Source organism: Sus scrofa, chromosome 1 (genome assembly GCF_000003025.6).
Source record: "Sus scrofa isolate TJ Tabasco breed Duroc chromosome 1, Sscrofa11.1, whole genome shotgun sequence".
NCBI lineage: Eukaryota > Metazoa > Chordata > Mammalia > Artiodactyla > Suidae > Sus > Sus scrofa.
Window position 1 is genome coordinate 11,385,706 of NC_010443.5, and position 1,117,510 is coordinate 12,503,215.

A 1,117,510-nucleotide genomic window follows, 5' to 3' on the forward strand; every position below is an offset into this window, starting at 1 on the left:
AAAAGAATAGCTAGCTAGCTAGCTAGATAATGTGTAACTGAATCACTGTGCTGTACACCAGAAACTAACACAATATTAGTTATCATATATGACTATATGTCAATTTTTTATTAAATATGGGTGAACCAAACTTGAAAAGGAGGCAACTGGAAATTCAAACCATTACCTGATGCCAAGAAACCAAACTGTCCTGAATATACAGTGACTCTTGACATTTAGGGAGGGCTAAATACCAAGGGCTTTGTGTACTCCAAATTAATACCCAACGACACAGCTTGTAAGTTCTTCTATACAATAAGGTGAGTTATATCTAAAAAACAAACTTAAATGACATCTTCAATTGCTCCAAAGAGAGTTACTTTGAATATTATAACCAGCAGAGAAAAACAAAGCAATATTCAGACTTAGGATGATCAGCTAGACTCACTCTCCTTAGCTAGCATACCAGCCCTACAGAAGTAAGAATGGATGGATTCCTAGGACACAGGTTTCCAGCTGCTTTTTTAGAAAAATGACAAATTGCTTTAAATCCCAAGCCTTGAGGAGAGTCACTTGTCAATGTAACTGCTCAAACTTAATTTATTACTGTATAAAAATTTACAGGCATTTTTATCAGAAGAAAGTGGTTTGTTCTCACAAATAACTTGGTTGTAATGCAATTAAGAAGTAAAATCATTGATTATATGTGATAAAAACATCAAGGGAAAGTGTTTAAATATATTTGTATTATAGTCAGATGAAGAGAGGTAGTTCATTAACTTTAAAAGAATAATATGATTATAATTCTTTTTAAAGGCTTGGTTGACAAAGATCTGGTCCAACAGAGTTTCACAGAGACTCTCCTGTGAAAGTAATTTTGACTTCTTTTTACTCTGTAGTTACAGTGCTCCAGAGAATTCATAACTGCAAACCTTCTATAAACACCACAGTTCCTACCCTGGAGGATTTCAGAAGTAGATGATATTTTACAGCTTTGCGGTGATGTCACAACATGTGAGCATGATTTGCATGAATATCCTGGAGTGACCTGGGGCATCTCCTTGCTCTGTGAAACCACACCTCTCCTCTGCTCCTGCAGGTCCCTCTCCCTGTATCCTGGCACAGAACCCACTGTGTTAATATTAATCTAAACATCATGAGAATAGACAATAAGTTCTACAAGAGTAGGATCTTTGTAATATTCATCTTTGTGTTCCAGGCCTCAAGCAGTACCACAGGACATGTAGAAGTTCACGTAACATGTTTACCAGTTAAACTGAAGCGTGACCAGGGATTTGACCATGTCAGCTTTCTATGTTTAATGACTGATACTTTCACAAGAGACCCCGGGAAGTGTGGTCAACCAACCTCCTCTCCAGTGACAAAAGAGAAAGCCAAAACAGGGTTTGAGCAAGAAAGCTAGTGTAGCTCCACATAGCAATGCATGAGGTCAATCTAATTGCATCTCTGTGAAATGCAGAAATGAGAAGAGTTTATCACCTAATACAAACAGAAGGGGGAAAATGAGCATGTTTACTCTTTCCTTATAGTACAGTATAAAAAAAATGAATAAATATCCTTGATGCCAAAATCATTAGGTTTCATCTTTGAAACCACTGTGTGAAAAGGAAAAGTTTCAGAAAAGCTTTTCCAAAATGAGCCTGTTTAAGGTAGCTTCTTTCTCACACAAAAGTACAAATTTTGATTTAGAAAACGCAAGCAGTTGTGGAAGCAGCTTTTAAAAGGCTACTTATACTTTTCCATGCAGGAGTCAGTACTGGTTGATTATCTTCCCAGAGAAGATGCTCTTCCAATATATTGGGCTTGCACTGTCACATGGGAAACCTCATTTCTGCCCATTGAAAAGAAGAGAGAATTGAATTCTCTTTTTTTTCCTCTCTTTTATTGGCCACCTCTTGGCATATGGAGTTCCTGGGCCAGAAACCAGATCTGAGCTGCAGGGGCGACCTATGCTGCCACAGCTGTAGCAATGCCAGATCCTTAACCCCCTGTGCCAAGATGGGGATAGAACCCGCGTCCCAGGGCGCTAGTGACACTGCTGATCGGGTTGCGCCACAGCAGGAACTCCAAGAATTGAGTTCTCTTGAGACTTTCTTCTGCCACATCAGAGAAGAAATACCTAGAAGTCTGCACAAAGTCCACCAAAGGTTGAGCTGCAACAGCATGAGAAGACTTGGAAACTTCCCACCCCACCTACAGGCATGATGGTGTTGGCTTCTGACTTGCTGTGGAGAGTGTCACTTGCCCTATCACAGTAGGGGACAGACCCCTTTCTGTCGGTTCTAGATTTCTCTAGCAGTAATTTTCCTGTTCTTATTTGGATTTCCCCTTCTCTTTCTTTACAAAACATGCCGCAGGTTCATTTTCAAGGCCAAGGAGGAGAGTAAGCTATTTATATCCAAACGTGATTTTGATAATTAGTCCATTTGCCCTATTTCACATTTCCAATTTATTTTATGTATTTTACAGTTCCCATGAAGGACGAAATGAGCATTTTTATGTTTTTAACCATATTTCGTAAATGGAAAAGATGGTTTTAAAGTCTGCTCTAAATTTTTCAGGAAGATAAAATTAAAATCCCTTTAAGATGCCAAATTCAACCTAATGAAGAATAGATTAATAAGATTTAAGAAAATCTTTTTCTGTTCCCTTAAACAGCTCTAGCTAAGGAAAATTATAAATTCAACCCAATAGTCTAAAAATTCTTTCATGAGAAATGATTAAGGTTTGGAGAATGGAATTTAGAAATGGAAGAAGGGGGCCACTCTTCCACTGTATGGATTCATTTCTAAGGTTAACATCATTTACTCACATACAAAAGAGATCTGAAAATGTAAGTGGACAACTTCTATAGCTACAGAGTAAGGGAAGCATCATGAAAGATTTCACCCATGAATTATTAACTGCTCTTAAAATTGCCACCTGCTATATACAACCAGAAAATCACATAATAAATATGAAAAAAATGTTTTCAAACATTGGACAATAGGCAAGGTAGGTCAGTGTTCCCTGAAAGAAGGGGGGAATGAGATAAGTCCTACAATTACACTCTTTTATTGCTCTGGGTCAGTTTCTAGGATCAAAAACAGTGAGGCAGAAAACAAAAAGAGGCTGAAGTTCTCACCGAATTGAAGAGATCAGGTTTGGAGTCTGATTATCTAAAATTCCAGGACAGAATAGTGGAGTGGAGGGAGCTACACAGAGACAACTCTACAGAAGTCAGCAGAAGTGTCCACTCAAATCGTTAGCCTGACACTAATCTGCACATGCATGTTATAATAAAATTCTAGCATGCTATGGAAAGAACTAGAAAACAGTGGATGAGAAAAAATTAATCTAGGAGAAGGCAGGAAAAGCATGAGAAGACAAACAAAACCCAAAACACCAGATGGAACAAATAGGTAACAACTATCAAGATGGCAGAATTATTGTCCAAACATGGCAATAATTACATTTAATATAAAAGGTCTAAAAGTTAATTAAGAGATAGAAATTGTTAGATTTAATAAAAAAGCAAAACCAACTCTATGTTATCAACAAAAACCAATTTTAAGTATAAATACTCAGATAAATGTAAAGGAATGGAAAAAGACTATACCAGGAAAAATGATCTGAAGAAAACCCGAGTGGCACGCTAATATCAGACAAACTAGAATTCAGGACAATAAATATTACCAGTAATTAAGAGGGACATTTCATCATAATACAGGAGTCAATCCATCACAATGTACATATCTCATAACAGACATTCAAATATACAAAGCAAATGTTCATGGAACTTAAGGGAAATACAGAAAAATCCACAATTATTATTAGATATGTCAACAATATTTTTCAGTAACTGAAAAGACAAGTAGAGAGAAAAATCATTAAAATATTGAAGACTTGAGGAACAGCACTATCAATTTGACCAAGCTGATATTTATAAACACTTCACTTAAAACAGAAGAATAAATATGCTATTCAATAGAAGAATAAATATTCTATTCAACCGTACAGAAGAATAAATATTCTATTGAAACATTTATCAAGGTAGACCATGTTCTGAGCCATCAATCAATAAATGTATTTATCTCAATAACTATAGACTGAAACTATACAAAGTGTATTATTTGATCAGAGTAGGATTAAACCAAATTTTTTAAAAGCTATCTGGAAAAATCACCAACTCTTTGGAAATTAAATAACACTTCAAAATAATCCATGAGTCAAAAAAATTACAAAGAAAATGAGAAAATATTTTCAACAAATGATAAAATATAACATTTGCTATTTGTGGAATGTAGCAAAAGCAGTGCTTAGAGGAAAAGTCATAGCTTTGAATACTTATATTAAGTAAAATGGTCTAAAATAATTATCTAAGAAATTAAACTCAAAGTTAGCAGAAGAAAGGAAACAATAATAAAGGGATTATAAAATATAAATGGGATAAACAATAGTGAAAAATCAGTACAACAAAAAGCTAGTTATCTGAGAAAAAGAAAGAAGATATGTTACCAACATCAAGGCTAAAGGAAGTGACATCACTGCTGATTCTATAAAAATTAAAAGAATAATAAGAAAATACTATAAGCATATTTATACTAATAATTTTGACAACTTAGATAAAATAGAAAAATTGAAAGACAAAGAAGTTCTTTTTCTTCTTCACTCAAGAAGAAATAGCATTAAAGGCCTATATCCTATTCAAGAAGTTGAATTCCTAGTTTAAAAACCATCCCACAAAGAAAATTTCAAGCCTAAGTGACCCTATTGGTAAATTCAATCAAACATGTACAAATAACACCAATGCTTCCAGAAAACAAAAGAAAAAGGAATATTTCCCTAAGACCAACATTATCCTGATCCCAAAATAAGATAAAAACGTTACAAGAAAACTACAGTTGAAGATCTTCAAAAATATAAAGGTACATCTTTAACAAAACAGAAAAGTATTCGTCTTAACAAAATGTTAGTAAATTGAAATGCAGCCATTCTGTGAAAAGACAATACACCACAACCAAGTGGGGTTTATTTCAGGAATGCAACATTCAAAAATCAATGTAATTCACCATATGCATATTTTCAAAAATACATTATTACAAAAATCAATAAATACCAAAAGAGCATTTGAAAATAATTACACACACTCATAACAAAAACTGTCAATGAACTATGAAAAGAAGAAAACTTTCTCCACTTGATAAAGGACAAAAAAAAAAAAAATACATAAAAAAAATCTAAAAAAAATACACTGTAAACAAGTAAGCCACACTTGGAGGAAATATTTTCAAAACATATATCTGATAAAGGACTTATTCCCAGAATATCAAAATAACTCATAAAAATTGGGAACAATATGTGAACACTTCTTACAAGAAGATACACAAATGGCAAGAACGTACGTAAACAGGTGCTCAATATCATTGGTCATTAAAGAAATACGCTACTGATGTCCGCTAAATTGGCTAAAATTAAAGACTAACTAGAACAGCGGGTTAATGATCTGTAATTGTCTCTGGTGATGCTGGTTCGACCCCATCCCAGATCAGTGGGTTAAATATCTGGCGTTACCACAGCTGTGGATCCCTGGCCTGGGAACGTCCATATGCTGCAGGTGCGACTTAAAAAGAAAAAAACAAAAACAAAAACAAAAACTACTTAACTCTACCAAATGTTAAGGATATGAATTAACTGAACTTTCATACATTATTTCAAGCGTGTAAATAAAATGAAAATTGCTATAGCCGCCATGCAAAATAGTTTGGCAGCTTCTTATATATGCTAAGAGTACATTTACCATACTACTCAGAAATCCCACTCCTACATATTTACTTCAGAAAAATGAAAATATATATCTGAAGGTTCACAGCAGTTTTATTCATAATAGCCCAAACTGGAAACAAACCAAATGTGCCTCAAAGGATGAATGAATAAACAAATGGTGTAACTATACAAGGGAATACTACTCAGTCATAAAAAGAAATTCTAATAGACGTGAAGCACAGATGATTCTCAAGTGAATAATGCTAGTAAAGAAGCCAGACACAGAGAACTACATGCTAAATGACAAAGACGAAACTAATGTCATGGAAAGATCAGGGGTTCCTAGGGTCCAGAGCGAAGGAGAGGCTGAATGCAAAGGGTCATAGGAGGATTTTAGGGATGATAAAAATGCTTTATATTTTGATGGTGGTGATGCTTACGTAGCAGTATACATTTGTCAAAATTAAACATTAAAATTGATTCATTTTACTGCTTAATCACACATCAAAAAAGCTTATTTAAAATTTTAGGAGGATATACAATAAAAAGAAACGATTAGCATTTATTAAAAATTCTACATTAAAAAATATTGCCCTCTTCTCCCTATTATTGTGTGTCCAGATGTGTATTTTATCTTTTATTAAGTATGGGGAAAATCAAGCTATTTAAAACTGAGACTATGTGGAAAGACCTTCAAGTGGTATAAATACACTTATATTAAAATAAGAGCACTTTGTAATAGCTAATTGATGGTTTTTAAGATGTATTTCAGAAGTGTAAAGAGTATACATATCTTCATGCCTATCTCCAGGGTGATTTATTAGGTAGTCTGATGGATCTACACAAATAACATTTACTATTGTTAGTACTTCCTGAATTATGGTTTTATTTAGAACATTCTAATTTTTAGAATCAATAAGCCATTAGTTTTTACATACAATTATAATGAAAATAGCACTGGGATAACATCATGTTTACCCTTTTGCAGTTTCGCTTCCAGACTATTTTGTAGAAATTTGAAAAACAAATTTATTGATGGGAATAGATTTCCCCTACTTGGCTTTCAAATTCATTGTAATCAATCCTGTAACATTAAGCACATTTCCTCATCAATATGAAAATTAAACTTCAGGGACTGACCTTATAAATAGATCAGAAAAAGCAGAAGGACACTGAGAATAAGTTAATGACATTTCCAGATAATCAAGCCCAATAAAAGTGTAGTGTTTGAATGTGCAATGTGCAGAATAAATCAAATTCAAAGGTACGTTCCCAGATTTTAAAGAGCCTATGAAGAAAAAGAGTAATCTGGTAAATCTTGATCACTTTAAATGGGCAACACTTTGTGCTCTGCAGAAGGTTTGTGTTGGACACACACACACCATGAGTTCATTAGCAAATCAATCATGATAATATTGAATTAAACAAAATAAAACAAATTTTCTCATATCAGGACTTCTCAGAACCTTTAATATGCTAATCTGCATTGTGATTCTTACTAGAGAAAGTTAGTTACATGGACCCCAAGTTATTTAACCATGAAATCTAGGATCAGCTACTAGAATTTGTATTTGGGAAAAAAAAAAAAAAAAAAACTTTAGGAAAGCTGGCCTAAAGCAGTGTTTATTTTCTCAGAGAAACTCTTAAATATATGAGCTCAGCTCTCCAAACCACATTTCACTTAATCTTTTAATAGGTATGTTGTTTTACTTGTTCTTTTCAGTAAACGTCAGAAATACATAATTACTTTGTGGCTTGCTTCCTAATACTCTCTTGGAACGTGTTTATTTGTATACATGTGTATATTCATACAATTTGTTTTCAATAATTAAATAATCATAAAATGTATGCATGTAATTTAGCTAGCTATGGATGGCTCTAATGTCTTCTAAATGTAGGCAAAGCTAGTCTGTTTTGTATTAGACAGGCATACCCACTTATCTGCAATGGGACACTTTTTAAACAAGAAGCAGTTGTTAGAAGACAAGTCTCCATGGGTCTCATGTTTCTGCATGTCTTATGAACAGAAGTGTTGATCGTTTCTTCAGTATTATCTTTTGAAGGACATTTGTAGAGCAAACAGCCTTGGAAAACACAGAATCTTCCTCTGGGGCAGTCCCTTCAAAAGAGTAATTCCTTTAAAGTTTGGTCCCTGAGCTCCCTTTAAAGGATCAGGGCTTCTCAGCCAGGAGATGAACCCACTGCATGTGGAGTGTCCACTGGGATGGCTCCACATTACCACCATGGGCCTCGGCGGGCAAGAGGAACATGCTGAACCTGAAGTTCATGTGTCCTGCTGTGCCATGAGTCATAATAGCCTTATTCTCTGACACAGGAGTCTCGTGTCTTCCACAAGCATCGTGAAACTGACAAGGTTAACTTATTAGCCTGCAAATAGGATAAAAGCTCAGACTTTTCGTAGTTCTTTCAGCTGTAACATTTACACTGAGGGGACACTTTCTGATGAATATCTTCCCTATAACAGCAAGAAGAGTTTGAAGATGTAGTGGAAGGTTGAACAGAAGGAGACAGGGAAAGAATGAGGAGGTTTGGTCTTATCGCAAGAACAAAACACAAAGCATTGGTTCCCAGGGACCACCCATGCAAGACAATGACAAAGTCAGAAAGACTATGATAGAGGCGGAGTTTCAGAACACAGTGCTTTTGTTTTCACAGTCCAGCTATACCCCCTCCACAGTTTATGCGGCTTCCAAACAGAAGAGGGTAACAGGAAGCTAGAATCTGGGAGAGTCAGGACAAGTATATTCTATAGGTCTGCAAAAAACAAAGCAAAACAAACAAACAAAAAAACTAGAAAGTGAAAATAGTTCTGTGTATAAACTCTAGTATGTCTTATTTTGGTTGCCCTGTCATGATCAGAATACATACTTCATGCTTGCAATTCTAGAATGGAAGTAAGAATGTCAAAGATACCTTGGAATAAGGACAAACTGCACAGCACAATCTTCCAGAAAAATAAATGCTCTAGAATTAGATAAATAAGATTGTACTCTCTGCAGTCATAGTTAGCACCTAACAAGGTTTTCTTATTACACCATTTTATCCTTTTGGGACCAAAAAACCAAAATCCCAAAGTTCTGAATTATGAAAATCTGGGTCTTATTATTCAATACTGTGGTAGGCAGAATAACAACTCCATAAATATCCACATGCCTTAATCCTCCGAATCTTTAAATAAATTGCAATACATGGCAAAAGAGACCTTTCAGGTACAGTCAAGGTAACAGACCTGAAAACGAGGAGATTATTCTGGGTTATCTGGGGGCGCCAATCTAATTACACAAACCCCTAAAAGCACATAACTTTTCCCAGCTAGAAGCAAGAAAGATTCAATAGTGGGGAAGTCAGGGAAATTGAAGCATGAGAGGGTCTCCACTAGTTGTTGCTGGAGGGGCACCACATGGAATGCGGGAGAAGGAATGTGGGGAGCCTCTAGGAGCAAAGACCAGGTAGGGGCAAAGACCTCTCTGATCATCAGCAAGGAAATGGAGACATCAGTCCTACAACCACATGGAACTGAATTCAGCCAAGGACCAGAATGGGTTTACAAGTGGCTTCATCCCAGAGCCTTCAGGAAGGAATACAGCTCTGCCACCATGTTGATTTCTGCGTTATGATTCTTTAAGCAAAAGACCCAGCTAAGCTAAGCTATACTCAGAACTTCTGAGCTATAGAACTGTGAGATAATAAATGGGTGTTATTTTAAGTGCTAGATTTGTGGTCATTTGTTATGGCAGAAATAGAAACTAATACAATACTAACTCCTTCTATAACCACTGATGGACAATTTGTCTGAAGCTTTTATATTTGAAGATTCAAGCAGTGATGACCCGATAAGCAAACTTACGGAGGTGTTGCCAGTTTTTAATTCCAGTGTCATTTATTTGCCTACAGACATTTGTCTAGCAAATGAAATAACCTGATGAATAATTGAAACTTTGCTATTTGATACCTTTTCAATTATTCAATAACAAAAGAGAATAACAGTATCATTCCCAGAGAGTTTAAGTAAACATTTCTCTCCTGAATTTATTTAACTCTTACACTGTGACCACAATGTCAAGGCTACCACGCTGACAGTGGAGATTTGAAAATTTCCTTAGAACTTCCTTTTAGGCATTGAACGTGTGGTCACTTTGGGTTGATGAAGCACATAGGTTTGTATTTGCGTCTTATCCATCAAATGACCTAATCCTTCTAAAAGGATCTTGTTCCTTTGAACTAAGGAAGCTAACTCTTCTCTGAGAATAAAATTCTTTGACAATGTAAACAACAGGACTGGAATGCTGTAACCTGTGCTTAGGGGTGATGGTAAGATAAGTGACCATTAGTTAACTCAAGCAAGATTATCGTTATTAACAAACACAAGAACAGTACAAAAGAATTGCAAAGAGAGGCGAGGTCTCTCTAGGTTACAGTGAGTGAGTGACTTGGAAAGATCACGCTTATATATATGGTAACTCTTTTTGAGTCAATACTCTAGGGGAGGGAATACGTTTCAGGATGGTTACCGAGGTCTTACCTCTTCACATGGCTTCTCCTCAACCTCTCATTTAACTTTAAGATACACTGGCTAATAACAAATAACCAACTATCTCCTTTCAAATAGAAATCTCAGAAGCAGGAGATTCTATTTTCAGTCTTCCGACAGGAACAACAACAAAACTAGAATAGAAAAAGTTGCTGGCATCCCCCAGAAAAGGTCCTGAAATTCTATATGGCTTTTAGCATTATCTCCTCAATTTCTGTTTAAAAAAAAAAAAAAAAAAAAGGCAGCTTGCGTTTTGATAGAGATTGTGTTGAATAGGTAGGTTAGTTTGGGAAGTATTGCCATTTTCACAATATTCAGACTTGTTTTGTGGTTTGCAGTGCACGTGTTTTACACTTCTTTTGGTAACTTGTTTTGGGGTCCCGGGAATTCACTCTAACTAGGCCCACTGACCAGGCAGTGTGAATTGTTATGTATAAAAGCTCTTTAAAGCTCTGACTTCTCCTTTCTGTTGACTTTGAATCTCCCACAGTACCCAGTTAAAGTAGAAAATATTCTACAGGGAGTTAATTTGTAAGTGTTGAATAAATAATTTTTTCTGAAAGTTAATTTACTATATATTGTGGGAACTGAATGATCATGAGCAGAGAAATGAAGACAATATGCCCCAAAATATTGGAGAGAGTCACTCCAGGAGTGGTGGTTGAAGACAAAATATGCAGAGTATTGTAAATGATCTTTGTATAGCAAATCATATGGCTTGTAAATGTCTTTTTCCACCTCCAGATACCCAGATATCCATAATGGGCAAGGGCTTAGGCACAAGAAACCTCTTCACTCCCCCGCAATGGCCAATATTTTTTTTGCTATAAAGGATCAGAGAGCAAATAGTCAGACTTCGTGGGTCCTCTGTCCTTTCCTACAACTACTCGATTCCACCATGGCAGCACAAAAGCAGTCCCAGACAGTACATACACGTGATCATGCCTGTGTGTGTTCCAATAAAACTTTGTGTATAAAACTGGACAGCAGACAAGATTTGGGCAGCAGGCTGTCGACAGTCAACTCCTGGTTCTAGCGCCTAGAACACAATGCTGTCCTTACGGACCTGAAGAACTAAACCACATGGGCAGAGGGTGATAGTTCAAAGAAATCTTTTTCCTTATTACAGCCAGAAGCGTCAGAAGTCCATCTGCATCAGGCACTCAACTGACCCAGAGGAAGACAGGCTGCCAATCCTATACCTTGGGGGGTGACCTATTTTCCCAGGTAGGTTGTTACAGACTACTGAGCAGAGGTCCCTGTTGGTTATCTATTTTATATGCAGTAGTGTGTATATGTTAATCCCAAACTAATTTACCTCTCCTCCACACACCTTTTTTTCTTTGCTAACTATAAACGTGATTTTGAAATGGTGAGTCTGTTTCTGTTTTGTAAGTAAGTTCATTTGTATCATTTTAAAAACTAGATTCTAAAAAAGGATACAAATAAACTTGTTTGTAGAACAGAAACAGCCTCACAGACTTTGAAACCAATGGTGGTTACCAAAGGGGACAGGGGAGGGAGGGGAGGGAGGGACTGGGGGTTGGCACATACGCACACTGAGGTCTATGGAGGGATGAGTGATGGGCCAAGGGGACCTGCTGTCCAGCACAGAGAACTCTACCCAATATCCTGTGATCGTCTACGTGGGGAAAGAGTCTGAAAGAGAATGGATGTGTGTCTATGTACAACTGAATCACTTTGTTGTACAGCAGAAATGATCACATCATGGCAAATCTTCAATAAAACTTTTAAAAATAAAAAAAAAAGACAAAAAGGAAAAAAAATTCCACATAGAAGTGATATCATCTGTGGTAACAAAGTGCCACAGACTCGGGCAGGGGGGGCAGTGGGGTGGGTAGTCAGCCACAGAAATGTATGTTTTCACACTTCTGCAGACCAGGTGACCAAGATCAAGGTCCTGATAGGGTGGTTTCTTCTGAGACCTCGCCCCTTGACTTGCACGTGATCACCTTCTCCCTGTGTCTTCATATGATTTTCCCGGTGTGTCTGCGTCCAAATTTCCTCTTCTTATAAAAGCACCAGTCGTATTAGCTCAGAGCCCTCCCTAATGACCCCATTTCAATTTAATCATGTCAAGACCCTCTCTCCAAATACAGTCCCATTCAGAAGTACTCAGAGGTAGGACCTCAACATGTGAATCTGAATACTTCTCTCAGAGAAAACCCAGAAAACTTACCTGTAAAACCAGCCCCCATATTTTCCTTTTCCTTTGCTTCACCTGTCTCTGGGCCTGCACTCCCCAATTCCCTTTGCATGGCCTCCACCAGCTGTGTAGGATCTGGGATTTCTCCCCAACCCAGTCCACCAAGAACAGAGAATCTCCCAGCTTCTTCCTCATTTCTCCAGCCCATAAAGCATGCTCACAGCCATCTGAAGATTTTTCACAGGTTTAGAGTAGTGGGTAATAAATGTCCTTTCCCTCTGTTAGAGCTTAAACCTTGTTAGGAGAGCCACAGTCATCCTAGAAGAGGTCACTGTATTCACAACGGACCAAAGAAAGAGTTGTCTCCTTTCCTGTTAAAAGCAGTAATTCGCATTAACATGGAACTTTGCCACCAAAACATAAATATACACAAATCACCGCTTTTGATCCCCTTCGTAGCCTGCAAGGAAGACAGGACATCCCCAATTTACAAATGAGGAGGCTGTGCTTTAGCGAACTTCAGTGCTTTTGCCTAAGATGCTACAACTAGGTTATACAACCAGAAAAATCCATGGCTCTGACAAAGACTTGGGGTCATTCGTTCCCGATATGGCTTGGATATTCAAAGCTCCTACCTACCTATTTTAAATGAAAGTGGAAGTGTGGCATTTCTGATGGAGAAAAAGAAGGTGAGGTTGGAGAGTGGATTTGCCCAAGGGCTGATGGACAGGCTGGTTCCCCAGGAGACAGGGAAGAAAATATGCAAGGTAAGTGGGCTGCACCATTAGGCAACACGACCCCCAACTGGGAGGAGGGCATGCTTCCCCTCCCCCACCTCCACGAGGCTGAGGGTCACCAGACAAAAGCCTGACGAGGGGAAGGTAGGGGAGGAGATCTGGGGAGCCGACTGGGCTTCCCCAAACCACTTTCCACAAAGGTGGCAGGAGGCTGTCCCAAGAGGTAGCTGCTCCCAAGAGCACAGGGGACCAAGTCTGGAAGGTTGTTTCTGATATTCCCTGCTGATGTCTCTTAATACACAGCCTCCGCATGTGGACGCAAGCAAGCCTGGGGCTGCCTGCAGCCTGTTGACAGAAGACATGGTCTGTGGGGGATAGACCTAAAGAGAAATCCTCACATCAGAATACTTTGTGTTGAAGAGAAATTGTACAATCCTTCCCTCCCTGTCCTCCAGAAAAAGCTCTTTATTTTCTAAAGGGCATGATGCTTAAATCGTTCCAGCCGAGGCTGTGCAGAGCTCTTCAAAGGGGTTTCTGTGGCTGCCCTTGGGAGGCAGTGCCAAAACACATTAGATTTTGAAGCTCTAATTTGAAAAAATGTTTCTAATTCCCATCCTCCAGTTTTTCTTTAGTAAATTTCATGGTTTTATTTCTCGTTATACTTCCTCTTGGCACTATATATAATCCTACCCTTCCTCTTACCCTTCGGATGGCAGTCAAGAGTTATTGCGTCTCTCCAATTCATCACTTAGCGAAGATGTATAAAGCATAGTGAGTTATTTTAGCCACCTTTTTCAGGCTTAAGTCCTTAATGTGATCTCTTTATCGTCCCTGGCACTCTTCTAGCAAAAGCGCTCAAAGTTGAGAGGGATTTCGAAGATCACCTTGGTCCAGCCACCTAATTGACATCTAAATCCCATTCATCCAGCAGACCAATATAAAGAACCCCAAATAACTACTCAGCCTGCAGGTAACCCAATACCTTGTGAAGCAACCCTTTCTTTGAACAGTGGCGAGAGATGTATTTTTGTGTGCGTTTTTGTTCTAGTGGGAGAAAACTCTATGGTTTCCAACTATTGCTCCATGCTCTGAGTACCAAACAGAAATCTACTCTTTACATATGCAGCCAGTCAAATATTGAAAACAGCTTTCAAGCTCACTGAATATCCCCAAGAGTCTAGCTAAATTCTGGTAATGAGGGCATACAAGGGTTTAATTATGGAGTAAGCAATTTGTTTACCAACATACTCATCAACTTGACTTGAAAACACAAAGAAAGCATCCAGGTGCTATTTATTTCCTGAATTTCCACCCTCTCTATGCCTTCTCTTGGTCAGTGTCTTCTCCTCCCAGGAGATCCCTTACTTTACATCTTCCCCCCTCATTTACCTAAGTTTTCCTTAAGTCCCTTTCCTTAAGGCGATTAGTTAAAAAAAAATCCAACATGTGGGAGTTCTCTCATGGCTTAGCAGGTTAAGGATTTGGCTTTGTTACTGTTGTTGCTCAGGTTGCAGCTGTGATGCAGGTTTAATCGCTGGCCTGGGAACTACTTCTGCATGTCATGGGCACATCCAAAAAAAAACAAGAAACAACAACAAAAAAAGGTGGATTTGGACTAATAAGTGAATATGACAGAATGACTTAGCCTTTTCTGATAACATCATTTTATTTTAAGAGAGATCATCAATATTTGACACGCGTAAGTACAAGATATTGCAAACATCAGACGACCTAGTAGTTTGAAAGGAGTGAGGCCTTGAGCTCTGGGAAGTAATTTTGATCCTTTTAAAAGTAAACTTTGTTTGTCTAGCCTAGGGCTCGGTACTGGAGAATAAGAGTCATGTGTTTCAGATTCTAGAATAAACCTCCAGTTCAATGTGGAAAGAATTACTTGTTATTTGTTTTGGGAGATGACTCAACACTTCTGGCATAAGCTGCAAATCAGCTCAGCTGAATTGTGTTTGCATCTGAGAAGTAAGAAGCTTAGCATAAGCATTCTCCTGTGATTACTCATATATGCAAGGGAAGAAAAGTCTTGACTAAACCTTTACCCTCATTTCTAGAAATCCCTTCATTCTGTGGACAGAGAGGCCCGTTGGCTCAGCTGTCTCTCTATCAAGACAGAACTCCGACACCTTCTCTGACTGATAAAAGGTTAAAACTCCCCCAGGAAGGAGGTGCCACGCTGACCTTTGCCAGTGAGGCGCTTAAGTAAGCCTGTCTGCCTACCCCTTCCCCCGACTCCAAACCCTCTGAGTTGCCCCGCTTTGTTTTGTTTTTTCTATCCCTCCCACAAAGGCATTTTTTTTTCACTCATCTGGCCCTGCCAGATTCACCTCTGCCAGGCCAGCTCTGACCTCAAAGAACTCCAGAGCTTCCAGTGGCTTCCAGAATAAAAGCCAAACTCTAAGCAGGCATTCCAGATTTTTCATGAGTCCACTTACTCCTGCCTTTCTGGGCTCACCTGCCACATTCCATTCATAAATCCTCTGACACCAGCAGAGCTAACCAGCATGCCTCTCTCCCAAATGCACAGACCAGCTTTTGAGGTCCTTTTTGCCTGGAATGCCCTCTGCTACTTGTTTCCGAAGGGATATGTTCTCTGGCCCTTCAGAGTCTAACACGAATGCTGCCATCACAGGTTCTTTGCTCATAACACTTCCTTCCAAACTCTCAAGGAATTGGCTTTATTACTATTGTGTGGTATTTACATAACCTAACTTGCACTGTTCTATCATCTTCCTATCTGACTGTAATAAAGTCTTACACCAGAACCCAGTACAGTGTTGGAATCCAGTTTGTGCTCAATAAGTGCTTATCACACGGCATCAAGCTTAAGCCAGTAATGAGTTTACTCATAAATTCATAAACGAGTTAACTCATAAAGTCAAGTTCCAATGAGAAGAAAATTAAGAAAGAATAGATACATAAATGGTACATAAACATGTTCATTTTGGGCTCAGGACAAGCTGTTAGAATACTGACCATGGGCATTTGATCCAAGGAATTTTTGTCATCTTTTGATCACAAAATGAGTCTGTTGTTATTTATATGTTTTGCCATTAGAAGAAAGTGAACAAAAGCCCACCACTTGCTCTTACCAAGTTTTAGTCCTGATAAACCACCCTGGAAACCCGTTTGCGTTTCACTCATTGCTGGCTCCCTCGCAACCTTGTACTTCTCTGTTGCTCTTGCCTTGCTCCCGTTTCTGTGTTGTCCTCTTTAAGTCCTTGGCATTGCTGCAGAGCATCGTTATGTCTTGTAATCAATGACAAAAATGGAACACTTCAATTTCCCACCAACATAACTATGGGTTATCCTCCACTGCCAGTAACTCTGGAAAGGACCAAACAACCCAAAGGAAACATCAAAGTGCCACTTCCTGAAATAATTCCATTTTCTTCGATGGCTTCTCAAAAGTGACAGCAGAAGCAGAAGAAGCAAGGTGCAGCTTCCAGAAGCTAATGATAGTGCCGCCATCCAGGACTGCAATAATTGAGTTTTAATGTCCTGAGCTGTTGCTTGTCATAAATCCTCTATATGTAAAACTCCAGCCTCTGCTAGGCAAGATTAATGGTTAGCAGTGTATATAATATTTATTAAACCTCTTTTTATGTTGCTTGGCAATCTGTGCTATCATCAAACAAGCTGAAATAATTGACATTTAGCACATCAACCTGCTTTTGACTGAGAAGCATGACATTCATGTAGATAGTAAACATTTGGCAATTGCTGTAAATGTCTCCAAATTTAACGTCATGACCTTTTCTCAGGTAAATGTTTTTGGACAAAATGTAAATAATGATTCACTGTATGTCAAATACCACAGTATGTCAAATACTGTGCAATGTCAAGGTTACTGTCTTGTTACCCTCCAGAGGTTCATAGATTGGTTGACCTGTTGCATGTTTCAGTGAGCTTTATATTAAAACTCACCATTATTTATTATAATTTATTGGCTTCCCAAGCTCTTTTCTCGACAACATTTCTGATTAAGAAGAAGTGTGGTTTAGTTTCATTGTTTAATTAAATGAAACTTGGCATTTTAAAAATCCATACTCCGATGTGAACAAATTAATTCTATTTCAGAGGCTTCTAAGCACAAAGATACACACACGCCTCAGAACCTCTGGATGTAGTGACTGCAAATCATGAAGTTTAAAGTCAGACTAACGGATTCCAGGGACCATCCTTTTACCCTTTAACATCTTTGGGCTCTTCTCCAATCACACGACAAATGCTAATGTTACGAAAGCCTAATGTAACTGCATCTAATCATGCCGCTTTATAAAAATTCATCTTCATTCACCACCAGGAGAAGGATCACTCTAATTAACTGTCCATGGGTCCTTTCAACAGCATTACTGCATTTAAATCCTTTCCTTAAGAGGAGTTCCACTTTTCAAATGGCGTTGTTTGTGTTCATGCTAAGTGCACATGAAATTTTTCCATGCATCCTCCATTCCTTCCGTTTAACAAAATATTCTAGACGGAGTATATTGCAATTGTCATAGTTCAATTAGACTATTAATGTGGAAATGGAAATAGATATGCATGGATGTGCTAAATAAAATGCAATCTATTTAAAGTTTTTTTCTGATGTGAAGGATAAATATTTTGGTCAAGCTTCTAGAGAGGATTCTACAGAGAACTCAGATAATCAGTTTAAAAAGACATAGGTATAAATTCTTTATTCAAATTGAAGTTTAGTTAATTTACAATGTTTCAGGTGTACGGCAAGGTAATTCTAACTATATATACCACGTATATATAGTTAGAAAAGAACTCAAAAAAAAAAAGAAGAAAAAAATAGGTTTGAAGACCGATTGTGTGTCTGGTATTCACTTTGCATTTTGTAATCATTTATTAAACAGTTTTTCAACAGAAACTTATTAAGTGCCTACTCTGAGCAAAAAGTCACCCTTCAGACATGATCATTTTCACTCTGGATGAGGCACTGGGGTGCCTCCCTTCACAGAGCATGCTCCGGGAAAAGTCTGCCTTACACGTACCCACCCTCTCTTGGTTGCCACAATGCTAAGTCAGAGACAAAGCTGCTGAAGCCTTAGGGACCACTTCCTCCGACACCTTCCTGTTCCGCAGGAAGAACTTCAGTTCCAGGATTCCTGTCTCCAAGGTCACCTACGTCCGGCAGCAGCAGGAAGTGAGAACCGAGTTCTCTCGCCTCCTCCTGACCTTGCGATCCTCCCACTCTCCACCAATTCATCCTCTAGTCCATTTAAAATTGAATTCCAAAGGGCACCTCAGGAGTTCCCACTGTAGTGCAGGGTAGTCAAGGATTCGACGTTGCCCCTGTGGAGGCCCCGGGCGACCCCCGGCCTAGTGCAACGGGATGAGGATCTGGAGTGGCTTCGGTCCAAGCTGAGGCTGAGATTCAGCTCCTGGCCCAGGGCCTTCTACATGCCGCAAGTGCAGCTGCCCCTCCCCCCTCAGAAATGGTGTCTCACACAAAAATTGGGGGAAAATTATCCGATTCTCATACAACTGTCACTATGGGAAAATACAGCAAACTCTGCGTAAACATTTTAATCTCTCTTGAGAATACTGTCAGATTGTGGTTAAAAATAATAATGATTAGGCTAATAATTTCCAACTCTTTTATCATGCCTCTTAGCTTCCAGATATACCTCTAAGCACTTTACATATATTAACAAATTTAATCCTCAAAACACTATGGGGCAGGTGCTATTATCTCCACTTTATAGATGAAAAAAATTGAGGCACAAAGAAGTAAGGAAACTTGCTCTTAAAATGTTCTTCAGGAGTTCCCATAATAGTGCAGCGGAAACGAATCTGACTAGGAACCATGAGGTTGTGGGTTCAACCCCTGGCCTCCCTCGGTGGGTTAAGGATCTGGTGTTGCCATGAGCTGTGGTGTAGGTTGCAGATGCAATTCAGGTGGCTGTGGCTGTGGTGTAGGCCGGCAGCTGTAGCTCCAATTCTACCCCTACCCTGGGAACTTCCAAATGCCGCAGGTGCAGCCCTAAAAAGCAGGAAAAAAAAAAAAAAAGGAATGAGCTTACAATGTGTATTGATACTGTATGATTTCTACAGTATATCATTAAGTGAAAAATATGCATGTGTGTGTGGTATATATATATATATATATATATATACATATATACCACTTACATGTGTGTGTTGCTATTGTTTGTTTTCTTTTAATCACTAGGGAACTTAGTCAAAAATATGCTTTCCATACTACTCAGCCATAAAAAAGAATGAAACAATGCCATTTGCAGCAACATAGATGGACCTGGAGATTGTCATCCTAAGTGAAGGAAGTCAGAAAAAGAAAGACAAATACAATACGATATCACTTATATATGAAATCTAACGCATGATACAAATGAACATATCTACAAAACAGTAACAGACTCAGACCTAGAGGAAAGACTTGTGGTTGTCAAGGGGCGTGGGGAGGATGGATTGGAAATTTGGGACTAGCAGATGCAAACTGTTAAATATAGGATGGATAAACAACAAGGTCCTTTGTATAGCACAGGGACCTATATTCAATATCCTGTGATAAACCACAATGAAAAAGAATATGAAAAATAATATATATATATATGAAACTAAACCACCTTACTATATAGTAGAAATTAACAGAGCATTGTAAATCAACTACACGTCAATAAATTATATATACACTTTCCAGTGTCCTAATGCTAAATTAGGATATCTCTGGATGGGGTTTACACCCATGGATTCATAAACAGATGAATCATCAGAGCATGCCTGGTTAAGACTGGCTGCCCTAGTGCAACCGAACTCAGCAGGGAAACAGCATTCTAATTAACTGATTAGAATAAGTTACATTAAGTTATGAAATTCAATAGTGTTAAAATCCTCAAGCCCTATTTACATATATATAAATATATCCTACATCTTGTGCAAAGAAAGTATACATGAGCGGGGAGCAAGAGCTTTTAGCCCATTGCTAGCCTCAGATATCCATGAAATCTTCCTGTCACCAATATGCCAGAAAAGCAGGGTTCAGAATCTTAATTGTTACTCCCTGATTTAGACCATTGAACTGCAATGCCCTTTAAGGCTAAACTAAATTTTCAATTCAATTCACTTGAAGGAGTTCATTGGTGACCTTTGAGAAATCAATTGTGTAGTATCCCAGGCAAAAAGATGATCTAACTTCACTGTAAATTGATGACCATAAAAAACATGTGCCATCCCTACCAGATCCATGGGGAGAGCACTGTCATGGCTCAAGTTCAATGACAGCCTCTTAGGTCCTGATGGGAGACTTTCAGTCTCCACAAGAAGGAGATGAACACTGAGAACCAGCTCTGAGTTCAGCTCTCTGGAGAAACATTTAGCATCTTTACGAGCACTATTTTGGCTTTACCCATCCTTATTTTGATGACTTAAATAAAACTTAAAGTCACTCATTGATTAAAATCTTTATTTTAAAGCCATAAATTTTCTGTTTTGGAAACAAACCCCAAAGTAGTCTGTCTTTAGACAAACTTCAGGGATAGTTATGGAGACCCAATTTTCAGAATGTATGTAAGAAAACAGTAGCTGTCACCCTGAATTGTCACAACAATCAAATGAGTACACCTGTCACAAGTGCCCGTGGCCTCACCACATGCTTTCTCAGGCGCCTAGGATCACTGAACATAAACACTCAAGAGTTCCTTTCCTGTGGCTGGACCTTGTTCCTATTATATTTCATTTGGAGACCACTGGACATTCTTATATGAGGTACAAGCCACTGCTGAGAGGCTCCCTTTCAGAGACCCCTGACATCCAAGCAGCCCTGGTCCCCTGGAAACCCAAACCAGACTCCGGGACTTTAGCCAGGATGGTGGTAGTCCCTTGAAATTACTCCATGATTGACTACAACCATCAGTTCCTAATTTTAGTGGCATTTAGCCACTTAATAAATCCACTCATGAGGTAAACAACCAAGTACAATGTTTAAGAAAAACAAGGAGATGATCTTTGTTTTGTGAGAGGAGCAGAAGCTTAGAGGAAAACTGAGAACTTGTCAAGAAGATGATGACGGAAGTGTTAAGATGCCCCAGGTTTCATCTGTCTTCCTCTCTGACTCAGGAAAATGGATCAGATCCCAACTGCTATCTGCCCAGCCAGCAGAGTTAAACACTGCTTCTCGGGACAGCCTTATATAAATAAGTTATGGACAATATATTGCCAGCTTCTACCACCTAATAACATCATGTATTTTTTATGTATTGTTGGGATTCATAAGTTGGAGGCATATCCATTGAGATGGATAATGGCTGTGCTCTTTTATTTTATGCACTTAGCCTTCTTATTGAGAACTGCATTCATCTTGTGTTTTATAATGGTGAATGCCAAAGAGGTGTCTGCCTCTTCGTTTAAAAAAAAAAATCCTGTTTTGACTTCTAATGTACTTGCCATTTCTATTCATCCCCTTGCTGAGACATTTTTTATTAGTATAATTGTTTTGTTTTGAGAAGCATAAACCAAAAGCTGGAATCTAAGAAGACCAAATTTCTATGGAGCAGATTTATGATCTAATATGAGAAATTCTTGTATTTTGAAATGCAGTCCCCAAAATCAAAAAGGATTTGATGTCAGAATTTTTTAAATCATTTCCTCGAGGAGATCTAATACAAGTGCCTAGAGACGCTGGGGCTCCAACAAATGGAGTTAAATTTCAGATTAATTTGCATTGATATCAAGGAGTATTAGGTGATTTAACCATCATTAGTTTCAAATTGTTATACAGATTAAGTAGCTATTTTATCCTAAATGCAAACACAATGGCAAAACACAGAACTATTATTTAATTGTTTTAAATAGGCTGTAATTTTGAATATTTCTAGTATGACAGATTTTCTCAACCCCTCTGAGATAAGCAATGCTGCAAAATGTGTGAACAAAACCCAGCTTGTGCAAACACGCCATTACACTGCAGAAAAGAGAGCTTCTGCAGATACAGGTTTTTCTGTAACTGCAAATCTACATGGACCTTCTAACAAATTTCTTAGCTGCAGGACATCAGAGACCAAAGGAGCTTGAAAGATAATCTAGGCTAGCACTCTTATTTTGCAGGGGACATATCTGAGTGGGTAAGTGGATTATTACATAGCTGTTTGAAGGAAGAGGTTACATAAGAAATCAGGACTTCCTTTTACAACAATATTCTTTCCATCAGACCATATTGTGTCCACATGACCATAGAAAACTGAAGCAGCCATGTGTTTGTGAAATTAGCTGCCATCATTGAGTGACAATTTGAAGGACTCTATGAGCACTATAAAGGAATCTGATGTTAATATATGTAAAAATAAAATTAAGTTAAAAGTGATTTTTTTTGTGTTATCTACAATACCAACCACATTTTTTCTATTTTTTTAAATTTTTACCGACAGTTCATGAAACTTATTTTTACTATTTCTTTACTCTTGAAGCTGTCTCGTAGAAAGTGTTGTTTCTGACCGTTGTTGTTTTCACTTAGGATGCAGTCATCGTAAATACTTTATGAAAATAGGAAAAGGAATATCTGAGTCATTTGGATGAAGCTATCACATCTATACCATCAAATTACTCTATTAGACATGCACATTTTCATACTGAGTCTAAGAACGTGGCTGAGACGACCAGAGTGAGCATCATAAGGGCAAAGCTAATTGCTGTGCCCATATCAACATTAAAGATTGAAATGTTACACTGCGAGTGGAAGTGAAAACTGGTGCAGCAACTATGAAAAACAGCATGGCGTTTTCTCCAAAAATTAAAAACAGACGACCATATGATCCAGAAGTTCTACCTCTGGGTATTTATCTGAAGGAAACAAAATCATTATCTCAAAGAGGTATCAGCATTCCCATGTCAATTGCAGCTTTATTTATAACAGCCAAGATGTGAAAATAACCTAAGTACTCACTGACAGATAAATGGACAAAAAAGAAATGATACACATTATTGATATTTTCTGTCAACAGAAAAAAATGCACAATGTGAGAGCTGTGAGTTAAGTTTTATTTGGAGCAAAATAAGGACTAGAGCCTGGGAGACAGCATTTCAGAGGGCTCTGAGAAATCGCTCCAAAGAGGTGGGGGGGGGGAAATCAGTATATGTGTGATTTTGGTGAAGGCGGGAAATGCATGCAATCAAGCACACATTTCGTAGAAGGTCACTGCTAGTCTTAACAATGTTACTCCGAGTCGTGAGGAGAAGTCACTATGAAGGATTTTAGCGCTTTTCTAGATTTGAGGAGATGCCAAGAATTGGGCTCATAAAATCTTCTCCTAAAAATATCTAACTACCTAAATTCCTATTTTGCCAGTTTCCCCAGAGCACCAAGTGCCTCACTTCTCATCTCCACCCTAAAGGAGTATTGAAGGTTAGCAGGTGCAACACTCATGATTTAATCCTTGCAGCAGTAGATGGCAAGTGCCCATCTTCAACACAATCACAATGTAATATTACTCTGCCATAAAAAGAAGGAAATCCTGCCATTTGTGACAACATGCGTGGACCTTGAAGCATTACACTATGTGAAATAAGTCAGACAGAGAAAGATAAATCCTTGTGTGTTCTCACTTACATGTGGAATCTTTAAAAAACTGAACTCAGGGGGAGAACAGATTAGTGGCTGCCAGAGACAGCAGGTTAGGGGTGGGCAAAATGGGTGGTCAAAGATACAGACTTACAGGTATATCAGTCCTAAGGATGTAGGGTATAGATAGCATGGTAACAATATTATATTACATATTTGAAAGTTGCTAAGAAAGTAGATCTTCAAATTCTTATCACAAGAAAAAATGTAACTACATCTGATGATGAACATTAACTGAAACCACTGTGGTGAACATTTCAAAATATATGAAATCACCAGGTTGTACACCTAAAACTAATCCAATGTTATATATCAATTACAACTCAATTTTTAAAAATTAAAATACATATGTGTAGCAGTAGTTACAGTTTATTGAACACCTACTGTGTGCCAGACCCTTCTGAAGGGCCCTATATATTTTTTTCCATTTAATTCTCAGCACAAAACTACTAGGTGGATAGCATTGTTGTTCCAGTGTGCAGCTGAAAAAAGTTAAGTTCAAAGAGAACTTGCTCAAGTTGGTATTGCTAGCCAAAAATAGGTCAAGGTTCAGATTCTGGCAATCTGGTTCCAGAGCCTTTTCAGCAAAGGGGTCCAACGGAAACTCATTAAGAACTTCACTTGGAGCAGATTTAGGACCAGTCAATCTCCAACTATGCAGATCAGAACTTCATGAGATTTGAAAGCTCTTTTTGCAATAGCCCCATCAATTGCTTTCAATTTCTTATGCAAATGAATTTACAGATATGAAATGCCAACTCACAGCAGAAACGCAAACCTGATAAATCTGTAATGAATGCAACCCTTATTAACAGTCTATGGTTCCAATGAGAAATCCTGTAATTTACAGCAGTGGTGTAATTATTCTATTTCCCATAAACGACTACCATAGTGATACCAACTTTGTAGCTTGTCACATGGATGACAGCACAAGTCGTATATAGCTGTTCATTTTTAACAACTCAGATACATTGTGGGTATTCCCTAGTAATGACATTATCAAATATATTTATGAATGTGCAAGAACATTTACTTAATGGCAGACATTAAAACATTAAATAAGTAAATATGGTGGACAATGAACTGCAGCATACAAATTAAGTGTTGTTACACATTTTGCAATGTCTGCCTTGCTACCTCTATATTTATTCATCTGTGCAATGCTTTTAGTTAATGTCAGAGTGACAGATATCACCACAATCACTCCTCCTGTGAAAAGAACTATTTTTATCAATATAGTTAGGAAGGGAAGAATGGTAAACCTAAAACCAACCTGCACACATAAGCTTCTGTGGAAATGCTGTGGAGTCCTATTTCAGAAAGACTGATATTAAATACCAAAGAATGGCTTAATTATCTGATGTCATTGCTCTAAGTAAACTTTGTTATTATTTTATTTCGAAGTCTAAAATATTGATAATGAGGTGATTCATAGAGAGTGATGATAGTAACCTTTTATCTTTGTTATATTTTGAAAGGTCACTTGGTTTTATGGACTTTTATGGGCACTTGTTTCAAATGATGGTGTCCTATATCTCAATGAAATCAGATAAATAATGTCAGAGGAGAAAAAGATGCTCCAGCCGAATTGTACACGCCGTCTCCTAGACCGAAGGTCACAGTGATGTGAGTTCACATTCATTTAGTACGCTCGGAAATTTCACCTTGGATACCTCCAAGGCGACAGAAAATGGCATGATGAACCTACAATTTGTGATGTCTGCCCCATAACACTACACTTTTTCTTCTGTCTTGTTGCTTTGTAATTATCTGTTTGCTGGTCTATCTCCTCCCCTAATTTATAAGCTCCTTGAGATGGTGACTGTGTCTCCCTCCTTACTGAATCGCCATGCTCCTCTTTGGACTTTCAGCACTGGCACAGTGCCTTGAACGTGGGAGGTATATGATACCCATGTGCCGAATGGAGAAAAGAAGGAAAAGCGAGTGAGAGGGAAGATGCGATGGGAGGGAGGGAGGCAGGAAGGAAGGAAAGAGGGACGGAGAGAGAAAGAAACTTTGGTGCATCTTCATAAACTGACAACTCCACCCTTATAGTCCTAGCAATGACATAGGAATGAAGGAAATGTGAATTTCTAGATGAAGATATTCATGCTGATCCAACTGACACCAGGAAAAGACATCAGCACAATGTTTCTGTTGCCACAAAACTTAGAGAAAATTCCTCTGCTTACAAGATACTTGGAATTCTATATAATTAGGTTAATCAAGCATGAGATCATATCGGTCATTGTTTTTTAATAATAATTTTAAAATACTTAAGTAGTGTTTATTAAGTGCCTAGCACAGGTCCAATGTTATGCTAGCCACTGAAATAAAAGCAAAAGAAGTCTGCAATCATCCATTCATTCAGCATTTATTGAGTATTTAGTAATTTGCCAGATGTGTTGAACACTTTCCTTGCCCTTGAGATAATTACATTGTTCCTGGGAAGCCAATGCCTGCAAGTGTAAAATAGAACGCTGAGATAAATACAAGCATTTAATAATAAAGGTAGTATTAGCTATATTTAGTAAGTACTTAATATGTGTCAGTCAAGGTGACAAGCACCATATATGCATTATTTCATTTAATGTTTATTGTACTTTATACTCATGTCATAGAAATATCCATTTTATAGCTGAGAAAACTCAGCTCAAAGCAGTTAAATACTTTGTCAAAGTCATCAGCAATTAATTGGAACCAATGGTCTTTCTGGCTTCCCAATTCATGCACTTTCACATTAAAGTCTACCACCTCTCAGCACCTGCCTAAATTTGGGGAGGTAAATAATATAGTCTAAGGAATAGTGATTCTGTTTTGGCTAAAATTATTTTTTTTAAGTTTCATGGAAGAGACAAAACTTGCGAGACAGGTTTTAAAGTATGGGCAAGATTTATATTATTGGAATAAACAGAAAAAAGAATTAGCAATATCAAAGTGAAGGCAGGGGAGAATTAATACAAAAACATCAATGCGAATTTATGCAAAAGGATAAGATCTGTCAAGAAGCAAATCATTTAATGGGATGGAAGCCTTTGACCGGTTAAGTCTACCAAGAGCAAGGGCTATGCTCAAGATGGCATCCTAGAGCTGATGAACTATCATGCTCCCCTCCCCCATCAGCCTTACTTAATGACACCAAGTTCTGTACCCTCAGCTTTTAAATCTGTTTTCTCCTTTCCGCCTCCATCACAAAAACCTGAGTTCCCAGCTATACAATTTCTTCGTCATATTCCTGCTCCAACATAACTTACTTTGTGCTGCCATGCAAATTATTAAATCTCTCTCTAATGCTCAGTTTTCCTACTAAAGAAGTGGAATAGGATAATAACACCCATTTCGAGGCTAGTATGTATGCTAAATAAGACCATACATGTAAAGTACATAGGTCAGTACTATTCACCTGGCACATAGTATGAACTCGATAAATTAGTTTTGCCATCTTCTTATTGCACCTTTTTATAATCTGTCTCCTTTGTTATCTATCTCCTAAAATATGACTAGAGCTAATCCTTCCAAAAAGGCACACCTGATCATTTCAGTCTACTGCTTTAAAATTTTCCAAAGATTTCTCATTGCATCCAGGATGAAATCCAAACTGCTTCGTCTGATACAAACCTTGTAAGCCATTCATTCATTGGTAGGTTAATTTGATTTTAAATATAAGTAAGCCCCTCCTTTGTGCCAGGAACTTTCTAAATGTGCAACCAAAACAACAACAAACTTGATAATTCAAGTCCAGGGTTGAAGATGAAGTTCTAGTCTAAAAATGGTTTGGGGTGAAACCATGGACCTGGGTTGAGATTTGTGATGGAGAACATGGAGGCTGAGAAGAGAAAGAGTCAAGTATAAAACCTTTGACAGAAATGCAAATCAAAAGTATAAGGAGGTACCACCTCACACGGGTCAGAATGGTTATCGCTTAATAGGTCTACAAATAATAAATGCTGGAGAGGGTGTGGAGAGAAAAAGGGAAACCTCCTATACTGTTGATGGGAATATAAATTGGTACAGCCACTATGCAAAGTAGTATGGAGGTTTCTCAAAAAACTAAATATAGACTATAATATGATCCAGCAATCCCACTCCTGGGCCTATATCTGAACAAAGACACATGCACTATGTGTTCACTGCAACACTATTCACAATAGCCAAGACATGGAAACAATCTAAATGTCCAAACGAATGGACTGAGAAGACATAGTACCTATACACAATGGAATACTACTCAGCCATTAAAAAGAACAAAATAATGCCATTTGTATAGGTGGCTCAGCAGGTTACAAACCTGACTAGTATCCACGAGGATGCAGGTTTTGTCCCTGGCCTCACTCAGTAGGTTACGGATCCAGCATCGCTATGAGCCGTGGTGTAGGCTCGCACCTGCAGCTCTGATTTGACCCCTAGCACCAAGGAACTTCCATATGCCACAGGTACAGCCCTTAAAAAAAGCGAGCAAGCAAGCAAGCAAGAAAGTGGAGAGAGAAAAGGAAAGAAAGATATCAACAACAAAAGAATAAAAGCTTTGTGATCACCAGCATTTAGCGTAGGTTGATAAGGATAGACAAAGGAAGGAGACTGCATTAGAAGGAAATTAGAAGGAACAATTAGGAGAAACAGAATGGCAATGGACGAGGCTGCCACTAAAGTCAAGACGGAGGAAGCAAGGATGAAGGGAGTGGTCAGCCTCATGGGTAAGCAGAGCCTGCAGTGAGGAAGCCATTGGTAATAGGTACCATGGCAAAGGTGGAAACCTGACTGCCAACAGCTAGAAAAGAGAATGGCAGGTGAGAAAATGAAAGCAGAATTATGGGCTATATTCTTAGGTGCTTCTTGACGAAGTGAAAGAGATATACATTCCTCCACTTCCATCCCTGCAGCTCCACAGAGCCAAGAGCTGAACTTTCTTTAAAGAAAGACTTCATTTGCCAGTGGCTCTCAACCCTGGCTGCTAATTAGAATTACTTAAAGACAGTTTAAGAAATAATGACACCCGGGCCAAGTGCCAACATTTTTATCCAGTTAATTTTGAAATAGATCTGATATTGATATTGTTTTAAAGCTTCAAAAATGATTCAAAGTTGCAGCCAGGTTTAAGGACCATTGTCAAGGCATCAAGGAAGAAACCAAGCTTCTGGCTACCTTAAAAAAGAAATGGATAGAATCCTGTTGCATGGAATTTTAGTAGTAATAATAATGTTTTATGCATTTGTGCTGCACTGTGCCCAGGAATTGATGTATACCATCTTAATGTAGCCTTAAAACCAACCTACAATTATAACAATCATCCCCATTACATGGGTGTGGAAACTGGGGCTCAAGGTTAGTACTTCAGCCAAGGTTAGCCAGCTGGTTAGAGCAGAGCCGAGGTTCACAGGAACCCAGATACTGACTCCAGTTTCCCATATGCCTAATTCTGCTCAATTCCACCACAAATGCATAAAACATGTATTGTGGTTGGTAATACAGAATAACCAAATACTTCACTCCTGTGACTATGCAGACAAAAGCAAAAAAACCGAAGTCAAAATTTAAGACCAGCAACACAAACTAACTCTATTGTACATTCTTCTAGAATATTCGAGAGTAGCACGTGGCCAGTTTCCAAAGTTATCCCTACATCATTTACTTGGCTACTATATAAAATTTAATTAGTAGATACAACACAATCCAGATAAACCACTTAGATATTAATTTTGCTTAAACTGACCATGAACCTGAATTCTACCTTCCTAAGTGACCCCAAACCAAGGGGATGCAATGACATAAACCTGAATAATAATTTGGTAAAACAATTACCAAAAGTTTAAATTTTTCTCCTAAATTATCTGCATGATAGAGTCCTAAATTTGTGCCTAAGTGAAGGTTTGAAAATTATTCAAGACAGGTGGGCAGAAGAGCATCACCAATGGCCCCAAACTATAACTCACTGTAACTAAAACTCATTTCATGGTTCTCTCTCACACTCACACACACACACACACAAACACACACACAAATCACGCCTGTCCTCAAAGAGTAGACGTAGACATGTGAGCTGGTGTGTGTGTGTGTGCCCATGTTTGTTAACATGAAAGAGCTTAGGTCAATCATAGCATCTTCAGTTGGGCTGACAGTCACAACACTTTAGGGGCTAAGTAAACAATGGATACTTTTTTAATTTGCAAGTGACAGGATGAAGAATACTGTGGATTTTCCCCACCAGACTGTAACAATATTAAGGTAAATCAAATTTTGCACCTCATTTATTTAACAATGTCGTTTTTTCAGTTGCTATAGGGTTTTTCAGCCTCTCAGAACACAAGGCTGCACAGATTTCCCAGAACTTATTTTTGCAAAGAAAAAAAAAAAAAACTGTTAGCTCTTGAACACTTAATTATAATTGGCTACGCTTCTTTTCTTTTATTAAGTGATAATTTATGAAAGACTACTTCAAGATCGTCTAAAACGCTGCCTTTGGAAAGACTAAGGCAAGGGAATATGTAATCACTATGTAATGTAATCAGAATATTTAATTAACACATAATCATAAAAGAAGAAAACAGTCTCACAGCATCCGTGACCCAAAAGTCAACAACAGGACTATATTTAAAAGGCTGTATATGCTTTTTAAAAATATCCTTAATGAAGATAATATGGGTTTTTAATAAAATATTTGCTCAATCATTTTTCTAAATTTCAAACAGAAAAATTTAAAACTTGACCTAGAACTTAGTACTGGAAGGCCCTGCCTCTGGTTTTCAGGTCAGTTCACAGCCCCTTTCGTTTCCCCAGATGCCAGGGAGCTCCATCATTCTCCATCCGAAATGCTCCACCAGTCACAGCCTCCTCCATCCACCTCACACATTTCTTTTTTCTCTTGAGTCTTTGTTTGCTATTTACGGCCATCCTCCAAAACCAAGCCTTTGTTATTTTTGATTCCTGGTCAAGAATTTTTTTCCTACTCAAGACTCCATAAGGACCTACAGAAATGCAATCACAGAAAAACCGCTGAGGATGGACGAGGCCACAATATTTTGCTAACCCAAATCAATGGCAAAACACCGGGCAAGAGATGAATTTGATTAAGAATCATAAAAGTAATACTCAAAATTAAATAGCAAACATAGTTCAGATTCAAGTGCTTTTCATACATTCTCCTAGCGGGAGGCATGAGGTGGTTTAAAATTTATTACTTAAAAAAAAAAAAAGCTGCAGAAAACTTCTTGTACATGTCTCCTTGGATACACATGTGAGAGTTTCTTTAAGCAGGTACCCAGCAGAATTGCTAGGTGGTAAGTGCACAACTCCTCCAGACAGCTACATGCCACTCAAGGGCTTTCCAAAGTGGTTACAGCCATTAACAGGTGGGAAGCGCTGCTTTTCCCTATCCTTGCTGACTCAATAGTCTGGCATTTTAATTTTTGCCAATTGAATGAGCAAAAAAGGGTACTTCGTTTCTTCAGTTTGTATTTCTCCCATTATTAATCAAGTTAAATTTTCTTTTATAGGTGTGTTGACCCGTTTGATTTCCTCTTCTCATTTCTGTCCAGTTTCATGGATTTAGTTTTCTAGAGAGTCGTCCGTCTCTTTCTTATGGATTTTTAGAATTTCCTTCTCTCTTCCTTAAAGATATTAATTATATAGATGTTAAATTTTTTCTCAGTTTTGACATTTATTTAACTACATATTATTACTGCATAAATTAGACCTTTAATTTCAATGTAGTCAGATTTATAAATCTCCTTTTTGTACCTTTCTTAAGACGTCCTTTTTTATTCCCAGGTGATCAGTCTATCTTCTAATAGTTTCAAAATTTTATTTTTAACTTTTAAGTATTTAATCTACAGAGAATTCATTTGTACATCATATGGTGAGAAAGGGAACCAATTATTTTTCCATATTGAAAGTCATTTATCTCCTTATAACATATTAAACAGACCATATTCTGCCCACTGAGTTACAGTGGCATCTCTCACATAAGTTCCCACGAAAGATGAACCTGTTTCTAGACCTTATGATCTATACCATTTGGTAATTTGTTGTTATTCCAAAACCACATCATTTATTTTTGTGTTTTGTCTTTCCTGCAGCACATGGAGGTTCCCAGGATAGAGGTCAAATCCCAGCTGTAGCTTCCGGCCTACACCACAGCCACAGCAACTCGGGAGCCGTACCTGTGACCTACACCACAGGTCACGGCAACGCCGGATCCTCAAACCACTGAGAGAGGCCAGGGATCGAACCCAAGTCCTCATGGATATTAGTTGGGTTCGTTAACTACTGAGCCATGACGGGAATTCCAAAACCACATTGTTTTATATTGTTTATATTTAAATATTTTTAATTAAGCTATTATCCTGGTATTGGATAGAATAATTGTGGGTTTTTTGTTTGTGCCTATTAGCTTTGTTTAGTTTTGCTTTTAGAATTGTCTTAGATATTTCTGAACTTAGTGAGGGGATTTTAATTGCATTGAATTTATTTATTTATTTATTTATTTATTTATTTATTTATTTATTTATTTATTTTTAGGGCCACACCTGTGGCATATGGAGGTTCCCAGGCTAGAGGTCGGATCGAACTGTAACCGCTGGCCTATGCCACAGCCACAGCAACTCCAGATCTGAGCTGCATCTGCAACCTACACCACAGCTCACAGCAATGCTGGATCCTTAACCCACTGAGCGAGGCCAGGGATGGAACCTGCGTCCTCATGGACCGTAGTCAGATTCATTTTCGCTGAGCCATGATGGGAACTCCTGCACTGAATTTAAAAATAGATTGGTGGAAATGGCATCTTCATTACTGCTAGTCTTCTCATTCATGGGAATGATACATTTTGCTATGATTTTAAGACTATTTCAATGTTCTTCAACAAAGTTTTGTGTTTTTCCCCATAAGAATCTAATATATATTTTGGTAAATTTGTTCCTGGTCACCTCATAAATTTTAGTGCCTTGTGAATAGAATTTTCTAATTTATTGTATTTTAGACATAGAAAATATATTAATTGTGTATGTTAATCTTTTATATACCAACTTTCCTAAAATCTCCTAGTAGCTATAATATTCTGTCAGTTATCTTGGATCATATTTGTCCACCTTTTTCTTTATATTTCAGTCCTATTTCTTGTATTATCTGGTTGGTTAATATCCACGAGAACAAGGTTGGATGATTATAATGAACATCCTTGTTTTAAGAAAGTCCATTAATGAAAATGCTTGCAAGTTTCATAATTCAGTATGAAGTTTATTATAACTTTTTGTTAGATGCCCTTCATTAGCTTACAACTTTTTTTTTTTTTTTTTTTTTTTTTTGCATTTTAGGGCCCCAGCTGTGGCATATGGAAATTCCCAGGCTAGGGGTTGAATTGGAGGGCAGCTGCCAGCCTACACCACAGCCACAGCAACACTGGATCCAAGCTGCATTTGCGACCTACACCACAGCTAACGGCAATGCCCAACCCTCAACCCACTGAACAAGGCCAAGGATCGAACCCACATCCTCATGGATACTAGTCGGATTCATTTCCACTGTGCCACAATGGGAACTTCCAGCTTAAGACTATCTTATATTCCTAGTTTTATAACAGCTTTTATTATAAATGAATATTGACTTTTACAGAATAATTTTTCTTCATTGAGACAAATATATCGCTTTTGATCTGAATTTGTTAACACAGTGAATAATACTTAGAGATATCTAATCTTTAAAAAAAAAAAAAACTCTTGAATTCCTTGTTTAAACAGTAGTTGGTCCTAACAATTTTTTCTCTGTACCCTTATAGTGAATTTGCTAATATTCTACTTGGGAATTTCCCATCAAGTTTCAAAACAAAATCTGTCTATGATTTTCTTTTCCTATGATTTCTTTTTTTTTTTTTTTTAATTTTATTTTCCCACTGTACAGCAAGGGGGTCAGGTTATCCTTACATGTATACATTACAATTACAGTTTTTCCCCCACCATTTCTTCTGTTGCAACATGAGTATCTAGACATAGTTCTCAATGCTATTCAGCGGGATCTCCTTGTAAATCTATTCTACATTGTGACTGATAAGCCCAAGCTCCCGATCCCTCCCACTCCCTCCCCCTCCCATCAGGCAACCACAAGTCTCTTCTCCAAGTCCATGATTGATTTTCTTTTCTGAGGAGATGTTCATTTGTGCTGGATATTAGATTCCAGTTATAAGTGATGTCATATGGTATTTGTCTTTGTCTTTCTGGCTCATTTCACTCAGTATGAGATTCTCTAGTTCCATCCATGTTGCTGCAAATGGCATGATGTCATCCTTTTTTATGGCTGAGTAGTATTCCATCGTGTATATATACCACCTCTTCCAAATCCAATCCTCTGTCGATGGACATTTGGATTGTTTCCATGTCCTGGCTATTGTGAATAGTGCTGCAATGAACATGCGGGTGCATGTGTCTCTTTTAAGTAAAGCTTTGTCCGGATAGATGCCCAAGAGTGGGATTGCAGGGTCATATGGAAGTTCTATGTATAGATTTCTAAGGTATCTCCAAACTGTTCTCCATAGTGGCTGTACCAGTTTACATTCCCACCAACAGTGCAGGAGGGTTCCCTTTTCTCCACAGCCCCTCCAGCACTTGTTAATTGTGGATTTATTAATGATGGCCATTCTGACTGGTGTGAGGTGGTATCTCATGGTAGTTTTGATTTGCATTTCTCTTATAATCAGCGATGTTGAGCATTTTTTCATGTGTTTGTTGGCCATCTGTATATCTTCCTTGGAGAAATGTCTATTCAGGTCTTTTGCCCATTTTTCCATTGATTGATTGGTTTTTTTGCTGTTGAGTTGTATAAGTTGCTTGTATATTCTAGAGATTAAGCCCTTGTCAGTTGCATCATTTGAAACTATTTTCTCCCATTCTGTAAGTTGTCTTTTTGTTTTCTTTTGGGTTTCCTTTGCTGTGCAAAAGCTTTTCAGTTTGATGAGGTCCCATGGGTTTATTTTTGCTCTAGTTTCTATTGCTTTGGGAGACTGACCTGAGAAAATATTCATGATGTTGATGTCAGAGAGTGTTTTGCCTATGTTTTCTTCTAGGAGTTTGATGGTGTCCTGTCGTATATTTAAGTCTTTCAGCCATTTGGAGTTTATTTTTGTGCATGGTGTGAGGGTGTGTTCTAGTTTCATTGCTTTGCATACAGCTGTCCAGGTTTCCCAGCAATGCTTGCTGAATAGACTTTCCTTTTCCCATTTGATGTTCTTGCCTCCCTTGTCAAAGATTAATTGACCATAGGTGTCAGGGTTAATTTCCTATGATTTCTTTATCTAGTTTGATTACCAAGATTATACTAGCATGGAATTGTTTTTATGAGCGAGTTATCTAGTAAAGATCCCATAAAACTTTCTTCTAAAACTTCCTGGGCCCTTTGTCTTATCACTGCTTTGGAAAAGGACAGAGCAGGATTTTGACTATTAATTCATTTCTTTAATAATTATTTTTCTACCCAGGTCTTCTATTTCTCCTGGAGTACATTAATTTATATATTTCTTGAAAATCCTGTGTTTTTCAAAATTTTATAGTTATTAATAGTATACCCTGGTGCTTTTTAAAAAAATCTGTGTTGTTGGGTTCATTGTCTCAGTTTTATCTTTATCTTTTCTTATATTTCATTATTTTCATGCTATTTAAAGATAATCTTCACTTAACTGTATTTTAAACATCTATTTTTAAGTCTCTTTCACATTTCTATATTATTTATTTTCTAGAACTCACTATTTTGTTAAATATTCAAGAGGATAATATTGTGAACCCCACATCTATCCTAGATTCAAAAACAGTAAATTCTTAGCCAATCTTCATGCACTTGTTACCCCCATCCACTTTCTCCTATCCCTCAATTGTTTTATTTTATTTTATTTTTATTAAAGTATAGTTAGTTGACAGTGTTGTGTCAATTCTGTTGTACAGCATAGTGGCCCAGTCATACATATTCATACATTCTTTTCCTCAGTCAATCTTCCATCATGTTCTATCCCAAGAGACTGGATATAGTTTCCTATGCTGTATAGCAGGACCTCATTGCTTATCTATTCTAAATGCAGTAGTTTGCATCCACCAACCCCAAATTCCCAATCCATCCCATTTTAAAACAAATCTCAGATATTATATCATTGCATCCACACATATTTCAATATATATCTCTAGAAGATAAAGATTCTTTTAAAAATGTAATCACAATAACATTGTCATACCTAAAAATAAACATATATATATATATATTTAATATCACCAGATCAGCTCAGTGTTCAATTTCCCTTACTATATCAAAATTTTTTATAGTTTTACTTTTAGATTTTTATTTGGGTCCATACACTGCAAATGGTTAATGTTCTTAAGTCTATTTGGATATACAGATTTCTTCTAACTTCTGTGTTGTTTGGAGAAACTGAACAGGTTGTCCTACAGAACACCTCTTAGTCCGGAATGTGATAAATGTATCACGTATTATTTTAAATACTCTTCTGTATCCAGAGTTTCCTGAAAATTAGTGGTTATATCTAGAAACCTGATCAAATACATTTTTGATATTTTGTTCGGCAAAAATACTTTATAATGTTATGTACCATGAGAGATTCATAGTACCAGGTTGAATTTCTTTTTTTGATGTTACCAACCAGTGATAAAAGTTGCCTACGTCCACTCAAGTTGGGGTTAGCATTAGAATTAGTGTTAAGGGTTGCCAAGGGACCATTTTAAAATTGTATTACTCCTTCTGCAATCGTCAGCTTGAAATCAGTCCTCTTAGAAAAAGAACTTTTCTTCATCAATTATTTGGTTACCCTAGGTACAGTTCAAACAGAAAAACAGGATGAAAATGTAAAAATGTTTGATGCCTTCCTTGTATTTAACAGTTTTCAAAGAATAAGTTAGTGCCTCAACAGCTTTGAAAGGTGACCGAGGATGTGCTGCTTTAAGAACTCATGTACTTAAATATATTTGGCATGTTGCCATCTTTATTGGCCCTCAAATTGTCCCGCCTCTGGCCTCTGGTATCTTTCTCAATTTGACTCTTCAGTCTCCCTGACTCGCAGTCTTTGCTATCTCCCTTGCTTTCTGGTGTAACAAGAGAGTGCAGGATCTTATAAATTTCCTGCTCCAGACCTGGACCCAGACACTTACTCATGAATTTGTGGTTTCTTTTATTGGTAAATGGTATTTAGAAACCACAACCTGAGCAAAGAGGTTCATTGCCCATTGTCGTTCAGTACCCACCACACACATGACTTTTTTTTTTTTTTAGCATAACTAGAAAATAATGTTTTAGATAAATATATCATGACTTTATACCGATATTTCTAGTTCAAATCCATTAATTACAGAGTTCTACTTAGCCTCATTGACCTCATACCTGTATCATTTTCCCCCTGCATTGAAAACCATGGGTCTCAATGACACAAATACAAATATTCATTTTCTTTTTTTAAATTATAGTATATTGTGCAACATTCATTTTCTTTATCCTTCAATACACACAACAGTCTCAGAATAATATTACCATTAAAAGAATATTTTAGGGAGTTCCTGTCATGGTGCAACAGAAATGAATCTGACTAGCATCCACGAGGATGCAGGTTCAATCCCTGGCCTCGCTTAGTGGGTTAAGGATCTGGGGTCGCTGTGAGCTGTGGTGTAGGTCAAATATGCAGCTCGGATCCCACGTTCCTGTGGCTGTGGTGCAGGCCAGCAGCTACAGCTCTGATTCGACTCCTGGCCTGGGAACTTCCACGTGCTGGGGTTGTGGCCCTAAAAAGAAAAAAAAAAAAAAAAAAAAAAACACCAAAAGGAATATTTTAGTTCTTTCTGTCCTTATAGCATATACTTCAAATGTAGCCAATTACTTTTAAAAATAACCTGAGCTAATTCCTTTTTATGTAATTAATGCTCTTTTATTCCCAATAAATTAGATGGCAATTATCCAATTTTACTGTCTGTGGATTGTCTTACTTTACTGAACCTTGAATGTATTAACATTCCCTATGTGAGGTTATCTCTCAATCTTAAAGGAAACCCCCTTTTGACAATATTGATTCTTCCAATCTAAGAGCATGATATAACTTTCCGTCTGTTTGTGTCATCTTTGATTTCTTTCATCAGTGTCTTATAGTTTTCAGAATACAGGTCTTTTGTGTCTTTAGGTAGGTTATTCCTAGATATTTTATTCTTTTTGATGTGATGGTAAATGGGATGGTTTCCCTAATTTCTCATTCTGATCTTTCATCATTAGTATATAGAAATGCAACTGGTTTGCACGTATTAATTTTGTATCTTGCAACTTTACCAAATTCATTGGCGAGCTCTAACAGTTTTCTCTTAGTGTCTTTAAGATTTTCTAGGTATAGAATCACATCATCTGCAAACTGATAGTTTTACTTCTTCTCTTCCAATTTGGATCCTTTTATTTATTGTTCTTCTCTGATTGTCATGGCTAGGACTTCCAAAACTATGTTGAATAAAGGGTGGTGAAAGTAAATATCCTTGTCTTGTTCCTGATCTTAGTGGAAATGCTCTCAGTTTTTCATAATTGAGAATGATGTTAGCTGTGGGTTTCTCAAATACAGCTTTTATTAGGTTGAGGTAGGTTCCTGCTATGCCCACTTTCTGGAGAGTTTTTAATCAGATTTGGGTGTTGGATTTTATCAAAAGCTTTTTCTGCATCTATTAAAATGATCGTATGGTTTGGTCAACTAATCTATGACAAAGGAAGCAAGAACATAATAGTGGAAGAAGGATAGTCTCTTCAATAAGTGGTGCTGGGGAAACTGGACAGCTACATGTAAAAGAATGAAATTAGAACATTCTCTAACACCATACACAAAAATAAACTCAAAATGGATTAAAGACATAAATGTAAGGCCAGATACTATAAAACTCCTAGAGGAAAACACAGGCAGAATATTCTTTGACATAAATCACAAAAACATCTTGTTTGATCTACCTCCTAGAATAATGACAATAAAGACAAAAATAGACCCATGTAACCTAATTAAATTCAAAAGCTTTTGCACAGCAAAGGAAACCATTAAATAGATGAAAAGACAACCCACAGAATGGGAGAATATCCTTGCAAATGATGCAACCGACAAGGGCTTAATCTCCCAAATACACAAACAACTCATATAATTCAACAACAAAAAATAAACAACCCAATTGAAAAATGGGCAGAAGACCTAAACAGACATTTCTCCAAAGAAGACAAACAGATAGTCAGCCAGCACATGAAAAAATGCTCAACATCACAGATTATTAGAAAAATGCAAATCAAAACTACAATGCGGTACCACCGCACACTGGTCATAATGGCCATTATTAACAAATAAATATGGAGAGGGTGTGGAGAAAAGGTAACCCTCCTTCACTGTTGGTGGAAATGTACAACTGCTGTGGAAAACAGTATGGAGGTTCCTCAGAAAACTCAATATAGAACTACCATTTGATCCAGCAATCCCACTCCTGGGCATATATCTGGACCAAACTTTCATTCAAAAAGATACTTGCACCTTTATGTTTGTGGCAGCACTATTCACAATAGCCAAGACATGGAAACAACCCAAATGTCCATTGACAGATGAAGAGATAAAAAAAGATGTGGTACATATATACAATGGAATACTACTCAGCCATAAAAATGACAAAATAATTCCATTTGCAGCAACATGGATAGAACTAGAGATTCTCATACTAGGTAAAGTCAGTCAGGAAGAGAAAGACAAATACCGTATGATATCATTTATATGTAGAATCTAAAATATGGCACAAATGATTCTATCTACAAAATAGAAATGGATCATGGACATGGAGAGCAGGCTTGTGTTTGTCAGGTGGGAGGCAGGGAGAACGGGATGGACAGAATTTGGGGTTGTTAGATGCAAACCATTACATTTAGAACAGATGGGTAATGGGGTTCTACTCTACTGCTAGCACAGGGAACTGTGCAGAGTCTCTTTGGTTAGAACATGATGGAAGACACTATGAAAAAAATCATATGTATATACACACACACACACATATATATACACAAATATGGCTGGGTAGCTTCACTGTACAGTGGAAATTAAAGGAATATTGTAAATCGATTAGGCTTTAATAAAATTTTTTTTTAAAAAAAAAGGAAACCCAGTCTTTGCGTCCTACCTTCCATGGAATTTTTCCAGTGTCTCTGCCAAGACCCTAAAAGTTACTGGTTAGGAACTATTTTTACATCAATACATCAATTTGTGGCTCTATGTTTCATCATCTTTCACCACAAATTCAAGGTTCCAACTCTCAAGGCAACTGTTTCCTCCCAGAGTAAGGTATGAACACTTGTCTTCCAGGATTACAAGCAAAGGCTTTTCAGTTCTTATTGATAGATAGGACTGTGATGTCACCACCTCTTCCACTGGGCAGGGAGCCTGTATCATCTGCTGGGCATGCATATAGCATCTTTTCTAACCTGTAGGTCCTAGGGTGAGTTTCCACCCTTAATCTACCTCTCACCACTACTCCTTTGCATACTGTGCCCTCTTCATTTGGCTACCTGGAATTTTCTCTTTATTTGTCAGGAAGTTGGTTAGTTGTGTTTTTTCTGTTTTTGTTTTTAGTATTTAAAAATAGTTTAGGTGGCATTTCTGCGTATTTTAAGTAGTAGTGGAATTCCTTGCATCTATTAAGCCCACAGCCTTAATCAGAAGTCTCAGAAATTAACCTACTGAAATGTTCACACAGGCCAGAAAATCCAGGCGAAATCTGGAAGCTTTCTTCATCCAGATATTTTGATATCTATAATATCAAATATCTGAATAATTGAATTTTTCACCTGGACACTTGCGTTCATGTAGATACACATCCAATTTAATTTCTGGTACTCGTGTTAAAAGGTTGTTAACTTTTTCATCTGTGTCCTGCAATAGTTTGACCTTGAGCACGATAGTCATGCTCCTGGTGATCCATGGGGTGTTTCAGTGCCTTCTAGATCATGTGACTTCAACTGCTAATGCACTACTGCTTAACAGATCCCACAAGTTTGAGAGTTTTTTCCTCTGGATGTGCACCCAGCACTGGTTCGGGACACAATCTCTTCCGGGGCCTTTTTTTGATCAATTGTTCTGAAGGAGACTTCAGGGCTTCTCCACAAGGGTCTCATTTGCACTTAAGTTATTAGGCTCCTCAAACTTAGCCCCCATCTCTTCTTAAAAGTTTAATTTTTCAAAAGAGAAAGAACAAGATATTTTCAGTTCTTTCTTCTATATCTTCAAAACAGCTTAACAATTTTTAAAAGATTTTAAAATTAAATTTATCCCTTGGCAATTTGATTTGTAGGTGAAAGAGAGCAAAGTTTTACAAATGGAATACTTTTAAATAAATCATAATTAATTAACTATGCAAATATATCAAATAAATGTGGATACATAGATGACTAATTACTGTTGGGAAAGGTTAGAAACTGTTATACTATTTTTTAGCTTGGTTAATATAATATTATAATTGGGGTTGCTTTGATCACGGGGAATGTCAGAGACAATCATTTTTCAAGCTTGGCTGATTTTGAAATCATATGGTTATGAGTATTAGCAGCTTAATATAAAATGTGGTGCTGTCCACAAAGTTGAAAGAAAATTATTTTTGTCATAATAAGCTATATTAATTTAATTAGCTGTGTGTATAGTTATATTTTTCATTTGAAAATGAAAGTAGAATTGTCATTGATAGATCTAGTTCTTTAAAAAGAGAAAAAAGAATTCTTTGATGTTTTAATTCCATAGGAAAAAACTTTTGTCTCCTTAGGTTTTATTATTTCATATGTCCTAGTTGCTTTTTTTTTTTTTTTTTTTTTTTTGTCTTTCTCTCTTTTTTAGGGCTGCATCTGCGGCATATGGAGGTTCCCAGGCTAGCTGTCCAATCAGATCTGTAGCCACCAGCCTATACCAGGGCCACACCAATGTGGGATCTGAGCTGTGTCTGCAACCTACACCACAGTTTTACGGCAACGCCAGATCCTTAACCCACCAAGCAAGGCCAGGGATTGAACCTGCGGCCTCGTGGATGCCAGTCAGGTTCGTTAACCGCCGAGCCATGATGGGAACTCCCTGCGTTTTTTTTTAATGCTCGTTAATTCTTGCATTCATTCAGTGTTCACAGGGGCTCCGTGATTCGTTAAGGCTGCCACTTCTCGAGTTAACTTTCATATCATTTCTCCTGGCCTACTGCAATGACCTCCTACTTGGCCTTCTAGTTTCCAGGCTCACTCCCTCCAACCCATCCTCTACCCCGACAACAAGGTCATCTTTGGATGCAGCAATCTGGGGCCTGTACCTTGTATTTCACACTTTCACAGGGCAGGGCTGAAACCCCCTCCAGCAGCAGTTCTAAACAAAAGGTCCATGAGCCATTCCCAGCCAATCAATCCTTTTCTCATGCTCATACTGTGGTGTAAGCCTTGTTTTTGTTTTCATTTAAATTTGTGTCCAAATTTTATTTTATTTTAATTTTAAGGGCTGCACCTGCAACACACGGATGTTCCCAGGCTAGGGGTCAAATTGGAGCTGCAGCTGCCAGCCTACACCACAGCCACAGCAACGTGGAATCCAGCATTGCCACAGCTGTGACCTATAAGGATTGCGGCAATGCTGGATCCTTAACCTGCTGAGCAAGGACAGGGATCAAAACTGCATCCTCATGGATACTAGCCAGTTTGTTACTGCTGAGCCACAAGGAGAACTCCTAAATTTGTGTCCAAAATTTAAAGTAAGGGGATTTTATGTAAAATTCTAGACATGTGACTCTTCTTCAAAAATTAAAAAGATATAACAGTGTTAGCCCACATTCCTTCAGGAGCTGGGCCTGCTTCTCTTGGATGAGGTGGCTCACAGCAGGCACTTCTGGCCCCAACCCACTGACATTAACTACCTGGTGTCTCAATCTATGGTCCCAGAATATTGGCTCAGATCCAAATCTGTTATTTTTCCTCCCAGGTTGTAGTGGATTATGATAGGTCCACCTGGAATATCAGAATGTGACTTTATTTGAAATAAGGGTCTTTGCAGATATAAAGGTAGGCATCTGTGAGGAAGTCATTCTGGATTAGAACAGGCCTTAAATAGGATAACAGTCTGGCCTCATAGAAGACAGGAAAAGAGAAGATATGGAGACACCGGGAGAGAAGAGGCCAAATGAAGATGGAGGCACAGATTGGAGTAACACAGCCCCCAGCCAAGGAAAGTCAAGGCTGTGGGCAGCCACCACATGTGTGAGACAACTTTCTGTGGATTTAAGCTTCCAACTCAGGATAAGGTGTTGAAGCAGCCCTAGAAACTACAAAGTCCCTCTGCGATCTGGCCCCCATCTATCCCTCCAGTCTCTGCCCTTGCAGTCCTGTCCTCACCTTTACCTCTCTGTACATGTCTGCTGTTCCCTCACAGCCACGTGGTTTTGTGACTCTGTATTTGCATCTTCCTGGTTGAATTTCCATTCACTGTTTTTGGCTCACACCTGCAAAATGAGCGGACTGCTGCCCCCTAGTGGCGACACTGTTCCTTGACCTACACCACCTCCTTTTAGCACTTGCCACACTAGTCTGAAACTCTGCCGAGGTAGGAAAGCTTCCAGAGGAGGTCATATTTGAACTAATCTTTGAAGAGGGTTAAGGTTATGAGGAATGTGATGGTTCATTTTATGTGTCAGCTTGACGAAGCTATGACTCGGCTTTGATGAAGTTGTTTGGTCTACACGCTGCCGTGAAGGTATTTCTCTAGATGTGCTTAACATTTAAAGCAGTAGACTTTGAGTAAAGCAGATTACCCTCCACAGTGTGGGTGAGCTTCATCCAATCAGCTTAATGCATTAAGAGCAAAGACTGAGGTTCTCTGAAGTAGAAAAAATTCTCCTCCAGATGGCAATGCAGGAAACTCTGCCTGGCTTTCCTGCTGTAATTGAGACTCAAGACTGTAACACCAACTCTTGCCTGACTTTCCAGCCTACATGACAAATTTCAAACTTGCCCGCCCCCATAATTGTATAAGACAACTCCTTAAGAAAAACAAATGCGTGTGTATGCACACAGGCATGCATGCTCATGTTCTATTAGTTCTGCTTCTCTGGAGAAACTTGATTAGTACAAGACAGAATAGAGAAGGAAGAACATTCCAGAAAGCAGGAACAAACAAAAAAATACAGATGACAGATTCCCATTGTGGCTCAGCAGTAACGAACCTGACTAGTATCCATGAAGACGTGGGTTCAATCCTGGCCTCACTCAGTGGGTTAAAGGTCCCGAATTGCCATGAGCTGTGGTGTAAGTTGCAGATGTGGCTTGGATCCTGTGTTTCTGTGGCTGTGGTGTAGGCCAGCATCTACAGCTCTGATTCAACCCCTAGCCTGGGAACTGCCATATGCCGCAGGTCCAACCCTGAAAAGAAAAGAAAAAAAAATTACAGACCTGTTGATGGAGTCAGGAGTGGCTGGCTCATGAGATATTCTGAAACATGGAAAGAGACAAAGCTGGATGGGGGAGTGGAGGCCAGTCTCTCACGAGGATCATTTCAGACATATAAGCAGAGTTAGGACATGATTTGTTCTGTGCTTTAGAAAGGTAGCTACTTTGGTTGCGGCACTGGGATGGAAGCAAAAGAACTACAGACAGACCTATCAATTAAGGGCTGTTGCAAAAATTCCAGTAAAATGTAATAAAGGCAGGTGATGAGGCACCTGGAATGAAAGGAAGGGGACAGATTAAGAATCAGAGGCAGAACCAAGGACACTAATTGCTGACTGGCTTGCTGCACAGTAACTTCTTGAAGTAAGCTTATGTCTTATTCCCCTTGGCAGCCCAGGGCCTAGCACTCCTGGTACACTGCACTCAGTAACTTGTTAAAGATGGGATAAATGGGAGAATATACAGGAGAATGAAGAAAGCCCTGATGCTTCCACATCAGAATGTCCATTCTCTTCCCTTGCAGCACCTTTCTTAACTCTACTTCTTGTGGCCCATCCTCAAGAACTCTATAGTCTAGAAATAATCAGGAACAGTGTGGATTTAGCTTCACACAAAACTTCTTCCCCCTTGCGCCTCGCTGCTCATCTCTTGCCTTTTTCCTTCCTCCAGTTTTCCCTTGTATCACTTGGAGCCATGAGTGTATGAGCTGTGACTGATGAGTATAGTGATCGGGGAGGAGATCCAGTTCAGCGGAAGTGGAATCAAGGTTGGTTAGAAAATACACTCTGCCATCAAACTCAGGGCACAACGCGTAGGTAGGCAAGGTCTACCTGGACAACGCGGAGAGGCAGACAACGAGGCAGGTGTCGAGATACCTCTGGATGTTTAGCAGTCATCTGACAAGATCATCTGAACAGAGTCACCGTGTGACCATGCCGCTCTGAGAAAACCCAAACTGCTAACCGCACCACCCTGGTCACCTTGACAACAAACCCTCTTTCTTAGGACAATAACATCATACCAAGAAAAGTGCTTACAAATGAAGTAAATCTTAATTATAGGCGGAATATATACGGCAAAGACGGCTCCCCCTAGGGAAATAAGTGGAAAGGTATCTGAGAGGCGTTTGTACCACTTGCAAAGGATGAGGCAAGGAGGGAAAACTGAAGTTATGTTATAAAAAGGATAAAGTGCAAAGGACAGATGGGTTTATTCACAACCAGCATCAGTGAATCAAATGATGTGCAGGCAGGATTTGGGATCCACTGGCCTCACCTTCAGGAAGGAACTTTAAACTGAAAAATGGAAGTGACAGTAGGAGACTATAGCATTTTGGCACCTGCAGCTTCAGCTGACACTTAAATCTGCTGGAAGGATTGAGGCCACGTAGAGAAGAGAGGCAGACATCAGGAGCAACAGTAGACCAGCATCCTGATTTTCAACATACTTACAGGAGTTCACTGTTCTTGCTGAGGATCAGTCTTCTAAAAACGCTCTGATGCATTTGATTGCAGATCCCGAGCAATTATTTTCTTTTCTCCTCCTGGCCACAAGAATTGCTGAAAATAATGGCAATGGGAAAAATAAACTTTACTTTTAAATGATCTGCAAGTAACAAAGCATTTCTTCAGGACAACTGACCTATTATGTCGTATTCTTCCTGGGAAAAATTTTAAGTATAAACTTTTAAACTTTCACATAAAATCCACACTCTCAAGACCTATGGTGTCAGGGTCGTCGGTCAGAGGAGCACGAGGTGACTGACCCTGTCTTTACCTGTGACAGAAACACAGCTTAATGGCTCTAGTCATTCTGAATAATATTTTTAATTCATTGGTTCAAGTTAATTAGCCAGACCATCATAAAATGCATCTAGCTCTGAACACCAATCAAACAGAGGCATTCGTGCATATAAAGGAAACTGTCACTGGTAGTTTGGGAAATGCATGTGCGCATCCGACTTTAAGGTAACATCATCAGACAGGCAGACACAGGACTGGGGGTCAAGCACAATGGGCCCACTGCTCAGCCATATTTACTAACAAGGAGGCCTTAGGATGGTTTCTGAGCCTTGCTACATCTTCCTCATCTACAAAACATGTCTAATGCCACCCTCATAGGATTAAGTACCATAATGTGTGAAGTGCCTGGCACCTGGGGGGCTCGCTGGACGTGTTCACTCTCCAGGCTTCTAGAGAGTGTGCACCCTCTGTCTCAAGTGCACTTCCAGACCATATTGTCTAGGACCCACGCTTCTGGAATGAGCTTCTATGAGGTGCTCTTGACTAAATCTTTCATCTCTCCACACTGTAAACTGCAAAGATATGAAAACAGAGGCGTAGTGAGTGACGTTAGGGAACAGCCAGTGGACGTGAACATCTGGGCGCTAGTCCAGTTTTTCCACTAACCTGCAATATTACTTTAAACTAATCCCTTAAGCTCCCTGCCTCTATTTTCTCCTTTGTCCAATGAGAACGTTGCTCTTCATGAATCCTCGGGTTTCCCACAGTTCTGAGTATTACGATTCTAGGGAATTTTTTTATTATATAACTTTCAGGTGTACAGCGTTATAATTTGACATCTGGACACACTAAGTGACACAAAGTGATCACTATCACAAGTCTAATTACCATTCATCACCACACTGATCTTTCCTCTGTATCTAGAAGTTTATTTTTGTTTTATTTTGTTTGCTCAATTTTTTTTTTAGACTCCATGTATGAATGAAATCACAGTATTTGTCTTTCTCTGTGTTACTTATTTGACTTAGCCAAATATTTTAAGGTCTATCCGTGTGATCACAAATGGCAGGATTTAATTCTTTCTATGGCTGAGTAATATTCCATCAGCTAGCTAGCCGGAGATAATAGATATATAGATATATCACATCTTCTTTATCCATTCATCTAGCAATGAATACTTGGTTGTTTCCATATTGTGTCTATTGCAAATAATGCTGCAATGAACATAGGAGTACATATTTCCTTTCTTTCTTTTTATTTTTTAGAGCCACACCTATGGCATATGGAAGTTCCTAGGCTGGGGTCAAATCAGAGCTGCAGTTGCCAGCCACAGCCACAGCCATGACAACGTGGGATCCGAGCCACGTCTGCAACCTACACTACAGCTCACCATGGATCCTTAACCCACTGAGAAAGACCAGGGATGGAACTTACATCCTCATGGATACTAGTCAGGTTCCTTACCACTGAGCTACAATGGGAACTACAGCATATATCTTTTCTCATCAGTATTTTCCTGTTCTTCAGATAAATACCCAGAAATGGACTAACTGGATCATATGGTAGCTCTATTCTTAATTTTTCAAGGAATTTCCACACTGTTTTCCATGATAGTTACACCAATTTACAGTTTCCATGATAGTTTTCCATGATAGTTACACCAATTTACAGTTTCCATGAACAGTACAAGGATTTCCTTTTCTCCAAATCCTCTCCAATATTTGTTATTTCTCATCTTTTCAATGAAAGTTATTTTAATAGGCATGGGTGGTATCTCATTGTGGTTTTGATTTGCACTCCCTAAATATGTCTTCTTTGGAAAAATGTCTATTCGGGACCTTTGTTCATTTTTTAATCTGATTGTTTTATAGTTTTGCACTTGTATGAGTTCTTTACATATATATTTGTATATTAATCCTTTATTGGATATATAATTTGTAAATACCTTCTCCCATTCCATAGGTTGCCTTTTCATTTTGATGATGATGCAAAAAGCTTTCAGTTTACTGTCATTCCATTTATTTATTTTTGCTTTTGTTTCCCTTGCCTTTGGAGCCAGGTCCATAAAAATATCTCAAAGACAGATGTCTATGAAGTTACTATGTTTTCTCCTAGGAATTTAATGGTTTCAGGTCTTACATTCAGGTTTTTAATCCATCTTGAGTTGATTTTTGTGTATGGTGTAAGATAGTGGTCTAGTTTCATTATTTTGCATGTTGCTATCCAGTTTTCTCAACAAGAGACTATCTTGCTTCCTTTGTATGTTCTTTGCTCCTTGGTTGTGAATTAATTGTTCATATATAGGTGGATTTCTTTCTGGGCTCTCAGCTCTGTTACATCAAGCTGTGTGGGTGCAGGTGTGTGTAGATGTATGTCTTTACGCCAATACCATACTTTTTGATTACTATAGCTTTGTAGCATAGTTTGAAATCATGGAGTGTGATATTTCCAACCTTGTTCTTTTCAATCTCTGAAGATTCTTCTATTTCAAATCTTTTGTAGTTCTATACAAATTTTAGAATTATTTCCTCTAATTCTGTAAAATATGCCATTGGCATTTTGATAACAATTGCATTGACTCTAGGTTGCTTTGGATAGTATCAACATTTTAATATTAATTCTCCTATTCATGAACATGGAACTTCTTTCCATTTATTTGTGTCTTCTTCAGTTTCTTTCATCAATGTCATAGTTTCTGTATACAGGTCATTCACATCCTTGGTTAAATTTATTCCTAGGTATTTTAATCTTTTTGATGTAATTGTAAATAGATTCATTTTCTTAATTTCTCTTTTTGATAGTTTATTTTTAGTGCACAGAAATGCCACAGATTTCTGTGTATTGATTTTGTATTCTTCAACTTGACAGAATTTGCTTATTTGCTCTAACAGTTTTTGACGGACTCTTTTTAGCATTTTCTACATATAGTATCATGTCATCTGCAAATAGTGACAGTTTTACTTCTTCCTATCTGGTTAGTATCATTTTCACTTTTTTTTTTTTTGCCTAATTGTTATGGCTAGGATTTCCAATACTATGTTGAATAAAAGTAGTGAGAGTGGAGATCTTTTTCTTATTTCTGATCTTAGAGGAAAAGCTCTCAGATTTTCACCTTTGAGTATGATGTGAGCTGTTGGTTTGTCATATATGACCTTTGTCATGTTGAGATGTGTTTATTTATTTGAGTCCTCTTTTTGAAAGTTTCTATCAAAATGGGTGTTGAATTTTGTCCAATGCTTTGTCTGCATCATTGAAATGTTCATATAATTTTTATCTTTCATTTTGTAATGTGATGTATTGCATTGATTGATTTGCAGATGTTGAACTATCCTTATAACTCTGAAACAAATCCCACTTGATCATGGTGTATGATCCTTTTACTGTATTGTTAGATTTGATTTGCTAATATTTTACTGAAGATTTTCACATCTATGTTTGTTAAGGATATTGGCCTATAATATCTTCTTTCTTTGGCAGTATCCTTGTCTGGTTTTGGTATCAGGGTAATGCTGGTTTTGTAGAATGTGTTTGGAAAGTTTCTCTCCTATTCAATGTTTTGGGAAAGTTTGATAAGGATAGGTATCAAATCTTCTTTGAACATTTTTTAGAAATTGACAGTGAATCTGTCTGGTCCTGGATTTTCTTCCTTGGGAGATTTTTGATTGATGTTTCAATTTCCTTACTAGTAATTGGTCTATTCAAATTTTTGATTTCTTGATGATATAGTCTTAGAAGATTGTATGTCTCCAGGAATTTATCTACTTCTTTTATTTTTTGTCCAATTTGTTGGTATATAATTGTTCTTACAGTCTCCTATGATCCTTTGTATTTCTGTGGTATCATTCATAACTCCTTTTCCTTTATTTCTGATCTTATTTGAGTTCTCCCTTTTTTCTTGATTAGTCTAACTAAAATTTGTCTATTTCTTTATTTTTTCAAAGAACAAGCTTTTGGTTTCATTAATCTCTTCCACTGTTTTTTTTTTTTTCAGTCTCTATATCATTTACTTCTGCTCTGATCTTTATTATTTTCTTCCTTCTACTAATTTGGGGCTTCATTTGTTCTTCTTTGTCTACTTCCTTTTGGTATAAAGCTAAATTACTTATTTGAAATTTTTCTTGTTTCTTGAGGTAAGCTAATATTGCTATGAACTGCCTTCTTAGAACCATTTTCACTGCATTCCATAGTTTTTATATTTGTTTTCATTTGTCTCTAGGTATTTGTTAATTCTCCTTTGATTTCTTTGATGATCCACTGGTTTTTTGAAAGCATCTTGTTTAATCTCCATATTTATGGGGCTTTTCCAATTTTTTTCTTGTGACTGATTTCTAGTTTCATGCCACTGTGGTCAGAAAAGGTGCTTGATATGATTTCAGCCTTCTTGAATTTATTGAGACTTGTTTTGTGACCTCTCCAGGAGAATGTGCCTTGTGAATTGAGAAGAATGTATATTTTGCTGCTTTTGGATGGAGTGTTCTATAGCTATCTATTAGACACATTTGGTCTAATATGATGTTTAAATATAATGTTTTCTTTTTTATTTTCTGCCTGGATGATCTATCCATTGATGTAAGTGAGGTGTTAAAGTCCCCTACTATTACTGTATTGCTTTCATTTTCCCCTTTAGGTCCATTAGCATTTGCTTTATATATCTCAGAATTCATCTGTTAGGGACATATATACTTGTAAATGTTACATCTTCTTGCTGGATTGACTCATTTATCATTATGTAATGCCTTTTTGTCTCTTGTTACAGTCTTTGTTCAAAGTCAATTTTGCCTGATCTGAGTATAGCTACTTCAGCTTTCTTTTTGTTTCCACTTGCACAAAATATCTCTTTCCAGATCCTCACTTTCACAGTCCCTCAGTCTCTGTGTGTCCTTTCTCCTGAGGTCAGCTCTCCTGTAGGTAGTTTATGGATGAATTTTTTTTAATCTATTAAACCACTCTGTTTTTTTGATTGGTAAATTTAGCTCATTTTCAGTTAAAGTAATTATGATATGTACATATTTATTGCCATTTTGTTAATTGTTTTCTGGCTGTTTTTGTAGTTTCTCTCTGTTCTTTTCTTCCTCTCTTGTGTTTTGGTGGTCTTCTTTAGTGTTATGTTTAAATCCCTTTCTCATTAATTTTGTTTGTATTTAATGTAGGTTTTCTGCCTTGTGTTTACCATGAGTTTCACATCCATAACCTCCTAGGTAAGTAGGAGCCTGTTTTAGGCTTATAGCAAGTTAAATTTGAACACATTCCAAAGTTTTATCTTTTTACTTCCCACCCCTCACATTTTACAATTTTTGATGACACATAAGCAAGACTGACCCCTAGAACAGCTGCAGGGCCTGGCCATGGCTGCTGTGGCATGCTGAGGGGCAGGACTGGACCACCATTGTGGGGCACTGGTATTGGGGCTAGTCCCTAGATGAGTGTAGGCAATTTTGATTCTAGGTATGAAGATCTGCAGACTGTCTCTTAAGAAGTATTGCTGTCATTTTGTGTGTGCATGTCCTGTATTGCTGGATGATGGTTAGGATAATGACTATGGACAGGTTCATCCCTTTTGCCAGGTACTTGTTTAGTGCTTATTGAATATTCATAGAAATCTTGTTCAGATATCAAGGAAACATACCTCTTTTCTGTGCTTACAATCCTTTCTTCTATTTTCCAGTTTTTAAAAGTGTGTATTATTTTGGTTCAGTTTCCTAACTGAACCCCTTGTCAACAAAATGAATCTTCAAAGTTGTAATAATGCAAATATTGATACTTGAACAGAATAATAACAAATTGCACATGAGATGACAAATGAGGAGCAAATTATTTTAGCCTAGAAGAAAGATACCACTGAATCTGTTGAGTGATATTGGCATCCTCAGTACAAATGGACAGTGCTTTCACCAGCCGATACTTTCCTATCTGATGGTTTCATATTTAAAAATACTAAACCTTTGTTTGATCTTCCTGTTCTTTTCTGAACTCTATCAGACAGTCCCATAGTTTGGCAAACTACCTTCAAGGTACTAGAGGTCTTAAAAGTAAGCTTTCCAGCTTGTCTGAATGGATCATGAAAACAGCATATTTCAATACATGTTCATTTGCTTTCTTATTTGCAACCAGACAATTTATGGCTGTTACCAAAAAATACTTATAGGAAGCTTGTTTTATGTTACTTCACCCCTCCTCTATTAAATCAAATGGATGTGATTCACTGCTTGATTCTTCAGAAACTTTCCACACAGCATGCAGGGGATTAGGGAACATGCACTGGGAAAGATGGTTTGGAAGTGCTCTCCTCATCACAAATATGTGTCTTCAATATTTAGTTGTTGTGGCAGGAAAACAGCAACAAATACATGAACTGTAAACCATCTGGCTTGAAATATGTTCAAATATGAATGTTCATCTTGAAAAATGAAATCTATGGAATTCTGGCATCCACTTTGACTTCTGAGAGATGAACAGCTTGGGTATGCAAAGAAGGAATTTCTAGACTAGACTTCTTAAACTTTAAATTTTCCTGAACTCAGAAGTTAAATAATTCACTACCTAGACAGGAAAACTTTCCTCTCACTTTTAAACTTAAACAAAAAATTGTGCTCAAAAATCCTGTGACTGTATCTGTGTAGGGATTTGTATAGAATTGCCTTATGTTTTAAGAAGCAGAGCAATGAATGTGATTCTGTGTTTATTGACAAATTTACTAAGTTTCGGTGTACGCTGGGCAGGAAATAAAAAATGCAAAGAGCATGAGAATTCTGACTTTCACTAGACCCTTAAACCAAAAAGTTCAAACTGGCAAACAGGAGACTTTGAACTGTGCCACTTAGTTTGGGGTAAGAAATGAGGAGTTAGTCATTCTGCTCTCTTTTGAACTATCGTCTTGAGGCTACTCAGCATCAATGTCCTGTAAGAAGTAGCTCTCAAAATGACTCAGAAAGATTTTAGGAGACTCAATAAATGGAAAGAGGAATATGCTGCAAACATATGTGAGCAATGCAAACCAAGCAGGAAGTCCTCTGGGCTTAGCAGACCGGATCAGAGGGGACTATAGGAAGAGGTTGGAAGCAGAAGTCATTTTTGCTTGCTGTTTGATATTTCGAGAGCTTATCAAATTGACCCTTTGAGAGACACAGAAATTCAAACTTATCGCCCTCTTTCTATTCTTCACAGTATATAAGTTTTGACAAAACCTAGCTTGATCCACATCTAGAGAGAATTCTCCCTGCAGGAAATCCTTCAGCTAGATCTCTCTGTGCTCCGGGACCCATAGGTAGATAATCTCTACCATCCAACATGCACTCACCTTTAAATGAAGCTTTAGTTACTGCACATGCATCTGGCACTTCCGTGCTATAATGTAACCTTCTAAATAACAGGATTCAGACCTCTAATACACAATGTGCCTAGCGTCATGTGATGCATGCAGTGATCGCAGTAAGTATTCACTTGAAATTATGAAATTTTGATAAATGAAAGAATTATGCCTAGATGGGGGGAAAAGGCTTCACCTGGATATGTTAACTAAGTTTGTGAAACAAGCCATTTTAAAATAATATTAAGAGAGTACAATGTTTCCTACAAAAAATACAATATACTTAATTCAGCAAAAGGTAGGGGATAGGGGATATACTTAATTACATTTTATTTTAAAATCAGATTTATTTTAATGTATGGACTTGAACTTTTTTCTTGTATTCTGGTTTTTCTTTAAAAATTTGAATTTACTCAATATATGATTTATTGACTATAATTCCATAATTATCACAACAAATGCTCCTCAGAATAACCATGTATGGATTTGAGATTACATGTGCTTGTAACTTTAAAATTTTTTTCATACCTTTTCAATTTAATACTTAGATGCTTATAAATGCTTTTAGGAAAAGACAAAAACATACTTAATGCTTAGAAGAGGAAATCTGGCAATGCTCTTTTTATACTCTATGAACTTTGCTATATACCTACAGGAAACTTGGATTTTAATGTGCAGCAGAAAAAGCTACTAGATGATCAATCTTGCCCTTGAGGATCAAAGTGTTTCTTTGTTGGGTCAACTGTTCAACTAAGAAACTAAAAAGAACCAAAACTATAATAGCACAAATCCAGTCCAGAAATGGAACGTGGGAAGTTCAGAGTTTGCATTCATATATATAAGCAATTAACCTGCCTTTGTAAACATATTTGTTGGTTTCCTTCCTACTTTTTCCATTATAGAAAGTTTGTTATTGGTGATTTTTTTTTCTTTTTTAGGGTAGCACCTGTGGCATGTGGAGGTTCCCGGGCTAGGGATCCCATTGGAGCTGCAGCTGCTGACCTACACCACAGCCACAGCAACGCCAGATCTGAGCCACATCTGCGACCTATACCACAGCTCATGGCAACGCCAGATCCTTAACCCACTGAGAGAAGCCAGGAATCAAACCCACATCCTCCTGGATACTAGTTCAGTTCATTACCACTGAGCCACAAGGGAACTCCTTAGTGATCTTTACAAGGGAAAAAACTCACATCTTTTCTGGTGAGCTGACTGTATCTGCCTGGGACACACCCAAGGCAAATTTTACTTCTTTTGTTCTGAGAAAATTCCAAGCAATGAAATGGGCACTACTTACTAGCAATGAAAAAATTGTTAGTCTACATCAAATTCTGAGTATTAATATCATTTTAGTAGATTTCACACAATTCCCTCTCTCCTTAGACCCAATTCCATTCACTTGGCCCCAATTCTTGAAAAATGATTCCAATAATCTTGATTTAAATTCTGATCTGTAATGATTTCTTCACTGAAGTAAAAACTGAGGCAGACATTTGAGGAATGATAGGCACCCTCGAATTTCACCAGGTAAATTAAAAACAGGAGTTTTCTTGTGGCACAGCAGATTAAGGATTTGGCATTGTCACTGCAGCGGCTTGGGTGGCTACTGTGGCATGGGTTTAGTCCCTAACCCAGGAACTGCCACTTATTCCAGGTGCAGTCAAATAAATAAATGAATAAATAAATAAATAGAGGAACCACAATGTCTTATTTATCAAAACTGAGAGCTTCCAAGGAGCCCAGAGGCTAAACTGAGTAATTACAGGTGTGTGATGTAAGGTATGCTATTTTGAGTCTTATGAGTTCTGATGGCAATATTGTAAACCAAACAATGGTGTCAACAGATTATCTCAATTGTGAAAACAGAAGTGTTGAGATGAAAAGATATGTCCATTGCTTGCACAAAAGTGTTGAGCTCTGAATTTGAAAATATATTTATTTTCTTTTTATAGCCACACCTGCAGCATATGGAAGTTCCTGCAGCTAGGGATCTAATCTGAGCCACAGCTGCGGGCCTACACCACAGGCACAGCAACGCCAGATCCCAGCTGCATCTGGGATTGCAGCTTGCGACAATGCTGGATCCTTAACCCACTGAGAGAGGCCAGGGATGGAACCCGCATCCTCATGGATGCTAGTCCATTTCTTAACTCGTTGAGCCACAATGGGAACTCCTGCCTTTTGAATATGAATAAATTAATTATCATGGCAAGTTCTACAAGAATAAAATCTGTGAAGAAAAATGCTGAAGTCATTAATTATACTTTCATAATACAAATATGAAGCATTTTTATACACTGTAAATGAATAACATCTACACTTTAGCACAAAATATCTTTACATATTCAAAACGAGGAACAAACACATCACGTTTTAGAAATAAGAAAGGAAGCATGCAAAAATGTGTTTTCAAAACAAAAGCTTTAAATTTTGTTTTTATTGTAGCACTAGAAATACTCTAAGCCATTAATGACATCAAAAATGTGACCACACATTATGATTCAGCAATATATGCCCCTCTCTTCTAATACTGTGTGAAGACTACAGAAGGCTAAAAAGTTCCAACTCTTCCTCACACTGAATGAATCTAAAATAGACAAGATCGTACAAAATTCTAGAGGTAGTCTCTCTGAATCCATTTTTTAAAGCAACAGAATAAGGCCTCTAAGATATGTAAATCCCAAACACTTCAGAAATAACAAATCATTTCATCATGGAAGATTACTGGCTTAAAGAAATGAATATGAAGAATTTACATCTTTATATTTCTCACTGTTAAAGAAGCTACTGAGGATATTTCACTAACTGCACTCTTACCTCCCGTTAATGCTACCAAAATACTTCTACTTTTATCTATTTCTGGAGGACAAAGTTCCTTTAAAAATGATATCTTCTAAAGTTATTAGTACTTCTTAAAAAGAGATGTTTAGGGAGCTGTGGAGGGGTTTGCTGGGATCATGGCAGAGAACCACAGTGAGCTGCTGCCTCCACTGACCCAGAGTGGCCTCCTGGCGGGGCAGGTCTGGGGATGACCTCTGCTGGGACTGGGGGTCACTTTGGCCCAGCTTCCCAGCAACGTATCCAAGTGGGTTGGCTCAACATCTACCTGTGGCACCTACCTCCTCACCACTCGGCAGGTGCTGTGCGCAGATTCGAAATCCTTCCTGTACCGTTTGTGCTGGACAACCCTGACCTGGACTCAGACAAGGATGAAACAGATACCTATTTAATCAACAGAGAGCCCACCCAGTTTGGGCCTGTGCTGAACTACCTGAGACACAGAAAGCTGGTCATGAACAGAGGCCTTGCAGAGGAAAGGGTGTTGGAGGAAGTGGAATTTTACAATATGACCTCCCTAATAAACCCTGTAAAGGATAAAATTAGGGAGAGAGACAGCAAAACATCCCAGTGCAGGTGAAGAGCCCCTGTATCCTGAGCTGCGGTGTCCAGAGGAGGAGCTCGGGCAGATGCCACCCTGGGACTGAGGGCTGAAGTCTGAGCAGCTGCTCAGCTTCGGTTCTTCCTGCAACAGGAGTGAAGACCATGCCGAGTTCCTCGACTGGACTCCAAGGAGCTGCACAGCACCCCGGAGGGCACAGCCAGGGAGCCCAGCAAAAAGGCCAAGATTTTGCAAGAACAAGGCTCCAGGATGTGAGGAACGCATTTTTGAAGGAACATTTTTTACCTTTTCCCAGGATCCAGTGATCCGCCTCGTCGCGAGGAAGGCTGGCCGTGAGAAGAAACGTGATTTTGACAATATCTCTACAGAGGTCTGGATGTGAATCCTTTTTAGCCTCTGAGGTGGGTGGTGAGAGATGGGACCAGCTGTCCGAGGCTGGACATCCCCACTCAGAGGCAGCCTGCTGCCCGTGGGGACCTCGGCTTGGTTTTTCCAAGTGGCCTTCAGGCCTGAGGCAGGACACTGCCGACGGATGTCTTTAATCACTACGCATCAGTTAAGAAATATCGTTCTTGGTGCTATACAGTCTGTAACGGAGCCTGGGCCTCACCGATAGGAAGTGGCCGCAACGCCAGCGCCCCGGGCTCCGGGTGACCTTCACCCTGGCACGCACCAGGCCCTGGTCCTCCGGGGGTTAGGGAGCTCTGCTCTGCCTCCCAGACGTGATGGGGTGATGGTTTCTCCCAGCATCCGTGTGGTCCCTACATCCCCGGCCTCCTCCGGAGCTGGGCTCCCTGGCCTGACCCGGCCTGGAACAGTCGAGGCGTCTCCATTTGTAATTTCCAAACCAGAGACCTGTGCATCCTTTCTCTCCCTGTGCAGCAGCCAGAGCACCCAGTGCTTTCACTTAGAAATGTCTCAAAGTGAAGTCATTCAAAGGCAGGTACAAGTTTGGCCAAGCCAGACCTAAGCGAAGGTTCCAGGGGAGCTGGCGCCTCCTCCTCCTCCTCCTCCTCCTCGGGGCGGGAGGCCTGTGTACCCGGTCTCTGCTGAAACTCAGGCTAATGCTGGAAACGGGATGTTTACGGCGCATCCCAAACATCTCTTTGCCACCGGCTCTTTCGTTCTTGTATAACTATGCACTTAGCTAACATTTTTGGGGTGTTGGGGACGCAGCCTGCACCGGCCCGAGGATTCCTTTGGAAAGCGCCATTCGCATGCTTTGAGAAAAGGCCTTTTGTCGTCGGGTAGCGACGCCTGTCCGTCTGGAGAGCCGGGCTCAGGGGCAGCTCTGCTTCCGGAACCGCCAGCTTCCAGGCGAGCTGTGCGCATGTGCAACCCGGCCGCCGGACGCAGGCGCATCTGGCGCCGAAGGCTTTTCCGGAGGCGTCCTCCATGGGCCGTGGTCTCAGCTACCGGTTATTACCTGGTGAACCACGTTCTCTGGCACCGCTTATTTCTTCCTTTTTTCAAGGTCTGTTGCGTGTTGTTAAATGTTTGGCCTCCCCCGCTTACAGCAACCTCTCTGTAGGGCTCACTTAGCCCTGGTCACCGTCCTCCCTGCGGAGCGCTTCCGGTCCTCGGGCGGTACCTGTGGAGCATGGCGGGTCACTGAACGTCTTCTCATTTGTGGCCTTGTCATAATAGACTTGTGGGGTTTTTGAATTTAAAGGAATTGACTTAATTCACTAAAATTTATTCTAAGGTGATATTTATGCTTTTGTGCTTTCGTAGGTAGTTGTATTTTATCAGCTTACAATTTAATGCCTAAGTTTCCCCTAAAAATAGCAAATAAAATTATGTATTTATGAATTTTTTTTTAAAAAGGAGATGTTTAAGGTAATGGATAAAAACGAAGATGCTGGGTGTTCCCACTGTGGGGCAGTGGGTTAATGATCCAGCTTGTTGTCTCTGTGGAGGCTTTGGTTCAATCCCTGGCTGGGCAACTTCCACAAATGCAGGGTGGCTCAGGGCGGCAGAAAAGGGAAAAAAAAAAGGGAAAAAAATGCTAAAGTCAGGGGAGGTGGATTGAGGTCCCAGCTATTCCTACTGTAAGTTTCTTCATTAGACCTGTTTCCACTTTTGTGTTATGGGTCTTATAGTACTTGCCTTCTAGAGTCAATGTATGATTTAATTGGACAATACTGGAAAAATCCATAACCTGGTGCCTGGATTGTTTATTTAGGATTAAGGATTATTCTTATTATTTAGGTCAGTGTTACTCATAGTTATTAGTCTTGCCAGGTTTTTTTTTTTTTTTTTGTCTTTTTGTTGTTGTTGTTGCTATCTCTTGGGCCGCTTCCGCAGCATATGGAGGTTCCCAGGCTAGGGGTTGAATCGGAGCTGTAGCCACCGGCCTACGCCAGAGCCACAGCAACGAGAGATCCGAGCCGCGTTTGCAACCTACACCACAGCTCTCGGCAACGCCGGATCGTTAACCCACTGAGCAAGGGCAGGAACCGAACCCGAAACCTCATGGTTCCTAGTCGGATTCGTTAACCACTGCGCCACAACGGGAACTCCAAGGTTTTTTTTTAAGTTTTAGTTTTTTTAGGACAACTAAATAGATGCATCATATGAAAACACGGAAAGCTTAGGCAATTACTCAAATGATTCACATCTCCTCCTGTTTTCATCTTAATTATCTGAAAACTTTAAATGAAATATTTGAGTCAAAACTAGCCAAAAAAAAAAAAATTGCTTTAATTGGGCCAACTTTGCCTACCAGAGCAGTCACAGTCACTGTATTTAATAACTGTAACTTAAACAAAATCAGAGAATGGGCCAGGCCCACGCACATCCACTCCTAGAATCACTAAGTTATGAAAGAATATTCTCACTGACCTCATGGATGCACCAAGTGGGATTAAAGGCAAAAATAAGATTTATTCTATCAAGTCCACAGAAACGTCTCCTTCATTCTTCACGACCATGTTTTAAATTCATGCAAGTTCTTCATCTGTGGGTTTTTTTTTGGGTGGGGGTTCTTTTTTGTCTTTGCCTTTTCAAGGGCCGCCTGCGGCATATGGAGGTTCCCAGGCTAAGGGTCTAATCAGAGCTGAAGCCACCGGCCTATGCTGGGGCCACAGCAACGTGGGATCCGAGCTGTGATCTGTGTGGTTTTTTTTTAAGATCCTGTTCATTTTTCATCATCTTCTGAAAGATTACTTACTTTATATTTCTTTACCCACCATTCTATGTCTTCTATAAAAAGCTTTTTTCAAAGTGGGAGAAAGGAAGTAAAGAAGCTAAAATAAACAAAGTAGAGAAAACACTATTAAAATGTTCGGCCGTATTCAGCCTTCAGCAGTTAGGTTATTTTTCAAATTTACATAAGAAGTTATTATCATCTTGACTGCAATCATGTAGAAAATGAATGGGGTATAAAGTACATGAGGATAATTTAATAAAATGAGCTTTCCTTTCTTCTAAAATCTTTGAAGAAAGGGATCGTTAGACAGAGACTTGCCTTGTTTTCACCTAGGTCATGAGGCATGTCAACTTGGAGATGTGCCTTTGGCAAGAAGTCCTTAATTAGAAATTCCTCAAGAGCTTCTCCCAGTAGGTGCTTCCTAAGACAAAAAGACAAAGTAACTCAGCAAGGAAGCCCTTACTAAGGAAACAACATCCAGGCTCAGGTGAATAAAAGAAATAATTTGCTGAGGGCAAAAGAGCAAAACTGACATAATGGGGTCCTGGATTTTGAATGAGAGTCTCTCCATCATATTCGTAGTAAGTATCATTTTTTGTTCACCTTTAAATATGTGCATTGTATCTTGATTCTTAGGATAACTTGTATCAGAATACTAAATAACTTGAAGTATTGCTCTGGTTAAAAGACTAGAACTTGTTAGAAAACATTCAGTAGATTTATTTAATTTACCCTTATAGCATCATGTAAAGTTGTTTTCCAACTGAGTTCATTTTAAATTATTTTTAAGTCAAGTAGTTTGTTCATGCATCATGTATGAACGTTCCTCTAAATCAAATGAAGTCTTTGAATTAGACTATGAAATTGAAATTTTTCTAGAGTACTTGCTGAGTTGTTTTTAAAGATTTCCTCCTTCTTGACATCACTGGCTTAAAACAGTATAGCAATGTTGATTAGGATGGTTTGTATTTTTCATTAAATTCCTTCAAATATACCCATAATGCATTTTAAAATCTTTTTTACAAAGTTGACAGTTTCTTACCATTGTGATCACTGTTCAGAAGTAGTCTATGAGTGCTAAGTGTGTGGAGTGATTCCGATTAATATTGAGAAGCTCTTCATTTCACTTTAAAAGAAGAATCCCAAGTGCTTTTGAATAGAAGAAAAGCTTGAAGATAGTATTGATTGGTTCTTTTTTCATTTACACTAGCTCGCATGGCTGGGAGTGAATTTATATCTGTTTATCGACACATTCTGCTGGTATGAAGATGAAGAGTCTTTCCTTTATACCCGAGTTATTCTGGGTGTAAGTAGAGTCGAGGCCTACACATTAATGATTGTTTCAGTAAACAAAATGCGTTCTTTTTCTCCCATCTTACTTATCTTCACTGTCTCTCTTTCTTGTGTCTTTACATTTGGACAGTCAGCACTGGCTTGGGCTCGAGCATCTGCAGTGTGCCTGAATTTTAACTGCATGCTAATTCTGTTACCAATCAGTCGAAACTTTATTTCATTCATGAGAGGGACAAGTACTGTAAGTACTAAATTATTTGGAATAACCTCCTAATAGACGTGCCATTGAAAACAAAGATACTTTCCTATGACATTCCCAATCATCCTGTTTAGACTGAGGTTTGTTTCTTGTAAAGAGAACATTAGTTAAAACCGAAAGTCAGAAATTATTACTGATCTGTCTCTTGCTTTTGCCATTGACGTGCCGTTAGACTCAGGGCTCAGTCTTTCCCTGGTGCCTTTGCTTCATCTGAGAAAAGAAAGGCTAATACAATTGACCTGACTCGTGAAGATGGAAGTATGATAACAGCGTGAACTGTTACCAGTTCTGATTAAAAGGGGGTAAATAAGTAGATGAGCCAGAGGCCACTAAAGAAATGTCCCTGTGAGTCTTCAGCCCAGGAAAGCACAATCACTGTACACAGATTTCAGGATGTAGATTTTAACCCCTACCAGACATAATGGGGCTTTTCCTAACCACGTAGATTTCACTGTGTTGCGTACTTACCTGCGTTCCCTGCCAAACAGAGTAGTGCACTGAACAGAAAAATGAGGCCTTCAGTAACACTTAGAGTCTAAGTAATTTATTATGTAATCGTCTTCATAATTTTATGAATATTTAGATGTAGAGGAATGTAGTGCCTTTCTTTGTGTAATAGAGAGTAATTTATAGACTACTTAAACCACATCCCTGAGGATGTGATCATCCCCATTTTCTAAATTAGCTGAGGCGTGGTTATTAGCAGCTTTAGTCTAGAGCTTGACTTACGGCCAGTGAACTAACTCACTCCCTTTATTGAGTTGAAATTTCAGCAAAGCCAGTAATAGCCATTTGATTTTGCCTGTTTGACTAATTAATGGCCACTAATTTTTGTGTCACGTTGCCCCCACCCTCAGTCATGTAGAGGCAGAGCCTGAGTCCTGCTCTCATTGACACTATTATTTCTATGATTTTTCCTGAATAAGACTTTTAATTTTTGTTGCTCTAGTGCTTCAGAGGACCATGGAGGAGGCAATTAGACAAAAATCTCAAATTCCACAAACTGGTTGCCTATGGGATAGCCATTAATGCAGGTAAGTGCTTATTAGTAATTTCCTGGTGAATTTTACAATATCACTTTGTAGTTTTGTTTATTTCCTCCCGGCCAAAGACTCACCTTTGATAAAAGAATCTTTGCCTTCCATTTGATCACATGAAACTTATATAAATGGATTTTTTTTTAATTTCTAATTTATACTAATGCAGTCTTCCTTAGAAGGCCTTCAGTTTCTCAAGGAAAACTAATGAGATTTCATTTTCATTTGCGAATAGCTAAGCTCGTTGACAATACCCACTAGAAAAAGGAACCCAGTTGGAAATAAAATTGACCTATACTCAAAATTCCATTCAGTCATAGGAAAATGACCATCAAATGGTATCATGGGCAATAAAAAGAAAAAAAGAAGGCAAGATATGTGAACAAGGTTCTAAATAGCATCAAGCTAGTGGATATAAAAGGATCTTGAAAAGATATGAAGCTTTATAGGCATATAAAACGTTATCATTATTTCTTGAGTTAGAAAACAAGAGAATTCAAGATAAAGGCACTAGAAATTAGCATCCAAGGTCAAAGTTAAACTCTGGTGAAGAAGAAGAGAAGAGGGACAGTAACCAACTGGCTTGTGGTTTTGTTGGACAACAGAGCCGTTGAAATAAAAGGCTATCTGAACGATAAAGAGTTATGATTCAGGACTGTTCCCCTCAAACTGATTTAACTGTAAAATGTTTCTCTCATTTGTTTTTATCCTGTCATGCATAAAAAATAGCAGAGTAAAAAGAACACTCAAAACAAATGTGGATTTAATTAAGCAACAAGACATGACAGACGGTGTCCCAGTGCCAATTAACACAACTTGGGTGTGCGCTGAGCCGTGCGGGGAGACTTCCCCACCGACTGTCTCCAATGCCAGATTAAACCAATCCAGGAAACGTTTGCAAAAGGTCTTTGGAGTTTGTTAAGAATTAAGGGTAAAAATACATTATGTCCTAGAGAAAAGCAGCGAGGGATGGAGGACAAAGAACAGGGCTGACTCATTCTCGTGTTCTAAGGCCTACAGTAGCCCAGAGGGTGTGTAGGTCCCAATAATCTTTGACGAATGAGTGGATACAGGAAGGAATGTAGACTCAAGGAAGCAGATTTCAGCTAGGAAATGGAAGTCTTTGCCAGACCTTGAAAATTATCTAAAACTAGCACAGGGTCCCTTGGGAGTGCTCGGTTGACTATCTGGAGACACAGCAAGTGGAATCCAGACTGTTCCTTGGAAAGTGCTTCAGAGAAAGAATTCAAGGAATTTCTAGGCTTCCTTTAAAAGTATGTGTAACTGGGTCACCATGCTGTACAGTAGGAAAAAAAAATGTATTGGGGAAATAACAATTAAAAATTTTTTTAATTAAGAATAAATAAAATCTTTAGGCTTTAATTCCTATATTAAGAGATAAAACACAGTAAAATGACAGGAAGAATATAATCACCATGCAGTAGCTTTAAGGCAAAATTGGACTCTGCCAGGAAGTAATAAAGATATTATAGAGAGAAGGAACAAAAAAAACCCACAGCATCAAAACACAGAAGAAAAGGAGTCAAAGAATAAAGTATGTGCCATGCAATCATTTTCTCCTTAAACCTTTGGATATGTGTATTTCTTTCTGTGTAATCACATGTCACTACACCCAGGCATCAGTGATGTGAATCCTGTCTCTCCCTCTCATATGTGAGATACCATGACAGGAGCTGTAACCTGAAACTGGTGGTCACTAAGATTTGCAGGATGGAGTATAACTTATAGGGGCAGCAGGTGACTAAAATCAGATGACCAAGTCATTTTATATTTCTGCTACTGATGGGTTGCATGAGCTCAGATAAATTTCTCATGTCCTCATCTATGGAATTAGAATAATTCAGTCTGTCCATCCCGATGAGATGTGGACCTCTTAGAAACCTACAGACCTCAAGGTCATTCACTGCTGCTACTGCAAAGAGAAGTCCAAGTGTAGCGTGCCTGGTAGGCTCTGCTCATCAAGCCCCACCCACTGGCGCTCTACCTCACCCCCTTGCCTTTTCCCTTGGTGGTACCCAGCTCCTGGTAGACCCTGAGCAGACTATGCCTTTGCTTTTGCTGTTCCCTTTGTCTGAAATGCTTGTCTTCTTCTTCATTGGGTAGGCTGTCACCATATCCAGGACTCCCTCCCTGGCCAGCTTCCCCTTGACCTCCAGGTCTGAGCTCTTGGCACACCTCCCCTGTGGTCCCGGTCTCACTTCCTACCAGAGTACAGTTTCGCAGACCCTGATCACCTTGAGGACTGAGGCTGTGCCTTATGCCTCTTGGCGTTCCTGGCCCCAGCACGTAATAAGTCCCCAACAGATTTGCTCAAACCTGAGGATGAGTAGACGTTGGCCAGCAGGCAAAAGAGATCAAGAGAATTATTGAGGAAAGGTGCAAGATGTGAGAATGCAGGAGTTGCCAGCAAACTGGGAGCCGTTTGGGGTGGACGAAAGACAGAGTGTGGGCAGTGAAGAGATTCAAAATGATGCCTGTCATCCAAGATGATAAATTCCCATTCTGCTATAACAAGAAAAAGCAGGATGCTCTCTCTCTTTCCCTCACAAATCCCTGGAGAGAATCAGGTCTTCTCCCTGGCCCTCTTCTGCTTGAACCTCCACTGCTTGCAGCTCCTAAACATCTCCTGGGGCTCTGCCAGCAGGGCGTGACTGCTTTGGAGCACTCCCCGTCTCCCACCACCATGGCAACCAGCAGCGCTGCAGTTGTTTCCTTTCCAGGCGAAGGCAGGAGGGTGGAGAGAAAGCTCTCTGCTTCTCCCAAACCCTGACAAAGCAATTATTACATTTCACATTCACTAAGAAATGAGACTGGCAACTGCGCTTTTAGAAAAAAATATATATATGCTAAGCCCAGTTTCATAGATATACCTTTGCATTTCACATTTTGTCCTTCTGGTGTATTCACTTGGGAGCAGTTGAAAATGTCCCCATGCTTATTTTATTAGCATCGCCCATTATCATGCTTTTCAAATAGCCGACTGGCTTAATAGAGGTGTGTAACCTTGGAAGAAGTGCATCCGCATCGAAGTTTGCGTGCCAGCCTCTAATTTCTCATCCATTCCCCTATAAGTTGAACTGTAGCTTTAATTGGTCAAATCATTAAAGGATGTAATTAGAGCCTGGTGAAAGTAGGCTGAGGAGGAGGAGGGAAGAAGCAAACAATGGTATCTATAATCAAGGGCATCACCGAAAAGGCAGTGACAGGAACTCTTCCTTTGGCTTCCTGCCTTCCTGCTTGCCTGCCTGTGATAAGAGCTGCTGGAGCCTCCTTCAACCACTAATAAATACTTTTCAGGGTCCTACAACCTCACTGGTATAAAAAGCATGGTTTTGCATCCTCTCCATTCTTATTAATGCAGATCTTTCTGGACTCTGGTGCACATAGACCTTGAAACCCTTTCTGATTAAATAGCAGTGCTTTGAGCCCAAGCTTCCCCTGAAAGGCTGTGCCCAGTGACCCAGGCAGCTTGCTCTCTAGCAGATTCTGCACCTTGCATCTGCTAGATTCCAGGTGTGGATGACAACCCTCATGCGTCTCCTGAGGAGTTGTTCAAATTGGCTTGTAAACCTCCAGAAACATCAGGGACACGTTGAGAGAAGCGACCTCAGAATAAGGGTGCTGAGAAAAAAAATGATTTGGAGGCCCCATCACAGAGGACAGTCCCAGAGACCCAACTCTTTGAGACTCAATCCCGAAGGAATTGCTCCTGATCTGGTTCTGCTTGAGGCACAGGGAGCTCCAGGGAGGCCTCTCCTCTCTCACACGATTTAATGTGATTTATAGCTGAGTGGCATGCACATGGTGCCGGAGAATGTGTGTAGAAGAAACACAGCCAGGATTTGTCCCAAGATCCTTATTTCTAAAGGCTGCTTAATTAGGGGGTGACTAACTCCAAAATGACAGTTATCACTGACAGGCAGGCAGAAAGATAGCAAGAACTGACCACACTTCCAAGCTTCTCCCTCAATTACGCTTCCTTTGATCTCCTGAAAAAAAGAAAAAGAAGGAAAAGGAACTTTCTCAGGGCCACTGGCTCTAATTGTAGCTTTTATGATTTTTTTGTTCACTCTTCAATGAAAGCTCCTTATTTGAACTCAGAAGTTCCCACACCAATTAAATGTACATTTGTAGTGTGTCCAAGACCTCAGCTCTCTTTTAACTGTGGAAATACTTTGGTAAGAAAATGAAATTTTGGAAAGACCCAGTTATAATATCTTTTAGCCTGGCATTTGGGTGGATTCTGGAAATGTGTACCTTGGGCTTTTCCAAGAGCTTGGCAGGAGTCCCAGAGGCACCAGGAGGAGAGTACTGGAGTGGTTGGTGACATTGGCTTCGGCGCAAGACTTAAGAAGCCCCTGTAAAATAATGCTGATTTTAAAAACATGTTAAAACCTGAATTTCACATCTGCATTACTTGCATATTAGATTAAAGCTCCCTTTAGGTGACACATGTTCCGGATTAACTTCAGATGGACACACAGGAGGCAGACAGCTGGAAAGGAGCCCAGATAGCACAGTTTAGTTCAATCCACCCATTTTACAGAGGAGAAAACAGGGACCAAAAGAAGTTAAGTAACTGAAAGATCTCTTCAGGATTCTTTCTCCTACAGACTCATATCCTATAACGGCGTATGGTTTTTGAAGACTAAGAAAGAGAGAAATAAAATCATATCACTTTTATCACACATTTGAAGCAGCTGTCACTGTAAACATAGCATGGCCATTCATATTGAAAATAATTGAAAGGTACAAAGGGAAGCATAGAAAACAATGTCTGAAAAGGAACAAAATCACTGTCCCTCCTGATTTCTGTCAGGTACCAACAGCCCTGGATTTGGATACCTTGAGTTCCAAGCCAAGGTCACAATAAAATTAGGGTCAGATCTAATAGGAAATAAAACATTTAGACAAACAAAGTGGGCACAAGCAGTATTCCCTCTGAGAAATCCAGTGATAAGTAAGATAAGATATTTTACTTTTTTATTTTTCTACCTGTAAAAAGAAAAAATGGACACAGCTGGAGCATGCATTTTAAAGTACATGAAAAAAAACTTGAAAGAATAGTTTTCAATATATTCCTACCTCTTGAAAACCATCTTGGGTTTTCTTATACTACTTCATTAGTTTCTTCAGCTCTGTTGTATAGGAAACCTGGCAATAAGAATAGATAACGTGTTTAATATCTTCAGTCATTCAGTAAATGTACTTACATTTAGTGAACTAGTGTCAAATCTCATGTGGAAATCAACCTAACAGAAAATAGATTGTGATCAACAACTCATTACATGGGAGAGACAAGTTACAGAATGTAGAATGTAAAAGAGCTAGAATTTATCCCATGTTCTCTTCGTGGTCATCATTTGTGGATTATGGCATGGTTAATACATCACTTGATTTTGCTTGAAGCTCAGTATCTATTTCTATAAAATGGGAACAGCTCCCCTCTGAGGTGTGTTTTAGTCCCCAGAGAGAGAGGGAATTGAAGAAACCGAGGAGCAGAGGAGTGAGGGTGAGGGGATAAAATGCAGAGGGAGTATTTACACCCACCTGCATGGAGGGCTTCAAAGGTCATGATCAGTCGTAGCGCTTAGGTGCCATTTGACTCTGCGTTAAAGACACCAAGTGAACCATTCAAAGAGTTTTAGATAAGCCCTTAGGAGAAATTCATTTTCAGTACACAGTAAGGTATAACAATTATTGATTAGTGAAAAGAAGCAACATAACTTAAGGGTCAAAATCAGGCAAACAGGGTTTTATCCCGCCTTTACCATTAATGGACCGCAAGTTCCTTAACTTTTTATTTACTGCTCTGTAAAATAGGAATACGACTAATACCAGAGGATTGCATGAGATAATATGCCTGAAGAATTAATAGCAGCGTTTGGAGTACAGTAAGCATTCAATATGTGTCAGCTATGAGAAAATTACCTGTTTTTTTTTTTTTTTTTAACTTGAAGATGATTGTCAGAAAACAGCATTTAAAATACTGGACAATGTTTGAGTTCCATTTAGTAAATAGTTTCCAGTTTATCCACAGCATATTGCAAGAGACTGCTGCAGGCAATCTTTTCTAGCTTTGTAGATGCTGAGACTAAACGAGGCCGCCCCTTCAGAGATATGGCCGCGTATGGTGATAAATGGAGCATAAGAGGAAAGACGCTGTGTCCTGGGTGCTAACCTCGCTCAGCTCAGAAGACAGTCCACATCATAGACTCAGGGACACTGTCATGTGCTTTGCCTTCTTAAGTGAGCTTCAAGCAGAAGTGTATTTAAATTGACGTCTAACTTAAAGGCTGTGGAAAATGTGCACAAAGACATGTTGGGGAAGCACTGCTCCGGCAATGTTGCCACACATTGACTTCCTGACCCTCTCCCCGCTTCTTTAAGCCCAGTGGTCACGGAACAAAGCATTACCAAGGACATGCTGGGGCCAGGTGTTGAGATTTCAAGGTGAACATATCTTGAGGGGTCAAAGTCCATCAAGAAACAAGTATAGGAGTTCCTGTTGTGGCGCAGCGGAAATGAATCTGACTAGGAACCACAAGGTTGCCAGTGGCATCCCTGGCCTTGCTAAGTGGGTTAAGGATCCAGCGTTGCTGTGAACTGTGATGTAGGCCAGCAGCTGTAGCTCTGATTCGACCCCTAGCCTGGGAATCTCCATGTGCCATGGGCGTGGCCCTAAATAAACACTCAGAACAATAATGTTGCGAAATGTCATCAAGGTATCATTGGTGCCTATGGAATTGAAGAAGGCTTGAGAAAACAACTTTTGAGTTGGGTCTTCAAGCATGAGCACTGCTTTGCAGGGCAGAAACGGGAATGGCTCTGTTAAAAGGAACTCATGTGACAGAGAGAAGAGGCTAATAGAAGATGGCATTTCTAAATAAATCTGATCCTAGGACCATACGACACAAAACACCACCAGTATTCCCAGAACTTTCTGTTTTTCCTTTTTCCCCACATTTCAACCCAAAATGTATAGCCATGGAGGATCCCAGAATTCACCCACAACTGTAGAGACTGCATAATAATAGTAGCCTCTGCTGCTTTTCACTGTGGGTACAGAGAAAAAGAAGATATCAGCTGGGAAATGATCTATATGCTGGGTAATGAAGGCTCATTTCACACTTGAATCTGATCCCAGTGGCAAGTATCAACTGGCCACCCAGCAGGGCTTCCATGACAACGAAAGCCTCAGGATGTCCTTGTCTGGATGTTGTGACTGCTGGCTTCCCTACAGATTTCACAAGGCAGGGAAAGTGGCACCCGGCACAGACTCCTTATGCTAGAAGACGTTGTGTTCTTGAGCTTCTCTTCATTTGAAATTTAGACATCATCAATTCCTAAAATGAGAAAGCTGAATTTTCTTAAGAATGTACAGAGATGTTTGGCTCCATAAATACTGGCTTATTTCAGTCCTCTAGGAATAGCACATGCAAGTATGTGTGTGTGTGTGTGTGTGTGTGTGTGTGTGTGTGTGTGATGTGCGGGTGTGTGTATTTATACATGTACACTAAAATGTATAAAGTAAGAATAAAATGTAAGGTCTGAGAGAGAACAAAACCATTATCTTCCCTGGTGTCTATAAGTCATATACTTGTATATTAGTTTTTTTTTTTTTTTTTTTAAGGCCGAACCTGAAGCATATGGAAGTTTCCAGACTCGGGGCTGAATCAGAGCTGTAGCTGCCGGCCTACACCACAGCCACAGCAATGCGGGATCTGAGCCTTGTCTGCAACCTATATACTACAGCTCACAGCAACGCCAAATCCCCAACCCACTGAGCCAAGACAGGGATTGAACCTGAATCCTTATGGATACTAGTTGGGTTTGTTACTGCTGAGCCATGACAGGAACTCCTAATGTACAGTATTCTAGTAAGATGCTTTCTGATTTCTTGGGAAAGAATATGTGTGTGTCTTCTGTAAATATGTATATGATGGATCGTGTATGTAGTTTTTGTATATCATAATATCAATTCCACATCCAGAATGATTATTTGTTTATAATTAGGGTGAATTGGAAATTTTCTTTGTCTTAATTAAAATGATTGTAGTAAATTACATGATACCTTCGGAAGTATTCACTTCACTCCATCCAGACACTGGGGGAGATGTGCGGTTATTCTTCGTTGGAGAGAAGACAGAGCAGAGAAGGGTGACCAGACAGGCATTGTGGTTTTGAGTAACTCCAAAGGAAGAAATCCACATGGCACATGTCACATGTCCTCTCCCAACCCGTAGCCATCCACATCGGGGCACATTTGTGTAACCTGGAGCGCTACCATGGGAGCCAGTCGCGGGAAGCAGACGGTCTTGTGGCTGCACTTTCCAAACTTGGTGACACCCCAAATGAGACCTACCTCAACCCCATCCGGACCTTCCACACAGTGAGTTCTTGCACACTCCCTGGTTTTTCATCCCTTAAATTCTTCCTTTTCTGATCCCTTTATCAGGAATACTATATTTCAAAAGCTCTTAATTTTAAAAAGCTGGAGAGCAGTTTCTGCCAAGTGCTAACATCAATTTCACCTTTAAAAAAAAATAGTTTTTTCTGCCATCAATGTTGCCAAGAGGTTATGAGCAAGAAGAAAAACTTATGCTAATTAGTTTATAGCAAAAAATAATAAATACGCCTAAATGAGGAATGCAATAACCTGTTAAAACCCTAACATGTAAATTTTTTAAAGCAACTCATGATTAGATTTTTTTGCCAATGTTAGACTAATAAAGAATGTGAAGTGCCATCTGAATTCAAGGATGATGAATTGGATGTCTTCATTTCAATTTGCAAATTGTTTTCTGGATCCCTTCTCCTGTGTCATGTTTTGACATACGTGTGACTAGCTAGTTTGCCAAATCCGATGCTGGGGATAGCAGCTAATTCCATAATGAGACCTGCATGGCCAGTGACGTCATAATGCCAATTACTTGTGTACACATGTGGGAAACAGAAAGAAAACCTGAAGTGTAGCCACAGAAATCCATCTGTAAAGATTGACATTTCTCTCCTCTAATCCATCCTCTACCTCTTTCTTCCTGATTGATGTAAATTTTTGCCATGTGCTACCTATCCTATTGGAATATGTATTCAGCGTCAATACCAAGCTCAAAAATCTGTATTGCCCAAGAAGAATTCTGAGACAGTACACTCCAGAAATGGAAATACCTGCATCACTGTCTGGGCCATCTCTTTAAGTTACCATTTCGCCCATGCAGCCTTATTTGAAGAAGCAAAATTCAAAGTTTCTTTTTGTGGAAATGTTTCTATATCATGTCCCCTAATTATCCTTTAAACATCAGGCCATTGATCAGGTTAGATGACTAAACATCAGGCCATTGATCAGGTTAGAGCTACGTCTTCTCAGCTGATAACAATTAAAAGTACAAGTTTCACAGTCATAAGTCAAAACTACAAATGCCCTAAGCCTGAGGGAGTAGAATGCCCTTGGTGTACTCATTTGAGGTACCTGGATGCCTGCTAGGGTTAACTCTTCTCCTCACTAAAGCTCTAGAAAGTTCATTGATAGACACACCCAAGAATAAATCTCCACACTTTGAAGAGACTATATAACAAATAGTGTTTCTTATCAATACTTTAAAAGCAATTTAACAAGATGATTAAGCTATTCCCAGTACAGTCATTTCAAAAATTTAGAAGCAGTATACTATGTAAGTACTAATTAAGTTCAGGAAACCCTCTAATTTGGGTATTTAGAGAAATGGGTATCAGTAACACAAAGTGTGCATTATAGAGTATTTCTAAAGAGGCATAGTGGAATTATTTTAGAGGATCCATTGCAACTCAAACTGGTCTATAAATATGTTGCAAGACAAGGGAAGTGGGGATTTGCTTTAATAAGCAGAAGAGAATGATTTGAAACTAGCGCATCATCTGATGTAAATAGATTTCTAAGATACCTGAGTACACTTGAAAAAAAGTCTTTTAAATGTTTTAGACATACCAATTTCAATTTTATTTCCACTGTTTGCTCTATAAAGAAAAAATAAACAACAGAGAAGTTCCTGTCCAAATTACCTGGAGATCTCAAAGCAGCCCAAATTAATGAGGTGTTACTGGCAAAAGATACAGTGTGAGTTTATTGAGCCCATGGTTATCTCCACGATAGTAACACAATGAGTGAATACTAATGCTTAGCGAGAATATGGGAAACTCACAATAAAACACAGTACTTTGTGATTCATATTCTACATGGCTATTTAACCATCCTCTGCACTCACAGATCAGAATTCTGGCCCTTTGGCAGAATCTATCTGATAAGAATAGCTGTCTCTTTATTGATCACCCAGGATTTACAAAGCCTTGTTCCAAGCCTCCTGAGGTAGCATGAAAGCAATGCAAGTCATGGTCCTTCCAATTAAAAAGCAAGAGCAAGGAATAACTGCCAGGGGAACAGAGTGTGCAGCAGCTTTATTAGGAATGCCCCTGAGGGACCTCTCAAAAAAAAGTGTTTATTAATGTTAAGATGCAATTAAGCATGACAATTCTCATTTTTACTTTAAAAGTTTAAAAACTTGAAACTCTGCTTTGTTTTGCAGTATTGCATATTAAATTGTATTTTCATATATTGTCCTAATTTCAGTTCAGCATAACTTTGACACGACAGTTGATTTATACAGATGGAGAAAAAATGTAATTAATGAAATGGCATTGGGCAAAATTTGAGCGTAGTGAATTTCCACCCTTGGGTGGAGTGAGGAAAGGGTAAGGTGTAAGGGGATGCTTTCTGAGCCTAATATGCCTCTGATTAGAACATTTTGAATTGCTCCCTGCTTGGACTGTCAAATATTGATTCAAAAATGGAAAAATAGGACTGAGACGTTAATGTCCTGGTGTTTGTTTCTTTTAGAACACAGTCACTGAGTTGCTAATGACAATCTCAGGTGCTACTGGCCTGTTGATCTCACTGGTTTTGATCTTGATGATGACCTCTTCCACCGAGTCCATCCGGCAGGCATCCTATGAGCTGTTCTGGTACACACACCATGTTTTCATCATCTTCTTTATCGGTCTGACTATCCACGGGGCAGGGTGAGTCCTTACAGCGCTCAGTGTGTAAGATTCTATCTCTGCGAACCTCAGGGTAGTCCTGGAAAATCTTCTGGATGGAAGAAAGTGACACATAGGACTAATGGACACAGAACGTATGAAAAAGCACTGCCACTGTGGTGAACATGTTGTTAACAACACTGAAAATAAGCAACATGGGTGGTCAAGTGCTATGTTTATTTGTCCTAGCTACTTCTGTTAGGGAGTCTTGACATGTATGTTAGATCGAGGAATGTCAGTGAGTGCTGGATAGCAATAGATGTTATGTTTCATTCAGAACCTATTTCCACAGATCTAATTTATAGAGGATTAATCAGGATATAGAGGTAGGTAGATAGGTCGGTAGATAGATAGACAGGTATATATACATGTATGTATGTATATATAAAATCTCTAAACCATAAGAACTGCAAAATGGACAAATGAGAAGGGAAGGATGTCAATAATGCTTTTAGACGAATTTTTTAGGAAAATATATGGAAAAGAAAATTTATTCTTTGTCATTTTTCTGCTCTAGACATTAGAGTTACTACACTTTGGTAAATTAATGTGAACTTAGCTTATTTTTAATTTTTAACATTTTCAATGTATTTTTCAAGATAAGGTTCTGATCACCTTTTTCCCTTTATTTATTTATTTATTTATTTTTCTCCCAGTTTTTTCCTCTTGTTTTTTGTTCTTAAAATATGGGCCCCAGGACAAGTGGTTGGACTTCATATGCCATTGTTCTGGTACCTGTTACCTGTCCTGGGCTTGTCTGCCACACTGGTGTCAAACAGGGAGAGTTAATTCATGCCCCCGTGCTGTCCCAGCACTTGGCATCTAGACACCGATGAATGAGATCTCCCTCTGGATTCTTTTGTGTAAAAGAAGAGCCCTACTTCTCACCTTCCCCATCTCCTCTGATTGGTCAGAATGGGCAGCATTAGCTGCTGTAACAAACAACCCCCAAATCTCAGCAGCTGCATGGCTGTTGGCCAGCAAACTCTTCTGCACACAGTCACTCAGAGCTCAGGCTGCTTTCACCTGTGGCTCCTCCCTCCGTTAGGTCCATCAGCCACTGGATGGAGAAGAGATGCAAGGGAACTTCCACGGGGCAGGCTAGAAGGATCCCATCCACCTTCCACTGCCTGGAACTCAATCCGGATATATTTTTTGACACCCAAATTTTACTTCTGCTTGACCAGAATTATCCATTAGGAAACCCAGTGTGGGAGGGGACAGTGTTTGAGATGACAGTCTGACCTTGGCTCTGTCACTAGTCATCAGAGTGACCATGTGCAAGCCTTTTTGATTCTCTGGACCTCAGTTTTTCTATCTGATCTCTAGGATTCCTTTTTGTTCAGACATCTCATAAAATATTGTTTTGCCATTCAACACGTGCCTGATACTCTTAATTTCTTCATCAGGAAGCTAAAGCAGTATCTGGAGTATAGCACCTTTCAAATATAATGTTTTTAATTCTTTAAATATTACCAGACTGGCCCTAGGCCAATTAACCAATTGATGTGTGTAAGCTAGTTTGTCCCACATCAATTATTTCATAAATTGATGCCTTTTATTCCCAGGCTAAATTTTCAAAGCACGTTCATATGCATGATCAGTTTGACCCAGACAATAGCCCTGTCCGGTGAGATGCTGCTGTTGTCCCCTTTTCTTAAGGAGGAAACAGATGTTCAGAGGGTGAAGTGATTCACTCAGGATCCCAGGACAGGAAGATGGCAGTCAGACCCAAGACGTCAGTCTTCAGACCACCACACCTTTACTGGAGCGGATCACTGACTTGGTGACTAAGACATTTTTTGACACAAGAATGTGGCCAGTCATGTTGCAAAGCCCTGCATGGCTTGCCAGCAGCTCCTCTGCCTCCTACGCCTACATGGTAACCTGTCCTGCACCGTGGTCTCCCACCACAGCAGCAGCTGGGTGCAGAGGGGCCTGGTCTCAGAGGTGGGCTCTGTTTCTGTCCAGATCTCAAAGAGCAAACGCATGGTCCAAGCGACGCTATGGCTGATCCAATCACATGCCGCACAGTGATTGTGATCATGAGTGGGCGGGCCCTGTGGCAGCTCTTCTGGATTTGCACCTCAGCAAGGCAGCTGCCTCTTCCAGTGTCCCCCTGTCCCACTCAGGAGCTCCCCCCATCCCAGCCCCCCACTTCTTGAAGAGGGTCCACTGCTGCTGCCACCACTGCCTCTGCCTGGTTAAGAGCCCCTACCATCAGCTTGTCTGACTCACAGACATGGGAGAAGGGAGACTTGTCCCAGGAGGCGTATTTTACCCTAAAAGGCTGGCCATCCCTCTGCTAATTTTTAGAAACTTTGTCAGTCAATGATCACATCGATGCTGCCTGGCGAAAGCTTTCCAGCCTCTTTTAACATTAAAATACTTGCAACTGACTCTTCTGAATGCATCATCCCTCACCCTGACTTTTCATGTGTAAGGGGAGGGATGGATGGTTTGTAGTCCCCAAGTGTTCTACCCCAAAGACCAAAACCAGCAGGCCAGCCTTTACGGGTTCTTCTGCCCATGCCAGGCTGTTAACCCCCGTGGTTCATTTGAGAGGCTCTTCATAATCCACATGTGTCTGCACGTCCTCTTCACAGAAATTATGCATATGCATCGCCGTGACCCTTCCCCGGGGCAGTCACACCCTGGTGCATTGTAGAAGCACAGGAGGATTTCACTGGGCAGTGTTTCATTGGAGATATTTTTTAATATCCAAATAACATTTCATAAGATGAAATTTTTCCGTCGTTTTAACTTAGTCGAAAGGCTTATTTTGGGATAAGGGCCTCATTTAATCTTCTCAGCTTGAAGTATTCCACAGCTACTGTTTACAGCGAAAAGTAATTTGCAAATTCTATACAAAATGCCAAGTAAAGTAGGATTATTGGAATGTGTTAAAGCCCACTAATCTTCCTATTATGGGATGGCATAGATGAAGACATGAAAAGTTTAAACATTTTAAAAAGATACTTACTGCAATTGAGAAATGTTCTGAAGTTTCTTTAGACCTTATAAGAAATGTTGCCTCAGGCCTGAAAGTGAAGGTGTTAAAATTTACAGATTTCTTTCCTCTGGCTCTCATGTTTTTATTCCCTCTTCCTCTGTCTGGGTATCATTTGCTTGGGGGAGATTCACAGATAGTTTTGCTCCTCTGACGCAGAGGGATGTTAGCGAGTTTGGATGGCTTCCATTAAACAGACTAACAGACTGGGACAAAGGCCAGGGTGGCAGCTCTCCAGGCTGTTTCCAAGGGCATCATTGCACCCTTCTCCCAGGCCCTACGATGCAATGCAAAAGGAGACATGTTACTCCACAGGCCACCCAGCACCTGAGCTGTGTGATGCTAAACTTTCTCGGTCTGCAGGACCATGCTCCTCAAAAACAAATCAATGCATTTTATTCCCAAACACCTAGGAATTGAGCATCTCCTAGATTACATGACCTCGGCACCGCATGCTTCACAGCCTGTGTACCAGGGGTAAGGGGAGGAATTTGTACCTAAGCAACCTGTCAAAGGACAGTCGTTACTGCATTTGTGGAGACTATAATGCAATAGGATCACAGGACCCGATCCAGTGCTCTATTCACGAAGGCCATTTCCCTTTTTGGCTCTCAAATTCAACAATGTCGTCTTGAAGGCACATTTCACACGGACCTATTTTGACCCTATCAAATGCTAAGCCTGCTATAGGTCACTGCGGGGGGGAAATGCCATTATTCAGGGCACTTCTGTTGTCTTCCTCACTTGACATCTTCTCGGGGCTCAGAAATAAACCAGGAAGGGTAGAAGTTCAATACATTTGCAAAAGACCCAAATAGTACAAAGTTAGCCAATTAGCCCAAATCAGCAATCAGGGCAAGATGTAACCTAATTAAATTCAACAGTCTACAAAAGGATGTGTTCAAACAATTTTCCTTCATTATGAATTCTCTAATATAGACACGTTCAATTTAACACAGGGTACCTCAGAGGGGCACTTCTTTTCTGGGATCTTCAAAGTTACTCGAAGCTTCTTAAACTCCTATTTTTAAAGTTGTTTAGGGAAATACACCACAGCCTGGATGTTAAGACAGTGGCCGTGTTATTGCACTGTAGAGTATGTATCTCTGGTATCACAAGACTGCACAAAACCACTTCCAAACTTTGGACTTGTGTTCTGCTCTTTTTTTTTAATGATCAGTCGGATCGTTCGCGGCCAGACCCCTGAAAGTCTTCTGCTCCACAACGTCACCTTCTGCAGAGACCACTTTGCTGAGTGGCAGACAGCTGCCCGGTGTCCCGTGCCTCAATTTTCTGGCAAGGAACCTTCGGTAAGAATGAGCCCAGGAGCTTTTAAAAATAGCTGTCGCCACTGTTAAAACAGCTGGAGCTTTTATGTGCTTGAAAAAAGAACAGCCCGTGTCACTGCCAGACAAAGCCAACTCTTTATTAAGTGTGCTAATGGAGAAATGGAGTTATGGATAATTTTAAGAGAAGTTTCCTGCCAAAAGCACTCTATTCGTTTTGAAATGTGTTCTGCTCCTTACGTTTAAATGTGGATGTCTGTGAGCGTGGGAATTCAGAGCCCCACAAGCACAGTCATGTCTCTGGAGGAGTCAGAAAGCCGGTTAGCTCCCCCACCCTCCACCTCTGCAACCTCAGCTGCCTGCTGCCCCTCCCTGTGCGTCTGCCCTCTCCATTCTGAGAATGGACAACATCATCCCTTATCCACGACCTGATAAGAATTGTGCCCTCTTCACAAGCTTCCTTCTTTCCATGACTCTTCGGATGGAAAAAAAAATCTGAGTTTACATGCATTTCCTTCCTTCTCTAATTAAGCTTCTATAACTGAAATCATGACAATATGAGCCAAAAATAGACTTAATTAGAGTAGATGATAATGTCCACAAGATCTCAAAAGTAAGATTTCCCCGGTATGCTGTAAGCACTACAGTTGGTAGCGTAGATTAACAGAAATAATAATCCTGTTTGGTCTCCTCGTGTGTCTTAGAGCAATGCAAACCTGGGGACAGCTGGGTAATGCATGAAAGAAAGCAAATGAAGCCAGCAGATCAAAACAAGGAGGAAGCAAGTGCCAAAAAATAGGGATCACAAGAACATGGGAAAATAGTATAAATTAGATGGTGAGGGGTCAGGATATTAAGTCATCCATATATGAAGAGCATAGTGAGGAACTCTTTTGAAAATCCTCAACTATATTAGATGAAGGACCGGATTTTAAGGGTGGAAACTGCGAGAAGGAATGTTTAAAACCGAGAGCACTGGAATAGATGTGCCCATTAGACTGTGGTTCTTTTAATAGCCAGTATAGATTGTCTCTGTCTTAAACTCAACTATCGGTGGGCACTACCCAGCCTGCATATTAATGAGGAGCATGAATGCCTCGCAAAAATTCTCAGCTACAGTGTCTCCATAAAAAAATCAATGCGCTCCCACACCTCATGCCTACAGACTAGAGCCCGCTCCCCGCAGCCTGGGCTGACATTAATTATCATTAGAAAGGGGCACCGTACCCACCTCTCTGTTCACTCTCCCCTGCTACACCTCCTTGCACACCCACTCTCATGTTGTCACTCTTTCCCGTTATTTTTAATGGACCCTGATGCAAAGCATGTGTGGGCTGTGCACTTACCGCTTGGCTGAGCTGTACAAGATGCTCTCTGATGTCTCAGAGACATGAACTCCAAAAGGCATCCCAAGGACAAGGAAGCCTTGTTCCCATGCTTCACTGCACCACCCCTACCCTAGACTCGATCTCTTCCTCTTTGCCTTTCTCTGGACTCGGTGCATTTTCATGGTGGAATATTTTCCCAATGGAATATTTATCGCTTCACCCTCAGTGGTGCCCCGCTCCCATGTTAGGGCTGAGGATGCTTTGTTACATCACTTCATATAAACCCAACTGATCAAAGGCCTGATTAGACTCTGCAGTCCCCTGCTGCCCACCTTGTCCCCCTCCCCCTTTCTACCAGAACTCACAGATGCATGCAAGACTCCAGACTCTAGAATTCCCCACACAGTCCATCACAAAAGATGCCTGGTCTTCCTTAGCCAAAGAAGCTCCTTTTTGCATTTCACTATAATATGAACAAATGATGATAAGACTGACACTTTTTTAGTTACTAGGGAATGATGTCAACCTATAGGAAGAAGCTTTAACTGAGGTAAATTCAGCACACTTTTTTGTCAAGTGGCCGTTATGTACTTGGTGTCTCACTAGAGGCAGGATTCAGAGATGTGGTTCCTGCCCCTGGAAATCTTATTGTCTAGAAAAAGAGGCCTTTCATAAACACACACATAAAATAAAATCAAAGTCAGCATGTTCTTATTTTCTGGTAGGAATGAAAAGCCAGGAGTGAAAGTAGAGGAAACAAGTTTCATTACTGCAGCTTTTAAATCAACATGGTTTTATTTCTGCCCTAAAATACTCACTATACCATGACTTTTTTGAGTATTTTTGGAGAAGGAAAAATAATGCTAAGATTCCACCAAGTATTTAGCATTAACAAAATTTAGATACTAAATAGCTCTTCCTCTTTATTTAATAGATGGAGGTATTGAGGCCCAAGGAGGTTTCATTTCTTTCCTATGGTTACAAAAGGCATTCCCAGCAAAATTACGTCAAGGGGCCAGAGCTCCTAACTCTGTGGCCATGAACTTTCACCCCTGTACTCTTCAACATTTGTTCTGAATCTCTGGCCTCCTCCCCTCCACATTTTGTCAGCTCTCTGCTGCTCTCTGCACGTATACACTCCGGACATAATATTTCTCTCTGCAAGTAAAGCTGAAACCTTTAAGAGCTTGGAGAGATCCCAAATAATAACTGCCTTCAGCTCTCCCATTTTACAAAACAGAACATTTAAGCATTAAAAAAAGAAAAAAAAAAAAGATTTTCCTGAAGGCATAAGGTGAAGGAGATAACCCTAGGACTAGAACCCACGTCTTCTGAGACCCACCAAGGTTCTGCCTGACCATGCGCCCCTCCTGCTCTGGGCTGTGTTTCCTTCTTGTTTTTACTCACTCTTGCCTATCCTGGTCATCACTTCTAGGGTATATATCCTTGAATATCCTCTCCGGCCATCCTCTCCCTCTCCCCAACTTCCAGGAGCTCCAGGAGCACCACGGTGTAACCTAAACTGGGCCTTCCCCTCCTGGGGCCATTAGAGACTGGAGAGAGACCGAACCGAGGATGAACAGCTCACATGCTCCTTCCTAACTAGCTATGCAGAGAAGAATAATCCATTCCACTTTGCCAACGTGAAAAAGCAGAGACCATGACTGATTTGACACCACCAAAATGAAGTGTGTGATGTCTCAAACTTTCTATGGGCATGGAAGATTATTCGTAAAAATACATAGAGACTACATGTGTTTTTGCAAATCTCTCTCTAGGCTTGTATGGAAAGAATTGCGTTCTTGCTGTCATTTCTGTAAATATCCAAACCACTTCTCAAAATACTTTCTGGTTCCTTTGAGCATAAGAGACCTAAGGAGTCACCCCTTTGGTCCAGCCCCATCCTTCATGTGTACCCCTTCCTGTCCTTTCCCTTATTCTGATGATCACCCCCACCTCACCCACAGCGCAGGTGGACAAAAGGTTTTATTCTCTCCGCTATTCTGAACACGTTGCTGAACCCCACTGAGGCAGAAAGGAATAAGTGGGTCAAATTGCTTTGTGGTGCCTACATAAACCGAACCTTTATCAGGCTAGCAAGAGGCTCCTGGGAAAAAGCACAGAAGGTTGATGTCGGTGGGAAAAGGTGCCATACAAACAGACCCAGAATAAACAACAGAGATTTAGGAGAAACGAGAAAGATAACAAAGGCAAAAAAATAAAACAATGCTGAAGGGCTTGTGACCTGTCAACAGAAAAGATGGAGTAGGACAGTGGGTAGGGGAGTGATGAGTGGGGAGATGGTGAGTCATTCGGTGTTGGTGAGGGCTTAGTGAACGCCTGAGTGCAAGAGAAGGCGATGCCCTCCCTGCTGGGAGACAGTGTTCTAAGAGCAGGTGCCGGAAACTTAGAACTCCAAGGAGGGAATTTCAGGAAATTAGGAGAAGGCACGGGCTGTAGTCTCGGATGCTGCCTCCCTAAGCAACTCACCTACTCCCAGAACGTTACACTTTTCCATCTTTAAAAAAAAACTAGACTGGATTTCCAAGAACCCTTATCATCCTAAAATTCAATGAATTAATGAGTCACTAATGTTTTGTAAAACAAGTGTCAGTTCCAACATCAGCACTGGGCAGACAGAAGTGTGAGCACCTGGGGAGAGCACAGGCTGGGTGGCCAGGCTGTCTGGGTTCACATCTTCACTGTGCACCTTACTTACTGCCTTAGTGATTGGACCATCTGTTCCATCTTGCTGAGCCTTAGTTTCCTTTTCTATAAACTAAAGAGAATGCGATAGGCCGCAGGAGATTGTTTGATAGCAAACCTCGCATAAAACTTCAAAAATTTTAGGTTCTCATTCCTTCCCTTTTAGAGGAAGCAGGCACTTTATGTTGTAACCCAACCTTGGGACAAGAGTAGTCTGCTGGTAAACTGATCCTTGCTACTGCAGAGTACACTCATAAAGGCTTAGCACGGAATGGAAACATTCCCTGTCGCAATTCTCCAGACAAGCGTCTAGGCTTTTGTTCAGAACCTGTAAACCTACATTTAAAGTGCTGAGAAATTAACTTTATGTTTTACTCCAGACGACATTGGCTATACCCACATGTGCGGGTGTGTGTTTCTGTGTGGATGTGGATGTGGGTGTGTGAGTTGCTTTAGGCAGATCCCCCACCAAGTTCTGATGTGTCATTGGCCCCCCAGATTACCATTTAGAATGTCTTTATTGAATTGCTCGTGTCCTATGTTGACTCAGTAACGTAGTTTGTAGGTAAGTCTTTGACTTTGGCCGAGTTTGGGAGCATTTATGACCCTATCATATGTAACATAAACATCAATCTGCTTTCTTATTTCTTTGTAAATTCAATTATTTCTAATTACATAAAGGCATCATTGATCAAGTAAGCACAAAAACCAATACAGAAGAGTTTAATCTCTTAAATAAGCTTGCAGACGTCAAGGAATAATTGAATGTTATGGTATTTAATACAAGGAGACATCTTTGTTGTTGATATAACTGGCCCAGAGTTAAAGGAGAATGTCTAAGCCCCATCGTGTTATATATTGATTGGTTCAAATTGAAAATATTTGGATTCAATTTTCATTTCCTTTTCTTCTCCCTCTGCTGTTCTCTGCAGGCTTGGAAATGGGTTTTAGGCCCTGTGGTCTTGTATGCATGTGAAAGAATAATTAGGTTCTGGCGATTTCAACAAGAAGTTGTCATTACCAAGGTACGCGTATAGGTTTATGTCTGAATAAAAACCTGAGTGGAGATGAAAATTTTTTATTAGCCCAAGTTTTTAATTTGCCATTTTTATTGCAGAACTGTCTGTAATTTAGTGGCTCATCTTCTGTTCTAATAATTGCTTGTATCCTGTGCATCTTTTAGTGAGACTAATTTTACCAAAGACAGAGTCAGGACTCCATCCTGGTACACAGATTTCCACTAAAGGTTATGGTACAGCACTGGAGTCATCTGTATTTTCCCTTTATTTCAGTTTCTCTCCAGGGAGAAAGAGGCAGGCAGGCCGAGAAGGCTTCACACTGATCATAGCAACTCGGAGTATGGTTACCACCTCCTCCACCACAGGGAGACACAGGTGTCTCTCTCTCTCTCTCTCTCTCTCTCTCTCTCTCTCTCACACACACACACACACACACACACACACGTCATGTACGTGGGTTTCCGAGTACACACACTCACGCTTGGAACCACTAAGCAGAAGATGGGGGAGCAGGCGCCCTCGGGTTCAGAGGAAGAAAGGTGTCCGCCCTAGTGAAGAGGGTGTGCTAGGATGTCCAGGGGCCTCTGCCCCGGGCCCACCTGGCGGGCGTGTTTTCCAGGGCTCGCCTCCCTCCCCCAGCTCTCCAGTGTCGACCTGGCGCTGGAGGATGACATGAGCAAACTGATCATGAATACATGCCCAGGAGATTGAAAAGTTAGCCACTCTTCCTGCCCCCACACTCCCGTTTTGTAAATGTCTGAAGAAATTCTCTGTTAACCAAACCCGTACAGCTTTGCTAATACAACATTAACAGGACCCTCTATCTCTTTCACTGCCTTCATGAAAGTGGATGCCTAGGAATTGCTTCATATTTCTACTTTAAGCTGTTTCTGTGTTGCTGTTTTTAAGTTAAGCACCAAAGGATATCAAGCTATATCAAGAGCCAGACAGTAAAACTTCTGGAAATCTAGAGCTGTTACTAGGGAGACCATTTAACAGCAGAATCAGAACGAGTATCAGTAGGGAGAGGAAAAACAGAACTAATGGTGAAGATGCTGTGAAATTCTCTTCTGAATGGGAAAATCCTGTCGTAGGAGTGAGACACTAGGTTTCGTTCCATTGTGCCTCCTGCCACGAAAGAAGACATGGGGCCAGGAGACAAGAGGGACGTCTCAGAAGGGAAATCAGCACTTTGCCTCTGATTAGCAGCAAGTTATAGAGCTCCTTAAAAAGCAATAGCCTTTGCATGATGCTTTCTTAAATCTAACACTCAGAGCCTAGGTAGCAGATTAGATGAGACTAGACTAAAGCCAAACCAAACAAGCAAAACATTTCAGAGTGAGTTTGAAGATTGTTTCATACTTAGAAGAAATAGTGGGGGGCACATCCTAAGGGATTAAGAAAAGATGCATATCGTTGAAAATGGTAACAAATGGACCTCTACATTTTAAAACATGAAGTTAATTCTGTGACTATTTTAATAACTTGAAGTGTAATTAAGGGCTAGATGTGATATACCAGCTTATTTTCTCTTGAGCCTGAAATTAACTCTGCTGCAGAAAGCATGGCCACTTGAGACAGAAAATCACATGCCAGACACCACTTTGCCCCTGGATACAGCCACCCAAATTTCAGACCTATCACTCTGAAGGACATCAAGGTCATTTTGCTGGAGTTGCCAACCCAGCCATAAAAGTGATGGCAGAGATCCTTGGAAAGTCATCGTGAATGGTCCCTGTCATTACACCTCAAAAAAGCGGATGTAAAAATCTGAAAACCTTTGATGGAATGAAGCCCATTTCCTTCTTATTTAACCTGAGTGAAAAAAACCAACAACTCTGTTGCTGTCATTCAGGTGGTAAGCCATCCGTCTAGAGTCCTAGAACTTCAGATGAAGAAGCGCAACTTTAAAATGGCACCAGGCCAGTATATCCTGATCCAGTGCCCATCCGTATCCTGGCTGGAGTGGCACCCCTTCACCCTCACCTCTGCTCCCCAGGAGGACTTCTTCAGTGTGCACATCCGGGTAGCAGGAGACTGGACAGAAGCTTTATATAAAGCCTTTGGGGCAGAGGGACAGGCCCTGAGGGAGCCCTGGAGCCTGCCAAGGTGGGAGCCCATCTCTTTTTTATGTATAGGTTAGAATATTATAAAAAGTAAGGTCTTCTGGTGCATCAATATGCGAACACCTTCAGCAATATCGTTATTCTAGATGGTAAATAAATTTGAATCCACTTCGAAAATTTGAGAATCTCTATTTAAACAGTATAATTCTGGAGTTCCCACTGTGGCTCAGTGAGTTAAGGACCCAACTTGTCTCTGTGAGGATCGCTGGCCTCACTCAGTGGGTCAGGTATCTGGCATTGCTGCCACCTGCAGTGTGGGGCTTGGATCCAGTGTCGCCATGGCTGTGGTGTAGGCTGGCAGCTGCATCTCTGATTCAGCCTCTAGCCTGGAACTTCCATATGCCACAGGTGCAGCTATTAAAAAAAAAGAAAGAAAAAGCACGACTTTTAGAAATATATATATATTTCTGTAGATTTCCAGTAGAAGCAAGAACATTTCTTTACAAAACAAATGACAAGTGTCCAACAAACGCAGGTGATGATCTGGGGAGAGGGAAGATCTGGCTTTCCCAGCTCCACAACATCCCTCGGCGGATTATAAGCAGCTTGTGATGAGAAAGGAAGCCCTGTAAACTGTTTGCTACCCTAGTCTGAAGTTTCTCCATTATATTTTAAAGTTTATAAAGTTTAGTCTTCAGAAGAAGGATGCTTTACAGTCCAAATTAACCTGGCAGGCCCCGCACATTGGAGAAAGAGCTCAGCAATTAGACTGAAGCTCAGAAAATGACAAAATTACCTAAGAATCAAGAAAGTCAGCATTCAGCCAATACCACATGTGTATGCAAAAGGTATTGATCAGCTTCCACTGTGTGTCAAAAACAGAGATGTCAAAACCTTGCCTGTGTTCTCCAGGCCTTCAGGAGGTCTGATGGCTCAGCACTGGCCTGCAGGCAGATGAGTTAAGTTTGCTACAAGGAAGACGTGCAAAGGGTAGATCTGAGAAGGTTGGAGGAGCACTGGCGTCATCTGTGGTTGCCTGTGGTTGTCGTAACAAAGTGCCATGAACTGGGTGCTGCAGCAGAACGAGACCAAACAGCAGAATTGTGTGTTCTCATACTTGTGGAGACTGCGGGTCTGAAATCTAGGTACCAGCAGGGCTCTGATCCTCCTTTCCTGGCTCCTCCTAGCTCCTCCTGGTTTGCCAGCCATACTTGGCATTCCTTACCTGCAGATACAGCATTTGAATCTCTGCCTCTGTCAGCACGGTGTTCTTCCCACTTGTGTGTGTGTGTCTCTCTCTGTTGCTGTGGTCCCTTCTTCTTCTTCTTTTTTTTTTTGGTCTTTTTGCCTTTTCTAGGGCTGCACCCGTGGCATATGGAGGTTCCCAGGCTAGGCGTCTAATTGGAGCTGTAGCCGTTGGCCTACACTGCAGCTCACCCCAATGCCAGATCCTTAACCCATTGAGCAAGGCCAAGGATCGAACCGCAACCTCATGGTTCCTGGTCAGATTCGTTAACCACTGAGCCATGACGGGAACTCCAGCTCCTTCTTCTAAAGACTCCGATCCTACTGGTTAAGGGTCCACTTTCCTCTTGAATCACCTCATCTTAACTTGACTAATTACTTCTGCAGCAGCAATCCTATTTCCAAATAAGGTCATATCCTAAGGTACCCAGGGCTCAGATTTCAGCATATCAACTAGGGGGCACAATTCAGTCCCTAACAGCATCCTCTGCAGAAAAGCCTGGGCGCAGGACAGAAGCCCCAGTGTAAATCACCACACCTTGGCTCCTTTCGGTAAACAGTGACTTAAAGACGATCCCCATTCTTACTCCAGGATAACCCAGTAAGCACTCAAAGCCCGTGTAGAAGGCCCCAGAAAAACAGGGACACACACAAAAAAAAACTGAGAAAAACGTAGTGAAAGAACTGGATATTTGAAAAGAAGCATCAAGAGCTACCCTCTTCTGCCATCCTTGGAGGGTGTCAGGAGCTGCCAGACAGTGGTCACGGCAGTAGGACGTGTGAGTGGATGAGAAGAGGCACAGCCTTCATTTCAAACATTGGTACTAAAGAGTAGTGATAATAAACGAAGTACAGACATCACCTGCTCTTTCACACACACACAGACACACCGGTCCCAGCCCTCCCTCAGCATTGCCAGTATGGGTACCTTCATACTATTGGCAAGCCTGGTTTCTGCTCTGAGTGTGACAGACATCAACCAAGCCTCCCCTGCACAACCAGCCAGCGTTTAAGCCAGTCCCCCAGCAAGAGCTCAGGAGGTGTTTCTCCATAGCACCCTGCTTTCTGTCTCCAGAATGCGTTTCATGATTTGGCTCCTCTGCTCCACCTCCCACTTCCTCCTTGCACTCAGCCGTTCTTCCAGCTCTTGCTTCTCTCCCTCCCCGAGTACACTGTCCTCAGTGCCTTTGCCACTGCTGTTCCCTCTCCCTGCACACTCTTCCCAGGTCTCTGCTCTCATACCTTCTAGTGAGGCCTTCCCTTCCCATCACGCGTGGTCGCTGTGCCCCAAGCCTTTCTTTCTTCCTCTCCACCTGACACACTACATATCTGCCAGTTCATTTGTTTACCGTTCATCTCCCCACAGAAGAATGGAAGTTTCCTGAGAAAAGAAACTTTATATCTTTGATTCATACTGTTGACCCCAGGGCCCAGTACAGGCCCTCTTAGCTGGCAGTCAATAAATATTTACTGAGTGAATAAAAAGGAGTCACTGTATGCAGTGCAGCTTCCATTCATTTGTTAAATCATTTGACCTCTGCCTCTAGGTATGTGTAAGTAGGTGTGTTAGCACTAAACCACCCAGAAACCTAGAATTTGTTTAAATCTTCAACATATGAAGAATCCGAACTTTATTGAATTTCCTTCGATGATTTTACCTCTCAGGGATGTTTTAATTTTGGATTAAGTCAGACATGGTAGGGAGAACATCGTAATTTTTCACTGCTTTGGACCCAGAAAGGATTTCATCCAGCCCCAGGAATCCACAAGGGAAGGTGACTGAGGAGCCCAGGAGCAGAAGCAAAGCTCCCAAGATCAGGGAAATTCTTCCTCTGAGTGCAGGAAAAAGGGAGAATGTGAGGTCTTTTAAAAGTCCTCACATTAACAGACATGCATTACTGTATGTGAAATAGATAAACAAGGACCTACTGTACAGCACAGGGAACTGTAGTCAGTATCTTGTAATAACCTATAATAGAAAAGAATCTGAAAAAGAATATATGTATGTATGTATGTATGTATAAACTGAATCACTTTGCTATATACCTATGTACAATGTAAATCAACTCTACTTCAATATAAATAAATAAATACATAAATACATAAATAAATAAAGACAGCCTTTTGAAGTAAAGTGGAGGAATTTCTCAGAGTCAGTACTAGAGTTTTCAGTGATTTAATCTACCCCCCAGAGCCAGGGCGCCAACATCCAACAACCTGGGTTCAAAGCCCAATTTTGTGTGAGGTCTTGGAGGATGTATGTGACATCTGCCTCAGTTTGCTCATCTCTAAGATAAAGATGATAATAATAGCCTGTGAGGTTTTGTTTAGGATTACATATGACAGTTCATATGCAGTTTGTTTAGCACCATGCATAGTATAAATAAAAGATTATCTACTGCTGTTATTAGCAAGATAAGAAAGGTCACCTACCACGGAGAGGACAGTGCAAGTGACGATTAGACAGGGAAGACAGCGTGGGTGCGTAGAGGTTGTGGGTCCAGAGAGTCAAGACTGGAGGTTGATGAGGAGGGTAGGTGGTGCCACTGGCTAGAAGCAGCAAGGAAGCGTGATGTGGGTGCTGGAAAGGGGTCTTGTTTCTAAGCTGCGTTGTTAGAAACTGTATCTGAATCAGACAGGCCAAGCGAACTTGATAAACAGGAATTTGTGCAAAGGAAGCCAATTCAGTATTGTGAAAAATGGAGATATTTGGGTCCAAAAAGAGAACAATAGGTATCATGATACCCAGATCAATTCTTTAAAGGTGTGAGAGGCCAAATAAGAGAAAAGATCTGGTTTGTATTTCTCAGGAGGACAAAAGGCCCAAGAGGTCCGAAGACAGACTTCGGCGAGACAGGAGAATAAACTGTCCAGTCCTTAGACCTGCCCCTCAGTGGAACAGGGGCCCTGCGAGTTCACATGGGGAGGTGATCAGGGAAAGGAAAGATCCCTCTATCAGCCTGGAGGCTAGACTCAGTATTCCCTCTGCCCTTTCAATAGAGTCTCAATTCTAATTACGCAGAAAGTTGTTTGTTATGCATTTCTGTGGATCCTGTGGCACAATTCTTCTTTGGGTTTAATTGTTATCTTTTAAAATCAGTGTCAAATAAATCCCAAATACAACTAATTATAAAAAACAATTAACAGTAAGACATTTTAATCGTGGACGGTTCCTTTTTTTTTTTTTTTTTTTTGGCTCCCAGTTCCCCTTATCTAATTATTTATAAAAGAATCTACTCTAGGCTGAGATACTAACCCTTTCTGATTAATGACCTTTTATTTTTATTCTTCTATTTCCATATATCAATATGTAATAAAGCCTTATTAATTAAGATTAACTTAAGGAGAGTTCATTTGAATTATTAGGAGGTCTGGCGTATGGAATATTTTAAAGTAAACCCAATTGAACTTTCATGAACACATAGTAAGCCCACATGGGCCAACCCCAGTGCCTTCAACAGATACCCCTTGGGGAATGGTTATGAATAACTTAGAAGCTTTTTAATTAGCATATCTTTGTTCATATGTAAATGTGTGCTTTTGGAAGAGTTGAGGTTATTTAATACATTCTGCTGACTGAAATATTTTAAACATTCCCTTTACAATTTATTCAACAAATTGTTACTGAACAACTCCATGCCATGTCAGGTGCTGGGCTGGTGGAGGGGGGTGGTTAGGGGAAAGACAGGCATGGCCCCTCCCTCCACAGAACTTAGAGTCTAGTGGCCAAGAGAGACACCAGTCAGATTATGCACACATACTTATACACGCACACCCCTCAAACAACTGTGAAACTACAACTGTGATGAGAGCTACAGAGGTACGTGGGGTTATAAATGATCTAAGGGGGGATTTAATCTCATCTCTCATCTAAGAAATCCATGAAGATGTCCCCAAGGAAATGGGGACTGAGATAAGACGTCATGGAGGGTAACTATGAACCCAATAAGGGGAGAGAAGAGAACGTGGGCAGAGTATTCCCAGTGATTAATTGGATTATTACGTGTAAGGGCCCGTGGCTGAAGGGGGTTCTGTGCCCTTTAAGAAATGAAAGAAAAGCCAGTGTGGAGGTGATCACTCGAGATGGAGCAGAATCCAGGGGTCGGTCCATTGAGGACCATGTTAAAGACGACGGCACTTATCCCGTGCATATGCCTTTTCCTCATAAACATTTTCTAAGCAGAGAGAAAACATCCGTGCCACCCCTGGCCTAATTATTACAGATTTTGAGTTCGCATAATCTGAAATAATGAGTTTTAGGAAATCCACATAAGCAATAAATTATTCCAAAATTATGTTTATTCCAAATGAATGGCGTCCATTAGGCTAAAATTATATAAACATACTAAGAGGTGGGACGGAATAAATAAAAATGAGAGAGTTATATTAGCAAAAGGACAGGCAGATAACCCTTCTCAATGACCTTGGTGCCTCTGCTGTTTTCCTCTGATGGCAACTGGGAAAAAAGAACAAAAGGAAAAGAGAAAGCACCCCCTGCCAGTCTTCCTGATGCTTGAGGGTGAAACAAGCTCCTAAGAACTGTAAAAAGAGCTGTGCCACCAGGCAGGGCGACATAGCCCGCTGCCACACGTCCAAATAGGGCGCTCTTGAGCACGGCGCCAACCTCCCCGCACGCATTCACCAGCACATCCTACACAGAACACTGGTTTGGGATGGTTTTGTTTTCAAGAGCGGGGTGTTTTCTGAATGCCAAAAAGCGCCTTTTGTGATTGCAGGCTGGCGGTGGACGGGCCGTTCGGGGCTGCCCTGACGGATGTGTTTCACTATCCAGTGACCATGTGCATTGCTGCGGGCATAGGGGTCACGCCCTTTGCCGCTCTGCTGAAATCTGTCTGGTACAGATGTTGTGAGTCACAAACCCAGCTGAAGCTGAGCAAGGTATGGAAAAAAATCATCAGTTCACCCTTCCATGAAGTAAAAAGTTCAGTGTCCTTCTATCTATCATCTGCCGATTCCTGGGGAGGGTTTTAATTAACTAGGAGGGATAAACTCAAGGATCCTTAACTATACTTACGTTCTTAAAAATCTCCATTCAGTGTTACATTTATGAGAAGGGTTATGTCTAATCTTGTTAAAGATGACAAGACATAAATTTTATTGCTTCATTGCCATTACAGGACATGTAGTTGCTCATGTCAGTGAAATATGGACAGGCTGCAAATGGCTATGTGACTGGGCTGTGGTGAGTGGTATTAACAGGCAGCGTTAGATTCCTTAGCTCGATGCCATGGTTGCAAGTGTACAATTTGATATTTTCAGCTCATGGTCTTAATTGAGAAGCAAAAAGGCCACAGTTGTGGTTCCTTTGTCTCCTTGCTTGGTGTGGCCATCCAGCCCTAGGCCCCCCTTTTGTCATTCCTTGTACGTTCTCTGACTAGCCACCTCCATGGTTCCCTTCGTGCCTCAGTCCATCCCATAGCTGAGCCATCTTAGGATCAGCAGCAGACACTGGAGTGACAGGAGAAAAGGAACCACGCTAACACGGAATGGGGTCAGCTCAGGAGGCCCCAGGATGTCAGGCAAACCTAGTTCTAGGCATGGTTCTGCCACTTCTCTGATTGACACGCTAGCTGCGGTTCCCTCATCTGTCAGAGGGAGACACGTGATTGCATCAGCATGTCTCCATGTGTGTTCTACAGAACGGTAGTCAGAGGGTAGGGTCCGCTAGAAAGAATTCTTAGTCAACTCACCAGAAAAGCTATGACAGATCCCCTGTAGGAGATCGCCGCCTTCTATGAACCTATCCCCTAGTTTCTGCAGAAAAGAACCTCCTCCCGTTTTGATTCACCCGCTCTTCTCAAGCGTATCTACCCACCACACTTTCTTCACCTACCATTCTCTCAGAAACAGCGCTCTGAGAGGCCTCGGGGCCAGGCCAGATGGAACCATCTCTACGGGTGGGGCTTTCTCAGCTAAGAAATTAGAGTATCTTTTCGTGAGTTTCCAAGTGACAGGTGCTTGACATAACATTTTCTCGCTTTATTTTTATAATCTTCCCAACAACCTTACAAAATAGATAGCACAGGTTCTGTTTTCCAAATGAGGACTCTGAAGCTTTAGAGAGACCAAAGTCATTTTCTGAGAATACCCTGTTAATGAAAGACACAACGGGATTCAAACCCAGGTCCATCTGGCTCTTGGGTTTCATACAACCCACATGTGGTGGGGATGACTCCCACCTGCTGTACTGTAGGCAGACTGTGGTCAGAGAATCCACCCCAGCCCGATTCCACCCTCTCTGGCAGCATCCCGCTGAGTGCACCCGCTCCCCTCTCTGAGCTGGCTTTCCTGATCCTCACGATGGAGAAATAAGCATCCATATCCAACAGGGAGTTTTAATACCAAATAAGACAAATAGATAATGTGGAAACATTGCCTTGTAAATGTGTGTAAAATTATATTAAATGTGTGTTATATCTGCCAAAGCTGTAAATAGATTGCTAGTACTACCATGGATGCTAAGAGCCTGGATTACTCAAGCATTGACCATCTCGAAGGCAGGGAGTTAGGCCTTTCACACACACTACTTCACATCACCTTTCTGAGGCACTTACCACTTTTATTCACATTTTACAGAGGAGGAAATTGAGGCTGGATCACAAAGCTAATAAGAAAGATAGAGTTATGTTATGACATTGTCATAATGCATCTTTCAGATAAGTAGTGTCCCCATATTACCAGTGAGGAAACTGAAAGCTAGCAAATATCAGAATGAGAATTTGAAACCAGGTCCTTCTTAAGCTAAATCCCATGTTCTTTCCTTTGTGCTCCAATACATTTAACCAAGGGTTTTAAGCTGTTTGGGCTGCTATTTAAAAAAAAAAAAAAAAAAAGCCATAGACGAGGTGGCTTATAAACAACAGAAATGCATTCCTCACAGTTCTGGAGGTTGGGAAGTCCACGATCAAGGCACCGCAGACATGGTGTCTGCTCAGAGCCCCTTCCTGATGCACAGATGTCATCTAATAGCTCATCTAATAGCTCTGACTTCCCACTGCAGAAGGGGACAAGAGAGCTTTGTAATGGGCGCTGATCCCATCCCAGAGGGCTCCCCCCTTGTGACCTAATCACCTCCCAAAGTTCCCAAGTCCACATTTTGGGGGTAGGTTTCAACACGTGAATTTCAGGGGGTGGGGAATGGGGCCACAGTTCAGTCTGGCACAAAAGAAGCAAAACAGACCCTGTTTTCTATGTTTGGACCCCGCAGAAAAGCTTCGTTATGGTTTGTGATGATTCCTAGGTCTCGGTAAACTCTTGCTGTCTGCCAAGGAAAACCCACTGTAGCGGCTCAAAGCTTCATAGTTCTTGTTACACTAAAGGTCGCATTATGCTTCACACGGAGACGGTGCTGGGATCGTGCATCTGACATTCATTCACTCACTCGCTCAAGGACAGTCTCTTCCACACCTACCATGTGCCACACCCTCTCATCCTGACATGAAAAGCCTGTCACTCTCCTCACACCAGACGTATAATACCTGACCCTTCTCTCAAGATCCGTTACCCTATGCTGTTCTCCTTTTATATCATTTATCTTTCTTTTTTGTGCTAAGGTTCATAAAGTACCTTATTTCCCTTAACAGACTCTGAGCTTCTTGAGCATGGCTTCTCTGGATATCTTCATAATAAGAGACATATATATTTATACACATACATACTATAAATTTTGAATAAATCCATGGATAAATGTCTACATCCTCAAAAGAATGAACGAATGGCTTCTGCACAATTTTCTATGAACGTCTGGCTTACTAAGGTTAACGTTTTTATTTAAACAAAAAGACTATAAGTTCAGTAACTTTATAATTAAAATAATACATTCCAATTATTTTATTGCAAATAGGAAAAATTCTTATAGGACCCCCCCAGAATCTTAAGGTCCATGTAGGAACCCACAAAATCTTGGTATTGTCTCCTCTCTCTCGAGTCCATTGTTATTACTGGGCTCTGTTTATGGGTTTTCTCAAGGCCATTTCAGTTGGAGAGCTAAGCAGTTACCACAGAACTATAAAACAGAGACTTTGATCTCTATTCCAGGAAAGAGGAACCATAGGATTGGAAATAAAAAAACAATGTTTTCATGACTTATAAACATTGGGAGTAATATTGAGACAATCCTCCACTGAAAATAAAGATAGGAATAATAGTATACGGGAAAGAAGAAGCTGAAAGGATAGGATCACAGAATCGAAAGGGTTTATCTGCCCAGCTTTGCACCTGACAGTAGTTAGAGTGGACAGTGATGTGTCCAGAGTCCCTACCTGGCTAGCCTCAGACTCAGGGCAGGAGCCTGCTTTTCTGATTTCAGAGCTCTTTTATGAAAGAAGTGAGGTTTTATGCTATTGAAAATTTAGGCTGAAAATCACACTTAAGACCCACTTCTGCATGCCTGAGAAAAAGTTTAGGAACTTTCTCTGTCCTAGGGCAATTCTGTGTTTGTTTGAGTACAGCCATCATTAGGCTTATGTAACTAATATTTGTCAGGGCCGCCCACATGCTTTTGATATAAATACTACTGCTTCCACTCACCTGTCAGCATCTCTGTAATTTTTTTTAAGTGCTACAGAGCAAAGCAGTGCATTCTTACCTAACAATGTCTTCATAATTCTAGATCCAGGCTGCAGTTTTCAGAGTGTTCCTTTCTGCAACAAGAAAAGGGGAAAAAACAGCATAGGGGCTCAGAGCTGGAATTTTAAGTGCAGTTGGTTGGGATTTTCTCCCTCCAGTGTAAAAAATACCAGTTGCCATAAAGGCAGGCACTTTTACAGACCAGCCATATGTTGCAGGTCTACAGGAGAAAAAAATTTGCTCAAAGTTCCCGTCACGGCTCAGCGGTTAATGAGCCCGACTAATATCCATGGGGATGTGGGTTTGATCCCTGGCCTCGCTCAGTGGGTTAAGGATCCAGTGTTGTTGTAGCTGTGCGTAGGCCTATGGCTACAGCTCCGATTAGACCCCTAGCCTGGGAACCTCCATGTACCACCGGTGCAGACTTAAAAAGATGAAAAGACAAAAAAAGAAAAAAACTGCTGTAGAAACACAAATTAACAAAAATTTGCTAAGAAACCCTACTTTTCTTAGTTGTGACCGTTGCAAGCTACATCTCTTTACTCTTCTCCCCTGCCACTTTGTTCTAGAACACTGCTAAGTAAAAATACCAGCCAAGAGCGAATAGGATCATATGTATCACTTTCTGTTTGAAGCTGGCATTTTTCAGGTTTCTTTCTAGCTGTCTTTTATTTTCAAAGATAGTGGGGCAGAGGAAGAGAGAGAATCAGTTAGGACAAAACTTCCCAAGAAGGCAAAATAACAACAAATCTAATGATGACCTGCTGTGAAGAAAAAGTTGTAATGTATTAAAGGGTATTTTCAACACAAGAGTGAGAGCCAGACTTCACTGAGTTGGAGGCAGAGGAGAGCACACTGCTCCTTTGGGGTGAGAGAAGGGGGTGTGGGTGGTGGGGCTGCCTTTGTGACTCGATGTGGACCAAGCCGAGGGTGAAAAGGCCCCTCCGCGAGGAGCGTTCCCCAACTCCTGCCGAACGGGGGTGATTAATTCTGCATCACACTCAATTTGTGAAAAGAGCCCTTGAAAAAAATTGGGACAGTTTGCTTGTGCAAACTGTCAAAATGATGAATGAAATAGGTGTGTACCAACAGGGAGGGAGGGGCAGATTGCTGACATAAACGTATTGGCCTCCACATTTCAGTTCTTCCTAAAACCCTGGGCCGTGGAGTCAGAACCGAGAACGGCCAGCTGGATGCTTTGGTTCATTTTCTTAACTGCATGTGTAATCTTCAGACAATAATAAAATAGATTATAGAAAAACTGAGATAATCTAATTTCTTCATAAATTGTCTTCCTTTATCAGCTCAATAATACATAACCGTGCTAATGGGTATTTATAGTGTGTCCCATGCAAAATGGCCTTTGGGTTCTTAACCTAATATAATAAACAGATAATTCAAATAAAAAGACAGCATGGGCCAGTGGGAACAAGCAAGGCAAAGAGGCCCAGAAAGGCAAAAATCCATACTCCACTTAAATATATTAATAAAACAAAGGCGGGCCTGCTCTCTTTTCTAATGAATGAAAAATGCATTTCATTTAATCTGTTTAGTTTGAGAAATTATTTACTTTCGCTTTCCCTCACCCTGGCACTCTGGCTACTCCTGGAATTGATCATCTCTGGTGACTGCCGAGCGCTGTGATAAATGGAAGCGGGAGCACGAGGCCAGCTTGCATCTCCGGGAGACACAGGTGCTTTTCATCTTTCACTAGGTGGCCTCTAAAGACTCCGGTCCCCCATGGGGCCTCCCCATTGCCCTGTGGGGAGGTGACCAGTATTAATATTTTTAATATCTTGGTTTATGAACCACACAGGCCATATATGACTGCAGGGTGCTTGTGAAAGATTCAAATAAAATCATCTAAAATCTCCTTTCATTCACTTTCCTTCCCAAACTAACCTCTACCACCATCTTGCTCTCCAGGGTTCTCACTTGAAACAGTTGAGTGCCTCTTATTCCATTCTTTTTCTGCCCACGTATGTGCGCATACTCACCTACACACATAGGCAGGGTGTTATTTTATTTCCGCATGAACAGAGTGGGGGGGGAGAGAAAGATGTGCGTGGTGTGTTTTTGTTTTCCGTCATAATGTGGCTTGCAGCTCCTTCAAGTGTCAGTGTCTACGTACTGACCTTATTTTATTTAGCACCTTCAGCGTATTCTGTAGTATGGCTATCTCACAGTTGATTTAATCATTCTAGCGTTAATGATCATTTCGGCTGCCCAACAAGTATTTTTTAACTATAATTAGAAGGAACCGAGACGCAATAAATTCAGTCCCCAGACAGAGGGCAAAGCAGTAGCATAGCCACGAAACCGTTAACATTAAGCATAACCGCTTTAAGAAGTCTTAATGGAGTTCGAACTGTGATACAGTGGGTTAAGGATCTGGCATTGTCTCTACAGCAGCTCAGGTTGCTGCTGAGGCTCAGGTGCCATCCCTGGCCAGGCACAGTGGGTTAAGAATCTCGTGTTGCCTCAGCTGTGGTATAGGTGACAGCTGCAGCTCGGATTTGATCCTTGGCCCAGTAACTTCCATTTGCTGTGGGTGCAGCCAAAAAAAAAAAAAAGGTTGACAAAGACTGTCTTAGTCTTACAATGGGTAATAGGAAAGACAATTTATGATTTTATCTCTTTAGAACTGGATGTGGAAACCCCATTCGGGAAGCTTCTCAATAAGAAGTAGTTGCTTCAGAATGTGTTGGCTAACATATTCATCCAGGTTGCAGAACTCAAGGACGCACAGCGTGTAATTATTATGCAATGCTGTATGCTCAGCCTGCACCCTCATGAACAACCTCCCTCTTTGGAAAGGAAAAAACCCCTTGCAGAGAGACTCTGGGCCCTAGGTGGATAGTTGGATAGATAGATAGGTAGATAAATGGATAGATAGATAGATAGATAGATAGATAGATAGATAGATAGATAGATAGATAGATAGGTCATTTTTGTTCATATTCCATCCACAAGAAATGGATTTGGGGTCTAAAGAAATGCAGGTTGTATTTGAGGTGTGTCTTCCACTTGTGCTTGGGGTGCCTATCCAGGTTGTGGCACGGGAACTTCTGATGGAAGAGTCTGGAACTCTGAGAATAAAATAGATAAGTAGCTTTTCTTATTTCATTTTCTGGGATCCATTTTCATTTTCTGTTTCATTTTTCTAAAAACAGCACAGATCCCCTTCCTACTGATCCCTTAACGCCTTGACCTGGTGCACAAGCTCTTAAAGAGAAGCCCAGGCTGTGGGGAACGTGGGGACGGGCTGGAGCTGCAGCCCAGGCCCTCGAGACTGGACATGGCTGAGTTTGTCTGGTGGTTCATGCCAGGAATGATGTAACAGGTCCCAAGCACACAGAACTCCCTAACCCCATCACGTCGTTCCGGAGTGGTCCCCTAAAACACCTGGATCTGTCAGATCTCAAAAATGTGTGGGCCGAGTCCTGTAAAAGAAATGCCTCCATTACTACAAAAGTTCAGAACTTTCATCATTTTACTGAGGATGATTTTCTGTTTAACAAAGCCATTTAAAGGTACCTGAAATATTTTTGGCCTCTGTTAGCAGCTACAGAATTCTGAAAGCCATGCTTTGTACAGGTAACTGACTTCAGAGCGGTTTTATTTTTGGCAACAGAGGAGGGGTGAGGGTTGGGAAGCACAGATCACAGACACATAGCCTATTGTTTGGGACATTTGTTCTAGCGTTGACCAGACCCTTCCTCCTGGACGAAATGCAGAGGTGGGAAGCTTCTGTCCCTTCACAGTGAGTGTCCCTCACCATTAGAAAGATGAAAGGGAGTCAAAGTAAATACGCTTTTCCTCTGTTCAAAGCCCCGTTTTCTTCTTTTTCTGCCTGAAGCACTTCTCCGGAGCCCATTCAGTGCCCCTCCATTGCCCCTCGCACCAAAGCTGCCCAGCATCACCTGTAAGTCAATTACAGAAGGAAAAACACACAAAGCCACTACAAGGAACCAAAAAGTATAAAAGGCTGGGTGAACCCTCAGAACACTGACACACAGCTAAGCCACAAGAAAGTAAGGACAGAGATGAATTCTGTTTGAAAGAATAAGGGTCAGTAAGTGGAGGAAGCTCAGATGTGACTATTTTTCAAGTAAGGATGATTGGGACTGGATTTGAAATTGACAGTTTTTTGGTGGTTTTTTTTTTTTAAATGAGTGCTTTGGTTTCATATTCTTAGGTGAATATTTGTAGCATGTTTCTTAAAAAGTTAAAATAACAGAAAATAAGTCAATGTTGTTTGTTTTACCCCAAATGCCACCATTAACATTCCCAGATAAAACAATCTACCTACTGGGCAGAGGAAGGACAGGACAGGTGAGCCCCAGTGAGAAGGGCATTAAATGCAGCCAGTTGGTTTTTATTTCCATAGGGAGCAAAGTGAGTTAAAGGGAGGGCTGAGGGTTTGAAAGAGTAATTTAAATTAGGCACTACACAAAGTGGAGAGAGGATAGCAGTATTCATCACCTCATAGGACACAAAACCAGCCTCTTGGCCTCCATTCTGCCTCCCTGCTCCTCTCCCTCCCTGACTCACCCCCCGGTCCACTCTCAGGATGCTGCCAGAGTGACCCTTCCTTGGGATCCTTCCTCCGCTGATGTCCCTCCCCTGCTGGACACCCTGCAGGGTCTTCCTGACTCAGAGAAGAGCCAGGCTGGCCCCACAGCCCCGTCTGCACCTCCTGGCCATCCCTCGGGCCACACCTCCCGCTGCTTCCCCCTCCTCACTTCTCTCTGGCCACACAGCCCCCCTGCTCCTCCTGGGAGCTCCCATGCCCAGGCCCTCCTCTGCTCGTCACTTCCATCTGTAGAGTTCCTCCTCCAGCCATTCAGTTCTCTCCATGTCTTGGCTCAGAGGTCCTTTCTCCTTGCAGGACTTTCCAGCCTGCCTTACGTTTCTGCAAAGTAGCGATCATCCTCTGACACAGTCTATACGTTAACTGATTAATTCATCGTCTCTGTTCTCACTCTGAAATGCAGACTCCATGAGGACAGGGAATCTGTGTGTCTTTTGTTTGCGCTTTAGTTCCAGAGCCAAGAACAGTCTTCATGTAAAGTAAGCATTCAATAAATTCAGTGTGTTCTGTTCAGTTCTTTGAATCAGCAAGGAACGTGATCATCAGAGGGAACCATAGATTGAGAGGAAACTGAAAAGCAGCTCCTTTGGGTGTGTGTGGCAGGGGCGGGGGGAGTGACACTTAGGGATTATTATTTGTCCTGGGATTAATAGTCCCAGTGCCCTTCCAACCAGCAACTGGCCAGGAAATACATAGACTCTAAGATGGTGATCTTCCTGACTGTTCATTCGATAAATTCCTGCACAAACCTGGAGAGAATAAACAAGATGTTTAGCCTTGAAACACAGTCTCTGTTTTTTCCCTGCATAAATTTGATCTGTTAATTAAATCTCCTCTGTAAGTTTCATTATCTGGTGGTGAGCTTGCAGGCTGGCTGGAGATGGGGGAAGAGAAGGCCGGCCACTGAAGGCAATATTTCCTGGTTGGAGATCAAGGCCAGCCCCCTTGTCCAGAGGTGTCTCCTTGGGGAGGAAGTGCAGGAAACAACAGTGGGCAGTGGTGGGTAGGAGTATGCAAAAAAGAGGAGAATTAATAGGCCTGTCTCCTGTGGTTTCCTCTAGATATGACTATATGAAACTCAAAACACGAAAAACTAAAACTCTATTTTAGCAAACCGAAACTACTAATTGTCACATGCCATTTGTCAAACACAGAGAGTTGAGGAAAGAAGGAAGGAAGAAAGGAAGGAAGGAAAGAGAAAGAGAAAGGAAGAAAGAAAGAAGCTAAGAGAAAGGGAGACAGACAGAGGAAGAGGGGAGGGGACCAGGAGAGGGAGGAAGCAATAAAAGAGAAGAAAAGAAGTGTTCCTCAACAGAATCTCATTGTAGTAATTGACGCACGACCGCCGCCCCCACCACCAGCTTTCTTGGACACTGATACCTCTGGCTGAGGGGAAACATCTGGCACGTGTGGCTTGATTCTGCAATTACCATAATCTCCACCCTCGGGAGGTCAAGGCTGGTGAGATGGATTCGTGAACAAGCCTTTGGGTCTCTGGAGAAGAGAGTTCAAATCCAAAGCTTAGGCCATAAGAAAAGATGAAGGGGTTGGTCTAATGGTTCATCCCCCTTTGGGAGCAGTGAAAGGCACAGCTAGTTATGATTATTAACCTTGTTCAGAAGGGGCACAGCCCCGAACGCGGTGAATTGATTCTCGTCCAGAGAAACTGGCAACAACCCACAGGCTCCTGACTCTGAATTCACTCTGGGCCTTTCCAAACACCATGTGAATTTTTTCTAAAGAAATCACAGTGTGACTGTTTGCTCACTGGCAGAGAGAAGCCTGCTATTTTGTAGAAGTGCCCATTTGGGCTCAAGTAATTTAATGGAGATAAAGTAGTCTGCGATTATCAGCACACTATGAAAATAGGGACAGATCTGTTTTCTTGCCTTCTCTCTCGACAGGTGTATTTCTACTGGATTTGCCGGGATCCAGGAGCCTTCGCATGGTTTGCTGATCTCTTACTCTCACTAGAAACACGGATGAGTGAGCAAGGGAAAACTCACTTTCTGAGTTATCATATATTTCTTACTGGCTGGGATGAAAATCAGGTATTGATTAGACTGAGAATAAGCAGTATTCTTTAATGAAAGAGCAAAGAGAAGAGAAACAGTTTCAATAATAAACTATATAGTTATCTGGTAGCTTGAAAGTATTATTTTTATGTTCTTTCAAAGAAAAGAGAATAAAATAAAACCAGATTAGAGAGAGCTATTCAAATTGTAGAATAAAAGGACCTACAGTTCACTTGCCGAGGAATAGAAAAGAAGATTGAGAAAGAGTTTGGTTAATGGAAGACAATCCCAAATTTGAAAACCCAAGAAAAAAATCATGTCGCTAAAAGTAGCATTTGTCATTCCAGTAACATCAAGCTGATATCATGGATTGGCTGTAGTGTCTTGTAGAGCTCCTAACCGGTTCTGATTCTATGCTGTTCAGAGTTAAACAGAAAAAATTCCCAGGTGTTGACATCCAATATTTTGTATTATAAAGTATGTGAGCTCCTACAGAAAATAATTACTATGAGTACATGATTTATCTAGAGATTTATTTTTCCTAAGGCATTCTTAGAGATTGTGTGCACATACGTTTATTCACCCAAGAGCAAAATGATCTTCTGTTGTGTCAGGGGTTCTGCAGTGTCCTGTATTAATGACATATTAACATTGAGTTTACCAAGAGAATTTATATCAAAATACTGCACTGTGGGAGTATTTCTGTGTTGATAATATTGAATAATAACTATTAAATTTTAAATCTTTTTTAACTCCTTAAATATGGAAACTAACAATGAAGTGATTACTAGGTTATGAAATTTATGTTCTATGAAATTTATGCACTTCTCTGACAGCTACTACAGATATTTACTTTAAGGAAAGTGTGTTTGAGCTAAAGAGGTTTGTATTAGTCACTAAATTTACAAATGAATGCCCTTCTATGAGCTGAACTAGCTAGCTAGCTTGTTTCTCTCTCCTTCCCTCTCTCTCTCTCTCACGCGCGCACACACACACACACACACACACACACACACACACCCCTCACACACACTCACAGATTGGCCCTATAGAACATCATTTCTGCAAATGAATAAGATTTGGCTTGAAATTTAGGAGCAAAATGATTTTGGGGGGTCTTATTTGTAGTCAGCCTTAAATGTTTATTCCTCTGAGATGATTCGAAATAGAGATTTCTTGGAAACTGGACTTGAATCATCTTAATGAATTAAATAGTGTTAATTATATTTTCCAAACAAACATTTTTTTTTTCTTATTCACATGGGAATTTGGACAAATGATCCGTTTGGTGAAGTATAAACACAGCCTTTGTCTTCTGCTTTCTGGTCCTTTGCTTGCTCTTCCTTCTGTGGTACCTGGATCCTGAATGTCCGCCTAGGCCATCCCAGTCATTAGGAAGATGTGCGACCTAGGCACTGTTTGATTTTGTGACAACACAGCTCTGCCCCATCCCATCTCTGCCACTTCCAAATGTATGCTATGAGATATACTTTTCTTCTGAATACGAGTGAATTAAAATAGATATGTTCTTAGATTTTTGCCATGACATGTTGGAAATTTCTGAGATGCTTAGATTTCAGGACAAAATAATTGGTACATGCTGTCAGCAAGGAATCAAGAGGCTGTTTTAGAAATGGCCAATTGTTAAATTCAATTCAACAACCTCAAAGTGGCAGAATGACAAGAACAGAAGGGACAGATGGGAAAGGTATTGTGAAGGGCAGATCAACAGGGTTTGGAGATTAATTGAACATTGGGCTGAGAAATATGGAGCAAACATAATTCCAAATGTTTGAACATCAGTGATTGGTAGCTGGACAGTACCACTGATGGAAGTAGGGAAAGCTCTTTTTTTCTATTGAATGGTTCCCAGACTTCTTCTTAGCAAACACTTCCAGGCCCCTTCCGACCTGACAGCAACCAACTTGTTCTGTCGAATTCCTGTCATTGTCCTCTGGCACCAAAGCCACCAGACAAAGCATGTTCTCTAGTTGTGCCAAGGACTTTCTTGCTCCATCTCCTCTCATGGTTTCCTTTCCCTGATATGTCACTTAATGCCCTCTCACACACCCACTGCCTGCTGCACAGAATCATCCTTTAGAGCCCCTTTAAGCCCCCTCCAAGGCCTTCCCCACTTCTCTCAGTCAGGGTCACTCAGGGCTTCGCCAGACTAACTTACTTACCTCTCCAGGGCACTCTGCTTCTGTCTCGAGTAAAGAAGGGTGGTGACCTGACTCGGGTCACGATAGTGGTGCACATGGACTGTCCCTCCCTTCCCTGACCAGTCCCTCTCAGAGATGTGCTCTCTCTCCTTTGTAGCACTCCTTTCATAGCACACTGTCTACCTATGGAAATCACTTAACCCCTACATGGTGGAACTAACAAAGTCACAAGTTCTCTGAAAAGTGGGTGATTCATTTTTAAACCTGATGATCAATTCGAAGGAACAGAAGGAATTCTACATTAAAAAAAAAAAAAAAATATATATATATATATATGTTTGGCGTGTTCCCATTGTGGCACAATGGAAACAAATCCAAGTAGTATCCATGAGGATGTGGGTTCAATCCCTGGCCTCTCTCAGTATGTTAAGGATCCGGCATTGCTGTGAGCTGTGGTGTAGGTTGCAGACGTGGCTCAGCTCCTGAGCTGCTGTAGCTGTGGCATAGGCCAGCAGCCATAGCTCTGATTCTGACCCCGAGCCTGGAAACTTCCATATGCCCTGGGTGTGGCCCTGAAAAGACAAAAACCAAAAACCAAAATATGCACTTGGGAAGTTTTGAGATCCAGAACCCTACTCAAGCAGGAAGACAGAGACTTAGGAGAGAAAGTTTGAATTCATCTTTGTAGATGATGCTGATTGGGTTGTTAGAACGGAAGCTCTCTGGGAAATGGTGCTCGGCAAGAGATGCAGAGAGCTGAGCTAGAGACTGGAAAGGCAGCTCCATACCGAGACAGGAGAATATGATAAGAAAATAAAATCCAGTGTTTCTTTCTTGAAGAAGAACCAAAGATAAGTGGAAGAATTAGGATTTTGTAATACAAATAGAATCAAGAAGAAGCAACGTTCAGCCACATGATGGAGAAGCCCAGGAGAATTAGGCCTGAGTTGGTCATTAGATTTGGCACTTCTTGCCTTCTTCTGCCCACTCCTCAAGCCAGCTTCCTCTAGGGCACCAGTTATTCTACTGTTAAGCAACGTGGGGGTATGACATGGCCTCTCCAATCTGGAGGCCAGTACAACTCTGACCTTGAGTGCCAGTTTCTAAGGCGCAGTCCTCAACTACTTCACTCCTTATCCCTGAACTCTTGTCTCATAGTTTGTGCTTTTTTTCCTCTGTCTTGATAAACCCTCCTAAAGAGAGGGTCCTCCCCTCCTCTTGTCATCTCCCCCTCCCTTGCCTGGATTCCTGTTCCCAAACTGAATCCCCATGGTAGCCTTGCTACCTGGGGGTCATTCTTGCCTGATGGCAGCTTTCCGCAGCCTAGATCTCTGCCATTCCACTATAGTCTGCCATTATCTTCTAGCCTGTTAGGCACATGCATTATTTTCTGCCCAACCTTCCTATCCCTGCCTGTGTTCCTAGACTGATGCTAAGTCGGGGAAGTGGGCTTGCAGCAGAATGGTGGAATAAGAGCAGGACCCAGGCACAGTTGTTACCCAAACTGGTCTGAGGGTATGAACAAACAGCACTAAGGGGTAAAACCCATGAGCCCAAGAGCTGTGGAGGGGCCTGAGGGATAAGCACAGCAGACACATCCCAGGAGGTAAAAAGCAAGACTCCTTCTTACCTACCAGAGTTCCACAAGAGCTGCCACAAATGACAGCAACTTAAAAAATTATTTCTAAGCATTTCACTGCTCCAGGCTCTTATTTATCGACCACCTGATGCCTGGGTGATTTCTTGTAATTTGAAGGTAAGCCGTTGGCCACAGAGTTGCAACCATGCCCCTTGCTAAGCTCTGGCCACTTGACCTGCCTGCCAGACTCAACAGCCTCCCAGCACTTGAACCCAGACACAAACCATTTCACCCCAGTAGCCAGATCTGATGGTAAAATCCAGCCCCACTCTGTCGATTTTCTGTCACTTCTCAGATCTGTCAGTGCCCTTCTCAGATCCCTAAAATTTCCTGCAAAGTGAATGGGGACAGAGCTGGAGATGACTTTTGAGAAATTTGGCAGAAAAAAAGGAAGGAGCTTAGTTCTTGCTTTCCCTTAGCCCAACTTACTGTATGACTTACATCCTTTCAGGAAAAATCTCTTTTCCAGGCTCACGTTTTTGCCCACTAGTCACATCGAAGGTACTTTGTTTCAATAGTGCCCAAGGCGGAATACAAAGAATTTCCCGTTTAAAAAAATCTGTGTATTAAATCTATGAATGAGCATAGTTACTTCCTCCTTTATTTAGAAGTAGGTTCCTTTTTTTCCCCCTAAATGTCATCTGATACTACAATTTTTACTTTAGGCCTTTCACATAGCTTTACACTGGGATGAAAATACTGATGTGATCACGGGATTAAAGCAGAAAACCTTCTATGGAAGACCGAACTGGAATAACGAGTTCCGGCGGGTAGCCTACAGTCACCCCAGGTAAGGCAGCTGGCTCTCTTCTGCCTGCTGGGAGCCTCCTCAGAGAGATGGGCTCCATTGCTGCTGGAATGCAAAGCCCTTGGGCACAAGCTGGTTAATCTGCAGCGGTGGGCACTTTGTTTAGAGATAAAACTTCGACCTTAGAAAAAGTAGTCATGAGATATTCCAGGAACCACACACCTCTGCTTGATCAGCTTATAGCATCTGACAATTGTCAACACCATTGAAATTTTCACACTTAAGCTCAACTGAAGATGGTATTTCTTAAACTCCCTGTGCCTTCAAGAACTCTTTGGTGAACACAGCTGATCTCTAATTACTCAACTGGGGAATTCACTTGTGCCAAATTGTAAACTGTACCTAGCATTTCCAGCAAAGCCGACAAAAAATACTCTAAACCCAAGAAGGGATTTGGGCAGTGGTTAGGACCCAGAATCTGGAGTCTGAGTGCCTGGCTGTAAATCCTGGCTCTGCCATTGCCACCAGTTTACCTTGAACTGTTACCTTGAGCAGACCCGGCACTGACCTAGTCTGCTTCTCTGCAAACTGCAAATAAAAAATCTGTGTACCTCCTAGGTTTCTGTGAGGACTAAATGTGTGAGAAGTTGTAAATTACCTAAAAGAGCGCTTCGAGTTGAGTAAAGTTAGTGGCTATCACCATTATTACTATTATTTTATTTATCACTGGTACTATTATCAGTATATGATAAACTCAAAGGTAGAGGAGGAAAGAGTATTTGCTCTGAGACCATAAGATTGGAGTGGAGGCTGTGCGTTCTGATTCTAGAAGATACTGGCTATGCGACCTTAGACAAGGGGTTTATCTGAGACTTTGGGCCCCATGGGAGATTCTGTACATTCACAGTGTTATTTTCATCATTTAAAAAGTGCATAGTATATTGAAGAGCTTCATAAAGTGCAAAGCACCAATGAAAAGTTATTATTATTAGATATCTGCTCGATCCATCTTTGTTTTGAAAATCTCATTGTCTACAGTTCTTGAAAGGAGCGTGTCCTAATATTGTCTTTGTTTAAGAAATAGTTTACACATATGAGGAAAGACCTAAAGTAAGCAAGGGAGTTTGCCCTGTGGACAACTGGGAAAGAGCAAAAAGGCAGTGCATGCTAAGGCCCTGAGGCAGGAGATACTGTTCCTGGCATCCAGGAGGCCAGTGAGGTTGGAACACAAGGATTGAAAGGGAGCGTTGCCGGAGAAGGTGTTCAGGAGAGATAAGCGGGGTACAATTACAGGTCATTTTATTTGGATTTCACTCTGAGCAGCAAAGCCACTTGGAGGTTTGAGCAGAAGAGTGACAGGATCTGCCCGTCTTACGTTTAATTGGATCCCCCTGGCTGTTGTGGCTTGTAAGGGACATTGGTCGGAAATGAAAAGGCCAGCAAGGAGGAGAAGGGGTGGCTTGGGTGAAGGTGCTGAGAAACAGTTGGATTCTGGATAATTTTTGAAAGTAGACCTGACATGACTCGCTGCTGGCTTGGATAGGAGACATGGCACAAGCTAGACTGAAGTTAGACGAGAACCAAGATGAGAACCATTGTAAGAGGAGTGGTTGGCAGGTGTAGGATGTCAGGAGTTCAGTTTCTTGACAGGTTTAGCTCTAAGATGCCTGTTATACATCCAAGTGGAGATATCAATTAGGCTGATGAATATGAGTTGAAACTTCAGGGGAGAAGTTCAGACTGGAGGTACATGCTTGGGAGGTGTGAGCATATAAATTGTGCTTGGAGCCACGAAACCAGATGAGATGAGTAAAGAAGCAAATATAGATCAACAAGAGTTCCAAGAGCCATGATACTTGAAGGGTAGGAAAATATATTCTCTATTTGCAGGTTGTGGAGTTCAATATATATTATTCATTGCTATTTTATACATCATGTCATTTAGGTCTTCTATAAGGACCCATTTTCAATCCACTTTATCAGTATTAAACCATTAAAAGTAAAAAAAAAAAATCTACTAAGGCATCTCTGACTAACTTCTCATTTGCTGTGATTTCTCCATTGTCTTAGCACTTTCCCCCCAGTTCTGGCATTTCGGCTTTGTGGTCTTCCTTCACAGGGGGTACTGCTTCATTAAGCTTTAGTTCCCTGGTACTTTTTCTGCTCTGCAGAATACTCTCCTGGTGAATATTATTCATCTTTTGGTTAGTTTGGTTGCTCTGTTTTACACTTTTTCTTATCTAGGTAGAAAACCAACAAAATGTTACAAGCTTCTACGTTACAATCATGTTGCTGTTTTCTCCTTTTGTAAAAAAAAAAAAAATATCTATTCATCTGATAAATGTTTTATGCTCAGTTCTCAATTACCATGGCTTAAATGTTCCCACTTTGCAAGCTTTTGACATGGACACATATATCTTGGTTTTTAAGTTTTTATAGGTAAGACTGCTCTTTTCTGTGGCTGTCCCTTATTGATGCCTCACGTTGTATTTGTGTATTTGTGTTACATATGAGGTTTGCAGCGCAGTGGGAAAGTCTTTCAAACCAAACCATTTAATTATCTCCTCCGTGCCCTGGGAAAGGTGTGAGCCAGAAACACAGCATCAGGAGCCGGAGAGCAGAACTGAGTTTGCACAAACTCTGCCTCCAGAATGATATTGCTCCCTGCTGAGAAGCAAGTCTGTCTGATTCTGCAGAGAGTGAAGTGTAGAGAACTGTTGGAAGGTGGGAAAACTATGTAGCTGTCACTTTCCTCGTTGCCCTTGTGAGGGGTGTGTTTATTCCTTTTCAAAAGCCATAATCAAAAGTGTAGTGCATACATGAACTTAAAGCCCAGTTGAATTGTTCAGCACGATAGCTATGAAAACTCTCTCCTCCTGATGGATAACTTCATCTCTTCCGGAGTAGAAGCAGGCTGCCCCCCAAGGTTTGGGTGTCACTGAATCAAGCCTCTTCATCACACTTCCTAAGCTCCCAATTCTAACAATAGTGTATTTGTAATAGCCTTAGACTCTAGAGCAGTTCAACTTATTACATAACATCAACTATCATGTAATTAATATTAGACACATGTAGGCAAAGATCAATTATCATTTTATCCATGGAATGCCAGGTCTCCAAGAGAAGGTAAAGAGCTTAGCACCATTCTCCAAAAGACTTTTTAAATGACCTCCTTAAAATAATTTTGTTTTCTGCTGTGTAAAAGAAGATTTATACTTAATGAAGCTTTTAATGAAGAAATCTCGGGAAGAGAATGCCAATAGAATCTAATTTTTAAACAAGAAAATCTAATATCGAGAAGTATTTCAATATCCTGGCCTTTGTCCAGATATAAATAAAACACACAATTCAGTTATTGTTCTGCACAAAGGACAAAGTCTCATTAATTTTCCTCAAGATGGTTATTAAAGAGATAAACAGTATGTTTTCCCCTGATTATGTCAAGGATGTATTTGTTCCCAAGCCTCCTTGGCTATACTTACAGGACAGGTCTGTCCTGTCATTAGCTCATATCTTTTGGCAAAGATAGGATAGAAGGAATTGGTGGATTTGTTACGGCCTCAGAAAAGTTTCTTTAAAAAAAAAAAAAGAGGTTCTTTGTTCTTGATGTCTTTGAAGTAGGCTCTCAACCATTTCTATTCATCAGCACGAAGCCAAGGATTCTTAGGGCTTACTCTTTTAAAAACATTTACCTGTTCACTTAAAGCTGGAGTTTGTTCTTGTTCTAAGAAGGAGTTAAATCAAAAGGATAAAGGGAAGAGGGGCAAAAACATTTTTTTAACAGAACTAAAAATAAAGCTTGAAGGGAAGCAGATCAAAGAGAATAGTGCAAGCTATAAAGGAACCAGAAAATTGCAAAAATAACAGTAATAGAGAAACAAATTGATGGGCATCAAATTGAATACAAATAAGGAAAGGGGAAAAAATTAAAAAGAGATCAAAGACTGAGAGTAGAAAACAGGAAAGTGTATTCTGTTGTTTTTATTTGCAATTAATGTTCATAATTGTGTCAGCTATATTACAAAAACACAAGTTTTAAATGAGGCACAATAAATAGTAAGTGGGTATGTAACAAGTAAGCCTTTCATCCATACGGCCAAACTCACATGCATGTGACAATTGTTGTACATTGCTTGTTAAACAAGCACAGAAAATTACTCTAAACACAAAAACAATGGAAATTATTCTCCCAATTAAAATAAAACAGGCTAGTTAAATATGTGCATTGATATCTGTGTCTTACTAATCTTTCGAAATACAGGTCTTATAGGAAAACGGAAGCTGTACTTTATTTTTTGTAAATGTTCTCAGTATGTTCCCAAGCTTTAGGCAGATATTCAGAAAATCAGGAAATTGTTGCCAAGAAGTAGACAGGATGAAAATAAATATATCTTTGTCGCATCTAGCTCCTTATTGATAAACACACATTGTGCATGTACTCAACCTTCTGGATTTGTAGATGAGTTGTTTTAATTAATTGAATAAGATGATATTCCATAAGACTTCAATCTTTGATCTTTCGTTTCACATAATATTTATAGTTTTCCACTTTTGACTTATCTACTAATAACTTCATCATGCCTTGTAGGCATAAAAATTTATGTAATTAATTACCATAAAAACTTTGAAGATTTGGCCATTTTTTTCATAACTTCAGTAGAAGTGTTTCTTTTATCTTGAGGGGAAAATAAAGAATAGCAGAGTACTACCATTTGTTAGAACAGTACAACCCAACCCAGCAATGACGGCAAGCGCCGACTCACCATATGATTGGGGCTTCTCATCCGTGCCGCATGAGTGTATTTTAGACCACCCATTGTTTTCAGAAATGTAAAAATACCTTTATACTAAACTGGGTAAACGTGTCCATCTGGAACCACATTTGCTTGTGTGCACACCCTCCAATTCTCATTTCTATGTGCATATGTGCAGAATGTTTTCAAATGATATTTTTAAGAAATTAACATTCTGATTATGGCACGCAAGTGTGCCTATCTGACAGGATATCCTAAACATTCATTATATGACTAAATGGTTCAGAATACTCAAAGAAATAGACTGACATGGAAATCCCACACATGACAAATTATAGCTTCCCCAAAAAAAGAAGACCACTGTAAGTTTATGACTGGGATATTGTTAGGATACTCTCCTGGTACCTTTGCACCAGAGGACATTCAGCTCTCCAGTTCAAATCAAGTGAAGACACAATGAAAATTACTGGTGTTATCCCATTTGCAGTAGGTAGGATTAGGGAAGTATTGACCACAAGGTGGATTTATCACTATTCTTTGGTGGTATTATCTGTCAGAGCATTAGATATGGCAAAAGCATTAGGATTTTTCTGTGTGCAGTATTTCACTGTGAAGGTGTATGTATTATAGTGTTTTATCAGAAGGGGGAGAGGACAAGACTGGGAGAAAATTGGCTCTCCCATTCCCAGGGACCCAAGGCTCTAAGTCAACGGCTTTCATTTCTCTCCCTTGTTTAACCATGACATCCTCAAGGGCCGCAACTGTATCTGTGCTCCTCAGAGCAAGACACAGGAACAAGCTCCAGCAAATGAAGGGACAATGAAAGGGATGAGGAAGCTGGGACAAGAATGCTGAGTCTGGCCAGAGAAGATGGAGTTGGTGGGAAGAAGTGTCTCAGCTGTGAGCAAGCGCTATCAGCGAGGTCCGTAACTTCTAATCAGCAACTGAGTAATTAGGACACAGAAAAGTAACAGAGCAGGCTGCTCAAATCAACTGGGAGATGGTTTAAAAAAATGGCCAACACAATTATCATCTGTGGTTATGAAAAAGAAGGTGTTGTACAAAATATAATTATGCGATGAATCATTTGGAGGCATTTCTAATGAAAAACATTCTCTAGGAAAGATTAACCAGAAGTTGTGTCTGTGGTCTGATACCGATTTTCTGGCTCTCATTGTCTTCTTTCAAAGCCTCCATAAATCCACGGGAAGCTTCTGTTTATCGATTTTATTTGCAGAAGGCACTCAGGGCATAAAGTAATTTGATTTTTTTAAAATGGGGTTTAGGGTCTGCCCCTACAGGGTTATAACTTACCAAGCATAAAAGCCAACACATAAAAACAAACATACAATTTAAAGAGAGCAGGGCTCAAGGCAGCAGAACCTGGGAATCCAGCAAGATGGTGGGATTACTCCCAGGCACACCCACTCCCCCATCTATCTGCTGGACAGAAATCTCCTGGGAGGTGACATTTTGGATGCCTTTCATGCATGGCATTGCCGAACTGTTTTGAAAAATGCATCAACCCCACAGAAAAGAGCACGGTTATTTAGCAAATAAGAGGGGGACGGGAGGATTTTCTTTATTGTTTATCAGAGCTAAAAATAATGCTGGTAATGTTAACCATCTTTGCAGCTTGTGTAAAATTTGTCCTTTCACATCAAAGTCGGCAGCCCAGACTGATCAATGCCGCCAATGTTGTCCCTGATCCAGCTCCTCCCGTGTGTGCAAACTCTGCAGCCTGCAGGCTGTAAACGGAAGAATAATGCCTGGTGCTTTTATACCTCTTTTACAGAGAATCTTTTTTTTTTTTCATTCTGAGCAATCATGGGTAATTAAACTTTATCGAAGAATTTTTTCTTTACCGATCCCATTAGGGTTCTGTTGCACTTGTCCATGGCCTCATAAAAAAAAAAAAAAAAAAAAAATGCCGCCACATCTGTACCTTAACCACTTTGTGGGGCTTCTCAGCTCCACGCTTCACAGTAAGCATTCATGATGAGAAAGCTCCAAACTAGAAATCACAAATGCCGAGGAGGAGAAGCAAGGCAAGCAAAAGAATTCCGCGTGTGGGGACAGTAACGCACACAGAGCTAGTGAAGGACTGGCCTTTTTGCCTTCGAGAATGGAAGATGATGAATGGCCTTTGTGAGACTTTTTGGTGATTGCATAACCATGACAGTTACATAAATACAGAGAAGTGTGTGCTCAGCTGTGCAGTGTAACAGCCACAACTTTAAAAGAGTCGGGGTAGCTGTGAACTGCTGGGGACATCCGTGGTACACCTGACAGCCAGCAATCAGAATCCTTTGAAGGGGACTCTTAAAGGCAAAGCATCAAAGGGCATCGTCCTGATCAGCAGCCACTGTGGCTGCAAATGAAAGGGCAGTCTTAGCCTGTTGGGAATAGGCCAGTGGGCAGTCTCTTTGGTGACACCTACATTAATGGAAAAATATCACCACCCATAACAGTGTCTTTGAACGTAGATGCAAGGATGCCTCTGGGTATCAGACTCCTCACTGGGAAGGGTCTTGCCTGACCCATCTATCATTCAAAATGTTTCAGTCCAGAACTCAAAAAACCTAGTGCAGGAGCACTGATCCAGGAAGCCTGTAATCACTGCTGGGTCAGCAGCCCACATCACATCTTCTGGTCACTTCATGGAGCAGCCAGACATCGTGCGGGTCGTAATGGAAACTAACTGTTCCCGAGAGCTCATCATTTGCCAAGTATGGGGTGGAAGGCTGGCCTAACCCTCACACAGGTAGTAGGAGTTTGGCACTAGAACTGTCCCCATGGCTAGATAAAGAAAGAGGGGCTTTGAGGAAATAATTAACATGCCCTAAGTTTCCCAGCAACAATGTGGCGGAACCGATAGCACTCTTAACCATTGGCTGATAGTTCCATAAACACTGTAAAGTTGCTTCTTTAAGTCATAAACTTGTATTTTTTTCAGTGAGAAGTAATTTCTGCAAAAAATAACTTCTCAAGTTTAGCCATGGGAATGATGTCTTTAAAAATAGTACTTATGCGTTTTAAACATATTTTCATTTATAAATGAATGCACTTGATAAGTTCATTCAAAGCTAGACTTTGGAAGGTAATTGAACCATTAATATCTACCATGGATATCATGGTCCTGGGACACATAATTAAATGTGGATACAATACATGGCAGAGAACTTTGTTAACATACAAGTTAAGAGGAGTGAAGCGACAGAGGCTAAGAAAAACGGTATGAGGAAGTCAAGGCAGTGTAGCGGGCTGGTCCTGGAGTCCGAGCAATTTCTCTAAGGCAGTGTTTCTCAAAGTGTGGCTCATGCAGGACCATGAGCCTTGCTAAAAATGCGTTCCTTGGAATTGAGCCTGGGACTCCATGTTTTAATAATCTGCCTAGATAATTTTATGCACAATAAAGTATGAGAACTTTTGATCCAGACCAGATAACTCATTAAGCTTGTGCTGGAGATTGGAAAAATGCTGCAAGGAATCCTACAATGCAAGATAAGGGGAAACTTAGTGTCTGTAAGTCCTTGTAGAGACTGGCCCCTCCTGATTGCCAGAGACAACCTGAATCCTTGTGTTGACTCATTGTTTATGTATAAGCAGAGCTGGCAGCTGTGTTTACAAGGGATTTGAGCAGCCCTGGGACAGACACTATACGCAAAAATACCTCTTGAACACACTTTTCTGAAATGTCATAATTAGAGATGACAGCTTTGGGGTGACTTTATTTTCAGCAACGTGAGTTTCCTTTTCAACTCTTCTTCTTGGCCTTCCTTGAAAACTAAAGTAATTCCAACAGGAGAAATAAGCTACGTTGCTAGGAGTTTTGTATAAATGTTATTATCTGCTAAAAGGCAGGGTTGAAGAATAGTAATGAGTAACACTTTTTAAAAGTTTTTGAATGCATTATCTCATTTTGCTTTGGATAAAACATACCATGTTGCCATTTGCTATCTTGGTTTGACTCAAGCAGAGACTGAGGTTCAGAGTCTTACTCAAGACCACATAGATAGTAACAGGCAGAGCCCTGTATGCATTCCTTCAACAGACATGTATTGATTGTCTGCTGTATGCCGAAAGGTAGGAAACGGACCAGGTTCCTGCTCCCAGGGAGCTTTTGTTCTAATCACCCACCCAAGAGGATGCTAAGTAACCAAGGTACCCTGATCAAAACTCCAGGCAATGTCACCTCCGTATCAAAATGCCCTCCATTATGGCCCCTGGCAGCGTCCGTCTTCTTGGCACCATCTCCCCATGTGATGCAGGGCATATTAGGACTCTGGAACCTCTGGAACCTGTGGGAGAACATGGTGATGAAAGTAGGGGAGAATGTTAAGCAACAGAGGAAGTGGGTGGGGGAAAGCATACATGAAGTCACAGCCACAGCCACTCACTAAGTGGCTTGCCCTCTCTTGGCTTCTGGCTGGCCTTGCCCCTGTGTAACACGTCCTCTCCTTTTCTTGCCTCCACTGCAGCAGCAACATTGGAGTGTTCTTCTGTGGACCCAAAGCTCTCTCCAAGATAATTCAGAGAATGTGCCGCTTATACTCATCAGCTGACCCCAGGGGGGTTCATTTTTATTACAGCAAAGAGAGCTTCTAGACTGGAGGGAAAAAAAAAAATCTATGTGTTGTGTAAGTGGCTATAATCATGTAGGGTCAGGAGTCAGGAAACTTTTCCCATAAAGCACCAAACAGTAATTATTTTAGATTCTCTGGACCATATGGTCTGAGTCGCAACTACTCACCTCTGCCATTAAGCACCAAAGTAGGAGTTCCTGTTGTGGCGCAGTGGTTAACGAATCCGACTAGGAACCATGAGGTTGCGGGTTCGGTCCCTGCCCTTGCTCAGTGGGTTAACGATCCAGCGTGGCCGTGAGCTGTGGTGTAGGTTGCAGACGCGGCTCGGATCCCGCGTTGCTGTGGCTCTGGCGTAGGCCGGTGGCTACAGCTCCGATTCAACCCCTAGCCTGGGAACCTCCATATGCCGCGGGAGCGGCCCAAGAAATAACAACAACAACAAAGACAAAAAGACCAAAAAAAAAAAAAAAAAAAAAAAAAAAGCACCAAAGTAGCCACAGTACCTCAGCAAATGGCTGTGGCTGTGTTCCAGCTTCCAGCAAAACTTTATTTATGGACTCTGAAATCAAATTTCCTATCATCTTCTTATGTCATGAAATGTTCTTTTGACTTGTTTTCAGCAATTTAAACATGTAAAAGTCATTCTTAGCTCCGCAAAACCGGTGGTGGGCCAGATCTGGCCCGTAGGAGGTAGTTTGCTGACCCCTGATCCAGATTATCATCCCCAAGCTTGTTTTCATGCTTTAACGGTACATCCAGCATGGAGACCGGCGAGGCTGCTTGGCTCGTAGCCGCCTTTAGAAGTCATTTCAAATTTCATCTTCCTGATGGCAGAGACATCTGCCTTATATCCAAACCTGATCTTTTCTGCTTTAAACTTAAGCTCCTTTGTGGTTTTTTTTTTCATCCTCTATAGATCTGAGAAATCACCAATGGGGGTTATCTTTCACAAAAATCCTTTATATACTTGAAAATGATAATAAAATCATCCTTTACCTATCCCTTTTCCAGTCCAAACAGTCCTGAATTCTCTAACTCTTCAGCCTAGGGTATATACTCTAGCACTTCAATCTTTGTTGTTGCTTTTCTTCAAATCTATTTTCATTTCTTCATATTCTTTTAAAATGTATTGACTAAAATGAAACATAACATTCTAATCCAAGCATGGCTGGTAGTGGGTAGGAGAGTGCATTTTTTTTTTTTTTTTTTTTTTTGGAGCTTGTGTGCCATATGCTTTCAACACAGTTAAATTCTATGTTTGTCTCTTTCCTTCTGTATTTCTTTCTCAATTTCTTTTACTAAATACTCTTTATTGCTATTGCATTTTCATCTATGATCATCTTTATACTAATACCCCAGCTCAACTTATGCCCCCACAAACATACTAGGATTATTTTTTTATATATATACTCCCATTGAGCCAGTCTTTCCATGCCATGCTGCTGTTTTACCCCTAAAGTTTTCACAGTATATTCCTCATATCTTACAGTTTTCTCTACTTGTATTTTTTTGTTTTGTTTTAGAATTTTTTCTTTGAATATTTCAAGATTGTTTTGAAGTCTAGCACCAGAGACTAATACAAGTATTTAGCTCTGTAGTACCTAGAGATATAATTCGTGATACTCAAATCTTTAGATTCAAGTCATAGACTCCAAACACTCCCTCATCAATTCTTGTAATTGTCTATTAATATGAGCACCCAGTTGGGAATACATTAATGATAACTAGCCATTGAAGATGGCACATCACCCCATACTTTCTTAGTTTAAAAATGACATGTCATATACTGTAAAAACAAAGCATTTATTGAAATTAAACTAGACTGTGTTTTGCAAATGCTTCTTATCTTTATAGACTGACATTCTGCCATAGAACAGAATTAAATTAGTCTGACATGATTAGTTTTTACGAAGTCAGGCATCCACTTAAGCTGTTTCAGGTATTTCTAAATTATAAATTGATCATTTCTTTTACTTTGTCCTCAGATGTTAATGTTGATTCTATAATTCCTAGGGTATACACTTAACTATACTCTAGGGAAAATGTTGGGTATATTCCCTGATGTCTCAAATTATTTCTACTAATTCTTTTTTGTTTGTTTGTTTGTTTTTGTTTTTTAGGGCCACACCTGTGGCATATGGAAGTTCCCAGACTAGGGGTCAAATTGGAGCTACAGCTGCCAGCCTATGCCACTGCTACAGCCACAGCAATGCAGGATCTGAGCTGCATCTGTGACCTACACTGCAGCTCAAAGCAACACTGGATCCTTAACCCACTGAGCAAGGCCAGGGATTGAACCTGAATCCACATGGATACTGGTCGGATTCATTACCATTGAGCCACAATGAGAACTTCCTATTTCTACTAATTCTATATTGGAATTTCTCAGTATCTTTCAGTATTCCTTGGTGAACATCATTTAAACTCTATTAATTTTAATACACCTAATATTTCTGTGTATTATTTCCCCATTTAAATTTGATTCAGTCTTTACAACTAGAACTTTCTGCAGTCAAATGTATATATTTAATCTTTAGCAGGAGAATTAATATGTATATATTAACATTTTCTCGATTGTATTCAATTACTACTTTTCTTTTTTTCTATTTGTAAATAAAATGTACTCTCTAGTCAATTAATTTTTTCTAATAAGTTGGAGTATACTTGTCATTAAAAATAGAATTTGATCTCTGTACATTTCTTTTAATTTTGTTATATAACTAAAGCTGTTCCAAAAAATAAAGTTTAAAAAAAAAGATTTTGTTGCATTTTTAAAAATCTGTGCTGTTCACATACCTTTAGTTTTGAACTTTAGGAATTTGAGCTATCTAGATAGAAAAAACTGTGGAAGAAAACTCTGTAGATTTCTTTAATGAAGCAATAATCAAATAGAAATGTGTTTTTTTAAACAAAGGAAAATAGTCTATTCAGAAAAACAAATGTAGCAAATCTATAAATGTATTTAATAAGAATTATGCAAGATGATTTGATAATGAACAAACATTTAGTGAGATGTTTTAAAATGGGTAGAAATAGCATATTTCTAAATAGGAATATTAAACATACTAAAAATGTTGATTTGTTCCAAAATCTCTCTAAAACTATTTGAAATGGTAGATATGCTAAAGTTTATCTAGGAGAATATATGAGCAAGAGAGATGCGGGAAAAAAAATAGAAGAAAAAAGAAAGAGGAAACAAAGGTAAGGAAAGAAAAGAGCAGAGGAGAGAAAGAAGAGAACAGAATGGAAAGGAAGAAAAAGGAAAACAAAATCCAACATCCAGGAATGTCATGGTAAAACACAAGACCCTAAAGTAACCAGATAGAAAATGTTATTTAAATTACTTAAACAACAATGAATTTGACCACTGCCTTCTCATAAACATCAGTGGAGGCCAGGTGATAATGATATAAAAGTGCTAAAGAAACATAGTTATCAATCCAGAATTTTGTGCTCAGTGAAATTTTGGTCAAAAGTGAAGGCAAACTACAGGTACTTTCAAAGGAAAGAAAACCTTGAAATTTGTCTCCCTCACGGAAACAACTACAAAAGGATAGGTTTAAAGAAAGAGGAAATTCATTAAATAGGATACAAGAACAATGATGAGCAAAGACTTTGAGAAAGATTTTGTCAAAGCCTCTAAGCACTGGCTGTAAAAGAAATCAATGAAGAATTCCTGCTGTGGCTCAGTGGTGGCAAACCTGACTAGTATTCATGAGGATGTAGGTTCAATCCCTGGCCTCATTCGGTGGGTTAAGGATCTGGCATTACCATGAGCTGTGGTGTATGTTGCAGAGGCAGCTCAGATCCCAAGTTGCTGTGGCTGTGGTGTAGGGCAGCAGCCACAGCTCTGATTAGACCCCTAGCCTGGGAACTTGTGTATGCTGTGGGTGCAGGCCTAAAAAGGCAAAAAAAGAAAAAAAAATCAATGATTTTTTTCAGAAGGAATGTTTTTTAAAAAGCAAAACTCAAATACTGTACAATGATAATACGGAAAATGGGAGGATGACGCTAAAATGAGGGGAGTCTAAAGTCCATATAGTATTCTTCTGGAAGATAAATAATGATTAAATGTAACTTTTCATTAAGTTCTGTAAGTAGCTCTAAATGAGATAACCTTACATGGATTCGATGCTCACCACCATTCCATGTAACATAATTTCTCTATTCTTGAGCTTTTTTCAGCCTAAACTACTAATTTGTTGAATTAATTGTCAAGCAGTATGTTTCAGGAAGGACTCATGAGTGGTATGTACCATGACTTAGTACATAGTGACGAATGTTAGTCTGTTGCTTTTTCACTCAACAAATAGTTGGCTATATCTAATGTTCTTAGACCATATTATTTTCCCCTCAGATCTTTGTAGGTATTACTCCAGTGTTTTATGTCATCTGATATTGCTCTGGTAAAGTATGAGGCCAATTTCATCTTTCCCTTGGAAAATAAATTACCTTGTTTTCCTAGATGCATTAATAATTCTTTATCTTTAAAAAACAACAAAATTACAACCAAATGCTGAATAACCTTCAACCAAATGGACTGGAATCTTTCAAAATGATATCCTACTCCAGAAGACAAAGAGGAGGCCACATCAGGATGGTAGGAGGGGATATTATGCAGTATAAGCACCCCCAAACCTGCCAGGCCAGCATTCACAGACTGGAAAGTAGCTGTATCAGAGAGACTCACCTACAGGAGTGAGAGTTCTGAGCTCCATGTCTGGGGATCTGGCATTGGGAAAAAGACCCCTGGAACATCTGGCATTGAAGGCCAGTGGGGCTTGTGCACAGGAGCACCACAGGACCGGGGGAAATGGAGACTCTATTCTTGAAAGGTGCACACAGGCTTTCATGTGCACTGGGTCCCAGGGCAAAGCAGAGGCTCTATAGGAATCTGGGTTGGACCTGACTGCAATTCTTGGAGGATCTCCTGGGAAAACAGGCAGTGACTGTGGCTCAATGTGGGGGAAGGACATTGGAGGCAAAGTTCTCTGAAATAATCATCAGCCTCTGTTCCTCTGGAAGTGGCCATTTGGGGAAAATCTGGCCCCACCCACCAGCGCTGAGGAGCCCCAGGCCAAATAATAATCCAGATGGGCTCACAGCCCCACCCATCAGTATAAACAGGCTGCCTAAAGAACTCCCAGGCATACAGCTGCCTCTAATCTCACCCAGAGACAAAGCCCCACCCACCAGAGGGATAGGAATCAGCCCCACCTACTAGTGGTCAGGCACCAGTCCCTCCCATCAGGAAGTCTAGCAAGCCCCCATATCAACTTTGGCCTCAAGGGGGGCAGACATCAGAAGTAAGGCTGCCACTCCATTGTCTGCAAAAAGGAGACCACACCAAAAACCTATAAAAATGAAAATGCAGAGAACTATAACAGATAAAGCAACAAGAAAAAAACTCCAGAAAAATAGCTAAGTGATCTGGAGATTGTCAGCCTCCATGAAAAAAAACTTTAGACTGATGATGCTGAAAATGATGCAAGACATTGGAAATAAACTGGAGGCAAAGACTGATAATTTACAGCAAACATTAAGCAAAGAAATACAAGATTTAAAACTTAAGCAAGCAGAGATGCCAAATACAATAACAAATAAAAAAATTCATTAGAAGCAACCAACAGCAGAATACAGAAAGCAGAAGAACGAATAAGCAAGGTGGAGGACAGAGTAGTGGAAATCACTGGTGTGGAACAGAAAAGAGAAAAAAGATTGAAAAGAGATGAAGATGGTCTCAGAGAAATCTGGGACAACATTAAACACAAGGGTTTAGAAGGGGAAGAGAGAGAGAAAGGGACAGATGAAGTATTCAAAGAGATATCCAAAAACTTCCCTAAAATAAGAAAGAAACCATTCACTCAAATCCAGGAAGCACGAGTACCATATAAAATAAACCCAAGGAGGAACACCCCAAGACACATATTAATCAAACTGACCAAAATTAAAGACAGAGAAAATATTAAAGCAGCTAGGGAAAAGAAACAAATAACGTACAAGGGAACCCCGATAATGTTATTGGCAGATTTTTCAGTAGAAAATCTGCAAGCCAGAAGAAAGTGGCACCATATACTTAACGTGATGAGAGGGAAAAAACCTCCAACCAAGATTACTTTACCCAGCAAGGCTCTCATTCAGATTTGAAGGAGAAATCAAAAGCTTTACAGATAAGCAAAAGCTAAGAGAATTTAGCACCGCTAAGCCAGCTTTACAACAAATATGAAACGAACTTCTCTAGGCAGAAAAGAAAAGACCACAACTAGAAACAAAAACACCACAAATGACAAGGCTCACCAGTAAAGGCATATATACAGTAAAGGTAGGAAATCATCCAGGCACAAATATGCTACCAAAATCAGAAATTGTGAGAAGAGGAGGGTACAAATGCAGGACACTGGAGATGCATTTGCAAATAAGACATTGGCAACTTAAAACAATCTTCTATATCAAAACCTCAGGGTAACTGCAAACCAAAAATCTAAAATTGATACACTTCACTTCTAGGGACACATACAAATTGAAAGGAAGAGGATGGAGGAAAATATACCATGCAAACAGGAATCAAAAGAAAGCTGGGGTAGCAATACTCATTACTCATATCAGACAAAAAAGACCTTAAAGAATGTTATAAGAGACAAAGAAGGATATTACATTATGATCAAAGGATCAATCCAAGAAGAAGATTTAACAATTGTAAATATATATGCACCCAACATAGGATCATCTCAATACACAAGGCAACTGCTAATAACCTTAAAGGGAGAAATTGACAATGACACAATTAATAGCAGGGGACTTTAACACCCCACTTACAGCTATGGACAGATCAGACAGAAAATCAGCAAGGAAACACAGGCCCTAAATGATGCATTAGACCAGATGACTTAATAGACATTTATAAAACATTCCACCCAAAAGCAGCAGAATATACATTCTTCTCAAGTGCACATGGAACATTCTTTAGGAATGATCACATTCTGGGCCACAAATCAAGCTTAAGTAACTTCAAGAAGTTTGAAATCATATCAAGCACCTTTTTGACCACAACACTATACGACTGAAAATCAACAACAAGAAAAAAAAACCTGCAAAAAACACAAACACATGGAGACAAAACAACATGCTACTAAACAACCAATGGATCACTGAAGAAATTAAAGAGGAAATTAAAAAATACCTAGAAGCAAACAACAACAAAGTCACAACAATCCAAAAGCTATGGGATGCAGCAAAAGCAGTTCTAAGAGGGAAGTTTATAGCAATACAAGCTTACCTCAGGAAACAAGAAAAAAGCTAAAATAAACAACCTAAAGCAGCTAGAGAGAGAAGAACAGACAAGATTGAAGTTAACAGAAGGAAAGAAATCACAAAGATGAGAGCAGAAGTAAATGAAATAGAAACAAAACCGCAGAAAAGATCAATGAAACTAAATGCTGGTTCTTGGAAAGGATCAACAAAATTGATACATCCTTAGCCAGACTCATCAAGAAAAAGAGAGAGGACTCAAATCAATAAAATAAGAAATGAAAAAGAAGTTACAACAGTCGTAACAGAAATACAAAGGATCACAGACACTAATACATGCAACAATATGCCAATAAAATGGACAACCTAGAAGAAATGGACAAATTCTTAGAAAAGTACAATCATCCAAGACTAAACCAAGATGAAATAGAAAAGATGAACAGACCAATCACAAGTACTGAAATCGAAGCTGTGATTAAAAAGCAAAAGTCCAGGACCAGATGGCTTCACAGGTGAAATTATATCAAACATTTAGAGAAGAGCTAACACCTGTCCTTCTCAAACTATTCCAAAAAATTGCAGAGGAAGGAACACTCACAAACTAATTCTATGAGACCACTGTCACCCTGATAGCAAAACCAAAGATACCACAAAAAAAAAAAAATTACAGGCCAATTTCACTGATGAACACAGATGCAAAATCCTAAAAAAAATTATCAAACCAAATCCAACAATACATTAAAAGTTTATACATCATGATTAAGTGGGATTTATCCCAGAGATACAAGGATTCTTCAATATCCACAAATCAATCAGTGTGATACATCGCATTAACAAACTAAAGAGTAAAAACCATATGATCCTCTTAATAGATTCAGAAAAAGCCTTGACAAAGTCCAATACCCATTTCTGATTAAAAAAAAAAAAAACCTTCAGAAAATGGACGTAGAGGGATCCTACCTCAACATAATAAAGCCATATATCACAAACCCAGAGCTAACATCATTCTCAATGGTGAAAACCTGAAAGAATTCCCACTGAGATCAGGAACAAGACGAGGATGTCCACACTCACCACTACTATTCAACATAGATTTGGAAGTCCTATCCATAGCAATCAGAAAAGAAAAAGAAATAAAAGGAATCCAAATTGAACAGGAAGAAGTAAAACTAGCACTGTTTGCAGATGACATGATACTATACCTAGAAAATCCTAAAGACGCTACCAGAAAACTGTTAGAGCTCATCCATGAATTTGGCAAAGTCGCAGGATACAAAATTAACACACAGAAATTGACTGCATTTCTATATACTAACAACGAAAGATCAGCAAGAGAAATTAGGGAAACCATCCCATTTACCATCACATCAAATAGAATAAAATACCTAGGAATAAACCTACCTAAAGAGACAAAAGACCTGTACTCTGAAAACTAAAAGATGCTGATGAAAGAAATCAAAAATGACACAGATGGAAAGACATACCATGCTCTTGGATTGGAAGAATCAAGATTATCAAAATGACTATACTACCCATGGCAATCTACAGATTCAGTGCAATCCCTATCAAATTACCAAGGAGGGTTTTCACAGAACTCAAACAAAATACTTTAAAGTTTGGAAACACAAAAGACCCAGAATAGCCAAAGCCATCCTATGAAATAAAAATGGAGCTGGAGGAATCAGGCTCCCTGACTTCAGCCTATACTACAAAGCTACAAATGTATGGTATTGGCACGAAGACAGAAACATAGATCAGTGGAACAAGAAAGAAAGCCCAGAGTTAAACCCACGCACCTACAGTCAGCTCATCTACGATAAAGCAGGCAAGAATATACTAGGGAGAAAAGACATTCCCTTCAATAAGTGGTGATGGGAAAACTGGACAGCCACATGTAAAAGAATGAAATCAGAACACTTCCTAACACCATACACAAAAATAAACTCAAAATGGATTTAAGACCTAAATATAAGACCAGATACTATAAAACTCTTAGAGGGAAACATAGGCCACTCTCTGACATAAACCACAGCAGTATCTTCTCAGATCCACCTCCTAGGGTAATGATGATAAAAACAAAAATAAACAAATGGGACTTAATTAAACTTAAAAGTTTCTGTACAGCAAAGGAAACCTTAAAAAAAAAAAAAAGACAACCCACAGAATAGGAGAAAATCTTTGCAAATGAATTGACTGACAAATCTCCAAAATTTATGAACACCTTCTGCAGCTCAATACCAAAAACAAACAACCTCATCAAAAAATGAGCAGAAGATCTAAACAGGCAATTCTCCAAAGAAGACTTTCAGATGGCCAAAAAAAAAAAAAACCCATGAAAAGATGTTCAACATTACTCATTATTAGAGAAATGCAAATCAAAACCACTATGAGGTACCACCTTACACTGGCCACAATGGCCATCCTCAAATGTCTACAAACAACAAATGCTGGAGAGGGTGTGGAGGAAATGGAACCCTACTCCACTGTTGGTGGGAATGAAAATTGGTGCAACCACTGTGGAAAACAGTATGGAGATTCCTCAGGAAATAAAAATAGAATTACCATTTGATCGAACAATCCCACTCCTGGGCATCTATCCAGAGAAAACCATGACTCTAAAAGATACATGCACTCCAGTGTTCATTGCAGCACTCTATACAATAGCCAAGACATGGAAACAACCTAAATCTCCATCAACAGGGGAGTGGATAAAGACGACGTGGTACGTGTACACAATGGAATATTACTCAGCCATTAAAATAATATGAAACTTAACAACACTTGCAGCAACATGGATGGACCTAGAAATTATCATGCTAAGTGAAGTTAGCCAGCCAGTGAGGTACCAATGTCATATGCCGTCACTTACATGTGGAATCTAAAAAAAGGACACAATGAACTTCTTTGTGGAACAGATACTGACTCACAGATCTTGAAAAACTTATGGTTTCCAAATGAGACAGGTTGGAGGGTGAAGGGTTGTACCTGGTGTTTGGGATGGAAATGCTATAAAATTGGGTTGTGATGATCACTGTACAACTACAAATATAATAAAATTCATTGAGTAATTAAAAAATAAAAATTTAAAAATTTAAAATAATTTTTATCTTTGAAGTTCATAACGGGTATTGAATATTTCATGTTGATTTTTCTCATGCTTTAGTGCGGTTTTTTAAAATATTGTTTTCTTCATTTCAGGAAAACTTTCTTGAATTGGTCTTTGAATATACTTCTCTTTCCTTTTTATTCTTATTTCAAAGATATCAATTATCCTTATACTGGATTTTTTTCTTATATATGAATTTTTCTAATTAATCTCATTGTCTCTTTAATTTACTTGTGTCTTCTCCTATTTTAGTACTGGTCTACAATCTCATTCTTAAACTCCTAGAGCCATGTATGTTTTGGAATTCAAAATTATTTCATATTGTAGAAAATAAACGTGTATCTCTTATACTGCACAAACCCCCAGTAGAGTTAGGGGCAGCACCCAGTTCTCAAAGCTTTAATGTTTTTTCAATTAAAAATATAAATATGAATATTCAAATTAAGTGGGATAAATAAAGTATAAATAGTTTCATTGTTGTATAAGGACAGATTTTGCTGTCAGGTAGGTTACCAAGAAAAACCCTATAAAATTCTTCATTTCTTAAATTTTTGAAATTTCAGCTTTCTTTCAGGGAGTATGGGCTTGGAAAATACAGCTTTCAGTAGTAAACTTTACAGTTTACATTTTTAAATTAGTGCCATAAAGATGCTGTTTGGAGCCCTGATTTGTTTCCTTAGACCTGCAGTATTCCTGTTGATCTCATTTTGTTGTCTTATAATTTTGTCTTTTTTCCTGTCTTATTAAATTAATATACTCATTAAGTTCTCCATTACACAAAGCAATACTGAGGAACTACCTGAGTTATCATTTCTGCTAGATTGGGTTAATTCATTCTTATGGTTGTTTTCTCTTTTTCGCTGTAGTACTTCTGCAGAGTTGCTATGTTCCTTGTATTTTTTTTTTTAACCTTGTTCATATTAGTTGACTCTGTCCAAGTATTTTATTGGTTCTTCCATATTGTGAATTTCTTGGGTTTTCTGTTTCATGCCATCTCTCAAACCATGGTTTTTTCTCCCCCCCCCCATTATAACACTTTTATTGAGGTATAATTCATAAGCATGAAGTTAACCCGTTTAAAGTGTACTATTAAATTGTTTTTTATATTTGCAGAGTTGGGCAAACATTGCTACAATCAATTTTAGAGCAGTCTTACCATTACAAAAAGAAAAGCCATACCAATTAGCAGTGACCGTTCAGAATGTACACTGTACATTGATGTACAAGTTTTTATGTGAATCCTGTTTTCTCCCCTAAAGGTTGGTTTAGCCTGAGAGTTTCATATTTTGTCCACTGTTCTGTCATTTGAGAGAACAGCATCAGGGATGGAGCAGAATGTAAGAGGAGGGAAGCTCAGCTTGGAGGGTGTGCAGACCAACTTAGATTTCCTGGGCTCCATTTTATCTTCTGAGATTATACTGACCTCTGTCTTGGGTCACTCCAACCATCCAGGTGAGGGGAGTATAATGCACTTCCGTTAGGAGATTCTCCCAGGCTTCAGACCCTTTCTCCCAGTTAAGTGTGAAGCTTGGATCTGTCTCTTCCAACCGGGAAGGTCAGCATCTGCCATTCATAAATTCCTGGCAGAAGAGGAAAAAGATAAGAATACCCTCTCTCTTCACTTCTTTCCAGAAGTGGGAGTATTAGCGACTCAGGAATGGAACTTCTCGAAGAGTAGCGTGAGGTAGAAGCCAAGTCAGCCTGTTAGTCTCCTTTCTGATCCAGAATCCTCTGTGTCTTTGCTTGTGCACAAGTTTTTTTTTTTCAATTTATTAGATTAGATTAAATTTATTAGGTTACAATTTATTTACTGTCCTTTATTTTGTCTGTTGGTGGATGTGGGTGTGACCATTGCAGTATCAGTCTACTCTCCATGGTTGGACATCCCCAACGGTCTCTTTTGAGGCACTTTACCTGGGTTGTTATCTCCACACCTGCAACTGTTTGTAAGGTACATGCCTCCAGGATGTGACATTCAGCTCCTTTTGGTATTGGCAGCAACTGAAACAATTGACTACTTCTCCCTTCTTCTGAATCTTGTGACATTTCAGTCCCTTAGTTTTCTTTTCATTCTCTTATGCACAAATTTAAAATGTTGGAGTGTCCCAGAACTTTATCACAGTTCTTGTCTCTTTCTGTATACCCATCCCCTTGACTGACAGTATAGGCTTCCATGGCTTCACGCACCATCTGCTCGCTGACGAGCTCCCTACTTAAAACACCATAGTAGACTTCTCTGGATTCCAGTCTAATATATCCAACTGCCTTTTCCACCACTGGGAGTATAATAAGCATATTGAATTTTACATGTCCAAAACCAGACTCTTTATTTTTCTCCTCACAGTTCTGTCCTTCCTCCATTTACATTTCAGTTAGTGTCACCATCATCTACCAAAATGCCTATGCTAAAAACGCTAAATACATCTGAGTCATCTTTAAGCCTTCTCTTTTTCTCATCATGCTCTTGAATCGCTCTCCCAAACCACTGTTTCATCATCTTACTTCCTCCACCTTTTTCCAAAAACATTTCAAGAAAGCATATGTAGGAATTCTGGTTGTGGTTCAGTGGGTTAAGAACCCAATATAGTGTCCTTGAAGATGTAGGTTCAATCCCTGGCCTCACTCAGTGGTTTAAGGATCCAGCATTGCTGCAAGCTGCAGTATAGGTCACAGATGCGGCTCAGATCTGGTATGGCTGTGGCATAGGCCTGCAGCTGCCGTTCTGACTCGACCCCTAGCCCAGAAACTTCCATATGTCTCAGATGCAGCCATCTGCCCCTACTTAAAGGCAAAACTGGCCCACAATAGGCACAAACAAAGGCCTTTCATTGGCTTAACTATGTATTCCCTTCACTGAGAGGTGGATGCCAACCTAGTTGTGCATTTTATCTACATAGGTCACTTTGTCACCAGATAATCTAAAGTATTTTTCAGACATCTATCAGGCATTGTCATGCTGGATTTGCTTCTCTTCTTCTTTTTTTTTTTTTTCTTTTCTTCAATCCTTAAATTGTCTTCCCTGTGGATTTTCTTAAGAATTCTGCATCTCAGATGCTTTTTCTCAGTTCTCTCCCTCAGACTGAACAGAAGAAAAGCTGCTTTAAGAATTCTTTATCTAGTCCAAACAACTTCAAATTATTACAAATCTTCCTGATTGACCTTCAAGAAAACAGCTCAGTAATGATCCAGTTTCAATTTATGGATTTAATTAAGTAACCCACTAAACAAGGAAAGACCATCACTGTTCCAGTTTTTTATGTGACACTCTTATGCCACATCCCCCAAATCTCTAGCCAGTTTCCTCAAAATTCAAATTTATTTCATTTTTAATCCTTGGAAGTGTGGGAACAGCATCAAACAATATATGGTACCAATATAGAATGCCAGCAATATATATGAAAACTTCACAAAGAAAATTATAAAAACTCCATCAACCATATCCTCCTCACACTATCAGAGGCAGAAGTGTTACTCCTTTGCTGCCTCACCCCCAACTAGAGACTCTAGGGAGGGGACCTGTCAACTGTTCTTGCCCTAAACAAATATCTAGAAAAGGTTAAGAGGAAGGGCCTAGGGAGAGGGTGAGAAGGGAGGTATTGAAGAAGGAAGATAAAGAAAAGGATTTTTAAATCTGTGTATTAAGTCCCAGGCAAATTCCCAAGAGACCAGTGTATAAAACCAACCAGAATCAACAGCAAATGCTTTCAGAATTGAACTCTGATAAGGAATACTACCCAGGTTTCAGACTGGCCCCCGGCTTGCACACAAGTGAAGCGTACCAGAATAGCATTCCAAAGCCTTGAAAAACTAAATTGATGTTGGAACCACAAACCACAAAAGTGGGCCAGGATGTGTGTTCCGAACCTAAACCTGTTCACTGCCAGCTGAAATAGAAGATCTAAATAAGAACCAGAGTGTCATAACATTATACTCAAAATGTACAGGATACAATCCAAAATTTTTGTCATATGAAGAACTAGGAAAATCTCAACTAGAATGAGAAAAGAAAATCAACAGATGCCAACACCAAGATGAGACACAAATGTTGGAATTATCTAACAAGAATTTTAAAGCAGCTACCATAAAACATTCCAACAGGCAATCATGATCACTCTGGAAAAATATATGGAAAAATATATCATCTTAGCAAAGAAAAGATACAAAAAGAACTCAATGCAGGTTTTAGAACTTGAAAACATAGTAACTGGAAGAAAAAACCTCACTAGATGGCTCGTGCTACATAGAATAAGGCCCCCAAAATGGCCACATCCTAATCCCTGGAACTTGTGAGGTTCTTTGTCAAAGGAAGTTGGAGGTCCAGGTGAAATGATGATTGCTTTGAGATGGGAAGATCCTTCTAGATTATCTGAGCAGGCCAGTGTTATCATAAAGGACTTTAGAAGTGGGAGAGGGAGGCAGAAGAGTCAGTAAGATTCACAGAGGAAGTTGGAGTTATATGATCGAGGGCCTTGAAGGTGAAAGTGGCCTCAAGCCAAGGGATGTGGGCGTCCTCTAGAAGCTGGGAGAGGTGAGGATACAAATTCTCCCCTAGATCCTTCAGAAGGGAACACAGCCCTGCCAACAACACATTGATTTTAGTATAGTGAGATTCATGTTGGACTTTGACCTAAAAAAATGTAAGATAGCAAGATAGAGTTACAGGATTAAGAGATACAAACCACTGCGTATAACATAGGTAAGCAGCAAGGACATATTGTACAGAACAAGGAAATACAGGCATTATTTTAATAACTTTAAATGTAGTATAACTATAAAAATATTGAATCACTGTATTTACACCAGAAGTGAACATAATGTTGTCAACTATACTTCGATATGAAAATAGTAATTAAGAAAATACGTATAAGACAATGCATTTATGTTCTGTTTCAAGCTGCTAAATCTTGGGTAACTTAATATAGCAGCCGTAGATAATGAATACAGATGGAAAAGTGCAGTATCATCAATGTATCAGTTTTCCTCAAAACAATCGGCAAAGTAATTTCAATCTGAATCCTAAAAATTTTTATGAAATTTGACAGATTTATTTTTAAAAATTTATATTGAAGAGCATAGGAATAAGAATAACCCAGACAAAATTAAAGAACAAGAATCATCAGACTTTTTTCTGTAAAGGATCAGAAAATACGTATTTTAGGCTTTGTCCGTCACATATGGGTTCTGTCATATCTACTGCTTTGATTTGTTTATTAGTCAATCCTTTACAGATGTTAAAGACTATTCTTAGCTCAAAGAGTATTGTATAAAAACAAACCACCAGCTAGATTCAGCCCATGGGCCATGGTTTGCCAGTGCCAGAATTAGAACAACATGAATAAGCTTCACAATCATATTGAGAAAAAAAAATTGTAGAAGAATACATATAAGGTGGAAACACTAAAATAAGATTATAAGACATGCAAAACAATATTATGTACTCATACGCACAATCACATGCACATCAGAGTATAGAAATGCACAGAAATTAAATCATGTGCCCCAGTTCAAAACACTGTTTATGTCTGATAAGAGGAGAAAGACAAAGGACTTCAAGTTTTCTTTCTTTTTATTTGTTTTTTGTTTGTTTGTTTGTTTGTTGGCTGTACCCACAGCACATGGAAGTTCCCAGGCCAAGAATGAAACCCATGCCACGGCAGTGACTCAAGCCACAGCAGTGACAATGCCAGGTTCATAACCTGCTGAGCCACCAGGAAACTCCAATATTTATTTCTTAAGTTGGATTATTTTCATATGTATTGCTTAAGCTGAAATTTATATGCACCTGACATGTTTCATAATATTAAAACATTCTTGGTAGATTTTTGCTCTGCTAAGGAAGGGATGACATCTTAAGTTATCAAGGGACGTGTGGATTTTCCTCAGTGGATGGAGGCTCTCACGTTTGTCCTTGTTGGTGTTTTCTTCACCTATCCTGTATATTAAAGGCAGGGGTTTAAAAACACTTGGTTTTCTAGAACCCAGGAAAAGATTTCAATTTGTCACTGTGTCAAGGAAGCCTGGCTTGTCTCTCAACAATAGATGTCTAGAAATTTCCCAAAGTCTGTGGTGAAAGAGACCCAGGCTCTCTTAACGTCTCCCACCACTGTCATCTCCCAACATGCAGGGTCACTTGCTCAGTCACTGTGGGATTTGGACCTTTGAGATGACACACCAAGATCCTCCAGTCCACGAAGACATCCTTTTCTAGTGAGTGTCTTTGGCCACCATCCCACAGCATGGAGCTCTAGGATCCTCCGCTCTTCTTCTATTCATTTACTCTCTTCAAACTTTGGAGTAAGGGTCAGAATATGGTAAAAACTCAATATGGAAAGAAAATATGAGAAGAGATCTGGCACAAGCCTTCCAAACCACAGCAGATGGGGGACCAAGAGTCAAGCAAGAGCAGCTGGGTGCAAGACCAAGTGCAATGCCAGAAGGATGGCCATGGATCAGGCAGCAGTGGACCTTAAGACTTCCAAGAAGAGATAGGCACGTACCGGGAAGAAAGGAAGCCCAGGGTAGTGGAAATCCCAGGTAGGGGCACAGCGGATTGAGAATGGCAGATGTCACCAATAGGAAGCTTCAAACCCAGGAATCAGGGTACTGGCTGTCAGACTGGGTATCAGAGGCAGAGAAGCCTGGCCTGGCTTGAGGATAGCAAGGTAGCGAGAACCCAAACAGAGCTTGGTCCTCAGCAGTGGAGCACAATGGATGTCCCAGGGATGTGACAGGGCTCTGGGCTTTGGGAAGCTGGAATGTTCCATTCCATGGGATGAAGCAATGAAACGGTTTAAATTCTACCCATTCTGTTCCCTGAATGGATAGAGGCACCAGGACACAGCTCAGGCTTGCTGTGAATGGGGGGACACAGCCCAGCTCCTGTGACCTGGGGAAGGTCACAGGAAGAGAGAGGAGGCAACTGCTGTTCTCCTTCTGCTTAGACTTGTCTGTTTCCTCCCACCTCTCCCTCCTGTTCCCACCCGGGTATTAATTATTTGTACTAACATCTGCAGCACATTTTTGAGATTTGCTGCTGGTACAAAGGAAGCATTACAAAATAAAGCCTTGTTATTGTATTTTTAAAGGGTGCGTCTCGGTTTGAAAATTGCTTAAGTTTTGGAAATGTCTCTCCATCCGGCATGATTAATGTGATACATACAGGAGAGCAGCAGAGTGAGTGGAGAATTCGAGTTGGTGCCAGTTCACCTCGAGGCATTTATCTTTGCTTTTTTCCCCTGGTGCCTGTGCTGAGCCTGAGGGGAAGCTGACACTTTTTTTTTTTTTTTTCCTTTCTTAACAAATTAAGCTTCATTTTGCTCTTCGCATGTGTGTTAAGAACCTTGAAGGGAATGAGCAATGTCTGCAGCCTCCAATACCAGCTGCCGTGGCAGGAAGGAAAGAGGTGACAATTTCCCACAGATTCAGAATGATTGTTTTAATGGGGCTGTGGCGGAGGTAACAAGCACAAAGATATTGTACTGCCAGGAAAAAGTAGGTTCTCTCTTCCCCAGCCTCTCGCTACATGATGTAACATTTAGCTTCTGGCTTCTCCTGGCATCGCTTCCCTGCTTTGATTTATTCCCACTTTTGCAAATCACAGAGGTGTGTTACAGGAGATGCATTTAGAGCCGTTGTTATAGTTCATGGAGGAGCCGGGCTGTTATCCCCACCAGAGGAGAATCTCAGGCATAGCAGGGTTAGTGACCTAGAATAAACAGGGGAAAAGGAGAGGAAAAAGAGAGACAAGGAAAGAGCAGGAATGTAGATATTATGCTGGGATGAAACTGTATTTACCTTGATTGAAAACTCTTTTATTATGAACATAATTTAGATCAGAATGGAAAATAGAACAACTGGGCTTCTTGCCTGGCCGGGAGTGTTGCTGAGTACACAGCCGCTGCAATAATGGAAGTGCCTATGTGATGACTGTGTTATTGTGTTTATATAGGAAAGCATTATGCTCCATCAAAAGAAATGAAAAATATCTCCATGGCTTTGCTCAGTCAGCTTCTTTAGTGGAAAATGCTGGGAGGTGTGGAATGCTAACAGAGACCAAAATACAGAGTAGCAAAGAACTCTGCAGGCTAATGTTCAAGTCACATATGCATCGGAAACAATGAAATGCTAGCCAGACCCTGGCATCCTCGGGACACTTAATCCTGTTCTGTGATTCAGGGGTAAGTGCTCCTTGAGCCCAAATTATGCCCACTGCCGCTGTGTTGGGCCAAGTGATGTGTAAGACAGCAGTGCTGTCTGCAGAGAGCTTACAGTCCAGTCAGGCAGGCAAAACTAGTAAGATAGAGGAGTTCCCGTCGTGGCGCAGTGGTTAATGAATCAGACTAGGAACGATAAGGTTGCAGGTTCCGTCCCTGGCCTTGGTCAAGTGGGTTAAGTTCTGGCATTGCCATGAGCTGTGGTGTAAGCCGCAGCTCTGATTAGACCCCTAGCCTGGGAACCTCCATATGCCGCAGGAGTGGCCCTAGAAAAGGCAAAAAGACAAAAAAAAAAAAAAAAAATACAGATGGATCATTAGAATTGAGGGGATGGGGGAAGGTAGTGGTGGAGGAGGATTTCAAATGAATTGCTGAAATGATGCCGATTCTAAGGGAACTGTGTTCTAGGAATTAAGCCACTCTCTCTCCAGAATGTCTGTGTGTATATGTATGTGTTTCTATATTAACATTTTATTTAAATGAATGATAAATGTTTTCACCTTTTATCCTTAAACACAGTTAGGAAGTCTCCATTTCCTGATTTCTAAGACTTTCTCCATGTCAGTGCTACGCTCTGGACCACAGGGCTAAGAGGGAGTGGAAGTGTTTATCTTCCACTGACTCCCAGCAGCGCAGATGAGCCTATGGCTGTTTCCCTGTCAATTCTGGTTCTCATTGACTCTCCCTGCACAGGGTGGACTAGTCATGGTGCTGGACACTGAGGATGATTCAGAGGAGGGCAAAGAAAATGATCAGCTCTGAGTTTCACTCAGTGCTGGAACCATGGAACCGTGAATGCTAAAGTGTTTCACCTGTTACCACATCTGATTTGTAGAATTTCAATAGCAGGGACCCAGTCTTTTTCTTTTTCTTTTTCTTTTTCTTTTTCTTTTGTTTTTTTTTTTTTTCTTTGTCTTTTAGGGCCTTGCCCGCAGCATATGGAGGTTCCCAGGCTAGGAGCCGAATTGGAGCTACAGCTGCTGGCCTGTACCTCAGCCACAGTAATGGGGGATCCAAGCTGTGTCTGCCACCTACACCACAGCTCAAGGCAACACCGGATCCTGGGAGCCCATTGAACAAGGCCAGGGATCAACCTGCATCTTTATGGATGCTAGTCAAATTCGTTTCCACTGAGCCACAGTGGGAACTCCCAGGGACCCTGTCCTACAATCAACATCGTATCCCCTCTGCCTGGAGCTGGGCTTGACAGATAGAACACTGTTCAGTAAATGTCTGTTGAATAAATGAGTGAATGAATCTTTCTTGCAAAATCTGTGAAGCATGTATCATTACCCTCTCTTAGTTATGATGAAACAGATTCAAAGATTGAACCATCTGCAGGTGGTCACAAAACACATGGATACAGTTACCCATATTCAAGACTAATTAGTTCTGACTCCAAAGACCAGCTTCTTTCTACATAAACATTGCTGCTAAAAGACAAAAGACCCAAGCCTCCCCTCAAAGGGCTTATCATCAAATAAACAACCCTTAGCATGTAAAGGACAAGAGCAAAGGTAGGATATGGTTGAGAATGGAATGCTGAGCCCTCCTCACACTTATCGAGCCCCAGCACCCTTTCTCTGGCAGCAGCTACAAACCTGCCTACTCCCACATCTGTATCATGAGGGGATAGGAAGTTAATTACTAATACCCATGTTTTCCCAGGCCAAAATAACCTAAGAATAAGAATGCAAACAAAAATGTTAAGCATATGATACCAATTTACACAAACATTTTTTTTCCAATTTGCTCCTATAAATTTCTATCAGATGGGTCTACAATCCCCAAAATAGTTCTTTGTCATTTTCCTGTTTTCTTGCACCAGCTCACTGTGGTGGCATGGGTTACTTCTAAAAGGTCAGCCATGCCTCCAACATGAGTTAAAGACACTGCTGATAGGTGGCAGAAGGAGAGGGTCTTAAGCTCATAGAATCTGGGTCAGATGCTCCTGCTCAGATGCCAGTCAAAAGTGTAAAATGGGAGTTCCCGTCGTGGCGCAGTGGTTAACGAATCCGACTAGGAACCATGAGGTTGCGGGTTCGGTCCCTGCCCTCGCTCAGTGGGTTAACGATCCGGCGTTGCCGTGAGCTGTGGTGTAGGTTGCAGACGCGACCCGGATCCCGTGTTGCTGTGGCTCTGGCATAGGCTGGTGGCTACAGCTCCGATTCGACCCCTAGCCTGGGAACCTCCATATGCCGAGGGAGCAGCCCAAAGAAATAGCAAAAAGACAAAAAAAAAAAAAAAGTGTAAAATGACCACAGTTGTGAGGCTCAGGTAATATAACGCCCCAGTGAGATCAGGCTGTTACCACTTTAACCCAGTGATATATTTTAGCGTCATGCCACAATCAGAAATGAAGTACTTTCCAACGCAATCCAAAATGAAATACACAACCAGGCCTTTGAAGTATTTTTGCCAAAATATTTAACCTAAATCTAATTGGGCCTTTCAACACAGTGGATAGAAGAATAGGTTAAATGACACCACAGCCAACAATTAGATAAATACAGAAGGGAGGACGTATAAAGGATAACAGAACCGGTCTCTTCAATAAGCCAAAGTCGTGATTAAAAAAAAAAAATCAAAGTTGTACTGAAAAAAAAAAATGAAAGGGAGGATTTTTCTAGATCAAGAAAGGGATATTTTACAGACATAATAAACATGAAAATTTAATTCTGGTTTAAACGAATGAGCTATACATACATTTGTGGTGAAGATTCAGGGAAAATTGGATATAGACCAAGTTTTAGATATTGGAGAATTATTAACATGATCAAGGTCATGTATAAAATTTCCTTATATTTTAGAGGTGCATACCAAAATGTCTGGGACTATTGATGTCATATCCGTAACTTAAAACTCTTCCACCAAAATAAAAAAGACATAAATACAGAAAAATATGGATAACTTTTTTTGACCATGCCTGCAGCATGCAGAAGTTCCCAGGCCAGGGATCAAACCCAAGCCACAACAGTGACAATGCCAGATTCTTAATGACTAGGCCACTGGGGAACTCCAGAAAAGTATGAGTATTAAATGTAGATTATGGGTAATTGTTATTCAGACTATTTACTTTTTTAGCATGTAAATTTTCATAAAAAAGAAAATTTGAAAGGATGATATAGTGCATGTGAATTATTCAGTGGAATTCCTGGCGCACAATAAATGCTTATTGGTGTTGGCTTCTACTCTGATTATTGTTTCTGTTACTTCCAGCTGCCATTGCCAACATTACTGTGAAGGCTGCTGTCCCCAAAGGGGAGAGCATTGGTATCAGTGTGGACTGCTGTCTCCAGTCCCTGCCTAAGCACAAATACCAGTGTTGCTGAAGCCTGTGCTCTCAACAACCCACTTTTTTTTTTTTTCAGTCTGGGGCACTCTTAATGCAGCCTGGGACCCAGACCAAAGAAGAGCCTGTGTGTCAGGTGCTGTGCTCGACTCACAAACTGCTCTGAAGATATTGCCGAGCCAGCTGTGCTGTCGGGAGTGAGGGTTGGCAGAGGAAAGGGTGCTGACCTGGCATCATCTTCCCCAGGAAGGGGCAACGATGAGTTTGGATACACTCCACTTTCTTGCTCACTTTTCTCTAAGAAGGAGGATTGTGTTCTCTTGTTGGTAAATTTGGAAGCAAGCACTAAGCATAGACGGAGAAAGCCTCTGCCTACGCAGGGCACGTTATGTGGAATGCTCCACAAGCCAAAGCCTCCTGGCAAAGGCTCTGTGCTTACAGGGAAGCCAGCAGTGGACCTGTGATCTATCGAGTGAATGTTTATCTAATTCTGAGACTCACGTTGCCTCTAAGCCATGTTCTCCAGTATTGTAAACAAACAAACAACAACAGGCATTCTCATCATGACTCAGTGGTTAACAAACCCAACTAGTATCCATAAGGACGCGGAGGTTTGATCCCTGGCCTCTCTCGGTGGGTTAAGGATCTAGTGTTGCTGTGAGCTGTGGTGTAGGTCGCAGACGCAGATTGCAAATCAGGTCCTGCATGGCTGTGGCTGTGGCATAGGCCAGCAGCTGTAGCTCTGATTGGACGCCTAGCCTTGGAACCTCCTTATGCCTTGGGTGCGACCCTAAAAAGACAAAACAAACAAACAACAGCAAAACACACACAAACTGCTATTTTCTCCTCTAGCTTCTTATTCCATTTAGTGTTTGGTTTCAAACTCAGATGGAAGAGAAAAGGAGTGTCCTGTTTCTACTTCCTCAAACCTCAACATCCTGATCTAAACACTTGAGCTTCTCATTTTCCTACTAAGTTGTTTCCCAGATCCTTGATCTAACTAGATACACATCTACACTATGAGCTATGAAGATATGCCCAGAATTACCTGAATTTTAAGAAAACACAGTTGATTTGGGATTTCTCTTCTATGTATTTTATTTTATTTATTTATTTATTTTCTTTTGCTTTTTAGGACTGCACCCTCAGCATATGGAGGTTCCCAGGTTAGGAGTCCAGTCATGGCTATAGCTGCCAGCCTACACCACAGCCACAGCAACATAGGATCCAATCCATGTCTGTGACCTACACCACAGCCCATGGCAACCCTGGATCCTTAACCCACTGAGCAAGGCCAGGGATCAAACCCACATCCTCACGGATACTAGTCAGATTTGTTTCTGCTGAACCACAATGGGAACTCCCATTCTATGTATTTTAAATAAGCTCAATATACTAGTTATTATTAGATATCAAACTTAAAGAACTGGACAAATAGGTTTTATATGTTCTAAGAAATTTTCAAGTTGGAGAACACTGAGTGAAGCTGAGTGAACTATGAAATTGCTATTATTCTACTAGATATTCTAATATTTCAAATTAAAAAGAGGAAGAGAACAAAGTTCCACATGTTCCAAGTATGGAATTAGTAAGTCCTTTAGTAATTAATTTTTTCTGTGGTTTGGGAAAATGCTAAAGTAAATCTGGAAGTTGAAATGTCCCTAGCATACTGGATGCCCTTCCAGCAACCATCTTGACCTCTTCCTTGCCTATAATTTCACCTTTTGGGAGATCTTTCTTCCTAGGAGGATACTTCACCAAATTCATAAGGTAAAACAACTGATTCAATGGGTTTTGAAAAGGGCAGAAAACTCCAACACATAAGGCAAATAAGCCAGAGGAAATTATTTTTAATACATTTTAATTGTGGCAAAATCTATCTAAGATGTATCATCTCAGCTGTTTCTGAGAATATAGTTTGGGGCCATTAAATACATTCATGTGATTGTGCAACCATCCACCTGCAGAACTCTAGCATCTGCAAAACGGAAACTCTGTACCCACTAAACAATGTCTCATTCCTCCCCTCCCGCAGCCCCCTGTAACCACCACTCTACTTTCTGTCTTTATGAACTTGACTGTTCTAGAAATTTCATGTCTTTTTGTCTTTTTGTTACTGAAGACAATGACTTTTCAGTGACTTCTTTCATATCCTGTGCCCATCACTTCTCTATGCCTTGCCATGGCTCTTTGCCCATTAACCCACCCAGCAATTGTACCAATACGTAAATCAGGCTGTTTTACATTCCGAAGACCACATCCTCCTACTTGGCTTTTGCATCTAGCAGTTACCATGTTGAACTTCTCTGCCATAGCCTGTTTTCTTTGTTCAAAGTTAAATTTGTAAGGTCAGAACTCTCTCCAGTTCATCTGCACCAATCTCTGAAAGCCTCCCACATGGGCATCAGCCTGGGCCATGGGCAGCAGACCCCGAAAAGAGGGGCCAAAGCCAGATTCAGAGCAAAAACAGGCAGTCAGGAGTCTGGAGGCAAAGCCATCAACAAAAGATGAACATCACAGACACAGAAAACATCACAGACAAGTCCAAGCTGAAGTAAGGCAACATCACAGCCAACGTCTAAGCTGAAGTAAACGCTTCTGTGTATTTTCAGTAGCACCCCTGGAGTACAGCAACTTGCCACCCGTGGCAGAGGCTGCCCTCTCCCAGCAAAGGGTGTCCAGTGCATGAGACATATTAGGAAAATATTCTGCATTCTCTACTTCTGTTGTTTAATATTAAGATAAACTATAGAAATCATATTTCTTAATCATCTCATCTCTACCAACAGAGATACCAAATCCAAAGCCTTAGTGGACTCTCACTTCATGCAAGTGTTATTCCTTCTACATAAACACCTTGCTTTATTTTGTCATTCTTTAAAAACTGTATTGGAATATAGTTGACTTACAGAGTTGTGTTCATTGCAGGCATACAGCAAAATTAATCAGTTACACATATATCCATTCCTTTTCAGATTCTTTCTCCATTTAGGTTATTATACAGTATTGAGTGAATTTCCCTGTTACACAGTAAGTCCTTGTGACTTATCTCTTTTATATATAGTAGTGTGTATACATCAATCCCAACCTCCTAATTTATCCCCCCCCCAACCCACGTTTCCCCTTTGGTTAACGTAAATTTGTTTTTGAAATCTTTGAGACTGTTTCTGTTTTGTAAGTTCTAATGTATCATTTCTATTAGATTCCACATATTACTGATCTCATATAACACCCGTGTGTCTGACTTACTTCACCCACTGTGATAATATGTTTTGGTTTATATTAAAAAATAAAAACCTGATCCAGAGGAAAGCAAGATCTTTTGCCCTGGGTAGTTGTTCCTCTTACCAAAAAGGACTTTGGGAATAAGAAGTCAAAGCGAGTTTCAACTGTGGACCTGAAATTGCACTACACTGATATCATGAAACCATAATTAGAGGTAGTGTTCAGGAACCAATAATAATGCCCTTCTTAAATTGATACTACTGTATATAAAACTTTGTAATTAACTCTGGGTCCTAGAAGAATTCATTATTTCTCATTTTGGGAAGAATCTGCCTTTCTGTGCCTCAGATTCTTCACATGCATAGTCAAGGCAGTGATTTTCAAAGTTCAAATTTCTGAGTTCAAAGTTGGAAGTCCTGACAGACTAGTCATGTTCATAATCACTGAAAAAGCTTACTTTAAAGAATTAAGCAATTAAAACTTATGAGTTTACTTCATATGAGATTGTCATGGTCCTGGAAATCCCATCTCTCTGTGCCAATTCTTGGACCACTTGGGCACATCCTTGTTCCTAACATACAGTCGTTACAGAGCCTCAAAATGTCGTAGATAGTTTTGGATGCCAGCTACAACAAATTCGTCATTTTTCAGTTGAGGAAACTTAGATCCAGACTGGTTTAACTCACTTAGTTAAGTTCCTGTAACTAGAATAAAAATTCAGATCTCTTGAATCTTATTTCAATGCAATTTTAATCACGTCAATAAAAATTTCTGAATAGTGAGAAGAGAAATTGATCTTTAGTTAGAATCCAGCTCCTAAGAGATTTTTAGAGTCATCTTGCCCTGACCAAACTTCTCCAAGACGAGAGATACTAACTGAAAAGATAGAAGCTAGTTTCATTTGTAGATTAGATGACTTGCTCCAAAATAGATTGTGTTGGCCATGATCCATGTACTAAAATGCCTGTGGTAACACCTATAGTGACCTTCCTAAAAGAAGCTGCCATTGCTGGGGACAATAAACCAGTAACAATTATAGAGACTCAATTTGAATCGTGCCTGGGTCAAGTTTAAGTTATGAGGCAAACAGCTTCAGTCCAACTTCCAGAAGAAAAGCAGATTCTATGATGAATTTTAAAGAGAGCAGATTTCCAGAGTCTGAATATATAGTGTAGATAATAGTATAAGGAAGAGATTCATCGATTCATCAAGAAGCAGGATATCTTTTTGGAAAATTAGAGCCTATACAGAAAAAAGTAGGCTACCATCTGAGGAAAAATAGCACCAGACTGTTAAGGATACTTATCAAATTTCAGAAAGTTTAAAATTAAAAAACGAGGAGGAAAACAGCTGAAAACATAGTATTTGAGTTACCCAAGATTCAAATAAAGCAATCAAGAGGGAAGTGGGGAACATTTCTGAAAAATAAATAAATAAATAAGGATAATGAAAGAAAGATGCTGTTATCTAAGAACTAGTGGATGGGAGAAGTGGTACAAGACCAATCCAATGTGTGTAACTGCTCCAAATAAACATTAAAGACTTATCAGACCAAAGGGCCAGATGGAAATACTTGGCAACAAATGAGGGCTGTGGTATAATTAGCATGTGAAGAACCAGATAACCTCGTGCTGCCAAACAAAATCTCTGTATAAGAAAAATATGGTGTGGACACTCCGAGGGGGCGAGGGAGGGCTTTGCATTTTAGGGCCTCTTAAGCAAAAATAAGTTGCAGAACTTTGTGGGCAAAGGAAATAGAATAGAATCACTGGGGATTGAAAATGCTATACAGAAAATTCTACCTAGATCAGAGTTTGTCAGATTACAGCCTATAGATCAAGTCCAGCCCACAGCGTATTTCTGTATAATTTGCAATCTAAGTGAAGTTTAAAAAGGACATATTGTTTTAAAAGGCATGATATTAAAAATAAATTTGCCTAGGTAGAAAAATATAAGCAATGTCACACATAGCGGAAGAGATGCAAATTTTAAATTTTTCAAGCTAAAAAGGAATCGAGGGACCTGTCTAAGGGATCAACCCCAACATTTAAATGTGTTAGAAACATGGGAGCCAAAAAGATAGCAAGAGAATCAATGAGACCCATTGATTGATGATCACAATATAAAAAGTCCATGCAGGTCTGAAAAGGAGATAGCAGAATGAATCAGCTTATAAAGCAAAGTGTTCGTGACAGTCTCACTCCTAAATTAACTTTTGAAGCAGATCAGTCACAGGTACAAAACCAAATAGCAATAAATAAACTAGATGTCTTGACTGAATCAATAAGGCATTTTGTCACAATTTTCTTTCCCAAACTTGAGTAATCACTGGAAATAAATGGGCCCTACCCAAGAGTTTAGAAGACATTCAAGGGTGACATTTGGGATCCACTGAAACTTGTGTAGACACATTAATTTAGTGAAGGACTGGCACAGCTGCTAATGTGACAGGCATTCATGAGTGAGGACCAATGGATATGAGGCCCCATGCATTTAAGAATAAGATCATCTACAGTGTAATGCAAGAGAGCTTCTGAAAGGGAGAGTCACCCTCTGATATTTTGAAGGAAGCAAGCAGTAGATGTCCTCAATTTAAATACTCATTAGGCCTGGGTGGGATAAGATTCCATGAAAAAACTATGCATATTTAGTAATATTTCTCATTACAGAAGCAATAGATATTCTTTGTAGAAAATGTGGAAAATGCAGAGAAGCAAAATGGATTCAATTAAAATCATCTCTAATCCAGCTAGCCAGAGATGTCCACTGTGAATATTTTGCCATATATTATTTGGGACCACACACAGAATTTAATTAACTATTTTATCTGAGAAGAAAACTGACACTGGCTCCCCAAAAAGGAGAGAAGGGCAAGGATAAATATTTTTCAAGTTGCGCCAACTCACAAATGGAGGCTAAGATGTTAACAAGGGACTGTTTATACTAAAATCCTCAGGTTTGCACATGACAATAAGTTCTTTTTAATACTGAAATATTATGCCATGTATGCAGAGGAAATGGAAATTTCCACAAGACTGCATATGGGAGCAGAAGATTGACAGATGAAATTCCTTATAGGCAAGTGTAAGAAAAGCCATTCAGGGGACTGTAAGACCAATTATCTAGAAAAAATGATGGATTCCAGAGTTTCAGGTACCATCTAGAACATGGAGCATATCATCATTATAGACTGTACCTTAAAGACAATGTACTGGTTCAATTAAAAGATTAAAAATGATGCAGAAACCAATATTATACTCTCTAAAAAGACTCTATCCACAGCTAGAGTGCTCTGTGCATTTTTTCATCCTGCCTTTGAAAGGGCCAGAATAATTCAAAGAAATGATGAAAGCAAGATAGGGAGTAGGGAATTAAGAGGTATAAACTACTATGGATAAAATAGATAAGCTACAAGGATATATTGTACAGCATGCAAGTATAGCCACTGATAATAATTATAAAGAAGTATAATCTATAAAAATTTTGAATCACTGTGTTGTACACTGGGAACTAATATAGTACTGTAAATCAACCATAGCTCAATTTTTTTCAATGCTCCAAAAGGTTCAAGAAGTGAAGACACTCAGGTATGAGAATCAGTGATAATAATGGGCATTCTCCAGTCTGCAAAATCTAATTGTGATAGCTGAAATCTAAAGGAAATGAAGTCTGTAAAATAATGATATTTCAGAGTTCCCTGGTGGCCTAGCAGTTAAAGATCTGGCTTTGTCACTGTCGTGGCTTAGCTCACTACTGTGGCACAGGTTCAATCCCTGACCCAGGAACTTCTGCATGCTGTGAGCATGGCAAAAAAAAAGGAAAAAAAATAGTGATATTTATGGATTAGTGATGCTGCCTAACCTGCAGCGCATGGACTTTAGCTTGGCACGAAATGCATATTTATAAATTATATATATCTATGACACATATGTATTTCTCTGTTGATTGGATGCATAGTTATAAGATTCTTAACAATGTTTATGACGTCAAAAATATCAAGAACTAGTAGTCTAGATGGTAAGGTGTGGATTTGGCCACTAATTCCTGAGAGTTTATCTCGAGGCTTGCAGGAGAAAGCTTTAGAATAAATTAGGTTGTATCTACCCCATTAACAATAAATGTGTGAAACTCATTTCCCTGAGAAATGCGGAAGAAAAAGAAGACACATAGTTAATGAGACTGTTGTAGGGAGATGTTTGAGGTGGATCTCAAAGCTTCTGATATTAGTGCTCCATGAGGGCAAAGACTGAGGTCTCTTTTCTTTGCTGCTCTATGCCTAGTGCTCAGAACAGGGGCCTGGCCCATAGTAGGTGCTCAGTAAATACTTGCTGCTCACTCAAGAGCTGGAGAGATCTTGGTGGCACCATCAGAGGCTGTGCTTGCCTGAATGCAGACTCTTTGTCTGGGTGGCACTGCTGGTACTCACAAGGGGGAAGCTATTTCCCTCCTTCTCTCCTTCCCACATCCTCATCTTCTTTTCTCACTTGATCACCTATCACTATGAGGGCATCCAGATTGTGGAGGAAAACCAGCATCACATAAGCAAAGAACCTCTCTCATTTGGCTTTGGAAGAAGACAGGGGGAAAAAAAACCCAGAAATAAAATATCAAAGATTTATGACCATAAACAGTGTACCGCTGTGAAATGGAACACTGTCAAACAGATTAATTAGTTAACATTTGGAAAGTGCATTGAAGATGAAAATTGCCAAATAAAGGCTTTGTATATGGAACCAGTTTGTCATTTGTTGTAACTGGATGGGCATAAGAAGCAAATCCACTGATAGTTGAGACAACTACTCTGCCCAAGATTGGCTATAGAAGGTTTTGGTCCTCAAAAGACTGAGCCCAGCATAGCCCTGCTTTAGGATTTTCAGTAAAGCATCTTTTTCTAAGCGCATCTGCAAGGATACAGCTATGGAGCTCACATCCCTGCAGTGCTCTGCTTTTGTTTGCCAGTTCCCTGGACTCTCAGCCCTGAAGTCAGCTACAAGTCCCTTGTAGGAGGCCTCTTAAGGACCAGTGAAGACTTTAGAAATAGCTTCGTTAGAAGCTTCCAACCCAAACTTAGATTTTGCTAAAATGGAGTTTTAGCCAACATTCCCTGGATGGATGGTATTCCATTCTTCTACAATATTGAGATTTTGAGCTATCCAGATACTCTTGAAACCCAGTAGGTTAAAGGTCAGTGCTCCGTACTGGGAACTAACTCCAGCTTGTGTTGTCAGGATAGATATTCTTCCTGGAAGCAGGGGTCAGTGCAGAGAGAATCCTGAATCAGAAATCATCTGCACTAGATAGCTAATGGCATGTGAAATCAAATTCTTTCAGTATGATTTGTCTCTGGAAAAAAAAAATAGATTCTATCTGTTTGATGTAATTTTATCTGTCTACTTATATAGGATTTTTGTTGTGACTAATATTTGTTTTAATTTACTTAAATTTTAAGATCCCTCCTACTTCCAGAAAGAACTGAGACAGCTTATAGATTGAAACAAAGTACAAAAAAACCCTAAAGTATGTGGGGAGAAAATAGGACAAATAATGCATTCCTGTGTGGAATTCTTAAGATACAGTGTACATACTTTAGTGAAAAATGTATTGGAACTGAAGTTAAAAAATCCTGGGCTCGAGCCATAACTCTGTCCCTAATGAACTGTGTGGCCTTATGCAGTCCTTATTCCATTGGCAAAATAAAGTCTCTGGAAGTCTTTCAGCATGATCTTTTTGAGTGTTTAAAGAATAACATTCCAGCATTAGTATGTCAGACAGAATGGAGGGGTGAGGTCATAGCAACTGGGAGGTCCACATAGAAATGGGACAGAAAAGGAAGAAAAAAAACTTTTCAAAGAAAATTTGGCAGAACCTGGAAATTGAACAAGATGACTGAGCTTTCATGGCTGAGAGTGAGATATCACTGTGAACAGAAACAGGAACAATGTCTCTAGGAGAGGAAGTGAGGCCAGGACTGAGGAGAGTGAGCTCAGCCCTGTCACGTGGTGTTCATGATGTCTGGTGAGTATGGTGGAGCTGCACCCAAGGCAGGAGACAGACCCCGAGGTTGTTAGTATTTCAGTCGAGGAGCAGCTGAGGACAGGGAGGGAGGACGCAGCGGAGGGCTGAGTCTGGAGTTAACCCGGTTACTCTTTACGGAGCACCTGTTGCTGTCATTACATAGCTTTACTTTTTGCTCTTCTCCGCCTCCAGTCCCATCCAAGGGTTCTCCAAGGGAAGGCCTGCTGGAGAGGACGATGGGAGATGAGCAGATGAGCTTCTGGTCGGTGGACATCTGGCCCAGTTGGCAGACTTGCATTTCTCTAGCTTTCTTTCTCTTTTTATTGCATGGACCCACTTAGCTGAAGTTCCTCTTCTGAACACATGTTGATCCCCGACCCCTGGGGTTTTCTGAACTACGAAGGAAGACACAGTGTGTCTCATCCAACAGCGTTTCCTGTTCATTTTCCCAATCCTCCCCCACCCCGAGTCCATTCCAAGTTTCTGGGCTTCCGGGAGTCATCTTTTATGCTGTGCCCACCGCCCACTGTCTCCAGAAACTCGGCAGGTTAGTTATGAGTTTGTTATGATCTCTTTCCTGCCCAATCCCCATGATCTCTTCCCCTTTGTTACTCCTCGGAGGCAGGTAGATACGGGGTTTCCACTGGATGGTATTTACTGCCACCCAGGTAATAAATTGCAGAACAATGTATTAAACTACCATCAGAAAAGAAACACTTTTTTTTTTTTTTGGCTTTTTAGGGCCGCACCCACAGTATATGAACGTTCCCAGGCTAGGGGTCAAATCAGAGCTACAGCTGCGATCTACACCACAGCTCACAGCAATGCCAGATCCTTAACCCACTGAGCGAGGCCAGGCAACCTCATGGTTCCTATTTGGATTTGTTTCCACTGTGCCACAACAGGAACTCCAAGAAACACATTTTTATTTTCTGTCTTTCCCCTCCTAATCTCAGCATCAAACATACCATATTTAGTGAAAAAGATAAATGTAATTCATGTTAAAATAATGAGTGTCTCTGAATATAAAGTGGATATCTTTTTTGGTACAACACACATATATGTAACGTATATACTAATATATTATTATTATATAAATAGTCCATAATATATAAATAATATCTATAATATGTATAATAATATATAAAAACTCCAGTATCTTCCAGCATGGTATCCTGGAATGTAGATGTCTTAGTGATGGTAAAACTTGATGTCATTCAAATCCAAAACATTTTTTCAATAAGTTAAAAATTATATTATAAATGTAGTTGTTGCTAACATTTGGTAAACCAGCCTTTCTAATGATATTCACTTATGATTCAAATAGGCAGTGATAAGACCAGATATAGGAAGAAAAAGTGTGTGGTATTAAAGAAAGGGGCACCTAAGGAAATAAATTTGACACAACTGTGGCTTTCTTGGAGAGCTGTTAGTGGTAGAACCTTACTCCTTGTAGCTCTCTGGTCCGCCCTCCATGGCTGTGACTGTTCATGAACTGAGGTCAGGCTCAGACTGAAATGAGTGAAAGCTCAGGGCAGCTGGAGAACAGAACAGCCTCGGCGGAATGGTTCTTCCATCTGCACACTCAGAGAGCAAAGTCAGATGTTTCCGTCTAAGGGCAGAAGACGGTGGTATGGAAGGCCATTCGTGAGAGGAGAGTAAGAGAACGTGGATGTTTGAGACAAAAGAAGAACAGAGTTGTAGGCGTCACCAATGGAGAAGTGTTACCCTTAGGAAGAATGAGATCCCTGTACTTGCCCCTGCTAAGAAGTATTTGCACTCTCTGCCCTGACGTTTCATCAAATACTTATTCTGAATGTAAGCAGAGAGCTCTGAAGGTTTAGTAGGAAAATTGCTAGAATTAGAACCAGAGGGTTACGTGGTCACCATGCTACTTCCTAGCTGTGTGGCATGAAGCAAGTTATTTAACCTCTCTGATCATGTTTTATTCATCAGGAAAGTGGGAATAGTAATTATAATGTATCCCTTACAAAGTTATTATAGGGATTCATGAGGTAGTGTAGCTAAAAAAAGGTTTGTGAAATTTGGGGGCTATACCAATGCCAATTATTAGTAATTCTCTCAGACCAGTGGTGTGTATTTATCTCTATATGACTGAGATTGAGCTTGGTTCACCTGGGGATGAGCAGGCTCACTCAGGCAGTTGTGGGGTGATTTGGGAAGAGTTCTGCCCAGCGTTTGGGGCAATAGAGTGGGTGGAAGGAAGCAGTTTGACCGCAAGAGGCTGGACAGAGGTGATCCACTCTGTAGAGGCTGTCTCTGTCTGACTCTGGGTCTTACTGGCCTTCCAGAAGTTACAGTGTTAGGGGCTTGGTCCTATAGCAAATGTACCTCCAGGTGGCTTCCTATCTGGAGAAAAAGGGAGGAGAACCTTGCTTTCAGACACCAACTTCCACCTCAGCCTGACCGTAGCCATTGCTGGGCGATGCTGTGGGGCTTCCTCGCAGAAAAGGACGGCTGGAGTCGTCCCAGTCCAAACCCTCACGTGTCCCTGAAGGTGTGTGCGCAGATCCTTGGTCATAACTATTTTGAAGGGCTGTAGGCAAGAAAAATAGGAACAGCGACTAATCCTAAGTGTAGTTAGTTGACTTCATTCTGATGACTCAGCCCATCTCTCTCTCTTTTTTTTTTTTTTTTTTTCTAATCTTTCTTTCCCTGCTCCAGGTTTTTCTTTTTTCTTTTTTTTTTTTTTTTTTGTCTTTTTGCCATTTCTTTGGGCCGCTTCCGCGGCATATGGAGGTTCCCAGGCTAGGGGTCGAATTGGAGCTGTAGCCACCGGCCTACGCCAGAGGCACAGCAACGCGGGATCCGAGCCGCGTCTGCAACCTACACCACAGCTCACGGCAACGCCAGATCGTTAACCCACTGAGCAAGGCCAGGGACCGAACCTGCAACCTCATGGTTCCTAGTCGGATTCGTTAACCACTGCGCCACAACGGGAACTCCCAGGTTTTTCTTCTTTCCATATTTTTCCTTTCTGCAAACCCTCTTCTTTCCTCTGGACTTCTCTCCTTCTCTCACCCTTTTAAATCATTCTTCTCTCTTTCCCTTTAAATGGTCACTGCATTAAATCAGAACATTTCAGTATCTTTTATGCAAAACAAATAAGGTTTAGACTCTGTTCTTGAAGTATATAATAAAAATAAAAACCTCTCTTGAAAAAAAAATGAAGTTAGGTTGGTTTATTTGATGTAATGAACTTTTTCTTTTTTTTTTATGTCAGGGGCCCTTGATAGGAATTTGAACTTGAAGCAGTTTGAAGTATAAGAAGTCCACAAGTGTCACCACGATGAATTCCTAAAGAACTTCATCATAAAACATATCACGGTAAAGCAGATTGTATTGTTCTGTAGAAACCAGTTTGTAATCAGGGGCTGTGTTCCTGATCAAGTACTCAAATCCAATAAATCGTAGCTCTGACCAACAATATGTCATGAAGGAAAAGACACAATAGTAAGACGTTATAGTCATTTGACATAGTAAAATTAGGCTCCAGGTCTTATAAAATGAGCGGAAACAGAGCATGCACCATGATTATGAAACAGCCCTAACCTGCTATTAAGTACATTGCTCACATAAAAATACAACTCTGCCTTGTCTTAAATTTGACTACAAATTAATATATCTATAGTGAATGTTAAATATTTAATTAATAAGAACTTTGCTTGCTGTCCTTGACTTTAGAAACTTTCTGGGGAGAGTTTGGATGCGTTAAACCTCCTTACAAAGCCGGCTGGTGAGTAGGGACTGTGGCAGAGCGCAGCTGCTGGCCTTGGGTGGGGTTCTGTTTTATGCTTTTATTAGTCCTGAGATAAGTGAACTGAGAACATGCTAATGAAATTTGTAGGGGATGTTCCACAACCATAAAATCTTGGCTAAAGTTAATAAGGATCGCAAGTTGGAAAAACAGACCTCAACGAAATGAAATCCAATAGGGATTTATGATGAGATTGTCATCTAAGTGGAAAAAGTACAAACCACCTGTCATTATTATCAAAGAAATATTTCTTGAGTACCGTCAAGCTAGGGGAAATGATGCTGTGGTGTAAGAGGTTTGAAAGTAGTGAAAGGGCTGATTGTAGAGAAATTTAATACCCTAAGTTGAAAGACACAAATAAACATAAAGTAAGCACATTTTGTAAGTATAACACATAGGCATTAAATAAATAGTCCATAAAAGCAAGAACTGTAAGGTTTATGAGGTTCCCCCCCAAACCCTCTTCCCCCTCTGGAAGAGCACCAGCACCTGTGGGGTTGCTCACCTGAGTCACTTTCTGTTGAGCGATGTGGCTGTCTTCCTGCTCAGCTGTGAGTCCCTGTGTCTCCCATTTTCTACTCATTGGACCTCTAATAAGCACTCAGTCACTGTTTGTTGAATGGAAGGACAAATTAACACCCTCTTTTTTTGGTGAGAGGCTTTTGCGGAGGAGTCAAAAGCCCTGAGTTCTACACCGCCCCTCCTCCAACCTCTCTGTATTTGGATCGGGAATAAGTTCTTGTGAGGAGTCCCTCACCTTTTGAACACAAAGGACCACACTGATCATTTTGGACTCATACCACGAAAATTTGGGGTTGCCAACTCCCCTTCATTAGGCAATCATTTCTTGTGTCCCTTCTTGAGATAACCCATGCTAATACACTAAGTTGAATGGATTATTGCCGAGAGCTGAAAAATAACATTTTTATAGTCTTGCACTTTGTCATTGGTTCGCGTTCCCTTTTTTAAAGCTGAAAACAGACTGTTGCTACCCTTGCATTACTGTACTCAGAGTCTCCGAGATGAAAGCAGGCTCGATCCTATCTATGGGGCCTTCTCGTTCTAACCTTGAAATCTGTATTATTGGGGGTTAGAACCTGGAAAAGAAAAGACTAGGACTTATTAGCAGTCTACATCCAAACATATGGAACATTGAATAATTATTCATGAAATGCAGGAAAAGTGAAAACCAGGAAAGAAAATATGAAAGGAATTATCTATTTTAATAGAAGAGAGATATACATTTGTTTTTGTTTTTGTTTTAAATCTCAGCAAGCATTTCCACGCACAACACAGAATTACCAAAGAGACATCGATGAATCACAGTCCTCTAGAAGGGACTTGAAAAACACATAGTTGGAAGTTCTCTGGTTGCCCACTGGTTAGGATTCAATGCTTTCAGAGCTGTGGCCCAGAGTTCAACCCCTAGCCTGAGATGGTCTGAGATCTCACATCAAGCTGCATGCCACAGCCAAAAAGAAAAAAGAAAAATGCACGGTTGTCGCTCAGAGGCCAAAGGGTCAGGAATCCATTCCATGGTGTTTCTGATGTGATGCCAGCCCAGGATTTGTACAATGAGTGAGACCCGAGAGCAATGCCTCCCAATTGAATATACAGGTGAAAAACTACTTGATGATAAGCCATGTTCTCAGAGGAAGAATGGCCGAGGGGAAGAGGAGTGTAGCAGAGAAGCAGAGCCACAAGCACGCTTGCTTTGCTGGGAGAGGCAGGAGGAAGTACTGAAAATGGCCACCTGGAATCTGGAGGGAAAGGCCTAGGACCACAACACGCTCTCGGTGGTCCCCAGATGTGACGTGGCTGCTGCAGGACTGGGAGATGCAAGGAAACATGCTCTTCCTCACTCTGCCTCAGTCCTATGGAGAGGACTCTCCAGCCTCCTTCGACTGGGATGAAGTTAGATATAGGTACTTTGAAAGTTGAAAGAGTGATTAAACTATGGTTTTTAAGAAAGGAATAAAGAGCTCTGTCTATGTGGGATGAAAAGGCACTGTTGCATAAAGGCTGAGGTGTGAGGTCCTGGCTTCCTCTTCAGCCCCATGATGCTCTGATGACAGGGCTGGGGAGGGCAGGTTCTCAAACCCATCACCACCTGTGTTGCTGCTGTTCTTAGGGATGCAGGCCCAAAAGGTGTACCCTGTCCTGGCAATAGCTTAAAAAAAGAAAAAAAGAAAAGTTTCCAAATTGTCCTTCCCTTTTAAGTACTAAGTAAGAATTAAAGAACTGAAAAAAAGGAATAAGAAAATCACAAAGGAAAATAAAAAGATGAGGGTATATTGGAAAATTGGAAAATTTTTCTTGAAAAATTTTCAAGGAATGAAAATTAGAAGGGGAGAGAAGAAAAGATCAGAGAGTAAGAAAGATTTATTGAGAAGAAGTAAAAAGAGAGACTGAGAGCAGATACAGGCCAACTTGAAAAGAAATGGAAGAATGTATAAAAAAAAACCTGACTTCACTGAGCATAGGAATAAAAAGCAATGCCAAATAAAAGGCAAAAGAAAAAAGCACTCAAATGAAAGAGCTATCAGAAAAGAGGAAATGTCATGTAGAGATAAAAGCGATTTTTTTTAAAGTGGGAGTAAAAAAATCCTCCAAGCATTTTTATTTAGTTAGCCAAGGAAAAATATGAATGCAAGAGGATAGGGGAGATAAGAAGAGGAATGGCAGGCAGTCATATAAGAAATGAAATGATATTAAAGAAAAGAACAAGGAAGAAAGACAAATGATTTTGGCAAAGAAGAAACTCTTACATAAGAAATTTTCAGTGGCTAAATTAGGTTTAAAGCCCTTTGTAAACATTGTCATCAATAAAAGGCATGTATTGAACTCACTTTGAACCTGGCAAACACAGGTAGAGAGGACACAGAGGCTCTTTAAAGAGGAACCAAGACAAAGCAAAAAACAAAAGTAGTTAACCTGAAGTGAAAGCTCCAGGGCTCACAAATCAGTCTTTTATCCAATCACGTTACACACAGAGAGAAGGCATGCTAAAAATACCTGTGGCATGAGTAAATGAATGAATGGTTAGTTGGTTGGTTGGTTGGATGGATGGATGGATGGATGGATGGATGGATGGATGGATGGATGGATGGATGGATGGATTGATGGATGGACGGACAAACAAATGGAGTGCCAGGAGCTTCTTGTGTATCTATAGCTCATGATGACATACAGACATTCTCTGTTTCCCAATGTTATTCCCACCCCAGTGTGGAAACGCCTCTTCCTCCTTAGTTCTGTCACCAAAAATGACAAAATCCCTGTGATCCTATGGCCTGTGCACTCAGAAATCATCCCAGCCCCATTCTCCATTAGCAGAGGAGAAGGGAAATGGTCAAAGTGTTTAACTTTCCAAAGCATTTATAAAATAGCTCATTTTATCCCTGGCAAGTTGAGTGAGGCAACATAATTATCTTTCACTAATATCACCTTTGAGAAGTCTAGTGGTTATTTTAATGACCTCCCCCATAAAAAGAGAACAATACAGGTCATGGGATAAAGGCTAAATTGTAAGGTCCCCCTACACCTGAATAAGAGAGATTTCAGAAGTGCTTTGGATGGAGACAACTTAGCTTCATTTGGGATGTCTTTGAAGAAGTGAGATGTTAGGTGGATTTTAAAATTTGAAAAAACAAGACTTGAGGATATGAAACTAGTTATGGAAAACACACACACACACAGACGCACACACTCAGTAATCCTACACTTAAAAAAAGTAAAAATCAATGTTGATAATTCTAGTGCCATTTAAATGGCCTTGAATGAGGACCCAGGCACTCTCTCCACTTTGAATATTTTCATAATAGAATCTGTTTCCTATCTACCAAAGCCTATTACTAAACTTAAAGCATTTTTTCCTTTAAGGGATATCTTTTATAAGGCAAATGCTGTGATAAACCTAGGGAGATGTTAGGCAGTAATTTTAAATGATTAAATGTACATCAATCTCAAGCTTGAAATTATACAACCACAAAGGCTAGTTTGTGTTGCAGGAAATAATCCTAGGAGCTGGGGAATTTTTTGTCGTTTCTTTGAGAGCCAGAAAAGCAAGACTAAGAAATAGGGCCTGGCTTCAGAAGGGCAAATCTGAGCTAGACAAATATGTTTTTATGTCAGCCCAAAGATTTTCAAGTTGCATATTAAGTATGGCACATTTAAATAAATGTGTTAAAATGATGGCATAGTAAGCCGTGTTCGTTTTAAATTGTCAAGAAATCCATTAGATAAATAGCATAGATTTGTCCTTCTTAAAGATACTCTACTAAACTGGGGAATATTTTAAATAGGATTTTAAAGAGTTGCTCATATCAATGGAACTATTGAAGTTTGTAACGTACACTATCAAGTTTCTTCTCTGAGATTAAGTGGATTTTCTTTCAGTTCTGCTTTCTCCAGATCTGAAGTAATCTAGGTTTTGAGAGAGCTGGTGCTGTATTATTACTACCCCTAATTTTAAAAAAATCAAAATATTAATATCAGTTTCTCAAGTGAATACAATTATTTAATTTATGTGGAATGACTCATTTTCTTAGCTTGTACTACTAGAAATGAATTCTTCTCATCAATTGAGTGGAATTTAAATTCTATAACTCAAGGTCATAGAATCAGGAGTTAAGATGGTTTATACAAGAAGAGACTAAGAGAAAGGTCTTGGAATTGGAAGGAACCTTGGCAATCATCGGAGGTGCTTAATAAATACATCAATTGGAAATTTTTACCAATAATGAAAAAGCTGGATTTTGAAAAGCCATGCCAGTGATATGTGGATCCATCCTAATCACTGACAATTTTCAGCAATTCCTCTTTAACTGGTTAGCAATTTTTTTGCAGTTTAAGACAAAGAGGAATAGCTCAATAACATACCACGAGTCAGAATGAATTTTTGCTGTTAAATTCATTGCCAGAAATCACATTTTAGCGGCCATGGTCTCTTTGAGGAGCCTCTTAGTGAAAAAAGATCAGAAGATGATCATAAAAATGATATTGCGAATGGAATGCAGTTAGACTGAAATGGACCAGAAACACTGATCTGCTGACCTACCTGAAAGGCAAAGCATTCCCTGGAAGAAAAGTGGACCTTTCCTCACCAACTTCTTAAGAGCTCCAGAGGGCACTCTTCAATGCCACATACAAGTATTTGCCAAAGGCACCCTGGTATACTAAAAGGTTGTCGGTGAAGGGTTAATTCTCAGAAGAGATCTTGGTTATATTAGATAATCACCATAGGCTCAAGTGAAAAGTGCCACGGAGCTCCCTCCCTGCTGAAATCGACCCATTCATTCTTTCAAGAGCAAGGCTGCGATGGATTTGTTAGGCCATGCTTATGCCTTCATGATCATCCTATCCCTTTTTTTTTTTTTTTCATTGAAACAGAAATAAGTAAGTTGGAATATTCATTCCGTACTGGGAAGCCAAACTATATTTATTTATATTATTTTATTATTTTTGGCCTAGTTAGCCATGTCTGATTGCTGTTTGGGTAATGATTGGAACATACCGACAGATGTGGAAGCATGATTCAAAACCCAACCAGGGCAGTTTTTCCAAAAAATAATTGAAGACTGCGTTCAAGCCTGGCATATACATAGACACCTGCTATATTTGCATAGCCTAAGCTTGCAGGAAGTTTTAATCAATCATTTTCTGTGTGTAGAATTATCCAACCAGAAAACCATTACTTATTTCACCAGAAAAAAAATTTTTGTTTTTTCTTTGCTGCTGGATTAGTTCCCTCCCATCTCCCACTCGCCTCCCTCCCTCCATAGGCAAAGTTTATATCAAAATATATGGATCCATGTCCCAGTTTATAAACAATCTTGGCTTACTTTTAAATCTCCAAAAAGGTAGAATTCTATCACTTCTTTTGCCAATATGCATAAAAATTCTATCTTCTATCACATTTATCCTTCGTTTGTATTTACTGAGTGTTCCTGACTGTGCCAGGTGCTAGGAAAGTAGTAAACAAAAGAAGGAGATAAATGTTGATGAAATCATCATAAAAAGTACGAATCACAGAGCATGATGACTGTAGAAGGTGCTGCATGAAAGGATTAAACAGGAGAGCCTGGTATAATTGTAAGACTGGCTCAAGAAAAAAGCAATATTTGAGTTGAGATCTGAATAAACAGACATTAACCCAGTAGAATTTGGGAGGGAGGAATACGAGGGGGAGGAGACAGAGGCAGGCAGGAAAAAACAACTGGTGCAAAGGCCCTGGGGCAAGAGGGAGGAGAGTGCTCATGGAAGAAATGAAGGCTTAAGAGAATGTAATACAGAAAAGGAGGGAGAGGATTGAATTAGATGAGACTGGAGGGCCCTGGACCCAAAGTATGTGAGTTTTTGCAAACGTCCTATGGAATTGGACCTTCAAAAGCAACTAGAAGCCATTCAGGGGTTTCCAGATTCCCATTTTTAATAGCTCATCCTGCGTACAGTGTATCAGGGTAAGGAGGCCATTCATTTGACTGAAAACAGGCAACAGTAGTGCCTGCTAAAAGGACACCAGTAAGTTAGAGAGGAGTGTATGCATTTTGGATACATTTAGAAGGTAAAACTCACAGGACTTGGCTTAGTCAAATGAACACATGAATGTTTTTGTGAATCAGTCCTCAAAAATAATTCACATTTATTTATTCTTCCCACTTATACTGACTGAATTTTAGAAAAATTCTCTGTACAAATAGTAATTTTAAAAAAGTATGAAGTACACCCAATACTAGGTTTTACCAAAAAAAGCATAAGCATTCTTATAGCTCATGGGCCTTATTTCAGGTTATAGACAAACAGTCTTTAATTCAGTTATTTTCCCTTTTGAATCTTTTTTTTTTTTTTTTTGGTCTTTTTGGGGCCACACCCATGGCATATGGAAATTCCCAGGCTAGGGGTCAAATTGGAGCTGTAGCTGCCGGACTACACCACAGCCACAGCAACGCAGGATCTGTGTCACATCTGCAACCTATACCACAGCTCAGGACAACACTGGGTCATGAACTCACTGAGCAATGCCAGGGATTGAACCCGAGTCCTCATGGATATTAGTTGGGTTCCTTAACCGCTGAGCCAATTCAGGAAATCCTCCTTAGAATGTTTTTGCAAGAGACTTTCCTAAGTTTCTAATTTATTCCCTCTATTTATTAATATATAAATGTTCATAACCTTCAACTTAGAGCCAAGCTACAAATCACTATTTCTTAGTGTGCTCCCTAGAATTAGCCTTTGTAGAGGTAATAGATATTATTTTTAAAATATATATATTTTTGGTAAAGAAACAATGGTTATGCAATATTTAATGAGTTTCTTTACTGAAAGTCTTTTCAGAGCCATTTTTCTCCTTCTTTCTTTTTTTGTCCTTTTATAGCTGCACCCAGAGTGTATGGAGGTTCCTAGGCTAGGGGTCAAATCAGAGCTGTAGCTGCCGGCCTACACCACAGCCACACCACACGGGATCCGAGCCATGTCTGCGACCTACACCACAGCTCACAGCAATGCCGGATCCTTAACCCACTGAGCAAGGCCAGGGATTGAACCCACGTTCTCATGGATACTAGATGGGTTCGTTACCCCTGAGCCACAATGGGAACTCCTTTTCACAGCCTCCAATGTGCTAATGTGCATCATCAAATAGATTCACATCCTAACACGTGTCCATGGAACGCCTTCCACTGAGCATCTCAGGGGACTGACAGTCCCTACGAGCCTTTGGGTGAAGAGCCATATACATATTGACTCAGCTCCGTGAACAGAATTTTGCGTAAAACAGGTCTTTATAATTTGTTCAGCAAATGAAGATGTAGATTAAGACTTGCAAACTCTTGGAGTTCCCGTCGTGGCTCAGTGGTTAACGAATCCGACTAGGAACCATGAGGTTGCGGGTTCAATCCCTGACCTTGCTCAGTGGGTTAAGGATCCCTCATTGCCGTGAGCTGTGGTGTAGGTCGCAGATGTGGCTCAGATCCTGCGTTGCTGTGGCTCTGGTGTAGGCTGGCGGGTACAGCTCCAATTAGACCCCTAGCCTGGGAACCTCCATATGCCGAGGGATTGACCCCAGAAAAGGCAAAAAGACAAAAAAAAAAAAAAAAAAAAAAAAGACTTGCAAACTCTAACAGAAGGTCTCAGATGGGAGGGGGTTAGCAAAAGCCCTAGGCCTCCACTAGCAGCTTTAGAAGGACAACCTCTCACTCCTCAGCTTCCAGTCAACTCAATGACATGAAATATTCCGTTTTTTGAGAAGCCAGAATTCTGTATTTCTATATGAATTTTCATATTTTAAGAAAAATTTTAATGCTGCAGATACAACAGAACCTATAGGCCTCTACAGCTTTCAACTTCAGAGGCATTCTCATGCAGGTTACATTTCTCTGCATTAAAATATAGATTATAGTAAACAGCCAGGACCAGTGACTAATGGAGCAACCAAGAATCCACCTGTGAAATCTATAAATGCTTTCCTCCCTTTTAAGGAACCCACAGTGTCTATGTGAGGAAAACTAAACCCCTTCATTGCCTGGAGGCACCATCAGAAGCCTGAAAATAGATAACTTACCAAATGATACTGTCAGACCCTGAAAGAAAGAATTATTTTATTTAGATAAGCACATTTTCTCCCTATTCAGGAAAGATCAGGTCATTCAGGAATAGAGAGCAATAGAAAAGCAATCCCATTTGATAAAGCACATTGTTCCACCAGAGGTAACAGTCAGATAGAGCAGCACAATCAGACCAGAGTTTAATTACAGATGGGATTGTCTATTTTGCCTAAAAGAGGTAATGTCATGCCTAAAAAAGACAGTCAACTCTCAGGTGTTTAGGTTCTGATTCATCATCTTATTGGTAATTCAACCCCAAATTTTGCCCTGTCTTGCTTAGAATACTTGTCCATTTCAATACTAATAGGTGCAGGAAAATTCACACTTATCAAGTTTAAAAACCGAAATACAGAGACGCACGCACACACACACACAGCATATACACAGGATTAGGCATTCTGTGGGGTTTTTCCCTTCCTTGTACTATTGCTATAATGTTTTCTTTATTGCTTGTCCTTTGCTTAAAATTCCATATGTATATCTTTTTCTTTATCAGTTAGAAGTCCAACATGAATAGTGGGAAAAAATTATAGTGGTGGAGTTTCTATTTTTGTAAAAATCAATTGTATTTTTAAATGAAGTGTTAACTTGAAAAAATGAGGCTTTTTTTTTTTTTTTTTTTACTGCTAATGGAACCGTGTATGTAATAACACCTCTCTAATCTAGAGATAACTTGTTTCATGACCTGAACAATCTAAAACATTGCCAAGGAAATGGAATTGAACTAATAACTCCATGAGAGCCAAAATAAATGATAACAAAAATAATGCCACCACCTCGTGCTGCCAGAGTGGGGTTCCCTTAAATCATTTTAAAACACCTTCATAAATATAATCTCATTTGGTTATTCTTCACAACACCGTGAGAGGGGTTGGCAATATTCCCATTTTTCAGATGAGAAATGCTGGGTTATAATATCAGATTTCATCCAAATTAGGACAGTGATTGAGGCACTATTAATGATGATGCCAGGACAGTAAATAAACTAGGATGATCCCAGGCAAAGTGGAACATGTTATCACCCTAGTAATATGATGGCTCACGGCCATGTCTCTATGTAGGCAAACTCCTCATTCCTTCTCTCAGAGTTCATTTGTTCCTTGTAGTACCTGACTTGCCTCCCTTGTGAGGCAAGATACTACCTGTAGCTGGCAGGTGAGGGGTGCAGAGTCAGCCTAGAAGAGTAGGGTTGGACCTGGGAGTCTAATATAAATGAATTAGGGCAATAGCCTGAATCACAGTCACCAGGGCACTTAATGAACTTGTGGCTCCTGTCTGATTCAAATGTCAAATCAGTCCTAAGGGCAAATTTGATGCTGACTCTGAGTCAGGCAATGGAAGAGTCCTGTGTTTGGCCTTTGTTCCCCAGTATTTCCGGGGAATAACTACTCTTTGTTTGGGCTATAGCGATTGATCAGGAGGAAGGAGAAAAAGACAGCAAATGTCAAGAAGGTAAGTCTGAGGCAAGAGAAGTAGAATTCAAAGCAGTCTCCATTCCCAACAGACAATTGAGGATAGAGACCCAGTACGTGTGGTAGGAGTTTGCAGGGAAGTAGCAGCTCCTGGGGCATTCATGGAACCTGAGGGCCAGTGTCAGATTTAGCCCACTGATACTCAAGACTGAGACTTCTCCTTTCTGCTAGGCTGGCAGCTAGGGGAAGATCTTCAGAAAGAGGATGGGAAGGACAGAATCTCATAGGAACCCCTGTTCTTACCTTCCATCATCTGATCATCTTAGTTATTTATGGCAGGTGGGAAACGTGATGCTGCTGGACCCAGGCACTCCCCCAGTCGGAGGCCTGCCGACCAACTGACAGCTGGGAAGAGGAAGACGCCTTTGAATGAGTGAGCAGGGACCTGCATGAGTTAAGCAGGATTCCGAGTCTCAGTAGTTCCAGAGAGCCCTTGGTTAGGTAGTATTAGGTAGTATCAAATGGGCTTCTTAGCTCTAAATTTGCTTTTAAATGGTGAATCTGAATCTTCTTTTCCACAAAGGTTAAATTGTATGCAGTTTAGACAGGTGTGGCCACATGTAATCAATCTTAAAAGATGCTCTGTCCAAAATAATTAGCATAGAAAGACTTTTTGGTTTAAGAATAAGCACCCCGGGGAGTTCCTATCACGGTGCAGCGGAAGCCAACCAGACGAGGAACCACGAGGTTGTAGGTTTGATCCCTGGCCTCATTCAGTGGGTTAAGGATCCTGCATTGTCATGAGCTGTGGTGTAGATCGCAGACACGGCTCTGATCTGGCATGTCTGGATCTAGGGGTCTAACGCCCTAGCCTGGGAATCTCCATATGCCGCAGGTGCGGCCCTAAAAAGCAAACCAAAACAAACAAACAAACAAACAAAAAAGAATAAGCACCCTGGGCTGCTCAGAAGCCTCAAGTACCCAGAATGAAACATTCATAAGCTTCTGAGAGAACAAATTTCAGTGCAACCGAGTGTTGTATTGCTTTAAAAGATTAGGATCTCTCCAAAATAGCATCTACCTAATTACTTCTTATTCTCCATTTTGAACTCCCTCTGCTGAGTTGTGCTGTTTGGGGAAGCTTCCTGAAATGCTCTGGGTCTCCTATTTTCATCCAAAAGTGAGGGGATTAGAATCTTAGATCAGGGGTCCATACATTGTAATCCACAGGCCAAATCCAACCTGACGTCTGCTTTTTGTCAATAGTTTTATTGGAACACAGACACCCTCAGCCAATGACATATTGTCCATGGCTGCTTTCAATCCACAGTGGTGGCGTCGAGTAGTTACAACAGACACTGTATGGCTCACTGAGCCTAAAATATTTAAATGTGACAGAATATTTACTACTTTGCAAGAGAATATTTGCCCTTACCTGACTTGATCTTGATTTTTGTAAATATAGACAGACAGATAGACAAGTGTGGAAATCCATATATATAATATAAAAAAATGCTCCTATTACTGGTGATTTCACTCCTCGGAGTTGAGGTGTCTCATTTTCTCACTCTCTCTCTGCATCTTTTGATCCGTTTTCTTACTCATTGCGGCCATCACCTCTCACCTTCCTTGAAAGATTCTTCCTGTTGCTTCCCTTTGTGTCTACTCTGCTCTCTTTCTCTCTCTTTTAATGTCCATCTTTGTTAGAAATGTCTATCTGTGATTAACCCATTTTTAATGATGCTTCAAATTGATGTGGTATTTTCTCTTAAAAAAAAAAAATCCTTTGAAAATAGTGTAACCTGGCCTTTCAACAAAGTAACTTTTTTTGAAATAAAGCAAACAAAACCCAAATGGAGGGACTTTGTCTCCCCTCTTTCTTTTCAACTTCCTGCAGAAGATCCCAAATTGATGCCCACCCGGCCCAGTGTGGAAACATGGTGTTTGGCTCTGACTGCTTAGCTGTTTCTCTGCTCTGACCTCCTTCTCACGCCTTCAGCCTTAAATTTCAGTTTTCAGTTCTCTCCTTTGTCTACCGAACCCCTTGACCTTTGACCGCGTCACTTGTGCCCTTGACCTTTCCCACATCACTTTCTGTTGCTTCCTTTCCTTCACGTTTTCATAGTCTCCTGCTCATAATGGATTTAGTTTTAGCTAAATCTCCTCTATCTGAAAATCTCTCCCATACTTTTCACTCTTTCTTTTTCTCCTAAACCATTTTAAATCACTCTGAAAAATTCTATTTTTACCTTTTCTTTAAATATCCTTACTTCTGAGCATTTAAGAACGCCCACTTCTTTCCTTTGCCTATCCCTGTATAGAATACCCACAGGGGCTACAAGGTATTTATATTTTAGCAGTCGGCATTGGGGTTCCTTTCCCAGCCTGCTGCCATCAGGAGAACCAAAGCAGAACATTGAAACAAACCACAATGTGAATCTTTCTCTGTGGTGAGTCTGAGAACAAGCAATCAACTTCAACTGATAACAAACCACCGTGCATTCTGTAAGTGTAGTTAGACCTGCTATAATGTGGTGCTGGCGAAGGGAAGAGAGGCAGTTGACTGCAAAAGTTTTTGTGCAGTGTATTTGGGCATTATTCTTTAAGCTTCATTATCCATACTGACAATGTATATTCAGTACTAATCTAAAAGAGAACTAAGACTTGGGCAAGAGCATTTCAGTATAAGTTAAATAACTAAATATAAAATACTAACATTGGCCATTTGGTTTAAGATGGTTCCTATGAATGCTAAGTATTTTATGAAATTATCTTTTGTATTCCTGCCCCCAAACCACTGTGTTTGTGGTTTAGGTTGTACCCTGCACAAAAGTAGTACATCAAAGGAAACATCATAGCCATCTAATTATTCTGTAATTATTGTGTATTTTTATCATAACTTTGTTAACTTCAGAGATGAATGAGCTGTACCTGTTAAGGCAGTTTTGTGGCGGATGACTCATATGTTTTTTTTGCTAGCATTGGTATATTGTCATTTTCTGATTAGACAGAAAGAAAGAATGTTTGATTAGTAAAACTTCTTGATGATCTAACAACATTCAAAATAACCTATTTTATAAATAAGTAATAAATAAGTTTATAAATAAGAAGTGGCTTTTCTCCCCAAAGTGCTGATTAATATCTTAACATTAAAAAAACAACTCTATCAGCATCAGTCCACTGCAGTTCATATACTCTGCCACGTGTTTTCCGTACCAGGTGGGATGGTAGTGTTCCTATTTTAAATGTACAGGCACTTTCATTATGATACAAATAACTAGGTAATAACTATTATTAATTTAACGTTAGTAATATACAAAGTAAGTATTAAATTGACATAAATTAGAGATTACTACGTAATGATCTGCTAATTACATTAGAGCACTTGTTTATTTGTTGCTATGGAAATTTCATAATTAACTGCTATTAAAATTTTTGGCTTGTTACGTATCTATTATTTTTAAATTTGATTTTCTAATTATTGTGATTAAAAATGCAAATCGTATATTGTGTTAGGTTTAATAATTTGATTTATATTATTTATTCAGAATTATTTTATGTTTGCACAACTGTAATTAGGGAGAAATATATAATATACTAACTTCAAAAAGATTTTTTACTTGAGAATGGGACCCTTCCTCTAACTAACTCATGCAAAGGTGTCTGGTGAGCTAACAGCCGCCCGGATTCCTCCACCAGCCCTGTGATGGAGAAGATACTGTTATTTCCCCCTCTTTACACTTGAGGAAAGAGAGGCTTAGAAATGTTAAATAACTTGCTCAATGTCAACGGGATGGCAAGTTATGAGGGCAAGAGTCAAACTCTAACACTCTGAGGCAGAGCTCTTCTGCCTAATTGCTGAGCAGCAACAGGGCTGGGGAATTAAGAGTCTCCCTTTCCCAAAAAGGGCTTCCCTTGCATTCCCACCTGGATGGCCATTTCCTCTGCCGATGTCACGGACTGGACAACAAAGGCAAGGTGCATTCTTCTAGAAGATGACAGTGATGGCAATGGAAGCTGATTACCATCAGCAAGCCGGAAGTGAGGTTCAACACTGGATTTCTGTGGGGACAGAGCATAATTTGATGAGAAACAGATTTTTTTTTTTTAAGGTGGGCTGCTGAAGCTGATTTTTTAAAATTAATTAATTTCTTTATTTCATTATAGCTGGTTTACAATGTTCTGTCAATTTTCTACTGTACAGTGTGTTGACCTGGTTACACATACCTGTATAGATTCATCAGAAGTGATTAGATGTAGTTCCCAGTGCTATACAGCAGGATGTCATTGCCCATCCATTCCAAAGGCAACAGTCTACATCTATTAACCCCAGACTCCCAGTCCATCCCACTCCCTCCCCCTCCCCCCATTACCAACCACAAGTCTATTCTCCAAGTCCATGATTTTCTTTTCTGTGGAAAGGTTCATTTGTGTAGTATATTAGATTCCAGATATAAATGATCATATGGTATTTGTCTTTCTCTTTCTGACTTACTTCACTCAGTATGAGAGTCTCTAGTTCCATCCATCTTGCTGCAAATGACATTATTTCATTCTTTTTTATGGCTGAGTGGTATTCCATTGTGTATATATACCCCATCTTCCTAATCCAATCATCTGTTGATGGACATTTAGGTTGTTTCCATGTCTTGCCTATTGTGAATATTGCTGTGATGAACATGCGTGTGCATGTGTCTTTTTCAAGGAAAGTTTTGTCTGGATATATGCCCAAGAGTGGGACTGCTGGGTCATATGGTAGTTCTATGTATAGTTTTCTAAGGTACTGTTTTCCATAGTGTTATACTAGCTTACATTCCTACCAACAGTGCAGGAGGGTTCCCTTTTCTCCACACCCCCTCCAGCATTTGTTATTTGTGGACTTATTGATGATGGCCATTCTCACTGGTGTGAGGTGGTACCTCCACTCACATCAAAACTCTTATCAAGGTGGGTATAGAGGGAACACACCTTAACATAGTAAAAGCCATTTATGACAAACCCACAGCAAATACAATACTCAATGGAGAAAAGCTGAAAGCCTTCCCAGTAAAATCTGAAACAAGACAAGGATGCCCACTCTCACCACTGTTATTCAACATAGTATTGGAAGTCCTAGCTACAACAATCAGACAAACAAAAGAAATAAAAGGCATCCAAATCGGAAAAGAAGAGGTAAAACTGTCACTGTATGTAGATGACATGATACTACATATAGAAAACCCTAAGGATTCAACCCAAAAACTACTTGAACTGATCAACAAATTCAGCAAAGTAGTAGGATATAAGATTAACATTCAGAAATCAATCGCGGAGTTCCCGTCATGGTGCAGTGGAAATGAATCCGACTAGGAACCAGGAGGTTGTGGGTTCAATCCCTGGCTTTGCTCAGTGGTGTTGCTGTGGGTGTGGTGTAAGCTGGCAGCTGTAGCTCTGATTGGACCCTAGCCTGGGAACCTCCATAAAAAAAAAAAAAAAAAAGACAGAAATCAATCGCATTTCTGTATATTAACAAAGAAATATTAGGAAAGCAATACAAAAACACGATACCTTTTAAAATTGTACTGCCAAAAAATCAAATACGACCAAGGAGGTGAAACCTGACCAAGGAGGTGAAAGACTCATATGCTGAGAACTATAAAATATTAATCAAGGAGTTCAAAGAAGATACAAAGAAATGAAAAGACGAGAAACAGATTTAGATTCCAGTTCCTCAAGAATTTCCCCAAAACCCTTGGTCCCCTCCAGTATACGTCTCCAGTCATTCACTTGTTTAAGCCAGGAACCTGGGAATCAGCCTTGACAGCTGTCTTTTCTTCATCACCCTGCCTCTTCCCACCCATCACAGGAACTGTGCACTTGACCTTCCAGTTATCCCACAACCAGCATGTTTACTCCCATCTCTACCATTGCCACCCTGGTCTCACCATCATCTCACACTAGCATTACTTAAAACCCCCCACCTACTCAGTTTCCCTTTTTATTCTCTGGCTCCTCTTCAACTTCTTCTCCCTGACATCATTTCATCAAGGCCACACATTTACTTAAAACTCAGGAATAACGATTGTTCCTAACCGTCGAATTCTTCCCTAGCCTTCAAAGTCCTACCAGATCTGGCCCCACCTCCTCCCCCAATCACCTTCCCCCTTTTCTGCACAGCGCAGTCGGTTCAGACTCTCAGATCCTCCCTTCTCCCTCCCACATTAGGGCCTTTGCACGTGCTGTTCACTTTGGCTTACTTAACACCTATTTATCTTTCAAAACTTACCTTTATGCACAAAGAATAGGTCACTAAATTCCTTTTAAATGGCTGAAAGAACCATATGGCTTTGAGCAAATTACTTAAATTTTCTCAGTCTCTTTAACCTCAACTGTTTCTTAAAAAGAAGATAATAGCAGTAGTGCCTCAAAGGTCACTGCGAGGCTTAACTAAGAGCAGCGTGTAAAGCATGAAGCACTCAGTGCATGGTAGCAATTCATGCCATTATTTCCTATAATGGCTGCGAGCTACAAGAATTAGTCTCTATTTTCAATCTGCTTGTAATCCTATAAAAATGGAAGACATTCACACAAATAATTAAAACACTGCAGAATATGAGTTTATCAGATTAGCCAATGGAAGGCCTAGCCCACAGCAAAAAATAAATGTGAAATAACCATCAGGACACCTTATTTAGATCTTCTCTCCCCTGGGGGGTCCCTCAGGAGCCCTACGTCTTGAATGGCAGGCATCCAATCACCTCCTCAGTGTAGTCCCTCCTCCCTTCACAAGGGAAACTCTATGCTCTCCTCCAGGATTCTCCAAGAGGGGGATTGTGTGTGTGTGTGTGTGTGTGTGTGTGTTGTGTGTCCTTGCAGGATATTTGGTCCTGTGCAAAATGTCCATAAAACACCTGGTCAATAAGACATTTTGGTCCAAAAGTTCCTTGAAATTCTTTCCTATCCAAAACATCCTTGAGCATATTTGGTCCATGTCAGAAGGTTTTGGTTTAAGGTTTGGGTCAGGACAAGCCCAAGCCATTTTGGACGAAGCCAAACATCTGCTAACTGTGTGTATGCAAAGGTGAGATCCCTCTGAAGAATCAGTTTGAGGTAGGAGATAGGTGGGCCCCAGGCTGAGTAGCTGCAACCAGTCTCCTGTTGCCAGTTCGAGGTAAGATGTCAGCACAGGCAGAGCTCTTATTGGATAAAAGACAAAGCAGCCAAATTTTTCTCATCCTTGTAGTCAAGGGGATTTCCAAGTCCACGTGTGTACAGAGGAGGGTGTCAGTCTAGGGGAGGGTCCAAATGGGGAACAAACACCAGCCCGTGATATGTCCTGCCAATCTCCCAAAAACCTTCCTGCTAGCATATATCTTGGCTGAGAGATGCACGCAAACCAGAAAGGACCCTGATTCAGACCAAATGTGGGCAAAGTAAGATGATTAGCCAGAGACAAGCCAGAAAACTCCCCCTCTATAGACAATCTAAGCCACTCCTATTGGGCACAGCCATTCCAAGAGCTTGCTTTCCCACACAAACTTTGTTTCTAATAAATGCTTTACCTGTCCTGCAATTTCAATCTCTTGTCTCAAAGAGGACAAGGACCAAAACTCATCCCAGTGCTTCCCTCCCTACCCTCTAACTCAAGTTGTTGTTCATTTCCGTTATTCCTGCCCATATCAACTACATTAAGTACCTGATTAAGGTTCATGAATGAAGGAATGAAAGGAGGATGGAATTACATACAGAACAACACATGTATAGAAAAGACCAGTACACAAGAGGAGCCAGGCCACGTGTGAAGGCAGTACCCAAGTCCAGAACATACTTCTGTTCAGAGGATTTTCAAAAGATAGATCAAAGGAAGTGAAATCTCCACAAGGGGCACCTCTGGTCTGTTTAGGCTTCAACCACTTCATAATTTACCTGCAGCCCCCACCCCTGGTCTGCTTTGACATGAGAGCTTTAAATGTTGCGGTGGGGGGAGGGGGGATCACAACGGCTCTCTGATTTTTCATCTGTAAAATAGAGCTAATGACACTGACCTTCCTCATAGAGCTATTCTCTGAGATAATTAATAATTGCAGAATCCTTTGAGAGTATAAAGTGCGACATAAATGCTAAGCATTATTTCCATCCAGTCTCTGCTGACTCCTCTAAAGTACATTCTGGTCTCAGTGCCTTTGATCTGCTGTTATCACCTGAAATAGAGCAAACAATGCCTTTGTATCATTAAGCAAATGCATAATGAATGCTATTCATTGTTAAAGGTTACTTAGCAATATAACTTTTTTTTTTCTTTTGAATAGGGACATCCTCCTGTGAGAGGATTATGTAAGCTAATAGCTAATGTATCAAAGGAAAGGGGAGAAAAGAAGCAGCCATGGCAACCAGAGCCAGAAGGCCCACTCTTTGGCCTTCAGGAGAAACTTGTGTCCATCCTCAAAGGGAAGATGAAGAGGAACTGGGAGAAAACAGAGGGGAAGGCAAGAAGACAGAGGAGTGGGGGTAGAAAACGGCAGGCTGGGCCAGTGCTGCCTCTACCATCACTCCGCAGCTCAGTGTACAAGACACCGTGTGCAGTATTGGGAAGCTGAAGGATTCATGGAAGGGTCACACTTCTCCATCGTTGCCCTCTTTTGTAAGCCTCTCCATGTTCACAGGCGCTTTACTGGGGAGATTGTTTACCTTGAGAATGTAACCTTTTCTAGAGAGAGAGGTGGACAGTGCAGTGATCAGAAAGCCTTTATCTTCCCCTGTGTTCCTACTGATGCTCTTTCATCTCCACAGAATCTGACCTCAACTCAAAGCCCTGCAGATGCCAATGCAGATTATTAACTCCAGAAGCAATCATCCTGAGGTTTTAAAGGTAAGTGGGTAGCCTGATAGAGACACATCCTCCTATAAAGTGTGAAATTGGTTTCTTTATGTAATATTTAAGTATTGGAACAGGATTACAATTTCCCTTAGACAAAAGAAATAACATGGTCATTGATTTGGTTTAGATTTTGTAGGTTTAGACTTCTTTGCTCCAGCACATTTTTAAGATATTTGGTTATTTTGCAAGTTAAATCTTTAAATGTTAGAGTTAACTTTTAAACCATGTTTTTCAAAAACTGTATACATTTACAATGTACTCCTCTCCCTATATTCCTTTAAATAAAACCCAAAACACAGATCTCACATACCCCTGTATGTTTTACTGCCTCAACTATAGAGAGTTTATGTCTCTTATTTGGCATTGCTGTTTATTGTCATTCCTCCATAATTCTGGGTTTTAGCTGACCTGATTTTATTTCAGTATCTTTTGGAAAATCTATTTTCACTATGCTTTAGTTAACTCAAACTTTGACACTATTGGAAAAAGCTATAAAATCTTTCTTAATATGGAACAAGATCACCACCCAGTGGCCAGCCTGGGCTTCTTTCCGTGCATCCTTCCAGATTTTTCCCCTCCCGTTTTTATTTCCTTGGATTATATATAGCAGAAATGTCCCTAAAGATAGCTAACCCAGCCCCTTCATTCTTCAGATGAGAAAACCGAAGGTCAGAAAGGTGAATTTCTTGGATCAAACCCACCATACCTCACGACATGGCATACTCTTTATTTTTCCAACAGCAGAGCCTCAGAGCTGGGTTTGAACTTCAGGGTCAACCAGTCCAACCCTCTGTCATACAGATGGGGAAACTGAGGCACAGAGAAGGCAAATGGCTCCTCAAGGTTTACAGAGCTGATCACATTTGGACAAGAACCCAGCTTTCTTAACACTTAGCCTGGTTTTCATTCTCCTACTAGAACAACCCCATTTAAAATGTTTTCTTTTGCTCCCTTTTGAATGATCATAACTCTAGTAGGTGACCACAGTATCTGAGGATAAAGTGGTCAAGTTTTCTCTTCTTCAAAATGAGTAAGACCACACCAGAAGAGCCCTTTGAAAGGCAAAATTCATTCTCATGGACAAATTATTCCTGTTGACAGATATAAAAATATTTCACTCCTTTTGTTTATACTTAGGAAGTGATTTATTTATTTATTTATTTATTTATTATTTTATTATTTTTATGGCTGCACCCACAGCATATAGAAGTTCCTGGGCCAGGGATCACATTGGAACTGCAGCCACAGCCACAGCAATGCAGGATCCAAGCCGCATCTGCAACCTGCACTGCAGCTTACAGCAACACCAGATCCATAACCCACTGAGGTATGCCAAGGATCAAATCCGCCTTCTCACAGACACTATGAGACATGCTGAGCCACTATGGGAACTCCTCAAAATGTCTTGATTCTAGGGTGCAATTGGGTGGATTAGAAAACTTTCTCTGGCAAGTTGGGATGACTCCTTATTGTCTTTCAAGCCCCTGTCCTCTAACTTCAAAGTCATTGTAATGAGGAGTTCCCATCATGACTCAGCGGAAATGAAGCTGACTAGTACCCATGAGGATGCAGGCTCTATCCCTGGCCTCACTCAGTGGGTTAAGGATCCAGCATTGCCGTGAGCTGTGGTGTAGGTCGCAGACACAGCTCGGATCCAGTGTTGCTGTGGTTGTGGTGTAGACTGGCGGCTGCAGCTCCAGATTTGACCCCTAGCCTGGGAACCTCCTTATGCCACAGGTACAGCCCTAAAAAGGCAAAAAAGACCAAAAAAAAAAAAGTCATTGTAATGAAACAAGAAAGGTCCACATCACTGAAGAAATTCCCAAGTTCTCAGGGGAAATAGAATTCACACAGCACAGCGGGAGCCCCACCCTGTATCCCCCTGTCTTCCTGAGCTGACCTGCAGCCATGGCTCTGGGCAGACTGAGAGCATCGCCCCTCGGCTGCTGTCCTCCATTCTGAGAGCTTTGGGGAGCCCCCTGCCCAGCTTCTGGTGGGAAAATTCTGAGCTGGATTTCTCAAAGGGTCCTCAGTGGGATCTAGGCTTCGTGGTCCTAGGGCCCTAGCTTGCCAAGGGGGAGGGGGAGGCAGTGGGGTGGATGGGGAGCGTGGGGTGGATGGGGAGCGTGGGGTTGATAGATGCAAACTATTGCTTTTGGAATGGGTTGGCAATGAGATCCTGCTGTGTAGCACTGGCAACTATGTCTGGTCACTTATGATGGAGCAGGATAATGGGAGAAAAAAGAATGTATACATGTATGTATAACTGGGTCACCATGCTGTACAGTAGGAAAAAAAAAATTGTATTGGGGAAAAAACAATTAAAAAAACCCTACTCTTTAACCATAGTTAATTACCTTTCCTCACTATCCTGTCGCACGTTTCCCATTTCCTCCTCTCATATAAACTATTTGCATCCACATCCTTGCCTAGGATCTGATTTTGAGGTGATACAACCTACGGTGCTCGTATTGTAAAGAAGCCCTGTTCTGCCTTAGTGGCAGGACGGGTCCTCTAATGGTGTCCCCCAGGGACTCTTCAGCCTGTCCATGGGCAGATGAACTGTGAAGCTCAGGATGTCAAGTGGCCTTCACTTGAACAAGCCTCTCGCAAGGCCTTGGGAGGGGCCCCGGGAAATACACTCACATGGTTGTATGTTTTTGTAACATTTGCAAAAATAAGGCATTTTAACCACAGTTAAGACTGTTCCCTCCATCCAAGAGATATTCTGGTGACAGAGACCACTTGAGGAATCTGATGAAGGTAGAAATTGAGTTAGGAATACACCTTTTAAGTAAAATTTAGAAAGATGTTTTAGAACATTTCAGTAAAACAAATGCAAAATGATAGACTCCTGATTGGTGTGAATATAGAGTATGCTTTCTGCTGTCTTTAAATTTATGTATTTAAAGAACTGAGAGAAAATTTAGATTAAAAATGGGTAAGAAACAAAAGCAACAGAGTGATAAATAAAGCAATAAAGTCAATAGAAATGATTCTTATATCAGGAAGTGAATTGCAGCCAAAAAAATTCATCATATTAAATGCAGTAATTTATTAAGAGAAATAAATAAATTGAGTAGAAGTAATGAATAGGCTCATGGACTGTTTGATAACCCAATTAATAGAGAAGTGAATTACATGAATATATTGTAAAAAATTAAATATCTTTTTAAAAATTTTTTATTGTTATTTCCCCAATACAACTATTTTTCTGCTGTACAGTATGGTGAATATCTTGATTATTTGATACCAAATCCTGACATCAATGACTCTAATATAAACTCATAATACATCACTACACTGAAGACACCTATGACAAATCGGCTAATAAATGTCGTCAATTCAACGTATTTAAAATTAGACACTGCACAAAAAAAAACTTGAAATGCCCTAAAAACATACAGATCATATGTGCAAAAAGCCTAAAAGAAACTTTCCAAATTTGATAGTTCTAGCAATTTATATGACATTGCCAATCATGAGTTTGAATCCACAAGAAATGTTTCTCAACTATCAAAAATAAAAGCAAAATTTTAATCAATCATTGTGGAGGAAACACTAAATTACCTTTTTCTATTCTCTCTATGGAAAGTATTCTTAAAACATTCTCATATTGAAAAAAAAAAAAAACAGAGTTCACTTCCAAAAATGTAGGGGAAAAATTATCCACGGAGTTTGAAAGTAGTTAATTAAAATGTTATGCTACTTTTCTGGGTGTTGTGATGTTTGTGCTATTTATCATCAAATATTTGTCACGCCTTGTCACTTCTTTCCTTGTTTCAAATAAATAATGACTCTCATATCTAGTTTTGTATTCTTAATTTTGTAGCCTTGTTCTTAAAGGGAGCCTCCCAAATCCTATAAGCTTCCATACCATCCCAAGGCTTCCTCAAACACCGGAAATAATATATCAGGCCTTAATCCCACAACAAAAAAGAAGCACAATGCTCTATCTTCTGCTTAATATCCCAAGAATGGACCTGTACCATGAGATTCCCCCAAATCAGTGCATATGAGTAAGAAAACAGTATATGATCTTTCTGATATGGCATGAAGTATTATATTTTACAATAAATTAAGTTGGGAGTATACACATGGATTCAGGAAAAAAATTACCCACCTACTACATTTGATAGTGACCTTCCCTGCTGGCACTTTCAAAACTTAGAAAGAAAAAAAAAACCATTACATGAGTTACAGAGATACATTGATAGTCATCACAGGGGAATGAAGGAAAACTGGCAGAGACCTTGGAGTGTAGACCATGTTCCACTGCTTATGCTCCGAGGCCAATAAGAAAATAAGACCGTGTTATAAGCCACAAGTCCGAATCCATTATTGAGCAGTAAGAACTTATATATTGTGACACTCATTTTTTAGAAAAAAAAAAAAAGGAATGATTAAAAAAAATAGACTAGTTTAGAAAATAGATTGCATCACGCAGAGTTAGGTTGTGTTCCACGCAACATCTGTGTGTGAGGGCATGTATGTACAGAGCTATAATGTACAAGACACTTTTTACTGTGGATCACAGTTTAAAAAGTTTGAAAAATACATATTAGGAATATGGAGCGGCTGCAGCTCTAAGCATAAGAGAATAACCTGCCACAAACTGCCCAGCCAAACTCCAGAGTGACCGGAGTTCAGTATGGCAATGTGTGGCAGATTATTTGTAAATTCACTGGAATTTGGGAGGCATTTTTAAAATAGAAATACTTTAAGTTGTGATTGGATTGAAACCACAGAAGCTTATTAACTCAAATATATAACAATTATAGTATGATATAGGATATGCTTTGGTACAATGTGATAAAATAGGATATGATTAATACAATGATACAGTGTAATATAATGAACCCAATACAACATAAATTAATGACTGTGGTTATTATGGCCCTAAGCCAGCACTCCCGTTACCCTCCCCACTGTCTCTCCCATTCGTAAGACTCCTGAGCATACTGTTTTGAAGACAATCTAAAATTACAGGATTTCAGTCACAGCATTATGTGTATACACTTCAAAACACAACTTAACAGTTTGTAATGATGATGTGATACTTTGTTTTGCACTGCCACTTGATTTGGTTTAACATGTTACCAAAACCTTTCTGCCTAATTAGAACCAGTCTCCCTCCTTGCACTCACCTCCCCCAAAAGAACAACAGGGGTATTGAACAGGCTAAAATGAACACCATTTTTTAACTGGGTAAGAGGAAGATCAAAGGACACATTTGTTTTAATTCCAGCTTCGAGATAATCCTCTGATGTTAAAATTGTCAACCTCTCTAAATAATGAAGTGAAAGAATAAAAAGTCAATATGCAACAACCAAGCTCAATAAACGCCTATGGGGAGTCATCTTTCACGAGAGCCACAGAATAATAAATGGACAGGTATTCCTCTGAGCTTACTTTGTCATATGTTACAATAACACTAAGAGAACTACATTCTAATGGTTATTTGACTTTAGTATCCTAAGAGTATTAATCAACTAGTATGTTGATTGTCTATAACTTGATATATATATCTGCTAGATAAGTGTGTTCAGACAGGAAGAGAGAAGGGGAAGAGAATTAAAATTTATGAAGTATCCCCAATGTGTTGGTCACTATATTTGGTCCACTATATATGTATTATCTTCTGAGGTATAATGAATCATAATATAATACTTTGATATCACAAAATGTTTGTAATGCTGTAAGTTATCTATTACTATATTCATGCTATAAAGAAACTGGATTAGTTTTCTGTGGCTGCTATAACAATTTACCTCAAATTTGTTGGCTCAAAACATAAATCTGTCTTCAGAGTGTGAAGTGGGTTTCACTGGCCTAAAGTCGAGATGTCATCAGGGCTGCGTTCCTTTCTGAAGGCTCCAGGGGAGGACCCCTTTCCTTGCTTTGTCATTTTCTAGAGGCTCCCCAAACCCTGAAGGTTTTACCCTCTCGGCTCTTGACCTTCTTCCTTCTTCTTCAAAGTCAATGATACTTGACCACATCCTTTTCATGCTGCTTTCTCTCAGTTTTCTTCCACTTCCCTCTCCCACTATTAAAGGCCCTTGGGGTTACACTGGACTCACCCAGATAACCCAGGAGTGGATGATTCAGGTGAGGGCAGGTGTAGTCTGGTAGAGGAATACGGTAAATCCAACAGCAGCTGAAGGCACTAGGCACAGTTGGGCCCCCAGGGAAATGAGAGGGTGCCAGCAAGCCTGCTCTGGCCCTCCTCCTCTGACCAAGCCCCCCATCCTTCCTTCTGTCTTCACTTTCTTGATTGGAGGAGTAGGCAGCTAGCTGTGATGAATAAATGACAGCTCATGAACCTGTACTATAAGAATGTGGATCCCGGGCCAGGTGTGTGCCCAGGGGCAGTAGCATCCTCCTATGACCTTGGCCTACACTCTTCAGTCTTTGCGGCTTGAGCTAGAGACAGGCAAGGATGGGGACCTAGAACAGAGAAAGAAGGAATAGATGTGGCCTCACTGAGTGGTCCAGTCCGCACCATGGTCCCTTTGCTTGGGGGGGAACAAGGAGTTGTCACCAAGATGCCCATTTCCCTGTTGAACCCAGAGCCTCTCCAGTCCCAGAACAGTTTCTTCTCACATACGTTTTTAGATGTGTGGGAAAGCCTTAAACACAAGTATATATTTATATTTACAGTTGTTGGTTTTTTTTTTTTTTTTTTCTTTCCTTTCTTTCATTTTCAGCCACCTGGAGGCATAAGGAACTTCTGAGTCAGGGATCAGATCTGAGCTACAGCCTCCAGCTAAGCCTGGATCCTTAACCCAATGTGCCTAGGCTTGGGATCAAACCTGTGAGACTCTGCCCATCCCATTGCATCACAGCAGGAGCTCCAGTTTTGTTTATTCTTAACATTTTTTAAAAAAAATTAAATGTTGAAGCTTAAACTAATAAACTATTGATAAAATAAAGGTTTATTATTTTTACAATCCCTTTAGCATGTGACCTTTTCTTCATTCACAAAAAGATTTCCTTTGTTGTGAAGGAAAAATCCATATCCTCAGCTCTGAGTGGAAAGTGTTGTCTGTTCTCACCACCTCATTAGGATACTTGACAATAATTCACAGACCTTTGGGGATAATCAGCAGGCTTTCGAATATTGTCTGGAACAGTGAGAAACACTATATTTAAGAAAAATAGTGTAACTGTTACATGGTTCCCTCAGGAAATTACCCTTTGTTACTTGCCATTAGTTGCCCTGTTCCCATCCCCAAAGAATAAGCATTTGGTCTGTCTGCTCAGAATTATCATGTATTTCCTTCTTTCCTCTAGGTAGGTCACTAGATTCCTTTGTGAACAGTAGGCATCAAGCAGTCATTAAAAAAAAAAAAAAAAAAAAAAAAAACTAAATAGGTGCAAAATGTATATCAATATTTCTCTAGAACATTGAGTCATATTACATGGAATTATAAAATATCATCAGAAAAGGGCACTTTACATACCTTTATAGCCATTTTATAAAGTTCAATTTGGTAATTCCAAGTCACAAATAATTTTTTCTGAAAATTCCCGCATGGCAGAAAGATATTTGTAAAGCTCTTTGTGGCTTTCAAGTCTCTTTAGGGGAACTGTAAAATGACAACCTTTTAGAATTAGCACATTTTCTATAAATAGACACTAAATTACTTATGCCAAATAGAGTCACCTATGCATTTGCATTAAAATAAATACTAAAGTAAATAACTAACTTCCCTTTGTAACCATGTATTTATGAGGATAAATTTTGTACAGCTTAGTACAAATCATTTGTAGTTCTTCATCCTCACTGATAGGTGGGGCTAGGAATTTCTGTATTAATTACAATATTTTAGCATATTAAAATCCATATCTAGATGAAGCAGATACTTCAAAGCTTCAAAACTGATGAAACTGCATACTTCTCTTTTAAGAGATAAAACTGTTTGCATTAATATGTGAGATACACTACTAAAACACCCCCTGCTGATTTCATAGGCTTTGCAATGAGTTATGCATAATTTTCTAAAAATTAAAAGACTGAGGATCAGATATTTATGATGATAAAAATTAGATCTCAAGAACTATTACAAACTTGGAAGTTTCTCCTAAGATGGAATTTTAAAATTCAGTTCAACGACTATTTAACACATACCAGAGGTAAAAGAGCCTAGTAGAGTCAGAACATTGCAGTCTGAGGGTCGGCTATACAACTTGCTAGCGTTGTAACAGTGCCACTGAATATCTTTGTAAACTTCCACCACAGAATTGAAATCAGAATTAATCAGAGTAGCTCCTTTGGGAATAATAGGTCACCACCTCTCAAATGTTGATTATTGAAGACAGCATGGTATAAGACAGTAATTCTCTCGCTCTCTTCTTTTTTCCGCATCCACGGCATATGGAAGTTCCTGGGCCAGGGATTGAATCTGAGCTGCATTTTCCACCCACACTGCTGCTGCAGCAACACCAGGTCCTTAACCCACTGTACCACAGAGGAAACTCCCTCATCTCTAGGTGTGCAGACAGATTCTCAGGAATCCACCAATTCACGATGTAATGTGTTTTTGCCCTTTAAATCTGTCTTGTTTTCATGTTGGTATTAATCTTTTAAAAAGTTCGTGTGAGCACATTCCGGATCATTTGGATATCCTCCTTCTAACTGCCATGCAAAATGTGTATTCATGGCGGCATTAGTGCCAAGTAGTTCAACTTCATTTGCTTCCAAGCTAAGTGAAAACAGACGCAAGCTGACTTAACATGTTGCTTTCATGTTCCTTCAAGAGAAAGGCAAGCAACAATGGCAAACATTCTGAACAAAGATTTGGTGGTGGTTTGGATCCAGAAAACTGATGAGAAAATTCAATGATTACATGTCACATTGTAGCATTTGGTAAGCTGCACTTTAAAAAAAGAATCCTGCCAGTCTGCATTAAGAGCAGTGATTTAACATCATGCATCATTTGTATTGCTTTGTAGCTTTCAATATGTATTTATTGTAATGGTGTTTTAGTTAATAGCAACATGAAAACTATAAGCTTAGCTTTATATTCAGATTCTATATATATATAAATAACACAAAAATTAAAACTAGCATACATTAATTAAATGATTTGCTTTTTAAAAATTACTTGATGAATTTTATTACATTTATAGGCATAAACAATCATCACAACCAAATATTACAGCATTTCTACCCCAAACACTCCGTGCATCCCCCACCCCCCAACCTGTCTCATTTGGAAACCATAAGTTTTTCAAAGACTGTGAGTCAGTATGATTAACTTTTAAAAAATTTAAGTTTATACTTGAGGGATGTGGCCAAGATCAGAACTCAGGAAACAAAGTACCTGGGGTTAAGTCTTCTCTCTGTACATTTCTGTGTGACCCTGGGCAAGTCAAATGACCTAATCTCCCTCTATTTCTTCAAGGTAAAATACGGATAATAATCTCATCCACGTAGGACTGTTATGAGGAGTAAATGAAACTATGCATGTAACTGAATGAATACCTTTCCAGCCCTTATTGTGGAAAATAAGGGCTCTGAATCAAGAGTCTAGACTTTCAACCTACATTTCTATGCTACCTTGGGCAACTCATTACTTTGATGGGAGTCATTTCCCAATTTTCTAAGCTAGGAGGTAGATCAGATTATCTTACACTTCCTTCTAATATGATTATACCAGAAGGTGGTTGGGTTTTCCACTGGGATTTCAATGGACTCCTCATTTCCAAATTACAATCACAGTTATTTTGTTTTCCATTAGCTTTATTTTAAACTTACTATTCTAAGCTGTACAAGATTTTATGATTCACCTGTGAGCAATGAAGCAATTTGCAAAAACAAAACAAAACAAAAAACAGGGTTATACAAGCTAAACTCTCCCATCCAGCAGAGACATTTTTAACATCTTTCTTTGCTTTGTTGTTTTCCATCCTAGGCAAGTCATATGACCTCTCCAGGGCACTTCTTAAAAGGCAGGCTCTGGACACAGACTTGTGAACTTAAATCCAATTAACAAGATGATTGTAAAGCACTCAGCTGTGAAGCCTGGTACTTTGGAAAAGCTCAATGCATATTAGCTGTTATCAATATCATCATGTTTATTTTCTTTCCCTTTCATCCTTAGCTTCCAGTTGCTACAAGGTTAGGCTACAGTGCTTGGAGGATGAAGAGGCAATAACAAAACTTTGGGAAGCTAAGCAAGGAGTGACAACCAATACTCAGTGCACAGGCAGAATAGTAAAACCAGCAACCACCACAGTCAGGAAACTTAGATTGGATCCGGGTTCCGCAATTTCCTAGCTTTGTGAATATCATTAAGGTTTATCGCCTCTCTACAGTTTTTCTTTCCTCCGCTCTAAACGGAGCCTAGTAATATTTATCCTATTTAATTTACAACACTGTTAATGAAAGGGTAAAAAATATATACACGAAAACATTTCCTAAAATCTAAAGTACTAAACAAAGAGGTTTTTCCCATTAATTCCACTTAGAAGGGGCAGAAGAGTTGGATCTGGCTCTCTTACTAACAAGCTTTGCTGATGTCGTTAACTCTCTGAGTTGCATTCATCTGCTAGATAACTGTAACGGCCACCTTTGCTGGCTTCCCACCTGACTGCATTGCACTGTGTTCTGAATTTGCGCACCAGGAGACCCTTCTCACCAAATGTCACAATCTTAAAGTAGACATGATATCTATTCAACATATATTAAAAAAAAAAAAAAAGTCTATTCTCCAAGTCCATGATTTTCTCTTCTTTGGAAAGGTTCCTTTGTGCTGTGTATTAGATTCCAGATATAAGTGATATCATATGGTATTTGTCTTTCTCTTTCTGACTTACTTCACTCAGAATAGACTTGTGGTTGCCAAAGGGGAAGGGGAAGGGCTGGGAGGGACTGGGAGCTTGGGGTAAATAGATGCAGAATGTAGCCTTCCTGATGGATTAACAATAGGATCCTGCTGTGTAGCGCTGGGAACTCTGTCTAGTCACTTATGATGGAACACTTAATGTGAGAAAAAAGAATGTATACATGTATGTGTAACTGGGTCACCATGCCCTACAGTAGAACAATCTATATATATAAATAAATTTTTTTAAAAAGGAAAAAAACAAAACTTAGGCTAGGAGGAGTTAGAAACCTGCCATTTCACACCTGCAGCGCTGAGGGTCTAAAAACATCTAATCAAAAGAGAATAATTAGCAATCAATAGTTTCGCCCACTTTCCTGCGACCTCTTACAGAGGGGCTTTAGATACGCCCATCTGCCCCGAGAACTTCATCCACCAATTAATTCTAGGACCCGCCCCTCCTTGCCTCGCCTCGCCCCTCGGGCTACCTCCCACCCACGAAACGCCAGTCCTGCAGGGCTCCTGCACCGCCCTCACTCGCGGAAACCAGCGCGTTTCCGGAACGCCCCTCACGTTGCAGGATGGGGCGCATGCGCCTTGTGTGCGCCCGGATTTCCTGTTCGCGTCCTTCGCTTCCGGCGGAGGACATCTGACCAATGAGGTAGGCCCAGAGGCGGGCTGTAGTGCTCCCCGGCACCTCCCCCGCCTTATTTTGAGAACGGCGGGGAAAAGCTCGCGTGAGGTTTGTAGCGCTCGGCCGGCTGCGGCCCATGGCTGTCTCCGGGCCGCTCGGCACTTTCCGTCTCCCGCCGTTGCCCACAATTCGAGAAATCATTAGGTTGTTTAAACTGCAAGCAGTGAAGCAGCTATCCCAGAATTTTCTCTTGGACTTGAGGCTAACAGGTGGCTTATCAGAGCTCCCCGGGTGTCTCCCCCGCGTCCTTGGTGGGGGTGGGGAGGGGCGAGGGGTGGTGGTGCCTCGCGTGGACCCTGTGGGCCTGTGCCAGGGGGTCTGGCACAGGAGTTCTGTGGGCCTTAGGTCAGGCTCCTCTGCTGTTTTGACTGAAAGAACTCCGGAGTCCCACCGCCCTGGAGGCTTTGTGGGAAGCATTGTTTTCTTGAGGGCGTTTGCCGTGGACTTTTGAGGCCAGGTTGTGCCGACGCCGAGCAAACATGGGAAGAAGGGTTCGCGTCTCGTGAGAGGAGGTTTATTTGAATCTCGGTGTGTTAACTTGAAGTGGTACTGCACGTGTTGACCAGGTTGGCTTTTTGTGCAGTTAAGTTAGTGCAGGGGTTTTGTCAGCAGCCCGTTGAAAGTGTCAGTGTCATCGGATTCGTCATTTAAACGTTTACTTGAGTCTAGGAACTCCTGGAGGGTGCACACATTCGCTACGTGACTACATACGCAGCCAGCCACTGTGTGCTGGAGCTGAAAGTGGCATATGGGAGTAATCAAGCCACAGTATGTCCTCAAGGAATTTACTCTCCCACTTCCTATTTTGTCACGTTTTGTGGACAATAAAGTTCAGTTGGAAACGCAGTTTGATAAGGTTTGACAAATGTATCTATTCGTTCAACCTCCCGTTTCTTAGTAACCGTCTCTTTTAAAAGATGCTAGAATGTGTATGTTTTACAAATATGTCTACTAGTTCCTGGTTGGAGTACTTAACGTTTTTGAGGTCTTGATAGTTCATCCTGTTTGGCCCCTCTTTAAAAATTGTAAGGATCAGTAAGTTACACCCCCAAAGTTCATTTTCTATTAAATGAAGTACAATCCACAAAGCTGGGATAAAATGTTGTATTTCGTGGGCACAGAGTGGCATTTGTGGACTTGCCAATACCAAAGTAACTGGGTAAAATAGCTTAACTCAGTTTCAGTTTTCTCATATTTTAACTGGAGGAGGGCTCCACTACAGCAGCTTTAAAATCTTTCTTGCCTCTAAAGTTATTTGGTCCTAGAAGTAAGCAGAACCAGCCTTTCTGCTAGTCATTAGCCACATTCTAGGTATAAAAAAACATTCTTAGGACTTCAGGTCTTTATGTTAAAGAAAAAATTCCTTTACATTTTTTCATGTGAGTCTCTATTCACCTTCCCAAATAAGTTCCAGAATCTAGATATGGTCATTCCCTCTTCTACAGGAACCATGGTGAAGGGAAATTAAGGTACTTGTGTGAGGTGAGCAGAGCACGTTGGAAACTGAAAGTTTAGTGAATTGACAGTGCCTCTTTGATATTCATTTGTATTTGAATGTGCCTGAAAAGTTTAAGGTGGAACAGCTGTCCTACCTACTGTCGTAGCTTTCTATTAAAAAAAAATGAGTATTAAATCAATTCCATGATACCTCTGCTTAATGTAGCATCTGTTTCCTTTAAGAGGCATCAGCCTTTAGTGGAGGAAGGACTGGCTTTAAGCATTTACACCTGAGCTGGAGTCCCTTCTCTTGGCTTGCTAAGTAACCTCACATAAATAAAACAATAGAGAAGGACACTGGGAAGTTCAGAGAGGTTTAACTGGGATAATAGTTCTTAATGTGTCATAAGGATTCACTGGGAGAAAGCATGTAAATCACCTGTGACAAATAGATGCTCAGTGGATTCGAATTTTCTCCTGGTACCCCTTAAAAGAATACTATTTTTGTTTTGTTGAGGGACTGATTTGCCTTTAAGCCTACAAAGGTAGGTTATCAGTAACAGAAGCAAAAATAAGACTGCCCCATATCAGTGAACATTGCAAAGTGCTGGAATGTTTTCAGTGTGTTCATTTCTACTTTCCCAGGAGGCCTAATTGCTTGGATTTTAACATCTCACTCAATAAGACCAGACGGGCTATTGTATGTTTTTCCAGACGTGATGATTGTTTGTAATGAGGCCTCAGCAATCTGCTTTTCCATGATTTCTTAGGGTCTGCTAACTTAAAGACATTTACTAATTAAAAAATTAATTTTGTCCTTATCAATGTGCATGGCTGCAAAGTTTAAAAAACCTCCACTGCTAAATATAACTTTTTCCTGAAAATAACCAAAATCTAAATTTCTGCAAGTTCCGTGAGCTGGAAACTGGCTGCCATGGCCGTTTTGACCACCAACTAGATGTCTGTAGGTAAAAAAGAGACCGCCAGCACTTTGTGATTCTGGATTTTTAACTAGCAGCATTGGAAATTCTGAATGTGAAAGTCGTCTTGCCTATTGAAATATTCAGTGTTCAGCAAGTGTAGAGAAGTAGTGCATATCTAGTCAGTTCTTAGGAATCAATTGGTTTGGTAGAGGAACAGGTAGAAAATACCACATTAGCTAAATTTAAGTTAAAACAATTTGTCGTGGCAATCCTGTTTTTGTTGAGGGACTGATACAATTCAGCAGTTAGGTGGACGAACCAAATGGCCACTACGTGTTGGTTTAGGTTGAGCGTTAAATCAGATAAATAAATATATGTAAGATTAGTTGACTGAGTAAATGGCTGATAAAAATTTGTCCAGATTATTTTTCTTTTAAAATATCATATGTTGAAATTTGCCATGATAATCAACTAAAACTTTTTTTTCTCCAGATAAAATTGTAAGGAAAGCTGGCAGTCTGACAAATGCTTATGTTTATGAAGTGGGCCCTGGGCCTGGCGGAATCACAAGATCCATTCTCAATGCTGGTATTGCTGAACTTCTGGTGGTTGAAAAGGATAGTCGGTTTATTCCTGGATTACAGGTGAGATAAAGTATCTTTTTTAAGAGACAGAAACCCAATTTAAATCTTTAGGCCATGATTCTTAAACCCCAGGGTATTCAAGGATTCTGTAATTTGCTCCTCAAACTGTGCATCTCCAGGCCTCATTCCAGAGATGGATTCCATAGCCTGGAGAGGTCTAGGAATCTGCATTTCTAACCAGTATCCCCACATGAACAGGCCACAACTTGAACAAACCTGCTTTATGCATTGGTGCTAACCAGACTGTTTTGTGCGGCCCTTTATTTCTTTTTTAATCTACAGGTATCTGCATGTCATAGCTCATTCCTTCAAAAATAAGTAAAACTAATGCCAATAATGACTCACCTATTGGCATGACTTCTGAGAACTTCATTTAGATTCAGAAAGGTATCCCTCCAAGCGAAAGATGGAGAAGGCAGGTGCTTCTTGAGAGAGACTAATTGTTAAGCTTAGGCATTTGTATAATAATTTAATTTAAATAAAGAAATTAGGTTGTACATATAGTTTTTGTTTATTTGTTTGTTTTTAGGGCCACACTGGCAGCATATGGAGGTTCCCAGGCTAGGAGTCCAATCAGCGCTGCAGCTGCAGCAACACCAGATCCGAGCCACATCTTCAACCTACACCACAACTCAAGGCAATATCGGATCCTTAACCTGCTGAGTGAGGCCATGGATCAAACCCACAACCTCATGGTTCCTGGTTGGATTCTTTTCTGCTGTGCCACAACGGGAACTCCTGTACATATAGGTTGAAGATGACATTTGAATGAAATGATAACATGCATCTTTAAAACAGTAGGTGATGTCATATGAGAAATATTTGAAGGAACGGGGCATGTTTCAACAGGAGAGAAGCCTTGAGTGAGGGGATTCAAGCTGCCTATGAAAGGTTGCAGTGGAGAGGATCAGCTTGTTTTGGTCTTCTCTGGAAAATAACTAAAATAGGTAAAAATTGAGGGAGGCAGATATGGATTTAAAATGAGGAGGTACTTATATTTTTAAGACGGTGGCAAACAGTAGAATAGATTTTATCAGGGATCTTGTAAAGGGAATTCTTCATGGGGGCACTTAATGGCTTAAGGGCCTTTGATTCCTCCATGATTCTGAAACTTTCAGAGAGCCCTTAGTCTTTGGTTCATGTGAGTAGCAATTTATTGAGTCCAATGGAATAATTATCTGCATTGTTACTTTCATACAAGAGGACAAAATGGTTTAAAATTAATACATTCTAATATTTGTATATGTATTAATGGAGAAATGTTTGACTTCTGCCAGAATAATTTGAGAAAATTTGTTTAAAAATCTAGAGCTTTGTGTTCATGCCTCTGTTTTTGTTAAGAAACCTAGTGATTTTTTCTGTTTTGCTATATCCAGTTATTATGATTAAAAAAATTATATAGTTCCATTGAATTTTGCCAGCCTTTATTAACAGAATTGGTTTCATATTCTTAATTTGGGGGTTACTATATGGTGCATATAATATGACCGCCATATTACATGGTGGTCAAATGTGGAATGGGTTTTTTGGTTTTTTTTTTTAATGGCCCCACCTTCGACATATGGACATTCCTGTGCCAGGGATTGAATCCGAGCTGCAGCTGGGATGTGAACCCCTGCAGTCAGGTTCTTGATCCACTGTGCCACAGTGGGAACCCCAAATAGTGCTTTTTGGTCTGAACCACTTCTTTTAAAAACAGTGTATCAGTTGGGGGTGGGAGTGGTAATACTGTTACTTTTGGTGAGATCTGGAGATGGTAAAATAAACTGAGTAACACTAATTCCCTGTAGGTTTATTCACCCAGCCCTTTAGTGTGCCTAGAGAAGACTCATCTGACTGTTTTGCCCTTAGTGGGACATCTTAACCCTGAATCTCTCCCTCTGTTATGTGTAATTCTCATTAGGCAAGGAGGTGAATCAGATTTCTGTTGCCACCTTAATTTACGTATTCTCTCTGCTCTCAGCGGACGATCTCTGCAGCTAGACTGCCCTCTGTTCTTCTCCACTGCACCCGCTACCCCTGCACTTCTCCACTCTGCTTGTTCTGTTTGTCTCATGAAATTTGTTATCATCTGAGACACTGGCTAGTCTTATTTGTTGTCAGGCCCAGCCCTCTGGAATGTAAGTGCCATGAGGGCCAAGATTTTTGTCTGGTTTGTTTTATGGCTGCAACATATGAGTGCCTGGCACATGGCGGGTGTTCAGTAAGGACCCACATGGGACATAAAAAGTTTGGCTATGTAGGTATCTAATTAGCTGATTCAATGTGTCACTTATGGTGAAAGTGAATAATTGCATAGCATTGATTATCAAAAAAGTTTTGTGTTCTTTTTTCTCAGTATGAAGGTTAATTTCAAAGTAAATTACTGTGCAGGAAATATATATTTGACTTTTTATCTCTTTCTGTACAAGAAGCAAAATTAATTTTTAGTGTCATATGCAGGAAAGGAATTTGCCTTAAAAAGAAATGTTGAACACTAAAATATCAAATAGACTTCTTTTTCCTGTAAAAAATGTTTCAATATGTAAAACCACTTTCTTTTAGAGGTACTAAATTAATCATAAAACTGAGTAAAGGCAGAAGGAGAGTGATCTATTTTAAGGATTCCATTTTAGAGATATCTAAGCTAATAGAATTACTTTTTAAAGAAATTGTAATAATTTATAAAATGTCTGCTAGTTGAAAGTATGTCATTTGTAGCTTAATTCAATTCTTAAAATATTATCGCCGAGGCGGCTTAGGGGAAAGAACATAGTGATAACACGTAGGTTTCACTGTCAGCGTGTCGGAAGGCTACGAACGCATGTCTAAGGCTCATTTTAGAATGGGGAACAGACTGGCATGACACTGCCAGTGTTTGACTTCTGGCTCTGCCATTTACTGTTGTATGCCCTTGGGTGGGTAACTCTCTCTCTGCCTCAGTTTGCTCATAGGATTGAATGCCTTGTTTTAGTGGGTACTCAGTGCAACTTCTGATGGAAGTAATCAGTTAAATTGTCATTCCCATGCCTTGGGCACCTCTGGTGATTAAGGGTTGTTGAGAAGACTGCTCATCCAGAAAGAGGTGCAGGAGAAAAGTACTGTTGTTTCTGAGGAGCACTGGAAAATCCTCAGTGCCGTGGAAACATTGAGACTTTGTCCAGCTCATCAAACCAGCATTGGACATCTGGGATTTCTTAATGTTGTTCATTTTCTTGTGAGTGTACATTCCTAGGAGTTTTGTGTGTTCCCTTTTAGTCCCTTTTAGGCTGTTGGTCGGTACATCTTTTTTTTTTTTTTTTTTTTTTTTTTGTCTTTTTTGCCTTTTTCTAGAGCCGCTCCCATGGCATATGGAGGTTCCCAGGCTAGTGGTCGAATCGGAGCTGTAGCCACCGGCCTACGCCAGAACCACAGCAACATGGGATCCAAGCCGCGTCTGCAACCTACACCACGGCTCACGTCCACGCCGGATCCTTAACCCCCTGAGCAAGGCCGTGGATCGAACCTGCAACCTCATGGTTCCTAGTCGGATTCGTTAACCACTGAGCCACAGTGGGAACTCCCTGTCGGTACATCTTTATGGCTGGGTAGATTCTCTACGTCTTGCGGGGGAGTGAGATTTTCTGACACTTTTGGGAGCTTGAAGTCCTAATAAATTCTTCCCCCAGTTTCTCAATCTGAGATAACATCCTCATAAGTAATTTGTTCACTTTCAGATAAGTAGTCTGGAATCTCTCTTTTTTTTTTTTTTTAATTTTAAAGATCTTGTGTATTAACAATCATAATAACTAATACTTATTGAGGGTTTACTGTGCTTAGTCCTTTGTTTTACAGTTTTACTGAGGCATAATTGTTCAGTAAACTGCACATACTGAAAGTGTACAAATTACTTTAGGTGAATGTGTAGTTACAAGAAAGCATCACCACAGTCCGGATGATGACCATCTGTGACCTTCCAGATGCCTTATGTTCCTTTGTAACCATCCCTCCTCCTTCCCTCTCCTCACGCAACCACTGATCTGCTTCCTGTCACTATAGATTCTTTTTTTTTGTTTTCTTTTTTTTTAGAATTTGGATAAGTGGGGTCATCCAGTATGAACTTTTTTGTCTGATGTCTTTTACTGAGCATAACTTTTTTCTTTTTTTTTTGCCTTTTCTAGGGCTGCACCCACGGCATATGGAGGTTCCCAGGCTGGGGGTCTAATTGGAGCTGTAGCCTCTGGCCTACGCCAGAGCCACAGCAACGTGGGATCCGAGCCGCGTCTGCAACCCACACCACAGCTCACAGCAACGCCGGATCCTTAACCCACTGAGCAAGGCCAGGGGTCAAACCCACCACCTCATGGTTCCTAGTCGGATTCGTTAACCACTGCACCACGACCGGAACTCCTGAGCATAACTGTTTTGAGATTCAACCACATTCAGGTGTTTTATCAATAGTTTGCTCTTTTGGAGTTCCCTTTGTGGTTCAGCTGTTAATGAACCTGACTAGTGTCCATGAGGATGCGGGTTCTATCCCTGGCCTCACTCAGTGGGTTAAGGATCCGGTGTTGCTGTGAGCTGTGGTGTAGGTCTCAGATTTGGCTTGGATCCCGAATTGCCATGGCTGTGGTGTAGGCTGGCAGCTGTAGCTTCAATTCAACCCCTAGCCTGGGAATTTACATATGCTACAGGTGTGGCCCTAAAAAGCAAAAAAAAAAAAAAAAAAGTTTGCTCTTTTTTTTTTTTTTTATCGCTTGCCTGGTATATCATGGCATGAACCACCAAAGTTGTAAATTCATTCATCAGTTGATGGACTCTAGGTTGTTTCCATCTTCAGGCTGTCACACACTGTCATGAACGTTCACATGCAGGCTCTGAAGGAGATACAACATTTATGTCTCTTGAGTAAAGAGCTAGATGTGGAGGGTCTGGGTCCTGTGGTAGTTGTATGTTAAACTTTATGTGAAACTACCCCAAGTTTCACAAGTTGGCTTTGCTGTTTAATATCCCCACCTGCTGTGCAGGAGTTCCAGTTGCTGAATGTGCTTGCTCACGTGTGTATAGTCAGTCCCCTTAATTTTAGCAGCAAAGCGTGTATGTAGTGGTATTTCACTGTGCTTTTTTTTTTTTTTTTTTTTTTTTTTTTTTTCTTCGGCTTTTTAGGGCCTCATTGAGTTGGCATGTGGAGGTTCCCAGTTAGGGGTTGAATTGGAGCTGTGGCCATTGACCTGCACCACAGCCATACGGAATCTGAGCCACGTCTGCAGCCCACACCACAGCTCACGGCAACACTGGATCCTTAACCCACTGAGTGAGGCCAGGGATCGAACCTGTGTCCTCACAGATGCTAGTCGGATTCATTTCTGCTGAGCCATGACAGGAACTTCTCATTGTGCTTCTTACTTGGATTTCCCTAACAAGTGATGCTTCTGGACATATTTTCATGTGCTTCTGCAGATGTTTTGAGCAGTTTTAAATATTTTGTCTTTCTATTGAATCTTAAGATTTCTTTATATTGTAGACACAAGTGCTTTGCCAGATACATGTTGTGCAGCGCTTTCTCCTCAGATGTGACTTTTTTTTTTTTCTTCTTTTTTTTGGTAGTACCTGCACGCCATGTGGAAGTTCTCAGGCCGGGTATCTAATCTGAGCCACAGCTGCGGCAACACTGGATTCTTGATCCACTGTGCCAGGGATCGAACCCACTGTGCTACAGTGGGAACTTCCACATGCCGTGGGTGTGGCCCTAAAAAGCTAAATAAATAAATAAACTACAAGTGTGTACTCAGAGAAACAGAGAACAGATTGGTGACTGGCAGAGTCTGGGGGTTGGCCGAGGGTGAATCGGGTGAGGTTAGTCAAAAGGTACAAACTTGCAGTTGTAAAATAAGCCTTGGGGATGTAATGGCAGCATGGTGACCATAGTTAATAATGCAGTATTGTAGATTTGAAAGTTGCCAAGAGAATGAATCTTAAAAGTTCGCATCATAAGAACAGTTGTAGCTGTGTTAGCATAAGTTCATGTGCCCAACACACAGTGAGGCCAAACAAACCAAAACATCAGAGTTTGGAGCAGAAAAATGTTTATTGCAAGCCATGCAGGATGATGGGTGGCTTTGCTCCAAAACAGCCCAAACTCTCCAAACCCATAATTGTAAAGTATTTTAAAAGCCAGATGAGGAAGGAGGAAGGTTGCAGAGTCAATGGTCAGCTTGTGCTCAGTTCTCTGATTGGCTGGTGGAGAGGTAACAGGGTGGCGTCTTGGGGGCTATTATGAATACTTAGGTGCCAGTAGGTCTAGGGGCTGTGTGCTCATGATCATCAGATAATTCCTTCCATTTGGTGATGGTTTTAGCATCTGTTAAAAAAAAAAAAAAAAACACAACACCTTGGACGTGTGCAGCAGATGCTATCATTTAGGTACTTGAGAGAGGAGTAGGAGTTAAGAGCAGAGGATATGGGGGAGGGGCCTGCCCCATAGGATACTACTTGGTTTCAGTTGTGTGGTGATGGATGTTAACTAGACTTACTGTGGTGGTGATTTTGCAGTGTATACAAATATCTAATCATTATGTCGGACACCTGAAACTAACAAAGTGTTAATGATATCTCCATTTTTTAAAAAAGTTAAATGCTAATTGAGTTGAAAGCTTATTTCCTGAACAATGTACAGATTCTTAGAAGAGAATGCTTAACAACATAAGGTCCTGTGGTTTTCAAAAGACAGTTGACCCTAAACCCAGATTTGAACTGCATGAGTCCACTTACATGCCAATTTTTAAAAATAACTACATATATTACCTCATGATTAATTACTTGAATCCAAAATTGAACAGATAGGGAGAGATTATGGGACTGGGGCGTCTATGAATTTGGTTATCTAGAGCAGATTCTGGAAGCAATCCTCTGCTGATACAAAGGATGACTGTAGAGGGAAGGAGAGAAAAAATCCCTTCCAGTTTTCCAAGGATCAGTTAAGTAGAGGCCTTCATTTGTTTAGAGTTCTGCCTCTTTTGTCTGCTTCAGGTGAACCAAATTATTAAACTGCCAGAACTTGCTCTGCTCTTGTGCTAAACATTCCATCACAACAACAGCAAAAAACCCAGATCTTTTTGCACAGAGAGGAACATGAATCTTGATACAAATCTACAGTTTGAAATTAAATATTACAATAAACCCTTATGAATCACTAGATCATAGTAGTTCCTTGCAAGGAGCAGAAAAGTTAGGAAGGTCTAAAAAAAAAAAAAGTCAGGAAGTATCTAAACAAGTTTAAGAAAACTTGTTTAGACACTAATGTTAGTTCATTCTAATTCTAAATTCTCAAAAACAGAGTCTATAATTTTCTTCCACTTTACCCCATCCAGTGTATAAAGTTTTAATTTTTATGCATGTTTCAGAGTTACAGTACTCTGGGAAAAAATTTTTTGAAACAGTCCAAAACCCAAACTAAGAATTTCTCCTTTGTTTTCTTCTAGAAGTTTTATAGTTTAACTTTTACTTGTACTCCTGACACATTTTAACTTTTGTATATAGTGTGAGGTAAGGGTAGAAGTTTTTTGGTTTTTTTTTTTTTTTTTTTAAACCATTTGTTAAGAATATTTTCCTCATTGAGTTGCCTTATCAAAAATCAGTTTTATATGTAATGGTCCATTTCTGGACTTCCAGTTCTGTTTTATTGATCTGTAGTTCTGTCTTTTCACCAGTACCAATCTATATTGATTTCTGTAGTTTTAAGACTTAAGAGCAGGTAATGTAAGTCTTCCAACCATTTGTTTTTTTTTCAAAATCGTTTTTGCTATTCTAGATCCTTTGTGTTTACCACATAACCTGTAGCTCCAATTTACCTTGATTTTATTTGACTTATAGATTATTTAGAAGTCTATCACGGAGTTCCTGTTGTGGCGCAAGTTAGCAAATCCGACTAGGAACCATAAGGTTGCAGGTTCGATCCCTGGCCTTGCTCAGTGGGTTGAGGATCTGGCATTGCCGTGAGCTGTGGTGTGGGTTGCAGATGCGGCTTGGATCCCGAGTTGCTGTGGCTCTGGCGTAGGCCAGTGGCAACAGCTCTGATTAGACCTCTAGCCTGGGAACCTCTGTGTCCCGCAGGAGCAGCCCTAGAAAAGGCAAAAAGCCAAAAAAAACCAAAAAGAAGTAGTAGTATATCACTTAGTTTGCAAATTTGAGGGCTTTTAAGATCTGTTTCTGTTATTAATTTCTAATTTAATTCCATTGTGATCAGAGTGCATACTTTGTGTGACTTGAATCACTTTTAATTAATTTGTATTTGTTTGTGGCACATGGAGTAGGATAGGTCTCGGTAAGTATTTCTTCAAAAGAATATGCGTTCTGCTGTTGTTGGATGAAGCATAAATTTCAGTTAGGTTGGTTGGCATTAGTCAAGTCTCTCTCCGTAGTGATTTTCTGTCTACTTGTTCAGTCATTTACTAAGAGAAACTTACTGAAATCTTGAATTTTAATCGCAGATTTGTCGTCTCTCCTTATGTAGTCTTATCAGTTTCCGTTTCACCTTTTTTGAAGCACTTTTATTGATGTATAAACATTCAGAAGTGTTGTATCTCTGTGAGGGATTGGCTCCCTGATCATTATGAAATGATCTTCATGATCACTGGTCATATGTTTTCCTCTGAAATCTACTTTCTCTGATAGCTTTTTTTTTTTTTGGCTGCTGCACATGTAGCAGCTTGATTTGGGATCTCAGTTCCCAGACCATGGATTGAACCTGGGCCACAACAATGAAAGCATGAATCCTAACCATAAGACCACTAGGGAACTCCCATTCCAGCTTACTTTTGATAAAGGTGAGAATAGTGTATCTTTTTCCATCCTTTTTTGCCTACTTGTGACTTTATTTTTAAAGTGGGGGTCTTATAGGCAGCATGTAGTGGATCTTGCGTTTTCCTACCAGTCTGACCATCTCTGCCTAATGTATTAGTTTCCTATTGCTGCTGTAACAAATTACCACAAAATCAGTAGCTTAAAATGACACATTTATTCTCTTACAGTTCTAGGGGTCAGAAGCCTAAAAGCAGGGTCGGCAAGGCTGCATTCTTGTGGAAGCTTCAGGGGAGAATCTGTTCCCTTGCCTTTTTCAGCTTCTAGAGGCCACCTGCCTTCAATAGCTCAAGGACCTCTTCTGCATGTCTACTGTTGACTCTGATCCCCCTTCCTTTCTCTCTTACAAGGACCCTTTGTGATTACGTTGAGCCTACCTGGATAATCTAGGATAATCGCCCCACCTCAAAATCTTTAGGTGTTCCCACTGTGGCACAGTGGGTTAAGAACCTGACTGCAGTGGCTCAGGTTGCTTGTGAAGGTGCAGGTTCAATCCCCAGTCTGCCGAAGTGGGTTAAAAGATCCAGTGTTGCCACAGCTATGGCTTGGATTCCATCCGGGCCCTGGGAACTTCCACGTGCTGTGGGTGTGGCCGTTTAAAAAGAAAACACCACTTTGATCACATTGGCCAAGTCGCTCTTACCAGGTAATGTGACAGTCACAGGTTCCAAGGATTAGGGTGTGGACATCTTTGTGGGGCTAGTATTCAGCCTACTGATGGTAGTCATTTCTTACCTGTAACTCTCCCTTTTGTTATTTTAGTAATTTATTCAAAGCGTATAATGTATGTCTTTAACATGTTCCACAAATCTTACAATAGTACACTTGCGTCGCACCCTGCCAGGTCTTTGTGCCATTGTCGTGGTTCTCCATATGTTATAAAATTCACAACACAATGCTATTTTTATTTTAAAAGTCAATTCTATATTAAAGATACTTAAAAAATAAGCAAAAGTTCTTACGTAGTGACCCATGTGGTTACTATTTTGAGTGTTCTTCATCCATATTTCTATTTGGTGTTGTCTTTCTACCTGAAAGACTTTTCTTTGGCATTTCTTGCAGTATAGATCTCTTGATAATCTTTCAGCATTTGTACATCTGAAAAAATGTTTTGTTTTGCCTTTGTGTTTGAAAAACATGCTGGCAGTTTTTGTTTTTGTTTTTTCCTTCCAATGCTCAGGATGCTGTTCTGCTGTCTTCATATGAAGTTTCATTTCTGAGAGGAAACCTGCTGTGATTCTTATCTTTGCTTCTGTCATCTTTGGCCATTTTTAAGAATTTTTTCTTTATCATTGTTTTTGAGCAGTTTCATCATGGTGTGCCATGGTGTCATTTTCTTTGTGTTTCTTGCTCATGGGCCAATGAAAGCTTGGATCTGCAGGTTTTCTTGCATTTCCTTGTCCAGTGTCTTGAATATTATTGCCTCAAGTCTTTTGTCCATTTCTTATTTAAAGCAAAAGAGTATATCTTATATTTGATCTTCTATGTTGTGTCTTGAACAGAGTAAGAAGCATTAGAATTCTTCTTAACCATGAAGTTATGTGCTCATTTCATGGAATTTTGGAGGTTGTAAAGCATTGGTTATTGTTAGTATTGCCTCTGGGGTTTTATAATAGGTAAACAGATTGTTTCTACTTGATAGACAAAGTGGAGTGCTCATGGGATTGAAAATCAAATAAGCTGGTGTTGGAATATCATATGTGGCACTTACTAGATTTGGAACCTTGAACTTGCCTTTGAATATTTTTTAGCTTACAGCTTCAGCTTTCTCATCTGCAGCATGGGAGTAATAGTTGTGTGGTTACTTCAAGGGTAGATATAAATTTATGTAAAGAGCCTGGCCTATTGCCAATAGTCAATAAATGGTTGCTATTAAAATTATTCTACTTTCCTGTCATCTTATAAAGGGATATAGAAAGTAATTTAGTCATCCTGACAAATGGAGCTGTTTTTAACCAGAGATCATACAAATTTGAAATTCTTTCCTTGCTAGCAAATTTTAAACACAGAAGACTTTGTGTTGTGACATGATTACGTACTTTACACATGTAACGTGCTTGATAGAGATGTAACCAGAGTTGATCATAACATAGACAACACTCAACCAATATGCAAAAGATGGCTTGCAGCCAAATGGATTTCCTAGTCCCCTGCGAATTAGAGGTAAAGAGGTCAGTGCCAGCAGCAGACCCACTGGCAGTAAGCAAGAAGTAACAGTTATTACTGTAGCAGAAAAGCTATAAAAAAACTAATATAAAAACTGAAAGGTATCATAACCATTGAGGCCATTGCTCTACAGGCAGTAATGACCCAAGTCTTCAAGAAGAGAGCGAAATTGGGTTCATTGTCCTTGGTTGGTGAAGAGAATTGTGAAAAATAGTTTTAAAAGACTTATATCTGTAAGTTTCTTTTTAAGAAATGTTAACATTTAGGAGTTCCTGCCATGGCGCAGTGGTTAACGAATCCGACTAGGAACCATGAGGTGGTGGGTTCAATCCCTGGCCTTGCTCAGTGGGTTAAGGATCTGGCATAGCCATGAGCTGTGGTGTAGGTTGCAGACGCGCGGCTTGGAGCCTGCGGTGCTATGGCTCTGGTGTAGGCCAGCAGCTACAGCTCCGATTAGACCCCTAGTCTGGGAACCTCCATATGCCGAGGGAGTGGCTCTAGAAAAGGCAAAAAAAAAAAAAAAAAAAAGAAATGTTAACATTTAAAGCAGTAATGTTGGTTGAATAGAAAATTAAACATTTAATTTCTTTATGAGTCCGAGTAAATGAGCTGCTTCTATGCTTTTCTGGTCTTGTTTAAAAAGCAAAGCAAGGAGTTCTCACTGTGGAGCAGGGGTTAAGGATCTGGCTTTGTCATTGTGGTGGCCTGGGTCCCTGCTGAGGCCTGGGTTTGGGCATGCAGTGGGTTAAGGATCTAGCATTGCTGAAGCTGCAGTGTTGGTCACAGCTGCAGGTCGTGTTTCATCCCTGGTCCAGGAACTTCCATATGCCTTTGTGCAGCTGAAAAGGGAAAAAAAACCAAAAGGAAAGTGGCGACTTTTTGAAATCATGCTGTAATCTTTACCCTAAGGAAAGTCTATTGTGACATTCATTATCTTTTTTGAATAATGTCATCGATCTTACCTTCTATATAGGCAAAAAATTTTCTTTTTCTTATCGTATTCCGATTATAGATTCATTCTTTTTTTTTTTTTTTTTGGTCTTTTTGCCATTTCTTGGGCTGCTCCCGCGGCACATAGAGGTTCCCAGACTAGGGGTCTCATCGGAGCTGTAGCTACCAGCCTACGCCAGAGACATAGCAACGCGGGATCTGAGCTGCGTCTGCAACCTACACCACAGCTCACGGCAACGCCGGATCATTAACCCACTGAGCAAGGGCAGGGACTGAACCTGGGAACTCCTAGATTCATTCTTTATAGTTCACCTAAGATTTTTTTCCCCAGTCCTTACTTCCACCGTGTTTGGGTTCCTACTTTGTGGCAAGTTAGAAGGCAGGTACTATCACAGGCTGTGTAATTCATGCTTACCCCCTGTACAGGGTTGGCTGCCATGAGAAAGTGGCATAAAACATACAAAAGAGCTGTTTGATGAAGTTTTTTGTCCTCAAGGAATTTATTTATTTATTTTTGTTCTCAAGGTCATAAGTTCCAAGAATTTCATACAGTCTTTCCTCTTTAAATTACATCATGAACAAACTACGCAGGTAGACCACAGTTACTTGTCCCCCCCCCCCCCCGAAAGTGTCACTATGACCTTGACTTGTGAGGGAAGAGAGACTTTTAGGTGACTGTGAAGAGTATTTCTGCATTTGTTTTCCCTTTTTATGAAAGGCCTTCTCTATTTGTTTGTTCTTGTACCCTTTACAAAACTTGATACCAGAAAAATGCTTCCTCTGTAATAACTTCCAGTGCCGAGTGAGAACGGTACAATTCAGCATGTCACTTGGGAGGTCTAACGTCTTCATCTCTAGGATTGTTAGAATATAAAGCTTTCGTGACTTACATAGATGTTTCTCCTCTCCCGGTTTGGTTTTCTGTTTTTTTACAACCTTATTCAATAAATGCCTTTTACTCAAAGCTTATGTCCTAATTTGAAAAAGTACAGGATTGGACACTAAAATAAAAACATAGAACAATTTGAGTGTCAGTAGAAATACTCATTTGGCTGTAATCTGGTGCCTGCGTTCAAGTCAGCTGTGCCTCTGCACACATGCTGAGGCAACACCTGCGGAGTCTTGAGGTGTGATGCAACAGAGTTAGGTTGGAGGGGGGCTATAGTAGTGACCTTTCCCACCCCTTCAGCATTCCCCAAGTATCATTATGATAATGAGAACAGCTTCTTCTATTACTGGTTGGTTAGAAGGTCTTTCTGTGCCATTGCTGAACATCACGCGGGGTTGAGATGGCTGCTGTCTGTATCGTCCCCGTACGGTCATTTCACCTTGCATCGCCTTTTTTTCCCTCTGTAATTGCTTCAGGTCCTTCACATAAAGCTGTGAACATCAGCATTCATTCCTTCTGCAGTGGGGAGTGGGTAGGGAAGATGAGGCTACACAGTAGTCCTGGAAAAGGGAAAAGGTAGGCCCTTTAAAGAACAGGAGGACTTGGTGTATCATGGACTGACACTTAAGCCTGAAGGAGAATCTAAAGAAACAAATACATAAATGGAAATGCAGCTTTAAACCTAGGAAAGGAAGGTAAATGTGGATCATATCCATTTTCTGGTATGCAGCTGTGTGTGTCAGTGTGGAAAAATTAACATTTCAAACGTGATTGAGTTATCAGAACATGAAAATGAATGCCAAAGAGCCAAATTTACATTGTTTTGTTTTAGTCTTAATTACTAATTAATTTCTGACATTGTGAAACATAAGCTTTTAGTTCTGCCTTTTTGTTTTTAGAATGCTAATTTGTTTTGTTTTAATTATGTGAAGCATAATTATAGAAAAAAATTTAATGTTCTTCATTGATGGTAAATGCTATCATTAAATAGAGTTTTTATACAGTAAGAGCCTTTCCCATAGAGAGCTATCTCCTATTTTATTTTTGTAATATATTGAGGTTATTATATTTTCTAAGAGTTGTCTGGAACTCATCAGATTAAGTTTTAGCAAATCATGACAACTTAAAATAATCCATAAGTACATTGATATCAGAGGTATACAATTATTTTTGCTACCATGGCCAAACATCAAACTAGATGATTTCCAGACTTAAAATGTTTAGCCTCTAACCAGTATACACATTTCAGCTGTGTATTTCTGAAATATTACTTGTATAATTTTAACTAATTTATCAATGAAAAAAAATCTTTGTAAGTTTCTGTACTTTACAAATTTGAGGAGCCCCAAATCTCACAGGCTAGGAGAGGAATTTTCCAGCATTCACAGAAAACTAAATGCCATTTGGTCATTAACTTACTCATCTACTTATGAAGTATATATGAAGCACTTACTGTGTACAGTTGCAGCTGCAGGGGACGTGAAGAAACAGGTACTGCTCTTAAGGAGCCTGTGTTGGTACAGGAGTAAGAACCCTGCAGACCCAAGGGGGCTGTGATCTGCAGCTGGGGGCCTTGGTCTGTGTCTCCTCACTGGCTTTGGTGGTGTTGCTTTAATCCTTCCTCTTGTCTGAGCTGGTCATGGGGAAAGTTAGGAGAGAAAAATCAGCTTTGATTAAGCTGGAGAAACAGGTCCAAGGGATGCTTAGGGCAAAAGTTTGTTGAATTGGAGCCAAGGTTCTCTGGGCTCCCTTAGCTGAGATTTAATGTAGGAAGACGGTAACCTCTTCCTTTGTAATTTAGACATGTTTTTCCATTGATTATATTCACTTCTGCATCTTAAACCTTACAAGCTCAGGGATTGTATCTGGAGGGGTTTTTTGTTTGTGTTTTACTGAGGACGTCAAGAATCAAGTCTCATGTTGGGTCCCGGGCACTTAACACGATGCAGATTTATAGGTGGCTTAGCTGTAGGGCTCTTTTTGGTTAGGCGCCAAATACTTCAGTACTGCGAGAGCATGTCTTAAGGTATGGTGCTCAGGTAGATGAAATGGAGGGAAAAAAGATAAGGGAAAGCTCTCTTTCTTTCTTGTTTACTTAGAAGCGCTTAAGAGAGAGGGAAGCAAAAATAGGTTGGGAGGTAGCTTTTGTTAAGACATGCAGGATAATTCATTAGGCCGAAAGTACCTGTGGATCAAGAAATACTTTAAGGCTACTCTGGTCAAGGGAGTGTCTCAGTTCCACATACAGCTTGGCAGTGACAGATGACTTTCTACTTTGTTGACTCTACTCGCGGCTTAAGGTAAAGATCTTGGTTATAAGTAGACTCCTCTGTAAAATCTTAGGCTATGAGGATTTAATTGAATTACGTTCATCTTTCATGTGATTTGCTCCTAGTCAATTTTCAGTATATTCTCATTGTAATGTCCTTAGTCTCTAATTTAAAAACATAGATAGGAGTTGAGGTTTTGCTAGATTTATATAGAAGTCCAGGTCATTCTGAGGGTCAAATTACGTTAATATTATTATTTATGAAGTTATAAGCTGTTGTTAAACTATTATCTGTGACCTCTCAGTCATTCATACGTGTTAAAAGTCAAACACCACAATTGTCTGCTGCAATGGACACAGTAAACTATTAGTTCATTACTGATCACTCTTAGTCTCTGGCTTTTCAGATTAATGATGCACAGATTTGAAGAAAAAAATTCTGCTTTCTTTCAAAGTGTATAAACTCATTTTATTGACTTTTTTGTAAACTAGATGCTTTCTGATGCAGCACCTGGAAAACTGAGAATTGTCCATGGAGATGTGTTGACATTTAAGATAGAAAGGGCTTTTCCAGAAAGTCTCAAAAGACAGTGGGAGGATGGTAAGTGATTTTGGGTTGGTTTTCTTATTTTCTTTTATAATTATTTAGATTACAAATATTTAATTATTATATATTACCAATGTTAGTGTATATTTACATTTAAAATTAGAGGAACAGAATTAAATAATGTGCATTACAGGTTTTTTCTGCTTTTCCACTTTCTTCCAAAATATAAAATCAAATTACTTTTTCTTAATTTTAATTTGTCTCATATTTTTCAAGTATTTGGGATTCTATTCAAATAAACTTGACATTTTTATGATACCATGTAAGGATGGAGTGAACTATTGAGTGTTATTTTTTTCCAGTTGGGGAAAAAAGAAGTGTTTGAGTAAACCAAGCCATAGCCAAGCCTCTGTTTTAACTTTATTTCCATTGTCTTTCACAGGCAGTGACTAACCAAAACACTCTTCATTCAGTGTTTATTGGGTACCTGCTGTGTGCCAGCTCCTTGGAATACATAGATCTGGGGGTGTGTTTTTTGCCCATAAAACCCCTCAGAACAAGTGGAGGGGCCGTGGCGGTGCATCCCCATTTCTGCCCTGTGTGCGTCTCTGGCCTCTCCACGCCTGGCTGCTTCAGAGACCCCGGCGCTTCCCCTCTCCACCTGCCAGCGCACTGTTCTCTTGTCACCACACTGCCTTTAGGTTTCTGCTCTGCCCTGCCAGTCACAGACACAGTGACCCACCTTCTAACTGCCTGTTTCAGACCTTCTCAAAGTTCCCCAGCATTGTCTGTTACTCTCTTCTAGAAGATGTCTCTGCTCCTGTCTTCCCTGATTCCAGGCTGTCCTATTTTTCCTTTCACGTTGTTGTGAGCCTTCTCGGACTATCCTGTGCTGGTGGTTATTTTTCCACCCACATCTTGCATCTCATTTCTGAGGTTGCAGGGTGGGGAGGGCATCTTCTCAGGCAGCAGATTTGCCTGACTCTCTGCTCCTGTGGCTTTTCTTACCACGTGTGTGTTGCACACACGTATATCTTCATGTCTGGCCTGTATCCTCTCCCTGGGCATTTGGCAGTTTCATCCGGGGGCTCTATAGGAACTTTGACCTCATTGTGTCCCAAGCAAATGATCTTTTCCCTCAAACCAATTTTTTTGTATTTTTACTAACCGAAACTTTGGCTGACTAAATACTAATTAGGTAGGGTTTTTTTCCCAGTAATTCAAAGCTGTTTGTGAGAAAACACTGCTTCTAAAGAATAAATGGATTGAAAATACTCGGCCATATCTTTTCATGTATTTTTGTTTGATGCTGTTAATATTGTTTGATTTTACTCTGAACTAAAATTGTTTTCAGAACATATTGATGAAATCATTCCAAGTTGTTTTTTCTTATGCCAACCAGATCCTCCAAATGTACATATTATTGGAAATCTGCCTTTTAGTGTATCAACTCCACTGATTATTAAGTGGCTTGAAAACGTTTCTCATAGAAATGGACCTTTTGCTTATGGCAGAACCCAGATGACACTGACTTTTCAGAAGGAAGTGGCAGAGGTAAGTTTTAAGTTTTTCTGGCTATTTTTTCACGTGATCAGATTACCAAACAAAACAAAAAGAATGTGATAATCAATTTGGAGTTGAGAAAGGGAAGGGGGTTGGGTGTCTCATTACTTAGTAAGTAGATTTTTGACTCTCACTATGCCTGCTAGGCATTCCCGTGGCTGGAGTGTTCCAGGTTGGTCTCTAGAAAATAAACCCGCAGGGCAGGTAAAAGCAGTTTTTGAACTGCAGAGGGAATCTGTGAGCTATTAGTGTATTTTTCTTGTTAATTTTATTATGACTTGTAAATGCAAAAGAGAATATAGTGGCTATGCCTGGTTTTGTATACATATGGCTTAATACAAAGAACACTGCAATCCCCACCACCCAAGTCAAGCTACTAATGAAATCACCAATGCCTTTGACACCCTCGTGTATGCCTCATTCTGATTGCATCTGCCATCTCCTCCTGCAACCAAGATAATCTATGCCATGGGTTTATTACTCCCTGCACAGTTTATCATGTAGATTTTTATCTGTATAATTAATATGCTTTAGTTTTGTCCATTTTAAACTATACAAATGGGTTCATATAGTATGTATGCTTTTTATCCTGGTCTGCTCATGTTGTTCAAAGCTGTAGTTTATTTTACAGCTGTTTACAGTGCACTCTGTCAGATTTATCTGTCCATTTTCCTGTTTGGGGACCCTGCATTAGTTTCAGTGTTTCATTATTATAAACAAAGCTGTCATGAACATATTTATGTCAACTGGTACATGTAGGCAAGATCTCCCGAGGGTGTATACCTGAAAGTGGCCATCCTGGATCATAGCTCTGCAGATCTTCGGCCTTGGTAGAGAATGCAGCACGGTGCTCTATGGTCAGGATGCCTGTTTATCTTCCCCGAGAAGTGTGTGTGAGTTCACTTTTCTCCAGAGCTTTTCCAGGACTTGCTGTTTCCAGATTCGTACGTTTTTTGTTAATCTTGGGAGAATAGTGTGCTCTTGTGCTTCTGTTTTGTCTTTTGCTGATTTGTAATGAAACTGAATGCTATTTTACGTGTTTATTGGCCTTCTGGATAACCTTTTTTTTGGTCAAGTGCTCTCCTTTGTCCACTTTTCTGTTTGCTTTTCTTTTTCTCGTTGATTTGGAGCAGTTCTTATATGTTCTTCATACTAGTTGTTTATTAGCTAAATGTATTGAGCTTTCTTCTTCCACTAACATGTTATGTTGTCTATTTACAGTGTCTTTGAAGAGCAGATGTTCTTAATTTTAAATTTATGGCTAGTACTTTTTATGTCTTGTTGAATACTTTTATATTTTGAGATCATGAAGGTATTTTTTCTGTTATCTTCTGGGAGCTTTATTGTCTTATCTTTTACTAATATCTATAATCCACTTGGGGCTGATTTTTGCATACGGTTGAAATAGAAGTCAGTTTTACTATTTTTAGCATGTGATCCCAATCAGCCTGGCACCATTTATGGGAAAGTCTGCCCTTCATTGACCTCTATCAGCACCTCTGACATAATGGCAAGAGCCTATCGAAACGTTGGTCTCATTAGCCACACCAAGAAGAAAGATGTGAGAGCTAGGAAGCAGAAGGCCTGATTCAGAAGACAGAGGAGGGAATCTTCAGGAAGAGCATTCACATTGCATCAGAGCAGGTGAATAATTTGGAAGAATACTTACGTATTTGTGTATATCAAACAGTTATACAGGTTGGGAAGAATAAATAGAAAATTGCATACAGGAGGGATTAAAGCACATACAACATCCTTACTGGAAAGAGAAATCTTATAGAATATTATTTGGGGGTGTATAATTATTTATTTTGAAAGCCTGAGGTGGGGGGGAAGAGACTTTAGTATTAAAAAACAGCAAAACTTTGCTGAATCTCAGAATATCACTGAGATAAATCAGGAGAAATATTTTAGCTTTGGAAGGAAAAATGATAGTAAAGGTGCTCTTTTTTCCAAATTGTATTTTTCAGTAACATTTTAAAATGTAGTGAAATTCCAGGGATCATCCTGAGGAATGGACCTGCAAGAATGGATTAAGAAATTTTGAAAGAAAAGATGAGCGAAGACTTGCCAATCGGATGTTAAAATGTGTAGTGAAGCTCTCATAATCAAAGCCCTATGAGATGACACAAAACCTATCAGTGGCTAGATTAGAAGATCCAGAATCAGGTCAGAACTTAGTACATGATAATAATCAAATCATAAATCAGAGAAAGACTTATGAAGCAAATGCATAGCTATTTGGTTAATTCTTACAAAAAAACTTAGTAATTCACCATACATAAAATACAGTTCCTATTACTGTGTCTTCAAATTTACTACTCTTTTTTTTTTTTTTTTTTTTTTTTTTTTAGAATCTGTCAGTTTTACTCAATTTATTTTTCATTTGAGGTATTTTTATCTCTAGAAGTTCCGTTGAGTCTTACTGTATCTTCGCTTTCTCATTGGGGTCATACTTTCCTTGGCATCCTTATGCATATGTATAATATTTGTAATAGTTACTTTAAGATCTTTACCTACTAAGTTCATTACCTCTGTCATTTCTGCACTGTTTTTGCCAGTTGATTCCCACCTCCCCTCACCCCCCCGCCACATCATGCACACACTTTGGGTCCCGTTTTTCTGTTTCTTTGCAAACTTGATAATTTTTGACAAGATCGTGAATATGCGAAGTTTTTATTTTTATTTATTTATTTTTTTAATGTTGTTGAGCGCCGAGTTTTGTTGTATTGGGTTGAGTGGTGGGTTTTGTTCTGGCACATGAATAAGTTACTTGCAGATTGCTTTGAGCTTTGCCTTTAAGCTTTGTTAAAATGGGTCCAAAGTAGCCTGTGATCTGGGGCTGAGTCCTGCTATTAATTCATGACCTTTTTGAGGAATCCACCTGGTGCCCGTGTATTTCAGGGGCTCTCTGCTTAAGTTCTTGGGGATGCAGATTATTTGTAGCCACACGTGAGCTCACTCTTGTCCTACAGCTTTCCAATGGAACCTTCTCCGGCCTCCCAAGCCTTGAGGCGTTAACCTCGTGCACTTAGAGATGCTAAGTGCCAGGGCCTGAAGGAGCGGATCTCAGGAGTCCTGGCTCACTCCTTTCTCTCTCTGCCTTGCCTACACCACTACCTCTCCCCCCGTGTTCCTCTAGATCCAGTAGTCAGTCCCACAGAGTCTGCCTACCCCCTGGCCTCCTGGAATGGCAGCCTCTGTCTCCTCCAGTGCAGGAGACTCCTGGGTTCTGTGTGTTCCTCCTCCCTGTGCGCGGCCCGGGAATGGTCTCCAGGCTGTAAGGCGGGTGGTCCTGAGGCTCGCCTTCTCTCCGTGTGTCTGTGATCACACTCTCGCACTGCCTGTTGTCTGGTTTATGAAAATTGTTCCGCTTCATAGTTTCTGTTAAAAAAACAAAAAACCTTTTAACAGCAGGATTCCTTTGAGACTAGACTGTGTAACTGCATTAGTCCATCTCTTTAGATGACTTCCTTACAAATAATTTGCGAATGTATCATTAGAATTTCTTTTCTTCAGTCCATCCCTCTTTTTACCTCCATTCCCTTCTGTCTCTTTATCTCCACTGAAAACCCTTCTAGTGGTTTTCAACGGGGAGTGACTCTACCACACCTGCCCGTCAGGGATATTTTTTGGTTGTTGCAACTTGGAGGTGCTTGTGCGACTAGTGAAGAGAGGTCAGGGATGCTGGTAAACATCCTTCAGTGTGCAGGACAGTCCTCCACAGCAAATCACTCAGCATTAACCGGCACAGATGTCTGTAACGCCCCCATCAGGAAACTTTTAGAGCATTTGGCCATAAAATCCGCCATAGAAATACAGAACCCTTTTATATCGGTTAGAAACTCTAAGACGACTTCCTCTCTTTCTTAAGGTCCTAGTCCTTGTGAATCTATGAATTCTCTTCTGTTGGTTTGAATAGAGGCCATGCTAATAGTCCTTTTTGTTGGTTTTGTCCTTGAGTTTTTTGCTCCGATGACATGATTATTATGGTATTTCTGTTCTTCAGTAACACAATAGAAATGCAAAATACTGTGTATTCTGATTCTTGGTGGGAAAGAGCAAAGGAACAGAGGCTGAAGAGGTGGAATAACATTTTCAATGACTCACTGTCAGTCGTGGTTATTAATAATAGCGTTGCTTCCACTGCACCCATTTTTCTTTAACAACAAGTTGATTTTAGTGAAACTTTATTATGAATATTGAGAAGAGTTTATATTGAGTCTGTAATTTGCAGAATGCTTTAGAAGTATGGGTTACAACTGGTCCTCTGAATTTTCACATTTTTACAAGTGAAAATTTCAGTGTAAGACTATGTAGCAGCATTTTCTTATACACCTTTTCCTTGACACTGTCATATTTGTAATTTTGTGTTTTAACCACAGAAAACAATTTTAATTTTAAAAATTTTTTTATGAAAGGGTAGTTGATTTACAATGTTGTGCCAACACAGAAAACACTTTTTAAACACTTGCTTTGCAAGTTACAGAACAGAAATGGGCATGGTTGTCATATTCCTTTCTCTTACATGTACAAAGTGTAAATGTAAGAATTCAGCTCATACACATTAAGGGGCTCGTAGGTAGTTTAAAGTTACAGCTCATAAAATAGAATCAGACTGTTAGCCATAAATGAGACCTTAACAAATCTCATCAACCTCATTTTATAGATGATGAAACCGAGGCTCAAAGTAATTTAATGTCTTCCAAAGGTCCTGGAGTTAGTTACAGGGAAAACTGAACTTGAACATAGGTCATATGTTTTCTGCTGAAGTCATGATGTTCAGGTTCTTTGTGTGACTGGACCTATGGTCTTTTCTTCCTGGGTCCATCATCAGCCTCTTCATCTCCTGCTTTCTCCAGGGGACCCTGGCTGTTTAATGGCCCCATCCCTGGAGGAGAGAGAATCACCTCTCCATTAATTATGTAGATTTCATTGTCCCTGATGTTTGACCATGTGGCTTTTCAAGAATAAGCCCAATTTTTCCAGTTGTACTAAAAATTATTTTAGATGATTAAGGGGGAAAAAAACACTGCCCTTGCAAATTCTCTGATCCCTTGTTTTTCTTGTACTTAATCAGAATGTTTTTAAAATCCCAAGGGTTAGAGATTTCCTTATACTGAAAAATTACCTGGTTTTGTTTCTTGGTTTTTCTTTTTCAGATCCTCCATCTTGTAATGGAGTTTGATTTTCATAGCTTTACTTTCCTCTATCAAAGAAATATCAACTCCTCTTTGAGTGGTTGATCCACCATTTAAGTTTTTTGCTAGCTTTTAATGAAGTCTTCTGTGGAGTTTTCTGGTCTGTGACTTGAATTTTTCCCTAATTAAGTTAGAGGCAGGTATGTGTGCTGCTTTCTGCTATGACATGTTGTCATCTCCACAGGCTATGTGTATCTTGCTGCAAAGATTAGATGGGTTACATTAATGGATAGGGACACCCCTTCCCCTGGCAGAACTGGGTATATACGCCTCTAAGTGAAATACAGTTAAATGTCTTTATATCAAATTAGCTTACCTTCCTTGCCTCCCTGGTTTGCTTTTTGGTTAAAGTAATTTTCTTTTTTCTTTTTATGGCCATACCCACTGCATACGGAAGTTCTCAGGCTAGGAGTCGAATCAGAGCTGCAGCCACCAGCTTAAGGTCACAGCCACTGCAACGCTGGATCCAAGCTGTATCTGCAGCCTACGCCACAGCTCTCTGCAGTGCCAGATCCTTAACCCATTGAGCGTGGTCAGAGATCAAACCCACATCCTCATAGATGCTAGTCGGGCTCTTAACCCACTGAGCCACGACAGCAACTCCTGGTTAAAGTGATTTTTAATTTTCTCTTCCTTTCATCAGTGAGTACCCTCATTTCAGATGTAAAATACTGTAAGAAAATCCAGGATGAAATAATAATTTTTAAAATCTGGGCATTTCTTTTGGTTTATTTTCAAATTCTGTGATTATGTTCATGCTAGATTTTAAGTTTTTAAACAAAGCTGCTTAGAAGTGTGCCAGTTTTCACAGTGCATCTTAAAAATTTGAATTTTATGCCACTGGAAAAATTAAGTTCCTTTTTTTCCTTTATGAAGAATCAGAGATGTTTTTTACCATTTGCTCCATAAGCTTATTCTTTAACTTAAATCTACTCTTACATTATTTGTCTTTCTTTTTGATCCTTGCTTGAGAGTATGTACAGTTCTTAGTTTTGCATTTTAGTAAGGAAGAATTTATTTTATTGTATATAGTAACAACACATCACTTGTCTTGAACTCGACTTCCCAATAATTTTACTGTCCAAATGTAGACAAGAGCCAGGTAAATTAAAATGAAAATTGGTGAGATGAGAGATGGCTTCTGAGTAACAGAATAGATGCTACACAATCTACAGTTAACTTTGCCCACAGGAAATTTTCTCAGCATCTCAGATTAAAGCCTCTTTTTAAATCTTACTTAAAGCAAAGCTCTTACAAGCCGAATTATGTAGTTTTTCATGCCCACAGCTGGTTAGAAGCAGCCAAGTAAAAGGGGCTATTCGAGGCTGACACATGATAGTGAAGCAGTAAAGAGAACACCCAGCACTGTAAGTGTAACTCAGAAAGCAGCCTGTCTTTGGTTGGTGGTAGGGCACACCACTGCTACACCTGGCCGAGGCTTATTTCAGTAATCATTGGTATTTGTAATGTTGATTCTGTATCATTCATAAGAGGTTTAGAACGTCCCGTGAGCACTTACAACACAGAGCAGCAGGATACATTTTAGAAAAATAAGTATGCCTAATTTTTTTATCCACCTCTCAGCTCTGTTCAATCTTGATATATTGCCATATTTTTCATATTTTCAAGAAATAAAATATTATAGATACATGGAGCCCTCTTTATCCTTTCTTTCCCTGTTCTTTATTGAGCTGTCTTAAAATTGATATTCATTATTCATGAATGTGTTTTGCTTGCTCTCACATTTCGATGCATAGATATATACACGAAAACAATAAGAAATAATCCTTTGAAGTTTTTGTATGAGTGGAGTCACATTGTACACATTACTGCCACTTAATTTTTTTTTCTTTTTGTCTTTTTAGGGCCACACCCACGGCATATGGTGGATCCCAGGCTAGGGGTCTAATTGGAGCTACAGCCACCGGCCTACGCCACAGCCATAGCCACGTGGGGTCCAAGCCGCATCTTCGACCTGTACCACAGCTCACGGCAACATTGGATCCTTAACCCACTCTTAGAGGGCCAGAGATTGAACCTGCATCCTTGTGGGTACTAGTCAGGTTCGTTAACCACTGAGCCGCGATGGGAACTCCCACTTAATTATTGTTGACTCTATTTTGGGATTTATGTCAGTAAACTTTGTTACTCATTGTAACTTATTTCATATTCCGTTGTCAAAATTAACAGTTTTATTATTCATTCACCTGTTGATGGATCCTTATGTTTTTCCACTTTTCTAGTATACTACATGCAGTGTTGCAGTGAATATTCTTATACATACCTCCTTGCAGAGTGTATAAGTTGTTCTGTAGGATATATTCATAAAGGTAGACCTGCAGGATCATAAGGGTTTACTCAGCTTTAGCGCTCCTGTGTATATTGCCAGATTACAGTCCAAAGTGCTTGTGCCCCCTTCCCCTCTGCAGCAGCGTGGGAGAATTCCTGTTGCTCTGTATACTCGTACACTCGTAAATACTAGGTTTGGTCACAGGTTCTTTAAATTTTGTTCATTTCGTGAATATGAAATTGAATCTCATACAGTTTTAATTTGCATGACCCTCATTTGTAATTAGTTAGGTGTAATTTATTGTTAAGGTTCACTTGGGTTGCTCTTACCATATTTCTCATAATATTTTATATTGTTTATCTTTTGATTCTTGATCTACGGGAAGGAGTTTTTCTATATTCTGAACACTAACCATTTTCAGATCATAAGTTTCAAATGCCTTCTCACAGTCTGTGGCTTATCTTTATAATGTTTTTATTATATAGAAGTTCTTAAATAGAGTTCTTAAACAAATGTATTAGTCTTTTATGGCTTCTGCTTTTGCACTGTTAAGAAATTCTTCCCTACCTTTGGGGTCATAGAGATTTACTTTTTTTTTTTTTTTTTGCTTTTTAGGGCCACACCCGAGGCATATGGAGGTTCCCAGGCTAGGAGTGGAATCAGACTGTAGCTGCCAGCCTACACCACAGCCACAGCAACACGGGATCCAAGCCACATCTGTGACCTACACCACAGTTCATTGCAGTGACGGATCTTAACCCACATCTTCATGGATCCTAGTCAGATTTGTTTCTGTTGTGCCACAGTGGGAACTCCTACTTATAAATTTTTATTTTAACGTGTTCTTTTTCACTTACTGTTAATTCACTTGGAATTTATTTTGGGTTATGGTATGAGATAATGAACCTACATTTTCCTTCCTGTAGATACTAATATCACTGAGTGATCCATTCTTTTCCCACCAGCAGGTACCACATCACATGTGTCACATTTCAGATGTCCACATATGCCCACGTCTCTTCCAATGGTTTGTTCCATTGGTCTATTTGTCTCTGCCTTTAGCCATACCATACTGCCTTAATTTTGATAGCTGGGGAGGTGAGTCACCCCAGCTCATCTCCTCACAGCGCTCTGCCCCTGTCCCCCCACCCTGTTGATGTTCTTCAGGGGGTGTCCTGGCTAGTCTTGACCCTTTGCTTTTTCATATAAAATTTACATGGGATTTCAAGGTCTTTTTAAAAATCTTTATGTAGTATTGGTTGAAATTGTGCTTATGAGTTAATTTGAATAGACTTAATTTTAAAATTAAAGTTTGGGTGCTTAAAAGAATAAATTACAAGTTTTTTGTAAAAATTTGTTGGTCAAAAACAGCCAATTCTTCAAGAGTTCAGAACATTCAGGGTTTTATTACTTTTAAATAAAGAAAAGCACACTGTCGAAAATGTTGATTCAGATATTGGGGTAGTTCATAAAATAAAACATCTTTAGATCCTCATTGTTCTTGCTAGTTTCTTCATTTATCAAATATTTATTGATTACTTGTTTCATATAGTATCTCCTACATAACATAACAGTGGTTTGAAAATCCCAGAAGCTAGTGGTAGGGGAATTTTATTACCTGATTTTTTTTTTTTTTTTTGAGTGCATTTTGTCTGATATGATTCCCACGTCTTAGATGTAGCTCAGTTGGTGTTGGAGGGAAATGTTCCTCGTGGCTGTGTGCTTTGCCTTTAGAACTTGCCTCAAAAAATCCACCTAGGCCTTCCTCTTGTGGCTCAGCAGGTTAAGGACCCAGCGTTGTCTCTGTGAGGACGCAGGTTTGATCCCTGGCCTCACTCAGTGTGTTAAGGATCCTGTTTTGCCATGAGCTGTGGTGTAGGTCGCAGATGCAGCTTGGGTCTGGCATTGCTGTGGCGTAGGCTGGCAGTCGCAGCTCCTATTTGACCCCTGACCCCTGGAGCTCTGATTTGATTTCCATATGCCACAGATGCGGCCCTAAAAAGAAAAATATATGTAATGTTCATCAGTAATGAATTATTTGCTGAAATTTCTTTTCTTCCTTCTGCAGAGACTTATAGCCAGTAAGGGAAGCAAGCAGCGTAGTCGTCTTTCCATCATGGCCCAGTACCTCTGCGACGTTCAGCACGTCTTGACAATTCCAGGTCGGGCTTTTGTCCCCAAACCAGAGGTGAGTTTCTCTTTGTTTCAGTATGTCAGAATTAGGATTTTAACTATAATCTTTGCTTCTTTGAGAATGTGTCATAGGAAATTATCTCTAGAGTCTGGTCTTAAATTCAGACTATAGGGAGTTCTGTTGTGGCTTAGTGAGTTAAGAATCCAACTAGTATCCATGAGGATGCTGGTTCGAACCCTGCCATCACTCAGTGGGTTAAGGATCTAGCATTGCCACAAGCTGCAGTGTTGGTCACAGACACGGCTTGGGTCTGGTATTGCCGTGGCTGTGTCGTAGGCTGGCAGCTGCAGCTTCAGTTCAACCCCTGGCCCAGGAATTTCCATATGCCCCATGTGTGGCCCTGAAAGGAAAAAAAAAATTAAAACTATACCATAAGTTTTCTTTATCTCTCCTAAATAAGAACCATAAAAATCACAATATGAATAGTTTTGTTTTTTTTGTTTTTTTTCGTAGGGCCACACCACGGCATATGGAGGTTCCCAGAGCTGTTGCTGCCGGCCTACACCACAGCTTACGGCAACGCTGGATCCTTAACCCACTGAGCGAGGCAAGGGATCGAACCCGCAACCTCATAGTTTTTAGTTGGATTCGTTTCCACTGTGCCATGAGAGGAACTCCTGAATAGTTCTTATTCTAGTTTTTCTTCCCCTTAGACAGAATGACCAGATGTCAAGGTTCATCCATGTTGCCCTGGTGGTGGTGTTACTATTATTCCCTTTCACCCTGAAAGTATTCCAGCATAGAAGATAAGTTGTATGATCACTCAATCCTCAAAAAAATATTTTTGGAGTTCCCATTGTGGCGCAGCGGAAACGAATCCAACTAGGAACCATGAGGTTGTAGGTTCGATCCCTGGCCTCATTCACTGGATTAAGGATCTGGCATAGGTGCAGCCCTAAAAGGCAAGAAAAAAGAAAAGAAATCAATGTTGTTTTGTGGTTTCTGATGGAGACTTCTAAACAAAGTTAAATCAGACATTATTTATTTATTTTTACTGAAATATATTGACATATAACATTGTGTAAATTTAAGGTGTACAGCATGTTAATTTGATGCGTTTATATATTGCAATATAATGCCATTGTAGCAATGATTAGCCCCTCTCTCAAATCATATAATTCTCCTTTTTAGTAGCTGAAATAGTTAAGTCCTAAGCTCTTAGCAAGTTTGATTATAGTATGATATTATTGTCTGTATTCACTGTACTGTGCATTATATCTCTGGGGTTTATTTCCTACTCCTTGTAAGTTCAAAACTTTAACAGCTTTTTCCTACCCCCCTCTCTCTTGGCAACCACCATTTTATAAGCTTGGCTTTTTAAAAGTCCACATATAAGTGATAATGTGTGTACTTATCTTTCTATGTGACTTATCTCACACTATAATGTACTCAAGGTCCATCAATGTCACAAATGGCAGGATGCCATCCTTTGTCATGGGTAAATAATATTCCTGTGTGTGTGTGTGTGTACATTGTCTTTATCCATTCATCTATCAGTAGACATTTAGGTTGTTTCCTTATCTGGCTGTTGTAAATAATGCTGCATGAATATGGAGGTGCTTATGTCTTTTTGAGTAAGAGTTTTCTTTTTTCAAATAAATACCTGGAAGTCAAATTCGTGGATCATATAGCAGATCTATTTTTAATTTTTTGAGGAAACACCATACTATTTCCATAGTGGCTATACCAATTTACATTCCCACCAACAGTGAGTGCACAAGGGATCCCTTTTCTCCACATCCTCACCAGCATTTGTTATCTTCCTGATAAGTCTTTCTAACAAGTGTGGGGGATATCTCATTGTGGTTTTCATCAGCATTTCCCTGATGATTAGTGATGTTGAGCATTTTTTCATATACCTTTTGGTCTCTGGGGTGTCTTCTGTGGAAACACGTCTATTTGGTTTTTTTGCCAGATTTAACCAGATTTGTTGTTGTTATTGAGTAGTGTGAGTTCTTTATATGTTTTGAGTATTAATTCCTTGTCCAATATATAATTTGTAAAAATTTTCTCTCATTCTGTTGGTTGCCTTTTCACATTGAGAATTATTACTCTTGCTGTGAGAAAGCTTTTTTTTTTTTTTTTTTTTTGTCTTTTGTCTTTTTTGTTGTTGTTGTTGTTGCTATTTCTTGGGCCGCTCCCGCGGCATATGGGGGTCCCCAGGCTAGGGGTTGAATCGGAGCTGTAGCCACCGGCCTACGCTAGAGCCACAGCAACGCGGGATCCGAGCTGCATCTGCAACCTACACCACAGCTCACGGCAACGCCGGATCGTTAACCCACTGAGCAAGGGCAGGGACCGAACCCGCAACCTCATGGTTCCTAGTCGGATTCGTTAACCACTGCGCCATGACGGGAACTCCGAGAAAGCTTTTTAAGTTTATAGTCCCATTTGTTGATTTTTGCTTTTGTTCTTTGTGCTCTTGTTTTTATATCCCAAAAAATCATTGCCAGGACCAATGTTGAGGAGTTTATTCCCTACTTTTTTCCCTAGGAGTTGTATAAGATCAAGTCTTAACGTTTTAAGTGTTTGATCCGTTTCTAATTAATTTGTCTGGGTGGTAGAAAAAGAGGATCCAGTTTCACTGCTCTGCATGTGTTTATCTGGTTTTACTAACATCATTCATTGAGGAAACTATCCTTTTTCCCTTGGGTGCTCTTGGCTCCCTTGTCAAATATTAATTGACTGTATAAGCAAGGATTTAATTCTGGGCTCTCTATCCTGTTGCATTGGTCTATGTGTCTATTTTTTGTTCCAGTAACATACTGTTTTTATTACAGTAGCATTGAAGTATAGTTTGGAATTAGGCAGTATGCTCTTTCCAACTTCGTTCTTTTTCCTCAGTATGGCTCTGGCTATTCAGGAATCTCTGTGGTTCCATACACATTTTAAAATTCTTTTTTTTCCATTTCTGTGAAGAAGGCCATTGGTATTTTAATGGGAATTGCATTGAAATCTATAGATGGCTTTGGGTAGTTTTGGACATTATAATATGAATTCATCAAATCCATGAGTGTAAAATACCTTTCCATTTGTTTGCATCTTCTTCAGTTTCTTTCAGAAAAGTCTTGTAGTTTTCACTGTACAGATTTTTCATTTCCTTGGATAAATTTATTCTGAAATAGTTTATTGTTTTTGATACTATTGTGAATGGATAGTTTTATTTCTTTTTTCAGATATATCATCTTTATAGAAAGCAATGCAGTTACTTTCTCTATGTTGGTTTTTATGTTCTTCAATTTTACTGGAATTGTTGATTACTTCCAACAGTTTTTTGGTTGAGTCTTTAGGATTTTCTATGTACAGAAACATCATCTGCAAATAATGACAGTTTTACTCCTTTCCCAATTTAGATGCTCTTATATCTTTGTCTTATCACTGTGGCTAAAGACTTCCAATACTTTATTAAATGAGAGTGGCGATAGAGTGGGACATCCTTGTCTTATTCCTGATGTTAGAGGAAAAGCTTTCAGTTTTTCTCCATTGAGTATGTTAGCTGTGTGTTTGTCATATGTGGCCTTAATTATATGGAACTGTGTCAACTATGTTCCTTACATACCCAGTCAACTGACTGTTTTTATCATGAAAGGACATTGTGTTTTCTCAAATACTACTTCTGCATGTAGTGAGATGATCATGTGATTTTTATCTTTCATTTCATCAGTGTGATGTATTATGTATTTATTGATTCGCATATGTTGCACCATCCTTATATTCTAGGGATAAATCCCCCTTGATTATGATATTTACTCCTCTTTATGTGTTCTTGAATTTAATTTGCTAATACTTTGTTGAACTTTTGCATCTGTATTCATTAGGGATATTGGTCTATAGTTTCCTTGTGGCATCCTTATCTAGGCTTGGTTTCAGGGTAATGCTGGCCTCATAGAATGAGTTTGGAAGTATTCCCTCATTTTTTAGGAAGAGTTTGATAAGGATTGGTGTTAATTCTTTGAATGGTAGAATTTTCTAGTGAATCCATCTAGTCCTGGGATTTTCTGTGTTGGAAGGTTTTTAGTTACTGATTCAATCTCTATGCTCGCTATTGGTCTGTTCAGATTTTTGTTTTTTTGTTTTTTTCCTGATTCAGTCTTAATAGTTTGTGTGTTTCTAAGAACATCTATTTTCTCCAGATTATCTAATTTGTTGGCATATACTTTTTCATAATAGTCTTATATGGTCCTGTGTATTTCTGTATGGCTCTGTGTGTTTCTGTAGTCTCAGTTGTAATGTCTCCTTTTTCATTTCTAATTTTATTTATTTGAAGCTTCTCTCTTTTCATCTTAGTCTGGCTAAAGTTTCGTCAATTTTGTTTATCAAAGAACAAATCTATTTGTCTTTTGAACAAGCTTTTAGTTTTGTTGATTCTTTCAGTTTTTCATTATAATGTATCTTGGATAAAGTCTTTTCACATTGAGATAATAGGGTGTCTGTTAGTTCCTTCAACATGTATGCCCAATTCCTTCCCCAGGTTTAAGAAGTTCTCAGCAACAATTTCTCTAAATACCCTCTGCCGCCTTCTCTTGTTATATAGCCCTCGTATCTGATAGCTCTTGTAGGGTTTTAAAAGTGAAAACTTAAAAAAACTTAGTTCTCATTCCTGAGTCATTTTTAAGTTTTTGTCTTCCAAGTTGCTAATTCTTTCTTTGATCTCATCTCCTCTTATTTTCTAAGCTGTTATGCATTTTTCTTCTCATTCATTGAACTCCTCATCTCCAGAATTTGGTTCTTTTTATTTCAGTCTCTTTGGTAAAGAATTCCTTCTGTTCATTATCAAATTGCCTTTTGGAGTTTATTTTTAGGTCATTGAATTTCATCATAACAGCTATTTTGAATTCTTTAATTAGATTATAATATTCTGTGCCTTTGAGTTTTGTTACTGGAGAATTAGCATTTTCTGATACCATATTACCCTGATTTTTCATAGTGTTTGATGACATGTGCCTCTGCCATTGCATTTGAACTAGTGGTTGTTTTAAGTTCAACAGACCAGTGAATAGAAACTCTTGTTTTCCAGAAGGGGTAGAGTAGCTCAAGTTTTTGGTTTCTTTTTACCTGACCTGGTTTTAGGGCTGTGCTCTGGAGGTTTTTTTGTTTTTCAGTTGTGGGGTTTTTTTGTTTGTTTTTTAAGTGCCATCAAAAATCTGGTGGCTTAGCAGTTAAGGATTCAGCTTTGTCACTGTTGTGGCTCAGGTCACTATGGTGTAGGTTCAGTCTCTGGCCTGGGAACTTCTGCATGCCACAGGGCACAGCCAAGAAAGTGGGAGAGAGGGCCAGGAAAGAGCTGTGGCAGAGTAGAGGAAGGTTTGGGCTGAGCATCTGGGGCTTTGAGTGCTCCCAGCCCAGTAAGGACAGTCCTTGAATGGAGGTCCTCTCGAGGTCCGTGGGCGGACCTCCTGCTGAAGTCCCAGGGTAGATGGCAGGAACAGTTCCTTCCATACCCTTCATCTTTCTTGTCTGTGCCTCTCCCTCCCCACAAAGCCAGATGCTGCAGGAGAGAAGCGGGTCCCTCCAGGTGAGATCTGTGCAGCTGAGCCCTTTCTCTCTCCATCTCTTCTGTGAGGAGGGAGGTCACCACTGTTGCTGTGAAAGCCTGGCAGGTTGCTCTAGGGAGGGAGGGGAACTAACTCCCCAAGTTCTTCCTTTGTGCCTCCAAGCTTGTCTCTGCTGTGCCAGTCTGGCTGGACCTCCACAAGTTTTCTGTCTTCCTGCGTGTCCATCCTCTTTTTCAGTCTCCAGTTTTGCTCCCTCCACCCTCACTCACCAAGGCCTTGCGGGCTCACTGTCTTCCTTGGATCTGCAGCCCCTCCAGGGTCCTGTCTGCCTACTTTCCGAAGCACAGGTAGGTAGCAATCCCTTGTGTCATGTGCAAAGGCTCTCTTGTTCCATGAATGACCAATGAGTTGTAAATAAAAGGAGAGAGAAAAAAGAAATGACTCATGCTGCCAAGGTGCTGACATCACTTTCAAAATCCAAACATTATTTATCATGTTTTTTTTCCCCACTCTTTTGAGACCTTGTTTTGACAGTATTGTTTGTCATCAACCATCTATGGAGAAATACTTGGATATTAAACTAGGCTCTTGACTACTGTATGCAAATCACAGAAGAATAAATGCTAACGACAGAAACAAAGCTTCTCTGCCAACAATATAAATCAATAAGCCAGTGTCTAGTTTAGCAAAACCACTGCTGGATCAGTTACTACAGAACATGTGTTCTAAAATTGCACTTATATCTTCATTGATGGTATATTGAGCCCAAACTACATGGAAAGCCCTAAGCTAGTTAGAGACGGAGCAGTGACAGGAATAGGAGCCCAGTCAGACATCTGCCTTCAGGGAAGTTCACAGCAAGTGAGGAACAGATTTCTTCTTGCTTGCTGAAACTCCCAAGTATGAAGTCCTGCATAGCTTCCTTCACATTATTCACTAATATAAGTAAATATCATGAACAAATTGTGTTATGTGACTTTTAGATTGAGGTAGAGACGTAAGTTACAGATCGAGAATGGAGCCCCTGACCAGTAGCGTTTGACCTACTTGTACACATTGAACCATGATCTGAGGCATCTCCGTGGTCTTTGCTGCCACCTTCCACATCCTCTGCTGTGTTGTCTCCTAGTGTTGGCCAAGCTTTCAGGTGATATTAGGGATTCGGTTCATCCTGCATTTACATAACAGACATAATTGTCTACTTTTTCTAAATCAAGCTTAGTATTACCTCCCTTTAGCATCTTGAGCTTTCTTCAGACATTGTAAATGATTTCTTCCAAAATAATAGGCCCTGTTAGATCCTAGACAAAATTTGATGACCGGGGGTGGGGGGAGCTGGGGGTTTGGGATGGAAGTGCTGTAAAATTGGGTGTGATGATCATTGTACAACTATAAATGTAATGAAGTTCATTGAGTTAAAAAAAAAAAGAATTTGAAGTTCCCCTTGTGGCTTAGCAGAAACAAATCGGACTAGTATCCATGAGGATGCAGGTTTGATCCCTGGCCTCACTCAGTGGGTTAAGGATCCAGGGTTGCCGTGAGCTGTGATCACAGTGGCGGCTCGGATCCTATGTTGCTGTGGTGCAGGCCAGCAGCTACAGCTTTGATTTGACCCCTAGCCCAGGAACTCCACATGCTGCAGGTGCGGCCCTAAAAAGCAAAAAAAAAGAATTTGATGACTGTAGGTATCTTCTTATACATCATCATCAGATTTAACAACATTGGTGCTTTGGGGGATTTTTTTTTTTTATCCTAAAAAAAAAACAGGTGGCCATTGAAATGAAGAAAACTTGAGTCCCCATATAGCTGTTTTTCTTCTTGCACTGCATAAATATTGTGTATATAACATTTTGAATAATATCAGACCCACTTATATCAGAAACCAAGATCTCTACTTTCAGGCTTTTATAGTTACAGTTGTTATCATAATCCAGAATCTTTAGGCTGTTTTTTAAGTTGAATTTTTTTGTTAAAGTACAATTGTTCCCATTTCTACTATATAGCAAAATGACCCAGTCATATATAAGTATACATTTCCTTTCTTATGTTAGCTTCTGTCATGATCTATCCCAAGAAACTGGATATAGTTCCTTGTGTTAGACAGCAGGACCTCATTGTTTATCCACTCTAAATGTAATAATTTGCATCTACTAACCCCAGACTCCCAGTCCATCCCTTTCTCTCTCCCCTCCCCCTTGGCAACTACAAGTCTGTTCTCTCTGTCTGGAGTCTGTTTCTGTTTTGCAAATAGGTTCATTTGTGCCATATTTTAGATTCCACCTATAAGTGATAGTGTATGGTATTTGTCTTTCTCTTTCTGACTTCACTTGGTATGAGAATCTCTAGTTCCATTCATGATGCTACAAATGGCATTATTTCATTCTTTATGACTGAGTAGTATTTCATTTTACATATATACACATCTATATCACATACATATATATCACATCTTAATCCATTCATGAGTCTATGGACATCTAGGTTGTTTCCATGTCTTGACCATTGTGAATAGTGCTGCTCTGAACATCTGGGTGCATACACCTTTCTGAATTGTATTTTTGTTTGGATATATGCCCAGGAGTGAGATGACTGAATCATATGGTAGTTCTACATTTAGTTTTCTGAGGTACCTCCATACTGTTTTCCATAGTGATTGTACCAGTTTACATTCCCACCAACTTGAAGGAGGTTACCTTTTTCTCACACTGTCTCCAACATGTGTTATTTGTTGACTTGTTAATGATGGACATTCTGACCATTGTGAGGTGGTACCTCATTGTACTTTTGATTTGCATTTCTCTATTAGTGATGTTGAGCATTTTTTCATGTGCCTATTGGCCATGTGTATATCTTCTTTAAATAAATGTCTATTCAGGTATTCTGCCCATTTTTCAGTTGGGTTGTTGGGTTCTTTTTTCTGCTGAGTTGTTTAAGTTTGGTATATTTTAGAGAATAAGCTGTTGTCAGTTGCATCGGTTGAAACTTTCCTCCCATTCCGTAGGTTGTCCTTTTTTTTTTTTTTAATGGCTTCCTTTGCTGTGCAAAAGCTTGCAAGTTTGATTAGGTCTCACTGGTTTATTTTTGTTTTTATTTCTGTTGCCTTGGGAGACTGACCTAAGAAAACATTTGTATGGTTGATATCAGAGAATGTTTTGCCTATGATTGCTTCTAGGAGTTTGATGGAGTCTTGTCTTACTAGTTTAAGTCTTTAAGCCATTTTGAGTTTATTTTTGTGCATGGTTTGAGGGTGTGTTCTAGTTTCATTGATTTACATGCAGCTGTCCAGTTTTCCCAGCGCCACTTACTGAAGAGACTTTTTCCCATTTTATATTCTTCCCTCCTTTGTCGAAGATTAATTGACCATAAGTGTCTGAGTTTATTTCTGGGTTCTCAATTCTATTCCATTGGTCTGTATGTCTGTTTTTTTACAGTACCACACTGTCTTGATTATTGTAGCTTTGTAATACTGTCTGAGGTCTGGGAGAGTTATGCCTCCTGCTTGATTTTTGTTCTTCAGGATTGATTTGGCAATACTGGGTCTTTTATGGTTCTGTATAAATTTTTGGATTGTTTGTTCTAGTACTGTGAAAACTGTCATGGGTAATTTGATAAGGATTGCATTGAATCTGTAGATTGCTTTGGGTACTATGGCCATTATAACAATATTCTTACAGTCCAGGAGCATGGACTATCTTTCCATTTCTTTGAATCCTCTTTAATTTCCTTGATTAATGTTTTATAGTTCTCAGCATATAAGTCTTTCACCTCCTTGGTCAGGTTTATTCCCAGGTATTTAATTTTTTGGGGTGTGATTTTAAAAGGTATTTTTGTATTCCTTTTCTAGTATTTCATTGTTAGTATACAGAAATACAACCGATTTCTGAATGTTATTAATCTTGTATCCTGCTACTTTGCTGAATTCATTGATCATTTTGAATAGTTTTTGTGTGGAGTCCTTAGGGTTTTCAATATATAGTATCATTTCATTTGCATAGAGTGACAATTTTACCTCTTCTTTTCCAATTTGGATACTTTTTATTTCTTTTGTTTGATAGCTGTGGCTAGGACTTCCAATACTGTGTTGAATAAAAGTGGTGAGAGTGGGCATCCTTTTTCCAGACTTTAGCAGGAAGGCTTTCAGCTTTTCTCCATTGAGTGTTGTGTTGGCTATGGGTTTGTCATTTATGGCTTTGATTATGTTAAGATACGTTCCCTCTATACCCACTTTGGTAAGTTTTTATCATGAATGGATGTTGGACTTTGTCAAATGCTTTTTCTGCATCTATTGAGATGATCATGTGGTTTTTGACTTTTCTTTTGTTAATGTGGTGTATGATGTTGATTGGTTTGTGTATGTTGAACCACCCTTGTGAACCTGGAATGAATCTTACTTGGTCATGGTATATGATCTTTTTTATGTGTTGTTGGATTCGGTTGGCTAAAATTTTGTTTTGAGAATTTTTGTGTCTGTATTCATTTCTTTTTTGGTAGTATCTTTGTCTGGTTTTGGAGTTTGGGTGATGACGGCTTCATAGAATGTCTTTGAGAGTGTTCCTTCTTCAGTCTTTTGTAAAAGTTTAAGAAGGATGGGTGTAAGTTCCTCTTTGTATGTTTGGTAGAATTCGCCTTTGAAGTCATCTGGTCCTGGACTTTTGTTTGTAGGGAGCGTTTTTATTACATATTAATTTCAGTTCTAGTGATTGGTCTGTTCAATTGATCTGTTTCTTCTTGATTCAGTTTTGGTTGGCTGTGTCTAGAAAGTTGTCCATTTCTTCTAGGTTGTCAGATTTGTTGGCATGTAATTGTTCATAGTATTCTCTTAATGGTTTTTTATATTTCTGCAGTATCCATTGAGATTTTTTTTTTTCCTTTTTCATTTCTTATTTTGAGTTCTTTTCTCTCCTTTTCTTGATGGGTCTAGCCACAGGTTTATCAATTTTGTTTACCCTTTCAAAGAACCAGCTCTTGGTTTTATTGATTTTTTTTTTTTCTGTTGTTTTTGAATCTATTTTATTGATTTCCTTCCTTATGACTTTAGGTTTTGTTTGTTCTTCTTTTTCTAATTCTTTTAGATGATGAGTTAAGGTATTGGTCAATTTGACATTTTTCTTGATCTTTTGGGGAAAGCTTGTATTGCTGTCAACCTTCCTCTAAGAACTGCTTTTGCAGCATCCTGTAGATTTTGTGTGGTTGTGTTTTCATTGTCGTTCATCTCAAGGTATTTTTTAAATTCCTGTTTGATTACCTCATTGACCCATTGGTTTTTTAATACCATGTTATTTAGTCTGCATGTAGTCAGTTTTTTCTCATTTCGTCTCTTTCTTTCTTTCCTTTTTCTTAGGGCGACACCCACAGCATATGGAGGTTCCCAGGCTGGGGTCAAATCAGAGCTTTAGCCACTGGCCTGTACCACAATCAGAGCAATGCCAGATCCAAGCCGCATCTGCAACCTACACCATGGCTCATGGCAACATCGGATTCTTAACCCACTGAGTGAAGCCAGAGAGCGAACTTGTGTCCTCATGGATACTAGTCAAATTTGTTTCCACTGAGCCACGACGGGAACTCCTGTCATTTCTTTTCTTGTGGTTGATGTCTAGTTTCATGCCATTGTAGTCAGAGAAGATGCTTGGAATAGTTTCTGTACCCTTAAATTTGTTGAGGTTAATTTTGTGACCCAGTATGTAGTCAATCCTAGGTAATGTTAATGTGCACTTGAAAAGAATGCATATTCTCATTTTTTTGGATGTAATGTCATCAAAATATCAATTTCTATGGTGTCATTCAGGATATCTGTTGTGTTGTTGATTTCCGGTCTAGGTGATTTACCCATTGATAAGAATAGGGTATTAAAGTCTCCTTTAACTCTTTGTTTTTCTGTTGCTGCCTTTAGAATCCGCTCCTTATCTTTAACTTTTGCCATTTTTATTAGTTTCTCTTGGTGGAAGTCTGTTTGGGTTCAACTTGTTTGGGTTCATCTGTGCTTCCTGTATCCAGATTCTCTATTGCCTTCTTTAGATTTGGAAAGTTTTTGGCCATAATGTTTTCAAATATATTTTCAGTCCATGTGTTTTCTTCTCCTTCTGGAATCCCAATTATGGCACACCTTATATTATCTCATAGATCTCTTGTATTGCTTTCATTTTTTTTTATTTGGTTTTCTGTCTCCTGTCCTGATTGGGTGATTTCCATTATTCTGTCTTCCAAGTCATTTACTCATTTCTCTATATTATTCATTCTACTGTTCAATGCCTTTAACTCAGCTTTTGTCTGTGCAAATGAATTTTCTAATTTTTCTTGGCTCTTCCTTATAGTTTATAGTTCCTTTTTAAAGTATTCTGTGTTACTGTTTATATCCATTCTTAATTCCTTCAGTTATTTTCATTGCTTTTTGAATTCTGTGTCTGTTAGACTGCAGAGGTCTGTTTCATTGTTTACTCGTTCAGGTGAATGCTCCTATTCTTTTAACTGGGAATGGTTTCTGTGCTTCATTTTCCTTATATTTTTCTTATTCTGTGAGTTTAGGGAAGACAGTTATCTACTGTAGTCTTGGAGGGCTATTTGTATGCAAAAGCATCCCTGAGTAGCTTGCAAGGGCTTCCTTTCTTTTATTTTTCTTTGTGTGTGAGGATTGCTTTTGTTTTGGATGCTTCCTCAGTGTGTGCAGCCTGTTATTCCCTGGATGGGGGTGTGCAGGTGTGCAGGTGTACAGCCTATGGGTGCTTCCAGGGAGGTGGGGGTAATGGACAGCGCCTGCAGGTGGTACTGGTTGCCAGGCCTTTGGCAATGGCAAGGACCCATGGGGAGGCGGGGCCAGCAGGCTTCTCCTGGTCGCAGGGCCCTGGGCAGGAGAAGGGATCCTCAGGTGGAAGTGGAACAGGTTGCAGGACCCCTGTAGCAACAACCCCTGAGGTGACTGGGGTCACAGGTGTTGTTTGTTCACAGAATCCTTAGTGGTGGCCGGCCATACCTATACTCAGGAGTCCGAGATGGCTTTGGCAGTTTGCATCTGCCCTGTAAGCCATACAAGAGGTGGCCCACTGTCTGAGAGTCTGCGTGTTCGCGAGCAGAGAAAGATGTTCCTGTAGCAATCCACCCTTCTTCCTCTCGCCCTCCCCAGCAATGGTGCCTTGCTTCTCCTGCAGGCCCAGGCCTCCTCCCTGTGCTCCCTCACCTGTGGTGCTCTGCTCCCCAGCCCCTCAGACTCTTTCCACACAGCCCACCCTAGTCCTCTCCTGGACCTGACCTCCAAAGCCTGAGTCTCAGTGCAGGGCCCTCACCCAAGTGTCTCCAGCTGTGGTGTCCTCGGTGGCGGTGCAGATGATCTGTGCAGCTCTCACTCTGCTTTGCCCTCCTCGGTCCTGCTGTTGCGTGTTTCTCTGAGGCTTTGAGGTTCCCCTCAGTCCCGGCTGATCTTCCGTCAGTTAGGTGGCCTCCCAGGGGGCAGATTCCTTTCCTCTTTCACAGCTCCCTGCCAGTAGTGTTGGTCCCATCCTGATTCCTTTTTTTTTTTTTTTTTTTCCTCTCTCTCTCTCTTTTGGTCAACTCAGTTATGTGGAAGGTTTCTTGCCCTTTTTTGGAGTCTGAGGTCTTCTTCGAGCATCCAGTAGATGTTCTGTGCAGATCATTCTGCATGTAGATGGGGCTTGCTTTGATGTGTGTGTGGAAGAAGGTGAGCGCCACATCTGCCGTCCTGATCCCGCCTCCTGTTGAGGGTGTCTAACTTTACCAAGGGTGACTCTTCTTAGTGGGAAGTTTCTGACTCTTTGTTTTAGTTACCTAGTTGAGAGTAGTTGATGGTGTTTAGAGATTATTACTGACTTTTATCTTTGATTTAGGGTAAGATCCACTAGTTAAAAGTACCTTCCTCTGGGATTAAGTCCTTATGAAACTGTTACTTGAAAAGAAGTTAGCTGTGTATGTCTTTGTCTTTTCATTGAGGATGTTTGCTTTTTGGCAAATTAAACATACTCATAGCAGTTTTCTTTACATACTTTTCATCATCATTAAATACCACATCCAGGAGTTGCCATCATGGCTCAGCAGAAATGAATCTGACTAGTATCCCTGAGAATGCAGGTTCGATCCCTGGCCTTGCCCAGTGGGTTAAGGATCTGGCGTTGCTGTGGGCTGTGGTGTAGGTCACAGACACGGCTTGGCTCCTAAGTGGCTGTGGCGTAGGCCGGCAGCTACAGCTCCAATTTGACCCCTAGCCTGGGAACTTCCATGTGCTGTGGGTGTGGCCCTGAAAAAAAAACATTAAATGCAGGTAATTTATTTGTAATTACCTAATCTAGGAAAGCAGTTATCAAGGAGGAGAGAGAATGTATTATGATAACAGAAAACAGTCAATGATTAAATTTTAGTTGTCAAACAATTCTCCATTGCTCTGGAGAGTTTTACCATAGTAGGGCAGATTGGGAATACTTTGAGGGAAACTAGAAAATATTTGACTGATAGTTACATTGACCAAATTTTTAAAAATTGATTTTCTTAAGTAAGAAGGGAAGAGTCTTAGAGAGGTGATAAATATAACAGTGCAAGGCTGTCCCTGTGGCTAAACCCTTCTAAATGCAAGAAGAAGAGATGTTTTATTAAACACAGGTAACTACACATAGGTAAAATGTGCTCAGTGTTAAAAATGGAGCTACAGGCAGATTCCTGAAAGAGGAAGGTTAATTCTCTCTAGTTGCTCCGAAAAATTTACCAAGATTCACTACTTAGCCAAAAGTCTAAGAATTAGATATGGAGAATTTCCTTTGTGATATGACAAGAAGGGCTAATTTATAGCCATCTGTAAACTTTTCTAATTATCGGCCTTTAATCTAACTTAATCAAGCTTTAATGGCAGAACTTTCACTGCCGTGGAGCTGTTATAGCTACACCCTGCTCTGACTAGTTGAGCTGAATTCTTGGCAGACTCTTATTCTCTAGTGCAGTTACCAAAATTTGAACCCCAAAATCTTTTCTAGCTACAAACACAACTTCTTAGGTTCTTAAAATTAGGCTAATTAATCTACTGTTTCTTAAACTACTTGAGTCTGTAGTATATGGATTGTAAGTTAGAATTTTTTAAAATTTGTGTTTTTATTTCACTGTAAATAAAACTATTTTATCAATTAGAAGGCAAAATATCTCTTGCAGTGCAAGTTCACAACTGAAAAGTGCTTCTGTGAGAACATAAAACTTATTTAAGCTTCTCAAGCTGGTATCTGTAGACCCTTGAGAATCCACATATTTCTGAGGTTCCACAGTAAATTTTTTTCCAACTAATCTGCACGTTACAGTCAGCCCTCCGTAACCACGGGTTCCACATTGGTCAAGTCAACCAACAGCCAGGTAAAAAATAAAAAGTAGTCAAGGGAAAAAAAAAGTCCAGAACGTTCCAAAAAGCAAAGCTTGAATTTGCCATGTTGTTAACTATTTACGTAACGTTTACATTGTACTGTGTACTGTAGGTAATTTAGAGATGATTGAAAGTGTGCAGGAGAAGGTGTTTAGGTTCTGCGCAAATACTGTGCCACTTTATATATAGAGAGACTTGACTGTCCTCTGATATTGGCATCCGTGGGGGTCCTAGAACCAATCTGCTGCACATAAATACTGAGGGACAACTGTGCTCATGTGTGAGGAATCCTGAGCTGTTAGCTATTCCGTCAAAATTGCATGTCCTCTTTTTTCTTTGATAGATTGTGGCCATGGGTGCGGTGACCTAACATCCTTCCCACACCACTGTCCTGTACTTTGACCGACCAGAAAGGTCACTTAGATATAGTAGGATTTTAACAGCTTCTTGTGATTCACATGACAGAGGCGGCACCCACTAGTGGAAGAATTGGAGGTACTTTGAAGGAAGCTAGGCCTCCTGGAATTCCAGCGCTCCTAGTGATGAGAACTTGGTCATATTAAATAGGCTGAGTTTTAATACGTGGCATTGGGGCTGTAATGCCACCCTTGAAGGATTGTTGGTGAGGAATAGCGATAATGAGTGTGCACTGCCTAACGTGAGCATCTGGCACGGGAACACAGTCAGGGAAAGGTAGCTCTTACTGTTATGATCATAAACAAATAGTTAGGGACTAAGTTGGAATGTTCTGATGCAGTGTGGTTGTAATTTTTAAGACATACATATAATTTTTATCTAATTTTGCCTGTTGAGAAGTATGGCATGTGGAGCAAGTTACTTCCAAACATGGTATAGATTTAAAGTTAAATTGTGTCAGAACAATCTTAGAGGAATCAATGGTGCTATAGCCATGATATGTTACAAAGAAAAGGTCAACACTTTGGGGCATCGCACCTGACCTTTCAGAACAGCATTTGAGAGCCTTCAGCCACACTTACCCCCAGCTATTGAGGCCTCAACCTCTGTGTGAAATAGTCTTAAGCTTAGTAAATGGATGGGTCCAATAAGAAACAGCCATTTTTCATGCCTTTAATTTGACATTGAGGCTTTTACTTCTGTGTAGTTTCAGGGTACTGTATATGAAAATCCTTTGAACATAAGATCGAAAGATTAATATTTTTCTGCTTAACTCATGTTCTTTTGTATTTGGTCTGGCTTCCTAGGATCAGATACTGGGATCAGGATTTTTGTGAAAGGGATGTTTGAGGACAGCTCTGAAGAGAAGGGGGCTGAGGGAAGCAGGCCAAGGCAGGGGGAAAAGCTAGCAAGGATGCTGATTCACCTGGGGACTGGCTTCAGCCTGGTGCCATGGGTTTGAAGGGGAGCCCCGGCGGCACAAATCACCCCACAGAGCTGATCCTCCCTTGAGGCAAGGGGGGAGCCTGTTGCACCATTGTCAGTCAGTCGTTGCTGGCCACCTCCTAGGAGCAGTGGTGCCCTGACTTTTCAGGAGCGGCAGCTCCAGATCTGGGAGCCACTTGCAGCCTCGGGGAAGCTCTAAACTAAATTTCACATTTAACCACTTTAGCAACCTTCAACTGGGGTTATTTCATAGAATTCTGCATTCTTCTCTCTCCCTTTTCTTTGTACAGTTTAGTGTTGTATCTTTTGGTTTTTGTACTTACTAGCCCAACACTTTTATTGTAAGTTGCTTCAAATGCTTTTTGAAAGTGGATGATTCTAAAAGAGAAACGTGTAAACTAAAAACCAGTTTTATAATTAAATATTAGTCATCCTCAAACATCATATGAAATATTGAATAGAAATAAAAGTATTTACCGTTATAATCTAACTGAACATTAGTTATGCTTTCATATGTGCTCAAGAATAAAATAAGCAATAAGTATTAAAAATCCAAGGAAGGAAGGAACAAAATTGTATTTTTGCATATGACATTTTTATATGTATAAAGCACAATGAATTGAACAAAATTATTATAGGTAATAAGAGATGTGCAGCAGGGTTCTGTAAAATTACAGGCTATGATATAAATGCTCAAAAGTCAATAAGTGTATTTTCAGGTCATTAGCTGTTAAAAAGATAGTGACTAAGAAATATGAGAAAACATTGTGTCCAAAACTGAACTTACTCTGTCTGCCCCCCCCCGAGGGCCTGCTCCTTCCCCTGTGGTCGGTGAGCTGACCAGTGGCGCCTCCGTCTCTCCAGGCAGGCGGGCCTCAACCTGGAGGCCATCTTCCAGCCCCCTTTACCTTCCCCCTTGCCACGAGTCACTGGTTTACCAACTTCTGACATCATCTACAGTTTTCCTAAAGCTCTTCGTTCCTGTACCCAGTTCTCCTGATTTAATTTGTCTTCAGCATTTTTGTCAGAATAACCAGATGACTTTTTTGGTTGTATATACTGAAATATCTGTCTGCTCCATAGGTAAAAATAAGCATATGCGGGGTGGGGTGTGGTTTGTGTGTTTTGTTCTTCTGCATTTTGCTTTAACTTTTTAATCAAAGAAAAATAAATGTTTAAGTATATTTAAATAGCTTGGACCGAGGTTTCTCAACCTCCTCACCCTTGACATTTCAAGCCAGATAACCGTTGCCTGGCTGTCCTGTGCACTGTAGGATATTTAAGAGCATCCCTGGCCTCTCTGCCCACCTGATTCCAGTACCAGGAGCCCAGCTGTGACAGCCAGAATGCTTTTGCCAGGGTGAACTGACCCCACTTGAAAACCGCTGGATTAGATGTAGAGCTTTAGAGCAGTGTGTGACTACCATCACACCCCTGCCCCCCAACACACACCCCCCAGCTGATTTGTGCACATCGTCCCATTAATCCTCACAGCAGCTCTCTCAACAGATGCCATTCTTATTCTCACTTTCACATGAGTTCACCAGTACCTCAATTAAGGAGGGTGCCCTGTGTAACCTTGCACCCATGTGGTTTAACTCTAGAGCCAGGTTCCCTCAAGTTGAAGCCTACGTCTTGCTTACTAGCTGTGTGACCTTGGGCAAGCTAGATGGCTGACTTAACTCTTCTCCGCCTCAATTTCCTGTAAGCTGCCAAGAATTGTACCTGCCTGCTAGAATCCTTATGAGGTTTAAACCGGTCGGTGTGCAAAGGATTTCAATCAGGACTGGCCTTTCACAGGAAGCCTTAAGTGGCAGCTGTGCACTTCTTAAGGGCATCAGATTGAGTTCACAAAGGAGGTTCTGGGTGAGCCCTAAAGGATGAGTGGTGGCCTGGGAAAGCCAGGGGGCAGGTGTGGAGGATTCTGGGTGGAAGAGTGCAGTACGGGTGAATCACAGACAGATGGAGGAACTTCACCCCATTTCATCATCGCCATATCCAATCCAGGTAGAATTGGGCCATTATTCTGTACGAAATGGCTGCTTTTCGGAGAGTTCAAAACATTCCTATATCTTCTCCAAAGAAGACATACAGATGACCAAAAAACCCATGAAAAGATGTTCAGCATCATTCATTATTAGAGAAATGCAAATCAAAACCACTATGAGGTACCACCTTACAGCCAGAATGGCCATCATCAAAAAGTCTACAAACAATAAGTGCTGGAGAGGGTGTGGAGAAAAAGGAACCCTAGTACACTGTTGGTGGGATTGTAAATTGGTGCAACCACTGTGGAAAATAGTACAGAGATTCCACAGAAAACTAAACATAGAATTACTGTTTGATCCAGCAGTCCCACTCCTGGGCATCTATCCAGAGAAAACCATGACTTGAAAAGACGCATGTACTCCAATGTTCCTTGTAGCACTTTTCACAACAGCCAACACATGGAAACAACCTAAATGCCCATCGACAGAGGAGTGGATCAAGAAGATGTGGTACATATACACAATGGAATATTACTGAGCCATCAAAAGGAACAAAATACTGGCATTTTAGCAACATGGATGGACCTAGCAATTACCATGCTAAGTGAAGTCAGCCATACAATGAGACACCAACATTAAATACTTTCACTGACATGTGGAATCTGAAAAAAGGACAGACTGAACTTCTTTGCAGAACAGATGCTGACTCACAGACATTGAAAAACTTATGGTCTCTGGAGGAGACAGTTTGGGGGGTGGGGGGATGTGCTTGGGTTGTGGGATGGAAATCCTGTGTAATTGGGTTGTGATGATCATTGTACAACTACAGATGTGATAAATTCATTGAGTAATAAAAAAAAATTCCTGTATATATTTCGGAAGGCAATATTCCACAGCTAAATAAAACGTTTTGAAGTAATACAGAACTAAGTAGAATATATGAAGTGAATTTTTAATAACAGACTGTAGGATACATAGACTGCATATAAAGCCAGTCATACTAAGCAAAATGAGAACCATTATAGGTGTCAAAGCAATCCTATCACATTCATTTGCATTAAAATATTTTTATCAGTTATTTTTATTATTTTTTTTTACTTTTTCTGCCTTTTCTTGAGCCGCTCCCACAGCATATGGAGATTCCCAGGCTAGGGGTCGAATCGGAGCTGTAGCCACCAGCCTACACCACAGCCACAGCAACGCCAGATCCAAGCTGCGTCTGCAACCCATCCCACAGCTCACGGCAATGCTGGATCCTTAACCTCCTGAGCAAGGCCAGGGATCGAACCCGCAACCTCATGGTTCCTAGTTGGATTTGTTAACCACTGTGCCACGATGGGAACTCCTATCAGTTATTTTTTAAGGTGATGTTTGTTTAAAAAATATTTTGACCACTGTAAAGGAGTATATACTTCAGATACTTTTTCATTCACTTATGAAATCATACTTTTATTTTAGCAGTTCTGTTAATATCTAATGATCATGCAGAAGAGAATGATCTAAATAGGTATAAAATATTTCAGTCCATACTTCCATGTGCACAATTCAAAATTATTTACTCACATAAAAGATAACTTCCCACTTCCTGAGTTATTAGTGTACAGTGTAAGCTTAAATTAACAAATTATTAGAAATAACTGCAGAGTTTCTTTCGTACATTAGAAAATCTAATTTTTATTAAAATATTTGAATTACATAACTCATATTTTTAAAGCATCTTTTTTTCATTAATACTGAGTATTTTGATTTGAAGATTTATAGCCAAAATTTTGTAATTGTTTATTACCAATAACTTTGGTTTTTTTAAATTTATTTTTTATTGCTATTTTCCCCAACACCTTTTTTTTTTCCCCGCTCTGCAGCATGGGGCCCCAGTTACACATACATGTATACATAATTTTTTTTCCCATTGTCATGCTGTGTTGTAAGTATCTAGACACAGTTCTCAGTGCTACACAGCAGGATCTCATTGTTAATCCATTCCAAGAGCAATAGTTTGCATTCATTAACCTCAAGCTCCCAAACCCTCCCACCCCTTCTCCCTCCCCCCCTGGCAACCACAAGTCTATTCTCCAAGTCCATGATTTTCTTTTCTGTGGAAAGGTTCATTTCTGCATATATATTAGATTCCAGATATAAGTGATATCATACGGTATTTGTCTTTCTAACTTACTTCACTCAGGATGAGAGTCCCTAGTTCCATCCATGTTGCTGTAAATAGCATTATTTTGTTCTTTTTTATGGCTGAGTAGTATTCCATTGTGTATATCTACCACATCTTCCTAATCCAATCATCTGTCGGGGACATTAAGGTTCTTTCCATGTCTTGGCTATTGTGAATAGAAGCATCTTTTATTCTTTAAAAATTATTTTTGGAGTTCCTGTTGTGGCACAGTGGAAACAAATCTGACTAATAACCATGAGGTTGGGGGTTCGATCCCTGGCCTTGCTCAGTGGGTTGGGGATCTTGCATTGCTGTGAGTTGTGGTGTAGGTTGCAGACATGGCTTGGATCGTGAGTGGCTGTGGCTGTGGCGTAGGCCAGCACCTATAGCTCCAATTTGACCCCTAACCTGGGAACCTCCATGTGCCGCAAGTGTGGCCCCAAAAAGCAAAAATATTTTCACATCCATTACCTAATTGAAGCAGCTCATTTATAAAAACATTTTCGTCCACATGAATCAAACTTGAGAAAAAAAGACAAACCTTGGTCATCCAAATACTAATCAATGAGATAGCAAATGATAGTGGTAAATCAAGAATGATGGGGTAAGTGAATTTAATCTGGAAAATCCTCTTGTTGGGAGCAAGAGAGGGCAGTTTGTAAGCATCATAAAATAAACTTTTCTTCTTTTCACTGAGCTTGTGCTCAATCCTTTAAAGTCCTAGCAACTTCAGTTTGGATTTGGTTGAGTTTGCTTTACTGGGGTAGCATTTACCACTTTCTCTTATTTCTGCCTAATCTTTATTGTATTGTCAGGCTCCTGCAAACGTATGGAGATGTTTTTCCTAAAATGTACAAAGAACCAAGATGTTTCAGTAGGCGGGGCCGAGAGGTGGCTGGTTTGGGCAGTCTCTGAAAGAAGTAGACTGCTCTTCCATCCCTAAGGCGCTGGCATTCAGGGGGGCTTGAAAACAGAAGCAGATACTGTGCTGGTGCCAGGCAGAGACAGCAAAAGCAGGTGACATCTTGCATTAACCCCCGCACAAAGTGCATTTTATACTTGGCAATTCAGTTCTTTTATAAAATCCCATTAAGTGCCAGTTAGGAAGATGTATTTACAGTTTATCTTAAAAGGACTGGAACTATCAGTTGCTTATTAATATAATCAGAACCTCTTTCCACTATAAACCTTTAGATAAAACATGACAGTAATAATCCAAAAATAATCTAAAACAGATGTAATTGTCCACAGACTTTGTTGGCATTCTTGAACATCATGTTTAAATATTCTGCATTCTTTATGGAGAAAGTGAAGCACAATCCCAGTATTGAAAAGAAAGGCAGAAGTCACGGCAGGCACCTGAAAACTCCATGTGCATCACACAGCTGTTTACACGTAATCCTTCAGGCTGTATGCTGAATTGTCCTCTGGCTGCGAGATGGGGATATGTTGCTGCTTGGATGGGTAGAGCAAAGCTTCTGCTCTCTTTTTCACACAAGATGTGCAGAAAATCAGGCCAGAGATAAACAGCAGCATGGCGGAAATGAATCCGATGTAGACCGCTCCTCCGGGTTCATGTTTGTTGCTTTCTGGAACCGTCAGATCCAGAAAGTTGGCGATGATCTCCTTGGTGTACCACACTGTGGGTGTGAGACTGGAGATGCCCGCAGACACGAGGCAGACGCCTCCAGCAAAACAGGTGTGACTCTTGCTTTCCCTGTCCCCGCCTAAGCGAGTGCACTTCATCCCCACTGTGCAAGTGCAGATCCCCAGAGCAGACAGAACGCAGGCCAGCACCATGGCGGCCCGCGCGGCCTGCACGTGGGTGGGGAGGCCCAGGACGGAGTCCTTCAGGGAGCAGCTGAACATCCCAGTGCTGTACCACGTGCAGTCCATCCACAGCCCTTGCAGCTGCACGATGGCCGTGATGATGTTGGAGCCCGCGTCCACATTCACCTTCCAGTTGGGCAGCAGAGTGGCCGTGAGGACCCCAGAGACCCCAGATAAGGCCAGGGCGAAAGCGAGGAGCTGGAGACCCGCCGAAGCCATGACATCACCGTTACCTTTGTCCTCGTAGAAAATCCTGGTGGCCCTGACTGTAGCTGTTTCTGCACAGTAGAGAACCAAGTAACAAAAGGCTGCGGAGAGAAGACAAAGTCGGGCTGGAAAGAATGCAAGAAACAAAAGGACTCCTATACACAGTGGGGGCTGAGAACACAGCTGAATAGGCCCTGGTAGTGGGCGAGGACACTGCTTCCCAGGGGAGAAGCTCACGCTGGGCCCCCTGAGGCTACCATTCTCCTGATGATGGTGGTGCTTGGCATGGCACAAAGGAAAGGGCTCTCCACCTTGTTCCTTGTTTAAAACTTCAGCTGTGCTCAAGTCGTCTGTAGGAGAGCATGTTCCTTGTTCGGAGACTGATGTCTTACCAAATTGCAGCTGTAGGATATCTGATAAAAGAGTTTTAACAGTAGCACAGGTTTTTAAAACATTTTGTTTCTAATTAAAATACCCTATAGGTCTTATGGAAGAATAGTCTAAACCTACCTGTTAAAAATGACTTATAAATATATATTAGAAAAGCTTTAAGTTATTCAAAAAATGATTTTATTTAAAAAAATATGTATTAATGGAGTTCCCGTCTGGCTCAGCAGAAACGAATCTGCCTTGCATCCATGAGAACGCAGGTTCAATCCCTGGCCTTGCTCAGTGGGTTGAGGATCCAGCGTTGCCGTGAGCTGTGGTGTGGGTCGCAGACGCAGCTCAGATCCCACATGGCTGTGCCTGTGCTGTAGGCTGGCATCTGCAGCTCTGATCTGACCCCTAGCCTGGGAACTTCGATATGCTGCGCCACGGGTGCAGTCCTAAGGAAGAAGAAGAAAAAAAAAAAGATATATATTAAGGACCCATCATGTGGCAATCACAGGCCCCAGGCGAGCTGTTGAAGGAGCAGAGAAATCGAAGCCACTGCCATGATTATCTCTAATTTCCAGTTTGTAAAATCCTCACCTCAGTGAGCAGTTGTTCCTTTCAGGTAGAAGTTACTCAAAACTGAAACAATTAAGCCACTGTCATCTTGGCTTATGAGAACATGAGATGCTTTCTAGTTGGGAGCAGAATAATTTCCTGACCCAAATTAGGTAGTCTGCTGCAAAACCGGTTATTCTAAACAATTCAGAAGAAGTGACATAGAATCTTAAAGTACATTCCAGAAATAACCACATCATTAGCTGTATGTGAGTACCAGCAATAGCGTACACTTTTTCCTCCATCCCTCCCTCCTTTCCGTCCTTCCAGGGAAGCATACCACTTAACCTTGTGGCCTGTTGTGTTTTAATCTGGCAGTACTTGCTGCCTTCTTTCAGGGAAATAGAATGATTCCGAAATACAGCAATACTGGCATTTTTGTGTTTCTGAATTAATTTTTGAATGATAAATTAGAATGGCTCTATCATGATTCATTAGTATTTCACCAAAGGCAATATCAGCTCTGAATCTAAGGCATTTAGGTCAAATCATGGCTTTCCAGAACTCTCTGTGCCTCAATATCCTTTTCTAGAAAATGGGGAGGATTATAGTATCTGCATCATGGAGTTAAATGCGTTCATGTATTTTCAAGGTTTCAAACAGTATCTAACCCATAGAAAGTACTTAGTAAATTATAATTGACATTATTACTAGTATTTTTAAAATTTATGTCACATAGCAATTGATATTTAATGACGTTTGGGTTTTTTCCCCCTCTTCCTTCCTTCCTTAGGCTGATTTTATTTATTTTCATAGGATCCTAGAGTTGAAAGAGACCATAGAGGCAATCTTGGCCATCATCATTGTTTCAGATTAAGACAGTGAGGCAGTAAATCAGTCTACACCACACAGGTCTCAGCAGCTGGTGGGCAGTGCCCAGATCCTCCCCTTGTCTTCCCACCTCCCTCCACCGCGCACGCCTTCCCCCTCGTCCATAGTAATTCCTGGCAAAATCGTCCTGGAGGCTTCCCATGGGAAGCAGGGGAAAACGCTACATCTGGGGGCAAACAGCATGTTAACTATCAAACTTCACTCACTGCCTTTTTTAGCAAAAAAAAAAAAAAAAAAAAAAAAAAAGACTCCAGAGGCTATTAATAGGGCAGATTAGCAAATAGTTTAGCTTCCGAGACTCGCCAAGGAGGTTGATGCCTGGCTTTTGTGAAGTATCTGAAGGAACACGAATCCATGCCTGTGTTACCTTTAATAGAGTTACATAGTTTAAAATAGTTATAACATTGATTCCCCGAGAGGTTAAGTCCTGGGCTGTCTGAATCCCGTTATTCTGTTTTTGTTCGTCATCTTAAAATGTTCCACAGTTTTGGGAGATTTTTATTTCCTTGAGATTTTGGATTCTCAGGGTCAGTTTTAATCTAAGCATCAGAGTGCTTAGGCTTTGCCTGCCATCATACAGTTCATTCTTTTTTTCCTCTGTTATCCCAATTTATTTTCATATCTGAGACCAATATAGAACAAAAGTTAAAGTTTCTGGGGGGGAAAAAATGAAGCACCTGTTTAGAATTTCATAATAGCTGTTTTCAGGTTTGGGTTTAGCATTTCAGGCTCCAGCCAGCTCCCTCAATTACTGCCTTCACAGACCATTTTCGGCTTAGGGGATTCTTCAAGAGCGAGGCTGCTGTTAGCATTCCCTAAGAGCATCTCATTTCTTTTCTCCCTTTGGTTGAGTAATTTTTATGTGTTGATCTGTCTATGCTCAGCTTCCCAATTATAACTCTTTTCTTCCCATTAACCAATACATTTTTATGAATTCCAGTGTAATTCAGGCTTGCAGACAGCTTGTTCATCTTAATTAACAAGTGCTGGCAATGATCAATTACAGACGGCCACAATCAGCGTAAACAGTGTGACCCTGCATTCTCTTAGCACAGGGCTGCCTTACTACTGAATATTCCTCTGCATAGAGAACTTACGCAGAATGAATTTGTTCTCCAAAATGAAGGTCACTCTTCTCTTGCTTTTGTAAAAATATCCTGGCATCTCAGCTAGATTGTACTGAGGTCTTTTTTGTTTTTCCTTTCTTCCTCTCTAGCCGAAAGCTTGGTACAGTTCGTGGCCTGTTCTCTCAAATTTCTATCTCATAGAGAATAAAGACATACTTTGTTTCAGTGGTTATGGTGGTAAAAATACTGCGAAAGTAAGCAGAAGCAAAGGGGTCACATTTAAAAACTTTGTTCTGAAGAGCACCTTTCTCATAGTTCTAAAATCTGTTGCATATAGAGTAAAGTCTGTAATGTTAAATTTACCAGCTATTACCCAATGAAAGTCTGAATTGGATTTCATTAAAATGTGAAGTCAGTTTTCCAGACAAGATTTATTTATATCGAAACTAATAGGTAAAAACAGATTTACAACTTACTACTCTAAGTTATACTTGCAGATCCATATGTAGGTCTCAAAGCATTATAGAAGCTTCTCGTTTTCCGTACCTTTTGTCAGTTGCCTTCCATGTCCTAACTCTTCTGTCAGCTTCTTCAAACGAACCCCAGTGAGATACGGTGAAGTGAAACCACATCCATGAGGCCTGGTTCACAGCGTCTGAGTCTTAGTGATAAAGCTCCAGCAAGTTAACTTGCAGATAGCAAATAAAGAGCAACATAGAACTCTGAGGGGTGAAAACTGCTGATGGTGCTAGAAGATAAATACTAGGTTCTCCATCTCATTTTTTGAGCTGTGGGAGAATTAAGAACCAAGAGGCGGGGAAGGGAGGGAGTTGTTGTTACAACAGGATTTGTCGAAACCTGAAAGCTGAAAATGCTTTTGTGTTGCTGTACACAGAGGAGGAATTATTTGGGTGCTCATAAAAAGGCTTTCTTTTCTTTTAATACTATGTTTTAGTCCATAGTTATAATTTATTTTTGAATTTTTATCTATGTTGGAAGATAGAATTTATTATGTCTCCAGTTAAAGAATGTGGTCTGAAATATTTTTAACCGGATCGTGCTTTGCAAATGATAATTAAGTGAGACTCTTTTTTTATTCTGGTGCTTCTGACTTGTCTGAAATCAAGATTCACAAAACTGGTAACTTTGAAAATAAACATTCAGAAGACAGTGTTTATATATATTTTAATAAAAGTAAAAAGAAAACCCAGAAACAACTGTTGACTAGACTCTGATCGGTAAACCTTTCAAGTATGTGGGGGGTATTGAATTTTTTTCTAGCCTTTCCACTGAGAAATATTTCTGGAGTATAATTTAATAAATTAAAGCTTTTAGAAAAGTAAAGAAATTACACCAAAATAATGTATGAAACATATTGGATGAAACTGAAGTCAAACATTGAGGTCCTAGACCCTGAGTAATGGTACAAACATATTTCATCTTCATCTACTTCAGGTTCTCATTTTTTTTATATCCTTGGTATTTTCAATTCTACAACCTTATACATTAATAGCCACTATAGAGAAAGGAAGGTAATTTTTTAATTGGATGTTTATAAAGTTTTACAACTAATATGCAAATAGCCATGTTAGATGTTAGCCATTTCTTTAAAAGCTATGTATACTAAAAACGCATGTTACAAGTACCTGGATTTTTCGTTTTGTTTTGTTTTAATATTTTCTAAGTCTGGCATTTAGTGAGATATATATTGTTTTCTTCTCTTAGAAATGTAATGTATTTGGATTTGTTTTTTAGCCATAGTGTTGTAATTTTAATATGTAATTATTTGATTTCATGGAGATAGACAATTCTTTGTGTAAATACTGGAGGAGGAATTCCCGTCATGGCTCAGCAGAAGCGAATCTGACTAGCATCCATGAGGATGCAGGTTCGATCCCTGGCCTCGCTCGGTGGAATAAGTAAGGATCCAGCATTGCCGTGAAGGTCATATGTGGCTCAGATCTGGAGTTTTTGTGGCTGTGATGTAGGCCAGCAGCTGTAGCTCAGATTGACCCCTAACCTGGAAACCTCCATATGTAGGTACAGCCCTAAAAAGCAAAAAAAAAAAAAAACTGGATGAAGTAGGGTTGAATTTCAGGCCCTAACATTAATAGCATTTTTTGTTATTACCAATGTACCAGGAAATGTGCCAGATCCCTTTAGTGTCTTGGCTTGTGTTGCCCCTGCCATGGTTGCGGTGCAGACTTATCTCTGCTGAGGCTACTGGTGGCAGGTGGAGGGACCAGTCTCCTCCCAATCTGACCTCCAACACAGTGCATCTCACTGAAGATAAATGGGTTAAGCATGCTTTAAGGTACATTACTATTTTCTTTTTTTTAACTCAATGAATTTTATTACATTTATAGTTGTACAATAGTTATCACAACCTAATTTTCCCAGTTTTATAGCATTTCCATCCAAAACCCGCAGCACATCTCCTTGTCTCCTTTGGAGTCCATAAGTTTTTCAAGATCTGTGAGACCGTATCTATTCTGCAAAGAAGTTCATTGTGTCATTTTTTTTTTTTTAGATTCCACATGTAAGTGACAGAATATGACATTGGTGTCTCACTGTCTAACTTCACTTAGCATGATAATTTATAAGTCCGTCCATGTTGCTGCAAATGCTATTATTTCCTTTTAATGGCTGAGTAATATTCCATTGTGTATATGTACTACGTTGTCTTTATCCACTCCTCTGTCAGTGGACATCTAGGTTGTTTCCATGCCTTGGCTATTGTATAGAGTGCTACAATGAACACTGGGGTGCATGTATCTTTTCTTTTTTTCTTTTCTTTTCTTTTTTGTCTTTTTGCCATTTCTTGGGCCGCTCCCATGGCATATGGAGGTTCCCAGGCTAGGGGCTGAATCAGAGCCATAGCAACACCAGATCCGAGCCTCATCTGTAACCTACAGCACAGCTCACGGCAACACCAGATCCTTAACCCACTGAGCAAAGCCAGGGTTCAAACCCACAACCTCATGGTTCCTAGTTGGATTTGTTAACCACTGCACGAAGGGAACTCCAAGGAGTTGCATATATCTTTTCAAGTCATGGTTTTCTCTGGATAGATGCCCAGGAGTAGGACTGCTGGATCAAATGGTAATTCTATTTTTAGTTTTTTTTAGGAATCTCCATACTGTTTTCTACAGTGGTTGCACCAGTTTTCATTCCCACCAACAGTGTAATAGGGTTCCCTTTTCTCCACACCCTCTCCAGCATTTGTATTCTTTTTGATGCTGGCCATTCTGGCTGGTGTGAGGTGGTACGTCATAGTGGTTTTGATTTGTATTCCTCTAATAATGAGTGATGTTGGACATCTTTTCTTGTGTTTTTTGGCCATCTGTATGCCTTTGGAGAATTGTCTGTTTAGATCTTCTGCCCATTTTTTGATGGGGTTGTTTGTGGGTTTTTTTTTTTTTTTTTTTGGTATTGAGCTATAGGAGGTATTTATAAATTTTGGAGATTGATCCCTTGTCAGTCGCTTCATTTGCAAATATTTTCTCCCATTCTGTGGGCTGTCTTTGTGTTTTGTTTAGGGTTTCCTTTGCTGTGCAGAAACTTCTAAGTTTAATTAGGTCCCATTGTTTGTTTTTGTTTTTGTTGTCATTACTCTAGGTGGTGGGTCTGAGAAGATACTGCTGTGGTTTCTGTCGAAGAGTGTTCGGCCTATCTTTTCCTCTAAGGGTTTTATAGTGTCTGGTCTTTTATCTAGGTCTTTAATCCATTTTGAGTTTATTTTTGTGTATGGCATTAGGAAGTGTTCTAATTTCGTTCTTTTACATGTGGCTGTCCAGTTTTCCCAGCACCATTTATTGAAGGGAATGTCTTTTCTCCTTTGTGTATTCTTGCCTCCTTTGTCATAGATTAGTTGGCTGTAGGTGCGTGGGTTTAATTCTGGGCTCTCTATCCTGTTCCACTGATCTATCTATATTTCTGTCTTTGTGCCAATACCATGCAGTTTTGATGACTGTAGCTTTGTAGTATAGTCTGAGGTAAGGGAGCCTGATTCCTCCAGCTCCATTTTTATTTCTTAGAATGGCTTTGGCTGTTCTAGGTCTTTTGTGCTTTCAAACAAACTTTAAAATATTTTGTTCTAGTTCTGTGGAAAATGTCCTTGGTACTTTAATAGGGATTGTACTGAATCTGTAGATTGCCCTGGGTATAGTCATTTTGATAATCTTGATTCTTCCAGTCCGAGAGCATGGTATGTCTTTCCATCTGTTTGTGTCATCTTTGATTTCTTTCATGAGCATCTTTTAGTTTTCAGAGTACAGGTCTTTTATCACCTTAGGTAGGTTTATTCCTAAGTATTTTATTCTTTTTGATGTGATGGTAAATGGGATTGTTTCCCTAATTTCTCTTTCTGATCTTTCCTCGTTAGTATATAAAAATGCAGTCGATATCTGTGTGTTAATTTTGTATCCTGCGACTTTGCCAGATTCATTGATGAGCTCTAACAGTTTTCTGGTAGCATCTTTAGGGTTTTCTAGGTATATCATGTCATCTGCAAATAGTGATAGTTTTACTTCTTCCTATCCAATTTGGATTCCTTGTATTTCTTTTTCTTCCCTGATTGCTGTGGCTAGGACTTCCAAAACTGTGTTGATTAGTGGTGGCGAGAGTGAACATCCTTGTCTTGTTCCTGACCTCAGTGGGAATTCTTTCAGGTTTTCACCACTGCGAATGATGTTAGCTCTGGGTTTGTGATACATGCCTTTATTATGTAGGTAGGTTCTCTCTGCTCCCACTTTCTGGAGGGTTTTTATCAGAAATGGGTGTTGGATTTTGTAGAAGGTTTTTTCTGCATCTATTGAGAGGATCGTATGGTTTTAATTCTTCAGTTTGTTAATGTGGTGTATCACACTGATCGATTTGCAGATATTGAAGAATCCTTGCATCTCTGGGATAAATCCCACTTGATCATGATGTACAATCTTTTTAATTTAATTTAATTTTTGTTTCCATTCAGCCAGTCTGTGTCTTTTGGTTGGGGCATTTAGTGCATTTACATTTAAGGTATTGTTGGGTTCGGTTGGCTAGTGTTTTGTTGAGGATTTTTGCATCTATGTTCATTAGTGAAATTGGCCTGTAATTTTCTTTTTTTGTGGTATCTTTGGTTTTGGTATCGAGGTGATAGTGGCCTCATAGAATGAGTTTGGGAGTGTCCCTTTCTCTGCAATTTTTTGGAATAGTTTTAGAAGGATAGGTCTTATTATCTCTTCTCTAAATGTTTGATAGAATTTGCCTATGAAGCCATCTGGTCCTGAACTTTTGTTTCTTGGAAGTTTTTAATCACAGTTTCAACTTCATTACTTGTGATTGGTCCATTCATCTTTTCTATTTCATCTTTGTTTAGTCTTGGGAAATTGTACTTTTCTAAGAATATGTCCATTTCTTCTAGGTTGAACATTTTATTGGCATATAGTTGCTTGTAGTGTCTTATGAACCTTTGTATTTCCATGGTGTCTGTTGTAACTTCTCCTTTTTCATTTCTTATTTTATTGATTTGAGTCCTCTCTTTTTTTCTTGATGAGTCTGGCTAAGGGTTTGTCAATTTTGTTGATCCTTTCCAAGAACCAGCATTTAGTTTCATTGATCTTTTCTGTGGTTTTCTTTGTTTCTATTTCATTGATTTCTGCTCTCATCTTTATGATTTCTTTCCTTCTGCTAGCTTTAGGACTTGTCTGTTCCTCTCTCTACCTGCTTTAGATGTAAAGTTAGATTGTTTATTTCAGCTTTTCTTACTTCCTGAGGTAATCGTGTATTGCTATAAACTTCCCTCTTAGAACGGCTTTTGCTGCATCTCATACCTTTTGGATTGTTGTGTCTTTGTTGTTGTTTGCATCTAGGTATTTAATTTCCTCTTTGATTTCTTCAGTGATCTGTTGGTTGTTTAGTAGCATGTTGTTTAGTCTCCACGTTTGTTTTTTTTGCAGGTTTTTTTCTTGTTGATTTCCAGTCATAAAGCATTGTGGTCAGAAAAGATGCTTGATATGATTTCAGTTTTCTTAAAGTCACCAAGGCTTGATTTGTGGCCCAGAACGTGATCTCTCCTAGAGAATGTTCCGTCTGCACTTGAGAAGAATGTGTATTCTGCAGCTTTTGGATGGAAGGTTTTATAAGTGCCTATTAAGTCATCTTGTCTAATGCATCATTTAGGACCTGTGTTTCCTTGTTGATCTTCTGTCTGGGTGATCTGTCCATAGCTGTAAGTGGGGTGTTAAAGTCCCCTGCTATTAATTGTGTCATTGTCAATTTCTCCCTTTAAGGTTATTAGCAGTTGCCTTGTGTATTGAGATGATCCTATGTCGGGTGCATATATATTTACAATTGTTAAATCTTCTTCTTGGATTGATCCTTTGATCATTATGTAATATCCTTCTTTGTCTCTTATAATATTCTTTAAGGTCTTTTTTGTCTGATATGAGTAATGAGTATTGCTACCCCAGCTTTCTTTTGATTCCTGTTTGCATGGTATATTTTCTTCCATCCTCTTCCTTTCAATTTGTATGTGTCCCTAGAAGTGAAGTGGGTTTCTTGAAGACAGCATATATGTGGGTCTTGTTTTTGTTTCCATTCAGCCAGTCTGTGTCTTTTGGTTGGGGCATTTAGTGCATTTACATTTAAGGTAATTATTGATATATATGCTCTCATTGCCATTTTAGTCACTGTTTTGGATTTTTTTTTTGGTCTTTTTAGGGCAGCATCCACGGCATGTGGAGGTTCCCAGGCTAGGGGTCTAATTGGGGCTATAGCTGCCTGCCAGCACCAGAGCCACAGCAACAGCAGATCCGAGCCACTTCTGCAACCTGCACCACAGCTCAAGGCAACACGGGATCCTTAACCCACTGAGCAAGGCCATGGTTCCAACCTACCACCTCATGGTTCCTAGTTGGGTTTGTTTCTGCTGTGCCATGATGGGAACTCCTGGGTTTGTTTTTGTTGGTCTTTTTTCTTCCCTTCTTCTCTTGTTCGCTCCCTTGTGATTTGATGACTATCTTCAGTGTTATATTTGAGTTGCTTTTTCTTATTTGTGTGTGTATCTATTGTAGGTATTTGGTTTGCAGTTTCCCTGAGGTTTTGATATAGTATACGAGATTGTTATAAGCTGTTGCTCTCTTAATTGCAAGTGCATCTCCAGTGTCCTGCATTTGTACTCTCCTCTTCTCATGATTTCCAGTTTTGTAGCATATTTGTGTGTTGATGATTTCTTTACCTTTGCTATATGTATGCATTTACTGGTGAGCCTCGTCATTTGTAATATTTTTGTTTATAGTTGTGGCCTTTTCTTTTCCACCTAGAAAAGTTCCTTTAGTGTTTGTTGTAAAGCTGGTTTAGTGGTGCTGAATTCTCTTAGCTTTTGCTTGTCTGTAAATCTTTTGATTTTCCCTTCAAGTGTCAATGAGAGCCTTGCTGGGTAGAGTAATCTTGGTTGGAGGTTTTTGCCTTTCATCACATTAAGTATATCATGCCACTTCTTTCTTGTCTGCAGAGTTTCTGCTGAAAAATCTGCTGATAACCTTATTGGGGTTCCCTTGTATGTTATTTCTTTTCCCTAGCTTCTTTCAATATTTTCTCCTTGTCTTTAATTTTGGTCAGTTTGATTAATACGTGTCTCGGGTTGTTCCTCCTTGGGTTTATTTTCTGTGGTACTCGTTGTGCTTCCTGGATTTGAGTGAGTGGTTCCTTTCCCATGTTAGGGATGTTTTCGGCCATTATCTCTTCAAGTATTCAGTCTTTTTTCTGCTTTCGGTTTCACATCAATGATTTCTACTAGTCTGTCCTCCACCTCATTTATTCGTTCTTCTGCCTCCTTTATTCTCCTGTTGGTTGCTTCTAGTGAGCTTTTTATTGCAGTTATTGTATTTTGCATCTTTGCTCACTTAATCCTTAACCCTTGAATTTCTTTCTATCAGTATTTCTTGATATTTCTTTGCTCAGTAGTTCTTGTAATTTATCAACCTTTGCCTCCTGTTTATTTCCAACTCCTTGAATCATCTTTACTTTTATCAGCCTAAGGTCTTTTTCATGGAGGCTGATAATCTCCAGATTAGTTAGCTGTTTTTCTGGGGTTTTTCTTGCTCCATTATCTGAGACATATTTCTCTGCCTTTTCATTTTGTATAGATTTTTGGTGTGGTCTCCTTTTTGCAGACAGTAGAGTTGCAGCCTCTCTTGCTTCTGATGTCTGCTGCCCTTGTGGCTGAAGTTGGTATGGGGGGCTTGCTGTAGACTTCCTGGTGGGAGGGACTGGTGCCTGCCACTGGTAGGTAGAACTGATTCTTTTCCCTCTGGTGGGTGGGGCTTTTTCTGGGGGAGATTTGAGGTGGTTGTGTGCTGGCGGGGGGCAGTCTTTTGGCAGCCTGTTTGCTGATGGGTGGGTCTGTTATCCCACCTGGATTATTGTTTGTCCTGGGACTGCTCAGTGCTGGTGGGCGGGGCTAGATTTTCCCAAAACGGCCACCTCTAGAGGAACATACTCTGATGATTATCCCAGAGAGTTTTGCCTCCAATGTCCTTCCCCCATAGTGAGCCACAGTCACCCCCTCTTTTCCCAGGAGATCCTCCAAGAAGTGTAGTTAGGTCTGACCCAGATCGTTATGGAGTCTCTGCTTTGCTCTGGGACCCAGTGCACATGAACACCTGTGTGCACCTTTCAAGAATGGGGTCTCCATTTCCCCCAATCCCAGGAAGCTCCTGTGCACAAGTGCCACTGGCCTTCAATGCCAAATGCTCCAGGGCTCTTTTTCCCAATGCCAGACCCCTGGTGTGGGGACCTCGTGTGGGGCTCAGAACTCTCACTCCTGTAGCTGAGTCTCTGTGATGTAGTTACTTTCCAGTCTGTGGGATGCCCACCCAGCAGGTATGGGGTTGCTTACATCACGTAATCACCCCTCCTATCTCTTGATGTGGCCTCTTTGTCTTCTGGAGTAGGATATCTTTTTTGATAGATTGCAGTCTGTTCAATTGAAGGTTATTCAGGGGTTGGTTGTAATTTTGTTGGTTTTATGAGAGAAGGTGAGCTCCAGTCCTTCTACTCCACCATCTTAATCCCATTTATCCCATCACTATTTTCAAAACATTGGTTTTTTTTTTTTTTTTTTGTCTTTTTAGGGCCACATCCAAGGCATATGGAGGTTCCCAGGCTAGGGTCGAATTGGAGCTATATCCTGGCCTACATCAAAACCCTAGCAATGCAGGATCTGAGCCACTTCTGCAACCTACACCACAGCTCATGGCAATGCTGGATCCTTAATCCACTGAGGCCACGGATTGAACCTGCGTCCTCCATGATACTAGTCAGATTCGTTTCTGCTGAGCCACGGTAGAAACTCCTCAAAATATTTTTTAGCCTGCTGAGAACACTTATCCTATATTATATTAACTGCCTGTTTTAAAAAGGCAAACTTCTGAAATGCAAATAACTTTCATTAACTATAGACCTTTCACCCAAGGCAGAGCTTCTTTTTTTTTTTTTTTTTTGGGCTTTTTGCCATTTCTTGGGCCGCTCCTGCGGCATATGGTGGTTCCCAGGCTAGGGGTCGAATCGTAGCTGTAGCTGCCAGCCTATGTCAGAGCCACAGTAACGCGGGATCCGAGCCGCGTCTGTGACCTACACCACAGCTCACGGCAACGCCGGATTGTTAACCCACTGAGCAAGGCCAGGGATCGAACCCGCAACCTCGTGGTTCCTAGTCGGATTCGTTAACCACTGCGCCATGACAGGAACTCCCAAGGCAGAGCTTCTTATACAAAAAAAAGGTACTAGAAAATAGAGGTATATAGTAAAATATAATTCATTGGCATTCTCATCTACGTCCAGTATGGATATTGAAGAGAATTAAATCTTTTAAGTCCATAGGCTTTCCCAGAGAAGTCTCATCTTAGTGCATCTTTACCTTAGTCTGTGTTGTCCCCCGCCCTTCCCACTGAAGATCCAGGTTGTATCTCCTGCTGCCAGCCTGACGTCATTGCTGGCCGTCTCAGCCCTGTCAGGGATAGACCTGCTCTTCCACCTTCCCCACTCCAGTTCTCCCCAGTTTCCAGTGTCCATTAATGGCAGACTCGCCCTTCCATTTGGTAGACCCTGGATCTTAAAAGCATTCTCGATTCCATATCCAACATCCATTCAATCAACAAATCCTTTGTTTCTCAACATCAAAATCAAGAATTTTGCCCCCTGTGAGCACCCAACTGCTTACTCTGGTTTAAGACCTCTGGAATGTAAACTTCACAAGGGCAAGGCTTTCCCTCTGTCTTGATCATTGCTGATTCTCCTGCACCGGGAATGGGGCCTGGCTTATAGTAGAGGTACAATACATGTTTGTTGAACAAATTCAGAGACTGATTTTGAGTATACAAAATAACAGTAATGTGATACTGTAATTATAATTTGGTCCTTTTTAAATGAGACCATCACTTCAAGGAATTTTGCAACTCTTTGGTTTTATAATCTTGATGTAATAATTATATCTACCATTTATAAACTTCTTATATGCTAAGTACTCTTTGAGGCACTGTGATATTTAATTCTTAAAATAAGCCTCTGAGATAATAGAAATCCTTATTTTACAGGGGAAAAAAACTAAGCTCCAGAGAAGTAATTTCACTAAGGTGCATAAAATGGAGTAGCAGGAAGGTAGGATTTAGGCTCAGAATATTGTAATTTTTAAAAGATTTTTATTATTTTTTATTATAGTTGATTTACAGTGTTCTGTCAATTTCTGCTGTGCAGCAAAGTGACCCAGTCATACATATATATACACACATTCTTTTTCTCACATTATCCTCCATCCTGTTCCATCACCCAAGTGACTAGATGTAGTTCCCTGTGCTAGACAGCAGGGTCTCATTGCTTATCTACAGAATATTGTGATTGTTTAAGCCCTTTATGTAGTCGTAGCACTGCCCTACCTCCATTTGGAACAGAATATATTTTCAAGTATCATCATAATGAGCCGTTTCTCTCTGGTAGTCTGGATTAAGCTGCAGAAGCAAGTGAGCTCCGACATCTCTGTAGTTTTACATGTAAACATTTGCTTCTCACTCAGGCCAAGTCCATGAGTGACTCTGACTGCAGTAGCTGGCCAGCTACGTAGCAGTCCATCTGTTTTCTTTCAGATTTTTTCATTTATCCGTTTTTCAGAAGAAATTATATGTGATTCCTGTAGTGTGTTTTTCTTGGTGATGATAATCTGAATATTCAGAGAAGCATCTCTTTTCTCTCAAACAATTGCTAACTTGAATATTTGAGAAATAATAGCAGTGATACCACACCTTTGATGGAGAAGTTCTCCAAACTTGTAGCTCATGGCTCTCTGCTCTTGGGAGCATCATCTGGCTTTAGTCAGGCCCCCAGCCTGCGGCCCAGCACTCCTACTCTCATTATGATGCCCAGTCTTTATGTTTAAAATGCCACCCGCTTAATTCCAGTGTAAAGGCGGGGTTCTGATTTGAAAACACAACAGTGTCTCTCATTTGCTTTCTCTTCAACCTTGAAAATAATGAAAGTTCAGAGTAAGAGTAAGATGGTTACCTGCTCCAGTCTCACACATTTGAAGTGATCGACTTAATCCTAAAATAGTGGGTTTCTTCTGACTCTGAAATGAACAGTATCAGCTCTGAGCACAATCAGTACATTATCTTGCTCCATCTTTATGGTCCTTTTAGCTTTATAGTAATGCTTTCGGCAGCCCTGAAGACTTTCTCTTTTAGAATTGGTAGTTTGCAGATCGGAGTGAGGACTGTGTTGAAAATGAAGGTAACTCTTCTCTGGTTGGTGTGTGTTCCTGGGTGTCTGGGGGGCCCTCCTGGCTCTGAGGACTCTGCAAGTCAAGAATGTGTTTGTGCGTATAAGTTACCCTGCTGTTTGCTCTAATATTTATCACTTTATTTTTGCAACATTATGTTACTCCTTCTTAAGTCTTCATGTCAGAGAATCTTGAGGATTTGTGTATGTTGTCTTCATAACATTATTTTAGAGTATTAAGACAGTCTTTGATTTTGTGGTGACACTTGTAAATCAATGTAGTTTTTTCAGCCTCAAATTATATAAATATGTGTTTGTTGTGGCCTTACCATTGCATTCTCTTGGCACATTATTTTGAAGAACAGGAGTGAGGTTTTTTTTTTAAAGAAAAAAAAAGTAGCATCATTTATTGGTAGTGTCTTGGGTTGTGGACTAAGCCCTGGCCCTTACCTCCCCCTCTTCCCTTCTTCCTGGACTTTGTCCTCCTTCGCTGGGACTCTGCCTCTCTGCCCAGCTGGGCCTTCTCCATCTCAGTCCCAGTCCACACTCTCTGGTCCTGGGTGGGTTCCTTTGGACTTCGTGATGTTGCCAAGTTAGCTTGCAGCAGTTGTAATCATTTCTCATTTATTTTTATATCTCTGGTTACATACATAGGAGGTTCCCCCAAATCTCCAGGAGTTAAACTAGTAAAAATCGGCATGAGAAGAGATCCAGTAGCTATGGAATTCACCTTTCAAAGAACAGAAAGTCTTTCGAGTCAGAAACAGGATGAGCAGGAAGACACGAACGCACTTAAACCCCCGCCAAAGGAGAGCTGGGCTGGGTGCCGAGAGCACAGGACTAGGAGAACCCTGTGCCAATGGGTGGTGAGGCTCAGGCTCGGTGCCTTCAGTCTGTGTACCGCCCCGCCCCGTACCCCTGCACTAGCTTCTCACCATGGTGGAGCTTTGCGCGTCAAGCAACGTTTATAGGAAGGGAATGTCCTGACTAGTCAGCTTGAGTGTATCTTTGGCAGTTATGACTCAGTAGGAATTAATGTCACATTTGCATCCAGATGCGTTTAAGTCTTTCATCATCATCATCATAGCAGCGGTTATTGAGTATCTTGTGAGTTGCTTAGATTGAAACCATCCCTAAGGAGCTGATTGATTCTGAGGTGCCGGAATTTCCCTGAACCCATGAAACAAAACTGGAGGTCAGGCCCTGGCAGGGAACTTCAGCGACGCGGGCACCTCCAAGTGCTTCCCGTCCACCAGTACCAAAGTCGTGGCTGTGGGGAAGGTCATGGTTTTAGAAAGGAGTGCTCCCTGTGGTCGTTGGACACCACCAGGGTAAGTATAACAGAAAATCCTAGTCCAGTGTTTGTTAGTGCTTGTCCCCCTTGTACTTTGTCTGGAATGAAGTGTTCACCTCCCTGAAATTGTTTCCTTTACTGGGACCAAGAGGTTGCAGCTACTAGCAGGGATGACTTACATATGTACACATACTAACACACAGTAGGCACGACTTAGGTACGCACACTAACGTGTATAATAACATTCACAGTAGGCACGACTTAACATACGCACACACACTAACATGTATAACATACGCGGTAAAAAGCACTCTCCCCCCAGCCCCCCCACACCTCTGGGGCTTGCTTCTTACAGGCGCTTGCACACAGGTGCGTGCTCTGAGAGGGGATGCTGTGACTATGTGAAATCTGTTCTGTTGGTGATTCCAGGGAGGAGAAGAAAGACGAGCCACTCGGACAGCCATAGGGGGCAAAGGTGTGGTAGGATATCTGCAGAAATATGTATTGTTTCAATAACAAACACAGACTGTAAACTTTAAAGAGCGAGCTATAGGTCCTAAGAGAGTGTCAGTCCTCGTTGAATACCTTGGTTTCGAATACCTGGGATGATATTAGAGTATTTGAGTCATGGGGTTGGTTTTTCTTTTTTCTCTTTTGTCTTTTTTAGGGCTGCACCCACGGCATATGGAGGTTCCCAGGCCTAGGGGTCAGATTAAAGCTGCAGCCACCGACCTGTGTCACAGCAACTCAGGATCCGAGCCACATCTGCAACCTATGCTGCAGCTCACACAATGCCGGATCCTTAACCCACTGAGCAAGGCCAGGGGTCAAACCTGAGTCCTCATGGATACTGGTGGGATTCTTAACCTGCTAAGCCACAACAGGAACTCCGAGTTAAAAGATTTTACAGTGGAAATTCTGTCCTTCAGTTGGGCTTGGGACAGGAATTATGGACATAAATTATGTTTTATTAACAGTTCTAGGAAATTTGGTCTATGTATTTGTAAGTGATTGGTTTTTCTACTAAATGTGTAATTATAATATCCTCGGCAGTGATGACTTGGACTGCTGCCCTGATCAGAGGATGTTGTAACCTGAGGGCCTGTGAGATGGACGTTAGCTCAGCATAGGCACTTGAGGAGTCAGTAGGAACCAGTAGGTAGAAGAACCACGCATCCCCCAGCGTGCTCACCCTACTCTGTCACTTCATCGGGCACTGAAGGTGACTCTCCCAGACTGTGGCCCCATGTTCCATCAAGTGGTGCTGACCACCGTGGAACCGCTGGACCCTTCCCATTCCCTCCAGCACAGGTCCGAGGTTACCACCTTGAACTCTGAATCCTTCTTGTATTGTCCTTGAAGTCGTCTCGAATATTCCCTGTAGTCATTCTTTTTTTCCCCATCATTCCTTCTCTTTCTCGGTTATGGTTATATTTGGGCTAAGTAAACTGTTAACTTCCTAATTGTTTTCCTCTCCACTGGCTTGTCCTTTAGTAGTTGTGAACGCTGTGGGCGGTGTTGAAGACCCCTTCTCAGATAATGGCCAGTACTGTTTTGTACCTTTTCATGTGGTAGTTATTTACTATTTGGCATATTACGATTATCTCAAAGTCAGAAACTGTGCGATCTTCTGCGTTCCCCACACCATGTTGAGTCAAGATCGGAGGTGGCAATAGCTAAGATTTAATAACTTCTTACCCTGGTTGTCTTATGAGTCCTAAGTGTTTTTCTGAGCTCATAACCCATCCTGTCCTAGGCACCCTAGCCTGGAAGATGGGACAGCTGCCTCTAGTCTCTGGTAAGGCTGCTGATACTAAGAAACATAACTTCAGCTTTGTGCAGCATTGACTTTCAAGTTCAAGTCACTATAAATCCTCTAATTTAAAATCTTAGTAGGTCATTTTGGTACACGGATGGACTTGAGTTTGGAAAGAGACTGGCAACATTCTTTTTTTTTTTTGTCTTTTTTTTTTTTTTATAGCCTCACCCACAGCATATGGAAGTTCCCAGACTAAGGGTCGAATCACAGTTAACAGCTGCCGGCCTACGCCACAGCCACGGCAACATGGGATCCGAGTCACATCTGTGACCTACACCAAAGCTCATGGTAACACCAGATCCTTAACCCACTGAGCGAGGCCAGGAGTCGAACTCACGTCCTCATGGATTCTAGTTGGGGTTGTTACCACAGAGCCACAACAGGAACTCCAAGACTAGCAACGTTTAAACTAGAATTTTTAAGTGCATCTGGTACCTATGTACTGATTTGTTTTTTGTAATCAAACCCTGTAGAAGACTTAAAACTCAAGGAAGGAAAAATAAGAGTTGTAAATTTTAAATAAGCATTCATTTTATAAGTAAAAAGCATTTTTGTATCTGTTACATAGTTACCAAGCAGCTTTCCTGTGGTTCTAGAGAAAACAGGCTCCATCATTAGGAATAATTCTGAGACCTGCTTTTGGAGGCAGGAGTAGAGACAAGGGTGGTACGGGTTTCCTGGAAAAGCCAGACGTGTGACTGGAAGAGCCTTTCTGACACTGAGTTTTATGAGTCCTCCATTAAATAGTATTTGATTGTGAGTGGAAATTTCATTTTAGCCAAAATATACTATTAGCCAACTTAACTGGGTATCAAAATTATATTCAAATTTTGCAAGTCAGCTGCTTCAGTTTATATGAGGTGCTGATGTGTTTATTTATTTTTATTTTATTTATTTATTTATTTATTTTGTCTTTTTGCCTTTTCCTGAGCTGCTCCCGCGGCATATGGAGGTTCCCAGGCTAGGGGTCGAATCGGAGCTATAGCTGCCAGCCTACACCAGAGCCACAGCAACGCAGGATCCGAGCCATGTCTGCAAACCACACCACAGCTCACAGCAACGCCAGATCCATAACCCACTGAGCAAGGCCAGGGATCGAACCCGCAACCTTATGGTTCCTAGTCGGATTCGTTAACCACTGTGCCATGACAGGAACTCCAGCATGAAGTGCTGCTATGTTTATACAGAGTTTTAAAACCTAGCGTTTACAAATATTAGACATTTCCTGTATTTGCAAACACCAGCCGAATCGCAAAGGAATATCAGGCAAATAAAGATGAGGCCAAGTTTTGCAAATCCGAGGATTCTGGAAGTGGCAGTTTCTGGAAGGAGAATGTGTCTGACTCTGGTTTTGTGCTGTTGGTCTTAATTGTGTTTGAATATTAAGAGTTTGGATAATATTTTATGAGTTTAGGTTCAGGGGGGTTTAATTTTACCTCATAATTTGCTAAAAGGTTATTTTCTCTGGAGACTGGCAGAATCCTATCAGAACTAACTTGGAGGGATTGGGTTGGCAGGGTTGAAGGAGCCGAGTCATGGAGGGTTGGCAGCATGAAAGGTTGGAACAGGAATGCCCGTGAGCAGAGATGCTGGGAAGGAGTGGGGTGAAGTCTAGAGAATGGCCTAGAACCTTCTCAGATCATCAGGAGGCAGGTGGGGATGGCCATTGACTGCAGTTCACTGTCTCAAATGTGGGCTGGCTTCGTTTCTCTCCCCACCCACAGACCTCCTCCTCTTTTTCCTTCTGTAGCAAGGCTCTCAGGTGAAGCATCTTTCTTCCTCCCGTCCACTCAGTCCCTGAGTCACCTCCCCAGGCCCTCAAGCTCTTCAGTGACTCTTTGTGTTGACCCCAGACTCGTTCCATGGTATTTGTGTGAAGGTCTGAGAAAAGCCCTAGCCTTTTAACCAAAGCATTTCGTTTCCTATGGGAAGAACTTGTTAGTAAACTTGGAGAGACATGTACAACACAGCTTGAAAATTACCAAATTTTAATAAGAACATTGAGATCGTCACTCTGTGCAGTGGAGTGACAACCAAAGGCGTATAATCGTCACTAAAATAGTCTGGAGGTTGATGGATATTTAAGGGAGCATTTTCAGGTGGAAAAGCCTCTCCATTGGCAGTTTTCAGTCTGCTGTTTAAAACAACCTCAGCGTTTGCCAGCCGTACTCTACATCCCCAGCGCGAACTCTTCTACTTCTAGTGACAGCCAGTAGGTGCAGCTGTGGCTAATCTGAAACCTGGGGACCTGATGACTGAGGAGGGGGAGGAGGTCTGATGGGGCAGCCCCACAGCAAGGCAGCTCAGGCCCTCAGGACAGAGTGCCAGCGCCTCTCGAAGCCCATCCAGGTTGCCTGAGGCGGGGCATGGCTCTGGTCTGACTTTTTCTTGTCCACGTAGCCTTATGTCATAGGCAAGTATTTTTCCTCCAACCTAAAAAGAAAAATAAAACAAAAACTTCCCCATCCTCATATTATTACATACAGGCCAATTTGGAGGAGTTTTGTAGCCACAAGGATCTTTAGAGGCATGGAATGTGATAACTAACCTCTGTGGAATTTTAAAATACAGAATTCCTTTTGAAAAGCAGTGGTACAACCCGCACTTCATAAAATTGCTGTACTTTCTTAGCCTTTGTAGAGTCTGTATGATGTTCTGAGTGGCAGAGTTAACAATAATCTCTTAGAGACGGAAGCTTTTGTGAATTACGACTAGAATCCTCATTTCCTAGACCCTCATCTCTGTCAGGCATTTGTGTGTGTGTGTTTAACTGCTTTGACCCCATTTCTCCCTTAGTCTTTACTGTCAATACTTTCCCATTGTTATTTTGAAAAATCCTCGTGAATTGCTGTGAGTCCCTATTTAGAACAGGGAAGAGTATAAATCTCTTATCAGAAAAGCCTGAAAAGTTCTATTTTTTGATAAAGAATCTCAACAGCTGGTAGTAGCTTAACACTCCAACAGTAATTTTTATGGGGGGTTTCCATTCAGTTTGGATCCTTCCTGTGACTCTTGGGGTGTTTAAAGCTGCTACCAGCAAGTCATGTGGCTGTGCAGATGACAGTCAGGAATTCAGTCCAGCTGATTCATCAGGGTCTGTGTCCAAACAAGTGGTGTCCTAATTGATTCCCTTTCTGGGGAGTTCAGCACCAGCTGGTCCCTGGGGGCCCCTCTGCCATGTCTCTCTGTTTTGAAGTCTAGCCTTACAGTCACAACTGTTGCAGCAGCTTATTTTTTATTCATTCGGAAGCTAAGTAAGATATTTTAAAGCCCTCTCTTATCTGCCTACTGACTTTAATGGTAATATTTGGATAGATTTTAAAAGGCCATTGTAACACTGCATTCTAAAATTAAGGGATCATCAAGCACAGGTCTGCTGGATGCCGTCATAGAACAGATGCAACCAGCTGTGATTTGCATCAGCTCAGATCAAGTGTAGCATCTTACAGGCCTAGAGAAGGGGAAACTGAAGTCTACATAAAAATTTGTGAAAACCATGCTGTTGATGACCTGTCCTGTGTCTTACGATGTTTAATCCGTTACACCGGGCAGTAAAATGGTGTCTGTTTTCTGACAATGAAGGTGGATGTGGGGGTGGTGCACTTTACCCCCCTGACTCAGCCCAAGATAGAGCAGCCGTTCAAGCTGGTGGAGAAAGTGGTTCAGAATGCATTTCAGTTCCGAAGGAAATACTGCTATCGAGGGCTTGGGTAAGAATGCTTTCTCTTCCTTTCTGTAGCACTCTATACAATTCTCAATCGCCATCAAAGATTAAGAACATTATTTTTATGATTCTTCACGCTGCCTGTAAATACTCCTCTTAGAACAGATCCATGACAATTTTTCCTCAGTGGCCGTCAAAGCAAAACCCTTGATTTAACTTCAGGTGCTTCTGAGAGGTTTTGTTTGGTTTGATCATGGGTACAAACTACAACTGACCTCACACAGTTTATAGTGACCCTGTACAGGGGTGGTCATGACTTTTCACCCTGGACTCAGACCATATGAACTGTTTTTACTCTCAACACTTTGGTCACAAAATGTGTTTTCTCCAACACCAGCACATTCTCTGGACACCACCTGGGTGTCCAACAATTTAATTCAAGTCTGATACTAACTACCTGGAGTTAGTACAGCCCCCTCAGCTTAAGGGTTCAGTGCCTCAAAACTGCCCCTGCTTGAGTCGCAAGTCCCAGGTTGCCACTTGTAATTGTGACTAACTGGTTATGCACGTTGGCAGTTTTCATGATCTTGTTCAATAATTGCTAGAATGGTTTACAGAAAAACTTTTGTATATCAATGTCAAGGGTGTAACTCAGGAACTGCCAAGTGGAAATGATGCAAAGAATGGGGGGCAGCGAGTGCACAGTTTCCATGTCCTGTATAGTTTTCTCACCTCCCAGCATCTCAGTGTGTTCACCAAACCAGAAGCTTTCCAAACCCCATCATTTGGTGGGTTTTATGGAGGTTCCCTTACCTAAGCATGATTGATTCCATCATTGGCCATTGGTGGTTGAGCTGTTTCCAGCCCTTCTTCCCTCCAGGTGTGGGGCTGAAAGGTACACCCTTCAGTCACACAATTGGTTCCCCTGGCAAGTGTTCTCTATCCTGAAGCTTTCTATTGGCCACCAAGGTCATCTCATTAGCACAAACTCAGGTATGGTTGAAAGGGACTTGTTATGAATAACAAAAGATGCTCCTGAGACAAGATGACAGAGTAGTAGGATGTCAAGCTCACTTCCTCCCACAAATACATCAAAAATACATCTACATGTGGAACAGTTCTCACAGAAATCTATTGAACACTGGCAGAAGAACTCAGGCTTATGAAAGAGCAAGAAGATCTCCTCGTAACTGGATAGGACAAAAGGAAAAAGGATTTGGGACAGGATCTGTACCCCTGGGATGGAGCTTTTAAAGAAGAAAGGTTCCTGTACTCTGGGAAGTCCCCTCACCAGCAGGGAGATCAGCCAGGAAAGAAGGGGAGCTTCAGAGCCTCAGAGGAAAGTGCAGCAGCCAGAACAGGGACAGACCTACACAGATGGTCATTGCCACTGCCCTACACTCCCCAGCCTGAGACATGAGTCCATTGGTGCAGGCAGAGGCTGGGTCCTGAAGCTCAGGCTTTGGAGATAAGACCTAGGGAGATAACTGGGGTTGGCTGTGCAGAAACAGCCTTAAGAGACTGAAGTCTGGTTTGACCACAGAGGGAATGAAGAAGCAGAGGAAACATTCCTAGTTAAAAGAGCAGGAGAATTTCCCTGAAAGAACAATTAAACAGACCTCTTTAGTGTAATAGATTTCAAAAAGGAGGTAATAAAAATACTGAAGGAACTAAGAAAGGCTGTTAACATAAATGCAGAGTACTCTAAAAAGGAACTAGAATACATGTTCTTTTTTTTTTTTTTTTTTCTTTGTCTTTTTGCCATTTCTTGGGCTGTTCCTGTGGCACATGGAGGTTCCCAGGCTAGGGGTCGAATCAGAGCTGTAGCCACTGGCCTATGCCAGAGCCATAGTAACATGGGATCCAAGCCGCGTCTGCAGCCTACACCACAGCTCACAGCCATGCCAGATTCATTAACCACTGTGCCACGACAGGAACTCCTAGAATACATGTTCTTTTCAAATGCACACAGAACATTCTCTAGACTTGACCACATATTAGGGCACAAAACAACCATCAGCAAATCTATGTGTATAGAAATTATCTCAAGGATCTTTTCTGACTGCAAAGGCATGAAACTAGAAGGCAACCACAGGAAAAGAAAGAAAAAAAAAAGGTTATGTGGAGACTAAACAACACACTACTAAAAAAACCAATAGATCAATGGTGAAACCAGAAGGGAAAAATGACAATAAAAACACAACCCTACAAAATCTGTGGGATACAGAAAAAGCACTTCTCAGAGGGCCATTCATAGCAATACAAGCCTTCCTCAAAACAAAAAACAAAAAACAAAAAAAAACCCAAAAAACTCAACCTACCCCACCACTTAAAACAATTAGAAAAAGAAGGACAAAACCTAAATTCAGCAGAAGGAAATAAAAATCAGAGAGGAAATAAAATATTTTTAAAAGAAAAATTTCTTTGAAAGGATAAAAAAGATTGACAAACTTCTGACCAGGCTCATCAAGAATAGAGAGAGAACCCAAATAAAATAAGAAATGGAAAGGAGACATAACAACCAACACTGCAGAAAAACAAAAAACCATAGGGAATACTATGAACAATTATATGCCAACAAATTTGGCAACCTAGAAGACATGGACAAGTTTCTAGAAACATAAAGCCCTCCAAAGATTGAATCAAGAAAAAAATAGATAAATCAAACAAACCAATCACTAGAAGTGAAATAGCATCTGTAATTTAAAAACTCCCTACAAACAAAAGTCCAGGCCAAGGTGGCTTCACAGGTGAGTTCTACCAGACGTACAAAGAACAACTTATACCAGTCCTTCTCAAATTCTTCCAAAAAGTTGAAGAGGAGGGGACACTCCCAGTGACATTCTACGAACCCACCATCATCCTGATACCAAAACCAGACAAGACACTACCAAAAAAGAAAATTACAGGCTGATGTCTTTGATGACTATAGATGTAAAAAAGTCTCAACAAAATATTAGCAAACCAAATCCAACAACACATAAAAAGATCACATACTGTGACCAAGTGGGATTCATTGCATCCCAAGGTCACAAGGATGGTTCAACATATACAAGTCAATCAGTGTGATACACCACATAAACAAAAATCAAAAAACCGTATGATCATTTCAATTGATGGAAAAAAAAGCACGTGACAAAATTGTATATCAATTCATGATAAAAACCTCTTACTAAAGTGCATATAGAGGGAACATAACATAATAAAAGCCATTTATGACAAACCTATAGACAGTATAATACTCAACAGAGAAAAGGTGAAAGCCTTCCCACTAAAATCCAGAACAAGGCAAGGATGCCACTCACCTCTTCTATGGTTGGAAGTCCTAGCTGTCAGCAATCAGACAAGAAGAAATAAGAAGTATCCAAATTGGGTGGAAAGAGGTAAAATTGTCATTGTATGCAGATGACATACTATATGTAGAAAACCCTAAAGACTCCACATGAAAACTACTAGAACTGTTAAATGCAGCAAAGTAGCAGGATACAAGATTAACATGCAGAAGTCGATTGCATTTCTTTATACTAACAATGAAATACCAAAAGGGAATGTAAAAAAAACCACAAATACCTCTTAAAATCGCACCCCCCAAGAAAATAAAATACAGCAAACCTGACCAAGGAGGTGAAAAACTTTAAAACATTAGTAAAGTTAAAGATGGAGTTCCCATCGTGGCGCAGTGGTTAACAAATCCAACGAGGAACCATGAGGTTGCGGGTTTGATCCCTGGCCTTTGCTCAGTGGGTTAAGGATCCGGTGTTGCTGTGAGCTGTGGTGTGGGTTGCAGATGCGACTCGGATCCCACGTTGCTGTGTGTGGTGTAGACCAGCGGCTACAGCTCTGATTGGACCCCTGACCTGGGAACCTCCATGTGCTGCGGGTGCGCCCTAGAAAAGACAAAAAGACAAAAAAAAGTTAAAGATGACTTAAATAAATGGAAAGATCCCTCATGCCTTTGGATTGAAAGAATTAATATTGTTAAAATGGCTACACTACCCAAAACAATCTACAAATTTAATGTAACCCCTGTCAAATTACCCATGACGTTTTTCACAGAACTAGAATGATCCTAAAATTACTATGGAACCATAAAAGACCCAGAATTGCCAAAGCAGTCCTGAAGAAAACGAACAAAGGAGGTGATTCTCAGACTTTAGACAACACTACAAAGCTATAGTGAGCAAGACAGTGTGGTATGGGCATAGAAACAGACACATGGATCAGTGGAACAGGATAGAGAGCCTAGAGCTAAAACATGCACTACAGTTAATTTATTTTTGACAGAAGAGTCAAGAACATAATGAAAAAGTCTTCAGCAAGTGGTACTGGGAAAACTGCACAGCTGCATGTAAATCAATGAAGTTAGAATACACCCTCTCACCATAAACAAAAATTTCAAGATGGCTTAAAGACATGATTCCATAAAACTCCTAGATGAGGTCATAGGCAAAACATTCTCCGCAAAAGTCATACCAATGTTTTCTTAGGTCAGTCTCCTAAGGCAACAAAAGTAAAAATAAATGAGACCTACTAAAACTTACCAAGCTTTTACAGCAGAGGAAACCATATACAAAATGGAGAGACAGGAGTTCCTGTTGTGGCACAGCAGAAACGAATCCATGAAGATGCGGATTTGATCCCTGGCCTTGCTCAGTTGGTCGGGGATCTAGTGTTGCCATGAGCTGTGGTGTAGGTCACAGACACAGCTGGGATACTGTGTTGCTGTGGCTGTGGTGTAGGCCGGCAGCTGTAGTTCCAATTCAGCCCCTAACCTGGGAACTACCATATACCACGGGTTCGGCCCTAAAAAGCATTAAAAGAAAATGAAAAGACAGTCTATGGCATGGGAGAAAATATTTGCAAACAACATGAAAAAGGCTCACCTTCCAAAATGTATAAACAGCTCATAAAACTCAACAACAGAAAGCCCAATTGAAAAAATGGGCAGAAGACCTAAATAGACATTTCTCTAAAGAATAAATACAAATGGTCAGTAGGCACATGAAAAAATGCTCAATATTGCTAACTAGAGAAATAAAAATCACAACTGCAACAAGGTATATATACACCACCTCATACCAGTCAGAATGGCCATCATTCAAAAATCTGCAAATAAACGCTGCAGAGGATGTGGAGAAAAGGGAACCCTCCTACACTGTTCGTGGTTGTGCCAACTTACATTTCTACTATGTAAAACAGTACGAAGTTTCAAAAACTAAGGATAGAGTTGGCATATGATTCAGCAGTCCCACTCCTGGGCCTATATCCAGACAAAACAATTAAAGAAGGTGTATGTACCCCTGCGTTCATAAGCATCACTATTCACAGTAGCCAAGACACAGAAACAACCTAAATGTCCACTGACAGATGAATGGATTAAGATGATGCAGTCTGTGTATACAGTGGAATACTACTCAGCTATTAAAAAGAAAATAATGCCATTTGCAGCAAAATAGATGCAACTAAAGATTATCTTACTAAGTGAAGTCAGAAGGAGAAAGACAAATACCACATACCATTTATGTGGAATCTAAAATATGATACAAATGAACCTAGCTACAAAACAGACTCACAGAGAACAGACCCGTGGTGGCCAAGGAGCGGAGGCTGAGGTTAGCAGATGTAAAAGCTACGATACATGGAGGGCTGAACAACAGGATCCTCCTGTACAGCACAGAGGACTAGGTTCAGGGTCCTGTGGTAAAACCATAATGGAAAAGAATTTTTTTTTTTTTTTGTCTTTTTTGGGCCACACCCACAGCATATGGAGGGTCACAGGCTAGGTATCTAATCAGAGCTGTAGCCGCCGGCCTACGCCACAGCCACAGCCATGTGGGATCCGAGGCACGTCTGCAACCTACACCACAGCTCATGGCAACGCCGGATCCTTAACCCACTGAGCAAGGCCAGGAAATGAACCCGAAACCTCATGGTTCCTAGTCAGATTTGTTAACCACTGCGCCATGATGGGAACTCCAGAAAAGAGCATTTTAAAAAAGAGTTTGTGTGTGTGTAGATATATCTGAATCCCCCTGCTGTACAGCAAAAATTAACACATTGTAAATCAACTGTACTTCAATTAGAGGGAAAAAAAAAAAAAGATGTTCCCATTACCCTCTCATTCAAGAAATTCCAAAGATCTTAAAAGCTCTGTGTCAGCAACCTGGGACGAAGACCAGATGTACATTTCCTTCCTTCACACTGCATGGGTTTTTAAAATGCTTTCTTTCCATCACATTGCTTGCTCTCTTGATTTGGAGGACACACTGAGAACTGGGAAGGAAATATAACTTCGGAGTGGCCAAGACGACGTTGCCAAGTGTCCACTGAGCACTTGTGCTTTACTTGATGGAGGGCTCCTGAGTTCTGCGCACCTGCCCAGTGAGAAACCCAGACAGGACCATTTAGGGTCTGCGTGCCTGATAGGCCCTGGAATCACTACAGAGACATTTTATATCCAGTGACAGCCAAGAAAATGTGTGACCAGGCCCAACTATAGGCTGTTCAAGAAGGCAGGAAAGTGTTCTTATTAATACAGTCAGTTTTAGCTGTTTAAATGGGTTCAGCTTTAGAGGCATACATTTCTCATTTTCTTAAAAGAGCTCCATTTTACCTCTCAATCTCGTTTTGAGAAGGGTCCCCTTTAGCCCATGAAATTCCTTTAGGCACAGCTAGACAGCCGTGACCTGGAAACCACCAGAATCCATAATGCGTGTTCCTGAGGATTTGGAATGACCAGAGGAAGCCTCAACTTGCCAAATGCTGGCTCTGGTTAGACGAGTGTTCACACTTCACCAGAGAGTTACTCCCTCTCTAGTTGGTGACAGGGATGTCACCAGCCATCTCGGTCCTAGTTACCTGGAGGCACGGCTCAGGTGTGCTGTGGCACCCCCACCTGGATGCACTCCTTGCCTAGTAGAACACAAGCTAGATTTCACCCAGGGGTGCCCCATACGGTTGTACAGGACAGCCCTTAGTCCTGGGCAGTGGGAGGGAATCATAGAAAGGACATCTGACTTGTGGAAATCCTGGAATTGGCCTGAGCTTAGGGTTGGCCCTTGGTGTTCCCAAGACAGCCCCCCAACTAAGTGATAGGCCCCATGTCACAGACGCAGTCTCCTGTGCACATATGGACTAAATATTGTGACCTGCTTGGACCTTTTGGCATTCTTCAGTCACACCACAAATCAGTCCCAGATCCTAGTTAGAAACTGTGATCAGACCTCTGCTGGCCATGAAACTGAGCTCAGGTCATAGACAACTCACCCGAAAAAGATGGGATGTGCAGTTCCTTGCTGAGAAGGACCCTCAGCCTCTAAGGAAAACTCAGTCTCCACTTGCCATGACAGCTTCCAAGCTCTCAGAGGCTGGAGAGAAAATAAAATCCAGGTGTAGCTTTGCAATATTTCATCACTACTCATTTTAAATCAGTGATCTGATTTAGTTAAATCCAGAATTTATATTTTGAATCAATTTTAAAGATGCTTCAATATCTTAAAGAGGCAAATAACTATTTTCATGTGAACTATTTTCTGATTTTACAAAAAAAAAAAAAAAAAGGTCATTCTTTTGGGATGAAGAGTTCCAAAGGCTGGTTAAGTTCAGATCAGAGAATCAAAACTGATAAGTCACATGGAAATAGCAACTTTTGAGAGTTCCCATTGTGGCTCATTGGTAACAAACCTGAGTAGTATCCATGAGGACACAGGTTCCATCCCTGGCCTTGCTCAGTGGGTTAAGCATCTGGTGTTGCTGTGAGCTGTGGTGTATGTCGCAGACACCTCAGATCTGGCGTGGCTGTGGCTGTAGTGTAGGCCGGGCAACTGCAGCTCCAATTCGACCACTAGTCTGGGAACTTCCATGTGTCTTGGTTATGGTCCTAAAAAAAAAAACTATTTTAAAATGTGAGGCACATCAAACTTAAGAATGAAACTGAGCATGTGATAAATTTACCTTAGAGATACACGTACTGATTTTCTGCAGGTCAGACCAGCTCTGCCTTCCGAGGTTTGCTCATGCCCACTGCCTGGCGGTGTAGCCAAAGTCCTCCCCCATTGGCGTGCAGCCCGCAGGACCCTGCAGAGGTGCCGCTTCCACTCCTAAAGGGGTCATTTGTCAGAACCGGGTTGTTTTCAAAGGAGGTAGAGGGAAGCTTCGTCTGTTTCAGAATTTAAGTGAAATTGTTTTGTTTTGTTTTCTCTTCCTTTCAGAATGTTATTCCCTGAAGCTCAGCGCATGGAACGCACTGGGAAACTGTTAGAGTCGGCGGACGTGGACCCTACTCTTCGACCCACCCAGCTCTCGGTCTCTCATTTCCAGAGCCTCTGTGACGTGTACCGGAAAATGTGTGATGAAGACCCACACCTCTTTGCTTACAACTTCAGAGAAGAACTCAGGCACACGTCAGAAAAGAGAGAGAGAGATGACGGGGAGAGTTAGACTGCAGCTGCTGCCCGAGGCCCCAGCAGCCTGCCGGGGCCCACGTGCAGTGGTGAGCTGCTCTGGGTGCTCACCCGCTGCGCTGCGACCTCTTTCCCTTGTACGGCTTGGTGAAGAGAATAAACGTCATCAAATGAGATACAGTACAAGCTTTCTTTTAATATACATACTGCATAGATATGACATGTTTAGTATAAACAGCATCTGTTACAACCTTACAAAAATGAAATATCTGCACAGGGTAACCCCTAACCCACATTAGAATAATTTAAATACGCTTTAAATAAAGCGAAATCTAACAGCTCAAAGAAAATGCCCAGAGAATTGGAAAAAAAAAGAGAGCTTTTAAAAGCTATTGATCACAACCTCCTACCTTTTTCCACATAAATTAATTAGAATTCAGTTTGATGTTTAGGATTCAAAGTCATTTTGATACCTGCTCAAAAGGGATATAAAGTAAAGTAAGTCATTTACAAATTCTGATCAGTTTAATCTAGTTTTCTGATCCACAATAAATTAAAATAACTTAAATCTTTACAGCTACTTGGGGGAAAATGTATACTGCACAGAACCCAATCATGAACAGTTTTTCTGCAATTTCCATTTCACCACCAGTTTAAAAGTGGCGCCATCTCTGGATTGGAACTGTACTAGGACTTGCCGTGGCTCTCTGTCTCGTAAAAACACTCCTCGTTGACCACCGATGTTAAGCTCTGGACGCTGAATTCTCGCTCGAGGACAGAGCTGAAGTCAAGGTTGGCACTTTCAGGTTGACTGTCCAGGGACTGGTGACGAGTCTGCGCCTTCAGCAGAGTTCCCCTGTCCCTCTTGGTGCTGTTGGCTTTCCGTTTGATGGCGCAGAAGTGCCCCCGGACCAGCTTGGGCTGCGGGCTGTCCTTGCTGGGCTGCTGCTCGGCCGGATGGGCGTCGGGGTCCTCGGAGATCCTCAGTCTCTGGAACTGAAGCTCGATGTCTTTGGTGGGGCTGCCCTGCCTCCGAGCCTGATGGTAGTCGTCCTCGTCGTCGCTCAGGATGTCGCTCTCCTTGATGAGGCTGTCAGAGAGGTCCGCCAGGCCGGCGTGGGGCTGTCTCTGGGCATCGTGTGGGCTCCCGGTCGGGGGGCAACCACTGCTCTGGGTGCCGCTGCTCAGGCTGCCCTCATCCGAGTCCAGCGAGCTGCTCTTGCCCGGCTCTCCGGGCCACTCGCTGCTGGAAGAATTCTTGAGCACTCTTAAGGACCTGGATGAAGCTGCAATGAGAAAAGCATGTTTCTCCTTAGGATAGAGGAACCGATTCCATCGTGTGTCATTTTCTCATTGGAGGTTATCAGATTTAACATCTTTTTGGGGGCGGGGGCAGTGGTGGCTGCACCCAGGGCATATGGGAGTTCCAAGGCTAGGGGTCAGATCAGAGCTGCAGCTGCCGGCCTACACCACAGCTCACGGCAATGGCAGATCCTTAACCCACTGAGCGAGGCCAGGGATCGAACCTGCATCCTCATGGATACTAGTCGGGTTTGTAACCTTCTGAGCCACAACGTGAATTCCCAGATTTAACATCTTAAAATTTTACCACCTCCCTTCAATTACCAACTATCCTAGGACTGGGGGAAGAAAAGGGAGATACCGAAAATAGGGACATTTTTTACTTATGTTTATTTGAAATTTTAAGTTGGGGAATTGGATTTTTTTTTTAATTTTTAAATTTTTCTGTCTTTTTGGGGCTGCACCCGCAACATATGGAGATTCCCAGGCTAGGGGTCCAATCTGAGCTGTAGCTGCTGGCCTACGCCAGAGCCATAGCAATGTGGGATCCAAGCCGCGTCTGCAACCTACACCACAGCTCACGGCAACACCAGATCCTTAACCAACTGAGTGAGGCCAGGGATCCAACCTGTGTCCTCATGGATGCTAGTTGGGTTCTCTGACTGCTGAGCCACGACAGGAAGGCTGAATTTGGCATTTTTAGATGACCAGAGTTTATTATTATTTAGAACAGTGAACTATATAACAAGGGCTAGGATTTTTTTTTTTTTTTTTTTTTTTTTTTTTTTTTTTTTTTTGCTAGTGGGTAAATTTAAAAGTTAGGTTTTTTTTTTTTTTTTTTTTTTTTTCTCCATTAAAGTACTTTGTAGTTTGAGAACTAAGATTACACCATATTTCTCTGCCTACCTTCTCACCTGTTTATTTCCCTTGCTGCCCAATTAAAAGTAGAAAGATGCTCTTTCTCTCATGAGAGCTGTCTCTGCTGGAATTTCTAGCCAACTTTGAGATTAAATATGAATATTCAATCGTGTGTTTAATTCCTTTCTCTTGGGTTGAAGGGATGGGGGGAGCTCAGATGTGTTTCTGCAGACAACAATTGTGTATTTTTGATGGCTGTAGGTTACTTTGCAAGTAGAGAAAAAAATGGAAAATACATAGTAAATTTGAAGAGGTCAAACTGTGACCGAAAGAGATACATTTTTGTAAGAGTAAAACTGAGATGAAAGAGATTCATAGAACAGCTTAACACAGAAAGAAGGTTCTAAACACTTAAGCTGAGATTTTTAAAACAGGAAGAACAGCATGATTGGAGTGTTCACCTGTGGACTTATTAAGAATGAGTATATTAGGTTTCTTGACCTTAATTCACTAAGTATGGACCGTCCAGAAGCCCTGCACTGAGCCGAGGACACAGCAGTGAGCAGAACCAGGTCCCTTGACTCCTGGGCATCTCAGTGAGAGAGAGAGAGAGAAGGCGGTAGTGCCGGCTGTCAGACGGTGGGAAATGAAGGAATGGGGGTTGGGGGTGGTTCTATTTTATAAAAGGCCTGGGAGCAAGAAGCACATTTTTAGGTTTCTTAAAAGGAAATTAAATCACCACTACCCTGTGTGTTGGGTGTGTGGTGTAGAGCTTACAGAGCTGCTGCTGGCAGTTCACAAAGTGATGGCTTGCTGCTCTGTTACGAGAGCATGTACCCTTGCAGGGAGGTGTGGCACATGCTCCTGAATAAACCCAAGGCCAGCAGAGTTCTCACCTAATTTGGCTGAGACAGGAACGCGGTTCTTCAGGGGTACGAGGCGGTCCTTACATGCTTTCTCCAGAGGCAATTCACACTTTATGTGACGCCTGAAGTTTTCCCGCAGAATAGATCGAATCACTTTGACAATGTTGGTTTTGCTTTCGTTGTCACTGGTGGGGAGAGGGAAAACAAGGGTCACGTCCACTATCTCACCCTGCTGCCGTTCCTCGCGTCCTGGGCGCACTGCTGCGCTCAGGACGACTGGCAGCAAGTCACCCAGCCTCTGGGTGCCTCTCTCTCCTCGCTTAGAAGATCGCTCTTGAACGTCTTCACGCACCGACAGCTGGATTTCCAATCAGTGTGTTCTACCAGAGCTGCCTTTGGCAGCCTGGGGAGGGTGGGTGTGCTCGTGACATCGTCAAATTATAGGAGGGCACTAAAAATAAACCCTTCTTTTAAAAGAAGTAATCCTGTCACATTCCTCTGGGCTTTAGTTTTTGGAAGCCAGTAATACCTGCAGCACAACTGAAAGATGGTTTCTGGCCGTCCTTCTACTTCCGACTTCGTGTGGATCAGCTCCCACAAGGAATTATTTTCCGTCCCTGTGTAGAAAGAAACAAGGGCCTGCACCTTGGCCAAAGATGCTGTGGTCAAGAGGGCAAGAACACTTGCGAAGTTTAAAACTCACAATCTACTGCCCTTTTTTTTTTTTTTTTTCCTCTTTCTTTTTCTTGGCTGCACCTGCAACATATGAAAGTTCCCAGGCTAGGGGTTGAATCAGAGCTGCAGCCGCAGGTCACAGCCACTCCAATCTGAGCTGCATCTGTGACCTATGCTGCACTCGCTTTCAGCATTGCCAGATCCTTAATGCACTGAGTGAGGCCAGGGGTCGAACCCGTGACCTCATGGATACTAGTCAGATTCTTAACCCACTAAGCCACAACAGGAACTCTACTACCTTTTTAAGAAATCAAATATTGCCCATCCCGAGTCTCCTCATTTGCTTGTGTGGCTCAATCTTTGTATGGCTTTTGCAGATAGTTACAGAAAGCTAGACATTCCCATCACTTTGGCTGTTTCCTGAAGGTCTGCAACCATCCCAGTGCTTTCGCCCTACCCCTGGATGCCACCTCTCTGGGAAAGAGGAGGAATGGTCTCCTTTTACAGCCCATTCCTTGGAAGGAACCGTAGGATGTACTCAGGCGCTGGAGGTAAAAGAGACCGGCCCCAAATTCATTCATGGCCTCAGAAACATAAGCACCTCGGACAGAAACTGACCAGACAGCCAGAACGGCACCGCGTGCCTTGGCCTGTCGTCCTTTCCATCGCCAGAAGCTCTGTCACCAGAACGTGGTTATTCTGCAAGCCTTTTTGAACATGTTCCACAGTGGAAGAGTTTTCTGTTTTTTTATGTCACCTACAATCCTCTTGAATCTTAAGGAGTTTTCTGATATATCAAAATTGGTAAAAATTTTAATTTTTGGACGTGTGTTACGGTATCTAGGATATTGGAAAGAAGACGGTTGAAAACTTGACAGTGAAAATAAGGAAACAATGAAAAGAGGTATTTGGCAAAGAAAAGCCATTCACTGGCATATCTTTTCTCCAAATCTGTGAGGAGCTAACACAGTAATCTTGCTTGTCCTCACTTTCCTTGCCTATAAAATAAAATTCTGAGAACTGTTCTTGGGTTCTTGCCTACTTTTTCATTCCACTGTTTTAAAAAGTCTCTTTAAATGTTTCTTTCTGGCATTTGTACAACATACAAAAATTACCTGCTGTGTTCCCCAGTCTGACTTGAAGCGCAGATATGGGGATCAACCAACGAAATTTAAACGGGTCCAGGTCAGCGGAGCTGTGTGCAGGCCGGGAATTGGAGGGCTGGAAGGTGAAAGCCGTCAAGAACAGCGTTAGGACAGCTCGCTCCTGGGGCCGGGGTGGGGGTGGGGGGGCGCGCAGTGCACACAGGAACCCGCTGCTGTGTGGGGCTCGGGGTGCAGAAGGGACTCAGGTCAGGTGTGCTCCCGCTGTCAGGGATCCTCACAGCCTGGCTGGGGACAGGGTGGAGGTGCAGTTTGGGTGCAGAAAGCTCTAGATTTTTAAGCAAGATGGACAAGCAGCCCTTCCATGACTTCATGTTACCTCAAAAAAGAAACCCAAGTTACACAGACTCTTACACGTATGGAACAAACATGGGCCATTTTTAGGGATAGAAAAGCTGGTTTTCTGTGTGGGCCCCAGCATGGGTATTTATGGACATCTTCTTTTAAAGCAGACATCTTTGGTGGGGAGAATAAGAAATACCTTGAGTGTCTGATTGGGTTGGTGACCCAGGAATAAGCAGCATCAGTCAGGAAGGCCTTGGCACTCAGCAGGCTCCCCAGTTCAACAACAGGAAGATACAGTCATGAAAGGATAGCTTTCATTACAAGTAATTCATGTCTTACCAATTTCTTTTTCAGCTTGCAGTTTTCTTTATAAACCAAGATGACAGCTCTCTTAAAAACTAAAGAAAAGAAAGAAAAGTCATTATTTCGTACCAATTCGCCCAAGGCTGAACTACAACTGACTGCTTGAAGACAACAAGCTCCTCCAACTTAAGCTCCAAGGTCCCACGCGGCTAACACGTGAGGGAGTAATTGGTACTTCCTTCCATTCCTATTTGAATTACACAGCACAAGTACCTGCCTGTTTAAAGCTATCATCTGAAGGAGATCCTGGCATTTTGTTTTCTGAATTCCTGTTTTATTGAAAGCTGAGGCCATGGTGTTCATCTCGCCCAGAATACAGTCTAGCCTCGCTCTTGGTGAGAATTAAGACATTTCAAAATGCAGCAAGCTACTAAGATAGCAGGTTTCAAAACAGCCTCAGGAGATCTGTGCCTGTAACACTTGGCGGGATCCACTAAGCCAAGCAGCAGAGGGAAAAGATAAAGAGTGTCCCTGTGAGAGCACTAAAGAGTTGGAGGTTGGCTGTGTTAAGTCAAAGCCACTGGAGCCACGATTCTAAGTCTTTCTGGAAATCAGGCATTAACTGGGCCGGTGGGGTTAGTAGGGTCTTCATTCTTGCCAGGCTCTTTTAAGTTTACATTCTGGATTTTTTTTTTTTTCTTCCAGTATGACTGTGATAGAATTTATACAGTTGCCACATGTCAAGTTCAAGGTGTGTATCATTAGGACTTGATTTACACACACCAGGAAATGATGACCACACCGGGTTTAACGAGCATCCGTCATATCACACAGATACAATATCTCAGAAAAAATAACTCTTCCTTGTGATGAGTAGGTAGGAAGTTCTTCTGAGTGGAATACTAACCAAATACTGTGAGCTCAAGGTCCTTTCTGGCTTTTCCTAGAGACAGAAATGGATTCAACCAGGAGACGGTCGAGTGCATCAGAAGTTCCCCCATTGAAAGTTCTGTGACCTAAATGGTAAGAACGGATCAAGGAGACACGGAAACATGGATATTGGTGTACATGTTAGGTGTAGGCGGGGTGGGGGGCGGCAGGAGAGGGGGTGCTGTTGCATATGAGGGATGATCACCTGTACATGGTCACTGCTCAAATGCAGGCAGTGTCTGTTCAATTTTTACGGTCCCTGGAGTTCCTGTCGTGGCTCAGTGGTTAACGAATCCGACTAGGAACCATGAGGTTGTGGGTTCAATCCCTGGCCTCGCTCAGTGGGTTAAGGATCCGGCATTGCTGTGGCTGTGGTGTAGGCCGACGGCTATAGCTCCGATTCCACCCCTAGCCTGGGAACCTCCATATGCCACGGGAGCGGCCCAAGAAATGGCAAAAAGACAAAAAAACTCTACAGTCTCTGTAAACGTGGCCCTTAATGGCAGTTTTGAAAATATGAGTTAAGCATTAAACTGTTTGAAAAGCATAAAATGGAGTTCCTCTTGTGGCTCAGCGGATTAAGGACCCAACATAGTGTCCCTGAGGATGCAGGTTCGATCCCTGGCCTCGCTAAGTGGATTAAGGATCCGGCGTGCGGTATAGGTCACAGATGTGGCTCAGATCTGGGTTGCCATGGCTATGGTGTAGGCTGGCAGCTGCAGCTACACTTCGACCCCTAGCCTGGGAACTTCCATATGCCACAGGTTCAGCTGTAAAAATAAAAAGGCATTTTGCTCCAGTGCACACCCTGTATGTGGGTGAGACCTGCCTCATGACCTGTGGCATGGTGGTCATTCCACCTCAGTGTCAAGGGGCACCCCCCGCCCCGATGCCTTTGTTCACACTTCCCCCAGGAATTAGGACATTTAGCACCTCAAATCTCTAAACCACACGAGGCCTGCTAATAGAAGTCTCAACATTGAAACTGAATTAAAAAAAAAAACTCCAGCTCTTTTCTGTTCTGCCTTCTACTACTTAAATGATAATGCTTCTTATACATAGACTTGTTAAAGCTTAAGATTCCAAATTTAGTAATCCAGCCAGAAAAGATAAAGAGAGAAACTGTCAAATTCCACTTAAACTACTTTTATAAGTAAGGAGATAGCCACCAATATTTAAGGTTAGAAAAGACGCAAATAAAAAAGGAAAGCCCTGAATTCTTCCGACATGCTGGCTCCCACTGCCTTATCCATTCAATCCGGCAGCCCACGCTCTCCATACATGGTCTAGCTTCCAGATCTGCCTTAACCTCACGCCTCACAGGAAAGATGGAAGCGGGAGGGATACGAGCTCAGTGATGTTTCTTTTTTTGTACAATGTTAACTGGACATAAGGTCATGTTTTTAAACCCATGTAATCAATTTTATGTTACACTTACACTTAAATTGTGTGGCTTATTATAAGCACTAAGATCCAAAAGAGGAGTTCCCTGGTGGCTCAGTGGGTTAAGGATCCGGTATTGTCACTGCTGTGGTTTGCATCACTGCTGTGGCAAGGGTTCGGTCTCTGGCCCAGGAACTTCGACATGCCACAGGCATGGCAAAAAAAAAAAAAAAAAAAAAAAAAAAAATCAGTGGGATGGACTGGGATTCTGGGGCTAATAGTTGCAAACTATTGCATTTGGAGTGGATAAGCAGTGAGATCCTGCTGTATAGCACAGGGAACTCTATCTAGTCATTTGTGATGGAACATGACAGAGGATAATGAGAGACCGGGTTACTTTGCTGTACAGCAGAAACTGACAGAACACTGTAAACCAGGTATAATGAAAAAAAATTAAAATCATTAAAAAAAAAGAAAAGAAAAGAAAGTTTCAGGGAACTTCTGCAGAAAGCCCTAACAGGGGGCCTGATGTGGCAGTTCACAGACCCAGTGACCACAGGCATTAGGCCTCTCGGGATCCAGAAGTCCTACTGACCTCCTTCTCCGTTCCGCTCTGCTCTGCTACTAGCTGGTCAAACACCGTCCCGTAATCCTCGTATATCTTCTGCATCTCATTGATGTGGCTTGCAACTTTTTCCATTGCCTTTAGTGCTTCTGCAAAATATGCAATCATATTTATTTTATAATTTTTATTTGAAATCCTACCCCACAGCAATAATGAAAAAGCTCAAGATTCAGGCCAGAATTCGAGACCGGTTCTTACTAACAGCAACATCATTCAGGCAAGGATCAAAGAGCCCACGGTAACTTAGTTATTATAATGAAGAGCAGAAGAATTATCTTCCACCTTGAATGCTCTTTGAAATGAGACAAGTAAAAAGTATCACTACTAATAACAGGTCACACTTACTGAGCACTATCTGTGTGTTCTATTAGGTGGTTTATGTGAAACATCTCATTTAATGGGCCTGTTATCAATCCCAGTTGACAATGAGAAAACTCAGATGCAGAGGGCCTGTGTGTTCTACCAGGCTTCTGAAGACAGACATAAGGGGTGGACCCAGAATTCAGACCCAAGGCCAACTGGTCACAGATACCTGCTCTTAAGTATTGCCTCTCCTCCTGGACCACTTACTGGAATGGTGAGCAGCAACAGTTTTTTAAATAAGAACTTACAAATACCTCTGCAAATGCCTGACAGCCAGAGCAATTGCTTGCATTCATACATGGCCTTTATTTGTAATTTTTAACAGGCACGTGAGGAACAAAGTGATTTTGTCAAAGTCAAAAAGCAAGTGATTTTTTTCAAGTCACCTCCAAATTTGCTAGTTTTCATACTTTGTTCTTCTGATTTAGTATTTTAATTCAGTCTGGAGAATTTTTTTTAACAGACCCCTTTTAAAGATCATATTAATGCAAAGTGAACTATTCACACAGTATTTATTTGGATGAAAATTATAATTTGGATCATTTCTTTACAGACTTTAACTGTTATACAAAAAAATTTGTCCTGGAGTTCCCATTGTGGCTCAGGGGTAACAAAACTGACTAGTATCCACATGAGGACGCAGGCTCGATCCCTGGCCTTGCTTAGTGGATTAAGGATCCGGTGTTGCTGTGAGCTGTGCTGTAGGTTGCAGACATGGCTTGGATCCCGAGTTGCTGTGGCTGTGGTGTAGACCAGCAGCTGCAGCTTCGATTCCACCCCTAGCCTGGGAACCTCCATAAGCCATGGGTGTGGCCCTAAAAAGACAAAAAAAAAAAAAAAAAATTGTCCTTATTACTTATACACAAGTTTGCTTGTCACAGAAAAGGAGCAAGTTTAATTTTCACTCTTCTTGGTGTTTGCTATTCAGTGATATGAATATTTATCAAAAAGTGTGTTTCTCTCTCCACATGCTTTATTATATGTAGTGTACCTAGACCTCCTAGTTTTGACACTTGGAGAACAAATCCCTCTTTCTCTCCAATCCAAACAGCATCTCTTTAAGAGATACTCTATTTACTGTGAAACTTAGGGGCTGTGTGTATTTGGCCAATGTGTATCTGAGGCCAATAACTTCTGAGGTTGCAAAAGAAGACAGCTCAGTGGGGCTTAACCTGTCATTGGGAGTTTGGTTTCAGGGCCAGGCTCTGCTCCGAGATGTCCACAAGGTGGCGCCCCACCCAACGTATTCCATCAGCAGTGCTCACAAGGCTGCACTAAATTGTGAGAAAACAGGCCTGACCCTGGCAGCTCTGTTTGTTAAACAGGTGCGACCCAACGCAGCTTATTTCAACTCATGGAGCTTAAACTGCCTTCTCTTAGAAATAAGAGTGGAATCATCCCTCCAGCGGCTCTTCAACGAGAGAATTTTTGCCAAATTATTTTGCCCGTTTAAAGGGATGGCCACAATATCTAGCTCTCTTCGCATACTAAAATTAGATCTCAGATTAACCATCCCAGCACTGAGCAATGTGGCAGAATGCGGCACTCCACAGGGGGAGGGGATCCGCAGGCGCGGTCACACCAGCACCCGAGCCCCCTTGGTACCTGTCAGGTGATAGTGCTCCTCGCTCTCGTGGTCCGTCAGGGACACCAGTTCCCGGAGCAGTAGGGGGTACTTGAGCACCCTCTGAACTGGCTTGATGAGGTAGGACTCCAGCGTGGACGAGTGCTGCTTGGTGGGATTCCGGGCGTCCAGAAAGGCTTTGAAGGCTTTATCTGTTTTCGCTACAAGCAGAGGGATTAAAAGACCCTTAGAAGAACATGGCAGGATGAGTTAGATTCTACTTCACTTAGGCATTAATGGAGTTACAGACAATCCACGTCTACAGGCCCCCTTGAGTCATCCTTTGAGAAAAGCCCAGCATGCCTGTGGATCAAGTGCCGCAGCATCACAGCTCTGGGATGAACCAGAGCGAATGGGGGCTTGTGGAACTGCCGGGAGAGCTCCGTCCACGTGCCCAACAGGAACATGGTGCAAAGGGCAGGGGCCTTTTCCTTTTCTGGCTGCCCCGAGGCATAGGGAGTTCCCAGGCCAGGGATAAGATCCAAGCCACAGGTGTGACCTATGCTGCAGCTGCAGCAACGTCAGACACTTAACCCACTGTGCCAGGCTGGGGACTGAACTTGCAACTCAGTGCTCCCATAGCACTGCCAATGTCATCGCACCACGGCAGGAATGCCAGGAGGCTGACTTGCAAGGCACATGCACATGCAGACCCACGAGAGAGGTTGTTATAGGTGCCGGAAAAGTGAGTCTCAGACCGTTCATAAAGCCACAAAACGGTGTTATCCAGACCCTACCCCAAACCCCTCCCCAAAAGATTCATAGAGCAAAATGAACCAGTATTTTCTTCCACTGACCTAGCACAGGTCATTACTTATTCTACACAATTAAAGACTTCTGTAGAACAAGATCTTTCTCTTTTTTTCCTTTAAAGATAATAAGCACTGTAGCCTCCATCTCCACAGTTCTGAGCAGTACCAGGTTCAGACCCCTCGTGACAGCGAAAACCTTTTCTCCACTGGGTATCACAAAGGTACACGTGTGAACCTAAGTGCATTTTCTTTTTTTTTTTTTTTTTTTTTTTTTTTTGCTTTTTAGGGCCACATTTGCGACATAATGGAAGTTCTCAGGCTAGGGATCAGATTGGAGCTGCAGCTGCCGGCCTACACCACAGCCACAGCCACGTGGGATCCTTAACCCACTGAGTGAGGCCAGGAATTGAACCTGCATCCTCATGGATACTAGTTGGGTTCGTAGCCCGCTGAGCTGCGACGGGAACGCCCCCCAAGTGCCTTTAGTCTCGGGAGAGCCAGTGGATACACCAGCTGTTGGTTGTCGACTGCACCTGCTGACACTGGTTGACCAGCTATAGGAATTCAGCCAGTCTGGATGACGGCCTTTACCGGGGGTTTTGTACAAGGGCAAGAGACAACTCGTATGAGATGCAGTACCATTTTGTGTGACCACCAGACAAACTGGATGGTGGGATGACCCTTCTTCCTCTTTGGTGGCGAAGAGGAGGTGAGCAAGCCATTTGTACGCTTTTCATTACCGTACTTTCAACCAACTAAAGCAGTTCCAATACGGGGGGAGGGAGGGATGGACGGGGGGTTTGGCGTCAGCAGGTGCAAACTCTCACATAAAGAAGAGATAAACAACAGGGTCCTACTGTCTAGTACAGGGAACTGTATTTAATACCCTGGGATAAACCGCAATGGAAAATGCTCAAAAAGAATGTATATGTGAGTATGACTGACTCACTTTGCTGTGCAACAGAAATTAACACAACATTGTAAATCAACTATACATCAATAAAATATTTTTAAATGATTTTTATTTTTTCCATTATAGCTGATTTACAGTGTTTTGTCAGTTTTCTACCATACAGCAAAGTGACCCAGTCACACACACACACACACACACACATATATATATATCCATTCTTTTTTTTTTAAAGTTCCAATACAGGAGTTCCTGTCATGGCTCAGTGGTTAACGAACCCAACTAGTATCCATGAGGCCATGGGTTTGATCCCTGGCCTTGATCAGTGGGTCACGGATCTGGCGTTGCCGTGAGCTGCGGTGTAGGTCACAGAAGGGACTCAGATCCCTTGTTGCTGTGGCTATGGTGTAGGCTGGTGGCTACAGCTCCGATTCGACCCCTAGCCTGGGAACCTCCATATGCCGCAGGTGCGGCCCTAAAAAGACAAAAATAAATAAAGTTCCAATACAGGAGCTGCCTCAAACACTTGCGCTGTTGAGGAAGAGAGCCCTGAGTCACTGGGCTCCAGGGAGGCAGCACATCACAGTGGGAGCCAACTGCACGAGGCCAGCCTGAACTCCAGAGGCGGCATTCAAGTCGCCCGGAAGTTATCTTTTTATCCTGGAAACGCTTGATATTGTAACAGTTCAAGCTTCAGGGGGCTCAGATCCAATTTCCAAGGACACCAGAGAATGCAGGTAGCCTGGGAACCTTTCCCGGAGACAGCAAGATGAACTAAAAAGGACGACACGTATTTTTATACGACGCTTTCCACTGTAGGACTCGCACGGACCAGCAGTGACTCCTGGGGACCCGTGTGTGTTTGATGTTCTCTGGGCCGACGAGTGACTGCTGCTCACGCCCTTGAGCCTAAAGACCTCCTCTCATCTCTGCCACCAGAAATAGCAATTGCAAAGAATGGGAGAGAAAAACATCCTCTGAGGGGCAAAATTGAGAATTCTAATCTCATGCTAAAAGGTGTGTGGCGACTGAAAGAAGCCCGTGGTGACAGCAACCCCAGTTAAGCCTTCCTGGTTCAGGGTGTGATGAAAGAAATGTTCACATGCTGAGGTATGAGGACGTCACTCTGACCTACACATGGGTTGACCTGAATTTCATGCTTACGAAAATATCCTGCTATGGCCAAGCAAACGCGCATTGTGCATCGGCTTTAATTATGAAAGAAAAGAGCCCACTAACCAGAAGCAAAGAATGTCAGCATTCGGAGTTCCTGTGGTGGCTCAGCGCACTAAAGGACCTGGCATTGTCCGTGTGAGGATGTAGGTTCAATCCCTGGCCTCGCTCAGTGGGTTAAGGATCTGGCATTGCTGCAAGTATAGATCACAGATGTGGCTAGGATCCAGTGTGGCTGTGCCACAGGCCCCAGCTGCAGCACTTTTTTTTTTTTTTTTTTTTTTTTGGCTTTTTGGGGCTGAATCTGCAGCATTAGGAGTTTCCAGGCTAGGGATCAAATCAGAGCTGCAGCTGCCAGCCTACACGCCACAGCCACAGCCACACAGGATCCAAGCCACATGTGCAATGTACCCCACAGCTCACAGCAACACTGGGTGCTTAACCCACTGAGCGAGGCCAGGCATCGAACCCGCATCCTCATGGATACTAGTCAGGTTCATAACCTGCTAAGCCACAACAGGAACTCCTGTAGCTCCAATTTGACCCCTGGCCTGGGCATTTCCACATGCTGCAGCACGCCAGAAAAAAGAAAAGAATGTCTGTATTAAAAACGAAGGTTAAATGCCTGCCTTCCTGGGGTGCCAATGCGTGTCTTCCTTTGATGATAAGACTCCCTTCCCAGGTGCCAAAGCCATACCGACTGGCTGTGTACGTGCTGATCTGGTTCTTTGAAACCCTGCAGGATCGTATCCCTGACTTGTTTGCTTCCTTTGTTCTGACAAGACTTAAAACTGTGCTGAAAACCGTACTTCTCCAGAGCAGTTCCTCAGAGCTGCTGGACAGGCTGTCTTCCGGGCGACAGTTCTCAGTTTGGCTCAAATAAAACTCTTCTATTAGAGATTGCTTGATGATTATTTTCATCAATAGGTACAACAAGAATAACTTGAACATCGGGTTGATGACACAGTGATGATGACAGCGGCACAAAAACTCCCCCCGATACTTCTACTCCTGAAAAGGGTCATTGCCACTGGCAAATCTCTGACTATACTTCCCAGCCTGGGCTGACCCGCTGGCCCGTCACTGAAAGCCCAAGGGGGTCAATGTCCTGGCCGGCTGCCCCCAGGCTGACCCACTGCAAGCCAGCAGTGAAGGCCCGGGCACCTCTCTAGCTGCCCAGGGTAACAGGGGCTGTTGACACGAGGTGGGGGAGGAGCGATGCAGGGTGGTCACCCAGTTACCTCGGACGTCAGAGAAGTTAAAGTCTTCAGTTAAAGCTGATAAAAATGTGGAGGACAGAAGATAGTTCCAGGCCAGGATACGGGCTGTGAGAAACACCAGTCTCACCAAAGAGGCTTTTCATTTTACTTAACACACTTTTTGTGAGTTTGGTGGTGGTTTTTTGTTTTTTGCAAGGGGTCCTCGGGTTTAAGAAGAAGAAAGAAAGAAAACAAGAAAGAAAGAAAATGGCCTTCACTGCCTTCTGCTCCCTCCAGGGGCTTATATGGTTGGTTAAAAGTTTTAGAGCAGGGAATTCGGTGAAAAAAGGACCCAGATGTGATTTAACAGCAACGTGACACGTGGCAAAGCAACTTTTCTGCCCTCAGACACACACATTCACTGTTATCAGAAAACTGATACAAACAAACTTCCTCTTTAATGTCTGTCAATTTCAAGGCCAACAACGGAGCATAGTCTGTTGTTTTAAATTACACGTATCCGTACATACTGAATACAAATGTACTCTTCGTTAACAATTAGAATGGCACAAGCATAGCTATAAAAGGTCTGAGCAACTTACCCCGCTCTAGAACCTTCTGCACTTTAATATGATTAGCGCAGAAGCCGCTGTACAGCTTAAAGTGGTCCGCATAATAAAGGAAAGAGCCTCCAAGGGAGAACAGTAGTTTCTAGAAGGAAAAGGGGAAAAGTTACATCGGACGGGGTTTCATCAATGTCTGCTGGCTCAGGCATGACATCTGGCTGCTTTGGTGCCTCCGTGGCCTTTGTCTCTGAGATTCCAGAGCGCTAGTGCCTCAAGGAAGCCACCCACAGAAAGCCCAGGGCAGCCTCATTTGCCCAAGAAATGCAGAAGAGCCCTGCGTCCTGCTAGCAGATCTTCAGGTTGACTGAAAAGTTTCTGGCAGCAGAAAAGACATGGAAACCACCTCAATGTCCATCAGCAGGTGAGTGGGTTAAGAAGATATGGTACATACAGCCATGGAAAACTACTCAGCCATAAAAAAGGACAAAATAATGCCATTTGCGGCAACATGGACGCAACTAAAGATTCTCATACTGAGTGAAGTATGTTGGAAAGAGAAAGCTAAGTACCATATGATATCCCTTATATGTGGAATCTAAAATAGGGCACAGGAGTTCCTGTTGTGGCTCAGTGGTTAACGAATCCAACTAGGAACCAGGAGGTTGCGGGTTCGATCCCTGGCCTTGCTCAGTGGGTTAAGGATCTGGTGTTGCCGTGAGCTGTGGTGTAGGTCGCAGACATGGCTCGGATCCCGCGTTGCTGTGGCTCTGGTGTAGGCTGGTGGCTACAGCTTGATTCAACCCCTAGCCTGGGAACCTCCATATGCCGTGGGAGTGGCCCCAGAAATGGCAAAAAGACAAATAAAATAAAATAGGGCACAAATGAAATGAAAAACAGAAACAGATCACGGACATGGAGAGCATGTGGTTGCCAGAGGGGGAGAGGGAAGAAGTGGGCTAGATGGGGAGTTTGGGGTTGGTACCTGCAAACTATTACATTTAGAATGGATAAGCAATGAGGCTCTACCTTACAGCACAGGGAACCATATCTGATCTCTTGGGGTAGAACATGATGGAAGACAGTATGAAAAAAGAATGTGTGTGTGTGTGTGTGACAGGGTCACTATGCTGTACAGGAGAAATTGATACAACACTGTAAATTAGCTATATTATAATTAAAAAATTTTTTTTTAAAGTTCCCACTGTGGCACAACAGGATTGGTGGTGTCTTGGGAGTGCTGGAACGCAGGTTCGATCCCCAGCCCAGCACCGTTGGTTAAGGATCCAGCGTTGCCACAGCTTTGGCTTAGGTCACAACTGCAGCTTGGATCTGCTCCCTGGCTGGGAACTCCATATGCTGCAGGGTGGCCAAAAAAGAAAAAAGAAAAAAATTCTGGCAGTAGAGACTAATGACAGAGTGTGCAATCAAGAACAAGAAAGAAAATTTTATTAAAAAAAATGCATCTGACACAGTGGGATACAAATAATCTGAGGCTAATTAATAAGCATTTAATAAGGAATGAATAATTAATTAATGTTATGAATGATTACTCGCTGCACACTCCCTTAGCCCCTTTTTACTCCCTTCTGCCTTTCCTTCCCCGGAGGGACCTCCAGCCAGTCACCTGTGTCCACACTGGAGACAGAGCTCCGCAGAAGCGCCCTATCTACCAACCAGAAACAGCACAGACCTGGAGAGCAGGCTTGTGGTTGCCGGGGTGGGGGGAGTGGGATAGACGGGGAGTCTGGGGTTGGTAGATGCAAACTGCTACATTTAGAAGCTCTCCCAGAACAGGTGAACGCCTAGGCTTTCATCTCAGGGTCATGTGACCGTGGCGACACCACATCAGACGCGGTAGATGCAGTCGCCCTACAGATCCTCTGGTGGAGCTGAGTTTGGAGCGTGGACACGGTCCGCAGCAGGCAGACTCCCTAAAAGCTGTGCCGCCCAGACGTCTGATCCCCAGAGCATGTACTCAAGGACACAGAGCCTCCTTTTAGTGTCCGCCAGACAAAACCAAGCAGTGGAAGCACTGAAGTCATCTTTTAAACAGTCAAGGGATCACATTCCTTCGAAGAGAACTCTGCACTGGACCCACCCGATCTTGCTTTAAACCCATGTCTGCGAGACTCACCCGAAACTGCGAGGGGGTTTCAAGTATGTTGAAGTCAGATGACGCGGAAATTCCGTCCTCCAGAGTCTCCAGAAACACCTTTTGAAATTCAAGCATCTCTGGCAAACTTCCAAAAAGCGACTCCATCTAGGTGAACACGAGGATTTGAAAAGAGGCTGTTAGTGCCGGAGACGTGGATGCCTCTCTCTCCCTCTCAGACGCACAGATAAATCACGAGTCATTCACCAAGAAGGAGACAGAGGTAAATCCTGCAAAGACGACGGCATGTTCCTTCTGGGATGCAGCTGCCACACAGAGAGTCTCACAGCTCCAGGCCCTGTAATTCTATGATAATTTTTTATTAGGGGTCAAGTGTTCAGAACTCAGAGTGGGGGTTGGGGGGAGATGGAAGTCAGCAGAAAAGAACTCATTCCTGTGATTTCGCATTAAAAACTCATGCACTGAAAAGTAATTTTGGTCGTATCTTCTAATAGAGAAAGGACACGACCCTCCCCTGTGTTTGTAACTCTCGCCAGAGTTCCCATCCTGGCTCCGCAGAAATGACTCTAACTAGTATCCATGAGGATGCAGGTTCGATCCCTGGCCTTGCTCAGTGGGTTAAGGATCTGGCGTAGCTGTGAGCTGTAGTGTAGGTCACAGATGCAGCTTGGACCTGCCATTGCTGTGGCTGTGGTGTAGGCTGGCAGCTGCAGCTCTGATTGGACCCCTGGCCTGGGAACTTCCATATACTGCAGGTGTGGCCCTAAAAAGACAGTGTGTATATATATATATATATATATCTTGCCACCTCAATGGCTTTGGAGGAGGCCAAAGGTCTCCAAGGCCAGAGAGACAACGGAGTCTCTCTGAAGATCCTTAAGTCTTGAATGTCCTTTTGGAAGCAGGAGATGAAATCTAGGTGTGTTCTCCGAAGGGCAAACAGAGACCAGGCTATGGGTCAGCAGGTGGGGAGGATGGCTGTTTACCTCGTCTTGGGTAAGGAAGGTCTCACTTTGAAGTGGCTCCAAGTATAAATCAAAGAGGCAGCTCAGATCCTGAAAGACAAAAGGGGAGCGTCTTTAACCCTTAAGTCTCCAACATACCCGAGCATTTCCAGCAGCTCCAGACTCCCACTGGGAATGATGAAGTTGATGCCTTGTTGAATTCTTGACCCTGAAAGTGGTGCTTCTTGCTCACCTATTTCAAAGGGGTGCACAGCACAATCTGTTCAGTAGCTGGGCCCGCATTTTCCTTTACAGCTCCATCACCTGCTCTGCATATTTAAATGTCTGATTGGCAGAACCGGGATCTTTCTTTGGGCCCCTGTGGCAGGAGCACTCATTCCCCTGCAGAGAAGTGAGCCCTGGCCAGGTCCTCGCCAGCTGTGGCCCCATCTGCTGGCCGAGTTGGCTTCCTCCTCTGCCTCAAGGAGCACGGTGACAGCTCCAGCAAGGACAGCTGAGCCACTTCAGCTTTGGGGCTGACGCATGAGCAGGACTGCAAACTCCCATACTCAAATGCCAGAAAAAAAAAATGCCCAAAGATGAGCAGTCATAATGTTTACGATTTAGGCCACATCTGAGTCTCTAGCCAACGGGGCTCCAACAGTACTGAGGGGGGGGGCTTGACTGTGTTTATAAAATTCCTTGAAGTTTTTTGTTTTTGTTTTGATCCTGAAGCCAAGATCAGGATATAATTTGATGACAGAAATGATTTCTTTTCCTTATTTCATTTATTCTGAAGAATTCTGAGTCCCAAAATAGCAGAAGTATCTGATTACTTCACCCTCATGTTGTAATGGAGAAACCCAGCCCTGGAGAGCTTTGAAGAGCCAGAAGCCTCCAGAACCTCGTGGTGCAGGTTCTGAAAGCAAGCGGATAGGCCCGTGACGCCGAGTGTTTGACAAGAAATCCGCCCTGGCCTCCCCTCCCTCTCTGCTCCACAGCGGCTGCTGCAGAGGAGGGGTGAGAAGTTACTGAATTGTATCCCACATGTTGAAAACTCCACGTCGCATCTGGAGACCCAGGTTAAAGGACATGTAAAAGTCCACGTTAAATATCAGCAACATCCCAGAGCTCCATCGTGGCTCCGCGGGTTCAATCCCTGGCCTCGCTCAGTGGGCTATGGATCTGGCATTGCTGTGAGCTGTGGCGTCGGCCAGCAGCTGCACCTCCAATTCAGCACATAACCAGGGAACTCCCATATGCTGCAGGTGCAGCCCTAAAATTTAAAAAAAAAAAAAAAGAAAAGTCAGCAACAAAGAGAAAAAGTAGAAGTGACGTGTGTGTGTGAACCACACTAGGCATCAGGGCTGGTTATTCTGTGCGAGGCAGGGGCACAAGGTGCCGGCCACTGGTGCCCAGGACCAGTGACACCAAGACTGGCCGCTCAGAGCCTCAGGGCCAGAGCTGCAACACCGGCAAAGGAGACGAAGCACAGGTTGCTCGCAGAGACGGGAGGGCCCCACTTTTCACCTCCCTGGCCCACAGCATCCACACCAGTCCCGACCAGGGTCCCAGCGCAGCGACCCTCCAGACAGCGTGATCTGCTGGTACCGTATAAACAACAACAACAAAAAGGGACTTGGATTCTGCTCTCAACTACGCCCATGACGCTGCGGGTGAAAACTCCACGACCACCATTGGGCTGTCAGGAGGTGAAGCCTCAAACACCGCAGCGCACAGAGCTGCTGGGAGAGGGCACAGTGGCCCCAGGATGGTTTGGAAATCTGGTCTCAACCGCCTGGATATTTCCTTATCTCTGCACATTTGGTGCAGGGCAAGACAGAGTAGGAAAGGAAAGGAAGCTGTCACCGCCACAGCCTTCCTTCCTCCCCTAGGGGACCAAGAGAAGGGGCTTTGGTGTTCTCCCGAGCCACCTGTGAACGAGGGTTTTGGCAAAGTCCAGATGAAACCACAGGGATGTTAGTAAAAGGGGAAACTCAGATGTGTCTTGTGGGGAAAGGAGAGAGGGCTGCGTGTGTGCACGTGTACCAAGGCTTCACTCACTGACCTGGCATGTTAGAGCTGGCGTGAGAACACACCTGTCTCAGACCCCGGATAAAAGTCTCAGAAGGGACCACCCAAGGCCACACCAGCAGGTGGAGGCCAAGCCAGCCCTGGATCCTCAGCCTACCACACTATGTCACGCTGCTGCCAGCAACTGGCCAACGAAGTCAGTGTAAAATAGTTCCAAAGCGTCAGCACGTACTTAAAGCCAAAGAACTCTGTCTTCCCAAGCGCCCGGTGCATTGTTTAGAAAATGTCTCTCAAACTACTGACTGAGGCTTCTGAGATAAAGAAATGCACTCCCCAGGTACCGAAAGGCTCAGCTGCCACCGCGTGTGGTGGCTGGGGACGGCCCATGTGACAGCCAGCGCCCTGGTGGTGGGGCTCCGTCCTGAATGATAATGGCCTGAGCTCCGGGGCCCGAACCAGCAGCCGCTTGTGAACTTGCTGTTCCTCCCCGACAGGGACCTCCATCCCCCTTCACTACACCAGCCCAGGCTCCCTTCCCACAGACGGCAAATGACAAGCTAGAACATCTGTTTCCATAGTGAAAGCTACCTTGGTAACAAAACAAAGCGGGAACCTAATTTTCCCAAGCCTCTCACCTCCCGCCCTCTCACCCTTCCCGGCAGCAATTCACCACCTGGCGGAGCAGGCGTCTCCCTCAGGATGAGTGGCAGGGTCCCCAGGCAGACAGGACCCGGGGGCCCTGTCAACACCCGACTGGCCGCTACAGGAGGGCAGCGGGAACTGTGGGGGCATCTCCTGTTACCTTCACATAGGACTTCTCCGTGTCCATGAGCTCCTGGATGACTTTTCGGAGGCGATCTGCATCCGAGAGGTGGCGAGCCAGCGGCCTCGGGGGTGGGTCCTGACCCTCGCTTGGTCCTTCCATGCCGTTGGGCTGGGTGTCGTGGAAACTCCTGCACAGCGCGGCGATCTGCTCAGCACTCTGCGAGGGAACAAGAGGCACAGCACGTTCTCCATCGTTATCGGCCACCCGCCAAGGGTGCAGGGACCGCCTCTCTGCCCCGGGCTCTTGCCAAGTCTCACGGGGCGTTCATCCAGGGCACATGGCCGTCTCCATCTCAAACCCTGCTGCCTACCACTCAAGATTCCGGGAGAGGGAGTTCCCGTCATGGCTCAGCGGTAATGAACCCGACTAGTATCCCTGAGGTTGTGGGTTCGATCCCTGGCCTCGCTCAGGGGTGAAGGATCTGGTGTTGCTGTGGCTGTGGTGTAGGCCGGCAGCTACAGCTCCAATTTGACCCCTAGTGCGGGAACCTCCATATGCCATGGGTATGGCCCTAAAAGACCAAAAAAAAAAAAAAAAAAAAAAAATTATGGAGTGAAGACATGACCGTACACTTGGCTCAGTCCTTACCCATGATGCTATTTCGCCCTCAGTAGCTCTTTGAGAGCTGCGTCCTGCGTCCTGAGACTAGAGAATAGGGCACAGTGATAACCAGCTGCTATGGAGTTGAGGTTGCTCTAAAATCAAGGTGATGGCTCGGTGACAGCACAATGAGGGACAGACTCAATGGGTCTACTCTGTCCCCTCAATGGTTGGCCTAAGAGAGCTCTGTCACCCCCCACCACCACCAAACAGCCCTGGGAGACTTGGGAACAGTGCAGCAGGTCAGCAGTTTCATGATGGCGTGGCCACCGTGGGGCTTGGAGTTCTACCCCCAAATCCAGCCCTGGAGCTCTGCAGTCTCAGGCCAAGTAGCAGAGGTAGGAGTGGGGATGCGTGAGCTGCTGCATCTGCCAGGAGTGCGGGTAGAGGTTGAGATGTGTAGCAAAGAGAAGGTCCCCACCCTGAAGGGGTGCAGAGCCCAGCGGAGTGAAAGACAGGGAGCAGGTGACACAGCAAAGCCCAGAGATGCTCTGGGGGAACCTTCACGGAGGAGGGAGCCTGGAGCAGGTCCTGAGCACTAGGTCGCCATGTGTCAGACCCAGGGCATGGGACAGGGGGGTCATTCCAGGTAGAAAGAAAAGAATCACACAGATTAGAGACAAGAAGGAGCAGGAGTGTCTCTGGGGACAGACAGCCTTCTGTACAAGTTCCCGCTTAGATTTAAGCACAGCACGGACAAGTCTTCTCAAGGAGAACCCATTTGCACGTTCCTGCTTGAGGCTGGTGGTTTGAAGCCTCAAATGTGTGTCCTCCTGTATGCTTCCATCTGCATGAAATCATTGGATTCATTCATAGTATCTTTTCCCTCGGAGTTCCCCTCATGGCTCAGAGGAAACAAATCTGACTAGTATCCATGAGGACGAAGGTTCTATCCCTGGCCTCGCTCGGTAGGTTAAGGATCCAGCGTTGCCGTGAGCTGTGGTGTAGGTCGCAGATGGGGCTCAGATCTGGTGTGGCTGTGGCTGTGGTGTAGGCCGGCAGCTATGGCTCTGATTGGATCCCTAGCCTGGGAACCTCCATATGCCACAGGTGCAGTCCTTAAAAAAAAAAAAGACAAAGTATCTTTTTCCTTATCTTTTTTCCTATTCCTCCCACCCACAAGTTCCAGCCCATCTCACCACCTACCAGTCCATCAGCCAGTCAAAGAGCAAGGGCCATACCTTTCCTTGTCATGGCCCCCAGTGCCCAGCTCAGGGTTCAGTCTACCTCTATTGTACTGACATTATTTTGAATCACAAAGCAGCTTAGTCCCAATACAAATGACTGATCCATCTTTGGCACCTCGACTAAACCTCTCCTCTCTTTGGCGTGGTGTCTCCATACCTGATCTCCAACACTCTGTCTGGGATAAAAACTGAACCTGCCAGAAGCACCTCTTCATTCTCACTTAATTCATTTTCTTTGCTGGGATATTTCAGAACACTAGCCACTCCCACAAGCATGCTGGTCCACTCGGTGGCCCAAAGCACGCTTGGTACACTGAGGGGCCTCAAAATCCACTCAGGACACCCATCCTCTCTCCTTCTCTCCTTCCCTCTTCTACCCGCTCCTGCCCAACACAGTGTGTTCATGTGATGGAAATATACGCTTGACACCGACACTCAGCAGTGATCTCCTGGCTAGACTTTCAGTTCAGTTTGGTGGGGACCCAATGAGAACTTGCTCTGCCTCCAAAGAAACAGAAACCAGCCCCTGCCAAGGTAGGAAACACCAAAGCACAGCCTACGGCAGACTGGCAACAACCACACACATGTGTGTCGCAGACGTAAAACGTGACACACATTAAACAAGTGGGAACATCACGCTGGAACAGGCTGTCTGGACGGCTTCAGGGAAGAGTGGATTGTAAGTGGTCCTGGAAGGCGAGTGCTCCAAGGGAGAAGCACAGAACATGCCAAAGGCGCAGGGGAAAAGGAGCCTGGTACTGACAAGAGCCCAACTCACGGCAGCGGGGAGGGGGCGGGGGGAGCCAGGGGCCCGCAGACAGGGAAGAGGAGAACTCCCAGCCTGCCGGCCCTTTCGTGTAATTGCTTCTCTTGTGTTTTGACATTAATCTTGGTGCAAAAGCTCTATCAACCAGACACACAGACACATCTTAAGTAACTTGCTACGGAAACAGTGAAAGCACTACGATCCTCCTGGGACGTACACAGAATCCCCTTGCTTCTGTCCTTCACGAGGACACCAAGCGTGGTGCTGGTAAGGCCTGGCAGACGACGTCCATTCAGGGTAAACTTCCGAAGAACAAGAAAAGAGACGTGGACCTTGCATCAATCGGAATGCAGCTTGATCTATCGAAATGTCACACAGCACGTTTGAAGCAACCAAATCTTACGACTCATTATGGAAGAAACTCCAAACTGTCCAGTCATGCTCTAGAAACCTAACGACACACAGCAAAAGTCAAAGGGAACAGTGCAACCCAAAGGCAGCTTTCCTTCTCTTCCAGGAGGTGAGCCTTAGAAAGGAGCACGAGGGAATATAAGCAAACCAGCCCCAAATTCTCTCCTCCTCCTCCTACTTTCTAGGGGACTTCAATCCTGGCCACACACTTATTTTGGGGGTAGCAGCTATAAAAAAAAAAAAAAAGAAAGAAAGAAAGAAAAACTAACACCCATGGCTGGACCAACCAAATCAGAATCTGAGTATTCTTTTAAAAGTTTCTTAAGTGATGCTGATGTGTGACTCATGTGAGAACAACTGGTCTACCCATCAATAAAGCAAGCATCTGCTTGCGTTTTCCAGAAGGATCACGCCGCCCTCAGGGTCTGCAATGAAGGATGGATACATCAAGCGTGTATACACCACGCTCCTAAGACAAGAGAAAGCAGACAGAATCACACTGTGACTGGTGTTCCAGGTCTGGCTCTCATAGCAGCTCAACAGCCCAAGATAATAATATTGAAACTCCCAAACTCACTCATCTGAAATCTCTATACTGGTATTTGCACCAAAAGCTCAGACAATACAATTTTACAACCCTGAAAAGTAACAGTTTCCAGGGCTGTAGAAGCCGTATTAATAGCTCAAACATATACTGTATAAAATAAGATCTGACAAAATACACCATAAGTGAAATGGCAGCTGGTGAGACTGCAGCTTTGCCTTTGCTGGGATGTCAAAAATCACACCTAACGATGCAGATTTTAAAAATAAAGTATCTTGCCATTTTAGAAAATCAGAATTCATTTTAAGAACACTTCTGGTAAGATTAACTTGGAAAAGTGAATGTTCGCTTAGACTTTTCATAGCAAATGTACCTTTGAAGGTACCACAATGAAGTGCTCAGAGGCTACAAAGTGTTACCCTTCTCACACTTAGCAGTTTGGCTGTTGTCTAGGGAAGTCTGCAAGGATTGTCTGCAATCAAAAGGAGGCGGGGCCCCTAAAAGGAGAAGAGTAACAGTAACTGTGTTTTTAGGTTGTATCTCAAAGAGTCACTCAGTTGACCGTATTTCAGTTCCTCCATTCTCAGTGATGGTTATAAACAGTGAACTGTTAAGTGATGGTTATAAACAGTGAACTGTTAAGTGTAGAATTCCGGGTGTATCTGATAAGCAATTTCTAGGAATAGTGACCCGTGTGGTTGGGATATTTTCACACGTGTGCGTGGCGATGGAGGTGAAAAATGGAGCACAAACTAGGCTGAGAGGACCTGAGTTCTAGCCCTGGCTCTGCCTCCAGCCCTCCATACGTGCTGGGCAAGACTCAGTTCTGCATCTTCAATCACCTCATTGATCGAAGAAGATGCATTACCTATTGCATCAGGTAACGCCTCGAGTTGCCTTTGGAGTCAAGGAGAAATGAGAAATAGCATCAGTTGAGTACTTGCTATATCCGAGGAAGAGATGGTGGAAGGTGTTCTCACAGAACTAGAGGACATTCGGTCCTTACTTTGTGACTCACTGAGACCTCAGGTTGGGGGGGAGGCAGCACCCTGATGGCACAGGGTTGACCACCCCTGGAGCAGCCAGCAAAGCGTGGGCAGAACAGACTTGTCCCTCTGGCTGCCTCTGCCCACCATGCAGTCGGGGCTCTCATGGCCCTAGAAAATCCAAACACACCCCAGGTGGGCCCAGGATGCAGCCACCAACCTCTGGAGGCATCTCTGCTGGGGGGCGGGGGGAGCACATCTGCATGCAGCTGTGACTTCCTTTAGGCTGATTCCTGCTCCCTTCCATTCCTAGAATAGCTGCTCTTAAAGCAAGACAGGGAGTTCCTTGGTGGTCTAGTGGTCAGGACTCAGGGCTTTCACCACTGCAGCCCGGGTTCAGTCTTCGGTTTGGGAACTGAGAGCCCACATTAAGTTGCTGAGTACCTTGCCCCGCCACCGCCGCCCCCCGAAAGCAAGAAGGTGTCCACAAGTTAGGGCTGGGCACGCATGAAGATTCCCTAGCCTGACAGGGGCTGCTGGTATTGTGCAGAACCAACAATCCTGGAACCTGAAACTCAGACTGGTGTTTCCCGGTTCACAGTGATCAGTGCTAAGAACCTTTTTTTTTTTTTTGTCTTTTTCCTATTTCTTTGGGCCGCTCCCACGGCATATGGAGGTTCCCAGGCTAGGGGTCTAGTCGGAGCTGCAGCCGCTGGCCTACGCCAGAGCCACAGCAATGCGGGATCCGAGCCGCGTCTGCAACCTACACCACAGCTCACGGCAACACCGGATCGTTAACCCACTGAGCAAGGGCAGGAACCGAACCCGCAACCTCATGGTTCCTAGTCAGATTCGTTAACCACTGTGCCACAACGGGAACTCCAGTGCTAAGAACCTTGGGTCATCATGGGCCTCACCATTTATAAGAGACCATAGAACAGACACCCCAGGGGAGCCCAGCCGGGGAAGGGGTGGCCTGCGTCGTGAGGGCTCATACGGCACCCCACCCCACCCCGCTTCACTGTCTGGAGCCCCGAGGACTCGCCTCAGTAAATCACCTCAGAGTGGGCTGCGGAGCCAGCGGTCACATCCTAGCAAATTAAGTCAGAAATACCCCTTTGGGTTAAAAAAAAAAAAAAAAAGAATATCTAAAAATTGTACAAAGGACTTTTTTGCATTTCCCTCCGCAATTCATGACAGACTCTAACTTACAGAAAGAGGGGATGTCAACCCCAAATGTGCCCAGCAGAGGGCACTCAGAAGGAGCAGTGAGGGTTGGTGGCTTTCCCGGGCAGGCTGATGGGCACTGATTCCAGGTGAGCTGGATGCCCAATGTATAGGTCCAGCCGCTGATACCCCACGCACCCATCTCTGCCAGACCGGAGTCCCAGGGCTGTGCTCTGGTCCACGCTCAGAGGTGGTGCCAGGGTGGAGAGGGCAGAAGTCTGGGCCAGACTATCCCAGAGGGGTCTCAGCAAAGGGGGCGGATGGAGGGGGGAGGAAGCGGGTCGTAATCAGCACCTGGGCAGGTGAAGTGGGAGTTAAAAACAGATCCAAGTGGATTCTTGAGAAACGCCATGAGATTTTTATATTTATCAAAATGTACAACAAGGATAAGGAAATGCTCATAATCTTAATTTTCTAGATGAGACAGTGCTATTGCCAAAGGCAGAATAGAAATATAAACTAAAATTAAATGTAAACTTATGTCCAATGAGAGTCTATACTTTATACTGAAAGGTAAAGAGTAATCGAGATAAGTTATGGTACAAAAATGCAAAAAAAAAAAAAAATCTATGCAGCAATTACCAATGATGGGAGAGATTAGTAAAAGCTGGGACTCTTTTAAAAGTTATATCATGGGCATGCCCGCTGTGTTGCAGTGGGTTAAGAATTCGACTGCAGTGGCTTGGGTCACTGGCTGCGATCCCCAGCCTGGCACAGTGAGTTAAAGGATCCAGCGCTGCCACAGCTGTGTGTCCCTGGCCCAGGAACTTCCATGGGCTGCAGGTGAGACCATAAAAAAAAAAAAAAGAAAAAAAAAAGTTATCATGTGCACAGGGAGTTTAATTTTCCAAGTTGTATTGTTTTCCTGAGCATAGAAGGATAAATCTCCTCTGAGTTCCTAAAGGAAAGGCCAGAAAAATCAAATTCCATTCTTTAGATAAATTTTTACTGAGCCCCTCCTCCACACCAGGCTCTGTTCTAAGTGTTGGAGATGACACTTAAACACAAAAGAGGAAAAGCCTGACCTTCACGCGAGATTATCACAGGTGGTGGAGGAAGGACAGAGCGAGGCGACAAGGACACAGACAACAAAACGTGCAGCCCACAGTGTCCAGAGGCACAGCGCCCTGGGGAAACACAAGCTGGAGGGGGCGTACGGAGGGCCCGCTGGACGGACTGCAGTTGTTAACAGGGGGCAGGGGAGGAGATGACCTTCACCTTCAAGGGCCTGCGGGAGGAGCGGCCATCGGAGGGAGCACAGCCTTTCAGAAGGCAGAGGGCCTCCAAGCAGTGCGCTCCCTTGTCCTTAGGTGGCACGCCCCTGGGAGGGCAGGTCCGATCTGTGTTGTGTGCCTGGAGGTGGGGAAGCGCCATGTGTGTGGGTAGGTGGCTCCCAGGCCAGAGGCACTCCCACCCCTCGAGGTGGGAGCCGCCCAGCCAGGATTGGTGAGAAGCAGGCCGGCTGCCTGCCTTCTGCTCAGTTTCCTTATTTAACTGGTGTTGGATCTGAATTCAGGAGTGAATAAGATAGGCTTTCTCTGCCAAGGATGTCTCAAGGCCTAGGGCAGCATTTCTAGACAACCGGGCACTTCTTTCTCATAAAACACCGGGTGTTTCAATATCACTCTTATGTAATTTACCAGAAAAATGGCACAGATTCTAACAGATCCTTTGCCAGGCACTGCATTCTCGCTCTCCCATTTCTCACCCAGAAAGAAAAACATGGCTCACTTCTGATGGACAGTTAAACCTGCTTAGCAAGGAAGATGCAGGTGGACCAGAATTGTTCTCTGATGTCTGAGTGCAAAAATGGTGTAACAGAGGAGTTCCTGTCGTGGCTCGGTGGTAACGAACCCGACTAGGAACCATGAGGATGCAAGTTCGATCCCTAGGCTCGCTCAGTGGGTTCAGGATGCAGCGTTGCCATGAGGTGTGGTGTAGGTTCCATACATGGCTCACATCCAGCATTGCTGTGGCTGTGGTGTAGGTTGGCAGCTGCAGCTCCAATTCGACCCCTAGCCTTGGAACCTCCATATGCTGAGGGTGCAGCTCTAAAAAGACAAGAGAGAAAAAAGAAAAAAAAGGAATAACACAGACTTTAATGACCTCACTCTGAAACAACCAGGTGGGCTAATAAGGACATCATCAGAGCAGGGGTCAGTGAACGGTATCAGCCCCAACCCAAGATGCCAGCTTTTGCTGTGGATAAAATTTTATTTGAACTCAGCCATCTGCCTGCGGTCTATAGCTGTTTCTGCACTGAAACGCCAGAGCCTCAAATATTTACTACCTGGCCCTTTACAGGAAAAACAAGCCAATTCCTGAAAGAGAGATGAGCCCAATCGAAAAAGATGCTTCTTTTGAAATTTAAGTCTGAATTAAAACTCAAAATCTATAACACTTTAACTTGTTCAGTGAGTAAATTAAAGTGTCTGTTTTTAAAATGACTTTTATAAAACAGGGTTTTTTTCCTTTCTTTTTCAGCTGTACCCACGGCATATGGAAGTTCCCAGGCCAGGGATCCAATCCAAGCGGCAACAGCACTGGATCCTTAACCCACTGCGCTGGGCTGGGGATTGAACCCGCACCGCCAGAGAGACAACACCCGATCCTTAACGGCTGTATAGCTCCTGTATATTCATTTTCTAAAGATGCCAAATGACATCTGCATTTCCATGAGCTCTAAACCATTTGCTGGACTATGCGTTCAAGTGTGTCAAAACCCAAACCAAACAGCACCTGCGTGCTCACCTGGCTCAGATCCAGGGCTCGGAGGAACGGCTCAAATTCTCTTCAGCAGTTTTCGCTGTGTTCAGTTTTGCCTTTTGATGGATGGACCATGTAGTTGGCTCTTCCTGTGGCTTGGGGCCTTAAGGCCTATATTTCTATCTCCTTCTGTGACTTGCTTCACACCAGTGAATATTCATTCTAAGTAGGTTTATCGATCGCAACGAATCCCTAAACCGGTATCTTTCAACTCGGTCTTTCGGAAAACACCCTCGCCTAGGACTTCTGCGATCTACGGACGCCACCCCACCCGCTGTCCCATCCACAGGCGTTTATCTCGGGTCCTAGCTTCCTCTTCGTTCTCTTCCTTCTGTTTCCTCTCACAGCCTACTTCGGTTCTGATAATCACCCACAATCAACCTTGTGCATTTACAGGAACTCTCCCTTTAGTGGTTAACAATTCCACTGGACCCTGTCATTCCAGTTGGTTTTGTCTACTCCTGTTTTTCCAAATACAGTGCGATGCAAGACTTACGTCTCTGACTTGATTCTTGGTGATTGGTAAGAGATTATGGAGCGGTTTTCGCAGCCAAGGTCTTGAAATGCTACTCTGTCTGAGAATTTACTGAGCTGAGATTTTTTTTTCCCCATCTTCGTCACACTGTGTTTGAAGAGAAAATGTGTCACTAACCCCCACCAATAGTTAGTTATCCAATTCTGGAAAGACTAGTTTCCACTGATCTTTGTGCGCCTCCGACTTTTCTGGGCAGGTGAAGTCTGCACTGTGAACAGAAGAGGGAGGATGATACAGTGGATCCTAGAAGCAGGCCCCGCACACTGAGGCTCACGCTGTGCCCGGCTCGGCCCAGCTCCCGAAGCCCAGGCTGTGCCCCAACCAGGTCCTCTCCCTTTGCTGTGGGTTGTAATCCTTGTGGGTTACACCTAGAAAAACAGAAAGTAGGGCAACACCTGCTTCCCCGCTGCAGCCCAAGCGCTGCGCCCTGGGAGGGGCTCTAAGATGCTCAGAAAATGGCAACTGGTGCCCCTATTTGAGCTCCCTGGTGACACTCCTTGGGCCTCTTAGCTCAGCTTCCAGACTGTCACAGGGTTACATCTCTGCTGGCTCCTTTTTTTTTTTTTTTTTCCTTTGTCCTTATCTTTTTTTAGGATCACACCCATGACATATGGAGGTTCCTAGGCTAGCCATCGAATGGGAGCTGTAGCTGCCAGCCTACACCACAGCCATAGCAATGCTGGGCCCTTTAACCCACTGAGCGAGGCCAGGGACTGAACCTGAGTCTTCATGGATACAAGTCTGGTTCATTACCACTGAGCCACAGTGGGAACTCCCCGTCTCTGCTGGTTCTAACTAGTAGGCTGGGTCTACCTTCGTGGGGAACAGAAGCCCAGAACCTCCACATTCTCACAGACTCTGCTTATCGGTACGGAAGTTGGGGAGTGGGCAAGGCGGGGCGGTGGGGGGCAGTTCTCGGCAACACGGGCTAATACCGTCATCTTGTTATCTGCCCTTTACTGCCCTTCATTCACGTCACTCTCCCACTGTCCCAGGTAGCTCTTTATTAAACATCACTGTCGCTGCTATATTGCTGCCGCTTCGCAATCTTATCTTGGGAAATATTTCTGTGACAATCCACCAGATAGACGCTATCAGGACACCTACCACCAGGGCTGTTTCCTAACACCGCCTTGACTGTTGCTAGAAGGGGCATTTTTTCCTGCAGTGTTTCTCCCCACACCAAAGAGAGAGCAGAAAAGAAGGAAGTAAGGCAGAAGCCAGCACATGTACAAGAGTTTTTTTACAAAGACATTTTTAACCCTGTGGGGATGGGATTGGGAGAGTGCAGTCGACATAAATTCATATAAGGAGGGAGCTCCAGCCGAAAACCCAACATTAAAAGGGACATTCTGATCAGGAATGTTATCCTTGAAGAAGCCACCCAACTAGCCCTGGAGGAGAAAAGCATTTCTGTGGAGATTTAAAAGGTATTCTCCAGTACCCTCCAGTTACATGTACCCCCCGAAACACAGTTTTAAATGTTTTTCTGAAAGACCAATATCTACTTTTTGTAATGCAGCATTTTAATGTTAAGATTATTACATAGTGGCCGATTTTAAACCATGAATTTTATCTATTAGAAAACAACTTGGAGGTAAAAATATTCACATATGGCCTGCACCTAGTACAAATCTACACTCCCAATTATCAAACTAATTACTAGTCAGATGCAAATATCAGATATTAGTACTCAGCATTCCAGGACTTGAGAACTTTTCTGCAACAGATTTCAAACTTGTTGACAATCACAACTACGAAAATTTCATCACAGCTCTGAGAAATAGGTTCTTTAAAGGCCAACACAAACAAAACACGTTTACACTGCTTGCTCTGCCTTTAAGTCAAGTCCCGGTCCCTGGTATTTAAATGCACGGCTGTTTGTCTGCTTTTTCCCTCTCCTCTGTAATTGGCACCACATTCTTCTAACCGGTCAGATGGCTGTAGTGGAAAGAACAGGCTTTGGAATCTGACGGGGCCGGGTGTGAACACTGCCCACCACTGACCGGGTCATCAGTTAACATCTCCCATCTCACTTCTCTGCCACCACAAGGGGCTAGTGCAGGTCCAGTCATGGCTCTGTGGTTAACCAACCCCATAGTACCCATGAGGGCTCAGGTTCCATCCCTGGCCTTGCTCCGTGGGTTAAAGGATCTGGTGTTGCCATGAGCTGTGGTGTAGGCTGCAGACCCAGCTCAGATCCCGAGTTGCTGTGGCTGTGATAGGTGGGCAGCTGCAGCTCCGATTCCACCCCTAGCCTGGGACCCATATGCTGCAAGTATGGCCCTAAAAAGACCAAAAAAAAAAAAAAAACTTTAAAAAAAACAAAAGGGGCCGGTGATAAGTGTCAACAGGGCTGCTGCGGAGAACAGCGGTTTAAATGAAATGTGTCCGTAAAATTCAGGGCACGCTAAGGGCTAAGCAGTGCATGCTGAGGGCAGTGAGCAAAGCCCTTTCGCCGCCACAAAACTGTCATGGAAATATAATCCCCCTTTTTTTTTTTTAATGAATAAGAATATAAGGACTCGGGGTGAGGCAATGTTTCCAAAGCCTACTGACCTGTGAGAGTGAGGGGGCTCGGCACTCAGGGCCCCCTCCTGCCAGGCCCAGCAAGAGGAAGTTAAGAGATAATGTCTCCTCTCCTTTCCAAATTAGTACGGCCAGGGACGAGGTCACTGCAGTTATAATCTTTATTGTCCTCATATTGTCTCCCCTTCCTAATGTGAGCTGCGAACGTGCGGTCTGGTACAGCCTCGGCTGTGGGGACAATGAGCATCCAACCTAGGTGGCAGCATCACTCAGCCACCCAGGGCGGAGGCACCAAACCAGCAGCATGCTTGCCTCTGGCCTCCGCCCTGTAACCTTCTCTGGAAGAAACCAGGCCACGGCTGCCCTTCCCGGAGCCGGCAGATGGGCTCTGACAGCGGTGTGAATTAGGAATCCTTAAAGCACTTCTCTGTGCCCTGCATTTTACCCTCTGCATCTCTCGCTGCCCCTTAGAGGCAGAGCCATCGCAGGTGCCCTCAGGAAGAGGGCAGCCCCCGCTGCAGCCTCAGGAAGAGGGCAGCCCCCCCCACCCCCAGAGGCTGGCACCTGTGTGACAGCTTAACCATCACAGGGACTCCCCATGACCGAGGCTGCACAGACCAGGACACCCCAGTCACCTCGGAAGACTCTCACGGGGTTGGGGAGAGAGGGACCAGGTGTGCTGATGTGTCTGAACCCCAGCACATCCCCTTCGTGCATAAAGAGGCCTGGATTTTCAGTTCTAATATTCAGCTAAAAACAACACTTGGAATTTGATGTCCAAAACACTGCAGCTTTGTGGAGAAAAAAAAAAAAATCACTGAAAAAAAAATTGTTTTTAGCCTCCCCACAGCATATGGAGCTACTGGACCAGGGGTCAGATCCGATCTGCAGCCACAGACTAAGCCGCATCTGCGGCAACACCAGATCCTTAACCCACTGTGCTGGGCTTGGGATTGAACCTGCGTCCCAGCGCTCCCAAGATGCTGCTGCTCCCATTGCACCGCAGCGGGAGCTCCAAAGATATTTGAAAAATCAAGTGATTTGTTAAAATCCTGACAATCTTAATTGGGCGTAAGGATTGCCAAGCACTGTGCGCCTTGAGCAAGCACGGGCACAATGTATGTGCCCCTTTGCCTGTACTTTCAGTGAAATTTTTTGTTAGTTTTCAGTAATGTGATAGTTACACTACTCTGGGTGGCCTCTTATGGACAGGTCTCAAAATAATCATCTCATATAGAACAATACCTGCCTTAGGCAAGTTTATCTGAGACTTTACACCAACCAATCTCTGAAATCTAAGCCTAAGGGACAGGTGGGGGGGTGGACTGGGGCTTTGGGATTGGCATATGCACACCGAAGTCTATGGAATGATTGGCCACCGGGGCCCTGCTGTCCAGCAGAGAGAACTCTACCCGATATTCTGTGATCACCTACGTGGGAAAAGACTCTGAAAGAGAACTGGGTGTGTGTACACGCATGATCGAATCACTTTGTTGTACAGTAGACATGACCCCAACCTTGTAAATCAACTCTACTGCAATAAAACTTTAAAAAATGAAAAAAATAAAATGATCTATTAATTTTAAAAAATGCAAAAATAAGGATAAAAATCTAACCCTGACTACATAACAGAAACGAGGTAATAACACTGAAACCAGGACAACATCCTTGTTTAAGAAATGGCTTCTCAATTCTAATCCAACGTCTAGAAAATACAAAGTAACCAAAGCCAGGCTTCCCCGGAGTGGTGAGAACAGATGATGACCTAGGAAAGGGGCGCCCGGAGAGGCAGACACTGCAGCAAAAGCCAGAGACACCAGAAACAATGGGACTGGGACACGGTGTAAAGTTAAAACGTTTTTGTGAAACTGCATTGCGCTGCTGTACACCTGAAACTAGCACGACATTGTAAATCAACAATACTTTCATAAAAACAGAACCGCCCCCCCCCCTTTTTAAGAGCCTCAGACATAGGAAGTTGTTTTTAAATCTCACCTGAGGTTACTGGTGTGATAATCAGTCTTTCCATCTCAGAAAACCATCTGCAAAACCACGACCATCAAGAAACAAGGCTACTGAGAAGAGACCAGGGCACACCTGGCCCCATCCCGATGCCTTGGAGTCCCCAGGCCAGGCTTCTCTTCTGACTTGCCTTTATCTTGTGCCCGAATAAACCCAGATGGTAATGGATTCTAGAAAATTCCAAGGCTGGCTCAAAGCAGCATGAGAGGTAGGAAGATGGCAGAACTCCTCCAGTGACATGACACTTGTGGCTTCTACGCAGTTAGGAAGAAACCCCCCAGCTGTGCAAAGGCCCAGCCAGAACTTTCTAAGCAATTGCACATCGAGAAGCTTCCTCCTCTGACAAACGTTTAAACACAAGAGAACTTGGGGGGCAGCAAAGAATTTGAGAGTGCGAGGGAAGGTGAAGTGGGGGGAGGCACTGGCAGCTGAACAAACAAAGTAAGGGTGAAAGAGGCAGCAAGGAGCAAGAGTGAAAAGATGGAAAGAATTGGGGGCGCCTGTAAAAACCTCCAATTTTCTTCTGTCTCCCACAGTTGCGACAAATACATTTTTTGTTGCCCTGTAATTCATGATCAGGGCATTAAGAACTGCAGGAGGCTGATGTGCAAAACCAGTCACCCAATTTCACTCTCCAGTTAGAAGCCGGTGCTGGAGACAGTGAACACTAACACGCACCTGACTGTGTGTCGGGCTCCCTCCCTCAGCCGCCGGGCCCCAGGCAGGAACCCAGATGTCTGCTCAGCCAGGAGGACACAGGGAAATTGCAAAACGACTCAGAACAATTTCTCAAAGTTCTTTTTTCAAAATGTGAAAGCGGATCCACTGTGGGGCTGGGACGTTATAAAAAGGTAAGAACTGGCTGTGCGTAATGGAAGGCACAAAAGTGCCCCAAGACTCAATACAGCATCGTTGATCCCACACAATCAGAGTGTTCATTTCACCTACCATCTCTACACACGCAGAGCATTTAAAGAAGGTCCATCTCCAGAAAGAGAAAGACAAATACCATATGATATCACATATCTGGAATCTAATACACAGCACAGATGCACCTTTCCCCAGAAAAGAAACGCATGGACTTGGAGACTTGTGGTTGCCAAGGGGGAGAGGGCAGGGAGTGGGATGGACGGGGAGTTAGCAGATGAAACTTACATTTAGAATGGACAGACTGCAAAGTCCTGCTGTGCGGCGCAGGGAACCATCCAATCGCTTGGGACAGAACATGACGGAAGATAACACGAGAAAAAGCATGTATACATATGTACGACTAGGTCACGTGGCTGTACAGCAGAAATTGGCACAACACTGTAAATCGACTATACCTTAAAAAACAAAGTCCCACACTCCCAGCAATATAATCATAAAGAAGGACCACGCAGAGCTGTCAACAACGACTAACAGCTGAGAGCCTCTGCGAAGACGATTTTAGGGTGAGGCTACCTCAAGCTCCATTCTTGGAAGGTATTAAAGAAAAGACGGATAGAAATTCCTGGTGCCCAAATAATGTCCAGCCTAAATTATTATAACTGTGGCTGCTACTTCTTCAAAAGAAAGGGAAAGAGTGGGCAGCAGCCAGTAGCTGGCCCACCTGCTGACACGGAAGCAGCCTGTGTGACAATCACGGAAGAGAAATGCAGGAGCTACCCCATCGCCCCGAACAGCGCGTGTAAACCAGCCTCTCCTGGCCCATCACACAGCTGTTTATTTTATGAAAGTGAGTCCTCTTCAATTGCTTTTAACTTCATTTTTAGGGAAGCACCCGCAGCATATGGAAGTTCCCAGGAGCTGCAGCTGCCTGCCTACACCACAGCCACAGCAACAAGGGATCTGAGCTGGGACTGCAACCTACACCGCAGCTCACAGCAACGCCGGATCCTTAACCCACTGAGCGAGGCCAGGGATTGAAGCCTCATCCTTGTGGATACTAGTCAGGTTCTTAACCCACTGAGCCACAATAGGAACTCTAGTTCTGTTCAGTTTTGGTTTGGGATCAAAATTCGTCTTGTCCCATCACTTTTTTCCCTAATTACAGGAAATAAAACTTTCTGAAATGCTGACACCAGCACATGGTGTTGTAGCTGACATTCTGCCGAGGGATGTCCGCCCCCCACCAGTACTGCCTCCTCGTCACAACCTGGCAGTGGTGCCCTGTCATCAAGGGAGGGGTGATTTACCTGCTGTTCCTCAGCCTCTTAGCACACTGAAGGACTAAGGCAATGCCAGCCAACCCCGCCTGACCAATTAGACCTGATGATAAAAACAAAGTTCACATGCCACTGGGAGTTCCTGTCGTGGCTCAGTGGTTAATGCATCCGACTAGGAACCATGAGGTTGCGGGTTCAATCCCTGGCCTTGCTCAGTGGGTTAAGGATCCGGCGTTGCTGTGAGCGGTGGTGTAGGTCGCAGACGCGGCTCGGATCCCGAGTTGCTATGGCTCTGGCGTAGGCTGCCAGCTATGGCTCTGATTAGACCCCTTGCCTGGGAACCTCCATATGCTGTGAGTGTGGCCCTGTAAGGCAAAATAAATAAATAAATAAACAAATGCCACTGGACTACACAAACACAGCACTTTTCTTATTGGAAGTACTTGATCATTGATTCTACATAATGTCAAGGTGTTAGGTCAAGGCAGAGTCAGGTGTTTAAGTGAGAATATGAACTTGGAGATCGCAGATTCCTGGGGGGGATCCCTGCATAAAGGGCCTAAGATAAGTGAGCGCCTTGGAATCGCTGGTGACTTTTTACCCAGGTATCCGTGCAGTTTTCTAAGTGTGCACGGCTTTCATCAGATTTTCAAAAGGTCTGCTTCACATAATTTCCTAAAGAAGGTTCAGGAGTGAAAACCTAGAGCAGATACGGGAATAAAGCACCTGTAACCACCTCCGTCCTCACTAACCGTTACCTTATTATCCAAGGTTAACGCTAACTGGGGTTCTGCTACGATTTATCTTTCTTTTAAGCGGCTCTTGTCTTCACGAGGAAGAAAGTGCAGGTCCAGCCAAAGGCTGCTTTAGGTCACGGCCATGGGCAGAAGGACGGACCAGGAGGAGTGTGGGGAGCACGGATGCTCAGAGCCAGGACGGGCCGCCCAGACGGCCAGACCCGGGCCTCGCGCGCACAGGCGCGGAAGGGCGATGACCTGTCCCAGGACAAAGTGTGAGGCCCGGGCAAAATCCCACGTGTTCTCCCTCTGAGACCACGCCCAGGAGGCTCCCCTGAGAAAATGCAAATGATGTTTTACTGAGGGGAGGCTTTGGCCTGAGAAACTCAGACGCCCAGCTTTCTTCTCCTCCTAAAAGCAAAGGAATATTCGAGTCTCTGTAAATCTCGATGTCCAATCCGGGAGGCCTAGAAAGAAAGTAAAGATGGAGAAACAGAGGGACGAGCATCACAGGGTTGGAGATGCGAGGCTGCCATAACCTCTCCCCACGATGGAATCCAAGAGCCCGCAGCCCAGCCCTCGGCCGGCAGGGAACACAGGGCGCCTGCCATCCGCCCAGCCTGACTTGTCCAGACCAAATGAGGGCGCCACGGAGCCGGCTGGAGGCCCCTCTCCACCCTCGAGGTGCATGCAGGGGCCGGCTGGCTACTCTTGGCCGCCTTGGACAGGACCAACAGTCCCTCTTGTGGTCTCATCCCAGAGAGGATGGGTACGAAGTCACAGCCCCAGTGGCTCCACAGGGGAGGACAAGGAAGCAGAACTAAGGGTGGCAAGGCTGTCATCACGGTGGGACCAGGCCCACCCTGGAGTGCTGCCGAGACCGGGCCTGGCTGCTGAGGCCGAACGGAAACACAGAAAGACACAGAAAGAGCATGGGGCAAAAGAGGGGAAAAAAAAAAAAAAAAAGCTTTACTGCTTCTCCAGGCAGAGGCGGCCACAGCAGGCCCATGCCCTAAAAACTGTGCCCTCTCCTGGGAGAGCCTGGGAGGTGGCTTTACCGTTTGGGAAATAAGGCTGCAAGTAAAGGATCAGGGTTGATGCCCGCTTTCGCTCTTCTTCAAAGCCGGTGCTGAGTGGCCCCAGGACTGGTTCTGGGGGTCCTCCTCTCTGGTTTCCATGCACTGGGGGGCTTTCGTTTAGCACAAGAGCTCACAGATGTGGTGCGTATTCCTTGAGGAAAAGCCAGGACCTGCCCCAAGGCTGCGCTGCTGTCTCCTGATGGCCGCTCCTCCCCGGTCTCTGCGTCCCCTTTCTTCCCCGATTAGCAACTGTCCCAACCTGCCCTTCGATGCTCCAGGAGGGTCCTGGAGGCTCAAGCCTACTCCCTAAAAACACTAAGTGGGGGACCCAGAAAGGCTGTGTGCCCAGGAGCCCCACAGGGTCCTGCTCGGTTTCAGGGGCATCTCTGTCGTCAGGGTCACCTCTGTGTGGCCTCAGCTCTGAGGGGGCTCCAGGTGGCTCTCCTGTGACTCATGGCCCCACAGAGAGAGGAAGGGGGTGATTATCCCGCTTCCCTGGCAAGCGGGTCCAGAGCCGTGACCACCTGACAGGCCCTGATGGCACAGCCCGCCCGCGGTGACTCACGCCGCAGCCCTCGGGCTGCTTACGCTTCCTCCTCTTCCATCTTCACTGTGTGACTCTGCAGAGGCCTCGCGATGCCAACTCCTTCTCTTTTCCAGCAACTCGGGATGCAAAGGGAAAGCCTGGAGGAGCGTGAGAAAGCAGGGGACGGAGGCAGGAGGAGGCCGGGGACAGAGAAGGAGGGAGCGGAGGAAGAGGCCAGAGGGAAACCATGCAGCCACCCTCACCCAGGGTGCCGGGAGAAGGGGCTGAGTGAGCTCTGTCCTTCTGGCTCCTCCGTGGCTCCGATCATGGGGTCCACACCCCACAAGTGTAGATGGTACCTCGAGAAGCACAGCGACCCAAGGAGCCTCATGCCACCCCTGTGCCAGCACACAGCATCCTGTGGGCCCTGCGCCCCAGCCCACGCTCCCTGGACAAGCCAGCCCAGCCCAGCCATGGGGCTTTAAGAGCCTCCTGGCAGAGGCACAGGCAGAGGGGCACTCATCGGGCATCACCCAGCCAGGGGCGCTTTCTGGGTCTCTGGCCCCAGTTGGCCCACAGCTCAGCCAGCGGTGACAGTGTCATGCTCTGTCCAGGGACACACCTGCCCTAACACGAACCCCTTTAGGACCCCAGCCCACAGCCGGGCTGACAGGTGCAGAGAGAGGTCACCACCAGAAAGATTTCTTCCCTGTGCCCCCTTGTCAGCTCCACTGTGTCCCCTGCTCTGCTGGACACCCACTCCCATCCCACGGCTGCCACGCAGCCACCCGCCTGGTGTCTTCACTCTGGAGGGCTTGATGCCACCCCACAGCTCAACTCGCCAATGGCCCTCCCCACACCTGGTACTGAGACGTGGGTTCCTCTCTTTCGTTCTTTCTTTCCTGCTCCCATTTGACACTGTGGGTGGCACCTCTAACCCTTCGGGACAGAGTGTTTAAATGACCCCTGGCAACAAAGGAAACAGGGTTCTCGTGTGCTTGACGCCGCAGTCACGTCCCTTCCTGCCACTCCCAGCAAAAAGCTGGCATCTCCTCGGCACCTCAGCCCCAACCATCAAGACCAAGAAGAGCAGGGGCTGATTCTCTGAAGCCAGGAAAGTGGGGGGAAAAAAAAAATCCAACAACTGCAAAGAGATCAAATGGCTTTTTGGACTCTAATGAAAACTAATCACCATCATTTCAAACCAGTCCACCAACTTGCCACCAGGTCCCTGCCAAAAAAGAAGTGTGGCATTAGAGACGCAGAGCCGCGCGTCTGAGAGCTGGTGGGAAACTCAGCTCAACTTTGGTCCTTTCCAGCCTGTGTCCTCGGCGCCTTTCTCTGCACTGAAGTGGTGCCTCTCTAAAAGGCGAAAAGCCTGCAAGACCCCCTAAGCATCTCACACCCACAGCCCACTCCCGCTAAGGATAAAGGCAAACCACTGTTTCATTCAGTCACCTGAACAGCCCTTTAGAAAAGACCATCATTTCTTCAGACGCTGCCTAAGAAAAATAAGCTAAGAAGGGGGCGGGCTCTGTCTCTGTGCGGATGACAGAGAGCCAAGAGGATTCCATGGCCCTGGTTTCCCACTCTCCCTTTCATCTCACAGCACAGCCGAGCAGGATTTGACCAACACTAATTTCAAGACGACTGAGAGACCTATGGCGAAGTTACACGTCAGGTGAGCAGAACAGCAGAGCATTCAACACCTGCAAGTGTATGAGACACATCGAGAAGGGCAAGTGTTCGCCTGATACTGCCTCACACCTGCCCTCCTATCCATCCACGGCCCCCTCCTCAACACGGGCTCGGCGATTTGTTAATTCCCCAGAGGAGGACAGGAGGCTTAGAAAGCCTGGGTGCCTCGCCCCAGGGCCTCAGTGGCAAAGTCTGGTGGCCAAGATACAGATCCCAGGTTTCCAACCATGACGTCAAGCGTTCTTTCCATCAGACCTGCCTATGAGAAACGGCTGCCTGGAATTAAATCACGGTGAAATATTATTGTCGCACTGCTGGGGAACATCAGACCCCAAGTCACTTTTCTGGGACCATGAGTTGACTTTGAGGATGGTACCTCTCCATTCATTCCTGTAGGAATTATGTCAGATAAGCAGCGTTTAGAAATAGGTCTATAGTTCTTAGGAAAGAATCACAATTATATTAATCTATTGAATATCGAATAGCAGCCATGTAGAAGGACTACTATTTATAAATAAATTCTATTTTCACTCAACTGTTTCACAAAAACATCTTACAACCAAAAGCTATATGAAGATATGTATCCTGAAATAATGCAAGCATGCCCACATTTGGCATGAAATAATCCAAGGCATTCAAAGAAAGGTAAAAAGATCTATAATTTAAAGTGCTGGAAAACCATGTGCTCCAGTAATCTTTTCCTTTAGCTTCTTAAGAGATGCAAGCTCTTTAAAGCAATTCATGTGAAAAACCCAAAAGGTGCAGCTAAATGGGTGAACAGGCGTTCACTATTAAATGCACGTTATGGTCATGCTGGGTCCCAAAGCCTAACCGTCAGTCTATGTCCCTTTGTTCTGCCTGGAGAAAATAAAGAGGACAAAATAGATCCTAAACATGATGAAATTGCAAAGAGCACAACACACAGTTGTCAAGGCTGTGTATCTCCAGATTCCCAATGCTCTCTGTTCTATCAACACAACGCCTACAAACTGCAAAAATAATCACTGCTGGAGCTACACTAAGTGATTACATAAAATTCTTCTAAAAAGCTGAAAAAAAAAAACTATTTAATCAGGAATCACTAAGGAGAAATGCTGCTTACCTTGTAGAAAACGGGTTTCACTCGTGCGAATTTTCTTTGACAGCATAAGCCCGGCTCAAGTATGCACAACACTCCAGGAAAATTTGACAAAGCCTAACATTATTTACCGTCTTCCAAGTCCTCTTCTCCCCTTTCCGACATATTTTATGGAGCATTCAAAATTTCTTAGGACTTTGCCAGATCTTTATATTTCAAAAGGACAAAACTATTTCAGAGATCTCGTTAGAGACCTATACCTTCTTGGAATGAGAAAAGTTGACAATGCCCCTGGACAACTAAGACCCAGGAGAAATTCTCGAATGCTGAGCTACAAAGAGTGCTTAAAGATTATGCCAGGATCCCTTCCGGAAATAAAGCCTTATCTTTTCTGCATAACAGTCTTTATGCATTTTAGAGCAAAATTCACCTTTCGAGACAGAGCAAGAAAACCACCCAAGCATGCCCTCCTTTGGCTCAGATCCACCTCCCTGAGAACCGAAGCCCTTGTTTACTTACATGCTGTACATAAAAAGGAAAAGTTCAAGACACCTGTGCCCTCGGCAGGCAGCGATTCCATCTACAGTCGGCTGTGGGGAAAGGAGTAAGACGCACGTTCTCTCTCCCTCTCATCCCCAGGCAGTGGGGGGAAGAAAAAGAATCCCAAACTGTTCTCCCCAGTCACATTCACAAGGACGCCCTAGCGCCACCAAGCTCTTCCTCCAAGGCAGCCCCAGCGGGGGGCCGGGGGGGGCGGTTGGGGAGGACTCAGCCCCTTGCTCTGGATTCCCACCCCCTGCCCTGAGCCTCCCTGCTCTGGGAAGGTGCCCGCTCAGGGCACACAGGCTGAGGACAGAACCAGGAACTGCCGCATCTTCAGAGCCAGCTCAGAAGGCGGAAAGCACCGCAAGCAGCGTTTCTGCGGGGACGGCTTTACACACCTCATGTTCCCAGAACAAACCAGAAACTCCTTCAACCCCCTCACCCCCAAAGCAACTGTTTATTCCTTTCAACCTCGAAACTACGACAATAGAGCAAGCTAATTGCTAACAATACTGGGGGGGGGGAACGTCCCCCACACACACACACAGGAGAGGTTGATGAGGGCACACAAAGAGCTGTGACAGACAGTAATAGGCACCCTCGACAAAAAAGAAGGCAATCAATTCTGAACCATTTGCCGCAATTGCGGGGCTGTCAAAAAGCCCTCCTTACAGCTGTGCTTCATCAAGCCAGGCTGCATTTGATTTTCAAGGGAAATGACTCCTTCTTCCCAAGTCTAGAATATTGTTAGTAAAAGATCCCAAACAGTCCAGGTTCACCCAGGGTCTTCTCTGCAAAGAACTTAATGACCCCTGAGAAGGCTCAGAGCAGGGAGCCCGGGAAACAGAAGCAGGTGCCTTCCTGTGGGCACAATGGGGACAGTGCTGGGGCCACCCCGGGAGACCCGAGACCAGCACACGCTGGGCACGCGTCCTAAAACTCCCACATTACCATTCAGAAAACAGAAAGGCTTTGCTTTTAGATGTAACTCAATGCTTCTAGGAGGCTAAAAATACTACTACTAGAAGAGAAATACTTATTTTTTAATTCTTCAGCTCAAAACCTCCTTTTCACTAATTATCACCATCGCAATGACTTCTGATGATCACAGATTCTTCTTTGCCAAAGAACAAAGAATGCGTAAACTGCGTTATCTGCTGAGCACTTGCCAGGGTTTTCTAAATGGACTGCAATCCATTCTTATAGACAGATATCATCAAATCAGAGGAGACGACAGCCACTCCCAGAGGAGATGGCCAGCAAACGCTGGACGTGCTAACGGCCTTGTCACATTTTTCTTCTTCTGTGGTGTTTGGTATTTATTTGCTTTCTTCTTTAATCATTTTAGAAATGGAAATTCGAGCTCAGAAAGCTCCAAGTTCCAGCTGAAGGGCAGCTTTCCCTCCTGGTCTCAATTTCTGTCTGGTGCTCCAGTGTTCATTTTATACATTTCTGTGTAGTTGTGATGAGCACTGTTAAGCAACAGAGTCGGAAATAGCCTCGACACGGGAACTTTCTGCCTATTGGTTTGACTGAATCTTAACAGCAAATGAAACTTGGAAGATAATTTGATTTTCTTAAGAACTTTAATGGGAACTCGGATTATAACAGAGAGGAACCCATTAGCCCTAATGGGTTAATGATCCCCCCACACACACACACCCTTCGCCAGGGCCCCCCAGGCACACTTACCTTCAACAGAGAGCCTAGCTTCCAGAGTGTTTCATTAGCATTGGCCTTTTTTGAAAATAATTAAGGCAAAGCAATCAAAACACATCTATTTGATGCTCCGGGATCCGCTGCTTCCGAAAACAGTGATGCATGTGAGCTACAGCATTGAGTTCCCCAAAGTAAATAACACACCAGAGGTAGAACAGAGCAGAAAGAGTGAAAATGCTGAGGATTTCAGTTTAGTAAAAGAAATTGCATCCTAGGGGCACAGCCAGACCAAAGGCAGTTGAGTATTTGCTTTGTATGAGGAATGGGAAAGAAAAAGAAGAGAGATTTCTTCGGAGGAGGTGACTAGGGGGTGGGGGAGGAGTTTGGAGGTAAGAAAGGGAAAGACAGAGGAGAGGAGGGGCCAGGTGCCAGTGGCCACTAGAATCTGCTCGGAAGCCGGTAAGGCTCCAACCCGACCCCCCCATCCCTCAGTAACCACCACAGTCCCCCCAGGCCACCAACATGGCCACTCGCCCGGGGACCAGCTCCTGGCACTATTCGTCCAGACCCAACTGATGTGTGGTCCTGCTCTTTTATTTCAATGTCTATCACAGCATGTATTTCCTCCATTCTTATTTTGTATTAAGACAAAAGCAAGACATAGAAAACAGAGTTCGAATTTCAAAGTCCATTACAACTGGACTCTCCATCTCAACAGATCACGTCAGACACACCATTTGGGAAAGGAGAGCTGACTAAGAACAGTTCAAAATGTAGGAAGAGAAGAGAACATGCCAAGCGTGGGTGAGGATGTGGAGCCCCCAGCACGCGGAGCCCTGTGCACTGCTGGTGGTGAACGCAGCACAGCGCGGCGCTAGCTGTGCACAACAGCGGGGCTGTGCGGCCGAAAGCCAAACACGGAATCACCACATGACCCGGCAATTCCACTCCAAGTCGAATACGCAAGAGAAGTGCAAACAAGGTTTTGGACAGACAGCTGTATGTCCGCGTCACTGCAATGTCATTCCCAACAGCCGAATGGTGGAAACAACCCAAGCGTCTGTCAGTAGCTGAATGGAGAAGCAAAAGGTGGTCCATCCACACAATGAAATGTCACTGAGCCATAAAACGGTGGCGTTCTGATCCACGCCACCACGTGGAGGAGCCCTGAAAACACGATGCAGAAACACAAGGCCAAATGCTACGCGATCACCCTTACAGGAGGTAACTGGAAAAGGCAAATGAGACCGAAAGTAGAGAAGGGGGGACCAGGGGACCAGGGAGTGGGATAAATGGAGAGTTACTGTCTGATGGGTACAGAGTGTCCGTTTGGCAGGATAAAAAAGTTCTGGAAATGGACAGTGGTTTGCAAAATATTAGCAATGTACGTAATGCCACAGAGTGTACGCTTGAAAATGGATTAAAATGGCAGGTTTTATGTTTCATATATTTTACCACAACAAAATGACAACGTTCCAAAATAATTTATCTCTAGCACCCCCCACCCTGAAAAAGAAGGGAGTAAAGGAACAGAAGAGTCATTTCATGGGACCTGCAGCACACCTGGCCTAGACGTTCCCTGTCAAACCGAGTGGCCGCACTCACACCGCCCTCTGGGGCCCCAGAAGACACGGTGGAGGTCTGGCTCGAGTCGAGGGTTCCTACTGGTACGTCACTTCAAATAAAGAAGGAAACTATTTTATTTAAGGGGATAAAAACAGTTTGTATCAACTGCGGGACAACCCAGCAGGGTTAGGATAACGCATCTTTTTTGCGCCAGGTGAAGGTGGGAACAAGGGCTTGCCTGCCAGGCCCTGGGCTGAGACTGGATAGCATCTTACCCTGAACGTCTGCTCCTTTTTTTCCCTGTGGGAAACCTGATCCAGCGTGCCATCAGTCTGACTCCTTTTCAGGCCAGTTGGAATGTCAGGAACATTGCTGAAATCTGCATGAAAAGTGACAAAAACATCGGTGAGTTTGGCCATCCGCAGAGAATAGTACTGGCTGGCTGAAGGGCTCAGATCGAGAAAGAGAGGAAAGGAAAACATTAACAATCCGGAAAGCAGGACAGCGTGGTCCCCAGTGATACTGAAGTCACCGTGTGCAGAGCCAGACTTCCAAAGCAGATCTGGACTCCGGCTCATTGAAGAAGCCACATCTGCCCGTTTTGGTCAAAGGAGGCCAATGACCAATCAAAACAGTGACCTAAATGCCTGGCCCCTCTTGTCACTGCTGTACAAAGTTCACTAAATACACTTTTGATACAGTGATCGTACCTCCCTCCCTTTATTTTTGGCTAAGTGAGGGCCAAATCACCAGAGCTATCCAGGAAAACCAATGATGTAATACCATAGATTCTTATTATAACCCACAACTTGCTCATGTGCAAGTATAATTTATTTTCTGGCATCAACCATAATTGTATCCCTAAATTGAAAGTCCCAAGAGGAACAGCAAACCTTTGTTAACTTCCAGAAGATGAAGACATAAGAAGAAGGAATAAAAGGTAGAGCATGTAGTTTTTCAACCTACATTTAAACACACATGCCATCCTCAAAAGTTCTATCCAGTGGTTCTCAAATCAACAAATTCAAGAAGTATGGAAAAGTCACTCTCTATCAAAATATTACACAGGTTTTCATTCTAATTTTTATATTTCATAGACCATCCCCTTAACTTGGTGAAAGCACATGGTTTCTGATCCAAGTCCACTCCAGCAAGAATGCATCAATCTCAAACCCTTCTGAGTTGATGGAGGAAGAAAAAGCCTGGGTAGATATTGACAAACCATTAGACAAATAGACAAACCACTCAGCACGATGGGAGCAAGAAGAGTGGTCTGTAGGAGACCTTTAGAAGCTGTGGGAGCCTGAGAAGGGTGATGGAACTCGTGGATAGAAACGCTGGTCCATGTTCCTGGCTGATATCACCAATGGCTACACAGCACTTGCTTTTAAGACAAGAGGAGGGAGACCTGGGAGTCCCCATTGTGGCTCAGTGGGTTAAGAACCTGACTAGTATGAATGAGGATGAGGGTTCAATCCTTGGCCTTGCTCAGGGGGTTAAGGATCCAGCACTGCTGTGGCTGTGGCACAGGCCAGCAGCTGCAGCTCCAATTGACCCCTAGCCTGGGAACTTCCATATGCTGCAGATATGGCCCTAAAAAAAAACAAGAGGAGACCTGAAGAAAATGGTCTTAACGGTCTACAGAATTCTGGAGTTTAAATTTCTTCTTCGTTTTGCTTCTTCCAATACCTTAACCCCGTCCAGAAAAGATCCACAACTACCTAAGTCACACTTCACTGTTGATGGTTATATAATAACCAACCACAATAACCAATGACAATGAAGTGTGACTAAAGTTATTCTACAACTTAGCCCCAATAAGGCAGCACATTGATCACAAAAGCATAAGCCATCCCTGGGAAAATCTCAGGAAGCAATGACAGATGCGGACATCAAACTCACCTCTCCAGGCCTCTAACACCACACCACAGAGGCCGTCCACTCACCAGCATGTGGACCACATGGGCAGCAAGATTACACCCTAACTCAAAAGTGACCCGCCACTGTCTCCTGAGGCTGCTGTGTGCACCTTTGTTTAAGGAAGACCAACCGACAGAATTCACAAAAGAAAACAATCCATATCTTTATTGTTTTCCGCATAAACACATCTCTCCATCCATCCATTCAATGCACACTTTTGGAGAACTGGCTATTTTCCAGGCAGGCACTGTGCTAGGTGCTCGGGATACAAAGTACATGAGGCACACTCCCTACTCTCAGGATGTACTTCTAGTCGGGGCGCAGGTGACTAGTGAGGAAGGAGGAGAAACACAAGTACAATGACTGACATGAGAAGAGGCCACCCAAGGGTGCAAGGGACACTCAGGAAGGAAGTTAAATTCTCCCTGGGGCCCCAAAAGCCTTCAGAGCAAAGGAGACACTTGAGCAAAGTCTTTAAGCCTGAGGGATATTTGTCTTTAAAGCTGAAGATGACCAGGTAATGTGGGCAGTGGGGAAAGCAGATTCCATAAACAGGAGGCAGCTGAGTAACTGCAGCAGATCGTAAAAAGAGCCCAGCACAATCTGAGAACGTGTTGAGGGTGGTTGCAGCACAGTGAGTGGGGCGGGGGGAGCAGCCTAGGATGGAGGAACTGATAAAGGGAAGGACCTCAGCAGAAAAACAGGCCAGAAAGTCACAGCAACACTGAGGGAATGAGGTGGAGGGATCCAAACGAATACAGAGTAGTGTGAATGCAGTGAAGTCGAGTAGATGCAGAGTCTGTGCAGGTCGACTCCACAGCGCTCTCTGCCACCTATTTCAGGTAAGGAGATACAGACAGGGAGGTAAGATGGCCAAGCCTTGGTTTCTATATCTTAGGTGACTGGATAGAAGGGAACAGGATGGGGTGGGAGTGGGAGTCGCAAGCTTAGCTTTGGCAAAGCTGAGTTTAGGATGCACGTGGACCATGAGGGACCGGAGAGTCAGGTAGTGCAGGAAAGGTCTACACAGGGATGTGGACTTGGAGCCATCATTATGCACCTGGCAGTGAAGCCATGGGGGTGGATGGTGCCTCCCAAGAGAATGTGCAGAGTGGGATGTGAATAGGACCAAGAAAAGAACCCTGGACTTGCCAAGGCACAGGGGAGGAGGTACCTCTCTCTTTATAGAGAGAAGTAACAGAAAAGCACAAGGAGAGCACAAGGAAATCAAGACAGAGCAATGTCACCGATGCCATGCGATATAAAAGTACATTACCTAGGTAACAATCAAATTTGCATTATTGCTGTCTTTACCTTATAAATGAAAGGCTCCACTGTCTCCAAAGAACTGTAGCAAGTACAAGAAATATGACACAGGATCGATGCACTCATTTGCGATGAAGAAATCTATACCACCTACTCTATGTCAGGTACGTACTAAGTTCTGGGGATACAAAGACGAAGGTGACCTCAGGTCCCCTGAAGATCTCAGGGACGGCACGGGGACAAGGAGCCCCAGAACCCGGAGGCGCCAGATGGATGCTGGAGAAAATAACACAGCTGATGTCAAAATCGGGTGCCAAGTGAATTCTGAGTCATCTACTCAATATACTCACCCTACTGTGGAACTCAAATGCTGAAAGCTCCCAGAACCACCTTTTTACCTCTTACGAAGTCAACATGTTTACCTGCTAACAGAACATTTGATGCCCTTCCTCTCAAAACCCTGCCCACCCCAGGACCAAAGGCTTTACTAGGAATCAGTGAGGTTCTGTGGCCACTTTCAGGGCCCCTTAACTTCGGGAGCCTCTGGGTGCAAGAGGGTCCTTCCTGGAGCCAGACCTGGATGGGAAGGAACACGGGTTCCGGTTCCCACTGAGGCTGGCCCTGGGGATCCGAGAAGAGGACACAGCCCTGCTCAGGCAGGAGGTGTCTGTGCGGTTCCACCCCCCAAATGTCACGAGGTTGACTGGTATCTGGGTATCAGTGGTCTCTGTGGTGACTGCCTCCCTTTCCAACCCTACCAGCCATACACCAGCGCTGTCCCGGAGATGACAAGGTCAAAGGAAGCTTGACAGTGGCTGCAGATTCGGCTCCGGGAGCCTCAGATTTCAACAGGACCTGAACCCCATCTGCAAAAAGCAGTGGGCCCTTAGTTTCTTTCTAGAGGAGAAATGAGAGCAAAGTAGGTTCTAGAAGAAGAGCAGACGGCCAAAAAAAAAAAAAAAAGTGTAGGCCGGTAAAATTCATACTTATTTACAAAGCTGTTTTAAACAGGCCCCATACTGACATCCTGCCCTGGGAGCCAAGTGCCTGTGCAGAGCCCCACTCACACGCGGCCCACACCCTGAGCACCAGCTGCCAAAGCCAGTAAATATATCCTCCTCCCTCCCAGCCAAAAACTGCCTTCCCACTTGGGAGAGCCCCCATGCGGCCCTGTTCACCCAACATGTGTTGGGGCTCTTGATCCCCAAGCCTGTGCTTCCTGCCCACCCCGGGCTCAGTTGCTGCAGGACAGGTGTTCAGACTCGCTCTGGAAGAGTCTTTAGCCAGTGCAATTGTAAGCAATGAAAAATAACAAAATTACAGATTCAAGACACCCAGGGATGTCTGGTGAACACACCCTTTTGTCTTTCTCATCTTATTCCTCCCGGAAATGAAGACTCTGGGGTGCTGTCCGGCATCTGAAACATCCAGCACCTCGCCCGGCCGACATGAGCTTCCACTCAGGCTGAGTGAGCACAGCCGCGATGTCCCAAGTTACAGTCCCCACCCCTCCATGGGGACCAACTCATTCCATTTATTTATTCCCTGGTCAAATGGGCCCTGCGCACCGCAGCCCTACGGGGTACCAGGTCCTGTGTCAGACCCGCCTCAGATCACCCTCTCTGTCATTTGAAAACAAACATTTTTGGAGTTCCTGCTGTGGCTCAGTGGGTTAAGAATCTGACTAGTATCCATGAGGACGTGGGTTCGATCCCTGGCCTCACTCAGTGGGTTAAGGATCTGGTGCTGCTGTGAGCTGTGGCATAGGTCACAGATGCAGCTCAGATCTGGCGTTGCTGTGGCTGTGGCGTAAGCTGGCAGCTGCAGCTCCAATTTGACCCCTAACCTGGGAACTTTCATATGCAGGTGAGTCCCTAAAAAAAAAAAAAAAAAATTGAAGGAGAGTGAAGACACCCTAGGTAAGCTACCCCAGCAGCAGGTGGCTGCCCCCTGCCCTCCTCCAAGCCCTACAGCTCCCCATCCACGAGTGAAGCAGGGGCTCTGGCTATGAGACCCCTAGGAACTCAGTGCCCACCTGTTTTGCACAGCGGTACAGACCCAAAGGTGTCATAGCCGGCCAACCCCAAACCTTTACAACTAAAGGGCAAATATTTTAAGTTGGTATCAACTTAAAACCAGAAACGTTAGGAAATGCTCAAGTTAAGGTTGCTTCGCCCACGCAGCTCATCATGTGAATTCAAAGTCTGCATTTACATCACGTCCAAATCCAGTTCAGCACAGTTAACAAGCAGGAATGTGGGCTTTGCCGCGTGTCTCCCCCAGGCCCCTAAAATGCGAACTCTGATAATGCACAAGGGAGGCTGCGGGAAACGGGTGGCACTGAGGCAGGAGAGGGGGCCTGGGGACATGGCACTGTCCCTGAGCGTCTCCCACCTGCTTACTCCTCAGGAACTGTCACTCAGCTGAGCAGGCAACTGCGCCGCTGGGCTCAGCTGGCGGATGCCGTCCACGACCCCAGTCTTGGTGGCCGCCTTCTTACCCAGCCAGGCAGCAAGGGCAGAGCGACAAGTTCTCCCCAGTCCCCGACATCCACCCAGGTGGCCACCAGCAGCACCCAGAGACACCAGGCAGCTCCTGGGGGCAGGAAGGCAGGTGAGGTGTTCTGCCCGGGCTGCAGCCAGACAGCTGGTTCCCAGAGAGAGAGCTCCAGAAAGTCTGAGCCTGCCTCCCGCGTTCTCAGAACAGCAACTGCAATCGGAATTGAGTTGAAAAATCTCAAGATGACATCAATGCCGAGGCCAAAACCAAGAAACTAACCTGAGAGGAGGACATTTGTTTTCTCCTATTCGATACAGTAAGTTTTGAGGAGTTCCCTGGTGGCCTAGCAGGTTAAGGAGCAGGTGTTGTCACGGCTGTGGCATGAGTACGATCCCTGGCCCAGGAACTTCCTCATGTTGTGGGCACAGCCGAAAAAAAGAAAAAAAGAAAAAAAAAATTGAGAAATTAATGATGGTAGTCATAGAATCATGAAAAGCTCTGCCTCAGTTTGTGGGTTGCAGAGTCATTTGAAAGAGACAGAAAGACAGGCAACAAGAATGGGAGTTATTTTGAAATTATGCTTTTTGTGCTGCAAATCTCATTGTACACTGATTCAATGCTATAAATCAAAGCCCCCTTTTACATAAGATACACTTTTACCATCCTGAAGTTAAATTCTTTAACATGATCCACCTCCACATATAATTTCACACACACGAAAATTTCCTAATAGTAACACAAGAATAAAAATAAATGGAAAATTGTCATTAAAAAAATACGTATTTCCAACATGTAAATGCTAAAAGCCCCAAAGAAGTTGTCCAACGCTCGCCCCAGAGAATCACGGGGCATGGCAGCTTTATCCCCGACCACTGCCAGTGAGCCGTGGTGGAGGTTCAAATGCATATGGGCTAAAACTCTTGACAAAGTTCTGAACAAAACAAAAGTCAAACTTTCCTTGATTTATTGGGTTGTTGCACTCCTAGAAAATTCAAAGTACCCTATAGCTGAGGGGGAAAACATAATTTGTATTCATCTGTAAAATGGAGCTGTATGTGGGCTCAGGTAATCATGCACCTGGTTTTCACCTGCCATGAATGTTCAAGAGGACACGTTCTGCAGTGTGAGGGATTAACGTGAACAAGTAGGACATCCAGCACCATGTCCCCAAGCACTAAATGCCACCTTCCCCCAATCCACGGTCAAAACCAAAAACAGACCCATAAGCTTCCAAAATGTACTGGTGGACTGTGTCTCGGCTGCTGAGAACTGTCTCTGCCTCTCTCTGTGGCCAGGACTTCAGCTTCGCTTCTGGGAAGGTCACTGACATCAGAGGATGCCAAGTGCACCAAAAGCACAGAGCCCAGAGCAGGTGCAAAGGGACTATGAGCTCCCTCACTTCCTGAAGAAAGAGGAAATACACTCACAAGAGCAATGACAGAAAGACAGCATTAAATGATGCTGCATATTTAACTGGGACCCCTCGTCTCAGGATCAAAAATGTTCTAGTGGGTTAATCATTAGGCCCCTAGACGCCTTCTGAGAGGAAAACTGCAGACCAATAATCTTCTCTGAAGATGACTGGGGGAAACAAATCTAAAAAATCATATCAAAGAAGTTATGAGCAAATAATAAAGGGCTTAATTAGGTTTTCAACCACATAATCCCCTGTGGCATTAAAGTTGTCCACCCTTGACATCTGACAGTCTTCGACCTACTGTCACCCCTTGGTGTCCACAGGGACCAGTTTCAGGGAAACCAAATCCAAGGATGCTCAAGTCCTTTGCATCACAAAATAGTATTTCCCATCCACACTGATTGAATCTGCAAATCCAGAATCTGCAAATGCGCGGACACAGAGTATCAACTGTACTTACATTTAGATAACCGAGTTTGTGTGAATTAGGTTCTTAATCTACGCAATTTAATCAATTTCTCTATTCAATTTCTCAGAATTTCCACTATGTAATTCCATAAATAAACAGTTTATAGAGAATCAGGAAATTTTATATCTGAAAAGAATCTCAGAATTGAATCTATCCAATTTAATTCATTCATCTTATGTATCTTTTGTTATCAAAAGAGAGTTAAGTGCAATTTTAAGAAGAGGTAAAGGTTTTGGTAAGTTGAGGTTGCCAGTACAATGATACAGCATTTCATAAATACAAAATTACAAATTTTTTTCAGTTCCCCAAACTCTTCCCACTGTATGAAATTCTGTATCAACATTTCAGATACACAGTACATCTTGGTGCCAAGAGCCATGGAGCACTGAGTTTATTTACATAGAAAGCCTTAACATTTCTCAATTTTTAAATCTGCAAACTTTGTATAGCATTGATTATTTTTCTAATCAACTCCAATTTCCATAAATTTTACCCATGCTTTTACTTAAAAATGCAGTGGTTTATGACATCTTTCATTAATGACGTTTGCTGTGCTCTGCCGCCCAAGCAAACATTAATCATCATCAGTCAGTGAAAGAGAATGAAAATCAAACCATTGAAATGAAACCATTGATGGGCTATTCAGTGAGAGACGAAGATAACTTTGAATTGACCCCATTCAAAGGCTAGTCAGGTCCTAACCCGCACTGTGAACAAAGAGCCCATCCTTCCTTTATGTTCCTCTGATAGAGATAAAAATGAAGCTATTTTGGGAAGATATCTGGGACCCTACGTTTCTTTACTGTTCCTATTCTCGTGTCAAGGAAATTCAAGGCAGCAGTTTGAATGTCACTGTTAAGCTTGCAGAGAAGTAACTTCTATCACCACATAAATACCACGCCAGAAAAATGTAATTTCATAAAACCTCCAAGCGCACGTCCCCCGAGGTTACATTCCAGTTGGTGATGTTCTTGACAGTGCAAGGTCTCTGGCAATAAACAGAGAGAAGCAAATACTGGGAGGAAACGTTTCTTAATAGCAGGCTGCCATGATTTGATTCAATTATCCCGTGATAAATACCCTCCGCGTCTGAAAGTACATTTAGAGGAACAGCCACATGGCAGGTGTTTTCAGGAAAGGACTGTTGCAGCAAGGCCACCTACATGCTCACGACCATGTGGGGAGGAATAGGCCTTGGAGGTGGGTGGGGAGGAGAGGGGAGATGCACCCACATCCTCCTTCTCCAGGAGCCTATGGCTGTGCCAACAGGCCTCCCATGGTACCTTATCTGGGTCCCTAACGCAACGTACAAAGTCAGTGGCAAAAGGATCTTCAGCCGAGGCTTTAATCCCACCAGAAACGGACGTCTGCAGAGCGGGAAGGACCACCCAGATGTCACTTAGTTATATTCAGGGGCATATGATAGACACCAGTATTTCTGACACCTAAAGAACTTTGATAAGGAAGAATTTAAGTTCAAAACCCTTACAAAATACGTAGTTGGAACTCGACTCAAAGACCTTGGGAAGAGCCCTAAAAAAAAAAAAAAAAATTTTTTTTTACAAGATTCTCCCGGGGGATGTGCTGAGGACCGCTTCCCTTCGGGGGGCGCTCTTGTTCTGTGGGATTAAAACAGGGGCAAAAGGAATATTATTCAGCCATAACGAGGATGAATGAATGAAGTAGTGATTCATGTGACACTCTGGATAAATCTAGAAAACATCAAGCTAAACAAAAGAAGGCAGACACAACAGGCTGCGTATTGTATCATTCCATTTCCAAGAAAGAGCGGAAGAGGCAAATCCACACAAACAGTAAGGAGACGCGTGGCTGTCAGGACCTTTCCCTGAACCGAGCAAGCTCCAAATGATCACAAGGCCGTCAGTTCCTAAGTGCCACCCCCAGCCCCCAGATAACAACCCAGATAAGACCAGGGCTGCTAGCCATCCAGTTATATCTAAATTTGTTTTACTGCAGGACACATGACTACTGAGTTTTACTCTCTTTATGTTAATAGAGGTATATTTAAAAGGCAAAAATGTGGTTAAAATCCAGCTTCCCCTACACAGAGAAAAACAAGTTATAGTTCTCCGTCTACCATCGACCATGACCTTGTCCAAGTAACTAGCAACTTAATGTGTCTCTGTGCCTTGATTTACCCAGCTGTGAAAGTAAAATGATAATAACACATCTCTGCTCCATGGGGTGATGTCAGGGATAATTAGAGCTTTTAAGGTTCTTGGTGATCTTTATATTTGAGACAGCCTGCTATTATTACAAAGCCTTAACAAACACCTTCTTGCCAGCAGTCAAGACCTGATTCTATTTAAAGAGGTAATGAGATTCGATGCAAAATCAAACGGAATGCTTGATCCGCTACCGCTTTTTTCACTTCATAAACTTTCATAGTAAGTCCACATTGTTATAGTTGTGTAGCTTGGTGCTTTAACGGTATTAAATAACTAAATTTTAAAAAAAGAAAAAATGGTAAACGGTGTTACCCCTCATTTTAAGAGCTGACGAAACAGGAGGTAGAATAACCTGGCCGAGGTGAGGCACTGACCCGTAGCTAGAATCCAGGTCTCCTTTCTCCAGACCCATAGTCTTTTATAAATGTTAGTACCCCCAAATTAAACTTAAAACACCCCTCACTATCAGCATTGACTTTACCAGTGATACGGATGTTACCGTTCTTTTTGACTGTGGTTTGGGGTGATCCACCAGAATAGCCCCATGTCGGAGTTCCCCTCCCAGCTCAGTGGTTAACGAATCCTACCAGGACCCATGAGGTGGTGGGTTCGATCCCTGGCCTTGCTCAGTGGGTTAACGATCCGGCGTTGCTGTGAGCTGTGGTGTAGGTTGCAGACACGGCTTGGATCTCGCATTGCTGTGGCTCTGGTGTAGGCCAGTGGCTGCAGCTCCGATTTGACTCCTAGCCTGGGAACCTCCATATGCCATGGAAGTGGCCCTAGAAATGGCAAAAAGGCAAAAAATAAATAAATAAAATAAAATCAAAATAGCCTCATGTCATGGGCACCAATCAGCCCATTAAAGTTGCACAGCAGAGCAGATATGGTATATGGGCTGGGCTCTGAATTCTCCCAGGATCCACCGCCTGATGGGGTCAGGGATGTATGGTTCTTGGCGAGCAGAGTCAAGGGCCATCCCAGAGTCCCCTTGGCATGTGCGCAAGTGAGCAGAGCTTCCTCTCGGAGAAAGTCTCAGCATAATTCACTTGCAATCAGATTAAAAGCAATCTGGGGCGTTCCCTGGTGGCTCAGAGAGTTAAGGATCTGGCATTGTCGTTGTAGCGAGGGTTACTGTATGGCCCTGGAACTTCTTCATGCTTCAGGTGCAGCCAAAGAAGAAGAAGAAGAAGAAGAAGAAGAAGAAAAAGAAACCTGGGAAACTTCAGGGTATGGGCCAAGGATGTTTTTTATCCCCCGGAATGCACTCTCAGAGATGCTGCCTTTCCTTGATAGGCTTCTATCAACTGGTTGATAGAAGAAAGAAAATATCTTTCACTTAATAGATATTTGAGTGAAATACCTGCTATGCACCAAGAATTGTGCCAGCTGCTGTGTCTGAAACATCTCTGTGTTCCTTAAAATACCTATTTTTCAAGGGATCGTCAAGCTCTTGAATAACAGGTGAATTACGACAAGCACACAGAGTGACACCGCAAGGCAACAAATTCTAACTTCCACATCAGGTGTGCAAACAAAACGCTCTCAGAGTTCAAAAGAGGAAGAGGCCACAATCTCTCCCAAGTGACATGCAGGCAGCCCCCTTCTTACAACACAATCCTAAAAGGACCGAAATTGAGTTCACAGGTTCTGTGAGCACGTCTATTCCCAGGGATCTAAAAAATTATAAAATTTCTATTTAGACCTTGCTTTTAAACACACCTGGTATGTATCTTAATCTTCTCCTCCTTCCCCAGTGAAGGTATACGACCTGCTGAAGATCAAAGAGCATCCTCATAGGGCTATAGGCTCGCCAGCCAAGGCGCACCTGACCACTGGCATTTTGGGGTCATAGGTATTAAATTATGAAACCTAGGTTACTTCTTCTTCTTCCTCTTCTTTTCTTTAGGCCCACACCTGTGACATACGGAAGTTCCCATGCTAGGGGTCGAATCGGAGCTGCTGCTGACAGCCTAGCAACACTGGATCGGAGCCGCATCTGCAACCTATGCCAAAACTCACAGCAAAGCCAGATCCTTAACCCCCTGAGTGAGGCCAGGGATTGAACCTGCGTCCTCATGGGTACTTAGTCAGGTTTTTAACCCACTGAGCCACAATGGGAACTCTGAAATCTAGGCTTCTTCTCAACATTTTTCAGCTCCCCTTTCCACTTTTTTATAATAATGAAAAAAATTCAATAAACATGCAAATAATTTTGCTCACACTACAATGCAAAGATGCCTAAACCTCACAGATGAGTGATGTGGTCCTTAATTAACTGAACCATAGAAGTCAGAATCGGAGTCACAAATAGCAATTTAGGAGTAAAGAATTCATGTGGGGAGGTAAAGGCAAAAAAGTTGAGACGAGCACGTCTTTCTGTTTAGCGGCTCCCGAATGTTTCACTGGAAATGCTGGAGTCTCTCACAAGCCTGCTGGGAAACTTTGGGGGGCAGGAAAGAACATTCTATAAACGGTTTCATGTGGCAGAGCATTTGCCCCCCAACCGGGGGCAGCTGGTCAGGGCTCCTCCCAGAAGACACACAATAATTTTGCTAACAGTTCCATACGTCTCCGTGCAAGTAAATTTTCCCAGAGCTACTAACAAGGAACAAAACCAGACCATTTGAACTTTGTCACATTTCCCATAACACGTCAAAGTGATTAATGACCAAAATTCGAAAAAGGATTAAAAGATAAAGGGGCTTACAGGAGAATGGACAATTTATAAACAGATAATCAGGGCTGAGTACTGCAGCATCAGAAATATAATTATAAAATGCAACAAACCATAACTGCTATTTGAAATGAAAGGAAGTGATTTATGGCACTTATATTTCAAATTTGATTGTTTTCTCCTATAAACAAATATGTGTTTGCCTTACGCTGTGAGTGAAACTCCTTAAATCAGGCAAGTTGTCATTAGAGTCGCCTCCCTTTCCCGTTAGGTTGCTAACTCTGACTTTATTGATGGCATTTTACAGATGGCTTTCATTTAAGCCATTAAAACCATTTGGGGAGTTCCCACTGTGGCTCAGCGGAAGTGGTGAACCTGACCAGTATCCATGAGGAGGCGGGTTTGATCCCTGGCCTCGCTCAGTGGGTTTAGGATCTGGCATTGCCGCAACCTGAAGTGTAGGTTGCAGACACGGCTCTGATCCTGAGTTGCTGTGGCCATGGCGTAGGCTGGCAGCTACGGCTCTGATTCGACCCCTAGCCTGGGAATTTCCATATGCCGTGGGTGCAGCCTTAAAAAGACAAAAAAAAAAAAAAAAAGTAAACAGGTGGGGTATTCACTATAAACACAGAGGCTCAGCCATGGTATTCTAAAAGGAACTCCTGGTCTTTGGCCAAAACTGCTCCCGACAGCTTCCCTGTCTTAGCTGATGGCAACTCCATCCTTCCTGGTGCGAGGGAAAACCCGAGAGTCCTTCTTGGCCGCCTCTCCTTCCCTCACTCCCACAGCCATCGCTGAGACCGTTCTCTTGGTTCCACCTCCATCGCGACCACTGAGAACAAAGCCGCCTTCACACTCACCTGGCCACTGCAAGAGCCTCTGTCCCACCCTGGCCTCCTACAGCCCATCCTCAACAGTCAGTGATCCTCCTAAAACACTGGCCGGACCATGTCCCGTCTCTGCTCAGATGCCTGGAAGGCCCCACATGTTGCTCAGGGTCAACATGAGACCTTGGGAACAAGTCTGGGAAGCACCCACACAGCTCTTCCACAGTGCTTGTTTCCAAAAAAAAAAAAAGCACGTCTATAGTGTTGCAAGCTGAACTAGCTGCTTTTTCACAAAATGCAATTTTTACTCGAGGAAACAATGGACAGAAAATATTTTTTAATGAAAGAAAATGTGTTGTTTTCCAAGGAAAAAAAAAAAGACAGTATTTATAGATAACATTCAAACTTTCCAGCAAAAATTTGAATCTTGGAACACGCGTATTCACCACCATGAGCTTAATAGTTTCCCGATACTTGGAAACATTTCCAGTGAGGTTGAAGGTAATACTAAGGAATGTGATTTTTAACGCTGTACAATGAAATGCTCGCATTTGAAAGATCTGCATAACCCAGTGATCTACTATTTTCCAAATAACCACTGCATGTTACAAAATCATACATGAACCCACTCAGTCAAAAAATGGGCAGAAAATCTAAACAGACATTTCTCCCAAGAAGGGATACAGATGGCCAACAGGCATCTGAAAAAGTGTTTAGCATGGCTAATGATTAATTATAGAAATGCAGATCAAAACTACGAGGAAGTACCCCCTTACACCAGCCAGAAAGGCCATCATCAAGAAGTCTACAAAAAATAAATGCTACAGAGGGATGTGGAGAAAAGGGACCCTCTTAACGCTGTTGGTCGGAATGTAAATTGGTACAAACACTGTGGAAACTAGCACAGAGGTTCCTCGAAAAACTAAAACTGGAACTACCATAAGATCTATCCATCCCACTCCCGGACTGAGGAAAACCATGACTTGAAAAGATCGTAGTGTTCACTGCGGCATGCGTCACAATAGCCAAGCGACGGAAACAACCTAAATGTCCATCAGCAGAGGAGTGGAAAAAGAAGATGTGGCGCAGGTATACAATGGAATAAAAAAGAATGAAATAATGCCATTTGCAGCAACAACATCGTATGTTGAGGAAAAGATCCATTCAAAGTGCAAGACAGGCCAAAGGATCTTAATGTGACCAAGCAAAGAAAGTCCTCCAATAATGTTTCAGATTCCACGTTGCAATTAACCTTGAAGGAACTACCGCTTGTTGAGTTCTGATGTAATATTAAAGGAGAATAGTCACAATTATCTGAAAGAATTCTTAAAATACTCCTCCTTTTCCAACTGCAAGTCTATGCAAGGTTGGGTTTTCTTCAAATCACTTCCACCAAAACAATACACTGCAATAGACTGAACGCAGACATGGATATAAAAATCCAGCTTCTGTTAAGATACACATTAAAAAAAATTTACAAAAATGCAAAAAAAACAGTGCTATTCTTCTCACTGATATATACATGCTTTAGGGTTGGAGAATTAGTTCATTAAAAATATGCTTGTTGGAGTTCCCGCTGTGGCTCAACGGGTTAAAAACCCAATGTGGTGTCCGTGAGGATTCAGGTTCAATCCCCAGGACTGCTCAGTGGGTTAAGGACCCAGGGTTGCTAGGAGGTGCAGCATAGGTCGCAAAAACAAGGTGCGGCAAGATCACAGATGTGGTTCAGATCCAGTGTTGCCAGGGCTGCAGCTCAGATTCAATCCCTAGCCTGGAAACTTCCATATGCTGCAGGTGTGGCCATAAATAGGAAAAAATATATATGCTTATTGTGGAGTTCCCTAGTGGCTCAAGGATTTGGTCTGTCACTGCTGTGGCAGAGGTTTGATCATTGGCCCGGGAACTTCCACGTGCCACCAAAAAAAAAAAAAAAAAAACCAAGGGGAAAAAAATATGCTTATTGTGTATATGAAGTAGATTCACTGTTGTTACATTAAAATAAATTTTAATAAATTTTAAATGTCTTGATTTAAATTTTAATATAGTAAATATTGCTAGATACTAATACAACTAAGCTCTTTAGGGTCCCTGATAACTTTTTACAGTAAAGGATCTATAACAAGTTTAGCAATCACGGAACCAGAGCAATTATGACAGCGGATTAATCGTTATCTGTCCCATGTCTATATCCCACAGCCTGCCTACCCTGAAAGTGGGAATTGTGGTTCTTTCTTTCTGTATCTCTGCCACCAAACACAATGCTTGACATGTAAACACACATTATCTTAAAGTTCTAGAGGTCGGAAGACTAAAATTGGTCAGCAGGGATGTATTCCATCTGGAGGTTCAAGGAAAGAGTCTGTTTCCAGGCCTCATGGGCTTCCAGAAGCCACCTGCATCCTCTGGCTCACAGGCCCTCATCACCTCATCACACCTTCCCTGATTCTGACTCTTAGAAAGACCTGGTCCTTACAGGAGGCCCATCCAGATGAGCCAGCATAATCTCCTATCTCAAGACCCTTAATCGAATCACATCTTTGAAGTCCCTTCTGCCATATTCACAGGTTCCGGGCCTGTGGACATTCTTGCGGGGCCATTATTCTGCTCACCACAGCTGTGATGAAGACAGCGCAGTAAAAACCAAGGAGAAAATTACTGCACCTTTTCCCCCAACACCGAAGAGTCTCCAACAGGATGAGAAGGAAACTAGGAACAAGGATTACATTTGGCAGAGAAACTGGGTGGCCAAGAATGGGGTGGGAGAAATATGCCTATTTTATTTGTTTAACTAACACGTATGTGGCCTTTACTATGTGCCAGGCACTGTCTAGCTCTTTCCAAATATTAGTTCCTTGATCCCATAAAAATCCTAGACTATTTGACAGCTACAAAAACACACCAGAGGCATTCCTGTCGTGGCTCAGTGGTAACAAACCAGATTAGTATCCATGAGGATGCAGGTTCGATCCCTGGCCTCGCTCAGTGGGTTAAGGATCCGGCATTGCCATGAGCTGTGGTGTAGGTCGCAAATGTGGCTCGAATCTGTGTTGCTGTGGCTGTGGTGTAGGCTGGCAGCTGCAGCTCTGATTCGACCCCTAGCCTGGGAACATCCATACGCTGCTGGTGCAGCCCTAAAAAGACAGTAAAAAAAAAAAAAGAAAGAAAGAAAGAAAAAGAAAAGAAAAGAAACACAGTAGAGAGGGCTTAAGTGACTTGCCCACCCAAGGCCACATACCTAGTACGTGGGCGAGTCTGGAGCCAAGACTTACACCCAGGTTGTCTGGCTAGTGTCCCTGCTCTTCGCCTCTCAACTCTATAGTTTAGGGAACTTATCTATCATGGTTTAACTTTTTATCACGGCTAGAATTTTGTACCATGCCTATGTATTCCAATCCAAAAAAAATTAAAGATACAGCCACAATACAGCTGTCTCAAGAAGCAAAGCTAAAAAGGAGACATCCATCCCGAATCCTTCCTGCATCTCGATTCCTTCAGAGGGAGGAATAAAGTCAGGAACATAAGTCATTCTGAGGCCCTTCCAAAAAAAGGGGAACTGAAGTGGAAACGCACGCAAGCATCATTCGGCAAAGTCAGTACTCGCCACGGCCACAGGCACAGTCAGGTCTCTTTGCTTTCCTCCTTTTATGTAACACGCTCTGCAACGTTCCCTCTTTCCAGCAGCAGCCACCACCGTTTTACACAACTACCACCTTACAGCAATCTGGCTCACGCTGTACGCACGGGAGTCTCGATTCAATCCAAACATCCCGAACTCTCAAAACGGCTATTAAAAGTGACACAGCCAACAGAAATTGCATACTGCCTGCTTCAGAGAAATTCTGGAGATTTTTACCTGAAAGGTGAATGTGCATTTTATGTTAGGAGAGAGAATACAGGACTGGCTTTACTCAAAATGCTGGCAAACTTTATTCACTAGCTTCTCCCTCAGCTGCAACACTGCCTCATTCTCTATGCTACAGGCACCTCCTCACCACCAGGCGTCCCTACGCCAGGCCAGCCACGTCCCCAAAGACCACACCATTAGTGGACACGGCTTCACAATGCAGAGGAGCACTCTGCAAAGGGCACCGACGGTAATTCATTTATTCTTTCTTTCCCCAAAAAAACTTGGATTTGAGTACTTACTTAAGGGATTACTGGTCATTTAAAAACAACAATATTTTAAGAGCCAAAGGAATGAAGCTGTAATAGTGGAATAAGAAAGCCAATGTGCAGAGGGTAGGGTATTTACCCTGGATGGATTTCACACCACACATTAGTTCTCCTTAAGTGACTGAATTCTCTGTATTTTCTATAAGGCAGCTTCTTCAGCTACATGTCATGGTACGTTTGCTATAAATTCCGGGAATTCAGGGTTTTAATACAATCGGGTCCCAACACACCTCCCAATGCTGTTTTCTGTTCACAGAGAGCCAGGCTGCACGCTGTATGTGAAATGCTCTCCCCCCCACCCCCCCATCCACCTGTGGACCCACCATGCACAGATTAAACGCTAACCCTTCTCCAATTCCTAGACCTCTCTTTTGGACCCCTTTGCTCCAAATACGCAGAAAAACCAGTGGGAATTCCACCTCCAGTTCTCTTTATGGAAAAGTATTTTTTTTTCAAAGGCAAGTTCTTATTTACAAGTGTTTTACTTTTTCCTGCTCAACTGAGAAGCTCCTTGAGGATAGAAAATAATAATATCTAACTCATTTCATATACCTGCGACATTTAGCAAAAAGTAAAGAAACAGGTGAATAAATGAATGAATGAAAACGAGAAAAAGGAAAAGAAGTTTCCTAACAACACTAAGTTCTCTTAAGAGACTTCGCATCCAAAGACCACAGTCCCCTTCATGGCTAATAGGAAGCCATGTGCCCACTAACGCTGAAGAAACTGAAAACTGCCTTCGGCACCATCGTAGGAAACTCAGAATTCGAAGCCCAAAGGGCTCTGTGTCCTGGGCAAATCAGTATTTCCCACTCAGATCTTCGTTTTTAATGGCCGCATCCACGGCCAGTGGAAGCTCCTGGGCTGGGGATTGAACCTGCACCTCCTCAGTCCCCCAAGCCACTGCAGTTAGATTCTTAACCCACTGTGCCACAGCAGGAACACCTCCACCCCCTTTTTTTTTTTTTGTCATTTTTTTTATGGACCAACCGTCTTTAGGAACTTGAATATGTTTTGACATCTGGAAATCTGGGGTGGCAGCCAGACAGATTCCATACTAGCAGTTTCACACACAAACAGGGCATTTTCTGAGCTCAATGCCGTTAGGCATCCTATACCAGGCAATGGAAGCCGAAATGCCCTCACTCTCATAAACAGGAACTGAGTGGGTTTGCCACATCAGAGCCGGCTGACTCTGCCACTGGTGAAAATCTCTGTCAGGGACACAGACATTCCCAGGAGCCATTCATTCCAAAGAGCAAATGCGCATCTAAGTGGCTCCTGGTAGTTTCAGACTCTGTACTACTCATACGTCAATTTAAAAAGAGAGTGATTCAAAGTCGGGCAGGGAATTAAAAAAAGAACCCTGGGCTGCAATTACCTTCATCATCCGGTAAGAAGCATCTGCGGGGCTGACATTATCTAAATGGAAGCAGGAACACAGGTCTTTCCTATTTCGCCTGCTGTTAAACACCCCCAACCCTACGGGGGCCGTATGAACAGCTGTTTATAGGTAGAGAATACATTAATGCCACATCAAGTTCAATGTTTACCTAAAGATTTTGTACAGAAACTCTATGCCCAATGAGACTCGCTTAAAAGCTGTTGGAATTTTTCAAAAGAGGGCATACACTCAAAAAGGGGTGTTCAATATAAATCAAAAAGCAGCTTTAACAGGAGCCCAGTCTCAACAGGGCTGGCACATCTCATCCCTTCAATGGTGGCCTTGTTGGCTCAAAAATAACATTGGCTTCCCGAGGGAATTCCAGTGGTGGAATGAATGCTCGCTATAAAAAGTCTTTACAGATGACATTTCCGCTCAAGTCAAAGACAGCCTCCAGACAATGCTGGATAACTCGAACAGAAATTCCAACCCTTAAAGGCCAGAATCAATGGTCATTTAAGGATAACGAAGGAGCCCAATATTGAGCACCCATCAGCTCCCAGGGCGTCCCTGCCTGAACCACTCCTCCCAGTGCCACTGGGATGTCACAGCAAGCCGGGGCCTGCTGGAAGTCCTCTGCTTCTCGGTCTATCAATCTGCTCAATGGGACCGTCTCCCAAGGGTGGGCTGAGGAATGAATGCAGGGAACTAAGAAGTCAGCCCGCTGCCTCCTGTGCTCACTGAGGACTGCGGTGCAGGCCTGGGGTCTGTAACCCCTGATTGAGAGCACAACACACACAGGCACACCCGCTATCATTTGCAGGGGACTTTATATCTATTATCTCATTTAATCCTCAAAACCTGGGCAGAGAAGCCTTCAGGAAAGGGTAGGTCCGACTGCTGAGGGTCAGACCACCTCCCGTAGGCCACTGGCAGTGTGAGGGAACCCTGGTCCGTGAGAGCGCTGGCACTACCCCAGACCACCTGAAGGGGGCTCTCCAACCCCAGGACTTTGTAATTAGCAAACTTCAGGTGAGTCTTAAGTGCTACGAAGTCTGCAAACTATTTCCCTAAACACTGTGCATGTCTGTGGATCTCAAATGCTGGTAGGATGCTTCAGTTTTAGAAAAGCACAGAGCCTGAAGAGCAACTCAATCATTCCCAACCCAGAACTGTCTCGGCAGGGGGCACAGAAGCTGGGGTATCATCCACTCATGCCCACTCCTCCCTAGCTGATTGCAGCCCCAAGGTCGCACAACCTGTAAAGGGCAGGCCCTGACCTGAATCAGGTGCGACTCGAAGCCTGTGTGCCGTCACCATACCACCCACCTCCCTGCCTCCACAAACACGGGCTTCTCCCATCACTGAGATGTTAGCCTCGGCTAAGAGGCTCCCTCTTTTTTCTCTCTTTTATCTCTCCATTTCTCCCCCTCCTCCTCTTCTCTGTCAACCTTAGAAACAGACAGGCTTCCTTCTGAGATGGCCACTCCCAGGCATTCAACTTCCTTCACAAGCTGTACAACTATTTCAACAAGAAAAGAAACTCTGGAGTTCCCGTGGGCACGGTGGGCGAAAGATCCAGCATTGCCGCAGCTGTGGCGGAGGTTGCAGCTGAGGCTTGGATTCGATCCCTGGCCTGGGAACTTCCATATGCCATGGGTGTGGCCAAAAAAGAAAAAGGAAAATAAATAAGTGAATTCTGTATTTGCCAAGCAGCTGGGGAAGCAATGCATTGTGGTTGTTTTGTTTCCAACACAAGTGCGTTACTCTGGACCAGAGTGGGGACAGTCAGTAAAGCCCTGGGGAGAAGCTGCTCCATGCCCAAAGAGCACAGGAAACCAGGGAGGGGACAGTGGCTCTTTCCCCGCTGGGAGTAAACTGCCTGGGGAAAGAGGATGCGCAGAAACAGTCACCGGAGCGGTGGGGGTACCTGTGGCAAGACCAGTGTGGAAAAGCACCACCACCATCTGCCTGTGCTAAGCCACCTGCACACACGGACGGGGCATCCCTTGGGTATATGACAAAGCCGCAGCCCATTAAAATGGCCCCAAGGACACGTACTCGAACAGCCAACTAACACATCCAGCGCTCCTCTTAGGCCGTTTCCTTGTACCAAAAAAAAAACAAAGAAAAAAAAAAAAAGGAAAAACGAGCTTCACTGACCTGCTTGATCCTTAAGTTTTTTTTTAAAAAAAGATAAATTTGCTGTTTTTGCTGCTTTCTATAGAAATTCACTCCCGCAAGTACCCAAAGTATTTTGCCTCACTTTGCAGTGATTTCTTTATGTAGTGATGTAACGGGCAATGAATGTATCCCTCGGAATAATGAAGCCAGCAACGGACACGCGATGTCTTATACGAATACTCTGAGAGCAGCCCAGAGTGGCTGAGTGACGGCCCGAACATCACCAAGTAATTAGCTCATCATAATTTTTGTTTCACGACCCTGGCTTTTACACGCCAGTGGTCAATGTCATGGTGTTTTAAATTGGAGGTAAGCCTCAAGGGAGGAGGAAGAGGCAGCATCTCCCTCACTAAATCACAAATCTTCGTTTTCGTTTTTGGCCACTCGAGGCATGTGGAAGTTCCCGGGCCGGGGACCAAACATGTGCCACTGCAGTGACAGCACTGGATCCTTAGCCTGCCACACCACAAGGGAACTTCTGAATCACAAATCTTATAATCTGATTAATTCCAAAAAATGACCTAAAAACTTGCTTTATAATTAAATCGATCCTAATAATTTCCCTTTTTGTGTTTTTCATTCCTTTTTACATTCAGAGATTTCCATTGGAAATCTTTTTATCACTGTAACTACACATAAAAATTACTTCTTGTGCTTCTAATATAAGACCCCATGCTTGGTCTCCTGTGGGGCCCGAGCAGCTTCCTCTAGCCGCACAGAGGGAAACCACAGGTTTTCAGTATGAGCCGAAGCCTCTAATTTACTTGACTGCAAAACATGAAATACACACGAAAAATAAGCTCAGAAATTCAAAACTTCAAATGATTGTCTCATGTGGAAATCTTACCCTCAGGAAAATAAACTGGCATACAACTTTTCATTTGTAGGCCTCCACAAACTTTTAATATTCATGACCTACATTAAAAGTTTGCAGTTTATTGAGAAAGTAGTATGCAACAAAAGAGGTAGGAATTGAATTGCATCAACTGTTCTTAAAACTCAGTAAGTTTCTGCAAAATGTTTTTTAACCTTACATTCAACAGAAAAATCAACTTTGGCATTTATGTTGGCTTTTTTCCACCTTCAAGCACGAAGTAATTACAATACTAAATATCACAGGGGAAATTTTTTAAGACTGCAATTTTAGAGAATGTTATTTTGTGCAAAAACAATTATTTTCTATTTTCACCAAAGTGTTATAATTACCAAAGTGCCTGGAATTTTTAATCAAATCTACTTGGTTGGCATCTGTGTTCTTCTCCTCAGAAATGAGAAAACATTCTCTGAACAGCTTAAATAATCTAAGTTTGCAAAGCAAAATTACAGCCTAAAAATATTAGCTGGTGATACCAGCAGTGAAGAAGGAAGAAAGAACAAAACCTTACCATTTGCTGTATTCTTTTTAAAATTATCCAGGAATTCTTCCAGAAGCTGGGACTGGTTAGGAGGGGGCAGCAGACCCTTCTGGTCCCTTGAGAACAAGTCACTGTCTGACCAGGAAGAGCACAGAGTCCCTTTTGTGTCCGGTGGCCGGGCAATCAGAGTGAGCCCAACGCTCTTTTCAGAAAACAGAGCCTCCATCTGCTTGAGGTCAAGATCAGACACGGCTTCCCCATTTAAGGTCATGATTTCATTGCCCTTTCTCAGCCCTGAGAAGGAAGAAGGGGACACGGAGGAAGAAGAAAGGGAGAGAGATTACTGAAAGAAAGAAATTTTAGGGTGGAAGACAGCTGCCAACTCAAACCACCTGCTATGCTCAGGGACCTTTCTGTGGCTTCCTTCAAAGAAAGCGCCGACACGGACAGTATTCAGATTCCAGTGATGACAGAGCAAATTTCAGTTCTCTCAACAGCAGTACTGGAAGAAAGAGTCTGAGGGTCACTGGAATGAAAAATTCCTCTATGTGTCTGATGGTCGATGCCCTGGAGAATAACAATTATCTACGTCTGTGTGCCTCGCTGGCTCTCACCGTCTCTTTCTCATCCGTCTGTACATACGCACGTATATTCTCTTCGTGTGTGTACATTCTCTCTCCTTCAAACACACACACAAATTCTCTCTCTCTGTGTTTATATATATACACATATATACACACACACATATATACATACATATATATGTATGTACACGCATAAGCATTTTCAATTAAACCATGAAGTTTACTTTCTTTAAAATTTTAGGAGAGGAGTTCCCGTGGTGGCGCAGTGGTTAACGAATCTGACTAGGAACCATGAGGTTGCGGGTTTGGTCCCTGCCCTTGCTTAGTGGGTTGACGATCCGGCGTTGCCATGAGCTGTGGTGTAGGTTGCAGACACGGCTGCTCGGATCCCCTGTTGCTGTGGCTCTGGCGTAAGCCGGTGGCTACAGCTCCGATTAGACCCCTAGCCTGGGAAACTCCATATGCCCCAGAAATAGCAAAAAGACAAAAAAAAAAAAAAAAAAAAAAAAAAAAAAAGATTTTAGGAGAAACTCTTTCCCGGCAAAACCATAAGAAAATTTCCCTAGACAGACTGCGTTGCACAGTTTTCAACTCAGAGAGAAGAGAGACGCCGTGTGTCACACACACCTTCCCCGTACGCCAGGCCGTCAGGGAGAACATCGCTTATGAATATGCGGCTGAGATGCTGATGCTCATCCACCTGTGCGGTCACTGCAAACCCTAGGAATGAAAATAAAGGGAGAAAGCACGTCTGCATTCATCACACTAATTAGTTTCCCCAACTCAACTGGCAGTATTTCCTTGAAAATCTAGTCTCCCAAGCATGCGATGTTTAGAAAGTCTCACTAACAGCTATTTTGAAAGCACTGATATCTAGCAGGGGCATAAAAAGTGGAACGTGTTGGATCGCAAGGCTTAAGAAAAATGAGTGCACAGTCTTCTTCAAATTTGAGACAACACATCCATGTTTGGAGCAGCCTTAGTACCAACACCGAAAAGGAGGAAGCAACCCAACTACACTGACAGATGAATGGATAGGCAGAATGTGGTATATACATACATACCATGGAATATTATTCACTCATAAAAAAGGAAGAGCATTCTGACACATGCTACAACACAGAAACACCTTGAGGACATCATGCTATGTGACATAAGCCAGCCACAAAAGAACAAATACTGTATGATTCCACTTATATGAGATACTTAGAGCAGTCAAATTTATAAAGACAGAAAATAGAAGTGTGGTTGCCAGGGGAAGGAAAAAAAAAAAAGGGACATTATCGTTTAACAGAGTTCCAGTTTTGTAAAATAAAAGCAGTTCTGGAATGGACGGTGTTCACAGTTTCACAACAAAATGAATATATTTAATGACACTGAACTGTCCTATCCATCACACTTAACATTGGTTTTGAAGGTAAACATTATGGAATATGTTCTATACTACAATTTTAATTTTTAAAATTTTTTTTAAAAAGTTGAAACCAAAAAAGACAATCTTATTGAAATAAAGTTTGCTTCAATACAAAATATTTGTTAAGAAACAACTCTAGATGGGGCTAGGCACTTTCAACAGGCGGAACACCGCTCAAATGGATACAGCGCTTGCCCTAAAGAGGACCACGTGGGAACACATCTTCCCACTCAGAGACTAGCTCGCTGTCTCTGTGGTTGGAACACACATTTCCAGGTCTTGGTCCTCTGATACCGGAAGAGAGGTATGTTCCCCTGTTTCCTCTGTGCCTGAGGCAGGGCCAGGGAGATTGTGGTCACCAAAAAGTATCTTTGCAAGTATCTTCCATCCTTCCTTCATTCATCTACAAAGAAGATTCACCGTGGAGAGGAGAGGACCATGGAGAGTAGAGGCCAATGAAAGCATGGACAAAATCCTCAGGGAGCTTCAGAAGGAAAACCAACATACCATTTGGGTCCAAACAGATGGCGTAAAATTAAGACTCCAAGAACGTGTCAATTTTATCATTAAAAAAAGAAAAAGAAACAAAGAACAAAGCATAACAAAGGAAAGTGTAACACATGACAAACGATGATTAGATTTTGATCAGCTTGAGTCGTTTTAAGGAAAATAATTACATCATATTTAATAAGAAATACTCTTTCTATGGAGATATTTATTGATCAGTATCTAATTATCAAGTTTCTATGATAAAAAACAGAACAAAAGACAGGAGGAACTTAAGACATGAACACAGGCTGTAAAGAGCTGAAAGCCAAGCTAAACACAGACAAACAGAAGTGCAGGAATTAAATAATACCGACCCTTAATTATTAAACTGAAGGCAAAGCAATCAGATAAGGCTTCTGGAAGAAAGTTACTTCTGGAAGGACAGGTCAGATTTATACAATCTGAGAGGAGGGAGTGGGGGAGGGAGTGAAGGGAAGCAGTGAGGTGGGTGAGAAGCTAAAGAACTGCTACGTGAATCATCAATTCATCCACGTAGAACCACAGCCGGCCCACAATAAATCCACTGTGTTGTTACTATCACCAGCATTTGGAATTTCTTTTCCATTTTTCCACTCCTTCCTTTTCATTATTCTGGCATTTCCCCCTAATATTAACACATATCATTTCAGCTGGCTAAGATACATAAACAGAAATGAAGGAAAAGAAACCAAAGCTTAGAAACTATTGTCATCATTTCTGAAAACGTAAAGAAAAAAATACTAGGTCAGACGAGGGCAAACTGGACAAGACTGGACCAGACCAGATGGTTGCCAAGGGTGTTCGCTGTCCTTACCGAAGTCAGACACGCCGCCCGTCTTCGTGAGCTGCACGTCGTAAACATTTAGCGGAAAGACTTCTATTTCATCATAAACCTACAAAAGGTAAAAAGCACACAATCCAAGGATTTAATGTCATAATATTAGAAATGCATTTTGACTGCTTCTAAACTAGAAGCCAAATTAAAACAGAACACCCCCCCAACCAATTATATATTTTTTAAATTAAGAGCCCACATTGGTGTAACCTGTGGAAAACAGTATGGAGATTCCTCAGAAAACTAAAAATAGAATTACCATTTGATCCAGCAATCCCACTCCTGGGCATCTACCCAGAGAAAACCATGACTTGCAAAGACACATGTACTCCAGGGTCCACTGCAGCACCATGCACAACAGCTAAGACATGGAAGCAACCTAAATGTCCACGGACAGAGGAGTGGATAAAGAAGATGTGGTACCTATACACAGTGGAATATTACTCTGCCATCAAAAGGAAAGAAGTAGGAGTTCCTGTCGTGGCGCAGTGGTTAACGAATCCGACTAGGAACCATGAGGTTGCAGGTTCAATCCCTGGCCTCGCTCAGTAGCTTAAGGATCCAGTGTTGCCGTGAGCTGTGCTGTAGGTCGAAGATGCGGCTCAGATCCCACATTGCTATGGCTGTGGTGTAGGCCGGTGGCTACAGCTCTGATTAGACCCATAGCCTGGGAACCTCCATATGCCTCAGGAGCGGCCCTAGAAAAGGCAAAAAGAGCGGGGAAAAAAAAAAAAAAGGGAAAGAAGTAATGGCATTTGCAGCAACATGGATGAACCTAGAAATTATCATGCTAAGGGAAGTCAGTCAGACAGTGGGACACCAACATCATATGCTATCGCTTACATGTGGAATCTAAAAAAAGGACACAATAAACTTCTTTGCAGAACAGATACTGACTCACAGACTTTGAAAAACTTATGGTTTCTGAAGGAGACAGGTTGGGGCATGAGGGGATGGGCTGAGGATTTGGGATGGAAATGCCATAAAATTGGGTTGTGATTATCACTGTACAACTGTAAATGTAATAAAATTCATTGAGTTAAAAAATAAAAATAAATAAATAAAATTAAGGGCCCACAGAAGGGGCTGCAAAGTCCCTTTCCAAAGCCAATATACACTCACCTGCTCTTGCATATACTCAGACGGTGCAGGAATACAGTATTCAATGTTTTCGTCCACTAATTTTCGAAGCTGAAGGCCATAGTGGCTGGGTTCCAACTGCCTCATCTATGAGGAAAAAGACAGTTATTCAGATGTTAAATGTTCTTTCTAAATGCATCGGTGTTCATTAAAAATCAAACTGGAAATTTCTAGAAGAAATACCTTATATAATTTGCTTCAAACTACCTAACAGCTCAAAGTTAAGTATGCAGAAAGAAAAGGGAAAAGTAATTCTTTTTCTTTCATGACCACACCCAAGGCACATGCAAGTTCCCAGGCCAGGGACTGAATTAGAGCCACAACTGCTGCCTATGCTGTAGCTGCAGCAATGCCGAATCCTTTAACCCACTGTACCTAGGTGGGGACTGAACTCATACCCCCGCATTGATCTGAGATCCTGCAGTCAAATTATTATTATTTATTTTTCTTTTTAGGGCCGCACCTGTGGCATATGGAGGTTCCCAGGCTAGGGGTCTAATCAGAGCTACAGCCGCCAGCCTATGCCACAGCCACAGCCACGCCAGATCCAAGCCACGTCTGCGACCTACATCACAGCTCACGGCAACACCGGATCCTTAACCCACTGAGTGAGGCCAGGGATCAAACCCGCAACCTCAAGGTTCCTAGTCAGATTGGTTTCTGCTGGACCATGTGTGGTCAGATTCTTAACCCACTGTGCCACTGCAAGAACTCATACAAATTATTTTTAAGAAGGATTTCTATAAATGATATTGCTTATCACTAAAAGCAAGAGCTGTAGTTTGAAGAAGTTATGGTCATACATATCTTACTGTCAGCACATGTTCTCTTCTGGTAGATTGGTTGTACCTAATTTTAAGTCGTTTCCCATTACTAAAGTACAGAGATTTGTGAACTGTGAATGATCTCATAGTCTACAGATTTCAGAATTAGAAATCTCCTACGCCATCAACTTTTCACAAGGAAAGAGATGTATATACACACAGTCTTTCCCATACACATTTTCAACAAGGAGAAATCATCTCAAGCCTATGCTCCAACAGCGTCGAATTCACCCACTACATCTGACATTCTCTGTCAGAATATTTACCAACTTTTTTTTTTCTTTTTCTTTTTTCCAGCTGCATCTGCAGCATATGAAAGTTCCTGGGCCAGGAGTTGCATCGCAGCTGCAGCTGCCTGTCTACGCCACAGCCACAGCAACACCAGACCTGAGCCTCATCTGTGACGTACTCTGCAGCTTGCAGCAACACCGGATCCTTAACCCACTGAGCAAGGCCAGGGATCGAACCTGCAACCTCAAGGACACTACATTGCGTTAACCCACTGAGCCACAATGGTAACTCCAGAATATTCACAAACTTAGTAACTGACAGCACTGCTATAGAACAATGCTGTTGGCTGTCTGAATAAACACCGTACATAACGGAGTAAAAGAAAACTGCATTCTTAAGAAAATAAGCTGCATATAGAAATATCTGGTTTCCTAGGGCTTAAGTCAAAGTGACAAAGGAGGGCTAAAATGAAACGTTATCCATATCTAGTAAGCACTGGTGGTATGGCCTAGCGGTTAAGGCGTTGACATTCTCACTCCTGTGGCATGGGTTCGATCCCCAGCCTGGGAACTTCCACATGCCACACGTGTGGCCAAAAAAATTATCTTAAGAAGAGTTACCACACACTACATGACTCTTTTACCTCTTCATATATTTGCATTTTCTCTGAACACTTAAGAATATTTCAGCTCTACTGTGCCATCTGGTGGTCTGAGAGCACCTGATCTGCAGCTGCGGAGTCGTCTTCAGCCCTCTCAGAGGGCTCTCTTGAACACCTATCATAAGCTTCCTCTTCAGAAATAAAACTCAGTGCGAATAATGACTATAACACCATCGCATAGCAATTTCCATGCAGCACCTATGAGCGGTGCCAAGTGACTTGTTTAATCTAGAGGAACTTGACACAAGCACTGAGGATTCACTCCAGCTGCTTCAAAGTCTCACAGAGCACTCTAAGTAACTTAAGTAACAACAAGGCTTCATAATTATTCTGGAGAGAAAGGCATACAAAGAACTTCAGTGAGATGGCTCGGGCTCTTCAGGAAGGCCAGGGGTCATGACTTAATACATTCTCCTAAGACACGGAGGAGGAGAATGCTAATAACACGTAAATTAACAAATATTCCATTTGTTCCTTTGCATACAAGGCGAGGTCTTAAACACCCTGAAACTTCAGAGGGCGCAGGAGGGCCATTCAGAAGTATATTTCTACCGCAAAATCCACTACCTTGCAGGCCAAGGTCAGAACGTCTTCCACTCTGTGCTCCGGCTTGATTGTCAGGGTCACGGCTTGATGGTCGTGAAAGTGGATGTCGGTCTGGCTCTCCCACGTGCCGTCTCGGGGACCCCCATCTACGGCGGACCCGTATATGTGCAGCAGGTCATCCACCTGTTTTTAGATCCCACAGGAAAAGGCAGACAGACTTAATAAACCAATGATGGAAACTACTAGAGGAATGCCCCCCTTCATTTACAGGAAGCTCTTTCACGCTCCTCACGTCTCTGGATTCCATGACCCCTACCCCCCACCCCAGGGGCAGGCATGCCTGAGTTTCCTCATTCGTTACACTAACTCTCATGAAACTGAAGCCCTGGGAGGTGGAGCGACGTCAATCAACTCCTTGTCCAGTGTTCTAGCCACTATGCCATTTGCCTCTGAGCCCAAGTGAGAACACGGCAGGGGACAAGAGGGCTGCTAAGTGTCTACTCCTACTGCTCTAGAATTGTCGGCTGGCAGGGGCCCCTGGAAGTCTGCATCTAAGCCACGATGCCAGTGAATTTCAGACACGCTCTCGCCCAGGGCCCCGGACGCCCGCCTACATCCTAACCAGGAGCTTCGTTTAACATAATCCAAAGCACATTTATCTTCTCTCTTATTTCTACTTGCTTTTTTTTTTTTTTTAAATGGACCTATCATCCTGGTTTGGGGATTCCATCCTTCAGCCTTTTCACATCTAGACACGCTTCTAGCAATCATCCCCAAGCAGAAGCTTCCAGAAGCTCTTCCCAAGGAAGTTTCGTTTCCTAAACCTCACCATCACAGTAATCCAATGACCTCATGGTAATATGTAATTCTGCCAAATATTTTTGTTTTGTTTTGTTTTGTTTTTTAGGGCCATACTCGCAGCACATGGAGGTTCCCAAGCTAGAGGTTAAATCAAAGCTATAGCTAATAGCCTACACCACAGCCACAGAAATGCCAGATCCAAGCTGTGTCTGTGACCTACACCACAGCTCATGGCAACACCAGATCCTTAACCCACTAAGGGAGGCCAGGGATCGAATCTGCATCCTCATGGATGGCAGTCAGGTTTATTAACTGCTGAGCCATGACAGAAACCCCACTTCTATGATTTATAAACAAAAATAGTTAACATTTATTAAGCAGCTCAAATTTTTCCTTCTTCTTAGGTTCTTACATTAGTCTAATGATAAAGACAAGACTTGACATAAATCAAAAGATTCATGTCACTGATGAGTGATTTTACTTTGAATTCCATGCATTTTTTAAAAATCCACAAAGCAAAAGATCTTCCTTTTAAATAGGATTAAAATATTAGAATAAATACACTTAAGAACCAGTTTAGGCAAGGAAAGGGAACAATCAATCTTCCTGGGTTGTCTTTTTTAAATGGGATGCTTTTTTTTTCTTTTCTTTTTTTTTTTTTTTTTTTTTTTTTTGCTTTTTAGGGCCACACCCATGGCATATGGAGGATCCCAGGCTAAGGGTTGAATGGGAGCTATAGCTGCCGGCCTGCACCACAGCCACAGCAACGCAGGATCCAAGCTGCATCTGCGACCTACATCACAGCTCATGGCAACGCTGGATCCTTAACCCACTGAGCAAGGTCAGGGATGGAACCTGAACCTCATGGTTCCTAGTCAGATTCGCTTCCACTGTGCCACGATGGGAACTCCCTGGGATGCTCATTTGTGAAGTAACATTTCTGGATCTGCCATGGATCTGTCACTGTCTGTCACAGCCCAGAATGACTACGAACCTCATGTGCCAAAGCAAAAGCAAAAGAGAGAAGAGGAACAGATGCCCAGAGCTCAGGATGGCTCTGGGGAACCAGTACGGGCACCGCTTTCCCCTGAAGGGCCCCATTTCACAGGGGTTTCCTTCCCTGGTTAAACCTTCTGTTCCCTGGAGCAGTGATTTCAAGCACGTGCATCAGCACTAAGCAGGTACAGCCATAAAGGTGGAGGTACCGGCCCTCAAACTACTCTGGCTCCGAGGCACACTAAAACCCCAGCAGAGGTCACTGTGGAGTAAGAAAGCCCAGCGCCAGGCAGAGAGGAAGTCAAAGGGTCCAGAAGGATGCTGCGAAGCACTGCAGTTCTGCACCCTCAGAGCGGCACAGGAAAGACGTGACTGAGGATGGAAAGCTGAGGGAAGGGTGGGCAAAGATACAAATTCACAACCGCCCTACCCTGCCTGCCTGCTCCCCTCCGCACTGTCCATCACAGAGACTGTCCGGTCCCTAGTCACATCCCTCTGAGGGAGGCACTGTCCCAACCCTCTATTTAACAGGTGAGAATAATGAGGCTGAGAAAATTCTAGAAACTTGCCCAAGCTCCACACTGAGCTGTGACTCTCATACCGTGGGGACTGGAATCTTGGGAACCAGCTTGAGCCCACACTCCCCACGGCACCACAGAACGATCAGCCTGGCAGCTACCTCCCAGGAAATGGGCACAAGCCAACCGTCTCGGCTCCTTCCTGTTACTCCAGGGCACACGCTCAGCTGACACTGCCCACAAAGGAGCAGCCCCCTCCCGCTTCTGGACCCCTGGTCACATCCACTTCCTCCCCCTGCTTCACCCTCCTCACAGTTTCTGTGCTGAAACCGTGTTTATCTTTCAACCTTATTTCAAATGACCCTTCTGGTCAAGCATCTCCTGCTCCCCAAGCTTCCAACCCCAATTCCACCCAATGGACTCAGCCACTCTCCATGACCCTGGCTCTGCGCTGGGCTAAACCCAGCCCACCGGACAGTCATTTTCAGGCTGCTCTCACGGGCCCCACACACCGTGTTCAAAGCTCGATGACAACAGAGGCTCACTCTCTCTTTCTCAGTCCCTTTCAGGCCTTAACACAGTGCGTGGGTCAGACGCCCAGAACCCACCTCCACCCATGGCTGCTGAACTGGATTCAAGGAGAAATTCACAGACACATGTAGGCTGAGCAGATACAAACTGTCCATTTTCAGTATGTTATTGGAGAATCTATTTACACTGTGTCAAGCTCTTACTCCTCGCTCAAGTTTCAAGAAGAGGAGTTAAAAGGATTATTGAAAGGGAAGAAGTTCCAGGCTAAAGAAAAGTATGAGGGTAAATGGAGAGACAAAGGAAGGACAGATGAAATATCCCAGTTCTATTTGATTCACCAAGGCTTTGTGCCTACAAATGCTCCGAGGAATCATTTCCTGAGTCTATACTATTGGCCTAAGATCAAGTCCACAATGGATAAGAAGATGCCTACCAAAGCCAAGGCTGTGGAAGGTTCAGATCCCCTCGAGAGATCCTACAGTGAAAATGCACACGTCACTGTTTTTTCTGTGCATAAGACACACACACATCCCTTTAGAAAGGTATGCAATTAAAGTAAAATCTGAATATTCAAAGAAAGCATCAAGAATGTGGAACTGATTAATCCATTCATTAGACCTAGAAAAAGGAATGGCCTCTGGGTACTTACAGGGTTTCCTAAGGTATTGGCAGCTTAGCCCACTTGGAGAAAAAACCGGATTGATCCCCTCAAGGGTTGATGCTATCCACATTGAAATCGCATGCTTTATTTTCAATAAGCCGGATAAGATACTATCCTACATTCTTTTTCATAAAAGGAACAGAGAATTGTGAAAATAAGCACAACAAGTTGAGGTATCCGGAAAACTCTTTTCTCAGCGTACCCTTAAAGGTGCTATGTTATTTTTTATTTTTTGGTAAATGCCTCATTCTTTTTTTTTTTTTTTATTGGCATACAGTTGATTTACAATGTTGTGTTAGTTTCAGGTATACAGCAAAATGATTCAGTTATACACATACATATATCCCTTCTTTTTCAGACTCTCTTCCCATTTAGGTTATTATAGAGCATCCAGTAGAGTTCCCTGGGCTACACGGCAGGTCCTGGTTGATTATCTCATTTGTATATAGTGTGTGTTAACCCCAAACTCCTCATTTGTCCTTCCCCCTACTTTTATGAAGTGAATATCATATGATATCACTTATGCGTAGAATCTAAAAAAAAAAAGGTACAAATGAACTTATTTACGAAACAGAATCAGACTCCCAGCCTTTGTACCCTTTCCAACTGCTCCCTCCCTCCCTCCCCTGAAATCTTCTAAAAATTAGTACAGGATCAGCCTGCTGAAGGTTTCCAGCTCCTGGAGCAGACAGCAAAGATGTAACTAACAGACCGTCTGGGTCAGGACTGGTTCTCGGATGTGTCCCGGCTTCGATTTCTCTACCTTTACAAGGAGCTAAAACGTGTCAGCCTCACGGGGTTGGGGGGGCGGGGGCGGCGGTCAGGAGACTGGTGTGAGGAACGGCCCTTAAAGGTACATAAAACTGAAAAAGGTCACAGCGAGATACAAGAACTTTCTTGCAGTTCAGAGTGGATTGGGAAACTGCACTGCAGCAGCCTTGACCAGTGCCATTCAGTGACGGCCACGGAAAAGAACTGCGTGCGAGTCAGCCGCGGGGAGCCAGGTGGCTCCTGGTGCTCAAGACCACATGGCCCAGCGTGCGGCACCATCCACGAAATGACCACATCCCGGAGGCACGCCTCGGCCACCGCGGACACTCCAGTTAAGACTCACAAATCCCTTCAGCCTCCCGAGTGGGTAGGGCAACTTCGGTAGACGCATCGCTTCTTCCACCTCCACTAATGGTCTGGAAAGCACATGTCAAATTACGTCTGCTCAGGGTGCCTCAAGGAGAGAAAATTGAACCTCCGCGGGTTCTCACAGCAGATGCTTTGGGATCAAATGGCTTGTAATTGCTACTTGGATCACTGAAGGGAAGGGAGTAGCAAAAATCACAATCTGGCTGTCACGAAGGGGCCCACACCACAGTTGCTGATAAAAGGAAGGTCTATTAGCAAGTGAGATGAGGAGAAGGCACAAAAGGAGTTGCGTGCCCTTGGCTGTCTCAGCAACAGCAAAATGTCACCGAGGAGGAGGAGCTTATTTCCTTCTCGGGCTGATGCCCAAACATCAGTTGATATGAAAGGAAAACAAAGACCTATGCATGTACTCTCCGCGCGGGCCTGTGTGGATGTCGCAGGCTTCTCTACCAAAGGCACTATTTAAACAGACTGCCGCGCTACCGTCAAGAGGAAGCGGCTTCATTCACAGCTTCCATTTAAAAAAAAAAAAAAATTAGCATATTCTTTCCCAGTTTGGAGCTCATGACTCATGTGACAATACTTCATTCACTCGCTGCCCCAGAATGTTGGGATACCCCCATCCAATTTTCCAGGCAAGAGCGCCAAGGCCCAGGGCTCCATGATTTCTGCCACAAAGCTTCTGGGGCTGCTCCCTTCCAGAGCCTCAGCAGGGGATCTGTGACAACCATCTCCATAACAAACACGTCCCCGCAAAAGCGGACTGAGACTCATTATTGCTCATCAAGACGTTCCCTCCGAAAAGCTTGAAAAGCTTTCATTGCTGGCTCGCCAAAGTGTCCTTTCAAAAAGGCTCAAAGGAGACTGGCTTTCTTCCAACCTTAACAGATTTCGAATTAGGGTGACTCACTGTTGGCCTGTTACATGATGCACCAATTAGAATGGAATATTTTTAAATGCCTGCCCACACACTCGGGAATGACTGCCTTTCTGTGTTAGGCTAATGGACAGAATATACTGACTGTTTACAAATAGATGGTTTGTGCAAGTTATAAATACTCTCCAAGAAGGCTTAGCAGAGAAAAACTAGTGGAATGAAATATTAATTATTCAACCAGCTACTGGGGGAATCTTAAGTCCCAGAGATATAAAAAACCAAGTACTCTTCATTCTATCTGTACCTCAATGAAACCTAGCTGAGTGTATAATGCAGAAATGATAAACATACCATTAAAATAATCCTATATGTCTGAGAAATATCTTCAACACTGCTATACCAGAAGCAATGTTTAGTTAAAACAAACAAGGATAAATGTTTAAATACATATACTTAAAAAAAAAACAACAACAGATGCCATAATACTTTCTTCTCACCCACCACAGTGTCAATGGGACCTGTTGATTAAATCACAAGATCATTTGGTAATTTGAGCTCAATTTAAATAAGCACTCAGCTTAATTCAGACCATTAAAGGCTATTTTAGCAAAACTTATTTTCAAAGTCCACTGTTAAGTTCTGTTAATAGAAAGTGCTCTGATGAATTATGGGTTCTTTTTTTTTTGCCAAACAGCTCTTCTCAGCCATTGAAGGGCTACCTCTAATTTGGACGATTAATAGGCAAATTTATTAAGCAATACTATAATCCTTAGCAGTGAGCCACGGATGTGAATATATAATCATGGAGTTTCCTGGTGGCCTAGCAGGTAAAGGATCCCATGTTGTCACTGTGGTGGCTCAGGTTTCATCCCTGGCCTGGGAACTTTTGGTGTGGACCAAAAAAAAAAGATATATATATATAAAATCAAGGGTCCTAGTTACCAGCTTGCCTGGGAACCATGCCATACAAACTTGGTGGGATGACCAACTGCAGAAGGTAGTAAGAACCAAGCAGTGAAAGGCAATACATTTTTTTTTAAGCAGGTCAAATCCCTGGTGGACGGCATCATTTGATCTGGATTTTGAAATAAGTTTGGTGTGTGTACAGAAATAAAGGGGCAGGGAATGGAAATTATTTATTATGAGAAGTCAACCTTTTTTTTTTTTTTTTTTTTTTTTGCTTTTTATAGGGCCACACATGGACATTCCCAGGCTAGGGGTCGAATCAGAGCTGCAGCTGCAGCTGCCAGTCTACACCACAGCCACAGTCACACAGGATCCAAGCCATGTCTTCGACCTATACCACAGCTCACGGCAACGCTGGATCCCCAACCCACTGAGCCAGGCCAGGGATCAAACTCTCATCCTTATGAATACTAGTCAGATTCATTTCCGCTGTGCCCCAATGGGAACTCCAGAGGCCTACCTTTTTGAAGGTATCAAAGGAGGGCCTGGATTTGGCTTCCTTGGGGTCTCATTTGGTTTGGTCAAATCTGGCAAAATAAGGGCACAGAGACCAGCCAGGAGCAACGCCTAAGACATAGCCTCCTGGCACAGCCACCTGGTCTCATGCCCTGCCCTTTGGCAGCCCCTGACCTCTGAGAGTGGGAGGGGAGGGGAAGATTTTGAGGAAAGGTCCTCTCCCCATTTCAGGACACCTCAGCTAGAGCTGTCCCCCAGAACCGAGCAGCTTGGGGCCCACACTTGGCACCCACAGTTGGGCCAACCTCTGTGGAGGCAGAATCGGTGGGTGTCTCTGTTGCATGTTTTAGGATCACTCGCCTCCCTAGGACCTGTCACAGGATCTAACCCTCCACCATTCCTTAGATTTTTCAAACTAAACTGGCAGTTCACTGAATTATCCCAATTAATTTGTTAAATAATACCGTCTCCTTCTACAGAAGCACATTCAGTTGTCCAAGTCCTTAAAGTCGGGTTTCGGCCTCAACAAACAGGCTAGGGGTTTATGGGACATAAAACCTAAGGTAAAAGGATTTGGTGAAGGAGCAGTTAAGAGAAATAGATGGTAACATGAAGCACAGCCTTAGAGGGAAGGTGCGGATTGGAAAAGGCACAAAGAGGAGGCATAAGCTCACCCAGACCATCACCCTTCTCCAGAATCCTACTCAGAAATGGTTCTGAGGCTGTGTTAGGTCAGAAGCCGTGTGGGGCGAGGGGGCCCCTGTACACAGCTCGACTGCGGGCACTCAGTGAGCCAAAGGCTGCTCACTCGGGATGTGCTGTGGGTGTGAGGACCCCCGGCCCCCGGGAGGAAAATGCAAACTTGGACTCATTGATCTCTCAAATGAAGGGACGTGCTGCTGAGAAGTGGGGACAAATAAATGAAAGCTACTATCGTGACTTTAGCTGCGCCGCTTTTGAGATGGAGTGACCACGACTTTAGCCACCTTCAAAAATACTCAGCATGCTGAAAACACCTTTTAATTACTCAAGACCATTTGACCTCTAAACCTGTTTTCAGCAGATTCATGTAAAGATTCTCAACTGGCATTCTCCACTTAACTTAGCATGTGTGTTGGAGTTCCCGTCATGGCTCAGTGGTTAATAAACCCGACTAGCATCCAGGAGGACACGGGTTCGATCCTTGGCCTTGCTCAGTGGGTTAAGGATCCAGTGTTGCTATGAGCTGTGGTGTAGGTTGCAGATGCGGCTCAGATCCTGAGTTGCTGTGGCTGTGGTATAGGCCGGTGACTACAGCTCTCATTCGACCCCTAGCGTGGGAACCTCCATATGCCGTGGGTGCGGCCCTAAAAAGGCAAAATAATAATAATAATAATAATAATAATAATAATAATAATGACTTAGCATGTGTGTCATCAAATAAAATAAGACGGCTGCCGTCTACGGCAACATTTACCTCACTGAAGTTGTTGGAGTTTTGAGGTAGCTGAGTTCCAGAAAATCCATGGCTGCCACTTGAATCAAATATCTGATGAAGGGGGGAAAAAAGACTAATGAAATGGCTCTGTAATTTCATTTGGCAGCTACCTGTCCTGAGTATTAAAAAATTAAGTTCTGGAGTTCCCGTCATGGCTCAGTGGAAACAAATCCAACTAGGAACCATGAAGTTTTGGGTTCGATCCCTGGCCTTGCTCAGTGGGTTAAGGACCCAGCGTTGCCATGAGCTGGGGTGTAGGTTGTAGATGTGGCTTGGATCTTGCGTTGCTGTGGCTGTAGTGTAGGCTGGCAGCTGCAGCTCTGATTAGCCCCCTAGCCTGGGAACCACCATATGCCACGGGAGCAGCCCTAGAAAAGACAAAAAAAAAAAAGACAAAAAAAAAAATTAAGTTCTACAACATTTTATAAGATCTTCATATCACAATTTGTACTATTTAATAGTCTACTACATTTAAAGATTTAACTTAAAAGTTGCTTTTCCCCCTTACGGCTATATATTTTACTTTTCTGTGCTATACATTATTTAAGTCATCCCATATCTTCTTGATGTTGCTTTTACCAAGAGGTACATCTTTCTGAAGATGTAGAAATCAAATTTGGTAATGCCACCAAAAACAAGCTTGAAACTATTTTTTAAAAGTGCATAGACTAAATATTGGGAAGAAATAAAAGTAAATATTAAAAGTGGTTGTGTTTGGGTAGAGCGGCTAGGAATAATTTCCTTTACTTTTTCCAATTTTCATCTTCTTGATTTTATAGTAGATTGCTAAACATTAAAGAATAGGCCATTTATAGATACCTACTACATAAACTTCATTCAGTTATATAAATATCAACTCTACAATTAGGTTCGTATCTTTTTAAAGCAAAAATGTTCAGCCAAATGCTTCTGTTTCTCAAGAAATCTTCAATTACGGACACTTAGCACATACAATGAGGTGAAGACCATATTAGGATATCCTATCTGATCAGCTGCATGTGAACATCTTATAAGTAACTTATCAAGATATTATCATTTAATTATACAGAATTGGCTACCTTGAATCTATATACCTTGATTATGTAGCATTTACCTCAGATATTTAAATTTCCCAGAAGTTCAATTCAAAACCATAAGCCCGGCATTAGTCAATGATGTAAACTATGACCTACAGTGAAGAAATGTTTCCATTTATAACCAACAAATGATTACTTTCACAAGTACAAGGAGAACCACATATATTTTTTTTTTCTTTTGCTTTTGCTTTTTAGGGCCGCACCCAGGGCACATGGAGATTCCCAGGCTAGGGGTCCAATCGGAGCTGCAGCTGTCTGACTATGTACCACAGCCACAGCAATGCCAGATCTGAGCTGTGTCTGCAACCTGCACCACAGCTCACAGCAATTCCAGATCCTTAACCCACTGAGCGAAGCCAGGGATTGAACCCGCATCCTCATGGATCCTAGTCAGGTTTGTTAACCACTGAGCCACGAACCACAATTTTTAAATGTGGTATTCTTTCCAATCATATGAGAGTATACAAAACCAGTGGCCAAGTGAAACGAGTTCTATGTGTATTTGCTGTCTTTCAGTCAACCAATCCACTCACCACCACCTCCCCCTTCCTTGTTTTAGGGTTACAGACAGGTCAAAGACGTTAATTCTATCCCTCATTCACAAAACTGTTACACACAAAAAATAAATATCCATATAAAATTATGTTCCATTAAAATGTGATTCTTGGCTTTCCCTTCATGGCTCAGCAGTTCACAAACCCAACTAGGATTCATGAGGATGCAGGTTCAATCCCTGGCATCAGTGGGTTAAGGATCCTGCCCTGCCGTGAGCTATGGTATAGGTCACAGACACCGCTCAGATACCACGTGGCTATGGTTGTGGCGTAGGCCGATTTGACCAGCTGTAGCTCCAATTTGACCCCTAGCCTGGGAACTTCCGTATACCATGAGTGCACTCAGCAACATCAAAATCATTATCATATACTATTTTAATGGCATTAGGAAATACTTCAGATATGACTATTTAAAATGCTCTGAAAATAATGATTCCCTGTACATGGGCCACATTTCAACAATAAGTGCTCAGGCTGTTTTTACTTGATAAAATGTTGAAACAGCCGCCCTTCCTCAGAAAAATAAGCAGCAGCAATGGCCCATTGTACAGATTCCAAGTAGACCACGTCCCAGCCCTGACCCTTGGGCACTGGGTGAGCAGGGAAAGGATGTGACTTAACCTCTCCAGCCTCAGGCTCCTCCTCTTACGGTGACAAGGGAGTTTCCACTATGGCGCACTGGGTAAAGAATCTGACTGCAGTGGCTCAGGTCAGTGCGGAGGTGAGGGTTCACTCCCTGGCCCATTACAGTAGATTAAAGGGTATTGCTGCAGCTACAGCAGAAGTCACAGCTGTTGCTCAGCTCAGATTCAGTCCCTGGCCTGACAACTTCCATATGCCACAGGTACAGCCAAAAAAAAAAAAAAAAAAAAAAAAAAAGAATGACAAAACGCCTACTTTGGGTCACAAAAATTAAGTCAGCAAAGCATCTGACACTACCAATAGAATTTAGGTGCTGCTGTTACTATTAATTTTACATATTGGTTTTAATATAAAATCTAGGGCATTAGTTCTAAAGGCAGTGACAACCATGGATTCTTTTCTTTCTTTCTTTTTTTTTTTTTATGGCCACACCTGCAGCACATGGAAGTTCCTGGGCTAGGGGGTCAAATGAGAGTTATAGCTGAGGACACAGCCACAGCCACACTGGATCTGAGCCACATCTGCAACCTATACCACAGATTTCAGCAACACCAGATCCTGAACCCACTAAGCGAGGCCTGGGATCGAACCTGCATCCTCATGGATACTAGTTGGGTTCTTAACCTGCTGACCTACAACTGGAACTCCATGCTTTCTTTTCTGATATGATTCTGATTTTTGTGTTCCTAAGCACTGCAGATGTGCAAGATGTGAGTATCTCCTTGGAGGACTCAAGAAGAGATGGAACAACTTGTGTGTTTTCATTTGGTAAAGAAGTCCATGCTAAGACTGTATCCTTTTGAAGCAACTTTTATCTCACGCCGAAGGATGAGGAACAGTTACAGTCTGTTCCTTATCAAGGATTTCCCGCTAGGTCTGCCATCCCTCCCATGCTGGGCGACTTGCCTGTGTTATGGACGGTCTTTTCTCCTTCCCTTTTCTTGCAAGTGTATCCAGCCCTTTTAATGAAGAAAACAAGCCCTTCTTGTGTCTTCCTCGCTGGGTCAGTGAGAGGGTTCTTTTCCGGAAAGCAGAGTCATCTCTGGAACATACCTAATTTAAAACATGATTTCAAAAAAATCTTACAATGGATTATTTGGGTGATAAGGAGAATGAACTGTTGCCCTAACAGAAGCCCTGCTTGTTCTGCATGCCTTCTGGCCGGCCCCCAATGCTGCTGCATCTCTGACATACCAGAAAGGTGGCCACCATAGAGGAATCTCTCATCGGGGTGACACGAGGCTAGTTACAACATTCACATCTCTCCATGGCGGGCAGAGCAACCTGCAGACCCAGGAGGCTAAGCCAGTACCATCCCCAGAAGCGACCCACACCGGAGCGATTTCAGGAAATGGGGCTCTCCGCAGAACAGATCACACAACCTCCAATCAGCCCTTCCACTCTTCCCACCATTGAGGCAACTCCGCAGGGACTCCACCGTCTTGACTGTACGAGGTGGAATGGACCAGAGGCAGAGGCAGATGTGAATATTTAATCACGGGGTGCCAGTGGATGGATTCTGAGAACAAGCAGCCAGAGAAGCCGGGACTCCCCAGCAGGGCACCAGCCCTCCATCCCTCAGCACCCAGCCCCTGGGTGGCTCTGGTCAGTTACTAGGTTAAGTCCCACAGAGCCACGTGTCTACTTTGACAAGCTGGAGAAAGGTGAACATCTGCTGAACAGGCTTCCTCAGCAACTCACCAGAGCGTGGAAGGAGGAAACTGACAAGACACCCAGCCGGCCCAGGGCCAGCTTGGAGGGGCGGCTGGCGGCTGCAAGGAGGCTCTTGGGGTTCGGCAGCTCTCCGCCCTGCAGGCTGGCCAGGTAGCAGCGCATCCTGAACAGATCCATGTGAAATTTCTCCAGGTTCTGTTCCCACTGCTGGATCTGTTTAAGCAAGAATTGAACTGACTTAAAGAAAGATCCTGGATCAAATTAAAAACGTGATCCCTTTACAAACCTGCCCTGATCGGTCGGCTGGTGTTGCATGGTTGACATGAGCCTTCCCGGATCCCCATCTGAAGCCCTCCCGCCAAAATACGGGAGGTCAGGCAGCGCTGAACTTCACCAGGACGACCAAACCAAAACGAAACCAGTGGTCCCAACACACAGCCATGCTGTAAACCTCTGGAGAACCCCAGCCCTAAAAACCAGGCTGGCTTAAGGAGGGGTGCACGAGTGTGAGTCAGTGATTTCACTGTGTTTCACATACATTCACAGCCTCTCATCTTAAACCACACTAACTGAATTATCCACAGATGCTGGGTGAATGGAGACAGAGACTGTACATTTCTCTAGATTCTGGGAATGACTCAAAATAATAAGAAGCAGATGAACTTCGGGCATCAAACAGAGCTTTAGCTCCTATTTGAAGTACATGAAAGAATAAGCGGCATCTATACATCTTTATTAAGACATATATAATTATTTACATGATGTGGTTTTCTGCATAGTCTTCAAAACTGAAGTTGTGAGTTGGTAAAGAAATACAAAGGCTGGGGGCCGCTCCCTCTTCTTCCAAAGATGTCAGAGCATGTTATGGGTATGTATTACCTTCATTTAAACACACGTGAAGAGGTGAAGAAAGGCTCTAGTAAGTTGCCAACACATGGATTCAGAACAGAACGGAAAGCTGGGTTTCGAATGGTGTTCAGAGCAATCTCGAAACTCAAGAGAAGGTCTATCATGAAGGTTTATAATGAGTCAGCACAGGAATGGTGCCATTTCATTTGCAATAACCGCATCTCCGGTTTGCCAAGTTTAAGCACCCAGACAGATGCTAACTGTTCACAGTGCACGTTCCAGGTCAATCCTCGACCCTGAAAAAATGATGTTTTGAAGGGCATCTAACACTGAACACAATGTTCCCCTCAGTCTCTCTCCAGAGAAAAGCAGTAACATTCTGGGTGCTCCCAAGACCCCCTCCAAGTTCTCCGTATCTTTCTCAGGAACTCTACTGTACGACTTCTCTACATGAAAGGAACAGGATGGCTACAAAGCCTAAGCAAACCAGCTGTCAATTCATCACTGTCAGCAAAACAGCAAAGTCCCAGAGTGCGTTAAAAAAGCTCAATCTCCACAGTGATCTTAACCTCATTTAAGACTCCGTATGCCCTTATTAGCAGTGCAATAGCCCACTGGCGTCAGCCTTGAATCAATTCCAGAATGACCCGACTTTTAAAGATGCAGATGCCTAGGTCCTCTCCACGATGAGTCTGCTCATGAGGTGCGAGGCCCAAGAAAGCTGACATTTCAAAAGCACCTCCAGGAGTTCCCATCGTGCGTCAGTGGAAGTGAATCTGACTAGCATCCACGAGGATGCAGGTGTGATCCCTGGCCTCGCTCAGTGGATTAAGGATCTGGCATTGCCGTGAGCTGTGATTAGGTTGCAGATGCAGCTTGGATCCCACATGGCTGTGGCTGTGGCGTAGGCTGGTAGCTACAGCTCCAATTTGACCCTCCAGCCTAGGAACCTCCATATGCTGTGGGTGCGGCCCCAAAAAGACAAAAAAAAAAAAAAAAAAAAAATCAAAAGCACTGCCAGCAATTCTGATGCCCAACCTTAGTGAGGACCACTGCTCCAGACTAACACAATAGCTCATGTTAAACTGCAAATCTCTTCTTGGTCTTGCCATGTTAGGGAATTCTAGATTCCAGGAGTAATGGATGGATATTATGTAACCATAAACTATACTTACCTGGAGTTATAGTCCCAGTAAAACTATACTCCCAGATTTGTCTCGCAAATATCTTCACTAGCTGATTTCTGAAAATCCACAATTACAGACATTCTTTTTGCTTTCTAACCTATACAGGTATGTCTAGGTTTGGTAGTGTATTAAAGCTTATCCCTGGAAGTCCCCATTGTGGCTCAGCAGGTTAAGAATCTGACACAGTGTTTGTGAAGATGCAGGTTCCAACCCTGGCCTCACTCTGTGGGTTAAGGATCCAGCATTGCCACGAGATGCGGCATAGGTCACAATTTGACCCCTAGCCTGGGAACTTCCATATGCCATGGGTGGCAGCTGTAAAAAAATAATAAAAATATAAATTAAAAAATAAATCTTCTCCCTCACGTATTAACTCCACGTGAAATAATAGCTTTTGAGATGCTTCCCAGGGGCTTGGGGGAGGGCGAGGGAAAGAGGTATGAAAGGAAAGAAATCAATGGATCCCTGGGTACCTAGCGATGAAAAAGCTCATGCCATCCAGTGGATTAAAAAGATTAAATATTTTTTAAAAAAAGCTCTAGGCCAACCACTACAGATCAGAGAAGGTGGCAATCTCATATTTTCACTGACTTCTGCAGTTTACAAAGGTGTTTAAAGACATCATTTAAAGTATTTAAATGACTACACATCAAAGCACCACTGGAAAGAAAAGACAGTTCCCTTCTAAACAATACACAGGTGATCTTCAAATTTTGCCAGAAATACTTTGATAAGTTTTAGCCCACCTAGATCTCTCCACCCAAAACTTGGGACAACATGCAGGTGAATTCATAGAGAGAAAATGGACTCAGATGCTTAAGTCTGTTGAAGGGAAGAAGGGGCTGGAAGACCCCCAGTGGCCCAAAGCAGGCCTTACGATGATCAAGGAGTTTGTTAGCATCTGTGACTGCGTTCCCAGAGAACTAGTATCTCAATCAATACTGCACAATGGAGAGGAAATTTCTTAACTGAACTTAGTAGAAAATGCACATGAGAAGGAATCTTATGATTTTTCCATCTCAAGGATGTCCTTATCTTAACTGAGTCTTTGTGATGGTTAATGCTTGGTGTCAACTTGACTGCGTCATGGGGTATCCAGATCTGTGGTCAAACATTTTATTCTGGGTGTTTCTATGACAGTGTTTTGGGATGAGATTAACATGTAGATGGTAGACTGAATGAATAAAGCAGACTGCACTCCCATGCTTGTGTGGGTGGGCCTCATCTAATCAGTTGAAGGCCTGGCTTGAACAAAAAGTCTGACGCCCTACCCACCCCTCCACCCCACTCCAAGAAAGAGAGAATTCCTCCTGCCCAATGGCCTTCAAACTTGGATATTGGCTTTTTTCCTGCCTTTTGACTTGAACCGAAGCATTGGCTTATCCTGGGTCTCAAGCCTGCCAGTCTTCAGATGGGAACCACACCATCAGCTCTCCTGCTGGGTCTCTAGCTGGCTGACTCACTGCAGGTCTTGGGACCTGCCCATCTCCATAATCACAGGAGCCAAATTCCTTATAATAAATCTCTTCAGAAGTATGATTTTCGCACAGCCTGTTGGTTCCATTTACCCGGAGAAACCCTGACTAACCCAGCCACATCATCCCGAGAGAGGTCCGTGCCAGAGTAAGCCATCGTTAGTCAGACCTCGAGTCCCTCCTTAAGGACAATATTTATCTTGTTTTGAAGGTCATGGTTTTTTATGGAGAGATTCAGTCAGAGAGGGTAAATGAGGGCCTGTGTTTGGACAAGAAACAATGAAAATATTTGATTTTTTCCTTTCCACAGACTCACCACAGTTGTGAAAAAGGATGTGGGAGAATATGCAGGTAAAAGATGCTTCGGTCACATGGAGGGAAGGCTGGACCCACGAGCTCAATACAGAGCTTGTAATACGGGGAGGCTGTGGACATGTGCCGTGAGCTTGGGGGGAAATTCGCGTCCCCCCACCTTCATCTCTCTGTACAAGAGACAGAGGCCCAGGAGGGGTGTGACCGGACCAGGTTCACATAACAGGCCGGCCCTGCCAGGCTGGCCAAAGCGCGAAGCTGACCCAATGGGAACTCTACGCAGGAGCAAAGTTCCATCCAGCACTTAGAACGAAGCCCCGGAGCCCCAGGTCCACCTGCTCACGGGGCAGGGGTCTGTGCCCAGGAGTGACTGAGCAACTCTCATTTACATGTTCCTCTAACTGTTGACCGTATTTCTCCCCTCCAGTCCCAGGTGCTCCACCGAGAAGACATGAGACCATCCGTGCTCTCCTGTGGGGGAGCATCTTGCCTCTCAATTTCCCACCATATTGCCCTTATGTTTAAGTTCAGCCCGATTTTAAAGTAAACTAAAAGGAAAAAAAAAAAGTTTATTTTTATTCCTTTCTCTCTCAAAAGCTGAGATAAAGATATATTTTTTAAAATGAAAGGAGCTAGGGAGTTCCCATCGTGGCTCAGCAGTTAGCAAACCTGACTAGTATCCATGAGAACGTGGGTTTGATCCCTGGACTTGCTCAGTGGGTTAAGGATCCGGCGTTGCTGTGAGCTGGGGTGTAGGTAGGTGGCTACAGCTCCGATTGGACCCCTAGCCTGGGAACCTCCAAATGCTGCAGGTGCGGCCCTAAAAAGACAAAAAAAAATTAATAAAATGAAAGGAGCCAATGTATAAGCTAATCTAAGTAAATATATACGCTACCATAAGGAAACTGTAATCATCATTATCACTAAACCAGTCATGTTATCTGACGTCACATTTTTCGTAGAATTTCTGGAGATTTTTTTCTAACATTATCAAAACTGAAAATGCCCTAAATCAATTCCCTTAAACCAAGACTTTTTTTCTGAATTCCTTAAATAGTGATAATTGTCCCTAGACATTTAATTTTTAAGACAACTGTCAGGACATGAGAAGGACATTCAGCTTCTGTGTAGACTGAGCTTTCATTTCTTTCAATGTTTGTGCCCCACACATAAAAATGACATGACGGAGTTCTCTTGCGGCGCGGCGTATTAAGGATCCGGCACTGTCACTACAATGGGTCGCTGCTATGATGGGGGTTCAAGCCCTGGCCTGGAAACTTCCACAGGCTGCAAGTGCAGCCAGAATATATAAATAAATAAATAAAATTAAAAAATGCCATGAATGAAGAAAGCTCAAAGTAGGTTTTCATTATCTTTCATTGTAAAAAATTATTAACAACAAATTAAGGAGGAGAGCTCCATTTTTAAACACTGACACACACACAGGTTTCCTCTTTATTGCTACTATAGCTATATTTATTTAATGAGCTCAGAGAGGCTATGGTCTGCTCTAGAAAGTGGGAGGGGGAAGAGAGGAAGGCTAATGCTAAAAATAACAGATGAATAAGTGATATTTAAAAAAAAAATGACAAGTACATTCCTGCCACACCCAACACTCCTAGAAAAATATTTTCTACCATTTAGTCATTTGACCACGGTATTTGGTCGTTTGTCCAGTCTTAGGTTGGTCTTAAAAGATAATTAGATTTTCCTTTTTGGCAGAGTACGTTGAAAAACTCCCGTGCAGTGTTTTCCAAGCACTAAAACCCACCTCCAAAGTCGGCCAGTGACAGAAGACACATTGTCTGGTAGTTACAACAACCAGCTACGGTTTAGAAAATCAGTTTTGTTCTGTTTTTTCCTTCGAGATACAACTCACATGCCATAAAAATCACTCACCAAGTGTACTCATAAATACATTTCCCATCAAATAAAGCCGAAAAGTCTGAGTTGGTTAATTTCTACTTTGTACAAAACCACTCATCACGTGGTTCCTTAGGAAGCGAAGCAAAGTCTGACTCACAAAAGTCTTATGAAGGAAGAGGCTTGGATCCAGGCGGAGCACAGATGTGTGTTCCAGTCCCAGCTCCGCCGCTCGACTTTGGAACCTTCCTTCCCCGCCCCCCTCCCAGCACCGACCCTCTCATCCATCCGCAGGATGATACCAGCAACTGGACTGCATGGAGTTAACCGTGGAATCATGCAGTCACGACCTGAGACAGGAGCCCTGAGAAGGAGACTCAGACGCCATGAGGACTGAGACTGAGGCAGAAGACAGGATGCTCAATACCTGGAGCCAAGTACTGGGGAGACAGACGGGGGAAAGTTGTCCATCCTTTAGAGGCTCTGATTTCATACCAGGAGCAACCCTATACCCAAAGGCATAATTACAAAATAGTGTGTGAACATGACGGGACCAGAGAAGGGTCCCTGATCAGGGGGTGGGGGTGGGGGGGTCCAGGGCAGCTCCTTGGAGGAGCCAAGCCCTTCATCACAGATGAGCAGGGTGAGCCTGATGACGGGGAGTGGCAGGAGCCCGTCTGCACGTGGGTGTGTGGTCTATGCCGGTTCTCTCTGCCAGGGAGAAAACCCCCAAAAAGAAGAGGAACCTGTGGGAAGTCTGGGGTTGAAGACAAAGGTGGAGGTGGGAGAGGGCAATGGGGAGTCGCTGCAGGATCTTTAAACCTGGGGATCCCATGGTCAGACATGCTTTTTCGATACAAACCATTCTGGCCTTGTGTGGAAGAGGCAGCTAAGGGACCGCAAAATGGGCAGCTCCTGCAGCCTTAGGGGGAGGAGAAAGGATGGTGTCACTCAGCCCTCCACCGCCGATCACCAGGAGCATCAGCACATCGTGTGCCTGAAAAAAGTCAAACTGCCAGGACAACCACATGATTTTAGAGTGCTCTGCCTTGGCTCATGCTGACTCCTAGCCTGGAATTCCCATCACTGCTTCTCTTCTTTAAAAAAAAAAAAAAAAATTATGATTTAAAAAGTTTTATTATTGGAGTTCCTCGTGGCTCTGTGGTTAACGAATCCAACTAGGAACCATGAGGTTGAAAGTTCGATCCCTGGCCTTGCTCGGTGGGTTAAGGATCTGGCGTTGCTGTGAGCTGTGCTGTAGGTCACAGACTCGGCTCGGATCCCGAGTTGCTATGGCTGTGGAGTAGGCTGGGGCTACAGCTCTGATTGGATCCCTAGCCTGGGAACCTCCATATGACACGGGAGCGGCCCTAGAAAAAAAGGCAAAAAGACAAAAAAAAAAAAAAAAAGTTTATTATTTTTTAAAATTTTGTTTCATTTTTAAAGTTTTATTGAAGTATAGTTGATTTACAATGTCCTGCCATTTTCTGCTGTATAGCAAAGTGACCCAGATATACATGTATATACATTCCCTTTTTTGTATTCTTTTCCATCGTGGTCTATCCCAAGAGACTGGATATAGTTCCCTGTGCTGTATAGTAGGACCTCATTGCTTATCCATTCTAGATATAACAGTTTGCATCTACTAAGTGAAGGAAGTCCATTTCTCTTTTGATTAACTCCTCATTCTTCAAGAAGCAATTCAGCATCCCTCCTCCAGGAAGTCCACCAGGACTACCCAGGAGGCTAAATTTTCCATGTGTCTTCTACAACACTCTGGAATATCGACTGCTCTGAATTCATTCTGTTATGTTGAAATTATATGTTCAGTTGTCTGTCACCCCATTAAACTGAGAGTACCCTGAGGGAAGAGAGAGCAGCTTCTTCAAATTCAAAGTCTGCACAGTCACCTGGCCCAGAATTTGTACTTATTAAATGTTCACTAAACTAAACTGAATGTTATTGGCGGAAGAATGGATTAAGAAGGTGTGGTATATATACACAATGGAATACTATTCGGCCATAAAAAAGAACAAAATAATTCCATTTGCAGCAACATGGTCACAATAAGGGAAGTAAGTCAGAAAGAGAAAGACAAATACCATATGATATCACTTATATCTGGAATCTAATATATGGCACAAATGAACCTTTCCACAGAAAAGAAACTCATGGACTTGGAGAACAGACTTGTGGTTGCCAAGGAGGAAGGGGAGGGAGTGGGATGGACTGGGAGTCTGGGGTTAATAGATGCAGACTATTGCTTTGGAGTAGATAAGCAATGAGATCCTGCTGTGTAGCACAGGGAACTATATCTAGTCATTTGTGATGGAGCATGACGGAGGATAATGTGAGAAAAAGAATGTGTATGTGTATGTGTGAGAGACTGGGTCACTTTGCTGTACATCAGAAAATTGACAGAACACTATAAACTAACTATAAAGAAAAAAATAAAAATCATTACAAAAAAATAAAATAAAACTGAATGTTAACATCCTGCCCCAGCATTTCCACCTCCCAACGGCCTGCTGAAGGAAGCCTCGTCCTGACTCAGCCCCTCCTTAATCTGGCCTGTCTCCCTCAAACCCCCTTCACAAAGACCCTCCAATGCTTTATTCCCCAATTTGCCTCCCCCCACACCCCCAGAGCATTTTTTCCTCAAGGCTTTGTTCGTCTTGTTCCCATCACTGCAGTTTCCAATTGTCTAGCTTCAGGATTTTAAAACATTACTATTGAAAACAAAAGAAGTTCCCTGGTGGCCTAGCAGTTAAGGATTCGGCATTGTCACTGCTGTAGCTTGGGTTTGAACCTTGGCCTGGGAACTTCCACATGCGGCAGGTGTGGCAAAAAAAAAAGGAAAAAAAGAAAAAGAGAACCTGAAATAAAGGCTACAAGGCTCATGCAGTCCCGTGCCCACTGACTGACACTGTGACCTCCCACTCTAGCACCTCCCCAGCGGGACCTGCTCCCTCCAGTGGCCTCATTAACCCCAGGAAGTGAGAAAGGCCCAGAAAGAGCCTGGATGGGGAGGAGGAGCCATCCGGGAGGGAGTCAGGCCGCCTCAGGGTAGCCAGGTTTTGTCCTTGTTTACTTCTTTAAAATAATAAACGGAAAGGAAAATAAAGTACTGACTGGACTTAATTTACAGCTCTCCCTCCCTCAGAACTTCAAAAGGAGTCCAACATGCGGACAGCCTATCCGGCGCCCCACACCGGCTGCCCAAAGAGAGCTGCGTCCCCCCAAGGCCCCCACAAAGCCCAGGGAGGAGACCGTAGGATGGCCTCTCTTAAGCAGAGACTGCCCCACACAACAGCTGAGACTCGGCCGTTAGTATTGAGATCGTGTCTTTTGATTTGGAAAACGCATTGACAATGATCTCTTTCAAAGAAAACCTGTTCCAGAGACTGCATCTTGCGTGATGGAACATGCACTGTCAAGTTCACTATTCTTAGGCTATCAATGACTCTATCTGAGGTTCTTGGGGTCTCAGGGGGGAAGGTGCTACATAAATAAATACTTTCCTCCATGTAAAATAAAATACAGTGAAGCTGAGATACAGTTAGCATTTAATGCTAACTGGAAACTCTACTTAAAAGAGGCACGTGCACCCGCATGTTCATTGCAGCACTATTCACAATAGCCAGGACATGGAAACAACCCAAATGTCCATCGACAGATGATTGGATTCGGAAGATGTGGTATATATACACAATGGAATACTACTCAGCCATTAAAAAAGAATGACATCATGCCATTTGCAGCAACATGGATGGAACTAGGGAATCTCATCCTGAGTGAAATGAGCCAGAAAGACAAAGACAAATACGATATGATATCACTTATAACTAGAATCTAATATCCAGCACAAATGAACATCTCCTCAGAAAAGAAAATCATGGACTTGGAGAAGAGACTTGTGGCTGCCTGATGGGAGGGGGAGGGAGTGGGAGGGATCGGGAGCTTGGGCTTATCAGACACAACTTAGAATAGATTTACAAGGAGATCCTGCTGAGTAGCATTGAGAACTATGTCTAGATACTCATGTTGCAACAGAAGAAAGGGTGGGGAAAAAAATGTAATTGTAATGTATACATGTAAGGATAACCTGACCCCCTTGCTGTACAGTGGGAAAATAAAACACACACACACACACACACAATTAAAAAATAAATAAATAAATAAATAAATAAATAAATAAATAAGTAAATAAATGCTAACTGGATAACGCGCCGCTCTCTGAAAGTTTTTAACAGGTACTTTGGAGACAACTATGTACTTCTGGGATATTTGGGAAATTACCTTCCTATTGATCTTGATTTGCAAATACCTTTGCGGCTTCATAGAACGCGCTCCGGTCAAGTAATTCTAAGCATGCGCTTAGGTCTGCCCTTAACGTTTCACACTCTTTGTGTCTGCAAGGAAAGAGCAGAGCGCTTGACAACCATCGGGCAAATGAGTTAAGGACAAGGGCACAGCAAATGTCACTGCTGTCACCCACTGCAAAGCCCTCTGGGAAAGCATGAATAAATCTCAACCTGTTCTGCCGATGTCGTATGGAGAATATTTGGGGGTGGAATGTCTAAAGATCAACCCAAACTGTTTCTTATGAGAAATTCACAAGTGTAACAGGAGAAGGTGATTGTGTGGGGAAGGGGGTGGGGGAAGGGATGAGGGCGGGGGGCAGGGAGGACTGAAATGAGAAAGGAGCAGGAGTGGACGGTGTGCTTCAAATAACTGATGCAGTGGTCCCGTCAAAGAATGCTGAACAGGCTACAGGTAGTAAAGACGCAAATTCTTTAAAAGAGTTTCACTTCAGGCCAACTGATCTGTCTAGTCTCTTGGATTTGTGTAGGGGTTTATGTGAAGGCAATTCCTGCCCTCCCAAGGAGAAGAGCACCAATTTTGATAGCATAAAGTAAGCATTTACCAACTATGAAAAAGAAATAAAGTTCCACTTAATGAAAATTTAAATCTTTTAAAAATATTTTTTGTATTTCATTTTTTCTTTGTCTTATTAGGGCCTCACCACAGCATATGGATGTTCCTGGGTTACGGGTCGAATTGGAGTTACAGCTGCCGACCAACACCACAACCACAGCAATGTGGGATCTGAGCCACATCTGCAACCTACATTACAGCTCACGGCAACACTGGATCCTTAACCCACTGAGAGAGGCCAGGGATTGAACCCGTACCCTCATGGATACTAGTCAGAACCTTAACTTACTGAGCCGCAATGGGAACGCCTAAATTTTTAAAAACTGTTTGAACTTCTTACGGCCATAAAGAGAGAAAGAAGGAGGATCTAAAACGGGAAGAAAAAAAAAAGGGGAGTTCCCGTCGTGGCGCAGTGGTTAACGAATCCGACTAGGAACCATGAGGTTGCGGGTTCGGTCCCTGGCCTTGCTCAGTGGGTTAATGATCCGGCGTTGCCGTGAGCTGTGGTGTAGGTTGCAGACGCGGCTCGGATCCCGCGTTGCTGTGGCTCTGGTGTAGGCCGGTGGCTACAGCTCCGATTCAACCCCTAGCCTGGGAACCTCCATATGCTGCGGGAGCGGCCCAAGAAATAGCAAAAAAAAAAAAAGGCCGGGCGATTCTCAATGTTGCCCAATTTCCCTCTTCTCTGCCTGGACCTAAACATTTGACACAAGGACCTGAAAACTCCAAGCTGAGCATCCCTTCCAGAGGACTAAGTGGCTTTTAAGTTAAATTTTAGAGAGCCTGTAAAAGTTAAAACCATACCCTTTCCCACCACAATCAGTATGACTTTTTGTTTTGTTCTGTTTTGTTTTTTCTTTTTGGGCTGAACTAGCAGCATATGGAAGTTCCCAGGCTAGGGGTCAAATCAGGGCTACAACTGCCAGCCTACACCACAGTCACAGCAATGCGGGATCCAAACTGCGTCTACCACCTAGACCACAGCTCACGACAACACTGGATCCCCAACCCACTAAGCAAGGGCAGGGATTGAACCCACATCCTCATGGATACTAGTGGGATTCGTTTCCACTGTGCCACAACGGGAACTCCCAGTATGAGATTTTTAATTGAGACACCTGAACCCACGAATTGCATAGCTGGTGAGAGACAAATGATTGTGGCTTTTGGATTCTGGAAATTCTGGACCAGAGGGGAGACATGGTACAGGGAAAGCCACTTCTCCTCAAGCTTTGGGATCTGTCGTGTAATCCGGCACAGCATCATCTCCCTACACGACCCAGACAGAAAGCTGAGAGCTCACGACCTGCCTCGGGACCTGAACTCTTCCCAGATACGAGCCAGTGAGGCTTCTGGGGCGGAAGGAGGCAGAGGGCATGGATGACATGGGCTGAGCGCCTCATGGCTGCACCTCCTCCAGCAGCTGCGACCTTGTCAGACCCCCCCCCCCCAAACCCTTCCATCCTCCTTTATTCTCCTTCGTAGTCACACTTCCTTCCTTTTCAGCTCTTCGGTAAAACTAGCTTGTAGTTTGTTAGCTGGTACTTATTTAATTATTGCTTTTTAGGGCCGCACCTGCAGCATATGGAAGCTCCCAGTCTAGGGGTCAAATCAAAGCTACAGCTGCCAGCCTACACCACAGCCAAAGCAACACAGGATCCGAGCCGCATCGGTGACCTACACCACAGCTCACCAGCTGGTCCTCTTTAAATCAACAGCATGTTCTGTTGGAGGAAGGAACTTTCCAGTTCAAGAGCAGAGGAAGCTATCTTTAATATCTACAAAATTATAGAAAATCATGCACTCTGAAAAACATTTTCCATATAAATTGTTAAACTTCTGTCATATAACTCCGACCCCCCAGGCCTTGGTAACCACACACCCAGAGCAGGGCCATCCTACTGCCCTATGCCTTTCCCCACTTCCCTCTGCCCCCTAAGCCACTGCCTGATTCATCTTCCAAAGATAATACAATCATTTTGCTTTTCACCCCAACTTAAAAACCTATATGCCTCCCTGAGATCTAGAGGCTGAAATAAAGCTGACATCCCAGCCTTACAGTTAAGACCCTAAAAAGTTGCACCAGCACCGGTCCCACCAAAGCACCAGTCATTCACCACTTCCTAGCCCACACCCTCTACGCCCATGTGCTCAGGACTGCCACCAGCACTGTTACTTCTACAGGTGACCCTAGAACCTGGAGGGTTTGAACTGCATGGGTCCACTTATACGCAGATTTTTTTCTTTAGCAGTAAACACTACAGTACTACACAATCATGGTTGGCTGAATCTGAAGGGCCAACAAGTTATACATGAACTTTCTCTTTTTTTTTGGCCACGCCTACGGCATGCATAAATTCACAGGCCAGGGATTAAACCTGTGCCACAGCAGTAACCAGAGCCACAGCCGGGACAATGCCAGGTCCTTAACCCACTGAGCCATAGGGGAACTCTTTTACATGGACTTTCAATTGCCAGAGGGTCAGAGCCCCTGACCCTTATGTCACTCAGGGGTCAATGCTACCTCCACATTGTCCTTCCATGCTCACACCTGCCTGGCAGCCTGGACAAGCTATTTCACCTACACACCTCTTACCAATTTGTTCAGGCCATATTGTTCCAGGAATTCTCCTTCCTCTCAACACCGTGGCACAAGCTCAACCCCTGATCTCTCACAGCATTTGATGACTGTGCCAGTTGGTCCTACACCATTCTAGAATATTCTTTAGTGTGTACAAAGCCTCACCTCTAACTAAATGATACATTTCCTAGAAACAGGGTCCATATTTTCTAATTGTTTTTATTTTTGAAGCTATAGACATCTTTTAGGTATGTCAGTATCTAAAGATCCACAAATAAGCGAGAAGGAAGAATTGGGAAGGGGAGAAAGACACAACAGGCTATCAGAAAAGGGGAAGCAAAGATGGATCCAGATATTATCCACAGATCTAGCTCGACTGTGCCATCATTTAGAAACACTTGATGAGGGAGCAAGAGATGGGAACTACTTGGTTTTTCTACTACTGCCAGTTGATAGATAACAAATTCTTAGTGTTTCACGAACACATCATTTGACTGAATGCCTTTCATCAGTTTCTTATTTGCAACCAGACATTTCTTTCTACATATTCTAAGTTCTTCATCTATATGCAGATGGAGAAAAAAATATTCAGCAAGGTTAAATATTCAAACACAAACAGAAGATTGATAATGTGTTGTTTAATTTGGGGGTTTTTTTGTTAGTTTGGTTTTTTGTTGTTTTTTTTTTTTGCCTTTTTCTAGGGCTGCACCCACGGCATATGGAGGTTCCCAGCCTAGGGGTCTAATCAGAGCTGTAGCCACTGGCCTACACCACAGCCACACCAATGTGGGATCTGAGCTGTGTCTGCAACCTACACCAGAGCTCACGGCAATGCCAGATCCTTAACCCACTGAGCAAGGCCGGGGATTGAACCCGCAACCTCATGGTTCCTAGTCAGATTCATTAAACACTGCTCCATGACAGGAACTCCTGCTGTTTAATTTGTGATTTAAGTCAAGTGCTACAGGGAAAATTCCTTTCTGATGGGGTGTCCAAATCACTGTATTGCTGTGGAATTTTTTTTTAAGGAACTTGGCGTCTCTGTAACAATTTATAGAGAGAAAAGGATGAAAAAATCAGGAACATGCCAACCTATATTTACCCTATTTCTCTTTAAGTTCCCAAATCTCATTTGACCCTGATTTTGAAGGAACTGTAGTGGATACTGTTGTGTGTCACCTGATTCCCCCTTCTAAAATGAAGGCATTCTTTCCCTTAGCTGCTTATGGGTCACTAACTGCTCCCTCTCCAGGAAGCTACCTCCTCTGATGGCAGCTGCCTTGCCCAGTGGATGTGGTGTGCCTTGATGCCAGCAACTCTGAAGGGCCACCCCAGCTGCTGGGCCCTCTATGGGACCAGCTCAGCACAATTCAACACGGCCCTCCTCAAGCCTGTCCCTTCACCCCCAAGAGCATCCCCAGTAAAACACCGCACCTGCAAATCTCCATCTCGGTCTGTTTCCCAGGGAACCTGAATGAAAGGAGGGGTGCCAGAAATTTCTCTGACACTTGTCTAAGTGTTCAGGGTTAGGGGTTCTGACCCCCTAGCAGAAACAGAAACTGTTTAATTATTAAACGAATGTGGAAATAGGCCAAAGAAAACATTTTCCTTGGCACCTTATCTGTAATAAAGAGGAAAAAAAACTACCCACAAAAAAATTAAAAAGGTGATTTTCTTTTTTTTTTTTTTAATCCAGACACAGGAATAACTGAGTTATACCAAACTGCTCTTTCCAAAGCCATCCTCTGTATTAGAATCTTACCTGACTAATCTTCCAGCAGTTACTTTTCTTTTCTTAATGCTGCATCAGCAGCACATGGAATTTCCCAGGCGAGGGGTTGAATCGGAGCTGCAGCTGCAGGCCTACGCCACAGCCACAGCCACGCCAGATCCAAGCGGTATTTGAGGGCTACGCTGCAGCTTGCAGCAATGCTGGATCCTCAACCCACTGAGTGAGGTCAGGGATCGAACCCACATCCTCATGGATCCTAGCCAGGTTCTTAGCCCACTGAGCCACTTAAGGGACCTCTCAGCAGTTTTATTACATAATTTCTTTTCCAAAAGTGACAGTGTATGAGAGAATCAGCTAGGTGAGATGGAGAGACACTTAGACATTGCATCAGGAAACGCAATTCGGTCACAAAATGTTCCATTATATATATATATATTTATATATATACAGCCACCAACATTTTGCAGAGCGTACAACTTAACCCATACGGCAAAAATGCAGCCCTTGAGTTCCTGAATCAAGAGGCACAGAAACAGCTCCCCCATCTGCGTGTGCGGTGAGCGACATGGGCCGGGGCAGGAAACCCGCGCAAAGAACCTGTACCTGGTTTTCTATGGCCTTCCTGTTCTTTGGGTCGCTCACCACCGCCAGCTGCAACTCGGCCATCTTCTTCATCTTGCTGTCCATGTCGATCTTCTGCACGAGGCTTCTGGTCTGGCTCTTGAGCAGCCGCACCGTGTCCTCCTTGCCGTGCTTCTTGGCGCAGAGCGAGGCGCAGGCAGAGTGGATGGCCGTGACCCAGTTCTCCAGATCCGTCTGGCTGGTGGCCTGAACACAGGGGGGAAACCCCGTTTGGACCTGTTTCACCACGAAACTGTTCTCCCCCGTGGCAGGCTGGGCTCTGAGGTGTAAAACCCCCAAGTACCTTCAATTCATAAAAACTGGTTCATTTTAAAAACACACACCACTACTCAACTCAGGTCTGCAGGCTTCCTTGACTCCAGAAGGTGGGTGAGACCACTGAGGGGGTCACATGGCCCCAAAGAGAGAGGCATCAGAGAATCAAGCTGTACCCTAGCCGCAGGGGAGTAATCAGAAAACCAGGGCGCGTCATGTCACTCTCTAAAAAGCAGCTCATCTTGGAGTTCCCCTTGTGGCTCAGCGGTAAAGAACCCAACAAGTATCCATGAGGATGTGAGTTTGATCCCTGGCCTCGCTCACTGGGTTAAGGATCCAAAATTCTGCCTTGCTGTGGCCGTGGTGCAGGCTGGCAGCTGCCGCTCCAATTTGAACCCTAGTCTGGGAACCCCCATAGGCCGCAAATGAGGCCCTAAAAAGCAAAAAAATAAAAAGCAGCCCATCTTCATAATTTTAATAGAATGAAAAAATTATCAGGACTCAAATGTTACATTTGGAAGCCTGGATATGAAATTCATCTAGGATATGGACTCCACTATGAAAAATAACAATAAAAGCACTTTGGAAGCGCTCCCTGATGGCACAGAAGGTTAAGGATCCCGTATTGTCACTGCTGCGGCTTGGGTCGTGGCTGCAGCATGGGTTCGATCCCTGGCCCTGGAACTTCTGCACGCCAAGGGAGCTGCCAAAATAAAAGAAGAAGAAGAAGAACATTGGAAGGAGGACATAATAAAATTAAAATAATTTGATCTATGAATAGTAGGAATATGAACAGTGGCTTTCTTTTTCTATCCTATAGTACCTTCAGACACAATGACCCTATACTATTTTCATAAAAGAATATTTTATTTTAAAAACACTAAAGAAAGTTTGAACAAAGCCGAATGGGCAAAGACGTAGGATTCTGAGCAGGTCGAAACACACGTTCATTTTTCCTTGAGGCACAGAAACCACCACACACATTCGTGCCTCGCAGTCAATCCTCCGGTGACCTCTGGAATCATACGACGGCATCTAATGGGAAAAGTTCTTTAAAACTACGGATATTTTGCATGAATCACAAAATAGAATATTCACTTCATACCTGCCCCTAAGTCCATACAGATTTAACCAGTGTATTCACCTTCCCTACAATTCAGATGAACCCCAGGTTGTTACTTTGCTTTAAAGCGTCACAGAAAGTTTAAGCAAGCTTTCTGTTAAAAGAAGGAAAGTTCGGAGTTCCTGCTGTGGTGCGGCAGGATCTGCAGTCTCAGAAGCACTGGGATGCAGGTTCAATCCCTGGCCTGGTACTGTGGGTTAAGGATCTGGTATTGCCGAAGCTGTGGCATAGGTCTCAGATCCCCGGTCCAGGAACTCCACATGCCATGGGGTGGCCAAAAATTAAAATAAAAGAAGGAACATTCAAATCTCCAGCCTGACTCTCACCAGTCAGGTGAGGTTGGGAGAAGAAGCAGGGAGGGCAGAGGCCCAGTGTGTTTACGGGATCGGGGCTCGGGAATCCTACTATCGCAAACACTTCAGAGATTGCTAGATTTCAAAGTCAGCCAAGGAACAGCTATGTTGGTCTGCAGGGGTCCAGGGGGCCACCTTTATCAGAGATAAGAATCCAAGACCGAGGAGGCTTTCCGTGCAGCTTCCGACCAGATAGAGTCCACAGGCCATGTGGTGTCCACATGCACAACGGTGTTTGGATTGGGAGGAATTTCGGGAGCACACTTCACCTCCGGGCTATCACCTCTCCCCCCACTTGTTTGGGGTTAACTATTAATAATAGCGGTAACGACTGTTAGCATTCCGTCAGTACTTAACACATGCAGATGACCTCAGCTACCCTTAAGGCAATCCTAGAGGCTATGGTCATCCTACTGGTTGAAGGGTCCTATTCGGAGAAGTTCAGAAAGTGCTCCAAGATGATGCTCGGACTCAGCCACAGCGCCAGGACCCACACCCCAGTCTGCCCTCTCATTTGCTAGAAAGATTCTAAGAATCACAACAGTAGATAACCTGAATCTTAAGGTCCTAAGACCACTTCTGCAGGGAAATGAGACCTTAGAGCATTTGTCAGGGAGGGTTTTCCTGAAAAGCTTCTTCTTTCACTTCCACTGGGGATTCTTGAGAAGAACTTAAGCCTCTACTGTCCATTTTCTCTGGGTTTTCACGTGAGACGCCTCCTCCACTCTGGGCATTTGGATCCTGCAAACGCTAGATCACAAAGTGCCCCAGAACAGGAATCCTAACTTTTCTTTCTTGTATCTTGAAAAGTGGCACCTGGGCTACAGCCTGGCACTGCATGGGCAAGCACACAAGAAATGCTTTCTGGGTGCATGATGGCACTCGCATGTCCTATGGTACCTGGCAGTGGGCAGGCGCCAATGCTCTTGCTTAAACAGTAATCTAAAGCCTAACGGCTTGTAGTCTATTTCAGCGCTAAGCTGACCCTCTTGATTCTGGTCCTTCTCATCCTAACTGGGCACAAGCCATCGCTTCCACCCTGTGTTTCGAAAGCTGGGCAGTACCTGGAAAAGGTAGACGTCTCCAAAGGAGTTGCTGAGGCAGAAGACGTTTTCCTTCTTAGGATGCTCGGGGACGGACTGCACTATGCTGTCTTCAGCAAACAGGGCACACCGAGGGGCACCACTCTGATCCGTGGAATTCTTCCCGTAGGTCTCGTAAAACAGTAGTGTGCATCCTGAGAAAGAGAGAAGACAGGTCCTGGTCACATGTCCTGGGGAATCTGTGTAGGAAAGGAATGGGCAGTAAGGGAGCGAGGGAGGGAGAGGGGAAAGGAAGAGAGAAAGAGAGAAGGAGAAAAAGAGAAAGAAAGAAAGAAGGAAGGAAGGAGGGGAAGAAGGAGAAGGAATGACGCTAAATGAGACTATTTAATACAAAAAGGAATTCTAGTATCCAAAACACACCCAGTGATGTTAGATTAGCATCAATTCAGATGAAATATCTGGAGTTCCTTGGTAGCCTAGTGGTTAAGTATCCAGCACTGCAACTGCTGTGGCCTGAGTTCAATCCCTGGCCTGGGAACTTCTGCATGTCATGGGTATGGCCAAAAAAAGAAAAAAAAAAAAAGAAAAAAGGGAGTTCCCATCGTAGCTCAGTGGTTAATGGACCTGACTAGTAACCATGAGGGTGCGGGTTCGATCCCAGGCCTTGCTCAGTGGGTTCAGGATCTGGTGTTGCCGTGAGCTGTGGTGTAGGTCCCAGACGTGGCTTGGATCCTGTGTTGCTACGGCTGTGGCGTAGGTCGGCAGCTATAGCTCCGATTCGACCCCTAGCCTGGGAACCTCCATATGCCGCAGGTGCGGCCCTAAAAAGACAAAAGACAAAAAAAAGAAAATAAAAAAGAAAGAAAGAAAATGACATGTTTTATAAATGTAATATCGATAATAACAATACCAAGCATTTATTGTTGCTTAACCCCCGTCGGGAAGTCTTCTAAGTATCTAGCATGCACTGGATCATTTAGTCCCCAGATCAGCCTTAGAAGGCAGGCAGAGTTACTAATCCCATTTTACAGATGGAAAGCCTGAGAGTTTACACTGCTATGCAGCTCCCAGAACTGGATTGCAGTAGAGCAGGGTGTGAACACAGGCACCCTGGCTGCAGAGCCCTCGCTCTTAACCACAGCACCACACCTAGGAAATCTGTGCGAGAGACAGAAGAAAATCCTATATTCACTGACTAAGTGAGTTTCTACACTTATAATGTGTGATAACAGAAAATAAGTTGACATGGAGAATTGTGCCATCTGTGAGAGAAAGTACGTAGTTTATCCTCCAAATGCCATGTAAGATAACTTAATTTTACTACGTTCTTTTATATCATAGCGATAGGAAATATTACCATAATCTTACTCATTAAGATCAAGAGAGGAAAATGAAAGTATATACCTTGTATTTTAAAATATAAAATCCCTAAAGTGCTGCTACAAATGCTTGCAAGTACATGGCTTTCCCTTATAAGCTAATTAAGTTTTGTGGGTACAATTCACTAAGGGTCTGCTTTGCTCATTTGATGGGATTGTTTTCTAATGAAACCTAATTTTTAAGCACATTCTAAAATGCCCACAGGTATTTTGACTTGTTGAATATCCCTCGAAACCTTCAACCAATAAACATTTTTGAGCCCTTCGCATGTGCTGATGGATGACACACATCACAACGCGGTGACCAGCTCCTGCCTCTGCAAATACCTTTTACACTGAATTAATGAAGTGCCAGCCTGCCTTCCCCTGCATTGCAGGCAAATGGGGTCCATTTCATGCCTGCTTCATCCTACCATGTTAGGAGTCTTCATTCATCAAGGTTGAAATGCTTTGAAAACTACTGCACTATCAGCTTTATCTCTTCCTTTAAAAACACCTCTTAATACAGACAAACAAGTTTATATAATGGAACCCAGCCTAGCAGAGAAGACAGGAGGAAAAAAATGCAGGACCCTGGCAATGCCCCCAGAAACAGCATCTCCAGGACACTCTCTCTCACCGTGGCACTTCCACCATGGCACTTCGTGATCTTGAGAAGCACTGAGCAATCGCTCTTCCTACAAACAAAACCCATCCAACCCCAAAGGCTGTAAAAGCCCCTTAGAACAGGGAACGGAGCAAGGGGTTTATGCTGCTGCAGGTCTGAGCCAGTCTCTTCTTCCAGCCCCTAATGCCCTGAACAGCATTCATCCTTCCCTCTGGAAAAGCCTGCCCAACGCTACTGCTGCATGTGTGACATGCCACGACCTGGGCACCTGAGGACCAGGGCAAAAGTGACTGAGGAACACCAGCTCCACCCAAATCCAAATGCTTTCCAGTAGGTTAAGTTCGACTTCCAGCACCCCTGCCACTGAGCTCCCAGCAGCCAGGGTTTGACTCATTCCATCTGGAGGAAAGGAACGCAATCTCAGGCAGACGCCAGGATGTCACCAACCCTAATACCCCCTCTACGGCAGAAGGCAGCTCCCCTGAGGAAGCCTGAAACCACAACCGGGCATTTTTCATTTTAGAACCAGGCCAGGATGTGAAACAACATGCAGAATTTTGTTGTCAGCAAACTCAAAGAACAGGACATCAACCGTAAGCCTATTAGATCGGTTTTAACTTCATCTGTGACTGTGATGAGCGGGCACTGAGGCCGATGGAAAGGGACTGTCAGTGGAGTCTCCTGTGCCCCCCGCCCACAGGGTTGCGGCTCTTGGCCCTGCCCTGCCCCCAACCAGGAGCTGGTGTCTCCCTGGAGGGTAGACAGCTAAAGCAGAAAGAGAAAACAGATCAGAACAGCGGTGGGAATATGAGAAGAGAGGAGGTGCTACTAGTAGAAATAGCACCAGGGACAGAAAGAAAAGGAGAAACAGTCTCGGTCTCCCCTCAAAGCCTCCTTTTCACTGTCACCCTCTGAACCCACGCTCATCCCTCCTTCCCTGTCTCAGGCCGAATGACCAACATCCCGAGGTCCGTTAAGAACCCTGCTCCTGACATCGGTCAGCTGCTGTGCATGCTGTGGGATGCCTGGGAGGCCCCTGCCAACTATTCTGCCCAGGAAGTCCCCCGTGAACTGCATGAAAACGTACTCACTGGAAAATACAGATGGAAAGCAGAATTACCCTTGTTAAAAATTTATTACATCCTCCAAACCCTAAAAAAACACCTGTGCCATTAGCACACCTATACATTCAACGTAGGTAGACAACCAGATGTTTGCCGACAGCTGCGGGCCCTTTATTTACACAGATACTTCAAGGGTGCTTTTAAAATTCTGCTTAAATGTACATGTGCATATAAACACACACACACACACACATATCTCCTTAACGATGATGAAATCAATAGTAAGTCCAAATCTTTCAACTTAGATTCTAAGCCAAGAAAGTTGAATTCAACGTTGAATTCCCAGAAGAAAGGGGTGTAGAAAACCACATGGAAAAGGTTACGCTGCGGGGGGTGGGGTGGAGGGCACACATCTTTATCGCATGCCTTTCCTCGGCTGCAAAGGAAACAGAGATGTGTGCTTAGCAACACTTGCGCCGACACAGCACCCCATCCACAGGTCTGCCCGTGTTTGACAAGCGAGAGCTCAGGCAGGACTGCGGATCTTGAAACTGTCAAAGACACGTCAGGACCACCCCGCCCCTGACCCGCGGCCAGAGGTTGTCAGGGCAGCTTCTGGGATGGAAGGCAGGATCCTGGAACTGCCCTCTTTCAACCTTAGGTGATAACTGCCTGCACCTCCTGCAAGAAACCACTAACGATCTGGTTCAGGAAGGCAGCGGGCTTTTTTCTGTTGTATTTGTTACATTAATTCCCAATCAGTTTGTCTTCCATCGATTTACCCTGTCCCACCCTCTGATGAACCACACTAAATTCAGTGTCTCTTCTGTAAGACTGTTGGGCTCACTCTCACCCCAGTTCTCATTCCTCCAGGTCCTGGTGCCATCCTCCATCTGGCATGGCTCTGAATCCCTTTGGTGTCACTGACAGCCCCCACTTCTCAGAGCAGGATTATGGACACACATACCCAGGCCCAGCCCCCACCACCGCCATGGTGCACACTGGGGGCTTTCAAAACTCATTCTGAATGGCCTGCAGATCAAACTCCCACACTCTTTCACCTGTAACACTTTGCAGCCACACCCCCCCACCCTGCACTTGCACAGCTATTTGATTAATAAACCTTAAAGCATCACTGATCCCTTCAAAACACCATCTTTTGGGCTTCGACCCATTATTTCAACTTCCCAAATCTCTTCTTACACTAGAGGACCCTGCCTCCCCAGTCTGCACACATCGGGGAAGCTCGCCATCTTCCTCAGCCACAAGGTGCCACAAGGTACCACGAGGACCCAGATCCTTGGAAAAGAGGCACCTGTGTGGGAGGCTGGGTCTGGGGTTTTATAAATCCTCCAGGTTGCTAGGGAAAGGCATCACTTAGGGATGAGACTCCTTCGCGGGTGCACCTTTCCCAGAAGGGCTTCTGGGTAATTAGGAAGTGATGCCAGCTCCCCAAGCTCACAATTTCTAAAAATGGGGAGCACTGCGCAGGGGTCCAGGCCTTCCACATGTGCTGTGGGCTAATCAGTCCAGGGTCCGGAACAGTGGCAGCAGCTAACGAGGTCTAACTTTGCACACACCACGCTCGCCTCCTCTGACAGAGTCACAGGACAGCTGTGCAGAAATGCCGGAGGCTGTGCGGCTGCTGTGCTCTTCACATCTGCAGAAATCAACACGAGGCTGACTCAGAGCCTCACGCTTCCTCAGGACACAGGTCGATTTAAATAATCTTTCCATCCACAGTGAGCTGGGTGAGAGCTTTTCTCTCTCTCTCTCTCTCTCTTAGGGCTGCACCCACGGCACATGGAAGTTCCCAGGCTAGGAGTCAATCAGAGCTGTAGCTGCCAGCCTACACCACAGCCACAGCAACACCAGATCCCCGGGCCATTGAGTGAGGCCAGGGATTGAACCCACATCCTCATGGATACTAGTCAGCTTCATTTCTGCTGCGCCACAACAGGAATTCCGAGAGTAATTTTTAAACGGCAATGCCCATGGGAAACTTTCATCACCTTAACAAAGCAATGCTTACCCCTATTTCCTTTGCATCAAAAAGGAAAAAAAAAAAAAGCATTTGTGTGTGATGACAGACTCCCTTCACCAAAGTGACGTGACACAAATCAAGCAATGCAGGTGAGATTCTCAGTTGTACAAGCTGGGAAGGGTACCTGTTGGAGTTCTGAACGTGTGCAGAATTCATGAGCTATATTCCAAGCATCTAAAGGACAGTTGGTTACCTGTTTGGGGCTTCCCTCCCCCTCCCCCTGCATGCACCCCCAGATGCAGGAAAAGTATTCGAGTGGTACAGAAATACCTCTGAAATCACAAGCAATAGTTATTCGATTCAACCATTACTTATTAGAATGAATACTGTATACGAGGGCTAATTAGCCCTATTGCCCAGGTTTGAGAAAGTATCTGGAGGAAGGCGGGCTGGTGGAGTTTGGATCAGATGCCGTCACATGCATCCAAATCAACGCTGGACTCGCCGGCCTCTCCTAGGAAAGAGGACAGTGGAGGAAATGACTCCAGGGGCCCTCCGAGTGGTGGGGACGCTTACCTTTCAGCGTCACCCAGTACTGTTTCCACTTCCTCCGCGCCACCAGCTCCAGCTTCCTCTCCTTCTGCAGCGTGACCAAGGGTTTGAAGAAGAGCCACCCGGCTTTGCGGACCACTCCCTGCTCCTTCTCAAAGAGCAGGTCCAGCTGCTCCAAAGAGCTGAGCGACTCGCTGCTGGACTCGGCGGTCTCTGTGGAGGTCTCCACGTTCTCCGTGCTGGTCCTGCTCATCTCCAGCTCTCGCATGAAGTTCTCGTAAATGTTCTGTTGGAGGGGATCGCTGCCCATCGCAAGGGCGGATTCGCTTCTGTGCGACAGGATGTGCGCCGAGCCCCCTGACCACAGGGACGCCAATGCCTGGGAAGGTCCCTGCATGTCCACGTTCAGCCCATCTGAGCGGCTGTCAAAGTAGTCACTGCCCTCCTTGGACCTCGGCTCCTGTGAGCAACGCAAATGACCATCCGTCAGAGGTTAGGCACAGCCAAAGAGCCGCTTCCCCACAACGGCCTCATCGTGAACAGTGTGGCTCGCTAACACTGTGGCTGCAGAGTGAGATTCTTTTTAACAAAACGCATCTTTAATTATCAGGTCTCCACACCAGAAAGAACTGTAGAAACAGTATTACTCAACCCAATTTATAGCCAGTGGAGTCAATCCTTAAAAATGTAAACCAAATACCCCCGACTATCCTAAATCGAATCTACACTCGGCATCAAAAAATGAGCTAGTAGGAGTTCTCTTGTGGTGCAGTGGGTTAAGGATCCAGAGCCACTGCAGTGGCTCAGGTTGCTGCTGCTGAGTGGCTTCAATCCTTGGCCTGGAAACTTCCCCATGCTGTGAGCGTGGCCAAAAAAAAAAAAAAGAAAAAAAGAAAAATAAACCAGTATATTCAAAACACACTAGTGAAGATTTCTGGACTCAGATATCTTTGCTAGTTATGAATCACTGTCTTCCAGGAAAGAATTCGTGTTCCTGGAGGCTGATTTCCTTCCGGAGCTTTTAAAAGCTAAATTAGACAATCTCTAGTTCCAGGAGCACGGGGGGTGGTATTATATACAAACTCTTCTTCCTCTCCACACAGTGAAGAGTCTCAGCTTCTCAACCACCACACCTTCTCAACCCAGGTCTAGACGCTGAGATCGCTAGCATCTCATTTTCCCTCTTTAGATAATAAAAACCACGCATCTGGGATTCCTTATCCACAAAGGATAGTCGCTAGTAACTGCGGCTTTTGTTTCATAACTCATATTTTATACTTAATTTGGGAATTCTTCCATGAAAGGAATATACTATTTATCCATTCACCTTCTTTTATTTAAACACTTATTTTATTCTAAGCACCAAGAATACCAAAGCATGTATTCAATATTTATTCCAACATAAAATCAGACACATACAGTTCTACGTAAAATTAAGATTGATCAAACAACCACTGCCCATTTAGGACAACACACACTCAACACTGAACTGACCATGCATTGAGCTGAGAACATGGCCATGCATAGAGCTGAGAACACGTAAGGTTCCTCTAATGTCTAGATCAGAGTCATTCAAGAATAACTTGCATTGAGGCCATTCACTGGTCCATAGCAGCAGGCAAATTTTTCATCAGAAAGTGAGCTTCAGTTGTGACTTAACAGACACTGACATTGCACATTTACAGCTTAGGTTAAGGTAACTCTGCAGGGAGATGCTAACACACACTCATCTATTCCGTGGTGAGTGGGTCTTCAATTTCAGTCCCCTATCCATTAAAATAAAAAGGAGGGAAAACTAGGTCAAAGACCATTGCGAAAGACCTTATTTTGAATATTCCCCTGTGTGGGGAGTAGTTTTCTTTTCAGAAACTGCATCCGGAAGTCAAGTAGCAATTACTTGCTATCTTTTGTAGCAAAATGAACAGAAGAGTGCTTCCAGGTACCCAGGGGCCATACACAACTGAGCCCCAAACATGCTATTACTAATGAAAATATTATTTTCCGCTATGTTTACCACTATGGCCCATAGTCAGATTTATTTATACACTGATGCTTATGCAAGAACAGAACGAATAAGCCAGCTACAGTGAGTCACTTAGGAAACTTTCAAAATAGTTTGAAGTTTTTAAAATTTAATTGTCACTCTGCTGTTCTTCAAAAGCTCCTAGGGGGTGAAGGAATACTTCTCATTTAGCTAGTATTGACATTATTTCAGCGATGAATAGGACTCGCTCACAGCCTCCGAATGCTGGGATTGTTTCCAGCACCCAGCAAGAGCTGTACCGGGGTGTTTCAGAACACAGAACCCTGCCAGAGAAAGGCATCAGGTGTCAAACTTAAATGTAACCCATTAGCACTCTTCACATTGTCGCTCATAAGAAGGAGACTTAAGTTGAATCACAAACTTTCAAATGATCGACCCCAGCAAAGCAAGCCAGATTTTCCTCCTTGAGAAATGGAGAAAGATGGCATTTTTGCATTTATATCTGGTTCTTATACAGATAGGAATCTTCTCAGTCTCTAAAAAATTTGTAAAGCTTTCTATCTAGAATCCCAATAGCCACTGACTCATTTTCAGGCTAATGGAAAGGGAGGGAGGGAGACCCTCAGTAGTCTCAGCTGGATTTCCTGACCCCTGTGTTATGGGCCCGAAACGAAGGTGCTACGTTAGACAGGTAGGTAAAGAGGTCTGATTTCCATCTCCACCCCCATCAAGCGGCCGTGAATGATGGAAAACGCACTGTAGCCAAGACGGGAGAGGAACCCTAGCGATGTCACTAAATTGCTTGGGAGCCAAAGAAAACATCTCATCCCCTTTTCTCACTTTCTAGGAGAAAGTACCAAATTCGCATGCCATTGTCCTTCACTTCACAGTAAGGGCCACTAGTCCTCTGCTCAAAGTCCCTGTGACCACGCGGCCGTCAAAGGGCAGTGAGAGCCTACAATTAAGAGAGTCAGGAGTTCCCTCTGCGGCTCAGCGGTAATGAACCTATTACCCACAAGGACACGGGTTCGATCCCTGCCCCCACTAGTGGGTTAAGGATCCGGTGTTGCCATGAGCTGTGGTGTAGGTCACAGATGTGGCTCGGATGCCCGGTTGCTGTGGCTGTGGGGTAGGCCGTCGGCTACACCTTGGATTTGATCCCTAGCCTGGAAATGTCCATATGCTGAGGGTGCGGCCTAAAAAGACAAAACAAAAACAAAAAGTGCCAGGGTCTCAGTGTCCTGACTCTCCTCTGTAAGAAACTCTGCAGGAGTGCACAGCAAAAGCACACATTTTATTCAGCTGTATAGATTTATCAATTGTGGGGACATGAACAAAACTAAAAAGATGCTTCCATAGGCCGCTTTCTAAAAATCCAAGATAGTTTATTATCTGAATATTCCATAGCCCCAACGTAATTACTGGTGGCTCTCAACAGTACCTTGACCAGGTGGGCTAACTGGAAAAGGCATTCGTTTGAGCTTTAGCAAAAATGACTTTGGCCCCCGCTTCCCCACCAATGAGCTATGTGTCTTCAAACTCCTTGAGTCTTAGTTTCTTGATTTTTAAAAAGAGAGGGAGTCCTCTCTAGCTTTCAAATTCAGACTGTTTGATTATAACCAGTCTGCTCTTTTTTTAACTTTAAAAAATTTTTAATTAATTAATATATTTTTATCTTTTTAGGGCTGTATCATAGCATATGGAAGTTCCCAGGCTAAGGGTTGAATTGGAGCTGCAGCTGCCAGCCTACCCCACAGCCACAGCAGTGCCAGATCTGAGCCATGTCTTTGATGGACACCATAGCTCTTGGCAATACCACCAGATCATTTAAGCCACTGCGTGAGGCCAGGGATTGAACCCACATCCTTATGGATAGTGGGAACTCCAACTTTTTTAAAATTGTAGTTGATTTACAATGTTGTGCCAATTTCTGCTGCATAGCAAGGGGATCCAGTCACACATACATATACATTCTTTTATACTCTCTTCCATCATGGTCTAACCCAAGAGATTGGATATAGCTCCCTGTGGGGTACAGCAGAACCTCACTGCTTATCCATTATTAATGTCATAGAGTGTATCTGCCAACCCCAAGCACAGTCTGCTCCTAACTCCACAAGCTTACACATCTGGATGATACAGACTTGAAGAAGGGTCATTCCCCAGGGCTGGCTGGACAGTGGGGGCTACATGGGATAGAATGTGGTCAGTTCACAGTGGCAATGGGTCTGCTTTGGATCTGCGTGGAAACTGAATGAGACACAGCAGAGCCGGGTGTAAGCCAGGCCACCCGCACAGATGAGAAACACGCCTGGTGCAAATAAGGGGCGTGGAGAACAGGCTCAGGGCCAGGCTCAACGAGGGGCTGCAGCAGATGAGAGCCAAACATAAACCCGCAACACAACACCTGCATCAAAAAAGATGGGAAAGCTGCCTGCGTGGGACCACGATTCCCCAGAAAGTAGAACTATTTTATTTCTCCCACTATGCTTGACTGCCGCCAGTTGTTTGAGAAATGGGAGCTGGAAAGTTATACTATTTTCTACCCCTAAAGCACTATTAAAGTTTTGTAATTATATATCTATCTAGGATGATAAAGTGCAATTCTAGAAACAAATGGGCCATTCAAACTTCCTTCAATGATATCATGTATATGAATTAAAAAAAAACACTTTCTCTTTTTTTTAATAAATAATTAAAAATAAAAACAAACAAAAGAGCAAGCAACCAAAAACTTAGGAATTGCTGCTAGTTACCTAAGAAGGTGAATGACTTCCTTCCTGGCGTCAGGGTCATTTTGTTTCCCCCTCAAACGTTATACTTGGCCCCTTACAAGTATTATTGCCATCATCGTGATTCTTATGTTATCAACATGTTTTCACTATTACATGAACTTAATTCAAGACGTTTTCAAAACCATTAGCCATCCCCATGAGCAGGTGGTAAGATTATACCTACAGATAAATCACCAACATTTTTTTTTCCTGATATACCAACTGAACAATAGGAATTTAAATTTCCCCAAAGTCATATCAAGCTCAGGAAGACCACTCATCCAAAAACAACAACAATCTCTCTTCCTTTTTGTTTGGGCTTTAAGAATGAGCTCTAGAAAATCCCCAGATAACTAATTCACTGGGGAAGTCTCTCCAACACTGTCCCTTTCTAAGCGCCATTTGACCAGGTCTTAGGATGAGTGAGGCCCGTGGAATTTCTATCAGCGCCAGTAGGCGACCGTACAGAGTTGGAGAGACTGAAGTGGAGGGTTAGGAGTGAAAATGCACACACCCCTGCCATCAGGATGGGTCAGGCCTTAGGCTAAGCTCTTCACTCCCAGGAGCTCATTTAAGCCTCTAGACCACGCTCGCTGTGCAGTAGCTTCTGCTAACTTTCCCATTTCACAGACAGGAAAACCAAGGCCTCCCCGCGCTCCCGGCTTTACTCACCTGGAGTCTCCTTTTCTTTCTGGAGAGGCTTCCCGTCCAGTCGCTGATGCGGCGCATCCTGGCTTTCAGGGTGTCCTTCTTGGAGGGCTCCTCGCTCAGGGCCCGGGACTTGCGGCAGGGCAGCGTGAAGGACGCGAACTGCCCGGGCTCCCCGCGCTCCACGCGGGCCGGCACGTCCATGTCGGAGGCGAAGGAGACGCGGGCGCTGAGGCTGGCGCGCGGGCCCATGTAGTCATCGGAGAGGCGCAGGGCCGCGGGGGCCAGGCTCCCCAGGATGGGGTCCCGGTAGGGTTCGCGCAGGGACGAGAGGGAGGCGCTTTGGCTGAAAGGCTTTGGAGCATCCCTGGGCGGGAAGCCGGCGTGGAGGCCACGCTCGGGCTCGGGCTCGGGCTCCGGCTCGCCATCGGGCGTCCCGGGCGCCGCGAAGGAGCCCTCGGCCTCGCTGACCTCGCCGGCCGGGCCCCAGGGCGAGTCGTACCAGGAGGATTCGGAGCTCAGCGAGCTGCCCTTGCTGGAGCGCGGGCGCGCGGCGGCCGGGGAGGCGCGCGGGCTGGGCGGCGAGCCGGCCGAGTAGCGCAACAGCTGCACGGGGCCGCCCGAGGCCCCCGGGGCCGCCGCAGCCTGCGGGCCACCGCTGTGGAACTCGACCCGCAGGCACCCATCCAGCTTGCCCAGCGTCTTGATAAGCACCCTGGGGCTCTTGCGGTCCTCGCCGGGCGGGGTGGACGCCACGCTCTCCTGCCTGCCGTAGCAGTTGAGAAGATGCCCGTTGCAGTCCCTGGAGGCCGCGTGGTTCTCTGCTGGTGGGTGCCCGACATAGTGGAAACCGTTGTCGGGGGAGAAAGCAGCATCGTTGCCCTGGAAATCAGATCCTGAGGCACTTGTCCTGTGCTTGGAGTAGGCACTGCCTTTGGAGACTTTGCACGTAGGGCCCCCCGGTCGGGATGCATAAGGCTGATTGGTCTTAAAGTGAGAAAGGCAGCTTCGGGCCAGGGACCTGGATTTGTACCCAGCTCCGCTGCTTCCATGACCCCATCCATGCAGTGACTTGTCATCCTTTGCATGAAGGCCACGGATTTTCAGGGAGCAGGGCTTTTGCTTAGCACCAGTAATAGTATTGCTATGATTTTTAGATCCTTGAAGGGTGTACTGACTCTCAGAGTTCCCCATTTTAACCTAAATTAAGAAGAGTAGCATCAGTAAGAGTCGTGATCTCAATTACCTTCCATTATGACAAAACTTGCTATAAAATATGTTCTTCACATGAAAAAGGAACAGTGGGGAGTTCCCATCGTGGCGCAGTGGTTAACAAATCCGACTAGGAACCATGAGGTTGCGGGTTCGATTCGTTGCCATGAGCTGTGGTGTAGGTCGCAGACACAGCTAGGATCCCGCGTTGCTGTGGCTCTGGCATAGGCTGGTGGCTACACCTCCGATTCGACCCCTAGCCTGGGAACCTCCATATGCCGTGGGAGCAGCCCAAGACACGGCAAAAAGAAAAAGAAAAAAAAAAAAAAAGAAAGAAAAAGAACAGTGGAACCCCCGAAACTTCTTTCTGATTCCGACACAACTGCCAGAAATAGGGACAAGAGGAATTCACTGAGGAGTTCACTTGGGGGGCAGGGGGTTAAGAACCCGACTGCAGCAGCTCAGGTTGCTGCGGAAGTGCAGTGTGATCCCTGGCCAGCACAATGGGTTAAAGGATCCGCCATTGCCACAGCTGCCACCATAGGTGGCAGTTATGGCTGAGATGCAGCTTCTAGCCCAGGAAGTTCCATATGTCCTGGGTGCAGCCATAGAATTTAAAACAGACAAACCAAAAACCCTTGTGACTCACTGAATTGGTTCTCTGGTTCTCTTCCTGCAATGCAGGTCATCAGACAGACAGACAGTAGTGCATGTTCCTGTGCTAGTGATTTTAAGCACATAATTTCTTGGCTGATGTTAATCAGAAATCGAAGAGGCACAGGACTCAGCTTAAGACTGAAGCTTTGAACCAATGATTCTTGAAGAGAAAAATGAAGGGAAAGTCTCCTGACTCTGTCATCCCAGTACACTGATTTTTCAATGACTCGAGAGATATCTTTTCTTTGTGTATACATTATTGGAAGAGCTAATATCGCAGCTCAATATAAGTGATTATTGCTGAAAAATAACCACATGTATAGTAACATGACAGGTACCATGCTGTGTTAGACTTTTCAAAGAATACCGAGTAAGAATACCTCAAAAGATAAGGCCTAGAAATTCTCAAAAATAATGCTGAGAAGTTCCCTGGAGGCTCAGTGGGTTAAGGATCCAGTGCGCAGCTGTGGCTCAAGTCGCTGCTATGATGCAGGTTTAACCCCTGGCGCAGGAACTGCCTGCACAGCAGGAAAAACAAAACAAAACAAACCTAGGCTGAGATGAAAAGTGGGGAGATAAAACCTCTCCTCTGGGACAGAAAAGCATTGTAAGGAAGCTAACATCTAGAGCTTTTCTAAAGGCTTTAAGGGTCCTCGCTTTGGAACATAATGAGAGACAAAGCTTGAAGCTGATTTGTTAGAATGCGGATACCCCCCACCCTCCAAAAAACGTTAGTTTTTTTTTATTCCCTTTAAAACCCAAATTTGCTTAAGGAGCCTATTAATTAAGCCAAATCCAAGGTGAAACTTGACCCCAAACTTTCCCCTCTCAGTTGTTTTTGTTTTTATTTTTGTTTAGGGCCACACCCACGGCATGTGGAAGTTCCCAGGCTAGGGGTCCAATAGGAGCTACAGCTGCCAACCTACACCACAGCCACAGCAACGTAGGATCTGAGCTGCATCTGCGAGCTACACCACAGCTCACAGCAATGCCAGATCCTTAAACCACTGGGCGAGGCCAGGAATGGAACTTGTGTCCTCACGGATACTAGTCAGATTCTTTACCACTGAGTCAGGTTTTGGTTTTTTTTTCCTTTCTTTTTTCTTCTTTTTTTGTCTTTTATCCTTTTTTTAGGGCTGCACCCATGGCATATGGAGGTTCCCAGGCTAGGGGTCCAATCGGAGCTGTAGCTGCTGGCCTGCACCATAGCCACAGCAACACCAGATCTGAGCCTCGTCTGTGATCTACACCACAGCTCATGCCAATGACGGATCCTTAACCCACTGAGCAAGGCCAGGGATCAAACCCACAACCTCATGGTTCCTAGTCGGATTCCTTTCCGCTATACCACAACAGGAACTTCTGAGCCGGTTTTTCTTTCTAACCAGTATCGCACGGCTGGAGGCAAGTTGAAGGCGATGCTTCCAGCTATGTTTCCAAGTAATGTTTAGTAGGTTTTTCATTATAATTTTTATACCTAAGAACGTACAGCCACAAAAGTCAAGAGGGCTGACATTTCTTTGGTGGCATTTCTCAAACACAGTTTAAAACCCAGATAATGGGAACACAGCATTAAACCTTTATTACTCCCCTAAGTCACCGTCATGCAACTTGACATGAACCAAAACTCCACGAGCTGGATTTACCTGCGGTCTAGGTTGTGCGCGGAGGGAGATTAATGGTCAGTTGACTTGCCAGGGTCCTGGAAGCAAGGCAGCATGGTTAACGAGCACGGGCAGGGAGTCCATGAAATGATCCTGAAAAACAGAAATATGAGAGAACTCCATCAAGCATGTTCCATCCAGCCCCCTGAAAAGTACAAAGGAAGGTTGAAGGGAAATTACCTGAAGAAACAACAGGTGTCCGGAATCCCTGTCCAAATAATAAACCAAATGTCCTTGAGCTGCGTGATGCCCTGGGGGTATCTGGAGCAGGTAAGGGGAAGCCCGGACCGCCCACCCAACCCTGAGCAGACCTTTAACTCCATGCAGTCTGCAGCCCAATGCATGCCTTTGTTCCGGGGAGAGCAGGTGAAAGTGCTGCCATGAGTCACGGCTCATCTGTCACCACCGCCAGCAAAACAACTCCCAGACCCGCCGCACTGGCAAGGTCACAGGAGCACGGTCCTAACGCGGCAACAACAGGTCACTGTTCCCCATTTGACGAAGCAGCAAAAACAAAACCCAACGTGTAGAGCCCCAGGGAAACAGTCCTTGGCTAAAGCAACTTATGTCAGAGAGGCTGACCCCATAGATGAGATGAAAACGGTTTTCTCCAGCACATCTACGGGTCTCGCCGCCGCTACATGAAAAGTGGGGGGAAGAGGACCTGCTGGGGATTGGGGGTGGGGGCTGCCATCTGGCTGTGCTCACAGCCTGGACACAAAGCCTTTCTTTTCTCAGAAGACAGAGAGAGCAGAGCAGCAAGAGTTCAATAGTGACCTTTTCCCTCTTAAAAAAAAAAAAAGTATTTGTGGAGTTTCCTGGTGGTTTTGCAGTTAAAGGATCCAGTGTTGTCCCTACTGTGGCTTGGGTTCCATCCCTGATCTGGGAACTTTCACATGCCAGGGGCACAACCGGAAAAAAAAAAAAAAAAAAAAAGTATTTGTACTTGTGGTACAATACGCATAAAATCTATCACCTGAACCATTTTCAAGTGTACAGATAGTAATTTGAAGGACGTTCGCATTGTCAGTCTGTCTCTAGAACTCTTTTCATCTTGCAAAACGAAATCTCTACGGCCATGAAACCACTCCCCACCTCCCCCTCTTCCCCGCCCCTGGTGGCAGTCATTCTCTTTTCTGTCTTCGAGATTCTGACCCCGCTAGAGGTACATCCTGTAAGTGGAATCATACATCTTTGTCATTTGTGACTGGCTTCTATCACTCAGCATCATGTCTTCAAGGCTCTTTTGTGTAGCAGCACGTGTCAGAATTTCTTCCTTTTTAAGGCTGAATAATCTTCCATTGTACGTATATACACCTTATTTATGCATTCATCTGTCAATAGGCAGAGACTGCTTTCCACCTCTTAACTGTCGTGAACAACGCTGCTACGAACACAGGTATACGCAGATCTCTGAGACCTTGCTTTCAAGTCCAAGAGTGCAACTGCTGGATCATATGGTTATTCTATTTTTAATTTTTTGAGGAGCTACCATACTGGCTCCCAGAGCAGCTGCGCCATTTTACATATTCCCATCAGCAGCACACAGGGTTTCAACTTCTCCCTATCTTCACCAACACTCGGGACATTCTATTTGTTTCTTTTTTATTTTTTATTTATTTTTTAAATCACTTATTTATTTATTTATTGTCTTTTGTCTTTTTTTTTTTTTTTTTTTAAGAGCTGCACCCATGGCATATGGAGGTTCCCAGGAGGTTGGGGTCGAATCGGAGCTGTTGCTGCCGGCCTGTGCCAGAGCCACGGTAATTCCAGATCCGAGCTGCGTCTAAGACCTACACCACAGCTCAGGGCACTGCCAGATCCTTAACCCACTGGGCAAGGCCAGGGATTGAACCCGCAACCTCATGGTTCCTAGTCGGATTCGTTAACCACTAAGCCCCGACGGGAACTCCTGTTTCTTTCTTTAATATGGTGGCCATCCTACGGTATGAGATGACATCTTACAGTGGTTTTGACTTGCATTTTCCTGACGGTTAGTGACGTTGAGCATCTTTTCATGGCTTTTTAGCCATCTGCGTAGCTTCTTTGGGAGGGGTTGAGGGTGACTTTTAAGGTTAATGAAGCACTGGCCCAGTGTCGCTAATAAAAACCAAAGATACAATCTCTCTGGGGTGATCCACACACATACATTTTAAAGTGAAAAAAAAAAAAAAAGATGTCAAGAAGATTTCACACTTGGGCATCAGGAGATCTAACAGCGCATGGGAGTCTATGACGACTGAGGCCAGGGTTTAAGTAATGAGGTCTGAAACGGTACCGACCCCGTTACTGACCACCTTTCTGTGGGCAGCTCACCCAAACATCTAAAAGGCACAACAGCCACTAGTTGAACTGCCACTAAAAAGTAGCCCCCGTGGCACCTCTAACACAGGAGCTAGAACACAAGAACCCCGCCCTTTGAATGCTCCAAACCCGAGTGGTCAGTCCTGCTTTTTAACTGTAGGAACTACAAGTGGCCAGAGAAGCCCCCAGCAGTTATCTTCAGAGACCTCACAGGATGGGCAGAGGGGAGCCAGCCTTTGTGCTTCTTTACTTTTGTCGAGAACAAGGTCCGAGGAGTTCCCTCGTGGTGTAGCGGGTTGAGGATCTGGTGTGGTCACTGCAGCAGCTCAGTCTGCTGTTGTGGTGTGGGTTCAATTCCTGATCCTGGAACTTCTGCATGCTTCCGGTGTGGCCGAAAAACAAACAAACAAACAAGGTCTAATGATGACCCAGCAGGTGAAAGGCCCCTGGGTAGCCTTTGTCAGGACCCTCCCCTTTTTTAAAATTTATTTTTGGCCATATTGTGGCATGTGGAAGTTCTGGGGCCAGGGATCGAACCCATGCCACAGCAGCGACCCAAGCCACAGTGGTGACAAAGTTGGACCCTTAACCTGCTGAGCCACTAGAGAACTTCAGAGGTGTTTGTGGGGTTCGCTTTTCTTTTGGCTGTACCCATGGAAGCTCTCAGGCCAGGAATCAGACCCATGCCAGAGCAGTGACAACACCAGATCCTTAACCTGTAGGCCACCAGGGAACTCCCCAGGCCTTTCGGATTCAAGGGCCATGTGCCCAAAGACAGCACACACAGCACCAATTCAGGCCCCTCAGCCCAGTGCACAAAGCTGCTACCAAGAGAGGGGCTCCCTGTGTCAGCCGCCCCAGGACACACGAAGACAGGGGTTTGAAGGTGCAGAATGGCTTGGGCTTGGAAGCCTATGCAACCCCCCTCCATCAGCAGATCGTAACCTCAACTCGTCTTACTCCTTTTGAAGTTAAACAAGTTAACTGCAAATTTCACATTCTATTTCATACACACAGCCCTGGACTCTGTCTTTTTTGAAGCGCTGTCCAGTAAGACCCGCAACTTTGGAGCTTGCAGCAGCATTTAATAAACACCGGTTGAAGTGAAGGAAAGCAACGTGACATGACAGAAGGGTGGTTTGGGCACAAACTAGTCCCACCAGGGTCTGCCCGAAAGACTGATGTATGAATCCCCAAGGAAACGCCTCAGGAATGAACACAGGACCGTCCAGAGAAAAGCCGAAAGGCGGGGCCAATGTGCACTGCTGCGGCGGGGGCGGGGGGATGCTGACCAGCTGTTCAGCGTCGCCACTAACTCCCGCAGAAGAAAAGCAGCCTTAAACTGCAGCAAGAAGAATTTATCTAATATTTATGAGAAATTCATTGACAAGGAAGGAGACTCTCCGAGGGAAACCTTAAACGGTCCCTGAGGAGTTTGGCAAATTGAATAGATATTTATCTGCCATGCTTCAGCTGTGACTTTTGTCTGAAAGCAAGAGAATAAATAGGTCAGATTTTCCGCAACCCTGACCCCCTGAACTGCTTTAACGAAGGGAATTCCTGGTATTCAATTTCTAAAAAATTGTGGTTGCTAGAAAGCAGGCTGAAAATATTGAAATGACACACTTCCTGTGAACTTTTTAGAAAAGAAATAGTTTAACCCCGCCCATGTTAAGATGGGAAAAAATATGCACATTGGGTATATCCACCTGCAGAAGCATGTGTCAGATACACTAACGTACAACGAGGCCCGAAGCTGACCAAGGGAAAACGTTAGTGAGGTTACTCGGGAATAAGTGAAATGGTCCTAAGACTGGGTGTAGGTCACAAAGAAAATAGTCAGTGATGTGTATATACTTTTTTTTACAATTTTTTGTATTCACTGGATAATTATGAGAATTTTTAAAAATCGATCACAATCTCCTAAACCTAAAAGCAATCCTTGCCTTTCCTTTTCTACGTTCCCTCCCAATCCCCAAACTCATGAACGTGCTTATTAGTAGCTTTCTGAGCTAAGATCACAAACAAGAAAGGAAGTTCTCTTTCTCTTTAAATTACAATCATCACCCCAGAAACATCCAGCCACGTGGAGGTACTTCACAAATACGTCCTCTCAACCCCAGCAGCCACTGTGCATCCCCCAGCGAAACATCTTCTAGGAGGAAATTCATCAAGATTTACCTTTCTCTTCCTTTGCCTTGAGCTTGGGCTTGAACTGACGTGTCAGATGGCTGATGTCTTCACTTCTACATAGTACGGAATTTATCACAAAGGAAACGAAAAATCCTCCAGCTCACCTCTGCTGTGTGTCCGCCTGAGCTGGCTGCCCAGATGGAGCGCCTACAGCGAAGGTCAGAGGCAACCCCAGTGGGCCAGACCCAGCCGTGAGGAGGGCTGGGGCTGACTGCTGATGGCGAGGCGTGGGGCCACTGCCCCACAGCCAGATTTATGGCTGAGCAAGGCAGTTAAGGGTGGCTCCAGTCCTACCAACCAGGAGATATTGACAAGACCCTCACATCATCTCAGACAGATTTTTACGCTGAAATAGAAGCCTCATGATTGGACAAGGCAAACATTTCAGATAGTGCTAAGAGCGAGGAGGGGAAAAAAAGATAAGAAAAGGACTCACCCCTACCCGTAACAATATCTACTTGCTTTAAGGGTGGGAAGCTGGGAGGTGGGGGAAGCTTCAATCATTAAGGAGGGAAATCTCAGACTCCTTGTCTGGTTTGTGTCACAGAACTTGGGTTTAAGGCCTGCTTCCGCCTCTCGCACAGCATGCGAGTTTTAGGGCAAATTACTCTATGCTTTCTGAATCTCATTTTCCCGATTTGCATCTTGAGGATAAAAATATCTGTCCTATCTCCTTCACAGACTGAATGTGGAAATCTATGCGAAACCACCTTAAAAAAACAAAACTGTGAAATGCAACACAAATATCCAGTACCATTAATAATTTTTAGTTACAAATTTAATTTGGTGTTGCAGGATATCTTAGCATAATGGTTGGCTGCTTCAGATATTTTAGTAACTATTAGTACATTAGCGATTACACGTTTATGTATATAAGTTTGGAATTGCCCAAATCCCACTGTCAGCAATTGTCCAATTTTGATCAATTCCCCTATAATTACAGCACCTAAAACTATCTAATTTGTCAGATGTGTCAAATGTTAACAAAAACAGTGGCACAAGCTGTGTGCTGGTATTATTACATGTTAGGAAATGTAAGAAGGAAGCCAGGCTCCGTGGCTTGGCTTGTGAAAGCACCTGTCTGGTAGAAAAGGTAAGATCAGCTCACACTGGACAGCTGACATTACCTTAAGCCAGGTGCACTCAACCATGATGATTCTGGCCCCCACAATACCTAGAAATGTTTTTGGCGGTCACGACTGAGGTCATGGTACTGACATCTAATGGGAAGAGTTCAGAGATGCTGTTAAAACCTCTTATAATGCACAGGACGGCCCCCACAGGCAATGATTGTCTGGTTCCATATGTCATTAGTGCAGAGGCTGAGAAACTCTGCCTTGAAATTTTTTTTGCCTATCTCATTAAACCCACTAAAATACAAGAAAAAATACTCCTAAAAGTCTAGAGCAAGAGCATCGGCACTCTGTCAAAGGAGCCAAACTGCCTAACAAATTCTGCAAATACTGCCCGAACCTGCTTCCCTCGTCTTGTGTCAATGAACTGCCCTTGGATGCAGGAAAACGCAGACGGGACAGAGCTCATTTCGAATCATAAACCTGGACCGAGTTTGGCTGACGGGCGGGCAAAAGGAACATCTGGTCTCCATAGGCATAGTGCTCAGCGGGAGGAATCCTTATAAATGGGCAGAAAGCAGGCTGCTGCTTCAGGCCTCAAAAGCCAAGCAGCCATCGTGGAGCCGCCCTGGTTCTATTTCAATTCAGCAGGACTCCTTCCAAAGGCACATTAACAGATGAATGGACAAACCCATCTGCAGCAAGGAATGCCCAGAACAGGATCTCAGTGGACAAGCATGGCTGGTATTCAACAGGGGAAAAGCAATAAATTCCATAGAGACAAAAGCCCAGCTTTTGCACAGTTCATCACCTTTCTAAGCCAATTTATCATAAGCAGGATCCCTCAGCACTCACACCTGCTTTTATACAAAATGTTAACATCTGCAGCATTGCTTACATAAGTGTTTGTCCTAAGGTTCATGACCCACTGATGCATCATTTAATGATTTGAGACCAATAATTTTTTTGGCTGCGCCTGTGGTATGCAGAAATTCCAGGGCCAGGGACCAAACCCGAACCACAGCAGTGATAACACCAGATCCTTAACCCGCTGAGCCACCAGGGAACTCCTAGTATCAATATTTTTAGATGACTAGAATATAATGGAGAAGAAAAGAAGAAAAAAGGAAAGAAAAGGAACAGAGAATATAGTAAAAGGAACAGAGAAGATTTTATCTGAAAAAGGACACTAAATTTTTTGTGTGCTTGAATGTTTGCCTATATTCTGGGTTGTGAAGTAAAATTATATCTCCTTGAGTAATGATCAATAAAAAAAAGAGTTTGAAAAAACTGCTTTAAAAAAAAATTTGTTTGGCCATGCCCATGGCATATGGAAGTTCCCAGACTATGGATCAAACCCACGTCACAGCAGCAACCTGAGCCTCTGCAGTGGCAACACCAGGTCCTTAATCCACTACACCACAAGGGAACTCCTGAAAACAGTGATTTATAAAACCGCAAGTAGTAGTTTCATCAGAATGGCACATCCATTCTAATAAGACCCAAGGACAACCCAAGTCTAGAGGGTCATGAAACATTTGAAAAATCATTGCTCAAAGCAAATAATTCAGCTGGATAAGAAGAGCCAGAAGGAAAAAGACTCATCATCATTAATGTGCAATTCTGGAGTCCTCTTGTGATTCAGCGGGTTATGGGTGTCCGGCACTGTCACTGCCGTTTCTCAGGTCGCTTCAATCCCTGGCCCAGGAATTTCCACGTGCCATGGGTGCAGCCAAAAAAAAAAAAAAAAAAAGTGCAGGTCTGGGCACCACATGTGAGGTCCATGTACTCGCCCTTCTACAGTCTACGAATTAAAAGAAGCTTCCACTGGACACTCAAATGCTTTCTATGAAAATTAAAAATCCCCCCCCCCAAAAGAAGTCAGCTGAAGAACTGGGTCTTGAGGCTGTGTGGGATTCTGCTGGATGAAGAAAGGAAAGCAGGACATTTCAAGGAATAGAAAACAGTGCGTCTGAAGACACAGGCTCTCCAGAACCACTCTCCGAATCCATAAGTGACTGAATCAACCAGCAGACAGCAGACTCAATGAAGAAAGCCCCCAGCTTGCTCAGGAACGGTGACAAGCGCAGCAGGGGCTGAGCACAAGTGTCAGGGACAACGTTCAGAGAGGTGAGCAGGAAACAGTGAGAGGGGAAGGTGGAAGGAGGGAGCGGGGGCTGGGGGAGACCTGACCATCACCGCCCATCACCCTCGTGTCCTCCCTCACTGGCCCAGGAGCCCCGCCGTGGCACCATCTCCTGGGGACACGCTGGGACACCCCCCAGGAAGGAGTCCACAGGAACCAACAGCTCCGACATCAGTGTGGGCAGCAGCACTGGCAGAAGAAGAAAACGCCCTTGGTGTTGGCGGCAACTTGGGGAGCAGAAGTGAAATGAGCGTTTCCATGCCCAACTCGACGTGCATTTTTTTCCCAGGAGAGAAACAAAAGCCCCGTCATCTCTGATCCCCTCCCCAAAGGGGCTTCTCGGCTCTTGGAGGAAAGGGGAGCAATTCCCAACGTGAACCGTCTGTAGAATCAATAAGCGAGTTTACAACGTCTCCCGCAGCGTGGAGTGTAGGAGAGTGGTGGTGAGACCCACAATCCCACAAATATTACTGCTATGCCTTTGGAATGTCGGTGAGTTGAGAGGCCCAGCTACATCTGCGCCATCACGGAAACTGAAAATATTTCAGGGTTGTTTTTTTTTTTTTTTTAAATCACCACTTCCATAAAAGTGACAGCATTCATAGAGTCTAAACTGATCTATGGAAAGAGAAACTTTCTTATTTTTCTTTCAGAAATGATCAAAACAAATCCCATGCATATTCATTCACGGTCTTTCAAGCAGGAATTTTTTTTTTTTTTTTTTTTTTTTAATACCCAATGTTGAGTCCCTGTCTACATTTTCTCCCAAGGGTCCTTCAAGTCTCATCCACAAATACTGGCCAACGCCTTGGTCTCTGTAGAGCCTGTACTGCTTTGGTGACTGCTGCAAACAAAGATTCACAAGATTGGAAATGGTTAGCATGACCTTTTTTTTTTTTTTCTCCTGTCAGAGGTTCTTAGGCTAGGGGTCAAATCAGAGCTGGAGCCTCTGGCCTACACCACAGCCACAGCCAATGCTAGATCTGAGCCGTGTCTGCCACTTACACCACAGCTCACAGCAATGCCGGATCTTTGCCCCACCGAGTGAGGCCAGGGATCGAACCTGCATCCTCATGGATACCAGTCAGATTCAATTCCGCTGAGGTGGGAACTCCAGCATGACAAAGGGAAGTTCCTGGACTACGGGTCCAACTGCAGCTGCAGCGGAGGCCGAGGCCACAGCCAGGGTAACGCGGGAGCCGAGCCGCGTCTGTGAGCTACACCACAGCTGGCAGCAAGGCCGCAGCCTGAACCCACTGAGCAGGGCCAGGGATCGAACCTGCATCCTCACAGAGACAACGCCAGGTCCTTAACCTGCTGAGGCACAATGGGAACTCCTAGCATCACTTTTAAATCACCCTCTCTCTCACTTGAACATGACGCTCAAAACAGTTTGCATGACTTTTAAATAACTCCCCTTTTTAACTTTTAGGCACAGGAGCCATTCCGCAACAAGGGACCTCAGATACGGGCAGGCACCTCCCAAGCTTCACACCGAAATGGAAATCGAAGCCCATGCCTTGGAAGCCCAGGCTGTCACCGCAAGGCCTCCCAGCAACCCGGAGACCCGCATACGCACACGAGGCTCGTGCTGCAGTAAATCACATGGCAGGCGTCACCCTCCGCAACGCGGGTCGTGTTCTGTGACAAGATGTGCCGTGGCCATTGGACCAGGTTGTTCTTGGCCAAGCAGCTCTTCATTACACACTGTTCCGTTTACATTAAAAATCAACAGGCTTAATTAAACCGCACATTCCTGCCTCAGGTGTAAACGGGTTTTTCCCCTCTCACGCATGTGTAACGCGGCCGCTGCAGCTTCTGCTCGTAGCCCGATTTAAGCATCCATTTCGCTAAGTCTAGGTCTTAAAGCCACAACAGAAGTCGTTCTGAGGCCTGCAGGTAAAACTAGAGCAATCATTGCTGAACTTTTCCATAAATTGCACATATATGTGTGTGTGTATATATATATATATATTTTTTTCTTTTCTTTTCTTTTTTGGCTGCATCCACAGCATGTGGACATTCCTGGGCCAGTGATAGAACCCATGCCATAGCAGTGACAACATCAGATCCCTAGCCCTCTGCACCACAAGAGAACTCCCTAAATCATTAATTATTCAAAACAAACCTGCTAAGATTTTAGCAGGTAACTTTACAGAAACTTTTGGGGGGGAAAATAGATAGTTTTAGTATGTATAGTTTGAATTTCATAATTTACAGGAATTTAACATCTTTGATACCTCAAGTAGATGGGCATGCAGAGGGGAAGGGCTTAATGCATGCAGAGCTGCGTGTGCCAGGACGGGGACAACAACCCCGATAGCTTGCACATGCACCCCTGTTTCGTAGGAGAGGGAACGTTAGCCTCCGGGAATGAGGAAAGCGGACCAAGATCACCAAGGGGCAAAGGGAGGAATCCAACCTGAATTTCTCTCATCTTTTGTTTTTTTTTTTTTTGAACATATGTATTGCATCAATATAAATTGTTTCTGTATTTTTTAAATCTGAAAATACTCTTTTTTTCTTTTTAAATATAATTTAACTTTCAGGCTCCTCTTTTCTCTTTTTTCATTTTAGGGCCATACCCATAGCATACAGAGGTTCCCAGGATAAGAGTCAAATCGGAGCTGCAGCTGCCGCCCTATACCATAGCACAGCCACGCCAGATCCAAGCCACAACTGCGACCTACATCACAACTCATGGCTACCCCAGATCCATAACCCACTGAGCGAGACCAGGGATCAAACCTGCATCCTCACGGATACTAGTTGGGTTCTGAACCTGCCAAGCCACAACGGGAGCTCTAGGCTCCTCTTTAAGAAGAATAGTTGTGACCTATGCCCCTTTCATACTTACTTTTCCCTAGAAATGGCCTTTTTCCAGGCAGAAAAGGCCCCTACAGCTGGGGATAGGGAGGTGAGAATGCAACGAAAAACTGAAATTTTGAGTTAACTAAGGAGCCTGAAGGTTAAAAGGTACTTCTTCTATTCTACTGCTTTACCAAGAACATAGCACAAAAGAGAATTGTGTTTTTTTTTTTAATCTTTTTAGGGAGGCACCTGTGACATATGGAGGTTCCCAGGCTAGGGGTTGAATCAGAGCTACAGCTGCTGGCCTACACCACAGCCACGGCAACGCCAGATCCGAGCCATGTCTGCGACCTATACCACAGCTCACAGCAAAGCCGGATCCTTAACCCACTGAGCGAGGCCAGGGATCGAACCTGCAACCTCATGGATACTAGTTGGCTTTGCTTCCACTGCACACAACAGGAACTCCAAGAATTATGTTTTCTTGATAGTTTAAGCTACATGGTCATTATTCTAAATGTCAGTTATAATTTATAATATATTTTCCAAAAGCTGCGGGGGTGGGACCTGGTGACCAAGACCCAGTTTGTGGGGCGGGGCGGGGGGTAACTCAAGACCACAGAAAAATCAAGGGAGAGTCTTCCTGAAGTTTCCATTTCATCTAATGCTAGGGAATTTAAACATTGCTTCCATAATAAAGAAACATACATCATTAAATAAAATATACAATTTACACTTTGAGATGACATGGAGCTCAAGGATAGCATTTCCATTAGGTTGCTTTAGCCATATCACCATGTAACCTAAATAGGATATACTTTCACTGAATAATGTAATGAATGTTTACTGAGCAATCGGTCTGTGCTAGAACTGTTCTAGACCCAGGGATATAGCATCAGAACCCTTCCCACCCCGACCCCCCCCCCCAAAAAAAATCCCTTTCATGGAACTTATCATGGGGAGACTGAAAAATAAAGGAAAGGTTATATCTTCGAAGGTGATAAGTACTTTATTTTTTAATTTTATTTATTTTTATTAAAGTATAGTGAATTTACAATGTTGTACCAATTTCTGCTGTATAGCAAAGTGACCCAGGCACACACACACACATTCTTTTTCTCAAACTATCTTCCATCATGTTCTATCCCAAGTGATTGGACACAGTTCCCTGTGCTGTACAGCAGGACCTCACTGCTTATCCATTCTAAATGTAATAGTTTGCATCTACTAACCCCAAACTCCCCGTCCATCCCACTCCCTCCCCCTTGGCAACCACAAGTGGTTCTCCATGACTGTGCATCTATTTCTGTTTTGTGGATAAGTTCTTTTGTGTCATAGAAGGTGATAAATACTTTAGCAAAAAAAAAAAAAAAAAAAAAAAGGCGGGGAGGCCAAGGGGGAAATAGGCTCTGTGGGGGAGGGGCTACAGGTTTAGAAAGAGGAATAAAGAAGACCTCACTGAATGGTGTCACTTAACCAAGGACCTGCGGGAGGGGAGACCACGTGGACCCTGGGGAAAGAGCATTTGACACGGAGGACAGAAACTGCAAACGCCCAGAGAGGTGGATAGGCAGGACACCAGGGCGGTCAGAGAGGGGACGAAGCACACGAGGATGCAGCCAGAAGGACATCTGAAGGACCCTGGCTTTCACACTGAGACAGAAAGTCATGAATAGAGGGCTGTGAATAGAGAAGGCTCATCATGGGGCCTCTTTCAAAAAAACCCCCGTGGCTGCCTGTGGTCTGGGCAGCGGGCAGCAAGGTGGAAGCGGGGGCCCGTTGGGCAGGGAGGGTAATTCAGGTGGGAGGGGAGGTGGGTCAGACTCAAGTGGGAGGGGTAGGGAGTGGTCTGAATCTGGACACAGGGGAGAGCAACTGGAGCCCCAGGTCGAAGGGTGGGAGCAATGACAGGTCAGAGACGCGCCCGATCTTTAGCCTAAGCCTCTGCAAAAACAGGGAAGGCAGAGCGGAGCGGGCTTGGAAGGAGCTTGGAGGAGCTTGGGAGGGCTTGGGAGGAGGTGGTTCCGCCTGTGTTGGGTGTGAGACGCCTGTTAGACATTACGGTGGGCGTGCTGAGTCGACCTTTGGACTTGGGAGCCCAGAGTTCCCAGGAGAGACGGGCCTGGGGCACACGCTTGCCATCGCCCCTGTGAAATGCATTTTAAACATACACTGGATGAGCTCCCCACGGGGTTAAATAAACAAAGAGAAGAACAGAGGTCCATTGACGCCCCAGGGTCCTCCAAAGTGAGGAGGCCAAGAAATAAGGAAAAACAGAAGGAGCCATCGGTAAATCAAATTAAGTGGAAACCTAGAAAAGACGTTGTTCTCGGAGTTCCCTTGTGGCGCAGCAGGTTAAGGATCTGGCATTGTCACTGCTGTGGCTCGGGGGGCTGCTGTGGCGCGGGGGGCTGCTGTGGCGCAGGTTCCATCCTGGGCCTGGGAACTTCCACATGCCTTGGGAGCGGCCCAAAAACAACAAAAAAAGAACAGAGAATCAGACGGTAGCTAGGAATCCAAAAAAGGGATGGATGTGTGTGTGTGTGTGTGTGTGTGTGTGTGTCTTCAGGAGAAATCCCAGCATGCACTGGGAAGGCCTGGAAAGAATCAGATGGGGGGTTGGGGGAGTGGTGGGGGTAACACACCAAGACTGCTGCCCTTCACTGGCCAAAGCAAAAGGAGGCTTCCTCCCAAGCCTGCTCGTCACCAGAGAGGGACCCAGCCAAGCAGCCACGACCCTCCACTGTGAGAGAAACCTGAGAACAACCGATAACAGCCACGGGCGATAAGGAGCCAGGACAAAATGATATCCACTCTGGCAAGGAAATTTTGGCAAGCTACTGATCTCTGTGTCTTCTTAAAATTCCTTATAACTTCCCCCGTCCAGGTCATGGCGGGGGACAGGGGGCAGGGTGGCAAGTGAATATTTTCGCTTGGCTCTGCTTACCTCTGGGTTTGGGGACTGCTGTTTTGCATTTCGCCTTTGGGTCCTTTGCGAGCACCCTACCCATTCTCCAATGGAACATACATGCACCTGCACGTATGCGACAGCGGGTGTGTTCCCTGAGTGTCCGCACGCTCTTCACCAAGCTCGTCACGCTTACTGCCCTCTGACAGCTCGGGCCTCCCTGGCTCGCGGCCGCCTGTGAGCACAGATTCCTTCCCCGTCCCTCCGCCTTCCACGGTGGCTGCGGAGGACCTGAAGACAAGCCTGCCTTCATCCTCTCCACCCACAGGCTCTTTTCACTGGCTCTGATGGTACGGGTTTTGAGCTTTTGTCTTCCGCCTGGCTTCAGCCCTGCCTCCCTCCCCTTCAGAAATCCTGCTCTAATAACCCTGCAACTAGAGAAAAGTGTTTTTCACGGTCCGGGAAAAACACAGGATGTGGAAGTTATCACTTTCCAGGGTTGTCCTCAAGAGACTCAGGATGTTGAAACCTTACGTTTTAGGAACGCCCTGGACCCACTTCTTCCTGACACGGTCGGCAGCACTGAGCACAACCCTTCCTAGGACGCAGTGAGAACTCAAGTCTATCGCTCTACACGTCAAGTTTATTTTTCCAAAAGGGCCTTCCATTCCCTTGGCGCCAAAGCTCAAGTCCATCTGCCGTCTTCTGTTCTCTCCCAGAGCCTCTCTTGTCAGGCACAGAATTAACGAAAACTACAGTCCTCAGGTGGAACGGGATCGTGGGCAAAGCAAAACCTCTCCATGTAAGGCTGAGAGAGGGAGAGACGGACGGATGAAGTCTGGTCAAAGCTGTCATCTCACACAGGTCAGTAACACACGGGCACCTAAAATCCCCTCTGGCAACAGTCAGCCGGACTGACGACCACTGACCGAGGGTAGAGCTCTGACCTTCAATAAGATCAGGGGAAAACCAAGGTCTCCGTCCTGTCTCTGCCTAGACCCTTACGCCTGTTTGGTTTGCTAAGTAGGTAAATAAGCAGGTGTGTAACCTGATGAAAGAAAAGAAAGGAGGGAGGAAAATGGGTGTGTGGTGGGTACACGTGTGTACATGCACGTGTCTCTATCAGTTTATAAAGGTATCTCGGGCGGTGCGGAGGTATTTCCCAAGTACAGAAACAGGTGGGGTAAGGAAAGGCTAACAAAATACCTGTATCACGTCCCAGCTCAGCCACTCACCATCGCAGGACCTTTGGATGAGCCACTTCAGTTCTGCAGGTTTTCCGTTTAAAAACTTGCCTAAGGTCCCTTTTCGGCTCTGCGATGCTACAGACTCTACAGAGCTGACCAGAGGGTGTTACGGCATCTTCCTCGGACACTGAGCTTAATGCCTCCGAACATTTGTGAGACCGTCTGAGATAGAACTGAGTCCTCAACAGACACCCAACCCACCATTACTGAAATTCAAGTGATTATAAATACCATGTTTAGTACCTTTGTGTGTCAACAGTCAGAAATTCAGGTTTATCTAGGATCAGTTCTCGTCCGAGTCCCTAATATCCTTGCTATTTCTTTTAATTCCATACCTTTACCTTTTTTGAGTCTTTCCAATAAAGCCATGTTTTACCTTGACCCTTACGTAAGGTACACTTAGCTTCAAATGAAAATGCGAATTATCCCTTAAAACTAAAAAAATATGTCCCAAAAGACCTCATTCTGAAATGTTCTGTAAAAAGGAGATAACCTTAAAAAAAAAATCTCCGTTAAGCGAAGGCATCTCACGAGCGTGGTTTACGATTGCCACGTCAATGAATCTACCCATGGCTAAACCCGGAGGCACAGATGGACAGAGAAGTGTCCCATCAGGTATTTAAGGAGCGAGAGCTTTGCCCCTTCAGGCTTCACTCGGTGTTGTTCCCACATCCACTGGATGGCAGTTGCAGGAACAGGTGGGGGGAGACTGTACCACCCTGAAGTCTCCGGAGAAGGGAACACCCAATCTTGGACCACCAAGACAGAATCATCTGTTTTACCCAGTGGCTCAGTGAAGGACCACTTGGGAAGGATGATCACTGGGCAAGGAGCCGGGCCCTTATCTTGTGCGGCCAGGCATCCTAGATCAGGCCTGATGCAAGGAGAAGGCTTTTGCCAGTCGCTCCCCACCCACCCCCCAGCACTCAAGTATTGAAAGAAAGGTGTTATCTATTTGCGTTCAAAACACCATGTCGTAGGGACTGGAGTCAGAAGGCCCTTGAACAGACTTCACTTTCTGTCCACAGGCTCTGGTGAACATCAAAGTGGTTGACAAGTGTTAATCTGACGACACGAGCAGGCGGGCGGGCGGTGCTCACGTGGTCCCTGCCAGACATGCTTAGTTGCTCTGTCAGAGCAGCACTCTCTAAGTTCAAAGGAAGAGTAATAAATAAAATGTCGCCAACGTTTCTATTAATTCTACACTACCTGGACGGCACCCCCATTCCTCCATCCCTTAAAGACATTTCTGTAAACGGAGGGAAGGAGCAGACAAGGGACCCACAGAGCAGAGGCACGCGGAAGGGGCACACCCATCGCCCGCCCTAAAATAACCCATAACCTCATTCTACCAAAAGTGCGTCTCAAACTTTAGAATCCCTGAGAGTGACACGGGGCCACATCGAAACGCTGAAACGTGTTAGGGGAAACTCCAGCAGCTGTTCTGCCGGCCCCTTACTTTCCAGAAATTCTATAAATAATCGTCCAAGTTACCATGACTTCAATAACGCGTCCTATTTCTGTCTCTCCACCTACCAATTTTCTGCGAATTACATGCTTGGCCAAATTAACATCAAGCTGAGGGGAAGACTCTGCCCAGCCAGGTCGCTCCTTCCCCGCCGAGGAACTCGCTGTTCAAACGCCTGATGACACGAATCCATCATTCCACTTAAAACCAGTACCCCCCACGTACACATGACAAGGGGTTCCACTTCCTTTTCCGAACGTCTGAGATGAAAGTTAAGGATAAACCTTCATCAAGGGTGAACATCAAACCACGAGTTCGAAAGGAAAGGCAAACTCTTTGGCGCTCCCTCAGCTCAAAAGCAAGGCTTGATGAAGTTACATGAATAACCAGGAAACTCTAAAATATAAGCTCCCAGGGCATTTTCACTCCCCTACGTGCCCCGAAAGAATTAGCTGGTAAAGATAACGTCATGGTCACTAACGTTTCAACCTGATCAGACTGAGAAATGGTACTTTCTGGAGAGGGCAGGAAAACATAAATCCAGACCGCATATATCAGCAGCTTGGGGAGAGTTAATTAGTAAAAGGATGGACAGCTGCCCTAAACCACCCACGGGCATGTGGAAGAATATCGACCCTCAACCTTAAAGGAAATACTCCCTCCGGCACCACAACGTGGGCAGCCCGGGGATAAAATAACGCAAAGCAGAGCAACGTCGGCGCAGGATGAAATCGGCCAAGAGGCACATTTCAGGAAGCACTGATATCTCACAAATAAAATGAAGTCAGCTGCAGGAGGGCGAAACGCCACAGCTGCAAATCTTACCGTTGCCAAAACGTTGGATGTAGCTACTTTTTCTCAGGGGATGGGGTTCCCGGGAGTCAGGATCCATACCCACGTCCACGGCCACCTCCTCCTTTCTGCCCATGGGAAGGCAGGAAACGGCATCTAACACTTCATGCTCGGCCGTGAGGAGCTAAAAACAGATCCTGTGCAACGCCGGGTATATTTTTGTCTGCTAGCTACACACCCTCATCATGTTCAATTTTTTCCATTGGTGGAAGAGTATGATGCAGACTTAACCAGAAAGTGGTTTTCCACGGGCTGCCGGCAGCGATTAGCCAGGACGGCCTGCCACCCGGCCCCAGAGCCGCGGGGCTGGCCCATGACTGCGTTGCTGTTGGCCCTGCATTCCAGAATTACCACCGAAGTTCCATAGGAACACGGCTCCAGCATTCGCTGAATAAAGGTTCACTTACTGGAAGGGAGCCTCGGCTGCTTTTTTAAGGCTTTTAGCAGGAAGAATACACACCTACCATCCTTGTGTTTAGAGCTGTAGTAAACATTTTGTCTCCAAAACCACAGCTGGAATGTGACGGCCATAAAAATCCTGCCTCCAGAGCAGCGCTTCAAAATAATTTTGTGATTTGCAAAATAGCGGATGTATACTTACTCTATGTTCCTTGCTAGAATTACTTTGCTTTTAAGTGAGCTCAACTACAGTGTCCCACATCGAAAGTCTTTGTTATCACTATTTAGTCAAAAATACGCATTGAATTGCCTTAAAAAAAAAAGAAAAAAAAAAAAGATGGACCAGCAGGGTTCTTAAGTCTTCCGGTATCTTTTGATGAAAGACCTTCAATTGAAAAATGCCCAGAAAGTTCCCTTGTGGCTCAGCAGGTTAAGGATCTGTCATTGTCACTGCAGAAGCTTAGGTTGCTGCTGTGGCACACGTTCAATCCCTGGCCTGGGAACTTCCAAATGCCACGGGTATGGCCCCCCAAAAAAATTATCCCCAAAAGATAAAGCAACATTTTCAGATCTTTTTATATTCGTCACTAAGGAGAGGGTGCTGAATACGAAAACAGGATTACATTTGTGTAGTGCTTAAACTTTTGAAATTACAGTCTACAGAAGAAATCAGTTTAAGTTTCCAAGTTATCGTGGACAACAATTTTTAGGATGTTTTCCATTATGTTAAAAATGTGAATGGACCTACACATGCAACAGACAAGATTCTTACATAACATTAAAGATTCTATCTACTTTAGGCACATAAGCTTTATGTTTAATTGCTATTTTTATTTATATTTTGTTTATTTATTTACCTATTTATTTTGCTTTTTAGGGCCGCACCCTTGGCATAAGGAGGTTCCCAAGCTAGGGGTCAAATCGGAGCCACAGCTGCCAGCCTATGCCACAGCCATAGCAATGCAGGATCTGAGCTGCATTTTCCACCTACGCCACAGGCCAGGGACTGAACCCACAACCTCATGGTTCCTAGTCGGATTCGTTTCTGCTGCGCCATGACGGGAACTCCTAGGCATATAAACTTTAATTTCCTTATCCTGCATGAAAAATATTTATGTACCGATATATACATCTACGCATATAGGAATACACACACGTACAAACAGAATTTTGTTTCCACATAGTTTCCATGTAGTTAGTACAAGCTTGCAGATACACTTTCTAATCTTAATTGACAAATAATAAGAGCCATTACATAAGATCATCAGCCCAAGAATTATAAAAGCTAGTCTAACCTCCACAAAAATTTAAATTAGTGAACATAGAACCAAAGAATTTTTAGTCTTGGTGGGAGTTCTCTTGTGGCGCAGCAGGTTAAGGATCTAGTATTGTCCCTGCTATGGCGAAGGTTCAATCCCTGGCCTGGGAACTTTCACATGCTGTGAGTGCAGCCAAAAAAAAATTTTAATTAAATTCAAAAAAAATATTTTTTTTGAAGAATTTTTAGGGCTTCCCATCGTGGCTCAGTGAGGGGAACCTGACTAGCATCCATGAGGACACGGGTTTGATCCCTGGCCTCACTCAGTGGGTTAGGGATCCAGCACTGCGGTGAACTGTGGTGTAGGTTGCAGATGAGGCTCAGATCCAGCGTTGCTGTGACTGGCGTAGGCTCCGATTGGACCCCTAGCCTGGGAACCTCCATATGCCATGGGTGCATCCTTAAGAAGACAAAACAAACAAACAAAAGAATTTTTAGTGATGGTGAAAAAAAGCTGAAAAAATTCCCTACTCCAAGCCCCTCACTTAACAGATCAAAAATGAGGTCTTAAGGGACTTGTTCAGGGTCACATAGCTGGTCAGCAGCCAAGACCTGCCACCCAAGTAACCACAACCCCTGGGACTGAAGTCAGAAGGTTGCTATGGAAACCAAGTCACATAACAGAAAACACGGGAATTCCCAACACGTTCATTCGACGTGTGCCCGGGGTAAAACACCCTGGGTAGACACAGAAGAAGAAGAAAGGACACGAAGTCTCTGAGATGCCCTGGGATCCAGCTCCTTCATTCCTGCTCCCCTAACAATGACGTATCAGCCAGCAGAACACAAGCAATTTTCTTCCACACACGTTTGAGACAGAAGAACTGCTCCTTGATATGGAGAGGCGGGGATTACGGTCAGGAAGGAGGAGAGTTAAAGAGCCGATTCTGAGGGTAGAAAGTATTCAAAGAACAATTAGCAGCACAGAGATGTTTGGCGCCTCTATTGTTCTTAAGACAATCCTGGCTTTTTGATACACTTTATGCATAGATGTCTCCCAGCCAGAAGTGCCTGAAAGACTGAATTATCTGCAACATTCCGCAGACACTTTCAACGGGTTTGCATTGTCCAGTTCCATTTTTTATCACTGAGGTCACCCCAATAACTTTAGTTCTATGAATTTATAGAGTCCCTTGGGGTTTCAAACTATGTCAGATCTTTCAAATTCTTTAGACTTTGTCCAACTCTAGCAAAACACTCTCAATTTGGTACTCCATCCTAAAATTACAAAAGCCAGCATATTTCCACATCATGAAAGCTAAAATGTATCTTTCTAATGCTTCATTCTGACACTTGTGTTAACAGGCAACTAAAATTGAATTCCTGGGATTTCCCATTGTGGTGCAATGGAAATGAACCCGACTAGTAATCATGAGGTCATGGATTTGATCCCTGGCCTCACTCACTGGGTTAAGGATCGGCATTGCCATGAGCTGTGGTGTCAGTTGCAGACATGGCTCAGATCATGAGTTGCTATGGCTGTGGTGTAGGCCAAAAGGACCACTAGCCTGGAAACTTCCATATGCCGAGGATGCGGCCCTAAAATGCAAAAAAAAAAAAAAAAAAATTTAATTGAATTCTTTGACAAAGATCTCTGGACATTACATAAATTACTACTGAATTCTACCCCCAAACACACAATGCAAAATGACACATTAAAAAGTAAACACAGGGAGTTCCCGTCGTGGCGCAGTGGTTAACGAATCCGACTAGGAACCATGAGGTTGCGGGTTCGGTCCCTGCCTTTGCTCAGTGGGTTAACGATCCGGCGTTGCCGTGAGCTGTGGTGTAGGTTGCAGACGCGGCTCGGATCCCGCGTTGCTGTGGCTCTGGCGTAGGCCGGTGGCTACAGCTCCGATTCAACTCCTAGCCTGGGAACCTTCATATGCCACAGGAGCGGCCCAAGAAATAGCAACAACAACAACAACAAAAAGGCAAAAGACAAAAAAAAAAAAAAAGTAAACACAGAAAAATGTTATAGAATTGAAGTGATGGGTTCATTGTTCACTTTGGACTTTTCTGCGTTTCTGTAAATTTTCCCAATAAGGAGTTGAGGGGAAATCACTGTCTTGCTCTCTGTCTCTCTCCTTCTCTCACATGCACACACACCCACACACACCCCCACAGACACACCCACACCCACACACAGACACAGCAGAAAAGTGGTTGCCAGGTTGGGATGGGGAAATAGGGAGAGGTGGTAAAAAGGGAACAAACTTTTAGCTACAAGATGAATAAGATCTGAGGATCCATGGGTAACATGTGGCTACAGCTGATGACACCATACTGTACAATTAAAATGTGCTAAGAGTAGAACTTCAGGAGTTCTCGTCGAGGTTCAGCGGAAACGAATCTGAGTAGAAACCATGAGGTCGCAGGTTCGATCCCTGGCCTCGCTCAGTGGGTTAAGAATCCAGCATTGCTGTGAGCCGTGGTGTGGGTCGCAGACGCGGCTCCGATCCCGAGTTGCTGTGGCTGTGGTGTAGGCCAGCAGCTGTGGCTCCGATTAGACCCCTCGCCTGGGAACCTCCATATACCTCAGGTATAGCCCTCAAAAGGAAAAAAAAAAGATAGTAGAACTTCAATGTTCTCACCCAGAAAAACAACAACAACAATAAAAAGCAGTGAAGTAAGGGAAGTGCTAATTCACTAGAAGGGGTGATCCTTTCACTATGTATTAATATATCAAACTTATCATTTTATATGTCAATTATACCTCTAATAAAGCTGACTTTTTTTTTTTTTTAATGGCTGTACCTGCAGCATATGGAAGTTCTCAGGCCAGGGGTCGAATTGGAGCTACATATGCAACTTACACCACAGTTACAGCCACACTAGATCTGAGCTGCCTCTGCGACCCATGCCACGGCTTGCAGCCACGCCATACCCTTTACCCACTGAGAAAGGCCAGGGATCAAACCCGCATCCTCATAGACACTATGTTGGGTTCTTAACCCAATCAGCCGCAATGGGAACTCCAAGCTGAAATAAAAAAAAATAAAAAATTTAAAAAAACCATGTTTTACTATTTGCCTAGTGAAGACTAAGCACAAATTGTTGTTATAGCCTAACTGAAATCATTGACATGAATATCTTACACTCCACTTTCACAGGACAAACCATAATTAATAAAAAAGCAGGCCACAGAATGTAGTAGTGATATCTCAGGCTTCACAGCAGATGTGGGTTAGCAATTCATCTCTAAGTAATTTAGAAGCCTTTTGTACCTTCATCATAAAATAAGGTAAATAAGAATAAGGTCTATCTTGATAAAAATAAGGATTATTAGTCTATAAATAGTTATTTAACAAACTGACATTAAAAATGCAATTTTAGGAGTTCCCATTGTGGATCAGTGGAAACGAATCTGGCTAGTATCCATTAGGAGGTGGGTTCAATCCCTGGCCTTGCTCAGTGGGTTAAGGATCTGGCGTTGCCATGAGCTGTGGTGTAGGTCACAGAAGTGGTTCAGATCCCAAGCTGCTGTGGCTGTGTTGTAGGCCGGAGCTGTAGCTCTGATTAGACCCTAGCCTGGGAACGTCCATACACTTCCGCAGTGTGGCCCTAAAAAGCAAAAGTAAAAAATAAAAATGCAATTTTAAAAGTAATATGGGAGTTCTCTTGTGGCCAAGAGGGTTAAGGATCCAGCATTGTCACTGCAGTAGCTCAGGTTGCTGCTGTGGCATGGGTTTGATCCCTGGCCCAGGAATTTTCAGACTGCGGGGGCAGCCAAAAAAAAAAAAGTAATATGAACTCTCAGAAATAACCTCTCTCTCTTTTAAAAATAAAGTAACTCAACCCCCTCCATATTCTTCACTTTTCTTTCTTTTACAGCCTCACCCACAGCATATAGAAGTTCCCATTGCCACCATAGCTGTGGCAATGCCAGATCCTTAACCCACTGTGCCACAGCAGGAAGTCCCACACTCTTCACGTTTGAAGTCAAACACACAATGATGCAGAATGAATATCCCATCAAGCACCATTCTTTACTGATACTCCATAGTCAATTCTAAGGGCTTCATCTGGTTAAATGTATTTATATATAATAGTAATAATAAATAAAGGCTAAAAACATAAATTACCTTTATCCAAACAGGGTTCCAAAAGAGCAAATAATCGCTTACAAATATAGACGTTCACCTTTGAGGAAGTCACATAAAAGAGCAAAATATTCCACAGCAGCTTCATGTACCTAAAGAGCTTTTAGTGGGCTGCTTCTGATAGAAAAGCAGTACTTCGGATCATGTGGGCCGAAAACGTATGCAGCTTGAGTAAAGCCATCAAAGAAGAAACGAAACAAAACGTCCTGGATGAAGGCAATACCAGAAGAAAACGAAACATGCAAAATATTCACGTGAAAACCCGAAAATCCAAATAAATATTACTTGGAGAGGTAATTTCATCCAAAGTCACAAACCTAGCAAGTCTGTTTCTGAACCCAAGTGTTTCCGAATTAGCCCGGAGAAGAGTGAAAGCCTGCCTGGTTGGCCTTCATGCCTCACCCAGCCGTGGTCTGAAGGTTTTACCTCCCATGTGTGACGCTGAAACCCACACATGTGTACATCTGACCTGTGCAATTCATTTGCTACCCAATCATTGTTCCCCGGGGGGTCAGCAAAACAGCTCAGGGCCCAGGCTTTAGGGTCCCTCTGCCCTGACCTCAGACCCTGCTGTGTGACATTAGATAAGTCACTTAACCTCTCTGTGCCGTGATCTACAAAGCGGGGATGGTATTACTTACTTTACAGGATTAAAATAATACACGGAGACTGTTTACCACAAGACCTGCCTGAGAATGCAAACTCCATAAAGCAGAGGTAGTGTTAAATGGGTTTTCACTGTTAAGTCTAGTATTTAAAAAGTGCCTGGCACATGGCAAATACTCAACAGGTACCCATGAAGCCAATGAAAGAATGAATGAACAAGAGATGACAGTGATGATGGCAGTGGTGAACATGCCAAGAAAAGAGCATCTGGCACCGTCTCTATCTTTGTGTCAGAAGCCTCTAAAATCCCTTTATTTAAAATAAGCCACCCACATGTTATCAATGCCCACTGAGCAAGACTTTCAGAGTGTCTGCTTGAAGTGCCCCAGCTGTTCTGTACTGCAGTGTGTCACATTCCAGGCTGCTTCAGCCTCAAGAAGATGCTGGAAAGGCCCACAGCCATGAATCTTTAAAACCAACAGTCAATTTTAAGATAATTCAAAACGCAAGTCTAGCCTGGTACATATTCCTTTAAAGTCATAGCTTCACAAATGCTGATTAAGAAGAAAATGGAGTGCCCTGTAGAATCAGTGAAAAACGTGGTATGTATTGAGACTAAAGAGCAAAATAAATGTTTAACTTGTTTAAAAGTGAACTGGATGTGCCCACAAAATCGACAGTCAATCTTAAGATCATGCAAAAGGCAATACTAGTATAGTCTGTATTGCCTTAAAGCCACGGCAAGTCTAAATTTCATAATATAAGCTTTTTCTAAGTGTTCCAAAGGCATCAAATGTGAAAAAAAAATGAATGGAGACAATTATCATGAAAATGAGAGATTTTACGGTACAGATATTTATAATGTCCAAGTGGTATCTTACATAACAAGCAAGCCTTAATTTCACCAAATCACCACTTAGTTACTTTTATAAGAATAAGCAGATAAATTTTAAGTGACATAAAAATTAAGATTTCAAACAAATTCTGGAGTTCCGTCATGGCTCAGTGGTTAATGAATCTGACTAGGAACCATGAGGTTGCGGGTTCGATCCCTGGCCTTCCTCAGTGGGTTAAGGATCCGGTGTTGCTGTGAGCTGTGGTGTGGGTCACAGACGTGGCTCGAATCCCACGTGGCCATGGCTCTGGTGTAGGTTGGTGGCTACAGCTCCAATTGGACCTCTAGTCTGGGAATCTCCATATGCCGCAGGAGCAGCTCAGGAAAAGGCAAAAAGACAAAAAACAAAACAAACAAACTTAAATACACTTGTACAATGAACAATTACTGACAATATGCAGAATCCTAAATTTTGAAATTAAATACTTTATAATAAGTAACAGCTAATACGTTTATATAAATGACAAAAATCTGTATTTAAAAAATCATGCCACCCAAAATAAAACTACAAAATGAGTTTCAGTGAAGGTAAGATGAAAAACGTTAATAGAAAAAAATCATTTAGGAACTATGCTTGTAAAACCCTGGCTTATAAATCCTAAGCACCAGACACATCTGTTTACAACATTTCTGAAGGGTTATATTGGAATATTTAAGAAAGCACAAGTAATCTGACCAGAACCAAATGTAATTAAGAAGTGTTATTTTCTGCCTCTCACTCCACTCACAATGTTTTCTTTTTAGGAACTGAAGTGACACTGTTTTGGCTGAAAGGTTCCTAATCAGTTTAATTCTGAGAATAATTGAATCCGAGTTTGCCAAGAGACCGTACAGGTCACCCGTCTAGCCTGGTCTCGCTTTTAATTTAAGAACCACCTCCGGGATCCGGCCAGATGGGCCCCTCTCTTCTCCCTCAATACCCAGAGTGATGGGACGTCCACGGCCCGTGAGGGACCACATTCCATTGGCAAGTAACCAACTGATAGATGAGAACGCCTTCCCCCGACTTTCAATCGGTCATCCTAAAAATTCCACTAATTAAGTTTAGTCTTTCCAGCATTATCCACACGCATCCTCCTCCCTCCTCCAGCCAGTCACCCCCCCAGGGAGCCGAAGTCAATGGCTCTTTCCTCCCCCACCTCCCCCTGCCCCCTCGACTTAGTTTATCTTCCCGAGGAGCCAGAACCACTTTGTAAAACACAACAGACCGACAACAGCAGGTGAGGTTCTTCACTCGAAAGCAAATGCACATGGAAGCGAGCCCCAAGGCTGCAGCCTGCGCCTGAGGGAGCCCAGAGCACTCTCTCGGTCACCCTGCTCCGTAAACCCGGCTACGGGGCCCTCATTTCTTTGGTGCCACAAAGTCTAGAGCTCACTGGGGCTCCCCTGGAGAAGGCAGATGGAACCCAGTTCCAGAGTCCCCGGGTGCGTGCAAATTACACACGGCTCTCATTCCGCCCGAGCCAGGAGACCCAACAACTGCTCTTAAGGAAGGCGGGGAGTTTGCTGCTGAGAGAGAGGAAGTGGCCTAAAATAAAAGCAAGAGTGACCACAGAAGGAAAATGTTACTGTCCAGATGAGGAATCACAGTCTCCAACTTTAGGGCTGTTTAAAGTATATCGACGAAGCAAAGCCTGAGTGCCGTGCTTTTAAGAAATACAGACTATTTGCTTGCAAATGGAAAGCATTCTTCAGCACGGACACCCCAATGCTCCCTTTTTCTTCAAATATGAAACTCTATGGAAATAACTTCCATTTTCCCCCTATCGATATGGAAGGAGAGCACACTTGTCCACTTTTCTCCTAATGCTACTAGAAGAAAAACAACTTCACTCAATGGAAAATGGCAGGTGATGCTCGGTGTCGGGGAGACGGCATGCAGGGGTGGGGACTGTGGCATACGGGCCCGTGACAACCCGTCCCAGAGGGCCAGCAGCTGCCCCGCTCCAGAACCCCACGCCACCTGGGAATGCAGAAGCCTAGGAATGCTGCCAGATGAACCACATTTTTAAGAAACCCTGCAAAATGCTGCTTTTATGTCAATTTTTCAGTTTTGAAAGGCAGGCAACTCATGTAAGTATTCTGCAGACACTCGTCAGAGACTCAGCGTTACAAGCCCAACAAAGCTTATCCACAGCCCAGAACCCGCCAGAAGCCTACCAGGTTGCAAGTTCTGATGCAAATGATAAGACCCCAAAGGCGAAAGTTTCAAATCCTGAAAAATATTTTGAAAGGAAACCATCAGCAGTCCCCACCCCCTGGCTTCAGAAGGCTAAGTCTGGATCTAAAGGGACATCTGTCTCTGCACAAGCGACCTGGCCATGAGGGGCACCGTGATTTTGGAGAGGGATCCATGTACACAGAAGAGGCACCATGAAGGACCACACAGGCCCTGGCAGCCACCTTCCTGGTGAGTGAAGCCAACTCTCCACCTGCAGCCAGCCTGCCTTCGGAGGCCACATCTACCCTGGAAATGCAGGGTCACCCCCCGTTTTCCCACAGCTCCTAAGAAAGCCCTTCCCTACATGAAACCCAGAGGGGTTTCCCTCCACTTCTACTCATTGGTCCTGGCTCTTTCCTCAAAAACTGAATAAGTGGGCCTCATCTCCCCTGTTCCCTTCACACAGGAAGGGCCGGTGTAACGCTCCCTACTAAGCTTACTACTCTGCACGCTAGATATTCTGTTCCTTTCATCATAATCAACAGGACACTATTTCCAAACATTCCTCACCAGGCTCACTCTCCTCTGAAGATCCATATCCTTCTTTTTTTCTTTTCTTTTTTTTTAGGGCCACACCTGCGGCATATGGAAGTTCCCAGGTGAGGGGTCCAACTGGAGGTGCAGCTGCTGACCTACGCCACAGCCACAGCAACACCAGATTAGAGCCGTGTCTGAGACCTACACCACAGCTCACGGCAAGGCCGGATCCTTAACCCATGGAGCGAAGCCAGGGATTGAACCCGCATCCTCACAGAGTCAACAGCGAGTCCTTAACCCATTGAGCCATAATGGGAAAGGCAGGATATCAATATCTTTCTTAAACCTAAGGTCTGAAGGCAAGAAAGAAAACTAAAGATTAGGCGGTGCTGTACCAGCAGCATTCTCTACATTTTTAATATTTTATATTTAATTCTCATGACGCTCCTCTTTGATTTGTATTATTATCACTACTTGGCAGGTGAAGAAAAAAAAAAAAAACCTAAGCAGAGTCAAGTGATTTGCTAAAGGCCACAAAACTAGTACCACTGAAAAACTCAAAACAAATCTGTCTGATACCAAAGAGACAACAGCATTGCTATATTTATAGGAAATGGCATATCTATAATGTTTTCTCATTATTATACCTTAATAAAATTTTAAACAATTATGAGCAAGTCTATTCTTTCTGGCAAGCTCGGGAGGGTAGCTGTTTTCATTCACATACTGCAAAAACAGATCTCAAAGTTGTGTCACCACTTTATAAACAGGATCCAAATACATTATTATTATTATTATTTTGTCTTTTTGCCATTTCTTGGGCCACTCCCGCGGCATATGGAGGTTCCCAGGCTAGGGGTCAAATCAGAGCTGTAGCTGTCAAGCCTACGCCAGAGCCACAGCAACGCGGGATCCGAGCCACGTCTGCAACCCTACACCACAGCTCATGGCAATGCCGGATCCCTAACCCACTGAGCAAGGGCCAGGGATCGAACCCGCAACCTCATGGTTCCTAGTCGGATTTGTTAACCACTGTGCCACGACAGGAACTCCCAAATACATTATTTTTAAACCTAGTTAATGTATTTCATATATAAAAACCCAAGCATATGCTAAATAAAACAAATTCATGTGACATATACATTAACATACTTAAATCACAATCATTCTATGAGAAAAATGCTTTTCTTTCTTTTTTCTCTTTAAGGCCACATCTGCAGCATATGGAAGTCCCCAGGCTAGGGGCTGAGCCAGAGCAGCAGCTGCCAGCCTACATCACAGCCATGGCAATGCCAGATCTGAGCCGCGTCTGTGACCTACACCACAGGATCCGTAACCCACTGAGTTGAGGCTGGGGATCAAACCCGCAGCCTCAGAGAGACTACGTTGGGTTCTTAACCCACTGAGCCGCACCTGGAAGGCTGAAAAATGCTTTTCTTACTCCTGTTTTACAGAAGAAGAAACTGAGCCAGGAAATGGCAGAGACGATTCAAAGAACTCGGGTGGTGCAACTCCTCCCAAAACCTCAGCTTTAGGTGTTTGAAACAGGTGTCTTTCAGTCATGATTTCTGGACTTTGCGGAAGCGAGAATGAAACACGGCTGCAAGGCTAATAGGATCCCTTCTGAATATTCTAAGGTCGATGATATAAAGGTCAGTCAACATAAAGGTGACTAATGACCATCAAAATGGCTAGTTGTGGAGTGTGCCACATTTACAGATAAACCCAGAAATGCTAGAAAACTCCCTGTTTGGAACTTACTAACAGACGAACTGAATCTTCAAAATCTCCTCCAGAGTGAACAAATTTCTCACCACATGACACCAACAACTTCTACAGTGAGTTTCATTTAACTGTTGACTACATATTTAACCAAACAATAACTGTTGACTACATATTTAACCAAACAATATCTGTGGTGCACCAGACAGACACATGTCCTGAGCGCATGGAAATTCTGCTCCAGTGACTGAGGCGAGACAAGAAGCCAATGAATAAATACACAAAGGAGAAAACTATCAGGTAGAGACAAGCACTTTGCAGAGAATTAAAATAGGGTGATGTCAGTTCGTGGGAATGTAAATTGGTGCAGCCGCTGTGGAGGACAATAGGGAGGTTCCCTTAAAAACTAAAAACAGAGATGCCATATGATCCTGCAATCCCACTCCCTGGGCCTCGATCCAGGGTTAGTAGATGCAAACTATTGTATTTGGGGTGAGATCCTGCTGTATGGCACAGGGAACCGTATCTCGTCACTTGTGATGGAGCATGATGGAGGATAATGTGAGAAAAATAATGTATGTGTATAACTGAGTCCCTTTGCTGTGCGGCAGAAACTGACATAACATTGTAAATCAACTGTCATAAAAAAACTTAAAAAAGGAAAGATGGAGACTCTAATTCGAAAAGATACATGCACCTCCGTGTTCAAAGCAGCAACTCTTTACAATAGCCAAGATGTGGAAGCAACCTAAGTGTCCACTGACAGAGGAATGGATAAAGAAGATGTGGTTCTATTCATCCAATAGCCTATTAGCCATAAAAAAGAATGAGACAATGCTATTTGCGGAAACATGGATGGACCTAAGGATTATCACACTAAGTAAAGAAAACCAAAGATAGCAACCATGTGATAGCACTTATTTGTGGAATCTAAAAAAAATGATGCAAATGAACTTACAAAACAGAAACAGACTCGCAGACACAGAAAACAATCTCATGGTTACCAAAGAGGAAAGTGAGGAGGGGTAAATTAGGAATTTGGGATTAAAACCTACACCTTAATATATATAAAACAGATAACCAACAAAGACCTACTGCATAGCACAGGGAAATACATTCAATACCTTATAATAACCTACAATGGAAAAGAAACTGGAAAAATACATATATGTATATATATATATATAATCAAATCACTTTGCTATACACTTGCAACTAACACAATGTTGTAAATCCACTATATTTCGATTTTTAAAAATGTTTTTAAATAAACTAAAAGAGAGGGCTAGTGCAGCAGGTGGTTAGGTGACCACCTCAGATTGAGTGGTCGGAGATGGTCTTTGCAGTTGAGATCCAAAGGGTGCAGAGCGGCCCAGGAAAGCTGAGACGGACTGCAGCCTGGAGAGACTCTGCCTATGTCTGTGCTCCAGCAAAACAAGCATGAACTGCAGAGGGAGCAACGTTTCCAGGAAATTACTTGCAACCATTCCAAACACTGCTTTGGGACCTGCTCAGCTTCCCTGCTATAGCACTTACCCTGTAACAACAAACACACTAAGATGCCCCAGTCAGAACCAGCCTTAACATCGGAGGTGGAAACTGACCTTTCCTCAGTGGCTTCCTAGTGTCCAGGTCTCCTGCGCTGACCTGATCTTAACAAGTGCAACAAGAAATAACATACTCTAGCTTGTTCCTCAGCAGGAAGTCCTAGGTGGAGCTCAAACATATGCCCTCTCAGTATGTGACGTCTAAAGAAAAGGAAATGAACACTTCCCAAGCTTCAGTGTCTCACCTAAGTTCCCAGAGAAGAGGGGCATATGCTCTTCCACGTGGAGAAGATGGGCCAGCACATCAAATTCAAGTGCAACTGTAATAAGCCACTCAGACAGCAGGAACCTCAGCCACCAGCACCTGAGGAATCCATACTGACTTTTCCCCCTTAAGCCCACATACAAAGAGCAGTTAACAGAGCTACATGAGGAAGAGACACCCAAGAAATATAAAATGACAGACAGTATTGCCTTTGAGATGTGCAAGCAACCAGAACTTACCCCGAGGAGGTATGGACCACTCTTAGCGTAACCATTCATTCATCCGCAAGACGAGATCGCTCATTCAAGCACAAAGCCCTGACAAAAAAAAAACCAAAACACAGAGACGGTGAAAATCAAATCCTCAAAATCAGAATTGTGAGATTAAAGCTCAGTTTCTTGGCATGCTGCCATTTTCTTGGGCTTGACACCCAAAGGGAGCATCTAAAAGACAACACAAGGGTTAAACGATTAACTATAAAGGAAATATCAGGGTCTTCCCACATCCTCATTGGAGCAGCAGATTTACTGTTTCATCCTAGAGCGTTACATGGCCAAGCCATTTTACCGACAGGTAGGTGGAGGGAGGAGAGGAGGAGGAGAGGGAGAGAAGGAGAGAGAAACGGGGGAGGGGGATAGGGACACAGAGGGACCGACGGTTCAACAGACAGAACAAGCCCAAGCCGACTGCTATCAAGCCACCCCTCTAGATGCTGAGGGTAGAGTAGTAACTACAAGTCTCTGCTCCCCCTGAGCTTTATTCAAATGGGAGGAAGCAGTCAAACAAATAGGTACATAAACTAAGGAAAACATCCTAGAACGAAACCTGCAATAGAGACATGACATCATATAGGGTGATGAACTAAGGAGTAACAAGTGTCCTATTTAAATTGGAAGATTAGGAAATGGCTCTCAGAGACAGCAACTAGGCTGAGATCTGAATGCTATGTTTTTTTAATGGCCACACCCGAGGCATGGAAGTTCCCAAGCCAGGGATTGAATCTGAGCTGCAACTGTGGCAGTGCCAGATCCTTTAACCCACTGTGCCAGGCCAGGAATCAAACCCACACCTTCACAGCAGTTCGAGCTGCTGCAATTGGTTTCTGAACCCACAGTGCTACACTAAGAACTCCATGAATGCTATTTGGAAGTTAGAAAAATGATTTCCTGCACCGAGGGACCAGCCAAGAACCTAAATGAACCAGCGTTATCAAGAGCAGTTATCATGGATTGTGGGGCAGAATCGAAATGCAGGCGAGTGGAGTCAAAGGATCTGAGCTGCATTACTCATTAAGCAGGTGGCTTCTGGGTCCTCCCATGTTATGGAGAATAATACTTTCTTCCTACGCTTGATACACCGCCCAGCGATACATTAAAACTCATGGCCCTGCTGGTCAACAGAGCAGAAAGTTATCGCCCTTTTCTTTCACTGTTTAAAATGTTAAACAGATTGCTTTCAGAGAATGAGACTTGCCTATTATTATCATAATTATTATCACAATGATCCATTGTCATCACTATTATTGTTATTGAGCTACAGCTGACATACAATATCGTGTTATTTTCAAGTAGAGACTTGTCTTTATACAAAAATTTATTTCACCTCTGCTACATACACAAGATACTATGTTCTGATAACAACTGTGTACTATGGCTCCAAGTTCACAACCCTTGATAAAGAATGCAGACTTTGCCAGTTCCCATTGTGGCTCAGTAGGTTAAGATTCTGACTGGTATCCATGAGGATGTGGGTTCAATCCCTGGCCTCGCTCAGTGGGTTAGGGATCCAGCATTGCCGTGAGCTGCGGTGTAGGTCAAAGACACAGCTCTGATCTGGCATGGCTTGGCTGTAGTGTAGACCAGAGGCTACAGCTCCAATTCGACTGCTAGCCTGGGAACTTCCATATGCAGGTGCAGTCTAAAAAGACCAGGAAAAAAAAAAAAAATGCATGAAGACTTTGGAGCCAAAGAATGAGAGTTCAGCCCCCAGTTTCTCTATTACCACCTATTTATTTAAATTGCCTGAGCCTCTGGCTTCTTCAACTACAAAATGGAAATGATATCTACTTTGCAGGGTTATTCTAAATATTATAGGATGGTGCCCATAAAAGAGCTAATAAAGTGGGTGAAATGTGAAATTCTCAAAGTGGTGATAAAGTACTTTTACTGTAAACAGTCGCTATTATTGGGCAAGGCGTGATTCTCACGATGATTCATGCTACAGAAACACACCTATACAATCAGGCACAGTGGAGATGACAATTTTCATTGACAGATCATAGAATAATCTATGGCTGGACATTTAAAAACCAGCCCAACTCCCTCTCTCTAAAAGTGAGAATTTAAAGCTACAAGACGTAAACTGATTTGCCCAAGGTGACATAAATGGTTCAAAGGTTTTGGAAACCTAAATAATAGGCATTTTTGGTCTAAAATGCTTGCCTTATAAATCGTAAATAGACATATTTTAAAAATTTTCTTTGTAATTAAACCAGTATGGATAAGAAAATATTTTTAAACAGAATGGAAAATTAAACAAGCTTCAGTGTACTCTATCTAAACACAATACACTGGGTTTTTGTTTGTTTGGTTGGTTGGGTTTTTTTTTCTTTTTTGTCTTTTTGTTTTTAGGGCCACACCCACAGCATATGGAGGTTCCCAGTCTAATCGGAACTGTAGCCACCGGCCTACGCCACAGCCACAGCAACACCAGATCCAAGCCGCATCTGTGACCTAGACCACAGCTCACGGCAACGCCAGATCCTTAACCCACTGAGCGAGGCCAGGGATCAAACCCAGGTCCTCATGGATGCTAGTCGGATTCATTAACCACTGAGCCATGATGGGAACTCCCAAACACACTACACTGTTTAAAAGCCAAGGGAGTTCCTGTAGTGGTGCAGTGGTTAACGAATCTGACTAGGAACCATGAGGTTACAGGTTCAATCCCTGGCCTTGCTCAGTGGGTTAAGGATTCCGTTATGCTGTGAGCTGTGGTGTAGGTCATAGATGTGGCTCAGATCCCACGTTGCTGTGGCTATGGTGTAGGCCCGCGGCTACAGCTCTGATTAGACCCCTACCCTGGGAACCTCCATATGCCTCGGGAGCGGCCCTAGAAAAGACAAAAAGACAAAAAAAAAAAAAAGCCAAGAATGATCCTGTCTTACTGACAGCCTGATAAATGGTTATTTCCTAACCAAGAAACTATACAATATAACATTTGCCACACTTTAACTTTTCCAAGCACTTACTATGTGACAGAAGCTTCCACACGTTCGTTCTGAAGACCTTGCCATTTCCTGAGTGTGGCCGTCTTTTATTTTTCATACCTTCGCATACACGGTCTCCTGCCGGGAATGCCTCCCTGGAGGACTCCTAATTACCCGTCAAGATCCAGCTAAAGCGTCTCGTCTTCCACTCTGGTCCCAGCACAGGTGACCGTGGTTTTGCCACCGTGACCAATTAGCCGTTCCAAAGTGCTCTTCCACCCCGTGTACACGTGCCCAGGGCCACGTGGCCAACGCAGTGTCATCTAGTCGGACGGACTGAAACCCGTCCCCAGCAGTGGGACATCCTCTGCACTGTGCTGACTGGATTTAGCCGCCCACGAGGGCCCTGTTTTAAGGTGAGTCCGGCGCGGGACGGGCCCTGTGAGCTCCTGTGACTGCAGACAGGTCTAAGAGGGCCCCGAGGGTACCGTCTTCGCAGCCCGAGGCAGTGCTGGCTGAACCGCATCTGCCACAAAACGTTTGTGATTCTACATATTCGTTCTACACAGAGTGTGCCTACCTCCCCCTCCGCACGTAGGCAGCCTGTGTGGACAGAGTCATCTGTCAACAGGGGTCACTCATGCTCCTTCCCGCATGGAAACCTGCCTTTCCAGAGCCCCTGAACTGCCTGCTTGTCCCCATGACATCATTCTAATCTAACATGAATCGATCTTACGTTTTTCTCCCCTGAGTTTTGCGAAGAAAAGCCGCAGGCTGCATGTAATTGAATCTTCAGCTACAGCTCAGTTCAAAAAAAAAAAAAAAAAAAGCCACACCTACAGAAAGACTGCAACATTCATCAATCTAGAAGCCTATGGTCAAGGCCTGGCCTAAGTTCACAGGGCCCAGCGTTTATAAAACTTTTCACTGCCAGGCCAACCCGGTCACAGAGAAAGTGCTGAGGCAGAGAAAGAGATCTGACTACTTACCCATGCCCTGAAAACACACTCCCCGATACCCAACTCGGGAGACAGAACGCATTTCCTGCTGAGAACATTCTCCCTAAAATTCGTGCCTTCTTCAGATTAGATTCCCTTTGTAAGCAGCCTCTCCCTGACCAAAATCAGGTCTTAAAAGTTTCTGGGTTTCCTCTAGCCTTGCTATCTATCAGCTAGGCAGCTTATCAATTCAGAGACTCAACCCAGAGTCTGTCAACAGACAGTGCAGCTAGGGGGAGGTTCTCCAGGAGCCAGAGGGAGCTGGGAGTGGAAAGAGAACTCCCATCTCCACGAACCCCTCGTGGGAGCCAGGTCTGCAGCACCTGACGAGTCTGCCAGCATCCCTCTTCCCAGGTGGCTGCTTTATTGCCTGCTCAGGCCCACAGAGATTTCAGAGACGTGAGGAACAAGCCCCTCCGTGCCCCTGCTCCAAGGCTGGACCTAAGGTGGCACTAATGATGGGCTGGATGCCTTCATCTGGTGCCCACCTTCACCAGGTTCTTGCGTGGATACTAACGCACTGTTCCCTCACAAAGAGCTCATGGAACACGATGCCACCCTTGACAAAAGACGGCCCAGCCCCTCAGGAGACGGTGCAGAATCTGCCCTGCGGACAAAGGCTGACTAATTACAATGAAAATGCCCAAGGAGGGCAGCACTTACCGCTTACAATGATCCAAGTCACAGCGAGTCCCTTGTCATTTATGAAACAGCTCACGTGAAACACACCCCCGCCCCACCCCCAAAAACAGCTGGAAAAAGGACAGGGTATATCCATTTGCGCCACTGTGTTCCCTGGGCTGGCGATCCCGTCCACCCATCTGGCCTCCGTTTAAAGCAAGTGTTTCTAAGGAGGAGGGTTCCCACAAAGTTCATGCATCCAGGGACAAAATCCAAGGACCCGAAAGTTGGCACATTATACCTGGAGCGCCCACCTGCAGGGTGGGGGATGGGAGGTACAAACTACTGGGTGTGAGACAGGCTACAAGGATGTACCGTACAACACGAGGAATATAGCCAATATTTTGTAATAACTAACTGAATGGTGTGTTACCTTTATTTTTTAGCAAGTGGCATGAGCAACAAAACAAAACTCATATAGTCATTACCCTATAATATGGATTTAAATGCTCCTTGAATGAAAGGGAAGGAAAAAAATGAAAGGATCCAATGACCTAAGGTCTACATAGACATTTCTCCAAAGACAGACAGATGGCAAAAAAAAAGATGTTCAGCATCACTCATTATTAGAGAAATGCAAATCAAAACTAAAATAAGGTACCATTCACACCAGCCAGAATGGCCATCATCAAAAACTCCACCAACAATAAAACGCTGGAGAGGGTGTGGAGAAAAGGGAACCCTCTTATGCTGTTGGTGGGAATGTAAATTGGTGCAAGCACTATGGAAAACCATACGAAGGTTCCTCAGAAAGCTAAAAATAGAACTATCATATTCCAGCAATCCCTCTCCTGGGCATCTATCCAAAGGAAACCATAATTGGAAAAGATCCAAGTACCCCAATGTTCATAGCAGCACCATGCACCCCAATGTTCACAGCAGCGCTATTTACAATAGTCAAGACATGGAGGTAACCTAAATATCCATCAACAGAGGAATGAACAAAGAAGATGTGGTACCTATATACAAAGGAATACTACATAGCTGTTAAGAATGAAATAATGCCATTTGCAGCAACATGGATGCATCTAGAGATTATCATACTAAGTAAAGTTAGTGAAAGATAAACATCATATGATATCACTTGTATGTGCAATCTTTTTAAAAAATGGATCCAAGTAAACTTATTTACAAAACAAACGGACTCATAGACTTTGAAAACAAACTTATAGTTACCAAAGGGGACAGGTTTGGGGAGGGGAGAACTGGTGGTATGGGATTGGCAGGTGCACATTCTAGTATATGGAATGACTGGCCAACGGGGGACCTACTGTATAGCACAGAGAACTTTACCCAATATTCTGTGATAATCTATATGGGGAAAGAAACTGAAAGAGAATGGGTATGTGTATGAATCACTTTGCGATTCAGCAGAAATTATCACAGCATTGTAAATCAACTGTAAGTCAATAAAACTTTAAAAAATGGGGGGAAAAAAAGGATCCACTGACCTTAAAATAGGAAACATTTGTGCATCACAAGGACAAGCATCTGAAAATGGCACACAGTGGCCGGTGTGAACCCCTGAATTTAAGTAGACTATAGGAAGATCTGTCCTTGCATGCTCCAGTATCACAGACTGCCACAAAATGATGACCCAAATAGATCAGTCTCCTGAATGGTTCAAACCTGCCACACATCTCCTTCCTGGAAAGAGAGCACAAGCTAATGCTTCCATGGATTAGGGAATCTTTTCTGACTGGCTTCCTGCCTGGGGACCTGCAGGAAATAATGATCCCAGAGTCACAAGCTTCACTGAGACAGCGCATCCCGAGCGAGGCTCATCTCAGGACGGCTCAGGAGGCATCTCACAGCTTCATCCCAAGGCTGAGGATGTAGGTGAGGGCATGAAACATTATCTCAGATGCTATGTTACAGCATCACTCGACGTAACACAGTAATGTCCCTCTCATCTAAAAGATGCCAAACTCAGAGTTCCCACTGTGGCTCAAGAGGTCACAAACCCAACTAGTATCCATGAGGATGTAGGTTCAATCCCTGGACTCACTTGGTGGGTTGAGGATCCAGTGTTGCCGTGAGCTATGGTTTAGGTCACAGACAAGGCTTGGATCCCACATCATTGCTGTGGCGGTGGTGTACGCCGGCAGCTGCATCTCCAGTTGGACCCCTAGCCTGAGAACTTCCATATGCCACAGGTGTTGCCCCTACCCCCCTCCCAAAAAAAGGTCAAACTTGACACTTGAAGATGAAATGTTACTTTTACATAAACATCTGTTTAAAGTCACCTGTTTTGGAAAAAGAAAACCTACGGCTATACATATCTTCCCAGCAAAAATGTGTATTTTACTTTTGAAAATAAAGAATGTGTAGGTTTTATAGAAAATTCTTTTTTAAACACTTTTCATAAACGTTTTAATGCCCCCCCCCCCGACAAACAGTAAACTTGAAATAAAGAGGCACCAGCTCACAGAGAAGGCCCCTGTGATTCTGTGTCACTTGCAGGGAAACTGCAGATGAGGTTCTGAAAGACGCTAACAAATACCAACCCAAGAGCCGCACTAGAGATGAGGAAGCCTTTCCAAGGAAGAGAGAAACACCTGACAGGAGGCTGCTTTCGTTGGTGATTCATCATTGAATTTTGCAGAAAGGAGCACATGGGAGAGTGCCTGGGGGTGAAACAGCTGTGGTTTCGTTCCATTACTGTAAGGGAAAATCAAAATGACCCAAGAAGTAAAGCAACATCAGGAACTCTCTGAACAAAGCAAACACCAGGATCCCTATGGTTTCACACTGTGTACCTCTGAGACTCAGGCTGTGCTGACTACAGCTGACAAACAGCTCACGTCACACGTAGTCACATTTAAGTCCCAGCTAACAACCAAGTGCAAAGCTGGGCACCGAGAGTGAATCACGGGTGAATCAGACCCGGCACCACTTATCAAAGGGCCTCGAGTGAGCAGGGGAGACAAGACAGTAAAGACATTATTCATCACATGAAGAGGCAAGATAAACTTGCCATCTGGGACGGGAGCAAGACGATGCTGTGAAGAATGCCAGAAACTTCCCTTGGTTTTGAAAAAAGAAAAGAAACAATGGAGTTCCCTGGTGGCTCAGTGGTTAAGGATCTTGTGTTGTCACTGCTGTGCGGTGGGTTTGAACCCTGACCTGGGAGTTTCCGTATGCCGCAGGCACAGCCCAAAAGAGAAAAGAAAAAGAGCAACTACCAAAAAGCAAAACAAAGTCCATTTAATCTTTCCAGAACAGGCATTCTCAGCAGCAATACCACTAAAATCATCAAGCCAAACTAGAGGAAAGTATAGTTTGAATCCAGCCTAAAAGGAGAAAAAAACAAAATACATCCAAACCACAGCAGAAAAAAAAAAAGAAAAGAAAAAAACCACCTCTATGGCAAAACAGATCATAGAACTTATAAAAAAAATTTTTTTTGGCGGCTACAGAGCATCTATTTCCAAAGAGATAAAGGCAGACCTTACATCCACAGCTGAGAGCAGGCTGGGATCAAGAAGACAGCCCCGGGCAGACACCCACCAGAGCATCAGCGGCTACTGCTGGAGAGCGGCTCAGACAAGAGGACGTGACGTGGGGCTGAGCAGAGCAGGGCAGCCTTGCTTGCAGACCTGGCCTGTCCAACTTGAGCGAGGAACCAGGCAGGCCCTGCCTTCTCATAAGGAGGACGGCACAGGTGAAGGACAGAGAGACCAGGAGGTCCGAGACTCGAGCAAGACCCAGAAAAAAGCATCAAGTGCAACGAAGCACAGCGTGGAGTGAACCCCAGAGAGAAGCAGGTCAGGATGGAGGCCCCCCGGGTCCAGGAGGCCACGTGAGGATTAGTCATTGGAAGCCGGTCATAAGAGCAGAAGTCCCAAGCCAGCAGTCTGTGAGCCCTCCCGCTGGCACCAGCTTGGCACCATCCATCAATACAGACCAACTATTGACTGATGCCAATTAACTGGGAGATCCTAACGTGTGTTTGCACAACAGAAGAGAGCTCTTTGCTAAGAAGGCTGGGGCACCAGGTGCAGGGTTAGGCGCAAACCCCTCAATGATGCCCAGCTTTGGGTCTTTTATCCACCTCTCTAAACCTGACTCCCGGGACCACAAAGAAAGCAAAAGCGAAAATCTCCTTAAATTACCTAGCACGGGGCTTCATCCGAGTTAATAAATGTTAAATAATAGATACTAGTTCTCTCTTCTTGTCCCAGGTTCTGTGATGCAGAAAGAAATACAAGCTTTCTTCCCAAGGGAGCAGCACAAATAAAAACTTTGAATTAGCAGTTCCTGCTGTAGCACAATGGGTTAAGGATATGACTGCAGCACCTGGGTTCGCTGCAGAGATGCGGGTTCAATCCCCAGCCTAGGAACTTCCATATGCTGCGAATGCGGCCATTAAAAAAAAAAGAAAAAAATTACGCAGAAGATCTAAACAGACAGTTCTCCAAAGAAGACATATGGATGGCAAAAAAACACATGAAAAGATGTTCAACATCACTCATTATTAGAGAAACACAAATCAAAACCACTATGAGGTGCCCCCTTACACCAGCCAGAATGGCCATCATCAAAAAGTCTATAAACAATAAATGCTGGAGAGGGTGTGGAGAAAAAGGAACACTAGCACACTGCTGGTGGGATTGTAAATTGGTGCAACCACTGTGGAAAACAGTATGGAGATTCCTCAGAAAACTAAAAATAGAACTACCATTTGATCCAGCATTCCCACTTCTGGGCATCCATCCAGAAAAAAAACCACAACTTGCAGAGATGCATGTACTCCAATGTTTACTGCAGCAACATTTGTAATAGCCAAGACATGGAAACAACCTAAATGTCCATCGACAGAGGACTGGATCAAGATGTGGTACATATACACAATGGAATATTACTCAGCCATCAAAAGGAATGAAATACCATCATTTTTAGCAACATGGATGGACCTAGAAATTATCATGCTAAGTGAAGTCAGCCACACAATGAGACACCAACATCAAATGCTTTCACTGACATGTGGAATCTGAAAAAAGGACAGACATAACTTCTTTGCAGAACAGATGCTGACTCACAGACAGTGAAAAACTTATGGTCTCCGGAGGAGACAGTTTGGGGGGTGGGGGGTTGTGCTTGGGTTGTGGGATGGAAATCCTGTGTAATTGGGTTGTGATGATCATTGTACAACTACAGATGTGATAAATTCATTTGAGTAATAAAAAAAAATTAGGAAAAAAGATTTAAAAGCTAACCTTTGAACTACTGTTAACAAGCTTGCAAGGCTAGCAAGATGACTCAGTAATACCAAGGCCAGGCCTCAATGTCCGTTACTAACAAATACTGTAAAATGATTTTTAAAAAATATTTCTCTAGGACCGGAGTAGGTTGGTAAATTAAAAGTTAAAAAGGAGAACGTCAACTGAGAAGCCAGCACGGATTCGACTTGGAAATTACTGGGTTTCCATTTTGGTAATTGTCTTCTGAAACTGTTTCCGTAATATTCTAAAATCAAAAGTAAGTAAATGAACCCAGGCCCCGAGTTCCCTCCCCTTAAGTCCTGAGCAGAAGGGAGCCTTCTGAACCGGCAGGTAATTGCAGGTCTGTTTTCAAGCGCAAGGCTGGGCCTGTAGGATGCTCTTCTTCAGAAAAAATTACCCATCGCTATGAAAGGGGCTCAGCACATGTTAGGATTTTGTGAAATAAACAGCTTCCAGGCCTTTGGGCCCAATGGAAACTATGGAAATTGTGGAGAATTAAGCATAAATGATGGCAAATTTATTAAATGTGAACTCTGCGGATGCAAAATAAAAAGGATTTGGAGGAAAGGTTAGGAATTTCAAATTCTCGGTAGGTGGATGTGGCTGAGTGCATTGCTAGGCTGTTTTCCCAGTTTTGATCTTCTATGGCCAACCGTTCACAATGGAGCTCCATCTTCTCTCTTGGGACCAAATCAGAGCATCTAATTAGCTCTGATTAGCATCCAATTACAGTTCCTGGATCTAAACTATGTGTACATCCCTAAACAACGGTGATCACAGAACTTCGTTAGACTGAAGGGTTTAAGACATTTACTTGTAATTTACTTCAGGACAAAAATCAGCTAAAACCTATTTCCCATAGGTATTTTATTACCTGTTCTTTCCTGAGGATGGATAACTAAAGCGTCAACTGGAAACTGGCTGTAACTAGGGGGTTGGGCAGAGAAGACTGACACAATTCTGGACTTTCACAATGTGAAAGGCATTTACAGGCACACGGTCTAGGAATAGAATTTGAACCCAAACTCCACGGCCCCTAATGAAAGTTCCATTCCCTTTCTACCTCTTAAACCACCCAAAGGCACTCCACCCTCACCCCCTACCCCCATGCCTCAGACCCCAGCCCAATTCTATTAGTAACTCCTTCAGGCTCCAACCTAAAGCCCTGTCCACTGTCACCATCCTGCCTAAGGTGCCTGCCCGCTAACTCTATTACCTGCCTTCTCGCCATCATTTTATTACACTAATTCCTTTGTTACGGCTTGTTCTCACTTCATAAAAAAACCTAGGGACTCCCAAGTGACCTTAGGCAAGGAAAGAAGAGGTAGACACATTATATCCATGACCCTCAAAGAAACTAAAATAAAAAAACAAAGGTTAAGGTTTTTCTCCAAGAGTTGTCCACTAGATAGATTTATTTATTTTTTGGTCCCCGTGTAGTGACACAAAGAAGTCAATATTCTATTTAGCTTAGCTTTACTCTTTTGGCTATAACAGCACTTCATTAAAAAATGTTTCTAGGAGTTCCCATTGTGGCTCAGTGGGTTAAGAACCCAGCATAGTCTCCATGAAGATACGGGTTTGATCTCTGGCCTCGCTCAGTGGGTTAAGGATCCAGAGTTGCCACGAGCGGTGGTGTAGGTCGCAGATGCAGCTTGGATCTGGTGTTGCTGTGGCTGTGACGTAGGCTGGCGGCTACAGCTCCGTTCAACCCCTAACCCAGGAACTTCCATATGCCACAGGTGTGGCCGTAACAAGAAAAAAAAAAAAAATTCTATGGCATTAAGTATGTTCTTGAAAATCTTCTGTATGAATTAGCCAGAGGCTTTTTAAACTTTATCCAACTTGAACATTTAATCCAACCCAGTCTCCCCTTCCTACCTCACATGCATTCCCTTCCCACAGTGGGAGCACAGAGCAATCTGAAGGAGCTGCAATCACACCTCCAATCTGGCGCGTCCTGGCTCCGTACTCCCCCCATCCCACAGCCCACTGCCCAGAACTGCACCTGCCCTACCATCCTTGTCTGGAGCTGCCCTGAGACCCAGTGCACCTCCACCATTTAACCAGCCACCCACACCCTCCAACTCCTCAAGGCCCTGCTCATGAGATGAACCTTGACGGGCCAACCGCAGCTCAAACTGACAATTCTGAGAGTCTGACGACATTTTTATTTCCCCCCCTTGTTTGCCTGCACCCACAACACACAGAAGTTCCCAGGCCAGGAATCAAACCCAAGCGGCAGCTGCAACCGACGCCACAGCTGCAGCAATGCCAGCTCCTTAACCCACTGTTGTCAGGTAAGGAATTGAACCCCTGCTGCCCCAGAGACAACACTGGATCCTTAACCCATTGTGCCACAGCAGACACTCCTCCAACAGCATTTCAAATAGCAGTTCTCAAGGCAGAAATGACAGCAATCACAATGTAAGAACTAATAGTCTCCTAGTCCCTTAGGAAAAACTTAATAAATGTACAAGAAAAAGTATATTGATACCTACAAGAACCTACCATATAGCGTAGGGAACTATACTCAATATCCTCTAGTAACCTATAATGGATAAGAATCTAGAAAAGGGGAGTTTCTTCATGGCTCAATGGGTTAAGGATCTGGTGTAATCACTGCTGTAACTCCAGTCACTGCTGTGGCATGGGTTTGAACCCTGGACCAGGAACTTCTACATGCTGTGGCCACAGCCAAAAAAATCTAAAAAAGAATATATGGGGGTTCCTGTCCTGGCTCAGTGGAAACAAATCTGACTAGCATCCATGAGGATGCAGGTTCGATCCCTGGCCTTGCTCAGTGGGTTATGGGTCCAGTGTTGCCGTGAGCTGTGATGTAGGTCGCAGACTCAGCTCAGATCCCAGGTTGCTGTGGCTATGGAGTAGGCTGGCAGGTGTAGCTCTGATTCAACCCCTAGCCTGGGAACCTCCACATGCGGCAGGTGCGGCCCTAAAAAGACAAACAAACAAATAAATAAATAATAAAGAAGAATATATGTATGCATAACTTAATCAGTTTGCTGTACACCTGAAACTAATGCAACATTGTAAATCCACTATTATTTCAATAAGAATTTATATTTTTTACAAGGGGTATTGCGTCATTTGAAGAACATGTTAAACTTCATACAGTCAACTTATTAGATCAATAGTATCCGCTGTGGATCAGGTGTGAATAAATAGGATTTACGTAGGATCTGGAATCATGATATTGTCAACACAGGTCGCCCTGCAGGGCGTCTGCTTTCCAGTGGTAAAATCAGTACGTTGGTTCCAGGGTAGTCCCACTAACAAGCTGCTCTGGCGAACAAGCTGCTCCATCCAGCTTCACTCTGCCTTCTCCACCTTCCAGCCTCAAAGGGGCTTTGCAAGGATTTCTTTCTTTTTCCTTTTTTTTTTTTTTTTTTTTTTTTTGTCGGGGATTTCTGATGTCTGCAAATCTTTCACGTCTGGGGGTGAAAGATGCTAATGAGTGCTGGCTGGGAAAATTCCGAATCCTCCTAAGAGTGTTACTGCAGGGAGGAAAATATTACATTTGAGGTGGAAATTATGACAGACTTTTAATCATGGGGAGGTGGGGTAGTTCACGGCTGAACAGGGACCAGGGACCCCTCAATTCTAATTCTTGCGCAGCTGCTACAGTGGGTGACCTTGAGCCTCGCCCTCTTGTTCCTCGAATTCAGGGGAAGTGCACGGAGTCCCCACAGAGGCAGGGCTTATAATCAGAGGAAATCAAACCAAAGGGGGATTTGGATAAAACCAGTTACATAAAGTGGGACTTGGCTACAGTCTCAAGCCCTTCTATAAAAATACGTAGTCAATCTGAAACAGGAAGAGTACCACGTACAATAAAAAAAATGGATAATAATACAATCTAATACAGGGTCTTTCTAAAGTCCTTTCATGTCTAAATTGTAACAACAGATTTTAGGCATATTAAACTCAATTATGAATGATATCTAAAAGATATAGATTTTTTTTTTTTTGTCTTTTTGCCATTTCTTGGGCCACTCCCGCGGCATATGGAGGTTCCCAGGCTAGGGGTCAAATCGGAGCTGTAGCTGTCAAGCGTACGCCAGAGTCACAGCAACGCGGGATTCGAGCCATGTCTGTGACCTACACCACAGCTCACGGCAATGCCGGAACCTTAACCGACTGATTAAGGCCAGGGATCGAACCCGCAACCTCATGGTTCCTAGTCGGATTCGTTAATCACTGAGCCACGACAAGAACTCCTAAAAGATATGGATCCTGATAGGAAATAACAGATTTTAAATCTGCGAACTATAGACTAGTTTCCCCTCGGAAAACATTTTCATGTATCACTAAATCTAAAGAATTACTTTACACTCAACTTTTTTTTTTTTTTTTTTTTTTTTTTTTTTAGGGCTGCACCTGTCGCATATGGCAGTTCCCGAGCTAGGGGTTGAATAGGAGCTGCAGCTGCCAGCCACGGCCACAGCCACACAGGATCCAAGCCACACCTGTGACCTATGCCTCAGCTTGCAGCAATGCTGGACACTTAACTCACTAAGCAAGGCCAGGGATTGAACCCATATCCTCATGGATATCATGTCAAACCCTTAACCCACTGACTACAGTGGGAACTCCAACACACTCAACTTCTTGAACCTCTATCTTCCATTGGATTCCTTGACTCCCGACCCCTCTCAATTCCCTGTCTCCTTCGTGAGCTCCTCCACCTCCTTGGATGCTCCTCGGCCCCAGGCTTGGTCCTCGTTTCGTTACTTGGATGTTCTCTTTCTGGTCCCTTCGCTGCTTTCACTCTTGTCGTTGGCACCGAGGCTCCTCCTGAAATGGAGGAAATGGCTCTTGTCCACTCCAGACCCAGTTATGGACCTTCTGCATGTGGTCAAAAATGAGGATGACTGAAACCAAAGTTATCTATTACTCCAACTCCATCCTGCACCCAGATAACTGACTCTGGGTACCCACGCCAGGATAATGGCCCCTCCAGCAGGCCACTCGCTCACGATAAAAACCCATCAATTCCCCAAGGCTCGCCTCTCTCTCTTCTCCTTTTGCACATCCAGGTGTCAGTAAATCCTCCTGCTGCTACCCCTTCAGTATCTTCCACCTGCGCCGCCCTCACCTCTGCTGCTCTGTGTTCACTCAAACCTCGGGAGAAGCCCTCTCATTTCCTACTGAAAGGCTCCCAGGCCTCCCTCCATTCACAAACCTCTTCTCCAGCAGCCAGAAGAAAATTCTAAAGCACAAATTGGGTCTTGTTACACTCCATCCCCTACAGTCAAAAGTCCCAAACTTCTTTTCAGGATACATAAAACTCGACTGACCCTGCTGGGCTCCTGTCCTGCCAGCCACAACCTCAGACTCCTTCCAGCCCACGGCACCCTCCATACTTCAATGCCTATGAGCCTTTCGTGAAGCTTCAAGGCTCCCCTCTGTTTTGACTGCCCAGCAAACCTCTCTTCACTCTCAAAACCAACTTACTTACATGTTCTCCTGAACATCAGGAAAAGAGCTAATAAATCTTTACTTCCAGATACATCACTGTACCTTGTACAAACCTCTGCTGGAGCACTTACTGCTCTACACAAATTCTTTGCTCCTGTGCCCATGTTTCACTAGGGCACAGATGCTGTCGTATGAGCTGCTCTTATTTCAGGATTGCCTGACACAGTGCTTGCAAAGGCTCCATGAGCACAGAGTGTCTGCTGAATGCACAACCCAGTTAACAAAGACAAGGTCCAGAGGACGAGTGTCCTGGTGTAATAAATCCATTCTGAAAGGCTGCTTCCAGTGTCTTCCTACCATCCACAAATCCAGTTGTTTCCGGCTCAAGTCTCCCTCTCTTGATGAAGACTCCATGGAGACATGCCCCAGAGTTGTCTGGAAAGCCAGGGCATACCTCTTCATTTCTCTAATGTGTAAACACACGCTCATAAATATTTCTTAGACCTTCGAAGTCCTGGCTGAACCACAAGGCTCCGGAGTAAAGACATAAGGCGCTTTCTTGGGAACAGAAGGTGTCATCACCTCAATGTAAATTTCCCTTTCAAAGACCCAGACAATCAACTTGCCCCAATGTTTGGAAGGCCTTTCACCCTTAGTTGTTTATCATTTCCCTGTTTAACTCATCATAAAGAAACTCCTGAGGAACTGCCTCTTGGCCAGGGAGGATATGCTTACCAGAAACATGACTTAGTGAATACTGAATACACGGTATAGGGTTTCTTTTAAGAGCCAAAGGAAGCCAAATCTCAACCTAAAAAATAAATAACTGTCCAGATAGCACACTACAGACCGCTACAAAACTCGTGGTACAAACAGCAAGACAATTTATTCAACATCCCTCCTGTTTCCATTTTCCTTAAATAATAGTAGGAAGCTACACTGGGACCCAAAACTGATGACAAAGCTAATCACCTGCACTTTTCAATTTTTCTAATATATTTTTTCCTTTTCCTTTTATTTTATTTTTCTAATATATTTTAGCTGCTATAATATTAATATCAAGTAGGCTGTCTCTTCTATACTAAAATTACAGAGGCCATCAACGCTTTTCTACGCTTTTACAAAGTAATGATTCTCTGTGTATGTCTGTTCCGAATTTTCTTTAGGTGTCTAACTTCGAACAGGCACAGACGGTTACCAAAAATATATGCAAATACATGCTTCTTTACAAAATCTTTGATAAGCATTTCCCCAAAGGTGCGCCATTATTTCCTTCCAATGAACGGAAGCTCTATCTCTCTGATTCAACTTGAATCAAACAATGGAAAATCAGGCTAAAATGTTTACTAACAGCTAAGAGTGGCTATAAAGGCTGGTAAGACACTAGGCAGCTTCTCACTCATAGAATTTCCTAAAGAGGGAAACAGAACCTAAGGAGCTGTGGCTCCATGGAAACAAACTTGCCTAGTATCCATGAGGATGCAGGTTCAATCCCCAGCCTCACGCAGTGGGTCAAGGATGCCATGAGCTGCAGTGTAGGTTGCAAACTTGTCTCATAGTCCGCATTGCTGTGGCTGTAGCATAGGCTGGCAGCTATAGCCCCAATGTGACCTGACTCCTAGACTGGGAACTTCCATATGCCGTGGGTGCCGTCCTAAAAAAGAAAAAAAAAGGGGGGAGGGGGGAACAGAACCTAACTAGAGTAGGTTGTTGCAGTTTAGAGGTCAGTAGAAAGGAAAAGTGCCCTCTGCAGGAAGGCCAGTCCTGGATTTACATCCTGCCTCCACCATGTGGTTAGTGAGGCCCGAGACGCCCTACCTTCCAGAGCTTCAGTGGGTAGAGAGTCAGTGTGGCTTAAGTGCCCAGCCCCCCAGCACAGATCTCTCCTCCAAGCTCCAGGCTGCCTGGAGGGCAATGAAAACTCAGCACTCCATCACCTCCATCTCTCCTCCATGGCCCGCTGCTGGGCCCTTCTCAGTATCTTCCCAGCACACCCATCTCCCTCCATCTCCTCTGCTGCCACCCCGTCCGAGACACCAACCGTCCTCTGGGCAAATGCAATTGCCTCCCATCTGCTTTCCCCAAATCTACCTTTGAAACCCCTTTGGAGTCCTCTCCATGCTCTCGGATGAAGGACCAAGGTCCCTAATAGGATCTACAACGTCTTGCAAAGTCAACCCTTTCCTGCCTCCCCAGCCTCACCTTCCTCCATCCTTCCACTCCAGCCACAGTCCTTCCTGCAAGCGGGGCTTTGCACACGCCGCTCCTTTGCTTCGCGTGGTAAGACCTTTTGGGTTGTCACTGCAGGGGCTCGAGTCGTTGCTGTGATGCAGGTGAGATCCCTGACTCAGCTTTTAAAAAAAGGTGGGAGGAGCTTTTCTATTCCCAACCCCACTCCCGGCCTAATTATTACATTTCCTGGTCCTCAAAGCTAGGTCCAGGTCCACCTCTCAATCAAACAAGTGCTCCCCCCTTTAAAGACTCTATCTTTTACCCAAGGGATCAATCAGGGTAGATCTCTGCTATTTCACTCTAAACTCAAAGGAAGGTAAGGTAAACAAACACAACATTATAAATCAACTACATGTCAGTTTTTAAAAAGAAGTTATGTTTGGACACTAGAAAGCAAATTATGAGTGTGTTTAACATAACTGGAGACTCTGAGGTTAAAAAAAAGCCTCAAGACATTGACAAGATGAGAGTAGTGTTATCTTCTTCCTAATCCTAAAACTTCTGTAAATTCCTTAAGATCTTTATGGATAACTATCAACAACTGGCCAAGTGTTGCAAAATGAAGCTTTGACACACACAGCTCAGTTCAGTCAAATCCCTTAAACTTAAGGACTTCACCTGCTTAAGATTCATGGATTAAACTAAGATTAAGGGAGTGTTTATTACACACACACACACACACACACACACACACACACACACACACAGACCTCACTAACGTGTGGAGAAGAAAGGAGAGGAACTTTCCCATTGTAGCTCAGCAGTAACAAGCCTGACCAGTGTCCATAAGGATGCGGGTTTGAACCCTGGCCTCGCTCAGTGGGTTAAGGATCCAGTGTTGCCATGAGCTGTGGTGTAGGTCGCAGACACAGCTCGGATCCCACATTGCTGTGGCTGTGACGTAAGCTGGCAGCTGCAGCTCCGATGTGACCTCTCACCTGGGAACTGCCATATGCTGCGGGTGTGGTCCTAAAAAGCAAAAAGAAAGCAAGAAAAGCAAGCAAGCAAGGAAAGAAAATAGCACAGTGAAAAGAAACATGTTATTTAAGACCGACACTAACTGCCACCATTCGTTTCCTAAAGAAGTAGCACCATTCCTATCTGTGGAGAGCTCAGTCTTTAAATTTCTCTTTTCCATCAAGAGGATTGATGAAGGAAGGAGAAAGAAAAGGCAGAAATTTCAAATATTCTCCCAGGTCGCCCATGCATATTAAGGTGAATAGAGAGTCCTTTGTCTTCTTTGTTTTAATTTTAGCATAGTTGATTCACTAAATTGTGTTAATTTCAGGTGTCCAGCAAAGTGACTCAGCTGTGTGTGCACATATGTCTGTGCACATATCCTTTTTTCGGATTCCTTTCCGTTGTATGTTATTAAAGATATTGACTGTAGTTTCCCTGTGATCTACAGTAGGTCCTTGTTTAATTCAGGTTTGATCATCCTTCGTCTTCAGCACTTAATGGAGAGGGGCTCCCGAAGTGGAGAAAGCCAGGAGGTCCATGCCAACTCTGAAGGAAGAGAGAAGCCAAGCAAAATGCCAAGAGCCTGGCTTCAGGCACCAGTGGCTGTGAAATCCCCGCGGTGGGATGGCCAGAGGTCTCTAGGAGTTGAGGGAGGGACTCTCCACATTAAGATGCTCCACTGCTGGAGTTGCCGTCGTGGCGCAGTGGTTAGCGAATCCGACTAGGAACCACGAGGTTGCGGGTTCCACCCCTGGCCTCACTCAGTGGGTTAAGGATCCGGCGTTGCCGTGAGCTGTGGTGTAGGTCGCGCACGCAGCTCGGATGTGGCGTTGCTGTGGCGTAGGCCGGCGGCAACAGCTCCAATTCGACCCCTAGCCTGGGAACCTCCATATGCCGAGGGAGCGGCCCAAGAAAAGGCAAAAAGAACAACAACAACAAAAAGATGTTACACTGCTGCCTGTGAACAACGTAGAAACCAGCACCCTGTGTGCCGAGCCTAGAGTGAGTTCTCTCAGCCCACTGGCCCTGCTAACTGGGGCCCTGCAATGCTGAGGCTGCACCCCAAGATACGGTGGGGGGTGGGGGGCTTTACTGAGAACTCTGCAGCTCCAGCAACTTAGGAAGATTGTAAACGGAAATACTGGCAAAGAACTAATCAGGAGTTCCCGTTGTGGTGCAGTGGAAACAAATCTGACTAGTATCCATGAGGATGCGGGTTCAACCCTTGGCGTTGTTCAGAGGGTTGGGGATTCGGTGTTGCCGTGAGCTGTGGTGTAGGTCGCAGGTGCAGCTCGGATATTGAGTTGCTGTGGCTGTGATGTAGGCCGGTAGCTGCAGCTCCTGTTTGACCCTAGCCTGGGAACTTCCAAATGCCAGGGGTGTTGTCCTAAAAAGCAAAAAAAAAAAAAACACCTAATCTGAAGATTTTCACTTCAATGTAACCGTTAGACCTCAGGAAGGTATGCAGAGAAGAATTCCGCCAAATATTTGTAGAAGCTTATGGTTAAAATCTGGGCTTGCTTCCCATTTCTGAAATCAAAGTTTATTACAAAGGACAAAAACTACAGGAAAACCAGGCCCGAACTGCCTCCTATTTCTTCTGCCCAGAAATAGGAGGCAGAAGTCTCATAAAATATCGAAGCCATCCACTCAAAGTAGCCCTGGCGGGTCCCCTCTGAAGGTCTGCACGAGTGCGCACAGCCTCTTCGCCCGGGAGGAGGCTCCCAGGCCAGGCCCGGGCCCCAGCAGAACCGCGCAGACGGGATTTGCGTCCACGGCCCGGGCCCTCACCGTCTCACGTGTGATGCACTGGGAGCAACTAACAACAGACATCAGCGAGACAGGATGTAAACCAGAGTCCGACTCCAAAGGAGAAACTGTGAGGTGTCTTCACGGTGAGGCCACAGGGGGCAGTGAGGGTGGGGGATGGGAAGAGAGGGATGGGGACCCGCACGGGGCAGAGCGGGCTGGGAGGGGCTCCGGCTGGCTGCAGAGAGCCCATTCCCTTGGAACCGCTTCAGAGAGCAGCTGGGGTTGCCGAAGTTCAATGCTACCCCGTCCAAAGCAGCAAGATGTTCAGAGGCATTTCCAATACCTGTGTCTCCAAATGACTGATCCTGGGTTGGCCTCGGAGGAGGGGTTAGGAACACAAATTAGCAGCATGACTGGCTGCCAAATCCGCTTAGCGCCTGCTCCTGCCCGGATTCCAAGCCAGAGTCACCAGGCCAACAAAGAAGCTGTTTCGCCTTTGCACCTACATCGCTCTTTGAATTCAAATACAGAATTGCACTTGGAAGCATGAAATGGAAATTATGCTTTTGTATGACCAAAAAAACAAGAGTATTTTCATTTAAAAATAAGGTCACATACGGGCAAGAGAAAGGAGATGCGCAGTTATTGGCACAGGCTTAGGTGCAGTAGAATGTGTATTGCTTGCTTATAAGGAAAACTAGAAAGAAATGGTTTAAGAGTGTGTACATATGACCAAAATTAATTGTGCCCATATCTCTACCCTAGAGAGGAGAGGGGACGAGGGGGAGAAGGTGGGAGAAAGGGGTAAAGGGATGGGGGGCGGGGAGGAAGATGGGGTACGGGGAAGGGAGGGAAGATGGGATGGGAGGTCTATCTTCAGCAGAGCAGCAACGAGACCTGGGGGTAAATACACAACCTGAAAGGAGGAGGCCTTGTGTCCTTTCGATATGTTCGCGCACAAGTTATTAATGACACTGGCCCTGAAGGGTAATTATGTAACCCAGTCTTCATGTCTGAACCCTGTCAAGCCTCCACCTGGAATGACTCAAAAGCATCTTGCCTCCATTGAGAAACAGAGAGACGAAGTCTCTGACACAGGAATAAAATTCCAGGCCCAGAGCTTCCCCACCGGGCCTGCCAGCTCTTGTACTACATTTGGTTCTGGGCCAAACCAACAGTTCTCAGGAGGTGAGCTCTTCAAATCTCAGCTCAAAATATAGTCACAATCCACAATTAAAGCATAGGCCAGCCAGCTGCACGAGCTTCTCAGGGCTTTATGTTTTAGCAACGTGTATGGGATGCTTTTCTATGAGTTATGCAATTTTCTTATCCCAAGGCTGTAAAAACTGGATGACAAGTTTTGGGTTTAGTTCCTAAAAGGAAGACCCCGTATCTCACATGACTTTATTCTAACAACATCGATATCCCCACCCTGCAAAGGAAGTCTTTAGGTAATTACCAAATCAGCACAGCATGAAAGAAGCTTAAAAAAATGTACAGGTAAATTTTAGCTTGTTAATAAAACCCTACAACCAAGAAAGACATGAGGCTACTTATTCACAGTTACCAAGCACAACCATCCATTTCTCAAGCTACAGGAGAGCTAGCCTTTATGCACGAGCCATATACTGGTCATTACTTTCCTTCGAAGCTTCTCTGTAGCTTCTGTGGGACAATCACGTGGCATTATGGACAGTTCTGCTATATAAACTCCAGCATTTCTACATAATCTCTACTTGCTGTGATTATTCTGTCCAAAGCTCCACCGCCTTATATCCACATATACATCTTTTTATCAAGTAGTAACATATATGCGATCAAATGCACACACTTTAACTGCACCTTTCAGTGACTCTCCATATTTATATACTCATGTAACTATCACCCAGTTCGAGATATACTGCAGAAAATGTACACACAATGATTTGTGCTCATACACACACACACACACACACACACACACACACACACACACAGGAAAGAGGTCCACCCCAATATGATCCACTGCTAAAACAATGCTTTTTCGTTGATTGTGGAAAAATAAAGGATCATTTACGATTTGAGGCAGAGATCTTGTTACTGCATTTCTATGTCTTGCATCATTACCCCCTTTATTAAATTATGTTGCCTTGCCACTAAATCTGAACCAGTTATTTTCTGTTCTTAAAAAAAGTTACAAGTCATAAAATGGGAGAGAACATTTGCAAATCACATATCCAAAATATGCATTAAAAATTGTCAAAACCCAACAATAAGAAAACAACCCAGTTATGTGGGGGGGTTTTTTGGTTGTTTTTTTTTTTTTAGGGCTGCACTTGCAGCATATAGAGGTTCCCAGGCCAGGGATCTAATCGGAGCTACAGCTGCTGGCCTATGCCAGAGCCACAGCAATGCCAGAACCAAGCCGTGTCTGCGACCTACACCACAGCTCATGGCAACACCGGATCCTTAATGCACTGAGCAAGGCCAGGGATCAAACCTGCAACCTCATGGTTCCTAGTTGGATTCATTTCTGCTGAGCCACGATGGGAACTCCCAACCCAGTTTTTTAATTTTTATTTATTTATTTTTTTGTCTTTTTGCCTTCTCTAGGGCCATTCCCGTGGTATATGGAGGTTCCCAGGTTAGGGGTCTCATCAGAGCTGTAGCTACAGGCCTACGCCAGAGCCACAGCAACGCAGGATCCGAGCCACATCTGCGACCTACACCACAGCTCATGGCAATGCTGGATCCTTAACCCACTGAGCAAGGCCAGGGATCAAACCTGCAACCTCATGGCTCCTAGTCGGATTCGTTAACCATTGTGCCATGACGGGAACTCCCCAACCCAGTTTTTTAAATGAGCAAAAGACCTCAGCAGATACTTCACCAGAGATATGGGTGGCAGGTAAGCCCATGAAAAGAGGCTCAACATTATAAGTTATTCAGAAAATGCAAAGTAAAACCACAAGGAGCTCTCATTACACACTATTAGAGTGGCTATGTTTTTTACAAAGTAAAACAAACTGATCTCACCAAAAGCTGGTGAGGATATGGTGCCACAGGAGGGAGAGAGATGCAAAATGATGGCCACCTTGGAAAACAGCTTCACAGTTTCATACAGAGCTGAACACACATCTACCACACGACCCAGCAATCCCACTCGCAGGTATTTACCTACAGAATTGAAAATTCATGCTACACAAAAATCTGTATACAAAAAAATAATGTTTATTCACAATCTCCAAAAGCTGGAAACAACCAAAATGTCCTTCAACAGTCAAATGACTAACAGTGGTACATTCATACAATGGAATACTACTCAGCAATAAAAAAGAACAATTTATTGATTCACCCAATAAACTGATGCATCTCCCCTGCATTTTCCTAAGTTAAAGAAGCCAAACTCCTCCCTTGACAAAAAGGGATGCATATTTTTAAATCTTTTTTTTTTTTTTTTGCAGTGGGTGGAGTAGGGTGCACATAGCATGCAGCAGCTTGATGTGGGATCCCAGTTCCCAGACCCCAGGCTGTAGTGATCAAAGTACCAAGTCCTAACCACCAGATCACTAAGGAACTACCAGGGCTGCATATTTTATATTATTTTACCTTCAGGAAAAAGCAAAAGTCGGGGAGAGAATCGGTGGTTGCCCGGGGATGGGGAACCACACAGAATTTTAGGGTGATGTAACTGTTCATAATGACCCTGGGATGGTGGATGCTTGACTGTACGTATTTGTCAAAACCCACAGACCTGTACGCCACAAAGAGTGAACTAAATTCTTATGCAATATTTAAAAAAAAAAATCAACCGGTGTCAGGGGATCTTGGGATGGAATGCAGCAGACCAGAAGAAAAAATACATATATAACAAATGGATGACATAACTTCACTATAATGGGCAGGGAAAAGGAGCCCAGTATTCTAGCTGATACTCTACGTTGACAAGACAAAGAAGAAGAAAAACATAAGCACTGTACTATGACGGGTAAATCCGTTACTCGGAGGAGTAACAGTTGGCCATTCTGAAACTACTTTACATCTAAACCAGGACTGAACAAATTTGCAAAAAGTAGTAGATAAGAGAAGCCAAGATTTTCACTGTCAGAAAATGAAGCGGTGAAGAAAAGAAAGGGAGAGGAAAGAATGCACACTGTGTTTCTGGATTATGTAGATATACAGGTAAATGGATCTAAAAATAAATATAGATATGTATGTAGGTTCTGTGCTACCAGTATGAACTCATGTTTATTTTAATATAGCGATAGATACAGAAATAAATGTAAAGCCAGAGATATCAATGTGACCTCATGTTTAAGACAGAGAAACACAGATATGTATATACATGGATTAGTAAATAGATATATACTCCCTAGCTTTGGGCATTGAGAGTGCGTAACAGAAGCAGCAACACTCCAGTAGCAATGAGCACACCCAGTGCCAGGTCTTGGTGTCTAAATATCATTCTCAACAGAAAGGAAGCAGGACACCTTTGGAGAAACAGCTAATTCTAGAGCTGGAACAGGGAAAACCTGAAGATGAAAGGTGGCACAACCTACAGTGCCAGCATGTCAAAAAGAAACAGGAGCCAACCTGAAAGTTTTCAATCACCAAATCTGGAACCATTTGAGCAACATAATAATGACAGTACTGGGTGATAATCCAAAGAATAAAATAATGACCATGAGTCCATACTGATATAAATAAAAACTGAAAAAAAACCAAATAGGAGAAAAAGGAACAAATCTTCTTAACCAAGGAACGGCAATTATTAAATGTAGAAAGAACAACGGGGATAGAAAATCACTATTACAACAGCACAGTCTGTCTTATTGCTCAGGCTGAATAAATACTAAAAGCAGTGGCTGAAGCTATGGAGAAACAGGATTTTTGCATTGCCTCAAAGTACAATACCTCAAATGTATTAAACGCTGGGCTAGTTTTCAGATATGATCACAATTACTTAATACTCCTCTCTCCAGAAGGTGGAGCTAAATCCCCTCCCCTTGACAGGGACTGGACTTGGTGACCATAGAAAGTAAAAAAATAAAACAATAATTAAAAAAACAAACAAACAGTAATTACACTATGAAGAAAGCTGGCTGACACTACTTTAGCCAAGTGACCAAACTGCAAGTGTCCCTAATACGATGCAAAAGAAAAGGGCACATCACCTTTAGGATATTCTGCCCAAATCCATACCTTCAGTCTACCATGAAAAAAACATCCGGCAAACACAAATAGAGGGACATGCTAGGAGATTCGTGACCATTCCTCACCAAAAATGTCAAGGTCATAAAAAACAAGGACAAACCAAGGCATGGCCACAGACTAGGGACTACTGACGACAGAAACGACTACTGACAGAGTGGAACGTACACTCATGAACGGGATCTTGGAACAGAGACCACCCCTCAGTGGAAAAACTGGGGAAGGCCAAATAAAGTCTGCAGTTTAGTTAACAGCATTGTATGGGTGTTGATTTCCTTGTCGGGACGCCTGAAGTATCTTCTTCCTCTCCGTGCTGCAGAGCCAGCTCCTAAGAATTTTACAAAACACACGTCACATGCCTTCTGTCCTGGAAAGTCTTCCAAGACCACACACTCTCTGGCTCTGGTTTGTTAGCTACCTTTCCTCTGTGCTTCTACCATAACAGGTACCACTCAGTCGTGTACTGTTTTCTCCTAATTAACACCCTACAAGGGCTTATAGAATAAAATGTATCCCATGCTCATATAATTATCTATCTGCTTCCCCTGCTCAAAGTTGGAACCCATGAGGACGATAGAATAGTGGGTGGTTTTAAGGAGACGAGGAAGCCAGCCAGATCTCAGTTCAAAACTCCAGCTCCACAACTTTCCATGCGATCTTAGAGAAGTCACTGAAACCTTTCAGAGCCTGGATTTCGCACACAGGTAGGATGTGCAAAAGACAAAGAACTGTGTGAGGACTTAATGAAATAAGGTACATGAGGTGATTAGCTTAGTGCTTGAATACAGTATGTCTTTAGTAACTGTAGCAACTGTTACCAATCGTTTTTATCAATGTTAAGGACAAAGTCTTTTATCCCACTGAGTGATATAGTGCCCGGCAGGCGATATGAACTCAATTTTTTCTAAATTAGTTAATTATTAACATTAACACCAACAAACATTTACCCAATATCTACTTCATAAATTAGCAGCCTTTACCTTCAAGGCTAGAACTGCTTCTCTGGCTGCTCATTAAAATCACCTGAGAGGAGCGCCTGTTGAGGCTCAGTGGGTTAAGAACCTGGCTAGTATCCATGAGAATGTGGGTTCAATCTCTGGCCTCATTCAGTGGGTTAAGGAGCCAGCATTGCCACAAGCTGCGGTGTTGGTCAAAGACATGGCGCACATGCCATATTGCTGTGGCTGTGGTGTAGGCTGGCAGCTGCAGCTCCAATTCAACCCCTAGCCTGGGAACTTCCATATGCCATGGGTACAGCCCTAAAGTGACAAAAAAAAAAAAAAAAAAAAAAAAAAAAGTAAAAACATCCCAGTAGCAGACAGAGTTCTGATCATAGCTCAGCAGTTAATGAACCCGACTAGCATCCATGAAGATGCAGGTTCAATCCCTGGCCTTGCTCAGTGGGTTGAGGATCCAACGTTGCCATGAGCTATGGTCACAGATGCAGTGCAGATCCTGTGTTGCTGTGGCATAGGCCGGCAGCTACATGTCTGATTGGACCCCTAGCCTGTGAACCTCCATATGTCAAAGGTACAGTCCTAAAAAGCCAAAAACAACAAAAAAACAAAAACAAACAAAAAAGAAACAAACCCAGTGGCAATAGGCACACCTAGCACCCAGATTTTGGTTTCTAATACTAAGAAAACAGGGCTCCTTGGAGAAACAGCTGATTCTAGGACTGGGGCGGGAAAAACCCACCATGATGAGGGTATGTCATTACTTCAAGTTAGAACTACTCTGATAAGTGAGTAAATGAACCATTGTAAAACTAGAGCTTAGGAGTTTCTCTGTGGCTTAGTGGGTTAAGGGCCTGACATCGTCACTGCTGTGGCTTGGGTCACTGCTGTGGCACGCATACGATCCCTGGTGTGGGAACTTCCACATGCCATGGGCATGGCCAAAAACAAAAACAAACCAATAAAACTGGAGGTGAGAACAGGCTGTTAAAACTTCTACTCCGAACAAGGTTAGCTGCTGCTAATGCAACAGACATGCCAAGACTTAGCTGCAAGTCAAGTCAGACAAACTTTCTGGCCACAGCCAAACTGAACAATAATTACAGCACTAATGACCCATCACTAATGAGCAAACTTGGCAACTATTAGGCATAAATGAGGAAAATACGGAGACTAAACAAAGTCATATTCCATTATCCAACTTAAAAAAAAAAATCTCAACAAAGTCTAGGTATGAGATGAAGGACCTATAGACGCAGGCTTTGGGGAAAACACTCTTCCTCTCAGGAAAGCCATCATTGGGTTCCCTTTCCCAGGACGATGCCAGATGAAACCTACTCACCAAACCCCCAGGGCCAGAGTCTCTAAGGTCAAGGTGATGAAGGACTCGTCCCAGGTTCACAGGTGCATTTGGCCCCACGTCAGCATAATTACGCAGCCTCTGGTTTTGTGCTCAAACTCGACGCCATGGGCTCTTTCAACATGTTGATAGAGGATTTCGAGAGCGCTTTCTGTTCGAGCATGCCCTGAGTTTATTTGTTTGTGGGGCCGTTTACCACGCTATAAAAATATTCTGGGGCAATGCAGCCCAAACTCTCCCACAGTCCATAAGCTACCTTCCCCGCCTTCCTGTGCCAGGTCCAGCTGCCCGGCGGGCTGTTTGCTGACTCCTTTACCCAAACACACACCTGCCCCACACCCTCCCTTCCCTCACTTCTTCCTCTTCCTTTCCCTGCCACACTTCTCTCCTCGCAGCCTGGGTCATGCACTGGCCCTTTTCCTCTCTGTGTACCAGCTTGATGGGACTCAACTGTTAGCCCTGAGCTCGTATCTGCAACGTTCACCTGCTGGTTGCCTTTGTTTTCCTCACTGATAGATTGGAGAGAAGGCTCGGGGAGAGCTGGGGTCCTTCCCCATCCCCCCTGCTGCTTTGCGTTGGAAAGGAAAGAGGTGGTTAACCCTCCACTCTGTGTTTCTGATCCTCTGGGCCTTCTCAGGGGTGGGGTGAAAAGACAGAAGAAAAGATGGAAGAGCAGGAAGCAGGGTGGCATTAGCATTTCTCTTCCTCTCTAAGCTCAAGTTGGGGGGCAGAAAGATTGCTGGGGGCTGGGCAACCAGAGCCTGCTGTCTCCTGGGCGAATCTGGGATAAGGAATCACTGAGAGGGGCAAACAGCACGGGGAAGAGGCAGATGGATTTAATAAAAAGAGATGATATGGGAGTTCCCTGGTGGCTCAGCTGGTTAAAGAGCTGGTATTGTCACTGCTGCGGCTAGGGTTCAATCCCTGGTCTGGGAACTTTCACGTGCCACAGGCATGGCCAGGAAAAAAAAAAAAAAAAGGCTGGGGGAGACATCATTCTCCCAAGCCTGGACCAAATCGGAAACTCAGAGCCACCTCCACTCCTTCCTTCTCCCTTCCTCATCCCCCACACACACAGTCACAGAGCTGACTAAAGGCTCTTTCTAGATGCATTTCACAGGCCCCTTCAATTCCAATGGCCACCAACTGTCTCCTGCTGCGTTGTTTCAACAAGAACAAGCCACAGTAACAAATCCAAATCCCAGTGGCAGTGACAATCAAGCAGGGGCCTGCTGGGGGAATGGGGTGACAGCCACACAAAGGAGGGGACTGTCCTGCACAGAGTTACGCATCCCCCACCCTGCAGAGAGGCATAGGGGGCATCCAGGGGAAGCGCCCGGAAAAGCAGAAAAACACTGGCGAACAGTATGTGAACTGATTCCCTGCATTCAAATTCGCCAGGTCTGTCCACCCTGCTGCTCTGGACTGCAGTCGGGACAGAGCTCCGCCCTCCCAGGCTAGTGCTGCAGGAACAGGGTGAAAAATCTTGCAACCATTAGAAACAGCAATGCTAAAAAGAAAAAAGAAAGAAAGAAACAGCAATGCTAGAAATGAGAAAAGAAGACAAGAGCTTCCCTTCCACGGAGTCTTGGACGGAGAGAGGCCGCAGATGAAGTGCAGCAGGGGGCAGGGTGGTCACAGGGTGGGGGTGGGGGCGTATGAATAAAGAACTCAGTGCAGAAGCGCTGAGCCTTCCAGGCCCTTCCCCACCTCTCTCACACAAAAACTGAAACTTTAAGGCTGGGAGCCACCATACAGGGCTGGACCCAGTGGCTAAAACCAAGAAATCAGGCACTAAGCCTGGGAGGAATCCCAGGGTGCATGTTAGAGAACCTACACACCAGACAGCTCAGCTCCTCAAAGAGGTAAGAGGCATTTAAAGGCACCAGCCTCCCTTCTTTGACAATTATGTTGGGAAGGAGGGGGTTGGCCTGCTACTTAAAAGAGGCCTTTCTTTTCTTTTTTCTTTTTATGTTTTGTATTTTGGCTGTGTCTATAGCCGGAAGAAGTTCCTGGGCCAGGGATCGAACCCACAGCTCAGCAGTGCCAATATCAGGTCCTTAACCCACTGAGCCACCAGGGAATTCCCAAAGGGCCCATTTTGAAAGTTGTCTCTACAACTACAGAGATCAAAACCAACCCTCCTGGCTTATCAATGGAGTTCTTAGCTCATTAAATCAAAACAGCAAGCAAGGATCACAAGTCATTTGAGGGAAACCCAGGATATAAAAGACATGGAACTAGCCCCAGAGAAATACAATTAATGAGACAGAAAACTGTTTTAAAAATTCTAATTAGTATGATAAGAAAGGCCTGAAATAATGTGCCCACAAAGCAAGACCAGGCTGCTATGAAGAAGCAGCAATCTGAGAAAAAGAATTCTCAACGAGAGAAAGAAAGAAAAAGAAATTCTAAATGATGTCTGCAAAGAAACTTCAATGGATTTGAGAAAGAAAATGAACTATGCTAAATGCTACGGCTGTGCGCTGGAATACTGAAAAACATCACAGAGCAAAACAAAAACTTAGGAGATATAATATAGCCAGAAGTCTATTCAAGATGAGTTTCAGAAGCAGCTGACCAAGGCAAGAAGGCAGAGCAGGGAATGGGAGCGTGAAGTCTCTCCCAGCTGACCAAAGAACTGAGCCAGCGTGCTGAAAGGGTCACAGAGCATTCCAGGTGGAGGAGTGAAAAACAGCCGTTATACGAATGAAGCATCACCCATGTGCCTCATCACACCCATGGGGGCCCTGCATTATGGCATATCACTCACTTCAGAAATTGATGATCGTGTGGTTTAGTTGCAAGAGAACCAAACCATGAATGAGAACTTGCAGTGGGAACAACTTGTGTGATTGGGTACCCTTGTATGTGATTCTTCTACATCTCCCCTGGACAACGGAGACAGGCACAGACCCAGCTTCTCGCAACTGTCCCTGGCTATGTGGATGCTAATGTAAATGCAAGCAATTGGAGTTCCCTGGTGGCACAGAAGGTTAAGTATGCGGAGTTGTCACTGCTGTGGTGCAGGTTTGATCCTTGGCCCAGGACCCTCCATGTGCCGTGGGCACGGCCATAAATAAATACATAGACAAATAAATAAATGCAAGCAATCTAGCAAAAACAGGAAGAGTCAAAATAAACCTAAACCGTTCCTGGTAACATCGCACTTGTGCACATAGATCAGGATTGTTATGAACTGAATGTCTGTACTCCCTTCCTCTGAATAAATTCACGCTGAAACTCCACCTTTCTCCAATGTGCCAGTATGAGGAGGTGGGGGCTTTGGGAGGTGACTAGGCTTAGATGAGGTCATGAGGGTGGGGCCCCTGTGATGGGTAAATGCCCTTATAAGAGGAAACCAGGGAGCTTGTTCCTGTTCTCCCTCTCTCCACCCATGAGGGCACTGCAAGAAGGCAGCCGTCTGTGAACCACAAGGTGGGCTCTCTCCAGACAGCAGATCTGCCACCACCTTGAACTTGGACTTTCAGCCTTCAGAGCTGTATGAAAAAAAATGTTTGCTGTTAAACCACCTGTCTATGGCATTCTGTTATAGCCCTAGAACTAAGAGATACAATTTAAGACATTTCATATATGGTTACATAGTGGCATTTCAGCTGATATTCACAAGGCCATTTTAGGACCATCTAATTTTCTGTAATCCTTCAAAACTAAGCCCTGCCCTTGAAGTGCACAGTGCCAAAGCCTCTCAACCACGTGTATTCAACTTCCCAGATGACTGATGCGTGCCCAGTGCTGAGACACTGGATGAGAAGGTCTCTAAAAGTCCTTCTCACTCTAAGGAAGGCAGCAGAGGGTGTGGGGAGAGCAGTGAGCAGAACCTGGTTTTGCATCCATTTCCGCCCCTTCCCGTCCACGTGACTCCAAGTAGGTCTCCCTCCTGCCAGTGTCCGCCTTCCTCACTTGAATGATATAGATAACATGGCTTCCCCCATGGAGTTCCCGTTGTGGCTCAGTGGTAAGGAACCCGACTAGTATCCACGAGGACACGGGTTCCATCTCTGGCCCTGCTCAGTGGTTAAGGATCCAGCATTACCCCAAGCTGTGATGTAGGTTACAGATGTGGCTTGGGTCCCGAATTGCTGTGGCTGTGGTGTAGGCCAGCAGCTGCAGCTCCCATTTGACCCCTAGCCTGGGAACTTTCCATATGCCAAGGTGCAGCCCTAAAAAAAACAAAACGAAACAAAACCCCATCACATTTAGGAGGCAGAAATAAAATTACACAGGTAAAGAACCTGGATACAGCCACTGGCACTTAGTAGGGATCGCAAAATGTAATTATTACAATAGTCTAATTAAAGTAACCACAGGATGAGTGAGCTAAAAAGTCAGTGGCATCCTGAGGTTCCCCGTTAATGTAGGTTGACCAGTGGGACCCGGCTTGCCATTCAAACCTGCTGAGGAGGCAGATGCTAAGGGCTGAGTCCCACGTGCCAAGCGTATGGAACCTGGACAGGCAGGCAGTGGGGGCGAGGCTGCAACAGGACTCAGAGGGGGCCCCGCCCACCAGGAAGCTGCAGGAAAAGGCTTTCCTCTCCCTAAATGAACAAACACTGTAGATTAAAGGTCTAGGAAAGAAACAAAATAAAGCTGCAACACTGGCTTCTAGCCAATCTGCCCCAGTGAGAAAACCACTCCCCATACAAAACTGTTTCAAATGAAACTTTTTGTTAAATTATCTGAAAGCAGGTTGGTGCCAGTTTACCATTTTCCTCTCATGCTAAAAATAAAAGCTTCCAAACTGCCTTAATTCCTACAATCATCACACTGGCAACATGGATAGCTCAGAGGCAGGAGGGAAACATTGGAAGCAGTTAATTTCAAAATAAGCCTTATTCATCTTTTCCGAAGTGTTTTAAAAAATTAGAGAAGAGAATGCTGATATACCAAGTATTGGCTGGTAATGAAGTTGATACATTTCAGACACTCATATGAAAACAGTCCTGACCAAATCAAAGCTGTGCCATGAACAGGCAAACTTTTTTAGCTGGCATTATTCCTTTTTAAAATTCTTCCTTCTTCCACCAATCTCACTAAAACTCAGAACAATACAAAATTCCTACCAGTTTCACAAATTCTCATTATCATTTTTTCAACCACACTCTTTTCTTTGGAATATGGGATCAAACCAAAAATCTAAATTCAGGATAATTCCTGTTGTGGCAAAACAGAAACAAATCGGGCCAGTATCCATGAGGATCCAGGTTGGATCCCTGGCCTTGCTCAGTGGGTTAGGGATCTGCATTGGGGTGAGCTGTAGTGTAGGTCGCAGATGCAGCTCAGATTCCCTGTTGCTGTGGCTGTGGTCATGGCTGGCAGCTGCAGCTCTGATTCACCTCCTAGCCAGGGAACAGCCATATGCCACAGGTGTGGCCTTTGACAGAGGAGTGGATCAAGAAGATGTGGTACATATACACAATGGAATATTACTCAGCCATTAAAAGGAACGAAATACCATCATTTTTAGCAACATGGATGGACCTAGAAATTATCATGCTAAGTGAAGTCAGCCATACAATGAGACACCAACATCCAATGCTTTCACTGACATGTGGAATCTGAAAAAAGGACAGACTGAACTTCTTTACAGAACAGACGGGTGACTCACAGACACTGAAAAACTTATGGTCTCCGGAGGAGACAGTTTGGGGGGGTGGGGGTTTGAGCTTGGGTTGTGGGATGGAAATCCTGTGAAATTGGGTTGTAATGATCATTATACAACTACGGATGTGATAAATTCATTTGAGTAATAAAAACAAAAACCCTAAACTCAGGAGTTCGCATTGTGGCTCAGCAGATTAAGAACCTGACACAGTGTCCAGTGAAGATGTAGGTTCGATCCCTGGCCTCGCTCATGGGTTAACCATCCAGTGTTGCCACAAGCTGTGGCAGAGGTCTCAGATGTGGATTGGATCTGGCATTGCTGTGGCTGTGGTGTAAGCTGGCAGCTGCAGCTCAGATTTGACCCCTAGCCTGGGAACACCCATATGTTGCAGGTGCGTCCATAAAATGAAAAGAAGACCTAAATTCAAACCACGGAAAAGACTGCCACTCTTAACAGATTTTTGAGCTCCTTTTAACTTCATCTTTCCAGAGACAAAAAATAAGCCAAGGAGCCTTCAATTCACCACACACGTGAACAAGTTTTATAAAGTTCCCCCACGTCTCCGGAGGCAGGAAAAAAAAAAAAAAAAAAAAAAACCTGAATTTTTTTCAATCATTTTCTATTATTCAAGTGGCCAGAAACACTAGAAGAGCCCTACTTGAATGATAATGGGGTTTAATTGGTTTAGAGACCTTGGTCTTTGCCTTTAATTTAGGATTAAAATCCAGCTTTGTCCACGAAGTGAAAATGAATTTGGCAGGTACATATCCCAGTGCCCAATTGGCCTCTGAACAATGGGCAATCTGGACACTGAAATCTCCATCTGAAAATGAGGGATTTGGCCAAACTGAGGGTCTGAATGGCGGCTGCCCTTATCCTAGGAGACAGTGCAAGTTCCCCGCTCCCTCAGGATAAGGGATTTTGCCACCAAAAAAAAAAAAGGCTGTGGTCCATGTTTTGCTTTTTGCCTTCACTTTGGTTTTCATGATAGGAAACAAACACATACTGTTTTACTTCTGCAAAGTTCCATGCCTCCTATTAAAATAAGAAGAAATTATGCCATTGCTGAAAGCAGTACAAAACAACAAGAAGAAAACCAGGACCCCAGGCTCGCTGCCACGGCACAGGTTATGCCTCATTAAATGTCTTCTCGCCTGACATTCTGTCAGTTGTTTCCAATGAGTCCATCTGGTCACTAAGCGATGCTTTCAATGACAAAGGCTCCCTAACAGCTCCATTAAAGACCTGAGTGGCACGGAGGAATTCCCATAGGCAATGAGATTATGCTAATCTCTGATTGATGAAGTATTTATCTAAGTGTGGAAACAGATATGAAGACCCATCAGGGTACAGGGGGTGAGGGAGGGGGGAGATGAGAAAGTAATTCAGCCAAAGGAGCGAAGATTAATTCATCTTCTTTGACACCAGAATGACTCAAGGTCATAATTATTATGGAAATGCTACACAATGCCTCAGAAAGTGCCTCTAAAGTTTTATAAAGCAACAGTCTAGGCGAGAAATTCAGAGTTAATTGGGTTGGGTCAAAGGTCACTTTTTAATATTAAATTACAGTACAAATGGCCACCAAATTGAAGTTTGGGGAAATGGTTCAATTAAACATGGATTGGAGGGGGCTAAACTGCATAAATCAGTTTCCATCCTGAAGGGCTTCCTAGCTACTTGTCAGTCTTCTGGATGTAACCCATCTTGCCAAAAGCTTTTTGCTTCTGAGTCTAAAGCTCAGAGGAGGCAAAACACTTTACTCCAGGAGCTCCCAACTCTATACTCTGCCTCTCATTTTGGAAAAGAGGCAAGTTACATTAAACTAATGAAGCCTAAGCCTCAGGCTCCTCCTAAAACCCTGAGAAGAGCCCCCAAAACATGTTCACAAGTGTTCTTGTACAAGTTACAGAAGAGGCACAACCACTATGACAAGAGTATGGTCGTAGCTCAGAAGACTAAATATAGAACTACCCTATGATCCAGCAATCCCACACCTGGGCATATATGCAGACAAAACTCTCATTCAAAAGATACACGCACCCCTATGTTCACTGCAGCACTATTCACAATAGCCAAGACATGGAAACAACTTAAATGTCCAATAACAGATGAATGGATTAAGATGTGGTACATATACACAATGGAATACTACTAGCCATTAAAAAAGAACAAAATAGGAGCTCCCGTCGTGGCTCAGTGGTTAACGAATCCAACTAGGAACCATGAGGTTGCAGGTTCGGTCCCTGGCCTTGCTCAGTGGGTTAAGGATCCGGCCTTGCTGTGAACTGGGGTGTAGGTTGCAGATGTGGCTTGGATCCCGAGTTGCTATGGCTCTGGTGTAGGCCGGTGGCTACAGCTCTGATTAGACCCCTAGCCTGAGAACCTCCATATGCCACGGGAACAGCCCTAGAAATGGCAAAATAAAATAAAATAAAATAATGCTATTTGCAACAACATGGATGGAACTAGACTCTCATAATCAGTGAAGTCAGTCAGAAAGACAAAGACAAATACCATATGGTATCACTTATATCTGGAATCTAATATATGGCACACATGAACCTATCTACACAAAAGAAACAAACCCATGGACATGGAGAACAGACTTGGGGTTGCCAAGGGGGAGGGAGTGGGATGGACTGGGAGTTTGGGTTAGTAGATGCAAACTGTTGCATTTGGAGTGCATAAGCCAAGAGATCCTGCCGTACAGCACAGGGAACTCTATCCAGTCACTTGTGATGGAACATGATGGAGTATAATATGAAAAAAAGAACGTATATAAATGTATAACTGGGTCGCTTTGCTGTACAGCAGAAATTGACAGAACATTGTAAATCAACTATAATGAAAAATTTAATAAATAAAGAAGTTACAGAAGAAAGATCTTTTTCTACTCTTGTTCTTAAAGAGTCCCTCAAATAGTATGAGCTTGAGGGCCAACAAAACCTGGATCCACCTGAACCTACACTCCATTCCTCACAGTCTTCACCTCATAGTTACTCCAAGAGCTTCTGCAAATGTCAGGAAAGATAAAGAAAACAGCACACTTCTCAGAATGCCACCATGGCCACCAGGACTTTGCCTTCCAGACGCGATCCAGAAAGGGGGAGGGAGTGCAGAGAGAAAAGGCGGAGGGTGGGAGTGGAGTGTGCTTGATTATTGCCAAAGAGGATGAAAACAATTCTGGTGATGGCAACTTTCTCAGGGGACTTAAACTGAAAACTCAGTATATATCAATTTAACTCCCATGGTAAATAATGCACAGGGGGTGTCACAGCTTTTTTTAAATTGTGGCAAATTTTAAAATTTGCCATTTCAACCACTAAGCACACAGTTCAGTGGCACACGCCCATGCCCCCATTCTACAGTCAGCACCACCATCCATCTCCAGAGCTCCTTTCACCTCACAAGTCCCCTGTGGTGCAGTGGATTAAGGATCCCATGTAGTCCCTGAAGCAGCTTGGGTCACTGCTGTAGTACAGGTTCAATCCCCAGCCCAGGAACTTCCTTATACTGTGGGTGGCCCCCCAAACAAGCAAACAACAATAACAAAGAACTCTATGCCCATTCGACAGTAACTTCCATTCCTTCCCACCCAGCCAACCACCCTTCTGTCTCAATGAACGTGACTCCCCCAGGTACCTCATGTAAGAGAAATCATACAGTATTTGTCTTGTGACTTATTTCACTGAGCATAATGTCTTCAAGGTTCACCCATGTTATGGCGTATGCCAGAATTTCCTTCCTTCTTGAGGCTTTAATATTCCATTGTCTGTATATACATTTCATGTATGCATTTATCTGTCCATGGACAGCTGGGTTACTTCTGTCTTTAGGCTGCTGTGAATTAACACTGCTATGAATACAGGCATACAGACACCGGTGTGAATCCCGGCTTTCAATTCTTTTGGGGTATATTCCCAGAAGTGGGAGTGCTGGGTTACACAGTAATTCTACTCCAGAGTAAGGCCATTCCATAGCAACTGCACCATTTTACATTCCCACCAAGTGTATGAGGCTCCAATTTCTCATCTTTGTCAATACTTGCTGTTTTCTGGTTTTGGTTTGGTGGGGTTTTTTTTGGAAACAGCCATCCTGATGGGTGTGAAGTGGTATCTCACAGCGATTTTGATTTGCATTTCCCTAACAAGCACTGCTGAGCATCTGTGTATGTGTTTATCAGCCATTTATACATCTTCAAGTCCAGCCCAGGAGGACATAGTTTCTTGCTTTATATTTTGGACCCCACCCCATCCCCCCCACGATTGCTTGCCTGTTTCAGCTTGCTGAATCCCTTTTTTTCTTTTTTTTTTTTTTTTTGTCCCTTTTGCTATTTCTAGGGCTGCTCCCACAGCATATGGAGGTTCCCAGGCTAAGGGTCGAATCGGAGCTGTAGCCGCCAGCCTACGCCAGAGCCACAGCAACTTAGGATCCGAGCCGTGTCTGCAACCTACACCAGAGCTCACAGCAACACCGGATCCTTAACCCACTGAGCAAGGCCACGGATCAAACCCGCAACCTCATGGTTCCTAGTCAGATTCGTTAACCACTGCGCCACAACGGGAACTCCTTGCTGAATCCATTTATGATAAATATGCCACAAATTGTGAAAAAATATCCAAGCGTGAAGGAGGAGGAACTGGCCTTGCCTATAAACAATGAAACAATGGCTGTGTTCAGTTTCACTCTTAAAGAAGTGGTCTTTGGGTCTCTAATTGTGACAAGCGCCAACATGTACTGGGATTTTAATTTGTTTCAAGTGTTGGATTCAATGGTTTACATAATACTGTCTCATTTAATTCTCATAATAATGCTATGCACACAATTATTAGCCTCTTTTTAAGGATGAGAAAAACAGGTTTAAAATAGCTAAAGTAGGATTTCCTGCAATGGCGCAGTAAGGTAAGAATCCAATTGCAGCAGCTCAGGTCACTGCAGAGGCATGGGTTCGATCCCCAGCCTGGCACAGTGGGTTGAAGGATCCAGCATTGCCACACCTGCAGTGTAGGTCGCAGCTGCAGCTCAGATTCAGTCTCTGGCCTGGAAACTTCCATTTGCTCAGGGTGCACCCATTAAAAAAAAAAAAAAAAAAAAGTAAAATATAAAGTAAAAGAGCCAAAGTAGTTTACCCTGAATCAGAGAGAGGGAATAGATGAGCCAGAATTCAAACCAGCACTGCAGAATTTAGGGAGCCCCAGTTTTAATCCAGTAGCTTCCGCTGTCTTTGCAAATCCTACACACGAACACAGGGCTCATGAATGTGATGTGCTAAAGCAAACAGCAAGGCCCTAGGGTAAAAGTGTACACTGAAGGCCTTTTATGACAATCTGCCATAGACTGGACATTTATGTCCCCTTCCTTCCCCACGCCCTGCTGCCCAAACCCATATGTTGAAACCCTAACCCCCAATATGATGGTATTAGGAGGTGAAGCCTCTGGCACGTGAATGTATCATGGGGGTGGGAGCCCTCCGGAATGGGTTTAGTGCTCTTATAACAGAAACCCAGACAGCTCTCATCCTTCTGCCACGTGAGCACATGGTGAGAAGAAGACTGGCATCTAGGAACCACATCGTGGGCTGTCACCAAACATAAATCTGCTTGACTTGACTTCCTGGCTTCCAAAACTGAGAAATGAACATTTGTTCTTTATGCCACCCAATCTATGGTATTTTTGTTACAGCAGCCTAAGCAGAGTAAGAGAGAAACTGGTACTGAGAAGTGGAGATGCTGCTCTAACAAATACCCAAAAATGGCTTTGGAACTTGTTATACCATGGGCAGAGGTCGGAAGAGTTTGCAGGTGCATGCTAGAAAAGGCCTTCACTGCCAAGGACTGACCGCTAGGGTGACGGTGGTGATACTCAGAAAGGAAAGAGGATAGAGTTTCCGAGTGGCTCAGTGGGTTAAGGATCCAGTGTCACTGCTGTGGAGAGGGTTTGATCCTTGGCTCAGAACTTCTGCATGCTATAGATGCAGCAAAAAAAAAAAAAAAAAAAAAAAAAAAAAAAAAAAAAAAGGCTCCAGGGAAGTCTCCCCCTCATATGAGGACACAGTGAGGAAAATGGCTAGCTACGAACCAGGAAAGAGGCTCTCCAGACACAGAATCTGATGCTGCTTTGATCTCAGACTTCCCAGCCTCCAGAGTTATGTGAAATAAACATTGTTTAAGGCACCCAGTTATGGTACTTTGGTTACTAAGACGTGATCATCTACCAAGGCTCCCTAGAGCTCTTTCACTGCTTTCTTTTCAAAAGTTTCTCTAATGAGCTGTAGTGTCCTGAGCTCCACGCCCGGCCTGGACAACCTCCATCTGGGTTCCCAGACCACTGGAAGAACTCAAGGATCACCATTAGACCCATTAAGCAGCAGCATCATGAGGGTTCTCTAGAAAACAGAAGGGAAACTTCAAAATAATAAAGCAAGACGGCTCAGTCACCAACATCAAGGCTTTTTCGGAAAGGGAGCAAAACTACAGAATTACCAATAACGGGGCTCGTTCCAATCTCATTACAGTCCACGGAAAGAGGCACCTCTGGTGACGTGAAGGACACAGTACTGACCCTGGCAGGAGGTCTGCGCCTCCAGAACCAGCCCCCAGAGGGAATTGCAGCCAGAGGTGACAAAACAGAAAAGAATGCTCCTGTCACCTGATGTAGCATCCCCACCTTATTATGCACTTTAATCCTTCTGCCTGGGGGCAAGGGGGGTCCAGGAGAAGCAAAGGCTGAGCAGTGCCCCTGGAAACCCTGGCTCCCTAGATGCAGTGACCTGGGGTATATGGTGGCCTCGCTGCCCCGGGCATCACTAAGTTCAGGAGAGCCTGCATCCAATTTCCCTGCTTACCTACAGCAGCAAAATTGTGTTCATCCAAAAAAATCAACTGCAATCAAATCTCCAAGTGTTGTGCTGAGAACAAACAGTAAAACTTAACCTGCTGTTCTTCATACTACAGGGTATGAAGGTATGACATCTGCTTCTCCTGCACTTATAGTTCAGATTGAAAGATTACACATATATTATATATAATAGAAGATTATAAACATCATACATAATGTAAAATAGATCTTATAATAGATTATATGAGAAATAGAAAATATGATACATTGTTATACAATAGAAGATTATGTATTATGTATAATTGAAAATTATATATGTAATATACAATAGGGGATTATATAGTCTATACATAATCAAGATTATATGTATAGATTTTACACATACCTTTGTAAATGAAACTCATAAATGTGCAATATGACAGTATATGGAACTGGGGCTTGTATAGTGTGTGCATGAGAAACGGCGGGAAGAAACGGCCTGGGCTCCCAAATTCAGCGCCATCTTTCCAGAGAAGCACAGCTGGAGAATCCATGCTCCAAATTCTCTCTCTCAAAATTGTCAAATTTTTCAAATATTTAAAATGACAGGGAGTTCCCGTCGTGGCGCAGTGGTTAACGAATCTGACTAGGAACCATGAGGTTGCGGGTTCGGTCCCTGCCCTTGCTCAGTGGGTTAACGATCCGGCGTTGCCGTGAGCTGTGGTGTAGGTTGCAGACGCGGCTCGGATCCCGCGTTGCTGTGGCTCTGGCGTAGGCCGGTGGCTACAGCTCCGATTCAACCCCTAGCCTGGGAACCTCTATATGCCGCGGGAGCGGCCCAAGAAATAGCAACAACAACAACAACAACAACAACAAAAAGACAAAAAATAAAAGACAAAAATAAATAAATAAATAAAATGACAAATATAAAATTCTTAGGGATGAAGACAAAGCATTCAGTTCAAAAATGCGATGGTACAAGGAAGGCTGTAATTACCTCAGAGTTAAGTAGTTGGGAACATAGGTTTTCCTTCTCATTGGCCTCAAGAAGATCAGAATGGAAATTGTATCCTTTTTTAAAAAAAAAAGTATACCCAAATACCTCCATAAAGTTTTAAGTACAGCTATCTTTGAGCAAACCCCAATGTCAAACTGCAGATTTATATACAATTACAAACTAGGAGCCACTCTCCATCAGGATCTCGAAATAGGGACAGGTTAAGGTTAGGGTTAGATTTCCTGTATCATTTAAAATATGAGTCTAACTGCCAGCTACCATGTGAGTGAACTTGGAAATGGTCCCTCCCCTAGTTGAGCTGTGAGAGGACAGCATCTCTGGCCAACAGACTTGAGCCAGAGGCTCCCAGCAACTCCAGACCCACAGAAACTGGGAGAGAGTAATGTTGTTTTAAGTTTTTAAGTGTTGGAGCAATTTGTCACACAGCAATAGATAACTCATACAGTTATCCTTTTAAGAATTATCTCAACAATAAAGATACAGTGCTTCAATGGAATATTACTCAGCCATTAAAAGGAATGAAATACCGGCATTTTTAGCAACATGGATGGACCTAGAAATTATCCTGCTAAGTGAAGTCGGTCAGACAATGAGACACCAACATCAAATGCTTTCACTGACATGTGGAATCTGAAAAAAAGAATGAACTTCTTTGCAGAACAGATACTGACTCACAGACTTTGAAAAAACTTATGGTTTCCAAAGGAAACAGTTTGGAGGTGGGGGGATGCACTGGGGTTGTGGGATGGAAATCCTATAAAATTGGATTGTGATGATGGTTGTACGACTATAAATAAATTCATTGAGTAATAAAAAAAAAATGCAGTGTTTGTATTTCTTTCAGCTGGTAAATTTCCACTTCAGACTTTGAAATACTCTATTATGCAGAACTGAAGAGTTAATTTAGGTTGTATGCATGTTGTAGACAATGAGTGGGAGTTAATAAGATTTGATTCAAAGAAAACAAAAGAAAGAAGAGTTAAGGCCACACAGAGAGACGTCAGGGCTGCCCCTGTGCAGAGGGATGGCCACACAATGAGGCAGCAAGAGCATGGCTGCCCGCAAGCCAGGGAGAGAGGCCCCAGCCGAAACCAGCCCTGCCAGCACCTTGACCTTGGACTTCCAGCCTCCAGGAGTGAAAATAAATTTATGTTTTTGACACCAACAACCGAAACAACCTGTAGTTCTTACAGGCCACACTTTAAGACGCAACATGAGAAAAGATCACTGAAAACAAACCTGATAATCTAGCCAAGGCAGAAGCAACTTGTTTTGGCCCCAAGATCACACTCTATGTGTCCTGGGGACAAAGTGCTGAAGGAAGCCTAACAGCTCCAGGGTCAGACCACCTCGAGATAGGGCCGAGGTGGGACAGGAGAGCCGCACCCCAGCTCTGGTTCAGGGCAGGAAGCTGGAGCTGGCCTTCCCGTTCAGAAGGACAGAGCCAGTCCCCTCCAAGCAGAGACAAGCGTGCTCATGGCCAGTTCTCAGGCAGACTCCTGGCTGGACAGACTCCGGGAGGCTGGTGGCCCTTCTGGCCTTTCCTAAACGGGTCAGGGTGTGGTTTGGTGCAGAAGTGGCACAGCACTCAGCCTGACCCACTACCTTGCATCAGAATCCACAATTTTTTTTTTCCCCTTTTTAGGGCTGCACCTGCAGTACATGGAGGTTGCCAGGCTAGGGGTCCAATCAGTGCTGAAGTCGACGGCCTACACCACAGCCAGAGCAACGCGGGATCCGAGCCACGTTCTGTGACCTACACCACAACTCATGGCAACACTGGGTCCTCAACCCACTGAGCAAGGCCAGGGATCGAACCCACATCCTCATGGATACTAGTAGGGTTCGAGAACCGCTGAGCCACGACGGAAACTCCACAAACAGGAGCTTAACATGAAGAGAAAAACTGACTAGAAGAAATTTTATCTTCAACACCTTCTAGGAAGGTACTTGCAGCTGCACTTCCCTGAGCTCTGCTGCTGTGACGAACACGGCTCACACTCAGCTGTGGATGAACCATTTGTTCATTTTTCACGTCGGCAGAGAATCCTGCCTCATGGACGCATAGACATTACGTCTGAAAAGGATTTAATGGATGCACCCCGCACCCACGTGATCCCCGCAGACTGTTTATGTTTCTCTGGGGTTTTTTTGTTGTTGTTGTTTTTCCTTTTTTCTCTTTAGGGCCATACCTGCGGCACATGGAAGTTTCCAGGCTAGGGGTTGAATTGGAGCTGAAGCCACCAGCCTATGTCACAGCCACAGCCACAGCCATGCAGGATCCGAGCCACACTCTGTGACCTATACCACCGCTCACAGCAACACCAGATCCTTAACCCACTGAGCAAGGCCAGGGATCGAACCCGAGTCCTCATGGGATACTATGTGGGGTTCCTACCCTGCTGAGGTACAAAAGGAACTCCCTAGTTTTGCTGTATCTCTAGCCTCCCCTTCTAAATCTCATCTCTCACAAAGCTGCCTTACCCTCCAACAATGCAAAACCTCCCCAGCCCTCAGATTTCCGCCTTCATCTCAACCAGCGTTACCACCCAGGAGGACAGCACTGAACACCAGAACCAACAGCAGAAAACCAGTAAAAGCCCACTCCGCTCCAGTGCTCCCAGCAACACTGAGACAGGAGGTCCACACGCCGCAGAGAGCGAAGACCACATGAGATCAGCATGGAGGCGGAAAATTCCAGCACAAGCATCACAGCTCACCGCGGTATAAAACACCACGCAACTTACAAAGAACGTGTATACACTGTCTCTGAAGTCTTCTCCACCATCCCATGTCTGAGCTCCCGCAGCGCCAAAGGAATGAAGCTGGCATGTAAATTCATGCCTGAAGTCTGAAAATCCTTAGCATTTTACTTCTAGAAAGACCTCTAATTCATACCAGCATGCCTGAATAATCCATGTCTTCTCATTAAATGAATGGCAGTAAAAAAGTTCTGGTATCTTTTTTTTTTTTTTTTTTGTCTTTTTGCCTTTTCTAGAGCCACACCGGAGGCATATGGAGATTCCCAGGCTAGGAGTCTCATCGGATCTGTAGCCACCGGAAAATGCCAGAGCCACAGCAACACAGGATCCAAGCCATGTCTGCACACTACACCACAGCTCACAGCAATGCCCGATCCTTAACCCACTGAGGGAGGCCAGGGATCGAACCTGCAACCTCATGGTTCCCAGTTGGATTTGTTAACCAATGCCCCATGACGGGAACTCCTTGTTCTGGAATCTTTCATCACACTTAGGAAACCACATAACAATGAGAATTAGAGGAAGGTCAATGCCAGCCTTTGACAGTGGCTGCTGTAGACACACTCCTCCATCTATCCGGGAAACAGCTCCACAAATCTCAGCAACTCGTGCATTCCAATACATCACACCAGAGCCCCTCCAACAGGAAGCTCTTCGTAATGGAACCTCAATCCCTCTGCCCTGATTGAGTCCATTTGCTTCTGACGTCTGCTCTGCAGACCATGTAAGCCTCTTCCCACCAGTCAGAACACTCCTGTTCACTCTTCATTTTTAAAAGTCTAAGTTTAGTTTTTTCATCTTCATAATAAACACTGTGGTTTGTTTTGTCTTCTCACTAGCTTCTCACATTGGCACTATTACTCATTATCTTCAATCCCCCGATGAATAGAGAGGAGAAAAAAAGCCAAAGGAAGCAGGCAGGCAGCCAGGGACTCACTCAGCATTTTCTCTGCCTTCTGCATCCAACTGGCCACAAGGAAAGCCTGTTTGAGGCAAAGTGGGAATATGGCCTCTGTCTCTTCTTTTTGGCCATCTATGCAAATGCAGGCAGCATGAAGAACAAAGAACCTGGCTCAGCAGAAACAAACCTGACTAGTATCCAGGAGGACGCAGGTTCGAACCCTGGCCTCACTCAGTGGGTTAAGGATCTGGCGTTGCCATGAGCTGTGGTGTAGCTCGCAGACGTGGCTTAGATCCCGAGTTGCCGTGGCTGTAGTGTAGGCTGGCAGCTTCAGCTCCGATTTGACTCTTAGCCTGGGAACCTCCACAGGCCACGGGTGCAGCCCTAAAAAAAAGACCAAAAAAAGAAAAACCAAGAAAAAAACAAAGAGCCTGGAGTTCCCACTGAGTGTAATGAGATTGGTGGTGTTTCTGTAGCACCAGGAAGCAGGTTCAATCCCTGGCCCAACACAGTGGGGTTTAAAGAGTCCAGCAGCTGCAGCTTAGGTTGAAACTGCTCAGATCTGATCCCTGGCCCAGGAACTCCATATGCTACAGGGAAGCCAACAAGGAAAAAAAAAAAAAAAAAAAAAGACACAAAGAGCCTGTCTTTAACCCGAAACTTCTCATCTCAGGGACAAGACGGGGGAGGCAGGGCAGGCCAAACAGGTCCACACAGAACCAGCTGGCAGGTGGTGGGTCAGAGGGCACCAGGGAGCCGAAATGCTTCTCACAACAGGTGGGTTACCGGCTGGATGACACAGGCAGGAGGGCTTAATACAGCCTGGAGCAGTTAGAGACGTCCCTGAAATTTACTAGATCCTTATTACAGGGGCATGTTCACTTTGGGAAAATTTACCAAGCTCCCCACTCTAACTTGTGCCCTTTATATTTCAAGAACAAGGTTTTTAGGGCTCCTTTGCTTGGCAATTCAGCAAAGGAGAAAACTCTCCAAATCGAGCTCTCTTATCTCCTATGACTGGAGAAAAAAGACCGCCTCTCTTGTTCCTAAAAGTACAAATGGAGAAACGAGGGATTCCTTAGGGTCCGCGAGGCACCCTAAGACAAGAATAGAGAACAAAGACCCAGCCAAGCACAGCTGCGGATAAAGATGCAGAATAACAGAGGATACAGAAAAAGCAAGGACTTAGAAACAAACCCCAAAGAACATAAAGAAAACTATTCATGCTGACCTACAAACTGGGGGAAAGAATATTTAGTTGTGAGTAACAGAAGTAGGCTGGGATTTCTTTTCTTTTTTTCAGGACAATAAAGACCCAGAGATATTTTTTTTTCTCTCTTTTTATCTTTTAATGGCCACATCTACAGCATATGGAAGTTCCCATGCTAGCTGTCCAATTGAAGCTGCAGCTGAGGCCTACACCACAGCCATGGCAACACTAAATCTGAGCCATGTCTGCAACCTATGCTGCAGCTTTGGGCAATGCCAAATCCTTAACCCACTGAGCGAGGCCAGGGATCAAACCCACAAGCTCAAGGACAAGCTATATTGTTTTTTTTTTTTTTTTTTTTTTTAGGGCTGCACCCGAGGCATATGGAGGTTCCCAGGCTAGATAGAGGTCTAATCGAAGCTGTAGCTGCCAGCCTATGCCACAGCCACGGCAACATGGGATCTGAGCCACATCTGTGACCTACACCCCAGCTCACAGCAACACCGGTTCCTTAACCCTTTGAGCAAGGCCAGAGATTGAACCCATGTCCTCATGGATGCTAGTCCAGTTCATTAACAGCTAAGCCACCACAGGAACACCTATGTTGGGTTAACTCACTGAGCCACAACAGGAACTCCAAGAGAAACTTTAAAGTTGTAATCATTGGAAAAAAAATAATTGGAGGAGTTCCCTGGTGGCACAGCAGGTTAAAGACCCAGTATTGTCACTGTTGTGGCTCTGGCTACAGCTGTGGCACGGGGTTGATCCCTGGCCAGGGAATTTCCACAGGCTGCAGGCATGGCCAAAAAAGAAATAAGATACCTGCAGAGTTATTTGGCTAAGGGGAAAGGAAAGACGGTGACATGCAATTTGCTTAGGACCCAGTTTATTCTAAGCATGGCCAAGCTCTTCCCACCACTGAGGGCTCGTGATGAAATTTGAAGAATGAATTTCGTGACCTTCTGTCTCTTCCTTTTTGCCATCTACTCAAATGTAGGCAGAATTAAGAACAAAAAGCCTAAATCTTTAACCTCGAACTTCCCATCTCAGGGTCAAGAGAGGGAGGGCAGGCCAGGCCAGACCGGGTCCTCCCAGATGAGAAAACTGAGGCTCAGCAAATTTACCGAGGGTATATTCACAACAAATAGTCCGTGGAGAAAAGATCTGAATCCCATCTAATTTCAAAGATGATGCCTCTCCCGGTACACTACACTGAACAGCCAGGGCAGCTTGGAAGACGGTTCCCGAAAAACAGGACAGGAAAACTGCAGAAGACAATTAGGTCAAGAGGAATGGAAAGAGTCTTGGTTACGGATGAAGGCAAATCTCTCAGAACAAAGGCCTGAACCTAACACCTAAAAATTTTAGATTTCCGAACGCAAGAATTTTAGGGCTAACAAGGGCCTTAAGATCAACTCACTTTTTTAAAAACAAACAAACAAATAAACGAGGGTAGAATATTTCAACATCAGTAAGTCCCACCACCCCCTTTTCTGTCTTTTTAGGGCCGAACTTTCGGCATATGGAAGTTCCCAGGCTAGGGGTCAAATCGGGGCTACAGCTGCCGGCCTACACCACAGCCACAGCCACACCAGATCCAAGCCGCATCTGCCACCTACACCACAGCTCACGGCAACGCCGGATCCTTAACCCACTGAGCAAGGCCAGGGATTGAACCTGCGTCCTCATGGATGCTAGTTGGGTTCGTTAAATGCTGAGCCATGCTGGAATTCCAAAATGATTCTTTTATGGGCCAAAAATTCCTTAAGTCTACAAATGATACAAATTAAAAACCAAAAACCAAAAACCTCCTGCATGCCAAAGAGGCACAGAGTGCAGAGATGAAGAAGGAAAATTCTAGTCATTCTCGAAAGATTCCCCCTCAATTCTTCTGGCAGATGCCTCAATTCTCCATTTCATCTTATTTGTGTGTAAACAGAGATGTAATCATTAATGCCACACAGAACATAAATTACTATCAACATCTGCATTTTTCAAAGGGAAACCCACTGAGGAGACAGGACCACCTGTGATCTTTCCGAGCTTTGATCCCTGTTCACAGAAAAGCAGGTGCCCCCTGGCTAAAGACACAGGTGTACAAGGAGAAGACCCAGGAACAGGGAGGAAAACATTTTGGCAAAATGGCTTAGATGGTTCTACCACACGTAATTGCCTTTCTCACATTAGCAGAACCTCGCTGAACCAAACCTGTTTTCCCTCCCGGATCTTCTGTGTGCTATCAAGTATATTCTATAGTCTATAAAGCACATTCTATATTTGAGAGGCTCTTCTGCTTTCCCCACTATTCACAGGAGCAGAGAACTTTCTACTTCAATTAATATAGACTCTGGTCTCCCTCAACACGCCTTCAAAATACAAACTGAAATAACTTTTCATAGATCCCTCAAATTAAATATACGACACGATATTTGTTCCTAGGAATTTTCCTTCTCTCAGTTCTTTCCAAAAGTAAGAAAAGTATGTAATTCAAATAAATAAACACTGTTTTAAATTTTTAGGTCTATGACACAGAAATCCGATACATCTCGTTTTACTGAAATAAACTCTCCACAGTTTGTTTAGTTTCAAAAGCCAGAAAGTCACAATCACATCCAGATGAATCACCTCTTCATTTGAAAAAAACAAACAAGAAGTTCCCACTGTGGCACGGCAGAATCAATGGTCTCTGCAGTGGTGGGGACGTGGGTTCGGTCGCCGGCCCAGCACAGTGGGTTAAGGATGCAGCGCTGCCGCAGCTGTGGCATAGGTTGCAGCTCTGGCTTGGATTCCATCCCTGGTCTGGGAACCTCCATATGCTTTGGTTGCAGTCGAAAAAGAAAAAAACTCTTTTGTAATTTGAGACAATTTTTGTTTTTCATTTTTGGCCACCCCAAGGCATATGGAGCTCCCCGGCCAGGGATCAGATCCAAGCTGCAGTCTCGACTCCAGATCCTTAACCCAGTGTTCAGACTCAGGATAGAACCCATGTCCCAGTACTCCCAAGATGCCACTGATCCCACTGTGCCAAAGCAGGAACTCTTAAGACAACTAATTTTTTTTTTTTTTTTTTTTTTTTGTCTTTTTGCTATTTCTTTGGGCCACTCCCGTGGCATATGGAGGTTCCCAGGCTAGGGGTCAAATTGGAGCTGTAGCCACCAGCCTACGCCAGAGACACAGCAACGCAGGATCCGAGCCGCGTCTGCAACCCACACCACAGCTCACGGCAACGCCGGATCGTTAACCCACTGAGCAAGGGCAGGGACCGAACCCGCAACCTCATGGTTCCTAGTCAGATTCGTTAACCACTGCGCCACGACGGGAACTCCAAGACAACTAATTTTTAAAAATTGAGATAGGAGTTCCTGCTGTGGCTCAGTGGGTTAAGAACCCAACACAGCATCCATCAGGATGCGAGTTCCACGAGGCCAGGGTTCGATCCCTGGCCCCACTCAGTGGGTTAAGGATCCACTGTTACTGCAAGCTGCTGCATAAGTCACAGATGCAGCTTGGATCTGGTGTTGCTGTGGCTGTGCTGTAGGCCCACAGCTACAGCTCTGATTAGACCCTTAGCCTGGGAACTTCCATGTCTTGGGTGTGGGCCTAAAAAAGACAGAAAGAGAAGAGAGATAAACTATAATACAGGAAGTAAATTATTTAAAATATTAGAAAAGCAAAAAAGAAAAAAGAAAAACAAAAAATAAATATCAGCAACAGTGACAGAATCATTTACAAAGACACAGTTAGATTTGACTTGACTAATTCTAATTTATACCTGACACCTACAGACATACATATGTATTTCACCTTTTAACAACAAAGAAGTTGACAGAACAATTAAGTAGCACCTTTAATCAGCTAACTTAATTAACAAAGGGAAGTATTTAGGAATGTGCATTTTTTTTCACATCAGAATTTTTAGCCCACGGCCAAGGGGTTAAATATTGGCAGAAGGTATCTATCCTATGGATACCAAATGTTTGGCACGTCATGAAAACTCTTAGCCATACATGATCAAGAGAAATAGCATCAGTCAGGAAAGACAAAGACCCTCATGGAAACTCATTTTACCAAAACCACGAATGCATTCTCAAATTTTAAATCTTATGGCAGTCTATGAGACAGCATGAACATGCCAGAGAGGTCTTTACTTATTATTTCTCAGGACTTCTAACAAGAGACAGATCTAAATCTAAACACAGGAAACTCAATCTAAACAAAGGAAACTCAGTAAACTGAAAGGACTGATTTCATTATTTGGAGCCATAGCATCAATCTCCATGGTTGAGCTATAAGCTAAGGGCCACACTTAGCAAAAATATTTATGGTGAACGGCAGAATCCAAAATCTAACGTCCATTCTTATAGAAAAATAGCTTCCTTCCAAGACCTGCCAATGAGCATTATGTCCCAGAAATGAGGGCAAATGAGCAAAAACATTGATGATAAACAGCAGAATCCAAAATCTAATGTCCATCCTTATGGAAAAATAGCTTTCTTCCAAGACTTACCAGTAAGGATTATGCCCCAGAAGTGAGTGCACATTAGCTAAAAACATTCTTGCACCAGCACAAGAGGAATCTGATGAAATCACAGCACGCGCTCCCAGGAGAACCCAGGACCTGTGCAGACAGCCCCTGAGCAGGGGTGAACAGCCTCAGGAGAGCTGGGACTTGGAAGCAGAATAAGAGCAGAGGTCATCACCTAAATCCTGCTGACCGCTGGCCCCAGCCAGAGCCTGGGTTAGAAGCCCTTCTCCACCTTTCATCTCCTCAGGGGACCACAGTATCCAAACGTGAGCAGTCATCACAAGACTTCTGAAAGCCAAGTTCTTACCAACAGAGGGAGGTTGGGTTTTCACTTTAAAACCCTAATCTGCTTCCTTGTTTTCTAGGGAAAAGACCCTAAGAGTCATCACAAGTTGGTTGTAAAGAGCTGAGAATAACGCAACCCTTGTGGATTTTCTCCTCCCCGTGAAATAATGACATTCTCTAAGGGTGTATTACAGCCACCCTTCCAAAGGCTCCTTAGCAAGATTATTTTACCAGCGAGTCTCTTTCCAAATTGTCCAACTTCTCCCTCTAGATCAGGACCCGCTTTGCACCCCACCCCCAATCTTTCATCGCTCTCCAGCTGCCATCCCATCCCTGCCCCCTTTCTTAAACTCCGTAACTGCAGAAAGTTATCAAGTAATATAAAAATCACTTCCAATCCACTTGATTCTACGGCTAATCATCACAAGACTTGCAAAGAGCAGCAAATCCTTATGTCACCCAGAGGTCCTGAGTACAGAAAAAGAGGGAAAGCTTATCAATTCATTTCATGAACCCTAATGCAAAATCAAGAAATGAGGAAACACTATTACTCCTACTTTAATGGATAATATGATGTCAATCTAGAAAGTCAAAGGCAGTCAACTGAAAATTTGCTGGAAGAGTTCCTGTTGTGGCTCAGAGGGTTAAGAACCCAGCTAATATCCATGAGGATGTGGGTTTGATCCCTGGCTTTGTGCAGTGGGTTAAGGATCTGATGTTGCCACAAGGTGCAGTGTAGGTCGAAGATTCGGCTCGGGTTTGGCACTGCTGTGACTAAGGTGGAGGCTGGCAGCTGCAGCTCCGATTCAACCCCTATCCCTGGAACTTCCCTATGCCACAGATGTGGCCCTAAAAAGAAAAAAGAAAAAAAAATAAGTTCATCTGGCCAAATAACTTTGTAGAGAATAGCTAAGAAAAGTATTTTTAGAGAGAGAGAGAAAAAAAAGAATAACCTGAAAGCATCTACCCTATCAGATAGTAAAATATTCTATAAATTCATAATAATTTGAACAGCTTGCTACCAAACAGAAATATTCAAAGTCCAAGAATAGACACAAGTTATATGGAGATGTAGAAAATGAGAGAGGTGGCCTTTCAAGAAAAACAAAGAAAAGATGGGCCCTAAAACAAGTGATGTTAGAACATCTACAGCTTTTTTTCTTTCCAGCCCATTGTTCTGTTGGGCAGTTTCTCCCGCATGTAAAACCAGCAGCACGTTGGTCTTTTCCAAGTCACACACTGGTACTGAAGCCCAAAGGGTAAACGTGAAGCTTCGCACCAAGTCCCTAACCAGGGGTGAGTCCACACTTAAAACCACGCAGAATCAGAGTCATACTTTTTTTTTTTTTTTTTTTTTTTTTGCCTTTTCTAGGGCTGCTCCTGAGGCATATGGAGGTTCCCAGGCTAGGGGTCTCATCAGAACTGTAGCCGCCCGCCTACGCCAGAGCCACAGCAACGTGGATCTGAGTTGCATCTGCAGCCTACACCACAGCGCAGAGCAATGCCGGATCCTTAACCCAGGGATCGAACCTGCAACCTCATGGTTCCTAGTCAGACTCGTTAACCACTGCGCCACGACAGGAACTCCAGAGCCATATATTTTAACCTTTAAGTTCTCTTGGGAGGGCCAAGGCACCACCTCCCCATTTCAGAGACTGGTACCCAGGCCAAGGGCCACACAGGCTGCCCTCTGAGTCATGGATGAGTCAGTCCCTCGAAGCCTGCCAGCCCCTGTTTGGACGCATCTGCCACCAGCGTGCAGCCTCTTTGTTACAAAAACACTTCCAATCCTCCCTCAGGATTGTTCCCTTTGAATGTGACAGTTAACCGCAATGAATTTTACAAAAAAAAAAAAAAAAAAAAAGGAACTTAGCATTCAAACATTTTACTCCTGAGCTAAGAAAAATAAAGAAGAGCGAGAAACACTCAATTCCCATTGCAAAGGATGGTTCTTCCCTAATGGAAACGTTGGGAAGACCTTGGGGAAGGCAGGTCGGAAATGATGGCAAGATCATCTGCACTTGCTGGGGAATCAATCAAGGCTTTTGTCACCCGAAATTCTGAACACACCCCCGAGGGAAGACTCACTGGTTAGCGTTTCATGACGTGACAGCTCACCCAGGTCTGAAACAGTCCTCTCCTTAGATGCTCTGCTCTTTTTCCTCTAGTACGGAGCCAAAGCCACGTAGCACTTTCAGAGGGCAGAGCAAAAATGTCTGGATATAAGCTATTTTATGTTTTCACACAGAAATCCACACTACGGTCATCAGAGCTCCAGCAGGGCTGCAAGGCACCTCCGAGCAGGAAAGTTCTATTTTAAAAGAGGCTGATTCTATTTCTGAGAATGCACAGAGCAGCTAATGTTCAATGTTCTTAGTTCTCACAACTGCCAAAGAGGCTTCCTTCCAACGTCCTTCCAGCCCCTCAAGAGCAAAAGGTCCAAGGACTTTTCAGAACACTCCCAAGGCTTTTTCTTCATTTTGTTTTCCTTTGGGGGTGTGGGTGGGAAGAGGGGAGGGAAGGGGGTCAATTGCATTTGCATGTGTGCACTGAAAATAGATTTTTAAACCTGGCAGGTCCTCCTCTAGCTTCAGGGGTCAAAGATACATATACTTTCGAGGAAATTTATTTATTTTTATTTATTTATTTATTTTTGTCTTTTTGCCATTTCTTGGGCTGCTCCCACGGCATATGGAGGTTCCCAGGCTAGGGGTCGAATCGGAGCTGTAGCCGCGGGTCTACACTACAGCCACAGCCACAGCAATGTGGGATCCGAGCCACATCTGCGACCTACACCACAGCTCACTGCAACGCTGGATCCTTAACGCACTGAGCAGGGCCAGGGATCAAACCCGCAACCTCATGGTTCCTAGTCGGATTCGTTAACCACTGAGCCACGATGGGAACTCCTTGAGGAAATTAATTTTAACTTTGGTAAAAAAGAAAATTACAACGTGCATGAGCGCCGATTAAATAAAAAATAACCTCCTTGAACAGACTTGTGGTTGTCCGGGGGAGGGGGTTGAGAGAGGGATGGAGTGAGAGGGTGGGGTTAGCAGATGGAAAAGCATTGCACATGGAGAGGAGAGACAAGGTCGTGCTATACAGCACAGGGAACTAGACTCAATCTCCTACAATAAAGCATGAGGGACGAGAATTTTTTAAAAAGAATGTGTATGGATGTATAACTGAATCACTTTGCTCTATAGCAGAAATTGGCACAACACTGTAAATCAACTATACTTTATTACATTTAAAATGGACAAGCAATGAGGTCCTGCTGTACAGCACGGGAACTCTGTCCAGTCTCTCGGGATGGAACCTGATGGAAGATGATATGAGAAAGGGATTGTATGTGACTGGGTCACTTTGCTGTACAGCAGAAATGGGCACAACATCATAAATCAACTCTAATAAAAAAAAACCCTACTGTAAATCAATGATACTTAGTAAAAGAATCACCAACAAAATAAACGCCTTCTTTCAAAGAAGCTCTGTGGGGTGCTCGATAATTCAAATGACTTTTAACAAAGTACGAGCTCAGAGTGTGAGCCTGTCGCCCTTTCAGATCATCTCTTAATCAGCAGGGCCAGTGCCAACAAGGAAGAGCTCCAACGGTCAGCCACCTATGAATGTCTAAGATCCTACTTTCGCAGCATTTGTATTCTCCGCTCTGCCCCTGCAGGGTTCGAAAGGGAAAAGAAGGGCAGGGCCCATTTGCTTAGTAAAACGAAATCCTGTCTTGGTGCTCCTCGGATTTCACTTACTTTTTATAGCTTGGCTTTCAAAAGTAGTAATTGCTTTCTTTTTTTAAGGACATGGATTTACACCACATTTAATTTGAGTGTCCCTATATATAGGTTTTGGTCTACTATAATAGCAAATTCATGAGATCCCACCCCTGAAGACATCAATGTAACAGCAATTTAGGGATAGGATTGTCTTTTCCTATAAAGCAAAAATATTAAAGTGATCAAACATAACTTATAACTTGTCCATGTGCCACCTAGGGACAATTTCTAAACCCAGGTCTTATAACACTTTAAAAAAAAAAAAAAAGCACAGTGTCTTCCAGGACATTTGTGGCCTGAAAATTCTATGAGATTTAAAAAAATTATATCATGTTGCTTCATGTCTATGAGCTCTTAGAGTCTCTGGTTCAGATAATCAGTACTTAAATCTTACAGTTAGAAAAGCAGTTCCTTAAAAAACTAAAAATAGAGCTACCATATGATCCAGCAATTCCACTTCTAGGCATTTTTCCAGAGAAAACCACAATGCAAAAAATACATGCACCCCAATGTTCACTGCAGCATTATTTACAACTGCCAAGACATGGAAGCCACCTAACTAAATGTCCACTGGGAGTTCCCGTCACGGCTCAGTGGTGGCAGATTCAACTAGTATCCATGAGGACACAGGTTCCATCCCTGTCCTTGCTCAGTGGGTTAAGGATCCAGCATTGCCATGAGCTGTGGTAGAGGTTACAGATGCAGCTCAGATCTGGTGTTGCCGTGGCTGTAGCATATGCCGGCAGCTACAGCTCCAACGGGACCTCTAGCCTGGAAACTTCCATATGCCATGGGCGTGGCCCTAAAAACAAGAACAAACAAATAAATAAATAAGTAAATATCCATCAACAGAGGAATGGATCAAGAAGATGTGGTGGCTATACATACCATGGAATACTGCTCAGCCATAAAAAAAATGAAATAATGCCATTTGTAGCCACATGGATAGACCTAGAGATTATCATAATAAGTGAGGTTAAATCAGAGAAAGACATATGATATTGTTTATATGTGGACTCCTACATATATAATATATATATGCAAATGAACTCATTTCTCAAACAGAAAAAGACTAACAGACAAAGAGAATAAACTTATCGTTACCAAAGGGGGGAGGGATAAATTAGGAGTTTGAGATTTAAAAAAAATCTCATAGAAAAAAAAGAGTCATTATTTTAGATGGCTCTCAATTCTCAGAAAAGAAATGTACAGTCTACTTTTGTTCTTCAATTACTTATCTCTTACCAGAGAAAAGGGCTAAGTCCTTTCCCCAGAACTATGAAGCTGTAGGTAACAAGGGCATGGCACAGACCAAAGAGCAAGTGCTCTGGAATCAGGATGGGGTCAAAACTCAGCTCTGATGCTTAATCCCTCGCCCTGGCTGAGCCCACGCCCTGTGCCCCCACCTCCCCACTCGCCGTCAAGAGGGGACACACTGGGGAACTGCAGAGTTAAATGAGATGACGGCGTCGCAACTGCTACATCAACTCGATGATGGTGGTGCTGATGATGGAGAGTCTCGGAAACTCTCTCTCCAATCCCATCATCTCTCAGATGAAGGAGAGTGAGGCCAGAGAAGTTACCACACACACCACTGATCCGCATCTCAGTAAGCGGTCTACGGAGCAGGGCAATCTAAGGCTTCGGTTCGGATGTCCAGCGATGAACAACAGCACGAAAACATTCACGTTTCCGAGGGGCTCCTCCGGCAAGGCAGGCTGGCCAAGTCTCGTTATTGCCCAGCGCGTCCAGAAACAAGAATTCTCCCCACAGCAAAGGCCTCCGAAGCCTGATGGGTAACATCTGCCTTATCCAACTTCAAATCTCTCTTCATCTTTGCTCGGCCCCTTAAGACCATTCACTTCCAGGTGGTTTGGGGCCAAGAGGCCACCCAACACATCACAGCTGCCAAAGCAGCAGAGGACACACAGGTACGACCCCCACCTGCACTTGACCCCACGCACCGAGGGGGCAGACTTGGACGGAAGTCGGTGAAGAAGACAAGAGTTCACTATGGTAAGACACACCCTTGACTGCTCAGCTGCAAATTTTCATAGAATCCTTTTTGCTTCTAACCATAAAGGCCCCTCACATGGACCCGTCAACCCTCTGCATCTTAGCAGAGCGTGGCACCTCCGATCCGGCTCCAGGCTGAGACTTGGCTTAAAGAGAGCCAGGTGCCAGGTACAGGCAGCATCTCAAGCGGAGTCCCAACCCCCCCACCTCACCCCCAGGCTCAGATTTTCCTCTAAAGTCCATTTCCTGAAGTGGCTGCAAGAAAATCCAAGTCAAATCCAGACATCTTGAACAAAGTGGAAAGGAATGCCGATCTGAAAATAAATCCACATGCCAGGAAAAAAAAAAGAGCAAAAACTGGGTGCCTCCTTCTTTCTCAGTGCCCTCGTTTGAAAAACCACTTCTTCAGCATGGAAGCCAGAAAGGAGGAAACCTGAGACAGAGATAAAAATGAATTCACTTTCTACAGATCCACAGCGGCAGAGCCAAAGCCAAACACTTAACATGACGCAAGTCAGCCAGGACCGGCTTCCTTAAACCGATCATCCATTCCAACCGCCACGAAGGGGAGCTTCCGTGGAAGCAGTAACCCTACTCTACCGTCAGACTAAGCCTGGACTCAATGGATTTGACAAAACAAGACAGTGCATTGTTTCTGCAAGATGACCCCAGGCGGTTTTCCCTGCAAAGTGAGAGCTGCACTAACAAGGCTCCAGCATCATGGATGTTTATTTCTCTCCTTCGCATTAAATATTATCGCAGATGAGGTCAATGAATTCTTCAAGAACTGGACAGGCACGCGTGTCTACACGGCATGCCCCATGCTATTGAGCCATCTTTAAACACAGTCAGCCTTCTACACCTGTTGGTAGATAGCTCACCACCTTGTCTCTTTCCCTTTTCTTTATCCCGCCTACAGTTTCTGCTCAATTTTGAGGGAAATTAGGTCCTTTGCATAAGCTCCTCTGGACCTGTAATACAGCAGCGTGGGAAGCAAAAGTAAGTTACCAAGCATGATTCTGCAGGTCCGTCCATGAGTTGGTCCTTAAACGGACAGCGAGGTGGGGGAAGGATGCTGAGCAGCCCGGGTCAGCAGGGACAGCAGGTCAGGGGCTGGTCTTTATCTGAACCATCCTTGTCCACCCCTGCACCTCACACAGGACTGATATGGGTGCTGTGGGTTGAACCAGGGGATAAATAAGTGACCAGACTGCACTGTACCTGCAGCAATGAGAGTGGGGAGGCTTGAACTGCAGTCTTAACTTTGACATGAAAAGTTACGGGACAAGGTATGTGGTCAAGTCATTTAACCTACCTGAAACTATTTCCTTAACTATTTGAATGAGGCAATTGGACGGATGATATCAAAAGATCCTTCTAGTTCTCAGACCCTGTAAGTTGTTATTATTTAAAGTCTAGTTATAGAACCACCTTACATCTATTAGGATAGCTAATATTTAAAAAAAAAAAAAAAAAACCCAGAAAACAATAAGTGCCGACAAGGTTGCAAAGAAACTGGACCCCTTGCGCACTGTTGGTGGGAACGCAGAATGGTACAGCCACTGTGGAAAACAAAAGGGTGACTCTTTAAAAAATTAAAAACAGAATTACCATATAGTCCAGCAATTCCACATCTGGAAAAAAAAAAAATAACTGAAGACAGGATCTTAGAAAGATATGAAGACCCGTGTTCACAGCAACATTATTCATAACAGGCAAAAGACGCAAAAAAATATTTCATTGTATGTGAAATATCACCCGGCCTCTAAAAGGAAGGAAATTCTGACATGTGCTACAGTGTGGAGGAACCCTGAGGACATTACGCTGAGTGAAATGAGCCAACTCACAAAAGGCTAAATCCTGAGTTCCCAGTGTGGTTCAGCAGGTTAAGAACCCGACATAGTCTCCGTGAGGATGCAGGTTCGATCCCTGGCTCCACCCAGTGGGTTAGGGATCCAGCGTTGCCATGAGCTGCGGCATAGGTCGCAGATGTGGCTCAGATCCTGCACTGCCGTGGCTGTGCTGGAGGCCGGCAGCTGCAATTCCAATTGAACCCTTAGCCCAGGCAGGTCCACCTGCTGCAGGATAAGTACTGTGGGATTCCACTGGCAAGAGGTATCCAGAAGAGTCAAATTCAGAGAGACAGAAAACAGAATGGTCGTTGTCAAAACCTGGAGGGGAGGAGGAATGGGGGGGCTACTGTCTAAGAGATGCAGAATTTTAATTTTACAAAATGAAATGAGTCCTGGAGATGGTTGGTGGTGACGGCTGCACAGCCATGTGAATGTGCTCAATGCCAGGAAGCTGTACGCTGAATAATGGGGAACACGGGAAATTTTACGTTATGTGTATTTTACCAAGATTAAATTTTTTAAGGGTTTTTTTTTTTTTTTTTTTTTTTTTTTTTGTCTTTTTGCTATTTCTTGGGCTGCTCCCACGGCATATGGAGGTTCCCAGGCTAGGGGTCAAATTGGAGCTGCAGCCGCTGGTCTATGCCAGAGCCACAGCAATGCGGGATCCGAGCCACATCTGTGGCCCACACCACAGCTCACAGCAACGCCGGATCGTTAACCCACTGAGCAAGGCCAGGGATCAAACCCACAACCTCATGGTTCCTAGTCGGATTCGTTAACCACTGAGCCATAACGGGAACTCCTAAATTTTTTAAATTAAAAAAAAAAAAAAAACAAAAAAACACTGTAAATCAAGTCTAATGGAAAAAATAAAAATCATCAAAATAAAAAAGAATGTATATATGTGTGTGTGACTGTCACTTTGCTGTACAGTAGAAAATTGACAGAAGACTGTAAATCAATTATAATGGAAAAAATCATTAAAATAAAAACATGTTCATGGCACATAAATTATACTCAAGAGGACTGATTTTTAAGTAAGCATATTTTTAAAAGTTCCCCTGGCACTTATCCTTTCATTCGTCAAGTTAACAAATATTGACTAGTCCCCCACTGATCTGCAGCTGCTTTCCATGGACTTCTTTAGAGGCTCCTCTGGCAGGAACAGGAAACAACCCTCCCACTCCCACGCTCCGGAAAGGGTCGAAGAAGTCGGGGAGCTGGGACCAGGTTGACCAGCGAGCAAGTGGCACAGGCAGTGCACCGGCCCAGGCTGACTCCCAGCTGCCACCTCCGCCCATGTGGCTGGCTTTTCTAATCTGCCCACCTTTGCTCTGCAAATGAGGAAGCAGAGGCTCAGAAAGGTTAAGTCACCTCCCCAAGATGCCTCAGCGGACCAGAGGCAAGAAGTCATGTCATCCAGTTATCATGCCAGCACTCTTTGCAACATACCAGAGAAAACCAACTTGGAGAGAAAAGCACCTCTGGGGTCCCAGGGCCATTATCAAGGCACTTGGCCCCCACTATTTTTGACCTTCTCCCCAAGAAGGACTCTCATTGAATCATTTTCCACTTAATTTTATTTACTTATTTATTTCTCCTTTTAGGGCCACACCAGCAGCAGATGGAGGTTTCCAGGTTAGGGATCCAATCGGAGCTGTAGCTACCAGTCTATACAATAGCCACAATAACACCAGGTTCAAGCCACGTCTGCAACCTACACCACAGCTCACAGCAACACCGGAGCCTTAACCCACTGAGCAAGGCCAGGGATCGAACCCGCAACCTCATGGTTCCTAGCTGGATTCGTTTCCCCTGTGCCATGACAGGAACTCCTGTTCACTTAATTTTTAATTTCACTTAAGTCATTTCCTTTCTCATTTTCTCATTCAACAAATCATTTATAAGAACTTCGTTTTTCTTAATCAACTATACTCTAATAAAAATATAACATTTAAAAGAAGAATTTCAGAAGTTCCCGTCATGGCTCAGTAGTTAATGAACCTGACTTGTGTCCATGAGGTTGCAGGTTCGATCCCTGGACTCGATCAGTGGGTTAAGGATCTGGTGTTGCCGTGAGCTGTGGTGTAGGTTGCAGATGTGGCTCAGATCCCACGTTGCTGTGACTGTGGTGTAGGCTGGCAGCTGTAGCTCCAATTTGACCCCTAGCCTGGCAATCTCCATACGCCACGGGTGCGGCCCTAAAAAAAAAAAAAGACAAAAAATATATACAAAAATAAAAACAAAAAATAAAGAACTTCAGGGAAAAAAAATAACCATTTTTTCTTTAAAAAAATATCATTTGGAGACCCAGTCTTCCTTATTCAATCTGCAGATATTTAGTCACCTACTAATTTAGATGCTATTAACTTGTGTTTCCACAAGGACTTCTCCAGCAGAGACAGAGGGATCCTCAACCTTGCCACCATTTGGAATTATCACCAAGAAGTCAAACAAAAATTTCATCAGAGCATAGCCAAGAGCCAAAATGCATGGCGCCATCCTCTTGCAGCAGTTAAGAAACAGCCCATGTAGATTCCCTGGCAGTTTTCACTCACGATCTCAACATTCCATACGAACTTTCCCAGGAACAGGGACCCTGGCACTATGGAGCATCCAGAGCATGTGGGCTTTTCTCAAAGCAACTCTGGGAGATCAGTATCAGTACCTCCATTACCAATCAAGGATGTGAAGGTGCAGAATTAAATAACTTGGCGAGGTCACAGAGCAAAAATGATCATCCTAGATTCAATCTCGGGTCTGTCCAATTTCAAACCCTGAAGCTAGGAACTAGGAAACATACTGGTGCCTCATTTGGATTTAAAAAGGACATTTCCTAACGACTAAAGGAACTGCAAACGTATCACCTGTTTACGCCATCAATAAACCTCTGAGCTCCCCTCTGGGGCAGAACCCAAGGATACAGACAATGCCAGAAGCCAGGGAAAAACTATGCATCTTTTATCAGTCCTGGTTTCAAGGGGATTACCATCTAGTAAAGGCAAAGGCAACTTTATCTTCTAGGAGGGGAGATAAGAAATGCTTGCAAGCAGATTTCAGGTAGAGATACAGGCAGGAAAACTGTGATATTCCCAACAGAAGCTAGGGAAAGGGATAAGAAGTAAGACCTTAAGTGTCACAGACCTGAGAAGAGAGACTGATGTTGCCCTTGAACAAAGTGGGTAGATGGAGTTCCTGTCGTGGCTCAGAGGTAAAACAAGCCCGACTAGTATCCATGAGGACACGAGTTCGATCCCTGGCCTCGCTCAGTGGGTTGAGGATCCAGCTTGCTGTGGCATAGGTCACAGACATGACTCGGATCCCTCGTCGCTGTGGCTGTGGCATAGGCCGGCAGCTGCAGCTCCAGTTGGACCCCTAGCCTGGGAACCTCCATATGCCGCAGGTTCAGCCCTAAAAGCAAAAAAAAAAAAAAAAAAACAGAGAGAGAGAGAAAGAAGAGGGTAAAAACCAGGAAGACAAAAAAGCCAGAGGCAAACTGTGCCCATCAAGGTCGAGTGCCGGGTCCCTAATAGAAAGAAAACGGGAGCTCTGCAGTCACTAAATTGTCTAGCCACTATTTTGAAAAAAGTAAAAAGACACACGTGAGGTTAATTTAAATAATATGTTTTAATCCAACATATCCAAAATCATCACATTAACATGGATACAACATAAATGATTAATGAGGTCGCTTATATATTTTTCAAGCCCCAGTGTGGACTTCGCACGTAAGAGCACACCTTAGTTGTATGGGCCACACATCAGGCATGCAACAGTCACATGTGGACAGTGGCTGCTGATGAAGGCATGCCTGTCTAGAGGCAAATCAGCCAGAAGTGGATTTCCAATTAGACCACAAATCAAGGACTTCGGGAGAAATCCTAGGAGTTTCTGCAGTGGCGCAGTGGGTTAAGAATCTGACTGCAGCAGCTCCTGTCATCATGGAGGTGCAGGTTCGATCCCTGGCCCAGGAACTTCCATATGCCATGAAAGCAGCCATAAAAGAAAAAAAAAAAATTTTAAAAAAGAGAGAGAGAGGAGTTCCCACTGTGGCGCAACTGGACTGGCAGCATCTTGGGAGTGCCAGGACCTAGGCTCGATCCCAGCCCAGCACAGTGGGTTAAGGAGGAAGCATTGCCACAGCTGCAGCTTGGGTCAAGACTATGGCTCAGTCTGATCCCTGGCCTGGGAACTCCACATACTGTGGGACCGACAAAAAAAAAAAAGAGAGAGAGAGAGAAAAATCCTAAAGGGAAGGCTTAAAAAGTCAGGCTGAGTTTGGACTTTGTGCAGGGTTAAGAGGAAGTGGGTACTGTTCTAGAACAGATGACATGGAAGTCTTAACCTAACAGTGAAACTACACCTTACACCCCCACCCCTCAGGAACCTCCCTGGATTCCCCTCAGATGGGGTCCCTGCTGACCTACCTCATCTCCCACTCTCAGCTAGACACTACCCACTCCCAGTCATCACCCACTGGAAGCCCCCTGCCCCTCGGTTTCCTGGGATAAGCCTTATTAGTCCCCACTGCCTGTGTGACTGCAGCCCTCTCTGCAGCGTCTCACTCTTTCTGCTGACATGTTATGAATTTTCTAGCATCTCCTACAGAGGCTGTTCCAAACATGTGTATCTACCAAAATATCCGAAGCTACCCTAAAGACCCCTCAAGTGCAAGCCTACTACATCATTTTAAATAATATAACCCTGCCTCCTACATTATCTTTAAAACATTTTTCCTCAAATTCCTTCCTCCAGACCTCTGCCTTCTCACCTGGCCTGCCTGCCAGCCGGCCCCAAAGCCACACCCTCAGAGTTCCCACTGTGGCTCAAAGGTAACACACCTGACTAGGATCCAGGAGGATGCGGGTTTGATTCCTGGGCTGGCTCGGTGGGTTAAGGATCTGGCATAGCCCCCTGAGCTGTGGTGTAGGTGCAGACGCAGCTTGGATCCCCTGTGCTGCGGCTATGGTGTAGGCTGGCAGCTGCAGGTCCAATTCAACCCCTCGCCTGGAACCTCCATATGCCATGGGTGTGGCCCTAAAAAAAAAAGACCAAAAAAAAAGCACGCCGTCCCTGTCTCCACCTTGTCACTATTCCTGACAGCAAGAAATGGGGCTTCCATTCCCAACTGCTCTCAGAAAGGTTTCCAGGGATTTTTAAACTCGAAAGTCAATGGATTTGCAACAACATGGCAAAGTTATCAGAAAGTAAGAACACACCCCACACCCTGAGCTGCTCACCTGTCACGTCCTGGCGACCATCCTTCTGCAACATCTGTCTACACATCAACACACGAGTGATTTTTCATGATGTTTCATCTTGGACAGCGTGTCAGTACCCGTGTTTCTTACTCACTCCCCTGCGTCTCTTCTCACGATATCGACTTCTCATAGCAAACAGCGCTCTCAGAGACAACACGCACAAGGGTTTTATCATTTTATATTCTGCACAATCAGACATGGTTCTCTGCCTCGTCTTTTCTCGTGGGAATGCTTCCAAGACAAGGGGTAGAGAGCTCCAAGGCGTGGATGGGCCACGTTTTATCCAACTATTTCCCTGCTGAAAGCATCCACTTAGTTTCCAGTTCTTTGCCACTACAAACAACGCTGTCATAAATATTCCTGAACAAACAGATGACACACAGCGGCTTTGCTTTCTCTGGGGTAGAGTTCCCGGGGGAGGCATAGCTGGGTCAAAGGCCCCGTGCGTTTTGAATGTTAATAGACTCTGCCAGAACTCTTTCCACAGTGGCTATTCCCACCAGCAACCCTGGAAGCCGGCCTTGCCCCAGCATTCCTGCCAGCAGGAGATATTGTCAGTATAAAAATGTTTGCCAGGAGTTCCCGCTGTGGGGCAACGGGCTCAGCGGCATCTTGGAAAGCCTGGGTCAAAGGTTCAATCCCCGGCCTCGCACAGTGGGTTAAGGATACGGCATTGCCACTTAGGCCACAATTATGGCTTGATCTGATCCCTGGCCTGGGGACTCCATATGCAAAGTGAAAAAAATGAAGAAAAAACAAAGAAAACTTTGCCCGTCTGCGGGTCTGGAAAACTCCCTCACCTCCCAGCCCGCGCCCTAGCAGTTGGGAAGCAGTGCCCTCCTCTGACACCCCTTTCGGAGCTCCCTCCCATGTCTCCGAGTCTTAGTTTACCTCCGGAAATTAACCCCCAAACAAGGCCACAGCCCTGTGCTCTCCTCTGCTTTGCCATGACAACGTCCTTCTTACACAGGCTTTCATCATCACTTCTACGAGCTGGTCCCAAGTCTCCACATCCAGCCGAGCCGGATGTCAAGTGTTTCTCAAGCTCCAGGGTCCTAACTCTTTGTGGGACACATCTAATTGTTCAACAGGACGCCACCATGCCTAGTGACATCTCAAGAATCAGGAGGACCACTGCCAAACCCTCCATGACTTGCTCCAAACCTATTCTTCCCAGACCTACTCTGTTCTCTTCACAGCGCCATCTCCATCCCAGGAACCCAGACCTAAGCATCGTGTTTTACTCCTCCCAACACTGTGCCCCCATATCTGGCCACGTGCCCAGTCTGGGCAATTCTCCGCTTTCTCTCTTTTTTTTTTTTTTTTTTGTGTGTGTCTTTTTTGTTGTTGTTGTTGTTGTTGCTATTTCTTGGGATGCTCCCGCGGCATATGGAGGTTCCCAGGCTAGGGGTTGAATCGGAGCTGTAGCCACCGGCCTACGCCACAGCCACAGCAACGCGGGATCCGAGCCGCGTCTGCAACCTACACCACAGCTCACGGCAACGCCGGATCGTTAACCCACTGAGCAAGGGCAGGGACCGAACCCGCACCCTCATGGTTCCTAGTTGGATTCGTTAACCACTGCGCCACGACGGAACTCTCCGCTTTCTCTTTTTAATGTTTTTTTTTTTTTTTTTTTTTTTTGGCCACCCTGTCCCCCCAGGACATATGGAAATTCCCAGGTGGGAGGGATCAAATCTGAGCTGGAGCTGCAACCTACACCACACACAGCTGCAGCAACACCAGATCTTAACCCACTGCGTGCTGGGCAGGGAATCAAACCTACACCTCGGAAGAGACAAGCCAGATCATTAACCCACAGCACCACAGTGGGAACTCCTCCACGCCACTCTCTTATCCATGGGGTGCAGACTCTGCTCACAGATCACCAGGATGCCTGCAGCAGCCCGGCTTGGACCCCCCAGCTCCAGCACACACCTCAGCCCTGCTGGTCCAACCCTCCCGCAGCTCCCCAGTTGCTCAGCAAGTTGAGCCCAAATGTCCCAACCACACTTTCAGGACCCCCCAAGCTCGGTTCCACTGCACTTTCCAGCCTCTCCAAGGACAGCTCCCTTTTACTCCACACTCAGCAGGGACCACGTCTGGTAGCCTCCGGGGAGATTGTTTTCTGATAGGAGAAGAATTTGTGGAGAAGGAGCAGAAAAAGTAAACAGATGCTCCCCGGATGCCCTCTGCGGCTCTGGCCCCACCAAGAAATACCTTTCTGTTAGCTTTGAAGGGGGGAAATATTAGGTAAAAGAAATTGGGTAAGTAGGAGTTCCCGTCGTGGCGCAGTGGTTAACGAATCCGACTAGGAACCATGAGGTTGCGGGTTCGGTCCCTGCCCTTGCTCAGTGGGTTAACGATCCGGCGTTGCCGTGAGCTGTGGTGTAGGTTGCAGACTCGGCTTGGATCCCGCATTGCTGTGGCTCTGGCGTAGGCCGGTGGCTACAGCTCCGATTCAACCCCTAGCCTGGGAACCTCCATATGCCGCGGGAGCGGCCCAAAGAAATAGCAAAAAAAAGACAAAAAAAGACAAAAAAAAAATGAAATTGGGTAAGTAAAGGAATCATGAAACGTAAACTGACAGAAACTACAAAGGGGTATATGCGTACATTCCAGAAGCACTGAAAACGAAAGACAGAAGAATGGGTAAGTCATCCCCCGGCGTCAAGAGCATCCTGCATTTACACAAATACCAGAGAAAGGCTTTATCCGCACATCAGTCACATGGTAGAGTTTCATGAATCGGATATTCATAAACCCTGGCAATAAAACGCAGCCAGAGAGTGGAGTTCCATTCTATTACACCATGATGGGAGAAACATCACTAGGGTGAGCTAAACAAAACTAAGCGAAACTTGAAGAGACAAATTCAAAACTACTTGGAATAATAATTCAGCTTTTTTGTTTTTTGTTTCAGGGCATATATATGGAAGTTCTCAGGCTAGGGTTCGAATCAGAGCTACAGCTGCCGGCCTACGCCCACAGCCACAGCCACGCCAGATCTGAGCCTTGTTTTCAACCTGCCCCACAGCTCACGGCACCACCAGATCCTTACCCCACTGAGCGAGGCCAGGGACCAGATCTCTGTCCTCATGGATGCTAGTCGGGTTCATTTGCTGCTGAGCCACAAAGGGAGCTCCAATAATTCATCTTTAAACTAGTCATATGAAAAAGATAGCCTAAAAATGGAGCTCCTGCTATGGCACAGCAGGTTAAGGATCTGGTGTTGTCTCTGTGATGGCACAGGTTCGATCCCTGCCCTGGGAACGTCCACACGGGGAGGGTGCGGTGGATAAAAAGGAAGGGAGAGAAGGTGGGAGGAAAAGAGGAAGGGAGGGAAGCCGGGAGGAAGGAAGATGAATACTTAATAATCATTCAGTTGATGCCCGTGAGTTAAACTTTGTCCTGAGTAATCGAGGAAAAAATTTTTTAAAAAGGTAAGCTCAATGACCTCAGCGAGGACAAATACTAACTAGAGAGAGGAAATAACACACCTAGGAAATGAGAAAAGGGATGAAGAAAGACATTTTCGAAGGCAGAAAGTCAATACAAGTGGAACGTGAGTATCATGAGATTAAGGTTAAAACAGATTTTTCTCAACTCTGGCACGTGAAAAAGGTCCCCACATTCTTTGTGTCAAAGTGAACAGAATAATGATCTCCTCCACCTAAGCTGTTAAAAAAGAAAAGAAAAAAAAAAAAAAAAAAAAAAAGCCTAACAGTATCTTGAATGTTGTCAGCCCAGCAGGAACTGTTAGAATCCGTTCCCATCATCCTTTGCACTTTGGAAAGACTCCGTGAGCACGGCTCCAGTGACCAGGACTCCAGCCTCTTCCGACGGGAACTGTCAGCCATCACTCATACAGGCTAATGTCGGGAGGCGGCGTCACAGATCATTTAAGCAACTGTCAGAGCCGAGCAGCGCTTCCCGATTCCATATGGCTTGTAAGATGCACATGTGCTCTCTCGCCACCCCGCCCCCCTCGAGAAAGCAGCAGGAGAAAGGCTACGGAGTCAGACAAACGGGGACCCAGCCCCAGCCCTTCTCCACCTCCCCATCCCCAGTGTGGATTTCCAGGATCCCTTCCACGTTTCGCGAGGAGCATGGATTTTAACAGCCCCGTGAAGGTCCCCAGCCCGGTGCCTGACACATCAGCGAGGCAGTGAAGGCTCGCAGGCCGGTCTCCCTTCTCTTCCCTTAGTTCCTTAATCTTTCACTGCACTGCCGCTGCCACAGGCAAACATTTTAAAGCAAAAGAGGTAAAACTCTATGTCAAACTCTGAATATGTGGAGAGAGGTGTTATAGGACCTGCTTAGTGGGATGCCCAAAGCACACACACCATCAGTAGCTCAACCCATCCAAACTAGGGGGCCAAGCCCCAAACCCGGGATGCCCCCAGGGCATCTTGTGCACAGAGAAAGCCTGGATCTCCAGCCCTAGGTGGGAACAGCAATAGGGGATGAGGAACAAGGGAAGAAATGAGAGGACAAGCCCCAGCCTGAGGTCCACACTCACCAGACAGGCAGAGCTGGGCAAATGGCTTACTTTTCTCACCTCTGGCCTCTTAAGAGAGTCAGGACTCACTGGAAGGTCTCCTCTCGATCCATTCATCTGTCAATGGATCTTTTGTTTGTTTGGGGGGGGAGGGTTTGTTTTTTATTAAAGTATAGTTGATTTACAGTGTTGTGCCAATTTCTGCTGTAAGGCAAGTGACCCAGTTTTATATATATATAATATATATATTATATATATATAATACACACACACACACACACACTTTTTCTCTTATTATCTTCCATCATGGTTATCTCAAGAGACTGGATAGAGTTCCCTGTGCTGTCCAGCAGGACCTCACTGCTTATCCATTCTAAATGTAATAGTTTGCATCTACTAACCCCAAACTCCCCGTCCATCCCACTCCCTCCCCCCTCTCCCTTAGCAACCTCAAGTCAGTTCTTTATGTCTGTGAGTCCATTTCTGTTTTGTAGACAGGTTTCTTTGTGCCATATTTTAGATTCCATATATATCCAGATAAAATTACAATTCAAAAAGATGCACGCACTCATATGTTCATAGCAGCACTATTCACAATAGCCAAGACATAGGTTAAGAATCTGATTGCGGAGTTCCCGTCGTGGCGCAGTGGTTAACGAATCCGACTGGGAACCATGAGGTCGCGGGTTCGGTCCCTGCCCTTGCTCAGTGGGTTAACGATCCGGCGTTGCCGTGAGCTGTGGTGTAGGTTGCAGACGCGGCTCGGATCCTGCGTTGCTGTGGCTCTGGCGTAGGCCGGTGGCTACAGCTCCGATTCAACCCCTAGCCTGGGAACCTCCATATGCCGCGAGAGCAGCCCAAGAAATGGCAAAAAGACAAAAAAACAAACAAACAACAAAAAATAAAATAAAATAAAATTAAAAAAAAAAAAAAGAATCTGATTGCAGCAGCTCAGGCTGCTGTGCAGGTGTGGGTTTTCCACCCCTCCGGTACAGTGGGTGGCTCAAATTCAATCCTTGGCCCAGGAACTTCCATATGCCACCTGTGTGGCCATAAACAAACAATAGCCAAGACATGGAAATGACATAATGTCCATTGACAGATGACTGGATTAAGAAGATGTTCGTATGTACAATGCAATACTACTCGGCCATAAAAAAGAATGAAATAATGCCATTTTAGCAATGTGGACACAACGACTGGACACAACTATGCATTCTCATACTATGTCAGTCAGAAAGAGAAAGACCAATACCATATGATATCACCTGGCCTTTTAAGATCAAATAGATCAATGACTCCAATGCTACAGTGTGAGACTTTAAAGTGGAATATGGGGGGAAAAAAAAAAAGAAAAAAAAACCAGAAAACATACAGTGGGGTGTGTGTGTACTATTTCTATGATAGCATCACAAATTGTCCTGTGGTTATTTCTGTGAAATATCAATACGTATCTTAAAGAATGATGACTTAGAGGGGTTTGGTTAGCAAGTTTGCTTTTTTGTTGTTGTTGCTATTTCTTGGGCCGCTCCTGCGGCATATGGAGGTTCCCAGGCTAGGGGTCGAATCGGAGCTGTAGCCACTGGCGTACGCCAGAGCCACAGCAACGCAGGATCCGAGCCGCGTCTGCAACCTACACCACAGCTCACGGCAACGCCGGATCGTTAACCCACTGAGCAAGGGCAGGGACCGAACCCGCGACCTCATGGTTCCCAGTCGGATTCGTTAACCACTGCGCCACGACGGGAACTCCCGGCAAGTTTGCTTTTAACATTCCCCTACCCACCCAACAAAGAGGTAGAAAAATACTTTAAAAAAAAAAAAAAAAAAAAAAAGCTTATGTTCAATCTAAAGCTCAAAAGGGGAAGAGTTAAAAAAAAATCAAGCTGTATAAGGATTATCTTTCTTTCGCTTCCAGAATGTTCTGTACATTTCCTCTTCCTCAGTGGACGCTCAGGATGAAAAGTGTTCCTTAAGGTGGAGACCTGTACAGTGTAAACTGGAACAGGGTGATGTGGGGGGGGGAGGGGGGAGGGAGAAACATAAAATGTTTGTAATAAACACGGCCCGAAGAAAAGATGACCTCTCTGAATGCACAGACTCTACTCAGACACTATACATGATTTATTAACCACTCCTTTTTTCTTTCTATAAAGAAAGTCAGCATAGGATCAGCTTTGATATATTTACAATACTCCCCTTGGAGAAAGCCCAGAGTCTACGTTTGGTTTTAAAAGACGGTTCTTCTGCCATGGAAGGAGCTATCTCAAAAAGCCAAAACACACTTTCAGAAAAGCTGAGCCTCTTGTTAGCATGTTCCAAGCACACAGTAGCTCTGCACCATTTGGTACCCACGAGAACCCCTCCAAAAGTATCACAAGGCTGCCAAGTTCTCCAGGCATTTACAAGAATAATCCTGAAAAAAAGTGTCTGTTTGCAGAAGAATTCCATTTTTACTGGTACGCCCATCAGAAATTTACTGTCTCCCCAGAGAGAATGCACTGGTTTTCGTGACTTGGCCAAACATCAACACAGCTGTAATTAAACAGATCTTCGGGAGTTCCTGTCGTGGCTTAGTGGTTAGTAAACCCGACTAGTATCCATGAGGTTGTGGGTTCGATCCCTGGCCTCGCTCAGTGGTTTCAAGATCCACAGTGGATTAAGCGTTGCCAAGAGCTGTGGTGTAGGTCACAGACATGGCTTGGATTTGGCGTGGCTGTGGCGTAGGCCAGGGGCTACAGCTCCGATTAGACCCCTAGCCTGGGAACCTCCACATACAGCGTGTGTGGCCCTAAAAAAAACAAAAAGCCCCCCCCCTCAAAAAAAAAACAATTTCTGAGAGCCAGATAAGGTAGAAAAACTGAGAGTGATCCCAAAGGAACTAAAATTATGCTGAGTACCTGTTTAAATTATATCCTGGCCACAAAGCAAACTACTATCAGACACCTCGGAGGAGAAAGAAGGATCAAGGCCCCTAGGAAGTAGGCACTCAGGACAGGCCATTTCAGTCCACTGCTAGCAGCGTCGGAAGCGTCTGGCCATGTTTTTCAAAATAAGTATTTCACACCCAATCATTTTAATATAAGAAAAATCTGTAAAGTCACATCATCTCAATCCAGTTCATCATATATATATAAATATATATATGGGGGAGTTTCCCTCTATACATGGAGATATTTATCCCTACATATATAGATATATATTCCCATGTATATAGATGGGGGGTATGTGTCTTTGTGACAGGTAAGATATATCTCGCCCTACGACTTAGTAGACCTATATGCGATGATTAATTTTCCATGGCACCTGGGAAGGTGTTTGGGAATGACACTAACATTTCAACCTGAACTGTGAGTATAACAAATTGCTCTCCGTAATGGGGGGGGGGGGTGCCTTGTGCCATCAGCTGAAGGCCTGGGTAGAACAAAAACACAAGGGGAGTCCTCCAGCAGTGCCTCAGGCTTCGTCTGGACCCACCACTCTCCCAAGTCTCCAGGCTGTCTGGCCACACTGAGAGTCTGGATTTGCCCGTCTCCAGAATCACAGGAGTCAAATCCTTCTTAACCAAACTCTTTCTGTGTATATACACATTCTATTGACTTTGTTTTTCTGAAGAGCCTTGGCTAATACCATACATATAAGTATCTCCCTATCTGTATCACCATATAAATAGCTCCCTATGTACATGTATCTCCATACATATATATATTCCCATATATGTATCTGTGTGTGTGAACTGGCATGGCCAGCTATCCAACCATCCATATCTACCCACCAACCAAACCTTACAGGGATATTGAGATATACATTAAACTAAAACAGAAGTTTCAGGAAACTATATCCTTACTACATGCAATATATTTAGACACCTTCTATTCCACCTTGTGCTATGTCATTCCATCCCGTGTGTCTTAGTCCAAAACATGTCAGAAAGTTACTGGAAATTTTTTTTTTAAGTCTATCGCTAGAATTAAAAACAAAACCAACCACTAAACTGATGTCATTACCTGTGACTCACAGTTTGAAAAACACTGTTTTATTCAAAAGGCTGAGTACTTCTACCATGTCTGCATCCGGATTTCTCACTGAATAAACCACAGAGATTTTTCCATACGCGTGGGTATTTATTTCTATTTAGTTCTTCTCTTACAAGGAGAGTGTACCAAGGAAGAAGAGGGAAAATAAGAGTTTCAAGAAACCCAGAACAGAAACTCCCTGGGTACCAAAGTCAGGCTGAGCTAATGCACAATTTTCCTTAAGGCTGTTTACAGGGCTTCCATAAAGGGACTGACAAGAGGAATCAGGAGCAATGGACAGACATCTTCTCTGAACATTTCTGACGTATGAGACCTTTTACTGAAACATTCCTTTTATTGAAACATTGGTACTGCTGTCCTCCTTCTTATCTCTTGTCTGGTAAAAATTCCGGGAAAGATTCAGACACCCAATTCTAGGCTTGACCATCAGGCTTCCAAGAACACACTTTCAGTTCAGTCACAACGCACCCGCTGAATCCAAAGGCAAGAAGCACATCCCTGTTCCCCGGGTTGTCCCCCTTATTAAAATTGCCCCAGGTCTTAACCTGCAACGGGTTGTAAATCCTTTCTATTAGCATGCAAGTCTCAGACTCACTTCTACCTAATTACATAGCCCACACACCGTTTCAAGCATTAAAAAGTGCAACCTTAATGTTTAGTCTCTTGGTCAGATCTGTTCAACTCTTTAAGTAAGAGTCTACAGTATCGAGGGTACGTAGACTCAAAGAGAAAATGACAAATGCCAGGCGCCTTAGAAAACTTCTCTCCCACTGGATGCACTGCTGTTTGGGGTTCCACTCCAGGGAATAAGAAAAACAAAAAGATACACAAGCAGACAAATCCTTTTATCCTCTACCCCTGCCATCATGAACACAGTGCCCGTTTCTCTTCTGTATTTTGGAGTTTCACACAATTATGTACTTGTGTGAAACAAAAGAGTCGTCTGATTTCAAACATTTGAAAACCACTAATAAGGTAACCGTTTCACAAATAGGAAACAGAGCCCCTGAGAAGCAGGCTGGTACCCACAGACCTACATCCTCATCCCCTGCACCCCCGGGGCAGCAGCTCTCCAAATGTGGTCCAGGACCCACAGAAGCATCATCCCCTGGAAACGTCTTTGACATCACTTATATGTGGACTCTTAAAAAAAGGATACAGAGTTTCCATTATGGCACAGCAGAAACAAATCCAACTAGTATCCATGAGGATGTGGATTCAATCCCAGGCCTGGATCAGTGGGTTAAGGATCTGGCGTTGCCATGAGCTGCGGTGTAGGCCACAGACACAGCGGGCAGATCCGGTGTTGCTGTGGTGTAGGTCAGCAGCTGTGGCTCTGATTGGCCCCCTTGCCTGGAAACTTCCATATACCTCGGGTGTGGCCCTAAACCAAAAAATAAAAACAAAAAATAATTGGGTTGGGATGATTATTGTATAACTATAAATGTAATAAAATTCACTGAGTTGAAAAAAATACTAAATAAATAAAATTTAAAAAGGATACTAATGAATGTATTTGCAGAACAGATACAGACTCGCAGACTTTGAAAACAAAATTTTGGTGACTAAAGGGAACAGAGAGGGATGGACTAGGGGTTTGGGATTGGCATAGGGAACTCTACCCAGTATTCTCCGATTACCGATACAGGAAAAGACCCCGAAAGAGAATGGATGTGGGTACATGTGCGGCTGAATCACTTTGTTGTGCAGCAGACATGATCATAACCTTGCAAATCAACTCGACTTCAGCTAAACGTTTAAAAATGGGGAAAAAAGGAAGAAAATTCTCATACCCGAGATGGACTGAATCAGAAACTGTGACGGGGGGGGCCCAGCAATTTGTGTTGTAATGAGCCCTCCAGGCAATTCTGATGAACCTCTCCTCTGGAGCAATCCCAACGCTCTTCCATGATTCCCTTCCTCTGCCTAGTCCCCCGGCACCCCACATTCAGCGCCCACCCCAGAAATACGGAAACTAGCTGGAGGTTCACCTGCTGAAAAAGTCAAGATACCACGAGAAGGTGTTCAAGCACTGCTGCCGTGCAGCGGGCACACTGCTCTCGCTCCTCACCAGGACAACACGCACAGCCAGGAGGGTCCAGGACACGCTTCGATATCTTCCAAGAAATAATCCAAGAGGCCAGGTTCTACTAGCGTTTCAGAGATTAAGCCTCCAGAGGGCTGAGCAGAGTCCCCTGGTGGTCTAAGGGTTAGGACGCGGTGCTTTCACCACAGAGGCCCGGGTTCAATCCCTGGCCTGGGAGCTGCGATCCCACATCAAGCCATACCCTGGACTGCCAGCGACCAAAACTCACCAAAAAGAGGACCAAAGAGACCAAGTGACCAAACACGGGAAGATTATTAAACTCTGGGACAGCTCTTTCTTGGAAAACCTGGTTCGCTTTAGAACAAGCAGGAACATGACCATTGCTCACCCCCAGCCTCCGAGTGCTGATCTGCCGGACCCGAGATTCTGTGCGGTTCCGTGCACATGTCCGCTATCGGCGCGGGGGAACCTGCCAACCTTCTACGGAACCACGTGGAAGAGACGCCACGCAGACTGGCTGTCAGTTATGAGCCACGTCTCCATCTCCTGCTACTTTAACGATTTCAGGAAGGCCGAACGAGACAGTTTTTGATGCTTCAACATCTAAAACACTGACATATCAATGTGAGCATCAGCCTATTCAAACCTGCAACGTGTTTTTCCTCTACGAATTAAAACCTTTGAAACTATCAAGGGAGATGAACCTTCATCTTGAAAAGTAAAGATACACTAAACTGGAAAGCCTTGTGGGATGGCTGGGGGCGGGGGGGAGGGGGGCTGTGTATGAGGGAGAAGCAGCTTTTTAGCGAATTTCCTGAACTGAATAATTCGAACAGCTTGATTGACTAGCAAAGAACATAACCACTGCCACCGCCCCTGCTCATTTCCTTGGGATGAGAGGATACCTGGCAATAGTGATGCTCTGATAGGTAGAGCCTTCTTTATCTCTTAGCAACGTCTTCCTACCCGCATCCAATCAGGCTCCTAGCAGTTTGCATGTACCTGCAAAAGCCTATAGAATAATTTGACAAAGACATAAGACTTGAAAACCAGACTGCAGACCACAATTTATACAGGTGATTTCTATTTGGCTGGACAGTCAGCTTTCTTCTCTTGGACACTCCACTGTCATTGCAAGGCTAGGGGGTGCCTGCCCTCACAACCCACAGTGCACTTGGGAGCATGGTCCACTGTCTTCCAACAGAAAGGTAGTTGTAGGCCCCAAACTACCATCTTTATAGACACATGACTCACCTCTTCCATTACCTTGGATGTAATCAAAATCAAATGGTTTCGTTTGTTTTTGCTTTTTAGGGCTACACCCGAGGCATGTGGAAGTTCCCAGGCTAGGGGTCAAATCAGAGCCACAGTTGTTGGCCTACACCACAGCCACAGCAACACAGGATCCGAGCCGCATCTGTGACCTACACCAGAGCTCATGGCAACACTGGATTCCCAACCCACTGAATGGGGCCAGGGATCGAACCTGCATCCTCACGGATACTAGTCAGATTCATTTCCCTGAGCCACATCGGGAACTCCCCCAAAATGTATTCTGAATTTCAGGGATGTCTGCTTTACAATTATTATTATTATTATTATTATTTGTTAATACAAGCCCTGATGGGCTTTAAAGATGTCAGTTGTTTCATTTTAAAACAATTATTAACAAAAACACTCTAGTTATTTATAACATAAAGGCAGGGCAAAGCTCTATTTCCTCTTACACAAAATAAAGGGGGTGAACTAGATTGCTTCTGAGATTCCTTTCAGCTCAAATAATGTGTATGTTCCCCTCAACACTCCCACTCTCACCTAATTAGGAAAAGGCCTATTTATCTTGGTGCCAATGACCCAGTCCGCTGTAACCCACATAACCAGCTCCAGCTGTAGGCCCTTCTCTCCACGTAAAGTTGAACATTCCTTTGGGCAGGTTCTAAAGTACACAAGCTAAGAAGCTGTTATTGCCTTTGCTAGTTCCAAAAACACAAAGGGTTAGTTTCCTTTCTCCTTTGAAAATCTAAAATATTTCCTGGCTTTTTGATGCAGTCCTCATAATAGTCATTCTAATTTTTAAGCACAGAGAGAGAAAAAAAAAAAAAAAGGGTAAAGAATCTGGGATGGAGACCTCACTCTGCCTGACCATTAACTTCTTTTTTTCTGTCTCTCCCTCTTTCTCTTTTTAGGGCCGTACCTGCAACATACGAAAGTTCCCAGGCTAGGGGTCAAATTGGAGCTACAGCTGCCGGCCTACACCACAGCCACAGCAATGCTGGATGCTGGCCACATCTGCGACCTACACTATAGCTTGCAGCAATGCCAGATCCTTACCCACTGAGCAAGGCCAGGGATCTAACACGCATCCTCACAGACCCTATGCCGGGTTCTTAACCCACTGAGCCACAACAGCAACTCCCATTAACTTCTTTCAATGGGGAATTAACTTTCCCAAAACAGCCAGCTTGTCTTCTGAAAAACAGGTTGAATTAGAAGACTTCTAAAGGTGATTCTGTTCCAAAATGCTGATGGGTACATGACAACTCTTAAAAGACGACAGCACAGTTTGTGAATATGCTTATGACTCCTCATGTCTGTATCACTTATTTACATATTTTTAAAGTCTCTTCTACTGTGCACAGAAATATCAATGTGATTTTACACTCCAAAATTATTCAAGAATTTTTAATGCACTCTACGCATGCTTAAAGGTTCTCCTTCAAACAGGAAAATTATATGAGATGTTACTTAATATTGACAATAAGACATGGATGCGCCCATCCATTTTCAGATGACACATTGATTGATCTGCTGAAAATTCCAAATGTTGGCTGCCAACTCTGTACATGCCACTCAAGCCACTCAAGCTTTAGCGGATTTTCTAACTAGTGAGATTTATCAAGCCATCAAAATGTAGCTTCTGTGACAGTTTTTCAGAAAATGCCATACAGCAACCACATTCTCTTCTTAGTACACACCACGATTCCAGCAACATCGACCACCTTTCTGGATTCAATTTCCTTACACATCTAGACTAATAGCCAAGGCGGAACTTATTACAGTTGGATTCATGATATCTTGAAATTTCTAAAGGCAGGTCATTAAAAAAAATTCCAGTTTCATGGAAAACTGAAAGAGAACTAAGTAAAACACTGCCTGTTAGCATTTCTTAGGAAATGGCCTTTGCCGAAGACAGAGAAATGCTTCTTTTTTCATAGTGATTACAAAATAGATGGTTCTATGTAGGTTGAAATTCTCCCTACTACTTTTCATTATTAATATGCTTATTATTAATATATTTAACAAATTTTTTCCTTTAGAGACCCGATGTTCCTTTTTCTTTCTTCTTTTCTGCCTCTTTAGGGCTGCACCCACAGCACATGGAAGTTCCCAGGCTAGGAGTTGAATCAGAGCTGCAGCTGCTGGCCGACGCCACAGCCACAGAAACTTGGGATCAGCTGCATCTGTGACCTACAACACAGCTCACAGCAACGCTGGATCCTTAACCCACTGAGGGGAGCCAGGGATCGAACCCGCATCCTCATTGGTTACTAGTCGGGTTCATTATTGCTGAGCCACAATGGGAACCCACCCCCAGCCCCGATGTTTCTTTTTAAAAATAGCGCCTGTCAAACCTTGAATCATGGACCAGTCTGAAGTAAGGAAAACTGCACAGCATTTCTCTGTGGATAACCCCCACATCTCTTGCCCATGCCTGGCAAATCAACTCGCAGGACCTCACAACCCTGTACAAGCTCCCCCAGCCACTCAGTTCAACACCGAATTTCCCTCCACCCAGTTCCAGAGGCCTTGAAATCCCTATTATCCACAGCCTCCAAGATCACAATTACCTCCTAGCAATGTCTAATTACACATTCTGGATTTGCCAAGACCCAACACGTCCACCAGCCCTGCCCTCCTTGCTAGTGTTGGGTGATGGTTACCGGCAAGGCCCAATGCCAGTGGGCATAAGTATCCTATTATAAATACACTACTTTAAAATGTTTATAAACTGTTTCTTCTGTTTTCTGATCCCCTATTGCTGCACAGAATCACCGAGTTTTATGGCTAGAAGGACCCTAAAAGTCATTTTCAGTCCAATGTGACTCCCCTGGCCACCAAAGTTACAAATTAAGAAATGGAAACCCAGAGGTTTCCACTGTGGCTCAGCAGGTTAAGTGCCTGACTAGTATCCATAAGGATGTGGGTTCGAGCCCTGGCCTCGCTCAGTGGGCTAAGGATCTGGCATTGTTGCAAACTGCAGCGTGGGTGGCAGATGTGGCTCGGAACCTGAGCTGCTGTGCCTTCGGTGTAGGCTGTGATTCGACCCGTAGCCCAGGAACGTCCATATGCCACAGATGCAGCCATAAAAAGAAAAAGGAGAGGGAAAAAAAGAAAAAAATGGAAACCCAGAGAGACTGTCATGTTTTGTTCAAGATCACCCAGCTATTTTTGGTAAAACTACCCAAAACGCAGAGTTCCTAAATCTATCCCAAACCCAGAACTCCAGTCTTTCTTTAATACGGTGTTCTAACTATCTGGATTATTACCTCTTGCTAGACAAATATCAAGAACAATTCAAACGTATACAAGTATCTTTCAAATAGTTAATTCTTTGTTTTCTATCAGAATGGAGAAAAGTGAAGGCGCTGATAAAAGTCATATGGGTCCCAAAACATCACAAATTGCAAACGTTATGGAAGGATCACGTTCCTACGGGTTAATAAGGAATCCAACTGAGAGGTGGGCAATGACGCAGACACTGATCATCCACCGTGTGGACAATGCAGCCATTCAGAGGACGAGCCCCAAGAGTGGGGAGGACTGAGTGTTACACTGCCCCCCAAAAATGAGGGGTTAGGAAAAGATGAGGGGACCTTCAGAAGGATAACGTCTTCGATGAGTCTAGATGGCTGAGAAAAGCCGGTGCACTCCAGTTACAACAAGATTCTGATGGAGAAGACATTTTTTTAAAGTGACCCCCTAGCAGTGGTTGGATGTATTTATAATGAGTGACCACTCTGAGGTATTTTCTCATTTTCTTTTTACATCTTATGTAAAATGAATTTTATTTGCCCACATGCGACGCTGTGTACTTCCCAAGGAGAAGTTCAACAGGCAGTTGTGAAAACAGTTATTGCAGGTGGCTGTGCTTGCACAGAATGATTGGGTTTCCAGAGGCAAACTTCAAGAAGGACCCATTCAACGGATAAGCATTTTGGCTGCTGATCTGGCTAACATTTATCAAGGCTTCATGTCTTCATACAGTAGGTACTGAGCCCAGAAGTTTCAAATGCCACCAGCGCACGTAATTTATGGCAATGTATTCCAGCTGTGTTCTTCTTTAGTTTCTATTCATATGAATAAAAGCTCTTTTTTTCCCCAACTTAATTTGTTTTGTTTTGTTTGCTTTTTAGGGCCATATTCATGGCACATGGAGGTTCCAGGCTAAGGCTCCAATCAGAGCTACAGCTGCCAGCCTACACCACAGCCACAGCAACGCCAGATCTGAGCCATGTCTTCGACCTACACCACAGCTCACAGCAATGGCCAGATCCTTAACCCACTGAGTGAGGGCGGGAATCAAACCCACAACCTCATGGTTTCTAGTCAGATTCGTTTCAGCTGCACCATGATGGGAACTCCATCTAATTTTTATTTTATATTGGAATACATTTGATTTACAATGCTGTGTTAGTTTCAGATAAATGCTCTCTTTGGAAAGTTTAATAACATCTTTATTTTTTTTTTTCCAGCTGCCCCCACAGCATATGGAAGTTCCTAGGCCAGGGATCAAATCTGAGTTGTAGCTTTGACCTGCACCACAGCTGCAGCAATGCTAGATTTTTAACCTACTATGCCAGGCCAGGAAATGAACTCAAGCTTCCACAGAGACAAGCCAGATCTTAACCCACTGCACCACAGTGGGAACTCCAATAACACTGAAACAACCTAAACATCCATCAACAGATGAATGGATTAAGAAGATGTGGTACATATACACAATGGAATACTACTCAGCCATAAAAAAGAATGACATAATGCCATTTGCAGCAACATGGATGGAACTAGAGACTCTCATACTAAGTGAAGTAAGTCAGAGAGAGAAAGACAAATACCATATGATATCATTTATATCTGGAATCTAAAATGTGGCACAAATAAACTTTTCCACAGAAATGAAACAAACTCATGAGCATGGAGAAGAGACTTGTGGTTGCCAAGGGGGAAGGGATAGGATGGACTTGGAATTTGGGGTTAATAGATGCAAACTATTGCATCTGGAGTGGATGAGCAATGAGATCCTGCTGTACAGCACAGGGAACTATAACCACTTGTGGTGATGGAACACGATGGAGGATAATGTGAGAAAAAGAATGTATATGTGTGTGTGCGTGTGTGTAACTGGGTCACTTTGCTGTACAGCAGAAATTGACAGAACATTGTAAATCAACTATGATAAAAGATTTTTTTGAATCCATTTCAAACCAGCTTCATGGTAATCCGAAGGGTAACTAAGACTACTGCTCTCTGAACCACCACCCTAGCATGAGGCCTGAGGAGGAAAGGTAATGAGAACGGGATGCCTCAGCTGCCAGCAGACACTGGGAATCATCAGAAAACAATGCTTATTTTCTCCCTGGAGAACTTAAGGCCCTCGAATGTTTAGCTGAGTTGCCAAGAGGTGTATTCCAGACCCAAATCGAGATTTATTAATACCCAGGACAACGACACGGCTGCTACTTCACGCTTAGGAAAGATGGAGAGAACTTCATTTTTTAGCACTTTATTATTGATCAAGTCCACTTAAAGAGTCAAATATCTGGCCAATGGTCACTCCACTTCATAATCACGAAACAACTGCAAACGAGCATTTCAGCGATTTCAGGGAACACTCTGTGCATGCTCTCGGCCACTATTCGAAAATGGCCACTAAAGAACCATGCAGGCCCTGGAAGAAGCACAGAAAGAAAAGAAGCAAAGCACTCCCCGTGTGGTGGGGAACTCGCCCACAAGCAAATACCCCAAAACGAAGGCCACGACCGATGCAGACCACAAAGTCAGTGCCTGGAAGCACAAGAAAGAGAGCAACACACTCAGAGAAAAGGCTTCGCTGAGGCTCAATGGATGACGACAAGGAGTTGGCCTAACAGGGCAGAGCCATGAAAGGGAAGGAGAGAGAGAAGACTGCAATTCACTTGGAAGGGGATGCCGTCGGGTCTCTATGCTGCAGCCTAACCCGCAGCCCATCCTTATCTGACACGACATGACCCAGCCCGAGCCCATCTCCACGGAGGGAAGAACCAACACTCTTCCCGAACTCTCCCGTCCTGGCAGGCAGAGTTCTAAGCACCTTACACTAATTAACTAAGTCCTCAACTCTCCAAATTATCTTCTAGGAGGAAACCACTGCTGTCACCCTCCTTTTAGAGATGAAAATCCTGAGACATAGAACACTCTTATCAGACAAAAAACTACTTTGACTTTAAAAATGACAAAATAGGGAGTTCCTGCCGTGGCGCAGCAAAAATGAATCCGACGAGGAACAATGAGGTTTTGGGTTCCATCCCAGGCCTGGCTCAGTGGGTTAAGGATCCGGCATTGCCGTGAGCTGTGGTGTAGGTCGCAGACGCGGCTCGGACCCCATGTTGCTGTGGCTCTGGTGTAGGCAGGCAGCAACAACTCCAATTAGACCTCTAGCCTGGGAACCTCCATGTGCCACGGGTGCAGCCCTAAAAAAGACAAAAGACAAAAAAAAAAAAAAAAGTTCCCATTGTGGCTCAATGGGTTAAGAACCCGACTAGTATCCATGAGGATGTGGGTTCCATCCCTGGCCTTGCCCTGCCCAGTGGGTTAATGATACAACACTGCCACAAGCTGCAGCATAGGTCACAGATGTGGCTCAGATCCCGAATTTCTGGCTGTGGTGTAGGCTGGCAGCTGCAGCTCTAATTCAACCCCTAGCCTGGGAACTTCCATATGCCTTGGGTGTAGCCCTAAAAAGACCAATAAATAAAATAATGATAACAAAATATTGAGTAAAATTCATCACTATATGTTAAAGTCACTGGGAATCCTAACTTTTACCAGTTGGAGATTTCCAGGGCTGTTTACTATGCTATTTCCCAAACTACTGATGACATGAGAATCTTCGAAATTCTAGCCTTACATCTTATTTCCAATGCAAAGGAGCCACTTAGAAATGGGAACTCTTTTTTTTTTTTTTTTTTTTTTTTGCCACACCCATGGCACGAGAGAGTTCCCAGGCCAGGGCTCGAACCCACGCCACGGCAGGAACTAGAGCCACAGCAGTGACAATGCCAGATCCTTGACCCAGTGAGCCACAAGCGAAGGCCATAAATGGGAACTCTTGAAGAACCATGTCCAAGAGACACATTCAGAAATCTAGCCGTGAATCTGAAAGAAACCTTGTGATCCAACACCACAAAAACACAAAGAAAGCTGCCGTCCAGATTCTGTTACTCAATCTACAAACCTCCTACATGGAAACAAAGCAGACCAATTTCCAGCTGGACAGAATGCCTGGAGAGGAGTGGGCTGGATCCCAGGCCAGGCAGGATCCAAGATAGGAAATACACTACACGCTTCTGGCAGGAAACCGGTTCAGGCACCAGGCTATGTCTACTGGCCCTAGTCTGTGGGAGGGCTTCGGATCAGGCACTTTTTGTTCTTTCTTAAAATTCTGAAAGAACTCATAAAAGGGTTCAAATTCTCCATTGTTTTTCCTAAAATCCTCAACGCCTTTACAACTGCAGACCCATTAGCAGTTGAGACCAGATGGGAGAAAGGAAGGAACGTGCCATCAGACCTGGGTCAGATCTCAGCAGTGCCACTTCCTAAGGAGGTGAACTTGGGTGAGGGGCCCCCCCAGACCCCCAGCCTTCTCGCTCTGTGTCGCTGAGGTCAGTGAATATCCTTCGCTGGATCCACTCCCCGCCCCCAACCCTCCACACTCCCCCAGGCCACCCCTGCTCCTTCGGATGCCAGGGCTCTCTGCCCTGCTGTGTTCCCACTGCCTCTGACCATCTCCACAATTGCAACTCATCTGCTTTCTGCCAGTCTTGGTTTCTCAAAACCACTCACCTTGCTTCAAGAGGGTCTGAAATGCAAATCACTCCTCTGCCTAAAGCCAAGTGATGTGCTTTTATGTCACCTGCCTTTCTTCTCTAGGTAAGGTTCTCTTACTGAATTTCAGAGACTAAAGATAGCAATACCCTGGGGGCTCACCAAAGGACCTGTTCCACTGGAAGGACAGCTGTTGAGGCTAAATCCTTCTCAATCAACGAGAGCCCTGCTGCCCTGCCCTGAGGAATAAGCGGGTTGATGGGTACAGAGAGCCCAGCGCAGGGCCTGCGGGCACAGCCTGTCCTAGATTCTGCCCCTTGCGACTTTTCAGTCTTCTAAAGTTTGCAAAGTGCTTTCACACGATCCGGCGAACAACTATGAGACTTGGGAGGCTCCAGGAAGAAACCGAGGCTGGCGACGGTCAAGGCGTGCGGAACGGGGGCTGGTTTGTGGACAGACCCCCTGATTCCAGATCCTGAGTTTTTCTGTGGATGACTCTCTGCCAGGAGCTCCCTGGCTTCTTTTACAGAAAACAGTTCCTACACCCATCTCCTCCATCAAGTTTATCCAACACTTTGATGGCATTTAAGGACTCAAATATGGCCAAATTCCACTCAAATGGACTCCAGAAGACTCTGCATTGTGCTGTACTGGATAAAGTAAGCTTTCCATTGGCTCATTCCTTCATTCAGCAAACATTTATCACCTGCGCAAGGCATTGTACTGGGAATCTTCCTTTTCCCTGAGATGGTAAAATCAGTCTCTACCGTCAAGATTTCCCAACTGGAGTTCCCGTCATGGCTCAGTGGTAACGAACCCAACTAGTATCTGTGAGGACTCGGGTTCGACCCCTGGCCCCGCTCAGTGGGTTAAAAGCTCCGGCATTGCCATGAGCTGTGGTGTAGGTCACAGAGGTAGCTTGGAACCCGCATTGCTGTGGCTGTGGTGTAGGCCAGCAGCTATAGCTCTGATTCTACCCTAGCCTGGGGACTTCCATGTGAAGAAGGTGCGGCCCTAAAAAGACAAAACGAACAAACAAAAAAAACCCCAATAATACATTATTCAGTCAACTATACGCCAGTAAACTTTTTTTGTAAATCTCCAGAATGCCCCCACAAATTATGAGGTTTTAAGTACATACAAATTTGGACCATTTTTAAGAATCTTGCAGCCAACTGAGCTTGCTAATTGCCCCCCCAAAGCTCCATTTTTTCATGTGTAAATTGTAATCTCACATGCTGTTCTCATTGGAGAGCCTAAACAGATCCAATTCAAAGCCTTCTTTTCTTTCTTTTTTAATTCTGTGATATATCACTTCAGGGTGACTTCAGTTCTTGTACACAAAAGGGCACGTCATCTAATTTATGAACACATGTTCATGTGAGCAAAGCTCTTCCCAGCCTTACTTTTAAGAGTCATGTACCCTTATTTCCACCAGCAAATCCTCCTTGGACCTCGGCGCCTTGAAAAGTAGCCAGCTGAGGAGGCTCACCACGTGTCGGCACCCACCTCTGACCCACCTGTGAGTTCCCACGCCCAGATTCTTCCTTGTAATCAAGGAGACGATGCCTAAGAATCACCTGAATGGCCAGAACAACCTGACGCCCCCTTCATCCTGAGAAATGTGTCCCCAAACTCCTGCTTCTTTCTAGACATCTGAGGGATGACGCTTTCTTTTTCTCATTCAAGGAATCCTCACTGAGCTCCTGCTCCAACAGGCTCTGTGATGGGTGCCAAGCACCACAGTACAGAGAGGCTGAAGCAGGGTCACCACCAGCCCACACGGCGCCTTTGGGTCCCTTAGATAAGGTGGCCCCCTCCCGAGGGCAGGAGGGCACCAGGGGCTTGGCAAGTGGACTGTACATTGGGTTTCAGCCGCCACGTGCCCACTGGACAGCATGACCTTGTGCAGTGACCAACTCACAGTCCTACAAGGCAGCACGGCCAGAGGAGTGAAACACACACCCGTGTTCTAGTAGAGGCACTGACTGCTGGAGAAAGAGCTTAACTGCCTGCAGATAATGAGGAAGGAGCGGCTGCTAGAGAAGGTGTCTGACTGACACATGAAGGACGGGTGTGTCATCAACAGATGGGCGAGCTGAGGAAGAACGGTATAAACAGAATGTTCATTCATTCCAGAGAGTGGTCTGGAAATGACAGCTTGGAAGGAGTTTGAAGAGTCTGGCTGTGTGTCCCTGTGCGTCTGCGTGTGTAAGCGGAGAGGGGGAAGGGAGACCTGGGAGCCAAAGCTGGCAAGGCAGGCAGGGGCCAAATTATGAAGCATTTTATATGGCAAATTAAAGTGTTGAAACCTGATTCTCAGGTCATTCGGGCCTTGTTTGGCAGCTGTAAATATTAAGCTCTTCTTCAATTACACCTTGCCCTATTTTTTTTTTTTTACATTTACCAATCACAAGGTAATTAGGGACTCTGATTCCCTAAAGCAGTAAGTCTCACCCCATAAGCTGAGCAGATAAATGCCAATGGAAAAGAAGTTTGCTTTTAGAAATGCACCCATCTTGAGACGTTTTAGAACATACAAAGTTTAAAGATTTACCAGCAAATGTCTTTAAGTGTCTATGCACACAAGTGCTACTGGTTATGCTCAAGTGAGATGACCAGAAATGGACTTTTTTTTTGGGGGGGGTCTTTTTAGGGCCACACCTCTGGCATATGGAGGTTCCCAGACTAGGGGTCAAATTGGAGCTGTAGCCGCTGGCCTACACCACAGCCACAGCCACACCAGATCTTTAACCCACTGAGCAAGGCCAGGATCCAACCTGCATCCTCATGGATGCTAGTCAGATTCGTTTCCACGGAGCCACGATGGGAATTCCCAGAAATGGACACTTTTCATTCAGAACCTGGACCTGAGATATTTATAGCATATGGCATGCACCTGTGAGAAACACGGGAGACTAATTTTTAAAACTTATTAGAGGCCCTGGGGCATACCCCTATCAGACAGGGAGGTAACCAGGTGCTGTCGTGGAAAGGATTATGTCAGTGGCACTTGAGAAGCAGGCGGTAGAATGGGATGAACCAGCATGAGAAACCAAGACCTTGGCCACATGATGAATAAAGGTCTTATCACGACCCAAGGCTGCCTAAACTACAACTGTCATCAAAGCAGCGCCGCAGCGTGAAGGCGAAGGGAGCTACCTTCAGGACCAAGCAGCCTCCCCTCCCCCCAATTAAGTTCCCTTATTTTGCTATTTTAAAAAGTCAAAAGCGGCAAGGACGCACACCAGATTAAGTTTCACTGTTTCTTAAAGAGAAAGGACCCCGTGGCATCATCGGACTCGCGTACTTTCCAGGCGGCTGCGGTCGTCAATTGTTGGAAGAATGGCCTTTTTTCTTCCTTAACTGTTTTTGGTAAATATGATCCGTTTGCGACACGACGTGTCGGCTTTCCCAGAAACTTGGCACCTGGGCCCCTCGGAGCCGAGCCGGGCGGGGAGGCGACGGGGCGGCGGCGGCGGGACTCCTACCCGCCTCCCGCCCGGCGGCCCCGGCCTCGGGGCCCCTGAACCCGGGGAGCTGAGCCGCGGGCGTGGGGTGCGCCCTCCCCGCACCTTCCCGGGCGCTCGGCCGCCGCACTCACGAGGCCGGGCTCGGGGCTCGGACGCGCTAAGGCGGAGGCCGGGCGGGCACCAGAGCACCGCGAGGGCCAGCGCCCTGGAAGCGTTTTCTCCGGCCCGCCAGGCTGCGCGGGGGTCCGGGACGTACCGGGGCGCTGCCACCGCGCGATCCCGACCGCGACCCTCGGCTCACCGCCGGGGGAAGAGAGCGCGGTGAACAAAGCGGAGGAGTGGGCCGGCCCGCCCGCCCGGAGCCGGGGTCCGGCCCTCGCCCCCCGCCGCCCCCCTTACCTGGGTGGAGCGCCCGGCACCCGCCCGGGCTCCCCGCCCGCGACACGGCCGTTCCCGCGGGAGTCCCGGGGGCACGCGGGGCGGCGCCGGTCGAGTTGGAGAAGTTGCCGGAGCCACTTCGTGCCCCGCGGGCGCTAAGCCTCCGGCGGCCGCAGCTGCCCCTCGCCCCGCGCGCCGCGCCTTTGGCGGCGAGAGCGGCCGCACCTTCCTCCAGGGCTGCTCGGCCCGCCTCCTCCCCGCCCCCGCCGCCCGGCCCGGCCCGCCCCCCCGCCCCCCCGAAGCCCCCCGAACCCGCGCTGATCCCCCGCTGCGCCCACCCGGGCGGCCCTGCTCTCCCGCCTGCCCAGCCCGGCTGGCGCTTTCTTTTTACGACGTCCCAACGAAAGAACAACCGAGAACTCCTCGAGCTTCGAGTCGGCGCCTACCGGGAACTAGGCGCTCCGCCTGCCATCGTGGATGCGACGCGTAAGCTCCAGTTCCTTCCCCCAAAGAGCTGAGCGTGGAGCAGACGTTTGCGCGGGTACCGCTCAGGACAGGGCGGGAGGGATCGGCAGCCTCGTGCAGGCAGGAGAGACGGCTCGTCTCCCAAGCCTCTATGGAAGTGACCCTCGAGCGGAGTCCCGGGGAATTCGGACTCTCCAGATGGATGCTGCGGGGGTTATGAGAGAAACCTGAGTGATCCAGGGGGCCCGGATGATGGGGCGGCGGGGAGGACGCTCAGGAGAAGCAGGAATGAAGGCTGGGTTCCCACAGTCGCGGTCCCTGCCTGCACAGAGGCTCTTGGGTGGAGAGGAGAGGGAAGGAGAAAGAGGTAGTTCCCGTGCAAGCGTGGGGCTTCCAAGAAGCAGGCGCCACGGCCGGACTAGGAAGGGTTTTCTCAGAGGGGAAGGCGGTGCGATTAAATGCGAGGGGATCCCAGAGTCCCAGCTTCACGCCAGCCTGAGCGCCGTGAAGGAGAGACGGACCCTAACCTCCCAGCGGCCTCAGGAAGATCCAGAGTGAGTCTGCCATCCAGAGTTACCCGGCGCAGGGGACTCATTTCGCCTTCGAACCCACCTGCCTCAGCATCCGTGTCTCTCCCAATCCTGGGCTGGGAGACGCCGCCGCAGGAAAAGCGTGGCCTTGGGCACAAACCCAGAGAGGCGTTTCAGAGCCCAACCGCCAGGGCCCTTCATCAGTGAAACCTGGAGATGGTTGGAGATATTCGAGAAGGATTTTCACAGCTGACCACAGTCTAAAAGACGAAGGGAATCACCTTTCACCCACAGGCCTACGGTTTTTTAAATGAAGCCCCAAGGCGTTGCGGTGACCTGGCTCTCCACTTTCAACTGCCACAGGCTCTGTTCAGTGACCTGCTCCGCTGCATGGGCGCTTCCTCCTCCTGTCGCTGCAGGGCCCCGGGGCTCCGGTGGGAAGCTCCTCCCACTCCACTCAGGCATCGTCATCGCCTCCTCTCAGAGGCTTTTCCCCCTCAGCACAGACCTACCACCCTAGAATCTTCTTTATGTTTGTCACCCTTGCTTCTTGGACAGTGTTTTTTTCACACTGTCTCAAAAAAATATTTTTTTCTGATTAAACAAATAACATATTCATTGCACAAATCTGGGAAAATACACATAACCCGAAGGTCTACACCTCCTCCAATTGTCTAGGGACACCTTCCCTTGATAGACAAGTAGTCAGAGGCTTGACCCCATCCCGTGGGAATCAGTCTGGAACCCATCAGGAGAAAGGAACCACACGGCAATTAAGCAGTAAAAGTTTACTGTAAAGAATTATTACCTATGACAGGATTCGGAGCAACGAGGGATTGACTAGTTAGAAGAGAACTCAAAGAAAATAGGAAGAGCAAATAGATTTTAGGAGTTCCCTCTGTGGTGCAGTGGGTTAATGGTCCCCATTGTCTTTGTGGAGATGTGGGTTCGAGCCCAGCACATAGGTTAAGAATCCAGTGTTGCTGCAGCTGCACCTTCTGTATGGCCGAGGGTGTGGCTGAAAAAGAAGAAAAGATTTTGAAATCAGCCACTGGCCCTGGGGCTAAGGCTATCCCAGGCTAAGATTCAGACCCTGTTGGAGAGGGCATGGCTGTGACTAAGTGGCAGGAAAGTCACCATGGTGACCGCAAGATTGCCAGTGGAACTTGCTGGAAATCCACCCTCTGAAACTTGCTGATAGTCTGCCCTCTAGGGTGTGGGGAAAGCTGTTCAGAGGGAGGTGCCTCATGGGAGCACTTTGCTGCAAGGCCACCGGAGTGCCCAGCAAGGTGCCTCCTGGGTGCTGCCCTGAACTGTGGGATCCTGGCGCTGGAGAAACTGCTCAAAATGCAGGAGGTCAAGGAGCACGAACAGGGCAACCCGCCGGCAGAATTCCATCCCTTTGCCACGCCTCCCGCATGCCCTCTACTGACAAGGCTTAGCAACCAGCCGGCTGGCAAAAGAAATTCCAGAAAAGGCCCAGATCCCTTTTGACTGAGAAGACAGAAAGGACAAATTTGGAGCTGACTGGCAATCAGTGACTGGCACACCTTTTTTTGGGCCGCACCTGAGGCAAATGGAAGTTCCTGGGCTAGGGGTGGAATTGGATGGGAGCTGCAGCGGTTGGCCTCCACCATAGCCACACCAGATCTGAACCCCAGCCTCAGGCAGGGACAGCCTCACGGCACCTCCCAGGGACTGGCACACTTTGTAACCTCAGAAAGTCCAGGCACTGTCCCCCGGTCCCCTCCCAACGTATGCCTACACATTCTATGTCATTATTATCGTTTCTCCAAAGCTCGCCTGCTGGCCCTGCCTCCCTCTGCTGGCCATTTTGCTCACTCCCTCTCCTGCAAGCGGTCTCAGCTTTTTCTCCTACAGCTTTGCCCAGAGGGGGAGCCATGGCCTCCTCCTGGCCTAGTCTCTCACACCACAGCTGTGACCACGCTGTGAGGGTCAACCAAATTTAACAGAAGGCTCAGGGAAACACACAAGGGAATTATAGAAGGGGAAAGAAAAAGTTAAAACCAAATAACAGTCCCAAAGATGCAAAACCATGCCAGGGCATCTCGCATTAGCTCAAGCCTCCTACAGGCCACCAGCATGCACCACCCCCGCCCTCCCCCCCGCCCCCCACCAGAGCCCAGGCTGCAAGGTCACCAGGCCCTAGCGAGAGAGAAAGAGGGAGAGAGAATTTCTCCAAGTCCTCAATCTTAGTCCCACCCCATTAAATAACACATAAGATGCAGAGATGAAGCTCTGTCTATAGCAAAGATGGACATGGTTAGGAAGAAAAATTTAGCCCCTTGATACCAAAACTCACTTATTAGGGCACTTATGGAGACTTTTCTCAGCACCTGGCATTGCGCTAGGCAATAAGGATAAAATCTGTGTAACCATTACAATCTGAGAGACAAGGTCCTACTGAGGCTCAACAGTAAATGAACCCGACTAGTGTCCATGAAGATGCTGGTTCAATCCCTGGCCTCCCTCAGTGGGTTAAGGATCTGGCATTGCCATGAGCTGTGGTGTAGGTCCCAGATGCAGCTCTGATCCCGAGTTGCTGTGGCTCTGGCGTAGGAGGCAGCTGCACCTCCCATTCGACCCCTAGCCTGGGAGCTTACATATACCACAGGTGCAGCCCTAAAACAACAACAAGAAAAACCTTAGGGAAAGAGTAAATCATTTTATGAACAGTCCCTTTTATGTCTCTGCTAAAGATGCACAGCTCATACTAAGGAGAGTTAATGTAGGTCTGAAGGAGGAGAGAGGACGGCCTGGAGGAGGCGGCATTTTAGTGAAGCTCTGAAGGAGTGACTGAGGCGGATCATCCAGAGAAAGGTGAATTTGAAGCTCCGAGGTGAGGCAGAGCTGGGCCCATCCGAAGGGAAAAGGAGGAAGGACAGAGCAACAGGAGATGAGGCCAAAGAAGCGGAGAAGAACCAGTCACGCGTGCTCTCGCAGGCATGTTAAGAATTTGGGATTTTATCCTTAGAACAATGAGAACCCTCTGCCAGATATTAAGTGCCCGCCTAGTTGGGGGCGGAGGGTGGAAGGAGAAAAGACTGACTGGAGGGTATATTCAGGAAGGGTACACGGAAAACATACGTTCAGAACAGAGTTTGGACCTGGGGACATAGGCTGAGCAGTAACAGGTGCAGAGAACTAGCGTCTAACCTGGGCCTGGCTGAGATGCCTGAGGGCAAGCCTGGAAAAGACAGAACTCTCGAAGGATGGGGTTGGATCAGCAAAGAAGGTGGAGAGGGAAGAGCTCAGGAATGATCAGGAAATTATGCTGGGTCATCTTCCTTCGAAAGCAGGATCAGGAGCTCCCATTGTGGCTCAGCATGTTAAGAACCTGACCATATCCATGAAAATTCAGGTTCGATCCCTGGCCCTGCTCAGTGGGTTAAGAATCGGGTGTTGCCAAAAATTGTGGCATAGTCATCAATGCGTCACAGACCTGGCATTGCTGTGGCTGTGGTGGAGACCAGCAGCTGAAAGCAGGATGGGCTTCCTCATAACATAACCAAAACCCCAGTCAAAGCAAATTTTGAGTTCCCTGGTAGCCTGGCAGTTAAGGATCTGGTATTGTCATTGCAGTGGCTCAGGTCACTGCTGTGGTGTGAGTTCAATCCCTGGCTTGGGGGACTTGCACATGCCTCGGGTGTGACCACCACACACACACACACACACACACAAACACACACAATCAAATCTACTCCCAGGATAATTCAAATTTTCACCCTTGGCGAAGACAAGAAAAGCCTGGTTTTTAAAAGGCAGCCCCAGCATCCTCACCATCCACTCATTTCACAGCCACCAAAACTCTTCATCTACAATATCCTATTATTTTCTAAAAAGTTGAAGAGAATATTGGCTGCAACCCCACTCCCTAGAAATAATCATTTTGTTATATCCTCTTGCAGACTCTTTATACAGAAGTGATTCAAATCTAAATCCCTTGAAGTAAGGGATCAAGCGAATCCATCTTTTTATTCCCCAGTAACTTAGTACATTTTCTGGCACCTACAGGGTGTCGAGCAATGTTAGCAGAATTGAAATTTGTTTTGCAAATCTTTCCAGGACTGGGTAGTATTGTTGGACTTTTTGGTAGCAAGATATTGAATCACTGGCGTCAACGAAGTCCTCCCTCCTCTGAGTTCTCTGTCAAAAAGAGTTCTCTAAAGCACCTTTCTAGTTTTTGGAAGTCTTTTTTGGTTTTTCTGAAAGTTGTAGTTTTTTTTTGTTGTTTGTTTGTTTTTGCTTTTTAGAGCCACACCCACAGCACATGTTTTTGTTTTTGTCTGAAACTCTCTTTCCTAGAACCTACGGGAAGAGAATCTCTTGCAAGTAAACCCCCTGCCTCAGTCTGGGCCCCCCTGGTTACAGAAGTGACATTACACACACACACACACACACACACACACACACACACAGTGGCAATACCAGTCAAGAACTGTTGTGTTTGGAGTTCCCATCATGGCACAGTGGAAATGAATCTGACTAGGAACCATGAGGTTGCAGGTTCGATCCCTGGTCTTGCTCAGTGGGTTAAGGATCCAGCGTGGCCCTGAGCTGTGGTGTAGTTTGCAGATGTGGCTCAGATCTGGTGTTGCCGTGGCTCTGGTGTAGACTGGCAGCTGCAGCTCCAATTAGACCCCTAGCCTGGGAACCTCCATATGCCACAGGGTGCAGCCCTAGAAAAGACCAAAAACAAACAAACAAAAAAAATACCCCAATAATAATAACAATAAAACTTAAAAAAAAAATTGGTTGTGTTCAATACCTATCTCCACGGAGCTCAAGTTCAGCTTATAGCCTGTTTGTGGGCGAGAACGAGGCTTTCAGTCATGGTCACTTCCACTAAGCGCTGTTCTATTACTTCTTGCCCCGAATGGTAACAGGCTCCGCGCAGCCTCCCTCCCAGCCCTCAGGATCCAGTAAACAGGCTAGGACCACACTGACTCAAGCCCAGCGTCTCTCCAGCGTGGGCAGGCGGCTGGCCAGGGGGTTCAGGCTAATTTGGGGGAAGTCAAGATTTCCAGGGGGTAGCCTTTTCAAGGAAGGCTGCCTGCCTCTCCCAGGAGCCACTTCAAGGCACTTTTCAAACTCCTGAAAGAAAGAAGGCAGCGGGCCTGATTACAATCTAAAAAGCTGCGTGGAGTTCCCGTCGTGGCGCAGTGGTTAACGAATCCAACTAGGAACCATGAGGTTGCGGGTTCGGTCCCTGCCCTTGCTCAGTGAGTTAACGATCTGGCATTGCCGTGAGCTGTGGTGTAGGTTGCAGACACGGCTCGGATCCCGCGTTGCTGTGGCTCTGGTGTAGGCCAGTGGCTACAGCTCCGATTCGACCCCTAGCCTGGGAACCTCCATATGCCACGGGAGCAGCCCAAGAAATAGCAAAAAGACAAAAAAAAAAAAAAAAAAAAAAAAAGCTGCGTTTAACCCAATGTGGTGGCTCCACCCTGTGTTGCCTTCAAACCACTTGCATGTGTGTAGCCGGGGTGGGGGGGGGAGTTAAATACCTGCTCACGTGGGTCATTTATGTATAAAGAGTCTGCAAGGAGATAAAACAAAATGATTATTTCTAGGGAGTGGGGTTATAGCCAATATTCTCTTCAACTTTTTAGAAAATAATAGGATGTTGTAGCTGAAGAGTTTTGGTGGCTGTGAAGTGAGTGGATGGTGAGGATGCTGGGGCTGCCTTTACCACAGTCTGATAGATCCTTGAAAGAAAAATAGAAAACAAAAGGTTGCCTGGTAGAATTACTACCCCATAATAAAAGGTCTCTGTTTAGAAGATGGGTCAAGATTCCAGATCTAAAAATATCATTTAGGAGTTCCCTTTGTGGCTCAGCAGTTAACGAACCCCATGAGGATGTGGGTTCGACCCCTGGCCTCGCTCAGTGGGTTAAGGATCCGGCACTGCCATGAGCTGTGGTGTAGCTCACAGATGCGGCATGTATCCTGTGTGGCTGTGGTTGTGGCTGTGGTGTAGGCCAGCAGCTGCAGCCTGATTCCACCCCTAGCCTGGGAACTTCCATATGCCTCGGGTGCGGCCCTAAAAAGCAAACAAAACAAAACATCATTTAATGCCACGGGGATCTCTCTCGGCCAGGGCTGATACTGTCTCCACTCCACCCCTAGGCTGGAAAGCATCTCCAAAGAGGATTAAGCTCTGAGCAAGTCAGCCCCAGTTACCAATGCACTCGTCCAGCTTCTGTGTAACCCATATGCAGACACCTCCTGAGACCCAGTGAAAGATCTGAACCTTGGACTTCACCCTCAGAAGACATATCCATTAAAAAAAAAAAAAAAAATGCCCATGACATTGATTGTTCTAAGTTGATAAAAACCAATGTTATTTTAAGTTTGTTTCATTTTTCATCACTTAGAAAGTTAGTCTGAAACATATCTGAAAATGTAAAAGTTAATGTTTTCAAAATAAAGTACTAACTATAATGCTTAGATGCCTTAAAAATGTCCAGTCAATTCTTGCTCACCGGCCAGTTACATAGCCAGCATTTACTTTCCCTGAAGCCCTCAGCCTGGGAAATGTGTTTGCTGAACCCATAACCTTTCTGTGAAATGCTGAACTTATATGAGCACGCCTTTTCTCTCAAGTCTCCCTTTATGGCCCCGAGTTCCACTTTTTCAATTCCCTCACCCATTAAACTTGTTCTTGGACTTGGTCACAGATTCTCTGGTTGGATTCTTCCTGAATTCCTTGTGCTTCCTCCTAGCCCTGTTTACTATGCTCAGTCACTGCCACTCACCCCTCAACAGCAGAGTCTTGCTAACTTTCTGTTACATAAATGCTGCTGCTCATTGTTATTATTGAAAGTCCTGGGGTTTGGATGTCATAGTTCTAAGTGGGTCTGAAGGGAAGAAAACCAGATCAACCCCTGCTTGTGGACAAAGATAATCTAAGCCACAACTGAAGCTGGGGGCTGTTGGCGTGGAGCCACCTGGTGTATGGACAAGATCGTCACCCTTGGACTTGAACCTTGGACTTCACCCTCAAAAGACATATCCATTGAAAAAAAAAAAAATGCCCATGACTTTGATTGTTCTAAGTTGAAAAAAACCAATGTTATTTTAAGTTTGTTTCATTTAAGTTTGTTTTCATTTTGTTTCATTTTAAGTTTGTTTCATTTTCATTTTAATTTACTAAGGAAGTAAGTTTTGAAATTAAACAACCTGAAGAATGGACTTCCGCCAGGAGAGTTGAACTAGCAGTTTTCTCCTCGTCAGTAGAGCTCTGAAATCTGTTTAGGTATCCTGGTGTGTACTGTGAATAAGTCACACCAACTGTTATGTACCTCCTCTAAAAGTTATAAATTGGTGATATATAATTTGTGGGTTTCAGTTTCAAAGCTGGGGTATTAAGTGAGCTAAAACTTGACCTTGAGCTCAGACTTACATGCTGGCCAGTTTCTTCTTGGTCCAATATATCTCAAAAGAAAGGAGAGGAGTTCCCACTGTGGCACAGTGGGTTAAGAACATGGCATTGTCACTGCTATAGAATAGGTTGCAGCTGTAACTCGGATTTGATCCCTGGCCCAGGAATTTCTGTTTGCCACAGGTGCAGCCAAAAATAAGAAAAAGAAAGAAGAGAGAGAGAAAGAAAGAAAGGGAAAGAAAAAAAAGAAAGTCTTGTGGTATCCTATAACAATTACAGTAAATATTCATCAAATGCACCCTATGTATCATACACTTACGTATATATGGAATAAACATATTTGCATGTCAATACATATAGACTTACTTGACTCTTTTGTGATTCTTTTCTTCTCTTTAGGACCACACCTGCAGCATATGGAAGTTGCCAGGCTAGGGGTCAAATCACAACCACAGCTGCCTACCTACACCACAGCAACGCCAGATCGGAGCCACATCTGCAACCTACCCCACAGCTCAGGGCAAAGCTGGATCCTTAACCCACTGAGTGAGGCCAGGGATCCATATCCTTATGGATACTAGTCAGGTTCAGGCTCTTAACCTGCTGAGCCACAATGGGAACTCCTAACCTTCAATTCCTTTAGCCTCATTCTATAGCATTTTTAAAAAGAAATCTATAGGAGTTCTCGTCATGGCTCAGTGGTTAACCAATCCAACTAGGAACCATGAGGTTTCGGATTCGATCCCTGGCCTTGCTCAGTGGGTTAAGGATCCGGTGTTGCTATGAGCTGTGGTGTAGGTTGCAGACGTGGCTTGAATCTGGTGTTGCTGTGGCTGTGGTGTAGACTAGTAGCTACAGCTCCAATTAGACCCCTAGCCTAGGAACCTCCATATGCTGCAGCTGTGGCCCTAGAAAAAGACAAAAAAAAAAAAAGAAATCTACAAACTTTAATGATAGAATGGGGAAATGGTGTCATACAGAAAAAAAAAAATCTCTTTTTAAACTTTGTGTCTAGCACATAATATAAATACTTATTGAATTAACAGATACATAAATTCATCAACCTTTTGTCTTAAGTTAGAGCAATAATACTTGACCTCATGGCTAATGTTTGTTTTTTCACCAAAAATTTCTCATGAGAAGGTTTAAATAAGTCACAAGTTTTAAAATCCACATTCCAGGCTTTTAAATTAGATATAATACTCTTTTTTTCTTTTTTTTTTTTTTAGGGCCACACACATGGCATATGGAGATTCCCAAGCTAGGGGTCAAACTGGAGCTGTAGCCACTGCCCTACACCACAGCCACAGCAATGTCAGATCCGAGCAGTCTTCGACCTATGCCACAGCTCATGGCAATGCTGGATTCTTAACCCACTGAGCGAGGCCAGGGATGGAACCCACAACCTCATGTTTACTAGGCGGATTTGTTTCCACTGTGCCACAACGGGGAACTCCAGATATAGTTTTCAATAGAACTATACATAACCTTTCTATAAGAAATTAGGTTTGTATCTTTACACTGTAAAGAGCAGATCTGCATAAAAATTTTTTTAAAAATCATTTTGGCATTGAAATTTTTTAGATTTTATTTATTTTTTAAAATTTTATTTTATATATTTTTTGTCTTTTTAGGACCACACCTGCGGCATATGGAGGCTCCCAGGCTAGGGGTCCATTTGGAGCTGTAGCCACGGCCTACACCACAGCCACAGCAACACCAGATCCGAGCCACGTCTGCCACCTACACCACAGCTCACAGCATCACCGGATCCTTAACCCACTGAGTGAGGCCAGGGATCCAAACCGTGTCCTCATGGATGCTAGTTGGGTTTGATGACTGCTGAGCCGTGATGGAAACTCTGTATTTATTTATTTATTTGGCTGTTGGTGCAGCGTATGAAAATTTCCAGGCCAGGGATGGAACTCGTGCCACCGCTGTCACCAGAGCCCCAGCAGTGACAATGCCAGATCCTTAACCCACTGTGCCAAAAAGGAACTCCTGTCTTCTAGATTTTAAAACTACCATCCACATCTACAGTGGCTCCCCAAAGTGAAAGGATGAATGAAATCTTTCTGCCCACAGTTTTTCCTGCTTCTGTGTCAAGAGTTTTAAAAATATTTCTATTTTACTATTTTTTATTTTACTATTTTCTAAAGGAAAAAAAGACAATAGTTGTTGTCTACTCTTTACACCTCTAGAATAATCCACTTCCTTCCTCAGCCCTGCCTTCCATCACCCACTCCCAAGAAGGGAAGGGAAGCCTGTTCGCATAGTTGAGTATTATTCCATGTCATTGGAATGAGAGTCTCAGCAAACACACTTTCTCTGATGGAATTCCCTAATAAAAACAGACGGCTTGTCTAAAGCAAGCAGCCCTGACAACAGGCGACGAAGCAGAAGTCTGTGCAGGGAGCTGCTTTGCTTTTTTCCTCTGGCCTCACAGACTGTCATTATCAGCTGCAAATGTATATTCCTAGCCCACGGGACCATAAGAGAATTTATGAAGCAATTTTGGATGCTTTGAAATAGATGAACACAATTTGTCGTGTGTTTTCGAAAATTTCTTTGTTCAAGTCTAATTCTCTGCAACAGAAGGATGTTAATTTTCGTAGAGTCCTACCTGCACCTGGAATTTAGGAGAAAGGCACTGCACCCCCATGGTTCTTTTTTTTTTTTTTTTTTTTTTTTTTTTTTTTCCTTTTTAGGACCCCACCTTCAGCTTTTGGAAGTTCCCAGGCTGGGGGTCAAATCGGAGCTGCAGCTGCTGGCCTACACCACAGCCACAACAATGACAGATCCGAGATTTGTCTGTGACCCACACCACAGCTCACGGCAACGCCGGATCCTTAACCCACGGAGCGAGGCCAGGGATCAAACCCGCATCCTCACGGATACTAGTCGGGTTGGTTACCACCGAGCCACGACGGGAACTCTGCCCCCATGATTCTTGCTAACCAGCACCTGTCGCTACCTGCTCACACAGAAACCTGAGGGCATCGTACATTTACCTCCTGCAGAAGGAAGTGGTTGAGAAAGTCGTCTTCTTTTTGCTGCGATGAGGTCATGGGAAACAAGCCTTCCCCTGGAAAGCCTCAAGGTACATTTGTGTCTCCTCGGCATTGTCCCAAGGGCAAGGTGAATTGATGGGATGAAACCTGCCGTCTGCTCATCCATCCTTCAGCTCCTGTGAAAATAAGCCAATGAGCAAGCAGTACATCTAAGTGGTTGGCAGCTTCCCGGACCCACCATTGCTCAGCCTCTTCCCTGCCTGCTACCCCCACAGAGCATTACATTTTGTTCCTATTTCTTGTGTGTGTGTGTGTGTGTGTGTGTGTGTGTTTAGGGCCACACCCAGGGCATATGAAAGTTCCCAGGCTAGGGATCTAATCAGAGCTGTTGGCCTACACCACAGTCACAGCAACCCAGATCCTTAACCCACCAAGCGAGGCCAGGGATCGAACCCGCAACCTCATGGATACTAATCAGGTTCATTACCACTGTGCCACCACAGGAACTCCTTCCTATGTCATTTCTAATCCAACACAATTTCATCAACAAAAATACTTATAATTGCAGGAAGACCAAAAGAAATATCCAAGAGAGAAGGACTCTGTGCTACCCTGACTCCCACCGGCCTGGAGGGGTGACCGTTAGCCACACCCACCTTGCCAAGTGATGTCTCCCAGACTTTCTCCCCCCATCCCGCTGCCTCCCTCCATCAGTACCACCCCACCCCCCAAGCCGTTGGGGAGCCGCCTCTGACCTCTCCTGACCTCCACTCCATCACCGTTTGGTCTCCAGCCTTTTGCCTGGTTACCCCCTAGAGTTTCCAAACCTCTCGCCCTCTCCACGGCCACAGCCATCAGTTCTGCCCAAACGATGGCAGCAAATGCCTGAGGTCGCTCTCCCAATTCAGGACCCAGCAAAAACGGTATCTGTCTGAGCATCTTCCAGGGGCTGCCTGGGTGGAACCAGCTCTGCGCATCGCTCCCTCCCTATCATCCCTCCCTGACCAGACAGTGGACCTTGCCGGGGGACGGATGGGGGGGTGTCCTGGTAACTGGCTGGGGACCTGGGACATCCCAGGCATTTCATGCTCCACACGTGGATTCTCTGCTCTGCGGAGCTGTGTTCAGCTCTTGCTCTGCACACACACGTGGCAAAGCCCCGTTCGGTGATGTGGCCACGGAAGGCTTTGCCTTCAGGGGCAGGAAGCGCCTCTCTTTTCTCCTTCCGTCAAGTTAGGCTCCTCTATGACCAGGCTTAACATAACTGTGGTCTGAAAATCCCCTTTCTCCTCCGCTCCTCTTTCATCTGCAGGCTGGCGACTGATAACTCTTCCTCGCTGTCTCGGCTGCTCAGCTTCTTCCTCAGACACTGGAGATAAGGAGACTGTTGGAGCACCTCAGAGATGCCATCTCTTGCCCTCACCCTCTGCCTCCCAGAAGACGGTATATGGTTTGCAATTGGCCCTCTTTCTTAAAAGTCCAAGCCCTGAAGTTCCTTGGGAGCCTAGACATTAAGGATCCAATGTTGCCACTACTGTGGCTCAGGTCACTGCCAGGGCTTGGGTTTGATTCCTGGCCAAGGAGCTTCCACATGCCATGGGTGAGACCAAAACAAGGAGTTCCCCTTGTGGCTTAGCGGGTTAAGGATGCAAGTTTGATTCCTGGTCTGGTTTAGTGGGTTAAGGATCCAGTGTTGTCACAAGCTGCAGAGTAGGTATGGATTCAGATAGGATCCAGTGTTGCCATGACTGGTGTAGGCCAGCAGCTGCAGCTTCAATTCAACCCCTATGGGTATGGCTGTGAAAAGGAAAAGAAAACAACCAAGCCTCTTCCTTTTTTGGCCATATCACCCTCTATCATCCGAAGATGTGGTCACATTAAGAAATGTCAGTGGGAGCTCCCGTCATGGCTCAGTGGTTAGCAAACCTGACTAGCATGCATGGGGACATGGGTTCAATCCCCGGCCTCACTCAGTGGGTTAAGGATCCGGCATTGCCATGAGCCGTGGTGTAGGTTGCAGATGCAGCTTGGATCCCGTGTTGCTGTGGCTGTGGTATAGGCTGGCAGCTACAGCTCTGATTAGGCCCCTAGCCTGGGAACCTCCATATGCTAAGGGTGTGGCCCTAAAAAGACAAAAGTCAACAAAAAAAAAAAAAAGAGAGAGAAATGCCAATGAAGTTCTGACCAGCACACGTTTCTTTTTTCCTTTTGGGCCATCCTGTAGCATATGGAGTTCCTAGGACAGGGATCAGATCCAAGCCACAGTTGCAAACTATGCCACAGCTGTGACAACGCCAGATCCTTAACCCACTGTGCTGGGCTGGGGGGGGATCTAACCTGCATCCCACCTCTTCAGAGACATGGCTGATCCGTTATGTCACAGCAAGAACTTCCAGCACACATTTTCAAGGAAAGTGGAAACAGACCTGTGCGTGTGTGTGTGTGTGCGTGTGTGAGATGTTCACAACATAGCGTCATAGTTAACAGCCCTACTGGAGTCAGAGTGTCTGGTTCAACTCCTGGCCCTTCTGCCACTGGCCACGCGACCTCAGAAAATGACTTACTCCTCAGTTGCCTCAGTATAAAATGGGGATAATAATAGAGTTTACCCAGTGGAATCATATGGAGATTCAATAATTTTGTATTTGTAAAGCACAGAGTAAGCAGTATTGAAATGTTTTACAAGCTGTAAACAATTGTGGGATTTCTTTTCTCCTAATGCTGTCTTTTACTTCAGCATTTTTTTTTTTTTTTTTTTTTTTTTTTTTTGTCTTATGAGGGCTGAACCCATGGTATATGGAGGTTTCCAGGCTAGGGGGTCAAATCAGAGCTGCAGCTGCTGGCGTACACCACAGCCATAACCAGGGCCAGATCCAAGCTGCGTCTGCAACCTCCACCACAGCTCACGGCAACGCTGAATCCTTAACCCACTGATGGAGGCCAGGAGTCGAACCCATGTCCTTATGGATACTAGTCGGGCTCGTTAACTGCTGAGCCACAACAGGAACTCCTGCTTCAGCATATTTTCAAAGATAAAAACATACATGAGTGGCACAGTGTGGGCGCTGCCCAGTGTGGGAGGAGTCTTTACTGCTCTTTGATGGACTGATGTCTGAATTCATATTAATACAGCCCTGGACTCTGGAACAGCACAGATTATTTTAGCACAAATCATCTAAAGCCAAGTATGAAGAAACAACTATGCCTTAACGTGGGGAGAGAAAAGGCACAGGTAAATAATATACTAATATTTCTTGAGTGTTTACTTTGAGTCAAGCAGTGGGCTCAGTGTTTGTTTGCTTGCTTGGATTTTTTTTTTGTTTGTTTGTTTGTTTTTTTTGTCTTTTTTTGCTATTTCTTAGGCTGCTGCTGCGGCATATGGAGGTTCCCAGGTTAGGGGTCAAATCGGAGCTGTAGCCACCAGCCTACGCCAGAGCCACAGCAATGCAGGATCCGAGCTGTGTCTGCACCCTACACCACAGCTCACGGCAATGCCAGATCTTTAACCCACTGAGCAAGGGCAGGGACCAAACCTGCAACCTCATGGTTCCTAGTCGGATTGGTTAACCCCTGCGCCACCACAGGAACTCCCGCTTGTATGTTTTTTGGCTGCACCCATGGTATACAGAAATTCTGGGGCCAGGGATTGAACCCCAGCCACAGCAGTGACCTGAGCCATAGCCATGGCAGCACTGAATTCTTAACCCATCATGCTACCAGGCAACACTTGGGGCTCAGTGCTTTTGGGCTTTTTTTTTTTTTTTTGTCTTTTGTATTTTTAGGGCCACACCTGTGGGATATCGAGGTTCCCAGGCTAGGGGTCGAATAGGAGCTGTAGCTCCACCACAGCCACAGCAATGCCAGATCCTTAACCCACTGCACAAGGCCAGGGATCGAACTCGAATCTTCATGGATACTAGTCCACGACACGAACTGACTGAGGGCTGAAAATGAAAATTTATTTCATCCACACCTTGTAACCACCTGATGAGGCAGGTAACGTTTATCATCACAATTCACAGATGAGGAATAACCGGGGTTTCAAAAGTATAAGTGACCTGCCGTGGTCACAGAGCTAGTGGCAGCTGACCCAGAGTGAATGGGCCTGACCACCCATCATAGGGAGAGGATAGAACACACTGTTTTATTAATGGACTCCTTTCTATTTCAAAAATACAGCTCAAGCTTCCCAAGTTAATTGTCCCTGTTATGGTACGGATCTTCACAGAATATTGGCCACTGATGTTTGAGGACCTTGCTCTCAGCCAAACTGGGAAGCTGGCCGTGGCCTTCCTTGTTCCATCCTCATCTCCCCACTAGTCCCAGGATAGAAATCACACAATAAACAACTCTTGGCTGTTGCTAAGAGCTTCAGCTGTGAACTTTCTCGGGAGATATTTGTGCTTTAATTGTAAAACAGATGATGCCTTTGAGAACCAAAGGAATGATGATACGTGATGGATCTCAGACACTTGGAGAAGCAACGAGGCAATTTAACGGAGGAGGCTTCCCCGGAGCCCTTCAATCGCCCCAACAGATGGACCTTGATAGTACACATTCACAGGAGAAAACACTGGAATTGCACTGCATCATTTCACTAATTCCCTTCCTGGTGAGACCTTGACCTGAATTATTTTTTACTGGAAAGTACACTTGGCTGTAAACTGTAGCTGTTTCCCCAGCTGGTGTAAATTCTGACTCAAGTCAGCTCAGGCAGGCTTTTTATGGCCACACCCATAGCGTGTGGAAGTTCCAGGGCTAGGAGTTGAATCAGAGCTGCAGCTGCCAGCTTACACCACAGCCGCAGCAATGCAGGATCCAAGCTGCATCTTTGACCTATGTTGCAGCTTGGGGCAAGGCCATATCCCTTTTTTTCTTTTTTTTTGAGAAAAGCCAGCATAAAGAACTTCTATTGCAATAATAAAACCTGAAACCCAAATGTGGGGTGGGGCGGGTGAGGGGTGAGTACGCAGCAATTTCTCTCACCAAGTCACTGCACAGGACAGCAAGGGGTGGGGGGAGAGAAGCCAGGAAACTCTGAGATCAGCAGGGGGAGCCGAGCATCAGAAAACAGAAAACAGGAGCTGCCCAAGCAGTGGTGACCAGCATCATCTTCTTAAGACTCAAGGACTGGTCGTGATGGCGTGTCTACAAACAGAACCTTCGATTTAAGCTTTCGATTAAAGTACTTAAAATTTAGGAAGTTGAGCTTGGATAGCTATGAGATTACCAAAGTCCTAGATTACGAAAGTCCTGAATATCCACTAGAAAAACCACAGGATTAAAAAAAAAAAAAAAAAAGGCCAGGCCCCGAGGAAGGCTTCAGAGGTCCCTGCTGGCCCTGGGACAGACACCTGCAGTATCCAACTCTCATCAGAGCATTTAAGGGGAGAGTGAGGGTGGGGCAGTGGAGGCAAAGGTTCTTCCTCTTCCCACTTTAATTTTGGGTAGGGCTTTTCTTTTCTTTTCTTTCTTTCTTTTTTTTTTTTTTTTTTTTTTTTTTTGGTCTTTTGTCTTCTAGGGTTGCACCCAAGGCATGCGGAGGTTCCCAGGCTGGGGGGTCCGATCAGAGTTCTGCCGGCCTATGCCACGGCCACGGCCACAGGGGATCTGAGCCACACCTGCGACCTACATCACAGCTCACAGCAACACTGAATCCTTAACCCACTGATCGAGGCCAAGGATTGAACCTGAGTCCTCATGGATATTAGTCAGGTTCACTAACCACTGAGCAATGACAGGAACTCCCGGATAGGGCTTTTAATTCAACCTAAAGACATCTCTCAACTTGGAGAATTCAGCCTTCAAAAGCTTCTACGGCTTCGCAGCACAGCAGCAAGGATGTTTAATACGTAATAGATAAAAAATTTCTTCCAAGAAAAATAAAGATTCTCATACCCTCCCCCCCCCATGCACGCACCAATTCCTATTCTAAAGTTAACCCATGGCTTGTACTTTTAATACTTGACTAATACTTAACTGGAAATCTCCATTCAAAAGACTGAAACTAAATCTTCACCCCAAAACGAAAACAAACTAAACAGAGTTACCTTGAGGTTTATGTGACTTGAGGTTTCTCTTATGAGGGTTCTGTTGAGGTTCAGGTCAACACACATACAAGGAGAAACACACATACAAAGAGCAAAGCCAGTGATGGAACACACATAGGGATGATGTTTACACAAGGTCAGCGGAAGGTCAGGAAAAGCTCGGTTCGCACTCCTGCGAGGCCGGAGGTGCCAGATCCCTCCCTGGCACATCCAGGAATGGGGAGGCAGGGAGGAGGCCATTCCTGTCGGTCCAGTTTTAGAAGCTCCACATCAAAGACGAGAGTGGCATTTGGCGGGATGATGCCTGGGTGCCCAGTGGCACCATAGGCATAGTCTGGGGAGATAGCTTGGCTCTCTGACCCACACGCATCTGGGCGACCCCTGCCTCCCAGCCTCGGATCACCTCCCGCTTGCTTAGCGCAAACTTAAAGGGCTTGTTTCTGTCCTGGGAGGAATAAATTCTTTCCACCCTCAAGCATCCCGGGGCAGTGCACCCCGCAGGGCTGGCCGCTTCGGAAAGGTGCGCCGGTCTTGGGGCAGGGATGGGTGCGGGGAGGCGGGGGACGACGGTCTCCACCTGCACTCCCATGGTAGTGGCCCTGGCGGCAGACCAGAGGGCGGGTGACAGGCAGCGTGGAATGAGAGCGGACCTGGCGGCGAGTCCCAGCCTCTGCTTAGTCCCTCCGCGCGATGCCCTCGCACGCCCAACGCCAGATCCTTAACCCACTGAGCAAGGCCAGGGATCAAACTGGCATCCTCATGGAGATTAGTCGGGTTCTTAACCCGCTGAGCCACAAAGGAACTCCAGGCAGGCTTATTAAAACAAGAACCAGGAAAGCAAAGGCCTCCTGGCAGTTGCCATAGGTCTTGATGTACAGAAGGCAACTCATAAAATACAAACTCAGGGAATGCCAATGTGGAAAGAAGCATATCCCGGCTGCCCAGAACAAAAGGTGACATGAAAGCTTGGCTTCCTAAGAATGCAAAACAGACTCAATGCCTGAGTTTAATATAAAACGCGGGGACAGGTGCAGAAGCCTAATTGTCCTTCCTTTTCCATACTGGGACTCCACTTAGTTCACCAGCCCCCATTTCCAGTCTGGAATTGTCCTTGTTTGTTAGGGTGTCTGTAAAAGCCTACAAACGTGAGGCTTTTAACAACAGAAACTTACAGTCTCATAGTTCTGGAATCAGGCCGGAAGTCTGAAATCAGGGTCAGCAGTGGCCTCGGTCTCTGCTGAAGGCACCAGCAGAGAGGGTGTTACATGGCTCTCTGGTAGCATCTGGCAGCTGCCTGTCATCCTTGGGGTCCTGGGCTTGGGAATGCATTGCTCCCGGCTCCCTCTGTCATTACCTGGCGTCTCCCTCTGGGTCCCTGTCCCTTCTCTTCTGCTTAAAGGGACCCCGTTCATCCTGAATTAGGGCCCCCCCAATGACCTCTTGACTTCCTCTGCAAAGACCCTTTCCAAATAAGGTCACATTCACAGGTGCCAGCCTTCAATGCAATTTTTGAGGAGACATGATTCAATCTGTAAATGTGATGGGAAAAGAAATCTCACCCCTCAATATATTCAGTCTCTTCTGGTTTAAAATTCTGGTCTTGGAGTTTCCTGGTGGCTCAATGGGTTAAGGGTCTGGTATTGTTACTGCTGTGAAGAGGGATGGATCCCTAGCCCAGGAATTTCTGCATGCCACAGGTGCAGCCATAGGCGCAACAGGATTGGTGGTGTCTCTGAAGTGCTAGACACAGGTTCGATCCCTGGCTGGGGACAGTGGGTTAAAAGGAACAGGCGTTGCTGCAGCTGTGGTGGTGTAGTTCACAACTGCAGCTCAGATCTGATCCCTGGCCCAGGAAGCCCATATGCCATGTCAGCCAAAAAAGATAAATAAAATCTAATCCCTTTCTGATATGTATAGTTTGTCAATTCAGGATTTTCCCCAATTCCCTGCCCCTTTTCTCCTCTCTGGATGTAAAGTAAGTTCCAGGAGGAGGCTGGGTGTGAGTTGGGCAAGTGGTTCTTTTTTGGTCGCCCCACAGCATATGGAACTCTTGGGTCAGGGATCAGATCTGAGCCTCCACTGTGAACTAAGCCAACACTGAGGCAATGCCAGATCCTTAACCCACTGTGCCAGGCCAGGGATCGAACCCACGTCCCAAGATGCTGTTGATCCCGTTGCGCCACAGCGGGAGCTCCTGGGCAAAGTGCTCTTAAGAATAGGGCAGCGCCAGCCTCAGTGAGGAACGTGGGCTTGGCACACTCTCTCCAGGCCTCCTCTAGTCCATCTTGCCTTGACCTGGGCCCTGACCTTGGTCTTTGTAGCAAACTCTGCCATCACCAGTCCCACCATGAATGCCCATCAGTAGGGATCCTCAGGCTGTGGCCCCCTTCTCTCAAGGCCTCTTCTGGCCCCCTGGGCCATTTTCAGTCTAGCTCTGTGCTTCGCTTTGAGGAACAGACAGGTTTGGGCAGTCCCTGGCCCTTGGGCACAGAGGACTTCAGAGCTGACCTCTGGCTCTGTCCAGCACTGGCTTTTTTTTTTTTTTTTTTTTCAGTGCACTGCTCCCCTGGATGGGGGCCTCCCAAAGCTTCTGTGGGCTAAACCCAAGGGACAAGACAGGCTTTGGGATCTGCAAGTTTTCTTTGGTTTATTTTGTCCCCACCCCCAGGGACAAGGCCCAAGGGTCAGGGGGCAGAAGCCCACTTGGTATTTCTCATCCTCCCTTCATCCCAGCTCCGCCCTCCTCAGTCCCAGGCCAGGAAAAGTGTTTCTCTGCTCTGTGTGTGGGCTTGGCCCTTAGGATAGCACTCAGGCTTCTCCATTCTAGTTTTCCTTTAAAAGGCCCCAAACCAACAGTCGCATTCCTTTTCTTTTTTTTCCTTTTTAGGGCCATACTCGTGGCATATGGAGTTCACAGGCTACAGGTCCCATTGGAGCTGCAGATGCTATGGCAGTGCCAGATCCAAGCCAAGTCTGAGATCTATACCACAGCTCACGGCAGTGCCGGATCCTTGATGCACTGAGTGAGGCCAGGGATCAAACTCAAGTCCTCATGGATACTGATCAGGTTCTTCACCTGTGAGCCACAACGGGAACTTCCACAGTCTCATTCTTAATGTTATGCTTTTGGAGATAAAGGAACAGCTTACACTAGACCAACCCTTCATTTTTTTTCCCCCTTTCCTTTTTATGGCAAAACCTACAGCATTTTGAAGTTCCTGGGCTGGGGTGAATCAGAACCGCAGACCTATACTGCATCTTAAGGCAACACTAGATTCTTAATCCAGTGAGCAAGGGCAGCAATCAAACCTGTATCCCCAGAAAGACTATATTGGGTTCTTAACCCACTGAGCCACAACAGGAAATCCCACACTCCTTTTTCTTTCTTTTTTTTCTTTTTAGGGCTGCCCCCAGAGCATATGGAGGTTCCCAGGCTAGGAGTCGAATCTGATCTGTAGCCATTGGCCTATCCCACAGCCACATGGGATCCGAGCTGTGTCTGTGACCTACACCACAGCTCACAGCAACGCCAGATCCTTAACCCACTGAGTGAGGCCAGGGATCGAACCTGCGTCCTCATGGAGGCTAGTCAGATTTGTTTCCACTGAGCCATGACAGGAACTCCTCCCACACTCCTTTTAAATGCCCCTGGCCTTAGCATGACTTCTTGTGCAAAGTCATTGCCCAGAAATATTTGCAGTCAGGTGAATAACAACACACTTTTCCTTTTTGATCTCTGGAGGGGGAGGATGGAAGGATAGGAACAGCCTTAGGTTTAAGCTTTTTAATATAAGAATCTGCCACATTCCATGGAAGCAACAGATGTCCATCAACAGATGAATGGATAAAGATGTGGTGTTGAATAAACCTACCTAGGGAAGCAAAAGACTTGTACACCAAAAACTGTAAGATACTGATGAAAGAAATTGAAGATGACACACAGATGGAAAGATGCATTGTGTTCTTGGATTGGAAGAATCAATATTGTTAAAATGACTATCCTACCCAAGACAATCTATAGCTTCAATGCAATCCCTATCAAAATATCAATGGCATTTTTCACAGAATTAGAAATTTTTAAAATTTATATGGAAACACAAAAAGATCCCAAATGGCCAAAGCAATCTTGAGAAAGAAACACAGATCAATGGAAGAGGAAAGAGAGCCCAGAAATAAACCCATGCACCTACGGGCAATTAATCTATGACACAGGAGGCAAGAATGGAGAAAAGACAATCTCTTAAAAAAGTGGTGCTGGGAAAACTGGACAGCTACATGCAAAAGAATGAAATTAGAACACTCTCTAACACCATACCCAGAAATGAACTCCAAATGGATTAAAGATCTAAATGTAAGACCAAATACTATAAATCTTCTAGAGGAAAACATAGACAAAACACTCTTTGATCTTTGACATAAATCACAGCAATATCTTCTAATGTCCACTTCCTAGAGTAAAACTAGAAACAAATAAATGGGACCTAATTAAACTGAAAAGCTTTTGCACAGCAAAGGAAACCATAAACAAAATGAAAATACAACCCACAGAATGGGATAAAAATATTTGCAAATGATGCTATCAATAAGGGATTAATTTCCAAAATATCCAAATGGCTCATCCAACTCAATAAAAAAAAAAAAAAACCAAATAACCCAATCAAAAAATGGGCAGAAGATTTAAAAAGACATTTCTCCAAAGAAGACAAGGGGCATCTAGAAAAATGCTCAACATCACTAATCATTAGTGAAATGCAGTTCTAAACTACAATGAGGTAGGAGTTCCCGTCGTGGTGCAGCGGAAATGAATCCAACTAGGAACCATGAGATTGCAAGTTCGATCCCTGGCCTCGCTCAGTGGGCTAAGGATCCAGTGTTGCCATGAGTCGTGATGTAGGTCACAGACGTGGCTCGGATCCTGAGTTGCTATGGCTGTGGTGTAGGCCGGCAGCTGTAGCTGCTATTAGACCCCTAGCCTGGGAACCTCCATATGTTGTGGGTGCAGCCCTAAAAAAACAAAAAACAAACAACAACAAAAAACTACAATGAGGTATCACTTCACACCAGCCACCATCAAGTGGCCATCATCAAAAACTCCACAAATAATAAATGCTGAAGAGGGTGTGGAGAAAAGGGAACCCTCCTACACTGTTGGTGGGAATGTAAATTGGTGCAGCCGCTATGGAGAACAGTATGGAAATTCCTCGAAAAACTAAAAATAGAACTACCATATGATCCAGTAATGCCACTCCTAGGCATATATCCAGAAAAAAACCGTAATTCAAAAGGATACATGCACCCCAATGTTCATAGCAGCACTGTTTACAATAGCCAAGACATGGAAGCCACCTAAATGTCCACTGACAGATCAATAGATAAAGATGTGGTATATATACACAATGGAATACTACTCAGGCATAAAAAAGAACAAATAATGCGATTTGCAGCAACATAGATGGACCAAAAGATTATACTAAATGAAGTAAGCCAGTCAGAGAAAAACAAACAGCCTATGATATCATACATGGAATCTAAAAAATAGCACAAATGAACTTATTTGCAAAACAGAAACAGACGCACAGACTTTGAAAACAAACTTATGGTTACCAAAGGGGGAGGGGAGGGATAAACTGGGAGTAGGGGATTAACAGATACACACTACTAAATATAAAATAACAACAGGATTTACTGCATATAGCACAGGGAATAATATTCAGAATCTTGTAATAAACTATACTGGAAAAGAATATTTTTTTACTTTTAGGGCCACACCTGCAGCATATGGAAGTTCCAAAGCTAGGGGTCGAATTAGAGATACATTCTTTTTTCATATCATCCCCCATCATGTTCTATCCCAAGAGATTGGACACAACTCCCTGTGCTATATGGTAGGACCTCAGAAATTGGCATAACCTGTAACTCAACTATATACTTCAATACAAAAAAAAAAAAAAAAAAAGATTTTCAAGTGCAATCTCCTGACCTCCAAAGCAGGGGCTAAGGAACAGGTACATTCAGAACCAGTAAATATCTATCTAACCAGACAGACTGTGGCAAGTGCCAGGGGAAGAGAACCAGCCAAGTGACAGTGATCATTTCTCGCTGCAGGAGACTCCACCAGTAGTTTTTTGTTTGTTTGTTTTTTTGTCTTTTTAAGGCTGTACCCATGGCATATGGAGGTTTCCAGGCTAGGGGTCTAATTGGAGCTACAGCTACCAGCCTACACCAGAGCCACAGCAATGCCAGATCCAAGCCTCGTCTGCAACTTATACCACAGCTCACGGTAATGCCAGATCCTTAACCCAATGAGTGAGGCCAGGGATTGAACCCACAACCTCATGGTTCCTAGTCAGATTTGTTTCCACTGGGCCATGACAGGAATTCTGATTCCACCAGTAGTTAAGGTGATCTGAGGAATTTCATGTCCATGTTACAACAATATAAAAATCAGACTGAATTTTCTTCCATAATGACATGGCAGAGCTGGGCTGAGAGCAGACACTTTCAGAATTCCTTCCAGGAAAGGAAAGATCTTGGATTTAGGGGCAGGGATCAAACCTGAGCCACAGCAGTAACCAGAGCCACAGCAGTGACAATGCTGAGTCCTTAACCACTAGGCCACCAGGAAACTCTCATCATTAGTGTTTAAATGGCAAGTTTTCCAGAGTTCCCTTGTGCCTCAGTGGGTTAAGGGTCTGGCATTGTCATTGCTGTTGGTCTGTTTACAGCTGTGGTGGGGGTCCCATCCCTGGCCCAGGGACTAGCTCATGCTGTGGCCATGGCCTCAAAATAAGTAAATAAGTAAATATACACATACGTAAATAAAGAGCAAATTTTCCAAAGTGAGAACTGGTGTTTTATGTAATTCACATATAGATATGAAATTTAGAGAATTCACAAGGGTTTTGAAGGAGGTGATTTTTCAATGTAGAAATAAACCAGTCGGCACCAGCTTTTGAAAACTGCCCTGCACAGTGCTGCGAGCCAGGGTTCCTGAGTTTCTCGGTGGAAGTGTGAAACTTACAGAGCCATCAGTGCAACTGTGCCTTAAACGCCAGCCTCTCTCTCCCACCCCTGTGTTTTTGTACTCTCTCCAGCAGTCCAATTTTAGTCTCTTTGGAGCAGGCTTCCTCAATTATGTGAAATTAGCTCTCTACCCATGGAGGAAGAATGGACCAGAAAAGGCCAGTCAGGCTTTCCATCTCACAGGGAATTTTCTCAAAGGGCTGAAATCAGAAACGTTCCTGTTTGTGTAACACCGAGCCCCGAGGAGCCGTGAGAGGCCAGCCCTGCATCTTTTCCTTCCTCGCAGACACAACAGTTTATCTGCTGAAATAATGATCAGTTCCCTGCTGACCCTCTGGGGAAAATGCTTCTCACTGCCCTCTCGCAGTCACCGTTCAACTCCCACTGCAAGTTCTTCGCGTGGTACTTCAGGCAAATGATGCACAAAACCCAACTCTTCGAGTGGTTTTAACTTAGAGTCACGACAGATGAGTTTCTTCATGATGGAGAAGTCCAGAAGGCTGTTTATTTATTTTATTTTATTTTTGTCTTTTTTTTTTTTTGGATCAGGTCTGCACCTGCAGCATATGGAAGTTCCCAGGCTAGGGGCTGAATTGGAGCTGTAGCTGCCAGCTTATACCACAGCCACAGCAACACCAGATTCTTAACCCACTGAGCGAGGCCAGGGATCGAACCTGCATCCTCATGGATACTAGTCAGATTCATTACCACTGAGCCATAACGGGAACTCCTATTTATTTATTTATTTACCTAGGCTGTGCCCATAGCACGCAGAAGATCCTGGGCCAGCAGTCAGTCACACCACAGCAGTGAAAATGCCAGGTCCTTAACCCACTGAGCTACCAGGACACTCCCAGACGGATTTTTTTTAAGTTTTATTGAAGTATAGTTGATCAACAGTGCTGTGATAACTTCTGCTACCCATAAAGTGATGTGGTTATACACATATCCATTCTTTTTTAGATTCTTTTCCCATATAAATAATCACGGAATACTGGGTAAAGTTCCTTGTGCTCCTTTTAAGCTGAGGAGGAGGAATGACCCTCACTGGTGACCTCTTCACAGAGAACTGGGAAACAAGGGCAGCTTTCTCGAGGGAGCAGAAAGATTTGCATAATTGTTATGGCGATTCACCTGTACACCTTAATTAAAAAATCTGTTCATGGGAGTTCCCATCGTAGCTCAGCGGTAATGAACCCAACCAGCATCCATGAGGATGTGGGTTCAATCCCTGGCCTTGTTCAGTGAGTTAAGGATCCGGCATTGCCATGAGCTGTGGTGTAGGTCACAGACAGGGCTTGGATCTGGTGGTATTGTGGCTGTGGTGTAGACCAGCTGCCGCAGCTCTGATTCCACCTGGGAACTTCCTGGGAACTTCCATATGCTGCAAGCGCGGCCCTAAAAAGAAAAATAAAAAAAGAGGCAACCTCTTGACAGAGCTCTCTCCTGAATATAAAATCAATCATGAAGATAAACCCCAATATCCTTTTCCTGCCCTAATTCCAAGGGGGAAGTTCATACATCCAGGTAACCGCTTCTTTTAAAACATTTAAGTCCTATCAATGGAGCAAGGAGAGTTTTTGAAATCCAACGACCCTTTCATGAATTTTGCCCATGTCATTCCAATATAATTAGGGGGAAATGAGTTTGAAATATTCTTTTTAATGGAAGGTTCTTCATCTATCATCCTCTGAAGATTTACTGCCATTCTCTGAAAGTCATGTACAAAATAGGAAATGAATCAGTACACATGTATTACCTAGTATATAGAAGGTGTTATAAAAAGAGCCTAAGCATCTCTGTGGCTAGAGATTGAAAACCTTTAAAAATTCCACCTGTCTTACCTTGTTCTCAGGGGACAGTACTGTGGACGAGGAAAAAGGCACATATGACACCCAAGTTTTGTTTGTTTACTTATGTGGACTAGTGTGATATATGACTGTGTAGTATTTGTCTTTCAAAAGCTTAGGTTTGAAATTTTATGTATGTATGTATTTTTGCTTTTTAGGGCCACATCTGCAGCATACAGAGGTTCCCAGGCTAGGGGTTGAATTGGAGCTACAGCTGGTGGCCATCGCTACAGCCACAGCAATGTCATATCCGAGCTGCGTCTGTGACCTACACCACAGCTCACAGCAACGCCAGATCCTTAACCCACTGAGCGAGGCCAGGGATCAAACCTGCAACCTCATGAGTCCCAGTAGGATTCGTTAACCACTGAGCCACAATGGGAACTCCTGGTCATTATGTTTGTAAAATACCCTCTACATTAACCTTTCAGGAGAAGGAGCCTAGAATTGAAAAGGGTGTCAATGAACTCTTTTGGGTAAAAGATTTGGGTACTGATTTTATTAGAGGAAAAACCACATGAGGTTAAACTGTTTGCATATGTCCGCATCCTCAACACACAGCCTGGCCTGGAATGCAATGGACACTCCCAAGTGTTCAAACATCAAATGAACAACTTAAAGATGATGAACTCAATCACTTCGTAACAGAAGAAAGAAGAACATTATGCATTAGAAGAAGGAAGACGGGGGAAATAATTACAGTCTGAAGGCACAGTTTACTTAAGACGTGCTTCTGCTGTGCTAATCATATGTCTTCTTTCTCTGCCTTCATTTATTTACTTTTTTGGACTTGCCCACGGCATGCAAAAGTTCCCAGGCCAGGCATTGAACCTGTGCCACAGCACTGACCTGAGCCACAGCAGGGACAACACCAGATCCTTAATTCACTGTGCCATCAGGGAACCCCTCTCTGCCTTTAATCTCCTGGTGGCCAACATTTGTGTCATTGCGGGAAGGTGGTAAGGACAGGAAGGGGAAAAGGTACTGGGTCACCACTGCAGCTACCTGCTTGGTGTGTTGATTCTAGTAAAAAAAAGATGCTTAAAGAGAGTTAAGCAAAACCTCTCACTCTGCAGATGAAGAAAGCAAGAAATCAGTTGCCTAAGGTCCTTGGTATGGCCAGCCGCACATAAAGAATATAATATCATTATTTATTGCTTTGGGGAGGAGAGACTATAAGATGCCAAATAAAACTCCTAGATCTGCCGGGTAGCGGCACCCACCCCAAACACTGGATCAAGTTTGTTCTGTTTGACCAGTTGATTGATGGCATTTACATCGACTTTGACAAGCATGCTTGGAAAAGAATGTTCTTTTGCTTTACACAAAAATGACCAGGAGAGTGCCTGTTAGAGATGCCTGTTTCGGATCCCAACTCCTAAGATTCTAAGTCTGTGGATCTGGAGTAAGGCTAAAGAGTCTGAAGTTACACACACATCCAGGTGACTTGTGGATGCAGAAACTGTACACTAAGAATGACTGTTCTCAAGAGCCTGAGCTCAGCCAAGACCCGCCTCCCGGGAACACGCGTGGAAAGCTCCACTGGATTTACTGAGCTGTTGAAATGAAGCTTGACGTGTGGGAGAAACATGCGTAAACTGTGCTTTGAAGACTATTGCTACATCATCACTCTTAGAGATGTGCATTCAATTATATACAATTGCATGTTGGTGACAAGGGCTGTATTCAAAATCATTTATTTTTCTTAACTTTTTGGCATTTTGTGAAAGTCAAGTTTACTTCTCAAGACAGGAGGGAGAGAAGGGGGGGCAGTGGATAAATTAGGAGTTTGGGATTAACATATACACAGTCCTATATATAAAATAAATCACCAACAAGGATCTACTGTATAGCACAGGGAACTATACTCAATATTTTGTAAAAAACACAAAAACCTATAAAGGAAAAGAATCTGAAAAAGAATGTATATATATACACATACAATTTTGTGTGTGTGTATAACGGAATCACTTTGCTGTACACCTGAAACTAACACAACATCGTAAATCAACTACACTTCAATTTAAAAAAAGAAAAAAAGAAAAAAAAAAAGACCAAGCTACATGCTGTGCTCTTAACTCGATACAAAGACAAAGTGGCAGGGAAAGATTTAAGGCTCCATGCGGCAGAGGCCGGGCTGGTCTGGTTTTGTTCACAGTTGTACCCCTCAAGCCCCTGGCTTGCTTTGCACATAGTAACTGTACGAGAAATATATGTTTTTAAATTAATCCAAGAGAAGGAAACATGAAATCGTATGAACATTTGGATAATGCCTCTGAAGAAGTAAACACGAAACACTTGTGATTATAAGATGGATGATCCCTTTATTAGAAAAATAATTCATGTGTTCAAGAGGGCGTCACTGCAAGTCTGGGAGGAAATGAACGGCAAAAAATCCAAGGCTTGGGAGAAAATCAGACCTTTCTTCCTCGGCTCCGTCTCTGTTTCTGATTCCCTCGATTTTCCATTACCCTGAACCACAAGCTTCTGCAAGGCTCAGTGGATTTTAATTAAACCCCAACAGTGAACACAGACTTTCCAAGCTCCGTCCTGGTTTGCACCATTACGCTTCAGAGCAGGGTTTAAGGAAAACACTGAGGAGGCTGCTGCTTGCCAAGGCCTTAGAGCTTTGTATCCCCCTCGTGGGGAGCAGAGCCTTGGGCTGATGGCGCTGCAAATTATCCTGAGGACATGGAACGGCCCTCAAAGCCCATGTCCTCGCCTGCATCTCGTTGACATCTTCTTCTTCATGTGCCTGGTTTGCGTTCACAGAGTCAAGCTCTGTCTGCGTGACTCAGGCTATGAAAATGCTGCACTTGGCACCCCACGTGGGTATTCCCCACACCGGCCTCAGCAGAAGGCCCGGAGGGGTAAGCAGGCCGGCCCTTCATCCCTCTCCTGGTGCCATCTGTAATGTCCCCGAGGCCCCTGCCAGCAGCCACAGTGGAGGGAGGCTGTGGGGAGGTGGGGGGGGCTGTGTCCTGAGTTAAACTCTGCTGGGCAGGGCAGCCTCAGAACCACGTGGGCCTGACTGGAAGACTCTCTTTCTCTTCTTCCTTCCTTTCCTTTCATTCTTTTTCTTTTCTTGATCTCATCCCCCCACCCAGCTCTCTTCCCTCTCCCCACCCTCCTTCTTCCCTCTCTTCCTTTCCTTCCCTCCCTCTCTCTCTTTCTTTCTTTTTTTTTTTTTTTTTTTTTTAATCTTTTTGCCATTTCTCGGGCCGCTCCCCAGGCATATGGAGGTTCCCAGGCTAAGGGTCGAATCCAGAGGTGTAGCTGCCGGCCTGAGCCACAGTCACAGCAACACGGGATCCAAGCCATGTCTGCAACCTACACCACAGCTCACGGCAACGCCGGATCGTTAACCCACTGAGCAAGGGCAGGGACCGAACCCGCAACCTCATGGTTCCCAGTCGGATTTGTTAACCACTGCGCCACGACAGGAACTCCCCCCTCTTTCTCTTTCTTAGTTTTTTTTTTTTTTTTTTTTTTTTTTTTTTGCTTTCTAGGGCTGCACCTGCAGCACATGGAGGTTCCCAGGCTAGGGGTCTAATCAGAGCTGCAGCCGACGGCCTACACCACAGCCACAGCAACTCGGGATCCGGGATCCGAGCCGTGTCTGTGACCTACACCACAGCTCGTGGCAATGCTGGATCCTTAACCCACTGAGCGAGGGTTCATCAACCACTGAGCCACGACGGGAACTCCTCTCTCTTCCTATCTTTTTTCTTTGTTTCTTTCTTTCTTTTTTTAATTGTTATTTCCCCAATACAATTTTTTTTCCTGCTGTACAGCATGGTGACCCAGTTACACATACATGTATACATTCTTTTTTCTCCCATTATCCTGCTCCATCATAAGGGACCAGACATAGTTCCCAGGGCTGCCCAGCAGGATCCATTCCAAAGGCAGGAGCCTGCATCTATTAATCCCAAGCTCCCCAACCACTCCACTTCCTCCCCCTCCCCTTTTCTTTTCCTTCCTTCCTTCTTTCCTTTCTTCCTTCCTTCCTTCCTTCTTTCTTTCCACTCTCCCTCTCTCTCTTTCTCTGTGGCCCTTTTGTGAAAATGGATGGATCAAAAAATCTCAAAGAAACGTGTACCCAGCAGACAGTTCTGTGAGCCAGCACTGGTCTTGCCCACATGCCTCCCTTTCTCCAGTTCAGTTCTTGGCTTCGCATGGAAGAGACACACGTAGCTATTATGCAAAAGTATGAAGAAGCAGAGAGAACGTTTCAGTAACAAACTGTGAGAGGAGAGCTGCAATTACACTTTAATCTGACAAACATGGCCTGACCGTCTCTGCATGGTCCCCGAAGATTAGGTGGGTGTCACCCCACAGGGCCACTCAGTGTCCTTGGCCACTGCCTAACACTCAAAGAGGTTGGCGAGATAATCTTGTCTGGACCCTGAACCACATTACACTTGAAACGTGCTACGAGGTGATTTTTGGACTCTGAACACAATCAGACATTTACTAAGTCTGCCAAGCTTACCATGGAGATAAGGAAAAAATACATAGTTTAGGCATTAAACAAATACCAATTTGGGGGGCCATCCCCTCCTAGGGTGGACAAGGAAACTAATTTGCAGCCTGCATACATTCATTTCACAGAGAGGGGTGGGTTTCAGCTAACAGGTCTCCAAGACCATTCATCCCAGTTAAGGACCTGTGGGCGCATCTGAGAGTTGGGTGGCTGTATCCCAGCCCCAGGGCCATAAAGATCAAAGTTCAGGAAGTGAGTTATCCTCTTTCAGCCCACTGTTTTGAAATGCCCAAGTCAGCATCAGCGGGTGAGGTTTAAAGGGGGAATTCAGTTTTTGGAAACAGCTCCAGGATGGCCACCTTTGAGGCAAAGGCATTCTTTTCCTGAGTGTTCACCTCCTCGGCCAACCTCGGCGTCCCAGCTCTGCCATCTGTGACTCGGTAGGCTTGTGACAGGTGACTCGTGGTGGTGAATGCCAAGTGTTCAGCCCAGGAAATTGTTATCTGAATGGTTTACACGCATGTCCTGAGCCCCATCGAGCGTTAGAGATGGACGCTTTGCTAATAAATCTTGCATTCGTCCACACCACTTTAAGCTAATCAGAGTTGTCAGTCAAAAGCACACTTCAGGAAGCAGCCAACTTTTCTTCTATTAAATTTTTAGGAGACTGTATCACAAAATTCTTGGCAATACCATTGGCAAGAAGCTGAGCTGCAAGAGGCTTAGGAACTCAGCTGTGTTAAGCTGCCTGCCCCAAACCCACCCAGTCCGTGTGTGCACACGTGGTCAGCAAGTCAGACGGCGTTGTGCCTTCCGAGGCCTCCACGGTGGTCTCTGCCCAACCCCGAGCAGGCTGTTGCTGGGCCATCCTAGATGGAAGACAGAGGAGCACGGCAGTGACAGAGGACCAGCTCAGAGAAGGCCGTCAAATGAAGAAAAAAGCTGGACCATGAGCTCTTGGATCATAATCCAGGTGAGGAGGGAAGATGGCGCCCGTGCAGGTGTCACACTGCTGGGTGGCAGGTGAGCCTGAACCAAAGGATGGGACTGAGCTTCAGGGTGGGAGAGATGAGTGCGTGGGAGTGAACTGGGAAGGAGATGAGCTATAGGCCCCAGACCTGCAGAAGGGCAGGGTCCGAGGGAGCTTCAGGAGGAACTACAGCTTGAAGCAGAGGTCATGTTGGGACATGGAGTGCCCTGAAATTTTTGCAAAGGAAGCAACTGACAAGGGATTAAGCTCCAAAATTTATAAACACCTTCTGCAGCTCCATACCAAAAACAAACAAACAAACAAACAAACCCCATCGAAAAATGGGCAGAACATCTAAACAGCCAATACTCCAAAGAAGACACACAGATGGCCAAAAAACACATGAAAAGATGTTCAACATCGCTAATTATTAGAGAAATGCAAATCAAAACTACTATGAAGCACCACCTTATACCAGCCAGAATGGCCATCATCCAAAAGTCTACAAACAGTAGATGCAGGAGAGGGTGTGGAGAAAAGGGAACCCTCTTACCCTGTTGGTGGGGATGTAAATTGGTGCAACCACTGTGGAAAACAGTATGGAGATTCCTCAGAAAACTAAAAATAGAACTACCATTTGATCCAGCAATCCCACTCCTGGGCACCCATCCAGAGAAAACCACGACTCACAAAGACATACGTACTCCAATGTTCACTGCAGCACCATTTGCAATAGCCAAGACATGGAAACAACCTAAATGTCCATCGACAGAGGACTGGATCAAGAAGATGTGGTACAGATACACCATGGAATATTACTCAGCCATTAAACGGAAAGACATACTTGCATTTTTAGCAACATGGATGGACCTAGAAATTATCACGCTAAGTGAAGACAGAGAGTAAGACACCACCAACATCATATGCTATCACTTACATGTGAATAAGTGTAATCTATTACATGGAATCTAAAAAAAGGACACAGTGAACTCTTGAAGAACAGATACTAACTCACAGACTTTGAAAAACTTATGGTTTCCAAAGGAGACAGTTTGGGGGGTGGGGGGTGGGGGATGGGCTGGGGGTTTGGGCTGGAAATGCTATAAAATTGGGTTGTGATGATCATTGTACATCTATAAATGTAATGAAGTTCATTGAATTAAAAAACAAACAAATTTTAAAAAACACACATCCTCATGGCACTATGTCATTTCTTAATCCACTGAGCCACAGTGGGAGCGCCTAATATGTCCTCATTTTGATAGGACCCATTTGAAAAGAAGAGACACCAGCTTTCCTTCTCCCTGTCTCTCTCTCTCTTTCTCTTTCCTTCTCTCTCTCTGCGCACGCGCGGGCTCACACACACACACACACACACACACACACACACACACAGAAGAGGCCATGTGAGGACACAGGGAGGTGGCCGTCTACAAGCCAGGAAGAGGTGTCCTCAGGAACCAACCCTGATAGCACCTTGATCTTGGACTTCTGGCCTCCAGAATTGGGAGACAATAAAATTCTGTCCTTAAGCCACCCAGTCCATGGCAGCCCTAGCAGACTAAAGAATACATAACACATAAACTGTCACGAACTGGAAGCGTAAACTGTACATACATATTTTGTTCATGCCTATGATCAAGAGTTTGGGGGACAGTGCTCAGGGGACAGTGCTTGGGGGACAGTGCTCAGGGGACCATGCTCAGGGGACAGTGCTTAGGGGACCATGCTCAGGGGGCAGTGCTCCAGGCACCAGGGGCCTCACTGAACGGCCTGAGGGCTAAGGGCCGCTTCAGAGGAAAAAGAGGAACTTTGTGAGCCACCAGGTGTGGAAAATGAGAGGAAGAGAAGTAGGGACGCGATCTCCGGGTTTGTTGTTCTGGGAGAGGGGAGAGCTACCTCCATCCCCGCGGGGGGTAAGGACGGCAAGAGCTGGTCCCACAGGAGGGGCAGGGAAGCTCAAGGACCACAGGATGAGTGGATATCCTCGGAAAGAGAAAGAGCAACGGCTCGAGAAGGGAAAAGAAAATGGGGGTTCCAGGGCCACAGAGGTCAAGGGAGAAGGGACTTTGGAGGAAGACAGGGTGGGCAACGGTGTCAGGGAGGCCAAGTGGAACGACCTCAAGAAACGCCTGGTGGAGTTCCACTTTTAAAAAGTGACTTGGGGAGTTCCCACTGTGGCTCAGTGGGTTGAGAACCTGACTGGTACCCATATAAGGATGGCGGTTCCATCCCTGGCCTCGCTCCGTGGGTTAAGGATCTAGTATTGCCTCGAGCTGCAGCGTAGGTCACAGATGTGCCTCGGATCCTGCATTGCTGTGGCTGTGGTGTAGGCAGTTGGCTGCAGCTCTAATTCGACCCCTAGCCTAGGAACCTCCATATGCCACACGTGCTCTAACAAGAAAAAAAAGTGACTTGGGTAGAGGAGAGAGGATACAAGCTGGGCTGGAGGGGTTTAGGAAGGATGGATGGAGAGGAAATGAAGGCAGCAGGTTGTTTAGATTGTAACTATTAAAATGTGTCCAAGTCAGAAGAGTGGGCAAGCATTTCCCTTCATCTCCCGCCCCAGGGATTCCCTATAACTCGTTAAATAGCGTGAAGTGGTCCCTGGCGCTGGAGAGGCGGGACATGGGCTGGGGCCGGCAAGGGAGCAGAACGGTGTTCAGTGCTGTCCCACAACTTTGCAGACAGCTCCACCTTCCTGTGTGTGTGTGGTGGGGGGGGGGGGAATAGAATCTAAGATAAAGCCCAATTCTCACACTCATACACTGACTGGAAGTCTGGAAACTTCTCCTACATGTCCCACCTTATTTGACAGCTGAGTGTTCGAAGAAGACCTGACATAAGTGGTGGGAATAAATGGGGGGAAGGGGTTGGGGTTCATCCCGGCACCAGAATCAGAATCTTCTAGTCAGACACCCAGCGATACCATCTCAGGGTTTTGGCTTCGCCTGGGTGTAATTGTTTACTATCCACTTCACAAGTGTGCAAATACTGAAGTCACATGTGAGAACTAATGAATGCATTTAAAATCCTTGGACAGCCACGAATGGAAGGGGCTGTTTCAGCTCAGAGCGTTATCTGCTCACAATGGTGCCCACTTAATCAGTCAGATTCTCCCAGACAATAAATGAAGTCCTGGGAACCAATTCAGTAACTTTGGAAGTGGCATTAGACATTTTAGGTAAAAAGCAATAATTACTGATAACTCTTCAGGAGCCAATCTTTCCAGTTCTAGAATTCTCTTACCAGTTTACATCCTAGGACCTCATGTGAAATTTCAACCTCTGTTTCATAGAATTATTGACCTTCAGGGCTGGAGGGGTGACCTAATTCAGTCACCCCTTTGCTTATCAAATGCCCTCTGTGATTCCTACACCAACGTCTGCCCAACCCATGCTGGATTCCTCCAGCAGGGCCCATGTATTTTGTTTGTTTTGGTTTGGTTTGGTTTTTTGTTTGTTTGTTTGTTTGTTTGTTTGTTTTGGCTGTACCTGAAGCATATGGAAATTCTGGGGCCAGGGACTGAATCCAAGCCACAGCGGCAACCCACACTGTGGCTGTGGCAACTCAGGATCCTCAACCCACTGCCGCGGGCCAGGAATTGAACCCATGTCCCACCTCACTGCAGAGACAACACCGGATCTCTAACCTATTGCTCCACAGCAGGACCTCCAAGCAGGGCCCTTTTTAGCTCCCATCCTCACTTTCTTCTGTCTAAAGAGAGTTGTAAAAGTCTCTTTTACCATAGTTTGCATCTTTGCAGGCCAAAAAAGCCCATTTAAAGCTTCTGCTGTCCCAATAACTCACCCCGGTCATTTACCACTCTTCCCTTTCTATAAATACACACACACACACACACACACACACACACACACACACTCCTTTTCGGCCTCCCCCCATGGCATACGGAAGTTCTGGGCCAGGGACTGAATCCAAGCTAGACCTGCAACCTATGCCACAACTGCAGCAATGCTGGATCCTTAACCCACCGCGTCGGGCCAGGGATCAAACTGGCGCCTTCAAAAAGACAAGCGGATCATCAACCTACCATTCACGGCAGGAACACCCATTCTCTTTCTACATTTTTGTACATCTTTGAAAATCTGATCCCCCTGGTGAGGCCCCAGATTTTCTGCCATAATGACTTTAAATGTTGTGCAAGTGGCACACATGGGCCCAATGGTCTTTTATGCACTGGGACTTGCTTAAACTTGAAAAATAAAACCTGACATGACTGTGGAGTCCCGTGATGCCTGCCTATCCTCAGAGAGTGGTTCAACTGGTCACTTCGAGTTGGGCTGAAGAGGTCTTCTTGAGGTCAAGTGATGTGTCCCTGATGTGACGGTACCGGTCCCTGGCTCGGGCCTGTAATGAACTCTTTGTAGCAGTGAGCACAACTGGTTTGAATCAGGTAATGATGGGGCTTGGGGCTGACTGCCTGTCCAGACCTAGCTCTCCTGCCAGCAGCATCCATCATGAGAGGGGGAGTGGCTGGCTCAGGATAATCACTGCACAGGCCTCGGGGAAAACAGACCATAGGCAGACCTCAGGCTGGAGCTCTGCCGTGGAGAAAAGACAATGACAGAAAGAAAGAGAGGAGAAATAAGGCCTCGGGAAATACACCTTGGCTAAGGGAGGGGAGGAAGGGTGATGCCCAGAGAAAAAGAACAGGAACACTCAGAAACGACTCGAGCTGTGCCTTTGGCGGTCTCTTCCCCCAGGTGGACTCCATGTGGACATCCACTGAGTACTTTTTTTTTCTTTTTATTTATTTTTTTCTTTTTAGGGCCACACCGGCATATGGAAGTTCCAAGGCTAGGGGTCTAATTGGCCTACACCACAGCCACAGCAACATAGGATCCAAGCCACATCTGCAACCTCTCCCACAGCTTGTGGCAATACTGGATCCTTAGCCCTCTGAGCGAGGCCAGGGATGAAACCAGAATCCTCACGGACACTCCGTCTGGTTCTTAACCCACTAAGCCACACCAGGAACTCCCACTGTGTGTTTATTTATGTATTTGTTTGTTTATTTTTGCTTTTTAGGGCTGCACCTGTGGCATATGGAGGTTCCCAGGCTAGAGGGTCTAATCAGAGCTGCGGCTGCCAGCCTATACCACAGCCACAGCAATGCCAGGTCCGAGCTGCATCTGTGACCTGCACCACAGCTCACAGCAACACCAGATCCTTAACCCACTGATCAAGGCCAGAGATCACACCCACATCCTCATGAATATTAGTCGGTAACCCGCTGAGCCACAGTGGGAACTCCCCACTGTGTGTTTAAGGAGAACCTTTTGCAAACCTTAAAGTGTGTGTATTAGGCCTGGGGGCGAGGAGGTTGCAGGCGCATGTGAGTGATGTGAGTGTACAAGCAAGCGTGATTGTGTGTGTGCACGTGTGTGTGTGTGTGTGTGTGTGTGTGTGTGTAAGGGGAAGCAGGCTGGGCGTGGCACCTGCTGCCTTATTCCCGCTTGGCTCAGAGGTGCGGGTGGGGAAAGTACAGGTGAGGCTGGCGTGGGGGGATCCGCCCCTTAGATGCACGCTCCTGAAATCTCATTCAGAGTTCAAGGGGGTAACAAAGGGATGTGTGTGCCTGACACACCTGCAGATATGTTTGCCCTCTAGAATCTGACAGTGCAAACCAAGAGGGAGTGCCCAAGCATGCAGCAGTGAAACAGCAAACGCTGGAGCGCCGGCTCTCAGCAGGCATGGGGAAATAAATGGTTGGTCTTGGACCCATGAGCAGCCCTTCATACAATGAGGCAGGCACAGAGGAAGAACCATCCAAAAGCAAGCTTCAAGGTCACAGGGAATTTCTTCGTATCCAAATGCAAGAGCATCTCACGCATGCCAGGCCATGAGCGCAGGCTGTGAAATGCCACAGAGATGGAATTCTCTCCACAGACACCTGCACCTGGGACCCTGGGTTCCCAGAGGTTGTCACCCCAAATTTATCTGTGGAGGGTCCAATAGGGAGCGGCTGAGGGGAGCTCTTGAAATTTGAGCCCTTCACAGAAAGAGGGCAGAACCCACCAGGAACCTCGGCTCCCCTGAACTCCGTGCTTTTTTGTGTGTATTTGACAAAAAGAGCTAACCCTCCAGGAAGACCATTTTCATGCTTGCCAGGTATTTATCTTTAATTTTCACATGAACATTCAGTGGGATATTCACCAATAACAAGAACTTTTAAAAGAGTTCTTTCAAAAATACAAATTCAGGTAAAACATTACCCCCCCCAAAAAAAATGGGTGAAAAGGAGGCACAGGCTTCTCAAGCTACCTCAAAAACTCACCCTGTTTGGGAGAGAAGAGTTATATTTTTTTCCTCCTCAAAAAAAGTTATTTATTTTTAAATTAAATTTAATTAATTTATGTATTTACCTATCTTTTTAGGGCCGTACCTGCAGCATATGGAATTCCCAGGCTAGGGGTTGAATAGGAAGGAGCTATAGCCGCTGGCCTACACCACAGCCACAGCAACGCCAGATCCAAGCCACATCTGTAACCTACACTGCTGCTCATGGCAATGCCGGATGCTTAACCCACTGAACGAGGCAGGGATCGAACCTGCATCCTCCTGGATACTAGGTGGGTTCTTAACTCGCTGAACCACAACTGGAACACCAAAAAATGTATTTTAAATAATCTAATGCGGTTTCACAAAACTGTTTGGATCTAACGAAATGCCTCAAGAATCGCCATCATGGCGCAGTGGTTAACAAATCCGACTAGGAACCATGAGGTTGCGGGTTTGATCCCTGGCCTCGCTCAGTGGGTTAAGGATCCAGCATTGCCGTGAGTGGTGGTGTGGGTCACAGATGCGGCTTGGATCCCGCATTGCTGTGGCTGTGGTGTAGACCGGCAGTTACAGCTCCGATTAGACCCCTAGCCTGCGATTAGAACCTCCATATGCCGTGGGAGCAGCCCCAGAAAAGGCAAAAAGCCAAAAAAAAAAGAAAAAAGAAACACTGTCATGTCCTGAGTTGACAGGAAGTAACCACAGTGACGGGTCTATCCCCTGGGGCCCCAGAGGCTTACTCTGCCTGGGACAGAGCACCTACACTCTAATTACAGCTGTGTACCTGGCGACAGCCTCTACCTCCCTGGGAGGGTTTTGGAGGAGGGGCTCCACCGACTTCGTCCTTAGATTCCCCTCATCCCATAGCGGTCGGGCTCAGGAGAGGGTGTGGGGAGTGTGGTTAGACGTGGTAGGCTGGGGTCAGGTGACACGGGGCTTTGGAATCGAGGCAAAAGAAACTGGACTTGACCCATTATCAGCCTGAAGGAGTCGCTTAGGGTATCTGAACAGAGGGTGCTGTGCAAAAATTATGCTTTAGTCCAGCAGTAGGACGCCCAAGTGGGGCCCAGGCTGAAGCTGTGGCCAGAGGCGACAAGCACAGAGACCGGAGACAAATCTAAACTGTTTGAAAGAGCAGAATTTGGCCACACTTCCAAGGGGGCGAGGACGTGAAAGCGTCCAAGTTGGCTGCAATTTCCAAGCTCAGAAGATGGACAGAGATGCCCTCGTAACAGACGCTGGGATGAGGACGTGGGGGGAATAAGGTTCCCGTTGGAAACATCGACGGTGAAGAGATGCCCAGGCTGAAATAGCCAGACAGCAATTTTGACTCAGAAGGGGAGTCAGGGCTGGAGATTCAAGACTAAACTTTGCAGCAACTCCCCTGAAAAGGTCAAATCTATCCTTTGAAGAACAGGGAGGCGCTCCTAGGCACACCCCTAAATCCACCTGTTGGGGATCCCAACCAGAGGGCACATGGTCCAGACAAGGGCACCTGGCGGGACCTGCCCAGGAGCCAAGGAACCAGGAAAGGCCTGGCTGCTGAGCAGGAGGTGGGGGGTCACAACAGCCCAGGAAGAAAGAAAGTGGCCTGAGGAAAGATGCAGCACTTTTTTGCAAGGAGGTCCTTCACTGCCGGTAAACACTTCAGTAGGACGGAGGCAGCCTGCAGAGCTCAGATTAAGCAGAAAGAAAACATGAAGGAACAGGCAGCAGAGACTGCGGACCACACTCGAGGGGACTCAGCAGGGTAAGGATCCAGCATTGTCACTGCTGAGGCTTGGGTTACTGCAGTGGCATGGGTTCAGTCCCTGGCCTGGGAACTTCTGCATGCCGCAAGTGCAGTGAGGGGAAAAAAAAAAGCTACAGAAAGGTGCGGGGTTCAAGGTTCCAGTGATTCTAATCCTGAGCATGTTTGTCAAAGCTGCTGATGCGAGATAGGCCCCTGGGAGACAGGTCCACATGCTACAGGTTTCAGTGGCCCAGATTTCTGGATGCGGGCTTCCGCTGTGTCCCAAGCCCCTCTGAGTCCAGAGGCAGAGCAGGTAGTCTCGTAAGCACGTGCAAAGGCAGCAGGGCCCCAGGTCTGAGCAAGGAGAGCTTCCTGGGGCTGTGGGAGCTGGTGCTGTGTCTCTGCAGGCAGGCCCCGGCCGGGGACGGCGCCTGTGCTGCCCGTAGGGATTGTGTGCGAGAGCAGAGGGCCTGCAGGCCCCCAGGGCCAGTGCACAAAGGCCACACCAGAGGACGGGGGCAGCAGGATTGGGAGCCTCTTGCTCTTCCCCTGAGGGGCCACAACATCGCCTTGTCACAACATGTCCAGTTGGAATCTGAGCTCCTTGTTGATAAGACTGGTGAGGTGGGGGAGGTCCCGTTGTGGTGTGGTGGAAAGGAATCTGACTAGGAACCATGAGGATGCGGGTTCAATCCCTGGCCTTGCTAAGTGGGTCAGGGATCCAGGGTGGCTGTGAGCTGTGCTGTAGGTTGCAGATGTGACTCAGATCTGGCATTGCCGTGGTTGTGGCATAAGTGGGCAGCTGTAGCTCCAATTCAACCCCTAGCCTGGGAACTTCCATATGCCAGGGTGAAGCCCTAAAAAGCAAAAAAAAAAAAAAAATATATGGTGAGTTGGCCACGGATGCAGACTCTGACGCCCCCTGTGTTAGAAGACATTCAGGCTCAAAGGCTCCTTCCAGGGCACACCTCTCATGTTCGAGGAAGTGGGGGGGCCCCCCAGAGATACTGTGGAGGAGCAGGTGCTGTGGTCTCAAGGTTCATGTCCTCCCTTCATGCAGGCCCTGGAATCCTAACCTCCTGCCTCTGGCGACTGAATCAAGGAGCTGAAAGGTGATGAGGTCCGTGGGGGGCCCCTAGAGATTGGGACCAGCGCCTGAGAAGACCCCGCCCCTCCCCCCCGTGAACACTCAGTAAGAAGGCATCATCTACAAGGAGGCTGGCTCTCGCCAGACCTCACATTTGCCAGAGCATCATGAACTCCTCAGTTTCTAGAGCCCCGAGAAAAACGCATTTGTTACAAACAGAACTAAGGAAGGCCCTAAAGGAAGCTATGACCCAGCCAGAGCTTTAGAAGCCTCTGAAAGGCCTGCAAGCTTAGAAGCATCTGGAATCAGGAGTTCCCGTCGTGGCGCGGTGGAAATGAATCCGATTGGGAACCATGAGGTTGTGGGTTAATCCCTGGCCTTGCTTTCTGGGTTAAGGGTCTGGCGTTGCCGTGAGCTATGGTGAAGGTGGCAGACGCAGCTCGGATCTGGTGTTGCTGTGGCTATGGTGTAGGCTGGCAGCAAAAGCTCTGATTAGACCCCTAGCCTGGGACAAAAGACCAAAAAAAAAAAAAAAAAAAAAAAAAGAAGCATCTGGAATCAAAGCTGTAGTGATGGGAGTTCCCTTGAGGCTCAGTGGGTTAAAGATTTGGCATTGTCACTGCTGTGGCTTGGATTAGAGCTGTGACATGGGTTGATTCCTGGCCTGGGAATTTCCACATGCCGCAGGTATGGCCAAAAAGAAAGAAAGAAAAGAAAAGAAAAAAATCAGTGGTGATGGCTTCCTGGACTAGGATTCTACTTTTTTTTTCCACGGCAGTGACAATGCCAGATCCTTAACCATTAGGCCACCAGGGAACTCCAGTATTCTGCTATTTCATGAAGATCATTTTTAGACATTCCTAACATTGCATAGAATACTCAATTTCCTTCCGCACAACATTCTAAAATATCCAGAAAACATCTATTAGTTACAAACCATTGTTGCTATAGGCCCAGCTCTGATCTACAGGGGGAAAATGCCCAGTTTCTCTGAACTCATCTTCAGTGAGAGACAGCGTTTAGATCGCTCTGACCACGTGCCTGGTTCTGTCCCTGGAGCTTCACACACATCAACTCACCTAACACACACAAACCCTGCAAGGTGGGTAGTTTAATTACCCCATCTTCCAGAGGAGGAAAGTAAAAGTATGAGCTAGAATCCAAGGCAACACAATCAGTTAGGGAGAGAACCAGGATCTGAACCCATGTAGTAAGGCTCCAGGTCTGTGACCTTGGCCACTGCTGTACTGCCTTGAGAATGAGCAAGTCCATGACCTAGAAAGCCACTCAGTCCAGCAGCGGGGAGAGAGATGTTGCAATGTAATATAGGCATGGTGGGTGGGTGACTCTAGGAACGCAGGTGTATGTGCAGGAATCACAAGCCCATGGGGGAGGCTGGTGGCTGCCCAGTGCAGTGGGTCCCGGATAAGACTGCCCAGAGGGGCTGCCTTGGGAGTGAGTCTTGCAACACAGGCTGGGGAAGAGGGGGCTGGAGGTCATGCAGGAGAGGGAAGAGCAAGGGCCAAGAGAGGGGCCCAACAGGTGATGGGGCCAGGAGTGAGGAAGGGGCATCACGAGATGAGGCTGAGGATGCGGGTGGGGATCCAGACACAAAACCCTTGGAAGCCAAACTAGATTTGACCTTGAGGAGGGGAGTTCCCTGGTGGTCAAGTGGCTAGGAATTGGTGTGTTCACCACTGCAACCCGGGTACAATCCCTGGTCTGAGAGCTGAGATCCTACATCCAGCTGCTGCACGCTGGGGCCAAAATGATAATGCTGCTGCTGCTGCTGACAATCCTGAGGGAGATAAGGGGCCGCTCAGGGGCCTTTCCAGGGGAGTGACAAGGTGGATATGCCTCTAACTTCCAGCGGAAGGTGGTAAAACTAGAGAAGGGCGTGGAGGCTGAGCAGGTGGTTCACTCAACGGGCCAAACAACAGAGAATGAATGAGTTAGAAAAAGACTGTTTCTGACACCAACTTCTTTTCCTCTCTCGACAAAAAGATGTGACACCACCCTCGGCACAGTATGTTCGTTTTGAAAACTGCCACAGCAAGGGAGTCCTTTTTGACATTTTTTGTCAGGGAGCTTAACCTTTCAAGTTGAACGACTTATTATCCGACTTTCTTTTCCATCAGAATCTGGCGGGGATGGGGGGCAGTGCCGGCAAGAAGCAAATGAGACGCTTCTGTATCAGGGAGTTGGTGCCTCAGAACCTCACTGATAATCTCTCCACACCAAGCATCTCACTGTCTCTGGACATCTGAACAAATCCCGACTTTAATACCGATGCAGGCAAGGCATTCCTATCCGTCCTGCTAACTTCGGGACAGGCTGCTCATTAAGAACTGTGGAAGGAGTTCCCGCCACAGCCCAGTAGCTTAAGGATCCAGTGTTGCCGCAGCTATGGCGTAGGGCAGAGCTGCAGCTTAGATCCAATCCCTGGCCTGTGAACTTCTATATGCAATGAGGTGGCAGTAAACAAAAAAAGAAACAAACAAAAAAAAACCCACGATAACCAAGAACCTACCAGATAGCACAGGAAAATCTACTCAATAGTTTATAATAACCCATATGGGAAAAAAGAAAGGCTGTATTTATATGTACGACTGATTCACTTTGCTGTACACCTGAAACTAATACAACATTGTAAGTCAACTGTACTCCAATTAAAAAAAAAAAAAAAACTGGGGAAGATGAGCAGGTATCAGCTGGTAGCAAATGGAATTCAGCACTGACCTTAAATTTAAACCAGAAGAGGAAAGACTTCATATTCTGCCAGACTTTGAAGCTCCATTATCTTCTGAATCACTGCCCTAGAAGAAAACAAACGGGCTCATTAAATGAGTGAACGATCAGTTAAACAAAAAGCTCACATTTCACAGACAAGATGAAGTAGGATTCAGGGCAAACTGCTGCCGCGTGCAAAAGCGTGATTTCTGAAGTGTAATTTATGCAGATAATAGAGAGGCTGACTCTTCCTTTAGGTGATCAGGTTGGCTCAAGCATCGCTGCGCATTGCTCTGCGAGAGGAGCAAGAAACAGGTATAGACGGAGAAGGCTGTAGGCGCGGAATTTGATTCAGACGCTGCAGGTGAGGTGGGTTTTCAGGGAAATGCTATCTCTTTGGTGGTTAATACAATCCAGCGGATGTAAAAGGAAGTACTTTAAAGTTCGTATGTGTGATCACGGAAGCCTGGGCATGGGAGGACTCTCCTTTCAGATGAAGAAGTAAGATCCGGAGAGGCTTTTCCACCCACAATATAGCAGCCAGTTCCTAATGGATCCAAAGTTCTTTGATCAGTGCTCTTCCGGCTCCATCAGACTTTATTTAGGTACCGCTGTTCTGAAAGAACACTTCTTATGAAGACCTCTGAGTCACAAAACAGTCCCCGTTGCATGTTGATTTCAACCTTATTTTATAGTCTTTCTTTTTCTTTTTATTGCCACAGAGTAAAAAGAAGTTCCCAGGCTAGGGGTCGAATGGAGCTGCAGCTGCCAGCCAACAGCCTGCACCACTGCCACAGCAACACCAGATCTGAGCCACATCTCTGAACTATACCACAGCTCGTGGCAATGCCGGATCCTTAATCCACTGAGCGAGACCAGGGATCGAACCCTCATCTTCATGGATATTAGTCGGGTTTGTTACTGCTGAGCCCCAAGGGGAACTCCCTAGTTTAGTCTTTTAAAACATGGAAATGATTTGTATTTTTGCAAAGAACTTCTAAGAGTGAGCTCATCTCCACTTTTCGTGGGGAAATGAGTCCCACTAGCGTATGGCCAAGCGGACCTGCCCCCATGACCTTCCACTATTTAAACCCCAGAATTCCAGAAGAAAATTTTCTCCCTGGAGTTCCCGTCGTGGCACAGCAGAAACCAATCCGACGAGGAACCATAAGGTTGAAGGTTTGATCCCTGGCCTCACTCAGTGGGTTAAGGATCTGGCATTGCTGTGGGTGTGGTGTAGGCCAGCAGATGTAGCTCCAATTTGACCCCTAGCCTGAGACTCTCCATATGCCATGGGTGTGGCGAAAAAAAGAAAGAAAGAAAGAGAGAGAGAAAGAGAGAAAGAAAGAAAGAAAGAAAAAGAAAGAAATTGTTCTCCCTGAAGGGCCATGGCCCCCAGCTCCATGGTGTCTTAGAAAATTGCTGAGCACCAGAGCAGCTGGAGGCCAGAGGCTAATGGAGTTCAAACGTCTCATTACACTTTAAAGAAACTGAATGCAGTTCAGATGGTCAATTAAAGAGAGAACGGATCCTAGAAAACCAGAAAGAAACCTGTGTTAGCTGAACATCTGTCAGTGCTGAGTCCTGTGCTCTCTGCTTTAAACTAAACACGATATCCTTCTGTTCTCACAAATGCCCCACAGCTATGCATGGGCATCTCTGCATTTTACAAATTTTACAAAGGAGACTGAGTTCTTTGGTTTGACAACTATTTATCTGAGCATCTGCTACCTGCCAGGCACCAAAGTGGGTGCTCAGTAAACACAGGAGAAATGGACAAGCTTGCCTCCTGCCCACGGTCGGGTCACAATCGAGCAGGGATGGGGCAGGGGGAGTCAGGCACGTTAATCAGAACCGCGTTGTTCCAACAGCAGCTTGTGAGCCAGTGAGATAGAAGACCATGAAACCAATTTAGCGGGTCCTCGTCAGCGTTCAAAATAAGCAACAAACACAACAACAAAAAGAGCAAATAAAGTAGAAGAGAATAGCCTAGAATGGAAACTCCCAGAGTACATGCGGGAAAGATAAGAACACTCACACGGATCTATATCTATAGCTCTGCATTAACCATCTATACATACATCTGTGTGTACTAGTTTGTAATGGAGAATAAATTTTCTGTTGTAGGTGACGGCAAAAAGAAAGTGCGAAGGTTCTCAAGTCATAGAACAAAATGACACATGCTCTATGAGAAAGTTGTACAAAATGGTGAGCGTGGGGGGGGGGGTATCTGCCTGCAGATTAATTAGCACTTAGCTCCAGAGTAAGGTGGGGGCTCATTTGGTTCCTCACCAAATGCAAGGCTCTTAAGGATGCGATGCCCACATCTAATGCCCAGAGCGAGAAAAGCTTGAGAAAGGCTGGTGTGACGTTTCCAGGACTAGAGAGGAAAACAGAACGGGAGCCCTTCTCTCATCGTCTGGGAAAGAGGGTGGCACCCATGAAGCCAGAAAAGGCACAATGACGCCAGTCATTTGTGGGATGGAGCTAGATTCCAGAAGGAGGCATTAAATCTCGAGAATGTGGAACCCAAATCTAGCCCTAATTGTTAGGACCTGGGAGCTGCAGAAAGGTCCAAGGATGCTCCACCATCCATCCCAGGAGAGTGTAGGGGAGCCTGGAAGGCAGGAGCCAGGGAGCCAGATGTGGGTCCTTTAAACTACCTGCAACTGGAAAGCAGTGCCTCCTTTGGGACGACAGGTTAGTGTGACCTTCCTTACCAGGATAAAACAGTTACTCAATTTTCTATTCTTTTAATGCAACTTCCTGCAGACATATTCTAGATACCATGCTTATAGGTTGAGGATTTGTGACAATCCACTGGACCGTCATGTGAAGTATGGATTCAAGACAAGAGAAAAAAGATCTCCCTATAAAGTAACCTGAGTCACTCCTGTTGTAAGCTTCTCTGATATGGGCTTAAGTGACTATGCAGTAAGACACAGCTCAGGGCAGCACTCAAATTCACAGTGCCATTTTGGTGAATTGGTTATTGCATGTTTATTTTTTTAACAAGCAATGATGTGAGATGATGTCAAGATTAGATACCTTATCTGTTATTTAACCCATATTTTTTGTGGTACAGACTTATGTGATGATGACAAGAATTGGGTACTCCACAAAATAAATAGCCCCAGAAATGTACAAAATGATGAGCTGTTTATGTTTTATGTTCCTTCACCCATCATATGTGTCATAACTGAGCAAAAACCAGTTTTTAATAAGTTCCCTTTCACTACAGGTTACAGCTCAGAGGGGAACATTAGCACAGGTTGAAGGCAGGAGAAATAATCTGGGCAGGATTTTTATTCTACTTAGACCCAAATAGTTCATGTGAAGGCGTTTCATGAACTGAAAGATGTACTGAAACTATTCACCATTTTAGTTATTGTTATCAGTGCTAATAAAATATTATCAGGTAAAAAAAAAATCTAAAATATTAGTACCCATAAGTAAATGAAACTGTATTTGATGGATCCTGAGTATGCTGCTTTTCACTGCTTTTTATTTTTAAACCAAGGACTCAGATTTGATTAACATTTTCCAGAATCAAGATTAATAAGGCAGAGAGTTTAATAAGTAATTGTTCTTCCTAACAGAAAGGTGGATGGACTTTGATTAATAAACAGGTCCTATGAGCTTCACGTGCAGATGGAGAAGCAGGAGTAGAGAAGCTGATGTCTTGCCCAGTATCACATGGTGCCAGAACCAGAATAGAAAGTCAGACTCCATCACACCAGAGCCCTTGCCCTTTAACTTCTAAGCTTGCTTGTGATTTTTTGTGAGTGTGTGTGTCTTTTTAGAGCCGTACCTGCAGCATATGGAAATTCCCAGGCTAGGGGTGAATCAGAGCTGCAGCTGCAGGCCTATACCACAGCCACAGCAACACCAGATCTGAGCCAAGTCTTCAACCTACACCACAACTCACAGCAACGCTGGATCCTTAACCCATTGAGCAAGGCCAGGGATCGAACCTGCAACCTCATAGTTCCTAGTCGCATTTGTTTCCACTGTGCCACAACGGGAACTCCTGGACCTAAATTTTAAAATACATAGTATCCAAAACACACAAGTTCTTCAACTTGATTTCTTTATCTTCTTTTTATAGCTGCACCCATGGCATATGGAAGTTCCAGGCTAGGGGCCGAATCAGAGATGCAGCTGCAGGCCTACACCACAGCCACAGTGACCCAGGATCCGAACTGCATCTGTGATGTAGCTTGCAGCAACACCAGATCCTTAACCCACTGAATGAGGCCAGGGATTGAACCCGCATCCTCATAGGCACTATGTCAGGCTCTTCACCCCCCTGAGCCACCACAGGAACTCATCACCTTGATTTCTTGCTTTCGGGTTTCAACCAAGTTCAGAGCAGCTCAAAATCTCCTCCATCCACAGGAATAGTCAAGATAAGCCCCAGGTAAGTTCCAGCAAACAACAAACCAGGGCCGGCAGCCCCATATACTGCCGAACACCTGGGTCTGGGCTCCCAGCCAGCCCTGGCAGGGCCTCCACTGTGCCTCCTGGCCTCCCTCTGGGCGAGAAGAAAGCACGCTTCGGAGGACACGGGCCGGGCTTACTCCATCCCAGGTCTCTGGGGTCGCACTTTGTTCCTCTTTCCGTAGCTGAATAAAATACTTGGCTCTTTTCTGTTTATTTGCACGGAGGGCTGTTTAACCTAGGAGCACAAAGAGTGGGGAGAGAGCCACGACCACGTGGCCGAGAATGAATTCCAATCACAATAAACACGCCCAAAGTGGGAGGAAGATGGTAAGGGACCGATTTCCTTTCTAACATTCTTTAAAATAAACGCACGGCCCCGGAGGAGGCAGCCAGCCTGTTTTCACTAGGCGAGTAACTGTAGGCCAGCACAGATCTTTGCACACTACCTGTGCTGTGCCCCAGCCCCGCTCCAGACCACAAGCCGCGGGAATCTGCCTACCACGCAGCCGTATGGGCTGCTTTCCCTTCCCTGAGCCCTCGGCAGCCTGACATGCAAGATGCTCTTTTCTGACACATCTCGCATTGCCCCCTGCATCCCCTGGGCTGAGTCTCAGGCCACTGAGAGATTCTGTGATGCTTCAGAAACCCCAGCCTCGGCAGCCATGGAAGGCAAGTCAGACCTACTTTCTGCTTCTGCTTCTTCTTTTTTAGAGCTGCACCTGAAAAAGGTTCCCAGGCTAGGTGTCCATTCAGAGCTACAGCTGCAAGCCTACACCACAGCCACATCAATACAATATCCAAGCCTCGTCTGTGACCTACACCACAGCTCACAACAACGCTGAATCCCGATCCACTGAGTGAGGCCAGGGACCGAAACTGCATCCTCACAGATACTAGTAAGTTTCTTACCACGGAGCCGAGGCGGGAACTCCAAGTCAGACCCTCATTCTGGAACGTTGCCTTTTAAAGCTATTTCCCCTGAAGCACATAAGCAAAAAATCACAGCAACTTTAAAGCAACATATGATTGTTGTGAAAGAATAGAAGGGACTGTGTCTCCTTCACCTGTTTCCCCTAGTCCATCCCTTCCAAGGCTGAATCCACACACCAACCTCTGACTCCGAACAAGACACAGCCACACCGGACACCACCACGTGGACACACTACACCCGAGAGGCCCTACAACATCACCACCAGCAAAAGCTGGGTCTTCCTGTGTTCTCAGAAGGCAGGATAAGAGCATAACCTCTCAAGTCCTTTAAAAGGAGAAAAACATCTTTCCTTTTCAACAGGAAAAGGCCCCCCCAACCCAACACACATCTAACGAACACATGACTTGGCCACTGAAGGGCTCCTGTCAGATGATTAATCCCTGCAAGGAGTTCTCTTGTGGCTCAGTAGGTTAAGGATCTGGCTTGTCACCGCAGATGCTCTGGTCACTGCCGTGGCGCAGCTTTGATCCCTGGCCTAGGAACTAGAACATGACCAGGGCAAAGCCAAAAAAAAAAAAAAAAAAAAAAAAAAAAAAAACAAACACCGGAGTTCCTGTTGTGGCTCAGTGGTTAATGAACCTGACTAGTAACCATGAGGACACAGGTTCGATCCCTGGCCCTGCTCAGTGGGTTAAAGATCCAGCATTGTCATGAGCTCTGGTGTAGGTCACAGACAAGGCTCAGATCTGGTGTTGCTGTGGCTGTAGTGTAGGCTGGTGGCTACAGCTCCAATTCAACCCCTAGCCTATGGAATCTCCATATGCTGCAGGTGCAGCCCTAAAAAGACAACAAACAAACAAACAAACAAACAAAAGCCCCACAAAACCTTGCAAGTCTATCCAATTCCCATCTTAAACACCTTCCATTATAGCCAAAAGCAACAGTCAATGAATGTGTTAAGCTGAAGGCCAAGAGGGACATATAGTAGCTTTATGGGGTGAGCTCGTGCTAACATTAGAGCTGCCTCCAAGATTTGTGCAGTGCACAACCTGTGAGACCATGTGTGACAGCCCTGTTTATACTTATAACATCAGAATATACTCTTGTGTATTTGCATATCATGTACAAGCAATACGTATATTACATAGTCTATATAAATCAGTTCCTTCTACCATATATCCATGGAAAACTTACTCTTAGTTCATTTAGTCTAAACCAACATCCATAAGTTAATTATGTCTGATACCCAAACATTGGGGACTCTTTTCCCTTTTTTTTTTTCCCGTGGCATGTGGAAGTTCCCTGGCTGGGGATCAATCCCGCACCACAGCAATGACAATGCCTGATCCTTACCCCGCTGAGCCACCAGGGAACTCCAGGAATTATTTTCCTTTTAATCTTTGAGTATAAATCCACTTGAAAGTCAGACTTAGTTCCACTTGAATCAACTATGATCTTTAATTTTTCTTTCCTCCTATTCCATAGGCCACCAAAAATTAGGTCCAGTTGTTAATGCTACTTTATAAATACCTCTCAAGTCTTCACCTTCTCAGACCTTTTACTATTTCCTCTGGATCATCACAGTAGTTTTCTAACTGGGTTTCTAACTTCCAGTTTCTTTCAATGACTCCATCACATTATAGCCAGAATTACTTTCTCACACATAGACAGGTTAGATCATTCCTGTTTAATGTCTCCGTTCTCCAAGAGATAAAGTCCAAATGAATTGCTGTGATATACAACTAGATTGTAGTCCAATCGTCTCAGTCTGGCTAAAATAACTCCCAATACCACTCAACACCCATTCCATGAAAGTTCACTGGGCCCTTTTCAAAACACACTGGGATTGGGAGTTCCTGTCGTGGCTCAGAAGTAACAAAACCCGACTATCCCTGAAGATGTAGGTTTGATCCCTGGCCTCACTCAATGGGTTAAGGATGTGGTGTTGCTGTGAGCTGTGTTGTGGATCCCACACGATAAGACGCAGCTTGGATCCCAGGGTGCTGTGGCTATGTTGCAGGCTGGCAGCTATAGCCCCAATTCGACCCCTAGCCTGGGAACTTCCGTATGCCATGGGTGTGGCCCTGAAAGAAAGAAAGAAAGAAAGAAAGAAAGAAAGAGAGAGAGAGAGAGAAAGAAGGAAGGAAGGAAGGAAGGAAGGAAGGAAGGAAGGAAGGAAGGAAAGAAAGAAGGAAAGAGAAAGAAAGAAAGAAAGAAGGAAGGAAGGAAGGAAGGGAAGGAGGGAAGGAAGGAAGGAAAGAAAGAAGGAAAGAGAAAGAAAGAAAGAAAGAAAGAAAGAAAGAAAAAGAAAGAAAGAAAGAAGGAAAGAAGGAAGGAAGGAAGGAAGGAAGGAAAGAAGGAAAGAGAAAGAAAGAAAGAAAGAAAGAAAGAAAGAAAGAAAGAAAGAAAGAAAGATCTGCAAAAACACACTGGGATTCAGGAAGAATGAAGAAAGTCAGTAAAACTCATTCCCTGACCTCAGGCTGCAGCACTTTGGCAGGAGATACAGACGTGTAAGTAAGTAATTACATTTGACCATCACGACAGCAATGTGGCCCCAGTCTGGTGCACCAGTCTCATACCCGGTGAATTCCCACTCACCCATTTTCCTTCGATACTGGGTTCTTTACTGTTTACAAACGCACCAGGTTCCGTGATACCTGCTTAGCTTTACTTCCTCTCCAGTGCTTAGGACACCCTCTCTGCCCAGTGAAACCCTCTTCATCCTTCAAGACCCTACTCGGGAGTTCCCACGGTGGCACCATGGGATTGGCGGCTTTCTGCAGCGCCAGGATGCAAGTCCGATCCTCGGCCTGGCACAGTGGGTTAAAGAATCTGGCATTGCCACAGCTGCAGGGTAGTTTGCAACTGAAGCTCAGATCTGATTACTGGACCTGGAACTCCCCATGTGCCTTGGGGTGACCGGAAAAAAAAAAGACACTGCCTAGTTTCTCCATCCTTATAAGGCCTTCCCTGATATTCCTAAGCATACCTATTTGCTTCTTTTCTAGAGCTGCCTCTACTCTAGCAAATTCTTGCATTGTGCTGCAATGGTCGTTAAAATGTCTGTGCTTCCTCCTACACTGAGGGCAGCCTCTATATTTTAAGGAGCTGTGGCTTTTCCAGCCCCTCCCCTACCGGCTGGCACACAAGTGGATTAGAAACTAAATGCAGGTGCTAAAGGTCAGCCAGGGAAAACCGGCCCCCCAGAGCAAAGGGCCTGAGCCAAAAACTGTCACCCTCTTGCATGCTGCCCAAGCCTCTGCCTCGCCCCTGCGAGCCATCCCCTTTCTAGGACTGGCGAGGATGGTATCTTTGTGGCGAGCTCATGCCAGGTCACACAGGGCTGCAGGCTCAACAGGGGACAGAGTGGGGCTGCAATGGGGAATGGACTCTGCCTCACTCTATGAACAAAGTTGTTTCTTTGGGCTGCCCTGCTCTGCACCAGTTCCCCTGCAGCTATGCCCAGTGTCTCTTACTTGTTTTGATTTGGATAACTAAGAATCTGGTCCCTGGCCTGGGAACTTCCATATGCTGCAGGGCAGCCAAAAAGAGACAGAGAGAGAGAGAGAGAGAGAGAGAGAGAGAGAAAGGCAGGCAGGCAGGCAGGAACCCATGGTCTGGAGGACACATTTAGTTCATTGACAGCCCTGCAGAGTGAGACACTTCAATCCATAGATAGTTATTACAGAGGAATTTTAATTCATTATCCCGTAACTTTCTCTAGGCTAAAACTGGTGACTTTCTCAAGAAAGTTACCAAGTTACTAATAGAAAACTAGAGTGTGTGTGTCTGTCGGCAGATTCATGTCTGTCAATGAATATTCATAAATACAGAGAGGGGGCTGGACATGACAGGGGCATTTCCTGCTGCTGTGGCCACTGTCCGGCTCGGCCGAGGGGCTGGGGGCAGCTGGAAGTCACTGCTGCTTGCCCGGCTGAAGGCAGTGATGGGCGTGTGGTTTCCTCCCAACAGCTGAGATCCTGCAGCTCCTTCCCCCGTAACCTGGGGGTTCCCTTCACTCAGCCTCCTTCTCCACGCATACTGGGGGAGAAGAACCTTCTAGGCCTGATCCAGCCCTCACTCGCTCCTTTAGCAGGCCAATTCCTGTTGCCATCTCGGCAGTAAAGGCGCAGGATATGAGCTGGCCCCTTCCTTGAAATAGTCTGATGTGAGTGACCCCTCACTGGAAACTGGGTATCATTTCTACTCCTCCTTGTGTCCACTGCACTTTCCCTCCTCCGGAGGTCACAGCAGCCCTGCGTACGGGGCCTGTGACGGGCCAGGTTTGGGGTCCTGAGGCCTCAGGCAAACCTCAGTAAGATGCTGTTGATGGGTGTATCTTCCCTCTTTTGCGTAGCTTCACAAAAGAGAAGCTGGAATTCAGAGAGGCTTGCCCAAAAGATATTCAGTAAGTCAAAGCCATTCTGGTAAGTTATGAGGAAAACCAAAGCTATGCTCTTAAAGTTTGAGAAAAGCACATTCCAGAGCGGCGGTTTTCCCCTCTGCCTGGCCAAGGCCCAGCTGGAGCAGAATTTCTCTCCCATTTCTTTCTTTCTCTTTTTTTCTTTTCTATTTTTTTTTTTTTTTTTTTTTAGGGCCGCACCTGCAGCATATGGAGGTTCCCAAACTAGGGGTTGAATGGGAGCTAGAACTGCTGGCCTACCCCACAGCCACAGCAACGCCAGATCCGAGCCACATCTGTGACCTACACCACAGCTCACGGCAACACCACATCGTTAACCCACTGAGCAGAGCCAAGGATCGAACCTACATCCTCATGAATACGAGTCCGGTTCATTACCGCTGAGCCACAGGGGAAACTCCTCCCGTTTCTTTTCTCGAATGAGGTAAACAGCAGCACTTTTGAATTCATGACGTCCAATTAACTTCAGAGAAACAAGGAATACAGCCTAAGAAAATACAGTATGTATCCAGGGGAGGGTTTCAAAACTACAAATCTGCTGTATCCAACTCCTGAACCTTTCGAAGTATAGGCGCTCTTTGCCCGGAGAGCAATTTAGTCCTGCAGAAGACAGCTCTGTCCTGGGGCCTGACGATTGTCAGTAACAAGGCGTGAGCATCAGCCTAAGTCCCAACTTCAAAAGAAATATAAGCACCGTGTCCCTAAACTCTCCGACCAGATCAGCACTGGGTCCCCAGGTGGACGAGGAGTCACGTCCCATCCCCAGTTGCCCCCAAACCACGCATTCCTCTCACTGTCCGCAGCGGTCCTTTGCATATGGTTTAACCTAAACCAGGGTCCTTTATAAAAGGGCTTGTGTTTAACTTTATTCTCTTTCATTCCAGTGCTTTCTTCCAGCTACCCAATCTGTCCCTAATTAAAATCATATGGAGGCAAACGTTGACTGGTATGAAAAGTTTTACCATATGTATACAATTGACGGGCTGTAGAATTTGGCATGTCTGCAGTGATCCCATGAAGAGGGGCGAGCCTGGCTTATTTTGGAGTGTATGTTATGTGTTTTGGAACCATCCTGTGTTTGAACGTCGACCAAGGCTGCCTGTGACGCTTAACCCTTTGTCGACGTCCAGCCCCTACATGTCAGTAGGGCCACTGCACCCACGCTTGAAAATGATCTGGCGCCTGAAGGAAGGCTTCTTGGAAAAGTTTCCATTTTCTGAACCCAAGTGAGCTTTCCCAGTCTCGGCAAACAAAGGCTACGCAGATGCCATCAGAGCCTCCGGGATGGAGTGGAACTGATGGAGTCATCGCTTCCCAATCCTAAAGGCAGAAGGCACTCCCCGAAGCTTGAAAGAGGTAATTTTAGGACAAAAAGAGGAAGCGCTGCGCTACTGTTGATAATAAAAATATGAAACGTATGTCCCAAGAGATAGCAGATAAAATATAAAGGGATTCAAGGAGTTTAGCAAAGGTCATGCTGACAGATCCACCTTTGAAGAACATTCCAGACATTCTGGAGACCGGGGAAGGAAAACATATCTTTCCACCTTATCACATACCCCACTCCACCCACTGGCCTGCACCACAGTAAAAAGCTTGAGGAGAAAGAATCTGAGTTCAGATGGGCCTCTGGTCTGACTCTGGGTCACTGTACTCAGACTTGATCTACTTTGTAATTAATATAGCTGTAAAGTTGCAATTTTGCTTTAAGGCATTCTTCGATATAGATTTCAGAATGAATTAAAACGTCTCTCTTGGAGTTCCCGTCGTGGCTCAGCAGTTAGCCTGACTAGCATCCATGAGGATGCGGGTTTGATTCCTGGCCTCGCTCACTGGGTGAAGGATCTGGCCTTGCTCTGAGCTGTGGTGTAGGTGGCAGATGTGGCTCAGATCTGGCATTGCTTCGCTGTGGCTGTGGCGTGGGCTGGCGGCTATAGCTCCAGTTCAGCCCCTAGCCTGGGAACCTGCATATGCAACAGGTGAGACCCTAAAAGACAAAAAGACGAAAAAAAAAGTCTCTCTTGACGTGTGACATGAAGAAACACATATTCTTCATCTGTGGATTTAAAATGTAATTTTAGAATTACATCCATGAGACCTATCCTTGGAGTTCCCTTCGTGGCTCAGTGGTTAACAAACCCGACTAGGATCCATGAGGACGTGGGTTTGATCCCTGGCCTCACTCGGTGGGTTAAGGATCCGTCGTTGCCCTGAGCTGTGGTGTAGGTCGAAGATGGGGCTTGGATCCTGAGTTGCTGTGGCTGCGGTGTAGACAGGCAGCTGTAGCTTCGATTAGACCCCTAGCCTGGGAACTTCCATATGCCACAAGTGCAGCCCTGAAAAACAAACAAACGAAAAATGAGACACGTCCTCAAAAGAAGAAACAGGCCACCACACCTCTGATACTGGAGTATAAGAGTGGTGTAGGAAACAGTACTTTCCAGAATGCCTTACAACAAATCAGGTGTTAACAGTCTTTGAAACGGGACTTTCATCTGGAGCAAAAGAAGGACAGAAAGAGAGCTCTGGAGTCTAGTGGGTATTAGTTTGTTGCTGGAGGCCAAAGTCCTGCTAATCTGCTCTGAGAACAGAGTGAAGGCAGAGGGACCTGACGCCCCCAGGAAAGGGAGAGTGGGGGGCGGGGAATGGAGAAACATCCTCAAGTCAATTAACTTCCCAAGCCAGAAAGCAAATCCTGGGTTCTCAGTACCAAATGCAAAGCTACAGAATGCTAAGATCAGCTCCAAAGCTGCCGAATATGGAGTTCCTGCTATGGTGCAGTGGGTTAAGAATCTGACTGCAGGGGCTCTCGTCAGTGGAGGCACAGGTTCAATCCCTGGCCCAGTGCAGTGAGTCAAGGATCCAGGGTTGCTCGGATTCAATCCCCAGGTGAAGCAAGCAAGCAAGCAAGCAAGAAAGGCAGAATAAATGTGAAGAATTAATCCCTTAAAATGGGAAGGTTATAAGGTTATCATGAAATGTTTAAAGATCATTTTGGTGACAGAATTTCGTATTTAAAGCTTGGTTACACTAAAACACTGATTCGGAAGCATACATGCCTCCCAGTGTTCACAGCAGCGTATTTACAATGGCCAAAACATGGAAGCAACCTAGGTATTCATCACCAGAGCAAAGGACAAAGAGGAGGTGAGATATATATATATATATATTCAGCCATAAAAAAGAATGCTACCATATGCAGCAACATGGATGGACTTGGAGGGCATTGTGTTAAGTGAAATAAGCGAGACAGAGAAAAACGAATACTATATGCACTATATGACATCACTTATATGGGGAATCTAGGAAATAAAACAAGCTAGTGCCTGTAACACAAAAGAAACAGACTCACAGAGAACTAGCTAGTGGTTATGATGGGGAGAGGGAAGGGGGGTTGGTGAAGGTACAGGTAGGGGGTTAATAGCACAAACTACTATGTATAAAATAAAGACGCGACGGGGATATATTGTGCAGCAAGGGAATAGAACCGATGTTTTATGATAACTATAAACCATAACCTTTGCAAATTGCGAATCACCATATTGTACACCTGAAACGTACGTAACGTTGCAAATATGTCAATAAAAAAAAGATAATAAAAAATAAACCTTGGTAACATGGTAAATAATGAAAAACACAGCAGCCAATATACTCGTGAATGAGCAACCAGAAAAACAGAAAATGGGAAGACGCCACACTGGATCGAGGGAAATGAAAAACAGGTCATGAGAAGGGGTCACCAACTGGGGAGAAAAGTTCCAGGTTATGTCAAGGTTCCAGGTAAACGAGGATGTTCTGTCCACCCACGGGGCCTCTCCCCTGTCGTCTTAGCCTCTCCCCTGCTGCGTGTTCTCCTCGCACAACTGCCTGAGGCAGTCAGGAAAGGACAAAACCCCCGTCTACGGAGGACGGGACGAGCTCAGAACAGACCTGGATGCCCGAGGGTGGAACAGTAACACCTGGCCCACCTCCTGGACTGGAATCCCCTGTTCTTTCTCCACTAAAGTGCCATGATTGGAGTTCCTGCTGTGGCGCAGGGGAAACGACTCCGAGTAGGACCCATGAGAGTGCAGGTTCGATCCCTGGCCTCGCTCAGTGGGCCTGGGATCCAGCGTTGTCGTGAACTGTGGTGAAGCTCGCAGACACCGTGTGGATCCTGTGTGGCTGTGGCTGTGGGGCAGGCTGACAGCTGTCGCTCTGATTCCACCTCCAGCCTGGGAACGTGCACATGCTGTGGGTGTGGCTCAAAAAGCAAAAAAAAAAAAAAAAAAAAAAAAAAAAACAATGGCCATGATTCTTGACTCAAAGGAGAAAGTAGAAAAAGTCTGTCCTTTCCCCCATTCCTACATCTATTATATAAAAATAAACAGGGAGTTCCTTAGTGGCTCAGCTGGTTAAGGATCCGGTGTTGTCACTGCTGTGGCTCAGGTTCAATCCTTGGCCCCAGAATTTCCGCATGATGTGGGTGAGGCCAAAATAAAATAAAATAAAATAAAATAATACAAAATGGCTCCAATGTCTTTCTCCCCTTTAGAAGATGTAGTTAAATCGTTAGAAGTAACTAATTGAGATGATTTATTGGATTATTTCTGAAATAATACCATACCCCTTCCCCCATTTTATTATCTAAACAGTAATAAAAATTAGGAGAAAATGGTAGGGACTTTTGGAGGCTGGAGAGAAAAAGTCCTTCGTTCATGTTCTGTTTCTTTTACCAAAGACAAAGTGGGAAAATGCCATATTCCACTGGGGGACCCACCACTGGGAAAGGCTTTCTTTGGCATCAGGTAGAGCGACTGACCTATCTGGGGACACCAGATAGAAAGAACAATAGATGCAAAATGTACTGTACAAAAGACAAAAATAAGCCATTATTCACAAGCTTGATGCTAAAAATAAAAGAACTGACTTGGCAATTTGGGTGTCTCAGGGCAGAGGGGATTGAGTGAATCATACACTAGCCTGAAAACTCAGTCTTATCTCTTTTGCGTGGATTAGTCCCAGAATGTTTTTCTGACTTTCTCCTGCTCTGGGTGGGGTTTTCTGTAATGCGGGTCTAGAGATGAAAACCCACAGGAAACCAGCTCCCTATTTATCAAATACCACGTTAGAAGTATTTCCCTTGCCCAGCAGAACCCAGCATTGCATTTGGGACACTTTCTCCCCACCACCAAGCATGTGCGATTTCTTTCATTTGGCTTCTTGGTTCAGCAATGTTTGGATGCACTTATTGCCACTGTAGTGTTGATAATAGCAGATCTTCTGTTTTCTAACTCCCCTTAATTTAGAAAATAAGGGAATAAGGCTTATATTGAACTAAGAAAACATTAACTTTGAAATAAGAGTTACTTTCAGACCAGTCCAGGGGGGTCCAGTCTCCACAACCACACAGATCTTAAGTGGTCCCGAAGCATAAGAGGCTTTAACCTCAGTCACTCTGTACTATTCCGATTGCATTTTCACAATTTTCTAATTCATTATTTCTGCAGGCTGGGAAAACTGCTAGTCTGATCATTGCAGGAAATTGAAAAATTCTCTTCTTAGGAGATGGTTAGACTGAGAATTGAAAAGTGATGGGGTGGGAGGATCTCCCTGGAGTCCTGAGAGTAAGGCTACTCCGAGCCCAGCAATAATCCTATTAAGCTGCTCCCAGCACATCGCAATCTGGGTTTAAGATAATGAAGGAGTCTTCAAGTGTCACTTAGCTGTGCAATCCCAAACTCAAGGGCTTATCAGCATAATCAAACATTGAACCTGAGGGTCCTTGAAGGAGCCTGGTTCCCCCAAAGCCTGGTATTCCAGCAGTTAAAAGTCTCCTTGGAGAAAAGGCCTCGCCTTATTTGGGCAGAAGCAATTTACTCCGTTCACTAGAAACTCCCTGTCTAGACTACGGGTTGATCTCCAGTGTACCAGTGATGAGAAAATTCTCTGTAGCTTACTTGCCAAGGTAAAGACATCAGGCTCCCTCCCACAGTAATTATAATCAATCTCAAGATGTCCTTTGGGTAACAGAGGTTGCAGAGACAGCTGCTTCTTCATTAGCCAAGGAAATTAAATAAAAACCGATCATGAACAGAGCACCCATTGGCTGACACCAGCCCAGTCCCCGGTGGATGGCCAATCTAGATGAATGGAAATGCTTTTTTGTCTGGCGGTTCTATCAACTACTGACACAGGGATGTTACAGTCCCTAACTGTGATTATAGATTTGTCTATGACTCCCTTAAATTCTGCTAATAATTGCTTCACATATTTTAAGCTCTGTTACTAGACATTTACAGATAGATGATTGCTATGTGTTCCTGGAGAACTGCCCCCTTTATCTCAGGTCATATTTATCACCCTAAAGTCTATTTTATCTCATTTTATTTTTTATTTTTTTTGTCTTTTTGCCTTTTCTAGGGCCGCTTCTGCGGCAGGTGGAGGTTCCCAGGCTAGGGGTCGAATTGGAGCTGTAGCCACCGGCCGACACCAGAGCCACAGCAACGCGGGATCCGAGCCGCGTCTGCTACCTACACCACAGCTCACGGCAACGCCGGATCCTGAACCCACTGAGCAAGGCCAGGGACTGAAACCGCAACCTTATGGTTCCTGGTCGGATTCGTTAACCACTGAGCCACCACGGGAACTCCTATTTTATCTTATTTTAATATGGCCACTCCAGCTTTCTAAAGCATACTGTTTGTAAGACATACTTGCTATATCTTTTGCTTTCCATCTACCTTATTTATACTCAAAGGCAGCACATCATTGGGTCTTCCTTCTTCCCCAGTTTCATAATAATCTCTGCCTTTAGAGTGTTGAGCCCGTTTACAGTTAATGTTAGTTACTGATGTGACCGGATAAAAGTCCCCTAGACGCTGATTCCGTTGGCCTCATCTGGGTTTTTAAAAGTCCTTCTGCTCCTCTTTTCTTACTTTTTCTTTTTTCCTGGAATAATGAATATTTCCAGAACTCCATTCTCACTTACCTGCTGCCTCTTAACTGTGCCACACTGTATTTGCTTCAGAAGAGCTAATGCAACTTTAAAGAGAACAAAAACAAACATCCTGGTTCCCTCTGCCTCAGGCTACGGTATCAGCATGGGAAACCAGGTACTGAGTTCCTGAGGAGACCTGAGAATCCTGTCCCCACTTTCCCAACCTCCACCCCAAAACACTCATCAACACGGAAAGCCAGTTCTCCCTGTCTTCTCAAGAGCCCTTCTGGTGCCATAATTCTACAGACTAAAAGATTAGAGAGGTTCTCTTTAAGTTCTCTTTCTTTAAAAAGTTATGATAGAATGTAATTTTATTTATTTATTCATGTATTGGCTGCACCCACTGCATGCAGAATTTCCTGGGTCAGGGAGTGAACCTGAGCTGCAGTGACAATACTGAATCCTTAACCTGCTGAGCCGACAGGGAACTCTATTTCTTTAAATTCTCTTGATAGTAATTTTTATAAAATTTAAAGCCTTGGATCCTCATGGCCTCCATTCTAAGAACTCAAATTCCTGGGAGTTCCCATCGTGGTGCAGTGGTTAACGAATCTGACTAGGAACCATGAGGTTGTGGGTTTGATCCGTGGCCTTGCTCAGTGGGTTCAGGATCTGGTGTTGCTGTGGCTGTGGTGTAGGCCAGTGGCTACAGTTTGATTAGACCCCTAGCCTGGGAACCTCCATATGCCATGGGAGAGGCCCTAGAAAAGGCAAAAAGGCAAAAAGACAAAAAAAAAAAAAAAAAAAGAATTCAAATTCCTGGACTTCTGTTTTGTTTCCTCGAGCCTCTTCTGTGAATTTTCTCTATACTCACTCAGGATTGCAATCCAGTTCCCAAAAATATACTTTAAAATCAAGCGTCAGTCCTGGATGAACTGAATAAATCGAAGGCTTGCAAGGAGCTCCCTCTTGAGGTAAAGCCTTTTTATAAAGATTTTGCATTTGTATGAATTGATACAATTCATTGAAAACTTTACATTTGTATGAATTGATTGTTACAGTTCCAGCTTCAGGAGCTAATAAAATTAATGCAGAAGACATGCTGGCTAAATTCTGGAAGTAAATGTCTCCTTATTCCAAGTATTTGGAACTCCTAAAAGACCATATAACCTCTAGGAGAAAAATTAATTCAGTGCCTCACTAAATGCATGCCTTAAATATAAAATATGGAGACAAGGGTATCTTCCTCCACTGCTGGTGGGGATATAAATTGGCACAACCTCTATGGAAAACAGTATGGAGGTTCCTCAGAAAACTCAATATAGAACTACCATATGACACAGCAATCCCACTCTTGGGCATATATCCAGACAAAACTTTCCTTGAAAAAGATACATGCACCCGTATGTTCACTGCAGCACTATTCACAATAGCCAAGACACGGAAACAACCTAAACGTCCATCAACAGATGAATGGATTAAGAAGATGTGGTGCATAGACACAGTAGAATACTACTCAGCCATAAAAAAGAACAAAATAATGCCATCTGCAGTAACATGAATGGAACTAGAGACTCTCATACAATGTGAAGTAAGTCAGAAAGAGAAAGACAAATACCATATGATATCACTTATATCTGGCATCTAATATATGGCACAGATGAAACTTTCCACAGAAAAGAAAATCATGGACCAGAACAGACTTGTGGTTGCCAAGGGGGAGGAGGAGGGAGTGGGATGGACCGGGAGCTTGGGGTTAATAGATGCAAACCATTGCATTTGGAGTAGATAAGCAATGAGATCCTGCTGTGTAGCACAGGGAACTATATCTAGTCATTTATGATGGAACACGATGGAGAATAATGTGAGAAAAAGAATATATATATATGTATGTATGACAGTCACTTTGCTGTAGAGTAGAAACTGTCAGAACACTGTAAATCAACTATACTAGAAAAAATAAAAATCATAATATGTATGTGTGTATGTGTGTATGAGTCAGTTAAGTCACTTGCCTGGTTGTCATGTTTCAGCCAAACTTAGCGGCAAGGATCTCCTCCTGAAGCTATGATGAGCTTTCTGACAGGCTGCTGGAGATGGAGAAGACAGACTCTCCTTGGAATTTCTGATGCTGTTCCCCTGACTCCCTCCAAATCCCAGCCTGGCCTCAGAAGAGAAGAGCTGCCTACTCTCTTTTGCAAATGTCACCATCCACAGGATATTGTTGGGAACTTCTTCATCAGTCTCCTCATTTATTTTATTTTGTTTGTCTTTTTTTTTTTTTTTTTTTTTTTGTCTTTTTGCCTATTCTAGGGCCACTCCCGCGGCATATGGAGGTTCCCAGGCTTGGGGTCCCATTGGAGCTGCAGCCACCGGCCTACACCAGAGACACAGCAACTCGGAATGTGAGCTGCGTCTGCAACCTACACCACAGCTCACGGCAATGCTGGATCCTTAACCCACTGAGCAAGGCCGGGGATTGAACCCGCAACCTCATGGTTCCTAGTCAGATTCGTTAACCACTGGGCCACTATGGGAACTCCAGTCTCCTCCTTATTTTTGTTTATTTGTCTGGTTTTGGTCTCCACCTCTGTCCATGTATTCAGACAGCAAATAAGCAAATAGCAAGATTTGAACCATCTTGGGAAAAGAAGAAGGAAAGCGAGGCAGGAAGATAACGATCTATTTCCGACACATTAACGGGTGTGTGCTGGGAAATCCTCCACGCAGGGCAGCGGAGATAATGAGAAGACGGGATAGACACTGACTGAGGGATTAAAGACAAAATCAGGGAGTCTGGGGGGCCCACGGAGACAGTGCAGGAACAATTCTGCAGGCAGCCTGGCACTTGCTCGGGGCCACAGCCCAACAAGTGCAAACGGGGTTGTCACGGCATGCAGAGCCTCAAGTCACTCAACACTCAACCAGAACCTCAATTTTTTTTTTTTTTCTGCACCCACAGCATGTGGAGGTTCCTGCACCAGGGATCAAACCGATGCCATGGTTGCAGCCTGCATCACAGCTGTGGCAAGGTCACATCCTTAACCTGCTATGCCACAAGGGAACTTCTAGAACCTCAATTTTATTTAAAGTTGGGGAGGGTGTGATTGCAGAGCTGGGTAGTTTGACACAGTACAACCCATGACTCGTGTATTAAATCTTGAACCAACGTGTCTGAATAAAGTGTAATGTTTGCACAGGATTCATGATCACACAGGAGCTGTGTGATGAGACAAGCTGTTTCGATGCATGTGGCCACTACGACTAGGAGCCTGGCCACCAGAAGAAGGAAGGGGATTTACTCTTTCCCCTTTGCCGTTAAGTGGATGGGGGAAAGTTTGATATGCTGCCCTAAAGACACAGGAAAATGCCTCCATCCCAGAGAGGGTTTTGTGATACCTCATTTCAGGTTCACGATGCTGGCCTTTCAAAGTGCCTCCGGGGAGTTCCCTGGTGGTCTAATGGTTAGGATTTGGCACTTGTACCATTGCAGTCTGGTTCCATCCCTGGTCTGGGAACTGAGAGCCCACATCAAGCCACTGCACGCCTCAGCCAAACAAAAAACAAACAAAAGAAACCCAAAAAAGTGCCTCCAACATGGAGGCCTTTATTTGGGGAGTGGGTGTGCTTAGAGCCTCCCAGGGGCACCAGATGTTGCCCACGTGGGGAACTCCGACTCCCCTGATGTCCCTGCCTACAGAGCAGGCATTACCCTCCTGCCCACCTGGCTCCCCAGGCTTTATTTATTTATTTATTTGTCTTTTTTTTTTTTTTTCTTTTTTAGGCCTACACCTGCAGCATGTGGAAGTTCCCAGGCTAGGGTCAAATCGAAGCTGTAGCTGCCGACCTATGCCACAGCTCACGGCAACCCTGGATCCTTAACCCACTGAGCCAGGCCAGGGGTTGAACCCGCATCCTCATGGATACTAGTCAGGTTCTTAACCCGCTGAGCCCCAAGGGGAACTCCTCCCCAGCCTTTAAAGTCAGAGAACTCCAAGAGTGTCAGGGGAGCAGGGACTTGGGGCAGGCTTGGCCGCCTGTCCTGCGAAGGATGCCTGTGACCGGGGGCAGGCGGTGGACTTTCCCACATGCCTCTTAGGACCCAGAAAAGCCTGGGAAGGTCCCCAAAGTGGAAACAGAAGCCACTCATCACATTTCCCAGCAGCCCCCCATGCCATCTTTTCAAATCTTAACTTCTCCTTAATGGAAAACTTAGAAGGGAAGGTGATACCCAAGCAGCTTTCAGAATCAGGAACGCATGGCTTAGTGCTTGTGGCTCTGGCCTTTGTTCCTGTGAGGTCACAGCCACTGGGAGCCGTTCTCACTGGGGTGGCCAGTGAGACTTGCAGAGCTGGGCGGGGGGAGGGATGAGGGAGTGTGTGCAGACACACGTCTGTGTTAAAGCAGCCTGAGTTTACAAGCACTTACTGGGAGATCTCAAGTTCCTTTTCTTAAAAGCATTAGCTTTCCATAATTACAGCTCACATCCTGTGAACCAGGCAAATATAATTACCCCACTTTCTGATAAGAAGATGGGTGCTGATTCCTAACGTGTGTTCTTTCTGAAGAAGTCTGACTCTGCAGAGCTGATTCAGGTCAGACACCTGTTTCAAGTCACTGGAAATTTAGTTTGAAGACTAAAGACTTCAGATCAAGTTCCCCTTCCCAGTTATGAGGTTTTTTGTCTTTTTAGGGCCACACTCCTGGCATATGGAGGTTCCCAGGGGTCAAATTGGAGCTGTAGCTGCTGGCCTACCCACAGCCACAGGAATGCCAGATCCTTAACCCACTGAGCAATGCCAGGGATCGAACCCGTAACCTCATGGTTCCTAGTGGGATTCATTTCTGCCACGGCAAGATGGGAACTCCTCTAGTTATAAGTTTTAAAAGGAGGAATGTTTTTTTGGAGTTCCCGTCATGGCTCAGTGGTTAACGAATCCAACTAGGAACCATGGGGTTGAGGGTTCAGTCCCTGCCCTTGCTAAGTGGGTTAAGGATCCGGCATTGCTGTGAGCTCTGGTGTAGGTCGCAGATGCAGCTTGGATCTGGTGTTGCTGTGGCTCTGGCATAGGCTGGCGGCTACAGCTCTGATTAGACCCCTAGTCTGGGAAACTCCATATGCTTTGGGAGTGGCCCTAGAAAAGGCAGAAAGAAAAAAAAAAAAGGAGGAATGTTTTTAAATTTGAGTATATTTTTGTTTTCTTTTTCCTTTTTTGTGGAAGTTCCTTGGCCAGGCATTGAACCTAAGCCACAGCAGCAACCTGAGCCATTGCAATGACAATGCTGGGTCCTTAACCCTCTATGGCACAAGGGAACTCCAAAACTGAGTGTATGTCTTGGTATGGAAAGAATTGGGATCGCAGGAAAAGCTTTGGCCCCCAGTTCTCCTTTGTCAATGTGTTTTCATCAGGCGTGACTGAGTGGATGGGCCAGATCGGACCCTGAGGAGAGGGGAGGGAAATCAGATGGAAAGGAGCCAGCAGAAGCCACGGGGGCTGGAGGAAGGAGAATAAGCACAAGGGAGGGAGGTGCTAATGCCCAGGGGCACATGCCCAAGGGCATCCGGGGCACAATGCTGCTGCAGTCAGGGCTCGGAGAGCAGAAGCCTCGCCCACGCCTTCAGCCTGGAGGACACAGGACCCTCCCAGGTTGTCAGGGCTGGAAACACTCCCTCCTCACGCTGCTGTCTGGGTTCCTTTCCCGACCTTAAAAGAACACACAGCATTGGTGGCGTCTCCCTAGCCTTGCCCTGCAGGCTTCATTCCTATTCTTTCCTGTTCTATCCACTCTGCTCCTCCAAGGCATCTGGCTGCTATTTCCTAATGAAATACCAGCTCCCATTTACTGAGTCATCACGATGCTCCCAGCGCTGCCCTAACGGCTTTATCAAACTGCATTTGACTCACAGGAACTCCCTCCATCACCCTGACCCGGGGCCCACGGGGCTCCTGTCCCTCTCATCCCCGACTTTCCAAGACCCCAAACGGCCACCACAGGGTCCCTTTGCCTAGACAATTAATTGTTCCCTTGAGAACAATGGCACCCCGTCTATGCAGACAGAAATCTGTGTTATGAGCCCTCCCTTCCCCACATCTGTCCAGGCTCTCCAGAAAGTCCCACTGAGGCGCTCTCCAAAAATACTCTCCTTCTCTCATCTCTTATTGGCTCATCCTCCTGTAGCTCCCCCGTCCAACCCCCGCCCCAGGGCTGGTCTCCCTGCCCCAACACTGGGCCCCCTTCCGTCTAGTCCTCCTGGTAGCAGAAGGGATGCCACCAGGATGACAACATTCTCCCACTTAGCACTCCCCGGGGGCTGCCCGGCACCCCTACTTCAGTCCCAGCTGGAATGTCACCTCTTGAGAGTTTTTCCTCACCAGTACTTTTCTTTTTTTGCTTTTTAGGGCCACACCTGCAGCGCATGGAAGTTCCCAGGCTAGGGGTCAAATTGGGAATTGCAGCTGCCAGTCTACACCACAGCCACAGCAATGCGGGATCCTTAACCCCCTGAGCGAGGCCAGGGATCAAACCTGCATCCTCATGGATACAAGTCAGGTTCTTAACCCGTCGAGCTACAGCGGGAACTCCCTGGCAGTACCTTTCACCCCACCCCCACCCCCTCCCCCATTCCTGCCCTCAGACTCTGGCTTTCATCACCGCACTTATTACAACTGAAATTATTTTAGCCATTTCTTTGTGGCTTTCTGTCTTAGAACAGGCGGGCCGTGCACAGCTTTTGCGTCAGCATCAACGGCTGATGTCAGGCCAGGCAGGACCCAGGGGCCTGTCTGTTCAGACTGTATCCCAGCGCTGTGCCCCCCCCCCATCCACTTCACTCAACTCTCGGCGTTGCTGCTCTCTTGGTTTTAGTGCACCCCTCCCTCCAACAGCCTTCCCGTCCGAGGAGGATCAGACGTCCCCCTGGAGACCTTGGGTTCCGGGTTCCCACCTCCCCCAGCCCCTCTCTCAAGAACGCAGCATCCGAAGCTGGGGCTGGAATTCCCGGCTCGCTTTCCCCCAGCCAAGGCAGCCACAAGAGGCAGGGCGAGTTACCAACAATCCTAAAACAGGAGGCCCCAGGATGAGAGAGAACGTCCCGTGATTCGATGGGTTGGAGCATTTTTTCCCCTGACCGCACATTCTTCATTTTTCTTTACCAGACGGCTGGACCATACGGCCGCTGTATCTCAGAGAGGAAGGAGGTTAGCCCTGGCTGGGAACGTGCCCCAGGGCACAGAAGCCCTGCTCCCCTTCGCCAGGCTCCTGGCCTATTCTGGCTCTGAGCAGGGTCCGAACACCCCCATGTGGTGAACCCCACTTCTCCCAGTCTCTGTCGGGCTGGTCCTGCTTGGGGGTAGGTAGGTAGCCAGGTAGGCAGACACAGGGCTCTGCTCCAGCTCCCCCCACCCCGTTTCCTTTTGGTCTTTTTGGAGCCATACCTGCTGTATATGGAAGTTCCTGGGCTAGGAATCGAATTGGAGCTGCAGCTGCTGGCCTATGCCACAGCCAGAGCTACACAAGAGTCAAGCCACATCTGTGAATGATACAGCAGCTTGTGGCAACACCGGATCCTTAACCCACTGAGCGAGGCCAGGGATCAAACCCACATCCCCATGTATACTATTCAGGTTCTTTTTTTTTTTTTTTCTAGGACTGCACCCACAGCATATGGAGGTTCCAGGCTAGGGGTTGAATCAGAGCTGTAGCCTAGCCACCAGTCTACACCACAGCCACGGCGATGGCAGATCCGAGCAGCGTCTGCCACCTACACCACAGCTCACCACAATGCTGGATCCTTAACCCACTGAGCGAGGCCAGGGATCAAACCCGCAACCTCATGGTTCCTAGTCAGATTCATTAACCACTGAGCCACGACGGGAACTCCCCATTGAGGTTCTTAACCCACGGAGCCACAGCGGGAACTCCACTTACACTAGCTGTGACACCAGGTAAGTTACCCTACCTTTCTCAACTCCATCACACACACGGAGAGAATGCGTGGTAGATGTGCTGTGAGAATAAAGCGAGAAAGTGTAGCTAAAGGGCTTGGTGCGGAGCCCGGCACGTAGAAGGCACTCCACGGACAAGAGCTTTTCCTTGGGTGTGTGTCCCTGGCCGGGTGTGCGGAGGGCAGAGCATAGCTGGGCGATCCTGTCCCGGGAGGGCGCTGACGCTGGTCATCTCCAGCCCTGAGAGCACGTGTGCCGGGGGCTGGTCTCTATCAAGGTCAGCGACCCCAAAGGGTCCCTCCACACCTTCCAGCTGGCCACGCACCCATCCTCTTCCTTCCTGGGATGAGGGAAAGGGGACTTGTTTCAGCTGGACCAACCACCTAACATCTGTCCAAAGGGAATTTCATTCCAGTCTTGGGGGAACATGTATAAGCGAACTGAGGTCATTTGGATTTTTATGGAGGTCTTCTGAGGGCTCTCGCTGAGTCTGCGTCCCTGTGACTTTGACAGTTATGTCTCCCTTGCCATCCCCAGGCCATCGGGAAAGATATGGAAGAGGACGGGGCCCAGGTTTTGCTTGCGTGACCTCTCGACTGCTTTGGCTCTGCAAAAAATGCGGACGCTAAATCGGCATGCTTCTTTATGCATGTTCTGCCCTGGAAACCGTGCCATTCTCCCCCATGCCAGCACGCTGGTTCTTTACAGATGAGGGAACTTCTTACATCAAAGGGGTTAGGAGCTAATGTGAAAGAAAACGCCACACAGCCTGGCTGCTGCTGACACGGCTGAGCCCAAGACTAAGACCACGGGCCATTTACATCCATCCCCCAGCTCCTCTCACCTCCGCCTCCCAAACACTTCTCCACAGACGGGGATGAAGAGATGAAAAGTGAAAGCTCTAATTTTTTGGCTGCACCCACAGCGAATGAGAGTCCTTGGGCCAGGGATCAAATCCATGCCATAGCTGCGACCTACACCACAGCTGCAGCAAAACCAGATCCTTAACCCACAGTGCGGAGCCAGGGATCGAACCCGCATGTTGCAGTGACAATGATAGATCCTTAAGCTGCTGCACCATGGCAGGAACTTCGAAAAGTGAAATCTAAATTCGTAAATTTTTTTTCTTTTTTCTTTTTAAGGTCACACACATGGCATATGAAGGTTCCCAGGCTAGGGGTCCAATTGGAGCTGTAGCCGGCAGCCTACACCACAGCCACAGCAATGCAGGATCCAAGCTGCATCTAGCGACCTACACCACAGCTCATGGCAACCCCAGATCCTCAACCCACTGGGCAAGGCCAGGGATTGAACCCTTAACCTCATGGTTCCTAGTCAGATTTGTTTCTGCTGTGCCACAATGGGAACTCCAAACTTTTTTTTTTTTCCATGTTGACTAAAAGCAAGGTTTTCAGCCTCCTCTGCGGAGCATAAACACCTGAGTTCTTCCTCTGTCTCTGACTTACTAACAGGCTTTGTTCAGTGAAAGGAGAGGAATGACCATGGCTTTTCAGGGAAGAGGAGCTGCCGGCCCCTCAGATACGCACTGACGCACATTCGCTTCCTAACAGTTGTGCTGAGAAATGGAATCACGCTGCAGGCATGCACGAAAAAGCAAAAGAGCTGCTTTCACTCAGCATTTCATACAAGCCTCTGATAGCTGGTTTACAAACCAGCTGCACTCCTCCCCCCGAAAGTCAGAGTCTTGTCATAGACCTGGTAACAGCGACTGCATCGACCTGGCTGGAATGGAAAGATCACGATGAGTCTTGGCTGGCCTGACCCCAAGATATTCAGACAACGGCATTAAACCGTCACTCTGACTCGCTCCACTGTCCACAGGGGAAGCTCACGGGCCCTGGCATGTCTGTGCAACCAGGTCCCAACCCCCACCCTGCTTCAAACCTGAGGTCCTTGTAACACTAGGCAGTATCTGTCCCCTGAGGTCCAGTGCCCTGAGTGGGGTCTGGGGGCTTTTAAACTCATGATAATAAGGTATGGGGAGCTCCTGTGACACCCTCATCTAAGCATCTCAAAGTGCTTTGTATGTGGAATTTTATTTTTATTTTTATTTATTTTTTATGTGGAAATTTTAAAGCCCCCAAAGGGGAGGTTGATATTGGTGGGTCAGCCTCAAAGACTCCCCCTCAGTGCCAGAGCTACCTTTTTTTGGCCATGCCCACGGCATGTGGAAGTTCCCATGCCAGGGATAGAACCCATGCCACAGCAGTGACCTGGGCCGCTGCAGTGACAACGCTGGATCCTTAACCTGCCACAAGGGAACTCGACTGATTCTTGTTTCTCTCTTTCTTTTTTGGCTGCCCTGTGGCACATGGAGTTCCCAGGCTAGGGATCAGATCCTAGTCACAGTTGCGACCTACACTGCCACCGAGGCAACACTAGACCTTAATCCACTGTGCCAGGCAGGGAATCGAACCCTCGACTCAGTGCTCCAAAGACACCACTGATCCCATTGCACCACAGAGGGAATTCCCACTGATTCTTCCTTCTTTCTTCCTTCTTTCCTTTCTCTCTTTCTTTCTTTCCTTTCTTTCAGAAATTCTTGGTTTGGGGACTGAATCTGAGCCACAGCTGTGGCAATGCCGTATCCTTTAACCCACTGCACCAGGCTGGGGATTGAATCCGTCTCTGCAACTACCTGGGCTGCTGCAGTCAGATTCTTTTTTTTTTTTTTTTTTGTCTTTTTAGGGTCATACCCACAGCATATGAAATTCCCAGGCTAGGGGTCAAATCAGAGCTGCAGCCGGTCTACACCACAGCCACAGCAACACGGGAGATCCGAACAGCATCTGCGACCTACACCGCAGCTCAGGGCAATGCCGGATCCTTAACCCACTCAGAGAGACCAGGGATTGAACTCACGTGCTCGTGAATCCCAGTCAGGTTCGTTACCACTGAGCCATGATGGGAACTCCTGCAGTCAGATTCTTAACCCACTGTGCTGCAGCAAGAATTCCAATTCTTATTTCTTTTTAATGCGGCTCTAATTACTGTAGAAATGAAACTTGAAAGCAATGATGGAAAAGTTTAGGGATCTGATAAAAAAGAAATTCATCTCCTGAGACTTTAAGACATTTTCCTCTACTGGATAACTTTCTCCAGCGTGGCCTTTTCTCGACTGAATTATAGTCAATAATTCCATACCCCATTAAATAATTCTTCGGCTCTTATCGTGTGTCAAGAGCACTATGTGGAATACAAAGACCAGACTCATCTTTCGTCCTTGTGAGGACCCCAGTCTGCTCAAGGGAAGAGGCCGTAGATCGATTGTGGGGAACCAAGTAACTTCTGGGGAGCTCCCGTTGCGGTTCAGTGGGTAAAGGGCCCAGCTAATATCCAAGAGGAGGCAGGTTTGATCCCTGGCCTTGCTCAGTGGGTTAAGGATCCGGTGTTGCCCTGAGCTGTGGTGTAGGTCACAGATGTGGCTCAGGTCTGGCATTGCTGTGGCTGTGGTGTAGGCCTACAGCTGTTGCTCTGATTCAACCCCTCACCTGGGAACTTCATATGCTGCAAATGGAAGGCCCTAAAAAGCAAAAAAAAAAAAGGAAAAAAAAAAAAAAAAAGAAAGAAAAGGAAAAGGAACTTCTGGACACAAACTCGACCAGGACAACCCATGATTCGAGCACCACCCTCGCTGGACTCTCACCGCTGCCATGACTGACCAACATCTGCCAGGAACGGATTTGGTCAGAGCTGAGTGCTTCGGATGAATGGATCGGATTTATCTCTGTTTCAGAAGAACAGGCGCAAGGCGGGTAAATCACGTGTCCGAGGTCACAGAGCTGGTCGGGGGGAGAGACGGAGCTGACGCCGCGTCTGGATGACTCCAGAGCTAGAGTCACGTCGTCACAGACCCTCGGGACAGCAAGAGCCTCCCCAGAAAAGCGCGGGACTCGTGACTCTCTCCCTCCTTCCAAAGCTGAGCCCTAAATGACCTGTGTTTAAGGTGTGCCTGGGGCCACGGGCATCAGCTTTCAAATCTTGACTTTCTTCCCCTCCCGTCAACATGAGCAGTCACGTTGGTCCGTGACTGAACAGTGCCTCACGAGGTTAGAGTCTGGCTTACAAACTGGCAGCTCAATTGGCATCCTGGCATTTATTGGGGCCACATGGAGCCCGAGGTACCAAGGGATGGGAGTACATTTGGGCCTCAATAGCACGCTCTGACTAAACCAATATTTGCACCATCTCGGTACTAACTGCCCGACAGCAGGGACACCTGCAGAGGACTAAACGCGAGCCGTGTCCGGATCCAGAGCCGAGTCCTCCGCAAACGGCACATGGCCGTGCCCCACAGTCACCGTGTGGAGGACAGCTTCCTCCCATCCCCTGCCTCGCAGGACTGCTCACGTGGCACAGGAGACGACTAATGCCACGGGCGGACCGCCGAGAGCCCTGCAAGAGAGACAGCGCCGCCCGTCAGTGGGCGAGATGCTGACGAGGAAGATGGTGGTGATGGATCGGCTGTGACCAGGGACACGCGCTGTCACAGAGAAAGGCTCCCGGCAGTTGAGACCGAATGGATCTCTAGACCACACATTTCCTTGATTTATGCTTTCAAATTGTGTGCTCTTAGGATCATTTGAAGTCACTAGAGACACTAATGAATGATGCTAGATTCTGTCCTAATATCACCAAAGGGCAAGAGAGATGCTTAGGTTGTTTTTGTTTTGTTTTACAGCTGCACCTGGAACTGGCATATGGACGTTCCTGGGTTAGGGGCTGAACTGGAGCTGCAGCCGAGGTCTAAGCCACAGCCACAGCAACACCAGAGAGGAGCCATGCAGCTTTCGGCAACACAGGACCCTTAACCCACGGAGCGAGGCCAGGGATCAAACCCGCATCCTCACAGAGACATCGGGTCCTTGACCCACTGAGCCACAATGGCAACTCCAGATTGTTGCCAGATGGCTTAGGCACACAAGGAGAAGAAGAAGGCTAACAGTTTTTTGAGTCCCCACCATTCGCCACTCCTGGGCGGGATGGGGACCAGCCGGCCATGGCCTTTGACCTGTGCCATTTCCGGTCTGTCCAGCACTACAGAGAAACTCTAACGAGCGGGTCACACAGATACCCCTGAAGTTAAAGTCTGAGATGTCCTCTGGAGGAAAGGGACTTAGGGCCGGAAGATGATGCGACAAGGGAGCTGACCCAGCTCTGGGTCAGGAAGGCCCTCTGGGGGAGTTATATTTGAGACGAGATCAGGAGATGGAGAAGTTGGCCAGGCCACCGTGGGGAGAGGTGGCGGGCGTTAGAGAAAGGGGCGAGGCCTGAAAATAATATGTTATTCCCCAAATATGAAAGCAAAACTGCAAAGTCGATGTTTCATAAATGCAAATAAAATAAAACACATTGCTAACTGTCTTAGAGCCAAGCACTCATAGATCTTTCACTTTGGGAAAAAAATGCGTAGGTTTAGATGCTTTCATTTGATGAGACTCCTCAAGCACATGGAAGACGGCTGAGAAATCACAGGCATTCAAATTAAAGCAGTCACGCAGGGTCAATTTCAAAATTATTTGAGATATGAAAAACTTTAAAATACTTTTTCTACTAAAAATATTTAATACATCATGTGGGTGGACATTAATGTTTGATATATGAGCTGGGAGCCTTCAAAATAAAAATATGGGCCTCCAAGGCTTGACACAGCTGGAGGACACCGGTGCCGCCCAAGCTCAAGGGTCGGGGTGGGGGTTGGTAGAGGGAGGGGGATGGGGAGGCTGGGAGGTGGGAAGGGCAGGGCCAGGTCACGCAGAAGGATCCAGGTTTTATTCTTTTTTTTTTTTTAAGGGCCGCACCCACGGCATTTGGAATTTCCCAGGCTAGGGGTCGAATCAGAGCTACAGCTGCCAGCCTACCCACAGCCACAGCAATGCCAGATCTGAGCCACATTTGCAATCTACACTGCAGCTCAAGGCAATGCTGGATCCTTAACCCACTGAGCGAGGCCAGGGATCGCATTCTCATGGATCCTAGTCCATGATGAACAAACTCCTGCATCTGGCCTGGGGCTGCTGAGCACAGGTGCACATGTTGCATACTGCACAAGAGCATCTGGGAGGGGGGGAGAGCAAGGGCTGAAACCCAACCCTGCTCCTCCCACCCTGCTGTGCATTCCCACCTATAATCTACACAAGGCCTTGCTAGCAGCAGCCCCGCCCTCTCTGGGTTCAGCCTGGCCGTGGTCCCCAGCACCACACCCACAATGGGCTCTTACTGGTCTCCAGCAATGGAGCGCTAGCTTCTCTGCCTTTGGGAGAACTCTGTCCCCCAAAGCAGTTTGCAGCTCTCCTCCCCTTCCTTCCACGTCCCCATGTGGGACATGGGTCTTCCTTTCCTGCCAAAGTCCACCTTCTGTGCTGGACACTGCCAGAGAGGCTGTGACACTTTATACAGCAGGAAACACTCCTGCCGAAACACTCCTGCCAAAACACTGTTTCCCAGAGTGCAAAACTCCACAACCATTTGTCACAAGACAACCACGATCAGAGGCTAGGTCAGCAGGCATGTGAGAAAACCACACATCAAAGACATTTTCTGGCTTTTCCATGCAAGAGTCTTGGCCAGACCAGTTTACCTAGAAAGTTTAGTAGAGCAGCTATTTCAGAAAAATAAGGACGAGTCATCTTTGACTCTATAAACGTCTGCGCTTGTTAGAATCAATTATAACAAGAATGTACTCTTTCTTGACTTAGGAGATTAAAAAATGAGTGAAGAAAAGTGTGAGGTCAGTCATACGACATAGCTGCTGACATCAAAGGTCAACAGGAAGTGATCATTCGAGGTTCTCTTATTTTCATCATCACCTTAGAACTTGAATGATCAGGCCTGATGCCTTCCTACGGCAGGTGAAACACTCGTTTTTAAAATAATATGACAGTGACAACATGACCTCGCTATGGAGAATACATTCAATACAATAAACAGAATCCTCTTCCAATCACTTTCCTGGTTCGTCCTCAAAGCAATCCCGCTAAGTTGTCCCCATTTGACAGACGGGAAGCCAAGGCCCCAAGAAGATGAGGTCAAACACCAGCAAGTGGTGGGGCTGGGATTTTCAGTCTGGGCAAACTTGTCTCTGGAGCCTGAACCGTAACCACTAGACCGCAATCTCCTGGGGACAGTGGGGCTGGGGGTAGAAGGGGCCCAGAAACCTTCCCACTGGCCTCTCTGTGGATCCCACAAAATCTTCCATCAACAGCTCAGACCACAACAAGGCAGCCCTGTGTGCTAACGTTTGCTAATTAAAAAAATTTATTTTGTTTTTTTAGATCCATGCTCGCAGCACATGGAGGTTCCCAGGCCAGGGGTCTATTCGGAGCCGTAGCCGAGGCCTACACCACAGCCACAGCAACGCCGGATCCTTAACCCACTGAGCAAGGCCAGGGATCGAATCCGCATCCTCATGGATGAGGCTGAGCCACAACAGGACCTCCATCTAATTATAGTTTTAGAATAATTAGGTGGAATCCTGTTGGTGTCAGGGTCTAACAGGGGGTCCACAGATCTCAAATCCTTTCATCCTGCCAAACCTCTCCTTGGCCAATGAGCCTTCATGACAATGAGAAGTACATTCAAGAAAAGGGAAATACAAAGCACCCCTTTTCTTATAGGCCATTGCCAGCTGCTATTGACAGCGTGTTGTGTCTCCCCCGACCCCCAGTATTGATAAGCTGAACACCTAAACCCCAGCATGTGGGTATCTGGAGGCCTTTGGGAGGTGATTAGGTTATACGGGGAGCCCTTAGGAATGAGATTATACGAGACCCCAGAGGTGGCCTCCCCCTCCCCTTCCCCTTCCCCCTTGCGAGGACTCAGTGAGGAGGTGGCCCTTACCAGACACCAGATCTGCCAGCACCTTGATCGTGGTCTCCTGGCCCCCTGCACTGTGAGAAACACGTGTCTATTGTTTAAGAGCCCCTCGTCGACGGTATTGTTACAGCAGCTGGGAGGCGCTAAGACGGCCTGTTTTCCCCATTTGTGGCCTAGGCTCCTTTTGGCCCAGATTCGTGCTAGGACTGAGTCTCCACTGCAGGTTAAAATAAGGATTTCCAGCCTACAACGGCCCTGCCTTCTTCCCAGTGCCTTTGGGACACAACGTCCCTGGTTAAAGGAAAGTGGAAGCCTCGTTCTGGATTCTGTTGGCACCATCTGATGGGGAATTCACAGAACCTGTGGCTTAAGCAGCCCGGACCCATCATGGGCACTTAGAACTTGCTCTGAAAGCTGGGGAGTGGAGGTAGGAGAGAATAGACCCCCATAGGCACCCTGAGTTCTGTCCCCACTGGTTCCCACCTGCCAATGTTGCTCTCAACGGTTTCCTTTGTGTGGGTTGGTTTCCTTATGAGTAAAATTGGTTCGTATTGGAGGGTTGCCAAGCTCTTTGCAAATCAGCTTAAAAGGCAGGGCGCCCATCCAAGAAACATTTCGATCTGCCTGAGATTCTACAGAGACTTTCAGAGTGTTCAGTGAAGAACCCCAAGGGTCCCGGTGATTGCTCAGCCTCCTCTGATTCTATCACCTCCCCTCTTCCTTCCACAAAAGATGCCCTCCCCAGGGCAACGTGGCAAAACGAGACCTTCTGTCCCCATCCCCGCCTAGACCGCAGGCAGGAACCACGTTCATCCCAATAGGACCTGTGTCTGTAGTTCTTCCTTTCTCAACAAAGTTAATTTGGATTTGTTTGAGATGAATACAAAACAGGAAATGATTAAAAATTGGAAGCCTGGAAGAGAGACTTTTTCGATTCAAAAATACAATCAGGGGAGATCCCTGGTGGTCTAGTGGTTATGATTTGGTGCTTTCCCCACTGTGGCCCAGATTCAATCCCTGGTCTGGGAACTCAAATCTCACATCAAGCTGCGGCCAAAGTAAGAAAAAAAAGGAAAAAAAAAAAAAACCAATCAGTTGTCAGATCCTAGTCTGACCTAGCTGGTGACAGACATGGTGTGGGGAGACAATGACAGCCCCACCCCCTTACTTTATTCACTTCTGTCCCCAGGGATGTGCCCAGGGCTGTGGCAAACTATGATCAGTGAACATGCCCACCAAACCCACAGAGTCAAACTGGTCTTTTCAAAAGCATCCACTTCCTAGTTTTTCCTGCGTTGACCTGCCAAGCGGGTCCTGTTCACAAAGCCCCAGGCAGACTCGCCCTATCCTGGGAAAACAGATGAACACAATAGCCTTATCACTGAGTGTAAGTTGTATCATTCTTTCCAACAGGCTAGCGATAGATGAACGATTCAATTGTTCGGGGGAAGAAAAAGGCCTCCCATGTGGCTGAGAGCCTGGCTGTCACCCTACCTGTTTTCACTTTCATTGCGCTAACATCACTTAATCACCCGCAAGGCATTTCCTTGTCTTTGGACTGGGTTAAACTTTATTTTACCCTAGGGATAAAATAATGGCAGCCACCACTTCCTGTGCCAACCACTCCTCGTGTGCTGTCACGAATCATGTAATATACACGATATTTTCACGATACAGATGAGAGAACTGCCAGCATGGTTATCTCCACTCTACAGACGAGGAAATCAGGGCGGGGCGAGGTTAAGTCATTTGCCCCAAATCACACAACAAACAGGAGGCGGGACCAGGATGCCGGCTCAGGCTTACCAAACCTTTCCTCCCTTCCCTCTGGCCCTGCAGTTCCCAAACTTGTCTGCATATTAGGAAAGCCTGGGGATCTGTTAAAACGCCAACACCCAGGACACACCCTAGAAATCACAATCTTAGGAAGGGACAGAGACATTGGTAGTTTTTGAGGCTTCCCAGGGGATTTAATGTGCAGACAACTTTGGGAACCTCTGCGTTAGTGCCCAGAAGCATCTTCAGCTGCAAGGATTCGCCCAAAAAGCCAAGTGCAAACCAAGACCAAGGAATAAAACAAAGCAAGCTAAAGCCTGAGCTACGAGTAGCCGAGGAGACACACCTGAATAAGGGTATCTGTTTTCTCTGCAGGCAATGGAAGAAATTTGATAAGAGAGGAAATTTCCTTGGTGCAAGCACAGATAACTCTAATGGGATGATGGTTTTTTTTTTTACTGATTCCATGTCCAAGGGCTGAACAAAAATACACTAAGTAAATCTATTCAGTGGGGTTTCTTTTCCCTCTGCTCTTGGAGGAGAGTGACTGTTAAGTTCATGTCTATTTGTATTAGAGGCTAGTTCTTTGTACCAGACTCTGTGGCCTCCAGATGAGCAAGGTGAGCGTCTGATGGCCTTTTGCAACAGCAGACACTGGTAGGTGACAGCCAGCAGGGCATTTGTGTTGGCACATTTAAGAAATATACCCAATAAGGAGTTCCCGTCATGGCACAGTGGTTAATGAATCCGACTAGGAACCATGAGGTTTTGGGTTCCATCCCTGGCCTTGCTCAGTGGGTTAAGGATCCGGCATTGCCGTGAGCTGTGGTGTAGGTCGCAGATGCAGCTCAGATCCTGCATTGCTGTGGCTCTGGCATAGGCCAGTGACTACAGCTCCAATTAGACTCCTAGCCTGGGAATCTCCATATGCTGCAGCTGCGGCCCTAGAAAAGACAAAAAAAAGACAAAAAAAAAAAAAAAAAAAAAAGGAAGTATACCCAATAAGCAATTCGGTTCTACTGTACAGCACAGGAAACTGTACTCAGTCTCCTGTGATAGAGCATGATGGAGGAGAGTATGAGAAAAAGAATGTATATATACATATATGTATGACTGGGTCACATGCTGTACAGCAGAAGTTGACAGCATTGTAAATCAACTACACTTAAAAAATGTAAAAAAAAAAAAAGGCATATATTAAATTCCTTAAAAACAGGAGGTTCATTGGAAAAGCCCCAATCCCCTCTATGCTAGAAAATAAGAGTTATTGTGATGTCATCTTGCAAAACCTTAGTTTGAAACATTTCATGGTCCAGGTAAGCATACCGAGGAATTACTGCTTTTAGTTGGACTGAGTTGAATGGAACTTAGGGCTTATGCCATGGCTGTGGTCCAAAAAAGGGTGGTTAGCAAATGATTTGGTAGCGGTCGTGCTTAGACTTACTGCAGTTCCTGTCTTTTTTAAGTAACATGTATTGCCTGTGTGGGTTTATAGTGTTCATCCCTAAATGAAATCCTTGAATTTCCTAAGCAAACCTACATATCACAATTTTTTTTTTTTTTTTTTTTTTGTCTTTTTTGGGCTGCACCTGAGGCATATGGAGATTCCCAGGCTAGGGGTGGATTTGGAGCTGTAGACTCTGGCCTACACCCCAGCCACAGCAACTCAGGATCTGAGCCACATCTTCGACCTACAATACAGCTCAAGGCAACACCGGATCCTTAACCTGCCGAGCAAGGCCAGGGATCGAACCTGCGTCCTCATGGATGCTAGTCGGGTTCATTAACCGCTGAGCTACCACGGGAACTACCCCCCCCCTTTGTATTTAATAGTGGTGTCTTTCTAGGCACATTATAACCGGACCAAAAACTTGGAGTCAACCAACTTCTATGCATCTGTTTACTGTGATGAGCATCTGGGGAAACCAGCTCACTTGCATGCTGCTAAGATGGCCCCAGGAAAACCAAACTCCCTTCAGGAAAAATGTGGGCCAAGAGTAACTTTCTGTGTATTCCATCCACTCTCTCATTACAGTCTGCCCTTGGTTCATGAAATATATACATATTTTTGGAAATAAGAGAGCTCTCTCAAGAAACGTTGAATTCAAATGGCTTGATAGTAGAAAGAGCTTTCAGGGTTCTATTTATCATTTTCCAAGGTCATTTGTAAAGCCAATTTTGTCACTTTCTAAAGTCAAAGTCACTGTGCCTGCAGAGTAGTCTGAATTTTTTCATTCATCCACCTACAGCTGAAACTTTGTCACTTCTCGTGTGGAATTTAAGGACAGCATTCATGGAAAGTGGTACTTGTTTCTGTGCGAAAGTTTAAGGATTTCGAAAAAGAGGGATCCCGCTTAGGATGTGTTGCGAGGAATGTCTAATTAAAGAACATATTTGTGAAATCTCAACCCAGGGAAATTTGCTGCCAGGTCACAGAGGTCAGACAAGGTCTTCGAACTATGCCACTTTTTTTTCTTTTTAGGGCCACCCCTGTGGCATATGGACATTCCCAGACTAGGGTTGGAATCGGAGCTGCAGCTGCCGGACTACACCACAGCCATAGCAAAGGTCTGAGCTGCATCTTTTACCTACACCACAGCTCATGGTTTATTGTTTTTATTTATTTAAAAAAAAATTTTTTTTTTACTATTGCACTTTTGAATAGGCATGGTTCACAGTTATCAGTAAATACAATCCCCAGATTCTAAAAACCAAATAAACAGTAAACTGACTATGGGCTAGGAAACAGCAAAAAGATAAACTGTAAGAACTGTTTTCTGTTTTCATAGTGGCAAGTTGAGCTCATAAAAAAATGAGTTATTTTGGGGGGGTTCCCTTGGGACTCAGTGGGTTAAGGATCTGATGTTGTCACTGCTGTGCTGTGGGTTCAATCCCCGGCCCAGGAACTTCCACATGCTGTGGGTTCGGCCAAAATACAAAAACAAAAAACTAGTCATTTTTAGGTGAACTCCTGGTTGATACCTGCCTGTTCTGCTTCTGTTTAACACAGAATTCACACCTGTCTTCCTTCCTGATGTGTACAAGCATCATCTTCACTCATTTCTTCATCTCTGGTCTCAAAAAACAGTCCCGGGCATTTAGTAAGCACTAAATAAATACAAGTTGGATCCCCAAAAGAATATTGAGATTTGGAGACAAACATATAGCATTCTAATTAGAAAGTCAGATAGCATGAAGAAGGAGTTCCCACTGTGGCACAACGCAATTGGCGGCATCTCTGCATCACCAGGATGCAGGTTCAATCCCCCAGCCGGCACAGTGGTTAAAGGCTCCGGAACGGCTTAGGTCTCAAATGAGTCTCGGATCTGATCCCTGGCCCGGGAACCCCACATGCTACAGGTGGCCAAAAAAAAAAAAACCAGATAACATGAAGGAGAGGGGGTTCCAGCTGCAGTCAGGCCTCCTGCACAGAGGGGAGGGCCTCTGTCTCTGTACTTGGTGATTGTTTTCTAGGAAAGTATCTCCCCATTAGCTCTTGATTGGGACCCCAGCCTGTCCTCTCCTTCCCCATGGCCTCCTGACGGTCAGTCCCTAGCCAGGCCTCATTTTAGGGAGCTTTACTTCTTGGTGACCTAAGCGGATCTGGGTGCCTCTGCCTCAGCCTCCAGGTCCCCAAAGTGTGGGGTCTACACAGGCAAGAGAAAACCTAGGATGGACCTTTCTGGCAAAAATTACTTCCTTTCGCCATTAGCTTTTGTCTTTTTCTTGTCAGTTATCAAAGGACAGGAATGATGCAGTGAAGAAAGAGGGAGGTGCCCACCGAAGGCCTGGGCCGTGGCCTCTCAGTTTGCTTGGCACTGTGTAGAGGAACTTTGTGGGAGCTACACCTACAGCATGTGGAAGTTCCTGGGGCCAGGGATCAAACCCATGGCACAGCTGTAACCAGAGCTGCAGCAGTGACAAGCCAGGTCCTTAACCTATTGAGCCACTAGGAAACTCCTGATTGGGGGAACTTTTATTTTTTTAATTAATTATTTATTTATTTTTTGTCTTTTTGTCCTTTTTTTACAGCCACTCCCTTGGCATATGGAGGTTTCCAGGCTAGGGGTCCCATTGGAGCTGTAGCTGCTGGCCTACACCAGAGTCACAGCAACGAGGGATCCGAGCCGTGTCTGCAACCTACACCACAGCTCACGGCAATGCCGGATCATTAACCCACTGAGCAAGGCCAGGGATTGAACCCGCAACCTCTTGGTTCCTAGTCGGATTATTTAACCACTGAGCCACAATGGGAACTCCTGGGGGATCTCTTAAATAATACAGCACTTCATGAAGGATCTTTAAGGTGATATAAAATGAGAATTTGGCTCAATATTCACACAATTTTGAAAAAACTCTTTGGAACAGCAATTGCTTCTACCCAGAAACAGTCTTATCACCCATGATCGCCCAGGCAAAATTATTTTTAAAATTTTTTTTTTTTTTTTTGTCTTTTTGCCTTTTCTGGGGCTGCTCCCTTGGCATATGGAGGTTCCCAGGCTAGGGGTCCAGTCGGAGTTGTGGCTGCCAGCCTACACCAGAACCACAGCAACGCAGGATCCAAGCCACATCTGCAACCTACACCACAGCTCACGGCAAAGCCAGATCCTTAACCCACTGAGCAAGGCCAGGGATTGAACCCGCAACCTCATGGTTCCTAGTCAGATTCGTTAACCAATGAGCTACGACAGGAACTCTCGCCCAGGCAAAATTATAAAATGTGTATTCAGGTTCCTTCCCGGCCGTGCAAGCTGTTTGTCTCAGCCAGCTGAAAGCCACATTTGTTTCTAGGCTATGCATCCTTTTGTGGCTTTAAAAATTTGTACTAATATTATGAATGTTATCTTTTTAGAAAATACAATTCAATATGGTACTTAGGCTTGTATATACAAATTTAGATAATAAAATGTATAAATACAGATATTTTTTCCTAGTTTACAATTTTCTCTCCTAAACAGTCTATAATAAATAGCCATTTGACCTGTTTGTATATTTTGGATTAAAAAATAACTTATTGTTGCAATAACAGAAGACTGTGAAAATGAGCATCCTTTATTTAGCTCATGGATAGAGTCCTTTCTGTATTTTCTGAATTTTTTTTTTCTTGCTTTTTAGGGCCACACCCACGGCATATGGAAGTTCCCAGGCTAGGGGTTGAGTCAGAGCTGCAGCTACCAGCCAATGCCACAGTCACAGCAGTGAGGGATCTGAGCCATGTCTGTGGCCTACACCACAGCTCATGGCAACACCGGATCCCAGGCCCACTGAGTGAGGCCAGGGATCAAAACTGTGTCCTCATGGATCCTAGTCAGATTCATTACCGCTGAGCCACAAAAGGAACTCCTCTAAAATGCTTTGGAAGAGAGATATAGCTCAGATAAATACGAGCAGTAAACCTAATGTGTCTCGCAGATCCTAACCGGTGCAGTAGGTATCCAGAAAACAATAAATGCAACCCAGTCTCAACACCGCACCAGGCTCTTCTCCTAGAAGCTGTGTCCCCTCGCCAGAGAAATCCCAGCCATGAAAATGGTGTAATTCGATGCCATTCGCAGTAGCATGGAATAGTCCCCAATTGTAACAAATGGATGCAGAAATAGCAGATTTAAGAAAATTACTTAAAATGAATAGAAAGAAGCTTTCTCCTAAAGCATCAGACTCAACCACTTCCTTAACTACTTATGTTCTTAAATCACATAAAACACACATTGCTTTGAATAAAAGTAATCACCCAGGGGCAGTTCCTACGGGGGGGGGGGGGGGGGGAGGGAGCATTCTGAAGCAGAGGTTTGGGGGTTTCTTTTGCTCTCTGAAGAATGTATTCACCGCAAGGAAACGGCCTAAGACCACCCGTCTCATTGGAGTAAGATCTCAGGATGAGAATTCAAGTGAGAAGCAGGCGTTTCCTTACAAAACCAAAGCACCCTCAGCAAGGATTCTTTCCAGTTGTGTAAATACTGAATAGCTTCAGTTCACCAAAGGCATCCAACACCTGTTTTTAAAACAGGCTCATGTTTCAAGTCCCTAGAGAACGGTGACTTTTGGGAGCTTTTCCTTGCCACAGACTGAGGGCAGGGATGGAGTGTGGTCTGCTCAGTACTCCTGCTGATTCACAAAGAGAGCTCGTCCAGGGCAGAGAGAAGGTAGCGGAGGCTCCAGACAAGGGAATTCACCCAGGGAACCAAAGCATCCACGCCTGCCCCTATTATGGTGCCCTGGGATTTTGAAAAGACACGCTTCCAACGGATGGGCCCCGGAAGTAGAAATGCACCTCCAGCTAGGTGCTCAGAGTCACACAATTCAGTCTGAAGGAATGATCCCACTTTTTTTTAAAGGGTCGCATCTGTGGCATGTGGAAGCTCCCAAGCCAGGGACTGGATCCGAGCCACAGCTGGAACCTTCCCACAGCTGTGGCATTGAGGGACCCTTTAGCCCCCTGCGCCTGGGAGCGACCCTGAGCCTTTCAGTGGCCTGAGCTGCTGCAGTTGGATTCTGAACCCACTGCACCTTGGCGGGAACTCTGGAAGGATTCTATTGTTAGGTTCACTCTTCTACTCCTTCTGCTGCCACCCACCCACTGAAAAGAACCCAGAACTTCCTATTAGGTCTTCTTTTCCGTAATCTAAGAGCTCCAAAGTTACTTGCTCACACACGCCCTAGAACGTCCATGTTAATCCATGCTGATCCTTTGGGTGGGGGTTGGTGTTGTGCGGTGGGGAGCGAGAGCTGGATGAGTGGTGTATCTGCCAGTTGCAGGTTCAGGTATCAAAGAATAGCCAGAAGGGGGTCTTTCTTTTCTTTTTCTTTTTTTCTTTTTTGTCTTTTTAGGGCCTCACCGCTGCATATGGACGTTCCCAGGCTAGGGGTTGAATCGGAGCTACAGCTGCTGGCCTACACCACAGCCACAGCAATGCCGGATCCTTTAACCCACTAAGCGAGGCCAGGGATCAAATCTTCAACTTCATGGATACTGGTTGGGTTCATTACCACTGAGCCACAATGGAAACTCTGGATCTTCTCCTATTTCCAGTTCCCTACCCATGCTCAGCTGTCTGGGTTTCTTTGGAGTTTTTTTCCTTCCTATAGTACTGTACAATACAGAAAAAGCTACTCCAATACCCAACACACAGAGCAGAATCAAAGAAAGATGTGATTGAAAAGCCCACGGCCGTAGCCAGATTCCCCACAGCCTTCTACCATGTTCTACTTACCTAATAGAAAATACCAAAATATATTATAAACCATTTGATAGGCAATATGGTATAATCCGAAACTGAAGAAAGCTAAGGCAGAACCCTCAAGAACAATCTCTAATCTGTGTTGTAGAATACATAATCATCTTTTTAAAAATTTTTGCTATTTTAGGGCCACACCCAAGGCATTTGGAAGTTCCCAGGCTAGAGGGGGAAATGAGAGCTACAGCCGACGGCCTACACCACAGCCACAGCAACGCAGGATCCAAGCCGCATCTGGGACCTACACCACAGCTCATGGCAACGCCAGATCCTTAATCCGCTGAGCAAGGCCAGGGATCAAACTCACATCCTCATGGATCCTAGTTGGGTTCTTCACCACTGAGCCACGAAGGGAACTCCCAGCACGCATAATCAAAAAGCCATGGGCATTCAAAAATATCTCAGCCTTTCAACAAATAAGAAGCACTCGTTAAAACGTAGAAAAAAAGACAGTGATCTGCTGAGAGACTGTGAAAGGCCTGGACTCTGCGTCTCTATGTCTCGGGACACAAATCGCTCGGCGGATAGGCGAAGATGAATCGCGAAAGAGGCACTAAGTCACAAATCAAAATAAATGACTACCAACCAAAATTCATTTCAACTTTTATTATGAAAGTCCAAAGTGACAGCATACTGTGAAAGTGTTAGGTTCTCATTGATTAAATTTCAAGAGACCACAGACTACAGCATTCCAAGCACTTTAATTTGTGACAGAGCCAAAACAAATAAAAGAATGATAAAAATATTGGTTTAGGTGTAAAGAGTGCTCATAGTCGAGGTTGGCTTTTTGTTTGTTTGTTTTTTGTTTTTGTGGTTTGTGTCCTTTCCCTGCAGGTATTCTGATCACGGCCAAAACACAAATCTTGGTCTGGATTCTTGCATGAAACTTTTATAATCTCTGCCTGAATAAGAAGCAAATAAGAAACGTACTTATAAAGTATGTCTACAATACAATGTGATATGCCCATTTTTTGGTCCCTTCCCTTCTCTCCCACTAGGCTTCTCACCCGCCACCAGGTACCTGCTGTTTCTAAGAACAGGACACAAAGGCTGGAGTGAGAGTCTCAAAAGACGGCACTGAACCTGGATTTTCTCAAAGCTTCCTTCCTTCCTTCCTTCCTTTCTTTCTCTCTTCTTTCTACTGCAAGTTGAAGACTTTCAACACTTGAGAGTGTCCGAGGACATGACTAACAATCATGGATTAAAGCCACCAGTCAAGAACTACAGTCTGCATACTGTGTTCACGGCAAAGAGCCTTGGGTTACTAGAGCTGTGGTTCTAGCAATCTGTGGTTCCAACACAACATGACATCTCCCCCTGAAGGGTTTTCTTGCAAATCTCTCCTTTTCATCCCTCGGTACACGAGGACGCTACAGCTGGAGTTTCTTGCCTTTTACATTCCCCAAAATTCTGGTCCCGTGGAAGCGCATATCTCTTATAGATGCAATACTGTTCATCTGAGTGGATCCTCAAACAGAACAATTATGAACTAGAAACTCATAGAGTTTGTGTTTAAAATTTATAAAATTAAACCTGCTCCAACAGGTAATACAGGGAGGCATGCTTGCAACCTCTGGATTCAATCAGAAACAATGCCTGAGAGCACAGAGCCTTCAATAGGTAACGCTGGGTTCCTTTTAACGCTTCCTTAAAAAAGATCCGAGGTGATGCACATTGGAAATGTGAAGCACGTCTCATTTATTTCTACAAGGCCTGGGACACAGGAAGCTGCCCGAACTTCATTCATCATCTTGCCTGTTGACAAAAGGAACAATAACTGGTCATCACTGGTCAAAGGAATAACTTTTCCCAGTTTTTTTTTTTTTTTTTTTCCCAAAGTAATTCTTAAAGAGACGGTGCAACTACAACAGCAAATGTTTCAATGTTTGATGAATTTCTTGCTCTAAAATGCCATCTCTTCCTCCAGCAGAGCAGGAAGAACCAGAGGGTCCATCTCTCTCCCTCTGGGGGTGGTTCAGGAAAGACCCTTGTCTTGGAGGTCAGCAGGCCCGGGCTGCAGACGTGGCTCCACCGGTGGTAAACTAACGACACCGCCTAAACTTGCGGGACCTGGCATCCTTCGCATACAGACTAAGAGGACATCAATGGGTGTGGTCTAAAAAGGAAGCCACCAGTTAGGTTTTAATAGGGCCATGTGGTCCCGCCTTCAGCGCTCCTCAGAGAGCACGGGCAGGTAGAACCATTTCCATTTCTGCAATGGCTGGGCCTACAAAACACCTGTGCCCGGGGAGCCTACCATCCTAGTTCAGACGGGCACTGAGAACCAGCCGAACTACCAGAGTCATCTCAACATGTCTATTAGCATCTGGAGTCAATTAAAGGCTTCTTAAATGATGCTGTGAGGAAGCTAGATGAGGGTAAATTTCTGAAAATACACATGTTCGCATCTTGTGCTGTCTTAATATATAAGACATGTCTTTTGGGGGGTATCTGCTGGTTTGTTTGTTTGTTTTTTTACTTTTTAGGGCCACACTTGTGGCATATGGAAATTCCCAGGCTAGGGATCGAATCAGAGCTGCAGCAGCTGGCCTATGCCACAGCCACAGCAACTTGGCATCTGAGCTGCATCTGTGACCTATGCCCACAGCTTGTGGAAACACTGGATCCTTAACCCACTGAGGGGGGACCAGGGATTGGACCTGCATCCTCATGGATACTAGTTTGGTTCTTAACCGGCTGAGCCACAACGGGAAATCCCTGGTTTTCTTAAATTAAGAAATAGTTACGCTAAGCTTAAAAATCCACTAATAAGTGTAACAACATGGTTATAGTCCACAAGAGGGTACTACCTAGCCCCCAAATCCAACTAGTTGGACTAGATTAAGTAATTACTTCAATAACTTTATAAAGATACACACATCAGTAAGCAAAGATGGGACCTAGACACAAGAAGTCTGATCCTAAAACTGATGTTTTTAACCACTATGCTAAAAGACTTCACAGTGAACGGGGGCTGGAAAGTTCAATGTGACTTTCACAGCTGTCATAGGTGGCACCAGGAATTAGGTTCAATATTTGGAAACTTAGGGCAATTAGTTCCCATGAGTAACAAACGAAGCGTCAGTAACTGAAAAACTGTATTTAGCAATTTTGAAGGGATCTTTATGCCTCTGTAGCTGATGAAACTTAGATGATGCCCAAACAACCATTTATTATTTCTTTCATAGCAAGCTATGATATCATTATTACATTATATATTTTAAGGCCTCATAGCTGTCTTGCCTGACAAGAAAAATAGCTGAGTAATTTTTTGTTTTACTTTCTACTGTGGCTTTAACATAAGGGGAGACACTACTTTGGGAAACGTGTGAAGAATTCACACAAAACAAAATTGGTACCAAGATCTCATCTATTACTTGGATGATTCTAAGTGTCTTGCTAATGCATTTCTTTCAAACTTAAAAGCTACTTCAGAAAGAAAGCAACAATGAAAACAAGCTACCACACTAAAGGGACAGAGGCGTTTTCTTAAATCTGGGGTAAGATTTGCCAGGTTGTGACGATAGGGTGTTTCAGCATTTATGTGATAAAAGGCACAGAGACCACAATAGGCAACAAAAGGGAAAAGACCCAAACGTACTCCAATTGTGCTTTTTAGGGCTGCACCCCTTTATGGCACATGGATACTAGTCGGGTTCGTTTTCACTGTGCCACAACAGGAACTCCAAGAATCTTCTATTAGCACGTGCAGGTGTATCAACATAGACTAAATTTCTGTGTTTCTTTGTGGCCAAGTAAGAGAAATCAATATTTCTGTCTTGATAAATGAATTTGAAATAAACAAACAGTAAGTAAACTTTATTATGAAATTCTGGCAAGTATTTTTATGGCCGTGGATTTCTGGGATGTGTTAGCATGTATCCTAAGTGCCTGATGGAATCTCCCGAGAGCATGGAAACCGATCCATCACTGGGAGAGGTGGGTAGTAAGACGTCTCTGGTCCTTATAATGGGAGACTCTGTTTCCACGAGAGTCAGCTGAGGTTTGAGGGTTAGGCGCCCCATCCGGCGTTACACGGGTAAGCGGGTCACCAAGTCACCAGGCAGAATAAGGACCAGGCCTTCTGATCCTGGGTCAGCACTTTCTTCTCCATGTGCCATCTCTGAATGGGAATGCTGGATATCCATGAATCCGCTCCTTATTCTATTTCTCTCTTCTGCGTCATTTAGGTCCTGGTATGACCCCTCACCTACTAAGCGTCTCAGAAAGAATACTCTGCAAAATGGGTCTAACCGTCTCCACGAAGAAGGCGGGTTCAGAGAAGCATCTTGCCAGTGTGACAAGACACAGCCACCAGCAGAGCCAGAGCTCAAAGCCACCACCGCCGCCAGGCAGAAGCATCCACACATGCGTGGAGCCCCATCTGCACGTGTCAGACCCAGCACACGTTTCTGCATCTAAAGCCTCGTCACAAAGCAAAGACCGACACCGGCTGCTCCAGGGACCTGCTGCTGAGTGACCCTGTGGGCAGGCAGGCTTATTCCAAACTCCTTAAAATGAGTTTTTGTGGAGAAGGGCATTCTCCTCATTCAGGGCTCACTCTTAGCAGTTACCAGGAGGCTGCACAATCCCCCAAAACACCGGCTAAAATCTGATATTAAATGAAGAGCGGGAGGCCAAACACCCCTGTTTTCTTTCTTTTTTTTTTTTTTTTTTGTCTTTTAGGGCCGCACCCGTGGCATGGAGATTCCCAGGCTAGGGGCGAATTGGAGCTACTGCTGCCGGCCACGGCCGCAGCCACAGCAACACCAGATCCGAGCCACATCACGACCTACACCATAACTCACGGCAACGCCGGATCCCTAACCCACTGAGCAAGGCCAGGGAGTGAACCCTCAACCTCATGGTTCCTAGTCGGATTTGTTTCCACTGTGCCACAGTGGGAACTGCAAACACCCCAGTTTTCAATGAGAACACGATGCGAAGTTTTTTGTTGTTTGTCTTTTTGCTTTTTCTAGGGCCGCACACACGGCATATGGAGATTCCCAGGCTAGGGATTGAATCGGAGCTATAGCCACCAGCCTACGCCAGGGCCACAGCAACGCAGGATCCAAGCCGCGTCTGCAACCTACATCACAGCTCATGGCAATGCCAGATCCTTAACCCACTGAGCAAGGCCAGGGATCGAACCTGCAATCTCATGGTTCCTAGTCAGATTCATTAACCACTGAGCCACGACGGGAACTCCAGATTTTTTTTTTTTTAAGTAAACTGGGAGGTAGCAGTACCTGGAAGTGGAAGTAATACCAGGAAGGTAGTCGCAAAAGTTCTAGAACCAGTTTTCTGCAGCTCATGTTGCCAGGGGGGATGTATTTCAAAACTGTCCTGAGTTTTGAAACACAATTATTCTTTGATAAAATGGGCACAACGAAGGCAAATGGACTTGGAGGGGCCCCTCACACAGGTGTAACTCACTGGGTGCTACTGGTTCCAGGTAACTGACATACACACACGTCTCACTTAATCTACACCAACAGCCCTGCAAACTAGACAGATTCATTAATCCCACGATGTGCGTGAGAAAATGAAGTTCAAAGAGATTAAATAACCTCACCAAGACGACACAGCTAGAAAGTGGCTGAGACTGGCTTTCTGGTTAAGGGTGTCTCACCCCCAAACCATACACCTTTCACCCGCTCTTTTCCCCAGACACCTGTGCTACAGGCAGTGACAGCCGCCCCCTCCCGGGGCCTGTGGGTCACATGGCTGCTGAGGGTCCGGCAGGGACCAGCCCTGCAGGGGTGGCCCAGCTACTTCTAACGCAGCCATCCCCTTTCCTACTGGTGGAAAGCAGGCTCTAGAATTAGTGGCCAGGCTTCTGTGAATGCAGGGCTGCCGAAGGCAGGAGGAAGGACAGGCCGCAATGACCGAGGACCACCGATGCGCCAAGGGCACAGAGAAACGGAAATCAGGTCAACATCAACCCAGGGTAAAGACCTCTGTGCCCGCGTCCCCTTCCTCCTCAAGGCAGATGTGACCTGATTCCCAAATGACCTACTGGCTGGCTGAAAGCCACCTACAGCCTGAAGAATCACTTCTAAACTACAGCTGAGAAAGAGGCAAAATCTTCAGAGAGGCTCTGACCCCTTTGTCATTAATCGCCTGGATTTCTTCTCCCAGGAAAACTCTCATCAGAGGGGACGGTGATCGGCCGAGCTGACAGACGAAAATTCACCGCCCGCCCTCCTGTGCTCCACAAAAGAAGGTGGCAGGTGATTTGTGACGTGATGGGGACTGAATACCTACCCGGGGTGTGATGTGTTCCTGCGCTGACACTGAGCACCAGTGGGCTAATGAGGAGGTGACGGAGCAATTCGAGAAAACAGGTCCTTTCAGAAGCCCTCCAGAGCCAAGCCTCAGCCAGCCCGCCCTGCCACGCCGAGAGGGTGCCAGGGTGACTCACGGGGGCCAGGCCCCCATCTGCCTCGTCCAGCTGATGCTGGGTCAGCCCATATGGGAGCAGGATGGCTGGCACAGATCTGAAAGCAGCAGTGTGTGCAGACATGTTCTAACACAATTTGCTAAATGTGTTATTGTTCTGTAGTTAAAAATCTACTGAAAATGTGAGGAGCGACATCCCGTTAGATTAGAACAGTATGAAGTCAGGCCTTCCCAAGAACCAAGTGTAAGAATAATTAAAAGAAAAGCAAGGGACTTGTTTCCTGTTAGGGAAGTTTATGTCTATGGTGGGGGGTACCCAGAGCCCCTCTATAAACGCAGGTCATGCTTTGGGTCCTGTGTCGGGTCCACACGGCCAGGCTGCATATACCATTTTAGGGATTCCCCCAAGGAACTACCTTAATTCCCACTTAAGAGCAAGAAGGATCGTGTACGTATTAGTGCTGAATCAGACCTTGGGAACCACAGGACACAAACGTCTCATCTCGAGCATTAGAAAACTGAAGCTCAGCGCTCCCACCCTTGCACACGGGGCACGAAGACAAGGGATCTAGATAATGCTCGGATTTCTTGTTTCACTGTAGACTGTAGACCCCACAGTGTCCCCTGGTCATTTAATTCAAATGTCTCAGATCCTCAATCCTGAAAAGTTATCCCTCTTAGCGTGAACCATCCAAATGTAACATATATATATATATATAGTCTTTTTCTAGGGCCGCACCTGCAGCATGTGGAGGTTCCCAGGCTAGGGGTTGAATCAGAGCTACAGTCACCAGCCCACACCACAGCCGCAGCAACACGGGATCCAAGCCGCATCTTCGACCTACACCACAGCTCATGGCAACGCTGGATCCTTAACCCACTAAGCAAGACCAGGGATTGAACCCACAACCTCATGGTTACTAGTTGGATTTGTTTCCACTGAGCCACCATGGGAACTCCCCAAACGTAACATAGACTTTTGAATTATCCAAAGATAACAGAGACTCCGGACCGTAATGGTCAGGTTGCATAGCTCACGTTGCCAGAGGTGTGGAAGTCCAATCTCATGTGAGCTGTGGGGTGGGAGGCACAGGGCAGAACCTTCCAGCAAGCTCATTTATGGAGAGGCCGTTCAGCATTCTAGTTAAAAATGTGCCCTTCGGAATCTGACACATCAGCCTGGCATCTCTGATTTTGCTCCTTTTTTTGGCCACATTTGTGGCATATGGAAGTTCCCAGGCCAGGGGTTGAACCTGCACCACAGCAGTGACCACACTAGATCCTTCACTGCTGAACCACCAGGGAACTCCTGATTTTGCTCTTTATTGGATAAGCAATCCTTGGGCAAACTCCTTAGCTATTCTTGTGAGTTTCCTCAGCAGGAAAATGGAGACGATGGCCCACCACCAAGGCTAACGTGGGGCCTAAGAGGGGGGCTGTGTGGGATCATCCATCAGAGAGGAGGTGGGAGGGGCAGGCAATCTCCCTTCTACCAGGCACGTTCTCGGCGGTGGGGTGGGGGGGGGCCCGCTGGTGACACAAGGGGACAGCACAGATGCTCAGGGATGCTTAGGCTCTGGGAGCAAGGCTGACGCTGGCCACCCCCTCTGCATGGAACCCTCTTCCGTCTCTTCTCTACTTGACAGCACTCAGCCACGACAACCCTCTTCTTGACAGCTGCCCCCTTGCAAGACCTAGAGGCCTGGTCCCCAGCCCCCTTGGTCCATAATCCCTGGGAGAGTCTTCTCATGATTGTCTCTCTCCTTTCCTGGACTGGAAGAACCTCCGTGATTGAAAGTGAACAAAAGAGGCTCACAGCCTCTTCCTCATGGGGCATCAGTGATTCTACAGACCAGACACTCCATGCCACTCTGGCCGTTACAGAGCTGGGATCCGTCCTCCCCCACTCTGCTCCCAGCCCCAAAACGAGCCTCCCCTTCCTCCTCCACCTCCCAACAGAGTCTCTCTGGGCCATTCCTTTTTTTTGGGAGGGCATGCCCACGGCATATGGAAGTTCTCAGGCTGGGGTTGAATTGGAGCTATAGCTGTGGGCCTACACCACAGCCACAGCAACACCAGATTCAAGCCGCATCTGCAGTCTACACCACAGCTCTCAGCAATACCAGATCCTTACCCCACTGATCGAGGGCAGAGATTGAACCTGAATGCTCATGGATACTAGTCGGGTTCTTAACCTGCTGAGCCACGACGGGAACTCCTCTCTGGGCGACTCCTTTCAGAGGAGAGAATCACCACAAGCAACAAGGAATCGTACTTCTATATACATACAAATATATACATTTTTTTTAAGTCTTATGCTCTGGCTGAGGTACAAGAAAATCAATTTCTGTTAACAGCTTGCCTATGACCTGACAAGCCTGCATGTTGACAGCCTGACACCGTGCACTCCGGGAGTGGGAAAGAAGACAGCAGCCGACGGAGGCGGCGGGAAGGACGAGGTTACTGAAGGGGGCGCTCTAGGACCTTCCGGCGCACGGCCACGCGTGCGGCCGGGCAGACGGGCTGCTCAAGGCCACGGCCTGTCTCTGTGGCCGTGAGGCGCCCCAGTCCTGAGCACGGGGCTTCTCAGAGGGCGCGGCAACGTCGAATGAAGCCCTGCGTGAATGAGCGGGGAATCGCCCACACGGTCTTCCTGGGAGTTTGCAAGGTCTCCTAGCTGAAGCCTGAATCGTTTCGGATGACTTGCACCAAACAGCCCTGCGACATATATCCTGTTGGCAGGGGAATCACCTCGACTGCTTGGAGGCCCCGGGGCTGGGGGCTGATGCTCAGTGCTCATGAAGTTTACAGGAGAGATTCCTCCAGAAGCTCTCCTCCTGGCTTAAAGGTTAAACCCAAAGACCTTTGGGTTTCTAAGCACAGAAACTGAAAGCTTAACAAGAGGCAGGCCACATGATGTACTGCCCTCATTTTTTTTTTTTTTTTTTTTGGTCTTTTAGGGCCAAACCTTAGCATATGGAGGACCCCAGGCTAGGGGTCCAATCGGAGCTGTAGCCTGCGGCCTACCCCAGAGCCACAGCAACGCAGCATCCAAGCCGCATCTGCAACCTACACCACAGGTCAAGGCAACACTGGATCCTTAACCCACTCAACGAGGCAAGGGATCGAACCCTCAACCTCATGGATGCTAGTTAGATTCGTTTCCGCTGAGCCAGGACAGGAACTCCCTGCCCTCATTTTTATCTTTATTTTATTTATTTATTTATTTATTTTTGTCTTTTTGCCTTTTTCTAGGGCCGCTCCCGTGGCATATGGAGGTTCCCAGGTTAGGGGTCTAATCGGAGCTGTAGCTGCAGGCCTACGCCAGAGCCACAGCAACACGGGATCCGAGCCGCATCTGCGACCCACACCACAGCTCATGACAACGCCGGATCCTTAACCCACTAAGTGAGGCCAGGGATTGAACCCACAACCTCATGGTTCCTAGTTGGATTCGTTAACCACTGCACCACAACGGGAACTCCCGGAACTCCCTGCCCTCATTTTTAAATTTGTTGTGTTTAAACCATCAGGAATGGGATGGCTTCGTTCCCTCCCCCCGTCTCGAGCAAAAAAGCTATTAACATGTATGTATTGAGTAAAACTGAACCCATCAGATAAAAAGTTTTAGTCATTTTAAAAGTTCACTTTAAAAATTTTCACAATTTTTTACAGGCAGGCCACCTCTATGCATAAAATACGCTCTAGAAACACAGGACATTAGTCACATCTTCGTTTTGGAGCGCTAGACGGTGGTGTTTAAAGACAGCCTCCTCTCCGCCTTTTTTTTTTTTTTTTTTTTTTTTTTTTTCCGGTTGGGCAAAGGAACTTCTGAAAAGTGAGCAATCATCCATTTTTAAGATTTTCAATTCTCATATATCCAGGTCGCTTAAAGCAAATTCAATCTGGTGTCCTCAGCTGTCTTCACAACTGGAGCGCTAGATGGCCACCCAGTGGAGCCGAGGCTCCTCGTCTCCTGTTTTAATGTGCAAACGGATTGGTGGCAGAGAACTGACAGGACTTAGGCAAGGAGATGTCGAGCCACGAGCCCTTCTTGGCTGCCGGAACTTACAACCCCAGGAAAGGTGGCCGCGGGAAATCTCAGGACAGGGACCCCTCCTCCCAGCCCCATGGGCAGCAAGTCCTGGGAGGAGCAAGGTCCCAGCTCGGGAGGGGACAGGAAGGCAGAAAGACCACGGGCCCCAGGCGTTCCTCCACTTTTCTTGCAAGTGATTAAAATTGGGAACTGGCTGTTTCAGAGAATCACCAGGAAGGTAAGTGAACAGAATTAATAAGAAAGAAGAAAAAAACGACTATCACTCATCAGGTGCGTTTGGAGAGGTATAACTGGAACACGTTTTCAGACCTGTTCTGATAAGCTGAGTTCCACCCATCCGTCTTCATTTCAGCCTTTCTCTCATGAGCTCTTGAAATGACTAGGACAGGAAGGGGCTCCGCATCCAGAGCAGGGGGCTTAGCGCAGGATCGGCACATGCAACAACCAGGGTCCCAGGCACACTTAACAGCCCGCAGAGAGAGACGCGCTAAGACTCTGAGCAGCTATTCTGCACCAAATAGACATCAGCCTGTGCTTTAATCAAAGTCCCTCAGTGCTTCAAGTAATAACTCCCGTGTCAGGGAGCAACACTGAATTGTATGCCTTTTTTTTTTTTTTTATAAAAGAATATCAGTTTTCAGGAAGGCACAGTATCTTATTTTAACAAGTTCACAGAGATTTCCAAATATGATCCAAGTTAATGAACCGCTAATAGATATTCTTTCTCTAAAAACACAGCACAGTCTCGGAAGGTTGGCCTTGGCTTGGGCAGATCAGAAAGCACAAAAGAGAATGGGAATGGGAGATGACTTTTAAAAAACGGGTGGATTTCCACGGTCATATTCCTCGCACGTCTAGGAAGCAGGATAAGAAAACCCCTGCCTCTGCAGGTTTGGGAGCTGACGTGGACCACATCTGGACCCCACAGAGAACTCCTGATCATGAGGTGATGCGACAGGCCACCCCAGGCCACGCCTCACAGTCCCCAGGCCACGGCACCCGCATCCCATCCTGCCCTCCAGAATCTCCAGGCCTTTCACAGAAGGACCCATCTCAGACGTCAGCAAACCTCCAAATTACAAACCCCATTGTAGTCTGTAGTCCCGCTTAAAGCAGGGATGCGGTAGGTGATACGCAGGAAAAGGCTGAGCAGAGACGTGACTGCTGTCCCCTGGGCCCACTCACCATCTGAGAGACACTGCCACCCACCTGCCTTGTGAGCGAGCCTACTCACATCTGTGCCTTGGCAAAACTACAGATAATCACATGCTGCGAGGCAGCTTGGAACAGCCAAGCGCAGACGTGTGACGCCGGGGATGCCAAGACCTCCAGCATCAGCTTGTAACTCGTCTCCTACTGTTTGAGCTGAGTCCCTCGTGTGAGACAGAAACGCCACGTAGAGGCCAGGTCTGTCCCGCCTCTGCGGGCCCCTGCGGGTTCCTGCCCCCACAGTCTCAGAGGCAGGGTCTGAAACCCACAGACCTAATATTTACAACTTTTCACTGGAAAGTGTTGTACTAAAACGATTTTAAGTGCTACCGAGGCATCAAATCCAATTAGGGGCACGCCAAATACAGCCTGGCCCCGGGCTCACCCAGGGACCCCCACAGATGCCCCGGGATGAAACCTCCTTGCTGTCAGCTCACCGGCCATCTTCCTGATTGGCATCTAAGGCCGTTCAAGATTTCTGGAGGCCTTTGAGGAGTCAGATCCATGTCAAAAGGCATCACATTTTGGGAAACTGAAATCCCAATCGGAAATGAATCCTTCCCCGAAGTTATGACAGTCATTGAAGGAAAGCTGAAGCCCCTTTCAAATAATAATTCAAGAACCTTTTCCATTTGGCGTCAGGTGCTGCACAAGTATCAGGAATACCAGCTGGCCCTCAATAATCTCTTTCTCTTTAAGTCTCTCCCTCCTTTTCCCCAATCACATATACACTGAGAAACAGGCCGCAGAAAACGCCTACACTGGAAGTACCTGTATCATTTGTATACACTTGGTAAGGAAACTATTAAGGTAATGAACTCCCCGTGGTCCCAAGGAAGCCAGCACTGTCTACAGTGGATGAAGCAGGGCAGAGCTGGGTCGAGAGTCAGGACGGGCGAGGTGTGCTTGGCCTAAACGGCTTGGCTGGGAGACAGGAGAACTAAAAACAAAATTCCAGCACATCCCAGGTTAACGTGAGCAGAGCCCTGACTATAAACTATTCATTACACAACAAGAAAATGATGTCCATTTTGAGACACAGCCAATTTTATAAGTTTGGAATTCAGCTGCCTTGTTACATTTCAAAAGAAACTGCTACTTACTTTTCAAACCACCTGCCACTAAACACATCCAAAAGCCTGCGTCCTTTCTGGCGACTCCTGAGAAAATACTCCTGCTTCTTGGCACACCCCTGACCTTAACTATCCATCCTTTTCCTCCCAGGACTGCCACAACTTAGCAAGACCTAGTAAGCCTGGCAAGGAGCCAGAATGGGCTTGTAAACCCTCGTCATTGCAGTGGGGGCGGGAGTGGTGTCAGCTGAGTCAGGTGCCAAGTGTGAGGCAGGGGCTGGACCTGTCCTCCTCCCTGACCTTCAAGCAGCTGTCATGACCCTAACGAGTGGCTGCCAGAGGCTGCTCCCCCTTAGCTCACCCGGCAAGGTGGAGCCCACACTTGAAACCAAAGTCCATCCTGCTTCCTGTGATGTTTTCTCCACAGAGGCCTGCATTTCCTCCCAACAAGGGCCTCCTTCTGTGTGGCGGGTGATGCTTTCGGGGCAGGTCAAGTGCAAGGAAACTTCTGCAAGGCTCTAACGCAGACCCAGCCCAGCAAAGTGCTTCTCGGCATCCATGACCCACGGTTGGGTTTGCGGAGCCAGCGAAGCACATTCGCGTAAATCATCTTGAGAAGATCTAGTTGCCAAAAATTTTTTCAAAATTTCTGGCTTTCCTTCTCTCTGGAATTATGACAAACTACACATTAAAAAAAAAAAAAAAAAAAAAAAAAAAAAACCCACAAAACTTCTATAGCTCATTCTTTGGAACCTCTCCCAGGATGCTCAATAGGATATCACGCTAGAGAGAAGTGGTCCAGGGTTTACACAGCAGTAGCTGGATGTACATCAACAGAAGGGAGAGCCCAGAGTCAGGACACAGGGAGAAGGCCGCCCCCTGCTAGTTGTTTTAAGTAACATAAAACTAGGGAGTACCAGGCGGCAGGAAGATGGGTGATCGGATGCCACTCTTTTGTTTGCATTATACCCCAAATAACCATGTTTCAGGGAACTTGAAAGTGCTGACAATAGACAGATACTTGAACTCAACCAAAGGACCCAAATAAATATGTCTATTCACTTACTTCTGATCTAAGCAAAAGAAAGGAAACTCTCAAGCTACATTTGGTAGTTTGTGGTAGTGTTCTGGGGTTTGTCTTAAAAAAAAAATTACATTGGAGTTCCCACGGTAGCACAGTGGGTTAAGGATCCAACTGCAGTGGCTCAGGTCGCTGAGGAGGTGCAGGTTTGATCGCCGGCCCCACGCAGTGGGTTAAGGATCCCATGTTGCACAGTTGTGGCTCAGATTCAAACCATGTGCCGAGGGTGCAGCCAAAAAAATTTTTTTGTCAATTCCCTCTTACATTTCAAAGTAATAACTGAAAAATTATCACAGTGGATACTATGGTTTATTATTTATTTTCAGTTTATTCCAACTGTGCTTCAGTCCTCTGACAAATCTCTTGATGTTTCTTAAACTGCCCACACAGTTTTTACAGTTTAGAAACAAGTGAAGATTTAGTGGTGACTGTGAACTAAAAAAGACATATTCTCATTTCTCACGTGTACGGTCCTCTGTGTTTTCAAAAAGCTTTTCATTCCACTATTTCAACTCCCGCCAGTGGCGTGAGATGGCTTCTTATTTTGTTTTGTTACATGTGAAAATGGAAGTGTCAACTCACTGTCAACAGCATCCACTCCGGTCCTCAGAGGGGCTCGGACTAAGCCGCCTCTAGCTCTTTAGAAAGGGCCTCTCTGAGGCCCAGATATTCTTTTCTCTTTCAAAGAAGTAAAATAAAACCCACAATCCTCGCTTTTTAAACATTACATTCTAGCCCCCTCATCCTCAACATCAAAGTCAATCTGCAGGCAGCCAAGAGAAGTGTCTCAAGACATTGCTTAGTTTTCATTACAGTAAGAAGGTCCAAGTCTGCAAATTATTTGCTTTGAATAATAAATCAGAAAGAATACGAGGTTATCCCCGTAACACTCCTTATCATTTATATTCAATATGTTTCGTTCCTTTTGTGTGTGTGTGTGTGTGTGTGTGTGTGTGTGTGTGTGTGTGTGTGTGTGTCTTTGTCTTTTCTGGGGCCGCACCCGAGGTATATGGAAGTTCCCCAGCTAGGGGGTCTAATCGGAGCTACAGCTGCTGGCCTATACCACAGCCACAGCAGCATGGGATCCGAGCTGCATCTGCGACTTACAACACAGCTCACAGCAACACCAGATCCTTCACCCACTGAGTGAGTCCAGGGATCGAACCTGCATCCTCATGGATACTAGTCAGATTGGTTTCTGCTGAGCCACGACAGGAGCTCCCAGGAGCTGATTCTTTTAGGAAAACTGTAAAGAACACTGCAACATCCTAACTTATGGCAAATCACTATATGTCACGGAACGAGGGGATGGGGTCACCAAAATTAGCAAATGAAAACACACAAGGAGGAATTTTTAGTATACGTACATCCCCAATATTGCAGGGGACATATTTATGTCCCCTACTCCAGGGAGTGGAGTGGATGGGCAGCCTAAGGGACACTGAGCTGTCCAACAGGTCGCATTCCCGTCCAGAGCAAGCTGGGCAGGCGAGAACTGCAGGCGTCTGTCAGGACGGGGAGAACACTGCCGCTGCCCACCCTCTCCTCTGTCCCCAGCAGGTCATCCCTGCAAGGAAAACAGAGTCACAGGGCCTTTGGGCTGGGCACTGTTTCCCCCAGGGCGCTCTCCGGGCTTTCTCTAAATTAGGACAGAGAGGATGCGAGAGAGAGGATGAGGAGTGAGGAAAAGTGGGCAGGGGAAACAGAGACGGAGGAGTGGGCACCTGACAGTCCCAGAGCAAAGCACACTGAAGCCGGTCCGTGTAAAAAAAAAAAAAAAAAAAAAGAAAGAACCCTCCAGCTAAAACCACAGCACCTGGAACCAGCATCCCAAGTGATGGAGAAAAAACATCTCCACTTAAGAAGCCTGACCATCCGCAGTGTACATGGGAGGAAGCGAGAGCTACCGTGGTTTACAAAGTACGTAGGGTAAGAAGGTTACCCTCGACCAGGAAACCAACTCCCTCATTCCCGAATGTCCCCTTTTGGGTCCCGAGGGATGTGTCACCAGGAAGAGGGTTTGTTCGCTAAGGGGACCAACACCCCCCATCAGAGCAGCTGGTGGATTGTTGTCTCCACCTGGGAACGTAATGGAAATAAAGTTCCCATGGCTTTTGAATCCCTTCCCCTGTTCAAAAGGACAAGGACACCTATCTGATCTTAGGTCGCAGCAGCACCAACCAGAACTAGGAACCTTTCCATTGTTTATCAGTTACAGCCAATGACACTGCGCTTCTGGCTTTCACCCAAAGTTCTAAGGAAGGATGTCCATTTACATTTACGATATGCAAATGAATGTTTTAAAAAGTCAAAGTATATTATAAGGACTCTCCTTAACAACTTGACTATCTGATTTTTTTATTTGTTTAAGAATTATGGAAGAAACCACAGCTCATTTTAACCTGTAAGAGTTGCGCTGCCCTTCGGTGCTGGGACACGCAGGCGCACAGATCAGCCCTGCAGTTTCACTGCGTCTCCCTCCCTTCCCTTCTATCGAGCTCCTCTCCGAAGGACAACAACGGGTCTGATGAAAGGAACCGGGGTGCAATGGATGCCCTTCTCACCCAAGAGAGCCCAAACTTTTCAGATTTGAGTCACACGAACAAGAAGCAAACAATCTCAAATCACGCGTATTTTACAGCAACGACTAAGCCTCGGACGTGATGCCCTGGAACCCGCAGCGGCAGAAACGTATGAAAGCGGTGGAGCCACAGAACTGCGGGTCTATGGGGTTTACATGTCATCAGACGGATGCCTACTTGGATCCCTGAACTATGTCACTTCCCTGAAAGGGGCCTTTGTCCAGCAGCCTCTCCAGGGGCCAGGCCTCTCTCCCGAGGTTTCCATTTCTGTAGGGAAATCTCCACGGACTGGGAAGCCCGGCCTGTGCCCTCTGGGTTACAAAGGAAAGCCAATCCTTCGACGGGACAGCGCTTCACTTAAGCGAGTGGCCGTAAAACTGCTCAAGTGTCCTCCAAGCCAAGCACACTCACCCTCATCTGACACACGCAGTCCCTCAGTGAATGGACACTGGCGCGGGATCAGAAGCTCCAGGTGTGGTCAGATTTGTGTGGGGCAGGACGATGCCACCCAGGATAATCACTCATCTCGGCCTGAACTGTGCTCTTCTTCTTCCTTTTTGGTGTTTTTTTTGTTTTGTTTTGTTTTGTTTTCCAGGCTGCATCTGTGGCACATCGAAGTTCCCAGACTAGGGACTGAATCGGAGCCACAGTTGCCGGCCTACACCACGGCCACAGCAAGGCGGGATCCTTAACCCACTGAGCGAGGCCAGGGATGGAACCCATATCCTCCTGGATACCAGTCGGGTTCGTTAACCACTGAGCTACGACAGGAACTCCTGAACCGTGCTCTTCTGAGATAGGGGCCCCAGCTCCCTTCAGTATCTGATGGCACCCGAGTGTGGACCAACACCCAGCCTCTGCCTCTTCCTCTCAGGGTGCCATGGACTGGAGCTGCCTCTTCCCACACTGGGAATGATGGCGTTTTCTGGACCTAGGCACAGAACCCCTGCAATGCTGTAGTTCTGGTCCAGCTTCAGATCGCCTGCAGGTTTAATTAGGCCTGCATGATACCCATTCCCTCAGCAGATCGGCAATAAATAAGCTAAAGAGGGGAAATCTGAGCTCGGAAATCTCTCTCCCAAATTACATTCAAACTCTGGGATAAACCATAAAGGAAAAGAATATAGAAAGAAAGTATATGTGTGTATAATGGAATCACTTTGCTGGGCAGCAAAAATTAACACAACATCGTAAATCAACTAAACTCCAGTAAAAAATACATTAAAAAATAAAAAGAAATCTCTCTCCCACTTCAGCCCTTAAAAGGGCCTGTGGCAAATTGCAAGAGCCACTGAGAAGGACCCAGAAAGGGGCTGCAGAAGGGATATCCCTTCCCATGGGTAGTCTGCTGCCCCTTGACCCCAGCCCTCCTCATCCCTGCATCCCCCATCCTGGCTCTTTTCTCATCCACTTGGGCTTTGCCTTCCTCCCTCTGACCTACGTGGTGGCTTCTGATCTCTGCTCCATGCACTGAGGCAATGGTGGGTCTGCAGTGTCCCCCCCAGGAGACCAGAGTCCTGAGTCCACCCCAGCAGTCCCACACCCTGGGCGGATAGCGGTCCATCAACCCAACCAGTACTGTGGGCAGGTATACAACTAGTTGGGCTACACTGCCAGCCAGGCCCTCCATCTTCCTTATAAAGGCATTTTAGCAACTTTCTCAAATACTTTACCCGAATCCTGATAGAGAGCATCTCTACAACAGTTGTCAGTCACCAAAGAACCCTCTTTACAAGCTGCAATCACCTTTCTGGCAGAATTGTTCTTAGTGAATCTGGACCAAAGAATCCCTCTTTTCTTTTAGGGCCGCACCTGTGTCATATGGAGGTTCCCAGGCTAGGGATCAAATCGGAGCTGTAGCTGCCGGCCTACACCACAGCCACAGCAGTGCCAGATCCGAGCTTCATCTTCGACCTATACCACAGCTCATGGCAACGCTGGATCCTTAACCCACTGAGCAAGGCTGGGGATCAAACCTGCATCCTCATGGATGCTAGTCAGGTTTATTACCACTAAGCCACAACAAGAACTCCCAAGCATCCCTTTTTAACAGTTGATTTTTTTTTTTTTTTTTTTTTTTTTTTTTTTTTTTTTTTGGTGGTTGGGCCTGAGGCATGTGGAAATTCTCAGGCTTGGGATCAAATCTGAGCCACAGCAGTGACTGAGCTTCAACAGTGACAATGTCAAATCCTTAACCCGCTGCACCACCAGGAAACTCCACCAGCTGACAGATCGTCTAGTTCATTCTTTTCTGCATCATGTGTGGGAATGATGACAAGCTCCCTGGCCTGTAGTTCAGGAAACAGCTTTTTCTTTGCTCAAAAATCAGAACATCTGCCTGATTCTAAGTATGAGAATCCACACCCACCCTCCACAATGCCTGGATTTTGCAATCTGTAAATTCTTCTAGTTCCAGGGCTGCGATGTGTCAAAACTGGGCCACCTCTGAGAACAACGAGAGCCCGACCACAGTTCTCTCACCTTCCTCGCTTTTGTTCCCTCTTATACGGAGTTTTTGCTTCATCTCTCAATGGGCCTCACCCTTCCTGGCTCTGAGCAACACTACAAAGGCATTTTTGTAGTTCAACTACAGTCTGTATTTTACGCAAGCCTATCTCCAACCAGTCTTGGCCTCCTGATTACCTTTCCACAGGCTCCTCCTAGAATGGGAGCCCTCCCCGCTGCAGGTGATAAGGCCCCTCGAAGACGTGGGCTCTGCACAGGGACCTCGCTCCTTTGCCATCAGGATTAGGCGCCCCTTTACATGGACTGGCAGGATCACTGCTGGGTTTGTGATTATTCCCCCTCTTGGGCCAGCTTCCCTTTTAAAAACGTTGTCCATGGATTGAATTTATCGCTGGACCATTTGCAATCGGTCTCCCCCACACTGCTGCTGCTGCAGGACAAGCAGTAGGTTGGCCGTGATCTGTGTCGATGCTGACGTCAATGTCCATACACTGAGTCATGGGTCAGCTACCCACTTCCTGCTCCCTGTGCCTCAACCTCGGACCTCCATCAGCACCCAGGCAAACAGCACCCATACCACCATTTTTGCAGAGACTCGGAGAGATTATGCCTGTGGCTCAAAGCAACCCACTGACAAAACCAGAAAGAGCACAGCTCTGGGTGACTCCAGAATTCAGATGCTGCTTCTACCCTACCCTGTACTATACTTTCAAAAAAGTTTTTCTCTTTCTTTCTTTCTTTCTCTTTCTTTCTTTCTTTCTTCCTTTCTTTCCTTTCTTTCCTTTCTTTCTTTTTTATATAAAGATGTTTAACTACTTCTTTTTCAATGTTTATACATATTATTTCATTCTTTTCTAACTGCATTTAGCATTAAATATATATATATTTGTATATTAAAATATATATATATATGTATATATATATATATATTTGGTCTTTTTTAGGGCCATATACCCATGGCATATGGAAGTTCCCAGGCTAGGGGTCCAATTGGAGCTGTAACCACTGGCTTATACCACAGCCACAGCAACGCCAGATCCAAGCTGTGTTTGTGACCTACACCACAGCTCACAGCAACGCTGGATCCCACTGGCTGAGGCCAGGGGTTGAACCCGTGTCCTCATGGATATTAGTCAGGTTTGTTACCGCTGAGCCACAATAGAAGTCCCTGTATACATATATGTATATATATTTTGATCTATAATGATTTTTTTTTTTTTTTTTTTTTTTTTTTTTTGGCTGTGCCCATGGCATTTGGAAGTTCCTGGGCCAGGGATTAAACCTGAGCCACAGCAGTCACCAAATCACAGAAGTGACAACCCTGGATCCTTATCTCACTAAGCCACCAGGGAACTGTCTTTCTGAGGTATAATGGACATAACATATGTTATTACATGTCAGGTTAAAAAAAGTTGTTTTTGTCTTTGCAGCGTTTTATTCTATATGGTAAACAGAATTCTTCTAGATTTTTAGGAATTAAAAAGTGCCCAGATTTAAGATTATATGTGATTCTATTTGTTTCATACTTACCTCTACAAGATGAATTACTTATATGATTTTAAAATAGAAATAATAATATTATATATAGAATCTGCATATTGAGACCCAATTTTATCTGTATAATGGAACAGGTTCTCTTCCTTCTTTTTTTTTTTTCTTTTTCTTTTTCTTTTTCTTTTTTTGTCTTTTTGCTATTTCTTGGGCCACTCCTGCAGCATATGGAGGTTCCCAGGCTAGGGGTCTAATCGGAGCCGTAGCCACCAGCCTACGCCAGAGCCACAGCAACGCGGGATCCGAGCCGCATCTGCGACCTACACCACAGCTCACGGCAACGCCGGATCCCCAACCCACTGAGCAAGGGCAGGGATCGAACCCACAACCTCATGGTTCCTAGTCGGATTCGTTAACCACTGCGCCACGACGGGAACTCCTCTTCCTTCTTTAATAACATTTAGCAGAGCAGCTTTTAAAAATTACAAGAAGGAAGTTTTGCAAAATTGAGAGGCTTCATGATTGCACTTTTACGATAAAAATAGGACAGATAGCATTTCTATTTTTTTAGGGCCATACCTGCAGCATATGGAAATTCCCAGGCTAGAGGTTGTATCGGAGCTACACCTGCCAGCCTACACTACAGCCACAGCAACGCAGTACCAAGCCAAATGTGCGACCTACACCACAGCTCACAGCAACGCTGGATCCTTAACCCACTGAGTGAGGCCAGGGATGGAACCCACATCCTCATGGATGCTAGTCGGGTTTCTTACGGGCTGAGCCAGGACAGGAACTCCATTTGTTTGGTTTGAAAGAGGCTTTAGCCAGCTGGATCGGGACGGGGGTGTAGCAGGCCCGTGTAAACTAGAGGCCGCTTCCCTCCACTGCACCCGGTCGTCCGGGGAGTCGGTGTGACAGCGCCCCTCAACACTCCCACTTGGGTTGACCAGCAGATGTGTCCAGAAGTGGATTCCCAAAGGCCCCTCTTTATTACCCAGGCCCTGTTCACCTTCTCTATAGGAGCAAATATGACCATTTGGGTATGACTTGAGTCCCTCGCGCCAGTAAATTCACCAACTAAGGCACATACTTGAATGTATCCTGACAACATATATTGACAATAACATGTATTGGACTAATCTCAAGGGCCCAAACTGGAAATATGGACTTAAAGGAATCTGGAAATTTCTCAGGCATGCTCAGACACTTGACCAAGGTTACTAATTAATGCCGGCCAAGGACTATAACCTAAACTCTATTTTTAAAAACCTGAACTTAATCTAAGTTATTTTTAGGTAAATGCCTGCGCTAATTTGCATAGCTTAAGTCGCGTGAAGGCAAAACTCAGTTCGAAAATCTAGATGTTTATAGCATGTTGTACAAAGAGGAACACTTTTTCCCAGTTGAACAGTTATATAGATTTATATGCATATTTCATAGTTTTAAAAAGTTATATAGATCAATGGTTTGGCAGCTGGCTGAAATAATTCCATATTTTAAAAATCTGTAGGGTGCATCTGTTAGTTTTGAGTTTCTACCACAGACTAACAATTTGGTGATAGCAAGCTGTCTTCCAATTAATGTTCCAGAAAACATTTCATTTCAAGATTTTTAGAACCAGAGCCAAGGTTTTCTGGGATTTGGTTATATGAAGCAGCGTTGTCATTTTTGCCTTTTATAAATCTTTCACATCTAAGGTTAATAAGCCAAATTAACCTTGAAAAATGTTTTGCTTGCTTTTCTAAAAACTCTTTAATAGGTGACCTGCCTTGAATCTTTCCTAACCTACCGAATAAAGTCATAAAAACACTGAAAAGCGCATCACATTATATTTACATCATTCCCTTTCTCAGAATTAGGCAATTCCCCTTGCATTTTGCCCTTAGCAAACTTGGAATCAGACGTAACAACACGCAGCCTCCCAAACAGGTTCATCTGACCTTTCTAGGCTGGCTCCCTCGGCCCCCAGCCGTCTAGTCTTTATAATCACAGCTCCAACCACCCTCCAAACGCATGAGACAACCGTCCTTATGCCATCTTTCAAATGGATCCCTCCTGGGCGCCAGACCTGGATGGCCCCCACGGGGTCCCCCGAGACACCCTGGGCTCATAACTTGGTTTCGGTACTCTCCTGCCTTCTGTTCCTGCGACACTCGGAGCTTCTAACTCGAGGGCAGTGCCTGGCTACTCAGGTTTCCATTGGTGAACAAATAAGTCAACAAAGCCTAAAGCCAAACTGATGACCAAGATGTGTGTACTCACTCTTTATCCTTCAACAATAAAAACAAACAAACAAAAACCTGGGCGATGATGGTCTCATCACAGGTGACAGTCCTGACAGAGCTGTCTATTCCCAGTTATCGTTCATAAACATGTCCTTTTTCTGTCCTATTTCGAACAATAATGTAGAACACCTGAACAGCTATATCAACGCATTTTCTTAATTTGAAGACAGAAAATACGGTAGAAAAAGTCTCACACTCTGGCACTTGCTTTCTACCTTGTCCAACAGCTTTTGGTTTAGAAATCATCAGCTCTATGAGACTCTAAGATTTGCAAATATGGGACTAATGTCTTATTCAGCCTTGCATCAACTCTAAAGTCAATCTATAATGTCATGCACAGGGTCCCAATGATTATTTGCGACAATGCCTAAAAGGCTGGGCAGGATGTCCTTTGCTTTCCTTGGAAGGGACAGAGAGAACGAAGAAGCAGATAAAGAGAATCTATATACACAAGAGATTATTACCAGAATTAGCGCAAGTACAAGCAGTGAGTACAGAAAAAGTGAGAAGCATGGCACAAGCATTAACCTCTTGAAAAGAAAAAAGAGGGAGTGAAGAGATTTACATGCTAATCCAGGCCCCACACACGGGCAACCATGGACAGCACACAGCTTCAGGGAGAAGAGGGTTGGGGCAGATGCTGTAACTGGTCATCTGGTCACCCGGACAATCAATGGTCAGATGCCTGGCGCTCCCAGAGCATGAAACGCTACTACATGAAGCCAAATGTACACAGGCAGTTAGAAACTGTAATCATCCTTGCCAATTCTGCTGCTATTAAAGTTGTTTTCTAACACCATCCACAGTGGCACAGAATGAGCATTAGGTCACATTCACTTTTCTTAAACTCCAAGTTGGGATGTGCATTTTTACCATTACAGGAGAACCAGTATCTACGAAATGCCTGAAATTGCACTGCTACTCAGTATCTATCTGCTAAATGAATGATTTCTTACTAAGTCCTTAACACCGAGGATACCCTAGCGCTACTTGAGATTGCCAGGATGGAAGTCTTCCTGCATTCCACGGCCACAGATGCTCTGTCCTTGTAACCGTGATTGTGCAAAGCATGGGTTTCATGCTGACGTGCTGGCTACATTCAAAAAGACCTGGGTGGCCATGGGTGTGGCCAAAATAAAAACAAACTAAAACCTGGGTGATGACGGTCTCATCACAGGTGACAGCCCTGACAGAGCTGTCTATTCCCAGAGCATATGCGAGGACGGTCTCTGAACAAGGTCTCCTGTTAGCCTCACGTTTTCACAAGACAGGTGTTAAGGCAGCCTGGTGTATGAGAAAGAGGTTCAGGTGCAGTGGTGGAGGAAGGCAGGTGTCAGAGGCCAGATTCGAACCCCAATCTTCCAACACTTTTCACTCTATCCCAGTTATCTGTGAAAGTCACTTCCCCACTTTTTTAATTAATAGGAAACTATTAATTAAAATTATACACTCTCTCCTTGCTCCCGAGAGGGATCGTGGCTAAAGCACCATCATTTGAAAAGGAGGCAGAGTAAAAAGAATTTGCCCAGTGTGTTCACCACCTCCCTCCCACCAAGGGGCCCTCTCCCTCTAGAAGAATCTAAAGACGATACTGCCACATACAAACCTGTTGCATGACAGTAACCAATCCACAGCCTGCCCGCCTTCAAGCCCATCCGCTCATGGCTCTATCGTACTGCGCGCTCCCAGTGACCCCCGATGGACACGTCCGCCCACTCGAGCCCTCACACCACTGTTCCCGCCTTTCCCAGAGGGGGTCCCGGAGCTGCTCGGCTGTGGTGTCTTCCAGCGGCCGGCCTCCCTGGACACTCTCCCAGGTCTGCTGTGTCACCTGCCCTTGGTCCCACTGCTCTCATCATCTCCAGTTATCTCCAGCTGGACCTTGCTCCCTGCGCCCCTGGGCTGTGTGTCTGCACTCCACAAGGGAGGTGCAACACCGTGGGAAAGAGAGACTGGCTCACCCCAAACACAAACGCACACAGTCCTACCTACGTTGCTTCTCCACGCCAAGTGGAAGGGATGGGCACGCTTACTTAGTGCTCCCTGCACATCCTAAACACAGTCAAGGCTAAGTCGGGTTTTTTTTTTTAATTTTTATTTTTAGGGCTGCACTTGCGCCATATGGAAGTTCCCAGGCTAGGGGTCCAATCGGAGCTGTAGCCGCTGGCCTACGGCACAGCTACAGCAACACAGATTGGAGCCGCATCTGTAACCTACACCACTGCTCACAGCAATGCTGGATCCTTAACCCACTGAGCAAGGCCAGGGATGGAACCTGCATCCTCATGGATGCTAGTTGGGTTCGTTACCACCGAGCCATGACAGGAACTCCACTAGTCGGATTCTTAATCCGCTAAACCACAACGGGAACTCCCCCAAGGCTACGTTTTAAAGTTTAGAAATATTCAACCTATCTAAGCACTTATTATGATATGTGATGAATATTTTCAGCTAAGTCTAATGAAGAGTGATCATTTGAAAATAGCCTTTCCTTGGGGAATATAAGGAATGTTCAGGGCTTTCCAAAAATGTGTCTTTTATAAACTGCTTTCTGCCAAGCGTCTACCCCGCGGAGGGCGCGCAGCTCCACTGCACAGGAGAGCAGAGGCCATCACTGCCGCCCGCCTAAGGATCAGAGATATGGGGACTTTGGAGACAAGGCAGCACACACCCCACACCTGTTTCCCATTTAGATTCCTGAAGAACCATCAAATCCAATAAACACAAGAAGCCTTCTGTTTCCTCCTTGGATAGAAATACACACAACATAGTGTACACACTGTAAGGCTGACAGAGAATGAAAAATGAAATATCCACCCAAATAATTGTTAGCCTAGAGCTATGTAGGACCTAAGGAGGGGTGGGGTGGGGGTGATTGCTTCCAGACAGGGTTACTGAAGGTCAAAAGTGATTTTTAAGGAAAACTGAAGTTTGCTTTTCATCCTCCAGAAAAAACCAGGGTCTCTCGCTTTACCGCGCAAGGTCGAATGTCCGCTTTCCCCACCATCCACGGATCTCTCCCCAATGTTCCCAGTTCTCCCCGGGGGCCAGACCCCCCACGTCCAAGGGCATCACTGTGAGTCCCTTCCTCCTGACCCCCTCAAGCCAGGGCCAGCTCAGGGCTTGGCAACAGTGGTGGATTCCTGCAGGTGCTCTGACTGCGAGTTAAAGGACCTATATTTAAGTCTATATAAGCATATGGGAGCCTTTGAAAGAAACACCTAAATAAGATAATAAGTCATGAGTGCTCAGCTACACACAGGGCACGGTGCTGCGTGCTGGCCTGTATACTGTCCTGCAATCCCCCAAAAGCTCTCTGAGGAAGACGCCGTCATGAGCACGCCTGCTCCACACACGGAGCTGGAGCTTGGACACATCAGGTGTCTTCCCTGCCATCTCAGGGCTGTTCCATGGGAGACACCGGATTTGAATCAGATCAACCTCAAGGGCCCATGCTTTCAACCTGACATGATCCTGCGAGTTTTTCCAGGGAACAGTCCTCGCCCTTAGTTTCAAGTAAAACAGACATGCGACTGTTTTGGACCAACACAATTCAATTCTCTTACACTGGAAGCGCTTCAAAGTGTTTTCAAATGAAACAGATAATCAAGTGATGCACACTCGGAAATGTGCCACGTGCTGTTGAGAGGAAAAGGGATGGTCCCCTGAGTTCTACAAATGCAAGAAACAGTCAAGGCTATAGCCACATCCCTCATAGGCCTAAAATCAAAAAACAAAAGTTGGCCCACTGAAAATCAACCAAAGATAAATAAACACATAAAACAAAACAATAACAACAAGCTAAGACACAAAAAAAAAACCCAGACTTCAGAGTTAAATGTGAATTTCTGGCTTTCTTCTATTATTTTTTAGGGCCGCACCCACGGCATATGGAAGTTCCCAGGCTGGGTGTCGAATCGGAGCTACAGCTACCAACCTACACTGCAGCCACAGCAACACCGGATCCCCGGCCCACTGAGCAAGGCCAGGGATCAAACCCGCATCCTCATGGATACCAGTTGGATTCATTTCCACTGCGCCACAACAGGGACGCCCTCTGGTTATTTTTAGACAGCAGAACTAACTTGGAAAGAAAACAGATGACGTATCTACAAAAAACACTAAATCGAAATTATCTACGATGTTAAGAAATAGCCCACATAAGATATGTTCTCAGAACTATAGTTGCACACGGCACGTCAATTCACCCCCGTCTGCACTGGCATATTTAGACACCGTGCATGGCCTCTGGCTAGTTTTTGCTCTTTATGAAGAGTTTTCTGTCTTCTCTCATAATGTAACGCTATCAGCCATTAGTGCTTGCTGCTGTCAGCTCTACACCAGAGGTTAGTCTCATTGCTGGACTACGGTGGAATGTCTTGATCTGCCAGCCTCCTGTCTGTAATTACTGTGGACTAGAAAATCCGACGATCAAGATTCTTGGAGCAACGCATGGCATGTGAACCTGAATTCATTCTCCGATGCCCCACATGGGCTTCGTAAGAAACCTGTCTGTATTCAAGCAGAACCAGGAGAAGTCGGGACCCCAGACTCGCTTGACCACACCCACCTTGACTGCCTGCCCTGGCCCCGCCGCCTGCCCTGCCCAGGCCGGGTGTGCTTGCCTAGCCCTTCCGGCTGCACCTACTCCTCCAAAACAGAGCCCATCACGAAGCCTGGGCTGCTCAGGGTTAAAACCTCGCCTCCTGGTTTTTAGCAGAGGTGTTTAGGAACAGTGGAAGGTCCTGTATACGTGACTTTAAATAAGTCAGGATTTTTTAAAGAAGTACTTGACTTGAATGCAAAAAAGGAAGAAAGTAAGCAGTTTATTTTGTTCTCAGGTGTTTATCACAGTGGACAGTCTGACAGTCTCTCTGAACTGCTATGACAGTAGGACAACAGGCATGAGGCCCTAGAGAAGCGTGACTGATTCAGAGAACCCAAGTTTTTTTTTTTTTTTTGGTCTTATTTTCGGGCCACATAGAGGTTCCCAGGCTAGGGCTCGAATTGGAGCTACAGCTGCCAGCCTACACCACAGTCAGAGCAACACCAGATCCGAGTTGTGTCTGCAACCTACACCACAGCCCCAGCGATACAGATCTTTAATCCACTGATCAAGGCCAGGGATCGAACCTGCATCCTCACGGATGCTAGTCAGATTCTTTTCTGTTGAGCCATGACAAGAACGCCCAGAAAATCCAAGTTCTTACAGGGGCCGTCACACCGGAGGTTAAGAGCCAATAAAGGAGCATGTTAAGGTTGGAAAGTTGGCATATCACTCAGCCATCGGACTCTAAAAACACAGCCTACATCTTTGGTTTACGAAGTGAAAGAGAAGTTTGGAGACGTGTTTGTGTGTAGGCTGAACAAATACTAACTGGGTAGTTCCTGGCATCTCCTTGGGGATAAGGCCAGGTCTCTGCTGTACCCCCATGGCTGCCCAGGCACCAGGCACAAGGCGGGAACTCAACAAATGTTTGCAGAGATAAATGTCTAACTCAAGATTAAAAGCCACTCTGGGGCATCAATCCCCTCCAATATATCAGAAAGTTGCTATTTCTTTTTTTCTTTTCTTTTTTTTTTTTTTTAGGGCCACACCTGTGGCATATGGAAGTTCTCAGGCTAGGGGTTGACTTGGAGCTGTAGCTGCCCACCTACACCTCAGCCACAGAAACGCTGGATCCAAGCCACATCTGCAGCCTACACTGCAGCTCAAAGCAACACCGGATCCTTAACCCATTGAGTGAAGCCAGGGATTGAACCCACATCCTCATGGATACTAACTGGGTTCTTAACCCTCTGAGCCACAACAAGAACTCCAGAAAGTTGTTATTTCTTCTGCTTTCAAGTTGTAGATTAATCTGCCGCATCCTAACAAGTCTCATTCTCCTTTCTGAATCATTGAGACTTCACATGTGGCTGTGCAACTTGTAACTCCTATATTGTAATGAGATCACAGCTAAAAGGGTAATGCACATATAATTTATTGTCCATGGAAGAACACTTTCAAGAGTGAAAAGAAGCACTGTGAGTAATGACACTGGGACAACAACTGGCATAAACCGAGGTTCTCTGGGGCAAACCAGGACATATGGTCATGCTAATTTTAAGACAGGTGACAAAGAGTCTCAGCTTCGCCAAAATGAATTCCACCTCTATAACTTGGACTTAAAACAAACAAGACTGGAGCAGTTCGGAGGAAAAGTTAAATGTGACAAGGGCACAGTGGCGGCCTCTTCTATTTCAGGCTATACTCTCAGAGGCAAAAATGCTACAAGGTGGGAAGACTGCCCGATTCTAAAAGAACTACTACAATACTGCTTAAAAGTAAAACGTGCATTGATTGGAAGTATAAAATATTTTTTTAGGGAATTAAATGGCAAGATTCCCAGCCCTTTCACTTTATACTTTTCTCAGTAACCAGTTGAGATTCCTGGTCCAGAACCTTTTAGCCAGAAATTTATCTACGCAGTCCCCACCAAGGTTAAATTATTAGGAAGATAAAAAGTCAGGAGAATGGGACTCAACCGTGTTAGTTACTAATAGAAAACTTTTGAGTAGAAACACATTTTCCAAAATGCTTTTCTATTTTTACTCAGTAGGCCTAGTCTTTCAGTAGTTACTTTGCTTTATAGGCATAACTGCTACTTAGGGGAATAAATTCTACCCAAACCCATTATGCCTCAAATTTTTACTTTTTTTTTTTAAACTCATTTATTTCAATTATTAAAGTGGTATTTCTCTTACTGGAAAAATAGAGTGAAACAAGTGAAATATAGTGGACAATCGTGCAAGATGAATTTTAGCTAATATTTGGACGAACAAAGTTTTATTGTTATTGTCATAAAGTTTTACCGTCACGTCTCTGGGCAAAGGATACAACTTATGTGCCCTGGAATAGAGATTCTGACTCAATAATAACACCTGAAGGAAAGTTTGAATACAAAGCCAATGCTGTTCTTTGATTCCTGCTTTTAAGAGCAAATTTTTTAAAAAGTGAGATATAGCTGATATACAAGAAAAAATTTTTAATGATAGGAAGTTTTGGCTTCAGGGAAGAATATTTATCATTATACCACATAAAACTACCTTGAGATTTCTATCATACTTGTTTTGGAAAACCAGAAAAAAATTGGAAAAAAATGGTAAACAATGCAAAAGATGCTGATTAAAAAAAGTGTGTAAATATACACGGTATCTTCATATCTATCTTATCGATGCCCCTTGCGTCATTTTCTCACTTTTATAGGTTTCTATGTAAGAAGAGGTGAATAAATTTATACGCTTTTTGAGAAAACAACCTCTTTACTGACAACTAATTTTACTAATTTTTCTAGAAAGGTTACCTATCTTGGTTATCCACGGAAACATTTTAGAACCTCAACTTTTCTATTCCCATATTCCTTAATAAGGGGAACATGTAAAGGGAAGTGAATAAAAGATCTTTTTACTTCCGTGTGAAAAATAATAAATATGAACACCCCAGCCAGGCCATTTAATTTCACTTCAACAAATATTTACTGAGACCTAAGCATGGTCTAACATTTTGCTAAGCACCAGAGATAAAAAGTTGTGTACCAGTAATATCTTATGTTAACTAAAATAACCTCATGAATATCAATAACCGAACTGGAAAAAGTTGGCTCCGTGGTTTCCCAGACTAATAACACAATAATCAGTGAAAATTACCTAGCAAATAATCACTGGATATAAATTACCCAGGAATTATGAGCAAATACCTCTGACGATGAAAAATATTATGACTAAAAGTTATCGACACATTCACATGGTAGAATTTCTACACTTGCTCTGCTCAATAATTTGCAAAATCTCTCCATCATTTCTGTCAAGAATGATTCCTTACTTAAGAACCCACATATAAATGGGTCCTGCAAAAATGATATAAAATATATATTTTGACTATAATTTCTTTCTCTTTTTCTTTTTTTTTGGGGGGGGGGCGGGGGGCATGGCATACAGCCACTGGGAACTCAGTTCCCAGACCAGGGATTGAACCCAAGCTGCAGGGGTGAAAGTGCTGAATCCTAACCACTGGACCACCAGGGAACTCCCTTGACTTTCATTTCTTCACTAGACTTCAACATTTAGCAAATTCAGATTTGCAGCCCTTAATGGTGATAGTTTGAGTTTATATTGGACTTTTGTATTGAATTGCATTTGAGTTTTCCAATTCCCCTTAGCCCAAAATATTATCAAAAGATACTTAACAAAACTGGACCTTTTTCATCATTGTTTATTCAAGAATTTTCATCATTTTTCACTATTCACCCTTTTTGTCATGTTCAATCATTCCTTATTTAAAAGACACTGAATGCCAATGCCTTCGACTTAAAATTTTTAAAAGATGTGATTTTCTCATATATTTAAAATAGGTTGCCAAAACCCAAATGTAATTATGGAAGCAATTTTCCAAATGTCACATGCAGCTGTCAAAAACAGCTTAAAAAATAAGAAAGATGACAAAGGCGAGGACTCACAGGACACAGCGCACACATAAGCTCTCAGGAGCTTTTAACTGGGCCAAAGAGACAGAATATCTGGGGAAAAGTGGGCCCACCTGGTGAAAGCTGCTCAGGGTACATGTGAGTTTTAAATCCCTATAACTCAAATCTCCTTGCAAATTCCCTTACAGCAAATTCAATCTTTAATCACTAGGAAAAAATGGACCATTCTCTAGACTAGAACTCACCAGGCAGGTACTAAGCATCTCAGTGACTAGAACATGACGTTCCTTTAGTTTGTCAAACTTCATCTGGAATAAAAATAGACTCTACATTTCACAGTCAACCAACTGTCATCTTTCTAAAATCTCTGCAGTTAAGAACACGGCAGAAGTGAAATCAGATGGAGAAGATATTGTGTGTGAGAGCTGAAAGAAAATGAAAATAACTTTAAACATAATTGGATTGATAAAATATTTTTCAACAGTGGATTTCCACTCTTTAACTGGCTGTACCTCATTGAAAAGCCGTGCAGAGTGAATAAATAAAGGCTGGGCACAGACCCACGAGTCTGTAGACTTTTCTCTAGGTTGTCACTTGTAATGCTGCCTATGAATTCATCTGTCTCAAGCTAATCTCTACAAATGTGAGGAGAGAACCTAAATACTTCCGAAGGGATCAAAGTATGCTATTTTCATTAGCAAGATCAAATATTAGTTGAGGCATATAAAGTCAACAAACTCTAATTCTGAAAAGAAACATGACAGAGCACAGAATGTGAACACACAGGACACAGGGCTGACCAGAAACTCACATAATAGGGAAGGAGAAGAAAAGCTGTCAGTGCTTCTCTGTCATTAACTGCAAAACATTCTGATCCCAATCCTGCAGAGCAGATGTTAAGAATGCAGGATTTATCATCAGATGCCCCTGCGTCAGAACCCACCTTTTGCCCAAATTAGCTATATAACTCGGGCTAAATTGCTATTTGATCTGTGAAGTGAAAGAAATAACATTTTCACAGGATAAATGATTTACGTAAAAGGTCCAGTAGAGCAGGTGCTCAGCAGAGAATAATCGTGACCATCATTCTACACTAACGCTGACAACCACGCACGGCTCGAAAAAGCGCACAAAGTGCTTATTCCAAGACTCCCCAGTTCTGCGAACAAGGAGGGAGGAGGAAAGGGAGTGAGACATCTTTTCTAGGTGTCTAGAAAAGTCCAAGGACACAAGGTGAAATTCCTACACAGTCTAGGACTTGAAGCCTTCAGCCAACATCTTGGCTCACCTGTGATTCTAGGTTCTAATTCATTAGGGATGCAAGATAAAATGCAGGATGCCCAGTTAAGTTTGAATTGCAGTCATCCTGTACCCATACTAAAAAAAAAATCATTCATTGCTTATCTGAAATTCAAATTCAACTGGGTTTCCTGTATTTTTATTTGCAAAACCCAGCAACTATCCCTCTTTTAGCATCTCTCTTTTCTCTGCACTTAATTCACTTAATGCGAGCCTGAGGGAATTCGACTTGCTCTTCAATTCCCAGAGAGGAGACTATAGTTGCCACGGCATCATTCATTTACAAAAGCTTTTCTAAGTTTCCCCAAACTTCCAAGGAATTTTTTACCTGGTGATGTCACCGGATGCTCATTCTAAATAACTGGTATGGGCACTCCTGCTTTACAGAGCAGGAAACCATGGCAGAGGGACAGCCACCATCATCTTACGGCTGCTGCTAACCCAGGCCCATTATAATCCTCTGCACGTGATCAGAGTCCACGCAGCTTCCCTCCACCAAGAGAATTTGAAAAAAAATTTACTTTGCAACATGAAACAAAGCATGTTAAACATGCTTTTCAAACTCCCTCCTATTCTGCCCAGTGTGACAAACCCAAATTCTTACTCCAGTGCCTTCCGGTGCTAATTTTCTCTGATCTATGACCTGTAAAGTTGCTAAGTCCCAAGGCCCAGCAGTTCAAGAATCTCAAATGGAACTAGGATCTCCAGACGCAGCCTCGCAGCCTGCTATTCCTCGACTTCATCCTGCAAGACAAACTCCATTACACTAAAGGCATCTGGGGTGCCCTAGAGCTTGTCAGAGCCTGTCACTCTAACCACATGGCTTGTCACCTGCAGTATCTCACTGCCATCAAAGTCAGACTCCAGGTGACCTGTGAGGGGCTGGTGGAGAGCTGACTCACCCTGTCCTTCCCAGTCACCTATGTCACTGGAACCAGTTCTTCGAAGCCCACTTGGCTTCCCTCTGCTCACAGCGACCTCCCTTTTCTCTGTAGAAGCTTGCCTCCATCTCTGCTTTTTCAGACTCAAGGAATATTCTTTTTTTTTTTTTTTTTTTCTTTTCTGTCTTTTTGGCTTTTAGGGCCACACCAGAGGCATATGGAGCTTCCCAGGCTAGGGGTCGAATCGAAGCTGTAGCCACTGGCCTACGCCACAGCCACAGCAATGCGGGATCTGAGCTGAGTCTGCGACCTATACCACAGCTCATGGAAGGCCAGATCCTTAACCCACTGAGTGAGGCCAGGGATCGAACCTGCGTCCTCATGGATGCCAGTCGGGTTCATTAACCACCGAGCCATGAGGGGAACTCCTCAAGGAATATTCTTACTGCGGTGTGCGTGCAGTTCTTCTTGCTGGGTTTTTTATCTGATTTCTTGAATGGCTGCCTTTTTTCTTTCTACCTTCCTGCATGCTTATGAACAATAATGCTATTTTTGAATTAATAGGACGAGACGGCAGAGGCTGTAGCTTTTACTGGCTTTATCCCATGTCCAGCACAGTATCACACATCTTGTAAAATGTATGCTTTGCTGAAAGCCAAGCGCTGCTAAAAAAGAGAGGGAGATTTTAAATCTAAAGACACTCCCCCGCTTCATTTCCAGGCATGTTATAGGACACTTTCTCTTAAGGATGAGTATTGACAAGGAGGGCCTGGTACTTCTAACGTCTGTAGTCTTAAAATTTTTTTCTCTAGAACCTAGATAATAATGAAAATAATAATAGCTACCATGAATTAAGTGCTCATGATGTGCCAGTCCTATTCTAAATGCCATGTGCAACTATTAAGTGCCATTATTATTATTATTTTTTTTCTTTTTAGCTATTTCTTGGGCCGCTCCTGCGGCATATGGAGGTTCCCAGGCTAGGGGTCTCATCGGAGCTGTAGCCACCGGCCTACGCCAGAGCCACAGCAACACGGGATCCGAGCCGCGTCTGCAACCTACACCACAGCTCACGGCAACGCCGGATCGCTAACCCACTGAGCAAGGGCAGGGACCGAACCCGCAACCTCATGGTTCCTAGTCGGATTCGTTAACCACTGCGCCACGACGGGAACTCCTTAAGTGCCATTATAAATCCTCTGGTACAGATGACATTGTCCTGATACCCTGATTTAAAATTCTTTAGCTAAGGAGTTCCTGCAATGGCACAGCAGGTTAAGGATCTGGCATTGCCATAGCTGTGGCATAGGTCACAAAAACAGCAGCTGAAATGTGATTATATGCTCCATAAGAAAAATTCCATGGCAAAAATATTGGATCAAAGAAAAAACCCACTGAATAAATATGAGAACAACTTTAAAGGAAAAAAAGGAGAAAGCTTACATCATTAGAAATGATATACACCTCTGGTTCCTTGATATAGAGGTCCCTAATGGAGGATTAATTAGAGAAAACAGAATAACTCCATTTTGATCCTCAGGGAGCCGTCAAGAACAGAAAAAGGTCCAAGAATTTAGCTATCATATCACAGCACGGGTTCTACTAAGAAGAAAACGAGGGCGTGTAATAAGAGCAGCTTGCGCGTTTACTGTGTTCTAGGTACATGCTATTCTAAGTACGTCACACCTACTAACTTAATTACTGCATACTGCAGGTGCTCTTGCCACCCCCACTATCCAGACGGGGAAACTGAGGTGCAGAGGGGGTAACTACAAGATAACCTGAGAACCAGTAAGTGGTGGATTCGAACCCAGGTAAGGTAACCGCCCTCCAGGATCCAGGCTGTTAACCACTGCATTATACACTGACTGTGGACAACCAGAATGGTAGCACTAAAGGAACCTATAAAAGCATCTAGAACACTCTCCTCAGGTCCTGTAAACTGAGGCTCAATGACACTGGTCTGGAGAAGTAGTCCTTGGTTCCCAATGGCTTGCTCCTCTCACAATGTTCCTTATCACCTTTACAATCACCTGAAAAGTACTCGGAGCACGACACAGGCTACAGAGTTTGTTATCTGGTAACCAGCATCTGCCTACTTCTTGGATACATCTCTGTTACCATCAGCAGATGCATCGGTGGAGAGCCCTTTAAAAGTAATACTCTCCTACGAAATGCTTTGTTTACCTACTCAGAGAATGAAACACTCTGTAATACGAACACCATGATGGTGCAAAGGAATGCGCAGTTCTACCAAGTAAAATTCCATACTGCTAAGGAGCAGATGACTGTCCGGAAAAGAACCGCTTTGAGACTATGTTCCGTTAGCAAATTAAATGCTAAAACAGATGTTGAGGCTGATGACTATTAAAGTTCTTTCAAACCCTGAGAGTCTATGGTTTTGTGAAATCATAACTTTGGGTGCTTTTTTGACCCCCTTGTTCAAGGATCAATTTACTTGACTTCAAAAATGCCTTAATATGCTTTGTTAGATACCAGTCACATACATGCCCCCGAGCAGCTGATGGGAAGGGGTGTCACGACTCCACCAAACAGCATCCGGATATGCTCCCTTTAGGTGGAAAAACAAGCGACTGTCACTTAGACGACAGGCAAGTGACTTTGTTAAGGGGAGAGGAGGAATGTGGTTAAGTTCCCAGAAAGACTAAGGATGACTATAGTCCTAGGATAACCAGCTCACCGGGCAGCACTGGGTCGCCTTTCACAGGTGCACAGTGACCTCTACTGGTGCCAATAGAGAATCTCAAAATGCCACTTTCTCCATAAGGGAATTTTCAGAGGTAAGATTAAGAATATTTATTCTTTTGGACCTTTGAAAATTCCTAATTAAAATACAGATTTCCTCCTCTACTAACATTAAACAGTCCAATTACAACAGACCACATATAACATATCACAGACTGGAAATAACTAAATAGTATTTTAATTTTAAAAAATTAATCCTGCTGGTGACAGCAAAAATACAGTTACGTGCCATGGCATTAAGGCTCTTCTTTAAAAATAACCTTTTGGGAAATACCTCTAATACACCCAAAAGTCGCCAAAGTCACCAATTATACAACAAGAATTATATAGTTAAAGTTCTCACAATGCACTCAGACTTTCGGTTGTCAAATATTATGTGGCCCACGTTCTCAAGAATATTATGCTTTCTTGTTTCCAAAATAATACTTAAAGCTTTGGATTTTATCTTTTAAATATCTAAGGTTATCAGAAATAAAATTAGTTGTAGACAGGTTTATTATTTATAAAATCTTCCAGGGGGCAAATTTTACTACAAGTGAAAAAAATGCCAAAAAATGCAGCTGACTCTTGAACAAGACAGTTTGAACTGCACAGGTCCATTTATACATGGAGTTTTCATGGCTTTTTTTTCAATAGTAAATACTACAGGACTACAAGATTTGAGGTTGGCTGAGTCCCTGGATATGGAACCGTGGCGGCCAACTATAAACGACTGTAAGTTATATGTAGGGAGGGTTTGCACACCTAACCTCCACTTGTTTTGGGGTCAATTTACTTGACCTCAGAGATGCCTTAATATGTTTCGTTGCATAATAGTCACATACACGTAATTATGATTGAAACACTACACAACTTCAAAGTATGAATTTTTAAAAATCAATAGGAATATTTTTAATTCTTGTAGGCTGAAATAATTTCCTTGAAACTTCATTTCCATAAATTTCCATCACAGTAAATGAAGTAGGAAAGAATTCAAAATGCTACTTTTCAGTGATAAATACTTAAACCAAATTTTATTCCAACAATAGGGAAATACAGCTTCTCTGATTTGCTCTTTCTTCTTCTTCTTCTTCTTCTTCTTTTTTTAAATCTTTTTAGGGCCACACCTGCAGCATATGGAAGTTCCCAGCCTAAGGGTCTGTCTAACAGGAGCTGTTAGCTGCTGGCCTACACCACAGCCACAGCAACAAGAAATCCGAGCCACATCTGCAACCAACACTACAGTTCACGGCAACACCAGATCCTTAACCCAATGGGCAGGGCCAGGGATCGAACCTGCATCCTCATGTGGATACTAGTTGAGTTGGTTACCACTGAGCTATGATGGGAACTCCCTTTAAAATATATATATATATATATACATTCTTTCTTTTTAACCAAGCATAATAAAGAGTTGAGGACTGGTGAGTTAGTTGGCTTTTGCACAAAATATATATACAGATTATAGGTAGATTTATTTTTCAGGAAATGTTATTTATAAATTACAATGAGGTATCATCTCACACAGGTCAGAATGGCCATCATCACAATTCTACAAATAACAAATGCTGGAGAGGGTGTGGAGAAAAGGGAACCCTCCTACACTGTTGGTGGGAATGTAAGTTGGTGCGGCTACTAAGAAGAACAATACAGAGATTCCTTATAAAACTAAAAACAGAGTTATCATCTGATCCTGCAATCTGGAACTCCTGGGCATATATCCAGAAAAAACTACAATCCAAAAAGATACATGCACCCCAATGTTCCCTGCAGCACTATTTACAATAGCCAAGACATGGAAGCAACCGGAATGTCCACTGACAGAGGAATGGATACAGAAGATGTGGTACGTATACACAATGGAATATTACTCAGGCATAAAAAAGAATGAAATGATACCATTTGCAGCAACACAGATGGACCTAGAGATTATCATACTAAGTTTATGATAAAACTGAATCACTTTGCTGTACAACTGAAGCTAACACAACATTGTGAATTAACTATCATTCAATTTTTTTATTTTTATTTTTATTTTTTCCCCTCCCCCTAATTCAATTTTTTTAAATGGTTTAAAAAAAATGTTACTTAGTGTTTAAATAAGAGTAATGAGTCAGGAAAAATGAAGCTATTTCTATTTAACTTTGATAACAAGTATTTAAATATTTCTATAAACATTTCCTTTTCATTATTTCAACTTATTAATTTATCAAGTATTTGTTGTCCTCCATGTAAGGCATTATCAAGAATATCTCTCGAGGAACCAGCAGCGAGTAGGGAAAATAGTATTGCTATACAAGTAACTATAAGGATATATTTATTTTATTTATTTATTTTATTTTATTTTAATTTTTTTTTTTTTTTTTTTTTTTTTTGTCTTCTTAGGCCTGCACCCGCAGCATATAGAGGTTCCCAGGCCCTGGAGCTGTAGCCACTGGCCTACGCCAGAGCCACGGCAGCGCCAGATCCGAGCTGTGTCTGCACAGCTCACGGCAACGCTGGATCCTTAACCCACTGAACAAGGCCAGGGATCGAACCCGCAACCTCTTGGTTCCTAGTCGGATTCCTTGCTGTGCCACGCCACAACGGGAACTCCCAAGGATATATTTTAAATAACCCTTAAAATATGAAGTTTTCTCTAAAAAGCTATCTAAGGTTTTGTACAATTCCACAGCCCCACCACATACAGCAGAATCTAGAGCCACTTGAAGAGCCTGCTTCTCAGACCAGCAAATCTCTTCTCTCTCGCCTCTTTTTCAGGGGTTGGGATGGAGGAAGCTATTTTTCTGGTCCAAGGTCTTCCCATATATACAGCTTCTCAAGCAATTACCACCACATAACTCTCCTCTGTTCAACCAGTCCTATCCGCAAAAACATGTCCTAGAATTAAGTGGATTAAGTGGACATGCAGTTTTTAGTGGAGAAGGATTGAGACGTGAAGACCCATCGTGAGTCCATCAGAGCCTCTCCTCTCAGCCCACAGGATAATGCCTGACTCACATCAGGATAACATACGACACCACGAAAGCGATTTCCTAAAAGTGGACTTTAATGCCCTGAAAGAATCGACAGCTTTAAAACTATAAACATCACGCCACCAAATTCTACGTAAGCCTATGTGAATACTGACGTCTAGACAGTTCTCTACAAGAGCGTGTCCCCAAAAGCAGTGACGTCATTGAAAACGCTTACTGGGTATGAGAGAGAAAAACAGGAAACACCTTAAATATTCCTTAGCAGAGGACTGAAACGTCCTTTAAAACTGCTGAGACCAAGTACAAGAGAAAAACAGGAGGAGACGACGGCATTGTTCCACAGAAGACGGGTTCACTAAATTATGGGTAACTGCACAGTGGAATATTATGGATGTATTAAAAAGAATGGCATGCCTTTTTTAAAAAGTGTACTTTATTTATTTATTTGGTTGCACCTGGAGCACGCAGAAGTTCCCAGGCCAGGGATTTAACCTGCATCACAGCAGTGACAACAAAAGTGACTGTGCTACGTCGTATGAAGTTCTACTCTAAGTGGCCTCTCTGAGCCGGGAGGATAGAAAGAAGGAGGCTCTGATGGAACATCAAGGATGCCCCTCAGATGTGTGAACGCTGATGGCTCCCGCAGTTCTGATAAGGGGAGATTTTGCTCTCTATAAAAATGTATGCATGACAGGGACAGTTTACTGGGGGTGGGGTAGGAAGAATAACTTTGTTTTAATTCTTGAAGGGTTCCGGATTGGATTAATTTAAAAATTGATTGAGGAAAGCAAAAAAGAAAGCTAGGAAAAGGTAAACTCCACGTACTTCACAGTATCACCTGAGTCCAACAATGTATCTTACAGATTAAATTCCCAATGTATCTGTGTGTGTGGGATGTACAGGCTCGCACCTCACAAGTTATGCAGAAATAGTTCCCGTGGTGGTTCAGCGGGACTACTATCCCTGAGGACTGCTATCCATGAGGATGCGGGTTTGATCCCTGGCCCCACTCAGTGGGTTAAGGATCAGGTGTTGCTGCAAGCTGTGGCATAGGTGGCAGACTCTGCTCTGATCCTGTGTTGCTGTGGCTGTGGTATAGGCTGGCAGCTGCAGCTCCAACTCGACCCCTAGCCTGGGAACTTCCATATGCTATAAGTGCAGCTCTTTAAAAAAAAAAAAAAAAAAAAAAAAAAGGAGGAGGAAAAAAGAAGAAGAAGAAGAAGAAGAAGAAAGCAAATCTTTCACTGAGTCCTGATTGACCTTAAAAAATAATTTTATCAGCAATGAGAATAATTTTACAATGAAGATATTTTTGTGGCTGTAATTTTCAGAGTCAATTCACTTATCCACTTTCAGATTTATTACCTTGGGGAACTAAAACTGTAACTTTCATCTTCTGGAAAAGCTGATCATCAAATGATTAACAAATTTGCCCCTCCTGGGTATTTATCAGAGTCAAAATCCTACAGCCAGTTAAATCATCTGGCAATGGCAAAATTCTCTTGGCACTTACGAAATGACAGGAATGTTAATAACTCTCCAAATTAAGTCCTTTAAAATTAAAAAAAAAAAACCTTTAAATTAAAAAACTATAGAGTATTCTGCAGGGGGTACACCAGCACCACAAACAGGAAATAATAAAGTGAACTGACAATCCTGAGACATGAGGACTTATCCTTCAAAAGAGTTTAAAATATTTTATATTCAGCTAAAAGTTTCCATGCTTCCAGGACCAAACTGAAATGAAGACATTACCATTCCTGAGTTTCATAGCAGAGACTCCAGGATCCTCTACTTAACAACCAACAGCAAATGTAACTTTACAGCAGATTTAAAGATCAAAAGAGCTTTAGAAAATCTGAAAATTAATTTTTGCGGTAACGATTGACTATTTTTCGTTTCTTTTTTTTTTCCCTTTAGTTCTCAGGCTAGGAGTTCAATCGGAGCTGTAGCTGCCATCCTATACCACAGCCACAGCAACACAGGATCCTGCTGTGTCTGCGACCTACGCCACAGCTCATGGATCCTTAACCCACTGAGCGAGGCCAAGGATTGAACCCACATCCTCATGGATACTAGCTGGGTTCATTACTTCTGAGCCGCAAAGGGAACTCCAACTTTTTTTTTTTTTCCAACTGTACAGTGCTGTGTCATAAGCACTTAATTTTTTGATAACTGATTGGATTTCAGAATCCTACTTTCTGACTGGAAACTGACTTATTAGGCCTTTAATGGAGAGGCTCTAACACGCAACTTGATGGGATCTACTTAGCTGCTTATTCCTCATTTAAATATACAACCAAGCTGCAAAATAACTGCTGTACTGTCGGCATTAAACTAACTATCCTATACAGTTTGATGTACAGTGAATCTGCATGGATTATGATGGACTCTTGAAACACTGTTAACTACGAGATCCTTTTTCCTATCTTAACACACACATTTTTAGGCTAATGGAAAACAATCCAAATTAAAAATTAACACAGGAGATATACAGAAGAAAAGGGGGGCAGAGGTTCAGGGACAAATGGGCCTTGTTGAAAGGTTTTCCTTAGGAAAAAAGAATGCACACTTGCCTCTTAGATGATAACTAATTTGCTGCAAATGCAAAGTGCGTTATTGCTGCTTGTATGTATCTTCCTCGATACTGCGCTAGGACTTTACAGGTTAATTAGAACACGAATAGATAAACTGCTTCCTTCCTGCCGTTGCCCTTCTCACATTACAAATAAGATCCTAGTCCAGGATGACTGTCAGCATGGACACAGGAGAAAGAAATATTTTCAGTTTCAATGCTATCGGGACACCAGAATATAGTAGCCTGCTCTATGTCACAGTCCTGGGGAAGAAGCATTTCTGGTTCTGTTCCTCAACCCACCTAAAATGAATAAAAGAAATCCATTCATCTTAATGCTATTTCTTTAGTACTTATTTCTCAGTCAAGAAAGTAATAAAATGTCTGTAGTTTAAATTTATTCATATTTATACTTTCTAAAGGTTGATAAAACTAAAGGGGAGCCAAGTGCAAAAAAAGGCAGCTATAATAAGGTCAACTGAATTTTTACCCAGCAAACTCCCTTTGTCTCCCTCCACCCCAGACAGGCTAAGTTACTCCTAACTTCGGAGACAGTGTTTGGAATTCCTGTTTTTTTTTTTTTTTTGTCTTTTTGCCATTTCTTGGGCCGCTCCCGCGGCATATGGAGGTTCCCAGGCTAGGGGTCTCATCGGAGCTGTAGCTACTGGCCTACGCCAGAGCCACAGCAACATGGGATCCGAGCCGCGTCTGCAACCTACACCACAGCTCACGGCAACACCGGATCATTAACCCACTGAGCAAGGGCAGGGACCGAACCCGCAACCTCATGGTTCCTAGTCGGATTCGTTAACCACTGCGCCACGACGGGAACTCCTGGAATTCCTGTTTTAACTTTAAAACAAAACAAAACAAAACTCTGGCAACGTAAGTTACTAGATACTAGAATTTAAAAACTCATGTTCAGTGGTTAATATGACACACTCTCAGTTGGAGACTAATAATTACAGGGGATTTGAAATGAACAGTCCAGCAAGTAGAAGAGGAATCATTCAACTCCAGATATTGGTAAAAGACACTGTTATACAAAAGCAACTTGATGTAACAATATTTTTTTTTTTTTTTTTTGGTCTTTTTGCTATTTCTTGGGCCACTCCTGCAGCATATGGAGGTTTCCAGGCTAGGGGTCTAATCAGATCTGTAACCACTGGCCTACATCAGAGCCACAGCAACTCAGGATGCGAGCCTCATCTGCGACCTACACCACAGCTCACGGCAACACCCAGATCTTTAACCCACCGAGCAAGGCCAGGGATCAAACCTGCAACCTCATGGTTCCTAGTTGGATTCCTTAACCACTGCGCCATGACAGGAACTCAGATGTAACGATATTTGACAAACTAAATACAAACACGGGACAGGCTGCTCACATGAAAAAGTATTCAACCCTTCCAAGAAACTGCTTGCACTCTAGGAAAAACTGCCAACCTGGGCCAGGAGATTAACGTTCCTTTAGGTTCCACCTGAGCATAGGCTGCCAGGTATAACCTGGTGTACTGGAAAATGTTCCCCAAAGAAATAAACTAATATGAAGGAAGTGAAATCGAAGACGACTACCTGCTAGTATAAATCCATAGAAAGTTGCAATGCCTTCATCAGTGGTTCTCAAAATTCAGTATATGCCTTCAGGACACTTGGATTACTGGTAAAAGAGGCAGGTTCCCCCAGCTACTCCCAAAGCTTTTAGCTAGGTTTTAGGAGGGGCTCGGTCTGCATTTTAAACAAACCCCATGGGTCTTCTAATTCGGGTTACCCTAGGGCCACCCTGAGAAACACTGATCTTAAAAAGTGAGATATCCTTGTATCTCCACTGGGCGGTGTGACCCATCCGAAATTCCCTGCCATTTTATCGTGAACCTCCAACGAAAATTTGCTAAGGAAATCTGTTTACAAAATTCCTATTAAAGTGAATTTGTTGTTGTTGTTGTTTTTAATCACAAACATAATGAGTAACAGCTAACGGCCCTGAGAAAAAAAAGTGAAGAAAAAAAAAAAAAAAAAGGAAGGTAACAATATACTTAAAATTCTGCCTCGGACCAGACTTATGTGTCACATAAAAGCGTACACTATCCCCACAAGGTCACCGGAGAGCAAACCCACCTGTCTCTCCACTGTCCACCACCATCCCCCTGAGCTACAGAAAACCACCAAAGTAACCTCTCCGAAGATACCAAGGCATCCGACCATTTTTCAGTTTGAGAATCTACACTGAGTCGTTCCCCACCACCCCTATGATGAAATATGAACGTCTCAGCTCCTGAGGCTTAAGATTCTGTGAAAACTGGTCTCACTTAACCAACCAAACCATACGTCACCTTGCTCCTAAAGTGACCTTGCTGGCTCTGGTCAGAGGGGTCTTACATCAGCCTCTGAAGGGTTGACTCCCATAACTGCAGCCTCCACTGCATCTCTTTTCTGATTAGCTGCGGCATTTCACACCTTCACCAAATCAGGAAGCACGATATTATATTTAGTCTTGTGTTTGATACACTGTTTGGCAGTATTCGACGCCCAACCTTCCTCTAATAACTTTTCAAGTCCTTGAAGGCAGTAACACAGCAAGAATTTCTTGCTATCTCCATCCCAACCCCACTCAGCTCCCACTCAAAATCCTAGTTATAAAGAATTAGCTTGATAATAGCTCCCACAATGTATGTATTTATTACCAAATTATATCTGAATGAAAACTTGCAAATTAATTTTATTAAATATTCGAATAGCCATCATACATTAAGCACTATTCCCAGGCACTGGGGCTTCAGTCTTTGTCTTCAATTCTCTCTCATGAGTCTTTTTTTTTTTTGGCTGCACCTGCGGCATGTGGAAGTCCCCAGGTCAGGGATTGAACTTGCTCCACAGTAGTGACCAGAGCCAGTGCAGTGACAACCCTGGACCCTAAATCTACTGTGCTACAAGGGAATTCCTCTCTTCTTTAAGTGCTTAAAACAAAAATTATTTTCCCCTGCTACCAGCAATACACAAAGCCCTACAATACGTCTTTATTACAGACTCTGAGTTTCTACTTGTACAAGCTACTGACACTGATATTATAACAAAGATGAGAAGCTAATGCATCATTTCCCCTCAAGAACAAAAGCACTGAATCTTTTATTTTATCATACTATCCTCTTGTGATTTTTTTTTTTTTTTGCTTTTTAGGCCACACCCACAATACATGGAGGTTCCCAGGCTAGGGGTCCAATCGGAGCTACAGCTGCCAGCCTACACCACAGCTCACGGTATGCCAGATCCTTAACCCACTGAGCGAGGCCAGGGATCGAACCAGAAACCTTGTGGTTCCTAATCGGATTGGTTTCTGCTGTGCCACAACGGATACTCCTCTTGTGATGAATTTAAGGTATGGAATTCATTTCCTGTGTGCCCTATTCAGTACCTGGTACACATGATCATGAGATGCTAGCTGTTAATAACGTTGACTCTAAAAGCTCCAAACTGAAGATACATACCACCTGTCATCATTAAAGATTCCTCTCTCTGATTATCTTTTCCTGAATTAATAAAAAGGATCAGTCTATAAACATGGCTAGTAGAGACTACTGAAGGAGGAACGACTCTCATTAGAGTTGGTATTTTTTTCTTGCCCAACCCACAGCATGCAGAAGTTCCCGGGCCAGGGATTGAACCTGGGCATAGCTGTAACTAGAGCCACAGCAGTGACAATGCTGGATCCTTAACCTGCTGAGCCATGAGGGAACTCCAGACTTGATATTTATTTATCATCTTTAAACTGTGGTAAAATACATACAACATAAAATTTTACCATTTTAATGACATTTATTTTTATATTAAAAAAATAGTTGAAATAATACTGTAATACTGATTAAAATGTGGGATTCTTTCCTACAAAAAGAAAACTGCTATAGGTAACATCTGAATTTGCAAACTAGTGCTAGCAAGTACCTTTTTCACATTATAAATACCACTACTGCTGACAAAAAAAAAAAATTCAAATACGCTATTAATGGTTAAGTCACCTCTAAATATTTCAGGTAGTAAAATACTAAATAATTATACTTCCTAGATTTCCTGAATTTTCTTAAAATTCACAAATGGTTTCTAATAACAACAGAAGATAATCTTATTATTATTTTTTATTTTTTTGGCCCTGCCCGAGGAAAACAGAAGTTCCTGAGCCAGGGATCCATGTAGAACTCTGGATAAGGAGGGCCAACTATAAGTTACAGGAACTTTTTTTTTTTTTTTTTGCTTTTGCTTTTTAGGGCTGCACCCATGGCATATGGAGGTTCCCAGGCTAGGGGTCCAATCAGAGCTACAGCTGCTGGCCTACACCACAGCCATAGCAATGCCAGATCCGAGCCGCGTCTGTGACCTACACCACAGCTCATGGAAACGCCAGATCCTTAACCCACTGAGCAAGGCTAGGGCTTGAACCCACAACCTCATGGTTCCTAGCCGGATTCAATTCCACTGTGCTACAAGGGGAACTCTGTTATAGGTAGATTTTTGACTGTATGGAACCTCCTAGCTGTTCAAGAGTCAAAACACACACACACAATTTTTTTAAAACTGCCACTTCCATCTGTTACCATGAGTAAAAGTCATAATCGCTCTAAATTTTGTTGTTTAAAGATACAGCCCATGATCTTCATGGTGCTCTCAAACTCTAAATCCAAGTTGTTTCCCAAAACATTACGGGGTTATTTGCTTTCTCTTCAGCTCTTATCTGATTTCCAACCTTTCGGAATAATTCCTACGTTACATTTACTAACTAGAGTAGATATCGCTCTGTATTGTAGAGAATATGGCTTTGTGTTATGAAGTACACAGTAAACTGAACAAGGCAACAATAGTCCATATTTCGAAATAAACTCAGTGTTTACTTACATATCTGTAAATCCAATTTGTTTTTATTGCAACAAATCAGGCAATAAGGAACATCACCTTTTGGGCTATAGAATTTTTAAAAATTATTTATTTATTTACTTATTTATTTTGTCTTTTTGCCTTTTCTAGGGCTGCTCCTGCGGCATATGGAGGTTCCCTGGCTAGGGGTCGAATCGGAGCTGCAGCCGCCGGCCTACACCAGAGCCACAGCAACTTGGGATCTGAGCTGCGTCTGCAACCTACACCACAGCTCAGGGCAGCACCGGATCCTCAACCCACTGAGCAAGGCCAGGGATCGAAGCCACGACCTCATGGTTCCCAGTCGGATTCATTAACCACTGCGCCAGGACGGGAACTCCAGAATTTTTTTTTTAAAAGGTTGCTCTGGGAAGATCGGACAGGCACACAGGGGGAGATCTGGGATGAATTACAGGTAGGTTCCTGAGAAACCAGTCCAGAACCTGTGTGTAACCTAACACTTCTACTCACTGTAAATTTGCTAGGAGCAGTCACATAGAAAACCTTTTAGATCTTTTTGTTATTTTTGCTGATTTAGTCACGATTATTTGTCAGTATGTTTGTTAGTGTGTCTGCCACTATCAGTAACAATGCAGACGTACATGGCAATTGCAGTAAGAAAATCCTAAATGAATACTGTCTGTATTTGGAAGACACATGCTGAGTTGCTTAGAAAAAAACAAATGGCAAGTATGAGACATAAAACACTGACGAAGAAAGAGATTAAAGTAGTCTACTGAATGTATTTAACCTAATCAAATGTAATCTTTCATCAGAAACAGCATTTTAAAGAAGTCTAAATGTCATTTAAAAACTTGAAAACTGCTAAAGCATTATAACTCTTTAAAGGAAAATAATCAAAGGTGATGGATTTTTTTTAATTTTTAATATAGTAGGAGAGAGAGAATTTTGAATTATAAAACTGATTAGATAAACAGTCCACTTTCTGGGTCCTATATGATCAGCAGTGGCTGTTTTTTTGTTCGTTTGTTTGTCTTCTGAGGCTGCACTTGTAGGGTGTAGAAGTTCCAGGGCCAGGGATCGAACCAGAGTCACAGCACGGATAACACTGAATCCTTAACCACTAGGCCGCCAGGGAACTCGTAGCAGTCGCTGTTCCAGAACAGTGCTACAAAATCGAACTTTTCAGAAGGCTTCTACATCTGTGTTGTCCAGTTTGGTAGCTACAACCACACGTGGCTACTGAGCATTTTGAAGTGTGGGTGATTGTGACTGACAAAAGAGAATTTTGAATTTTAAATAATTTAAATAGCCACATGTGACTAAGTAGTTCCTTATTGGACAGTGCAGATTTTTGAATGATGATGAGAGGCAACATGTTTTGCAAAGTTTGACTTCTAAGACTTTAAAGGGCCTTCTTCAAATCCATGAGGGCTCTGAATATTTTATTTATTTCTTTCTTATTTATTTATTTAACTTTAAACATTTTTGTCCTTGATCTTTTTAGGGCCGCTCGCGCAGAATACGGAGGTTCCCAGGTTAGGGATCGAATCAGAGATGCGTCTGTGACCTACACCACAGCTCATGGCAATGTTGGATCCTTAACCCATGGAGCAAGGCCAGGGATTGAACCGCGTCCTCATGGATACTAGTTGGGGTCTTAACCAGTGAGCCACAATAGGAACTACAGGGCTATGAATACTTAAAAAATAAAATAAAAAGGAAGGAAGAAGGGAAGCAGAGCCCACAAAACCAGAAAGAAAGACTCTCTATAGGTGCAGCCTTGGGGTAGTAGCTATGGCTTCCTGAGCAGCCAGGCCATTTGAGGCACTGCATGAAGCACTGTTCGGGTACTTTCATTTAATCCTCAGAACAAGTCTTCCAGATAGATATATTATCATCATTTTACTGAGACTCAGGGGGTTAATTTGCTGAAATAAAAATGCATCTTCTATCTGAAATCTGGCAACAAGTGAATGCCCTTCCTTAATGTTTCAGCTGCAGCCTTTATATCTATCCTTCCGTTGCTGCAATGCACACATCACACGGAAATACAGTTCACTGGCTGTTTCCCACTTAAAAGGTAGACTCTCTGGAGGCAGAGACTGTGCTCTGTCAGCTCTTTACTATTTTACTCAACTACCTGCTACCATCAACTTTATCAAAGTACTTGAAATATATATATATATATATATGTATATATTCTTCAATAAGTATGTGCTGAATTTACTATGATTTTGTTTTTCTGTTCCAATGACAAATCCACATGCTACCATGCTTTCTCCAATGCTTATATCTCAAACATCTTTTATGTGAGTTTTAGAATCACATTTAAATCTTACCATTTAAAGTCTTGTCAATAGTTTCAAAGACTCTGGCAAGAAACTTGGAACTTTACATGGCTGATCAAAACACCTAACTTTGAGCTATTGCATTTTTTTTTTTCAGACTCATTCATCAAAACAAAACAAAAAAATCAGAATTCCCATGTTTTTGGAAATTAAGTTACAACAACTTTAAAACTGCAACTGACACCGTACATCTATCACACACAAGTTGTGTCATAAAACACCATTCACTCTTATATGTTCATCTTAAAGCAGAGCTGAGGCTTACGGCTTACAGTAATTTAAAGTCTTGATAGTTCCCAATCCTTCCAACTCATTGATCTATGACTACTTTTTTTTACCTTTTCATACTTTACTAAACCAGATTCACTCCAATGGGCACACTGCCAGTATCCACTGGGTAAAGTGAGGCCAACATAAACTCTGGGATCTCTCCTCCCCAGTCAGAAAGGGCCGAAGGAAATCTAGGAATTTATGCCCTCCATCCAAATCCACAGTCCCACCTCTGATCTCCAGATGTAATGAAATTCCATCTATAGACAAAATAGGAATATTCACATGAGAAACACACTCAAGGCCCTTGTTTACAAACATTATCAGAGATGGTATCCTATAAAATTCTTAAACACACCGAGAAGCACTTCCAGTTAAAATATGATCTCCCCTTCCTTTTCAGAAACAAGTATTACACAGGGCCTCTGCTAACTGTGAGAACTATATGAGAAATATAGGCTTTTTTTCTTTTTCAGCTGTACTACAGTATATGGAAGTTCCCAGGCCGGGGTTTGAACCTACGCCACCACAGAGACAACACAGGATCATTAATCCTCGTGCCACAGCAGGAACGCCAAGAGAAATACAATTTTTGGGCCATGCCTGCAGCATGAGTAAGTTCCCAGACCTGGGATGGAACTTGAGCCACAGCAGTGACAATGCCGAATCTTTCACCACTAGGCTATGAGGGAACTCTGGGAAATATTGTTTTTTAAGTTTTTTTCCCCACAACATAATTTTAAAGAACATGTAACACATTATCAAATTTACCCTTGCCTTAAATTTCCATTTTACTTTTTTCTTACCATTAAGCCTATTTATAAAAGTAGTTATTCTAGTCTTTACAAAGATAAAAAGTGTGAATATGTATATAAGTGTGTGTGTGTTCCATTCGAACATATGAAAACCCACACTTGTTGGGGAAGAAAATGAACTAGAAACCTATTTCTCAAATTTCATCATTCCTACTACAAATCATCTGAGGATCTTTTTATAGTGCAGATACTGATTCAATGGGTCTAGGATGGAGCCTGGGATTCTGAGTGTCTATCACATTTCCAAGTGTGATGCTGATTTAAGGCTTTGTGTAGTCAAGAACTAATTTCTCCAGATCTTAGTGATTTTTTTTTTTTTTTTTTTGGCTGCTTCAAATTTCTTTTTCTTTTTCTTTTTTATGGCTGTATCTGCAGCATATGGAAATTCTGGGCTAGGGGCCAAATCAGAGCTGCAGCTGAGGCCTACACCATGGCCATAGCAATACCAGATCCAAGCTACATCTGCAACCTACACTGCAGTTTGCAGCAACGCCAGCTCCTTAACCCACTGAGTGATGCCAGGGATTAAACCACACATCCTCACAGACACTATGTCAAGTTCTTAACCCACTGAGCTGCAAAAGGAACTCCATACTTTCTTTTTAATGTTCACTTATTCAACAAATTTTTACTAAATGTGTATTATGAGGCAGGTACTTCACTAGGAGCATAAATAAGATGTGGTAATATACATAATGGAATCCTACTCAGCCATAAAAAAGAACAAAATAATGTCATTTGCAGCAACATGATGGAGCTAGAGACTCTCATACGAAGCAAAGTAAGTCAGAAAGAGAAAGACAAACGCCACACAATGTTACTTATATCTAGAATCTAAAATATGACACAAATGAACCTATCTACAGAAAAGAAACAAACTCACGGACTTGGAGAAAGACTTGTGGTTGCCAAGAGGGAGACGGAGGGAGTGGGATGGACTGGGAGTCTGGAGTTAATAGATGCAAAATATTGCATTTGGAGTGGATAAGCAATGAGAATCTGCTGAATAGCACAGAGAACTATATCTAATCATTTGTGATGGAATGTGATGGAGAATAATGTGAGAAAAAGAATATATATATATATATATATAACTGGGTCACTTTGTTGTATAGCAGAAATTGACAGGTCATTGTAAATCAACAATGATTTAAAAAAATTTTAAAAAAGATTGGACCACAGCCCTCAAAGAAGAGAATGGCCACCTTCCCAGGGGGAGCAGAAAAGGCTAAAGACGTGGCCCCTGCACTGAATCTGCAGAGCAGAGAAAGTGAGGATTCCCATCTCAGGCAGAACAAACAGCAAGACAAGCAGTAAATGCAGATGCCATCAAATTGCTGTAACACATGGTGTTTAGGTAGCGATCAGATAAGGGACTGGGGAAAGGCAGACAGAGTTAGATCATAGAGTCCAGCAGGGCACTGGTGACTTTAGAAAAAGCAATTTTCGTGGATCGGTGAGGTCAAAAGCAGACTACACTGGGCTGAGGAATAAAAGAAGAAATAGAAACAAATAAAAACATTCTTCCCAAAGATCTTGCTATAAAGGAATTAAAGAAACCGGTAACTGGAAAAGGACAGAAAGTCATGGGCTAGTTTTTGCAAGTGTGAAAGACTTGAGCACAGTAACAGGAAGACCTGGGGTCAATGAAGAGAGAAAGGTTAAAAATACAGGGAAAAGATGCTATTTGATGAAGCAGTGTCCTAAGGAAAACAGGATGAAGAGAATACCAAGAAATTAGCTTTGGACCCACAGAGTGACACTTCCTCCTAAGACTAGAGAGCAGGTTTCTCAGATCCAGCATTTCTGAGTTTGGAAGGAGAATTCTCTGTTATCGATGGAGGGGGCTGCCCTCTGCACGGCAGAATTTCTAGCAGCCTCCCTGCCCCTAATACTGAATAGCAGTAGGACGACCAACTCTATCCCTGCTATCATAACAAAAAATGTCTCCAGACATTGCTGAATGTCCCCAGGGGAAGGAGGGAACAAACCCTCCCTGGTTCAGAACCACTGGTCTAGAGGCACAGACCAAATAATTTTAAGAAAGCTCGTTACTGCAACGAAGTGGTTCCCATCCACCAGCTTTACCGTGAGAAGAGCGGAAGGTGCTCTGCTCAGAGGGGAGAACAACATATGTTTTGTGATGGGTGAAAACATTTTGAAATCATTTTGTAGAGAATGGGAGAGGCACAGAAGTAGGGAAACAAAATCGTCTGGGTATCAGAACTAGTTTCTCTTCTCCTGGGCCTAAGAAGTAAGTCTATTTCCCTTTATGGATGCTCCAGAAAACAGTACACAAAAGGACCTGACCTTGAAGAAGGCACCAAAGGATCTTTATCAAAATATTCTTAAAAATTTAGGGAAGTGATTCATTCTGAGAAGTGTCCTGGCTCTGAGAAGAGACCTCTTGGTGTTTACCAGAGCAGAGATTTAGGGGTAAAAACTGAATTGATCTTTTTTTCAGAATATACAATTTTATCAAAATTTTGTAGTCTTCCACAGGAAGTCGTCTATGTTTCATTTTCCCAATCCTCTCCATTACAACCAATACTTTTTTACCTTAAGACACACGAGCAAAACAATCTAGTATTTTAAATTATGCATGATCTTTGAAAAGCTGTCATTAACTTTCATATGCTGCATATGTGGCTATTAGTCCATATTCATACTTGTGTTCAACTATGTAGAGAAAAACATTTAATATCTGGGTCCCAAAGCTTTATTACTGTGCACTTACACAGTGACGGGTCAGAATCTGTTCTAACTAGCTCTCTCATTTAAACTTCTCTTCTATGTACAGTCGTCCCAACTTGAAAATCTGGTTTATGTTTTAACCTTATCATTTCGGAAAATGTTGAAAATATACTTGTTCACAACCGCAGTTGCCCTTATACCAGTGAAGAGCGGCCAGATGTAATACCTCTGGCGTTTGTCAACTTCATTTCCAAGGAAAGTGATTTTCAAAGACATTTATCTCACTTTAAAAATCTCCCCAAAATATGGACTTGAGAAATATGGAACTTTGCCCTAGAAAAGTTTCTCTTTCCCTTTTCTGGGATCCATAAACTTACGGAGGCACTTGCATGGGCAGCTAACAGAAGTGGATGTGCATTTAGCAGATCTTCCTCGAGAGATGGAATGCATCTCAACACAAAGACCTAACACAGTAAAATATGTTCAAACAATTAATTCCAGACATGATAGGCAAAGATGCTCATCCTTGCTAAAGTAAACCTCAGCATAAGCACATGTTCCTAAGTCTGACTTTTCTGCCGGAGAGAGGCTATAATGACGGCTTGCCAGCTATAATTTCCCTGTGGTTAATTAGACTCACGGACTACACGGGACTCGCTTCGGTTCCACAGCTCTCTGAAGTTAGTCTGAATACTGAGTGATAAGCACTTGGGATGTGTTACTTCTCTTTCAAAGAAAGAAAATTCAACTTGGATTCAGTTTCAGATCTGCTACATGTACAGACCAAAAGACAAAAAAAAAATGAAGCTGAAATTCCATATTCTAAAGTGGGAACATAATTCAACCGAATTTCTGTTTGTCTTTCTCTTTTTACAGCTGCACCCACAGCATATGGAAATTTCCAGGTTAGGGGATGAATCAGAGCTGCAGCTGCCAGCCCATGCCACAGCCACAGCCACACTGGATCTGAGTCTCATCTGTGACCGCTGCAGCATCTTGCGGCAATGCCAGATCCTTAACCCACCAAGCAAGGCCAGGGATCAAACCCGCATCCTCATGGAGACTACATCAGGCCCTTAACTCGACGAGCCACAGTGGGAACTCCCTCAAGTGTATTTCTAATTGCAACAGGATCCATACACTTGAGGCCTCTAATATGATGAGCTCTGGTAATGGGCATTATCATTAAGAAAAGCCCATGCATTTTGCCCCAAACCTGACTACAAAATGGGATGCAGGTTTATATCTAAAATGTTCTGAAGGCAAACATGTTGGTACCACCATCAGGTTATCCCTAAAGCTGTTAGGTGTCTCTATTCCTCTCCACAAGTGCACGTGATGTGGAAACATACTAGGAAGTATAAGAATTGAGAAAAGGAATGTAAGTATACAGTTAAAGAACAACCTAGATGTAAGTAACTCAATTGTAGTTAACAAATCTAAGGATTTCAATAAGTGGCTCACTTTTGAAGTTACTGACAGAAAAACAACTCTGTTGTCTATATTGTTACAAGTTACTAAATCAAATTACTTTGAAGCCAACATTAAGCAAATAAAATCTCACTAGGCAATTCAGTGAGTTCAGCCAAGTTCCAAAAGTGGACAAAACTTCTGAGACTTTTAATTTTACTTAATATAAACAAAACAGACCCAATCTTTGAGGGTGCTCAATACTAAAAAGTCTGCAAAGCCATAAGCATTGATTTCCATGACTCAAAATCCTAAAATATTTTATTTTAATATACTTGGGATAACATAAACATGAAAGCTTGATATAAAACTTATGTTTTTTAATTTCAAAAAGAAATCTGGGTATATTTAAGGTGCTAACCAATGCTTGTTTTTTTTCCCTCAATCTGTATTGGCCTCTCACTGGCTTTATTTCCTTTGGGAAATAATGCAAGTATTCTAGTCTTAATTCCATTCTCTTTTTCTGAGTTCTTTTCAATTATTTCTTTATAAAATTTCCTCCATCAGTGTACTTTAATTTTTTTAAAAAGTGTCCCCTTAAAATTAAAAAAAAAAAGTTTTAATATTTGAAACAAAAATTAACTGGGTTCAAAGGTCATACCCTAGCATGTTTGTAATAATTACTTAAAACAATTTTATTGACAAGGTTAAAGAAAACTTAAAACAAATGACTGAAGCCATAATTATTCAATTTTATTTAATTAATTCATTTATTTATTTTTGTCTTTTTGCCTTTTCTGGGGCTGCTCCTGAGGCACAAGGAGGTTCCCAGGCTAGGGGTTCTAATCGGAACTGTAGCCGCCGGCCTACACCACAGCCACAGCAACACCAGATCCAAGCCGTGTCTATAACCCATACCACAGCTCACGGCAACGCCAGATCCTTAACCCACTGAGCAAGGCCAGGGATCGAACTTGCAACCTCATGGTTCCTAGTCAGATTCATTAACCACTGCGCCATGACGTGAACTCCTTATCCAATTTTAACATCTTCATTAAGGATTCCTTTCCCTAAAGAGCTGAAAGTAAGGTCATAGCATATATCATATGTTTTTTTTAGGGCCACACCTGCAGCATATGGAAGTTCCCAGGCTAGGGGTCAAATAGGAGCTACAGCTGCCAGCCTATGCCACAGCCACAGCAATGCCAGATCCCTGACCCACTGAGCAAGGCCAGGGATCGAACCTGCATCCTCATGGATCCTAATTGGATTCGTTAACCACTGAGCCATGATGGGAAATCCAGGTCTTAACATAATTTAGTGCATTATAACATCTATAAAATTAAGTCAATAAATAATCTTACTATATTACTATTTTTTTTTTTTTTATGGCCCTACCCGCGGCATATGAAAGTTCCTGGACTAGGGGCTGAATTGGAACTGCAGCTGCTGGCTTATGCCATGCCACAGTCACAAAAATGCTGGATCCTTAGCCCACTGAGCTAGGCCAGGAATTGAATCCACATCCTCACAGAGACTAGTGGGTTCTTAACCTGCTAAACCTCAATGGGAACTCCTACGTTACTATTTTTGTATTAGAATACTTAAAATAATTCAGGAACAGACCTCTTAATTGACTGAATTATGCAAGACGTGACTGCACCTCAAGGCAAGTGGGGCACAGACAGAATAATATCTGAACGGCGTTAATCAACAGAAAGTAACATCATGGAACGTCACCTTAACAACTAGAAAACTGTATGCTGCAAACGGAGAGAAGAACGATGGGCCAACTATTTAAGAAAGGCATGCAATTTTTAATGGTAAAATGCTTCAGGGTCAGAATGAAGTTTGGTTGGTTTTTTTTTTTTTTTTTTTTTTTTTTTTTTGTCTTTTTAGGGCCGCACCTGTGGCATATGAAGTTCCCAGGCTAGGGGTCGAATTGGAGCTACAGCTGCCAGCCTACACCACAGCCACAGCAACGCCAGATCCGAGCAGCGTCTGCGACCTACACCACAGCTCAGGGCAACGCTGGATCCTGAACCCACTGAGCAAGGCCAGGGATCGAACCCGAAACCTCATGGTTCTTAGTCGGTTTCGTTTCCGAGGTGCCATGACAGGAACTCCACAAGTTTCAGTTCTAATGCTAGTAACTGTGACTACTAGTGGTCGCCTAAAGAAATGTAGAAAATGCGTAGCTTAGCAGTCCCTGGATAGATAAATGGTAGGCGTCCTAGCTGTAGGATTAAAGTATATGCATCTTTTGTGGGAGGGAGGAAAATGCTGGCTCACCCTTCATACTTTTTAACCTTGCTCTAGATACAAATTAGAGTGCTGAGACAAGATGACAAATTTTGTTACTGATGGCTATTACAGTGCTAACTCGCCCCAGACCAGGGTTCTTTCTATCGTGCAAGTTAGAGGAAAAAAGGCACCCTAAAATGTGTGAGTGTCCACCCCCGCCTCCTTCGCCAAAGGCTTCAAAGATTTGAAGTGACAGACGAATGCCGTACAACCAGAAGACTATGAGAGAGCCAGAAGCAAGATGGGTGTTAGGGCCTCAGCAGTCCTGTTACAGAAGTGAATTCCAGACTACGTAATGCTTGGGGAGCAGAAAATCACTGCAACAATCACGGGGGCACAAATGCTCTGAGAACGCTATTAATTCTCATTTACCAGGATTACGTTGTGAGAGGGCCCAAGGGTGTACATCAGGCTGTCAGAGCAGGAGCACCCATGAGGTTTTCCTTCCTGGGCTCAATTCCAAAACCATAGGAACATCTGGGTTTTTTGTTTGTCATCTCAAGAGGTCTACTGCTTGGCATTTCAAATATGCACGCTAAATACCAGATGAGCTAAACATATCTTTATTCTTATCAAGTCAATCCTATGCACAACAGCTCAACGAAATAACGAATGAAGTTTACTTTGAATGTGGCAGTTTGATGAAAAGGAGTTTAGAATAGTGGTTCACAAATCAGAACATCCAACAGTACGCCCATAAAACAGTCTTTTAAAAAGAAATCACAAAAGCGAAAAATAAAAGGTTTCTTTTTGATTGAACACTGAGTATAAAACAGCCCAAGGCCAAAAAGGGGCACATGCCTGCCTGCTGCTGTATCCCTCACACTCATCTCACATCTCGTCTTCTCTCTGAAGTCTAATTCAGCCTCAATACGTTCTGGCATCTTTGCAACTAGCTGGTCTGAAGCAAGAAAATCCACAAAGTGAATCATGGTACAGACGCTGTTGAGAGCACTGGATAGTGACCGTAGAGAGTACTATCAGGCTACAGTAAATCAGAAGGAGAGTCATGACTCCGACCATCACTTAAAGCTACTACCGTTTTTCTCAGCCAGTTCTCAGAAATATCGTTACTTTAAAAATTAAAGGCAGCTCTCATGCTCACTTTCTCTGAGAATACATTTAGTACCGAGTATACATTAGCATTAATTTCCGGGGGACTTTCTGGGGGATTTAAAGGAGTCGTTTTTTTTTAATGAGGATGGAGGTGATCCTATCAATAAGAATAAGTCAGACTTTAAAGATCCAATTCCTAAGAACTCCAAGTTTGAAACACACTTGTGAGACTCAAGGCAGAGAAAAAAAAGATATTGGCCTGAAGTTGTCTAATTCCTGAGAAAATATTCAAGTACCATCATAAAAAGATTTAAAAAAAAAATCTACAAGGCTTGCTGAAGGTTCTTTAAGGGGCTGATATCCACGTGGGCATGTATGTATAGAAATGCGTATAGACACACATTTCAATTATAAGCTGTATTAGATTAGAAACCATTTTAAAGTATTAAAAATGGAAGCAGTCAAGAGAGAAACAAAAGCAAAGTCTGACTACTCACTGAGCAACAGAAAAAATATTCACCATTAAAAAATCATCCTGGCTCAACCTCTTCCAGACAGAACAGGAGCTTTAAGATGCCTGAATAGATATTTGATGACACATCCCAAAAAAGGCAATAGTTGATAGTCACGTTCTTCTTTCGCAAGACCACCAGCCACTTGGAACTACAGAAAAGGGTGGAGAGCTGTCTGAACTGCCAAGAACAAAGGGAAAAGTAGCAAAGTCTTTCCTTGGAAAAACTGAGAAAAATCACACCTTGAAAGGACTCAATAACTAATCACGAAATGTCAGCCCCATTCAATTCTCTGGACTTGGTATCATGGCGGTTTTCAAGACCTGGTTATATTATTCCTATGTATCCTCTTAAAATCGTTTCCATTTGATGTTCAGTGCTTGAGAAAAGCATCAAGGCCACACCCTTGGATAGCCAGGACAATCACTAGCCAGGAGCCCACGAGATCCAAAAGTTAGTGGCCTTATTCCCATAGTTTTCTCCGGTGAATTGTCCATCAGAATTTTTCTTTCATTCATAAACATTCCCACATTCCCCACTTTCACTATTAAATGAAAATGCTGCTAATGGGAGGGGAGCCCTTTGAAAACGGATGTTAATTTAGAAATCATGCTTCTGCCATGGATTAAAAGGTACACTGCTGGTTTTATTTGCCCAGAGTATAAAAGTCATGTTATGAAAAAACTTGAAGCACATAGTTCAAATTAAAGCAAAGGCTCTGAACTGTGAATGTGGGGACAGGTACATTTTGTACTTAGAGCTCTCCATTTAAAGTTCAACATCTATTCCATGTGGCAAAGAGGTCCACAGCTGAAACACAGCTGAAGGGACCGCCCCATTCCAAATTGAACTTCCTCTATCAAGGTAACAACTGTTACATTATCCCCTACGAGTCCAGCTATTACTTTTTTTAAAGGCTCAGATGAGAAATCCAATTACTCTTCTACATCTGAAAGTACAGATAAAACTATAGTTATTGTGGCATTTTATAAATTCCAGTGGAACCGTGCTCCCTCCTATGCCTTCCTGAACTCACTATGAATGACTACAGATTCTTGCCGGGACAGTTACTGAATAATTTCACTTCTCACTCTCAAATAGATCTCTTTTGTGATTTCAAATTTTATTTGACAGACTCAATTTGGGATAAAATAGCTCTAAACATGCTTTTCAAATTATCAGTATCAGACAGGGAAGGCTAATAAAAATTTTTTAAATCACTTTTCTAAATGTGGTTTTCCATACAATGGATTAAGTCAGACACAATTTTATAAAGGAATTCGTTTATTTCAGTTATTTTTTTTAGTATGAATATATTCATGAGAAAAGTGTGAATCTGTCATTTCAATTGAATCAGTGTTTTTTCATATCCCATGGAAAAACACCTACTCTAAAAACTTGAGGTCCCTACTTCACTGAATCAGAAAATCAGGAATTCTATTTTTAGTCACTAAATTGTTACTATCTGGACATATTTAGACAATTAACCGAAAGGGAAGGAAGCTTTCTCATTGTTCTTCCTAAAATGAGATCACTGCCATCTCTCCGTGACAGACAAGCCAGTTGGGCCAGCAGGATGCTTGCCACAAGCCTTAATCAATCAGCTGTGTTTAAAGACTGCTACTGAGGACCAGAAACACAAATACAGCTAGAAGAACTGAGCAGGTTTTGGAGGTAAAAGAGTTACCTATGCTCTGATGTGGGGTTGCAATATTCAAATCTGCAGAAATTATCCCTTAATTATTTGCAATTAATATACAACACTGATTTGCAACGCCCCTCTATAAGCCATGACAGACAGTTAGAACAACAGTGAACACCCATGTACTCGCCATGCCAGGCAGTGTTCTAAGTGCCTAATGGAAATGGAAATCAGGAGAACTCTCCATTTCTATAAGTTATAAGGGGACCTCGTCAAACATACCTATTTTGTAAAGACCTACATATTCCTATAACTTAGATTCAGTCAGCTACAAAGCCATTAATTTTTTTTTTTTTGGTCTTTTTTCATATTTTCTAGGGCTGCACCCGCAACATATGGAGGTTCCCAGGCTAGGGGTCCAATCGGAGGTGTAGCCGCCAGCCTATGCCAGAGCCACAGCAACACGGGACTGGAGCCACATCCTCGACCTACACCACAGCTCACGGCAACACCACTAAGTGTGGCCAGGGATAAAACCCACAACCTCACGGTTTCTAGTCGAATTCCTTAACCACTGAGCCACAATGGAAACTCCTACAAAGCCATTTCTTACTCAAAGATTTTGTTTGAAAAAATAGAAATATGTTAAGATTATACTTCCAGGAGTTCCTGTTGTGGCACAGTGGTTAACAAATCTGACTAGGAATCATGAGGTTGCAGGTTCGATCCCTGGCCTTGCTCAGTGGGTTCAGGATCCAGCGTTGCCGTGAGCTGTGGTGTAGGTTGCAGACTCGGCTCGGATCTTGCGTTACTGTGGCTCTGGTGTAGGCTAGCGGCTATGGCTCTGATTGGACCCCTAGCCTGGGAACCTCCATATGCTGCAGGAGCAGCCCTAGAAAAGGCAAAAAGACACACACACACACACACACACAAGATTATACTTCCAGATAAAAACGGTGAACAAATCATTCATTAGGTAAATGAAAAATCTATTTCTAATAAATCACTGAATTAGAAAAATGATAGTCCTATTACTTGCTCATTAATACAGAATTTTTATGAGCAGACAAAAAATGCTATTATAAAAAAGAAACAAAATGGAAAGACACTGCATATTTTCAGTGTAGCTATATTTAATGAAATCTAAGAAACTTTACTTCTTTACTAAACCTTTTAAGTCAGCATCTTTAAAAATACCATAATAATGTGCAGCAAATAGTCTTTGCTATATAATGGTAGTATTAGTGAATTTTCTTTGCTAATTTCTTTAGTTTAAGTATTACTAAGGAAACATAAAAGTATGGGTAATACAAATTTTCATCTAAAAAGTTAGGCAGTGGCTACTGTGCTTAACGATTTGCAATACTTGTGTGAAGGGTTTTTTGTTTTTGTTTTCTCTTTTGTCTTTTTAGGGCCATGCCCACGGCATATGGAGGTTCCCAGGCTAGGGGTCAAATCGGAGCTGCAGCTGCTGGCCTACACCACAGCCAAGGTAACACGGATCCAAGCCATGTCTGTGACCTACACCACAGCTCGAGGCAATGCCGGATCCTTAACCCACTGAGGAGGTCAGGGATCAAACTCGCATCCTTATGGATGCTAGTCAGGTTCGTTAACCACCGAGCCACAACAGACACTCAGGGTTTCCTTTTCTAAAAATTTTTTTATTTTTTTAAGGGCTGCACCTGCTACGTATCAAGTCCCCAGGCAAGGGGCAGAACCAGTGCTGCAATTGCAGTCCTACACCACAGTGCCAGAGGGGTGAGGCCAGGGATTAAACCTGCATTCTCATGGATACTAGTTGGGTTCTTAACCCACTGAGCCACAATGGGAATTCTTGTGTGAGGGTTTTAAATTTAACACCCAAAGTGATTTATAAATGAGATTCTATAAAGACATGTTTCATCACTATAAAATGTGACTATTTGCAATAGTATGTGTGTTTTAAACTGTTCAAGGTCTATTTATTTAGATCTTAAATAGTTACAGGATTCAGCCACAGGCTGTTATGAAAGGTGTCCTCTAAAAATGTATGCTGAAGTCCCAACTTCTAGTACCCCAGAATGTGACTTTATTTAGAAACAGGGTCAATGTAAATATAGTTAGGATGAGGTCATGCTAGGATAGGGTGGGCCCCTAACACAATGTAACTGGTGTCCTTTTAAGAAGAAAATTCAGGCACAGACATGCATAGAAGGAAGGTGACGTGAAGACACAATATGGAAGACGGCCACGCAACAGACGCAGAGACTGGACTCCAAGCCAAGAACACCAAGGACTGCTGAGAACTTCCAGGGGTTTGGATTTGCAAGCGGCAAGGAAGGATTCTCTTCTAGAGCTTTCGGAGAGAGCACGGTCCTGTCAAACCCTGATCAGATTTCTAGCTTCTGGAACCATGAGAGATTGAGTTTCTGTTGTTCTAAGCCACCCATTTTCTTGTATATTGTTAGCACAGCTCTATGAAATTAATTACACAAACCATACATTAAAATTAAAATCTACCAGTCCAAAAGAACATCTTTTAAAGTAAAGCATAGCTGTGAAGTCAGCAAAACCTGGGTTCAAATACCTATGCAAATCAAAAGCTGTGTGATCATGGACTTCAGTTTGTCTACTTGTAAAGAAGGGAAAATAAATCCTACAGTTTATTTCTGAAGATAATTATATAGAATGCCCATGACACAGAGGTTAAAATTTTTCTCTCACTCCCAAACCCCTCATAGACTATTTGGCCAACAATTCAGAAATGTGACAAAAACAGAGGACTGTAATTCAAATATTATTAAATAAATTTTATAAAAAACACTGTGCTAAATGAAGTCCTGATGCCTTTACTGCTTAGAAATCTCTAAATCTTTATTGTGAGTATGACCACAGGGCTGTCAGACACCATATGTTTTTTGGAACTTCTAAGAATGTAAGTGCTACTCTACCGAAAAGGAAAGACTTTTTTTTTTTTGGCTTTTTAGAGCTGCACCTGCAGTATATGGAAGTTCCCAGGGTTGAATCGGAGCCACAGCTGCAAGCCTACACCACAGCCAGAGGAATGTGGGATCTGAGCTACATCTGCGACCTACACCACAGCTCATGGCAATGCTGGATCCCCAACCCATTGATCGAGGCCAGGGATTGAACCCGCATCCTCATGGATACTAGTTGGATTGTTTCTGCTGTGCCACAATGGAAACTCCGAAAGAGCGATTCTTACACAATTTATCTTTTACACTTTCAAAGATTATTTATTTAATACAAGTCTTCTGATTTTACTAATATTCTTACTAATGTGTAAACTGATTTGAGTTCAGTAATAACACGAGACTCACGTCACTAAAAAGCAATTGTTCAAATGCAAGAATTTTTTATTTCATGTAATAACCGTAACATAAGCAAAATAATAAACTCTGGCAAGATTAGTAGTAATAGAAGTATAACTCACAAACATGATAAGCACGGTCCCCTGATAAATGGATTAGGCAGTGATACGGCCACAATGTTTAGAGTCATCTGTCCAAAGACTCTGGGAAAGGTGATCAAAAGCCAACACCATGACATGCTGTGGATTAAACCTTATGTGAGTCTAAGTTTAGCAACCTGAAGAAAGTCAAGATTCAGGTTATATGTTCTAAAAAAAGTAAAACAACTGCAAATTATCCACTACCACCAAAGACAACAGCTAACTAACCTCTTAGACTACTTGCATTCAAGAGGTGAATAAAGACTAACACTGAATGCTCACTATGTGTAAAGACAACTTTACATATTTCATTAATTTCAATACATGGAATATTCCTAATATAGGAATTTCACACACAAGAAAACTGAGAACGAAGTTGTGGCCACGCATACAATGTTTAAACGTCACATTTTAGAAAGGAGTGGTCGAGGCTACAACCCAAAGTATAAATTTGCAAAAGCCACCACTGGCTCTGTTTTAAGCGTATTAAACCTTTAAAAGGATTAAGAAAGTTTTGAAATTTTATGGAACTTGTGGGAAAAGGTGTTTTCACAAAGAAATCCTATTTAATACCAATGCAACACAAACCTGCCTCCAAAGCAGCAAGTTATTTAGAAAGTTAACAATATTCTGCTATGGTATCACTTGAAGAAAAAAAATCCTGAAAACAGAATCTAAGAAAATGAAGCTGAAGTGAATGTTCAGCCATTGGAAAAGACGACTGCCCCATGCATACTTATCACAATGAAAACACAGGTTTGGTGTTTCACTGCAGCCTTACCCTGTAAGGACATGCCTCCTTGGCTGTTCAAGTTTACATTTTTCTACACAAATTTTTTTCTAAAGAGAAGAGGAACTACTTGTTGGTGAGCCACTGACATGTATGCCTGGCCCTTTATAAGGTGGGACATGATAATTTTTTGATCTGATAGACCCAGGTTTCAATCTTTGCTCAAATATTTATAAATTGAGAGACCTCAGGATATTAAATCTGTGACTTAGGTTTCTCTTGAGTAACATAGATATTAAAATAACAACTACCTCACAGGATTGTCAGTGAGGATTATACTATACAGGTAATGAAATCAGCCCAGTTCTTGCCACAGAGTACATGTCTACTAAATATTAGCTAATATTATCAATAATTTTTTAAAAAGTAGCCCTGAAAGTTAGCTTTTAAGAAGTGGTGATTTGAGGTGCAGTAACTTGTCCAAAGACACACATCTAGAAATGTTAAAGCTAGTTTTGAAAACCCAAAGGCAATAAAAATCCATGCTCTCTTTAAAAAAGTGTTCTAATACTGTTAGCCTTCTCTGCTCCTCTTGCTTCCTCAACTGGTCTTTTACAGAAGAGAAAATTTCTTTCATTGACTCAAGGTATTTAAATGCTGGAAATGACCTTTGAAATCACTAAGCAAAGAAGTGGCAAACTGCTTTCGACAACAGTTAAGTTCAACTGACAGTTCCTGCCTGGAATGACAGGTCAAAAAGGGGAGTGGGAATGCTACGAAGAGAAGGATGAGAACGCTGAGAAAGGCAGAAAAAGGCGATACAAGAGTGACCGCTGCCTGGGGGGTGAGGGGTGACAGTGGTGGGAGATGGAAGGACGCATAACACAGGTCAGCCCAGTGCTGCATATATGCCATGGCTCATGAATCTCCTCTAATTCTCACTAAACTCAACAGGGCTGAAACGTCTCAAGTCCCAAGTGCATCCTCCTCCACCATCCACGGGGCTCTGTGCACGAGCACACGCTCAGCTTCCTTCCCTACAGGTCATTGTATTACCTTGAGCATTAACATTTCCTAAGCAATATAAAGTCAGCCCATTTGCACCCACTCCACCCCTTGGATCTACTAGGTATTTTCCCAATTACGAGGGATATTTGTTCTCTATCTTGACCAGAACAAGGCACAGTAATTCTAGATGTATGTATAGATGGAGAGCTCCCTGGAAAGTAGAGGGGAAGAAAAATGTCTCAGCAAAGCTCGTGCCACAATAAACCACTGATCTGCATTAGTTTTGGATGTGCAACCCACATCTCAGCAGTCCTACTAGGAACACTACTCCTAGTTGCTGATAAACTTCATGCTTGCAATTTTGTCCCAAATGGGTTCTTTCTATATTTAAAGCATTTAATTACATATCATCGAGTAAATTTTTCTTTAAGTTCCATAAAAAGTTTCACTTGAGTCGAAAACACTTCCTGCAAAACACTTTCAAATGCTTCCTTCCATCCCCCTCGTGCTACAATCATTCTCATTTATTTATCTTTCTAGGGCCACATCTGAGGCATGGGTTGAAATGGAGCTACAGCTGCCAGCCTACACCACAGCCACAGCAACGCCAGATGCGAGCCTCACGTGCGACCTACACCACAGCTCTCGGCAATGCCAGATCCTTAACCCACGGAGCGAGGCCAGGGATCGAACTGGCAACCTCATGGTTCCTAGTCAGATTTGCTCCTGCTGTGCCATGAGAACTCCTAATCATTCATTTTTACATTGGTATTTAAATTGGAAACATCTGTGATAATGGACTTCTTTTTATTCCTCCTCCAATACCAATTACCACAATTAACTACATACTTTATGGAAACACTAACAATCATTTTGTATTACTAACATATTTTACTTTAAAAAATCTTTAAAAAAATCTCAAGGGTATGGAACATTAAATATTTTAATATACCTAAAGTGGTGGTGCGTAGAAGGAACGTGAGTATGTACTTGTGTATGTATATAAACATGTATCTCCCCAGGAGATTCTGTATTAGCAAGTCTGTGGTGACTATGCCCCCGCGTTTTCAAAGAGCTCCACAGATGACTGTTCCACATTTCCTGACTGAGAACCACAGAGAAAGCGTATTTCAAATAGCTTTCAATAGACATGCCCCCATTTACAGCATGTCCCCCAAAAAGAAAACAACCTGAGCCACTAATTTTAAATTTTAGTTCTAAAAAGTTTTGCTGGAGCAAGGTATCTTGTTTTTAAATCTCGTGCAGTAACCTGACTTCTTCTTCAGAAGTGGAAAATAAAACTTTTAGAGCCTACAACTTAAAATACAGTTTAAAAATGTTTTCTATAAAAACCACAGCATCATCATTTAAGGAGATACAATTCTCTGCCACACGGCAGTATTTATGAATACTTACAATAATTTTATTTTGCCTATCTTAAAAATGAATATACACTTGCTCCCCTCCTCTACTTTACGTAAAATACTTAAAGAGAAAAACGTTAATTTTCTTCTTTGAAAGAGTATTATAAGCCCTTGAAACATTTTATTAATATAGCACCAAATAATAATGATGAAGGCACATAAGGTGTTAACCAAATTGTGTTTAATCAAATGTTAAAATTTCCTTTTTCATTAAATGCCGTGCCCGTGTAAAACATAAACAACGACCAAACCTCAAGATGTTTCTAAACCACCTAGTAAGGGGCCATATATTGTACGCATAGTCCAGTAATGAGTGAATATCACATTTCTTTGATTCTAAAACATGTTTTACATTTGACATTTCTGAATTAGAAATCTTATATAATCACTGGCATGTCATATTGGAAGCATTTTAAAATTTAATGGTGCTTCTTACAGTCAAGAGCACTTTAGACCTGACAAACCAGTGTTTATTTAAAAAAAAAAATTTTTTTTTCAAAAGAGGTAACTTTTTAAGTATCACTCCATAAAACTGTAATATTTTCTATGACTAAAAAATGGCCAATAAATTTGGTAAGGCAACTAAATTATAAGGACAAAAGAAACTGCTCTGGTAAGAATATAATAGCTTAAATAAAAAATTGTATCAATTAAATATTATGTAAAGACATTTCCAGAGTTTTAAAAAAATAACTTTATATTATTCCATCTTCCAATGTGTTCTAAGTATCTGCCCACCCTATAAATTGAAATAAAATAACTTTCCACCTATGATATGCTATAGACTACCTTGCTTTAAAGTAAGTTTCTATCTACAATGTAAAAAATCAAAGTACAATATATGTACTCATTCTAAGAAGAGAAGCCAGTTTAATGTTGAAAGATGTAAAAAAAACTACCAATGTCTATTAATGCTGCAATCTACTAATACCACAGGAAGTCCTATCATCCTCTCCTCTATCATATTACAAATCAAAACACTATGTGATCTCACATCTAATGTAAATTACTGCCTGCAACACTTCAAACTATTTTATGTAAGTATTTAGGTTCCTCCTTGCATACTTCTACTTGCATTCTAGTGACAGCAGTACTGTGATCAAAAGCATCAAAACTGTGATAGGTCTTAAGTCAAACTTATCAAAGATAATTCTCCCTCCATTGTTAAAAAAATACCAAAATAAATACCAATATTGGAAATTCCATATGAGGATGAATAATACTCTTTCACTCAAACATTACAGAACAAGGATAAAGTGAGTATAACTATACATTTTTTTTCAGCTGTTTTTAAGCGTGTCACACATCTCCCAGAGGGGTTTCTACATACAGTGCTGAAAACTGATTAGGTAACTTTCACTATCAGAATCTTCAAACCAGTGCAATACTTGTAGACATTTTGTTATCAAGTTTGCACATGAAAGTCCAAGAGTGATAAAAAGCTTGAGATCAAAAGACTGACAAGTCCCACATTTTTTTTTATTATTGCTACTTAATCCAAGTGAATGTCACTTAATTTTAATAATGATAAATATAACTTAAGTAGTTTCAGAGAAATTCTAGATAGGCTAATCTTTCTAGAACATTAAATCCTTGTACTACTGTCACGGTTTTTCCCACTACCCCAAGAAAATAATCTGAAACCAAATTGAATTATTGAACGGAATTAATTACTTTAGAAATAAACTCTGAATTTCCACTCTTATTCACTTTTCCAAAAAACAAAATAAATAATGTACTATTTCTATTTCAGAACCTGTAAGAAGAAAAGACTTCATTTTTGGCTATGAACCTTAATGCTATTTCACAGAGGTAAGCAAAAACAACCCAGTTTTAAATGGCTGGTGTACTCCAGCATCTGGGGGTAGGGGTGGGGGCCCTTGACAAAGCTAACAAAAATTTAGCTAGAGCAAATGATGACTTATTGGAATAGGAAACAAAACGACCACTCATAGGACCAAATGAAAGCCTCCATTAGAAACAAAAAAATACCAATGGTTTTATATATATATATGTATATATATATATATATATATATATAAAACCCAAAGGAGAAACAGATAGCAAATGAATGAAAAGCAAGAGCAGGGGCAGGGGCAGGGGTGGGCGGTGGGGCGGGCACTGGGAAACCAATGCCCAATTTTTCTGCTACTCGGTTTATCTTGGAGGCTGATCTGGATGGTGTTACACAGAGCCGATAAAGCACATGATGGACACGTTGTTCCTGGCACAGGAACTGATGTTTTCAAACCCACCAACTCCACTCTACATTTTGGGCAATTCAGAAATTCACCTCAGGCAAGTGACCAGTAAGTACTTTTAGTACAAGCACTACCTATGCAGAATAGCAAATATAGTGTGAAATAAAGCAATGCAAGCATTTACGTGAAATTCGGCTCCTTGCTAAATCTGGCTTCATGCTTACTACATTAAAAAAGAACTGCCAAACTGCCACATATTTCTTTACGATATTTCTTATTTTATCATCATCATAAAGGCTAAGGGCTATAACTATGAGCAATGTCAATTAGCCAATAGCCAAATGTCTCTGATTTTCTATCCAGTTCTAAAGAGTATTTTATTATCTAAACTGTCAGCTTTCTATTTTTCTCTGTATGTGCATGAAACAGACATACAGAGAAACAGAAACACTCCATGACTTAACACAGTAAATATACAAATATATTACATACATACTAATGAGACGGCATGATTTTTATATCAAAGTACATGCTTTTCCACCACATAGTTCTTTGTTGTTATTAAGGGTAATAGAGAACTTCTGCAACAACTAAGCACATGCTGCTAATGATCCATGGTTATAAGAATTTGTAGGTTAAAAAAATACAATTCCTAGAACACTGTTATCAAACAAATAAGTTTTATTGGCATCTAAAAACAAAATTCACCCAACATTGAAACGTACTTTAATATTTATGTTGTTTTCTTGTTTTCTTTTTTCTTTTTCACTCACTGAGTATGAGGAACAAATCACAAACACTTACTTTGGAGAAACAGAGACCATAGTGTAGATTTTACAAAATCACTTTTTAAAATCTCTGTATTGTGCTCCTCAAATATCTAGAGCCAGTCTTTGCATAAAATATCACAGCTTTGTCTATTACCTTAAAATTCTGCAGCAGCCTAAAGATATGGATAAGATATACCACCACTTGCTATTTGAAATATATCTATTACCATATCCAACCTAATGGTAGTATCTAAAAAATTCCTTCTTCCATAGGAAGTCTCTGACAAGCTGTTATTCATTTCCTTGAAGTTAAAAGAATCTGGGGGCAACATTTATATTTTATCAGAAAAATAAAAAAATGTTTACCTACCATGTTCATATTAAGAACAATGTCTATACAAGTCAGTTGTACAATTATTTTAAGAGAAAGGTGAACATGAACATCAGATTAACTTAATTCTGGCAGACAAAAGTGAACAACTATGGTCCAGTCAGCCATTAATCTATTACAGAGAGATGACAACTTTACAAAATGTATCTTTTACCTACTGAGTGATGATTATGTCCCCTCAGTTTCTGTGCTTTCTACCACTGGTTCACTTTCTATATCAGCAACTGTGTCACTCTTCTCCTTGCTTATTTCACTTGAAGATGTCAGTTTTTCATAAAGTTCAGGATCGCTCTGTGCTGGTAAAGGTGGTGGCTGAGCATGTCTCTCGGTATTTTCACCATTAACCTGAGGCACATTATCACCTTTTCGTTGCGAAGTGGCCCCTTCAAAAAAATCAAAAACCCGAGCATGAGGTGGGGGGACCCAGGTGTTCTGAATTCTATCTCGTCCAAGCCGATTTCCATTCATTTCTCTGCAGAAATCAAAATCTCTGTCGTCCCTGTCCCTTTGCCTCTCCCAGGGTCTTCTGCGGTCATCAAAATCTCTGTGAACCTCTTGTCCAAATCCTCTGTTCCAAGGACCACTTCTAGGATCAAACCGATAGTTTCCAGACCGAAATCTCCCTCTTTCTTCATGTAAGCCTTTCGGCCCCGCATAGACAGGCAGAACCCGATGCTCTCTCTCGTCGAAATCTCTATGCCCCCACGGCTTCTCTGGAGTAAAGCCAAAGTGGTCTCTCCGACCAAGATGATCTATGCCTGGCCTCACAAGATTCTCTCTAATATCTACAGGAGGTCTTCCAAAATGCTCTCTACCATCTAACGGAGGCCTTCCAGGACCTTCTCTCGGATCTACAGGCCGTCCAACCACATCCCTAACATCCACCGGGGGCGGCCTACTGATGGTTTCCCTGGTTTCCATGGGAGGAAACCGGTAATCTCTATCTCCTTCCTGTTGAATATTATCATTTCCAAGCGGTATCCTTTTTTCTGGATTACTGACATTGTCTACACTTTGTCTTCCGGGAACCAGAAAAGGTCTTTCAGGTGGACTAAAAATATCCCCTGGAGGAAAAGGACCACGGGGTGGTGGATGAAGAGCTGCATCAAGTACTGATGGGGGAGGGAGTCCCCGCTGGGGTGGAATTCCAGGCTGTATTAAAGGGAATCGTGGCCCAGGAGTCTGTGGTATGAGTCCTGGACGAATGTCTAAGATTGGCATTGCAGGCATCCTTTGATTAGAAAGATTCAAAGGGGGCAAATTTTGAGGCCCAGCTGGTGGCTGTGTTCCCAACAGTCCAGGATTTGGAACCCCGGGTGGCTGTACTCCTATGAGTCCAGAACTGTTAGGTATATTTGGGGGAAGCACCCCCAAAAGTCCAGAACTACTCGACACACTTGGTGGCTGTATTCCCAAAATTCCAGAGTTATTTAGAATAGTTGGTGGCTGGGGTCCAATAATCCCAGAACCACTGGAAACATTAGACGGCCGGACTCCAAGGATTTCATTATTACTTGATACATTTGGTCTTTGGACTCCCAGAATCCCAGAATTGCTTGTCACATTTGGCGGCTGTCCTCCTAAAATTGCAGAGTTGCTTGAAATATCATTTGGAATCACTAAAGTGGAAAGAAGAAAAATTATACAAGCTGTCATTCTGGTGTGAAAAGGAACCTATATTTCTAATTATTAATGCAATAATTTCCAGTAGTTAGCTTCATCAGCTACTGTACCCCCAAAGGCCAAGGTATACTAGATAATAAAAATTAATACCATGCATAGCGATATTTAAGTATTAAAACATAAGTGGGGCTATTACCTAAAATCTTCATATTAAATCTTTTCAAGATAAACAAAAAAGGTCAAGTTTTACACTGACTGTCCGCCTTTAGCAAAGGTCTTTCTAAAGTACAAACAATTCTCAATACACTAAAAAAACAAAAAAAACAAAAAAAAACTTCTTGCTTTCAAATACCATATTTATCTTCTAGACCTAGCTGAATACCTGGTAGTCTTATACTTGACTCTTGCTCATTTTAATCTTTCATAAGTACACATATTTTGTGCAATTTTATTTTGATAACAACACATTAAAACAGTCCCAATAGGGAGAAGAGAAAAAAAAAAAAAAAAAAAAAAAAAAGTCCCACTAGGCCAAAAACAAAGGTGGAGTCTTAATGGAAAGGTGTCAAAATCTATACTATCCTGAACAGAATGCCAAACTGGTTTTTAATGGAAATTTTAGGAGATAGTGATTCTTATTTTTTTTTAAACTGCATTATTTGTGCACTGAACCAGTTATACATGCATGTCGCCTCAGAATTAACACCAACAGCAGTTCCCATCTTGGCTCACTGGTAACGAACCCAACTAGTACCCGTGAGGATTCTGGTTCGAGTCTTGGACTCAATGGGTGAGTGGGTTAAGGATCCGGAGTCGCTGATGTGGCTTGGTTCCTGAGATGCTGTGGCTGTGGTTATAGGCCGGCAGCTGCAGCTCCAATTGGATTCCTAACCTGGGAACTTCCACATGCTACAGGAGCAGCCTTAAAAAGCAAAAAAAAAAAAAAAAAAAAAAAAAAAGAATTGACACCAACATAAAGAAGCAGTACTGTAGTACTTATGATTTAACTATGTATTTCTGGGGATTTCTTTTGATTTGGGTTTTTGGTGTTTTGTTTTGTTTTTACCTGATCTGGTGTTTTCACCAGAAGAAATCTGGTGGTCTAAAAGATGAGGTACTTTTTCTTCAGGCTCTGCTTGTTTAGTTGGAGGATTAAAAACACTTCCGGCTGGCAGAGTGGAAGTAGCAAGACTGCTGGCAACAGAACCACCTGGTAAAACAAGGCTACCAAATCCAACATCTTTCACAGTTTCTGGAGTCATAGATAATGGTGGCTGCACTAAAGCTGTTTAAAGAAGGAGAATATATATTTCAGATTGAATTAGCTAATCAATTCATGTGCTAAGTTAGGTATAGCCAACATGGGTCTTGCCAAAGTTTTAAATGACTTCCTTTCCTCTTTCCCCAGGTATCTGGTAAGACCGCTTGGTTAACAAGACACATCTGAGTTCTCTTTTCGTCCCTTTATTTCATTTATAATGAAAACTAACTTTGGCAGGTTGAGTGTATAATGTAATGGCATATCTGTATTACCCACCACATTTTATGATAATGTTCAAAATGACAAATGAGCCATCATGAAGAGGCTAAACTGTATTTAGAAAGCTTTATTTTTTAAAAATAGGAAAAAAAATTTTGGAAATATTTTCAAGAAAAATAGGACTCATATTTAAGAAAATCCCAGCCCCCTCCAAAAACAAAAATCGTAATTTTTCAAGGATGACAGTATATGAATATCTAAATATGCAGAAATGATTGGTGCAGACCAACAAATACAAGAATGAAAATCTGCCCAATCCCCTTGAAATTATAAGGACTAGGCTCCTCACAATTTACTTTTTGACAAACGAGGTTAGATGAGAACCCCAAAGAAAAAAGTATAAACGTTTCATTTTTAAAAATGGATAGAAAACCCTTGTGTATGTCATTTATATGTTAAAAATCAAAACCAGAGAAACATAAAATCACAATCAAATAATCAGAATTTCTAGACCAATTCATGCCACTACACTATTAAACCATGTACTCTGGGATTTTAGAAACTGTTTTATGCTCACATTTAACTCCAGACTACCTAGACAAACTGCTAGCACACAACAGAGATGTAAGACAGGGATAAGACCACCCAGGATCATGTATGGAAATTATGAAAGCTGAATGAGACAGTGTGAACAATCAGGTGAGGACCTTAATACACAGTTATTTCTCTTTCTCCTTTAATGGACCCCAGACTTTCTAAAATGAGTGAAAGTAAGGAGAAATAACTGGGAGGTAAACTCTAAGTAAGACGAGTCTCTATGAATGGTGAATTCGGAAATGGCTTCTGAGCACTCTTCTAATTTTCAGAAAGAATAAACAATTCTTCCTAATTAACCAACGGTAACAGAAAAAGGATCCTAATGCTGTCTAAACAATGAAGGTTCGAAGAGTTTAAAAATATAAGAGAACTTCAAAAAGAAAAGTGAATGCAACCGTTTGGAAGTAAAAATCCATTAGTCCTTAAACACTACAAAAAATGAAGAAAGAAAAAAGTAGAGGAGAAGGAGAAATAAGAAAAATCCACTCCCTCTTCAGTCACTGCGTATCAAGGTAATCCCCACAGAACTCATTACTTGGAAAAAGGCACTTATAGGAAAGAACTGGGCATCCACACTTAGGATCCTGTACATCTACACTTCAAGGTAACTAAATACTATGAGCTAAGAGAAAGTTTTTCTTTACAGAAAAAAATCTAAGACGTGGAAGGAGGGCGTTCTCCTGTGGCACAGCGGGTTAAGAATCCAGCATTGTCAGCGCAGCAGCTCAGGTCGCTGCTGTACACAGGTTTGATCCCTGGCCTGGGAACTTCCACACGTTGAGGGTGTGGCCAAAACAAACAAACAAACAAACAAACAAACAAACAAAGGAAAAAAAGAAAAGTGGAAGGAATTATAAAATTTGGAAGATCACTACTTTGCAACTAATGAAAAGTAGATTCAGGCAATACCAATCATAGGATGAAACCATCAGAGGAAAATCTGAAGGGCAACTCTTTTTTGATGGCTAGGTCCTAATACCTGATGCTCTGATCCATTCTAACATCGCTGAAAGTGGGACAAGGTACTGCATGGCTCCTGATGTGATGGAATATCAAGTCCATCCAGCACCCCACCTGTAAGCATCCTGATCAAAACAGTTGAAGCTTATTCTAAACAAGCCTATGGTGCTAAAAACGTCGAGATTCGAGGAGACAGAGCAACAAATTCAATACCGCAAAGAAGCAAAAAACCCAAATCCATTATTTGGGATGCTGCATACAGAAGTGAACTGTGTCGACAAGTCAAAGACACGAAGAATTTTAAAAAGGGAGGTTTGGGTGGGGCTACTCTATATTAAGACAATTAATACACAAAACAAACAAAAAATCCCCACACAAATACCATGTAAGAACCCTTCTCTGGCTTTTGATTAAAATAAAACAATCATAATACGGCAAATCTGAATATGGACAACTTTGTTACAAAGCATTTAACAAAAAAATGCATTTGTCTGAATACTCTGAGAATAAAAAGATTAACAGTACGTCACAAGAATGAGAACCGACATGTATTATTAACACTACCATAGGTAAAGAAAACATCCTTTTCTTTTTTGGCCACACTGGCAGCATATGGAAGTTCCTGGGCCAGGGACTGAATTCCAGCCACAGCTGTGACCTGCATCACAGCTGAGGCAACACCAGATCCTTAACTCACTGCGCCACAAAGGGAACTCCAAGAAAATTCTTCAGGTAGAAAACTCACATGTTGGTACTACTGGTGGGATAGTAGGTGGTGGTACAACAGGTGGTGGAACTGGAGGTGGCATGAAACCTACATGGGAAAAAGAGACCAAAAATAAAATAACAAAAAAAGTTACTTTCCTTTAAATCAAAGATTTCAACAGTTATTAAATGAAATTCTACAGTCTTAAAACAGTCACTACTAAACCTCACATTTGAATATATTTTCCATATAAAAAATTACTTTTATGATTCTTAACATGAGCTTATCTATTTTACTCATTTGTTTAAATCCTGTGGTCTATGAAGCTGTAAGTATCAAAGATTAATTCAAGCCAGACAACCTGTTTATGTTAGTGTGGTGACTGCATGAGTAGGTAAACATTTATTTCAAGCTGCAATAATGACTTCTGTAAAATGTGCTATATTGTATTTGTTTGATATATATATATGCTGTTTACTCACTAGATCAGATGATTTTCATTAACCTTGAGTATCACTATATTTTGTTCTGAGTATTGAAATCTTAATAAAAACTAAAAAAAAATTTAATATTGTCTGTTTTATGGTTTTAAATATCAGATAATCAAACTATAAACCTGCTTCCTTGCATTTTTTAAATACAGACCTGGAAGTTCCCACCATGGCTCAGTGGTTAATGAACCCGACTAGCATCCATGAAGACACAGGTTCGATCCCTGGCCTTGCTCAGTGGGTTAAGGATCCCGTGTTGCCATGAGCTGTGGTGTAGGTTGCAGACGCGGCTCAGATCCTGCAGTGCTGTAGCTGTGGCGTAGGCCGGGGGCTACAGCTTCAATTTGACCCCTAGCCTGGGAACCTCCATATGCTGCAGGTGCAGCCCTAAAAGACAAAAACAGAGCTACTGCTAAAGTCCTTTTAGAAAATAGTGGCTAAAAATAATGAAAAATACAGATACGTGATTTTCAAGAAATGAATGCTAAAAAATCCATATGGTATGGTTTTTAATTTAAAAATATCTTCTGAAAAAAATCTTAATTTTAAATCATAAACACAGATGGTGTCAGACAAGAACAATTTGCCAATATCTGAAATATAAAAAGATAAAGTTCTTACAAAAATCTATATCAACTACAAATTATGTATCAAACTGTAATTTAAAATTTTACATAACATGACAAATTACAACCATTCTCAGATGGTGAATTTACTTTTTGTCCCTGCTGAACTCTATCAGTGGCTAAAAACTTAAATTACAGAAATCGATTCTGTAATTCTTTTCTATAATATGCAAATAACATATAAAGTTCAAAACAGTTCTGAAAAACAATATATATCATTTGATCTCTTGTATTGTCTCTCCCTATTCTTCTAAACCTATGATCTAATACTAAAAGTTCTAAGTTATGCAAGTAATTATTTATACTTAATTGATATGTGTTAATCTAGTTTTTACCTTTAAACACTGATTCAAAGAACTTTTATCAATAATTTACTAGGTCAAAATAAGTACTGTGAATTCAATTAGCACTTTAAGATATCATCTCTAATGTCAAAACTGAAATCTAATGATTTTTAAGAGGACCAATTTATACAACTTAACACATTCTTTCTGATGAATAACTACAGAGCACTCTGATATGGAAACTTCAACACAAATTATTTTAAGAGCATTTCAATGATTTTTAAAGGATTCCATTTCTCTTCTCTGTCAGTGCTTTGTGAAGTGCGGTCCTCCAACAACGGGCATCAGTCGGGCAGTTGTCAGTCAGGAACTTGTTAGGCGTGCAACTGTCCTGCCCCACCTCAGTCCCGCTGACTCAGAAAGAGGCTGGGCCCAGCAATCTGTGCTCTAAGGCCCTCCCGGTAATTTGGATGTAATCTGAGGTTTGAGAATCACTGCGCCATATACAGCATTTAAGCCTGGAAGATGAACAATTTAAATAGCATTCTAAATAGGGTTAAAATAATAAGATGAAAGTTTCTTACCAGGAGGTGGTTGTGAAGGGTTAAAACTTGCTCGGAGAAAAGGAGGTGGAGGAATTGGACTGAATCCAGGAGGAGGAACTGGCATTGACACAGGAAATGCTGGTGGGACTAAACTAACTGCAGGCACTGCTGGAGCTACTGGAATCTTGTGGGTAGAAAATAAAATGTATCGTTTTATCCACTTGCAGTGATTATATCTTAGAACAACCAAAGATGAATTATTTGTTTCTTTTTTTTTTTCCTTTCTGGATTCTTGTAAGTGAACCTAAGGTAAGAACCCAAGGCAGTATTTTTCAACAGAGAGTATATATGGAGATCGTGAAATCTCATATTCAAATGACATAAAATAATGGGCACCTTCATGAATAGCAAATATCATGCTCAATTAATAACTAATTAATTATGTAGGCTGCTCCTGTGGCATGCAGAAGTTCCTGGGCCTGGAATCGAACCTGAGCCATAGCAGTGACAACACTGAATTCTTAACCACCAGGCCACCAGGGAACTCCTGTCATGCTCAATTTTAAACTGCCATGTCCCACTAAGTTTATTATATCTAGCCGTGTTATGTGATCTAATCACCATCAGGCAGTATGTCACCGAAAGCTTTAAAATGGCTCAAATTTCTCATTAATTTGTTTTCTACTCAGAAGCATAAATTCTTTTATTCATCCTAAGTACAATAATCCCCAAATGTTTGTCTGCACTGTGGCTATTCTTCTCCCCTAAAGCTCAAATTATATCAATGGTCTTTTCAACACCTCAACTTTGTTGTCTAGAAAGTTCAAACTTCACACACAAAAACTGAATTCCCAACTGTCCTTCCTCAAACCACACTTCCCACAGAATTTCCCATTCTCAGATAATGGTTAACTTCGTCTTTCTAATTTCTCAGACCCAAAATTTTGCCCCTGTTCTTTGTCAAACTATCAGAAATACACTTAGTATCTGACAACGTTCTGCTGCCTCCATGCTATCAGTCCCGTCTGAGCCACCAGCTCCTCTCATCTGGATTGTTGCAACTGTCTTTTAACTGGCCTCCCTGCTTTTACCAATGTGCACTACACCATTCTCAGAGCAGCTGCCAGTGTAAGACTTCAAAACTCTAAGCCAGATCAAGTCGCTCCTTTCTTCCCATCTTGGCTGGGTGAAAACCAAAGTCCCTCTAGAGGTCTCACTTGCACTAAGCTGCCGCTCACTCCCGGCCCGGGCCTGTGCACTGCTTATTCCCTTGGCCTCCACTGTTCTTCAGACAGCCACACAGTTAACTGCCTCAGCACCTTTAACTTGTGGCTCAAACGCCATGTTCTTAATTAAGTCCATCTTGACCATTTTATTGAAGTGGCTACCCAGACACTCCTGATGGTCCTTTCACTACCTTTTCCCTCCCACATCATTTAATCAACTTCTATCTTCTGTCTCCCCTATTGAAAACAAAAGCTCCATGAGGGCAGGGATTTGTGTTTGTTTCTTTTTTCACCGATGTATCCATATCCCAGGTGCCTAGGACAGCGCCTGCTGCATGCAGACCAGGCAATCAACAAATATTTGTTCAATAAATGAACATTTAAATATGAACTCTTTTCTAAAATGAAGTTTTCAAAAATGCTTGTATTTAATATTAATCCCTTTTGGACAATTTCCTCCAAGTCTTATTTTACTTATTTATTTATTTTAGCCACGCCTGCAGCATGTGGAAGTTCCCAGGCTAGGGACTGAACCTGAGCCATAGCAGTGATAACACCAGATCCCTCATCACTAGGCCACCAGGGAACTCCCTACATGTTTTATAAAGTAAACACACGAACAAAAACAGAAATGTAAGAAAACACATTAAGCAATAACAAAAACGGCACTAACCTGTAACATAGCAACAGGCGGAGGGAAAACCTCTGCCTGGGTCGTGACCACTGTTTCCTTTTCAACTGGAGGGGGGCTCTGAGTCGTCTGGACCGTCTCTTTAACCGGTTCTGAGCTTTTCACAGTTTCCCACTCTAAACAAAATATGTGAAACTGATTTCCTCGGAATAGGTGCAACTTTTCATTTTGTTTTTATGTATATATTTATTTGATGTCTGCATAGCCCCTCGACTACCCTGGCGCATGTTTAAAGACATGTCCACAACTATAGGTGCCAACCTATTTGGTTTTACCAAGATAAATCTGATTAGGATACTAAAGAGTTCAAACCAGCATGACACAAGGTACAAATCAGAGACACTAAAATATTTATTCTAGAGAAAACACTTTAAAGGGACAAAATAGGTATATATCTCAAAGACCATCCTTGTTCTTTATTTTGTCACAAGGTTCAAGAGGAGACCAACAAGGAAGTACTGACCCAATACAGAAAATCTTTCTGAAAATAAGGCTATGCAAAAATAGAACAAAGAAGCTCCAAAGGTTCCTCCAAAGGTTCTTCACCTCTCTCAAAGTCATTAGAATGACCAGTAAGACTTTACAGGACTCTGCCCCTCTGTACCTCTCTGACGTCAGCTCCCACTACGCACGCCCCACCAAACTCAAGCCATACCAGTCTCATGGTGTTGTCTGTTTCTCATGATTTGTAAGAGATGGTGCCCTTGCTGTTCTCTCTGTATGAAAGGCTCTTTCCCCAGAGAGTCGTATATCTCACCTCTCGGAGCATCACCTTCTCCTATTAGACCTTCTTCAACCACTTAATACTGCAACAGCTCCGAACCCATACTGCCCACCCCCGTTCCATGTTTCCTCAAAACTCTTCGAAATTATCAAGTTTATTTTATCATTCGTTTTTCTCCACGAGAACATGGATTGGCAAACTTTTCCTATTTTAAGTATTTTAGACTTTGGGGGCCATGTGACCTGTTACAGTGACTCTACTGACTGAATTTTAAAAAGTCATATGCAATAGATAAACACAACTGAGCACGGCTATGTTTCAATAAAACTCTATTACAGAACGAGCTGCCAGTAAGGCCTGGCTAATGGGCTGTTAAAGGCTGTCAACCCCTGTTCTACAATGTACACTCCTTACGGATTTTGGTCTGTTTGCCTCGCTGGCATAATCCCAGTCACTAAAATTATACTTGGCACACAGTAAAAACAAGTATTTTTCTGAATGAATAAATGTTCTGGAGGAGCATCCATCAAAAAGAGAGTGGGAGAGAGACAGAGAGAATGACAAGAAAAAAAACTGAAAAAGTGTTTGAAAATACATGCATCAGCTTGAGAACAAAAATACTATTCTGAAAATTAGCTACTTTTGGTAGAAGAGCTAAGATGTAAAGAAATAAGGTAGACATCATATTTCAATCCTTTTCTAAGTATCCATTTTAAGATTTCTTATTGGTTGTAACTGCTAATCATTCTGTTAATTTAAAACAAAATTTTAAAAAACAAAGACAAACTTTTAAAAAGAACAGCCTGGATTATCATTTGGTTATAAGCTTTCTAGAACTGCATGAATCTGAACTGCAGCTCTCTAAAAGTCTATTCCTGCCATTCTCAACATAGATACTAATCAAAATAATCTACGAAGTTTTTTAAAGAAACTTCCTAAATCCCCAGTCTCATTAGAAATAATTAGCTTAAAAAAGCCTCCATATATACAAATCTCTCAAAGACTGAGAGTTTTTGAAAGACAAATATGAAAAAATGCTACACTGCCAGAGTTCCAGAACATTATCGATACCCTGAAACTTATAAAGTCCGTTAAGCACATCCACTGGACAGGATAATGTTTCATTTTTTCCCCCTCTTTTGCATGAGGTGGGGTGGAGAGAGTCAAGGAAGTAAACACAATTCATCCTATCATATAAAACTCTTATCAATTACATCTTTTCAGGCATACACGTATTTTTAAACAACAAAACCATCGCTGGTGTTCTTACCAGTATTTACAGTTTCCTGATCAATCATGCCTCCTTCTGCAAAACCTTCCAAGTCATCCACTTTAACTTTTTCCCATGGTATATACGTAACTCCAAGATCCACATCCCAGAATTGTTTGTATTCTGTTTTTACACCTTTGTTTAAAGCCCAAGCGATCTACCAAAAATAAGGTGAAGAAAAAAGAAAGTTCATGTAAAAACAAGGCAAAACATACAAAATTATATACCAACAATGTAAATGCAAATAAAATTAGTCTTAAAAATCAATTGAACAGGCAAAGCATCACTGCCCGAATAACACTAGGCAAGGAAATTTTTTCCGTACATCTTCCGATTTTGTTTGTAAAATAAAACCTCCATTAGACAGTGATGTTATTTATAACATGGAGTTTATTTCCATTTCTTATTAAGACTTTAAAACAATACAGTTCCAGAAATAATCCAAATCTACTTTTCACCACAAAAGGTGTCAATCTATATTAGTAATAATTAGAATAGTTAATTTAAATAAAATCTTGCTACTCCAGAAAAGGGGAAACCAGTGACGCTTTAGTTTAGCAGAGAAACTCTCCACCATAAAATGACAAAGCACAGATATATTAACTCCCTTGAAAGTAGTTAATATATTTAATTCAGTTGCAAAAACTGGTGGAATAAATTATCTTCAAATAGCAGAAACAAAATGTAAATTAGTTACAAAAAGTAAAAATGGAAAAACACACCAAAAATATACTCAGTGTAAAGACTAGTAGGAAAATAAAAATATACTTTTACATAAACCCTTCAGCTGTATGAGACGTTAAAAAGGAGACATTAATAACAGAATTAAGGGGTAGGCTTAGGAAGCACTGGGAAGGAGTGAATGGAATATGAACTTGTAAAAACAAAATAGTTCACATAAAATGGTGCCTGGTTGACTATGAGAACTGTGCATGTGTGGTTTCAAAGAACTGTTTGAGTAAGGTTTTGGTTTTACCTGCAGCTAATTTTACAATTCAACAATACTAAAATAATTAAATTTCCTTCTTGCCATTTTTAAAATTTTTTTTTAAGGGCTGGATGTGCGGCATATGGAAGTTCCCAGGCTAGGGGTCAAATCAGAGCTGCAGCTGCCAGACTATGCCACAACCACAGCAATCAAAGCCAGATGCAAGCCACATCTGTGACCTACAACACAGCTCATGGCAACGCCAGATCCTTAACCCACTCAGCGAGGCCAGGGATCGAACCCACATCCTCATGGATGCTAGGGTTCATTACCACTGAGCCACAATGGGAACTCAGCGAAACAATAAATTTCTCTGAGGGTTTGCCCATAACATTAAAAAAGAAGATGAATTAGATGAAACATTCTAAGAATCCAATAAAACACAAGGAGGTGCCCTTAATCTCACCTTAATGACCTTGGAGCCAATTTTATACGATCCGGAACTGAGTTTCTGAAGAGCCCGAAATGCATCTTGTCGATGAACCATGCAGACATAAGCACAGCCCCTGGGAGGAATCATCTATTAAAAAAATTTTTTTCTTTAGAAAGGGTATAAGGAGGCCAATTCACTTCTGGCATTTTATGGTTTTGGCATAGAACACTGGCTCCTAACACTGAACTGTTTCCCCTTTTCGTCCTCCAGCTATCCGTTTACTGGCGTAATTCGCGCACAATCACTTCGTTTAAAAGAAACTCAAAAACAAGTTGGGTCTCTTCTTATAAACCATGTTATACATGTGAAATCTTGACTATCTACACATCTTAAAACTTTAATACACAATGAAGAACAGATAAAACTATGTGTAATTACATGCATATAATACCACCAGGTAAAAGGAAAATAACACTTTATGGCCAGCACATTTGAAGGTGTACAATTTATTCACAGTAGCATTTAAGTTGGAAGTGTCATGCTGAGTAATGTGAGAAGGATTTTTGTTTTGAGTAAGTTTCTTATCCTTAATAGAAAACCTAAAATCTACAACAACAAATGGTAAAATTAACATTTTTCTATTTTATAAAACTTAATTTTGTCCAAGTATCTCTGGACAAAGGTTTTAACATAAATAATAAATAGGAAGACAGCTTCACTGTAATCTCAAGAGTTTTATTTACAAAGTATTTAACTATTCTACAGTCTACAGATATAAAATTATCTTTAATGTATTAATTCAGAAAAATACAGAGCATTTCAGCTTATTTTTGAAGAACTCAAAAGGTATTCTATCACTTTATTAGTACTCAATACATAATAAGCTCTAGTTGTCAAAACAACCCTTCCCTCAGTCTAATATTTCAAGCTGTCACTTTAATAGCAAATTTTTCAAAAGAGCAGTCTATCTAAACCCTTACATCTCTCATAATGCAGATCCAACCCCTTTGCAACCCACTGAAAATATTTTCTTCAAGCTAATGACCTACTAAATGCTAGATCTAATGGACTTTTCTTTGTCTTCAAGCTCCCCCAAAACCAAGTGAAAGGTTTATACATCTCCCATCAATTTTTCAAATCCTTGATTTTTATCTTTAGCCATTCAGTACACTTCAGTTCACAACGTAACTTAGTGCCTATTACTTGCAACTACTACGCTCTTAAAAGCTAACACACAAGAAGGGGGAGACAATGCAAACTAATGTCCAAATGACTGCAGCAAAAGAAAGACTACAAATGTCATAAGGAATGTGAAAATCCAAAATGCTACTTGGATTCAGGATGTGTCCAGAGCAGTTATTCCTAGCTTTGCATCAAAATCGCCTATGTAATTACGGTACTTTGATAACAATCTTTAATCTAAAGATAATGACCACCGATATCCAAATTTTCTCAAACTAAATGACATGCAGCTAGAGCTGAGAACCACTAGTTTAAAAGTAGAGAAAATCAGAAAAAATTTTAGAGGTTATGTGGTCACAGACTCTGAAAGATTACTTATGTTCTGACAGGTGAAATTTAAAAAGACAAAAAGAGAAGCCTCTAATACTTTCATGGTGTAAAAACACGAATTTGAAATACTGAAGTTGAAACACTCAACCTATCGCCTATTATTTATTAGCCAATCCACTATTTATCATCCATGTAACTCAGTCAAATCATGTGGGTTCCTCACTGGTAAAACAACATCTTAACTACATAAACAGCTTCTTGTGGGGCTCCAAGAAGAGCCTACATAGTTGAAAACAAAATACAAAATAACCAAATTCAATTTAAATAAAGAGTGCTGTTATTAGTATCAATAAGTCAAGTTTGGTCACGTAAGAAATGTTGGGAATATAAGGAATCTAAGACTAGAAAGGAGAACCAGCCAATTTCCAAGTAAATAATGATAAAAAGATCCAACAGACATAAAAGTACATTAATGGTGAGTAGAACCAGAGAGTTAATGAATTATAAATCTCCTCAAACAAATAAATAATGATGAAACATTTCATTACTTAGTTTTAGCCCAAAAGGAAAAACAACAGCCCTTCAGGAAGAAAATGCTCAGAGGATTAGAATCCACTGAAAGAATAAAGCCCAGGAGTGAGTTACGTTCAAGTCACTGGAGATGCCCTGGCCACATGGGTTTTCTTGCCTCAGGTTTGCTCTGAGAAGGACAGACAGAGAAAGGGAGGGAAGAGGCTGACAAACTGGACCTCAAGTCCAGTTGTGTCTCTACCACTGCCTATGTGCTCATGTGCAGGTGATTACAATTCTAACTCAGCTTCTTCATGTTCATTACCAAAAAAATAAAAAGTAATTAAACCAGATCACACATAAGACTCTTGCTAACTCAAACATTCAATTTTTTTTTTTTTTTGCTTTTTAGGGCTACACCCACAGCATATGAGGGTTCCCAGGCTAGGGGTCAAACTGGAGCTGCAGCTGCTGGCCTGCACCACAGCCGTGGGGATTCAAGCCATGTCTGCGACCCACACCACAGCTCAATGCAATGCCAGATCCTTAACCCACTGAGCGGGGCCAGGAATTGAACCTGCCACTTCATACTCAGGTTTGTTTCTGCTGAGCCACGACAGGAACTCCAAACATTTCAATGCTTTTAGGAATCAAATGCCACTACGCTGCTATAAAACCCCTAAGAATATTTTGTTAGAATTCCATTAAAAAGAGCAAAAGTAATTAAGTAAGGAGATCAAGAGCAATGGAATAAACACAAAAATGATTAGAATTAAATAATCCTTATAAAGATGTGATTAAAGGTAGCTATTCCTGGGCTAATTAGGAACCAAGGTAATGTTGAAAACTCCATATTTTTTTTAACCATAAACTATTATTTAAGAATTGATACTTACATTAATGGATTCGATCTGTCCAAACTCTTCAAACAGGTTAGTTAAGTCCTGCTGTGTTGCCTTCTTGTCTACCTGACCAACCCACAGAGTAGTACTGCACACTGTCAAGACAGAAGAGACAAAAGGCCTAAATCACATGGACAGTTACTTCTTTCAAGCAGCTGGGGAAAAGGCACTAGTAACAATAATAAATTAAAATTAAGATCGTGTATTTTAAAAAAATTTTTTTTTCTTTTTGGCTGCACACTCGGCATATGGAAGTTCCCAGGCCAGAAATCAAATCTGAGCCACAGCTGTGGCAACGCTGGATCCTTACCCACTGTGCTGGCCAGGGATTAAACCTGAGCTGCCAGAGACAATGCTGGTTCCTTAACTCACTTTGCCACAGCGAGAACGCCTAAAATACTTGACATTTTTATTTGTTATGTTTAAAATCAACTAAAATACCAAGTACCCAATTCACACCTATGCCAAGTCAACTTCTCGCATTATCACATATTCTCAAGTGTGGCAGCATACATGAATCACCTGTGTATATCTGAGTCTCACTCTAAAACATGATGCAAGGTATAGAGTATGGCCATTTTGGGAACTGGGAATTTTAAAATTCTGTAGGTAATTCTAATGTGCAATAAAGTTGCAAAGCCACTTTTAACTGAAATCCTATTTGTGCATCTTAAATTATCTCTCTGTGCTAGAATGATTAAGTGATGTTTCTCCCTAATCAACAGTAAAATATAAAAACAGCATCATATCCTTAAGAATAATTTGCATGGAGATACACAAAAGAAAAGGCTGGAGCAGAACTCCTTAATTTGCTATCATGTAACACTTGGGGATACTTCAGGGTCAGAAGCCACTTCCCTTTAATAAATGAACGCTACACCTAAGACATCTCGCCGACTTCTGATTGCACTATTCGTGCCTCCATAAACATCTCCTTTTCCTGAAGACACTTTAAAAATATGTACAGCTGACATTTGCAGAGTTGTAAGATAAATAGATTTATGTTAACGTCATAAAAAAATTATTTTCCAGCTTTTGCATTATATTTTATCTACAACAGAGGCTAGAGCAGGCTTTATTCTAGAGCTAATTCAGCCCACACTACGATGTGACCATTCCAAGATCTCTACCAAATGTGGGTTTCAATTAGGTCTCTCTGCTTTGGCTGCTCAGAACCTGAATGCCTTCTAGACCTGCGTGAGCTTTTAGGAATCATTAACAGATCCCTAGAAATCGTTTTTTTCCTGCTATTTGTTCTCTGTCTTATGTAGTCTCACCCTATGCATACATAACTTAATATTCAACCAAAGTCTCAAAGGGCAATTGTATTAGTTTTCTTTTTCTGCTGTAATGAAACACCACAAACCTATTACTAAGAATCATTTAGGAAGAATTTGGCACTAATTATAACTTATTTTCCTGTACCTCACATGCCTACCAAGTCAACTCTCCCCTAGGTCTTCCTCAAAACAAATTCCCATTACTACAAATTTGTTCTAACCATGCATTATAGATTGAGAAACATAAGGGAGGGAAATAGGAATCTCTCCTTCAATACTGATACAGTTCGTAATTAGCCTTAAACATAGTAATTATTCTTACAGACCTGGTGTTCATTAATTCATTACGACACTGTGCACAGAAGTCATGTGCCCATTAACAGACACAACCTAGTCTACTTTATAAATCAATATTTAAGCTGTATTTTCTAAATGGTATTAAAAAAAAAAAAAAAGGCAACTCTCAATGACTTTAGTATCTGAGTAGAAACTGCTATTCCTTTTTCTTTTCTCCCCTATCACATTACAGAGACCGAAAATAAAATTACTCACTTACCAAAACTGTTTTCAACTCTTTAGTCTGAAAACGAAGAGACTTTGCAGCAGATAACTACTTTCTTAATATTTACTGAAACCAAAGTTTGGTAAAAGTACGTCACTCGGGAGTTCCCGTCGTGGCGCAGTGGTTAACGAATCCGACTAGGAACCATGAGGTTGCGGGTTCAGTCCCTGCCCTTGCTCAGTGGGTTAACGATCCGGCGTTGCCGTGAGCTGTAGTGTAGGTTGCAGACGCGGCTCGGATCCCGAGTTGCTGTGGCTCTGGCGTAGGCCGGTGGCTCCAGCTCCGATTCAACCCCTAGCCTGGGAACCTCCATATGCCGCGGGAGCGGCCCAAGAAATAGCAACAACAACAAAAGACAAAAAAAAAATTTAAAAAAAAAAAAAAAAAAAAAGTACGTCACTCACCACTTAATGTTTTGGACCGAATTGGCGGTAACCCCTTTTTCTGCCGTTCCTTCTCCCTTTCTCTAGCTCTTCTTTCACTGGAGTATGAACGTGACGATTTCCTCTTTCTTTCTCTAGAACGGGAGCGCGATCGCTTTCTGTGTTTCCGCTTTCGAGAACCAGATCGCGACCTAGACCTTCGTTTTCTTGGTGATCTATAAAAATAATCTTATTTTACTTCCAATGGCAATGTTATTTTTCTATCAAATTTCTCAAACTTTTAGGTGGGGGGGGTTAATTCTTAAGAAATGTTTAAGTACAATCAAATATCAAACATGCATTTTCTGAAATCTATATACTGCTTAGGTCCACCCTAGTCACAGATGTTTGTCTGCAATGATTCTTACTGAATCTGGGTGACTATTCGCAACCACGAGGAAAAAAAAGATGAGATTCCAGTAAGGGTCTCACTTTTGCTTAGCATCTTCCAATTCATTTTTCAAACAAGGGCCAAGAACAGGAATGATAAAGACCAAAGAAAATAAACAAACAAAAAAGATCTTTTAGGTGATAAAGATGTTAACAGGTTTTAAATTAAAAACCACAGAATGTTTTTACCAGAACATTAGTTCACTATATAATACTGTTTACAAGTTCTCAATTTCTAAAATCTCATTGTTCTTGACTTATTACAATATAAGATGATACTGAAACACTGTTTCTTTTTTCCTGTCAAGCATATGCCATTGAACTTGTTTTGCAATACTTAGTAAGGAGGTGCTGCTACGACAATGATGTTTTTGGCACTAACACTGTAAAATTCAACGAAGTGAGGGCAGTTTGGAAAAAGATGAAGTGACATGCTCTCATTTGCAAGAGGTAAATACAAGTTTAGTTTTTGAACCACAAAAGGAATGACTAAAAATGTCATTGAAGATACTGCCCCTCTTTCAGCATTTATTGTTCAGATTTTCAGGGGTATTCATTTGTAGAAAATAGGGCACAGAAGTGTTAAAGGTTAATGACTACATTTTAAGACAGTTTATGACAAAACAATATATATGTGCACCAAAGAAATTTATCAGGTTAAGAAAAAGGCACCTTCAACTCAAAATTGAATAAGCATGTACACTGATGTACCTTATGAGCCAGGGTGAAAAGCCCACAAAGAAAACCATTTCTAGGACGTTGTATAATAGTTTAATATGGTTAATGTTTATAAAAACATTTTTGGTATTAATGAGGGAATGGAATGTAAGAAATACAATGAAATTTCTAACACTATTCCTCTAGCTTGATTTAAGTGTTCAGAGGCAATAATAGTCTAGCCTGGGTATTATCATTTTATTATTAACAGAAATCAGGTGTAACTGAAAATCTAAGTCTTAAAATACTGCTGTGACTCACATAAATTATTCAAATAAATGGCCACAACTATATGCAATTAAAAACATAACAAATATTTTGCTTTCGAAGTTCTGAATTATGGTCCTTCTGACAGAATATGATGCACTCTCAGAAAAACATTTCCTTTAATCCTGATGCAAAGAAATAAAGGACAGCAAAAAAAAAAAAAAGAAAGCCAACATTTTAAAAGTTCACACATAGCTATTTAAGTAACACTGTAGAACCTTGAACGAGATCGTGAATGTGTTCTTGATCTTGAACGAACAGCCACCTTCTTTGCTTCTTGTTCGAAGCTCTCCTCTTCCACTCCATCTTGCCCTTCATCTATATCCATATCCTTGAAAGTCAAAAGAAGAGCAAACAAAATGCCTGGTTGAGATTCCATATATACTGGTAATTCTGCCTTAAAAATATTTTCCAGAGTTCCCGCTGCAGCTCAGCAGTAACGAAACCAAGTAGTATCCATGAGGACACGGGTTCAATCCTAGCCTCGCTCCTTGGGTTAAAGGATCTGGCACTGCTGTGAGCAGTGATGTAGGTTACAGATGTGGCTCAGATCCCTCACTGCTGTGGTGTAGGCCCGCAGCAAGCTCGACCCCTAGCCTGAGAATTTCCACACGCTGCAGGTGCAGCCCTAAAAAAAAAAAAAGAAAAAGAAAAAAATCACCACAGTAACACTAAAAGGTTAGAGTGTGAAGCTTAATGTGGGGGGGAAACCATTCAACTTGACATTATTTTACACATAAAAAAAATGCTACACAAAATAAAAATTACTCTATTTATATTTTCTCTGTAATCAATTTAAAAAATTTATGACCCAGAAAAATATTTATTTTTTACCTGTTGCTGAATATCTATGGAATCATCTAAATTTGCTTCAGGTTCAAGGAAATGCTGCTGACTGCTTCCTTGTGATGGTGACGCAGAATGCTCCGACCCAAATGTTCCTTCTTGACTATCCTGAGGAGTTGCCTATTGAGAACGTAGATGAACACACAAACATTAGGAAATAATATTACAAATGAAAATTTAAACATGCAAACATCGCAATTAAATTTCTGAAAAGAAGCCAAACACCTAAAGAAATCCTGTATTACATCTTTTATGATCAATCTAAAATGACACTTTTGTATAAATTCAAGTTTACTTAAAACACCTCACAAAAGGCAGACAGAGACTGTAATACTGGAATAAAATGGTAATATCAAGTAGGTCTCGAAACAAATTTTTATTGCGGCAAATATACACTATCAAGAATAAAGGGAATGTATCACAAATGATGAATACACAACCAAGTTACACACTGCATGTGCAGAAGGAAAACAAAGCTCAAATTCCAATATCAAAAACACTAATCTAAAAAAACAGTTCTCAACTTGGGCCTTTCCCCACCTGCATTTCTAGGAAATCACAAAACAATATTAGGAAGTACTCGGACATGTAAAACATTTTAGAAAGTCTAATAAACATGGGGCCTAATTATAGAAACTAAAATTTGAATTTTTTTTTACCCCTGGGATTAGAATTACAAGTTGATATACTGACACTGCTTACATGATTCTCATCAGTATGAACCTGATCAGCAGTGACATATATTATGGCGTTAACTAAAACTGAGAAGCTGATTATCATGAAAAAATGACTCCCTAGTTAAACATGACTAAGACATGCTCACAGGTGTTGAAGATTAATAAAAAGAATTCCTGGTAGTGCAGAATTCCTGGGAGTACACAAGTTGGGAACGACTGGACTAATTATCAAAGAAGAGCAATTCAAAACTGCTACAAACTCTGTGATTGTGAACCTAATTCCGAATGGGTCTATCTATAAAAGAAATATAACCAATATTGTTGATTACGGACAACAATATTGTATTATTAACTTCAAAGTTGCTAAGGGGTTAAATCTTAATTGTCCCCACCACCAAAAAAAGATAATTATTTGACATATTAAGGTGTTAGCTAACACTACAGAGGCAGTCATACTGCAATATATAATTGTATCAGATCAATATGTTGTACACCTTAAATCTATATCATGTTATATGTCAATTAAATTAATAAAAATTAAGAGTTAAAAAGAGCATTAAATAATTGTTCCAAGTGTCTTAATTTATGATAGGTTTCCCAAGGACAAATAACATTTTCAAGGTTTAGAATTAAAAGAATTAGAAGACCTCAATTAGTTAAATCCTTGCTCTATTCCACAGAATTGACCAAAAAGTTGGTAAATGAGTACAGTCATTGACAACAAATCAAAATGTCTTAGTTTTAAGCACGTTTCTGGCCTATGCCTTTAAAATTGTACAATAAAGGAGTTCCTGCTGTGGTGTAACGGGATTGGCCGGGTCTCGGCAATGCTGACATGTAGGTTTGATTCCCTGGGCCAGGTGAAGGTGAAGGCTCTGGCGTTGTTCTATCTGTGGCATAGGTCTCAACTGCAGCTTGGATCTGATCCCTGGCCCAGGAACACCATATGCCCCGGGGTGCAGACCTCCCCATGAAAAAGGAAAAAAATGATACAATAAAAATAAAATTCTTAACAACACAGCAAACTACTTTTCACTTGCATCCTGAGCCTTACTGTCTGGCTCTACTTCAAGACTCACACGCCCTTCCCATCCCTTACTTCTTAGCTCCCCACTCACCTAAGCACCCTACCTACCATCCACCCCATTTGTTTTTCATCTCTGACTTCTATTTAATGGTCGGTCAACCCTTGGTATAACCAACAGAATCCACTGCAACCACACTGCAACCAATTTTCACTTCTGAGTCTCTTTTTTGAGGAGTTTACCTATTTTGAAAAGGTTGCAATTCCTGACTTTTATTCTTTCTTAGAGGTCTTACAAAAAAGAAAGAGAAAATTTATTTTCAAAATTCAACTAAGGAGTTCCCGTCGTGGCGCAGTGGTTAACAAATCCGACTAGGAACCATGAGGTCGCGGGTTCGGTCCCTGCCCTTGCGCAGTGGGTTAAGGATCTGGCGTTGCCGTGAGCTGTGGTATAGGTTACAGACGCGGCTCGGATCCCAAATTGCTGTGGCTCTGGCGTAGGCTGGTGGCTATGGCTCCGACTGGACCTGGGAACCTCCATATGCCGGGGGAATGGCCCGAGAAATGGCAAAAAGACAAAAAAAAAAAAAAAAAAAAAAAATCTCTAACAGTATTTTCATCCAATTAGTCATTCAACAGGAAGGACTTCATCTTACAGTGTTTTGGAAACAAGAGCCTGCATTGTTATGTTTTATTAAAAGAACATGTGACACGAATTTTACTGACACGAAAAGGTTTGCTCTATTTCAACTATATTAAAATTCCTAATTGGCTTTTCCCCATCCCTACAGTCTCGCTTTTAAATTATTTGTAAGATGCGTAAAATATTTTTTTAAAAAAACAGTAACAAAAAGAATCCACAGGAACCAAGTGGCAACTGACTTTTTTTTTTCCTGATATACTAGTATACATCCTGGTATATACACATCTCTAGTTTCTGCAATAATGTCTTCATGCAAAGCATCAATGAAAACATTGGGAAAAAACAGAAGGATAACAGCAGCTGACAAAGACTTCTTCAAAGGTTGGATTAACGTTCAATGTGACATTTTGATCAGTTATAAATCTACTTTCCTCATTTTTTTTCTCTGTTAAGTAGCAGGAAAGGCTTTGTCAAAAACCTTACTGACGAGTTCCCATGGTGGCTCAGCGGAAATGAATGTGACTAGTATTCATGAGGACACAGGTTCAATCCCTGGCCTCGCTCAGTGGGTTAAGGACCCAGCGTTGCCCTGAGCTGTGGTGTAGGTCACAGATGCAGCTCGGATCTGGCATTGCTGTGATTGTGGCATAGGCCCAGCAGCTACAGCTCTGATTCGACCCCTAGCCTAGGAACCTCCATATGCCATAAGTATGGCCTAAAAAGGACAAAAAAAAAAGACAAGGTACATAATTCCATTGTCATTAATTCCAGGTATAAGTTCCAACATTCAAATACTATTAATATCCATTTTATATTTACTATTTGCACAAAAAGGACAAGTTCAGACCCTAGCAGCGTCTAAGGTTTGCTATTCCTTCTAAATTAACCCTTCCCTCTTCCACCTTGCCATAGACCCTCTCTTACACCTCGATTACAGAAACTAGGATTCTGCCTCGTGTTCATACAGATGTGTACACTCTATTGGAAAAGAGGTTACCTGAGGCCAGATGCTTCTCTGTTCATCTCTGTATGTCTAACAATGCACTGCTCATACTTTGGGATGTTATTTCATATAAACAAGTGTTTAAAATAAAAGTTTCAGCTACACATAAAATAATAGAGTATCTTAAGACTGATATACATCAGTGGCATACTTTAATATTAGATTTTCATTTCAATAAGCTTCAATTTCCTACAGTGTAAAATGAGATTCAAAATGCCTACCTCATAAGCATTAAATGTAACCATGCTGAATAAAAGTTCTTGAAGCATACTAGGAGCCTAATTAAAGGCAGTAATCTATTTTGTCATTATCATCATTAACATAGCAAAATTATAATTACCTTGCTTGACAGGAAATTTAGAGGAAAGAAAATTTAGAGGAAAGAAAATTATAATATTGAAACATCACCTGTCTTCTATTCTGTAATTCTGGTACACTAAAATTAATTTCTATAACGTTCTCAATGGATATATAAGTTGCCAGAACACATTTTGATTATAGACAAAAAAAACCCCAAAACTATAAAAGTCCTAAAAAGACTGATCTTCTTAGTATAAATAAAGAAAAATCGCCATAGTTTAGCAAAAACAAATGATCCCAACAGCAATAACTCTGAAAACCACAAGATGGGGCTATAAACCTTTTGAGGCTGTTGTTGTTCCAGAAGTTGCTGTCTTAGATGTTCAAGGTTTTGCTGCTGTAGCTGTTCTGCTATCTGATGAAAAATGGAATTGTTCACAGATTCTGAAACATGAGAACTAAAAGGAAAAACAAGCAGAAGTGTATTTTAAAATCCAACAAACATAACATGAAATAACTGAATATTCAAAAAGAACACCCCAAAATGCCAATTAAATGAAACACTCTACTACAATGTTTACTTCTGAAATATTAACACAGAAAACAGACTACCTCAGAACATTAATATGTTGAAATCGAAATATACTCAACAGTGTTTCAAGAGATGGATACCATGTTAGAGATACTCTGATAAAGACTTGATATTACTGTCTCATGCTATCAAATACTATATATATAAATTAGTACTTATTACATTAGAGCACTTTAAGAAAATCTCAATAAAACACTTATAAAAACAGTTAAATGTACTTAAACACTGTCACTCTAACACCTTTAACTATGAGACAGTGGGGAAAATGGTCTATCAATCAGTATACGTGAAATCTACAATCGTAACTGATCACACACTTTACAAAACTAATCTGTTCTCTTTAGAAAAACATTCACATTATTAGGTATGTTAACAGAAACTGTTTAGGTAAGAGTAAATAATAATTGAACTATACTCTGGGAAATTCACACCTGGAATACACCTGGAATTCTGGGTGCCACAAGGTAAGACATGAACAAAAAAGAGGGCATCCCAAAAGGGACAATCAGGATGGTGAGAAGTCTTGAAACAGTTGAAAAAAAGTGTACTTCATCTGGAGCAAATAAACCTAAGGGGAAGAATGATACCTATCTTCAAATACTGAATGGCTATGTCTCAAAAGATAATGGAATAAATTTGTTTCCTTGCTTCAGAAAGCAAAATGGATCAGTGTGAAGAAAGCAAATCAAACAGAATTCAGTAACAAAAGATGACACAATATTAACAATTACTTAACTTCTTATCATAGAAGGTTATTAAAACAATGGATAAATATCCCATCAGGACTGTTAAAGCAGATTCTTACATTGATCCAGACACAGATCTATATGATCTCAACTACAATTCATAATCTAAAACGTTAGTTTTTTCAAGAATTTTTAATCAAAACATGTATCTGGAGTTCCCGTCGTGGCGCAGTGGTTAACGAATCCCACTAGGAACCATGAGGTTGCGGGTTCGGTCCCTGCCCTTGCTCGGTGGGTTAAGGATGCGGCGTTGCCGTGAGCTGTGGTGTAGGTTGCAGATGCGGCTCGAATCTCGCATTGCTGTGGCTCTGGCGTAGGACGGCGGCTACAGCTCCGATTGGACCCCTAGCCTGGGAACCTCCATATGCCGCAGGAGCGGCCCAAGAAATAGCAAAAAGACAAAAATAAATAAATAAATAAATAAAAAAGTATCTGCATATTATATAAATAATTTTAATAAATTATCACGATATAGAAAATAACCTGAATTTATCACAGCATATATTTGCATTTTATGTATTTTATAAATTATCACAATATAGAAAATAACTTCTGAAACAAGATTCCCAGGGGCTTTTCCCATTCATTAGCCCCTTCCTATTCTCCCACCTGATACCCCTAACTCCCCAAAATCCTCCTTCCAGTCCTCTCATCAACCCTCACAGAACCTAGGGCCCTGCAGAACTGTTTGGGGGCAAGGGGACCACTCATTTAAATAAAAACATACACTCCATTTCTTTAAAAAACACAGTTTCTACAACTCTACTCCTTACTTCTAGTTAGTCTAATATACTCCTAGAATTTATTATACTTCCCAGAAGTGGCCACAGGCACCAGAAGCAAGTTTCTTTCCTATTACTACAAATACTCCTACAACTAAGATAAATAAAAGCCTAATATAGAAAATATCACAATTAGACTCTCAACACATCAGTTTTCCAATAAAGAATTTTGACACATCCCAACTATTTGAAAAATTCTTAGAAAGAGCAAAAATAACATAGGGAGGCAACAAGCAGCAATTCTACCATCTTTCTGCAATGTTGGGAGCTCAGGAGCCTAAATAGTAACTCAACTTATTGGAAGTCCCACTTAGTAGCTCAGATGGCAATGTTCCAGTCAAGATTTATAAAGGTAACAGAAAAAAGTTATGGTTTATAAAGAAAATATAACGACTCTTACAGTTGAGAAGTTGGAATTTCCTTTTTGGGTTCTTCACTATGCTCAGAATCTTCCCCAAAATCAAACCTATCCATCAACTTCTAAGTGAAAAAAAAAAAAGAAACAAATTTAAAAGTGCTTCACACAAGCTGAAGTTACAAATGCTATTCTGGAGGTCAATGACATCCTATTAATTTATCTCTATCATTTAACACATATTTCATATCATTTTATGTTACATGATAATAAAGCATTTTATTTGAGTGTATCTTTACTTTTTTCCTTTAAAGCATTTTGACAGACACTGCCTTATGAAGCAAAACACCATTATACAAAGCATAAATACCAACATCTAATTTGACAGAAGAGAAGATTAGGATTAAAATAATTAAGTATTTTGTCCATGGTAACAAAGACTGATAATAAACATCCAGAACTATATATAATCAATAGATTTATTACTAGCACAGTTCTCTTAGAATGCTCCAATGACTTCTAATTGATCAATTTAAAGACTTTTTTGGAAGCTGAGGACTAAAAAAGTCTAAGTAATAATTTAATAAATCAATATATTTCTATTAAAAATAACAGGAGCAGAAATAAAAATAATATGGATAACATTTCCAAGGTACTATAATAGTCCCATAATTAGCAGTAATACTGAGGATATCACACAATAAGTTAAACCAAAAAGATTTTCAGTGGTTAAGGAATCCGACTAAGAACCATGAAGTTGAGGGTTTGATCTCTGGCCTCACTCAGTGGCTTAAGGATCCGGCGTTGCCGTGAGCTGTGGTGTAGGTCAGAGACAAGGCTCAGATCCCATGTTGTTGTGGCCCTGGCGTAGGGGGAGGGCTCCAGCTCTGACTGGACCCCTAGCCTGGGAACCTCCATATGACCATATGACACAGGTGCGGCCCTAGAAAAGACCAAAAAAATAAAATAAAATAAAATTTCAACTTTAAAAACATCATTCTTCATGGTTAGACATCATTTATTATACTGTACAATACTGTAACAACTTGTAGAGAAGCTTTTCTTTGAACTTTCACATACTTTACAATTTTAATTTTAGCAGGTTAAAATTATAATGCAGGGACTTCCCACTGTGATGCTGTGGGTTAAGAATCTGACTACAGCAACCTCAGTCACTGCAGAGATGCGGGTTCAATCCCTGACCTGGTGCGATGGGTTAAAGGAAACAGCACTGTTGCAGCTACGGCCATTAAAAAATACATATATAATGTATTTATACATATATAATTACAGGACAGACACCACAATTAATATATAATTCTTCACATACAACTGTTATCTTAACATCTACCTTGTTAAAAGACACGCCCTGTTCTAAGGGATTAAGAGTGTTGGCTGCTGCAGCTGCTGCCGTAAGCTGTGCTGTAAGAGCCTGCAGCTGGACCACAAGACCAGCATCCAGGGCTTGCAGGATGGAAGGCTGAGGCTTCTGCTGTTGTATCTGTAAAGTCTGTATTAACTGCTGAAGCTGTGAGGGGGAGAAAAACAAAATTATTACAAACATGTACTGGGTTTTATCCATAAGAATGCCAATCTAAAACTTTTAAGTCAATAAAATCTATTGTTCTACAGACTAGAGACCAAGAAAATAGATACACTAACTCAAAACAATGTTTTTTAAAAAAGTCTTTTTTGTGTGCCGTATCTAACAGTTCTTAACAATTCTGTCTTGCTTCTGGAAAGTCAGGGAACTTTAAACAAAATAAAATGATGATACTCTGACAAAGACATAAAACAATCCTGGTTCCCCTACTCACCCTCCTTCTTAACAAATAGAAACCATAAGAAGATCCTGAAGATATTTCAGTTAAGAAACCCTACAAACATTCTAGTAATTAATACTTTTCTATTTAAGATCTAAACCTAGGTCAAACCTGAAAATTATCAGTTTGAATAGAAAAATAAAAACAGGAAAGCTACTGATAAACAAACAAGACATTTGTAGTCTTAATAAAGTTCAAGGTACAGTGGGAGAAGGTACAAACAAAATGGAAGATGACAGTAAGTGAAACAATTTCATGCCTGTCTAAAACAGCAACATTAAGAAACAAACTGGTCTTTACCTAGTAAATATTTACTTCAAACTCCTATGTGACAGCAAAGAAAATACAAAAATATATAACAGCTGAGTTACTGCACTGAAGAAGATCCAGAACAGACAAGGATGAATGAATGAAGGAGGGAAGAGGGAGAAGAAAGCAAAGAAATGTCTCACTTCTCCTTTATACACTTTCACTGCTCTTTCTGACATCCCTGTCCCCCCGACCCCCAGCGCTGTTATTCTTTCAGCCACCCAGGTTCAAGCCACTTGCAGCTTGCTTCTTTCTCTACTCTGACTTCATAGCTCATAAATTACTGGTTTCTTGGGGGCTTTTTTGGGGGGGCGGGGGGGGCCTGTGTCCATGGCACATAGAAATTCCCAGGTCAGGGATCAAACCCTTGCCTCAGCAATGATATCAGATCCTTAAGCTGCTGAGCCACCGGGGAATTCCCATGGTATCTTCTTGATTCTTTATAGTATTCTTTTGGGAAAATCCATTCTCCCGCCAAAAGTTTTTTTTTTTAATAGATGTCTTTTAAAATGACATTGGCTTTATGAATTAATTTCAAAATATCATTATCTCAAAAATTAGTAATTCTATAACTTAACCTAATATCCAATTCAGTTTCCCCAACTGCCCCAAAAATGTAGAAAATGGATGCAATCTAAGACTATAATTGAATTGAAATGGTTTTTACATTTTTACATTATTAGAATGGTTCCTTTTTTGGGATGGAGGGGATTGTCCTTTTAGAAAGTCCACAACCTTACTATTTTTCATATATTCATTACTTCTTGTAATTATTGTTATTAAAACAAAAATCCTCCTTATTTCTAGATTTCTTTCCTCTCTCATCCTTCAAGTACTATTCAGATCATGTGACTTCAACATAAAACTCTCTGGCAATTCCCCACTGCTTAGGACATGAGTCCCTTATTTCTTGGCCAGCCATTTATGTCTTTAGGAACCCAAGTCCCACAATTAGGTCTACCATTTGAACTTTGTCACTAGTAACTGACATGCACAGGTCAACTTACCCGCCAGACAACTCAATTATAAAATATCTTTTCTATATCCAACGCTGTTATTATGCCTCTAGACATGATTCATTCCACAAAAATATACTGAATAGCTGCCATAAGCTAGACACTGGATATACACCAGTGAGTGAAACAAAAATCCTTGCCCTTGTATAGCATACATTCCAGTGGGAAGAGACAGAGAAGGAACAAAACGAAACGAGTAAGTTACATAAGGTATGACGTGCCAAGGAAGGAAGAGGGGTGACAGAGAAAGGGAGTAGAGGGGATGAAAGGTAGTCTGCAGCTTCAAATAGCTGTTTGAAGCCCTTATTGAGGTAACATTTTAGAAAAGACTTACAACAGGTCGAAACGTGTGACTATATGGGGGAAGACAGTTGAGGGAGTTTTATTGCACAGATCACAATTAATCTGGCTTTTAAAGGATAGGTTAAAAAAAATGCTGAGGAGGAGTTCCTGTTGTGGCGCAGTGGTTAACGAATCTGACTGAGAACCATGAGGTTGCGGGTTTGGTCCCTGGCCTGGCGTTGCCGTGAGCTGTGGTTCAGGTCGCAGATGTGGCTCGGATCCTGCGTTGCTGTGGCTCTGGTGTAGGCCGGTGGCTACAGCTCCAATTTGACCCCTAGCCTGGGAAACTCCATATGCCACGGGAGTGGCCCAAGAAATGGCAAAAAGACCAAAAAAAAAAAAAAAAAAAAAAAAAAAAAATGCTAAGGAAAGACTATCCTCATATTTTGCCTTGACAAGCTCCCTTTCAAGGCTCAATTCAACTGCCACTTTTTCAAAGATGCCTTCTCTTGGCTACTCTAATTCTGACCCCTTTCCCCAAGCCTAGTCACTCTAAAGATTTACCCTCCTTTAAGTCCTATCACCATCTAAATAATGTTTTATACTTCTTCATTGTCTGTCTCCCCTAAGACAGAAGGATACTTTTTCTAAGGTAGAAGACCTCCCTGGAATAACTGGAATAACAATAGCACCTAATAATGTTTGGCATAAACTATGCACTAAATCAATATTTTGGTGTAGAATGAATTACTTGTAAAATAATCTTTAATGACATAAAAGTGTCTATGATGCATTACTAGGTGAAAAAAAAGCAAGTCACAAAGTCCTATATGCAGAGGGATCATTTTTACACAATAAACACATACTCTTTGGGTGGTACATAATGAAACAACACATTAGGAAAATAATGAGTTCTAAATCATTGCAGGCATAACGAAAGTTGCTCACCTGTTGGCCTTGAGGACTCTGTAAGATCTGAGCTACAGCTGCAAGTGTATCTGTATTTGTTATCTGAGATACCCACGGATCAGGTAAACCTTGGACCACATTGGCTGGAGTAACAGGTGTCACAGGAGTTCCTTTTAGAAAAGACATCGAACCCACCCCAATAAATATGTAAGTAAATAAATAAGACTTGAAAAGGCAGAGAGAGCTGTTCTGTCACTTTTATAAAATATCTACAAATTTATACACATTAATTTTATTGTCTTCATTCCGAGAAACTATTACAGAATTAGGTACACTTAAAAACAAACAAACAAACAAACAACCCAAACCCACCAAAACGAGCTAACTGTACTTCCACACTTGTTCTCAACTGAGCTGCAACTTTAAAGGAGCTTACAACACTTGAAGTCATTAATAATCTTACTAAAAAAGAAAATTTGATGATATAAGGAAATACTCAAAATGCAATCTTTGATGAAAAATGTCAACAAATATAATTCTTGGACTACGATAAAAAAATTTCAAATGTCACTGAAATATCTTTAAAAAAAATTGGAGTTCCCGTCATGGCTCAGCAGTTAATGAAACTGACTAGTATCCATCAGGACACAGGTTCAATCCCTGGCATCGCTCAGTGGGTTAAGGATCAGCATTGCTGTAAGCTGTGGTGTAGGTCACAGACACAGCTCGAATCCCATGTCGCTGTGGTTGTGTCGCAGGCTGGCAGCTGTAGCTCCAATTTGACACCTAGCCTGGGAACTTCCATATGCCTTGGGTGTGGCCCTAAAAAGACAAAATAAATAAATAAAAATTAAAAAATAAAAATAAAAATTCATGTTTTTGAGCTTATTACTAAAAATTCTTGGCTCCATTAAATAAATTTTTTCAGGGTTCTCTATAAATATTAAGTACCCTCAGTTTACTGTAAATATCAAGTTGATTTATGCAAGTTTAAAAGATTACAGACAGTTTGAATAAGGAAAAACCCAACTGACGTACCAATTTCTCAAGCTGGTTCTGTTTCTAGGGATTTAAAAAACTTAGCTTTTTAATTTTTAGAAAAGAATTCCATGAAGTTCCCACTGTGGCACAGTGGAAACGAACTGACTAGTACCCATGAGGATGCGGGTTTGATTCCTGGGCTTGCTTAGTGAGTGAAGGATCTAGCGTTGCCATGAGCTGTGGTGTAGGTCACAGACACATCTTGGATCCCATGTTGCTGAGGCATGGGCCAGCAGCTGCAGCTCTGATTTGACCCCTAGCCTGGGAACTTCCATATGCCGCAAGTGCGGCCCTAAAAAGCAAAAAATGAAAAAAGAAAGGAATTACATAGAAATATAATTTCTGATTTTACTTTTCCTTCAAATTACATTTCCTTTCACTTACCTAATGCTAGACAAATTCTCCTGCACTGTCAAATTATTATTTCACATATGAATAATAACCTGAAAAGTGTAAGAAGAATACGCAGAAAACAATCCCTATCAAGCAACCTACCTGGGGTGTTGCTCATGGCAGCAGTAGTACTGGCCAGCACAGGTGTGACAACTGGGGGGGGAATGCCCGCTGCCATGTCCAAAAGAGGTTGAATAATCTCGCTCTTAAATACATTATTTTTCTGCCATAAGTTTAATACTCTCACTATCTTACTCTAGAGGAAAAAAGAAAAACGACATTTTAAGAGTATCTGGTTCATCTTTAAATCTCTCATGTTACACCAACATATTTTCCAACTAGGTCTGAGCTAAATTAACATGCAAATTTTTGTATTTCTAACGAAGCATAAGGAAGTTACACACAAGAATGCGTCCTACCTTCTAACTTCTGATTTCTCTTAATATGTGGGCACTTAGAAAGTGTCTTCTATTTTTTGCTTTATACAAAAAAGGCTTTCAGGAGTTCCCATCATGGCACAGAGGAAACGGATCTGACTAGGAACCCTGAGGTTTCGTGTTCGGTCCCTGGCCTTGCTCAGTGGGTTAAGGATCTGGCGTTGCTGTGAGCTGTGGTGTACGTCGCAGACGGGCGGGCTTGGATCCTGCAATGCTGTGGCTGTTGCTTAGGCCAGCAGCTACAACTACGATTAGACCCCTAGCCTGGGAACCTCCATATGCTGCGAGTGCAGCCCTAAAATGACCAAAAAAAAGACAGAAAGACATAAATTAATTAATCAATGAGAAATATACAAATTCAAAGATGATTTGTTCATTTTAACTGATAGAAATCCAAGCCCAAACTAGAGAAACTTCTAAATCAAAGTATTTAAGTTACTTAAAAAAAGTTTATATATAAAATTTCAAGTAAGTTACTTTAGATGAGATTCTAAGGTATCTATCTGGGACTCGATGATAAATCACTTAAAAATTAGAAGCATTCTTTCTGCCTGTTTAGAATTATCAAATACCAAAGTTAATTAAATGAAAAAAATCTGTCATGAAGCATATCCAAAAATACTTAAAGAATCATGCAATATCTTTAGCTCCATATCCATCTATTATAATAAGACTTTTTTCCTCATTCAAGATTATATAATAGTCCTTAAAAATAAAAACCGCCTAATCTTGTGGTATGTGAGAGGAGGAAGAAGACCGTGGTGAGCTTTTGAAGTTTTGCGGCTCTTCCTTAGGGTGCACAGTTCTTCCGCTATTCTTACCTTTTCCTACAAAATCAATGTAGCAGTTGACGCTGACAGAAAAAGGACACTAAATTTCCAAGTCAGTATCCAACACACACAACTTTCTAATATCACTGAGCACCTATGAAGATCACAACACCTTTTTGTTCTCCCTCAGGATCCAAAGCTTCATTCTATGTAGTACAGACTATTTGTCCACTTAGATCTAGCAGACCTAATACTGTGGTTTCTGGCACTAAGAAATCTCTACCATAACAAAAGAATTTTGGTATGCGGTTAGTTATTTTCTACTAATTGCTTGGTAAATCCATTTTTCGTAGACACTAAGTAAGTAAATATCAGCTCATATCAAATAATCAAAATTCTGAACTGGCTATGTGTATAAATAAGCTTTTCATATAATTCCAGAAGCTTATGAGAGCCAGTTTCTGTAACACCAATTGGCTTAATAAATTAAAACGTAGCAAAATCAACTACATTTTTACATTGTTTAAGAAGAGTCTAATGAAAAAAAGGAACACGGATAATGCAATAACTAGGAGTAAATGATAACATAAAATGATAAATTAAATTAAGATAATCTGAAGACTCTCATTAACACCAAAAGGATAATTACTGTAGTGATTAAAAGGGGGGGGGTGTGACAGCATACCTTGTCATCTCCAGGGCAACGATATAAATTCTGGAAAGTGCTAATGATGTTATTACTAAATCTGGGTGCGAACACATCCTTTTCTTGACCAAACTGATGTCGAGACTGTCGTACAATGGAGTCAATAACGTAAAGCCCAGGTACCTTGTATTCTGGTTTACACTGATGAAAAAAGAGAAGAGTGGGAAGAGAAGCAAATGAATGAGGTTAAATTCTTGACAGACAAATGTCACCATAAATCCTACACAAACACAAAAACCCTGCTCACGCTGCGGTAGTGAACATTCAGACGCTGACTATTTCACAGAGTCTATCTCTGGAATGGCATTTGAAAGAATCTACTCTGGCTACTCCACACACTCAGACTGGCCCATCACCTAAGTTCCAAAACAGCACTGCATAACTGGCTTGAATGATAAAAAACAAAGGTAAAGTACTATTTTAATAACCAAAAAATGTGTTTAATGACTGTGAAAAGCCACATGGAAGGAAGGAGCAAATTCAGGAAAGAAAAGCTCTGGTAAAAGTATTGCAAACATGCCTTAGACTTCATCTGAAATAAATAACCAAAGGATTTCTGTATTAAGAAGGGAAAAAATGATATGGCAAATTATAACATTCTTAACATACCGAACCCAAAGTTTCATAACTTTGCTCAAATGCCACACCTATATGAAAGATAAGACACTACCATTATGATTCTAGGAATATATCCCATGAGAACATTTTTAGCTACTCCACTGATCAGTTTCTCAATCTTCTTATCCCTGACCCAATGGGAAGAATACGAAAGTCTCCTACTTTCCAGAGGACAATAAAGAATCCTTTTACTATCAAGCTCACTGCTTCAATTTTTTGCCATATCCAAAAGCATACAAAAACCTGCCTCCCAAACATATACTGATTAAAATGGAATTATGGTTAGATAATTCCTACCTATCTAAAAAGTAGGTTCCAATTTTGGGTGTAATGAGGTCAATATTTCACCCAAAGTAGTTTCAGGAAAATCATATATGGCACTAAGTCAAAACTGCATTCTTGAAAAACTTCTTGGCTATCAGAGGAACAGTGAGAAAAGGTTCCTCAGCCCACTTACAACACAAACATACATGTTTCCAAACAGAATTCAGCCAAGACAATGAGTGATTTCACTCTGCAAAAAGACACGAGGTCCCTTCAAATCCTTTTAAAGAATCTTCTTAAGGTTACTATTAAGAAAATGAAGAGATCTTCAGCACCCATTCACAAATATCTACTGCAGTGCTCTGGCCTTCAGTACTTAGGGATTCATGATAAAAGACGTTAACGCTGATGTTTGAACATTAAAGGTTTAGGGGTTTAGGTTTAATCTACCTAAAGGTTCAAAAATGTATGCTCTGTTGAAAGTTATTGTTTTAAAAGTCTGAAGCAGTTTTCACTCATATTCCCCCAAATCTAGCATATTTGTCCTTCAGTTCACATAGTAGCCAAGGCTATTTTCCTCTGACTACCATACATTCAAAGAAATATCTATCTAGCCAAGCGAATAATATATTCAGTAATGAAAACTTTTAAAATTTAATGAAAAGCCTGACATCTTTGTTAAAAATTACCTATTCCCAATGCCAAAAACATAGATAAAATAATCTGATATACAAAGTACTACTTTATAGAAATGATTATTCTGAGAGTAAAGCTGAACAGAATTTATAAGTTGTGGATAAGAGTTTTTAAAATTTAACTGAATGGTAAGTAATAGAAGAATCAAAGCAGTGAGTTTTTTAAAAAATAAATAACACTTTTTTTCTTTGATTTAGAATAAAAACTCTGATTATAAACTCACAATACATAAGCACCGTAAGTACACAAGACAAGAAATGAGCCTTTCTGGCTTATTGCAAAGATCCCAAAGCTTTAAAACTATGTTAGCAGTTTTAGTATTAAGCTATAAAGACTAAGGAAAAAACAACTTTCCTTACACAATACCTTACAAACCCTATATTAAGATGTTGTGAGACAGAATTTCCTTCGCTGAGTAGGTATTTTTATGTGTCTGCCACATAAAATGGCAAAAAACAAAGTTAAGTATTATTTAAATATTGTGAATGCTTTAAAATAACATTTGGTAAACTTGGCTAAGTCTCCAACTGGAAACTTGAGAGAATTAAGACAACAAATCTGAAATGTTTTTCAATCTCTTCTTCAAGTCCTATCAGTACTGAAAACACAGGAATTCCTAAGACTCTAATGTCATGCGGTATTTTTTATACTTTGAATAACAACTGTGACTTGTAGTTATAAAGCACTAAAGGTTGCTAACAGCAGCATTTAAGAAAAGAGGGCTGTCTCAGGACCCGGTTATACCTGACACCAAATCAACTGCCACAGTGAACAGGGGATGCTTCCAGGAGGAGGACGGGAAAAGAACCATTCTGAGGTAGCCAAGGCATTTAGTTCTTCATAAGGTCTTCCCTCAGGAGAAACTTTTCAACCAGAGACTAATTTGCTGGGATTTTATCAGAGCTTAACTGACCTGGGGGAAGAGAAATACCCAACTCCAGAAATACCCACTCTACCCATCCAGATCCTCTGAAGGGGGGTTTAAAAAACCCTGAAAAACACATGTGAAGTTCAGGGCCTATAGGTACAGACTCTATTAAAAAACAACTAAAAAAACGCAATTAATATCATACTTAATGGTGACAAACTACTTTTCTCACTAATATCAGGAAGAGGTGTGCAGGCCCTCTCTCACCACTGCTTTTCATCATATTAGAAGTCCCAGCTGATATAAGACAAGAAAAGGAAATGAAAGGTACATCAATTGGGAAGGAAGGTGCAACATGAACTGAACATATATAATACTCTTAGCAGAGCCTACAAGATCTTCACTGCTAACTTTGAAGCATTCTACACAGTATTTCTTAAAGAAGTAACATTTAACTACAGAAGGCAGAGATGCTACTACAAAGTAAGTGAAAAGATCAAGTGGCATTTTCTTCTAGATAGCAAACACACTTTTCCGTCATTTTCAAGACTTCCGATAATTCAACTTCTCTAAGTGAGGAACCTCAGAAATTCCACAATAGTTGTATTTCCACAACGTCTAAGCCAGAGAGGCTAATGGGGAATCACTAACTCTTCACACTCCGAGGGAGGGCCTTGGTAACAGAAAGCAGAGAAGAGGGGACTTTGTTCTTCACCGACATGGAGTGTCAGTGCACAAGTACAGGAGAAGGGAAATGATAAGCAAGGAAAAAATATTATACCAGTTCCTGACAAAACAAAGCTAGACAAATCCAAATTTAATAGCTTAGTAAAATATCTCAGGTTGAATTTGATGTGATAATACAGAATCTGAAGAAAAGTAACAGTAACTATAAAGCAACACAGTATTTCTTAGTTGGTAATAGGATACATTTTGTTTGAGGAACTAGAGAAATTGATTCTATTTGATAGTCCTTAAAAGTCTAAAAGACATCAAGAAACAAGTTTCAATGTTGGCTGGAATTTAACTTCTTGAATGAAGATGATTTACTAAAATCTCTCAAAAATAACCTTTAAGTAAGGCTCATTAGGTCAGAAAATTTTAAATCTAACAGTATCAAGCGCTGGTTAAGATGGGGGCCACATCTGGTAGCGGGAATGTGAATGAGTAGAATCCTTACAACATTATTTTGGTATTATCTAGCCAAGCTGAAATGCACAGCCTACAACCCAGCAATTCCACTCCCACAGAAATACCAGCTGCACCAGGATACGCATGTAAGGATGTTCCCAGCAGTACTGTTCACAATTCCAAAAACTAGAAAACCATAAACACATTCAATATCTGTTAACAGAATGAAAATGCTGCAGTTGGAATAATGGAATATATAAGCAATAAAAGAAACAAATACTGCTATGCTGACTGGGATGAATTCTAAACACATGATTTTAAAAAGTACACAGGAGTTCCCGTCGTGGCGCAGTGGTTAACGAATCCGACTAGGAACCATGAGGTTGTGGGTTCAATCCCTGCCCTTGCTCAGTGGGTTAAGGATCCGGCGTTGCCGTGAGCTGTGGTGTAGGTTGCAGACGCGGCTCGGATCCCGTGTTGCTGTGGCTCTGGCGTAGGCCGGCGGCTACAGCTCTGATTGGACCCCTAGCCTGGGAGCCTCCATATGCCGCGGGAGCGGCCCCAGAAATGGCAAAAGACAAAAAAAATAAAAAAATAAATAAAAAATAAAAATAAAAAAAATAAAAAGTACACAAAAGAATACACACTACAGGATTGTGTCTCAACAAAATTAAAATGTATGGAGTTCCTGCCATGGCTCAGAGACAACGAACCCGACCCGACTAGTATCCATGAGGATGTGGGTCCCATCCCTGGCCTCGCTCAGTGGGCTAAAGGACCCAGCACTGCCATGAGCTGTGGTGTAGGCCACAGACCTGGCTCGGATCCCGAGTTGCTGTGGCTGTGATGTGGGACTACAGCTCCAATTCAACCCCTAGCCTGAAAACTTCCATATACTGCAGGTGCGGCCCTAAAAAATATAATAAACAAATAAAAAGCAGGTTAAAGTGCTTGCTCAAGATTCCATATTTAAAAGTACAATACCAGGCAAGTTTGTAACTAACATAAAAGCCAGTTTGTTTACTTGGAAATGGATGTGATCAGGAAGAGGCATTTGGGGGGCTAAGGACGTTTAGTAAAAGTTCTAATTTTTTTTTTTTTTTTGGTCTTTTTAGGGCCACACCCATGGTATATGGATGTTCCCAGGCTAGGGGTTGAATTGGAGCTGGAGCTACAGTCCTACACCACAGCCACAGCAATGCCAGATCCGAGCCACATCTGTGACCTACACCACAGCTCATGGCAGCACAGGATCTTTAACCCACTGAGCAAGGCCAGGGATCGAACCTGTGTCCTTATGGATACTAGCTGGGTTCCTTACCATTGAGCCACAATGGGAACTCCTCAAAGTTCTATTTCTGAAAGTGAATGAGTTGCATAATTCTTCCCTTTATAAAAATTTACTATACAGGGGAGTTCCTGTCATGGTTCAGTGGTTAACAAAACCCAATTTGTATCCATGAGGATGAGAGTTCCATCCCTGGCCCTGCTCAGTGGTTAAGGATCCGACATTGCCATGAGCCGTGGTGTAGGTCGCAGACACAGCTCGGATCCTGTGGTGTAGGCTGGCAGCTTCAGCTCTGATTGGACCCCTAGCCTGGGAACCTCCATATGTCAAAGGTGCGGCCATAAAAGACCAAAAAAAAAAAAATTAGCTATACATACTATGTTTTCTGTACTTTTCTGTGATGTATATGTGTACATATATGTCACGACAAAAAAAATTAAACACCCTAAATTTCTCTAATAAAACACAAAAGACAAAAGCTTGCCTTAATGATTAACAACAACTAAGCCTAAGACACATTTGAGAAGCAAATTTAAGAGTACGGAACAAAGAACTGATCTAAAATATTCCCGGGCAGGAGTTCCCGTCATGGTGCAGTGGTTAACGAATCCAACTAGGAACCATGAGGTTGCGGGTTCGGTCCCTGCCCTTGCTCAGTGGGTTAAGGATCCGGCATTGCCGGGAGCTGTGGTGTAGGTCGCAGACGCGGCTCGGATCCTGAGTTGCTGTGGCTCTGGTGGAGGCCGGCAGCTTCAGCTCGGATTAGACCCCTAGCCTGGGAACCTCCATATGCCATGCGAGCGGCCTTAGAAAAGGCAAAAACACAAATTAATTAATTAAAACAAAATATTCCAGGGCAGAGGAATTTTAGTAAAAAGTTCATTAGGAAAGGTAAGAATCTGGAAATTTACTCCTTCTAAACTATCTGTGCCAAAGCCCACAAATCTCTGTGTTCTCCACACCGAAGGGTAAGGTACACCCACGAGAAGGTCCCCAAGTACAGGACGTCACAACCTGCATGAAGGGGTATGTGTGTGAGCAAGACAGCGGAAGTAAACCTAACAACTGTCTTTCCACATGGCTCTCATCCTTCCCCTGGGAAAACGCACAAGGGCAAAAGCATTAATGTACCAACCTTAATGAAGGTGATCATGTATTTCGGTTTCTCAAAAAGAAAAGGAAAACACACACACATTTATCTCCACTGTAAAAAGAACAGCCAACCACTGTGCGCACAAAACTACTAGATCGTTTCTGGAAAACCAAAAACTTTCACTACTATATCCTCTAGATCACTTGGCACAATTTTTTCACATTTTATTCACTGAGTAAAATTTTTGTTACATGAAAATAACTATAAATAAGCTACATTCCCTGCCATTCCTGATATAACACAGTAGGAAGTTTCAGGAAGGTAACAATAGTCAAAAGCTTATAAACTAAGGCAGTACTAGTTCATCGATAGATCATTATCAGAGCCCAGAAGATAAAATTTTTGCTGACCTTCTGATACCTAAGAGTAGCCACAGTGTCATACAATGCATCTGACTAAAAAAAGTATGCAGACTGTATCCAACTAAATAGTTTTGAGATATTCAATCCTATTCCACATGTAGTGGACAGATTTGTTGGCAGTAACTCATGCAAAAGGGTAAAATATTTCATATGGACAAAAGTAGACAAAACTCTACATATTTTTTTAGAATGTAGCTGAAGATTTAGCCTTTGAATTTCAGACCATCAAATAAAAACAGAATGATTAGCCACGGATGATAGAAAAGTCATCAAATCATGAGATCTCTGACTCTGCATAAAATTTCTTGTCTTTATGACTAAGGATAATTATTTATAGCCAAGACATGGAAGCAACCTAAGTGTCCACTGACAGATGAATGAATAAAGAAGACATGGTATGTATACATAATGGAATATTACTCAGCCATGAAAAAGAATGAAGTAATGTCATTTGCAATGTGACAGACCTAGAGATTATCATATTAAGTGAAGTCAGAGAAAGAAAAATATCATACATATCACTTACATGTGCAATATATAATAATACAAATGAACTTATTTACAAAACAGCAACAGACATACAGACATAAAAAACAAACTTACAGTTACCAAAAGGGAAGAGGGGAGGGATAAATTAGAGTTTGGGACTAAAATATACACACAGTATATATAAAATTATAACCAACAAGGACCTAGTGTAGCACAAGGGAAACTACACTCAATATCTTAGGTGGAGTTCCCGTCGTGGCTCAGCGGTTAACGAACCCAACTAGTATCTGTGAGGATGTGGGTTTGATCCCTGGCCTCCCTTAGTGGGTCGGGGATCTGGTGTTGTCGTGAGCTGTGGTACAGGTCACAGATGTGACTCAGACCCTGTGTTGCTGTAGCTGTGATGTAGGCCGGCAGCTGTAGCTCCGATTAGACCCCTAGCCTGGGAACCTCCAAATCCCTGGCCTTGCTCAGTGGGCTAAGGATCCAGTGTTGCCGTGAGCTGTGATGTAGGTTGCTGACACAGCTCAAATCCTGTGTGCAGCTCCGATTAGACATCTGGCCTGGGAACTTCCATAAGCTGTGGGTACGGTCCTAAAAAGACAAAAAAGAAAGAGAAAAAAGCACAGGACATTATATCTTTAATTACAGTATATTCAGCATATACATGGAAAATCATATACTTACTTTCTGAATGAATTTCTCAACACTCTGTACCACATGTTTATAGAACTAAAAAAAAAAGAAAAAAAGAAATGTGGTTTTAAATCTACTATGATTTTTCCTGCTAAACATGTGGCTTAACAAATCTTCAAAGGTCTATTAATGCAATTAACTTTAATCATAAATTTTCATATAACATAACTAGCTGTGACTAGTAAAGTGATTCTTGAGTTAAGTGTACTGTCAGTGTACCCAAAGTGTGTTACATTAACACAGACACAAAAGAATTCTATTATAGTCTTTAAGCAAGCAACTTTCACAAACAGGCTGACAAATCCTGGTGTTAAGACACTGGTAGATGTACATTCTTCCTTCCTAGAATGAAAAGTATAGATTTGCTATAGTAAAATTTTATTGACGAAAAATTAAATAACCGTCAACAAATAGCATTAATAAATGTGTGCGAGAGAGTGGTTTTCAACTTTATTATCTTCTTCAGTTTCTCCTGGAAAATGTAACTACAAGTATATATAACAAAATAGAGGTATATAATGTTCTAATGGGTCAGCCAAAATAAATCAATAGAAAATAAGTGAGCACACATATTAAAAATTTTAAATGGGCTACTCTCAATTGTGAGAAAACTTAGATTTAAGTTTTATAAACAATACTATGAATGACCCTGAAAAGGAATGAAATGAAGACTATAGCTAAACAAAAAGTATCTAGAATTTGTACATTATAAGTTTTAATATCGCAATGGCAACTGCATAATTAGCATATTTTCGTTTAAAAACTAGCCTGAACCATACTTCTATTTCTTATTCCATGAATTATACTTTTAAGAGACATCCCCCAAGACTGAAGACACACTAGAGTATTCCACTGAACTGCAGCATGAACTCCAATATTGGTAAAGTCAAAAACAAAAGAAAACCTCATTATTCAGATTCTCCAAATCAAAAGTCACAATAAAATTTCCTTACTATAAAGTAACAGTATACTCAACGATTTAAATTACTTGCGTAAAAAAAGTTAAAACTACTTAAAAGTTATTAGGTATTTTATAGGTAACTAAACATTTAAAATCAATATACAAAACACTAATTACACAGTGACTGGTTTTTATTAAGTAGTGATTTTTCTGGAAAATGCCTTGACAGTGCTTCTTGTTTCTAGTTACTTTATATATTACAGGTAATTCAGAGTAAAACAGCTTACTAAACACTAATTCAAAGTTTCACAGAGGGCTTCTTCCACTTCAGGCTACCAGAGGTACTGCTGACAGTGTGCAGTATTGGAGTTCCTGTTGTAGCGCAGTGGAAAACGAATCCAATGAGGAACCATGAGATTGTGGGTTCAATCCCTGGCCTTGCTCAGTGGGCTAAGGATCCAGCCTTGCCGTAAGCTGTGGTGTAGGCCACAAACATGGCTCGGATCTGCCGTTGCTGTGACTGTGGGGTAGGCTGGCAGCTGTATCTCCGATTCGACCCCTAAGCCTGGGAATCTCCATATGCCACGGGTGCGACCCCAAAAAAAAGAAAAAAGAAAAAAAAAAGACAGTGTGCAATGTTAACAAGCTCCCATCAAAATAATCATGCCTCCAAACACTGATAAAAAGTCAAGGACTTACTTGAATATGAAACACAGTGTCACCTAAATCTGATTCAAGTATCAATTTAGGTATGTATCAAATGCAGTTTAAAATAGTACAGTACTATTAAACAATTAGTCCCAACTCTTCAAAAATGTCAATGTCATGAAAAACAAAACAAAGCAACAAGAACAGGACAAATAAATGACAGGATCTTGACGAGATCCTGAAAATGCACGGGTGCAGGGGATAGCTACTGAAGTTAATATTGAGACACCTGGTAAATGAAAGTGTAGATTATATATTAGTACACTAATATATTATGTATTAATATGATAACGTGATTGTCATATAATACATTGTATATTAATATAATATCAGAGTGAAATTTCTTGCGTGTGATGTATATTATCATTATCATTGTTTTAGGACAAATTCAAGAATTTAGGGATTGCCATTCTGAATGAACTCTGAAACAAACTCTCAAATGATTTAGCCACAAAACCCCAAAACAGTGCATATGTGAGAGTGAGAATGTGAGAGAGAGAGAGAGAGAGAGAGCGCGTGTGTGTGTACAAATAAATCAAATGTAATAAGATGTTTGTTAACACATGGTGAATCTAAGGGGCTGTGTGTTGCTTATTGTAGTATTTTGCAACACGTTTGAATTTTCTTAAAAATAATTAAGAGTACCCATAAATCAAAATAGTATATCATGTTTAGACTCTGAGAGAAACTTGGGTTCAAATCTGGCTGTTTCTACTACTGTAAATTAGCTCTTAGACCCTTCCAACATCTGAAAAACGGAAATAATGTTAAGTACTTCTTAAAAAGTCTTCTAATTAAAATGCATTGTGTTCAACAAAAAGTTACACTAAATGCATCAATTATTTTCACTGAACAAAAGTGGTATGTTTGCACACTCTCAGGATCATGATCATAAAATTCAGATCACTATGTACAACAGTATAGTAAAGCACAAGAGCCCAACATTCTATACAGAACTTATGAAATACACTGAAAAATCTCTTCTTAGAAGAATCCTGTAGCTTAAATGTGTTCGCTGGTCACCGTCCTTATTCCCTCTTTGATTTTCTGCATTTAAATACAGGGATTTGAACTGTTTCTGGTAGATATTAATCACAAATTTGAAAACCAAGTTTTGGCTGTAAGAACACTGCAAAATCAACTATAAATCTAAATTTTCTCGGAGTGGTGATTCTCTGTAAAGAATCTGTTAAATCTAATAGATAATGCTGTTACTCAAAGACAATTTATTTAAATAATGGTGCTTCTATGGTTGATGTTCTTAGAGTAGGAAAATATATTACCAATATAATATCTATAGGTTAATACCTACTTAATTAAAAACAAGTAATTATTCTCAATTTTAACAACTCTACTGCAGCAGCGAGTCTCAGCTTTGGGGAGAAGAACCTTTTGAAGAGGTTATCTAAGGTTAACCTTCAAAAGTTTCTTAAAGTCAGAGTTCTCATCGTGGTGCAAGGGGAAAAAATCTGACTAGGAACCATGAGGTTGCGGGTTCGACCCATGGCCTCACTCAGTGAGTTAAGGATCTGGCATTGCCATGAGCTGTGGTGTAGGTTGCAGATGTGGCTCAGATCCAGCATTGCTATGGCTGGGGCGTAGGTGTAGCTCCGATTGGACCCCTAGCCTAGAAACTTCCACATGTGCAGGTGCAGCCCTAAAAAAGCAAAAAAAAAAAAAACCAAACCAAACCAAAAAAAAAACCTTGAAGTCAAATTTTATGCAAAATTTTGCATATACGTGTACTTCCCTAGAGAGAGTCCAACCTTTTCCTGAGATTTTCAGAAGCATCCATAAGTCAAAATCGGTTCAAAACTACTGTTTAAGAGCAATGGCTAAATACCTGTGGACTCTTCCCACAGTTTAAATGCCCTTCATGGGGTTCCCGTCGTGGCTCAGTGGTAATGAATCCAACTAGTATCCATGAGTACATGAGTTCAACCCCTGGCCTTGCTCAGTGGGTTAAGGATCCAGTGTTCCTGTGGGCTGTGGTGTAGATCACAGACACGGCTCAGATCTGGCATTGCTGTGGCTGTGGTGTAGGACAGCAGCCTCAGCTCTGATTTGACCGCTAGCCTGGGAACTTCCACACACCATGGGTAGGCCCTATAAAGAAAAAAAAAAATGTCCTTCATACAATGAAGTCCAATTATTTTTCATAATGGCCCCTAATCAATAAGAAAAAATTAATACATTAATTTTATTTGGAAACCTTTTCTTAACTCATGTTTCAAGATCTTGGAAAGTCAATGTGACAAATAACAGTGTTAATAAACACTTTGCTCACAAGGGGGCTCTATCTAAAATCTAACCTGAGACAAAGCAAGGGAAAATGATTGCCTTAAAGCTTATGAAAGAATATTTATCAAAATATTAAGTGTTTATCTCTAGGTGAGAGAGTCTGCACGTGATATTCTTTGTTTTGTGTTTTTCCCCTTGTACTGTACTAACTCTGTAAAAAGGAAGAAAATATATAATCTGTAAAAACTCTCTCTCTTTCAAAATAATGGTGTAGTATTTTCTTTTGAAAACACAAGAGCAAAATTTGTTACTCACCTTAATAGCTTTGATGGCTGCTTTAGTAATTTGGGTCATTTTTGCTTTAGAAATGGGTGGCTTATAGTCATTCAGGGAATACAACTGATGAAAAAGAAGAACAAAGCTTAAATACAACAACACTAATTGTCTTGAAGCAATTACATAAAATTATCAAACATTTCTATTTTTATACACTCAATGAAATAAAAGCATTGCTTTTCTTTTAAAAATCAAGTTCAACATTATTAGCCATCAAGCAAATACAGATCAAAACCGCAATGAGAAGATCCGTTTACACTTGCTTGCTTACCATCAGAAAGATAAGTGCTAGCAAGGACGTAAAGGAACTGGGACTCTTCCACACTGCTGATGGAAACGTAAAACAGTGCAGCAGCTTTGGAAAACAGTTTGGCAGTTCTTCAAAAAGTGAAATATAAAAATACGTAATATGACCCAGCAATTCCACTCTCAGGTACATACCCAACAGTTGCAAATACATTTTCATAAAAACTTGTACACAAATGGCCACTGGAGCATTATTCATAAAAAAATTCACTTAAAAAGTGGAAACCACGCAAATGTCCATCCAGTGAGGAATGGATAAACAAAATGGGTTCAATCTATTCGATCAAATATTAGTCATGAAAACGGAATGAAGTACTGACACATGCTACAAATGGATGAACCCTGAAAATATGTTAAGTTCAAAAGGCCGTATTGAAAAGACCGTATGTTACAGAACAGCATTTATTATGAAATGTCTAGAAAAGGTAAATCTACTGGTGATTAACTCAGCTATGGGTGTTAGGAGCAACGAGGCACGATAATAATGAGTACAGCACTTCTTTTTAGGGTGATAAAAATATTCTAAAATTGACGGTGATGATGACTGTACAACCATACTAAAAATCACTGAATTATATACTTTCAATTGGTTACTGACATGGTAAGTGCAATATAACTGTTTTTAGAAATCAAGAGCTTTAATGTTTAGCAATGATCCTCCTCCCTAAAATCTTCTGTTTTAAAATTTCTCATGTAAGCAAAGGATAGTAGTACTGATTAGAGAAAACAGTTAACGTAAGGTGGGGAAACTAGGCAAAAGACAACTAACTAAGCTTAAATGATACTGATGAAAAGTGATGCTAGGATCTTACCAATGCTCTAAGATATTAAATACAAGTCTGGAAACTAAGCTCTGGCCACTAGAACACTGCAAAAACAACCTGAACAGGCTTTAAAAGCAATTCAAACAGCATTCGATGGTTAATCAACTAGAGTCCTCTATAGTCTTAAATCCAACACCCCTTAATTACTGATTTCTATATCCTATAGATTTACTACCCAGTTTCCCCCTTTTTTGTCTCTTCTTCCTCCAGCAACTGCCAGGACCAAATTACCTTCACTCTCACATGGAGATGGCACGTCTATCTTTTCAAAACCTCGTGTGATCAAGTGACCGATATCCACTTCTTACCACCTTAAAAATTAGTAAGCTCAATGACTTCCCAGTCTTTGGGGAAACACAAAAATCTACACATACAATGCCCCTGCCTGGTCCGATTCCTGTCTACCTTTCCAGTCTCATCTCCCCTTCCCAGCTCTCTGCCCTAAGTATGACGGTCTTCTTTCAGTTCTCTACCACAGACTCTTAAAAATGGGTTTGTTCCCTCTATTTGGAATACAACCAGGGCCTCCCCACTAGTTACCTAATGAGAAAAGCCTTCCCTTCGTCTCCCCAACCAAAGCTATACCTCCTTTTATGCCCTCATTGTACTGTCATTCACTTTTGAAGCATTCAACACAGTAATCTGATACTTATTTGTATGCTTATTTAACTAATATTTGATTTTTAAAAGGACTGTCCCAAAGAATGACAATGACATCCATGAAACGAAGGATTTAAGCACCTTTAATGCAGTGTAAGTAAAAAGAGGTTAACTGTACACCAAGACCTGTCCAAGCTAAAATCAATCCAAGGAGAAGTCTAAGTCTTTCCCCTTTAAGTTCCCAAAGAAGTACCTGTCCGCTTGTTGATGGTACCGCCCAATCAGGGAAAGGACCTCACCAGAATCTTTAAGAGGTCACCTCTGTCAAAGTCATAGGAACTTTAATATACTCATGGCCTCAATTCCTATCTTTCTGTTTTAGAAAATCTAATGGTATGCCAGTCTACTCACCAGGTGCAAAATAGCAACAAGACATTCTATAGTGTTTACAGCAAGCGGTATAAAGCAAAGGTCAACTTCCCAGAATTTCTTAGTGGGCCCCAACTGGAGCCCATCTGAGATCCAGTCCTACTTTCGCTTAGTAGAGAATAATAAGCTCTAAGGACAGAAACCCTACCATTTTTGTTTAGGTTTTTTTTTCCCCCTATTGTCCAAACTGTATCCTAAGTGTCTGAAAGAGCATAGGAACTCATTAAGAATAAATTAAAATGAACAAATACATATGAGACAGCTTTGTACAAGCTGTTCACAGAAAGACCTGGATTTGAATTCCAACTACGTCATCTTATTACAAGTTGTTAAACCTCTGATCCTTAGTTTTCTCATTTACAAAATAGAAACAACACTCATTTCACAGAAACACTGCATATAAAGCTTTTAGAACACACTGAAGTCACTCCACACTTAGCCAAAATTAAAATCCTTTTCTTTGGTAGGTATTCTCCATTTAAATGAATAACACTTAAGTATCCATTAAACAGTTATTCATTCATGTACCTGAGGGTACCTTCCACAGTAATTCATATTACTAAGGCCATGAAGATACATCAGGTTCTTTCTATGGCTGGTGATACATTACTTCTTTCATTTGGCATGGTAAAGCCCTAAAGTTTCAACCAAGCACTAGCCTATATTCTAGCAGATCAAAGGCTTTGCTTGCTTGCTTTCTTCCTTTTTTTTTTGAGGGTGGGGGGAGGATGAAGTAGGGGAAATAAAATTTAGCTTTGCAAAATGTGTGTGAAAACTCAACAGTGTGAAAAGTCAGCTCTTATCAGAGTCTCCTTTTAAAAATGCACCTACTGCAGAAACTTAAAGTACTACTTAGATAAATACCTAATTTCTTTTCAAAGATTCAATACACAGGCTTCCAACTAACCATTTATCTAGATTCTCTAGAATCTCATTTCTTTATTAAAAGTGATCATCAGAAAACAGGCATAGGAGTTCCCATCGTGGCGCAGTGGTTAACGAATCTGACTAGGAACCCTGAGGTTGCAGGTTCGATCCCTGGCCTTGCTCAGTGGGTTAAGGATCTGGCGTTGCTGTGAGCTGTGGTGGAGGTCGCAGATGCGGCTTGGATCCAGTGTTGCTGTGGCTCTGGTGTAGGCTGGTGGCTACGGCTCCAATTAGACCCCTAGCCTGGGAACCTCCATATGCTGTGGGATTGGCCCTAGAAAAGGCAAAAAGACAAAAAAAAAAAAAAGAAAGAAAGAAAAGAAAAGAAAACAGGCATAGATCATTTCATGGAATGCCTTTACTAAAATTTAATGAAGGCTCAGTCTTGACCTGCCCTTTCTTTGGCTATTCAAACGAAAGATACAAAACTATAGCCTAGGTTTTCAGTCTAACTCACTTATTCTTTCGTTTTTCAATTCCCCTCAGGTACACTAAAGAGTGCTCTTCGGACTAGTTAACATTTAAATTTCTATTCCGTCACTTGTAGGCACCAAATCCAATGCATATTTTTGGATCCGCAAATGACTTTCTCAAATCAAATCAGTTTCTAATGACTTTAATCAAGGTATGAGGAATCTTTTGCCCAAACTGAGATATATTAGTTGCTGCTGGTTATTCCACCAAAAAAAATATTTCTAATAAAAGTTGCCCATTATTAATTAGGCCAGGGGTCATCATGTAAATATCTTAGTCTTTGGAAGCTACACCGTCACCACCACACAACAGGCATATTTCATTGTATTGTGCTTTCCAGATGCTGTGGTGTTTACATATGGAAGGTCTGCGGCAACCCTGCATCAGGCAAGTCTATGGGCGCTATTTTCCAACAGCATTTGCTTCCTTTGTGTCTCCGTGTCACATTTTGATAATTCTCACAATATTTCAAACTTTTTCACTACCATTTGTTAAAGTGATCTGTGATCAGTGACTATTGGTGTTACTATTGAAATTGCTTTGAGGTATCAGGAACCACACCCATATAAGATAAGGAACTTAATACATTGTGTTTTGATGGCTCCACCAACTAGCCATACCCCATCTCTTTCCCTTTAGGCCTATTCCTTGAGAAACAACAATACTGAAATTAGGATAATTAACACCCCCATGGCCTCTAAGTGTTCAAGTGAGGAAAAGTTGCATGTCTCTCACATTAAGTCAAAAGCTAAAAATGAAAAGGTTTAGTGACAAATACATGTTAAAAGTTGAGATGGGCTGAAAGCTAGGCCTCTCTGGCCAACCAGCCAAGTTATGAATTCAAAGGAAAAGTTCATGATGAGAATCATAAGTAAAAAAGGAAAACAGCCTTACTGCTGATATGGAGAAAGTTTCAGTGGTCTGGATAGAAGATTAAGTTAGCCACAACTTTCCCTTAAGTCAAAGCTGAATCCAGAGAAAGGCTCTAACTCTCTCCAATTCTATGAAGGCTGAAAGAGGTGAGGAAGCTGCAGAAGGCAAGTTTGAAGCCAGCAGAGATGGTTAAGGAGGTTTAAGGAAAGAAGCCATCTCCAACACACAGAAGTGCAAGAAGAAGCTAGTACTGATGTAGAAACTGCAGCAAGTTATTCAGAAGAGAATTAATGAATTACAAAAATTAATGAAGATGGCTACACTAAACAACAGATTTTCAATGTAGACAAAACAGCCTTATGTTGGAAGAAGATGCCACATAGGACTTTCATAGCTAGAGAGAAGAAAGGGGCTTGTTAGGGGCTAATGCAGCTAGTGACTAGTTGAAGCCAATGCTCACTTACCATTGTGAAAATCTTACAATCTTTAAGAATTATGCTTAAATCTATTACACCTGTGCTCTCTAAATGGCCCAAAGCCTGAGTGACAGCATATCTATTTACAACATGGTTTACTAAATATTTAAGCCCACTGTTTGGACTCACTGCTCAGAAAAAAAAAAAATTCCTTTCAAAATATTACTGCTTATACACAATGCACCTGGTCACCCAAAAGCTCTGAAGGAGATGTACAAGATTAATGTTTTCCTAAGCCCGCTAACACAACATTCACTCTGCAGCCCATACAACAAGAAGCCATTTCAACTTTCAAGTCTAATTAAGAAATATATTTCAGGATTCCTGTCGTGGCTCAGCTGGTTACAAACCCAACTAGTATCCATGAGGATATGGGTTCAATCCCTAGCCTCACTCAGTGGGTTAAGGATCTGGCATTGCTGTGAGTTGTGGCATAGGTTGCAGAAGCAGCTCGGATCATGTGTTGCTACGGCTGTGGCGTAGGCTGAAGGTTGCCACTTTGATTTGACCCCTAGCCCAGGAACTTCCATACGCCACAGGAGTGGCCCTAAAAAGCAAAAAAAAAAAAAAAGAAAGAAAGAAAAAAAAAGAAAAATACATTTCCTAAGGCTATAGTTGCCATATTGATTCTTCTGATGGATCTAGGCAAAGTAAACTGAAAATCTAGGAAGGATTCAACCTTCTCGCTGCCATTAAGAACATTCACTGGAGAAGTTCCCATTATGGCTCAGTGGGTTAAGAACCTAACATAATGTCCATGAGGACGCGGGTTCAATCCCTGGCCTTGCTCAGTGGGGTTAAGGATCTGACATTGCCGCAAGCTGCAGTGTAGGTCACAGATGTGGCTTGGATCCAGTGTTGCTGTGGCTGAGGTGCAGGCCAGCAACTGCAGCTCCAATTCAACCCCTAGGCCCAGGAACTTCCATATGCTGCATGTGCAGCTTGTGGCTAAGCGGGTTAAGGATCCAGTGTTTTCACTGCAGGGACTTGGGTCACTGCTGTGGCCACGTTTGATCCCAGGCCCCAGAACTTCCATACACCTCAGGCGCAGCCAAAAAAAAGGGTCATGATTCATGGGAAGAGGTCAAAATAATGATGTTAACAGGAGTTTGGAAAAAGCTGATTCCAACCCTTATGGATGACCTTGAGGGATTCAAGACTTAGTGGAGGAAGTGAATGCAGATGCGGTGGAAACAGTGGGAGAACGAGAGTAATTTTTAAAAGGTATTTAAAACTCACAGTAAAAAAGCAGAATGGGAAAAGGAGAAAAATAAGCAGACAAGATGTCATTAATTTCCAGAAAATGGAAATGTGATAAGAGGACTGGTTAACTGATGAAACAAAGAGGAACCCACGAGTCACAATACATACACAAGAGACAGCCAAGGAAGGAAACAATTTGCTCTGCAGAAATCCAGAGTCCCACCACTAAACAACAAGGTATTCAGAGGGCGAGAGCAGCAGAAGTGATGGCTGAAAAATGTCGATCTCTAATGTCTGAAATTGACCATTGAAGAAACATGTATAGGAGTTCCCATTGTGGCTCAGTGGAAACAAATCCGACTAGGAATCATGAGGTTGCAGGTTCAATCCCTGGCCTCGCTCAGTGGGTTAAGGATCCGGCGTTGCCATGAGCTGTGGTGTGGGTCGCAGACGCGGCTCAGATCTGGTGTTGCTGTGGCTCTGGTGTAGGCCGGCAGCAACAGCTCCAATTAGACCCGTAGCCTGGGAACCTCTATATGCCATGGGTGTGGCACTATAAAGACAAAAGACAAAAAAATAAAAAATAAAAATAAAGAAATATGTATAAAATTATTGCTTAGTGATATGAAGGCTATCATCAGAAGGACTGAAGTGTTATGAATTAAAACACTGCTCTCTTTGAAGACCCCAGAGGATAAGAAGGAAGGGCTTCCAATAAAATCTTTTTTGTACTAAAAAAAATTACATGCTTGGGGAGGGAGTGGGGTAGATTGGGAGCTTAGGGTTAATGGATGCAAACTACTGTCCTTGGAATGGATTAGCAATGAGATCCTGCTGTGTAGCACTGGGAACTATGTCTAGTCACTTATGATGGAGCAGGATAATGGGAGAAAATAGAATGTGTACATGTATGTGTAACTGGGTCACCATGCCGCACAGTAGAAAAAAAAATTGTACTGGGGAAATAATTTTAAAAAATAAAAGAAATTAAAAAGAAAAGAAAAAGGAATGGATAAAACCAAAAAATTACATACTCATGTTATTTTGAAAAATTTTATAATTCTATTTTAATGCAATCTTGCCAACTACACTTGCCAACTTCGGCCTCCCACAGTACATCTCTCCCCCCAAATTCATATGTTGAAGTCCCACCCCCTAATACGACTGTACACCAACCACTCAACAAACAAAAATGCTAGGGGTGACAACCTTCCCACAGTCAAAAATCCATATATAACATACAGTCGGCCCTCCAAACCTAAAGTTCTACATCTACAGATTCCACTAACCCCGGTCCATGTAGCACCACAGTATTTACTACTGAAAAAATTCTGCATATAAGTGAACCCTCAGAGTTCAAACTGTTGTTCAAGGGTCAAATGTATTTGGAAACAGGGCCTGTACGAAGTACTTAGGGTAAAAAGGTCCGAAGCGTGACGTCCTCATCCAACAGGACTGCTGTCCTTCTGAGAAAGAGGCACCAGAGAACAGGGAGAGGGCAGGCAGGCGCCATGTCCGCGAAGCGCCTCCCTCTCCCCGCCTGACACCCCCCGCCCCCCCACACCCAGCTGACACGGTAATACATATCCCTGACTAGCTTGGCTAATAGAGACATCTTCCTGCAGACATTTCGGACCTGTACCTTTTTATGAAAGGAAACTCAAATGAAAGCTGAGAAAAAAATGCGAAGACACATATGAGAGGACTACAAGGCTATTAGGACCTGAAGGTGGCTGCTAGGAATTCAGAGAGACATCTCTGGCCACAGCCACCAAAGAAAATGGAGATCTCGGTCCTACAACAGCAAGAAACTGTATTCAGCCAACACCCTGAATGCGCCAGGAAGAGGACCTCATATCTCAAATGAGAGCACAGCTTGGCTGATGCCTTGATTTCAGGCTGGTGAGACTACCAGCAGAGGACCCACCTAACCAATGCCTGATCCTGACCAAGGGTCAAGCCAGGTTTGCAGCAATGTGTTAACACTGCAACAGAAAATGAATAAAGTAAAAGAAAGGGAGTTCCCATTGTGGCACAGCAGAAACGAATGCGACTAGTACCCATGAGGTTGCGGGTTTGATCCCTGGCCTCGCTCAGTGGGTTAAGGATCTGGCGTTGCTATGAGCTGTGGTGTAGGCTGGCAGCTGTAGCTCTGACTGGACTCCCAGCCTGAGAACCTCCATATGCTGCTGGTGTAACCCTCAAAAGCAAAAAAAAAAAAAAAAAAAGATACATTAAAAAATAAAGTAAAAGAAAGCTGTGAATGATTTACCTTCATTTTCTAACTTGACTATACAGATTTTTTTTTACTTTTCATAAATATTTTTGCAAGTCATTTTTATAATTGAAGGTAGAAATTAAAATTTCAAAATAAAACATTTCTCTGCCTTTTCCTAAACAACTTTAAAAAAAGGAATTCAGCATTTTGCATATAGAAAGTGATAAAGTCATTTTAAAGGCATATTATTCACCAACTTTAATACCTGAGAACCAATACAATTTATTACAAATTTTATTTCAGTAAGTCAAAATGAGGTATACTCTATATCCCAATCAACATTAGACTAACAACAGTAGATTCAACATTAAGAAATGCACATTCTACCCCTGGCCCAGCAACTTCCACATGCTGTAGGTGCAGCTTGACAAAAGAAAAGAAAAAAGAAAGAAATACACATTCTAAAAGAATAATGGGACCAATACTGACTTATTCCTAAGATTTGTAAAGTAAATTTCTTTGTAAAAAGTGTTCGAAAAAAGCCCTCAATACATAAATCTGGGTTAACTTCCAGTGAAGTAGCAATATTCTTGTGCAATCAGAATGTTTTAAAGAGCAAAGGCCAAAGAATACGTCACAGACACTCTGCGAGGATCAACAGATCAGGCTTTTAACAAAGGCACAACTTCCAATTTTATACTCAGTATTGGGCCAGTATGAAAACTTCAGAACAAGATTTCAAATACATTTTTAGGGATGGGGGGATAGGTAGGTAGGTAAAAAAGGTCATGAGTAATTGCAAACACCAAAGCCACAAAATCTGAAATGTTATATAATACCTAAAAACCAGTGAGAGGAAGTTCCCTGGTTAAGGATCCAGTGTTGTCATTGCTGTGGCTCAGGTTCACTACAAGGCCTGAGAACGTCTACATGCTGTGGGCACAGCCAAACAAACAAATTTCGTTAAAATAATAATTAAAAAAAAAAAAATCAGGAGTTCCCATCATGGTGCAGTGGAAACAAATCCGACTGGTAACCATGAGGTTGCGGGTTCGATCCCTGGCCTCGCTCAGTGGGTTCAGGATCTGGCATTGCCGCGAGCTGTGGTGCAAATCGCAGACGCAGCTTGGATCCTATGTTGCTGCGGCTGTGGTGTAGGCTAGCAGCAACAGCTCCGATTAGACCCCTAGCCTGGGAACATCCATATGCTGCGTGTGCGGCCCTAGAATAAGGCAAAAAGACAACAAAAAAAAGTATTTTTAGTATGGAAAAACTGGAAAGTGCAAAAAAGTATAAGGATGGCAAAAAATGCAAATCATCCGTAATCCAACAATTCATCGTTCATTCCAAATATAATCAATCAGTACCAGGCACTACGGGTCCAAAAGAACAGGCAGACGTCTCTGTCCTCATGGAACTGATAGGCTACTTTTGGAGATGGACAATACTCTAACAGACACACTTTACAGAGTGTACATAAGGACCCAATGAAGATGAAAACGTGATGTGATGAAGAGTAAACAAAACTGCTTATCTTTCTCAGACTCTTAAACCCAGAATCCCTTTTAAAAAAAAATACAAGATATTGTAAAAGGAAATATTTACTGTCTAAAATTATAAGTGTGAATTATGCAAATATCTCTGATAAGATCAAATCTATATAAAGCCAAAATTTGATATATAAAGGTGCTAACAAGATTATTATGACAAATACAAATGTCTATATCCTTTATAAATGATTACCTTTTCCTATGGGCTATAAGCATTTTCACATAAATGCTTTACTATTATTAAGCAGAATATCCCATTTCTCAAGCATGGTAGATGCTTGAGAGATTAATATTCCAGTTTTGAATACCGTCAAAAAGGAAGCTTATTTTAGAATCTAAGTTAAAGCAACTGTATTAGTAACAAAGAAAACCTGTTATCAATTCTCCTCTCTAAAAACTATCATTTAAAGAACTAAATTTAGGCCACTTATTTGCATGGCCCTTTAATTCAACATCCAAATGTACATAACCTTTCCAAGTCCCTGGAATGGGGGCCGGGGGGAGGGGGCCTAAAAAATACTCTTTGAAAAAGTATAGAAGTTCCCACTGTGGCTCAGCAGAAACTACCCCGACTAGTATCCATGATGCCACGGGTCTGATCCCTGGCCTCGCTCAGTGGTCTGAGGATCCTGAGTTGCCGTGAGCTATGATATATAGGCTGGCAGCTATAGCTCCATTTCAACCTCTAGCCTGGGAACTTCGATGAGCTGCGGGTGTGGGCCTATAAAGACCAAAAGAAGAAAAGAAAGAAAAAAAGGGGAAATAAAATAAATTAAAAAGTACATACAGAAGTTCTTGCTGTGGCACAGTGGGTTAAAAATCTAACTGCAGCAGCTCACTCTGTACAAACTGCAACCGTGTGGGTTTAATTCCCCAGCCAGCTGCAATAGGTTAAAGGATCTGGCACAGCCACAGCTATGGTGTAGGCTGCAGCTCAGATTCGATCCCTGTCCCAGGAACTTCCATATGCCACTGGTGTTTTTTTCGTTTTTTTTTTTTTTTTTTTTTTTTTAAAGAGCAATCTAAAGATTCAACACAGTCCCTATCAAGTTACTAATGGCATTTTTGAAAGAACTAGAACAAAATATTTTAAAATTTGTTTGGAAGCACAAAAGACCCAGAATAGCCAAAGCCATCCTAACAAAGAAAAATGGAGCTGGAACAATCAAGCTCCCAGACTTCAGGCTATACTACAAAGCTACAGTCATCAAAACAGTATGATACTGGCACAAAAATAGAAGTATAGATCAGCAGAACAGACTAGAAAGCCCAGAATTAAACCCACAAACCTATGGTCAACTAATCTATGATAAAGGAAGCAGGAATATACAATGGAGAAAAGACAGTCCCTTCAATAAGTGATGCTGGGAAAACTGGACAGCTACATGTAAAAGAATGAAATTAGAAAATTCCCTAACAACACACACAAAAATAAACTCAAAATGGATTAAAGACCTAAATATAAGACCAGATACTATACAACTCTAAAGGAGAACACAGACCAAACACTCTCTGACTTAAACCAAGCAGTATCTTCTGAGATCCACCTTCTAAAGCAATGATAATAAAAACAAAAATAAACAAATGGGACCTAATTAAACTTAGGAGTTCCCATCATGGTGCAGCAGAAACAAATGTGACTAGGAACCATGAGGTTGTGGGTTTGATCCCTGGCCTCGCTCACTGGGTTAAGGATCTGGTGTTGCCATGACCTGTGGTATAGGTCTCAGATGCAGCTCGGATCTGGCGTGGCTGTGGCTGTGGCTGTGGCGTAGGCCAGCAGCTGTAGCTCTGATTGGACCCCTAGCCTGGGAACCTTCATATGCTGCGAGTGCGGCCCTGAAAAGACAAAAGACAAAAAAAAAGTTTCTGCACAGCAAAGGAAACCCTAAACAAAATGAAAAGTCAACCCACAGAATGGGAGAAAATATTTGCAAATGAAGCCACTGACAAGGGATTAATCTCCAAAATTTATAAACACCTTCTACAGCTCAATACCAAAAAAACAAACGCCATCAAAAAATGGGCCAGAAGATCTAAACACATAATTCTCTTAAGATGACTTATAGATGGCCAAAAAACACATGAAAAGATGTTCAACATCACTAATTATTAGAGAAATGCAAACTAAAACTACTATAAGGTACCACCTTACACCAGCAAGAAGGGCCATCATCAAAAAGTCTACAAACAATAAATGCTGGCGAGGGAGGGGAGAAAAGGGAACCCTCTTGCACTGCTGGTGGGAATACAGACTGGTGCAACCACTATGGAAAGCAGTATGGAGATTCCTCAAAAAACTAAAAATGGAATTACCATTTGATCCAGCAATCCCACTCCTGGGCTTCTATCCAGAGAAAACCATGACATGAAAAGATACAAGTACCCCAATGTTCACTGCAGCACTATATACAATAGCCAAGGCATGGAGGCAACCTAAATGTCCATGGACAGAGGACTGGACAAAGAAAATGTGGTACATATATACACAATGGAATATTACTCAGCCATAAGAAGGAATGAAATAATGGCATCTGCAGCAACATGGATGGACCTAAAAATTATCATGCTAAGTGAAGTTAGACAATGAAACACAAATATCATATGCTATCACTTATATGTGGAATCTAGCAAAAGGATACAATGAACTTTTTGGCAGAACAGAAACTGACTCACAGACTTTGAAAAACTCATGGTTACCACAGGAGACAGGTTGGGGTGGGGGGAGGGATGGGCTGGGGGTTTGGGATGGAAATGTTGTAAAACTGGGTTGTGATGATAGTTGTACAACTACAAATACAATAAAATTCATTGAGTTCAAATAAAAAATTCTAAAAATTAAAAAAAGAAAAAAGTACATATGAGAGTTACAACCAGCCAAGATGGAGTAAGCGACTGTACCCTCTCTTTCCCACTGATTCAAGTAAACACTACAGACTAAATATAAAAAGTAACTACCAGAGGATTCTGAAAGAGAACACCAAGGCTACTGGAGTCACGCCTGAACAATGCACTTACATCAAGAGGGAGCCCTGTGTGGGTCTTACAGTGAACTTTGCAGGGTCTTCTCTTTCTGTTATCTCCTGGTTTTGATTCCAAAGCTAGTGTTATCAAATGGTATAGCCAATACCAGAAGCAAAAATAAAGGGAAACCCTCTTTGTCCAGCAGAAGACTAGGTAAAAGGACTTTTCCATGCTACTGGGGAGGTGGCGCTGGGAGAAAAAACAAACCAGCCACCCTTTTCTTCCCTAACCCTGCCAGGAGTTAAAAGAAAGCCACTGTTAACAGCCCAGTACCAAAAACACCAAGAAAAAAGCCAGAGACCTGACTTTGTGGCCAGAGAACAGGGAAAAGGATGCTCTGGGATCTGGAGAGAGTACAGGAACCCCAGAGAGAGCTAGAGCTCTGAGGAGCCCTAATTCTGTGCACCAACTAACTTTAAGTCCTGGGCTCATCCTAAAATTGTGCCTTGTGAAATAGACCCAAAGAAGTCCCACAAAGGCTTTGGGAACTAGTATCTATGTAAACCGCTACTTAATACCTAAGCAACAACTAAGTGGCACATGTGCTGGGCACACTTAAACAACAAAAGAAATTCTTTGAAAACTGAACCAACACTGGAGTTCCCATCATGGCTCAGTGGTTACTGAACATTAGCATCCATGAGGACACAGGTTCAATCCCTGGCCTTGCTCAGAGGGTTGGGGATCTGGCGTTGCCATGAGCTGTGGTGTAGATCTCAGATGAGGCTCGGATCCCACATTGCTGTGCCTGTGGTGTAGGCCAGTGGCTACAGTTCTGATTTGGACCCCTAGCCTGGGAACCTCCACATGCCACAGGTGTGGCTCTAAAAGACAAAGACACCAAAAAAATACATAAATAACCCAAATTGAACCGACATTGAAACCACACAAAAAAGGGAAAATAAAACTTACATCTGAACCAAACCAAGTTGAATGCCTGCTAAACCAAAATCAACATTCTTCAAAGCATTTTCATGAAGTTCTACAATACGATATTGAAAATGTCCAGTATACAAGCCAAATTTACTTGACATCCCAACACACACACACACACACACACCCCTCTCTCTTTCTCTCACTGTGCCTCCACCCCCCCCAAAATCTGTCCACACTGATGGAGGGAAAAAATAATCAAAAGATGCCAAGCCCAAGATGACGCTGATGTTGGAATTATCAGGTAAGTACTCAATCATTCTAAATGAGGTAAAGAAGACAATTCTTGAAATAAATGCAAAGATAAAAGTTTTTAGGGGATGATAAGAAACTACAAAGTAGAACCAAAGGAAAATTTTAGAACTGAAATATACAGTTTCTTTATAGCTATATATAAGAGCTGTAAAATTTTACTGAGTCTTTACATATTTTAAGAAGCAAAAGGCCACAATCATGATTACTTTTATCAACATTTTATATGGCAGTTTAAAGAAATGTCCAGGAAGAGAGATCTAGTAAGACATGAGATACAAAGCTAACCTGATACACTATTAATGCAGAAGGTAGGAAAGGTCTAATGTGTTACAAGACAAATATAAAATGTTTGTAATAATTAAAAAATTCAGAAGAATGCCTGTAACAACTGAATATAATTTATTAGGCACTGACAATATTCTTAAAACTAAAAAGAAAAATGTCCTAGCACATATTTCTTTTTCTATTTCATGTCATGCCTTCCACCTAGGAATGAATGGTCCTTTTCTTCAAATCATAACTTATCTACTAGATGAAAATCTTCTCAAGGTAATTCTAGCCCAATTAAAGTAAAACAGAACAAAGTAAAAAATAATGAAGTACACTAACCAATCCTGGCTGAAATTTTTGTTCCTGCTGTATTTACATATTTACTATTGGTTCATGACACAAATTGTATTTTTTATTGTGGGTTATAGTGAAAAAAAAAAGAAAAAAAAACTTGAGAGAACTTGCTCTAGTCTGCAGTCATAAGTAGAAGGTAATTTGAAATATAATCAAAGGAAAATAAAACATGACTAAGTTCCCTCTGGATATTTTCTGCTTGCCAAAGGCTGAGACTAAACTATTCTTTTTGTTTCTTTTTTAAAAGATTAGGAAATACCCAGAGACGAAAAAGAAATATAAAAGAGATATAAAACTCAGATTTTTTTCCTAGTTAGAAGAACAGGAGAGGGAGTGATTTTCTTATCTAAATCATACCCTGCCACCAGAGGAGTCCGTCTGTCTGTATGTGTATACGTGTGCAGATAAGATACAGATCTGGCTCCTCCTGTGACTGTTATACACCCTGCTTATTACCTTCAGAGCAATCTAATCACAAGGTAAAACTGTTTTTCTCATAATTGCTTTCTGTTTAGTCTATTTATCTCTCCATTCACGCATCCACTTTAGAAAACACTGACACAACATATTATAAACCCTCAATAGTTATCAATTATCAGTCTTTTTCATATCTTCTGCAATGCATAAAACAGTTCTTGCACATATAAGTTGTATAAAAATAAGCTGAATTCGCTTTGATAAATTAGCTTACTAGGCTCCAAAGGTAATCAGATAACCAAATACAAGGTAGAAAAACAAATTTATCCAGTTTCTTCATATCTAAATTCCCTTGAGTGCAAGGGGTCTATTCTGCTCAAAGGAGGGGAAGGCCAAAGCCAGAGTGATGACACACATTTTTTTCCCCTTCCCCCAAACTTACTTTTAATAACCTTTGCAACCCAGTAGCTATAATCCAATGCCAATATTCATGGAAATAAAGAACTACCTCAAAGCAGCAGGACATCTCACTCTGAAATAATTCCCAATGTAATTTACAATTAATGTACAATAGTCACCCTGTAAATTTATTCTCAAATTTACTTAAGAGTTAATCATAAGCACTCACAATAATCTTCCTCAGATCAATACAGTTTCATCATCAAGGTAAAACCAACTAAAAACAAAGAACTGGGAAATATGAAGCCAAATTCAACTGATTCACAGGTTAAAGCTAAGTGGTGACTTAAATCTACATTCACCGTTAGCTACTGCATATACACGATATACCAAGCTCTTCAGCAGACAAAAGATAACATGAAGACCTTCACCTCAACTGACTAACAACTGACAGACGTGAAGGGGAGCCAAAGACACACCGATATTATAGCGTAGTAGAGTCTCAGCATTCTGAGACTCACCACCGTCACTCTGACAATTCGCTAATGATCCCAAGGTCTCTAAAGTGTAACCACAGGTAATTTCACGGAGACACTAATTTGAAATGTGTATATTTAAAAACTGGTGTATGGGGAAACAATTTACTTAACCATTAGTGACTGAACATCTTTTACTTTTCTCCCCTCATGTTCCCATGTACGTTTAACAGGGAATAACATACCAAAGTGGTATTTAAAAAGTGGGAGACCCTGGGAATTCCCACTGTGGCTCAGCAGGTTAAGGACCCAACATAGTCCCCATAAAGGATGTGGGTTTGATCCCTGGCCTCACTCAGTGGGTTAAGGATTCAACATTGCTGCAAGCTGCGGTGTAGGTCACAGATGCAGCTAGGATATCTCGTTGCCGTGGCTGTGGTGCAGGCCGGAACTGCAGCTCCAATTCAACCCCTAGCCTGGGAACCCCATATACTGTGCGTGTGGCCATAAAAAGAGGAAAGAAAAAGTATATAAACCGTGGATCCATGAAGACCTTAACACGACCTCAAGGCAATAAGAACACAGGGCATGATTTAGCGCCAAAATAAAAAATGTTACTGAGGGAAGCATTCAGACAAATGACATGTAATTAGAAACAACAAATAGAAGTGAAATGGACTGATTAGAAAGAGAGCATTCATGTCACAGCTGTGATTTTGCTTCTATACTATTTACACATGTAGCAGGCTCATCAATAAATCTCTCTTGACAAACAGTAATTATCAAAAAGGATTGGAAAGTAGCTATTTCTTAATGGCAATGCATTAAAATCTCAATAGGCTCCTGTGCCTTCCTACTAGAGAATCACTGAGTACCAAAAAGACACCAAGATGGGAATATACAGTGCATAGCTTTGTATATAGTAATCTTGACAACATTTGTGAAAACGCTAACCTTCACAGCATATTGTGTATATAAGCATATTTATATTTTTTTATTTATATATTTATAAATAACTGATTAACAAAATAGTCCTATAAAAAGCCTTAAATCCGCAGTTAGGAAATCTGCACAGTTGAAGGAAAAGGTAATCTGAGAGATTTTCCAAAGTACAAAGCAATTCATTTTTATTTTTATTTTTTTGCTTTTTAGGGCTGCACTCGAGGCATAAGGAAGTTCCCAGGCTAGGGGTCTAATCAGAGCTATAGCTGCCAGCCTACACCACAGCCACAGCAAAGCCATATCCGAGCCGCATCTGCAACCTACACCACAGCTCATGACAATGCCGGATCCTTAACCCATTGATCGAGGCCAGGGATCAAACCGACAACCTCATGATTCCTAGTCGGATTCGTTTCTGCTGTATCATGACAGGAACTCCCAAAGTACAAAGCAATTCAAATGAAACAGTTGTTTAAAGACACTAATCAAGCAAAAATTAATCCAGTAATCCAAAACGAAATGTAGTTATGGAAGTCCCTGGTGGCACAGGTTCAATGCCTGACCTGGGAATTTCTGCATGCCATAGACATAGCCAAAAAAAAAAAAAAAAGGACAAATGAAAAAAAATGTAGTCCTATTGTATCAACTAGAGAACAGAGAATAATACACTAAGAGCCAGTTAAAAACTAGCAAACCTAGGAGGAAGTAATGAGGACATGGACTAAAGCATCTGTGTAAGAATAAAAAGAAACGGGAGGATGCAAAATTTATTTTTAAAAATAATTCACTGGATTTCATGACTGAAAAGATACAAAAAAAGAGAGACACCTAAGAAAAATTCCAGTTTTCAGGTCTGTGTGTTTGGGAACATAATTTTTCTACTGACATAAAGGGGACGTCTAAGAGCAAGATTGTAGTAGACAAGTTTAGATTGGAGCGATTAACCATACCATCTCATGAGCACATGTACATGATACCCAGATGATCTGGGACTGAATCCCAGAAGGGAAAAGCAAAAACAGTTTTTCCTGAAGAGATAAAGAGTTGAAGAGATGAAGAATAAATTCTGAGGACTAAATAACAGAGAGAGAATAAGTGGACCAAAAGCCTATCAGGTCTATGGATAAAATCATTTCAAAAATAAAGCCTAAAAAAAGAGCAGTACAGCAAAGAAAGATAGTATTACTTTTCATCTCTATGACATTGTTAACTATTGAGCACTATCATACATGCTGTATTGCTTTTACCTTCAGAATGGCTCAATAAGATTAGTGTTTACTATTTGAATTTTACAGATCTATAAACTGAGGGTAAGGAACCTAAGTAAATTCAGACTGTTATTAAGCTACATAACTATGTCTCAAACCCAGTTCTTCTGGCTACCTAACACTCAGTTTACAAAAACAAAGTCTACCAGATAGCATCCAACTAAATATACACAACTGAGTCACTGAGTAAGGTGGTAGATAATTATGCAAAAATGCCACGTAATAGCATGAACCTAACTAATAACCAAGAAGATGTAAAGACAATAGATTATGATGCTTACATGTCTACTAATCAAGTAATGGCTAAATAAGTTTCATATAAACATGAAATTAAAAGAATAAGTTTTAGGAGTCTTCCAACCCTTTTTTTGTTTGTCTTTCTGCCTTTTCTAGGGCCACTCCCGCAGCATATGGATCTAGGCTAGGGATCTAATCAGAGATGTAGCCGCCGGCCTTCACCAGAGCCACAGCAAAGCAGGATCCGAGCCGCGTCTGCGACCTACACCACAGCTCACAGCAACGCAGGATCCTTAACCCACTGAGCAAGGCCAGGGATCGAACCTGCAACCTCAGGGTTCCTAGTTGGATTCATTAACCACTGCGCCATGACAGGAACTCCAAGAGTCTTCCAACACTTAACAAGGAAGCTCACTTTCTCTAAAGGACGTAGTTCAAATACCATTAAAACAGACCAGCTCCATCTTTCTCCCGAAAGTTAACACACAAAGTGTTTTGGGTTTGAGGGGAATATTACAAAACTAATATGGTAATAGATGCTGACTGTGAAAAATTCCAAACATTGAAAACTCTCATTTACTGCTCCCTATTACCTACTAGTCTTTTAAGAAATGACCACTGCTAAAAGGCTGGTAGGTTACTTTTCAGAATTGTGTGGTTGTGGGGGTGTGTGTGTGTGTGATATAAATGTGTACATGTACATACATGGCACACAGACTTTAAATACAATCTGGCGCAAAATTATACTCATAATAACTATTTAAAATTCTTTTAAAGGCCTTGCTGGATTTAATAAAACACTGAAATTCTTATAAATTACAACCAATGATACTGGTCCAAAATGCATCATAGTTTATATTTTATTACTGTCTGCTGTCAACTGTTTTGTTCTACAGCAGAACTGCCACAACACTGTCAATCAACTATATACCTTAACACAAAAAAAAAATTTTTTTAAGTTTTGTTCAACTATTTCTCCAATCTGGAAAATACGTTAAATATAATCTAGCACTTGCTTTTTTTCTTTTTGTCTTTTTAGGGACGCACTTGTGGCATATGGAGGTCCTCAGGCTAGCGGTCGAATCAGAGCTGTAGCCTCCCGTCTACATCACAGCCACAGCAATGCAGGATGCAAGCGAGCTGTGTCTGTGACCTACAACACAGCTCATGGCAACGCCAGATCCTTAACCCACTGAGTGAAGCCAGGGATCAAACCTGCATCCTCACAGATACTAGTCAGATCCGTTTGTGCTGAGCCATGACAGGAACTCCAATCTAGCACTTTCTTTATAGCTCATATTCTCCAAAACTTTTTTTTTTCTTTTTATGGCCACAACCACGGCATAAGAAAGTTCCTGGGCCAGGGACTGAATCCAAGCTGCAGCAACACTGGATCCTTTTAACCCACTGAACCAGGCCAGAGATCAAACCCGAGCCTCCCCAGCAACCCGAGCTGCGGCAGTCAGATTCTTAACCTACTGAGCTACAGTGGCTACTTCAAAAAATTACTTTCCTTCGTATACTTTTTCTCTAAAAAACTAAGAATATTAGAACTAGCATTCTTTAGCTTTCCAAGTGCCTTACAATTTATTATTATTTTATAATTTTACATGTTCAAACCAACTTTTTTGAGTATTTAAAATTTTATTTAAGACAACTTCTTTTTTTTTTTTTTTTTTTTTTTTGGTTCTCTTCTAGGGTCACACCCGTGGCATATGGAGGTTCCCAGCTAAGGGTCTGATCAGAGCTGGAGCCACTGGCCCATGCCAGAGCCACAGCAAAGCAGGATCCGAGCCTCGTCCTCGACCTACACCACAGCCCACGGCTTAACCCACTGAGCAAGGCCAGGGATCAAACCCGCAACCTCATGGTTCCTAGTTGGATTCGTTAACCACTGAGCCACAAGAGGAACTCCTAAGCCAATTTTTAATGTTTCGAAAACCAGCCAGTAGTTTAAATATTTAAACCAATTCTGAGAGGTAATCAGAGAAGGCATTACCATCCCTATTTTTTATTTTATTTTTGCCTTTTAGGGCTGCACTTGAGGCATATGGAAGTTCCCAGGTTAGAGGTCAAATTGGTCAAATTGGAGCTGCAGGTGCCAGCCTACACCATAGCCACAGCCACAGTCACTGCAAGGCCAGATCCAAACCATGTCTATGACCTACACCACAGCTCACAGCAATGCTGGATCCTTATTTTACTCAGCACGGCCAGGCATCAAACCCACATCCTCATGGATACTAGTCGGGTTCATTACTGCTGAGCCACCGTGGAAATTCCTCATTACCCCTATTTTTAAAATGAGTAAACTGAAGCTAAGAAAACTTAATTTGAAAATTTACTCATTGGGGCTAATATTTAAGCGATCCTAAAAGATCTTGTCTAATCACATTTTATAAATGGTAAAACAACTATCTCCTTTCTTTCCAATTATAATTTAGCACATCTTACTTTGAAAGCAACCATATTAATTTCATAGCCTTGTCTTGCTTTAAAATATCTGTGCCAGGAGCTTTCTAAACAGTAGCCTGTGAAAAATCTAAAGAAAGCAGTTACAAAGTAGCTACTACTATTAAAATGAAAACAATACACCAAGGATACAGCTTTATAGAGCAGTTGTACTCCTCCTACAAAGACGGTACAAGATATGATACTCGAAGGCTGTTGTGACTTTTCTGCAGAGGGCTGAGTTGCTAGAAAACTGCTGGCTAAGTGGGTGTTACTGCACACAACACTTCCCTGCCAAGAAATGCATGTCTTCCTAAATCACCCTATTTTATGAGCAGGAAAGCAGCAGTACAATAGTCTACTCCTCATCCTGGTCTAGAGGTAGCATAAAGTGATAATAATTTACTAAGAATCACAAATTCCCACTCCTCTTCCACCTACAATGCACATAAATAAACACTACCAAAAACTCAATCACACTGAAAAAGTAAAAATGAGTGAAGACACAGAAAGCAAAAATTTCTTCTAATTTGGCGGCTAACTGTGTGCCTCTGATAAAGTGTGATTCTTAACAACTTTCATTATCTTTGGCTCTTGATACTTTATCTGCAAAATGTGTCTGTTAAATGATATATTATCATAAATCTTTCAGGTCTAAAATTTATTTGTGAAAATCCACTTTAAGCATTAACCAGGAAGTAAACAAGGAACCCAATCATAGAACCTAAAGCTACAAATGTATAACACGACTATAATGGTTTTATAACCCCATTCTAAAACCAAAGAGAACAGAAATTATTCTCCATGGGAGAAAACAAAATGTGTAAATATAAACACATACATATATAAAAACAACACTTCAGTTTAAATTTTCCCTGGGATCCCAACAACCCACCTGCATTTAATTTCAGTTCTTTCCTATGTCTTTTGTAATATTAAAATCTAAAAAAAAATGAATTTTACCTCCTAAATTTAGAATAATTAATCTAGTAAGTGAAATGACCAAAATGAGAAAGAATAATTCATTTGTACCCTATTAGCTAGAATTTCTCAAATAGATACGAGTTCTATTTCTAATAATATAGTCCTTAAATTCACAATTCCATGTCCACAATAAATTGGTTATTATACACAGAGTTAAAGAATTATGTAACTAAGAGAAGCTAATGAAACATTCAATGATATGAGTAGACTCAATGTTAAGGAATTCTAATAACATTTCATTCAATAAAACTTAAGCCCTTAATTTTATTCACTGACCATTCAATTTACTAAATTTTATTTTTTTACTTAATGATTTTTATTTTTTCCATTATAGTTGGTTTACATCAATTTACTAAATTTTAACTGCATTTAAGAACATCTGGTTGTATAAGCAGAATTCTAAAATCAAGCAAATTCCAAACAGAGATGCTTTAAAATATCTTTATATTCACACATACAATGAGACAAAGGGTCAAGCCTTATCTTAAAAAAAAAAAAAAAAAAGAGAGAGAGAGAAAGAAGTGAGCAAGATAAAAGATTCTACAAGATGTGACCATAAGCCTTTTTCTCCTCTCTCTCTACATAATTTCCCTACACAACTATACCCGCTCCCAAAACTCGGTCTCTAGCCTGTTCTTTCCAAGTACCTGACCTATATCTAGCTGGTTATCTCCAGACACTAAATCTTCAAGATATACAGAGCTCCTTCTACTGGATTCAACAAACTGGTAACAGTGTCTTTGGGTGGTTGAGATATGGGTGATTTCAATCCTCCTTCCATACGCTTTCATTCTAGGCAAAAAAAATGAGCCCCCATTCAGACAAGATAGGGAGCGTTCAGGGTGCTATGGCCGTAGACCGTGCTCTCATTCAAACCAACCTGTTATATTTCTCAAGTTTGTTGTTCCTCCCAGTGACTGGTACGGTAACATTTTATCTACCTGTCACTTAGCCACTCTCCTCCTTATATTCAGGTCCTTATTATCATTAAATTCATTTTGTATTCATCTAGCCGTCTTCCATCACTACTGTAGTTGAGTAATACCTTCTCTACACTAATTTAATCTTGCTTCCCCCACTCTCCTCCCTCCATTGCCCTGCCCTGTCCCATGATGATATTGATCTAAAACACATATTTAAAGCTTGTGCTTTTATTTAAAACTCATCAGAACCTCCATTTCCTTCTGATTAAAAACGAGGTCGTGTGCATAGTATGAAAGATTTTTCATCAGAAGATCCTTGCCTAATCCTTCTCTCAGAACTCCTTCTAAGCCCATCCCCTATCCAAAGTTGCCATTTCCTTGAAAAGGGTTTTTATCCTTTACTTTACACAATGTCTCCTCCTCATACTCTGAACAACATGACATACACAGAATATATACATATTATACACTCCCACATCACTACTCTTTGTATCCTAGTGGTCATATCACATTACTTTCTTTCCCATTCTTTGTGGTAATCCATTCCCAACCCCACTCATATTAACATGAGCTGAGGAAAAGGATGGAGATGTCTAATTAAACACTCTGCAGAACACACTGCCTGAGAGACAGCCAACAGATAGAAAGAACAGAGCTCAAAGGACCAGTTATTACTTTCTAGCATTCTTTCTGACTACTATCTGCTATCACATTAGAATTTTCAGGGGCTATTACTTACTGAATTCTAGCAATTGGAGAACTGTACTGTACTGTATGTATGTAGAATGAAAAAACTTGTCTGACAAGCTTAAAGGACTAGTAAAACATAGGAAGCACTCAGAGTTCCCCAGTGGTCTAGTGGTTAAGGATTCAGTGTTGTCACTGCTGTGGCTCAAGTTCGATTCCTGGCCAGGGAACTTCTGCATGCCATGCATGGCCAAAAATAAACAAACAAAACAAAAAATAAAGGAAGCGCCCATAGAGTTGTTTGGAATCATTCATTGTTACAGCTCTAGGAGGCCTGCCATATTTCATTCCTTTGGTTCCCAAATGAATCAAAGTACTAACTGGGAAATTCTGTGCTAGAAATGATGTGCCCGGCTCTTGCTAACTCCTTTAGGACATTAATCCTTTTCAGTTAAAGTGGTCACAACCCTTGTTCCGGTAATTGGTACCAAAGCAGAGACAGGCCTCTACAACAGGTTCTGAGTTCTCTGACAGACTGGGAATAAGAATTTGGAAAATTTTGCCCAATAACAGGAATTACTGTAAAAATAAAAATCACTTTTCTTAGTGTTAAAAAAAAAAAGCCAAATGTGTTACTAATCCTTGCAAAAGCAGTCACTCATATCTCAATAAAGCATTAAAAAAAAGAGGCACTTACTGGTTTATTAAATGCTTATAGAAAAACTACTAAAAGAAGTCATTTCAGCAAGAAATATACAACATGGTAAAAACTCATTTTGAAGACTTATTCAAAGGTGTTGATATTTAACCAGGCACAAAATAGATAACCTGCATAGAGATTCTGAGATTTTATTAGGTAAATGAATATTAGCATTATCAGAAGACTTTTTCCCTATTTCAAGAAAACTCCACAAGCAACTACTCTCACAATGGTTTTCAACTTTGGACAATACTTTAAGAATCATTCTCATTTATTCACGAAAGCATTAAAGAAAGAAAAACTGAGTTACTGTTACATATATTCCTGAATAGTATTTTTTTTAAGATTCTATAATACACGTGTACTTATCACTAAATGAGGTCTGGGTTCTGTGTCCAATTAATGACGGTTTTTTCCTCCTCTCCCTTTAGTGAGATAGTGCAGCTACACAAGAAAGTATCATGAACGGGAGGTGGGAAGAAATGAGCCAAGCTTTTAAAAGTTTGCCCCCTTTGGTGCATCTTTTATCAAGTTTTCAAGCAAGAATGCTCACTCCGCAATTAATACGAAAGAAACTTTTAGTTGGTTAAATGTCACTAAATCGGAAAAACAAGAAACATACATTTCCAGCACACACCCACACACACTAAAACTGAATGTAAGTTCCAGGAGGGCAGAGTTTCTTGGGTTTTTTTTTTTTTTTTTTTCCCAGTCTGTTTCGTACACTGTTAAATCCCTAAGGGTCTAGAATAGTGTCTGCACATCTGCGTTTAGTGGTAGTGTTCAAAAAACATCTTGAATAAATATTCTCACCAAGGCAGCTTTTAAAGTTACTTTGTTTCTGTTTCTGATGCTAAAATAAGGCTTATACTCCTATAAAGAATATATCTTCCTGGCAATTATAATTGTTTTGCAAGTAGCAGGCAATTAAACAAGTTCTCAGGTTTCAGAGTGCAGCAGCACCATTATGAGTAGGGCCCACAGCCTATTTTTGCAGGCCCTCAAGACAAGAATGGTTTTACATTTTAAAAGAATTGTGAAAAACCAACGTAATTATGCAAAAGAGACCTTAAGTGGCCCACAAAACCTAATATTTACCATCTGGCCCTCTACTGAAAGTCTACTAACCCTTGTGAATGAAGATTTCATTCAAAAGATTTCACTTAAAAGTTTTTTGAATATGTACTTTCACCTATGAATTCAATCTGCACTAACCAACATATCTTTCACCTAAGACCTTTTCCATATCTAAACCTCTAAATTATGGCTTATGTGATTTGAAAAATGTTAAGGAAATGGTTTTGGGTTTTTTTTTTTCACCAAAGCATAAGTGGTTATAATACTGAAGCTAATGCAAAGGAGGATTAAAGATAATTTATGTTTAATGTTTTACATATTTAAAAAATCACAAAAGTGGATGGAGGAAAAAACAAAATAAAACAAACAGGAAAAAAAGCCAAATTATAGTCAAAGGAATAGCAAAGCTACATTAAGGGGGGAAAAAAATAACCAATCAATGTTTGAACACAACACTTTGATGATATACCCACAGGCGAAACAAAAAATGAACTACAAACAAATATTAAATTCTAGCTAATAGGTTTATTTTCACAGACATACGGTTTAGCAGTTCTGCAACTACTTTCTGTGTATTGCAGGATTGCTCAAAAACATGAGGAAATACACTGGACAGCAGGATCTAGTTTTCTCACTGTCTGAGAAAGGGACTGCAGATTTGGAAAGGGGAATGGCGAAAATGAACCCTGCAGTGTTAGACTGTCATTGAGACATCAGGATGAATTCCTGGTTTCTTAGATAGGCAGACGGATTAAAATAAAAAAAAAAATTGTGTATACATACATCTGGGCATGTGCATACATATATATACAACTTCTAGCTCAATCTGTTAACAGATAACCACCAGAAGAAACTACAGTTCCTTGGAGAAATGGCTGATTGCAGGGTTGGGGTGGGAATACCTTATTGTACAAGAAAGTGAGTACAGTACTCAAAGGAGGAGGAGTACGGGTAGGCATGAAGGAGTTCTGACATCAAAAGACCCCAATGAATTAAAAAGAACACTTGAGTTCATACTGATAGGCATAAATACATAAATGGGGAGAAGAAAAAGCTCTTGCAGAATGCCAATAATAAAGAAAGAAACAAAGAAAATCACCATCTGACAACCGTCTTAGGACTGATTCGGGCAAGAACTAACTATATGCTGGGGGGGAAAAAAAACAGTGAAAGTCTAATGAGTAACAAGCTATGTGCATAATTTCAAAAATATCTCCCCATAAAATGCTTGTTACAAAGTGAAAAACAGTAATTTCACAACAGAAAAAATTCTGCAGGAAAAAAGTCAACATCCCTAGGAATGGGACAGATAGACATCACGTGCTTCCTGAGGACACAATATCACTTCTGGACTATTCCTGCCAAAAACGCATAACGTGAAAACTAACCATGAAGCAACAGCAAGAGCAGACAAATCCATACTGAGGGAATTCTATAAATAACTGGCCTATTCTCATCAATCATCAAAGGTCATAAAAGACAAAGTAATAACCAACTTCTCCAGATTAAAGGCCACTAGAGAGACAAGACACATGAACATAAGTGTGATGCAGGCTCCACTCTTTCTATTCAGGACATTACTTGTATAATTACTGAAATCTGAACAAGGTCTGCAGACAATTGCATTATATCAATATTAATTTCCTGATTTTGATAACTGTACTATGGCTATATGAGAGAATATCCTTGTTTTTAGAAAATAGTTATATTAAGAAGTAAAAGCCATCCTTTATTGAAATTGGCTCTCCAAATATTCAGAACAAAAAGTTTACATGTGGTCATGTATATGTAAAGAGAGGAAGAGAATAAGAAAGCAAATATGATTAAATAATTAGAGCAATCAGGATGAAGTGTACAGAAAAGTTCTTTATCATTCTTACAACTTTTCTATAAATCTGATATTGTAAAAATAAAGTTTAAAAAGTGGGAAAAATATTTAATTTATATGTGGACATCACGCTAGCAAAAAGAATTGTGAAAAACTGTGTGATGGTTCTCCTCAACACAGAGTGTAAGAAACACCATCTAAACCAAGAACTGAGATGCAGGTCCTTCCAGCCTTAGCTCTCATACTTACAAAGCTGCGTTTTCTCAGGAAAATCACAATGGTAGGCCTCAGTTTCCTTGTCTATAAAATAAGGATAGTATCCTGCTTTTCTCTCAAGTTTATCCTAAAGAGCCACTGAAACTTGATAATGGTTGGGGAAAAGAAGGGCAGAGTATGAAATATTATGTACTATAAAGTGCCTCACTTTTTAACAATGTTCAGTAAATAAAAAGTACTTCAAAATGACACAAGCCAGACCTTTTTTTTCACTATAGCAAGCAGCTGTTTTTTGGAAACTAGACATTTGCTATGTGTTTTGGTTTGGAAAATTTTTTAACTTGTTCAATATTCTTTTTCATTTCAATAAATTCAAGTACCTACATCTTTTTTATCATAAAACTTTATAGTATCAAAGATGTTACTAAAGTAAAGAAAACCATTAACTAGGGCTTTGGCAACCTTTTTTTTTTTTTTTTTAAGATATAGATGACATACAACATCATATTGGTTCCAGGAGCACTAGTCAACCTTTTAGATATTGTGACCCAAAATAAAAACACCATTGTATCATTTCCCAGGTTTCTAAGATCATAAAATACATGATCCAAACTTTTCATCCCTCGCTCATAAGCTACTCAAACGAGCCCCAAAGAATTAAATCAAATTCAGAAAATAAGTGTTTATAGAAAAGAAACACAGATACCAAATTTTTTCAAGTATTTAGGGAAAAGTTTGTTTTAAAAATAAAAATACTTGTTAATTTATCACACCACATTCATAAAGCTTTGGTCAGCACTTAAAAGTATTTTGTAATCATTTGCATGTGGAGACCAATATCTAACTGAAAAACGGAAACATTCCCAAAACTACATTCGATAAAAATAGTTATGATTCCAAAATGCCAAAAGAAATTTAATACTATGACATGCAATGTGGTGCAAAATAAAACAATGTAGCTCATCTTATTCCCACTGTTGAAAACGTAAGGTCCCTCGGAGTCAGGAATACCTGCTCTACTCTGCAGCCAAGTGACTGCACAGAAAGCTGATGAGCTTTACAAGAACATAAGCTCCAAAAGGGTATGCTTTCTGCTTGTCTTGGTACCACTGCATCCAGCAGATAGAAAAATGTCTGGTACATGGTAAACATTCCTTAAGTACTGGTTAAGTGAATGAAAAAAATGAATGAATGAATGAATGGAATCCTGGATTTTTCAAGTTAACCAATAAATTATACTAAGTTGTAGAATCATTTTAAAAACAAATTTGGGGAGTTCCCGTCTTGGCGCAGCGGAAAGGAATCCGACTAGAAGCCATGAGGTTGTGAGTTCGATTCCTGACCACACTCAGTGGGTTAAGGATCCTGCATTGCAGTGAGCTGTGGTGTAGTGGTATAGGTTGCAGACGTGGCTCAGATCTGGTGTTGCTGTGGCTGTGGTGTAGGCCAGCAGCTACAGCTCCAATTAGACCTCTAAGCTGGGAACTTCCATATGCCAAAAAAAGAAAAAAAAAAAAGAAAAAATTGCCATAATTAACTTAATGGCCATAAACTACCTTCTAAAAACATGAACAAATGATCTATACTGTCCATTCTGACTAAATGCAGTAATGTCAACATTCCTAACCTATTTTCCGACCTACAGTAGATATAACATATTTACATATTGTTCCTTGAGTTTAAAATATAGTGTATCGGAAACTGGCAAGCAGAATTAGAAAGATGAAATAAATGCATAAAACCAAAAGCAGAAAGACAAAATGCATCATGTTTACCACCAAACTTGAGATAGAACCAACTCAGTCAAGAAATCTGAGGCTATAGAAACATTTCTCACCAGCATTTATTTCTACCAAAATCTGCTCCTCTATAATTAGAAAATCAAAACTTTGATTTACTTTTATCTATCTCCATTACTGTAGCATATCTGTCAATGGTCTATTGTCATCTTATAGTTTGAAGAACTTCCTCAAAATATAAGACGTATTTTATTTTCAACCATCAAATTCAGAGACTGGTAACATTTATTTTACAAAAAGTTACATGGAGCAGAATGCAAGTAAATGCGACAAGGGTTTAGATATGATTTATGCTCACTACTAAGCCCAACTTTTTTTTCACTTAACCTATTTTTTGTGAAGAAATTCAACTTATTCCCTACATGCTCTCCTTAAAATTACTAATGTATTTTCAGTGACAAACTGTATTTTACTTCCCAAGTACTTCCCATGCAGTTAAGATATCATTTCACTACCAATTTAAACCTAATTATTTTCCAAAGCGCCTGCCTTATGTGGGTTGTAATTATCTTACTATGCTTCTTGTGTCCATGCTGCTGGAAAAGCAGTCTGTAACAAGCAGGAGTAGAGGCACAATCCTGAGAGAGAGGAGCAGAGAAAGATGTTGAGAAAACAAAACCAGATAAAATGAGCTCATGTAAGAGTTCAGGAGCTCAGCCAGTGTTCAAGGTCAAGGTTGATTACATTCTCTCATACCATTATGAGTTAGAAGTTGTCCAGTAACAGCAAAACTGGCCCTAGAAAGACACATTCCACGTACAAGTAGCAGTATCAGCACTAATTCTAAGCCAACTACACGTCTAAAAAAAGGCACAAATGATCATAAAATATGACTAGTTAGAAGACTAGGGAATACAGATGTCCCCCAAATGTCAACAGAAATTACTGTAACAAACTCAATGCTAGACTAGAATAAAATGATTGAACTATATATATCTCATCAATTTCAATGTTGCCAAAAAATTTTATATTTAATCTTGAAAGATTAAGACTAAAACACTTTCAAATCATGCGGAGTCCCCAAAATCATTATTATCCATCTCAATTATCCCTGTATTCTAAATTTTTTTTTTTTTGTCTTTTTGCCATTTCTTGGGCCGCTCCCATGGCATATCTCAGCAACATGGGATCCGAGCCACGTCTGCAACCTACACCACAGCTCATGGCAACGCCAGATCCTTAACCCACTGAGCAAGGCCAGGGACCGAACCCGAAACCTCATGGTTCCTAGTCAGATTCGTTAACCACTGAGCCACGACGGGAACTCCTAAATTTTTTGAATACTGGTTAAAAAAACTTTTACCATATGTTGTCTTAAAATGAAAAACAATAAAGCAAATATGATTTGAAAATAGCATAACATAAAACTTATGATGAATTTAATCTAACTGAAACTTTCAATGGAACAGCCCCCTCCCCACTCTCCCCTTTTAGTAAGAAGTGAAAAACCATAAACAGAGTTTTGATTTAAAATTTCCCATCTAAATTCCTATACGCCTACAGTGTCACAAAATGACCTTCAAAGTAATGCTTATACTTTAATTAGTAAGTCTTCACAATATTAATTTTATATTTAGTCAAAGAATCCTCCAGCTAATACAGAACCTAAAAACAATCTCAAATTAGTCACTTATTTCGCAAAGAAGAAAATCTTAGGTCCAGAAATGTTAACTGCTTTGCCCCAGATCATTTAGCTACCTATTATATCATCCATCTTTATTGAGCATATACTATGTACTAAGGCACTAGTTATATATCAAGGATATGAAGCAATGAAGACGTGGTCACTGTCTTCATGGAACTTACAATCTGGTGGGAAAGGCTAATACTCATTATTTAAAATTGTAGGAATCACTAGAAGGAAAAGCACAGAGTGTTTTAAGACAGTTTATCAGGGGATCTAACTCAGAGATTCTCAACCAGGGTGATTTTTGCCCCCCAAGGGCATTTGGTAGTATCTGGAGACATTTCTGTTTGTCAATAGCGGCATCTCTAATGGGTAGAGGCCAGGGGTGCTGCTAAACATCCTGCAACACACAGGACAGTCCTTCACGGCAAATAATTATCCATCCCAAAATATCAATAATGTCTAGGATGAGAAACCCTGATCTAAACCATGAAGGGCAAGGATGGGCTAGACAAGGCTTCCTTCCTTTAGAACACTAGGATTGCTGTATCTTTAAGGGATTTTCACAAGGCAGAAACAAACCATAGCCTAATTGTTACAATTAATCAAAACTCCCACTGGAAAGCTGAAACAGGAGAGAAAAAGGAGACAGATTTCCCTGACACAAAAAAGTGAAAGAAAAATGTTATGCTTTACAGCTGCTTTACATATATTCCCTTTCCTAAACCACGAAAGAAAGCGTAAAAACATTCACACACTTTTATTATTTGCAGTACCTTTCCCACTAGTCTCTGCCAACCAATACCTACAAGACACAGCTAGAAAGATTATAAAAAGTCCTGTAGTTAGGCAAATGAACACTCTCAATATAAACCTGGAATAAAACAAATGGGATCTTACTTTTGATGTGAAAGACAAGGCACAAAAGAGGAAAAGGTATTGGATGTTAAAGTGACTCTGGAAATCTGCATCCTGAAAAGGTTTATAGCCAAAGGATCCCAAGGACAAAAAACACTAAGAATTTAGATGGCCAAAGATGAGTAAAGAGTTTATGAACCAAGGTAATCCAAAAATTAAACTGCAGTAATTTTCCTGACGCATGGAGCATAACAGATGCATAACAGATTCTTGAATTTTCTATGTATCATTTGAAAAGTTCCTGTATTACTAAGGGCCCTCTCCAAACGAGTTACAATTTTAAAAGGAGAGGACCACGTATTGCTCTTCTCTTTCCCCTCTTTTCAAAGACAAAACCCCACCATAAAGACCTCCATACGGTGGCATTCTTAAGGACAGGGTACAGCTATGCAGATCACATAAAACTGCCGCATTCCAGCAAGCGACTAGGGTCCTCAAGTCACGCACAGACACCAACACATCACATCATATCCTTTCCACTGAGGTGAGAACTCTAAACCATCGTAACAAGTAAATGCCACCAGCTCTACGCAGCAACAAACCCAGTATCTTACAAGGACAATAATTCTAGAATTAACTCCTCAGACCAAGCACTGACCCTTAGGGAGTCTTATTCTCCCATCTGGACAAATTTGCTTTCATCATTTCAGAACTGACATTCGTGGTCGTGGGATTAACTTTCATCATAATGATGATGCTTAACTGGAAATTCTAGTTTTCCCACAAAACTAGCATGGGGGTACTTAAATATCAATTAAATATCAATTTTTGAGCCTCAACACTCATGATAATTAAGGGGAATTTACCACATAAAGGATCCCTGACAGTGAATTTGAACATGGGGTGGTGAGGCCACAAAACCCTTTGAGAAATGGTGTGGGGAGAGGGGGGAGGCAGTACAGGCTATTCATGACTCATATCCTGCATAAGGCTATGAATTTTCAGATTGAAACTTATCCAGTTTGCAATAAAAACCTATACTCTTAATTAAAATTTCTGGCACGTTCCTGTTTTCAAGCTAATGCTGGCTTGTTTGTTTTTTAGTCTTGAAAAATCTGAGAACTAGCAGGGCATAAAAGCTAAGTATTTCATATTTTAAACATTATGCTTAGAGCTAAATTGTGGTGCCTTATAAAGTAAATGGAATTTCCTGACAATACTTCAAATATACCTTTAAATTTGGCAGAGAAAATTTTGTTGGGCTCAGCCCAAGGACAGATGCCTTTAAAAGCCAAATTCACTGTAGGTAAACATTCCAAAACATCCTTTTCTCCTAATCCTGTAACTCAGATTCCTTTTTTATTTTTGCACTTTGCAACACATGATTTAATGGAAAAATATTCTGAACTATTTCCTACTATGTACTTACTTGAGACAACAAGTTTTTACTACATCAGCAAACATTATAAAAAACTATCAGGATTATGTACTTTGTTTTTAAAACAAAAACGGTATATTCTTCCGAATCTTCTTCAAAATAGATTTCCCTTCCTTAATTCTGATTCTGTACTGCTACTATTTTTAAATCAACCCCATTTTCAAACATGGTGAAGTCTGAGCATATTAGTAAATAAAGGAGTTAAAAGATGTTTCAAGTTCTTCAAAATCCATGTGTGGAAATGAGGAGAGTGCTACATACACTAAAATGGGAATGCTACTACAACTCTCAAGTTACTGTAAAAATTAGATGAGAAAAGAGGTGAAACATGAAGCTAGCCAGATATGTCAGGCCCCCATCCTTAAAGTCAATACTGAAATGAAAAACCGTAACATGTCTACTCCACTGTGCCCAACTGTGACCAACCACAGAGTGCAAACCACTTGATTATATCTCCCACATGGTGGGGAAGACTGGGAATGGAGGATACACACTGGGACCCTCCGCCCCCCACGCACGAGAGAGACACCAATCAAAAACAGGTAGGGTAAAAAAATAACTGTAAGGAAACAGGATTTTCTTCACACTTAAAAAACAAAACAAACCACTTTAACATTCTATTAGTGCTGTAGCACTATATGTAGCAAATAAAAAGGCTACATAGAGCTGTGGGGTTTTTTCCCCCTGAAGAGCTCTGAAACTATTAGCAATAAATTGGAACACAGTATCCTCAATTTTTATTCCAGACTTTAAAGGACGGAGAAAAAAAAAACAACAACAAATAAAACTAAGAGCTTTTCAAAGTATTGCCTTGTTCAGATTATCACAGTAATTAAGTCTGGTACTTTAGAGTACTGTGGATTCGAACCAAATTTTGCAATTTGACACAAATTATCAGCTATATATTCATAAAGTGAAAGGAAAAGATTCCCATGTCCTTTGCTCTGATTTGTAAAAGGAAGCAATCAAAAAGAAAAGAAAATCCAGTATTCAAAAGACTGCTTGCTCTCATGGACCTGTATCACTGCTATCTACTCTAATACGGAGAGTCTAATTCACGTGATTTTTATCGAACTTTTAGCCTCTTTGCTAAGCTTCCCAAATGCCAATTCTAGAGGGAAGGAGGGAGGGAGGAAGAAAGGGGGGGAGACGGAGGAAAAAAAACAAAACTGTAAGAGCTTTTTAAAGTATTGTCTTGTTCAGATTATCACAGTAGTAAGTCTGGTACTTTAAGAAGTGAACATTTAAGACTGTTAATTACACTACTGAACAGAATATTATTAGCACTTCCCTATCAAAAGTCCTTAAAATGTATGCGACCTTAGTTAACATCACATTAAAATACTTTCATCTTAGGCACACCGGTAAGGATAACTCTGGGTTTTGTAGATATGTGCTTGCTATGCTTAATGTTTACATTACGGTGTATTCAAGTCAGAGTTTTAAAAAATTGTGATAGTTTATCGAAACTTGTCTCCTTTCAGACGAGTAAATTCAACTGAACAGTGAAAACTGGACACCTGCATGTTAAACATCTAGCCTTTTATCTGACTTGTGAATGAGCCCGTGGGAAATGCTTCCCCAGCATCTTCCTTCTCTGCCTGCTTGCACAGCTCTCCCTGCCATGTGTGCCTTTCTGTCGTGACGATGAGGAGGAGTAAGAATAGGAGAATTGCAGGATAACCAAAATGCAAAATACCCTCGCCTCTCGATCACCCATCCGCTTAGCCTAGGTCCCTAGTTGGCAGGTTACCTAGCCAACGGTATCTCAGTTATAAACAAACACTATGTGCAAAGTGACCACAAATCATCACCCCTGTAGGGGCTCTTCCAGCACTACCCCCAATCGGTGCCTGCCTTATTAATGACCCAGGGAAGGTCTGGGCCGCGAAGCCCGGCCTCCAGTTAAAATCCCGCAGGCCCAGGAAAGAGGTGGGCGGGCCAGGCCTCGGCGGAACTGACCCGGAGAGACCAGCCGGGAATCTCCGGGGGAGGGCCCAAGCGAGCCTTCCCTCCAGCCTCGCAGCCATACAGTAGGATGCTGGAGACACCGGAACCTCCCTCCTCCCCGGGGCGGCCCTCCCCCAGCTCTCCCCTCCCCGGAATTGGGGGAGGGGCGCCGGGGCAGAGAAGCACCCCTCCCCCACGGACACAGCTAGGCCGCCACTCGCCCCACCCAGAAAAGCCCTGCGGGCCCGTGCCCACCCTCCCAGCGGCGGCCCCGTCCCGGGCGGGGGGGGGGGGGGGAGGCTAGACTGCAATACCAACCTCGCTATTGAAGGTTTTCACAGCCTCCATGTTGTCGGTGCAGAGGCCCGGAGCCCGGCGGCGGAAGAGGCGGCGGCCACTGCACTGGGTGGGGAGAGCGAGACGGGGGCGGCTGCGCGGCCGCGAGGAGGGGGCGCCGGCAGGAGGCCGGACCGCTGCGACCCCGGGCAGCAGGGGAAGGGCAAGCACTGGCGGGGAAGGGCTCCCTCAGGGGCAGCGAGGCCCCGGCATGGCCGCTAGGGCGGGCGGAGCGCCGGTCCCGGGAACAGAGGCGCTGCCGGGGCGGGTCGGCAGCGGGCGGGGGAGGGGCTGGGCCGCGGCGCCTGCTCTTCTCCGCCCCGCTCGGTCTCGGGCCTCCACCCTCTAGCCGGGGTCCCCTACTCTCTCCACCCCCTTTTTCCTCTGCCTCCGACAGGCTCCTGTTTCACCTCCCCGCCGCTCGGGCCGCAGGAACCAGCAGCGCACCGCGAAGACGGAGGAGGAAGCGCTGGCAGCAGTGGCTGCGGCATCCAATATGGCGGACACGAGTCGGGCCGCGCAGCTTGGAGATCCGCGGCACCGGCCAGCGCGCCCCCTGGCGACTGCACCGCGCGGGCCCGGGCTGCCGCGCGGAACCATCGAGCGCGCGCGGGCCAGAGCGTCGCCGTCCGGAGGCCCGGCTCAGCTCGGCCCAGGACCACCCTCCCATCCCCGCCCCCGCCCCCGCCCCCGCGCTTCACCCCCTACCCACGCGGGGCCGCAGAGGGAGTGAGTGCCGCTGCCCTTTGGGCCACTGCAAAGCGTCGCTCAAAGAAAAACCCAGATGCCCCCCTACAAAGCCGCAAGTTTAGGCAATAATGTTTCCATGTGGATTGGCCCCTTTACATGAGGTTTCGATGCTTTTCAGAACTTCACTGGACAGTGACCTAAAGGTTAACAGCCGGAAAAGTTCCTAGCCAGACACTTATGTAGTAACGACGTGCCCAAGCATTTTCCTGGCGTCTAGAGAAAACGTTAAAAACAAAAGCTTTGGATCCGGTTGGGGGCAGGGGGACGAGGGAAGCACGCCTGCAACCAGCAAGCAGTTCAGTGCAGGAAATGCACGCTGCATAAAATCCGGGGGGACTGGCGTGGTACAGACAATGAGTGCATTTGTCTGTAGGGCGGGAAGCGGTTTCCCAGAGCGCACGAGATTTGCATAGGTGAAAGGGAACTCATCTTTTACAGAAGATGAATTATTCTAAAGGAATCTTGCCCTAGGTTGTTTAGAGACGGGTGCATACAGATTTCCTGGATGAAACAGGAGGTGCTGCTAGCAAAATGCCTTCTTTCTCACCTCGTGCAATGTAAAATAACCGATACCACACTAAAAGCAAATATTTAAAAGTCGGAGGTGTATCCGTGAGCCCCAGACACCGCCTTAGAATCGTTTTCAAGCAACCACTTCTCTCAAGTTCACGCAAAGGAAAGGGAGGAAGATGAGCAGAGTTTTATTCGAGGATCGTTGGAAGCAAGGTACTTTCTGTGAGAGCTGAGCCCCGAGCTGTGTGAAACTGAGGAAGCCAGCCCTTCTCGACTTCTTCGGGTCTGCTGTTTAGAGTCTGCTTCGTTAACGTCTTTAACATTGGGGCTGGCTACTTAGAATCAAAGAGGGATAACGTCATCCATTAAGAGCTTATATTTCCACCTTCAAAATTTCTGATGATGTCACAAAGCTCTCCATCTCCCTTTGCCTCCCATCCTCATAGACCAAGCCGTTACCATCTCTTGCCAACAATTGCAGTAGCTTCCTAATGTCCCTGCTTATCTTCCTAATTTTCATTCTCCAGATTGTAGCTAGAGGGATTTTTTTTTTTTTTTTTTTTTTTTGGAAAGACAAAAATCAGATCAACTCACTCCCTTGCTTAAATCTGTTTAAAACTTTCCCCTTGCACTTCAGATCTTACTTTAAGCTCTTCCCAGAACCCGAAGGCCCTACCTACCTCAGCTCATAATACTTTCCCCCTTGCTCTCTGCTCTGGCTACACTGGTCCCCTTTATTCCCCGACAACACGAAGCACTTTCTTTCCTGGGACACTTGGGTGCCTCTGCCCTTAGTGGGGTGCTGTGGTTCTCATTCTTCCATGGCTTGGTCCTTGTCCTTTCCTCTTGCAAGAGGTCTCTCCCCATCAGTTCATCTACAGTAGCATGCACTGACTTGCAGAAATACCCACTCAGTTGTAATCACGCCAGATTCTAATGCAGAACAGTCACTGCTCTGGCCTAAGAGGGATCCTTTATTCAGTCATTCGTTAATGAATGTTGACGGAATTACTTAGGCCTGAGAGATTAAGATGCAGTACCAGCTAAAGAATTAAATCAGTGCTTAATATGTTATAGGACTTCATTTCACAAAGCTTCTACATTCAGAAAGATTGCAGGAGGCATACTTTGATCAAGGAACAGGAAAAAAGCAGAGAACAAATGAAGCACGTTCTTTTAGTGAGAAGGAGATAAAGCAAGAGGGAAAATTGAGGAGGGTTAGAGGGGGCTGCGGGGAGTGGGGAGGACCAGTGCAGGGACTAAGTGCAAAGCTTATGCACAACCACACATACCCCTACCCTTGAAAAAGGCGATGCCCATAGCTGTAGTTTATGTATTTAGGTATATTAGGATTCTGATTCCACCATAACAAACTAATTTGAGCTAGCTTGAGCATTAAAGACTTCATGCATGCTGATTTTTCTCCTGTAACCCAAATCAGGAATGCAGATGAGCCTGAGGAACGATGGACCTGAACCGGAAGACAGCACGTCTAAAGCACCTAATCTCTGTCTACTCGAGTTTTCTGTCTGTTCCTTTATCCAACTCTGTTGTACACAGCAGGACTGGACTCTGGCTCCTGGCTTTATAGTTCTAATCACCTGGAGGACCTGACTGGAGACCTCTCCCTCCCAGTTCCAACTGTCTTAAGGGAAAAGTAAGGAATCCGAGTGGCCCAGCTCAGATTAGGTGACCATCACCAAGAAACTTAACAATACTTCATATTCTGGCGATGGCGGATATGGGAAAGAGTGGGCAGGAAGATTCGGCCAATGGAAGAGAGATTCCCCATCGTGAATTATGAAAAGTCACATGCCAGAGTTGATGGCATTGTCTTCCGAACGAGGTCATCCTTGGCCTTTCCCTCAGGACCTCCTCGTTTCTGGGAGTAACTCGTACGCTGTACTTCAGCTGTAACCAAATGGTCAGAGTCAAGACCATTCTGGAGTTGCTCTTACCATTGAACTTTCTGGGATGGAGGAAATGTTTTGTGTTCGCGGTGCCCGATTCAGTAGGACTAGCTCTGTCTGATTAACATGCCCTTGAAATACGGCTAGTGCATCTGAGGAAACGACTGTTTCATTTTATTTCACTCTAACTGGCTCAAAGTTAACTATGTGCTAGTGAGCACCACACTGGAAAGCAGAGGTCCCAGCTAGAGAGGACTTACTCCAATGAATAGGGCATGTCCTTGAGGGAGTGAGGTAGCAGCAAGCAAAATCCAATTATCAACTATCGTAAGTAATGATATATGTTATGAGTTATTTAAAAACTGGGTTTATGTGAATTATTAAAAAAAAAAAACCTGGAGCGTTGCCTAAACCAAAACTAATGGAAAAAAATTAAAATTTGAAATTTCTCAGGAAACACTTCTGGAATGGTTTAGTAAATCAGTGCATCGAAACAAAATGAAATATATATAGCCAGTGAAAATGATTAGACTGTGAGAAACGATAGGACGGTTCCTCAAAAGTCAAGTATCCTATGATCCAGCAATTCTGCTTCTGGTGTTCCCCCCAAAGGACTGACGGCATGGACTTGAACAGCTCTCTGTCCTCTTGTTCTCAGCAGCACTTTCACGATAACAAGGGTGGCATCAACCCAAGTGTCCGTGGACAGGTGAATGGACAAAACAAACAGAATAGGGTATGTACATACAATAGAGCATCGTTTAACCTTAGAATGGACGTTCTGACACAGGCTACAACATGGATGAACCTTGAAGACATTATACTAAGTGAAATAAACTAGTCATAAAAAGACAAATGTTGTATGATTTCAATTATGTGAACTACCTAGAAGAGTCAGATTTATAAAGCCAGAAAGTGAAATGACGGCTGCCAAGGGAGGAAAGGAGGGGGATGGAGAGTTAGTGTTTAATGGGCATGGAGTTCATTTGGGGAAGATGGGGTGGTTCTGGAAATGAATGGTAGTGATGGTTGCACAGCAATGTGAAGGTACTCACTGTCATAGAACAATATACTTAAACATATTTAAAAATGAAGATGGTTATATTAAGGGTGCTGAGATTGTGAGGGGTTTTTTTAGAGAATATTTTTGCCCCCTTTTAGTAATTCGGTAATTTTATATTATTATTATTATTATTATTATTATTATTATTATTATTGTCTTTTTGCCTTTTCTAGGGCCACACCCGTGGCATATGGAGGTTCCCAGGCTAGGGGTCGAATTGGAGCTGTAGCCGCCAGGCTACACCAGAGCCACAGCAACTCTGGATCGGAGCTGCATCTGCGACCTACACCACAGGTCACTGCAATGCCAGATCCTTAACCCACTGAGTGAGACCAGGGATCAAACCCGCGACTTCATGGTTCCTAGTCGGATTCGTTAACCACTGAGCCACGACAGGAATTCCTATCTTAATATTTTAAATGGGTGCAATATAACTCACCAAACTTAATACTGAAACCAAGTATATTTCCTGAGAGAACCGTAAGATATTAAAGATACAAAGTAAGCACTTTACTTCTACCGGCTTGGCTTCTCTAGGAATTTTGAGTTTGGCAGGTGCATCTCGTTGTCTCTTCAAGAGATGGTTCTTCAAATGGCTATAGGTAAAACATCATACATTATTAGTAGTAGTGGTTGATAATTAAAAAAAAAACAACTCAGGTTTCCTGACTTCGTAGTTTGAATATTAATCTCAACACTTGCCCCTCACCAAGTAAACCAACAGATTTCTGTCTTTCTCCTTCACAAGGAATCTTTCGTGACTTCTGACATGCTCCTGACCCAAATTATTTGCCCAACCCACAGACACAACCTTCAATTATTCCTCAGACTTTCCAAATGGACACCATTACAAATTGCTTGTGAGAAGGTGGGGGGTTTTTTGTTTGTTTGTTTGTGGGTTTTTTTTTTTTTTTTTTTTTTTTTTGTCTTTTTGCCATTTCTTGGGCCGCTCCCACAGCATATGGAGGTTCCCAGGTGGGGGCTGAATCGGAACTGCAGCCACCGGCCTACACCAGAGCCACAGCAATGCAGGATCCGAGCCGCGTCCGTGACCGACACCACAGCTCAGGGCAATGCTGGATCCTTAACCCACTGAGCAAGGCCAGGGATCAAACCTGTGTCTTCATGGATGCTAGTCAGATTCGTTAACCACTGAGTCTCGACGGGAACTCTGTGAGAAGATGTTTTTTTGCCTACCTTAAAGTTTGATGCAGCTATTGTGAAATGAAAGGGATGGTGCTGACTATCCAAATTTTCATTCATTTCAGATCATGAAGAAAGAGAACACATTATTTTGTTTCTATAGAATGAGAAGACTGAGGGTGTGACGAGAGAAGTTATATCACCCCACAGGCATTTCTTTCTATCCCTAGACTCAGTCTAACTCTCGGATTCAAACGTCTGTCATCAACTGAGGTTGTAATGATAGCTGGCATCAAAATGCTGTCCAAATAAGGCCTCACAAAATAACAGTACCTTGTGGTCACCATCTTTCTCATATGTTGGTAGATTAATAACTTAATTCAAGACCGATGATAGGTAAACACAGGACACAGACATATGCCGTCCAGAATGCAAGTGTGTTAATTTGCTGTGTGATAGATCTCATTCAAGTGATTGGAATTCTGTCTACTATTCAAGGCAAAGTCTTTTACATCAAGGTAGCTGGAACGCTAATAAACTGAAAGTTGCTTTGACTTATTAAATTGTAAAAAGAGGCGTTCCCGTTGTGGCGCAGTGGTTAACAAATCCAACTAGGAACCATGAGGTTGTGGGTTTGATCCCTGGCCTCACTCAGTGGGTTAAGGATCCAGTGTTGCTGTGAGCTGTGGTGCAAGTCGCAGATGCAGCTTGGATCCCATGTTGCTGTTGCTGTGGCTGTGGCGTAGGCCAGCGGCTAAAGCTCCGATTAGACCCCTAGCCTGGGAACCTCCATATGCCGCGGCTGCAGCCCTAGAAAAGACCAAAAAATAAGTAAATAAATAAGTAAATTTAAGGTCTACAATAAGACTAGTAAAACCATGATCTTCCAGAGACTTGATTTTATTGATCACATATTAATTTATACAGATTTTAATATAAATCTGAATATATCAAAGCGCTTTTTAAAAATCAGTTGGAGGTGGTGTTGTAGTCTGGATTGTGTCTCCCAAAATTCATATGCTGGAGTCCTAATCCTCAGAACTTCATAACGTGACTGTATTTGGAAGCAGGGTCTTCTCTGCACCCCAGCTTTATTGAGATATAATTGACAAATAAAACTGTATACACGTAAGGTGTACAAGGCGAGGTTTAGATATGTATTGTGATATGCATAACACAACCCAGCCGATTCACCTATCTGTCACCTCCCATAGTGAACACATTTTGGGGGGTAATAAAAACACTTGAAATCTACTCTTTTAGCAGATTTCAAGTATGCATTACATTTGTATTAGCAGTCGTCGTCCTGCTGTCTCTAGAACTTATCCATCTTATAACGAAAGTTTGTCCCCTTTGATCACTATCTCCCCACTTCCCCCACCTTCTAACCTCTGGTAACAATCATTCCACTCTCTGCTACTATGTGTTTAACCTTAAGAAAAAATTCCACAGATAAGATTATGCAATATTTGTCTCTCTATATCTGGCTTATCTCACTTAGTGTAATATCCTCCAAGTTCATCCATTTTGCTGTGAATGGCAAGATCGCCTTCTTTTTCTTTACTTTTTAGCATTCTTTTCAATTTTTTTAAAATTGAGGTATAGCAGCTGTACAATATTATATAAGTTTCAGGCATACAATGTAGCGACCCATTGGTTGTTCAGTAGCATGTTTTTAATTTCCACATACTTGCACATTTTCCAGTTGTCATTGTGTAATGAATTTCTAGTTCACACCAGTGTGGTTGGAAACGATGCTTGAGATGATTTCAATCCTTTTAAATTTATTAGGACTTGTTTTATGGCCTGACATACAATCTATCCAGGAAAATGTTCCATGTGCACTTGAGAAGAATGTGTATCCTGTTGCTTTTGGATGGGATAGTCTGTATATATTTGCTAAGTCCATCTGGTATGACATGATGATATGTCATTGAAGGTCGATTTTTTTTTTTTTTTTGCTTTTCAGGGCCACCCTCATGGCCTATGGAGGTTCCCAGGCTATGGGTTGAATTGGAGCTACAGCTGCCAGCCTAAATCACAGCCACACCAACGCAGATTCCAAGCCATGTCTGCAACCTACACTCACAGCAATGCTAGATCCTCAACCCACTGAGCGAGGCCAGGGATCGAACCTGCAATCTCATGGTTCCTAGTTGGATTCGTTTTCACTGTGCCATGCTGAGAACTCCTAAAGTTGATATTTCTTTATTTGATTTTCTGTCTAGGTGATCTATTCATTAATGTAAATGGAGTATTAAAATCCCCTACTGGAGTTCCTGTCATGGAGCGCTGGAAATGAATCTGACTAGTATCCATGAGGATTTGGGTTTGATCCCTGGCCTCACTCAGTGGGTCAGAGATCTGGCATTGTCATGAGCTGTGGTGTAGATCACAGATGTGGCTTGGATCTTGTATTATTACTGTGGCTGTGCTGTAGGCTGGCAGCTGTTGCTCTGATTATACCCCTAGCCTGGGAACTTCCATATGCCATGGGTATGGCCCTAAAAAGCAAAAATAAAAATTAAAATTAAACATTTAAAAAAAAATCCCCTACTATTATTTGTCTTTTTTTTTTTTTTTTTTTTTTCTTTTAGGGCCACTCCTGTGGCACATGGGAGTTCCCAGGCTAGGGGTCGAATCAGAGCTGTAGCTGCTGGTCTACACCACCTCCAGAGCAACGCCAAATCTGAGCATCATCTGTGACCTAAACTACAGCTCACAGCAATGCCAGGTCCTTAACCCACTGAGTGAGGCCAGGAATTGAACCTGCATCTTCATGGATGCTAATCAGATTCATTTCCACTGAACCACGAAGGGAACTCCCCCCCACACACACTATTATTATACTGCTGTCTATTTCTACTTTTAAGTTTGTTATGTTATGTTAGTTTTTTGGCTGTTTTTTTTTTTCCTTTTTGTTTTTGTTTTTTCTTTTTTGGCTGCCCTGTGGCATATGGAGTTCTTTTTGGGCTGGGAATCAAACCTGTATCCTGGCACTGTAGAGATACTGCCAACCCTGTTGTGCCACAGTGGAAACTCCTAGATATGCTGATTTTTGTCTTTATATATTTAGGCACTTCTATGTTAGATGCATAAATATTTACAAATATTATATCCTCTTGTTGGATTAACCCGTTTATCATTATATAATACCCATCTTTGTCTGAGAACACTGGGTTAAGATCTTGTTTTATTGTTTTGTTCTGCTTTTAACAAGAGAGGCAAGAGAGCAATGCAAAGTTCAAAAATTGTTTAAAATATATGTTATCTTGACTTATTTCACATAAAGATTTGTAGAGAAGAATGAGTTAGTAATCAAGAAGAGTTACAAAAGAGAATTGAGTCTGGGGGGCCAAAGGAATTAACATTTGAGGCATGAAATGGTGGCAAAATGAAATCTAATATTTCCTCTTGGTCAAGAGGCCTTCCTGGAGGTCAGGACACCATGGTGCCTTGTTTATGAACTGCAGCCTTCGGTCTTTAGCCCCTTAAATTCCCAGAGAGTTGGCCCTTTAAAATTTCTAGCAGAATGACAGATCAGATGCCTAAACACCTCTATTGCATAGCAACTGCCAGTCCTTGTTAAAATACTTAAGTTTTCTTTTTAAATGCATTGCTGAGTTGACATAAAGTAAAAAAGCCGTCCTTAGATGCCAAAACAAGTAGAAGTAGGATCTAGAGAAATAAGAAAGCACTAGAATGGCAGAACACTGCCAATCCCTTGTGTAACTAAGCTTCGATGTTGATAGTTATACATGATATATGCATAGGACATGAGATGGCCAAATAAGGGTGTCTTTTAAATTTAAATAATTAAATAAATAGCATTATATTAGTTTCGGGTACATAAAACAATGATTTGACTTTTGTAGATATCACAACAAGATCACCTTAATAAATCTGGTTAACACCTATCACCACACCTAGTTGCACAGTTTTGTTTTTCTTGGGACGAGAACTTTTAAGATCTACTCTCTTAGTCTTATAAGACAACTTTGCACAAAGCTAAATCTCAAAGGGCCTCCATTAGTAAAGTGGTTGAAGTGTAAAAGGAAGACTAAGACAAACACAAAACCAGAAGGTGGTTGGGGGATGAAAGAGGAGGGAGCAGTGTAGAAATTCCTGTATCAGTATCAGAACTAAAGAGAGGGAAAATTTTCCCTGGGGAATATATAACCACAAGTCAGACCTCATGCGTGTTTGTGGTCCAAGTCATAATACCTGGGTGATGTGAAAAACCTCAAGCAAAGAAATTATTTTAATTTGGTACTGGGTTGGCATGCCTCCCAACAATGTAACGCACAACTGCGTTTTTTTTTTTTCTGGAGGAAAGCAACTTCAACCTATCTTTCAAAGAAGTTTGACAAATGAAGGTCTATCGAAAATGAGATTATAATTAAACAAATAAATGAACAGGAAAACAACGCATGTAAGTGAGAGCCAACGAAAACACAAGACAGCAGAATCAGAGGAGCCAAAAGTTTGGATGATGGAATTGACAGATTCAGAAGACAAATTTTTATTTAAAAAAAAATTTATTTTTCTTTTTACAGCCACACCCATGGCATATGGAAATTCCCGGGCTGGGGTCGAATCAGAGCCACATGTACAACCTATGCCACAGCTTGCGGCAACACTGGATCCTTCACCCGCTGATTGAGGCCAGGGATCAAACCCACATCATCACGGAGACTGCATCAGGTTCTTAACTCACTGAGTCACAATGGGAACTCCCAAAAGATAACATTTTTAATAGGTGTTCAAGAATATGTTGGACGAGGTTATTCAGACCAGTCCCATTACCGAAAATTGCAACAAATGCTGGCTAAAAGAAAGAAAAATATGAAAAGCTTGGAAAGCACCGAAAACAGGGCAAAAGTTGAAGTGAGAACCAGGGAGAGCCCTGAAATCATTTTTGCCTTGGGTGCATTTTCTATTCCAGACAAACTTGAATTTTGGGTTCTGTGAAACTTCTAGAATAAAAGGAGCAGATATCACACCCTAGGGGCCCCCAGTTTGAGACGTCTAGCCAGAGGGACTCTCCACACTGGGCTGGACTCGCAAAGGGTTACAACCCAGGATTAGAGCAAAACAGAAGTAAACTCACATCTTTTTCTCTCTACCCAGGGGATTCTGAGAAAATTTTCCTTGTCTAATAAAACAAGAAGAGAGGGGTATGCTAGAAGCTTTAACACAGTCTAGGCTTTGCACGGATTTGTAGCTCAAAATTGTGTTACCTTAAGTCTTTAATGTAGTTTAAAGGATTCCCAGGGTAGCAGTGCCCCTAGAAGGAAACATAAGCTCTTTTCGAAAGATTGGACCTTCCTCTAAAGCCTTAAAGAAATCCTACAAATAAATTCTTAAGGAAAATGGACGTATTTGCTTCCCATTGCTGTTGTGACAAGTTACTACAAACTTGGTGGCTTAAAACAACATGCATTTATTGTCTTCCAGTTCTGGAGATCAGGAGTCCACAACGGGTCTCGCCGTGTTAAAAAGCAAGGTGTCGGCAGGGATGCATGTCTTCTGGCTGGAGGCTTGGGGGGCAACCTTTGGAGACTATATACCATGAATGAGAATCAGCAGAAAAGACAGATGAAACATAGATACACACACATATACATCATGAACCCATCTTGAGTTGGGTTTATCATAGGAATATAGGGCTGGTTTAACATCAGAAAAATGCATTAATGTAATTCACATTTTAATGAGATTGAAAGAGAAAAACTAGAAGTTCCCTTGTGGCCCAGTGGGTTAAGGATCTGGCATTGTCACTGCAGCGACCCAGGTCACTGCTGTGGCACGGGTTCAATCCCTGGCCTCAGAACTTCCACGTGCCACAGATGTGGCCAAAAAAGAAAGAAAGAGAGAGAGAGAGGAAAAACTATATCATTATTTCAGTGGATACAAAAAATGCATTGATATGATTCAATATCACAACTAAATAAATGAATATTAGAATCCAATGGCTGCCAATAACCAATTACAATGAAAGTAGTGACTTCATAATTTACTTATAGTCCTGAAGGCTAGAAATGAAAAGTCTAAGTGTTGGCAGGGCCAGGGCCCCCTCAGAGGTGCTAGGGAGAGTCTCTTCCTTGCCTCTTGCAGCTTCTGCTAGTGTTTTCTGACCAGTGGTGACATCACTCCAGTCTCGGCTCTGTCTTCACATGGACCCTCCTCGGCATAAAATCTCCCTCTGCCTTTCGGATATGAGTGTTGCTGCCCCAGCTTTATTTTGATTTCCATTTGCATGGAATATTTTCTTCCATCCTCTCATTTGCAGTGTGTCCCTAGAGCTGAAGTGGGTCTCCCTCTGCCTCTCTCTTCTAAGGACACAGGTGACTGCCTTTAGGGTCAACCCTGATAATTCGAGATAAAAGTCTTTTCAAGATCTTTATCTTAATCCCTTATTTTGCCATATAACCTAATTTTCCCTCTTTTGCTGTAAAGGTGATATGCACAGGATCCAGTGACTAAGAAGTAAATGTAACTAGAGTGGAAAGGGAAACTTTTCAGCATACTGAGAAACAATCCACAAAGGAATTATTAAATTTCCTCAACTTGCATTTTAATCAGGATCTTTAAAAAAACATTCCTTTCAAAACTGGGAATAAGAATGGATGCCCATTATTACCACTTCGATTCAGCATTCGCATCACCTTAGAAGCCCAACCCAAGGCGGCAAGACAAAAAATAAAAATTCTAAGAATTGCAAAGAAAAAGTTCCACATAACTATATAGAAAACTTTAAAAACAGCTACAGGCAAGTTATAGAATTAATAACAGTTTGAGACGGGGGAGTTCTCCGGTGGTCTACTGGTTAGGAATTGGTGCTTTCACTGTTGTGGCCTGAGTCCAATCACTAGTCTAGGAACTGAAATCCTACCAAAAAAACAATAGCAAAAACAGCAAAAAAACAAAACAAAACAAAAAAAAAAACAACAAATAATAGTTAATAGTTCAAGACAATTGCTTTTCCCTGTGCCCATATTAGGAGATTATATGAGCAACTGTAATCAATTACAGAAATATGTCCCATGTAAAATAGCAGCCAAGGAGTTCTCGTCGTGGCTCAGTGGTTAACGAATCCGACTAGGAACCATGAGGTTGCAGAATTCGATCCCTGGCCTTGCTCAGTGGGTTAAGGATCCGGCGTTGCTGTGAGCTGTGGTGTAGGTGGCAGATGTGGCCTGGATCCCACGTTACTGTGGCTGTGGTGTAGGCCGGTGGCTACAGCTCCAATTGGACCCCTCGCCTGGAACCTCCATAGGCCAGGGTGTGGCCCTAGAAAAAGAAAAAAAAAAAAATTTAATAAAATAAAATAGCAGCCAAAATAGTGGAGACAAAATAGGTGTTGTGCTTCCTGCTATAATGGAACACTGGCTCCACACTTGACTTTTTATAACAACTAGAGAATGAAAATATAAGCAACAACTATTTCCAGTGGGCAATAGATGGAGAAGGTTAATAGCAATGTTTTCCTAACAATACCTCTATTTTCTGCCTGATGGCTCTTTCTGGACCACAGCATAGGGCAGAGGCACCCAAACAGAGCATGAGAGTCTTACTGAGTTGAGAAGACAGAGGTCAGAGTTTGGAAAGATGGCTGAAATTTGGAGAATAGGATACGAGAGGAGAGAGCTAGGTGGAGAAAGAGCCCAGAAATCATCCCAGAGGTCAGCTGGAGTTCTGGCCAAAGACGAAGGCGCACCTGCCCAGAGAAAAACACCACAAGGTCAGGCAGCAGAACCCACTTGGGAACTCGAAGCTGAGCAATTCCCAGAACTAGGAGGTTTTGAATTCTTATCAACCAGATTAGAGAGACCAAACTGAATACCTGGGAAAAACCACAGAGACAGACACACACACACGCACACACACACACTGATGGTGCGTGTCAAAGCAACCCAGGAACTAACTGAAAGAGCCTCCAGTGGCCAGAGCAGAAACAATTTAAACAAAATAAAATTATTGAATTATAATCCAAGCAAGAGTGATAACCACATTCGTGGTATTGAAGGCAGTATTGTTAAGACGTCAGTTCTCAAAATGTTTTAAACAGTCAAGTTAGTTTAAAAAAAAAAAAAAAAAAAAGCAGGGTTTTTTCCTTAGAGAGGCTGATTCCAAATTTTATTCGAGGCTTAAAAGGATTTAGAATGTCTAAAACAATTTTAAAGAAAATTAGAAAGACCCCTATTATATGATCTAAAAAATTATTATAAAGCTACAGCTTCAAGACAGTGTGGTAGTGGAGTATGAAAAAACCTACATATCAAGAGAGGAGACTAGAAAATCCAGAAATATACATATATATTATATATATTTTACCTATAATATGTATAGCCCCACACATAGTTTGTTGATTTTCTTTTTTCCTTTTTTGTTTTTTTAGGCCCGCACCTGCAGCATATGAAAGTTCCCAGGCTAGGGCTCAAATTGGAGCTGCAGCCGCTGGCCTATGCCACAGCCACAGCAACACCAGATCTGAGCCAAGTCTGCAACCTACACCACAGCTCATGGCAATGCCAGATCCTTAACCCACTGAGCAAGGCCAGGGAATCGAACCTTCATCCTCATGGATACTAGTCAGATTTATTTCCACTGAGACATGACGGGAACTCCTAGTTTGTTCATTTTCAACAAAGGTACCAAAGAAATGCATATTCTTTCCAATACATGGCAGTGGAAAACAAGGGGATCCATATGGAGAAAAATGTGCCTCAATGCTCACCTCACATCATAGATGAAAATTAGGAGGAGAGGGAGCAGTACCTGGAGGGAGGATGGGGTTGGGGGCATTGCAAAGACCTTTTCGTGGAGATCACAGCCACGGCTACTTGTGATTTCTTCTCCAGTTCTACCATTCCCTTTGATTCTTCAGTCCATAATTTCAGTTCCTTGAATAAGACATTCTACGATTTGATTCTAGACATTGCCGTGCTATTTATTTCATTTTGCTAGAATGCTTTCGACCCAGTTACATCTCATCTTTATATGGGTAACTCCTATTCCTTTTTCCTTTTATTTTCCTTTTGATTAACTGGTTCATCATATAATATTTATAAGATATGAAAGATATAAAAATTTTTAAAAGAACACCTGTATAACTCCTCCTAAGACCAAGCCCTAGGCTGATATTAAGCTAGGAGGACTCATAGACTCAGAATCGGATCATAGTCACAGTATGATTTATTACAGTGAAAAAATACAAAATGAAATCAGAAAAGGGAAAAGGTACAGGGAAGACAGGTGCAAGCTTCTAATAGTCCTCTCCCTGGGGAGCCTTATAAGATGGGTTTAACTCTTCCAGCAATGAGTTGTGACAGCACGTGTGAAATGCTGCCCGTCAAGAAAGCTCATTAGAGACTCAATGCCAAGGGTTTTCTCTTGGAACTGGACATGCAGACTCCCTCTGCCTGGCATGTACCAAATTTCGAGACTTCCGGATGGAAAGCAGGTGTTTGGCATAAACCACGTTGTACAAATGGTTTAGGCACAGTGAGCCATTCTCATCAGGCAATGGTGGGAACCCTTCCAAGATGAAATCCAAGCTCCCAGGCACCAGCCAATGTCTAAACTTATAAGCACGTCTTTCCAAGGATAGCATCTCAGGCCTACTATTTATCCTGGCACCTACTTCCTATTTATGCCCATCCCAAACCCTGAAACCCTCCATCCCAAACACTTTCCCTCCCTCCACCAAGTAACCACCATATTAATGAATATTTACTATACCCTTGCTTTTTTTCCTTGTATAAGTTGTACACCTATACAACTTACTTTTGGTTTTGCCATGTTTGAAACTCGTTTAGGTAGAATAATGTATTTTTCACTTTTTCATTAATATAATGCTTATAATATAATGCATCCATGTCTTGGTATGTGTTTAAACTTTATTATATGTATGCATATGTTGTGTGTGTATAATATATATACTTTTGTTGAAGACAAAATATAGTCTTCAACTCAATAAAGTGTTATTTTTTAATTTGCTCATTGGTACCTTATTTATATTCGTGAACACAAATGTCATCAATAAAGTAATGAATAATTAAGAAGGCAGAAGATAAAAATAATACTTTATTGAATTGAAGATTATGTTCTATTGTCAAAAAACACGTATAGAGGATCCACTGTGTTTTAGGAAGGGATGAGGATGGACATAGATAAATATGCCAAGTCCATAGTTCTTGATTACCATCGACTTATATTGTTTTAGCATCTGATAATATCAGTTTTCCTAATCAATAGTCTTATTTCCCCAAATTTCCTGATAATTATAATTCACTCAATTTCTGATTTGGAATTTAGAACCATAGTACCTAGTGCAAAACCCAACAAAATGATCTATGGGGCTTCTCCTTAAATTTACATATTGCCTTACATTTGATTCAGTTTTTTTCCCCAAACGACTACCGAATTTTTTCTAAATCGTTTATTGAAAAGTTTATATTTTTCTCCATGGTTTGAAGTATACTCTCATATGTTAAATTCTCACATCTTATTCTACGCTATCAGTTTCCCTATTAATATTTCTCTATACTAATCTAATATTTCAGGTTTTTATAATATAAATTTATGGTATGCTTGGTTCTACCTTGTTGCTCTTCTGTTTCTTCTGTCTTGTTTCTTGATTCTTTTTCTATATAAATTAGAATCCATTTGCCTACTCTCACACATATTCATAGCTATTTTTATTTGGATTTTACTAAATTCACAAATAAATTAGAAAGGCCGGACATATTTTTGAAATTGAGCCTTCTGTGGAGAATAGACAATAATCAAAATAAACAAGCTAAATATATGATCTTTTTTATGATAAGTGCTAGATAAAGCAGGGAAGACCAGAAGGTGGGGGGTGGAGGTTGCTATTTTAAATAGGACACTTGCTGATATTTTAGTATATTTTAGTACAGACTCTAAGGAGGTGAGGGAGGGAGTTCATATTCTAGACAGACCGAGTGACAAGATCAAAGACCCTCAGGAGTTGCTGTTGTGGGTCAGCGGTAACGAATCTGACCAGTATCCTTGAGGACACAGGTTCAACCCCTGGCCTTGCTCAGTGGGTTAAGGATCCAGCATTGCCATGAGCTGTTGTGCAGGTTGCAGGTGTTGCTCAGATCCCAAGTGGCTGTGGCTGTGGTGTAGGCCAGCAGCTACAGCTCCGATTGGACCCCTAGCCTGGGAACTTCCATATGCCTCGGGCAGCCCTAAAAAGACAAAAAAAAAAAAAAAAAAAAAAAAGAGAGAGAGAGAGAGAGAATCTCAAAGAGTGTCCTTGGCTAGGAGCACAAACAACTGACCAGAGTAACAGGAGACTGAGCAGTGTCCTCTCGAGATGAAATGTGATGGGCAGGTGTGGTAGTAGCAGGGGTGGACTGCCTCCTGTTTCTTTAGTGAAGTAGGAAGCTGGGCAGAGTGGGTCTGGAGAGCAGTGTTAAAAGGAGACAGGGGCTGAGTATTGACAGCAGGTAGCATCATGGGCCTATTCAAGAAGAGTGACTGAATTCAAAGTGGGAGCTGTCAACCTACCAGGCATGGTTCTCTGGCCACATTCAGCCGCGTGGGTAGAGGCTCAGAGGAGGCAAGAGCTGGACACACTCAGGGCTGTGATTTAATCAAGCAGGAATTACAAAGCAAGAGAATGGCAAGGAAACCGAGCGTGATGTGTTTGGAAATAATAGCAGTGACCGTGGAAATGCCTCAAGATAAGGAGAGAAGTGGGGGTGGGGGGTGGGGGCAAGGGACCGTGACCTTTCTTGTTAAATGTATCCCTGGGTAGTTCACACTAGCACATCAGAATTATTTTGTAAAATATATTGTAAAGCTAGCTTTTTAGAGATAATCCTTCAAATTATCAACTAATGAAGACACGACTTAATTATTTTAATGAATTCGTTATTAGTACTCTTACAAAGCTGAACATTTTTTTGGCTGTACCCACAGCATGTGGAATTTCCCCAGGCCAGGGATTGAATCTGAGCCACAGCTGCAACCTACACCACACTTGCAGCAATGCTGGATCCTTTAACCCACTGCCCTGGGCTGCAGATCAAACTCTCATCTCCACAATGACCCAAGCACTGCAGTTGGATTTTTTTTTTTTTTGTCTTTTTAGGGCCTCACTCCCCCCTCCCCCGGCATATGGAGATTCCCAGGCTAGGGGTCTAATCGGAGCTACAGCTGCCGGCCACAGCCACAGCCACAGCAACACGTGATCCGAGCCCAGCCTGCAATCTACACCACAGCTCACAGCAATGCCAGATCCTTAACCCACTGAGGGAATCGAACCCGAAACCTCATGATTCCTAGTTGGATTTGTTTCCACTGCGCCGCGACGGGAACTCCTCACATTGCCTTTGCTGCTCTCAAGCTATACTCCTGTGCAGTCTCTTGGGCCAAGTTCCAGCCATTGCATTTGTTCTCCTAGATTAAGCCCATCGTGCCAACCTACTGCCTTTTTAATTGTCATTCTGTCAAATATACTAGCCTTCTAGTTTTATCTCATCTAAAAATTTGATCAGTACATTTTCAATGTCATTATATCAATAACTATTACAAAAGTCTGATTCCTGGGAGTTCCCATTGTGGCTCAGAGGTAACGAACCCAACTAGTATCCATGAAGTTGTGGGTTCAATCCCTGGCCCTACTCAGTAGATTAAGGATCCGGTGATGCTGTGAGCTATGGGGTAGGTGGCAGTCTCCACTCGGATCTGGAGTTGCTGTGGCTGCAGTGTAGACTGGCAGCTGCAGCTCATATTCAACCCCTAGCCTGGGAATTTCCATACCCCACGAGTGTAGCTCTAAAACAAAACAAAACAAAAGTCTGATTACTAAGGAGTCTATTCTTCAGCTCTAAAGTTTCTCCCAGCTTGACATCAAACAGCACTGTTGAGTCCTTTCCGATTACTTCATTAAATACAAATCTACCCACATTACATCATCTTCTTTACAAAAGCATCATGCAGTGTTTGACTTGCCTTCTAAATGCTGTAGTATTCATTTCAAAGTCGTCTTTAAATACAACTCCATGGGGGGTATCATAGATTTAAGACTACACTTAAAACCACACTTTTTATGATTTAAATACAGCATCACAAAAATGCTTTAGAGGCTTCTGGCTCAAAACAATAGACTGAGGACAAACATTTGCCTCCTGTCTTTATAAGACTCCACTGATATTATGCTATGGAAATACAGAAAGTTAAAGAAACACTGCAAGAGAGAAGGCAATAAGGCTTTCTTATCAGCAGGTAAGAAATTTCGTGGAGTTTCCACTGTGGCCCAGTGAGTTAAGAATCTGACTGCAGTGGCTTGGGTCGCTGAGGAGGGGCAGGTTTGATACCCAGCCTGGCACAGTGGGTGAAAGGATGTGGCAGTTGTGGCTTGGATTCAGTCTCTGGCCTGGGAACTTCCATATGTTGAGGGTGTGGCAAGAAAGAAAGAAAGAAAGAAAGAAAGAGAGAGAGAGAGAGAGAGAGAGCAAGAAGGGAAGGAAGGAAGGAAGAAAGAAAGAAAAGAAAAGAAAAGAAAAGAAATTTCAAAAAATAAGGAAGACAAAGTAAGGCAGAGCTGTGGTCATGGATGAGATGGAGTTCAAACTGCAGTTCGATGACGGGGTAGCCGTGTAGTTAGGAGACCAGCCAGCATCTGCGAATCAGAGAGTAGGAATGCAGAGTGGGGCTGGAAATATGGAAGAGCTGCACAGGTCTCCTCCCAGCTTTCCTGCCTCACCCACCAGAGGCTCTATCACTGAAGAGAAAAGTCAGCAGTTTGAAGGCCTATGCTTTCCAAGGGGAATACTGTGTTTGACTCCCCAAGGGTGAAGCACAGCATCTGTACTAAATGTCCCTCCAACATCTAATGACTCCCCATTTAGGAAAAGAGGCCCTTATCGGGAGGCACAGAAGGAGAAACCCATACCAACGACATGAATAATCCATCTTTTATTATTTTATTATTATTTTGTGGCTGTACCTACATCATGTGGAAGTTCCTGGGCCAAGGATGAAACCCACATCATAGCAGTGACCTTAACCCCCTAAGCCACCAGTGGGCTCCGCTTTTATTCTTAAATATAAAGGAATTAACCAGGATCAATAGATCTATCAGGGAAAAGAGCAACATGAAAGAACTATACCAAGATACAAACACACACACACACACACACACACACACACACACTCACACACACAATCCCAGGGGAAACAGATAATTCAAGAAACAAAAGAGGGCTTGAAATAAAATAATTGGTCTCAAGAAAATATTGTATACATAAACTAAAACCCTTTGAAAAAGAAATAGTATAAGAAAGGGCTACTATAAACGAACACTATGAATGTCGCAATAAAAATATTTCAATATTTCTCAGGGTTAATGTGCATAAGGATCACCTGGGGATCTTGTTAGTAAAGGGTCTAACTTGGTGGTTGGAGGTGAGGCCTGAAGTCTGCATTTCTAACAAGCTCCCAGATGAGGCTGGTGCTGTGGGGCCACCAACACACTTTGAGCAGAAAGGCTGTAGGAGCAGAAGTCAAAAAAGAGAGTCTGAGTTCCCGTCGTGGCGCAGTGGTTAACGAATCTGACTAGGAACCATGAGGTTGTGGGTTCGATCCCTGCCCTTGCTCAGTGGGTTAACGATCCGGTATTGCCCTGAGCTGTGGTGCAGGTTGTAGACGTGGCTCTGATCCCATGTTGCTGTGGCTCTGGTGTAGGCCGGTGGCTACAGCTCCGATTGGACCCCTAGCCTGGGAACCTCCATTTGCCGCGGGAGCTGCCCAAGCAAAAAGACAAAAAAAAAAAAAAAAAAAAAAGAGAGTCTGAAATTATAAAAGAGGAGGGAAAAACAATCTAGACTATTCAAACCAATAGACTCTAGACTATGCAAACTAACTGGAGTCTCAAGGAGAGGAAGTGGATAAAATATATCAAAGAAACATTAGAAGAAAATTACTAGAATTGGGAAGGAATTCAGGTCTTCAGATGAAAAGAGCCCCTGGAGGGCTGAGTAGAATGAATTTGAAAAAGACCCCTTCTAGACACATTCACATGCAATTTCAGAACACGAGAATGTAAATAAATGTAAAGATCCTAAAAACAGAGTAAAAATTAGGACTAGAAAGGAATGTGGAAGAGAGATACAAAACCTCTCTTAGATACGTTGCATGCTAGCAGGAAATGCCTTCAAAATCCTGAGTGTGAAAACTTGGGACATACATTTTTAGATCCAGTCACACTTGATCATTCAAGTTAGGGTAGAATAGTGACATAACCGAGATGTGGCAGAATCGGAAATTTGGCTGATCCGCTTCCATTCCCAACCTCCTTCTCCCTCCCTTGTCTGCCTCTCTGATAGAGGCTGGTAAATCCCCGTGCCTGTTTACAAGCTTTGTGCAGATAGGAGGGGCCATCAGACCCCTGTCTGTTCAGGGAGATTTAGGCAAAAGTTGCCAGACTTGTTTCTAGGGAATTTTGGTCCATGTTTCCTGGATGCTCCAAAAGAATTTTTGTTGGTTGGTTGTCTATGAAGCTAGGAATGTGAATTTACCAATTATGTTACTTAAAGAATTGAAATCTTCACTTATTTTTACACATGCTTTATCCTTAAGTTTCTGAGAGGGTCTGTTAAAATCTCCAGCTACATTTGTCCGTTTATCTCTCTCTCTCTGTAATTCCACTAGTTGTTGCTACGTATCTCTTAAGATATTAGAAATTGTATCTTTTTTAAAAATTAAAGTATAATTAATTTACAATGTTGTGTTAATTTCTGCTGTACAGGAAGTTATTCAGGGAGTTCCCATTGTGGCTCAGTGGCTAATGAATCCGACTAGGAACCATGAGGTTGCAGGTTCGATCCCTGCCCTTGCTCAGTGGGTTAAGGATCTGGTGTTGCCGTGAGCTGTGGTGTAGGTTGCAGACGCGGTTCAGATCCCTAATTGCTGTGGCTGTGGTGTAGGCCAGCAGCTACAGCTCTGATTTGACCCCTAGCCTGGGAACCTCCATATGCCGCGGAATTGGCCCTAGAAAAGCTAAAAAGACCAAAAAAAAAAAAAAAAAGTTATTCAGGTATGTATATGTGTATATGTGTGTGTCTATATATATGTATGTATGTATGTATACATATACACATTCTTTGTAATATTCTTTTCCATATGGCTTATCACAGGATGTTGAATATAGTTCCTAGTGCTATACAGTAGGACATCATTCTTTATCCGTTCTATATGTAAGACTGCATCTGCTAACCTCAGACTCTCAGTCCATCCCTCCCCCCCTCACTTCCCTCCCCCTCGGTAACCACAACTCGATTCTCTATGTCTGTGAGTCTGTTTCTGTTTTGTAGATAGGTTCATTTACATCATATTTTAGATTCCATATATAAGTGATAGCAAATGGTATTTGATTTTCTTTTCTGACTTACTTCATATAGTATAATTATCTCTAAGTCCATTCATGTTGCTGCAAATGGCATTGTCTCATTCTTTTTTTATGACTGCCTAGTATTCCATTATATACATGTACCAGACCTTTTTTGGGGGGGTAGGGGGGTGCTGCACATGCAGCTTATGGAAGTCCCCGGGCTAGGGCTGGAATTGGAGCTGCAACTGCTGACCTATGCCACAGCCACAGCAACATGGGACCTGAGCCAAGTCTGCAACTTACACCACAGCTCACGGCAATGCTGGATCCTTAACTCACTGAGCGAGGCCAGGGATCAAACCTACAACCTCATGGTTCCTAGTCAGATTTGTTTCTTCTGTGCCACAACTGGAACTCCCAAAAGCAATTGTAAATCTTACTGAGATACGAAGGACGGTAGTGACTACAGAGTAAAATCAAAGGGATTTTGCATAGCTTTGTGTGTTTCAATGAATTCTGCTTTGACCCGATTAACAAAAAGCAAAATTAGGAGCTTCCCCTCCCCAACCCTTGGGTATTTTTATACCCTTACCATAGAAGATGAGAGTTCACTGACGACAGTGCTAATTTTATTTGTGATCTCTGGCAAAGGACTCCAAGTGATTTCAACTGAAGAGGCTATAATTTCGGATTCAACATAGCTGAAATCCTGGGGGGAGGAGAGTTCTTGAGTCCCAACTTAAGGTCCATGGAATGAGTTTTATTGTCCTAGTGCTGAAGAACCATTGATGTGCCTCCTCTCCAGTTAATTACAAATAAAAATAATTTCTAAGCTGAAAAGTAGGTATTGGAAAACGACGCAATTCTGCCATTTCTCATGCTGACTTCAGTATTTTAACAACATAAAGATTTCAAAAACAATTCTCATGTATTGGGGTCTTGTTTTCAGAACACCTTAAACACATACGTAATTGGCTTATTGGGTTAACGAGTGCAGGTCACACTTCCCCCCAGAATCCACAGGGCCAGACTGGCAAAAACCAATGCATACCAAATCAGCAGGTAAAGCAAAATGGCTGAAGCTATTGTGTACCAGCTCATAAAAAGGCTGGGTTTGTAGTAGAAAATACCCCCCCATAAGAGGGGTAGGAGCTATCCAGCTCCAGTCAGTTGTAGCCAAGAATTGATGCCAAATATTGCCATATCTTCAGATTTTAAAATAGAAGTCAAATTTACAAATTAAAACAAATTAATTCTGGCACAACTTAGAAAACTTTTTAGTAGTTCCTAATTTTATTTATTTCTACATGTATTCTTTGTAGGCCAATACAAGGCCAGTGCGGGCACCAGTTGGCGACTTTTGTTATATACGTGGTTTTGATTCTTTCTGATAACAAGCAAGGAAGATCATTCAGATTAAATTTCCCATTATTTGGTGCAATGGGGTTCTCATTGTTGGGGACATGGCTCAGATCATCCGTGTCAAAAAATGAGACACATTGGAGTTCCCGTCGTGGCGCAGTGGTTAACGAATCCGACTAGGAACCATGAGGTTGCGGGTTCGGTCCCTGCCCTTGCTCAGTGGGTTAACGATCCGGCGTTGCCGTGAGCTGTGGTGTAGGTTGCAGACACGGCTCGGATCCCGTGTTGCTGTGGCTCTGGCGTAGCTGGTGGCTACAGCTCCGATTCGACCCCTAGCATGGGAACGTCCACATGCCTCGGAAGCGGCCCAAGAAATAGCAACAACAACAAAAGACAAAAGACAAAAAAAAAAAAAAAAAAAAAAAAGGCACATGAACACGGGGAGATCTCAACAAGCCTCTTTACTTCTGCAGAAGGGCTTGGGCACTCCAAAAAGTGTGAGCGGAACAAAGGACCCTCCCCTAGTTATCCCTAACGCAGGCGACGTACCTGTCCCCTTCCCATAGGTCAGGTCAGGGCGCACACTCTTCCCGGTTGGCTAATTTGAAACAAATTGATATTGGAGAAGAGGGAAGTGGGGGGGTCGCAGGAAGGCGAAACCGGAGCAAAATGGAGCCACCAAGATTTCCTTTGATAGAAAAGACATTAGGTGACTTTCCACATCAGGAAGAGATTTTAGCTGCTTTTAAGAAAATGGAGAAATACGCTATCTTACTTACAGGTTGGAATATGGGGTATGGTAACTCATAATGCAAATACTTTGGTAGCTGCCTATGCCTCTCCTTACTAAGGATTCGAAAGTTCTGCAGTGACATATATGACACTTACCCAGCCTCATCCCAAAGACCAGGCCTCCAGTAGGAATGCGCTTCACATACTTCTAAACTTAAATCCTTTTCAGTAATCACTATTGCTTAAATTAACTGAGTCCTTTCTGCTCTGGTAAGTGTGTTAACATTAATCCAGTTTCCTTAACTGCTCCTGGATTTCAAGATCTGGCTGCCCATCAACATAGCTTTAACCTTTTTTTGTTTTCTTTCTCGGAGTCTTTTCAGCATATTTTGGATGGAGCAAAATTGTTTTTCATCTCACTTACAGAGGAGTTTTCTAACAACCACAGACAGCATTTTAATTGCAAATGCAGCCACTCCAAATAGCTAGGCAAATTAGCATAAATACAGAACCGAAAGCTGTTAGGATGGTCCTAAATTAAGTCAAGCTACAAGGAGCAATTTCACTGAACCAAAAAAGATTAAAAGTTGAGAACTCACAGAATCGGTGTTGTAGTTCTGGACACTGGAGTTTACAGCTGTGCATTCTTCCTGCTTAGCTCAGGGTGTTTCATGCTGGTTGGTTGTTCAATACACACTTGCTAAATGAATGAATACCTGGGTAGCTGAGGTCTCCTGGCTTTCACCATGCGCTTATCCTAAACGTCTCTCCTGCATTAATATTTCTAAAAAGCTGATTCATTACATCATTCCTCAGCACAAATACTCTTGCAGTATCTACCGAGTAAAAACGCGCTTGGCCCGCATAAAATCCTGTTTTACTTCTAATTCTTGCCGCTTTTAAAATGAGTCCTCTTGCCTCAGCCAACCACTTCATTGAGCACCGTTCTTAAAATACACACACACACACAATCTTGTTCCACCTCTTAAACCTAATTAAATCCTTTCCACCCTGTTAGCTTCAGTTGTTGCTTATTTACTTAACAAAATACTCCTTGGGTGCATCAGCTTACTTAGCTTTTGCTTTTTGTGTTTGTTTGTTTGTTTTTGTCATTTTAGGGCTGCACCTGCCACATATGGAAATTCCCAAGCACGGGGTCCGATCGGAGCTGTAACCACCGGGCGTACTCCACAGCCACAGCAACGGCTCTGATCTTAATAATTTTCAATATCTAGATCTTGTAAATTCCGATTCCTTGTCTCTTTCCCTGAACTAATCATTAAGCGCTCTAGAGGAGTCTGGAAACTTCCTCTGGGAGATATTTTGATAGGAAAGTATAGGAAACTGACACATCACAATTTCTTTTGCCGTGGAATTATTGATACCCTTTTATTGTTACCTGTCGGTTTCCTGACTTCTCCTCAGTAATGTTCAGAATCACAATAATGTTCTTGTGATGCGCAGGGACTAGATTTTTAAAAAAAATTATTTATTTATCTATTTATTTTTGGCCACACCCAAGGCATGTGGAAGTTCCCGGGCCAGGGATTGAACCCACACCACAGTAGGACAACTGCTGGATCCTTAAGCCACTGAGCCACCATGGAACTCCTTTTTTTTTTTTAATTTAGCATAGGGACTAGATTTGTATTTATTCCGTTTGCTACTCTACGACGAACACGCTGCTGATGGTAGATGCTTTACAATTTCCTGCCACAAGAACGGATTGCCCAGTACAAATTTTGCATAGGCAAACCTTTTGTAAAAATGTGATTTGCAGCATAGGTCCATTATAGAAGTATTTGTGAAGAAAAATGCTTTTCAGTTTAAAACGTTTTTTGTTTCAGTTGGGAAGGAATAGAAAAATACACAACTTCAAGTTTAAAAATGAAAAAGGGGCGTTCCCATCGTGGCTCAGCAGCAACCCGACTAGTATCCATGAGGATGTGGCCTTAATGAGTGGGTTAAGGCTCCGGCGTTGCCATGAGCTGTGGTGTAGGTTGCAGGCTCAGTTTGGATCCCGCTTTGGAAGCTCCAAATGCCTTTAAAAAAATAAATAAATAGCATAAAAGTGTAAACAGGCATATAGGATCGTTTTGGAGTAAACTCTGGTGAAATTCCTACTCAACAGAGATTCTATATTTGGAACAAATTCAAGAATTAAAAAAGCCTCCCTGAATATTTAATTAAGCCAGAAATGTGAAATGAAAAAGTGAGGCCTTTGAAACTAGAGCCACATGTCTTAAATTCCATTATTAGTTTTGGATTTTTAAAAAAATGTAGTAGCTGGGACATGGGTTTAATACTAAATTGTCTTCTTCCATTTGAGTTGTACTAGTAATTCATTTTGTTTTGAAAGTCTTCACTACTGGGTATCTTTTCAAGAACTGCTAATCTTCAGAATCCATATGTTCCTTGTATAAGCTGAGAAAATTGAAGCTACCTCTGGTTTCTCAAGATGTGAATAACTCCTTTTTTCCAACTTGAAATAGCATAAATGAAGTGTCCTGTTCAACTACTCTAAAGTCCACTGATCTGATTGAAATGATAAAGTGAATGGCTGTCTGTAGAGTTTTATGGGAACATATTCAGGAGTGTCTGATAAAGGATGGGTGTATGAGAACTTAGTTTAGCTTTAACCTATTTCCTAAGGGAAGGAGAAAACTCCGTTTCTAGAGGAAGAAAATCTGATCAAAGCAATTTGTTAGAAAAAGCTAAGAGATGATCCCACGAGATTTTTTTAATTTTTAATTTTTTAATTTTTTGCTTTTTAGGGCTGCACCCACAGCATATGGAATTTCCCAGGCTAGGGGTCCAATCAGAGCTACAGTTGCCAGCTTACACCACAGCCACAACACCAGATCTGAGCCGAGTCTGCAACCTCACTACAGATAATGGCAATGCCAGATCCTTAACCCACTGAGCGAGGCCAGGGATTGAACCTGTGTCCTCATGGATACCAGTTGGGTTCTTAACTCACAGAGCTGCAATGGGAACTTCCTAATGGTATCTTAAAGAAGCTGAGATATGCATTTGGCCTAGAGGAAATACCAGTTTCTGCACTACGTTCAAAGTGTTTTTACAATTTGATAACAACCTTCTTTATAAGTACTTCTGTGACATAGTGGTCCATGTCACGCTAATTTGCATTTGCCGTATGTGGTGCCAGCTTAGAATTCTTCTCTTGTTACACTTCATGCTCCAGAAATATCAAACCACTTATGAGTCTCCACATGTTCCTTGCTTGCTGAACACTTGGTGTTTCTCCCGTGCAGTTTTGGAAGGTCCTTCCCAGCTGACACGGCAGATTCCTGCTCCTCTAACTCTAGGCTGAAACATCATAGCTTGTACAATTATTTCCTTGTCTCAAACGTAAGAGCTTCCTCTTCCACGACACCTCATGAGGTAAAAATGTCTATTTCTCCATTTCTCCATAAGACTGTAAACAATTCCAGGTCCAGACTGTGAGGGCTTTTTGTTGAAGGAACAGAAATTAGGCAATTGACAGAAATCAATAAATCCCCTAGTAATGGAGAGTCTCTACGGTATTTTCCATATGAAACAAAGAAACTGGAGTTCCCGTCGTGGCGCAGTGGTTAACGAATCCGACTAGGAACCATGAGGTTGCGGGTTCGATCCCTGCACTTGCTCAGTGGGTTAACGATCCGGCGTTGCCGTGAGCTGTGGTGTAGGTTGCAGACGCGGCTCGGATCCCACATTGCTGTGGCTCTGGCGTAGGCCGGTGGCTACAGCTCCAATTCAACCCCTAGCCTGGGAACCTCCATATGCCGCGGGAGCGGCCCAAGAAATAGCAACAATAACAACAACAACAACAAAGACAAAAAGACAAAAAAAAAAAAAAAAAAAAGAAACTTCCAGGAGTTTCCACCAGAGCACAGTGGGTTAAGAATCCAACTGCTGGAGTTCCCGTTGTGGTTTAGGGGAAACAATCTGACTAGTGTCCGTGAGGATGTGGGTTTGATCTCTGGCCTTACTCAGTGGGTTGAGGATCCGTTGCTGTGGCTGTGGCCTCCAGCTGGAGCTCCGATTTGACCACCTAGCCTGGGAACTTCCATGTGCTGTGGGTGCAGCCCTAAAAAGGCAAAAAAAAAAAGAAAGAAAGAAAGAAAGAGAAAAAAAGGAAAGAAAAGCAAAAGAATCCAGCTGCAGTGAGTGGCTCCTGTCGCTGTGAAGTTTCGGGCTCAGTCCCTGGCCTGGCGCAGTGGGTTAAAGGATCTAGTGTTGCTGCAGATTCAATCTCTGGATGGAGAACAACCATATAGGCCAAAAATGTGGCCATAAAAAAAAAAACAGGAATAAACTTCCAAAATCATGTAAAGCTAATTTTTCCTAGGCATGGTGTCATTATAGAATTGAAAACCAGTAAGGCCAAATCTAAGGAAAGTTGTTTGACAATTTGTTTGTCTTCTTTCCAACCCTGATTTTCTGAACAATTTCCCAGGGTCTTTGTGGGTTCCCCTCCTGAAGGCACTCCACTTCACAAGAGTAGGTTTGGGAGTTCCCACTGTGGCTCAGTAAGTTAAGAACCCAGCATAGTGTCCATAAGGATGAAGGTTCAGTCCCTGGTCTTGCTCAGTGGGTTGAGGATCTGGCATTGCCACAAGCTGCAGCATAGGTCTAAGATTCGGCTCAGATTTGGTATTGCTGTGGCTGCGACTTAGGCCTCAACTGCAGTTTTAATTTGACCCCAAGCCCAGGAACTTCTATATGCCATAGGTGTGGCCATAAAAAGAAAAAAAGAAAAAAAAAATAAAGGATAGGTTTGGGCTTCCCCTGTTATAGCTACTTGTGGGTACTGCTCTTTCCATTCCCATTTATGTGGCTGTTAATATTCTCCATGGCAGGAGTTCCCTGGTGGCTCAGTGGATTAAGGATCCTGTGTCTCTGCTGTGGCTTGGGTCGCTGCTGTGGCATGGGTCTGATCTCTGGCCCCGGAACTTTTGCATGCCATGGGCACAGCCAAAAACAAAAAAAACAAAACAAAAACAAAAACAAAAAAACCCAACAAACAAAGTATTCCCCATGGTGTGGCAGTGGCATCAATGGAACTCAGTTGGGAGAACTTACATCCACTGATTTCAGTGTCAAAGTAACAGTAGGATCCATGAAGACCATGTGGAATGGGGCTGTGCCTGTCACTTCCCACCTCAGACAACGGTGGCAACGCGAGTATCCCAGCCCACTGTTGCTACATCTAGTTTCAGGGGATGCTGGAAATTGGGATTTTTATGTGGTATTTTCCAAATTCTAAATGTGACCAACAAATTCAAGTACAAAACATGGTAGAACCAATGCCTCTGAGCCAAATTAAACATCTCTGCGGATGGAGTTTGGCCAGTTTGTAATCTTGGCACTGACTTTAACTGGTCCTCCCCTTAAACACTGTAAACATTCCACCACTGGCAATTAAATTCTATAAAGGCCATCGGGGATGAAGTCACCGTTTTATTGACGCACAAAGTGAGGTCTGGCTGAAGTCACAGAGCTAGTTAAGGTCACAGAACTAGTTAGTGGAGAGCCTGGTCTAGAGAACAAGTGTTCTGTCTGCTCAGACTCAGCTTTTCATAGTCTATCACTTTCTAGGTGACCTTTTTTTTTCTTTTTTTTTTTTTTAGGGCCACACCTGCGGCATATGGAGGTTCCCAGGCTAGGGGTCGAATCAGAGCTGTAGCTGCTGGCCTACGCCACAGCCACAGCAACGCAGGATCCTTAACCCACTGAGCGAGGTCAGGGATTGAACCTTGTCCTCATGCATGCTAGTCAGATTGGTTTGCACTGCGCCACGATGGGAACTTCTCTAGCTGACTTTTAACAAACTGATCTACAGCTTCTCCTAATTTTTTCTTTTCCCTTAATCACTCATCTTGTACCAGCATCTTCTCTCTTTACGAGTTTAGGTTCTTCTGAGACTATGTATAATCGGTCCAACGGGCAGGCACATACGGCCCTGAAATGGAAATTTCCAACTTGATAAATCAGAGATTTCATGAAACTTTCAGCTTCTATGACAACTTCACTATCATTAATAAGCTATGAAAAAAATACCATGATTGCTTATGAACTTGTTACTCAAAATGTTATCTTATTATTAGGCTATTAAATTGTGATTATGTTCAAAGATAATTCTTGATTAAAATCTAATTAAACAATAACATCACATAAACAAGTTAGATTCCCTTTTTTGGAACATAAAATATCTTGGTTAAGTAAAACTTTAGCTCCTGCCATGAGAAGAAAATAAAGCTATTTCAGATGACACCTAGAAATGCAGAGATAGTTGTAAACATACAACTTGCATTTTTTAAGGGCTTGATATTACATAAGTCGTTATTCTTCTATAAAAGGACTAAGCAAAATAGAATTCTGCCTCACTTTAATGCAAAACATTAAATTGTAGCAATTTGAGTTATTTTCACTGAGCCACACTCCAGGAATACCTTTGGCCAACTTTTTTTTTGCAAGGTTGCTCTTAAAATCCCATCTGCCGTATCAAGCTACTGATCCAGCAGGAGGTTTTAGGGTAATTTCTAGTCAGTGTAAAAAAACACCTTGGCTTCTATGGCCCCAAGTAGCCACAGATACAATGATTGAACTTCTTCCACAAACTTATATCTTATTTTTGAGGACCAGCCCTGTTTTTAAGCAGGATAGAGTAGAGCCTATGGAGCAAGCTGTTTATAATTTAGAACTTTCCTCACTGATGCTAGTGATCCTGACTGATGCTTTAACTTTAGCTTCACTTCCAGTGTTTAGAAATTGTCTCTTTGAAACATTTTTTTTTCCTATAACACACACAGCATGACATGCCTGAAGGGGAGTGCACACATCAAAAATGCTCTATCATTCGTTTCAACATGCATACACACTCACTGCCAACACCCGGGTAAGAAACAGAACCTTGACACAACCCCAGAAGCCCGGTCTGGTCCCACACCCATCACCATCCGCTCCCTTCAGCCCAAAGTTTACCCAAGTGGTCTGGTCCTTGTCTGCTTCTTTTTCTTCTCCTTCTCCTCCTCCTTCCTTTTTTTTTTTTTTTTTTGCCATTTCTTGGGCCGCTCCTGCGGCATATGGAGGTTCCAGGCTAGGGGTTGAATTGGAGCTGTAGCCACTGGCCTACGCCAGAGCCACAGCAACTCGGCATCTGAGCCGCGCCTGTGACCTACACCCCAGCTCACGGCAATGCCAGATTCTTAACCCACTGAGCAAGGCCAGGGATCGAACCCACAACCTCATGGTTCCTAGTCGGATTCCTTAACCACTGAGCCACGACGGGAACTCCTCCTCCTCCTCCTTCTAATTCTTTTTATTTTTTGCTTTTTCATCCCGAGATTTCCAGGCTAGGGGTCTAATCACAGCTGCAGCTACTGGCCTACACCACAACCACAGCCACACAGGATCCAAGCCATGGCTGCAACCTACACCCCAGCTGACGGCAAGGCCAGATCCTCAACCCACTGAGTGAGGCCAGCGATTGAATCTGCATCCTCATGGATACTAGTTGGATTCGTCTCCAATGTGCCTTGACGGGAACGCCTACACTAGTCTTCTTCAAGTGCCTATTTTTAACTCGATGTACAGAAAGCTGTATGGTGGATCGTCTCTTGTGGCTGGCTGCTCACACCCCATGTTGTGTTCGTGATATCCAACCAAGTTTTTAGGTATAGAAGTGGTTCATTCTTCCTCATTGGTGTATAGAGTTCCATCCCACAAATAGATGGCAATTTATGTACCGAATCTAGCCCCAGTTTTGGTGCTTATGAGTAACATTGTTCTGGATATTCTTGTCTATTTCTTTGGGGGGTATGTAAGCATTCATTTCTGATGGGTATTCAACTTTAGTAGATCATGTCAAGGTTTTCCAGCATAAGTGCATCAGTTTACATTCACTTATGGTATAAAAGATTTCTTTCTCTCTCTCTCTCTCTTTCCTTCCTTCCCTATCTTTTTAGGGCTGCACCCGCAGCATATAGATGTTCCCAGGCTAGGGGTCAAATTGGAGCTGTAGCCGCTGGCCTACACCACAGCCACAGCAACGCCAGGTCAGAGCCGCATCTGCAACGTACACCACAGCTCACAGCAATGCTGGATCCTTAACCACTGATCAAGGCCAGGGATTGAAACTCCAATTTCATGGATACTAGTCAGATTCCTTTCTTCTGAGCCATGATGGGAACTCCAGTATAAAAGATTTCTTATGTGTTCTTCGTCTCATCAAAATCTGTCATTTTCATTTTATCTTTTGGGCAGGTTATACTCTCTCATTGCCATTGTAGTTTGCATTGCCCTGGTGAATTTGGGTCCTTTTCCAAATGTTTATTGGTTATTAAGTTGTCCTCTCCTGTTAAGTTTTCTGTTCAAGACTCTCATCCACTTTTCTATTAGGTCGTACATTTTTACTAATTTGTAAGAGTTTGTCTATTATGGATAACAAGTCTTTAGTCAATTAAGTCAATTGCAAAAAAAAAAAAAAAAAGAAAAATCTTCTACTCTGGTTTGCCTTTTCATGACTTTAATAGTGTTTTGTTGAAAAGCAGAGAGTTAAGACAGTACAATTTTTCTATCACTTTTTAAAAATTGAAAGTGCTTTCTGTATCCTATTTAAAAAAGATTTCCCTAATTCCAAGGTGAGAATCTTTCTCTTTGCTACCTTCTAGTAATTTTATTGCTTTATATTTTTATAGTTAGGTCTATAATCCACCTGGAATTAATTTCTGTGAATGGCATGAGGTATGGAAAAGCTTTTACTCTTCCATATAGTTGCCTAACTGACCTGGCAGCATTTATTGAAAAGACTGTGCTTTCCCCACTGCTGCGTCTGTGTGTGTGTTAGGGCTTCTATTGTAAGTGAACGTGTTTTCTGGTGAGCTGTTCTGTGACTTAATTATTGTAAGTAGCCACAAGGAGATGCGAATGTATTTAAAGTTTTATTCGTAGATGACAATGGAGTCATATCTCATTAGAAAGTCAGAGGGGAGTTCCCATTGTGGCTCAGCAGTAATGGACCCAACTAGCATCCATGAAGATGCGGGTTCAATCCCGGCCCTGCTCAGTGGGTTAAGGATCTGGCATTGCTGTGGCTGTCATGTAGGCCAGCAGCTGCAGCTCTGATTTGACCCCTAGCCTGGGAACTTCCATATGCTGTGGGTGTGGCCCTAAAAAGACAAAAGAAAGAAAGAAAGAAATGGAGGGAGGAAGGGGGAAAGAAAGAAAATCAGAGGAAAAGGGAGAGGCAGGTAGGGTTAAGGAAGTTAGAAATGGGAGAAGACAGAAAGACACACACACACACACACACACACACACACACACACACACACGGGGTTCCAGCAACGAGGACACGGGTCAGAGACCCCTAGATATGCTCTCACATAATGAAAAGGAGACGACGGTCTGGTCTACATTAAAGCCTAGGTCACGGCCTCGGGAAGGATGCACACGTTTGAATGCCCCCAGATCTCATTGGCCAGGCGGGTGGCAGTAACTTAAGTTACGATTTAAACCTGAGACTGAGGCAAGAACCCACAGGTCACTGGAAGAGACCAGATGAGGGCGTCCCCAAGTTGTAAGTTACCCAGGGAAGTGAGGACGACCACGGCGAATGCGGATGGTTTAGGTTTGAATAAAATGATTCACTGCTGAGTAACTGTATCGTGCACTCTCTACGCCTTACTCTGAAATTCTTCCCCATAATAGAGAGAAACCGTGCCTGTCAGAGATTCCCAGATTCCGGGAGCTTACACTTAGGAGGAGAGCAAACAGACACTGAAGAGTGAGAGTATCAAGAGTTTCACTTGACACTTTTCACTTTCAAAAAGGAAAGTCGTGGTTTCCGCCTCTAGCTAGTGATCATGTGGGGACAATGAAAAAGTTTGCAAGAAGGCGCTGCCAGAGGAGGCACGGAGGTGGTACAGGGCTCAGGGTTAAAAGAGAAAGAGCTCGGACCTTTATTTCTTTGCAGACAATAGCCTTAATCATGTGACCCCTCCACATCAGTTTATTAGGAATAATCTTGTACTCAGTTCATTTACAGTTATCTAATTTATTCTCAAAGCTCACTTGATCGGCATATACATGGCCAGCTATTAATAGAGCTTCCAGGTGAAGGAAAAAAAAACTTTTTGGCCTTTGGTGTTCCTACTGAAGTGTGTTTCTAGGCTTATAATAAATGGTATTTGATTTGAGACGTTCTGAAATACCTTCAGTGTTAAGCCAAAGACATTGCAGTGTAAGTACAAAGCGCTAAACATATGATCTTGTCTGTTCAGGCTCTGAGTTACTAGTTGAACCATTTTGTAGTTGAATTATTGGAATTAGAAACCACTTGAGAGTTTGCATCATGGATGTGATCCAATCGCTGCAGTATCTAGTACAGTGCTCTTGAGTATAGGGTACTTAATAACTGCTTTTTGATTGATTACAAGAAAGTCTTTAGCAACATTCTCTAACCCTCACTGAAACTGCGCTATATTGAATTGGGGATAGTCAGGTGAAAGAACACTCAAAAAATAGCAAAGTGCTTTGAAATGTTGTCTCCTTTGTGGTTACAATAATCACTGCAAAGCAGACGCACAAAAGGAAGAGGATCTAATAATAGCTTTGAATTTCATCAATCCAAGCCTTTATCTTTTTGCTTTGCACAATTCCCAGCTCCTAGCCTTTTTGAAGTAGTATAAAAATTCCCCAGCCAGATACTATAAAACTCTTAGAGGAAAACATAGGCCAAACACTCTCTGACAACCACTTAGAGTAATGATGATAAAAACAAAAATAAACAGGAGTTCCCGTGGTGGCGCAGTGGTTAACGAATCTGACTGGGAACCATGAGGTTCGATCCCTGCCCTTGCTCAGTGGGTTAAGGATCCGGCGTTGCCATGCGCTATGGTGTAGGTCGCAGACGCGGCGTTGCTGTGGCTCTGGCGTAGGCCAGCGGCTTGGATCCCGCGTTGCTGTGGCTCTGGCGTAGGCCAGCGGCTATAGCTGCGATTCGACCCCTAGCCTGGGAACCTCCATATGCCGCAGGAGCGGCCCAAGAAAAGCCAAAAAAAAGTGACTTAATTAAACTTAAAAGTTTCTGTACATCAAAGGAAACCCTGAACAAAACAAAAAGACAACCCACAGAATGGGAGAAAATATTTGCAAATGAATCAACTGACAAAGGATTAATCTCCAAAATTTATAAACACCTTCTGCAGCTCAATACCAAAAAAACAAACAAGCCCATCAAAAAAATGGGCAGAAGATCTAAACAGACAGTTCTCCAAAGAAGACATACAGATGGCCAAAAAACACATGAAAAGATGTTCAACATCACTCATTATTAGAGAGATGCACATCAAAACCACTCTGAGGTACCACCTTACACCAGCCAGAATAGCCATCATCAAAAAGTCCACAAACAGTAAGTGCTGGAGAGGGTGTGGAGAAAAAGAAACCCTAGTACACTGTTGGTGGGATTGTAAATTGGTGCAACCACTGTGGAAAACAATACAGAGATTCCGCAGAAAACTAAAAATAGAATTACTCATTGATCCAGCAGTCCCACTCCTGGGCATCTATCCAGAGAAAACCATGACTTGAAAAGACACATGTACTCCAATGTTCCTTGTAGCACTATACACAATAGCCAAGGCATGGAAACAACTTAAATGTCCATCGACAGAGGAGTGGATCAAGAAGATGTGGTACAGATACACAATGAAACATTACCCAATCATTAAAAGGAAAGAAGTAACGGCATTTGCAGCAACATGGATGAACCTAGAAATTATCATGCTAAGTGAAGTCAGTCAGACAGTGGGACACCAACATCAAATGCTATCGCTTACATGTAGAATCTAAAAAGGGACACAACGAATTCTTAGCAGAACAGATACTGACTCACAGACTTTGAAAAACTTTATGGTTTCCAAATGAGACAGGTTGTGGGGGGGGGGGGTGGAGGGATGCACCGAGGTTTGGGACGGAAATGCTATAAAACTTGGTTGTGATGATTGTTGTACAACTGTATATGTAATACAATTCATTGAGTAATAAAAAATTCCCCTAAGATTCCCTCAGAGGTCTAACAGCCTCCAAATTCTTGAGGGAAAATTTCTGGCTATTTTGTTTTCAACTCCTAAAATCCATGTCCTTTATCTTTCAGTAACCTTTGGTGGTTCAGCATTTTCCTGTCCGACTGGTTAGTTTTCTTAGCCATCGTGTGTCTCGGTGTAGGACGTTCTGCTTGTTCAGAGCATGGCCAATCCTGCTGGAAGAATCAGGAAATGACTAGTAAATAGTTTTGGAGACTGGACAGCACTCTCCAGTATGCTGCAGCCTCCAAAGGTAGGTTCCACTTACCTTTACAATTGTCGATGTTCTATCAGTACGAATTCTGAGTCTCCGTGGAAAACCTTGCAGCCAACCAGTGTTTTTCCTCCACTTCTCATCCCCTGACTATCTTTAATGGACTCTGGGGAGCCTTCATCTCCTAGGTACGTGGGTATAATCTTGGGAAATAGTTACACCTAAAACCATCTCTGGGTCTTAGGGATATGTTTGAGGATATCTTTGATTGGAGATCCTTCTGGATCGTCTCACAGCATTTCAGTCCAACAAACATTGAATTCTCCCATATGTGCAACGTGAAATCAAATGAGGAGGTTGCAAAATGAATAGTTCCTGTTGTCAATGGGAACATTCAAATGCACTGATCCCCAGTTCTGGAGCAGGCAGCGCACACAGGGAGCCATGTCTGCAGCATATGGAAGTTCCCAGCTGCAACCTACACCACAGCTTTGGCACCTCCAGATCCTTCAACCCACTGTGCTAGCCTGGGGATCTAACCCACACCTCCACAGTGACCCAAGCTGCTGCAGTGGAGTTCTTAACCCACTGCATCACAGTGGGAACTCCTGGATAAACTCTTTAATGATGGTAGTTTGTAAAACACACTGAGGGGGGAAACGTCAGAGCTGTCGTTCTGACCATGATTAAGGCGGCTGGAGAACACTTTACGGAGGAGGAACTATTTGAACTTAACCCTTACATGATGAATAGGATTTATAGTTAGAGAGGACAGTTCAAACAGAAGAGATATAAACCTCTGAAAAAATACTCAAAAGATAGGCGTGGAATATTCCAGAAATATGTTCTGTTTTTTGGGTGAGGTCTCCAATCCCTTTAAACCCTTTACCCGAGAAGTATCTATTGTCAGTATCCCAGACTGCCTAAAAAGTACACCTTTCCTCAGTGCTGTCAATGCTCTCATTTTATATGTCAAGTTATAAAAAAATATTCTTAGCAAAAACATTTTTAAAACTAAAATGAATAAAAGTACAAGAGAAGCCCTTGTTGGTTCTTGGTCTTGCCTTTCTCGGCACTGGGTTCTTCTAAGCCACCATGCTGATAAAGTGGGGTAGGTTTTAAGCAAAAGAGTCTTCTTAACTGGAACTATACATTTTAATGATTTCTGCTAAGTCATAAAAAAAAAAAAAAGATGTTAATGATTATCTCCATACCCGCCCCTACTGGTTAGCTTCTTGCTCTTGGGATGTCATATTTATGAAATGGGCAGTAAATAGGAATAGGGTGAGGAGTTCCCATCGTGGTGCAGCAGAAACGAATCCGACTAGGAACCATGAGGTTGTGGGTTCGATCCCTGGCCTTGCTCAGTGGGTTAAGGATCCGGCGTTGCCGTGAGCTGTGGTGTAGGTTGCAGACGCGGCTCGGATCCCGCGTTGCTGTGGCTCTAGCGTAGGCAGGTGGCTGTAGCTCTGATTGGACTCCCAGGCTGGAAACCCCCATATGCCACAGGTGCAGCCCCAAAAAGCAAAAAAAAAAAAAAAAAAAAAAAAAAAAGAAGAAGAAGAAGAATAGGGTGAGATGCTCCAGACCCTGAGGGTCTTGACAAGAGAGCTCCAGGAATATCTCATTTAGGTTGCATTTGGCCATGAAGTGATATGTTGAGATAGCTTTCTGGATAAATCAAAGTCCCAGAGGTAAGGTGTGGGTAGGGTGTAGGAGCTAGCACTCTGAAGCAAGCGATTGGTGCGGCAATCATTCCTTATAAGGTCATAGTGTGGATCCATCCAGGCTGACAGGGGCTCCTTTACACATGGCATAAAGGACCATGGACCTGTGTTCTGGGGTCCTCTGACATAGACTAGTCCTCACTCAACCTGGGCTCCACTGACCACCTACCTCTGTTGGCCACCAACCTTGGTGCTGTGGACCAAACTGTGTCCCTTCTGTATTAATTTGTTGAAGCCCTAACCCTGCACGTGGAGGTGTTTGGAGATGGGGCCTTTGGGAGATAATTAGGTTTGGATGAGGTACTAGGGAGCTTGCATTCTCTCGCCCCATGTGTTTGGGACACATGAAGAAGGCGGCTGTCTGCAAGCCGGGAAGAGTCCTCGCCAGGGAACTGAATTGGCCAGCACCTTGATCTTGGACTTCCCAGATTCCAGGACTGTTTGAAATAGATTCCTGTTCTTTAAGCCCCCCAGCCTGTACTGTTTGGTTGTGGCCCCCAGGCTGACACTTGGGAGTACCTTGATGGAAGCACCAGTTTGTATCGTTGATCTTGGGTGTAGTACGGTTTTGGGTGAAAGGCATTGGGTAATAACCTTGAACCCAGTCTGAGCTGTCATTCCTATCAATGAACCCCCTCTTTTTCCTTTGGTTACCTGGTGATTTCAAGTAAGATGTCTCATGTTGTTTCACTTTCCCAGAAGATGAGTTGCGTTTGAGTTTGGGGTAAACTGTCATGATAACCAAACCATGTTATGTTTTGAACTTTACTAAAAGAATAAACTTAGCATAACTTGCCTTGACAGAAGTGAAATGCTTGTATTGGTGAAGCAGAGTTCACCGCGGAAAAGAGCGCAACCTCCGAATCTGTGGGATTCTAGTGACACCTGCTGGACACATCAAATGGTAACCGTCATTTGTGGGCTAATGCCGCCTGTTCCCTGTGGCAACAACCAGACCACACAGTCAGGAGACCGACCTCTAGCGGCAAACCTTGGAAATTGTTTTTTAAATTGAATTTATGAAGGCTCAGAAAGCCCATTTAGATAACATACAATTAGGGGGAAGAAAGGTAAGAGTTTACGTATTGAGCGTATTCAAACTCATTAATGCTGTTCAATTCTTTGTCCTGTGAAGAGTGATCTCTTAGTTGTACCAGAATTAAAATTTGAGGATTATAGCCTGTTTTACGGATTTATCGTTTTGCGTTCATGTGATGTTTTATACTGAAAGGCTCTATAATTTAGTTGTTTGAAACAAAGGCTCTGGGGTTAAAATACAGGCGTTTTCACTTCTTATATTTTTGCCCTGAGCCGGTTACTTAACTTTCCTGTGCCTCAGTTTCCTTGGCTTAAAATGGGGCCAGTTGTACCTACATCATGGAGACGAGACCCTTGCCTGACACCACTCAATCACTGAGCTATTTTTATTACAAGACAATACATAAAATCCCTGTCGTTTCTATCATTCTGTGCTAAAATTAGCCTCTCAGTTACCTCTTTGTTGGGAGTAAGCTGAAGACAAATGACTCGTCCAAAGGACGGGGGAGAGTCCACAAAAGAGCGGCTACGAATTCGTCCTCATGGCCTCATATTAGCTCCGTGGAGAAGCCACAGAGACAACGATATTGCAGTGGTATGAATGCGGGTGGTTGTGGCTGTCACCAGAAGTCCATATTGCCATTTGCGAGCAGATGGCAATGCCGTCGTAAGGCTGGCATGGGATGAATGGCGTACGGTGATGGGGGAGGTTGGAAGCTTGGTGATAAAATGCCACGAGGTCATTGGGCTTAGATAGAGCTGGTCTCCTTGGTCTCAGGATTGGACACCTGTTCTGCAGGTCCTCAGACATTGTCATTGTCCTTCCTGAGCAGCCAGCCAGAATTACGCATGGGGTATATACAAAGATATGCAAAGAACAAGATTGTGGCAAACCGGTGTGGGAGCAGAGAGCACAGACACACAGTCACAGAAGCTGGACACAGCTCCATGAACCCTCGCCTGCTGGCTTTTCTGCAAAGCTGGTGGCCACGGTGTAGCCGGGAGTCAGTCGCTTCTCTTCTCTGGTGGAAATATATGCTCCAGCCAGGGACGTCAGATCAGAGTTGGGATTTTTGTGGAGGGATTTGGAGGTTACTTTTTATTTTTAATTTGTTATCAAAGTCATACCAGAAAACTTTAAAAAATGAAAATGGGAGTTCCCGTTGTGGCACAGGAGAAACGAATTCAACTAGTATCCATGAGGATGCAGGTTCAATCCCTGGCCCTGAGCAGTGGGTTAAGGATCTGGTGTTATTGACGTAAGCTGTGGCGTAGGTCACAGACACGACTCAGATCTGGCGTTGCTGTGGCTGTGGTGTAGGCTGGCAGCTGTAGCTCCGATTCCACCCCTAGCCTGGGAACTTCCATATGCTGCAGGTGTGGCCCTTGAAAAAAAAAAAAGGATGGAAATAGTATAGACTAGAGTTCTCTGGTGGCCTAATGGTTAAGAATTCAGCGTTGTCCCTGCTGTGGTTCAATCCCTGGCTTGGGAACTTCTGCAAGCCATGGACACAGCAAAAATAAATAAATAAATAAATAAAAATAAAAAATAAATAAAAAATTAAAATAGTGTAAATTAATACCAGCTATAGTCCTTCTAATGCTGTCCTTAAAGACAACCACTTTTACCTCTTTTATTCCCTTAGTTAACTTCCCAGGTCTAAATGATGTACAAAAATCACGATTTGTAAAGGTACCAACTAAGAAAATATTTCCTGGCTTTCTGCTCTGATAACCGAGGTTTTGCTCACCATTTTAGGAACTCTCTTGTAGGAGGTTTAGATGGGCACTGTGCCAAGTAACTGCACGGTGTCTGAAAAAAAGAAAAAAGAAACTGGAGCCAAAGTGTAAAAGATCAAGTACAAACAAAGACATTTTCCTGCTTTTCTTGAACAATTATCACATATTCAAAACTGCGTTTTCTGTCTTTATGGAAACAACTGGCTTAAGCTGAGTCGTGACCGGCAGTCATTCAGTTTCCAGTTTTCCTCAGACCCCACCACTCCTTATTGCCCTTCAGTACTGAGGCTGAAGGCAATTTTTCATTTATCCTCATCTGTCTCTTTTTTCCTTAGAACAAAACAATGGAGTTCCCGTCTTGGCACAGTGGTTAACGAATCCGACTAGGAACTGTGAGGTTGTGGGTTCGATCCCTGCCCTTGCTCAGTGGGTTAATGATCTGGCGTTGCCGTGAGCTGTGGTGTAGGTTGCAGACGCGGCTCGGATCTTACGTTGCTATGGCTCTGGCATAGGCTGGCGGCTACAGCTCCGATTCGACCCCTAACCTGGGAACCTCCATATGCCACTGGAGCTGCCCAAGAAATGGCAAAAAGACAAAAAAAAAAAAAAAAAAAAAAAAAAAAGAAAGAAAAAAAGAAATGGCAAAAAGACAAAAACAAAACAAAACAGTGTTTCACCATATGCAGGTGGGATAATTAAAAACTGACCAAGCAGCTCCGGCAACCTTTCTCGCCTCCGGCTGGTTGCCTCGTTTGCTTTAGCTGTCTGCCCCTGTAAGCCCTTGCGTTTGTGGTCACAGATTGCTCCTTTGCTGTCGTGATGACTTTAAGCAATATGCGAGGCACAGAATGTGAAAATACAATCCTTCTCGTCTTCCTTTTGATGGACGTGCTAACAGGGCGCATGCCATGATAGTTGTAAGTCAAAGTCCCATACGCAGAATTACAAAGCAAATGGTCAAGAACCAGTGTATTGACACGAGCTCCTCTCTACCCGAATTACCCGTATTACTCCGAATATAAACTGTCGCCGTGGAGGGAAGAGCAAGCATGTGGGGAGGAGGATGTCCCTGGGGAAGGTTCTGCTGTGAACGCAGCCCACCTTTCCCACCAAGGGGTCGGAACAGAGATTACCTGTCTCATCACCTCACATCGAGGATGGGGCATGTTTACCTGGGCCAAGTGGGGTGGCTATGATGACCCTGTAGGATCTGGGATACGGAGTGGCCTTGGGTCTAATTCCCGTTGTAGGAAGTAGGGAGGACCAAGAGTTTAGACTGTTGGACCGAGAGCAGCTGAGATGATGGAACAGGAGGGGACTGCTCTTGTGACTGGGGAATATCTGTGCTTCTGTCCAGTGTCCAGTCCACAGGGCACGGATCTTTCCAGTGGACCAGTTGAGAATCCCCTAGGAGAGTGTTGAAGGCTCTGGAACCTTTTTTTTTTCTTTTCTTTTTTGGCCACCCTGCAGCATATGGAGTTCCTGGACCAGGGATCAAATCCAAGCCGGAGTTTTGAGCTACGCCACAGCTTTGATCCCTTAACCCACTGCGCTGGACCAGGGGGTCAAACCCACATTCCTGCCACTGCACTGATTGATCCATCAATCCTGTTACACCACAGCAGGAACTCCACTCCGGAGCCATTTAAAACCCTACTAAGGAGTTCCCATCATGGCTCAGTGGTAAGAAACCTGACTAGCATCCACGAGGACACAGGTTCAATCCCTGACCTTGCTTAGTGGGTTAAGCATTGTCATGAGCTGTGGTGTAGGTTGCAGACACGGCTCAGATCCCCCGTTGCTGTGGCTATGGCGTAGGCCAGCGACTACAGCTCCAACTTCAACCCCTAGCCTGGGAATCTCCATATGCCCCCGGTGTGGCCCTAAAAAAGACACACAAACAACACCCCCCCCAAAAAAAACCCCACATTGGAGCCATGGAGGAGGAGCTCTGCTTGACACCTCAGCTTTGTTTGGAGGGCTAGAACCCGGGGAGAGGGCACAACTTTGAGGAAGGCCAGACATTAAAAATGTACAAAGGCGACTCGAATCCAAATGCGCAGAGTGTACTGAGGTGATTTACGGTCTGTGGCTGCCAGAGAACAAGGTAAACCCTCACTGCTGGAGGATGAAGTCACCCAGACGCTCTGGAATTCTTCACATGCAATGTCCCGCTTTCCCTAAAAATCACTGCTTATTTCCAGAACCAGTATTTAGAGAGAGACTAGACCTGCAAGTGACTCGAATGTCAGAATTATCAGACACAGCCTTTAAATGGATTATTCGGATTTTCCAATCTTCAAAAACAAATTTTGGTAAAGTGTATTTTTCTGGACTCTTGTCCATTTTATCTAAACTTTCAACGCTATTGGCATAAAGTTGTTCCAAATGTCCTCTTATTATGTCTTTGATGTTGGTAGAACCTGTAGTTATAATTTTCTTTCATTCTTTGCCTTGGTCATTTATGCCTTCTTTCTTTTTTCCTTAGTTTCACCAAGTGGCTTTTTCTTTTTTTTAAATCAATTTCCTTAAGTTTTTCAAAAAAACCACATTTTGGCTCTCTTGATTCTCCCTATGGTATATGATTTATTTGGCTTTTTGTCTTTATTATTTACTTTGTGTTTATTTCCTATTCTTTTCCACCTTCTTGAGATGGTTGTTCAGCTCCTTGCTTTTGAACTTAATTCCTTTCTAATACAAAAAGGCCATACGTAAGTGTGCTTTAAACATGATAAAATCTTGAGGAGTTCCCACTGTGGCTCATTGATAATGAACCCAACTAGTATCCATGAGGACTTGGGGTTCGATCTGAGGCCCCGCTCAGTGGGTTAAAGATCTGGCATTGACATGAGTTATGGTGTAGGTCACAGAAGTGGCTCGGATCCCCCACTGCTGTGGTTGTGGCCTAGGCTGGCAGCCTGTGATGGGAACTCCTTTCCTTTTTCTGATAAATATTTTACATGTGTTGGATGATTTGCTGATTAGATCCACACATACGTACAACGTTACCACTGCAGTGGGTTTCACTGATGTGATGAGTTTCATTGATAGGTTCTTCTGATGGGAAGTCCTTCAAGTTCTGAAAGTATCATGTAATCTCTTTGTGACTTTGTTTCTTTGTTGGTACACGTGATGGCCTGATTCCATCATCTCCAATCACTCTTTCAGACTCTATAATCTCAGGACTCTGTTGTTCTTTTTTTTTTTTTTCTTTTTTCTTTTTAGGGCTGCACCCATGCATATGGAGGTTCCCAGGCTAGGGGTCTAATCAGAGCTGTTGCCGCCGGCTTGCACCACAGCCACAGCAACGCAGGATCCGAGCCGCGTCTGCAACCTACACCACAGCTCACGGCAACGCTGGATCCTTAATCCACTGAGCGAGGCCAGGGATTGAACCCGGCAACCTCATGGTTCCTAGTCAGATTCGTTTCCGCTGTGCCACGACGGGAACTCCAGGCCTATGTTGTTCTAATTCATCATAAACCTATAGGTTCCCGGAAGGCAAAAAAAGTGGCTAAAAAGTAAACAAATCCAACCAGGTTCACAGCAGCCAAACGGTGGAGCAATCCACACGCCCTGATGGTTGAACGTGTAAACAGAGCGCGTGGTACACGCTTGCGATCAAAATGATTCACCCTCAGAAAGGAAGGGACTCTGACACACGCTACAACATAGATGAGCCTTGAGGACATTTTTATGTGAAATAAGCCAGTCACCAAAGAACAAATACTGTGTGATTCCACTCGCGTGAGAGTAGCCCAATTCACAGACAGAAAGCTGAAGGGTGGTTGCCAGGGGCTCTAGGAGGAGGGCTGGGGAGGTGGTGGTTAATGGGTATGGAGTTCAGTTGGGGAGACGAAAACTTTCTGGAGGAGGATGAGGGTAGGGGCTTCACCGCAACAGCCGTGTACCCGATGCTACTGACCTGCACACAAAGGAGTTAAAACGGTAAAGTGTATAATGTGTGTTTTACCACGATAAAAAAAAAGAAGGGATAGTAGAGTAAAGGACTGGATAATAATTTGGAGTGGAAAATGTTTAAATGATTTTAATGTCCATGTTTGCAACATAGCTCCACCATCTAGGTTTGTTCATCTCCAATGATCCGAATCTGCTGAATCTGCACCCACGAGGGAGCATCGGTCACGGAGAAAGTGGTGGGGTCAGGAAACTTTCCTCAACCACCCCTCTGGGTGGGGAGGAAGCTGGAGGGGTAACATTTAAGGGCCACAAACCCACCTCTCCAGAAACGCCCCCTTTGGGGGGAGATTATTAATACTCCTCATTCGGGGATGAGGCCAGAAGTTTGGAATTCGCCCAGGGCAATGGGATGAAATTAAGCTCCGAAGAGGAAAGGCCAGTTCCTTTTTATTTTTAATATTTATTGATTTATGAATGGATTAGCCATGAGATCCTGCTGGGTAGCACTGGGAACTATGCCTAGTCACGTACGACAGAGCATGATAACGGGAGAAAAAAGAATGTACACATGTATGTGTAACTGGGTCACCATGCTGTACAGTAGAAAAAAAAAAACTGTATTAGGGAAATAACTATTAAGAAATAAATAAATAAATAAAATATAAAAGAAAACTCTCCAAAAAATTATTTATTTATCAGCTTTTTTAAGGGCCACACCTGCAGCATATGGAGGTTCCCAGGCTAGGGGTCAAATCAGAGCTACAGCTGCCGGCCGACACCACAGCCACAGCAACGCAGGCTCCAAGCTGCGTCTGTGACCTACACCGCAGCTCTGTGCAATCCTTAATCCGGATCCTTAACCCACTGAGCGCGTCCATGGATTGAACCTTAAACCTCATGTTTCCTAGTTGGATTCGTTTCCGTTGCACCACAATGGGAACTCCTATATTTATTTACTATTTTTAAATTTTTTTTCCTTTTTTTTTAATGGCTGCACCCTTGACATACGGAAGTTCCTGGGCTAGGGGTCAAAATGGAGCTGCATCTGCTCTCCTGCGTTACAGCCGCAGCAATGCCAGATCTGAGCTGCATCTGTGAAATACTCCATAGCTTGTGGCCATGCTGGATCCTTAACTCGCTGAGCAAGACCAGGGATTGAACCCCCATTCTCATGAAGCCTACGTCGGGTCCTTAACCCACTGAACCACAACAAGAATGCCTATTTTTTATTTTTAATATTTGGCATGGGGCACGTGCTTGGTGAAAAATTATTGAGTAAATGAAATACGATGTGAACCCAGATTAATCTAACTTCTTTTTTTTTTTTTTTTTTTGGTCTTTTTGTCTTTTGTCTTTTGTTGTTGTTGTTGTTGCTATTTCTTGGGCCGCTCCCGCGGCATATGGAGGTTCCCAGGCTAGGAGTCGAATCGGAGCTGTAGCCACCGGCCTACACCAGAGCCACAGCAACACGGGATCCGAGCCGCGTCTGCAACCTACACCACAGCTCACGGCAACGCGGGATCGTTAACCCACTGAGCAAGGGCAGGGACGGAACCCGCAACCTCATGGTTCCTAGTCGGATTCGTTAACCACTGCGCCACGACGGGAACTCCTAATCTAACTTCTAAGTCCATACTCCTCCAAGAACCTATACTGTTACTGTTAAGTTACTATACATAACTGAATTAGGGGTTGGACCTCTTTGGTGCTGAGTAGAATTCTTTTTTTTTTTTTTTTTGTCTTTTTGCTATTTCTTTGGGCCGCTCCTGTGGCATATGGAGGTTCCCAGGCTAGGGGTCGAATCGGAGCTGTAGCCACCGGCCTACGTCAGAGCCTCAGCAACGTGGGATCCGAGCCGCGTCTGCAACCTACACCACAGCTCACGGCAACGCGGGATCGTTAACCCACTGAGCAAGGGCAGGGACCGAACCCGCAACCTCATGGTTCCTAGTCGGATTTGTTAATCACTGTGCCACGACGGGAACTCCTGAGTCGAATTCTTTATGCTGAGTCCTGATTAAAACTTCAAAAAAGACACAAGGCATCATGACTTTATTTTCTGAGAGGACCAGAGTGCCATCAAGACCCCAGGACTTCTAATTCGCTGTTTTCCCACTCCACCCACTCTTATTTTACACATTCCTTTCCTGGGTGAGAATTTTGTTTTAATCCCAAACTTTGGAGAACAAGAATCACTTGATACCAACCTTTGGGTAAGTAGCTGGGTGACTGATGCCGCCTCGACGCTCCATCTCCCACCCTCCACGCAGGAAATAACTGCAGGTGTAGGCATTGGGGAGGAAGTTGGGTCACGACTATGTGGCTTTAGGAATTTAGGTTTGGTATGTCTCTTATTTTGGATTTTTTTAACAGCTAAAATGAAAGGCACACTGTTTCTTCAAGTTGTCAGTCCTTTTGAAGTAAAATTCCTGAGAACAATGCCCCTATTTAAAAAAAACCTTGGATTTTATACCACCTGTAGCATATTTCCAAACTTTCGTTTTCTTTTTTGGCAAGTTTACTACAAGTTCTTACTCTCATTTTTTCTATCAACATTTGCCAAATCTCTACTTTCACTTACAAAGGTTCTTTGTTTGTTTGTTTTTGTTTTTGTTTATGTCTGCCCTGAGGCATATAGATTTTCTGGGCCACGGATCAGATCTGAGCCACAGCTGAGGCAATGCTGGATGCTGTTCTGGGCTGGGGATAGAACCCTTATTCTGGCACTGCAGAGACACTGCTGATCCCATTGCACCACAGCAGAATTCCTAAAAGTTCAGTTAAGTGTAATTTGAATCAACTGAGAAAAAAAGTATCTGCAAAGGAGAAAAACTAATTTTCAGAGAAGTTTAGGAGTTCCCACAGTGTCTCAGCAGAAACAAACCTGACTAGTATCCATGAAGATGTGGGTTCCATCCCTGACCTCACTCAGTGGGTTAAGGATCTGGTGTTGCCACGAACTGTGGTGTAGGTCACAGTCTCGGTTAGGATCCTGTGTTGCTGTGGCTGTGGTGTAGGCTGGCAGCTACAGCTTCAATTTGATCCCTAGCTGGGAACTTCCATATGATGCACCTGAGGCCCTATTAAAAAAAAAAAGAATCAGAAAAAAAAAGAGGAATTCCCATCGTGGCGCAGCAGAAATGAATCCAACTAGGAACCATGAGGTTGCGGGTTCAATCCCTGGCCTTGCTCAGTGGGTTAAGGATCCGGTGTTGCCATGAGCTGTGGTGTAGGTCGCAGACGCGGCTTGGATCTGGTGCTGCTGTGGCTCTGACACAGGCCGGTGGCTACATCTCCGATTAGCCCCCTAGCCTGGGAACCTCCATATGTCATGGGTGCAGCCCTAAGAGGGACAAAAGACAAAAAAAAGAAAACAAAAAAAAAAAGAGAGAGAAAAGTTTAAATCATAATACAACAATTTCATTGTATTCAAGTATCCAATTTATATATGTTATATATATATATATATATAATGTCTTTACATATATATATATGTTTTATATATATATATATAATGTCTTTACATATATATATATATAATGTCTTTACAATTATTAACATTAGTCATAGGTCAGAAGCCTGAGTGACACAAATGAAACCATTCATATATTATACTATCTCGTGAAAGCCGTCCTTTTCTTTTAAACAAGAACCCTGGGTCCTTTTTTCCTAAGTACTACCAATTCTGGAGCACATACAGTATCATTCACAGGGACACCTCATCCTGCTGCCCAGGTTGTGCACTGAACAACCCTGGAAGACATTTTTCACATGAAATATAATGGGAATGGTCCCTTCCCGCAACCGAGCAGTTCAATGTGTACAGATGTGAGGGGTTGTTCTGTTTTTCTGTTCTTTCCTCCTTCTTTCCTAAAGTATACCCCCTCCAGGCTCCATCTTTTTAGTTTTCCGGTTTTAGTTTCAGTTTCTGAGTCTGGAATCCTTTTTCCATTCAATATCTTCATTGAATTCCATTCAATCTCTTCAAGATTCTCAGTCACTGGATTTCATATAACTTCTCTCCACCACTGTGTGTCGGTGGGACAGTTGAGAGACTGTAATTACAGTCAAGTGGAGCGGTCAGGGGGCAGCGGCATAGCTTAGGGGGAGAGAATGGGCTGAGGAGTCAGATAGACCGTCTCTGTCTCTTATTGGCAGGACGGAACAGAGCAAGCTAGTTAACCTTTTTATCTGACATGTGGCGGTAACACTAGTAACTGCCTCACGATCCACCGAAAAGATTAAATGAAATAATGCTCTAGATAGTAATGGACAGAAATTTCTCAATAAAGGGTGGTTTATAAAAAGATGGAAGTTTGGGAGTGTACAGAAAGAGCTGTGGGGATGTGTAATGAAGCCAGCTGGTCTACGAACAAAAAGAAACACAAGAAAGCTAAGGCCACGTGCATCTCCCATTTCCCCCCCTTTTAGCTGAAACTAAAGAGGTGAGGTCGAAGTGTTCGCTATTGGCTTCAAGACTGCTCCTAGGAGTTCCCTGGTGGTGAAGTGGGTTAGGATGTGGGGTTGTCACTGCTGCAGCTCTGGTTGCTGCTGTGGTGCAGGTTCAATCCCTGGCCCTGGAACTTCCATATGCTGTGGATGCAGCCAAAAAAAAAAAAAAAAAAAAAAAAAAAAAAAAAGACTGCTCCTAATTTTTACTTTAACCTGGCTTACTCTCTACACAATCAGATGGAGATGGGCGTGAGAGGAAAGCGTCCTTTCTTTTTTTGTCTTCGTAGGGCCACACCCACAGCATATGGAGGTTCCCAGGCTGGGGGTCGAATTGGGATTGTACCTGCTGGCCTACGCCACAGCCACAGCAACTCGGGATCCAAGCCACATCTGCAACCCACACCACAGCTCATGGCAATGCTGGACCCCTAACTCACTGAATGAGGCCAGGGATCGAATCTGTATCCTCACTGATACGAGTCAGCTTTGTTACCACTGCGCCACGATGGGAACTCCGAAAGTGTCCTTTATAGTGAAATTTTTCTGAACCCCAGCACCCTGAGGAATACCGGGCACCAGGTCTCCAGGGTCTCATTCATGCAGCGTCCAGGACAGAGTTCCTTGGGATCTTCGCCAACAGTTCATACCCAGGCTGCTCCTTCAATGACCCATGGAAGGAAGTTCTAAGATGAGAGTTTGAAGACTGTTATCAGGACAGACGCTCAGAAGCAGGAGTTGTGTTGTTGTGTAATAGACACGGATAGGGTCCCAGGGCAGTGTCTGGATGTCTGGGTGGTGAGTCAAGGTGTTTCTGAGCATGGCCATTGAACACCTGATCTCACATGCTCAATACAGTAAAAAGGAACTCAAAAGAGAATTGCCCTGGAGACACTGCTGTGGCTGCATTTCTGTAGCACCAGGATGCATGCAGGTTCCATGCCCAGCCTGGCACAGTGGGTTAAGGACCCAGTGTTGCTGAAACTGTGGCGTAGGTCACAACTGCGGCTCAGATCTGATCCTTGGCCTGGGAACTCCATATGCTGCATGATGGCCAAAAAAAGTGGGGGGGGGGGAGAGGACTGCCCCCAGTATTTGAGCCCCCAACAAAGAAGATGTGGGCTCACTGGGGAGCTGAAAGGCATTATCACACCAATGTCACTGTTAAATGCTGTGCAAAGAGCCTTTCTACAAGATTTTTTAGACCAATTTTTTTTTTTTTTTACTAGTTAGAACAAAATTACTACCTATTTCCTACTAAATATTTCAGAAGTCCAGAAATCCACAAGAACAGTTATTACTTGAAGTTTTGTGTTCTTTTCACTTATGTTTCGGGCTGACCGAGGGGTAGTGGAGTGATCAAGGTTATTTGACTGGGTGGTGTCATTTTTGCGGTATTGAGAGGACACCTTTCTGTCCCTGGTTACTACCTCCACCTTCTCCCATCTCCTTGATATCTAAAATCCATTTGAGATACTAAATCTTCCTTTGCAGCTAGAGAAAAAACAGATACGCGGGAGTGGTAGTACGTTGATTTCAGCTTATCCTGCATGCAGGTGGTGAGAGTGAGGTGCTTTCTCCAGAATAAGGTTGATGGTATAAGCAGCAAACACCACAGCCCCATACTTCCGAAGTGAGGGAAAAAGTCATGGAAAGGACAAAATTGTAATAGGAAATATGAAGTCTGGGAGCTCCCTGGTGGCTCATCAGGTTAAGAATCCAGCGTTGTCACTACTGTGGCTCTAGTTACAGCTGTGGCTCGGTTCCATCCCTGGCCAGGGAACTTCCATATGCTGTGAGAGCAGCCAAAAAATAAAATAAAATCTATGTATTGATGGAGTTCCCATCGTGGCACAGCAGAAATGAATCCGACAGTAACAATGAGGTTTCGGGTTTGATCCCTGGCCTCGCTCAGTGCGTTAAGGATCTGGCGTTGCCATGAGCTGTGGTGTAGGTCACAGTTCGGATCTGGTGTTGCTGTGGCTCTGGCCGGTAGCAACAGCTCCAATTAGACCCCTAGCCTGGGAACCTCCATATGCCTCTGGTGCATCCCTAAAAGGACAAAAGACAAAAATAAATAAATAAATAAAATAAAATAAAATAAAATCTACATATGGAAATCTTGCCCTGCCTCCTGATTATTTGTTCACTTACTTAAAATTATCCATGGGAGGAGTTCCTGTCGTGTCGCAGTGGTTAACGAATCCGACTAGGAACCATGAGGTTGCGGGTTCGATCCCTGCCCTTGCTCAGTGGGTTAACGATCCGGCGTTGCTGTGAGCTGTGGTTTAGGTCGCAGACGCGGCTCGGATCCCGAGTTGCTGTGGCTCTGGCGTAGGCCGGTGGCTACAGCTCCGATTCGACCCCTAGCCTGGGAACCTCCATATGCCGCGGGAGCTGCCCAAGAAATGGCAAAAAGACCAAAAAAAGAAAAAAAAGATAAAGAAAAAGAAAACTCGGGGAGCAAAGAGGGTGGGGCCAGGAGCTACACCTTCAGACATTGCTCCTGCGATGGTGTCTGCTGCACGACGTGTTGGAGGTGAACCTCAGACCCTGGCCAGTGTTCTGATAACCCCTGTGGCAGAGAAACGTGTACCCTCTAACAGGCTTTGTAGGGAACTGGCACCTCAGAGGGTGGGCCCCAGACTTGGATTTTAAAAGGCTCTTCATGTTACTATGATGTGCCTTCCTCAGTGAGACCCGAATCGGCAAAGGCTTACTCTTCCCATTACTCTCATCTGGGCTCTCTTGTAAATGTCTTACCCACCAGTCAGCCCCCTGTTGGTGCTGAGGCCCTATCAAGATATATATTCCAGATAAAGGACAGGAAAATCATTTTGCACTAGATTAAAATGTTACAGGAAATTGCTTTCTTTGATAGCAATCCCTTGACTCAAGTAATATGAGGGAAAAAGCTCAGAGAATGCAGGGGAGAAGAGTATTATTTCCCCCTATTTCTAAAAGTTAAATAATTTCAACTGAAAAAGTTTCAAACACATACACATAAGAAGTCCAGGAATTGTAAAAATTTAAGTCATGAAATGATTCTTTAACATTGCAAAGTTCTTGGCTCTTAAGGAAAAAGTGTCTGACGTGGTAATTACTAGAGACAAACCTTGGTGAGGTCATTCCTGTGTGATTTACGATTTATGAAAGCTAATTTGGTGACTGGCATTTCATAATTGCTGTTTCCTTCCGTAGGCTGTATGTATTTGCTTGTGCTTCCTTAATGTCACATTTAAAAAAAAATGAGATAAGGACATAGATCCTCTTTCTCCCTGTGTGTGTGCCTGTGCATGGCATTCTGAGTGTATTTGAACGTGAAATATGCATTGATTTTCGTACATTGATTCACATGACTAGGAAAGCATTCTTATTTATAGTAAAAGCTGTGGCCACCATCCCTGATGTCACTCTAACTGAGTAGCTCAAAAGCACAAAAGGTCATGTCAGGCATTTACGTAAAACTTATTAAAGCTGTTTGTAAAGGCACCTTGTGTACTATTGCGCTGTTCCTGCACTTGACAGGAAATCCTGTCATCCTATCATTTCCTTCCATGTTTCAGCGGTTTCTTTTTATAAATAAAAGCCTTGGCGTTCCCATTGTGGCTCAGTCGTCACAAACCCGACTAGTATCCATGAGGACACGGGTTTGATCCCTGGCCTCGCTCAGTGGGTTAAGGATCTGGCATTGCCCTAAGCAGTGGTGTAGGTTGCAGAGGCAGCATGGATCTGGTGTTGCTGTGGCTGTGGAGTAGGCCAGCAGCTGCAGCTCTGATTTGACCCCTAGCTTGGGAACTTCCATAGGCTGTGGATGGGGCCCTAAACAAAACAAAACAAAACAAAACACAACGGCCTTTAGTGCTAACGGTCACTGAACTACACAGTGGAGCGTGGGCTTCTGTGAGGTCTCAGGATGAGAGACTCACTCAAGCTTGAGTACAGAAGGTGGGAGCTGAATTTCACATTCTCTGTGTTGCTGGGTCCAAACCATCAGGTGTCATCAATAGACAAGGTTCAAAAGAAAAGACTTGACACGGTGAGTCACGAATATAGTCACTCACCTATTGTTCATCTGACTTTTCCCTAGTTACCAAATCTAACTCTATCCCTGAGACAAAAGCCATTTTTACAGGAATTTTTTACTTTTTTTTTTTTTTGCTTTTTAGGCATATGGAAGGTCCCAGGCTAGGGGTTGAAGAATTGGAGCTACAGCCACTGGCCTACATCATAGTCACAGCAACGTGGGATCCGAGCCGCATCTGCAAACTACACCGCAGCTCATGGCAATGCTGGATCCCCAACCCACCGAGCGAGGCCAGGGATCAAACCCGCATCCTCATGGATCTTAGTTGAGTTCATTACCCGCTGAGCCACAGAGGGAACTCCCTGCACAGACCTTTAATAAAGGCTTCATTTATAAAATTACCCAGAAACATCTGACTTCCATCCTCTTCTTCCTCCCTATTGCCTCCTTGACTTCCTAGAAAATGCAGACTTGTTTGTAGAAGCATCAGGGGGAGGTGTCTTGAAACCATTTGTTCATATAGAACATATAGGTTTTTGACTCACCACTTGGAAGAGAGCCACGTGATTGGCATCAGCCTGTGCCATGAGCTCCTTATAAGTCCCCAGATTTGGGGGTTTATTTGATTCCAGAGTCTATTCAGCCCTGCCTCCCATCCCTCGAGTTGCGAAGTTATGGTCAGTGAGGGGAGTCAGAGTTCCAGTTCCTGCACGTAGAGCATGTTCACGAGATAGCTGTTTAAAACATGCCCACACAGGGAGTTTCATTTGTGGCTCAGTGGTATGGGGGCTCAGTATGGTGTCTGTGAGGATGAGGGTTCAATCCCTGGCCCCGATCAGTGGGTTAAGGATCCAGTGTTGCGATGAGCTGTGGTGTAGGTCACAGACGTGGCTCTGAGCTAGCCTTGCTATGGCTTTGGCTGTGGCTGGCAGCTGCAGCTCCAATTCAGCCTCTAGCCTGAGAACTTCCATGTGCTGCTGGTGTGGCCCAAAAAGACAAAAAAAAAAAAAAAAAGAGAGATAGAGAGAGAGAGAGATCTTTGTTGAAAATATTATGTCCTTGAGTGGTTAGAGCACCAATATTCTGGATAACAGTTGAAGCTGATAACTAATTTCCCTAGAGAGACATCTATTTCCCAGAATATAAAAGCTTAGAATGTTACTCAGCTCCAGAGTATTTACCCAATTAGACTCAGAAAAGAAAGGAAGGAAAATAGTATGTGGCCAGTTCTTATTGTCTCAGCATTTTTACCTACATTATCCCAGGTACCAGATGTGGAAATAAGGGTTCACAAAAGAAGTGACTTGCTAAATGTCTGTAGTGTGCAGAAGAGCTGAGATCTGAGCTCAGTCTGCCTGAAGTTGAAGTCCAAGCTCTTTCTACTTTATTGCACTACCTGTGCAGAAAGAACTCTAATTAGAGAACAGGCAAGAGGCCAATACTTTGGACAGGGAGCCCTCCTGGGTTCTGTTGTGTCATCCAGGCAGGCGCATGCATGTAAGACTGACTCTTCATCATGAGAGCTGAACTGTCCTGCCCTTCTCTGCTAAGAAAGCAAACCAGAGAACCTGCAGGCAGAAGGGGTGTGCCCAGAGGGTCTGGCTTTGAGAAGCCTGATCATTCCATAGGGGTCATGGAAAGACAGGTCCAGGAGTTCCCTGTGGCTCAGCAGGTAAGGATCCAATGTTGTCACCACAGTGGCTTGGGTTGCTGCTGTGATCTGGGTTTGATCCCTGGCCGGGAACTTCTGTGTGTGGTGGGCGTGGCCCAAACCCTCTTCCCTAAACAAAAAACAGGTCAGGTCCTGCACCTTTCATTCTGGTTCTCTGCCCCATCCTGCCATTGCCGTTCTCCGAATCCACACTTCCCAGAAGATCCTCCAAAAACCCCTTCATGGCAGAGGATGTGCCTTGAATTACTTTTGTGCCCTTTTTGTACCCTCCATCAGATTCAAAACTTGTTCAAGACTCTTTTGGTGAATCGTGGGCATGATATTCTTACTGCATGTTGCTTGGCTCAAGTTGAAAAATTGGTGCTTCATCACTAAGACAGGTTTTTTCTCATGAACTCCACCCTGGATGCCCTGTTGACTGGAGCAGGAAGCGCTGTTGCGATCACAAAGCAATGCATGATTCACGGGAAAGCCTGCCTTGATTCCGCCACTGCGGCTGCCTCCCAGGTCATGAGTTTTGAGATGCTTCAACATAAGGGGAATTTCCAGTCTTGTTTTGATTCCTTTTCCCTGAATCTCCCTGCTATCCAGGCTCTCCTCCCTGAAAATGTCACATTTTCCATGTAGTTCAAAACAAAACAAATGACAACAGGACCATACATCATAAAACCAGAAACTCTTAACCAGCAACAGTGATCATTTAGAAGCCAGCCACACACGCACGCACCCCTCCCGGTGTTCCTTTCATTTCCTTCCACATTTTTTTGGCCGCATCCATGGCATGCAGAAGTTTGGAATCAGGGATTGAACCTGCAGCGGTGACTGGAGCCACAGCAACGACAATGCTGGATCCTTAGCCCACTGAGCCACAAGGAAACACGCCATTGACATTCTGAAGCTCAGGCTAACAAGAGAAATTCTAAAAGTTTCCTTTGGCAGGCAGACACCAAACATATATATTCCATCTCTTACAGAAAAAACCCAAGAAACACTATTTTCCTTTGCTTTACTCAGAGTTGCTGGGGTTATTCTACATGTTTCCATTGGTGCTGAGTGGGGAGCTTTAGCTCTGCCTGTTTCCTGGTTCTGGCCCACACGCCCGTCTCCATCTCACGTCTCACAGTGGCTAATGTCCCCTATTTATGGGCTGTGAACACAGCGGTTTGCAGAATGTGATTCCAGCTCCCCTTTCTCAAAATACTCTTCCCCCGTTCTAGCTGTTCCCAAACCTGAACCACATAATTTCTTTTCTGGTTAGTGAGGCAGGTGCAGGCAGAAGGCCACCCCAGAGGCAGGAGAGGCCCTCATTAGCACAAATGCTTCCATCAGCTGACCGGCAGGAGGGTGAATCCAGAAGCCACGTCCTGAGGTGTACAGACTCCAGGCAGTAGCAGAAGAACCAGCAAACTTCAGGTGACTTCGCACACTTGAAATTGAATCAAAAAGGAAGGTACCCAGAAGAAGTGGGAGAGGCCTGGGGTTGAGAAGACAAGCTTACTGTTTTGCTTCGACCTGGCCTCTCCTGTTTGGGTAATAAACTCCTGTATCTGCTTCACTATTTACTTACTTACTGATGCAGAAGTTCCCAAGCCAAGGATTGAACCCACGCCATAGCAGTTACAATGCTGGATCCTAAAACACTCTCTAGGCTACCAGGGAATGCCAGGTTCTGTAAATGGAGATGAAAAGAGGAATACAAAAATTAGAAATCATAGAGCAGTGTCAGAAACAATTTAACTAAAAAGGTCATGAGAAGACAGGAAATCTGTGTTGATACATTGTAAATAACCACGGATGTTCCTTCCAATAATGGAACTCAACTACCTAATTGTTCTCAGATATAATGCCTCTTTAAAAACTGAAAAGCCTTGGGAGTTCCCTTCGTGGCTCAGCAGTTAACCAGTCTTACTAGCATCCCTGAGGATGCAGGTTCGATACCTGGCCTCTCCCAGTGGGTTAAGGATCCAGCATTGCCGAGAGCTGTGGTGTAATTCAAAGACCCGGCTGGGATCCTGCATTGCTGTGGCTGTGGTGTAGGCCGGCAGCTACAGCTCTGATTGGACCCCAAACCTGGGAACCTCCATATGCCACAGGTGCAACCCTAAAAAGAAAAAAAGAAAAAAAAAAAGCAGAAAACCTGACACACCTCAAAGTGAGGCAAGGACACTCTTATGAAGCGGCCTTTCCAGGGGAAGAAGTGGGCTGACAGGGGTTAAGTGACTTACATAGTCACGCAGCTGGTCAGTGACAGAGCTGTGACCTGAACACAGGGGTCCTGCATTCAGTTATCACACACTGAGCCCGAGTGAGCCTCAGGGAACAGCCTAGCTCAGCTCTCTTCTTTCATATTCCACTAAGGTGAAAAAACTATAGTGACTTAGGAGGAAAATAAAACAGTATGGGAATATATTTGGACACAAATCCCCTTGAAATAGAGACGAATTTTTCTTTTCTTTTTTGGTAGCGGGGGAGATACTGATTATATCAGATTAATTCTCTTCTCACTTAAAGTGAGATTAAGGGAAAATGGGAAGAATAGCTGGTTTTGCAAATCCCACCTGCTCTCATCTTGAGAGGTGAGGTCTTGAGCTTGAAAATTGCAAGTCGGGATCAAGCAGAAGAGTTTCCTGCTTTTTTGCTCTCTGAGCAAACCAACCTGGCACCTGATACCAAAGACTGCCCTTTGACATTTCAAAGGGAGAGATTCCCCCTCAAAACTACAGGAAGAGGTGGGGCCACCGTGTCCTTTTGGGGATGTGTTAATAGAGAACTTCCAGGCGTTTTAATATGAAGGCTGGATCTCCGGCAATATACGTTAGCTTACCTAAACCTTGAGTTAGGACTTATTGGGCTTTGGGTGGAATTTTAGGTATCTTTCAAGTTGTCCTGGGGACAGACCAGATCATGTCCTGGTCACAGTCAGCCCCCACATGTCTGGGGCTGGAAACAAAAAAGGTTTCGTTCTCGCTCACACTGCATATTTTAGTGGGTTTGCAGAGGTGCTTTGCTCATTGGGGTCATTCAACTATTCAGGCTGATGGAGAAGGTCCCCACGAGAGAGAGAGAGAGAGAGAGAGAGAGAGAAACGAGAGAGCCAGGAAGGTCTTACACGGACCATCAAATGCCCTAGAACAGAAGTGACATTGCTCACAGTTCACCGGCCAGATCAGTCATATGGCTCCACCCCTAACGGGAACTGAGAATCGAGCGCTGCCTGTGCCAGAAGGCAGAGAACTGGAAATACTCGTTAATAGCACCACTGGCCCTCACACTCCATAAGTAAATACATGAGACCCTGTAAATCGATTCTTTTTTCCTAGTGATGTGGATGATATGATTATCTAGAAAATGGACTATGCCAAGATGCTGGTTCATAGCTATAGTTGGAAAATGAGGTCAAAGTTGAGAGAAAAACAGAATTTATTTATTTTTCCTTTTTAGAGGTGCACCTGTGGCATATGGAAGCTCCCAGTCTAGGGGTAGTATCAGAGCTGCAACTGAAGCTTTCGCCACCTCCATGGCAACACTGGGTCTAAGCTGCATCTGTGATTTCCACTGCAGTTTGCAGCAATGCCGGATCCTTAACCCACTGAACGAGGCCAGGGACTGAACCCATATCCTCACAGAGACAATGTCGGAGCCACAACAGGAACTCCTAGGATTTTTTTTTTTTCTTTTTTTGGGGGGGGTTATGCCTGCTGCATGTGGAAGGTCCTGGGTTAGGAACTGAACCCACACCATAGAAGTAACAAGAGCCATAGCAGTGACAACACCAGATCCTTAACCTGCTGAAGCAGCAGGGAACTCTAAAAACAGGATTTTAAAGTAGTCATTATTATACAATGATCATAAGTACAGGGGGAAGGAAGATTTGCTTTTTGATCAGGAAGTAAAGTAACAAGTCAAGTTTTTTGTTTGTTTTTTTGAGTGGAAGATGTGGTAGTATTAAAGAGATTTCTAGGAGTTCCTGTCGTGGCTCAGTGGTTAACATATCTGACTAGGAGCCATGAGGTTGTGGCTTCGATCCCTGGCCTCACTCAGTGGATTGAGGAGCCGGTGTTGCCCTGAGCTATAGTGTAGGTTGCAGACGCGGCTCAGATCCCGAGTTGCTGTGGCTCTGGCATAGGCTGGTGGTTACAGCTCTGATTCGACCCCTAGCCTGGGAACTTCCATATGCTGTGGGTGCGGCCCTAGAAAAGACAAAAAAAGACAAAAAAAAAAAAAAAAAAAAAAAAAAAAAAAAAAAAGAGGGAGAGAGAGAGAGATTTCTGGAGTTGTGATGGCAATTAGATTTTTTTTTTGTCTTTTGTCTTTTTAGGGCCACACCCTCAGCATATGGAGGTTCCCAGGCTAGGGAACCTCCATATGCTGAGAGGCTACAGCTGCCAGCCTACGCCACAGCCACAGCCACAGCCACGCCAGATCCAAGCCAAGTCTGCAACCTATACCAGAGCTCACAGCAACACCAGATCCTCAAGCCACTGAGTGAGGCCAGGGATCGAAGCGCAACTCATGGTTCCTAGTTGGATTCGTTTTTGATGTGCCACGACGGGAACTCCTAGCAATTAGATATTATCTTCTATTAAAATTCCAAATTATCAGTTATGGCACCTTAAAATAGCAGACTTCAAATGTTTTGGATTTCTCACTTCAATTGGTCAAATAGGCAACATTCACTTTCACCTCCTCTCATAGAAATACTTATTTAATTATAAATTACTACTCTGTATTGCATATACTGAAAAAATATTGACAAAAATAGAAGTTTAAACCAGAAATAGGCAGTCTGATATTTTTTTCCTACCCTGCAAAGAACTGTCTTATTTGTCCTCTTTGGAGACTGTGTTTTTTTAGCACTCGTTGAAGTGGATTTTCAGGCCAGATTAAGGCTCAGTTCCTACTTAGTAACCGTGTTTGTCAAGCCACGGGAGAAGGATGCTCAGTGGTCCAGATGGCAGGCCTCTCTCATCCGAGTTAGGATTGTCTTACAAGGATCAGACACTCTACCTCACTGCTGCTTCTTTCCTATTGTCACAAGACCTCCTAGCCCAGGACTCCATTGTTAAATATATATATTTTTCCATGAAATGATATTTTAATTTTAATGCGTTTACTTCTCTTACATTACATGAGTCCAGAAAGCTACAATTTTATTTCTTTTTTTTCTTTTCTTTTTTGGTCTTTTTAGGGCTGCACCTGCAGCATATGGAGGTTCCCAGGCTAGGGGTCGAATCGGAGCTGTAGCCACCAGCCTGCACCACAGCCACAGCAACATGGGATCTGAGCCGCGTCTGCGACTTACACCACAGCTCACAGCAACACCAGATCCTTAACTCACTGAACGAGGCCAGGGATCGTACCTGCAACCTCATGGTTCCTAGTTGGATTCGTTTTCATTGCACCACAACGCAATTTTATTTCTTAGTCTTATTTATTACATTCTGCAAATTAGGCTACATGCCATTCCACATAAATGTTTTTATTCCCAACACCCATTATTTTAGAGATGCAATTTTAGCCTTTAATTGGAGAAAACAATATAAAGTGGTTGAGACTGAGGTTTTCTCGGTTTATTCTCCTGCCTTCTCGGCAGGGTCATTTTTTAAAAATTTTTTTTGTCTTTTGTCTTTTTAGGGCCGCACCCGTGGCACATGGAGGTTCCCAGGCTAGGGGTCCAATTGAAGCTGTAGCCGATGGCCTACACCACAGCCACAGCAACTCGGGATCTGAGCCACGTCTGCGACCTACACCTCAGCTCACGGCAACACCGGATCCTTAGCCCACTGAGCAAGGCCAGGGATCAAACCAGCGTCCTCATGGTTCCTAGTTGGGCTTGTTAACCACTCAGCCCCTGGGGAGGGAACTCTGGGACACCATTTTTAGATTGTGGTAAGTTACACCCCTTGAACTCTTCCCTGACCCTTTCAAGTGGGTCCTTTCTAAGCTGAATCAAATGGATAATTACACAGAGGGATCAACAAGCATCTGAAAGTTCACAACTGCAAACAATTAGATGATGGTGAGCCACTTGGATCCAGAAACTCTGTGTAGCATCTACAAGACTTCATATGGTATGTTTCTATAATACAAAGGAGGCTGGACCTTTTTTTTTTTTTTTTTTTTTTTTTTAGCCTGTGCTCCCAGCATGTGGAAGTTACAGGGGGGCCAGGGATGGAACCTGAGCCGCCATAGCAACCCAAGCAGCGACAATGCCAGAATCCTTAACCTGTTGTGCCACGGAATTTCTCCTTGAATTTTCTTGTACTAAATGTACTTTGACTCTTCCATAACATTTTATATCAAAATTAATGATACATTTAGGGCTCATAAATTTGAAGGATAGGAATTATTATGTGCTAGACAGATTAAAAAAATATTTTTTGCATAATAGCTGCTATTTTCCAGGAAAGGACTGGAGAGCTTTGTGTTTGTGGTGCCAACTGTCCATGTTTTGTCTATGTTTTGCACAGAAAATGGTTTTAGAAGCATTGAGTTTTTAGGAACCTGGAAAGATTGAAGATAGAATCTGGATCTAAAAGATTGACTTCCAGGTCATTTTGAATAGTGATAATGCATTTTCTCCCCTACTTATACTTGCTGAACCCAAGTGGGATCACCAGGTACTCTGGTGTTTAGACGTTTATTCATTCTAATAAGCCAGGAATTTTGTTCAATATACAAAATAAACATGTCCTTTTCCCCAAGATTGATATTGTAGTGGAAATGTCTACTTATTTATGTTTTAGTGTATTTGTTTTGGACAGAGGGTTTTAATATATTGTACAAAATGTATTGATAGTCCTTTCAAATTTGGCAGTTGTTTGTCGGGTATAAATGTAATTATCAAGATCAGAAACTTCCAGGAATTCAGAAGAACAGATTCTGCATGACAAATGTAGCTGTCTCAGAATTTAAAGAAGTGGAAAGAAAGGTGGTGACATTTCAAAGGTTTCCACAAGGCTACAAACATTAATAAAGATTTTTATATGTTATATATAAACCGCATATGTTATATATTATATCTGTAATAAAATAATTTAGATTTTTGTGTGTGTTTCAACAGCTCAGCCTGTACAAATAAACTGTTTCCATGGGCGATGTGATCATCTCAACACAGCTTGGTATTTGTTCCACTGAGTGTGTGGTTTCTAATCCTAATATTTTTTTTTTTTTTTATCAAGCACTTTGGAAAAACAAACATTTATTTGACACATCAAAAATGCTTCACTGGTGATTGACATTTCTTCTTTCCAACAGATGGTGCTATCTTACTGCCAACTATTGCAGGGCAAACCCTCTAGATAAATAAATCCCTCTCTCCATTTATCAACCACTGGTTCAGGTTCATTTGTCCCATGAGCCAAATGTCCTCAGTCGAGGATCATAGTATCTTAAGAATGAAGTCTCTTTTTTATTTTTTAATGATTTTTATTTTTTCCATTATAGTTGGTTTATAGTGTTCTGTCAGTTTCTACTGCACAGCAAAGTGACCCAGTCACACGTATATATATATTCTTTCTCTCGTGTTATCCTTCCTCATGTGCCGTCATAGTGACCAGATAGAGTTCCCTGTGCTATACTGCAAGATCTCATTGCTTATCCACTCCAAATGCAAAGTTTGCATCTATTAACCCCAGACCCCCTGTCCATCGCACTCCCTCCCCCTTGAAAATCACAAGTCCATGAGTTTGTTTCTTTTCTGCAGATAGGTTCGTTTTGCCAGCTATTAGATTCCAGATTTAAGTGATATCATATGGTATTTGTCTTTCTCTTTTTTATTTTTATTTATTTATTTATTTTTGTCTTTCTCTTTTTGACTTACGTCCTTAGTATGAAAGTCTCTAGTTCCATCTATGGCTGCAAATGGCATTATTTTGTTCTTTTTTGTGGTCAAGTAATATTCCATTGTGTATATATACCACATCTTCTTAATCCCATCATCTGTCAATGGATACTGAGGTTGTTTCCATGTCTTGGCTATTGTGAATAGTGCTGTAATGAACATAGGGTTGCGTGTATCTTTTTCAAAGAAAGTTTTGTCCAGATATATGCCCAAGAGTGGGATTGCTGTGTCGTTGGTAGTTCTATATTTAGGGACCTCCATACTGTTTTCCATAGTGGTCATACCAATTTACATTCCCACCAACAGTGTAGGATGGTGAGAACGAAGTCTCTTAAAAATTCTCCAATAAGACGTGTGTTTAATTCCTCAGGAATTTTCCTTCATTAGCCTCTTCTCTTTATGGAAAGACAGACATAGAATAGATGCATAACTTACTTCTGGCTTCCTAATATTTTTTGTTTGACTTGGCTCTCAGTAGGTTAAAGAAAGGTATTCATTAATGCAGTGGGATTGTGTTGACCTAAAATGCCAAAGGGATTTTGAGTAACTTGTCTATGTGCATTTCTAAATATTTGAAAAGAGAAAGATAGCTTTCTTGTGTGAGACCCTTTCAGAAGCATAGGTCATCTTGTGACCTCTCTAAGGCCCTTTCAGCTTTATGATTTCTTGACAGCATGGTTTTTGAGTTGTATTAAGCCAACTAAAGTTGTTGGATGCAACATGTAAATACAGATCTAGCTAACATGTCAATCATTTGCATCTCCTTTAGCCAATTTTCTGTTCACCATTGCCTCTTTTGTGGAAAGGCTTGAAAAGTAAATGTAGGTATAACAATTGAGTTGAATACTTAGTAGAGCATATCTTTATAAAGCACTTTTAAGTAACGTTTAATTTAATCTCTCATTATCTTTTTAAAAGTTTTTACTGAGAAAAATTGCTAACATACATAAAAGTAGAAGGAATACCATAATGAAACCCCATTACCCATCATCTAGCTTAAAAAATTACTAATATATTGCCAAACTTGTTTTATCTATGTGTTTCCTACCTCTGATCCCACTTTTTTTTTTTTTTTTTGGTCTTTTTAGGGCCGCATCCATGGCATATGGATGTTCCCAGGCTAAGGGTCCAATCGGAGCTGTAGCTACCAGCCTCAGCAATGCAGGATCCGAGCCGCCTCTGTGACCTATACCATAGCTCACAGCAGTGCCAGATCCTTAACCCATTGAGCAAGGCCAGGGATCGAACCCACGTCCTCATGGATGTGAGGTTCACTAATCACTGAGCCATGATGGGAACTCCATGATCCCATGGGTTTTTTTTTTTTTTTTTTCAGTTTTAGTAAAGTATAATTTTGGATCCCATAAAAGTCACCCATTGTAAGCATATGTGCACTTACACCAAACTGAAAAATACCACATAGTGTATGATTCCATTTACATGAAATGTTTGGGGGAGGAAGTCTATAGATTTGGTGATTAGTGGTTACCAGAGGCTGAGTGTGGGAGTGGAGACTGACTGCAAATAGGCACTGGGCAACTTGTTGGGGTGATGAAAATGCTCTAAAATTAGACTGTGATGATGGTTTCACCAACTCAAGAAATTCATTTAGAAGCGTTGTATTACAATTCAGTGTAAGTCACATTTGCTTACATGGGTGACTTTTATGGAGGTTAGGAGTCTAAGATCAAGGTGTTGGCAGGGTTGGTTTCCCTTCTTGGCTTGGAGACAGCCCTCTTCTCCCTGTCATCGCATGATCTTCCCCCATTTTTGTGTTCTAAGCTCTTCTTATAAGCAGTCATACTGAATTAGGGTCCACACCAAGGACCTCATTTTAACTTAATTATCTCCTTAAAGACCCTATCTCCAAATACAGTCAGTTAGGACTTCAGCATATGAATTTTTTAAATTAATTAATTAATTTAGTTAGTTAGTTCTTTTAGCTTTTCTAGGGCCGCTCCCATGGCATATGGAGGTTTCCAGGCTAGGGGTCGAATCGGAGCTGTAGCCGCCGGCCTACGCCAGACCCACAGCCACAACAACACCAGATCTGAGCTGTGTCTGCCACCTACTCCACAGCTCACAGTAATGCTGGATCCTTAACCCACTGAGCAAGGCCAGGGATCGGACCTGCGTCCTCACAGATACTAGTTGGGTTCATTAACTACTGAGCCATGATGGGAACTCCTCCAAGTTCTTTTTTGTAAATGTTCTTTTCCATTGTGGTCTATCCCAGAAGACTGGATACAGTTCCCTGTACTGTTGTCTATCCTTTCTAAATGCAGCAGTTTTCATCTACCAGCCCCAAACTCCCAGTCCGTCCCACTCCCTCCCTGTCCCCCTTGGCAACCACAAGTCTGTTTTCTATGGTGAGACACTTTTATTAGTTCCGGGAGGGATTGGAACGCTCCCCAAATCTGAGCTCCCACACTCCAGCTGAGGACCAACTTTATACGCAGGCCTTTCGAAGGAGAGGCTTCTCTGGTTTGCTTTGTTAACTCTTTTCTGAACAGGTGCAAAGATGAATAAATGGAACACTAGAACAGGGAAAAAAAGTCCAGAAATAGATCCACACATAGATAACGAAGATGTCATTACCATATGATGAGGAAAAGATGGAATTTTTTCTTTTTTTGTCTTTTTGCTATTTCTTTGGGCCGTTCTCGCGGCACATGGAGTTTCCCAGGATAGGGGTCGAATTGGAGCTGCAGCCGCCGGCCTACACCAGAGCCACAACAACGCGGGATCCGAGCCGCGTCTGCGACCTACACCACAGCTCACGGCAACGCCGGGCAACGACGGGAACTCCTGGAATTTTTAATAAAGCTTGGAGTTCCCGTCGTGGCACAGTGGTTAACGAATCCGACTAGGAACCATGAGGTTGTGGGTTCGGTCCCTGGCCTCGCTCCGTGGGGTAAGGATCCGGTGTTGCTGTGACCTGTGGTGTAGGTCGCAGACGCGGCTCAGATCCCGCATTTCTGTGGTTGTGGCGTAGGCCGGCAGTTACAGCTCCGATTAGACCCCTAGCCTGGGAACCTTCATGTGCCACGGGAGCGGCCCTAGAAAAGGCAAAAAGACAAAAAAAAAAAAAAAAAAAAAAAAAAGCTGGATCATTGGTTATCTAAATGAAAAAAGTAGATCTCGATACTGACTCTATATGATATCAAATATCAATTTCAGATGGGTCAAAATAATAGAGCTTGCAGAAAATAAGTCGGAAAATGACATTATGACCTTGTAGGCAAGGTGTTCTTAAGAGTTCTCCCAAAGCAGTAACTGTAGAGGAAAAGAGAGGTACATGAGACGGGATCAAAATTGGGAACTTTGTTGTCCCAAAAGACAACACTGAGTAAAAGAAAGAAGTCACGGAGTGGAGAAAGCATGAGAAATATCATGATCTACAAAGGCCTAGAATGCAGAATATAGAAGGAATTCCCACAAGTCAAAACAAACAGACACAATGTAACCTTAAAAGTGGACAAAAGTCTTAACCAGGCAGTCACTTCACACAAAAAAAGGGTGTCCATGGGGCCAGTAAACATGGAAAAAGTTATGTGAACTTCCTATCGCTGCCCTAACAAGTTAGCACAAGATTAGCCATCGCTGACTGACTCCTTGGAATAAACCCAACATAAATGTGTAGCGATACTCATCAAGGGACATAGTCTAGAAATTACACAGTAGCACTATCATTTGGTTCCAGACTGGAAAAGATCCAAATGCTGAGCACAGCAGAATGAATAGAAAATGGTGTATTCATGCAATGGAATACTAGACAGCAGTGAGAATGAGGGAACTACTACTGTTACCACAGGGATTAATCTCCCAGATGGAACACGAGCAAAACCTCCAGACACACAGGGCACTTACCGTCGGATTGCATTTATACAAAGCTCAAAATTAGGCAAAACTAGTGCACGGCGTTAGAAACCAGAATAGCAGTCGCTTGGGTGGTGGGAATGAAGAGGAGGGGGCAATGGGAAATTCTGGCAGTGCTGGTGATGCTCTGTATTTGGATTTGGGGCTGCTTCCGTGGGTGTGTTCATTCCCCCCCAAAAAAATCCATCAAGCTCTCACACTCTCTAGACTTTCCTCCCTGTGTGCGATCCTTCGGAGAAATGAAGTTAACTTACAAAGGAAGTCGATAAATGCGGGTGGAATCCTTTTGAGAACTCTCAGAAGGGGAAGCAAGTCATCATCTTGGGAACGTGTCCCTTCCCAGCCCATCCTCAAGTTCCTTACTTGAAGAGAAAATTTGTTTCCTTTTCAGGATCCTCACGCTCTCTAGTTGAAGGCTGGGTCCAAGTTTTAAATTAGCAGCGGAGCTGGAAAGTTGAAAATATCCTTTCCGGAAATGGGTCCCAAATTGTTTGAATGTGTTTCACAGGTTACAAAAACAGGCTTGGTGGGAATCTCAGCTTCAGCATTTAATCTGCTGCCAACTGCACTTGACATAGAAACTCCAAGTGACTCATCATATCAGGTTGTGACAATGAGATTAAGATGAGCCTGGAACTTCAGGCACAAAGGGGATCTGTTACTAGTACGTCAGGTACTCTTTGCTTTGGCTTTGCAATAATGCAGATCATCTCAGTGGCTTTCAACCCTGGGTGTGATCAAAGATGTCCCTGACATATCAGATTCCATACCATTCTTTAAAGATTCTTTTTTATCTCACTGAAATTATTTGTTTGCTTGTTTACTTACGTATAAACTTGCTATAAGACACCCTGTAGTGAGGATTTCCCTTGTGGTGCAGTGGGTTAAGGCGCTGGCATTCTCACGCAGGGGCTTAGGTTTGATGCCTGCCCCAGGAAATTATTTACACACCCTGTGGCGGGGGTGGGGGTGGGGGCGGCCAAAAAAAGAAAAGAAAAAAAAAGAGAAAATCCTGTAGCAAAAGACAGAAAAAGAAAAGGAAGACCAAATTTTTTTCTTTCGAATTACGTTATCTTTTTTTTTTGCCTTTTTTTTTGCTATTTCTTTGGGCCGCTTCCGTGGCGTATGGAGGTTCCCAGGCTAGGGGTCCAATCGGAGCCGTAGCCACCGGCCTACGCCAGAGCCGCAGCAACGCGGGATCCGAGCCGCGTCTGCAACCTACACCACAGCTCACGGCAACGCCGGATCGTTAACCCACTGAGCAAGGGCAGGGACCGAACCCGCGACCTCATGCTTCCTAGTCGGATTTGTTAACCACTGCGCCACGACGGGAACTCCACGTTCTCTTGATTTATGGAGCCTTTAAGGATCATTCGGTCAACCAGGCACACAGAGTTGAAGGGACTGTATTTCTGAATCTTCATCTTCCGTAAAAGAGAACGTCCGCTCCAGTTCCTCAGTGGGAGCAAGAGGAGGAGAACCCCTGCTCTTCCGTCATCTCCCCCCACTTGGTGAAACGTACCTGCCTGATGAGAGTCGAGAGAACCCCCGTGGCTTGATCCCCTGTCTCTCTCAGAGTGGTGTGTCCTGAAGCTGCTGGCTTTCCCTCTCATCCTGGGGAGCACGTCCTGGGGCGGGTGCTGTTTCTGCAGTGGACAGGCTGGTGGGTGTGTTAGTGGGACTCAGGGCCGTAGGTTCCAGGAGGTTGATTGTGACTGCAGGTCGAAGCTGTCCTCTTCAATGTGCCTTCTTCATCAAGGATAAGTCTTGTAATTTTCTCTCTTTTCTCTCTCTCTTCTTTTCCTGTCTTCTTAGGGCTGCACCCGTGGCGTATGGAGGTTCCCAGGCTAGGGGTCAAATCAGAGCAGCAGCTGCCAGCCTACACTATAGCCACAGAAACGCAGGATCCGAGCCGAGTCTGAGATCTAAACCACAGCTCATGGCAACGCTGGACCCTTAACCCACTGATCGAGGCCAGGGCTGGAACCTGCGTCCTCATAGATGCTAGTCGGGTTGATTACCGCTGAGCCACAATGGAAACTCTGACTCTGTCTCTTTCTTGATGGGGCTCATTCCACTTTGATTTCAGAAGGCCGCATTTCTTACTCTGTGCAGGCTGCTGCTATCCTAAGACGTAGCAGGGTGGCTGAGACACAACAGAACTTTATTTTTCACAGTTTTGGAGGCTGGCATGTCCAAGGTCAAGTGTCCAGGAGGGTTGGTGCCTGGTAAGGACTGTCTTCACATAGTGGGAAGGGTGAGGTAACTTTGTGGGGATCTCTTTTCTAAGGCACGAATCCCATTCACCAGAGCTCTGCCCTCATGACCTAATCACTTCCGCAGATTCCACCTCCAGATACCATCGCATTGAGCATTAGGAGTTAACGTATGGGTTTTGGAAAACACAAGCATTCAGTCTATAGCACCACACAGTGTCCAGGAGGATGCTGCTCTTCCTAGAAGTCTCAGGAAGCATGCCCATACCGCCCTGCTTAACAGAGTAGACTGTCAGAAAAAAAGAAACCTTTATGAAGTTTTAAGGAGAAATTTAAAAAGGAAAGCAAGAGACATAGAGACATAAACAAGAATAACAAAAGAGTTAACCCTTGAACACTAAATGGCCAGGGGAAGAGCAGAGAACAGACACTCAAGATGAAAAAACATATGTGTGGGGAATGTGATAGAACTCTGGAACTCACCAGAACCTGTGGTTATGTCTGCTTCTCATAACAGTAAGCCAAGATAAATTACACTGGATTCCGTGTTAAGCGTCAGCTTTATTGGAAAGAAGATAAAGGTTTAATTGCCTGGTGCAGGATGCGTGAACAACGTTCGGCTTCTCTCCCCTCTCCCCAAGACCATATTACACCTTCTGGTATTTTCTTTGATTCCTATTCCTGTCCACTTAGGTTACATGTTGACTAGAAACAACAACAAGAAACTTGAGTCTTTCCGTGAACAGAGTATAAATTCTAGTGAAGGTGGATTAAAAACACAACATAAAATACGACAAAATATTACCAGTGGGCAGTTGGTGGGTGGTCTGGCTTATTAACTGTTCTAGAATAAGCCTCTTACTGTCAAACTGGAAAAAGGGGGGAATCAAACAAAAATTATTGCCGGAGATAGGATATTTGATACTGATCATGAAGAGTGAGAAAGGGCATTTGAAGAAGTAAGACACAAATTAATTACTCATTGATGCATGTGCATGTTTAATATAATGGCTAATGGACTCACCTCTACTGACCCCTAGCCTGACATCTAAGCCAAATACTTAGCTTGAAAGAAATGCTAATCAGCTCGATGGAGTTTGATCCCAGTGGAAATTTCATTTCTATTGTTTCTCAGAATAAGTAGATTTATCTTGGCTTCCACGGTTTAAGGAAATGCTTTGATTCCTGCATTTTTTTCCAGCCAAGGGCACAAGGAAGACTTCCAGAGTAGGAAGCAAGCTGTGTGTGTGTGTGTGTGTGTGTGTGTCTCGGCTGCAGACTTGGACAGTTATTAGGAATTTTCAGTTCAGAACTGATGTGGGAAGATGGAAGAAATCTTATAACAGAAAAAAGCAACTAAAACCCAGAAGTTTTGTCCTCTAACCTGCTGAATCAGGGCCAGTGACACTGAAGGTCTTTAACTTTGTTGCTTTCACTGTTGCACATACAAAATACATGCATTTTAATTAAATGTCTTATTCACAATATCTTATCAGAGGGAGAGAGAGAGAGAGCAAATGTGGGAGAGAAGCTTCTATTGTGTTTCTATTGCTGTGGATGCAATTTTGATATTATTAAATATGAACACTTCCTAATATTGCTTCTTAATCAACTTGTTTGATACACACACACACACACACACATATATAAAAGTTGGGCCATATCCAATGCTTTAGGTGCATGAGAAGGACCTCATGATCATTGGATTAATATGTACTTATCCCCAAACAGGAAAAATAATGACCTCATTCTACACCCAGGAAAGCACTGGTCAGGTCACTGGTGGTTGGATTTTCCTTGTCTATCACAAAAGTGCTTGAAAACCCACTGTCATAAAATATGAATGGTAAGAACCCCAACCGTGGGAAGGAAAAGAAGAGAACGGAGATGGAGGAGGAAGAAGAAGAGGAGGAGGAGAAAGCAGCAGGAGCAGAAAAAGACAGAAGGAAGGAGGAAGGATGGAAGGAAAAAAGACATCATTAACTCTCACTATTTTCAGAGTTAGTAGTTATTACCAAGTTCCTGGCACAGACAGGCTGGCCCCACACTTTTGTGCTATTGCCTCTGCTTGGAGTGTTGACTTTTCCATCACAGCTCATCTGTGTTCCCCAAGTTTTTCTGTTTCTAGCTCCCCTGCATGTCAGTTTCATTTACAATTAAGGCCAAGTAATTTAGCCCATGATGGTTTCCTAATATATCATATCTGCTGGCTTTCTCTTTCTAATATTCTGTCTTCATAAGGGCACAAAGCATCCCTGTGTGTCACAGTGCCTGGCAGTACTAAATAAGTAAGACGGGCTCAGTTGATCCACAGCTTTTGAAAAGTTGCATTTTGCGCTGGTGCTTGTTCACCCAGTTCCTCTCTTTAGCGGCAAACATTACCAGCTTCTCGAACGTCTTTCCAGTGGTCATCTATGCACAGTACTAATTACATGTGTGGTTCCCCACCCCTACTCTTACCCAAACGATGTTCTGCATTTTGCTTTTTTTCATCTGAAAATATGTCTTGATTTTTGTTGCACATCAGAATGTAGGGAGCTTCCTTATCCTTTCTTTAAATCTCTCTCTGGAAGTTCCCATCATGGCTCAGTGGCTAATGAACCCAACTAGCATCCATGAAGTCTTGGGTTTGATCCCCGGCCTCGCTCAGTGGGTTAAGGATCCAGCATTGGCGTGAGCTGTCATGTGGGTCACAAACGTGGCTCGGATCCCGCTTTGCTGTGGCTGTGATGTAGGATGGTAGCTGTAGCTCCAATATGACCCCTAGGCTAGAACTTCCATGTGCCGTGGGTTCGGCCCTAAAAAGACAAAATAATTAAATAAATAGCTCTCTGGCATTCCATGCTAACATATAGAATGTCATAATTTTTAAAATCACCCAACTCTTGATTGACTTTTAGGTACTCCTGCTCTTTAGTTACTTAATATTCTACTACAATTAATAAATAGCCTTAAAACCTATCATCTTACAGAGGTGTGAGTACATATGTAGGGTGAGTATGTGTAATTGGCTAGGCTGGAAGATATGCATACCTTAAATGTTAGTAGTTATTACCAAATTCCTTCCATGGAAGCATCAGTTACAACCCAACTATTGACGTCTAAGAATGCATTAACATACTGCATCATTAGATTTTTCATTTTTACAAATCTGACCACTGTAAAGAAAAAAAAAACTCAGTAAAATTTGAATTAGCATTTCTTTTATTTTAAGTGAGGTAGAATATCTTTTCATGTGTTAAAAAGCTATTTGTGGGAATTCCTGCCGTGGCGCAGTGGAAATGAATCTGACTAGGATCCATGAGGACGCAGGTTCAATCCCTGGCCTTGCTCAGTGGGTTAAGGATCTGGTGTTGCCACAAGCTGCAGCACAAGTCACAGTTGTGGCTCAGATCTTGTGTTGCGGTGTCTGTGGCGTAGGCTGGCAGCTGCAGCTCTGATTTGAATCCTGGCCCAGAAACTTCCATATGCTGCAGGTGCAGCCCTAAAAAGAAAAAAAGAAAGTTATTTGTATTTCCCTTTCTATGGTCTGTCTGGTAATATCTTCTACCCATTTTCTCTACTGGTTTGTTGTTATTTTGCTTAGTAATTCTCTGATATCTTGGGAGTTCTTCTTGTGGTGCAGAGGGAATGAATCTGAGTAGTATTCATGAGGACGCGGGTTTGATCCCTGGCCTCACTCAGTGGGTTAAGGATCTAGTGTTGCTGTGAGCTGTGGTGTAGGTCGCAGATGTGACTCAGATCTGGCACTGCTGTGGCTGTGGTGTAGGCAGGCAGCTGCAGCTCCCATTTGACCCCGGACCTGGGAACCTCCATATGCAGCTGGTGGGGCCCTAAAAAGAAAAGAAAGAAAAAAGAAAGAAAAGTACTAAGTCAGTGTGCCCATAAAGGTTATGAAACACTTAAAGCACTACTTAGTAGATTGTTAACTAATAAATGCTGTTTTGTACAGTACAAGCTCTCCATTATATCATTAAGGGATATCTTAGTACTACTGCTTGAAAACTTTATTTTGCATAACTTGAGGCTGAACTTAATTGCATCTTTCAAAAATAAACACTTCTTGCAAACGACTCGGTGTTTAACATGTTGGGTAAAGTAATTCTTATGGATGTATCTTAGGCTGTTTTTCCACGTGAAAGAGGTCATTTTGTAAGTCCGGACCATACAGAAACTTTTTATAACTTTTAACTTCACCAGCAGGGGGGCATTGAAAGGACAGCTCAGTGGAAAGATAGGAAAGTTCAAGACACCAATTTCAGGGCCACAGGCAGAAGAAAAATTGTTAACTTTCTCTATCGTTTTGCTAACTTTTCCTGATCGCAATTAAGACATTGGCAGTAAAAACTGATAATTCCACCGAGTGAAATATTTGGGCTTTGCGTCTACTTAAGAGTGACCTTGGCATTGACCAGTTTTGTTAAAGCGTAGTGGCCACTCTCGGTCACCCAGTTCTGCAAGAATCAAGTCATTAGCTACTGCAGGTGCTGCCCTTCGAGGCGCCCTGGAAGGAATTCAAGGCAGGGATCAGGAAGGAGGCGCTCTGTGTTCTGGGGGCAGAACAGGCCTACAGATAGTCAGATATTTTCAGGAGAAATATAGTAGGAACCTGGATTCTTGCATCTTCCCATACTTAGAAAAGCACTAAAACCATAAACAAAGATGCCTGTTCCTTGTGACCAGCAGCAACCTTCTACCAAGAGGTGTGCTTAGTTGCTGGTACCCTTGGCCAAAATCACCTATATCCTGAGTGCCCCCTTACCTCTCTGGTTTCAGAGCTCTCAAAAAGACTGTCTCTTGGGGTCGAATTCTCAGGAAGACACTGAATAAACGCACCATACAGGTCTTAGGTTGTGTGCTTTTTTACAAGTCAACACTGGTGTAGGACTGAAGTAAGACTGCGTTAAACTTTCACTGAAAGTTCGGCTTAACCACAGAAAGTTACTTTAGAGTTCATCTCTATTCCATCCTCTCATTTTGCTGACTGAAAAATCAAAGACTGTGAGTTCCCGCTGTGGCATAGTGGGTTAAAGGATCTGGTGTTGCCACAGCAGCTGCGGCTCAGATTCCCACAGCCACAGCCATGCCAGGTCTGAGCCTCATCTGCAATCTACACCGCAGCTCTTGGCAATGCGGGATCCTTAACCCACTGAGTGAGGCCAGGGGTCAAACCTGCATCCTCATGGATGCTAGTCAGATCGGTTTCTGCTGAGCCATGACGGGAACTCTAAGAATAATTTTTCCGTGTGAAGACTAAGTCCATGGAACACATTTCCTCAGAAAGGGCTTCTGGTTAAACTGCCCAGAGATTAAGTTTATGCATGAAGATTATTATTATTAAGAACAACTAGAGTTTCTCTAAGTTTTTTTCTTTCTTTTTTTTTTTTTTGACCACACCCACAGCATGTGGAAGTTCTCAGAACCTGCACACAGCAGTGACCCAAGCCACAGCAGTGAAAATGCAGGTCCTTAACCCTCTGTGCCATCGGGGAACTCCTTTCTGAGTACATTTTTGGCCTCATGCGTTTAATCGCATAGAAGGCAACCCGTGGCTTTTCAGAATATATCTGTATCAGGAATAAGATAAGAGGCTGATTTAACTCAGTAGGAAGTCTTCTTAGTGAAAATCCGTTTAAATGGAAATGACGTTATGTTTCTCCCAGTCACCAGAAACATCCTTTCAGAATATTGATCCTTACAAATCAAAACCAAAAATTAGCAACAGTCAGAAATGAATGCAATTCCTTTTCCCTAACGGCCCATGTTATTAGAAAAACAATAACGTTAATCGCCCAGTTTGGCCATTGGAAAGCTGTCAAGAGGCAAATTCAGGGAAATTCATATTTGCGGAATTATGAAAGAAATGCAGTTTTGAAAGTCAGAGTCCTGTGGTGAGAACAGAAATCTGTGGAAATATTTAAATGCACCAGGCTTTGCGTTTAGAATTGGCCGCAAATTCTTATCATTCAGGCTGGTTGTTTTTCTTCTAAAAAGAAAACAGGAAACTTCTCAGAAAGCCACTGGCTCTAGGCTTAAAATCAAAGTGACCTTTGGAGCTAATTACAGGGTTTAAACAAATCAGCTGAAGACGGTGGTGTCACTGGCTTTCTTAGCGGCTGTTTTTGCAGTGACCGGATTTCAGGGCATGGAGGACAGTTGTCTCCAAAATATAAAAAAGGAAATGTGAGAGCAGAAATCTTCTCCGAGATGAATTCCTAGTTTTTTTCTCTGGCTCCTAATTTAGCTAATCCAGCTCCTGTGACATATATCCTGTTAAGTTCACATTTTGATTTTACTTTCTTTTTCTTCTGCTTTTTTTAGGGCTGCACCTGTGGCATATGGAGGTTCCCAGGCTAGGAGTCCAATCAGAGCTACAGCTGCCAGCCTACACCACAGCCACAGCAATGCAGGATCCGAGCTGCATCTGTGACCTACACCACAGCTCAGGGCATCGATGAATCCTTAACCCACTGAGCGAGGCCAGGGATTGAACCTGCAACTTCATGGTTCCTAGTCGGATTCGTTTCCACTGTTCCACGGGCAGGAGCTCCACATTTTGATTTTACTAAGCCAGACTTTCTTTCATAAGAAAAATACTGAGTACTTATATACTTTAGATATTTACCTATATACTTTTATCAAAGAAGACATCAGCGTTTTCTTCAAAATTTTGTCTTTATGATTTGTTCTTTTTTTTTTTTTTTTGCATTTTTGGCCATCCTGAGGTACATGGAGCTCCCGGGCAGGGATCACATCCAAGCCACAGCTGCAACTTAAGCTGCAGCTATGGCAATGCTGGATTTTTAAGCCCCTCTGCCAGGCAGGGGATCGAATCCGAGTCCCAGTGCTCCCAAGACGCTGCTGATCCTGTTGTGCCACAGTGGGAGCTCCCTGATTTGTTCTTATGATTTGGAATAGGGCTCCATTTATAAGGAGTTTAAAATTTCCCTTGATCGCTCTTGCATGCCCTATCTCTGTTATCAAAATACATCAAATCATATCCATTGTAAGGTATATCGGATACATAAATCCAAGAGGTAACTTGGGAAGAACAAAATTTCTTTTTCCTTCTATTTGGGAATAAGTAGGGTTGATCTATGTGAACACTGGCAATGGGGTCTTTTCTGTGCTGCTATTGGAATAGAAACCCAAATGGTCCATGGATTCAGGGCAAAACGCTAAGGAGGAAAGACAAAGGCAAGTCTGGTCACAATTAGTTATCAATATCCCTGAGAAAGAAAACATGAGAGTTCCCGTTGTTGTGCAGTGGAAATGAATCCGACTAGGAACCATGAGGTTGCAGGTTCGATCCCTGGCTTTACTCAGTGGGTTAAGGATCCGGCGTTGCCATGAGCTGTGGTGTAGCTCGCAGACGAGGTTCAGATCTGGTGTTGCTGTGGCTGTGGTATAGGCTGGCGGCTACGGCTCTGATTCGACCCCTAGCTTGGGAACCTCCATATGCCATGGGTGCGGCCCTAAAAAGACAAAAGACAAAAAAGAAAGAAAGAAAGGATGGCCTCCCGTTGACTGATTAACTTTGCATCCATAAAATTGTCTTTCCTTCCACTCCATAGCCAAAAATATAGGGAAGAATAAAAAAATAAGGCTCTTTGCTTTGGTTTGGTTTGGTTTTCCTTCTTTTGTATTCAATAAAGCTGTTTCTGAGTTCGTGACTGAGTATACGATTTCTTGAAAATCATTTGGATATTTGAGAAATAGAATGGAATAAGGACTTTTAAAAAAAATTTCTACTATTTATAAAATAAGTGCAGTTTCTCCCCCCCCACCTCTGCTGTACAACATGGGGATCAAGTTACTCTTGCATGTTTACATTTTTCCCCCACCCTTTGTTCTGTTGCAACATGAGTATCTAGACATAGTTCTCAATGCTACTCAGCAGGATCTCCTTGTAAATCTATTCTAAGTTGTGTCTGATAAGCCCAAAGCTCCCGATCCCTCCCACTCCCTCCCTCTCCCATCAGGCAACCACAAGTCTCTTTTCCAAGTCCATGATTTTCTTTTCTGAGGAGATGTTCATTTGTGCTGGATATTAGATTCCAGTTATAAGTGATATCATATGGTATTTGCCTTTGTCTTTCTGGCTCATTTCACTCAGTATGAGATTCTCTAGTTCCATCCATGTTGCTGCAAATGGCATTATGTCATTCTTTTTTATGGCTGAGTAGTATTCCATTGTGTATATATACCACATCTTCTGAATCCAATCATCTGTTGATGGACATGTGGGTTGTTTCCATGTCCTGGCTATTGTGAATAGTGCTGCAATGAACATGAGGGTGCATGTGTCTCTTTTAAGTAGAGTTTTGTCCGGATAGATGCCCAAGAGTGGGATTGCGGGGTCATATGGAAGTTCTATGTATAGATTTCTAAGGTATCTCTAAGCTGTTCTCCATAGTGGCTGTACCAGTTTACATTCCCACCAACAGTGCAGGAGGGTTCGGAATAAGGACATTTTCGTCTCCACTGACTTGAGCCCTCAAACTAGACAGCTACCTTTTATCAGAAGTGTCTTGGCATAATTTAAAGAGAGCGAAAAGGGAAAATGTAACGCATGACTTTAATTTGTTGTCCCAGAGACTATAACCAAATATTGAGGTATTCCTGGGTGGAAACCAACATCAGCATGTCGCTTGCTATAGAAAATTGCACTCTGCAAATACTTAGGATATTTCTTCCCAGGTTTGGATCTGTCCTTTATTTTACTTCTTAAATGCCTCTCTCCGTGGTCTTGGAGTGATATTTGTAAATTTTTCTTTGCCAGCATTTGATCTCCCTTCCCATGTTAGAGAATCAGCCATCTGTAAGTTTTGGAAGCCAAAAAGGTCACATATGTGCTTTTCCACTCCTGGCAGTTAAAAACCAGGCCACTGGCTGAGGAATTCAGAGGCTGCTCCTTTTTTTTTTTTTTTTTTTTTTTTTTTTAGGGCCGCACCCGCAGCATGTGGAGGTTCCCAGGTTAGGGGTCTAAACAGAGCTACAGCTGCTGGCCTACGCCAGAGCCACAGTAACACCAGATCCGAATCATGTCTGTGACCTACACCACAGCTCATGGCAACACCGGATCCTTAACCCACTGAGCGAGGCCAGGGATCAAACCCGCAACCTCATGGTTCCTAGTCGGGTTCGTTTCCACTGAGCCATGACGGGAACTCTCAGAGACTGCTACTTAGACTCTGAGAGGAGGACGAAGTGGCAGAGCTGGCCTGCTTGGGTTTGAGGACCTTAGCAAGGGGCTTGGTTTCTGTGAGTTTCAGTATCATCACCTATAAAATGGGACAACTAGCTTCTTCCAGGTGTTATCAGAAAAATTAAATGAGATAACGTTAACGCGCTTAGAACAGACTTCACACAGTATAAACTCAAAATGGATGTGAATTCTTTTTTTTTTTTTTTGTCTTTTTGCCATTTCTTGAGCCGCACCGGCGGCATATGAAGGTTCCAAGGCTAGGGTTCGAATCAGAGCTGTAGCTGCCGCCTACACCAAAGGCACAGCAACTTGGTATCCGAGCTTCATCTGCCACCTACACCACAGCCACAGTAACGGCAGATCTGTGCTGCCTCTGTGACCTACACCACAGCTGGTGACGTCAGATCCTTAACCCACTGAGCAAGGCCAGGGGTTGAACCCACATCCTCATGGATACGAGTCAGATTTGTTTTCTCTGAGCCATAATGGGAACTCCAAGATTAAATACTTTTTTCCCCCTAGATGCTAACCATTTTTTTCTTGTTATCCATATCCTGCCAAAGAAGTACTTCTTGCCATTTTTTTTTTTTTTTCCGGAGAAGTGATTTACAAGTGTGCTCTACAATGTTCTCATGGAAACAAATAATACTTTGGACAGATTTTGTATGGTTCATCAAACCCAGCACCGTTTCACTCTTTAATTCAGGAGGATCTCTTTCTCTGGGGCTGGTAGAACATCGGAGCAGATGGAATTAGATGAGATGAAATACAAGATAGAGGCAAATACTTCTATTTCAGAATGGAACTTTCTGTACCGTTTTGCATGAAGTTTGGCATTTTGCATTAATTTTTCACTAAGGGATCGGTCCAGGTATTTGGCTTATATACGTTCCCAAAATGTAAAGGAACAAATGAAAAAAATTTTATGTTTAGTTCTAAAGTGCCTCAATGAACTGGTTTTTTTAATATTGTTTTTTCTCAATGAACTGTTTTTACAGAGGTATTTTACAAAACAGTTTGAGTCACCATAGAACAAGGAATCTGAGTGTACACAACAAACCCTTGGAAAGAATTCTAACAGAGCTTTCATCTGATCACCAACCCAAAATGCTGATCACAAGCCAGAAAATCTCTGCACGTTGTCTCTCTTCAAGGGGTGCTGGGTTGCAGTGCAGTTGGGATGATGAAACCAGTCTGATTTTAATAATATCCAGTCTTAGATGCCATCAGCAAGATGACATTTCCTGGCAAGAACTATGTTATTAGAGTATTATTATTTGTAATGGTTTGCTTGATACGATCAACAAAGGAAAAGAAAATGATCCAAATGGGACTTCTGGCCAAGCGCTGCATTCTCATCAGAGGAGGTGTTAGTGGGCCAAACGCAGTGGAGTAAACACGGCATATGAACTTGATGTTGGAAAAGAGGAGGTGTCCGTGGAGACCACAGGAATTTATCAGGCCAAGGAATTCTGGTCTCCCTCATTGCGAGTAAAACCAGGCTGACCTTTGTCAGAACTCTTGGCAGCCCGAGCCAGGATTTATATTTAAGGAAAACGCAAAAAAAAAAAAAGTTAGCCTGATGTCATGTGCCTTATCGTTTCCATCTTTTGAATACCCAGATATAAGGGCATAGAACCTGGAGCTCAGGTATTTCAGAAAAATACCAGAAAAAGTGGGAGAATGGGCCTGGGAACCTCTATGGGCCGTGGGTGTGGCCCTAAAAAGACCAAAGACCAAAAAAAAAAAGAAAAGAAAAAGTGGGAGAGGGGTTGAGAAGAATTCAAATTCCTTGCCCAGAGGTCATTAAGCTTGAAAGAGAATCAATAAATTAGAGCTGATGGGCGTGACTATGTTCCTGACTAGGTTTGCCAATGAGAAACATTGGTACAAAAACATTGACGATGACCTGGAAGGATTATTTATTTATTTATTTATTTATTTTATTAATGGCTGCACTTACCACATGCAGAAGTTCCTGGGCCAGGGATTGAACCTGAGCCACAGTAGTGACAATGCTATATCCTTAACTGCAAGGCCACCAGGGAACTCCTTGATGGGTTATTTATAAAAAAGACCATAGAGATAATTTAACCAAACAAAACCAGAGATATTCATTTCTATACTTTACACAGCTGCTTTTTAAATAAGATGAGGCGTCCCTGTTGTGGTGCAGAGGGAATGAATCTGACTAGTATGCATGAGGACGAGGGTTCGATCCCTGGGCTTGCTCAGTGGGTTAAGGATCCCGGCGTTGCCTTGAGCCGTGGTGTAGGTCGCAGATGGGGCAGATCTTGCATTGCTGTGTCTGTAGTGTAGGCAGGCAGCCATTGTAGCTCTGATTTGACCCCTATCCTGGGAACTTACATATGCCGTGGGTACAGCCCTAAAAAGCAAACTATAAGATGAAAAACATAAAAAAAAAAACCCTAAAAAAAAAAGATAAAAAAATAAGTTAGGTAAATGATGATCTGAGACAGTCTCCTTTTAAAATTAAATTTTATTTTTTATTACTCAATGAATTTATTACATTTATAGTTGTACAATGATCATCACAATCCAATTTTATAGATTTCCATCCCACAACCCCAGTGCATCCCCCCCCAACCCCTGAACTGTGAGACAGTCTCCTAATAGACTCCAGCTATTTCCTGCCATGATAAACACCTATCTTATTTTCTAAAAACCTTATGTAAATATAGGATTTCCAAGTCTCAGATGTCCAGTGATCTAATTCAAGTAGCATGAAATCAAAATCATAAATGTAAGACATTAAACAATTTAGAATTACTTGTAATTAGATAAGAGCAATATTGTTTATTAAATAACTTTGAAAGTACTGAAACATAACTGTTAATTGTTCTACAAAGAAGCTATTTCTCAATGGCTAAAAATAAGATATATTTTTTCCTAACTCTAATTTTTTAAATGATGAAAAATTGTGCTGCTGATCATCTTCCAGGTTTTATGCTAAAACATGAATCAATATTGAATGATACTCTCTCTACAAAAAAGCAGTAGGTTCAGGAGTTCCCTGGTGGGGGGTGGGGGGTGGGGGGGTGAGTGGGTAAAGATCCGACCTTGTTACTGCTGTGGCATGAATTTGATCCCTGGAACTTCCACATGCCACAGGTGTGGCACAAAAAAATAAAAATAAAAAATAAAGGCAGTAGTAAGTTCACTCACTGCTCAAAAGATTAAACTTCATGCAAAAAAAGGCCTCCAAATCAGCTGGGAAGGTGGATCCAAAAGTCACATTTTTTTTTTTCCTTTCTATTTAGGGTCGCACCTGTGGCACATGGCAGTTCCCAGGCTAGAGGTTGAATCAGAGCTGTAAGCCACTGGCCTACACCATAGTCCCAGCAACGCCAGATCTAAGCCACCTCTTAGACCTACACCACAGCTCATGGCAACACCATATCCCTGACCCACTGATCGAGGCCAGGATTGAACCCGCAACCTCATGGATACTAGTGGAATTCGTTTCTGCTGCGCCACAGCGGGAATTCCCAAAAGTCACATTCTTATGAAGGGAATGCCGTATGCATTTACCAATAAGGCAGTCATAGGCTGGTGAGCGTAGGGAAAGTGTGAGAAGCAAAGAAATTTGGGGCCACTTTTTCAGCATCTTACACATTTGTGATTGATGGATGTCAGAGTTACCAGGAGGGGGGCTGCCCTACATTTCTGTGTCAAGTTCTCTTTAGGGCGGTCTGAGACACTAGGCAATGTCTTCATGTCTCAGATGTAAACCTCCCTCTCCCTCCCCCCACCCCCATTCATATTCCCTTCATTCCCCTCCCAAAAGGAAGTTCCAGGTGGACGCCAAATTCAAGTCACTTTCTCTCCCCTTAGCACAAAACGTTCTACACCTGGCTTCATTGTTAAAACAATACCCTGCATATGGACCAGATGCTTTGATTACTATTTGTCCAACTGGAATACAGAAAGAATGGGTTCCAAATAAGATCTGGGTCTCTGGGGCCTCCTGACCCATTTGCATTCACTGATGCTCTTTGCAGGGTCTCTTGGCTCTGGTGGCATTTGATGAGGACCAGCTAGCCAAAGTGACAGTAATTATGGTTGCAGTCCAAACTTGCAGCTACCAGAAACCAAGGGGCAACATGAAAAGAGAAGTTTGAGAGTTCTTCCCTCTTGAGTGGCTGTTTCACTTTTGCTTGGAGCAATGTACTCTTTCCACAGGTGGAAAAATCATTTTGAATCTCAGAATTCACGTGAGTATTTTTAACATCCACGTAAGGAACCATTTATGCTCACTCAAAATCTCTCACATTCTTCTGCATTTTCTTCCGCTCATATAAACCATAGTCTTCCCTGGGGGGCTTTCCCCTTCTCGCTGCTGAGTTCAAAGCTCAGTTGTTGCCTTTGCAACTGCATCTTAGGAAGGTTTCCCTTCCTGGGGTTAGAGATCCACATAGAATGTAGATGAATCTGCCGAGGTGAGATAACTAGGCATCCTCCTCTACCCCTCTGTTATTACTTCATGGACTGAGGCACACAGATGTTCATATTAGTCTTTGTGAAACAGAGATGTTTGTTTCAATCTGAGGACTTTTATAGTCAATAAAATACAGTGTAACGCAGCGCTGCATACAATAGCCACGACATGGAAGCAGCCTAAATGCCCATCAACAGAGGAATGAATGAATGAGATGTGGTACATAAACACAATGGAATATTAGTCAGTCATAAAAGGAGGAAATAATGCTATTTGCAGCAACATGGATGGACCTAGAAATTATCATGTTACGTGAAGGAAGATAGACAGTGAGAGACAAACATCATATGCTAGCATTCATATGTGGACTCAAAAAAAGATACAAATGAACTTATTTGCAGAACAGAAACAGACTCACAGACTTTGAAAAACTGATGGTTATCAAAGGAGACAGATGGGGGGAGGCAGGGGATAGACTGGATTTGGGTTGGAACTGTTCTAAAATTAGGTTGTGATGATGGTTGTACAACTACGAATATAATAAAATTCATTGAATTATTTTTTTAAAATGCCATTGAAACAACCAATGCTTTCTGATAACAGCCATAAGGGCATATCTTTGGAGGTTCCTAAAATTATACTGGGGTCCATAGTTATGTCTCCTTCTCAACAGCTCTCTGTGTCCTATATGGTCAGGGCCCTGTGATTCGCTATATGGCTTTTGATCCTCTTAAGGTCCTTCAGCTTGGATTAGGAGTGTACAGTGCTTGAATCAATAAAGGGTTGGGGTTTTACTTTATTTTTGTCCGTGTCTGTGGCATGTGAAATTTCTCAGGCCAAGGATGGAACCCTTGCAACAGCTGCAACCCAGGCCACAGCAGCAATGATGCCAGATCCTTAATCTGCTGAGCCACCAGGGAATTCTGTTCTTATTTTTGAAAGCTAGCTTCTCATTCATTGCCTATTAAGACTATCACACAAAATAATGATTGCCAATATTTATTGCTGACTTGGCAGCAGGCGCCGTTCTAAGTGCTGGAACTAGATGAAGTCACTTAATCTGTGTGAGAACCACATAAGGAAGGTAGAGTCATTAACTCCATTTAATAGAGGATGAAGTCGGAGCCCAGAGAGGGTAAGTCCCTGGCCTTAACCTTAAGTATTGGGACAGGGATTTCAACCCAGGGGCCGTGCTTTTCTCACACGCATCCCTGCCACATAAAGATTTATAGTGATGTATTGATGAGCACATTGGCTGCAAGGAGTCAAACGTCAAGCTAATAATATCGTGGAAAGACTTCGGATGAGTATGTTATTAGCATATCACATGATTCAATTTATGTCCTAAGATCTGAACTTCAGGGCTACATGGAAAACTCAAAGATCGCAATATCTGGCTGGAAAGAACACCATGGAGACCCACAGAGAGAGACAACGGGGCCAAGATATGGACGCCCAGAATACAGTGACTGTCTTTGCGTTAACTTTTCCTGGGCCTACGTGTTCTTGTAAATTACCATGCATCTGTCATGGCCTTAACTCTCCAACTCTATTCTTCAGTTTTCCACTGGCTTGTCTGAAAATAGGTGTTGCCTGTGTTTTTTGTTTTTTCGTTTTTTTTTTTTTGAAGGTCAAATTCAGCCTCAAAGAGCAAAGATTTTTCACCACTGAGAATCTTCAGAAGAATATGCTGTGGTCTGTAAAGGTAATTCTGAAAGAAGTTGGACTAAGTTGTTTAAATAACAGCAACTTTGTTGGAAAAAGGATATATTCTCCTAGACTGACTCCTTTAAATGTACACCTGCTCTGTAGATGTTTAAGTTCTAGATATTTATTTTAAAAATATGATTTGTTTTGGGAGTTCCCTGGTAGCCTAGCAGTTAAGGATCTGGCATTATCACTGCTGTGGCTCAGGTCATTGCTGTGGCACAGGTTCTGTCCCTGGCCTAGGAATTTCATTATGCTGTGGGCATGTCCAAAAAAAAAAAAATTGGTTTTATGATTAGGGCTCATAGGACACTTAAAATAGGGCAAATCTCTATATATTGCAGAGATATTTAAACTACATTTCTATCATTTGCTTGCATTCTTCATGGAAAATGATGTAATATATTTTCCTTTGGTTTTTAGCATTATGACTCTTTTTTTTCTTTTTCTTTTTTAGGCCCGCACCCACAGCATATAGAAGGTCCCAGGCTAGAAGTTGAATCAGAGCCTTAGCTGCCAGCCTACACCACAGCCACAGCAATGAGGGATCTGAGCCTCTTCTGTGACCTACACCACAGCTCACGGCAATGCAGCATCCTTAACCCACTGAGGCCAGGGGTTGAACCCGTGTCTTCAAGCATACTAGTCAGTTTCGTTACCGCTGAGCCATGACAGGACATCCTAGAGTCATGACTCTTAATCCACAATTGGTAAGGATATTTTTCCATCCTAAGGTCCTATTTATATGTAATCATTCTGGATCAAGATTATGAATAGGAATAAATAAGAAACAGTTTCTAGAGAGTTCCCAGTGTGGCTCAGTGGGTTACAAACCTGACTAGTATCCATGAGGATTTGAGTTTGATCCCTGGCCTCGCTCAGTGGGTTAAGGTTCCAAAGTTGCCATGAGCTGTGGTGTAGGTCACAGGCGTGGATCGGATCCCACATGGCTGCGGCTCTGGTGTAAGCCGGCAGCTGCAGCTCCAATTAGGCCCCTAGCCTAGGAACTTCCATATGCTACACCTGCGGCTCTAAAAACGAAAAAAAAAAAAAAAAAGTTTCTATTTGAATGCAGCCAACATGCTGGCATTTTCTCTTTATTTCTTGTTTCACTTCATTAATCTATCAACTCAGATTTCAAAGAACTCAGTTAAAATGTTAATACATTTTTGCATATTTTAAAAATTATGTTATGAAGTTGTAGCCCTGTTCTCAAGGTGCATTCAGAGATACAAAGGATTCTTTGGGGACCCTGGTGGGTCTATTCTTTCCTCTGGGCAGGATGATGGAGTTGGGACCACAAAGAAATTTGCAGTGGCTAGTTGAACGCTGAGGTGTGGCCCAAAGCCCTTTCTTTCTATCACCCAAGTGGGTAGAGTTACCCCTACATGTTCAGTGGGTGTTCTGGGATCGAAGGAAAAACAATTACACAAAATAATCTCAAAAACTTTTTTATAAACACTCAGTTATGGGTCACTTTCATTCTTGAATAGGGCACAATTTCTAATCACGTAAATTTGGGCAAAAAAACCCCCTCTAGGAGTTCCCGTCGTGGCGCAGTGGTTGACGAATCCGACTAGGAACCATGAGGTTGCGGGTTCGGTCCCTGCCCTTGCTCAGTGGGTTAACGATCCGGCGTTGCCGTGAGCTGTGGTGTAGGTCGCAGATGTGGCTCGGATCCCGCGTTGCTATGGCTCTGGCGTAGGCTGGTGGCCCCAGCTCCGATTCAACTCCTAGCCTGGGAACCTCCATATGCCGCAGGAGCGGCCCAAGAAATGGCAAAAAGACAAAAAAAAAAAAAAAAAAAACCCTCCAGTTGTTAAATGTATATTAAATACCCACCGTGTATGCCAGCCATCATAATTACATTCTGTCCTGATTTCTCTGCTTAGGCTCTTGCTGTTAATCTAAATGACACTTTGGATTTTATCATACCTCTATATGTGGGTTAGTGAATTGACAGTTTCTTTGTAGTAATTTGTAGATTTATGAAACATTTAGGTTTCAGTCAACTGTAAATTATCTGAAATTTATATGAAGTCATATATCTATATACATGAATTTATATGTCCACTACAAATGCACGTACAGTTCCATAAATGTCCCTCCTTGGGTCTCCAAGGGCACAGTCTTGGATCTCAGAGGAGAGCAATTGACTTTCCTAGCGCAAGTGATTTCTTGAGAAATCTATAGGGAAGTGAGGAAATGGCAAGAAAATAAGCAAAGACAGGGCTTTAGAGGAAAGCCAGAGGTAGCTCTGGAGCAAGGGGAAGGTGCTTTTTAGCTCAGCTAGTGGCAGGCTCTCCCCCAGCGAGGAAGGGCGGGAGGCCCATAACCTTCCGGCGGTTCTTGGTGAGAACAGTTCTCCTGGAAAGTGCAGCTGTGAGCTACCAGCAGCCAACACTCTCTGAAGCTGGGTGGGAGTGGGAGGATGGGCCACCCACCTGGAGAAGGGACAGTAGTGTCCAAGGCACCAATAGTGTCTCCCCCACACCCAGGGAAGCTGGTTGGGGAGCAGTCAGCAGTAATCTCAAACAAATGAAAAGCTTTGATTTGGCTGTCCTTCGAGAGTTGAAATTATTATCTTGTTTGTTTGTTTGCTGCTTTTTAGGGCTGCACCCTCGGCACATGGAGGTTCCCAGGCTAGGGGTCCAATCAGAGCTATAGCTGCCGGCCTACGCCAGAGCCACAGCAACGCAGGTTCTAAGCCACATCTGCAACCTACACCATAACTCACGCAACACTGGATCCTTAACCCACTGAGCAAAGTCAGGGATGGAACCTGCATCCTTGTGGATGCTAGTCAGATTCATTAACTGCTGAGCCATGACTCAAGAATTATTGTCTTTCTTTCTCTCTCTCTTTTTCTTTTTTCTTTTTTTTGTTCTGTAGGGCTGCTCTTGTGGCATATAGAAGTTCCCAGGCTAGGGGCTGAATCGGAGCTGCAGCCTCAGCAACTCAAGATCTGAGCCACATCGGTGACCTACACCACAGCTCACAGCAACACCAGATTCCCCACTCACTGAGTGAGTCCAGGGATCGAACCCACATCCTCATGGATATTAGTTGGGTTCGTTACCCCTGAACCACAATGGGAACTCCTGGAATTATTTTCCAACTAATAATGTATGAAGTGACTTTTAATCAGGTAAAGTGAATCTGCACAGAGTTATGTCTATAAATCAAAAGAAAAGAAGAAAACTGAATTGTCTTTTCATGAGACCTTTGAGAACTTGAAGGAGTGGCTTAGTGGTTAAGGATCTGACATTGTCACTGCTGTGGCTCAGGTCACTACTATGGCATGGGGTTTGATCCCTGGCCCAGGAACTTCTGCATGCCATGGGCATGGTAAAAAAATAAATATGGGAGTTCCCGTCGTGGCGCAGTGGTTAACGAATCTGACTAGGAACCATGAGGTTGCGGGTTCGGTCCCTGCCCTTGCTCAGTGGGTTAAGGATCCGGCGTTGCTGTGAGCTGTGGTGTAGATTGCAGACGAGGCTCGGATCCCGCGTTGCTGTGGCTCTGGCGTAGGCCGGTGGCTACAGCTCCGATTCGACCCCTAGCCTGGGAACCTCCATATGCAGCGGGAGCGGCCCAAGAAATAGCAAAAAGACAAAAACAAAACAAACAAACAAAAAAACCACAAAAAACCAACGACAACAATTATTTTATTTATTTTGTAAAATGCCAGAACAACTAACTACAGGCGCATTGATACAATGCAGAGTATGCGCGGTATTTAAAGAGAGAGACAGTCATTTTGTCTCTTTCTCTTTCTGAACCAGCCCGAACACATAAGACATGAAGCACTTAAAGCTTCCTTTTCTATTTTTTAATAAAAGGGATTACCTGTTTTAAAAAAGTAGGCATAGGACATACTGAGGCTCAGGGTTCAGTGAGCACCCTTCATGCTTGGCTCTACTTTGAAGTGATAAAAAGTTGAATTCCACGCCTAGGGACCCGGAGGTAAGGGTTACAGGATATCGTATCTGGTCAAGAAGGATATGGGGCCTTTGGTCAGGGAAAGAACCGAAAGAGCTGCTGCATGGGGAGGTTGATGCCCTTGACCAGCGGTCAGGCTTCAGAGTTAGTTTGGAGTCACTTTGGCAGAGAGCTAAAGATTTTATTTTTATGTTCTGACTATATCTTTAGAAGATTATCCGTTGTTTTTCCTTATGACTCTGTGCAGAGGCAGCGTAAACATTTCCCCTCTTGAAAACAAAGCTGATATTTTATGTTCTAATACATTACCCTGGATCCTAGCGTCAAAGAAGCGTTTGGGGCAGAAAGGGGGCCATATAGTTTTTTTCTCACATCCTCTACGACACCCAGCATAAGGGACTTAGCCTCATCTACACAGCAAGGTAGGATAGAGGTTGATCTTCTGACAGCTGGTGCAATCTCCTGACCCTGCATTGGCCCCACTCAAGTTTAGTCCTATTCTACTGAGGAGGAAATTGAGGCTTCAAGAGTTACATCACTTGCCCAAGATCACTGTCCACGGTCACCCAGTTAGAGTGTGATAGAGCCTCCATCTGAGTCTAGGTTTACCACCAAAGGCTGTGTGTTCTCCACTGTGTCACTCTGACTCCCTCCAACCTGTGCCAGGATTTTACCAGGTGGGAACTGCAAATCTTTACCCTACATGAAAAAAAAAAAAATTCTACCAGATATAGCAGCTGAGAGAAGAACAAGGTGGGTTAAGGATCTGGCATTGCGGTGAACTATGGTGTAGTTTGCTGAAGTGGCTCGGATCTGGTGTTGCTGTGACTCTGGCGCAGCTGTAGCTCCAATTAGACCCCCAGCCTGGGAACCTCCATATGCTGCGGGTGCGGCAAAAAAAAAAAAAAAAAAGTTCCTTCCTATTCACTCTGAGACGGTGAATTGGAAATTTAAGAATTGCTAATCTATAATGAGCTATCTGGGACTACCTGCTAGAAAAATCAAATGTGAACTAGAGATTTGGGGAAACTACCGCACATGTGCTGAGTAATAAGGTTTGCATTTATCTCCTCTTATGCTTGCTGGGTGTTTGATGCTATCCAAACAACAATTATGAAGAGCTGATTATGCACACAACATTATGCATAAAACCAGCCCACAGCAGTCTGAGTCAAGCGTAAAGGATGAAGTAACTAGATAGGAGCTAAGGAGCTATGGAGCTATGGGAAATGAGCAATTAAATCAGGCCAGAGGAACTGGAAAAGGCTTCCTGTAGGAAGGGACAATTGAACTGTACTTTGAAGGAAGGAAAGAAGAGGGAGAGAAAAGCAAACCAGATGAAGGGAACAGTATGAGGAAAGGCACAAAAGCATGCAGTGCATGAGCTGACCAGAGAAGACAAGACCCCTGGGACGTGGCAGGGGCCGTCCTGGAGAGTTGGAGAAGGACATAGCTGAACGTGACCCAAAGTCTCATCGTGGCTCTGCATGCTCTAAGCAAAAAATTTCTGAATTTTAAAAACATGTTAATTACTAAACCACATCATAAAACAGTATGGGATTCTGGGAGTATATTTGGGTTTGTTGCAATATTACAGTCTCAGGACAGAAAAAATGGAATAAAAGTGATTGAAATCAAATGGCAAACCAAATATACTTATTGAGGTTAACAGGTTAAAAATTAGAGGGATACAGCACTCCCACTATGATGCAACGGGATTGGCAGCATCTGGGGAGCACTGGCATGGAGGTTTGATCCCTACAGTGGGTTAAAGATCCTGTGTTGCTACAGCTGAGGCTTAGGTTCCAGCTGAGGCTTAGGTTGCAACTATGGTTTGGATCTGATCCCCAGCCCAGAAACTCCATATGCCATGGGGCAGCCAAAAAACAACAACAACAACAAAAATGGGGTATGAACAGAGCAGGGGAAGAGAAATTGAATACGGGCTTTATAAAGACTCTGAAATAAAATTGTATTTTAAATTTACTGTACACAACAGGGAACTACTTAATATCTTCTAATAAACTTTAATGGAAAAAATAGAAAAAAAAAGAATATATAGATATATAAAACCGAATCACTTTGCTGAATACTTGAAATTAAGACCATTGTTAATCAACTGTACTTCGATTTTATGTACTTCAATTTTAAAAAATTGTATTTTAAAAAATGAGTTCACGTTCAGTCAAAATCATCAGAGAATGATTCAGGAGTTTAGGAAATAAAAGGTTGGCTTTTATCTTGTTTTATTTTGAAACTTTGTTAATTGACTTTGAACTACAGCTCATTAAATGAACATGCCTTACTTAAAGAAAAGCATAGTTAAGTGATGGGTGTTTCTTAGAGTATGGTTGGTTTATTACTATTGTTCTTGGACTGGTAGCACTGAAGGCTGTCCCCTTATGAAAGTATTTTCAATACGTATTTTTAAAGGTGATTCATTGTTTAAGATCAGACGTTTGCACTCTTATGTTTTTCATGGGAGAGCTCAGAAAATTACTTAATAGGCTCAGTTAGTTTAGTCCGGGCCCATTCATTCCTCAAGCGTTACAATTGCTAGTCTTTGCTATACTGGGTTTTATGTCAGTAGGAGGAAGAGATTCAGAGTCTCCAGAGGTAGAGTGTCAGGAGTTTGCTTAAGCATTTCAATAGGGGGAGTTCCCGTCGTGGTGCAGTGGTTAAAGAATCCGACTAGGAACCATGAGGTTGTGGGTTCGGTTCCTGCCCTTGCTCAGTGGGTTAAGGATCCGGCGTTGCCGTGAGCTGTGGTGTACGTCGCAGACGTGGCTTGGGTCCCATGTTGCTGTGGCTGTGGTATAGGCTGGCGGCTACAGCTCTGATTAGACCCCTAGCCTGGGAACCTCCATATGCCGTGGGAGTGGCCCAAGAAATGGCGAAAAGACAAAAAAAAAAAAAAAAAAAAAATAGAATCTCAATAGGAAGATTGAAAAAAAAAATTAAGGGACACTTTTGAAATGTTATGTAAGCATATACAACTTTTATTAATTTTATTTTTATTTTATTTCTTGTTTTTTAGGGCTGCACCCACAGCCTGTGGAGGTTCTCAGGCTAGGTGCCGGCCTATGCCACAGCCACAGTAATATCAGATCTGAGCCGTGTCTGTGACCTACACCACAGCTCACCGAAACACTGGATCCTTAACCACTGAGTGAGGCCAGGGTTCGAACTGGCGTCCTCATGGATGCTAGTCTGGTTCGTTAACTGCTGAGCCACAACGGGAGCTCTGCATGCGTTTTTTTTTTTTTAATTGTAGTTTTGTCCAGATATGTGGCCCGGAGTAGGACTGCTGGATCCTATGGTGGTTCTATATTGAGTTTGCTGAGGAACCTCCATACTCTTTTCAACAGTAGTTGTAACCACTGGGGTTGGGAAAAAGAATCTGACTCTGGGCTTAATTCCAGTTGGGTTCTGTTCCATTCCATTCACCAGGCACTTCTGGAGTTAGTGGCTCTACAGGAGGCTGTGGAGACAAGATTGTGATGCAAAGCTCCTGCCTTTAAGAGCAGCTTTCGGACTAACACGGAAAACAAAGATAAACACATCAACACGAGGGTTGCATAGGTGAAACCATTGTGGGGAAGGAAGAGTTGGGAGGGTGAGAATAACATACACACATGACTGTATAAAATAGATGATTAATGAGAACCTACTGTAGAGCACAGGAAAGGCTATTCAATAGTCTGTAATAACCTATATGGGAAAAAAAAAAAGGATATATGTATACATATGACTGCTTTGCTTTGCTGTACACCGGAAACAAATACAAATTGTAAGTCAACTAGTCGCCAATAAAATTAAATTTAAAAAAACCCCATGAATACAGCTCATCATGATCAAGGCAATAATAGGGCACAGAGGTAGGACCCAAAAATGATTGATTCTGTTGAGGTGGTGGTGACGGGATGATAAGAAAGAGTTTTTTAAAAGAACATGTCCCTGAAGCTAGGATTTTAGGGAGGAATTGGAACTTCTTCAATGATGGGTGACGGGAGGAGGTTTCAGGCAGGAAGGGTTTAGGGAAAACGTTAGAGGGGAGCAAAGAGCAGTGGGTCGCCTGGCAGGGCCTCAGTCACCAAGGTCTCATTTTTCCCGTTGGGACTTGATGCTGTAAATGCTGAACGATGCCACGTGAAGAATTCTAAAGTTATTGGGAGAAGTAACAGCAGGGCTGAATTAGGTGTGTGCCTGGTAAAGGTACCACTTTGGCGGGACCACAATCATTTGAGTATTTAAATTTTAGCTTAGGGGGCTCTTCTCCCCCCTCCCAGCTGTCCTGAGAGCTATTTGCTTTTCTTTAATAAAGACTCTGCTTGCTTGCTGCCTGTGTGTTTGCAGAGGCCATTCTTTGACTGCTGTGAACAAGAACCTGGATTCTGGTATCATCTTTCCGGTATCATCTTTTGGGGTCACGTCCGGGATCCGACCCAATACATCTGCGCTCACAAGATGGGAGCCACATCTTTGGGCCTGGTGCACGGCTCCATAGCAACTCCCCTGACATGTGCCTTGAAGAACTGGAAAAAGTTTGACCCTGAGACTCTAAAAAAGGAATGTTTAATTTTCTTTTGCACGAAAGCCCGGCCACTGTATAACCTGTCCAGTGGAGAGCGATGGCCATCTGAAGGCTCTCTGGATCATAATACTATTCTCCAGTGAGACCTATTTTGTGGGTGAGAAGGGAAGTGGTCAGAGGTGCCTTGTGTTCAGATCTTCTTTACAATGGAGGGAAGGCTTGGGGACCTCCCCAGTGCGTTATGCCAGCTCCCTCGGGACCCAGGTGCCCACCACATCCTGGCCCAACTGGGTCAGACCCTGCAGAAGGTCATCAGGCTTCTCCAATAGCGCCCAAGGCTCCTCCTCCTTCCCCTCCAGTGCCAGTTACATCCCTCTCTACTCCCTTTATAAGAAGTAGCAAACGGAAGTGGGGACCAATACGAGTCCATACGTGCCTTTCTCGCTTCAGGACTTAAGGCAGATAAAAACAGATTTGGGAAAATTTGCTGATGACCCAGATAGATATATTGAGGTCTTCTAGGGTCTCCAGCAACGCTTTGAGTTAGCCTGGAAGGATGCCATGTTATTACTAAAGCAGACATTGACTATAAGTGAAAAAAATAAAGTCTTAGAAAATGCTCAAAGCTGGGGAGATGAGGGGTGTGCTGCAAAGGCCAGAGGCAGATCAGAAGAGGAATGAACAAGATTCCCCACAGGGTGTCAGGCAGTTCCTAGGAGAGATTCTAGCTGGTCTGCTGATGAGGGGGATAAAGACAATTGGCATAGAAGTCATTCCATTACTTGTGCAATTGAAGGAGTAAAAACCTCACAGGTAAGGCCGTGAACTACTCCAAACTATCAGAGGTTTGTCAAGGGGAATGAGAGAGACCATCGGGTTTCTTAGAAAGACTCCACGAGGCACTGAGAAAGCATACACCACTGGACCCAGAATCAATGGAGGACAAAATAATTCCTAATGACACAGCCTTTGCGTTGTGACTGGGAATCCATTTTCTTCTCTCATGCTTTTCTGATTGTTCCAGAGCCCAACTCCTCTTTTAGGAAGAGATATTCTGTCACAGGTTAAAGCCTCAATTCGCATGCCAAGGGCGCCTAATCAAGGTTTATAATTAATTGTATTTCTCATTTCATTACATCCCTACTAGCAGCTATCAACCTTCAAATGGTGATGGAAGCAGTACCCAGTGTCATGCATCGAAGCCCACTCGACCGTCCCAGGAGGGGAGACCTGCTTTCCCCTAATGACGCCCCTTGTCAGCAGGAAGCAGAGTGGTCGTCGTCCCTTATCCCCCCACCCCCCCAGTTAGAGTCTCCAACTCTAGGTGGGGGGATTGAGGCAGAATAATAACGCAGGTGGTCCATGTAGGAGCATGGGCTTTGATGCTTTCTTTGATATGGCCATGGATTAACATTTGTGGCTTAAGGGCTCCAGGGAGTAACATCTCCACAGGCCTTGTTGACTACAGGGCCTGACTACCTCCGCCCAGATGGGCATTAATCCCTCATCCCCTGTGGCTCAGTTTACAGGAAGAAAAGGGCAAGGAAACTCTGAGATGTACGGGACATTTCCACCCCTAAGAGCCTATTGGACAAGGACTGATAGAGGTAATTGAGCAAGGCCAATGGGAGAAAACCACATCTTTCTGGACCCCACGTTGGTACTCCCCCCCCTCCCCTGCCTGCCATCTTTAGGGCTAAAAACCCCTCTAGGACAATAGAGAAAGGGGCTCTTCTATTCCCCCGCTCCCAGCAGCCCTGGGAGCTCTTTGCTTTCCTTTAATAAAGTCTTTGCTGCTTGAAAAAAAAAGTTTTAGTTTATTTTGAAAAATCAGCTGCAACATTTTATTTTTTATTTTTATTTTTATTTTTATTTTTGTCTTTTGTCCTTTTTTTTTTTATGGCTGCACCCATGGCCTAAGGAGGATCCTAGGCTAGGGGTCCAAGTGGAGCTGTTGCTGCTGGCCTACACCACAGCCACAGCAACATGGGATCCGAGCCTCGTCTGCAACCTACACCACAGCTCACGGCAACACTGGATCTTTAACCCACTGAGCAAGGCCAGGGATTGAACCCGCAACCTTGTGGTTCCTAGTCGGATTCGTTTCTGATGCTCCACAACGGGAACTCCAGCTGCAGCATTTTAGATCTTATTTCATGAGATGTTTTTTAAAAGGATAATTTTTAACTCTGAGGTTTTCATTTATTTTACAAATAATTGTTAAGCCCTTACTGTGTATCAGACACCCTTCTATGAACCTGGGAAACATCGGCGAACAAAGGGAAGATTCCTGTCCTCATACACCACATATTCTAGCGGGTTTTTTTTCTTTCTTTCTTTCATTTTTTCTTCCTTCCTTTTTTCTCTCCCTCCCTCTTCCTTCCTTCCTTCCTCCCTCCCTCTCTTTCTTTCTTTGTTCTCTTAAGAGAGTCATTTATTACTACATGGAAATGAAGGATATATGCTATTTTAATTGTTTAGTTTCCTTAATGTGCAGGCCCATTTTTAGGGTCTATGTGAACAAGCTACACAAATATTTGGGAGAGAACGAGACTCTGGGGAAGCTAAAGCACAGAAATGCTCTTTCCCTTTTCCCTTAAGGAAACGCCTTCCTGAGAGGTATGTGTTCAGATGCTTTGTGACCAAAGAAGACAGTGTGACAAGCCAGCAGGTCAATGGGTGACAACAGAAAACACTTGCTTTTGCTCCTGACTCCATCAGTGATTTAAAAAAAAAAAAAAGCTGGCAGTTCCCTGGTGGCCTAGTGGTTAAGGATTCAGCATTGCCACTGCTGTGGGTTTGATCCCAGGCCTGATAATTTCTGCATGTTGTGGTTGTGGCCAAAATACATACACACATACATACATACATACATACATACATACATATATATATAAAACCAAAGAGGCTTTAAAAAATAAAAATAAAAATAAATAGTCCTGGAGATCCCATTGTGGCACAGTGGAAATGAACTCGACTGGTATCCATGAGGACGCGGGTTCGATCCCTAGCCTCGCTCAGTGGGTTAAGGATCCGTGTTTCCATAAGCTGTAGGTGGCAGATGCAGCTTGGATCCCATATTACTGTGGCTGTGGCCTAGGCCAGCAGCTGCAGCTCTGATTTGACCCCTCGCCTGGGAATTTCCACATGCTGCAGGTGTGGCCCTAAAAAGTAAAAAAAAAAAAAAAAAAGGGTCCTTATTTTATGGAACAGTTTGAAATGACAGGACAATTGAGAAGATACACCCTAACTCATTTTCCTTTTTCATTAACACCTCACGACGTTATTAGGTGGTGCATTTTTTGCAGTTAATGAACCAATGGCAATGCTGTTGTGATTTACTAAAGATCTCACTTTATTCAGCTCTAATTTTTTTTATCTAATGTATTTTTTTTTTATTGTCTTTTTTGGGCCACACTCATGGCATAAGTATGTTCCCAAGTCACTCTGAGCAGCCCACCCATAAAGGGTAGGGAGTTGGGCTCCTCTTCCTTGGGGGGAAAAAGATGTCTATATAAATTACTTGGAGCTTTTCTGCACAAGAATTTTCCTCTTCTCCATTTATTTATTTATCACCAGTGATTTTTTTACAATAACCATGAATCGTGTACTCAGTAAACTGCTGTTTTTTGAAGGCCTATTACATGCAAGGCATTCATAACACAGATATACTGAGAAACACTTCAGCGTTTTTTGTTTTGTTTTGTTTTTGTTTTTTTGGTCTTTTTAGGGTCACGCTTGAGGTATATGGAATTTCCCAGGCTAGGGATGGAATCAGAGTGGTAGCTGCCAGTGTACACCACAGCCATAGCAACACAGGATCCTTAACCCACTGAGCGAGGCCAGGGATCAAACCCGAGTCCTCATGGGTACTAGTCGGGTTCATTAGCACTGAGCCATGATGGGAACTCCACTTTGTTTTCTTGAAACAACTTGCTTGAAAATAGAGAAATCTGCCTTCCTGCCCTGCCTCTGACTCTACCTTGCCAGGAAGCTTCAGGCAGGTAATTTCACATCCGAGCCACAGTGTTCTCTTTTGGAAAATTAGATGGTAGAAGAGGATTAATTCTAACATTTTTTTTCTAGGTTCAAAATTGTAGGATTTTATAATATATTCATAGAGCTAGGCTTCAAATTGTCTACAAAAGTGATTTTTGCTTGTTTGTTTGTTTTTATTTTTTAGGGCTGCACTCATGGCACATGGAAGTTCCAGGCTAAGGGTTGAATTGGAGCTGCAGCTGTCGGCCTACACCACAGCCACAGCAGCTAGGGATCCAAGCCATGTCTGCAACCTACACTGACAATGCCTGAGGCTGGACCCACTGAGTGAGGCCAGGAATCAAATCTGCATCCTCATGGATACTAATGAGATTCGTTTCCACTGGGCCACAACAGGAACTCCTAAAAGGGAATCACTAATATCTGTAGTGGGCCAGCCCCAATCCACTGAAATCTGTATTGAAAATCTTCTTTGTCATCTGCTGCAGGGAGATGTCTTTTTGGCTATGTTATTTTCTTATGACTCAGAGCTAAAATGTGCACACCTGATGAAAACAGTAAGTGGATAATACTCATTTTGTCAGTATATGTACTTTATGACAAAGAAAACGATGCCAGACCTTCTGCAGGTGACTGATTTCTGGATTGCATGGAAATGACTACCTATGGAAGCAGTAGAATGGAATAAGAAGAAAGCAAAGAAACTGGAAATCTATAAATCTATTCCTTTTTTTTTAGGGCCTCACCTGCAGCATATGAAGGTTCCCAGCCTAGGGGTTAAACTGGAGCTAGAGCTGTCAGCCTACGCCAGAGCCACAGCAACAACTCCAGTTCCAAGACTCATCTGTGACCTACACCACAGTTCAGGGTGATGCCAGATTCTTAACCCACTGAGTGAGGCCAGGGATTGAACCTGCGTTCTCATGGATGCTAGTCAGGTTCATTTCTGCTGAGCCTTCACAGGAACTCCTTGGAATCTATTCTAATACTAGACAGAGGCGGGGCAGACAGTCAAGGGAAGATTCAGGTGGACTCTTCCTCTATTTACTCTGTCAGGAAAAAGAAATAAGAAAAGGTGAGAAATGCTGATGAAACTGGAACCAAGCTAGTGCCCTGCGGGGCTCCCGGGCAACAAGCCTTTCTGCGTCCTCCATTTCTTGTTTTTAGGGCATAAGCCTCTGCCTCCATGACCTTCCCTGAGTTCCAAAGGGGCAGCCGCTCTTCAGGGAAGGGAAGGGATGCAGAGACCAGGGTGGAACAGTCAGGAAACAATAGTGCAGCCTTGGGGCAGGGTCCTGAGGAATTTACAGAACAACATCCGGGAGCCTTTCTGCAGAGCTAAAACCTCTAACAAATGGAAGAACCATTTGATGAAGCATTCTTTGTTCCAGGAAGTAGGACGCCCACCAGAACCAGTCTTGGGGCCACTAAACACCAGCTCTGGGAGAACATGCAAGCTTGCCTCTCCCCTGATCTTTATGAGGCAGAATAATAACTCAGGTGGTCCGTGTAGGAGCATGGGCTTTGATGCCTTCTTTGATATGGCTATTGATTAACATTTGTGGCTTAAGGGCTTCAGGGAGTAACATCCCCACAGGCCTTGTTGACTACAGGGAGTGTACCTCCGCCCAGATGGGCACTAATCCCTCATCCCCTGTGACTCAGTTTACAGGAAGAAAAGGGCAAAGAAACTCTGAGATGTACAGGACATTTCCACCCCTAAGAGCCTATTGGACAAGGACTGATAGAGGTAATTGAACAAGGCCAATGGGAGAAAACCACATCTTTCTGGACCCCACGTTGGTACTCCCCCCCCCCCCGTCTTTAGGGCTAAAAACCCCTATAGGACAATGGAGAAAGGGGGCTCTTCTCCCCCTCCCAGCAGCCCTGGGAGCTATCTGCTTTCCTTTAATAAAGACTTCGCTTGCTTTCTGCCTGTGTGTTCGTGGCGTTCATTCTTCAACCTCGTGAGCAAGAACCCAGATTCTGGTATCACTTCTCTGCAGCCCCACTTGTCCGCTCCCCAAAACTATAAAACCACCTGCTAATCTCTCCCAAAGGGGGCACAGTCTTTAAGGAACTTGCCTGGCAAAGGGATAGAGCTATTTTTTCCTCCTTCAACCAAAACTCTGACTTCAAGCTTCTATTCGGCAACTGCAAACAGAGGCCGAGTTTTGGCAACAAAACTGGAGGATTAAAAGCATTGGTTAGATCTGGGAGAAAAAACAAATGTGAACATTCACGACTTGCTTCGTACCAGGCGTGCCTTTGGCTGAACAGAAAGTCGGGCCTCTGGGAGGTCTCCGTGTGGGCCGCCAGCTGGCTTTTGGCTTCGTTTTAGGGAAAAGGCACAGTAACTTTTTCTTACTCCTGCCCTTGCAAACTTCACCAGGCTTTTCTGGGCCACTGGGTCACTGGAGCCTCTCTTTTCTCCACTGAATGTCTTGTCATGCACTTCTTGCCAATGCTATTATCGATGTTCTTTCCAGGGTTTTCTGGGAAGGAGGTTCTTTCCAGGGATTTCCTGTAAACTCGGTAGTTGTCGAGGCAAATGGCAGCTTAATGCGATTCAAAGGACAGAGGACCTCCTGGCCAGGCCTTGCTCCTTGCTCCCTCCCCGAGGCCCAGCTTCGAGGGCGTGTCAGCTACCCTCCCCAGGCTGCAGGTTCTTCTGATGGAACACAGGGAACAATTTACCTGCCTTTTCCCAAAGGACTCCAATGGTCTCCTCCAAGCCTGTATTTCCCGGGGCAGCGGTGAAGGCCAGGACTGCGCTGAGGCAGACAGTGTCAAGTTTTCGTAGAGAGCCTGGGACAAGCGAAATGCTGCACAAAGCACTCTCGAGAGATCAGTCAAACAGGATCCTTAGGAGCTCACAACTTTGTAAGGGAGACAGACACGTGAAAACAACTGTAATTCCAAGTGGCCCAGGAGTTCCCTCTGCGGCACAATGGGATTGGCAGTGTCTCTGCCGTGTCAGGACACAGGTTCAATCCCCAGCCTGGCCAGGTGGGTTAAAGGGTCCAGGATTGTGGATCATATTGATGTCCCGACAGCCACGCTGATCTGATGCCTGCTCTGGGAACTCCGTATGCTGTGGGCCGGCCAAAAAAAAAAAAAAAAAACCCAAATAAGCAAAAAACCCAGAGTGGCCTAGATAAGGGCTTTAGCAGGAGGATAAGCCCAGGAGGACGGGGTTCTGGCCCCTTCCCTGAAGCCCAGGCTGCTCAGCTCTGGCTGAAAGTGGGAGGGACAAGAGTGGAGGAGGGGGAGATAGTGGAGGGCGGATGGTTTTCCATTGGGCAACGGTTGTGGGGACCCAGCAAGGGGACCCCCAAAGCCTAGGCCTTTTTCAGCTTCGTTTTCCTGTCCTCCAGCCTCCGGACTTCAAACCAGGCAGTAGCTGGAGGAAGAGAGAAGGTAGGGACTTCGCCTCCGAGAAAGGGCACCCATCCGCTCTGGCGAGTGGGTGAGGCTGCCAGGAGGCGAGGTGTTTTGTTGATTTACACAACAACTAGTTAATTTAATGTGCATGAGATTATGCCTAACCTGGGGGGCTGCTTCAGCCATCCTCTCTTTCCTGAAAGGGGAGGCCACTGGGGGAGCTGCTTCTATCCGCCTCATGTTCACTAGACATTCCATGATTTGACTTTTTAAGATTAACAAGAATGATGTCTCAGAGTTCCCGTTTTGGCTCAGTGGTAATAAACCCAACTAGTACTCATAAGGTTACAGGTTTGATCCCTGGCTTTACTCAGCGGGTTAAAGATCCGGCGTTGCTGTGAGCTGTGGTACAGGTCACAGATGCAGCTTGGATCCTGCATTGCTGTGGCTGGGGTGTAGGCTGGCAGCTGTAGCTCTGATTTGATCCAGCCTGGAAACTTCCATTTGCTGTGGGTTTGGACCTAAAAAGCAAACAAACAAAAATTGGCCTTTTTCCTCTTGGAGGCTGACCTAAATTAATTACTATCTTGGGTTCCTTCAATGTGTTCTTAACATATTTTTTGGCAAACAGCAGATGGTAGAAGAGCCTTTGGGGATAAATTGTTGAGTTATTAACAAAAAATTCCAGAGTCCTACTCTGTACCAGGCATTATGGCAGATGCTGGCTGAGACAAAGCTCTGACGCCTGCCCTCAAGGCTCCCTGAGCAGAGATAACTAAGTAAAGATGCAGGGACCACTTGAACTATCACAGGCTCCATCTAAATCCCATCTGTACTCCTGGAAAATACCTGGAGAAAGACCAGCCTCTGGGGTGGGGATGGGGTGGAATTGCAGCATCAGGCAAATCATCATTCGCTTAATCACATCGCCTTTCCCTTGGGATGAGCCCTTGTATGTGTTTACAGGACACTTAAAAACATAGGCCACTCTAATGAAATTTGTTGGGGTCATTATTTATCTTCTTATTCAGGAAGTCCAGGAGGCCCGAGGAAATGTTTATTGTTTGGAAAAACAGGGCGGTGTCTTTAAGCACAGCCCAGATGAGAAGCAATGACAGAAATTCTGTGCTGGTGAAGTACAAACAGCCCACAATTGCATTATTTCCTCCTCCACGCTGAGAGGAGGAGCTTGACAACTGACGCAAATATGCTTTTCTGATGAGCCTGATAATGCTTTTCTGATGAGCCTGATTCCTCACAGTGAGGTTAATGAGGAGGAGGCGGTGATGACAAATAAACCTATTTGAGCTGACAGCGAAGGGAGGGTGACCAAATTCCTTTGGCTGCCCATGGACAGGAGTTTGCAAACTCAGATTGGTCATGGAGGAGACAGTGTCTTTGGTCCAGAACAGAAACTTCCATGAGAAATGAGGACACAGGGAGGTGAGCCAGAGGCAATGCAGGCTCTTACCTTCTCCTTTGTTCAGCCTCACTGGTCTATTTGCTGGTCCACCTGCTGACCCTTAACTAGTCCTTCTTGGAAGGAACCTCCTAACATGCAGCCCTTTCACCCGGGTGTCCTGTCACCCAGTCGTAAATCCTTCCTGGCAAATGATGCTCCATCTTTCCATATGTCATCAAAGCTTCATCTCCTAACGCTCCAGGGGGCCCATGTGAGACCCCGGGACAACTAAGTTAAAATCCTGGTGCTGCTACTCGCTGGCTGTGTGACCTGGAACAAATACTCCTCAAAGCTTCCCTTTTGAAACTTGGAAGAAGAATATAATAATACCTATTTCATCAGACTGTTATAAGACTGAATGAGGTTCCCTTGGAAAATACCTCATCCAGGGCTGGCACTTGATAAAAGTGAGTTCCTGTCCTCCGTGTGACCACAGCAGTTTCTTGGTATCCCTATTTTAGCAGAGGTCCTGCTCCACAGTGATTTTTTTTTTTTTTTTTTTGGCTGCCTGTGGAAGTTCCCTGGGCCAGGAATTGAACCTGAGCCACAGCAGGGACCTGAGCCACAGCAGTGACAATGCTGATCCTCAACCCTCTGAGCTACGGAGCAGTTCTCATCGGGGCTCAGGGGTTAACCAACCAGACTAGGAACCATGAGGATGCAGGTTTGATCCCTGGCCTTCCTCAGTGGGTTAAGGATCCGGCATTGCCATGAGCCATGATGTAGGTCGCAGGCGTGGCTTGGATCCCACGATGCTGTGGCTGTGACGTAGGCCGGCAGCTGTAGCTCTGCTTCAACCCTCTCCCTGGGAACCTCGATTTGCCACAGGTGCAGCCCTAAAAAGACAAAATAAATAAATAAATCCATAAATCCATAATAATTCAACCCTTGAGCTACTGAGGAACTGCTCCATACTGATTTTCTTTTCTTTTTCTTTTTCTTGCCACACCTGTGGCACATGGAGGTTCCCCGGCTAGAGGTCAAACCAGAGCCGTAGCTGCTGGCCTACACCACAGCCACAGCCACATTGGATCCTTAACCCACTGATCCAGGCCAGGGACCAAACGTGAATCCTCTCGGACACCATGTCAGGTTTTAACCCGCTGAGCCACTACGGGAACTCCTAGGGTGATTTTCTGATTATCTCTTTCTCCCAATTGATGGCAGTCTCTTTGAAGATAAGGAATGGGTCTTAATTTTACCTTAGAATCTTCTGCACTCTCTAGAAACATACTTGGCAGGAGAAGGAACTCAGTAATTGTTCAACGAATGAGGCAAGAATAAGCGCATAAATTAACAAATGAGTAATTAACTGATATCCCCTAACTCAGTAGTTTTTGAGCTGTTGCGTTTTTTTCGGAGAAGTAGTAAATGATTGCCTTGAGGAGCCACAATGGGGTGTGTGTGTGTGTGTGTGTGTGTGTGTGTGTGTGTGTGTGCCTGCATGCACATATGTGTTTATGTGAACATGAAGGCACACACACCTGCATGTGTGCTGTAGATTGAACCTTTGGCAGATGAGGTCAAAGGCTATTGTCTAGGTTAAGATGTACATGGGTTAGGTAGTTAGTTTCCCCAGCGATATGGATGTAAGGAGAGGTGTGTGTTTTTATGGTGGGGCTGGGGGTGCTTGGGGGTGGCGGCTATCAATCTGATCCTTATGGCATGTATTTGTTATGGAGGGATGTCTGGTTTGTTCTTACAGGTATTGAGGGAGTGAGCTCTGATGATGAGCCCAGCCTTCCTATGACTAAAATTTGATTGCCCTGTATGTTAAGTAGGAATGCCTTTGACTGTTAATGTCTGCCATGGGTTGATGACTGGGTAGTCTTTTTTTTTTTTTTGCTTTTTAGGGCTGCACCTTCGTCATATGGAAGTTCCCAGGCTAGGGGTTGAATCAGAGCTGCAGCTGCCAGCCTACACCACAGCCATGGCAACTCGGGATCTGAGCCACATCAGCAAACTACCCCACAGCTCTCGGCAATGCTGATCCTTAACCCACTGATTGAGGCCAGGGATTGAACTTGGGTCCTTATGGATACCAGTCAGGTTTGTTACTGCTGAGCCACAATGGGAACTCCCTGGATAGTCTTTTACTTAATTGTTTGTAGCACTAGACCTAGATCATCTGGGGGCGTGTGGTCTTAGATGACTCAGTGATTATACCACATGCACCTCTGTTTAGTGATGTCCTCATCCCTCCCAGACACTGCCCGAGAGCTCGAATAAAATAGATGACAATAATTGAATGCCTTTAAATGTCAGAGGGAACGCTTATGTCTCCCAACACCAGGAGAGGGTGCGGCACGCAGACAAGCATCCGTTCACCAATTCATTCATTCCTGTTCGTTTGGCGAATATTTATTGGGTCTCTTCTGTGTCAGGCACTGTTTTAGGTACTACACATATTACTGTGAACAATGCAACTAAGTTTAGAGGTAAATACATCACTAAGGAGCCCCTCGAAGCTTCCAGGCACGATGCTGCACCCTGGAGATACACCAAGAAAAAACGAGAGCGTTCTGGCGCTCAGGGAAGAAGGTGGTGAGGAGAGGAGGGTTTGTTGTGCCATCACCACTTCTCCCACCTTCAGCCTCTGCGCCTTTCGAAGATTTTCCAGCAGCGCCGTGTTGGGGCAGAGTCCAGAGGTTCACAACATACGTGGTCTGGAGGAGCCACGACGAGGGGGCTCCCGGGAAGAATTTGCCCTTTTCAGTGGAAAACAAGTGGCGGTTACCAGCCATGATGACTTTGTCCTTTTTTTTTTTTTTGTCTTTTTCCAGGGTTACACCCGCAGCCTATAGAAGTTCCAGGTTAGGGGTCGAATCAGAGCTGCTGCTGCCGGCCTACCCCACAGCCACGGCAACGAGGGATCTGAGCTGGGTCTGCCATCTACACCACAGCTCACAGCAATGCCAGATCCTTAACCCACTGAGCAAGGCCAGGGATCGAACCTGCAACCTCATGGTTCCTAGTCGGATGTGTTAACCACTGAGCCATGAAGGGAACCCCTGATGACTTTGTACTTTGGATGCGGATTTGCTGCACCTTTCTTTCTAGTAAGACACCAACTGCTTAAAGAAAATTATCCATGAGACAGCTATGAAGAGAAGCATTATAAGAGGTGTAGTCTCTCTCTCTCTCAAAAAAAAAAAAAAAAAAAAAAAAAAGGATCAGATTCTTGAACTCAACATACTGGATATGTTTATAAATAAAAATTATGGCACGAATCCTTAATGCCTCTTCTCTGAAGTGTGGGGTGGGGGGCATGAGAATGCTCTGCCTGCACAGGGAATACAGGAGCTGTGGAGCACAGCCACAGGTTGGGAGAATGTGAATACCGACCGAGACAGGGGCTCACTTTCTGGTTCCTTGAGTCTTAACACTTAAGAATCACTGCCCAGCCTTGTATGGTTATTTACATCTCTGTTTTATCCCTAAATCATGTCCCAGACACCACAATAAAGAGTTTGGGGGAGTTCCCATGGCGAAGTGGTTAATGAATCCGACTAGGAACCATGAGGTTGCGGGTTTGATCCCTGGCCTTGCTCAGTGGGTTGAGGCTCCGACGTTGCCGTGAGCTGTGGTGTAGGTCGCAGACGCGGCTTGGATCCCGCATTGCTGTGGCTCTGTCGTAGGCCAGTGGCTGCAGCTCCAATTGGACCCCTAGCCTGGGAACCTCCATATGCCGCAGGGCGGCCCAAGAAATGGCAAAAAGACAAAAAAAAAAAAAAAAAAAAAGAGTTTGGGCAGAATTTTCCTGCTGTTTAAAAGTTTAATTTCGAGGAGTTCCTGTTGTGGCTAATCAGGTTAAGCACCTGCTTTGTATCCCTGAGGACAAGGGTTTGCTCCCTGGCTTCACTCTGTGGGTTAAGGATCTGGTGTTGCCATGAGCTGTGGTGTAGGTCACAGATGTGGCTCAGATCCCCCAGTGCTGTGGCTGGGGGGTAGGCCAGTAGCTGCTGTAGCTCCGATTTGATCCCTAGCCTGGGAACTTCCATGTGCCATAGGTGTGACCTTAAAGAAAAAAAAGAGTTCCCATCATGGTGCAGCAGAATCAAATTCTATGGGTATCCATGAGGATGTGGGTTAGATCCGTGGCCTGGCTCAGTGGGTTAAGGATCTGGCGTTGCTGTGAACTGTGGTGTAGGTCGCAGATATGGCTTGGATCCCTCATTGCTGTGGCTGTGGCCTAGGCCGGCAGCTGTAGCTCTGATTCGACCTGGGAACCTCCACACGCTGTGGGTAAGGTCCTAAAAAAAAAAAAAAAAAAAAAAAGACAAAGAAAAATCAATCTTGAAATAGTTGCCTTGAACTATTCCATACGTGACATGCTTCCCTCCCTTTGGGTTTCCATTTTCTAGATTAACCTTGAATCTTGAACTTGGCGTTTGGATCCTGGTCCTTCTGTACCACACTCAGAGCTCTCCCTCCATCTACACTTGCTGCAAGTGCTGTGGCTTAACTCCTGTCTCAGTTCAGCAAGGCCCAGGATTGGGGAAGTTCCAGCGTACAGACATTTGGTAAGGCTATCCCAAATCCAAGACTGGAATTTGAACAAACCCAATTTATTTCAAATCTTGTTTCACAAAATCTTTCTCAAATATCTGCATCCATTTCTCCCTTATGTATATATAGTATGTTGGATTGAATCTTTCTTTAATACTTAAGGTTCTTTGTGGTTCATCAGCTTAAACCTTTGTCCTTCAACAGCACAATAAACCTATATAAAGCGTTTGTTATATTTTGTAGAAACCAGCCTACACTTCATTACTATTTTTTTTCTTTCTTTTTTTTTTTTTTTATGGTCGCACCTGCAGCATATGAAATTTCCCAGGCCAAGAAAATCGGAGCTGCGGCTGCCGGCCCACGCCACAGCCGTGCCAACACAGGACCCGAACTGCATCCGTCACCTCCACTGCCGCTTGTGGCAACGCCAGATCCTTAACCCACCAAGTGCGGCCAGGAATTGAACCGCATCCTCACAGCCCCTACGTCGGATCCTTAATCCGCTGAGCTGTAACAGGAACGCCTTTGTTACTATTCTAATCCAATCAGTAAAGATGGATTTATCAAGCACTATTTATATTTACCTCACTGACCTAAGAGGGTTGAATGCTAAGAGACAGCAGGATTGCAGAGAAATTAAACAGCCAGAGAAACCGGACTTCATTGAAAGCCGCATAACTCAATCCATGGTAGATATCAAATCCAGGGCCTGGGTCGCAAGCCCTATCGGAATTCAGAGCTGTGAGAAAGATCGCCGCCGAATGGGGTGGAATCTGAGCTGGGCCTTGAAGAAGAGGTGGGAATTCAATAGGAAGAGAGGCGGGCAAAGCCGCAGGCCGAGTTGGTGGCGTGAACAAAGACGGAGGGGTGAGGAGGTACCGGCCTCTGGATACCATCAAAGAGCTTCAGTTTTATTCATCTGGCAGGAGCCTCCATTGCTTTCAGGTGGTCATTGTGTGACAGTCACATCTGAGTTCCCAGATAAGAGTGACCCGCTGCTCTCTGAAGACTTCAGTTGAAAAACAGAAAGAGAAAGAATGGGCCTGGGAAGCAGTTTATTTAACCCTAGAAAGCTTGAATCCTTTTCATACTGCTAAGGAGAGCCATGCCCTCATTAGTGACTGGACTTTTTCTTTCTTTCTATTTTGTTTTAGGGCCACACCTGCGGCATATGGAAGTGCCCAGGCTAGGGGTCGAATCAGAGCTGCAGCTGCCGGCCTACACCACAGCCACAGCAACGCAGGATCCAAGCTGCATCTGTGATGTACACCACAGCTCACAGCAACGCCAGGTCCTTAACCCATGGAGCGAGGCCAGGGGTCCAACCCGAGTCCTCCTGGATACCAGTTGGATTCATTACTGCTGAGCCACAAAGGGAACTCCGTGGCTGAACTTTTTCTGTTTAGCTTCTCTGCCTGGGGAACAATATCTCTTTGGTTGCTTCGCTCAGGTCCTTAGAGGCCTTCTCTGGAGAATTACTGTTTGTGGATAATTTCACTCACTGCCCAGTCAGATTAAGACCGTCAACTGCAGATAAGGACGGTTTTCCTGGACTCTCATTTCTGTGAACTCCGTTGTGACAGCTTATATTTAAACGGTGAAGTTGTGTCAGTCATGTGTCTGATGGGATTTTGTGGTTTGGTGTGAAAAGGGTTCAGTACCGCTGTGACTCAGTGGGTTTTGAGTCTCCACAATTTTGCAGGGATGAATTTCCTGTGTTAGCCAAATGATTTCTAGTTTTCTATCCAGGGAAGAGTGATGTCTGGTGGTTGGAACCTGCCTGCCAGTCTGGGTCAAATGGGAGAGAGGCTCTTCTACTGGGGAGGGATGGAGAGGAGGGCTGTTGGCGGGGGGCTTCTGGAAAGAGTGTTCAGGGCAGTTCTGTACGGCTCAGCAGTAACGAACCCAACTAATATCCATGAGGATGAGGGTTCCATCCCTGGCCTTGCTCAGTGGGTTAAGGATCCCGTGTTGCTGTGGCTGTGGCAGAGGCTGGCAGCTGCAGCTCTGATTCTACCCCAAGCCTGGGGACTTGCATATGCCGTGGGTGTGGCCCTAAAAAAGACAAAAAGAAAGAAAGGGTGTTTAGAGGAGAACAGCTGGCATGAACTTCCGCTGTAGACATGGAGAGGCCAAGGATGTTTCTAGAAGGATAATATTCGGTGTTACATGTAAGGGCAGAAATAGGACATGTTTGAAAGGTTCGACGTTTGAGGGTGGAAAGCAGGACAGAGCACAATGGGAGGCTGGGTCTCTCTAGGCAGGTCTTCGAGAAAGAGCTGATGTCTCCGTGCTGGTGTGTGATGGAGCTGGTCCTGGAGGAACCAGGCTAAGCCTGGACCCCATTCTTACCCAGGGGGTCTCGAATGGGTGAGAGGGGGAGCTCTGTGCCAGGACCTTGGTGTGGAGGAAAAGGTGGCGTTGCAGAGAAAGTCAGGGTTGGAGGGTGAGTGACCCAGCCATCCTATGAGCAAAGGTCACGGGGTCACACATCCTCAGAGTGGACGTGCTTCACACAGTCCACCTGGTTGTAGGAATCTGAATGAAAGCTCTTGGGCACACTGCTTTGTGAGAATGAAAAGCCACGGTGAACTGCAGAGACTTCTTGTTAAGTTTCTTTAGGCTCCAGGAAGAACACACTCCCGTGTGCTCAGGTGAAATCAGGTGTCATTTGCTTTCAGGTATGTGTGTGTGTGCGAGTGTGTGATGCTGTAGAAATCCCTCTGACTCCAAGCAAAGGAAGGACATTTTTTTCTTTTTATAGCTGCACCCGTGGCATATGGACATTTCCAAGCTAGGGGTTGAATGGGAGCTGCAGCTGCCAGCCTACGCCACAGCCACAGCCACAGCAACATGGGAGCCGAGCCGCATCGTCCACCTACACCACAGCTCACAGCAGTGCTGGACCCCCACCCTCTGAAGGAGGCCAGGGATCGAACTGGAATTCTCATGGATACTAGTCAGTTTCATTACCATTGAGCTACATGGGAATTTCTATGTTGTTGTTTTTTTTGGTTTTTTTTTTTTGTCTTTTTAGGGCCACACCCATGACATCTGGAGGTTCCCAGGCTAGGGGTCGAATCGGAAATGTAGCTTCCAGCCTACACCACAGCCACAGCAACGTGGGATCTGAGCCGAGTCTGTGACCTACACCACAGCTCACGGTAATGCTGGATCCTTAACCGACTGAGCGAGGCCAGGGATCGAACCTGTGTCCTCATGAATCTAGTCAGATTCATTTCCGCTGAGCCACAACGGGAACTCCGTATGTCCTACATTGGGTTTTTTAACCTGCTAAGCCACAGTGGGAATTCTTTGGAAGGAAATTTTAATTTCAATGAAACTGCAGTAATTTCATCCAGACTGAAGACTGAAAAACCAGCTGGAACCTGAAACTTCCCCTGCTTTCTCATGGGAAATGTGGTTTCTTGCCTCTCTTTCTCTCTGTGCATCAGCCCCAGTGTCCCCCTGGGTGGACTTTCTCTGCTTTTTCAACTGGCATGTGGGCCAGCTTGGCTCCCAGCCCCAACATCAGACCATCACTGGCCAGGACTATCTATTCGCATTTTTCCAAGCGAGATGTTGCTTGGATGCTGGGAAGACGGTGCATCGGCGTCCTGGCATCAGGTGTGCAGGCCCATTGCAGTCCTCTGCCTTTTCAGAGGCCGGAGTAAATGATGGATCTGCGTCGTCATGAATCTCTCCATCGGCTCTGCTGTGGCAGCTTAGGCTGTGGTTTGACCATCCCCCTTAGGCAGACTGACAGAGGCTGGTGCCAGCATGGCAGGTTGGATTCAGACCAGTACCCTGTGGTGACCGTGGGACAAGGGACAGGCTGAAGCCTATGGTTGTAGCATCCAAGGCTGGAGCAGCCCTGTGGCCCCTCATGGTATCCCACCTGTCCTTGCTCCTGGCCGTGCTGTGCCTATTTCTTTTCCCTGTGAGTTTCACTCCAGCACTGGGGACAGCCCACCCAGCGCAGCGTGAATGGCCTGAACTGGCATCAGCGACACCAGAAGACTTGGACCCTGTCCCCATTAGCTGAGGCACGGGGTGGCTCAGTCTCCATGTGGATTTTCGGTTCTGAGCAGGGCAGGTGAACACCACCTTCTGTAGAAAGGAAGCGCTGAAAGGCCACGCGATGTCCATAGCTGGCTTTGGAGGCAGGCGATGTCTTGGAGGAGTTTTGGGTACATGTAGAAGATGTCCAGTCTGGGACAAGAACACGGACGGAGGCCCTCCACCTGCAGCCCAGTCCCTTCCGCTGCCACCCTGGCTCCATCCTTCACCGCATGCAGCCCACTCGGGCCCCTCCAGCCCACATGTCCCAGTTATGTTTGCTGTCCCCACACCCAGTCCCCCGCTGGCCATTCTTCAGTCCCGAGGGCGAGCATCCCGACAGGGCCATGCGAGCATCCTGACAGGGCGATGTGCACTCCCCTGGGAAAAGGCCTGCATTGGCCCCACAGGAAGTGGGCTCAGGGGCACATGGGCAGGGAATTTGGGGTCTCGGATGCCCAGAGCATAGTCTGGAAGGGGTGAGGGGTGTGTACTCAGAGTGGTGACATCAGGTGAGACTCAGAGTCCCCGGGTCACTTCATCTGAACAGGAGGGGTGTGGCCAGAAAAGGGCCAGGACAGGACTCTGTAAAGCAGGGGCTCCAGAACCTGGCTCTAGGGGCCGTTCTGTTTACAGTTCGTAGCATGGAATGAGAACCTTGAAAGAATGGGCTCACTGAATCCAGTGTTGCTATTTTGAAGAGCTCCAAGGCCGAAGGTGGATCTCATGATCCTGAGCTCTGAGGCCCTCTTGACACCACGTTTCTAAGCCCAAGTGGTGTGTCACCTGTCTTATGGCATCGTGGGTCCTGACAAGGTCTGTTAAAATAGATACGTGTACACGAATAGGTTTTTGGTAACACTTCCCAGTGCCACCCCCCCCCCCCCACGCCACCTGCATCTTTTTGAGGAATTCCTCAGTTTAGGGGAAACTGCCCCTTATGCCAGAAGTAAAATTTTCTACTTCTATTCTATTCTGTTCTATTCTATTCTATTCTATTCTATTCTATTCTATTCTATTCTATTCTATTCTATTCTATTCTACTCTACTCTACTCTACTCTATTACTATTTCATTCCATTGCTTTTTATGGCCATACCCGTGGAATATGAAAGTTCCCAGGCTAGGGGACTTACAGCCTACACCACAGCCACAGCCCTGCAGGATCCGAGCTGCATCTGTGATCTACACCACAGCTCATGGCAGCACCAGATCTCCAGCCCACTGATCGAGGCCAGCGATGGAACCTGAATCCCCACAGACACTAGTCAGATTCATTTCCACTGCGCCACAATGGGAACTCCATATTTTATTTATTTATTTTTTTGGCTGCTCCTCAGCGTATGGTGCTCCCAGGCCAAGGTTCTGAGTCGAAGTCTCTACCTAAGCTGCAGCTGTGGCAACGCCAGATCTTTAACCGGCTGTGCTGGGCTGGGGATTGAACCTGCCTCCAAGCACTCCCAAGATGCCCCTGATCCCATTGTGCCACAGCAGGAACTCCCAGAAGTAAAATATATAACTTGATACTTGCTTTTCCCAGCCTCCTTTGCAGCTAGGGATATGGCCTAGGCTCAACCAAGCAGACACACCTATGGAGGGCAAAGCTTCTCAGCCAGTGTGCTGGGGCAAAGTGGCAGACCGTGCATAGTCATTGGAATGTTAAGACAGGGGATTCTTTGGTCCTCGGAAATGCCTGGTAGGGTCTGAGGTGATCAAACCTCCTGGACTGTTCACCTGTGACCACAGCAACCTCACATACCCCAGTGCATTGTGAAAATACAATTTTCTATATACTGCTGGGAGTCTGGGAGGCGCTGGATTGGGAAAGTGATCTGGGAGCTGGTGACACAGTTACAGAGACGAGAGGTGGTGTCTGTGGCACAATGGTGGTTGCCACAAAGTGCCATCACTGGCTGCCCTGGACTAAGCGCTCTCTCTGGGGGCCACTTGTGTGACACAGTTCTCCCTTCCTTCAGTTAATATTTTAAATATGTTAGTAGATTCACATTCTGTTTAAACCAGTCAGCATTCCCTAGTAGCTACGCAATAATAGCTGTTGCAACAGCTACAACAGAGAAAGGCTATGGGAGAGGGTAGCTGGTTATGAGAGCAAATACTTCTCTCTTTTCTACTTTAGGGGGGAATCTGAGCCAGCTGAGTCCTTTGTTGGACAAAGATATTCCTGGAAAGGTCATACACTATGCAATTTAGAGCTTGAAGGAACTTTGACGATTCTTCTAGCTCAATTCTCTCATTACGCCACTAAGAAGCCAAAGCGAAAGGGCTCATGCGTTCACAGAGTTAACAGAAGCATCTCTAGACATTCGGCATCGTGCTTCTCCCAAAGTTTCCCACCATCAAAAAGGAAAGGTTATTGGAGACCCCCCTGTGGTGCAATGGGATTAGCAGTGTCTTGGAAATGCAGGTTCGATCCCTGGCCCTGGCCTGGGAACTCCATGTGCTGTGGGGTGGCCAAAAAAGGGGGAAAAAAAGGAAAGTTGTTGTTGTTGCTGCTCAGGTTTTCTCTCCCAGAGCAAATGCAATCCAAACAGAGAACACGCGTTGAGCATTTTTTTTTTTAAAGTTAAATTTTCCAGTTTTTTTCATGAAGTATTGATGAAGAAGTTGCTCAGGAACTGACCCCTCCATAAGGCATTCCACTCGGGTGAAATCTGGTTTCTTTCTGCGTGGGTATTTCCTTCAGCAATGCCATCTCTCACTTTTTAATAAAAACTTGGAGAAGTTCAGTGTCTAGTTGTTTCTGGCATTCGATTTTCCATAGGAAAGAATGCTTTTAATGGCTTTAAGCTAAAGCAAATACTTCTGTTCCTGATGCTTGTTAAGCAAGCCAAATGCGTTCTCTGCACTCTTGGAGTTTTCTTGTATCTTATTTATTATTTTTTAGCGTGAAAAATGTGCCAGACAATGAAGTAGACTGCCGTGTAAGTTCCATATGGGTTAGCAAGAAGCCTCAGAGGCTCAGAAGGTTTAAATTAAGCAATTAAAAGTATTTGCAAAAAATCACTTTTAAAAAGTTTTTTGTTTGTTTGTTTCTTTTGTGTTGCTTTTAAGCCAAATGAAAGATGCCTGGGGGTGGGAGTGGGGGAATGGGAGGGGCTGATGGGAGGAATTACCAAGGGGTGGGAGGAAACTTTGGGGGGTGATGGGGAGGTTAATTATCTTGATAGGACCAAACATACCTCCAAAATAATTAAATTGTATACTTTAAATATGTGCAAGCTGTTCTATGTCAACCATAGGTCAACTAGGTTGTTTATAAAAAATGAAACAAAGAAAACAACAGTTCAAACTCCCATGTAAAAGACTTTGTAAAAAGTTAGGGAAGAAGAGAGAGCCAAAGGATCAGAAATTTGCTGACCGTGCTCTTCCAAATGGCTGGAGAGGATGTGAAAAGCATTATTATGTTTAAAATTTGGGAGTTCCCACTGTGGTAGAGTGGGTTAATGATCCAGCTTCTCTCTGTGAAGGTGCGGGTTTGATGCCCAGCCAGGTGCAGTGGGTTAAGATACATCATTACTGCTGCTTTGGAAAAGGTCACAGCTCCAGCTCGGATCCAATGACTGGCCCAGAAACTTCCATATGCCACCAGTGGCTGAAAATGGAAGGAAAAGAAAAGAAAAGAAAAACTTCCCACACTATTCACAATAGCCAAGACATGGAAACAAACTAAATGTCTATTGATGGATGGATTAAGAAGATGTGGTAGATATATACAATAGAATACTACTCAGCCATAAAAAAGAATGAAATAATGCCATTCACAGCAGTATGGGTACAACCAGAGATTTCTATACTAAGTCCAGCAAGTCAGAAAAAGAAAGACAAATGTCATGTTATCACTTATATGTGGAATCTAAAATATGGCACAAAGGAACCTATCTACAAAATAGAAACAGACTCACAGATATAGAGAACAGACTTGTGGTTGCCAAGGGGGAGGGGGGAGGTGGAGTGATGGCCTGGGAGTTTGGGGTTAAGAGATGTAAACTATTGCATCTAGAATGGATAAACAATAAGGCCCCACTGTATACTACAGGGAACTATATCTAATCTCCTGGAATAGACCAAGATGGAAAAGATACTAAAAAAAGAATGTATAGGAGTCCCCATTGTGGCTCAGCAGGTTAAGAACTTGACATACTATCTGTGAGGATGCCGTGAGGATTCAGGTTTGAATTCAGGTGATTAAGGAGCCAGCATTGCAGCAACCTGTGGTATAGGTCACAGATGCAGCTTGGATCCGGTGTTGCCCTGGCTCTGTCTGGCATAGGCCACAGCTGCAGCTCTGATGTGACCCCTAGCCTGGAAACTTCCATATGCCACTGGTGGGTACCCAAAAACAGAAAGAAAAAAAGAAAAAAATATATATGTATGACTGAGCCACTTCGCTGTACAGCAGAAATTGGCACAACACTGTAAATCAACTACAATATAAAAAAAGGTAAAATAAATAAATAACGCTTCCCACTTGGCTCACAGGTGGATGTTACATTCGAAGACCGACATCATGATCAAAGGCCATTTCTTTTTCCTTTTTTGTCTTTTGTCTTTTTAGGGCCGCATCCGCAGCACATGGAGTTTCCCAGGCTAGGGGTCTAATTGGAGCTGCAGCTGCCGGCCTACGCCAGAGCCAGAGCAATGCCAGATCCAAGCCGCGTCTGCAACCTACACCACAGCTCACGGCAATGCTGGATCCTTAACCCACTGAGTGAAGCCAGGGATCGAACCCGAAACCTCATGGTTCCTAGTTGGATTCGTTTCCACTGTGCTGTGACGGGAACTCCGAAAGGCCATTTCTTAATGAACAGCATCTCCAATGGCCTCCTCACAGATCTGCTTTCTCTAAACTCTTTGCATAGGTTTTCTAAATTCCTTGATCATCTCTGCTTAATGTCGGAGATGGGCCTTCCTTGTGTTTTAAAGTATTATCTATTTATTTTTCAGAGGCGTGCAGCAAGGATTTATGTTTATGGAATGTCGTTCTATAATTGATCTGAAGATGCCTGGAATGTGTTATAAATCAAACCTTTAGCCATAAGTACTAGGGCACTGCTCAAATTACTATGTTTCACAGGAATTTACTGGAATTTCATCCTAGCAGCTGCTGTGTGAAATAAATGGGAGAGAGATTTAGAAGCAGAGGCTGAGCTCCTACTGAAATTGGTTAGAAGCGGGCTGACCGTATAATTTGTAATCTAAACAGAGACACTTTTGAGAGTGAAAAAAGCCACTACTGGTATTTATATTGACAGCCCAGACATGAACTAGGACTGTGCCTGGTAAATTGGGACATCTGGTCACCCTAGTGAGACGATTCTTTGACTTTATAGAAGTAGAAATTGACGAGCCCAGGTTACCCACTCCGTGTGCCAGGAGCAAAGCAATGTTCACGCGAAGGGGAGCAATTCTGAGTCCATCCAGTGGGCTTGCTTTACTTGGAGCTGGAGAGAGAGCTGGGTTGGGGGTGGGGGAAGGAAGGCAGGGATTACTCGTAGGGATTTCAAGCACCCAAGCTGGCCACTTGTGACAAGGACGGATTGCTCCTTAGGAGGCCTTTGGGTGACACTTTTTCTATTTCTTTGACCCGAGAAACATCTGAGCCGTATTTAAACAAATCTCTACATGATGGCAAGATACTCAGTCTCTCACATTTGAAGAAAACGTTGGTTAAGGCAAATATGACTTTTCTTCAAATCAGCTTCCTAAATCTAGCCTGATCTTTGCAGTTAGGAAGCAAAACGTAAGCAGACTCTTTTGGTTAGGTTCGTTTGTGTTTTTAAATTACAATTGTTTTTTATAATTTGTATATCCTTTCTTGTACTCTTAAAGAATTGCCATGAGGCCTATTTAGCTAGAATTTGAAAAGGAAAGAGTAGGTGGCAACCTCACAGAGATGAGAATTACAAAAGGTTTTCAATATGAAAATGTCTTTAATATCCTGCCTGGGTATTAAAGTGACAGGATGTGCCTTGGATAAGCTCTCATGAGTTGACAATAATTGGTGTTTATTACATTGTGTTGAACAGCTTTTCCTAACATGCAGCCTTTCCAAACACGGTGCTGTGCAAGGTTCTGTATGATTTTATTCTTGCTTATCTTACTAGCCTCATCTCTCAATCCTTGCTTGACTCACACTTTAAATTCTAGCAATATTCAACTTCTTGTAGCTCCCTCTGTGCCCCCACACAGTAGCTTTTTATGAACAGCTCTTTCACTCTCAGTCCTTTTCATGGCTCTGTCCTTTGTGGAGAATGTCTTTCCTTCTACCTCATTCCTGTTCTTTAAACATTCAGGGGTCACAGCTTCCAGGACGCCCTCCTTAACTCCTTTTCTTACGTCTTCCCCACCCCCCTAGCCCTCCCCCTCCTCCCCCAGCCTTCCGCAGCTCTAGGATTCCTTTCCTTCACCTCCTTAATATGTATGCATCTTTCTATTACCAAGTCTATGTTATCCTATAGTTATGTAATAGGGAAGAACAAATCTGACTCCATATTGGATCTGTTGCTTTTACTTTTTTTTTTTTAATTAATTAATTTATTTTTTTGTCTTTTTGCCATTTCTTGGGCCCCTCCCGCGGCATATGGAGGTTCCCAGGCTAGGGGTCCAATCGGAGCTGTAGCCACCAGCCTACGCCAGAGCCACAGCAACTCAGGATCCAAGCCGCGTCTGCGACCTACACCACAGCTCACGGCAACGCCAGATCGTTAACCCACTGAGCAAGGGCAGGGACCAAACCCGAAACCTCATGGTTCCTAGTCGGATTTGTTAACCAATGCGCCACGACGGAACTCCTGGATCTGTTGCTTTTACTTTTAAACTTTGTATTCTATTGCTTTTGCTACAAGTTAAGAATGTTGCCTATAGCCTGAAATATTTCAAGAGAGCCTGTTCTCAAGGTTTTGACTTTTCCAGATATAACATGTTCCCATTCATACAGAGATAAAAAGATGCAGGACAGAAAATAACCTTTGTCTTGTTGGAGGTTTATAGGAACTCGGTGACTGACACAGAATGCTGCAAGAATAAAGGATTTCTGGCCCCAAGAGCTTGGCGGCAACCAACCGCACCCCCTCCTCTTTGACTATAAAAGAAATCTGAATTCTAACATGGGCAAGATGATTCTTTGGAACGGTACGACACCGTCTTCTCCATCTGCTGGCTTTCTAAATAAAGTTGCTATTCCTTGTCCCAACAACTTGCCCTCAATTTACTGTCCTGTCATGCGCGGGGTGGGGGGAAGGGGGGCAGGATCAGCTTGGTCTCGGTAACCGTCGTAAGTTTATATATTTGTGTTTGACATACATTGGACCAGCATCTAGGAAACCAAATTTGGCATAGAATGTTTTTTCTCTCTCTCTTTCTCTCTCTCCAATGGCCAGCTCAGTTGACCCAGAGTAGGTGTTTCCAGAGCCTAATGAAATTGAACATGAACCTGAGAAAACAACCAGCTGAAACATTTCCAGGAAAGACAGGTGTGCAAACGATTCCTGCTGAGAGTAGGTGCAATGGTGTTTACTTTCCTGCTCTTGAGCCAGCTTTGCTTTCTCATATCCTCAGAGTAAACATGTGAACGTATTCGATAGAAGCAGATGTGTAGAATTTAAGTGCAGCGGTGGTTATCATTAGATCAGAATAACACAGGCTTTGTTGACCCCACAATACTGGATCCATTTTTAGCTACCCCTTTATGTCATAGCAGCTTCAGTTTTATCTTGGAACTGAGAAATACCGCATATTTAACTGCACATGGTAAAGGAAAACAGTGGTAATATAACAAGTAGAAAGTGTAACTTTCCAACTACTCTTAATGAGTGTGCAGGGTCTCTTTTTGCAATGTTCCTTTGCCTGAGCAAACACTGACTATTCTTGGACAGCATCTTTATTTTTGAAGGAGGTTGCCACCCCAATTTCGGGAAGAAAATGATTAGAAAATTTCAAATATATTTAGTTTTCCAACTTTCTGAAATCTTAGTGATTATGTATTCAAATGGTTAACTTAAAGAAATTATTTTTCCTGGAGTTCCCATTGTGGCCCAGTGGAAACAAGTCCAACTAGGATCCATGAGGATGTGGGTTCAGTCCTTGGCCTCACTCAGTGGGTTAAGGATCTGGTGTTGCAGTGAGCCGTGGATTGCAGACACCACTCGGATCCTATGTTGCTGTGACTGTGGCGTGGGCTGGCAGGTGTAGCTCTGATTCCAACCCTAACCTGGGAACTTCCATATGCTGTGGGTGTGGCCCTAAAAAGAAAAAAAAAATATTCTTCCAGAAGCTGGAAATCAGGACTTGGAGTTTGTACACATAATCTGTTCCCCAAATTAATGTCACTAGACAGTTAACACAAAGCGGGCTAATCTAACCTCTGATTTCCGAATGCAGAAGAGAAAATCAAGGAGTCTGATCTATTTATTAAGTGCACATGAGTATAATTATTATTATTATTGTCTTTTAGGGCCACACCTGCGGCACATGGAAGTTCCCAGGCTAGGGGTTGAAACGGAGCCACAGCAGCTGCTGGCCTACACCACAGCCACAGCAACACAGGATCCGAGCCTCATCTTCCACTTCCACCACAGCTCACAGCACTGCTGGATCCTTAACCCACGGATCAAGGCCAGGGATAGAACCCAAGTCCTCATGGATGCTAGTCGGTTCCTTACCACTGAGCCACGAGGGGAACTCTAAGTATAATTTTTTTTTTTTTTTTGTCTTTTTTGCTATTTCTTGGGCCGCTCCCATGGCATATGGAGGTTCCCAGGCTAGGGGTTGAATTGAAGCTGTAGCCACCGGCCTACGCCAGAGCCTCAGCAACGCGGGATCCGAGCCGCGTCTGCAACCTACACCACAGCTCACGGCAACGCCGGATCGTTAACCCACTGAGCAAGGGCAGGGACCGAACCCGCAACCTCATGGTTCCTAGTCGGATTCGTTAACCACTGCACCACAACGGGAACTCTAAGTATAATTATTTTTAACTATACATATAAACCAATGGAATTTGAGATGACAAGAATATTCAGGCCCAAATTCCCAGTTATTCAAAACACAAATGGGTCACTGAACAAAGAAAAGTGGCTTTGGCTGAGTTTTTGTCAAAACGTTTCTCTGTAGAAACCCAAAGCTTAGGAACACCTAACTGGTGTTCAGTGCACGGCAGGAGAATGGATCGGGCTTCTGTGAGATCCTTTCTTAACTAACCAAGGCTGAGGCAGTGTGCCTTCTGATTTTACATGCACTGGGCAGGTTAATCACAGTGCTCACTGCCATGAGGGTGTTTTGTTTTCTTTTGTTTTGCTTTTTGCTTATTTTTGTTGTTGTTTTTTAAATAGTAGACTATTCTCCCTTCTCCTCCCGGCCACAGTGTCTTGCTTATTGATGCAATACCTGATGACAGGTTTGCAGGGGTGTTCTATGGGAGGATAGTAACTAGCTAAACCAACCAGACTAGTTTCCTTCAAATTGTTTTTGGGGAGTGCAGAGTAGATTCACAGAAAGATGGAGCCATTTAGATCAAAGCTGTGGCACATTGAAAGAGAGATTTCACAGGCTATGATCCAGGTAGAGCAGAGCGTCATCTTAAGACCTGCCTAATAGTCTCATAGGTTTTATTTTATTTTATTTTATTTTTATTTTTTTAATTTTCTTTTCCCACTGTACAGCAAGGGGGTCAGGTTATCCTTACATGTATACATTACAATTACAGTTTTTCCCCCACCCTTTCTTCTGTTGCAACCTCATAGGTTTTAAACTCATATACCTTTATATATGCCCACTTTTTTTTTCTTTTTTTTCTTTTTTTAGGGACACATCTGCGGCATACAGAGGTTCCCAGGCTAGGGGTCGAATCGGAGCTGTAGCTGCCGGCCTACACCACAGCCACAGCAACATCAGACCCCAGCTGGGTCTGCAACCTACACCACAGCTCACAGCAAAGCCGGATCCTTAACCCAATGAGTGAGGCCAGGGATCGAACCTGCAACCTCATAGTTCCTAGTCAGATTCCTTAACCACTGAGCCACTATGGGAACTCCCTGTGCCCACTTTTCTTAAGGTGGAGTCAGAGAATCTCCTTTCCTGGTAATCAAGGGTCTAACAAGCACACCCAAAGGACAGAAGATAGCTGCATAAAGACCCACAGCCAATGGAGAGAGAGAGTTGATAAAAAGAGACTCAACAGAAGAAGTAGAGAAAAAAGGCATGAGCTACAAAGGGCCAGCTCCTTTAAAGCTCCAAACACATGGCGGAGACTTCTCCCTAAGCCAAACCTTGATGGCCCCAGGCAACAATGACCATGTTACAGCCAATTGAAATCACTGAAGAGAGTGCGTCCAAGAAAAGAAATAGAAATTCTAGTAATTGGTTAATCCTCTGACATTGCTAGGAAGTCACCTTTTGGCCAGAAGATAAAGAGACTCTTCCCCAAGCCATGCATATGGTCCAAAAGCTTGTGGTTTCCTGGAACTGCTATTAATTAATTAATTTATTACTTTATTTATTCTTTTTAGGGCCACACCTGTGGCATATGGAAGTTTCCCGGCTAGGGATCGAATCTGAGCTGCAGCTGCCAGCCTACACCACAGCCACAGCCATGCAGGGATCTGAGCCCAGTCTGCAACTTCCACTGCAGTTCAGGGCAACGCTGGATCCTTCACTCACTGAGCGAGGACAGGGACCCAACCCAAAACCTCCTAGATGCTAGTTAGGTTCTTCACCCACTGAGCCATGACAGGAACTCCTATTTATGTATTTCTTAGAGATTTATTAAAGTAGAGTTGATTTACAGAGTTGTGATAATTTCTGTTGTACAGTCAAGATTCAGTCAGTTATACATGTACACATGTCCATTCTTTTTTGGATTCTTTGCCCATAGAGATTATCACAGAATATTGGGTAGAGTTCCTGGAGCTGCTATTTAAAAGTCCAAGTATCTGAGTATAAAAATTAGAGGCATTAATGAATCTGCTAGTATTGGCAAGTTCAGGCAGATAATGAATGTATATTTAATCAAGGCATTATTTTCTGGAGTGCCGTATTATGTATGTGTGAAGACTTTCTTTATAAACATACAGAGAAATAAACAGAGCTTTGTGTGCTAGTGGTGGCGGTGCTTGAGGATTACAGTGACAGTGCAGATAATCGTGAAAAAGTAATTTCTCTCTTTTAAGTAAAGAACCAAATTGGCTCTCTTGACTGGTGATATTGCCTCATCAGTCAAACCAAAAGCCAGAATGGCAAGGAGATGGGTTTATTAAGGCTGTCAGAGATGTGTACTAATCTACAAATGCCCTTAGTAATAGGCTTTTGGATTTCACGTGACTTCAAGAAGTATAGCATTGTAAAAAGAGATCAAAAACATCACACAAAACTAATTGTGTACAGATTTGTAAATTATATAGTAAGGCTCTGTATGCACTTCAATTACCTTGGCAAAGGCAATTACATATAATTGCAATTCTAGCTCATGTGCTTGCATAATTTAAATTTTGCTAAAACTTTACAGCATAGAGCAAGTTTCAGCACATGGCAATAATTTTAAAGTAAGTCTCTAATTATATCACACAATAAAAAATGTAAAATTGCTTTTACAGTTTACAGGGAACATGTCCAACTATTTTTAGAATCCACAAATCTAATAAATTTTCTCTGAAACCCAACAAGAATTGTTGCTGAACAAAGTTTGTGTGCCCGATGCACCGTGGGGCCAAGTAAACTGAAATGGTGGGACAGAGAAAGACTTTATTGCAGGGCCATGGGAAGAGAGAGGGTGGCTGTGCTCAAAATAAAACCCAAACTCCTCTATGGTTTTTGGGGAGATGTTTTGTTTGTGTTTGGCATAGGGAAGTTCCCAGGCCAGGGATCCTGAGCCACAGCAGTGACAGCACTGGATCCTTAACTTGCTGCACCATCAGGAAACTCCAAGGGGAGAGTTTTTAATTGATAGAATTTAGGGTGAGGGCTGCAGGGTGTGTGACTTTCTTCTGATTGGTTGGTGGCGAGGTGACAGGGCGGGACTCTAGGAACCTGTACTCAGCCTCAAGCTACCATCCTCCACCTGGGAGCGGGCCTTAGATCCTGCAAGAGACCTCGAAGATACTATGCATATTCCTTGTGGAGGAACTACACACAGCCACAGCAACGCTGGATCCTTAACCCATTGATCGAGGCCAGGAATCGAACCCATATCCTCAGTTCATACCCCACTGAACCACAACAGAAACTCCCAATTCTTCATCTTCAAATGTGCTTACACTAAAGTCCTCCCATTCAGAGGAATATCAGATGAAAGACTGCAGGCCAAGACTATTAGAAGTTTTGTCATTTGTTTGTGCAGCCCCTGGAACAGAGGTAGGCTAGAAACACTGACCTTACTGTTCAAATCTGGGGTATTTTGGTGGAGTTAATGGAAATCTTTAGAGAGAAAAATGTCTTCCAGTGGTGTGTGCATGAGTACAAATGAATATATCTTAGTCTGCTTTCTAAAGAACTTCTTCAGGAAAACTTTACATGAGTTCCCATCAGAACAAATGTGGAAAACCTTGGAGTTGAAACAGTGTTTCAACAGTCCATGAAAGTCTGGGGATCTTCAATAGCTTCTTTTTTGTTGTTCTTGTTTTGTTAACTCTTTGTCCATCTGTGAACTCTTGCCTTTGGTAAGGTAACACTCCCAAAAGTATCCTAGTAGTTCACCCCCCACATCTGTTGCAGCTTTGTGGAATGCCCTTCCCAATATGTATTATTTAAACTTCAAAATGTCACACAAGCTTGGCCGACCTCAGGTTCACTTTCAGAGTGGGTCCTGTTTACTTAGATGTTTCTTTTCCATACCCTAAATCCTACCCTGGTGTCTAATTTAGCCCATGCCAATCGCCTGGAACCATGGATTTACATCCCCTTCTCCCTGGCCACACTGAAATCTCTTTTAGGATGAGGATCATATCCCACTCATTTGACTTTGTATTTCCAACGCCTAATAAAGTGCCTGGCACATTGCAATTGCTCAATGAATGCTGATCATTTTTTAAAATGAAAAACTGGTGGCTTTGAGAATGTTGTCCAACAGTCACTATATCAGAGTCCAAATGGAAAAACAGAGACCACTCTGAGTATTTCAGATAAAGCAAATTTAATACAGGGGGTCGGTTTTAAATGCATGAGAACAGCAACAGAATGAAGAAGGTGCCTAAAGAGTGACAAGGAAGGCCTTCCCGTCATGGCTCAGTGGTTATTGACCCTGACTAGTATCCATGAGGACACGGGTTCCACCTCTGGCCTCGGTCAGTGGGTTAAGGATCTGGCGTTGCAGGGAGCTGTGGCGTAGGTCACAGACACAGCTCGGATCCCTTGTTGCTGCGGTGTAGGCCGGAAACTACAGCTGCGATTTGGCCCCTAGCCTGGGAATCTCCATATGCCGTGGGTGCAGCCCTAAAAAGGCCAAAAAAAAAAAAAAAAAAAAAAAAAAGGCCAAAAAAAAGAAAAGAAAGAAAGAAAAAGTGACAAGGAATAAGGGTGAAGCTGAAAATGGCCTTTGGCTGAATGAAGCCCAGGATCCCAAGCTTCTGCCTGCTGTTTCATGGTTGCTTATGGACCTACTGAAGAGGCAGGTCCTCGTAAAGACATTGTCACTTCCTGGGCTGATGATACAGCTCCCTGCTGTACTGCCACCTTACCACCTGCCCAAAGCTGCCACCAGCTACCTCGGAACCAAAGGCTTCTCTCTGCCTCTGGCTAGTGCTCCTTCCTGACCAACCTCAGCAGTGAGAGAGCTGACCTCCAGTCTTGGTGGGTCAGCAAGATGAGTGTGGAGCGGACAGACCACAAGCACCAAGAGACTTCTCATGTGCAGCTTCCGGGATGTGGGAATCCATGGTGCTAAATGCATTGGAGCTTTTCTGCAAAACAATTACTGACTGAAGAAAAGGCATGAATGTGAATATGTCAGACATTTCACCTCCTGCCTAAAGTCATGCTAATCAAATTTGCCCCTGACACAAATATAGGAGATAGGAGGCACCTCTATGAAATTCATCAGCATTTATATTCAGAATTATCACAGTAGACCAGAACTATGATTCTCAAGTCCATGAGAGAAAGGCTCAAAGAAAAGAAGGAAGGAAATTCTGACACATGCTGCAGCATGGATGAACTAAGGGAAATAAGCAGTTGAAAAGACACAGATTCTGGATGATTCCACTTAGACAAAGTACCTAGATGAGTCCAGTTCATAAAGAAAGTGTAATATGGTTGCAAGGGCTGGGCAGAGGGGAGAATGGGGAGTTAGTATTTAATAGGGACAGAGTTTCAGTTTACAAGGTGAAAGAGTTTCAGGGATTGGCAGTGCCCATAGTTGCACAACAGTGTGGCTGTATTTTATACCACCAAAATATACATTTAAATATGCTTAAATAGTAAATTTTATGTTATGTATATTTTACTACAAGAAAAAAATTAAGGTCAAGACAGTTTTAGATTTTAAAAAATCTAACAAGAATAAGTAAATGCACGTTTTCATTTGGGTTAAAAAAAAAAAAGCCCAAGTCGCTTCTCTTGTTTTACATATGTGAAGCATATGAACCATAAATGAGATATGAAATGTATGATGGGGCTTCTAGAAAAATTAGCTACAATAATCAGCTGCGTTAATAAAATTATGGTTTCCATGTCTATGGTAGTAATCCTGCCCCTATAGTTTATTTTGTTTAGATCTCATGTGTAGTATTAAGAATCTCTTTTCTTTCTCCTTCTTTCCTTCCTTCTTTCTCTCCTTCCTTTTTCCTTTCCTTCCTTCCTCTTTCCCTCTCTTCCTCCTTCCTTTTTTTTTTTTTTTGCTTCTTAGGACCACACCTGTGGCATATGGAGGTTCCAAGGCTAGGGGTTGAATTGGAGCTACGGCTGCCTGCCAGAGCCACAGCCACAGCCACTAGGGATCTGAGCCCCATCTGTGACCTACTCCGCAGCTTGCCATAATGCCAGATCCTTAACCCACTGATTGAGGCCGGGAATGGAACCCATATCCTCATGGGTGCTAGTTGTATTGTAACCCACTGAGCCATGACAGGAACTCCCAAGAATCCCTTTTCACTGTGAGTTTTCTGCTTATAAAATACAAATGTGTAGAGCCATACTTCCATGTGTCATTTTCACAAGTAGAAGAAATTGGAGTCTCGAGTTACATGACATTTGCATTCCTAGAGAATTCTGTAGAGTTCTGGGCTCAGGTAATATAAACGGGTTTTCCCCTTACAGAAAAGTCACATAGGATCTGAACCACAATCCCTTGTGTTGGACTGAAACACAATTGCTGTGTCATGGTCCTTGGTGAAACCATTGCCTACATAATTAGCATCTTTCATCCTTCATGTATTTTATCTGTTGAATGCATAACCACATAGTCATTTTGAAGCCTAGATGCTATTGAAAGAGCAGTAAATATCAGGGAAAGGAAGAGATACTTTATGCTGTTTTACCAAGATGATCATGGTACTTCCTAATGAGGGAAATTCTTTTTAGTTCACCTTCCAAACAAGCCCCTCTTTCTGCCAAAAGTCCATGTAAAATGACCCCACATCATCATCATTCATTCATTCATCAGTATTTACTGAGGATATAAGAGTGATCCAAACAGACAAGAATCAGAGTTCCCTGGTGGCTCAGCTGATCGAGCATCCAGCATTGTCGCCGCAGTGGCTTGAGTCACTGATGTGTCACGGGTTCGATCCCTGGCCCAGAAACTTTCATATGCCACAGGCGAGGCCAAAAAAAAAAAAAAAAAAACAAACAAAAACCCCAAAACAATCAGTCAAGAAATCTCTGTCCTCATGGAGCTTACATGTTTATGAGGGTTCATGGCTAAGAAACTATGGCCACCACGGGAAATATCCACGCATCCCTCCAAATTAAAGACAAGAGTTTCCACATCACCCACTTCCGTTAACTAGTAAAACAGGTTACGAGAATGGCAGAGTTTACAAAATGGAAGTAAAAGCTCCTGTCTAAATCTTTGGGTGAAGATTCCATCCTAAAAAACTGAAGATGTGCAGAATCCAAGTTGAAGACCAGAACGTCAATCAAAGTTTGGAGGATTTGCTTCAGTTCTGTTCATGGATTCGAAGGGATCTTCAAATAATACTGTTCAACCACAGTTTATGATTTCCTGGAACAGGGCAAGAGGGCTGTTCTTTCACTGAACTCAGCTGCCCTGGATCACCTCGGCTTTTGGAGAAGTATTGGTTTGGCTGGGATCCCACTTTCAGAACAGACTTTCTTAGATCTGGCAACTTGAGTTCTGGACGGATGACCTCTGGGCTTATGTGGACTTATGCTCTGGCTCACCCTCTGATGTGGCCTCCAGTAAAATGCACATTATCCTGCTCCCTCCAGACAGCTGCAATACAGCTGGGGCTGCATTGGGAAACTTGGGGTCTGCCACCCTATGGAATGCGTAGCCACAAAAATAAAACTTGGGGTCAGGAGTCCTAGGTTCAAGTCCCTGACCCAAGATCTGTTTTATATGGGTCCTGGGCTGAATCAAGGAATTTTTTTCTGAGGCTCAATGACCCTAACTCTAAAACAAGGACGAGAATAACTCTGTACATAGGTTGCTATAAGGATTGTAATGAAATCATTTATGTCAGGTATAAACCACCCAGCACCACATGCCTACACACACCCTGCAGGTATGCATTGCTGCTGCTGTAAGTGATAATGCATCTGGTAGACGGTCCTTTGAAAGATTCCAAGGCCTGGAAAGACCCCTGGCCTGTGCATCTGAATGTAATGAATGTTTTGCCGCTTTTCCCGATTGCATAATAATAAGCTTTTGCTTTCAAGACTATTTCCAATTTTCATTTCCCTTTTGGATTTGTAATCATGGCTGGCAAGCTAGTCTAAATGAGATTAAGCTGGGTGCCCAAGAGACAGTGAAGTCAGAGCCTGCGGTACCCAGCTTCCCTTTATTAGTGTGGGAGCTTCTGTCCTGGGCTGACCTCCTTCCCTGGGTTGGAGAAGGTCCCTGAGGACGTGCCTTGAACTGGCTGACCTGCAGGAGATCCCGACACACCTGGGGATCCCTTACCTGGCAGCGTGGTGCTGGTCCTGGGGCTAAGAGGGCATGCTTGCTCCTGTGATCTCGGCGGCCCAGTAAAAGATGATTATGGCTCTGCTCAATGTGTGGGAGTCGGTGATGGGATGACAGCCTCCCTTGACAGATGGCAGGCATGTGTTCTTGTGCTAACAAGTATTTCTTGCTGAGTCATCAAAATACATTTCCCTTTCGGGGACTGGACCTTGTAGAATCTTCCTCCTGGGTCTGAGGCTTCAGCATCTGTGTTTCGTCATCAGACAAGAGATCTGGAGAGAAATACTTTTCTAGAAAATCACCCCCCTGCTGTGGACTCTTACTTTCTGCTCTATCCCTTTCCACCCCCAGCAGTTTCTCACCGATACTAAACACGTGTCTCGGGCTCATTGGACCACATTGGTTTGTCCGATCTCTTTACAAGCTCCTTTTAGTTTATTTGTATACTTAGCTTTAATGCCGTGTTTTCTTTGAATACTTTTTTTCGTTTCGACAAAAAGCATTCAGATCACAGGGGTTCCGTCCTGTGATCAGCACGATGATGATGATGGTGAGAATAATCCATTTTCCAGACTATTATGAATTAGATGTTTTATACATATGATCTTATTTAACTCCCATAAAGTTCCAGAATAGGCATAATCTCCCTTTTACGTATGAGGCTTAGGGGGTATAATAATTTGCTTAAAGCAATATAGTTAGTAGTAATTACAGCTGGAATTGGAATCTAGGTAGGTTTAAATCCAAGTCTATGTTCTTTTCACTGTACCATACTGGATTTTGACTCTTTTAGGTATTCTTTGGCATGGCATTAGAAATCAATATAATCTTTGATTTTAAGCTTAGGGTCCCTTTCGTTTTTCTGTGCAGAGCTGGAGGATGGGTCATGCAAGTGTTTGCAAATTTTACCAACCAGCATGTTTTTAGAAAGCCCACTATGAGGTAGATCGCCATGCATCACGCTAAGCATCCAGAGCTATGTCCGGATTGTGGATAGTGAGAAGGATCGCTTAGCATCATGAACACGGTCAAATGGTGAATGGCTCCTAAGTTTGGACTCGGTTCAAATCTTCTTTCAGGAGCCAGAGTAATCGTTTGAAAACACAGATCTGGTTATGCCTTTACTGCAATGTATAAATTGACTTTCATTTGTGTGATTGTTCTTGACGTTAATGGCAGTGTCCCCGGCAGCCTCTAAGCTCCACACGGGCCAGAGAAATCGGGGAGCCTCTCTCTTTCATTTGGCCCTGAGTCCCACGCTTAATGCAGCACCTGCCCTTGGTCCTTTAACAAGCTGGGGTTGTTCCTGATTCCAGCCATTTGTGCCCACTGTTCCTCTGCCTGGAAAACAGCCCCCACCCTGATCCCTGCAAGCCCCTCGCTTTTGTGCAAGATTCTGCTCCAATGGTCCCTGATCCAAGAGCCTTCCCTGCCTGCCATTTCTAAAAATGACTCTCTCTGCCCCCACCCAAGGTCCAATATCTCTGATATTTTGCTTTTTTTTTGAATTAAAAATGTTTTGGAGTTTTCATTGTGGCTCAGCAGTAACAAACACAAGTAGTATCCATGAGGATGCGAGTTCTATCCCTGGCCTCATTCAGTGGGTTAGGGATCTGGCATTGCTATGAGCTGTGGTGTAGGCCAGCAGCTATCACTCCGATTTGACCCCTAGCCTGGGAATTTCCCTATGCTGCAGGTGTGGCCCTAAAAAGCAAAAAAAAAAAAAAAAAAAAATTGAATTCATGAACAATTCATAAAAGATGTCCCTCAATCCTGTCTGCAGCAGACATCACTGGTGCCCTGTGCCACGTCCCCTCGGCCCAGCTCTGCCCACAGCTGTGCCCGGGAGGTGGGGGTGGGGACAATTTCTGGGCGTGTCGACACTGGTTCACCTCCCACAGGCTGAGTTCCCCATCTCTCCACACCAGGATTTCTCAGAAGTTGCCTGAGAAGGAGTTCCTGTCGTGGCTCAGTGGTTAATGAATCTGACCAGGAACCATGAGGTTGCGGGTTCGATCCCTGGCCTTGCTCAGTGGGTTGAGGATCCGGCGTTGCCATGAGCTATGGTGTAGGTCGCAGACTCGGCTCGGATCCCTCATTGCGGTGGCTCTGGTGTAGACCAGTGGCTACAGCTCTGATTGGATCCCTAGCCTGGGAACCTCCGTATACTGCGGGAGCAGCCCTAGAAAAGGTAAAAAGACAATAAAAAAAAAAAAAAGAAGAAGTTGCCTGGGAAGTCGCCTTACAGCCTGGAAGTGGTGGGGCGTTCCAGCCCCCAGGGTAGCCCTCCAGCTGGAGAGGAAGGGAGTCAGGGGTCAGTGCCCAGGGTGCTATCCTTCAGAGGGACAGTCTCATCCCTTTGACAGCGCTGCTCCGAGTCTCCAGCAGGACTGTGTCCACAGTGACAAGTAGCTGAGGAACTTCATGGCATCTCCCTGCCCCGAATGACTGCCCCCTCGCTTGGGCTTCCTTGGGTCACCTCTTGACTATCTGCCTCCAAGTCTCTGCCTCAGGAAAACCCAAACCAAGACACTGTCCTTTACAACATTATTATCAGTGGTTCGAGTGTGAATACTTGTCACGTTTGCATGAATATACGAGTAATATTTTATTTTTCCATTGGGTTTATACTTACCAAATGCTTTTTGTTTTTGTTTTTGTAGGGCCACACCCTCACCACATGGAGGTTCCCAGGCTAAGGGTCAGATCTGAGCTGTGTCTGCAACCCACACAACAGCTCACGGCAACGCTGGAGTCAACCCACTGAGTGAGGCCAGGGATTGAACCTGCAGCCTCATGGATGCTAGTCAGATTCGTTTCTGCTGAGCCATGATGGAAATTCCCCTAGTTGCCAAATGCTTTTACTTAGGTTGATTAATAAGTTGCCTAACAGAGTCATGATCCAGATAAAAATATTGAAGGATCTTGAAAAATAAGTTAAATTCAAGACATGAATTTGAAGAAGGAAAACTATAAAAGACAAAGCTTAGGCTTAAAAACACCCCCCATACACATATCTACAGAACAGAAAGAAATAACCCAACTCTCACTCTGGTGGGTTTGTTTTCAGTAGGCAGCTTTGATATTCCAACTCTGAGGTGGGGTTCCCATGTCCTAAGGGGACCCCGACTCCACACACATCCCTGTTGAAACTGTCTTGACAGCCTCACTGTGGTCAGCGTGCTTCCCAGGGCATCAGCCCTCCAGAGGGGGCCTCGCACCAGCGATGTGTCTGTAAATGTTCAACAGCTAGCTGCCTAGAGGAAGAGCGAGGCCTGATCTGCAGCGTGTGCCTATTTCCATGGTGTAAATGCTCCCACCATGATTGCTTTCAAGCCTCCGATATGATGCACTGAGTGCAGAGCTGGTAAGAGTTGGTGGTGGAGGCAGCTCCAGCACGTCACTGCCAGCAAGAGCATTTTAGAAGTCGAGAGGCTGGAGGGCGAGGGATGGGCTGGAGGTTTGGGTTGGAAATGCTGTAAAATTGGGTTGTGATGATCGTTGTACAATGATAATAAAATTTATTGAATTGAAACACTAAAAAATAAATAAAATAAATAAGTGGCAGACTTGCCTAAATGTCCCTCGGCAGAGATGTGGATGGAGACGTGGTGTATGTACACCATGGAATGTGACTCAGCCATAAAAAAGAATGAAATAATGCCATTTGCAGCACCTAGAAATTATCATACTAAGTGAATTAAGTCAGACAGAGAAAGACAAAGACTACGTGATATCACTCAGATTTGGAATTGAAAAAAATGGTACAAAAGAGCAATTTACAAAACAGAAATAGACCCCCCCAGACATGAAAAACAAACTTGGGGTACCAAAGGGGAAAAGGGGGGAGGGATTATTTAGGAGGCTAGGATTAACATATACACACTAGTGTATGTAAACTAGGTAACCAACAAGGACCTAGTACAGAGCACAAGGAACTACACTCAATATTTTGTAATAACCTATAGAGGAAAGAATCTGAAAAAGAATATATATATATTTCTTAAAGTGAGTTCAGGTGCTTTGAGAGATGTGCTCTTTGGAAAATATGTATATATTCTTTTTAATATATATTATATACGTATTTGTATAACTGGCTTGCTTTGCTGTACCCCTGAAACGAACACAACATTGTAAATCAACTATACTTTAATACAATAAAATGAAAAAATTAAATGCAAGTGATAACAGATCTTAAAGAAAAAAGAAGTGGAGAGTCTCATTTCATTGATTGATTGATTGATTATTTTTCTTTTTAGAGCTGTACCTGTGGCGTATGGAAGTTCCCAGGCTAGGGGTCAAATAGGAGTTGCTGGCTTACACCACAGCCACAGCAACACAGGGTCCAAGCCGCATCTGTGACGTACACTGCTGCTCACAACAAAGCCAGATCCTTAACCCACTAAGTGAGGCTAGGGATCGAACCCGCATCCTTATGGACACGAGTCAGGGTTGTAATCTGCTGAGCCACAACGGGAACTCTTCATTTTATTTTCTTGTCAAGAGGTGCTTGGCACTTGAAGATTTTAATCAGTTAATTCATTTAAAAGCTAACAACATATATAGATACAAAAATATCTAATGAGTATTGGTTTCTAGATGGTTTGCCTTCTGGCTAAAGGAACAGTAAATAGTCTTTGGAGTTTTCCTTTTGTCTAAAATCTCTGTGCTCTGTAAAACAGTCTAGGTCTTAGTCTTAGTCTAATACATGAAGGCCAGGTCTAGGTAAACAAAACCCAGACAGGAGTTCCATGGAGACGAGAGACCTCAATGGAAAGTTAATACTCCCATTAGTTAGAATTTTCCTACGAGCACATCTCAAAGCACCCGAGCTCACTTTAAGAAATGCACATTGGTGTGCTGGTTGTGGCTCAGTGGGTTAAGAACCTGACTTAGTGTCCGTGAGGATGCAGGTTTGATCCCTGGCCTCGCTCATTGGGTTAAGGACCTGGCGTTGCCTTGCAAGCTGCAGGGTAGGTCGCAAATGCAGCTCCAACTGGACCCCTAGCCTGGGAACTTCCATATGTCATGGCTGTGGCCCTAAACAGGAAAGAAAAAAGAAAAAGAAACCCTCCTGGTATTACAACGTTGCTGAAGTACTGAGAACTCTATCCCAGCAACAGGCTAGCCTGTTATCACCAACAAACACTTTTTTGGGAGCCTCTGGGGGCATTTCCCCTTGGACCATACCGCGGTGTGTTCTCTGCCCATGAGCACAAGTGTTCCCCTGAGGTTGCTGCTGGGGGTGTGTGTCCCTGGTCACGTGTGCATGGGCCAGTCCCTACAGGGGAGTTATCTGTGTGCCCCCAGGCACGCCATGCCCTGTAGTAAACTGCCTCCGTGACGAAAATGCCAGAGACAGATGTTTCCTACTGAACACAACATGCTGCGGAGCGTTCCATGAGAAATGTCAGCAAGCAGATTTTGAAACAATATTCAGTTTATGAGAGGTTTTTCTAGAATAATAGCGTCTCATTATTAAAACCAGAGTAGGAAAGAAGGACAACTGGTAGATCAAATGTTCTAACTTAGAAATTTTCCCCATTTATTCCAGATTGAGAGCAAGAGATGCCATAAAACAACAAGAACAGCCAATTGAATGACCACCCAAATACTGAGTCAGTGATGTAAAGGAGCTTTAGGAATAAGCTTTTGAATATTCGTAATTATTATCAGGTCTCTAGGACTTTGTGTACTTTTGTTGAACTTGACAGTGAACAAGACGCTAATTGTTTGCGATACAGAGCTCTCTTGACAAAGTTAACCTTGATTTCCCCCCTCCTTCTTTTAATAGGATACTTTCCTTCAAGTTTGAAAACCATAACTCTCTCTCAATGCTCTGATTTTTTTTCTGAAAAAAGAATCCACTATACGAAGCCCACTAGTAAATGTGAGAAAAATAACTCTTGACATGTACCGAGTACTTTGCCTTATGGGTTAGTGTCTCATTTAATGTTCACGCATCACTAAGATGAATGTTATTCTGGGTAGATTCCTGTTTGCAGATGAGGGAAATTGAAGCTTGGAAGAGTTTGGTGTCTCGCTCAAGATCATCTGAATAAAAGTGGAAATGAGGAAAGTGGGGTTTGAATCCACGCAGTCTTTTTCTAGCCACTCTGCAAAGTGTTCTGAAGAGAGGGCTCGAACCTTCGCCCTCATGGATGCTAGAACCTCCTAAATAACACCATGTGGGAAATCCTTTGTCCGTCTTTCTTTGCCTCTTTCTCTCTCTTTCCTTCCTTTCTTTCTCTTTCTTTCTTTCTTTCTTTCTTTCTTTCTTTCTTTCTTTCTTTCTTTCTTTCTTTCTTTCTTTCTTTCTTTCTTTCTTTCTTTCTTTCTTTCTTTCTTTCTTTCTTTCTTTCTTTCTTTCTTTCTTTCTTTCTTTCTTTCTTTCTTTCTCTCTTTCTTTCTCTCTTTCCTTCTCTCTTTCCTTCCTTCTTTCCTTCCTTCCTTCCTTCCTTCCTAGGGCTGAACCTGTGCCATATGGAAACTCCCAGGCCAGGGGTTGAATTAGAGTTGCGGCTGCAGAGCTACACCACAGCCACAGCAACGCGGCATCCGACCTGCATCTGTAACCTACACGAAGCTCACAGCAACACTAGACCCTTAACCCACTGAGCCAGGCCAGGGATTGAACCCACATCCTCACAGACACTACGTTGGGTTCTTAATCTGCTGAGCCACAACGGAAAGTCTATCCCTGTTTCTGACATTTTTATCTTGTTCCTTGTTCAACTGAAATGGAGAAACAGTGGGGAAAGTGGCAGGGAGAAGGCCATGGAAGACTGAGTTGTGACAGTGGAAGGGTTAGGGTTAGTGTTCAGACAACTCTATTTGTTTTTGTTTTTGCTTTTGTCTTTTTAGAGCCGCACCCACGGCATATGGAGGTTCCCAGGCTAGGGGATGATTCGGAGCTGTAGCCGCCAGCCTATACCAGAGCCCCAGCAACACTGGATCCGAGCCACTTCTGCGACCTACACCACAGCTCATGGCAACACCGCATCCTCAACCCACTGAGTGAGGGCAGGGCTTGAACCTTCCCCCTCATGGATGCTAGTCAGATTCGTTAACTGCTGAGCCACAGCGGGAACTCTGAGACAACTCGCTTTGTTATAAATATTTTATGATATTGATTTTTGTCACCTTCTTCTGATCTTCTTCCCAGCCCATCCCCCCCCAAGTTGAACTTGGGCTGCTGGGTTCTCCCAGGAGGGCAAGTATACCTTAAACCAAGGGGCCTCTGAGGGGTCCTCCTGATTGCCTGTATCCCACTAACCCTGTGTAGTTTGATACAATGATGCCATTAAACTCTTCTTCATAATGGATGTTATCAAGGGGCCACTTTGACCAATTAAATAATTCCCTTACTGTTGAAGGTATTAGGTTTTAGTTATTAAAAGACAAACGAGGAGTTCCTGCTGTGGCTCAGCGGGTTAAGAACCTAACTAGTATCCATGAGGATGTTCGATCCCTGGCCTTGCTCAGTGGGTTAAGGATCTGGCATGGCCATGAGCTGTGGTTTAGGGTGCAGATGAGGCTCAGATCCCGTGTTGCTGTGGCCGTGGTGTAGGCCGACAGCTGTAGCTCCAATTCAACCCCTAGCCTGGGAACCTCCATATGCTGCAAGTGCAGCCCCCCAAAAAAGAAAAATAAAATGGCAAATTAAAATTCAATATAAGAATTCCTCGGTGGCTCAGAGTGTTAAGGATCTGGCATTGTCACTGCTGCAGCTCTGATTGCACCTCTGCCATGAGTTGGATCCCTGGCTGGCGTGGCCAAAAAAAAAAAAAAAAAAAAAAAGAATTAAATATAAATCATGCTTGACTGTGATTGAAATTGAGAGAGCAAATCTTCGCTGTGTCTCAGCAAAATTTAAGATCAGTGGTCTGGTGCCTAATGTGAAAGTGAGTAGCCATGTCTCCTTGGCATGGGTGGCCTCTCCCTGGCCTCCTGCCCACCACACCTGCTGTTGACTCAAGCCACCTTTCCTCACGTGGCTGAAGCTCCTCAAACTCTCAGCAAATGGGAATCTCCTCAATTCCTTAGAGCCAGGCCATTCAGAACTAGGTAATGAAAATGACATTCTACAGCATGTTCTGTAAGTTGACTTGCTGGCTGCGTCTGTGATCAAAATATCTCTAAGGATTAGTGTCTTTATTTGTGTGTGTGGCCTATGAGGCCACCTGCCTCTGGGGACCGTTTTAGTGTGTGTATCTCACCTGGTCTGAGAATCAGCGTGAACAGACATTTAGAAGAAAGCAGGTGCCAAGACTTTTCCTAGGAAATACCATTCAAGTATCTCCTTTACCATAAAATTGTTAGATTTAAAAGTGAGAAGGTTTTTTTTTAAAGGCAGTTCCCACTTATTTCTTCACTTTTTTCTGCCCCTACACATCCCTGGCCACTTAAACTGGTGAGTTGCCTTTCTAACACTTAGGCGTTGATCGATCACATCCATGTGTGTCACTTTACGGCTCCTTGACCTCATCCTGAGAGCTGGGCCGGCCGGATTATACCCATTTGACAAGGGAGGAAACTCAAGGTCAGAGATCTCGTGACCACGTAAAGCTCACAAGTGTGGCAAGTGTGTGACAAATGTGCCACTGGCCGGAAGCCAGGTCACGTGCCTTTCCCTAGTGCATTTCCACCCAGCTGGTCTGCTTCGTGCTGGGTTTGGAGGGTTTTGTTTTGTTTCTTGGGGGATGAGGTTTTGGCCCACAAAGTAAGAGCCTGCTATCCGCAGTCATAAAAACACAAACCAAAAAATAAATATCACTTTCCAGGATGTTGAGAGAGTAAACATTCCATGCCCCACAGAGTAATACTGGGTCCCACCTCACGTGGCACGTCAACCGACATGTATTTTAAAATGATGGCGTCATCCACCTTGGGACATTTCAACTGACCAGGTCTGGGGTAAGGCACTCGGACTGCTCCAGATGTGATTCTTCTGGTGGGTCATTTCCCTGCATTGTAACCGCAAAGAGGTTACTGAAACACAAAGCTACCCCTGTTGGTTTCTGGTACCTGATGGAAATTTTGCCCTTCTATTTCCTGGCAGCAATTTAATAGATGCAGAAATATGAACTGAACATGTCTTCGGGTTTTGACACGTCCTCAGGTTACGCGATGCTTTCCCCGACACCTAACAGCTGGCATATGTGGAAAGATCTGAAGATATCAGTCAATAAAGTTTATTGGAACACGTGTCCGCCCCTAAATGCTGTGTTGCCAGCTGTTTAAGACACAGGTAGTTAACATGAACCCACTCAAGAACCCTCAATTTTATCTTTATTTTTTATTTTTTTATCTTTTTGTCTTTTTGCCTTTTCTAGGGCTGCTCCCACGGCATATGGAGGTTCCCAGGCTAGGGGTCGAATCAGAGCTGTAGCCGCCGGCCTACGCCAGAGCCACAGCAACGCGGGATCCGAGCCACGTCTGCAACCTACACCACAGTCCACGGCAACGCCGGATCCTTGACCCACTGAGCAAGGACAGGGATTGAACCGCAACCTCATGGTTCCTCATCGGATTTGTTAACCACTGAGCCACGACGGGAACTCCTCAATTTTATCTTTAAATGGATGGATTGAATAGGCTCCCTTGGTTTCATTGACTGTTTGAGTTCATATTTTCAGACCTAAGTATTTGTCTTGTATGACAGTCACAACGGTCGATAGAAAGGCTTATTTGTCCATCATAACTCCTAAGAAAAGTACAGTTATGATGGATTTTAGGAAAGATTTTGAATTTTAATATCTTTTTATGCAAATTCATTAATCTACCCGCTCATCATGGTCTATGTTTGAACTTGCTATATCCAGCTTTGCCTCTTGGTATTGTTAAGGACTTCAGCAGCAGGGAAGCTTTTCCTTTCTTTTCCTTTTTGGCCACACCTGCGACATGTGGCAGTTCTTGGGCCAGGGATCGAACCCCTGACGCAGTAGTGAGCCAAGCTGCTGCAGTGGCAATGCTGGATTGTTAATCAGCTGAGCCTCAAGAGAACTCCGAGGAAGTCTTTTACTTTTTAAAAATATAATGGCTTTATGGATATATAATTTAATTCAGTTGTGTAAAGTATAAAATTCAATGGTTTTTCAGTATGTTTACAGAGTTGTGCAACCATAACCACAACCAATTTTAGGATATTTCATCGCCCCCAAAAGAACTCCCACACTCACTAGGAGTGCCTGGACAGTCTTTTGTGTATAATTATAACCCTGTAAATTTTGCTTAAGCTCAGCAGATTAATACATGCGTTTATCTCTGCTTTTCTTCAAGGCCCTATCAAAATAACAGTAAAAAAAGCATTTTTTTTAAAGCATGGAACCAAAAACAGAAAGAAGAGAGGAGATAACAGCAAGTGATTTTAAGTGACTTTGGAAACTGAACTTGAATGGACAAGTTATAACTAACTCAGACTAGAGAAGAGTGAAAGCTAAGGACCTGCCAGAGGTGGTAGGTGTCATATGGCAGCTATTCAGCAACAAGATAATTCTCACTACAAGACTCTCGAAAGGCTCAGAAATTTGAGGCATCTATAACCTAAAGGAGAGGTGTTGAATGGAACTGCAGGCAGACTGTGATTGTTGAGAAGTTGGTTGAAACACTTTTTTTTTTTTTTTTTTTTGTCTTTTTGTCTTTTGTTTTTCTAGGGCCGCACCTGCAGCACATGGAGGTTCCCTGGCTAGGGGTATAATCAGAGCTGTAGCACCAGCCTACACCACAGCCACAGCAACTGGGGATCTGAACCGCATCTGCGAGCTACATCACAGCTCATGGCAATGCTGGATCCTTAACCCACTGAGCAAGGCCAGGGATCAAACCTGCAACCTCATGGTTCCTAGTCGGATTCATTAACCACTGAGCCACAGTGTTCCTCCCTTGAAATCAGGCAGCAGAAATTCCCTCTTTTTGGGAGAAGGTTAGCTTTTTTTGTTCTATGCAGACCTTCAACTGATTGGGTGATGCTCACCCAGATCGGGAATGGCAATCTGCTTTGCTCAGTCTGCCCATTAAATGTTAATCACATCCAAAGCATCCTCAATAAACACCCCAGATAACATTCGTACGAATAAAGGGCCATCCCATGGCCTGGCCAAGTTGACGCATAAAATTAACCATCACAGTTACCCTATCTTGAAGTCCGGCAGCACTTATGCCCAAATATAAAACAGATATCTGGGATCACCAGGCATCTAAGGACAGCTTCTAAGATGCAGGAGAGATTCCAAATAAAAGCAACTTACAAAAAACAGAAGAAAACATCAAAAACAAACCACAGAACCATCACTATTGGTTAATATATGCAGAGAGGCTGAGAGACAAATTTCTTATAAGAATGAGAAAGCTTAAAAAAAAAAGTTAACATTCAGAGAACAAGAAAGAGCTCTTGGATATTGAAATGAAGAGGACATAACTAAAAAATTAAAGAGACATTATGAAAAAATGAAGTTGGGGAGTTCCTGCTGTGGATCACCGGTGTCTCCGGAGTGCTGAGATGCAGGTTCAATCCCTGTCTCAGCACAGATGGGTTGAGGATCTGGCCTTGCAGCTTCGGCATAGGTAGGCGGCTTGGATCTGATCCCTGGCCCGGGACCTCTGTATGTCGGGGGGGGGCAGGGGGCGACCAAAAAACTAACCAACCAAACAAAAAAAAGTGACGTTGAAGTTGAGAAAAATCTTCCCAAAAGTGGAGGAAAAAGGACACTGGGGTAGAAAAGAGGGGAAAAAAAAAAAAAAGAGTAAATTAGAGGATCAACCAACAACAGCAGTTGTACCAGAGTGAGAGGACAGAGAAAGTAAGGGATGGGGTGGGGATGGTGGGAGGGGTGTGAATTATTTAGAAAACTAAGAGGCCTGTCAAGGGTTCAGCAGGAAATGCCGGGAAACACGTGACCCAATCTCAAGTCAGAAGAGCACGTCTGTCCAGGATACAAATGAGGACCAAGATAAGGAGAGGGCTTTCCCTACGAAGCTGCCAGGACGTGAGCTCCCTGTTTCTGATGGTGGTTTCTGTTTCTCTCAACATTTGGAGAAAATCACCTTTTTATCCAGGGCAGAGATAAGAGAGAGAGAGATTGATGGATAGATAGAGATAGAGGATCCTACATTGGAACCTCTTGTATGAGATTAGATCACCCTCTGTCTTCCTCCTTGAGGACAAAAAGAAACAAGAAATTCTTTTCCCAACAAGGTTTTGAGAGTTTGGTTTCCAACACTTTAAAAAACTTTTTTTAAATTTAATTTTATTGGAGTAGAGTTGACAGACCATGTCGTGTTAGTTTCAGGTATACAGCGAGTGAATCAGACATGGGTGTAAATAGAGCCATTCTTTTTTCTGATACAGTTCATCACAAACTGTTGAGTAGAATGTCCTGTGCTCTGCAGCAGGTTCTAGTTAACTATCTATTTTATATGCAGTATTGTGTGCAGGCTCTGTGTCCATCACCGTTGATGCGAGAAACATGCGTGGTCTTGACCCTCAGGCGGTAGGTGCTCATCGCCCATTCTAGCCACCATCACACCCAATCAAGCACACACATATGGGCACCATATGGGTATCGTCTGAAAATTGAATTTCACAAGAAGGAATTTCCTCCCGTCACTCCTGAGCAAATGTTCTTTAGCACTTATCACACCGCAGGTGCCGTGCATACAGTGGGCACCATGGAGACAGTGAATGAGAGTCAGTCCCTGTTATTTAAGGAGCTTTCTGTCAAAAGGCAGAAAGCCAGGCAATTTCGTGTGGTTGATCCGTGAAGCACAGAGCACCAGGGACGGCCAGCTTGGCTTGGTGGCAGGGATGGCTCCGAGGAGGACACTATATCAGGGTTGAGTCTTACCGAACAAGTAAGGATGCCCAGGGGGAGCCAAAGGGGAGGGGAGGGGGGCCTTTGGTAATTGGCAAGCAGTTCAGCGTGCCTAGAGCAGGAGGTGAACTTGGGGAGGGAAGCAGGAGCTAGGTCATGAAGGAATAAATACAAATATTAATGCAGTGAAGCTGGGAATAAAATAAGGAAATCAGAAAAGGATAAAACCACTCTCCTTAAATGTTTCCCTGGTACTTGTTTGTTGTGCTGAATATGTGAACTGGATATGACTTTTGGCTTTAAACTTGTCCCAATATTTCTTTCTTTTTTTTGGTCGCAACTGCAGCCTGTGGAATTTTCAGGGGTAGGGATTGAACTAGCGCCCTAGTAATGACGTAAGCTGCATCAGTGACAACACTGGATTCTTAGCTGCTAAACTCTTAGGCCACCAGGGAGTTCCTGCCCCAATATTTCAGAAAAAGAATATATATATATGTCCAGGTCACTATGCTATACAGCAAAAATTGGTGCAACACTGTAAATCAACTGTACCTTAATTTTAAAAAATTAAAAATTTACTTAAATTAAAAATAAATAAATGCTAATCTCACGCCTCCCCCCCCCCAAAAAAAAAGCCTTTTTCTTTTTCTTTTTTTGTCTTTTGTCTTTTTAGGGCTGCACCCTTGGCAGCCATATGGAGGTTCCCAGGCTAGGGGTCTAATAGGAGATGTTGGCTACACCACAGCCACAGCAATGCCAGATCTGAGCCGCATCTGCGACCTACACCACAGCTCATAGCAATGCTGGATCCTTAACCCACTGAGTGAGGCTAAGGATCAAACCCGCAACCTCATGGTTCCTAGTTGGATTCGTTTCCGCTTCTTCACAACGGGAAGTCCCAAAAAGCCTTTTTCTCTCCGTTTGATGGTTTGAGTTCTCAGATCATTTCTGTGATCTGCTTGCTGGCTCAGAGCTAGACCTGGATCGGGGACATGCGGGGAGCTCGGGTGAATTAGAGAGCCCCGCCCTCCCTGACTCCCACCGCAGAGTTCTCAGGGTGGCACTTTCCAGGACACCCCATTGGCCAGGCCAGGCGTGGCAGGGTGCTGTCCTCAGAGGAGCATTAGAGTGACAGGTGCGAGCTTGTGAAGCCTGGTCCATCTCTGGAACACACTCACGGCTGGCCACCGTGGTCCTGGCCATGGGTCATCTACTGGTCTGTGGCCACTTTCTTTCACAGGCTCCTAAAAGTTCTAATGGGCCACAAAGATTAAATTTTCAGACAATTATTCTGGGTAGTTGATAATCTGCTTTCTATAATGGTAATTGTTTTCTCCCTCACTTTAACCATGCCTTTTTTTTTTTATTTTAAAGTCACACTTGCAGCATATGGAGGTTCCTGGGGTAGAGGTTGAATTGGGGCTGCAGCTGCCAGCCTATGCCACGGCCGCGGCAACACAGGATTTGAATCGAATCTGTGACCTACACCACAGCTCACAGCAACGCTGGATCCTGAACTCACTGAGAGAGAGGCCAGGGATCGAACCCGAATCCTCATGGACACTATGTTGGGTTCTTAATTTGCTGGAGCCACAACAGGAACTCCAGTTCTGCTTTTAAATGTGGGGAATGTTCTAAATTTTACCAGTCCTCTATAGAATCCTTACACAGTAGTAAAACAGGAAACATTTCAATCAGAGCAGTGTATCCAAGTTTTCACTCTAATGTGCTACCCTATATGTGGTTGGACTATCTGTAGGGCATTTTTGCCCATCCGAGAGAAAGAGAAATAGAGAAAAACCTTCCTCTTCCCCAGAAAGGAAGTAATGATAATTGTAGGAACCATTGCCAAGTTTAAGACCTAGAGGAAATTTCGTTAAAGATACTTGTCTCCTCTCTCCTTTTGTCAGAAAAACCTATTTGGTGTTGTGCCAGGCCTAGGGTGGAATGGGTTTTCCAGGGCATTCCAGCTGTAGCTGAAGAATTCAGGAGGGTTAGAAGGCCTGTAACCAAAACATTACCTCCTCATCGCAGCCTGTACAGAAAGGCCACCTCTGACCCATCTGACTTCTCACCACCACGCCCCCAGCGCCACCCACGTAACAAAACAGGGTCGAGGCTTTGCCTGCCATGGGTATTAGGGCTCTCCAGGGTTACACATTAACCCAGGCTATGCAATTACCTTGAAACTTAGTTCTCTTAATTGTGCTGAGGTATCTAAGGAATTCGACAGTGCCGGTGCAAAGCTTGGCATTTGTTTAAACCAACAACATACATCACTGAGCAGCTTAAGTTGGCATAAATTTAAGGCGTTACACATGTCTTGGTTCGAAAGTGAAATCGTATCACCAAGGAGAGCTTCACCCGGGTGCACAGCTGTGACTTTTTATAGTGAGGAAACGGAGTCGTTCCCTTGGGCTAGGGCAGGGTTACGCTGAACGCAGCAATGACATCAGCCTGACTTTGTGTGGGCATTTGGCCACATGGGTTATGTATGCCGCATTCTTAGTAAAGGGGCGTGTTATTGCGTGTCTTTCATTATGAGAAGACAAACATGAGGGTTAAATTAAATGCAAATCATTTTCGACGTCTTAAAACCGTGCTTCCTAGAATTGGACTCAAAGGAGCCATCGTCTGCATGTGAACTGGTTTAGGCAAAATCTGAAGTTGTCCACTTTTCCAAGATACCACTAAATGGGGGGTTCTGTGGCCAAGAGCGATGCTGAAGCCTAGAACCCCGATGTCTCTGCAGAGAGAGTCAGCATGGTAGTTAATGCCATGCCACTGGAGACGATCTAGAAGTATATGCATGGCCTTCAGTTAGATTTTGAGACTTTGTGGGCCACAAACAAATGTGCATTTTGCTCAGGAAGGAAAATTTATGGGGCATGGACTGAAATTGAAGGGCAGGTAGAACCCTGGGTCTTATCCTGGCCTGCTTTCTAAAATTATTATTATTTTTTTGCTATTTAGGGTCGCACCCATGGCATTTGGAGGTTCCCAGGCTAGGGATTGAATTGGAGCCTGTAGCCTCTGGCCTACACCGCAGACACAGCAACGCCAGATCTGAGCTGCATCTGTGATCTACACCACAGCTCACAGCAACGCTGGATCCTTAACCCACTGAGGAGGCCAGGGATCGAACCCACAACCTCATGGTTCCTAGTTGGATTCGTTCTGCTGCGCCACAATAGCAACTCCTCTAAAAATGTTTTAAGTGGAGTATAGTTGATTTACTATGTTGTGTTAGTTTCAGGTGTATAGTAAAGCATATATATTCAATCCCAGGCTAGGGGTTGAATTGGAACCAGAGCAGTGGCTGCTGCAATCAGATTCTTTTATTTTTAATTTAATTTATTTATTTATTTTTGTCTTTTTGCCATTTCGTGGGCCGCTCCTACGGCATATGGAGGTTCCCAGGCTAGAGGTCTAATTGGAGCTGTAGCCACCGGCCTACGCCAGAGCCACAGCAACTCGGGATCCGAGACACGTCTGCAGCCTACACCACAGCTCATGGCAACGCCGGATCCTTAACGCACTGAGCAAGGCCTAGGATCGAACCCACAACCTCATGGTTCCTAGTCAGTTTTGTTAACCACTGAGTCATGATGGGAACTCCAGATTCTTTTTTTTTTTTTAATTTGTAACTTTAAAAAATAAATTGTGCAGGCAGTTTCCACTGTGGCACAGAGGAAATGAATTTTACCAGTATCCTTGAGGATGCAAGTTCGATTCCTAACCTCTCTCACTGTGTCAGGGATCCAGTGTTACAGTGAACTGTGGTGTATGTAGGTCTCAGATGCAGCTTGGATCCCGAGGTGCTGTGGCTGTGGTGTAGGCCGACAGCTGCTGCTCTGATTCAACCCCTAGCCTGGGAACTTCCAAATGCCACAAGTGAGGCCCTATCAAGCAAAATACATACATACATACATACATACAAAATATTTAAAAATAAATTGTTCAGGATATAGTGGGACAGTAACAAGTTTGGGTAGCAAGGAGGTCAGGGCCTGAATCTTGGCTCTGGGACTGAATTTCTGAATTGTCCAGGCACGTTACTCTTGGAATCTTGCAGGGATTCCATTCCTTCCTCTTAAACAAGAACAGCCTCCTCATAGAGTTACCTGTGAATTCATGCGGTGAGATGTGTTGTGCAACCAGGTCACTGCTTAAAAAATAGGAGGTCCTCAGTAAACAGTAAGAATCCTTCTTATCTGTAAGGTGGGCAGTTTGGGCAGCATGATCTCTAGGGTCCGGCATAACTTAGAGAACATTCTCAGGGATGTCATGAGCGGCTCCTTCGCCCCAAAGGAATGTCTTCCTTCCATCAGACTCTGAAAGAACATCAACAACATCTTCTGGAAACTCCTTCCCGTCTCCATGCACTGCTGCCACCTTTCACGCAGCTGTTCAAACACAACGTCCTTTTTCTATCTAATTAGTATCTCTCAGACCCACGCATTTCTCCCCACGTCCACTGCCACAAAGGACTACTGTTTAGCTGACCCTCCCTCTCACTCTCCTCACCATCGTCACTAACCCTGTCACTTAATATCCTAGCATCATATGCCATTAGAAGTCATTTTGGTGTAGGAGCTGTGAAATCGCATTCAGGAATCTCAGTTTCTCTTATGATTCCTTCATCCACTTATGAGGGTATTCATTTCCTGTTTGCTTTATTCTGAGAACTGTCCTAAAACATAGACAATTACTTCTTGCATGAATTGTTGCAATTGCTTTTTTTTTTTTAATTAGAGGAGAGTTGATTTACAGTGTTGTGTTAGTTTCAGTTGTATAGCAGAGTGATTCAGATATATGTATATCCTTCTTCAGATTCTTTCCATTACAGTTTTCTACAAGATATTGAGTCAAGTTCCTTGTGCTGTACAGTAGGGCCTTATTGTTTATCTCTTTGATGTACAGCAGTGTGTACTTGCTAATCCCAAACTCCTAATTTAGCCCTCCCCTCTTTTCCCCTTGGTAGCCATAAGTTTGTTTTCTCCCTCTTTGAGTCTGCTTCTGTTTTGTGAGTAAGCTCATTTGTTTTGTTTTGTTTTGTTTTGTTTTATTTTATTTTATTTTATTTTATTTTATTTTATTTTATTTTATTGCTTTTTAGGGCCACGCCTGTGGCATATGGAGGTTCCCAGGCTAGGGGGTGAATCGGAGCTGTAGCCACCGGCCTACACCACAGCCACAGCAACTCGGGATCCGAGCCGCGTCTGCAACCTACACCACAGCTCACGGCAACGCCAGATCCTTGACCCACTGAACAAGGCCAGGGATCAAACTTGCATCCTCATGGATCCCAGCTGGATTTGTTAACCGCTGAGCCACAAAGGGAACTCCATGTATCATTTTTTTGGATTCCATATATAAGTGATATCACATGGTATTTGTCTTTCTCTTTCTGATTTACTTTACTTAGTATGAGAGTCTCTAGATCCATCCATGTTGCTGCAAATGGCATTATTTCATTCTTTTTTATGGCTGAGTAGTACTCCATTGTATTTATGTACCACATCTTCTTTATCCAGTCTTCTCTGGATGGACATTTAGGTGGCTTCTATGTCTTGGCTATCGTAAATTATGCTGCAGTGAGTACTGGGGTGCATGCATCTTTTAAAATTAGAGGTTGTTTTTTTTTTTTTTCCCCAGATATGTGCCCAGGAACAGGATTACTGGATTGTACGGCAATTGCCTTCCAACCAGCTTCCTGCCTTCCAGGCTGGTCCTTGCCACTTTATCGATATGTAACCATGAATGGACTCTAGATGTGTTCATCCTCTCAGCCCTCGTGGCAGCTGAGCAGGGCTTGGGGCCACCTCTTTCTGCTCCCTCAGTGTGTCTTAAAATATTGCCATTTTCCACGGGAACAAAATCTGGAAAGCACTAGTGTCTCATCCACACTCTGTACTGCAGTCAAAGTGACCTTTGAAAGGAAAAAATAAAGTAATGTTTCTAACAGTCAGTGGCTCCTCATATGGCCTTTAGGATCAATCAAAATTCCTTGAGCCTGCCAGATTAAGTTCACTTCATCAGCTTTAATTTATATCAGACTTGCCAGGCTATCTTGGGAAAATATTTTCCAAATTCTTTTAATTCCTTCTTTAGCCTACCAACCACTGAGCGCGGAGAAGTGAGCTTATAGAATTCTCCCACAGTGCAGGGGAGACTCCTGCCCCTTGAAGTAGATGGAGCCAGAAAGAGGACAGCATGGGCGCGAAGCCAAAGAAAGCTCCACCCGGGAGTTCCCTTATGGCGCAGTGGGTTAAGGATCATGGCTTTGTCACTGCAGTGGTTTGGGTGGCTGCTATGGTGCGGGTTCGACTCCTGGCCCTGGGAACTTCCACATGCTAGGTGTGGTTTAAAAAAAAGAAAAACAGAAGTGCCCCCATTTTCTGGTCCTCAGAAAGTGGGAGGAGAGGGAGAGAGAGAGTGTTCATGCAAAGGGGAAGGAGAGAGAGGAGAGATGAATGTCAGTCCAGAGTCTCTGGGAGGGTGGGGACCCATTAAATAGGTGGGCAACACTGAGGACAAGGAAGGAGCTATTGCCACCGCCACCCTCGGATGGGGTCTCAGAAAAATACCTCAGAGTGGGGACACCTCCTGAGGTGCAGCCTCAGCTTCTGCGAGAGAACAAAGCTGAGTCAGCCTGGGGCCTGTGAGGCCCAGCAAGGTGACCTGTGGCACCCAGGGGCGGGGAAGGGGCCCCAGGGGAGCCCACGTTGGGTGGAGTCAGCTGGGGTGGACTGGGACTGGGAGCATAATTATACCTACATTTGGGACACGTTTAGCTTGATGTAGGTAGGCATTATTGACACCAAGATTATATTTTGGAAGTTGGGGGGATCTACTTAGAGATTAAACAAGAGGTTGGGACAGAAGGTACAGGCAGGGAATGTTCAACAGCTGAGTGCTAAGTGAAGCTACTGGGTTGGATAAGGCTTCCCTTGGTGAGCAGTAAGAACATATATGTGTATAAATATATATTTATTAAAGTATAGTTGATTTACAATATTGTGCTAATTTCTGCTGTACAGCAAAGTGACCCAGTCATACATACACACACATATATATATACACACACATTCATTTTCTCACATTATCTTCCATCATGTTCTACCACAAGTGATTGGATATAGTTCCCTGTGCTGTATGGTAGGGCCTCATTGCTTATTGATTCTAAATGAAATAGTTTGCATTTGCCAACCTTGAACTCCTTGCCCATCCCACTTTCTCCCCTCTCCCCCTTGGCAACCACGAATCTATTCTCTATGTCTGTGAGTCTGTTTCTGTTTTGTAGATAGGTTCCATTTATGCTATATTTTAGATTCTACATAATAGCGATACCATATAGTATTAGTCTTTTTCTTTTTGACTTCTCTTAGTATAAGAATCTCTAGTTGCATCCATGTTGCTGCAAATGGCATTATGCCATTCTTTTTTATGGCTGTGTAATATTCCATTGTGTATACGGACCACATCTTAATCCATTCATCTGGATTTGTTTCCATGTCTTGGCTATTGTGAATAGTGAATATAGGGGCACATGCATCTTTTTGAATTATAGTTTTGTCTGGATATATGCCCAGGAGGGAGATTGCTGGATTACATTGTAGAATATGGATGGTGGCCGAAAGGGCCAATAAAGAAGACTGAGGAAGAAGAATGTTGTTCATCAGGTGGCCAATTGGGGAAAAAAGTAAGACAACATTGTGGAAGGCAAAGAAGAGTTTCAGGAGAATGTCTGTGATAATCTGGGTCAAATTAGGTCCTTAATTATTAGTTCATTCAACAACTATTACCCCCCCCCCCGTGGGGTATGGAATGAGGTTCTGAGGATACAAAAATAAAAAGCCACAAGCCACCAAGCCCTTGTTAGAGTGTGAGTTGGGAAAAGGCCCCTGGATTTTGCCCCCTGGGGAGCACAGGGAACGTTCCCTTGAAGTGATGGGATCAGAGGGAAAGCTGCTGTCGCGGAGGGAGACCAGAAGGGAGGGACGCTAATAAACCGGGGGTGAAATGCGGGAAAGGAGCCGGGGCTCAGTGGAATGCGTATCAGGAAGAAGAGTGTCTTAGGGAGAGAGACCAGAGCAGGTGTGTAAACCGAGAGGAATAAGTCAATGGATTAAATATGTTCTTCCAGCGAATATTTCTTGACGGGCTCTTTGGTGGCAGACACCATTACTGGGGGTGTGGAGCAGTGAGCAAAACCCTGTCCTCTGGGGATCCCATTCTGGTGGCGGAGACAACACACTCTGAACATAAATAAACATTTCCATACGGTGGCAAATGCTGTAAACCACGCACGCAGCAGGTGCTGGGGGGAGGGGAGCTTGGTCCCGAGTGGTGCCCCCTCCGTGCTGGACGCTGATGCTCAGGCCTGAGGGGGCAGAGGGGCGGGGGCAGGGAGGAGGAGTGAACGGTGGGTGAGAGGGAAGGGTCGGGGGAGCAGGGCTGCAGGGGAGGCTTGGGATCTGGGCCGCGTCACTTCTTGCAGGGCTTTGCTGGTCAAGGCAAAGCGTTTGGCTTTTTAAAACAACTGCAGTGGGAAACGACTGCCGTTTTTGTTTGTTTGTTTTTATTTGAAGCAATTGGCTATGAATGGAGAGTCTGTTGGGACAAGAGACTCGGCCCAGAGACCCATCCTGAGACAGGAGCGCCGGGCCTGGACCAGGCCTAGGGGCTTGGCCCTGAGGATGATGCCACGTGGTGGCATTTAGGACATTTGGGGGATGGAGCGCCATCAGGAGACCCAGGAAAGTGGTGGTGTGGTTCCGTCCCAACCCGCAGGCCTGAGAATCGGCGGTCTGGCAGCGGAAAGCCGGAGACCAGAGGGCCGCAGAGGATGGACGTCCGGCCCGGGGGGAAAGTGAGGAGGGGCCTTCCTCGCCTTTCTGGTCCAGACGGGCGGGCAGATGGACGGCGCCGCCCTCACTGGGGTCTGGATCGCTTTACTCAGATTCAGATGCTGAGCCAGAACGGCCCTCATGGACACACTCAGAATAACGTTGCCCCAGCTCTCTGGGGGTCCCTCAGCCCAGTCACGGTGGCACATAAAAACAGTCTTCACAGGGGTTAAAGGAAAGACTGGATTTAAAAAAAAAAAGGGATGTCCGAGGAGGATGGAGTAGTTAATGAAAGAAGCCTCCGGAAGGGATGGGAGGCAGCGGTGTGTGTCTAACAGGTGTGTGTGTGTGTAAGATTTGCTAAAGATGCCTTGTTTTCATTGATTTTTAATTTTTTCCCCTAGCCTTATTGAGGGATAATTGACAAAGAGAACTTAAGATACTTATAAAGCGTACAGTGCGATGACTTGCAGTATGATTAGGCTGTGAAAGATTCCCCCCATGGAGTTAATAAATCCATCACCTCGTGTACTTACTTTTTTTTTTTTTTTTTTTTTTTTCTGGTGAGAACCCTTCTGGTCCACTCTCTCAGTGAATTTCAGTTATGCAGCACAGCATTATCAACTATGGGATGCTTCTTTTCTGACATAGAGAAGGAATAGAGAAATGCAGAAACTCGTGAATTCCTGAACCTCTCTGAACATTGTTTTTGTAGAGCAGAGAATTTTCCTTGGGAGTGAATCGGCTCCTAGGGGCTGAGGGCCTGGCAACCAACCTTGCACTCGAGCTGGTAGGGAGCCAGGAGATTGCACATCTGGGGAGAGAGGAAGATTTTTTTTTTTTAAATTGCTCAATGAATTTTATTACTTTTATAGGTGTACAGCAATCATCGCAATCAAATTTGAGAGGGAGATTTAGAAATAGGGGCAGAGGGAGCTGAAGGGATTCTTATTCTAGGAGCAATATTGTCTTGGTGGATGAACAGAAGGAGATCCCTGAGAGCTGGGGGGGGCCTGGAATCAGAGCAGATCAAGGTCAGGCGTTCAGGAGGAGAGCGGGGACATTTAGAAAGCTGTGGGGAGGAGGCTGAGGGGGGTCCGGAGCTACCAGACTTCTAAGGTTCTTGCTCTCCCTCCTCTTCTTTTTTGAACTTTCTTATAGCTCCTGGGCTGTGAAGTGTTTCTAGTTCATCTGGCTCCCACTTCATTCTGTACTTTGTTTTGAGCTAGCTAAGTACCATTAAAAAGTGAGCGTAGTGTGCATTTTATGGCACGGTATTAGTGACTTTGGTTCTGGAAATGCTTGTATTTAATCATCATAGTGACATAATTTATTGGAAACTACATGATATATCAAGCATATGTTTAGTAATCTCCTTATGTTGCCTAAGTGGATGCTGCTTTCTAGGAGCTCTATAAGATCGTTGGGTTTTCCATAAGGCCAATCGGATGTTCATGTGGTTAATTCACTCCCCACAGCTGCACAGCTAGTAAGTAGCAGCGTTTGCACTGGGACCCAGATCTGCCCAACTCCGCAATCAGGGCACTTTCCATTCTCTTCCTGCCTCGTGGGACTTTCAAAGATGACAGTGCCTTCACCCAAAGGAATAACTCTTTGAAGGTAGAAGTGTGATTCAGTGCTATCTTTTCCCCCAAAGTATTTTTTTAAGGCAACAGTTTTATCCAAAACTGAAGTCTCTGTTCTGAGCCCAAGAACAACAGAGATCATTAAAGTTGTGAGAGCTGACAGGAGAACCATACCCAAGACAGCTGGCCCAGGATATGCCTGGGAGGGGGCTCGCTACCCACCCCCCAAAACTGACCCCAGTCTGGTCCAGCCTGAAGGATCTTATCTTGAGAAGGGTCCTTGTCTTGGAAAGGGGTAGCATTAGTGGTGGTGATGCTGGCTACACCAGTTTATTTCTAGGTCCAGTTCAAATGTGGGGTCCCTTTACTGAGAGCACTGGGATTTGGTTACATTCAGTAAGAAAATGTGACGAAAAGGCATGAAAGACTTTTTTTTTTGTCTTTTTAGGGCCGCACCTGCAGCACATGGAGGTTCCCAGGCTAAGGGTCAAATTGGAGCTGTAGCCTCTGACCTACACCACAGCCACAGCAATGCCAGTTCTGAGCCATGTCTTCGAGCTACACCACAGCTTGTGGAAAGCCAGATCCTTAACCCACTGAGCGAGGCCAGGGATTGAACCTACCTCCTCATGGATACTAGTCAGGGTTGTTTCCGCTGAGCCACGATGGGAACTCCAACAATGTTTTGATATACAATTTATATGACACACGACCCAATTAGGGTATATTTTGATAGATTTAGATACCCACTTCATGCTTTTTTTTCCATTTAAAAATATAGTTTTGAAAGCTTATAATATGCATATAATATTCCCATCCTAAACATTTTAAATTAAAAAGCTTGACATTTGTGCTGTTTTTCTGTTGCTAGTTTGCCTTGCTCAACAAATACAAACAAATGTCCATTGCGGTATTGTGCTTTTGTTGTTTTTATAATGCCCAGTATCTTTGAAATCACTGAGTCAATTACACTTCTTTGGTACTTCTTCATTTCCTTACATAAAAACCAAAAATGTACAAGAATTTTCTTGTAGCTATTAATAAAAGTAGTTAATTTAATCCTTCGCAGTCCTGATTTCATGATGTTTCTTTTCTATAAATTGCTGTTGCTTGTTTTAATGAAACAACTTGTGAAATTTCCTGAGGTACTGTTATTTTTCCTTCTCTTTCTTGTTCCCACATACTTTCACATTTAATTTAAATGCTTGCAACATCTTTATTTTGGTATCTAACTGTTAAGGTTCTTAGCCTGAAAAAGCTTTCTGACACAGGAATTAAAATTCAGAATGAATTTATGGCTTTAGAAGGAAGCCGTATCTATTGCTGATGGTTGGGGAGGAGGAAAATCTTCACCCACGCAGAGCTCTTTTTGGCCTTTCTTGGAAAGTGGCATTTTCCTGTTAAATGGTATTTATTAGGAGAATCAAGAGAAGAGGTGGAAAGACCCTGCATGGGGTTTACTGATGATGCTAGCTCTCTGATATGAAGGCTACGAGTGACACCAACATGATGTCCTATACAGATGCTTGCTTGAAAAAAACGGTCAGGAGTTCCTGTTGTGGCGCAGCAGAAACAATCCGACTAGTATCCACAAGGATTTGGGGTTCAATCCCTGGCCCCGCTCAGTGGGTCAAAGATCCAGCATTGCCATGGGCTGTGATGTAGGTCAAAGATGCTACTTGGATCCTGTGTTTCTGTGACTGTGGTGTAGGCTGGCAGCTGTAGCTCCAATTCTATCCTTAGCCTGGGAACTTCCATATGCCTCAGGTGTGGCCCTAAAAATACCAAAAAAAAAAAAAAAAAAAAAAAAAAAAAAACCCAAAAATAAAAGATGATCAGAGATCAATGTAATTGCAAGCCTTGGACCATCTAGCCCCCTCTCACTGAGGCTGTGACTCTTTTTGGCATTCTAGGTGGTTCCACTTTCTAGACTATTTCTCTTCAGTATAAGTGAACTTGTAAGTTGTCTTGCATAGCTGTAAGTAGCATCTATGTATTGAATACAATGTCTAAAGACATTGCTACAGCAGCAAACTGAAAAGCAGTTGACTTTGCCAATTGCCAATGTTTTAACCTACCACACTATTTGCTTTTAAGTATTTTTAAAGTTTTTCTTGCTGTTTTTGGACTAAGAACAAATCTACCAAGGAAATTATGCAAATATTAATTCACATTGAACGTCTATGCATGTTAAATTTCCACTCTTGTGAAAGGCAAAATATTCAGTGTTTTTGGTCAATCTTTTTCTCTTGGTTTAAATTCTGCTTTAATGATCACAACAACATATAGTTTGACATTGAAACAATCCCAGCCCTTAGCTCTTTTAAGGAATATAGGCTTAGGATGGAGGGAAAGTGTGAAATAAAAGCAAAGGGAATTGAGATTTTCTGGCCACTGGAGAATTGATTTTTTTCCATCTGGCATGGCGACAATGAGAAAATTTCTTTAGAAGTCAGAGTCAGAGAATCACGAAATTTCTGAGGTATGGAGAATCTTTAATTCTAATATAATCTATTACAACTCTCTTATTTTATAAAGAGGTAGGCAGGAGAGAAAGGAGGTGATTTGTCTGAGGGTATTTAGCTTTCAGCAGTGGGGATGGGACTCAGTTCTAGCATTCAAACCCAATGCCCTGCTTATGATCCAACAAGTCTATAAGTGGAGGTGGGAGAAAGGGAAGGTCGGGGCAGGATTTTTTAAAAATAATTTTTAATTTAATTTAATTTAATTTTTATCTTTTTAGAGCCACACCCATGACACATGGAAGTTCCCAGGCTAGGGGTCGAATCGAATCGGAGCTGTAGCTTCCGGCCTAAGACACAGCCACAGCAATTCGGGATCTGAGTCATGTCTGTGACCTATATATACCACAGCTCACTGCAATGCCAGATCCTTAACCAACTGAGAGAGACCAGAGATGGAACCTGAATCCTCATGTATACTAGTTGGGTTTGTTACTACTGAGCCACAGCAGGAACTCCAGGGGGGAAGGATTTTGGAAAGAATTATCACTGAATTTTCTTTTTTGAGTCCAGACTTTTTGGAACCCACATCTCTGAACCAGGTGGAGCTAACCAAGGAGTGTTATGGGAAAAGCAGGTGGAATTTGCCTTGACGTGTCCCAGACTGTAAAACCTGCAAGAAATTTGGAATCAAATTCCAATATGATTTTAGGTTTAGATGCCTCAATAGTTAAAAAAAAAAAAAAGTTGGCTTAAATCAGTGGTTCTCAAACTTTGTCATGCAGCAGAATCACCTGGAAGGCTTGTTAAAAAGCTGGTTGTCTAGGAGTTCCTGTTGTGGCTCAGCAGGGTAAGAACGCAACTAGTATTCATGAGGACGTAAGTTCAATTCCTGACCTCACTCAGCGGGTTAAGGATCCGGTGTTACCGTGAGCTGTGGTGTAGTTTGCAGATGTGGCTCAGATCTGGCATTGCTGTGGCGTAGGCTGACGGCTGTAGCTCCTCTTGGACCCCCAGCCTGGGAACTTCCATATGCCACAGGTTTGGCCCTAAACATACAAACGAACAAACAAAATAAAAAAATAAATAAAAAATAAAGAATAAAAAACAACAAACAAACAAAACTAGTTGCCTAGGCCCAACCCCCAAGTTTCGGGTTCAGTGAGGTCCTGGGGGGCCTGAGAATTTGCATTTCGAAGAAGTTTGCAGGTTGTCTGAGGACCACATTTTGAGAACTAGCGGCTTAGAGATCATTTTGAGGGTCTCTCCTGCATGAACATGGCTTCTTTTTAAAAAATCAAGTTTATTTAGGTGTAATTTAAATGCGATGAAATGCATGGGTCTTAAGAGGAGAGTGAACTGTGACAAAGGTATTCATGCGTGTAACTAGCACCGCCAGCAAGATGTGAGACTTTTCATCAAGGCAAAAATCTCCCTAATGTCCTGCTGAAGTCAGCCAAGCTTTCTTTCTTTCTTTCTTTTTTTAATCTCTACACTTTTATTGAAATATATTGATTTACAGTGTTGTGATAATTTCTGCTGTACAACAAAGCGATTCAGTTATATGTGTACACATATCCATTCTTTTTCAAATCCTTTTCCCATATAGATTATCACAGAATTTTAGGTAGAGTTCCCTGTGCTACACAGCAGGTCCCTGTAGGCCTTTTTTTTTTTCTTAAGCCATTTTTTTAATAGTGTGCTTAATTTACAATGTTGCGTTAATTTGAAGTATATAGCAAAGTGATTCAGTTATATACACACACACATTCTTTTACAGATTCTTTTCCATTATAAGTCCTGCATGAAAAATTCTGAATTTTCTTTTTTTAATTATTATTAAAGTATAATTGATTTACAATGTTTCATCAAGTTCTATTGCACAACGAAGTGACCCAATCACACACGTTCCCTGTGAGGTACAGTAGGGTCCCATTGCCCATCCATTCCAAATATAACAGTGTGCATCTAAAAAACCAGTCTATACATTCATGGCAGTTGGAAGGCATGAGACAGAGAGATACATTTTTGTATTAAAAAAATTTTTTAGGAGTTCCCATCGTGGCGGAGTGGTTAACGAATCCGACTAGGACCCATGAGGTTGCGGGTTCGATCCCTGGCCTTGCTCAGTGGGTTAAGGATCCGGCGTTGCCGTGAGCTGTGGTGTAGGTTGCAGACGCGGCTCGGATCCTGAGTTGCTGTGGCTCTGGTGTAGGCCGGCAGCCACAGCTCCGATTCGACCCCTAGCCTGGGAACCTCCATATGCCAGGAGCAGCCCAAGAAATGGCAAAAAGACAAAAAAAAAAAAAAAATTTAAATTATAGTTGATTCACAATGTCTGTCATTTTCTGCTGTACAGTAAAGTGATCCAGTCATATAGAAACACTCTTTTTCTCACATTATCTTCCATCATGTTCTATCACAAGTGATTGGATATGGTTCCCTGGAGATGTTTTATGCATGAATCCAAATTCTGTGAGATCGTCATATGAAAGACGCAAGTTATTTTAAATATGATTTTAATACGGTATTCTGCTGAAAAAATCACAAATGTTGCTGAAAAAGGAATGCAAGGTATTCTATGTAACTGGCCAAAAAACCCAAAAAAACAAACAAAAAAAAACTGTGGAAAGACTGGGCTATCTACCCCGCGTGCAGCAAAGACTTCCCAAGGAGTGACTTCCTATGGAAGCTGATCTCAAAACAAAACTTATTTATTTAAATTGGAGTCTGTGGGAGTTCCCAACTAGAAAAAAACAGTCCTAAGATCAAAGCACTTAAGTGAAAAACCATGAAACAAGAATTTTATATAACTGTTATCTAAAGAATGCTTTAGGTAAGAATTTTTGGTTACATTTTAGTGATGGTTTTTCCATAGTTGAAAGAGCAAGAAGCTATGGTTTTAATCCCACTTCACTCCTTTCTTAGCTTTTGGTTCCAATCTGCTTGGTTGTTTTATTGAGTTTGGCAGTTCTTTCATCATAACAAAGAGAAATGGGCAAGTCCAAATGTATAGTTAGTTCCTTGTTCCTATTACAGATCCACAGTTTTCTGCAGCATCTTTTTGCAGGAATATATGTTGCCTAAGGTTGCTATGCTGGGGTTTGGGGTTATTACAGTTACATTTTGTACAATATGTAACATAATTGCTAAATGGACGCACTGTTTGTATGCTGTTCGTTTCAGGATGTTTTAAAATATTCCTGAGTTGGGACATATCTTTTATGAGGCAAAAATTGCAGTTTAGATCTGAAAACATACCCTCAGTATAAAATGATGGATATATTTTAATTTAAAAATGACCCCTTTATCACAACATTGTAAATCAACGATACTTCAATAAAATTTTCAAAAATAAAAGAGAAAGACCCCAAGTCTGATGTTAGCCACTTACGTACAAAGAGGTGACTTTCTTTTTCTGGCAGAGTTCTGATGCCCTGGTGATCTGCTTTTGTCTTAGTGAGATAGGACCCTGGTAAAATGCAAATTATGGGAAAGAAAGAAAATGAACCTGTACCACTCAGTTGGCTTTCTGTTGGCTGTATAACAGAGTTAGTGTTTTACCTGGCTTTTCACTGCCACAGCAGGGAGGAGGCTGTTTAAGAAAGGGTCTCTTGATGAAAAGTAGCCTGATTCATCATTTTAAGACCATCTGGGAAACTTGCTGGTGGGCGTCCTGGCCGCCACCCTCCCACATAGCTCGCAGAAACTCCGCTGCAGGTGTGGGGTTTATTTAGGGCTCCAAAATTTAAGACTTTCTCTTTTTCTTAATCCGGGTGATTTGTGACATTATCTGTGGCTTTGTTTTAGGAGGAAATAATGAGGTTCATTATGGCTAGTTTTTAAATTTTAAAAAATTTATGTATTGGAGTTCCAGTCATGGCTCAGTGAAAACGAATCTGACTAGCATCCATGAGGACACAGGTTCGATCCCTGGCCTCACTCAGTGGGTTAAGGATCCCGCATTGCTGTGAGCTATGGTGTAGGTCACAGATGCAGCTCAGATCTGTCATTACTGTAGCTGAGGCATAGGCCAGTGGCTACAGCTCTGATTTGACCCCTAGCCTGGGAACTTCCATATGCCATGAGTGTGGCCCTAAAAAAAAGCAACAATAACAACAACAAAAATTTACGTATTTATTTTTTTGGCTGCACCTGAGGCATATAGAAGTTCCTGGGCCAGGGATCGTACCTACACCACACCAGTGACTGAGTCACAGTGGTGACAATTCCAGATCCTTAACCCTTTGAGCCACCAGGAAACTCCCCTTGTGTGTATTTTTACATTCAATAAAATACACTAAATTAAAATGTTTTCGGTGGCATCTTATACATGTTGAACTAATAATAACGAGTAAAGAACCATTCTTTGTCATATACTATAGCTGGAAACTTTCTCTCTCCCCTCTTTTTCTAAGATCTTTTTTTTTTTTTTGTCTTTTTGCTATTTCTTGGGCCGCTCCTGCAGCATATGGAGGTTCCCAGGCTGGGGGTCGAATCGGAGCCATAGCCACAGGCCTACACCACAGCCACAGCAACGGGGGTCCAAGCCGCGTCTGCAACCTACACCACAGCTCACGGCAATGCCAGATCCTTAACCCACTGAGCAAGGCCAGGCATGGAACCTGCAACCTCATGGTTCCTATTTGGATTCGTTAACCACTGAGCCACGACGGGAACTCCTCTAAGATCTTAAATAAATTCATTTTGGAGTTCCTGTCTTGGCTCAGTGGTAGCAAACCTGACTAGGATCCATGAAGACGTGGGTTTGATCCCTGGCCTCACTCAGTGGGTTAAGGATCTGGTGTTGCCGTAAGCTGTGGTGTAGGTCACAGTCAAGGCTCAGATCCTGTGTTGCTGTGGCCATGGTGTAGGCTGGCAGCTACAACTCTGATTCCATCCCTAGCCTGGGAACTTCCTTATGCCGCATGTGTGGCCCTAAAAAGACAGGAAAAAAAAAAAAAGAATCCACTGTTCCTGAAAATGGCATCAGGGAACTTGTGGTTGGGGAAGGGATTTAATATTTCAAAACTAAAAGCAAATTGACAAATAGACGCACACAAGACGACAAAAATATCTCGCGTTTCTTTCTTTCTTTCTTTCTTTCTTTTTTCTTTTTTGTCTTTTGTCCTTTTTAAGGCTGCACCTGTGGCATATGGAGGTTCCCAGGCTAAGGGTTGAATTGGAGCTGTAGCCACCGGCCTACGCCACAGCCACAGCAATGCCAGATCAGAGCCACTCCTGCGACCTACACCACAGCTCACGGCAACGCCAGCTCCTTAATCCACCGAGCGAGGCCAGGGATTGTACTCGAAACTTCATGGCTCCTAGTCAGATTTGTTTCCGCTGCACCACAACGGGAACTCCAATTAGTTTCTTAATGTAGGATTTTGTGCTTACAAATTCGTATTGATTATTGCTAAATCTGTTCAGCAGATTTTGCTAACATATTATAAACATTTTTTGCCCACTTTCTTAACCTAAACCTTTAATAAAAATATAAAGTTTTTTGTTCTGCAGCTTCCCAGTACATCGTTAAATGGGCAAAGGCCATTACATCTCCTTATATCACAGTCACAGTGTCCACAGCAGTCTGACCCTTGTACTGTGTTGCAATAGCTCTGAAATCAGGGCTGGATTTTATTTATTTTTGCATTTCCCCCCTGCTTCTTAACTTCTCAAATAAATTATTAGAGGAAAAATCCTTCTCACCACTGCTTTTTTTTTTCTCCTGAAAGATGACTTATAAAAAGTAATAAGAGCATCTATACCCTTCAAAAAGAAATAAAGTTTAATTTGTGTCCATTAGTCATTTATTTCAATAGCATGAAGGGTTGGGGGAAGAACTAAGGGATGTAAAGTCTCTCTCCAGATTCTTTGAGAGCAAAAAAAAAAAAAAAAAAAAAAAAAAAAACCACATAAGGATCTTTTGTTTGAATGTTTTAGTTTGCCGCTGCCATTACCATAAGTCTTAAATCACGACTCCAGATGCACGTATTGTGGGCAAGTCTTCAAGACGCACCAAGCTTTTCTCTTCGTTAAACTAAAGCAAGTCAATAAAAGGGAGAGATGGAAGACACAGGGAGGGAGGAACACACACACGAAGAGCTGCCTCCGAGACCGCACTGCAGGCTCATCTGGTGTTTTACGGCCTCCATTGTCTCACTCAGGACCACACCACACGATGGTAAAGTGTCATCACCCAGATGCTGCTAACACAACAATACCCATGGAGTGACACGTATCTAGTAATAAACATAATTGTCACAGAGATGCATGGTCCTTAAGGATAAATGTTTAGCCTTTTTATAAATTGCCATCATCGTTATTATATTTTTACAAAAAGCTTTGGCCTCAGTCCTGATATTGTAGGCTGGCCTCATCACCCCATCCACGGTTACCCTGATTGATCCCCCTGCTAGACTACCTGCCTGGCCACTCCCCAGTCTCTTCTCCGTCCTCCATCCATGCTCCTGCCCCCACCCATCAACCGGACCCACAGTGGTGATGTACAAAAACAGTTCCAGTCTGGAAGAAATCCACTGGACCGAGCTGGCTCCCAGATCCTGAACTGTGAACAGTGTGCTGAGGAGGTGTTAGGAAAAACTGTTGCAAGTGCGTATAATTTGTCGTTTCATTGGGCTTCTCCTGGTTCCAGTTAGGGCCTCTGACACCCTCCCTTCTTGGCCAGTAGTGAATATTCTACATGGATTTTAGGAGGTATGATTTGCCCAGTGCTAGTAATAAATGGGTAGTTTCTTGAACATTGGGTAGGCTTTATCAGTGTTAACTATAGCTTTTACTGCACCCCGCAATGAGGCCACAGCGAATAGCTGTGATCTCTGGCCAAGCCATCTGAGGTGTCTGTGACCTACATGACAGCTCACGGCAATGCTAGATCCTTAACCCACGGATTGAGGCCAGGGATCGAACCCTCATCCTCATGGATGCTAGTCAGGTTCATTACTACTGAGCCACAAGAGAAACTCCTAAAAATGATTTTTAAACTTCAGCATCTTTGGTGTACAATTGACACACACAATGGCAAGGTACATAACCTGGGGTGCCTCAAGGTCATTTGATACATTTTTACCATGGGTGAAAGGATTCCGCCTAGTTAATTAGCATATCCATCCCCTCACATATTTATCTTTCTTCCCCCCTTGGTGAGAACATTTGAGCTCTACTCTCAGCAAATTTCAATTATACTCATTTTTCCTTGCTTTTTTTCCTTTTTTAGGGTGCACCCATTGCATTATGGAAGTGCCTGGACTAGGCATGGAATCTGAGCTACAGCTGCAGGCCTGCACCACAGCCTGCAACAGCAGATCCAAGCCACATCTGCAACCTATGCTCCAGCTTTTGGCACTGCCAGATCCTTAACCCACTGACGGAGGCCAGGGATCAAACCTGCAACCTCATGGTTCCTAGTCAGGTTCGTTAATCACTGAGCCACAACGGGAACTCCAACTCTTTTATAATTTTAAAATAAGAAAAACCTTCGTTTAAATTTTCAGTGGGGAGTTCCTGGTGGTGTCTCAGTGGTAATGAACCCAACTAGTATCCATATCTGTGAGGATGTGGGTTCAATCCTGGCCTCACTCAGTGGGTTAAGTATCCAGTGTTGCCGTGAGCTGAGGTGTAGGCTGCAGACACGGTTCAGAGTCTGCATTGCTGTGGCTGTGGTGTAGGCTGGCAGCTGCAGCTCCCATTTGACCCTTAGCCCAGGAACTTCCATATGCTGCACAGGCAGCCCTAAAATAATAATAATAATAATAAAATAAATTTTAAATGGGATTAAAAATCTGTTGTGTTTTGATGACAAAATATTCTTGGCCTATTCTTTGCAGCCGGAAACTAGTTGCTCTTATGGATTTTTCTCTTGCTTTTTACTCTAGCCTTAAGAATTCCATGTTCAGATATATATATTTTTTTTTTCCTAGAAGTAGAACCAGGTTTCTGTTACGGTACTAGCAGGTGTCTAAGTGACCAAATCAGTACATCTCAAACCTTTTAGACTTAGTATCTTTCTATACTCTTAAACAGCCCTGAGCTGTGGTGTAGGTCGAAGATGTGGCTCAGATCTGGCGTTGCTGTGGCTCTGGTGTAGGCCAGCAACTGTAGCTCCAATTAGACCCCCAGATTAGGAATATCCATATGCCGCAGGTGTGGCCTTAAAAGACAAAAGACAAAAAAAAAATAAAAAAATAAAATAAAAGAGGAATCATAATGTTAACTGAAGTAACATAATTTTTTTTAATTTTTTTTTTTAAGGTTTTGCCATTTCTTGAGCTGCTCCTGTGGCATATGGAGGTCCCTAGGCTAGTGGTCTAATTGGAGCTGTAGCCACCGGCCTATGCCAGAGCCACAGCAACTCGGGATCCAAGCCGTGTCTGCAACCTACACCACATCTCATGGCAACGCCAGATCCTTAACCCACTGAGCAAGGCCAGGGATCGAACCCACAACCTCATGGTTCCTCGTTGGATTCATTAACCACTGAGCCACAACAGGAACTCCACAAAAGCTTATTTTGAAAGTCACTAATCATTCTTTAATTTTCCTGTTTTAAAATAAATTTTATTGGCATGTAGATGACTGAGACTCTTGCGTTAGTTTCAGGTTTACAGCAAAGCGAATCAGCCATACCTATACATCATATCCTTCTTTTCAGATTCCTTCCCCCGTAGGCTATCCCAGAGTACTGAGCAGACTTCTCTAAGCGGTAGAGTAGGTCCTTGTTGTCGTTTTCCCTTTATTGGGCGATTCTGAAGTTTCATTAGACGAACATGGTGATGCCATGGCCATCACGATCTGCTTGTTGAGAGGTGGTTAAAAGTCTAGATTATCAGTTTGGATGCATCTTTTTATCTTTCTTGCTTCGTATGATTTGTGCATCATCACACGTCTATGCCTCACACCTGCCCTTGATCTACATTCCCTTGGCTCCTTGACTCGGTGGCAGAATCCGTAGCCCTAAGCCAGCCAGGCTATTGGCCTTTTGCCCTTTTTATGTTGAAATGGGCTTCATTCTGCCCTGTCACTCCTCTATTGGATCTGGAATCATCTATTTTTAGCAAACTTCTTTCTTGATGATTCTGCTCAGCTAGGATAAATTTGTAAGATCCGGCTCCTCTGGTTTTGATTCTGTGTAGGTTCCTGTCCTGAGCACATTACTCAGCTCCTACTTAACTTAATATCCATATGATTATTTATTGCAGGGCTTCCATCCATCTTTTGGGTTTCATCCTTGATGGTCTTTTCACCAGTGTCTGAGCTTTACCTGCTAATTCTTGGTGCCTAACAAATCTAAACACTCCTCTCTCAATAAAGTACAGGTTTGGATGAGAAGCAGATTTCTTGGCTTGATGAGCAGTGGGACATAGAAATGTCATCCTCTGATACACAGGAAGTACATGATGTACTCAGCAGAGATGCTGGTGAGAGTGGCTGGTTGTGTTCTATGAAGGGTGCTTTTATTAGATTTGCTGGAATCTTGCTGGTAATTGCCATGGGTTCACCCAGTCCAGATAGCTGTATAAAATAATACCTCTGAAATTCTTAGGAAGACAGAAAGATTTATTGAGTATGAAATGAGAAATACATATTTTTTCTATAGACCTATCAAATAAATTTGTCTGGATTTATAGTCGGTTCAGATATCTGTCTTTAGGTCTTTGTGGTAAGGAATTGGTGGTAGACTTAAAGAGTATAGCTAAGAAATAGCCTCTGTTTTATTCCAGTTCAGCGTTTCAGCCTGGACACTACTGACATTTTTTTTAGGGCTGCACCCACGGCATATGGAAGTTCCCAGGCTGTGGCCTTGTGGAATCCGAGCTGCATCTGCAGCCTACACCACAGCTCATGGCAATGCTGGCTCCTTAACCCACTGATCGAGGCCAGGGACTGAACCCGAGTCCTCATGGATAATAGTCAGATTTGTTAACTGCTGAGCCATGGTGGGAACTCTAGGATACCACTGACATTTTGAATGGATAATTCTATGTTGTCACAGACGGTCCTTGCCTTATCAGATGTTTAGCAGCAGCTTCTCTGACCCAACCTGCTAGATGCCAGTAGCAATCCCTTAGCCACAACAATCAGAAATATCTCCAGACTTTGCTGAATGTCTTCTTCGGGTCAAAATCTCCTCCTATTGAGAGCTGCTGGTCTAGTCTTTGTAAATTTATAAGAGCGTAGTCCAACTTTGGATTTTTTAGCAAAGTGGTACAAGAATATTTGACAATATCCTTCTTTAATTTTTTCATTTTGTGAAAATGTTTTATTGTTGTAGCTTTCTGTTTTCATTCGTTGATTTTTTTCTGTTTCCCTTACCAGAATATTAAATTATTACATTATATATTGTAAAACTGTTTCCTTATTATTATCACTACTATTATTCATCATTACCTGTTTTCCCCAGGGCTTCTAAGCACCCTGTGGAAAAAACCTTTTTCTGGACCAATATATGTCCTTGTCTAAATGAATGGGCTGTCAATTGATATATGCCTAATAACCATTTGTAAGGTGAGTGAGGGAATGAATTCTTTTGCTTGAATTGAGGTAGTTTGTTCCAGCAGGACTAGAAAAAGAGTCAGAAGGTCTGAGCACCAATCATAGTTGCATGGTTGGAGCTTTGGCAAATCTTTTCATTTCATCGGCTCTCCATTTCCTGGTGGGTGAAACAGGACCTACGAAAGATCTTTGTTCGTTTGCTAGGGCTGCCTAACAAGGCACCAAGTCCTGGGTGGCTTAAAACAGAAATTTGTGGTCTTACGTGGCTCTTAGGCTGGAAGTCTGAAGTCAAAGTGCCCGCAGGGCCAGGCTCTCTCTGGAATCTCTAAGGAAGAATCCTTCTTTGCCTCTGCTAGCTTCTGCTGTTGGCCAGCAGGCCTTGGAGTTCCCAGCTTCTAGATGCGTTAGTCCAGTCTCCACCTCCGTGGTTACCTGTTCTTCTTCCCCATGTGCGTCTCTGTCTCTGAGTCTCTTCTTATAAGGACACAAGCCCTTATACTGAATGAGAACCCACCCTAATGACCTCGCCTTCACTTGATGACATCTGCAAGGACCCTATTCCCAGATAAGGTCACATTCAAGGTACCAGGGCTTAGGACTTCAACATATCTGTTTGAGGGGACACATTTCCACCCATGACAGATCCCATTTAGTCTGAATGTTGCTACTGCGGTCTCTGCCTTTGTCCATTGCTCTTAAATTACAGATTATAATTAATATTGATAATGCAATTATTACTTGAATCCACTTTAGTGGCTAGGCCCCTTGGGAAGACATCTAACAGTGCCAGAGGAATCTCTGAGGGTTGCCTTCGTTTAGCCATCATCTACCCAATAATGCTGCAAGCGTGTGGATACCCAAGTTTCGACTCCCCCACCACCACACACACGTGGCTACACGTCAGAACTAGAGAGGGAGCATTGGCAGCCTGTCCACGCTTGGAAAGATGGACTTGCAGGTGAGGATTGCTCAGGCACTGCCTAAATAGACTGGAGACGTGGGTCTCTTTGGGTGGTATTATTTTCCCAAATGAAAGAAAGTATCAACTGGGTGGCTTAAACAACACACATTTGTTGCCTCACTGTTCTGGAAGCGGGAGCACCGAATCAAGAGGTGGGCAGAACAGCTCTTTCTTGGTTTTCTTTTTGTTTGTTTGTTTGGTTTTTTTTTTTTTTTTTTTTGCTTTTAAGGGCTGCACCTGCGTCATAAGGAAGTTCCCAGGTTAAGGGTCAAATAGGAGCTGCAGCTGCCAGCCTATGTCACAGTCACAGCAACGAGGGATCCTAGCCACAGCTGTGACCTACATCACAGTTCATGGTAATGCCAGATCCTTTGTCCACTGAGCGAGGCCAGGAATCAGACCTGCATCCTCACGAATACCAGTTGGGGTTTGTAACTCACTGAGCCACAATGGGAAATATGAGAATTGTTCCTTCTGAAGGCTCTTGGCTTGCACATGGCCATATCCTCACTGGGAATCTTCAGATCATCTTTGCCCCCTTAACCTGTATTTGCTTTTGTACTTGAATTTTCCTTTTTTTTTTCTTCTTAATAAGGGAACCAGCCATATCAGAGTAGGGTCCATTGTAATGACATCCCTGTCCTTGAACCTCTATATGCTGCAGGATATGTCCCCAAGCTCCCAATCCCTCCCACTCCCACCCTCTCCCATTGCGCAGCCACAAGTCTATTCTCCAAACCCATGATTTTCTTTTCTGTGGAGATGTTCATTTGTGCTGGATATTAGATTCCAGTTATAAGTGATATCCTATAGTATTTGTCTTTGTCTTTCTGATTCATTTCACTCAGTATGAGAGTCTCTAGTTCCATCCATGTTGCTGCAAATGGCATTATGTCATTCTTTTTTATGGCTGAGTAGTATTCCATTGTGTATATATACCACATCTTCCGAATCCAATCATCTGTTGATGGAAATTTGGGTTGTTTCCATGGTCGAGACACGTCTTTGACCTACACCACAGCTCATGGCAATGCCAGATCCTTAACCCACTGAACGAGGCCAGGACGGAACACTCATCCTCACGGATACTGGCCAGGTTTGTAACCTGCTGAGCCACAATAAGAACTCCTGTTTGTTAATATATAATGCCTTGTAATGCTGTATTTTGCAGCTGCTTTAAAAAAAACTTTTTTAGTATTATTTTTGGACAAAGAATTCTTGAAAAGTTTAGGTTTCCTGAGCCTTACTCTTTTCTTACTGCTTTGCTGCTATGCTGTCCATGCAGTGTAGGATTTGTAGAAGAAAATATTTGAAAAATTTGTTTTCTTCTGTGATTAGTTGATAAAGTTGATTTTATTTTTATTTTTTTGTTCATGCCCTTGGCTTGCAGAACTTCCCGGGCCAGGGGTTGTACCCACACCACAGCAGTGACCAGAGCCACAGAGACAGTGCCAGATCCTTAACCCACTGGGCCATGAGGGAACTCCCTCTGTTTTAGATTGTTTATATTCCTTCATGTTTGTATTGAAAACCATGAGTCTCAATAACGGGGAGACTGGAATTATGTAGCCCGGGGATACAATACAATCCTTTCTGGTCTTCGAATTAGTGACTTTGGGTGAGGTATCGGTGGTCTATGGAAACATAGCTCCTGTGTGGAGCCCACTTAAACCTGTCTGTGTATAAATGCTGCAGGAAGGGAAGACTATTGAAACTGTGGTCCGCTACACTCTAGCTCAGAGTCTCTCCTGGCGAAAGACTGTGTATGGTGGTTCAGAGGATATAAATAACATATAGAGAAATGTGGGTGAAGGAGCACTGCCTGCGCTCCTTGGCTATAACCCTTGTCCATTTGACTGGACCAGGTGAGAGGCTCCCCCATGTGGGATGACAGTTCCAGGGCTTCTCTCTTAATGACTGAAATGGTGAATTTGGGATTCATCAGGCCTAATTTGTCTCCATAACTGGACGTCCCCTCTGAGTGGCCTTCCATGGGAGCCTTTTAGTGAGTCCTGACAGTATGGCAGCTCTACTGGAGACTGACGATGATTTAGCATCTGGATCTTTAAGGATAAAAGGACTCTTGTCAACTGCATAAGGCTCCCTTTCCTCAGAAGGGAAGAATGCTTTTAAGTTTCTTAATGGATTAATTAGTAACTGAAGGTAGCACCATTCTTAGAATTGTTCCCACTTTGACAACAAATAACAGCAGAAGCAAGTGCCATCGGAGGGAGAAAGAAGAAAAATACATATAAAGGTGGTGACATTTCAGGCCATGTCATTTATGCAGAGGTTTCATCCCTACTCCTAGGTCCTACCCTGAATAGAAGAAGCAGTTGATGGAGTCAGATGTTCAAGAGGAAAGGGGGAGCCGGAGAGGCACTTTTCTTCCTCCTTTGCTGGTGGGAGTTTCCCCCGGCATTGGTGGGGTTCGTGAGTCTGAGATGTTTCTTGCTGTACACTGAAGGACGGAAGTTTGTTGTCTCAGGAAGACACACTCTTTTACCCAATGAGTGCAAATGAAGATTAAAAACAGTCAAGTGCTGGTTTTTTTTTTTTTTTTATTCTTCATTTTACACTTATTGGGTTAAAAGCCATTCTTGGGTCCAGCAATTCTTTTGGGTAGAAGGAGGCAATCCTCAGATAGATTTATGTTGATTTTTCAGCAATGTTAAGTGGTGTTGCAATGGTTAAATTTATGATGATACAGAGCAGGGAGGGAGAGAGACTCTTGTAGATCATTGGTTCTGACCACAGAGAGACGAAATGATTCGGTGAATCATCACTTGGTGAAGAGATGTGGTTAGAGCTAGTTCTAGAACCTTCCAGTATATATTTTTTTCCCTCTGGAAAAACCAATCCACTGATTTTGGATTTTTTTCTCTTTGTAAAATAGTTATTCAATTGGAGGTCATTTTGTGGATATGTTTTCATCTGAAGAGGAAGGGAAAAAAAGGAACAACAACAAAAAGAGCCGTACTATTAAATAAAATATTGTTAAAAAAATCCATTGAGGAGTTCCCGCCGTGGCGCAGTGGTTAACGAATCCGACTAGGAACGATGAGGTTGCGGGTTCCATCCCTGGCCTTGCTCAATGGGTTCAGGATCCGGCGTTGCCGTGGCTCTGGCGTAGGCTGGCAGCTACAGCTCCAATTAGACCCCTAACCTGGGAACCTCCATATGTGTTGACTGTGGCCCTAGAAAACGCAAAAAGACAAAAAAAAAAAAAAATCATTGAAATTATAATTCAAACAATCTGCCTGTGAGACTCCTGGGCTGAGAGGAAGGCAGAGTGAAGGGGCTGGAAGTGACACAGCAGGTTGTGTCCTAAGTGAAATTGGGGCACCTCCCTTTACATCAGGTGACACCCCTTTCTTGGGGAACCAGACTCTCCAGGAGGAGCCAGAGTTGGCATCTGATGACTAGCAATAGTAATAAGCACTTCTCTGTGCACTTAATATTTTTATTTATTTTATCGTGATATTGACAGACGTGAAACCCTCGGTTTGACAATCAAAGCAGGATTTGCGAGTGTTATCGATAGCTTCTGGCAAATGGCAGAACTTCGTTCAAACAAAGTCCCTATTCTGTGTTAAAATCTGTAAACAATATGCGGAATCCTGGAGCTCCTCCTTTTTCTCCTCTTATCACTTATACTTTTTCTCCTCTTATCACTTGTCCTCTTTTCAAAGTCAATGTCAGCAAGTCAGTTCAAACAGCTATGATGATCCCTGCAGATTTATAGCAGCCAGGAAAGAAGGGGTCAGGTCCTTCCTGCAAAACGACCTTCCCCTTGTCTGCCCTCAACAACTGATACTGCAGAGGATTTTGAAGCTGGGAGGATCCTGAAAGTTCCTTGAGACCTAAATCCTCACCATATAGGTCCAAAGAGGCTAATTTGCTCAAGGTTACAGGGCTGGTTATAGACTATTTAAGGACTGGGATAATAAAGTCAGTGGGGACGCAAAGTGTTTCCCTTCAAAACATGAATTCCTGGAGTTCCCTGGTGGTTCATTTGGTTAAGGACCTGGTGCTGTCATTGCTGTGGCTTGGGTCCCTGCTGTGGCATGCGTTCTGTCCCCAGCATGGGAAGTTCTGTCAGCCGTGGGCATGGACAAAACTCCCCCCCTTCCCAAGACAAACAAACCAAACATGAATTCTCTGAGAAGAGGACATCTGAAGCCAGCACCTTAGTAGAGACGAAGGGGTCTGACTACAGGGTATGGACACAAAGGGGGAGGAGGTGGCCCTGGAAGAGGAAGTGACACAAGCACACCTGGCTTCCTTGACCAGGTGGCTGGCTCCTTGCAGGTAAGGCCAGCATCATATTTCTCCTGTTCCTATTTCCTGTCCCACCTGGCTGGTGACCATGTGGCACCCACAGGGGCATTATTTGGAGCAGGACAGAGGCAAGGTCTTCTGGCTTGAATCCTTGGTGCCAGGCGGGTATCCCTTTATTTTATTCCTCAAGGATTTCCTCAGACTCAGGGATCAGGAACTCACCCACTGTAAGGCTTTCTGTTGGCCCCTGAAAGTGAGGTTCCTCTGGCTCTTGGAGTCTCCCCCACCCCACCCCCACCCCCACCCCCACCCCCCAGCCGTCTCCCTGGGACTAAGCCCAGGAGAAGGAGAAAAACGTGTAAGAGAAACGGATACAGCCCTATTCCTCTGTAACTCGAAACAAAACCTATATGGAACTCATGGAAAAAGAGATTCGATCTGGGAGGTTTTTTTCCAGAGTGGAATGCATACTGTAAACCAATTACTGTAAAACAATTACTGTCGCGAGCATTTGTGAGCTAGCTGTGGGTTTTAACAACCATTTTGCTGACTTTTTGGCAGCAAGTGTGAGTTTTCCTGTTGAATTAGACCTTTGGGAGGGCTCTTAAAATCCTCTGGAATCATCTGACTCCTTCCAGGAAAACACTGATTGCTATTCATTTTTGTCCTTTCCCTTTTGCTGCTGAAGTAGACCGAAACACTTCCTGCTTTTCTAATATGTTCTTTTTCTTTCCACCTTTTCCCCATCCCAAATGATTATAGTATTTCCAAATACAAGGGGAAAGTTGTGGAAAACTAAGGAAAAGGGTCCTGTGACAGACTCGCTGTCTAAGGACCCCAAATGGGAGGCATAAACCTGCTTTTAGTGAACATTTGGGTACGTCGAAGAGCAGGGGCTGCAGCGTTTAAACACTCTTAGTGGGTACATCGAAAGCAAGTTTTCCTCTTCTGTGTGCAGTTGTAACTACGTAATGCAAGAGCAAACATCTTTTAAATGGAACTCTTGGAGTTCCCGTCCTGGCTCAGTGGTTAACGAATCCAACGTGGAACCATGAGGTTGCGGGTTCGATCCCTGGCCTTGCTCAGTGGGTTAATGATCCGGCGTTGCTATGAGCTGTATTGTAGGTTGCAGACGCGGCTTGGATCCCGAGTTGCTGTGGCTCTGGCGTAGGCCGGTGGCTACAGCTCCGATTAGACCCTAGCCTGGGAACCTCCATATACTGCGAGAGTGGCCCTAGAAATGGCAAAAAAAAAAAAAAAAAAAAAAAAAGAAAGACAAGCAAAAACCAAAAAAAAAAGGGGGGGAACTATTTAAGTTCATTAAATCTGCTTCATGATATTCTGGATATATATTTTTGTTTCATCTGAAGTGGCATGATGCTAGAATATCTCTTTTATGCCAAAGTCAAATTAGGAGAAGAACAAAACAGTAAATAAAGCATTATTTTTATGTTCTTCTTGTTAACACTTTTGAGAATTTTGTGAAATTGTGGCTATAATGTGTTTATGACCCACGAATCTGTGTTTTATTTCTAATGCTAAAAGTTTAGTCGGCCTACTGAGGAGAACAGTATGGAGGGTCCTTAAAAAGCTAAAAATATGGAAGTTCCTGTGTGGCACAGTGGGTTATCGAGCTGGCATTGCTGCAGCTGTGTCTCAGGTTTGTCTCCCTGGTCTGAGAACTCCACATGCTGCGAGTGCGGCCAAAAAACCGAATCAAACCAACCAACCAAACAAAAATCTAAAAACAGAATTCCCATATAGTCCTACATTCCATTCTGAGAAAAGGCAAAAACTTATGTATCTCATTGTTCTTAGAGCACTATTTACAAGAGCCAAGACATGGAAGCAGCCCAAATGTCCGTGGACAGATGAATGGATAAAGAAGTCACGGCATATATGTATATATCATGAAGTATTACTCAGCCATAAAAAAGACTGAAATAATGCCATTTGCAGCAACATGGATGGACCTAGAGATTAGCATACTAAGTGAAGTAAGTCAGACAGAAAAACATCATCTGATATCATTTATATGTAAAAACTTTAGAAATGATACAAATGAAGTTATTTACAAAACAGACATAGACTCACAGACATGGAAAACAAACGTACAGTTACCCAAGGGGAAAGTAAGGGAGCATAAATGGGAATTTGGGGTTAAGAGATACACACTATTATGTATATAATAATCAACAGGGACCTACTGTCTAGCACAAGGAACTAGATTCAATATCTGGTAATAACCTATAATGGAAAAGAATCTGAAAAAGAGTAGAGATGCGTCTGTATGTTAAGTGAACACGTTGCTGTACACCTGGAATATTGTAAATCAACTATACTTTAATTAAAAAATGTAAAAAAGTTTACTTGGTCTAATTTAATTATGATTTTATTTTTCGGTTTAGCATGATATGCATTAATCTTTTTATAATTTCTATTTTTTCATTATAGTTGGTTTACAGTGTTCTGTCAATTTTCTACTGCAGAGCAAAGTGACCCAGTCTCACACACACACACACACACACATTCTTTTTCTCACATTATCCTCCGTCATGCTCCATCACAAGTGACTAGATATAGTCCCCAGTGCTGTAGAGCAGGATCTCATTGCTTCTCCACTCCAAATGCAATAGTCTGCATCTATTAACCCCAGATTCCCAGTCCATCCTACTCGCTCCCCCTCCCCCTTGGCAACTACAAATCTGTTCCCCAAGTCCATGAGTGTCTTTTCTGTAGAAAGATTCATTTGTACTGTTAATCCTTTTTTTCCCCCCACCCTGAGCTTTTTTCTATCATTATCAACATGGAATTAGGTTGGAAACAGAAATTGTTGGGTCTGAGGCTCTTGGCATTGTATTTGTATCAGAAATGATGAGTCCCACAAAGGTGAATTGAAACTGTAAGAGCAACTGGTGCAAATGGCATTTGGTTCTTTTCAGACACTCTGCAACTTGATAGCTGCAAGGAAAAGTAGCGTACATCCATGGGGGAATGTGCAGATTGCTTGCTTTTTCTGGGTCTAGCGCATGCTCCCCTGTTAACTACTTTAACAGTTGCTCAACTTTTTTCTGAGGATAGCCTCGTATAACAACTCTCCAAAAATACAACTCTAAATCTTGGAAAGTAGGATTTCACGGTGTCCGTGCTTCTCTCTTGTGTTGGAAAAGTGTCATCAACTTTTCCAAGTCAGATTTAAAGCAGGTGAGGTTTTTGAACATTTATCCAATTGACACTGATCCCTGAGTTACAGCTGGGGCTCAGTAAAAGAAAACCAAATGCCAGCCTTCCTGCTGTAGGATGACTTAATTAAAGTAACTGAATGATCAAAAGAATTCGAATAAGTAGGGCAGCACTTGTGAGACTTAAAAAAGCAAACAAACAAAAAGTTTGAGGACTCTCCTGCTTGAATTACCTGATAGGGAACCTGGCATAGTTAGGAAGATAACTATATGACTATGGTGTGAAGAATTCCTACCAAATGGGATTGAGAGACAGGATCATCAGCCGCCTGGATAATATACTTAAGCGATGACTTTGCAGCGAGGTACTGTCAGAGATAAGAATGCTTAATGCAAAGAGAGTAGGGTGTTTCTCAGGCAGCATTTGGATGAATTGTTTGGCATCTCTCAAGATACAAAAGATAATTAAGAGGCATACATGAAACAATTATGTATGCAGATAATATTAAGTAATTTTAAATGTTTGCAAAAGGAATGTGATGGGGAAAAGTGATAATCCAAGGAACTGCTAATCTAAGAATCTCTCTTAGCTCGTGAGATAAAATAGACTATTTGGAGCAGCTTGAATTACTCATTTTTTTTTCTTTCTTTCTGAAAAACATTGCTTTGGACTGGAGAAGGAGCCTGGGGCTTTACTGATTAATTTGTTTAGAATTTTGCTTATTTTGCTCCTCTTGTCAAATAAATGATAGTAAAACTACCAATCCAAAATGTTCCATCCCTAGTTCTTAAAAAAATTAATAAAAGACTCAGCATGTTAATATCACATGGATCCTTAAAACCCTTTGTCAAGGACTAACATTAAAGACTACAGAAGAGGAGTTCCCGTTGTCGTGGCGCAGCGGAAACAAATCCGACTAGGAACCATGAAGTTGCAGGCTCGATCCCTGGCCTTGCTCAGTGGGTTAAGGATCCGGCGTTGCCATGAGCTGTGGTGCAGCTTGCAGAAGCGTCCTGCTTGGTGTAGGCCGGCAGCTGTAGCTCTGATTTGACTCCTAGCCTGGGAAACTCCATATGCCTTGAGTGCGGCCCTAAAAAGAAAAAAAAAAAAAAAAAAAGACTACAGAAGAAAATCCACCCTCACCCCATCTGAAAATCGCTTGATATCTTTGATCTACAAAGGCTACTTGGCATTTGTTTCTGAACCCACCTTGCGTCTAGTTTAGTGTCTTACAAGCTGTGAATACGTATTTCATTGGCTGAATAAATGGCCTAAATGTGCAAGAAGACCCAAAGCCAGAAAAACAGAGGGGCTGAAAAGAGAAATCTAGAGAACCTGGGCTCTGGCATTGGTTCTGCAAATTCAGTTTAATTGAAAAAAGGATTTATTCGGCTCCTTGTTCTGTGTCAGGGATCGTGGTGAACAGCAAGCTGCCAACGAGGACTTCAGTTTCCCAACAAGATGGGCTGGCTGCTGTGTGGTAATGGGTGTGCGTAAAAAAATGTAATAGGATGGCTAAGATGAGAGCTGGCAGAGAAGAAAAATCAGCATGTTTATGAACGATCATTTTGTATCTATTTTAATTTGCCAAGCTGCTTATCTAAGGTCCTGCCTTTGTAAGCTGCCATTAGTGACTTTGGCTGTCTTCAAGTTTGCCTTTTAGATGGAAAGGTGGGCCTCCTTCAAACTTTCACATGCTAACAGCTGTAATTAAGGTAGAAGGCCTTATTTAAATAGTAATTAGCCTTCAGGACTTGAAGTGTAAACAGAATGCGAATTCATTTAGACAGCTAATTAGTCTTCCGGGTTCGAGATCTGAGGATGCCGCCCTTCCTCTTTAGCGAGGAGGTATTTGTGTACTCAGGGAGGACGGGGTGTTGACTCAGTGGGTAAAATCTTGCAATCTTTTTTGACCCCAGAATCTTAACGTTTAGCTCTCTGATAAATGAATTTGAGGACATTGTGAAAACATCACATTCACATGCCACGGCCCAATCATTTTAACACTTGACTTTTTCTTCCTATGGGAGCATAAGGCCTAATTTATTCATGTTATGCCAATGTAAGTCGTGATAGATCCCCTTTCAGATTCAGGAATATCTTGGTTTGGAGGCACATTATGTGGTCACCCTCATCATAATCAAAGATGACACAAAATACAGTAGTTGCTGTAACGAAAGGTGGGGCTGAGATTGGTTACATGTTCCAGTGACTCCAATGACAGCTGTTAAGATCCTCTCTACTGGGAGGTCCCGTCTTGGCGCAGTGGTTAACAAATCTGACTAGGAACCATGAGGTTGCAGGTTCGATCCCTGGCCTTGCTCAGTGGGTTAATGATCCAGCATTGCTGTGAGCTGTGGTATAGGTTGCAGATGTGGCTCGGATCCCACGTTGCTGTGGCTGTGCCTGTGCAGCGGCTACAGCTCTGATTAGACCCCTAGCCTGGGAACGTTGCTGTGGCTGTGCCTGTGGCATAGGCCAGCAGCTACAGCTCTGATTAGACCCCTAGCCTGGGAACTTCCATATGCCATGAGTGTGGCCCTAAAAAGACAAAAACAAAAAAACAAGATCCTCCCTACTTAGTACCATAGAGAAAAGATGGTTCACAACTGATATTAAGTTTAAAAGTCAGTCCATCTTTTTATTTTATTTTTTAAAGGACAACTACTCCATTTTTAATTTTGTCATTGCCTATACCAAATTTCCTGGTCTACAGACGACCCTTGCTCAAAAAAAAAAAAAATCGTTGTATTTGCTAACTGCATTATTTCTGGGTTGCTGTGGCTCCTCTCTCCTGTGGATAAGTTGCATGGAAGGCGGGTCTGAAGTTTCTCTTTTTAAAATGTATGTCTTCTTCTTGGGTGCTCCAGCTCATCACACTCTACAGCAGCTACTCAGGCCTTCTGCTAGCCGTCCGTCAACACATGCATCCAAATAGACCTGTATAACCAGTACCTAACACACTAATTCGACGGCTTTTTCATGAATGCGGGGCTGACACACAGGAGGCATTCCACTAATATGTATTGAATGAATAAATGCCAACCACACCTTTGGCTCTGTGCTAGGTGCTACCAGCTAGGCGGTAGCAAGAGGGAAAGGAGAAAAAGCTCTATATAAGATCGGGTGAATTCTGCCCGCAAGGGGGTAACCGTCTCCAAGGGAAAGATGCAAATAAATAACCACAACTGAAAGTAGGTATCGCTAAGTGCCAAAAGAATCTCGGTGAGCAGAGCTCCCTGGGGCTGGAGGGGGGATGCAGTGGGGCTTGACGGAGGAGGGGTAGATATTAGGATTTAGGATTTTCCCCCAGTTCAGGCCCCAGCTTGAGTCCCTGCAAGTAAAAGGGCCCTTCTCCTGCCAGTCGCTGAAACTGTGCACAAGCTATGTTTTGGGTGGGGGTAGGGAGCTGGTTAACCACTTTCCCTTCGAGATTGATGACTAATTCAAATGAGCATTAGCTCACTTTGCAAATATGCATATTGCAATACGGCAATATAGAACGCTAAAAGCTACCAAATGATTCATTTTAGTCCCGAAGTTGACATACTGCCAGAGCATTAAAAGAGAAGTGAGTTAAATTTTCTCGATGTCATCCAAAATATAAATAAAATAAAATCGTCTTCCCGTAAGAAACCTAAAAGGAGGAGGACTTGATCGCAGAGCGGTATTGATACAAAGCACTTAGAACGGACAGAACATGCAGATCTTTATTTTTTACTTTCTCATTTTTCTTTCGTGTATTGTTGCTCACGGCGAGACAGACCGTTCTGTTACCAATAGGACCCGGGCCTCACCCAAGCCAACCGGCTCTCCAGGATGCGCTCACGGTCTACACCCCGCCCCTTGAAGAGGAAAGCAGGGCCCGGGCCACTCGGGGTGTGCTGAGAAGGGCTTAGAGAGGGAAAGTAACAGGAGCTGGCCTTTCGGGCGGCCCGTCCCCCTCCCCCTCCCCCGAGTTTCGCGGGGTGTCCGGCCCCGCCCCCTCTTTTATTCCGAGCGCGCCGCCGGGAGCTGAAACTTTGTAACCGGAGCGCGCTGGCCCAGCGCTCCTCCCCGCCCCGGTGCGGCCAGCGAGGGAGGCGCAGGAGGTGGGACCTGCGGGCGGGAAGGCTGGGGACGCCAGCGCACGCGGAGCAGGGACCCGGGAGAGTTCGCCGCCCAGAGGAGGAGCTGGAGCGGGAGCGGAGTGCGCGGCCCCAGAACCGGAGGCAGCGGTCGGGGCCGGAGGCGCAGAGGAGCGGCGGGGAGCGGCCGGGCCGGGAGGGTCCCGTGTGGAGCCGAGGCCCGGGTGTCTGGGCTCGAAGCCCCTCGTCCCCGCAGCTGCCATCGCCCAGGAGCAGCAGCTGTGCCCGGGGTCCCGGCGGCGGCGGCGGCGGCGGCGAGGGGAGGAGGAGGAGCTGCAGCTGGACGGTGGCAGCTGGAGGAGGAGCCGCGCGGCTGTCCCGTGCGCCGGGGAGAGGGCCGGCCGCTCTGCCGGGGCTGCGCCGCGCTGAGATGCCCCGCTGACCGCGGCCATGCAGCCTTGACCGGGCGCTCGGACGTGGGGACCGGCCGCGGGGCGCGCCCTCCCGGGAAGGGGCAGCGGGTGCGGACAACAGGACTTTACTGCCGACTCCAGCCCCGCTGGGTGCCCAGCCATCCACCATGGAACCCGTGACCAAGTGGAGCCCCAAGCAAGTGGTGGACTGGACGAGAGGTGAGCGGGCCTGGGGGAAGCCCGGCGTCTGCAGCCCCGCGGATCGGGCCGGCGGGTCGGGGGCGCTCCGTCCCTCCCGCGGCGAGAAGCTTTGAGAGCGCCGCGCGGTGACAATGTAAACTTCTCCGGAGTGGCCTGTTCGCCCTTAGCTCTTCTCGGGGGTGCGGGTTGTGACAAGCCGAGGGAAGCCCGATCTTTAAACCGGTGGGTGGTGGTGGCCGCTGAAGGGGGGCTGAGGGTTGGAGTGCGGCTGTCGGACGCGGGTGGCCGTCCCTGCGCTGCTTGGGTACCGTCCCCGGCGCCCCGGCTGCCCGTCCTGGAGCGCAGAGGCACAAGGCGCCTTTGTGTGGGTGACTCCCCTCGGACCTCGTAAATGCCGCCAGCCCAGAGCAATTCTCCGGCGTGACGAGGCGGTGGGACAGGTAAAGGGAGACTCCGGCGGCGCGGCGAGCCGCTGTGTTTTTGTTGGAGGAGAGAGGGCTGCGCGGGAGCCAACTCTCCGGCACTCGCGCCGGCGAGGAGCCTTGAGCCAGACTCCCCGGCCCTCGGCGACTTTTGCTCCGGGAAGGCGCCAGTACCCCCCCGCTGGCGCTGCATGTTTAGGCCACGTTTAAACCCTGGGAAGAAGTCTTTAACGGTCGGGACCCATTATCCCGAGTTACGCTGTCATCTGGGATGAGGAAAAGCCGTGGGTTGGAGGGGCAGCGGGTGGTGCAGCAGAGGTGGAAGCTTGTGCCCCGCGCTGTCACGCTTGCCTTTTGAGTACCTCCCAAGATTTCGAGGGACAGGTGATGGAGATTCCGCAAGACTCTTTGTACCTTTTTAAGAGAACAGGTCCACCCAAAGCAGTATTTTCGCAGACTCCTCCCCCTCCCCCTCCCAGCTCAGCATCTCTCTCTTTTCAAGTTACTGTTTTTGTTTTTTTTGTTTTTTCTTTCTTCTATCTGCTCTTCCAGGTGAGGAATGCTGTCCTTTCTCAATAATAATAACTAGAATTCTCTAACGCTTTACCGTTTGCTAAGAGCTCTCTCTCTGTTATTGCCCTTGATCATCAGTAAGCCTGAGAGGTAGGTAATACTGGTAAGATCAGGTCATCTTTCTAATCGTCTCACCCATGACTGTGGCATAACACACACTGCTCATCTCTACATCTCATCTCTCATGCCTGTACATAAAGACCACGTGGAATGGAACTGCCCATGTATATGGGATGTGCCAGTGGGGTGTGACTGACCATTTCCTGCCCCTCTGGGAGAAGGGACAGGATATACTCTTTCTGGAGAAGAGGTTTTTCCAGGGACCAGGATTTCCTGGGCTCTTACTAAAAAAGACGATGAAAACACCAAATATTTGTACACTGAATAAAGGCTAAACAGCAGTGTCAGTGCTTAATACAAAACATTCACTTAAAAGCTATAAAGACCCAGGTTGTATTTTGAAATGGGGTGTGTTTCCCCCATTCAAGAAACTGCTAGAACCCCCTTCTAGGGACTAATCCTGGCTGAGGTGGATGATCCATTTTTCTGTGTGCCCATCACAGAGGCCACCTAAGAAACCGATGGCTTCAGCATTTTTCACCTCGAGAGCGGCTCAGTCCAATATGGTAGCCAGTGGCTCTTGGGCCAATGGTCAGAGTTGGGTGCGCTGTAAAATACACACCAGTGTGAGGTCTTGGTGTGAAAAACAGCAACGAAACTATGTCATTAACTCATTTCTTAAACTTATTACATATTGAAACGGTAGTATTTTGACAGATTGGGTTCAAGAAAATGTATTACTAAAATGACCTTCACCTGTTTAATTTTACCTTCTAAGGTGGCTCCTTCAAAAATTTAAAATGATGCAGGCAGCTCATTTTTGCTGCTTTCATTAGATTTCTCCTGGACAGTAGGGCTCTTGAGTAAAAGAAAGGGTTACAACTTATCATTCTTCTGCTTTCCTGAGCCCCTGCCAGCCTACTTGATAATGTACAACTAGAAAAAAAAAAACAGTAACAGGCACACAGGAAGATTATGAAGTGAGATCTTCACACCCTCAAGATTTGTGGAATTTTTTTTCTTTTCTTTTCTTTTTTTTTTGGTCCCTCTTGGGGTTGGGAGAGGAGAAGTGTAAATTCACATCCTGTTATGTTTGTTAAGCATTTAAAAGGCAGAGGAGATGAAAATGCTTTTTGTATCCAGTTGCCCTGACTTAGTTATGCCTAGTTGAGGAGACTGCTGACCTGAAAGTCTGACCTGAAACAGAAATCGTGGATGGTTCAGGATCCCCCGGGTCCAGAGCATTGGGTGCTGGCTGATTATGCTACACACCTGTGGCTGGTACACGGCGACTTTATATAAAATGTTTGTGCCCTCTGGGATCCTTAAGGACAGCTTCAGAGAATGACTTGGCTGCTTTCTGTGTTAGAACCTAGAAAAGATACAGGGAATAAGTGTGAGGCTAACTTGTAGACGTGAGGCTGCAGTCTCCCAACTTGCGTGCCACATTACTTGAATATTTCTCATAGTCGTGATATGAAAGTATTGACTTTTTAATGAACTATTGGCTTATGAAAACTTGTTTGCTTATAGGACTATTTTTAGCTCTTTGCTAACCTCTCTACCCAGCCCCATTTTATAAATACATCCTACTGATAAGCAGCTCTCTGAGTAGACGTTGCCACTGGTACTGCATGAGTATGGGTCACAGGGATTAGGAGCCCTGGAGAAAGGCTTCGATTCCAAACCATCTCAATTCAGCCACAAGCTATAGCTTGCTCTCATGTTGATATTATTAAGCAGATGCATACATTAGGAAAAAGGTTGATGTCCACAGAATGAGGTAATTCATCTGGCTTTTATTATAGTTTTTTTGTATTAATCTTTAGCTGTGCCGTCACCCGTCTTATCGTAATATTAATGGATCCCTCGTGGACCCATGCATAGGTCTAAGCATTGTACAAGAAGTAGCTCATTTAAAGGTGTAACCATCCACTGAGATAGGAGCTCTTCTTTCCGTTCTGCAGTTGAGGAAACTGAGGCAAGAAAGGCTCAGGACCTTGACCAGAGTCACACAGCTGGGAAGTGAAGAGCAGTGTTTGACCCCAGACAGTGTGGCTTCCTTTCATTCCATCTTCGTAGGAGCTTCTTTCCAGAAGCGCCCCTAGCGGACTCTCAGCATCTTCCCCTCATTGATGAATTCCCGGAATGTGAGTTTTAGATCCTCTGTTAGTGGCTGTAACTGGGTATCTGGGTCTTATTCTGCCTGTTCTGTTTATGTCAGCAAAGTTATTTGTAAGCCAAATTCATTCATAGTTCATAGCACCTTGCCTTTCTGATGATTTGGTAAAAGCTTTTGCAAAGCAAATGATCTTTTACAGCATGTATCAGGCAAGAAGGGGGCCAAAGCTGCCTGCAACAAAAAACCGTTATTGATGGATTAACCAGATGAGAGGTTGGAGGTTTTCCTTGTGAAGACCATCTGGAGATATGGAATTTAGGACTTTGTTGGGGGCGCCGTGGTGCTGTCAGGACCGACCCCTTCTGACAGGCTCGTTCCGTCGTCCTGTTCAGTCATCCTTAGTGGGTGACATTCATCTTTTTACCAAATACCTCCGTGCAAAGAGGCTGGAGAACGTTCCTGTTCCAGGCTGGAGAAAGGAGACCCGGAGAAGATAAAAGGCTGCGGGAGCCAAGTCTTATCCTTCAAAGGGCTCTCCTGGAGGCTCCATCAAGTGACTTGGCTCCCATCTCAGTTGCTGCAACTGTCATGTGACCACCTCATGCTACAAGGGAGGCTGGTCACTGTAGTGCTTTTTTTTTTTAAAGTTGGGTATGCATACACACACACAGACACACACACACACACACACACACACACACACACACACACACACACACTGGGGTTCCCCCGTGGTGTCATCGTTAGGATTCAGTGCTTTTACCACTGGGGCCCAGGTTCAGTCCCTGGTTGGGAAACCTGAGATCCCATTTCAAGCCGGAAAAAAAAAAAAAAAAAAATTGGGTACATCACAGCCTTGACAAAAAATTGGAGTTTATTTATACGGAGGCGGGGAAGAATAAACATTGATAAGCAGCCGGTAGTGTCTGACACACGGTAATTCACAAGTCCTGATCCTCAGATCAATTTTCAAAGTTGGATGCAAGTCACAATTTCCCGTGTCCCTCAAACCTATGGGTCTGCCCTGTTTTGCACATTGTGTTGTATTTTCATTCCGGTTTTCTCAAGTCAAACCCTTAGCTTTTCTGAGGTCTGTGTCTCTCAGCTTGATTTAAGTATTGGAAGTTGCATTGTAAAATACAGCTTCCCAAGGTGTGGGTCTGCTTTCAGGCCATCGGGGGAGTGTCTTCACCAAGGACGAGCAGTGTCCTGACCGCTTTGTCCCAGCAGCCCTGTCCGGCTGGCCCTCGGTCAGGGATCCATCTGGAATGGGCGGGCTCGCAGTACATGTGTTGTTGAGCGACCCCGTCTATAAACCCAGCTTTGGGCCCAGAAGACAAGTCTCTCTGGCTGGCTTCTGGTGCTGCCAGGGTGGGTGATGTTTCCCTGTCACCAGCCAAGAGCAAAGGAAGTTTTCCTGTTTCAGATGGAGCATGTGAGAGTCTGGGCACCTGCCCGTTCTCTGTCATCTGGCCGTGGCCGCGGCTCTTCTCTTGTGATGTCTGTCACCTGTGGGAGGCCAGCACTTCTAAAGGGCCTCGCAGTCTGGTCACGGAGGGGGCTGGAGTTAACGCAGAGAGCTGGTTCTTGGCCTGGCAACCCCAGGGCTCTGCCTGGTTCCCATAGGCCCCTCCCGCCTCCATCCGTACAGAGGCCAGTTCTTTTTGTAATCCTGATTGCATTTAGGATAAACTTCTTCCTTTAGTCTCTACGGTCGCCGAAAAAGGGACACCCTTTTTCTCTTGGCAGCTGTTGATCCATCATTTGCTTGTATAAGTTGAGAACTGTTCTCTTTATTTCGCTGTCTGGCTGGTTCTTTTCTATCCCCTGGATGCCAGCCACAGAGTTTTCTTAGTCAGAATAATAGAAAAACATTCATTGAATATTGATTATGGATCCGACGCTGTGCTAAGTGCTTTACTTGGGCTCCCTTGTTTCATACTCAGAAAACTCAGTGAAGTGTACAACCAGGGTTAGCCTGGACTACAGATGAAGAAGGCAAAGCAGAGAGAAGGAGAGTTTGCTCCGGGAGTCCTGCTGATAAGGGGTGGGGCTCCAAACCCTCTCCTCTCCTCCGTCACTTCATCACTTCCATGGGCCGGTCCTGGCGTTGGAACTTAGAGCCTGGAGTGTGGGCTCTAGAAACAGATCCTGGGTTTCTGTCCCAGTATAGCCTCTGCCTGTGTGATCTTATGTAAGCCTCTCTATAAACTACTGCTCTTTATTTTTATTGCTTCCTCTCCTCTTTCATCCTGTGGCTCCAGGACATAAATTATTCTCTCTGAGCAGCCTGGTCTGTCGTAAGGTTGATTCCTACCATTTGGGGACATCCGTCAGGGCCCTGGAGCTTTCCCTGCCATTTGCCAACCACTCAGAGGACACGCGGTGGGATTTGCAGTTAGGAAGGTTCTTCTTGTTTTTTTGTTTTTTCTGTGTTGACACTTAAATTCTTCACGTTTCATACTCACAACAATACTCTTGCATCCTATGTGCAGAGTAAATGCTAGGTGTATCTAAAGGTTAATTCTGAAGAGCAAACTTTAAAATATTAGAAAAAGTATCTGAAGGGCTCTATTGATTCATCTTAGGCAAATTTCCTTAAAAAATGCTAAAGAAGCAGAGTTCCCACGGCAGCTCAGCAGATTAGGAACCCTACTGGTATCCCTGAGAATGCGGGTTCGATCCCTAGCCTCACTCAGTGGGTTAAGGATCCAGCATAGGTCACAGATGCTGCTAGGATCCCAGGTTGCTGTGGCTATGATGCAGATTGGCAGCTATAGCTACAGTTTGAACCTGAGTCCAGGAACTTCCATATGCTGGAGGTTCGGCCCTAAAAAGGAGAAAAAAAAAAATGCCACCAAGCAGTAATAATAAAGTGGCAAGAGACATACAGATGCCCACCGAGTATATGAAAAGATGCTCAACATCTTTTATCAGGGGAAGGTTCTTGGTCAGCTGAGTGAAAGATGACTCTTAACAATATCACAAGCCTTCTTTGGGTCAATCAATTAATACCATATTTTCTTAACTTTTTTCTGTAGTAACTGGACTTCCAGGGACCATGGTATTAAAACTGTCTCTTGCTTTGGACTGTTGACCCCTGTCTGGCACCTGATCCAGGACGAGTGGCACCTGCATCACCCCGGAGCTTGTTAGAGATGCAGAAGCACAAGTCTGCCAGTTCAGAATCTGCATTTTAACAAGATCCCCTGGGTGACCCATGTGCTCTTTGAGCTTGAGAAGCTCTGCTCTAGCGTGAAGCTGCAAACTCCTTTTCACAATTCGCTGGGAGGGCCTGCTGTCTGATCTGACATGGGCTCCATCTATTTTATTAAAGTTTCCCGATGACAACACTTGAGGATGCTTGGCTTGGCCTCTAATTAAAGCAGAAAAGCAATCTTCGGGTGTGTGCTTTTGTTTATAAGTGCCGCCTAGCAACAGCCTCAGGTAATTCTCAGCAAACTAAATGAGACATTTCCCCTGAGCTCGCTTCCATATTTCTTGGGACTTTGGCGTTCTCATCACAACCCTTTTTTTTTAAAGACAAGTAAAAAAAGAAAAGCCTTCTTTTTTTTTGAAGGAGAAGGGAGTCATGGGGTGGTCAGTGGGCTGTGTGGTTGAAGTGTGTTCCCAGGATTCTCAGGTGGACTTCGGAGGTTGAGATGGGCTTTTGGCCGGTCACACGGTCCCTAGTCTGTGACTGCACTGGGTTCACCACACTTGGCTGATTTTAGGGGGAGATTCATTGTCGCAGCAAAACGATACTGACTATCATTTCAGGGCAATTTCTCAGAATTTGGACCTGTGTGCTGAGCCGAGGCCAGGTGCCTGAGTTGTGTGTCGGTAGAGATCCAGGAGGCCCCCACCTCTCCTTGCTCACGCCTCACCTGCACGCCTCCCTTTTTTGCGCCCAGCCTTGGAGTCTCTCTTTTTTGTCTTGCTGCTTCCATGTCACCAGCTTACCGTTTGACCATCCCAGCCTGGTGTGTTCTAGTTCTGGGACATCTGTGTTCTCACCTCCGTTTCCTCTTGACTCTCATTTCACGAGATTTCTGGAGTTTTCACCCCGGGCTTAGCCATGAGCCGAGCTTTAAAGTGAGTTCCGTCTTGGTTCTCCTTTGGCATTTTCACGAGGTGGAGGCGCGTGGTGCAGAGGAGGAAGCAGAGGAGGAAATCAGGGCTTTTGGAGGTGGGATGAGCTGTCCAAGGTCAGAAGGCCCGGGGTTGGGACGGACCCACCAGGCCTTCTGTTCTCTTGTTCTTGTTCTGTTGTTCTTGTTCTCTCTTAACGGACAAGTGTGGGGAGGGGCCTCTTCAAAGAACTTCTGACTTTTGTGTTTCCTGATTAGTTAGTCTTTCAGGATGTACACTCCTAGGCTGCATTCCTTGTCTGTCTTTTCTTTTTTAAAGAAGTTACACAGCTTAATCAATACCCTACATATTTTGGACCTGACCTTTTAGCATTTGAGACATTTCTTGCCAGTTACTTATTTTTATTGTCGTGTGTTGTCGGTGCTGTATTGTTTAAGAATGCACTCAGGGACTTCCCGTGTGGCTCACCACATAACTACTCGGTGTTGCTTCTCCAGTGGCTGTGGCTCGACCCCTAGCCTGGGAACTTCCATATGCTGCAGGTGCGGCCACTTGTTAAAAAAAAAAAAAAGAGAGAGAGAGAGAGAATGCACTTCAGGGAGTTCCCAACATGACTCAGTAGGTTAAGGACCTAGTGTTGTCTCCTTGAGGAGGTGGGTTCAATCTCTGGCCTCAATCAGTGGGTTAGGGATCCGGCATTGCCAAAAGATGTGGCGTAGGTTGCAGCTATGGCTGTAAAAAGAAAAAAAAAATAGAGAAAAAAGAATGTACCTCAATAATGGAATAAATTATTTCTCTTTTTAACTTTCTTTCTTTCTTTTTTTTTTTTTTTGGCCATGCCCATGGCATGCAGAAGTTTCTGGGCCCAGGACCAAACCCACTCCAGGGAAGCGACAACTCCAGACTCTTAGCCAATTGCCTCCTCTTTTAACCAGGAACTCCTCTTTTTGACTGTCTTAATCTCATTTTATTTTGCGTGTCATATGGCAGATTTTATGTCTGATACAGTTAACATTTCTATTGGGAGACTCACCCACACACACATGCATACATATGACATAAATTTAACTTTCTTAAACAGCCCCTGTGATCTCTGTGGCTTCATTTCCTGCTTGCCTTTGATTCTTCACACCATTTTTATTTTTAACTGCTGTGGGAGCGTTCGGGCGTGGTGAATAATACACAGGCTTTGGAATAAAACAGAGCTGCATTCGGCTTCTGTATTTGACACTAACTGATTTGAAAACTTGGGTAAGTATCTTCACCTCCCCAAGCCTGCCTCAGTTTTCTCATCTCTGCAATGGGACTGATAATTAACTCACAGTGTTTTTCGTTGAAATTAAAAGAGGTAAAGAAGGCAGAGCATTTTTCTCAATGCCTAGGATTGATGTGTTCCCAAACTTATTATCAATTTAATACCTCCAAGCTGATATGTCCTGTAATTGGATTATCGTTGCTTAGCTATTTAATGCTGCTGTGGCTGATAGTCACCTTTCACGTGTTTCCTAATGATTTAGGACAGTTCCATCCTCCTCGGTCTTGGGGGACAGGTGGTGAGTTAAATGAACTCTGTCTTTTCCTTGTTTCCTTGGCTCTTTCCCATCACTTCCTTTGGGAACTTGGTATGTCCAGGCGGACGGTGGTGCCATGGAAGCATTTAGTAGCAGCTCTCTTGGAGAGAACTTGGGAGAAACACTTGCCTTGATGACAGATTCCAGCCTGTAGTAAACTGAGTTTCATTCATTCACCAAATGACTAACAAATGGTTACAGAGGACCTGCTAAGTTCCAGGTATTATTCTAAGTGCCAGGGTCCAGCTGGGTCCCTGCTTTCATATGCTCGATGGGGGGGTGACAAGGAATAGTATCCACCACCATGACCCCACCTCAGAACAGGGGAACAAGAAAATATCCACACGTGATAAGCACCAAGAAGGAAGTAAAACAGAGACAGGAAGGCCAGTGGGCAGGGGACTTCTTTGGATGGTGTCTTTGGGGAAGCCTCTCTGAAAAGCGGACACTGGGGTCCGAGTGACAGGAAGGAACCAGCAGTTGGGAAAGGCAGGGGAACAGCTAGTGCAAAGGCCCTGAGGTGCAAACGAGCTTGGAGTGTGTGAGAAAAGGAAGTGCAGTGGTGTCCTGCAGACCAAGAGCCGTGGGGCTGTGGTGGGTGGCGGTGGGGTGAGAGACCAGTAGCCAGACCATGTAAGGTCTTCAGAGCCTCAGACAAGGCATTTGCAGTATTTTCTGGTTGATTGAGAAAGCGGGGCGGGGCGGGGGGGGGTAGTGACATGATCTGATTTGGATTCTTGGGGCAGAAAGGAGTTCAGGGAGGCCAGCAGGAAGGCGGTGCTGTGTCCTGGAGGTGATGCTACCTTGGGTGAAGGTCTTGGTGGCTCCCGCATTTGCGAAGCCGAGTTGGCGGTAGAGTTGGTTTACTGATAGCTGCGCATCCGACACGTTCACAATTTTATCTGAAGGTGGGATGTGGATTTATTTTTTCCTTGCTCTACCTGGGTTAAGGGCTCGCCCTGCCCTCCCCTCATCCTGATTACTCTCATCTTTGAAAAGAGAGGGTGCAATCTGTCTTTCTGCATTCACATGCTTTGTTCACGTCATTGTTCTCTTCTGGCGCATTTTGCTGGGAGCTACGGTTTCTGAAGCTGTGTATTCATCTATGAATAGGGTTTTTGTGAAAGTGGACTTAGCCTCGTTTGTTTTCTTTGACATCAAATGGCTGATTGACCAGTTTTTAACCTGGGATCAGAAGGGCAGATGCAGTTGTGTTTATTAGAGTGAAACAGTTCCTTCGAACGTGGATCAGTAGGTTGTAAAAATTAGAAAGCTTTTGATGTGAAAACTGGGAAACTAGTGGAGTCAAAGGAACTGGCTCATGGATCTAATTTAAAATATTTTTTCCATGGATACACTGTCCTAATTTCCCTTTAGAAAACAGAGTCAGCATAGTTTTGGTTGAATAGATGGTATTTTAAGAAATTTTCAACAGGGTCAGAGTAAGTGGGAGAGACTTGAAAGTCGGTAGGTTTATATTAGAATAATCTAGAAAAAAGTAGAATAATCTAGAGGCTTACCACACACACCTAATGTCATCCCCCTCTTTTCAGAAGAGTATTCTTAGGAGTTCCCCTTGTGGCACAACGGAAGTGAATCCGACCAGGAACCATGAGGTTGCAGGTTCAATCCCTGGCCTCACTCAGTGGCTTAGGAATCTATTGATGCTGTGAGCTGCGGTGTAGGTCTCAGACCTGGCTCGGATCTGGTGTTGCTGTGGCTGTGGTGTATGCCAGCGGCTGCAGCTCTAATGCGACCCCTAGCCTGGGAACCTCCATATGCCGCAGGAGCGGCCCTTAAAAAAAAAAAAAAAAGGAGGGTGCTCTCAGATCTATTAGAGGAAAACCCCTACGTGTCATCTATCAGAAAAGGCAGTGATTATCATCATCTGAATCATGCTTTCCTGAGGAAAGCCTTTTAGCGAAAGGAAACATTCTATTTCCTATTTTCAGAAATTTGCAGCAGAGGGGAAATTCAGTGCTTTTGGGTTTAGGAGTGGATGTGTGTGTGGACGTGTGTTTATGTGTCTCTAACCTGTGTTAATTGAACAGATTTTCCTGTTCTCAGAATACTTTTAACTTATCCAGTGAGAGAGAGAGTCAAGTCAAAAACTTATCTGGAGTATATGACCTTTGAAATAAGAAAACTCGCTTCGTGTGTAGAGTGGACCCCAGGTCACGTAGCACCTGTCCGTGTTGTCAGTGCCGTCTTCCCATGGATCCAGCGGAACCTTAAACTAACCACGGGCAGATGGCACAACTGTGAGCAGGGTTTATGGAGACGGCTGTCTACACTAAAGCCTAAAGTTGTCGGTAATAAGTATGAAATAAAAAACACAAATAGGACCTTGACAGTAAGATGTCTAGAGATGGAGGGTATGAAGGGGTTTGGTTATAAGCGCGCCTAGGCCAAGTTGAAGACTCTCATCTAGAGCTGATCTGTAAAGAAAGACTCTTCTGTCTTTTTTAGGGCCACACCCGAGGCATATGGAAGTTCCCAGACCAGGGGTCTAATCAGAGCTGTAGCCGCTGGCCTATACCACAGCCACAGCCACACAGGATCCGAGCCCCGTGTCTGTGTCCTACACCACAGCTCACGGCAGCGCCGGATCCTTAACCCACTGAGCGAGGCCAGGGATCGAACCGGCAACCTCACGGTTCCTAGTCGGATTTGTTTCCGCTGCGCCACGACAGGAACTCCCAAAAAAGACTCTTTTGGAGGTAGAGAAACTCTCCATACTTACTTGGCACCATCTAATCGGGATACTTAAAGAGCACTTACAAATATATGACCATTGTCCCAGACTCCTGACATTTTAAAGCTGAGATTTTTTTTTTTCAAGAAACCCTTTCCCAGCCACGTACATGTGGTGCCTCTCAACATCTTGTCACCATTGTTTTTAAACTTCCTTTTTCAACACCAGCATCACCTGGGAACTTGGACATGTAAATTTCCAGGCCGCATCCCAGACACACAGAAGCAGACGCTCTGGGGATGGGATGCAAGGTGCTGCATTTTCACGGGTCCCTCAGTGATTCTGAGAACCACTGGTCTGTACCACTCCTGTGCAGCCTACAAAAATAGATGATGTTACTTTTCCCCTTTTTTTGGCCACACCTGCGGCATGTGGAAGTTCCTGGGCCAGTGATTGAACCTGTAACCCAAGCTGCTGCAGTGACAATACCTGATCCTTCACCTAAGAACACATTTGTATGGTTGATGTCAGAGAATGTTTTGCCTTACTACTCAGCCATAAAAAAGAACAAAATAATGCCATTTGCAGCAACAGGGATGGAACTAGAGACTCATACTAAGTGAAGTAAGTCAGAAAGAGAAAGACAAATACCATATGATATCACTTGTATCTGGAGTCTAATATACAGCACAGATGAACCTTTCCACAGAAAAGAAAATCATGGACTTGGAGACTTGTGGTTGCCAAGGGGGAGGGGGCAGGGAGTGGGATGGACTGGGAATATGGGGTTAATAGATGCAAACTCTTGCCTTTGGAATGGATAAGCAATGAGATCCTGCTGTGTAGCACAGGGAACTATATCTGGTCACTAGTAATGGAACATGATGGAGGATAATGTAAGAAAAAGAATGTATATATATGTATGTCTGGTCACTTTGCTGTATGGCAGAAATTGACAGCATTATAAATCAGCTGTAATAATAATAATAATAATAATAATAAAAGATACATTTGATCCCAGAACCTGACCTCTCACCTATCTGCTCTCAGGACCTAAGTTTGTCCTGGTAAGAAGTTTTGAGGACAAGAGGAAGACATGTTATGAACAGTGTGATTTGAATCGATCTACTTAAATGTAATCTGTAATTTCACCACTTGATAAAAATAATTGTAGAGAATACAGTATCTATTTCTTTTTTATTTTTATTTATTTATTTTTTAATTTTTTAAAAAAATTTTTTGGTCTTTTTGCCTTTATAGGGCCACACCTGCGGCACATGGAGGTTCCCAGGCTAGAGGTCTAATCGGAGCTGTAGCTGCCAGCCTACACCGCAGCCGCAGCAATGCAGGATCCAAGCCGCGTCTGCGACCTACACTGCAGCTCGTGGCAATGCCGGATCCTTAACCTACTGAGCGAGGCCAGGGATTGAACCTGCAACCTGCAATCCTAGTCAGATTCGATAACTACTGAGCCACGACGGGAACTCCTCTTTTTTCTTTTTAAATATTGGATTGGGCTACTGTAAACAGAAAAAGATGGATTGTAAAATACATTCAATAGGGATTATATACTTTTGGGTAGTCGGTGTTTTTAAGTTCTAATAATGTCATAAGTTACATTTCTGAGATTCTTTCTGTGAGCATATATTTACAAAGGCTAGAAGGAAGCATATTCCAGTGCCTGCATTGGTTTTCTACAGATGATGAAACTAGAGGTGGTTTTGTTCTTGTTTGTGTGTACTAGGGTAATCAGATGATTTTTTTTCCTGTATTCAGAGCCACAGCTCCTTTCTATTTGACCTTGTTCTCAGGGCGCTGGAGACCCAGAAAAGCTGCCAAGGGCAACATGGGAGACAATGTGGCACTCACTTTTCTGTCTTTCTGTCCAGGATCTCAACCCTTTAAGTCCTGGCAGCCTTAGTGGCTCTCTCTTACCTTCCAACTGCTGGTTCATCTTTTAAATTTCTCCTCTTGTCTTATGGGTTGGTTTGATACGTGCTGATCCAGCACAGCCAGGTGTATCCAGCCATGTTGTTTGAATGCAAGACTTGGGGTGTTGGCACTCAGATTTTAGTGGCCATGAGAGTCAATAATCAGGACCATACAGTTCCCGGCCCCAATTCCCAAGAGAGTCGGCGGCCACCGGTGTAGGTATGGGGGGTGGGGGCTGGGAGCTGGGTGTTTCGCAGGCAGCTCATGAGTGTTTTTCAGCCCAAGAACCACAGTTTGAGAGTCTCTGACTTAGGCCATTAGTGAATTATACAGGGTTTGAAAGGAGGCCCGTGGCTGGCATGGGGAGGAGTGATTGGAATATGAGAGACCAGCTCTGGGGGGCATGTGGGGTGGTGTCTAGGGGAATGTTGAAGAGGCTTGAGTGAGAGCAGGGGCCTTGAGGAAGAGAGGGAAGGGCTGCTGGAGAGGCACCGTGCGGAGCAGTCTGGAAGCCTTGGCAGGGGATGCATGGGAGAGTGGAGAGAAGGGGCCATTTGTGCCTCAGTACCTTGGCATGGTTACACCGTGGAAGTGTGTTGAATTCTGGGAGGAGCTGCTTTTCGGGTTTGAGAGTGAGCACAGCTTACGGCTACCAACCCCCAACGCGGTTCTAGTTTGTAGAGGAGACATCTCACGTGGTACCGGCTTCTTGCATGATTCACATGCTGAAGAAAACACAGTGCCCACGCTCGCTGGCTTGCTGCAGTGCCCTGACATTGTCTCATGTTTTAATGAGGTGTAAATATCATGCAGCTTGGCACATGAAATGTGTTAAAATAGGAGGGTGTTAGCTGGCATTGAGGCCCTCCAACTTGAGTGTGAAATGATGCAATATACATGAAAATGACACCCAGAATTATTTCTGTGTGGCGCTGCGGTTCAAGATGTAGAGCATAAAGTGGAGAAGATGTGGGTCCTACAGGACAGTGTATCAACGGAGATATTAAGATCGGTGCTGATAAATGGAGAGGGCATCTTAGAGTAGTCCCTGAGGTCCTGTCCAGTGCTTGGTGAGCTTAGCCACGCTGGCTGCACCTGCCGTGCGGGTCAGGGGGCCTGTGCCCTGAGATTAGTGCCTCCTTTGGGGTGCACCAGCCAGCAGAGGGCCAAGGGCATGGGGCCTTCCAGGGCCTGGCACTCAAGGCAGGGATGGCAGGCCAGCCCTCCGCAGATGTGACATGGTCCATTTTCTCATCGCCATTGACCCAACCAACCATTTGAAGTAGATGTGATTTCTTCTGTGAATTTCCTCAGCTAACATGAAGAGATTCTTTATTGCACAGCATCAGCTGTAAAGTGGCAGGTGATTTTTCTTAGAACAATTTCCCCAATGTTCTGCATGGCTGATATTTCTATGAACGTTTACTCATTCCTTATCCATGATGTTTAAATTGGTCCTAACTCCGCTACCTGCTACTTCTGAAGTGATACCTCTTGTCTTTCATGTTAATTCTAGAGGTGAGGTCTTGGGTGAAGTAGTGTCCCTAGGCCAGTTAGGAGAAATATAACTCTAACCCTTTGCATTTAACTTTTGGTCTGTTAACTAGGGTGCCCTGTGAACGGGCACTTCCACCAAGTCTGGTGAGGGTTGCTAGGCACTAGGCATTCATTCAAAGGTATTTATCGAGTACCTACCTCTGCCAAAGGCTGAAGACACAGCAGTGGATAGAAGAGATGGTAATTCCTATCTTCCTGGAGCTGATTTTCAAGGAGGGGGAGCAGACAATAAGTCAAACTCATAGCACATGGATGTGGTGTATGCTGTGAGCAAGGGCCACAGGTGGGTGTAGGAAGGTTGTGGGGGTGCAGTGTTAACAAGGGAGGCTGGGGAACACTGTCTGAGCATGTGACTAACAGGGGGAAGAATGTTCTTGGCAGGGAGTTCCCTGGTGGTTCAGTGGGTTAAGAACCTTGTGATATCACTGCTGTGGCTCAGGAACTTCTACATGCCACAGGCACAGCAAAAAAAAAAACAAAAAAACAAAAAGAAACAAGAAACAGTTCTTGCAGAGCAAATGCCCTAAGACAGGCCACTGCCTACCACATGGAAGGAGCGGGAGGCCAGCTGCAGCAGAGTGAGCTAAGGGAAAAGCAGCTGAAACAGAGTGAGCCAAGGGAAGAGCAGCGGGAAATGAGATCAGAGGAAAGGGGGGGCAGATGGTTCAGAGCCTTAGGGATCTTATATGTGTTGGGGCTTTAATTTGGCATTTTGGAAGCCATTGGAGGATTTTTGAGCCAAGGAGTGATGTCACATTTACATTTTAGGATGACAGTGATTGCTGTGTTGAGTAGACCACAGTGAGCAAGGGCAGAATCAGGGAACCCGTTAAGACACTGTGTGGCAGTAATCATTGGAAAGATGACACTTGGACCAGGTGGCAGCTGTGGCCACCGTGAGAGGTGGCCATGTTCTGGGTGTTCTGCAAGCCAGTGGGATTTGCCAAGAGATTGGGTGGAGGTGTGAGAGGATACCCATGACATCACTGGTCGGGGGACTTGGAAGGATAGCTTCGCCACCTAAGGGTGCTGGAGGAGATGGTTAAGGGGATATTTGGGTTTTCAACATCCAGTGCTTGTTAGCTCCCCAAGTGAAGGAGGTGGTTGGACGTGTGTGTCTGGATGAATGGCCGAGGTTGAGACTAGATAGAAATTTGGTGGCCACTGGGATATGAAATCTCCAAGGCTGAATGGTACCACCCAAGGGGTTGGCACAGGGAGACAAGAGACAAGGAGAGAGCTGGGGTGTTCCCACCTTTACAAGGCTGAGGGAGGAGCAACCAACAAGTTGCTGCTGGTAGTAGAGGGAGACCTGGGGGAGGGTGGTGTCTGGGGGCCCGTGAGGAAGGAGTGTCACCTGGGCCCGATACTGCTGACAGGCCAATAAGGGGACACTGAGAACGTTTGGTGTGTGGAGGACACCGCTGAGTTGGAAAGCTAGTTCTGGTGTGTGGATGGGTGCAAAAGTCTGGGTAAATTCTAGACCAGATGGAGAACCGGCAGGGGAGCCCCAAAGGGCACCCAGTGTTAAGACATCTTCCGAAGTGAATGCAGCACCATTTTATTCTTGGGCTACTTAAGCTCTGCATTTATTTTATTTTCCTCCTTTAGAAACTGTGACCATCTTTTGGAATAGACGACTGTTTGGTAACTAGATAGTTGATGAGTTGGGACATGTTACGCCCTCCGTGAACTGGGTAACCGTACACCGTAGATTATGCAGCCTCTTGCTTTAAGAGTAACAAAGCTATTCATTCACTGAATGACTGTGTGCCAGTGGCTTCTAGAGAGAAGAGTCCACAGAAATTCTCTCTTTATGCCATTCCCCCCCCCCGTTTTTCTTTTTTGAAATGAAAATTTAGAAATGAGAGGAAATCGCTCTCTACCTGAGTTCTTTGCTATTCCATAGCTTGCCCGTTTCGGCAGAAAAGATTTGTTATGGACTGATCCAGAAACTTGGAAGAATCCCTTGTTGCTGATGATTTACCTTCATGTATTGTAAGATTTAGCTGAAATAGTCCAAATGCTGTGAAATCACGTGTACACAGTGTCTGTTTCAGCCCACAGGTAGAAGCGGTTTGTTAGCAGGAGAACTGGTACAAAGAGAGATAAACCAGTCAACTTTGAATAAGTCTGGAATTCCTTCTGTGACACAGTGGGATTGGCCGTATCTTGGGAGCACTGGGAAGGTTCGATCCCCCGCCCGACTCGGCACAGTGTGTTAAGGATCATAGCTTAGGTCGCAACTGCAGCTTGGATTTGATGCCTGTCCCAGGGAACTCCATGTGCTGCAGGGTGGCCAAAAAAAAAGAAAAAAGAAAAAAAAATATGTCATCAAAGATTTATTGAGCACTGTCATGTGTAGTGTCTCTGCTAGGTGCAGTGAACTGGACAGGGTCCCTGTGTCTTCGGCACCTTCCCTGGAGTGGAGACACGGCCAGGCCTGCAGGCTCTTAAGCTACAGGGCGCCCTAGGCGTGCAGAGGAGTCCTTCACTTGGATTGGAATGGGCGCAACTGGAGGACTTCTTGGAAGAAGCCGTATCTAAATCTAGACCTGTAGGATGAGCAGGGGCTCAGCCAGGCCCAGAGAAGGGGAAAGAAGAGATTTGGGGGAAAACTGGGTGGCAAGGGAGACGTGGCGTTTACCCTCCACTGAAGGAACTTGATTGTGCCGGGCACTTGTGAGCTGGGGTGGTGTGTGAGGAGGGGGAGCTTCCCAGAGCCTTGTTGATGCCTCTGAGCAGGTGGAAACCAATGGAGGACCTCATGTTCCTTGAGTGTGTGTATGTACATACATAATACATGTATAAATATCTGTATCTCTTCATCTCTGTCTGCACTCACACATGGACCTGTAACTACACATATATGTGTATGTATTTTTTCTGGCTCCTAAACGTTATTTGATTCAGGATTCTATTAGGGAGGCACTTGCCGCTCTGTTATAGAACGTGGCATTATCCTGGGCTTTGGACCTGGAGTGAACTGGTCACACTCTGCTCTAGGGGAAGCCCTTGAATCTCAAGGAGAGATACCAGTTAAAGACTGTGTGCAAAAATTACCCCCACTTCCTGGGTATTTATTTCCTTTGATCTGTGAAATGTGAAATTGACCAGGCTTTTTTTTTTTTTTTTTAATAGCATAAGGAAATATAAAAACTCTGCATTAAAAAAAGAAGGAACTGGGAGTTCCCCTTGTGACTAGTATCTTTGAGGATGCCTGCCTGATCCCTGGCCTTGCTCAGTGGGGTAAGGATCCAGCACTGCCGTGAGCTGCTCGCAGAGGTCACAGATGCAGCTTGGATCCTGTGTGGCGGTGGTGTAGGCAGGCAGCTGTAGCTCTGATTTGACCCCTAACCTGGGAACCTCTATATGCCATGGGTTTGGCCCTAAAAAGACCAAAAAAAAAAAAAAAAAGAATAAAAAAGAAAAAGGAACTGGAAAAAAAAAAGAGAAAGAGAAGAAACTACTAACTTGTTAACTTGAGTAAAAAAAGGTTTTGGGCTGCTAGGCAGTGGGAGAGGAGAGAAGCTGGTGAGGACTGAGAAAGGAGCCTGCAGAGGAGGTGGCCGAGTGCAGGGTCGTGAGTGCTGAGGGGCGTGGCCTGGAGGTCACACCTTGATCGGGGGTGTTCAGCGCCTTATCACCTGGGCTCTGCTGCCCAGGGCTGATTAATGATTAATGAGCGTTTCTAGCTCAGCACATAATAAAACCTTTGTGTGTTCAGAATCTTCACTCCGGTGGGTGAGCCAAAGCCATAACAGAGCCTTAGGAATTTGTGCTGTAGAAGTGAGCCGAAATACCACCCAAGGGTTTGGAAGTCCCTCCACCCCGGCACCTCCAGAAGGATGGCAGAGCACGGACGAAACACTGCTGCCCCCGCTTCCATTTCCACCTGTAGCATGGTGCCATTTATACCTAAATCTTAAAAAAAAAGAATGCAGTATACACCTCAATCTTAAAAATACATACTGTGAACATGTCAGACTCAGGTCGGGATGAATCACACCGGCTCTACCAGACCCAGAAGCAGCTGCCTGGGTATTCATTTCCGAGGTCCTGAACCTTGGAAGAACACACAGATTATACTTACAGCTAATGGGGCTTGATTATGGTAGGATGAAAAAAAAAAACAAATGAGGCCCCACCTCTGCAGGGTGTGGCTGCCCTTTCTCTTGCTCTGCATTGTTTCCCAGCCTGTTGTGGGTGGTGGACAGGCCACATCATTCCCGGGTTAAACATATACTCAGTTCTGGGAAAGCTTCCATCTTCAACAGTCTGCAATAATTCAAGGGAATGTGGTTTTCAAAATAATTTAACAAGGTAAAATTTTAGTTTTTAATAGGAAAAAAAAAAAACCCAACAGCAGCCAGTTTTTCAGCTTCTATCTGCCCTCACCTTCCCCATGATTTCTGAGGCTGTGATCCTCTTAGAGGACATGTGTAGCTATGACCAGTCAGTTTAACATCTTTCCCTGTGTATTTGTTTAGCCACTCAGAATTGTGCTCTGCAATTTCTTTCTGCATCATTGAAGGTGTATTTGTTTCTCCTTCATCTTCTTTTTTTAAAGCCCTAGAATGGATCTTGCAAATGTATTTTATCAAGATGACATGCCTATTGGAACCCTTTTCCTATTTTCTGATTTTTTTTTTTTTTTTGTCTTTTCTAGGGCCGCACCCATGGCATATGGAGGTTCCCCGGCGAGGGGTCTAATCAAAGCTGTAGCCGCCAGCCTACGCCACAGCCATAGCAACGTGGGATTCGAGCGTCTGTGACCTACACCACAGCTCACGACAACACCAGATCCTTAACCCACCGAGCAACGCCAGGGATTGAACCTGCTACCTCATGGTACCTAGTCAGATTCTTTAACCACTGAGCCACTATGGGAACTCCTCCTATTTTCTGATTTTAACATTAACTTTACCTGAGATAATGTGTAATGTTCCAGCTCTGCTCTAGATATTCCATCTCCTAAAGTCATGTTCTAATGAATCCAGGGGAAGAGGACCATTTTCTGAGACTAACTAATACCAAAGGCAAACTCTCAATGCCTAGAAGCAACCCTAGGAATTTAGGGAGAAATCTAAGGCTCTAAGAAAAAACTGTTTTATTAAATGCACTTGTGGTCCACTTCCTGGAAGTGATAAATGTAGTGAAATCAATTTTTATAAAGACTCAGTTGTCATCAGAAGATCTGAAGACAGTTTTGTGGGGTTAAGGCGGGTAATTATCATCTTTGGTGATAACTATCATGACTATAATATTACAAACATTATAAGGCTATTTTTCTTATAAAAGCAAACTTCATGCTGTAGATACTATAATTGTTGGTTTTGTTTGCTTTTTATGAGTCTCGAGATGTTAGGAAAGTGACACATTGTTGATATGTAAGGAATAGTTGTTTTGTTTTTTCCATGCAGTGAACAGTCTTATTCTCTTTAATAAAACATTCATTCCAAAGCCCAATGACAGGCTTAACATTCGCATTTGAAATGGTCAGGGATGGTGTCTGTTTATCTACTTAAATTATGGCCTGTATAGTAAATGCCTTCACTAAACACTTGATGGGGGAAGAAGGTGAAACCTGAAAGTTTCCTGAACAAAGCTGGAGTCAGCTCTGAAAAATCCGACCTCTCAGTGGAATGTATGTACTTTGGATGAAAGTGGGAGCACATGCCTGTACTTAACTGCCTGCGATAGAGGAATTACTGTTTTACTCTTAAGGATTTTGCCTGGAGAGAAAATATACTCAGGCACCCATTCATAGTCTTTCTCTCTCTTCTGTCTGTTACAGTCACATAAATTTGTGTCTCTGTGTTTGGGCAGTTTCCCATTCTGAAAGCATTTGTGGCTGCTACAATAGTGCCTGGTGGTTAAGACCAGGACTGGCTGCTTAAGTTTGGATCCTTGACTGATCACTTACTAGACGTGTGATGCTGGCCGGTTTCTATGCATTGTTTAGTCAACTAGCTTACGTTTCAGTTTGGGGTCATGCTGTTACTGAACTTGCAGGGGATTCAGTGAGATAATACAGGTGAAGCACTGACCACTATATATAAATGGTAAAATAAACTGTATGCCTATAGTAAAGACTTAATAAAACTCTAGCTGTTGTTTTGAGGCATACAACTGCAGAGATATACCGGGGGAAATTTTCACATTTCCAACAGAATAGTTTCAAAGTAAAACACATATTCTGCCTTTTACAAATGGCAAATTACAACTCAGTGAGGAGAAGGGTAAGGAGAAAAACTGGATCACGTACCCTTTGGGGAGTGCGTTGACATCAAATGGCACTGGAAAGAGGAGATGCTGGAGTTCCCGTTGTGGCTCAGTGGCTAACGAATCCGACTAGGAACCATGAGGTTGTGGGTTCGACCCCTGGCCTTGCTCAGTGGGTTAAGGATCTGGCGTTGCAGTGAGCTGTGGTTTAGGTCGCAGATGTGGCTCGGATCCCCCGTTGCTGTGGCTCTGGTGTAGACCGGCAGCCCTAGCTCCAGTTGGACCCCTAGCCTGGGAACCTCCATATGCCACGGGTGGGGCCCTAAAAAGACAAAAAGAAAATGAAAGAGGAGATGCCAGTTATACCCCTTAAACTTCAAGATATGGATGATTGGAGCTCAGTTTAAATGAACCAGACTAGTATTCATGAGGATGCAGGTTCGATCCCTGGCCTCGCTCAGTGGGTTAAGGATCTGGCGTTGCTGTGAGCTGTGGTATAGGTTGGCAGATGCAGCTCTGACTTAACCCCTAGCCTGGGTATTTACATATGCTGTGGGCATGACCCGAAAAGAAAAGAAATCTCTCTCCCTGGTTATTCCACTAATGCTGCGATATCTGTCAGTAGAACAGTCATGAAAAAAGTCAGCGGGAAGGCTGTCGCCCCAGTGAGGCATGTCGAGTTTGAATTTCCTGTTTTATTACAATTAATGTCCACGACAACGTATTACACATCTGCTTCGCTGTGGCCTTTGATACTGGTGGGTGTGACAGTAATCCTTGGGTGTGGCCCTGGTGTAATGCGTGTTCCACTGAGTAAGAGTCTCTTGTCAGCATCGGGCCCATTAGCCGCATGTCCAAGATGCTCCGTCTGGCCAAGCCCAATTAAGGACACCGGCCCGATTTCTTGGGAGGAGCCAAGAAGTTATTTCGCAAGCTGTGCTTCTGTAAGCGCTGTGGGAATAGCTGTCAGAATGCTGATTACGTCTGTTCTTCGGCCACCAGCGTGGATTTCCTCAGTTTTGGAATCACAGAGGGTTGTGAACTGATCAGAGGTCCTTCAGGGTCACAGGTGCAAAGAGAGAAAGAATGGTCCCCATGGGTTTCAGAGAGGCCCCTTTGCAGGTGGGCGCCTGGAGGATGTGCAGCAGGTCACCTTCCTCTCCCCCTCCACTCCCCATTAAAGCCTCAAGACTCTGTGTAGGGAGATGCAACCCATCAGTGATGAATTAATGCATAGCCTATTTTATTTATTTATTTTTAAAAATTTTAAACATTTTTTGAACTTTTATTGACGTCCAGTTAATTGATAAAGTTGTGATAATTTTTGCTGTGCAACAAAGTGACCCCATTGTATACATACACACAGCTATCCTCTCTCAGATTCTTTTCCCACATAGATTAGCACAGAATACTGGGTTATATTAATAAGTTCTCTGTGCTATGCGACAGGTTGGCCAGTCATTCTCTATACCTCAGAATGCACAGCATATTTTGCATGCTATAGATTTTTCAAACTTGCACTCTGATTTTGAACGTTGAAAACAATCTACGGAAGATCCCATAGAGTTAAGAATCCATGTGTCTCGGCAGCCCCGTTTTCAGGGGAACTGCCGTTTTGCTCTCTAGGAAAAGCAAGGGTGATGACTCAAGCTGAAAATCCCCCACCCAGAGGCCTGAGGCACTCAGGCCAGGAACAGTCACCAGGCCTGAATGGTTATGTCACCCGCTATTTACAAGTTTGAGAAATTGCAGTCATTGTCCTTTGCGGCTTAAAATTGAGGGGGGACTTTGCCTCATTTAAGATCTTAGCAATTTATTTTTATTTCCAATTTTTTTCTTCATCTTCTTTGGAGGAAGGTGTTGGGGAAAATCATAGTAGGTTTGAGATAAGGGAGACCAGGAAGATTCTTCTAGTGAAGGAATATTATGTGTTTGGCAGTGTTCATCCTGTTTAGGTTTGTGACCTGGAAGTCAGCCTGTGTATTCAGAAAATTGGGGTGTTTCTTGACTTTTACTGGGAATATAAAGGAAATGGCATTTTCCCTTGATATTCCAGCACTCTGCTTTCTATGTTTTTTTCCCCTCATCACTGACTATATAAATCTTGAGGGTTGGTGATAATCATAGGTCATGCAGTCCAAATACATGCTCTTTTGAATGAATAAATTGTTTCTTTTTTATTTTATTTTATTTTATTTTATTTTATTTTATTTTATTTTATTTTATTTGTCTTTTTAGGGCTGCACCCGAGGTATATGCAGGTTCCCAGGCTAGGGGTCAGATCAGAGCTGTAGCCACCAGCCTACACCACAGCCACAGCAACGTGGGATCCGAGCCGTGTCTGTGACCTACACCACAGCACACAGCAACGTCGGATCCTTAACTCACTGAGCGAGGCCACAACTTCATCGTTAGTCATTGTATTCATTTCTGCTGCACCACAGTGGGAACTCCTGTTTCATTTTAAAGCTAAAGAAGCTGTGACCCAGAGAGTCACGTGGCTAAGATGAACTAGCAGGACCTAGGTTGGAATGGAATTCTCCAGACTCCCAGCTCTGTATGTTTCTGATTATAGTATTTTCCCAGCCTTACCTTAATTGCCCTCTGCCCCCAGATCCTATAAAGTTTATGGCCTTGTGGGTCCCACCCACCAGCATTATGGGTGGGTGTGAAGCCTCCTTCCCATCTGTGCCACAGTCCAGGGCCTGAGCCTTGGTTCATCACCGGTGATGCAGACTCCGTTGGCTTATAGGGTCCAGTGAGGAACCTTCCGTCCAGCAGGGAGATGACAACACTGATTATTAAACAGTATGGTGTGGCAGTTCAGTAATGGACATGTTTATAGGCAGGTCCAGGAGCTGTTCAGAAGAGCACAAAGGCTGAGTGTGTGTGTGTGTGTGTGTGTGTGTGTGTAGTTTAGGGATGGTTGTTTGCAGATGGTTTTATTTTATTTTTTTAATTAAAAAAATTTTTTTTTGGTCTTTTTGTTTGCATTTTCTAAGACTGCTCCCGAGGTATCTGGAGATTCCCAGGCTGGGGTCTAATCGGAGATGCAGCCACAGCAACGTGGGATCAGAGCTGCGTCTGTGACCTACACCACAGCTCACAGCAACGCCAGATCCTTAACCCACTGAGCGATGCCAGGGATCGAAACCTCAACCTCATGGTTCCTCGTCGTATTCGTTTACCACTGTGCCCAGACGGGAACTCCTGCAGATGGTTTTAAAGAATAAAGGGGAGTTCGCCAGTCAGATGGCCATTGAAGATGGAGCCTTCTAGAGGAAGAGATTTAGGAAACTACAAACCTGTCCATTGGCAGTGCTGGAGGGGGTCCCTGGCGGTGGGGTCATGGCCACCTGCAGACAGGTTGTACTCACCTTGTTCACCTCCTCCAACCTGTTTCATCAGAGATCCTCTGTTTTCTTTTGGCTGAAGAACATGCAGTGTCTTGGAATAGGCCAGCTGATGTGATGACGAGGGTGGTGACATGGTCAGATGCTCTACGGCTGGGGTGTGATCCGGGAAGAAGGTTCAGGAATAGTGCTTTGCTCTGGTCTCGCAAGTGGCACAGCCGCAGGTCCTGTCCAGAGCCTCCCTGCCCTTCCTCCAAGATGCCGTCGGGGTGAAGGTGTGGATTCCGCCTCACGTGTTCAGCTTCGGGAACTAGACAGAACTGCCTTTCGGTTTGCACGGCCTTGGAGGAAGCAGATAACTAATGATAGGAAACAGCTGCTCCTAACGTGGCAGCCAGCAGTGCAGCCTCATGGAGCAATGCCGTAATCACAAGAATATTAATGGAAAGTCCTCTCTGATTAAACATTGGGAGCTGTGGAATGTGGTTTGTTTTCATGTATTTCCCCCTCCCCCCATTGTCTTTCTGTTGCCTGCAGATTTTATTATTTGTCCAATAATGCAGAAATACTTTCTTTAAAAGAACTTAACACAATGTAACACGAGACAATTAAAAAAGCGTATCTAAATTTCCCCTGCCTGCTCTTAAACGTGTCTCCTTTTTTTCAGAGCTGGGTGCGAGCACCTTCCAGAATCCTTCCTAAACATTTGCGTACATGTTTGTACAGATTTGTGTATAATCATTTTCATTTATAAAAATGAATTCCCATGCAGTGTGAATCTAATCCATAGGTGGGTTTTTTTTTTTTTTTTTCACATTTCATAGACCCTTAAAGGTCTTTCTTCATCACTCTATTTAGATAATCCTCAATCATTTTCAAAGAAATTTTTTATGCAATCAAACTTAATTACTTTGCCCGTAATTTAGGAATGGCTGTATGGAAATCTGGGTGCCTTTCAGGAACAGGAGGGGGTGATGGCTCACCCACCATGGTGCCGAATAGGGATTCAGGATGTTTTATGCAGACTGGCTGGCACTGGGCAAAATATCTTGGGTCAGCCTGGCAAGGGAGAACTGATCTCTTGCTATGAGAGTTTATTACTAAAATACCAGTTCTGCTTCAAGCACACATTTGGTCTTTTCTTGCCAGAATCGTATCAGAGTGAGAGGTGGCTTGATACATAATCTTTGAGATCGCTGAGACATCAGGACTTGTATCTTTCTCCAAAGCAGGCTTCATAATTTTGCCAAGCCTGTTTAAGACAAGTTGATCCAAAGGACAAGTGGACTTTTAACCCAGAGAAGTGGGACCCAGAACTGACAAGGGGACCCTTTTAGAAGGAGAAATGGGATAGGTCATTGTTTTGATACATTCACGGACGGCTGACGTCATGCGGAGCATTCGGTGACATCTTGCTAAAATTGTCCTTTTTATTTTTGGTCACACCTGTGGCATATGGAAATTCTTGGGCCAGGGATTGAATGCAAGCTGCAGCTGTGACCTATGCCACGGCTGCACCAACGCCGGATCTTTAACCTGCTGCGCCATAGTGGGAACTCCTAAAATTGTGCGTGTTGAACTTTGCCAAACCCAAACAGACCATGGGCATCCGTGGCTGCTCCCTCAAGTGCAGTAGCAATTGTCCCAGGCACTGTTGGAATGCTGTCATTATGACCTCAGTGTAGACGCCTTCTTGCCTTGACAGTTTGCCAGCCACCTGCTGTCATTCTTCTTCTTCAGTGCTTGAAAGTGACCAGAACCTGGTCATCAGGCCTCTTTTAAAAATAACAACGCAGGCATGCGTAAAATCACAAAATCCAAAAAGATGACATAATTGCAAAGGACACAGGGCAATGTGTGCTTATTTTCCTCATCTCTTCTCTCGAAGGCATCAAGTCTCTTTCATTTCATGGCCAGTGGCTGCCTTAAGGAGGGAACCTTTCATGGGAAGTTTACTTAGATCTTGGGAACAAACTGTTATCAAACAAACATGACAATGACCTTCAGAATGCTTGACCCTGTGGGGCTGTGTCATGGCTTTAAAAGGAAGTTGTAATCTCTAAGTATAATGGCACGTGCACGGTTAATTATTTTAATCTGGATCTCAAGGAAGTTGGGTTTTGTGGGCAAGAAGGAGGGTAGGAACACGGTATTTATTCTGTTGGATGTGAAATTGCTCTTTACAGCGCAGTGGTGCCATCTCACACTGCACAATGGGTCATTTTTTTGTCCCATCCACTGCCTTCCTGCACTTAATTAAGGATCAGCCAGTTTGATCGCATAGAGGATGGATCAGGGAAACAGCTCAGTTTCCTTGTATCCATCCTGCTCTCGAGACCCTCCCACCCTTGACAGCATCCCGTGCATGGGGAGGTCACACTGCAGGAAGGGAGCTTCCTATGTGGTCACCTGCTGTGGGGAGAAGGCAGAGGCAGCTTGGGGCAGAGGAGAAAATCCTGCATGGGGTTCTCACTCCAGGGCTTCCTGGTGGCATCACCTCGTGCATTTAGCCCTTCAGAGCTTGTTTCCTCATCTGCAACGTGGGGATAATAATACACTGTGTGGTTTTTCCGAGGATTAATCAGACGCTGGGCAGAAGTGCCCAGGTTGTGGTATGGAATACAGAAGAGCCCAGGTTGTGGTACCTGAGATTTCGTGCTTTTCCTTTTGTAGTCCCCTGGCCCAGGCCCAGATACTCTGGGTTTGGGTGCCACGGTCTTCACCAGGAATAACACTCTGTTTCTGGCCGTCTACGAGGAGACAGTTTACTTCTCCCGAAAATTGCCCTTCTGGGGTTGCAGCCATTCTGCGATCTGTTTGCCTTTCCCCTGACCCCTGCAGTGCGGGGCACCCCAGGTCCCTTCAAGGGCGGAGCTCATTTGAACCAGGAGTCTGGGGGCACCACTGTTAAACAGTGGCAGTAAGGTGCAAATACAAAAGCTTGAATTACTTTGGCACAGATTTTGCCTTTGGAAGTCTCTCCCTGGTGCTTCCTCTAGAGCAGAAAAGTGAGAATTCTGCAGAAGAGGACACTTTATTTTTAAAAAGCCATTTTGAAATTCGTAAAGGCAAACATCTCACCGTAGGGCCGGCCGTCCTTGTGGGTTGGGGCTGCACATGGTTGCACGATCTTTAGCAGGGGCTCCATTTGGGGGGTGATCACTGTCAGCCCTGGTTTGACTCACGCATTCCCCACCGCCGCAGGAAGATCTGTGTTTATGTGAAATATGGAAACGATTCCTCCCCCCCCCCGCCCCTTTCTTTTGTGCTTGAGTTGAGATAGAGCTGCTGAGTTGTTTTCCTTTGTTGTTTTGAACGGGTCTTCCGTTGCTGAACTCCAGTCTGGGTTGGAGGCTGGTCCCCCTGAGACCTGGCTCGCGTTTCTGCAGCTAAAACCTGACTCTGTATCCAGCATCCGTACACTGAGCAGTTGTACACTCTCCTTGGTTCAACTCAGATTTGCCCAACATTTGAAAACAAAACGGAAACTAAGAGCGGTAGAGGAATTTGCACCGAAGGAAGAATTTTTACCCTGAATTTGTTTTTCTATCAAAACCCTTATATCTTGTGTCCTGTTTTCTGCCTTTTCGTCCCCCTTATCCTTCAACTGCTTGGGTACCGTGAGGATGGGGAAAGTGTAGGCTGAGTTGTTCCAGTCCAGAGTTTAGCTGTACAAACTAAACAAACAAACAAAAAAAAGAGTGTGTGTTCCTCCCCCTTTTTAAGCAATTTAGCCTCCTACAAAAGAAAGTTTTGGGAGAAGAATCCCAGGCTGTAAAAGAGAGGATCAGCTGCCTTCGTTGGGTCCCACACCACATTCTCAGTGCATCGTTAGCAATCCTTGTAAAGTGTCTTGGCAGATCTTGGGCTCTTCCTTCACAGTGTAATGTTTTTCCAACTGCAGAGTTATAGCTGCTTCGTGTGCCATGACACATGGCTAGATGTCAAGATAATTTTATGGAGGGAAAAACCCCAAAAGACTTTTAAAACATGCAGCTTTCAGGGGAAAAAAAAAGTCGGTTTTAAATAAAAAAGGCATTCATGGGTTTGTGCTTTCTTTATGGACAGATCTTTTCAAAGATGGCACTGGAAGAAGAGGTTGTGTAGGAGTTCCCGATGTGGCACAGTAGGTTAAGAATCCGACTGCAGCAGCTCAGGTTGCTGTGGAGGTACAGGATCAATCCCTGGCCCGGCTCAGTGGGTTAAAGGATCCGACGTTGCCGCAGCTGCAGCACAGGTAGCATCTGTGTCACAGAGTCAGTTCCTGGCCAGGAACTTCCATAAGCCATAGGTGCAGCCCTAAAAAAAAAAAAGGTCATATGTTTGGTTTGTTCATGAACTGATGAACTGTGTCCCAAAGGCACAGCTGAAGGACCAGGTGCTCGGGACACAGGAAGGAGGGTCTCCCTCTGGCCTTTGAGTCTCTCCCCTGACACAGGAGTCAGAGACACGAGGCAGAATGGCTGGTCCAGATGGCGGGGGTCGGGGTCGGGGTGGGGGTGGGTGGGTGTGAATCTGGCTGGGGTGGGAGGGTGTGTGGCTGGTGTCCAGAGAGGGCCTCATAAAGGGAATGAAGCTTCAGGCGAATCTTGGAGGGGAAATTTGCCAGCCCCGATAGGAGTGGGGGACCCTTTGCAGGCAGAAGAGCAAATGCACAGGCTTGACTGTGTGAAGCAGCAGGCTGTGTTAGGAGGAGGCGTCTCAGCTCAGGGAGGCTGGGGTAGCAGATACAGGAGGGAGAGGGCAGGGGAGCAGCTTGTCTGGAAGCCCAGGGCTGACTGCTGCAGGCCTTGGCATGACCCAGTCATGCTCTTGCCTTCAGGACGTTGCTCCTCTCACGTGAGAGGCCATCTCTGCCCATCGTTCTTCCTTCCTTTCTCTACTTTAGCCTTCTTCCCGGCACTTGCCCTTGCCCTGTTACAGGCTGGTGTGTTAGTCGCCTGGGCCGCCTTGTTAGAATGGAAGCCCCATAAGAGCAGGACTTGCTTCTGTGTGGGTCTCTGTGTCCCCAGTGTGATGCAGTGTAACCAAGTGATGTTACAGAGTTTGGGCGTCGTCCTCCGAGTGTTGGAAAACCATTGAAGGTGCTAATTATTTTCTTCATTATTGGGATAGTTCAGTGATAGAAAGATTTGCAGAATCTTAATGAATTCTCTTTCTTTGAAATGCACTGGATGCTTTGATCTAAGATGGATTCTTTTTTTTTTTTTTTGGCATTTCTAGGGCTGCTTCTGTGGCATACGGAGGTTCCCAGGCTAAGAGTCTAATCGGAGCTGTAGCCGCCAGCCTACACCTACACCACAGCCACAGCAACTTGGGATCCGAGCCGCGTCTGCAACCTACACCACAGCTCACGGTAACGCCAGATCCCTAACCCACTGAGCAAGGCCAGGGTTCAAACCCATGACCTCATGGTTCCTCGTCAGATTCCTTACCACTGAGCCACGACAGGAACTCCTAAAATGGATTCTTTATGTAAAAATAGGTTTTCATAGTTTCAAGGCAGCTGATCTCCTTGCTATTTGTGTCTTGCAGTTAGGTTGTCTGAAAAGTTTATAAAAAAAAAAAAGATAAGAAATTGGACATTCGGCAGTTCCTCTGCAAGAATGGATATGATTTATCATCCTGGTGACTGGGCTTGAGGAGAGAATGAACCGTGTCCCATATGTAACTTTTCTTGGTAACTGAACTTCTTTAAGACTTGGATTTAAACAAAAATGTTTTCTCCTCACTTTTGGATGGAAAGTTGCTCTCAAGATATTTGCTTTCTTGTGCTCATAAACAGAGTGTGTTCAGCATTCCTTTCTTGGGAAAGAAAGAGTTCTGCACATTGATGGAAGCACGTGCGTATGGTGATGATAATGTACCGACACTGATGATTGTCTTGCCAAGTGACTGCAGGATGCCGTGCTTTGAAGGTTACTACCCCTTGGAGTTCCGTTGTGGCACAGTGGTTAACGAACCAGACTAGGAACTATGAGGTTGCAGGTTCGATCCCTGGCCTCACTCAGTGGGTTAAGGATCCGACGTTGCCATGAGCTGTGGTGTAGGTCGCAGACCCTTCTGGGATCCCATGTTGCTGTGGCTGTGGTGTAGGCGGGCAGCTACAGCTCCGATTAGACCCCTAGCCTGGGACCCTCCATATGCCGCGGGTGCAGCCCAAGAAAAGACAAAACAAACAAACAAAAAAATAAAGTTACTGCTCTTGGGTTTTAGGTAACAGGTGCTTCTAGCAGCATACCCATATGGGCCTTTCTTGCATTTACTCAACTTGTCTCTTTGCAGGCTGGGTAGCAAAATAGCTTACTTGCTTTGTAAAATGATAGCAAATAGGCTTTGAGAAGACTTCTGTAAGTCAAATCAAGGTATTTTTTCTTTTTTTTTTTAATGGCCGCATCGGTGGTACATGGAAGTTCCTGGGCTCGGGGTCACATAGGAGCGGCAGCTGAGGCCTATGCCCCATCCACGGCAACACAGGATCCTAGCCGCATCTGTGACTTAGGCTACAGCTTGCAGCAACACCAGATCCTTAGCCCACTGAGCAAGAATCTGCATCGTCATGGAGACAACATCAGGCCCTCGACCCACTGAGCCACACTGGGATCTCTAAGTCAATGCATTTTATTGCACAAGCTTTCTCATATCTGTAACATTTTAAAGAAAGAGGATGCATTTTATAGTTTTCTCTCTTTTTTTTTCATTTGGTAGGTGAATTTTATTTATTTATTTATTCATTCAATAATGATTTTTATCATTGTGTATTTTTCAAGGCTTCCTGACATTAGACAATCTGTACCTGAAAAAAAAAAAGTTCATCATAGCACTTCTGTTCTCCATAATACTGGGTTTGAAAAACAAAAAAAAATCCCTAGCCTCTTATTGTGTTTGTCCAGAGGCTTCCTGGCTTCGCTTTGGGTCTAAGGTGTGTGAGGTGAGGTCCCTGGAGGTGTCCCTCCACTCAGGGTTGTGTGTCATCATCTTTGATGACTGTTCCCCAGGCATCTACCCTGTGTGCAAAGTGCTATGAATGACACAAGAGGTGTCTTCTCCCTAGAAATTTAAATCCGAGTTTGGAAGAGGAAGGAGAGGAAGACAAACTACCGTATTTGGACTTTGTCAGAAGATGCGTCATCAGAACCCATCCCTCCATATGCCCAGGGCTGCACAGGGCTCTTTGCTCCAGAAGGCTGATCTTTAACTGAGAATGCGGCTTCCAGGACCACTCAGATGCAGCTGATGGGGAGGAAGCAGCCCCAGGGAGGGTGGAATCAGCAGAATCCGCTCTGTCCATCAGTGGGGTGGCATGTGGTGGCCAGATGAGCCCACCTGGGGTAAAGCATGCCAGGAGGATGGGGTGGACATCAAGGGCTGTGGAAGTTGGGGAGGGGGGCAGTGATCACGTCCACGTCGGGAGGAGGATGGTTCATGAACACTGGTGGGAGGGTTACTGTTGGATCTTGATTCGTGAGTACAATTGCTGAGTTAAGGAGAGGGAGCGCTGGCCAAGGGGAGAAGAGTGCCTGGTGCGGGGGTGGGGGATGGACCGTGTGTGCCGAAGGGCCAGGTGTGCTTACAACTCGCTCCGCCCTCTTCCGGAGAAGAAACCCTCTCTCTCTGAGACTCCCAGCAGCGGGAAGACAATGGGTTCTGGAGTTGGATGAACTGGTCTCAAGACCAGTTCTACCACTTTCTAGTTGTGTCATCATCAGCAGTTTCCTTTTGACATCGGACCTATTCGTTAAAGGAAGGGCGAGGGATCTGGGTACTCTTCAGAAGAATGCTTGAGACTCATGTTTCACCATGACCTTTAGAAACATGGTGTGTGCCCAGTCATTGGTGATTTCCTTGGGCCAGCCCTTCCTCGGGCTCCTGGGTTGGACTTGCCTATGCCCATAGGCTGTGTCCACTTACTGACTCACTGACAGGTACCGTCAGCTCAGCAGGTGCAGGTGCAGGTGCAAATGCATTACCGCATCCTCTTCCTACGCGTCTCCTCTCCCTTTCCAGATCTCTCCCGTCTCTGTTTTCTCTCTGGCTAGAGTTTGAAACCTTACAGGTAACCCAGCTCGAACCCTTAGTGTTGTCTTTGATTATTTGTTTGCTTTCCATGTGACATTTCTAGTCTATCATCTGATCCTGTCCATTTCTTTTCTTTCTTTCTTTCTTTTTCTTTTTTTCTTTTTTTTTGGCTGCACTTGCGACATATAGAAGGTCCCAAGTGAGGGATTGAATCCAAGCCCCAGCTGCCACCTATGCCACAACTGTGGTAATGCCAGGTCCTTAACCCACTACACCACAGCGGGAACTCCCTGATCCCGTCATTTCTTCGTCTCTTCTCTCTGGTGCTTGTGTAACTTTTTCACCTCACAGAGGACCAGAGACACTTGCTGCTGTTTGACAATTTATTAGCTGTGTGATTTTTTTTTTTAAAGTCTCAGTTGTATTCTGGTGCTAAAAAGGGTTTTTTTGTTTTGTTTTGTTTTGTTTTTTTTGTGGATTAAAGGAGGAGTATGTGATACATGGTAAGCACTCAGTCAATTGTAGTTTTCTTATCTTTTTCCCGCTCTGGTCACTGATTCCTCCTCCCCTGACCAGCAGGTCCTCATAATGGCTTGTTGAGAGACTCAAGTCCTAACTTAGTTGTTCGGAAGTTACACGGAATAAAGAGAGGCTTCTATTGTATGCAAAGGACGGGTTTGCAGCCAGGGAGCAGGAAACTCTAGGAAGTTGAAGAACCTTTGCCTGTGCTATTTGGTCTTTTTGTTTGTCTTTTATTGAGGTATAGTTGATTTACAGTCTTTTATTTTCTTTTTCTTTTTCTTTCTTTTTCTTTTTCTTTTTAGGGCCATGCCCACAGCATTTGGAAGTTCCCAGGCTAGGGATTGAATCGGAGCTTTAGCTGCTAGCCTACACCACAGCCACAGCAACGTGGGGTTTGGGCCGAGTCTGCAACCTGCACCGCAGCTCACCACAACACTGGATCCTTCCTCCACTGAATGAGGCCAGGGATCGAACCCCAGTCCTCATGGATACTTGTCAGGTTCATTACCGCTGAGCCACGATGGGAACTCTGATTTACAATCTTGTGTTAATTTCTGATATCCAGCAAAGTGATTCCATTATATATATATATATTCTTTTTCATATTCTTTCCCATTATGGTGTATTATAAGATACTGGATATGCTTTTGTCTTTTTGAAATGTACTTTTCGTTGTCGTAACTGTGGCCAAGCCTTATACCATCTAACAAAAATTTAACATCCTTTGAACTCATTTATTCGTCAGATAATTCTTGAATGCCTCCCCTGTGCCCAGAACTGTCCTAGCTATTGAGGGTGTGATGCTGGACAAAACCAACCTGGTTCTTGTCTTCACCAACCCTGTCCCGTGGCGAGACAGACACCAGCCGTGCAAATATGAAATTATAAAGTGAGATGTGTGTGAAGGGACAGCAAAGGTGCTGAGATACCTTCTGAGGGGAGTTAGGGACATAATCCCGTTGGCAGGGGAGATTGAGCTGAGACCCCGGGGCTGAGTAGGGGTGCTTGAGTGAGGAGGCAGGGAGACACCTTCAACTTTAATCCTTACTCTTCTCCTCTTAGTGGGGAGATGCTGTCTAGTGTCCTGTTAAGCTTGGCTGAGGACAGATGAGAATTAGTTTTCAAACCTGGAGGTACCTAACTAACCAGGCTGTCACCGACTTTTTATCTAACTTGTGGATAAATAGCGCCTGTGTCGGGCTGGGAGGGGGAGGCTGAATGTACTTGAGCACAATCAGGTGTTGTGTGTGTTACACCCGGGGCCAGTGCTGTCAGTCAAGTTCATCCAGGCGCTTTGTCACGTTACAGGTCGCATTGTCTGGGCATGCCTGTCCAAGGGCAGGTGCGCTTTATTTTAATTTGTATTACGTATATTTGCTCTGAAAGCTGTTTTGGTTGAAACTTGGACAGCCAGGTGCTTGCAGCTAGAGGATGGGCCAACTTATTGGAAATTTGAGGGGAGTTTGTTAGCATGAAGGCCGGGACACCCCTCAGCCAAATATGATGGGCTACCAAAATGTGACAGCCTTTAGGGAATAGAATCATCACAATGGAACCTGTTTTTGGACCTCTTCTTTCAGAAAAGGCATTTCTTTTCTTTCCTTCCTTTTTTTTTTTTTTTTTTTTTCCTTTTCTTTCCTTTTTAGCGCTATACCTGCAGCATGTAGAAGCTTCTGGGCCAGGGGTCAAATTGGAGCTGCAGCTGAGGCTTACACCACAGCCATAGCAACACCGGATATGAGCCACATCTGTGACCTGTGCTGCAGCTTGCGGCAATGCCAGATCCTTAACCTATCGAGTGAGGCCAGGTATCGAACCCATGTCCTCATGGAGACTATGTGGGGTCCTTAAGCTGCTTGAGCCACAATGGGAACTCTGGGAAAGGCATTTCTTGAAATGTTAACAGCAGAGTTTTCCAAAGGAAGGAGACTGTGATAGTATTAGACATGATTTTAGACTGTCTGATTGGGTCAAAGGAGACCTGTTTGTAGCTAGCTTTCCTTCCAATCCTGTCCCTTGCAATTGCTCTTTTAACATGGAGAATCGGGCCCTAGGAGATTAATATCTAACTTTGCTTCCTTTTTATTATATTTATGTTTATGATACTTTCTGTTTATGGCAAGTAATAGAAATTTATAGCAGTGATTTAAAGACTTTTTCAAAATTGATGTGAAAAATGAATCGATTATTTAAAAAATTAAGTACCTGACAGTAGAAATGGCATTCTGATTTGACAAAATCATTAAGGTGGTTCTTGAATGCCTGAAGTCTGGGAACAGTGCCGTGGTGTAATCTGGACTTTTTTTTCGAGCTACCTGGCATTTGTATTCTATTTCTGAGGACCTGCTAAAAATTTGGATGTTAAAATCTGGTAATGCGACAAAATATTGTGTCACACCTACTAGTATGGCTCTAATAAAAAAAAATAGATAGATAATAGTAAGCGTTGGTGAAGATACAGAGAAAATGGAACCCTCATGAATTGTGAGTAGGAATGAAAAATGGTGCAATTCCTTTGGGAAACAATTTGGTAGTTCCTCAAAAAGTTCAAAATGAGAGTCGTCATGTGACTCAACAATTCTACTCTTAGGTATATACTCAAGAGAACTGAAAACATATGTTCATGTAAACACCTGTACACAAATGTTCACAGCAGCATTATTCATAGTGGCCAAAATTAGAAACAACCCATATGTCCATCAGCTGATGAAGGGATTAAAATATATGGTGTATCCATACAATGGAATGCTATTTAGCCATAAAAAGGAATGATGTATTGATACAACTTGGATCATGCCCCATGGATAAACTTTGAAAACAGTGAAACAAATCAGGCACTAAAGGTTACAATACTGTGGGGTTCCCATTTATAGGCAATGTCCAAAGTAGGCATGTATCCATAGAGATAGAACGTGCACTAGTGACTGCAGGGTTCAGACTGTCCATGCGTATAGGGGTGATGGAAAAGTCCTCAGATTAGATGCGGGTCACACAGCTGCTTTTTTGTTTGTTTGTTTTTTGTTTTTCTAAGGTCACACGCACGGCATGTGGAAGTTCCCAGGCTAGGGGTCAAATTGGGGCTGCAGCTGCTGGCCTACACCACAGCCACAGCAAGATCCAGATGAGTCTGTGACCTACACCACAGCTCACGGCAATGCCGGGTCCTTAACCCACCATGTAAGGCCAGGGATTGAACCTGCGTCCTCATGGATACTAGTCAAGTTCATTACCGCTGAGCCACAACAGGAACTCCCTCTTTTTTTTTTTTCTTTTTCTTTTTTTTTAAAAAAGCAGCTAAAATTTATTTATTTCTGGAGTTCCCATCGTGGCGCAGTGGTTAACAAATCCGACTAGGAACCATGAGGTTGAGGGTTTGATCCCTGGCCTTGCTCAGTGGGTTAAGGATCCAGTGTTTCTGTGAGCTGTGGTGTGGGTTGCAGACGTGGCTCAGATCGTGCGTTGCTGTGCCTCTGGCATAGGCCAGTGGCTACAGCTCTGATTAGACCCCTAGCCTGAGAACCTCTGTATGCCATGGGAGCAGCTCAAGAAAAGGCAAAAAGACTAAATAAATAAATAAATAAAATTTATTTATTTCTCACATTTCTGAAGGCTCTGAATCCAAGGTCAAGATGCCAGCATGGCTGGGTGAGGCTCCTTCCTCTTCTGAGTTGCAGACTTTTCTTTGTATCCTACAAGGCCAAGGGACAACCTTCTAAATGTACTAAAAATTACTGAATCATGCATTTTTTATTTTTGTAATTTTTCAAAATTTTTGGCCACACTCGTGGCATGTGGAAGTTCCCGAGCCAAGGATCGAACCTGTGCCATAGCTGTGGCAATGCTGGATCCTTAAACCATTGTGTTACAAGGGAACTTCCTGAATTGTACGCTTTTTAAATTAAGATATAATTCACATACCATAATTTATAAAATGTATGGTATGTGAATTTTATCTTAATAAAAAAATGGAGCAGCATAGAAATGTGTGGCTAGTCATACGAAGGCTTTACGTGGAGGCGTTGTCTGCGGCTACCGGTGGAATGGCACGCCTGTCATTGTCTCGCTGTTAGTACGAAGTTACAATTGTGCTTTTCCCAATGGTGCCTGGGAAGCCTTTGGAGCCAGGATCCTACTATAGACCAACAGACCGCCATGGGTACGTTCTGACCTGCTGTGCAAAGTGTAACATTACATTTCCGTCTTTACAGTAGCACTCTGAGATCCGTGCGTTTTATATATATATATATATATTTATGTATTTATAATATATATGCAGTAGGGGGAGATGAGACTAAAGACGTTGGGTAGTAGAGTCTTGAACCCAGGTCTTTGTGCAATACTTTCTGCTATAATTTGTAAACAAGTTGTCACACTCTTGAGAGGTAGCAGGCCAAGGTTAGCGTTGCAACCCTTCATATGGTTGAAGATTAGAACGTTTGCCCTTGTCAGAGCAACTCACTTATTTAAGGATCTCCTCTCATGAACCTTTTGATCGATGCCAGTATACATATTGCCTCAAGATGTCTTAAATAACGATAATGGAATACTTGGTAATTTACAAGTCCCTCTCAAACACAATACTTTGTGTTATCTTAGTGTAAAGCTAAGGAAACTCAGGTCTAAAAGTTACGCTGGACACATAGCAGTATCAGAATTCAAGCTGAATTTTCAGCCAGGTTGTCTGAGTCCGGATCTGCAGTGTGTTCGTTCTTTGCTCACGCCCTCCCGTTGTTTTGTGTGGATGCATTCATTCTTCATTCATTTGGCAGTTAGTTACTGAGCGCCTCCTACGAGCAAGAATCTGTTCTTGGAGCAGGTGGTTAGATAGACAAGGACCTGACTCTCATGGTGCTCATGGTTTAGAGGGAGGAGCCAGACAGAGGGATATTAGGCTAATAAAGCAAAATAATTTCATAGTGGTGGCTTAAGAAGAAATTAAAAAGTGGTATGATAGAAGTGACTGGACATGTAGATGGACTTTTTAGACTGGTTGGGTAGGAAGCACCTCTCTGAAAGGTGACATTTGAGTGGAGACCAGAAGGAGCTGAGAAAGTCAGCCAGGCAAAGATCTGGAAGAAGACTTTTCTAGAAAGAGGAACGTCTAGTGGAGTGCTTACCCTCAGCATTTCTTATCTCCCTTCTAGGAATCAAATTCTGACACCCAAATATAAACCACGGTTCTGGTTTTCTGTTTTTTTTTTTTTGGCTGCGCCCACAACATGCAGAAGTTCCTGGGCCAAGGATTGAAACTGCACCACACCAGTGACAACGATGGATCCTTAACCTGCTAGGCCTCCAGGGAACTCTTGGTCATCTTCTGTATATACAGCTGTCATTTTCAACTTGTTGACAGTGTGTATGTGTACATACATAATACAGCACGTGTGTGTTTACATCTATCTGTATCTGTACATACACACATGGTGTATTATATATGGTATACATAGATAAATGATAAACAATTATAAAAATAAATTTCAAATTAAGTACCTCTCCGTCCGTAGAAAAATACCATTCTAGATGTGTGATTTTCCTATCAGGCATAAGCTGTTTGCAGCATCACTTTGAGTGGTTCCCTCTCAGGAATATGACCTGTGGCTTTTGCCTGGGAGACGCAACAGTTGTTGTGATGACCGTGAGAAGAGGATGGCATCTCCAGTTGCTGGCCCTCCTCAGGACCACCTGTTGACCATATATGTCATGAGACCCCTCCCCACCCGCCAAAGGCATTTACAAACCCTCTGCACAGGAGCATTGTAGGGCAGTGTCTAGTGGCTGCTAAACAAATAGATCTAAGTTGGATCAAATGGAATGAACTCTTTGTTCTAGGGAAAATGTCTTTCTTTTAGGAGAAAGCTTTTGTTTGGTGGGTAGTGCTCTGCCTCTTTAAAATAAGAAACAGGCGGATGAAAAGATAGAGGGGATTTGAGTCAAATACTGTGTGTTTTGGGGAGGGGCGGTGGTTAGTGGGTGGTTGGGGGTGATGGTGGAGGCTTCAGTGGCCTTTGGGGAGGGTGAGGTAGGTGGTTCCTGGAAGATTTCAGCAGCTGTTGTTTCCCCTAAGGACTGGTCTTGGCAATGATTGGCTAGGAGCAAGGAGCGCTGGGGCTCTCCGTGGAAACAGAGTGGCCATCCAATTTGCACTTCCTCCAAGCTTTACCTCCCTCCTCCCTTTCAAGTACCTGCCTCCTGCATCCCCATCCTATTTGTTCTCTCTTTCTCTCTGCGGTTCACTTTCTCCATAGAGTGGCACCCCCACATTTCCTTCCCCTTGGAAAAACATACAGGTGGAGGAGAACAGCTCCGACCTCATTCTCCCCACTTCCCCACAAAGGTTTCCTACAGGGAGTGCTCCAGTCTTTCCCCAGGGCAGAGCCTGGGTCCCAGATGGTGGAAGAACGCTCCAGTTTGACGGTGTTTCCCAGTTTGGGCAGCACCCTTGTTCGTGCTTGCACGAGCTTCTCGGGGGGCAAGTGCTTCTTTTGTTTTTGTTTGCCTGGTTGATGCAAGTCAGTGCATGAGCCCAGTGAACTGGGCTGTTCCCTGATGAGAGACCAAACCACACACAGGTTTCTCTCTCTCTCTCTTTGTATGGTTTACTTGCTGATTTTTTAAAAACTGAAGTAGAGTTGATTTACCAGGTTGTGTTAGTTTCAGGTATACAGCAAAGTGACTTACTTACACGTATACATATGTAGCTCTATTCTTTTTTGCATTCTTTTCCATTGTAGGTTATGACAAGGTATTGAGTATGGGCCCCTGTGCTATACAGTAGGTCCTTGTTCGTTACCTCTTTTATGTATAGTGGTGTGTATATGTTAATTTCAAACTCCTCATTTGTCTGTCCCCCTGCTTTTGCCTTTGTTTTCTATGTCTGTGAGTCTATGTCTGCTTTGTAAATAAGTTCATTTGTAATGATTTTTTGGCTTCTACATGTAAGTGATATCATATAATATTTATCTTTCTCAATCTAACCACCTTCGCTTAGTATGCTAATCTCTAGGTCCATCCATGTTGTGGCAAGTGGCATTATTGCGTTCTTTTTTAATGGCTAAATAATACCCATGATATATTACTTATTTTATATATATATATATCCCATCTTTATCCATCCATTTGTTGATGGACACTTAGGTTGCTTCCATGTCTTGGCTACTGTAAACAGTGCAGCTGTGAACATTTAGGTGCCTGTCTTTTTTGTTTTGTTTTGTTTTTCTGTAGCCCTCAGGTTATACAGGTAGGTGTTGACCTACACTGCTAGCTACTTCCCTTTCTCTCTCTTTTTTTTTTTTGGTAGTATTTTCTCTTTTTCTGCCTTTGTCTTTTTCTGGAATGCTAACAGCATGTAGAAAACTTCAAATATACCTCTTTATTTTGCTTATTTTTATTTGATTCCCAGCAAGAGGTAGCTTGCCTTGTTCTAAATTCAACTTTTTGAAACATGACTTTGGGAAATACAGGTAGGTAGAGAGTTTTGTGAATTCTGCAGATATTTAATCCTTTAAAGGCGATAGATTTTATTGGTGTGTCGCTACCCTTGCGTGGTGACCACTGACCTAAAAGGCCAGTGTCTAGAGCACATTCAAAAGTGAAAGAGCTCAAAAAGAATTCACTTTAGATTTCCTAGAAAAAACAGAGTCCATCTCACCTTTATTTTAGAGTGTTGTGAAGAAACTTGGGACCTCAGCTAAAGATGCCATCATCAGGAGTTCCCGTTGTGGTTCAGTGGGTTAAGTACCCCATGCTGCTTCTGTGAGGATGTGCTTTCCGTCCCTGCCCTTGCTCAGTGGGTTAAGGATGTTGGCTGTGAGCTATGGTATAGGTCGAAGATGGGGCTCAGATCCCGCGTTGCTTTGGTTGTGGTGTAGGCTGGCAGCTGCAGCTCCAGTTTGACCCCTAGCCCGGGAACTGCCATCTGCTGCAGGTGCAGCCCTAAAAAGACAAAAAAGAAAAAAAAAAAGAAAAAGAAAAAGAAAAAGAAGTCATCAACCAGGCAGTAGGAATTGGTGTCCCAAGTTTCTTAATTTTCTCATCCGACCCGTGCAGGTGGGCGAGCGTTGCCATTAAAATCTCTGATGACAGTCAGAGACAGTAAACTGAGTCGGCTTAGATGCCCTGACTCATTTCTTGTTACATAGCCTTAGATCCCTTAAAGGGACATCCGTGACCCTTCTGCTTTGGCGGATGGAGAGGCAGTGCGTGGTGGAGAGGAAGAGAGGTCCCGGCGCCAGCCTTCTGGGTATGAGCTCCGGGTCGCCTTAGACGGGTCACCTCCCCTCCCTGGACCTTAGCTCTTCATCCTCGAAGTGGGACATTAATGCTACACTTTGGGGGGACATTGGGAGGATTAAAGCGCTCATACATATTAAATTTTGAAAAGGTGCCTGCCATGTAGTAAATGACATTTAACGGTTTGCTATTACCTTTTGTGGAATTTATGTATTTATTTTCTCCAATTATACTTTACTCTTCTTGTAATTTTATATCACAGAAAACTTGGTATCTTTTTTGGCCATAGGATTTGGTGCAATAAACCAATCCCATTTTATGTTACATGCAAGACTTTAGAATTTGTTGGAAGCCATCAATTTTGAAGGTCTTAAGGCCAAAACTCTTCTGTGTATTCATCAAATGCAGACTTGTTTGGGTTTTCACCTGCCTTTCCTCCCATCCCGTGATGCCACGTTTGAGAAGATGCTGGGAGCTTAGGCCCGTGACTTTCATTCTGGCCCTTGACTTTCTTTAATGTGCCCTTGAAATCTACAATTTGTGCTGTATGTTGGTGTGAATATTTCTGTGTAGTTTTTTTTTTTTTTTTTTTTTTTCTTTTGAGTAACTCAGAAAGCTCTGTAGACATCGTCTGGCCCCTCTGTGGGAGGGAGACAGAGCAGGCACACTGGCCCTGCCTCGTGAGGAGTGGTCCAGGGAGTGGCCCCGTGTTTGAGAGACAGAGAGGCAAATGCAGGGTAATGGACACATAGATGCTCACAGGTTTGCAAAGTCCTATGAAGGACGTAGATAGGACACAGGGCAGACCAGAGATCATGGGGCTGCTTTGCCTGCTCGGCTCATCAGGGGCTCCCTGTGATGAGATATTTGAGCTGAGCCTGAGGGGCGAGGAGGCCCAAACGTTCCAGGTCGAAGGAACTGGAGACAGGACTTGAGGTGGAGAGGAGCTGGAGGTCTGAAGGACTAGATTTCATCAGGGTCCAGCATGGTGGTCTGGGGAGAACTCGGCAGGAGATGCAGATGGAGAGAGAGGCGGACGGGAGCCAGGCAGACCAGCCGGGACTTTGCTGGCTGTGGATTTTGTCGCATGTGCAGTGGGAGCCAGCAGAGCTTGGAGCAAGAGAGTAACCTTTATAAAATAATTTCTTTTTTCTTTTTTTTTTTTTAATGGTTCTACCCGCAGCATATGGAAGTTCCCAGGTTAGGGGTCACATTGGAGCGGCCGCTGAAGCCTATACTACAGCCACAGCAAAAGTGGTTCTGAGCCACATCTGTGACCTTGTGGCATTCCTTGTGGCACGGCCAGATCCTTACCCCACTGAGAGAGGCCAGGGATGGAACCCACATTCTCATGGGCACGATGTTGAGTTCTTAACTGCTGAGCCACAATGGGAACTCCAAGGGAGCAACATTTAGACTGTGTGTTGAGGGTTTAGCGAGCTTTGAGAACCTTAATCTACATGAAAAAAGTTAATCACCAAAGACCACATATCGTATTTACAGGAAATCCATTGTGTGAAATAGCCAGGCATACCCAGAGGGGCAAAATAGATCAGTGCTGGCTGATGGTGGGTGTGGGGTGGGTGAAATGGGGAATGACGGCTTTATGGACACCTGGTTTTGGGGTGGGAGGGTAGAATGTTGAAAATGTAATATTGGTTGTGGTTATAGTTGCTTGACTGAGTTGACGGTCTGTAGTTCTATGAACTTAAACTTGCTGTGGGTACAGGGAACTCGTTAATTTCCCCCTGGGTTCAGAGTAAGCCTGCTCTAGCGACAATAGTTGTTGTAGCCAGCATTTGGTTTTTAGACCAAGTCTAATTGATAGTTTTGGAAAAACAAGCTGTGGAAAGGAGGATTTCCTGGGTGAAGGACGGTCTCTTCTCCTCTTTCACATGTTGTGCCTCCTCCCCCTTTGGTCCCAGTCTTCCAGAATTGGATACAGTGATTTGGTTCCTGAATTACAACAGCCAGCCTTGGAGAGTACACATTTCTTGGGCCAGAGGCTTGTGGCATGCTTTGCGCTCATCTGCAGCATTATGTTGTTGTTTTTAGAATCTGAAAACTTGGTTTGCAGTTTGTGCTTAATAACAACTATGATGTGTACCTATATGGGCATCTGTGGGCGCGTCCGCACACACAAACACACATCCTCAGACACCCACGATTGCTGAATTTCTTCCCTCTCTTCCTTGTTATCTTCCAAGTTCATCATACTTTGGGGGGCAGGGGAAGGAGCTGGATGCTGAACATTCAGGGCTATCATTCATTATATTGTAAATTCAATCATCTCTCTAGATGGTCAGTTCTTTGGTTGATCCTGATGTGCATGGCAGCTCTTTTTCAGTGATTTCCATTGGCATAAATATCTCCCCCCAGAGTTGATTGCAGACAACTAACTTCTGTCCTTTCCGCCGCTGTCCCCACTCTGGGCACTTCTGCACTGGCAGGGCGCCGGATGCTGGGGGATGGCGGGCTGGGTGTCTTTCCCAGCGTCAGAAGCTGTGCAGTCTGCAGAGGAGGGGGTAGGGAGACTGCCAGACCTACCCCTGGGAAGGCCGAGTTTTCTGGTTAAAATCTCCAGCTGGGTTGCATTCCTTACTGGTTCAGAAACCTCAGAGGAGGGCAGTCCACCTGACTGTTGTTTTCTGGGTAACTCGAATCCCTGAACTCCTCTTTTCACTTCCTTAAATTATCCTGGCACAGGTACGTTTGCCCTTGCCAAGTTCTGTTTCAGTCATAAACTCTCTCCTGCTGTAGTGAAACCCCAAGAGGGGCTGTTTTCTTGATTACAGCTTCTGATGTCTTCGAAACGGCACGTTATGTCTTAGAAGGCGTGGGTTACTAGCGAGAGTGTTGAGTTTGCTTTAGAAACAAAACACTGTTTGTTGTTGTTGTTATTGTTGCTTTTTGTAAGAAATCAAAGAGGGCTGGATTTGTTGCTGCATTCTTTTGTACGCGTTGGCTTCATGGACTCACAGCCTCAGCAATGGCTTCATGGACTCACAGCTCTCATCAGGGCAGAAAACCTGGCAGTTTTTCTCAAGTCCAAGTTCATTCATTTGCTAATTGTTTTTTGGCTCAGAGGAGGTTTGGCATTTAAGTTTCTGGGCAGTTTATTTCCTTCTCTGTACTCTGCAAGTCACAGGTAATACACTGAGTAGAGAAGTGGAGGCTTAAAGAAATGTTTTTCAATTGAAGTGTAGTTGATTTATAATGCTCTGTTAATTTCTGCTGTGTAGCAGAATGACTCAGTTATACACATATACATTCTTTTTTTTTTTTTGTACCGCCACGCCTACGGCACATGGAAGTTCCCAGGCTAGGAGTCGAGCTGCAGTTGCCAGCCTATGCCACCATGACAGCAGTGCAGGATCTGAGCTGCATCTATGACCTAGACCACAGCTTGCAGCAATGCCGGATCCTTAACTCACTGACTGAGGCCAGAGATCGAACCCACATCCTCACAGAACTATGTTGGGTTCTTAAACTGCGGAGCCACAATGGGAACTATTCGTTCTTTTATTATTCTTTTCCATTAACAGTTTATCCCGGGATGCAGACCAGAGTTCCCTGTACTGTACGGTAGGACCTTGTTGTTTAACCATCCGTGTCCACTAGTTTGCATCTACTGAGAAGTGTAGACTTTTAGATTGGAGAGGAACTTAGAATTCTTCTAACCCACTTTTCAGACTGCGTTTAGTTGTGGTACCCTTTCTTCAGATTATAGTTAACTGGAAGCCTGGCGGGATGACTGAGAAACTCAGAGCTGTGAGTAGGACTGTGTGTGTGTGTGTGTGTGTGTGTGTGTGTGTGTGTGTGTGTGTGTAGTTTTAATTGAAGCCTGTTCGTTCACACAAACAAGGACTGGAAGTAAGAGCTTCAGCCAGTGCTGTGCGTGGTGGGACGTGGACAACGGCAGGAAAAGGAATCAGGTTCCCTTCCTTAGAAGGCAGGTCGTTGGCTGCAAGGGCCTGTGGGGAAAGAACTGACACAGCCAAGGGGCACATGGAGACAGTCTGGGGTGATGGTTAATGTTGACCTCAGGGTGTTTCCGTTGTGGCTGATCGGGTTAAGGACCTGACATTGTATCTGTGAGAATGCAGGTTCTATCCCGGGCCTCACTCAGTGGGTTAAGGATCCGATGTGACTGTGGCGGTGGCGTAGGTTGCAGCCGTAACTCTGATTGGACCCCTGGCACAGCAATGTCCACGTGTGCCAGGTGCAGCCATAAAAAGAAAAAATAAATTTATATCATGATTGCTGTGTGGTTACGTGATTATAGGCACTTGTCAAAACTTATCGACTTGTACACTGAAAATCAGGGAATTTTACCGCGTGTAAAGTAGATATAAAAAGTTGTGAGAGGTCTCCTAAAACATGTTCAGGACTTTTGGGAAGGGAGGGAGAGAACATTTTCTCAGCTTTTAAATTATATGAAACGATTCTTTCAAAAATACAAAAAGGAAAGAAAAAAACAGATTTACCTCGTTCCCAGTCTAGTCTGCTTTTCCAGTTGGCAGGTGGATTGTCACTTCTGTGCTCCTCGCTGCTGTGAGTCGTGCCAAGGGCTGACACGCCTTTCCTGCAGAGGGTCAGAGAATCAATGTTTTGGGCCCTGCGGGCATTTGGTCTGTCTCTACGACTCAGGTCTGTTACCGTGTCTCGAAAGCAGCGGGAGGCAGTATGGAAACAGGAGAGCAGGGCTGTGTTCCTGCACACCTTTGCCTGCACAACTGGGCAGTGGACTGGATTTGGTCCATGAGCTGTATTTGCGGACCTGTGAATTCCACCTTTGTTCCTTTGGGAGAATTGCAGCTAAGGGGTATCTTCTACGTCCTCATCAGAAGGATGAATGTTATAGAAAAGCAGGACTGTAGGGGGTTTGGAAGAGGACAGGCCCTAAAGGCCTTGGAATGCCCTGCTGATAAGCTCCCGGATTGGGGTCTGTTGAGGAGACGGTTTTGCTCAGGTCAGATTGTGGCAGACGAATCAAGAGGAAGAAGGGACTGAGCATGGCAACAGGTTTCTAGATGACGGTAGAAACCTGGGCAGCTGTGACAGCAAGGGCGCCTAGGAGAGGGCTACTCCTCATTAAATTGGAGAGAACCGAAGCCTGAAGATTTGAAGTCCTGGGGATGAAGAATCTGGAAGAGGAGGGCATGGCTCCCACTCTCTGTTTGGACAACTCTGTACACCTTGGAGTCCTCGACCAAAATAAGGACAGTGGGGGCGAGGCTGCCTTGATGAGAGATGAGGAATCCTGGTTTGAACTGTGTCGAGTTGTGGATTTGAGAGCAGAATTTGGAAGGTGCCACTGTATAGCTCTGTAGTCTTCAGGTGTTTGATCATGCTTTCCCATAAGTAAATGATCTGTGGGCACAATAATAGATATTGATCAGTAATATACACATGCTACTGGACTAGCATGTGTTTTGTAAAACCTAATAGAAGTTGGCATTTCCGAGTTCCTATTGTGGCACAGTGGTTAAGAACCTGACTGCAGCTGCTCTGGTCACTGTAGAGGTGCAGGATTGATCCCCAGCCTGGCACAGTGGGTTAAAGAATCTGGTGTTGCCATAACTGTGGCATAGGACACAGCCCTGGCCAGATTCAGTCCCTAGCCCAGGAACCTCCATATGCCACGGGTGCAGCCATTAAAAAAAAAAAGAAGAAGAAGAAGAAATAGGCATTTCCAAAGGGTAAGAAATATTTTTAGAAGTTCCCATTGTTGCTCAGTGGCAATGAACTCGACTAGTATCTATGAGGATGTGAGTTCGATTCCTGGTCCTGCTCAGTGGGTTAAGGAAGGATCTGGCATTGCCATGAGGTGCAGTATAGGTCCCAGATGTGGCTTGGAGCTGGCGTTGTTGTGGCTGTGGCTGTGGCTGGCAGCTGCAGCTCCTATTCAGCCCCCTAGTCTGGGAACTTCCTTATGCTACAGGTGCAGCCCTAAAAAAGAAAAAAAAAAAATTAAAAAAATTCACAAGGCAGGAATTCCCTGGTGGCCTAGTGGTTAAGAATCTAGCGTTGTCACTGCTTTGTCTAGGTTCATTCCCTGGCCTGAATGTGACAGGTGCAGATTAAAAAAAAATCACAAGGCAAATATATATTTAATGTGTGATTTTCATTAACGTTGGGAGATGTGAGACCATGTATTTAGCAGTTCTCTTAGATCTGGTCCTCATTTGATCGGAAACATCAATTCACCACTTTGATCATTAGGTTGGGCTTGTATTATCTTCAGTGTGCAGTTTGTGCTGCTTTTCCTGCTGCCTTTTGACCTCTTGAGATGGGGGGGGAGGCCAGAGGAACCTGAGCCAAAGAAGGAAGGTCATGGCTGCAGTTTCTCCCCTCAGAGCGGATACAGGATATTCTGACAGCAGAGAAAGAGGAGGCTTGGGAGGAAGTGAGGTCCTTCCACATCCAGAGGGAGGAACTGTGCCTCCATCAGGGCCCCAGCAGGTGCAAAGGCAGCGGAACAGCGGGGTGTTCCTTTTGTCTCAGGCTGCCCTTCGGCCTCCTCCTTTCCCTCCTTCCTAGAGACACTGACTGTGGTTTTGACTCTTCAGGAAAGGCCAGTCAGTCCGGGGCCTGACCAGGCAAAGAGAATTCCTCCACCCCTTAAAATGACACAGCTGAAAGTCAGTACACCCTATGTTTCAAATGGTGTTATTGCCTGCATTCAGATTGCTATACTTAAACCAGTTTTATGGTCTAGTTTTTAAATTAAAACCCACAGGCTTCAACTAAACAGGGTGGCAAAAGAAAGTCAGTCCCCACAGGATGGGGTTGGTGGCTCCTTTCATAAAATGACAGTGGGAGGTCTGGACGGTAGACCACCCTTCTGAATTTGGGGGGATGTGATAATATATAGATCAAGAGTATCAGTAAGTTGAGAAGGCTGAAGGGCTTTGAGGTCAGGTCTTTGCCGTTTACTATTTTTATTTGTATTCATTTATTTATTTTGTCTTTTTAGGGCCACACCCACCGCCTGTGGAAGTTCCCAGGCTAGAGTTGGAGCTGTAGATGCCGGCCTACACCACAGCCACAGCGATGCCAGATCGGAGCCATATCTTCAACCTACACCACAGTTTACCCCAACGCCGGATCTTTCACCCAGTGGGCGAGGCCAGGGATCGAACCCTCGTCGTCATGGATCCTAGTCGGATTCATTACTGCTGAGCCTCAGCAGGCGCTCCGCCATTTACTGTTTTTAAACATGTTGGGAGTGCCGAGACTATTAGGTTTAACATTCGATATAATTCGGTGTTCATGTCCTGCCTAGGTCTTCTTTCCATCCCTCTGGTTCACAACATCAGCACTGGCCTCCTGCTCTGTCCTCCTCTCCTTTGCAGTTGGGGTTTGTCCCTGGTTCAGTGGCTTGTGTGTGGCCATGGCTCCATTAAATTGAATCGTGTGACCTGTGCTTGATTCTCCTCATCACAGAGCGAGGCACACCCAAACCCTGTTTGCAGCCTCTGTCGCTTGTGGCCCTTCAAAGTCCTCAATGAGATGGGAATCTACACGCTTTAGCTAGACTGATTTCTTGCTTTCTTTCTTTTTCTTTGTTGGCTGCAGCCTCAGCATATGGAAGTTGCCAGGCCAGGAATGGAATTTGAGCCACAGCTCTGATGCACTGGATCCTTAACCTGCTAAGCTGGCCCAAGGATCAGACCTGAGCTGCCTCAGAGACAACGCTGGATTCTTAACCTGCTGTGCCACAGCAGGAATGTCTAGATTGATTTCTGAATCAAAATGTTTCCTTAAATGCAAAACAAAGCCCCTCTGGTGAAAAATACTTTAATGATCAAAAGTGCTTGATGGTGAAGGGCTGTAAGAACATCTCGGGTCTCACTGTCTTTGCAGAATTAGAGCTTTTGCTGACTTGAGCCTACAGGTGGAGAGCATAGCTTTGGGAAATTCTTCAAAGTTATACCTGCCAGAACAGACTAACCTAGTCAACGATCTGATTTTAGTCTCGTACAGAAAATAGGAAGAGAATAGCGCTGGAGGTTTTGCACCGAGGCATCGACTCTCACTTCTCAGTCTTCATGCATCACTAGGCTTCCCTGTTCTGGAGAGATGAATTAATTAATAAAAGCTAATTCTTAGTACAGGGCAAGTATCTTGTCAAAGATCGGACTTTCATTTGGGGGTTCTATTTAGTTTATTCTGTTTCTCAATGTGGAAATGCCCTCCTTTTGTCTCGAAGAAACCCGGAAACTTGCCACAAATACCCTAACTGATAACACAATCGGCGCTGCTGTTACCTTTCGTGGCTCACTTGCGTGGGAAAATAGCATCAGGTGACTTGTGTGTTGGTATGACATGAATATTTATTCATGAAGTTCTTTGTTTTTCTCGTACATTCATTTATTTCTTTCACAAATGTGTACCAACAATGTTCTAGATGCTGGAGAATAAGCAATAGATAAAAAGAAGACTCTTTCATGATGCTTATTTTTTGACGTAAATCCTCAACATTTTTAGGTGGGGTCAATGATAATGGCAAGTTTCCAAATCTGGGGACACTTTGCAGGGAAGGTGGTAAGAAAGGCTGTTAAGATTTTGCTTTATATCCAATTTGCTGTGTTCCAGAAGGGGTTACCTAAGCATTTTGGAGTTTGTGTGTCTCTCAGGCAACTTTTGTTTTCAACACTTTCGAGGAAATGAATCAATCTCTTTCCTCATTTAACAAAATGCATGGGGTATTATTTGCTTCATCGTGTTTAAGTTCTTCATAACTATTAATACTTTTCATTACAGATCCCTGTGGCAGATAATATTATCTCTGTTTCATAAATAAGCCAACTGTGGAACTTGCCCCAGGTACCCAGATAGCAAGAAAAAGCAAGACTGAGATTGGAACTCAGGCCCTTAACCACTGCTCTGTTGCTTTCTGATATAAATCATAAAATAGTATTTTTTACAACCGTAAAATGTTTCATTTCTTCCTTTTTGGCTTTGGGGTTTCTTTGAAGGGGTAGGATTATTCCCATGCGTGGGGGCTGTTTCTCCCTGCGGCTTCCAGCCTGTGGGAACGTCTCTTCCTTCACAATTCTTTTCACATGGAATTACGTGTTTAATTTGATTTGTGTAAATAGAATGTGTTTAATCTAATTTTGTTTAATTATGTGTTTCTCTCGGTCCTGCTAGACGGTCTCTATGTTCCTTGAAGCAGAGAACGGCAAATTTAACAAAGTGCGTGGTTTATTGCAAATTCTAAAGCCAGTTTTTTTGAAATCGGGGATTTTCCCCTCCTTTGTGGAACTGCATAATAGTTTGATTTGGCTGTTTATGAATGTGTAATTGTATTCTAAACAATAGGATAACTGAACAATAGGCCATCATGTATTAGGATAATAAAACTGGGGACAATACTATTTAAAACTTAGTGTATTCGATATACGTGTCCCTTGAGGGGAAAGCCTTTTTATTTTTCCTTTTTATTGAAGTGTAGTTGATTTACAGTGTCGTGTTAGTTTCAGGTGTGTAGCGCAGGGATTCAGTCATACACGTACATGCACACACATATATTTCTATTCTTTTCAGATTCTTTTCTATTATGGATTATTGTAAAATATCAAATATGGTTCCTTCTGCTATATAGTAGCTGCTTGTTTATTTTATACCTAGTAGTGGATGTCTGCTAATCCCAAACTCTTTCTTTTTCCCTCCCCAGTCTGCCCCCCATGTTCCCCTTTGGTAACCACAAGTTTGTTTTCTATGTCTGTGAATCTATTTCTGTTTTGTAAATAAGTTTATTTGTATCAATTTTTTTTAGATTTCACATATTAATGATCTCACATGATATTTGTCTTTCTTTGGCTGACTGACTTAGTATGATAATCTCTGGATCCATCCATGTTGCTGCAAATGCCATTTTCATTCTTTTTTATGGCTGAGTAATATTCCATTGTATGTCTACACCACATCCCCTTTATCCAGTCATCTCTTGATGGGCGTTTAGGTTGCTTCCACAGGGGAAAGTCTTCAGGCCGCTATAGATTCTGTATTTGGGTGGGTAACACTGTGGTGTTTCTACTTGGTAATTCTCCTACATCTCAGGGATCTTTGATTAGTTGCAGTCAGATCATTTATATTCCTCAGCATCCTCAAGGAGATTCTGGCCCTTTTACAGGCAAATGTTCTGCTGTTTTTCTTGGGTTCTTTCCCATCCTATCCAGAATCCTCATTACATCTCTCATCTCAACCTTCTTCTCTGTGTCCAAAATTTTTCTTTAATGTTCTTAAGCCAGATTTTTTTTTTTTTTTCTGTTTCTTCAGTGAAACTTTCCACAGTTAAAGAGAAATCTGGCCTCATCTTGTTTCTATTTATTATTCAGGGATAACGTTTAATGAACAGCCGTTGTACATGGTTCCCTCACTTTAAATTTAATTGACTAATTTATTTGGCATGTGAAAATTATAATGAATCTCTCAGTTTTATTCTCGTATTTGGAGCAATGAACTGGCTTGGCACAATAAACATGAATTGCAGTTCTGTTGGTCACTGGGTTTATTTTAGGAAGGAGTTTATCACATGTGGATGAATATGGAATGAAATGTTATTAGGTTTGCGTTGGTTTGTTAGGGCTGTCATAAAGAGGACCACAGACTGGGTGGCTGAAACAACAGGAAATAATTTTCTCGTAATTCTGGAGGCCAGGAATCTGAGATCATAGTGTCTGTCCACAGGGATGGTTTCTTCTGAGGCCTTTCTTCTTGGCTCATAGGTACCTTCTTCTCCCAGTGCCTTTGTGTGTATGTAAGTCTCCTCTTCTTAGAAGGACACCAGTCGTGTTGAGTTTGGGCTCAACTGTATGGACCTCATTTGAACTTAATCACCCTTCATAGCCAGCTGTTTATGTCTTTAATAATTTTGCCATTAATCACCTCTTTAAAGACACTTCCTCCAAATACTGTGATGCTCTGAGGTATTGGTGATTAGAACTTCAGGAGTTCCTGTCATGGTTTAGTGGTTAACGAATCCGACTAGGAACCATGAGGTCGCGGGTTTGGTCCCTGGCCTTGCTCAGTGGGTTAAGGATCTGACGTTGCTGTGAGCTGTGGTGTAGGTCACAGATGAGGCTCGGATCTGGCATTGCTGTGACTGTGGCGTAGGCTGGCAGTAACAGCTCTGATTAGACCCCTAGCCTGGGACCCTCCATATGCCGCAGGTGCGGCCCTAGAAAAGGCAAAAAGACAAAAAAAAAAAAAAAAAAAAAAAAGAACATCAGTGTATGAATCTTGGAGGACAATCCATTCAACCATAACAAAGATTAAATGTATAATATTAAACTTTTATGACAAATAAAAGCAAAAACTAAAAACAAATTAAAGCAAAAATTCTTTCAGCAAGCAATTTCTATCAAACTCAAAGCTTTCTTAAAGCTTAAAAATAGGCAAAGGAAGAGAACATTCTGGGGGGGAGGAGATTGTAAAGATACTGGTTTGATCTGGTTTGAAACTGGCTAAGTGAAGGGGGGAGGGATGGACTGGGGGCTTGGGGTGGGCATGTGCACACTGAGGTGTAGGCAGTGACTGACCATTGGGGACCTGCTGAATGGCACAGGGAACTCTACCCAATATTCTGTGATCATCTGTGTGGGAAAAGAATCTGGAAGAGAATGGATGTGGGTACATGTATGACTGAATCACTTTGTTGTACAGCAGAAATGATCACAGCATCAAAAATCAACTAAACCACAATAAAACTTTGAAAAATGATTAAAAGGAGTTCCCGTTGTGGCTCCGTGGTTGACAGATCTGACTAGTATCTGTGAGGATGCAGATTCTATCCCTGGCCTCGTTCAGTGGGTTAAGGATCCGATGTTGCTGTGAGCTGTGGTATAGGTTGCAGACTTAGCTTGGATCTGGCATTACTGTGGCTATGGTGTAGGCTGGCAGCTACAGCTCTGACTTGACCCTAGCCTGGGATTCTCCATATGCCGTAGGTGTGGCCCTAAAAAGACAAAAAAAAAAAAAAAAAAAAAAAAAAAAAAGATTAAAAAAAACTAACATATGTTATGTTTAGTTTTCTGAGGAACCTCCATACTGTTTTCCATAGTGGTTGTACCAATTTACATTCCCACCAAGAGTTTGGGGGTTGCTAGATGAAAACTATTACATTTAGAATGGATAAGCAGTGGGGTCCTACTGTACAGCATAGGGACCTATGTCCAGTCTCTTGGGGTAGAACACGATGGAACATGGTATGAAAAAAATATTGTATATATAGGTATGACGGGGTCACTATGCTGTACAGCAGAAATTGACACAATACTGTAATTCAACTATAATAAAAATAAATAAATAAATAAAATATATTCCTAAGATAAAAAAACTGGCTGAGTGATTTAGGGTGAAATTCACAGTAATTCATCTTTTGTTCATACTTTCCCAATATTTGGATTCAATGAAATCTGAAGTCCCTTCTCAGCACTTCTCGCTTTCCATGATTTTAATAACTGTTTTGTAAGTAGACCTTATTGCTTATTTAGGCAGATGCTCAGAGAGGAATTTTTATAATCCCAGATTTGCTGGGTGAAAATGCAGAAGGATAGGGCTTGGGTCAATAAACTGTGATTGGAACTCAAGCTCCTTTCTTCTCTATCGAGCTGAAGAAAATGGCTAACAAAATCCCTCTTGGCATCTTACCAACTATGTGACTGTGGATGAGTTCTGCAGCCCCCACAAGCCTTCACTTAGTCATCTGTAAAATGGGAGTAGAGTAGTGAGGCGCTCTCCTCAGCTCTTGGTCTTCATCACTGTTGCCCACTGCAGGTGGAGTCTGTGCAGACAGCCCCACGTGCTGACTCGTGTGGCCCCCTCTGCCTGTTAGACTCACATACCACAGAGGCCACTTGTGGCTCAAGGCCATCAAAGTGGAGCTGGGTTTATATCCGTGTCCCCAACCTTGTTGCTGTGTGACAGCACCCCTCTGCTAGACGGATGTCACTTCAGGGAGGATGGACTGGTTTCAACTAGTTTTCATAGAATTAATTAATTCTTACCTCCTTTTCCTGGAATTGATAGCCCCGAACAGTTATCAGGACAGTGTTCCTCTTTCTATATCTTATCAGGAGGCAAAAGGTGAAAGTGTGTGGGGCAGAGATATTATTTAGCCTAGTGCCCAGATTTTGAGATCCAGGAATGTAATATTGCCAAAAGTAAGTGCCCACATGGAGAGCTTTCGTGAGAAGTAAATGAAGTGTGTGTGTGTGTGTGTGTGTGCGTGTTTGGGTGGGGAGGGCACACCATGCTTTCCACGTACTTTGTTCTAGTTAAATTGACTTTTCATTTTTTTTGTGTGGGGATTGAACTTATATAAATCTAGACTTTTAAAACACTAAGGTGGCTTTTATTAGTAGGCTTAAATACATCAATTGTTCAGTGTAAAATTTTTCAGTAAAACCATTAAAACATGTTGATCAGAGAGTTCGCTATATAGGAATGAAGAATTCCAAGTTATTTTAGGCTCACCTTTTTTAATCACTGTAGGAGAGCATTGAAATACAACACTATTGGCAGGGGTATTTGACCTGGGAAAATTCCCATAAGCTAACTCATTTAACATTGCCTTTCTCTGGTACCACTGCTGGTACTTCTCCTTTGGTTTCTGTATTCATCAGAACTTTTTCAGTTGCAAGGGACAGAAACTCAAACCAGAGAAGCTTAAGCTGAGAAGGGAATTTATTTTAAGTAAAAAATTCTGGGGTGTAAAAGTACCTTTAAGCAAGATTAGATCCAGGGATGTGGGATTTTTAATAGGGCATTTTGTTTCTCTCAAATGGATTTATTTTTAAGAAACTGATCAGAAAAATGACTGCCAGCATCTGCAAGGTTGTATATTTATGATTTCCAATTGGAAAGGGAAAAAAGAGCCTTTGTCTTCCTATGTTTATATATCAAATATCAGGGAAGATTTTGATTGGTCCCATGGTCATCTCTGAACCTACAATTGGCTGAGAAATAGAATATGGTGGCCAATCACTGTGGCAAAGCATCTTGATTGGCAGGTCCACTGGGATCACACGGGCTAGAGAAGGATGGTATCCTAGAGGAAGACTGCTTGGCAAACAGACAAACCTATGGCGAGTGTCAATAACTGGCATTTCGAATCAGCAGGGGTTAGTGTGTACTCTTTTAGCAGAAAAGGAAATGTCAAAATTGTGCTGGATCCATTTGAACATTTTAAGTTGCGCAGTTAAAATCTGTTTAAGAAAATAAAAGGTGTCCTCCAGGTTGGGAATGCATGCAGTGTAGACAGTCTGACAGTGGAGCGTAATTGGCAGTTCCTGAGGTTGACTTAAATGTGGGTGATTCTTTAGGTAAAGGAACAAAATGCCAATAATGTACTTTTTTTGCTTTTTTGGTAGGGTTAGATGATTGCCTGCAGCAGTACGTCCACAAGTTTGAACGGGAGAAGATAAATGGAGAGCAGCTGCTACAGATTTCCCATCAGGATCTTGAGGAGCTGGGTGTCACACGAATTGGACACCAGGAACTTGTATTGGAGGCTGTCGACCTTCTCTGTGCACTGGTTAGTTCAGGGGAAGGTGATCTGTACTGTGATGATGTCATTAAGAAGCTCATCTTTTTCAGTCTCCGTGGTTTTGCACTTGAGTTGATCAACGTTTTCTTAACCCTCCGTTGAAGTACAGCATAAGCTGAGAATAATATCAGAAGGGAAGAAATCATTTGCTAGTAGAGTTGGCGGCCTATGGCCTGCAAGTTAAATCTGGCCCACTGTCTATGTTTATAAATAAAGTTTTATTGGAACACAGTCATGGCCATTCATTGAAATGTTATCTGTGGCTGCTTTTGTGCTACCGTGGCAGAGTCAGGTAGTTGTAACAGGGACCCTCTGTCTGCTCAAAGCCTAAAATATTTGCTCTTTTGTCCTTTAGAAAAAGTTTACCTTTTATGGAAAGAGTTCTGATTCATTTTATTTATTTATTTATTTTGTCTTTATAGGGCTGCACCTGCAGCTTATGGAGGTTCCTAGGCTAGGGGTCTAATAGGAGCTACAGCTGCTGGCCCACACCACATCTACAGCAATGCCAGATCCAAGCCGTGTCTGCAACCTACACCACAGCTTATGGCAACACTGGATCCTTAACCCACTGAGCAAGGCCAGGGATCAAACCCTCGACCTCATAATTCCTAGTCGGATTCATTTCCACTCTGCCAAGACGAGAACTCTTCTTTTCTTCTTTTTTCTTCTCTTTTCTTTTCTTTTCTTTTCATGCTTTCCTTTTTTTCCCCTTCTTTTTTGCTTTTTAGGGCCATACCTGTGGCATATGAAAATTCTCAGGCTAGAGGTCAAGTTGGAGTTTCAGTTGCCAACCTGCGCCGCAGCCACAGCAACATGGGATCTGAGCTGTGTCTGTGACTTACATCACAGCTCACGGCAACGCCAGATCCTTAACCCACTGAGTGAGGCCAGGGATTGAACCTGCATCCTCATGGATACTAGTTGGGTTCGTTTCCACTGAGCCACCATGGGAGCTCCTGGTTTTATTTTCTTATCCTTTATAAAGAACAAAAAGATGACGATGGTTCTGAATGAATGTGTGTTCTACATTGAAATGACAAATGGATTCAGATTTCCATGTCTGTTTTTGTTACTATAAAAAGCATTTCAGGTTTTTAGCACAGATATTTGTGCTATTTCAAAAACAAAGCCCGGTGCTTGAAATAATCCACCAGTGAGATGGTGGCTAGACCAGGGAAAAGTGTGAACTTATTCTTGCAGATGACTGAGTTTTGGCTTGAACATGAGTGAGTTCAACCCTGCCAGGTTCTGACTCTTTATTACACCAGTGGCCGTGTGGGGAGCCCTTTTAGGTGTGGGCTAAAAACACCTGTAAGGGCATTGTGTTTATAAACTGGTTGGCACAGAGTGGGATCCACGTCCGTCTGCTGTGCCATGTGAAGAATGCTGCTTCCTTCACTGGCAGGATTCAGACCCACTCGGCAGCATTCAGGCTGGTTTCATTATGCTGTGAACCTGAGCCAGGGGAATATACAATTACATCACTGAGAAGGGTGGGAAAGAATGCTCTCCCGAGGATTTCGCCGTGGCTGGTCTGCGCTCCCTTGATTATATAACTCCTGCGGCCTGGTGCATGTTCTTCTTAAAATGGACAGAGCCCGTCTTCGGCTCCCACATGTGCTCCTCTTGTTTAGGAAAGTCATGGGGAAATTATTTGTGGGTGACAAATGAACTGCCACCAGGGAGACACTGTGGCCACGTGGGGTGAGCGCTGGCCCGGGAGGCAGCCTTTTGCATTTTAATCCTGACTCTGCTGCACACTTTGGCGCCGTGACCTCCAGGGAAACGGTGGTGTCTGTTTTCCCCCTCTGCACGGTGACGCTGCCCTGGATGTGGCTGTGTTGTGTGCTGCCCAGAAGTTGTCTGAATCCCGTTTATAATGAAAACTGTATACTGTTCGTACAGAAAGACAATGTTTGTGTTTATTCCCAGTACACTTTCTGGGAACATACCTTTTTGGCCTTTTCTGCTATTTCTGATCATCCGTTTCACTCTGTGGTCAGACCTTGAAGGCAGGTAAATGACTTTGAAATCCGCCACGAGGGAGGGGAGGAGGCAGGGTGGGCCGGGGCAGGTTGTGTACCTCCAGTGGGATAATTAACAAAACAGCCGCCTCTCTGCTTTCCCCCTTCTCTACCTCTTAAAATATGAGACTAAAGTGAACAAAGCTGGACACACGCCAGAACCTAAAGCTGCGTTTTATCTCCTACAATTTCCTCCTTATTTCCTTTGGAGACAACGTTTTGACCTCAGACTCATTCTGGACATGTTTTGTGCAGAGCAGAGTGCCAGTGAATGCATTCGACAGGGGGTTGTGGGAGGATTCTCAAATGAAGGTGCCTTTTCTGAGTTGGGGAGGGTCTTAGAGCATTTGACTAAAATATCTTTGGCCTTGCTGTAATCTCCCTTGAAGCTCGTCTTTTTTTTTTTTTTTTTAATCACTCAATGCCTTTTACTACATGTAGAGTTGTTCTAAGATACTCGTTTTGTAGCGCATGGGTCAGTTATACTATCTGTTTAATCCATGCACGCCATGTAGATGTTTGTATATTTGAATTGGTGATCATCTTTTGCCTTTGAACAGTCCAGGACTTGCACTGTTCCTATGTGTGTGAGGTTGTCTCCCGAATTATAGAAGACATGTTCATGTAAACAGTTCAGTGGATGTTGCCTTTAGGATGGACGGGAAATGAATAGAATTAGAAGTAAGAGGGGGTGGGGGAAGAGCAAAACCACTGGAGAGTTTTGGAAAGAAAGGGGTAGATAGAATCTAGAGGAAGCGAAAACAGGGACCAGCTATTGATGAAGATTCCCAAACCGGTGAGCAGGTGGACCCCAAAGAGCCGGTCCTGCATAGAGAGCCAGGAGGACACTACCTTTTGTGAACGGTGACCTTGGCTGGCTGGTGTGGCTTTGGAGAGTGACTTGTATGCTGAGGAAGAACCAGGACCACTTCCCAGATTGAGTTCCGAAGCAGAGCCCAGTTTTTCTCCTCTCGGGGGGCAGAGGGTAACTGGGATAGGCTCTAGAGCTGCTTTTTCCAGTAGCTGTTAGGCACATGTTGACTATTTAAATTAAAATAATTGGAGTTCCTGTTGTGGTGCAGCGGAAATGAATCTGACTAGGAACCATGAGGTTGCGGGTTCAATCCCTGGCCTTGCTCAGTGGGTAAAGGATCTGGTGTTGCCGTGAGCTGTGGTGTAGGTTGCAGACGCAGCTTGGATCTCGTGTTGCTGTGGCTCTGGTGTAGGCTGGTAGCTACAGCTCCGATTAGACCTCTAGCCTGGGAACCTCCCTATGCCGTGGGTGCAGCCCCAAAAAGACAAAAAAAAAAAAAAAAAAAAAAGGTATTTAAAATGAGATTGTATTCAATTCCTTAGTCACAGAGTTACGTTATGGCTGGTGGCTGCCGTATTTGGACAGTGCAGATGGAGAACATTTTTCATCATTGCAGAAAGTTTTGTTGGACAGCCTTGGTCTCTAGGGTGGTATAGAGAGTAATAAAGTATAATTGTAGGAGTTCCCGTCGTGGCGCAGTGGTTAACGAATCCGACTAGGAACCATGAGGTTGCGGGTTCGGTCCCTGCCCTTGCTCAGTGGGTTAACGATCCGGCGTTGCCGTGAGCTGTGGTGTAGGTTGCAGACGCGGCTCGGATCCCGAGTTGCTGTGGCTCTGGCGTAGGCCAGTGGCTACAGCTCCGAATAGACCCCTAGCCTGGGAACCTCCATATGCCGCAGGAGCGGCCCAAAGAAACAGCAAAAAGACAAACAAACAAACAAAAACAAAAACAAAAAATAAAGTATAATTGTAAAATCCATTTTCTTTGCCCGAGCAACCAGACCCTAGTTTCCTGAAGACCACGGCCGGGACCTAAGCGGGCTGAGAGCAGGAACAAAGGTGGAATCCATACACATATGAAGTGGTGCCACCTACATGGGGGCTTCAGCGAAATACCCGTCATGTAACAACCTGCCCAGGGTGCTTCTCTGCACTCACGTAACCCCTGAGATGATTGTCATGACCCAGCCGAGGCAACAAGTAAAAAAATGTTACCCTTTTTGTTATGGGGAGAAATCCTGGCGGAAGAGGAACCTTTGCCTTTTGTACCTAACTTGATCTTGCTTCTGAGGTTATTAAACTGTGAAGTGTATTTCTTAGACTAAAACTTCATTAACCTGAGTTAGTAAAATGGATTTGATGGTGTGTCTGTGCCACTCTGTAACCCCCATGCCCCTTAGATCACAGACAGCTGGCAGGAGCAGGAAAAGAAAGTAGCAGAGGGGTTGTGTCGGATTTGTCCATAGCTAAAATGTCTCCACTTTGTGACACCAGAGGACACTTTGTGACTCTGGCTGTTTCCTTTTTTCCTGTCTCCTGTGTCCGCCAGGCCGGGAACTGGCCCCTGATGGCTAACTTCTAATGAAGGGAGGGCTCGGGGAAGGTGCTTGTTAGTATATGTCTAGATCTTTGGAAATTCATTTCTTAGTTTGTATCTTCTTGATACCTTCTCTCAAATCAATCAGTTTCTGAAGGAGACAGATTTCTAGGGAGAAGATTAGTGAAAATAATCAAATCTGGTCTGAGAAATGATTCATTTACTGTCTTTCATTGTGAGGCACTTAAGTCAATAATCCTTTCCTGATTATGTTTCTGCAGTAGAGGTTCTTTGGAGCCGATATAATCAGTTTCTTGTTCTCTTCTTGCTGTCGGAATGGGATAGAAGGGGAGGAATTTCCCTCCTTACTTTGTTCCTTCTTTACTTCTTTTTTAAATTATAATGTGTTAGAGCTACATCTCTCCAGCTTTCTAGTCCCGTGATTTGTTTGAGGGAGTTAAGAAAGAATCAGAGAAGCCGAGGGGAAATGCAAAGAACCAATTAATACGCTACACTCCTTTATTTGGATGTTAACAGTGATGAGTTTGTAGAAGGTTGAGGTTTAAAATTTCTTGTAACACTCAAATGCGTCTAATCCTCTTTGAGTTTAAGGCATGTGTATGGTAATAAAAGTTCCAAGTAATTCCTGGTGACCTTGGTGACAGAAAGCGGAATTTCCTGCTTTTAGTTAGAACTCTTCATGTAAGTTGGCAGGCTGAGTCATAAACTCAATAAGGGGACAGTTCCCTTTAATCATAGTCGCAAGTCCTTCAAAACAGGCTGTGTCATGTGGCTCTTTATCCATTCAGTTGTGAGCCTTTGATTCTCTGAATTTAAAAATGCCATGATGAAAATCCATCTTTTTATTTTTGTCTTTTCTGTTGAAAGCAAGACTATATTTTGGTCTACAGAAAATGACAGTGAAAAAAAAATGAATGAATATCAAGTTTAGATGGAACACCACTATTAATACCGAAGACTCGTTTTTGTTATGAAATTTACTTTTTTTTTTTTTTTTAAAAAAAAAAAAAGCTTGCGAAGGCAGTTTTTAGTTCATGCATCTCGGAAGTTCTTTTCTTCACTTTTCAAAATTTCTGTCTGAATTTTTATTTATTTATTTTTTCCTTTTTTTTTGGCTGTCCTGAAGCATGTACAGTTTCTGGGCCAGGGATCAGACCTGAGTTGAAGTTGGGTCCTACGCTGCAGCTGCGCAAAATGCTGGATCCATTAACCTCCTATGCTGGGCTGGGGATCAAACCTGCGTCCTGGAGCTATAGAGACTCCGCTGATCCCATTGTGCCACAGCGGAAACTCCACTCTCTAAAATGTTTAAAAACTTATTTTTTATTTTACTAAGCAGCAACATGCAGCATACATGTAAAGGTCCCATAAAATCGAATTAAAGTCAGAAATATTTTCCTGAAGGACTCTTTTATTGTTGGCATCACTACTTAGCGCTGCTCTTCTTGGCAGAAGACCCCCTGGTATATTTCTGCTCCATGTGTCTTGATTTTGAGACATGGCTCGCCTCTCCCTGAGGCAGTAGAGATGGGGGGCTCTGACAGAGGAGGAGCAGAGGGACAGGCTAGATTCAGTAGGGACAAGAGCGGTGATCAGATCCAAAGAAAGCCCGCTGGCCTCTCAGAAGGTGCGGTCAGAGATGGCTGAGGCCGGCTGAACGGAACAAAACTTCTAACACAGCAGAGGGGATGGAGCAGACAGGATAGAGTGAGGGGAGTTAAGCAACTCCTTAGTTTGTGCTGGATGCAGGAGAACTGGCCACTTTGCCTTTGCCTTGTCCGGTGCCCAGCCTGTTTTCTGTCTCATCACTTGGCCTTGTGTTGGACAGCGTGGTGATCCAAAGCTGTGCCCTCCGTGCAGAGTGCCTTGGTCGGAATCCTGCCCGGCTGTGTCTCTGTGCCTCAGTTTCCTCACCTGCAAAACAGAGTTAATATCATTTCCACCTTCAGAGACTGTCCCTGAAATGATACTTGCCAAGCACTGAGCCCAGTTTCTGGCCTAAAGTGTTCAGTGATGTTGGCCTTGTAGTATCACCAGTTTTTTCAATGGTACCACATTCTTGCTGTGGGATGCTATTGACACAGTTTCATATACCGCAGAAATAGCTTCACTTTGTGTTAAAAAATGATGGAAACACGGCGTTGCCGCTGTGGCGCAGTGGGTTAAGGATCCAACTTCAGCTGGGGTTGCTGCCTAGCTGTGGGTTCAGTCCCTGGCCCAGCGCAGTGGGTTAAGGATCCTGTGGTGCAGGTTGCAGCTGCATCTTGGATGGGATCCCTGGCCTCCGAGGAACCTCTGTGTGCTGAGGGTGTGACAAAAACAAAACCAAAAACAAAAACAAAAAGAAAACAAAACCAACCTAGGACGTGTACAAGCAGTTGACTACTGAAAGTCATTCCTTCCCCCAAAGTCGTCTCAGATTACGTGCTGTTTCTTGGGATTTGTTCTTTATCTAAAAGGGAGTCATCTAGGGTGATATTGTCACATAAAATGGATTTTTGAAAAGCCCCCAAGTACGTCGAACATTGTTGAGAAAGAGCAGAGGTTAGACGCACATGAGACAGAAATTACCTTTCAGGTGAATCGATGTTCAGTCAGTGCTGCTCTGTTTCCGTGGGAGTCTCGAAATCCATCCATTCCATGGCTGCCTTACGTCTGCTCTCCCGGAGGTGCAGCAGTGAGCAATAGACACGGGGCCCAGCTCTCGCAGACCCACGTCCAAGTGTGGAGGACAGCAGTGAACGAGGTGGTTCAGAGATGACAGAGGCGATGGGCTGGAGAGTGGCCTCAAGAGGGACTTGGCAATGTCTGGAGACTTTTTTTTCTGTCTTTTTAGAGCCGTAGGTGTGGCACATGGACGCTCCCAGGCTATGGGTCGAACCCGAGCTGCAGTTGCCAGCCTACACCACAGCCTCAGCAGTGCCAGATCTGAGCCATGTCTGACCTATGCCATATCTCATGGCAACACCCGATCCCTAACCCTCTGAGAAAGGCCAGGGATTGAACCCACGTCCTCATGGATTCTAGTCGGGTTCTTAACCTGCTGAGCCACAACGGGAACGCCCTGGAGACGTTTTTGATTTGTCACAACGGGGGAAGGTACATTATTGGCATCTAATGAGTAGAGGCCAGGTAGACACCCCTCAGTCTGCTGGAATTCCCACCTCCTAACCCAAACAAAGAATCATGGGGCTTTAAATGTCAGTAAGGCATTTAAAGGGTGAGAAACTGCTCCAGACTGTCCTAGAAGCCGTGAAGAAGAAGAAACATTTGGGCTAATGAGGATGAAAGTGATAAGAAAGAGCTGTCCCTGCCAAAATTTGTGGGAGGGGCATTTCAGGAAGAGAATAATTCAAAAGCTGACGCCATGGGCTTTTGAATTATTAGGAGAATGTATACATTGTTGATTGTTTTGAATTTTTTCCCCTTCGATTTTGTTGTCCACAGAATTATGGCCTTGAAACTGATAACATGAAGAACTTGGTTTTGAAACTTCGAGCATCTTCCCACAATTTACAGAATTACATAAGTGGCCGGCGGAAAAGTCCAGCTTATGACGGAAACACCTCCCACAAGCCCCCCAATGAGTTTCTGACTTCCGTGGTGGAGCTCATAGGCGCTGCCAAGGCCTTGTTAGCTTGGCTGGACCGGTGAGTCCTGGGGGTGCTTTGCTGTCCTGTTGAAGGTGGGTCTGAGATGCATGCACGTCTGGATTTTGCCTGAGGAAAAGGCACTATTGTCCCTGTCCGGCCTTGGCAGCCTGGGAGTTCTGCATCAGTGGTTGATTTTAGGGTCCCTCTGGAAGTGACTGAGCAAGTGAATAGCAGGAACAAAGTGGCCTCAGCTTAGAGAGGAGTTGAGTTTTTCCGAGGTTAAACATTACTGATTATTTGGTTGTATAAAGGCTGTTAGTTGGCTTTTGAAGAGATGTTAATTCTCTTGGCTCATTTTTTGAGGTGTGGGTTTTTGGGTTTTTTTTTTTTTTATCTAGAACATCTGTCTCTTTTCTCTGTAGATTCCCATCTTGTGTGCTTTTTGGGAGGAAGATGTTGCAGAGCAATTTAAACCAGCCTATTGTGTAGCCGTGCTTGTTGACACACAGTGTGGGACCCCAGTGGGTTCCTCTTCTCCCCCTTTTTTTTAACGAGGATTTTCGTTGCTTTCTAGGACGCCGTTTACAGGGATCACCGATTTCTCAGTAACGAAGAACAAAATCATTCAGCTTTGCCTGGACCTGACAACCACCGTGCAGAAGGTCAGTGCATCCCTGTTGCTTTCTACAAGGTTTTTTTTCCTTTTCCTTTGCTTCAAAGGGTTTACTTGCAGGTATGAGGTACCATTGTTTCTTTCTGTCCCTTTTTTTTCCCCCATCAGAGCTGGAGGAGAGATGAAAGGCTTTCGCTTAGATGAATTATACAGATAAGTTCTGTGAAAAATGACCTGTGGCCTTTACATCAAAGATTTACCTTCTTCTGTTTCCAAATAGTCGACCTAATAGTCTTGTGCTTTCTCTAAAATAGTAGAGTGCTTTTCCTTTTTTTAAAAATAGACGTTCTGGAGTGACAATTTCATGATACCCTTTGTTCTGAGTACCTTACTGTATCTGCTTCTTAATTTTCTTGGTTGGGTTTATCAGTCAAGATGAGCTAGGTTTTGATGTAGTAACAAAACACCCTACAAACCTTAGTTTATTCCTGGCTTATCTGCATCCAAATGGGAGCTGGGGGTTCTGCTTTAGAGATGTAGATTGACATCCTACATAAGAACCACCAGTGTCTTCTGTTATTTGTCCCCGTGGCAGAGGGACAAGGAACCTGGATGATTCTCCCACTGACAAATGCTCTGGTTTGGAAATGACACGTCAATTTCACACACAGCTCATTGGCCAGACCTATGCATCTTAGTAAACGCCAAGAATATATTAACTGGCACGCAGAAGACTCTTGTAAAAATATTTGCGAATCGAATTGAGGCCATAAATGTAAGGACAAGCTTGTTCTTTTTTTTTCGTGATCCCACTTGGTTCAAAAATTCTGCTAGTGCACGTTTGTTTCCACTGCTGATTTGGCAAAAGGTAAAGAACGCCCTCTCCTCAGTTCTAACCGTGCCAGAAAATAGATGCAGTTCTGAAAAGCCTCGTGCTTTCTGTCTGTTCCTGGAATTGGAAGAGTGAAGTTGGGCTGTTGGTTAAGGTCCAATCCTGAGCAGCCCTTGAACTTGAAGGATGTGTGGCTTCATCATACACTTTTGAGGCCATGTTCTTAGGAAAGAACACGGAGCAATAAAGTGGCTCTGAGTTTCTGCTCATTTTTATGGTGTATAAAAGTAATTTTGATAGAAAGAGTCTGATAGCAATTGTGGTGCATTCATTATGTGATGGAGGGTCCCTAGGCATAGTGATCCTGCTCAGAAGGGTGCCCAAGGGGGCTTATTGGGGTTGCACGACTCTGGGTGCACGATGAAGAGTGCTTTTTATTTAAAAATTTTTGCATTCTATTTATTTTTGAGTAAGTTTTATTGGATTTTCTAGATGACTTATGATGTGTTACTTTCAAACGTGCAGCAAAGTGAATTAGTCATATATATTCATATATATCTATTCTTTTTCAGGTTCTTTCCCCATATAGGCTATCACAGAGTATTGAATAGGTTTCCTCGAGCTATGCAGTAGGTCCTTGCTGCTGATTGATTTTGTGTGTAGTAGTGTGTATACGCTAATCCCAACCTCCCAACCCATCCGTCCCCCCAACCTTTCCCCTTTGGGAACCATAAATTTGGGTTCGAAATCTTTGAATCTGTTTTTGATTTGTGAATAGGGTCTTTTGTATCATTTTTAATTGGATTCCACATATTAGTGATCTCATGATATTTGCCTTTCCCTGCCTGACTTACTTCACTTCGTATGATAATCTCTAAGTCCATCCTTTTGCACAGCAAAGAAAAGCATTAAAAAAAAAAAAAAAATGAAAAGACAACGCACAGAGTGGGAGAAAATCTTTTGAACAAAAAGCGACTGACCAGGGACTAATCTCCAAAATATACAAACATCTCCTTCAGCTTTATATCAAAATAACAACCCATTTTAAAAATGGTCAGAGGCTCTAAATAGACATTTCTCCAAAGAAGACACACAGGTGGCCAAAAAAACACATGAAAAGATTCTCAACATCACTTCGTATGAGAGAAATGAAAGCCAAAACTGGAATGAGGTATTAGCTTCACTCTAGTCAGAATGGCCATCGTCAAAAAGTCTCTAAGCGATAAATACTTGGGTGGAGAAAAAGGAAGCCTGTTCCATTGTGGGTGGGGATGTAGGTTGGTGCAACGACTGTGGAGAGCAGTGTGGAGATCCATGAAACAACTAAATGCAGAACTACCTACCATCTCATCCAGCAGTCCTGCTCCTGGGCATATACCTGGAGAAAACTGTAATTTGAAAGGATGAATGATGCTTTTTAATTGTCTTTTTAAACAAATGCCCTAATGCTTTTGACAAACAAGCTGATGAGAATTTTGTCTCTTATCAGGAACAATTTAACCCAAACTTAAAGAACACAAGAGGTATTCTTTTTGTTTGTGTTTATTTTTTGTTTCCATTTTCCCTTTGGTGTTCATGGAGCATGTTTCAGAGACAAGCAGTTATGGGTTCAAATCCTGCCTCTGCCATTATTTAGCCCTAGGACTCTGGACAAGTCACTTAAAACTTAGGAGCCTCAGAGTTCCCTGGTGGCTTCATGGGTTAAGGATCGGTGTTGTCATTGCTGCGACATGGGTTCAGTCCCTGTCCTGGGAACTTCTGCATGCCATGGGAACAGCCAGAAAACAACAACTCTCCCTCCCAAACAACAACAAAAAACATAATGAGCCTTGGTGTTCTCACTGTAAGATGGGAATACTATTATTGACCTTACCAGATAATTTCCTGGAATTTCTATAAGTTATTGTGGAGTAAGAAAAAAAGGGAACATGAGGGTAATATGAAGACAAATGGTGACCAAAATTTTTTTAAATGTATGTCTATATGTATTAGTAATCATACACACATACATGCGAAAACCTCTGTACAAAGGAGAATATTAAATATAGCAGCCATTCTGAAGAAAAGTTGTGTTTACTCTGGCAGAGAGAGAAGGGAGGAGGGAGCCTAGGAGCCAAAGAAAAGAAAACAGTTTTTCCTTTACGAAAAGCGTGTAGACGACCGCATTCATGTGTCCATGTGAAACTAGATCTAGGGAAATTCTACAAACTGTTTACAAATTCGTTAAGACAGCTACCTCAGAAGAGTGTCGTGAAGAGGAAACAAGACACAATATATGTAAAGCACAATGCCTGCTTATGAAATAATAGCCTAGGGTAGGAAATAGTAATATCTTCTCTGGTACTGGTTTTCTGGAATCAAACATGATGGCTTAAGGAGACAAAAGTTAACAAATATGTTATTTCTGGTATTTTGTATTTAAATTTGGACAGTTTCTAAGGCTTAAGAAACTGTGTAAACATATATGGGAATGTCGTTTTATGAACTTAGATTGAAACAACATGTTTAGCTTTTTTTTTTTTTTGTCTTTTTGTTTTTTAGCGCCACACCCGCAGCAATATGGAGGTTCCCAGGCTAGGGGTCGAATCGGAGCTGTAGCTGCCAGTCTACACCACAGCCACAGCAACGCCAGATCCAAGTCGTGTCTGTGACCTACACCACAGCTCACAGCAACCTGGATTCCCTAACCCACTGAGCGAGGCCAGGGATTGAACCCACAACCTCATGGTCAGATTCATTTCCGCTGCGCCACGACAGGAACTCTGAAAAAACATGTTTCGCTCTTGATGCCCCTGTGTTTTCTCTAGTAGTGGGAGAGCACAGGTGCCTTGGCGAGTTGCAGGAGGAGTCGAATGTCTTCTTCCACGTGCGGTGTCCTGGCAGCAGCAAGGGTGAATTTGCTGGGGATGTCACACCCTCTCACAATGGCGGGAAGTGCCGGTTTTCTCTCAGCCTCTTGGCAGAAGATGTTTTGACTCTTTAGGAAGAAACCTGTCTTTTCCAGTCATTGCTTTCTTTCTGGGGAATGGAAGGAATCAAAGCTGTGTCTCTTTATTTCTAGTGACAAGAAACATGTTCTCCTTGAGTCTTTATCCTTTTTCCTTGTCGGCAAAGAGAGCTTGGCTTGTCCTTTTTCTTCTTTCTCTGTTCCACATATGGCCACTGCTCCTCCTCTTTTTGTCTCCTTCTCTGCATCTCACCCTCTGGTGACAGTGTGTGCCTTTCCCGATTGGAAGGATGAGGACTTGCTGCTTTTTTCCCTGTAAGGAAACTTCACACTTATTCTTTTTTTTTCCCCACTAATTAACTTTTCCTTTCCTTTCCTTTCCTTTCCTTTCCTTTCCTTTCCTTTCCTTTCCTTTCCTTTCCTTTCCTTTCCTTTCGTCTTTCCTTTTTCTCTCTTTCTCTTCTTGCAGCTGCACCTGCACCATATGGAAGTCCCCAGGCTAGTGAGCGAATTGGAGCTGCAGCTGCAGACCTGCGCCACAGCCACAGCAATACTGGATCTGAGCCACATCTGTGACTTACACTGCAGCTTTCAGCTGGATCCTTAACCCACTGAGTGAAGCCAGGGATCAAACCTGAATCCTCATGGACACTATGTCAGGTTCTTAACCCACTGAGCCACCGTGGGAACTCCACTTTCTTCTTCTTCTTCTTTTTTTTTTTCAATGAAATATAGTTGATTTACAATGTCGTGTTAGTTTTGGGGGTACAGCACAGTGATTCCATTACATTGCACATAACTTCTTTTAAGTGTGCTACGGCTGTCGCTTCACACCGAGTCCACAGATAGATCGTCCATCTAGTTTTCAGGCTATAAATTTCGGGTGAAGGGTCCTGCAGTGGGAAGGGAGCCTGACCTCTGTGTTCCATTTGTCCTGAAGTTTCGAGGACGTGAGAACTGGAATCATGCTGACGAGAGACAGGATGGCAGCAGCAGGTGCTGAGTTTCAATGCGTAGGAAGAAATGGAAGTGAGCATTAGATGGCCGAGAACACTGAGTGGACAGAAAGTACCGTGACCGCAGAGGAGGGAGAGCCCTGCGACCATTTACTGGGCACTGGTTGGGTCTCAGGTGTGCTCTACATGCTTGATGTGTGTTATCACGTTTAATTCTCAGCAGTTCTCTGAGATCGGTTTTATCATCCTTGCTTTACAAGGGGGGAAGCTGAGGCGTGAAGACGTTAAACCCGTCTCCCAAGTTTCCTCAGTTAGTAAGAAGGTAGGGGGGAGAAAAAGAAGAAGAATAAAGAAGAGCAGCAAAGGGAAGGCGCAGCTGGGAGCTGCCCTGCCTGGGTCTCTGCCAGGTTGGTGGGCCTCCGCCCGCGGATCCAGGTGACCAAGAAATGTGACAGAGCTGGGCCCTGCTGTCGGGACCATGAGGGGCCGACTTGGTTCCAGGACTTCTTTTTTTCCATCCTGTTGCCTCCGTGCCAAACACCATGAGGTCAGGCCAGCAGCTGCTTCCCCCCGCCCCGCCCCCAGGAGGAATGGGTGTGGGAACCCACATTTGTAAAAAGTGACCCTTTCACACGCTGCCTTGGACAGTTCAGGAAGCCGGGAGCGCTCCTCACCCATTGGCTCCATGGCCACAAAGAGCCCCGTTTTCTCGGTGGTGTCTTGGCTCCATCAAGGCATCCAGTAGGAAGAACCGTGAGATCAAACGTGCATCTTGACGCTTGGGCCCTGGTGTGGGGGGAGTGGCCCCTCTGCCTGTGGGTGGTCACCCCAAGGATGACTGATGGCCAGTCATTTGGGGATTTGTCATGAAAAACCGGAAACCCAACCCATTAATTTTATTTCTAGTATGAGACTGTGTACGTACTCTGTTTTGCCGAAGTTGACTTTTTTTTTAATAATTCTGTCCTTCAGATGGTGTCAGTGGGGGAGGGGTGATCATGGTAGCTGATCCTTAGTCCCACGCACGAAAGAGAGGAGGAAAAGCGTGTTTCTGAGCTGTGATCATTCATAGTTTACAGAAGTTGCTCCCGGAGTCGGGATTCATGTCGGATTCACACATGCAAAAATGCACTCCTAAATTTCTTTTTTAAAGTGTTTTTTCACTAGTCTGGTCTTCTTCTGAGAGTCAGTGTGAATTTTGGGAGTAGGAGAGTAACTATTACAGCCCACATTTTTACCTAGTGGAGGAGGTTATATTATTATATTATATATTGTATATAATATTATATGTGATATATTATATTATTCTTATAGCCCACATTTTTACCTAATGGAAGAAGTTAAACACATTTTTAAGGCATCAAAAATATAATGATCAAAGTCACTTTAGAGTAGAATGTCATACATTTTTCTCCCCGCAGTAGAAAGGGAGGGAAAGTGACCTAAAAGGACCTTGGGATTGAAATGAGAATCTTGGACAATTCCAACAGAGTTGATCAGTATCCTTCCTGCGCATAAAATAATTATCCTTTTCTTTACGGTGTTCCAGTTTGGGATTATTGTACTTAATGGTGCCAAATAAATTGTTAGGAATCTCGTGGGTCTCCTTTTTCTTCGGTACGCACTCTGCCATGTCAGTGCAAATCTTCTGTTCTAGAAAGTTCACCAAGAGAGTTTCATGGCGGCAGTTTCACTTTGGCTGTTTTTACACAGGACAATGGTGATTCTTATAATCAGCGAACCGGGTTCCTAGGGTTCCGAGTCTTTTGTTCTTAAGCTGAGTACATAATGCTTTGCATTCCAGCTCATTATTTGCTGCCCCCAATAGCATACCTCCAGACCACGTTTTTGGCAGCATGTTAATGAATGTTTTGTTGAAGCCTTTTCATCTATTAAGGCCTGAAATATCTGATTTAATCTCAGCGGTGCTTAAAATAAACTTTGTGGCTAAGTTTACTCAAGCCCTTATTTGAAAGCCATTCTTATGGGCAGGCCCAGAGCTAAAGACTCCTTGGCTCCCTTGGCCCAGGGCGAGCTTAGCCTGGGGTCACATTTAAGAGCCACGTTAACCTTCTTGGACTCGGACTTCTGGCTTCCTAGGCTCTGTATAGTCTGGGCAGTAGGTGGACCTCAATGATTTTTGTAGGTGTTCTGATTAAATAATTGGTCAGATGATTCCTTGGATGATAAGCTCTTGGAGTCAGGAGAGGGCAGAGCCTTAGGAGGAACTGAATGTCCACTCCTTTCCTGCTCTGCCCTCTTCTCCAATCCACGTTTCTCCTCCAGAAAGTGCTCAGGCTTCAGGGTTGGGGGCGGGTGGTGTCAGGGACTTTTCTTGGGCCCCAGGAAGTGCCTGGAGAGCTCAGACAAGTTTCGGAAAGTTCTTTGCCTTTATAGTTTTTATTTTCTTCTCTTTCTTTAGGACTGCCTTGTGGCAGAGATGGAGGACAAAGTTTTAACCGTAGTAAGTATTCCTTCTAAAAATTATAAAATTCTCTTTTCCACAACCAGCGGGGATCACATTAATTCAAGTAAATGCGCTGTGGCTCGGCAATTCAGGATATGCTTTGAAATACTGGCTTTGGGGGTATGAGCCTATTCATTTCGGTGGAAAGGGAAGAATAAAAGTTAGTTAACAACAAGACCAAGCTCTGTGAAGATTCCTGTGCTTAAATGGAATATATCAAGGTCTCTGCCTTGCTCTCCCCCCCCCAGCTGAGCACTTTATCAGGATAAAATTATACTTAAATTGCTAGCTGCCCTGTTAATTAGGGTTGAACGGATCTGCAAATTTCACTTTAGGACCATTTTGATTAAAAAAATAAAAATCTTGGCCAAAGCCTTGTGATGGAAGGGGGATGTCCTCTGACTGTTAGCAGCATGTTTTGTAACTATGCATCATCACTTCCTCCTTTTGACAGAAGCCAGCCTGTGCTCTTTTGATAAGGCCTTCCTCCTACTGATGTTGAGGAATTTAGCAATGAAACTGCTATAAATATATTTTTCCATAAATAGGGAGGCTAAACAAATTAGAGGAATGTAAAGAGTATCCCTTCTTGGGCTCTGCCCCCCTGGGGGAAAAAAAATCACTCTTTGGAATTTCCCGATGTGTTTGGTTAATTTTGAAAGGTTAGATGAATCTGATTGGGAGAAATAACTACACGCAGCCGCTGTGATTTCTACACGGAGGCCACTTACTGGGGATCTTTGCATCGCTAATAATTGACCTTGTCAGGGTTTGGTGTTCAGAGAATGTGAGGCATCACTCAAAAGACCCTAGACCTGAATGTAAACTGCAAAACGATAAAATGCCTGGAAGTAGCAGGAGAAAATCTAGGCGTCCTTGGGTTTGGTGATGAATTTTTATTATTATTATTACTATTATTTTGTCTTTTTGCCTTTTCTAGGGCTGCTCCCGTGGCATATGGAGGTTCCCAGGCTAGGGGTCGAATCGGAGCTGTAGCCGCCAGAGTCACAGCAACATGGGATCTGAGCTGCGTCTGTGACCTACACCACAGCTCACGGCAACGCCGGATCCTCAACCCACTGAGCAAGGCCAGGGATGGAACCTGCCACCTCAAGGTTCCTAGTCGGATTTGTCAACCACTGTGCCATAACGGGAACTCCTGGTGATGAATTTTTAGATACAACAAGAAAAGCATGATCCGTGTGAGAAAAAATTGATAAGGTAGCCTGCATTAGAATGAAAAACTCTGGGAGTTCCCTGGTGGCTCAGTGGGTTAAGGATCCAGTGTTGTCATTGTTGTGGCCCTGGTCACTGTTGTGATGTGGGTTTGATCCCTGGCCCAGGAACTTCTGCATGCTTCAGGTGTGGCCCCCAAAAAACAAAAAACAAACAAACAAACAAAAAACAAAAAAAAAAACCCCAAACAAACAAACAAAACCTCTACACCATCAGTGCACTATTAAGAGGATGAAAAGACAAGCCACGGACTGGGAGAAACTGTTTTCAAAACACTTAGCAGACAAAGAACTTGTGTCCAAAATATACAAAGAACTCTTACAAGTCAATAATAAGAAAACAGGAGTTCCCATTATGGCTCAGTTGGTTAAGAATCTGACTAGTGTTCCATCCCTGGCCTCGCTCACTGGGTTAAGTACTGGGGGTGCTGCTGTGGCTGTAGCTGTAGCTCCAATTTGACCCCTGGCCTTGGAACTTCCATATGCCACATGTGTGGTCCTTAAAAAAAAGCAAAAAAGAGAAAAATTAAAATAAAAAATAAAAAAATAAAACAACCTCATTAAAAAAGTGGCTAAAAGATCCAAACAGATACCTAACCCAAAAAGATATATATTTGGCAGATAAGTATATGAAAAGATGTTCAACATCATGTTTCATTAGGGAATTGCAAATTAAAATATCAGCGAGGTACCACTACACACTTTCTAGGATAACTAAAATCCAACACATGACAACTCCGGACATGGAGCAATAGGAACTCTTGTTCGATGGTGGAGATACAAATGGTAGCGCCATGTTGGAAGGCACGGTGGCAGATTTTTACAAAACTAAACTTACTCTTACCCTGGGATCCAATACTCCTAAGTGTTTACCCAAATGAGAGAAACTGATATCCACAAACACCTGCACAGAGTGTTAGAGCAGCTTTAACCATAGTTGCCAGTACTTGGAAGCCACCAAGATGTCCTTCACGTGATGACTGGATAAACAAACTATGGTCCATCCAGAGAGTGGAATGTTATTTGGCAGGAAAAAGAATGACGTATCCCAGTCCTGAAAAGATACAGAGGACCCTTAAATGCATATTACTCAGTGAAAGAAGCCAATCTGAAAAGGCTACGTACTGTATGATTCTAACTATTGGACCTTTTGGAAAAAGCAAAGCCATAGAAACAGTACAGATGAGCGATTGCCAGGGGTGCATCGTGGAGGGGGGGGAAATAAACAAGTAGGTGGCACATAGGGGATTTTTAGGGTGGAGGAACTATTCTCTATGATCCTGTGGTGGTAGGATCATGCATTTGTCAAAAGCTGTAGAATTATACCCCACAGAGAGTGAACCCTAGTGTAAACTACAGACTTTTGTTAAAATATATCACTATTGGTTCATCGTTTGTAACAGATGTACTGCAGTCATGCAAGATGTTAATAATCTTTTGTTACTAACCATGTTCCAAAAATATAACTGTTGGAAACTATAGTGGGGCGGTGGGGGGGAGTATATAGGAACTGTACTTTATGCTCAGTTTTCCTCAAAGCCTCAAACAGCTTTAAAATATAAAATCTAGGAGTTCCCGTCGTGGCGCAGTGGTTAACGAATCCGACTAGGAACCATGAGGTCGCGGGTTCGGTCCCTGCCCTTGCTCAGTGGGTTAACGATCCGGCGTTGCCGTGAGCTGTGGTGTAGGTTGCAGACGCGGCTCGGATCCCGCGTTGCTGTGGCTCTGGTGTAGGCCAGTGGCTACAGCTCCGATTCAGCCCCTGGCCTGGGAACCTCCATATGCCGCGGAAGTGGCCGAAGAGATAGCAACAACAACAACAACAACAAAAGACAAAAAAGACCAAAAAATAAATAAATAAATAAAATAAAATAAAATCTAGAAGTTCCCTGGTGGTGCAGCGGGTTAAGTGTCTTTTGTTGTCACTTCTGTGCCTTGGGTTGCTGCTGTGGTGCTGGTTTGATCCCTGCATGCTGTGGGCACAGCCAAAAAAAGAAAAATATCAAATCTATTTTTAAAAAGGGTTCAAACAAAATATATAAAAAAATATATATATATATTTTAACTTTGTCAGGATTTGGTATGCAGAGAATGTGAGCAGTCCCTAAGAAGCCGACATGATTCTCTTTAACTGCCGAGAGGGGGTTTCTGCCCAGCCCGTGCCCCTCATTGGTCTTAAAGGAGTTAATATAAAAGCTGCACTTTTAAAGCAAAGATGAAATAGTGGTCCCATCCCCCCCCAATGCAAATATGGAACCCAAGTGGCACGTGTTCATTGCGCCGCGTGTCATCGTGATTGCGCATCAGAGCTCAAGATGATGGGTGAAATGCATTTTTTTAAAATCCAGTCTAGATTAATGATTGAACCGTCCCTCTTTGCCTCTCCAACTCTAGGTCAAGGTTCTAAATGGCATCTGTGACAAAACGATCCGATCTGCCACGGACCCTGTGATGAGCCAGTGTGCGTGTCTGGAGGAAGTGCACTTACCAAACATTAAGCCCGGGGAAGGCCTGGTAAGAAGTCTACCACCACTTGTTTATTTTCCCATGGCATCAGTGCGGACTGAAGTTGTCATCTCTTTTTTTAAGAAAATAATTCCTTATTGCTTTCACTGGAATTCTGGAGTAGACTCGATTATACTGTCTTCCATTGTGTCGCTAAGAATGTGCCATCTTGAACTGTGGGTATATTTTGTATCTTCAACGTATAAAAATGAATACTGTTTGAAAACAGTATATTCTTATCTTGAAGGAACTGTCTTAACGGGTTTATTTTTAGGACTTAGCAATACAAGGCGAGAGAAAACATTTACACAAAGGAAAGATGATCTCTTGGTACAAAACAACATCTGCTCTGAAGCCTCCGTTAGCACTTAGGATGGAGGTGAGAAGAGACTGGTTGAAAGTAACGATTCTTAAAGAAAGTTCGGAAATGTTTCAGAGGTAACGGGCTCTGTGTAAGAACAGGGTCTGAGAATACATACAGGTAGATACCTGGATACCTAGATTGGTCCTAGGTAACTCGTATTCTCATTGCCTCGCATGCAGCAGCTGTGATTAGTGTGCTGAAATCTACGTGGGGACCCTAGGAGGCCCATCGAAGGGCTTAGGGACTTTTAGTCAAAAAGAGCGGGATTTACATTTTTTTTGTTTCGGCTGCACCCTCAACACATGGACGTTGCTGGGCCAGGGTTCGAACCTGCACCACAGCAGCAACCAGAGCCCCTGAAGTGACAAGGCTAGGACCTTAACCTGTTGAGCCACACAGGAACTCCTAGAAAGAGCAGGATTGAAATCCCAACTCTCCAGTGACTTAATGTCTATATGGGTCCGTGTCCTCATCCGTCAAAAATGAATAGTAACAACCCTCGCGGGGCTGTTGAATGTATTAAATTAGATTATGCATGCTGCGTGCCAGGCGCTGATGCCTGGTAAGTGTGCAGTGATTGGTGGCTGCAGCTGCTGGTCCTGATGGTGACGGTGATGACTGATGATAAAGAAGAGGAGGAGGCGCGCCTGGTGTGTGGGGAGCTATCAGGGCGGTCTCCCCGCTCAGCTGGGAAAACAAAATCAATATCGACAAGCCCGCTTTCTTAGTGAAAAGACATGTCCACACTGAGACGGCTCAGCCTCGACGTAGATGATGGACTGTGATAGACAAAACACAGAAGACTTCCTGGAGGTGGGTGGATGGGCCTGTATTGAAGTGGAGCAGGGCCCCAAGGGGCAGAGCTGGAGTTGCCATCTCAGCTGGTAGTTAGACAAGCAAAGCTCCGGGAGGAGGGGCACCCTGTGGAGGGAGGAGCCGATGACGCAGCGGCTCAGAGTGATGGGAAGGGCGGCGGCGAGGAAGGGGCGGAACTACGAAGGTGAGCGGCTGGTTCCAGGGTGCTGCGGGTTGCTGAGCAGGCTCAGGTCAGGGTCAGAATGACGTCTGAGGAGGATCTGTAGTATTCTCATAGCCACACCCGGCTGAGCAACTACTCTCTGTCTACGTTTTGCTCTTTCTTTTGGTCTTTTTAGGGCCGCACCCTTGGCATGTGGAGGTTCCCAGGCTAGGGGTCGAATCGGAGCTGTTGCTCCTCGGCCTACACCACAGCCACAGCAACACCGGATCCGAGCCGCGTCTGCGAGCTACACCACAGCTCCCGGCAATGCCGGATCCTTAACCCACTGAGCAAGGCCAGGGATCGAGTCCACGTCCTCACGGATACTGGTCAGGTTCATTACCACTGAGCCACTTTTTGCTCTCTTTTTGCTCTCTTTCCTCCTCCAATGGAAATTTAATAAGCTTTTTTTAAAAAAATAGGTGGCATGTCAAACTGCAAAGACGCTTCCTCCCTGAGGTGGCTTTCAGGTCTGAGTCCGCCGTCAGGCCTTTGAGGAAGGCGCGTATTCATCTTTATGCCTCCCTCACAGCGGAGGGGTGCCTGCTTCTCATGTACCTCCGATGATGCGTTCCTTAAAAGCCTTGGCTGCTGCATCCTGGTCTGGGTGTTGGTGACTTGAGTGAGTCACCGTGCAGGGACTGCTGAGACCACATCAACCGAGTATCTCCTGTCCCTTCACAGAGAGATGGTCGGGACGGGACTGTCCTTGTTTGCCCCGGCTCCTTCATTCTGAGTCCCCAGGACCATGCGCTCCTGGTACACAAATGATAATATCAAAGGGATCCCCGTTCTGATGTCTTCCGCTGGTGTTTCGACGTGGTTCGTTCCCCCTCACCGCTCTTTGGATCTTGTTTTACAAGGTTTCAGGAGGTTTCAAAACGAGTATGCTTCTAAGGGACTGCCTTCACTGTTAGAGGTTTTGTTTGTTGGTCTCCCTGGCGGCTGTGTGTTTCTAAATGTTGCAGTAACGAGCTCATCTATTTGTGACTCCCCCTAGGGCATGTACATCAAATCAACCTATGATGGATTGCACGTGATTACTGGAACCACAGAGAATGTAAGTGCATGCGTGTATCCATTAAAAGGAAAAGCTCTCGTCTGGTCAGACGGACTTGACAGAGTCCCTATATTTTTTCATGGAAATGTGTCCTGCTGTTCTATTACCAGTCATGGGAACGCAGTGTCAGCTTTTTTTATTTCGGTTGGGAATGTGCTGCCTGTCACCAGCTGTCCTCAATGTATTATTTAAATTGTCCTGTATCGCTCTCGTACACACACCTTGCCAAGGTTTGGCCCCCACCCTTGGGTTTATGTATGTGTTTGTGTATCCCAGAGGCGTTAACCCATCCGTCCAAAGACAGGAATCTCTTTGTGGTTGAGAATCACTTTTATAAAAAGAGCTGGAGTGGTGACCATGTGTGTACAATATAGTGGGGTTTTTTTTGGGGGGGGAGTTGTTTGTTTAATGAAATTTATATGTGTCGCCAGAGCAACTGTTTAGGGATTTTTGCATGACAAAGATACTTTTTTATACAATTGTATTTCATCATATTTGCATACTATTGAAATTTAGTTTTTTCTCTCCCTCTAACCTTCTGCATAGAAGAAGCAGGGCTGTTTCTACTGTGAGGGACTTGGTACCCTGTTATCTTACCTTTTGAAAAAATTCTGCTACGTGAAAGGTTTTTCTTTAGCCCCTCAAGCATTTTGAATTTGTGAAAAGTAAAGCTGAGTGCTTTCTTTATTCTACCAACGACAGGGCCAGCTTTTGAATGACGTTGATATGAATCTAGAAATGTCTAAAAAGCCTCCTTGCATCTGTGTAAAAGAAGCATGTGTCTATGGAATGAATTACTGTATTTAATCTACTAAGACGAGAGGAAGTCATTCTTTTTTTTTTTTTTTTTCACTTTTACTCCTTTATCAAAAGGGAAAATTCTATCCAGGGAAGGGGAAACTGAGAAAACAAAAAGATTCAAACAATCCAATGCAAACACAACATTTTTCAAATGTAAGAGGTTCCTATTACTAAAAATGCTTTTCTTTTTTTTTTTTTTTTTGTCTTTTTTTGTTGTTGCTATTTCATGGGCCGCTCCCGCGGCATATGGAGGTTCCCAGGCTAGGGGTTGGGCCACCGGCCTACGCCAGAGGCACAGCAACGCAGGATCCGAGCCGCGTCTGCAACCTACACCACAGCTCACGGCAACGCCGGATCGTTAACCCACTGAGCAAGGGCAGGGACCGAACCCGCAACCTCATGGTTCCTAGTCGGATTCGTTAACCACTGCGCCACTACGGGAACTCCTAAAAATGCTTTTCAGTGAGACAGTTTTAATGCGTACAAGTGCATGGCATTAAGCTTCAGAACCTAACACAGGCCTGACGCTCAAGTCCTTTTCTGGAGGAAGTAATTCTTAAAAACAAGAAATTTGGTAACTATTTTTTCTAATCTGGTGAATATGTATCAGAGTTTGAGCTTTAGCTACCAGGTCTTTTGATAAAATAAAATGGCATGATCTTTGATTAGGGTTTGTGGCACACGCTTGATTTCTGTAATAAGAAAAATGACATCTTAAGGCAGTCAATGAATTATAAATATGTTATGTGGTGCTGGGTGGAAGATGATGGTGTCTTTAAACATTCTCTTTTGAGCCACAGTGAAAATGCACTGAGACCACTGGGATTTTTTTTTTTTTTTCTTTTTAGAGCTGCCCCAGTGGCACATGGAAGTTCCTGGGCCAGGGGTCAAATCTGAGCTTCGGATGCCAGCCTCCACCACAGCCTCAGCAATGCCAGATCTGAGTTGCATCTGCAGCCTATGCTGCAGCTTGTGACTATGCCAGATCCTTAACCCACCGAGTGAGGCCAGGGATTGAACCTGCATCCTCAGAGACACTAGTAGGGTTTTAACGCTTTAGGCCACAAGGGGAACTCCGCATCACCTGATAGGTCATAATGGCACAGGACGTTCTCCTTTTAGGCTGGGGATGCTGCAAAGGAAAAAAAAATCACAGCCAGCATTCCTCCTTTATCCTCATCAGAGACCTTATGTATTTTAGCTGAACCACACAAGAACGTACTCATGTACCACTCAGTAGATTTTTTTTTGGAGTTAGATGCAGAAGGATGGTGAATGTTGTTTCAGTTTTTACAGAGTTGAAGTTTTGCATCGGAGCAACTTGGCGATTTCATTAACCACCAGACCTGTGCAGGTCTAGACTCAGTCAGGCCTTTGAATCAATTTTAATCTTGGGGTGAGCAGGTAGAACAGTATCATATTACTGCCAGCAGGCACACAGATTTCTTCCCTTCCCTGTTCCCCATCATACCCCCTCCCCTTCCCCGACTTTTAAGGATTGGAGTTGAATGAGAGACTCTGCAAAACTGCTTTGGAAGCAAACGAAATGTCAAATGACACGTTTCTTAGAATTCCTACTGGCCTCCTAGGATTGGGTGAGAGGTTCAGGGTTTATCTGGATGTGACTGATGCCAGCACATCCATAGAGAGAGGTGGTTCCAACTTGTGAGAGATCAAAACAGGGAAGACGTGTCTTAGTCCGTCTGGTAATCCGCCTGAGAAGGTCCCCCTTGCTTTCAGTCAATCCCCTTGTGTTCACTGAGTACCTGGAATATGCCAGATACTTTCTAAGGCGTGCAGATGAGGGTAGGAGGTTAGCTAAGAGCCCACTTGTCAAAGGCTTGATCTGGATATTTTACACTTAGTAGTAGACATTTTATCCTTAAGCAGTGGTAGAAACGGCCAGCTCAAGGACAGCTCTCTGGCTGTCACTTCCTTAAGTGGCTTCGGAGTCAGAATGTTTGATTGGCAGCCTAGTGTGGTGGCTGGTAGTGGACAGAGGTCACCAGTTGCACTCCCAAGGGAATCATCACCACGTGCCTCTCCGTTGGACTCCAAGCTGAAGCAGAGCCGGTGGTCATTGCAGGCCTCCAGTCCTTTTTTTTTTTGGAGGTTACTTGAGAAGCCAGCATCATTCCGAGGTCTGACCTACAGTATCTAGTGAGTCTCTAGCTCCTTTTTTTGATGCCGTTCAAGACCTTGACAGATGCCTTGACAGGACCCCATCGGTACTGCTATTCCCCACCCCCGACGGGAGTTGGGAAGTAGGTGAGCCTCTGAAGAATGGGTGCTTTCTTCTCCCCGTCATCACTCTTGACAGCAAACCAGAGCAAGCATCATTTTTCAATACTTCGGCACGTGGTGAAGATAGGCAGGGGCTACTGCCCTTGGGAGGATTTTGGTATCAGACTCTCTCTTTACCGGCGTTCTGCCAAGCACACCTCTTCATCCCTCGGTAGGACATTTGAGAGATGAATATGGGAGGATCCTTCGGAAGGGAAGTCAATTCAGGACACCGGGGCTTTTTTTTTAAGACTGTGTATCTATAAACAGAGACTTCATGGCCTCAGGGCCATCTTTTAGAAAGTGAAGCTTACCTTAAATGAATCCTCAGCCCAGGAAGATGAGCTGGACTGGACTGCTTACAATCAGACTTACCCAAGTCGGATCTGTAACCGTGAGTTAGGCCTCTGACCCCAGGGGCAAAAGAGCATTGGTACACTCATCATTAAAAAAAAAAAAAAAAAAAAAAAAAAGTGCCCCGAGGGAAAGAGATTTGAGACAGGCCATCTCCCCGTGGTACCCACGATGCTAGTCTCTTAGGTGAGGCACTGCTGGTTGTTATGGTGACAGGTTAAATGTTTATAGAAATAACTGTCAGAGTTACCTGTGCCTTGCGTTGGACCTAGATAAATTAGAGGCTCTGTTTCTACAGTTTACTGCTGCCTGCTTCTTTCCTGTTGAGCCTGTCACAACAGCTGAAAGAGAAACAGCAGCAAGCATGTCTTGAGTTTAGTCGTTGCCCCCTCCTGTTGTTCAAAGGTGCTATTTTTAAAGGATGGTTGTAAATTGTTTTAAGGTTCAGCCAGTTATGTGTCACCAAATAAGACACACAGGCTTAGTAATGTTTGCTTATAATGTGAAATCAAAGTTTTATCTTTTCCTTCTCTTTTGGTCATATGAAGTATCTTAAACACAAGAGTTCTAGTTTGATTAAATGAACAAGAATACTGTGGAAAAATATTTGACAACCAGTTGCATCTATGTGTCTGCATGTACACATATGTATGGATATATTATGTGCATAGATAAAATTATATTATCATAATATATATAATATGTAATATAGATTACCATATATATATTATTTGTATACTTGCAAATTTGTAGTAAACTATTATTTGAGGGAAACAAAGTTTGAACTTTGTTTTGATACACATTCTCTTGGAATTCAACCTGAAAATGAAAACAAATTTTAAATTTTCTCCAAAGAAATGTTTTCCATTGTCACTATCTTTCTACTTTAATAGCATTGTGATAACGTGAAAGACAAATTTGAAAAAAGTAAGATTTAGCTTTGTTTATTTATTTATTTTATGGCCACACTTGGGGCATATGGAAATCTCCAGACCAGGGATTGAATCCAGGCAGCCGCTGTGACCTATGCCATAGCCGTGGCACCACCCGAGCCTTTCACACACCGCACTGGGCCAAGAACCGAACCTGTGCCTCCACAGCCACCCACGCCGCTACAGTCAGATTCTTACCCACTGTGCCACAGCAGGAACCCCAGATTTAGTTTTAGTAATTGCTTAAAAGGAAATGGTATGATAGAATTATAGGGATGATTTTTACGTATTAAACAGCTGGTCGCCTTTTACGAGGTTAGCTTTGTTTGTTTTTGTCATTTTTCCATTTCTAGGGCCGCTTCTGTGGTATATGGAGGTTCCCAGGCTAGGGGTCGAATCAGAGCTGTAGCCGCCAGCCTACGCCAGAGCCACAGCAATGCGGGATCTGAGCCGCGTCTGCAACGACATCACGGCAACGCCGGATCCTTAACCCACTGAGCAAGCACAGGGACTGAACCCGCAACCTCATGGTTCCTAGTCAGATTCGTTAACCACTGCGCCATGACGGGAACTCCCACAAGGTTAGTTTTGATAGGGATGGAGGTAAGGTGCTTTTTAGGTGAACCGGTGGCTTTGCTCAGCCCATCATGTGGACAGGGCAGCCCACTCTTGGTGATAGGTTAGATGAACCTTGGCTGTTCCAACGGACAGATTATCTGTGACAACACACCGCTGATAAAATAGCTGACAGCTGCGTTCACCTGGCAGCTTGTGCAGGCTCTGTATTCGCAGGGAGAGAAGTCACCTACACCGTGTGATGTTTCTTGAGCAAATTATATTTCCACTGCTCGTTTTCTGCGGAAGAAAGAAAGGTGAAGAAAGAGAAGGAGAAAGAAAGAAGGTTTAAAAAATAAGACCCATCTCTCTGTTTGTTTCCAATAGTCCCCGGCAGACAGATCTCAGAAGATTCATGCTGGTGATGAAGTCATTCAGGTTAATCAGCAAACTGTGGTGAGTGGATTTGTTGAGACTTCAGACTTCATAGTTCCCTCTCGAAGTTTTAAACCATTGTACTTACTTTTTTCTTTTTTTTTTTTTTTTTGAGGGAAGCCAGTGCCCAGGGCATAGAGAAGTTCCCAGGCCAGGGATCGAACCTGTGCTTCAGCAGTGACAATGGGGGATCCTTAACCCGCTGAGTCACCAGTGAACTCCTTTGTTTGCATTAAAAAAAAAAATGTGGTTTATTTTGGTTTGAATTTTGAGCTTTTTGGGGGGCCACGCTCATGGTCTGTGGATCAAACCTGCATCACAGCAGTGACAACACCAAATCCTTATCGGCCAGCGGGACACTGCAATGCTTGCATTTTTACAAGTTGCCCATCATTTTCAGCAGCGCTGAGGTGAACAGATTTGTAGCTACGTCTTCACTCACAGCTGATTTCCTGGAGATCGGTTAGTTCATAGACTGGAGTTTTCATTATTCATGAGCGAGTCCCTTCTCCCCATTTTCTTTCTCTGAAGGTGGGCTGGCAGCTCAAAAACCTAGTGAGAAAGTTGAGAGAGAACCCTACCGGAGTTGTGTTGCTGCTGAAGAAGCGCCCCACAAGTTCCTTCAACTTTACTCCTGCTCCCCTGAAAAACCTACGCTGGCGGCCGCCTCTGGTGCAGGTACCGTTCCTGGTTGGAAGCCTTCCTCCGGCATCAGTGCAGGAACAGGGTCCAGCATCTGACTTGTCCCCCCAAAGAAAGATACCAGCCTGAAGGTCATTGGCTTCCGGGTCTGTGTCTGGATAATGACCCTGTATTCCTCCTTAGGAAAATAGACCTGCTGCATTTGCACTAATCCAGATGGCAGCCACTAGCTACCTGTGGCTCTGTCCGTAATTACAATGAAAAGCTTCAGCCCCTCCGTCTCCACCAGCCACATTGCAGGAGCTTGGTATGGCCACCTGTGGCCACTGGTTGCCATTTCTGCAGGTTTCTTCTGGTCCCTTTCCTCTGTCACTTCAAAGACAGGCTCACATAAAGGGGTCCACGTGGGGCTGAGGTCTCAGCCCCAGTTTATCAAGGCGGGGGAGGGACTGAGGAAGGACACCCCCTCCCCAACCTCAGTGGGGAGCTGTGTCCCTCCTTTGTTTAGATTTGGCAGTCTTGGGTGACCATAAAAAGCAGACCAGCCTTTAGGGAGTTTTATTGTTTAAATTCTGTACAAACCATTCACTTCTTAGTGCCTACACCGGGTGGGCCATGCCCCCTGACCAGCCCTCTCCTTATGTCATTGGTCCTTAGTGTTTAATTCCTAAACCATGCATGAAAAGCAGTCCCATTTTAATGCCCTTTTGTAAGATTGAGATTGCCGTTAATATGCAACTGTTTCTGAGTTTATTGTATATCTTCAAATGGAAGGGGCAGCAGTAGTCTCAAGCCCTCACTTTGGATACTTTGTGATGCATAGAGCACTGGAAATGTGTGTGTGTGTGTGTTGTGTACCTTAGAGGTGTGACAGGGACAGAAAAATAAATAACAGGATGTGGAGGGTGGAGCTAGGAGGGGCACGTAACTGAAGTCACTTCTTAAATAATAGGGGCGCATATCACTCACACCCCAGCTGCCTCTGTTTGCATCACCCACTATAAGGAGCAGCATCTTTCAATAGTTGTGGAATCCTCAGAATGTGTCACTTAACGTCCTGGAGGTCTGCCTGCATCGTTGGTGGTTAATGAGTGCTTGCTGCCCGCCAGCTCTGCCAGCTCCTTGGTGCACAGGGGTAAATGGTGGGTTCTGAAGACGTGGGCAGTGGGCATGGACTGGTAGGTGAAGGTGCCTCTTCCTGAGGAGGTGGGTGCACTTTGGAGCCTGGCAAACTAAGTGGGCTTTGGTAGGCAGATGAGAGATGGTGTGACGGAGGAGTTGACTGCAGTTCTGTCTTTCTTTCTTTTTTAATTACTACTTTTTTTAAACCGAAGTGTGGTTGACTTATAGTGCTTCAGTATACAGCAAGGTGATTCAGTTATACACACGTGCGTGTGCACACACACACAAACATGCCCACAAATCATGGATATGCCTTCCTCGGGGAAGGTTTCCTCGAAGTAGAGTGTGTGACATTCTCCTGAAAGCCATTGAGGGCACGTGCTTCAGTAAAACTTGTAAAGGAGGAAGGGAGGCAGCATCAGTGGGGCCGGGGGAGCCAGCAAGCTGCTGTCTCCAGTAGAGTCGAGTCTTGGCCTGCTCCAGGGGTGTAACTCCACGGTGATGGGCTTGTGGTAGCTGCACTCAGGGTTGGCAGCCGTCAGCGGAGGTCAGTTCTCCAGAGAAGGAGGCAGCTTCTGGGCTCACTGGCCACGGTAGGTGGGCACCACAGCCCTCCTGCAAGAATGAGTAGGACACACTCTCCAGGACAGAGGGCTGGAGAGAAAGCTGGACTAGTGGGCTGAGCTGAACGGGTGGGTCTAGAGTCCCAGGCTAAGGAGCATGGACCTCACCCCACAGGGTCACTTTGTCAACAGGGTGACAGTTGATTTTTACAATAATATCTGTGTTGATGTGCTTAGGGCCACTGAAACAAAGCGCACCCACTGAGAGGCTGAAACAAAAACTGAGTCCCTCAAAAGTCTGGTGGCTGAATGTCTAAGATCAAGGTGTTAATGGGGCCGGCATCTTCTGAGGTCTCTCTGCTTGGCTTGCAGATGGCCGTCTTCTCCCCGTGTCCTCCCGTGGTCTTTCCTCTGTGTGTCTGTGTCCTGATCTCCTCTTCTTATGGGGTCACCAGTCAGACTGGATTAGGCCCCCCCTGCCATATGACCTCATTTTAAATAAACTAAAGGTATTCTCTCCAAGTGCAACCACATTCTAGGGGTTAGGGGACATGATTTAGCCCATGGCACCATCTAAGCACAAGAAACCCCAGGTGGGAGGGGTTGCATGTCTAGATGACTGGGGATGTGGTTCTGGCAAGGCTGGGACAGGGGGGATTCTAGTGAAATGCAAGAGGCCATTTGGAAGAAGCATTAGGAGGACTCACAAAGCAGCACAGCAGAGTGGACAGGAAGGGGCTCCCGAGTTGAACTCCTGGAGTTCAAATCCCACTTCCGCCACATCTTCGCCACGGGAGCTCAGATAAGAATGTTTTACTATTTCTAAACTTCACTCCTAATTATTCGTGTTGACCCTTAGAAAAAGCTTTGACACAGGGTGAGGAGGGCAGGCAAGGCATGGGAGAAGCAGATGTGACAGTGAATCTGGATGGTGATACCAGTGATGGAAATTAGAAGGGCAGTAAAGAGCGAGCTATCTGGGAGGCAGAGATGACAGGTCTTCCGACCCTCACTGAATTTGAAGTGATACAGGAGAATTCAGGTGGATGTGTTCAGAAGGGAAGTCAAAAGTACTTCTAATTATTAATAACAAGAGTTATTCCTTGTCCTGAAAATTCATTTAAGAAGAGATATGCCTATTTTCCCCTGGTTTTGTCTACTTTCCTGCCAGCTCCACTGTGCAGTTGGGGGAAGAGGTGCTGGTGAGGAGTGAGACACTTAGCTTTGCTTCCAACCCAGGGAGAGAACAACCATCAAAATGCAGAGGCAGGTGTACAGTTTAGCTACTATGTGTCCTGGTGATTCATCGAGAATGTTTTCAGAACATGGACTCTGGTAGACCAGTACTCCGTGCACTTTCTCAGCCCCCACACAGGGTGTTGCCATGTGTGTCACTCTCTGGCAATCTGCGTGGCTGGGTGCCCACCTCTGCTGGGAGGGACCTTCTTTAGTTCTTTTTTTTTTTTGTCTTTTGTCTTTTTGCCTTTTTGTTGTTGTTGTTGCTATTTCTTGGGCCGCTCTCGCGGCATATGGAGGTTCCCAGGCTAGGGGTTGAATCGGAGCTGTAGCCACCAGCCTACGCCAGAGCCACAGCAACGCGGGATCCGAGCCGCGTCTGCAACCTACACCACAGCTCACGGCAACGCCGGATCGTTAACCCACTGAGCAAGGGCAGGGACCGAACCCGCAACCTCATGGTTCCTAGTCGGATTCGTTAACCACTGCGCCACGATGGGAACTCCGCTTCTTTAGTTCTTGTCAACACCATTGGTTTTGTCCCGGGAAAGATGGTCATTGCGCTGTTTTTAAGCCACAATCCTGGTAAACGAGGGCTGTTGATTCAGAAATTGGTGTTGGAGTTTTCAGAAAGTGCCGGTTCTGTGGAGATGCTCCAGATTTCTTCACTTCTACTACAGGGAGGCCCTGGGTTCTGGCCCCATGTTTGCAGATGTGCAAGATTAATAGGACACGATGCGAATCAATTATGTAGTGAGGAGAGTCTCCAGGCTGTGTGTGAGGGGCTGGCATACAGGGTATGGGGATTATGCTCTGGGGAGACTGGAGACTCAGCCCCCGTTTCCTTGTGCCTCCGGGTTGCTCCCCCAAAATGGGGCTGTCACTCTGAGCGCTGGCCACTCCTGTCCTCCCGACCCTTAGGCTCTAGTTCACACTCTCACTTCTGGGATTTACGGGGTCTTCTGTCAGTCCCCGCCTGGACGGGAGAGGGCTTAGGTGTCTCCCCAGAGCCAGCACAGTCCTCACTGCCCCCCAGTGGCCTTCACCAGCTGCCTGGGTGCCTTGACTCAGATTTCCCTGCTGATCTTTACCAACCAGAAAAGGCTGATCCACTCTATCCACTCCTCTGTCCATGGACATTTAGGTGGCTGCCATGTCTTGGCTACTGTATCTAGTGCTGCAGTGAACATTGAGGTGCACGTATCTTTTTGACTCATGGTTTTCTCTGGATAGATGCCCAGGAGTGGGACTGCTGGATGAAGAAAATGTGGTACATATATGCAGTGGAATATTAACTCAGCCATAAAAAGAATGAAATAATGGCATTTGCAGCAACATGGATGGACCTAGAAATTATCATACTAAATGGAGTTAGTCAGACAGTGAGAGGCAAACATCATATGCTATCATTTATATGTGGAATCTAAAAAAAGGATACAAATGAACTTTTTTTCAAAACAGAAACAGACTCACGTCATAGACTTTGAAAATATTATGGTTACCAGAGGGGACAGGTGTTGGGTGGGGAGAAGAGGCACGGACTGGGGGTTTAGGATGGAAATATTCTAAAATTAGGTTGACGATGGGTGTACAGCTATAAATATAATAAAATTCCTTGAATTGAAAAAAGAAAAGGCTGGTTGTCACTGTCAGATTGTAGATGAGATAGCACTGAAGGGCTTACACAGCTTTTAAAAAAATAGGTCCTCTGAGACGAATAATATAATTAAAGTGAAGTCGTATGGATTTTAATTTTAAAAATTAACTTGTGTGTAAGTGTATATGTGTCTAATACTAAATTAAACAGCACGAGATTGTGTACTTACTATGTGACAAGCCATGCGCTAAGCCCATGACATGCATGATGTCACTTAAGTCTCACAGCCACCCTGTGTTGCCACTCTTCCTTGTCCCTGTTTTTTCCCATTCTGTAGATGAGGCACAGAGAAGTTGAGTGATTTTCCCAGAGATACACAGCTAACGAGAGGTATAACCAGGATTGCACCCAGACCTTCTGAATCCTGAGCCTACCCTCCTAGGCAGTGGTAGGATCGTTAGTATTTTGAGTGAACTGACTCATTCCGTCCTCACTGCAGCCTGATGTGAGAGGCGTTGTCAGCCTGCCTGTTTCTCAGAGGAAGAAACTGAGGCAGGGGTGTTTAAATGATTTGCTCAGAGCTAGAATTCAAACCTGCCTGGTACTTGGTTCCCAGGCGTCTGCTTCTCACTATGCACCTAGACTTTCAAAACTCTCGATAAATGATGTGTGTGTATGTGTATATACACAGATTGTATATATGATGTGTGTACATACACACACATACATATAAAACAATATTAGCCCATACAAAATGAAATAATACCATTTGCAGCAACATAGATGAATCGAGAGATTATCATATTAAGTCAGGCAAAGACAAACATATGATATGGTTTATATGTGGACTCTTAAAAAAATGATACAAGTGAACTTATTTACAAAACAGAAACAGACTTACAGATGCAGAAAATGAACTTATGGTTTCCAAAGGGGAAGGGGGAGGGATGAATTAGGAGTTGGGGGTTAACAGATATACACTATTCTCTATAAAGTCGATAAATAACAAGGACCCACTGTAGAGCGCAGGGAACTCTGTCAATATTCTCTAATAACCTATATGGGAAAAGAATTGGAAAAGAATGGATATATATGTATGTATCTGAATCACTTTGCTATACACCTGAAACTAACACAGCCTTGTAAATCAACTATATTAAAAAAACACTTGGTAAATTTTGAGGGTCTCAGGGAAGCATACGCATGGAATGTTGCTAGTAGCTGCAGACACACACCACTCTGGGGCTGGTGTTGGTTTTGGGGAGAACGATCTCCAAGTTAACCTCCCGGCGTCTGCACTTGCCCCCCTTCAGACCTCACCTCTGCCCACGACCACCCAGTCTCCAGACAGCACTATGGACGCCTCGCTGAAGAAGGAGAAGCCGGCCATCCTGGATCTTTACATCCCTCCTCCTCCGGCCATTCCCTACTCGCCCCGGTACGTCGGTGCCTGTTTTCGTGGTGTGCACGTCTCCTGTGTGTGGAGATTCTAGTGGGGGTGGGAGGACCTCGGGCAAATCGAGAGGAGAGGTTCCTGAACTCCCGGGTGATGGGGCTGAGTTTTGAATCCGCTGTCAACACCTGTCATCCTGGGGTGGGGGAGCCAGACGGCTGGTGGGGAGGGGGCTTCTTACAGCGTGTGGTCTTGGGAAGGCATTGTTTTGCTTCCTTGCTGGGCATCGGCAGGTACCTGAAGGGGGTCCCTGAAGCTTAAGTTTCATGAGGTACATGGTAAATTCATCCCTGGGGCAGAAGGTAATGAGTATTTCTGAGATGAATTAAGGTTGCAGTTGTACTTTGCTGAGAGAGATGTGTTCTTTGTAGGACTTAAAAAAACGTGTGGGAGTTCCCATCGTGGCTCAATGGTTAACGAATCCAGCTAGGAACCATGAGGTTGCAGGTTCGATCCCTGGCCTTGCTCAGTGGGTTAAGGATCTGGCGTTGCCTTGAGCTGTGGTGTAGATTGCAGACGTGGCTTGGATCCTGAGTTGCTGTGGCTCTGGCGTAGGTCGGTGGCTACAGCTTCAATTAGACCCCTGGCCTGGGAACCTCCATATGCCATGGGAGCACCCCTAGAAAAGGCAAAAAGACAAAAAAAAAAAAGTGTAGATGGGCTATATTTGCGTGTGCATATGTGTTTATGTGTATGTATCTATTATAAATTCTTAAAGATCATTGCTTTCTTAACGGCTCTCTTAAATGTCCATGGTGAACTGAAGATAGTCGTGCTAGATGTTACAAAGGGTGTGATTAAGGATGAAATATAGGCTTATTCCTATCATCTTACATGGTTACCTATGCTGGTAAAATGAGAGAATCTGACTTGTTTATTCAACATTAATTTACTGAGAGTGGGGACTCAGTTATCATCTTATGCAAAACAGATGTAGATCTTGCCCCCAGAGAACTGCCAGTGTTTTAGTTGCCTGTTCAAGAATAAATTGAGAAAAATGTAATCATGATGTAATACTTCATAAGACAAAGTGTGGGCTGAACTTGTAGTGAGGTTTCAGTTTATATTGGAGTTTTTTGTTTGCTTTTGTTTGGAGCGGAACTCTTTGCTTCTGTTGTGTTTCTCTTCTGGGCAGAGAGAAGGGTTCGTGTCATTTTCCTCTTCTTTGAGTCTTGGTTTGCCCCGAACTTATCACAGCAGGTAGAGCAGTGACCTCGGTAATAGGGGAGTTCCGGTCGCTGGACAGACTCCTTCCTGTACTCACAGATCCGTCGTGCGGTTGCGATGTCTTAAGGGTGTTTAAAACTTCAAGGAGTTATTGCCTTTGCACATGGAGCGCAGAGGGGCCACTGATGACCAGCGTGTGGATGCTTCTATCACACACTGCTGTGCCAGCTTCCCTAATCCTGGATGCACTTGTCTGGGTCACAGGAGCTGCGGCAAAAAAAAAAAAAAAATAAGTACATAGTAAGGGGGAAAGGGAACTGGGGCTTTTAATCTGTTTGGGGGAGGTACGTATGCACGCGCGCGCACACACACACACACACACACACACACATGCTATTAATGAAGGCTATTTTCCGAGCAGTGAAAAAGACACATGGTTACAGAGAACAGGTGGTAAGTCGGGAAAGCTTTGTGGATGGGGAAGTTATAGGCCAGGTTTAAAAGTACAGAAGGAGATAGAGTGGAGGGGAAAGGTATGCAGGCAGCAGACTCCCTGGGAAGACCCATAGGCAAGGCTGATCTATAGATTGTTTCTGGACTCAGCACATTCTGTATCGACCTAGTTGTTTTGCAGTGATCGCTGAGTGGGATGGACCAAATGCAAAAAAATTTAACCAGCTGGTAACCTGGACTCACCTAAAATTAATTTGAAGTTTTATTATAAATAGCTGACATTTGGAAAGGATTAAGTTGCAGTTGGAGGACCGGTTTTTGCCAGTTTCTGTCCTTCGTTCAGAGAATAGACACTTCTCATTGGTTACAATAAAGGCCCCTTTGTATTTTTTTGACATCTTTTTCAAATCTAACAACTTCCATTTACATGTCAAGTGTCTTCTTTGCTGGATCTTGGCAGAGATACTGCTCTTGGCTTGAGAAAAAAATGTTTGCTAGATCATACCTGAACTTGTGGTTTCTGTTCTAAGTAGGAGATTCAATTATAGGACAGATGGACAGGGAAACCAGAGCTAGCTTTTCAATAGTATATTTGTATCACTTAAATATATATGGGAAAAAACCTCATTTTCTCTTATTTAATAGGGTCATGGCATTTAGTCTTATTTAGTAGGATCTGCATGTATTTGAAAGGCAACTGTGATTGAAGAGTAATGCTTTTTCCTCCAGAGGAAAAGGAGGATTTTTTTTTTTTTTTTTTGCTTTTTAGGGCCGCATTGGCAGCATATGGATGTTCCCAGGCTAGGGGTGGGATCCGAGCTGGAGCTGCTGACCTATGCCACAGCCCGGGCCACGCCAGATCCTTAACCCACTGAATGAGGCCAGGGATTGAACTTGCATCCTCATGCATACTAGTTGGGTTCTTAACCTGCTGAGCCACAATGGGACCTCTGGAAAGGAGGATTAAATTTTCTCACTTGTCCCAAAGCAACTGACAAGTTTTTGCACAGCAAAAGAAACCAAAAAGAAAGCAAAAAGACGACTTACAGAATGGGAGAAAATAGTTTCCAATGATGCAACTGACAAGGGCTTAATCTCTAAAATATACAAACAACTTATACAACTCAACAACAAAAAAGCCAACAACCCAATTGAAAAATGGGCCAAAGACCTGAATAGACATTTTTCCAAGGAAGATATACAGATGGCCAGCAAGCACATGAAAAAATGCTCATCATCACTGATTATTAGAGAAATGTAAACCAAAACTACCACGAGATACCATCTCACACCAGTCAGAATGGCCGTCATTCGTAAGTCCACAAATAACAAATGCTGGAGGGGGTGTGGAGAAAAGGGAACCCTCCTGCACTGTTGGTGGGAATGGAAGCTGGTACAACCACTGTGAACAGTATGGAGGTACCTTAGAAATCTATACATAGAACTACCATATGATCCAGCAGTCCCACTTTTGGGCATATATCCAGACAAAACTTTCCTTAAAAAAGACACATGCGCCCTCATGTTCATAGCAGTTCTATTCACAATAGCCAAGACATGGAAACAACCCAAATGTCCATCAGCAGATGATTGGATCAGGAAGATGTGGTATATATACACAATGGAATACTACTCAACCATAAAAAAGAAGGAAATAATGCCATTTGCAGCAACATGGATGGAACTAGAGATTCCTATACTGAGTGAAATAAGTCAGAAAGAGAAAGACAAATACCATATGATATCACTTATATCTGGAACCTAATATACAGCACAAATGAACCTTTCCACAGAAAAGAAAATCATGGACTTGGAAAATAGATTTGTGGTTGCCAAGGGGGAGAGAGAGGGAGTGGGATGGACTGGGAGCTTGGGGTTAATAGATGCAGACTATTGCCTTTGGAATGGATTAGCAATGAGATCCTGCTGTGTAGCACTGGGAACTATGTCTAATCACTCATGATGGAGCAGGAAAATGTGAGAAAAAAGAATGTATACATGTATGTGTAACTGGGTCAACATTCTTACAGTAAAAAAAAAATAATGTATCGGGAAAATAAAAAAAATAGCACAAAAAAGTAAAAAATAAATTTTCTCACTTGTGCTAGAAGTAGTGTGTCTCCTATGCTTCTTTGGTGTGAGAGGGTCTTTGTAAGCAATTTAATTCTTGCTCTGTCTTGCAGGGAGGAGAACGGGAGTGCTGGTTATGGAGGAGTCAGCAAGTGTAAACAGCCACTGCCTGGTCCTAAGGGATCCGAGTCCCCCAATTCCTTCCTGGATCAGGAAAGCCGGAGACGGAGATTTACTATCGCTGATTCTGATCAGTTGCCTGGGTATTCGGTGGAAACCAATGTTCTGCCCACAAAAATGAGAGAGAAAACACCATCTTACGGTACGTTGCTGAGTGTGTGTTTTCTCTCTTCCTCTCCCCTCTCCCAATTTGGAACCTTTGGGTGAATTTGGCAGACTTGGAGGGTCATCCAAAGACAACATCAACCTCTCTGAAATTTTAAGTATGAGACCTTTATTCATCTCTCTAAAGCAAAGGCTTGTTGAGTCATTACACTGCCTGGCATCAAAGCCCAGGGGGTTGAGATCATGTTACAATTTTAACTTTCCATGCCCGCATTTGAACTTGGAGTTGCTTTCTTTGCTCTGTGGACCCAGAGACTCAAGTTCAGCTTCTTCTGGCCTAATTGATTGCTTGCTATGGAAAGACACTGCTTTAAAACACTTTCCTTATTTGGAACTATGTTATTGGTTATGTGGAAGCGTTTGTGACAATGGGGTCGGGGAGGGAGTTGAAGTCTGGATAAAGGGAAGGGGTCTGTCAAGTCCAAAAACTCTGCCGACTTTTCCTTTTGCTTCCTCTTCTGCTGAAGGCAAGCCCCGGCCTTTGTCCATGCCTGCGGACGCCAGCTGGATGGGGATTGTGGACCCTTTTGCCAGGCCTCGAGGTCATGGGAGGAAAGGTAAGTTGAATTTAGGCGCAAACTGAAAAGCACCAGACCTGGAGTCAAAAGCCCAGGCCCCCATTTCAGCCCTAGTCCTAAGTGAGTTCTAATGACTGGAGCAGGGACTTGGCCGGAATCTCACCCGAGCTACAGCATCGGGGGTGCCGAAGGCCTCTGAGGTCCTGCCTGTGTCCAGAATGGCAGAATTATATACGCGTAGCTGTAAAGCTCCTGATCGGTATTGTGTGGCTTCCAAAGGCTGTAGACATCGATGGCCCAGTTTCTAAACAAGTAGAAACACCTTATTCCTTAAACCGTCTCACCTGTATGTTATGACTATTATTATTGGAGTCTTTGATTTTTTGGCAAACAACAAACATGGCTTTTTTTTTTTTTTTTTCTCCCCACTCCTTCTTGTACCTACAATTAGCAAAGAAACTTGTGTTTAATTAACCCCGTAATCAAAGTTACTGGTGATGACACTAGTCTTGAGGGAAATCTTGATAAATCTCTTATTTGGGGCCTGATTACATTTGATGGTCAGCACTGCAGGACACTGCTCTTGCAATGTCAGTGTGGAGAGCTGGTGCAAAGTTGAGTACAGGAGGCCTTAGAGAGTAAAAGGAGGGAGAAAAAAGCCCAGCTTCCAAAGTGTTCTACCCCTGGCATTTCCCCGGGGTTTGGTAAATGTCACCTAAGTACCTGACTCACCTGGAGTACATTAAATTGGAAAAGCCGGAAGGTGCCTTCTCAGGTCCAGCACTCCCTTCGTTGACTCGAAAAATCTTTGGAGCAGTCAGCAGGGGGCAGGGCAGTCCTTTGTTTAGATGCAGAAATGGCCACATCTTCATTGCCGTTCTTTTTAACCTTGAAAGCCCTTGATTTAGCCTCTTATTTCTTTTAATATTGAGATATGGGGAGTAGGGTGGGAAGCAGAAGGTCGGGAGAGTGGACAGATCCTTGACCCCTGACCCACTTCCACATTTTTCAGATGTGGTCGTCTTAGAAAAAAAGGTATCCGCATAATGACACTTAAAAAAAAAAAAAAAAGAAGAAGCTTTTTTGAGTGACAACTCACAGAACCGCAAAGCTCACCTCGTTAAAATGTGCAATTCGGTATTTTATTTATTTATTTTTTTTACTATAGTCGTAGAGTTATACTAATTCCAGAATATTTTATCACCTCAAAAAGATACCCCTTTAAGCTGTCATTCCTCGTTGCCTCCTATTTCAGCTCCTGGCAACCCACACTCTACCTTCTGTCTTTGGATTTTATTTATTTATTTATTTATTTTTGTCTTTTTAGGGCCGCACCTGTGGCATATGGAAGTTCCCAGGCTAGGGGTCAAATCGGAGCAGCAGCTGCCGGCCTACACCGCAGCCACATCAACGCAGGATCCGAGCTGCATCTGCGACCTACACCACAGCTCATGGCAACCTGGATCCTTAACCTACTGAGTGAGGCCAGGGATCGAACCCGCATCCTCATGGATACTCGTTGGGTTCAAAACCCACTGGGCCACGACAGGAACTCTCCTGTCTTTGGATTTATCTATTAATAAACTCCTAGAAAATGTGGCTTTTTGACGATGGGAACTTTTAAAAAGTTGCTTTCCCCTTCGGTTCCAAAAGCAAAACAAATACGTTGAACAACATCAAGAAGGTACAAGAAAATTCATCTGTCGTCTGCTCCCCCAGCCTAGAAGTAATCCCTCTGAATGTTTTGTGTATCTTCTAGTTGTTCCTATATTTATATATTATACACTTAGGAAAAAATGTGCAAAATGGAATAGCTAGGTGTTCAGGAAGACAGCAAAAGGGGTTGCTAGGTGTTCAGGAAGACAGCGTAAAGGGGTTGTGTTTAGAACAGGTGCATTTTTGGTAACAGCTGCATTGCTAATCCATCTCATGGCTCTAGCACCTCTTGGTTCAGTCTGCTCTTGTTGGACCTTTAGGTTATTTCTGTTTCTTTCCCCGGTTGTAAATAATACTTCAAGAAGCATCTCGCATGTATGATGGTCTTCAAACATTATCAGCAGTGGAATTTCTAGGTCAAAGGAATTCCCCATGAGAGTACTTGCAGTTTAGGTTTTTATTCAGTTTTTTACCCACGCCTTGCATCCCAGGGGGTCTACAGGTACTTAGGATGGGATCATTCTTCCTTTTCCGGAAATGCCTCAAGCCTTTCCGAGCATTAAAATCTTTGAACCCCACCCATTAGAGGTGAGGCGTGTCTGCCCTGCATTAAGGGTGACAACCTAAGGCATCTTCCTAATGTTTCCGAGGCAGGGGTGCATCTGGGATAAGAACCACTCTTCCCAAAGCCCGGGCTCTGTGCTGCAAGCATCCAGAAAGGACAGGTGTGAAGGAGTGACGCAATTATCAGGCTTCCTCTCTCTCTCTCTCTCTCTCTTTTATTTTAAGCGAAGTTATTTTACAGAGTTAAAAAGTGTAGGCTCTGATTCTGCTCTGCTCTTGTGTTACCTCTCAGGTGGGAGAGCAGCCTGGAGCCTGGACTTGTTTCTGCTTTCTCACTACCCAGTGAGAATGGATGGGATGGGCCTGGCTGCCTGGGAGGCCTGGTAGCTCATCCTGGGTGTGGGGCGGGAGGGGTGGTGGTGCTGCTTTCAGAGGCAGGGGACGGCTGAACAGGTTGCAGCCCGCCGAGGATGGGTGTTTTAAAGACTGCTTGTGGGCTTTGTCTGCGAACAGGTGAAGATGCTCTTTGCCGGTATTTCAGTAATGAGCGGATCCCGCCCATCATCGAAGAAAGCTCGGCGCCCCCGTACCGCTTCTCCAGGCCCCCCACGGAGAGGCAGCTGGTCCGCGGCGCAGACTACATCCGAGGCAGCAGGTGCTACCTCAGTTCGGATCTGCACAGCAGCGCCACGATTCCGTTCCAGGAGGAAGGGACCAAAAAGAAAGCTGGGCCCTCGGCAGCCAGGTCCTCTTCCGCTGAACCGTCCCTGTTGGTCAGCTGGTTTACCCGCCTGAAACTTTTGACTCACTGAGCCCTGCACTCCCTGGCTTCTCCCCGTTTCCTGTCACCAAGTGCCTTGCTTCCTCGGTTGACAACCTGTTCTGATTTTCATCCGCAGTATTATGTAGCGACTTTGTGCAATTCCGTGGGGTTTTTTTTGGTTTTGTTTTGTTGTTGTTGTTGTTTTAACATCGTGTACTGCCCTTCTGGGAATTTTGAAGTCATTGGATGGGAACAAATCCAGAGGATCTTAGGTGAGGCTTGTGGAGACTGAAGGAGAAGAATGATTCAAGTCTGATTTTTTTTTTCTTTTTTTTTTTTTTTTTTGCTTTCTTGAGAGTCAGAATATGGAGACATGCTCTATAAACCGGAGCCTCAGCCAGGAATGTTGTGGTCGTTATGAGGAACTGGGCCGTTTTTCATTTTGGGGTGGGGCTGAAATGGGTGGCCCCTGTCACACTGATGTGTTGGGTTTTGGTCCAACTTCTTCACCTGAAAAAGCCAGCGGAGAAAACGTTTTTGTTTTGATTTTTCAAGCTACATACCATATGTGTACGTGTAGCGGCTCTGACTTTGAAATAACACTTGTCAAGGGGCTGATGCTCTTTCAGAGCGGAGAGTCAAGTGTAGGCCTGTTACACTTGGTTAATATCCTTTTCATAACAATCTCCGTGGAGGTCAAGTCACACAAAAACATGTGAAACTATTTCGATAGGGCTCCCTACCCACAAAGAAGTTTATGGTTATTTGAGAGAGGTGGCCTCGTTGTTATGTATTATTGTCTTTAAGGGAAAAAGAAGCTATACGATTTGCTGACGGCCAAAGCATCATTCAGAAAAATGAAACAACTTATGTTTAGAAGAGAGACGTTGGTTTGTGTTTTGACCTGTTCAATGACTATCTTCCGGAAAAGAATGGACAGTTCCTCAAAAATTATATACATTTGGCTAATTAGAAATTTCTTGGGGAAAAAAACTCACGGTCACTCACTTTCAGCTAGCATCAGGTATTTTGGAAAAGTGTGTCTGGATATTAACTCATGTTTCAACTGAATGTATGATATTTTGTTAGAATGGAAAAGTACTATCTTGTTAATTTAAATGTTTTAAATATAGTTGTATATTTTTCCTACTCTTAGTCACATGTAATTGATATATTGGTGTCTTACATGAAGCTAATGAGAAAGTGTGCAAGATGTTTTCAGGTTCACCAGTGACCACCAAGGCTATTGCCACTGTGGGCACTATTGTTAAAAAAAAAAAAAAAAAAAAAAGCAAAATAAACCCTTCCCAAGCATTTTAGGATTTCATGGATTGGAAATGGGGGCCTTGAGGGGGAGCCTGCGTAAAGCACAATTACATTCTGGGAATTTTCTGAGGTATTGAGATTCCTGGGCAGGGCTGGTACCCCTGCCTCAAAAATACCCTCCCCCTCCAATGGTCTACTTTGCGGAACTGCCCGAAATTCCACACGTTGGCGATTGCCTGGAGCAAGTAAACTCTTCCTTTTAAAAAGTGCCTTTGCGGGGTGAAGGGAACTGTCAGCCGCTCCTGTGTTAGTGGGATTGAATTCAGTCAGCCCGTTTTCCTGTCAACCAACCCCTAAGGGACCTGCAGGGAAGATGGAAGACTTGTTTCTTGCAGGATGACAGGGGGTTTGAAACCGAGGGAAGAGGAGGAATGTGTGATTCATTGGGTGCTTGTAATACAGTAGCAGGGCCGGGGGGGTGGGGGTGATAGGGTCCTGAGGACGAGGAGGGAGCTGTGGAAAGGGGGGAGCACCAGCCCTGGCCCCTTACTGTTAGCTTGGCTGGCTTGAAGCCCAGAAAATGGGGCCAAACGCTTCCTCTCACTCCCCAGATTTAGGGGCGCTTTAGCTCCCCCGAGTAATGAGTTCGGGGTCTTCGGAGGTCGTAGTTGGAGGTTCGCCCCCTTTCTGTGGAGTAAATGCCCTTTGTGAGCAAATCACCATCCTCCATATGTCACTGCTCCGCGTAAGTAACGGTGCCAGATCTGTTTTCCAGACTGTTCCCTGAAGTCCTGGGAAAGACAGAAAATGTTGGGGCTTCTCTCCTTTCAATTGCTTCATTTTTATTTTCATTTGGGGGTTTTCTCCTGAAATGTATTTGAGAAATAGATTGCCACCTAAAGGAGTTTGTAACTGTCTTTACTATTGACATGTATAATTAATAATTTAATACTAATTTCCTAGAAAGTAATGGAAATCACTTGCTCTGGTAGTAACTAGGTTTCGTGGTGGGTGTGCATGAACGTACGAAGCTGCAGAATGACCCTTTTGGACATGATCCTTCAAAAGAGATTTTTTTGAATACTACCAGACCCAGATCAACGCCTACCCCTTCTTATAACAAATATTTGATAACATCACCGCAACCATCGACTGAAAATCATGGGTGGTAAAACCTGCCTTTGTACATAAAGGCATCATCCACATTTGCTATTCCAAAATGAAATGGATAGGTACTATAACTGACTATATACATGCCTATCAATGCAGGGTCTTCACTAATATAAACCAGATACACATGTGTAAGTATTTTGTAATGAAGTAATTGTCTTAATATGTAAATGCTCTAGCATGATTATGCTCCGAGATGTCCGAAATAATGAGAAAAAGCACATATCTGTGTTTGTATGTGAAATCACCATGCCCGGGGCAGTCTGCCTTTGGCAGCTCAACCCCAGAAATGAGATCGATGCCAGCAGTGCGAATTTTCTAAAATGTGGCCAATTCTTTTTTTTTGAATTGAATGAAAGATTCTTTCAATTCTGTAGTACTTTACAACGTTCAAAAGTTGCGCACCCATGATTTCACATAATCCCATGACAACCCCCTTCCCCCCCCCCGTCCCTCTGTTGCCCCTCTCCCTTCCCTTTCCCCTCTGAGAACCACTAGTTCTCTGTATCTGCAAGTCTGCTTCTTTCTTGTTTTGTTCACTAGTTTTTGTAGTTTTTAGATTCCACACATAAGTGGTATTGTACAGTATTTGTCTTTCTCCTCCTGACTTTACTCAGCATCATACCCTCCAAGGCCATCCACGTTGCTGCAAATGGCATTACTTCATTCTTTTTTACGGTAGAGTAGTATTCCATGGCGTATATAGGCCATGTCTTCTTTATCCATTCATACGCTGATGGACACTTTGGTTGCTTCCATACCTTGGTAAATGCTGCTATGAACATTGGTGTACTTGTATCTTTTTGAATTATGGTATATGGTTTTTTTCTTTTTCTTTTTTTTTTTTTTTTGGTTGTACATCCAGAAGTGGAATTGCTGGGTCGTACGATAGTTCTATTCTTAGTTTTTTGAGAAAAACCTCCATTCTGTTTTCTGCACTGGTTGTACCAGTTAACATTCCCACCAACCGTGTATGAAGGTTCCCTTTTCTTAAAATGTGGCCAATTCGTGCTAAGGTCCTAGACAAAACAGAAGTTTATAATAGTTACATCCAGATAGTTCTTCCTGGGGGCCTGGCATTCTTCTAAATAACAAACAACTTTATGAGGCAGGTGCCACTGCTATTTCTTTGTTACATGTGAAGGCACACAGGTGATGAGACCAGAGCTGGGATTAATTTTTTTTTTTTTTTTTTGGTCTTTTTGCCTTTTCTAGGGCCGCTGCCACGGCATATGGAGGTTCCCAGGCTAGGGGTCTAATTGGAGCTGTAGCTGCCGGCCTACACCACAGCCACAGCCACACAGGATCCGAGCCGTGTCTGCGGCTCACGGCAATGCCAGATCCTCAACCCACTGAGTGAGGCCAGGAATCGAACCCACAACCTCATGGTTCCTAGTCGGACTCATTAACCACTGAGCCACGACGGGAACTCCAAAGCTGGGATTCAAATGGAAGCAGTCTAGTTCTGGCATCCTTGTTTGTCATCACGTTGCTGTACCCGTCCCCCCAGTTCACAGAATTGCATTCCTGAAAACCCCAATGCATACTAAAACTGGGCTAAAAATTCCCTGTATGTTTATATATAGAAATAATTATAATTTTAAACTAGACTCAGAATTCTAAACTGGCTTTCCATCTACATGAATAGTTGGCAGGGCTGTTGAAAGCTGTGCTGGCAGGGGACCATTCTTCACCGGGAGAGTCTAACCTGGATGCTGGGGGAGCATCCCTGCTACACCCGAGGAATGGAGGTAGTGGCTCTCCCACCATTGGTACCTCAGAAGCCCTCACATTTCCAAGAGTGCCTGTGGGGGCCAGGACCATCCCTTTGAGAACCAGTGATTGACAAGAAATCCTGTTTCTGAGAGTCCTCACGGTGCCTCAGCGGTAACAAACCTGACTAGTATCCTTGAGGATGTGGGTTTGAACCCTGGCCCCCACTCAGTGGGTTAAGGATCTGGCATTGCCATGAACTGTGGTGTAGGTTGCAGGCACGGCTCGGATCCTGTATTGCTGTGGCTGTGGTGTAGGCCAGCAGCTGCAGCCCTTAGCCTGGGAACTTCCATATGCCGAGGGTGTGGTCCTAAAATCAACAACAACAAAAATCCTGATTCATCGAGTGTCAGTCTTCACGTTATATATTTGTCCATTTTTCTGTCTCTGCTTCTCTCTCCTTGGTTGTCGCTTCACCAAACCAGGAGTTTTAGCATCTGTTCTCTGGGGGTTGTATCTGTTTTTGTTTTTTCCATCTGAAAGTCAAACCGTTGTTACCTCCCCTGGCCCGAACCATCAGTGTTCCCAAGTGTCAGTTTATTGGCCCTCAGAAAACTCTAAGAGGTATTTGCACTTAATTGTTCACTCACCAAAGAGCAGGCGTAGGTCAGTCTCTTTGACACTAGCGTCTGTTGCTTTTTGCCACTGTTCGCACACGCGGGATGGCCATGCAGACCTGATGTGGATAATTCCGCCTATCGAATCTGTGGTTACAGGGAAGTGGTTCAGCTTTTGCTCCTATTCTTGTGAACAGAACCACTGCATCATTTCTTTTGGGGGGAGACTTCTGCCAGCTCCTCCCTTGGAGATGATATGGACAGTGGGCCCCTTGAGAAGGAAAATACTACTTTTGCTATGGCCCCCTTGGGGTTAGTCAATGACATTTGATTTATTCACCTTTGAGGTTACCCTGCTGGTGTATTTTTAAAATATGTTCATGCTAATCATGCAGAAGGTGAGTATTTAAAAATCAATTGATTTTTATTTTTTCCATTATAATTGATTCACAGTGTTCTGTCAATTTCCACTGTATAGCCAAGTGACCCAGTCATACATATAAAATAAAAATCATAAAAAAATATAATGAGAAAAAGAAATCAATTGAGGGAGTTCCTGTTGTGGTGTAGCCGAAATGAATCCGACTAGTATCCATGAGGATGTGGGTTTGTTCTGGCCTTGCTCAGTGGGTCAGGGATCCGGCGTTGCCATGAGCTGTGGTGTAGGTTGCAGACGTGTCTTGGATCCGAGTTGCTGTGGCTGTGGCGTAGGAGGGCAGCTGTAGCTCCGATTCGTCCCCTAGCTTGGGCACTTCCATATGCTGTGGGTGCGGCCCTAAAAAGAAAAAAAAAAATCAATTGATTAAAACCTGGCTTAAAGAAAAGCTGAACTTTCTGATGTGTCTTCAAATATATGGAAGGCCTGGAATGATGAATCAGGCCCAGCAGGACCATGGTTGCTGATGCAAGACTTAAAAAATAGATTTTATAAATGATAGAACATGGGATTAGAAAAAGCATTAATCTTATTGCAAAAATTACCTTATAATTTTCTGGAAATTCTCAAATGCTAAGTGTTGCCTTAGGGGTTTTATTTATTTGTGGCCAGAATGATTACTAGAAGTGTGCTGGCTTAACAAAGGTTTTATAAGTAAAGGAAAAAGTGATTACATCAAATTCGGATTTACCAGAGGGTCATGTTTTTCTCTAGTTTTAGGTATATGAGGCTTGTCCCAAATGCTGTGTGTGTGTGTGTGTAGAAGATAATTTTTTCTTTCAAGAGAATTTTTCTACTACGAAAAGTCCTTTTGAAATAATAGCCTAAGACTATGATTTTGCACAGAGGACAGGTAATATTTTGTCTGTAACCAACAAAATAACATCGCTCCACCAACAGGCTGTCACACACGGTATTTCAGAACCTTTGGGGCTCCCGTTACACAGACAGGCACATGCTGTTGGGTTTTATTTTGTTTCTTTTGCTGCTTAGGGCCGTACCTGCGGCACGTGGAAGTTCCTAGGCTAGGGGTCCAATCAGAGCTGCAGCTGCCGGCCTACACCACAGCCACAGCAACACCGGATCCTTAACCCTCTAAGTGAGGCCAGGGATCCTTAACCCACTGAGTGAAGCTGCGTCCTCATGGATACTAGTTGGTTCGTTCCTACTGGGCCACAGCAAGAACTCCATGGTGGGTGTTGGGTTTTTAAGGACTCAATTCTGGTTGTAACCTGCTGGACCCTGGGCCTACGCTAAATCTCTATGGCGATGTTTATGAAGCTCATCTGAGTAGACCATTTGCTGTTCATCGGATGCCAGTTGACCACAGACCTTGGGGACTCAAGCAGGTGAGGAGACAACTAAAGAAGTAGGTGTTAGTGCCTATTCTCTTCTGGGTCCGCCTGCCCTGGAGTCACTGCTCAGAAGAAGACAGTTCCCAGCCTGAGCCTTCATGTCACCCTTGCAGCTGAATATTACACATGCTCTCCTTTACCAAGCTGCTTGTTTCTTTGACAAGTTGTGAAACTGAAGCTGTAAGAGAAAATTGAGAAAGAGAACACAAAGGTGTTTGAAAAAGGAAAATACCCAGGGATATGGACATTCTCATCATTTTCTCTCCCCTGGCCTGGATTCTTGCGTACACTCAAATGTTTGTGAAGGAATGAAGGGAAGGAGAGAAAACATCAGGGGAAAAATATCACTTATTCTTTATTCTTCCTTTAACCCACGGAGCAAGGCCAGGGACCCAACCTGATCCTCAGGATTGTCAGGTTCTGAACCCACTGAGCCACAATGGAAACTCTGTTTTGTGGCATTAAGAAAAAAAAAATTCATTTAACTTTAGGGTGACAAAGACTGGATTTTAAGATAGTCCTTCAACATTTGGGCATAGCTTAGTATGAACCTTTTGACTGATCTTAGAGAAACAAGAAAGACTGGAAAAATGAAGTTTAATATAAAGTAATATTGGGCAGAAAGTAAGAAATTGTCCTTTTCGTTTTGTGGGTATGGGATTCTGTTTTCTTACTCTTGTATACCTCTGTCACTGCAGCTGAGGCTGTGCCAGGATGAGAATGGAGGGGTCTCAGGAATGGGTACTAATTTAGGAGTCTTTGACCTTGGCACATTGGCATCCGGTAACTAGAAGCACTAGTTGAAACAAGTTACGTATCTCTCTGCTCCCCAGTTATCTATGTAGAGGGGATAATAACAGACTCTATTCATAGGCTTATGGGGATTAAATGAGATAATGTTGGGGAAGCCTGTAGAATAGCCCAGCACCCCGCCCCCCCAAGTTAGGAGATGTTGACTCTTGTTGGAACACTGTAGTAGCAGGGTTTACTCCATCGTAACCTCTAGAAAGAAGGCAGTCAGAGCTGGTAAACTGGGAATTGCTCTTTCTTCTGTCCATAGCCAGTAAAATAGTGCCATTGTCACACTGTCGGAAAGCTGCTGTGTAGTCCGTGGCCAGGAAATGTGGTTTTTCCTGGGACAAATCTCAGTCTCTTCTAATTTTTGGCTGAGTCAGAACTCAAGAAGCGATAAGTTCTCTGATTGGACACAGTCGGGATAAGAGAGTAGCATTGATTTGATTTATCATCCACATATCTTTCCTCTTTAATCCCCCCCCCCCACTTTCTTCAACAGAGCGGTGTGGGAAAACAAAGGAAATCTGAGCATTTCCCCATCTCCTAATAGGCTGAATGATGTTTGCCTCCCATGCCTGGTTTGAACGGTACCCCACATTTATTTGTGTTTCATATGATTAGAAAGGAAAAGAATCATGTTGAATGGTTTCTATGTTGGAAATTCTCATGGGAAGGAACTCTTACATAAACGTAAAGCTAATAGATTGTGTCGCCCTTTCCGACAACGCTGAAAGGACTGTCTTCAGATGCTCGATCAAAGCCTTGATGGGTCCAGGGAGAAAAAGGGGAACAAATTCTATGAGAGGGACAAATGGTTGTCCGGTTTGGCTTTCATTTGGTTGACTGAGTTCTGCCTGACTTTCAACTATCTAGACACTGGCAGTGTATCAGCAGACCGAGCACACAGATCAAGACATGCCTCTAAGCCCCATCTCTGCTTGAGCTCTTGTATTTGTCTCTCTCATCTGTTAAGCAGAATCATGTGAGTTTGTGAGTATTCAGCCATATGAAAATAAAAACCTACATTGTCATAGTGAATACGAGTTGACCTAGTAGATTACAAATGCCCAAAGACAAAGATCATATGGTTCTTCCTCTTACTTTCCAGCAAAACTCAGTTCTGTCGTGTGCCCTGTGTTGCAGTTACTTTATTTATTTATTTATTTATTTTTGCTTTTTAGGGCTGCACCTGTAGCATATGAAGTTCCCAGGCCAGGGATTGAATCAGCGTTGCAGCTGCTGCCCTATCACACAGCCACAGCCACGCCAGATCCGAGCCTTGTCTGTGACCTACACCTCAGCTTGCAGCAACACGGGATCCTGAACTCACTGAGCGAGGCCAGGGATGGAACCCGAATCCTCACGGATACTAGGCGGGTTCGCAACCCACTGAATCACGAGGGGAACTCCGTTGCAGTAACAGTTTGTCATAACTGTCTGCCTCCATGAATTCTCGCCCCCATTCCCTGAACACCTGAAGATGACCCTTAAATTTCATTTTACTTGCGTCTTTATTTCCTAGGAAATAATCTGTCTAAGTCCTGGGAAGAAGGGGACACGATGCTGCCTGAAGGACTACACTGGTTTTTTGCATTATTATGCTCATGGCAAAGCCAGGGATAAACAGGGGTTGGCCATGAGCATTTAGATCAGATGAGTAATTAAAAAGCAAACAAAAAAGGCCACAGAACAAAACAAAACCCCTAGAACCTGATTTTTGGTGACGAAAAGAAATTAACCAAGACCTTTCAATATTGCCTTCTCTTTTTCCTCTCCGGGCAATTAAATACATGGAAGCCCATTTAAGTTAATCCTGGTTCGGGTACTGTAGTTCACTTGGAAATGCTACTGCTTTTTTTCAGATTTCTTCTCAAGGAAGGAACGTGCCTGCAGCCGGCTTAGAGGGTATTCAGGATGTTTATTGAATCGTACTCTTTAGACAACATAAAATACAAATGATCAAGGTGTGTGTGTTTTAACTAACAACTAGTTAATTTTAGCTAGTGTTCTTCCTTAAACGTCTGACTGAGCCCTAGTTCTGGATTCTCAAGCTGAGGACGGACTCATCCATCCTGCTAGGCCCAGTCACCAAGGTGATTCCCAAGGTCATCCCCCAGGCCCTCCCTGACCCTCTTCTGGACCGGATTCAATAGTCTCTGCTGTTTTTCTATAGCACTGACTCATCCTGTTAGATGTTTGGCTCTCCAGCTTAGATCATGACCCTTCTAAAGCAGGATCTGTGTAACTCGCCCGGTGGGTAGAGTCAATATTATTGAAGTAAATGGATGATAAAATTAATGACTGTGCAGTCAGAAAAAAAAATAGAAAAAATCATTAAAGTTTTATATTAAGATTTTTTTGCAGACTACTCTATTTCATTACATTGGCTGTCATTCTAAAGAAAAACATTATACCAGGTGTCAGAACATGATCTTATTTATAGGAAGAATAAACCTTGGCTGTCGACAATAGCTTCCTTGGTAACAGGATTACAGCAACTGCTGAGAATAGATGCACTTCCAGAAGTCTACAAAGGGCTCATTTAAGACTCATATAGGCAATTGCAAATTAGCCATAGGGAAATTAATAGTGGGGAGTCGGAGCCAAAGAACATTCTTATAAATTTAGGCAAGACAGAGGACAATTCCAGTTGTGTGATGTTTGGTTGAAGGGGAGACGTTTGGACCTGAGAAAACCAAGTGTATGAACACTACGGCTGTTGACTAGACAGTGAAATATTATTAAAATCCTTCATTTGAAGGGGTTGAGTGATGGAACTACCAAGAATATTGTTGTTGTGTTTTAGAGACAATGAGAAATGCTGCTGAAACATTCTCGAGGCACAAAAATAATGTCTTGATTTTTTTTTTTTTTTTTTCTTTTTGGTCTTTTTAAGGCAGCACCTGAGCCATAAGAAGATTCCTAGGCCAGGGGTCAAATCAGAGTTGTAGTTGCTGGCCTACACCACAGCCACAGCAATGCCAGATCTGCATCGTGTCTACGACCTACACCGCAGCTCACAGTGATGCTGGATCCTTAACCCACTGAGCAAGGTCAGGGATTGAACCTGCGTCCTCATGGATACTAGTCAGATTCATTTCCGCTGCGCCACGACAGGAACTCCAATGTCTTGAGTTTTAATATCATGTCTTTAGCTCCTTGCTACATGGGGCTCACCTGAATCTGTGCATTTCTTCTGTGCTAATGTATGAAAACAATCAGAAAATCGGCTCCCCCAGGAACCCAACTCCCAGAAAGACAACAGGTAGCAGGAGACATTTAACTAGGATGTGGTTCAACAACCTCTAAAAAGATTAAAAGGAAGAAATACCAGATGCTTAGGAAGAGTCCTTTGCAAATCAGAGTTAACGACGACGATGATTGCCGGGCCCCAGGAGGGTTGCTTTTCCTGATGATGACAGCTCTGTCTTGCATCAAAAGTGCTCTTGGAGAATTAGCTGAAAATGCGGCCTATGCTTGTTATCCGGGAAATGCAGTTGGATCCTCGTCTTGGCCGTGGAAAGTACTTGGTGCACGCAAATGACCATCCCTACTCTGCTCGTGTCTTTTGTCCTGGCGTGGGGAGCACCTGTTCCGAGCACCCCAGGAAACCCTGCTTCCTGCTCTGCCTGCCTTTCTTCCGCTCGCCCTTCTGCACGTTCACTCTCTGACTTTTGGACTCTTGCTCTGCTCTTTCGCCTTTGTCTTTCCCTGATGCAACTCAACCCCGAGTCGCCCCTGTTTCCGGGCTTTGCTCTTTACACTCCGTCCATCCCCCACCCTTGGCTTCCTGCAGCACATGTATTTGGCAGTTGGAAGAATAAGAAGCACACAATCCAGCCCATTCAGCTTCATATGTGTCGGCTCTCACTGTGTTCTTGTGAGCATTGTGAAAACACATTTGGCGAGGAGACCAAGACCAGGGCTGGGCAGTTATCTGATGGCTTTTCTAAGGCACAGGAAAGAACAACAATCTCTCTGTTGAGTCTTTCTGCTGCTTCTTTGTTTTCCATTTCCTTGAATTTTGCTCTTTCATTTTCTCCTTCCTTTATTTCCTTTGGGGTCATACTTTTTTTTTTTTTTTTTTTTTCCGCCTTTTCTAGGGCTGTTCCTGCGGCATATGGAGGTTCCCAGGCTAGGGGTCTCATCGGAGCTGTAGCCACCGGCCGATGCCACAGCCACAGCAATGTGGGATCTCCACGTCTGTGACCTACACCACAGTTCACGGCAATGCTGGATCCCCAACCCACCGAGCGAGGCCAGGGATTGAACCCACAGCCTCATGGCTCCCAGTCGGATTCGTTAACCACTAAGCCACAACAGGAACTTCTACTGTTGTTGTTTTTTTTTAAACTTGTATGAAACTCATGCTATAACAACCTGTCTCAGTGACGTAACACACTAAGGGTTTACATTTTCCCCATGCAAAGTTGATTGCGGATGGTCCAGGCTGGCAAAGGCTCTCTGATGGCCCTGCAACAATCAGTGACTCAGGGACCCAGGCCACACTCCTATCTCTGGTTTATCCAACTTGGAGCTTCAAGCCTGGTGTTACCCATCTGGTAGACTGGGGTGTGGGACATGGGAAAGTAAAACTTTCCATGAATAGTGAACCGACTTGGCCTAAAAATGGCAATCATGGCACCTTAACTGTAAGGGAGGTTGGGAAGAGGCTATTGGTGAGAACTCATGGTCTCTGACATGTTTCCTAAGGTGGATATACAGCTCAGTAATATATAACTTTTCTTTTGCAGTGTTACCACTTACCACTATGCATGACTTTCACTATAGCTCACAAGATTTCGTATATAGAATTTCCACCACCATTCAATTCCAACTAATTTTTCATTTCCATCGTGATTTAATCTTTGGTTCATGTATCATTTTGAGGTTTACATAGTTCTATGACATTGGGGTAGGGAAATGTTTCTTATACAAGAAGAGCCAACTGTAAAAGATAAGATTGATTAATTCAACTACATTAAAACCAAGAACTCTGTTCATGGAAAGACACTACAAAGAAAATAAAAAGAAGGCTATGAATTGAGGGAGGATAGAAAATCCTAAAGATTAACATCAAGAATATAAAATGTAAGAGTTCCCATTGTGGCTCAGTGGGTTAAGAACCTGACATAGTGTCTGTGAGTTTGCAGCTTCGATCCCTGGCCTTGATCAGTGGGTTAGGGATCCAGTGTTGCTGCAAGCTACAGCATAGGTTACAGCATGTCTTGGATCCAGCACTGTTGTGGCTGTGGTATAGGTTGGCAGCTGCAGCTCTGATTCGACCCCTAGCCTGGAAACTTCCATATGCTGCAGGTGTGGCCCTAAAAAGAAAAAAGATGAATATAGAATATAAAAAATAATCCTTAAATATTGGTTCAAGAAAGACAAATCAGTACGAAAATAAGCAAAAAGCATTTCACAAAAGGGAACACAAATCGTCCACTTGCACATGAAAAGCCGTTCATTAGTCGTCCCGGAAATCTAAAACAAAACCACAGGGAGATCTTCAATGCCTAATTAATTGCCAAAAAATGAAGTAACTAAAAAATGCTAGGAGGACATAGTAGGAAGATCGGTGGGACTGCATATGCATCGGTGGTGTAAGGTAAAATTAGCACTGAGTACTCACACCATCTGACCCCGCAATTTCATTCCTGGGTGTATGTTCTGGAAAAGAAAATGCTAACTACCTGAGAGGTAAATGCCAACATGTCAAAGACTGCCCCCTGACAAGCTGTTATCCCAATCAAGGAGGTGGGCTCCAGCACAGCTCCATGGAAACTGGCTGGGACCCATCATTTAGGGCAATAAAGTCTGGCCAAATGTAAGGCTTAAAACCTACTTTTCTGGGGCTGCCAGGGGAGGGAAGGGCTTGCTGTTCCCCTACCACGGATTCTAAGGAAACCAATCCTCAGCTGCAATCTCGGGCCCTGATCATGCCAGGGGAGGGCCTGCTGCTTCCTTGACAGTGCAGCTCGAAAGCCACACAGATCTGGGACCTCTGTCCCAGAGGCTGAGGCTGGGCTCTGTCAGACCTGCAACTACTGCTCCCAAGGAAACTGACAATGGGACCTGCAGGCCTGCTGCTTTTCTGAGAGTCCCTGGCACGTGGTCTCTTAAGAAGCCTGTTAGTGCAGTTTGACCATCTGCCTTTGCACGGCACAACCTAAAACCCACCAATGAAATAATGTTTCTATGGGTTTATTCTTAAAATGGAATAATCTGCAGCCAGTGGAAACGAATGAGGTATAGCAGTTCATATCCAGATGACTTTTATTCATGTAATGTTGGGTGGAAAGAGTAAGTGCCAGAGTGCAGCGTATAGTGTAACCTTCTTTGGAACTTCCTAAAACAGCTCACACCAAAGAGTATGTTATTTAGACTGAATGTGCAAGTGAAGAGAGAAAAGAAAGAGGATGAAAACGCCCAGTTCAGGTTGTTGGTTCCCTGTTGGAGGGTGCGAGGCCGCCAGAGCAAAGAAAAGGAAGGCACCCAGAATAGGTGGATGTATGCAATGGATTTTTTTTGGGGGGGTGGGCCGCACCCTCGCGGCATATGGAAGTTCCCAGGCTAGGGATCGAATCAGAACTACAGCTGCTGGCCTATGCCACAGCCACAGCAATGCAGGATCCGAGCCGTGTCTGAAACCTACATCACAGCTCATGGCAACGCCAGATTCCCCAACCCTCTGAGTGAGGCCAGGGATCGAACCGGCATCCTCATGGATACTAGTCAGATTTGTTTCCACTGGGCCACAACAGGAACGCCTGCCCTGGATTCTTGTATTGGCTTGATTCTCACTGGAGTCAAGGATAACAAAAATGGATGCTTTTTCTGCAGGTTAAAACCCAGAGCAACTAGAATGAGAAAAAAGGGAAGTGAGGCAGAAGAAGATGCGAAGCAATATAAAGTGTTAGGGGCTGAATTTTGTCTCCAACAAATTAGTGTATCAAAGACCTAACCCCAGTAGCTCAGGATGTAACCGTATTTGGAGACAAGGTTTTTTAAAGAAATAACGAGGCATTTAGGATGGGCCATAATTCACTTTGCCTGGTGTCCTTAGGAGAGGGAATTCAGACCTAGACAGGTGTATGCGTAGAGAAAAGACCATGTGAAGACATGGAGAGCACACAGCCGTCTACAAGCCGTGGAGAGAAACCTCAGAAAGAAGGACCACTGCTGAGACCCGAATCTCAGACGTCTAGTCTCCAGAACTGTGAGACCATGAATTTCTGCCATTTCAGCCCCCCAGTCTGTGGCACTTTATGGCAGCCTGAGCAGACTGACACAGTGACCCACAGCTTTGTCCAATGTCATTTCTGAGATGAGTCAGGAAGACGTACAGTGGGTCTCCAGAAGATGCACAGTGGGTTTCTAGGCAACGGGGCCTGCTCAGTGGGGCTCCTCTGGAAGCAGTGCGGAGGCAGGATGAGGGGGGAATTTATCTTCCGAGTCAGGGCAGCCCATGGGAAGTTAAAGTCCCTATACTTCCTTGTTGTGTCACCTAACCTCTTTAGTGGCCGCTCAAAATGCCAGAGCCCATGCCATGCAGTGTGGCCTTTCACCCGAGGCCACAGAGGGCAGGTGGAGCAGCACCTGGATGAGCAGGGGGTTGGCCGGCTGCATGGCTGACGGTCAAGGAGAAGCCCTGCGCTGATCAGCCCTGGACAGGGGACCTGGGAGGCCAGGCGAGTTGCATTTGTGACTTGTCAGTGATATTCTAGTCGTTGGTTAGGACAGTGGGTATACAGGCATTCATTTTACTATATTTTTTAAACAAAATTTAAAAATTAAAAGGACAAGCATGGACCAATGATAGTAATGATGATGTATAAAGAATCAAAGACTAAATCATGATTGATTCAATCTGTGTGCCCGAGTATGTTTGTTTTTCTGTATAAAAGAGAAGAGTAGCTGTTCTTCAGTTCTGAGAACACTTTACTCTTCTTCACATGCAGGAAATCAGTTGATTTTTTTGAAAAGCCAATTTAAACCTATTTGGAGGACAGAAGGAATCAAATCCCTAGTAAAAATTCAACCGTTAAGTCCCTGACCAGTTTTATTCATAAGTTATTTCCAGACAAAAATTAATGTAAAAAATAATGTACAATACATTTGAGTATAGAAAACCTTTCTCATTAAATAAGGCCTAACGAAATAATTGAATGCATGTGTTTTTAATTTCCCCGGCTTGCTAGTTCTTTATGTTTTATTGAAAGTGGAAGAATAGTTGCACGGACACGTTCACATCCCTCCCTTGTGAATTACTCGCGTGGCTGCAACAGGCAGCGATTTCCGGTTATCATGGACCCTGAACTTGACAAACATTCCTGCTTTTCTTAACATTCCTTTCCTATTGCCTCAATTAAGCAATGTACACAATGAAACGGCTTTCTTTAATTTTCTTTGCAGCAATGCCTAAGTTGTTTTGTTAGTTACGTAAAATTGGGCACCCTGTGGTTGGCTTTTTCTTTCCTTTTCTAACTTACTTTGCTTTTGGAAAAGAGTGGCGTGCTTGATGCCTTGATGGGAAGGTTAAAAAAGTCAGTCAGGCACAGGGCCGGTCATGGGCACTGCAGGAAACAGGTGGCACTCTCCAAAGGGGTCCCTGAGGAGAGTCTCCCACAACGGGTTGTTTACAAAGGTGTCAGTAGATGCAGAGATTCCACCACGGGTGGCGAAGTGTCCCAGGATCAGCTAGAAAGGTAGAAGGCCAGGGGAGGGAGAGGGCCCTGGAACCCAGAGAGAATGTGGTCGTTGGAGAGGGAGGGATTGCCCATTGGGAGCCATGATCTTTGGTGGAAGATTTCTGCCAATGCAGGGTCGGGGGTAGTGGGGAGGAGGGAGGGAGGAAGAGGAGAGAGAGAAATGAGAGAGAGAGAGAGAGATGGAGAGGGAGAATATGCGTTCTGAGCTTTCTCTCCTTCTACCAGTCCCCTCTAATTGGCACCACCCAACCAGAAGCCAGAGGGCAGGAGAGCCCCGTTGACCCATGGATGGAATGGTCCATGGAGGGAGCTTCCTTGACCCAAAGCAAGGGTGGGATGGGGTTAGATTCGAGGGAGTAAAGGATAGATCTGAAGGGACAAACAAATATCTGACCGTCACGGGGCAATGTGACAGTGGTAAACCCATGTTGAGTAACACGTTTTTTTTTTTTTGTCTTTTGTCTTTGTTGTTGTTGTTGTTGTTGTTGTTGCTATTTCTTGGGCCGCTCCCGCGGCATATGGAGGTTCCCAGGCTAGGGGTTGAATCGGAGCTGTAGCCACCGGCCAACGCCAGAGCCACAGCAACGCAGGATCCCAGCCGCGTCTGCAACCTACACCACAGCTCACGGCAACGCCGGATCGTTAACCCACTGAGCAAGGGCAGGGACCGAACCTGCAACCTCATGGTTCCTAGTCGGATTCGAAGTAACACATTTTCAAATGGAATAGAGGCCCTTACCCTCCATGTCTTGATAATTGCCATATTTGTTTGGAGACTTTTTTTCTTCAAAATGAACATGCAGAACAGAAACAGACTCGCAGACTTTGAAAACAAACCGATGGTTACCAAAGAGGACGGGTGGCTGGGAGGGATGAATGGGGGGGTTGGGATTGGGATACGCCCCCTCTGGGGTAGGGAATGACTGGCCAATGGGGACCCGCTCTCCAGCACAGAGAACTCTTCTACCCAATCGTCTGTGATCATCTCTCTGGGAAAAGACTCTGAAAGAGGAAGGAGGTGTGTACATGGAGGACCACACCCCCTGCGTGTGCCGCACAAATGATTGCAACCTTGTAAATCAGCGGGACGTCAATCAAACTTTAAAAAATGAAAAGAGCTAGGTTTTAATGGCTTTGTCCGATTTCAGAAGTGAAGCGCCCCACAGGGGAAACGTGTCTTTGGACTTTGGGGGGCTTCTGTCCCCATTCTTGATCCCGGGGAAGGACAGGTGGACGATGGTGTGGGAAACGGGGCTCCTTGTCAGGGAGGAGGGATGCAGGAGGGCGCGATGCTAATAATTTCAGGTGCATCTTGGTGTTTATGCAATCCGTACGTGCTTTCGAATTACTTTTAAATTAGGATTGCTACTCTGCAATGTAGGAAGATGTCTTTAGCAAACACCCCATCGTCCAGCTTGTATATGGAATCTTCAAAACCAAACCCAACCCAAGTTCCAGAGAGCAGGCTGGTCATGGGCAGAGGTGGAGGGTTCGGGGGGCGGTGAGCAAAATGGGTGAACAGGGTCAAAAGGTACACATTTCCAGTTTTTAAATCAATAAGTCCTGGGATGTTATATACACCATAGCTGCTGTCTTTAATAATACTGTAAGGCATATTTAAAATTCGCTAAGGAGTTGCTGTTGTGGTTAAGCCATAATGAACCTGACCAGTATCCATGAGGATGTGGGTTGGATCCTTGGCCTAGCTCAGTGGGCTAAGGATCTGGCATTGCTGTGAGCTGTGGTTGTAGACATGGCTCGGATCTGGCCTGGCTATAGCTATGGTGTAGGCCGGCAGCTATAGCTCTGACTTGACCCCTAGCCTGGGAACCTCCATATGCCACAAGTGCGGCCCTAAAAAGAAAAAAAAAAAAGTTGCTAAGAAAGTAGATGTCAGAAGTTCTGGTCACAAGAGAAACAGTTTTATAACCATGTGTGGCGGTGGGCATTAACTAGACTTACTGTGGTGATGATGTCAAAATACATATAAATAAGGAATTTTTATGCTGTACACCTGAAACTAATAAAAGCTTATATATCAATGACATCTCAGAAAAGGAAGATGTTGTCTTTAAGAAATTTGGATATTTCAAGAGGGAATAGACTGAGAGCTCTACTCCATACACCTAGCTGCTTTTGCATTTTTTTTTTTCCTTTTCAAATAATTCTGAGAGAGATAGGGAGAAGGGAGTTGATGCATATAGATAGGGTTAAACATTTGAGTGAGTCTTTAGTTTGGATGGGGTCTGATGCTTTTTTCTTCCTCAAGAAAAGAAGTGGCGTTCCCACTGTGGCTCACCTGTTAGGGACGTGACTTTGTCCCTATGAAGATGCAGGTTCAATCCCTGGTCTTGCTCAGTGGGTTAAGAATCCAACATTGCTGCAAGCTAAGTGAAGGTCACAGATGCAGCTCAGATCTGGTGTTGCTGCGGCTCTGGTGGAGGCCTGCAGCTGCAGCTCCGATTCGACCCCTAGCCTGGGAATTTGCATTTTCCATGTGCTGCAGGTGCCACTGTAAAAAGTTCCTAGGATGTGTGGAAACTCAAAAGAGTTGGTCTGAAGAAGCCGTTGCTTCTGCTACTCTCCTTTCCTCAGATATCTGTCATCTGCCACTGGGACAGTTTTCCTTGCTCTCAAGGCTGTGGGGGCGACGTGGACCCACCCCTTCTGTGTAAATCACTGGGGGCTGAGATTTGCTTCTCGTTACTATTACATCATGAAACCACAACATGGATGAGATGAAAAGTCTAAAATATGGAAATAATGCTTGAACAGCCTCACAATACATGTTGAGTAGGTTTGGGAAAGATTTAGATGGAATGAGATTCCGAACATGTAAAATTTGGAGGGAAAAACCTTCCTAGAGCCAGGTGCTTGCCTTTCCCCCAGGTGTGCTATTCCCAGGAAAGAAGGGGGTGAGGGCAGGTACAGGGACAAGAGTAAGGAAGAGGCTTCTTTCCTGAATTCCTCTGTCACCAGGTTTATGTCTTCTTGCAAGTTGACATGGGGAGGGACGTCATGAAAACCCACCAGGAGGCCACCCAGGTTTCCCACACTGAGCAGAGACCTCGCTCCTAGATCTTTGTTTTCTTAATCTCTCTTGGAAGTCTCGAAAAATGTCTGGCACATTCTGGTGGTAGATTTGCTCATAAAAATCTCTCAAATTTGATTATTCAGGAGGAAGAGGGGGCTTAGAAGATATTGCTTGGCGATGTTGATGCACCTTGTGGAAAGACCCACTGGTTCTTGAGGGGTTTGGCAGTTAAATCAAGTTTAAAATATTTAAAACGTAAATATTTTAAAACTGCTGCTGTGTTGGACTTTGCCAGATTTCTGTCTTGCTCACCTAGCAGTGACAAGGCAAACATTGTTTTATAATTAGACTTATGGCTTCCTACCTCCTTAGAAGATTGTAAGGAAATTCCAAAAGCTCTGCAGGTGCTCTCATATGAAGCATTCCAGAAAGCCAAGCAAAACAAAGCACAATGGCATCTACCATTATTCTATGATGACAGTTACTGTCAGAAGAAGAAGGGCAAGACATTTTTTTTTCACTGAATGGAGCTTATTATTCTGTGGAAAAATAGCTAACCCCAAAGACTCAACCAGCACACTTAGGAACTTTTGAAAACAACTTTCTGCCATGTCCCTGTTGTTCCTATCAAGTCGACTACTCCTCACTCTTTCGTCATGACATGTAATTTCATTTTTGGCATCTCAAAATGATGTATGGTGATAAGTCCCAAAGCTATGAGATTTCCTGCAAAAATGTGAAATCACCACGTCTGCCCAGGAAATGTAAAGACTTACTTTCTGCGCCATATTCAGCACGTTGGAGCAGTTAACAAGGTATCAAGCTTCGGGCTTTGGGGGTCTTTGGCTTTACGTCCCTTTCAAAGGAGAAATATTTGCCAGGCCTAGTAGGGAGCCCACAGGAAGACCTCCTCTGATCTCCATCACCAAGTGTTCACTCCCTGTGTAATATCCTCCCACACTGAAGAGAGGTGACACCAGCAGCGAGCATGGGGGAATGGTAGCACGTGACTTTCGAGGCAGGTCCTAGGAGATGTGGAGGATTCCGTCCTGTTCTCCCATGGACCATCCTACCTGGGGGAAACCAGCTGCCAGGTTGTGAGGACACTCGAGCAGTCCTAGTACGGAGAGGGCCACGTGCTGAGAAACCATGATTCTCTGCAGCACCCAGCACTGACTCGCCAGCCACGTGAGTGATCTGCCTTAGAGGTGGGTCCTCTGCCGCATCAGGTCTTTAGATGAATGCAGCCCCAGCCAGCACCCTGACCCAGAAACCTCGCATGAGATCCAGAGCCACCCCCCACCCCGCCACTGAGCATCCCCAAATTTCTAACATAAACTGGGTGACCAAATAAATGTTTCCTGCTTTTCCAAGCTGTTCGATATTAGAGGGTTAGCAACAATAGCTAATATACACCAAGTGATGATTGTTAAAAGGAATTCGAATTAGTTCTTGAGAATGATCAGAACAGGATGGGAGATGAGGCCCAAGTTCAGCTAAAAGTGTTTCTTCATTGCATCATTTTTACGAGGAATTAAAAATCAAGGTAATGCAAGGACCTCAGATTTGAGGAGGCTGCTTTGTAAGCAGACGTGATTTACGGAGGAGCTTGAGTGAATGAAGGATGAGATAAGAAAGGGAAAGGGAGAGACTATGTTTGTTTCTTTGACATTCCTACAATCTTACTATTGGCTAGGGCTTTGAAGGTGGATCTAGGCAATTGAGGACTAATCCTTGAAGAGGGAAATATGCAGCAATATACATTCATCTGAAAAACGCACAGGTTGGAACTTAGGCTGTCAAGGCTAAATTCTTGTTAGGCTGTGTCACTCATGGCATGACTGCTCAGAGTAGAAATTGAGCATGCATTCCTGAAGGATTTTGAAAAAAACCCCTCAAGTCTTACAAGACAGACTTTCAGTGACCACCTACCAACTATTTGAGACGGTCATAGATAATAAAACTCTTAAGGGGCAGCAGCCCATGAAATAGGATTTGTTGCAATCCTTCCTTAGACTATAGCAAGGAAGGGAGTTGCTATCGCAAGACCAGAGGCAAGAATTATGAAACCACAGACTTCCACTCATAGCAGTTTGGGCTACTAGCTACCATGAAGAACCCTTCTGCCAAACTGCAAATTAATCTTGCATTCATCACCACAAAGATATCTCATAAGGCATGGCTGGATTTGTAAGAATGCACGGGACCTCCACCCGTGAGGCCAGAATGATGAGAATGGACAGGAAAGTGTTCCTGAGGGTAAACTCTTACATCAGTCCCCGGATGTGGAGCCTAAGCCTTGCCCATAAAGCACAAAGTCGCACCTAAAAGGACTTCTAGGAGCCATTCTAGGAGGCAAACATGGCCCTCGTAGTCACCTAACTCTCAGCAAATGCCAGCACACACCCTCTTTGCAAGGGGTTTGAGGCAGAGGAGGGAGGGAGGATCAAGCAAGAACAACAGGTAGCTTCAAGGATATTGTGATATTCTAGTTCTCAAATCATGTTGACCGTGTTTGCATCTGCATCATTAGTTACATGTACTTTGCATGTATATATGTATGTTATATATATAGCATTTCTATTTAAACCAAGTATAGGACAATAAGTAAATAAAACAACACATTCTGCCTTCCTTACCTGTCCCCGCAAAAGACATGTAGGTCTTTGGCAGAGTGAGATTAGGTGTAGGAGTTGAGATACGTGCCTCAAGTTGCTAAGATTTAAAGTGACCCTGCTGCCCTGGCTGCTTCCCTCTCAAGGCAAATGAGGATTCCAGGTCGTGGGAGAGGCAGGAATGAGGAAGATAGGGCTCAGATACCCAGTGGAGGGTAAAGATCTTGAAAACTTTTGGGGCAGGAAAAGTATGTAGTTGTGAGATTTACTTGATGGAAAAATGGAACTGGAGAAGAGAGAAAGGTTGGATTAGTAATGATGAGTAATGCACTATTAATTCTTTCCACCACCTCTCACTTGGATAGATAGGTTCCCAATTCCCCACGGTTCTCAGCAGAGGGCGGGTATTTCTTTTGTTCTGTGGCAGAACAAAGGGTAGTCAGAAGCCTTGTTTGTTCTGCTGCACCTCATTAGCCATTAAAATAAGTGTTCTGATTTTATGATTCAGCCTTTACAGCTCTGACTTCCCAGGGCTTTGCATTTTTTAACTCTGTCCTTTCTCATGGATGCCACCAGAGTACAGTTCTGAAACTAGAAGTTTTATGTCACCCTTAAAAAAATATTTCTATAAATGTTTCAGTCTCATACATTGCTAACGAGAATGCGCCATGACACATGTCCTATGGAGGATAATTTGGCAATACTGAACTTAATTATACCTGCGCTCACTCTTGCACCCACCAATCCCACTTTGAAGAATTTATCCCAGAGTTACAACTGGTAAAAGATACAAATTGCCTAGTTCCCATTGTGGCTCAGTAACAAACCCAACTAGTATCCATGAGGATGTGGGTTCGATCCCTGGCCTCCCTCAGTGGGTTAAGGATCTGGCATTGCTGTGAGCTGTGGGGTAGGTCAAAGATGTGGCTTGGATCCCAAGCTGCTGTGGTGTAGGCAGCAGCTGCACCCTGACTTGACCCCTAGCCTGGGAATTTCCATACGCAGCTTGTGTGCCCCCCCCCCAAAAAAACAAACAAAAAAAGAAAAGAAAAGAATACAAATTGCAACAAATAGGCACTGTGCTCTTCACTGAAACATTGTTTATGACAGCAGATAATGGGAAGCGCAAATATCATGAACGCCCATCAGCTGAGGAGTGGTTGAACAAATTGCTGTGCAACCACATAACAGCGCGGAGGGGCCCCCAGCCTTAAGGAGGAATGAGGCTCTCTCTGCTGCTCGGGTGTCATCTCCTGATGTATTAAGTATCTTGATATATTAAGTTTATGAAAACAAAGTATGCCCTGCCCCCTTTCCTTTCAACTTTTCTTTGGTGGGTGGATTCCTACTCATCCTTAAGCCGGTACAATCAATTGCCTTCTCAGGGAAAAGCTTCCCTTCCCTTTCAACCTCAAGATGGATTAGGTGCCCCGCCCCTCTGCTCTCAAAACGCACTGTGTACATCTCTGCCACCGCACGTCCTGGCTCGTGCCATGGTTATCTGTTTGCGTATCTGTCAGCTGGTCCAAGGGCTGACACCGGGGACAGTGCCCCTAACGCGTTCATAACACACTCAAGAACTGATGCATCCCTGCTGAGAGAAGGAATAAATAAAGAATGTCAACGAAAGGGGTTTGAACTTCATCTGAGGTATTGAAGACACAGGAGAGGTCTTTCTTTTTCTTCCTTTTCTTTTTTTTTTTTTTTTAAAGAAGGGCAATGGTTTCATCTTACTTTTGAAAGATAACACAGCGCTGCTGAGAGCAACGATCCAGAAGTACCAGCGGCCGAGGAGTGAGGGCGGATCCATGGCCCATTTGGCGGAGGAGGAGCAGGGAAGGCTTCTCAGAGGAGGCGTTGTCTAAGGTGGGACCTGAGGATTCAGCTGTTCACTCGTTTATTCAAAACTGATTTTACTGGGCGCGGACTATTTGACCGGCTGTGGAGGGCAGAGACGAAGGCTGTAGGATTAAACAGGTCTCTGAGTCAGGCAATCAGACTGTGGGCGCGGGGTATGAGTTCTGGAGGGGAAATGACTTCGAATAAGCTGGGCTGCCAGAGAGCGAGCCTTTCCAGTGGGTAGATGGCTATTGAGCATAGAAGTATAATATGTGCAAAATGTGTTATGTGAGACTAAACCAAGGGGAGAAATTTCTGCATATCTCTGCTTTTGAGACTGAAACCTGGCATGAGGATGGCAGCGATGCTCCAGGTATATTTAGCTTGTTGTGGGAGAAGAAGCTTGCTGTGCAGGATCCCCCAGCGTGCTCACCAAGGGGTGGCTACTGAAATAATTTCCTGTATATGTGAAATAATGATGCTGATTCCTGGAAAAGAGGCATTACTTTTCAGTTTAACAACGTGTAGGTTCACAGGTGTACAGTGGAAGGGGCAATGCTGTTGACCGTGTATTTTTTCTTTTGTGTGTGGGAGGGCAGACGGCAGCGGAAAGTAGGCAAGAGATGATGTTGCCTTGGGAATGCTCCTCAAGGGTGTACATGTCAGTGCCTTGAGCAAAAAGATGCATTCGTGTTCCCATTCAAAAAAGAATAGACAGTTCTTGCTTTGCATAGTACTGCAGGTCCATAAGGACAACTATGCAAGCTGATACTTTGCAAGGTGCTCTTAATAATGCGCAAAATTGCAATTCTTCCGTGAACTTTAAAATTTTTTGTTCAAAAATTAAATGCTCCCTTTTTGTGGGTTATGAATATACAGGGAAATGAAAAAAAATGGTTCCTGGTAATGTAAAATGTTAGACAGACTGAGAATGAAATTGTTTTATTTCTTTGTAAAAGACTTAAGAACAGTTCATACAGGGCTTGCCTTCTTTATATCTTTTCTACGTCTTGGAGAGCAGTCATACTGCTTTCTAAATTTGAATCAGCTTCCAACATTTTATCCTTTGTGTTTTAATGTTTCTTTGATCTCTTTTCCTCTTTTTAGGGCTGCCCCTTGAGGCATATGGAGGTTCCCAGGCTAGGGATCAAATGGGAGCTACAGCTGCCAGCCTGCGCCACAGCCCTAGCAATGTGGGATCCAAGCCCCGTCTGCGACCACCACTGCAACTTGCAGCAACCCCAGATCCTTAACCCACCACGCCACAGTGGGAACTCCCACTGCACTTTCGCTTTTGCACGTTTGATTACTCAATTTTATACGCACTTTCCGGGCTCTGTGAGACCTGAATAAGAGATGCACAGTGATCCATCACGGATAGATTGAGGACGAAGGGATGTGATTGGTCACTTCTCTTGACGTGTAGCAGCTATTCACTTAGTGATTAGGAGATTGAAAGACTAGCAGTCAAGTTTATACTTTATGCAACTGCTCATAGTTAACACACTTCGGTAACCACCTTTTGCGCCATGTTATGGCACACCTGGTAGTAACTGAAAACCATGCATATTGGACCTACAAAAAGCGTGGACTAGTGTGTATAAGATGGCGATATCTGGATGGGTTTTTTCCTTCATTTTTGATAGGGACAACCCTACAGTAAAGCTGCTTATCATTCTGATAGAAAATCCTAAATTTGTTTGCAGAAAGCTGTCATTGCTGATAAAGTTAATCTCTGGCACCATCTCTCCCTGAGCTTTTTCTTTCTCTGGATCAAAAAGGACCCCAATAGCATTTTCCCCCTCATAGCCTTTTTTTTTTTTTTTTGTCTTTTTGCTATTTCTTCGGCCACTCCCGTGGCATATGGAGGTTCCCAGGCTAGGGGTCCAATCGGAGCTGTAGCCACCAGCCTACGCCAGAGCCACAGCAACGCGGGATCCGAGCCATGTCTGCAACCTACACCACAGCTCATGGCAACGCCGGATCCTTAACCCACTGAGCAAGGTCAGGGACCGAACCCGCAACCTCATGGTTCCTAGTTGGATTCGTTAACCACTGCGCCACGACGGGAACTCCCCTCATACTCTTAATTTAAGAAATTGAGGGGAAACTTACAGACATGATCTTAAATTCCACATTCAGCTTCATGCTAACTTATCCCCAACTGCACTTTGCTGCCAGTCCCGGCCTTCATTTTTTAGTTTGGACTTAGTCTTTCAAAGAGAGCCAAGGTTTTCAGCCTTTGATTTCTTTCTCCCAGTGCCTGCGAGGGTCTCTTTGTAAACTCCTGTCAGGAATGGGATGTGTAGATTCCAGCAAGAGCGGCTTGGACCCCCTGCAGGAGGACCATCTGCTGTTGGCTGCATGGATCTGGGGGGAGCTCAGGCAGCCTTTGGTGGGAGCAGGAGTTTGGCTCTTGCTCCCTGGGGATGCTTGGAGTGTTTTGTGAGCTTAGCCGTGTGTCTGGTTCCTTCTCCCTGCCTTCCTGCTCTCTGGAAGGATGTCAGAGGAGCACGAGCTCAGGGGTCATGGTCCTGCCAGGCGGAGGGTGGTGAGCCTTCAGGAAGATGCTTTGAAATTCTTTTCTCCTTGAAATGCAGAGCTTAGAGCCACAGTCAACTCTGTAAGAAACCAGGGGTAGATTGTCCCATAGCAAGAATGTGGATGATAAATGGATGAACTTTTTTACAGGAGTTTACTTTATAGAGATTGCTGACAATTTTTTTTTGGTCTTTTTAGGGTCACACCCATGGCATATGGAAGCTCCCAAGCTAGGGGTTGAATCGGAGCTACAGCTGCAGGCCTATGCCTTAGCCATAGCAATACCAGATCCGAGCCAAGTCTGCGACCTACACTGCAGCTCACAGCAATGCCTGATCCTTAACCCACTGAGGGAGGCCAGGAATTGAACCCACATCCTCATGGATACTAGTTGGGTTCATTACCACTGAGCCACCATGGGAACTCCTAGAAATTGCTGACAATTAACTTGAGAGTCGAATGACTTTAAGGTCTGAGTGTTTCTTCCCCCAACCCAGGGAGAAAAGTAGTCCTTCCAGCCGCCAGTCTCTTTGGGGTTTCTCCTGCCGCTCTGTTCTCTGGCTGGTGCAGCCTGGGCCCTAAACCTTATGGGTTTTGCTCTGTTTTTCAGTTTTCTTTCCCAATTATTATCAATATGTGAAAAGCTTCTCCACTTTACTTGGGTCAGCAAAAATTTAAATAAAAAATGTCACTTCAAAAAAAGAAAAAAAAAAAGAGAAAGATTCAGCTACATCTTAGCTTTTTAAAATTTTTGCTGCTATCTAAATTTCCTGGCTGCTTGGCAACCCATTTAGGGCACCCTAGAGGCAGCAACAGCATAATCACTGAGAAGTCATAGATGAATATTTTGGGCTTCAGAAATTTCCTGAGTTACTTGCTATGTATCAAACGAAATTGAGGGCTGGCATTTTACCAAGAATTATAATCTAAATATGTCACTATTATTGTACATATTTTATTTATTTTTAAAATTTTAACAAATTTATTTTCTGCACAATTTATCAAGAATTTTAATAGGCTTTCAGCCAATATGCATCTCTAAGAATGATAATACCCAGCATTATTAAAACATTTTTTGTTATCAGAGTAATCTTTTTAAAATCTCTAAATAGACCCCAAAAAGAGAAAGGCAAGAGGCAGAAGATAATGGAGCATGCCTATGTAAAAGAGGAAATGAACCATGTGGTGATTCTGATGCTATGGGCCCATTACTACAGTATCAGCAGTTCTTTGCATCAAATTCTTACAGGTAGCTTAGAGAGGTTTTCCGCAACTTTTTTTTTTTAAGAATCGCCTTTTCTACCTTGTCATTTTAAACGTCAGGAGAAGTATTTGTTGTAAACTAGGAGTTAGAATATGGAATCAGAATCATTTGAAGTTTTCTAACCATCGCTTACGAAATGACTGGCATGTCAGTTTTAAAGGTGAAAACAATTAGACCAATTTGTTTATATTTGGCATAATTAGAGGTAATTTAGCTCCAAAGATTATTGTTTACATTTGATGCCAGTGGCCCCAACCAATGAAAAACAGAAGAGGCATGGTCAGAAATCCACACATTTAATACAGATCTTGGTTTTTCGTTCCTCATTACTGCCTTGTTAATTGATGAGTGCAAATCTCAGCTCATCTATTCAGAGCACAGGAATAGATTCTAGGAGACTTGCCTACTAATTCTGGCTCTGCCACTAATTCTGTGAATTTTGTAGAGATGCTTCATCTTTGTTTACATTTCCCCATCTGCTAATAATACACTGTGTTTATCAGCTCCTTGATTCAACTGACTACATTCCTGTAGTCATGGTGGGGCTGTTGGCTGCCATATTGGACAGTGCAAATCATGAAACATTTCTTTCTTGGCAGGAAGTTCTGTTGGACAGGGCCTAGAGGTAGACTCTTCTTCAAGTATAGCTGAATTTGGGTGTTTGAACAGAGCCTTTAAGACTCTTTCTTCTTTCTACCTTTCAACTGTTTTTTTCTATTGTGTTGACTCTATTCTCAGTCTGGCAAGGTGGCCATAGCTGCTCTCATCTCACATCTGAACAAGTTTAAGTTCAGCGTGAAGGAGATTCTCTTCCTGAGAGCTCCAGTACAAATGCTGGTATAGCTGATTGGACCAGCTCAGATCACAGGGAAGTCTCTGATTGGCTTAGGCCTAGTCATGTGCTCTAGCTGTGGACTCTGGAGCATCAGTGAAACATAAAGGAGCAGAAAGCATAAAACAAGCTGACAGAAGAGCAAATATAGCAATTTTGAGAAATACTACACAGTCTTAACGTATGTAGTACCGAACAAGATACTACAAATAACAGACAGCAGAAGTGAAATTACTCAGAAGTGTAAGAAAAAAAAATGAGCAAAATTTCGTCACGCAGACAGAAGAGAACAGGAAGTGGCAATATTAATTTCAGATAAGATAAATTTCAAGGCAAAAGCATTAGATGAGGCAGTGTGTCATTTTAGATAAAAGATACGATATACAAAGATGCAATAGTCAAAAACCTATATAAGCCCAAGTATGTGAACTTCAAACTTATAAAACAACTTTTACTGGAACTATGAAGAGAAATTGAGAAATACCCAAATGTCACAGACGTTAAGAAGCTTCCTTCAGGAGTTCCCGTCGTGGCGCAGTGGTTAACGAATCCAACCAGGAACCATGAGGTTGCGGGTTCGATCCCTGCCCTTGCTCAATGGGTTAAGGATCCGGCGTTGCCGTGAGCTGTGGTGTAGGTTGCAGACGCGGCTCGGATCCCTCGTTGCTGTGGCTCTGGCGTAGGCTGGCAGCTACAGCTCCGATTAGACCCCTAGCCTGGGAACCTCCATATGCCACGGGAGTGGCCCAAGAAATAACAAAAAGACAAAAAGACAAAAAGACAAAAAGACAAAAAAAAAAAAAGAAGCTTCCTTCAGTCTTTGACTGATCAAGTAGACAAAGACAATAACAATTTAAAGAGCAGAAACATAGGTTGAAAGTTGAATTAATAGATACAAATTATTTAAAGTACATAGAATTGACCTTTTAAAAAAGTGTTCATTGAATATAGACAGTAATTAATAATATATTTGGACAATAAGAATAGGCAAATTTATTTTGCAAAGCATAAAGTATATACCTCGCATTCTTTTATTATTTTGTAATAGAACAAAAAACAAGCAGTAAAAATTTAAACAATAATAAAAAATAATTAAATGCTCCAAACTCAAAAGGAAACATAAAAAGTCAAATCAGGGACTTCCCACTGTGGCCCAGCAGGTTAAGAATCCAACTGCAGTGGCTCTAATTGCTGCAGAAGCATAGGTTTGATCCCCAGCCTTGTGCAGTGGGTTAATAATCCAGCGTTGCCTCAGGCGTGGTGTAGGTTGCAGCTGTGGCATGGATTTGACCCCTGGTCCAGAAACCTCTATATGCTGTGAATGTAGCCATTAAAAAAAGTAAAAACTAAAAACATCATCCTTAATGACTTTCGGGTTTAATAGTAATTTTAGCTTTTTTTTTTTTTTTTTTCTTTTCTTTTCACAGCGGTACCTGCAGGATATGGAAGTTGCCTGGGCTAGGGGTTGAATTCTGGATCCGAGTCACATCTGCAGCCCACATTGCAGCTTGTGGCAATGCTGGATCCTTAACCCAGTGAGGCCAGGGATCAAAACTGCATCCTCACAGAGACAACATCAGACTCTTAACCTGCTGAGCCACAACAGGAACTCCCACTTTTTTTTGTCCTCAGAGACTCATGTAATTTATCTCAGGAAAAGGGGGCACATTGCTAAGCTACACGAATCAGAAAAGGAGCAGAAATGCCATCTGAACCCAGCTCCTGCTTCCCTGTCAGGGGCTTCTACGTTTCCCTCTCCTCCCCTGGACCCCTGTTACAGGTACTGCGTCAGTATATAATGCGTTGCATTTCTTATCTCAAACGGATACACAAATCTGCTTTCAAGCTTTTGTGTGTGACTTGGTTAGGGTAAGTCAGAACACCTGTGTCCAGGAAACCCCGAAGCAGGGACAAAACGGAGTTCGTGTGCCATCAAGGATGGGCCTGACCCTGGAGAGCAGTGAATTTATAATGCGACATGGCTGGGCCAGCCCTCTGGACAGTGATGAACCTTCACGGCTGCACCACAGGAAACAGGCACGTCATTCTGTTCTAACTTTAACCACAGTGAAGGTAGAACATTATAGATGATTGAAGCATGGACATAAGTTTTAAATTCTTAAAGACATCAGCTAGAGCGACCTTGAAAATAACCTCCCAGGTTGCCGTAGGTCTTTAATGTCAAATTACTGTGATTTGCAAGGTCGAATTTGGAAAGTAGAAGGAAAAAAGAACTGATTTCTATAGGTAAGCTCACAAGAATTTTTACCTCTATTTTCCCTGGTGCTATAAAAATCCTGCAAATTGCTGTTCTAAGTCTCAGCTCATCACAGGGCCACTGCAGGTCAGAGATATGTTTCAAGGTCCTCCTTATGCATTGAAAGCTTAATGGGCAGAACGAGTGAGAGAGCTGGCTGTGTTTGGGCTCGTTCGTTCTAATGACAACGTTTGCCACTTGGTGGCAGTGATCCGTGTAGACCAGCCCGAGGTGAACCACAAACTCCTGCAATTTACTGTCTGAATCTTAAAAATCTAATGTTATACATTCACGGTATCCACTTATGTGAATTTCATATGAAAACGAATGGGCCAGTAATGATCTTCCTGACAAAACTGAAACATGGGAAAGCCAATCAAAATAATCCCTCACAAATAAGGAAGCAGCAGATCCTAGATTATAGGGTCTGCGTTTTAGACTTTTCTTCCTCAAATCAGTACCTATTGTCTCTAGTAATATTTAGCGAGTAGTCCAGCAAATGTTTCTCGAGGTGTTATGTGCAGATTTGTGTGTTTGAGGGATCCCTCGGAATCACGGAGGAGACTGGCTGACATGGTATTGCAGTTCGGCTGAGGAGGAGGCCTGCAGGTGAAGTGAGGTGGCAGGCAGGGTGGGAAGAAGATGAATGTGGTACAATTTGGTGATTTATTTGTAAAAGTAGACAGGGATCTGGAAAAAAATCTAGTATCTCTCCTGATTCGGCTTATTTGGGGTCCTTGACTGAGCCAGGGATCAGGAGGAAATTGTCATATCTCATATTCTAAGTGAGATCTGAGCACTTCCAGAATAGACTCAAGCAATGTGTATTATAAACTGTTAGAAGGACTTCCTTGATGGCCTAGCGGTGGGGGGTTGGCATGGTCACTGCTGTGGCTCAGATCACAGCTATGGCATGGGTTCAATCCCTGGCCCAGGAACTTCCTCAGGCCGTAAATGTGGCCAAAAAATAAACACCCCACCTCCACCGCCCCAGGAGACACTGCTCAGTATGTGCCTGAATTAATGGGAAAAAAAAATCCATAAACTACTAGAATTAAGTGAGGGATAAAATCTACCCATTAGCCGGTTGGTAGGCTGAATAATGGTCCCTTAAGGACGTCCATGTTCAAATCCCCAGAGCCTGTGACTGTGTCATTTTGTGAAATGGCAAAGGGGTTTTGCAGATACGATTGAGTGAAGGATCTTGAGATTGAGAGATTATTTGGATTATCCTCGTGTGCCCAGGGCAGCTGCAAGGGTCCCCGTAAGAGGGAGGTAAGAAGGTTGGAGTAAGAGACAAGGATGTGACAGCAGAAGCAGAGTTTGGAAAGAAATGGTGCAGAGGTTGGAAGGATCCGAGGGATCCGAGTCATCCCTCAAAAAATACCATGCAATTCAGGCAGCCTTTAGAGGCTGGAAAAAGCAGAGACGTGTTTAGAGTCTCCAGAAGGAATACAGCCTTGCCAACCCATTTTGACCTTTGACCTTCAGACCCGTAAGAGAATGAACCCATGATGCCTTAAGCCACAAAGTTTGTAGTAATTTGTGACAAGAGCAATGGGAAACAAACACACCCACGTACGTGGTGACCTCACTTCTTCCATCTGTCCATCACTTTCCAACACATATTTAGGAGTGCCTTCTCCATGCTGAGCATTGTGAGATATGCCAGGGAACACGAAGCTGGCCCTGGCTTCTAGGAATTTACAGTGTAGAGGGAATTATAATCATAGAAGTACTTCAATTTACAGTACAGTGAACTTCTGGACCTGTAGATGTTGAAGAAACCCTCAGTAAGTCCTCACTTGTAGATGAGTCTTTGTTCCAGGACACTTCTGTCTTCATTCCATACTGACTCTGTTTGCTAGTAACATCTTGACAATGCAACAGTGTAGGCTAGACATCTTACTGCAGCACCACCTCACTACTTGCGTTTTCAGTTTTCAGTCATCTACTTTGGGAGAGTCTCTTATTTTGCCTCCACGATGGTCCAGCTTTGCAGGCTCCAGAGTGTCTGCCAGTGGATGGCACTTAGAGATGGCATGCGTGGAAGGGCAGGTGGAGCTGAGCCTCTGCCTGGTCCAGGGCCATGGACACCGTCATGGCTGCAAATGTAGGAGCTGGGGAAAGAGTGCTGAAGGCTACAGGAAGGAGTATGTCGGGAGAAGCCTTTATGGCTGAGAGAGAAGACTCTTACTGGCCAAAGGTCTGCTTTGCTAACCAGCTACAATCTTTCTGGTGGCTCATCTGCCTCAGTTGGGCCCCAGCCTCACTTGCAGGATATTGTCTTTGCCCTTGTCCTCAAGACCGAGTGAGATAACTATGGCTGAGATGTGTCCCATCTGGGCGGGGTCTTCCTATTATTGTTGATTAAGGCTTGGTTCAGAGATGCTAAAACAAGGTCTCTAACCACCAATATTGCAGACTCCATGGATTTGTCAGAAGGTTGCTATTAAAAAACCATCTGGGCTAAAATTGCCCCACTTACTCACTCGTTTACTGGAATGGGGGATGGTTATTTTGAACTCTGGGATTCTTAGGCATGGGGGTATCTTAAGATGATAAAATTACCCATTAGCTGAGACCAGTAGGGGATCTTTGCTTGTTAAGTGCATGATCCCAAAGGCACCAAGTTAGAGCCATTGCTTTTCCTATTAAGCAAGTGATTGAGGACCGGGGGCAGGAGAGTCGGGGAGCGCGCGCGCGCCAGTGAGTGAGAGAGAGAGAGAGAGAGAGAGAGAGAGAGAGAGAGAGAGAGGGAGAGAGGGAGAGAGAGAGAGAGAGAGAGAGAGGGGAAGTTAAGCACCAAGCTTTTACTTTCCAGCCTTTCACACTGGAAAATGTAAGTAATTCAACCAACATTACTTGACCATCACATACCAGGCATTAGCCTTGGGGTTTAGACTTACGAAAAATCCCTGCCTTTGAAAATCTTGTTTCTTTTAACAAGGAGAAGATTTCTGTATAGAAAAGTGGTAGAATGTTGGGAAACCACATTACATCCAGAATGCTTTTTATTCAAGGAGGCTGAGACCCTTCCATACAGGTGAGATGTGCCTCCGCCCCAGCCTCAGCCATCCGCTCCCTTTTGTTGCTCATCACCGCTCCTGCCCATCAGCTTCAGTTCTCAGCTATGCCAATGACTCTCATCCCTATTACATCTGATGCTTCCCTTTGCTTGATAAATTACATATTGAAATGCCCTCTACTATCTTGAAATGAGGTTCCTAAATAATATAACACTTATAAATCTTAAAAAAAACCCTACTTACATGCAAACTTTAAAAAAACCCACGGAGTTCCCGTCGTGGCGCAGTGGTTAACGAATCCGACTAGGAACCATGAGGTCGCGGGTTCGGTCCCTGCCCTTGCTCAGTGGGTTAAGGATCCGGTGTTGCTGTGAGCTGTGGTGTAGGTTGCAGACGCGGCTCGGATCGCGCGTTGCTGTGGCTCTGGCATAGGCTGGTGGCTACAGCTCCAATTCAACCCCTAGCCTGGGAACCTCCATATGCCGCAGAAGCGGCCCAAAGAAATAGCAAAAAATAAAAAAAATAAAAATAAAAAACCCCACTAGAAGTACAGTAATTTGGCCAAGAGCACAGAGCCTGGAGCCAGCACGCCCAGGTTTGAATCTGGACTTTGCCAGTTACCAGCCGTGGGACCTTGGGTAAGTTAGGTGACTTCTCTGTGCCTTAGTTGTTCATCTCTGAAATGGGGGTAAGGATATCTGTCTTAAGGAGTTATTGTGTGGATGGGGTGAGTTACTCGTACAGCTTTTAGAATATGTCCGGGACACAGTAAGTTCTCTATTAACTCTTAATATCCTAAATAAGATATAAAGAAGAAATAAGGAGTTCCTGCTGCGGCTCAGCGGGGATTAAGAACCCAGCTGGTGGCTATGAGGATGCAGGTTCCTTGCTTAGTGGGTTAAGGATCTGGCGTTGCTGCAAGCTGCAGTGTAGGTCACAGATGCAGCTCAGATCTGGCATTGCTGTGGCTGTGGTATTGGTCAGCAGCTGCAGCTCCATTTCAACTCCTAGCCCGGGAACTTCCATGGGCCACATGTGCAGCTGTAAAAAGAAAAAAGAAGACGAAGAAGGAGGAGAAGGAGAAGGAAAAGAAGGAGAAGTAAGAGTAGTTTATAATAACATAATATGTACTTTAATGTGTAAATGCTCGGACAGGCTTACAGGAAGAGAACAGATGAAATAGACCCTGGTTCCAACTTAAAAGAAATATATTTGGATTTAGGTTAAGTAAGATGATATTCTACTAAATAATGTTGATACTTTAATATCTGGCTTTTGAAGAATACCTAACTAATTGTACTCACAAATATATGTCAAATCACTGGCTGTGACTGCTTCTAATAGAGGTGGGTACAAGACTGATTCCGTAAGTGGGCCTGCCAGGGCTGTGGTGATTGTCTCTCAAGTGGTGAATGGTTCTTCGTACACTTCCAAACAAAACAAATTTACAAGATAAACTTGGAAGTAATTTTATTTATTTATTTATTTATTTATGGCTGATTCCTTGGCATATGGAGATTCCCCGGCCAGGGGTCGAGTTGGAGCAGCAGCTGAGGGCTATGCCACAGCCATAGCAATACCGGATCTGAGCTGCACCTGCATCTTCTTATGGCAACGCTGGATTCTTAACCCACTGATCGAGGCCAGGGATCGAACCTGCCTCTTAGCAGAGACTATGTCAGGTCCTTAACCCACTGAACCACAATGGGAATCCTGAGAGTTTTTATACTAATTAATGGAAAAGGTGAAAACATGTTTGAGCTCAGGCCAAAATTAGAGCTGGTGTCATATATTTTGGAGACAATGTATATATATATATATTTGTTCTTTTCTTTCTTTCTTTTTAGGGCTGCACCAGTGGCATATGGAAGTTCCCGGGCTAAGGGGTCGAATCTGAGCCACAGCCACAGCAACACAGGGTGCAAGCTGTGTCTTTGACCTACACCTCAGCTCACAGCAACGTCAGATCCCCGACCCACTGAGGGAGGCCAAGGATAGAACCTGCATCTCATGGATACTAATCTGATTCGTTTTAGCTGTGCCACCATGGGAAATCCTGACAATGGATGTTTTTTAAAAATCTTGATTTTTAATGTATTCTCACGTATAATACTAACATTTTCACATTGTTGATTTGTTATGGCTGAGGCTCGGGATGCTGAATTAGCTGTAGCTATGTTTTACAGACATAGTCCCAAATCAGTAACACAGCTGCGTGCCGGCTTCAAAGTGTGAACTTTGAGATAGGGTTGGTTCTGAATTGAAGGGATCTGACAAATTCATGTTGGTTGAGGTTCACTCGTGAAACTTAAAGGCTGTGTCTCCAAGGGGGATTGACCGTGCAAAAGAAGGAGATGTCTTACAAAGAAAGGAATTAAGCTGTAATTGTGGCATTTCAGGCACCAGAGAAAGAGTCGGAGATGCTTGATGGGTGGTGTCAGGGAGATTCCTGGCCTCTTACAGAGCGTAGCTTTCCTGGACGATGGATGATATCCTTGGATCTTAGTGTATAAAATTATGGCCCTTGCAAGTAGAATGTATGTATATGTCAGTTAGGCAAACGGTGATTTGATGAGGATCCTAGTACTCGTTTATGGGGATAAAAATTTAAAAAAGAATCCATCCCTGCTTTCAAAGAGCTGACAGTCCAGTTAGGAGTGAAACTCCCAAACAGGACAGTTGCATAATTCCCTATCTGCCCTGTCCAATATGGCAGCCACTGGACACAAGTGGTCTTAAGCTCTTGAAAAGAGGTAAGTGTGACTGAGAAATTGGAGTTTTAAATTTTATTTCATCCTAATTAACTAAAATTTAAATTTTAATTGTTAGTGGCTATCATAGTTTACAGCCCATTGTATTTTAAATTTTGTATTGTCAAGGCTTATTGAGTTATTTTTTATTATTTTTTGGCCACGCCCACAGCATGTGGAAGTTCCTGGGCCAGGGATCAAACCCATGCCATAGCAGTTACCATGCCAGATCTTTAACCCACTGACCCACAAGGGAACTCCTGTAGCCTTTTCTGATTTTATATTTTCTCCATACCTTGATTCTCAAAGCTGGAAATCAGTTGTGAATATTGCGTTGTCATGACTGTGTAACTATTACTTACTTTAGAGCCAAATAACAGAGAGTAATTTTGGCTTAGCTCTTTTACTCTTTCTATTTTTGTTTTTGGTGTATTCTAACTACTTTTTCAATTTTTTTTTCAATTCTCTACTGACTCTTAGGTTGTTCCATATTTTCAAGGGTAATCCCATTGACCTCTGATCCCACTTTTCTCCTAGAAACTTCGCTTTGGGAGCCATTTCCCCTTGTGTGTGTTTCCGTCTGATGCTTTGCTGTCTATGCCAGCTGCTTTATCTCATCTCTTCATTCCTTTCCTAAACAGCGTCTTCTCTTTCCTGGATTCCACGTCTTTGTTTTCTGTTTTTTTGCTAGAGTATCTTATCAAGTAACTTCCTAAGAAAGGGTGTGTGGGAGGTCGTCTTTCCGAGTCAGCTTTTCTGAGTCTGAAAACAGCAATGTTCTACCTTGGTACTTGATTGATGGCTCAGTTCAGGATCAACAAATTACTGCCCATGACTTCAATCTGGTTGCTGCCTGTTTTTTCTACAGCTTATAAGTTAAGATAGTTTTTGACATTTTTAAACGGATGAAAAAAAATCGAAAGAAGAAGAATATTTTGTGACACCCAGCCTTATAGGCAATTCAAATTCTAGTGACCACACATAAAGTTTTATTGGGACACAGTCGTGTTCATTCATTCCCGTATTGTCTATGGCTGCTCTCAGGCTGCAAAGGCAGAGGTGAAGAGCTGACCTGTGACTATTTCTTATTTAAATATTTACTATATAATCCTTCACAGAAGAAGTTTGCTGACTCCGGGTTTAGTTGGTCAAAGTCAAAACCCAGGTTCTGGAGTTCCCGTCGTGGCACAGTGGTTAACGAATCCGACTAGGAACCATGAGGTTGCGGGTTCGGTCCCTGCCCTTGCTCAGTGGGTTAACGATCCGGCGTTGCCGTGAGCTGTGGTGTAGGTTGCAGACGCGGCTCGGATCCCGCGTTGCTGTGGCTCTGGCGTAGGCCGGTGGCTACAGCTCCGATTCAGCCCCTAGCCTGGGAACCTCCATATGCCGTGGGAGCGGCCCAAGAAATAGCAACAACAACAACAACAACCAAAAAAAAAAAAAAAACAAAAAACCCAGGTTCTCACTGTGACTCCTTGTGACCAAACCATAACTCTGTATGGCTTGCCTTTGCCTTGCCAGTGCTCCTCTGCTCTGGCCAGACCCACCTCTTTGCTGCTCCTCTAGTGCACCTGTCAGGCTCTGGAGGCCTCTGGACTTTTGCATTTGCCACTCTTTCCTCAGAGGTCTGCTGGCTCACTCCACGTTTTTCAGATCAAGACTCCGAGGTCACCTTCTGTGTTTGTCCTTCCCTGGACACCACATGTAGTTTTTAGCCTAATTCTTTCCCTAGACACTATGTATTTCTTACCCAGCTTTATTATTTTCTTCCTTATTATTACCTAACACATTCAATGTGGCTTATTTTGTTTAGAGAGCACACCATCCTGACTAGCAAGAACAGAAGCCTGCTGAAGGCAAGGTTTTCCTTATTGTTCACTGCCTGTTGTAGCCTCATTTCCCAGAACGCTGCTCCAAGACATTGGCTGAACGAATGAACTCGAACTCCTGCAGAATGTTAGAGATTGTGCTCACTTGTGCCTTCTAACCCTCAATTCTACTTCCAGAGAAATGTGGAAACATCAGTTGCTTGTTTCTGAGAAAGTGACTCATTTTCTCTCTTTGGGAGAGGTTAGGACTTTCTCTTTTGCCTTCGGTGTTTGGGAATTTGACCATAACTTGAGCTTCTTTCTCCTGGGCACTCAGTGAGAACTTTCAATCCAAATACTTATGGATTCACTTCAGGGAAACCTTTCATGTTATTTCTTTGATGAGGTCATTGGATAACATTTGCTGAAAGCTTTACAATCCAAGCCTTCCATTCCAATCTTTATGTGGCAATCATATTTATAATATCCAAGAATTCTTTCATGCTCTCAAATTATTTATCCTTCTTGACACCCTGTTCCTTTTTTTATTGGTACAATATCTTCATAAACATCTGCAGGCATATTGATTAGAAGGTCATCCCCTGCTTTTCTATGTCTCATGTGTACTCAGCAGAGAGATTATGTCCTGCCCGGCATGTGCTGAGTGATGCTCTCCATCCAGACCGTAGAGCTTTCACTCTAATGGTCCCATAGGCACATACTTTGCCTGCATTCTCGGTACAAGTTCAATTTCACTAGAGAAGAATCCACCATAATATTGCTCGGGGGTAGGGTGAAAACGTGGCCCACAGGACTGTGTGCATCTACTGTGTAAAAGCTCGGCCGATAGAGATGTTTGAGGGGGGCTATGGGAAGAAAGCCAGATACTCACAGCCTTTCAGTGAAGCTTCAATTTTGAGCCTCCTCACTTGCTCAGTTTTCTAGCCTCTCTTGGCTTTTTGAGTCCTGGTTCTCTTGGGGACTCCGCATTGGAGTCCTTTCTTCACCGTCATGTCCTTTTTACCAATGGACTGATGAGCTTCCCTGCCCTCCTTCCCCTCTTACCCCCCCCCATCATCCTGTCTCCCAGAAATCTGTTGGCAACTCTAAAGCTCTAATGCCCTTTCTCCAATTTTACCTTTGTTATTGCGGACTTACACATGTTTTGTATTTTCCCTATCATTTTAATGGAGTCTTGGGAGGGAGAGAAAGGGGCCCCAAAAATCTGTCATCAGTCCATGTTGACCTGGAAGGATCTGAGGATTCTTCAGTTCTATAAATCAGGTGATGGTTCTTGGGGAATTTAAGTGGCTCCCATTCCAGGCCCATGATTGTAAATTACATGCCCTTTGAGGATGACTTTGAAGCTGGCATCTAAAAGCCTGATGAGAAACAAGCCCCTGCTACTGATGTCATTAAATACTTTTAATACCATCTATTGCTTTTGGGGGCTTTTTAATGCAGAGTCCTAGAGGTTAACTTAATACAAGGATAAGAAGAGACAACACTTGCCAGAAACAGAAGTTTCTGCAAATAAGATGCCACTGAGAGAATGTTCATTTTATTCCGGGTCAAAATGTACAGCATCTTCTTTTGACCCTTTCATGCCACAGATTTCATTTTTATCTTCTCACAAAATGAATTAAAAAAAAATGAGATGTCTGAGAACAGAACAGAGATGGAACTAGTTCTCAAACTATTACTTCTTCCCCAAAGGCAAAGCTTTTACCAAATAGTAACTTTGTTAGATATTCTCTTTTCTTTTCTCCCTTAATAGTTATTTATTTTTAACCCAGTTTTTGTTGACATCTGGGTGGTGAGGTCTGGGGGATGCTGGGATGTAGACTATGTTTAATCTGCAAATTCAAAACCTTCTGAAAAAGCAGAGACACAAAACATGCCGCCCAGAGGAATTCCGCTTGGCTTTTGTAAATGTTGCCTGTAATCTATTGCTAATGAAACCGCACATCAAGTGACACTGGTTTCTGTCAGCTGTTATCAGTACAGCTTCAAATTAGGAAGATCTAAAGTCAACTAAATTATTTACGTCTCCATCCAGAATGACCCTTCGCTCCTTACCCCCGGTGGTTGCAGATGAGGAAACAGACTTTCTATTTGCTGTGATCTAAGCAGTTCATGCTGAGAGAGGAAGGTGGAAGGAGTTATGTGCTTTTGTCCATGGTAGGGTTGGTGGGGGCTCCGTGCACTAAAGCTCTGCCTTGTCATTCTCAGGAAGGAGCAGATTCATGGACCGTTAAGAGGAGAAAAGTCAGGTGTTGGGGAGTTCCGATCCTAAGAGGATAAATGATTAAGGTGACTCCATAAACCTATGGAGAAAAGTGCAACTTTGGGCTTGCCTTGAGGCTTTCGCCTGCTTATGGTTAGGTAAAGAGGTACTCTTTTTGTTGAAATGCTCTGCCCTCTTCCAGATTCCAGGCTGGTTTTACAGTGCCATTTAGGTTTCTGCTTGTATGTTACTGTGTTTCTTGGAGATGGGATGATGTGGTTTTCAGGTCTGAGCAATGTGACTCGGCAAAGACTAGAGTGGCCTACAGGCTAATATACTGCCTGGTGGAAGGTCTCAGATTTTTCCTAGTGATGTGACTGTACTGGTGATTTGCTCCTTAGATACAGCTTCCCTTTCGTTCATATTTGACTAGACAGAGGCAACTTCAGTTTGGATAAAATTTTACATGCTCACTTTGTATATTCCCTTCCCTTTCTTTCTTTTTTTTTTTTTTTTTAAAGGCTGCACCCATGGCATATGGAAATCCCTGGGCCAAGGATTGAATCTGAGCTGCAGCTGTGATCTGTGCTGCAGCTGTGGCAACACCAGATCCTTTAACCTCCTGTGCTGGGCTGGGGATCGAACCCATACCTCTGCAGTGGCCCGAGATGCTCCTGTGGGATTCTTTTTTTTTTTTTTTTTTTTTTTTTTTGGTCTTTTTGCTATTTCTTTGGGCCGCTCCCGCGGCATATGGAGGTTCCCAGGCTAGGGGTCGAATTGGAGCTGTAGCCACTGGCCTACGCCAGAGCCACAGCAACGAGGGATCTGAGCCGCGTCTGCAACCTACACCACAGCTCACGGCAATGCCAGATCCTCAACCCACTGAGCAAGGGCAGGGACCGAACCCGCAACCTCATGGTTCCTAGTCGGATTCGTTAACCACTGCACCACGATGGGAACTCCTGCTGTGGGATTCTTATCCCCCTGTTACCACAGCAGGAATGCCTAGGCCCTTCCTCCTGAGCGTAGACTGGACCAAATGACTTGCTTGTAACACACAGAATGTGGCAAATGTGTTATGATATGGCTTCTGAGAATAGGTTACAAAAGACTGTGACTTCTGTCTTGCTCACACGCTCTGTCGGGAAGTCAACTGAGCCGGGTAAGGGAGAGTTGAGCTGAGCTGTCCAGGGTTGGAGTAACCAGCCAGAGATGGAAGAGTTAAGCCTTGGCTCACTCACCTCAAGGGTGTGGCCCAGCATCGATAGCTGGAGGCAGCACCAGACTCCCCAGCCCATCTTCTGCAGAGAATGGTGCCTCGTGGAGGGTCAGGACCTATGCAATCACCTCGCTGTTGAGGGAACCCTGAATGAGAGACTTTGGCACTTTTATGGCCCCTGAGATATGTGTGTGTGTGTGGGGGGGGGACCCAGGAGTAGAAATGTCCCGACTGAGTAGTGGGGCTTTCCTGCAGAGGCGCCAGAGGAAGACTCTGGCCCAAGATCTCAGACAAAGAGACTCAGGAATGGAAATATGCAAAAAAGCAAGACTGTCCAGGGGGACCTGGGACCTTGACTGGCCCTCAGAGGCGGCTGTGCCCTCCTGTCACCAAGTCTGGTGTGGGGACGGCCGTGTCCCCGTGAGACCTGCCAGGGAAAGCCTTTGTGATTACTTAGAATCAGGCCTGAAAGGTGGGAGTTTAATGAGGAGCTGGATTCCTGGCTCTCACCCTCTTATTTGCTCTGGTGAGGCCACCTGCCCTCTTGTGAGCTGCCGTACGGGAAGATCTATGGGGTGGCGGACAGAGGGCGGCTGCTGGTCAACAGCTGCATTGACCTGGCAACTCAGGCTCATAGCCTTGGAAAAACTGCATCCTACCAACAACGGCGAGGGGTGAGCTGGGAGGGGTTTTGTTTTGTTTTGTACTTTGTATGGGCTCACCTGCGGCATATGGAAGTTCCTGGGCTTGGGGTCACCCTGGAGCTGCAGTTTCAGGCCTATACCACAGACTCAGCAACACCGGATCTGAGCTTCATCTGCAACCTACACTGCAGCTTATGGCAATGCTGGATCTTTAACCCACTGAATGTAGCCAGGGGTTGAACTCGCATCCTCACAGACACTATGCTGGGTTCTTAACCTCTGAGCCACAACAGGAACCCCTGAGGAGTTTCCTTTCCCAGCGGAGCCTTGAGATGGTCACAATTCTGGCTGACACCTTGCTATACCCTTGTGGGAGAGCTTAAGCCCCCAGATTCCTGACCCTTGGAAAGTAAGAGGCAATAGATGTTGTTTTCAGCCTCTAAAGTCTGGGGTACTTTGTTTGGCATCGATAGATAACTAATACAGGTGCTAATTATCTAGTGACCACATTTTGGGAAGCTGCCTGGTCGTGAGCCGTTTCTAATCATTTGATTCCTTTTCTTTGACAGTGGACTCTAAGTATAACGAGATTGTGCTCTTTGTCCAAGAAGGTATAAGGAAACAAGGTGCTGGTTTTGAAAAGAAGAAGTGGGGGGGCAGGAATGTATTGGTGATGAGTTCAAGTCTTTCCAACTTTTGCTTGTCATTTTCCGTTTCTAGCGTGTGAAGGAAAAGTTTTGAAGTTAGAGAATTTATTAGGTATGCTGCCAAAGAATGACAGGCAAGGATCTATTTTTATCCTAAGATACTTTTTACCAATGTATCTGTGTCCCCTATGTAGGAGTAGTAGGAACACTAGGAGAGGAGAAAGAAGGGACATTTGAAAGAACATTGAGCCTAAAAGAGGTGGGTGATTAAAAAGTGGCATTTCGACTAAACACTCCAGGAAGAGCTCTGCAAATGACCTCACCTTTCATGCCTGCAAATAAACATCTTTGCCTCCAAAACAGGAAAGCAAAACCATGTAATGTTTCCATGTATCATGGAAATAAAATACACTGAGTCAGAGGAGTGTTTAGTGATCAATGGAGTCAGACAGGTGGGATGTGTCTGATTTGTGTGAATTGTGTCCTGGATTTTGGAATCCAGGAAGGGGTTGTTAACAATAAGAAGGAAGACCAATACAATTGGGGAAGTAGAGACGACACTTCCTCTTCTTTCGAAAGAGATTTTCTCTCTGGCCAGCTTCTTATGGTAGTCCTGGGTAGCCTGACTGCCCGAGCTGTGGCTGTTTACGGTGGAACCCTCAAGTGTGGCCTCCAAGTGTTAAGAGCTTTCTGAATTCAAGGGATTAAACAACCTGTGCTTGGATTTACTCTCTTTATTGCATGTAAGTAAAACCACTCCTTGGCTGATGTGTGAGGTCATTGCTTGGCATCTCAAGATGGTAAAGCAACGAATACCCTGGCACTCTCTTGAGAATTGTGGGCTGTGAGCAAGGTGTGACTCTGGGGCTGCCACGTTTGCTCAGCTCTTCATAAACTTGCTGTGTGAAGTCCCGTGCTAAAGGCACTCTTGAATTCTGTTAGAGCTTTGAAGAAGAGAGCTGCATGCACACGCTGCTTTCCTCTGGCTCTTCAATGGATGTTGTGTTGGTAGCTGCTTGTTCCGCAGACCACGGGTTGGATTTAGAAAAAGCCCAATTCAGCATTTGTGTGTGTCCTGGGGAGTTCATCTGGGGAAACACCCTGTGGCCAGCCTCTTTTGAGAAAGCGTGTTCTTTATGGAGAATCCCCCTTTGTACACAGGCAGCTGAAGGGGATTTTACTTTCAGATGAAAGTCACAGGCTTGACAGAATATCTCTGTATGAAAATGAGAACTTAGGTGATGTTGGTTCAGAGGTCTTTACTTGGGGCATCTGGAACATTTGATTTCCTTCTCTTGTATGTGTGATGGAAATTGAATTGTAAGAGACAAGGTTATAACCCACGAAGGCATCTTTGACAACCGTGGTGGAATTTATTAGTCTGTAGGGTCCTGGGTGTTCTTAGGACTGTCCTGAGCATTGGAGAGTCATATGTAGAGTCTAATTCCTCCACAGCTATTTAAAATTTTACATAGAAAATAGAAATAGAAAGAACTCAGGTTTCTTTCCACTCACATCATGCAAGTGAGAAGAAAAAGGACTTCAGTTTGTGTATTTGTTGGTGTACTTATTCTCCATTTTTAAAATTTCCCTCCTTTCCTTTCTACTTATCTATCAAGTGTCTTTTCTGTAGAGGGTCCATGTGTGAACTCTTGTGGGCAAGCTGTGTTAAGCAAATACACATCATCTGAGTATGGAAATAGGAAGTTCTTTCGTGCGGTAGCGTGCTGTGGCAATATGAGATAAAAAATTACTTCATGGCTATTGCCTGATACTTTCCTTTTTACTCGTGTATCCTTCTTAAACAGCTCACTTCTGCTTTTTCATCCAGCATGGGGGCCAGGCAGTGTGAGCTGAGAACCCAAACATAGGTTGATAATTTGTCACAGGTTTAGTAGGGTAAATGGTGAAGGAAACTTTTAAAAGTCAGCTTTTCGGTATTAAAGGAAATTCTGCAAATGGGGGAATTACTTAGTGCTCAGAACAGTGCCTGCCCCATAATATGTGCTCAGTCAATGTGTGTTGAATGAATGAATGACTGAGATTCGCATAAAACGAATATGGCGGTGCAGCCTTTGCTTTTTCTCTATTACTGAGGCACGTAAGGAGGAGCCGGTTGGAGAAGAAGATCAGATCAAGGCAGGAGAGGAGGAGAGTAGGAAGGTGGGAAGAGAAGAAAGGGTGTGTAGAAAGGTGATAAGAAGCCCTAAGGGCGGCCATATGGCGGTGGAAGTGGCGACGGAGGTGGTGGTGATGTAGAGTTGGAGCTGGTGGCATAGGTGGTGGTAGAGCTGGTGGTGGAAGTGGTGGTGACGAAGGTGGTGGTGATGTGGAGTCAGGGCTTGTGGTGGAGGTGGTGGTGGTAGTGGTGGTGGTGGTGGTGGCGGATCTGGCGTTGGAAGAGGTGGTGGTGGAGCTGGTGGTGGAAGTGGTGGTGACGAAGGTGGTGCTGATGTGGAGTCAGAGCTTGCGGTGGAGGTGGTGGTGGAGGCGATGGTGGTGGTGGTGGCGGATCTGGCGTTGGAAGAGGTGGTGGTAGAGCTGGTGGTAGAAGTGGTGGTGACGAAGGTGGTGGTGATGTGGAGTCAGAGCTTGCGGTGGAGGTGGTGGTGGAGGCGATGGTGGTGGTGGTGGCGGATCTGGCGTTGGAAGAGGTGGTGGTAGAGCTGGTGGTGGAAGTGGTGGTGACGAAGGTGGTGCTGATGTGGAGTCAGAGCTTGCGGTGGAGGTGGTGGTGGAGGCGATGGTGGTGGTGGTGGCGGATCTGGCGTTGGAAGAGGTGGTGGTAGAGCTGGTGGTGGAAGTGGTGGTGACGAAGGTGGTGCTGATGTGGAGTCAGAGCTTGCGGTGGAGGTGGTGGTGGAGGCGATGGTGGTGGTGGTGGCGGATCTGGCGTTGGAAGAGGTGGTGGTAGAGCTGGTGGTGGAAGTGGTGGTGACGAAGGTGGTGCTGATGTGGAGTCAGAGCTTGCGGTGGAGGTGGTGGTGGAGGCGATGGTGGTGGTGGTGGCGGATCTGGCGTTGGAAGAGGTGGTGGTAGAGCTGGTGGTGGAAGTGGTGGTGACGAAGGTGGTGCTGATGTGGAGTCAGAGCTTGTGGTGGAGGTGGTGGTGGTAGTGGTGGTGGTGGTGGTGGTGGCGGATCTGGCGTTGGAAGAGGTGGTGGTAGAGCTGGTGGTGGAAGTGGTGGTGACGAAGGTGGTGCTGATGTGGAGTCAGAGCTTGTGGTGGAGGTGGTGGTGGTAGTGGTGGTGGTGGTGGTGGTGGCGGATCTGGCGTTGGAAGAGGTGGTGGTAGAGCTGGTGGTGGAAGTGGTGGTGACGAAGGTGGTGCTGATGTGGAGTCAGAGCTTGTGGTGGAGGTGGTGGTGGTAGTGGTGGTGGTGGTGGTGGTGGCGGATCTGGCGTTGGAAGAGGTGGTGGTAGAGCTGGTGGTGGAAGTGGTGGTGACGAAGGTGGTGCTGATGTGGAGTCAGAGCTTGTGGTGGAGGTGGTGGTGGAGGCGATGGTGGTGGTGGTGGCGGATCTGGCGTTGGAAGAGGTGGTGGTAGAGCTGGTGGTAGAAGTGGTGGTGACGAAGGTGGTGCTGATGTGGAGTCAGAGCTTGTGGTGGAGGTGGTGGTGGAGGCGATGGTGGTGGTGGTGGCGGATCTGGCGTTGGAAGAGGTGGTGGTAGAGCTGGTGGTGGAAGTGGTGGTGACGAAGGTGGTGGTGATGTGGAGTCAGGGCTTGTGGTGGAGGTGGTGGTGGAGGCGATGGTGGTGGTGGTGGCGGATCTGGCGTTGGAAGAGGTGGTGGTAGAGCTGGTGGTGGAAGTGGTGGTGACGAAGGTGGTGGTGATGTGGAGTCAGGGCTTGTGGTGGAGGTGGTGGTGGAGGCGATGGTGGTGGTGGTGGCGGATCTGGCGTTGGAAGAGGTGGTGGTAGAGCTGGTGGTGGAAGTGGTGGTGACGAAGGTGGTGGTGATGTGGAGTCAGGGCTTGCGGTGGAGGTGGTGGTGGAGGTGGTGGTGGAGGAGACGTTGGCGATAGCGGAGGTGGTGGTGGCAGAAGTGACGGTGAAGTGATGATGGGGGGCCGTGCGACACAGTGAGAAACAGTTTTGGGATTAGACCTGTAAAGTGATGATTACAACAGCCTGACTTTTTGTGCTGTATAAGGATCGGAGATGCGATTGCCCAGTGCCTGCCACTTCAGCACTCATCCCCACGTGGCAGTTATCAGTACATTCAGTTTACAAATCATGCAGCCACACCTAAATATTTAATCACCAATTTATCTTCCTTGTTATATTTTTTGGTGTTTTCTAACTTTCGTAAAATGAGCAAGATCCTTTTATAGCATCATTTATTAAAAATAAATGTTTTAACAGTTATCAGGATGGTTAAGCACAGAGTAGTATATCTATATAAAGGAATACCTTCAATAAAATGATGTTTATGGGAGTACTGTTATGTATTAAGGCTAACTTTAAAAAAAAATGGAAACATAACTCTCAGCTAAATAAAAACACTGCAGAGAAGCAAGATTGAGGTAAATATGTTAAAATATGATTAAGTAGCTTTAGAGCTGATAGTTATATTTATCTTCATATTTAAAAAATTTTTTTCCAAATATTTCATTGGTGGAGCATATCTAAACTACCTTAATAATTGGAAAACAAAATAAATGTTGAATGAAAATAAATCAACAAAAAACTTAACTCTCTTTTAATCTTCCACTAAAAATAAAACACAGGTGCTTCTTTAGCTACAAAAATTGTGGTTTATTACAATTGATGAGATGACATGATTTGTGTTATTTAATCTTTGTAGGGGGAGCCCCTTTGGGATTAAGATAGCTGCAGAATTATGCGACAGTTCTAGGGTGAGAACAGCTAAAAAGTTCCCCTCTGGGATTGACTGGTCTACTTAGTTCCTAGAATCACCTGCAAATGCGCTCTTTTCTCTAGATGATTTACAACTACCTTTTAAAACCTCTATTAGACGACTTTCTAGCAAGTTCAACAGTCAGTTAAATAGTTAATAGTTCTAAATTAAATTTATATTTGCCATCCTAAGAGTAATTCGTCTTTAAGGGAATGTTGATTTTAGAAAAACGTTGGAGTCAAGAAATATTTCCCATTAGGGTTGTGGCTGTCTCATCTCATAGTGTTGACCTGTCACTGTGGAGAAGACTTTTATCAGAGACTTAACCAAAATCAAATATCGTGGCTTCTAGGTATTGGAAGGAATTTCCTATCTTTGTCTTAGAAATGAAAGTGAAAAATCATTGCCAGAAAAAGGGCCAAAAGATGAACAAATGTGAGCAAAAGATGGGTCTCCTAAGACATGGATATTGAAAGAGACATAGTTGAAAGGTGGAAAGTTAGCCAGTTTAAACTCATCCCAAGATTACTAGAGTGTAGATGAGCTCTGAAAAAAACAATCTGAGTAAAAGAGGACTAGATCATCAGTGAAAACTGAAATTTAGATTGGAGACGAATGAATGGATCACACAGACAATGAACTTTATGCCCAGGTGTAAAAAACCAGATAACCCAGTGTGGAATATGAATTGAACTAGAAGGGGCAGCAGGGTTGACTTTGGAACAGATGGTCCATAGAATTTACTGAATATTTCGTGTGTGGAGCAGTGACTTCGAAAGAATGATGTTACTGAATACTGGCTCGGTTCAGGGCATTGTAATCAGCATTTTTATTTTTGCATGAACACATCTTGAGCCAATTACCTGTCAAAACCATCCTGGGAATTAGTCCTGCTGTGATTTCCGCAAAGCTGAAGCCTAGAGAGGTAAAATACCCTAAAAACCACTCCCCTTAGTGTGGGCAGAGACAGGACACAAACCCAGAGCTTTGTGTGTCTCTGAGCTCGTGGCCTAACTCCCATCGTACATGACCCGTGTTAAAGATGGTCTCACATTAGACAGTCACCTGAGGCTAAGAATTGGGAGACCCAGGGAAAGTGTGTGGACAGATTCACGTTCAGCTTTGAAAGTGCCTTAAGTGGCATTCCTTTCTACTTCTTTATTGAAGTGGTAGTAGGAAGGAATGTTCCCTTTTTTTTTTTCTTTTTTCAGGGAACTACCTGTGTCTGACATAATAGCACATTCGTGGTTGTCACTGTAACTTCTTCTTAGGAAGCTCTAAGGTGTTATGTGGGGAGTGCTTCCCAACCAGCAGGAACCAAAGGGGTCTGGAGAGCCAGGGCGGTTCATGGCTTTCAGGACCATCCCAGGATAGTCTGCAGCCTTGGCCAAGATACATAACATTCTCCCATCACAAGGGTCCCTCATGTTGCCCTTTTATAACAACAGCCTCTTTGAGTTGCAAACATCAACCTCTATCTTGAGTGTTGGTGCACCCATAGTTCTGATGCTACATACAGGCTCGATGTCATAGTGGGAACAGCACATCTGAGGTTAGGAGGCCCGAGGGCTCTGCCTGTGGCCTGTAAAGATGTGTGCTACAAAGCAAGGCATGGACTGTCTTCCCACTTGCATTCTCTCAGCCGTAAAAGCTGAGATAAAAATACCTACCCAGTCTGTTTTGTTGTGTGGGCCCAATGCTCTTAAGTGGACATGCTTCAAAGAAAGTAAAAACATTATAAACCCATGGGGCCTTCTGTCTTAAGTTGGATTTTATTTTCTCACTATGGAGAGACTCCGTTGGGGTATAAGATTTCTTGGCAGAAGAGGATTAGATGAACAGCAGTAACGGGTGTTATGGTTGAAACTGTGCTTCCCCCCCAAGAAAAGAGATGCTGAAGTTCTCACCCCCAGGATTTCAGAAGGGGATTGTGTTTGCAAAGGAAGTAGTTGCGGATGTCATTAGTTAAATTAGGAAGGTCATAATGGAGGGAGCCTTGATCCAAGAAGACTGCTGTCCTTATAAGAAGAAAGTCCTGGAAAGACTGAGACACACAGGTCGATGGCCATGGGATGGAGAGATCAAGTTTGGGGTGATGCAGCTACAAGCCAGGGGACACAAAGGAACTGCCAGGCCGACCAGAAGCCAAAGAAAATGCAAGGAAGGATTCAACCTACCAGGTTTCAGAAGGAGAAAGACCCTGACAACACCTTGATTTCAGACTTCTGGTCTCCAGAGCTATGGAAGAGTGACTTTCTGTTGTTTTGAGCCCCTCAGCTTGTGGTCTTTTGTTTCTGCAGCCCTAGGAAAGGAACACAGGGACTAAAGAATAAAAGTCATTTTAAATGCTGGTAATAAACTCATCTATGTTGTTGGCAAGCGCTTCTAGGGACCAAAGCCAATATGACTCATTTCTCTGACTTTAACCTGTGGCATTGGGCCTCAAACAGTAGATTCACTTCATCATTGGGTGGGAACGAATAAAGATGCTGAACAATGAGATGCATTTACAAAATGAAAATTGGCTATTGTGAAGGCTGTGAAAGGGCATCCTTTCATAAGTTGAGTCTTGCTAGGGATTCCAGATTGTTATACGCATGTGGTCATTTACTCGATGTGGAACAGTAGTGTCTGGAAAGATTTTTACTTCCTCAAGTTGCATAGTGAAAGAAAAGTTCAAGTACTCTGAATTGGAAACATGATGCAATGTGATGGCCCTTTGGTTTGAATATAAATCCTAAGCCTCCAATTTAAGCATATGGTGAGGGCAACTCCCCAGTCGATAGGATATTGGATCATTTTAGTGGTTTCCTCCATAACCTTGGATACCGTTGATGTGTAAAGTTGGTTTGGTACCTGGGTTTTGTTTTGTTTTTCCTCTTCTTTTTTTAGAGCTGCACTGGCGGCATATGGAGGTTCTCAGGCTAGGGGTAGAATCAGAGCTACAGCTGCCGGCCTATGCCACAGCCACAGCAACGCCAGATCTGAGCCATGTCTGCGACCTACACCACAGCTCAACGCAACATCGAATCCTTAACCCACTGAGTGAGGCCAGACATTGAACCTGCATCCTCATGGATCCTAGTCAGGCTCGTTAACTGCTGAACCACGATGGGAACTCCTAGTTTGGCACCTGTATAGTTATTTTCATGACAAAATAAATAGCTGGAATTTCAAGCAGGTTCTTGGGTTTCTCTGCAACATAAGAATCTCTTCCATTCTCTTTTCAGTTGAGTTGAAATTACCCTAATTCCTATTCCCACAATTATCCCTAGCAGAACAACATTCTTTCAGCAGGAAGACATTTTAGTAAGAGGCTAATTTATTCATTCTACTCACAACTAAACGTATTTTTTTTTGCCTCCCTCCTTAATTGATTTATATTCAATTTCCTTTAGACTTGTTATTAATTGTATACAATTTCTTGCTCACTGGAAAGGTGTGATTGGATAGATTCTTTCTCATCAAATGGGGCAGAATTTCTTTTTTTTTTTTTCCCTGACTTTCATGAAGGAAAATGCTTTCTTAGGAGGCTTATGCACTAATCTGTAGCATCAAAGAGGACTAGAACATTCAGCTGTTCATAGACAAATGTGTTTATTGATACCAAATGTTGGTGTAAAAATGGAAAATACAGACCTCTCCTACAGAAGAAAGGCAATGGAGCTGATCCAAAATTCTTCCCAGGCGTCTCGGTCTAACATTACCCTCTCCTGCAGAAAGAGTTTGGTGTAAGGTGTCCTGACGCACACGGGAGACGCGCAGCTGCTCTTCTCCTAAGTCACATTTTCAGGAGGAATCCTTTACGACTTTTCAAAAAACTGAGAAAATGGCCACGAACATGAAAACCATAATTTTTAGGCTGCTCGTTTACGATGCTTCTGTTTGGGTAGCTCAGAGTACGATGTAAGAGGGGGGATGTGTGCATATGTAATCTCATTAATTTCTCAGCGTGTTTGGAGATCCTGCTAGTTTAGCAAACTAGTGGTTGCCAGACGGACGTTTTAGTCACTCACTCGAAGCGCAGGTCAATTATAACAACTTTGTTTTTCCTACGTGTTAAAAAGCTGAAGCGCGTTATGCTGAAACCTTATTTTCTTGTTCCTTGTTGTACCACAAATTCCAACTTCTGTATGAGGCTGACAAAACGGGAAGAGTTGTTCTCACATGTGAGTGTGAATGTTAATCATATAATACAATGAATACCCATTTTTGAATATTAGACATTCCCCAAATGCCTATTGGATACCTCATGTTCTCCAAGCGTCTTATTGCAAGAGAATGGACAGATCACTTTTTTTTTAAATTGTAATCAATTGTTATTTCCCCAGTACATTTTTTTCCTACTGTACAGCATGGTGACCCAGTTACACATACATGTATACATTCTTTTTTCTCCCATTATCATGCTCCATCATAAGTGACCAGACATCCTTCCCAGTGCTACACAGCAGGATCTCATTGCTAATCCACTCCAAAGGCAAGAGTCTGCATCTATTAACCCCAAGCTCCCCATCCACCCCACTCCCTCCCCCTCCCCCTTGGCAACACATATGTCCATTCTCCAAGTCCATGATTTTCTTTTCTGTGGAAAAGTTCATTTTCTACCATGAGATACCACCTCACACCGGTCAGAATGGCCATCATTCATAAGTCTACAAATAACAAATGCTGGAGAGGGTGTGGAAAAATGGGAACCCTCCTGCACTGTTGGTGGGAATGGAAGCTGGTACAACCACTGTGGAGAACAGTATGGAGGTACCTTAGAAAACTCAATATAGAACTACCATATGACCCAGCAATCCCACTCTTGGGCATATATCCGGACAAAACTTGCCTTGAAAAGACACATGCACCCGCATGTTCATTGCAGCTCTATTCACAATAGCCAAGACATAGAAACAACCCAAATATCCATCGGCAGATGATTGGATCAGGAAGATGTGGTATATATACACAATGGAATACTACTCAGCCGTAAAAAGAAGAAAATAATGCCATTTGCAGCAACATGGATGGAACTAGAGATTCCTATACTGAGTGAAATAAGTCAGAAAGAGAAAGACAAATACCATATGAAGATCACTTTTTACCTTCCCTTATAATCGTATGAATTATCATCTTTACTTGGTTAGATTCAGATCCAACATTCTGTCAAAGAGAATGATCTGAACTTGAACTCTCTTGATGAAATATGGCCAAGGTTTTCCAGCTAGAGGGTTTGACCAGGAACACAAGCTACCAAGTTCTAGGATTTGACTCTGGAACACAAGCTACCAAGTTTTCATGCACTTGAATTTTCAACTTGACTAATCAACTGGAATCATTGTACGTAGGTAACAGGAACTTGTCCAGCAAGGTTTGAGGTAGGCACTAGAGCATGATTTAGTTTTGTTTTGTGAACACTTGCCAACATTCCAAAGTGATGTACAAATCAGCTGCCTTGAGAGGAACGCCAGACCCCCAGCTACCCTGAGCAGAGGAGGCAGCACGAGAAGTGAGACCCCAGGCCATTCATCAAAGCAGAGTAAGTGGGGAGTTCCTATTGTGGCTCAGTGGGTCATGAACCTGACTAGTATGCATGTGCATGAGGATGTGGGTTTGATCCCTGGCCTCACTCAGTTGGTTAAGGATCCAGCATTGCTCTGAGCTGTGGTGTAGGTCACAGATGCAGCTCAGATCCTGCGTTGCTGTGGCTGTGGCTTAGGCCAGCAGCTGCAGCTCTGTTTTAGCCCCTAGCCTGGGAACTTCCATATGCCGCAGGTGTGACCCTAAAAAAAGCAAAAAAGCAAAAAAAAAAAAAAAAAAAGAGTCAGAGTAAGTGAGCAAAGCCAGTCTGGCTTGGCTATTTCTTCTGCGGTGACTGCAGTTTGGTGTTCTTGGAGACTGCCGAGTCCTAGACTCAGAGCATCTGATCATTTCCACTTTGCATGAATTTCCTACTCCTGTGTGTTTTGCTAATTTGGGTGCAAATTAGCAAGAGCCTCCTCTCAATCCTGAAATGAGTGCAGACACTGAGAACTACTGCCTGCTCCCCCTCATGTTTCTAACCATGGACGTGGGCCTTTGGCCAATGGATGGAGGCCCTTGGCCAGCGAGGTATCCTCTTCATTGCTTGAAGCTTTCTGGGCAGTGAGCGCCACTGCGGTGAGTCCTTCGGTGAAGGCAGAAAACAGGGTTCGTGAAGTCTCCTTGTTACTCGTTGTAGTTTTTCAAACAGGCTGCCTGCGTTTCCATGTCCCCAGTGGGTGTGTGTCACGTGTGGTCAGCACTACTGTTATCACTGAGCGTTGACAGGTACTGTCTGCTGTGTAATGTCTAACCCTCTGTCTGCCCAGGAAGGTGTTAAAGGCTGTAGATTCATAGTCTGAGTTTCTTAACCAAATAACTCCAGGAAGTGCTGTTATGAACGAGTTCCCCTTTACCTGATGAAGAAACAGGCTCAGAGAGTTTAAGAAGCAGACTCAAGGTTACACAGTAAGTGGTAGAGGCAGGATCCCAACCCCAACGATTTGATCCTGGAGTCAGAACTTGACCCAGGGTGTGTTGGAGCTGAGAATCCAGTAATGGCCACCTGGAGGGCAGAACAAATGCCACGTGATTTCTTATTTTTGGATAAGGCTGCTTTGTGCCCAAAGGGCTGAGAGTGTGTGTCCTCTAACCCTAATTAGGCCAGAGGAAGCTGGTTTGAGTGAAGAATATGATGTTGGGAGTGCTTGTCACAGGTGTGCGTGAGCACCGAGGAAAATCCCATTCCTAAAGACATTTCCAGATCCCAGCTGAGGAGGCTTGCAGCAAAGAGATACGACATTTGTTTCTAAGAGTTCAGATTGGAAAGGGGAAGAAAATGGGCATTAAAAGTTAGGAAGGCAAGGTTTTGAGAGGATGTGTTTGACTTGTCTTTATTCATGCTTTCTAGTTAAGACCAGAAAAAGTTCTTGAGATAAAGAAAAGATTAGTAAATCTCGAATTAGATAAAGGGAGAAAAAAAAAAAAAGAATCTCTTCAGTCAGATACTTTGCATTCAGCCTTATACTAAATTGATGTTACCAATGATCCTACTATTTACTGCTTGAGTTTTTGAAAATACAGAATTTCCTCTGTATCAGGGATTGTGGAAAATATCAACAAAATATTTTAATTTTTCTAAAGATTTTTATTTGTGCCATTATAGTTGGTTTGCAGTGTTTTGTCCATTTTCTGCTGTACAGCAAAGTGACCAAGTCACACATATGTATGTACATTCTTCTTCTCACATCTCCCTCCATCATGTGGGTCGAAAGTTGAGAGATGAGCACAGAGTCAGGGGGTAAAATTCAAACAGAGCTTTTCTTCCTGGAGCCAAGACAAGATGGTGCTCCTGGTGCTGCACGTTAGGCAGCTGTTCATAGGGAAGAAGGTCGGACCACAAGCCCCACGCTTTGGTCTACCTGTTGCTATGTAGGTGCACTTCGCTTTGTTCCTTTTTTACATTTCAGTTGCTCCATTTGTGAGGTGGGTAGAATCACATCTTTAAGTGCCTCCAAGAGTTGTTGGGGTCTCCTATGAGATGATGTGTGTAATTATGCTTTGTAAACTGAAATATATGCTGTGTCTCTTGTGATGATGATTTACCAGAAATACAGGCAGAAGGAAAGCACAAAACCAGAGCACAGGACAATAAGCCACTGTGAGTGTTTTAAAGACAAAGGGATTACGTCATTAGGTCAAATGTATCAGGGGTAAAGAGGCAGGCAGAGGGTCGGTAACTTGATGGGACTGATACTTCCCTTCTGGAGAAGTGGAGAAATGAAGGGAAGTAAGAAGACAAGGAGGAAAGGGTTTGAAGGGGAAACTGAAAAATTTTGATGATAAGGATGGGTTTTCTTACATTTATATTTTACAAATAAAATGGCGCTTTCTTGCGTATGGCAGGCAAGCATGTCAAATCTTTTGATATGTCTCCCCACTAATTGTATTAATTATATCCCCCAGTTATCCCTTCTGTAGACTTTAAGACTCAGGCAGACCTTGTCTGCCTTAAGGGCCTACACTCCATCTCTCTCAAAATTCTCCACAGGCTTTTCAACTGTAGCATCTTCCTTGACTTACTTCTTGGTTTCCTGTCTTATTAAATCTAGAGGTTCTCTTTTGGGAAGTTCCCTGACCTCAATTCTCAACGATTATTCCAAAATACGATTTGAAACCCCCATTTTTCCAGTCTTGATCTAACTCTAGTTCCCCACTCAGTTTCTTCTTGTTCACAGGGTTTTTCCCTCAAATGCACTGGTGTTGCAATTCACATATGTTTAGAATTGAATTATTGCCCAATATTCTTTGGATATTCTCCTTATACACTCTTGAGAATCATGGAGAGTTGATCGAAACAAATAAACTTGGTTGAGGATAATTTTAAAAAATCATCAAAATCTCTTCCTCCCTCAAGGAGGGGTTAATAATGCTTTGTCTGGTCACACTATGTGTTGATATCATCTATTTGTTCCTGGGTCAAGGTAGTTTTGTTGTCTAAAACTTTTCTCTCTAGATGACCTGGTCATTCAGGTAAGAAAAGCATTCTTTTCCCATACCTGTTCACTCTAATCAATAGAGAATCTTGGCTGTGGTCAAATCTCTTTTCTTTAACCCTACCCCCAAGTTTCTGCACCTTTTCTTCATGATTACTTGGGCACCTTAGACTAATTGTTCTGCGGGGCCCTATCCTTTGCCTTCCCTCCCAGTGTCCTGTTTGCTCATGTAAAGCAGAGATTCTGTGATTCTTTTGCTTACTTGAATGTCTTGCATGGCCTGGGGTTATGACAAATATGATAAAGACTTGAGTTTAGCAATCTTTTTTATTATGCAGTCATTTCCATTGAAAGTCTGCTCTCCGTTCTCTTGAAGAGCCTGTATTGACATTTCAGTGCCTCTATTTTAGGAATGAGCAAGTAAGAAGCTGTTTTCTCAAAAGTTTTCTTCCAGCCTTTCGTTTTTGCTTTATTCTTTGGGAGGGGAACCTCCTTCTAAATCCCAAATGCTTGTTCACATGGAGCTTATAAGCGATGACTGCTTTACAGTCTTCTGAGTGTGTCTGTATGCATTTTCTTATATTGCCTTTGTGCTGTCTGTGTGTAGAGCAGGTAGTAATGCATCCATGGAGGAAACTGAGGCTCAAGATGGTGAAGTGGCTTGTCCAAGGCCATAGTACTAGTGAATGGCTGAGCTGAGACTCAACTGTAGTTCACTGTTTCTTATAGGACATTCCCCTCTCTGGAGCTTTCTACTGCCTGACCTTTATCAGGATGTTGTCTCTACTGATTTATCACCTAGGTCAAGTTTGAATGCAAGTCTAATCAGCTGCTCCTGAAGTGTGTCCTAATCTGGATCATCCCATTGGGCATGTATTCTTAGCCTTCTACTGGGGTGGGTGGGTAGGTGTCTAATCACCTGTCTTGGATGCCTGAGGTTAGTGCTTACTCCATAGAATCAGACACCAAGCCAATTTTTGCTCCATTTACTCTCCACTTATCACATTAGGGATGGGGAACTGAGGTCCAAAGAGATCTTAAGATTTCCCAAATGGGTACAGCTTGTTGGAGCAATGCATAGTTCACTGCCTAGATTTCCTGATTCTTAGACTCTTTCCACTGTGAAATCTGGGTTAAAATGAACACATTCTTGGAAAGGAGAGGTCTTTCAGTTGTTATGAGTTGCCGACACCAGTGTGTGACTTTGCCAGTCCTTCCCATTGAGAGCTAATTTGGATTGCCAAGCCACCTGGCTCACCTGTCCCACAACTTTGAGCTGATAAATGCCTAATTGAGACCCTGTAATTTTTCACTGCCCAACAAAAACACGTCATTTATTTTTGAAAAGTCTTTCAGCTTTTCTCATTTAAAATGTCTTTATGGAGCTCCCGTTGTGGCTCAGTGATTAACGAATCTGACTAGGAACCATGAGGTTACAGGTTCTATCCCTGACCTTGCTCAGTGAGTTAAGGATCCCGTGTTGCTGTGGCTGTGGCGTAGGCCTGCAGCTGTAGCTCTGATTAGAGCCCTAGCCTGGGAACCTCCATGTGTCTCGAGTGTGGCCCTGGAAAAGACCAAAATAAATAAATAATAAATAAAATAAAATAATATAAAATAAAATGTCTTTCAATAGAATGCGGGTCTGTCCTTTGTGTGTGAAGGTGGCAGTAATTTCCTTCATTTCATCCTTTCTCTCTTCTTACACTTTTCTGTCAGGGCTTTGCATGTACAGGGCTCTAGGGTTCAGGAGGCAGTCTGTGACTGGGGAAACATCTAAACGAGTTGGCTTATTTGAGGATCCAACCTAGTCTGAAGACCATCGGAAAATGAAGTTAACGTAGCTTTGGAGGTTTTGGGTAAGAGACAGACCTGTATTTCCACAAGGCAGGAGTTGATGTCAGCTTTTCCACTGGATGAAATTTCTTTTGAGTCTCGCCAGCCATCAGCCCCTCCAGGGTCCCCACCCCACCTGCTTCAAGATCAGCAGAGCACTGAGGTGTGGTAAGCTCTTTGGGACCCTTCTGATCACACTTATCTTTCCTGATGACTTTTCCTGGGCCTGCAATGTGCTTCTTTTACAACAGAGCCCGCGCTCCGTCTCTCTTTCTCTCCTGAGCTTCTTTCACCAAGTGACAACTTGTTGTGGGCTCAGAAGGTATTTGTGCTGACTTTCTGCCTAGTGGTTTCTCCAAGGATCTAGAAATATGCACACGATGGGGTGAGGGAGGGCACTCAGCTGGCATAGAGTACATGGGAATTCAAACAGAACTGGAGACAAAATTCTTGAGTCTTCAGTTCCATTTGCCAAAGGAGAGAATCTTTTCAAAGTTTTTAAGATTTTTTTTTTTTAATTGAAAAAGTTTTCCAGAGGTCCCAGTGTGGCTCAGCAGAAACAAATCTGACAAGCATCCATGAGGACACAGGTTCGATCCCTGGCCTTGCTTGGTGCGTTAAGGTTCTGGCGTTGCCAGGAGCTGTGGTGTGGGTTGCAGACATGGCTCGGATCTGATGTTGCTGTGGCTGTGGTGTAGGCTGGTGGCTACTGCTTCGAGTTGACCCCATAGCCTGGGAACCTCCACATGCTAGGGGTGGAGGGTGGTGACGGTGGCTAAAAAGCAAAAACAAAAAGAAAAACAAGACAAAAGTTTTCAGCACACACTTACACAAAAGGACTGGTTTCAGCTTCTTGGTATATTAAGCTTAGATTCAGATAAGTATTTGTCATTCACAGGCTTTCATCAGAAGGTTGATTTGCTTACATGTCAAATGTCTCATAGGATACAGAGTATGAAAATGTCACCATCCTTGATTTTTCAGTTGTTGTGTCTTACTTGTGAATTCGTGAAATTGTAGCAGGCTTTTCTTGATGGGAACTGCTTCTTTAAGAAAGGAAACAGGGGATTTCTTGATTAAGGTTCACCTTTAGCTGGTAGACTATTTCGCCCTGGGAAGCTTTGGAAGCAAGATGTGGTGACAAAAGTCAGGAGCTAATCGGAACTCAGGAAGGCCTGATCCCACGGCTGAACACACCTGTGAGGGCCACTGTCCGAGAAGATGCTTAGATTGGTTTTAGAATTTCGTCCAATAAGACTTTCTTGGGCAGAGTGTTAGTTGAAAGAGAGACTATAATTTAAGAAGTCCTGCTGGGTATACGGTTTACAGCAAAGTTGTTTCCCATCACATTGTGTTTCAGGGGAGTGGTTTGAATTGGATCTCTTTTGTCCCCTACTTAAAAAAAAAAAATGGATTTTGCATTTGTTGTTTTTGGTTGTTGCTGTGTCCTATCAGAATTATCCTTATAAGGAAGTTGGCTGTAGGTAATATTGAATTTCAGCTGTTTTAAGCCCACATGTATTTTGTTTTTTCCCTTTCATCTTGCCAGGGGACCCAGAGTGTGCTCCTTTTGACAGAGGTATGTTGGGCTGTAATTCTTACAGATGGAAGCTTCAGATTATCTGTGAGCTGATAAGAAATTTGACAGCATGAATGTCAGAGCAGGGCCAGGAAGCTACTCTGGAGTTTGCTGAGAGGAAAGCAAAGATTCAGAACTAAGATCTGTCCTAATTTGAGTGCAGATTATAATTTCCTCTGATGTCCAGAAATTTCTTAATTAGCACAGAGAAGGGAGAAAGAGAGGCTCAAAGTTAAGCAAACTTCTTCATTTAAGGAACTTTTTTAGGGGGATAATAGGCTAATATGCATTGCTAATCTCCAGTATTGGGAAAATTTTTCATTGTGGGGAAGCTTAATATGCAGCTTTTTCCTATGTATTAGGAATACCTTTATGATGGCACTGAGCAAGTCTAGCACTCATCTATTCACTGTACTTTAGAAATATTGTTCTTTAGCTTACTCCACCTTTAACCAAAATATAACTTTTTAATAAGTGAAACAAGGTCTTAGCATATATAATTTTGCATTTTTTTTGGCATAGTTGTTCTATGCCAGAGAAAAAGACACAGCGATGCAATGGAAATGAAAACTTAGGACACTGATGGGAATTTTATGTGCGTCGATGACAGTAAAAGTCTTTGGGATTGTTTTCATCCGGAATCTTCAGGACATAACTTAGATTTGAATTCTAAAATAATGGATTAAATAGTAAGAGAGCGAGAAGCTTCTTAACTCTCAATGAATAAACCATGAAATGAAGGCAGAGAGATTAGAAGTGTTTTGTGTCAAGGACAGTGAGATTCTTAAATGGTACGGGTACACATGGAGGCATGAACCATGAATCTCTTCTTGCTTCTTCCATCCTGACAAAGCCTGTCCAGATTATGATGATGACAACTCTGCCATTTCCAAAGAATGCATTTCTATAGTTACTGTTTTATGTAAGACTTAATATATTCACTTATGTTAAAAACGGCACATCTCCAAAGAAAATATTTGTCAAAAAAATTACTATTCTGAACAAAATTCATTAGAGATTTTTATAATTCCTACCCCAAGAGCATGTTAGACCTAGGGACAGAGATTTTTGTTGGTTTTCCATCGCTTGTATTTCCAGTACTTCACATACTGATTGGCACCAAGAAATATTTGTTGAACACAATAATTTAGCTTTTTATCAACTAGTTGTTTTTCATTGAAAAGGTAATGCAGACATACATTTAAAATTTTAAAAATTATAATGAGAACAGAGGATGGAAGTTTATGTTTACTCCTTGCTCAAGACTTCCAGGCTCCTGCCATGGAAGCAACCATGGTAATCAGTTTTGACAATGTTCTTCTAGAATATTCTGTGTGTGTCAAGCATACATGCATATTTGTGTCTCTTTATGTATGTTTGTATATACAGGTAGAGGCATACTATAGATTGTTTTACATCTTGACTTTTTTCACTTAAATATTTCTTAATGACATATGCTTTAAGAATGCTTTCTGTTAAATGAATGGTCATATAACATTGATATTTTACTTTTTTGTTCCTTTACAGTTAAAGTTGAATGTCTTTTCATATGTTATAAACCATTTGTGTTTGTTTCCTATGAACTGCTTCTAAGGGCTTTGTCAGTTTTTCTATTGGCTTAATGGTCTTTTATAACTGACTTGTAAGAAGTCTTTATATATTAAGAAAATGAGCTCATTGGCATATGTGTTGAAATATTTTTCCCACTTGATCATTTGTCTTTTGACTTTGGCATTTTTTCTGTGCAGAAAAAAACCATTTTCATGTCACCATATTCACTAATCTTTATGGAATTTGGTTTTTTGTGCCTTGCTTAGAAAAGATTTCTTATCTCTAAAAAGAAATAAAATTCTCCTATATTTTCTTCTAATAGTTTTATTATTTTACGTATTCAAAATTTTTTATTTACCCAAAAGTTATTTAAATGTAGCTTTTTAAGATATTTTCCACGTGGTTAATCAGTTGACTAAACTATGTTGCTAAATTTCAATATATGTAAGCATTCATTTATGATATCACTTATAGGTGAAATCTAAATTATGGTACAAAAGAACCTATCTACAAAACAGCAGTAGACTCACGGACCTAGAGAAAAGACTTGTGGTTGTTTGCCAAGGGGGAAGTGGAAGAAGTGGGATGGACGGGGAGTTTGGGGTTGGTAAATGCAAACTATTACGTTTAGGATGAGTAAGAAATGAGGTCTTACTGTATAGCATAGGGAACTATAGCCAGTCTCATGGGATAGACCATAATGGAAGACAATATGAGAAAAAGAATGACATATGTATATATATGACTGGGTCATTCTGCTGTACAACAGAAATTGACTCAACACGGTAAATAAGATTTACCCTAATAAAAAATAAATTTAATTAATAAAAAATAACTTTGTTATTATGGAAAATTCTCAACATATAAAAGTAGGTAGCGAATACTGCGGAAGATGACCTGATATGCAAGATTTTGACATTTTTGGCCATATCTAAGACTGGACATTTTCATTTATTTCCCTTAACAACTTCAGTTGCAAAAATTGGAAACAGGGATGTTTCATTGAAAACTTATTCCAGAGTTCCCATTGTAGCTCAGTGGGTTAAGAACTTGACCAGTATCCATGAGGATTCAGGTTCAATCCCTGGCTTCACGCAGTGGGTTAAGGATCTGAGGTTGCCACAAGCTGCAGTATAGGTCGCAGATGCAGCTTGGATCCCGTGTTGCTGTGGCTGTGGTGTAGGCTGGCAGCTGCAGCTCCAATTTGACCCCTAGTCCAGGAACTTCCATATGCTGCAGGTGACACCCTAAAAAAGAAAAAGACAACCCCTCCCAAAACCCCTGATTTCCCACATTGCTCCCAAAAAACAAAACAAGCAACTATCTCCACTAGGAAGAAATTAGGAAATTTTTTCATAAATTTTAAATGCCAAAGCAATGATGATTGCAGGGAACAAAATATCAAGCAATGCTGTTTAATTCTATTTCCTTATTTGCTAATCTGTTACTCTGTGTGCCATGATCCTGGGGATGCCGATAGTTACTTGGAAAAAAATCTGACTTGCTAAGGAATAATATCAATTTTCTAAGAGTCTAAATGGTTTCCTAATATTTCTTCAGTATTTTATGAATAGAAGCTATTGCTTGGATGTCAGGACACATTAGCATATTTTTGTTATCTTGTGTTTCTGGCAATATTTTTATTTTTATATGAACCAGTTTTTGATATATACCTACCTATATTTGATGAGCTGAAAGGCTTAGCCAGTATCAAGTATGCTGTATTAAAATATAATCATTGTCAGAGAATGAGAAGACAAGCCATAGACTTAGGGAAAATATTTGCAAAAGGAATATCTGATAAAGTACTGAAATCCAAAATATACAAGGAATTCTTAAAACTCAACAAAAAGAAAACAAACAACATGATTGAAAAATGGTGGAGTTCCCGTCGTGACTCAGTGGTTAACGAATCTGACTAGGAACCATGAGGTTGTGGGTTTGATCCCTGGCCTCGCTCAGTGGGTTAAGGATCCAGTGTTGCCGTGAGCTGCGGTGTAGGTTGCAGACTCGGCTCCGATCCCACGTTGCTGTGGCTCTGGTGTAGGCTGGCGGCTATAGCTTCAATTCGACCCCTAGCCTGGTTACCTCCATATGCCTTGGGAGCGGCCCTAGAAAAGGCAAAAAGACAAAAAAAAAAGAAAAAAAAAAGGTGATTTTTTTTTCCATCATGGCTCAGGGTAACAAACTTGACTAGTATCCATGGGGACGAGCTGTGGTGTAGGTCCCAGACATGGCTCCAATCTTGCTTTGCTGTGGCTGTGATGTAGGCCAGCAGCTACAGCTGCCATTTGATCTCTAGCCTGGGAACTTCCACATGCTGCGGGTGCAGCCCTAAACACACACACACACACACAAATGGGCAAAAGATCTGAACATACACCTCGCCAAAGATGCAGATGACACCTAAGCTTATGGAAGATTTTCAACATCTTATGCTGTGAGGGAAGTGAAAAGTAAAACAATGAGACATGTTACACGCCTATCAGCATGGCCAAAAATCCCAAAACACCGCCAGCACCGACTGCCAGTGGGGGTGTGGAGCAACGGGAACTCTTACACACTGTTGATGGCAGTGTAACATAGCACAGTCATTCTTGAAACACAGTTTGTCGGTTCCTTACAAACCTAAGCATATTCTTACCATCCCATCCTTCAATTGCACTCCTTGGCTTTTACCCAAAGGAGCTGAAAACTTACATCCACATAAAAACCTGCACAACAGATATTTATAGCAAGTTATTCACAATTGCCAAGACTTGGAATCAATCGAGATGTCTTTTATAGGGAATGGAGGCATGAACCGTGGTATACCCAGATAATGGAATATTATTCAGTAAGAAATGATCTATCAAGGCATGAAAAGGCATTGAAGATCCTTAAATGAACATTGCTAAGTGAAAAAAGCCAATCTGAGAAGATTACATATTACGTGATGCCGATTATATGACATTCCGGAAAAGGCTCAAGGAGCATTCCCATGAATGAGATCATGTGACTGCTCTGTTTATAATCCTCCATTTGCATACGTTTCACATGCCTGACTGAGCCTGTGAAGACGCACTTGGTCTGGCCCCAGCTTACTCTAACTTTGCCTTTTAACTCCTTTGCGCTCATCCTGTTCTAGCCACACTGGCCTTCTTTCTGTTTCTCAAATTTATGGACATTAATTCCCTATTAGAAGTTAGGAAAAAAAACAGCTTTATTGAGATGTAATTGATATTTAATAAATGGCACCATTTAAAGTGTACAGTTTGGTAAGTTTCGACAAAGGTCTACACACATGAACCTAGCATTACAATCAAGAAAATGTAATCCCTTTCTCCAGCCTTTCTGTTTTCCACATCCTCAGTTAACCCCTGAGGTTTACATTGCTATAGATTATGTTGCATTTTCTAGGATTTTATGTACTCCTTTTTTTTCGCTCTGGCTTATTTCACTCATCATAATTATTTTGAGATTCATCCTGTCGTTAGCCATGTATTAATATTCTATTTTATTTATTTTTAACATGGAGCAATATTCCACTGTATGGATATACCACAATTTCTTTATCCATAAATGTATTGATGCATATTTAGGTTATGTCTAGTTTTTCGCTATTTCAAATAAAGATCCTATAGACATTTGTGTTTAAATATTTAAACATGTATATGCTTTAATTTTTCTTTGGATAAATATCCAGGAGTAGAATGGCTGGGTTGCCGTAGGTTTATGTTTAACTTTTAAAGAAACTACCCAACTGTTTTCCAAAGTGATTGGACCCATTGACAGAAGCCTGTAAATCAACTATAATGGAAAAAATAAAAAATCGTAAAACATAAAAGAAAATAAACGGGAGTAATGGGACTACTTATATTCCCACCCGTAATGTATGAGAGGCCCAGAACTTCCCTATCCACATCAGGTCTTGGTGAGATCAGTATTTTTAACTTCAGCCACTCTAGTAGTTGTGTAGGGTATCATTGTGTTTTCTTTTCTTTTCTTTTTGGCTTTTTGCCTTTTCTAGGGCCGCTCCCAAAGCACATGGAGGTTCCCAGGCTAGGGGTCCAGTTGGAGCTGCAGCCACTGGTCTATGCCAGAGCCACAGCAACACGGGGATCCGAGCCTCATCTGCGACCTACACCGCAGCTCACGGCAACACCGGATCCCTAACCCACTGAGCAAGGCAGCCAGGGATCGAACCCGCAATCTCATGGTTCCTAGTCGGATTCGTTAACACAATGGGAACTCCACATTGTGTTTTCTTACTTTGTCCCTGATCTGTTCATGATGTGAACTGGAGGTTTTGGCACATATGCATTTTCTCCCATTATTCCGTTAATATGGTGATACACACACACACACACACACACACACACACACACACACACATATATGCTTTTGGTATTTTTATCTTTTTAGGAATGCACCTGCGGCATATGGAAGTTCCCAGGCTAGGGGTCCAATCGGAGCTACAGCTGCCGGCCTACACCACAGCTCACAGCAACGCCGGATCCTTAACCCACTGAGCAAGGCCAAGGATCGAACCTGCCACCTCATGGTTCCTAGTCAGATTCATTGGATTCATTTCTGTTGTGCCATGATGGGAGCTCCATGGTGATTTATAGTGATTGCTTTTCAAATGTTAAGCCTCAGATAAACTTCCCGTGGTCACAATATAATACATTTTCTATCTTTAGCTGAATTCAATTTTCTGGTCTTTGTTAAGAATTTTTACACCTATGTTCATGAGGGATACTTGTTTATAATTTTCTTTTCTTATATGTCTGTGTCAGGATTTGGTGTCAGCATTCTTTTGTCTTCATAAAAAGAGTTGGGAATTTCCCTCCTCTACCTTCTTGGAGGTTTTATAAAATTCCTTAAGTATTTAATGCTCAATATGTTTTAATTCTCCAAAGTTAAGAAAAAATGTAAATGTGCATAATATCCTTTTCCCTGAAATGTTTATCTACTACGTAATGAGAGTTCATGGATAAAGTACAATTTGGATAATTTGTAGGTTTTCTTACATACGTATTACAATTATTTGCTTCTTCTAAAACTAGCATAGGCATTTGACGCATCGGAACCGCAGACCAAAGCTAACATTTATATATATATTTACATGTATTATTTATGTATATTATGTAAATACATATATTTGAGAAAATATAGAGCATTCTAGGAGATGCTTCTCTGAGTATATAGCATGATGGCTAGATTTGAACAACTTTTCATATTATTTCATAACAGAATGTCTATTTTATGGTATGTCTATTACATAGTATGTCATACTATTTTTATAGTTTATCTAAAAATCTACTGTTATACTTTTAAATCAGGATGACAGGAATTAGGAATACTAAGGATTATTTAAATTCTCAGGAGTTCCCCTCTTGGCTCAGTGGAAACGAACCTGACTAGTATCGATGAGGAGGCAGGGTCGATCCTTGGCTTTGTTCAGCGAGTTAAGGATCCGACGTTGCCGTGAGTTGTGGTGCAGGTCACAGAAGTGGCTCAGATCTGCCGTTACTGTGGCTGTGGCGTAGGCTGGCAGCTACAGCTCAGATTTGACCCTTAGCCTGGGACCCTCCATATGCCGTGGGTGTGGCTCTAAAAAGACAATAAATAAATAAATAAATAAATAATTAATTAATTAAAAAATTCGCAGATGCACCAAAAGCTTTATTAGAGTTGAGTATTCCAGGTTTCCTGAAAATAAAACTTTTTCTCAGGGCAGTTGAGGTCAATTATACCCATTTTATTCTCATCTCTGTTTTTTAATCCAAACACTTTCTCTCCAGAGTGCGTAGAGCTATGAAGTGGCTAAAAGATAATCAGGGAAAAGAAAAGAAAAAAAAAAATCAAGGTCTTCAATTAGACACAAGTTGGAAAAATAAGTCTCAAAATAGCTGAAAACAATCATTCCTTTTTTTTTTTGCTTTTTGAATACATATGAACTATGGGTCAGCTTCCAGGATTTATAATTCACTCAGGATTTTTTGTTTTTGTTTTCATTCTTTTTCATTTTGCTTTGTTATTGCTTATGATAACATATGAATAAAAATGAGAAAACAGACTTCTGGATTAAAACCCCAAACAATAGAATGAAAGTCAGACAAGATCTACTTATTCTAAATTAGTGTTCTGAAGAAAATACATTCATGATTTAACTGTGCTTTGTATTTTTGGAAAAGTGTATGAACTTAAGAAAATTGACTTTGTTAAACAAACCGGGGAAGAATTAGAACAGATGTGTGTGCTATGATTTGAGATGCTGGGGACCTAGGAATGATCACGTCTGGAAAACCAGTAATTTTCTTTCACCCTTTCTTTCTTCCTACCCTCCCTCCTTCCTTCCTTCTTTCCTACTTTTTTATATTTGGAAAACGCATGCTTGAAGTTATGCACTGGGAGGGAGCAGGAAACAGACTTCAGACATGTTTGCATCATCAGAGACCTTATTCAGAGGCAGTCTTGCTAACCTTGGAGCATCACACTGAAGCCAGTTGCTTTGGGAGGCTTTTTATTTAAATAAGATTTTTGCACCTTCGTATCTCAGTTTTGTGCTTCTCAGCCACTGATTTAAAAAAAGACCTGCTGCACACTTTGGTTAGGCTTGGGAAATGATGATGGGTAGCAACAGAGGGCCCTGAAGCCAGAGGAAAGGAGTTAATGAAACAGGGCCTGAGAGGGGCCGTCTTGTCTTTTATTTTCTTTACACAGAAATGTCTCGAGATGAGAGTAGAAAAAAAAAATATTTTGGACAAATATATTTAAAAAATGTTTAGTAGGCACATTTTCCAGTCATGTTATGATGAGAAACAGATGTAGATGCTGTTAAATCATGTCAAATATGAACTGCCTGTGTACCCCGTGTATATGTGTAAATATTTAACTAGAAAAACAGTCACATGAGAACGACTCTGGAGAAATCTTGGAAGCAGGAAGCCACAAATTATAGGTCTGAAATTTACCATGCGTGGCTTATGGGTCCAGATAAGTAAAACCAAATGAAGAGACTGCAAGTTTTATAAATAGTTCATGTTTTTTGGGGGGGGGGGGAGGGGGAGGGAAAAGAAAGGATTGGGGGAATTTTAATAGACTTTAAGTACAGTTGATACATTTAATTATAACCGGAGCAGATTCTTAGTAGAATCATGTGATAGGGATTCAGTTATGTATTGAATCTACAGTATGTTACTTACTAATTTACGTAGGAAAAATTGCTGTGAACTCATAGCTTAGCCTTGGTTGGTTGGTAAAGTCAGCAGGTAAGGCAAAAATCATATACGTTCAGGCTTATCCTTCACAGTCTCCTGGAAAACATCTTATTGGAGACAAACAGAACATTCTACTCACATAGCTGGTGGAGCTGTTGGAATGGATCCTCATATTTCTACAGGTTCTGGATGATGAGGTTGGCTCCAGTTCATGGGCCACATGGGGAGAAAAAGGTACTTGATGTCAGAAGCATGGAAAACACCTATCTTTGAAACTAGAAGCACACTGCCAGTCTAGTCAGGTGGAAATGAGAATATATTTGTAGTTTCCATCTCACAATCTGGGGCTCATACTCCCTGAGGGAACGAGTGACATGAATTTGCCCTATTTTATTCCTTTATTGGTTTTCAGTTTCGTTTTCACAACAATATTGAAATAATTAGTAACTGTTTAATTATTTGATTAAACCGTAGTCTCCATGTAGTGGCCTGCGCAGCTCCTAAGTGTTGGAGTTCTGTAAGTTTGAACAGATGCATCTTTTCATGTACCAAGACTCTTATCAAGATAACATAATATTTTCCTCTTGCCCCCTTAGAGTCAATTCTGCCCCCTCTTCCTCTCCCTAGACACGACCATTGTTCTGATTTTGTCCTTTATAGATTAGTTTTGTCTGTTCCAGAACTTATCAGTGGCATGGGAAGGCATATTCTTGTAGGAATCTGGCTTCTCTTGTTCAGCGTAATGTGTATGAGATTGATTTTTGCTGTTGTGTGTATCAGTACTAGTTCATTTCTATTCACCGTTGCCCGTTGGAGCTAATGCATACATCACAATTTGTTTACCTCTTTTCCTGTTTTTGAACATTTGGGTTGTTTCTAGTTTGAAGCTATTATAAATAAAGTCACTATAAGTATCCATACATATGTCTTTATGTGGATATATGTTTTCCTTTCTCTTGAGTGAATACTAAAGGGTAAAGCTGGCGGTCTTAGGGCGTGTGCTGTTCAACTTCTGAAGAAACTGCCAAACCTTTAACTAAAATGGTTGTCTTTTTTATATACTCCCCTCAGTAGTAATCTGAGAGTTCTGATCGTTCCCATCACATTAACATCTTTTTATTTCTGGCCATTGTAGGCATATCTCATTGTGGTTTTGTTGCACTTTCCTAATGATTCACGGTGTTGAGCTGCACTTCCTGTGCTTGCTGACCATTTGTAACTCTTTCGCGAAGTGTCTGGTCAGGTCATTTGCCCATTTAAAAAAAAAAAAAATTGAAGTATAGCTGGGAGTTCCCGTCGTGGCTCAGTGGTTAATGAATCTCAATAGGAACCATGAGGTTGTGGGTTTGATCCCTGGCCTTGCTCAGTGCGTTAAGGATCTGGCGTTGGCGTGAGCTGTGGTGTAGGTTGCAGACGCAGCTTGGATCCCGTGTTGCTGTGGCTCTGGGGTAGGCAGGTCGGCGGCTACAGCTCCGATGAGACCCCTAGCCTGGGAACCCCCATATGCCTTGGGAGCGGCCCTAGAAAAGGCAAAAAGACAAAAACAAAACAAGAAAAGAAAAAAATTGAAGTACAGTTGATTTACAATGTTGTGTTAATTTCAGTTGTACAGCAGAATGATTCAGTCATGCATATATATGTATATATATATTCTTTTCAGATTCTTTTCCATTATAGGTTATTATAAGATAGTAAATACAGTTTCTCATGCTATACAGTAAGTCTTTGTTGTCTATTTTATATATAGTTGTGTGTAGCTGTTGATCCCAACGTTTGCACGTTTTATTTATTTTTAATTTTTTTAGTGTCCGTAAATACAGTTTTTTTTGTGGGGAACACAGCCATGCTTATTTGTTTACACACTGCCTGTGAATTTGCATATTTTAATTGGACTATTTGTCATTTTACTATTGAGTTGAAAAATTCTTTATTCTTGATATAGGTTCTTTGCCTGGTTAATGTTTTGTGAATTTTCTAAGTCTGGTTTGCTTATTTTATTAATGTTATTATTATTATTTTTTTTGGCCATGCCCGTGGCATGTGGAAATTTCTGGGCCAGGAACTGAACCTGAACCACAGCAGTGACAAAGCTGAATCCTTAACTGCTTAGGCCACATGGGAACTCCTTAATGTCATTTTTAATGAGCAGAAATTGAAAAAAAATTACACTCAGGGCTTTCTGTATCCTGAGTAAGGAATCTTTGCCAACCTCAAGATCCTGAAAACATTCCTTTATATTTTCTTCTGGAAGCTTTATAATTTTAACTTCTTTGTTTAGGTTTATGGAGTTAGAATTGAAGTTAATTATTTTTTTATATGGATATCTACTTGTTCCATCAATATTATTGAAAAGTCTTTTCTTTCTGCTTGCTTTGGTGCTTTTGTTGAAAATCAATTGACCATCTATTGCATAATTATTTCTTTCCTTTTTTTTTTTTTTTGTCTTTTTGCCATTTCTTGGGCCGCTCCTGCGGCATATGGAGGTTCCCAGGCTAGGGGTCTCATCAGAGCTGTAGCTGCCAGCCTATGCCAGAGCCACAGCAACGGGGGATCTGAGCCACGTCTGCAACCTACACCACAGCTCATGGCAACACCGGGTCCCTAACCCACTGAGCAAGCGTAGGAATCGAACCCGCAACCTCATGGTTCCTAGTCGGATTCGTTAACCACTGCGCCACGACGGGAACTCCTGTATATTTATTTCTTAACTTTCTCTTTCATTCCACTGTCAATTTGTATATCATTATATTAGTATCATGCTGTCTTGATTGCTATAGCTTCATCATAGATCTTTTAAAAATTTTATTAACTATGTTTTATATCTTTAAGGGCAGAGACTTTAGAAATTTTTTGCTAGATGTACCTGTATGTATTTTTTTGACTTTTGATGCTTTTGTAATGGGTATGATTACTATTATCATTTTTATTTAATTTTACGGCTGTACCCGAGGCATATAGAAGTTCTAGGCCAGGGATTGAATCCAAGCTGCACCTGTGAACTATACCACAGCTGCAGCAATGCCAGATCCTTTAACCCACTGCACCAGCCAGGGGTTGAACTTGCTCTTACATAGTGACTCAGCCACTGCAGAAGGATTCTTAACCCATTGTGCCATGATGGGAACTCCATATTTTAAAAATAAAATTTCCATTTATTCATTATTATTGTATGGACTCTATTATTTTGTATATTGACTTTGTCTCACTGAGGCCTTGCTAAATTCACTTATTAGTTGCGTAGTTGTTCTGTAGATTTCTTTGGATTTTCTGTGTATGTAATCATGACATTTGTGAAGAAAGATAGACATTTATTGACATTTTATTGTCAATGTACATAATTGTATAGGTTAGTTTTCAAAAGTAAATACCATGCTTGGGAGTTCCCCTCGTGGCGCAGTGGTTAACGAATCCGACTAGGAACCATGAGGTTGCGGGTTCGATTCCTACGCTTGCTCAGTGGGTTAGGGACCCGGTGTTGCCGTGAGCTGTGGTGTAGGTCACAGGCATGGCTTGGATCTGGCATTGCTGTGGCTGTGGTGTAGGCCGGCGGCTACAGCTCTGATGAGACCCCTAGCCTGGGAACCTCCATATGCCGTGGGAGCAGCCCAAGAAATGACAAAAAAAAAAAAAAAAAAGTAAATACCATGCTGTACAGTAGAAAAAAAAATTGTATTGGGGAAATAACAATTAAAAATAAAATAGAAAAACAAGTAAATGCAAATGCATTCCCAGGGTAGGCTATATTTTTATATATTGCTGGATTTTATTTGCAACTGTTTTAAACAGACTTCTGTGTTTGCATTCATGTGGAAATATTTGTGTATAGTTTTTTTTTTTCCATTTGCTTCTCTGTTTTGGTAATAGACTTATTCTAACCGCATAAAAATGATTTAAGGAGTTCCTCTGTGGTGCAGCAGGTTAAGGATCCAGTGTTGTGACTGCAGCAGCTTGGGTTGCTCCTGTGGCATGGATTCCATCCTGGAATTTCCACGTGCCACGGTGTGGCTGAAAAAATAGTTCACGTATTTCCTCTACTCTTTTCTAAATAATAGAGTTAGTAACCCTGGCACAGTGAATTAAAAAGATTGTGGCCTACAGCTGGTATAGGTTGTAGGTGTGGCTTAGGTTTAATCCCTGGCCCAGGAACTTCCATATGCCACGAGTGTGGCTATAAAATAAAAACAAACAAACAAAACAAGCAGGGACTAAGCTTGGCTTTAGCCAAAGGAATTTGGTTTTTTTAAGAGATTAGTGGGAGTTAAAAATGGTTACGCATTAAGAGGAAAAAGAGTAGAAAGGGATTGTCTGAAGACAGAAGAAAGAGAAGGGGAGATAAATGTGCTCCCTCTGAAGAACTAGGAGGGCGCTGCTCTCGCCCTTGCAGAGGGGTTGGTCTGCAGCAGGAATAGGGGGCGGCAGGTGGGTAAGAACCATCACTAATCCCTCCGGGACATGGGAGCTGAGCTGCTTGAAAGGGAGATGGAAGGATGTGTTGAATATGAAGGTGGAAATAACTGTTGGTTTCTCTTGTCAGTCGGGCAGTCATTAAACACACCCCGATCTCCTGTTAGATTTTAGGCACGACGATGTGGATTAACTGGTGAAGCCAAACAGGTGTGATCTCTGACACCTAGAGTTGGGGCATAAGCATTCATCTTTTTTGTTTTGTTTGTGTTTTTCTGGGAGAAAGTTTGCACATTCATCATATTTTCAAATGCATTCAGGACTCACAACCCAGGGAGCTGAGGATTAAAATCTAAAATTTGGGGGATTGGTACCTCCACGCTGAGGTATCCAAAATGATTGGCCAATGGGGACCTGCTGTCTGGCACAGAAAACTCCACCCTGTGTTCTGTGATCATCTGTGCGGGAAAAGAATCTGAAAGAGGATGGATGTGGGTACCTGTGTGACTGAGTCACTTTGTCGTACCGCAGAAATTACAACCTGGTAAATAACTACACTTCAATAAAACTTTACAAGAGAAAAACGACTAAGTAAAGCAAAAATGGTTTTAAACATGGTCTATACTGTTTTAGGGTTTTATTTTTTTTAAATTAAGGTATCATTGGAGTTCCCATTATGGCTCAGCGATGAGCAAACCCAACTAGCATTCATGAGGACATTAATTTCAGTGAGCATTAGTTTCAGGTGAGCAACATAATAATTTGATATATGTCTATACTGTGGAATGATCACCACAGTAAATCTAGTTAACATTCACCTCCACACATACTTAACACATTTTTTTTCTTGTGATGAGAACATTTAAGATCTACTCTCTTAGCAACTTTCAAATATGCAATACGGCATTCTTCCCCAGAGCAACCATGCCCTCCGTCATGGCCTTAGGACTTGCTTGTCTTATAAATGGAGGTCTGTACCTTCTGACCACCTTCACCCCCACCTCCAGCACTGCCTTCCCCTCCTCTGTCCCCATCTCTGCCAACCATCAATCTGTTCTCTTTATCTGTGAGTTTTGTTTGTTTGTTGCTTTTTAGGGCCACACTTGCAGCATATGCAGGTTCCCAGGCCAGCACCCATAGCCACAGCAACGCCAGATCTGAGCCGTGTCTGCAAACTACACCATAGCTCATGGCAATGCCATATCCTTAACCCACTGAGTAAGGCCAGGGGTTGAACCCACATCCTCATGGATACTAGTGGAATTTGTTTCTGCCGAGCCACAATGGGAATTCCAGGTTTTGTTTTTTCATTTTGATACCACAGCTAAGTGAGACCATATAGTCCTAGTATTTCTCTAGCTGACTTATTTCACTTAGCAAAATGCCCCTGATGTCCACCCATGTTGTTATAAAGGGCGGTATTTTCTTCTTTTTTTTATGGCTGATAATATTCTGTTGTCTATATGCATACACACACACACACACACACACACACACACATATGTATGTATGTACACACAATTGACCCTTGAACAGCTTAGGTTTAAACTGCACAGGTCCACTTGTATCAAGATTTTAAAAAATAAATACATACAATACTGCATGATTTGAGGTTGTTGGAATCTGAAGGAGGGGTACAGAGAGCTGACATGGGGGTTGAGTGTCCGGGGATTTTGGAATCCTCTGCAGTCCTGGAATCAATTTCCCACTGATGCCGAGGGACACCTGTACACCACATTGTCTTCATTCAGTCATCCATCAGTGGACACGAGGTTTGTGTCCACATTGTGGCTGTTATAAAAAAATGCTTCAGTGGACATGGGGTGCACATATTTTTCCAGGTTAATGTTTTAATTTCTTTTCTATTAATACCCAGAAGTGGAATTGCTGGATAATACAGTAGTATTATTTTTAATTTTTGGAGGAACCTCTATGCTGTTTTCCATAGGGCCACATTTGCGGCATATGGAGGTTCCCAGGCTAGGGGTTGAATTGCAGCTGCAGTGGCCGGCCTACACCACAGCCACAGCAATGCCAGATCCAAGCCACATCTGTGACCTACGCCACTGCTCATGGCAACGCCAGATCTTTAACCCACTGAGTGAGGCCATGGATCGAACCTGCCTCCTCATGGATACTATTCAGGTTTGTTTCTGCTGAGCCACCACAGGATCTCCAAGCAGACATTTATCTTAATCACACAAATAAATACAAACTTGTGACACTGATTGGGGCTGTGAACAAGACGCTTTTGGGGTTCGGGGTAGTTTGACTCAATCAGAGAGCTAAGGGACAATTACTTGAGAAAGATTTTTGAGGAATGGAAGGAAAGAGAGGTTTAGATACATAACATTTAGTACATGTTCATTTTTCTTTTTTTCTCTTTTTTAAGAGATCATGCTATTTGCAAGAGGTGGTATGTTTTAGCATACATTAAACTTCTTCCCCATATGTTCCGTTACAAAACTTTCCTCACTTAAGATGATATACTTGTCAGGAAGTTCCTGATTTTTTAAAAAATAAATGTGCAAGTTTACACTTATAAAATGAGAACCATGGAGGACTGTGTAAGAATTTTCAATGGACTGTCCTTGCGTTCCTGAGTTGCAGATATCACAGCTAATCTTAAGTTGAAAAACATTCTCATTCTATAAAACTAACAACAAAATAGAGCCTTCAGGAGTGTCACCACCTTATGGATGATCTAGAAATTTCAAGGGCATATTACCTTTGCATTATATTGCAAGAGGAGCTGGTATATTTATAATTCTTTGACTACTGTCTTTTCTGAGGCAGCCTGAAATTAATGTGAAATATACTTTATTCTTTGTTGGATATAAACACTGCTTTGAGAAGGATGGCTGGCTTCTGGGTAAGTTTGGTAAAAAAAGATGAATTAAGCAGTAAAATTTTAAGTTTGGAATCCTCATGAAAATATTTCAGGCAGGAATATAAGCACATGGACTCCTTCTCATCCTGTTCTTATTTCTTTCTACAAGAAATACTACCTTTTCTTTTCCATTTCCTCCCCCTAAAAAATCACTGAAGCTTCTAGAGAGCTATATACATGTCAGAAGTGCAATTTTCGAGGAAGCTCTGTACCTTTTTTCTTTTCAATGATAAGATTCTGATGAGAAATTCCTTATTGATTTGCTGGTTGTAATATTTGTCCATGTTGTGTGTGAGGGTGGCAGCGGGGGGAAGAGCAGCTGACGAGTGTAAGTCCTATGAATGCAGTGCTTGGTGCAGAGATGGGCTTAATGCTGTCAGCAGATGTTAATTTTTTTTATATAATGATTTTCATTTTTTTCCGTTATAGCTGGTTTATAGTGTCCTGTCAATTTTCTACTGTACAGCATGGTGACCCAGATACACATACATGTATACATTCTTTTTTCTCCCATTATCATGCTCCATCATAAGTGACCAGACACACTTCCCAGTGCTACACAGCAGGATCTCATTGCTAATCCATTCCAAAGGCAAGAGTCTGCATCTATTAACCCCAAGCTCCCAGTCTATCCCACTCTCCCCCTACCCCTTGGCAACCATGTCTATTTTCCAAGTCCATGATTTTCTTTTCTGTGGAAAGGTTCCTTTGTGCCATATATTAGATTCCAGATATAAGTGATATATGGTATTTGTCTTTCTCTTTACGACTTACTTTACTCAGTATGAGAGTCTCTAGTTCCATCCATGTTGCTGCAGATGTTAATTATTTTATTTTATTTTTTTGCTTTTTAGGGCCGCACCCACAGCATATGGAGGTTCCCAGGCTAGGGGTCGAATTGGAGCTACAGCTGCTGGCCTATGCCACAGCCACAGCAACACGGGATACAAGCCACATCTGCGACCTACACCACAGCTCACGGCCACACTGGATTCCCGACCCACTGAGCGAGGCCAGGGATCAACCCCAAATCCTCATGGATACTAGTAGGATTCATTTCTGCTGTGCCACGAGGGGAACTCTGGTGGATATTAATTATTCTTCACTGGTTTTGATGGGTGTTTGAAGCAAAGAGCTGGGTGTAGATAGCAATAAAGACATGGGTGAATGCATTTCTAGATTCTTCTCACATTAAATGTGGATGTGTAAATGCAAAAGAGTCTAAACCTTAGTTAGGACTAATTTGTGTGATTTTCATTGTAATTTGGTGAAAGAGATTACTCTACTTGGGGGGGGGGTCATGAGATTAAGGATAACTGAAGTAGAAGATACAGTTCTGGACCCTCATTACAGGCGGAATGGTGTTCTCCCCAGATTCATGCGTTGCCAGCCTAACCCCTAGAGCCTCAGAAGGAGACTGTATTGGAAGATAAGGTCTTTAAAGAAGTAATTAAGTTAAAATGGGAATGGTAAGGTGAGCCTTAAACCAAATATGTGGCACCTTAGATTTTAGCCTCAACAACAGTGAGCAAATAAACTTCGGTTGGTTAAAGCACCCAGTCTGTGGGATTCTGCTATGGCAGCTCTAGCAGGTGGATACTCCACCCATGTCAAGTAACAGACACAGAAGAGCAGACACACCAACGTGAACTCTGTACAGTATAAACAGGTGGAGGGAGCAGTGAGATTGAGAAATAAAGTGAGATTTGGGAAGTAAATAAACCAAGGCCTGAGAACTGAGTCTGGCACTGACTAGATGTATGACTTTGAACAAATCACTTACTTGATCTTCCTGAGTTTTAGATTTGTCCTTTATAAAATGAGTTCAAGAGTTCCTGCTGTGGTGCAGCAGGTTGAGTATCCAGCATCCAGCATTGTCTTGGCAGTGGCCTGGGTTCAATCCCTAGTGGGTTCAGGATTCAGCATTATTGCAGCTGTGGTGTTGGTCTCAGCTGTGGCTTGGATTTGATCCCTGGCCCGGGAACCTCCATATGCTGTGGGTGCTGCAGAAAAAAAAAATCAAATGAATTCATTGTGAAGATCGTACAAGTACGAATGCTGAGACCTGAGGCTGGGAGGTGTCCCATAGCATCCACCTTCCTGCCTCTTCCTCTCCAGGGACCTGCTTTCTTGAAGGTGTTGTAGAGGTAGTGTTTGGATGCTGAGACCTGTCCAACAGAAGGACATCACAAACCACCTCTGGGTCTTAGTTTCTTGACTGCAAAGAAACGAGGGGATTGCATGGCATCGTTGGACTCCAACCCAAGGTCATTTTTTAAACCTCTAAAATGTTATGTTTTGAAGGGATTTCAGGAAATGGATGAGAAGGCAGGGAAGGATAGTGTGGATAGGCACAGTGGATACTGAAGTATACTCAAGTAATGAGAAAACAAGTACTGATGAGGTTAATTTGAATGTCTTGGAAATCTTCCTAGAATTAGATACAGGAACCAGTGGGAAGGGAGAAGAAGGAAGCTGGGGGTGGTTTCATTGGTTGAAAGAAAACCCAGAGATGGAAAACTATTACTGATGTTTTTCCAGTGAGATATGACTTTTGTGAAAGAACATGTAAGTGTGTGTAAGATGGATAGACACAGAAAGAGGAAGAAGGTAGAAATCCAGGGAAAAGCATAAGATATTTGGGCCTGGGGATTGTCGTGGAGATGGAAAAATGCCCAGTGAAGAAGACATGGCAGGAGTTCCTGTGGTGCCTCAGCAGGTTAAACGCCCGACATGGTGTCCGGGAGGATGCGAGTTTGATCCCTGGCCTCGCTCAGTGGGTTAAGGATCCGGCGTTGCTGTGAGATGCAGCATAGGGCACAGATCTGGCATCGCTGTGGCTGTGGTGTAGGCCAGCACCTGCAGCTCCGATTCAACCCGTAGCCCAGGAACTTCCATATGCCACAGGTGTGGCTGTAAAAAAGGAGAAAAAAAAGACAAAAAGAATGCATGGCAGAAATTACTAAGGGGTGGATGCGGCACAAGGACGAAGGACAAGAGGGCCCAAGTCAGTCAAAAGCAAGGTGGTCAACCAGGCTATTTAGCGGCAGCTGGTTTCTTTCTCTTCATAGACACCTGACTGGGTAAATGTTGCAGTGGAGAGGGCTGAGCTGACGGCCAGAAAGTACCAGGCTTCTCATTAATTTTCTTATGACTTAAAATAGAAGACCATTTTAGTCATAGGCAGAGTGACTCTGTATAGAAATGCAAATGAAGATTTTTTTCTTTCCAAATTGAAGATACATTGGGAAAATTTCCAGGTTGTTGTTATGAACTGATTCTGGGCTGAGAGGTCAGCAGAAAGCTACCAGTAGGTAACTCTCTATGGATCTGGTCCTCTTGGCCTCTTGTTGTCCAGGCTCTTTGGCTTTTGATCCAACTATTTACTCTACCAGACTAGGACTCTCCTAGTGTAAAGAGAACTTCATTCAAGACATCTACATGGTGGAGTTCCCGTTGTGGCTCAGCGGTAACGAACCTGACTCGTATCCCAGTGGAGGCCAGTTTGATCCCTGGCCTTGCTCATCGGGTTAAGGGTCTGGCATTGTGGTGAGCTGTGGTGTAGGTTGCAGACGTGGCTTGGATATTGTGTTGCTGTGTCTGTGGTGTAGGCCAGCAGCTGCAGCTCTGATTCTACCCCTAGCCTAGGAACTTCCATAAGCTGCATGTGTGGCTCGAAAAAGAAAAAAAAAAAAGATATTTTAATAGTTCTTTATTCTTTTCTTCATTCGTTCGATGTTTACTGATGTCCTAAGTGATGGGCTGAGAGTTGGGAAGAAAAGGGTAAGTGAGATGCCGACCCTCCCCTCAAGAAACTCCTGGTCCAAGGGCTGGCAGACATGGACATAGGCTCCTAAGACAAGGTGACTGTCACACAGCTGTCACACAGCTTCATTCAAAATCTGATGGGGACTTTTAAGAACGACTAAGGCTGTTGGGTTGCTCATCAACACTGCCTGACTGAAGCCGATAACTGTGTTTTGAAGGTGATCTGTATAACTGGTTGTTGCAGAGTCAACAGACAGGAAATAAAGGAACATGAGAAAGGAGAGAAAAAAGCACCCACTAAGTGCCGGACACTGCCTGGGTAAATTCACAGGAATTAGAATTAGAAGTGAGAATTCACTTCATTCTCACAAACACCCTGTGTCTTAGATTATATTCACTTAACAGAGGGTCCTAAATAATATTCACTTAACACTAGTTTCCCCCAAAGTCCCACCCAGCTAGCTGGAGGCAGAAGCGGGGTTTCCATCCATGTCCAGTGTCCTTCCCCCACGTGGCGCAGTTACAACTAAAGGAGATAAATAAAGCCCAGGTGAAAGAGGAAGTGCGAAAATTGGGTTTTGCTGCCTCTGTGAAACTGAGGGTGTGACTCAGAGATTTCTGACAGCAGGACCTCTGGTTTTAGTCAAGGCCTGTAAATACTTCAGTTAGTAGATTCAGGAGATTTTTAACTCCATGGCAGAAGCTTGCTATTTGCCAAAAACTGTGATAAGCATTTCTTTGTGCTGGTACGAGGATGGACCTGTGAGAGCAAGGTGACCTCTTCGGATGATTTACAAGAAAACCAGGCGGAGGGGGACCTCATTTATTTTGGAAGTTACCTGTACCATAAACTCACACATCCAGCACCCAGCAAGGAATCAGCAGATCGGTAAAACTCTGCGAATACTCAGATGTCATAAACTACAAAGAAGACATCTCAAGCGCCAAAGTTTTTCTCTTCTCAAAATGACCTTCAGTCTCTTCATTATTCCATATCTGGTTTCCAAATCTATTGGAGCACAGAAGAAATTCGTTATTGGGATTATTGACAACAGTGAGAATAATGTCTGATAAGAAAGAATTAGACGAAAAATAGAAGTCACTATAGAAGACCCAAAGATCTCAGCATCAATTCCAATTCAAAGACCCTCAGTGGGTCCTGGTGTTTACTTTTGCTGCACTTCCATGCGAGAAAGAATAGTTTGTGTTGATGCAGAGTCCTCAATATAAGACTAAACTAACTTCAGGACACTTTTCTAAGTACATGGGAGGTGTATAGGACATTTATGATAAGTTCAGTAGTCTAAAATAACTGACACGAAAAAAGCATCACTGCTTAAAAGGTAAGAAATCTGCCATCTGGAAAACTTACTAGTTATACAAAGTGATGCGTCTATCCTCAGAGGAGCTGGTGCCTTATCATTTAACTATGAACTCCACTTTCCAACCACAGCTTTCACGGGAGCAGGGGCAGGTGGCCCAGGGATAGTACCCTCCTATTGGCCCGAAAGAGAGAGAGAATAAAGTCCACCATTGCAGGGACCCACCAGGCTGCCTCCCCACCCACTTCCCATTGTGGTTGCAGTACGGAGCGCTGAGGGCGAGAGTAAACCTCTCTAGTCCATCCTGGCTCCCTCCCTCCCCTGATCTTCAATCAATGAACTTGGGAGGGAGGAGCAAAGACCCTTGCCCACGGCCTTCTTGGAGTGGTGTCACCACATGTACACTCTTTCCCCTCCAACACACACACACGCAAACACACACATTCCATCGTACCGGGTCCTAGCTGTGAATGTCACTAACTAAAAATAATGTTCAAGTGTGTGTTGAGCAATCATACTGGCAGCCTTTCGTTTTAGTTCCTTATTCTTGCCCTACTCCAGATGTGCTAAAAGTGCCACAGTGTCTGATAAAAATTTAAAAGAAACCTGACTCACAGAGGAAAAAAATAAAAGGAAGGGGCTTAGATAATTTGCAAAATAGGCAATGAGTCAGGACTGAATCAAATGCACTGCTTCTTAGTAGATGTTTTGTATGTTAAGTCAAATGCTTTTCCTCTCTCAGACACAGAAATGCTGACCCAAAATTTCACCCAGGCTGGTAAATGCCTTTTCAGAGGTTTTAAGTGCAGACCTAAGAAATAAATTTATCTCCGGAGGGTTGAGTATGACCTTATATTGTCAAAGGGACTAAAAGACCCATTCAGCTTCTAATGGTCCCTCTTCTTTAAAGAGGATGCCACTGTTCTCCAGTCAAGAGAAACCAGCATCCCTCCTCTTAGTATAGGTCTCAGTAAGGTATTTGCAAACATTCTGTAAAATGCTGCCTAAACAGGTTGTCCTTGACACAGATGTAACTTTTTTTTAACAGCACCGAACACTGTTGACAGTCTGAAGAAGCCTACGGACCCCTTTTCAGAACAGTGTTTTTAAATACATAGAACAAAATACAAAAGGTTGCAAAGCAACACAATACATACAAATGTAATTATCCCAACCTGGGCGATGTAGTAATACACGTGCTTCTTTGCTAATGCATTAAACAACCTTGCAGCAGTAAGTCTGGTGACATTGACATTTGGATGGTGATGAGAAACATAAATGACGTCTGAAGATAGCCACAAAACCCTACTGGAGAGGAGAATATCTGTGGTTTCTATGGGAGACAAAATCACAGATGCTGATAGCACTTCTGTGGCTTGTTGTCAGTATTTATGCTTGAAGGAAATGTTAAATTTCAGTTCGAGGTCGGTGAAAAGGAAGATATATTTTCACCATTTTAAGTGTATAGATTCCCTGAATTCTGTCCACAGAACCCCTGGAGAGTCTGTGACCCCCAAGATAAGGACTCCCGGAGCAAGAAAATCACTTCCATAGGATTGTGAGCATGGTTGACATAGTTCTTCAAATAAATATTTGTATATAATTCTCAATGCAGTTATGAACATTTGTATTTTTAATTCTCGAATGGAAAAGTCATTCATCCATTCATTCATATTCTTACTTATAACCTGCCTTGTTTTTGAAAGGATCTGAGGCAACTTGCATACATGCATAGAGCACAATATAGTAAGGTTACAAGTAAGTGGATGAGAAAAAAGAAAGGAAAGAGAAAATTAGCATGAGAAGTAACAGATGTCTTAGAGGGAAGTTCATATACAAAGTATACATGGGAAGGTTCTAGACCTTTATTAGAGTACAAGGACAGATTTGATTCTAAGTTTAACATTCAGGACAAAGAGGAAGAAACAGTTAGTTACAGATTCATGATCATGGCTCCCGAGATGCCCAACTCTTTCTCGACGGAAACTGGGGAGAAAAGTTTTCCATAGGCCCTGCTTCATCTGAGTCTGCTTGAGCTGCTGTAGCAACATATCGTAGACTGGGAGGCTTAAACAACTGACACGTTTTTCTCAGTTCTGGAGGCTTCGATATCCCAGAGCAAGGTGCTGATGTGGCTGGCTTCTGGTGAGGGCTCTCGTCCTGGCTTACAGGTGGCTACCTTCTTGCCATGGCCTCACGGTGTGGAAAGAGAAGGATTTCTTTCTTTTCTCCTCCCTATGGGCACTCACTAATTCCTCTTGAGGCTCCCCCCCGCCCCATCTCCATCTCATGCCGATGAAAGGCCCATCTCCAAATACATTTACGTTGCAGGTTAGGCCTTCGATCTCTGAATTTTGGGGGGCGACACTTCAGTCGATAGCAATGACACACTGAGGAATGAAATTATGAGTACTTTTGCAAACATCCTTTGTTTTATTGGGATATCTCTCATACTTTGTATAAATTAATGATATGTTTCTACTGGCGTAGCTTAATATAGAAATGGATTTTAAACAATCTAATATAATTTTTTTAACCTTTTGAAGGTAGAAAGTATTATCATTTATTTTTATTTATTTGCTTTCAGTACCACCTCCATGGAGGCACTTATTCTTTTTTTTTTTTTTTTTTTTTTTTTGGTCTTTTCTAGGGCCACACCCGTGGCATATGGAGGTTCCCAGGCTAGGGGTCTAATCGGAGCTGTAGCTGCCAGCCTACGCCAGAGCCACAGCAACGCCAGATCTGAGCCATGTCTGCAACCTACACCACAGCTCACGGCAATGCTGGATCCTTGACCCACTGAGCGAGGCCAGGGATCGAACCCGCAACCTCATGGTTCCTAGTTGGATCGGTTTCCTCTGCGGAGGCACTTATTCTTGAAATGCAGATTAGTGATTATTAATTTTTACATGTCATGGACTGATTTGAGACTCTGACTTGAAAGATATAAATGCAGACACACGTTAAATTCTCCCTACAATTTCAGGGAATCACAGACCTCCAAAAGTCCCAGCACTCTTAAGAGTAAATAACTCTGCAATATCATGTAACAGATATGCTTTTAAACATATTATATCAATATTGTTTACTGTAACTGAGCATTTGACAGAGATTGAGAACAAGCCAGTTGGATTTGATGCTCTTGGCGAACATGGGAATGCTTGTCTGTGCTCTGGATTAAACAAACACTGTAATAACTTGGAGGACAGGAAAGCGTAGGCATATTTAACAGTGCTGATCTTTCAAGGCGGGAGCGATGCCTGGGGTTATACAGCCTCAACTCCTGTGCCCAAGACTCTCGTGACCCTTGGAGACCACCACCAATTCGTGGTCCCTAAGTATGGACATAGTTCGAAACTCTCCCTTTTACCACCCTACCTCATCCTCTGCCACAGCCTGGCTGAGACCAAGCTGGAATGAGAGAAATTGGAGATAAACAGGGGAGATCCAGATTTTGTAAGGCCTTAAGCTCATACAACTTTGAGGGTCTTTTTTAGGAAATATAGAAACGTACAAAGAGAAAGTTGTAAGAAACTCAATATTTAAACTACATGACAGAAACGACAATAAATTTCACATTCGAAAAAGCTGCCAAAATACCAGAAACAGCACTTTGTTCAGAAAAATGAGATAATAAAAAAATAAACTGCCCGACATATCTCTTAAATGCTTTTTAACAGCAAGTGTTTTTGGTTGCCTCTTCATATGATAATGATTTTATAATGTCATTTTTCTCGAGAGCACATAGGAGGACAATCCAGCCTGTTCTGTAGCGTAAATTGATCAAATTGTTTTTCATTTTCATTGATTGTTCAAAAAAACTTCTTCTTACCTCACATTTTATTTCTTGTAATGTATAATTGTAGGGTTTCTCCCTCATGTTTCAACTGTGAGTTTTAAAATTTTGAAGGATTTTCCCCAAACTTGCTTCTGGTGCTCATTGGAAACTCTGTTTCTCTCCATTATCCATAGACGCAGGGCAACAGAGGACCTGCTTATACTGTGATGTGACCTCTGGTCCTGAGTGAGCAGATCATTGTGCCAGGTAAATGGGCCAGTGGGAAGTAGAGGGTTACTGGAAGTTATGTCACACTTGAACAGCTAGCAAAAACCAGATTGGACAAAAAAGAGATTGCAAGACCATATCAATATATCCCATTAACCCCAAAGTATGTCCCTCTCTATAGGCCTGCTTTCAGAACTCACAAGTCATAGCTCACCTTTGTGAGAGTTTTTTTGCTTTCCTCTCTCCCAGTTTATTCCAAGGGCTGCCTCCAGGTGCTTCAGCCCCAGAGCATCTTTGCAGCATCTCCATAGAGCCTTCTGGTAAGATTCCTTAGCGTTCAGGCTCAAGAGAGCAAGGCCAAGACGGAAGGAGAAGCAGAAACTTTCCTACCACATCTCAGAGTCCAAATGTTTCTAAGATTGTAGACGTGGGGAAGGTGTGCCCTCTCTGGGAAGATCTCATTCCCCAGGCAGGGATGTGGTCTTACCATGGGCCCCATTAGGGCAAATTACTCAGAACACACCAGCCTAAGATCAGAGTGGGAAAAAGTCGCTTGGAACAATACGGGATCTATTTCGATTCACAGAGGACTGGGTGTTTAAAGCTATAGACACACAGTCCATAGCATATGGCTTCGATGATTTTTAAAACAATTTTTAAGGGCCCTACCTGCAGCGTATGGAAGTTCCCAGGGTAGGGGTTGAATCAGAGGTGCAGCTGCCGGCCTACAGCCCAGCCACAACATTGCCAGATCGGAGCTGCAACTGTGATGTGCACTGCAGATTGCAGCAATGCTGGATCCTTAACCCACTGAGTGGGACCAGGGATTGAACTTGCATCCTCATGCATACTAGTCCAGTTCTTAGCCCGATGAGCTGCAACAGGAACCCCAGCTTCCGTGATTTTAACCCGGAATATCCAAACCTGATAGAACCACATGCTCATGTCCACTATAAAACTCTTACGACCCCACACATGGAGTATTTTGACTGATGGATATAATTTTCTGGTGAATGCCCCAAGATAACTGACTAGAAAACAGATGTTTTGATTATTGACTGATCTAAGCTGTTTTATAGATATATTGACTATAAACGGGGTAAATGAGAAGCTAAACTGAACAAAGATGATTATGTTGGGTTTAGAATAGTTAATTTGTGGCCTTCTTGCCAGGGGTCAGGTAGCAAGGCAACGTCCCATTAAAGCCACTTCTAGATTGCAACAATAAAAGCTATCATTTCTGAATACAGGACTTCTTATTTTATTACCTACAGAAGGGGAATGTTGATTTTATCCAAGAGAAGAGTAAGTGGCAAAGGCCTGAAGTGTCTGCCACTTCAAAGCCTGTGGGAAGGACCGTATTTATGTTTTTGACTTTGTATTTTGCAGGGAGTATCCACTTTGCTTGTTTCAAAAAAGCAAGCCCCTTTCCTCAATACCTATGTTCAAATAAGTTGAAAATAAATATTTTCGGAGACTCAGTTGAAGAAAAGCAACAGGAACGCTCTCATGTTTAACCTAAAATATTCTCTGCTTTGCATTTTCTCCACAAAGAGGCCAAATCTGCCTTTTACTTTTTAACAGAGATGCAAAGGAGCTGTCCTTTCCTTCTGGGAGGGAGCCCAAAACACCAGAAATTTTAGTGGGTTGAATGCCCTCCCCATGCATGGTGGCTTAGAAAATGGGCAGTGAGGTAGTAGATCAGAAGCGGTAATCCATCTGCATTGGCTTTAATAGATTTATAACAGTTCGAGAATTGGCTTTTCGTTGTTTAGTGTCACAATCCAACTATGAATTTTATAAATTATTCAGAATAGAATCCCTGAATTTTGGAAAAATACATTAGAATAGCATAGATTCACAATTTTCAAAAGAATTTGGAGCTCTTTCTCTGAAGGCAAGTATGGGCTGCAGTTCAAGGTGAAACCAGTAAGTGTGGACTTGCCCACCTCCGCCAGGCTCTCCGCATTCTCCCTCGTGTCTTCTCCCACCTGCGCCAACCCTGACTGCTGTTGGGCATCGCACAGGTATCCAGTTCATGAAGCACTCATGGACGGACGGATTGTTCAAGTCTTAGGACGCAAACCACTGACAATAGCATTTTAAGGCATGAATGATTCACGATCTTCCTACGAAGGAAATAGCAGTGTTTGCTGAGAGCTTCTGGGGTTGAATCCTGCAATAGACAGAAACACTGGCGTCCTTTCTTCCTTTGATTACACGTGTGTGTGTTTGTGAGATGCTGATGCTGGCGACCTTGATAGGAATTACTCATTTTCTACTGAAAAGAGAAGAGATCTTTAACAGGTCTTCCTGCTTTAAAGGAAGGTTGCTATTTATTTCTCTTGCTTTCTTTGGGTCTGCATCATTTTTTCAGTTGAATGAACTATGCAAGGCTGTTTCTGGCATAAACAAATGAAAATGTCCTCTTGATTGGAGAAGATGTAATTGATGATAATAACTTAGGAAGTGTTTGGGAAGTTGAAGTTCAGCTGTTGCCTTAAATTTAGTTTGTTCTTGTTAAGGTGTTCCCTACAAACCAACTCTTCAGAGACATTTTGGGGATGATTAGAGAAATTGTTAAATCAAGGTGGTATGTATATGAAATATCATTGCAATGTATTTTCTAATATGTTGTCAGATTTTTTTCTAAGAATATTTTTATGGTTCTATAAATCTGAGCCAGATGATTCCAAATCCTTTGTTTCCAGATAAATTTTGACTTGAGCAATCTTTGCTTTCTGTCATTTATGTAGCTTTTTTTTTTTTTTTTCCTAAAAGAACCCAAGAACATTAAACAATGAAATATTTGAGATGGCAACATTGAGCCTTATAAGTTACTGGTTTTAATCTCTCTCTCTCTCTTTTTTTTTTTTTTTGCTTTTTAGAGTCACTCCTGTGTCATATGGAAGTCCCCAGGCTAGGGGTTGAATCAGAGCTGCAGCTGCCAGCCTACGCCACAGTCACAGCAAAGCGGGATGTGAGCCAAGTCTGTGACCTACACCACAGCTCACGGCAATGCTGAATCCTTAACCCCCTGAGCGAGGCCAGGGATCGAACCCGCATCCTCATGGACACTAGTTGGGGTTGTTACCACTGAGCCACAACAGGAACTTCCTGGTTTTGCTCTCAAAGCTTCTGAGCCTTATGTGCTTGTTTCAAACAGGGAAAATGTACATGTGGACTTACATGTGATTCTGCGCCCTAGGACCTCCTGCTCAGCAGCGGAGATAAAAGCATTCTCTCCAGACCATTACTGCTCATTAGGGTGCTGTCCAAAATCTCACACATGCCTGATAGAGTAAGTGGAATGTCAGGGCCTCCACTGTGATTCAAGGACCTACATGTGACTTGTCAAGGAGCTCAAATAAGAGCTGTAATCTCCCTTTGTGCAGAGCTCTAAGCTTAGGCTTTGTAGATACAAAGCTGTATATATAGAACACCCCCGGTTTCATTACAGATTTTCCAAATGAGTAGAATGGAGCAGGAATACCCAAGCTAAGAGGCGGGTATCTCTGGATTTGGGGTGATTTTTCTTTTAGTGACTTTTTTCTTTTGCATTTTAAAGTTGAAAACAAGGCAAATATGTATTTTTTAATATCCAAAACTTCAACTTCTAAAAAGTGGAATAGATGCTGTAGTTATTAGCTGAGTGCCAACCTTGGAGTCAGGACGTGGTGAGCAAGGGTCCAGCACTCAAGAGGAGGCACCACGTGCCTATCAACTCTGGGTTTAAAAATATGCTCGTGGCGGGGGTGATGTATCAGGAGTCTGCGCCATGCCAGAAGGATGAAACAAGTAGAAAGGCAGTGACTTTAGACTAGTAGGAAAGGGAAGGGGAAAACTTCTCGTATAATTTGCATTGGCATCCGCATCCCATCCGTCCCTCTCTCCTGCTATCAGGAGGTGGGTGGGAGGTGGGTAGGAGGGCCCTGGAAGCTTTTTCTACTTTACCAGTCCTTCCTCTTAACTCAAAAGCACTGACACTGATATTCAAGAATCACCATTTTGGGAGTTCCCGTCATGGCTCAGTGGAAACGAATCTGACTAGTATCTGTGAGGACGCAGGTTCGATCCCTGGCCTTGCTCAGTGGGTTGAGGATCCAGTGGTGCTGTGAGCTGTGGTGTAGGTCCTCGATGCAGCTCAGATCTGGCATTGCTGTGGCTGTGGTGTAGGCCAGTTGCTCCAGCTCCCATTTGACCCCTAGCCTGGGCACCTCCATGTGCCATGGGTGTGGCCCTAAAAAGGCAAAAAAAAGAATCACCGTTTTATGTGGAATACACATTTCGTTCAGGGTCAGGGGAGGTACAGAAGTAGAGTCCCTGTAGGTGCAGGAAGTTGACACAAATGAAACCCATACACATGGGCGTTTCTGGGGAGTGTGATGGAGCTTCCAGGTGGGCAAACATGGGGAAAAGAAGGGACAGCGGCCTCCGGGAGAAGCAGAACAGGGAATGATGAAGCTGGGAAGGGCCCGGGTGTTTGCCTGCCTTCTTCACACCCTCTTCTGCCGCTGCTCCTTCCCCAGCCGCCGAGCGGGCCCCCCCTGCTGCCCTCTGGCTGATCAAGGTCCCTGCAGTAACGCACCAGCCAAACTGCTCTCCTCCCGTTGGTCTTTCCTTTCTCCCCCGGCCTCCTTTCGTTCTCATCAAATGTACACAGAATTCACAGCATATTAAGAGCCAAAGCATAGACGTGTTTGAGGCATAGACGTGTTTACCTCCTTCGTGTAGCTGATGATTCGGAAGAGTCTCTTGAACCGTGTCAGAATGAGGGACCGACAGCACACCTGGGAGTCAGGCAGCAGCCACCCCATGGCGATTATGCAGGTACGTGTCACAGCCGGGACTCTCCTGGCTGGCAGAGGGCTCTTGGTGATCAGCCCAGTGGAGTCAGAGGCCTGACGAGGTGCCCTGCTTGGGGTGCAAGAGCCTGGGGCAAGAGGGGCTAAACTTATCTGCCTTTGTGGTTTAGACAGGCCAGACTTGCCTGATGGGTGGAAGTCTTTGAGAAGGGGCTGGACGACCTCTGAACCGGAGATGAGGGAAGTCGGGCCGCATGGGAGGAGGCGGGGCTCTAGGTACAGAGGGCACTGACCCAGTTCTCTCTGTTCTCTGCCTCTTCCCACACAATTCCTCTGCGAGGGTGTCTGTGGGTTCCAGAGGGAGAGAAATATGGTCAAAGGGAAGCAGAGGTCGCTGTGGAGCCTCCTCATAGTAATACGGATGGGGAACAGGTGTCTGTGAAGGGCGGGGCTAGAGGCGGTTGGGCACAGGCGGGGTGGGCAGTGTCCACACAGCAGAGCGCTCCAGCCAGAGCTGTGAACTTGAGGGCCGTCATCATGTTCATCTGTAAAATGGGAATAAAGAAAGCACCAGCTTCCCAGAGTTGTGAAAACTAGATGCTTGATACACGTACTGCATTTAGCACATGCCAGCAAACACTTAGTGATAAGCAGAGCTTAACAAATGTGGGCTATTGTTATTTTCATCGTTGTCTTTTGTGAGATTCCCTTCTCTCTGCTTATCTTCTACTTATTTTCACGTGGTTGTGTAGTGACTTTACTTCTGGCCCTGTTTTTGTTTCTAATCAGAGAAGCTGCTTCTCAGGATGTAACTGAAAAGGGTTAGATCAATAAACCTTAAGTAGATTGAACTTGAGCAAAGTTTTACAAAATAATCGTGGCAGCAAAAATTTCCATTTTTTTTTTTTACCGAATAAAAAAAAGTTAGGCACTAATGTCATTTTTTTGCTCTAAGAAGTTTTTGAGAATAACTAATAATACTTGGTAGAGGTTAATGTAGTATTGAAAGTAGTAATTTTAACAGTTTTGAACTCACTTTCAAAGACATAATTGGAATAATTTTCAATAGACATCAGTCTTTATTTCTTAGGAAATTACAATGATTAAATTAACTGCAGGCAGCCTCTCATTGTTATTTGAAGACAATAGGAGTCTGCTGAGGATTGGTGGGGAAAAATGAATGATACATGTTCTATTAAAGACTTCACTGAAACATTTTTCATCACTCTGTCTAGCTACAATGTATGTCTTCAAAGCGTAGTTATCAAATGCAGCTTTCTCTACTGTATTTGGCCTAGAAAACGAATTCAAATGAATAAGAATAATGTTTTTCTTAGGGCTAAGATATAGATTTTTCTTTTGAGGATGTGCATTTTATGCCAATTCAAAAGAAAATGATGTTACACCTGCAGAATTCTGTGAACATGGAACAAAGAATTTTGTTCCTTCTTGGGGTATTTTCTGCTTCCTTATGAAATCGAGCACTGGACAAGGGCAATAATGTCACATTCATTATTCATTTGAAATAACTCTTTTCTTTTGAAATGAGATATTCAAGTCATTGAGTGTTAGACAAATTGTGCATAGATGGAAGAATAAGTGGATCTTGATCTGTTATCTCAGCATGAGGCTTTCTGGAGGTGGTAAAGTGGTGTTTATCACAGAAAACATCACCAAGTTTCCTCAAGACCTTCCTAAACTCAAAATGATTTAGTTAGTACATCTGAAACTGAATACCACCCAGATAAGCATCTGCAGTCACATTTACCTAGACATGGGTGGTAATGCTTTTTAAATTTCAATATTACTATAAAAGTTGTCTGGCTTTTACCTCCATGAGTGCTCTTGACTCATAGGATGAGAAAACCTGTTTGTGCCCTTTCTGGCTGGAATGCCTACTTAGAGATTCATTTTGCTGGCTGTGAACAAGTTATATACACCAATAGCGCAGCTTTTCTTGACTTGGCCCTCAACTAAACAACACCAGGATTTGGAGGTCCAACAATAAAAAAGAAGAATATAAAAAGTAATTTAAAATACCAGGAGTTCCCGTGTGGGGCAGTGGTTAATGAATCTGACGAGGAACAATGAGGTTGTGTGTTCGATCCCTGGCCTTGCTCGGTGGGTTAAGGATCCGGCATTGCCGTGAGCTGTGGTGTAGGTCGCAGACACGGCTTGGATCCTGAGTTGCTGTGGCTCTGGCGTAGGCTGGTGGCTACAGCTCTGATTAGACCCCTAGCCTGGGAACCTCCATGTGCCACGGAAATGGCAAAAAAGACAAAAACAAAAAACAAAACAAAACAAAAAAAAACAAACCAAGAAGTTCTTGAACAGATGCTGATTACTACAATGTGAAACAGTGCTGTTTTCACTGCTTTGGGAAGTAGAAAGAAATAACATAAAATCTTGTTTTAGAGGGAAAGAAAGAGCTGGCTTGTTAGGTACACTAAATGCAAAGACAAACATGAACAGAAGCCAATGACTCGGCATCCAACACGGCTAACATCCATCTACTTTACATTGTTTCCGGTCAACTATTATCATTTCAAATCGTTATAGTCAGAAAATGTTTAAAACAATATCACATTACCTTGTAATTTAATATAACAAAACTAGAACTTTAAGCCGCAAAGTGTGAACAATGTGGAACACAGGTTGTAGAAGAGGGAAGAAAAAAAAAAAAAGATGTCTCGATGTATTTGACGTGAAAATAGAGGTCTTCTTAATGTAGTGTGAAGTTTATAGTATTTCTATATTTTATCTTGGCCACAGAAATAGTCTTATTGGTTATATAAACTTGGATAAATTTCCACCCCCCCAAAAAAGATGATTAAAAATGCCTAACTCATGGGGTTGTTGTGCAAACTGAATAAATTAATCTAAGTAAGTCAAAGCATTTTATAAATTGCAACTGTAACAAAAATTTGCTTTCTAAGAAGCAATCTTTAAATGTTACTGAGATAAAAAAAAAATTAATCCAACCTTTCTTGTTTTTCTAAAGTATAAAAATAAAGCAATTCAATTTCACATTTGTACTTCCACCAAAAACGTTTAACCTGAGTCTAATTGTGAGGGAACAGTTAGACAAATCCTCTTTGAGGATATTATGCAAAACAGCTGGACTGGACTCTATAGAAGTGTCGATCACTAATAACAAAAGGAACTATATAATATGATAATGCAATGATGATCTTTGATTGGATCCAGATCCTGGATTTAAAATAAAATAGAATAGCTCTCCATCCTGAAGAGAACATTACTGGGACAATTGGGGGAATTTGAACTGCATATTACATAATTATACTCTATCATTCAAAATTTCCTAAGTGTGGTCATTATTATGTCATTATGATAAGATATTTGTTCTTAGGAGGTACATGCTAAACTAGATAAGGCTGAAACATCTTTTTGTCTACAAGCAATTTCCAAATGGTTTGGTAAAGTGTGTATATATACAGAAGAGAGATTAAAGTGATTGTGGCAAAATGGTAATATTTTGGGAATCTAGATGAAGGCTATGAAGGTGTTCATTGTTAACTACTATGTTTTTTTCCCCACTAGTGGTATTTGGGAGTTCCTTGGCCAGGGATCAAGTCCATCCGAGCTGCAGCAATGCCAGAGGAAGAGCCTCATACATTGCTGGTAGGAATATACAAGGGTACAGCTAATTGGGACAACAGTTTAGTGGGTTGTTAAAAACAGTAACATCAAAACCAGCTAAACAATAGGCTTGCTGTACAGTCCAGCAATCATGCTTACTATTTACCCAAAGAGCTGAAAATTTATGTTCACACAAAAATCTGCACATGGACATTTATAGCAGCTTTATTCATAAAATTGCCAAAACTTGGAATCAATCAAGGTGTCCTTCCACAGGTAAAAGGATAAACAAGCTGTGGTATATTCAAACAACGGAATATTATTTAGTGCTAAAAGAAATTAGCTATCAAGCCACAATAAGATATGGAGGAAACTTTAATTCATAATTACTAGATGAAAGAGGCCAAGAGGAAAAGGCAAAATTACAGAGCCAATTAAAAAAGATTACTGATGGCCAGGGGTGGGGTGAGTGTGGAGAGATGCATACTCAGAGCATTAAGGATTTTAGAGAAATGAAAACAGTATGTATGATAGTATAATGATAGAGGTGTCATCTGTTCATACTCATAGACTGTACAACAACAAGAGCCAACCCTAAGGTAAGCTATGAACTTTGGGTAATTATAACCTGTAAGTGTAGGTTCACCCTTGATGAAAAGTGTACATTGTGGGAGTTCCTGCTGTGGTGGAGCCGGTGAAGGATACAACATTTTCTCTGCAGTAGCTTGGGTCACTGGGGAGGCAAGATTTGATCTCTGGCCAGGAGCAGTGGCTTAAGGATCTGCGTTGCCACAGCTGTGGTGTAGATTGCAGCTGCAGCTTGGATTGCATCAGTGGCTGGGGAACTTCCATATGCCATGGATGCAGCTCCCCCCCAAAAAAAAGTACCATTGTGGTCAGTGATGTTGATAGTGTAGGAAGCTTTGCATGTGTGTTGGTAGCAAGTATATGGAACACCTCTGTGACGTCTCTGTACTCTCAGTTTTATTGTAAATATAAAACTGCTTTCAAAGAAACAGTTTCTTAAACAAAGAATCTTTATTTTAAAACATTTGTGTTTAGGGAATACGTGGGATTATTATTACTAATATGAAATATTTTCCTCCGGCAATATTCCAGGAAAACGAACAAAAGTTCTAAATCCAAGTGCACATCTCTCAGGGTATTTACAAGCAAAGCAAAGTATATAAAGGAGATAAACAACAGGGACCTACTTAGGGAACTATAGTCAATATCTTGTAATAACTTAAAATGGAAAAGAATCTGTAGAAGAATATATGTATAATATACATGTGAATCACTTTGCTGGACACCTGAAACATTGTAAATCAACGATACTTCAACAAAAAAATAAAAAATAAAAAGGTAAAGTAAAAAATGTATCTTTAGGAGTGTTTAAGAGATTAGAATATCATTTTCATTTTATCTTTTAGAAAATGTTCAGGAGTTCCCGTCGTGGCGCAGTGGTTGACGAATCCGTCTAGGAACCATGAGGTTTCGGGTTCAGTCCCTGCCCTCGCTCAGTGGGTTAACGATCCGGCGTTGCTGTGAGCTGTGGTGTAGGTCGCAGACGCGGCTCGGATCCCGCGTTGCTGTGGCTCTGGTGTAGGCCGGTGGCTACAGCTCCGATTCAACTCCTAGCCTGGGAACCTCCATATGCCGCGGGAGCGGCCCAAGAAATAGCAACAACAACAACAAAAGACAAAAAGACAAAAAAAAAAAAAAACGGAAAATGTTTAATTTGGGGGGATCTCAGTTTGATGATTTCCTACTAGCTTACTACCCAGGTTTCCTTATTTTCTATGAGCTAGAACTTTCTGTCTCATTGTCCAGGAGAGACACTAGGTAATTATTGCCATTCACAAGTTACTATATTGTTACCTCTTCCTGGGGTTGATGGGGTAGGTTTCTGACTTCCTCCCAGGCAACTAAATTCACCTAGAAGTCTGATGACCTCTTTCTTGTCTTTTTCTCCTACAGCTCAGGAGCAACAGAACCAGAACGAGGAAACTCACAGCTTTTTGGTATGTAATCGAGAACTCTTCAAAACTAATTCTTTCTTTATGATCTAAAGGGCCTGGACTCTACTTTGTTATTCTAATTTGTGAACCAAATTATATTAGCTTAGGTGTATTTATCCCTAAGCTTGGATTAACGCAGAGAGAAGGTAATAGCATGAATAAATAACCAACTATATTTAGTCCTTCAGATTTCCCTCGAAAGTGGATTATTAGTGGAGATTACCTTTTAGTGGGAGAGCTGCTCAGTAAAGCAGTTAGTTTATTTACAGAACTGTCTGTTTTGACCCCTAGTGGTCAGGAACATACCATAACTATCAACGTACCATAGAACTCTAATTATGTGAAGAATCTATTTTATAAGAAACTATGGGCTTGGATGCCCACATATAAATTGAAAGGTCTAGAAATGAGGCATTTGTGAACCTAAATTTGCTAATGACTATAATAAGCTCGTTACATTTAATAATTATCATGTGAAAGTAAAACAGTCTTAAGATGCTTTCATCTTTACAATTCGCCCCTCTTGGTCTAGGTAAGACTGAAGTTCTATAAATAGGTATGTAATTATTCTCAGTATTCCTTTAATTTCCTATTTATAAAATGATTTAAAAAGATTATGTCTTAGTTCCGGACTGGGACACCCATCTCTTGTTTAACTCTTTTTTTTTTTTTTCCAGCTTGCTGCAGAATACAAGGGAAGCATTCTTTTCACAGTTATCACTCAAGAATTCATCCTTTTGTGATTCCATGGATATAACTGAAATTCTGGTAATTTTTCAGAAAACATTAATATATTAATTTAAGTGCTCCTATTTATGTATGAGCCAAAAAACAATAGTAATAATAACCACTTTTCGCCCCAGTGTGTCCTTTGACCAATTTCAATTATCTTGCAGCTGACTCGTAACCTGTTGAATCACCGTCATCCTTTCTGATGACCACTGGCCTTCTCTTTTTCTTTCCGTAGTTGTTAAAACCCAGTGTCCTGGTTGTCCAACTTACTGAAGCACAAAAATTACTTTTGTTGCCTTCTTCGGTGTTCAGATGTTTTCAAATATATAAATTACTATTGTTCCAACATGTGTGTACTAAAGATTTTCATTTACTGATGTGGTGGATTATATAACTCAGCCAATAAGATTCCTAGGTTGCCTTCTATGGTAAAGAATGCTTTATCAACCCTAACATCTGACGTTTCATTGAGAAATTTAAGGTAGCCCTTTTCATCCTTGCACTTTTCATGGACGGTTTACGAAACTGGTTATACTAAGGAATTGACAAAATTGGGTAGATCTTTACCATCTTCGAAAGTTGTCAAGTAATTTTCTAGTAAAACATTTCTGATCCTTAGTTTAGGATTCCCCCATCAAGATGTGTATCTATCTAGAAAGAGCCTTATTTATTTATCAGAAAACGGTGTGTTGTAAGGGAACCCTGAACTAGTAAACACTGAATTAAATAAACTCCATGGTCTTTTATAACATACAAAACTTGGTATTTCTTATGTAAGATGATTCTCAGCTATGCAACCCATGACCAAATTAGAGTCTTTGAGTCTTCACAGAGACAGAGTTAGTGGTAAAGAGGGCAGTCTCTGAATTTAGGTGGCCTGGGTTTGATTCTTGTCTCTTACACTTACTAGCTATGTCACTTTGGTCATGTTACTTAATCTTTGCCTCACTTTCTTCATTTGTTGAATGGAGATGGTAATAGTATCTAATAAAGCTGCTATGAGATTTTAATGCTTTGATATGAATACAGTTCTTAGAACCATATTTGGTACACAGTTTGGCACTCAATAAATATCAGTTTTGATGGTGATGGATGAATGATATTGTCATCAGCTGGGGCATTTGTGCCTCTTAGAGAGTTTTCTATATTTTTCAATAATCCCCTAAGAGTGGCGTGCATCTGATTGTGATTTCTAAGAATTTCCAGCAACTTATTTCTTCAAGAATCCTGATATACTATCTCTGTTCCACCTGAAGCCGACATGAAGATAAAGCTCAAATGCTTTTTTGCTTCTTAGTTGTACCAACATTATAGAAGCAATAGACATCACCTCTGTAAGACGGCTTTCCTCACTCCCCAGGCTCCATTTCCCAATTTCCTCGCATTGCTTCATGCAGGCGGACCTGCATACATTCAAATAGCTCTGGATCTCAGATTTCATTACAAAGAGCCTTATTTTGATACTTTCTAGCCAAGCAAGACATTTACCTAAAATAAAGTCTTGAACCAGCTACTAGGATAATAAAATGTCCTCCAATTTAATGCAAAAGCATATTAATAATTTTAATCTTTATCATTGTCATTAATCAACAGTAAAGGACTATTGCTAATATAGTCACTTTGATATAGATGTAGTCACTTTTTTGATATATTATAGATATATAGCATAGAGTCCAAGTGTGTGTAGTGGGAATAAATTGCTAATATAGTCATTTTGATATATTATATATATATAGTATAGAGTCCAAGTGTGTGTAGTGGGAGTAAGTAGTTCATAATTAATTCTCATTCACATATGCATAGATTTCTGGCCCCATGATTATTTTGAGTTCTTCATAGATTTAATAATTTTTTACCTTTATATTGTAGCAAAACACACATAGCCATAAAATTTACCATCTGAACCATTTTAAGCTTACAGTTCAGTGGTGTTAAATACATTCATATTATTGTACAACCATCACCACCATCATTCCCTACTATTCCTTTCATCTTGTAGAACTGAAATTGTATGCTCATTAAACAATAATACTCCTTTCTTCCCTCTCACCTGCCCTTGGCAGCTACCGTTATATGATTTTTAGTACCCTAAATATTTCATATAAGTGGAATCATACAGTATGGCTTGTTTCACTTAGCGTAATGTCCTCACAGTTTATGTTGTAGCATATTATAGAATTTCCTTCCCTTCCTTCTTTAAGGCTGAATAATATTCCACATTTTGCCTATCCATTCCTCTGTTGATGGGTTGTGTCCATGTTTTAGCTATTGTGAATAAGGCTTCCTTGAAAATGGATGTACACATATTTCTTTGAGGCCCTGATTTCAGTTCTTTGGGATACATGCCCAGAAGTCAAGTTGACGGATCATATGGTAATTCCATATTTATTTGAGGAATTGCCATACTGTTTTCCACAGTGACTATATCATTTTACATTTTCGCCAACAGTCTTCACAGAGTTCTTAAGTACAGAATGCTCATCTAATTATTTTGACATATTCCTATTGGGAAGTGAATATCATGAAGTTTTATTTGAATACACGTTGAACACAAGGCTATACTATATTTTTTTCCTGTTCTTTTTTTTTTTTTTTCCTTGGGGCGCCTAGGAGTGTTATGGTCTAAGACCTACTTAATGTTAATTTATGTTGCCAGGTGATTCAGAGTGTCAGTGGAGTTTTTCCAGAACAGAAATATGTGGGGCCAAGTCTCAAACTTCTAATGGAAAAACAACTTGGACTCCAAGGATTTCTTGGCTTGTTTTAAAATAAACTCTACGTTAAAATCTTGTGTTCTGGTAGCAAAGGAGTAGATGACCACATGCTTTCTTTTTGAAGGCTCGTAATTTTTTTTTGCACAAAATATACCAATGTGAACAGGAGTGGGGACAACCTGATTACAAAAAAAGAATTGGCTAGCTGGAGAATTACTTCCATATATATTTTATATCTATCTATCTATATATATATATAGAACAAAGATTATTCTTTGAGACAGATCTGTAAGGTTTTCAAATTATTGACAGGAAAGCTTCACACTTGGGCCATTATTTTACCTCATTAATAATATTTGTGCTTTTTTCAATTTTGATTAAAAATATACATAAAAAATTGATTTCTAAGGGACAGAATCTTATTTCAAAACTGAAATGTATTAGCTGAATTTTGGACAATTTTGAGGTTATTTGCACAAATTAAAGGGGCATTTTTCCAGAAAATTTTCTGCATTTACTGTTTGCAGACAGTGAGGAAAAGGGGAGGAGAGAAATACGCTTATCCAGGGAGCAAGAGATTTCTCTCTGTCAGACATTTCATTTTCCCTTAGTTTATTGTCCTCAGTAGAAACATCAATGTCTTTCCCAATAAAATCACCTCCACTACAGTGTTTAAGAAAGACGTGAACTACCCTGGGTCTGTGTCAATTCAACTTAACAAGAGAAAAATTTAAACGTAACTGCAATAAAATTTGAAAAGACTCCTGTTAATGATTTGTGAGGCAAAAGTAACCCTTATGAGGCTAGGCGAGGCTACGCTGGGGTAGCAAATTAACCCTGAAATCTCCGTGGCTTAACACAGGCACCATTTTTCTTATTTACACTCTACGTTCAAAGCTGATTGACATGAGAAGGGAAGGGCTCCTCCATGCCACACAGTCACTCAGAGTAAAGCACCACCATCCTGTGGCATCACCATGGCAACAGGGGCATCAGGGTTTGCTGTGGCAGGAATGAAGTATGGAGGATGCATACTCTTCTCCAGACTGAAGGCCTTGCAACACCTCCACCCAGAGCCTACTGCCCAGCAGTAGCCATATGGCCTCTCCTAACCACAGGGCGCTGGAGGTGTTCCTGGGGCCCTGGCAGGAGGGGAAAACTAGATAGAGTGAGCACCAGTAATTTCTTCTTTGATAAATTTTGCTGGTAATTCTCATATGAGGCCCCCATATGAAACAAGGAGAAATTTCCTTCCTGTATCGTTCACATTTATAATTCTTTACATTTTAATATGTAGATAAGCAATTTTAACCTTTTAAAATTAATTTCACTTTTTTGGTAATTGGTAACTTTAGGTAAGAATAAATAAAACAAGAATTACTGAGGAGGAATTAGTTAGGATATAGATATCATCAACAATAGAAAAAAAAAGCCCTCAAATATTTAGGTATCTATAGATTCTTATTTGTATTAGTAGTAGTAGCTACTATTTCTTTTTCTTCTCGATTAAACTGTAACTTGAAATTAAATGTAACTCTAAATACAGGGAGGCTTGATTGCAAAATCCGTTCATGGGATATTGAGCTAGGAATATGAAACTAAGGACAGTTTTAGTAGATGGTCTTTCATAAGTTCTTTTTTAAAAAATATGATCAGCTTTCTCTGAATCTTAATCTCATGTTTTTCTTCTTAAATCTCCTTTTCACTTTATTGGAGTATTTTACCAAGAACTATCTTTATACAGGATACATGGGGAATAAGCATGTCTCAGCATGTATTTTGACCTCACAATTGATTGCGTGTTTGACTGGATATTGAATTTTATGTAGAGAATTAATTTTCGTCTAGAACTTCCAAGGCATTTCGCCAACATCCTTGTACATCTCACGTTGCACATGAGAAATTTGTCACTCTTACTCTTGTTTCTTTGTGGATAATACCTATTTAACCTGTCCATAAATTTTTATAATTCTTTGTATACTTTTGAAATTCTAAAATTTCACAAGACATATTCAAGCGTGCAGTTTTTCAAATATGTCTGATTCAGCATTTTGTGGGATGGGAAGTTTTCCTTTTTCCCCCTCTGTCTGGGCTCTTCTCACTGGTTCGGTTTCATTCTCTAGTCTCTCCACCAAGTAACCAACATGGCCACAGCTAATTCCAGGTTTGTACTGCATTTATGACTAAAATCCCAGAGAAAAGGATGAAACTTTGTCCTAATTCTCCAGGCAGAATTTTCCCATGAGCCTGATTTGGTTCATGTACTCCTTTCTGAATTGGTCACTGTGTCAAAGAAGACAAGTACTTTGGTCCACCTACTTCTTTTTTAAAAAATTTAATTTAATTTTTTGGGCCACGCCCATGGCATGCTGAAGTTCTTGGCCAGGCATCGAACCCTCTACTTCTCTAATCACCTCTACTGATAACGGCTCTGGCTCAAGACATTCTTACATCTTTGGATGACTGCGGGAGCCTCTTAACTGGTTTCTCAATGTATATCCTTGTTCAATCAATCTATTTATCTATCTGTTTATTTATATGGAAGTTCCCTGGCCAGGGATTGAATCCAAGCTGCAGCTGCAACCTCCTCTGCAGGTGCGGGCATACCAGATCTTTTAACCCACTGTGCTGGGGTGGAACCTATAACTCGGCAGCAACCTGAGCCACTGCAGTCGGAATCTTAACCCACTACACCACAGCAGGAACTCCTTGTTCGGTCATTTTAAATGCTAGAGCCAGAGCTGTTAGTGTGTTTGTCAGATCAAAATCTTATAAAGCTTGCCTGTTCCACTTCAAAGACAGCTAGGGCTGATCTTCAAACATTGCCTAAAAGACCATCTAGAGCTACACGATCTGACCTCCCACGACCCTCTGACCTCATCTACTGCCACCCTCTTTCTACGGCTCCTTCAGCCTCAGCCATGCTGGCCTCTGAGCCACGCGTTACACCTGCCAGACACATCGCCTATCCCAGTCTGGGGCCTCCCCTTGGCCATTCTCTAAACCTGGGCTGCTCCACTCTGTGACAGTCATAGGCTGCTTCTTCATCTCTTTCAGGTCTTAACTCAAATGTCAACTATGTAGTGAGACCATTTCTATTTAAAAATCACAACTCTTTATAACACTCTCGCCTACATTTTATTTTTCGCCATTTATCTCCATATTATCTCTAATATACCATTTATTTTACTTACTTATCCTGTTCATTGTCTCTCCCCATGAAATGTAGACCCCTTGGTTGCAGGAGGTTTTTAATCTGTTGTGTTCAGTATTGTATCTTCAGGCTATAAAATTGTGCCTGGCACCTAGTCAGCCAGTACATACTCGACGAATGAATGAATGATTGGCAAACCTACGCCAGGAGCTGGCTCCTGTTTTGTGGATGTGGGGCCGTATGATTGACAGTGCCCACAAGGGAGAGAAGAGGCATTCCTCAAAGAAAAAGGAGCTAGTCAGACAAACATTAATAAATAGCCAATAAAATATCCTTCTATTGAGCTTTGAGAAATGGGGGTCTGTTTTAAAAGAGCCTAAGATTAATAGCTGAAAGAAAGCAGCAGATCTGAAATCTGACAGTAATTTTTCAATTTGTTTGATGAGTTTTGTGTGTGTATAATTTCTGTATGTGTTATAATTAGTCTTTAATGTTAGGTAATTTTGTCTGGGAAAATTATGGGGAGAATAATTTTATCTGATTTTATGGATAATTTATTTCATTTTCAATTAGATTCTTACTCTCAGTGATCAATGTGCCAAAAAATAAATTAGACTTTGGTAAAGAATATTTTATTTCTTTCAGAAAAGGCAGGTTGCAAAATGGATAATTGCATAATCTCTCTATATGATATTTTTCTTAGCTATTTGCCTGTATGCAAATGAATTTTTCTTTTAGGACCACACCTGTGGTATATGGAGGTTCCCAGGCTAGGGGTTGAATCGGAGCTGTAGCTGTCAGCCTGCATCACAGCCACAGTAACGTGGTATCTGAGCTGTGTCTGCGACCTACACCACAACTCATGGCAACGCCAGATCCTTAACCCTCTGAGCAAGGCCAGGGGTCGAACCTGTATCCTCATGAATATGAGTCAGATTCATTTCCACTGAGCCACGTTCATTGGGGGAACTCCCAATGAAATTTTTTGATGTTAACAATTTTAGGCTAAATAATTGTCGGGTGAAAAGCTATAACTCAGAATTTTTCATTTATATCTAGTTTTCCCCCCTTTATCAGTATTGCTGAAGTTGTATTTTATTAATTTTGTTTATTTAATTTTTTAAATTAATTAATTTTAATTGATTAATTTTAAATTTTATTAATTTTATTTATTTCAGAGAACTAGCTTTATGTTTAAATCTCTGTATTTTTCTAGTTTGTTGATTTATGCCTTTATTTTTAATATTTCTTCCTTGGTTTCGTCATTTTGCTCTTTTTCTAGTTTCACCAGTTAAGCTCTTAGTTTATTTGTTTTCATTCCTTCTTATGTTTTGATAAATGCACTTAAGATATAAATTTTCCTTTGAAAAATGCTTTAGTTGTGTTTCCTAGAACTTTTGATATGTACTGTTTTCAATGGTGATACATTCGAAATATATCCTATTTGATTTTCCTCAGAATCAATTTTTTTTTAGTAGTGCAAGATTTAGTTTCCGGACACATAGACTTTTTAAAGCTATGTTTTCATTATTCATTTCTGTAATTAATGCATTATATCAGAGAATATAATCTCTGCTAAAACTGATTCTGTGAAATTTATTAAGGCTGCCTTTGTAATACACTACTTTTGTCAATAGACAATATGTGATGAAAATGAGTGTTTATTCTCTATTTCTCAAGTATAGAGTTCTATGTATCTGAATTTACTAATTTGCGTCTTTTGGGTCATCAATATTTCTGTTTACTTATTGTCTGCTTAAGCTTTTGATATCTGAGGGATCTGCGCTATAATCTTCAACTATAAGTTACATATTTCTTTTTCCAGTTCTATGACTTGTGGTCGCTTAAGGCAATATATTGAAATGTTTATAAAAGTTATATTTTCTGATATCAATATATAAGTATATATTTTAACCATGAATTTTATATTTTACAGATATTAAAATAATCACGATGCTTTCTTTTGGTTTCTGTTTGCTTGGATATCCATTTCCATCTTTTAAATTTTAACATTTCATATCCTTTTTTTTTTTGGCTGCACCTGCAGCATATGGAAGTTCCTGGGCCAGGGATCAAACATGTGCCTCAGCAGCGACCTCAGCTGCCAAGGAGACAATGCCAGATCCTTAACCCATTGTGCCACAGCAGGAACTCCAAATCTTACTTTATAAAATAAATTTTATTTCAAAATATGATATACATTATATTGAATACAATATTCAGGGAGTTCCCATCATGGCACGGTGGTTAATGAATCTGACTAGGAACCATGAGGTTGCAGTTCGATCCCTGGCCTTGATCAGTGGGTTAAGGATCTGGCGTTGCCGTGAGCTGTGGTGTAGGTCACAGATGTGGCTTGGATCCCGCGTTGCTATGGCTCTGGTGTAGGCCTGAGGCTGCAGCTCCAATTCGACCCCTAGCCTGGGAACCTCCATATGCCGCAAGAGTTGCCCTAGAAAAGGCCAACCCCCCCCCAAAATACAATATTCATAGAGAAGAGGGCACAAAGCTAATCTGAATAGTTTGATGATTTCTACAAGTAGAAATTCTTGTAACCACTACTTGAGGCCAGAAATAGGGTATTGATGGGACCCCAGAGTCTTCTCTTGTGCCCCTTCTAATTAATAATCCCTCCCTTCCCCTAAAGGTAGCCACTCTTTTGTCATTTGTGGTCATTACTTTCTTGCATTACTATATTTTATGACTCAAGTGTACTTTGCTAAATGCTAAGGTCTAGTTTTGCCAGTTTTTTTTTTTATATAAACAGAATCATACAGTTTATATTCTTTGGTGTCTGGTTTCTTTCTTTCAGTATTAGGTGACTGTGGAATAGGAGTTTTCCTCTTTTTATTGCTATGTAGTATTCCATGGTATGACTAACCCACAATTTATTTATGTACTTTCTTGTCAATGGGCATTTGGATTGTTTTTAGCATTTTGGATATTATTAATAAAGCCACTAGAAACATTCTTATACATGTTTTCAGTGTATATGTGCATGCACATCTGAGGCATATACACTTAAGAGTAAAATTAATGGGTCACAGACTTGCACCTGATCAACTTTAGCAGATTTTCCTGGTTTTCCAAAAAGGTTGCCCTAAATACACTCCCTACAACAGTGTTTGAGTTTTAATTGGCTCTACAATGTACTTTGTCATTGTCAGTTTTCTAAAATTTCATGATTTTGGTTAGTGTTTAATGGTGTTTCTTCGCAGATTTGCCTTATATTTTATTGATTGTTAGTGAGGTTAAGCATGTTTTCATACATATATTGGCCAAATGACACATCCTCCTTTGTGAAATGGCTATTAAGTCTGTTCTCATTTTTCTTTTGTGTTTTCTTGTTTTTGAATTGATTTATAAGAGTTATTTATGCATTCTGGTATAGGCTTTGTATAGGCTGTAAATATTACACACATTTTCTCTCATTCATTTGTTTGCTTTTAGAATCCATAATGTCTTTTGGGTGAATGGAAATTCTTAATTTTAGTGGGTTCAAACTTATCAGACTATTCCTTTATCATCAGAACAAATGGGGAAATGACAGTATTTTCAATAAACGATATTGAGACAATTAGTTACTAATTTGAAAAGTGAAACTTAACTCTTATTTGAAAGCATAATAAAAAGTCAGTTGCAAATAGACTGTAGATCTAAAATGAAAGGCAAAACAACAAACATTCTAGAAGAAAAGGTAAGATAATACATTTATGGCCATAGGATAATAAAATTAATAGCAAAGAAAAAGCACTGACCATAGGTCATCTTTGCAATATTAAGCCTTCTAATTAATGAACATGATCTATCCTTCCATTTATTGAGATCTTTAATTTCTTTCAATATTGTTTTTATAAATTTCTTTCAATATTGTTTTTATAAATTTCTTTATAGATATATGGGCTGTCTTTTTAAAGAATCATTCTAGGAGTTCCTGTTGTGGCGCAGTGGTTAACGAATCTGACTAGGAACCATGAGGTTGTGGGGTCCATCCCTGGCCTTGCTCAGTGGGTTAAGGATCTGGCGTTGCCACGAGCTATGGTGTAGGTTGCTATGGTGTAGGATGCCGTGTGGCTGTGGCTCTGGTGTAGGCCGGTGGCTACAGCTCTGATTAGACCCCTAGCCTGGGAACCTCCATATGCCGAGGGAGTGGCCCTAGAAAAGGCAAGAAGACAAAAAAAAAAAAAAAAAAAAAAAAAAAAAAACCCAGAATCATTCTAATGTATTTGGAATTTACAGATGTTGCAGTTTATGTATCTTCTTATACATTTTATTTTTATGCTATTTGTTGCTGGCATGTAGAAATGCTAATTGATTTTTACATATTGGCCTTGTATCTAGCAACCCCTCTATGTCACTTTTTACTTTAAATAATTCATGTGTAGATTCTTTTCCACAGGTATAATCATATCGTCTGAATATATTGACAATCTTAATTTCTTATTTTTTAAATTATTTTAATTCTTACTATTTTTTAATGAGCACTTCTGAGACAATTTTTTTGAACAGTAATGAGCATCTTTAGTTTATTCTTGATATCCAAGGAAAAGGTTTCAACATTTCACTATCAAATATGGGATGGAGGCAATAAGGACCACCTTATTTATTGAGAATGGTGGAGTAAGGACCTCTTCATTTTGCCCATGTCAGAATTTGGGAAGGTCTTGCCTTGGCAGTTCATGTTTGATTCATTTGCTGGAGTGGTTGGGGCAGGGAGACCCACTTCCAAGTTGACTTTTTCATCCATATGTCTGTATTCCTTCTTCTGTCACCTTGTTCTCCTGGGTTATCCACGTGGCTTGGCTTTTCCCAGCAGGGCTGTTTCAGAGTAACAGGACTTTGTAAATATCATCTGCCTTCCCCTAGAACAAGTGTTCCTCTTTCAGATCCAAAATTTACGAGCTGGAGAGTCATGAGTTCATATAAACTGACATTAAACTCTTCCATTTAATTAAAAAATTTCTCATCTGCATGTTTGCCATAACCAAATTTCAGTGAAATGATGTCAAAAAAATAGATAACTTAATTTTTTGTGATGACAGACTTTTACTTCTGAGGTTAGATGAAGTTATCGAGGGCGCTGGGAGGTGGCAGGTGCATGTGTAAGTTGAATGTGAGAAGGTGGGTATAAAACAGTGTGTAGGTGAGGGGTGAGTGAGAAAGGGAGTATGAAATGAAGAGAGCGGGCAGGTCACAGGAAACTGGGCGACCACAGGAAACTGGCTGGAAAAGAAAAGTCTTTGGCTTTACTTAATTAAAAGCAAGAATAAAACAACTTGAAGACAAGTGGAAAATCTCCCACACAGTCTATAAAAATATGGAAATAAAAAATAAGCACACACATGTTGGTGAACTCAAGTGGCTGGGCAGTTGCATTCTACTCTGAGATAGTCCGTTGAAAAAACAAATCAAAGAGCAAACTTTTCCTTTAGAAGTAAAAACAAAATATTCTTCTGTAAAACTTAGGTTTCCAGGTTTATGATTCCAGTAGTTAAACAAACAAACAAAAAAACTCAGTTAAAATCAAAAGAATGTAAATTCGGGGAGTCAGAATGATCTTTTAGTCTTTGATCTCAAGCTAAATAGTGTATTTACATATTTGTCCACTAGGTGTCTCTTTACATACGTGATTTGATTCCAGAGAATGCTAACCTATTTCTGATAACAGTAGTTTACATGGATTTTGTTAACAAAATTCTCAATTTGGGGGTATTTAAGAATGGCTTTAATTTAATATTTCTTCTTAAATAATAATAGGTGCATCCTGATCAAAGCTCTCACTCTCATTTTAAAAGTTTTGGAGACATTATCCAGGAACTATTAGCAGACACAACGTTGGGGTACTTGCACCAGGGTT

The 1,117,510-nt window shown here is 43.3% G+C and overlaps 6 protein-coding genes, 3 long non-coding RNA genes and 1 pseudogene across 40 annotated transcripts; 6 read left to right on the plus strand and 4 right to left on the minus strand.

The window, feature by feature from the left end:
- LOC100511792 lies at positions 56,228-57,953 on the plus strand (annotated as a pseudogene).
- On the plus strand, positions 57,976-115,435 carry NOX3 (NADPH oxidase 3). Its single transcript, XM_021086590.1, has 14 exons — positions 57,976-58,144; positions 60,155-60,402; positions 61,032-61,127; positions 61,245-61,355; positions 62,323-62,407; positions 70,678-70,823; positions 73,305-73,486; positions 77,695-77,824; positions 82,767-82,859; positions 84,709-84,962; positions 90,901-91,063; positions 101,252-101,398; positions 105,829-105,953; positions 115,147-115,435. The coding sequence occupies exons 2-14, from the start codon at positions 60,358-60,360 to the stop codon at positions 115,271-115,273; spliced, it is 1,704 nt and encodes a 567-aa protein (XP_020942249.1). The 5' UTR covers positions 57,976-58,144; positions 60,155-60,357; the 3' UTR covers positions 115,274-115,435.
- TFB1M (transcription factor B1, mitochondrial) lies at positions 180,488-264,951 on the plus strand. Of its 2 annotated transcripts, none has more exons than XM_021083526.1 (7): positions 180,488-180,571; positions 183,376-183,527; positions 199,112-199,220; positions 200,569-200,720; positions 210,289-210,408; positions 254,141-254,268; positions 262,433-264,951. In XM_021083526.1, exons 3-7 carry the CDS (start codon positions 199,112-199,114, stop codon positions 262,659-262,661), a joined length of 738 nt encoding a protein of 245 aa, XP_020939185.1. In that variant the 5' UTR covers positions 180,488-180,571; positions 183,376-183,527; the 3' UTR covers positions 262,662-264,951.
- On the minus strand, positions 232,102-232,845 carry CLDN20 (claudin 20). Its single transcript, NM_001159777.1, has one exon. It carries the CDS (start codon positions 232,816-232,818, stop codon positions 232,159-232,161), a length of 660 nt encoding a protein of 219 aa, NP_001153249.1. The 5' UTR covers positions 232,819-232,845; the 3' UTR covers positions 232,102-232,158.
- On the minus strand, positions 252,530-261,976 carry LOC106508808. The gene is made up of 2 exons (XR_001305872.2): positions 260,337-261,976; positions 252,530-252,991 (listed from the first exon to the last, which is right to left on the minus strand). It is a non-coding gene; the product is annotated as an uncharacterized LOC106508808 (long non-coding RNA).
- Positions 262,801-512,164, minus strand: TIAM2 (T-cell lymphoma invasion and metastasis 2). Of its 18 annotated transcripts, XM_021071938.1 has the most exons (29): positions 501,712-502,264; positions 501,081-501,304; positions 413,286-413,363; positions 382,474-382,584; positions 378,983-380,158; positions 373,577-374,012; positions 367,988-368,160; positions 365,154-365,378; positions 349,641-349,826; positions 348,846-348,992; positions 345,647-345,718; positions 337,266-337,427; positions 334,965-335,069; positions 333,822-333,900; positions 331,693-331,785; positions 330,512-330,775; positions 308,400-308,503; positions 283,495-283,674; positions 280,701-280,769; positions 279,736-279,861; positions 277,638-277,746; positions 272,983-273,162; positions 270,985-271,103; positions 268,984-269,092; positions 268,113-268,171; positions 267,441-267,546; positions 266,180-266,267; positions 265,681-265,835; positions 262,801-263,910 (listed from the first exon to the last, which is right to left on the minus strand). In XM_021071938.1, exons 5-29 carry the CDS (start codon positions 380,150-380,152, stop codon positions 263,312-263,314), a joined length of 5,115 nt encoding a protein of 1,704 aa, XP_020927597.1. In that variant the 5' UTR covers positions 380,153-380,158; positions 382,474-382,584; positions 413,286-413,363; positions 501,081-501,304; positions 501,712-502,264; the 3' UTR covers positions 262,801-263,311. The 18 variants fall into 18 exon arrangements, with proteins under 18 accessions (XP_020927597.1, XP_020927598.1, XP_020927596.1 ...); XM_021071939.1 differs by lacking the exons at positions 501,081-501,304; positions 501,712-502,264 and adding an exon at positions 512,046-512,164; XM_021071937.1 differs by lacking the exon at positions 501,081-501,304.
- On the minus strand, positions 502,403-736,730 carry SCAF8 (SR-related CTD associated factor 8). Of its 12 annotated transcripts, XR_002338279.1 has the most exons (23): positions 730,458-736,024; positions 700,803-700,886; positions 696,629-696,673; positions 689,052-689,213; positions 687,262-687,415; positions 685,765-685,895; positions 682,738-682,914; positions 681,432-681,511; positions 679,252-679,369; positions 675,253-675,384; positions 674,637-674,749; positions 673,027-673,220; positions 670,775-670,875; positions 667,890-668,003; positions 666,496-666,652; positions 664,484-664,617; positions 662,624-662,768; positions 660,678-660,746; positions 657,962-658,180; positions 655,427-656,891; positions 544,286-544,362; positions 512,046-512,221; positions 502,403-502,647 (listed from the first exon to the last, which is right to left on the minus strand). XR_002338279.1 is itself a non-coding variant. In XM_021072026.1 (21 exons), the coding sequence occupies exons 1-20, from the start codon at positions 736,162-736,164 to the stop codon at positions 655,441-655,443; spliced, it is 3,807 nt and encodes a 1,268-aa protein (XP_020927685.1). In that variant the 5' UTR covers positions 736,165-736,644; the 3' UTR covers positions 586,380-587,543; positions 655,427-655,440. The 12 variants fall into 12 exon arrangements, 10 of the variants coding, with proteins under 10 accessions (XP_020927685.1, XP_020927675.1, XP_020927665.1 ...); XR_002338280.1 differs by lacking the exons at positions 502,403-502,647; positions 512,046-512,221; positions 544,286-544,362 and adding exons at positions 586,380-586,690; positions 586,810-587,543; XM_021072026.1 differs by lacking the exons at positions 502,403-502,647; positions 512,046-512,221; positions 544,286-544,362; positions 730,458-736,024 and adding exons at positions 586,380-587,543; positions 736,135-736,644 and having other exon boundaries at positions 681,432-681,508.
- LOC110256595 lies at positions 736,872-739,731 on the plus strand. 2 transcript variants are annotated; one of them, XR_002338284.1, is made up of 2 exons: positions 736,872-737,628; positions 738,493-739,731. It is a non-coding gene; the product is annotated as an uncharacterized LOC110256595 (long non-coding RNA). The 2 variants fall into 2 exon arrangements; XR_002338283.1 differs by having other exon boundaries at positions 738,857-739,731.
- CNKSR3 (CNKSR family member 3) lies at positions 912,035-1,011,241 on the plus strand. 2 transcript variants are annotated; one of them, XM_021086603.1, is made up of 13 exons: positions 912,035-912,520; positions 968,259-968,422; positions 976,282-976,484; positions 977,002-977,089; positions 984,198-984,239; positions 987,872-987,991; positions 990,365-990,424; positions 995,737-995,805; positions 996,316-996,462; positions 1,002,258-1,002,382; positions 1,006,201-1,006,409; positions 1,006,900-1,006,989; positions 1,009,684-1,011,241. In XM_021086603.1, the coding sequence occupies exons 1-13, from the start codon at positions 912,469-912,471 to the stop codon at positions 1,009,980-1,009,982; spliced, it is 1,668 nt and encodes a 555-aa protein (XP_020942262.1). In that variant the 5' UTR covers positions 912,035-912,468; the 3' UTR covers positions 1,009,983-1,011,241. The 2 variants fall into 2 exon arrangements, with proteins under 2 accessions (XP_020942262.1, XP_020942269.1); XM_021086610.1 differs by lacking the exon at positions 912,035-912,520 and adding an exon at positions 920,605-921,022.
- On the plus strand, positions 1,053,248-1,112,435 carry LOC110259934. The gene is made up of 4 exons (XR_002342424.1): positions 1,053,248-1,053,445; positions 1,094,594-1,094,666; positions 1,105,013-1,105,056; positions 1,105,731-1,112,435. It is a non-coding gene; the product is annotated as an uncharacterized LOC110259934 (long non-coding RNA).

Excerpts from the sequence above, each read along its gene's own strand:
- SCAF8 (XM_021072049.1), bottom strand. The coding sequence starts at position 736,643 with ATGCCGCAGCCACTGCTGCCAGCGCTTCCTCCTCCGTCTTCGCGGTGC. Across the intron at positions 674,750-675,252 it reads CCATAGATATTCAGCAACAG|GATATGGATATAGATGAAGG; the intron begins GTAAAAAATAAA and ends TTGACTTTCAAG. Across the intron at positions 666,653-667,889 it reads TTGGCTCCAAGGTCATTAAG|ATCGCTTGGGCTTTAAACAA; the intron begins GTGAGATTAAGG and ends TATTTTTGGTAG.
- NOX3 (XM_021086590.1), top strand. The coding sequence starts at position 60,358 with ATGGGGTCCTGGATTTTGAATGAGAGTCTCTCCATCATATTCGTA. Across the intron at positions 77,825-82,766 it reads TTTCTGGCAAGGAACCTTCG|GCTTGGAAATGGGTTTTAGG; the intron begins GTAAGAATGAGC and ends TGTTCTCTGCAG. Across the intron at positions 84,963-90,900 it reads GAGCCCTGGAGCCTGCCAAG|GCTGGCGGTGGACGGGCCGT; the intron begins GTGGGAGCCCAT and ends TTGTGATTGCAG.
- TFB1M (XM_021083526.1), top strand. The coding sequence starts at position 199,112 with ATGCTTTCTGATGCAGCACCTGGAAAACTGAGAATTGTCCATGGAGAT. Across the intron at positions 200,721-210,288 it reads TTCAGAAGGAAGTGGCAGAG|AGACTTATAGCCAGTAAGGG; the intron begins GTAAGTTTTAAG and ends TTCCTTCTGCAG. Across the intron at positions 254,269-262,432 it reads TACTGCTATCGAGGGCTTGG|AATGTTATTCCCTGAAGCTC; the intron begins GTAAGAATGCTT and ends TCTTCCTTTCAG.
- TIAM2 (XM_021071939.1), bottom strand. The coding sequence starts at position 380,152 with ATGGGGAACTCTGAGAGTCAGTACACCCTTCAAGGATCTAAAAATCAT. Across the intron at positions 368,161-373,576 it reads GTACTGGGTGACGCTGAAAG|GATGCACACTACTGTTTTAC; the intron begins GTAAGCGTCCCC and ends TCTCTTTCTCAG. Across the intron at positions 263,911-265,680 it reads TCCTGTCTCAGCCAAATTAG|CTTCATCCAGGTCCTTAAGA; the intron begins GTGAGAACTCTG and ends TTCTCATTGCAG.
- CLDN20 (NM_001159777.1), bottom strand. The coding sequence starts at position 232,818 with ATGGCTTCGGCGGGTCTCCAGCTCCTCGCTTTCGCCCTGGCCTTATCT.
- CNKSR3 (XM_021086603.1), top strand. The coding sequence starts at position 912,469 with ATGGAACCCGTGACCAAGTGGAGCCCCAAGCAAGTGGTGGACTGGACG. Across the intron at positions 984,240-987,871 it reads AGGACAAAGTTTTAACCGTA|GTCAAGGTTCTAAATGGCAT; the intron begins GTAAGTATTCCT and ends CTCCAACTCTAG. Across the intron at positions 1,006,990-1,009,683 it reads TCGAGGTCATGGGAGGAAAG|GTGAAGATGCTCTTTGCCGG; the intron begins GTAAGTTGAATT and ends GTCTGCGAACAG.